The sequence below is a fragment of the Prionailurus viverrinus genome, chromosome A1, assembly GCF_022837055.1.
Source record: "Prionailurus viverrinus isolate Anna chromosome A1, UM_Priviv_1.0, whole genome shotgun sequence".
NCBI classification, from domain to species: Eukaryota; Metazoa; Chordata; class Mammalia; order Carnivora; family Felidae; genus Prionailurus; species Prionailurus viverrinus.
Window position 1 is genome coordinate 180,600,126 of NC_062561.1, and position 970,000 is coordinate 181,570,125.

General features: G+C 43.0%; 5 protein-coding genes, 3 long non-coding RNA genes, 1 other non-coding gene and 1 pseudogene across 14 annotated transcripts; 2 read left to right on the forward strand and 8 right to left on the reverse strand.

The window, feature by feature from the left end:
- Positions 1 to 73,127: 73,127 nt before the first annotated feature.
- LOC125173712 (uncharacterized) lies at positions 73,128 to 168,870 on the reverse strand. Its single transcript, XR_007155129.1, has 3 exons — positions 168,415 to 168,870; positions 124,330 to 124,430; positions 73,128 to 73,278 (listed from the first exon to the last, which is right to left on the reverse strand). It is a non-coding gene; the product is annotated as an uncharacterized LOC125173712 (long non-coding RNA).
- LOC125147080 (U6 spliceosomal RNA) lies at positions 95,320 to 95,426 on the reverse strand. Its single transcript, XR_007145002.1, has one exon. It is a non-coding gene; the product is annotated as a U6 spliceosomal RNA (small nuclear RNA).
- LOC125173691 (60S ribosomal protein L5-like) lies at positions 112,400 to 113,266 on the reverse strand (annotated as a pseudogene).
- On the forward strand, positions 167,738 to 762,376 carry SLIT3 (slit guidance ligand 3). The gene is made up of 36 exons (XM_047873095.1): positions 167,738 to 168,377; positions 213,704 to 213,775; positions 220,456 to 220,527; positions 269,486 to 269,557; positions 570,934 to 571,005; positions 608,237 to 608,308; positions 628,954 to 629,025; positions 634,789 to 634,952; positions 644,075 to 644,216; positions 654,298 to 654,369; positions 659,165 to 659,236; positions 662,840 to 662,911; positions 674,584 to 674,727; positions 675,881 to 676,044; positions 685,954 to 686,104; positions 687,068 to 687,142; positions 694,961 to 695,104; positions 695,878 to 696,021; positions 698,813 to 698,976; positions 700,077 to 700,209; positions 711,792 to 711,860; positions 713,564 to 713,635; positions 714,258 to 714,329; positions 723,062 to 723,133; positions 724,878 to 725,041; positions 727,266 to 727,390; positions 733,308 to 733,405; positions 737,381 to 737,520; positions 740,480 to 740,573; positions 745,891 to 746,028; positions 747,576 to 747,816; positions 749,734 to 749,864; positions 757,471 to 757,625; positions 758,769 to 759,054; positions 759,857 to 760,065; positions 761,803 to 762,376. Exons 1-36 carry the CDS (start codon positions 168,181 to 168,183, stop codon positions 762,036 to 762,038), a joined length of 4,572 nt encoding a protein of 1,523 aa, XP_047729051.1. The 5' UTR covers positions 167,738 to 168,180; the 3' UTR covers positions 762,039 to 762,376.
- Positions 347,643 to 354,640, reverse strand: LOC125173718 (uncharacterized). The gene is made up of 3 exons (XR_007155131.1): positions 354,577 to 354,640; positions 353,467 to 353,580; positions 347,643 to 347,910 (listed from the first exon to the last, which is right to left on the reverse strand). It is a non-coding gene; the product is annotated as an uncharacterized LOC125173718 (long non-coding RNA).
- Positions 423,715 to 446,534, reverse strand: LOC125173707 (uncharacterized). Of its 3 annotated transcripts, none has more exons than XR_007155128.1 (4): positions 446,372 to 446,534; positions 445,432 to 445,485; positions 434,490 to 434,640; positions 423,715 to 424,049 (listed from the first exon to the last, which is right to left on the reverse strand). It is a non-coding gene; the product is annotated as an uncharacterized LOC125173707 (long non-coding RNA). The 3 variants fall into 3 exon arrangements; XR_007155126.1 differs by having other exon boundaries at positions 434,490 to 434,652; XR_007155125.1 differs by lacking the exon at positions 445,432 to 445,485.
- Positions 762,377 to 804,672: 42,296 nt separating the features above from the next.
- On the reverse strand, positions 804,673 to 806,033 carry LOC125173699 (adaptin ear-binding coat-associated protein 2-like). The gene has a single exon (XM_047873154.1). It carries the CDS (start codon positions 806,000 to 806,002, stop codon positions 805,202 to 805,204), a length of 801 nt encoding a protein of 266 aa, XP_047729110.1. The 5' UTR covers positions 806,003 to 806,033; the 3' UTR covers positions 804,673 to 805,201.
- Positions 806,034 to 855,190: 49,157 nt separating this feature from the next.
- PANK3 (pantothenate kinase 3) lies at positions 855,191 to 877,498 on the forward strand. 4 transcript variants are annotated; one of them, XM_047873106.1, is made up of 7 exons: positions 855,191 to 855,326; positions 862,318 to 862,670; positions 864,917 to 865,170; positions 866,740 to 866,916; positions 867,562 to 867,685; positions 869,606 to 869,731; positions 870,937 to 877,498. In XM_047873106.1, exons 1-7 carry the CDS (start codon positions 855,299 to 855,301, stop codon positions 870,985 to 870,987), a joined length of 1,113 nt encoding a protein of 370 aa, XP_047729062.1. In that variant the 5' UTR covers positions 855,191 to 855,298; the 3' UTR covers positions 870,988 to 877,498. The 4 variants fall into 4 exon arrangements, with proteins under 4 accessions (XP_047729062.1, XP_047729078.1, XP_047729070.1 ...); XM_047873122.1 differs by lacking the exon at positions 855,191 to 855,326 and adding an exon at positions 855,822 to 856,335; XM_047873114.1 differs by lacking the exon at positions 855,191 to 855,326 and adding an exon at positions 860,095 to 860,173.
- A 21,515-nt stretch (positions 877,499 to 899,013) lies between these two features.
- FBLL1 (fibrillarin like 1) lies at positions 899,014 to 900,009 on the reverse strand. The gene has a single exon (XM_047871788.1). The coding sequence runs from the start codon at positions 900,007 to 900,009 to the stop codon at positions 899,014 to 899,016; it is 996 nt and encodes a 331-aa protein (XP_047727744.1).
- Positions 900,010 to 925,912: 25,903 nt separating this feature from the next.
- RARS1 (arginyl-tRNA synthetase 1) lies at positions 925,913 to 950,284 on the reverse strand. The gene is made up of 15 exons (XM_047871778.1): positions 950,213 to 950,284; positions 948,200 to 948,334; positions 946,589 to 946,777; positions 945,538 to 945,646; positions 944,884 to 944,984; positions 944,206 to 944,327; positions 942,799 to 942,919; positions 940,847 to 940,976; positions 939,939 to 940,043; positions 938,302 to 938,480; positions 937,669 to 937,778; positions 932,648 to 932,753; positions 927,401 to 927,573; positions 927,015 to 927,262; positions 925,913 to 926,133 (listed from the first exon to the last, which is right to left on the reverse strand). Exons 1-15 carry the CDS (start codon positions 950,255 to 950,257, stop codon positions 926,024 to 926,026), a joined length of 1,983 nt encoding a protein of 660 aa, XP_047727734.1. The 5' UTR covers positions 950,258 to 950,284; the 3' UTR covers positions 925,913 to 926,023.
- Positions 950,285 to 970,000: the final 19,716 nt, after the last annotated feature.

Here is a 970,000-nt window from a genome sequence, read left to right on the forward strand (position 1 = left end):
TCTGGATTTTATTCTCACCCTGAGAACTTTACAGATCCTACCCCATTCCATATTCTCTCAGGCTTTCCATCTTTTTCTTCCCCAGCTCAGAGATGGTACATCTTCCCACTAGCTTTGTTTGTCTTGAGTGGTGGCCAAAGGCAAGTTGCTGGTAACATCCAAACTGGCCTGGTGTCTGGTGTTCTCAGACTATCAGATGCTCAGCCAGGGACAGCTAGGGGTGAACAAAGCAATTTAGGGGAGGAAAACTTTTCCTTTCTTTCCTTCCTTGGCTGGCCTAATAATTAAATTGAGATAAGACAGATTAACAGAAGGAAAAATAATTTAATTTTGTCTATACAGGAGCTCATAAAAAATATCAGACTCAAAGAAGTGACCAAAGCAAGCAGCTTTCATACCTTTAGACAAATAAACAATGAAATTGTGAAGAATGGACAAGACCTAAGAAGTCTAGGCCTGAGATAGTTAGTGAAGAAGTAACAAGGTTTAAAACTTTCTTGGCTCTGAATTCCATCTCTGTGATAACGATGCCTCTTTAACTCCTGGTACAGGGAGGGTAACTTTCATATGGGAGATTCATTTCCTGTTTTCAGGGGGGACAAAGGAGGGCCAGAATGTCCTTTTTGCACTGGCTCTTTCTTAAGTAACTTTAATTTCTAAATTATCAATATGCCAAAATGACATCTTTTGGGGCAGCTTGCCCTGAACTCATCAACAAGGAAGGGTTTGGACAATAGCAACCCCATTACAGGCTGCAGAATAGAAATTTCTGCCCTGGGGGTGATGGTCAAAATATTTAATGACCTATAGGACAGAAATATTGGGCAATGCCACCCTGGTAATGGATCAGGTTTGGAGAGACCCCTGCAGTGTTAGGAGACACCCATTTGTTGCTGGGTAGTGTGGAAGTGTGGATCATAGGGGGTGGACCAAGCACCTGGTATGATAGTAGAACATTCAGGGGGTTGGAAGCAATTGACATTTACTAACCAGTTTGTAAGTCAGCATTTTTAGTGTGTAACTATTTTTCAGTACTGCCTTAGCTGAGACTACCAGATGAGTATCAGATTTGCTTTTTACCCAGACATAACAAACATGAACCTTATGTTTAGTATCTTCAAAGACTAGGACAATATGCTTGAAGCTGCTTCTTCCTCCTCCTTTACCTTCACCCCTCTCTCCTCCTTCATCATCTCCACCTCCCCTTCTACTTCTGCCTTTTTCCTCCTCCTCCTTGTTACTTTCAACACAGTATGAAAGAAAAACACAAACATATGAAAAAAAAAGGTGGATGCACTCCTATACATTTGGAGCCCTTGTCAGAGTTTGGCCCTGTCCCTTCTAAGTCATTCATTAAAACAATTTCATTCTCTCTTTAGTCTTAAAAAAAAATCCATTTTTAATTCAGCCATGGGGTTAAGTAAACACTTGATTCAAACAGGAACAAGATTCTTCCTTTTCTCCCCCAGCCTTCCACTTAAGGCAAGACTTGAAGGTTCTCTTTATAGACAGGGAACCACAAAGAATAATGGGAACACAAAACGATGATTAATTAGGCCAGGATGCAATAAGAACATATATGGAGAAAATGAAAATATATTAACATGAAAAGGTTGAATTTAAAACTGTCTTTGTAACACAAGAAGTGATGTTTGTTGTTGTTGTTGTTGTTGTTGTTCCCAAGATGAGAGGATTTGAGATCTAAAAGGTCACCTAAAGAAGTTCTGGGGAGTATGGCAGCTTTACTGGGACACTGTGTTTGAATTCATGCTCTACCACTTACTAGCTATATGAACTTGGGAAAATAACTTAATCTCTGTTCCTCAGTTTTCTCATCTGTAAAATGTGAAAAAAGGAATTGTTAGTAACTCAGAGTTGATGTGGGATTAAATGAGATCATTCACTAGCATTCTTAGAGCATTGACATGTAGCAATTGCCGAATAAATGTTTATATTAATTGAGCTTCTCCAGGGAACAGAACAAATAGGATATCTATCTCCATATATCAATATCTATCTCTCTACATATGTATACATATGTGTGTGTGTGTGTGTGTGTGTGTGTGTAGAGAGAGAGAGAGAGAGGAGGGAGAGAGGGAGAGAGGGAGGGAAAGACAGAGAAAGGCAAAGAGAGTGACAGAAAAATATTATGAAGAATTGTCTCACACAATTACAGAGGTTAAGAAGTCCCACAGTCTGCCTTCTGCAGGCTGGAGACCCAGAAAGTCAGTGGTGTAATTCCAGTCTGAGTCTGAAGCCATAAGAACCAGGGGAGCTAAAGGTGTAAATCCCATTCCAAGGACAGGGGCAAAATGATGTCCCAGCTCAATTAGTGAGGCAGGGAGAAAAAAATGGGCAAATTTCTCCTTCCTCCACTTTTTGTGCGATTCAGGCCCTCAAGAGATTAGATGATGCCTACCCACAATGGAGAAGCCAAAATACTTTACTGAATTCATGGATTCAAATGCTGATGTCATCCAGAAACACCCTTACAGATACACCCGGAAGCAATGTATCTAGGTACCCCATGGCACATCAAGTTAACTTAAAATTTACTATCACAATGTTCACTATGTGTTCCAAATCCTTACTATGGTAGAGACAATGCTATGTGTTCATCAAAACCATGTTTTCTTTTCCTCTTAGTCACATGGCTCGACTTTCCTTATAGTTTTGTTCAGACGTATAACTGAATTCTGCCAGAAGTGATAGTAGAAGTCATGTGACACCTCCAGGTCAAGATAGTTAAGAGATGGGTAGTTTGTCCATGCCCTTCTCAGCACTTGAGAACCTGAGGTAACAATGTGAAGGCATCGTGGCCTCTGAATGACTGTGAGGAGGAGATCACCTCTCTACCACCATTCTCTTTTGAACTGTGACACCAATAATAAATAAAGTTTTATTGTGTTTTCCGCTGAGATTTGTGCAGGAGGGGGATGTTTGGTATACCAGTTAGTATACCCTGACAATACAAAGTGAGTCACTTCACTTAAAAGTAATGTAGGGAATGATTAAGACTCTGTTTTTCCTTCTTGTTTCCTAAGGAATGGGCAAGGATTTAAGAAAATATCGTCCTCAATCTAATGGGCATTGGCTGTAGTTCAGCTCTGGCTCTTCCTGGATAGCATGACATCATGGAAAACACATAGGACTTGGAATCAGATATCTTGGGTTTAAATCTTGGCTCTGTCAGTCTCCAATTATGTGACCTAGGATAAACTTCTTAACCTCTCTCAATATGTTTCCTTATCTTAAAAATTAGGATAACACAAAATTTAAAATTCACTGCTCTTGACCCAGAAATCATACTTTTAGGAATCAGTGTCATGGAAGAATTCCTACATGTGTCCAACAATGTATGTATGAAGAGACCTGTTGTACTGATGTATGTAATAACTTTAGGTCCATCAATTAGGGAAAGCTACATAAGTCATGATGTATCTTTATCATACAGATACCTAAAACTTTTTAAAAAGCAATGAGATAGCATTGTATATGCTGGATATAGAAGAACTATCCACAACATATTATTAAATGCAAAAGCAAATGCATGATACAAAATTATCTGATCTCATTTATGTTCTTTAAATGGGTGTATACACACGCACACACACACACACACACACACGTATGTATGAATATACACACACATAGAAAAAGCTCTTGAAAGATGTAGAACATCAGTGGTACATCTATGAAGTATAGTATTCCAGTAGGTACTTCTGAGATATTATGTTAGGTACTTTTGAAATGGGATGAATAAATGAGTTAGATAAGGAAATAAAGGGGAACCTTCATTTTTACTCTAAGACTTCTAAATTTAAGAAAAATTCATGAAGAAACTGTAAGTCTTTTATAATAGTAAAAACTAAAAAAAGTAAAAGGTGATAGAAAGGTAAATAACCTCACAGAGTTTTTGCAAAGTTAAATTTACTTAATATAAATGGAAGTTTGGGGCACATAATGTCCTTAAGAAAAACAACTTATTTTTTAGTTTTTTTACTCTTCTTGGGGATCCAAACCTATAGTGGTTTGAATTTTAAACACTTTATTATATTACTTACGGATGTATCTCAAGTGGATGTGTTGTTCATTTTACTCTGTTCTCTTTAATTCCACTGTTGTGTGTCCTTTTTTTTAAAGGAGGCTTTTCTTATGCCATGTGACCCTGATTTCCTGCTGCCACTGTAGTCTTGACTGTCCCACTTTATGTTCCCTTAAGTACTTTCTTCCAAAGAGGCAACATCTCACTTACCAAGCATGACCTCAGAATCCTTGAAAAATCAACTGCAGTCTTCTTTCAACCAGGGCTAACTCCTCTGGTCATTTTATTAACAGATTGTTGAGGCCAAAATGACTATGATGGGAAACCAGCAGAAGGGTTTCAGAGCACTGGAGATCTTGGCCCTTGAGATTCTTGAGATTCAGAGTACTAACTCTCTACTTTCTTATAAATTCAGTGGGTTGGGAATTCAGATAGGGCAGAAAAGGGACAGTTTGCTCTGCACCAGGATGTATGGGGTCTCAACTAGAAGACTTGTAGGGTGGAGGCTGGAATCAATCATCTGAAGGTTTATTTACTCACATTTTTAGTGGTTGGTACTGGTTGTTGGCTTATGGCCTCAGTCACTCTCCTTGTGGGCCTCGTGAGACAGTCTCCTCACATGGGCTTGATTGGCTTCCTCATAGCATGGTGACTGGGTTCCAAGCTCAAACATCTTGAGAAAGATAGCCTTTTATAATTTAGCCTCAGAAGTCACACAGTATCATTTCTACTGCACTGTGTTCATCAAATTAGTTACAAAGTCTTCCCCAGTTTCAAGAGAAGGGAAAATAGATTCTATAAGCTTCTGGAAGAGCATGTGGAACCAGAAATATTGCTGTGGCCATTTTTGGAAATTATGACTTTTCATAGTTTATAAGCTCTAAAGTTCCTGAGATGGGAAAGATCATCATATACTTGCAGCTTTGGGGATTACAGCTAAATGAAGTTATTCTGGGGGCTCTTGGGTTGATGATTTGAGCTTATAAGTTATGCTGAAGGCTGAGTATGACCTTGTTCTTTTAGAGTTTCTCCAGTTATTTGTTTGTTTGTAGCTTTTCTGGTTAGAAAGTGAAGACCTACAGCAGCAAATACTTTTACATGTTTATTGCCTTGCTCCAGGCCACAAACCTTCCACAGTAAATGCTGCCCTTTAAATAAGTTAAAGGATTCAACTGACCATATCTTCTGCCTTTTTGTTGAAAGTGTATTTAATTGCTACCCCTCAAATCCCAACATTTGGATACCAAGGTCCTACAAAGTTGAGGATAGGGAAGGAGTCCAGACTAGGAATCTGAATTAGGGATCAAGTTAGAAAAGCAGTCATTTTTCTTGCAGGACAGCTGCATGTAAGGAGCATTCATCTCTGTCCATTTGCATGCTCGGTTCTTTACTCAGAAACATCCCACATAAATATTTTAATGTGGTGATGGTGATAACACATTCTGGTTTTTTTTCTGCCATTAGAGTAAAGTATTCTGTCACAGTGGCCAGTTAATGTAGGTTACTGTCTTTGGTCCTCAAACTACTAAGGATTGAGAAGTAAAATTAATTTATAATGGGTTTGAATTAAATACTTCTTATTCTTAAATCAACTTAAATCTTATTCTTAAATCAACTGCCTCTGGTCTCACTCCATCTGCAGAGAAGTCAGGAAATTTGAATGTAGTCACGATTGTGGTGGTGGTGGTGGCAGATCATGGGGGTGAGTTGGGGTGGGGATGATGCTCTCCCTTTCTTGAGGTTGTACATCTTGTCTAGAATACCATGGTTGTAGCTTCCCATCTTCAATTCATTGTTATTGCCATTGATATTCTTATCATTCAAGCTAAAGAATCAACAGCAACCCAAAGGAAGTTCTTCCTAAGACAAGGACAGGAATAGAAGATGGTGAGTGAAAACCCAAGAGGTCTTCTAAGGCCTTAGCTCAGAGTTTTGCAGTCAGTTCTGCTCCATTCTATTTTTCGAGCAACTTTCATTGCCAGGCCCATGTCAAGGGCAGTAAAGTACACTTCTTCCACAGTGAAGCCATGTTATGGGTATGGATGTAGAAAAGGGTAAATAATGGAGGCCAACATGTCAGTTGATCACAGTTTCCTTTCTTCATTTTTTCCTGCTTATAATTTATTTGTTGAAGAAACCAAATAATTTGTCCTGTGGAATTTCCCACATCCTGTATTTTTCTGATTGCATATCCATAGTATCATTTAACATGCTTCTCAGTTTTTTGCATTTCTGTAACTTGGTAGTTAGATATAGCAGCTTCATCTGACATGAATTTTTACAAGGATCTTTTATAGGTAGTGATGTGTCCTTTTATCAGGAAGAACACAGTGTCTCTTTTTGTGTTAGTTGCTATTATTGATCTTTACCTAAATCCATTAGTTAGTTGGGGGTTTGCAAAAGAATAATAGCATTTTTCCTTCATTTATTATTGGGAACCCTTCTATAAAGAAAAAACTTTTCTTCATCAACCCTTATCTGAGGTACAGGTCCTACAGGAAATCAGGCCAACTGCTTAATTCTTTCCTTTACCAGTTTCTGAATAATGTGGTCCTGCAGCAAGCTCCAGAGAAGACATTGAGTATTGTTTTTAGTATCTTATGAACTCATGGATTTTAATACATTTGAATTTTGGGGGGGCACCTGGGTGGCTCAGTCAGTTGAGCATCTGACTTCAGCTCAGGCCATGATCTTGCAGTTTGTGAGTTCAAGCCCCACATCAGGCTCACTGCTGTCGGCCTGTCAGTGCAGAGCCCGCTTCAGATCCTCTGTCCCCCTCTCTCTGTGCCCTTCCCCTGCTTATGCTCTTTCTCTCAAAAAAATAAATAAAACATTAAAAAATATATGTGTTTGAAGTTTTTTCCTTCCTTGGTATATTATTCATGTCAGTGCTTGACTTGCCTTGTTTTAGTCAATGGAAGCCATTTTGAGCTAATTCTTGACCTTCTGACTTGACTACCATTGTCTTTGATAGTGTCCCTGTTTTCAGGTGTGATAAGACATTCCAGGGTCATCTTGTACATTCTCTGCCTATGTTTTTGTTGTTGTTGTTCTCAATGTTCCAAGGTAACTCAGCTATATTTGGGTGCTAAATTGAAGAAAGATATCAGACTTTTTTGGAATAGTGCTTCAGCTAATATATTTAGAGGTAGGCAAGAAGATTCAATGAGGAAATGGGGATTGATAATGGATAGGACTGTATTTGTTGACTGAGCCACTGAGAGGAAAGTGGCAGATCCATACTAAGAGCAGTTTTGTGGTTTCAGGACTCCGAAATTCCTATTTACCTCTTTGTAGGTCTGATTACCCACAGATTCATGACCCACTGTTCTCTGGGAGCTTTTGATCAAGACAACAAATTTGTGTATCAGCAATTAATGAGCATAATGGCTTCATCTCAAGGCAATGCCATCTCTGGACAATAAAACATAGCCTTTAGGCCCTGAGGCACAGCCTCATTTTGAAGCTGTCTGCCTACTTGTTCAGATAACCATTTACAGACCAGCCCCTGAGTCTTGGGTTTTGAACAACTGGTAGTAATTTTCTTGCACTAAATGACTGCTAATTATCCTATGCACCACACTTAATTTATGTGTTGTTGGCTGAGTTGTGAGTTCACCTACTCATTATAATTACTTCTTGCCTTCATCCTTTTAAAAAAATTTTTTTTAACATTCATTTTTGAGAGACAGAGTGTGAATTGGGGAGAGGTGGGGAGAGAGGGAGACACAGAATTTGAAGCAGGCTCTAGACTCTGGGCTGTCAGCACAGAACCCAACGTGGGGCTCGAACTCATGGACCACAAGATCATGACCTGAGCTGAAGTCGGATGCTTAACTGACTTAGCCACCCAGGTGCCCCTACTGCCCCCTTCTCTCTTATTCCACCTTTCATTTCCAGCACCACAATGCAGGGAGTTAGATACAACTGAACAAAGGTTTCATAGCACTAGCCAGTCTTAGTGGATCAGCAGATGAACTCTGGTCTCTGCAACAGGCCACTTGATGATGAGAAAATGAAAGTTCCAAGGGGAAACTGTCATTTCAGCATCATGGTGACCTAGAAAGCATCATAACCAAGAAGCTGACAGCCTGAGATCTAGTGCCAGGTACTCTGTTGTTAGGCTGTGTTACTTTGATTGTGTCATTTAATATTTCACTCTGTTTTTTCACCTCTAGAATAAGGATGGTATCTCTTGCCCTGTCCATTTCACAGGCTAAAGTGGGATAACGTATATAATTTGGATTTATACATTATAAAGTCCTAGTAAGTATTAATGTTGACAATTCATGTTTTATGAAATATTACTATCTCTTCACAGCAAATAGTAAAGGGGAGAAAATCTTCCAGGCATGTGAATATTAATATATCATTTCAAAAGTCTTTTTCCATGAAGACATGTCTAAAGACATTGGCTTACTGAGTCCTCATAACAAGTGATGCAATGGATTAGAGAGGTGGAATTATCCCTGTTCCAAGCTGAATTGTGTCTCCCAAAAAGATATGTTTAAATCCTAGCCCCCAGGACCTCAGAATGCAAACTTATTTAGAAATAGTGTATTGCAGAGGTGCCTGGGTGGCTTAGTCGGTTGAGCGTCCAACTTTGGCTCAGGTCATGGTCTCACAGTTGGTGAGTTCAAGCCCCGCGTTGGGCTCTGTGCTAACAAACAGCTCAGAGCCTGGAGCCTGTTTCAGATTCAGTGTCTCCGTCTTTCTCTCTCTGCCCCTCCCCTGTTCATGTTCTGTCTCTCTAAAATAAATAAATGTTAAAAAAAAAAAGTTAAAGAAAAAAAGGAAATAGTGTATTGCAGGGGTGCCTTGGTGGCTCAGTCAGTTAAGTGTCCAACTCTTGATTTTGGCTCAGGTGAATCTTATGAATCTTATGGTTCATGAGTTTGAACCCCTCATCAGGCTCTGCGTTGAAATCATGGAGCCTGCTTGGGATTCTGTCTCCCTCTCTCCCTGCCTCTCCCCTGCTTACTCTCTATCTCTCAAGATAAATAAAAATAATCTTTAAAAAATTATTTAAAAAAAGAAAGAAATAGCGTGTTGCAGATGTAGTTAAGGAATAGGTGGACCCCTAACCCAGTAGGACTGGTGTACCAATAAGAAGAGGAGAAACAAACACACAGAGAGAACACCATGTGACAACAGAGGCAGAGGTTGCAGTGATGGAGCTCTAAGCCAAGGAGTGCCAAGGATTGACAGCCACCACCATAAAAGGAAGAGGTAAGGAAGGATTCTTCCCTACAGATTTCAGAGGATTGATACCCTGACATTGGATCTATACTCCACAAAGGTGACAAAATAAATTTCTGTTACTTTAAACCACCTAGTTTGTGGTACTTTGTTATGAAAGTCTTAGGAAACTAATACAATCCCCATTTTCTGACCAGTATTTTGAAGTTTAGAGAGTTCAATCAGGAAGTATTTGTCAAGAGTTTGCAGTGTGTCAGGTACTCTTCCAGTCCCTATGCATACAGCTCTAAATAAAACAAAATTAAAATCATGCTCTAGGGTATACAGCTTGTTAAAGACAAATAATATGATGACACCCAAGTGCCAGGACTTCCAGATCAGCATTTCTGTTTTGGTTTATTTTCATTATATCCTCCAAAGTAAGGGTTGACTTTAATATTGGCAATGCTGGGGCACCTGGGTGGCTCAGTCAGTTAGGCATCCGACTTCAGCCAAGGTCATGATTTCACACTTCATGAGTTTGAGCCCCATGTCAGGCTCTGTGCTGAGAGCTCAAGAGCCTGGAGCCTGCTCCAGATTCTGTGTCTCACTTTCTCCCCCATCCCTGCTCATGCTCTGTCTCTCTCTGTCTCTCAAAAATGAATAAACATTGAAAAAAAATTTTTTTTAATTGGCAATTCTTATACTGCTTGTGAATGTGCCTGGATTATTTTGCTATTCTCTAGGGAGCTCAATAACCTGTTTCCTTACTGGCGAAATTATATTCTCCTTTAGACACAATACATGCATTATCACAATCCTCTCTAGCCCTGGGGATGGGCACCCTTCTTTTTTTCCTTGACTCTGAATTCAGGATCAGATAATCTGATGCAAGAACAACTTTGTGATGGGGCATTTCTGAACAAAGAGAAAAAGGGGAATTCCAAATTGCCACATTTCTAGTTAGGTAAGTAGGTATTTAAAACACTATGAAGGTCTAAGAGTCACTGGTCAAGGGACTTGTTAAAAAAAAGTCCTTCTGGAGCACCTGAACTCATTCTTCCAGGTATGAGGAAGTATAGCAGATGGTAGAGTATGGCCTGACAATAGCCTCCTGATGGAGAGAATAAACGTTGGCTTTTGAGCTCCCTGGTGAAGGTGCTAACGGACTTGGTTATTTCATCACTTAAGAGTAAGAAAAGGTAAAATAAGTGTGTACAGGAACCTTACTTCGTAAATAAAACCAACCATGGCAATAGCCTTGAAAGACTTAATTCAAGACCTCCTTTCCTTCCCACCTTGACATTTTAATGGGGTCGGCAGCTTGAGCTTCATTGTAATGGAAACCAGAAGACAATCTCCAAAAGTGAAAGGCTACAACAGAGGCCCAGCAGCCTTTGTGTCTAAATGTATCAACTCTGTCCTCAGCAAATGGCAATGTTGCCTGACAGGCAATTACTGCTGTTCCTAATTGCTTCCATCAAACCCGGCTGTTTGAAATACCTAGAGCCCCATACCACCTCGTGTCTCAGCCAACAGTTTTCTTGGCTTTGGTTAATGCTTTATTTTTGGCATGCTGGTTTTTGTCTGGCCATCAAGTCCATTCTGACCCATTAAACTTTCCAAAGACCTTCTCTGATCAAAGCTAGAAGACAATCTAATTAGGTTGTTTTAAGTGGAAGACTGGCAAGGCAAAGTGTCTCCTGTTTGGCTTGTCGGTACATGGGGAGAAGATGAAAGCTCTACTTAGGACTCTGCCTGCAGATATAGAGTTCATGGTAGAGCTGCCTGATAGTGGCATTTTCTTGAATGCCTATAGAAATGCGTTTTGTGTGGGGAACTCTGAGCACGATGAGAAAAGGTGAATGGGTTTACATGTTAAAGTACATAAGTTTTGGGGCACCTGGGTGGCTTAGTCGGTTAAGCATCCGACTTCAGCTCAGGTCATGATCTCTCAGTTCATGGGTTCAAGCCCTGCATCAGGCTCTGTGCTGACAGCCCAGAGCCTGGAGCCTGCTTCAGATTCTGTGTCTCCCTCTCTCTCTGCCCCTCCATCTCTCATGCTCTCTTTCTCTCTCAAAAATAAACATTAAAAAAATAATAAAGTACCTAAGTTTCATTAGTGTGATATAGGAAGCATGATTTTTTTCTTAACCCAAAATGTTTCCAATGTGATTAAATTAGAACTTTTGATATTTTTCTCTACCAGTAGTACCCCCAACTCAGGAAAGGCCACAACCACACAGATAATTATGAGTCATCTTTGGTGTTTCCATGGCCCTCATCCCCTATTACTTTGAGTTCATTCTGTATCTCCACTCTTATATTATTTTTCAGTTCCCACCATCTTGCACCTGGACTAGGAAATAGCTTTTTAATGATTCTTGCTAATTCCTGTCTTGACTTTCTCTAATTCATTCTCCACAAGGCAGCAGGGATGCATTTTTTAAAAATGTACATCCAGGGGCACCTGTGTGGCTCAGTTGGTCAAGTGGCTGACCACTGATTTTGACTCAGGTCATGAACTCACTGTTCATGAGTTTGAGTCCCACATTGGGCTCTGTGCTGACAGCACAGGGCCTGCTTGGGATTCTCTGCCTCTCTCTCCTTCTCTCTCTCTCAAAAATAAATAAACATTTTTTTAAAAAATGTACATCCAACAAAAGGCTACTTACTGTATGATTTCCTGTATATGACATTATAGAAAAGGCAAAACTAGAAAGAGAGAAAGAAAGAAAGAAAGAAAGAAAGAAAGAAAGAAAGAAAAACAGTATTTTCCAATGTCTAGGGAGGGGATTAACTCTGCAAAGGGGAAAAGGGAAACTTTTTGGGGGGTGATAGAAATGTTCTATATCTTGATTGTGACATTGGTTATATGAGTATAGGCATTGCCAAAACTCATCAATCTATGTACTTAAAAAGGTCGATTTCATTGTATGTGAGTAAGTCACAATAAACCTGACCAAAAAAAATGTCAAAAAGTGTAAAAATCTCCAGTCTTAGGGCTTGTCTTTATTTGGCTTATGCAAAGATCTGCTGTCTTTGAACAACCCTATCCCTAGGAAATTTGTCAAAAACAGTGACAAGGTGCCTGGGTGGCTCAGTTGTTTAAGTGTCCAATTTCGGCTCAGGTTATGATCTCGTGGTTTGTGAGTCCCAGGCCCACATTGGGCTGTCTGCTGTAAGCACAGAGCCCATTTCAGATCCTGATCCTCTGTCTCCCTCTCTCTCTGCCCCTTCCCCACTCTCTGTCTCTCTGTCACTATTTCTCTCTCTCTCAGTCTCTCTCTCTCTCTCAATAATAAATAAACATTAAAAAAATCAGTGGCAATTGTTTAACATGAGAGTTGCCTGTGGTGGAAATATCTGTTGAGGCTAACAAGAAACTTTCAGACAAAAAACTTATCAATCCATAAGGAATAAAATGTAAAAATTATAAACATATACACCTAACATGGTTAGGAGCTGAAAATACATGAAGCGAAAAATTGGGGAATGAGATGTCCATGAAGGAATTTGAAAACCTGAGACATATTCCTGGGAATCTAGAAGGCCCTGAATATATGCAGGGCAGTGCACATACCCAGAAAAGACATTAGAAGACCTGAATCACACCTCTGAGGAGATGTTAATCATACCTCTGGCTGATCTTGAGGACATGTACAATCAGAAAGTGAAAATTAAGGCAGAATTGTCAGCTGCCTGTTGGAGTGTTGAAATCATGCCACCAATAAACACAGAAAACCTCTTGATAAAGGTTGAGAAATACATTGACTCAAGACATTTAAGTAAATATCTGTCAAATCATTAGTTGAACACTAAGTTAACCAAGCAGAGACTTCAGCAGCTCTACACAATAAAGAATAAAGACTTTATAGAACTAGTCCTGGAAAGCTACTAAACAAATAGCAATAATGAAAAACTCTGGAAGGGGGATGGATCTGATTTTTAGAGTTGTTAGATGTATTATTGAAATTGTTCCTTTTTCAACAAAAGAAATGATGAATGCAAAGAAATGGAAAGTACGGCCCAAAAACAAGGAAAAAAGAAGTTAATACAAACTTCCATGAGGAATCCCAGACATTGGGCTAACTGGTTAAATACTTTAAATCAGCTGCTATGAATAAGTTCAAAGAAATAAAGGAAACCATGTAAAAATAAAGTGTGAAAATGGTATTTTCTAAATGGAGAATATCAATAAGAGATATAAATTATTTTTAAAAATAAATATTCTGGAGTTGAAAGATACAATAACAAATGAAAAATCCACTAGAGGAGCTTAAGAGCACATTTGAGCTAGGAGAAGAAAGAATCATCAAAACTGAAGATCAATCATTTGTGACATTAACTAGTTTGAGGAACAGAAAGGAAAAAGAATGAAGAAAAAAGAACAGAGCCTCAGAAACCTATGGGAAATATCAAGCCTACAAACATACACAAAATGGAATCCTAGAAGGAGAGGACAAGGAGAAAGGGAAGAAATAGTATCTGAAGCAACAGTTGCCAAAAATTTTTCAAATTTGGTGAAAACCATGAATCTACATATTCAAGATGCTCAATGAATCCAAGTAGAAAAAACTCAGGGATATGTACCTAACTATATAATAACCAAACTATTGAAAGACAAAGAGAAAATCTTGAAAGAAGTAATAGAAAAAGAACTCACCATGTACAAATGATCTTCAATAATAATTAAAATTGATTTCTGTTCATAACCTCCTATGGAGGCCAGAAAGCAGTGGGATGACATATTCAAAGTGTCAAAAGAAAAGACTGTGAACTAGGAATTCTATAACCAGAAAATTATCCTTCAATAATGAAGAGAAGTTAGATAATTTTCAGATAATAAAAACAGAGAATTTGTTATTAGCAGATATGACCTACAAGAAATGCTAAAAGGTGTCCTTCAGGCTGAAATAAAAGGACACTAGAGAGTTACTTGAATTCACACAAAGATATAAAGTTTGTAATGTATATCAAAGCTAATACATGTATAAATGTGTAATTTTTATGACCATAAAAGCATGAATAAAGGGAAAGAAATGAAGCTTTATTGGAGGAATTTTTTTGTATGATATTGAAAATAAGTCAGTATTACTCTAATTTGTTTTAGGTTAAGATGCTACGACAACCACTAAGACTAACTTAAATAAATAAATAAATAAATAAATAAATAAATAAAATGATACTATATATTATATATAATAATAAATACATAACATCATGTTTATATATGACCATGAAATTAAAATGATATGTGAGTAAATATGTATTTAACACAAAAGAAGGCAATAAATAATGGAGGACTAGAGGAACAAAAAGAACATAAAACATATATTAAACAAAGAGCAAAATGGCAAATGTAAATCCTAGCTTATCAGTAATTATATTAACTGTAAATGGACTAAACACTAATTAAGAGGCAGAGATTGACAAAATGGATATTTTAAAAATACAACTGTATATATCTAAAAGAGACACATTTAAACATAAAATATATGCAAAATAATAAAAAAATGAAAAGAGATATCATGCAAACGATAACCAAAGAGAACTGAGGGAAAGGATTATATTAAAACAAGACAAAATAGACTTTAAAAGTATCACTAGAGACAAAGAGGATTTTGTAATGGTATAAGTGTCAATCCATAAGGGAGAAAATGTAAAAATTATAAACATATACACCTAACAATGGAGCTGAAAATACATGAAAACAGACAATTATAAAGAGAAAAAGATAATTCAACAATAAGAGTTGGAGATTTCAATATCTACATTAATAGATAGAACAACTATATAGAAAATCAAATAGATATACAAAATTGAACAACACTATAACCAACTAGATCTAACAGATATCTATAGAACACTACCCAACAAGAGTAGAATAGATCATCTTCTTAAGCACAGGGTAGAACATATTTTAGGCCATAAAAGAAGTAAAACATTTTTAAAAGGATTGAAAACATACAAATTATGTTCTCTGACCACAATGGAATGAAATTAGAAATCATTAACAAAAGTAGATTTGAGGATTTCACAAATATGTGGAAATTATACACTGTGCCCCTAAATAACCAGTGGATCAGAGAATAAGTCACAAGGAATATTAGAAAATTATTTGAGATGAATGAAATAAAAACACAGAATACCAAAACTATGGTATGTAGTAAAAAGCAGTACTTAGAGGAAAATTTTACCTTTAACTTTTTATATTAAAGAAGAGCTTAAATCAAGAGCCTAAACTGCCACTTTAAGAAACTAGAAGAAAGAAGAGCAAACTAAAACCAAAGCTATGAGAAGGAAAACTATAATTAAGATGAGAGTTGAAGTTAATAATTAGAAAAACAATAAAGAAAATTCATAAAGCCGAAAGTTGGTTCTTTCAAAAGATCAATAAAATTGACAGACTTTTAGCCAAACTGATCAAGGAAAAAAAAGGACTCAAATTATTTAATTCAGGAAAGAAAATAGGAAGCACCACTACTGAACTTACAGATATAAAAAAGTAGTATAAGAGAATAGTGTGAACAATTGTATGAAATGAAATTTAAAAAATCATAGAAAGACACAAACTACTAAAACTGACTTAAAAAAAATAGACAATTTGAATAGGCCTACAGTAAGTAAGTGGAATGGATTACTAATAAAATGTGTTTTTTTTTCCACAAAGAAAAGCTCGGGCATGGATGATTTTGCTATTGAATTCTACCATATGTCTAAAAAGAATACTAGAATTGCGTCAAGATGGCGGCTTAGGAGGACGCTGGGCTCACCGCACGTCCTGCTGATCACTTAGATTCCATCTACACCTGCCTAAATAACCCAGAAAACCGCCAGAGGATTAGCAGAACGGAGTCGCCGGAGCCAAACGCAGACGACAGGCCCACGGAAGAGGGTAGGAAGGGCGGCGAGGCGGTGCGCGCTCCACGGACTGGCGGGAGGGAGCCGGGGCGGAGGGGCGGCTCGCCGGCCAAGCAGAGCCCCCGAGTCTGGCTTGCAAAAGCGGTGGGGCCTGACGGACTGTGTTCCACAACAAGCGCGACTTAGCGTCTGGGAGGTCATAAGTTAACAGCTCTGCTCGGAAAGCGGGAAGGCTGGAGGACAAAGGGAGGGAGAGCTGCTGAGCCCCCTGACAACAGAGCTCAGTTTGGTGGGGAACAAAGGCGCTCGCCAGCGCCATCTCCCCCACCCATCCCCCAGCCGAAATCCCAAAGGGAACCGGTTCCTGCCAGGGAACTTGCTCGCTCCGGGCAAACACCCAACTCTGCGCTTCTGCGGAGCCAAACCTCCGACAGCGGATCTGACTCCCTCCCGCTGCCACAGGGCCCCTCCTGAAGTGGATCACCTAAGGAGAAGCGATCTAAGCCTGCCCCTCCTGCCCCCGTGCACCTTGCCTACCCACCCCAGCTAATACGCCAGATCCCCAGCATCACAAGCCTGGCAGGGTGCAAGTAGCCCAGACGAGCCACACCACCCCACAGTGAATCCCACCCCTAGGAGAGGGGAAGAGAAGGCACACACCAGTCTGACTGTGGCCCCAGCGGTGGGCTGGGGGAAGACATCAGGTCCGATTGCGGCCCCGCCCACCAACTCCAGTTATACACCACAGCACAGGGGAAGTGCCCTGCAGGTCCTCACCACGCCAGGGACTATCCAAAATGACCAAGCGGAAGAATTCCCCTCAGAAGAATCTCCAGGAAATAACAACAGCTAATGAGCTGATCAAAAAGGACTTAAATAACATAACAGAAAGTGAATTTAGAATAATAGTCATAAAATTAATCGCTGGGCTTGAAAACAGTATACAGGAGAGCAGAGAATCTCTTGCTACAGAGATCAAGGGACTAAGGAACAGTCACGAGGAGCTGAAAAACGCTTTAAACGAAATGCATAACAAAATGGAAACCACCACGGCTCAGATGGAAGAGGCAGAGGAGAGAATAGGTGAACTAGAAGATAAAGTTATGGAAAAAGAGGAAGCTGAGAAAAAGAGAGATAAAAAAATCCAGGAGTATGAGGGGAAAATTAGAGAACTAAGTGATACACTGAAAAGAAATAATATACGCATAATTGGTATCCCAGAGGAGGAAGAGAGAGGGAAAGGTGCTGAAGGGGTACTTGAAGAAATAATAGCTGAGAACTTCCCTGAACTGGGGAAGGAAAAAGGCATTGAAATCCAAGAGGCACAGAGAACTCCCTTCAGACGTAACTTGAATCGATCTTCTGCATGACATATCATAGTGAAACTGGCAAAATACAAGGATAAAGAAAATTCTGAAAGCAGCGAGGGGTAAACGTGCCCTCACATATAAAGGGAGACCTATAAGACTCGTGACTGATCTCTCTTTTGAAACTTGGCAGGCCAGAAAGAATTGGCACGAGATTTTCAGTGTGCTAGACAGAAAAAATATGCAGCCAAGAATCCTCTATCCAGCAAGTCTGTCATTTAGAATAGAAGTAGAGATAAAGGTCTTCCCAAACAAACAAAAACTGAAGGAATTTGTCACCACTAAACCAGCCCTACAAGAGATCCTAAGGGGGACCCTGTGAGACAAAGTCCCAGAGACATCACTACAAGCATAAAACATACAGACATCACAATGACTCTAAACCCGTATCTTTCTATAATAACACTGAATGTAAATGGATTAAATGCGCAAACCAAAAGACATAGGGTATCAGAATGGATAAAAAAACAAGACCCATCTTTTTGCTGTCTACAAGAGACTCATTTTAGACCTGAGGACACCTTTAGATTGAGAGTGAGGGGATGGAGAACTATTTATCATGCGACTGGAAGCCAAAAGAAAGCTGGAGTAGCCATACTTATATCAGACAAACTAGACTTTAAATTAAAGGCTGTAACAAGAGATGAAGAAGGACACTATATAATAGTTACAGGGTCTATCCATCAGGAAGAGCTAACAATTATAAATGTCTATGCACCGAATACCGGAGCCCCCAAATATATAAAACAATTACTCATAAACATAAGCAACCTTATTGATAAGAATGTGGTAATTGCAGGGGACTTTAATACACCACTTACAGAAATGGATAGATCATCTAGACACACGGTCAATAAAGAAACAAGGGCCCTGAATGAGACACTGGATCAGATGGACTTGACAGATATATTTAGAACTCTGCATCCCAAAGCAACAGAATATACTTTCTTCTCGAGTGCACATGGAACATTCTCCAAGATAGATCATATACTGGGTCACAAAACAGCCCTTCATAAGTTTACAAGAATTGAAATTATACCATGCTTACTTTCAGACCACAATGCTATGAAGCTTGAAATCAACCACAGAAAAAAGTCTGGAAAACCTCCAAAAGCATGGAGGTTAAAGAACACCCTACTAACGAATGAGTGGGTCAACCAGACAATTAGAGAAGAAATTAAAAAATATATGGAAACAAACGAAAATGAAAATACAACAATCCAAACGCTTTGGGACGCAGCAAAGGCAGTCCTGAGAGGAAAATACATTGCAATCCAGGCCTATCTCAAGAAACAACAAAAATCCCAAATACAAAATCTAACAGCACACCTAAAGGAACTAGAAGCAGAACAGCAAAGGCAGCCTAAGCCCAGCAGAAGAAGAGAAATAATAAAGATCAGAGCAGAAATAAACAATATAGAAACTAAAAAAACTGTAGAGCAGATCAACGAAACCAAGAGTTGGTTTTTTGAAAAAATAAACAAAATTGACAAACCTCTAGCCAGGCTTCTCAAAAAGAAAAGGGAGATGACCCAAATAGATAAAATCATGAATGAAAATGGAATGATTACAACCAATCCCTCAGAGATACAAACAATTATCAGGGAATACTATGAAAACTTATATGCCAACAAATTGGACAACCTGGAAGAAATGGACAAATTCCTGAACACCCACACTCTTCCAAAACTCAATCAGGAGGAAATAGAAAGCTTGAACAGACCCATAACCAGTGAAGAAATTGAATCGGTTATCAAAAATCTCCCAACAAATAAGAGTCCAGGACCAGATGGCTTCCCAGGGGAGTTCTACCAGACGTTTAAAGCAGAGATAATACCTATCCTTCTCAAGCTATTCCAAGAAATAGAAAGGGAAGGAAAACTGCCAGACTCATTCTATGAAGCCAGTATTACTTTGATTCCTAAACCAGACAGAGACCCAGTAAAAAAAGAGAACTACAGGCCAATATCCCTGATGAATATGGATGCAAAAATTCTCAACAAGATACTAGCAAATCGAATTCAACGGCATATAAAAAGAATTATTCACCATGATCAAGTGGGATTCATTCCTGGGATGCAGGGCTGGTTCAACATTCGCAAATCAATCAACGTGATACATCACATTAACAAAAAAAAAGAGAAGAACCATATGATCCTGTCAATCGATGCAGAAAAGGCCTTCGACAAAATCCAGCACCCTTTCTTAATAAAAGCCCTTGAGAAAGTCGGGATAGAAGGAACATACTTAAAGATCATAAAAGCCATTTATGAAAAGCCCACAGCTAACATCATCCTCAACGGGGAAAAACTGAGAGCTTTTTCCCTGAGATCAGGAACACGACAAGGATGCCCACTCTCACCGCTGCTGTTTAACATAGTGCTGGAAGTTCTAGCATCAGCAATCAGACAACAAAAGGAAATCAAAGGCATCAAAGTTGGCAAAGATGAAGTCAAGCTTTCGCTTTTTGCAGATGACATGATATTATACATGGAAAATCCGATAGACTCCACCAAAAGTCTGCTAGAACTGACACAGGAATTCAGCAAAGTTGCAGGATACAAAATCAATGTACAGAAATCAGTTGCATTCTTATACACTAACAATGAAGCAACAGAAAGACAAGTAAAGAAACTGATCCCATTCATAATTGCACCAAGAAGCATAAAATACCTAGGAATAAATCTAACCAAAGATGTAAAGGATCTGTATGCTGAAAACTATAGAAAGCTTAGGAAGGAAATTGAAGAAGATTTAAAGAAATGGAAAGACATTCCCTGCTCATGGATTGGAAAAATAAATATTGTCAAAATGTCAATACTACCCAAAGCTATCTACACATTCAATGCAATCCCAATCAAAATTGCACCAGCATTCTTCTCGAAACTAGAACAAGCAATCCTAAAATTCATATGGAACCACAAAAGGCCCCGAATAGCCAAAGGAATTTTGAAGAAGAAGACCAAAGCAGGAGGCATCACAATCCCAGACTTTAGCCTCTACTACAAAGCTGTCATCATCAAGACAGCATGGTATTGGCACCAAAACAGACACATAGACCAATGGAATAGAATAGAAACCCCAGAACTAGACCCACAAAAGTATGGCCAACTCATCTTTGACAAAGCAGGAAAGAACATCCAATGGAAAAAAGACAGCCTCTTTAACAAATGGTGCTGGGAGAACTGGACAGCAACATGCAGAAGGTTGAAACTAGACCACTTTCTCACACCATTCACAAAAATAAACTCAAAATGGATAAAGGACCTAAATGTGAGACAGGAAACCATCAAAACCTTAGAGGAGAAAGCAGGAAAAGACCTCTCTGACCTCAGCCGTAGCAATCTCTTACTCGACACATCCCCAAAGGCAAGGGAATTAAAAGCAAAAGTGAATTACTGGGACCTTACGAAGATAAAAAGCTTCTGCACAGCAAAGGAAACAACCAACAAAACTAAAAGGCAACCAACGGAATGGGAAAAGATATTCGCAAATGACATATCGGACAAAGGGCTAGTATCCAAAATCTATAAAGAGCTCACCAAACTCCACACCCAAAAAACAAATAACCCAGTGAAGAAATGGGCAGAAAACATGAATAGACACTTCTCTAAAGAAGACATCCGGATGGCCAACAGGCACATGAAAAGATGTTCAGCGTCGCTCCTTATCAGGGAAATAGAAATCAAAACCACACTCAGGTATCACCTCACGCCAGTCAGAGTGGCCAAAATGAACAAATCAGGAGACTATAGATGCTGGAGAGGATGTGGAGAAACGGGAACCCTCTTGCACTGTTGGTGGGAATGCAAATTGGTGCAGCCGCTCTGGAAAACAGTGTGGAGGTTCCTCAGAAAATTAAAAATAGACCTACCCTATGACCCAGCAATAGCACTGCTAGGAATTTATCCAAGGGATACAGGAGTACTGATGCATAGGGCCACTTGTACCCCAATGTTCATAGCAGCACTCTCAACAATAGCCAAATTATGGAAAGAGCCTAAATGTCCATCAACTGATGAATGGATAAAGAAATTGTGGTTTATATACACAATGGAATATTACGTGGCAATGAGAAAAAATGAAATATGGCCTTTTGTAGCAACGTGGATGGAACTGGAGAGTGTGATGCTAGGTGAAATAAGCCATACAGAGAAAGACAGATACCATATGGTTTCACTCTTATGTGGATCCTGAGAAACTTAACAGGAACCCATGGGGGAGGGGAAGAAAAAAAAAAAAAGAGGTTAGAATGGGAGAGAGCCAAAGCATAAGAGACTGTTAAAAACTGAGAACAAACTGAGGGTTGATGGGGGGTGGGAGGGAGGGGAGGGTGGGTGATGGGTATTGAGGAGGGCACCTTTTGGGATGAGCACTGGGTGTTGTATGGAAACCAATTTGTCAATAAATTTCATTAAAAATAAATAAATAAATAAATAAAAATAAAAAGAATACTAATCATTTGCAAAGTCTCCCAAAAAGGAGAAGAAGCAGGAACACTTTCTTATGTATTCTATGAAGCCAGTATTATTTTGATACCAAAACCAGACAAAGACATTACAAGAAAACCACAGAGTAATATCCCTTATGAATATGAATGCAAAAACTGCTCAACAACATACCAATCAAACTGAATCCAGCAACATATTTAAACTATTATACACTATGACCAAGTGTGATTTATCTTAAGAATGAAAATTTGGCTTAACATATAAAAAGAAATTAATGTAATATATCATATTAACAGAATAAATAACAGAAATGTAACAATACCTTTGACTCAAAAAAGGCATTGACAAAATAGTACACATGATAAAAATACCTAATAAAGTAGTAATTGAAGGCAACTTCCTCAGCCTGATAAAGGACTTCAATAAAATACACATTTCTAACATCATATTTAATGATGAAAGACTTAAAACCTTATCCCTAGGGTCAGGCATAACAGAAAGATGGTCTACTCTTTCCACTTACATTCAGCACTGTTTTAGAGATTCTAGTCTGGGCAATTAAGAAAAAAAAAAAAGACACACACACACACACACACACACATCCTTATGCTATCGGAATTAAGAAAAGAGTTCAGCAAGATTACAGGTATAAGATCAATGTATAAAAATCAGTTGTATTTCTGTAAACTACTAATGAACAATCTAAAATGAAATTTAGAAATCCCATTTGCAGTGCCTCAAACAGAATAAAGTACATTAAGCGTCATCTTAACAAAAGAAGTACAATATGTGCACACTGAAAAATACAAAACATTTTTGAAAGAAATTAAAGAAGACATAAATAAATGAAAAATCATGCTGTATTCATGGTTTATAAGACTTAAGATGGCAATACTTTCCAAATTGATCTACAGATTCAACACTATCTCTATCAAAATTCCAGTTGGCTTCTTTTCAAATATTGACATGCTAAATCTAAAATTCTTGTGCAAGTGCAAGAGAACAACAATATTCAAAAGAACCCTAAAAGAGAAGAACAAAATTAGAGGACTCACACTTCTCACTTTCAAAACTTACCACAAATCTACAGTAATCTAGACTGTGGAGTACTATCATAGGATAGACATATAGATAAGGGAAGGGAATTGCAAATCCATAAGTATACTCTCATGTTTATTATCAAATGATTTTTGACAAGGGTGCTAAGATCATTCAATTGGAAAAGAATAATATTTTTGACAAATGGTATTGGGGCATTCAAAAGATGAAGTGGGACTCCTTTCTCATACCACACACAAAAGTTAATTCAAATGGAACATAGGCCTAAATGTAAGAGCCAAATCTATCAAACTCTTAAAAACAGAAAATATAAGAGTAAATCTTTTTGACCTTGGGTTAGACAAAGCCTTATTAGCTATAGTAACAAAAGCACAAGGAACAAAATTAAAAAATAGGTAAATTGGACTTCATCAAAAATAAAGCCTTTGTGCTTCAAAAGACATCATCAAGAAAACTAAAAGACAACCCCCAGAATGGGAGAAAATATTTGCAAATAATATATCTGATAGAGGATTGTATCTAGAAAATATAAAGAATTCTTCAAAATGAAAAATAAAAAGTCACCCAATTAAAAATAGGCAAATTATTTGAAGATTTCTTCAAAGAGCATGTAAAAATGGCCAATAAACACATAGAAGATGCTCAACATCATTAGTCATTATGGACATGTAAATCAAAATCACAATGAGATACCACTCCATACCCACGAAGATGGCTAAAATTAAAAATTAAACAAGGCAGATAATAACAAGTGTTGGTGAGGATGTGGAGAAATTGGATCATCATATATTGCCAATGGGATTGTAAAATGGTATAGCCATTTTGGAAAATGGTTTGGCAATTCCTTGAAAAGTTAAACATAGAGTCGTTCATATTACTCAATAATTCAACTTTTAGTCATATGCCCAAGATAAATCTAAAAAAAATTCCACACAAACTTTTGTACAAATGTTTATAATAGCATATTTCTACAGCCAAAAAGTAGAAACAACCGGAATGTTCATCAACAGATGAATGGGTAAATAAAAAATTCTATCCATACAATGCAATATTATCCAACCATAGAAGGAATGTACTGATACATGCTGCAAAATGGATAAACTCTGAAAACTATGCTAAGTGAAAGAAACCAGACACAAAAGGCCACACATCAGATGATTCCATTTATAGGAAATATCCAAAATAGGCAAAACCACAGAGAAAGTGATCAGTAGTTGCCAGGGTCTGGGAGTAGGAGAGAATGGGGAGTGACTACTAATTCGTATGGAGTTTCTTTCTAAAATAATTAAAATGTTCTAAAATTAGGTAATGGCAATGGTTGTACAACTCTGTGAACATACTAAGACTACTAAATTGTACACTTTAAAAAGGTTGAATTTTGTGGTATATGTATTATAGTTTAATAAGGCTATTATTTTTTAAATATAAATTAATATTATTCTGAATACATCTTTTAAGCTGTTCAATAGCTCTCTTCATTCTTAGGATAAAGTCCAAAGTTTGGCCATGGTCTACACTGTCTTGCCCACACTTCTGAACTGTCTTGTTCCACGTGTTTCTTTCTGAGTATATGCTAGTCACCCTGATCTGTAATCTGTTCTTTGAATACATGTAGTTTCTACTGCAGTCCTGGTTTTTGCTCTTCCTTCTGCCTGGAATGTCCTTTCCTGCTTTGCCCCTGGCTTTCTCCATTTTGTTTTTTCTCTATATAAAGTAATTGCTTCTCCTTCCATACATTTTATCACATCATATTTAAAATTTTTCCTTATACACTTACAATCCCCAATCTTGTTTATATATGTATTTATTTGTGTATTTGCTTATTGACACTCTAGCCTCATCCCTCTACCACAGGATATAGCTTCCTTGGGGAGGACCATCTCTGTCTTGTTCTTCACTGTATATCTCATTTTGAGAAAAGTGTTTGTCCAATAGTTAATGCTCAATGTATGTTCCTTGAACAAATAAATAAATTCTCAAGTATAATGAGTGACAGATTTGACTCCAGACTTCTCAAAAACAGTACATTTTACACAAAAGCCTTCTCATAAACAAACTTTATAAATGGTTCCTGAGGAGCCAGATGAGTGGTCATGTTTTTCCTCTTAATGCCATCAGGAAACCTAGAAGTTCTTGCCTCTTGCCCTTATTTGACATTTCATTCACTGAGCCCCACATTCAGGTATTCTTTCAGGTGGTAGGAATGCAAAGATGTGGAGTCTGCTCTTGAGGAGCTCACATTCTAGGGAGGGAAACATACCTGAACAATTATGAAATAATGCAATAAATGCTAATAGAGAGCCACAGGACACTAGGGAAGTACAAAGTTGAAGCTGTGAATTCTTGGTTGTAGGAATATGGCTTTAGGGAAGACTTCACTGAAGAGGTTAAATTTGTAACCAGTGATTCTCAAATTGGGGGTGGGTGTGGTAGCAGAAGTGGTTTTGCCCTGCAGGGCACATTTGGCAATGTCTATGGACACTTTTTTTTTTTTTTTTTTTTTGCCACAGTTGAAGGCAGAAGAGGTGCTACTACTGGAATCTAGTAGGTAGAGACTGGGATGTTGCTAAACCTCCTACAATGCACAGAACAGCTCCCACAAAAAAGAATTATATATATGGTCCAAAATGCCAATAGTGCTGAGGCTGAGAAACTCTGATTAAGACATTAATTATTAATTGTTGCTTAAGCTGTTATGTGAGAGGCTGCTAGGTAATTTTAGACTGGATGGGTCAGGCTGATAACACTGATCAATCTTACCTGAAACAAAAAGAGATAACTAGTTGTTCTATGTCCCCTCATGTAGTAGGGTATGAAATATTCTCACCAAAGCATCAACTCTCAACCTGACCAAGCCTCTAGTACAGCACTGGCTATGTGAAATATGTGAGCCACATATGTAATTCCAAATTTTCTAATAGCCATGTTAAAAAAATTAAAAAAGTAGATAAAAATTAATTTTAATGATACAATTGACCCTTGAATAACACAAGTTTGAACTGTGTGGGCCACTTTACACAGATTTTTACAGTACAGTACTCTAAATATATCTTCTCTTCCTCATGATTTTCTTAATAACATTTTCTTTTCTCTAGCTTACTTTATAAAAATATGATACAGAATACATATAACTAGAAAATATGTGTTAGTCAATGGTTTGTGTTTTCGGTAAGGCTTCTGGTCAACATTAGGCTATTAATAGCCAAGTTTGGGGCAAGCCAAAAGTTATACATGAATTTTTGACCATTAGTGGGTCAGCTCACCTACCCCCTGTGTTATTCAAGAATCAACTGCATATTTTGTTAAACCCAGTGTAAACAAAGTGCTATTATTTAAACATTTAGTCATAAACATTATTAATGAGATATTTGACTTTACTGCACCAAGTCTGGTATGTATTTTTTATTAAGAGAACATCTCCATTCAGACTATCCACATTTCAAGTGCTTAAAAAGCAGCAGCTAGTGGCTGCTGTTTTGGATAGAACAGCTCTAGAATTAAACACCAATTTGTAGGACAATTAGAGAACAGAGGCATATGTTACACACACTCCAAAGATGTAATCAGAAAAGATCTGGAATGTGGGAAACATTTTAGGACAATGATCTGTTTTCTTTCAAAAATGAAAAAAAGGAGGGGGAGGGAGGTGTTATCAATTTTAAATGACTTACGAAATATACCTGTCAAATAGACTGTGTGGATTTTGTATGGATCCTAATTTGAACAAAATGACTGTAAAAAATTACATTTTGAACACTAGCTATTTTATTATTTTAAATAGTTATTAATTTTATTAGGTGTGAAACTGGTATCATGATTACAGTCAAAATCAAACTCCTCTTAAAGACACATACTGAAATATTTACAGATGAAATGAAGCAATGTCTGTGACTTGCCTCATGATAATCCACTGGGAAGGGAGAAATGGGTGTGAGTATAGAGGAAACAAGATTGGCCATGAGCTGGTAATGCTTGAAAATAGGTGATGGGTATGTGGGTATTATACTGTCCTCTTTATTTATGTAAATATTTTAAAAAATTAAGATTCAGGAAATATTTTAATAAAAATTTTTTTATGTACATCATTTTAACAAATATTGCCTATGGATATGGTTTGTTGCCCTGGTCCATGGTGTGCACATGCCTCTGACACTTGATGGTGGCTTTCCAGAAGGGATCTCTGTCTTCTCTTCTCCCTTATTCCCCTACAGAAGCCACTTATAGACAGTATTTTCAAAGATAATTGAAAAGAATCAATGGTTGTACTATTTATTTTCCCTTGGGAATCCTAAGCTTTAAAAAAAAAGGGCATTCTGGAGATTCTGCATATTCTATCATTGAGATCAGAGCAGCAATTGAAAGTTGGCATAAAAGTTTATGTCAGGAACAAAAATAAAAGAGAAACAGAAAGAGAATTGCTTATATTGCTAACCTTCTGAGACAGCATGCCCCTATTCAACTTAGGAAGTGGGTTTTTTCCCCTAAAAAAAATTTACCCATAAGGTATGATTTTAGGTGGTATAAAAACTGGAACTTTTAAACCTTAATATTATATTTAGTTTATGTGTAGGAAAACAAAAACTAGCTAGCATACTAAACTCACAATTATATGGATGATATCAATTAGAACAGGTAGAAAGAAGTATGAAATAATAGATAAGTTTAAGTGAAAACATGAAATAAAAATAGTAGCTGGGACACATATATGACATAAACTCTGAAAGTGATTCACAAATAGGTGAATTTTGGGAAATGCTCAATATAGAGATTTTCTTCTGCTAACCTGGATCATAGGGGATGAAATTTATTGAAAAGCCCATGGAGAAAAAAATAATACAAAACAACTCAGGCTGAGACATCATTTTAATCGAGTGATTTTCATTATGAGAGTGACATATTCCTGGATTAATCTCTTTGTGTTGTGCCAAGACATATTTTTCTATATCTTGTGCCTCCCAGAACGCAAATCTGGTGGGAAATATAATGAGAGAAAGGATGGTGGCTTTTGTTTTAGGGGCAACATGTGCTAGGTAAAAAAGTTCTGAGTAGGAGTGGAGACCTGTGCTTATGCATGCTGTATCAGATATTAAGTCAACTAGTTTCTTAATTGTTGCCTCCTTATTATCCCAGGGCCCTGTGTGACCTGGTCCCTGCTCTTCTCTAACTTCACCCTGTAAACTACAGTTTCATGGCCAGCTTTCTGTTCTCCAGCATGGGAGTCTTATCCTATCTCAAAGCCTTTGCACTTGCTCTTTCCTCTTTGCCTTCCCAAAGATCTTTGCTTGACTAGTTTTTTATTACTTCGTCTCAGGTCCAATACTGTTGCTTCCTCTCAGGGTCTTTCTATTGAAAGAACCACTTCTTTATCACATTATCTCGGGTTTGGTTGGTTTTTTTTTGTCTTCTTCATAGAAACTAACAGGCCCTGAAATTATGCTATTTGTTTACTTGCTCCATAAAAGAGGAGCCTTGTCTGCTTTGTTCCCAGTATGTCCCCATCATGTTGAATGGTGTCTGGCATGTAGAAGGAGCTTGGCAAATATTTGTTGAATGAATACATGTATTAGATAAGCTGGGGTTTGGACTAGATCATCTCTGAGGGTCTCCTTCCAGCTATGAAGTACTATGATTTTCAAAATCCATCACCAAAAGCATTCATCTTTCCAACAGAGAGGTTTTCTCCACAAATTGGCCAAGATAGGATTTCCCAAGGCTTAAGTGAAATGGTGGGTAAGCAAGCCGAGTGAAACAGATGCCTCCGGGTGCCGACATATCTTTCTCTGAGTTTAGCAACAGAGCAAAGAGCAATCATCATAATCAGTAAAGAGGTGGATGAGAGAGTAAGTAAGTCCTCTGCCAAATTGCCTTTGTGGATGTCAGAGCCAGCTTCTCTGAAAACAGCCCTTTATTTAAAACATTACTCCAAGTGGAGCTAGCCCCCAACCCCACCCCTTCCCTCTTACTTGGGCCCTCCAACTTGTCACATATGTGTTCAATTGGTTTCTTAACATCAGTTTGGGTAACCCTGATGTGAGGGAGATGTGAGAGTCAGCCATTAGGTCTGTGAAGCCCTGATGAAAGCAACTTTAACACATAACCATTTGCTTTGGCAGGAGCTCAGGCCAAGAGCAAAAGTCCTCTTGATGTGTCAAATTATAGATAAACACAAGTTTCAAAAACATTTGTGATATAACTGCAAATAAATGCTGGTAACTGGCAGGGTGCTCCGTTTACAAATAGTTTCTGTCAACCAAACAGTAAGAAGATAAACTTGAACACGACTGACTTCCCAAACATTTGAAAACACTTTAATAGCAAGACTCTGAGGCTGCAAGTATAAAACAGAATAATAATTAAGGCTTAAAATACCATCCAGCCAACAGAAAAACTGCACAGGGCTGTGCCTTGGGTTCTGGGGTTTATCATGATGACTTAGTGTCTGATTCCTTGAACCCCTCCCATTTTTGAAGACCCTCTGAGATGTCCACGTCCCTGCTTTTGGTTTGGGTTGTCCTACCTTCTTCACGTCCCCAGTCCGAGAAGCATAACCCCTGAGAACTGACTGGAAGAGTTCGTACTTAAGAATAGATGGTGCATTTCTTCCCTAGGTGGGGAGTTTTAGGCCTTAATAAAGTAGTTTCATTTTGAAGATTGTTTCTAAAGAGGAAAAGTCAGGAGGGACACTTGCCCTGTCTGTGAAGCTCTTTGGTGATGGTTTTAGTGGTAGGAGGAGAAATGGGGGTATACTTCCTTCTGCTCATTGGCCACCATGAGCTTTTATCCATGAGCTGAGAAATAGGTACTGAGTTCTTCTGATGTGTCAAACACTGTGCTAAACACCAGAATACACTGGCAAGAAAAACTTGGGTGCTGGAGTCTGATCTCTATGATACAGTAAAGCTCTGAAAAGGGAAGCCATAGGTTTAAGTTCAGGTCTGCATTAACACTAAATCTGCCGTCTTAGTGCTATATCAGGAGCTTCAGATTCAGTGCTTGATCAGGTAGCAAAAGAATGAAGCACTCAGGGTGGGCACCATGTCCATTCTGGAAATGTCATGCCCCACGCACAGTAGTTGGTGAGCCCCACCTCTGGTTAACTCTCTTTGTAATGGAAGACAGCACAGGTTCCCCTATTTTCAAGACAAGCAGGAAATCTTGACCTTTAAAATGCAAAATTTCCAGGGGCGCCTGCGTGGCTCAGTCGGTTAAGTGTCCAACTTCGGCTCAGATCATGATCTCATGGTTCGTGGGTTTGAGCCCCGCGTCCAGCTCTGTGCTAACAGCTCAGAGCCTGGAGCCTGCTTCGGATTCCGTGTCCACCTCTCTCTCTCTCTGCTCGTGTTCTGTCTCTTTCTCTCTCTCTCAAAAGTAAATATTGAAAAAAAATTTTTAAATGCAAAATTCCCTCATGTTAAATATTGATGATTTCGTTTTTAAAAACACTGATCAGGGCAAAACTAAGCAAAATCTAGGGTATGTGTCTTCTCAATTTGTTCATAAATAAGAGAAAAGTCCTATATCTATGGAGTCTGATGGTCTGTGTGGTGATTTACAACCTGCAGTTGGGGAAGAGAGAGGCTGGATCTGCAGGGCACTGCCCCCCACCTAATTTCAGTCAGTGAAGTGCTGTTTCCACCTGTGTTCCTGGTTGTTATTTGGGTCTTCTTTGCCACCTGAGATCCAAGTTGTATTGCCTAAAATCCATCAATTTCAAAGTTCAGTACCCTGCCCAAAATTCTGAGAAGTCCTGGAAGTGGGGTGTATATTTTCATGGCTTCCTCTATCTCCCAGGCTACCACACCACCCCTTGAAGTGGCACTGTGCCCAAACATGGCACTTGGCCATTTCTTTGCATTCCATAAGTAAGTATCTCAGGCACCCAAGTGTTTGTAGACTTTACAACAGACATTTTTGGTAGAGGTGGGAGCAAAGTTAGTGAAAGCAGAAGTTTTATTTTGCAGCAAGCCAAATTAACTTCATGTCAAATAGCAGACTTGAGTGTTTTTAAGATGCCATTTTGTCTGCTCCCTTCCTGCTTCATGTTTGCTACTTGTAGGATCTGGTTAAGTTGTTTAGCCTTTCTGTTCTTCAGAGTAACTTTTAAAACGAGAACTATAATAATATCTACTCACAATATTGGTATGGGGATGATGTGAGTTAATATAAGAAAAATGATTAGAACAAGGCCAGATGTGTGTGTGAGAGAGAGAGAGAGAGAGAGGGAGGGAGGTGGATGGATGGAAAGATGATAGATAGATAGATAGATAGATAGATAGATAGATAGATAATATCTCTATTATATTACATTCTATTCAATTCTATATATAAAATAAGGTTATTATTATTTTAATTTCTAGTTCCTTTCACTCCTCCATTCTTTTCTCTCCTCACTGACCTCTCCTTTTCCCATTCAGGAATAACAGCTAAAAATTTGGCTATGACCCTTCTCTATTTTCACCCAGAATAGTTTGTCTTCTTTCTCCTCTGAGGTCTTGGCTCTTGCTGATGTCATATCCCAAGTATGTTTATCAAGGTATTTTCCAAATAATGATAGTTTCCTCCCTAAGAAGGATTAAGATGTCAAATGTCAAGATAATAGTTTTTCAACTTGTTATATTTATTATATACACAAAGGGTTCCATATTTTAAAAATAAATATTACAAACACTGGCTAGGTCTTCAGGGTGTTTTCAGTTTCTAAAATTATGTGATTCCATAGAAATAAAGTTTTCTGGTGGAGTGGGATGCCTCAGTACATGGCTCCTCATGATGGATCAGGGAAGGCTGGAGCACCCAGCCTGGCAAGATCTCCTCCAGGCACATATCTAGGAGCTTGGAGATACCGTTGGCCCTTGCCTAGGAGTCGAGGATGCTGCAGTGCCAGAAGGTCGGAACCCCATCCGATATTCATATAATATGCTTTTCCTCTCACAAAAAAAAATTCATCCCATTACTTTTAGAGTATTTCTAACCTCTTTAATCTACCCAACCTTCAGATGATCAGTCACACAGATGATATAGATGGAGACAGTCTTCTCTCAGTGAAGGCAAAGAATTACAGATTTTATCAATCTCACTTGTATGTATTGATACTGGCTTGTAGCTAGAATTAGCAAACACAAAATCTCCAAAGATCCATTCATTTCTCATTCTCTAATAAAGCTAATAATCATATATGTATATAATTTTAATTTATAAATTACATATATATGTATGCTTTATAATTTATATGACGCATTTTTGCATTTATTACAATACCCATAGAAAATAACAACACCAAAAACAAAACCCTCCAAGATTGATCTCAGTTTCTAATCTGCATGTGAGTCCTTCTTTTCTTGCTACTATGGCTCAGATAAGAGGATGGCAGTCTGATTTTTAAGCCACTAGTTGCTATCCTTGGCATTTGTCAGGTTGAGAAGTTGATTTTGGAAGCACTATAACAGAGATGTTCTATTGTAGGTTCAGGAAAGAGATATTAACAAAGTTAAAGAAACAGGAAAGGTGTGTTCTGTAATCTCTTTCTCACGGGTGTGTCATGGCAATTGTAGAGCAGACTTGGCTTTGAGTTTTAGCTCTGACACTAATGTTGTGGTCTTGGGAAAATGTAAAATTAACCTGTCTCAGTTTATATTCTTCATCTCTAAAATAGGAATGATAATATCTGTCTCAGGAGTCTATGTGATAACACACATAGCAGCGGTTGCTTCTCCTTTGTGAAACACGTTCTCCTGGTGGCCTCCATCACCATCACTCTAGCATTTTATTCCTACGTTTCTGGCTCCTCCTTCTCAGTCTCCTTTTCTTTCCTCTAGGCTAGCTTGAGTTGAATGAAGCTCTTCAACATTTGTTTCTAAAAACAATTCTCACTTGATACTCTTATCCTGGATGATTTCACACATACTATATTTATTTTTATTCCACTAGAAAAGATAGCTAGATGGTTTCTCATTACTTCAGGGAGCAGAACAAGAAGACGGGGATATATAGTAACATATTGGAATTCCAGGTGGTTTTCAGGTTTGGATTTTTCCAGAAGATACCGCCCGAGGTACAGTAGAGCCTCCCAGGGGAACAGCTGGAGTGGGCTGGAATGGGGTCATGCTCAGCTGCCCAACAAAGCCAACACCCTATATTCATAACAGAAGTATCCTGAAAACATGGAATATTCATGAGACACTAGTAGTGGGTCCCAAAAATCATTTGGGGGAATTCTGAAGCCTTGCTGCCATGCAGGGGATGGTGGAGGGCACTGAGGTACAAATGTGGTTATACATGGCAACATGGCCATATTTGTATCCACAGGCTAGTAAGAACATCAAGAACACCTGTTGCAGATGTAGAATGCCTAACCTACAGTGGGTTCCTAATACATTTTAAATACATTTTAAATTATCTCTCTCCCATTTATTTGGATGCAAGAGGCCATAAGTCTTGTTTAGAACTAGTCATTTTTGCTCTAATAATTGGATTTTAGATTAAAGATTTCATGGAATTTTATAGTCAAAAGGGACCTTAAAAGGCCAGGTGATCCACTTCTTCCAGTGGGATTAAATAAGCTTGAAGATTCTTTCAGTATAAAATAAACCATTTAAGGAAAATGAAAACTGGGAATATCCGAAGGACTCAAAAGGAGTTGATGTCTTTAGGCACCTGATTTGGGCTAATTCTAACACTTGGGCTAATATATTTTTGGCACAAGCTTCCTGGCAGTGAAGGCAAAGTGGAAACATCTTGGGTTATTTAGTTTTGGTTTTCTGACGATGGAAAGCGTACACATTTTTCTTTAGAGACAAACTTTTTCCTGGAACCAAACTTAGGCATTTATCACATGAGTCACTGTGGGACAGAATGGACAATATCTCCCTCCATAGCTTCTTATATAATGTGCAGTTTTTCATCTGGATGGTCTCATCTTGACCATTTATGAAATCAAACATTCTAGTCACTGGGAATCCCCTTTCTAATACGCTGAGAGAGCCTGAAATAAACCAAAAAAGGAATCACTTATGCTGACCTCCTCACCACTATGGAGAAAACCTATGGAGAAAAACTTTGGAAGCAGTTCTGTTTACAAATAAACTAAAGGCAGTCATATTTTTCATCATCACCATAACTACCTTTTATCAAGCACAAGTGCATTTCATAAATATAAGCAAGTTAACTAAAGCTAATTAGGATTGAATAACTCTTCCAAACTCACATAGCTCATCCTGGTTTCTAACTACACTTGATTGGTGGTGTTTTCTTGAAGCATTGTGTTGAGGAGAATTCTGAGGTCACATTGTATAATAACGGGAAAGAGAGGGGCACCTGAGTGCCTCAGTTGGTTACTCATCCCATTCTTGATTTCAGCTCAGGTCATGATCTCATGGTTCTTGATATTGAGCCCTGCGTTGGGCTCTGCACTGACAGTGGAGAGCCTGCTTGGGATTCTCTCTCTCCCTCTCTCTCTTCTCCTCCCTCACTCACACACACTCTCTTTCAAAATTACTAAATAAACTAAAAAAAGAGGTTAGAGTGGGAGAGAGCCAAAGCATAAGAGACTGTTAAAAACTGAGAACAAACTGAGGGTTGATGGGGGGTGGGAGGGAGGGGAGGGTGGGTGATGGGTATTGAGGAGGGCACCTTTTGGGATGAGCACTGGGTGTTGTATGGAAACCAATTTGACAATAAATTTCATATATTGAAAGAAAGAAAGAAAGAAAGAAAGAAAGAAAGAAAGAAAGAAAGAAAGAAAGAAAAACAAAATTACTAAATAAACTAAAACAAATGAACAAACAAACAAAAAAACAATGGGAAAGAGAGCCTTGACCAATTCATGATGTTTGCGTGTGAGAAGGTAGTGAGACATTTTGGCTATGCATTTGCCATCATTGTGTGATTACATTTCCCACTAGCAAAGCAAATTTCACATGGTAGTAATTAGCAGATAAATGTGTTACCTATAATTCCTCTAAATTTGTCGGCAGAAATATCCCAAGATGTATGTTACTTCACTGCTTTTCATTACATACCACTGGGAACCTCAGTATGCCCAGAAGCTGATATAAACTCATAGGAACCAAACCAAATGAAAATTCCAACCTCATCACCTCCCACCAAAAAACACCCAAACCCACACTGCAAATAAGAATTATTTATGTGAATTAAACATATCTACATAATCCAGTTTACAAATGTATTAACTGTTTTTTTAATCTTATCCCATAGCTAGGGAATTGTATGCATGTATGTATGTATGTGTGTATCAGATTTTATTTATTTATTTATTTATTTATTTATTTATTTATTTATTTATTCAACTAACTGAAAGAACCCATTAAGAGTTGCAAACTTTACAGGTTCTCTGTGTGACACTTTGAATGATTCAGCAATTGCAGCCTACATGCAGCAGTTGAAATGTGTGTCTATATCCTGAAGGGTTGTGGTCCCTCAAAATGAAACACTTATTCCAAGTTTGCTTGAGGCAACTGATTGTTCTGAGTAGGCAGCTGCTGCTTTTGCCTGCCTAACCTCTCTACATTTGGTAACAGACCATCCATCTCTTCCTTCATCCTCAGAGCATGAAGTTCTGGTAGAACTGACTCTACTTCCTCACCCTGGCATCATGTTCCCCTGACCAATGAATGATGCAAGGAGGTACATGCTATGAAGTCAGACAAGGTAAGCCCTACCTGTGACTTTGGCTGGAGCTACAAGATAAATGCCCTCACTATCTTTGGGTTGCTAGGCTGGTAGAATACACACCCAATAGCTGCAGGTGGACATAGTCCCTGAAAATAAATCTAGCTCCAAAGCAAGTATCGGTGAATGGAGAAAGAGGGATTCAAGGCTTTGAGTATATACACAGAGTTGTGCATCCATAACCACGATCAATTTTAGAACATTTTTATACCTAGAAAAGAGCACACTCCTGTTAGCCATCATCTTCAAACCCTCCAAGTACTACCTCCAGTCTAGGCAACCACTAATGTACTTTTTCTCTCCAGATTTTCCTGTTCTAGACATTGCTTACAAATGGAATAATAAAATATGTGGTCCTTAGTTCCCTTTTTAAAAATTTTTCATAGTTCCTTTTACTTCTTCTTACAGTCCTTATTAAAACTAAAATTTTAAAACATGTTTTATCATTTGTTTAATGTTTGTCTCTTCCATTATACCATACATTTCCATCAGAGCACAGACTCCATGTGTTTAATTCATATTGTACTCCCAATACCAGTGCCTACCCCAATACCTGTGCACTTCAGAATAGACACTTAATAATATTTACTCAATAAATAGATGAATGGATAATAAATGGATGGCTGAATGAATAAATCAGATATCCGCCCTGCTGTCACCACCAAGATTGATCCAGAAATACCAGTCTACTTAGTACAGTGAAAGAGGTTGATCTGGTTAACTTCAAAACCAGTTCCTCATGTTGGGCAGAAAGAGAAATAAATATCTATTTAACAAGACAGAGTGTGGTTACATATACAGATGTGTAATATTTGTAAATGAGAAGTGAATTGTTTGTGTATAGGGGTAGAGAAGCGAGAGACTCAGTAAGCTGGAGCTGAGTTAAAGTAAATTATTTACTGCACTAAGCCACAATATGGCCACAGCCAACTGGTCACAACTGCTGTTCCTTTTTCTTAAAGGCCTCAGTCTCTTTAAATATACTCTGAGTAATAGGAAAGAAAGCATTCTGTTGCTCAGAATTTGCTCATGGCATCCTCAATTGTTTAAGGCCTTATTCCATGAGTATTTAAGTCTGGTTGTTTTCTTCCTGTGCCTGTAACCACACAGGGAGAGAATGGGATGGGAGAGAAGTCAGAGATGCCTGCTCTGTTCCTTGGACAAGCAGATCTTAGAGTGGGAAGCACACTCCCTTCTTAGATGGCTTCTACACTCTGAGGCTTGGCAAAGCAGTTGCTGAAAACATTGAACAAAATAAACTACAGAATAGAGAAGGAATGCAGAAAAAGTCATGAAAAACAAATTGGTGATTCATAGAGATTGCAGTCTAATGGCTACAAGATTTTCCCGTCTTTGATTTAGAATTTTTCAAGAAATCAGTTGTAGTAGAGTCTCCCTTGATGGTTGGATACGAGAGGGGATTTTCTAGAAATAATGAGTTTTTGTTTAGGGTATTTAGTTTATTTTTAATAAAGCAAATATTGTTTTTATTCCCTTCTCCACAAGAAATAAAATCTCTAAGTAATCCCAGATCCTGCATGCCAGCAGCATAAAGAATACACACACACAGATCATTTCAGAGATGGGATCATTTATTTGTGTGTGAGTTGTGAGCACTTCAACAATTATATAAAGAGTTATAAGTGGCAGATGTGGCAGGTGTGTGTGGGGGGGTGCACACACGCACATGTGCGCCCATGTGTTTTGCCCCTTCTCTTATGGTGGGCAAATCCTTGATTAGATATGTAGTGAGATTGATTTCTTGAATTATGATCTCTATTATGATGGTCCACAAGGTTATAATTGATATTTTAAAAAAGATTTAAGATTCAGATAAATAAGTAACCAGGATAAATTTTGATATTTAATAGTGGGATATTTAATAATATATTTTTTGGAGTATGTACTCCAAAGGTTAAATGCCCAGCCTAGCTTTGCCCAGTGAAGGGTTATTCACATGCTTACCTGGTGTAATAAATAGGAGGAGCCCTGTAGAGTTTTCTTCCTTGACCTTGCCCCCAACCAAATATCTCACACTTTTCTGTAGCTCTTGCTGTTAAATTCATCATTTGTTCCTCATTTCTTTCAGATAATTCAGAACCTTATAAATTCTTCTAATGGTAAAAATCACCTGGGATGCTTGTTAAAATCACAGATTCCAGGTCCCACCCATGGAAACAGACTTTTCAGACAAATCTCTCTTTTTAACAAGTATCCTAGGTGATTTTATAATCAGAGGAATTTAGGAATATAAGGTTAATAATAGTTTTCCAGTTTCATTTTAGGATAATAAAGTACTTTCATGAAACCCTTTCATGAGATTATCATCATGAATTTGTGACAAAAAATATTATTCCTGTTTTACGTAAAAGGAAACTAAACTTTTAAAAGGTAAAGTACCCTGATTAAGGTGATTCAGGGCTGGAACTTGGCTCCAGGCCGTGTGGCTTCTAGTCCAGGCTTTCCCCGCCAAGCCCCACTGCCTTTCAGGGGCTTATGATAATGATGGTGATGTTGGTATCCAGCAAGTCTTGTCTGAGCAAAGAAAGGAGAGGAGGGAATTATGATAGAGGCTCTGAGAGCACCTGAAGAGCCTTGAAGGAAGAGAAATCCTTTAATAGTTGAAGATGAGAGAAGAGAGTAGATGAACAGTCATGGAAATGTGAATGTCAATCTATTGTTGGTTAATGAGATGGTGTTGAAAATAGTGGGACCCTAAGAGTTTTGTAAAGTCTCCTCTACAGAACACTTCTTCCTCAAGATACTCCATGAAACGGGGGTTCTTGATTCAAATAAATTTGGAAAATGTAGTGAACTTTACTCTAGCAAATAGATTCCCAAAGTACATTAACATATTAAAGGTCTGAGAAGTCCAGCAGGAAAACAAAAATTAAAACTTTAAGCCTGCAATATCACAAACTTATTTGACATTGGAACCCTTTCCCCTTCTTTCTATAAAATATACATAAACATCTGACTGAGCCCACTTTGGGAAATGCTGGCCTAAGGCATAGATTTGGAGTTGGGAATATATAACTGGGGGTAATTGTAGTATTAACACCCCCAGAGATTGTTGTTGTTGTTTTTTCTAGTGTGTATTTTCTCATTCTGGAGAGAAACACTACCACACATAAAATAAGTAACAGAATATTTATTGCTATGAAGTTTGTTGATACTTTCTTATTGCTAACACAAAGCAAATGTATGGCAAGAGAATCAATCAGGAGCTGAGCTAAGCTTTGTGATGGAAAAACATGGTCTCTTTGGACCCCCTGACTCTCTCCAGGCATCTGGATTGGAAGCCCAGTTTATCTTCCTTTCTGCCCTCACCAATTTGCCTCTTTGGGAATGAGAGAGTCTAATGATATCTCCTCATGTACATGCTTCCTGCACTTTGTGTTTAACTTTATTGATTTAGAGGAATTCTGCATTCCAGAAGCCTCTTGGGCTCCAGAACTGCCTAAGCAAGATCCGGATGGCCTCTGGTCAGAGAGAATAGCAGCAGGAGCATAACTACTCAGGCTTGCCAGCTGCATCAGTCTTCCCAATATGAACACCACTCTGGCAAGAATGGAAATGCTATTGACTTGTGGTTGTAAGTTCCACATGTCAGAGCCCGATGGCACCCAGAGATGCCTTCTTAGCTTAAATGGGTAGTCAGGTAGAGATGGGCATGGTGTGCAACAGTTCAGATAATTGGGATGGGGCTCACAAGAAGAGTGGAGGGTTAGGGAAGAAAGATCTTCCTTCTTCATTTTTTTTAAAACTTAGCCTTTATACAGGGAGAGAACCTATTTCATTTGCTTGTGTTTATATGCTTTGGAGATGATTGATTTCTCAAAAGTGTGAACTCTACTGTTATTATTCAAGTGGGCCCTGACCTTGACCTGTCATAGGTCTGACACAGCAAAAATGGCAGTGGGAAGAGGGTAGAGTGAAGAAGTTTTGTTTAGAAGGATAGTGTTTATATGCATAGAATTTTATGCATTCTCAAGTGATGGTTGATTACCATCTCAATGTCCCAGTTGTTTGTTGATGAATGTTTAATGACCAGTTCTCCAAAAAATAATAAAATGTGTGTATATGGGTATATATGTATACACACACACATACATTACTGATAAAAAGGATGTGTAGCATAAAATTTGTAAATAATAATAAAATATACAATATTCTTTATTGTAAATTTCATAAAGCCAATTGATTCTCACAGGATTATTCTATGCCTTTCATCAAACTCTTTTATCCATAGCCAACTGCAACTGACAAGTACATTTCCAACGTGAATGTTTGTTGATATTTTTATCTATGTTAACACGTAAGATAAAATTGCAACAACGAAGATATATGTCTAAGATTTCCAGATTTGACAAATAAAAATACAGAAGGCTCAGTTAAATTTAAGTTTCAGATAAGCAAAAAATAAAATTTTAGTATAAGTATGTTCTGAACAATAGTTGAGACATACTTAGGCTACAAATATTTTTGTCAGTTTAAATTTAAATTTGACTAGGCTGCCTGGCTGGCTTAGATGGAAAAGCATGCAACTCTTGACCTCAGGGTTGTGAGTCTGAGCCCCATGTTGGGTATAGGGATTACTAAAATAAATAAATTAACTTAACTAGACATCCTGTATTTTACCTAGCATTAAAGAACTTCACTGGTTCTTCAATAACACAAGTGACTTCTTTACTGAATCACAAACTAGGTTCTGAATACTAGAAAACTATTGCCTCAATTTTTTATGCTACTCATCATGTAATGACTGAAAGGTAATACAGTTTTACTTTTATCATCATTAATGACATTTTTGTCATCACTCTCTTCAGTAGAAAATCAACAAAACAATAGGCCAAACACTGATTTGTAGCGTTAGCCAATTTCCTTAATGTCCAAACTCCCACCATAGCCAGTTTCAACCAACCAACTTGACATCACTGGGTGAGGACTGGAAAGAGATGCACAGGAACACACACTATGGCATTTCCATCATACTAGTACAATAGACACAACCTCAGAAACATAGGTAAGGCAACACATTAAAATAGTTAGGAAGGGATGAGTTTTTAGTATTCATTACCTTTGTTTTCTAATGTAATTTATGTAGTGGTAAGCTATTAAAGCTTTGTTTAAACTGGCCCACAGAAGTCTTCACAGTATAACAATTGGCTCTTAAACAAGCTGGTAAAACCACTGCAGTGTACTAAACCTGTCTAAATCACCCTATACCCAGCCTGTTTTATTAATTAACAAGACCTGCTTGGTTCCTAGAGATGTTTGAGTTTGTGACCTTTGTTAAGTTGTTGAGATTTTAAAGACAAAAAAAAAATATGATACATCCCTTCTCTAGGGAACTTTTAACTGTTCAAGGGAGGACTTAACATTTATTGAGCATCTTCTCTATTTGAGGCACTGCTCTCTACCACAAATTTAAGATTACAACCTTATAAGATACCATGCTATATAAAAGCTAGAAAGGTAGACGGGGCATGCACTCTAGACATAAAAATGTCACTAACATTGTAAGGTAGAAAGTTAAAAGATGAAGTCAATTTGCATTTTCACCAACAGTACATAAGTATTCCTTTTTCCCACATCCTTGCCGACACCTGTTGTTTCTTCTGTTGTTGATTTTAGCCATTCTGACAGGAATAAGGTGATATCTTATTGTAGTTTTGACTTGTGTTTCCCTGATGATAAGTGATGATGAGTATCTTTTCATGGACCTGTTGGCCATCTGGATGTCTTCTTTGGAGAAATGTCTGTTCATGTCTTCTGCCCATTTTTTAATTGGATTATTTGGTTTTTGGGTGTTGAGTTGTGTAAGTTCTTTATATATTTTGGATACTAACCCTTTATCAGATATATCATTTGCAAATATCTTCTCCCATTCTGTAGGTTGCCTTTTAGTTTTGTTGATTGTTTCCTTTGCTGTGAGAGGCTTTTTTATTTTGATGTAGTCCCAATAGTTTATTTTTGCTTTTGTTTCCCTTGCCTCAGAAGACATACGTAGAAAGAAGTTGCTATGGCTGATGTCAAAGAAGTTACTGCCTGTTTTCTCTTCCAGTCTTTTTATGGTTTCAGGTCTCACATTGAGAATTTTTAATTTATTTTTGTCTATGGTGTAAGAAAGTGGTCCAGTTTCTTTCTCTTGCATGTTGCTGTCCAGTTTTCCCAATGCCATTTGTTGAAGAGACATTCTTTTTCCCATTGGATATTCCTTACTGCTTTGTTGAAGATTAATTGACCATATAATTGTGGATTTATTTCTGGATTTTCTATTCTGCTCCATTGATCTATGTGTCTGTTTTTGTGCCAGTACCATACTGTTTTGATCACTACAACTTTGTAATATAATTTGAAATCCAGAATTGTGATGCCTCAAGCTTTGCTTTTCTTTTTCAAGATTGCTTTGGATATTCAGGGTCTTTATGGTTCTATACAAATTTTAACATTCCTTGTCCTAGTTCAGTAAAAACTATTGCTGGTATTTTGATAAGGATTGCATTAACTGTGTAGATTGTTTTGGGTAGTATAGACATTTTAATAATGTTTGTTCTTCTGATTTATGAGCATGGAATGTATTTCCATTTCTTTAAGTTTTTATTCAAATTCCAGTTAGTTAACATAAGGTGTAGTGTTAGTTTCAGGTATACAATATAGTGATTCAACACTTCCATACATCACCCTGGGCTCATCACAGATGTACTCTTTAATCCCCATCACCTGTTTAACCCATCCCCAACTCATCTCTCTTCTGGTAACTGTCAATTTGTTCTCTATAGTTAAGAGTCTCTTTCTTGGTTTGCCTCTCTCTCATTTTTTTCTTTGCTCATTTGTTTTGTTTCTTAAATTCCACACATGAGTGAAATTATATGGTATTTGTCTTTCTCTGACTGACTTACTTTGCTTGGCATAATACTCTCTAGCTTTATCCATGTTGTTGCAAATGGCAAGATTTCATTCCTTTTTATGGCTGAGTAATATTCCATACATACATACATGCATACATACATACATACATATATACACACACAATTGTATATTGTATATATACCTCCATGATGTTTTGTCTTTTGATTTCTTTGTGTCATCTTCAGTTTCTTTCATCAGTGTTTTAGTTTTCAGAGTATAAGTCTTTCACCTCTTTGGTTAGGTTTATTCTTAGGTATCTTATTATTTTGGATGCAATTATAAATGGGATTGTTTTCTTAATTTCTCTTTCTTCTGCTTCATTATTGGTGGGAATGCAAACTGGTACAGAGATGGTGAACAACAGTACAGAGGTTCTTCAAAAAGTTAAAAATAGAACCTACCCTGTGATCCAGTAGTCACACTACTAGGTATTTACCCAAAGAATTCAAGAACATTAATTCAAAGGGATACATGCACCCCTGTGTTTATAGAAACACCATTTACAATAACCACAATATGGAAACAGCCCAAGTGTCCATCAATTGATGAATAGATAAAGAAGTTGTGGTACATATATAATGGAATATCACTCAGCCATAAAGAATGAAATCTTGCCATTTGCAACAACATGGATGGAGCTAGAGAGTATTATGCTAAGAAAAATAAGTCAGTCAGATAAAGACAAATGCCATATAATTTCAGTCATGTGTGGAATTTAAGAAACAAAACAAACAAGCAAAGGAGAAAAAAAAATAAGAGAGAGCATAATCAAGAAACAGACCCTCAATTATAGAGAACTGATGGTTACCAGAGGGGAGGAGGGGGGTTGGGGGCTGGGTGAAATAGGTGATGGGAATTAAGGGAGCACATGTGATGAGCCCAGAGTGATGTATGAAAGTGTTAAATCACTACATTGTACTCCTGATACTAAGATAACGCTGTATGTTAAATAATTGGAACTAAAAACTTAAAAAAATAATAGAGGCATACTTTTAAAAAACTGATGAAATCAAAATTCCTAGCATAGTTATAATATCATTGATTATCTATACTCATAATTAAGGATTGGAAGGGATTTGTGTAATTGTTCCTTTAGGACAATGGTCTTAAGGAGTGATGCATTTTCTTGTATATTTTTCTTTGAAGTTTTGTGAAGAGTTTTTGGACAATAAGTACTAAAGTCTTCAATTCAGACAACAAAGACATTAAAGTAATTTAAGGGGCATTTCTCTGTGCTGGGACAGCTTTGAGGGAGCACATGGAGTATAAGTTAGGCCTTGGGGCGCCTGGGTGGCGCAGTCGGTTAAGTGTCCGACTTCAGCCAGGTCACGATCTCGCGGTCCGTGAGTTCGAGCCCCGCGTCAGGCTCTGGGCTGATGGCTCAGAGCCTGGAGCCTGTTTCCGATTCTGTGTCTCCCTCTCTCTCTGCCCCTCCCCCGTTCATGCTCTGTCTCTGTCCCAAAAATAAATAAACGTTGAAAAAAAAAAAAAGTTAGGCCTTAAAGAATGGGAAGGATTTAGAGAAGTACAGAACGCATTCCAAGCAGGACAAATGGCATAAGGGTTAGAGACAGGTATTTCAAAGGAACAATAAATAAAATAGTCTGTCTGGAAAAGGTTCAGATGTATTCATGTATGTGTCAGCTGTATAAAACCAGGCCCTAGAAAGTCTGCTTTTGGCATGAAATCAAATTCAAATAAGTAATAGTTGGAAAAATTGAAACTAATTTGAAGCTTTACTACAGCTGTTTAAGGAAACACTAAGGCTCTGCTCCTCCTCACCAATCTTTCTCTCCTCTTAGGTTCTCATTTCTTCTGGCAAATTATTCTCTCCCTGTTTCAGCCCTTCTCTACTTCATTAATTACCTCAGTCTTCCCATTAAGTTTCAGGACAGAGTCGAGTGGCAACCAGAATTTTCCTTAGTAGGCCCGGGAGAGAAATGGGCTGGATACTAATGCAGATATCTTTTGTTTGGTACACCTGGTAATAATAGTCACACCCACACATAACAGTTCTGTCAATAACCAGTTTCTCTACACTTCCTTTCCTTTCCAACTCTGTAATATTAAATTATGTTCATTTCTTCATTTTTTGGTGTGTTCACCCTTGCATTAGGTCTTGTACTTGCTACCAACCTGCATATAATATGCAATTCCTCTATCTTTTACCTACCCAATTAGTGGTAATCCTGAAGGATTAATTTTAGAAGTGACTTCACCCAGAAGTCTTCCCTGATCACATGAGCTGGATTAGTTGCCTCTCCCCTTTAAACCCATAGTACCAGATACTACCTCCTAGTACCTTACCTGGTACCTGGTACCTGGTACTCCTGGTACTTTAGCACTTATTACATTATCTTATCATTGCCTATTTTACCTGTTCTGTCTCTACTGGACTGTGGAAGATTTGAGGACAAGCCCTAAGTCTTATTTGGGGGATGTGTGTTTGTAATTATATATAGGCATATATAACAATATATTTATGTTTATGCATGTAGCATACATTTCTGATGCATTTATATACATATATATTTATTTTTTAGTGTTCCTTTTATATTTTTGGATAAACTAATGCATTTATAAGCAACTTCTATGTAGCAGGCACTATATTAAGCAATTTGCAAATATCTCTTTTCCTGCTCTGACCAACCGTATAAAGTAGAACTTACCCTTTATTATCAGAAGAGAAATCTGTGGTGCTGGGGTTAGTTAAGCCTCAGTTGGTTAAGCCTCTGACTCCGACTCTTCATTTTGGCTCAGGTCATGATCTTGAGGCTTGTGAGATCGAGCCCTGTGTCAGATTCTGCACTGACAGTGTGGAGCCTGCTTGGGATTCTCTTTCTCTCCCTCTTTTTCTGTCTCTCCCCAACTTGTGCTCACACTCTCTCTCTGAAAATAAATAAATAAACATTTTTAAGAACACAAAATACAAAAGAGAAATCTAGGGCTCAAAGAGATGTGGTGCTTGCCCAAGGTCACACAACCACGAAATGACAACAACAAAATTGAACCCCAGACTGTGATTGGTTCATGTGCATGCCTCAGCATAAGGCTTAAAAAGTCCATTATGAGACTGCCTTCAGTGGGGTGGAGGGAGAAGATGTGTTATCAGATCAGAAGGTAGGCTCTGATTGGGACTGTCAGCCAGGCCTTTGGTTGGCCGTAGGAAGAAGAGCTTGTGCCAGCTAGCTGTTGCTGATTCAATCAAATGCTGCAAAAAGATGGGTGGAGAATGGATGCAACCACACGTTCATCACCTGTGGTTAAGGGACTCTTGTTTATTGATTTTTTCACTTCCCTTATGATGAGACATTTAAATATAAACAGCACTTTTTTTCAATAATGATCTCCTGTCCTCCCTCAAAGGACTGTGAATGAGTCTGTATAGTGGGTCTCTGAAGTGACAAGCATATATTCTCTTTTAAAAGTTATAACGATTGTATAAAATAGTATGAGCTTCATACAGTGGCTGTTACTAAGAACCACATACTTAGTGGCTAAAACAACACAAATTAAGTTCTGTAGGTCAGAAGTGCAACATGTGTGTCGCTGGGCTAAAATCAAGGTGTCAACAGAGATGCATTCTTTTTTAGAAGTTCTAGGGGAGAATCTGTTCCCTTGTCTTTTCTAGTTTTTTTATATTTATTTATTTATTTATTTATTTATTTATTTATTTTAACGTTTATTTATTTTTGAGACAGAGAGAGACAGAGCATGAACAGGGGAGGGGCAGAGAGAGAAGGAGACACAGAATCTGAAACAGGCTCCAGGCTCTGAACTGTCAGCACAGAGCCCGACGCGGGGCTCGAACTCACGGACCGTGAGATCATGACCTGAGCCGAAGTCGGACGCTTAACTGACCAAGCCACCCAGGCGCCCCATCTTTTCTAGTTTTTAGAGATGATGTATGTTCCTTGGCGTGTGACCCATTCCTCCATCTTCAAAGCCAGCAACATTAGGCCAAATTCTTCTCATGCCGCTATCTCTCTGGCACACTTCCATTGCCACACTGCATCCAACAACAACCAGGAAAGATGCTCCACCTTTAAGGATTCATATGATTAGATTCCTACCCACCCCCACCCCCCTGGGATAAGGCAGGATAATCTCTGCATCTCAAGGTCCTTATTCTTAATGACATTTGCAAAGTTTCTTTTGCCACATAGGGTAACATATGCCACAGGTTCTGGGGATTAGAATATGGACATATTGCGGGGGGGGGGGTGCTATTTTTCTGTTTGCCACAATGTAACCCATTCTGCAAATGAGGAAACTAAGACTCAGAGAGGTGAAGTGACTTTTCCACAGTCCCAGATCTAGTTAAGTGACAGATTTGAGGTTCAGACTTGCGTCTTTGTGACTCAAAAGTGCTCACTCTTTCTGGAACAGCAAGCTGCCTCTTCTAACCTTTCTGTAGAGGTCATAGAACTGGGTGTCAGTCTTGAAGAGGTGGCAATTTATAGAATGTAATGAATGGATGTCTTTCTAATTGGGAGCAGGGAAGCATCCTTGAATAATGAGAAAACAGAGACCCCTTACTGATCAAAAGGATAATGTTGCATTTTATCTCAGGGGTCTTTTTACGGTTTCCTAGCACAAGTTACACTGGGGGTGAGCACTACCACATATTAGCTGTCAGACCATGGCACATTTATTAGTCAGCTTGGGCTGCCATAGCAAGATACCACAGACTGGGTGGCTTAAACAGAATTAGTTTTCTCAAAGTTCTGGAGGCTAGAATTCTAAGACCAAGGTATTGCCAGGGTTGATTTTTTGTGAGGCCTCTCTTCTTGGCTTATAGATGGCCAACTTCTTGCTCCATCCTCACAGGGCCTTCCTCAGTGTGTGCAGAGAGAGAGAGTGCTCTGGTGTCTCTTCCTCTTCTTACAAGGATACAAGTCCTGTAAGAATCGGTCTCTACCCATATGCCCCCATTTAACCTTATTACCTCCTTAATGCCCATATTTCCAAATACAGGGGGTTCAACTGATACAGATTTTGAGAGGACACAATTCAGTCATAATGCATTCAAGAGATAGTAAATATTGGCTGAATAAAAGACTGAATTAATTAATAAATTTATTGAGCAAATATTACATACCAGATATTTATGAGGACTCAACATTTGTTGTTCTTTCAATCCTTAGAAAAATGTATGGTATAAGGCTTATTATCCATACTTCTCTAGGCGTTGATACATTGAGCTGTAATCCAAAGTAGTCTCATAATTTCCTTTCATATTTAAGAATCTGTGGTCCTCTTAATTGCCTTCTGTGTCCTGTTCAGGGCCCTGTTTTCCAGACCAAAGATCATGATTTTTAAGAGCCTTGGCTTCTTTTAGACAAGATTTACAAGTTATTTTCCCTTGATCTTGTATGTAGATCAGCCTTCCACAGGAGGTATAATAATCCGAGTCAGCATTTTCATTGACCTGGAGGTCAATAGAGCACATTACCTGGAGTGCATTACCTAAAGAGGTTATGATGGAGGAGGCCTATGTAAGCAGAGAAGTGTGCCACATATACCCCTGCAGAGCACCAGCCTACTCAAGTGCTTGCTTTGCATTGACTCAGACCAACCTATTGAACATCTGTTATATCCCAGGTGCCAGGATTATAGAAATTACTCTACCCTAATGTGTTTCTAGTCTAGCCAGATAGACATACAGGTAAATTAGCGAGTGCAATCTAATATGCTATAGAGTGAAGAGCTAGGGCTATAAAAGTATAGAATAGGGGCATCTAAACAAGTCTGGAAGGGTTGGGAAAGGCTTCCTGGGAAAGGTGATGCTTGAACTGAGTATACAAGGATGACAAATATGTAGCCAAAGGAAGAAAGTGGAGGGAAGAAAGGGTGATTGAATTATAACTGTCATTCCTGTGTGTGCACAGCAAGAAAGAGGGCAGTATGTATCCAGGTACTTCAAAATGAATGTAACTCTTCATCTGTTAATTCCACTTCTATGAATTTACCCTGCAGAAGTTACTAGACATGCATGTAAAGATTTATGTGTATAGATGTTCTTTTCTATATGATTTATAATAACAAAAATAGAAATAGCCTAAATGTTTATAGTGAATTGGATAAATGAACCCATATGATAGAATATAATGTAGCTATTAAAAGCCATATTTAATAAGAGGAAAGTGCTCAAGCTGTAGTAAGTAGGGAAAAAGTAGTTTGAAATATGATCTCAATATTGTGTTAAAATTGGATGTAAAGTAGGACAAATGCATATTAGTTATATAAGTTCTGCATGAAAAAATATTGGAATGAAATACATCAAAATGGTCAGTGGATAGTAGAAATATTGATTAAATTTTTTCTCTTTTTGCTCTTTTAGATTTTCTACAGAATAATTCATTATAACTATAATTTTAATGTAAATTTAACCCCTCAAAACGGTAAAGTGTTGTTATTTGCCACTCACGCGTCCCTTCACATCCTGTCAGTGCTATATATCCCACTCATGCTGGGGCCCCAATCTCTATGTCACCATCTCTACTTGGTTTTGTGCACTTGTCTGCAAGAGAGACCAGAAACACAATTTAGAAATGGTACTTCTATTCCAGTGCCCACAGCTTTCTTTTTTCCATGTCCCTTTCCACCTCTTCTTGATCTCTTTTCCCCAGAAGTGTCCCATTATGCCCACGTGACTTTCTTGATCAACCCTACTTTTAGGGAATAAAATAGAGCTTTAAGGATAGCTAAATATCCCTAGATATTATTGTAACCTCCATTTTACTGATGGGTGCACCAAGGCCTGAGGGAAATTCAAGAACAGGCCCAAATTCACCTGATTACTAAGTGCTGGAACATGGATTTGAGTGCAGGAAGTCCCTGTGCACACTACAGACTCCTGAAGAGATGTTGATACGTAACCAAAAGCAGAACCTTTCCCAATAAGGTGTGTATTTTAGTAGAAGACAAAGTTTTCAACTGACTTAGACCAGTGCAAAGGGACTGAGACAGAGAAGTTAATATTAGGGAGTGCTGGGTCTCCCATTCCGATGAGATTCTCAGGGTCTGCTGTAGACCTGTTGACATGTGGATCTTTATGTTCCTATTTCTTTGAAGCTCACTTCTGGGCAAAACGCCCACAGAATAATAAGAATTAGGCTCCTGCATGTAGCTGAGAGGGTGTGCCTGTAGAAAGGGCACATAGAACTGCGTTCCGTGATTCTGCAATTTCTTGAGCCTCCCTGTTATTATTTTTCCTCATGTCATGGAGGGGAAAACCCAATCTGTAAATAATGATATGAAGAAAAAAAAAAGAAGAAAAAAAGCTAGCTTGCAAAAGAGCCTAGCCAGAGCTTTTAGCAGGTTGAGTACCTTGGATGGATCAGTTCCTGTGTGAGCAATCCTGAAGAGGTCCCTCAGTGGGACAAACCCTTTCTATTAAGGTCAGCATGGGCATCAGAGGCAGAGGCCTAGGCCTGAAGGCAAAGTTAGCACCCAGCTTTGTATAAGCTGAGGTTTCAGGGAGCTCCAGCTCATTGGCATTCACCAACTCTACCAAGTCCAAGGTGACCTTTTATATTTATGCCATGTGTTCTATGCGGTCAGAGTGCGTGGTGGTTTATGCAGCCCTCTAAGAGAACTTTTTGGACTGCCTGAAAAGGAAATCAATTGTTAGAGGGCCAGGCTTCTGGCCAGGAGATGTCTTTTCAGCTTTAATGTAGGTAGCCTGAAGCCGAGATAATGGCTGCAGTAATATTAATAATACCCAGTTCAGTTTCACATACATTGACTCAGGGGCAAAAGAAGCATTTTAAAGCCTACATTGAGGTGCTTGGCCTATTGTTTTTGTCACAGGAAGGCATTGCTTTATCAGTCATTTTGATTTCCTCTCCATGTTTGCGTTGTACCTTCAGTCAACAGGATAAGATGAGTATGACCCTAAAGGCCTGTCCCCACTCCACCCTGTTTCTGATACAAGGCATGAGTCACCCACTACAGAATCAAGATATAAAGGCCATAAGCCCATGCTATCAATTTCCAAAATATGGAACAGAAGGAGCATTCTAATGGATACCTGCCAAATAGTTGCCCCACCTTTTGACTGGAAAAAAGTCATTGGGTTGAGAAAAAAGGAAGGAGACTCAACAATGTAAGACTGATAAACACAGCAGACTCCATTTATCAGAAGGAGCCAGGTGGCAGCTAAAATAGCACCCATTTCTCTTTGTCACAATCAGTGAGGATGACCAACCATTGGCTGGATGGTCCCCAATAACCAGGAAATGATTTTCTGGGCTTAAGACCTCCATACAACCACCCCATGCAGACAGCCCTCATTTAATGGCCCAGGATTCTCAGCATCCTTGAATGGACTCTGCACTCCTAGAGGCCATGTCTTAGCATGAGAGGGAAGCTCCTGTCTCATGCTGGTGGGACTAGATAGAACTAGACCTGGAATTCTTATGATACCAGAGGCAGAGGTGGAAATCACAGACACAGTTTTATGTGCGTGCGTGTATGTGTGTGTGTGTGTGTGTGTGTGTGTGTGTGTGTGTCTGCGTGTGCGTGCCGTGCGCTCTGTTATCCTCCCTGTCTCAGCAGTGATGAATAGTTGGAAAGAGTCCCAAGCAGGGCATAGAATCTTCACTTTTGGTACTTACTCAAAAGGACTAGCCTATGCATTGGAGTAAGTCCTTCCAGTTTCCTCTCTGCATATTGGCTACCTTAAGCAAAAATATCATGGGGCGCCTGGGTGGCGCAGTCGGTTAAGCGTCCGACTTCAGCCAGGTCACGATCTCGCGGTCCGTGAGTTCGAGCCCCGCGTCGGGCTCTGGGCTGATGGCTCAGAGCCTGGAGCCTGTTTCGATTCTGTGTCTCCCTCTCTCTCTGCCCCTCCCCCGTTCATGCTCTGTCTCTGTCCCAAAAATAAATAAACGTTGAAAAAAAAAAATATCAGGCCAAGTGATTTCCATCAGCTCTGCAGTTAAATCATCTGCTCTCAGTTTTCCTAACATATGCCCTTGGGCAAACTGACCTTCACCTCTATGAACCTCAGTTCCTCATATATGCATTGGGGATTGAAATACTTATTCAGAAAACAGAATAAGACATACATAAGACAGTTGTTGTCAACTCTGGTGCATGTTGGAATCCTCTGTAGAGCTTTAAAAATACTGATACTTTGGTCCCACCTCCAAAAATATAATTTAGTTGGTGTGCAGTACAGCTTCCAGGTGATTCCAATGTGAAGCCAAAGCCAAGAACACCTAATATAAAAAGAATAACACATTTTCTGGCCCCCAAATACACATTTGATGCTGGAAATTCTTCGATAATGCCCCCCAGGAAAGTTCCTGATACTTCAGGCTTGGTGAAGAAATCTACGGCCATTAATGTGGCCACTAAAGTCATGGCAAATGCAGCCAAATGTGTCCACGGCAGAAGGGTTCAGATGCAATACTATGTGTTTAAATCCTGTTTTTAAAAAATAAGTAATACTTGTTCTCAATGTAGAAAACTTGGAAGCCACAGAAAATTATGAAGAATTCCATCACTGAGGGCCAACCACCATTAATAATTTGATGTATCTTCTAGGCTTTCCCCACCACAGCTAAACTGAACAATTAATTTAATCAATAGGTATTTACTAGTGCTTCTTATGTATCTACAATATACCAGCACTTTTTGGGCTGCTAAACTAATTTATCACAGTGAACAAGACAAACTAGAATATAATTTTGCATTCTACTTTTTTCACTTGACATTTTAGTTCAAGTGTGTTTTACCACCTTATTAAATATTCTTTATAAATCCATAGTTGTTAAGGACTAGATTATAATCCATTTCATGATCATACTACAATATAGCCACTGTTGGACATTTAAATTATTTCTTATAACTGCTCAGATCTTGGAAATAAATTTTAAAGCATTTCATTGGAGAAATTTTAAAATATTATTCCTACATCTTAGCTGACTATCTTTTACCTTTTGAACTAGGGATAGAACTCAGCCACTTTTCGTGAAGCTTGTTTCCCCTGATATCCACATGGCTCCCTCCCTTGTTGCCTTCAGATCTTCACTCGAGCTTCACCTGTGGAGTAAGGTCTCCCTCTGGGTCTCCCTCCCCACATCCTGCTTTATTTAACTCCGTAGAACTTGTGTCATACTGTCTATTTTGCTTTTTGAATTTTGTTTATTATTTGTGTGTGTCTGCCTGAACATAAACTCCACAAGAGTAGAGATGGTTCTTCAGTTCTGTTCACTACTATATCCCTGGTGCCTAAATAGGGGATTTGCTGTGTGAATCAGAACATTTGTCACAGACCATGCGCAGCAAGGATGGGAAGGATGGAACATATGCTGTTGGAGGTACTGAGAGAAGGCTTGTGTGGCAGAAACCCAGAGAACAATAGAGCCCAGTTTCAGAATAATGGTTGAGAGTAAACTCTCTTCTACATTTGACTGTTCTCTTACCAAACTTGTATTGGGACCTAGCATTAGAAATGCCTTGCTCTGGGAAGCTGAGAGTAAGTTTCCTGCATCAGCATTAGAGCCTTTCTTTCTTCAGAAAAGTTGACCCTGAGATTGTTTACAGTGATTGGTCCAGCTCAGTATCCATAGATAGAAGTAACTCCCAAGAATTAAATGGCCCTAAGGAGCCACAAAGGCCTGGGCTTAAGATGTCAACTGTTGGTAGGAAGTGTTCAATATCAGCCAAATCGAGACCTTTGTCTTTTTGGCACATGGGTCCCTGGCAAGGGTGCTAGATGCCTGTAGCCCAGGTGAAAAGATGGCTCCTGTTCCCTGTGCCTGAGTCCAGCCTCCTTGGGGAACCCTTTGTTATTTACTCGCAGAATGGCAGACAGATCAATGAACTCATTCTTAATCCCTAAACCTTGTTAAGCCATAACAATGACCCAGCCTAGGACTGAGGCATTTAGTGAAATGTTCTAAAGACAGCAAAAGGGCAGGGAAGGTGACCGGTAGTTATGTCATGTCTGCCAGAGCCAGGATCTGATTTATTTATTTGTTTATTATTTGCTTATATACTATAACTCAAGATAAAGCACACACAATTTTTTAAAAATCAAATAAGGTAAAGGATTAAGAGTTGAAATTTTCCTTTCCCCACAGCTCTCTGCTCTCCTAGCTTTCCCCACCCAAAGGAAACCACTATTACAATTTTTTATACAATCTTTTCAGAAATGTGTGCTTGTGTGTGCATGTTTATGCAAATGGAAGTATACTATATGTTTTATGCACCTTGCTTTTTTTCCTTAATGTAGTGTAACAAATGTACCATAGCAGATGAAATAGATCTTAATTTTTAAGTGTTTTATCATAATCTATTATCTAACTTAACTATAATTCATTTAACCAACTTCCTATTGATGGAGTTTAGATGTTTTCAATTTCTGCAGTTATAAAAATTGCTGTAATGAATAACCTTACATATGTTTTTAATAATATTTTTTCCTGATTATGAAAAAAATACTTATCTGTATAGATAAATAAATACAGATAAACAAAGAAAATAACATTTATCTAGAGATCACCATCATTAATACTTATTTCCTTTGCCTTTCTTCTTAGTACTTTGTTTTCATGTTAATTTGTATAGTATAATATTCTATTCTTCACTTAACTTTTACTTGTTGTGAGCATTTTCCCATGTCACTAAACACTCTTCAAAAACAACATTTTAGAACACTACAGACTTTTCCATAATATGGCTATATTTTGATTTATTTGACTATTGTGCTGCTATTGGACATTCTAGTTGTTTTTGTTTGTTTGTTTGTTTGTTTGTTTGTATATGTAGCACTTCAACACACACATTTATTCATAATCTTTGCCTGGGTTTCTACTTCTACTAAGGGAAGGTTACTTGAAGAGGAGAATGAACTTCCCTTTAGACCCTTAGCATACATTTTCAATTTGCTTTCTAGATAATCTGTGTCGATTTACACTGCTATCAAGGTGCCAGTGAATGTCCATCTCACCTACCTCTTGCTAATGTTGTATGATAGTCACTAGGCCTGCTCGCAAATATTTTCCTTCTCCTCCTTCCAGGCATGTCAAAGGGCACTTCCCTGCTGCCTTAAAGTTAGAAGTGACTGTAGCTTGGTTTGGTCACTGAAATGCAAGTGGAATTGACATGTGTCATTTCTAGGTGGAAGTTTATGAGGCGTTGTGAAAATCACTGTTTTTCCCCCTGTCACAGCAACCAGAGACATTCTGGATGGTGAAGGCATTATCTGCCTAAGTTTCTGAAGGAGGAAATGTGGTGCAAAATTCCCAGCCAACCGTCATTAGATACTTTGCATGAATGAGAAATAAACCTTTGTTTGTTTGGTTTTTTGTTAATATAATTTATTGACAAATTGGTTCCCACACAACACCCAGTGGTCATCCCAACAAGTGCCCTCCTCAATGCCCATCACCCACTTTCCCCTCTCCCTCACCCCCATCAACCCTCAGTTTGTTCTCAGTATCCAAGTGAGTATGGTTTGCCTCCCTCCCTCTCTGTAACTTTTTTTTCCTCCATTCCTCTCCCCTATGGTCTTCTGTTAAGTTTCTCAAGATCCACCTATGAGTGAAAACATATGGTATCTGTCTTTCTCTGACTGACATCACTTAGCATAATATGTTCCTAAACCTTTGTTTTTAAAAGGCACTAAAACTTAGGTTTTTTTTTTTTTTTAATGGGGTTTATCATGAGAATTAAGCCTTCATGCCCTAAGGATCTGTTGTATATGATGAATTATCTTATCTCCTATTTATCTAAATGGTACTAGTTATGCATTTTCCCCAAACCTTGTATATGCCTCTATAAATAGAACAATTAAATTCCTTCAGTTAATATCTTTAAATGTACATCTTTTTCCTGCCAGGACCTCAACAGTTCTAACAATTAACATTTACTGTGCTCTCACTATGTACCAGGTGTGGGTTGCTCAATGCAATGTTTCTATGATTTTATTCCTGTTTTAAATAGAGTGAGATTAAAATTTAGGAGCTTAACTAATCTGCTTTTAAAAAGTAACCTTATTTCACATTAGTGGTCAATGGTGAAGCTAGTTTGAAACCATATCTTTGGTTGGTTTAAATCCTATCTGACTCCAGGATTTATAGTTGATTAACTCTGCTTCTCCATTCCCAACCGTCTCCACTGGACATCAAGAGCAGGAATCATAAGTAGATCTTTTTCAGATAGGACCTAGCCATCAGATAAATTTAGTTTTATTTTTTCTGGGTGTTAAAAATTGGAAATTCTCATAGAAATCTCTGTTTCTGGCTTCTACTGATAAACCAGGTCTGAAAGCAATGAACCTGAATTGTGTGGAAACAATTGTCTGGATCCAAATAGCAGCTTCCTCCTTTAGACGGAGTATGAGATCTGCTGTCTCTAGAGTCCCCACCACTCTCTTTAATCTTATAACTAAATCACTGTGTTCATGGCTGCTACCCATTCAGCCTCTAGAGTCATTGGGTTTGTGAATCCTGACCTTGAATCTCATTATGATATTATGCAAAGAATGCCTCACTAGAAAGTAAGCTCCCGAAGGCAGGAATTGTCTGTTTTCCAACTGTATCTCCAGGACTTGGAATAGTGCCTAGAGGATTCTAGACTTGCAATAAATATTTGTGAATGAATGAATGGTGTCTTTGTGTGGACCAGGTGTTTTGAGGGTGGAGCTGCAATCCAGTAGGAGGCCGTCAGTAGCAGCAGTAGTCAAGAAAATTCCTCTGATTAAGAAATATGTGCAGAGCCATCTCATATTAAATCTCTTTCTTTGTCTGACTTCATACCATGGAGGTTCCAGCTCTTCTGCTGGCTGAACTTGAGTTTGGACACAGATGCGCTAAATGTTACAGACTCCACTTCCCTTACCTTCCCTTTTCTGCCCACTGGACTATTCTACTCTGTCATCCTGAGGCCCCTGCAAGTATAAAATTGTAACATGTCTGAATTACAGGCAATTTTCATTATCTTTCAAGAGCTCTTTTTCCCCATCCTCCTATGTGAGATTCTACCATCCAAGAAAACTGATTTGCGTTCAGAACTCAAGATGCATTGGGTGGGTTCTTGCAAAGAAAGGATATTTGAACCTAGATGAAAAGTGTTAAGAATAACTAGGCTTGAAATCACTGGGCTGCTGCATTAGTGGAGATAGGACTTTTTTGGATCCAGATGCAGGGACAGAGATCTTTGGAGACTTTCTCTTCCTCTACTTAGATCCATGCGGAGCCCAGAAGAAGTGAATTTCATCCTCCTGGCTCTATTGTGACTCCATCAGAGGGGATTCAGACACACTGGAACAGTGGATCCTCTATGTCACCTCTATAGTGTGACCCACACAAAGCATTTACCTTGACTTGAAGTGGCAGCACTCATTCCTCAGCATGCGCTTGTGGAAATAAGTTTTCTCTGCATGTGCTGGCAGAAGTAAGTTTTGCTGCAATATAGTAGCAACTTTCTGTCGATAATGCGGAGCCTTGCTTGAGAAGAAGTGAACCGCAGTCACTGGAGCTTCTCAGGGGAATAGCAACCCTCCATAAGCATGTGCTATATGCTTGACAGAGAGCTAGCTGCATATCTGTTATCTCTTTCAATCCTTATCCTATTTCATAAATAGAGAAGCAGAGGCTCAGAGAGTTTCAATGACTTGCCCAATGTCACATAAACAGTAAGTAGAAGAGTGTCAGAATTTAATCCCAGAACTCCAAAAATGCTTGTTCTTGGTGTCTGTATTTGCCATAGAGAAGAAAAAAGGGCCATCTCGGAAGAGATGCAATTTGCATGTGTAAGACAAATATATGAAAGGATGGGATATTGAAGCAAGTGGGAAGACTAGATTGCAAATTGCACCAAGGGTACCTGTCGTGGGGAGAGGGGCCAGATTTCTTTTTTAAACAACTTTTATAATACTTTTAGAAATATGAGAACCAAATACATAAGCTGTTCTTCTTGGGTATTGCACTAAAAGAAGCTGAAAGATTTTTAAGATCCAGACAGTGAATAAGGAGCCCATGTTCACTTAACATTTTCACCACTTAATCCTTAAATCTTCCCTCACCCGCCCACACTCTTGCAGCTAGGGCCAAAGAGGCCTTGGCTTCTCTTACCCAGAAACTGGAGCTGCTTCTGTGGTGAGCCACAGCTCCCTGGGGCCTGGCCTCTGATGAGGGTTAGTGACGTCATCTTCAGCAGGAGTTTCAGATGGAGAAGTCCCCAAGGACCTTACAATCAATATGTCTCCTGCCCCCGTCGCCTTCCCAGACAGAAAATATGTTCATTCCATAAGTTTTATATGTTGCTGTAATATCTCAGCTTGCCACCAAGCTTGACATCCCTTCTTACTCTCAGCTACACCCTAGCCCCACCCTATTTCATTACAGCCGAGCTCAAGTATGGTGAACTTCAGAGCATTTCAGCAATAAAAATGCCCGAAGTTGGAACATACTCCCTTTGTCCTGTGTGGCTTCTTCAGTGACCAGGGAGGGGAGATGGGGCTCCAGAGTAAATCCTCCCTCCTCACCTCTTTTTAAGGATGGCAGATGCTCTTTTATCTGTTTTAGATTTTGAGCTTCTGCATATAATTAGTTTTGAACTGAGACTGAAAGAATTCAAAACCTACCTCCTTACAGAACATCTCTGCAGAGGTGGTAGGGGTTCTTGGGAAGCTGTCTGATTCTACCATATTTCTCAATCTTCCTTTCCCTCCTGTTTTTCCTTTTCTGGACAAAGCTGTATGGGACCCATCTGGCAGGGCAAATGGGAGCCATAATGTGAGCTCATGGAAGGAGCATGAATAACTGTCACTTCCTGGCCCCACTTGCATTACTGAAAAGGTGGATGGAGGAGAATTATCATGCATCTCATTAAATCAATATTTTATTTCCTCCCTGCCCCCAGCTACTTTCCCAGCTTTGATCTTTTTGCGTCTAGAGCAAAGCTGGACAGGTGACTTTCACAATGCAAATTAGGATCACTGGGCTCTCTGCCCAGTCTTTGATCTCCTACCTAAGGAGAAGGCTGGTAGGGAATGTCATGTGCCCTGGTCCTTTCTCACCCACTATAACCTTGGGTTAAGGTGGAGCCTGTGGAAGGACTTTCCTTTCATCACGTAGAAGAGTAATGTGGCTCATAGCAGCAGTCATTAAACTATCTGAGTTATGATAATTTACACCATACGAGGCACTGGGGGGGCTAGAGAGGAAAGGGCATCTTGTTGAAAAGATTTTATCTATTTACTTATTTTTACTCAAATACAGGTTAAGAAGCTGAGTTTAGAGCAAGCCAAGGGCATTGGGAAATAATAGATTTCCCCACCTGTCTTATATTGAGGGTTGCTTTATTGAGTCTGATACAAGCTATATACCCTCCCCCATTTCCCAAATGTTTGTACTTCTGATGGTCCATTTTATACTATCTGCCTTGGTGCTTAGCCATGAGTCTGGGGTAGAAGAAGGGCGGGACATAGAGGGAGTGGGAGGTCTGGAACCACCTTTCCCTAAGGGAAGTGCATGTTGATCAAGAAAGGGAGATAAAAGCAACTCCTAACCTTTTCAGTTCTGGGGCTTGTGGGGAGAAGCAGAGAGATGGAGGAGAGTGAAGGAGAGAGGTACGAATGTTGCCAACTCTTGATAACTAGGAATTTGGTGATGAATGCTTGGGAGGTGGGGGATTTGATACCATCCTACTTCCCATTTCAGACTCTGAGTGCATCCACTTGCCTTCATTAATTTAGGTTCATGAACAAAAACTCCTACATTGTGTTTATATTTCTAATTACATTACAGAGTTGTGGAGACCCTATTATTTCAAGTATTTATCCATGGACTAGCTTCTGGAAATCCCTGTCCTCCACTGTTACCAGGTATTTACTTCAGTCTCTTTCTAGTTGTAGTTTGTTTGATTGATTGATTAGATTTTTAAAGAAAAGAGATCTTAAGCTTCTTCAAATAAGTGGTATCTTGAAGATAGATGTGGCTCTGCTAAGGGCTAGAAGTCTTGGACACCACAGAAGTCCTGGGAACTGACACTTCTCTTGGAAACTACTTCTCTGTGGCCATCTTCATCCTTTTCTGTGGAACTGCTCTGGTTATCTATTGCTGCCCAATCCACTCTGAAACTTAGTGACTTAAAATAACAATAATCATTATCTTTCCTGGTTCTGTGAGCTGACTACACTCTACAGTTCTGACCTGAGTTATTTTGTGGTTGCAGTCAGATGGCAGCTGGAAATAGAGTGATCTAAAGGCTCAACTGGGCTAGACTTCCAAAATGTCTCTCTCACATGGTCTGCACTTGATTCTGGCTGCTGCTGCTGGCAGTTCAGCTGAGGCTGTTGACTGGAAGAACTACATGTGGCCTCCCTATGTGGCTTGGATTTCTCTTTGCATGGCATCTGGGTTTTCTAAGAGAGACCATCCCAAGACCCAGCATTCCAAGAGATGTAGGTGGAAGCTACATCCCAAGACCCAGCATTCCAAGAGATGTAGGTGGAGGCTTCTTGTGGTCTATCCTTGGAAACCACATTCTATCACTTTCACCATATGTGACAGGTTGCAGGGTCATGCCAAATTCAAGGGGAAAAAGACTACAACAGAACATGAATATCAAGTTGGTATTGGGGTTGACTGGGAAGGCCATTTTTGAAGACCAGTTACCATAGGACCATTTATTTGCTTACCCATAGTTTCTGCTCCCTCATAACTTTGGTTTGCATGTAATTCCTCCCAACTGCTGCTCTGCTTTTCTAGACTTTTTTCAAGACATTCTTTCAAGTTCCTATCCCTGTTCTCACTGGTTTAATCACCTAGTTCACAAATTCCAAATTTTTTTTATAATGGTTTTGTATTATGCTTTATTGGTCCCAACACATTTTTGTATATATGTTTTTTATTATTAAAGTATAGTTGACATACAATGTTATGTAAGTTTCAGGTGTACAACATAGTGATTTGACAATTCCAAACATTACTCAGTGTTTACTGCAATAAGTGTAGTCACCATCTGTCACCATACAACATTATTATAATATTATTGATTATATTCCCTAGGCTGTACATTTCATTCCCATGACTTATTTATTTTGTAATTGGAAGTTTGTACCTCTTAATCCCTTTCACCTATTTCTCCCATCCCACTACATCCCATATCCCACACATACATTTATCACATCTTTTATATCCATTCATCTGTTAGTGGACACTTAGGTTCCTTCCATACCTTGGCTAATATAAATAACGCTGCAGTGGGGTGCCCAGGTTTTGCTCAGTTGGTTGAGCATCCAACTTTGGCTGAGGTCATGATCTCATGGTTCATGGGTTTGAGCCCCATGTTGGGCTCTGTGCTGACAGCTTGGAGCCTGGAGCTTGCTTCAGATTCTGTGTCTCCCTATGTTTCTGCCTCTCCTCCTCCTCCTCCTCCTCCTTCTTCTTCTTCTTCTTCTTCTTCTTCTCTCTCTCTCTCTCTCTCTCTCTCTCTCTCAAAAATAAACATTAAATAATGCTGCTGTAAACATAAGTTTGCGTATATATTTTTGAATTTTTTTCATTTTCTTTGTATAAATACGCAGTAGTGGAGTTACTGAATCATATGGTATTTCTATTTTTAGTTTTTTGAGGACCCTCCACACTGTTTCCCACAGTAATTTTACAAATTTACGTTCTCACCAACAGTGCATGAGGTTTTCCTTTTCTCCATATCCTCACCAACACTTGTTATTTCTTGTCTTTTTGATTCTAGCCACTGTGACTGGTGTGGGGTGTTATCTCATTGTTGTTTTTATTTTCATTTCCCTGATGATTTGTGATACTGACAAATTCCAAGTTCTTCATGGAGCACTCTGTCCGAAGTTTCTCTGGACAGCCAATGGATTTCTTGTTTAATTCCTGTCCTATCAGTTGTAGCCAGCTTTGTGTGGGGCCCAGTGGTGTTAACATAGCCACCCGGGTTTGCCTTCTCATTAGGGTTATGGGTAGGACAATCACTCTAGAAGACACATCTCATACAAATTGTTTTTGCTTTTCGCTTGCTCATAGGATTTGATAATTAGCTTTTAATAACTCTAAAGGGCCCAAGAGTCCAGAGAGTTCACTTCCAGAGCTTCTGTCTTATGTCTGACATACAGTTTGCAGCTCTTGAATTCTGCCACATAAATCTATTATGATGGCCTCTATAAATCATAGCATTTAACTTTGGCCTTTGTTGTGTGTTAGTTCTTGAATAGAAGATGTGGTCATGAATTCTAGACCCCTCCTTTTACAGATGAGGAAATAGTGACTTCAGAAGCATATTGATTACAAATTCCCTAAGTACATAAAGACAGAGACAGATCAAACTCATTTCCCAAGACTCCAAATCTAGCATTCCCAGTGTACCCTGATGCCTCCCTGGGAGGAACAAGCAACTAAGGGACCATCAAAAGTAAATACACAGAGCAAAAAGTGATAGCAGGTGGGCCTATGTTTATGCCACCTAACCCCATTCAGACAGAAAACACTACTCACTTTCCTCACAACCAGGTTTCTACTCTGTGGTTGGACCCTCACTCTTAAGTTGGTATGCAAGTTTTGCTTAGCTCAATTCTCTACCCATCCTGGTGACCAGCATTGGCTCTGAATCTCCCATATTTACCCATGCTTCTCAAAGAGAAAGAAGTCAGCATCTTGGCACATCTCTTTAAAGCCATTTTCACGTGCTGCTGTAGGCTCTCTGGGGATTTCAATAATATTCTGGGCTCAGTGACTTCAGCCTATATAAACTCATGGAGTATTTACTTATATGGGATTTTTCAACCCCACTTTCCACTCTGGGCTGAAGAATTAGGCAAAATGCCTTGAATTTATCCTGGGAATCATAAAATGGATTCTGCAAAGCGGTATTGGTTAAAAAATAGTTCTCCATATGGAACATAGAAGAGTGCTGGAGAACAACCTTCCTTGAAGATTTTAAGATAAAAACAACAATGTTTATGGTTTAGGAATGAATTGGGTGACAGGAGGAGCAAGATTTGTCAAGGTTCTTTCCAGGTACAGCTCTTAGGAAATAGTGTTTTTCTTAAATATAGTTAGAAGAAGATACTACAGTTCCCAATTTGATATATTTTTAAGTCCTTGAGGCAGAGCTGTGGCTTTAGAGTCAATCAGCTTTAAGGTCTACTTGGACAAAATTGTGAATTCAACTGATCTACTATTTTTACCGTTCCTTTAGGCACGTTTTCACTCCCATCATGGAAATCCTTTTCTCCCCCTTCCAGAGGAATTCCATTCCTTTAATCTATTATCAAAACCTGCTAAATTTCAAGCATAAGATCATCATCTAATATATTAATTAATTTAAGAGAGGGACTTCTCTGGTATTTCTAAAACTATGAAGGCAGAAAGACTCTTCCACTTTGTTGATGTGTTGACGCTGGACCTCTCTGCCTGGTATGGTATCATGGAAATAGCCAGACAGACCTTGAGTGAATTTGAACAGTTATCACTTCTTAAGCCTCACTTTTCTCCTTTGTAAACCAATAGCTGTTAGGGTGAACTCTGTGAAATTGTCAGTTTAGTGTCTCAACCTGATATTTCTCATGGTTGTCATGAGTTTTAAATGAGATAATGTATGCCAAGTGTGTAGCACATGGCTGGTCACATGTCAGATGCTCCTCTGGTGTTAGTTCATTCCCCTTGCTTATTCAGTCTGTTCCAAAGCCATGACAATGGTATTACTCTTTCTTTCTAAAAATGAAAAACAGGTCCCACCACTTCTCTATGTAAAGTCCTTTTATCTTTCACTTCTGTTTGTGGTTCACATGTTGAAACTTTGCTCATCTAAATAACAGAGAGCTACTGAAGTGGTAGGATTTCCTTATATCCAGAATTTTCTTATAAAAACTGATAATGGCCTCCCCTCCCTTTCCCTTGCTTCCCCCCCCCCCCTTGAAAATATGCTTTGACCCAGAAACTGGTTATTTACAATACGTATGCTCCAGAAATCCCTTGTAATGAACCATACAAATCTATTTGTCCTGCTGCTACTATAATTGCCTATATCTTATTATAACTTAATATGTAACAGATTTTTTTGGCGAGGCCAGAAGCAACTGAGCATTCACTGAAAATGCAGACGCTGAAGGTTGTTGAGGAGCCAGTGAACCCACTAATTGGATAAAGGGGGGATGGTGTGGAAATTTAATTAAACTGGCATTTGCTCTAGCTGCTGAAAATATTAATCAGAAAATGAATTTCACAAAAAAAGTAAAAGGTGGGGGTGGGGAGCAAAATGAAAAATGTCATAGGTGCCAGGCTTCCTAGCATTGATGAGAAAGTGATTCTTTTTTTCCACGAGGCGTGGGTCATCTGTCCAGTGAGCTCTGCCTACAGCTTATTTGGGCAGAGATCACAAAGAAAGGCGCTTGGAAAGCTGTGAGTTGGGAGGAGGAGTGTGAGATTCTTGATTTGGGGACCAGATGCATCTCTTGGCAATCCTTGATACAAACATAAAGATAAAATATGTGTCTGGAAAAAAAAGAAAAGAAAAAGAAAGAAGAAAAAAGACAATTTCCCCTTTTCTTCTAAAGAAACACTCCTCCCAACATGAGATGAGCTGAACATCTGCATCCATTCAAGCAATAATGCTTAAACAATTGTCAAATTTGAGAGGGGTGGATGAGGATTTTGAACAAGGCATTTAAATACATTCCATAACCCAGGAGCCATTGGGAAGACATTGCCCTCCCTAGGCTTGCAAACAAGAGTGGTGGAGGGCAAACACAGATGGGGACTCTTGTGTTTGGTTTAAGAGCTGCTCTCATAGGTTTGTTTAAGTGCTTTGAGTGGCCTGGACAGTTGTTCCCCTAGAGACACTTGCCCAATCTCCACTGGGACAGCTGGGCCCTACAGGAAATTCTGGGTTAGCTAGAGAAGCAGAGGAAGATAATTCTTCACTCAGAAGGCCAAAGACCCAGAGCTTTCTCCTCAGACTTGGCCATTTGGACTTCAGCTTCTAGAAGAGACTTTGTGGGCAATGGATGCTTCAGCTCAAGATTTAACCTTGCTCCAAGAAAACCTATTATATGAAAATGAGAATGTACAAAAGCACAGTGTTCTTGCTACTTTGTCATAGTTGCTTTAAACATTTTTTTTTTATCAATTGGGAAAACTATGATGACCAATGCTGATCTGGGACAGAATGTGTGGCCATACTTTTACATAAATTTTTGACTATTCTTGTGAGTGGCAAAGGCCCTGAGAACCACAGCCCTCAAATGAGCAACTGCTGAATGGAGCATATTTTTCTATAGCCTCTGATGTGCAGATCGTCTGTCACCTCCCCTGCCCTTTCTTTGGCCATGTAGCAAGACAGCAGAGCCAAAAACAAGGAGGAGAGGAGATATTTTTCCTTGGCTTCTTTCACTTTACCCACAATAGGCTCTGTATTAGTTTTCCTAGGGCTGCTGTAACAAAATACCACAAACTGGGTAGTTTAAAATAACAGAAATTTATTGTCTCACAGTTCTGGAGGCCAAAAGTCCAAAATTAAGGTGTTGACAGGGCCAACCTCCCTCTGAAGCTCCTGAGGGGAAATCCTTCCTTGCCTCTTCCTAGCCTCTGCTGGTTCCTGGCAATCCTTGGCATTTCTTGGTTTGCCTCCATCTTCACATGGCCATCTTCCTTCTGTGTGTGTCTCTGTATCTGTGATGTTCTCCTTCTTCTCATAAAGATACCAATCCCTGGACTAGGGCCCACTGTAAGCCATTATGACCTCATCATAACTTGATTGCATCTACAGAACTATTTCCAAAAAAAAAAATCATATTCTCAGGTTCTAGGAGTTGAGACTTCAGCATATTTCTTTGGGTGATACAATTCAATCTAACACAGTCTTTACTGAAAGAAATGGTATTAGTTATATTGTTTCCATTTGTGTGCACATGCTTAAGTCAACCTGGATTTTAAATAAAGTCCATGATAAATTTTTAAAAAAATGAATGTTTGAACTTTAATTTGTGTTCTCCTGGTGAATGTACATTTCTAACTTGACCAAACTTGTACCAAAAATAACATGCAAAATAACACCACAAATTTAGAACATATCCTGAAATTCTTCAATATTTAAAAGGTGTTTAAAGAATCATTGTATTGTACTATATACTCCAATCTAATATAACACTGTATGTTAATTATACTTGAATAAAAAAACAAAATAAAAAATAAATACATAAATAAAATTTGATGTAAAAAATCTATTTGAAAATCAGTACATCACTGCCAACTGTTGTTAATTCTTTGCTAGTTTATGGCCTTTTTGCATTTTGGTGTTCAAATGTCCCTCCTGTAATAAGTAATGGTGATTCTAAATGGTATTCATTTAAAATTTTTTATAATGTCATTACTTGGTAAACTAAAGTGTTGACAGTCTTGTCAATTCCTAAAATACTTTGGGCCATTTTGTCTTAAATTTATTTTTATTTACTTTTTAAATTTTGTAATTTTTTTTAATTCCAGTATAATTAATATACAGTATTATATTATTTTCAGGTGTACAATATCAACAATTCTGTACATTTCTCAGTGCTCATCATATTAAATGTACTCAATCTCCTTCATTTATTTTACCCATACTCCACCCACCTCTTTTCTAGGCAACCACCAGTTTGTTTTCTACATATAAGGGTCTGGGTTTTTTTTTTTCTTGTATCTTTTTTTCTTTGCTTGTTTTGTTCCTTAAATCCCACATATGAGTGAAATCATATGATATTTTTCTTTATCTGACTGACCTATTTCACTTAGCATTATACATTCTAGATCCATCCCTTTTGTTGCAAATGGCAAGATACAATTCTTTTTTATGGCTGAATAATATTCCATTACATATATACCACATCTTCCTTATCCATTCATATATTGATAGACCTTTGGGTTGCTTCCATATCTTAGCTATTGTAATGCTGTTCTAAATACAGGGATGAATATATATTTTCAAACTAATGCTTTTGTTTTCTTTGAGGGAAATACTTAGTAGTGGAGTAGTAGAGTCATATGGTAATTCTGTTTTTAACTTTGGTCCATTTTACAACCCAGTAAAATCCCAAAGTATGGGAATCGCTGTAATAGGAGATTTCTATTTTCATTTTTATGTTTAAATTGTTCTTTATTAAAGTAATCTCTTAAATAGAGGCCATCACTAGTTCCTTAAAGCTTGGATTTTTGTCGTTGTTGTTGTTGTCATCCAAAAATTGTCTAGGGATGGGATGGGGTGGGAATTTAGAGATAAACCCAAGACTGACATATTGAATCAGAAATTGAGGATGTTAAAATGTAATTGACAATACATATGGGAAGTTAATTCTGGTTTACAAAAATTCTGCATATTCCTGGCTTTTCAGAGACTCATCTTCTGTATCAAATGTAGTGTGTCATTTTAAAATTGTGATGCTGATGCCTAAATGTGTGGCAGTGATTCAGTATGTCTATAAAAACTAAAATGCCACAAGCCTCCATGTAAGTGGTCTGAACATCTCTTACAATTAGTCATGAGATTGGAAGGCCCAGCATGGTTATAGTCTTGAATGGTCCAACAAATAAGTAGGTCACAGGTAGTATAGCTGAACTAATCATATAAAATAGGTCTCTAGATTTTTTTTAATGTGAAAACTAATTCAGATGTACACACTTCAGCAGGAACAGCTTCTCATCATGAGAAGGAGGTTAGGCAAACATTAGACCTGATTATTAGACAAGATTGACTCTGGATATCATCACTTAACCTTATCAGAGATCTTTAGAGCTCTCAAGAGAGGTTGATTAATTATTGACAGGCAGGATATGAAGAAATCCTGCTGATTGTGGTTACCTAGTGACAGAAATAAAAGCTAAGGAATGACTTAACAAAGTCTGTCATATGACCTAAAGAAATAAAATGGATTCCAAGTGCAATGAGGGTGGGGGAGAGATAGGACAACTGGAAGAACTTCCTACCAGGACCTTGAGGAGTTTTCAAGTTTAATTGTGATGTTATTTTCCCAGCGATCTTTTAGGTTTAAATGAAGTGACACATCTGGGATGGGTAGACATTTTCTCCTATGTGGGTAGGGGAGTATCTCTGAGCTGTATACCACTGTAATGATAGGGCTGGGAATTCTTTTTTCTGTCTTTTTCCATGGTCCTGTGAATACAGGAAATGATGACTTGGCTGTCTCCATCAGGGCTCTCTCTCAAGCTATGTTCATTGACTGAGTAAGTGCATTTAATGTGTAGACACACCATCCCTCACCTATACACAACCCAGGGTCAGTTTTAACTTCAGTGAATGATCTTTTCAAGATTAGGTCATTCATAAATGGCATAGGTTTGTTTGGGACAGCCTAAATTGAGAAAAGTCCTTTGTATAGGGAAGTTGATTTTCTGTCCTTTCCCTCCACAATTCTACCTAAGTCTGGAAGGGAGAAAACTGCATCCTTCTTCCCATCTCCACTTATATATTCTATCCTTCCCAAAGAAGTGCTAGTAATTCGATTGATAGAATAAAGAACATTCACTGGGCCACCTGATGCTAGTGGGTGAGTTAGCAACATCAGGCCCCAGGTATAGTCTTCCTTCTCTTTCTGCCTCCTTATGCTACTCACAGAGGCCTTGCTCTTTTTGGACAGGCTGGTCATCCCTGGCCATACAGATTGTGGTGTTAATAAATTAGGGATCTTCTCTGCAGACCTAGCTATATCTATTAAAGGAGTAAGTAGACAAAGCCACATTTTCTAGCATCATCCACCAGCTATGTTCCAAATTGTGGGAAAGAAAAGGAATGGAAGGTAAGAAGGAAGTGACTTGGTGGGACTTTTCTACATTTCACCCACAGGTTTGCAGTTAGTTTCTTTGTAAATAAACCTTATTAAATGAGTGTGCCCCTGGGGTCCTAACTGATAGAATAACCCTTGTATAAATGTCAGTGTTAGAAGATTGATTTTTGTATATTATATCACTAATTACTTTTCAAAGGAGATCTATCTTCAAATTTGACTTTTCTTACATTAGTAGCTTCAGAATTCCTCACCTTTCTCTAACTATTACCTTTGGATTACTGAATGGTAGACATGCTATGTTGTTTTAGAGAAGTCAGTTTTCAGTGCCCCACCCCCTGACACACGACTTTGGAACCTCTTGGGGAAATAGATATAGAAGACAGAGAGGAATCAAGATTTTACTTTTATTGCCTATTGAGAATAGACTTCTCCCTGGGTGCAGTGGCACATGCCTGTAGTCCCAGCTACTTGGGAGGCTGCGGCAGAAGGATAGCTTGAGCCCAGGAGTTCTGTGCTGCAGTGCGCTATGCCAATCGGGTGTCCACAGTAAGCTTGGCATCAATATGATGACCTCCCCGGAGAATGGACTTCTCCCTTTCCACCTGAAATTAATTATATGCCCACCCACATGTATGGAGGAGAAGCCCTGCTCAGGTGAGTTTACATTCCATGGGACTGTAGGAAAGCAAGGAACACTCATGTTCTGTGGGCAGGTCCCAGGGAGCCAAACCAGAAGGGGATGAGCCTCTGCAAGTTTTGCTCTGTTTTCTATTTCATGAGTCAGACCATTCCTTCCTCATTGGCAAGGGGCAGAGAGGGACTTAAAAGGAGAAGAACCTGTTGTCTTTCAAGTATTTTGGAAAAATGAGGAGTTTCTATTTTATGGAACAAGGTAAGAATACTGGGAGCATTATACAAAAATAGTCATCTGTGGGTGGGAGGATGGGCTAAATGGGTGATGAGCATTAAGGAGGGTACTTGTTGGGATGAGCACTGGTTATTATATGTAAGTGATTCATCAGTACTCCTGAAATCAATGCTATACTATATGTTAACTAACTTGAATTAAAAAAAAGAAAGAAAGAAAGAAAGAAGAAGAAAGTCTTCTAAAATCAAAACCTCCATCTGGGTTGACCATAGGTGGCAATGGTGTGACTTTCCTGATGTTTTAAAATGAAAGTTTCCTCCCCAGTCTGGTCCCCATATGATGGGGGAGAGAAGGGGAATGTATCATGCCCTGGGTTGCTATCATACTTCTATTCCTCAGGCACTTTTTGAATAAATTTAGTATTATTTTTCAGTAAGAATGAATGAATGAGATGCTCTTTAATTCAACAAACTTCGTTGAGTGTCTGTCATATGCTAGGTTCTATACTAGATGGTGATACCCTATACTGAAGATGTTCACAGATCAATGGGAAAAATTGGTGTGTAAATATAAAGTGACCATAACAAATGATAAGAATAATGGTAGCTCATACTTATTGAGTGTTGAATGTGCCAGATATTGATGTAAGCACTTTACATGTACTATATAATTTAATCCTCATACAAGCCTACAAGGTGCATAGTTTTATCATCTCATCTATTTATTTAAGAATAAAATAAAGTCACCATCCTCACAGATGAGGAACCTGAAGCACAGACATATTAAGTAACTTGTCCATGGTAACAGTAAATGGCAGAGTTGGGATTTGAACTCAAGCAGTTTGACTAATGTCCTGAGCTGCTGATTCATATAAACCTGCTATGTTTGCTATGGGTAACTCTGGGTGTGCAGAGGAAGGGTCCCTAACCAGGACCACGGAGGTTCAAGAGATTCTATCAGGGGACCTCTGGGGTCACAACTTGTTTCTACAACCTTTGGGAGCAGCAGGAGCTTACCATGGAAAGGAGAGCTTCTGTTCATCCTAATGCAAGGTCCAGGGGAGTCAGAGACTCCTCTGAGATCCACTTGGCTTTGTCTTCACATCTTTCCCTTCTAGAGATGGACTCAGGAACTGAACCAGAAGAACCAAGCTCCCCTTTCTTCAAAACATCCCCAGGGGTTAAGTCAATGTGTCTCTATTAGGAATCCAGAAATGGATCCTCTCTTTTTGCCATCCTTTGTTACAAAGAACAGAGTTTCATGAGCAAATCTGGCTGCTTCCTGCCTAATGACAAACTTGTGAGCATCTCTCTGCTGTAGCCAAATGTGACCATTGTGTGATTAAATCAGCTTATGCCATTGTAAGATCTTGGACATGCAGAGCACTCTGGAGAGTGTCTTATTGTTCCAAGACTTATTGCTTTGGAGATGGGTTGGGAATCCTATGAGGAATTCCATTCAAATTCCCCCATGGACTGCAGAGTAAATGCTCTCTGTGCCGACACCCACAAAGTGACAGATGTGGTTAGCAACTGTGTAAAGTCTCTCTTTGCTCCCAACTCAGCTTCCTGGAATCCCTGCAGGCCAAGGCTGTTGATTATCTCCAGGACACACTTTCTGTTCTCACACTTTCCCTTAACACTGAGGTGAAGAGAGTAGGATTTGGAGTCTAGGAGCCAGGGCTTGAGCCCCTTTCCTCCACCTATATTGACTGTTGGACCTTGTAAAACAACCCCATATGATTGGTGGGAGTGTCAGTGAGCATGGCAGGCTGTGTTCAGTATGTTGTCAGCTTCCAGTAAGCGATGGCTAGTATTATTACTGTTACTGTTTTAGCTATTAAGTATTAAAAAATAAGTGTATATAAATATCCTAAACCGAAGACACACCTTATCCTCTAGAATTCTCGGAAGCCTACCTTTCCCAGTCTCATTTTTTCATGGCTGTCATCATGGGACAGGTCGTCAAGGACCAGGCTACCTGGGGCCCAGGTAGAAATTGATGTTCTTGATGCCAGCTGTATATCCCAAACATACTTCTTTTTATCTAGGAGCTTACCAAAATCATTCCTGGAGTTATTTTTAGTTGTATACAAAAGCTAAAGAAGATTCCTGTCTGATTTGTAAAGTAGCATTTCAGCTGCCACTGATCTGATCCTATGAGGTCTAGTTTTCTAGGACTGCATGAACCTATCTTTGCTTGCTCTATCCATGCCCAGTATGATTTTACACACCTGTATTTGGTTCTTTCCTCTAAGGAAGAATTTCTTCACAAGTACTGATGCCCATTTAAAGCATTCACGAGACGCCTGGGTGGCTCAGTTGATTAAGTGTCCAACATGAGCTCAGGTCATGATCTCACGGTTCTTGAGTTTGAGCCCTGTGTTGGGCTCTGTGCTGACAGCTCACAGCCTGGAGCCTGCTTTGGATTCTGTGTCTCCCTCTCTCTCTCTCTGCCCCTCCCCTGCTTGCGTTCTGTCTCTCAAAAATAAATCAACATTAAAAAATTTTAAAGAGCCATTCACACATCTCTCTCTTCTAATATCTTTGGTGTCCTATAAGAGGCAGCAAGATTCTACAATTTTGGATTATCTTTCTTATGAATTTTAACTCCATTCTTGACTGGGCTGCCTACATCCCAAAGGACAGGATAATTTAGTGGCCAAACATATACTTCACTATGTAGTTTCCTTCAAGTACCAGCAATATGAATTCTCTAATCACACATCCTTATATGTAAATAGGGATGATAATAATAATTTCTACTTTGTAAGGCTTTTATAGGATTTAAATGAAACAAAGACCTTGGTACAGCACCTCACTCACAGTAATCCTCAATAAATGGAATATTAGGATTAGCAATGCAAATTGGAATTGGGATTAGTATTAGGATTAATATTAGTACTCCATGTCTTCACATATTCTATGCCTCTGTCTGGTTGGCCCTTCCCCTGTGTTCTTTGTAGATACCAAATCATCCTTCAAAATCCAATTTATTTTTTTTCCTTTTCAGAATCTTTAATATTAATTAATATTAATTATTTTTAATGTGAAATTTATTGTCAAATTGGTTTCCATACAACACGCAGTGGTCATCCCAACAGGTGCCCTCCTCAATGCCCATCACCCACCCTGCCCTCCCTCCCACCCCCCATCAACCCTCAGTTTATTCTCAGTTTTTCAGAGTCTCTTATGGTTTGGCTCTCTCCCTCTCTAACTTTTTTTTTCCTTCCCCTCCCCCATGGTCTTCTGTTAAGTTTCTCAGGATCCACATAAGAGTGAAAACATATGGTATCTGTCTTTCTCTGTATGACTTATCTCACTTAGCATAACACTCTCCAGTTCCATCCCAAATCCAATTTAGATGCTGTCTCTTCTAGGAACTTCCTTACTCTCCCAGGTAGAATTTATCCATTCCCTAGTACCTTTTAATCTTCCTCCATTGTAATACTGATGTCTCAAGATGGCATTCATGTATTAATGTGGACTTTCTCCAGCTAGTCTGCTTCCTGAGAGAGGGCACCGAGTCTAGGTCATGTCAGCACGACCCGTCAGAAAATCTGTTAGAACTGTTCTTTCTTAAGTGCTCTATAATTTGAAAAGAACTGTAGAGGCTGCTCAGGAGATAAACAGACCCAGAAGTGCCCAGAGATCTAATGACTATAAGAAAATCAAGATGGAACCCTCCAACCCAGCTGCATTGTGCAACTTCCAGATAGTGTTTCTTTTCACAGGAGCTAGGCCAACTGTACCAGTGTTGGGACCCAACAAGGAAGTTTCCAAAAGTTACACCAAGTCTCTGCCTGCCCTGAGAGACAGGACCTAGTGAGTGACTGCCTTGTCATGCTGTTAGATGCAGTGAAGACACCAACCAGGGCACATGATGGAGTGTGGAATGGAGGCACATCACTCTTAAGTTGTTGGCATTGCTTTATTTATTTGCTTTGTAGGAAGGCGAGTTGTGTGCTTCATGGCAGTCTCACTCCTCTTTTATTCATGAAGGGCTTCTTTCTTCTTGGTATTTATTGCTGTAAGTCACTTCTCTGTGTGCCAGATGGAAGATGCAGAAGGCTCAGGCTCCTGTGAAGAAACATGAAGTTTGGTGGGGGGGGGAGGGGAGGCGGGGTTTCAGGCTGAGAGTGGGGGATGGAAAGAGAGCTGGGATGGGGACATGCAGATTTGTTTTTAGATGGAATCATATTCCCAGTCTCCTCCCTCTAATCCCACAGAATTTGATCAATTCTCTAGAGATGGTTATTTGCATGTGTTTTTTTCTTGCTCTTTGAGCCCATCTGCACATTGCAGAAAAATTTAATCCTTATGGGCTCATTCATTAAACTCATTAAGCTGTTGTTTAATGAGAACAATTTTGTGACTGTGAATCCTTCAAAGTTGACTTCTAGCAGCTATGATTTCCTGTCTGTGAAGAACTTGGGCACTCAGGTCTGAAATGGTTGTTCCTCAGGCATCTTGTTCCAGAAATTAGACCTCTCTATTCCAGAGAGGGCTGGAGAGGCTGTGTCTCCTGATTACCAGGTACAGCACTGGCACTATATCTGGCCTTCTAGGTCAGGATGACCACATATATCTAGCCCTGAAAGATTTTAGAATCTAAAAAGCCAGGGTCTTTTGGATTTATGACAAGTTACATAACTTCTGTGAAGCTTGCTGCACTAATTGGGCTGAACATGATTTCCTCCTTGGTTTGATTCTCTTTCTACCTTTATCTTCAATTTTAGTGTATGTGCTGCCAAAGCAAACACTCTACCTTTATCTTCAAATTTAGTAGAAATACAAAAGTATTTCCGAAGTGTACCAAATTATAATTCTATCAGTGTATGAGAATCCCATTACTTTCCATCCTTACCAACACTCGATATTATCCATCCTTTGAAGTTTCAGCCATTAGACTAGGTGCGTGATAATATTTTATTTTGGTTTTAATTTTCCTTTTCTTGATTATTGATAGATTTTGTACCTTTATTTATGCTTATGAATTATTGGATTTTCTCCCTTCTGAAGGACCTGTTAGAGTCTTTGCTCCATTTTCCTTTCATTAAAACTTTTCTTTCTTTGCCTGTTTTTCTGCTGGATTGTCCATAATAATTTTATCAACTTATAAGAATTCTTTATATCTTCTGAATATGAGCCCCTTTGGGGTTATATGTTTTGCTACTCTCTATTCACACTCTGTGGTATGCCTTTTTATTTGCTTACTAATACATTTTGAAGATATGAAGATCTTAATTTGAATGTGGTCAAATTGATCAATGTCATGCTTTTTACATCATAGTTAGGAACTTTTGTCTCAAACTAAAGTCATAAAGATAGTCTTCTCTATTATAATCTAAAATGTTATTGTTTCCTTCTCATATTTAAGTCTGTAATCCACCTAGAATTGTTTTCTTTTTTGTTGTTGTTGTTGTTTATGGTGTTAAGATAGTAGTCAAATTTATTTTTTTCCCATGTGCATACATAATTATCCCAGCACTGTTTATTAAAAAGACCATCCTTACCTTACTTCTCCACAGTGACATTTTAGGATAAATCAAGTGTCCCTTTATTGTGTAGATGTGCTTCTATTGTGCATTATTGATGTATTTGTCTAAACTAATACTAATAAAATATTGTTTTAATTATTATAACTTTATAATAAGTCTTGATATCTAGTACAGCAAGTCTCCCCACCTTGTTTTCTCTATTTAAATCGTCTTTGCTATTCTTATATGTTGACATTTCTATTTTGAAATCATATTGCAAAATTCCACAGAAAAAAATTTGGGATTGATTTGAAAGCAGAATCAATCTGGAGAGTATTGAATACTTTGCAATAATGAGTCTTCTACTTTACAATCAAGATATATCTGTCTGTTTAGGACTTTAAAAATTTTATCATTATATTCTATTATACTCTAGTAGGAAGTTTTTCACAGATTTTGTTAGATTAATTCCTAGGAATCTGATATTTTGAATCTATTATGAATGGTTTCTGTTCATAAAATTTATTTTCAAACTGCCACTTGAATTTAGAAATGCAGTTGATTTTTGTATCACCTTTGTTAATTTTACTTTGCTTAGTCATTTCATTCAGATTATTTCCCATATTGAGCATTTTAATTGCTCCTTGTTCCTTCCTGCACCTCACTTTCCTTCTGTCTTAAGAGCACCCTTTAGTATTTAGTATTTCCTATAGTGCAGATCCACTGGCAGCGAATTCTATCACTTTTTATGGTCTGAAAATGACTGTATTTAATCTTTTTTTTTCCAGTTTGTTTGAATTGGAATTCTAATAAAATCTATATACATGGTAACTTCTTAATAATATTTTAAATTATTTTCACCTATAGTTTCTCTTCATGTCTTCTTTTTTATTGCATTTTAATTTTTGAAGCTATCGTGATTTGTCCTGTAGAATTTCTCCATAAACTTAGTTTTGCTGATAGCATCCCTGGAGGGTTGCTTAACATGTCCCTCTCTGCCTCTATTTCTCACAACTTAGTAGTTAATGGATTTATTGCATGCATATTCATTTGGCAAGACTATTCAGATATGCTATTGAATCCTTTCATCAGGAGGCACATGATACTGATTGCTTTTTTTTTTTTTCCTGATGAGAGCGGTTATCCATCAAGTGTAATTATATTATGTCAATAACTCTCACATTATGTTAGAAAAGTCACTTTGGTTGTCTGAAGCCTTTCATCTAATACTTTCTTCCACACGTGCTAATGAGAATAATAGTCCTAATGTTCATGGTTTGTTTGGGCCTTTATTCTTAAAATACAGTGTGAATGACTAAATGATCAGCCCACATTTCCCTACATAGGAATTTTAAACATGTTACATCATTGTCCTCTGGCATAATGTATAGCTATTAAAAAATCAGATAACTATAGGATTTTTTTTCTTATAAGCGACTTGGTAATTTCGTCTGTATAGCCAAAAGATTTTTTTTCCATTTCTATAAAGTTCTACTGTTTTTTTTCTAGAATGTGTTTGGTGTTGGTTGTTCTGGTTTGATTTTCCCAGCCAAGAGATGAATCGTTTCAATATGTACTTTCATGTCATTTCTTTTCAAATTCCACAAATTTTTCTTTTATTGTAATTCAATATTTTCTCCATTGCTTTATTTTTTAGAGACTTCAACTATGCATTCAGAGATCTTTGCCTACCTTCTTTATCTTGTATTGTCTCTCAGTTAATTTCAGTCTCTTCATTTCAGTTTTTTATTCTTTCCATTTCACTTTCCAAGTCATAATTTATTTTGTTTATTCCTATGCTACTTCTAGTTTAATCTTCATTTCTGAAATACATTTGTTTTCCTTTTCTTTCTCTTTCTTTCCTGAATTCCATCACTTCATTTCTAAGTTTTTAAATTTCTGATGTATATTATCTTTTTATATCTTTGTCAATTTTCTTGATCTCTCTTAGCTTGGTTTGATATATAACTTTGCAATCTTTAGGTGTGGGTTAAAATCTTTATCTTTATTTCTGGTGTGGTTTTCATGTCTGTGGGATGTTATTATGCTCCTCATTTTCTTTTTTCTCATCATATCTTCCAATGGGTAATGCACAAAGGTCTTTTCAGTTTCTTTTTTTTTTTTTTACACATAAAGTTAGTGTTATTGGACTTCCAGAAATGAGGGTGAATAGTTTTTCTAGCTTTGCTACTCAAGAATTTGTCCTTCTATTATTTTTGTAAAGTGTTTAAAAATATGGCATCATATTTTATGAGACCTCCTGGCATTTTCCCCCTTCTCCACTTTTATCTGGCTCTTTTCTTTTCTTTGCCCCTATTGACCCTGCCTTACTCAATTTTTAACTCTTTTTCTAGCCCTTTTCCTACAGTGGAGGGTTTTATACTGAAAGGAAACTTGAGTGGTTAGTTTTGAGAATTGGTAAGGCCCTGGCTGCTTCAGCCATTCACACCTTCCTACAGATCTCTTGCCCTCAATTGTAAACTGCAATGTAAAAAAAAAGTTCCTCCCAGTTTTGTCTCCTCAGTCTCAGTTTGGACTCTTAATGCTTTTCAGAGAATAACTGTCAAGGATTTTATAGTTCTTATTTCAGGACAGTAAATGCCCTGTTGCTTCCCTCTGCTGCCATTCATATACATGCTGACAGTATTAATGTCCAGTAGCTGCTGTCCAATGATTCATCTAAATCATGTATGTTTGGATAGGTGGAGATACCTTAATCTCTATTTCTCTTATAGATATTATTCTTGGTCTCTTAGTTTTTCAATCTTCGTTGCTCTGAATATTTTTATGGGGTGATTCAGAGAGACTAAAAAACAACCATCTCTCATCTTTATTATTGAAGAATATTTTTTTGCTGTCAATTGTTTTCTTAAAGCAAATAAAATGCTGTCATTCCACTCTCTGCTGGCTTTCCCTGCTGATGTGGAAAGTCAGCTGTCACTCTCATTGTTACTCCTTTGAAGGTTATCTGCATTTTCTTTTAGCTACTTTAAAAAATATTTTCTTTAAAAAAATTCTATATGATATTTTTAGGTGTAGGTATATTTTTATGTTATGCTTGTTATTTGTTAGGTTACCTCAAATCAGTAGATCAGTACTTTCATCAATGTTGGGCCATTCCCAGTCATCATCCCTTCTTCCATCTTCTCTTTTCTCCTTCTGGTTCTCCAGTTACAGGTATGTTAGACCTCCTCATTGTATCCTTTGGGATCCTACTTACTCTACTCTGTTTTTATATACATTTTTCTCCCTGTGATACTTCCTGAATAATTTCTTCTGACCTCTCTTCTAGTCTTATTTTCTTTAGATCTATTTAATAAACTACTGAATCCAACCAATGTGTTCCTTTTTTAATTCTAGAATTTCTAGTTATTTTCTAAATCTGCAAAGCTAGATTTAATAATTTCTAGTTCTTTGCTGAATATACTAAGTTCAACTTTTATATAGGTGAGAATAGTAAGCTAATTCTTTTTATAACTTGTGCCTAGAATTTCCACTATTTGGAGCATTTATCTATTTAAGTTTTTTTACTAGTTTCCTTTTATGTTGTCTGGTCTCCTATTAGTCTGGTTATCATTGTATACTGGCTATTGTGTATGAAAATTAATTTTTGAAAATAATTTTATGGCTATTCTGTTCCTATCTTTGTCAAGACAGGGTTCTCATTTGCTTTTTGTAGATACCTGGGGTCACTAGCATCATAGGATCATCTGAATCCAATTTCAGGGCTTGAAATTTTTCTTGGCCATCCAGGTGAATTAAAATTATTTCATATGACTGTGATTTCTGCATTAGTTCTTCCAGGTTCTAGTCCTTAATGTAGCATGTTTTCTTAGGACCCCTAAGTTTGGCAAGCCTGGGATTTCAACTTTTATTTCCATGAACCTGTATGATGCTGTGAAAAGTATTGCTCAGCCTCTTATCTACTTCTACTGCATTAGTATATATAATATACTAATACTATATATATATATATATATAGTATATATATAGTATATACTAATACTATATATATATAGTATATATATAGTATATACTAATACTATATATATATAGTATATATATATAGTATTAGTATATTAGTATATATACTATTAGTAATTAGTATTAGTAATTAAGTAATTAGTATATATACTATTAGTAATTAGTATATATATGATATATATAAAATATATATTAGTAATATTAGTAAATGTTCTCTGGGATAAAGTGGAACCAAATGTAGTCTCCCTTTTCCTGATGTTTGTTTTACTCCATATCTTTGCTTAGTAATTCCACTCTCTAACTTGATTCCTCTTTAATGCTTTTAGAGGAAGATGGTTTACATATTTCTTCTAAAATTTTTAAAATTGCCTTCAGCAAGAATATCAGCTTGAGCTACCTAATCCACCAATACTCAAGACTTTATTTTTTCAAGTGTATAAAGAGTTCATAAATACTGATATTATGGTATGGCTGTGAGGCCCAAATGATACATTGATAAAATATTAAGCAAACTGTTTCACACATAATGAACTCTCTTTTTAAAATAGCTATTATTGTCCTTCTGTCATTGGCAAGGACAATGTCTTACTAATTGTTACACCTATGCAACAACTATTAACTCTCTCTGGCAGGAGGGAAAATAGTCATATAATTGGCAAATTATTGAGAATTTCAAAGTATGTGAATGGAAAGAATATTTTTCCAGTCCAAGATTAACCTTGTAGCTAAGATAATCAGAAATGGATGGGAAGAAATCATTAAAGAATAGTTACAATACATTCTTGCTTCTTAAACATTTCAACCAATTATGCATTGATTATGGAAGGGACATGGGTTAGTATTTTTTATCTTGTTTGCGTTTTATTCACTATCTTGCTGGAAAATAAACTCCTTTGGCCTTTCTAGTCTTCATCTACTTAACACTCTGTAAGATTACATGGTAGGTAGGAGAGACAAGAAAATGCATTAATTTCTTAAAATATGGAATGAACAAAAGGTCATGAAGCCTATAGAGTAATTTAGTTTCCTCCTGTGATGTATTTCTGCTGAAAATTCTTCATTGGCAGGAGTGACTGCTGAGTTTAGTGACACTTGAAATGAGATGATATCAGTTTGGAGATTCAGATGCGTCTCCTTCCTTATCCAAGGGTTCTAACGGCTTTTGGTTTCTCGGTCAGGAGAAATAAAAGGACACTGAACTCTCTTGCCCCATTTATCTGAGTCTAAGGCTTTCTTAAAGTAGCAATCCTGTGTTCCACTCAGACCCATTACTGAAAGCTATGAAATAATGACAGTAATACAGCTATTACTGAATCACTGAATTACTAAGCACTTTAAATGGTTTTCTGTTTGTATATTTTTAAAGTTTATTTATTTATTTATTTATTTATTTATTTATTTATTTTGAGGGAGAGAGAGAGCAGGGGAGGGGCAGAGAGAGAATCCCAAGCAGGCTCTGTGCTGTCAGTGCAGAGGGCTCAATCTAACACAGGTCTCAATCTCACAAACTGAGCGATCATGACCTGAGCCAAAAATCACAAGTCAGACACTTAACTGATTGAGCCACTCAGGCAACCCCCTTCCTTTTTTTTAAAGTTAGCACTTTACATGTTTTAGCTTGCTATACTCATCACAAGAACTCTAAGCATTGAATGTTATTATTATATCTATGAAGAAATGGAAGCAAATAAAGTGTGATCATCCAAAGTCACATATTGAATAACTTCTTGTTAACCTTTCTGACTTTATAGTTTACATCTCCAAAATGGTAAATAGTAATTAGTGTTGATAGGATGATTGGATAAGGTAATTATGTAATATACCTGGCTTGTGGTAGGTACTCAGTATTGTTAGTTGCCTACATAGACAGAGACATGTCATAGAATTATAGACTCCACTGAACTACTTTTCCCTTGGGTGGGTTATTTGTATCATTATAGTATCTCAGTGCCTAACACAGTGCCAGGTACATTATTTGTACCCAATAAGTATTTGTTAAAATGTAAGCACACAAATGTTAGAGTTAAAGGACGTTAGAAGACATCAAATCCAATCTGACTCATTAAAGGAATCCTTTTTTAGGGAACCTCCAAAGAGAAAAGGCAACTAATTCACCATTTTTATAAGCCAATCACTCGATTGTTGAAAAATTCTTATTCTTAGAAAATTCTCTCTGTCTCTCTTTTTTTTTTTTTTATGTTAAGGTGAATGATCTATAAACGTAGGGCATTAGCTCTGGTTCTCCCCTCCAGCAGTGCATGGAATAAATTTGCTTGTTTGTTTTAAATTTTATTTTATTTTGCCTGAGATACTGCACTACAGTTCATAGATCCACTCGGTATCTTCCATTCCAGGACAGATATGTCCAATAACTTCTATCACTCCTCATATAAACCAGATGTCAATTCAGGACAGTCTTTCCTTTGAGATTTAAATAAAATTGGCTAGAACCTTATATCCCACATCCTGTGGGAAATCCAGGGCCCAACCCAAGGTTTCTGTGAATTCCTGGGAATTTATATTCTTAAGGTAATCTCTGGCTTTGAGTTTCTAGTTCCATAGAACTGTCTTACTCATTTCTTTGTCTTGGATTTTCTCAACTCTCTACCCAATCATGATCTTGACATAAGCTCATCCTCTTGAAACCTTAAAACCACACAGGTGTCATACTTGGGTGCATGAGAGAATTTACTGATAGTGATGATAGAGGCAATTTCCACTGTTAAACACGATTTGATGATATAATTCTTTAAATCTCTTATTCATTATGCCAGTGGAAATTTATTATTTGCCCCCTTTTTCCTTGGATTATGTCTTTTAGCATATTGCCCTCATTCCCCTCTCTTCATTCTCTCCCCATTTCCTACTCTTTTTTTCCTAACAATATTCAAATTTCTGTTTATTACTTATGCAGTGCTCTCTCCTTTCAAGGTATGCCCATAGAGTCTTCCATACGAAAGCTATTTATCAAAATATTTTCCTAAACAACAAGAGTATCTTCCTAAAAGGGCTCCTGCTTAATAACCCTTCTTCTGTCTCCTAGATGTGCTCATTAAACAAGCTTTGCTTGTTAATATCTCTCCTGGAATAGAGCTCCCAGATGGGACACAAGAGGTCTGAGAAAATACCTTCAATAATGTAAAAACTGCACCTGATAGAGTTCCAGAATTGTGCCTAGATAGGGCCTACATGTAATATAAATGCCAGACATGAATAACATGGTGTCTGTTATTTCTTCTCCCTCAAGGTATTTCAGCCAGCTAGAGATTTAATTTACATATGCATGCACCAGTAGAATCCTTAGTTGTTACTCCAGCAAATATTCTGCACTACGAATGAGATGCAGACAGGACACCCTAGGCACATGACTCCCATTCTGAGTGATGGACATGTTTTCTTATCTCTATGTATCTGGGGAAAGTTATATTAATGTCACATGCATACTTTTAAATCTACATTTGATTGCTTCTGGATGTCAAGATGTGACTTGGACTTTTTAAAGCATAAGAAAGCAATCAGAGAGATCCAGAATGATAAATAACAACTTGGGAAAGCCCCAATTTTGGTCCACCAGTTATCATGTCTGTAGACAGTTTTGGAGTTCCCTGGAATGCTAAGTTGAAGTTGCATTCATAAGTGGTGGTTTGAAGGACAGAGGAACTTGGGATTCTTTCAGGTACAGTTGTGTGTATTTCCTAAGTACCTACTTTGGGCCAGGTGCTGTGCTAAATGCATTATATCTATTATCTCATTTCTTCCTCACTAAAACCCTAGACTATACGTAACTTTATTCTCCCCATTTTATAGATGAGGAGACTAAGATTTAGAGAGGTAAAATAGTGTATTCAAGGGGACACAGCTAAGGAGCAGGAGAGTGAGCTGTGGACTCAGCCTAGCTTGGCTCTCTGCACTGTTCTCCCACCCCTCCTACCCTGAGAGGTGGGAGAACAGAGATCAGGTAGAACATTTCTCTTTTTAGTTTTAATTTTTATGCAGGATGTCTCAACAGCCTCCTTTTGGGTCTTTTACATACCATTATTGGCACATCTATACCAGGTGGCTAGTCGATTTTTTAAAAGGAGCCTGGAAGAGGAATTGCTTTTTTGTCTTTCCCTTGTGGGAGACAGAGCTGCACAAGAAGTAATGGGAGAGTTCACTGAATTTTAAAGAGGAGAGAGGCATTGGCCCAGAGGGGCCATGAAGAGGTTACCAGGGAGATGCAGGGGTGACAGCTATCAGAGATGAACTGGCCCCATCTTGGTCTCTGTGGAAATGTCAGTCCCTTTCTGAGAGGATTATTTTGCATCTTTATTAAAGTGTCTCAGGAGATGAACCTTATTAAACAGAACCAATGGGTTGAAAGCATGTAATTAAGCTAAACCATTTTTGTTCTTAATGCCTTAAATACCTGTTTGTGTGGGGGACTGAACATCAAATAGCTTCCTCAGGCAAAAGACAGTGGAAACCATAGAGTTACAGTAATAAGAATTCTCTGGACAATTAAGAGTCTTCAAAAAAAAAAAAAAAGAGGCCTCATATTTCTTCAAGGGCTGAGCTCACTTTCTAAAACTTACACAGAAAACACATACACGCTCACAGTCTGAAATATCAGAATCAGAGACAGTTCTTGGAACATCACCTACCTCATTGATTTGCTTATTGAATCATACAGTATTTACTAAGGGCCTAATGTGTATCAGGCACGAGGAACCCAGGAGTGAATAAGGCATATTCCTGGTCTCAAGGAATGTATACTCTAGTAAACAACAAAGCAGCCTTCTTTTAGTATTCTTTAGGAATCCATTCTATGTTTGTTTCCTTTTCTTCTACTTTCACTTTATATTCTCACCTAGGTGATCTTAGCCATTCTCACAAAATCACACCACTTTTATGAAAATGATTCTCCAATATATATTACCTGTCCACTCTTCTCTTTGGAACTTCACATCTATATACTTAACCATCTATATGTTTTTTCAACTTAAATGACTCATATGAATCTTAAAGTTCACATGACCAAAACACAACTTTCAGTTGTTCTCCAAAATCCTTCTCCAACCGTCTTCCGTCTTGATAAATGGGCCCATAATCCACCTTGGGCTTCAAATCAGAAACCTGGGAGACACACTGAACTTTCTCTCCTCTCTTACCCTACAGTCCAATGGATACACAAGCCTTCTTCCTGCTCCTTTCAAAGCTTATCTCATTAGATTATGTCTCCTCATCCCTCTTACCACTTCATTACTCTAAACCTCTAGTATCTTTCACCAGAGCTACTACAATAGCCTCCTAACCAGTTTCCTTGTTTCTGTTCTTATCCATCTCCAACCTGATCTTCACACAGGAGCCAGAGTGGCCTTCTCAAAGTATAAATTGGACTATCCCTATTCTGCATAAATTAGCATAATGTTCACAATAATTACAATGTTCTACAAGGCCTCTCAGATATGGCTCTACCTACCCCAAAACCCTTCTTAGAAATCTCAGCCCTCACAGGCCTAGTTTGGCTTGATAGTGGGTTGCAGTGGGGGAGTATATGTGAGAGATTCTAAAGTCCTTATTATAATAGCTACCATATGCCCAACTTTGTACTAACTGGTTTACTTATAGAATTTGCAATCTCAAATCTCACTCCCCTGCAAGGAAGCATTAATATACCCATTCTACAGATGAATAAATATAGATGTGATATCATTCAGCTAGTGATTGAAAGAACTTGGACTTGACCCTAGGCCTCTCTCACTTCAAAGTGGACCCTACATCTAATTTATCTCTGCTGTGCTGCTTAATGCTGCCTCAAATTGTACAGTATCAGTAACTCTTTGAAATAAAATTAGAACCCAGAACTCCAAAGCCTGTGCTGTTTTGATGCTACTGGGATAACTCTTCCTCTTCTACTAAGAAACTTTCCATGGAGACCAGGAAGCCACTAGAATCGTGCTGGCTGTGCAGAAGAGATTTTAAATGTCCCTAGAAATTATAGTCAACCTTAGCATCATAAGCTCGTGGAGAACTTTCATAAAATAATGATATGCAGGCTGCCTCTTCAGAGAATCTGATTGAATTGGACTCTGATAGAATGTGGGCTCTGGGTATATTTATAAAATGTGTTCTAAGTGATTCTAACTTGTATTCAGGATTGAGAAGCTATTCTAACTTGGTTGGAAGGTGCCTGGTTCAAGTTGAGGTGATCGTCATAGGCTGTTTCTCCCATTTTAAGCCCACTGGATAGTTCAGGTGAGCAGGCAGCTTCAGCACCTGACTGACTAGAGTCTGATGGAGAGCCCACATCACTTCCTGGATAGTACTCTTGGACAGGGAACACTTTGAGAGGCAAATATGATAAAGGGGGTTTCTAGAGCCTATTTGGTTACGTGGGATCATTTGAACACTAGTTTCAGATCTCCTCCAAAAATTCATTTCATGCTGAGCAGCTTCTGAGGAAATGAAATCAATGTCTCTCTTCCTGCCATCCTCCTGCTATTTCTTTTCAAGTAGATGAATGATTCCTAAAGGTTGAGGCTCCATTCATCCCTCGGGGTAACTTTGAAAGCTTTGTTAAGATCTGCAGGGATGCATCCCAAAGCAACAGAATATACTTTCTTCTCGAGTGCACATGGAACATTCTCCAAGATAGATCATATACTGGGTCACAAAACAGCCCTTCATAAGTTTACAAGAATTGAAATTATACCATGCTTACTTTCAGACCACAATGCTATGAAGCTTGAAATCAACCACAGAAAAAAGTCTGGAAAACCTCCAAAAGCATGGAGGTTAAAGAACACCCTACTAACGAATGAGTGGGTCAACCAGACAATTAGAGAAGAAATTAAAAAATATATGGAAACAAACGAAAATGAAAATACAACAATCCAAACGCTTTGGGACGCAGCAAAGGCAGTCCTGAGAGGAAAATACATTGCAATCCAGGCCTATCTCAAGAAACAAGAAAAATCCCAAATACAAAATCTAACAGCACACCTAAAGGAACTAGAAGCAGAACAGCAAAGGCAGCCTAAGCCCAGCAGAAGAAGAGAAATCATAAAGATCAGAGCAGAAATAAACAATATAGAAACTAAAAAAACTGTAGAGCAGATCAACGAAACCAAGAGTTGGTTTTTTGAAAAAATAAACAAAATTGACAAACCTCTAGCCAGGCTTCTCAAAAAGAAAAGGGAGATGACCCAAATAGATAAAATCATGAATGAAAATGGAATGATTACAACCAATCCCTCAGAGATACAAACAATTATCAGGGAATACTATGAAAACTTATATGCCAACAAATTGGACAACCTGGAAGAAATGGACAAATTCCTGAACACCCACACTCTTCCAAAACTCAATCAGGAGGAAATAGAAAGCTTGAACAGACCCATAACCAGCGAAGAAATTGAATCGGTTATCAAAAATCTCCCAACAAATAAGAGTCCAGGACCAGATGGCTTCCCAGGGGAGTTCTACCAGACGTTTCAAGCAGAGATAATACCTATCCTTCTCAAGCTATTCCAAGAAATAGAAAGGGAAGGAAAACTGCCAGACTCATTCCATGAAGCCAGTATTACTTTGATTCCTAAACCAGACAGAGACCCAGTCAAAAAAGAGAACTACAGGCCAATATCCCTGATGAATATGGATGCAAAAATTCTCAACAAGATACTAGCAAATCGAATTCAACAGCATATAAAAAGAATTATTCACCATGATCAAGTGGGATTCATTCCTGGGATGCAGGGCTGGTTCAACATTCGCAAATCAATCAACGTGATACATCACATTAACAAAAAAAAAGAGAAGAACCATATGATCCTGTCAATCGATGCAGAAAAGGCCTTCGACAAAATCCAGCACACTTTCTTAATAAAAGCCCTTGAGAAAGTCGGGATAGAAGGAACATACTTAAAGATCATAAAAGCCATTTATGAAAAGCCCACAGCTAACATCATCCTCAACGGGGAAAAACTGAGAGCTTTTTCCCTGAGATCAGGAACACGACAAGGATGCCCACTCTCACCGCTGCTGTTTAACATAGTGCTGGAAGTTCTAGCATCAGCAATCAGACAACAAAAGGAAATCAAAGGCATCAAAGTTGGCAAAGATGAAGTCAAGCTTTCGCTTTTTGCAGATGACATGATATTATACATGGAAAATCCGATAGACTCCACCAAAAGTCTGCTAGAACTGATACATGAATTCAGCAAAGTTGCAGGATACAAAATCAATGTACAGAAATCAGTTGCATTCTTATACACTAACAATGAAGCAACAGAAAGACAAGTAAAGAAACTGATCCCATTCATAATTGCACCAAGAAGCATAAAATACCTAGGAATAAATCTAACCAAAGATGTAAAGGATCTGTATGCTGAAAACTATAGAAAGCTTAGGAAGGAAATTGAAGAAGATTTAAAGAAATGGAAAGACATTCCCTGCTCATGGATTGGAAAAATAAATATTGTCAAAATGTCAATACTACCCAAAGCTATCTACACATTCAATGCAATCCCAATCAAAATTGCACCAGCATTCTTCTCGAAACTAGAACAAGCAATCCTAAAATTCATATGGAACCACAAAAGGCCCCGAATAGCCAAAGGAATTTTGAAGAAGAAGACCAAAGCAGGAGGCATCACAATCCCAGACTTTAGCCTCTACTACAAAGCTGTCATCATCAAGACAGCATGGTATTGGCACAAAAACAGACACATAGACCAATGGAATAGAATAGAAACCCCAGAACTAGACCCACAAACGTATGGCCAACTCATCTTTGACAAAGCAGGAAAGAACATCCAATGGAAAAAAGACAGCCTCTTTAACAAATGGTGCTGGGAGAACTGGACAGCAACATGCAGAAGGTTGAAACTAGACCACTTTCTCACACCATTCACAAAAATAAACTCAAAATGGATAAAGGACCTAAATGTGAGACAGGAAACCATCAAAACCTTAGAGGAGAAATCAGGAAAAGACCTCTCTGACCTCAGCCGTAGCAATCTCTTACTCGACACATCCCCAAAAGCAAGGGAATTAAAAGCAAAAGTGAATTACTGGGACCTTATGAAGATAAAAAGCTTCTGCACAGCAAAGGAAACAACCAACAAAACTAAAAGGCAACCAACGGAATGGGAAAAGATATTCGCAAATGACATATCGGACAAAGGGCTAGTATCCAAAATCTATAAAGAGCTCACCAAACTCCACACCCGAAAAACAAATAACCCAGTGAAGAAATGGGCAGAAAACATGAATAGACACTTCTCTAAAGAAGACATCTGGGGGCGCCTGGGTGGCTCAGTCGGTTAAGCGTCCGACTTCAGCTCAGGTCACGATCTCGCGGTCCGTGGGTTCGAGCCCCGCGTCGGGCTCTGGGCTGATGGCTCACAGCCTGGAGCCTGCTTCCGATTCTGTGTCTCCCTCTCTCTCTGCCCCTCCCCCGTTCATGCTCTGTCTCTCTGTCTCAAAAATAAATAAACGTTAAAAAAAAAAATTAAAAAAAAAAAAAAAAGAAGACATCCGGATGGCCAACAGGCACATGAAAAGATGTTCAGCGTCGCTCCTTATCAGGGAAATACAAATCAAAACCACACTCAGGTATCACCTCACGCCAGTCAGAGTGGCCAAAATGAACAAATCAGGAGACTATAGATGCTGGAGAGGATGTGGAGAAACGGGAACCCTCTTGCACTGTTGGTGGGAATGCAAATTGGTGCAGCCACTCTGGAAAGCAGTGTGGAGGTTCCTCAGAAAATTAAAAATAGACCTACCCTATGACCCAGCAATAGCACTGCTAGGAATTTATCCAAGGGATACAGGAGCACTGATGCATAGGGCCACTTGTACCCCAATGTTCATAGCAGCACTCTCAACAATAGCCAAATTATGGAAAGAGCCTAAATGTCCATCAACTGATGAATGAATAAAGAAATTGTGGTTTATATACACAATGGAATATTACGTGGCAATGAGAAAAAATGAAATATGGCCCTCTGTAGCAACGTGGATGGAACTGGAGAGTGTGATGCTAAGTGAAATAAGCCATACAGAGAAAGACAGATACCATATGGTTTCACTCTTATGTGGATCCTGAGAAACTTAACAGGAACCCATGGGGGAGGGGAAGGAAAAAAAAAAGAGTTTAGAATGGGAGAGAGCCAAAGCATAAGAGACTGTTAAAAACTGAGAACAAACTGAGGGTTGATGGGGGGTGGGAGGGAGGAGAGGGTGGGTGATGGGTATTGAGGAGGGCACCTGTTGGGATGAGCACTGGGTGTTGTATGGTAACCAATTTGTCAATAAATTTCATAAAAAAAAAAAAGATCTGCAGGGAGTTTGGGAGAAGGATGAGGAATTAAGGACAAGGCTTAGGTAGAAGGAGACATTAGTAAGCTCTCTCACTTTCCTATTCCACTGAACTGTCCTCATGGAGATTTAAGATGATCCCTCAGCAGGTTAAACTGGGAGTTTAAATATACTACTTTTCACCCTAAGGAGGAAGATGCATCATATTGTTTCCAGTCTGCAAATCTTACCTTGTAGTGTGAAGATTACCTCGACAATGGGTATCTTCCTCTTTTTTATCATCATCATATCATTGCTGAGTACTATGAACAGAATCAAAATAATTGAAGTCTCACTTTACTCCCTTTATAATGGTAGAGCTGTATGACTAGAAGCCTGAAATCTGGAGCTTGATTCTTTAGCAGATTAGATTCTTTAGATTCGGAGAATGTACTCTTTATTAATGGATTACTTTAGGCAAATTACTTTGCCTAGTTCCTCTATCTATAAAATGGGCAGTCTAATTTATTTGGATTAAAATAATCAATATGTGTGGAGTACTTATAATTGTTCCAGACACTTAGTAAATACTACATAAATATTTATTTTAAAATATCATAAAATAAAGCTCACAACCACCCAGATTAACTGCTAGCTTGTTAAACTCTCATGAGAAATCTAGGAGAATGTTCAGTCTTTGAGTTTGGTGGTATTCCCTATCTTATATCTATTTTATTATGAGGTAGAGAGTAGAGAATACTTCTCTATGTTATTCTTGTCATCTTTCAGCTCATAAAAAAAGCCTGGGTTATTAGCTGTGGCCTTCTAAGATGCTCTATGCACCATTGCTAATGTCAGTAGAGACACCTACCATCCCTTCTTGGGTACTATTTCATCTGTCTGCTCCTTTCAATTCCTTTGTTTCCCCCAAACTCCACTCTTTAGATTCTGCCTAATCATCTGCTCAGGATGGAATAATATATCATTTGTATATGTCCCTTGCTTCCAACACTGCTTAAAAGTTGGAGGTTAGATCTTGAGAATAGAGGTAGGAAGACAAGAAGATGCCCTCACCGTGGTTTGGTCACAGAATGAGTCTCTCCATGACAATCAGACCTTTCATTCTATCAATATTACATGCTTGCTGGTGTATTTTTTTTTATTCAGCAACATGCTAAATTTTTTTTCTCTGCCATTTATTTTCTTGGATTGTTATGTGTCAGCTTCCATGGCAAATCTATCCATCTCACTGTGAAATAATAAATAATAGCTGCCATTTATTGAACACCTACATGTATCGCACACAAACTATATTGACACTGTGTATGCCAAGATGCCTCAAAAGTAGGCAAGTGTTATTATTCTAAGTTAGAGTCAAAAAAATCAAGGATATAGGGACTCCTTCATCTACATAATGCTGCTTTTCAAGAGCTTAAAAAGGTGAGTCACTTTAAACACCACAGGCACTAAAATATTTAAAGACTGCTTTAACCACATTTTAACGTTTATTCTTTGAAACATCACAAGGAAGCATTCATTATCTTTCCCATTTTTTAAATTAGAAAACCAAATTTGAGAGGATTTAAAGGGCATGCCCTAGGTGACACAGCTAGTACAAAATTGGGACCAAAAGCCAGTTCTCCTGACATGAAATCCGCATCCTGACCACTGCACCAGTTGTTGTCATTTCTTTGTGGCTTTTCTTAGTACAAGATTGGAGCCTGGCATGCTGTAGGTTATCATCATATATTTTTTGAATAGATGAATGAAAAAGTAAAGCCTGTCTTTAGTCCCTTCTTCACCTCTTTTCCATGTACCCCCTAGATGGCTAATCTTAGTTAATACTTAGGAATTTCCAACCCTGTGGCTCTCAGGTAGCTTCCTGTTCCCGATGCCCATTAAGAACTTAGCCATTTTTGGGATGCCTGGGTGGCTCAGTCGGTTAAGCATCTGACTTCAGCTCAGGTCATGAACTTGAAGTTCATGGTTTTAAGCCCCACATTGGGCTCTGTGCTGACAGCTCAAAGCCTGAAGCCTGCTTTGGATTCTGTGTCTCTCTATCTGTGCTTCCCCCACTCATATTCTCTCTAAATAAATAAATAAATAAATAAATAAATAAATAAATAAACATTTAAAAAGTTTAAATAAAGAACTTAGCCATTTTTAAATCTCATTCTTTCTAGTTTATAAGAACATAAACTATAAGACCAGTTAACATTGAGTGTGCACTATGCATTAGGTACTTACTTATATCATATCCTTAAAGCAAATTTAAAGGATTTTGGATTATTATTTCCATTTATAGATGAAAAGACTTAAAAATTACATGAGTTAGCTAAAAAGTGTGGAATCTCGTATTCTATCCCAGATTTATCTGACTCCTGAAGTTGAAGGCCATACTTACTGAACTCTCCTGCCTCCACACAAACCTGACAGTGACTGACAAGAGTTTATTTTTTTGCTCATCCTTCCCAGATGACACTTGCATTTTAATAAGGTCTTTCAACACTTTATCCCAAAAGTTCTCAAAGTGCACTCCATGGGCCTCTGGGGTCCTTAAGAACCTTTCAGAAGGTCTACAAAATCGCAACTATTTTCATAATAATACTAAGATGTTATCGGGCATTCTCACAGAGTTAACATTTGCACTGATGGTACAGAAGCAACTGTGGACATAACTGATGCCACTTTAGAGCAAATCAAGGCAGGATACTCTGCATTCTTCAACACCACACACTCATGGGAAAGACAAAAAGGCAGTTTTCTTAAGAATATTTGTGATGAAGCTGTATTAGTACTTTTATTAAAATCCCAACCCTTGAGTATACATATTTTTAATATTTCCTGTGACAAAATGGGAAGCATACGTAAAACAGTTTTGAGACATACCAAATTCTCAAGAAAAAGAACTTGTGAGATTTTTTGAGCTGTGAATTAAACCAGTCACTTTTTGCCATGGAACACCATCTTTTTTTTTTTGAAAAACTGACTGACAGACAAACTGGTTATTCAGACTTGAGTATCTGGCAGACGTTTTCTCAAAAATGAACAAAGTGAGTCTGTCACTTCAAGGAAAATAACTGACAATATCTGATTTCAATGATAAAATTTGAGCTTTCAAGTGAAAATTAGAATTAAAAAAATTTTTACCTGCTGCTATGAGCTTGACAAGTTTCCAATACTTAACGATTTTTTTCTGATAAGATCAGTGGTGTTATTAAGAGATGTGAGATTTTTTTATATTGTATAATGAAATGTACCAACATTTAGCAGATCTGCATACCTCAGTGAATCAATATTTCCCAAATGATTAATGAATAATATTACAAAACCATGCATTGGTAAAAGATCTATTCAAAGTGCAGGACAAATCAATAGATTTTAATGTAATAGAGTATGAAAAGTTCATTGACATGGGGTCAGATTCCATACTACAACTAACCTGTTTTGGTGTGATAAAAAAAAAAAATAATAAAATCACCACAGTTATCTAAAAAGGCTATTGCAATACTCCTCCCTTGCCTAATTACATACTGTGTGAAGTGGGATTCTCTTCATAACCTTCATCCCAAATAACATATCACAACAGATTGAAAGCAGAAGCAGATCTTAGAATCCAGCTGCCTTCTATTAAGCCAGACATTAAAGAGATTTTCAAAAATGTAAAACAGCGACAGTCTTCTCAACCAAATATTTTTGTTTTGTAAAATATATTTATTTTTCAGAAAAATATTGTGTTAACTTAGGATAGTGTATTGTTATTTTAAAAAGAATTCATGAAGTTTAAAATTTTTCTGTTTTAATTTCCAATGTGATAAATATTGAGAGGTCTAAATCACATAAACAAAAGCTCTTTGGGAGCCTATATTATTCTTTTTTAAACTTTTTAAAAAATTTATTTATTTATTTTGAGAGACAGAGATAGCAGGGGGAGGGCCAGAGAGAGGAAGAGAGAGAGAATCCCAAGCAGGATCTGCACTGGCAGCGCAAAGCCCCACTCAGGGCTCGAACTAACAAACTGTGAGATCATGACCTGAGCCTAAATCAAGACTTGGGACACTTAACCGACTGAGCCACCCATACGCCCGTATTATTTTTAAGAGTATAAATGAGATTTGAGATCAAAATGTTTGAGAACCATTGCTTTAACCCAAGGAAGTGATGATTAGGTATTTCTGACCAACCAGCGGGGTGGGCATTGAGCAGAAGGACTTGTTCTCTCTAAAAACCAAATGTACAATCTATGCATGTTCCTCTGAGAAAATTTGCTTCCAGGGAACCCCCAGTCAAGATTTGGGTTACATTACCATTTCACAGTGCCAGTTAAATCTGTGCTCAGGCAAAAGCTCAGCGTGGCATGCATTTAATCTTTTCATGGATCATGACCTTCAAACTATAGGAGTGAGTGAGGGAGGGAGTTTCTATGTAGTACCCCTGGGAGGGTATCTTTCACCCCCAGTGTGAATCTTAGTCTGAGAACATTTCGTGGCGGGTCCTGAGAGTCTGTGTCTAATTAATCACCTTTTCAGACACTCAAGTGGATAGCCTTTGGGGCAGGAAGGGAGAAGCCTGGGAGGCAGAGCAGAATAAACATCTTAATCCAAATCGAGACCGAGGCCAGCTGTCCAGGCTGTTCTTGTGGCCACAGCTTGCAGGGCTACTGCCCACGGCTGCCTCTACTTTATTCTGCTTCCCCTTGAAAGTGCCTCCTTCCTTCTCCTTCCCACGCAAGCAGCCAGTCCAGTGCATGAATTTGTGGGTTGGACTCTAATTGCTAGCTGTGCTGGGAAGCCCGCCTCCCTCTAATTCAGCCTTGACACAAATAGCTAGAAAGTTCACTTGCAAAGCCACAACTCCCACAGCAGTGCACTGAGGGGTTCCCTTCTAGAGAGAGGACTTCTATTCCATGCAAATCAACAGATACTTACCAAGCACCTATTTGGTACTTAGCACGTCCTGTGAAGAATGAATCCAAAAAACGTATTTGAGAAAATCATAGTAGCTTGGAGTTCCCAGTCTTCTCATCACAGTTCTACCCTCACACAGTGCCCACCAGCTTCCACTTGGACTACTTCAGTGATGAAGACCTGGCCACCTCTTGTAGCATTTTTAGAGAGCTATAGTTGGTAGATAATTCTTTCTGCTGCTCTGGGAGAGCCAGCATAGCACAGAGGTTAAGCCACATAGACCTGGGTCTTAATCCTATCTCAGTCATTTATGATCTTGAGCAAATTTGCTTTATCTATCTATGCCTCAGTGTCCTTATCTGTAAAAGGGAATAGCAATACCCATCACAAGCCATTGTGGTATTAAAATAAAGTATGCTTGTAAAATGTATTGCCCAGGTCCTGGTACAACTTAAGTGTTTATTAAGCCAGTTCCACCATTTAATTACCTTTGACCTTTAGCAAATTTGGTAATTCAGGTTTTTTTGTAACTGAAATTGTACCTACATCATAGGGTTGTGAGGATTCATCCCTGATTAAGAACTTAATAGTTTTAGGACCTTGGGCAAGTAATTTTAATTTTTTCATCTTGGATTTTTTTTAAATCTGTAAATAGAGGTAGCAGTGCTTGTTACTTAAAGGGGTTTGTGAGAAATAAAGTATATAAGGTACATATTAGCTTTGTGCTTGGTAAACAGTAGGTTTCATTGTCATTCACTTCCATCACTTTGCCCTGAGAGATGTCTCCCTTGCATGGTCTGTGGTCCACTATTTGGATCTACACAAACTAAGTCAAATCTTTCTTCTAGTTGGACCTTTCATTATGTTTCCCACATGTTTTCTTTCCTCTGGTATAGACTTCCCCAGTATCTCCAAAGCATTTCTTGCATAAGATTTTGAGCTTTTCACTATCCTGGGAATGTTTCCCAGATGGCCTTTGGTTTGTCAAGGTTCTTTTCAAAATATGTTTAGATTTTTTTTAACGTTTATTTTTTTCTGAGAGATAGAGAGGATAGAGCATGAGCGGGGGAGGGGCAGAGAGAGAGGGAGACACAGAATCTGAAGCAGGATCCAGCCTCTGAGCTGTCAGCACACAGCCTGATGCAGGGCTCGAACTCACGACCATGAGATCATGACCTGAGCTGAAGTTGGTTGCCCAACCAACTGAGCCACCCAGACACTCCTGATGTTTAGATTTAAATGTGAAATTCCAGGTGAAGATTGATCAGCCCAGAACACTTTGAGACCATCATCTTCATTGTGTATGATGCTGAATTTTTTTTTTAATGGAGCCAAGTTTAAGTGAAAGATATGCCAAATTATTGATTCATATTGAGCTTGTAATCAACTTAAATCATAGAATTGTTTTCATATTTTCTGCTGTTAAACCATGTATCCCCAATTCTCTACTCGTGACGTATAATAAGAAAAAATTGGAACACTTCACAAATTTATGTGTCATGATTGCACAGGGGCCATATTAACCTTCTCTGTATCATTCCAATATCAGCATATGTGCTGTTGAAGTGAGCATGTTTAATTTTTTAAATCATAAATATGGGATTATTTTTCTTGATCTCTGGTAAAATTGGTTTCAATATTTTGACTCACTATTCTTATCTATTTATTTTAAAATGAGTTTGGATTTTGATGTCCAGCATATTGCCCACTTGTTGCACTCTCTGTTTGCATATTTAATCAGAATTCCCTTTATTTAAGTTAATTAAACTGTTGAAGAAGATAGGCCACTCCGGAGCTCTATGGGGTGAAAGAGTGTACCCCATCCCCAACCAGGTGAATTTTGATCAACATTATGGAGGTCTGGTCAATTAAATTCTATAAACTCTCCATACTGTAATATCATTCAGTTCTTAGTTCTTTATAATTTCATGTAATCCGTGCTTAAGAAATGAAGAAATGAAGTTATCTCCCTCCTCCATGGCATAGGGGAAAGCATATAGCCAAGAACAGGATTCATATCTTTGTTCTTTAACATACTTGTTGGGTGTCATATGAAAAATCACTTAAATTTACCCTGGATGTTCTCATATGCAAAAAAAGATAACACTATTACATTTTTCACTGCTTACTGAGAAAATTAAGAATGGTAATAATTAGAATAAGTTCTGCATGAAATGAAGATATTGTTTATTTCAGTAACTGGATCGGGAAACAGATCATCTTTTATTATTGTATATGTTTTAAACATGCAGATGAAGAAAAAAGGCTCAGAGAAGAAAGGTGTCACCAATATTCAAACTCATATCTGTTTTGCTTAAAAATATATTATCTTTCCATAATGCTATGGTACTTCACTGAGAATTACCTGTTTAAAGTGCTTTGTATTATAAAGTCCCAGATTAATATGAATTGTTGTTATAATTTAGTTTACCAGTTAGAGAAGACAGTTAGGTTCATTTAGCATAATTTATCCTTTGTGAATGCAAGTAGCCTCTTGATGATTACAGATTCACCTTTTGTATACTCATAAATCACCTTTCAATAATTATTGTTGCTAGTTTTTTACTTTAGACACAATAGGTTTATAAATTCTAGAATCATCCCTTCTTTCTCAGAAAAAATCTGACTATTTATCCTTCTCCAGGTTTCTGGTACTTCTGACATTGAGAAATATGCTATGTTATTGTTTGTGCGTGCGTGCGTGTGTGCGTGTGTGTGTGTGTGTGTATGTGTGTGTGTTTTCTACAAACTGCTTACATGTAACTGTGGAGTTACACAAAACATAGTCAGGTATTAAAATGAATAACAGAAGGGCTCTGGGGTGGCTCAGTCAGTTAAGCATCAGACTCTTGATTTCAGCTCAGGTCCTGATCTCATGGTTCAGTTCATGAGATCGAGCCCTGTACAAGGCTCAGTTGTGGACAGTGTGGAGCCTGCTTCAGATTCTCTCTCTCTGCCCCTCCCCTACTTGCACATGTGCACTCTGTCTCCCAAACTAAAACTGAAACTAAAACTAAAACTAAAACTAAAACTAAACTAAACTGAATAACAGAAATAGAGAATTATCCTAGATGATCAAGAAAGTGAACAGTGTGAATTGCAGGTATCAGCAAAGACCTCATAGTAAGGACTGTAATTCTAGACTCCAAAAGATCAGTCCTTCATTTTGAATTTTCCCTGATCAAGCAAGGAAGCATTGATTGTGTTCCTTGGAGATTTCAAGAATCTGTTTATACTTTCCTGTGCTTTTTGGGCTCCTTCTGTCTGCATTGATACCCAGAAGCAGTGCTGACTGTCAGAGCTGTCTGGTTCACTCCTCTCAGCCTGTGGTCCATGAACTGAGATACACTGAGCTGAGGGAACCATCAGAAGAGTCTGGGGGAAAACTTGTGTTGACTGAAAAGCAGGGGGTAGTTATTGCCCACAATGTCTGAGAAGATGGAGCTGCAACAAGCCCAGGCACTTTTGCCCAAAATCTGTAGGTTTGTAATTTATTTATATTATAAACATGTATCTAACACTTACTCTATACTGGGCACTGGGCTAAATGTTGGAGATAAAAAAAATCAAGCCAAATGTGTCTTCTAGGAAGTTTCTCACAGACGATGAAAATTGAACTTCTTAGTTGAGTTTTGAAGAGACACTAGCTATTAGTTGGATGAAAATGTTAACAGAGGTAAGGTATACCAGAGAGTGAAAACAGGTCAGGGGAAGCAAGTAGAAAAGCATGAAATAACCTGTCAAATCTGGGAAACTGAAAATGCTTCTGGATGACTAGACAATGCATTGACTGTGAAGAAGTGATGGGGGCAAAGTTGGAGGAGTGGTCAGGAGCCAGATGATGAAGAATTTTTGTTGCTAAATCTTATCCTAAAAGCTGTGGTGGCCTACTGAAGGAATTTAATCAGCATAATGAAATGATTAAAGCTATGCTTTTGGAAGATGTCTTTTATGAGATGTGTACAGAGTAAATGGGAAAAGAACCATTTTGAAACCCAGAAAGTCTAGTTAGGAGACTATGGGAGTAATCAGATTAGAAACTATGGCTACTGACTAGAGCAGTGGCCATTAGTGGGAGTCAAGTAGAAGGAACAAATGCAAATGATATTAAAGGATGTATAATTTGCATCCTTGTGTTAAGAGGGATGACGTGGGAAGAAACGGATAATAATACAGTGAAGAGTCTGGGTTAATTCTCACATTTCCTATATGGCTCAATGCATTGATTATGATTCCTTTCATTGAGATAGGGTATGAAGCAGGAGGATCAAGTTTTGGGCGGTCAGATGATGAATTCAGTCTTTGACATGTTAAGATTTGGGTCTACAGGATTTCTAAGGAGATATTTCAGTTGGAAGTTTTATATAAGAATCTGAAGCTCATTTAAAAAAAAGGGAGGAGAAAGAAATTCATCAATATATAAAAATGGTGGTTTGAAGCCATGGATTGACATGGAAGGAGGAGATACCAATAACCATTATTTTGGAAGATATGTCCAAACATATACTTCTTGCCATTTGCAATGTTGTGGATGGAGCTAGAGTGAATTATGCTAAGCAAAATAAGTCAGTCAGAGAAAGACACATACCACATGATTTCACTCATATATGGAATTTAAGAAACAAAACATATGGAAAAGGAAGGGGAAGAGAAAGGGAAATAAGTGATGAGAGGCTCTTAAAGGTAGAGAACAAACTGAGGGTTGATGGAGGGAAGTGAGTGGGGGATGGGCCAGATATATGATGGATATTAAGGAGGGCACTTATTACAATGAGCACTGGGTGTTGTATGTAATTGATGAATCACTGAATTCTACTCCTGAAACCAATATTGCACTCTATATTAACTAGCTAGAACTTAAATACAATTTTGGAAGAAAAAAAAAACATACACTTCTTCTCTAAGAACTCTCCCTCACCTGATCCACAGGTGGACATATTTGAACTGTGTGACTTTGCCATACTGTCCTAATAATCATAACTAGTGGGTCCAAACTGGACTAATCAGAATATATCATCTAGGGGATCTGACATTGAAACATCCTTGCACAATATCTCTGCATGTTGTTTGGCTGGGGAAATGTAAATGCAGGAAGTATGGGGCAACCATATTTAAATGGCTATGAAAAAGCTAAACAAGTTGAGAGGAATGGAGGCAAGCCTGGGGAGGTAAGAGAGAGAAGTTCCCTATTGCCTAATGGTTTTTGAGACTCTGAAAACTCTTCAAGAAGCCTTGGTTCCTGGAAATACCCCAAAAATTCTTCCAATAAATTCCAGTCCACCCCCTCAAACACCCTTTAATCTTGTATGGAATGAACATGTTACTTACGAACAGAGGGAGAATTAGACTATAACTACTTTGAGCCTTAATGAAAGTATGAATCTAGGCAGTAAATAGTGATAGCTGCTAACAAAACAAAAACTAAACAATCAAATATTATGTGTCTCCTAGGTAAAATTGGACAGCATTACTTATGGTGAATCACTGCTAGAAAATCAACCTTGGGTCTGATCAAGTCTCTAAATCCAACTAACAGTTTACAGGAAATATAGGGTTAGAGGAGCATGTTAAACTCTACCATGGGGATAAAACTGGTAAAACCTAGACAGTGGCAAGCATTACTAAATTACCTTTTTTCATGCAAATAAAGAGGTGGGAAGAGGTGGAAAGGTGATCCAAAAAGTTAAATGAGAGTTAAGGGACACATGAATCAATTTTAATATATAGACCTGATTTTGATCTTGAGTCAGATTTTTTAACTAAAGAAATTTTTTCACTGGACATTTTATTATATTAACGAATTATTTTAATTATGATGATATTATGACTATTTTTAAATAGTCTTACACCCTTTGAGATACATACACAAATAGTAACAGATGAAAAATATATTTTTTTGGATTTCCCTCAAAATTATTAGAATGTGGCAGAGCTAAGCAAGGAGTATAGATGAATCAAATTGGTCCTGGAGTAGATAATAATTGACACTGAGGGTTCACTATATTATTCTCTCTACTTTTTATGTGTTTGAAATTTATAACAACATAACAAAAATTTGGTTGCTTTTTTAATAATAGCTTGACATACCCAGGAATTGACATCTGAATATCAATGTAATATACACTATCAATAAAGGATAAAACCCACATGATCCTTTCAATAGATGAGAAAAAGCATTTGACAAAATCAACACCCCTTCATAAACACACACACACACACACACACACACACACACACACACAAACTTACCAAACTAGAAATATAAAGGGACTTTCTCAACTTAATAAAGGTTGTCTACAAAAAAAACCCCAATAAATACGATACTTCATTGTGAAGGACTCAATGCTTTCACTCTAAGATCAAGAACAAGACCAGGATGCCTGCTTTTGCTGTTTATTTAACATTCTGCTAGAAGTTCTAACCAGCACAATTAGACAAGAAAATTAAATAGACATTTAATTTAAATTTTAAAATAAGAAATATTTAAGTTTAAAAAGACATTTAAGTTTTAAAGGAAGAAATAGAACAATCTCTATTTATAGATGATATGACCTTCTATGCAGGAAATCCTAAAGAATCCACTAAAAAACTATTAGAATAATAAATAAGTTCACTAAAGGTTCAAGACATAAGATCAATATACAAAAATCAATTGCATTTCTATACATTAGCAATGAACAATCTGAAAATGAAATTAAGAAAACAATTGTATTTATATTAGTATCAAAAAGAATAATAGAGGGGTGCCTGGGTGGCTCAGTCAGTTAAGTGTCTGACTTCAGCTCAGGTCATGATCTCACAGTTTGTGAGTTTGAGCCCCACATCAGGCTCTCAGATGTCAGCACAGAGCCACTTTGGATCCTCGGTCTTCTTCTCTGTGCCCCTCTCCTGTTTGCTCACGTTCTCTTTCTCTCAAAAATAAACACTTAAAAAAGAATAAATGGAATCCAAAAAATAACACACTTAACAACTGATTTAACAAAATACTACAAAACTTATAATCTAGGGGCCCCTGGGTGGCTTAGTCAGCTAAGTGTCCAACTTTGGCTCAGATCGTGATCTCAGGGTCCGTATGTTTGAGCTGCGCGTTGGGCTCTGTGCTGACAGCGCAGAGCCTGGAGCCTGTTTCCGATTCTGTGTCTCCCTCTGTTTCTGCCCCCCCCCCTCATGCTCTGTCTCTCTCTCTCTCTTAAAAAATAAATAAACATTAAAAATTTTTAAATAAAAATAAAAAACTTACAATCTGAAAACCATAAAACATTGATGAAAGAAACTAAAGAACTGAATAAATGGAAAGAAATGTCATGTTCATGAATCAGAGGCTTAATATTGTTACGATAACAGTATGTCCCCAAATGATTGACAGATTCAATGTAATTACTATTCAGATCCCAGTTTGCATCTTTTCAGAAATTAACAAGCTTCATATAGAAGTACAAGGGAATAAGCATGGCCAAAACAGTTTTGAAAAAGAACAATGTTGGAGGACTCATGCTTTCTGATTTTAAAATTTTGTACAATGCTAAGCAAAATAAGTCAGTCAGAAAAAGATAAATATCATATGATTTCATTCATGTGGAATTTAAGAAAGAAAACAGATGAATATAGGGGAAGGGAAAGAAAAGTAAGGTAAAAACAGAGAAGGAGGGAAACCATAAGAGATTCTTAAATACAGAGAACAAACTGAGAGTTGTTGGAGGGGTTTTGGGTGGGGGGGGATGGGCTAAATGGGTGATGGGCATTAAGGAGAGCACTTGTTGGGATGAGGAAGCACTGGGTGTTATATGTAAGTGATGGATCACCAAATTCTTCCTGAAATCATTATTACAGTATATGTTAACTAACTTGGAATTAAATACAATTTAAAAATTAAAAAAAACAGTACATATCTATGCTAATCAAAACAATGTCATACTGGCATAATGATAGACATATAACTCAATGGAATAGAATTGAAAGTCCTGAAATAAGACTCTCACTTTCAAGAATGGAAAGTTCTCTTTCTACTAAACAGTGATGAGTATTAAGAACAGAGTGGTTGCTTTTTACCAGGGGAGAGGGAAATGTAGGCCATTTGACCCTACTTAATTTTGATTGCTTTAATATATAGGTCATTAGAAAAAACTTAAAGTCTTGTGCATATGTAAAACAGTTCATAAAAATCAGAAGACACAGAAAAAAAGGAGAGAAGACACTAATTACAACTACAATGGTGATGCCAATTACAGCCAACATTTATATAACATTTACTAAATGCCACTCCTATTTCCAAATATTTTAAATTTATTAAGTCATTTAATACTCACAAAAATCATAACTACCATTATTATTCTCATTATGTAGATGAGAAAACTGAAGCACTAAGAGTTTGTATAACTTACCCACAATCAGAGAGTTGGAAGTGTTAAGACAGGGGTACTCAACACTGACTGCACATAAGAATCATGTCAGGAGCTTGTAAAACACTTAATGATCTACCCATACCTCAGACCAATTAATTCAGACCCTGGTGGGTTTTTAAATCTCCCAGATGATTTCAATGTGCAGCCAAGGCTAAGAACCACCGTATCAAGGCCCAGTTCTTACCCAATGACCAGAGTAAGAGGCCGACTCACCTAATATTACGGCATCCTCTGGGTTTAAAGACTGAGTTTTCAGAAGGTAGTTCCTAGAGCATTGCGTGAACATTGAAATGCAAGTGAATTGAAAATTGTCATGTCTCCAACAAGACCTTGGATCTGTGTTTTAACTGTCCTACAAGGTAATTCTGATGCTTATTCAAGTTTGGGAACCAGTAATATAAGGATTAGGACAAGTTTCTCCTCCTGTCTTATATCATGGCCTAGGAGACCAAAAATCTGAATTTAATGCAGAGTTTTGTCTGTAGATGTTTATCCACCAGCAAGTGTTTTGACCATGAAGTCCTCAGATTTCTTCAGTTGTGAAGAGAAAGACAAAATCTCTTTAAACAAAAACTTTTTAAAAGTTTTTTTAATGTTCTTATTTTATTTTCGAGAGAGACAGAGTGCTAGCAGGGGGAGAGAGGGAGACAGAATCTGAAGCAGGCTCCAGGCTCTGAGCTGTCTGCACAGAGCCTGACATGGGGCTTGAACTCACTGACTGTGAGATCATGACCTAAGCCAAAGTCGGACACTTAACTGACTGAGCCACCCAGGCTCCCCTGAAGGACAAAATTTCTAAGATATTCTCTGAGGTTAAAAGTCTGCATTCAGATAATTCTTCCATAGGTTTCAGAACTGATTCAAGTTCCCTGGTGGAAGGAGATTTTCCTAAACCATAAACAAATGCATAGCAAAGTGATTAAGAGCATGGCCTCCTGGCTCTATCTAGGTTTGAATACCATTTCTACTTCTTCCTATCTGATCTTAGAAAAGTTTTTAAATCTGTGAGCCTCAGTCTTTATTATAAAGTTGGATTCCTATTCATACTTAGGCTTGTATCAAGGGTTAAAAAAAGTGCTTATAGAACACTTAACATCAACTCAGGCACACAGTGAGCTCTCAATAAATGAAAGCTATATTTATATTTATAATTATTTTTTCATACTGGTTATTGCACAAAATTTGAATTTCAATATTGTCCCTATTTCCAGGCATACTTCAGAGGCAGGTATGAAATGAGAAAGCTTTGAAAATTAGAAGAGAAAGTGACTGTAGAGGACATGGGGCTATGAGCAGAGATTATATAACAAGAATGAGATCCTAAGATCATTTAGTCTTACAGCTGCCAGGGACCTTAACTGTCTTCTAGATCAACCTTCCAACCCTGTGGATCTGGGGAAAGAGGCCATGTTAGAGTAGAGTCTTGGCCTTGGAGGGGCATCAATTTATGAAGCCTTAATGGGTGGGGTCCTATTAATGGATGTGACTGGGATTGGGTTCCTCCAGAGGCTTTCAGCCTACAAATAGACTACTTTTAATTCAAAGTGAAAAGAAAAGCCAATGTAGGAGACAGAAGATTTTGTATTGAGGAAGACCCATATTGTCTTAACCATCAAACCAAAATTTAAGTGTCCTCTCAGCTCACCAGAATGGCTCCTGGAAGTAATGCACCTTGCATACTGACAGGTGTTTCACCTATCAGAAAATTCTATGTCAGACACCTACAAGATTTACCACTTGTGCTACAAAATTATCAGTATCTTTCCAGTGCTAAATACTAATTTTACACACACATGAGATGAAGGCCAATGAGAGGGGAGGATGCAGAATGGAATTAAGGTTGAAAGAGTAACACAGGGCTGAGGAGGGCACTGGAAGATATTCTTGGCTATGAGAAAGCAGAGTGGGGTGCTGATACCTGAGGCCAGAGGCATGAGAAGGAATTGTCGGGTGTAGAAAGCAGATGTGAGAGAGTGTTGAGGGCAAACTGTACTCTCTTAACACTCGTGTATTTTTAATCCCTGGTCTGTGATAGTCTGCTACTTTCTCAAAAGCAGAGGAGGGTGGAAAGTAAAAGACCCTGAATCACTGTAGCAATATAGGTCTTCTGGGAAACAGCCTCTAATAATTTTCTGGGGCTGCTTAAACAAAATTCAGAGGCTAGAAGTCCAAAACCAAGGTGTTAGCAGGGTTGGTACCTTCTAAGTTCTGTGAGGGAGAATTTGTTTCATGCCTCTCCTAGCTTCTGATGACCTCAGGCATTCCTTGGCTTACAGATGGTATTCTCCCTGGGACTTCACATTTGCTCCTTCTGTATATGTCTGTCTCTGTGTCCAAATTTCCCCTTTCATAAGGACACAGTCATATTGGATTATGGCCCACCCTAATGACCTTATATTAATTTGACCATCTGCAAAGACCCATGATTTCTAAATAAGGTCACATCCATAGTTACTAGGGGTTAGGACTTCAATACCGTTTGGACAGAAACACAGTTCAAACCATAACATAGCCCATGCTCTGCTCCCATCTTCTGGTTAACATGAGGCCTACAGAAACTTCCCTTGGTCACTAGATTTCTTGCGTCCAGTTTTCTATCTCTAATTCAGGGCTGCATGTCTTTCAGGCACATTCCCTATTGTCTTCCACGTGGAGAAGTGTAGGGGATCCTGTACCTCCCTGAAAGGTACTCTGTCTAGCAGAGAAAAGCCTCAAAGTCCTCTCCCTATAGCTGTTGACAGGCAGCTGTTGCACAAAGAAAATGTAGATCTGGGAGGAACCTCAGTACTCATGTGGTCCATACTATAGAAAAGTGGAGTGGGACCCAAAAAGTCATTTTTGTTCAGGTGCATGGCAGAACCAGTTACAAACTCAGTTTCCTCATTTGAAGGGCAACACTCTTCCCATTCCACTTTTGACCAACTCAGTATTGTGTTAGGCACTGTAAGAGAGTCAAAGTATAATATTCCATTAGTTAAAGATGTGCATTATTTCATGTTTTTAAAATCTTTGGAATAGAGATGCTATTTATAATCAATGGCAAGTGTAATTGGCAGCATTTTCTCTTTATTAGTGGAATACAACAGTAAACACACATCTTATTTAGATATCTTAAATCCAATAAAATATAGTTTAAGAAATAATCCCAGCCTTCATGGTGTCTCCCCTCTAGTTAGGAAGATAATATTTTGTCATTTGATATCATAATAAGCATTATTAAGACAGACTGTAACTTAGAAATTCATACTAACAGCTTTGGCTACAGAAAAAGAAAAAAATAATTGAAAATTCACAACTCATCATGTCCCTAACCACTCCCTTTTTAAAACCCTTCCAACAGCTTCCTCTTGCTCTTAGGATGAAGACTAAACTCCTTATGTGGACCATGAGATTTGGTATGTCCTGGAACTTGTTAAGTTTCTATCCTCATCTTGCACCACTCTTCTTCTTTCGCTCTCTCCACAGTGGTCCTCTGTTTTCCTTTCTTTTCTTTTCTTTTCTTTTCTTTTCTTTTCTATTTATGTTTGTTTGTTTGTTTTAGTCCATCTTATTTCTATGCCTCCCCCCACTCCCCCAGGAATTTTCCCTTGCTGTTTCCTCTTCTTGGAGTGTCTTCCTTACATTCTTCAACCAGATAACTCTTAATCCTTCTTCCGATTTCTTTAAAAGAGTCACTTCTTTGGAAAAACTTTCTCTAATTTTCTGATTAAGTCAAATTGGTTCCTTATATGCTCTCAAAGCAATGTGTATACTTTTCTTTGTAGCCCTTGCCATGAATACATATAGTTACATATTAATTTGATCATTTGAATAATACCAGTTTCTCCTATTAGACTTGAAGCTCCTTGGGGATGGATTCCTGTCTGTTTTTCTCATTATTGTGTCCCAGGACCTAGCATAAACCCTGGTACATGGATGATGCAAATACATATGTATTGATGAATAAATGATGAATCTGTACATGTTCACAGAAGATGTCATGGTAGCTTTGTGATTTGACCCTCATCTTGCAAATGGTGGGTAGTGAGCATAGAGAATATTACAGTCATTGGGTCACACTAACATGAAGTAAAATCTCAATTCTGCCTTCAGTGGAATTATTGAGATCATTAAATTATCATATACAAAACACTTGTGCAGTATCTGGACTGCAGATAACACTTAATAAATCACAGCCTTTATTGTTGTTACTACATGCTTATGTCTAAGAGGCTGTTTGGAGGTTGGGGTCATGCCCGATTTTTGTACATTTGTAGTACCTTCTGCCTGCCACGTGTCCATAAACATCCATAACTGAACACATGGCATTAAGGTTAAAGAAATGTTTCTGGGAGCAAGTATAGGAATGATTGAATTTGCTTTGTGTCTAGGTCCATGTCTAAATAATAACTGTAAAAGTTTCCTTTATGTTTTTCAAGAAATCATTTATGGATGGTAGGAAATCCTTCTGAATGGTAGGGAGCTATCTAATCTTTCTCAGTGCAAATGTTCCTCATGCAGCATCTGTGATTCAGCAGCATTTTCAGGTTTGGCACCAGTACATGGTTTTAAAGGGGAATAGAATCCCTAAATCAAATCATGGGGCAGGGGCTTATTAATGCCCCTGGCTTATGAATTCCCACTGTGGCACCCAGGGCTGTTCACAAGCTCCTGGCTCCTAGCTACTTCATCTGGCTGTCATTTTTGGCTGCAAGCCTCATAATATAGAAAGTATGTCACAATGTATTTAAGAATAAATTTATTTTCTCTCATTAGGCCTAGATTTTGAGGAGTCCTTTAAATCCATTAATATTGGCATTTTTCAGCAGAGAAACATTTCATCTGTTTTTACCTTTGATCATTGATTTTAGTTCCATTTTATAACACTATTTGTCTGTGTATTGGTTCTCTATTCTCTTATCTCTAATTCTCTCTAAATGTCTTTATAGTTTTGGGGTGGGTGTGTGCGTGTGTGTGTGTGTGTGTGAATTAACATTACTTTGAGATCATTGTAGATTCACATACAGGTGTAAGAAATAATATATAAAGATCCCATATACCCTTTGTTCAGTTTTCTTCCAGGGTAATATCTTTCAAAAATATAATAAAGCATCACAGACAGGATATTGACATTTCTACAACCTACCAATCTTATTCAGATTTCCCCAGTTTTACTTGTACTCATCCGTGTGTGTGTGTGTGTGTGTGTGTGTGTGTGTGTGCATACTTAGTTATGTGTAATGTTGTTACATGTGTTGGCCCATTTTCCACCTCCATAGTCAAGACACAGAATAGTTCCATCACCACAAATATCCCTGACATTGCCTTGTTATAATGACACTCAACTCCTTCTTGCCTGACTCCTCACTTTGTTCTTTTTTTCTACATGACTTTTATATTAGTCTACCATATTACTGATTGGATTTTCTGCAATATCAATCCTGCTCTTCACTGCTTCCAGTATAAATCGTAATTATACAGACATACTCTTTTTCCTCATAGTCCTTTTTAAAAAATCTTATTCATATCCCCTGCTTTGTTATTCCCTTTTCCCTTTGTAGCTGTTTTCACATGAGCATAAAATTGGGCAGGATCCTGGGGAGTCATCTAATCCAGGGAAGCAAATTCTTGGAAAATATGCTGACATATACTTCTGTACTTCATATACTGCAGGCTTATGGCTTGCAGTTCTCCAAGGCAAATACAACTAATCAATTGGATATGGCATACAAAAGCAAATCTGTTTGCCATTCATGGTCTTTTCCAATCTTTCATTTCACAAATGAAGAAACTAAGGACAAATATAAGAGAGTCTGTAACAAAGTATACAGATAAGATTGGGAAACAGATCCATATCTGAAAATGATGAAATGGAAAACCAATGCCATTTACATTCTTATAGTTCCAAGTCTTTGCTTGGCCTCAGGGATGTTTTGCATCTAGGCTGGATGTATGGTACTTCTGGATGACAAAGAACTCTCAGGAAGGATCTGCTGATAAAGCTATTTTTCAAAAGTGTTCTGTGCCTGGAGAATTTCCTGCCTAAATAAGGCAAAAGAACGAAGGACTGTGGATCCCACCTCTAGTTATATGTATGTTATTTGAGACTTTTCTCCCCACCTTTCTCTTCAGCCAGTTAAAGAGCTTTAAAAGCAAGTGGGATTCAACCTGGCTGTATGTAACTAACAATGTAAAATAGCACTGATAAGAATGGATAATGAAGGGTAATTTTCAATCTTGAACACAAAGGATGTGGTCATATAATATAGACCTCACTTCAGAAGAGAGGCAGTATTATTTAGTGGTTACGGCCACACACACTGGGTCCAGCTTCTGAGATTTGAAGCCAATCTCCAGTACCTATTAGCTGGTGACTTTGAGCAAGTTACTTAACTTTTTTTTGCTTCAGCTTCTTCATCAATAAAATGGGGATTATAATATCAGTACCTACTTTACGGCAATGTTGTGAAGATTAAATAAATCAACATATACAAAGCACTTGGAAGGGTTCCTGACATATAGTAAGTGATATATTCGTGTTTGCAATGGTTATTTTCACCACATCTAGACATAATGTATGTATCTTATGAAGTATATATTGCTTTTCCCATAAAGGAAATAAAACTGAGGAAGTTACATAATAAATAAGTACCAATTTTGAATAGAGAAAAGAAAACTAATATTTCTAATTTGGGGAAGTCATAGATACTTCTTAGAAGAATAGGCAGATGAGGGGCACGTGGGTGGTTCAGTCAGTTAAATGTCCATCACAGTTTGAGGTTTGAGCAGGTTTGAGTCCTGAGTCGGGCTTTGTGCTGACAGCTCAGAGCCTGGAGCCTGCTTCAGATTCTGTGTCTCCCTCTCTCTCTGCACTTCCCCCGCTCATGCTCTGTCTCAAAAATAAATAAACATTAAAAAAAAAAGAATAGCCAGATGACTACATATGGGAGGAAGGAGACTATTAAAACAGGAATAGATGGAGAAAAGAAGAAAACATGTCATATCCTGGTGTCAGGTCTCCTGGGGGAGGGTACCAGATGCATAAGACCTAGAGCAGCAATGTCATTTCATTCCTTACCTATTTATTTGGCAATAGTTAAATATATACCATGATGCAATTATTATGAGGAACAAAAGACAATAAAGAAACTAAACCCCAGCCTCAAATATAAGTAACGTGTTCTTCCAGGAGAGAAGATGTAGAGGGTAGAGATTGGTCATTTTCATGCCCTTTTATTATATTACTTTCTAATAAATTTTTCAGCACTGAGTAGGTGAAATTTTCCAGAGAGATAATACTTTGAGGTCCTTTCCTATTACTGAAAATATCATCAGAGTTTGTCCTCTTGATGATGGCTTCGGAATAGGGGTTGCAAACTCAAATCCTGCAGGGGCCATAAGGGACAATAAACCAATGAAACATTCTGAGTATAAGTGTAGGAGCACGAGAATGTAAAACTTGGGGTGTAGACCATGGAAACTTTGGGAGCACACAGACTATATAAAGGGCATCCATTTTGGAGTAGGTTATTGCCAGGTCTTTTACATTTTTGAGAGAATTCAGAAATACAGAATTTAACATGAAAGCTCTTTTTTTTATTTAAAATTTTTTTAATGTTCATTTGTTTTTGAGGAAGAGAGAGAAACAGAGTGTGAGTGGGGGAGGGACAGAGAGAGAGGGAGACACAGAATCCAAAACAGGCTTCAGGCTCTGAGCTGTCAGCGCTGAGCCCGACGTGGGGCTTGAACTCATGGACCTTGAAATCATGACCTGAACCAAAGTCGGACACTTAACTGACTGAGCCACCCAGGTGCCCCAAAAGCTCTTTATTTTTAAATACTGCATCAAATACTGTAAACAAAATAGGTGTGCCAAACAAAGTGTGTTTGGATATCATTTTTTAGCCTTTGGCAACCAGCTGGAATTTAAACAAGCAATGACATATAGTGGGTGCTGTTGTCTTTCCAGCTGTCTGAGAAAACCCAGCGTTCCTGCTCCAAAGCCCACCCACCCCCCCCAGATACCCTCTACTCTATCCTCTCACACCCACTGGCTCTCCAGACAATAAGCTGGACAACTGAAACCAAGAGTCTTACTGCCAAGGTATTGCTGCTGAGATTTTCAAGTTTCAAGTCCCTGGTTTAGAGTGAGTCATCTCAGATTCAATTAATGGAGAATTCCTCTGGGTTTGTCACCATTGGCAGAGGGGGAAATGACTCAGACAGAGGAGTATGCAGTGCCTAATGGGTCCAGCATGTGAGGGCTTTTGAGATTGCTGGGTATGGTGCTCATGGTGCCCAAAGGGAGCACAGAGGAGGGCTAGAGGTTACAACATGCTCTCAGCTAAATTCACTGCTGGCTCTTTTGGACTAAAAAGAATTTGAGATATTTGCATCTGACCTCAAACATAAAGTAGGTCCAGCATCTCAAGGAGATGTATTATTACAAGCTCTCTGTTTCCTTCCCCAGCCTTATTTCTTTCTGCCTGCCCAAACTGTGCACTTTGCATCCTGGTATCACCAAACTACTTACAGTTCTCCCAACCCCCTTTCTTGCTTTTATACCTTTGTAAATTCCATTTTGCCTTCCTGGAATACCTTTGGCCTTATATTTATATTTTGCCTTTATTTCACGGTGCCTTGTGCATGGACAAAAGTTTATAAAACTGTATTGAATTGAATACAGTCACTACACAGCCCTGAAGGGACCACAGTGTGACCTGTCTCAATCCTGTGGGTCAGACCTAAAGCATCATTGACTCAGGCTCTGCCATCTAAGCCCTTCTGAGTTATCTGCGGGCATAATTGGGGTGATTAGAGCACAGAAAGTAGGAATGCACAGATAACTGAGAAGCCAGTAGTTTCACCTTACTGCTATCATTCACTCACATTTAGGAAACATTCATTGAAAAAATACTTTGTCAGGCATTGCTCTAAGCACTGAGGATACAGCAGTCAGCAAGAGGAATCTGCTTTTCTAAAGTTTCTATTATATGTGGCAGGGGAGAAGTAAATCAGTAAATATAAACACTAGAATACCAGGTAACATTAAATTCAATGAAGAAAATCACACAGAATAATCTGATACAGCTAGAATAGTTGGGGTAGGATTTTCAGATAGAGTAGCAGTGTTGGTCTTTCTAGGAAAGCATTTTTTTGTGTGTGTGCTGAGACATACATGATTAGGACTCATGGTAAGACATAAGGGAAGAAAGTGCATTCCCATAGAAGAAAGAATGACTGGAAATGTTCAGAGCTTGGAATGAACTTGGTGTGTTCCAAAAAGAAAAGGGCAAGAATGGCTGGAACAGCATTAGAGAGGGCAAGAAATAAATTCTGAAAAGTAGTCAGGTGCCAGAGAATGAAGGGCCCTGTGAGACCACAATAAGGAATCTGAACTATTGTGAGTGTGATAGCAAACCAGTAGAGGGTTTTATGCAGCTTCCTGTATGTTATGACTTTCCTTCAGTTGGTATGGATTGCTGCATGACAAGAGGAGAAACAGTAAAATAACTGAGACTGAGATTGAGGACTGGATGCCCCTTTACTTACGGACCCAATTTCAGACCAAAAGGCCTTTATTAGTCGTATTGAGAAAAATGCCTTGGCAGTGATATTAGGAACTTGTAGACTCCATGAGGTGCAGTATTATTGAAATGATTGGACATGGACTGTGTCCTTTCTTATGCATACAAATATCTTTGTGGGCCTATATTCCTCCTTTGCATATATAATCTAGTAGTATACTGTTTCTTAAACCTTAACATATGTATGAAACACCCACAGATCATGTTAAATTGCAGGTTTTGATTTGATAGACTTGGGGTGCTGCATTCCCCCTTTTTTTTAGCTGCCTGGTGAATAAGTTTATTATTGTCTTTATCTGAAAAATCTTCATAGAAAATTGTGGTTTGGGGGCGCCTGGGTGGCGCAGTCGGTTAAGCGTCCGACTTCAGCCAGGTCACGATCTCGCGGTCCGTGAGTTCGAGCCCCGCGTCAGGCTCTGGGCTGATGGCTCGGAGCCTGGAGCCTGTTTCCGATTCTGTGTCTCCCTCTCTCTCTGCCCCTCCCCCGTTCATGCTCTGTCTCTCTCTGTCCCCCAAAAAATAAATAAACGTTGAAAAAAAAATTAAAAAAAAAAAAAAGAAAATTGTGGTTTGGTTTATTAGCTCTCAGCAGCCTGCTCCTAAGCTCTAAGGAATCTTGCCTTCTGAACTACCTAATCTTTCTTCTGGACAAGAGACATTTGGGGGGACGGTTTCACCTCTTCTTAACTTATTTCTTAGGCTTATTCTTATAAACTGGATTCTCTCATATAGCAGTGTGAGCTTTCTTAAACACCCCCATCATGTCTGGAGTTATGTTGTTCCTTATGTAATGAGAGAATTGTTTCTTGTAAGAATCTTCATCTTTTCCCACTAGGTAATGCATATAATCTGCAACTTTCTGACCCAGGATGTTCTTCCAGTATACTTCTACACTGAATTCCTTGCTTTCTGAACTATACCAGGGAATTGTTTGAACTGTGAAGGATAGACAAGCCTCCATCCACAGCTCCCTTGAGGGCCCCATAAACTTTATTTCTAGTAGTAGTTCTGGCAAGCCCTGTATCCAAATAGCAGCTGAAGGTACCAGGTTGACCATCAGTGCTTTCCACATTGTATTCATCTCTAGTCACCTCCATTTGGCCTTCATAGGTCTTGTCCATACCAAATGAGTTAAGAAGACTGCAGGCCGGCAGCAGGCTGGTACAATATGCTGCAACATAATTTGTCAGGCCAACCTTCACACTTTGGGAGCTCAAGAGCAAAGCTACACAAACTATCATATCTCCTTCTCTACAGGCATAAGCAATCTGACAAATGATATGCATGAACTATCATCCTCTATTTAGATGTGTTGTACTTATTTTTATCCTGAATTACCAAGTGTTTCCAAGCATAGTAATCATTTTACCCTCTCATCTCTTTCTAAATTTCATTTGGTATCTCTTGAAATAAGCCTTATTCTTGACACTTTTAACAAACCCCATCCTGTGGAACAAAGGCCAGTCAGTGTCTATGGCTCACCACAGACCAACTGGGGTGCTGCATTTCTAATAATCTCCCAGGTGGTGCTGAGGTATCATGTAGTCAGATTATGCAGTCTGAGGACTACATTTTGAGAAGCCCCTTTGACCAGGATGCAATCAGAGTCCTTCACCTGTTTTCAGTTTACCTGTTCAGATTCAATCTCCTTGGTTCCAGGGTTGGAGTGACCTTGTATAAAAGGAGATAGAAGATGAAAAGTGATGTTGAAATCATACCTAGGCCCATGGGATCCTGAATTAAGTAGCGAGGCCAGATGGACTATGTCAATTCAAAGTCCTATCCATTTTAAGTGGTCATTCCAGATGCCCTCCTAAGGCACCAGGGTCATTTGTTACAGAATCTCCTAGAAGACAGAAGGCAATTTGAAACAAACCTGAGCCTTGAGCCCTGAGCCCTGAGCACCCAGGACTGGCCAGAGGGCCAGCTGACCATAATCTAATGGCACCCCATTTCTGTTTCCTAGAAACACCAGGCTCCCCTAGCCTGTTCCTTCAAGGAAAGCTCTTTGTATTGCTTCAAAGTCTTGCACAGGATATTAGCCACTTCCTTCTCTATAATTCATCCTTCCACTTTGCCATCTGGAATATTTCTCTTTTACAAGTGCCTAAGTTGTTACAGTTTGAGGCAGTTGAATCTTAAATTTGGTAATTTATTGTTTTTAATGCTTTCTTCCCCAAATTCAGATTTTGTGGTTTGAAACAGACTCCAGCCAGGATTTCTGCTTCCTAGCTAGACATCTGGTGGTCTGCCCTTTCCAGGTCTTCTCTGGGTTTATTTTTCAGCTTCCCACTAGTGACTATCAAGGGTTTCTTCAGTTCACTCCTCCCATTGCATCCATTAGTTTCTTTCATCTCATCACTGCCCTGAATGCCTAGGACAGACCCCTTATGGTGGGAGCTAAGATAGAGTTACTGGGGACCAGTAGGCTATAATTTCAATTGCAACACAAAGCTCTTGCTGTGCCTGAAATATCTTCCTACTGATACTTGAAATCCTACCTTTAAAAACCATTGGGGTTATGGGTCATATAAATAATAGGTAGAAATAAGTACAAGGTAAACAGCGAGATTTGAGAGGAAAGGGACCTCACAATTGTTGAATATTTACTGTGTGTCAAACTCTGAACTGGGATAGAATAGGTAAAATCACCCTTACTCTGCAGATGAAGAAACCAAGTCTCCAAATAATTGTCCCAAGGAATTCTGATTACAGAGTGGTGGGGTCAAGACTTGAACAAGATCTAACTCAAAGCCCATGTGTTTGTCATCAGGTTAGTATTGAAGAATTACATGAGGGACAGGACACAAGGCAGAGGATGTAAACCAGATTCTGGGAGGTATTTAAGGGTGGGATAATTGAGTACAATCAAGCCAGGAGGCAGAATGGGCACAGAATTTCCAGAACAAGGTACCAGCTACTAGATATAAACTTCATATTGAACTAACCTTGGCATTACTTCAAGATTTTTTGAGCTTCCTATTTATGGCAAGAACTGTACTTCCAGTTTGGTTAGCTTGAAGCTTGTAAGTAAAAGTGAATGGCAGTAATCTGCTTTATGGAAATTCTGAGTAGGAGTAGGACAAGATTAGTTGATCCCTGGAACTTTTTCCATGATTCTCTTTGAAGAGGTGCTTTTAGGTAACAATACCCTGGTGGCTCTCATCCCATGGAAGTTTTAGCCCAATACTTGGGCCCCATCCAAGACCAACTGTTGGGTTTCTAGCTGTAGGACCCTGACATCTTTGCTCTCTGAAGATATCCAGGACTGATGAGAAGCCAGAGCTAAAACCACAGCCTCAGGATAAATGAGCTTACTATTTTTCCTTGCTCTGAAAAGAACAAATCTAAAACACAGGACAATTCTAGGAGGCAGAGGAAAATAGGGAAAGTTTTTTGGTGCTGAAAGCTAGAAAACTGAATTTTTGTCATTCGGAAGGAGAAAAAGACAAATTTTGACCATTTTACAATTTTGCCAAAAGACCAACCACCCAGAAATTCCCTTCATCTCATGTTTTGATGAGTCCAACTTCCAATGTTTAACCTTCGTGGAGTCAAGAGTCAGGAGTAGGTTCTATTCCGACACCCACCAGAAAAGCTCAATTTTAAAACTCCTTATACTACATATAGGGTCCCCTATTTGTCTAAAGTACTTGCAACTAGGAAAAGCCTGCTTCATTGATTTTAGATCCAGAAAATCTAAGAGACACAGTGGTTATTTGTCCTGACCAAGGTTGCTTACTAAGTCATCAGGGAGCCAGAGCTAGATCTGTGCCCTCCTAGAGCTGTCTTCTTTAAGTGCAGCCACATTTAAGACGTTACTGGAGGGGTTCCTGGGTGGCTCAGTTAAGTGTCCAACTCTTGATTTCAGATCAGGTCATGATCTCACGGTCATGAGATCTAGCCTTGTGTTGGACTCGGTGCTGGGCATGGAGCCTGCTTGAAGTTCTTTCTCTCCCTCTGCTCTCTCTCTCTCTCTCTCTCTCTCTCTCTCTCTCTCTCTCTCTCTCAAAAACAATACAAAAGTGCTCCTGGAATGTGATGAGGAATACAATCATCCCTACAAGATTAATAGGGGATGCTGAGAGAAATAGTCTGTGTGCCCAGCTTAATACAGCCTCGTAACAGTGCCCTAAGGATCCATGGGGCACCATGGTTACAGTTACAAGTTTTTAGCAAGTCTCTGTCTTTTTGGAATTGCTACAAGACCCCAAGATGAACTATGTCCCACGAAATCAGAAATGAGCTGTAGAAGATGATGGAAACTTCAGAGCAAGATGATCCCAGCTAGCGTTTATTCTTTCTTGATTTGTCCTCCGTCTATTTCTTGGGATTTATTACAATCCAGAAGAAAATAAATGAACTAGATTCACGATATGTAAATGAGATTTTTGCCTAAGAAAAGGTATGGCCAAGAGAGAAAACATAAAAATCCCAAAGAGTTGAAGTAGACTTTTATTTTTTTTTATTTTTTTTTAAACTTTATTCATTGTTGAGAGACAGAGAGAGAGCATGAGCGGGGAAAGGGCAGAGGGAGGAAGACACAGAATCTGAAGCAGGCTCCAGGCTCTGAGCTGTCAGCACAGAGCCCGACGTGGGGCTTGAACTCACAAACTGTGAGATCATGACCTGAGCCGAAGTCGGATGCTCAACTGACTGAGCCACCCAGGCGCCCCGAAGTAGACTTTTATAGATCATCTAGGTCAGTGTATCCGTCAGGATTGGGAGAGAAATGAAAATGTCTTCCCCATCTCACATGAGTTCATCTTATTGGTAGAGTGTAATCCAAATGCAAAACTCACGCTTCAGGAGGTCTGAGAAGTACAGTTTTTGTCCCTAACCACTCTAAATAGAAGGATGGTAAAAAGAAGGTTTAGAGAATCAATCCAACTATTGGGCAAAAACAGCAGTTCAACCAATAAACCATAGAATAGTGAGATGTAGCTACATGTTATTTTTTAAAAAAGAGATTTTGTTCTCAAATGCATTTGAGCCATGCTTGGCAAAACAAAGTTGAATATGGTTCTTTACTGAAATATGTCTCAGGATCTTCAATATCCACTTACACAGCCCCATTCTTCATATTTTGGAAAACGAATTAGGTAAACACTTATCTAAGCCCATTTTGCAGATGAGAAAACTGGAGTCCAGAGAGATTAAATAAGTGCCTGAAATTGAATAGCCAGTTGGTGGCAAAGCTTGGACCAGAATCTATGCCTCTTAACAAGCTAGGAGTGTTCTTTCTGCTAGGAGAGAATGAGGAGGAGGTAAGGGTGGCAGGCAGGCAAGAAAGAAGAAAGAGGAAACTGACAGGAAGGTGAGAAGAGCTAGAAATCTAGAGGAAGACTATGCATCTCTGTCTCCCCCAGTTACTGAGAGTAAAAAGTACAAACACTCTGCATGCGTCCTGACCCCAGATGCAGAATGAATTCATTAAAGAAGGTCAGAGCCCTGAACCCACATCTCATCCCTTCCCACATGTGCCTGGAATATGTTGATGCTTTGGCCTCGATTAGTAACAGGGAAAACTGGTTCTGTGGAACATGTCATCTTTATAAATAGAACCAGAGGCCAGTGGTTTCTAAACAGTCAGGAGACACTCTGTCTTCTGGTGTCAGCTATTTATTTGTATTTCCGTTTCATAAAATGCACCTTTTCTGGTTCTAGGCTTTGCCCCATTAGACGTCTGCTCTCCTGCCCCAGATGTGCTACACAGATTCCTGGCCTCTTGACTCAAACCCCCGGGAACGGGGCCAGTGGGCACTTTCTCCTCTGGTCCCTGCCAAGGTTGTCACTGTGGTGAGGATGTTTGCATTTGATAGTAATTCCTCCTTTAGATGGTGCACTTAGGGAAAAGAAGAAAAAGAAAAATATCTTTCTCAGCTGCTATGCCTCAGTGGCCACATCTCTTTCTTTCAACCAACGTGCACATTTGTTAATTCTTTTTAACAAAACTTTTGGTGTGTTAGTTCTTTCTGGTTTATCACTCACAAGAAGTAGATAGTAATTCTGAAATGATGAGCAATCTGGTGATGTTATAGTGCAGTCTCTTCCCCACTCATGTCTTTCTTCCTTCCCTCCTTCCTTCCTCCTTCCCTCCCTCGCTCCCTCCCTTCCTCTTTCCCTTCCTCTGTCCATTTCTTCCTTCCTTCCTTCCTTCCTTCCTTCCTTCCTTCCTTCCTTCCTTCCTTTTTCTTCACACTATCTTCCTCAGGTAAATGGACACAAACCTATCCTCAATCAACAAGGCTAAAAAAGGATTTAGGGTTCTCCAGTGATACAGCATTTCCTTTTCTGATAGACTTAATTTTATATGAATCATTCTGGAAATGGGCAACTCAGTCCTCTGTGAAGCAACTTATACTGTGGATAGCTATTTATCTCCCTTAGCCAACACACATTTTGCCACAAGTAATAGAAGAGCCAATTAAAACTGGCTTAAATCCCACCCCACACATAGTTGCCAGAAAAGGTAATTTAAAGATCACCCAAAGAACAGTTAAGGAATAGACCTACTTCTTGTATTTTTGGATCCAGGAGCTAAAACAATGTTACCAATTTCTCTCTTTCTTCCTCTTAGTCCTGCTTCCTGTATGGAAATTCACCCTTAGAAGACTTCTCTTAACCAAAACACCCCCAGATGCCCCAGACTGAGGAAGAGAGATTCTATCCTCCGACTGCTCAAACAGGTCCTGATATTTGTCTCACTGTACCAAGTTCAACCATGTCCAGTCTCCTGAACCAGTCACTGGCCAGGGCTGTTCATTATTTGATTGCCAAGGCTGGGGTCATGGGCCCACTTCTGGAGGCAGGGGTGAGGTGCTATTACCCAGAAGGAGGGCAATGCATGCTGATCAGGAGAAAATACTCTCAGTTACACTCAGTTTATTTATCATTTGTTCGTTCGTTCATTCATTCATTCATTCATTCATTTTGCAGAACTGAATTGAGGGCTTGTTTTGTGCTGGAAACTAGGGATAAAATCCTGGATAACTACTACTTATCTGTCATGATGCAGCTGAAGAATCATCAATTTTATGAGGAATTCCTTCACTGACACCCTGTCCTGATGCTCCTTCTTTTCTCAGTAAATGCCTCCACTATAGCACACACCATTCAGAACTATATTAATGTCTCCTCATCTTTCTCTCTAGTTTACATTAGCTTCGGAAGGATAAGCATTGTATCTTATTTATCTTGGACTCCCCAGGTACCAACAGTAGGCACAAAGCACTCAAAAAACCTTTGTTGAGTAAATATATGAGTGTTGAGTTATTGATTTAATTATGAATTAATATATATGGCCCCAGTCCTTGGAGATTTTGAAAACTCTCAGGGGGAAAGAAATCCATACATAACTAACTAGAATACAGTGTGATCAGTGAGACAATAGCTATATGAACAAAGGGCTGGGATGCACAATGGAAGATGACATATAACAGAATTATTGAAAAGTTTTAAGGTATCCTTTCGTATTACAAATTTATTTTTTTATTATGAAATTTATTATTGTCAAATTGGTTTCCATACAACACCCAGTGCTCATCCCAACAGGTGCCCTCAGTACCCATCACCTACCCACCCCTCCCTCCCACCCCCCATAAACCATCAGTTCTCAGTTTTTAGGAGTTTCTTGTGTTTTGGCTCCCTCCCTCTCTAACCATTTTTTTTCTTCCCCTCCCCTATGGTCTTCTGTTAAGTTTCTCAGGATCCACATAGGAGTTAAAACATATGGAGTCTGTCCTTCTCTGTATGACTTATTTCACTTAGCATAACACTCTCCAGTTCCATCCATGTCGCTACAAAAGGCCATATTTCATTCTTTCTCATTGCCACGTAGTATTCCATTGTGTATATAAACCACAATTTCTTTATTCATTCATCAGTTGATGGACATTTAGGCTCTTTCCATAATTTACTATTGTTGAGAGTGCTGCTATAAACATTGGGGTACAAGTGCCCCTATGCATCAGTACTCCTGTATCCCTTAGGTAAATTCCTAGCAGTGCTACTGCTGGGTCATAGGGTAGGTCTATTTTTAATTTTTTGAGGAATCTCCAAATTTTTTGACAAACTGTTTTCCAGAGCGGCTGCACCAGTTTGCATTCCCACCAACAGTGCAAGAGGGTTCCCGTTTCTCCACATCCTCTCTAGCATCTATAGTCTCCTGTTTTGTTCATTTTAGCCACTCTGACTGGCATGAGGTGATATCTGAGTGTGGTTTTGATTTGTATTTCCCTGATGAGGAGTGACGTTGAGCATCTTTTCATGTGCCTGTTGGCCATCTGGATGTCTTCTTTAGAGAAGTGTCTATTCATGTCTTCTGCCCATTTCTTCACTGGATTATTTGTTTTTTGGGTGTGGAGCTTGGTGAGTTCTTTATAGATTTTGGATACTAGCCCTTTGTCCAATATGTCATTTGCAAATATCTTTTCCCATTCCGTTGGTTGCCTTTTAGTTTTGTTCATTGTTTCCTTTGCTGTGCAGAAGCTTTTTATCTTCATGAGGTCCCAATAGTTCATTTTTGCTTTTAATTCCCTTGCCTTTGGGGATATGTCAAGTAAGAAATTGCTGTGGCTGAGGTCAGAGAGGTTTTTCCCTGATGTCTCCTCCAGGGTTTTGATGGTTTCCTGTCTCACATTTAGGTCCTTTATCCATTTTGAGTTTGTTTTTGTGAATGGTGTAAGTGGTCTAGTCTCATCCTTCTGCATGTTGCTTTCCAGTTCTCCCAGCACCATTTGTTAATGAGACTGTCTTTTTTCCATTGGATATTCTTTCCTGCTTTGTCAAAGGTTAGTTGGCCATACTTTTGTGGGTCTAGTTCTGGGGTTTCTATTCTATTCCGTTGGTCTAGGTATCTGTTTTTGTGCCAATACCTTGCTGTCTTGATGATGACAGCTTTGTAGTAGAGGCTAAAGTCTGGGATTGTGATGCCTCCTGCTTTGGTCTTCTTCTTCAAAATTCCTTTGGCTATTCGGGGCCTTTTGTGGTTCCATACAAATTTTAGGATTGCTTGTTCTAGCTTCAAGAAGAATGCTGGTGCAATTTTGATTGGGATTGCATTGAATGTGTAGATAGCTTTGGGTAGTATTGACATTTTAACAATATTTATTCTTCCAATCCATGAGCACAGAATGTTTTTCCATTTCTTTATATCTTCTTCAATTTCCTTCATAAGCTTTCTATAGTTTTCAGCATACAGATCTTTTACATCTTTGGTCAGGTTTATTTCTAGGTATTTTATGATTCTTGGTGCAATTCATATTACAAATTTAAATCTATCTCCCTATAATGTCTCCCTGCATTTTCTTAGTTCTTCATTCTTGAATAGTTCCAAATATGTCTACCTATTTTTCTAGCACCTGGGACAATTCCTGACAACACATAGACATTTAATCAATATTTCTAAAATAATTAATTGCATTTTTTCAGCTATGTAACAATATCAGTTGTGTAAAGGTAGATATCTTATCCTACTCTTGGATATTCTCTGATAATAGTTATATCATTGTAAGCAAAATTACTCTCTTGTTGATAATCCCCTGTGTTGGTATGTCTGCAACCAAAAGTCAACCTCAAAATTGGTTGTTTGAAACCTGAATTACATTTTCTTTTAGGTAAAATACGGTCAATGGTGCTTGCTTTCCAAGCTAGTACACACTAGCTAATTTGGTGGATATTGGTACTGGTCTAGATCTCAGACCTCTGAATAGTCAGAAACCTCTGAATAGTCCAAACCTTCATTTGAATGTGAGTTGAGTTTTGAGCAGAACTGGGCCAAATCAGTCTTGGCCTCCCTTACCTGGCGGTATCCCTCTTCCTTCCTCTATTGTCCTATTCATCCATCGCCTTCTGCTACACTAAGGCTTCCATAGCTATGGTGGCCTTAAAAATGCGCCACTTAGAATTCCTGCTGTGTCATGGGGACCATATTTAATAAATATCCCTAGATGCTATACTCCAAATCCATGCCATCTGCTCTGAGGCTTTGCTTCCCTTGGGATACTCTCAGCCAATGACTGAGCACAAGGGGGGTACTAAGGCAGGCCCATACCTGTGAGATGCTAGATAAATTGGTACTAGGGCTCTTCATCAACCTAGCCAAAAATTTCCTAGCACTGTGCTGCAGTCTGAGACTGCTAACCCAGCACTCTGTCCTTCTTTCCCTCTTGCCTTCACAGGGTCAGCCCTGTTCTATGGTCTGACAGCTCTCCTTGTCTTCTATGACTCCACCTCTGTTTCTCTCGCAGACATTTTCCAGTAGATTGCTTGCATGTCTAATTCCATCTTGGCTTCTGCTTCTTGCAGGATGAGGTGTAACAGATTTGTGACCTTGAGATTGCATACAGGAAGCATGAAGCAGGGAGACTTCTTCAACCCCAACAACTGATGAGCATTTCCTTGCTTGGGGTACAGAAGAGAGTGGTTGGACAGTGCATCAAGGAAGTATTAATTTGAACAAGAGGGGTTGGATCTACCTAATGGAGCTGGAAAAGATCTGAGACTCTTATACATACAGTTAGCACCCAATCTTCCTCAAAACCCTAAGGTCAAACACGTGATCTGTTCTTCCTCATTTCCTGACTTATATTTCAGACTGTGTCTTGTTTTTACATTATTAAAGTTACTTTGAAGATTCACTTTGATCTGATTTAAATTGAAATAAATAGGAGTAGAAAGAAACGGTTTCCAGTGCAATTTTCTGCCCCTTCACCTCCAAACACTATGTGTGCATCCAGTCCATACTGAGACGTTGAGCATGTCAGATGAGTAACTTTGGTCCTTTTTACATGATTTTGTCTATTCTTTACATTTCTATTCAATATTTAATAGGAATGGGAAAAAATAAAAGTAAATGCTTTTTACATTCAAAATAAAGGTATATTTTCCATGTACATATTACATGTGATTTTCTGAACTAGACAATTTATTGAGAGGCATAGTAAACTCTTTAAATTTAGACATTCTAATAAATCATCCCCAGGAAAGAGCACATACAGCATCATGAATTTTTCAGTTTCAGAATTTAAGCAGGCTGGACTGTTACAGGGAACTCCCAGAAGGCCAGTCTCAAAGTTAGTAGTGAGACCTTATACACACCATGTAAATTTCATGTATTTGCCATAAAAAATATCAGCAGAGAGAGGCTGGCAGCAATAGGGAGTGTTTAATTGCAGCCAAATCCATTTATGTCTCATGAGTTTTGTCAGCAGTCATGTATGGAGACCTGAATTGACTGGCTCCCTACTCTAGTTTTATGCCAGTAGCATTTTGGTGGCCCCTATTGACTGGTGCTCTGGACAGCTGCCTAATGGCTCACCCATGAATCTGGCCTGTATCATCCTAATCCTGGGGTATAGAATGGACTCAGCCTGAAACACTGTGTCATTTCTATGAAATGCCCCCTGGAGAGCCTGGGTGCCATCTGGCCAGAGGAAGACTGGGGAGAGGGGAGCCTGCTGGAGCTAGATGAAGGGATTTGGTTTTGGTCATGTAGCTGGAAGGGTGAAGTATAGTTGTGGTAGAAAGTCCACAGGTTTTTCTCACCATCTGAGAGGGAAAGTCTTCAGAGAAATAAGGGAGGTGGCAGTGCTTTTCAGTTTTGCCATTCTTACCACCTGCAAAACATTTGGCAAAGTATGGAGACTTTTTTTGTGGTTGTCACAAGTGGTGGATAAGTGCTACTGGCATCTAGTGGGTAGAGGCCAGAGATGCTGCTAAATATCCTATAATGTTTGGAACAGCCCCACAACAAAGAATTTTCTGGTCTAAAATGTAAGTAGTGCTGAGTTTGAGAAACCCTGCTAGACCCAGGATTAGCTCTAGTCCTGGGCTAGGATAGATTATGGGTGTTTTCTTTCCTTTCTAGGATAAAAGCTTTCCTACAAGGCCCACATCTCCGTTTGCTTCAACCTTGGCTTACCTTCTTCTCATCTGAGTCCTGCAGCATCTACAGTCCGTTCCACATCCTCACCCCATACTGGTGGAGAACATGCATGGCCAGAAGTTGGGAGGGAAGGGAAGGCAGAGAGCTTTGATCTAAGGTACTCCCCATCTTCACTGGCTTTCATTTGTACCCTGAGGCATTCACAGGAAGGAAAGGTTTTATAGACTAACAAGGAGACTGGGCTCAAGAATTAGTGGGGTCCGGATTTGTGCAGAGGAGGGAAAGATTCCAGGAAAGAGGCTCCTTATTAACAGTTATGTGGGAGAGGGAATGTGTGTGGTATGCTTATGTTCCATTTGTCTAAATGTTTCCATGAAGTCAGAAACATTACCCAATATTCTGACTATCCATAAATGCATAACAAATCACCCCTAAATTAGCAGCTTAAAGCAATTTGTTAGTATCTCTCACAGTTCTTGAGTTGGCCTGGCTCATCCAGGTGGTTCTTGCTTGAACATCTTACATGTGGTTATAATCAGATGGCGGTGGAAGGCTGTAGTCATCTGAAGGCTCGACTGCCCTGGATGTCCAAGACAGCTCACTTGTATGGGTTGCACTTACTGTTGGCTCTCGGCTTAGAAACTCAGCTGAAGTTGCACCTGGAACATCTCCATGTGGCTTCTCCATGTGGCGTGGGCTTCTTATAGCAGGGCATCTGGCTTCTAAGAGGGAACATATGGAAAAGCAAGCTGCAAATCTTTTTGTGACCTAGCCTCAGAAATCCCAGATTTCAGATGGTTAAAATAAAGTTACTGAGGCCAGCTCAGATTAATGAAGAGGGAAATTAGACAACTTCTCTTGATGTGAAGAGTATCATGTACACACGCAGGGAGGGAAGGGATTGATTGTTGCCATCTTTGACTGTTTACCACCTCCTACTCTTTGATGCCTCAGACTCTCCTTCCCAACTCCAACACCCCAAACAAGAAGGCCTAGCATTATGCTGTGCCAAGTAGGTGAGAGCCAGTATGGAGTAGTGGTTAAGACCATAGATGTTTAGAGGCAGGGAGACCTGGGTTTGAGTATGGGATTTTCTACTTAACAGCTGTGGATCTTGGACAATTTGTCTAACCTGTTTGAGTCTCAGTTGGCTCATTTGTAAAAGAGTATTAATATATATGTACCTCCCTTCTTTGTACCTAGTTGGGGGTGAGAAGGGTGTTGGCCTCAATGGATTCCTTTGGCTTTCTGGCTTATATTTAGGTTCAGGCATTGAAGGATCCAGCAGGAGACTGGAGAACACAAGGCAGGAGAGTTTGAAATATTTAATCCCACTGGAATGCTGCAGTTCTGTCATTATCTGTGACATTTCATGACCACAGCTTCTGCAGGGCAGCTCACTTTCCTGGCTCCAGCTCTCACTGTTCCTCCCCTTGCCTCTACAGGCCTAGAGGTAAAAACAGCTTCTCAGTGTTGCTTTTCTTGGGTGCCTCAACATCCCTCCTTAGTTCCTTTAACTCCCCCCATCCCCATGAAAAGAATTCCTTCTGTAAATTACCCCAGCATTTAACCTCAAGTGTGATTCAAGGAAACCAGCAGTTTCCTCCTGAGGCTGTAAGGGCTACATCCACCAATGACTTCCTATTGGTCTCAGGGTGGAGCTCAAGCTCCTCTTCACAAGACACCCACAGCCCTGCCAGATCTAGACCCTGCCTGCCTCTGCAGCCCCACTGTGCTGTTTGTCTCCTTCTTTGTATCTGGTACCTGACCCTAACTCAGTTCTTAAAATGCTCATTCCCTCCTCTCAGCTTTTGGATGTGCCTTTATGTCTTCCTGGAAATCCTATCCTCATTATCCTTCTTCCCTTGCAGAGTTAACTCCACTTGCCCTCAGCTCAAATGTTGCTTTCTTCCAAAAATCTCCATAAATCACTAGATTGCACATTATATTAGTTCTTTAGATTTCCTTCATACTTGTATCACAATTGTTGCATTTGTTTGATCAGTTTGTCTCTCCTACTAGTCTATAAGAAGGAAGGGATTGAACTCACAGAAGCAGAAAATAGAGAAGTAGTTACCAGGGGCTGGGAAGTGGAGGAAATAGGGAGAGCTGGTAAAAGGGTAAAAATTTGAGCTATAAGATGAATAAGGTCTGAAGATCTAATGTATAATATGGTTACTTTGGTTGATAACATTATATCATATAATCGAAATTTGCTAAGAAATATGTGAGGTGTTGGATGTGTTAATTAACTCACTGGGGGGGGGAATCCTTTCACAATGTGTATGTTTATCAAATCATCACATTGTACACTTTAAATATCGTACAATTTTATTTCTTAATTATACCTCAATAAAGCTGGGGGTGGGGCAGAGTTAAGGAGCGGGCACCGTGTCAATTTTGGCTTACTTTTATATCCTCAACATGTAACATGGTACCCTAGTACATTGCAGAAATTGTTAATCAATATGTATAATCCAAAATCCCAAATCTTATCACTGGAGGATAGAAAAAAGTGATTTGGTGCTTCCAAGGTCATTTTAAGAAATTAGACACTGTTAAGGACTTGAGTCACCAGATTGCATATAAGTTAAATTGCCCCTCTGCACCTCCAATTCCTTTTGGATATTTTTAGAAACCATGTGTCCAAACAAAGCTCTGCAAGGAAAATTTATACCCCTACCACCACCACGTGTGTGGTATGCAGCAGAGCAGAAAAACAATCAGAAATGCACTTGATGAAGAAGAAAACAGCAGAATGTGAGTCCCTGGGCAAAGCATCTTGGAGAAGCCAGCCCAACAGCTGCTTGCATTAAAAATGATTGCTTTATATTTATGGCGGACAGGCAACAATAAGCAGTTTATAGCCTATAATCTAACACAAATGACTTGGGAAAATAGTCTTAATAGATAGTTTAGCTGAGTGTCCCAGGGCGTTAGGAAGCCCAGCAGGGAACACTCAGAATTGGCCTTTATTGATCTGACAAATCCTCCCCGACTGGCTGCATGTTAAACCATTTCTCTGCACAATTTTGTATTCTCCCACTTAAGGAAACTGCAGAAGACCTATCAAACGCCACGGGCACAGACTCTCCTAGGTAGTCATCCCCAGACTATCTTCTGGCTTCTTAGAAACCAAACCCTCCTCCCTGGGCTGTATCAAACCAGGGAAAATGAAGCATGACCTTGTAAAATATCAGTCCCTGGCTGTTTTCCCCCCTAATTGTGGGGATGTTATCATGGCAAAAGAAAAATATCATTTTCCGCACTCCATTCTGGAAAACGATATCCATCTGTGGGAACGCTGAGCAGGCATGACTGCTGTGGCCAGGCGTGGTATCAGACTGACAGGTTGAGTGAGAGTTTGGTTTCCATAAGGGGTCAGCAGAAAGAAAGGAAGTAGATTCCAGGGGAATTCGAGTTCTCAGTGCCCTTTCTTCTGGCCATCTAACCATCTTCCCTTGGGCCTTCTTGCTGTTCGGTGATGCCCATTTGAGCTCAGAACACCATCTTATATCATTGGATCCTATGTTGTACACACGTATTCCTAACTGGACTGCATCCTTCTTTTTTAGGCATGCCTCAGTCCTCTTTGTCTCTCTTGGACCACATTAGGACAATCCTTTCTATTAGAAAGGACTAGAAAATAGTAGTTCCATCTACAAGAAAGAACGCAGCCTCCTACTTTTAACCACAGGTAATATTTTGTATTGCACCAATCCCCCTCCCCCCCCCACCGTGTTAAACTGGTCTGACCTAAACTCCTGTTTCTCTGTCCCTTTAATGATTAAGAATTTAATATCCAGTGCTAGGGAATTAGGCGCCAGCATTCCAGCTGTCTCATCCCAGTGGTGTGGTCTTTGGACAGTTATTTAACCTCTCAGAGCTTCAGTATTCTTATGTGTAAAATGTGGGTAAAAATGATACCTATGTCACGGCGATGTTATAAAGCCTGAGTGTGATGTGTGTTAATGTCGTTTGTACAGTGCATACAAATAGCACTCAATCAATGTTAGATTCTTGCTGTAGTTTGAATGTTTATGTATCTTCAAAATTCGGTTGTTGAAATCCTAGTGGCCAGTGTGATGGTATTAGGAAGTAGGAGCTTTGGGAGGTGATAGGGTCCTAAGGGTAAAGCCCTCAAGAATGGGGTTAATGCTGTTATAAAAGAGACTCCACAGAGCTCTCTCACCCCTTCCAATGTGTGAGAACACAGGGAGAATGTGATATCTATGAACCAGGAAGAAGAGAGACCTCACAAGAGTGTGACCATGCAAGTGATTTGATCTTGGACTTCCCAGCCTCCAAAACTGTGGGAAATAAATTTTCTTTTTATAATCTGCCCATTCTGTGTTATTTCATTATAGCAGCCAAATGGACTAAAACAATTCTTCTCTCCCTTTCCTTCTTTTTCTTCTTTTTTATGAGGGTAATCTCATCTTGGCCTAAAAATACTTACAGAATGTTTAAAAAAAAAAAAAGTAGATATTTCTGCTGGAGATGATTGTCCTAATGAAGTCCAAGAAAAAGAGTTCTGAGACATGGATCTTTCCTTGAGGAGCTTGTAGTCCAGTTAGTGATAAATGTGTGCAATACAGGAAACAACAATATAAGACAGTGAGCTCTGAGTTCACAGCAAAAGACCAAATGCTTTGAGCACAGAAAGAATGAGCTCTGTGAGCATGAGAAATCTTACCAGAGAAGCAGTGTCTTCAAGTTCTCAGAAAAATTAACAGGAGGATAAATACTCTGGATAGAAAAATGACATCAATAAAAATCTTTAGGTAAGAAATAGAGTAGTAAGTTCAAAGGACAACAAATAGACCATATGACTGAATGGTCCTACATATGTTTGGCCAGTAGTGAAATATATGGCTAAAGAAAGCCTTTGCTCCATTAACCATAGCTCCCATGGGTGTTTTTACACATGAACTTGGGCTGTTCAACATCATAGAATAAACATAGTATCTTTTTCTGCAGCTTCAACTTACTTAAAAATTAAATTTTAAATGCATCATGTTTTCATTAAAATAAATCCAGATATAATGTGGGGTAGACTAAAAAATTCACATAAAAATTTAGGATAAATAATGAGAATTCATAAGTACTTTGCATTTTATTTTATTTATTTTATTTTATTTTATTTTATTTTATTTTATTTTATATGTTTATTATTTTTGAGAGAGAGACAGAGAGACAGAGAGCAAGCAGGGGAGATGCATGAGCCACAGGGAGACACACAATCCGAAGCAGGCTCCAGGCTCTGAGCTGTCAGCACAGAGCCAGATGCGGGGCTCGAACTCACAAGCTGTGAGATCATGACCTGAGCCGAAGTCAGATGCTCAACAGACGGAGCCACCCATGTGCCCCTATAAATGCTTTGCAATTTATTGTAAGTATCTTAGAGCTATGTCGCAGATCTTATGGAGACTCTTCATGAGAGTACTTGGTAGTCAAAGTTTGAGATTCACAACTAAACCAGTGGTAGACATTGCATAGGACAAAAAGGGGTATATTTTGGGTCAGAGGAAAAAAAATGATGACATGTTAGATAACAATTCCTTTTTCCTAATTTTTATATAGAGAGAATGAGGTTTCAAGAGAAGGCAGTTTTTGCCTGGGGGTGCACAGGTAAGGCTCGCCAACCAAGAGATAGCTCATATGTGGGGTGACTGTAATATAATTTGTTTGCCTGCTTCTGAGATGCTCTCTCAAAATTAAACCTTACAAGTTGCAGTAGAAACCTTGTACAATGGTTTTGATAGCTGGTAAGTTTTCTATGTGAAATGTAAAGTTTCCCATTCAGGGATACTGACCTAGGTACCATTTACAGTCTGTGAAAGGCATGTAGGAAATCTATCCCTGGCAGCATGTCATTTGTCGCCGAAATTGTGACATTTTAGATCTCCATCTTTTTAGCTTTCATTCTGATGGTGTCAGGTGAAGTGGCTTCTGGAGGTCTAGGGTGACCAGTGAACGCTGAATCCTACTAACAGTCAAGAGTCCTAAAGACATAAGTCAGTAAGGAAAATCAACCCAGCTTCAAGAGCAGTGTCTACATGGGTCCCAGAGGAACATGGAAATGTCACCTACTCCTATGGTGTCCACACCACACTGTAGCAAGATGGAAAAGCAGAAATGATACATTTTAGCAAATAGAGACTACAGAAATCTCAACCAAGTAAGGTTTTCTTCAGACTCTAAGGAAGTTTTACAAGCCACAAACTAGAAGAAAATACTTACAATTCACTTATAATTATATCCAGAAATTACAAAGCTTCTTCATAAATCAATAAAGGAAAGATTAACTCAAAATATAAAAATGGATAATTCACAGAAGAAACCTGAAAAAACATTATCATGGGAAAAAAATCTCAACCTCATAGTAATCTTGTAACTACAAATTAAAACCATAATGAGAGAATATTTTATATCAGATGGAAAAAAAAGTAAAAGGTCTAACAAAACCAAGTTTTGACTTGGATATTGAACTCAAGATTGGAACACCTGGGTAGCTCAGTCAGTTGAGCATCCGACTTTGGCTCAGGTCATGATCTCGCAGTTTGTGGGTTAGCCCAGCATCAGGGTCTCTGCTGACAGCTCAGAGCCTGGAACCTACTTCAGATTCTGTGTCTCCCTCTTTCTCTGCCTCTCCCCCACCAGTGCTCTCTCTTTCTCTGTATCTCAAAAATGAATAAACATTTTGAAATGTTTTTCAAAAAAATAAAAGAAAGAGGGGTATCTGCGTGGCTCGGTCAGTTAAGCGTCTGACTTTGGCTCCTGCCATGATCTCATGGTTCATGGGTTCGAGCCCAGCGTTGGGCTCTGTGCTGACAGCTCAGGGCCTGGAGCCCGCTTCAGATTCTGTGTCTCACTTTCTCTCTGCCCCTCCCCCACTCGCACTCTGTCTCTTCTATATCTCAATAATAAACATTAAAATAAAAAGGAAAGTCAAGATCATATTCTCTATCAAAATGTTTATGGCTATAAATTAGCACAACCACTTAGGATAGTAATTTGTCAATACTTAATAAAGATTTCCAAATCCTATGATCCAATAATTGCAAAACAAGCATACAGCCCAAATAAACTTCCACAAATGTGTGCAAAGAATATTCATGCATCAGTAAGTTATAACAGTGAAGAACTAGAAACAACCTATACTTACAATAATAGAAAAATCATAAAATGTTGAGTTTTTGAGGGTTTTTTGGTAATGGAATACTACACAGCAATTAAAATGAATGAGCCTGATCTGTATTAATCAGCATATTTAAATCTTCAAAATATGTTTACTACAAGAAAACAAGTTGCAGTGAATAACCACAATATGATGCCATTGGTATAAACTTTAAACCGCAGATCAATAGTTTACAGTTGTTTTAAACAACTCAAGGTATAAATACATGAATGGGAAGGATATAAGCCATCTCCAAATATGAATCACCTCTGGGGAAGAGAGTTGGGAAGGGGTAAGAAAAGTTTTAACCGAATCCTCTATGACTCAGAGAGGTTAGAAATTTCCCATGAGAAATCATACCCTGGGCTTGGTGCTTGGACAAGTATGAGCCTAAATTTACACAACTTGGATGACATACAAATCTCCACCTGAGAAATTGTTTAGAAAAAAAAAAAAGCAATATTGGACTGATGAATCCCTGAAAACACATGATAGAAATACTTCCACAACTTGGGGTATCCAAGATTGACCTACCATACTTATGCACACATAAATCCCTACTGATAATCAGCTCACAAACAAAAATTAAAAAATACACAACCTAGAATGTAGTCCATCATGAGGGAGAGTCAGGAGACACCACTAACTGGAGAATGAGCCTTCCAAGAAGCTGATATTGTAGAACATTCCTAAAGAAACTAAATAATAATCAAGAAGTTCCAATCCCTATTGAAGTGGGCCTTCTCAATATCTGCCCAGTGCCATTTTAGAATGGCTATAGACCAAAGACTGCTCTGCATCTTCCTTTCTCCCATTTCTGAATGGATGTGTTCTTTGAAATTATCCTGCTGGTATTCTACCACAGTGTTGGGGAGAGGAGGAGATATTTGTCTTTTTGGTGTATCAACCTTAAGGCAAAGAGGAACCATGTCCAGATCTGAGGGAGTTTGGATGAAAGGACTGGATAGACCTTTGGGTAGCTTCCCTTGGGGGAGGGGAGGGCTTGAATGTGTTCTACAACTGGGAGGAGGAGGGAAAAAGAGTATTCAGTGATTTAAAAGTAGAAACACTTCCCCAGCAATTTTCTGGCCACTTATGGTTTGTCAGGACCATGCGACTATTTCTAAGCAATGGATTGTAAGTGGAAGTGACATGGGTTACTTCCGGATTGAATCATAGAAGAGAAGGCATAAGATCTCCTGCCCTTCCTTTTCATTCCTCAATGACAGTGGCAGCTCCACCTTGAGATAGTTTAGCCACTAGATGGAAACAGCTGGATTGCCAGATCACTGCTTAGAAGGAACTGCAGACTTTCCATGAGAGAAAAATAAACTTTCATGTGTCAAGCTAAAACTCATATTGCATGTGACTCTTTTTTTTTCTTTTTTTCTTTTCTTTTTTTTTTTTAATATATGAAATTTATTTACAAATTGGTTTCCATACAACACCCAGTGCTCATCCCAACAGGTGCCCTCCTCAATACCCATCGCCCACCCTCCCCTCCCTCCCACCCCCCATCAACCCTCAGTTTGTTCTCAGTTTTTTTTTTTTTAATTTTTTTTTTGTTGTTGTTCTCAGTTTTTAACAGTCTCTTATGCTTTGGCTCTCTCCCACTCTGACCTCTTTTTTTTTTTTTCCTTCCCCTCCCCCTGGGGTTCCTGTTAAGTTTCTCAGGATCCACATAAGAGTGAAACCATATGGTATCTGTCTTTCTCTGTATGGCTTATTTCACTTAGCATCACACTCTCCAGTTCCATCCACGTTGCTACAAAAGGCCATATTTCATTTTTTCTCATTGCCACGTAATATTCCATTGTGTATATAAACCACAATTTCTTTATCCATTCATCAGTTGATGGACATTTAGGCTCTTTCCATAATTTGGCTATTGTTGAGAGTGCTGCTATGAACATTGGGGTACAAGTGGCCCTATGCATCAGTGCTCCTGTATCCCTTGGATAAATTCCTAGCAGTGCTATTGCTGGGTCATAGGGTAGGTCTATTTTTAATTTTCTGAGGAACCTCCACACTGCTTTCCAGAGCGGCTGCACCAGTTTGCATTCCCACCAACAGTGCAAGAGGGTTCCCGTTTCTCCACATCCTCTCCAGCATCTATAGTCTCCTGATTTGTTCATTTTGGCCACTCTGACTGGCGTGAGGTGATACCTGAGTGTGGTTTTGATTTGTATTTCCCTGATAAGGAGCAACGCTGAACATCTTTACATGTGCCTGTTGGCCATCTGGATGTCTTCTTTAGAGAAGTGTCTATTCATGTTTTCTGCCCATTTCTTCACTGGGTTATTTGTTTTTCGGGTGTGGAGTTTGGTGAGCTCTTTATAGATTTTAGATACTAGCCCTTTGTCCAATATGTCATTTGCGAATATCTTTTCCCATTCCGTTGGTTGCCTTTTAGTTTTGTTGGTTGTTTCCTTTGCTGTGCAGAAGCTTTTTATCTTCATAAGGTCCCAGGAATTCACTTTTGCTTTTAATTCCCTTGCCTTTGGGGATGTGTCGAGTAGGAGATTGCTACGGCTGAGGTCAGAGAGGTCTTTTCCTGCTTTCTCCTCAAGGTTTTGATGGTTTCCTGTCTCACATTTAGGTCCTTTATCCATTTTGAGTTTATTTTTGTGAATGGTGTGAGAAAGTGGTCTAGTTTCAACCTTCTGCATGTTGCTGTCCAGTTCTCCCAGCACCATTTGTTAAAGAGGCTGTCTTTTTTCCATTGGATGTTCTTTCCTGCTTTGTCAAAGATGAGTTGGCCATACGTTTGTGGGTCTAGTTCTGGGGTTTCTATTCTATTCCATTGGTCTGTGTGTCTGTTTTGGTGCCAATACCATGCTGTCTTGATGATGACAGCTTTGTAGTAGAGGCTAAAGTCTGGGATTGTGATGCCTCCTGCTTTGGTCTTCTTCTTCAAAATTCCTTTGGCTATTCGGGGCCTTTTGTGGTTCCATATGAATTTTAGGATTGCTTGTTCTAGTTTCGAGAAGAATGCTGGTGCAATTTTGATTGGGATTGCATTGAATGTGTAGATAGCTTTGGGTAGTATTGACATTTTGACAATATTTATTTTTCCAATCCATGAGCAGGGAATGTCTTTCCATTTCTTTAAATCTTCTTCAATTTCCTTCCTAAGCTTTCTATAGTTTTCAGCATACAGATCCTTTACATCTTTGGTTAGATTTATTCCTAGGTATTTTATGCTTCTTGGTGCAATTGTGAATGGGATCAGTTTCTTTACTTGTCTTTCTGTTGCTTCATTGTTAGTGTATAAGAATGCAACTGATTTCTGTACATTGATTTTGTATCCTGCAACTTTGCTGAATTCATGTATCAGTTCTAGCAGACTTTTGGTGGAGTCTATCGGATTTTCCATGTATAATATCATGTCATCTGCAAAAAGCGAAAGCTTGACTTCATCTTTGCCAATTTTGATGCCTTTGATTTCCTTTTGTTGTCTGATTGCTGATGCTAGAACTTCCAGCACTATGTTAAACAACAGCGGTGAGAGTGGGCATCCCTATCGTGTTCCTGATCTCAGGGAAAAAGCTCTCAGTTTTTCCCCGTTGAGGATGATGTTAGCTGTGGGCTTTTCATAAATGGCTTTTATGATCTTTAAGTATGTTCCTTCTATCCTGACTTTCTCAAGGGTTTTTATTAAGAAAGGGTGCTGGATTTTGTCAAAGCCCTTTTCTGCATCGATTGACAGGATCATACGGTTCTTCTCTTTTTTTTTTGTTAATGTGATGTATCACGTTGATTGATTTGCAAATGTTGAACCAGCCCTGCATCCCAGGAATGAATCCCACTTGATCATGGTGAATAATTCTTTGTATATGCTGTTGAATTCGATTTGCTAGTATCTTATTGAGAATTTTTGCATCCATATTCATCAGGGATATTGGCCTGTAGTTCTCTTTTTTTACTGGGTCTCTGTCTGGTTTAGGAATCAAAGTAATACTGGCTTCATAGAATGAGTCTGGAAGTTTTCCTTCCCTTTCTATTTCTTGGAATAGCTTGAGAAGGATAGGTATTATCTCTGCTTTAAACGTCTGGTAGAACTCCCCTGGGAAGCCATTTGGTCCTGGACTCTTTTTGTTGGGAGATTTTTGATAACCGATTCAATTTCTTCGCTGGTTATGGGTCTGTTCAAGCTTTCTATTTCCTCCTGATTGAGTTTTGGAAGAGTGTGGGTGTTCAGGAATTTGTCCATTTCTTCCAGGTTGTCCAATTTGTTGGCATATAGTTTTTCATAGTATTCCCTGATAATTGTTTGTATCTCTGAGGGATTGGTTGTAATCATTCCATTTTCATTCATGATTTTATCTATTTGGGTCATCTCCCTTTTCTTTTTGAGAAGCCTGGCTAGAGGTTTGTCAATTTTGTTTATTTTTTCAAAAAACCAACTCTTGGTTTCGTTGATCTGCTCTACAGTTTTTTTAGATTCTATATTGTTTATTTCTGCTCTGATCTTTATGATTTCTCTTCTTCTGCTGGGTTTAGGCTGCCTTTGCTGTTCTGCTTCTAGTTCCTTTAGGTGTGCTGTTAGATTTTGTATTTGGGATTTTTCTTGTTTCTTGAGATAGGCCTGGATTGCAATGTATTTTCCTCTCAGGACTGCCTTTGCTGCGTCCCAAAGCGTTTGGATTGTTGTATTTTCATTTTCGTTTGTTTCCGTATATTTTTTAATTTCTTCTCTAATTGCCTGGTTGACCCACTCATTCGTTAGTAGGGTGTTCTTTAACCTCCATGCTTTTGGAGGTTTTCCAGACTTTTTCCTGTGGTTGATTTCAAGCTTCATAGCATTGTGGTCTGAAAGTCTGCATGGTATAATTTCAATTCTTGTAAACTTATGAAGGGCTGTTTTGTGACCCAGTATATGATCTATCTTGGAGAATGTTCCATGTGCACTCGAGAAGAAAGTATATTCTGTTGCTTTGGGATGCAGAGTTCTATATATATCTGTCAAGTCCATCTGATCCAATGTCTCATTCAGGGCCCTTGTTTCTTTATTGACCATGTGTCTAGATGATCTATCCATTTCTGTAAGTGGGGTGTTAAAGTCCCCTGCAATTACCACATTCTTATCAATAAGGTTGCTTATGTTTATGAGTAATTGTTTTATATATTTGGGGGCTCTGGTATTTGGCGCATAGACATTTATAATTGTTAGCTCTTCCTGATGGATAGACCCTGTAACTATAATATAATGTCCTTCTTCATCTCTTGTTACAGCCTTTAATTTAAAGTCTAGTTTGTCTGATATAAGTATGGCTACTCCAGCTTTCTTTTGGCTTCCAGTCGCATGATAAATAGTTCTCCATCCCCTCACTCTCAATCTAAAGGTGTCCTCAGGTCTAAAATGAGTCTCTTGTAGACAGCAAATAGATGGGTCTTGTTTTTTTATCCATTCTGATACCCTATGTCTTTTGGTTGGCGCATTTAATCCATTTACATTCAGTGTTATTATAGAAAGATACGGGTTTAGAGTCATTGTGATGTCTGTATGTTTTATGCTTGTAGTGATGTCTCTGGGACTTTGTCTCACAGGGTCCCCCTTAGGATCTCTTGTAGGGCTGGTTTAGTGGTGACAAATTCCTTCAGTTTTTGTTTGTTTGGGAAGACCTTTATCTCTCCTTCTATTCTAAATGACAGACTTGCTGGATAGAGGATTCTCGGCTGCATATTTTTTCTGTCTAGCACACTGAAAATCTCGTGCCAATTCTTTCTGGCCTGCCACGTTTCAAAAGAGAGATCAGTCACGAGTCTTATAGGTCTCCCTTTATATGTGAGGGCACGTTTACCCCTTGCTGCTTTCAGAATTTTCTCTTTATCCTTGTATTTTGCCAGTTTCACTATGATATGTCGTGCAGAAGATCGATTCAAGTTACGTCTGAAGGGAGTTCTCTGTGCCTCTTGGATTTCAATGCCTTTTTCCTTCCCCAGTTCAGGGAAGTTCTCAGCTATTATTTCTTCAAGTACCCCTTCAGCACCTTTCCCTCTCTCTTCCTCCTCTGGGATACCAATTATGCGTATATTATTTCTTTTCAGTGTATCACTTAGTTCTCTAATTTTCCCCTCATACTCCTGGATTTTTTTATCTCTCTTTTTCTCAGCTTCCTCTTTTTCCATAACTTTATCTTCTAGTTTACCTATTCTCTCCTCTGCCTCTTCCATCCGAGCCGTGGTGGTTTCCATTTTGTTATGCATTTCGTTTAAAGCGTTTTTCAGCTCCTCGTGACTGTTCCTTAGTCCCTTGATCTCTGTAGCAAGAGATTCTCTGCTGTCCTGTATACTGTTTTCAAGCCCAGCGATTAATTTTATGACTGTTATTCTAAATTCACTTTCTGTTATATTATTTAAATCCTTTTTGATCAGCTCATTAGCTGTTGTTATTTCCTGGAGATTCTTCTGAGGGGAATTCTTCCGCTTGGTCATTTTGGATAGTGCCTGGTGTGGTGAGGACCTGCAGGGCACTTCCCCTGTGCTGTGGTGTATAACTGGAGTTGGTGGGCGGGGCCGCAGTCCAACCTGATGTCTGCCCCCAGCCCACCGCTGGGGCCAAAGTCAGACTGGTGTGTGCCTTCTCTTCCCCTCTCCTAGGGGCAAGATTCACTGTGGGGTGGCGTGGCCCGTCTGGGCTACTTGCACACTGTCAGGCTTGTGATGCTGGGGATCTGGCGTATTAGCTGGGGTGGGTAGGCAAGGTGCACGGCGGCAGGGGGGACAGGCTTAGCTCACTTCTCCTTAGGTGATCCACTTCAGGAGGGGCCCTGTGGCAGCGGGAGGGAGTCAGATCCGCTGCTGGAGGTTTGGCTCCGCAGAAGCGCAGAGTTGGGTGTTTGCGCGGAGCGAGCAATTTCCCTGGCAGGAACCGGTTCCCTTTGGGATTTTGGCTGGGGGGTGGGCGGGGGAGATGGCGCTGGCGAGCGACTTTGTTCCCCACCAGACTGAGCTCTGTCGTCCGGGGGCTCAGCAGCTCTCCCTCCCTTTGTCCTCCATCCTTCCCGCTTTCTGAGCAGAGCTGTTAACTTATGACCTCCCAGACGCTAAGTCGTGCTTGCTGTCAGAACACAGTCCGTCAGGCCCCTCCACTTTTGCAAGCCAGACTTGGGGGCTCTGCTTGGCCGGCGAGCCGCCCCCCCGCCCCAGCTCCTTCCCGCCAGTCTGTGGAGCGCGCACCGCCTCGCTGCCCTTCCTACCCTCTTCCGTGGGCCTCTCGTCTGCTCTTGGCTCCGGCGACTCCATTCTGCTAATCCTCTGGTGGTTTTCTGGGTTATTTAGGCAGGTGTGGGTGGAATCTAAGTGATCAGCAGGACGCGCAGTGAGCCCAGCGTCCTCCTACGCCGCCATCTTCCAAGAGAGCCGCATGTGACTCTTATACACAACTGCACACACACACACACATACACACACACGCACACACACGGTGCTCATTGAAAAAAAGATCACATACAAAAAAGAAAACTACGCTGGGAGGCAATCCACTGTGAGGAGAACTGCAGATATAACAAAATGAGAATTAATGCCCTGAAAGTCTGAAATAATGGAACTATATGATAGAGACTATATTAAAAAGTACATTTTAAATATTTGAATTGCCATTTACAGAGATATAGGTACTATTGGAAAATTTTTTTAAACTATTTAAAGACAAAATCAACAGGCCTTAAAAAAATTTTTTAAAGTTTATTTTTGAGACAGAGAAAGACAGAGCATGAGTGAAGGAGGGTAGAGAGAGAGGGAGACCCAGAATCCAAAGCATCAACAGGCCTTTTAAAAAAGGAAAACCTGGGGCGCCTGGGTGGCGCAGTCGGTTAAGCGTCCGACTTCAGCCAGGTCACGATCTCGCAGTCCGTGAGTTCAAGCCCCGTGTCAGGCTCTGGGCTGATGGCTCAGAGCCTGGAGCCTGTTTCCAATTCTGTGTCTCCCTCTCTCTCTGCCCCTCCCCCGTTCATGCTCTGTTTCTCTCTGTCCCAAAAATAAATAAACGTTGAAAAAAAAATTTAAAAAAAAAAAGGAAAAGCATTACATTTGAAATTGAAAAGTCAGTAGAAGACACACACATATATGTTTACTCATTTTATGATAAAGATGAAACTGAAATGTAGTAGGAAGTGAGGTTTCTTTTAAATAATTTAATTTTTTATCAATTGGATACCTATATGAGGAAACATTTTGATTTATACCTTGCATTATAAAAAATTCCAGATGTGTTATACATCTAAATATAAAAATAAAGTTTCTACATGACAACAGGAAATATTTTTAGGCAAAGATTTCTTAAGTAGAATAACCATAAAATAGTAACAATAAAAGACAGTTGGACTGTGTTAGAAGTAAGAAATTGTTTGTCAAAACATACCACTATGAAAGTGAAAAGGCAAGACATAGGATGTGAGAAGATATTTATAGTACATACATCTGATACAGGATTGCTATCCATAATATCAAAGGAACTCCCACAGATTAATAACAAAGACATAAACCCAATAGAAAAATGGGTGAAGGACTCAAAGAGGCATTTCAGAAAGAAAGCTTTCCAAAAGCCAGTTAGCACTGAAAAAGATATTCAGTATCATTGGTAACTAGGGAAATACAAATTAAAACTTCAGTAAGTTACCAATCCAATATCATCGAAATGAATAAAATGAAAAAATAAGTATTGGCAAAGATATCAAACAACTGGAACTTTCCTCTACTGCTATAGAAGTGTAAATTGATAGAGCCACTTCAGAAAACTATTACATAGTAAACTGAAACTGAAAATATGCATATTCTCTGTAGTAGACAGAATAATGGATCCCTGAAGATGTCCATGTCCTAATCTCCAGAACCTATGTTAGATTACCTTGCAAAGAGGAATTAAGTTTGCAGATGGAATGAAGGTTGCAAATCACCTCATCTTAAAATAGAGAGATTAATGGGATGTTCCCAGTGTAATCACAAGAGTCCTTAAAGATTGAAGAAGGTATGAGAAGAGAGAATGGGTAAAACAAGAAGTATTCACATCAAAGTTACTGGGAGGAAGGCAGACACAAGCCAGGGAAAGCTGGTGGCCTCTAGAAGCTGGAAAAGGTAAGGAAACAGATTATCTCCTAGAACCTCCAGGAAGAAAGGCCGCCCTTCTAAAACCTTGACCTTAGCCCAGTGAGATTCATGTTGGACTTATGATCTACAGAACTGTACATTATTAAATTTTTGTTTTAGGCCACTATGTTTATGACAGTTTGTCACAACATCAAAAGAAAATTGATGTATCCTATAGCTCAGTAATTCTACTCCTAGATATATACCCAATGGGAATGCAGAGATACATATATTAAAAAAAAAAAACCATGTACAAGACTGTTCATACAGCCTTATTCATAGTTACCTCAAATGATAAACTACCCATATTTACATAAATGTACAATGGATCATGTGTAATATCTTAATACAATGGAATAGTAAACCACAATGAGAAAATTCGAATGCTACATACAATGGTATGATGGCTCTCACAAACATAAAGTTGAATAAAAGAAGTCAAGAGTTAAGGTTGAAAATTCCATTTATATTAAGCATAAGACTAGCAAAACTATTCTATTGTGTTATAATCAGAATTGTGGTTGCCTTGGCAGGGGTCTAGTGACTGAAAAAAGGGTGCAAAGGGGTTTTACTGGGCGCTGGCAACACTCAATTTCGTGATCTGGGTGGTGGTCTCACAGTGTGTTTGGTTTGTGGAAATTGGGCTGACATTTATGATTTATGCATATTTTGCATATTTTTTATGTATTCTTTATTTCAATAACTAGTTTAACTTTAAAAAGGCAAGGGATTGGTTAGAAAACATCAGACACAACCAAGGTGAAAATTGAAAATTGAGAAATATATCTGAAGAAATTCTCTGGAATGCAAGTAGATGATAAAAAGATGGAAAATGTAGAAAGGAATGTAGGAATGAGAAAGATCAAATTTATCTATAATAGATGCTACATAAGGAGAGAGTAGAGAGAATAGGAGAGGAAACATTCAAAGAGATAATGCTAAAAATTTTCCAGGCCTAATAAAAGATATAAGTCCTCAGATTTGAAAAGCAGGATAAATAAAAATGAAAATAAATACATACCTTGATATATTGTAGTTAAGCCAAGAAATACCGTTATCAACAACAATACAGGATAAAAGCAGTGCAATAATAATTTCAAAGTTCAGAGGCAGAAACAGAGCAGTCAGTCTAGAATTTTTTTAAACCTAGGTGTATTAAATATAGTTTCCATAAGGCAAAATTCTCTTTTTAGTGTATGGTTCTATGAGATTTGACAAATGCATACAGTTATGCAATCTCTAATGTTATCAAGATATAGAATGGTTCCATCACACACACAAAAATTCCCTCATGCCCCATGCTGATCAACCCCTTCTCCCATTCAGTCCATGGCAACCACTGATCTATTTTCTGTCCCTGTAATTTTCATTTTCCAGAATATCATATAAATTGAATCATACAGAAGTTAGTGAGAAAGACTGATTTCACTCAATATAATTCATTTGAGATTTATCTAAGGTGTTGTGTGTATTGATTCATTTTTTATTGCTGCGTAGTATTCCATTGAATACATGTACTATAGTTTATTTACCTATTCACCAAGTAGAAAGGCATTTGTGTTGTTTCCAGACAATAAAGTTTGTGAATAAAATTACTATATATATATGCATACAAAGTTTTGTGTAAATATGTTTCCGTTTTGGGGGTTAAGTACCTCCAAATGCATATTCAACTATATGAAGAAACTGATGGTTTTCTAATGTGTCTGTACTGTTTTGCATTCCTACTAGCAATATATGAGAATTTTGCTTTCTCTAGACCCTCACTAGAACTTTGTAGTATCCATTTTTTCTTCTAATATGTGTGTAGTGATATTTCATTGCCATTTTAATTTGTATCCTTTCATGTGCTCATTTATCATTTACCACTGGTATACACTTTGGTTAAGTGTTCAAATCTTTGCCCAATTTAGTTGGTTGTTGGTTTTCTCTTTTGGTTGTTTTAACTGTGTTTTGAAGAATAGAAGTTTTTAATTTAAATGAAGACTAATTTGTGATTTTTTAAATACATGATGCTCTTGATGTGATGTCATATCTAAGAAATATTTGCCTAATCTAAGATCACAAAGAATTTTTCCTTGGTTTTCTTTCTAAGAATTTTATACTTTACCTTTAGGTTTATATCCACTTTTAAAAAAATTTTTTTAAATGTTTATTTATCTTGAGACAGAGACAGAGCATGAACGCGGGAGGGTCAGAGAGAGAGGGAGACACAGAATCCGAAACAGGCTCCAGGCTCTGAGCTGTCAGCACAGAGCCCAATGTGGGGCTTGAACTCACAGACCACGAGGTAATGACCTGAGCCGAAGTCGGACGCTCAACCCACTGAGCCACCCAGGCGCCCCTAGATCCACTTTAAATTCATTGTTGTCAATGATACAAGGTATGGGTGGAGGGCTTTTGTTTTTTATTTTGTTTTCTTTCATGGGGATGTCCAATTATTCCATCAAAAATTGTTGAAAAGACCATCATTTTCTACTGAATTACCTTTGTGCCTTTGTTAAAATCTATTGTGTATATATGTATGGATCTTTTTCTGGACACTGTCTCTATACTATCAACCTATATGTCTACTTTTTCACCAATACCACGCTGTCTTAAATACTATAGCTTGACACTGAGTTCTGAAATCAGGTGGTCTAAGTCTCCAACTTTGTTCTTTTTCTAATTTTTTTGCCTATCCTAGTTTTTTTTTTTTTTTGCCTTTACAAATAAATTTTAGATGCAATTTGTCAATTTCTACCAGAATGTCGGTTAAGATTATCTTAAATCCGGGATAGAAGGAACATACTTAAAGATCATAAAAGCCATTTATGAAAAGCCCACAGCTAACATCATCCTCAACGGGGAAAAACTGAGAGCTTTTTCCCTGAGATCAGGAACACGATAGGGATGCCCACTCTCACCGCTGTTGTTTAACATAGTGCTGGAAGTTCTAGCATCAGCAATCAGACAACAAAAGGAAATCAAAGGCATCAAAATTGGCAAAGATGAAGTCAAGCTTTCGCTTTTTGCAGATGACATGATATTATACATGGAAAATCCGATAGACTCCACCAAAAGTCTGCTAGAACTGATACATGAATTCAGCAAAGTTGCAGGATACAAAATCAATGTACAGAAATCAGTTGCATTCTTATACACTAACAATGAAGCAACAGAAAGACAAGTAAAGAAACTGATCCCATTCATAATTGCACCAAGAAGCATAAAATACCTAGGAATAAATCTAACCAAAGATGTAAAGGATCTGTATGCTGAAAACTATAGAAAGCTTAGGAAGGAAATTGAAGAAGATTTAAAGAAATGGAAAGACATTCCCTGCTCATGGATTGGAAAAATAAATATTGTCAAAATGTCAATACTACCCAAAGCTATCTACACGTTCAATGCAATCCCAATCAAAATTGCACCAGCATTCTTCTCGAAACTAGAACAAGCAATCCTAAAATTCATATGGAACCACAAAAGGCCCCGAATAGCCAAAGGAATTTTGAAGAAGAAGACCAAAGCAGGAGGCATCACAATCCCAGACTTTAGCCTCTACTACAAAGCTGTCATCATCAAGACAGCATGGTATTGGCACCAAAACAGACACACAGACCAATGGAATAGAATAGAAACCCCAGAACTAGACCCACAAACGTATGGCCAACTCATCTTTGACAAAGCAGGAAAGAACATCCAATGGAAAAAAGACAGCCTCTTTAACAAATGGTGCTGGGAGAACTGGACAGCAACATGCAGAAGGTTGAAACTAGACCACTTTCTCACACCATTCACAAAAATAAACTCAAAATGGATAAAGGACCTAAATGTGAGACAGGAAACCATCAAAACCTTGAGGAGAAAGCAGGAAAAGACCTCTCTGACCTCAGCCGTAGCAATCTCCTACTCGACACATCCCCAAAGGCAAGGGAATTAAAAGCAAAAGTGAATTCCTGGGACCTTATGAAGATAAAAAGCTTCTGCACAGCAAAGGAAACAACCAACAAAACTAAAAGGCAACCAACGGAATGGGAAAAGATATTCGCAAATGACATATCGGACAAAGGGCTAGTATCCAAAATCTATAAAGAGCTCACCAAACTCCACACCCGAAAAACAAATAACCCAGTGAAGAAATGGGCAGAAAACATGAATAGACACTTCTCTAAAGAAGACATCCAGATGGCCAACAGGCACATGAAAAGATGTTCAGCGTCGCTCCTTATCAGGGAAATACAAATCAAAACCACACTCAGGTATCACCTCACGCCAGTCAGAGTGGCCAAAATGAACAAATCAGGAGACTATAGATGCTGGAGAGGATGTGGAGAAACGGGAACCCTCTTGCACTGTTGGTGGGAATGCAAACTGGTGCAGCCGCTCTGGAAAGCAGTGTGGAGGTTCCTCAGAAAATTAAAAATAGACCTACCCTATGACCCAGCAATAGCACTGCTAGGAATTTATCCAAGGGATACAGGAGTACTGATGCATAGGGCCACTTGTACCCCAATGTTCATAGCAGCACTCTCAACAATAGCCAAATTATGGAAAGAGCCTAAATGTCCATCAACTGATGAATGGATAAAGAAATTGTGGTTTATATACACAATGGAATATTACGTGGCAATGAGAAAAAATGAAATATGGCCTTTTGTAGCAACGTGGATGGAACTGGAGAGTGTGATGCTAAGTGAAATAAGCCATACAGAGAAAGACAGATACCATATGGTTTCACTCTTATGTGGATCCTGAGAAACTTAACAGGAACCCATGGGGGAAGGGAAGGAAAAAAAAAAGAGGTTAGAATGGGAGAGAGCCAAAGCATAAGAGACTGTTAAAAACTGAGAACAAACTGAGGGTTGATGGGGGGTGGGAGGGAGGGGAGGGTGGGTGATGGGTATTGAGGAGGGCACCTTTTGGGTGTTGTATGGGTGTTGTATGGAAACCAATTTGTCAATAAATTTCATTAAAAAAAATAAATGAAGGAAAAAAATAAAATAAAATAAAATAAAATTCTTTAAAAAAAGATTATCTTAAATCTATATACAGATTTACATCTGTAGAATATTGTGTTTATCCATCTAAAATTCTGATGTATTTAAGTCTTTAAAATTGTTTAAAATTGTTTCTTCAATATTTTGTAACTTTAGCATACAGTTCTTGTACAAATTTTATTAGATGTACATCTACTTACTTCATTATTTTTGGTAATATTATAAATTACCCTGCTGTTTGAAATTCTAATTTTTCATTGCTATTTTTCTAATAGAAAAAATTATTTTTGGATCCTCTATCCTATAACATGTTACTACTGGTAGATTTTTGGAGATTGAGATTTTCTATATGGCAATCATGTTATTGGTGAATGTAGACATTTTTGTTTCTAATTTTTTAATGTAGAAGCTTTTTTTCTTGTTTCTGGAACTGGCTAGTACCTCTAATATGATGTTGAATAGAATTCATGAGAATAGATATCTTCACTTTATTCTTGAGAAAGCATTCAGTCTTTTAGTAAAAATACATCTACAAAACTCTACAACTAACATCACACTATAACAAATGGCAAATACTAACAGTATAAACCAGCACCCCAACATCTATTGAGTGTACCATGTGTTATTGTACTAAGTTTTGCCTATATCATAGAATTCATCTTTTATAGCTGTCCAATGTAAGAGATAATGCCAGAATCCTTTTTCATAGATAAGGAAAACGAAACTCTTATTTATTAAGTCATTTTTCTTAGGTTACACAGCCAGAAAATGGAAAGGCTGGGTCTCTAATCCAAGTCTGATTGATTCAAAGTCTGCACTATAAGGTACTAGCATGCTTTCTTTATTGAGTTCAAGGCTTTTCTCACTAAAGTTTAGTGTCTCATGGGTCTAAGATTGGAAAGGCAATCTCTCATTCCAGTCACCATAAGATATTTTGTGGCTTATACCCCACCTCATGGACAACTATTCTCACATACCTGTAGTTCAGAGATAAATGGTCAGTATAGTATAATATGTTCCTTCCTACATATGTGATGTAGCTACAAGGATCTACCTTCAGAATCATGAAGCCTAAACCCAGAATTAAAGATGGTAGGAGACTTCCTCAAGGCACATTTGGGAGGAGAGCAGAGGTCTCAAATGATCTTTTGACTTTTTTTATTTATTTAAATTTTAGTTAACACACAGAAATACAACATGCTTTTTAAAATTTTACTTCAATAAATGGTTTTCCCCAAGCATATGAATAACTTATATTAGCTAGCATGGGTTGAATGGAAAAGCTTGGAGTCAGAGAGACCCACCTCTTTAACATACCATGTGAAATTAGGCAATTTGCTTATTAGTTTATTCATTCAGTGATACTGTTTTGAATATCTACTACATTCCAGGCTCTGTTCTTAATCCTGGGTTATATCACTAAACAAAGTAGAGGGTCCTTCCCTCAGGAAGCTCATATTCTATCACAGGAGGTAGTCAATAAATAATAAACATGAAAAACTGAGTGACTTATACTGAAAAAAAAAAAAAAGGTAAGTTCTTGGCAAAAAAAGGAAAAAAAAAAAAATAAGGCAGGGCAAGGAGGAGTCCCGAGAATAGGTAGGAGGGAATGGAAGTAGATGGCTATATAAAATAACATGGTCAGCATAGGACTCATTGAATAGTCATATATGAGCAAAGACATGAAAGGGGAAAGGGTGAGACAAGGGGATATATACAGGAAGTTTGCTCTAGGCTAAGGGAAAATGTGGAGCAAAGCAAGGTTTAACAGTGTCTGGCATATTCAACAAACAGGAAGGAAGTCAGTGGGGCTGGAGTGAAATGAACAAAGCAGGGAATAATAAGGAAGGAGGTCATGGATGTAATGGGGGTATGTGTCTGACTATGTAGAATTTAAGACGTTACAAGGACTTTGGCTTTGAGTGAATTGGGGTGTCCTTGAGGTATTGTGGACAGCAATGATAGAAACAGCCCAATTAAGGGACTATTGCAATACCCAAAGAAAAATGTGATCATGGCTTGGAGAAGGGTCATGGAAGTGGTGAGAATTAGCCAGAATCTGAATGTATTTTGAAAATTAAACTGACAGGATTTTCTTATATATTAAATATGGGGCGAGAAAAGGAAAGGAATCAGGGATGATTATAAAGTTTTTGGACTGAGAGCCTGGGAGGATGAAGTTGCCATCCACTGAGATGGGGAAGGCAATAAACAGAAAGTTTGAGAGGAAAGACCAAAAATTCAGTTTTGAATTTGCTAAGTTTGAGATTTCCATTAAGCATCCAAGTAGAAATGTTGAATAGACAGTTGGATATTCAAATATAGAATCTAGGATAAAGATACACATTTGAGAGCCATAAGTATAGAGATAGTGTTTAAAGTCTTGAAATCAGATAAGATCACTGAGGGAATTTGTAAAGAAAAAGAAGAGATGCAAGGACTGAGTTCTGAAGCCTGTGAACATGAATAGGTTGGGGAGAAGACAAAGCAGAGAACACTGAAGGAGATTATTCAGCAAGGAAGGAGGAAAAGCAGCTAAGTGTAATGAGAAAAAAATGTATTAAGAGAATGATTAACTCTGTGAAATAGATCAAAAGGATGACTGAAGACTTAGAATTGACCATGGATTCAGAAACACATGGAGCTCATTGTTGACCTTGGCAAGGGTTTTTTAGTGGAGTGATGGAGGAGGAACACTGGTGGCAACTGGTGGCAATAGAAAACTTCCTTTCAAATTGGAGCAAAGTTGGTGATGGATGTTGAAGTGGGGTCAAAGAGAATTTTCTTTTTTAATGGGAGGCAAAACATGTTTTGTGCTGAGGGAAAGGCCTGGTAGAAAAACTTAATTATATAGAAGGAAGAGGGGAGAATTGCTAGAATGATCATAGAAGAGAGGGGTTAGGATCTGGTGCACAGGTGGAGGGGTTAGCTTTAGATGGGAACGTGGATGCTTCACACACAGGTGAGAAGGCAAAGAGAAATCTTTGGATGGGAATTGTAGCAGGTGGCTAGATGTGGTGGTGGGATCTATAGAAGTAGAAATTCTCTTGTGGTTGCTTTAGTTTTCTCAATGATGTAGGAAGCTCTGTTCAGACACAGAGACTACGGAAGTGGAGAAGAAGGAAGTGAAAAGGGGAAAAACAAGACAGAGAAAAGGAGAGAGACTCTTGGTGGTTTGAGAACAGAGAGGATGTGAAAATCACATATATCTTTGAGCCTCAGTTATATTGGAGATAAGAATTCATGAATTGCACAATAGTATATCAAAAGCCAATGTTCAAAAACTTACAGTTATCATCATCAAATCTACTGTCTGTATCTGCTTCTTGCTCTCAGGCTCTCAGTTTGGAGAAGATGAATCATGTAGCACTTTTTTCTTTAGATGCTACCTAGAAAAGTATGAACTCCATTTGATATCTGAATTTTTTAAATCTAAGGAAATTGGAACAAAAAATTGCAGAGAGAGGAAAAAAGATACATCGCCCATAATTCTACCACTTCTCTAGTGTTATGCTTTTATTTATGTCAATGTGTATTCCAATCTACTCCTAATTAGATATCACATATACATTACATATTGTTTCTTTAATATTATATATTAAACATTTTCTATAATGTTAATCTTCAAAGCCATTGTCTCACTGGTTGCATATTTTTCATGTGTACATTCATGTGAATGACTATATTTTATACAACAGTTCATTATTGGACACTTAAATTGCTTCAAATATGTTATTAAAATTTATTATTATGAATGTATTTGAGCATATTTAAGAATAATTGGTGAGTTTATAATAAAGGTACCTACCATTTAATCACTAATTATCTAGTACCAATTATAGAGCAGTGTGCTAATGATTTTTCATACCTCTCATTTGATTATCTTAATGGCAGAAAAGTGATTTTATGTTGAAATACTTTAGCATATGTAAAAGTTGGAAATTAATATAAACAAACATTCTTTAACTGCCTCATCATCTTTACTAGATCTTAATATTTAGCTATATTTGGTTTATAATTTTCCAAAGAAATAAAATATCACAAGTAGAGTTGAAAATTCTTATTCCATTGCCCTCCCTTCTTCACCGTAAGTCACTACTATCCAGAATTTAGTGTTTACATTTCTACTGATTTTCTAATGACTTCATTCATATAAATGTGTCAATAAAGAAAATTTAGTATTAAATTTGCTTGTGTTAAGCTTTATACATATGGCATAATTCTTCACATGTCATTTTTGAACTTCATTTTTTACTGAATTGTGTTGTATATTTATGTTGATACACAATACTCTCATTGATTCAAACAGCTGCATATTTTTCACTGTATATATAATCACAATTTATTTAACCATTATTTTGGTAGACATTTTTTTTTAAATTTTTTTTTTCAACGTTTATTTATTTTTTTTGGGACAGAGAGAGACAGAGCATGAACGGGGGAGGGGCAGAGAGAGAGGGAGACACAGAATCGGAAACAGGCTCCAGGCTCTGAGCCATCAGCCCAGAGCCTGACGCGGGGCTCGAACTCACAGACCGCGATATCGTGATGGTAGACATTTAGGTTCTCCTAATAATTTACATTTGTGAGAAATGCTATATTAGCATCTTTTTACACTAAGTGTGGAATTGTCAAATTCTTTAGGATGTATATCTAGATGTGAAATTAGCTACAATGGTGTTTGGGAATACATATAGTTTAAAGTTTTTCCAGGATGTCTAGTGTGTGGCCTGGGTTGAGAACGGCTGCTCTAGATTTTATCCTTCTCAGGTACAGTTAAATTATTGCCTACCTTTTCGCGTTATAAGTGTACAACTAGATGCATAAAATTGTGGCCACTGAAGGTGCTGCCTCAGTGTTCTGGGGCTGACAAATCTTAAGAGCAGCTGTAGCTTTCTGTGTATATGGTCTCTCAGAAGAGAGATTCCAAAGCAGACTGGTCGGTCACTAGATGACACCTTTGCAATTCATCTGCCACCTCTGTTTGTGCTTTCACCTGTAGAAGGGAAGAATCAATACACAAGCCAAACAAGCTCAGCTAAGACAGGGATGGAAAATGATTCTTCTCTACCATTGAAAAGCAGTTGATGGAAGCTTCCTCAGCAGAATAACGGGAATGATTGGAAAGCCACTTAGGAACTCTGTGGAAGGTTGCTGTGATTGATTAGTGATGTCTGCCATGGGTTGAATATAAGGAAGTGGTCATATGGGTGCATAATTACCAACTCGCCCCCACGATTTGCCTACCAGCAATCAAGGAAAAGCAGCTCTCTGGAGATTGGCTCTGTTATAATAAAAGAGGAGATCTAAAGGTTGTCAATGGCTTAAAAGGAAAGTTTTGCCAAGTTTGTTTTTTTTTTTTTTTTGGAAGTCTCATTTCTTTCTCTCTTTTCAAAAGTTTGGCCTAAATTTACCCCTGGGCCAACATATTCTTGCTGATAGGCAGGGTGAACTCTTGATCCTTCTCACCCAGGGAAGAATATAGGTTTTGGACAACAAATATAGGTGCTGGAGCCCAGATCTGCAAGTCACAGGCTGTGTGGCCCAGGAAATGCCATTGGTTTGCTCTGTGCCTCAATTCCTGATTGTAAAATAGGGACATTACCTATGTCACATGTTGTTCTGAGGGGGAATTATAGGTGTTTAGTATTTTCCTGAGCCAAATTACCAATGAATGGTAATGATTGACATATTATTATAATTATTGTAATTGTTATATTTTTTATTAAAAAGCAAAATAATGATCATGGTGGTGCAGTTTGAAGATAGGTCTGGTATAGAAAATTTAGCTATGGGTAGGTTTAAGGAGTCTGTCTCCAGTTACAATGAATGACTAGAAATTGGGCCCATACAATGGGATACCCCAGGATGGTTGGGGGAGAAAATCTGTGAAGGCAGCAGACACAAAGGTCAAGCAACAAGAATTCCTGTTAGACTTGTAATAGGACATAAACACAGGCTGAGTTCTGAGGCCAAATGAAGGAATACCCCCACCTCCAGAGGAAATGGAGGAAAACACAAAATGGATTAAATTACTCTGAGCATAATTATGTCAGCTATGAAGATGCATTTACATGTTGTACTGCTGTATGTCAGAACTCTGATACCTCCTAGGCCATGAGAAATAAATACAAACATTTCTGAGAAATTCTTCCTTCAACCCAATCAACATTCCAATGCAAACTAAGAAAAGAGGTCAGGGTGTGAATTCTAAAAGCAAAATATTCCCACTATAGTTTGGAGTCTAGCGTATCTGCTTGGACCCTGAAAAGATTGACTTTCACTTCCTCTTTTATTAAATATCATACTCATTTAAGTATTGCACAATTTACTAGTACATATGAAGCATAATGAAAGATGCTTGTCATAAGTATATTTTAATTTTATTTCAATGACACAAAATGGCAAATAGTAATCAGAGCATTGACTTAGAAATCAGAACCAGAATGATATTTCCATGGAAAAGGATCATTAAAAAAAATCATAACAGTGGCTACAAATGTATAAATGAAGAAACTGAGGCTTACATGTAATTTTGGGGGATCAGGTTTATTGAGATATTTATAGACAATAAAATATTCCCTTTTTAAGAGTGTAGTGCAGTGAGTTTTGACAAATGTGCATAGTCCTGTAACGCAAACCATTACTATGTTAGACCCATTTCTATTACTGAGAAAAGTTTATTTGTGACTATTTGTAGTCAATTATCTCCCCTCACCTAGTAATCAGTGACCTGGTTTCTGATCTGTTTTTTGCCTTTTCAAAATATCATACAAATATAATCATAAAGTATGTAAGTTTTGTACCTTCTTTCTCTGGCATAGTGCTTTTTTGAGAGTCACCTATTTTTTTTCGCCTGTATTGATGCTTTATTTTTTATTCCTAAATTATATTCTATTACATTAACGTACCACAAATTAGTTATCCATTTAGCAGTAGATGAGCATTTGAGTTGCTTCTATTGTTTATTATACATAAAGTTTCCATAAACATTTACATACAGATCTTTTGTGGATATAGGTTTTCAATTTTCTTGGTTAAAATATGAGGGGTGGGAATTCTGGGTCACATAGTAAGTGATGAATGCATTACTTTACTAGAAAGTGCCAAAGACCTTACCTTTCGCATTCCCATGAATAATGTGTATAAGGCTTCCAGATGTCCTATTCTCAATAGCACTTTTCAGTTTTAGCTATTCTTATGGGTATGTGGTGGTATCTCAATATGATTTTAATTTCCATTTCCTCAGTAACTAATGATGTGTTTCTTTTCATGAGTTTGTCATCTATATGTCTTCTGTAGTAAAGCTTTTACCCAGTTTTTGCTTTCTTGTCTTACTGAATTTTGAGAGGTGCTTTATATATTCTGGACATGAACCCATTATGAGATATATGTTGCTTATCTTTTTTATTTATGTCACCATATCTTTCAAAGAAGAGATGTTTTTAATTTTGATTAAGTTCAACTTATCATTTTCTTTCTGTTGTGGTCTGTGCTCTAAGTATATTATCTAAGAACTTTTTGCCTAATTCAAGCTCAAAAGGATTTTATCCTATGTCATCTTCTAGAAGTTTTTATACATTTAACACTGGCATTTAGATATAGACCATTTCAAGTTAATTTTGTACATAGTGCAGGAAAAGATCAAGGTTATTTCCTTATTTAGCATATAGATAGCCAATTGTTCCAGTACCCATTGCTGAAAAGATGATCTTTTGTCTGTTGAATTATCTTGGCACTTTGGTTGAAGATCAGTGACCATATATATATATGTGGGTCTATTTCTGAACTCTTGATTCTATTCCCTTGATCTCTGTGTCTCTCTTTTATCTAATACCACACTGTCTTGATTATTATATCCTTATAGTAAATCTTCAGATCAGGTTATTTGAATCCTCCAACTTTATTCTTTGTATTCAAAATTACCTATTTAGCTATTTTAGTTCCTTTGTTTTTCTATATAAATTTTAGAATTAACCTATAAATTTCTACAGAAAAAATCATGCTGAGATTTTGATTGGGATTGCTTTGAGTGAATAGATCAATTTGAAGAGAATTGATATCCTAACAATGTTGAATTTTCCAATCCATGAGCACAGGTATAGCTATCCATAGATAACTTCCTCTTGATTTCACTAATCAACATTTTGTCATTTCCAGCATTTAAATCCTGTACATATTTAGTTAGTTTTGCCTCTAAGTATTTCATGTTTTTTAATGCTATTATAAATGGTACTGTTTTTGTAATTTTAGTTTCTGGTTATTCTTGCCAGTGTCTGATGAAACAATTGATTTTCATATATTGACCATATATCCTGCAACCTTACTAAACTCACTTATAAGCAGATTCTTTAGGATTTCTTATGTAGACAATCATGTTGTCATTTATATAAATGTAAGTTTATGCCTTCCTTTCACATCTACATGCCTTTTTACATTTTTTCATATTACTGCATTGGCTAGGATCCCCAACATAGTATTGAAAATGAGTGGTGAATCAGACATTCTTCCCTTGTTCCTAATTTTAGGAGGAACACATTCATTTTCATCTTAGCTAACTAGTTTATTTCTAGATGCCCCTTATCAGGCTAAGGAAGTTTCCTCTTTCCTAATTTCTGAGAATTTTGTCATGAATACATGTGAAATTTTGTCAAATGCTTTTTCTCCATCTATCTAGATGATCATATGCTTTTTCTTTTTTATACTCTGTTAATGTAATAAATGACACGGATTAATTTTCAAGCACTGAACCAACTTTTCATACTTGAGGTAAACTTCAGTTGGTCATAATGTATTATCTTATTAAATACCGAATTCCATTTTCTAGTATTTTGTTAAATTTTTAAATATTTATGATGGGTATTGGTATATAATTTTTATTTTTTATAATGTCTTTGTCTAGTTTTGGTATCATGGTAATTCTGACCTCATTAACAAGTTGGAAAGTGTTCTCTTCTATTTTCTTGATGACTTTGTGTAAAATTGGTCATTTTTGCCAGGGAGACTATAACCTGGTTTCTTTTTGTGGGAAGGTTTTCAAACTATGAATTCAAAGTTTAGTAGATATAGGGTTGGTTTGGTTATTTCTTCTTGAGCTTTTGTAGTTTGTGTCTTTCAAGAAATTTGTCCATTCCATCTAAATTATCAAATGTTTGGCATAAAGCTTTTCATAATATTCTATTATTCTTCCTTTAATGTTAGTTGTCTTTGTAGAAATGTCTCCTGTTTCATTCCTGATATTAATCATTTATGTCTTCTCTTTTTTATGATTAATCTTTCTAGAGATTTCCAATTTTATTTGTCTTTTCAAAGCACAAATTTTGATTTCATTGGTTTTCTCCATTGCATCTCTGTTTCACTTTTAGTGATTTCTGCTCTTCATTATTCTTTCCTCCTCTTTACTTTGTGTTTGACATGCTCTTCTTCATCTAGTTTCTTAAAGTAGAAAATTAGGTTATTGATTTTCGTCCTTCCTTTTTATCTAATACCAAAACATTCCCTTCAGACACTGCTTTAGCTTCATTCCACAAATGTTCACATGTTGTATTTTCATTTTCATTAAATTAAAAATATTTTCTAATTTCTCTTGTGATTTCTTCTTTGACCATGGTTTATTTACAAGAGTGATGTTTAATTTTCAACATTTTAAATGATTTTTGTGTGTCTTTGATTTCAATTTTAGTTCTAATGTAGTCAGATAATATTTTTTTTACAATTTTAATCCTTTAAAAATTATTGAACCTTATTTTATAGTCTAGACTATGGTTTATCATAGTGAATGTTCCAAGTGGATTTGAAAATAATGTGTATTCTGCTGTTTTTGGGTGGAGAGTTCTCTAAATGTCAATGAGTCTTATTTGGTTACTAGTGTTTTTTTTTTTTTTAATTTTTAAATGTCTTTAGTGATTTTTTGTCCACTTGTAGCAATTATTGAGATAAGAGTGTTGATAGCCATAGCATAATTATGGATTGGGCTACTCTTTTTTTTTTTTTTTTTTTTTTTAGGTCTACTAGGTTTTGTTTTTATGTGTTTTGAAGCTCTCTTGTTGGGTACATCCACATTTAGGATTGTTATGTTCTCTTGGTGAACTGACCCCTTTATCATTATAAAACATCTCCTCTTTATCTGGGGAAGCAATGTTTATTTAAATTCTACTTTGTCTAATAATAATATAGCTACTCTAGCTTTCTTTGACTAGTGTTTTCATGCTGCATTCTTTTCCATCCTGTTATTGTCACCATCTTTTAGTCTATTTATTTATTTATTTATTTATTTACATTTATTTATTTTTGAGAGACAGAGAGAGGGCACAAGTGGGGGAGGGGTAGAGATAGAAGGAGACACAGAATCCGAAGCAGGCTCCAGGCTCCAAGCTGTCAGCACAGCAGGGCTGTACCTGGCTTGAACACACGAACTGCGAGATCATGACCTGAGCCGAAGTCGGACACTCAACTGACTGAGCCACCCAGGTGCCCCGAGTCTTTATATTTAAAGAGGATTTATTATAGATATCATTCAGTTGGGTCTTGCTTTGTTTAAACAAATCCCATAAGTCGCTGGCTTTAAACTGAATTGTTTAGACCATTTATATCTGATGAAATTACTACCACATGGGTTTAAGTCTACCATCTTGCTATTTGTTTAATATTTGTCCCCTCTGTTCTTTAATTTTTTTAATGTTTATTTATTTTTAAGAGAGAGAGAGAGAGCGAGCAAGCGAGCATGAGCAGGGGAGGAGTAGTGAGAGAGGGAGACGCAGAATCTGAAGCAGGCTCCAGGCTCTGAGCTGTCAGCACAGAGCCCAGTGCGGGGGCGGGAACCCATAAACTGTGAAGTTGGAAGCTTAACCAACTGAGCCATCCAGTCACCCCCTATCTGTTCTTTCTTGCCTTTTTTCCTATTTTCTTACTTTAGATATAGTGAGAATTTTTTATCATTTTATTTCTTCTGCCCTTTTGCTATATGCTTTTGCTTTACTTTTTGATAGTTTCCCTAAAATATTGTTTACAACACATATTTCAAATTTTCATAGTTTGTCTTCTACTCTCTAATAATATTATACCATGTTCCCTATAGTGGAGTAATCTTACAAGAGTATACTTCGGCTACTTTCCTCCTGTCCTTTTTGCTATTATTTTCATATCCTTTATTTTTGCATATATTATAAACTCATTGATACATTGTTGTTATTTTACTTTAAACAATTGTCTTTTAGCAGATTTATTGACGTATAATTTAAATACAATAAATTTTTTAAGTTCAGTTGATTTTTTGAGTTTTAGTAAACTTATATAATTGAGTGACTATCACCAAAATCCAATCTTAGAACAATTCCATTGACCCCAAAAGTTCTCTTATACCTGTTAGCAGTTAATTTCCACTGCCCACCCTACCCCATCCCCAGTTCTAGGAAACCACTGATTTGCTTTCTATACCTATAGCTTTCCTTTTCTTCATATTTAATTAAATTGATTCACACAATATGTAGTCTTGTATTTGTATCTGCCTTATTACAATTAACATTATGCTTCTGAGCTGCGTGAGCTGTACCCACATCATTGCATGTATCAGGAGTTTGTTTCTTTTTTAAACATATATTTATTTATTTTGAAAGAGAGAGAGAGATACAGCACTCACATATGGGTGAGAGGGAGAGAAAGAGAAAGAGGGAGAGAGAGAGAATCCCAAGCAGGCCCCATGCCAGCACAGAGCCTGATAGGGCTCGATCCCACCACTGTTGAGATCATGACCTGAGCCAAAACCAAGGGTCAGATGCTTAACTGACTGAGATACCCAGCCACTTCACTCTTTTTAATTGGGGAGTAATATTCCATCAAATGGATGTATCATTTTTAGTTTTAGTTTTTATCCCATCATCAATGATAGACATATGGATGGTTTCCAGTTTTGAGCTATTATGAGTAATATTGCTATATAAGACTGTGTAGACATATATTTCCCTTTCTCTTTGGTAGGCATTTAGAAGCAAAATTACTAGGTCATATGATAAGTGTGTGTTTAACTTTTAAGAAACTGCCAAGCTACTATCCAAAGTTGTACCATTTTTATTCCTATTAGCACTGAATGGGAGCTCCAGTTTCTCTATGTCCTTTTCAAGGCTTAGTAATTCCAATCTTTTTAATGTTGGCCATTCTAGTGGCTATATAGTGGTATCTCTTTGAGATTTTAGTTTGCATTTCTCTTATGATTGATTTTGAGCATCTTTCCATGTGTCTACTTGTTTTTTATATCTCTTCATCTACCTTCTTTGATGAAGTGTCTCTTCAAGTCTTTGGTTTATTTTTAATTTGGCTATTTGTCTTTTAATTATGGAGTTGTAAGAGTTTTCTTTTTTTTTAAATAAATTTTGGGTACAAGACATTTTGGTGAATTTTACCTGCTGCCAATACCATCCAGTGCATTTACATGTTAAATATTCTATTTTGCATTTCTAGAAATTCCATTTGCTTCTTTTTGTATCTTCCATTTTTTCTAGTTCCTAAATATACAAATTATGTTTATAATAGCTGTTTTAATATCCTTGTCTATTAACTACATCATTACTACCATTTATGTGTCTGTACTGGTTTTCTTTTCTTCTTCTTTTTTCTTTTTTCATAAGGCATATTTTCAGGCTTCTTTGCATTGCTGGTGATTTTTGACTTGATGGCAGTCATATGAAATTTACATTGTTTGGTGCTCTTGTATATCTTTAAACAGTGTGGGACTATGTTCTTGTCACAGTTAAGTTACAAAAAATCAGTTGGAGTCTTTTGCAACTTGTTTTTAAGCTTTTCTTAAGGTAGGTCCAAGATATCTTTAGCTCCACTGCAAAAGCAATACTCTTCTGAGGTTTCTATTCAATGCCTTATGTTATTATGAGGGTCTTTCACTGTGGCTGGTGGAAACACTAACTATTCCCAGTATTGTGTGAACTGTGGGAATGATTCAGCCTATTCCTGTCAGGTGGTTCTTTCCTCAGCCTCCTGTATTTTTCTCTCACAAATACTCAGTGAAAGACTCAAAGGAACATCTCAATAGATTCTAGAATTCTCTTCTGTTCAGTACCCACCTCTTAGGTACACAGTGTTACAAGTCTAGACACAGTTGTCTTTCCAGTCTCTGTCTCCTCAACTTAGAATGCTGAGTTCGCATCCTTGGACTGCAGCCTAGAAATGATCTCTTGGAAGTAAGGTGGCATAATTGTACAACTTACCTCATTTGTTTCACATTTCAGGGAGCAGTCGTATACCTCCTATTTTCCAACGTTTGAAAATCATCTTTTTTATATATATTTGTGCCCACTTTTCTACATGCTTCAGGTAGAAAGGTGAACCTAGTTTTTGTTATTCCCTACAGCTAGAAGCAGAAGTCTCTATAGGAAGCTTTGGATCATAAGAATTACATGATCAGATGTATATTTCAATAATGTGGGGCTGCTGAGTTAAAGGTTGGCTATAGAAGGTGGGGGGTAGTAGAGGCAAGGAGTTAGGAGATGACTGCTAGGATCCAGATGAGAAGTGACAGTCATTTGTTGTAATGATAGACATGAAACAAAATGATTGAATTCTGGACTTGAAGAAAAAATATAGGAATTGCTGATTACTTGGATGTTGTGTATGAAAAGAACGGGGAAATTAAGGATGACTCTAAGACTTTTGGCTTAATTAATTAGAAAAATGGAGAGGTCTTTGAAAACAACAGTTTCACTGTTGGGGAGAAATTCTGAAAGGGGTGTACTGAAGAAAGAATAAGAGAGGAATCAGACACAGTGAGGACAGACAGCTCTCTCAAGAAGTTCAATCAATTACATTCCATCTGTCAAGAGACCTACAATCTAGTTGGGCAGGGAGTATTATTCGTAAATAGATAATTACATTAGTGTAAGGAGTATAGAATAGAGATTTCTACAGCCACAAATCGAATGAAAAAATCTCTAATATAAGGAGGGTATTAATGGAGGAAAGTATAAAATGCTTCACAGAGGTGGAGAGGCTTGAGCTGCATGGCAAAAGACCAGGACAGTTTCACCAGAGGAGGTGGGCCAGGGCATTGCATAAAGTGTGAAGAACATGAGGTAACTTGACAGATGGAAACACCTCAACACTTTCAGGAAATTATTTTTAATGTTTATTATTGAGAGACAGAGAGAGACAGAGCATGAGCATGGGAGGAGCTGAGAGATGGGGAGACACAGAATCTGAAGCAGGCTGCAGGCTCCAAGCTGTCAGCACAGAGCCCGACACGGGGCTCGAACTCACAAACCACAAGATCGTGACCTAAGCTGAAGTCGGACGTTTAACCAACTGAGCCATCCAGGTGCCTCAACGCACTCAGGAAATTTTAATTCTCTATGGCTCAGCTTAAGGTGGGAAGAAGGATTTGTGAAAAAAAAAGAAGCAAGAGACAAAGGCAGAGACAAGGTTGATTGACAAAGACCCTTCTTTACCATGTACATACTTTAGACTACTTTGTAAGTAATGGAAATGCCTCTAAGTATCTGGAATGTGACTGGAGGTGGTGAGCAGTGAAGTAAGTGGGTTGAAGGGCCTGGGTGAGAGGCCTTTATGGCCAGAACAAATCCAAGGAGATGGAACATTTGGAGTAGGATCTCACAGTGTTTGAAGTTGAGGAGTCAACAGGTCTTGGTCTTGGTGAACTGATGGATAGGGTGAATTAGAGGATTAAAAGGGGAAAGTTAAAGATGATGTTTAGGTTTTTGACTTGGCCATCTGGGTAGATTGTGATACCATTAGCTAAACTTGGGAAATAAAGTATTTTACAGAAATTCACACTCCTCACCCAAGACTGAGTAATCACTCATTAAGGTGGTAGTTCCAAGAGTGGGTTAGAAGGTCCTTAACCTCCTACTCTAGTGTTTTTCATCAACTCCACCCCTTATCCCCTAGCCATATTGAAAACTTAAAAGCTGTGGAAAAAAGAAAATATGATGCTGCCTATACAAAATAGCTTTGCTACAAATCCCCTAATTAACATGCCTTTTGTCAGTCCCTTTATCTACAAATATCCCTGGAATTGCAATTGACTCTGCATCAGGTCAGATTAGTCCAAAACATTAGACTTCTCTTCATACACACAAATGATAGTATTATACCAAATGATAGTGGTATTACCACTCATGGTAGTACTTCACATAGACTAGGCTTAGTACAGTGGGGAAGAAGAAATAATTCTGACCTTCTCAGAAGGGGTCTCCCTCACGTTCTAGGATCCATCTACAGAGCCCTTTCTTATGTTTCTCCAACTAGCCCACTCATACCAGGGCTTTTGCATGTGCCATTTTGTCTCTTGGAGTAGTGACCTATCCCACTCCATACCTTATTATTTAAAAAAAAATTTAATGTTTATTTATTATTGAGAGACAGAGCATGAGCATGGGAGGGGCAGAGAGGGAAGGAGACACAGAATCTGAAGCAGGCTCCAGGCTCCGAACTGTCAGCACAGAGCCCAACGCGGGGCTCGAACTCACAAACTGAGAGATCATGACCTGAGCCAAAGTCGGACGCTTAACTGACTGAACCACCCAGGCACCCTTCTCCATACCTTATTATATCATAGCCAGATTCTTCTTGTCTTTTGAATCTCCTTCTATGGCCATTTTTCTGAGACCTTTTCAGCCTCAATTAGTCTTTATCATATCACCCTGTTGATTCTCTTCCCAACACTTTATAATTTTTATTCATATATTTATTCTCTTGCTTAATTGATTGTTTTACGTCTATTGCTCAAACAAGACTCCATGAGTAGCAATCATGTTTTACTTTGCCTTCACTATAATGTGACCTTCACCCAAAAAGTATACAGTAAACACATGTGGAATCAATAAATAATAAATAAAAGGCAGATAATTAGGGCTACTATTTAAAAGCATTTCATTAATTGACCAATAGGAAAAGGTATTTATTTTGGGAAGGGGAGAATTTCCTGTTGTTTCTGAAATTATACCACATAGATAACAGCTTTCCCTAAGATTTGTCTTGTGTGATTTGGAGAAAATATAATTTCAAGATTGCATTGGTATATCATCCTGGGCAAGTAATGCCAATGACAATGATAAACAACCTCCAAATCTTAGTTGGGGGGCTTAGGTTATTCTATTAAAGACTGTATGGTCATTGCCTTCTATGTGTTGATTCAAAGATTCCAGTGTCTTCCTTTCTGTGGCTCCACCATCCTCTTAGGACACTGTGATTCTTCAGTGGATCCCCTCTATTTGTCTAGCCAACAGGCAAAGACAGAAGACCTGCCTGATTATAGGGGTTTCAAAGGCCATGTCCGGGAGTGATATGCATCACTTCTGCATAAGCTCCATTGGTCAAAATGAAGCATATGGCCCCAACTTAACTGTAAAGGAGGCTGGGAAATATAGTCTTCCCGTGTTCCAAGAAAGAACTGTATCTGTGAGCATCAAGCTAGCCTCTGCCAGAATAGGGGACTTCATTTGGTTGTTATCAAGATTAGAGAGTTAATATACATGAAACACTCAAAACAGTACCCAGCATATCAGGGGCATCAATGATGCCAGGTAAGTTGCAAGAGGAGTTTCTTTGAGTTGGCACTAATTACTGCTTGCTAAACAAGGGTGGTATTCTAAAGTTTCTTTCAGTCCCAACAGCTGGCTGGAGAGTTTTGTGAGCCCCAGTGCCCAAGGAAGCCAGCCAAGAATGCAGATGCCACCGTCAAGTCTGTGTGGCACATCTTCATGCTTTGTTTAATTTGGTTCCCTGGGTGGGATGAGTTTTATGAGCAGGTGTTCTGGTTAATTAGGTGATTAATACTCCTCAAATTGGAGAGCCATTTCCCCAGTGACAATTCTTGATCTGCTCAAATATGAGACAAATCTTCATTGCACAGTTTGGACAGACCCATGATTGCACTCACCTGTCTGCTAGGCTTCTCAGGTCAGCACTCTGGCACTGAGGAGTAGGAGCCTGACCTCACATCTGGCTGAGTCACTATCTTGATGCACCAGTTTGGAGAAATAAGAGCTCCCCAATTCATTTGCCGTTCTTTCAGACTAGGGCAAAGTCGATCTGGGGCACATTTATGGTTCCTTTCTGTGGATTCCAATCCATATAATCCCTAAAGATCAGAGTCATTGTCTCTGCACAGAGCCCTCTAGCTTCTAAAGCAAGGTGGCCAACCCACATCTAAGGGGAAATCAGGATCAAAGCTTTTACTCAAATTTTCTCTCAGACCAATAGAAATCTGCCCTAAATTCTCCTATATTCCACATTCCCAAATCCCTTTCCTCACACTCATATACCATTCTATTTCTGTCTCCTTGTCTTTGCTTTCCTTATGATGAAGACCCTTTTCCTCCCATTGAGATCATCAATTCTATATATCCTTCCAAAGCCAAATGGCATTCCTCAGCACTTCCAATCCAGCTTGAAGTGATTTCTCCCTTTTTAGAATTTTTGTAGCACTTACTATCTGACTCACATTAATTAGCATTTAATCATATACCATATCTTTTATCTTCTTTCATGTGTCTTAATCTTATCTTCCTAATTGGATTGTTGGCAGCTGTGGGCTGTGTCTTCTAGGCATATATAAAGTTCTCAGTAAATCGCTGTTAATTGCTAAATTAAGCTAGAATGCCTCTTATACTTCCAGAAAATGGGTCAAATACCAACTCGGCCACACAGCTGAAAATATGGCTACTAATTTTAGTTCCTCACATGCTCAAGCTTTACAACCACAGAGGGACTGAATCTCCAGTTCCAGTTGGAAAAAATTCAGGGAAGACCCAGATTGGCTTATCTCAGTCATGTGCTCACCCCTAGAAAATCACTGTCTTGACGAGGCGAGATCTGTAAGAACAAGAAAGTTCTAAATTATAATCACATAGTTGGAGTGGAAGATCTAGTAAGAGTTGTCCACTACAGAGGGATCTGAATTTTGGAAGGTTCTATTCTACCTTCTTCTCCATGCTAAGTTATTTATTTTAAAATTATGTATTCATTCATCAAACATTTACCTAATCAGAGTAGATCCTGCCCTTTGGAGAAGGTCAATAGTTTAACTGGCAGTAAACTTTTACTATTCTTTCTTTCTCAAGGGCGAGAAAAAGAATCATTTGCATAGAAAAAAAAAATAACCTTCCGGGTCCAGCTGATAGTACCTTTCCTTAATCCTGTGCTCCAGAAGTGACCTGAAATTCACATATGTGAGTTCTTCCCTCTCCCAGGAAGATTTAATAGGAATCACAGTCTTAATCTCAAATTAGAGTTTTCACCCTCTTTGCCTCCCCCTCCCCATTCACATACTCCTCAGAGAGCTGCCTTGATGGCTCAGTGAGGTAGTGTTTCAGTTTCAGGGCCTCAGATAGGAAACAGACAACACAACCTGAAAGAGTCATTTGAAGAAGGGTTAGTAAAGGGACTATTTAGAAAAGTGAGGCAGGGTTAAGGAATCAATAAGAGATGAGGAGTCCCTAAGGTTTAGGAATAGTGGGAAGCCATTCCTATTCCTACCCTCTAAAGAGAAAAGGGGATGGGAATGGCAGCTGGAGGCCAGGGCTGGAGAACATGAACTATGACCTTCAGTAAAGGAAGGCAGCCGCTGCCAAACTGCTGTCCTTATGGAGGAAGCCCTGGTTTTTCCTCCAGATCTCTGGGCTAGTTCCCTACATTGGCAGACCCAAGAGAATACGGGTGATACAGTCCATAGAGGTCAGCCTTCTGGTGAAGATAATAGGGTGTCAGTGGGCAGAGCGATCTGGAAAATTCACTGGAGAATGACTAGCACAAATGCTAAGTTTCAATGAGATAGGAGCAAACATATCAGAATGGAGGTGTGGGGCAGGGAATGTGTATAGTTAAAAAAAAAAACCCACTCAGAGATTCTAGAAGAATATAGTCTCATCATCCTCCCCCAAAAGGTCGAGTAACACTGATCAAAATAAGTAAAACTGCAGCGAAATAATGTCAAATAAGCTAGTTGATTGGGTGGATCATTCAAATATTTGTTAATTAGTCCTTCGTCAACCATCACAGAGGTATTTGTACCTCTAGGCATCAAGTATGCAAAAATGAATTAGATACTTCTGTATGTTTGAAATTTTTTATAATAAATGTTGCCTTAATGGATTACACAGGTTCACTGACTTTGAGAATCCAACAGATTGGACCAGCAAGGTTTCCTGGAGGAGTGGACAGCTCAGCTGACTCTGGGCTAGTCAGATAGGAAAGAGCCAGGAAGAATGCTCTGGAGGGATGCTGAGAGATGGCAGAGTGGGGGGAGATGAGGTATAGAGGTATAAATCAAAGTTCAGGATTGCATTGTCAGGTGTGCATTTTAGAAAAACCCCTTGATTATCACGGCTAAGGCTGAATTGGTGGAGGAAACCAGACAGAGACTTGGTGGGGTGGGGGGAGAGGTATGAGCATTGGCCATGCATGAAGCCAGGATCTGAACAATAGCAGGAGATCCAAAGATAAAGAGGGACAGATCAAGTGATAATCATGAGGAAGAATTAATGGGACTCAGGAACTGAAAGGCTGCGGTGTGAAGCAGAGGCAAGATGCTTCGGTGCTGTTTGGCTTCTCGTCATCCCCCTGTTTTTTCACCTAACAGCTTCCCAGTTTTTCTTCGAGAGCACAGCTGCTTACCTGCCCAACTGAGTATAGTTTCCATGGAACCGTTATCCACACATTCTTGTCTTCTTTGACTAAGAGGACGATTACATGACCTAAGCCAGGCCAGTCTTTCCCTCTTGGGAATTTGGATACCTTGGGCTTGGGCTTGATCCTAGATCCAGCCTTGATTTGTGTCTTTTTTAAAGCTTCCTGCTTCAGTTTCTTCCTCCTTAATTTTGTATGCTACCCAAAGACTTTCTTTAAAAGTATTACTTTTTTACTTCAATCAGTTAGTTTCTATTGTTGCAACCAGAAAACCTCAACTAATTATAGTGGCCATGTAAATGGTGGTGCCTTTTCCTGAGAGACAGAAAAGAGGTAGAGGAGAAATTTTGAGGTGGGTTTCTTGGTGGGCAGTTTGCTTTTGAGAAGCCTCTAGAAAACCAAAGGGAGGAATCCAAAAGTTTGCCCCAGAGGCTTATGTGGAATCTGAAAATCACACCACAGAGTGTAAAAGCCATCTCTGGCAGTTAAACATAAAAAGTCCTACCCAACAAACTGACCTCCGAAGGACTTACTCATCTTACTCATGCTCCTCTGGGAAGAGTAATGCTTCCATGTAGAGGCTGACATATTCTAAAGATGCCTCAGAATTAGTGGGGGAAAGTGGATAGAGCCTAATTCTAGGCACTGGGAGCCCTGGGTCTTGGCTCTGGTTCTTTCACTAATTAGCTTGATAAACTTGTACCAGTGCCCTTCCCTCTCTGAGACTCAGTTTGTGTGTTATTGAATACAGGGGCTGATTGATATTGGGTGGTCTCCAAAATATTCAAAAGAATTTTAAGTTTACATGTAAACTGGGAAACTGGGTTCAAAAAACCTTAAACCAGTTTCCTTACTACAAGACTTCTCAGGGTCATAAATATGCTCATCGGAGATGCAGATCTCCAAGAGAGGTGAAAGTGAGCATTTCTCACCCTGTTTTTGCCCAAGATCACCCCCCACCAACATTCTTGAAGAAACATGTAGAACTAGTAGTCGTCAGAACACACATGCAGAGATTTTGGATTAGGTGGTAGCTAAGATTGTTCCACTTACACTCCCTGATTCTGTATGGCTGGTGTCCTGTGTACCTCCTGTTTTCCCCACTTGTCCCTTCCTCCGGGATGATGGACTCCCAGGCTCTGTTCTAAAGTGTTCTCCCAAGGAAAAGCAAGCACGCTTGAATGCCTATGAAGTCACTTAAAGATCTAGTCAGACTCATGAAATCCCCCATCAGCTTAAATGGAAAACACAGTCCCTGCCCCCCCCCCCCTTCGCCTCCGCCCATTGTACTGTGCTCAGAGCTCAGACCCAGGCCCAGCCTAAAGGGATTGCAAAACATGCTCTAGCGTGGACTTGGGAAAACAAAGAAAACTCTACTCTTTTCTCCTCCAGACAGTCTGAGACGCTTTTGTGCCCTTGGGCTTTTGCCCAGTTCTCTCATCTGCCTCAGTCCTGGTACTAAATTGGTTCAAGGTTTGGAGGAAAGTTTCAGAGGAAAGGATGTTTAGAGTTCTTAGAAGCTGAAGTCACTCTATGGACCAGAGCATAGACCACCTATGGCCACCAGAGGGCGATGACAACAGCTTCGTGTAGAAAGCTGCTCCCAAGAATAACAGCAGTAAATTACACCTAATGTGTTTATGAATGATGGAGGGGCTGAAGTGTGTGCGACTATACATGTATGTGCAGTTGGATGCCTGCAGCTATGATTCTGAAAACATGCTAAATAGAATAAAATAAAAGCTGCACCTCTACTATATATTCACAGGATATGGCCAAGTCGTTGAAAATTTCCTTGAAGGAAAATGAGGTAGAAGGAATTAGAATAGCATTCATAATTGTAATTGTGGTATGCGTGATTGTGTGTGGTGTGAGAGTATGCATATACACGTGTGTATTTGAGTGTGAATGTGTAGATGGATGTGTGTGTGTGAGCCTGAGTGTAAGCATGCGTGTGCACATGTGCACACGCATGTTCAGGGCTCATTTAGACTTTGCCAGTATGAGCAGACTTCAAGTAAGTCTGGGCAATGTTTCCTACAGTTCCTGCCCTCTCCCTCCAAACAAACAAACAAAATCATTCCTACAAGTATTTATGGAGCCTCTAACACACGCGCCCCTCCCCACCAGCATCTGGAAAAGCTCAGACCTGGCCAATTTAGAGCGCTATGGAAGAATGAAGGCTCTGGGGGCTGAAGGGATGCCTCACATGCGAATGACTGTTTTGCAAAAAACACTTTCTCTTCTTTGATGCTCAAAACATCCCAGTGAGGTGTGCCCAGACAGAGCTGTGGCCCCTTGCTTTGAGGAAACCAAGGCTCAGAGGTGATGTGATTGTCCCAGAGTCATCCAGTCAGGAAGCAGAAGCTGACTATGAACAGGCATTGTCAATCCAGGGATCCAAGTCCCTGCCATCACTACTTTGAGCAGCACAGCTGGCACTGGGTCTAGGCAGAGCAGGACATGTCTCCGAGTAGGGGTTGACAGCAGCGACCTAAACAACACGGACAACCATTTTATGTGACACATGTGACTGTGAAGTGTGTTAGTATCAATACAATAGGTCCTTTAGGAAGAACTTGGGGATCTTTGCCAAGATGAGGTAGGATCTTTGCCAAGGTGAGGTAGGATCTTTGAGGATATTTGGAGATGAGGTAAGGACGAAGCTCCTATCGGCTGTGATGTAAAATATGAGTGAATGTGAGTGCTGCGGTTTGGAGTACCTAGCAGCTGTGTGGCCTTGGGCAAGTCACTTGACTTCTCTGAGCTTTATTTCATCTATAAAACACGGTACTCAGATGCCCCCCTGCGGGACGCTGTTGGAATGGAAAGAAGGACTAGGAGCAGAGTGCCTAGCTCAGTGCCAGAATAAAGAAAAAGTGCCACCAGCGAGAACAATCCTTAGCTCCTTAAAAGTTAATGGATCTCAATTCTGGGGCCCTCCTGGCGAAGCCCCTTTCCTTCCCTCATCTCCTGCCTCCTCCCCTCCACGCTCTCAGTTGCTCCAGCAAAGTTCCCAACTTAGTCGACATGACGCGCGGCTCAGCCAATGGGAGGCGGAGCTGGCGGTTTTGGGGGGGCGGGAGGGGTGGGCCCCGCGTCTCCGGTGTCTGCCCTGCTCAGTGAATGGAGAGAGCGAGCGGCGGCCAGCTCACCCGGCTGCCCCGTGCCCCAGCCGCCGCCGCCGCGCTCCCGAGCTCAGACTCAAGCCGGACCTCCCCAGGCGCCGTGCCCCAGTGCGCTCGTCCTCAGGTCCCCGACCCGGCCCACGCACTGGGCTGCGGGCCACCGGGGCCAGGAGGCGCTCGGCACCTGGGCACTCCGAGCGATGCGCAGCGGGGCAGCGCCGGCCCCGCGGATGGAGCTGCTGCTGCCGCCGCCGCCGCCGCCGCCGCCCGGCGCGCCCCGCTCCGCCCGCGCCCCGTGCGCCTGAGCGCCGAGCTCGCTCCTCCTCCGCGCCAACTCCGCCGCCGGCTCCCCAGGCCGCTCGGGCCCCGCGCGCGCTTCCCCAGGCTCCACGCGTCTTGCCCCGCCGAGGCAGCCTCCTCCAGGCGCGGGCCCCTGCACACCATGGCCACCGGGTGGACAGGAGCCGGCGCCGCCGTGCGCGCCCGCCTGGCGCTGGCCTTTGCGCTGGCGAGCGTCCTGAGCGGGCCCCCAGCCGCCGCCTGCCCCACCAAGTGTACCTGCTCCGCCGCCAGCGTGGACTGCCACGGGCTGGGCCTCCGGGCGGTTCCCCGGGGCATACCCCGCAACGCCGAGCGCCTGTGAGTACCTCCGCCCCGCCCAACCCGGGCCACCCACCTGGGTCCATAGTGGGGCTCCAGGCACCAGATCTTTCCTTTCCCTTTGGCCGCACTGGATGCAGTCTCTGCTGTCACCCTCTCCTGGGTCGGATCTTTCCTTCTCTGAGTTGGGGTCTCTGGCGTTGGGCGCGTCTAGAGAGAGGTCTTGAAGCCCATCGGGATGGGCAAAGAGCAGTGCTTCTCTAGGAGTGAAGGCTCCAGACGTAGGGCCCGGTGACAGCTTCCAGCAGAACGCTGGCAGGAAGCGAAGGAGAGTAGACAGCACTGCAGCCAGCGAGGTCTTAGGGTGAGAGCATGGGGTCTGCGCTCATGAAAGAAGGGAGGCGAAGGAGAAAGCTGAAGGGTGATGGGGCGTCAGGGCACGGAGAGGGGAGAGGGCCGAGACTGTGACCAGCTTGGAGATCAGAATGGGCCACTTTCCGGCTGCCCTTGCGAGCGAAGTTGGGTGTGTGTGTGAAGGTCTAACTTCTGAGGAACCAAACGAATTCAGAGTGGGTGCTTGCAAAACCCGCCCTGCCTGGAGTGCAGTCTCAGAGATGCCAAGTTGCAGCCCGGGTGAATTTTTTATGGCTCGGTTATAAATGCCTCCCCAAACGGGCCGGAGAATGGAAATGCTGACAGCCCTTTAAATGAGACCGAGCGCTATAATCTTACAAACCGCACTCAGCCTCGGATCCAGGGTTTGGCAGCGAGAGGAGAGGCGTTTGGAGAGTGGGGTGGATTGACCCTCGTTTTAACCCCAATTGTGCAACCAAATATTTACTTTTCATATGTCAACGTTTTGGAAACATTTATCATTTTGATCCTCGGACCAAACTCAAAACTTGGACTCCGAGGGTGGGCTCTTCCCAGCCCGCAGTTGGGGAGTACGGAAGGAGGGAGAAATGGTGGAGGGGGTTGGAACCGGCCTGGGAACACAGCCCAGAAGTGGGTGAGGGTTTGCTCCAGTGTAATAGACTTCTCCACGTCTTACTCTCCTTGTGTCTCCCTTCCCCACGTGTCTTAGGGGGTAGGTGCATGGGTATTCCGTTCTGCCTTCTTGACTTTAGGCTGGCAGAGAGAGAGTGGCATGAGACTAAGTGGATTGTCCTGGAGTGTGTTATTCCTGTTGATCACGTCCTGTCACCCCACTCTCTTCCTCAAACTCTATGTGTCCCTGGGCAGAATCTCAAAGGTACTACCTACCTTTTCCCTGGAGCTTTCCTGTGGCTCAAAACATCTTTTTTTCAAGTGCATTGATTATTCTGTGTGGTCATGAAATTCTAGAGGGTTGGAGCTGAACCTTCGTTAACACATGTAGAAAAGGTTCAGAAATGTGAAACAACTTGCCCAAGGTAATACAAGTTAATGGCAATAAAGGGGCCACAATCTAGGTTTCCACAGCTTAATTCAGACATTATAGTTTACCATACCAGTTACAATTTTGTTTTAGTGGTATTTTGGAGTAGCTAACACTGTGCTAGCCATCTTTGGAACAAGGGTCAGTGTGGGCCAAAGTCTGTAAACAGTCTTGGGAGGGTTCTGGCTGGGCTTGGGTCTTCGAATAGGGTGCTCTTGCTACTGTTTCAGGTATACCCTGCAAACATTCAGTTTGCTTTGCCATTAGCTCTCCTGTTGGGAGTTTTGAGACTCCCTCTCCTCCATTGTAAAAAAACATGGTGCATAATTGGGAAGCCAGGGGGAGTGAGCCCTTCTCCTGCTGTCATGGAGGAAGTCTTCAAAAGCTGCAAGCACAGCACAGCAGCCAATATGCCACCCACCTACCTTCCCCAAGAGACCCAGGCAGCTTGGGGCTGTCCATCTGCTCTACAACTGGAGAAACTGGGTGGAGACTGAGTCCTGGGCGTTCACATGGGGCCCTGCTGCAGTCACAGTCATTCGCAGACCTTGGCAGAGTGGGCTGTACTTTGGAATAGTCTCCGGTCACTGTTGCCTCTTCGGCTGGGGTGCATTGGGTGACGCGGCTACCCGGTCTAGCTCCTCATTCTGTTCTCCTTCCTCCCTGGGAGAGGGGGCAGCCTTTAGAAGAAAGCTGGGCAAGGAGTGCTGCGGGGCTAGGAGCAGCCGACCAACAGTCCTTCACCACCTCTCACCCTCTTCTGGTCAGCCCAGCTGTAACATTTGAATTCTGCAAACTCTCGGGTCCAGTGTGTGTGTGTGGGGGGGGGGGGGGGGGGGGGGTGGGGGGTGGGGGTGGGGTGATGTTTGGCATTTCAAAGCTATGGAAAGGATTTCTTTAGGGAGGAATTTCTCATTCATCCCTCTCTTCATTCATTCAACAAACATTACTTGAACCCCTACTGCATTCCAGTAACTGTATATAAAATCATTGCATATACAGAAGAAAACTGGCAATTCAGCTTAAGGAATGTAAGCAAAGGACCGAGCAAAGGGAACTTCCTTTAGTGAGTCTTCTAAACTTTCCAGGACTCATTTCTTCATGGGGCATATGTTTTGTCAGCATCAGCATCATATGCTCGGGACCTTCCTAAAATCCAGTTTTCTGATCTCAAATGTTTCTGTTCTGTTTTATAACAAAGAAGAAGCATTTCTGCCTTCTGCATTCCTGCTACTTTACCTCCCAGAGAGGCTTTCCTGAGGAGTGTGTGTGGTTGGTTTTCTGGGGGTTTTTGAGTTCTGAGGCCTCATTTGCTCATGCTACCCCTTAAGGAAAATCTGCCGGGGGATAATGTGGTCACCATTTGGACTTTGCTTCAGGCCTGAAATGGGGTCTGTTATATTGTTCATAATTAAGCTGGTATCAGAGTTGGGGGGGGGGTCTGTGGTCCAGCTTCTTCTCCATAATGTCAGCACATTGCACAGACAGAGAAACTCTATGTCGTTTATAAACTACCGACAATCTTTTTCCCTCAATAAGGAGGTGACACCCACAAGAAAGCTAAATAAACGCAGGGGAGAATTCAGTGTAATTTATTATCCGTGCAGCAAAGATAGAGGACAAGAGGAGAGGAAGTGAATGGTGGTGCCTGAAACAAAACATTTACCATGGAGCACAGAGTAAACAGATGTCGCATTTACCCCTCTGAGTACAAAAGGAGCCCACAGATGTAATTCTTCTCCAACCACAATCTCAGCCTGGAAGAAGAGGAGACAGATGAAAATGAACTCTCACGAGGGGCCCCTTCTCTCTGTGCTGCCTAAAGGCAGGCAGAGGCCTACTTCTCACCCACGGCGAGGTGGTGGCCCAAACAGCAGAGTGGGGCAAGAGTGGACATCTTTGGTTTTTCACTTGGCTCCGGAACATGCTGGAGACTGCTGTATTTAAATAAACATTTCCTGTTTGCGAAGGAAAACGGGCGAAAGGCTGAAACGTGAGAATGTGGTAACTTAATTTTCTCCATCACTCCAGATGATGGCAAGCTTCGCCGGTGGTTGCGTCCAATAAAAACCAACACCGTGTCACAGGCTTTCCCTCACTTGACCACAGAGGTCTCCAGGTCAAGTGGGAGGCTTTCCAAGATGCTCTGTGGCCAGGCCCTGCATCCTGGTATTCCTAACCTCAGGGCCAGCCCAGAGGACTAGGGGCAGTTTGGTGAATCCTGGGGCCTCTCTGAGCACAGTGGTCTCCTGGTGAACCTGTGGGTTGGACACGAGCAGTTAAGTGCACCTGCCTCCAGTGTACTGTGCAGCTGAACAGATTGCTTTACCTTTTGGGGCTTATTTTCCTGAAAGCAGAATTCTCGTGTAGTCCTAATCGTTTTCCTTGTATGGGCCTCTTCCCCTGTGCCTAGAACAGTGCCTGGCACATAGTAGTTTTTCAACCAGTATGTGTTGACTAAATGAATACATCTCAAAAATTTACAAGTTTTTCTTTGGTTCTTGCACGTGAAAGATGGGCAATTAGAGCTTTGCATTTTTTATGTATGGCCAAGGGCAACTTACTAGTAACCTATTACATGAGTTATTAAGGGTTCCTGAAATTTAGCTTTCATGAACTAAAATTATTGCCTTACTAGAGTTAGCAAGGACTCCTAATGAGTGACACAACTCTGGAGTCTGGTTGCCAGGCATTGCTTAGCAACCTTGCAAAACTCCTACTGTGCACATGCCCCTGAGAAGAGCTAGAAATCCCGAACACTTAAACTGTAGGCCTTTCTAATCAGGAACTCATCAGCATCATCCTGCGCTCTCTGTGGTTTTTGATTGCTGCTCTTCTTGTATTAATTGACGTATTTGTAGGATCATTATTAAGTTTTGCTTTTGCGGATCATCTGGGTCTTGTATATTTCTGCATTTTTTTGCATTTTAACAGTTATTTTGTTTCTCTCCGGTTCTGTTTGTTGTCACTGAGTTCGTCCTCCCCTGGAAAGTGAGAATGGTAGATCTGAGAGCCATGGAGTCTTTTCCACCGACTAAGTGGACTACATGGGCCGTGGCAAGGTTTCAGAACCCTGTGCCTATTAGTTCAGGGTGTCGGCTCTGGAGGCAGAAGGCTCTGGTTTGAATTCTGGCTCTGTTACATCTTTGCTGTTGCACCCTGGGTGGGTTACTCCACTTCTCTGGGCTGCAGTCTGTTTACTCCCTTTGTACTGTATTTCCACAGCTGTACTACAGGGATGACGATCACTCTGGCCCCCTCCCCTGTGTGCGTGTTGTGAATGTGGCCTGAGACGTCACATCATACACTCAGCACAGTGCTTGGCACTTCGATTCTCCAGCTACCTCTCCTTACTTGGAAAGTATGCATAGTAAATGTTCCTCTTGGGGAATCAAATGAAATAATGAACAGGAAGTGCTTAACACAGTACCTAGCACTTAGGCCTCCATCAGCCATTAATGGTAGTGACCATGGCCATTATTTCTATGGCTTCATCTCAGGCCCCATCCAGCTGGAAAGCTTGAGATGCCCACTCTAAATGTACCCCATGGAGGCAAGGTCTTCGCCAGCACGTAGGCTGTGCCCAGCACGCTCGTGCCTGGTCCCCCTCCCCCTTCCTCTCCAGTTAAGCCCAGGTTGGCCTCCGTTCTATAAAAAGGGGATTACAGTTGAAGTGGTTTATATCTTTTCCATGGGCGTGCTGCTTTGTGGTATATTTAAATAAGGAATGCATTTTATTTATTTATTTTGGGGGGTTAGATTTTCATGGGGAATTTTTGGCCCTGACTTTTTTTTTCAGTGCTCATTCCTTCTGTCTTTCCCTAAATACCTTTTACTGACTTCCCATGTCTGCCTCTGTTACTGCTTTTACTTGAAACAGCTGTATTTACTAGTATGCTCCACCCTCATTATGTAAGGTGGTGTTAACCCTTTTTAGAACTGTTGAAAAGGAAACAAAACTAAAGTCATGGGAGGCTTTTCCAGAAAGCTGTTGTGGACCATCACTAATTCCAGATAGGATAGATGCAAAGGGTGCCCTGCTATGGTGCATGGTGTTGAGTTTTCAAAGCTCTTCATTATTTGTCATTCTCCAGCCTTAAATTTAAATCAGTCTTGCCCAGGTAGGAAGAGCTCACAGTGGGAATCTTCTGCTTCTCTGTTCTGCAGACCTGGATTATGTTTTGTAAGTAGTGCTATTGCTGGTCTGCCAAAGGCTGTACTTTCTTCCCACTCACTGTGGTCTTCATAGTTCTGTTGCCAGCACTATATTTGATACGCCATTCTCTGGGAAAAATTCCTCAAGAGTGTGTGATTAAAAGTCCTCAATAGTGAGGGGAGAGGGAGGTGAGAAAAGTAAGGATCTTTAGGTAAAGGTATAGACTTTAGAGCCAGATAGGGTCCGCTCCTGGTTTCTCCATTTACCAGCTGGGTGACCTCAGTTTTCTCATTTGTAGAATGGGAATAATAAAAATACCGCCCCACCCCCCGCCTTCATAGGGTGCTATGAGTACTGAATTTACTCGCATGGACTGCCTAGATCATAGTGCAGCCTTCATAAGTGTGGCTGTTATTGTTATCATCATAATTCTTACCAACTATAGTCCTTCCAGAGCTCCAGATAAAGCCTGATTTGAAACAATACAGGGGCGCCTGGGTGGCGCAGTCGGTTAAGTGTCCGACTTCAGCCAGGTCACGATCTTGCGGTCCGTGAGTTCGAGCCCCACGTCGGGCTCTGGGCTGATGGCTCAGAGCCTGGAGCCTGTTTCCGATTCTGTGTCTTCCTCTCTCTCTGCCCCTCCCCCGTTCATGCTCTGTCTCTCTCTGTCCCAAAAATAAATAAACGTTGAAAAAAAAAAAAAAAGAAACAATACAGATTGTTAGGGTTGAAAGGGCTCCTCTAGTCCAAGTTCACAGGCAGCTTGATCTTCCACCAGCGTAATTTTGGAGAGAGCGGCCATTCTCCTTTGCTTGGTTACATCTAGTGGTGAAGAACTCAGTTCTTTCTAAAGCAATTAATTCCATTTTAGAAAACAGTTTTAACCTGAAAATTTTCTTTGCCTGGGGGTTGAGCTTATCTCCCACTGACTGTTGTTACACAGAGCAAGTATAATCCTTCTTCCAAATGGTAGGATTTCAAAAATTTTATTGCCGTTGTGTTTCTCACTACCCACTTATCTAAGTCTTCTCCTCTCTTCCATACATTTTTATAATTACCTCAGCGGCTCTGTATGTGTTAGACTTTGAGACAGGCCCCCTCCCCATTCCCAGTTGTCTTCTTCTAAATACGTTTCACTGTTCTTTGCTCGTATTAATTTGATTGAGTCCTTCCACTGCCTTGCTACCTTGACTTCTGTTGACATCCTAAAGGAACATTTTCAGTTTAGACAGGCACACCCCTAGGTTGGCTCATTTCTACCAGGCTATTCCCTGCCTCCCCCATGTCTTCCAGCCTTCCCTGCTGTTGATCCTATTTTCCCCATCCCAGATTTGTGCAGTTGGCTTTTTGGAGTCTAAGCGCAACACTTTGCATTACCCTAATTAAATTTTGGCAAATAGTTTAATTTCATCAGCTTTTCAGCAACATTTTCTATTTTGATTCTCCCATCTAGTGTGTTGTGACTCCTCCCCCCACTCCCTCTGCAGTGAGGAGCTTGCCCTGTGGATCTTTATCCAGGTTGTCAATATAATCAGCACAGTCTTCTCTGCTCTCTTGAAGTCTTTCTATGGCCGGGATGTGGATCATGTAAATATATTGTCCGGTTCTTTCTGACTGGGAAATTTTGAGGTCTTATTGGCCTGTAGCATCTTCTTTCCCTGGGGTTCTGTTCATATTTTCTCTGGAATGATTTCCTATTAATGCTTAATTCCTGTGTTTGTTGAGTATCTTCTAAACTATTGGTTTCTCATAGCACTTTCCATTGTGATTTTAGCTTCATCCTTGTTCTAGTAGTCTGATGCCAGAAGCCCTACCAGCATAGGATGTGGCGTGTGTATATGTGTGTGTGTGTGTGTGTGTGTGTGTGTGTGTGTTATTCTCTCCTGTAAAGCATTGTAGCCTGAGAAATGGGGCTCTTCTGTCAGTGGCAGAGCTGAGCTGAGAAGCCTCACTCTTGTAAAGTGATTTCCTTTAGCATCTTGGGTGCCCATTGGCACAGAGCACATTTGCTTGAGTAGTGCTGAGAATGAATGTGTTGGAGGATGAAGCATAGAGGTGCACATGCTTTCCCCAAATTGCTAAACAATAATAATGATAATGACAATGACAATCACTGCCACCGCACCAGCTGCTGTTTATTGAGCCCCTCTTTGTGCCTGGCACAGCTCTCCCACTTTACACACTTGCTCTCACTTAATCTAACAGTCATGCAAAGCAGAAGCTCATCCTGTCCTCATTTTACAAATAAGGAAACTAAGAGAGGCAAAGTGACTTCCCCGGGTTGGAGCAGTAGAGTCAGAGCTCATTCACGCAGGCTGGTCTCAGCTCCGTGCCCTACCCGCTGATCATGCCAGTCTTCAGCAAGCCTTTGAAGTCGGCCCCCTTTCTTGTCTTCCAAACCCAATTCTCAAGTAAGAAGAAGAAGGAAAGAAGGAAGAAAAAAGTGAGTCCCAGTTGAAACAGGGAGCACCTGTTCGAAGCAAGGCACCCCCCCCCCCCCCGAGAGGAATGGCAGTGCTGTGTTCTGGACCGCTGGTGGTATGGCCGTCATGTCCAGTTTGGGGAAGTAGGCGGCATTCGAATTGGAGCTTGAAGGATGAATAGTGTTCCCAGAGGTATTAATGGAAACATGGTAGAGATTTGCAGAAGTTCATCGTTACCTGGAACGAAAGAGAGCCTGCACCCATTTTAAGATGATAGGAGCAAAGGGGGGGTCTGGGTGTCTCAGTCAGTTAAGTGTCCGACTTCAGCTCAGGTCATGATCTTGCAGTCTGTGGGTTCAAGCCCTGTGTTGGGCTCTGTGCTGACAGTCCAGAGCCTGGAGCTTGCTTCGGATTCTGTGTCTCCCTCTCTCTCTTCCCCTCCCCTGCATGCGCTTGCTCTCTCTCTCTCTCTCTCTCTCTCTCTCTCTCATAAATAAGTAAGTAAATAAATGAAGTTAAAATGATAGGAGCTATACTTGAGGAAGTTTCATCTAACAAGGGTGTTTAGAGATGGTCAGGTCTTAGGAAAAGTATCACCATGGTTATGTGGCTAATTATTATTTTTATTTTGGATTTTAGGGGATAAACCCTCCAAGAAGGGTCCTGATGAGGCTTCTTGACCAGTATTCTTCCCCCACAAGGATCTGTTTAAATTTTTGTAGGGACTGCCTTTCTCTCCAGTTAGAGGTACCGCTTGCCTTCTCTCAGCCATGATCTCTGGGCTTCCCCACCCTGAGATCAGGTCCTGATGGAACAGGACAAGTATAAGATGCATCCTGGCTGGAGTGAAGATGACTTCACTCTTCACAACCTTATCACTGCTTGTGTGGCCTCAGACTCCTCTTGTCCGAAACACCAGTCTGGGTTCTCGACCCCTGATTCATTCTGCACTTTGGCAGTACTGTGAATTGTGGTTCCTGAAAGTCAGCCAGCACATTTAACCACCCACCTTGACTCCCTCTTGAGTTTTTCGGCCTCCCTAGTTCCTGTCTGCTACCTGGCATACCCACTCCTTGCTCCCCTGCACTCCAGAATTATTAGTGTATGCCTTGACTCTGGCTGTGGAGTTCATGGTCCTCTTCTGAACTGAGTTGTGTGTGGGCTTAACCATGGACCTGTGTATTTTCTGCATCTCTCCTTGAGCTTGAGCTGCTCCTGGCCCTTGCCTTGACCCTTCCAGCTTGGCTTCTTGCCTCCTCACCTTCCCCTGCCTTCCATGTAGCACTCCATAGCCTTGGCGCTGAATTCAGACATTCATTCTCTAAGCCTCAGGTCCTGAGATTGGATTGCAGGAGCATCTTTGTGGCCTGGACCTTCCTTGCACACTGGAGACTCGAGACTCCAACTTGTGCTTATGTCCTGGAAACAACCTCAGACTTCATCTTCATGGCCACCTGAAAAGTCTTTTATGATGTCTAGCGTGAAATGTAGAGATGAAATATAGAGATGTTCCAGGGCTGGACTCTGTGAATGATAAATTGCTTGCAACATGCTCCCAAGTTATCTGCAACCCAAACAGAGGGTAGAGCATGTTTTTCTGTATTGAAAAGCCCAGCAATGGTGATTTCATTGAAGAGATGTCCTGTTCATAAATGTGTTGCAGAAGTTTCTGGACTATCTAGTACTTTGCTGATATTCTTTCTTCTCCGCATCTCTGCCCAACCCTAAAATGTAGATAGAGAAGTGTTTTATATATGGGGTTTCTAACTGGTATTAATGTGAAACCAGTAGGGAGTCCAATTTGATATAACTTAAAATGAGTAAAAAGAGGGTGCCTGGGTAGCTCGGTCGGTTAAGCACCTGACCCTGGATTTCAGATATCAGTTTCATTGGTTCGAGCCCCGCGTTGGTCAGTGCAAAGCCTGCATGGGATTCTCTGTCTTTTTCTCTCTCTGCCCCTCCCCCCCCAATTGTGTGTACATGCGCTCTCCCCCACCCCCCCCAGTATATAAATATTTTAAAAAATGAGTAAAAAGACCCAGGCAGAATCCTGGTTTCCATCCCCCTCCCCTTTTTCTTTTAACTGTGGGACTTTGTAGGAGTATCTTTCTGAGTCTTAGGTGCCTCATCTGTAGCCTTTAGAATGGTAGGACTAACCCTTCTCTCCTGGGGCTGATGCAAGGTTTATATGAGATCAGATGTCTGCAGATACCTCCTAAATTTAGTGCTCTGCGAATACCTTAATGAGTCCACCCACGATATCTGATTTTAACCACTAAATCCTGTATTTGAAAGATGATCAGTGTGAATTTTCAGAAGAGGAAATGCAGTGAGTTCCAAGTCACCCATGCCTTCACGCTCTTGTTGGGGGTTCCTTTTCACTTACTAAGGTGCATTGTTTACAAAAGCAAAGAAAGCGCCCCACTAGCCAAGTCAGCAGCCCAACCAGGTGGAGCTTAGAGGACTTTTTGTCTAATAGAATAATGAATAAGTGGCAGTTTCCAAGAAAGTAGAACCCCATAAGGGGCTGTATGAAGGATGAAGTTGTTTAAAGGAACTATTTATTGAGTGCCTACTATGTACCAGGAATGGCGATGCATAAAGCAAGCAAAATGTCCTCATAACTAGCATAGCTCAAAATAATATGATGTAGTCTGGGCCGTTGCTTCCCACAAAATGACTGACAAGGCAAAGGCCACCATGCTAGGTTCAGAGAGGAGATTCATAGGATGGCAGGAGAAATGCTAGAACAATGAGGGAGGCGGGACACCAAGCCCTCAGGAACCACTGATGAAAGCGAGTCTCACTCATCCCTTTTAGTGGGTACAAATATGCAGAAAAACTCACACATCATAAAAAAAAATAGTACAAGTGGAATTAAAAAAACTCATGGGGAAAATATTAATCTGAGAACAATTGTATCCGAGAAAGCATTCAAGTATGCCTCTGCAGCTAGCTGGCAAACAGCACAAGTTCTGCATTTTATTAGAGCCCTAACTCTGTGTAGAACACTGACCTTATTTGAGAAGCATTTCATAAACACTGACACACAGCACAGCAGCATTTGAGGCTATGAGGAGATACAGGGCCTCCTCTGGGTGGCCAGCTTCCCTTCCCGGACGCTTGCAGCTGTAACCAGACCACTGGACGTTGTTCCCCTGTGGTGTTAATTCACTTATTCTTCTCTCTCAGGTTTAACAAGCAGGTAGGAATTTTCTCAGGGGAAAATGAAAGAGGGGGCTTTGGACTGAAATGTGCTCTTTGGGCAAGTTTTCCTGGGAGTGCAGTGGGCCATGAGCAAGACTAAGCTTTGGAGGGAAGGGTCTGAGAACTTAGATTTGGCCCAGTTTCTTGTTGGAGAGCTCATCCTGTGCCTGGAAACCAGTGATGTGTATGTGTATAGGAGGGTGGTTCTCAAGCAGCTTTTACCTGGTCCTGTGGAATAGAAGACCCGTGGCTTGCAATAGCCCTAAGAAATGTGTGCACCGCCTTTCCTCCTACTACAAGTTGGCAGTTTTCTTTCCATCTGCTGCCAGCTTGAAAGTCCTGAATTTCTGCCATGGAACTCAGTTCTGTCCCTCCCCCTCTCATTTCCTTCCTTAGCTAAGAGATTTTTAGGCTTTTGAGGCATGTTTGGAGATCATCTGGTCTGCCCCTTCCCCACTGATCTGACCCACCTGGACAGAGAAGTGTCTCAGAAAAATCGTGGGAGGGGATGTCATCTTTGTGGTGGGAGTCTCCCTTCTGAGAAGCTTGCCTCCTTTCATTTCAGCCTTGCTCACAGCATTAGTCCTGAATAAAGATCTCTCAGCCTTAGGAAGCCTCTGCCAATCTGAGAAGCTAGGGAGAGAGAAGAGGGACCAAATCTAGTACAAAAATAAATAAGTAAATGAAAGGGATAATGTGGAGCTAGAGGGGAGAGGCACAAAATGGGTGACTTGGGATTGCAGTCCCAAGACCCTAAGCACCAGGTGCAAGAAAGTACCTAAGCTTGTGTAGAGTCTAGAAAGGGAAGCCCTCAGATAGGAAAACTGCAAGGGAAGGGACGCGGGGAACCAAGACTGGAGTGGGAATCCAAAATGGGAAGGCCAACTACTTCATGGGAGTTTTTAATGAGTCTAGTGCCCCCCACCTTCTAATTACTTCTTACCACAAGATGGTAACCAGTCTGTTCTGTTTACTCTGTTTACTCATACATTTTAATACTTTCTGAAACATTTCCCATAAGCTTCCTCATGCCCTGTGTCCTCCTTGTATGTTCTAGAAATTTTGCAAAGACCTAAATCTCCTCTGCGTTCTTTCCCGACTGGAGCTGCATGCTGATTCAAGCCATATTCAGCCAGGAAGCTCTCTTGCCGTCTTTAAAACAAGAAACATCTTCTTCTGAGAAGACTGCACTACAGTTTTCTTTGTCTGTGTTGCTAACGAACAAAGAGGCCCCGTTGCAAAACAGCATTTCACGAGCAGAGCGGGGCTGATAGCACCTCTTGCCAAATGTGACTGTGTGTAGTTGTGTGTGGGGGGAAAACAGCTTTGTCAAGAGGAGAGCCGACGGAGGCAGCTCTGGGGAATTTTTAGCAACTGCAGCATGGTGTAGTGGAAAGAATGCTTGCATGGGAATTTGGAGACCTGGCTGTGCCTCTGACCCACCGTGTGACCTCGGACAAGTCACTTGACCTCTCTGGGCCTCAGTTTCCTGGTCTTTAAAGGGGATGAAGGGAGCAGGCTGGATGATCTCCAAGGATCCTTTCAGCCCCATGCATCCTCACTTCTGGGGGCTGGGATTTGAGGTTTAGACCTGAGCCAGCATCCATCCAACCCAAGGGACTTTCTAGAGGCAATAGAATGGCCAGGACAGCTGCTTCAGGGAGTGGCTGGTCCTTGATTAAGGCTCAAATAATTAGCTCAGCTCCACAGTTAGCCTTCTGAAATTAAGAAAGAAAAAGATGTTTAGGTTCAAAAATAGCAGTTGGGGTTCCTTAAAACCGATTGGCTTTGGACTTTGTACACTTTATGCACAGACATAATTTCCCTTCCTCTATAGATAGCTGTTTAAAGTATTGATACTGGAGTTAGTGTGACCCGGCTTAGATGCCATAGCTAGGTAGGTAATCTTGGGCATGTTCTTTGATAGTAACCTGCTTCATTGGGTTGCTGGAAGGTTCAAATGAGGTAATACATTTCAAGCTTAGAGGGCAGTGTTTAACCTTAAATAACCACTCAGAAAGTCATTTTTCTGATTACCTATTTCTGCTTAACAAATCATCCCAAAACTTAGGGTTGGAAAGCAACAACCATTTCATTGGTGGTTTCTCCATGCTTCTTTGAGTCAGGATTTGGGACATGGCTCAGAGGGATGGTTTGTCTCTACTTCCTGATGTCTGAGGCATCAGCTAAAGAATGTGAGAATGACTAGGGGAGATTTGAACCGCCGGGTGTTAGAATCATCTTCAGGCTGTTCTCTTACACATCTGGCAGACAGGCTGGGTTGACTTGAAGGAAGGTTGGCCTTAGGCTGGGATCGTTGACCCTCTATGTGACTTCTCTGTGTGGCTTGGGCTTGTTTGCCACATGGTGGCCATGAAGTGTTCTAACTTCTTACATGGAGACTCAGAGCTCCAAGAACAATGTGCCAGTAAACAATCCAGAGGTTGCATGACTTTTTAGGAACTAGCCTTAGAAGCAACAAAGTGCCCCTTCTGTTGTATTTTATTGTTCTAAGCAGCACAAGTTAGTTAGCTTGCATTCAAGTTAAGGACCACCTGTCAAAGAGAAGTCCCAAAGAATTTGTGACCATGTTTTAAGACCTCTGTAGCCACACAATTATCATTGTTACTTTCTGTACTGTGTATATAATCTCTTAACTAGATAAGAAGCTTCTTGAAGGCAGAAGCTATACATTTCTCTACAGAGGTTTAGTACAACACTTATGAACATAAAGCTAAGTGAACACATTTAAAAAAATCAAATTGACTTGGGTAGGCAGGAGGTTTAGTGGAAAGGCCCTGATCATTAAAGCCAAAGAGAGTTTGGTTAAAAAAATGAATTAAAAAAATGTGCCCTTTGGCAAATCACTTGTCTTTCTAGACTGAGTTTTCTCACTCCCCGCTCAAATGGAGACGTTATACCTATCTCAAGGATTGTTGTAAGAATTAGGGATAATATGTGCCAAATGGGCAACACATATTTGATGCTAATGAGCATTGTGAGGCGTTGTGGCACTGTGGCAAGCACATAGATGCTCAAGGTGACAGAGTGGTTTCAAATCCCATTGCTTTCTTTTCTTGGAGGACAAAATGGGTATAATAGTATATTATGTCTAGGTTTATTGTAAGGAAGATTAATACATCATGTAAAGCTTCCAGCTCAGTCCCTAACACACAGCAGGGACTTAATACCTGTAAGGCCTATAAGAGTACCTGTTGAGTAGCCACAGTTAAAATTGCTGTTCTTTTGTTTGTACACTGATTCCTTTATGAATTTATGCATTGAACAATTATTTATTTAGTGCTCATATCTCATAATAGCTTCATTTCTTAAGTCCTTGCTTGGTAGGGCCTGTTAATGCCTAGATCTGGGGAGATACATTCATGGATGGAGAATTGTCCCTTCAGCAAGGAGCTCACAGGTGCATGCCAGCTGCTTGGGACAGTATTCTATTTGAACACAGGTGCAATTGAGTTTTAATTGTCCCTGTTGACTTTTGACCCGAGAGTGCCTCCTGGCTTCCTCCAGTTATAACCCTTTTTGCTCAGATATCCACATGTGTCCTTTCCTCTTTGAGCCTGTCTTCTTATTTTTTTTTAAAGTTTATTTATTTTGAGAGAGAGAGAGAGAGAGAGAGAGAGCGAGCCAGAGCACATAAGTACATGCATGAGTTGGGGAGGGGCAGAGAGAGAGGGAGAGAGAGAATCCTAAGTAGGCTCCCCACAAGGGGCTCCATCACACGAACTGTGAGATTATGACCTGAGCCAAAATCAAGGGTCCGAGGTTTAACCGACTGAGCCACCCAGGCGCCCTCTTTGGGTCCGTGTTCTTTACTACTGTGTAACTACAGGCAACATGTGAGCTCTTTGTGTCTGTTTTTGTTGTTGTCTTTTTAAAAAGCATTGTTTTCCTAGCTCAGATGTGTCAAACTATACCAGTCTGGTCTGTGTGGTGCCAAGAAGGACACTCAGTCATTTCTCCAGGTGGTTCCTAGGACCTGAGGCTCCATTAGGAACCATTGACTAGGAGCTCCTCCCTTTCTTCCTGAAGATCCCTCCCCAAAGCCCTAGCCTTAGCCTTTTTTTAAAAACGAGTCTAGAGAATCTGATAAATTGTCTTTGTCTTTAGAAAAATACACAGACACAATACGAACACAATGTATTTTGCAGACGATTTTGAGGTTATTCATGGCCACCTCACCAGGTGGCATATTTCTTCGGAATGATTCTGTTTCAGTGATTTTGATTACACGATCTTCTGGCCTTTTGCTGAGTTCTACTTGAGGATCATAATGTACCTGTGAGACTTAGGTCTCACTTTTCCAAGTCCTGCATCCGTCCATTGCAGTAGACATGTGATGTGTTTGGCTGCCAAGAACTTGGCTTTCCTTCCTAGCCAAGTATCATCTTCTGCGCCCACAGGATGCAGTTGACTGGGTTTGTCACCAGGGGCCTTGCCCTCCCCTAGTCAAGGGATGAGATCATGCCCCAAGTCAAGTCCTTTGGGTGCTTCCTGCCTGGAAATGGAATCTTGACCCAAGGGATGAAGAGATTGGACATGATGGCTTGACATTTCATCTAAGCACTTCTGCAAAATGGCCAGACATGCCTGCTTTTCTTTTCCCCAGACCTGTTCTTCAGATTCCCATTGAATCCAGAAGTTCCTGATAGCCTTCTAGTGAATTGCCTTTTGCTCAGGCTTATAAACTTGCCACCAGATAACACTGAGAAAGCAACAGACAACAAACTTGTGGAGGAGAAAGTGGCATAATGAGAAAGATTATGACTGGCGTTTGGAGAAAGGCAGACCCAGGTCTGAATCACAGTTTTACCGTTCACCAGCTGGGTACCCTGAGGCAAGTTCATTCTTCTCTTAGGATGTCAATGTCATTGCAAAACAGGGATAATGAGTCCTGAAACCTTGATTCTCAAACTTGGCTGTGCATGGAAATCACCTGGGGAGATTTTAAAATTACTGGTGCCTGGGTCCCATCCCCAGAGATTCTCTTGAATGATTTTGGGGTGCTTTCCTGGGTGTTGTGATTTTATAATGCTCCCAGGTATTTCTGATGTGCAGCAGCATTGGAGAAAATTGACCTAAAGAAATTCTTCAAATTATAGAGGAGATTAAATGATAATAAGCACAGTGGAGGGATTGATAAAAGTCATTCTCCTTTCCTTTCCTTTCTTAAGGTGAGCCAGAATCGCTTGCCTTTGCTTCTAGTACGGTTTTCTTTGTTTGGAACAGTCATCGCCATGCATGACAAGTACGGTGCAATATAACCCTGCTTATTTATACCATTTGAGGTGAAGGCCAATCGTAGATGTAGCCAGAATTATAGAATATACAAAAATGTGACTACTGGCACATCTGGGGAATAACTAGGACGAGTTCAACAGTGTTTTGTGAGAGCGTTCTATGGAGTAACTGCTTTAATGAGAGATGAAATTGATTTATAATTACCATGGCAACAGCAAAATAGAGTGATGTCTCCCCAAGGGACCTGGACCAGGACCCATGAGGATTCTCTCCCACGTCTTCCCTGTAACTTGCTGAGTGGCCTTGGCTCAGACAGTTCATCACTCAAGTCCTCGGTTTCCTGAGAGCACATTTTCTGATGGGTGCAACTTCAACAGAATTTTTTAGGAAATCTGTTGATGTGACTGTTGTTAAGACACTGATGAAAAGATTCTATAGGAAACAGAGTGAAAGCAGGGCCTTGAGCCTCTCAGGAAAGATAATTATAGATATCGGTTCTCCTATCTCCCCTCTTCCCCTACCCCACAGCCTCTCCCACATCTTACCATGTAGGAACCTGTCCAAACCTCTATCTTTATGAAGGGCTTTCTATAGAGAGGGTACCAAGGGAAACTCCTATCTTAGCCTAGGGCTTCTCTACCTAGGAACTATTGACATTTGGGGATGGATTTTTTTTGGGGGGTTGTGGGGAGCTGTCCTGTTCATTTTAAGATATTTAGCAGCATCCCTGACCTCTACCCACAGATTCCAGTATAAGCAAGCCCCTCTCCTGTCTGACATCCAAAAGATGTCGTCAGACACTGCCAAGTCTTCACTTCCAGTCTCAGCAAAATGGGTTTAAGTAAACAGAGCAGCATAAATGTTGTGGGTGCACAGTGGTTAACCTCCCTAGTGCCCTCAAATCCTAGGGAGCCAGACAGCTATCAGGAATCCCTATATCCATTGTTACAGATGGGGGTTCTGAGTTCCAGAAAAGTTAATAGTAATCATAATAACCACCGGCTACCATTTATTGAGTGTTTATTATGTGTTATGTGCATGGCTAAGTGCTTTATATATTATATTGTCTCAATTAATAGTTACATTGACAGAGCTCGCAAACCAGTGGCCAGTAGGCCAAATTCAGCCTTCCAGTGTGTTGTACTTGGCTCACATGGTATTGGCTCATAGAGTTGTTATTTTTCTTTTGAATGTCGGTTTCTTGCCAACATTTTAAGATTGAGTGAATTCATATAAAAATCTAGCTCCAGCTTCTTTTTAAGAAGTTGGTAAATTTGGGGGTACCTGGGTGGTTCAGTCACTTAAGTGTCTAACTCTCGATTTTGGCTCTGGTCATGACCTCATGGTTCATGGGTTTGTGCCCCACGTTGGGCTCTGCACTGAAAGTACAGAGCCTACTTGGGATTCTCTCTCTCTCTTTCTCTCTCTGTGCCCCTCCCCCACACGCACGTATGCTCTCTCTCTCTCAATAAATAAGTTTTCAAGGTAAATTTGGCAGTAGGGTGTCAGATTGGCTCAGTGGTAGTAATTGTCTGGTTTTTAGATGAGGCACATCTCCTTTGCACTGCAGTCCCCACCACTCCTGGCTGGGACTCCAACTGTGTGTCAGATGCCATTTGGCATCATGTTATTTTTCTTTTGCTTCCCTCATTGATGTCACGTGCCTGGCTCCTCTAGGTTGTTGTATTTGTGGCTCCTTCCTTATACCTACCCTGTGTTGCATATATTACTGTTCCAATTTTAAAGTTTATTTATTTATTTTGAGAGAGGGAGAGAGAATCCCAAGCAGGCCCTGTGCTATCAGCACAGAACTGGATGTGGGGCACAAACCCATGAAATGTGAGCTCATGACCTGAGCCAAAATCGAGAGTTGGACCCTGAACCGACTGAGTCACCTGGGAGCCTCAGTTCCCATTTTAAAGATGGGAAAACAGAGCCTCAGCCAAAGGAAAGCTCTTGTCCAAATTCACACAACAAGTAAGCTGGGAGAGAAACCTGAGCCCCCGACCTTGCCAGCAAGTATACCCCTTCCCGACATCACAGAGTAGCTGCTGGGAGAGCCTCCCTGCATCCCAGGATGCCCCAGCCAGATCTTCGGCAGCTTAGGGTTTCCTTGGAGAACCAAATCTCATTGCCCTTTTGCTCACCAGGAAACCACATGTCACCAGCATAGGAAGAGTGTCTTCTGAGTGTAGCTCCCAAGCTGCGTTTCCCCTATGTCTGTGCCACTCTTTGGTCTGTGTCCAAGGGCTGCTCACACACTCCCACGTAGCCGAGGGGCCAGCTGGTGTGTGTGCTTCTGCCTAAGATGAGGCTGCTTGCCTGTGGGGAGGCTGTGATTGCTTTAGGAAATTAAGTGGGAGTGATTAATTAGGAAATGTACTGAGGACTCTGGAAAGAAATAGCTGAAAAAGAAAAAAAAATTGGAACTCTAAATATGGAATGCTTCTGGCCACATGGCTAAGGATGCTGTGTTCAGTGGAACTGAAGGCATTTGATTCTGTTATTTCTGCTGCTGCTGCTTTGATATACCCCCCTTGCATAAGGATGCTGGAAGGAACCACAGAATCAGCTGGCTCAACCTCTTCTTTCACCAAATGGCAGTGAGAGCTCAGAGAGGCCACCAGGGGAAGCTGGCAGCTTCGAAGGAACAGCAAGGCTTGAGACTCAGAAAGACCTGATGTATAATCTCGGGCAAATCTCTGAGTCTTGGGCTTCTTACTGTGAAACCAAGGTAGCACTGGCCATTGCCAAGAGTTGTTGCAAAGAATTAGTGAACAAAAGCATGAGCACTGACTGCTTCTAAGTAACATGTGCCAGGCACTGTTCCAGCATGTTGCTGTGTTTTCTTGCTCTACGACAGTCCTATGAGGGGGGTACTATTATTAGCTCAATTTATAGATGAAGAACAAAGGCACTGAGAGGATACGTTATTTACTCAGCGTCCACAGCTGGTCAGCAGCAGAGCCAGGTTTCCTATGCAGTCTAAGAATCCACCTTCTCAACCACTAAGCATTCAGCCTCCTTTACATATTGTATAATGTGTAGGTGACATTATATAAGCAATAAAACAGGGAATTTATGTATGATACAATTTATTGTGTATAAGATAATTAACATATAAGTAATTAATATATAATGTGTTATATTAGGTGGAAACCTATGAGATTGCCTCGTTTGTTAGCAGGAAATGTTGAATAGTAGTAATTTCATAGAGTTCATCCTAATATATGATACGTAAGTCACAGAAATTTTTCCTTCTCTCACCTTCAGTGAATTCCCAACTTTGAACCTTCGTTTCTTCCTCCATAAAGTAGGGCCAGCATCCGTAACACATGGTATTGCTATACCGTATCAGTCAGACCATGTGTGGAGAGTACCTAGCACAGTGCCCAGAAAATAGGATCCATTATTTTTTGTTTGTTTGTTTTGTTTGTTTCCAGTCACAGCCATGGCTCCCCACACACCTACAGAGTCCTGATATGTAATAGTCCTTTCGCCCCCAGTGGTTTGGCTTTTGGTTTGAGGGTCTCCATGTCCAAGAAAACTTGTAAGTTATAGGTAAAGTATTGGGCCCAGGGACTGTTTTTCATTCCATGGACTTTGATATTTTCAATATGCTTCAGTCTAATATAAAGCTTCCTGTCAGGCCAAACTGAATGTGTTGGCTTCCACTCACTTAAGAATTATGGTGCTGCCTGCATGAAATACCACCCTGCCTAGGCTCGTTCCTTCTCTGTTTCCCCTTGGGTCCTTGTGGTAAAGCCCCTTGCTATACGTACTGCATTTTTGTTAGTGAGCCTTGTCTTTGGAAACTCTACCCAACTGGAGTCCTCTCTGTGGGTTTTAATGAAAGTTCTCTCTGATCCTTTGGGGTATGGGCTTTGTATCCTTGCAGGAGAACCATATGGTGATGGCACCACTCTCTTTACCAAAATGAGAAATAAGACTAAGTCCTCGTCTCACATCCTGGCTGTGACTCTGGATGGCTATTCTGAGTCCTTCCAGTCAGCCTGGAAGATCATTAGGAGACTAAGTGATGAGTCTGCCCTCATCCCAGAGCTCTTCTGCTTTCCCAGGGGTCTTGGAGACTAGAGGAAGTAGCTGAAGCAGGGTGTGGAAGGAGAGTTGGGTCTGTGCAGTAACCCTAGAGTAACAATAAGAGCTTACTTTCATGGGGACATTACATTGTGTCAGGCACTGTACTAAATGTTTCTTATTGTTTCATTTAATCCTCACAAGACTAGGATTAGGGCCTGACTGAGGCACAGAAGGGATGAATAGTTTGTCCATGGTCATACATGTGACAAACAGTAGAGCTGAAATTCAGGCCCATCTGTTTGACCCGTAACTTTGGTTTCTTAGCCACCATGCTCTATAGCTTATAGTCTTCTTTACTTTTGAGGAACTACCAAGTGGGCTTCCTTGATTCCAAAGCAGTAAATTTTACTGATTCCTAAGTGTGAAAGCAAAAGCAGAAAGATGGTGCAGATGGTCTGTGAATTAAAGCCCTGAGCTACTTGTCATCTCAGTTGCTGCTTGGGTCTCTTTTGTGGGGCTGTGCTTCCTTGTGCAAGTTTCAAATCCTGTAAACAGGAGACTCAGGGAAGAGTTGTATAGGACATCAGGTACCAACATACTATCCATTCATTCATTTGGCAAAGCTGTACTCAGTGCACCCATATGCACCTGTGATGCTCTGATGACCAAGCCATTTCTTATCTCCTCAATTCGCTCTTCCGAAAAACAACCACACATCACACCTACCACAAAGGCTGTAGTCAAAACAACAAAACAAAGACCAAAAACCCAGCAAGTAACAAGTGTTGGTGAGAATGTGGAGAAATTAAAATACAATGTAAAATGGTTTCTGTGAAAAGCATAAAAATAAAACGGTTTCTGTGAAAAGCAGTATGGCGGTTCCTCAGAAAGTTAAACATAGAATTACCATATGATCCTACAGCTCCACTACCAAGGTTACACTCCAAAGAATCGAAAGCGAGGACTCTAACAGATACTTATGCCACTATTCACTGTGGCATTATTCACTAGCCAAAAGATAGGAACAATCCAGGTGTCCATCAACAGATGAATGAATAAGCAAAATGTGGTGTATGCACACAATAGAATATTATTCAGCCTTAACAAGGAATGGAGTTCTGACACACAACAAGGATGAGCCTTGAAAACATTATGTTAAGCAAAATAAGCTAGACAAAGAAGGACCAATGTTGCATGATGTCACTTAAATGACATATAGAATAGGCGAATTCATGGAGATAGAATGTAGAATACAGGTTATCGGGGTGGGGGTAGGGTGGGGAATAGGAAGTCAATGCTTAATAGGTATAGAGTTTCTGTTTGGGGTGATGAAAAGATTTGGAAATAGATAGTGACTGTGGTTGTGTAATATTGGGAATGTTCTTAATGCTACTGAGCTATGTACTTAAAAATAGTTACAGTTGTAAATTTTATGTTACATATATTTTACCAAAAGATGATAAAAAAATAATCTCATCACAAGAGAAGCAAAAAGTCTTCTCTGTAAAGGAGCAAAATCTTACAGACATCTCTTTCTTATTCATCTCAGCACCCAGGCCTTACACCTAGCACAGGGCCTGGTATATAGTGCATGCATATTCCTTTTTTTGCTGAACCAAACTGGGAACAGACTAATTCCATTTGTAGTTGAAAATGGCAGTGAGGCTGTTGAGTGTAAATTTTACTACCATGGCAACTGTGGAGCACAAAGACAATAAATATGAAAATGCAGTAATATTTTTGGCAGGTGGGGTCAGCCGGAGGTAACATGGCCCATTGCAGGTAAATATAAGATTTGAGGGAGAGCGAAGTGTTAGTGATTGTTACAAAAACTCAGAAAGCACCCAAGCAGTGTCCTCTTTGTTCTGGTTGGGAGCATTCAGACAGCTTTCTGGGCCAATGGAACCAAAATGGATAAAAGGTTGGAATCCATGTTGGTATTAGACTCCAGGAATCTTTGTTCGAAGCTCTCAAGGGCAGACGAGAGGCCAACCATACTTCTCTCCATTTATTCATGACATAGTTCGAATCCTCAGGAAGAGGCATTGTGGGTCTACACATCTCCTTGGCTGTTGGCAGAATGCTATCCGCTATCTAAGGGGAAGAAGACAGACCACAATTTGGCATTTAAGGAAATAGACTGGGAAGAGATGAGAGGGATTCATCTTGCTGCGTTGTCTCATGGGCCAAAAGCTTCGTTTCGAAGAAAATGGTTTCTAAAAGCTGGTGTGAGTTTTGTGTTACATTTAGTTGTGCTCCTTCTGTGAACAGAGGCTTAGATAACCATTTTGGGTGGGAAAGAAAGTCATTTCTTCTCCTCCCCTCCAACACCCTTTCCCTCTTGACTGATATACACATTTAATCATTATTAACAAGTGGGGGTCTTAGAATCCAAGAGCCTGATCTCCTGCAGTGTCCACCATCCTGCTGTCAGCCCACCTGTGACTTCCTTTCAGACTCGGAGTTGGGAGCTGTATTCCCTTCTTATGTTTTGTGTGACACAGCATCACCATGAAAGAGTCTGGCCCTCTGACACTACTGGGGGGGTAAACCCCATTTGGAAAGATTCTTAGGCAGCCTGTGGAGGAAGTCTGGAGCTGATTTCATGATAGTAGAAAGACCGTGGGGTTTGGAATTAGGGCTGCATTTGAATCCAGGTTTTGACACTCGATAGTTGTAAAACTGTGATGAGTCACTAAACTTCAGTTTCCTTATCTGTAAAATGGGCACAGTGGTAGTTAGGTCTCAGGGTTCACTGTACAGCCCCTATTCATGAGAAGTACCTGCATACAACCTGCAAGTAAGCATCTGTCCAGTACTTGGCAGCTACTGCTGGTGTGAAGAAACCCAACAGCTATTTTGTGTTGTTTGGATCTGGCACTCAAGCATAGTGATGCTGGTCTGCTGGAAAAATCCCAGCCAGTCGTAATTTAGTAGAGGTCAGGGTAGCATCCAGCTGCATGCCGTGATACAAAGAGCTAACATTTAGAGATTACTCGCTATATTTAAAGCACCAAGCTGATTGCTTTATGCAAGTTATCGTGTTCAATTCTCACAACTCTATATGTTGGTCCTATTATTATACCCATTTTTCAGAAGACAAAACTGAGGCTTAAGTGACTCATCTGAGACCACCCAACTAGTAAGCACTTGAGCCCAGATAGTTTGACTCCAGAGCCCCAGTGCATAAGCAACACATGGCTGCTATGGCAGGAAAACCTTCCTTGAGATTGCTTTGCAAGCTGAGCCAGGAAGATGCCAGTCTCAAGATCTGTCATGTGTTATGACCACTCAGTCTTAGAAGCCTTTGTCTCATCTTGAAAATCTCCCCATTTGCCCAAGAATGAAGTCCCCATTCTTTGTTGCCTTTCCAGGCTTGCCAAATCCAGTCCCCATCAATCATGCATTAATTAATTAGTTCATTCTTTCATTCACTCTGTCAACATTCATTTGCTCAACAGCTCCTTTGGACCATGACTATTAGTGCTGGAGATCACTTATGGAGTACTTACTGGACCCCAGGCACTGTTGTGGTGACTTTTACACATTACCCAGGTACTCATAATACAACTCTACATGGTAGACCTCATTACCACTTACTGCTTATTACTACTTTACAGTTGACAAAATAGAGGCCATAAGGAGGCTAAAGTAGTTGCTTAAGGTTCCAAGAAGTATGTCAGAGCCAGGAGTCAAATCCTTTCATCAACCCTTGATCCGAGGAACTGTCTTCCCTTTCTCAATGCCTGTAGCATTAACTAGTTCTCTAAACTATTGGTTCCTAAACTTGAGGAGGCATCAGAATCACCTGGGCTTGTTTAAAAGTAATTTTTTTTAACATATATTTATTTTTGAGAGAGAGAGAGAGAAAGAGAAAGAGAGAGAGAGAGAGAGAAACAGAGCATGAGTGAGGGAGGGGCAGAGAGAGGGAGAAACAGAACTTGAAGCAGGCTCCAGGCTCTGAGCTGTGAGCACAGAGCCCGATACGGGGCTCGAACTCATGAACCGCGACATCATGACCTGAGCCAAAGTCAGATGCTCAACCGACTGAGCCACTCAGGTATCCCCTGGGCTTGTTTAAACACAGACTGATGGGCCTCACCTCCAGAAGTTCTGATCTAGGAGGTTGGAATGAGGCTGAAGAATGTGCATTTCGAATAATAGGTTCCCAGGTGATGCTGATGCTCCTGGCTGGGTGACCCCACTTTGGGAACCACTGTTCTAATCCAAGCTCTTTGAGGACAAGGATCCTATCTTTGTTGTTCTCCTTGCATTACAGTACCTGGCACAAAGTAGATGCTTGATGTGTCTTTGTCATTTTGAATTGTTTGATCACATATTCATTTCTCCTTCATGTACCATGTTTTTATTTCTCCATGTGCAAATAGGCTTTGCCATGTAGGATTTAAACTCCTGGGGGTCAGAAACTTCACCTTCTTAAAAAAAAAAAAGGAATTTCACCTGATATTTCGTAGCATCTTTTACAGAGCCAGCCTCGCACACACTGGGTGTTAGGTAAATGTCAGCTGGTTGGTTGGTTGATTCAGAGACCAGCCTCACTAAGACCGAATTTACAAGCCACTTGAACTCTGCACATATAGCTCTGGAGACAATCTCTAGATACCTAGAAGAGGTCCCAGTATATAGTTGGTGCTCAGTAGTGCCTGTTGAATGAATATCCTCAATCTCTGTGGCTTTGTGGCCAAAAACCTCAGGTTTCCCTCATATCTTGAGCGCAGTTCCAGCTTGGGAGCTCAGCCTCAAAGTGTAGTTTGGAGGATGGAATTTTCCAGGGTTTTTGGTTTACCCAGGGCAATGATTCTTAACATTAGCTACACATTGGAATCACCTGGGGGGCTTTAAAATAATATTGATGACTGATACCTACCCCTGGAGATTCTGATTTCATCGTTCTCAGTGTGGCCTGGGCAGCAAGTTTTGTATAGATCCCTTGGTGATTCTACTGTGTATCCAAGAATGGGAACCCTGATCTAGAGCACTTGGTGGCATAAATTTCTCTTGAGCATTTGTAGAAGGTTGTGCATGTATGTGAATATGAGTGCACATGTGTGTAGAGAAGTGCAGGGCTATGCGCTCCTGGAGTGGCACAGAGTGATCCTCTCTGACGCTAGAATAAGGGTGCAGGAACTAGAAGTCAAGCCTTGGGTAAAACTCTGGCAAAGCCAGAGGGTACTTGAGAGTGCTGAGCAGGCCTGCCTCTGTCTCCCATGGCTGCCTTTAGCTGACTGTTGGTTGCCACATTCCGTGGCCAAGGAGGCTCTGTTTCAAGGCTGAATGCAGGTGGTGTGGCTTTTGCAAGGCCCTTTTGTTCACTCTCAAATCAGAAGGGGCCGTCCTCCCAGGGGCTGAGGTGTGGGGCTTAGTATTTGGCATCACGCACATCAGTGCTGAGCTTATTCTTGGGTTTCTCAGTGGAAATGCACACGGCTACTTGAGACCCAGGAGCTGGCTGAGAGCAATGGGAAAGGTCATGCCTGGGCCCCCACCCTAACAGGTTGCTTGACTCAGCATAATCCTGGTGTAATTAAGCATGACAAGAAGAAAAGGGGGAAAAGGCTAGCGGTTACCAGTGTGCACTCAGCCCAGGCCCCCAGGGACTAGGGTATTCAGAAGTGCCAGCTGTTCTCAATTTTATTGGAGCCAAGACTTGGCTCACCTACAGCCATCTGCACCAATTTGTCCCTGGGCATTTGGGGTGTGGTTCAGTGGACCTGTAGCATCAAGTATCCCAGAGAGATGGTTGGGTGAGTAATTCTTCCCTTCTCTTCTCTCTTGTCATATCCTCTCAGAAGCTGTGTGTGAGAGACACAATCACGTTAGTACATACAAATCACTCACTGTTGTCTGAGTGGTTGTATTAGGTAAGGCAGGCACTGTGCTGAGCCCTGGAGCAAGGACTGGTTCCTGAGACTTGGTTATACTAGTGGGAAAGCATTTAGTCAGGATAAAGTCTGGAATCAAATCCAATCACATACTTGAGCCAGATAGATAATATAAATGGGTGAATTGGGCTGCCTGTGAAGACATAGGGAATTATGGGGGCTCATAAGGGCATAAGTGAACGGGGGACCACATGCTCAGCAAAAACTCATTATTTAAAAACCCTTGTTTGCCAAGCAAACAAAACAGGGTCTGTACAGTGGGAATCAATGATGGGGAACCAATGTGACACCCACTTCTAGCCACTTAGGGTGGGGAGTACTCAGCCAAAAGATTGCAGGCTCCCTCATGTCTATGTGCAGGTCTAGAAACCTAAATTTCAGAATGGACTCATGATCCTGGAGGTGTTGTCTTTTGGGGCCAGCTGCACCCACAGTTGCTGCTTAGGGAGTCCACATTGAGCATCTGTGAAAGCTTCCAGAATGCAACTGGCCAAATCAGGAATTGACCAGGAATCGGGAATCAGGAATTGGTCTGGTGGAGGTATCTAATGAGACTGCAAACATGATAGGGAAGAAATTGCAATGGCTCTGCCCTTACTCTCCCTTTCTGTTCCCTTAGGAACATGAGAAGCAAAGGACAGAGGAAGGAACAGAGAGGGACCCTGAACACACTTATCCATGTTTCCTTCAACTTAGACTTGGGAGAGCTTGGTAGATTTCTGTCCTGCTCACACCCAGTTTCCTTCTGGTCTCCTTTTTCCTCACCTGCCTACCTTACCCAGCACTGTGTTCATTTATCCATCACTGGACTATGGACCCAGATCTCCCAGGGGGAAGCCCCAGAGGCTTTTCCTGTGGTCTCAGTCTCCTGAGCTCTACTCTGCAGTACTAGGGTCAATGGCAAGGTTTCTGTAGATCACGAGGCCTTCAAAGGTCAGAGCCTCAAAGGTCCTTCCAGCAAGAGGCTTGTGAAGAAACAAGTCACTTGTGCTTATGGAATTTGAATGGCAAGTCCCTTTCTCTGGGGTTTGAAGCACTACATAGCTTCTAGTGCTTGCTCGCTTCTGACATGGTGCTATTTTTAGCATTGTTCTCCAGATATATGGGACTCTCCCACTGTTGTTCTCTTTTTATTTGTTCATCCATGTGCTTGTATTTTCCACAGTGAGTGTGCTACAGTGAAATGGTTTCTGCAAAGCCCCTTGCCTCCTTCCTAAAACAGTTTACCCCTTTGCAGTGCCCCACACACCAACACCATGGCCCCAAGCCACGTCAGAGTGAACAAACCACAGACTGAAATTGCAACCATTCAGGAAAGAGGAGTCTTTAATTTGGGCTTAAAATAGCCCACAGCCTGAGAGTTTGGGGGACCAGGAGCAAGGTGTAATCGTAGGAGTGGGCATTGGAGACCCACCCCGGAATGACTGGGCAGAGACTGTGGGCAGAGCGAAAGACAGGCATAGAAGTTGAGGGTCTGGGCTGGAGTCCCCCACAGTTCATTTAATACTGTCTTCTTGAGTCTCTTTTCATAATGGAAAAGTGAATGACATGGCAATAAAAATACATGGCAACCACCCACTCCATTTGGAATGGTGTGTCTGCTCCCCTCTTTCCTCAAAACTCTGTGAAGGCATCATTGTAATATTAGCTGTAATCAGAGCCACCATATTGCTGAACTCCTGGGTAACTATGCACATTATGTTCTTCAGGGGTGCCATTCTCACTGTATTCTCTTGAACAGCATCTCCTGAAGTTGTGCAAGCAGCAGGAGTGGTGATAATAAGAGTAAAGGGATGTTGAGCATTTATGGGCTGGGCATTGTCCTGTCCTCTTGATATGCATACAGTAGATTAATTCTCAACCCATGAAGAGGACATTGCGATTGTCTCCATTTTACAGATAGAGAAATGGAGGCACATAGAATTTAAATAACTCCCTGCATCATGATGCTAAGTCAGCCACGGTGCAGAATAAGCTTCAGTCCAACCCTGGTGCCCATACTTAAGCATTATGCATCACCCTCCATGTTAATATTGTGGTTTTTATTCTTCTGGTTATTGTGAATGCTGCCTGTCTTAGCTCAGGATGCTATAACAAAATGCCATAGACAGGATGGCTTAAACAACAGACTTTTATTTCCCATAGTTGTGGAGGCTGAAAATCTGAAATCGGGGTACAAACACGATTGAGTTCTGGTGAAAGCTGTCTTCCTGGCTTGGGTATGGCTGCCTTCTCTCTTCCTCACATGTGGAAGAGAGTGGTCTGATGTCTCTTCCTCTTCTTATAAGGGCACTCATCTCCTCATGGGGCTCTACTCTCACGACCTCATCTAAACATAATTACCTTCCAAGGCACCCCCTCCGAACATCATCACACTGGGGATTAGGGCTTTAACAGAAGAATTTGGGGGAGACACATTCAGTTATAACACTGATATTTCCTTGTTTTCAAACCTACCAGACTTTGTAAGCTCCTAGATCAGGGGTCAGCAAAAATTCTCTGTAAAGTACATATTTAGGCCCTTGGTACCAGTCTCAATAGCAGCTACTCAACTCTGCCCGTGTAGCACGAAAGCAGCCACAGACAGTCTATAAACAGATGAGTGTGGCTGTGTTCCAGAAAAACTGTATTTATGGGTACTGAAATTTGAATTTCATATATTTTTATGTGTCGTGAAATATTATTCTTCTTTTGATTTTTCAACCATTTAAAAATATAGAAGCCATTCTTAGTTCATGAGCTATACAAAAACAGGCAGTGGGCTTGATTTGGCCTGTGGGCCATACCTTGCTGACCTCCATCCCAGAGTACAGGGATTTGGAAGGTTATGTATTTATTTTAATCCATGGCTTCCCAGGATCTCTCTTGATCCTGACCCTCAGTTTCCACCCATAAATGCTGATTGAACGGATTACTGCATAGTAGGCTCTCTGAGGTATACTAGATGATTCTGGGATACTGATTTTCAGAAAATGAGTAAAAAGTTCCCTTTACTCAAAGCAAGGGATGGAAATCCAGTCTTTGTCACAATTGCTAGAAGACGGCAGGAGCCTCCCTTCAGGGATTTTTGTAGAACAGCGAAAAGAGAATTTTTTTTTTTCTGCATGAAGTGTAGAGATTTATTCTTCGCAAATAGACCTACAGAATGTGATTTGTAATAGGAAACAGATTTTCCCCTGAAGATAAATGGAATGTCCCCCACCTCCCAAACTGAGAAGAGAATTGTTTCCTCTTTACAAAGGAAACAAATTGGATTCTCAAAGGAATCATCAGAGAAGTTTTAAAAATTGTCATAATAAGCAAGATATGGTTTCATGAATGATGAAAGGGATATTTGCCTCTTTGGGTCTGGACATGCAGGACTGGTTGGAGAATCAGATGAGCCCTTCTCTCTCCCAACCTAGCTCTTGTCCCTAGGCATTTTATTGGTGCCAGATGCAGGAAAGTGGCTCCCACCTGACTGGAGTTGGTGGGTCCATCGCTGCCCCGCTGGTGTACTCTAAAGGTATCCTCTTCCTTTTTAGCTCTTCTTCTTTAGCACGCTATTAAAGAAGGTCCTTATTCCTCAGCCAAGCTTCCTGTTAGCTACATTCATTTTGGTCCATGGGAGAAGGCATTACAAATGGGAGACTTGCCTGAGCAAAGGCATGGTACTTGAGATGAGCCTGGTGTGTATGTGGGGTATGTGGGGGGGGGGGGGCAGTGGGTGGTGTGGGGAACCTGCCTAGATAGATGAGCTCTTTGGGCTACATTTCAAGGCAGCCAGGGCACAAGGCTGAGGCCTCTTGTCTTGCTGAGAGCAGAGAAGCACAATGATGCTTTTGGTTATGGATGCCAAGAGTTGGTACACAAGTAAGAGTGGCTGGGTGAGGGAGGAGCTAGTCATTTGATCCAAAAGCCTTAATTTTCCCATTCTTTGCTGGATCCTGGAGATGTACAGGAGACTCCCACACAACCCTTGCCCTCTGGTTGTTCATGGTAAAGTAGACAGATATAATTCGTTTAATTCCTTCAATTCCTTGTGATGTAGGAGAGCAGAGAGCAGGGAGCCCTGACAATCTAGCCTTCCCTCCAAAATCATTACTTTGTGGATAATACTTAGATGTGCGAACTGGGGGATGTTGCATAACCTCTAGGGAGCTCAGTTTTCTGTAAAACGGGGCCAATAATAGTACCCACCTCTTAGAATTTCTGTGGGAACTCAAAGGAGATGAACAGTACCTGACACATAGTGATAAATCAACACATGCCAAACTATTATTATTATTACTGTTTATTATTATTATGCTTTCCAGCAGTTATAATTTCCAACATTTGTACAACTCTTTTAATATATCAGGCCCTTTATCTTGAATATTTTATCATCTTTAAAGCCTGCTAAGGTTCAGTAGGTGCTATTAACCCCATCCTCACATGAGCAGAACGGCTTGCCCCAACCACACAGTTATACTGTGTCGTGATCCCAGATGGTACAGCTTCAGCTCTGTGCCATTCTGCTTTCTTGCAGGGGTACGGGGCCATGTCAGCCTGATGGGTGATTCCAGATAGGTGAGAAGTATTCTCTGCTCTCAAGGAGCTTATAGTCTAGTTGAGATTTGAAGAGCCTTGTTCTAGGAAGTAGAGAGTCCACATACAAGTAGAAGCCACTTTTGCTGTCTCCAGCAAGAGAAAGCAGGCCAGAAATGGACTGGCTAAGAGTCCTCTAATGGAACCATCAGATGACACCCAGAATCTTCTTGTGCTGAACCTGCAAAGACCTGTCTCTGATTTCCTGCATGTCACTCGGCAAATTCCCTCCATGTGTGAAATGAGCAATGGAGCCAACTCTCTGGTAGATGGTGTTAGCTCCAAGTTGCATCACATTCCACCCCCTCCTCCTTCGCAACAGACCTTAACATTATTCTGTGATTACTTCGCATCATCCTTCCCAAATGTGCATCAAATTAAAGAGTTATTAGGGCATGGCAGGACATGTTTATGGGGAAGAATTTCCTTTAAAGTCACAGCTCAGCCTGAACTCACTTTATTAGTGTTTATACAAAGTATGTAGTCTGTTCCAATGCAATCCATGTTTATATTCCTGTAGCAATCATTGCATTCCTGGGGCTGCTCCTTCCTGTTTTCTTAAAGTGATTACTGCACCTATATTAAAAGTTAATAGTGTGTGTGCTCTATGGCTGTTGGGTTTGGAGATGTGCATCATTTGGAGAATGACACTTAACCATGACATGTCCTACAAATGGTATAAGCTTTGAAGTGTTTGCCGCCCAAGTGGACAAGAAGGGACATTCCTTAAGAACAAAGACATTGTGAACAGTCAGGCCCCTTGGAAGTACTTCCTTTGTCACTCACCTCTGTTGTGGGTTTTTGTGACTGTAGCTAGGATGACCACTTGTGCTGAATTGCTTAGAACAGTCCTAATTTCTTCCTCTTTGCCTGAAATAATCATTAATGGCATCTCCTTTGATTCACAAAAGCATTCAAGTTTGGATGAGAAATTATATGATCACTCTAGTTCTAACTGGTGATCAGATTTACTGGTACAAATGAAATACTGATACTGAATTTGGATCTCAAGTCATTGTCAATTAAAGACAAATGTAACTCAGTTAAAAATGTCGATAAAGAGCTAGGTTCAGATCACTCAGCCATTCAACAAATGTTTATTTGTGCTTTTTATATGTCAGACATTGTGCAGGACCCTGGGGATTCAAACATAAGTAAGATACAGCCCCAACTCCCAAAAAGTTGGAGTTTACTGGTTTAGCTAAAGTGGGTATGTTAAGGAAACTCTCTGATCAGACCATTTCATTTTGCCTTTCACCCCTCAGGACTCTATTTTTTGCAAGTTGATTGATTGCTAAGTTCTCAGGCACTGACCTCTAACTGTCTGAATATAAATGCCCTTGGTGTACTTACCAGCTTGTGATCATAGATAAGGGTCATAATCTCCCTGTGCCTCCATTTGTTCATTCATAAAATGGAACTAATAATAGCACCAGCCTTGCAGGCTGGTTGTAAGGATTACAAGAGGCACTGAATGTGAAGTACTTAGAATAGTGCTTAGCACATGGTCAACACCCAGCACACATTGGCTCTTGCATAATAATTACTCCACAAATATTTATTTAGACTCTAATGTGGGCTGGCTGCAGCTTTCCTACCTCTGTTGACTAGAACTTAGGTGGCCTTCTTAAAAACATAATTTAAGGTAATGTGTGTTAATGGAGTCCAAAGCCTGTGAGAATTTTCATGGGTGAGAATTCAGGGTCAGTGAGATTCTGACCCTGGGGATCAACCAGTTTATTTTCCTCCTTTCAAAGGTTGGGGGCAGGTAGCTTTTCCAAAATCATGCTATGGGTTAGAAACAGAGCACAGAGAAAAATCATGGATACTTAGCTTCTTAGGCCTTTCTTTCCCACTCTGCCAAACTCCCATGTGTATCAGTTAGTACGTACAAGACTATGCTGCAGAAACAAATCCAGATTAGCAGTGGCAAAATACAATAATAGTGTATTACTTTCTTATATCAGAGTCTAGTGTAGTTGGTCTTGGTAGTGGGCTGTGACCATCTTGTCACTCAGGAACCCAGGTTCCTTCCATCACAGGACACTATCATTTTTGAGACATGGCCTACACATGTCAAAGAAGACAAGAGAAGGGAAGAGAGTATAATGTGAAGGATGTTTTATAGCCTTGCCTGGAAATGGCTTGTATCACTTTCATCCACACTTCTTCAATCAGAAATCAGTCACGTGGTCCCACCTAGATATAAGGGGTGCCCAGAAATTTAATCTTGCTGTTTACCTAGGAGGAAAATAGAATCGTTTGGTGAACACATAGCATTGTTCCTGCCATATCATGTGCCTTACATTTCTTGCCACATTTTCAAAGGCTGATCCCAATCTCTTCTGAGATTTCTGTTTCATAATTTCCAGCGATTTGTGGAGCCTTTCATTTTTTTCAGATGCCCTCCTCTATAGGGTAGAGAGGGGTTTTAAGAATGGGCCTTCTGGGAAGAATTTGGAAGGTTTGAGATTTCTGGACATGTAGTCATTACCTGGAGGTTAGTGCTCAGAAAGAAAGAAATTGTCATATGTCATTGTAGGAAGAATTGGGGAAGGATTTATTCTTTTTTTGTTTGTTTGTTTCTGAGAGTCAGGACTGGGATGCCCTGGGGTGTGTCATTAAGGGAGAGATAATCCCTCTGGATGTTTTATTGAAGGGTGTGCTTGAGTGGACTAGGAAGATCTGGGAAGAGAGCTGTGGATTGGAGTATGTGCGCCTTTGAGTTTAGTTCAGCACTGAGGTCTCACCAACCTATTCTCCATCTTCCTGTGCTCATGTTTTGTATGAATAATAATCAACAAATTAATGACAATGTTTACATATTGGGTATTTACTAGATGACCGGTCCTGTGCTAAGTCACTTTCTCATCTAATCTAATTCTCACAACACCCTAGGAAATAGGTACTGTTATTATACCCATTTTACAGATGAGAAAACAGAAACTTAGGGATGAGTTTGCCTAAAATCATTACCACTGTCTGGCAAAATTTGAGCCCAGGCTGTCTGATTCTAGTGCCTGCTTCCTTAAGCATTATGTTCTGGAGCAGGGAGAAGGATCTCAAACTGCAGTGCCTGTAAGGGCCAAGCAGGTGGCATAAGTGAGGAAGCAGATGAATGAGAGTCCATACCTTATCCAAAATGGGCACTTGCCTCTTAGCTACAGTTTCCGGTGGCCATGAGAGCCCAGTGGGTCAGATCACCTGATTTTTTGGAGACAATCTAGAATTCCAGATTTATATGTGAAATGCTTCCAAATTGGCAATTAATTAATAAATGTTAAAAGTATATCAAGGGCCAGACTAAACATGTCTGCAGGCCAGAATTGGCCCATGGGCTACCAGTTTACAAGTTCTACTCCACTGCCTCCAGCAAAGAGCTAGATATGCCCCCTGTATGCCCTTTCCTGCTGGAGCATGAAGCTGAACAGAGCAAGACAGGGGCCAGCAGGGAGCCCTCCTGCTGCAGGGAGAGGAAGAGCAGAGACCCATGCTTGCCCGTCCTCCTTGTAGGGCCCTCACCACCCCCACATCCAACCATCCAGGTTGCCCCTCTGTCTGGCTCCTCTCCTCCCTGCAGGTAGCTGTCTGTATAGCACTGGCTGCAAACTTCTGCAGGTGTAAAATTATATATGCGAGAGTGTTGCCAAGTCAGAAATTCAGCCCAGGGAGGCTTAGTTCCCAAACAACTGAGGTAGTGTGAAGCCAGTTTTTTAAATCAAATTCAGTCATTTCTCTCCCGAATGCGTGTATGTGTTTTTAAACTTGTATGTAGTTATGTAACTGATGAGGATGAAGTGAAAAAGTCAGAAAATAATTCAGTAATGTCTCTGTTGTACAGGTTGGGGGGGGCGGGTAGCATGAAGGGGAAGCTCTGTGAGGGTGATCCACAGTGAAATGTGGCCACGTATGACCTAGTGGGGTGGTGATTTGATGGTTCTTGAACACATACTGTTTCCTCTCCTCTATCATGAAAGATGAATGGATGGCTGGGGATAGAAAGCAAAGAAAGAAAGACACCTATAAGCATAGGGCCATCTGACCAGATTCTAAGAACTGCCCTTGGGCTTATCAAAGTACATCTTCCTTTGGCCAGATTTCCAGGTCTTAGATGGCTTTAGCTCTGCTGGTCACTTTAGCCATGAGAAAAGTCCTATTTCAGCCAGGCCACTTTTTCCAACATTTTGCGGGGGAGAGAGGGAAGGGTGCGTGAGTAATACATATTTATTGAAGAAAACATTGGCAGTCCTAAGAAGCAAAATGTAAAATATTTAAGAAAAAAACCAACAAAACTCTTCACCCCAGCATCCAGAGAACACTAGTGTACATTTCTCTGAGTGTCTCCAAGGGACCTCACTTCATCCAAGGTGTCTGGGAGGAAGTGAGGGGAGTGTGATATGTGGTTTTGGCTCCCACAGAGCATCACAGTCCTTTGGGAGATGAGACAAACACACAGGAAACAGGCAGCACACACGGGGTGGAAGGAAATGTGATGAAAGGCCAAAATGGATTGTGCAGAGGCTAAATGATGCAGAAGTTCAGAAGTTCAGAGAAGGGAGAGATCAGTGTGGGATGGAGAGGCTGGGAAAGCTGCAGAGAAGAGGCTTGGGGGGGCCTTGCAAAGCCTGAAGAGAAGCCATATGTTTCCCGAGGTGGCCAAACCAAAGTACCACAAACTGAGTGGCTTAAATCAACAGAAACACATTCTGTCACACTTCTGGGGGCTAAGAGTCCAAAATCAAGGAATCGGTATGGCCATGCTCACTCTGAAGTGTATAGCGGGGGGATCCTTCCTTGCCTCTTCTAGCTTCTGGTCCTTGGTGGTCCTTGGCATCCACTGACCTGCGGCTGCCTCACTCCAGCTCCTGTCTCTGGTGTTTGTTCCTGTCCTCCCTGTGTTTGTCCTGTTGTCTTGTGAAGACTCTAGGCATATTGGATTGGGGCCACCCTAATGGCTTCATCTGAAACTAATTCCATCTGCAAAGACCCTATTTCCAGATAAGGTCACATTTACAGGTATTGGCAGTTAGGACTTCAACATATCTTTTGAGTAGACATAGTGGTAGGATTTGGAGGGAGAAAGGATGTTGAGGGCTTTCGAGGCCAGCAGATAGCGGGGACGTATGTGTTGATAGAGTGCCTCACAGAGTCCCAGATCTGTAAGATGCTCAGTAAAGGTTTGTGGACTGAAAGAAGAAAGAATTAAATGTGACAGGCTGAGGATAGCCATGATGCCCACCTGGCTGCAGTGCTGCTGCACTGTGAGAGATGTTGGCATCTTGGGGACACAAATCTGGTTGTGGGGGCAGGTTTAATGTCAGGGGAAAGAGCTGAGGGCTGTTAAACCAGTTGCTTCCCTGCTTGACCTCTTCTGTGGTTCTGAGTGCTGAAAGCATGCAGGCTGCCCCATGGATGCTCCACAGCCTGGGTGCCCCCTGCATCTGTGACCCCATTTGGTATCTGCTCCAGTCACTCCCATTCTGCTCCAGTCACCTGACCTTTCTGTTGCTTAGGCCTTCCAAATGCTTGCTCTACTCAGGGCTGTTGTGATTCTGTTCCTGTATTTGGAAATATCTCCCTTCAGCCTCTCCCTTCGCCTGGCTCCTCCTTTCCCTTCAGGTCTCAGACCAAATGTCTCTACCAAAGAGAGGCCCCTCCCACCACCCTTGCTAGAGCCTCCACTTCCTCTCATGCTTACTTTCATTCTCTTAGCCTCACCCTGAAATGATTTTTGGATATTTATTTTTTCTTTTTTTGTAATCTGTAGTTCTGTGGTTTATTCGTGGTTGCCTGTGGCCCCCTGTGTTAGTTTTCTGTTGCTGTGTAACAGTCTTACCACAAACTTGGTGGCTTGAAACAACTCCTGTTTATCACCTTACAGTTCACCAGAGGCTTCTGCTTCGAGATCTCACAAAGCTGTTAGTTGGGGAATGTGGTCTCATCTGAAGGCTGAACTGGGATGAAACCACTTCTAAGCTCTTTATGTTGTTAGCAGAATTACAGTCTGTTAGATTGAAGACTGGTTGTCCTCAGTTCCTCCTTGGTTCTTTTGTGGGGGGCTTCCCTTAGTTCCTTTTCATATGGGCCTCCCTAATATGGCCACTCGCTGATCGCAGGTAATAAGAGTAAAGGTCCCCTAGCAAGATGGGCATTATACTTGTATGTAATATAATCACAGAAGTGACATCCTGTCACTTTGCCGTGTTATATTGGTGAGAAGCAAATAAGTAGGTCCTGCTTTGCTCAAAGAGAAGGGATTACATAAGGGTGCTAGTACTAGGAGACAGGGATCATGTAAACCACCCTATAGTCTATCTGCCATGATTACTAAGAGAATAAAGTTCCCAGAAGGGAACTATTTTTGTTGTTGTTCAACACACTATCCCTAGTCATAAGTACCAGGTCCAAAGTAGGTGTGTAATAAAAGCCTATTGTAGGAATAAAAGGAGGATAAAGGGAAGGACAGAAAGAGGGATCGAGGGAGGGAGGAAGGAAGGAACAAATGGAGGGAAGAAAGAAGGAAAGATGGAGAGAAGGAATGTCCTGCTTTCTCCTGTAACATGCTTTAATAGCCCAACAAATCTGCTTGCAGTTATCCTCAGGTAATGCCTCTAGGCTTTTATACGTGCTCTTTCTTTTACCTAGAATCCTTTTCCTCCCTCTCACATAGTCCTATGCCAGCCAACCTGGCCATGGCCAACTCATCCTTGAAGTCTCGATTAAAACATTACCTTTTCCTGGAAGCTCTTCCTGACCCTTAAAACATGATTTTTCTATACTCTCCCATAAGCTTTTGTTTATACCTCTGGCACAGTATAGAACAGGAGTCTGTAAACTGTAGCTTCCAGACCAAACCTGGCCTTCAGCCTGTTTTGTAAATAAAGTTTTACTGGAGCACAGCCATACCCATTAGTTTGTGTATTGTCTATGGCTGCTTTCATGCTACACAACTGAGTTGAATAGTTGTGATAATAAACATGGCTGGAAAAACCTAAATTATTTACTATCTGGCCCTTAACAGACAGAGTTAATCAACACTTAGTGTAGACTATTTAGCACAGCCTGTGGTAATTGATCCTTTCTATTTTTCCTACTAAACTCTGAGTTGCTTAAGGTCAGAGACCATACCAGTCTGGTTTACACTTGCATCTCAACATTTAGTATAGTAGCTGAATCTTAAGGCTTAAGACAGTTTATTGAATGAATGAATGAATGAATGATGTATCATATCAGTCAGAAAAAGAAAACCGGTAGAAAAACTCAAATTAGAATTATTCCAGAAAGGTTGATTTATAAAGGGACTATTTCAGAAACTGGGTGTGGCTCAGGGAACCAGGACTAGAAGCAGTAGAGCTGTTACCGCCCCTGAGCCAGAAGAGATGAGAGGAGGCAAAATGTTCTGGAACCAGGAAGAGGTCAGTCATGAAGAGGAACCGTGACCTTTGGTGGAGACAGTAGCTAACCTGGATGACCTCTCAGGGAGGGAAGCAGGAGAATAAATACACTGTCCTCACTCTGTTCCCTTCCTCTATCTGCTGCTCAACTCAAAGCGAAATAAGACACAAGAGCCAGCCCTGTAATGTGGTCCAATCAGGTTAGTTTCCCAGGGTAGAGAGCGAATAATTGAAACTGAGGTCAGAGCCCCTCCACTAAGTTATTCTGGTTTGGTTGGAACCTGTTCTTTGCTAGTGGTAAACAAGGGGTCAGGCTGGACCACAAGACATCTTAATTCTGCCCCCTCTTACCACTTTCCTAATCCCCAGATTCGGCTTTGGGATCTGGAATGTGAATGCATCACACTGTCTGAAGGCTTGTTCAGTAGCTTGTTTTCCTTGTCCTCAGACCCTCCACTTCTCTGTGATTCCTATCATGGCCCTTGCTGTCACCACCCCATCACAATGCACTTGCTTCCCATCTGCTCCAGGTCTTCTGAGCTCCTGTTCTCACAGCAGTCTCAAATCTTTGATTGTTCACTCTCCATGGAATCTAAACCACATCTCTTAACATCTAAATTTTGCATACTCTTACATTGTTCTCTAAGTAGCTTGCAAGTCTCAGTTCATCTCCTCAACTAGACTCCAAGCTGAGGGCAAGGTCTAAGCCATATTTTTTAAGGCCACTTGGTTCTGGGCCCCCAAAACACAAGAGTTATAGATCTCAAAATTACTAAGACTTTATACGTTATGTTGTCCAGTTTCCTACCCATCACAAGTACATCATGTCTGGCATGAGTTAACTACTAATCTCTGCTTATATACTCCTGTAAGAGGGAATTAATTCATTGTGAGGTAACCCTTCCAAGTTCACCTTATACTGAGATTTTCTTTCCTGAAACCCAGAAAGCAGCACTCTGTAGATACTTGCTGTGCAGGGGCAGATGGTCTTATCTGAACTGATGGTATGTTCTCTAACTCTGTACATTGTACCATCACACAGAAACATCTTTTTTTGACACCAGTCCTAACTTCTACCTCTGCATCCTCTTTCAACAAGTTGTTGGCTGTGAGTGAAAAATTAACCACCCCAAATGCTGTTTAGAAAGTGTTTCCTCACACAGTTTATCTCTTGAGCCTTCTGATAGTCCTATAGAGCTGGTGTTCTTGGTCATATTTTATAAAAGTCTCAACAACAATACCAACAACTGGGGTTCAACAGATTTAAGTGATGTTCCCAAAGTCACACAGCTGAGAAGGAAGAGGGGACTCAAATCTACATCTTCTGGGTTTGGTGTTGAAGCCCTTTTCTCCACACTATGCTATTTTACTGGAGGTTGTTTTTACTGCTTCCTCTTCCCAGATGTGCCATGGCAAAAAGAATGTTTTGATGGAATGCCGCAGAATGAATCAAAAGAAGGATGTGAATATACATATGCCAAGTTAGGGACAGTAGTCTGCCCTAGAACATTTTTGTTTCATTTTTTCCAGTGTTGTTCTGAATTCCTTGCCCTCCCTACCCCACCCAAGGTGTCAAGCAGATGTGAAAATATCACAAAGCTGCGACTCATAGCATTGGTTTATGATTCACTGATTGGGATGGGGGAAGATAATGCTGGAGATTACCATGGTGATGCCTGTTTATGGAGGCAATATGGTAGATTATGAGCATCATGGCAGAAACCAGACATGGGCAAAAACAGCAAGATAGCACTCCCCCCTGGAGTTTGCAGAGGGGCTCAGCACTCCCACTGGCCCAGACCTCACTGGAAGACAGAAGAGGAAATGGGCCCTGTTGGCTGGAGAGGGAAGCAGCCAAACCACCAGGAATGCCCTTTGCTTTCTTCAAGATGGGATGGGAAATTCTACTCTGTACTGCTCTGTTCTATTTATTTATTCATTTATTCATTCATTCATTTTTCTTCCTGCCAGAAGTTCACCTGATGCAGTAGAAAATGCTTAGACTCTAGATGTAGATGGACAGCATGATGTGATTTAAAACAAAACAAAACATAACAAAACAAAACCACAAAAAACACTTGTCTTCTGCATTCAGAGAGCCCAAATTCACATCCTAGCCTTTGCCCCTTACTGGTTGTGTGACCTCATGGCAAGTTGCTTTGTTGGTAAAATCTAAGCTAGACTGGTGATGGAAGAGAGGATGCTTCAGCTTCCTCATGTGAAAAATGGGGTAATAATAGTATCTACCATATATGATTGCTGTCTGGGATAAGAGAGAATGAACATACAGTTTTTAGCACAGTGTCTGGTGCAGAGTTTGGGCCCCAAAACATCAGCTTTTGTTAATTCCTATCTTCAGTATTTTTATCTTGAAGGAAGATCATAACACTTATGTTTCAGAAACTGTTGCAAAGAAAAAGGAAAAAAAAAAGATGGAAAGTTCCTGACTCAAAGATACTGCATTTGTCCATGTAGACTGCTATAACAAATAGGCCCCAAATTTCAGAGGCTTAAGAATTATTTATTGAATGTGTATTATGAATGTGAATTATTATTTATTGAATGAGTTTTATGTGGGTAAATGGAGAGACAGGGGAGGGAGGGTCTCTATTCTGTGAAGTCATTCAGGGACTCAGGTTCTTTCTGTCTGCCAGTCTTGGAGTCCTCCACTGGATTTACTGAATTCAGCCCAAGATGAAGGAAGAGAAAGAGCATGGAGGACTGAGCAAGAAGTGTTATGGGTCAGGCCTGAAGGCAGCACATATTGCCTCTGCCCACGTAATAGTGATAACTCAGTCACATGGTTGCACCTACCTGCCAGAGAAGCTGACAAATGTACACTATCTGTGTGTACCAGACAGGGAAAATGGTTCGGTGGACAGCTTGCCAGGCTCTGTTCAATGAATGGTACCCACTATTGTGATTACTAATAATACACCAGGGTGATTCTCATGGTGTCCTAAGGCCCACTTGGTGGGATGGACAACCTTAATTACACAGTCTTTACTCCTGAGAACCAGAGAGGAGGGCCAATTCTCACTTCATTCCTAGGATGACAGTGTATCTTTGGCCCCTTGTGATCCATCCTTGACCATATGACAGGACTGAGGATCTCAAGAGTGGCAGTCAGGGGCAGAAAGGACATGCCTTTGAGAGATATCTGAAGGGCATTCCATTGTTAATGGTAAATTAAATATTCAGAAAATGTCTTTCTCTTCCTTTCTCTTCCATATCTGTATTGTGCCAAATGACTCATTTCAGAACTTAATGGCTTAAGACACAGGACTCACTTTAGTATTCTTCCTCATAGTGTCTATGGGCAGGAATTCAAGAGTACTTCAGCTAGGTGATCTGGCTCAGGATTTCTCATAAGTCCTACCCAGATGGCGGCTGGAGCTAAAATCTCAAAGGTGTTTGCACTTACGTGCCTGACCTCCAGGCTGGAAAGAATCAAACAGCCAGGGTGGAACCACCAGGGCTCCTTCAGCACCTCTCTGTCTCTCTCTGTATTCTCTTTCTGGTCTTCTTACATGGCCTTAACCAGTGGCGACTCTAGGTCTTCTGGTCTTCCAATGTGACAGCTGAGGACTCTCATGCAAGTGCTCTGAAAGAGAGCCAGGCAGTCACTTCTTACCTCTTTTAAGCCAGCCTCACAAATTCCACATCATTCCTACCCCAGGCTTGTCTAAGCAGTCATGAGGCCCACTCAGGTTCAAGGGAGAGGGACACAGACTGTACATGTCCATGGCAGGTTTGTCAAAGAAACAACTTGCAGACATGTTTTCCTGCCACCCCACGTCCCTACCCCTCATCTAGAACCATAGTGGCTTCCCATCTCATGAGCAGGCTTGCAGCTGGTTTGGAACTCGTGCTAGGTAGGCTAAGATATACTAATTCCCTCAAAGGCCAAAGCTGAAGGCTAAGAAATCTGGCTAAAGTTCCAGAGCAGCCTGGACTGGGATGGGGGGCTGGAGGAGCGATGGGCGCATGAGGTACTGCAGCCTCTTCTCAGTGTCCATTTAATGAATTCTTATGTTCAGCCAAGCATGCTGGCAGTCTAGTTTGTGTTTCTTGCCATTCGAAGGTTGCAAGTAGGAGGGGCTGACATAGAGCATGGAGGCTCAGCGAAGTTAAGTAAAATACTGAAACTCACCCAGCTGGGAGTGGGGGGATGGGGAAGAGATTTGAACCCTGACCTGTGCCACCTCAAAGCCCATGAACGTGTTCCCTGACCTCCTCCCTGGCAGTCAGGCAGTGCATCAGTTGGTGGGGCTGGGAAAGATATGGAAATAGGTGTCATAGAAATGTGAGAGAGAGGCAGCGTGAGGGGCCTGCTGGTAGTGCCATCCTACCACTTATTGGTTACAAAATGCACCCCTCTTTCATCTGTAGGAAGATAGTCTCTTGGGGATCCCAGGATTCATCTGTAGGCACAGAGTTTGAGGTGCTGCAGGCAGCAGCTCTTGGTGCACTGAAATTTCAGAGTGGCAGTGGGGGGGTGCAGGTAAGAGGGATGCAGTTCAACTAATTACAGTAGCAGTAGCTGCCACGATTGAGTCTTTAACAAGTGCCAGATAAGCACTGGGATAAGCAGTGTGTACGTATCATCTCATTTGACCTTCCTAAAAGCTCTGGAGGTTGAGGTGATTACCCTCATTCTGTGGATGGAATAGCTGAGCCTCAGAGATGAAGTGAACTACCGGTAGGTCACTCACTAGGTGGCAGGGCAGGGAGTCAAACTCAGGGCTGCTTGCTTCTGAAGCTCCGCTTCCCAAACATGGACTATGTGCCTGGGGCAACCCTATGACCCGTCCCCCCTGAAATCCTCAATGTTTCAGCAGAGCACACTATGTGCCCCATCACATAATAAATATTAATTGAAAATATTGGTGCGATAGCCACCAGCACAAGCTGCTAAGATATCATGCTGTGTCCTGGTAATTAAACCCTGAGATGCATTGTCATATCTGCAATTTTCAGTGTCCCCAAACATCAGTCCCAACTGAGACCGGAGGTGAGAAGAATACTCAGAGTGAGGATAAGCATGAGATTCCTGTCTATGTGCTCGTTTCTAACCCTCACACGAGCAACTTTCTTCATTTTCCTGTGTAATTCTTGCTCTTCCTTTTACCAGCACTCCACTACATCTGAAAAGACTATATACTGCCTCACTCCATCACAGGCTGGCTAAGAAACAACTTGGTTACTATTTTTGTTAGTGGAAAACTGGATGAGGAAGGGAGGTGGTTCCCAGGTGAGGTTACCCAAGGACTCACTTGATTTTTATTTTTGATATTATTTTCAATACCAGGAGAATAATCCCTCCTCATACCAAGTATGAGAATCTGAAGATTGTGTCTCCATTCCCTTTATGCAGCTGTAGAGCTCCCAAGTCCCTCTGAGGCATGACTGATGGATGGCAACTTTAGGACCTGGATAGGTAAACCAAAGAAATAGTGAGCGTGTGGGTGGGGATCTGTCATGGGGAAAATGGCCTCTTAGTTCCTGAATGTTCAGGAAGGAGCAAAGTCATTTTACAAATACCTTGTTGAGGGGTGCCTGGGTGGTTCCGTCAGTCAGGTGTCTGACTTTGGCTCAGTTCATGATCTCACGGTCATGAGTTTGAGCCCCACATTGGGCTCTGTGCTTACAGCTCAGAGCCTGGAGCCTGCTTTGGATTCTATGTCTCCCTCAGTCTCTGCCCCTCCCCCACTCACGCTCTGTCTCCATCTCTTTCTCTTTCAAAAGTAAATAAAATATTTTTTAAAAATCTTAAAAACAAAACAAAACAAAACAAATACCTTGTTGAAACTACAGTGTGGCCAAAACCTGAAAAGTTTCTCAAAAAGGCATAGTAGATAGGAATTAATCACTCAGTATCTATTATTAAGAATTGTAACATATTATTCCTGGTCTTACTCGTTTATTTATTTTTGCATCTAGTCTTCTTAGATAATTTTAGTAAACATAGAATATATATATATATATATATATATATATATATATATATATATATAACTTGTTCATAGGTTCATTTTTGACTTTGGTTTTCTCTAACCCTGGTGTCCTAATACCCATGGTACCCTTTTTCACCAACACAAATATCACCATGATGCTTTCAGTTCTTCCATGGCAAATTCTTCTCTTTGGGACCATTTTTGCAGGAGCAATCCATGTAGCTGTCTTTACCTAATGTATGAGATTAGTAAAATTACCTCCACTCTCTGCCAGGCACATACTTTCTATATTGGGGTATGGAGTTAAATGAGATATTATCTTTGTCCTCAGGGACTTTACAAACTAGCTGGAAAATAAATAAATACCTAGGTAGGTACCAAAGTCAGTCGAGATTCTTTTGTTTTCAAGTCGTAGAAAATTCAACTCAAACTGTTTAAAGATAATAGGGATATGGGATAGACCGGCTCGTGTGATTTTGAAATACAGAAGTATTTGGCTTCAGCATGGGTAGGTCCAGATACTCATAAGATAGCACCAGGAATCAGTCTCTCTTTATCTTTTGACTCTAGAAAACTCTCTCTTCATAGTGGCAAGTTGGCTTTTGGCAGTGCTGAACAGCTTGGAAACCTAGTGGGGAGAGAGCTGTTAGAAATTTGAGTCATGTACACATTCCTGAAACAATTCCTGTGGTCAGAGGGAGTGAAGATGCTTATAAGCCTAGCCTGGAGCTGGGAAGAGGGGCAAGCCTCACTTATGTGACATGATCTGAGAGTTGGGGAAGGAGACTTCTAAAGAAAAGTTCTTACCCAAAGAAGGGGCAACAGAAGCCAGGAAGCTAAATATAACAGGGCTCTACTACATATATAATGGATGGCTTATTCCATACAGTATCCTTAAGTTGGTTGGGCATGCTCAGGGGATGACATTAATCATTGGAATTACCTTTTCCTTGACAAGCAACATTCCTTCAAGACTGTCTGGGTTGAATAGACCATAAACGTAACCTGCAAAAATCTGACCTAGATCTGCTCTCCATTGCAGTGACCTGGACAGAAATAATATTACCAGGATTACCAAGATGGACTTCGCTGGACTCAAGAACCTCCGGGTCTTGTAAGTAATGCATGGCTCTCCAGTGCATTTCATTTTCAACTCTTAGGCCTTGTGAAAATGTTCTGTTGCCCTGACATCACACCCGTATGCAGTAGGTGACAGGACTTACCATTCTGCAGCAGAAAGCACTTCATTAGTGTACCCAGGTTTTCACAGGTATCTCATTCTGTGTCTCCATGCTGCTGGCTGGGCTAGACCGATGGAAGAAGTCAATTCCAGTGACAGGGAAAACAGAGGGCTATTCACAAATAAATCAAAAGGCCCAGCTTCTAGGATGACAGCAATGTCAGGTTGACTGACCATGCTACTCTTCCATAGAGATTATAATTTCTTCTCCAGCCTGTGCATTAAAAGAGCAATCAGAACAAAAGTTATTTATGTTGTTGCCTAATAGAGAGGAGGAGAGGAGGGAGGGGGAGAGTCAGACAGGGTCAGAGCCCTTGTTATACACCCACAGCTGTATAGACAGGTAGCAAAATTTGGGATGGGTATTGGTGCAAAAGGGGAGCAAGGAATATCAAGTTTCCTTGCTAAATATTGAACACTTTAACCCATCCCTAAATCTGTCAGTGGTAAGAATGTGCCTAAAGGCTTGTCTATTGGCAAGTCTCAGACATTTAGAGGTATAGGAGAGGAGCAATTGGAGCCTCTTTCCTACTTTATTCAGAGGTTGATTTTGACCCATGAGTATGGCTCCAGACCTGGAGCACCGTTTGGGCCATCTGGACACTGCCTTGGTGTTTGTTGTGTTATGGAATTGTGGATGGCAAATGTCTACTAGAAGCAGCGGCTAAAGTCTTGGTATCTGAAGCCACCTCCTTTTTACCAATAACCCTTTGTAATACAATGAATTTTGTGGTAGGGACAGGAAGCACCAGGTTCTGGTCCTGCATCAGAATTAACTGCCCATGGGATCTTAGGTGAATCACTGTAACCTCTGTGGGCTTCAGTTTTCTTGTGTGTAAGATGAGGAATGGCTAGTATACTAGTTTGCTAAGGCTGCTGTAACAAAGTACCACACACTGGGTGGCTTAAACAACAAAACTTATCATCTCACAGTTTCTGAGGCCTGAAATCCAAAACCAAGGTGTCAGCGGGTTTGGTTTCCTTTTGAGGGCTGAGAGAGGGTGGGGATCTGATCTAGGCCCCCCTTCTAGCTTCTGGTGGCCTTGGGAATCCCTGGTTTCTAGATAATTGTCTTCTTGCTGAGTCTCTCACATTTTCTTCCTTCTATGCAGGTCTCTGGTTTACATTTTCTGTTTTTATAAGGACACCAGTCAGATTAGAGCCCACTCTAATAACCACATTTCAACTGAATTACCTCAGTGAGGACCTTATCTCCAAATAAGGTCACATTATGATAGCCTGGAGGTTAGGACATCAACATATGAGTTTGGGGGGCATAAGTTCTTCTAACTCTTATAATTGTGCATTTAATGCTTTATGGTTTTAACATTTTCATGTAGTCTATTTATTCTCACTGCAACCTGTGGAATATTACTTGTGCTACGTTGTTTTCCTGATTGAGAAGTAGATAGTACTGGGGTGCCTGGGTGGCTCAGTCGGTTGAGCGTCCAACTTCCACTCAGGTCATGATCTCACGGTCGTTGAGTTTGAGCCCCATGTTGTGCTCTGAGCTGACAGCCCAGAGCCTGGAGCCTGTTTCGGATTCTGTCTCCCTCTCTCTGTGCCCCTGCCCCCATTCATGCTCTGTCTCTCTCTCTGTCTCAAAAATAAACATTAAAACAATTTTTTTAATTAAAAAAAATTTAGAAAAGAGAAGTAGATAGTAGTAATGATGGTGATGACAACCAATGTATATACGGTACCTTTCACAGACCAAGCTCTGTGTTATGTGGTTATTAACGCCTCTCTGCCCAGGAGAAATAAGGGGTGTAGTTGGTTTAGTTGTCCCAGCTTCACATGGCAGGTAACCATGTGGAAGAGAAATCAGAACCCTGAACATGTTCTTTCTGACCTCTGTGCAGAGCTGCTGTCCATTTACATTATAGAAATTTTAGAAAACCAAGAAGAAACAGCCTACCCATTTTGTAAATGCAGCCCTGATTTGCGAGTAAGTTGCTTATGTGAGTTTCCCTGAACACCAGTGTGTGGGGGCACTAGGATCTGAATGTCAGGCCTCCAGATAACAGATGTTTTCCCCTTGATGTGTTCTCCAGTCTGTGACATGTTCACGCTCCTCTCACCATCCTCTGGGTGGGAGTGGTGGGGGATGGGGAGAGAAGGTGGAGGGCAGAAGGGGGAGACTCCACCCTCTGCCCAGTCTTTCTTTTGTCCTGAGGAGTCACGTGTCTGTGAAATGACCAGCAGCTCTCACAAGATGTATGTGGGTCAGAACTGAGACTGGGACAGGTTGAGGGAATTCTATGGCTCAGTTTCAGGGTAATTTTATTGAAGAAATAGAGGCAGTAAACTCCTGATTCCAGGTCATTTGACAGCTTAAAGAACAAACATGTAACTTCTCTGTTTCCATTTCCGCCCCCTGTATCTGTAAGAGATTTCCTTTTACATAAGTCAGAAATTTTGCCTAATGTTTCATTTTCTAACCAAGTTAGCAAAGAAAACCCTTTGATTTTGTTACCATTACATCAGAAGACTAATAAAAATTCCGATTTCCATATCTGCTCTCTACAAATAAGAAAGTTTAAAATAATCACAGAAGATCGTATTAATATCCTCTGGATGGTCTACAGCATTTCTTTGACTCCAGTTTATCTTTTGTTTAATTGGCACATTCTTCTTATTTTGATAACCAATGCCAAAACACTGCCCCTCCCCTGCTTTATAGACACTGTTAATATACTGTGTTTCATTACCTTCCTTATCAACTCAAAGACAATTCCATTCAAGTGGCCCTTTATTACTGTGAAAGAATCTGCTAGGTGGGATAGCTGAAATGCTTTCTAACACCAGTAAAATACCCAGACATTTAAACCATATTTTCCCTCACTCTATTCTTTTCAGCTGAGTAACCTAGACAACTATCTTTTTTGAAAAGCTTTCATCACACCTTAGCACATTCCCTATATCTGTTTCTTATTTACAATTTATAGTGAAGCCAGAAAAGACTCAATAGTCCTGAATAATTTGAGTTTGCCACCTATTTCCATGCAGAACTGTTAATACAGTGCAGGTGAATGGGCAAAAGCAGATAAAATGGAGATTAGGGAACTTTGGTCTCATCGAAAGGCAATTTTCCCCAAATAAAGTACATTCAAGAAGATATAAGAATTGCCCATAACAATCCTTTGTCCCACAGAGTGGGAGTGAGGAAGGATCTCTTCTGGTGGTATCAATTATATTCCCTTTCTTAGTAGTCTGTTGCAAGAACTCTGCTATGCCCACAATGTGGGAACCAGCTTTATCCCAAATGGGGTTAATAAAAGAGTTAAAATCCACCCAGCCATCATCACAAGGGGCGATTTCCGATTCTGATCCAGTGTTAAAACTAAAAAAATAACAGTGCCAAAAGAGCTGAAAATGAACACAGTCTGTGTGTCTTTAACTCAGAACAGACTCAAACCATGGGCAGCCTTCTGGTCTTCCAGCCTTTCCTGGATCCCTGACCTCCTGCATCTGGTCAGTAAAATGAGAGTGATATCAGTGGCATTAGCACATTCTCCTGAACTGCATCCCAGCCTAGAATTCTGGATGGAAGGTTCACAATGTCTGCATTCACTGATTCATTGATTCATCAAATGTTGATTATTCATTGAGCCTCTAAAAGTCAGGTACTAGGCTGGACTCTGATATCTAGGAATTAGATCTAGAAAGGAACCCTAGCTACCTTACCAGTCAGGATGCCAGCAGGAAAAAGATGGCACTCAGAGCTAAATAAAGAATTATTTACCAAAGTGTGGGCAAAGTTAAGAGAAACCAAGGAGACATGGTGCAGTTTCCTGGGTATAGTGACAACAAAGAGCCCCAGCAGCCCTCTGGGCCTCAAGGAGCAGTGGGAGGAAGTAGTTATCTAAGCCTACAAAGGTAGGAGCTACCTGATAATTGGACCTATGGTCTTAGGTAGAGGGACACAATCAACCTGAAATGACTTGGCAGGGAAGGAGGTGGCAATAAATCCCTCAGTCTCACTTTTGTCCTGCCCTCTCATCTCTTGCTGGTGACTTCCATTGGCTAAACCCAACTGGAAGCCAAAGTCAGAGAAGCTTCTTGAAGTGATAAAAGTTAGCTTCCCAGAGCCTGAGCAAAGTGGAGAAGGGGAAGATATCTAACAAAGATATATTTGCATTTTTTTTACCCCCCTTTCTGAAAGAAGCAGAACTAAAAGATTCATCATAGGAAGTTGGAGTTAAACTCCTTCAGAAACCCAGTGAGAATATGACACTCAGTCCCCATCATGTTGCTCCTTGTTATTATTGGGAAGTAATCACAACAAGCTCTGTGATGGATTGATTGATAGTAAAAACCCAGCTAAACAAACCCCCAGCCACTAATATTGAGCTAGCTCCCTGGTTAGCAAGATGTACTAGTGTGAGTCTGTTAGCATTCCAAGGCACTCCCTGCCATATGGCAAAATGGAGAGGGAGAGAAGGGAAGAAAAAGAACATTTATTAAGCCTCTAATTGTACTCCAGATCCTGGGCTAGATAATTTATACACTCGGTTCCATTTTTATTCAGACAAGGACTTATGTGATGTTTTATTTATTTATTTATTTATTTATTTATTTATTTATTTATTTAAATTTTAATTTTACAAATGAAACAGAGTCCCTGAGAGGTTGACTAGATAGCCCAATGTCACACCATCAGCTGGTAAGAAAGCAGGAAAGGGATTTTACACCAGATTTGGCAAGCACACCAGACTGGGAGTTAGGGAGTCTACCCAATATACAAATAATTTTTCCTTGGGTGAGTCTCTTAGCCTCCCTGCTCCATGGTGTCCATATCTGTTAAGTAAGGAGGGCCAGCCTCCAGAGGCAGAGTAACATGAATGTACAGACTGGAGTAGGTGAGGACGGTGGAAGACTGAGGAGCCTGTGTGCCTTGCCTGACCCCATACTCAGTTCCCGCCAATTGTTGGTATTTGGAAATGCAGGAGCTGATTTTTCAAAAGGAGTTTCTTTTGTGATGTGATGTGATGTGATGTGATGTGATGTGATGTGATGTGATAGTGATTTTTAATTATTTGTAAAAAAAAAAAAAAAAACTCACAAAAATGTAGAATGTCATTGAACCCAAACAAAATACCCTTATCATTCTGATAGTCTCAGTCAGACACCTCATACATCCTAGACTAGACTTTTCCTTGATATAAAATCAATATGTTATGCAGCCCAAAGTCCTCTTTAGCTTTTCATTTGTCAAAAGCCTTTATTAGGTGGCTGCTGTGCTAGGCAACTGTATTAGGGCTAGGAATATGATGACAAGCAGAAGTTCTCACCTTCTTGGGCCGCCTGGGTGGCTCAGTTGGTTAAGCATGCGACTTCGGCTCAGGTCATGATCTCACAGTCTGTGGGTTCGAGCCCTGTGTTGGGCTCTGTGCTTACAGCCCAGAGCCTGGAGCCTGCTTCGGATTCTGTGTCTCCCTTTCTCTCTGCCCCTCCCCTGCTCACGCTCTGTCTCTCTCTCAAAAATATTAAAAAAAAAAAAAAAAAGTTCTCACATTCTTAGTCCTTACACATAGTGGGAAAGATGGACTTGAAAACAAATGCAAAGACCCAAGTGTTAAGCCCAAGAAGTATAGGGGTTATAAAATGCCTTGGAGGTGGTGGGCTAGCATAGATGCAGTTGTTTTGAAATGAAGGCCAACCTTCCCTAAAGTTTCCTTCTGTCCTTCTGATTTTCCTTCAGGTGCTTCAGGGCACCCCTCCTCCTGCCTAATCCAGAGGAACCCTAGACTCTACCTTCCAAACAAACATCCTCCAATCACAGATGCAGCCTCCTAAGTCTCATTCAGTGACCAGGGTTAGTCCTAGATGGAAACTGTGCAGCCTCCATATTTCCCTTCCCTACTGTTCAGCTAATCCATTTTAGGCTGCCATTTTTTTTTTAATTAGGAAAACAAATGTTTCATTGTATACTCAATTCTTATGATATGGCATATGCAGGAATCAACCTCACTTAATTAGTGGAGGACTTTGGAGGTCAGCAGAGTTTGTGGCTGGACTAGCTTTTATGACCATCACCCAGATGTTGGGAACAGCCAGGCCCTGAGCAAGCAGAGTTCCTGGCATGGGCAGTTGTCCAACAATAGGGTCACCCTTCCTGCTAGGTGACCCAGAGACAGTGCACAGAGAAGGCCCTTTTTAATGAAGTATTTTTGAATCCTTAGAGGAGGGAGCTCCAAGGGAAGAGATGCTGAATATATGTGTGGTTTTCATAAGAAGCTGCTTTTACCTCTTCCTTTTCTGTGCAACATCCTGCAGTGCTTGGGGGGACATTTGCTGAGAACATTCTTAAAATAGAGGCATGGAAACCAATCTGTCAGGTAGAAGTGTGCAGGCGGCGAAACCCTGGTTACCGTGACACCAAGCTGGCATGTGAATTATCTTGTCCCACCAGACTGATCCCAGTTGGGGGGCGGGGGGCAGGGCAGAGTGTTGTGGGAGGGGCTGAGTGACCATGCCCGCTGGGCCTGATGCCTAGCATGGAGACCCCTTAGACCGCTTGTCCTTGACCGCTGCTGTCTCTGTGGTTCTAGGCATCTGGAAGACAACCAGGTCAGCATCATCGAGAGAGGCGCCTTCCAGGATCTGAAGCAGCTGGAGCGATTGTAAGTATAATACAACCTCCTTTCTTGAAAAGTCTTTTTTTTTTTTTTGTAAATTGACTTCATTGCGACCTTGCCAAAAAAAAGTCTCCAATGTTTAATAAAATGTTTGCTGTTCTATTTAAAGCACATCAGATGCATGTTAAAGAGACATGGAGATCCTTTTAAACTCTTTTGCTTTATTTTATTTTTTTAAAGTCTTTCTCTTCAAAAGATGCTAGATTTGGCATCTGGGCTTTGTTTTCCTTCTTCCCAGGCTTGAGCCATTGCTATTGGTATCTGTACATGGGGGTCGTTCTGGCCCAAGCCTCAGCCTTCCCTTTTGCAGAGGAAGGAAGCCAGAAGCCGGTTATCCCTGCCATGGAGGCCAGTGTCAGATACGCTCTATTCCCCTGCATGGGTAGCAGGCTCCCTCGTCAGGCCCTCTCCTCCCCGAACCCCCTCTGCCCCTCACGGGAGAAGGATGGGAGAGTGGGCAGTCCCGCTGGTGTGCCTGTATCTCCTCTGAGCATCAGCCTGTGTCAGGGAGCCCACGTGTTTCCAGGAGAGAATGTGGTGCCAGGGTTTAAAAATAGGCTGCTGTTCTGACTATCAGAGGGAGAGATGAAGAGGGGTGGGGATGGAGATGGATGGAGCCTCCATTTGTTTTGGTGATTAATGCCTTTGCAGAAAACTCTTGGGTCACTTTGATGGGGTGCTGCTCAGATGGTTAAGTGGGCAGCTTCACCTTTCCTCAGTTAATCACATCTGGCAGCTCATAACATCTGGAGATTTGCTTCCTGCGCTCTAAGTGGGGATTGTCCCCAGGAGCACTTAGTCATGCTGGTGGGCGGTTCTCTTCCCCGTTTCCCTCCACATCCTGGTTGGCCTGACATTTCAGCCTCTTTCTCCTGTAGTTGGGAATAGGGCTGCAACAGCTCCCTGCTCCATCATCCTCCCTAGAAGGATCCTGTTCGATTTACCTGTTGCCAAATCTCGTCTACAGAGATGGGGTTGGGTGAGGTGGAGGGCCTGCCACCACCATGTTAGCTTTGTGGTCCGCCATCTTTTCCCTTGGAGTCATTGCATCTGGGGCAACACAGGTATTATCCAGCAAAACCCTTTACTGCTCCTCTTTTGTGTGAACCGTCCCATTTATTGCTCTCCTTGTAGGTCATAGGTCAGCATATGTTCTGTTGTTGGTTTAAAAATGTGAGGCACCTGGGTGGCTCAGTCGGTTAAGTGTCCAACTTTGGTTCAGGTCATGATCTTTTGGTTCATGAGTTTGAGCCCCCGTGTCAGACTCTGTGCTGACGGCTCAGAGCCCAGAGCCTGTTCGGATTCTGTGTCTCCCTCTCTCTCTGCCCTTCCCCTGCTCATGCTCTGTCTTTGTCTCTCTCAAAAACAAATAAACATTTAAAAAATGTGACATTTATTTCTTATAAAGGAAAAGAGTTCTAAAAATAATGAATGCTGCCTCTGTTTACATTTATATTTTTAAGTTTCTTAAACTTTAAATTCTTCTCCTTATTTAGACCAGTGGAAAAATAAAAGTATTTATTGAACCTGGTTCCTTTGTATGAGATATTAAACATTTCTATGGAAGAGTAAAATATATAATCCCTTGTGTTTTATGTTAATGTTTATTGATTTTGAGAGGGTGGGGGGAACATGAGTGGGGGAGGCACAGAGAGGAGGAGAGAGAGAATCCTAAGCAGGCTCCGCATTGCCAGCAAAGAGCCTGATGTGGGGCTCAAACTCATGAACTGTAAGATCATGACCTGAGCCAAAATCAAGAGTCGCACACTGAGCCGACTGAGCCATCCGGGCGCCCCTGTACAGTCCTTTGTGAAAAGGCCACCTCTTGCTTAGTCTTCTGATTAGAAGGGTAAGCAAACTCCTAATTTATTCATTTCATGATTGTTGGGAGGGAACTAATTGAGTGCCTTAGACATGCTGGGAACTATGCTGATGTTTTATGTGCTATCTGTTATTTTATCCCCATAAAATTCCTGTGAGGTGTTACTACCCTCATTTTGCAGATGAAGAAACAAAGGCTCAGGGAGGTGAAGCCAAAGAAATGTCAAGGGTGGGGGGCAGACAAAATTCAAAGCCACATCTGTCTGACATCAAAGTCCCACACCCTTTCATACTTCTGTGCTCGGACATTAGATGAAGTGTGATCTTTAGCAGTGGCCCTGCAAATGGCCTCTCACATACGCACTTAACTCCAGGGAATATCAGTGAAATATGCTGGCAAAAGGCACTTTTCTTTGGCATGGTGAACACAGCTGAAATACTGTGCATGTCTGGGGGACTGAGGGGATTACAATTGCAGGGTAAACCTGGCTGTTTCTCTACTTTGGTGTATTAAGAAGCTAATGCTAGCTGCTGTACTAGATAAACCCTCAAATCTCACAGCTTAACACAGTGGAAGTTTACCTCTTATTCATATCAAACCCAGTAAGGGTGTTCTTGGTTTCTGGGCCTCTCCCCTTCAAGGGGAGAGTTGGGGACACAGACTCCTTTTACTCTTCAGCTCCGCTATCATTAAACCTTGGCTTCCAAGGTACCAATGTGTGTCTGAATCAAGCCACTGGAAAACAGCATGAAGGGTTGCACGTGGAAGGTTTTCATGGGCAAGACCTAGAAAGAGTATATATCACTTTCACCATTATATACCTTGGATTAGAAATTGTTCACGTGGCCACAGTAATCTGCAGGAGAGGCTAGGAAAGGTAATCAAGCTATATGCCCAGGAAATAGAGGAAATGGGGTTAGTGAAAAGGTAACCAGTCTCTGACTTATAGTGCAAGTGATCTAAAGAAATGGTTGGGCAAGAAGGAAAATGGAAGTAGAGGTAGCTGGCTCAGTGTGCACAGTTAGATGGGCCCCTTTAGTTAGGGTTTCCCGGTGTCAGTGAGGGGGAGGGTGTATGTGACATTATCCTGATGTGTTATTCTGGTGTTGGTTTTCCAGTCTGCTCCCAGACAGATGCGAGCTATAGAATGGGAAAATGTAACATATTTGTTGTTAACAGCTAAAGAAGTAGATGGCTGATTGTGCCGTCTGTAGCTCTCACTCCTGGCTTCCCTTACCTGTGTCTCCATATTTTGTGGTAGATTCATCTTTGTCATACTTTGAAATACAGCCTAGAAATGTTATGGGTTTTGATAATTCATTTCTGAAGTACTGATTTTCATTATGAATGGTCTTTATTGGTTTGATCTCTTGAGCCTTAATGAGGAAGGAGAGAGAATTCTGTCCCTCACGTCTCAAATCTGAGTTCTTCATTCTTCCATGAAAGGCCTCTGCTGTAGACTGAGTAAGGTGCTTCTCTTCACATACAGCAATGATTGTCCTTATGACAGCACTGATCATACCATGTGTTAATTCTCTATTTGCCTGATTGTTCCTCCCCAAAACCATAAATGTGTTGAAGTCAGAAATCCTGTTTCATTAGGTCTTAATCTCAGAGCTTTGCACAAGGCATGATGGTTAGTGCTTGTGGAATACTTATCAAATACTTGGGTTTCTGTTTCTTACCAGTGGTTCTGAACTGGGACCAATCCCCCCCACCCCCCATCCCCACCCAGAGAATACTTGGCAATGTCTGGAGACATTTTTGGTGGTCACGACTGGAGGATGCTACTGGTGTAAAATGGGTGGAGGTCAGGAATGCTGCTAAACATCCTACAATGCACAAGACAGTTCCCACAACAGAAAATTATCTGATCTAAAATATTAACAGTGCTGAGGGTGACAAACTGTGCTCTTTATTTACTATGTGTCAGATAGCATCACAGACACTTGACGTATGCCATCTCATTTAATCTATACAATATTATGAGGTTAGAATGACTGTGTCCCTGACATGACAATATAAAATTCAGAGCATTGCCTTTAAAGTTGTATTGTTAAATATGTCTTACCTACATCTAATTTAGCTACATCTCACTTTTGGTTTCCCAAAAGAGGATAGGGTAGAGGACCGAGTTAAATGAAACCAAGAAACATAAACAAATCCCGTAGGTGGGACATTCTACAAGACAATGGTCTCTTCAAAAATCAATGTCATGAAAGACATGGGAGTTGGCATTTGCAGATTAAAAGAAGCTTAAGATATAAACAGTAGCAAAAAGTTGGAAGGGTCAATAGAGTATAAGTGTTCTAAGATCTTTGAATTAACCAGGAAGTGATAATAGAACTAATGTTTATTGCCTTATCAAATCAAGGATGCATGTTGCAATCTGTAGGATAGCCTCTAGAAAGAATGGTTTAAAAAATATAATAGCCTAGTAGAGGAAGAAAGGACATAGAATGACACAAAGAGAAATACGATTCATTCAAATCAGGGGTAAAAGGAAAGAGAAAGGAACATAGGACAGATAAGACAAAGAGAAAACAAATAGAGGATGATCTTAAACACAGAAATATCACAATTATTTTGTATGTAAACAGGTTACTCCTCCATTTGAAAGGCAGAGTAGATAAAATAACAAACAATAATTATATGCTTTATACAAAGACAAACATTAAGCATGAAGATAGAGACAAATTGAGAGTAAAAGGATGGAAAAGATACCATGAAAATATGAACCAAAAGAAGGTTGGTGTGATTCTGTTAATACTACATAAAATAGACTTTTAAAAAAGTAACACTGTTGGAGATGAAGAAGGCTATTTCATAATGATAAAGGAGTAAATACACCAGAAAAATAGAGAGAATCTGTATTTGTATGTGTCTAAAAACATAACCTAAAAATACACAAAGCAAATATTGACATAATTAAAAGGATAGATAAGTTTATATTCATAGTTAAGATACTGTTATTGTAATTAGTGGAATAAACAGATACAGTTATTAGTAACAACATGGATTATTATGATATTAGTAACAATATGAAGTATTATTCATAACAATGTGCAATAATATGACAAACTTTGCAGATCTGACCCAAATCATATGTAGAGAACACTGCAACCAAAAAATGTAGAATAAACATTTTTTTTCAGGTGCATATAAAACTTTTATCAAGCACTGGTCTACAGTCAGGTCTCAACAAATATCAAAGGGTTGAAATCATATGGAATATTTTCTCTGACTACAGCAGCAGAAATATTTAAGAAGTCAGTAAGAAAAAAATAACTGAAAAGTTCAATATATTTGGAAATTGAGTATTATACTTCTAAATAAAATCTTAAACTATCACATGGAAACTGGAAGATATATTTTCTGAATGTTAATAAACACACTGTATATCACACAATGGATTATAGCCAAAGCCATGCTCAGAAGATAGTGTATAGTCTTTAAGCTATATTATTCAAGTTATGATATATGCTATCATAGACTTAAAATGAAGTAAGGATAAAATCTTGATGAAAGAACCCATCTTAAGAAGCTAGAGAAAGAACAAAACAATAGAAGAAAGGAAGTCAGTAAAAGCAGAAGTATATGAAATACATATATATATATATTTTTTTTTTTTTAACTCTGAAAAGCCAAGCTTTCATTCTTACAACAATAAAATTATAAAAACTAACAAGACTGATCATAAAACAAAAAAGAGGGGCACCTGGGTGTCTCAGTTGGTTAAACATCCAACTCTTGAGTTTGGCTCAGGTCATTATCCCAGAGTCATGGGATCAAGCGCTGCATAGGGCTCCATGCTGAGCATGGAGTCTGCTTAAGATTCCCTCTCTCTCCTCTGCCCCTACCCCCAGCTCTCTCTCTTTCTTTCTCTCTCTCTCAAAACAAAAATAAAACAGAACAAAGGAATACAAAAAGAAAGAAGTAGTCTTTCCAATTGCCAGTATGAAAGATAAAAAGGAGGACATTTGTATGAATTTTACAGATTAAAATGATAAAAGAGTAGTTTTTTTAAAGTTAATTTATTTTGGGAGAGAGAGAGAGCACGTAAGCAGGGGAGGGGCAGAGAGAGAGGGAGAGAGAGAACCCCAAGCAGGCTCTATGCTCAGCAGGAGCCCAGCACAGGACTAGATCCCACAACCCTGGGATCATGACCTGAGCCAAGGTCAAAAGCTGGATGATCAGTCAACTGAGCCACCCAGATGCCCCAAGAAGAAATTTTGAACAACTTTAGTTCAATGATTTTAAAGATTAAGTGAAATTAAAAACTGAAGCAAGAAGGGATAGAAAGTCTATATAGTCCTATATTAAAGAAATTAAATCTTCAACTGAAACACCCCACCCAAATCCATCTACACTCAGATGGCTTAACTAGTGAATTCTACCAAAGTTTTAAGGAATAAATAATATCAACATAAACTTATTGTATAAAAAGAATGGACATTTGTCACTTGGACAGTATAATTTTTATGGCAAAATCCAGCAAAAACATTTCAGGAAAAAATATAAATCAACATATTTTATTAATATTTATATGAATTTCCTAACAACATATTAGCAAAGAGAATTTAGTGGTACATGAAAAAGATATATTAACAACCAAACTTGAATTATTCAGGGAATACAAGGTTGGTTTAATATTTAAAGATCCCTCTCCTATATAAAAAAATGCGAAACAACTAGGATAACAAAGCCAGAGACACACACAACATCTACAATAAAACTAGTTTACAAAGTATCTTAGTAAACTCTTCCACCCCTGATAAAAGTAGACAGGGAAAAACAATCGATGTTTACAAAACCATTGTGTTATCTCATCTGTGTGGGACAAAGCAGAGGCAAGCCAATTGAAATTCTTATGACTCTGGGAGCAGGAGATCACTTAAATGACTAATATGTAGTCATTGGAAAACACAGTGGCCAGCCTGAAAAAGGCTGCCAAAAATGGAGGGGAGCTGGATTAGATGCACTTCATGGTAAGTACAGAGGAACCATGATGTGATAATGACTTATATAGTAGTTGGAGTATTCTGGGCCCTATAAATTCTTTAACAAAAACAGGGCTCTTTTTCAAAGAAAGGCCTAGCATTAATAAGTAATTAATAAGTAACCTGAGAGTAGTTGATCAGAACAGGAACAATAGTAGAAATGAAAAGAGAACTTCTTCGTGAAAGTGTTAGAAATCACCAGAAGAGTTAGATCTCAGAAAATACAAGGCCGTGGTTTTCATTATTTTGTGCAAAAAAAAAAAAAAAAAAAAAAAAAAAAGAATAAAAAAAAAAAAGCAAAGCAAGAATGAACTCTAGACTCTTGAAGCTAAAAAAGCTATCAATTCCCACCCCTTCCTCATAAAACTACAGGAATTTCTTTCATTTAAGAAATAACCAAAAAGATTATGGTTGAAGCTCATACAAAGTGCTTTTTCATAAGAAAAATTAAAAAAGTAAGAAGTATAATAACCTTTCTAGAAACAATGAAAACATGCAAGAAAGTGGTACCCACAAAACAGATGAAAATTATAATAGAATAGTTCAAAACCAGCTACACAAATTTGAGGTCTTACAAACTATAAAACTACAACATAAATTTGAATTAAAAAAACTCAGAATTTAGATGATTAGAGAAAAATAGGATTTGAAAGGAAGGATAAAGAATGCAGGGAATGATTTTGAAATAAAAGAACTAATTTAAAAATAAATGCTGTCAACTCTGAAGAAGAAGAATGAACTTGGAGAATCACACTATCCATTTTCAAGACCTACTGTAAATCTACAGTAATCAAGCAGCATGGTATTGATGAAGTAATAGACATATGAATTAGCAGAACAGAATTAAAAAAAACAGAAATAGACTCATTCAAGTATAGTCAACTGGCTTTTAACAAAAGTGCAAAGACAATTCAATGGAGAAATAGTCTTTTCAACAAATGATACTGGGACAATTAGATGTTCATATGTAGATAATTGAACCTAGATATAAACCTTATGTCTTACACAGAATTCAATTCAAAGTGGATCATAGACCTGAATGTAAAATGTAAAACTACTAGACTTCTAGGAGAGACAAGAGAAAAAATGTACATGACGTTGGGTTTAGGGATATGTTTCTTGACATAACAACAACAGCATGATCTATAAAAAGAAGAAAAAAACTTGATCAATTGAACTTTATTAAAATTAAAAACTTATGTTCCACAAAGAACACTGTTAGGAGAATGAAAAGACCAGTCACAGACGGGGAAAAAATTTTTGCAAAATGCATATCTGACTTGCATACAATATATACAAAGAACTTTCAAAAATTTAACAATAAGAAAACACTTCTACCCCCCCAAAGGGAAAGAAATGGGCAAAAGATTTGAACAAGTACTGCATCATATATATGCAGATGGCAAGTAAGCATATGTAAAATTCTTGATACCACTTTTTTAGGGTAATGCAAATTAAACAACAATGAAATATCACTCCCCCCCCCCTTAATTATAATGGCTAAAATACTAAAAACTGGTAATACTAATTGGTGGTGAGAAGGTAGGGTACTAGGGACTCTCATTTATTGGTTGTGGGAACGCAAAATACTATAGCCACTATGGAAGACAATTTAGCAGTTTCTTACAAAGCTAAATATAGTCATATCTTACAGTTCAGTTCAGTGTTTAGTGGTGCAGAGAAGAGGGGATGGAGGGTAGAATAGGTGAAACCATGGGAAAGGAGGGGCTTAGGGTGGTGAAATTATGCAGTATGATACTAAAATAGTGAATATATGACATTTGCATTGATGAAAGCCCATAGAATTTTATAGCATAGAGAGTGAACCTTAATGTATGAACATTTCTAAAAATCATTTAGAAAATTGGAGGATCCCAACATGGAATACAGACTGTGATGATGAATGTATGAATCAACCTCTTAAAGGTAATGGGGAAAGTTGCTGACCTAAATGGATTTGAAAATGAGCAGAGGGAACCACACACATGAACTGTACTGTGGTTGATAAAATTTCCCACAGGAGTATGGGTTACTCTGAAATCACTGTACCTGTGTATTGGAATTGAACAATGGATGGTGGATGGTAGAGACAGGTTTCTCATTGCTGAAATGCATGGTTACAGACAAGCAATGAAGAAAACTATAATGATCTTTGTGGCAATGGATAAGAGTTGGAGACATCAGTATGAACAAATGTTTAGTCTGATAAATATATGTTCACATAATATAGATGGATATATATAGAAATATATAGATATAAAAAAAGAAATATATTGATATGTAAATATACATAGGCTTGTACACAAGCAGATGTGTCCTTGTTCTCTTAGCAGGAGAGCCTAGAGGCAGTGACACCACAGCAGCAGTGAGCATACCTACTGTCCTGATCTTGGTTTCTAATACCATTGTCCAATGAAAGGGAGCTAAGACTCTTGGAGAAATGGGTTGATTCTAGGACTTGGTATGAGATAGGTTGTACCAGAAAGGAAGTGCTCAAAACAAAACAAGACAAAACCCACAATTAGGGGATATATGAAAAGAACATAGAAGCAAACCAAAAGAGCTAATTGCCAAAGCTGAAACCATTTCAGCAACAAAGAAGCAAATCAGTATTGGGTTATAACCAAAGTATAAAATATTCATGAGTCCATACTGAAACATAAGTAAATGATTGAATAAATAAATGAATGGGGAGAGGAGAAATCTCCCATTCAGGAGAATTCTAAATGATTTATGTAGATTTTCTGTTCTTAAGGAGGAGGAGCATAACTCTCCACTCCTTAAATGGAGGCTTTGCACACTGACTTCCTTCAAAAGAGTACTGTATGAAAAAGGGCAGAGCATAGTAATTTAACAGTGGAGAAATGTGACACACACTACTATCTCAGCCAGATGATCAAGGCCAATGTCCAAAGTGGTAAGTCACATTGATAGTATGTACCTTTGATATGAGGTAATGAAAATAGCAGTTTACATCTGTGATCTCCAGCTCAAAAACCCCTACCTACATTCTAATGAGAAAAACATCAGAAAAATTCCAGTTGAGGGACATTCTTAAAAACATCTAAACAGTCCTCAAAACTGTCAAAGTCATCAAAAATAAGAAAAGTCAGTGAAGCTGTCAGAGCTAAAAGGAACATAAGGAGACATGATGACTAACTATAATGTGACATCCTTGATAGTATCCGAAAAAAGGGAAAAAAAAACCATACAGGTAAAAACTAAGGGAATCGAAATAAAGTATTGACTTTAGTTCATAATAATGTATCAATATTGGCTCATTAATTGTGGCAAAGGTACTAATGTAAGACATTAATGATAGAGGAAACTGGGCAGGGGATATATGAGATTTCTCTGTGCTGTCTTCCCAAATTTATGTACATATAAATCTATTCTATAAAAAGGTTATTTTTTAAAAAAGTTGACTGTGCCAATCCCTACTTGAACAACAGATTCATAAGCAAAATAAATGTGGTTATTGTTTTACACCAAAAATATATACATACATATTAATCTAGATACAATTCAAGGGCATATAAATGTAATGGATGATGTCTTAAGAGAAATGAAAAATGGAAAGGAGTAGTTTTTTCAATCAATAAGAAGTTAATACAGAGATTAAGAGGATTAAATACAAAGCGATAGATACAGAAGTCAAAGTCTTTCTATCACATTTATAATACAAATTTCTGAGGAAGAAAACTAAAGCAATTACTCTGAAAAACTCTTTGGCAGTATCAGCTAGAGCTGAACATACACATACCCCGTGACCCAGCAATTCCATTCTTGGCTATACATCCCATAAAAAGATATACACAAGAATGTTCATAGGAGCACTATCCATAATAGCCCCAAATTGGAAACAGGCCAAATGATCATCACCATGAGAAAAGATAGATTGTGGTATATTCATATAATGGAATAGACTGATGGAAAATGAAAAGTTACACCAACACAAAACGACTGCAATATGTAACAACACGACAAATCTCAGAAACAGAATGAGTGACAAAAACCAGACATAAAAGAATATATATTACCTGATTCCATTTATATAATCTTCAAAATAGGCAAAACTAATTTATGGTATTAAAAGTCAAGGTAGTGTTTATCATTGGAGGGCTATAAATGGAAGAGAGCATTCGAGGGTTTCTGGGGTGTGTCATCATCTGTTTCTAGATCTGAGTAGAGGTTTTGTGGATCTGTTCCACTAGGTGAAAGTACTTCTAGCCACAAAATTTACATTTGTTTATTTTTCTATGTATATGTTTTACTTCAAAACAATTATTTTAAAAGGAGACTTTATAAAGTTTGGTTATAACAACCAAATTCAGTGCCTTGCTCTTAATTGAAGCCTGGTTTGAAGAAACGAATATATAAAATAAAATTTTGAGACAAATGGAGAAATCTGAACATGGATTAGATATCACGAACACAATGTCAGGGAATCGTTTATTAATTTTGCTAAATGTGATAATGGTACTCTAGTTATCTGGGAAAGCCTCTTAAGGTTTTGAGATGCATGCAGAAATCAAACATCCTGATTTCCATAATTTACCTTACATGGTTCAGAGTAAAACAAATACAGCAAAAGGAAAATAATTGTGGAATCTAATTGGTGGGCGTATTTTTGCTTTACACTTGAACATTTTTAATTTTTTTGTAAATTTTTTAAAGTTTATTTATTTTGAGCGAGAGAGAGAGAGCACACACGCTGGGGAGGGGCAGAGAGGAGAGACAGAATCCCAAGTAGTCTCCACGCTGTCAGCGCAGAGCCTGATGTGGGGCTCAAACTCACAAACTGTGAGATCATGACTGGAGCCGAGATCAAGAGTCGGACACTTAACCGACTGCGCCACCCAGGCGCATTTTTTATTAAAATTTAAATCTTTTTTAATTATCATGTACTTTTCATGGAGAAAAAACCCTGAAGCTCTAAAATTAAGGTAACTTGCCACGCTGAGATTTAAATCCAGGACTATTCTGAATTTAGGTGCTAGGAAAAGAAAACATAACTGTCAGGAATTTGGAGGAGATTATGATGTTGTATTATCCAGTTTCCTCATTTTACAGACAAGGAAACAGGCTAGAGAGGAATTTGACTTCTATGAAATGTTAATGCAGCATGCAGTATTTGAGGGGTTGAGTTGCCTTGGTGTTAGCTCAGTTTTTCCAAAGAGCAGAACACAATGGTGTTCTTAGCCCTAAGCCAGAGTTCCCATTTACTCTTTAATTAGATGTGAAGTCAATAATTAGATTATATATTTAAATGCATATGTGTGGCAAATATATATTTTTAAATTATTGCAAGATTTATTTTGTTTCTGGTAGGATAGAAGTCTGCTTGTTCCACCAGAACTAAAATTGTGTTATGTTCCTTGAGCCAATCATTTAGAGGCCAGACATTCAAACAGCCCATGAATGTGGCTTTTTCTTCCTTTGGCCTCATTTGTATCAACATCAAACACTGACCATTGTTACTAACTCAGAATTATGGACAGGGTTTTCTTTGTGCAATTTTATCGCCTGCGGTGTCTACACTTAAATTACTCTACGTCCATGAAAAAAACCCAGTGCCTGTGTGGGTGTATAAGCTGCCAACACCAGAAACACCACTGTTGACAGATTTTTGATTGGTTTATGTTTTTATTCCCTTAAGAAAAAAAACTTCTATCTTGGAATATATTCTCCATTGGTTCCTTAAGAATTGCAAAACAGTGTGAAGGGTATGCCTTAAGACTAGGGAAATGTTAGGGGAAAAGTAAAAACTGAAGACTGTGTTCACCATCACGCCTGGAGGCCTGCGATCATAGACCAGCCTGCTTGATTCTCTCCCACCAAGCCCTTTCCTCTCTGGTTGCATTGAAGGACCAAGACAGATGAGGAGGAGGTTGTTGGAAGACTCAAACCTAAAATCTTCAACTATACCTTATAACCATAACCATAACCATAACCATAACTATAACTTCGTATAATGGGCGTTGGGGCCATCTCCCTAGAGAACAAGACTCAGGATTATAAGCTTAGTGATGGCAGGAAATTTAAGTGAATATGTAGGAAGTGTAGCAAAGTAGTAAGGAATGTGGGCTCTGACATCGTGGCCCACACTTACATGCTGTTTGACCTTGGACAAATTAATGAGCCTCTCCTAGCCTCAGTTGCCTTATCTATAAAACATCTGTATATCTACCTCATAGGGTTGCTGGTAAAACTAAATAGCATACATGAGAAGAATTTAGAACAGGGTCTGGTTCGTAGTAAATGCTTGTAAGCATTTCACTGCAGTCTCTGGGGGGAAAAAAAAGACTGATTATGTGTTCCTGGAGATTCCTTAAGACCGGCATTTTCAGACTTTTTTCCAGCGACTTCCTCTCCCACTCCACCCTACAGCAGCTCACCCATCTGCAGACAATTCCAGGTTAACAAACATCTGTTAAGCATCTGCTATGGCACCAGGTACTATGTCAGTTCAAGAGTTTTTGAGAAGAATACAGTAGAACCCATGCCATCAAGTTGCTTACAGTCTATTTAGGAAGCAAACGTGTAATCACAAACCTTTCAACACGGCAAATAGTGAACCCTCAAGAGTACAGAGGAATGGCCATCTCTACCAGTGAGGCCAGGGAAAACTTTACCCAGGAGGCATCGCTTGAACTGAGTCTTGACTATCAAGGAGTACAACTCGTGACCACCACATCAGCAAAGGATTATATGATCTGGGGTCATTTGGAATAGAAACAAGAATAGCAAGGGCCAGTCTCTAAAAGTTTCCACGGGCCCTTAGATCTGCCAATTTTGATACAGTGAGTGTGTGATAGATATTTAGTCTAGTGATTTAAAGATTAAGAATGTGGACTCAAAGTTAGGGTAGACCTGGATTTGAACTGGGGTAAGTCTTTCCGTTTCCCTTACTAGCCATGTGTCCTCAGGCAAGTTTCTCAATAGTTCCAAGCTCCATCTGTTAAATGGGGATAATCATTGTTGAGTAGCATTGCCTTTTAAATAGAAACCCATTTCTAAAGTTGGCATGAAAGATTAAAAATGGAAAATATTCAAAATTCTTGACAGTTCTGTCTCCCATGAACAAGACATGTAGGGACTGTTTTATACTGAAAAGCACTATTGACCACTGGAATCCCCATCAGCAAAATGTTCAGGGTGAGTGGCACAGGAAGACTGAGATTGAGGGAGGGGCAGATTCTTGTCTCTCATCCGAGTCATTTGGGGGCACAGGTTCATTGAGAAGAATGTTGGTAGGACCTGCTGTACCTTGTATCTTATTGTCTTTTAATCTTTGCTGAGTGCCTGTACTTGGGTTCACCCATAAATTACAGGCACATGTATTGTGATTCCACTAGACCACTTCATAAGGCGCTCACGAGATGACCCATATGAAGGGCTTCATTCACACAGTGATTGGCACAATTGTCACTCAGGGTATTGAGTCATCCTTGCAGATCCTCCTCTTCTTCTTCATCGTCCATCATGGGCTAAGAGTGATGGATAAATAAAAACAGCAGTTTATTTGACCAAATGAGCCAAATAACTATATTTTTATGCATTGCTTTGTTTCCAGCTCTTAGGCCAAAGACCCTGTGCTAAATACGTGCCAACTTGGCTTCCTGTTCTTATTTTCCCATTAAAAATCATAAAAGCATGTTTTCTCATATGGAAAATGAGCTTGATAGTATTTTCTGTCTGATAAGAGTAAGGCTGTTGTCAGAAAATATGTATCTGCTAAAATACTCTAAAAAGGCAGACAAAACAGCAAATTGTCATGATTATTTCTATCATCATGTGGGGGCACAGCAACATAGCCGGGTTAGATTGTACCCACTTCTTCCCCTGAGTGCCTTGAAGATCAAAAGAATTAATACTTTTTGGTTCATTTGTTTTATTCTCTTTCTTTATATTATACTATTTTGTGGGAAGTAGAGATCTATCTGAAAGATTGGTCTTCTCATTTCAAAGTATAACAAGTAGAGTGCTCTAAGTCTGGGAATATGTCAGCCAAAGTTTCAATCTCAAAATGCTTGTGTCTCTCTTGCTCTGTCTCTCTGGGGTGAGTGTGTGTGTGTGTGTGTGTGTGTGTATGTGTGTGTGTGTGTATGTGTGCGCGCGCACGTGTGTGTGTGTGTGTGTGTGTGTGTGTGTTTTGGGCTTCTCCAAGACGTGGAGGTTTGGAATGAAAATGGTAATTGACCTTTAACAAGAGAGCTGAGAGCACTGCTTCTGTGTGTTATATGACTGTGAGCTGGATTTTAAATGTTTGATTAAGTTATTAGAGTGTTTTGCTTTGGCATAAAGTACTGTAAATTTACGATTGCTGGCCAAAGCGGTTAGTCAGTGGAGAAGAATAAATTGTTTTGAGAGGTGCTTCAAAACCTGGATTTTATTCTCTTGGAAAGACAGGGTTTTAAATAAATCATGTAATACAAATGAGAATTTCCATAATTGAGGTTCAAACCAGGAAGATCCCTAGGAGCTTTGGAGTAGTAAAATGAAAAACAATATTCCAGGATGCTTTCTTTCTTTTTTCTTTTCTCTTTAAATTTGTGTTTTGAAGGGTGCCTGGGTGGCTCAGTCAGTTAAGGATTTGACTCTTGGTTTCAGCTCAGGTCATGATCTCATGGTTCGTGAGTTTGAGCCCTGTGTCTGCCTTTGTGCTGACAGTGTGGAGCCTGCTTGGATTCTCTCTCTCTCCTCTCTGTCTCTGCCCCTCCTGCTCATTCTCTCCCTCTCCCCCCTCCTCTCTCTCTCTCTCTCTCTCTCTCTCTTGCTCTCTCCCTCTCTTTAAAAAATAAAGAAACACACTTTAAAAATAAAATTTACATTTTGAGTGTGCTAACTTTGTTTTTAGGGATCCAGAGACCAAAAAACACAAAACAAACACACATTAAATATATGTTGTCACACAATTTTTGTCTGAGATGTGAATGCTGTAGAGAGACTTAAAAAAAAAAAAGTTTCCGGGACACCTTTGCTTATAGTGATTCACACAGTTAGAGGCCCCTGTCATCTGCACCCATGTCATTACCTGGAGAATTTCTGTCTGGCAGTCCTCACTCCCTGTCACCCAGTAATTTCATTCTCTGACAGCTTTCATGTTTTCAGAGCATGTTCTCTTCCGTCAGTTAGGAAATCTATCTTAAATGGCAACTCCCCTCTCTTGGGGGCCTTTTTTGGCTTGTGGCCTCAGACCTTCTCCCAGGATCCTTCCACCTGTTTCCTCAAAGTCCCCAGCCTTCCCTCAGCACAGCTAAGCTTCTCCCAGGAGCACCAAAGTAAATAAAACATGATTAAATGTATGTGATTGGTTTTTGTACTGCTTTATGTATTTGATATAGGTATACACTAGAGAACTTTGTACCATACAGTGTATAAATATACCATATATAATTGATTAAGTAGGGCAATTGAGGCCATTTCTAGAACAGTATGCCATCAACCCTCTGTTTGGAACCTGGGCATGTATTCTGATATTTGTTTTTATGGGGTCATGTGAAATAAAGTTAGGGCTGCAGCCCTTTGTACAAGATTGTAGAGCGCTACCCAAATTGTACTGCTAAAACACTGATTTTCATAGGAGATTAGCTCAGTGATTAAGAGCACAGGCTGTGTCCTCAGGCTACCTCCCTGGGAATCTCAGGTTCTCCACTGGCCAGCGGCACAGCCTTAGGCAAGTACCTTAATCTCTCATCTGTACAAAGGGGTAATAGAATTACCTACCCCAGAGTTGTTGAGAGAATTGAATGAAATAATGCATGTTTTGGGTCTAGCAAAGCACCTGACACAAAACAAAGTAAGTGGTGAATACATATTAACTATTAATTACAACATCATCATGATCAGATTTAAGTGGTGTTTAGCATATAAAAAAAAAAATCTCTCCTCAAAATGGAAAAAAAATATAAATGTGGGGATGGTCTGTTCAGCTGTTCCCTCACTCATGAACGCTCAAGTATATGCTAATGCCCACCCTGGGTTGGACACCCCAATCATCTGTACCCGGCAACACTCATCTCCTCAGTGGCCTCCATGCCTCCCATTCACCCATGATCTTGTAGACCTGCTATTGCCTGGGAGCCATCCTTTTCCCAGCTGGTCCCCACTTCCTGTATGGTGAGGGCTATTTTGACAGGACTGAAGGATGAGAGTCCACAGATGTGGAAAGTTCAGTAAAGTCACTGGCACTCCTCCAGCCTTAGCATCTATCTCACTGAAGCATCCCCTGGGCTCAGAATGTTAAAATAACTCTTCCAACATCCACATTGTAAGATATCAGAGAGATTCCAGGCCTGGATCTTAGCAAAATTGAAGATGATCTTGAGTCTTTGAGCATCCTGAGACCCACCATCACTACCTTTAGAGTTTGTGACAGAGTGAGAAAAGGGACTGAGGGTAACAGATGTGTTTGTGATTTTGGCCTTTACCTTGCCCTTAGAATAGTGAATAAGTACTGGCAATAATTAAGCACCTTCTTAGTCAGACACAGTGCATGGTTCTGTACAAATACTGCCTCACTGCATTCTCTGAGCTATCTTCCAAGGCAGAGGTTATTGTCAGCATTTTACAGATGAGGTCACTGAGTCTCCGGGAAGTTAAATCACTTGTTTTCAGCCCCACAAAGCAGAGACCGGAGGCTGCAACCTAAGTTTAGACCAAAGCCAAGTGCTTTGGTCTCTATGGGTCTTTGGTTTTGTGTTAGGCACCAAGTAGGTGGGAAGTGGTTATAAGGCCACTTTCTTTCCACCCCAGGAGTGGGGAAGGAGCAGGGAGAAGACAAGGGCTGAGGAGGAGTCCATCCTGTCTCCCAAATGCATGTCTAGAAAGAGGTTGTCCCCCACAGAGGCACAAACATTCAGCCCCACTCTCTAGTCCTCCTTCTACCCCCTAAGAGTTCTCAGATTTACCTAGCTCTATACCTCTGGAGCTCCCATTGCTCAATGATGAGTGGTTGGCAGACATGAGGGTGGGGATTTCACATCCACGTTGATATTCCTAGGGGGTGGCAGGGCCTGGAGGAGGATTGCAGAGTGACAGGGAGATGGTGGGGGCTGTCTCCAACAATGGCCTCTCGTTTCTCCTCTCATCTTCATCCCTACCACTGCTGAACTCACCCATGTCGTCATCAGCTCTTATTTGAAGGACCACAGTTCTCCTTTCTTACCTGTCTGCTTCCATTCTGGCTGCAGAGAAAGTGTTCTTCACTCTAGAGTAAGCCAGAGTGAGTTTCTCAAATACATGTAGTGCTTAAAATTTTTTGCAGTCTTCCTTTGGCTCTTAAAATCCACTTCAATCCCTTGTCCCATCTTCCTTCGCCCCCTCCTCAGCTAGGAACCGCCAGTCATCCTTTGGCTCTTAGCAACAGGGTCCCTTCCTCAGGTCCCTTCCCTTTCTGTGCCCCTCCAGCCTGCTCAGTTCTTCTCTCACACATTCTTACAGGACCCTGACCTTTTGTTCATCTCAGTCTGTATTTAAACATTCCTTAGTGATGCTCAATTGATGTTTGTCTCCCTCACGAGACTGTAAGCCCTCTGAGACAAATGTGTCAGTGCTCAGCACAGCAATGCTAGCACCTAACATTCAGGTGTGCCTAGCCACACCCTGAATTTGTTAACATTTGTCATGTGTGTGAGTAACATCACTGGTGAGTCCGTGCTTTGGAAGCCCAGGAAGAACGCGCATACAGATGTAGCCACACTATGGTTACCCCTCACCGCTTCCCTTCCATTTCCAGTTAGAGAGGCTCTGCTGGGCTCTCCTCCACCCCACCCATAATGAGAACTACCAGCAGAACTTCCTTTGGGGTACCTTCTTGTTATACTCATTATTTTGTGAAGCCCTACACTGATCCCAGGGAGGAACCCATTTGTGGAACACCTCTACCTTCACCTCTCCTGTGGTGGTGAGAGAAGACCTGGCACATAGTAGGTATTCTGGGAACATTTGGTAAATCTCAGCAGCATATTACTTTGACCATTCTGCATAGCAAATATTTTTTATTGAAATAGGTATGTATGTAAAAGAAAATGTATACATTTTGAATGTTATGTAATTACTTGTTGGAATCTACATTTTATTTAAAAACTGGGTGATCCATTTGGGGCCTGGTCAAGTAATTATAGTATGTCAGTAAGCTGAGCAATGTCGTATCATAGTAATTTTCTCTATACCATCTAATTTCTGTAGTGATCTCCTGTTATGGATCTGGCATTCATTCATTATTTAATCCTTACCGTAATGTTAGGGAGTACTTACTATTAGCCTCCCATTTACCAGTAAGGAAACAGAGAGGGTCCAGAGAGGTTAAATAATTTGGCCAAAGTCTCAATGCTGTGAGAAATGGGGGCAAGATTTGAAAGCAGCTCTCCCTGCCTCCAGAGCAGATGACATTGCCATTGTCCCATCCTGTGCATGTCCTTAAGATCTAAGTAGTAAGGACAAGATGTGGTTACAGATCAAAAGCCTGCTTGTTTTGTGTGCCTTGTAAATAGACTCTGAAGGGGCTTCCTCCACCAAAGGTGGAGGACTCCTCTCTCAGCCCTTCCCATTCCCTGCAGCCTCCTCCCTTCCCTCCGAGATATCTCTGCAGATGGTCTGGGAGACATGCGCAGGCCTTGCTACAGAATCAGATCTCTGAGTCAGCCCTTGAAAAAAAGAAATCTCTTTGCTGGTTTTATTTTTCTTGGTTGATTTATTTGACAAGGACCCATTTTGTACATCATTTTGGAATTTCAAAATCTTTTTTTATCTCCAAAGGTCTGTCTTAAAAAGCTGAAGAAATAAAAGAGAGGCTATGTATGCTATTCCCTGTGTGATGCTTTCTAAACCAAGGCTCTGCCTTTTTATTTTGTGACCCTGAGAGCACACAGGTTGCAGGATAGGGGCTGAGAAGAGCTAAATCCCAGCAGGTAGGAGTCCGATTTTCACTAATCCCTAAAGACACGTCTCTGTCACTGTTGTTTGACTTGTCAGGACACCTACGTTGCTAAACCCCACAGAGGAAGAGCAAGCACATGAATTATTCACTTTCTGACAGAGCTTCTCTGGTGAGATTAGGTGTTGCAACCAGCCAGCAAAAGGAAATGTTCCCAGCTCTGGCTGGCTGCAGATACAATCACTGTTGATCTTTACCTGGAGGTCCATGAAGCCCCACTCTGAGGCCTTCAGTAGAGATTCTAGCCTGGTGTTCCTGGGGTCACAGTTTCAGCAGCAAGTCATTTCCAGAGGAATCCTTTATCCTGGCACATGGCATGTCAGATGCAACCAAAAGAGGCACCAAGCTTCCCTGGAACTTTCTCCACTTTCACATGTGTTTCAGCTGAGGGAAAAGCACCAGGGGCGGGGGGCTAGGGGGAGGTTGGGAGAGCCTCTGACTGAATTTATAGTTGCATTTAATAACCCATGCAACTCAATTTATTAGGTCACAATGCCCCTTTGAACTGTGGCAGAAATTTTGCATGCATAGTCTGGTTTCTCCAGTGAGAAGCAGACCTTCCCCATTCAGTTTTGTGTCCTTGTTGAATGAAATGTCCATGCCTTGACCATTTTGGTTAAGAACAAGCTTTGATCAAGCGTGGGCTGGGGCATTTCACCATGGCCCTTGATGCTTATGTCTGCTGACAGTGGCTAAAGCACTGTACCCACCCATGTGGATTACCATCCATGTACCAACTCTGCATGAAAGGTCTGCATCTGCAGACATTCTTCCTCCTAAAGACGCTTAAAGCAGAGTTCTCTTTTGCAAGCTCTGCTTTCTGTTTTGCTAAGAATAAGTTATGGCATAACTTTGTCTGTTTCCTTAGACCCTTCTAATTGAACCAAGAAGTTCAGGGCGCTGATGTTTTTTGAGCAGTTTCCAAATCTCAAGGCGTGGAAATCAGGGAAATAATTCGCTTAGATCGTGGAATATCTTTTTTTTTTTTTTTACCACAATCCTGAGAAGTAGAGTTTGGTTAAATGGCACCTGAGATCAATTCAAATGAGCGAATTTATATTGAGCACTTACTGTGTGAAAAATCCCTTGCTAGTGATGATGGGAGATAGAGTTCAAGACAAAATGGAGTCTATTGACTTCTGAGTCATGATTTGCCTTGTAAGAGTGCCAAGGTGTAAGAGACATAACATTTTCATTTTTATGATTTTTTTGTGATGTGTATTAGATAAATAGCTCTTCAAATGCATGGCCCTGTGGGTGATTTCACTATGAATGAGAGTAAAGCAGGCATTTAAGGAAAATAAAAAAGGTGAGTTAACTTAGGAATACATTAAGTAATAATATAGATGATACCTAGAAGTGATAACAAGGTAGTTGGTGATTTATTAGAATATCAAAAGCCACTATCCTAGATGTACTGAAACACATCTCCAAGGAAGCAAGTCAGTTTATTATTCAGGAAGGTAAGCCAAGGGCCTTTGAGTATTTGACGATACCTGGTCATTAGCTTGCATGGCTCACTGCACAGCCAAGCCATGATGGATGTTAATGAAATTGCTCACACATGTCCTTGTGTACTTCCCATCATCCACACAGCAGTAACATTGAGATGTAGACCACTTCCTGCCATCTTGACTATCCTGATGTGGAGGAGACATGGTAGAGAGAAATGAGGTTCCCATTAAGCTTTGCACATCCCATTCCAAGCATTTGCATTGGAAGGGAGATGCTGGAGACATGATGAAAGGCGGATACAGCACCACAAGCTAGATGGCCCAAGGTCAGAGGAGAGACAGAGGTAAAAGGATGTCTTGAGGCATGGGGACTGCTGGTCTGATGTGCCACAGCTAGTGACATCCCATCCCCTGCAACAGAAGCAATGTATAAACCCCACCACACACCCCTCTGAGGAGCCTTAAACCCATTCAGATGTGTAATACTGTTGAGTGCAGTGAATAGACTAATATCGTCTTGGCATCTCTGCAGTGACTAATTTGTGGGCTCTCTGATTTTGTTCTGAGTTAAGTGGTCTTTATGTTCCAATTCTGGCAGCACTGAACAGTGATATATTGTGTCCACGATTCCGCCCGGTTTATTGGCGCTCACATAATGACAGCCTGTTGAATGGGAAGAAGTAGTGCGTAAACAAAACAGCCTGAGCTGGAGGGGCAGCACTAATTTTCTGAGCCATGTTTGTTCTGAGTTAGGTGTGAGATTTTCTTTTATCTGTGTAAGTTGGGATTTTGAAACTTGATATGTATATAACTTCACATTTACACTTGGAGTTCCAAAAGAGCTTAAGTTTGATTACATGGGGAAATCAAAAACTAGCATAAAGCCATCTTTGCCTGATAGAAAAAGTGAATTCTTGAGTCCTGACTCCTCACAGTGCCTGGGAGAATCCCTCTAGGTTTGGGATCTCAGGAGTGAACACAAGACACCCCACACTAAGGAAAACCCTGAGGGCCTATCATGGGCAGAGTCCTTTGTCCTAAGAAGACAGATCAGTTGATTAATACAAAGAGTGGGAGCTGGAAGTAGAGGTCATGTGCAGGGTCACACATGGGAAGGGTCTGGTACAAAAGAGGAGCCACTGTTGGTGTGAGGATTGAGGTGGATGCTGTATGTTTGTCTTGAAGTGTGTTTTTCATTGTTGACATGTGTCTAGTGTGCTTTGTCAGAAAGGAGTTGGTTTGAAGAACCAGTTTAGAGTGGACACATGAAATGATTGTATTTCTCACTAATTCCATATACTTTTTATTGTTATTATTGACTGGTTTTGAAATTGAAATTAGCAGATACTACGTATTCATGGTACAAACTATTAAGGACTAAAAGTGTATAAAAGAAAGTGTCCCTGCTTTACCTGATACCTGGTTCCCCTTCCCAAATGTAGCTGTTGTCTTGTTTTTTGTTTTTGTTTTGTAAATTTCCAGAAATTATTCTTATACAGGGTCATCTGGGTGGCTCAGCTGGGTAGGCTTCTGACTTTGACTCAGGTCATGATCTCACAGTTCATGAGTTCGAACCCTGTGTCAGGCTCTGTGCTGACAGCTCAGAGCCTGGAGCCTGCTTCAGATTCTGTGTGTGTGTGTCCTCTCTCTCTGCCCCTCCCTTGCCCACACTCTGTCTCATTCTCTCTCTCAAAAAAAAAAAAAAAAACATTTAAAAAATGAAAAAAATTATTCTTATAGATACTTAAGCGTGTGTGTGTACATATGTATTTATGTATATATGTGTGATTTTCTACACCAATCAGAACTCTATTCATAGATAGAGAAGATAATCATTTACTTGGTGTGGTTGAAGGAAGCCAGAAGGTCCCATAGCCAAAAAAACATATGCCCAGGGCCTACCATGGATCCAAGGTTGTTGTTGTTTTTTAATTTTTTTTAATGTTTATTTTTGAGAGACAGAGACAGAGCATGAGTGGCAGATGGGGAGCGGGAGAGGGGAAGACACAGAACTCATAGCAGACTCCAGGCTCTATGCTGATAGCCTGAGGCAGGACTCAAACCCATAAACTGTGAGATTATGACCCGAGCCGAAGTCTGATGCTTAACTGACTGAGCCACCCAGGCTCCCCTGTTTGTTTTTTTTTTCAACTATTTGAAAATTATTCTTTAGATTTTAAAAAATTATTAAGACTATTTTTTTAGAGCAGTTTTAGGTTCACAATAAAATTGAGGGGAAGGTACAGAGATTTGCCATATGCCTCCTTCCCCTGTACATGCATAGCCTCCCCCATTGTCAACGTCACCCACCAGAATGGGAGAGTTGAGACAATTGAACCTACCTTGACACATCAAAATCACTCAAGAAAACACAGTTTTTATTACTATTCATTCTGGGTTGTACGGTCTCTGGGCTTGGATTTAAATTTTTTTTTCTTTTAATTCCAAATTAAGACTTCTCTTGCAGTTGACTAGGATTCATCTGCCCATTTGTGAATGAAGAGGGCCTGTTTGCAAGTGGGTTGATTTTAGTATCTTTTCTCTGCCTGTGGGGCCACATGGGGGCACTTGGCCCACTGGGCACTGTGGTGTGCAGAGCAGCATGGGGTCCCAAGGATTGGCAGGGGCTGAATGGGAAAGCCATGAGTGCAGCAGGACCAGAGGCGGGGAGTGAGGCTGTGTCTCACTGTCACAGAGGAGGAGGGGAGCCAGGAGACACTACTGGAGAATTGGGGGCTGGGACAAGAGCCCCATACTCACTCGCATTGGCCACCTGGTGCGTGGTGTGTAGGCGGTGAAGAGACAGCACGGAGGAGAAATCACAGCCTCCATGCTTGCGTCTGCATCTGTCTCCGCACATACACAGAGACATTGAGTCTCTGCAACCAGAGACTTCTTGACAACTCGGGGTCTCAAAAGACTTCTGAGAGCAGCAGGGAAGGAGCCACTCAATGAATGCTCACCTATAATCATGTGCCTTTGTTGACAGATGCCTGTCTTTGTACTTAGTGTGATAAACTGCTTCTGTGATTTCATCTTTTGAATTTCCATGTTGCTATTCCTTGGGATAGGAATAGGCATCCCAGAAAGTGTCACCACTTGCTTGTAGCTGAGGCTGAGTAAGATGAGAAGCCCTCCCTCAGGCGGGGTGTGGAATCCATCCCTCCCAAGATGGGGCGAGCTCCTTGTTGCATGCCTCAGTCAGCCCACCCTTGCCTTTTGTGGGCAACACAGGATGTCCGGGCCACACAGGATGGACAGATGGCAGGAGAGCAATGGTCAGTTAAGGCACAGATGAGGTGCAAGGGGCATTGGGCACCCTGCCAAAATCCTAGTTCTGCCACTTACTAGTGGGGTGATGAATCATATAATAAGTAACTTAAGTTCTCCAAGCCTTGGTTTTATCATCTGTAGAATGATATAAGATAAATAACGGTCTGGACCTTATAGGGTTGTTGAGAGGATTCAATTAGTTAAAACCTAAAAAACCCTTAGAACACTGCCTGTGAGCACTCAAAAGAGGTTAGGTGTTGCTGCTATTATTCTGGAAGCTTGTTCTGCTTCCTTTGTCAGTTGATAGCACTGTCTGTAACAAAGGTGGGTCAGTCCAATCCTATGGCCTTTCTCTTCCTTTTGGCTATAAACCACTGCTGGGCTGGGCCTGAGGTTGACCCAATTCGTATTGCATCGGTCCTCTGTGAATGTGTCCTCTGGAGGCCCGGGTGTGTTAGCTGATCTAATCAGGGGAGGGATTCAGGGCCCATTCCAATGTTTAAGTTGGCACTCAGCCTAATCTTGTCTGTCTTGAACTGTAAGTCCAAGAAGATGGGCCAGATCTGGTTCAAGTACTCTGCAGGGTGGAGCCTTTCAAACATTTGGAGTGATAAATAAATGTATCTGGGGAGGGTGGCTGGGTTGGTGGTAGCTTAATCATAGTTTTACTGTTTCACTCCTTTGAGACCATCTTGTTACCTGAAGAGAGTGGTCAGTTGGACCATCATTCTGCCCCCTGTCTTGGACACTGGGTTTTTAATAACCATTGCTGGCATTAATTGGGCATTTACCAGTTATAAGCTTGTGTTAACCACTTCCATATGCATGGTTTGGGGCAAGCCTCAGAACTACCCGATGAGTCAGCTTGATTGTTTTTTCCTCTGCCTAGATGAAAAAAATGGAAGCTTGGGGATGTTAAATCACTTGCCTAGGTCACAGATGTTGTAAGTGCAGAACCAAAATTGATGCAGCCTGTCTATAGAGCTCTAAACTCTCAGACCTTAATGTTCACACAAGTCACCTGGAGATATGGCTAACAGGCAGAGTTGGTTTAGCAGATGCCAGGCATGACCTAAGAAACTGCATTTCTCACAGGCTGACCTGTTGGTCCCTAGACCATGCTTTGAGTGACATGGCACCAAACCAGGAAGTCACATAGCCTTGACCTGACATGTTATCTTTTTGGCTGGGTCTAAGGGTTGACCTCACACACAGTTCCCTGAAAGCTATCAGCTCACCTCCTCATGGTGAAGATGATGTCATACAGGGCTCTCCACAAGTGACGCAATAAACAATACACTCTTAGAGTCTTTGGCAAAGGTACTTGTTGAGACCATTGCTCTGCCCTTAAAAGGTCTAAGAATGCATCCTACTTGACTGACTGAGGGCCTTCTGTGCCCCTGAATGTTTCTTTTTTTCTAGTATCAGCTGGGTTTCTGGATTTGAGACCTAGGGGAGGCTACCATGATCTTAATCTTTTACCCAGACCTCTTTCTCTTGTGCTCCCCGCGTCTCTGATCATCGTCTCATTCACCCTTTCATTCCCCCCAGGCTCAAATATTTTCAGGAGTTTGAATCCTTCCTTAACCCCAGCTTCCTTCAGTTGTCATATCTCAAACTAATTCAGCCCGCAGAATATCTCTGACATCTCTGCCTTCCAAAACCTGGAGAAAGGGACAAGGCCCTGATCACCTCCTGATAAAAGAAGCGGGTATTTATTAGATAGCCAGTATGTGCATTATCTACTTCACTGAGCTCTATCACTATCCAGCAAAGGCATTATCAATTATTGCCATTGGTCTGATGATATACACAAGAGTTAAGATACCCAGTCACTCCAGGTCACCCAGAAAGTAAGTTTTGGCTCCAGGACTGAACCCTGAGCATCCAACCCAACCCTCTCACTCCTAACCCTATGCAATACTGCCTCTATCCTTTCTGTCCATCTCCACTACAGCTAGAGGCACCACGATCAAACACATTTGGTCACTTGTTCATTCACCAGCTACCTATTAGGCCTCCAGTATGTTCCAGCACTATGTGAGGTGCTGGTGATTACAATTGCTAGTGATACAGGTATACTCCCTACCTGTGTGGAGTTTCATGTCAGTAATCACATTATTGCTACTTGCTAGCCATGTGACTTTTATTGGGTAATTCAACTCATATGAATCTATATGGCCCATATGAACCTCCATTTTCTCATCTGTAAATGGGAATTGTTACAGTACCTACCCCACTGGGATGCTGCAGATACCAAACAAGGTCATGTATGTAGCAGTTAACACTGGCATATAGTAGATGGACAATATCTTACCTGAAATTGCATGTGAATGAAATCTATGTTCCTCGGCATGCCATTCCAAAACTTTCATTCCAAGCACCCATGTATCACCCAAGATAAAGCATTGTTCTTTCCCAGGTATGGCACACTTTTTCCTGATTCCATGATCCTACTCAAATGCTACTTTCCTTTGTTGTGATGGTATCTTACCTCTTCTCCACTCTCAAACTCCCACCTACTCTTCAAAGCCCAACACAAATGTCACCTCCTCCACTAAGCCTTCAATCTCACCTGTGTAAGAACAGCTCTCTGTCCTGTGATTCTCTTGTACTCTGTCTCCCATGTAGTATGAAATCATGCTTCCTTGTGTTCTAGTTTTTGAGTCTGCCTCCCTGGCTTTTCACTCATTAGCAAATATTTCACGCACATTCACTGCATGGTACGCACTATGCTACCTGTCGAGGTATATAATGGAGCTAATAACTGTCATGATACCTCTTTTCACAGAGTGTACAGTCTAGCACAGCACTGTCCAATAGAATGTTCTGCAGTCGTAGAAGTGTTCTGTCTCTGCATTGTCCAATATGATAGCCATTAGCCGCATGTGGCTATTGAGCACTTAAAATGTGACTAATGTAGCTGAGGGACTGAATTTATTTATTTTGAGAGAGCGAGAGAGAGCGAGTGAGCACAAGCAGGAGAGGGGCAGAGAGAGAGGAAGAGAGAATCCCAAGCAGGCTTCACTCAGCATAGAGCCCACTGCAGGGCTCAATCTCATGACGGTGAGCTCACAACCTGAGCCAATATCAAGAGTTGGTCTCAGTATTTAAGAATCTCTCATGGTTTGCCTCCCTCCCTCTTCCCCTCCCCCTGGGTGTTGTATGGAAACCAATTTGACAATAAATTATATTTAATATAAAAAAAAGAGTTGGTCTCTTAAGTGACATCCATCCAGGTGGCCTTTAATTAAATTTTTAAGTGTATTTATTTGGGGGGGGGGGGCAGAAAGAAAGGGAGGGAGAGAATCCCAAGCAGGCTCCGCACTGTCCACATGGAGCTGGTGTGGGGCCCGATTCCATGAATTGTGAGATCATGACCTGAGATGAAATCAAGAGTCAGATGCTTAACAGATTGAGGCACCCAGGTGCCCCAATTAATTTTAATTAAACTAGTCACATGGCTAGTGGACACTGTATTGGACAATGCAGGTAGTGGGAAAAAGCTGTTAAATAATCACACACACACACACACACACACACACACAAAACAATGGAAGATTACAGTTGTACTAAGTACTCTGCAGAAGGAATGCATGGTTGCACAAAGGCATACTAGGACATCTGACTTAGTATGGGCGGGGTGGTAGTCAGGGAAAGTAATGATTTCCTGAGGTAGTAATGATTGAGCAAAGATCTGAAGCTTCTCAAAAGAAGGTTAGGAAGCATGAAGGGCATGCATGCAGATAAGCAAGCAGCATGTACAAATGGTCTGTGGTGGAAAAGAACGTGTCCTATGAGATGATTTCTGAGAGTTCAAGAGCAAACACCATCTCCCTCCTTTCCTCTTATTTGAAATCTCCAAAGCACTTAGCACCATGCTTTGCACACAGTAGGCATGGAATTAAATTTCAAATTCGGATGTTTGAAGCCAGGGCCTCACTAACTATGCAACCTCACCCATTTCCTCCTCAGAAATGCCCCAGTTGGAGAGCCAGGAAACAGGAGCCTCCTAATCCATCTCTGCTGTGGTGGCTCCAATCACTAAGGAATCTTGGTTTTTGTCTCAGAGAACTTTCCTTACTATATATATGGCTGGCAGCCTGCAACCTCCCACCTCTTAGTATTGTGGGAAATTACTCCAGGTGTTGTTTGGAGGAGATGTGGCCATAGGCAGGGGCTGGAATCACAAGGGAACCTGTATTTGGTACCATTTGTTCATTATTGGACAAACATGTGTGAGTACTTACTACAAGCAGATGCTCTGCTAGGTGTTGAGGATGTGGTCAAGAGCAAAAGCAATAGTGTTCTTGACCTCACGGAGCTTGTATTGTGGCAAAGAACCTCAGGAATCCCAGCCTGTAGCAGCCAGGGCTACTAGCTCTTGGTGGAACCCACAGAGTGTTTGTGGTATTCTTTCATGTTCTCCTGGGTCAATGCACAACTCAAACATGCTCTCCAAACCCAGTCATCCTACACTGGGGTCCCAAAAGCCTTGGACACAGAGTTGAACCTTCAGATTGCCCAGTAATCGAGCTGTAGACTTCTGAGACCTGTGCATAATTTGCTATATATTCTCCCCAGGAACTCTGCCTTGCCTACAATTTGGGAGTGTGTGAACTCTACAAAGTCATCATCTTCTAATAAGAAGAAACAACTCCTTGTTTACACCCCAGCTTGCAGTCCCCACACCAACTTCTTATTCACACCCTTGGCTCACAAAAGAGCTTAAACAAAGTTTAGTTCCCCAAGGCTGGGGGAAGGGTGGAAAGTCTAATTTTTTTTTAACTTACTCAAGGTCTTGTCCAAACGAGTTGTCACCAAAAAATGAAAGCCAGATGTTATTTTAGTGAGAAATAAATATGTGGCCAAGCTGCAGATTGAACCTGAGGTCCCCCTGGATAGTTTCCACGTGTGTCGGTAGCTGGACTCCCAGGTATCGGCAGCCCACATTCTTTCTCTTGTCTTTTAGCTGAGGCGCAGCTTGCACAGATGGCTAATGAGCAATTAACATCTCAGCCTCACATCCTGCCATGGTGATACCCATCGGTTCATAAGTTAGATTCAAACCAGTGCCGTGAGTTGCCAGGGGCTGCTGAGTTCAGGGTGAGAGGCAGAGACCCATGTCTGGAAAAAGGGGGAGAGGACAAATTCAGGCTGAAAGTGCCGCCTCTAGCTTCTCAATGAGGGATCTGCTTTTGTTGGGAGCCCTTAAATCCTCGCAGGGAACATACTTCTGATAAACATCGAGGAATTACAGATGAAATCAGGGCCTCGGAGCAAAGAGCGGCCCTTTGGGGTTTAACATTACAGCGTGTTCTTCCTCAAGTCTGATTCAGTGGTGAGCTTTTCAGCCAAAGGAAGTGTTTTTAGTAATTGGCCGAATCTCCGTAGGAAGACCGCTGAGCTTGCTACTGCTTCTATCAGAGCAGTTTTCATCTCTTGGATTTTTCTCACACTTTTCAAGTTCTAGATGCAGTCGTTTGTGCCCTGGACTTTGAAATAGGTCATGCTGGTATTAGAACTTCCTTGGAGTACAGAATCGAGACGAGAGAGGGGAAAAGTGAGAGAATGGAGCTCAAAGGGTCAGTAGGGCCCAGAGTAGTGCCAAACCCCTGGGGAAAAGGCCAGCAGTATCAGACCCAGAGATTGTGGGTGAGGCATTTAGAGGGTTAGGCAGGCAGGCGATCCAAATTAGGAATGTGTGACCTCAGACTGGGTGCATGGCACATAGGCACAGCAGGCCAGGGGGAGGCAAGGCTTCAGGCCCACCACAAAGACCGTGGTGGAGGAAGCCCAGTGAAGGTCTGGATCACTGGCACTGAGCAAGGGTCTCTAGAGAAGGAGGGCTCTGCTGAAGGCAAGGCAGACCTCTAACTTTGAGGAACCTCTCTGAGGTTTCTTCCTGTGTAAACTGAAGACAAAATCGTCCATAGCTCATAGGGTTATTTTGAGGATGTAATAGATTCATCGTTGTCAAGTGTTTAAAAGGGTGACACTCAACAAATATTATTTCATGACAGAGTTTCAAACATGAGAGAATAAGAAGAGGGACAGTTCCTAAAATACAAGTTTAATTCTAGGAAAGATATTTTTCAAACTAGGTCAGCTTGGCCTTTAAAACAGCATTCATTGGGGCACCTGGGTGGCTCAGTGGGTTAAGTGTCTGACTCTTGGTTTTGGCTCAAGTCATGATCTCATGGTTCATGAGTCTGAGCCCATCATTGGGCTCCATGCTGACAGTGTGGAGCCTGCTTGGGCTCTGTCTGTCTGTCTCTCTCCCTGCCCCTCCCTTGCTCATGATCTCCCTCCCCCCCCCCCCCTCTCTCTCAAAATAATAAATAAAATTTAAATTAAAAAATTAATAAAATGTATCATTCATTTACTCATATATCCTTCATTCAATATTTCCTTCTTTATTCAAGAAATCTTTATGGAGCCCCTTGGGTGTATAAGGAATTCTTCTAGTCCTAGGGATACAGTGTTAGTCTAGAACAGAGTTTGGCAAAGTATAGCCTTCAGGCCAAATCCAGCCCACTGCCTGTTTTTGTAAATAAAGTTTTACTGGAACACAGCCATGCCCATTCATGGATGTGTTGTTGATGGCTGCTTTTATGCTACATTGGCAGAATTGAGTGGCTGTGACAGGTAGTGTAAAGCCTGGAAAGCCTAAGGTAATTGCTACCTGGCTCTTTACAGAAAACATTTACAGACCTTGGTGTCGAGAGATCTTTTAGTACAGCACTCACTCTCCAATGAAAGAAGCCAGTCAATGGGAAGCTTCAGTATAGTGAAATAATTTCAGAGGACTGTAGGAGTAGAGGAGGGTCAGATAGGCTTCCTAGAAGAGATACCTTCTCAGTTGAGATCCGGAGGCTGAATCAGAATTACTGAAGTAGAGGAGAAAGGAAAAGAATTCCAGATAGAGGGAATCTATCTGCAGAAGCCCAGAGATGAGGGAGAGCAGGGTATGTTCAGGAGCTAAATGAAATTCATCACAGCTGGAGTGAGAAGGGACAGATGACACCAAGCTTCCCAGGTAGGATGAAGATATTTTAATATTTTTGGAGAGCAATGAGGAGCTATTGAGGAATGTTCAGCACAGGAACAATATAATCAGTCTCATAAGGAGATAAATTCACCTGGAATATGTAGAATCACTTTAAGAGTTGGGTGGGAGGGGGGCGCCTGGGTGGCTCAGTCGGTTGAGTGTCCGACTTCAGCTCAGATCATGATCTCACGGTTTATGAGTTCGAGCCCTGCATTGGGCTCTGTGCTGACAGTTCGGAGCCTGGAGGCTGCTTGGATTCTGTGTCTACCTCTCTGTCTGCCCCTCCCCCATTCACATTCTGTTTCTCTCTCAAAAATAAACACTTAAAAAAATGTGAAAAAAAGAGAGTTGGGTGGGAGGGTGAGGAACAAGAATAGAGGCAAGAAGGCTGGCAGGGGGAGCCCCTGGTAGCCTGAAGTATGAAAGAGGCAGTGGAAGTACGAGAAAAGCATGGTTTGAAGACATGCTTAAGAGGCAAAGCTCACAGCACATAGTGATTTGTGGCACATGGGGAGTGTCAAGTGAAAAGGAGTGAAGTACGAGAAAGGATCACTCCCTCAGATGGGGATCATGTGGGCAAGAGCAAGTTTGGGGTCGAGGGAGATGACAGTATACACATTGGACATGCCTATGGGATGCCCATGAGAAGTCAAATTGGATTCTTTTCAGAGCAGGCCATGTCATTTATTGTACTGCTTGAGACTGGAGATGAAGATGTTAGCTCTTTGCATATCTGAAGGAAGTGTTTTCTAGGAAGAGGACAGCGAGGGGATGTCCCGAGGATGGGAAGACCCTGATGTGTCCCAGGAGAGGCAGGGAGGCTGTGTAGCTAGAGCAGCATGAGAATGTGGGAGAGTGGAAGGAACTGAAGTTTGAGAGGTAAAGGGGGAGGGAGGTAGACAGATCATGTGGACACATGTGACCCATTGCAAGACCATCGACTTTCACTGAGTTAGATGGGAGCCACTAGAGGATTCTGAACAAAGGAATGACTTGATTAATGTGTATTTTGAAAGGATCTTTCTAGCTGCTAGAGGTGAATAGGATGTAGGTGGGCAATGGTAGAAGCAGGGGGACCAGTCAGGAGACTACTGCAAATCTGAAGGCAACTCCTCCTCCTCCCCCTCCTCCTCCATATTAGTCAATTTCCCTTTTTATCCAAACAACCTCAGAATCTCAGTGTCTTATAAAAATAAATGTCTATTTTCCTTGCTTATGGGTCATAAGTTGGCTGAGTTTAGCTGATATCAGCTGACTTCAGCTAGGCTCAGCAGGGCTTGGGTTCAGGCTGTAGACTAGGTTTAGTATCCTTCATGTGATTTCTTATTCTCCTCTGGCTCATGACTACCAGAGGCCTACTTTTCTCAAGGCACGTGGAAGAAGAGATGAGATCCAGCCAAGTCACAGAAGCGCATTTAAAGCCTCTGCTCACATCACACCCGCCAACCTTCTATTCGCCAAATCAAGGTACATGTCCAAGTCTGGCACCAGCAGTGCAAGGAGATATACACTGCCCCCTTTCATGGGAAACACTGCAAGGACACATGGTCCAAGTCTTAGGTATATGATTCTATAGCAGAGAAGGAGGGAAGAATTAGAATAGTAAACCCATCTACCATGTTCTCTCTGTATTCCAATTATCCTCATCTTGTGTCATCACGTTTTGCCTTGTCATCTTCCTGTTTGTCAGCCAGTTTTCACTCTGGTCATGTTTGACTTACACAATGATCTTCTCCCCCATCAGCTCTTGCTTCTCCCCGATAAAACATCCTGCATGCCCTGCCTGAGTCTTCTTCCTACAGTGTTCCTTTCTTCACGTCAAGCCTGGCCAAGAAACTTGAGTGACCATTTAGCAACACAAATTTCCCCCAATGCGAGTCATTTCTGTATGCCCTTCATGGTTTTGGTCAACCTGTGTAACACCTGAACTGTTATTAGTTAATATTTTCTTTCACTTGACTTTAAGTCAACTTACTTTTTTCCCCCTTTGCTTCATCTTTTTAAAAAAAAAATTTAATTTTTATTTATTTTTGAGAGAAATACAGACAGAGCATGAGCGAGGGTGGGTAACAGAGAGGGAGAAACAGAACTTGAAGCAGGCTCCAGGCTCTGAGCTGTCAGCACAGGGCCTGACATGGGGCTCGAACTCAGAAACCACAAGATCATGACCAGAGCTAAAGTTGGACACTTAACGGACTGAGCCACCCAGGCACCCCTTCCTTAGCTTCATCTTAAGTAATAACTACCATAAGAGAGTTGCACATTATTCTAAAAACATAAAAATCTGTGCTGATTAAAATAAACATACTCATTTGCTGTCTGAAATCACTTAGAAGTCTGATGACTGCATCTTGGGGACCCACAGGCCTCCCACCAGCCCTAGGGCCTCATCCCCATCCATCTACTCTTCTGTCTCATCCCTTTGTATTTCTACTGCTGGGACCATGATGGTTGCCTGTCTCTGCACCTGTTGTGGAAAAGCATTTGCCCCTACCTTTGCTCATACTGCCCTCTGAGCTTGGAAGACCCTCCCTCCCCCTTTCTCTCTATCTGTCCTTGAAGACTTGCCCCATCCACAAGTCCCTAGTCCCTGGTTGGCTCTCTCTCCCCACTTCCCTTCCAGTCTGTGCCCATCACCCAGGGTTCCAGCTCAAGCTTCTCTCATTGCTTCATGTGTGTTTGTCTTACCAGCTCAGCTCACAAGTGCGCCTTGCCTCACATGACTATATCTGCCAAGTCTTAGTCCACCCACCCACAGGAGATCCTCATCCTTCACTCTTGCACGTTGAAACAGATGCTGGTTCTATAGTGTCCTATCACAGGTCTTTTGACCAGGTACTCTCTCTGGCCTTTTTCTGTTTTTCATTCCTTTCCTCCTTCTCTTTCCAGATGCTAATCAAATATTGCCTCCTCCAAGAAGCTGTAAAGACTTCTCCCACAGCTTCCTAGATTTCCTTCTCCATCAGCATACAGCACATTTGCCTGTGGTCATCGGTGAACTTATCTTCCTTCCCTACTAGACTGACTGTAAGCTCTTTAAGGAGAGGATCTCGCTGGATTTTGTGTGCCAGAGCATGACATAGAATAGGCACTAAGAAGATGTGATGATATAGGTATAGATATAGATATATAGAAATATAGTTACAGTTACATTTACATATACATATAGACACAATGGAATATTATTCAGCCGTAAAAGGAATGAAATCTTGCCATTTGCAAGATTTGGATGAATCTAAAGGGAACAATGCTAAGTGAAATAAATCAGAGAAAGACAAATTCTATATGATTCCACTCATGTGGGATTTAAGGAACCAAACAAAGGGAAAAAAAAGAGACAAAAAAAACCCAGCCTCTTAAATATAGAGAATAAACTGGCTGTTGCCAGAGGGGAGGTGGGGGAATGAGTGAAATAGGTAAAGGGGGATTGAGTACAATTATTTTTGGAACACTGAAAAATGAATAGAGTTGTTGAATCACTGTATTGTACACCTGTAGCTAACACTGTGTGTTAATTATACTTGAGTTGAAAAAAGGGAAGCATCCAAAAAATGAGTAAAAATAAAAAGGAATAGGCACCGAGTAAACATTAAATTTCTCAATTTATGAATTAAGTCACTTGAACTCGGCTGTTTCAGCAGGACTCTATGTTCATTAAGGCAGAGATCTTGCCTTCTCTCTTTTTTCCTTCCCTATATTGCTTGTCCCAGGTAGGCCCATGGTAGGTGCTTGTTAAATTTGCAATAAGGGGAGTTTCATAGGAAATGCAGGAAGTGGCTAAGATGGGCAATGAAAATTGATGCCAATTAAGATAGTTCAGCAATTCTAAGCACCTTCAGGACTAACCCGATTTTGAACATCAAATGTATTATGCTTTTGATTATCAAAGGCAAGCAGGATATGTTTGGAGCCCTTTGCCTTTGTCCATGATTGAAAAGATGTAATTCGTGTTAGGTAACTAGTCCTGTCCTTTCTACATCTGGAGATGGTGTCGAATTCTTTTTCAGGGTAGAACTGGGGTGTGTGTGTGTGTGTGTGTGTGTGTGTGTGTGTGTGTGCGCGCGCGAGCGCGCGTGCACACGCACGCATACACATGCGTGTGTGTGTGCGTGTATGTAAAACAGAGAAAAAGATAGCAATCCAGATGCCAACACACCTGGAATCTATTTGTGAGGATCACTGATTCAGTCCACAGCTTGGGCCATTCATTTATTTCTTGCTAAGTGAACATCTGGGATTCAGTTTGAGACGCCAACAAGTTTGGAAGGGATCTCAAAGCTGTGGTTGGGATGGGGAACTGCTCGCCTGAGGTGGGAGTGAGAGAGGTGAGCAGGGGCTCTTAAACTATTCTGCAGACTTTGGTTCAAATGCAACAGCCAGAGGGTTGAGAAACCATTCCCATGCTGGAAAAGCATTCACAGAAAGAAAAAACCAAAGAAGATTCAATCAGATTAAAGCAATAATGCAATCTGAAAAATGCCCCCTTTCCACTTTCCCCATTCCCTTTCCACCTCACAGTTATAAATGTGTCCAGGTATCTTCCTTTTCTAGGAAAAAAGAAAAAAAAAGAAGAAGAAAAAAACCTTGGACCTGGACCAGGAAGGAAATACTATGAGAAAGTAAAATTCTAATTAGTTATAGATGAGAATTGGTCACAGATAATTACTCTGCATTCCTTGGCTCATGCCTGAGAAAGCCTCAGAGATCTTTTTTGTTGCTTGATGTGTAGACATATATCTAGATACCTAGATAAACACCCAGGGAAGCGCACCGTCATTAACAAATCTTGCAGAGTGAGAGTGTTTATAACAGAAACGAAAGGGAAATTTGTCATTCACAAGCTAGGAATGTTTGAATGATTTTGCTGTCAGGACTCTTTTTTTCTTTCTCTCTCTCTTTTTTTACTTTGAGCTTTCTTAAACCAAAAGCAAAGGCCAATGGGTTCAAACAGGACCATTTTAAACAGTACACTTCCAGAGGATTTGTGCTGAGTAGTAGGCGCCCCCGTGACATCCACCAGCTAGAGTATTTCTCCTTCGATTTGCATCTGTCATTTTCCTACCTGTGGGTCAAAGGGGTTGGAGACCCAGATGATGGGCTGAGAATAAGCCAGAGAGAACATGTGAAGTCTGTGATGGGCTGTGCTCATGCCATCCTATTTAGAACCAGCTTTGCTGCATTGTTTGGGGGATTTTAAGTGGGGAGGGGGGAACTCCCATAGCTGCCTAAAGTATTTTTCTCTTAAATCCTAGTAGAAATAACTTAACATTAACTATAGGCTGCTTGAGGCATGCTTAATGTCTTGATGGAGTGTGCTTTTACAGAGTAATACTGACTTCTGGGGAATTCTCAATCCTTCTCCTCTGCCCCCCAACATGGCTCTCCTATATTCATTCCCTGACAGATAAGAGAGAGTTAGCCTTTGGGGGCCTTCTACCTTTTCTCTTTAGCACCCCTCATTCTGCTGATATAGAGGCCCCACTCTAATGCCCCATGTGGTATAAGGGACCTTCACCCTCCCTCTGGCTTTCCTCAATTCTGAAACTGTCCTTGCTTCCCCCTCAGCCCACTGTATAAATCAGATGGCATGTGCCCAGTGCTCCATACTCTTAGGACCCTCCTTCCGGGACTGTGACCCAGGGTTTTAGTCTATGCTATTATGATTGCAACTCTCCAGTAATCTGGTTGCAGTACTCCAGCAGGTCCCTAACAAGATACTCTGGTTTTAATAACCAGAGTGAAATGGCCAGCACAAGGGTGCTTGGGCATCATTGCATAGCAACGTACAGCACGGCAGACTTCTTACAAAGTTTACTATCTCTGTCTCATTTGTTCCCCAGTAATTTTGTGGAATAGGTGAAGTGGGTATTCACTCACTCACCCATTCATTCATTTAACCAACCAATGAACCAACCAACCAACCAACCAACCAATCAACCAACCAATCAACCAAATAGCCAAACAGCAAATATTTATTGAGCACTATTGCTTGCTAGACTAACTTCTGAGTTGCAATGAACAAAATTGACCCAAAAAATCCCTCTTTTCTCATGGCACCTCTTATTTTTGTGGATAATCTAATAGGTATCATTATTCCCATTTTTCATGTGAAGAAGCCAAGAGAAAGAGAAGTTAAACCCAAAGGATTCTAGAGGTGGATGTAGAATCCAGGTATCCTACCCATCTTTCAGAAGAAGGAGAGTTATATAGGGATCTTAGGAATCATCTCAGTAACCCACTGATTCTGTTGATGTAGAAAACCAGGGTACTGTGGTTTACACAGACCTGCAGCTCTTGGGGATAGAGCTAGGACCATCACCCAGCTTCCCAAAGCCCATACCCTATCCATGTGTTCTTGGCCCTTATAGGCTCTGTCATCTTGTTACTGTCCCTCACCCACCTAATGACTTCAGTCTTGTTCCATTTGGACTGCTACAACAAAAGACCATAGACTGGGTAGCATAAAGCAACAGACATATTTCTCACAGTCTGGAGGCTGCAAGTCCAAGATCAGGATGCCAGCATGGTTATGTACTGGGGAGGGCCCTCTGCTGGGCTGACTTCTTGCTGTGTCCTCACCTGATGGAGAGGGCAGTAGGTCTCTCTGGAACCTGTTTTACAAAGGTATTAATCCCATTCATTAAGGCTTTGCTCTCAGGTCCTCATCAGCCTCCCAAGGCCCCATAACCTAAATCATCCCATTGGGGGGTAGGATCCTAGAATATGAATGTGTTGTGGGTGGGGGAGACACAAACATTCGAACTGTAACAACCTCTCTCCCCTTACTCCTTCAACTTCCTTGTCCATCTTTTCCAACATTGTAGTTCCTGGAAAAACCCCAGCTTAGGCTGAATTCAATTTCAGTTGTTTGCATGCCCTCACCCAGGCAGATTGGATGTGTCTGGAGAACAGACACATGCTTATGTAGGCAGATGTCACAACTCAGGATCACTAACCTCACTGGCTGCTGTCCCACCAGCCTCAGCCTTTCCTGATCAATTCACTCTCTTGCTCTTTCCTGAACAATGGTTTCTTATCTCCTCTCCTCAGTCACTCAACACCTCCTTCCCCTCCTCAGTCTCTGCTGATGATCCACCTTCCTTTTTCAGTGAGAAAATAGGAGTAGTCAGAGGAGACCTTCCATAGACTCCCATAACTGTATCTGCCATACCTCTGTCCCCTAACCTCTGCCTCCCCTGCAGTTGCCACAGGTGACCTATCTTCCGCCCTGTCAAGGGCCATTGCCATCACTTGTGCATTGGAATTTTCCCTGTCACCTATTCAGGAGCCTTGGTCTAAAAATTTCCCCCTCAATCCCCTGCTTACTTTACCCTGTTTTCCAGATCATTCTCATATAAAAATGTTGCAATTCTCCCCCATCTTAAAAACTAAAAACAAAAAGCCTTTCTTGACCCCATGTTCCCTACCAGCTACCAGCCCATTTCTCTCCCCCTTTATAGCAAGCCCCCTCAAAATCAGTGTTTCCCCTTGATTTTCTCCTCCCACTTTTTCTTGAGCCACTCCAGATAATAGTTCATTCCTACCTCTAACAAGGCTGCTTTTTCCACATCACCATTGAGCTGCATGTTGCTAGAGCCAATGTCATCCTCATCTTTCTATACCTCTCAGCAGCAATCCCACCCCGCCTTGGAACTCTCTCCCCTCAGTTGGCTTCCACTATTCCACCCTCTCTTGATTCTTCTTCTACCACACTGGTGGCTATTTCCTGCTCCCTCTGCTCTCCAGTGGATGGCACAGCCCATGACTGTCCTTACTCCTCTTCCCCTTTCTTCATCTCCCATGGTGGGGCTGTGGTTAGTGCATTTATTTATTTATTTTTGAATATTTATTTTCGGAGAGAACGTGAGCATGGGAGGGGCAGAGAGAGGGAGAGAGAGAATCTCAAGCAGGCTCTGCACTGTGAGCACAGAGCCCAAAGTGGGGCTTGATCTCGCAAACCATGAGATCATGACCTGGGCTGTAACCAAGAGTCAGATGCTTAGCCATCTGAGCCACCCAGGTGCCTCAGTGGTTCATGCATTTAAGTATCATCTACATCTCTATCATGGTCTTATTCCTGAAGCCCAGGTTTGTGTATCCAACTGCTTACCAGGTATCTACACTTGGGTATTTATAGGCATATCAAATTTAATATATCTGAATCTGGTCCCCAGACTTCCTCTGTCCACCCTCCTCTCCCTTCTCTAGTAGCAATAGTTCCACAGTTTTCGATGCACAGGCCAAGCCTCAGTGTCAACTTTCATTGCCCTGTCTCTCCAGCTTCACTGCAATGCATTGACAAATCCTGTCTGCTCCACCTTCAAAACATTTCTATTAACATCTCCACGGCTGCCATCCTGGTCACAGGGTAAAAAGAATTCCCAGGGAAGGGAAGAATGTGTGCAAAAACCCTGAGGCAGGAGAGGATGCAAGGCTGGAGTATCTCAGAGGGGATGAGTCATGATTCTTGAGTCTGGGGAGCTGCCTGACCTTTCAGAATGAGGACATCACTGTGCAGATCCACGCTTTCGCCACTGTCAAGTAGTCTGGCTGGCTGAAATGGATCTGGTCAGCTCTGAGGGATATACATGGCCCTGTGGCATGCGCAGCATGTCTGCAGTGTATGTTGGATGCACATGTGTATGTGTGTGCATTGTGTGCATTGACATGCATGCACAAATGTGTGTTTTCTCCCACCCTAGACATGTTTTCCTGGAGTCTGAGCCTTGGTATACTAATGTGGTTCCATGTACAATCCACTCGGAAATTCCCAGAGACCCCTGCTGTGAATTTAGTCCTAGATAAAGCAGCATGTTGGTCACAGTCTCTGGGGTTCCCTGAATTGTTCTAGGCACGGTGACTTAGGTGTCATGGGTTAGCCACCCCAGAACAAGAGGGCTCTCAGTGCTTTTTGGCTCATTCTCTGTAGAGTCAGTGGTATTCTGCTATAGCTGCACACACAGGACTCTTGCCCTTCTTTCTCTCCACCCCCTCTCGCCTCCTGAAATCAAAGTTTTCTGGAGGGAGGGGTATTTGGGCATAGGGGTCAGAGACAAGGCAGGCTCAGGCCACTGATGTGCTCTGCTTTCTTTCTGACAACCGTGTAATTGGAGGAAAATTGGTCCAATGTGAGGTGCGGGGAAGTTCAAAACGGGTTGTTTGGGAGTCTTTGTGCTTGTTTTCTTTTCCTGCTAGCATCCTGAGTTGGATCCCAGCAAGGTGAGATGTTGGGCAAGCCCCAGAGCTCCCTAGAACAGTACATAAACCTCAGTACAAAGTCACCTACAAGGGCAGGCAGGGAAGTTCTGAATGGACAGATCCTTTACATCTGAAAGGGGAACGAGAATAAATGTCCTTTAGAAATGGCTCTGGATTTCCCTCCTGCCCTGGGGACAGTGATTCTGGGACCCTCAGAGCCTTCTGAAACCAGAGGGGAATGATCATTATATAAGCCTTGGGCAGTAAGACCAAGAGAGCACAGGCTCAGCTTCCTAGTCTGCTTTGACTCAGTTTGTCTCGCTATAAAACGGATAGATGCTCTCTGTTGCTGACCTCCGTCTTGGGATTGTTATGAGGCCTGCTGGTCAACCAGCACAAAAGTGTTACTCAGAAGCAGAATGGTGAATGGATTCAAAGACAGCCTTTGGTATCAGAGAGACCTCTTTCTAAACCTTACTTATCAGCTGTGTGACTTTGGACAAATTACATAATCTCTCTGTTGCCTCAGCTTCCTTATGTAAAATAATGACAGTAACAATGTTTACTTCAAGAGTCACTCTAAGAGTGAAGTGAGATAGTACATATAAAACATCTCACACTGTCCTTAGTACAGCATAAGTGCCCTGCATTAATAGAAAAAAAGGAAGGAACAGCAAAAACAAAGAGATCATCATTGTTGCTTTAATGTAAAGACAGCTGGCTATTACCATAGTTCTTACCAAATATCCAAGATCCCTGTAGATTTCCCACCTTCCTTTACAGTTCTGTTCATGCCGTGCCGTTAGTTCTGGCCAGTCGACTGAGTGCAGAAGTGATAGGAGTCCCACTAGGTGGAGAAAGCTAGGAGCTGCTGGCTCCTTGTTTCCTCTCTTCCCTAGCGCTGTGGCCTTGGAGGCCACATGTTCCCTCTGTCATCTGGCAAGTTGGAGCAAGTCCTTTATGAGAGTGTAGAGTCTGTGTTTAGTGTGTTAACCCAGTGGGATTTAGGAACTCATTTGTTATGCTAATAGCCTTGCTGACCAACACAGTCATCTATGGAGAAGTAAATCTATATATTTCTGGGTCCTGGGGCATCTAGGGATGGTGATGCTGGTAAGAACAGTTGCTGCAACTGCCATCATTTATTGACGCTTTGAGAAGCGCTATGGGGACCTTTGCAGTTGTTAAACCCTTCCTCCCTCTCAGGTACCTCGTGAGGTACGTGTTTTGCTATTACATAATAATTGTGTTCCTAAAATACACTTTAAGTTATTTTTAAAATGGGTTCTCTCAAGCAACTTCAGTGAGGAAAAAAAAAAACTGCTTAGGGGCAAGAATTTTAGATGATGAAAACAAAGTTATTTCTCCCACAGAAATGTCAAAAATAAAGATTTTTAATTGCTATTAAGGACGTTTTGAAGTTACAAACTAAAAATAACAGATTTTCAAAATTGGCATAAGCCAACCTAAATGTCAATGAGCAAATCCTGAATTCTGTGGAAGATGAGACTCAGGTCAACTTGCTTCATTCAGAACCATCAAAATAAATCGTGGTTTGGACTAGAAGTGATTTTAAAAAGGAAGCCCCGTTAGATCTCAAGAAAGCTGCTAGCAAAAGAAAAAAAAGAAAAAGAGAAAGAAAGATTAAAAATGGAAATCCCACTGGCAAAGAAGAGTCAGTCACCCAACGAAAAGAGGCCATGGGTGCTGAGGCAAATAGGCTTTCTTTCCACACATATGGGAACCATTTCTGACATGACAATGATGTAAACCAACAACATCACAAATCAGTTTTCTTACTGAACTGATCAGGTTACATCCAGTTTGCATTATGAAATTTGCATAACAGGAAAAAAGCTTGAATTTGATTTGTTTGACCAGTAAGGAAACCAAAAAAATAAGAGGCCATTGTTTTTATAGGGAGCAACTGTAGAAATAACCCCAAATCAGGGCTGTCTGCTTTTTTCCCTTGCCAAAGTTCAAGTTTTTTCTCTTATGTTTACAGAGTTCCCCTGATGTATAGTGACACCTCTATATCCTCATGGATGATGGTGCCACCTCTGAGTTTGGTGCTGCCCTTCTTCTGGGCTTGCCTGGAGCCCCAGCTCCATGGGCCTCTCCATCTATCCACTGGGGGAGGCTTGGAGCTTCTGCTCTGAATAACAAAGCCACTTTAGCCCTGTTGCTTAGACATGTTGATGCTTCTGAAAGTACCAGTAGACCTGGAGAGCATCCAGGCTGCCTAGGAAAGTGCCTGGGGCTGAGGAACCAATTGATTTCATTACTAAAGTAAGCAATCCCAGTGACCTTTGGGAGTTAGTACACTGACTTTTTCCCTCCTTCAGGCCGTAGCTGGGCAGCTGGACAGGCCACTGTTCCCTGAAGAAAGGAAAGGACTTGGCAAGCCTTGCCCTGGCTTGCTGACATAAATGCTTCTGGCCTGGAGGCCTCTCGCACTGTCCTTCCCCCAGGGGGTGGGGGGAAGTACTGAGTGAGCCCCATAGTTCTTACCTTGCCTGTCAGTGAGGCAGGTGAGTCTGCAAGAAGTTTCTGGAGAATGCAGACAGACAGGTGGGCCCTCTGGGAGTTTTATTCACCTCCAAATAGGATGACCTCTGTCACCTAGCCCAGGAAGGCCATTGATCTTTGAGGCTCCCCAAATTTGCCGTTCCTCCCTTATGATTTATTTATTCATGAAACTCAACAGACCCTTCCTGAAGCACCACCCTCTTGCATGCCTGGGGCTTTGTGGGCTAAAGTTGGGATCGCAGGGAGACATTAGATGCATATTCTACACTTGAGGACCTTTAGAGTTTCCTGGGAAGATGAGACTCATACATTAGGTGATAAGACAGTCTATAATGAAGAGCTAAACTAAATACTATCATTATCCGTGGCAGCCAGGAGCACAGACTTCACATCAGGTGCCTGGGCTCAAATCCTGTCACCATGATTTTGGTCAAGTTGGTCTTTGGACAAGTGCTTTAACCATTTTAGGCTTCTGTTTCCTTATTATGGGGCTACTGAGAGTACTAGCCTCAAAGCATTTCCATGGGTAATGGGAAGCCCAGTGCTTCATGGTGGGATAGTTCATGTAAAGTGCTTAGTACAGTGCCTGAGTCATGGCTTTACTGTTATTACTAGCTGCTGATACTAGTTGTCAGAACATATTTGAGAGATCCCAGTAGCATAGAAATCTTGAATCTGAACACAGCACGTTCTGCATGCTGTCTCCCTTCTCTGTTCCTTTTGGCAGTGATTGGTAATCTCAGCTGATCAGTTACCCACTTAGCAGGAGCCCTGGGGGCCTGTTTTAACACCTCCACCCCTGGAACTCCTTTGGACTGTCAATGATGCCTCACATGCATCTCCTACACTCTAATACCATTCTCATCCTTAACCAGGTCCTCACACAGTCATGTGGATTGCGCAAGAGCCCTCATAATTAGTCTCCTTGCTTCCTTTTTCACTCTGCCAAATGAGATTTACTGCTATTCAAGAGGACTTTCCAAAACCCAAACCAGATGATCATTCCCTTGCTCACCCCTCTCCTGTGGCTTCCCATTACTCCCAGGAAACAACCGAACCCAGATCCTTTATCATTACCCATGAGGGCCCTTGCTGTAAGACCTCTGCCTGGCTCTGCAGCTTCATTACTTCTCCTTCTCATGTCCTCTCTGGAATCCAGCGGTGCAGCCTACTTTCCAGGGGCCCCTTGGTGTCGTGGCCCTCCGTAGACATACAAAAGTGTAGAACTCTTCGTCCCTGTCCCTTAAAGAGTTGTACTCCTGCTTCAAAAGTAAATTCCAGCCACTTCCTTTTGGAAGCCCTCCTTTACCAGGTCTGGGTTAGCTGGCCCTCCTCTGTACTCCCATGATACCTTTGTTTTCCTGTCTTCTCCACTAGCACCTGATATTCGGAAGGGAATATTCTTACTCATCTTCATACATTCCTATTGAGAAAGGACTGACGAGATGAATGGATGGTGGTTGGATGGAAAGGTGGGTAGATGGATGATTGAAGGGATAGATGAATGGACAAATTCAACAAAAAAAGTGGCAAAATATCGAATCAGATCTTACACCCAGGTACCTCCAGAAAGGTGATCAGCAGTACTGCAGTGCTTCATGGTTCAGGCTGAAAAGCAGTATGACCTTGCAACTCACAGCCTGTGGGCTTTTGACATTGATGCTGCCCATTGTTCTAGCAGGTAAAGCTGAAAAAGAGTGCTGATCTCTGAGGGACGGGGGGATAGCCAGGAGGGCTTTATCTTATCACTGACCTGGCCTATGGTTGGTGTCAATCCCCTCAGGTCTGCCCTCATATGAGTCCCATTTGGTCCTTTTCATCCAGGCCTGATGGATCTGTTTTCAGCTTGAACCACAGCAGGAGAGTTTCACCTCTGGATACAGGGTGACAGAGCAGTGGATGACATGAGGGATGGAGGGCATCATGGCCACAGCCCCTGTCTGCAGCCCAGTGCTTCCCTGTTCCTCTACCAGGAGAACGACACATTGTTGTACTATTCATTTTCCTGCTCAGGAGCTGCTCTATAGCAGCCACGTGGGAAATGCACTTTATGCAGCTTGGAGCCTCCATCAGCCCTTCAAGGAAGACCTTTCAGCTGGCTCAGTTTGCTAAGTAAACGTGAATAAACCCTGGAATGAACTGGAAATGAAATGGAGCATCAGACTCCTTGTGATAGGGAGAACCAGCATGAGGCCCGCCCAAGCTGAAGCGGAAAAACCCAGAGGCTCTGGGAGAACAAGCCGGGTCCAGCTGCCCTGGAAGCCTCATCAGGGTTTATGAAGCAGCAGGCAGAGCACAATTGGCTCAGTTTGGTTGTGTTTTTATTTTTGTCCAGCCACAAATACTGAAAAATGATTCCTTCCCTTCCTGGAGCTTTGGAGCCAAGCTGGTTTTATTTTTAGCTTCAACTCTGGTTTAGGGCTTTTAGCACACTAAACACCCTACCCACTGCAGGCCTCGGTGGGCTGAATTTTAGGATTTTTGCCTAGACTGAAGTGTTGGTCGTCTGAATATAACTGTCACCCGGCTCTGTGCAGCTGTGACAATAGAGGGTGGTTCCAGACAGACACGTAGAGACCCAATTCTGGCCTTAGGGACCTCCAAGAGAGTTCTTTTCAGGAAGGGAAATGTATTCAGGATGTATGGTTGTCTGAGCTGGGGCTGAGAAGGTGGTAACCCTGAATGAAAGGAAGGAAAGGGGGGAGGAGAAAGAAGAAAGGAAAAGAGGAAGGGAACTGTCAGTTATTACAAGGCTTTAAGAGGTTAGTGGTTCAGAACTTGGGCGCTGGAGGCAGACTGCCTGGGTTCAGATGCTGACCCTACCACTTCCTAACACTGGCCTTGTGGAATATACTCATCCTCTCCAGGCATCGGCGTCCTCATCTATGAGATGTGGGTAGTAATGACGCCCGCTTCCAAGCTCTCCTGCCTGTGATTGTGCCCATCCAGCATGTAGCATAGCATCTGATGTGCAGTTAGGACTGCATCATTTTTATTATTATCTCCATGCTCTTATTGCAGTGGTAGACACTTGGGCACACACTGTGTCATTAAGAATTTCTGTAACCCAATGTATAGGGTTATTTTGAAGATGGAACACTGAGGTTCAGCAGGCCAGGTAACTACCCAAAAGTCCCACAGGGAGATCAAGATCTAGTTAGCCCTGAACCCAGCTTTAGCCAAAGTCATATCACCGCACCTTCTCTGGGATCAGTGCTCCCATATGACATCAAAGGACATATCACAGACTTATGGGAGGTGCTCTGAAGAGCAACTAGATTACCCATCACTCTTCTCTCCCCTGGGCTCCTCCTGTATTTCCATTTTAGTGACAGGAACATGAACAGTGGATACTGGGAGTGATCACTGGTCACAGGGCACCTGGGTGGCTCAGTTGGTTAAGCGTCTGACTTTGGCTCACGTCATGATCTCACAGTTTGTGAATTCAAGCCTTGCGTTAGGCCCGGTGCTGACAGCTCAGAGCCTGGAGCTTGCTTCAGATTCTGTGTCTCCCTCTCTCTGTCCCTCCCCTGCTTGTGCTCTGTCTCTCTCTACCAAAAATAAATAAACATTGGGGTGCCTGGGTGGCTTAGTTAAATGTCCATCTTTGGCTCAGGTCATGATCTCGTGATTCATGAGTTCAAGCCCCACGTTGGGCTCTGTACTGTCAGCTCAGAGCCTGGAGCCTACTTTGGATTGTGTGTCTCCTTCTCTCTCTGAACACCCCCCCCCCCCCACCTCTCGTGCTCTGTTTTTCTCTCTCTCTCTCTCTCTCTCTCAAAAATAAATAAACATTTAAAAATTTAAAAAAAAAAAAAAAAAGCAAACACTGGTCACACTCATGGAAACAGAAAGTAGAGTGCCAGCTATCAGGGACTGGGGTGGGGAGTTGTTCAATGGTGATAGTGTTTCAGTTCTGTGAGATGAAAAAGTTCTGGAGATCTGCACAACATTATGAATATACTTAACACCACTGAACTGTACACTTGAAAATGGTTAAGATGGAAAATTTCATGTTTTTGTTTTTTACCACAATTAATAAAACATTACAGAAGAGCACTAGTGTGGGAGTCATGCTGCTTTTGGGGTGTCGCTGGGAACTTGAGCTTATCCGTCCAACTTCTCAGCCTCTTGTCTGGTCTCCTTGCAGTCAGGGGGCCCACAAACAACATCACTGGACCACACCTGCCCACACATACTGTGAGCCCCTTCAGGGCTGAGCAGCACACTTCTGACAGGAGCCTTATTCTGGGGTCTTCAAAGCTCCTCTCTCACATGCTTTGCCCTTTCTGACCTCCTGCTTGTCCCCTGTCTCTTAGGAATTTTTGGCCATCAACCTGGGACAAAAGGGGGAAAGTAGCAAAATCCCCCCAGGGAAGCATGTCTGCTTGGCGTGGTGGAGAGAGTGTGGGCTTTGTGCAGAAGCAGGGAAGAAGCTCATCTTATCTTTTCTTCAGCTTGCTTAACTCTAAGATAGGATAGTATGGTTGTCCCAGGTAACGAAACGGGCAGCTCACTCCAAGCAAAAATTTCAACCAGGCTATAAACTGTTCTTTTGCTGCAGGAGATTCTGAGGATTCTGGGGACAGGTTTGGAGACACTGGTTTGGGCACTCACTGATGAGGTGTGTAAAGATGCTAGGACAGAGAGTCATGGGAGTGGGCAGGGATGAGGGTCTCCCTCTTGGCCTCCTACTCCCCAGAGAACAGCCTTCTTGGAGGCCACAGTAAGGGCTTGGTGTCCCTTGAAAACTCATGTGGCCTTCTTCACTGTTGGAATTAGCATTGACCATTCTCAGGAGAGCATGAGATTGGCTCTGTTGCTGCCATCCAATGTGGGCCATCCCTTCTGGGAGGACTTTACCTCCAGCCACATGGCTTGCCCAGACTGTGGTTTTTGACCCAAAGCTGACCGCTCCATTAGGCACAGCGGGGACAGTGCTCAGGGCCAACAATACTTTCAGAGGCCCATGAAAATGTTTTCATTTCTTTCAAAATTAGAAGGAAAAAAAAAGCCTTTCAGGTCAAAGTGAATGTTATAATATATAATATTAATATATTTTTATACCAACATAGTTATAAAATGTGATATTAATTTTTTATATAGAGTTAGGGGCATGCAAAAGCAAAAGTGCCAAGGGCCCATGAAAGTTATAATACAGACCCGCTCCAGGCTGGCAGGGATTCCATTTGGCCCCTTAACCCATGGCCTCTTCTGTTTCCATAGTAACTGCTATCTCCCTACTGCAACCACCACCACTATCTAGGATGAAATACTCTCTCTGGTATTTTATTTCTTTTTAGGGACCCATTTTGCATATCAGTTTCATCGCTTGGCAATTGCTACCTGGAGCACATGGCCAGAAAATTTCAAAAGCCTTGTCTGGAATCTGTGGGAAAGAATGGTGTGATCAATTAGTGATGTCTGTCCTAGGCTCTTGATGGGGAAGGGACAGCACACGTGCTGTGTTCTTGCCTTTGACTGACCTTTGCTTTGTATCTCCAACTTGACTGCAAGCCTTGCAAAACAGAATATGCCTTAACATGCTGTGCATCCCATGTTGAAATATCTAGAAAGTCTCTTAATACCTGTTGATTGATTGAAGTGAGTATCTGTGAATACTCTTAATCCATTTAATGTCTCCTGATACCCTTTCATTCTGTTCTTTATCTCTAGGCGCCTGAACAAGAATAAGCTCCAGGTCCTTCCGGAATTGCTTTTCCAGAATACACCAAAGCTCACCAGACTGTAAGTAGAGCCGAATTATGTTCTCTACCTGGTGTCCTGCCTGGCTTTGGTGATATGGATATTGTGGTTGCCTTTGTGAGTGGAGCCTGGTACCATGCAGAGCTTGGTAGTTAGGCCATATGTATGGAGACTAGGAGCTGGGCTTCAATATGGCGTGCCCCTACACTCCCCTCCACACCCGACTTTTGCTCCCATTCTTCAGATATCAGTGGCTTAAGTGGCCAATGAGGGCTGGTGGCTTGTGGTAGTAGATCTCTTCTTTGCAAAGAAGGACACACTGCCATTTAACATGGTCTGACCTCACCTCAGGGAAATGCCCTGGGGATGGGATTTGAGGTAGGTTTATTCAAAGGAGACACCAGTGGTCTCAGAGGGCATTGTATTGGACTGAACACTTTAACCTCACCATCCTGCATACCAGAACAACTCCAGCCCTTTGCCTGCTTCCTACCTCCGCCAGTCTGAGAACCCTGGGTCTGGAGATCTATGATTTTGTGGGAAAAGGAAGAAACATCTTAAATTTTGCTTTATCTTCTGGAATGGTCCAAGACATAATGCAGGGGGAATATTGGAGATGTTTCTGTGCATTTATTCAGTATGAGAGTTTGGAGGTTCAAGGAACTTGAGATGCACGTCAGAATGGAGATTGCGGTTGGCGTATTGTGGGTATTAGGCAAGTGTTAATTAATTGACAGTGAATGGCTCTATGATTCTGAGCCTATAAGTCATACTGGCAGTGACTCGTGTAGTTCATGGGGTGAACTGGGTTGGCCCAAGCCTTGATTTTCTGAATGGAGTGACAGTGTCTGGCTGCTTAGTAGCCAAGCAGTGAGATTTACAGCCTGGGTGGGAAGACTGTAACATTACTGGGGAGGCTCCAAACTTGTGGCCACCATTTACATTCCCAGTGGCTGTGTTTAATACCTATTTATGCAGTCAAACAATGCATGTAGGCTCCAGGATACATTGGGAAATACAAAACACATGTCAGTGTGTGTGCTTAAGAATGAGTTCTGAATTAGGAGTCTGTATCTATATCTATATCTGTGTGTGCATACACAGAAAGAGACTATATACATAAATGTATTTTAAAGGACACTTTGTTGGAACAGGAACCACAAGGGTTGGCTGGTGTTTAAGTGGTACAGCAGCGTTGTTCGCCTTCTCTAGGACACACCTGTACCTTGTCAAGGTCTTCTCATGCTGTGTACTGCATTTCTCTAGCTCGGTCCACCTGGCTGACTTTGCTATCTGTGGGGAAGAGTATGCCCCCCTTTTCACCTTTCCACACTGAATCCATCTTGATGGGCATGAGGATGACTAAAGTGATGTTCAGCAGCCTGAGCGTCTAGCTGAGCTGGATAAACAATACTAAATGGGCATATGGGGAAACAACCTGGTTTTTAATTTCCTCTTCCTATGTAGTTCTTTCCTTACATGCTCACCTAATAGCTGTCTTTCCACCCAGCACCACATTGTGCCTTTTCAACCTGCTCCTAAATAATGCTGACTCTAAGCTCTTCATCTGGAATCTCAGCATCACATTCTAAGCAAACAGAAGGTGTCTGTGGGGCTGGGGCTGCTGGAAAGCTTTGAGCAGGTGGGGTCTGAGTGTTCCACTTGTTGCAGGGTGTCAAGCGGGCTGGTTCTTGCTCATGGAACATGGCCTCATAGCTGCTCCCATCAGATGATGCCCATTTTGTGTGAGGCTGCTTTTGATGCAGGCAGAGGAGGAATTTCAGGCAGTGATAACAGGTCTCTGAGATGCTGGGGTCCAGGCCCAGGCAGGCAGCCTAGGGCATGGGAACCCCCAGGGTGGTATCCTGTCACTTTCTGAGAGAGGTTGGGGGAGTCATTTTCCCTTCTGTGCCTGAATATCCCCATCAGTATAAGGCTGACACTCCTCTTCCCTTTTATCTTCCTCGCCAAGGAGCTGTGAGTATCAGATGAGATCATAGTGTGTGTGCATTTGTTTTCTAGGGTTTACAGTGAGGGGTGAGTGTAATTACCAAGATAACTAGTGTTACTCCCGCACTTCCCATTTTCTCAGCTTTGCTCTCTGATCTCTTTCTTCCGGATGCACGAAGACACTGGCAGTTGCTATGGGCACTGAGGTGGATGACTCTGAGCTTTTGCTTCAAGCCAGAGAGCTGCAGCTGGGAGTGCAGCTGCAGCAGGCACGACATTTGACTCAGTCTGTTATCTGTCCTGCTCCAGGTCCTAGCTAGGCACAGAAGTGGGCACACATAAGCACTCAGTGAATGGGTAGATGAATAAGTGAAGGATATAGGCCTAAGTATTATAAACAGTGCCCTTAGGGAGCTTTGGTTCTTTTATCCTTCATTCATTCATTCCCTCATTCATTTATTCAGTAAGCTCTTCCTCTGTGCTTGTTCCAACCTGGCCTCTGCTGGGTTTTCAGGTACAGACATGAAGGATGCCCATTTCTCTGTATGCCTCATCATGACACATTCTGAATGGCTGCCAAAAAGCTTAGGCTAAATATAATTTTTTTTTTTATTTAAGCAACTATATTAACTCAGGTTTCGGCTATAATCTGCAATCTCTTTTTTCTCTCTGGGCTTGATCTTTGATTTTTCTTAATGGCCCTATTGTGTCTTTGTCTTATTTTGCAGGGTACAAATTAGAAATCAATAAATGTGCAATCATGGGTGTGTATACATATGTCACTAGCTCTGTAAAGGAGTGTTGCATCTCAATAGACACAGTGAACCATTTTCCAGGGAATGCTAAATGTGGGTACTGTGTGGCTGTCTACTCCGTAGCATGCCATGTTGGATAAGTAGCAATTCTGGACACGCCTTTTCCTTTCTTATTAGATCTGTAGACAAAAACTGCTTAATACTCACTATTTATCCAAAGAATACCTTTTGTTAAGGCTATGGATGTGTAATAAGATGTTTGGAGGAGTGATGGGAAAGGGAAATAATATTTGTTGGAAACCTGCTATTATAATAACACTACTAACCACTAAGTGACAGAAATGTGACTAAAATTAGTTTAATCCAAAGAGGAAAGATACTGGTTTATATGCCTGGAAAGTTCAGGGACAGTTATGGACAGCTTCAGGAACAACTGGATCCAGGGGCTTGGTGAAGTTATTGGGACTTCATGTCACTCCTTACATCTTTTGTAGCAGTGCACGTGATGGTGAACAAAAGCAGAAGACCCAGGGTACTAATCTGGCAATCCGTGTGGAGTCAACAGTCCTTCAGAAAAGAACCAGTGGTAGATTGCTTAGCTTGGTGACATGTCCATGTCTGAGCACATCGTTATTGCCAGTGAGGTGGTGTCCTCTGACCAGTCAAGTTTTGGAAATGGGTTCATCCCACTTGTTTGGGGATGAGAGTTTCCAGGGCTTGGGAATGGGTTTCCCAAAAGAAAGAAAAATTCTGTTATCCAAAGATGGGGGAAATGATGCCAAACTTGAAAACAACAGATGTTGGGGCGCCTGGGTGGTGCAGTCGGTTAAGCGTCCGACTTCAGCCAGGTCATGATCTCGCGGTCTGTGAGTTCGAGCCCCGCGTCAGGCTCTGGGCTGATGGCTCAGAGCCTGGAGCCTGTTTCCGATTCTGTGTCTCCCTCTCTCTCTGCCCCTCCCCCGTTCATGCTCTGCCTCTCTCTCTGCCCCCAAAATAAATAAACGTTGAAAAAAAAAAAAAGAAAACAACAGATGTCTACAAATTCATTGAGCAACGACTCTGGGCAGTCTGCTGTGCTTTAACTGAATGCGTTGGATCCTCAGAAACACTTCAAGGTAATAACAATTGCAAACCCATTGGCTGGCAGGTAGTGTTCTGAGCACTTGAGGTATAATTCATTTGATACTCCTTACAGCCCTGTGGGGTGATACTATGACTAACATTATTCTATAGATGTGAAACTGAGGCTTAAAGAAGTTAAGAACTTGCCTGATATCCTACAAGTACTTAGTGACAGAACCAGAGTTCACATTTGGGTAATCTGACTCTGGAGTCTGTGCCGTTTTTCTACTATAGACAGCAACCTGCCTCATTCCTCCCATTTTATAGTAGAGGCAACTAAAACTCAGAGTTTAAATTACTTACTCATATAGCCCACATTTCTAAGAAGTAACACTACCCTGGGGACTTTGCCTCAATGCTCAGACTTAACCTTTACACTAATCCTATAGAGAGAATCATTATCACATCTACTTCTGAGGCTGAGAGGGGTTATCTAACTTACCCCATTGCTGTATAACCAGGATACAATGGAACTGGGACTCAGATGTGTGTCTGTGTCACTGCAGAGTCCTTCGGTTTTCTACTATGCCAAGCTAGCTATTGTGGAGACCTAAAATGATGATAAAAAGGATTGATAATGGACCTGTCATATGTCCAAGTGCTTCTGTCAGGCCTTGCTGACCACTCTACCCCCATCCACCCTCAGATCCAGCACCAGTAATTCATTGATCCATATGTATATTAATGGTGTACCTGTCCTCTTCCTGTTTTCAAGCACACAGAGAACAGGACAGAGAATCCTAGAGCTTGGGAGTGCCCTGAAGATTAGGTAACATCACTGTGGTCTGTAAAGGGCCAGCAAGGTCTCTGCCATGCCTTGGGCACTCAATAAAATAAATATTAGTTTCCCCCCATCCTGACATAGATCAGAAGGTTCTCAAGTGTTGGGATTATGTTACTGCTCCTCCTAAGTTCCCTACCACTCCTGACTCAGAGCTGGGCATAGGAGGTGGCAGTAGAGTGGAGGGCTTAAGGGGCTGTGAGCTCGTGGACAAGTCACTTAATTTTCCTGGGTCTCAGGTTCATCATCAGTACAATAAACAAGAGAACCTACTTCTCTACATTGTTATGAGGATAGATGGAAGTGGCCCATGGGCAGCCTTCAGCATTGACTGTAGCACATAGCAAGTGCTCAATGAAAGATGTCTGTGGTCGACTTTGCTGGCCGACTGAGGTGAGCAGTGCATATGCTATGGCTCTGGCATCGGTGGTGTCAACACTTCAGCACCTGACAGGGTTCAGGCTCCAAGAGAGATGAAGAGAGATGAAGAGAGATGAAGAGAGATGAAGATGAGGCGGTGGTGCCCTTGAAGTGTGAAGATCCTGGTGTTCAGAATGGTCCTCCACCACCCACAAGCTCTGTGGCCTAAGACATGTTACTTTCCCTCTCTGGGCCTCAGTTGTCTCATCCAGACAGGATGGCACAGAGCATGGTCTGTTACATGGTCTATAGGTTATTAATTTCTCCTTCTTTGTGTCCCCTTCCAGCTTTCTCTTTCACCTACCCATGGGAGAGGGAGTGAGGGATTTCTGGTTTTTTGGAGGTTAAAGGGTTAATGTTGCCAGAAATCCTTAGAAGGGGCAGAAGACAAGGTGAAAACAGTGATTGAATGTCCTCTGCATTCTACTCATTAAAGAGCTTTAAGGAGATGAGGGGCACAGTGGTTCACAGCCGGTTTTTAAGAGTTGGACTTTGCCATATGAGGATGAGCGGGCCCCTCTGTTCTGGATTCATGTCCAAAGAGCTCATTCAGTGTTTGGTAGTGGTTTTCAACCTGTCGCTGAATAAGCAGCTTGATAGCAGCAGCACAGAGGCCTCCAATTATTCTCCACTCAGTTCTACGAGGTATTTGACAGCTTTAAAAACATGCCATTGGGGTTAAACCCCCTGGCCCTCACTCACATCTGCAGAGTTGCAAGAGACTTGGAAGGTTAATCCCTCAGGCCTCTGAAAACACTCTGAAGTGTGGCCAGCCAACTAGCCCCAAGTCACTGGGGCTGTTGTCATGGTGGAGCACCATCCCTCCCAGAAGTAAAGGCTGTAAAACCTCAGTTTCCAGGGAACTTCCTTCCAATGAGGGAGACCTCCTCTGAACTCTCCTCTCTGCTTGCTTGTACCTCTCCTTCCTTTTCTCCATCGCCCCGTCTTGTCACTGCCTTGCGTGTACGTGCCATGTACTCCCCCACACACAGAAAGTTGCATTCAGCAAGGTGGTCCAGTGCCACTTTGAGGCAGCCCAGTGTGAGAGTAAAGAATGTGGCCTTTGGAGCCGTACACACCTGGGTTGGGGTCCTACCCTCTGGTGACCCTGAGCAAGTGACTTCAACTTTCTCAGCCTCGGGTTGATTCACTGTGCAACAGAGGTCACAGCCACAGCTCCGGTATTTGTTTGCTTGGGCTGCCATAACAAAGTATCTCAGATGGGATGGCTTAAACAGCAGAAATTTGTTTTCTCATAGTTTGGATCCTGGAAGTTTGAGATCAGGGTGCTGGCAGGGTTGGTTTCCTGAGGCCTCTCTCCTTGTCTTAGAGCCAGTATCTTCCTGTGCCTCTACGTGCGGTTGTCCCTCTCTTCATGCTCAGCCATGGTGTTTCTTCCTCTTCTCATAAGGAAACCAGGCATACTGGCTCAGGGCTCCTCCCTAATGGGTGTGTTTTAACTTAATCACCTCTATAAAGACCTGATCTCTAAATACAGTCACATGCTGAAGGAATGGGTCCAAGGGCTTCAATTTTAGGGGGACACAGCAGCCCACAATAGTTCCCAAGTGCATATTACATCGGGTGCTTTGTGACCTGCTTCTATGTGAATCCTCCTTCTTCATCTCAGGTCTAGGAGGTGAGATACTATAATATTTCCTTTTTAGAGATGAAGAAACAGAGTCCTAAAGATTTGGACAGCTTGCCCAAGGTCACAGAGCCAGTAACTGGCAGAGCCAAAATTCAAACCCAAACTTGCCTGACTCCAGAGCCTACATTCCTTACTGTACTTATGGGAAGTTAATAACTAGTTAATATGCTGGGCACTTAGTAGAAGCTCAGTTAATGTTTGTTCCTTTATGTCTTTGAAGCCCTCAGTGGGCCGAGACGTGTTGAGTGACTGGGGCCCCATACCTCTAGGTAGTACCTTTTGCAGTTCGTAGATCCTTTTGTAGCCACCTTTAGTCTTCCAGTTCTACACTAAACTTGAAAACATAACTACATGCAATATGTGTCACCATAAAACTCTATATCAATGTGAAACAATACTATAAAAGTGAAACACCAGTGGAGAAAACAAAAACCATACTACCCAGTTTTCTAGCAGAGTTGTTATCTGATGTGGTGAAATGATAATAGGGCGATGGGGAAACCAATCCATCAGGATGGTGGGGGGTTCAGAACCGCCTGCCTGCTGGGAGCTGCATCCCAGAGACCCGCTCCCCCTGTGCTGGCCTAGCCCTCAGAGGCCAGGGACGGGCCAGCCTCACCGTTGCAGACGTGGGGTCATTTTTTCCAGGGGCACAGCCACTAAAAGCTCATGGAAAATCTCCCTGCAAACTGGAGCTCCGTTCCCTACTCCCTCTCCATTCCCCCACCCCCTGAACACTGCAGTGAGGCCTCAGCCTTCTGTTTGTGTTATGCCATGCTCTGTCCGCTGCGGTTTCATCATGTGCTTGAGGACAGGTTAGCTTTAATCTGCATGTGGACAGATAATGGATTACAATGGGTGCCGTGGCACTCTTGGGATTTCTGTTTTGCGTGATTTGCTCGTGCTTTAACCTAGAGCTAGGAAAGAAGGCATGGAAGGTTTCTTTTCTCCTCCACTGAGGCTTTATCCAGCTGAACACAAGTCTGTTGTCTATCCACAGAGTTGATTACAAGGCTAATACAATGAATTGTCTTGTAGACTCTTAAATGATAGAATTTTAGAGGTAGGAATTAAAGTTATCCAGGCCAGAATTTCTCAAACTTCTCTGAGCATCTGAACACCTGGGAATCTTATTAAAATGTGAATTCTGGTTCTGTAGTTCTGAGGTGGGACCTAGGAGTCTGTGTTTATAACAAACTTCCAGGTGATGCTCCTGGCCTAGGACCACATTTGGTGAGCAAGGATCTAAGTTCCATTGCTTCTCAAGCTTAGCACATGGAAAAAAAAAAAATCTCTTGAGGTGCTGGTTAAAATGCTGATTCCCAGTCTGTGTAACCAAGACATCTAGTTCATGAGATCTGGAATGGACCCAGGATTCTGACCTTATAAATAGGCAACCTACACCTTTGGTGTATGTCACCCATGGGTATACTTTGAGAAACGCTGATCTATTATAAACCCTATTATTTTATAGATTGGGGAACAGGCAAACAACCAAACATTTCTTGAGCACCTACTATGTACTAGGCACCTTATGCGTATGTAGTCTTCTTTAGTCTTCCTGAAGTGTAGATATTTTTATGCCTACTGTACAGATGATAAAACTGAGGCTTAAGAGTTTAACTAAGTCACCAGGAATAAACCCAGGCTTTTCTGACCTCCAATTCTGTGGGTTGTTTTCTACCTTATCATGTGCCCCTGTGCTGAAACACACCTTAAAGAAGAGAGAGGAAAAACAATCATGGATATCTGAAGGTTTCAAGGTTCTGTATTTTGTACTTTTATGCTTATATGAGCCTCTGTGAGCACGTGCTCATATCTGAGATCTAAAGTATTAAGACTTGAAATATTAAAACAGAAAATTTATAGACTCAAATGCATGTGTGCGAGTAGAACTTTCTAAATTCCCTACAATGTATCAAAGTTAGAGTTGGGTTTTATATTTTAAAACTCTTTGGCCCTTTGGGCCAACAGAAGAACTTTCTAAAGTGATCAGGTAATACTTATACTGAGAACATTCTACCAGCTTGAAAAGTTTTTTTTTTTTTTCCAGAAAGAAAGAAAACCAAGCTGTGACTTTACAATGCTTTGGAATTACAGAATATGCTTGTAATTTTTACAATTCTGCACAGACTTCTTTGCCACATCTGGTTGATATTACTGGCAGGGATATATGGGGGAATAAACCATAGGCTGGAATGTGAAACATCCCACAAAATGAGTTTCTTATAGGTTGCTGCATAAAACATTTTGATTCTCCTTTTCTTTGGAAGTATGGCTTAAGTGATTTCATGGATTTAGTATTTTCTTTGGTTTGAAGGTAGGAGGTTTTGCTGGTCTACCTGGTGGGGGTTCCAAGGTGGCTTTCTGAAGATGTGTGCAAAGGGTTACCTATTCTATAGTCATGCCATGGATCACGGTGAGGAAAGTAACCCTTGAAGGTCAGACCGACACTGGACACTGGTGATGATGGTGAAACCCTGGGGCCAGCTGAATTGCTACAGAAAAGGGGAGAATGTCGAAAAAAAAGGTTATATGTATAAGGGCTTCAGAAAACCTCTTGAATTTTAGTTCTGATGGTGCATTAAACAGCTCACAGCAAGAAGAGCTCAGCTCCTTGCACATACAGCCGGAAGCCTTCATATGTCGGTGTGTTCTCTGTGCTATATGTGAAAACAGTGAGTTGAGAAGGTGGAAAAATAAAACAAACACCCAGCTGATACCTGGCACATAGTCCATTCCCTGTTGGGGACATTCCTGCCCAATTCCTAGGAAGAGAACTGTGTGAGCAGGGACAACTAAAACATTCATTAAACACCTACTGTGTGTGTGTGTGTGTGTGTGTGTGTGTGTGTGTGTGTGTGTGTCTGCAATGTGCTGGTTGTTGGGATGCTGAGTATAGAATGCAGACATGTCTAATCTGAGCCCAGAGGGTGTGAGGATGGGCTTCTTGCCACCTGGCTTCTTCTCAGACTTCCTTGGCTGGGACCCACCTGCAGAGTTGGAACCTCTCTGTACAACACCATGTGCTGCTCTCAGCACCTTGTGGCATGTGGTAGAGTCAGCTAGCCTCAGCGGGTCTGTGTGGCCAGCACCAAGGGTACTCACATAAAGACTGTGCTCTCAGTGGCAACTTAGCCCATTATTGAGAATGAGAACCAGAGGCCAGCCTATGTGCATACCCGGGGATCCTTGTTCCCCTTATCTGGAGTTAAAAACTGTCAAGGGAATTGAAAATGTCTGGGAAATATCACATTATATATAGAAAAATATAAGTCTTTTGAAGTGGGCCGACCCCAAACACACGTTCTTCAATTGCCTGAATGATGCAAATGTACCCACATCTAATAATCGTGAATTATTTGTTCTTGAATCACGTTCAGCATCAACAGAAACATTTCTAAGAGCCTAATTATCCCTCATTTCCAACCAACATTTTGGAATCTTTCCAGGGGACAAATAGTGTTTTAATTTGATGCCCAAATTCTAGCATAATTTCAAATTATCAAAAAAAAAATAATAAAAGACGTCTGTAACTTTGACTTTCTTTTATCTTTTCTGCGGGCTCAGTATCCTATATGTTGAACATTAATCTTCACTTGTAAGGTTTTCAGTCCATTTACAAAGTCCTGGAGATTGAAGATTGTAATGAAAATGTTTATGCCCTATTAACAACAAAACTGTGCTAACACAGTACTGTCTAAGCCAAATAAAAAATGGAGAAGTTTGAGGGGACAGTTCAAGAAGGAAGCATAGGAAGATCCTGAACTCACCTCTTTCCATAGACATGCCAAATATATAGCTACATATAGAACAATCCTCTATGAAAAAGACCTGAAAACTAGCTGAACAGCTCCTCCACAACAAAGGATAAAAAGGCCACATAGAGATGATTAGGAAAGAGAGAGATATGGTCTTGCCAAAAGTCCCACCCCTAGTTAGGAGTAACCCACTACTGGGAGGGGTCCTATAAATATAGATTGTATCCATAAGGAGCAAGGGGTTCAAACGCCACATTAGGCACCCCAGTCATTAGGACCTGGGCTGGAGAAATGAGCCTCCAAAATATATGGCTTTAAAAACCAATGGGGCTTATGTCCAGGAGACCTAAAGGGCTGTAGGATACTGAGACTCCACTCTTAAAGGGCTCACACAGATTCACTCACCCCAGGACCCAGCTCAAAAGCAGCAAGCTGAAAAGCACCTAGACTATATGTGAAGGAAATTCATTGGCTAAGCTTAAAGGGTCTGCCAGAGGAGTAGAGGTCTGTTGGAACTCTCTCCAGGGACAGACACATGGGAAGGCACCATTTTTGCATTCTCCCTCCACCTTGCTACCTTGTCCCACACCCCGTGCTGTCCTGCAGCCCTGCCAAACCCAGTAAGTGGGCTCATCCCAGCCTAGCATGCCCCCACAGCCCTACTTTGCCAAACCTGGGGGGACCTCTTGCCCTAGGCCACTTCTCTGCCATGACCCCACCTTGCAAAACTCACTTGGCAGGCTCATTACAGTCTGGCACTCTCCTATAACCTCAAAGTTAGCAGGTGTGCACATTCCACACAGGGAATGCCCCTTGAATGCTTGGCTTTGAAGCCAGGTGTACTAGCATTTCTGGGCCCCACAGAACTGAGATAATAGAAGAGTTAGTTCTTATAAGGCTATGACACCCAGGGCATTGCACAGACATCAGACTGAAATTTACCTCCAGGCTTCCTGTGACCACTTCTTAAAATTAGGAGAGGTATCTGCTTTGTCTAATACACAGAAAAAAACACAGAGAGTCAAGCAAAACAAGGCAACAGAAGAATATGTTCCACATGAAAGAACAAGATAAAACTCCAGGAAACATTCTTAATGAAATGGAGATAAGTAATTTACTTGATGAAGAGTTCAAAATATGGTCATAAAGATGCTCACAAAAAGAAATAAAGGAAGAAAAGAAAAGAAAAGCAAAAGATGCTCACCAATCTCAGGACAAGAATGGATGAACACAGAGAGAATTGTAAGGAAGAGATAGAAAATATAAGAAAGTACCAAACAGAAGTCACAGAGTTGAAGACTATAGTAACTGAACTGAAAAATACACTGAGGGGTTCAACAGCAGACCAGATGAAGCAATAGAATAAATCAGTGACCTGAAGACAGAGCAGTGGAACTTACCCGGAGCAGCAAAAAGAAAAAGGAATTTTAAAAAGTGAAGATAGCTTAAGGCACCTATGGCACAAATCAAATAGATCAACATTCACATAATAGGGAGCTCCAGGAAGAGGAGAGAGATAAAGGGACCTAAAACTTATTTGAAGAAATAATGGCTGGAAACGTTACTAACCTGGGGAAAGAAACAGACATCCAGATGCAAGAATCCCAGAAACTCCCTAATAAGAGAAATCAAAGGGACCCACACCAAGGCACCTTATAATTCAGGTGTCAAAAGGTAAAGATAAAGAAAAAATATTAAAAACAGCAAGGAAAAAACAATGTTTTACATACAAGGGAACCCCCATAAGACTATCAATTGAGTTTGGGGCACCTGCATGGCTCTGTTGGCTAAGTGCCTGACTTCAGCTCAGGTCACGATCTCATGGTTCATGGGTTCGAGCCCTGCATCAGGCTCTGTGCTGACAGCTCAGAGCCTGGAGCCTGCTTCAGATTCTGTGTCTCCCTCTCTTTCTGCACCTCCACCTCTCTGTTCATTCTCTGTCTCTGTCTCATTCTCTCTCTCAAAAATAAATAAAAACATTTAAAAAAATTTTAAGACTATCAGTTGAGTTTTCAGCAGAAATTTTGCAGGCCATAAGGGAGGGGCATGATATATTCAAAGTACTGAAACTTCCAACAAGAATACTCAACCCAGCGAGGTTACCATATAAAAGGAGAGAAGAATTTTTCAAACAAGCAAAAACTAAAGGAATTCACCACTAATAAGCCAGACTCACAAGAAATGTTAAAGGGACTTCTTTTTAAGCCAAAAAGAAAGGACACTAATTATTAACAAGAAAAAATATGAAAGCAAAAATTCTCACTGGTAAAAGTAAATATATAGTAAATGTAGTGGACAAATCACTTATAAAGCTACCATGAAGAGTAAAAGACAAGGTAGTAAAACTAACTATTAAAAATTAGTTAAGAGATAACACAAAATAAAAATATGTAAAATATGACATCAAAACATAAAATGTAGGAGAGAAGAGTAAAAATGTAGTTCTAGAATGCATTTAGACTTAACTTTCTATCAACTTAGAATATCTACATCCGTATGTCTGTATATCTATATCTATATATACATACATACACACATACATACATACGTACGCACATACATACATATGTGTGTATGTGTGTATGTTTGTGTGTGTGTGTATACAGATACACAGAAGATAATGAGAATGGAGTTGGAAAATAACACTAAAAAATGGCATCAAGCCACAAGGGAAGAAAGCAATAGGGTAAAAGAACAGAGAGGAGCTACAAAACAGCCAGTAAACAGTGAACAAAATGGCAAGAAGTACATACCTATCTATAATTACCTTAAATATAAATGGACTAAATTCTCCAATCAAAAGACATAGAGTAGCTGAATGGATATACATACATACATACATACATACATACATACATACATAAGACCCAATATATGCTGCCTGGAAAAGACTCAACTCTGAAATAAGGACACCTACAGACTGAAAGTGAGGCATGGAAAAAAAAAAAGATGTTTGTGCAAGTGGAAACCAAAAGAAAACTGGGGTAACTATACTTATATCACAAAATAGGCTTTAAAACAAAGACTGTAATTGAAGAAAAAACGGGCATTACCTAATGATGAAGGAGTTAATCCAGCAAGAAGAAATAACATTTGTAAATATTTATGAACCAACCTAGGAGAACCTAATACATAGAAAGTAAGTATTAACAGACCTAAAAATAAATCAATAGTAATATAATAATAGTAGGGGATTTTAGTACCTACTTAAGTCAATGGATAGATCACATAGATGTAAAATCAATAAGGAAACATCAGCCTTAACACATTAAATCAGTTGGGCTTAATAGGTATATACAGAACATTTCACCCAAAAGGAGCAGAGTGCACATTCTTCTCCAGTGCACATAGAACTTCTCCAGGATAGATCATAGGTTAGGCCACAAAACAAGTCTCAATAAATTTAAGAAAATTGGAATCATATCAGGTATCCTTTCAGACCACAATAGTATGAAACTGGAAATGAATCACAAAAGAGAAAACCGAAAAAAATCACAATTATGTGGAGGTTAAACAATACTTTACTGAATAACCAATGGGTTAATGAAAAAAATTGAAGGACAAATTCAAAATACCTTGAGACAAATGAAAATGGGAATGCAACATACCAAAATCTAGATGCAGCAAAAGCAGTTCTAAGAGGGAGGTTCATAGCAGTATAGGCCTACTTCAAGAAAAAAGAAAAATCTCAAATTAACAATCTAGCTTTAAACCTTAAGAAACTAGAAAAAAGAGGAACAAATGAAGGCCAAAGTTAGTAGAAGGAGGGAAGTAATGAAGCTCAGAGCAGAAATTAATAAAATAGACACTAAAATGACAATAGAATCAATGAAACGAAGAGCTGATTGTTTGAAAAGGTAAATAAATTGATAAAGCTTTAGCTAGACTCACTAAGAAATAAAGTGATAGGGTTCAAATAAATGAAATCAGAAATGAAAGAAGATATATTACAACTGATACCACAGAAATATAAAGGGTCATAAAAGACTGCTATTAATAATTATTTGCCAACAAATTAAACAACCTAGAAGGAATAGATAAATTCCTAGAAACATACAATACTTCACAATCAATTCATGAAGAAAGAAGATCTGAGTAGACTGATTACTAGCAAGGATACTGAATCAGTAATCAAAAACCTCCCAACAAATAAAAGTTTATGCTTCACTGGTAAGTTCTACCATACAAAGATTTTATACCTATATATCTCAAAGTCTTCCAAAAACACTGAAGAGGAGGAAATGCTTTCAAACTCATTTTACACAGACAGCATTACCCTGATACCAAAACCAGACAAGAAAACCACAAAAAAAGGAAAATTACAGGAATATATCCCCAATGGATATAGATGCAAAAATCCTCAACAAAATATTACCAAGCCAAATTAGATAATTCATTGACAGGATCATACACCATAATCAAGTGGAGATTTATTCCAGTGGAGATTTAATCCAAGGATGCAGGGATGGCTAATATTCACAGGTCAATTAATGTGATATACCACATCAACAAAGTGAAGGATAAAAATCATATGATTATCTCAGTGGATGTAGAAAAAGCATTTGACAAAATTCACCATCGATTTATGGTAAAAACTCTCAACAAAGCAGGTATATAGGGAATGCACCTCAACATAACAAAGGCTGTTTTGACAAACCCACAGCTAACATCATACTCAATGGGCAAATCTGAAAGCTTTTCCTCTAAGATCAGGAACAAGACAGGATACCTGCTCTTGCCACTTTTATTCAACATAATATTGGAAGTCCTAGCCAGAGCAGTTAGGAAGTAAAAGAAATAAAAGTCATTGAAAACAGAAAGGAAGAAGTAAAACTCACACTATTTGTGGAGGCCATGACATCGTATATAGTAAACCCTAATATCACCACTAAAATTGTTAGAACTAATAAATTCAGTAAAGTTTCAGGGTACAAAGTCAATATACAAAATTTTTTTGCATTTTAATACACTAACAAAAACTACCTGAAAGAGACATTAAGAAAACTGTCCCATCTATAATTGAATTAAAAAAATAAAATGCCTAGGAATAAATTTAACCAAGGAGGTGAAAGACCTGTACACTGAAAAGTACAAGACATTAGTGAAAGAAATTAGAGAAGGCACAAATAAAATATTTCTTGGTTATGGCGTGGAAGAATTATATTGTTAAAATGTCCATATCACCCAAAGCAATTTACAGATTCAGTGCAACCCCTATCAAAATCCCAATGGCATTTTTTCACAGAAATAGAACAAACAGCCCTAAAATTTGTATGGAACCACAAAATATTCTGAATAACCAAAGCAATCTTGAGAAAGAACAAAGCTGGAGGCATTCCTGTGCTCCCTGATTTCAGTCTATATTACAAAGCTATAGTAATGAAAACTGTATGGTATTGGGAAAAAAAAAACCAGACACATAGATCAATGGAACAGAATAGAGAGCCCAGAAACCCATTCATATATGGTCAATTAATTTATGACAAAGGAGGCAGGAGTATACAATGGGGAAAGGACAGTGTCTTCAATAAATGTTATTGGGATAACTGAACAGCCATATGCAAAAGAATGAAACTGGACCATCATCTTATGCCATATACAAAAGTTAATTCACAGTGGATTAAAAACTTAAATATAAGATAAGATATCATAAAACTCCTAGAAGAAATCATAAGTGGTAAACTTCTTGACATCATTCTTGGAGACATGTTTTTGGATCTGACTCCAAAGGTAATGGCACTTAAAACAAAAATAAACAAATGGGACTACATCAAACTAAAACACACAGTGAAGGAAACCATCAACAAAATTAAAAATAAAACTAAATGGGAGAAAATATTTGTAAATCATAGATCTTATAAGGGGTTAATATCCAAAATATATTTTTAAAAAAGCACACAACTCAATAACAAAAAACAGTCTGAATAATAAATGGGCAGAGGATCTAAATAGACATTTTTTTAAAAGACATACAGATGGCCAACAGGCACATGGAAAGATGTTCAACATCACTAACCACCAGGGAAATATATATCAAAACCACAATGAGGTATCATCTCATAATGTGAGAATGGCCATTACAATAAAGACAAGAAATAACAAGTGTTGGTGAGGATGTGGAGAAAAGGGAACCCTCATGCATTGTTGGTGGGAATTTATTTTTATTTTTATTTTCTAATTTTTTTAATGTGAAATTTCTTGTCAAATTGGTTTCCAAACAATACCCAGTTCTCATCCCAACAGGTGCCCTCCTCAATGCCCATCACCCACCCCCCCCCTCCCTCCCACCCCCCATCAACCCTCAGTTTAGTCTCAGTTTTTAAGAGTTTCTTATGGTTTGGCTCCCTCCCTCTCTAACTTTTTTTTTCCTTTCCCTCCCCCATGGTCTTCTGTTAAGTTTCTCAGGATCCACGTAAGAGTGAAAACATATGGTATCTGCCTTTGTCTGTATGACTTATTTCACTTAGCATAACACTCTCCAGTTCCATCCACATTGCTACAAAAGACCACATTTCATTCTTTCTCATTGCCAAGTAGTATTCCATTGTGTACCTAAACCACAATTTCTTTATCCATTCATCAGTTGATGGACATTTAGACTCTTTTCATAATTTTGTGGGAATTTAAATTGATGCAGCCACTGTGGAAAACAGTATGGAGGTGCCTCAAAAATATAAAAATAGAACTACCATATGATCTAGCAACTCCACCTCTGGGTATTTATTTGGAAAAAAAACAAAAGCACTAATTTGAAAAGATATCTGCACCCCTATGTTCACGGCAGTGTTAGTCATAGTAGCTGAGATATGGAAACACCAAAGGGTCTACTGATGGATGAATGGATAAAGATGTGGTGTTTATATATATTAGAATACTACTCAGCCATTAAAAAAGAGAATGAAACCTTGCCATTTGGGACAACATGGATTGGCCTCGAGGGCATTATGTTTGGTGAAATAAGTCACAGAAAAATACTGTATGCTCTCACTTATATGTGGAATGTGAAAAGCAAAACAAATGAACAAACAAAACCAACCACATAGATGCAAAAAACAGAGTGGTGGTTGCCATAGGGGAGAGGAGATTAGGGGATGGGTGAAAAGGGAGAAGAGGGTCAAGAGGTACAGAATTCCAATCACGAAATAAATAACCCATGGAGATGTAATGTACAACATGGTGACTATAATCAACAATATGGTATTGCATATTATATAACTTTATGGTGGCAAGGAAGCTAGGCCCACTGTGGTGGTCATTTTGCATTGTATACAGATATCAAATGGTTATGTTGTACACCTGAAACTATTATAATGCTATATGTCAATTATACTTCCATAAAAAATAATAAATAAGTAAAATCTGTTTTAAGTTAAAAAGAAGAAGAAGAAGAAGAAGAAGAAGAAGAAGAAGAAGAAGAAGAAGAAGAAGCAGCAGCAGCAGCAGCAGCAGCAGAAGCAGCAGCAGCAGCAGCTGAAGGGGGAGGGGGAGGGGGAGGGGGGGGGAGGGGAGGGGGAGGGACAATGGAGAAGTTTAAGTAAATTTTGTGCTCCTTGCCTGAATGTGGTGTGCTGGACCTGAGTTTTGGTTCATGGTTTAGAAAAATATTTCGATCTTTTATTCATGATGTTTCTTTCTTCCCATCCTTCCTTCTTTAATTCTACTCACTCTGTTTATGGTGATGAAGCCTATTTGGAAGTCTGGCCTCATCTTGATTGGTGCTGCCTGTTGTATAGCCAAAAACTTCCCATGGTTGGCTGAATGGAGTAGTTAGCTATTAAACTGATGGTTTGGCCTCTCATTGGTCTGTCTAGGACTCTGGACAAGAATTTCTCATGAGTGAGTCAGCTTTTGATCAAAATATACATAGAATCATGCCAACATTTCTCCTAGTGAAGAAAACATCTCGACTTTTGGAGGTCAAAATGCTCTAAGGGAAAAAAAAAACTACATCTCTAAGAGAGTTAAAGGGTAACCGAGGACTAATCCCCTCCATCTCAATTTCATTTAATTTTAGATGTATGAGATTCTAAGATGTATGTGTGTCAAGACGCTCAGAGAGATCTAACTTCAATAATTTTTTAGAATGTTTTGCATGGGAATCAGTGATAGGTATAGAAAGAAATGCTAGATCATCAATTTTATTACTATCATGGCCTTAATCATCTCCTTCCTGTCTCCACATCTCCTACTCTGCCCTTTCTCTTTCCCAAAGTACTTGCACATATACATAACATACCACCCACACATACATATAAAACCTTCTCTCTATAGCAGAATCCTAGACAGATAAATGAAGCTCCCTTCCAGGCTGTTACATCTAAGCACAGATATAATTTCACTTTAGTACAAGATACTGACTTTTAAATTAGCTCAAATTGTTGAGCAACCCTGTGAAAAGATATCAGGGGTCAGAAAGGCAGCCCTGGTGGTAGAGGGGAAAGATGCTTTTTCTCCTTGGCTCATAATTGGTGTTTTAGGTGCATAAAGATGGTAGTGGCAGATCTGTGTCAGAGACAGTAAATTATTAGTGTAAATGTTTTCCAGTCTCCAGAGAGAGCTTCTGTCTTCCCTGGGAGAGACGTGCATGGTCAGGCTTCTCTACCCGAGACCTTCCAGGACTTTCATCCCATTTTACAACACAGAACAGAGGATTGTCAACCACCAGTTCCCAAGGGTTCAGTCATTGAGCAAAATTATCTTAGGGAATAATTGTTATGGCTTCTGTCACTAATGGTGTTTTCTGCAAATCCTGTTCTGCATAGCACTTCCTTTATTTAAATGAGAGTGAAAGATGGGAGATCATTAGGCCTAATGAGGCCAGGAAAGCAGTGGCAGGGGAAGACGGGTAGCCCAGAGACTACTCTACTCACAAGTCTCTCCCCAAGTGTAGAGTCATTGACAGGAGGATGAGGAGATTGGGTAAAATTTGTCAGCTCTATCTTTACCAGTTTGTCCACTACCTTCTGTCTCTGCTGCTGTCACCCTAATACAAGCCACCATCCTTTCTTGATTAGATGACCTCAGGGACCTCCTCACTACATCTCCCTGCTTTTACTTATGTTCCTTCATTACCCAAGGTCCATCCAACAGATGCCCAGATCGTTTTAAGACAAAAATCAGATCTCCTCATTCCACAATTAAGCCTTCCAATGACTTTCTGTTGTTCTAAGAAAAAACACAAGCTCCTATCTTACACAGTCTAACCTCTGCCACTCTTCCTGGTGCCATCCTAGGCCACTGTCCCCACTTCCACCATGGCAGCCTTACATGCCTTCTTCCTACTGCCCCAAATCTCCCATATCTTTCTCAACTCAGGGCCTTGGACTTGCTATTAATTCTGCCTGGGTCTTTCTGACTCCAGATGTTGGCCCGGGTAAGTCCTTCTTGAAATGCATATCCTGGCTCAAACATCACTTTCTCAGAGAGCCCTTTTCTGATTAGCATTGTGTCTTCCTTGCTGGTCATTGTACGTAACATGATCCTGTTTTCTTCATGGTACTTACCACTACCTGAAATTCTTTTGCTCATTTATTTGTTTTGTTGTTTATTTTCTGCTCTCCCATTCCCTATTAGAATGTAAGCTTCTTGAGAGTAGGGGTTTTGTCTTATTGACTCTATAATTGCCTAATACTGCATCTAGCACATACTGGGCACTCGATAAATGTTCTGTAAATGAGTGAATGAGAGAAGGAACTTGGTCTTTCCAAAATCTACTTTTTTCCCCTCAATGTATAGTCGAATGCACCTTCTCTTCCAAATCATTGCCCTGAAAAAGCCCCAAATCACCATTTAATAGCACATGTGCACATATAATGCATACATGCACACACGCACACTCAAAAGTGAGGATAAAACTAACACACCAGATTTTCTTCCTCAGTTTCTGATCTCTACTTTACTTTTGGCAAGAAAAATGACTTGGATTTAAAAAACAGAAGGTTCCTGCCCTGGTGTTTTCAGAGGGCCTTCGTAGAATGAGCCATCCACACACAGGTGGGGCCATGCTGCATGCAGGGGAGCTGACTTCAAGAGCCAGCAGGTGGATTTCATACTCCCACCAAAGAGAGAGAAACAGCCTATGCGAGATCCTCTGCTGGCAGATGTGAGCCAGTGCCTGAGACTGAGAGCTGGGGAGGGAATGCTATTTTTTGATGCTTATTTCAAAGGCCTGGGAATAATATTCTGTGATACAATGAAATGAAAAGATAAACTGTGTTTGCTTCATCTCCTGGCCTCATTGATTTTTTACTTCTAATGGGCATTGAAAGGGATTGTGTAGCTATTGGGAGCCTCAGCTCAGTGAAGGCTTTACAAAAAAGGAAAAAGAAAACTTGTGGGGGATCAAACAAAAACCAAGCCTTAGTCTGGAAGAAAAAAAAAGAATAGATTACACTAATTTACTGAACACTGACCTAAACCTCCAAATTATTCTTCTCTTGATCTGAGATCTAAACCAGAGATTGTTTGAAAGACATCTGGCGAATTAGTCCAAACCTGAAGTGAACCCTGTCTTCTAAAACAATTGAACCAGAGCCATACTGGAACATCAAATTATTAATGTTTTCCAAACTAACCCTCTCTGAGTGTTGTATAAAGCTGCAATACCAATTGCCCTTTGTTCATCTTTGCTCCCATCCTGCCTCCTGCTCCTATCCACCATTTCTCCCTTCTGTGCGGATACCAGCCTTCAGTAATGGGTCCACCCTCCATGCTGCACTGTGGAATGTGGACTGTCTGTCCTGCTTCTGTGATCGTGAGGGATGCTGCTGTTCTGAACAGCTTGGCCCAGTCACCAGCTTTGATTTCACGTCATGGGGAAAAGAGGAGTATCTTTTCAGTGAAGGCAGACTTACTAGATAAATTGGGGGGAAAGGGATTATAGAATGGAATAAAGGAAGAAAACCTGGAATAAGGAAGAGAGGGAGGAAGACCAGAAAGCAAACGTGGAGCAGAGGCAGTAAAGACGGAGACTCGGTGGAGGACAAAGGAAAGGAAAGAAAGAGAATAGGAATATTTGGGATGGCATGTATTTCAGGTTTGTTTTTGTCTTTTTTTCATTCCTTCCAAGGTAAATGGAATAATTTTTGGTCACACGTGTCCCTCTTCAATCTGTGCCAAGCTCATTGTGAGTTCTTGTCTGTACAGTAACCCCCCAGGAGGTAAGAACCATCATCTTCATAGATTACCAGAGTTGAATGGCACCTTCTGGAACTTCTAGACCAATGCCCCTATTTTATAGCTGGAGGACCTGAGGCACCAAGTAGTAGGGAATGCACAAACCCCAGACCTCAGATTTTTGGTCTGATGCTATGGACCCAGCTGGAAGATACATTCTTTACCTTGGCCATGATTTTTCATTAGGTGACAGAGAAGAGAAACCATGGAAGAAGAATCATTGGCTTATAAGGAATCAAGTATTGATGCCTGAGAGGTCAGGCTACGTAGCAGTTACCTTAACAGAAAAAAGGGTATTTCTTTGAAAGATGTAATACTGGTAATAGATCTGCTGGATAAGTAAGGACTAGTGATTCTTATCTATGATAGGATTGTTGGAGGTTCTATGGAAGCATTATGACTACTTTCTAGTAGTTATGTCATGACATATCTGAGGAAGGAAATTAAAAGGTCAAACCCCACATGAGAGCCATTCCAAGGAAAAAAACCACCAAAACAGGTAATCATAAGGCATGAATAGAGGCTAACTCCCTAGGATTTCCACCCTGGTGTTGGAAGAATGGATGAGAAGAGGAAGTCTTCTGGAAGCAGGGTGATGGAGACTGCTTCTCGGAGCCTGCAGGCTTCCCAGGGACAACAAGCCTGGTATATTTGAATTTCCACCCCGTAGGAATTTTAGAAATTCAGAAGCTGAAGTCAGCTTGGTATCAGCCTGAGCAGATTTTCTTTCCCTCTTCTTTCCCTCTTCCTTACTTCTGTAAGGACACATTCTTTATAAGGAGCCTGTGCATTTAAGAAAAAAGACCCCAGCCTGTTACTTATAACCCAGCAGACACTGAGGAACTCACCAGGTTTTCCTAGTGGGCAAGGGCACTGCACCCTGCTTACCTGTCATAAATAACCCATTTACCTGGAGCTAATTAGCTAGACTTCAGTGTGGAGTCCCAAATTGCTATGCTAATGATGGCAGCCCTCCCCTCCCAAGCAGTGCTGATTTCCCAGCTCAGCATGAGGGCCTTCAATAATATCTCTTTCCCATGATATAATTTGATTCCTCCATGGGAGACTGCTCTGGTCCTAGCTCAGTTAGCACTAAATCTCTTGCTAGATAGTCTCATTACTTAATCTTTTCAGGCCCCAGACCAGTCCCGGCCTCTTATTTATTTATCTGGGGCCCTGTTTACTTCCCTCTTGTAAATTATTTCTGGCTCCTGGCCGTCTGATCGCTGCAGTGATAGACTAATAGCTCGGAGCTACCGCATTTGCCTTGTGTGATGAGGCAAATAATATGCTTAACTTATGGGAGAGAAGTGCACCCTCCATTTATTTCAGTGGGGGAAAATATTACTCAGGGGAAAGGGCCAAATCATTTACCTAATGGCTGCTGGTGGAAGTCGGTGTAATTACTGACAGAATTATGTGAAACAAATTGCCACGTGCATAAATCTAAACTTCCAGTTTCTCAAAGGCAGAGAGAATTTCAGCAGTTGGCAAGGGTTCTGCATTTCTGATGGGTGGGTTTCTGAGGGGGTGTTGGCAGAAAGAGGATCTTGGCCCACTGGTTCGCTTGGCAAGGGGGACGCTCTTCCTCAGCTCCAAACTCTTTAAACATCTAAGGCCCGGGTGGGCAATCTACAAGCTTCTCGCCTGTCCAGCCCACTGCCACCTGCTGTAGTAAATAAAGTTTTATTGGAACACAGCCACACCCATTTATTTACATAGTGTCTGTGACCCTATCTGTGCTATAGTGGCAGAGTTGCATGGTTGTGGCGAGACTGTATGGCCCCCAAAGCCAAAATTATTTACAATATGGCTCTATAGAAAGTTTGCTGAGCCTTGCTCTACCAGAAGAACCTTCAAATATTTTATATGGAGATGGAGGGATTAAATTGGATGACTCCCCTTAACTTTACTTCAGACAGTTCAGTCTGAAGGAAATTTGAAGGGAACTAGAACGGTTATCTTGCTTTGTAGGACTTCTGAAACTATTCATTGACCCTTCTCAACAATTGTGTGGTTTGGTAGGGATTGTGAGCCCAGTTGACAGAAGAGAAAACAGAGACCCTGAAAAGTGAGGTGTTTTGCCCAAGTCCTTCAGTGAGGAAATTGCAGAACTGGGATTCATGCCTTCACTGTCTGGCTCCAAATTCTGTGCCCTTTCAGCTAAACCTCACTTCTTCCCAAGGTAAAGAAGGACAGAGGCCTTGGCAGTGGGAGAGGATGTATCTAGGCAGAAGGGCTACTGAAAGGGGTCACATGAGCCGCCAAGTCACAAGGAACACCAAAGCTAGAGGAGAAGTGAGGGGGCTCTTGCTTTCTTCAGTCCACCCTCGCAGTGGGGTAGATGGTGGAGCAGTTGTAAGAGTACCTTATCATGAAACACAACAGCCACTTGTCAGGCAGCAAGAGAAAACCCAAAAAGAAGAAAGCCTGGGTGATAAAAGTTTATTTCATGGCCTGTGTTGCCCATGCAATGCCGGTTGCTGAAGAAAGAGCCTGGTCCATATGGCCTCCTTCTGGGGGAGGTGAATGCCACCAGCTGTGCTGCAGCCAGGGCTGAAAGCTAGCCTTGGCTCTTGCACCCTTTGGAAGCAGTGCTCTAGGCTTTGGAGCAGCGTGGAGCCAGACTCTGATGCCCCGAACTTCTGCTGTGAGTGTGAGAAGGGTGGGGTGTCCACAGGCCTGCAGGCATCAGCAGCGTGCCTGCTGCAGGTATAGACATCTCTGGTTGAAAACGTGACCTAAAACTCCTGGCAAAGCAGTCTTTGGGCTCTGCACCTAGGAAGACAGGAGGGCACGGTGGAAATGATAGTAAATAACACAACCGTGGAGCAGCAGCTACGATTTGTTGGGTGCTTACAAAGCACCAGACATTGTTCTAAACCCTGTAATCTTCAAGAGCTCACTTAATCCTCATAATCATCCTGTGAGGTGGGTGTAACTGTTCCATTTTATCAGAGAGGAAATGAAACTCAGAGATTATAAAAAATCTGCTCAAGCTAATGTATAAATGGTGGAGCTGAGAACCGAATCTGCCTGACACCTTAACCGTTCCACACACCAGGGGTGGGAGGTGCGAAAGCCACACGCACAGAGCCAAATGCCATAGAGTAGCTCAGCCATGTGGATACATAATTTTGCTCCTTAGAACCTCAGTGTCCAATGTTTGAATGTATGTAACAGCCAGGGGCGTGGAGACAACCAAAAGTGATGGTATATTTTCAGCCTAAACCTGCTGTCTGACTCGTAAGAGCTAAGCGGGTTCCTCTCCACTTTCTTCCCTCTTCCTGTGCCTGATAAAACACAAATCCAAGCTTTTCCATCATTACCATCATTATCCATGATATTCTGCCAAGCTCCGCAGGGAGTGGGATACACAGACCCAGCCTCTCCCTTTAAGGCATTTTCTGCCGAGATGGACATATATTTACCCATGTATAAATGGATATGCATTTATGGACTGTGCCAGGGGTGTGGGGGAGAGAACATTCTACCACATGTGAATGAAGCAAAAGGTTTGTGTATTGCATGCATGTCAAGGGAAGTTGTGTTTTAGAGGAAGACGTTTTTACAGTTCATTCATCCTTGCTGAGCTGCTGCTCTGGGAGATAGAAAGCAAAGAGCGATTTGGAAATAGGCAGATGGGACAGATGAGGCCTTGCTGTTACTTGTCTTTTGATCAAGCCACAAAGGCTCTTGGTTCAGTCCTCTCTTCTGGAACTGGCATGGATTGTGAGTACTGATGGGTTGCCTTCAGTAGGGTATCTTGACACACAAGAGAATTAACATTGTTTTGTGTTGTACTACATGCTGGGCAAGTTCTTTCTCTGGAATTTTCATTTTTTCCTTCCATCCCTGTGAGGTGGAACATTTTATGTCCGTTTGATGTGGAGGGAAGAAGTTTAAAGCACTTATGGTCTTACAGTTAAGGAGAGATGGAAACAAGATCAGAACCCATATCTTTCCAACCCTGGAGCTCATTATACACTACACATCAGGTCATGTCTTCACTCTGAGAAGGAGAGGTACTGTCTTTGTGCCCTCTGCCATTTCTCATGATATCCCAACTGTCTCCAGAGAATTTCTAGAAATTATTACAGGGTCTGTGTATAGCTTCTTGGGGTGTGACCACTTCCAGCTTAGAGAAACTGGGATTTTTAGGACTGTCTCAAGATTACCACTGATAGAAACCTGAAGCAAAGTAGAATAAGGAAAAACTAACAAGCATCAACAATGACAACACAAAGCCATGAGATGGGACTGGTGTTAAAGATCCCAAGGTTCTAGGCCTAGAGCCCACTGGGTCTTTGTGACTCTCCAGATGTCATCTCTGCAGCTCTCTGCCTGGCAGCTCCATTCATTCGGGTGCTCCCCTGTGATAGAGCCCTAGCAGACTGGCACTATATCCTTACAGCTTTGGTCTCTGGACCAGTCACCCTGGCCAGAGCCTGAGCCTATAATCAGCCCAGTCTGGGTCACATGCCCACCTTCTGTTGCTGGAAGGAAGTTGGATTGATTCTAGGCAGACAGAGCTGAGAACAAACATGCCTCAACCAGGTGGGGTTCTGACTATGATTCCAAGGGTCATAGTCACCTTATATGCAGAACATTAGGCCTGTTCAAGTCAGCAGCCATGTCGAGAGAGCCTTGTTATTTCATTCCTCATCTTCCCTAAAATAGGGAAGGCACATCTGCAGCTCTTGCCAGGACTCACACAAAGGGAGCTAAAGAAGCACACTTAATAGGATTGGGAAGACATCAAGGCTGCTGGAGGAGCAGTGAACATTTGAATTCCTAAGGCTGGGGAAATCATGGGAAGAAGGGAGGCAACTTGGGAAGGCCATGCCCTTGTTTCCAGAGCTAAGAGACAGCATTCTTGGAGGTTGGCAGGACTTTAGGAGAACAGAGAAGACTTGATGCAAGTCTAGATCTCTCCTCTGCCTCCCTCTCCCCCTTTCATTCCTGCCATGCCCTCGCTCACTTCTTCTAATCCTGCCATTTCGAAACTGCCTTTTGCAGTTCAGAAGTTCACCAGGTTTTATTTTCTCTGCATCTCTGTGCCTTCTTATTCATATCTAGAAGGCTCTTCTCACATCGTATTGTCTAATTAAATGTCACTCTTTAAAACTCAGCTATCATCTCACCTCCTCCAGGAAGTCCTCCCTGATGTCACTGGTTTTATGTATTAGAAAGAGTTCCTCTGTGCCTAGCCTCCTGGACGAACTATTATCTGAGGATCAACCATACCTACTCTTGAGACTGATGCTTTGCCTGACCTTCTACCCAAATCTAAGCCACTTGTGAGTGGGGAATTGTTTTTGTTGTTGTTGTTATCAAGGTTTAGTACAGTGCTAAAATATTTTTATTGGAAAAACTGAGTAAATGATGTCTTAGCTCAGACTGTTACAACAAAATACCAAAGACTGAGTGACTTATAAATGATAGATATTTATTTCTCACAGTTCTGGAGACTGGAAGTTTGAGATCAAGGTGCCAGTATGGTTGACTTGGGGTGAGAGCTCTTTTCCTGGCTTGCAGATGGCCATCTTCTTGAAGTATCCTTACATGGAAGGAGAGAGACCAAGAGATGGGGTGGGGAGGGGAAGAGGGAGGGAAGGATGGAGGGAGGGCGGGGGTGGAGAGAGAGAGAGAGAGAGGGAGAGAGAGAGAATAAGAAAAGAGAACTCTCTGGTTTCTTATAAGGGCACTAATCCCAACATGAAGACCCTACCTTCATGACTTCATCTAATCTTAGTTACCTCCCAAAGGCCTCACCTCCAAATACCATCACATTAGAGGTGATGGTAGGACACAAACATTCAGTTCATAAAAAATGGGAAGTAGTGCCATAGAGCAGATGTTGATTTTGTAGAACTAATTACCTCAGAGGTATTTGAGGTGGAGGATTTGAACATCACTCTTAAATGTCTACATTTGCATTTTCCAGATGTGTTCTGTCTTAATAGATCTTCAGCAAAAGAAAAAGAAAAAAAAAGTGTCCTGTTCAAACCAGTTTGGGAAATGTTTTAAAGGAAATATGGAAGGCTTCATGATTGCATGACTTATTTAAAACTTTATTTTGTCAATACGCATTGTGAATTTCCAAGAGGTGAAAATAAGCACGCAACTAGTTCCCATTTTTTGACTGTGGAATCTGTTTTCATGGTGCATTTGGTGGGTCTTGAGGTTTATAGGACTGGTATTGAGATAATATGAGGTTAGTTAAAACTTTTTTATAAATTAGGTTAATCCATAGAGCCTGAAAAAAATACTGAGGGCAATTCAGTATTTCCTCTGGGAATGCCATGGTGATCAAAGCAGGTTGGTGATTCTAAGGCACCATTTAATTGCAACCTTACTGTGGCCCTCGAGAGCCTTCTCATTGTTGGTTCTGATATGGTGCTAAGGTCCCTCTTCAGGCACTTCCTTCCACTGAGGTCCAGAAGCATTTCAGAGGCTTTCTTAACATCCCACCTCTTTCTCAAAGCTTCCCCTGGTTTGCTAGAGGAAAGGTGTTCTTTTCCCTCTGTGCCACTTGTCTAAACTTCCTGGTCCTCTCTCTCTCTCTCCGGGGCCCACCACCCTCAACATTTCCCCTTTGACTCTATCTTTGCAGAATTCCTCTTGCCTCAAAGGAAGAGAATGTCTGTGGCCTGCTGAGGATTCTGAGTGGGTTGTGGGAACCCAGATCCCTGTCTGAATCCACTATCCTTACCCCAGCCCGCCCAATCTCCCTCCAGAGGTGGAGTGAATTCTTCCCAGCTGAATCCTATGAGATGGGATGCCTGCAAATATTCAGCACATTCCCCAAAGCTATTAATATTTATGCGTTTACAGGGTGGGCTACATTCTAGCCTAGGGTCCTTTCCTGCTGGGCCACCCTTTCCCTCAGGACTGTAGTCTGATCCATGTACCTTCCGTGGGGAGAATGGCAATTAAGTGGAGCCTCAGAATCACCAGCCTGGATTGATCACCATGGAGCTCCCAGAGGAAATACTGAATTGCTCTCAGATACTTTTTCTCTTTCCTGAGGCTTCAGATCAGGGGAGTGCTACACCGTCTCAGGGCTGCTGTCACCTCTGGAATCTTGGTGTCAGACTCTTGCACAAAGCACCTAAGCACAAAGGAAACCTTCAACACATGCCCGTACCTCCCCCTCCCCTTCTGCCCACGCACTTGTTTGACCCATTACTACTCCCCACGCTTTTGTTCATGCCCATTTCTCCTGCCTGGGATGCCCTACCTTCTCTTCCAAGACCTATCCAAGGCTAGAGATGGTGCCATGTGGTTCTTAAGAGTAAGCATTCTAAGTTGGAAGATTATTGCAAACATTAAATGAAGTATTCCTTATAAAGCGTTTAGTAGACTGCTTGGTGTTCAGTAAATGTCAGTTACTTTTATCTTGTCCACAAGCCTCAACACCCGCCCCCCATTCAATGAAGACCTTGTGGGAATCTCATCCCACATTGGTCCCCCAGATTCCTCACTGTGATCTCCAGAACCACTTTGATCACGCTTCTGATGATATCGTTTGCATTGTTTTAATGGACTGCTGTTCATCTTTGGTGTTATTAAACAGGGTCTTCCCTCCATTTCTGTCTTTTTCTCCCACCTGCAGGGTTGACAATCACGTTGTCTTCTGGAGTAGACTGCACACACAGGCTGGTTAATTTACTTGTCTGTTTAATTCAGACACCTGAGTGGCTAAAGTCAAAGATTTGGAAAAATCACCTTTGTTCTTCTGGCAGCCACCCTTTCATTTAAAGAGCTTGCAAAATGGCAGTCCCACAGATGGAATCCTGCCCACAGATCTACTGTGTTTGGCCTGCATAATTAAAAAAAAAATGGACTACATTTAAAAATTGAGAGTTCATATAAAAATCCAGATTGCTTGTTCCTCCCTGCAAATCAGGAGCTCTGGGAGCAATACAGGGCCCCGATTTCCATGTAACAGCAGTCCTCAGAGCCAAGTCTTGGGAGCCCCTTTTGAGGAGCATGCTTTCTCCAAATTGCTAAAATCCCATCACTGTCACTGCCCCACATAAGCCTTGCTCATTTATTTTCCTAACCCTTGTAGTCTTTAAAATCTGGGTACAAGACCACCTTTCTTCTCTAGCAGCATTGTACAGAAGAGGCACCTGAGGCCCACAAAGCGAGGGCCACTGATCGGGCAGTGATGGCAGAGATCTTTGAAGGGGGATGGCCATCAGGCCGCTTCTCCATTCCCCTAAATGAAGAGCAGGTCCCTAGCAGGATTTCACACTCCTTTGCTGGATTTGGAAATTGTGGAAGACCCTGCTGGGCATTTCTTTGATGGTTCCCACAGTCCTTTCACTCTTGAGCAGTGGGTAGGGCAGACCTCATGATCTCCATCCCATAGAATAGGGTGCCCAGCAAAGTTGACATCCTCAATGCTCTTTTGGGCCTCTGAAGTCCAGCATGAGAGCCTCTCAAATGTGGGAGTCTGAGGAATCTGCCACCTCCAGTCCGGCAAGACCAGATCTCCCACTCTGGGTGCAATCATGCAAGCACAGAGAGGATCCCCCCTCAGGGCATCCCCCTAGGAAGTCCTCCACCTGTACACACCATTCCCTGTCCCAGGAAAGGCACACCTGAGCTGCCTGCCCCATGTTACAGAGCTGTCCCCCGGGGGGAGGGCTGGACTCAGTCTGTGTGGCTGGTCCGTGCAGCCACTAGTGGCGTCACATGGTCAAGATCAGGCCTTGGAGGTCCTCTGCCTGGTAGGGCTTTGCAAATAGGGTGTTTAGAGAAATGGGAACGTCTGTTTTTAATTGAAACAATTGCTTCACTTCATCTCAGAGTCCCTGGGTCAGGGCCCTGTTTTTGCGGTAATGCTGCTTCTCTAAAGTTCAGGCCTCTCTGTCTCCAGGTCTTACTTATGTTGTTGCCGGCAAGTGATTTGGGGTGCGCTAATTACTACCTGAACCGAGCAGCAATTCTCTGTGGTAAGAGAGACTTCCCGTGCCAGGGATCCCCTCTCTAATTTTCTGCACCGTGAAAACTTCCATTCTCTCTCATTTGACATCTCTAAGTTCCTGGACTCAGGACGTTTTTACATGGAAAGGTTTGGGAGAAGCCAGCTAATTTATTTTCCCAAGTTATGTCATTGAAAGCTGATTCCATTATTTATTCCAGAAAAAATGTGTGTTTTCATACACTTCGTGTGTAGACATACCATAAAATGATATATTCATCTGGAAGGGTCCTTTGAGATCTTCTCGTTTAGGCATGGCAAATAGATTACATCTTGAATGCCAACTGTGATTAGATAAATGGCATGCAGGGTAATACGTTGAAAAGGATTCTGGGGCCCATCCAAACTCGGGCAGGCACCCTGATATCTATTACGCCTGGTTGCCCAGAAATCAGTACCCGGAGTGGCAGCACATTCTCTAGGTACAGTTACCCCCAATGAGGGTCAGACTCCCCATTTTACAGATGAAGAACTTATGCCTGAGAACTGAAGGCAGCTGGGGTTCTATTAGCCCTTAACAACACCCCAATGTGAGGGGCACCTGGGTGGCACAGTTGGTTAAGGCTCTGACTCTTGATCTCGACTCAGGTCATGATATTACAGTTGGTGAGTTCGAGCCCCACATCAGGCTCTGCACTGACCGCACAGAGCCTGCTTAGGATTCTGTTTCTCCTTCTCTCTGCCTCTCCCCCACTTGTGGGCGCTCACTCTCTCTCTCAAAAATAAATACATAAACTTAAAAAAAAAAGAAACACCCCAAAATGAGTTGGAAGAGGAAACCTCTCCTGGGCTGTCAGTGTTCCAGGATCACGGATTTGGAATGTATCTTAAATGAATGACTCCTAAGAAAAATTCCCACTACCATGGTGGAGGGAGAAGAGTCACAGAGCTATCTCGGCAGGGTCTCTGGCCAGTGGCCACATCCTGTCACCATTTCCTGTGGTCTCTACTGAAGGATACAGGCAGGTCAGACATCAGCCATCAGCCGTTAGGAGCATTCCTTATAGTTGAGAGCTCGAAGAAGATTCTGTACAACGAGTGGTTCAAGACTGTGAAATCCAGACAGACATAGGTTTGAATTCTGACTTTGACACTTTGGAGTCCTTGCCAAGTTACTTCATTTCCCAGAGATTCAATTTTGCTTTATTTTGTTTTGAAGTAATGATACTAACACCTACCTCATTGAGCTGTGTAAAATTTAAATGAGATGATGCATGTAAAGCTTCTAGCACAGTGCACAGCATTTAATTAACACTGTCCCAGTAAGTGTATGCTATTTTTATCATCTGACTCCATGGAGCACATGTTACCCTGTCAAAAGGCTCTAAGGCATAGAACTTACCAGATTATTGAGCAGTCCCAGGGCTCTGAGAATCTATAGTCCTGGAACAATAGAAAACAAGATGGCAGAATACTTATCATTTTCTAAAGTTATTTTTTACCTAATTAAAAATGATTTGAGCAAACAATTTTGGAAATAAGTGCTAAATCACAGTTTTGCAAGACATGTAGCATACTGTCTAGAAACTGTTTTCATTACCATGAGGTTGTAGAAAGGGGCTGACCCGTGCTCAGAATGAATGGCCCAGGAGGATGTGTGGGACTCGGGTTCTGTTGACCTAAGGTACAAGAGAAATGCTTGAAAAGGATGAAGAGGAGCTCCCACAGGAAATTCCCTCATTAATGCCCGTCTTCATTGCCAGGAACCTCAACGGAGCATTAAAATCCAAATCCTCACTTTGGAGATATTAGGAAGTTCTCCAGTAGTGTTCCAAAAGAGCTGTGTGCTCCCCTTCCCCCAGGTCAAAGCACTTTCCAGAGTTCACGCACTCCCTGTCCCTCCTCCCCTCCCACCTCCTCCTGCCTGTGAGGAGGCAGGTGGGGTAAGCAGAAGTGCCCAAATTCAGCCAATCTGGGCTTGAATCCTGTGGTCCTTATCTCAGGAAGATTATTTCATCTCTTGGGGTCTCAATGTTGTCATCTGTTAAATGGGTATGATAATAGTTCCTAGCTCACAGGATTGCTGTGGGGATGAAATGAGTTAATGTATGTAAGTGCCTAGAACAGGACCTGGAACTCAGTAAGCATTCAGTTCATGTTGGCCAACATCATTGTTACTAATGGAAGAGTAGGGGAAGGGAGGTGGGAATGTCACTTTGGAGAATGTCCCAGATTCTTATGGACTTTTGTAGACAGGAAGGATCATTTTCCTCATTTCTATCTTTCCTGAGTTTCTCCTACCTGTACTTTCAGTACTATTGCTGGAATAAACCATAAACTGGAAAAGATGAGACCTGTAGCATTAGGGAAGGTGATATTGGCGGGGAGGCACCCAGCCCTCTGTTAAGTGCTTGCTGGATTAGCCTAACCAAAATGCAAGGGAGTGTTTCTCTATCAGTGAAGAGATGGGTGCCAGGAGAGGTGAACTGACTTGACAAAGATCTCACAGCTCTGTTATAACAAGGTCTCACTAGGAATCAGACTGACGTGTGTGGCTCTGGGACCCAGGCTGTTTCTGCCACCTTTACTTCTGCCCTGTTGCTCAGGAAGATTCCCGTCACCCTGCCAACAATAACACCACTATCGTGTACCTTGATATGTCCGCTGCTAAATGAAGCATCTGAGCATGAACACACTGAGTGAATCATTTACCGGGCAGCAGTTTTCTCATTAAGAACACGTGTTAGCAAATGAGTCTGTATCTGGGGATGAATGAGTCCTTTGGAGGGGGAAGGGTGTCATTGGTCTCTATGCAAAAGAAGGCCAGAAACAAAAGCAGTGATCCCAGAAGAGGAGAAGGAGGAGGAAGAATAAAAAATAAGGAACAGACGCTGACCTTAGACAGAAAAGTGAAAGAATATAGTGTGTGGTTTCTGAATTTGAATCCTGGCTTTGATCTTTACTATGTGACCTTGGATGAGTTATTTAACCTTACCAAGCCTCAGTTTCTTTATCTGCAAGATAGACATAATGATGTTAATACTACTGACCCTGTAGGTTTCATTCAGTCAACAAATGTCTGTTGAGTACCCACTCTGAGCTAGACCATTCTGTTCCAGTTGCTGGGGACACAGCTGGGAATGAAATAGAGCAAAATGGAGGCATCTGGGTGGCTCAGTCAGTTAAGCGTCTGACTTTGTTTCAGGTCATGATCTCACAGTTCATGGGTTCAAGCCCTGCATTGGGCTCTGTGCTGACAGCTCAGAGCCTGGAGCCTGCTTCAGATTCTGTGTCTCCATCTTCCTCTGCTCCTTACCCCACTTGTGTGCTCTCTCTCTCTCTCTCTCTCTCTCTGTCAAAAATAAATAAACATTAAAAAAAAAAAAAGAAATAGAGCAAAATGCCTGTCCCCAGGGAGCTTATATTCTAGTAAGAAGTGCATATCATAAACAAGGTTAATAAGTAAAACAACTAGTGTGTTGGATAGTGGTACATGCTAAGAACAGTTACACAGAGATGATTGCAGGTGGCAAGGTGAATTTTAGGTGAGGTAGCCACAGAAGCCCACAGTACAAAGGTGACATTTGAGCAGTGACCTGAAGAAGGTGAGACAAAGAACAACGTGGGTATCTGGGGAAGAACACTATCGAATGAATGCATGCATACATGCACGTGTGCATGCATGGGGTTATGTGGATGAAATACGATTGCCATAAGTGTAAAGCACTTAAAACAGTGTCTGATGTATAGTATGTGCTCAATAAATGTTGGCTATTCTTTTTCAACGTTTATTTATTTTTGGGACAGAGAGAGACAGAGCATGAATGGGGGAGGGTCAGAAAGAGGGAGACACAGAATCCGAAACAGGCTGCAGGCTCTGAGCCATCAGCCCAGAGCCTGACGCGGGGCTTGAACTCACAGACCGCGAGATCATGACCTGGCTGAAGTCGGACGCTTAACCGACTGCGCCACCCAGGCGCCCCTAAATGTTGGCTATTCTTATAATTTATCAGATTAATCACTGAAGTTGCTGCTGTACCTTTTGTTTCTGGCTTTCTGAAAAGTCATTTTCAAAATAGGCAGAAAGGAAGGCTGCAGAAACCGCTTTCTGATTTGTTGGTAGCATACAACACGACCCCTCTTTCAGGTTGGCCTGGGCACAAGTTGAGACTCATCACACATTTCAGGGATTGTGCTCATGTTTCCTCACGCATGGAGCCCTTTGGAGATTCTTCATACTTTCGCATAGCCTGCATTACTTCCCATAGCCGCCTGGGGTAGGAAAGGCAGGTGCTTCCCCACAAAGGGGATCTAGTGTCTCCTGAGTAGCCTCTCTAGAGCCAGGTGCTCTGTAGTTCCTTCATGCTTATGTGTCTGCCACTTCTCTTAATCCTTCCCGAAGTCCAGTAGGACCTGAGTTATCACTGCTATCTGACAGGTGAGAAAACCAAGTGGGGCTAGGGCCATGGCTGCCTCAGAGAGGCATAGCAGTGAGTGGCCCGGGGGGAACCCCTGGCATCCTGTGGCAGCACATCTAGGGTAGCTCATGTAGTGTGCCTGCCCCCATCTTTCTCCCTGGTGCCACCTTGGGATGGCCAGCCATGCATGGGAATCCAGGGGACAGGGCCTGTGGTAGGCTTGCAGCTGAAGTGAAGTGGAAAGCAGCCCAGTGAGGCAGGCACACATCTGCTAATCCTGATCTTAAGAATGTCAGAATTCAAAGCAACCGTGGGCCCAGAGAACAATAGCTCCACATACCAGCAGAAAGGGGCATGGGTCACTGCCCCCCCACCCAAACAACTGTTCTTTATCTAGCAGAGCCAGGGCCTGGAGGGTTTGGCTGGGTCCAGCCCAGGAAAAGGCTGACTCATAAGAGATGAGAGAACTGTCCGGAGAGAATGGGAAAATGCAGAAGCCAAGTTTGCCCCTAGTGACATATACTTTGGGGCTGAGTAATGTGGTAGACAAATCACTCCCTTTACCATCCCACCCAGAATGGAAGCACACCCTGAAACCGCAAAGATAATTTTCACTACAACAGTAAAGTAAAAGGGAACCACAGACTCCACTGCTTCTTCAGGAGAAGATGCTATGGTCCTGAGCCCTCCCCCTACCCCTCCCGCCCTGCCACTGCTTTCTAGAGTGGGACCTTTGGAAGTAAACATTCCTCCAAGGGAATTGAATTAGCCAGAAATATTTCCGATCACATCTTCCCTCCCATTGACTTACAGTTACTGGTCTTGGTGGGGAGTCTGAGGGTGGTGTTTAGAGGGCCTTCAAGGGAAATTCTAAAACAATAGGCTAGACTTTCAAATATGTGGTCATGTTGAGATGTCTTGGGTTGTTTAACCCTGGCTTGGAAAAGGAGCAGCCAAAACATCTTGACTTGCTAAAATCTCTCCAGAACATAAGTCACTGGGTGCTCTTAGAGCTCATCGTGAGATGGGCCCAGTGCCCGTCTCTCATAATCTTCCAGTTGGACTTTGCCCTCCGCCTCAGAGCCGGTCTCCGCGGGGCCAGCAAGCACTATTTCTGCCCAGGCCCCAAAGGAACTAACAGGACAAAAGTCTGAGAAATGTGTCTTGGTAAGTTTTACAGGAAAACTAGCCTGAAAGTCATAAGATTGGAGGAGGACAAGAGTGATCGTGTCACATCCTTCCATTGTCCTGGGGATTGTTCCTGAACATCTTTAGTATTTCCTGATATGCCCTAGGCAAAAAGGTAAACCAAAGTTTCCAGGTCTTTTGCCCTTGCTCTGGGCTAATAGCTCATGCTGTTGAGGTTTTAGGACTCCAGAACAAGGAGGAAATACATGGGACAGAATCAAAACTTAAATTTTTTTCAAATATTTTTCCCAGCACATGAGTTATATTTTGGATATTCCTCCAAAGAATGTCCAGAGAAAGAGGAATAGCTATAGGAATATCCACATCCCTTTTCCTGAACACCTGGTGAATTAACAGAGAGTGGCTTAGAGAGCCTGTATCCAGCTGTGTCTAACACACTACGAGATCTTGATTCTGCATTCTCAAGGTGAAAGTCATGTAGATCAGACTGCTTTGGCCTGCTAACTGTTAGCCTGGCATGCTTTTTAATTTCCTTCTTTAATAATCAATGGTACCAGGGGTGCCTGGGTGGTTTAGCCGGTTAAGCATCCGACTTAGGCTCAAGTCATGCTCTCTCGTTCTATGAGTTTGAGCCCCACATTGGACTCTGTGATGATAGCTTTGGAGCCTGGAACCTACTTCAGATTCTGTGTCTCTCTCTCTCTCTCTGCCCCTTATCTGCTCATACTCTGTCTCTCTCTCTCTCTCTCAAAAATAAACATTTAAAACTTTTTTTAAAAATTAAAAAACACATTTAAATAATCAATGGTACCATTTTCTTCTTTCCCCTTATGTCCATTTGCTGAGATTTTCACCCTACGTTGAAATCAAGTTCAAGTTCCTTTCTCTGTAAACCTTCCTCTCTCAGCAGCCATCTCCTCACCCCATCTTACCTTTCTGTCATGATTTGGCAATGTAATCTGTATCATCTGGTGACAAATCTTAATGATGACCCCAGCCATTTAATAATCAAGCCCTATACCCTGTGCCAGCCACCATGAAAGGTGGTTGACCTAATTTCATTTCATCCTTAAAGCAGCCCCAGGAGTCAGGGAGAGAAGCCGGCCCCATGAGGTCACGTGACTTCATTAAAGTCCCAGCTTGTGAACATGGAGACCAGAGTTGGCACCAGCTCTGTTTGACCTCCCAACCTCTGAACACTGATGCTTTTGACTCCTAGTGTGGTCTGCGTAACTCTGTGCACATGCTTGTCTGGGCTTGATAATCAGGGAATACTCTCCACAGGCAGGAAGCTCACATTTCTTTGTGTCCCCATGGCATCTAGCACAGCACCTTGCACCCAGAAGACCTGTGTTTCTGTGTATTTTTGAAAGGTGTGTGTTCTGTTCACTTTGTACCAATTACCAGGAGACAGGAAGAAAGGAAGCTTCTTCTCTTGCTGTGAGGGGAAGGTGGTGATAGGGCATCTCAACCTTTCGGCATCACACCCTCCTGAAGAGCTGATTAAGATATCACTGAACCCACCCCAGAATTCCTGACTCAGTAAGTCTGGATGGGGCTGAGGAATTTGCATTTCTACCAAGTTCCTAGGTGGTCTGGGACCTCACTTTGAGAACCATTGTCACAGTGGGAAGTTTAACCCAAGTTCAAATCCCAGGTTTGCCACTTACTGTCTGACCACAGACAAGTTTCTATAACTCAGGGATGCAGTAGACTTTTCTCTAAAGAGTTTCTCTAATAACCTCATCAAGCCATTGTGAAAATGAACTGAATATCATATATATACACACACACATATATATATGTATGTACATATACATATATATATATGTATATGTACATACACACATATACATATATAAAGTATACATATATATAGTTGTTTTTTTTTTTTTTTTACCGAACATGGACATACCTCTTGCTATCCTTTATAAATATGAACTCATGTAATAGCTATAATGAGCTTAGGAGGTGATCCTCTTATTTTCTTCATTGTTCAGAGAGATGAATGAGGCCAAGAGAAGTTCTATGACTTGCCCAAACTCCCCTAGGTAAGTCTGTGGAGCTGGGTTACAACCCAGGCGGACTAGCTTGAGTCCATATGCTCAGTACTACACAATGCACCATACCTGGTCCATCGTTGGCACACATTCTTTCCCATTCCCAGGTAGGCTAAGAACAGGCTCTCCAAAAGGGCAGAGAGACTGGTTTTCTAGTTCATAGGCATATTAACCAGAAATGACAAAGAAAAGACAACTGTTTTATGACCACAGCTTGAAAATTACATGCTTGACCTCACTTCTGATACCAATATGTTTGGTAGGGAGTGGCTGTTTCTCTTTAAACTTCTCTGGCACCAAAGTTTATCATTGTTCAGAAGGAGGGTGCTTGAAAGAAGCCTTGTGGGCTGAAGGAGTGTAGGAGGTGGGTTGCGGGTCAGTAATAAAAGCAGAGAGAGGTTTGCAGCTCCCCTGCTGAGGGCCTCAGGATTCTGGTCAGCAGGCGGGTGCAGAGGCGCAGCCTAAGGAAGGGGCAGTGATGGACAGAGTGGGAGGGGAGCAAATAGTTTCAGCCTGGCCGGGTAGCTGACTCCAGAGAGCAGGCAGTGGGAGAATTCCAGCTATGTCATGGGAAATGGCTATGGCCAGGGCTCTGATTAGCAGCCGACCACAAATCCTCTGGGACCCAGCCAGGGGTCAGGAGACTGGGGCACACTGAGATGCCAAATGGTTGCTGTATTTTATTGTCAGAGAAGAAGGAGGCGATTTTGACTGTTATCCCTGAATGTGAATGCTGGCACTGCCAGGAGCCGAGAGCTGGGTGGGGACGTGGGAGTGAGAAGGAAGCTAGAAAAATCCACTTTTCATTCCAGGGAACATAGAGGAAAGACCGAGCCACGCTGCTGGGGCTTGGCATGATCTCAAAGCTTTTTGACCACCCTCTCTGAAGCATCTCTGCCCTTTCTTCTTCTGTCAGCAAGGTGAGACGTCAGAGTCTCCCATTGCCATGTTGGGGACATTAAAGGGGAAACTTGACCTAGATGCCTCAAAGTATAGGGGGGCTGGGACAGCAGGGCTTCTGGGAGAATGGATGGCACCAGTGAACCCCCATAGTCTGCTTGTTTGACATGTTAAGCTTGGAACTGAGCAATGAGATGTGGAAAAATCCACTTTCAGAGTAAACAAGCTCAGTGCCCAGGCTATAAATGGGGACACCTATGGGAACAGGATCAGGTCACCTAATTCATTCTTCTAGCTTATCTCAAGGCCCAGTACCATGAAGCCTTTATAAATGCTTGTTGAATGAATGAAGAGGCTGATTCATTAATTGATTTATTATGTCCAAAAGGATAATAGATTTAGCAAGAATATTAGCTAACTCTTTTTTTAATTTTATTTTTAATTTACATCCAAATTAGTTAGCATATAGTGAAACAATGATTTCAGGAGTAGATTCCTTAGTGCCCCCTACCCATTTAGCCCATCCCTCCTCCCACAACCCCTCCAGTAACCCTGAGTTTGTTCTCCATATTTATGAGTCTCTTCTGTTTTGTCCCCCTCCCTGTTTTTATATTATTTTTGTTTCCCTTCCCTTATGTTCATCTGTTTTGTCTCTTAAAGTCCTCATATGAGTGAAGTCATATGATTTTTGTCTTTCTCTGACTGACTAATTTCACTTAGCATAATACCCTCCAGTTCCATCCACGTAGTTGCAAATGGCAAGATTTCATTCTTTTTGATTCCCAAGTAATAGTCTATTGTATGTATGTGTGTGTGTGTGTATATGTATGTGTGTGTGTGTGTATATATATATATGTGTGTGTGTGTGTATATATATATATATGTATGTATATATATGTATATATATATGTGTATATATGTATATATATGTATATATTTATGTGTATACATATATATATATGTATTTATATACATACACACCACATCTTCTTTATCCATTCATCCATCGATGGACATTTGGGCTCTTTCCATATTTTGGCTATTGTCGATAGTGCTGCTATAAACCTGGGGTGCATGTGTCCCTTCGAAACAGCACACCTGTATCCCGTGGATAAATGTGAGTATTAGCCAACTCTTTAGAAATGTCTGACAAATAAAAGCTTTCTCTGGACTCACATGGTCCCGTGTGACTGTGAAAGAAGCCTTTCAGCCACAGGGAATGGTACAAGCCTCTTTTTAAAAGGGATTTTACAAAAAAATAAAAATAAAAAAAATAAAAGGGATTTTACTTGGTTTTACAGTACACTGTTTAGATTAACATCCCAGGCCCTGCAGTTAGACTTCTTATGTTTGTACTGGGCAGATGAAATGTGTGACCTTGGGCAAGTCACTTAACTTTTCTGAGCAGTAGTTTCCTAATCATTATCAAATGAGGAAAATAGTTCTTTCCTCTTCAGTTCATTAAAATAATCTCTTTGAAGGACTTGGTACAGTGATAGACCCATAGTAGCTCTCAGTAAGAATAACTCTTTGATATTCGTGAGCATTGGGTTTAACTGCAAGAAATAGAAAAATCCCATAGTAACAGGGTTTAAACAAGATATTTATTTTTCTCTGAATTAACAATCCTTGGATAAGTCCAGAGTTGGTGTAGCCGCTCTGCTGTAACAAGTACTCAAAGAGCCAGGTTACTCTAGCTTTTACTTCCATTTTTCCTATGTTGTGGCCTTACCCTGACAGTCTAAGTTGGAAAGACAGCCATCACCTATAACTTCTAAGAGACAGAATGGAGGAAAATTCAAGAAGAAGAAAGGACATGTGCCAGTTGCCTTTTTTTTTTTAATTTTTTAATGTTTTTTTTTTTTTTGAGAGACAGAGAGCAAGTGGGGGAGGGGCAGAGAGAGAAGGGACACAGAATCCAAAGTAGGCTCCAGACTCTGAGCTGTCAGCATGGACCTAATGCAGGGTTCAAACTCATGGACTACGAGATCGTGACCTGAGCCAAAATTGGACACTTAACCAACTGAGCCATGCAGGTACCCTGTGCCAGTTGCCTTTTAAGGGAACTAGCCAAATAACAATTTTGCTTACATTGTATTACCATATACTTGGGTCATGCATCTTTTATTTTAACCCATCAATCTCTGTCTTTAAATTGGTGTATTTGGGTCATTTACATTTAATGCAATTTATTGTAATTATTGGCTTGTTAAGTCTGCCATTTTATTTTCTGTTTTCTGTTTGTTCTTTTTTTTTTCTTTTGTTTTCTTTTTCCTGCCTTATGGTGGGTTACTTGAACAATTTTTTAGAATTCCATTTTGATTCATCTGTAGTGTTCTGAATGTCTCTTTTTTGTATAGCATTTTTAGTTGTTCATCTAGGTATTACATTATATATACTTAATTTATCACATTCTACTGGTGTTGACAATTTACCAGTTTGAGTGAAGTGTAGAAATCTTCCTAACCTCCATTTATATCCCTTTATCATCCCCAAGTTATAATAATTGTTTCAAATATTTCTTCCGAATACACTGAGAAGCACAACAGACAGTGTTATAGTTTTTGTTTCAACCACCAAACATAATTTAGAAAACTTAAAAGAAAAGGAAATAAAATTACCCATATTTTTTTTTACTCTTCCAATTGTTCTTTCTCTTTTTTTAATGTTCATTTTCTTTCTGTTTTGAGAATTTCCTTTAACCATTCTTTCTTTGTAGGCTATATCTGCTAGTGACAAATTCTTAGTTTTATTTACTAAACTTTATTTACTAAAATTTATTTACTAACCATTTACTAAATGGTTTCTGATGAGAAATTTAATGTTATTTACATTATTTTTTCTCTAATAGGTAAGGGGTTGTTTCTCTCTCACTGCTTTCAAGATTTTTTCTTTTGTCTTTAGTTTTCAGAAGTTTGACGTATGTGTCTTGGCATAGATTTTTGTTTTGTATACCCTGGTTGAGTCTGCTCACATTTTTGAATATGTGGATTTATGCCTTTTTCCAAATTTGGGAAGTTTTCAGCCATTATTTCCTGAAGAACTTTTTCAGCTCTGCCATCTTTCTTTCCTTCTGGGTCTCCAATAACATGTTAGGTCTTTAAGGCTATGTCCATTTCTTTTCAGTCTATTTTCTCTCTGTTGTTGAGATTGGGTCATTTCTATTGTTTCATCCTCGAGCTTATCAGTTCTTTCCTCTGTTCCCTCCATTTTGCAGTGGAGCCCATCCATTGAATTTATCATTTTGATCAGTTTATTTTTCAGTCCTAAAATTTCCATTTGGCTCTTCTTCTTTTATCTTCACTTCCTTGCTGAGAACTTCCAGTTTTTCATTTGTACCAGATATCTTCTTTGTTGCTCATGGAAGCATTTCTACTGTGGCTGCTTTAAAATCCATGCTAGTATTGGCATTTGTTATTGTCTTTTCTCATTTAAGTTGTGATTTTTCTTGTTCTTGGTGTGACAGGTGATTTTCAATTAAAATTAAATACTTTGGGTATGTAATGGGACTCTGGATCTTATTTAAATCTTTTGCTTTAGCTGACATTTGCTTGGCTCCTGACATTGCTCTGGTGGGGGAGGGGTTGGCATGGCCTTATTACTGCCAGCTGGGGGTAGGAATGCTGATTCACCACTTGGACTCCAGTGATACCTGGAAGAAAGGGCTCTGTGTTACAGCTGGGTGGGACTGGGAATCTTAGCTCCCCACTAAACTTCTGTTGATGCTATCTAGCTGGGAAGGCAAGAATACCCTATTACTGCTTCCCACATGGCCTTACCAACACCACAAGGGTAGAGGGTGTAGAAGTGGCCTCATTACCACTGGGTATTGGTAAAAGTACTGACTTTCCTTGAGACTCCTCTGATACCACTTCAATGGTTATTTCATTGGGGAAAGCCACCATGTTACCTACCACCAGGTAAATCTAGAAGACCAAACTCCCCCCATGGTCTCCACTAATATTATGGAGAAGAATTTCTTTACTACTCAGCAAGGATAACATGCCCTGATCTGAACAAGGACTTGGGGCAGTAATGAGGCTGATGAGGGTAGAGGTCTAGCTTCCCCACTCAGCCAGTGCTGGAGGAGGTGATGGCTACAGATTTTTCAGTGTGTTTGGTTGGAGTAAAGTCATTATCATCTGAAAGTTTCCTGTTTGGTAGGCTGCCTCTTTTCTACTCCTTAGACTAGGAAAGCAGGCTTTATTTGTTTGTGCCCATTGGCATGCTGGGGCTGCTGGCTTCACTAGCACTAGGTATGGGATACATGAAGCAGAAAGATAACCCAGAGAACTCACCACAATCCTATTTCTTGAGTTCCAAGTGCCTGGCCAGACTACCTTCTTCTATCCATCTCTTAGAGTCTTCTGATACTTGTTTTATGTCATGTCCAGGGTGTTAAATTAAACTCAGTGGAAAGAATAAGGAAAAGTGTCTGTATCTATTCCATGTTCCCAGAAGAGGATGTCCTGTAAATGGACTTTTCAACCATTTTATCAGGTATCTCAGTGGTTCTGACAGAGTAGACCTTTGATGATTTGGGCCATGGTTTGTTCATATATAAATCTACCTTTAAATCCCCTGTGATTTTCTTTTAAAGATTCTGCTTGGTGCCCATAAGAAGTGAGATAGAAGATTCTCTCTATTGAACTCTTGATAAAAAGCTGCCCTCAGTGGGAGAAAACAGGCCAAGACAGGGCAAAGGAGGGGCAGAGATGGGCCTTCAAACCTCCACAGCCTGGGAATGCTTCTCCTCCTGCTGATCCCAGGACCAGGCTGCTGGAGCAAGAAAACTTGACTGGCTGAACAGAACATTTGTTATAGTAGCCACTGGGGGTGGGAATCAATCAGGACATCCTCAGTTTCGGTCATAAGGGTCATTAAATGGGATGTTGCTTGGCCTTGTGTGTGTGTGCACTCACACACACATGCATATGTGTTACAGCTTTCTGCAAGACATCCATCTTGGAGGAAACCATTTTTTCAAGGCTTTCCCTTTACCATTATGTTGATTTCCTACTCCCATCGGGGTGGAATGATCCAGGATGAGAATTGTTGGTTTTTAGTTAGCAATCAGATGAATGAACTAGGTAGCTTATAATAAGCTTGACATTTCTTGAAGCTTCTATGGGCTAATAAATTACAAGGTCTCTCAGTTATAGCCCTGTATCCACATTAGAAATGAAAATTCTCATTTAGGGGCCATTTTGCTTCAATGATTTGATTTTAACCTAAGACAAAAGGTTTCTACCTTAGCAGCTTCTGGGGCATTGAGGTTTTCAATAAGTTAATTTCAGATCCAAATTGTTCATGATGTTGCGTTATGTAAACGTGACTTGGGCCAGGAGAAAGGCTCTGATTGCTATCAGTTGCAGACACCGAGGTGTTGACAGCGGTTGGAACAGTCTTGCTTTGTCTGAGTAGGAATGCAGCCTCCGAGAGCTGACCGCACCGATAGGGAGAACCTGAGTGAATTGTCCTTTTGTTGAGGCAAAACTGTGGATGTGCTTTGTAAATTAGTTCTTATCTGACTCACAGACACAGGGTTCAAAGACTCAAACACCAGCCATGGACACTGGGTTACCAAAAACTGCCACCACATGTGTAAATTGTAGTTCCTTTAACCAGGTCCTAGTTGAGGCCTAGTAGGCCAAAATGTCTTTCTCATCCTATCTTATCCTTAGAGCTGAGTTTTAGACGACTTCCTCTGATAATGTTCCTAAGTAAAGCATTCTTTTTGCCATGAGATAGACCCCCCAAAGGACTTGGTCTGAGGTTGCTTTTAAGGTGAATTTGGAAAAGCCTTGGTGCACTTATACATTCCAAAGAAATGTTCTAACCAGTCAGGTTCATTTTCTCTGATTCTCATTCTCAGTTTGCTTCAGACTTCATAATAAATTTTAGAATTCCCAAGTGTTGACACCACATAATTAGTATAATAGCTAGTATTTAATGTGTACTTAAAAGTTACCAAGTATCATACTATTCTTTCTATTCATTATCAGATTTAATTCCCACAACAACTCCATGAGGCTATGTTGACTTTACAATGAGGAAAGTGAGGCACAGAGTGATTGAGGAATGTGTCCATGATTGTACAGCCAATGAAGCTCTGGAGCTGGGATTTGAAGTCAATAATCTAACCCCAGAGACTATGCATCCTCTTTCAGAACAGGCTTGGGCATGATCCAGTTCCTGGCATTGAGATGAGACAGGCAGGCAGAGGCTGGACCTGGAACCTGAGGAAGAAGCAGAAGGGGCATAGTGTAGGTGATGACAACAGGAAGAACCCAGGAAGTGGAAGGTATGGCTCAGGTAATGCCAAGGAGCTGTCAGCATGGGGAGGTGCAATTAGGAGTAATTCAAGCAGAACAAAGGATGAAGTCAGGAGTCTGTGTTACCCAGAGATCTGGAAGGACTGGCAGCATCAGGTCTCAGCTGGGTGGGTAGGGTTCAGAGGCAGGACCCACACGTGAAGAGACTCCTGTGCCACCTAGTTAATTTCAGTGGAGATCAGGCCAGAAGAAAATGTCTGGAACCAATAACCAGAACCAGAGTCCAAAGTGGAGACTGAAGGCAAGATCTGATCTGAAAGGTCACGGTTAGAACCAGAGTCAAAGCCATATTGATGATGGAGAATCCCAGTATGTGAGGCAGAGATCCCAAAGTCCTCTCAGCCCAAATGATAATTAACTCCTAGTATTGATTCAGGACATACCCCCCCGCAGAATGCAAGTGAGCTCTGCCTGACACACAGCCTGTCCTGGAGCCAAAGAGAAAACCCAGGCCTGGGCGTTTCCAAAAAAATGCCAAGTATCTGAATGTTGTCTGACAGTCTGTTAGTGGAGATAGGAAAACGGCAGACTTGGGTGTTACAATACCACCTAGCCGCTCACTCAAATAAAACACTGTCTGCTGCCACAGTAGACAGCATGTAATATTTGTTGAGAGAATGGGAATTCTACAAAGGGACCCGTAAACTGCCCAATATAATTTCCATTGCTTTGTAAAGTCTGGAAGTTGGAAATGAAGTTTATGGACTTCAGGGGTTGTTCAGGGAGATAAAAATATTGTCCATTTGCCCGATACTGGAAATTCGCCCTGGTCCTCCTGCGCTCCTCCTGGGCCTAAATGGAGTGAGGGGTAGGCCATGTAACTTGGTTTGAGGCAGCTTGTCAGTACTCAGCTGTGAATTCTGAAACCTGGCCCACATCAGCGAAAGTGATGTCTTATCCAGACACACGCCATAGGAGATATGAACTGGATTGAAATCAGAGCAGGGAAGGCTGTGGGGACCTCAGCGCCTTCTGAAGGTATTTTTAGAATGCTTTTAACCTGAAAAAGGGAAAGTGCTACCCTTCTGGAGACCATGAAGCTGAGAATGGCTCATAGATAAATCAGGCTAATACTTAATTTGGGGGGAGCCCCTGGGCTGCTCGCCTGGGATTGGGGTAGGCGTGTCTATTGTAATGCTCTGGGAATGTGACATGCAGAGGTTGGTTGGCTGTCATCAGAGCCACCCCTCCCCCTCTCTTTAGCCTGAGACTGGGACACCAACAGTGTCAGGGAAGGAAATAATTATTCCCTATATTTGTAAATGTGGTTTATAGAACACATGGGCAGATTTTATACCAGTGACAGCACTGGATACACAGGCTACTGCCCCCACTTTTCTCATGAGGGTCTCGAGGATCACACCACATGTCCACACAGCTCTACAGGAGACCCTGCCTGGAGACTCTCAGCCCCTACATTCAGCACATAAAGCAAAAGATTATATATTGTCAAAGTTACTCTGAAAAATCACACAAATCGCCCTCCGAAAACGGTGCCTGGCCAAGTTAGCCATAGTTGGATGAGATCAATCTCTTCCATGGACTACTGGCGCTATAGTTGCCTTGCATTTAGAAGTCATGTTTTATGGGGGGAAAAAAGAAAAGAATTTCTTTGTGCTCAGCCTGCTGAGATACACACACAGGAGAAGCATGTAGAAGCTGAGACTGAGTGAGGGGCAGCTTTGAGTCCTTTGTGCACACTCAGTGGGGGCATTTGCCTTCTGAGCAGTGCGGTGACCAACAGTTCAGTAAGTGGCTTTCTCTCTCTTCTCCTCCATGACAAATGCATGAAGTTGAATTTTCCCAATTTAAATGTGTGTGTGCTGGGATTGTACTGTAAGTCACAGAGCAGGTGTTCCAGCCAAAGGTCCCCACCTCAGACCTGGTACTCTTTGTGCCATTTTCCCTGACCTCCCATGGTCCAGTGTCACCTAGCTATGGGAACTGTTGTCTGCTAACCTTTTAATGATAATAATAATAATAATAATAATAATAATAATAATAATAGCAAGTATTGAGATCTCATCTTGCAGTAAGTGTGGTACATGCTTTATCTTCTTTGCTCTCCAAACAATACCTTGGGATAGGTGCTATGATTATCTCCATTTTATAGATAGAGAAACTAAGGCACAGAGCGAATGAACCAAGTCACTCATAAGAGCCTGGAGCAGGATTTGAACCCAGACTTAGGCATCACCAAAATCCATGCTATTATATCACTTGGCTCTTCTGCCTCTGTCTTACCCTTTTCCTGACCACTGAGCCCTGAACCCACATACCCTGTTAGGAAGGCAAACCCTCTAGAGGCCAGAAGGAGCAGGCCTGAGCACCTTACCCTGGGCTCTCTGGTTTGCTCTTGATCATGGTCCTGGAAGTTAGTAGCAAATGACCCTGTCATCTGACTAAAGTTCCCAGGAAGTGTGACACAGATGGCAAGTGGAATCCCAGCCAGCCCTTCTTCTGCCCATACTGACAAAGTTCCTCAGACACTACACTGTAATCTCCAGAGGGGGCTCATCTGGGTCCCCAACAGGGGGTTACCCAGCATTGGTTTTTCAACTGCCAGAGCTGTTATTCCAGACTAACTTTTAAAGTTATTTCACTCTTTGGAGTGCCACACCTTCCATTAGAACCCCTTACATCTGATGGCACTGGCTGGAGCTCAGGGAAGTCTCAGAAGTGAGGTCAGGAGTTTTGATCACAATAAAGAGGGAAACAGGGTCATGTAGGGCAGACGGAAGTACACTCTCAGTCTGCTGATGGTGCACTTAATAAATGGCCACCGCTGTGCTGAGAGAGGGGGCTCCAGCCAGGCCAGGGGCCCAGGCTCAGTTGAAACAGGGGTGATAGCTGCTTTCATTCAAAACATTGATCTCAAGTGTCCCTTTCACTGACCTCTTTCTCCCAGCCCCCGTTCCTGGCCTGCCACCCAGCTTCCAAGTCCCAAGTTAATGTTGCTAGTGTTTCTTCTCTCACCCAGAAGTCCAGGTGCAAAATGTTTAAGGGCTCTCTTTTCTAGGGAAAGGGAAGTTTAAGTTTTCCTTTCCCCAAGTTTCTGGGGACTTGTTTTCAGTAGATATTTCCAGCACCTCTGTCATGAGTTCAAATTGCCTCTTCCCAACGCCACATTCTTCTGATTCCCAGACCAGCCTTCTTACCCCCTACATTCTAGTGTCTCCATAAGGCAAAGAAGTACCAGAGTGGCTACTCCACCTGAAATTCTTACATTCCTATGTGAGATAGGTGTGTGTGTGTGTGTGTGTGTGTGTGTGTGTGTGTGATTGAGAGAAGTACACGTATGTGATATGTGTGTATGCTCACACCTGTGTGTATGACAGAGGTGGTATATGTTTGTGCATGATCACACATGTGTGTATGAGAGAGATGTGGTGTGTGTGTGTGTGTGTGTGTGTGTGTGTGCATGCGCGCGTGCGCACAAAGTAGGATGGGAAATTATTCCTTGATCCCACACTGGGACAGAGACCATTTTCCCTTCCTTATTTAGACCTCTGTTTAACCCAAGTGTCATTTGCTTGTCCCTGAGAACCTGCATAGCCTCATGGCTTTATCTTTATCTTACTTTATATTTAACCTCATTAGCTATTGGTGGGCCTCGCCTGGGCCAGATCATAATGGCAGACACACAGGATAAGGGGCCCTGATGTTTATCTCTGCTATGGAGTGTCTGGTATAGTAATTAACTTTGAAGTCTTGAATACAACAGGATATGGAAGGAAACATCAGAAAAGCCCTTGCTAATTTGCAGAAGGCTTTATAAAACAGAAATCAATTATTTATTTGTTGCCTGTATAAGGAATATTTACAGTATCCAATTGCACATCAAAATATAATGGAGAAGAACCTGGTTTTGGCCTGTAGCTGCCAGGGTTGGAATCCTACCCACTGGCTGCATGATCCTGGGTGAGATACTTTATCTCTCAGAGCCTCAGTCTCCTCAGGTGTGAAACAGCAATGATAAAATGTGGATTAAATGGAATATACAGTTAAAGCACTTGGCATTGTCCCTGGCATCCCGCAAGGTCAACAAAAGTAGGAGCTCCTATCCAGCCTGCTGTAGCCATCCAGTGACCAGTTGTACCCATCATGCCTGCAGCTCAGATTCCTGTTGATGTGGGGCCACCTAACAGTGATCATTCCAACATCACATTCAAAAGTGAGTTTAATTTAATTATTAAGGGAGTACCCCTAGACCTTCCTACTTTGGGATACCATTGCAAAAAGAGATTTTAAAAATCTCAGATTTAAAAAATTATTCTATATTATTCATGTGCTTGATCCCTCAGGTTGTACAGTATCTGGTAACTTGCCCCTCTTTGCTTTCACAGGAGCGCACACACACGCACACACACACACACACACACACGCGCACACACACAAATGTTGAATGTCTCCTTGATTTGTGGAAGCTCCCAGTGTCTTGATTCTGTGGATTTGTCCTGATAGCCACTAGAGGGTGCCCCAGGGGTCTCTGGGGTCTGGGTCTCCTACTGATAGGCTGAAGAGTCAAGTCAGTAATAGCAGAACCCTCCTAGGGAAGAGCCAGACTGCAGTTCAGATGATGGGAACAGGATTTTGGAGCTGGAATTAATAAAGGATTCTTGCTACATGATGAAAAAAAGCCCGTGTTGTATTCCTTTGTGAAGTTGTAGGCCATATCTTTTTCCAACAAGACCATTTACAATGATTTTACCCCTAAACAATCATTGAGTACAAAACGCCTATCTATAAGCAATCAAATAAAATCTGTGAGTATCATTTCCTTTTAATTAGTCATGCAATTAGTGTGTGATTAGAATTTCCCAGGTTGTCTTTCTTTTGTTTTAGGAGGCTAGGTGGCTGGTGGTCATAGATTTCAGAGTTAGAGAGATCTAGCTTCAAATCCCAGCTTCTTCCATTACAAGCTGGGTAGCTTTTGAGGTCATGTAAACTTTCTGAGCCGCAGTTTTCTGCTCTTTAAAATGGGACTGATGAGGGACATCTGGCTGGCTCAGTCGATAGACCGTATGGCTTTTGATCTAGGTGTTGTGAGTTCGAGCCCCACGTCGAGTGTAGAGATTACTTAAAAAAGTAAAATAAAATGGGACTAATTATATTCCTTTAAAGGACTTCTTTGCCTGCGTGGTTCAGTTGGTTAGGCATCTGACAGCAGCTCAGGTCATGATCTCACGATTTGTAAGTTCGAGCCTCACATTGGGCTCTGTGATGACAGCTTGGAGCCTGGAGCCTGCTTTGGATTCTGTGCCTCCCTTGCTCTCTGCCGCTCCCCCGCTTGTACTCTCTTTCAAAAGTAAGCATTAAAAAAATTAAAAAAGAAGGACTTCTGTGTATAGTAGATGTATAGCGAGTCCCATATTGGTCTGGGATGTGGTAGCTTTGTAATAAATGGCAGATATTATGCTCATTTTGATTCTTTTAAATGACACTATTAGTCACAAACATCACTGGTCTGCCTTGGAGAGCAACTTCATGATATAATGACACGTGTCAGCTCTTCGGCCATCACGGTTTAAATTTGATCCATCCTATTTCCTTGTTATGTGTTTATTCAACTATTTAAGAAATAAGCATTTTAACACAGCACCAATGCCAAATCACAATTAGTGACAACTTTTATACAACACATAACAGAGGCCGGGAACTGTTTATGCAAGACGACAACAGCCACTGAGCAATGTGCAAAGAAAATATTGTGCCTTCCTGGCCATTCCTAACATTTCAAGTCAAGGTGTTGCATTTAATGAATCTCCAGAAGGTTTAATCTTAGACTTATTAAGAGCATTATTTTGTGCAGGCAAACAAACAGCCCTGCTGGCGGCACCAAACATGTTTATTCTGAATAGTTAATTACATTGTGTCAGTTCCTGCCCTGGAGCCTTCAGGCTATTCTGTTTTTCTACCCATGTGGACATTCCATCATCATTCATTTTTATTTCCTCTCTGGCCTTTTAAAAAGCCAAGCGGAGAGGAAGCGCATGCATGGGTGTAGCTGGAGCATCTTGCAAAGTGAAATAGGCCAAATACAGTCCCAGTGGCTGTTGGGAGCTGTCTTCAGTGTTCAAAACTCATTGGGGTTTTCCAGCAACGTCAAAAGATTCCTGAATGATTCTGACCTTGAAGCCTTAGCCACAGTGACCAAGGCTTGGGCGTCTTTGGAAGTCCCTGGAGCTTGAAGCTGTGTGGAAAGAGGAGCATAGATTGGAATCTGGGAGCAAGAAGATATGGCGGTTGGCTTACAAAACTACTAACCCACATCTCTTTCTTTCTCTCTGACTTGCAAAAACAGGATATATCAGCTTAGGATCTTTCTCTAAGAAGTATGGGGGCCTCCTTGGGACGCCTGGGTGGCTCAGTTGGTTACGTCTCCGACTTCAGCTCAGGTCATGCTCTCGCAATTTGTGAGTTCAAGCCCTGTGTCTGTCTCTGTGCTGACAGGTCAGAGCCTGGAGTCTGCTTGGGATTCTGTGTCTCCCTCTCTGCACCTCCCCCACTCGTGCTCTGTCTCTCTGTCTCTCTGTCTCTCTGTCTCTCTACCTCTCAAAAATGAAATAAAAGCGTTTTTAAAAAAATTTTAAAAAACAAGTAGAGGGGCTTCCTTTGGCTTCAGGAAAGCAGAGTGCCAGCCCTCTGCAGGGCCAGGGGGACATGGAAGCAGAGGGAAAGGCACATAGTTCTGTTTGCCTGGCCTGGAGTATATGGTGAGTCAGCAACAAGGAGACTCCAGTTCTTAGACATCCAAGGCCCAGGGACACTGGATCTGGGGCAGGCTGGACCAGACACCCATCACTGAGAAGCAGGAGGCTCCAGGTCTCTCCACACTCCCAGTCTGGCACCTCCAAAGCAGTTAGAAAGGAAGGTGTAGAGAGCTAAGCACTCCCAAAATAGTCCACAAGTAGATACATACTCACCAGTCATACTTGTACATGAGCATCAGACATGGTTCCATCCTCAAGGAGCTATAATTCTCTGTGATGGGGAGTAACAATGGACATTTATGGGGCACTTAACTGTGAGCCAGACACTAGGCTAAGTAGTTTCCCTGCATTAACTTCAAACACCTCTATGAGGCAGGCACACTCGTTATCTCCATTCAGCAATCTGGGAAACTAAGGCACAAAGAAGTGAAGCACCTTGCCAAAGGTCACACAGCTAGTAAGCGGCAGCTCAGGGATTTTGTTGCATGAAAGGATAATAAATGGTGGCATGAATTAAAACACATGCATATACCGGCTTGGCAAACTTATGTGCCGAGTAAGGCCTGAAAAACTCCGGGTCAAGAGGTTTCAAGGAAGAAGGGGTCTCAGTGAGCTGGGTTTGGCAGAGGTGTTGTAAGACATGGCAGGGTGCACCAGTTGGGTTTGGAAGGACCTACAAATGTAGAGAGAAGCAGGAAGAACATCCTGGCTGGAGAAAGTTTTGCAGGTAGCCGAGGAGGCAGGAGGAGCTGGGATGATCTGAGCAGGTGGCAGAGGAGGATGTGTGAAGGGCAGGAGGATGGCTGGAGACAGCTGGCTCATAGAGGGCCTTGAACTTGAAGCCATCGTCATCAAACCAGAACCAGAGAAAATGAAGTGATTAAATCCCTGCAGCTGGCAGAGTCCTGGTGTGGGCGGAGGATGGCACTGGGCTCCACAAGGGCAGTCAGTCCCCTTGCCAGAAAGATGGAAACTGCCCTCAGTTAGCAGGGTCATGGACCAGCCACCGCATCACTGCTATTTTACAGCACCAGCCTCTGCTTGAGAGGGAATACGCTTTGCGGTTAGGAGCAAGTGCCCAGGTTTGTGTTCTGGTCCTGCCATGGAGCTCTGTGTCAGTGAAAGAGTGACTCCGTTTCTCTGTGCCGCCTCAGTTTTCTCTGCACTATAAAATGGAGTGATGCATTCCTGGTGGGATTGTTGTAATTGAACTAAAGTGCTTGACACGTAGTAGGTCCTCAGTATGTGTTAGCTACTACTGTTTCTGTTGGTGGTGGTGCTGGTGGTGTTGTCATTGTCATCTCCAGCTTTGAGACATGAGCATCATCCCAGAGCCTAGAAAATGGCAGGGACAGACTATGACTATGCAGGTTCACTTATCTCGCTGTTTCTCAACCATGTGAGGTCGTTAGCGCTGCTAAAGGGTGACAGGGAGCCCAACCAATGTGGCCTGGCCACTTGGGTGTGACCAACTTCTTTTTGGCTGCCCTACCACAAGGCTAATAGCATAGGTATGCTCCTTTTGACACACAGAGCCTCAGCCGGTGGAGGTCCACGCACGGGGGCTCTGCCTGCGGCTTTGGGCTTCTCTAACATCTGCACATTCACGTTTGTACCTTATGAGCAGCGTTGATGGGGGAGATGCTGACATGCAGTGCAGTGGCTTTTCTAGGAAGGCCTCTTGTCCTCAGTGGACCCAGTGTGCATTGAGCAATAATAAATTGTATTTCCTCTCCAGTCCAGGAGGCAGGAAGCTCCAAATGGGACTCTAATTAACTCTGAAGGAACAACAGATTTCTCCAGAGCCTGGCAGTTCCGACGGGGTCTGAGAAGGTGTCACACAGCCTTAGGAAATATTTACAACCATAATGACGATGCCTCAAAAGTCGGGCTCCTGACGATACACCTCAAACAAATGTGTGTTTCTCCCTCCTCACAAGGTTCGCTGCCCTTAATTGCTACCCTGCTTCATTAAGGGGCAATTAATTTTGTGACTGGGTTTTAAAAGGCCGTAATTATAAGGCGAGGACAAAAAGCCCATGGTTAAACATAATCAGCTGGATGTAAAAGGTGTTCCCTGGCAGATTACAGAAGGAAAGAGAGAAGGATCTTATGTCCCAGGCAGCTGCCACTTCTTTACGGTTTTTCTTTTCTCCTTTCACAACTGCCTCTGCTGTTACAGGGTCGGGTGTAGAACAAGCCCATCTTTTTGAGGGTATGAGACTTAACTATCTTATAGATCTTTGATTTTGAGATATTGGCCCAGTGGGCCTTCTCCTGCCATAAAAGTCGACTAGAAGGCCTGGGCCAAGGTCAGTGACCTGAGGTCTTGAGTGGTGGGCCTGGCTTCCCAAAGAGACCAAACCCCTTTTTAGGATTTTTACATGTTAGGAGTACTTTTTATTTCAGGGTCATTCTGGACACACATCCATTTCTTCATTCATCACTCATCAAATGTTTGCTGAGAGCATCGTAGACACCATGCTAGACTCTTGGGATGAAATGGTGAGTGCAACAAGCATGTTCCATGCCTTCAAGAGTTTATAGTCACGGAGGCCAGCTGAATGTTAATGAGATGATAACCCATATACATCATTAGAAGGAGGATTTTTTTTAATTTATTTAAATTCCGGTTACTGAACATACAGTGTAGTATTGGTTTCAGGACTAGAACCCAGTGATTCATCACTTCCATATAACACCCAGTGCTCATCCCAACAAGCACCTTCCTTAATGCCTGTCACCTATTTAGCCCATCCCCCACCCACCTCCCTTCCAGCAGCCCTCAGTTTGTTCTCCTGCCATGAGAGAAAGGGGGGCTATGGGAGCAGAAACTGGAGACATCAGAGTGGTCACAGAAGATGACCCCAAGAAAATACTTCTGCACTGAGGGAGTGGAACTCAGCCAGGTCATGTGGGAGGGAGGGAGTATTCCAGGCCCAGGGAAGAGCGGGTATAAGGGCTCCCAAGATAAGAGTGAGTGTGACACTTCCAAAGAAGAGAAAATACAAGTCAGTGGAGTGCGGCACAGAGGTAAAGGGGGATGGGTGTCACAAGATAAAGGGAAGAAGCTGGGTAGCTTAATGGGCCTCACTTTTCCCATTGAAATAAAAATGGTATTGCCTTCTCTTGTCTACACCAGAGAGGATAAAGTGAGAGAATAGCTATATGATTGTGTTATCTGTGCAACAGTATTTATTAAGCTCCTGCCATGTACCAGCCTATTCCTTTGAAGTGGATAGAGAGTTAAGGCCTCAGCTTAATGTCACTATGTAATGTGAGCCAGGTGACATAATAGGACCTTCTCCTTTGGTATTTCTGTATTGTTGCCCCATTTTCACCATGGACCCATGTGATCCTGCCTGTCATGAGCCTTCCCCCTCTACCCGTCTCTCTTTCTGTCTCTCTCTCTCCCTCTCTTTCTCTGTCTCTGTCTCTGTCTCTCTCTCTCTCTCACACACACGCACACACACATACACACACATTTTTTATGCAAATAAAATTGCAATCACACTGCAGCAAGATAGTATGGGGGTTAGGATGGGGACATGGGTTTCAGTGCCATTGAGTTTATATCCTGTCTATACTAATCAGTAGCCATAGAACCTTGGAAAAGGTACTTAACTTTAAGCCTCAATTTCTACATCCGCTAAATGAAGGGGAGAACATCTTCACTGGTGGTGTTTGGATTAGATGCAACGGTCCTGGAAAGCCTTTGACAAACTTCAGGCCCTCAATAAAAGTAACAATAGTCTTAACATTATTAGCACCCAATGGCTTATTGCGATGTTTGCTACCTAGTGGGTGCTCAATAAATGATACAGTTATTGAAAGTAGGGTTAATGAGGACTCTTTGGGATAACGAGCAGGGACTTAACTTACACAAAAATGAGGACCCCCTGGTCATTAGGACTCATCCTCTTTTCCTCTCTGCTTCTTTCTGCATCTCAGTTTCATTCTGCCTTGGGCAAGTAGGCTTTCTTTTTGTTTAAAGACTTTATTTTTTTTAGAGCAGTTTTAGTTTTAGAGCAAAATTGAGAGGCAGGTACAGAAACTTCCCACAAGCCCCTGCCCCTACACATGCACAGCCTCCCCCACGATCAACATCCATCACCGGAGTGGACATTTGTTACAACCGATGTGCCGATACTGATACATCACAATCACCCAAATCCCATAGTTTATGTTAGAGTTCAGTCTTGATGGTGTACATTCTGTGGGTCTGGACAAATGTACACTGATGTGCATCCCTTCCCTTCCCTCCTTCCTGGTTTTTGTGGAAGGTGGGGGTGGACCTTTGTGGAGGTGGACCTCTGTGTGAAAGTTTGCTCTTGGAAGGGAGGAAGGAAGGAAGGAAGGAAGGAAGGAAGGAAGGAAGGATGGAAGGAAGGGGAGGGAGGGAGGGAGGGAGGGAGGAAGAAGGAAGGAAGGAAGGACAGATGGACTGCAGGGTATCATAGAGCATTTCACTGTGAATTGGCTTTCTTAGTGTAGCAAGAAATGTGGTCTCTGGTAGCTCCAAAGACGTGTTCTTCCATCGAGTAAGCAACCTGGAAAGGGATGCGGCTATAGTATGAACAAGCCCGAACGTGGGCTCTCACTGGCTCTCCTTGGATATGTACCTCACACTCGGAGCAATCACTGTGGCCCCTGGATCCAAGGTGGGTGACTGGCAGCCCCCAACTATATGGTTGGGTTGAGGTGTGGGTATTGGGGGATGGGAACAAAGTGTCCCAGAGAGGGTGGGGCAGTTTAGCAGAGACAGCCCTTGATGAGGGCCCATGTCCAGAGTGTAGCACGGTCGCAACCTACTGACACTCCTGCCCTGACCAGTCTGGTTATGTGGGCTGAGAGGATGAGGGTGTTGGGACCTAGACATTTCATGAGTCCCAGTTTATACTCTGTCTCAGAGCTAATGAACTGCTTTGCCATTTCTCTCTGTCTCTGGGCTGAATCCAGTGGGCAGTGACCCAACGCCCAAGTGATTTGTGGGCCTGAAGGAGGAGGGGAGAAGCTGATTATGGAGTCAGCAATTACTCTGCCCAAGCCCATGCCTGGCAGGGCCTTATCTTTATTTATAGCTGGCTGAGCCTCCCAGAGCCCAGTTTTTGCCCTTGAGTGACTAGTGCATTGCAGTTTTAGTTCATAAAACACTGTTTGTTTATAATCCTTAACGGATTCTGTTTTATTAAAAGAGAAGGCTCCATCCAGAGTATAAATAAAGTTAACTGGTTAAGTTTTAGTTTATATCCACAGTGAATATGCAATGGATGGGCATTCACCGCAGAATTATGCACACTCATGACCTAACTTTATTAATTTTTTTAAAGGTCTCTGTGGCCTGGACAAAACCTTTTCCAAAGCAGGGTGGGTTAGAGTGGAGGAATTTAAGAACCTAAAATCAGCTCTGTGGCAGTGGGTTTTTTTTTTCTTTTTAGTTACTTGTGTTTTTTGTTTGTGTATCGCAGGCAATATGTCTTCACGTCCAATTCTGTGATTTGGGGGATGAAATTGGGGTAGACTCAGATATGTTTCTATTTTACTGTGTGTATGAGTATAAAAGAATGTGTGTGTGTGTAAGAGTGGCGGGGGGGGGGGAAGGGAGGAAGAGAGAGATTGAGCGAGAGAGCACAACCCAGGGAATAGTGAAGGCTTCTTGGAGCAGGTGGCATGGAGCTGAATCTTGAAGGATAGATCAGATTCTGACCAAAAAGCAAAAAGGAAGGAAAAAAACATGAGTCAAATTCATGCTCAAGGGGGCAGTTGAGGTTGTTTATGGTATTGCATGAGGATTAATCTGTCAGGAGCATGAAGATGACACAGGGGAGACCGGATTCAAGGATAGGGTCTCCCGCTGTCAGATCAAAGGTTTTTATACTTGACTTAGAAGTCAGTGGGAACCGCTGATTTTCTGAGGTGGGGGAGGGGCGTGTTGGCCTTACCCTTTGGCTTGTGTGACTCTTCCAACTGGCACCATCCCTCTTCCGTCTTTTAACCAGTATCTTTCCTGAACCCTGGAAGAACAGCCCCACATCACTCTCCTGATTGCCCCTCACCCTAGCCTTCCTTCTCTTCCTCCTGGTCTTTGTGGTTGCTGCAGCCCCAGGTGCAGGTGGGCCTCTGTGTGAAGGTTTGCTCTTGGAAGGAAAGATGGGCAACTTCAAGGTCTCTTCGAAGTGAATGGCTCTGAATTTCTTACCCAAGACCTCCCAGGGCTCCAGGAGTTTCTGAGTCAATTTGGCCGCTGGCAGGCAGAACAGTGTTTCAGGTCTTTCTGCAGCAGCCTTGACGAGGGCAAATAAGCCCAGGTGCGAAGATGGGATTTTTCAAGGCAGTGAAGCTCCAGGGGATGAGGGGAGTGTCCTGCCTGCATCCTCCCTCCCTTCTGGGTTTTCTTCCAATAAATATATATTTATTAAGCGCCTGTTATATACTTGCCATTCTGCATCGCATGTTCCACTTTCTCTCCTTGGAGGGACCTGGAAGGGTTTCTTGAGAAAGAGAGAAAACAACCGCAAGTATCATCATTACCTTTATACACTTAGGAAGGCATGGCAAGTAATTGGCCTATTTGTTGAGACTCTCCCCCTGTGCCCATGGTAGACATCACAAATAGATCACAAGACACCATCTCGTAGAGCCTGGAAGATGCCTCAGAACCACTCTTGACACAATGCTCCAGGCAGCAATTTGCAGTTAGTACGACTGGGCTTCTAGGATTGCCCCCTGCATATCTGACATCCTCACTCTATACCAGCTGGGCATAGCTGACTTCCTTCACACAGGGCTTCCTGGCATGCCTAGAGGTCCATGTCTGCCCCACTCCTCTTGCCCTGCGTCCTATACCGTTTCTGTAGACACAGCAGCCTCCCCTAGAAACTGGCAGTTGATATTTGAGCTTGGGGAGGCAAGTGTTGTATGCAGGGTTTACTGCTGCAAAAAACAGAAATCTGGGCCCTCTTCTGGGCGTGGCTTTACTGCTTAGGACCTTGGGCAAATCAGCTCACCTGCCTGGGTCTTGGTTTCGTCATCATTAAAAGGAGAGAGTGGATGAAATGGTATCTTGTGTCCCGTCCAGCTCTGGCATTTTCTGATCTGATCAATGAAGATACTTCCCTTTCAAATCTAAGAAACTAAGTTCCAGTCTTTTCTTTAGTGACAGAAAAAATAACAAGGGGAAAAAAGGCAAAATGGGTTTCTGGTTTTTATTACTATCTATGAGCCATATACATAAATATAACTAAGATCTCCATCACCCATAATTGAGCAGAACTCAGTGCTGGGTCTCCACTTTGACTGTTGGCATCATTATCACATCTCTTGAGTTCCTTGTTCCCTGGGTCCCTGTTCCCGGCCTAATTTACATATCCCTGAAGCCTGCAGAAGAAAATGATGGGAGTCCCTGGAGCTCTTTATGCACAGACATGGCTCCATCCCCAGCCTGCCCGTCATGAGGGTGGCAGGTCTTAACATCCCCTGGACTCTTGTTCCTGAGCCAGCCCTGGTTCAAGAGCCTTGCAGACCCCTCCACCAGGAAGTAGATCCTGTTTCTGGCTCTGATGAGGGCCATGGGGGAAGTGGCAGGGGGCCAGGCTCCCCCTCCCTGCTGAGGCATGCTCGCTGCATTCGCAGTGTTTGAGCTGTGGTTAATATATCAATATTTGCTCGGGAGGGTATTTGGCACAGAGTGGGTCCCTGGGAAGCCAGCAGATAGATTGCCTTCTCTTGTAGCATTCTTTGTTTTCTGGCAGGGGTGGAGGGGTCCCTAGCTGCTGACAAGAGGCATGGAAAAGGAGCCCCTACTTTTCTCATGAACACTTCCATCTCACAACTTGGCACTGTATGATGTTGTCAGTGCCTCATGTTGTCCCCATCATTTACTATTTCCCCATGCACCTCACTCCCCCCGCCTCTGCTAGAATTCTGTTCCTTAAACTCACAGTTATTTCAGCCACTCCACTGAAAGCCCCTGGGGGTCAGGCTAGTGCTAGGAGGGGTGGAGCTTAGTAGAGGCGAATGTGGGCCAGAAGCAGTCTGCCTGGGATGACTCCTGCTCCCTTTGTCTAGACACACACACTGGGCAAGCTCCTTGCTCTCCCACAGTCTCCTATATCCCTCTGGAAAGTGACAGGGAGGATGATAGAAGAGCTATGAGGATTAACTAATAACACCTATGCAAAGCAGTTAGCAAAACACCCCATGCATAGTAAGTGCTCAGTAAAGGTTGGATCTTGGTAATCATTGTTTTTCTTTTTCAGGAAATGTCTGATGATTCTTGTGTCATTTTGCCTGCCCTAAGTTTCTGGAGGACAAGGACTGAAACCTTGATTTCTTCTCTAGTTTTTCTGTCTCTCCTAGAGCAGGATTGGCTCCTTACAACTTTGGGGTTTTAATCTAAATGTTCCTTATCAAAGGCTGGTGCCCTCACAGCCCTGGGAAGTGGCATCCACAGAGAAACCACCAGCACCAAGGAGAAAACTTGTCCCTGAACCTGGGACAGGGCTTGCCAGTGGAGGATGAGAGGAGGAACCTTCTGTCTATGATCTCTTTAGGAAGCACATTGAAAGAGGACCCAGGCCTCCTGGAAGGCCTGGGATAGTGGGGCCTAGATGTAGGCAGCCATTCTCAACTGTGATCAATGTAAGAAATCTGCTATTTCTCCTACTCCTGGGGCTTGCAGGTGGTTACTTCAAAACTCAGAACAATATCCTCTGTAACAATGTTATAGGGACATTTCCATTCTAGAATAGAAGTTGTGAGTCAGGGATTGCACAACAGCTTGGGGTACCCAGCATTTGGTACACCTAGGATATGCCCGTGCACCTGTGTCATGCATGGAGGTGTTAGCAACTGAGGTGCCACAGGGAGGCAGGGGGAGATAAGACTTGTGGTACCATGGGACAAGACTAACTCATACAGGTCAGCACAGAACAGCTAGAGTACGGGAACTTACTATGTGGAGGCTCTGACAGGATAAGCACTTTATCACAGTCTCTCCTTTAGTCTTTCCAGCAGTTCTATGAAGCAGGTGTCTCAGCTCATGCTCTCTAGGAGCAGAGCCTGAGCCAGGGATTCTTGGACAAGTGATTTGTTGAGAAAGTGAGGGAAGCGGGATAGGATGGGGGAGGAAGCCAAGCAAAGATGTGGCTGCAGGAAAAATCCAGTCTCTGCCTGACCCCACAGGGAGCGCTGGCATGTGAATGGCACCACAGATCTGTTCTCACTTGAGGCAGGGCAGCTGGGCTTCTGTTCTCTGGTGTCAATCAGTCACTGGCTATAGGTCACACTTCCCAGGAGGGTGTGTGGCATCACTTCCTATGCATTTCGGGAGTGACTCCTGTATTCCAAGGGCAGCTTTATGCTATTAGCAGCCAAACCCCAGCTGGGGGACCAGTGTACCCACCAGGAAAAAGGGAACTGGGTGGGACACCCAACAGCTTGCCGACCATCTACTGGTCAGTACAATTAATAGCCCCATTTTCCATATCAGTAAACTGAGGTCTGGAGTGTTCATGTAATTGGTCTATAGCTGTGTAGAGCCAGAAATCAAACCTAGGCATCTGTCTCCAAGCCTTTGGTCTGGCATGACTTGTATTCCCTCTCCTGTTAACTCCAGTGTCCCTGCTGAGGGCCAAGTAGGAATTGGTAAACCAGAGATAGATAAAACATGTGCTCAGGAGGCCTGGAGAAAGGTCATCAGAGGAGCCCAAGGGGCAAGACCAGACTTTAGGGGTCTAGAGTATGACCAAATCATCCTTCTTTGCCCAGGACTTTCCCAGTTTGGTGCTGGAAACTCTGCATCCTGGGAACCCTGTCACTCCTGGGCAAATCAGGTGGGTGGGTCAGCCTGGCTTTCTGGATGGGAGAAAGGTAAGAATGTGAGGGACCTTATAGTGCTTGGTGGTGTCAGGTGAGGCAGGGTTAATTGTAATTAGAGCTACCATTTCCTGGGCTACTAAAGTCACAACCACCTTACCTAGAGGCTGTTTGGGGAACATAGGTATGGGGGACTAAGCCAGGAAAAGCCCCTGGCAGGGGGGTATCCTGTCCAGGAGCTGAGCAGAGAGGGTGGTCTGAGATCCAGGGTGGGCTAATGAGAGGAGAGACGTGGATGGCTCAAAGAAGGGGAGGGGAGTGAGTTACCAGTCCCCTGAGGCCTCCTCGGGGAGCTTGCCAGAAATAGATACCCTTCTCCTGCCTCAAAGCAGGCTGTGTGTTTGCTGTGTGTGTGTGTGTGTGTGTGTGTGTGTGTGTGTGTGTGTGAGAGAGAGAGAGAGAGAGAGAGAGAGACTGAGAGAGAGAAGGGGGTGATGTACGTTTGAATTTATTTGTGCATTTATTTGTCCCATTAAGTTCCTACCCCATCCATAGGGTAAAATAGGCTCCTGTGCTTTTGAAAAACCCCATCACCTGAATATGAATAATATTCTGCAGACCTAATAAGAAAAGCTATCAAGAAGCCAGGAGCCAGGAAACTCATGAATAATCATGTCCTTTGGTGAAGCTTCCTGGGGAAGAGTCAATGAAGGTGATTAAGACCTGAGGTCCAGAAGTCTAATGCAAAAAAGTGGGTTCTGGATCCCCAGGGTTGAGCCCTGGGCTATAATGGGTCAGCAGTTACACATAATACACATTATACACACACACATACACTCACACATATGTATTCATGTATGTGTATACACACCACACCTATACATGTGCGTGCGCGCACACACACACACACACACACACACACACACACACACAATCTCCCTGTAGCCAGAAAAACATGCTGGCCTATTCTCCATATGGGAAAGCTGAGCCCAGGCCCCTACCTATGGGTTAGGCTTGTTTTTCGGAGTTGAAAGGAAGGTCCAGGGGTCACCAGGTTTAACCTCCCAGGTGGTCAGATTGCATTGTTGACACATGGTCCAGTCTGACCACATGATTGGACTGCTGTCTCCTGCCACCTTAGGAATGAAAGTGCTCACTTGATTTTCCAGCAGCCTAGGAGTGAGAAGCAGCCCTGCCTCTGTGGCAAAATGCCCCACCTCAGTGTCAGGAAGCCCTGCCTTGGTGGCAGGTGGTGGAAGGAAGTGTAAGGCGTGCCCAGGACATGGCAGCAAGGGTTTGGAGGGATGTTGGGAAAGTAGCAAGCCAGTACAAGAGGCAGTGCCCACTGGCTCCCTTTTATTTGGAGTCTTTGGGTTCACCGTGGATATTTCCATTTCATGCTGCTTTTCTAACAGTCCCTAATCAGCATTTCCTCCTGAGTGGTCTGCCACTTTGGAGGAAGACTCTGGGGAAGGGGCCCCCCTCCTCCCAGCCCTGGCCTCTGACTATGGTGTCCAGCCTGGCTCCTCTCCATACAGTAGTGAAATGGAGAGAGATTATTCCTAGTTCTCTCTATCTGGCATTCTGACCCCTCTGTTAAATAAAGGTGATAAAGGCAGGACTGACTGAGACCTGCCTTCCTGGGGACCAAGTCTAAAGTCTCTTCTTGGTCTCCGGGGTCAAAGAATGCTGTCCCATTTAGACAGATCTTTCCAGCTTGCCCTAGGGGTGAAGGGGGAGTGGGGAGAAAGATCCTGGAAGGCCAAGGCTGGGAGCCAGGTTCAAGGTCTTGGAGCTTCTGTAGCCCAGGCCTTTCCCAGCGTCCCATGTTTGTAAAACTTGTTGATGTTTTTTGTCTGTGGCCCACAGGAATACACACATATCCTTGACATCACAACCAAGTGAACAAATGCATGCAAATATATAGGTGCCGAAAAAAGAGTATCATGAGATGGTACTTACCCTTCTGGTTTCACTGGTGGTGAGAGTAAGCATTGTTTCCATGTTTCTGGTCATTTCTATGTGATTTCATGTTTCTGTGAGTGTTAGTCTTTGACAACCACTGAATTTGTCTCATGAATCCAGAAGTAGACAACCACCCACAGGTGGAGAGAGCAACGATCCAGTCTACACTCTCACTTTGTAGAAGAGAAAACAGGTGCACAGTGAGGGAAATGACACCCAAGGCTGGATATAATCACCTAGGTTTATTGAGCAGTTACTACATGCCAGGAACTGCCTAAGGTGGATACATAGTAGTGAGCAAAACACATGTGATCTGTATCCCCCAGATGCTTAGAGTCTCGTGGGGGTGGTACACATTGAACAGTTAAAAGAACAAATTGGCATATAAAATTATAGCATGAAATGTGATCAACTATGGGAAAGGAAGCCGGGAGCTTTAGAGGAGACCAGCTGGGGTCAGGGAGGGGTAAGGACTCCTTTTTGTAGGGTGGTCGGAAAGCTCTCCCTGTGGCTACGAAAGCTAGGTCCAGTCCTGTGGAAGAGACAGTTACGGAGGGGTGGGGGATGGAGGAGGACAGGAGCCAGAGGAGTGGCAGAGGAGTGTGCTGAGCAAGGGAAGTGGCCAATGTTAAGACCTCGGGTAGAAGAGGAATTGAACCTGAACTGAAGGAAAGACAGTGTGGCTGGAGCTCAGTGTCCCTAGGCGGTCAGGAGGAGGCATAGGAGCACTTTTGGCCTTTGGATCTTATTCTGAGGTCACTGGGAGCGTTGAAAGATCTTAAATCACGTATGTGACATGATCTGACTTATGGCTTTAAAATATTCCCTTGGCTGCCATGTGGAGAAGAGATTGGATGGGGCAAGTGTGGAAAGAAGGAGAGATCTGTCGATTTTTGTCTGCAAAGTCTCAAGAAGGAGGCCAGTGGGTCTGCCTTTGTAGTGGCCCAGATCTATGCACACTTAAAAAGACTGCACTATTAATGAAACGTTGGCATCTTAGGAAATGATAAAACAGGCTGCTACATGTAAAAATTAAGTAACTCAATTTGTTTTAACAGCTTGTGCTCTAGTACAGCAATTTGTTTGGCATATACACAGGCTCCATCTGAACAGTAATTATGCCATGCTAATTATTTTACTGCATTGTGTACATCTGACATTTAGTTACGGGCAAATGTGTGAGAGTAGATTTTCTTCCTCCCTCCACCTGCCTGACAGGTAGTTTTGTTTCCCGTACCTCTTTTCCACCTACATTGTCTTTATGCCAACTTGTCATCTGCAACGAAATCGTGTTTCCATGACAGCTTTGCTCAGCCATGTTGCCTGCAACTAGCAGACAATCACCAAAATAAACAGTTGACACAGATGTCATTCTCATCTTCCCATTCTGCCTCTCCCTCCCCCTTGATCTAGCTCCTACTATAAAGATTTTAATTTTTTTTTCTTCCACGTTGAGAAAGGAAAGTGATCCCTGTCAACCTGCAGCATATCCTCTGCTACGTCGGCATGTCTCTCAGTGGCTTCTCTTGTGACCTCTGCCCTTCTCCATGGAGACTGCTGGCAAGCTGACTCCTGTGGCCCTGTGCATGGATGACGCAGTTCAGCAGCTGTGGGTGGTAGACAGACAGGCTCCAGTCTTTGCATCCATGGGGTGGGGATGGGGGGGGGGTGACAAAAGTGGGCTCATGGCTCAAGAAGCTGGACCAAGGCTGCAGCGTGCCCTTCAGATGGTGCCATTTACGAACACCATAAAGCCATGTCAAGCTTGGTACTGGCCCTGCCTGCAGAGATGGGCTGAGGGCTGGTGGGGAGGGCTGGAGAATGACATGAGAAAGGACAGGAAGCTCCTGCCTATGGACAGAAATGCAACATCTCTGCTGGGATAAGGGCAGGAAAAGGAGGGAGACACAGATCAGCACCTCCTGTTGGTCTGTCCTCTAGGCTGGTGTCTCTGTAATGGCTTTTCCACAAAGAGGAAACACTGTGCCTCTCTTTTGGAGGGAGGTAGTTGAAGGGGGGGGGAGGGGAGTTGTGAGAGCAGAACAAGAAAGAAGAAATGTCTTGCAAGAGAAAGCTACCAGAACCCCATAAGGCATTTTATAAAAAAATGAGCCTTGCTATAGGACTCTAAATCTCAACGTATAGCACATGCACATTAAAATGAACACGCAGTCTTGTTAAGGGTAAAAATAAGTGTCCTAGGGGTTTAGAGATCACAGAGCCTTCCCAAGGCATTCTTTGTGTTCATTATATTTCCTTGTGTACTCGGGGTTAGCTAAGATATGTGGTGTACCTTAGGGAAATACAGACAATAGACATGAAGACCTTCCACTTGGTACAGAAATGTGCTCTCTGAGAAGTACTGGTTCCTGCTAAGTTCAAGCAAGCTTAGTTTTGGATCTTTCCAGCTTACATTTTGCTATTTCAGACCTAAAGCTGCAAACCCTCTGGCCATGAATTTGCATAATCCAGCGCTCCCTGTGAGTGCCAGGCAACCTTCTGTTGGTTCACAAGATGATTTTTGGTGGCACATGAGCCAATATATATATGTGTGTGTGTGTGTGTGTGTGTGTGTGTGTGTGTGTGTGTGTAAATTTTAATAGTTATGTATTCATTTTAGTGTGCATTAAAATATGTATAACCAGCACATCAAACCCATGTTTTAATGGATATAATAAAGTTTCTTGTATAAATACAGGTTTGGCATGCCTTCTTTTTCCTTTCTGCGAAGCTTGTTCTCACTTTACATACTTGCTCAAAACTTACTCCTTTTAGGCATCCTGTCCTCAGTAATTCCACCTGCTCACTGTAGCCCTCAGTTCTCTCTCTACTTCTTGTCCCAGAATGACATCAAAGTCTTCCTGATCCTCCACCCTTCCCGTGTGACCCTCATGTTTGCAAGAAGGCTGCTACACAGGACTGATGCCTATGTAAGACCTCCTTCCCTCCAGACTGTGTTTTACGTTTAGAAAGCTCAACCCTTTCGCTCACATATCCTAGGGGGATCTATTTCATACGGGTGTACCTACCGCAAGGGAAGTGGAGAGTGCGTTTCAGCTTTACAGTCTCAGTAGTAAAGGAAGGCAAGGGAGAGCGAGGTAATGGATGGATTAGAGGTAGCTAAGCCACAGTCAGCCAATGGAGAAGATAGTAAGAAGTACAGATAATGGTCTCTGGCCTTATATTCTCCAAGGTGAAAAAGTCTGATGAAAAGTCAAACTTAAAATCATTTATAAATTTCATATTAAAAAAAAAACCAAAGAGAAAAAAACAATAAATAACCTTTCTTTAAAAAAAATCGTTTAAGTCAGTTTATGGTCATAAACTTGGAGAATTGAAAAGGAATTGGGAGATCATTTGGACCTGATCAGTATTTTAAGAAATGAAGAGGGGCGCCTGGGTGGCGCAGTCGGTTAAGCGTCCGACTTCAGCCAGGTCACGATCTCGCGGTCCATGAGTTCGAGCCCCGCGTCAGGCTCTGGGCTGATGGCTTGGAGCCTGGAGCCTGTTTCCGATTCTGTGTGTCTCCCTCTCTCTCTGCCCCTCCCCCGTTCATGCTCTGTCTCTCTCTGTCCCCAAAATAAATAAAAATGTTAAAAAAAATTTTTTTTAAAAAAAAAGAAATGAAGAAATAACTCAGAGATAAAAGGGCTTAGTTTTGGCTAAGCAGGTCAGGATCCCTTCTCGGCCCACTCTGCTAATCCAGTGGTTCTCATCTGGAGCAAGCTTCAGAATCACCAATGGCTTATTAAAACACCCGTTGCTCAGCCCTACCCCTAAAGTTCAGAAGGTCTGGGGTGGAACTTGTGAATTGCATTTTAAAAAAAAACATTTTAAGTTTATTTATTTTTGAAAAAGAGAGCACGAGTGGGGAAGGGGCAGAGAGAGAGGGAGACACAGAATCTGAAGCAGGCTCCAGGCTCAGAGCTGTCAGCACAGGGCTCGAACCCACGAACCGTGAGATCATGACCAGAGTCAAAGTCAGACGCTCAACAACTGACTGAGCCACCCAGACACCCCAAATTTGCATGTTTTAAAGTTTATTTACCTTAGGATAGAGAGAAAGAGAGAATGAAAGAGCACATGAGCAAACGGGGGAAGGACAGAGAGAGAGGGAGAGAGAGAATCCCAAGCAGGCTCTGTGCTGTTGGCACAGAGCCCAACCTAGGGCTTGATCTCAGGAACTCAGCCTGAATGGAGATCAAGAGTCAGACACTTAACTGACTCAGCCACCCAAGTGCCCCAACTTTGCCCTTTTATAAAGTTCCCAAGTGATGTTGGTGCTGCTGGTCAAGGAACCCCACCTCGAGAACCATTGTGCCAACCAATTGCAAGCATGCAATTAAACCAGTACTCCCACAGCAGGTTTTCCTAAATTATGCTGTTTTAATTTGTGTTTCTTTGTGTGCTCTTTAGCAACTAAGTAATATAGTAGCAGATAATCAATGTGGTTAACAGGCCTGCTAACTTCATTCTTGAAATTGTCAGTGGTCTCACTGTTTGGAAGCCAGAGTCTCTCTGCTTGTATGACCCGGCCATACCTCAAAACGGCTGAAAAGTGGTCCATCTCAGTCACTCTGCTCTTGCCCTGCGGTGACCACTACCACACATCTAAGGGACCTTTCTGGTCCACGTTTCTTGATACTTTTCACCATGCAAATAAGTACCTAGAATCTGTATATGGCAACCTTTTATGTACTCTCAGGCATTTTGCATAAATGGTATCACATGTACTGTTGTGTAACTACTTAACATATTTTATTCAATGTTATGTCAAGCTCTGGTTGTAGTGAAACATCTCAACCTACTTTATTTTAACTGCTTTGTGGTGTTCCATTTGCATATACTCAAGTGCGTTTACCTCCCCTTATGTTTCAAATTATTTTCAATAGGGTTGGTAAGGTTTTAATATTGCTATTAATAGAACAATAAATTGAAGTAAGATTACCATTTTAAACTTTGTTCATATATTCACTCACATAACGATCATTTGTCAGGTAGCTAATTTGTGCCAGGCACTGTTGTAGGCATGGGAACTACAGCAGGTAATGAACTAAATCCCTCCCTCCTGATGAGTACTTCATAGGATACTTGAAGCAAGCCTGCCCCACACATGTTACTACTCATATTTCACAGATGAGAAAACTAAAGTTCTCTGATGTTAAGTGACTCACTCAAGTTCTCATTGAAAAGAGCAGGGAGTTTTGAATCAGATCTTTTTTCTGTAATTCCAGCCGTCTTTCTAGCATTTCACCCAGATTTCTGGTGAACCTACAATTACCATTCCTCATCTTCATTCTCTTTGGAGGCCCTGGTTCCTTTTTTTAGCAAACTGTTAATTTGGAAGTAATTTTAGATTTACAGAAAAGTCTCAAAGACAGTACAGAGAATGCCTACATACCCCTCATCCAGTTTCCCTCATTATTAACATATTACTGTGATATGTTTGCCAAAACTATGAAACTGACATTTCTGTATTACCATTAATTAAACTCTGGACTTCGTTTGGTTGTCACCAATTTTTCCATTAATGCCCTCCCTATTCCAGAATTGTGTCCAGGTCACCCCATTGCATTTAGTTCTCATTGTCTGCCTGGCACCCTTTGGTCTCTGACAGCTTCTCAGTCTTTCTTTGTTTTTCATGACCTTCACAATCAGTGTACTGAGGCGTTTAGTTGAGTTCATTACAAGGTCCAATTAAGGCAGTATCAAGAATTTAGGGGGCTGTAACCAACTCACCTGAGAATTAGTTTGGTGGGCCCTGGCAGTAAAGGGAAGTTGCCACTTCAGCACATCAGAAAGGGGCATCTTGTCAACGCTGCTGCCTGATGCTCTCCTGGTGCAAAGATGCAGGGAGACAATGGAGTGACCCAGTGTCTTGAGTGAGGGTAGAGGGGCTGGATGCTGGCCATCTATGGCTGATGATAGGTTTCAGTGGCTTACCAGGGGATTTTAACCTCCTGCCCCTCAAGGTCCTGTTCCATTTCTAAGTATCATGGAACCTCAATGTGACGTGATTGCATCTCCCCCAGCTCTGCCTTTTTTTTGTGAAATCTGTGTCTCTCATAAGTATGTGCTTACTTCTGATGACTCCCAATAAAAGACCTTCTTCAGTCACAAAGGGATGAGAAGGAGCTTCCACTGTCTGGGTTCTGTGATACTGTCACCAGAAGGAATTTGATTATTACATTTTCCAAGCCCACTGTCCATGTTGGCAGCAACATGGAGGGATCAGAACTCTTTGAAACAATGTACAAATTATTGATTAAAATTATTATTAGGTTCAGGATGGGAGAGCCCAGAAAGGGTCAATTTTTAAAGCCCACTAAATAGCCACCTGCTTTCTTAGAAGGGCAGTGTTTGGGACAGTTTCCATTTTACATTTATATATGTAAGTATGTATATTTTAAGTTTATTTTATCTTGGATTTATATTTATATATGTATATATATATGTGTATATACATAAGTATATATATAGATGTGCATATATATGTGTGTATATACATATATAATATATATGTGTGTGTATATACGTATATATATGTATATCTATAACTTGTATGTATATAACTTGTTTACTTCCACCACATTATAAAGTGAATGTTCAATGCAAAATTTTTAGAAAATTTTTGGAAAATAAAATCTAAAAATGACTATCTGTGATCCACTTCCTGGAAGACAATTACTGTTGATATTTGGCTTGTTTCCTTCCATAGGTTTTGTTCTCAGGACATATTATGTAACATACTTTAAAAATACTTTTCTTACGATATGATCATAAGCAATTTACTTGTTTCAAGTAACTATAAATAAATACATAATAGTTTTATATTTAAATAACCTTTAATTCACTTGATCATTCTATGGTACATTTGGCTAATTTTTGATACTGAGAGAAATGTTTTTGAAAGTAGAGCATGTCCTTTCCTTATATATTCAATTAACTCCATAAAATAGAGTCCCAGAAGTGGGACTACTGGGTCAAAGGTTATAAACATTTTTAGGGCTTCTGATACATTTTGAAGTACAGGGGCAATTCAGCTTATTAGAGCTCTATGGGAGCCAAGTAATGGTGCTACCTTTCCTAACTTTGTCCTATGTCACGGCTTGCTCTCTAGACTTCAGCAAACTTTGACTTGTTCATAATAACTAAAGTTCTGATTCTTTCATTCCTTCATCAGTCAGTGTCTGTGTCAGGCTATCAGATGCTAAGGATGAGCCTAGCAAAACCAGAGCCCCCCTGCTCTTGTGTCAGAAGCAGCATCTGGCTCTGGAAGACCCTGATTTGGTTGAGAAGAGACTCAGATAAACCCTTTTGAAAGCATCTCTCTTTACCAGAGGCTTGATGCCTACTATCTACTTCCTGAACCTGAACTGTTCTGATTTTAGAGAAAGATGGCCATCCCATGTTCAATTTGGCATTTGATCTGAGCCCAGGAGACCAAACTAAAGTATTTTGTTTATGGTGGATAAACCATTTTAATTGAAAGGCTGATGCTGGGGCCTTGCTGTTGCTGCCTCCTTTTGACAATTGAAATACACTTGGATTTCTCATAACAATGGAAAGTGCAGTCTGGAGGGTTTCTTCACTGGTTTTGCAGGCGGTACCTACTTTACTGTTCTCTGAGTAAAGGCCCTGGTTTTATGGCTCTACCCTTTAGATCTTCCTCATTGGTCATCTTAACCTCACACAAAGGGTCTTCATTTGACTTTTTTCCTTTTTGTGATTTTGACTGGGTGGGAGAGTGCCATCTTGAAGTGGCTTCCCAAAAGGATTGGAGAAACAAATGTCTGCGTCTTGGCAGCCAGTAACTGAAGTCTACAGGAGTAACTCTCAGACCAGCTCTCTGATGATGAAGCCGTGGTCAGTTGTCTGGGGAACATTTTGTCTAAGTCACTTGAATCATTGAAATCAGTGTAGACTTTTCATTGTAATTATGTGGATCATGAAGTCCTGATGACTCCCAGTGGATGTCAGTAAAGAGTGACTAATGGATCATGGGGTCATTTGGTTAAGTTGGCGGGGGGAGAATCTGGGCAACCAAGGACAGTGCTTGAGGCGGTCCTTATCTGTGGCCAACCTCTGGCAAGTGCTCTCTCCTTCTGTCACTTAGGAACTCTGACTCATCAGGGCCTGCCTCCCCAGCTTCATTACAGGAAAGCCGGAGACACATGGGCAGGTTTGTGCCTTTCCAGCTTTGCCCCATGCCCCCTGGTGCCTCGGTAGTTGATATCACTGTGTCAAGAGAGCAGAGCCTGTGTCTGTGAGCAAAGCTGCCATGGAGTGCTTGTGAAAGGCAGTGCCCAGTGTCAACCATGATGTCATTTGAGAGTCAGCCCAGCCCAGGCCGTGCTCTTTATGATGTCACCACTAAAGTCTCTTGGCTCTGAATTATAGTTGTTTCTCTTATGCTAGCTTTTTGTGTTGTTAGAGAGGAAATTGTCTCTGCAGATATTTTGCCTTTACCTCTAAATACTTTAAATATTTTATCTCTCACAACATCCTGATGTTCCCTGGGTGAGGTCTCACATCCCTTTCTCTCTTTCCCATTTCTCTTTCTCTCTCCCATTCTCTCCATCTCTCTCTTCTTTTTTATATACATTTGATTTTTAATTGGTCAGGGTACCTGTCACTTCAGAACATAAATAGAATATCCAAAGTGGATGAGTGTTAAAAGAAAAGGTTTTAAATAAAAATCTATCACAGATCTTGCATGGGAGGATATTCCTACAGGGTCTTTTGAGGTCAAATTTTGCCATAGGAGAGCTGGAATCAGGCTGTATCAGTCTTCCTATGGTTTATGGGGCCATGGGGCCCCTTCTCTCTGTGGGCTCCAATGCAAATGTGTTGTCATGAGATGAACTAAAGAGCAAGTTAACCAAAATGAAGTCCCTAAGGAGTGTCAACTCTGGGACACCAGTCAATGCTTTTCCAACATTCAGGCTAGAAGCGCATTTCATCTCTTGGCAAGCTGGTTTCATCTCTACCTGAGGAAAGATAAAGAATTTTGCTCAGCAAATGTAAGCCCCTGTTCCCAAGCCTTGTTCCTCTCAAGCTGATGGACAGGTATGGAAGGAATGCGTTTGTTGGCAGGTATTAGTTCGTACTCAGACACAAATGGAAGCCATGTTCTCATCCATCCTCTCTGGGCTTTGGGGAAAAAAGTCATGGTGGGGGAGATATTGTGCAGGGAGAGGGTGCAGAACAAGCTGTCTTAGTTTCAGCCAGCTGTCACTTGTCAGTGGATTCCAACAATGGCGTCTGGCTCAGCAAACATGGAAGCCAGGAATGTGCCTAGTGATGGAAGCCGAGTGACCAGTGGGAGGCAAGATAAACCTCCACTGCAAGTCAGGAGCAGACTACGAGGACTTTGCTTGCCCTGGATATATTCTCCCAAAGAAGGGTTTTTCCCCACCCTGTGCTGTTAATCAGTCATGGCTCCATCCCAACTGGGAGGCTTGGTATTCCCTTTGCTTCTGTTTCCAGACAGATGGCTTTTCATGGCAAGCAGGTGGCTAAGACAGGAATTTAGAGACCTAGTTAACCTGAAGTTCCAACCACAGGCTTGGCCAAATGCATTACAGTTCAAGAGGATGCTGCATGGCTGTTGCAAGCGATGCTGGAGATCTTAGCTCCTGTGTAAGGATGTGCAGGATGTAATAGGCAAAAAGCAAAGGCCATAAAACAATAGGTACAGAACATTACCATATTAGTAATCTCTATTCTCTCTTTTTTCAATATGTCTTTGAAAAAGAAGAATGGAAAGCAAACATGCCAAAGATTTAAATAGTCATAATTTCTCAAGGTGGTATTTTTTCTGGTGGTTATTTTTTCTTTGAGGTTTTTCTGTTTTCCAAAATTTTTTTTATTTCCCTTGATGGCATATGATCACTATGTCTAACAACCTCTACCTATATCCATAGTCCATATCCATCTATATTTTTCTCCAGGTTTGCTGTACAGTGGGGTAGGTTGAGCACTGCACCAGCACTGGCTTAGAAGGGGTTAGTGGGGTCTCAAATCTGTCGCTTGATTTAATTGTCAAACTATCCCTGGACTATGTCTTCCCAGAGAAAAGGAAGCCTTTTTCTAATTTATCTGTGCAGAAGGGATGCCTTTTTCTAATTCATAGAGTGACACTGGATTTCTTGGAGCAGCCCTGCGTGTGTGTGTGTGTGTGTGTGTGTGTGTGTGTGTGTGTGTTCATGTTAATAATTTTGGCCATTCCATTTAACCACCATATTGTTTTATAAAGGGGTAATTATTCCTCACTCTAAATGTGTCAGGAATCTTAATACACAGATTGAGAGTTTGGAAATGGCTTCCTGGAGGGGTAAATAAAGTTCAAGAGTTCTTCAGAAGGACCAGTTTTCTTTGGGCCTTATGACTATGCTTTTATGTGCTTAAATCCATATTTCTTAGGGGTCAGAATGGGTTGGCGGAGGAGCACAAATATGTCACTTTAAATTTGTCAGTAACAGACATTAACCAATAAAAGCTCAGGTAAACCCCCAGTGTCGTAGGGATGTAGTCAGCGTTCACTGTTCCAGGAGATAGTGATGGTGTCACCAGTAGTGTAAAATAAAGGGACCATGACCATGTGGCTCTGCTGGGGAGTGGGAGATGCAAATTCTTTCATCATCTTTCTAATCTATTTGTTTGTGTAGCCTCGCCTTTGTTATGTTGAGGAAACTGAGCTAGCTTAACATAGAGAGCATATAGTTAGCATGAAATATCCAGCAAGCATGAAATAATGGAACCAAATGGCTCCTAGGGTTCTTTCCTCAAGTCAGAGAAAAATGTGACGAGCCAAGAGGATGCTGGGCTTTGATACACATGCACAAGGAAAGCTCATTCCAGAAATAGTATCCCTGACCCCAGAGATGGGGGTGGCCTTGTTTTAATTTCAGGGTTGGAATAATGACAGTTTTATGAACAACCAAATAGTTATTCCGTGTTCTTCCCTTGAGAGTGTGGTCTGAGACCTTGGCTTATGTAGTCTAAGTGTGTAATAACATCTGATTGTGCTCCCAATGATCCTGTGACAGCCTTCACTTTGAGTTCTATTTCGGAATGCCCTCCTATCGGGGAGCACCTAAACATAGGCCCTAGTGGGGCAGAATTTAGAAGCAGCATTATCTCAGGGCAGTCTGGGGCCAAGCTGGTCAACTCCCCACTCTCAGCTCGGTGAAAAGAAAAAAAAGTCACCCCAACATTTTGGGGATGGTAAAAAGAGCTACCATTTGGTAAGCAGAGGGATTGCTTGTAGGGTGGCTTACAAACAGCTCTAGAATTCTCTGAGGAATAGCTAGAATTAGCATGTCAGGTAAGGTAGGGTAGAGGGAAATGCACAGAATTGGAATTACAACAGCTCCTGGGTGACTCAGAATCGTCATTGTCCTTGATGTTATCTCCAGTTTGTAACTAGAGGAAAAGCTTTCAAACCAGAAAGGAATGTTGGTTTTCCCTCTCTTTGCAGAATAAATGCTTCCAATTTTTACTGACAGTGGGGTCTTCAAAAATGTTAATGATGAGATTGTGTTCACTTCATAGAATGGCTTCCAAAAGTAAATACAGAGCAGCAAGGAATATCAAGATGAGTGATCCCTTGATTAGTGGTTGACTATGAAAACCAAGCCCCTTCAGTTCTGAACACTAAACATCAACAGGATAGGACAGCCTTGGTGTCAGTCAGTGGTTGAGGTAGACAGGCCATCAGGGGTCATGGGAGAGTCTCTCTATGGAAAAATCAGGTGTTTGAGGCCCAGACACAATAGACACAAGCCCATGGGGGGGGCATCTTTTGCATCACTGTGGTTGATAAATCTAAAACTATATAAAATATGATACTCTAGAACTTAGATTTAGTCTTGCTCTCTCTTGAATGCAGTTAGGTAGAGATTAAGTCAGTTTCAGCACTCACCAGAAAGGTGTAGGTATTGAAACTCCTAAAGTTAATTCTGAGCCATTGGAGTTCAGAGATAAGGTCCTGGGCCACAGCTCCTGGAGTTTCCCATAGGGGTGGTTCAAGAATGGCCATGCTGAAGAGTCCTTGAGAACACAGATGTGATGTTTGGCATCTGGACTGCAATCCTGGCCTTGCCAGTTAGTAGCTATGTTAATAGTTCTCTAACTTCAGCCTCCTTGTTGCTAAATGGAGGGAAATACAGTATTTCTATATATAGTAAATACTTATGAGACGTTAGAGATCTCATGGAAAATTCCCAAGGAATCGAAGCTAGGATTACAAGAGAGGATCCTATATGAATCTTGAGACAAAAAACACTACGTTTATTGTTTACTTATTTTATAACTGGAGGGTTGTACCTCGTCATTCCTCTTATCTATTTCTAAAACAAGTAGGTCTTGAGGTTGTAATGTACGACTTAGGGAATATAGTCAATAATATTGTAATAACTTTGGTAACTAGACTCATTGTGGAGATCAGTTTGTGATGTATAAAAATATCAAATTACTATGATGTATGCCTAAAACGAATAGGATATTGAATGCCAATTATACTTCAATTAAAACACACACACACACACACACACACACACACACACACACACACACACTATGAGCAGACCAGGCAGCACAAAAACAGGGAAAAAGGGGCTATCCAGCTTCTGGGATGTGGGTGTTGGGTCAGAAGCAGGTAAACCAAGACTGTGGTAAATAAAAAACCAGTGAGAAGGCAAGGGCAGATAGATGCAACAGTGAGGGTGGATGGACACAGAGCAGGTACGTGTGCAAGGTAGCAGAAGTCTTAGATCACATGCTGTGTTAGTTTCTTACTACAGCTGTAACAAATTACTACAAATTCAGTGGCATACAGCAACACAAATTTATTATCTTACAGTTCTGGAGGTCAGAAGTCTGAAATGTATTTCACAGGGCTGAAATCAAGATGTTGGCAGGGCCACACTCCTTCTGGAGGCTCTAGGGGAGAATCTACTTCCTTGCCTTTTGCAGATTCTAGAGGCCACCTGCATTCCTTGGCTCATGGTACCCCCTCAATTTTCAAAACATCAGCATAGCATTTAAATCTCACTCTCTGGTATGGAAACCAATTTGTCAATAAATTTCAGAAAAAAAAAAAAAAAAAAAAAAAAAAAAAAAAATTTTTTTTCAAAGAAAAAAAAAAAAAAAAAAAAAATAAATCTCACTCTCTGGTTCTGTTATCACATCACCTTCTTTCTTCCTCCTGGGCTAGGAGTGAATTCTGATGGATGGCACTAGATAGAAATCACTTCTCTTAGAAAGGATTTCTCCAAAGCATGTGTTCCCAGAGCAACTCTCTGAGGAAGATGGGCAAGGCTAGAAAATCAGGTCTCTGTTGCTTCTCTTATTTATGTCTTATACCATCACCCCCAAGCCAAGAACTCTGACATTGTATCTGTGATCAACTGACTGTGTTTCTTGAAAGATCAAGTTAAGTCCAATTTTAAATGGGAAGAAAGGTAGGACTCTTTACATTCCTACTTAAGGAGATATTCTTCTTGGTTCTGTTCTGCCCATGGAGTAATTTTAATAGCCAGAATCAAGGCTGGTTTTGGAAGCTGATGAGCGATGAAGAGCTTTATAATAAAAGGGCTTTTATTGGCCTCCCATCAGTTAGCTGATTTTTTTTTTCTTTAAATGATATGACAAATTAGTGTTCTGATAAGGTTGCCTTTGGTGTGGTTTCATGAGTTGACATAATTAAGAGCCATTCCACTTGGCAGTGTTGCAAGAAAACCATCCAAGTCAGATGAACAAGGAAATTACTTAATTAGCAACTCAGGTGAAGACTGGCTCTTGAGAAAGTGGATGTTAAGATTGGAGGGAAGACAGGAGAGGCACACAGAGGCAGTGTACCATGGTTGGGTGGCCTGCTGAAGACAAACTCCCCCATCCCTTTCCTGCTGCCCCTGCATGAGTACTTGCTGACCATGTACCTGAAATGGGACATGGATGCATTCTGGCTGTACTGCTGCTCACCTGTCAACACCAAAGAATGATTGCGATTTAGGTTCCCTCCACTTCTCATGAAATAAACATCACCTGGCAATTCCTTTGAGATTGATTAGTCACTATTTCTTTCCCATGGGTCCTTCTTTCTGAGTTAATCATTGTTCTAAACAACGGCAGCATTAATCAGGATGATAACAGTTTTTAGTCATTAACAGCATAACCAGCTTTTGTGCCTATTGGAGTTGCCTTTATCAAACCATCATGAAGATCGGAAACTCATTCTACAGTGGGCGCTATTTCCCGGGAGAGCCACATGTGCCCATATCAGGAATGTGCCTGTGGGAGACTTAGTTTTGGATAGTTTCCAGGGGTCAACTGCAAGGCAAGCTGGAGAAGTCTGTTCTGGTGGAACTCCAAGACCTTTGCTGTGGGTGAGCCAGGGTCTTTGACTTCCATATGTATCAACTTTGATGCTTTTAGTAGCTGCATAGGCAGTCCAAATGTCGTAGTTCAGTAGATGGGTTTGGGATCTAGACAGATTTAAGTTCAAATATAAGCATCAGCACTAACAGGTCATTGGACCTTGGGAATATTTTAACACAAGAGTAAATACAATCATCTGTGTGGAGTACTTTTACATGGTGCCTGATACATGGTAAGTGCCCGTAAATGGTAATTTAAAAACTGAGACCACTGAAATTGTTTTAAAAAATTCATGAAACTCCAGTCTGTTTTCTGGGACTTTAGAACCATAGAGTATATATCCTGAGGGGGCAGAAACATACCATAGAATGTCATAAATGCCATTCAGGTGAAAAGATGGCTAGAGTGTTCCCTACTCTCAAAGTGAGTAACCATCAGAGTGGCAGATGAGTGTATAAACAGGTTCCTGCAGGTGCCAAATGACATAATTACCCCTTTTAACAAATGTTCAGTTTCATCTCCTATTGATGGCCAAGGTCCTAAATCCCTCAGAACTATATACCATCCAAATTCCTGGGTCATCGTTTCTCTGGAGATCCAGAGCTGACCACTTGGGTGACTACTCTTGCACCTTAAGCTTAAAGTGCAGACTGAGGTCTGCTCCTTGACCCTGTTCTCCTGGGTTAAAAGCTTGGCCTTGGGTGCCTGGGTGGCTCAGTTGGTTAAGGATCCAACTCTTGATTTTGGCGCAGGTCATGATCTCACAGTTAGTGAGATTGAGCCTCACGTTAGTCTCTGCTCTGACAGTACAGAGCCTGCCTGCTTGGGATTCTCTCTCTCTCTCTCTCTCTCTCTCTCTCTCTCTCTCTCTCTCTCTCAAAATAAATAAATACACTTTAAAAGAAAAAGAAAGCCTTGACTTGGTCTGGCTCTGCCTAGGGTTTCAAGAAGAACAGTTAGTGAAACCACTAACTCCAAATCTTCTTTCCATTTCGTGCTCACATCTGCCCTATCAAAGGTGGGGCACTGAAAGACTGGATGAAACCTCCAGGCCAGAAACAGCTCCAGGCCCTGTCACTAGGGAGGCAAACTCAGAGCAGGCTAGTGCGTGGTCTTAACACCATCTGCCAAAGACTTTTCCACCAATACATGCAAGTCTTCCATTTAAGACCTCACATGACACACAACCTATCTAACATGAATTCCTGGGAAAATAAAGACACCGTCATATGTACACATCAGAAAGGTACATGTTTCACAAATATTCACAAATTCACAAAAAAATCAGTTTCAGTGGTCTTAGTTTCTAAATTACCATTTATGAGCACTTACCATGTATCAGGCACCATGTAAAAGTATTCCACATAGATGATTATATTTATTCTTGTGTTAAAATTTTCCCAAGGTCCAAGTGGAAAGCATGTATCATAGAATCAAAGAGCTACGACCACTGTTCTGGGCCCATGTCAGAGTGTCATTTCCTTGTTATGTCAACTCATGCTTAAGAAACACTCTGGAGGGTTCTCAGGTGCTATTTAAATGGCTGAAAGAGAAAACTCTAAGTTTTCAAATCTATTACATCTATTTCTGATTTCACTGACAATGTTCAGAGCTCACCTTGCATAGGCAGACAAGAGAGTTCTTCTGTTGAGAATGGAGACCTCTGGGTGCCATGGAATAGTATTTGTCAGATATTTCCAGGGAATGGGAACCCTTGACTGTGGGTTGCATAAGATGTTTTAAATAAACAGAAATTGGCTAATACCGCCCACGAGTGCTTAGAAATCCTGCCTTCATCTTCCCTACAGCAAACTTGAGGTGACGTTCTGGTTGGCAGCAGCTTGGCTCTGCCATCATGTTCAAATTCCACTATTGCTGGCCTGAATTTGCTTTTTCTGGCAGACTTGAGCCCAGTCCCAATGAAACATATCCACGGCTTGCAAAATTACTGGCAAAATTGGGCTGGCAAGAGGTGAGGGGGGAGAGGAGGGGGGGGAGGGGAGAGCGTCCAGGGTAATTGCCATGAATGGCCTAGTGATGAGTATCTACATCTAGGAAGTAATTTCGTGAGATCTCTGCTCACTCACTTCTGGTTTGGCTCTCCCAGCTCACTCATGCCGGTCACAGAGAAGTACTTTTTACAGACTGTAAGTCCATTGTGAGCTTACGTATCCTAGCAGTTTGTAAAGTGGTATTTTCTTCATTTTTAATGGTGGAATAGTACAGGCACACATATTTATTGGTGCCTTCCCATTCCACACTGTCCCCAAATAACCGAGAAGGACTGTCCCCCTCAAGCCATTCCTAGCAAGCCATGTTTCTTCTGGGCCCAGGGCAGCTTCTGATTTGCTGTATGTCCCTGGTTGAGGGTCCCCCAGCCCATCCCAATGTCGTGGGAATGAAGGAAGCATAAGGTTGCAGCCCTTCCTGAAGGGTTATATAAATCTGAAAGATTTACTTTGATCCCGGCCAAGGGAAACTTCAGCTAATCAGCAATCCCTTGCTTTTTATTAGACTCCCCATAAACAACGAGGCCACAATTGTGAAGGAATCAGAGGACGGTAGGTGTTTGATGCCTGAAGCCTCTCCTCTAGTGCTAGTGCCAAGCAGTTGGAGCTTCTTCTTGTAATGCAGGCTTGATTGCCTGGTTCTCCCTCCGACCTCAACCTTTTGTGGAAGTGTTTGTGGCCAAAGGAAATATAATTAGCAGAAAGATCCTGTACGCAAACTGTCGTCTTATCAGTGATGATAATAACAGGCCTGGTTTCCTATATTTTTCCGGTTAGCCACCGTGTTCTGCCAGTATGGCATTCATAACTCCCCCCTTCATTCCATTATCGATGTCTTCGGACCCCTAGTCTTTCCCTCTAGAAATCCATCCCAAATACCATAACCAGGCCATTCATCCTGGAGAGGTATCTTGGCACGTTGCCCCCAAACATTCAATAGTTCCCTATTTCACAAAGGTAAAATCCGAACTTGGTATGTGACATCCAAATCCCTGCACGGTGTGGTGTCAGCCCGTATTTATGGCATCATGCCCTGTGCTGCCTCTGTGTGTACCAGACCAGAGAGCTCGTGGTCCCTCAGACACCTGCCTTACCACATCTCTGCTCAGAATGGCCTCCTTTGTCTGGACTTCCTGCAGTAATGCTCCATTTAGATCCTCATTCCTCACAAGCATCTGCGACAGCTCTATCCCCAGGATCTCTCTCCTCTCTCTCTCCCTCCCTTTCTCCCTCACTGCAAGCTCCTTTAACACTTGTAAACTGGGAACGCATTTTTCACCACTTTGTAGAATACCTGCCCCAAGTGCAGGGACCACCCTCCACCTCTCTGCAGAGCCCATTGAGCCTGCTCTGCTAGATGGGCCTTGTCCAAAGCAGAGGTGGACTGACACGGAGGTCTGGAGCACCAGCCTGAGTCAGGAGCACTAAGCCTTGAATCCCACCATAGTGCACGGCCCTGGCCCAGTCCCTTAATCTCTCTGGTCCAGAGTCTCCAGGTTTGCAAAGTAAGGAGTGATGACTCATTTGACGGAAATAGTTGTAAGGGTTAAATTAGCTATTCTGGGTTAGGCACTTAGCATGGTGCTCAAGGCACTATTGGTATCATTCTCATTATCGTTAAGTAGATGTGTATATATGAATAGACTTCTGGTCCTAGGACCCCAGGCCTTTCTGAGGAGTTGGACACATGGCTTGGTCTGCATGTGGAACCCCTGGTCTACTTCTGTAAGTTTGACTAAATCTCAGTTTCCTTGTGTGCAAATCGGGAAGAAGAGGAGTCCCCATGTCCCAGGTTGTTGTGAGAACTGAATGTGATGATGAGTATAAGATGTCTGTGCTTAGGAAAGGCTTGGTTAGTGAATAAGCTATGGAATCCTGAGAATGGCTGGGGTTAGCAGTCAGGAATCATGACCTGTGTCGTCTCTCGGGCTTTCCTTGCAAGGGGTCAGGGCGGGGTGGAGGGGGGGGCTTAGTTTCCCTAGTCCCTACATTGAGTCACGTTGGGGTGGGTGAGGGAAGCCTCATCAGACTCTGAATTGACGTAATTCTCTTCTTCTGCCACCCTTTGCCCACCCTATCTGACCAGAGCTGGCAGAATTTGGGGATCTTAGAAAGATGGGGACCTTCAAGTGGCCATGGCAGACAGGTCACCTGTGTGCCCCCCAGGCAGCTCATCAGACCCCACAGATGCTTCTCAGTGAACACTGAGCACCCCTGGGACTTTGTGCTCTGGGCGGCTGTGAGGACTAGTGCAGACATATTAGCACCCCTCCTCTTCGTCCCTGCCCCCTCCTTTTCATCAGCTTTATCCTGAGGTGGATGATGTTTCTCTAACTGCCTAATTGGGAGAACTTAGCTGGAAAATTGCCATCCTGCTCTCTTTAAAAGGGTGCCAGCAGCCGGAGGCTGCCAGCTGTAATGTCAGTAGGTAATCCTGGCTTTGCTGCCATGGAGCTAGGAGTACCCCCTCTCTCTTCAGTCTACTTTCCTCATGGTTGGAGCATGCCACAGGCTCTAAGAGAAAAAAACGAACATGGAAGAGCAGGACAGAGGTAGCCCAGGAAGCTGCTGCAAGCACTGATCAGCATTCCTCCTGCCCCCCATGGCCTTCTGCTGCCTGTACCAGTGGGGGCTGAAATGCCATCAGTTGGACAGCCAGGGCACCTTGGCACCACACCTTGGTGCGCTGGTTAGCTCCACGGACTCCCACGGCAGCAACCCTGAGTTTAGACTGTGTCTGAGGGCCGTCCCGGAAAAGGAAAATCTAATCGTGAAAACTCGTTCCTGAGTTTGAGAGAGTGTGTACAGCAGTGTTTAGGAGTGTGGAGCCTGGAGCCAGACCGCTTGCTTTATTTCAAATCTAGGCTCTGCCACCTGCTCGACAAGTTACCAAATCACCTGATTTTATCATCTGTGAAATGTGGGTGATAATTCTAGCACCTACCTCTGCTCCACACATCAAGGGACCCTGGCTGATGGCAGCACTGCCACCCTTAACACATGGCATCCAGGGTCGTCCTGCAAGGTGGATGTCTAGCCCACACAGAGAGAAGACACAAAGGATTGGATGTCAGAGGTTTCGATGGGCCAGGCTTAGAAGGGGGGCGCCTCACTCCAGTCACATTCCACTCTCAAGAAAGAATGTGGTCATATGGTCCCAGCCTAACTCAGCTAGAGAAGATAGTTTGCTGGTGCTGAAAATGAACAGGCACGGCAGTCTAGTCTCTGCCCCACAGAGAAACCTTCCCGGTAACAAACAGCAGGCATTAATTGAGCACTCGCGTTAAGTGCTTTACACGTATTAACTAAATTACTCAACATGACATGATGAAACTACACACACATACTATATATCAGTGAGGGTCTTGCTAGAAACCCAGTGGAACCCTCAGAGGACCAATTAGAGAGGGTTTAAGGATATCTGTACGACATGTTCATAACAGTATTATTCTCATTAGCCAAAAGGCAGAAGCAACCTAAGTGTTCACCGACAGATGAATGGATAAGCAGAATGCAGCATGAACGTACATAGAATATTACTCAGCCTTTTTAAGGAAGGAAATTCTAGTACGTACCGTATAATACAACATGGATGAGACAGAAAGTAGAATGGTTGTTACCAGGGGCTGGAGGGGGGGGGGAAGGAGGACTTACTGTGGATACTGAGTTTCTGTTTTGTAGGAGGAAAAGAGCTCTGGAGAAGGGTAGTGGTGATGGTAGCCGAACAAGGCGAATGTATCTCATGCTTCTAATCTGTAGGGTTAAAAACTGTTCAAATGGTAAGTTTTATGCTACATGTATTTTACCACAATGAAGAATCATTTTAAAAGAGGGCTTAGGGGCACCTAGGTGGTGCAGTCAGTTAAGCCTCCGACTTCGGCCCAGGTCGTGAGCTGGTGGTCTGTGAGTTCGAGCCCCGTATTGGGGTCTGTGCTGACAGCTCAGAGCCTGGAGTCTGATTCAGATTCTGTGTCTCCCTCTCTCTCTGCCCCTCCCCCGCTTGCATGTGGGCTCTCTCTCTCTCAAAAATAAAGATTAAAAAATTTATTTTTTTCAACATTTTTTTTAATTTATTTTTGGGACAAAGAGAGACAGAGCATGAACGGGGGAGGGGCAGAGAGAGAGGGAGACACAGAATCGGAAACAGGCTCCAGGCTCTGAGCCATCAGCCCAGAGCCTGACGCGGGGCTCGAACTCACGGACCGCGAGATCGTGACCTGGCTGAAGTCGGATGCTTAACCGACTGCGCCACCCAGGCGCCCCAAGATTAAAAAATTTAAAAGAGGGCTTAAGGAAGGGGCTATTTGCAAAATGTAAATGAGTCCTAGGTGCCAATGAGTGATGGTTAAGCACAGAGGGAAGAGCAACCATGGGAAGCTACATCCACCCAGAAACCTGAGGGGTAAAGGAGGGATCAGTTACCAGAATGAGGTGGGAACAGTAGCCATGGGAGAAGGGCCACCGAACAGAAGGTGAAGCTTTAGGTAGAGGAACTCAGCACTTGCAAACCACAGCCCAGCAGAGTGGAACCAGTGGATAAATACCCAGATCCCTGTCCTCCTGCCCATGACCCCTCTGGCCGTACCCAGCTGGAATCAGAGGGCACACCCGGGAAGCTGGTGATGTCTTCCAGTGACTCAGCCTCCCCAGGGCTCAGAGATGGGCTGAGGGTGGAAGAGAGCCCTTGGGGGTAACCAAAAAAGATTGGGTTCAGCCACCATATTCCCATTCTATAGATGGGGATACTGAAGTAAAGTAACTCACCCGAGGTCACACACTTAGTGAATGCAGAGCAGGCTTTCAGCCCTGCTGGCCTCAGAGCCTCCTGCAGGAAAGGGCAGAAAGTAAAATGTCAGGAAGGTCTGCGAAATACCCAGCACTGTGCTTTCTCCTCAAATGAGTGAGAAAAGAGAGACTCAGCTTAATTTAGTAATTTTCCCAGGTCAGGCAGCTAATAAGCAGCAGATCCAGGATTTCTGACTCCAGAGCTAAGCACTTCCCACCCACTACAGGAACCTTCAGGCAGGCAGTCACTCACTGTCACCACCATTATCACCAGCATCAGGACGCGGTCCGTGAGCAAGGCTTTCAGTGTGCCTTGTGTCTGGACAAAGGAAGCCACTATGTACAGACCCTATGCCTCTCCCACCCCCACTAAGCCTTCAGGCCAGGGCATCTACTTTGTAAAAAGCCACACTAAACACGAACCCAAAACACAGTCCCTCCCCTGTCAGCAGACACCAGAATGTTGAGCTAAAAGATATGTTTGAAGCCATCTATCAAACCCCCTCATTTTGCCTGGGCTGAAATGACCTGTTTGTCCAGTGTAAGTTCAGGTCACAAGTTCAACGTTTCCTGAGCACCTGGCTAGTGCCCAGCATGAGTTAGATGTGAGAGTGACCCAAGATGCAGACCTGGGTATCTCACATACCATCTGCTTTTTTTAATCCACACCACCATCGCCTGGACCCAGAGTCCAAAAGCTATGGCCCGTGGACCAGCCCCACCTGTTGGCTGTTTTGGGGCATCAAGGGTCATTGGCACACAGTAACACTCTTTGTTTACCTATTGTCTATGGCTGCTTTCACATTATGACAGCTTAGTTGAGTAATGATGACAGGGATATTATGGTCCCTCAAGCCAAAAATATTTATATCAGGCCCTTTAAAGAAGTTTGCTGACTCCTGACCTAAGCCAAGTGCGTTAGTTTGCCGTGGCTGCCCTAACAAAATTCCGCGTGTTGGGTGACTTAAAATAACAGGCCTTTATTGTTTCACAGATGGAGGCTAGATGTCCAGGATCACTGTTTCAGCAGGGTTAGTTTCTTCTGGGGAGAAGGAGAGTCTGTACATGCCTCTTCTAGCTTCTGATAGCCTCAAGCATCCTTGGCTTGGAGATGGCATTCTTCTGTGTCTTCACATCACCTTCCCTGTATGCATGTCTATCTCTATGTCCAAGTCCTCTCTTTTGGATAGGCATGTTGGATTTGGACCCATCCTAATGACCTCATCCTTATCTGATGGGTCCAGGAAGGCCATTTCCCAATAAGGCTATTTCCAAGTAAGGCTACTTTCACAGGCGCTGGGGGCTAGAATATCAACTTTTCGGGGGACACAATTCAACCCATAGCCCCAAGCTACATTATCTCTTCCTGAACTATGGCAATAGCTTCCTAACTTGTTTCCCCCAGCCATTTTTGCACTGCACCTCATCCCATCCTCAAACCCTTATTCCACACCCCACTGTCCATGTCTCAGATTAATCATTTCTCAGCGTCATTAGAATATGTCATTCTCATGTTCGAAGCCCTCCAATGCACACCCTGTGGGTAAAGGCTGAACTTTACTATCATCTGTGATGTGCTGCTGCTCCTTGGGGGACCTTGCCACTTGCTCATACCCCACGTGCCTGTACTCTCGCTGTTGCTGCCTCGCTGGCTTTCCTTCTGGTATTCAAACTTGCCATGCATCCTTCCTAGACAGGGCCTGTGTTTAAACCATCCCTCTTCCTGAGCCTTTGTTCATCTCGCCTCTGTGGGTTCAACTCTTACTCATCCTTCATAGATCATCATAACTATCCTTTTCTCGCTTGCTAGGTCACATCACCCATTAGTGGCTTAGAGCATTTCTCTGACATTTATCCACAGTCATAATGCTCCGAGAGATGAGTCCTTTGTCATTAGGTCCATGAGATAAGAACAGGATCTTTATGCTGCTGCTGTTGTTTGCCTTTGTATCCTAGCAACTAGCATACTGCCCAGCCCACTGTGAGCACTCCAAAACCATCTGTCAAAGGTAAGAAGAATGGAGGAAAGAAAATGGAAAGACAGTCAGGACCCTTGCCCCTGAGGAGCTCAGGGCCTAGTGAGTGCAATCAATGTGCAAACAGAAAATGACAATATAGTGTCAAAAGTTATTATAGAGCAAACATAGGTAGCATTGGGGGAGGCACAGATGAGGGACTTCTAGAATGGGAACAGAGTAAGAATAGGGAAGGTTTCCTAGAAGGGATGATGTTGAAACTTAGTCTCATGAGTGCCCTTAGTCCCACCTTTGCAGATGGAGGAAGGCCATGATTAAGGCCTGGAGGCTTTGTTGCTTTTCCATTGTTGTGTAACAACTTACTACAAACTTAGAGATTTATAAACAGCATACATTTACTGTCTCACGTTCATGTGGTCAGGAGTCTGGACACAGTTTGGCTAGAGCCTCCGTGCAGGGTCTCACAGTACTATAGTCAAGCTTCTGGCTGGACTTCATTTCATCTAGAGGTCTGACTAGGGAAGAATCCTTTCCAAGATCCTTCAGGTTGTTGGAAGAATTCATTCCTTTGCGACTGTATGAATGCCTGCTTTTTGCTGGCCATTGGCTAGAGGCTGCCCTCATGTTCTAGAGGCCTCCCACACTTCTCTGCCATGGGGGCCTCCCCAACATGCCTTGTTTCATCACACCAGCAAGGAGAACCTCTCTCCAGTCCACTAAAAACAGAGTCTGGTGTAACTGCAGGGAGTCACAGGAGTGACAGCCCATCACTCTTTCCATATACATAAAGCAATCATGGGAGACTCATCTTACCTCCTTTGCTATGTGACTTAACTGAGTTGAGGAGTTACATTCCATTACGTTTCCCATATTCTGTTGGTTAGAAGCAAGTCACAGGTCCTTCCCTCACTCAAGGGGAGAGATCACACAAAGGCATGAACACCAGTTGGTAGAGAATCATCAGGGGTCACTCTAGGGCCTGTCCACCACAGAGGCCTGAGAGGAAATTGTGTGAGGACACCAACTCTTCCCTCTTTTACTCACGTAGGCTTGATGGAGGACCCACTGTGTAGCAGGCACCATCCTTGGTGCTGAGAACACAGTGGAGAACAAGACAGACCAACCATCTACCTTCCTGGAGCTTCTCCATTCAGAGTAGCTGAAGTATGCAGGGGAGGGAGAGATTACTTTCACTGGCATGTTCTTGGGGAATCTTCCATTCAACAGCCTGATGAGTAGAGGACCTTCCTTATGGAGAGCTGCTGCATCCTCTAAAAGCATTAGGCGGGGTCTTTGGCCCAGCCATTTGTTTAGCCATCCCAGAGACCTCACGGGTTATTATGCCCCCAATCATTACTAGCAGGTGAAGCTGTCATTGCTCACTCTTACAGTATTTGAGCCAACCCTCCATGGCCTTATGCCCTTTTTCTGCCCCTACCATTTTTCCAGCCCTGCTTCTTCCCAGCCTTGAAGAGATATCTCTGAAAATTCCCTCTGGATTTCAGACCAGTGGTAGGATGCTTCCCCTGGGTCTGTTTTTCTGCTGGTCCTTAGAGTGTGCTGTGTCAGCTGCCTCTGAGTCTGCCAAAAACCTGCTCTTAAATGTGGAAATACAAGCATCCAAGTGTCCAGGCCGGGACTTGAACCCAGGTCACCTGGACTTGAAGACCCTTCTCTTCCACTGCAACTTGCTGTCTGAGACTGAGAGCACCTGATCCTTGCCCTCCATCTGGGGAATTTTTGATCTCTTGCTTATCCCAGGGGTGTTCATTGAGTGCCTAATCAGTGTCCTAGGCTGAAAACAGGCAGAGTGCTCACCCTTAGCAAGCTTACAGCCTAATGGGGGAGACAGGTATAGATTGAAGTATCACACACATAAATGGAAAAGGCATCTGATTCCACCTGTAATAAATGTTAAGAGTGACCAGAACGTGGTGATAAGAGAGCCCATGGGACAGCATTAGAGCTGGTCAGCAAGGACAGGAAAGGCACCCCTGCCTCAGAGGTTCTTGACCCGAAATTAGGAAGAAGAAAAGTCAACTAAGCCAAGGACACAAGGAGAGGCAGTTAGAACAGTAATCCAGGCAGAGGATATAATGTGGGCAAAGGCTGTAGACTGGGAGAAAGTTTAGTTGGGCTGGAGGGAAGAGGGCCAGGTGGTTGTTCTTGCTCAATCTGAAGTCAGACAGCCAGACCCAAACAGAGAGAGTGCAAAGGCCCTAAGCCTGTCTCATTCCCAGGCTCCCTGTGATCCTGACATGCCAGGGCCTCCCATTTATCATTCTGAAGAGCCCTGCCATGCTTCCTCCCTGGGGCTGTCACCCCTTGGGAGAGGTTATCACCACATAGAAATCCAACCAATCCCTTTACCATATTTAAGGCACACAGCTTAGAATAATAACCTTTTTTTTTCAAGCCTTCAGAAATATCAAACTCACATATATTTGGAATGAAAGACGAATATTACAACTCTTAGCACCAGGGAAGTATGCAGGCCTCAGCTCTTAGGAAACTGAAAAAAAACCAATAAGCACATGCGCATCTGTAAAAGGGGAGAGAGAAGCTTGATTTTCTACACCTTTGGGTTTGGGAGTGCAAGTTTGCGCTGGGAGGAGAGCAAGCTGCAAAGACTCATCTGTGAAAAAGGGAAAGGGAGACAGACAAACCCACTCGCCTTGTCCATGAGCAGCAAGGAGCAGGGTCCAGCCATATGGGCAGTCATGAGGAGGCAGGACTGTGTGCCCTGCTCAGCACTAATTAGAAGCAAACTAAGACCTGGCTGGAGTGGCTGCAAGGACACCCAGCAGGGACCATTTCCTGCACAGGGCGGGCTGCCCTGGACGAGGGGGCCGACAGGTGCTGCCTCCTCTGACACTTTGGCAGCATCTCCCCTGCTCTCCTCCTGCAGCTCATCCCAACAAGCGCGTGACCTTGGAATGCCCAGGGAAGCTGGGTTTGGCTAAAGGTTCTGAAGGCTGCTTTCTGCAGGCGATTACTGTCTCTCCAGCTCTCTCTTTGGAGGGCTTATCTATAAACACTGAAGGACCTTCGCGTCTTCTGAAGTTCAGCACAGGGGTGGGTGGTAGTTAGACCTGGCCGTCTTGACACAGGGTCATTTTGACATGACCTAGAAATCAAGCCAGTAAATTGTCAGTGTGTATTACGATGCCTTGGTGTGCCACAGGGAGACAGGGAGGGGGTGACGGGACATGTGCAACAGCCTCAGAGATGGGGAAGCTCAGGACTGAGGCAGAGAATGAGGAGAGGGTCAGAAATAGTAAAAGGTCTGGGATACAACAGCCGCACTCAATACCGGTAATTTTTAAAACCGTATTTTGCATGTTGAAGCAACAGTTGTAACATTGGAACGATTGTGTCAAAAAGCTCAGATCAACGTGACCCTCTTTGCATTGGTCGTACAGAGGAAGTGTCTATTTGACAGACTCTCCAGGAGTTCTTCCCTCTCTCCTTTCCTTTCACACCCTTGGCCTAGACTTTCGTCATCACTCGCTCATACTATTGCAGCAGCCCCAACACCGATCACTCTGTGACCTACCCTCCATGCAGCAGCCAGAGAGATTTTTTCTAAAATGCATCTGATTGAAAAGGATGCTTGGCCTCTGAATCCTGATACCAACTCAAGGCTGCTGACCTGGTCCCTGAATCCTGCTCCTTCTACTTCCCTCTGCTCTGGAACCTATTGATTTATCCAAAGATGACCTTGAAGGGCATTAACTGGTAGACAAGTCTGACCTTCATAGGCCTGATGCCTCCTGAGGCTGCCCTCTACCCAGAAGGTGTCCTCAAAGCTTGGTAACACTCAGCACGCCTTCGGAGGGCCAGGGGACAGTGTTGTGGAGTATGGCCCTCGTCTGCTCCTTGGCCTGTGAGCTGCTTCTCCATGAGGATGAAGATGGGACAAGAAGTTGTACCTTGGGTAGTTCCCTGATTTAAAAGGAAAAAGAAAAGCCTTCTCAGTCTGTGAGCACATGCATATACGTGCATTAGAATTGTTAATGTTTCTTTGAAGAGAGGTAAAATTTATGTGTGGTTTAACCAAACGATGTGTCTCCAGTGGGGGAGAAAACCGCCCCTGACCCCATTAAACACTATTTGTGATGCATGGGGGCCGGGGGGCGGGGGGCAACCTTGAACTCTATGAGCGTGAGAAAACAAAGGGGAAATCGAAATTGTGGATCTGCCAGAAACCTGCCATTCATAGAGCCCACAAATCACAGGGAAACAAAGAGAAATGGAAAGATTTGGTATTAAAAACCCATTCTTCCCTGAACCTGTGCCAGCATCTATAAAACAATTACATGTGATCATACTTGAGGCTTTTCTGAGACACTAATTCTTCTCTTGACATTAAAATGTTGTACATGCTGCTTTCAAAATGTCGCACCCAGTCAAGAAGGGCACACATCAGAAGGGCAGACACAGCATGCAGGCCAGGTTAGCCCCGCTCCTGAAAACTGGGAATCCTCTGTGGTTTTCTTCCTTTTCTCCCCTGGGAAGTTTCCTTGGAGCTGCTAATTTGTGACCCCCAGGGTGTGATATCCTTGCCTAGCTCCCAAACGGCTCCCTTGTTGCCAAGAGACCAGACAAGGGGGTGGTTGGTTCCCTAAGTTCCCCCCACGCTCCCTCGTCCAAAATTTGAGAAAACTCACCAAAGCTCATGACCAGGAGAAGGTGAGGAGGCTTCAAGCGTGGCCCAAGGTGGAATGAATGCACATGCTCAGTTACTGTGAGAAAGCTGACCCCCAGATCCATTTGTGGATGCTGAGTTCCTCATCGTGTTCAATGGGTCTTTGATTTAAGATTAAATAGGGCCCCTGTGTGAAATCGGCTGTTAGTTTTAAAAGCCTTTTCATTTTGACAGGTGAAAACTTCATTAGAATTACCCTATGCAAAGATGTCAGGAAAAATATACAAAGGGAAATTGGAAAATGTGATTGAGTCGAGCGTGCGCTTCCTCTGTCCTGGTGTTTCTGCACGGGCATATTTATTTCTCATGCACTTGCTATTTGGCATGTCCCCTAATTGAGGCTTAGATATAAAAATGCACAAAAGGCAGGTGATTCCACGGCTTTTGGCTCCTTGCTGGCATGGCTTCACTGGCTCATTTTTTGGCAGGGGACCCATCTTTGGATCAAATGTGGGGGTATTTCCAAATTGAGCTTTGAGAGGAAGAGCCCGGAGAAGGAGAGGCAAGAAGAAAAATAGGTGAATTAAGTGAAAAGCATGTTGTGGGCCAATTTAATTAGGGCTAATATATCAGGCCCCATATTGTTTTTGGAACTGGATTCGGGAGTAACAGGATCCCTGACAAGTTGTAGCCAGCCCTGCTAACGAGTGACTCTGGAGTTCACAGACCGGTCTTGAGGAAACCCCAACACAGAGCAGAAAGTGGCAAGTCCTCTCTGGTGGCAGGGGTGGGACACGGGGCCAACCATGGCTCTTTCTTCCCTTGGTCTCACTGCCCTTCCTGCTGAGGAGAGACAAGGGCTGGGAGCAAGGGCTTCTGGCAGCGTGGCTGGCCCTGGGCCATGCAGGCCTGCCCTGGCCAGAGGTATGGGCCTGCTTTCAGAAAGCTCCTGTATGGAGAGCTGCACATATTCCATCTGGGCCTAGAAAACGGGCAGACCCTTCCATCTCCCAGTCACAGCATGGGGACCATGGGGAAGGGGCTCTGAGGTATGTAATTTAATCCCCACATTTTGTGAATAGAAAAGGACTGGCCCAGAGTAGGAAAGGGTCTCACTCCCCACGTACACTGCTGGCTTCGGCCCAAGGGAAGACTTAGGAGACTGGCAGCCAGGCAGAATTGACCTTTCTTTTGCTAGGGACCACAAGCTCCCATATCCTCTGCTTGGTTTCCCTCACAGACTTTGAGGATCACTTGAGCCATGGCTTCTCAAACCCTTCCTCAGAGGCTACAATCCAGGGACACTGCTAGGAGGAAGGGGCCACACCTCCACTTCCAAGAAAATAGGCTTGATTTGTCTGTTTTATGTAACGTGCTGGGGAGAAACCCTACTCCTTGTGGTCAAACACAGTCCTCACTATTTGTAAGCTGTGTGACTGAATATGTTATCTTACCTCTTCTTTGTCCCCAATTTCCACCTCTGAGAAATGGGAGTAGAATAATAGTATGTATTTAACAGGATTTCTATGGAGATTCAATGAGCCAGTGTATGTGACACAGCAAGAATGGGACCTGGATGTAATAATCACTCAAAAATGTTACTACTACTACTACTGTTTATTTGTATTACCGTGGTTATTATCATATTAGAGTTGTAGGAAAGATTCAGTTTGAAGAAAAAGGGGGTTTCCTGAAGGATAAAACAAGTTTGAAATCTACTGATTTGGAACAGAAGTAACCTGTGATAGTAAGTTCAATATGTCAACTTGACAGGGCCATGGGATGCCCAGATATTTGGTCAAACATTAACCTGGGTGTTTCTGTAAGGGTGTTTCTGGATGAGATTAACATTTGAATCGCTAGACCAAATAAAGCACTCTGTGGTGTGGGTGGGCCTCATCCAATCAGTTGAAGGCCTGAATAGAACAATAAGGCTGACCTCTCCCGACTAAGAAACCATTCTCCTGCCTGACAGCCTTTGAACTAGGACATCAACTCCTCCTGGTTCTATAGCAGCCTACTGGCCTTTGAACTCAGACTGATTTGTCTGTTTTATGTAAGGGACATCAGCTGTATAGATTTGGACTTGTCAGTCTCCATATAATAAATCTTTCTTTATATGTGTATATGTATGCATATAACCACACCCTTATTATATATGGAGTATATAATATATTCTATATGTAACATGTATATATAACAGGATATAGATACATATATGTGTATGTATACACACATACACACACATAATATGTATCTCCTATTGGTTCTGCTTCTCTGAGAACCCTAATACATGACCTAAGGACTACACTTGGCCCTCAGTAATGTGTATGTGTATGTGTGTGTGTGTGTACGTGTGTGTGTGTGCACATGTATGCATGATTGTCTACATGTTTTCATGTTAAAAATAATCCACATATCCAGTTTCTTTGAAAAATCATAAGGTATAGTAGCAGTAGTCTCAAATTGGCTGGAAGTGATTTCAGCTTATTCCCATTAGGACACGTGATCCCCAGTTCTCACCCAGACCTAGACATATATACTCCTTTTTATAGCCAGCTCTACATAGGGAATAGAGAAAAATTTTGAGGGATACTGGGAAAGTTGATTGCCCTCTAGAATACAAGATTCTTTCATATAGTCAATAGCACTGGTAGGTGGCATGGTGAATTAGACATAACTTAAGGAGCTCATTGTCTTAGAGAACAGACATTTGAGTGGAAAACTGAAGTGCTGAATGGTAAGGGGTAGATCAGATGAAAGGCCAGGTTCTCTGGGGTTATACAGTCTGGGATATAGGAGATGTTGAGGAAGGCCACTGGAAAGTGAGGAATCCTTGAATTGAGTCATAAAGGTTGCATAGACATTTAGATAACTGAGGAAGAAGATAAAAAATAGCTCTAAGAAGAGGGAATGGCATGTGCAAAGACCCTGTGGTAAGAGAAGCAAAATAGATTTAAAGAACATTTTGCCATAGCTGGAGCATATGGTGGCACTTAGATGTTGAGGCCAGAGAGATAGGGAAAAGCAGAATCATCAGGATCATTTTTCTTGAAAATGATTCAAGACCATTAAGGATTTTTAGTAGAGAAATAACAGATATATTTCCATTCTAGGAAGATCTCTCTAGCTACATTATGGAGAACGAGTTGGGAGGAAAAGCTGTAGATAAGATGACCAAGGAGTTGCCATGGAAGATGTCTGAAAGTCTAAGATTTCCATTCTAGTAGTTAAAGCTTGTATCCCTGTCATATTATATATGGGATAAGAACTTAATCTCTATCACTCTTCATTGTGAATAAGTTCAGGGACCTTCTCCAGGAGGGGGTTTCCGTAGTAGGAGGTGCAGAAGGTAGTATGGCATTAAAAACAAATGTCACTTATTCATGATTTTGCCCAGGTCGTATCCTATGAAGAGGGACCATTCAAGAGCTCAGTAATGACCTTTAGTGGGATGTTTATAGGCTGTTCTTCGGGACAAAGAGACAAAGGTCTCTGCCCCCTGATATTCACATTAATGGCTTTCTTCTTGGAGAATGATGACCAGTTTTCCTTTGTTCCCTAAGACTATCAAAATGAAAACACTATTTTCAGACATCCATGGGACTCAGGGTGAGACTGAATGCTCGACATTAACTTTTCCTTTATAAAAACAAACAGAACTCAAAACCAGTTAGCCAGGATGAGTCCCTTGGGATTAGGACTCTGATTGTCAACTTTTACTTAGGCTCCCACAGTGGGCTGTTTGTTTAAACATCAGGAGGACATTTGGAGAGGCAGCAAACTAGCATTTTCTTGCCAGCAGATATTGTTGATAAATGGTGTTTCCCTGTGTCAGCTTATCATCAGTAACCATGGAGAGAATCCTAATGAGTCAGCCTGATCCTAAACCTTGAAGCACCCCTAGCCCTTTGGTAAAGATGGAAGCACCTAGAATTAGCCACAAGTTCACTAGAAGATGGAATGAGTCAGTATCTGCTCTGGCCTCTCCCCCCATCTCAGGCTTATGATGGAAGTTCTGGTACAGGTCATCATGAGGAAGGTTGTAGATCATGTTCTTGGTGTCTTTGTATCCCTGTTTTCCCTCGGTGTCTAAAGAAATGATCCAACATTGAAAGGGATCTCACACATCATGTGTTGAGTGACCAATTTCTGCCCTCTGCCTAGGTGAGAGCATGGACCCTCTTGCATTTTAGAACATCTTGCCTGCTTTCATTTCCAAAGCACTTTCTTGGCACTCTTCCCTTTGTGGCTGAAATAACCCTATGAAGGTGCAGTTCATAATCCCTATTTAACTAATAGGTAGACTGAAGTTTGTCTGCTTTGAAGATCTTGACCCAAGTTCACAAAGCTTCCATTATTGCTCCAGGACTGAACCCAGCTGTTAAATCCAGAGCATTTTGCTGTCCCATCTTCCGCATCCAGCTGGTGGCTGTAACATTGTCTCCTCGGGCCCAGGGGAATCCTGCAGTGCCACTCTTCCTTGGCTTTCCTTGTTTTGAACTGGATCCCACACTCTGCCCAGCTCTGCTGCAGGCCTGCACCTCCCTGCTTCTACTCTGTTATCACTGAATCCTGAGCACTCAAGGAACCAGAGGAGGGCTTGACAGGGTGATTAGATACATTGGAGGTGAGGCAGAGCAAGGCCCTCCGAGCGCAAGGCCAGTTGCTTCTCTGACATCTCCCTGGGGAAGAAGCTGCTCTCTGGCTCAAGGTCAGTTGGCCTTTGTTTAAGTAAACCCAGTAAGTGGGACTGGACCTCTCTCTACCAGCTGGCAAAAGTCCCACTTGCCTTCAGCACTCGCCTTAGGTGAGTATTACCTGGACACCTTGTTCACTGTACCATGAGCCACTGAGGCTGAGACCAAGGTTATGTGGCAGGCCACTGTTACAGTTAGGTCAGTAGCTGTATGACCCACTTAGAGGATGTTTTCATATTTGTGAAATAGAGCCAATAATCATACCTGATAAAAAAGTTATTATGAGGATAAAATGGCATGATGTCTAGAAAGTATTCAGCACTATGAAGGGCACACAGTAGGTGGCCATCATGTCAGTTGTTGTTGTTGTTATTATTTTCTTATTATATTGTATTGCTAGTGTCTAGAAGGTACATATGAATGGGAGAGAGGAGGAGGAGGCAACCTGGAAGGAAGAATTGATTGGATTAAGAAATGATGAATGATTGAATAGCTGATGAACAAGTCATATATGTGTATTAGGCCTTTCCAGAGAACAGCCAAAAGGAGATGATAGGCAGGTGGATGGAGATTTAGTGTAAGGAATTCGCTTTTGCAACTACAGAGGCTGAGAAGCCCTACAGTCTGCCATTTGTAAACTGGAGACCCAAGGAAGCCAATGGTAACTCACTCTGATGCCAAAGGTCTCAGAACTAAGGAGTCGATGGTATAAATTCCAGTCCAAGAGCAGGGGGAGATGAGCTGAGATGTTCCATCTCAATCAATGAGGCAGGATAAAAGGGGTAAATTCCTTCTTCCTCTGCCTTTTGTTCTATCCAAGCCCTTAACAGATTGGATGAAGCCCACCCACACTAGCTAGGGAGGGCCATCTACTTCCCTGAGTCCATAGATCTAAATGTTAATCTTACCTGGAACACCCTGATAGACACCCCTAGATGTAGTGTTTAATTTGGTCACCCATGGCACAAAATTAACTGTCACATACAAGCATGAGGATAAAAACAAGGCCCAACAGTACCCTGAATCCTTCCCACCAGCCTGATATGTCAAGGGCACTGTCTTTGGGGGCTGCTGTGCCTATGAATCACCTGTTTTGTGAAAACACAAATCATAACCTGAGAGGCATATTCCACACTGATCAGAGATCCCAAAAACTAGGAAGGGAAGTCCAAAGAGATGGCAGAAGTCTAAGAAGGCATGGACCAGGGAAGATGCTTGCTTAGTGTTCAGACCATCTCTGGAAAAGGTCAAACAGAGGGAGTGGGTTTTTGAAACCTTCACCAGGCCATAGGGAACAGGCCTGAGCTCCTGAGCTTTTGTGGTGGTGGGGGATGGGGTGGGCAGACACCCGAGATCTGACCTCTGAGCTCAGTGCTCTGGCCTCCTCTTGCCTGTCCAGGTGTGTGACCCTCCTACCCCCCTGGAATGCGGCCATGCTGGAGATGTAATCAGCAGAATTCCTCTGACTTCTCAAGAAATGCCCCTTTGGGAGGGAAAAGTATAAACAGGCTGGGAAAATGCGAATCCTGTTTCTGTGGCTGAACAATTGCTCCATTGTAATGACCGTGTGCCGCAAGGTAGAAGTCTAAGATTTCAAATGACATCTTTGTCAGAAGCCATCCACATGTAACTTACATCGTTTGATGCATTTGTAGGAGGGCACATCAGCTTCATCCACCCTTGCTGTTGTGTTTATTTGCTGAGCTATTTTATGTCTACCAAATTATATGCAACATCTCTCTTTCTGGAATTATTGGAGCTGGAAATATCCAGAACTAGACTCATGTGATGTGTGGAATGGTAGATGGTGAATCTATCAATAGATGGGATCCTCTGTGCCTACCAGCATTTGTTCAGATTCTGGCTTAATGTCATCTAAATAGCCTCCCCTGAATCTCTGGGCTCAGTAAAGAAAACCTCTGCATCTGCTAGGAATGGATTCACACTCAGGCCAAAAATGTGCCTAAGTTTGTGCTTAATTATTAGTTGCATGTGGAGAGGTGTATGTGCATGGGCCTGGTGTGGGCAGGGGATGCCCACATTGAAAAAGATGAGGTTCTTTTTGTAGAAGGAAAGACACTTGGTCACTCTGTTCCTTGGAAAGGAGAGTTCTTCCTTGAGTAATTTGTGACCAAATACTGGTCTCCAAGCCATGAAACCCCACGTGTGAGAAGATGTCAGCTCTCCAAAAGAAATAAAACCAAGCTGGGCCCAGTGATAACCATCAAGAAGGCATGGGCAGCCTGCCCAGAGTCAGAGTTTTCCTTTGCTCTGGGCATCCCTTCTGACGGGTTTTCCCCAAACTGGGAATAAGCACTTGTCAAGTATATTAAAACATTAAAAAGGAGGAGAACATTTATAATGGTCCCTGATTCAGGCCCCTTGGGAGTTCCCCACTTATATTTTTAAAACTCGGGCCTTGGCAGGTCTTGGCTGTCCAGTTGTCATGAGATGGAGTGGAAAATACACTTGATCCTCCAAGTTGTGCCTGGGAGCTGAGTTTGAACCTAACAAAGGGCAGATGAGGGGCAGCACTTGGGAAGCTCTGGGGCTCCAGAGCAAGCTGCAGAACACCAGTGTCAAGTTGGCAGCACTCCTGGTACTGCCACTTCACCTGGCTATTCCCCCTAAACCACCTGTGGCTGAAACTGCCCATGGCTGTTAAGCTCACATTATCCATAACTGCTCTTCTTGCAGAATAAACGTCTCCCTGGTAGTCTGCCCTTGATAGTCCCCAAACTGTCCCTAAGAGGTCACAGCACATGGCTAAACACAATTGTAAAAGCACATATACCTTTAACAGTAGTATTCTTGTATTCCCTTCTCTTGACCTCGCTTCCTCCTTCCGTCCCTCCCTCTCTCTCCTCCCCATCCCCCCTTTTCTTCCCTCCCATCCCTCTGTTCCCCCTTTCATTCACCTAGTCATCCATCCATTCCCTTGTCATCCTTTTGTGGGAAGCTAGTTTTAATGTCCCTTCTCAAACTTCCTGGACCAAGGCAGGAAGAAAAGCGAGGCTCTGAGGATCTCTATCCAAAGAGGGGAGTTAAGAGCTACAGTGTCTCAGTGCTATAGGCAGGGTAAGGTGAACACTGCTGGTAGAGCAGGCAGGTTGTAGTGTTTCAGCATTGGGTAGATGCCCAGCCACATTGAGTGCTACTATAGTGAATCTTAACCTAAGGCTCATGGGTGGCACTTGAGGGCTCTCTGAATGACCTGAAATTATAGGCAAAATGTGTGTGGATATTCCTGGGAAGACAGTCCAGTAGAACCATCAGATTCGCAGTTGTAAGAACCATCTGGGACTTAAATTACTGACTAGCTAAGTTTTAACCCATCTTCATTCTACTTTTTCTCCCCTTAATAGTAGGAAGACATTGTGGTATAGTAATTAAAAAAAAAAAAAAAGACTGGAGACATGCTACCTGGATAATGCCAGCTCTACCAATTACCAGCTAGCTATGTGACCTTGAAGAATTACTTAATTTACTGAGCTTCAGTTCTGCTACTTCATAGGAATATTCAATGGATTAAATGAGATAATGTGGGCAAAGTATGTAGTAGTGGGCATACTGCATCTAAGGGGCTCAGGAATTTAGTAATCATCGGTGCTATGGTATCGTAACCTAGAAATACCCATAAGATGCCAGTGTTCTAGTTTGAAGGTATGCTCTAAACCAAGGGATAGCAAACTGTGACCTGTGGGCCAAATCCTGCCCAATGGCTGTTTTTATAAATACAGTTTTATTAGAACACAGCCACACCCAGTCATGTACATATAGCCTATGGCTGCTTTTAAACCACAAGCACAGACTTGAGCAGTTACGATAAGAACTGTATGGCCTGCAGAGCCTAAAATATTTACTACCTGAGGCTTTACAGAAAAACATTTGCCAACCCCTGCTATATAAACAGTCAGAAAACAATAATCTACCCTGGAGATTACCCTGTACTCACAAGTACACAAGGAGGCACAGACAAGGATGTTTGTAACATCATTATTTTACTCTCAAATAGCTGAGACCAATCTAAATGTCAACCAGAGGAGGAGTGCTGTGCTCATACTGTGGCAGATAAAAAGAATGAATTTTATCTATATTGAGTAATGTGGAAAAGTCTCCAGTAGGGATTGTTGAGCAAAAAAAGCAAGGATGTTTTCATTTGTGTAAAACATGCCAAACATATTGTATATTTTCTACTAGTTCATATGTAAATATGCAGATGCTTAGAAAGGACACTGGAAAAATATGCAACAAATAGATAATAACGCTCGCCTTTGAGGAAGAACGGAGCTTGGGGTTTTTGCCAGTAGAGACTTTAACCCTCTCCATAATGCTTTCATATTATGACCAGGAGAATGCATTCATGTATTTCTTGTTTAATTAAAATGTATTGAAAGAACAGTGTATGTAAAATGAAAGACACTTGGGCAGAACATTGAGGGATGGGTGTGATTCTGATAGGTGGAATGATGAGGGAAGAACATGAGGCCAAGCAGAAGGAGAAGGACTACAAGAGCAAAACAGTGGCAGGGAGGCAGGGAGGCACTGATGTCACTGGGCAATGAGGACAGTGACCAGTGTGGCAGGTCACTGAATGGCAGAAGGTGAGGCTCAGGGAAGGGAGGCAGACAATTAGCATGAAAGGAAGTCATTTATCACAGTAAAGGTCAGAAAGGAGAATTAAGGCATTACACCTAATGCCACCGTGGACCACTCCAGAGAGGCAGCAGGCTGGAAGGTCACAGATACAGTGAGGCTGGACAGAGCCCTGGGGTCCACCTGGCCCTCCAGACTTGGGGATGGGGGGCTTACTCTTCTCAATTCTTCCCTTTTATTTTTTTTTTAATTCCCTCAGACTATGTTCTAGGGGAAGGAAAACATAATTCACTCTGCTTCTCAGGGCTTCGTAAAACAACAGGATAGTTGGATAGTTAGGTTTGGTTTTTAGCATTAGGAGAAAACAAAAATGCCTGTTTCTAAAACAGTTGCTGTAACACGTAAAAGTTCCAGTCAGATGTGGTTTGGGGCAAGATGACTCTGCATTGATATTTTTAACATAAGGAAATCACCCAGTTGAAGGACACCTTAATGTGCTTCCTGGGATGAGGAGCAATTATACAATAAACAAGAAGAAACTGTGTAAGGGGCCAGATTTGGGGCTCTCGTTTGAAATGAGGGTAGGCCCTGGCTATGAGCATTTGGTAGAAATAGGAAGTAGGGCAAGGAAATAAAGTTTCAAGGCTACAGAGATGATTGTCAAACTTTGTCTCTGCCGTTAGATACTAGGGAAGCAGTCATTTTTTGCTGCCCCTCGTCAATCCACAGTGGTCCCTGTGGTATAAGGTGCAACTAGTGAGACATGAGCCATCCCGGGTCATCTCCAGGCAGGAACTGGTTGGCAAGCTGTTTCTGTAAAGAGTCAAATCATAAATATTTTAGGATTTGCAGAACAGGGGGTCTCTGTCACAGCTGCTCAGCTCTGCTGTTGTGACATAAAAGTAGCTGTAGATAGTATATAGATGAATAGAGATGGCTGTGTTCACATAAAACTTATAGATTTGGCCCACGAACCATAGTTTGCCAGTCTCTGTTCTAAAGCGGTGATTTTACACCTTAGGGTTATCAACACTATGTTTTCTCCCTTGGGGATTTGCCGTATGCTGGGAGGTGGTTAAGAGCAGAGGCTTTGAATTCTGGCCCAAAGCCCTTATTACATCTATGATCTTGGACAAACAGTGTAACATCATAAGCCTTAGTATCCTCATCTTTAAAACAGAAATAATGCCTACGTCATTGGGCTCTTTTTTTTTTTTTAATTTTTTAAACTTTATTTATTTTGAGAGAGACAGAGCAGGAGCAGGGGAGGGGCATAGAGAGGAAGAGAGAGAATCCCAAGCAGGCTATGTGCCATCAGCACAGAGTCTGACACAGGGCTTGAACCCATGATACTGTGAGACCATGACCTGAGCTAAAATCAAGAGTTGGGCACTCATCCAAGTAACCCAGGCACACCTGGGCTCTTTTGAACAATAAGTTAAATTATTGAATGGAGACAGGATAACATAGTGGTTAAGAATATAGAATGCAGACTTACTGGGCTCACACTCTGGTGCCAGCATTCATTAGCTCCATGATTTGGGGCCAGGTTCTTTTCATTTCCATTCCTCAGTTTCATCATTTGAAAAATGGGATTAGTAATGATGTCTCCTTTGTCATATATTAAGACTGTGATTTGAGTTCATAGATAGGAAGAGCTTAGAACAGTGCTGGAAACATAGTGCACTCTTAATAAACATCAGATATGGTAGTAAGTGGTAGTAATTACTCTTACTATAAATATTTTGTTTTACATAGTAATAGAGTTTTACCTACTTACAAGTTAATTAAAGCTGATTTAAGGCTATCCTTATGATAAGGTCAATGTAATTTTTTTTTGAGAGGGTAAGAAACAAATGGACCATCGTTTTATAATCAATAGTCTGTCTTATATCGGACACAACCAGTGGAAAAAGCAACTAAATTCTACTAATCATACATCAAGTATTGTAGAATGATTTTAAAAAATTAAAAACATGAGTTACTCTATTGTAGAACCTTCTTCCCATAAATTGGGGAAATAGGAAGGGTAGCAGGGTCAGGGTGTTCAGCAAAATGTCAGAACATTTAACTGAATGACTGACTTAACCCACAGTATAATCCAGGTCTGGGTTAGTCAGCTTCTGGCCCTCACCCCACTCAACCCTGACCATAGGTTAGAGTGGACAGGTGACCTGAATGTGCCCAATTGTACTCCCAGGATTTTGCTGGACTTTGAGGAAAAAGAAGCCTTTTTCTTTCTCCTACTGTAGTTGGTTAGCTATGGGCTACAAACCTGGAGGAGCCAGAGACCATTAAGTGAACAGAACCTGCTTAAGAGTGAAGCCAGGAAAGAGGAAAGCAAGAGAGTTAAATTCTTGACATTACTTACCTCACCAGATCTAGCTGTACCTGGATCCTGTTAACCCCCATACTGTACAGTTATAAATAAATTCCCATTGTTCTTAAATCAGTTTCTGTCACTTGTACCTCATAGAGGCCTGACAAATATATCCAACCTATTATGCTCTGACAGAACAAAAAAAAATTGAAAATCATTTTCCAGAGCTCTCCTCCAGATAAAACACGGCAAACTTCCTCCAACTCCTTAGAAATAAACCAGTCAACACTCTGGATTGGTCAAGCTTAATAGTCCTAAGGAATAGAAATCCACACTGGCTGAGGTAAACAGCAACTTCATTTATAGGAAACAAATCAGGTCTCAAAATTGCTAGAGATCTGCAGAGCTGTGCTCAGGATAAGGGTGTGAACAAGGGTGCACCAGCACCACGAAGGACAGGACAGAGACGCCACAGCTACTGCCAGCACTGGACACTAATCCCAGATAGAGATGGTCCTATTTGGCACCCCAGAAGTGGGCTGTGCTGCCCCGCCCCCCTGCAAGAATTCTGCATGCCAACTGACACCATCCCAGGCAGGTGCATCTGAGCATCTGAGCCGGGGTCACATGCTTGCACCCTTGCCACAAAGGAAGCTGGGAAAGTGATCTGGCTATTCTGACTTCTAGAGAGGAAGGCAGACTACACCCTGCACTGAGATTTTGTGTAGAAAAAAAAAAAGTGGAGTGGAGTAGAGTAGAATAGGAGTAAATAAAATAAAATGGCATATGTCCACCATGGCTCATCTTCCCTTTCCTAGAAATGCTGCCACCCTGCGTGGGTCCCTGCTCACCATCCTCAGTCTCTAGCAGCTGCCACAGCTCATCTCCTACCTGCTGTGGGTCAACCGGAACCCATAACGTGATCAGCACTGCCCACCTCTGAGACATTTTTCTGGGCCACTCGGTGATTTCACTGGGACATGTTACCTCCCTGGGCTGTCAGCCTGGATGGTGTGATTTCCAGAAGGCCCTCAGCCCAGCTCACACCATCTGTGAGCAGACTCTAAATCCGCCCACAGCACTGAGTAATAACTAATTATCAGGCCAGTCCAGCCCTGCCATGAGGCTCTGCACACTTCTGCTCGGCATTGTGGCAGAAGGAGAGCTAGGCAAGGAACAGCACTGAGGGAGTCACAGGTCCCGGCAAGCCTGCCCTCCTTGTCATTTCCCTATTGTCTCCCTGGAAACTAATCCTGTCCCTCTTGACAACTGCATGGTGAGGCTGCTTGCTTCAGTGATCGTCAAGGTAGCTTATCCCCTTGTTAATTAACTACTCAGGAAAATGCTGTACGACACTGTGCTCTTGGGCTTCTAGGTTGTTAACACGGGGGACTCCGGAGAAACTTTGACCTGGCCTGTGGCTGTGAGTTGGATGACTCAAGAGAAAGGCTGGATGGAGGGGTGCTTGCTTCCTGCATGGCTCACCATCACTTTCAGGCACTATGGTTTGGACATAGGTAGGATGACTGGGACCACAGCTGCCACTGGGAGATTTTGTTTTCTGCCACTAAAGCAGACTGTCCCTTGCAAGGCCTTGGGCCATGGAGGCTGAATGACAGAATAGAAAGGACTGCAATGTAGAATGTAACTAGAGGGCTAGAAATTAACCTCTTCATTTGGGCAATACTGTCCAAAGGAAGAAGTCAAAGATCAGGTGTGGCTTAAAACCCAAATTCAATTTACTAACATTTTTTGGTCATCCATTACATGCCAGTCACTATGGTGAGCACGGGGGAAAGAACTACCCAAGACATAGTCCCTCAGGGAGGTCAGTCTGTGAGGACAGATCAGACAATGGAATAGGCTACGTGGATGCAGAGGGGCGGTGGACCACGAAGGTGAGCAGGGATGCTGATGGGAGCATAATAGAGGGGCATGGTGTTAGCTTCCTGAAGCTGCCATAACAAATTGCCATGAATTTGTAGCTTAACACAACAGAAACATATTCTCTCACAGTCCTGGAGACCAGAAGTCTGAGATCAACAGGGCTTCCCTCCCTCTCCAGAGGGAGAAGAGAATTGGTTCCCAGCCTCTTCCAGCTCCTGGTGGCTCTCAGCCATCCTTGGCTTGTGGCTGCATCACTCTGGTCTTGTCTTCACATTGCCTTTCCTCTGTGTGTCTGTCTCCCTCTGCCTCTCTCTTGTAAGGATACATGTAATGGCTCTTAGGGCCTGTTGAGAAAATCCAAGACAAGCTCCTTCTCTCAAGATCCTTAACATCTTTGGGGGTATAAAGTAAGACTGTCCCATAAGGTAATATTCAAAGGAAGTGAGTGTATCTTCAGGGGACCATTTTTCATCTTGGGCTTGGGGCAAGAAAAGCTTCCTAGAGGAATTAAGGACTGCTGGTCTGCTTAGGCTTGTTTGCCTTCAGACCCATTCCCCACCCTTCCCTGCTCTGTTCTATGCCTCTGGGGCCCATCTCCTGCAGGCTGTGGTTCCTGTGCTCCTGTGTCAGCTGGCTCCTGAGTCCTACCAAACTGAGCCATTCACAAGAGACATGAGGAGAGGGGGCTGGGAGAGAGAAGCCAAGGTACTCTTTTCCTTCTTCTTTCCCTAACTACTCCTCTGATAGTGACTGTATCACTGTGTCTCCTTCATGGTTGCCTCTCTTGCCATTCGGGTCCCTGGACTCTGGTCACATTGCCTGCTCAGCTGTGTTTCTCCAACATAAGAGTGGGAATACCTTCTTATTGCTTCTCTGTGGGATAGCTCAGCGTCCTCTGTTAGGCTCTCGGCTCTGCTCTCACCTGCATAGCCAGTTCACCTGCATTAAATTCCTTCTGTAGGACATACTTACAGTGGCTTCAGTTCTCCTGGTAGGCCCTTGACCAACACCAAGTCCATTTGGAGGATAAATCATTTAGGAGAGGGTGGAGGAGGACTGGTGTGCCAAGGGCTAATGGTGAGCAGGGCAGGCAGACCTTGCCTCTTTGGAACCCTCAGTCAGATGGAAGAGGCAGACATCAATCAATTCACCACCCAAATACCTGTATGATGACAAACAAGGGTCAGTGTATGAAGGGAAAGTAGGATGGCTTTAGAAAATGCAGTGAGGGGACATCAGTCCAACATAAAGTGTTATTAGGGCTCCCCGAGGAGTGATGTTTGAGCTGAGCATTGAGACCTGAGCTAGGAGGTAACTCAGTGGAAGCACTCCAAAGACAGGATGAGTCATATGCAAAAGTCCTGATGTAGGAGGGAGCTCTCAGGGGTCTGAAAGAAGGTCAATGTGACTAGTACCAACAGCTAGTACCAGCAGCTAGCTAGTACAGGGCTTCCACCCTAGTACAGGAGGGACAGAAAGGATAGGCAGAAGGCAGGTTGGACAGGCAGGCTCTTGTGGGATTGGAGTTTGGGGAAAGCAGTCAAGTGCTAGGTTTTTTTGGGAGCAGAAAATATAGTCTAGGCTAGAAGCCACCTAAGGAAGGTCTTAGCTGGGCCATAGGCGATCAGGAACAGATGGAACCCCACTCCCAACCCTGCCATGGGTTGCCATGAGCAGCCATTGTACTTCTCAAGAAGTGAGGTAGCACATGCTCAGAGGCCATGAGAGAGAACTGCAGGATCCAGACACCAGGAAGAAGTTTCTCGAAATTTACAGCCACAGAGGGGCCTGCCATCCTCAAAGAAGCCCTTGAACTCAATGATGGATAGCCAGAATGAAGGATGAAGAAGACTCCAGCTGTGACTGGACAGGGGTCCTTAAGTTTCCTTAGCACTTACATGCCGGCCACAAGTCCAGAGCTGGTCGCATCAGAATCCTAGGCACATTTGCTCAAAACACAGGTTCTCTGGCCCCACCTCTAGAGACTCAGATGCAGTATTTCTGAAGAAGGGCCTGAATCTGTATTTGTCAAAGCCCCCTAGACTTTTTTATGCACAGACATGTTTAGCAACCAGTGCTCAGTCTGATTCTTCAGTGGACACCTTCCCCATGTCTTATTTGGGGTGTAATCCTTGCTCCCTCCACACTACATCCCTCTCTCTGCTCGTGTTCACTCCTGGGGCCCGTTATAAATTCCCGGTTCAGAAATGCTGGTTTTATGCTGTGATTCTTTCTGGGATGGCTGTGCCAGTGCCCATTGCTTCTGTTGTTGTTAATGTTGCTGTTGTGCTGGTGGCAACAGCTTCTTGTAAGAAAAAACTGGGGCAGTTTTTTGACAGGGAGTATGGGGCCTGCGGATCTCAGCATGTTGCAAACGCCCTTCTGGACCCTCTGTAACCCATGTTGTGGCTTCTGAAACTTCTGAAGCACCAGATACCACCTGGCTAAGATGAGAACAGCTTAGGAAGGCAGATAGGTTGTTCTCACTCACCAATGGCAGACAGTCAGACAGCTCTACCCAGCCCACCCCCAACTGTAGGAGGGAGAGTTGCTTAGTTCCCACCTTACCTAAAGCCATTGTCCTTTGTTTCCTACTTTAGAGAACCTGGGGAAGAGTCATGTAGAGGCGCATCAGTGTTGGCATCTGGGGGCACCCCTGCCCCCCTGCCTCCATTGCCCCACCTTCTTAGAAGCCAGGGAAGTCCCCACTTGTAGGTGGTCTGGGAAGAATAGGTGGTGGGAGAATAAAAGAGGACACGCCCAGAGACTGGGGCAACTTTTAGAACTCAAAATCATGACTTTGGACTCCTGGGTCCTGATCTGAGCTGTTTGTTCTCCTGCAAGTCATTTATGTTTTGTTCATGTGTAAAATGGGGTGGTTGGCCTGTGTAACCTCTAAGCTTTTTTTTTTAAGTGTTTGTGCTTCTTGGCCTTGACCATTCTCACAGGAAAATAAAAATCGATTATACAGAATGCTAGAGCTTCTGAAGGACACCCCGTGGCTGGGAGTGGAAACGTCACTGGCTTTAGAGGTGGGCTGACATGTTTTGCTCAGGAAGCTGACTGCGTGAATCAAGGTCTCTGAGAAATTTCGGGAGTACCCGTGTGGAATAAAGGTTGGTGCTGACTCCCTGGGCTTCAGGCTAGTGTGTGGTGGCCAAGTCTGCTGTAGATCAAAGATGCCAACGTTGGACCAGCTAGCTTTTCAAGAGGGCTAAATGGTGCTGCCTGGCAACACCCGTGTCGTTTCTGTGCATGGCTTGGCCATACTGTCTATCCAGCCATGAAAATCACAGAAGGAATTTTCATCAGCTCTTTCATTAGTCCAGAAACTAGGGAGAGGATGGATCGGTATTAGGACTGGGGTGAGCATCGCATACCACTTGCTTGTCCCTTTAAGACCGATCTGCCTTGCTGCGCTGGGGCTGGCTGTGTTTGGTTTGGGTATTGACACCAGGCCATTCTGATTCACAGCAGTCACCTCCTTCTTGTTTCCGTTTCATTAATTTTCATTAAGGCTTAAACAGCCATGCATGTGGCCTGGATTTGGGGAATCGGGTGGATCTGGACAATTAACAGCTCTTTAAGTTTTGCAGGTTATCTCTGAGTAGAGAGAGGCCAGAGAGAAAAACTCTTCCCCCCACCCCCTCTTTTACTGCTGTGTTAGTTGAAGCAATTTCAGTGGGATTAATTGACTGCCGGAATGATTTGCATTTTACTGCCCAGGTCTGCTCATTGGGTTAGAAGATGTCTTAAAAGCAGAAGGCCAAGGCTGCTGACAGCCTCAGAGACAGCAGGCTGCTCCACAAGGAAAGCGGACCAGCCATTCTCATTCTTTATAACTCGGTGGTGTAATAAGCCCCATGTGTTTCCAGCCGACCTGCTGTGGCTCTGAGAGTCAGGTTTTCTGTTTTTCCAGGGCCCAGGGAAGCAAGTAAGCCTGAGCAGAGGGGGTTGGGGGTGCTAAGTTTAAGAAAGCAAGAAAACTGGGGTCTAGAAAAGACTGGACTTGGATAGCAACCCAGTAAGAATTTTCTCTGAAGGCTGGGTAAAAATCTAATCTATGTGTTGGTGCTGTTGAACTTGTAAAAAGTTTATAGCTGTAAGGTCTTGTTGTCTGTAGCAGGGATTAGACCCTCCTACTGGGAAAAGCAGGTAACATGCATGGGTAAAGTCGGTCAGGTGGCCAGTGGAAGGAACTGAGCTCCTCTGGCCCATAGTGAGGCTTTGTGTGAATTAGGAAAAGGGGCCCCTTTCTCCCCATGGAAGCCAACTAGGCCAGCTTTGATTTCATCCCGTCTGGGCCCCCTCAGCAGACACAACCAAATGCAGTGTCTCCCCAACCTAAGAGGGGTGCTCCACTCAGCTCCAAACAATGTTTATCAGGCAGGCATGTGGACCCAGCTTGCCAACTGCTTCTGATTCGTTTTTGTTTGTTTGTTTTGCTTGTTTGTTTCAGAATAAACTGGAAATCTAATCTGTGTGTGTGAAATGTCACAGGTTTAAAATGTATGCCACAACTTCAATTTTCTGTTTCGCCTGAGGAGTGTTAGAGGGTACCACGAAGGCATGTGTGAGGGGTGGACTGGGCTGCAGCTTGCAGGCTCTGGTGCTATACCATAAAGGAGTTACTAATGCTCTTGACTCCTACACACACACACACACACACACACACACACACACACACATACACACACCTGAAATGAAAAAGAGTTGAGGATTCTGGGATTCTTTTCTTTGATTCTAGTACGCAAATGAGCACACTTTTGGAAAACAAACGCCAAGCATGAGCATGTTCAGACAAGTAAGGTGGAGAGTGTCCTTGAAGAGAGTAAAATCCCAAGGGAGTGAGATGCAGGGAATGTAAGAAAAGGGGTATGTTAAGTGAGGCAAGCAGAGTTAACCAGGAGGGACAGTTCTCCTCCAAGGTGGGTATTTTTGATAGCCCATAATGAGCTTTACCTCATTAATTGCCAGGCAGGCTAGAAAAATTCCAGGTGTTCCCCTGGGCATTAAAACTTGGGAAGGGGAAGGAAGAATTCCTGGAGGGCAGCTGGCATGCCTGCTTCCTGGTGGACAGAGCTCTGGGCAATACTGTGTGCTTCCCAGAGGCCTGTGATGGCCAATTCCAGCCCTGACAGTGTTTGGTCTTCCCTGCTGAGCCCAGATTGAGTGCATAGAGATGGCTAATTAAACTCTGAACTGACAAACACTGGAGAGGCTCCCCTTTGAAGAGCAAGAGATCCCAAGGACAATTTCCTGTTTGCCAATTTGCAACCCCCGGTCTCATCAGTATGGGATTGTGTTAAATTTAACTAAGGCATATGATGGCACTCAACACCATTTCCCATTTGCTGAAAGTTCTCATCATAGATTGGTGGTGATCTCTTTTCTTCTCCCATTTCATTTTCAGGTATGTGTGCTTTGGAGGGGATGGGGAGGTAGGTCAGTCAAGCTTTAATGGCCCAGTTAACCCCGAGTCTTTTCATAGGAATCTGTTCTGTTAAAGGAACAGATATAGGTCCTTCTGTCCATATATGTATATTCACACATGTATCCAGATTGCCATAGGCATTTGATAGGTAAATGCATATGCACATAATAAATACAGAAGTAGAGGTAACAATGAGGTTAGTTTGGTTTGGAGCCTTTGCGTGTCCTCTTCCCCCTCTGGGGTGGCCAGTTGGTTCCCAGATAGTACTCACAGAGTGCATCTCACTGGCAACCAAGAGAACCACATTCTTATCTTGGCCAACTTATGTCACATGTGGTAGTCATTCAATAAACATTAGGTAATTTGATTCTGAGATCACTGCATTTGCTTTCAAGCTGTAAGAAAAAATGGATAAGTTCAAATTGAGAATTTACCCTGTATTGGACTGCAGGAACACCCCTACCAATGACTCAGTGACCGGGTAAGTAGTGTTATTGAGGCAAGGAGGAAGCAGGGATAAACTTAGCTGAATGGAGCATGAAGTTGAATATGGTTGCTGATGAAGATACCAGGCAGAGGCAAAGGATAGTGGGTCTCATGGAAAAAGAGTGTTAAATAACATCACTTTTAGATCTGTCATCTCTCCACTTTTCTCCGGGAACCTCTGGACTGATTCAGTGGCAAACTGTGGTAACTCTTAGCTCTGGTGCAGTCTTCTCCCATTCTGCCACGTGATTTTACACACACAGTACACACGCACACAGATACTTCCCAAATTCCTGGGCACTGGGGTGGGAAGAGCAGAATATAGAGAGCCAGTAGACAAACATCCAGCTTCGAGGAGTTTCCAGTGTGGTGGACGAAGGAGGCTTATGTGTTACTTTTTTAAATAAACTGCCTCATTACTCTTTTGGAAATAGGCAAGGCAGACAGTATTAAAAAAGTGGTAATTACTCCAACATTATCTTGACTAAACCTTTGTCAAAAACTCAAACCAGGGGCGCCTGGGTGGCGCAGTCGGTTAAGCGTCCGACTTCAGCCAGGTCACGATCTCGCGGTCCGTGAGTTCGAGCCCCGCGTCAGGCTCTGGGCTGATGGCTCAGAGCCTGGAGCCTGTTTCCGATTCTGTGTCTCCCTCTCTCTCTGCCCCTCCCCTGTTCATGCTCTGTCTCTCTCGGTCCCAAAAATAAATAAACGTTGAAAAAAAAAAAAAATTTAAAAAAAAAAAAAAAACTCAAACCAGAAGCTCTGTAGATTAAAAAGAAATCAGAGGATAAAATATGAGCCCTATATCTTTGATATCTATCCGTGAGCTTCCTTAGGAATATAGGGGGGGAAGAGGGAAGAAGCTAGAAAAGATTGAACGTTTTCAACCACCCACAGAAAGCTGTGGCTTGTTTAGCATGTTTTCCACTCATGGACCAGTTTGCTGGAATGGCCAGAGGTTGTCGCATTCTATCTAAGGACATTTTACTGTGTTACTCTGTGCAAATCCCTATGCCTCTCTGAGTTCTATCTTTGTCATTTGCAAAATGTGTTAATAACAGGAATCCTATAGAGAGTTGTTCGTGTTAAAAGGGAAAACAAATACACCTTACCTTGTACAGTACTCCCTGAACTTTACAGTGTGGGGTCTGGAGACTCACTGACCTAGGTTCAGGTGCTGGCTCTCCAGTTCTCTAGCTGTCCATTTTCTCAACTGAAAAGCTGTGCTGATAATGCATGTCATTGTGAGGAGTGAGACAGTGTATGCAAAAGAGCATAGTGCAGGGTCCAACTTAGAATGAATTTTTTAGAAGTCTGGGATGTCATTAGCTGCCTTAAATATAACTCATTCTAGCCAGCCTCTTACTACCACCACTGCTGCCCACTACTCAGACCTCCCACTAGCTGACAGACGCTTCCAGAAACTTTCTGGGACCTTCCCAGAGCAGACCCCTAAGTTCAGTATCCCCTCTCCTTGGAGACCCTGATGCGAGAAGGTTCTGAAGCATCCAGTCACTCCAAAACATGCCATAACCCCTCCCCGCCAGAGGAAAGAGCCCCTTAGCACTTGCACAATTGGAGACCCGTGTCAGGAGAATGGCCAGGAGCTTCCTGCTGAAACCCGAGGGCATGGCAGGTTTACAGAGGCCCTTCATTAAGATGAGTTATGAACCTGTGGGTCTCTCTGGCTCTATTTGGCCCAGGCTAGAGTCTGAGGCCCAGCTGGCCCCCTGCCGGCACTGCCTGAAAACCCTCTTCCTCTCCTCCCCCTCCTGGGCTCCTTCCTACCCTGCTGTGTACCCCTTACCCTTGTTTAGTGAAAAAAGAAAAAAAAAGCCATCAACCCCTCCTGGAGGTCCCCAGAGCAAGAGGTAGAGTTCAACCTGAGAAAATTCTTTCTTGTAAGTGGCAGGCACCTGGCTGAGGAGGCCCGGCCCAGACCCTTTGTGATGTGTGCTGAGACCTCTCCTGTCTTCCCTCTCTTCCCCCAGGCCATTCACAAGTCCTCACAGCCAGGGGGGGAGGGGAGCCAGGGGGATGGGAGGAAGCAGGCACAGCCTTCGAACTGTCTGTGTATTTCCCATCCTAAGCCACAGGTCAGAGGCTATCCTGTCAGCTCCTCCAGTGTGCCTGGCTTTTTATGGTTTTGCTTTTTTTTTTTTCCTTTAAAACCGTGAAATATGATAAATGGTTGTTCAGAGAAGCCAAGCACAAATGCTCTCTGGAGCAGTGGTTCTTAAATGTTAATGTGCTTACAAATCACCAGGGAATCTGGGCTTCACAGGGAAAGCCTCCAGCACGAAGGTGACATTCGGTGGCAGCCAGCTGAGGCCTCCGAGGGCTCATCTGCAGCATGAGGGATGGGAGTTAGACACTAACAAGGTCTCCCCACCTGGCCACAGAGTTCGCTGTATGGCAGAATGGAGAGTTGCGGACGGATCAGAGAGCTGGGAGGTTTGTGAAAATAACTTCCCCAGGAGAGTTTTAAAAATAGAAGAGGAAACTAATATTTACTGAGGGCGAACCGTGTATGCGCTTTATAGCTTTTGCCAGGGAGGCAGAATGACACAGTGATGCCTGTGTGGTTTTGGAGCTGGACTGCCCGGGATCAAGTCTAGCTCTATCACCTTCTAACGGGATCTTAGGCAAGTTATGTCATGTCTTCCAGCCTGAGACTCTGTCTTTATAAGGATCATAGTGATAGGTATGCATATGTCACAGCATTATTTTATTGGGGGTTAAATGAGATAGTATGTAAAAGCACTTAGCAGGGTGTTTGGCACATAAACACTCCATAAACATTCTGTGCCATCAACATCATCATCATCATCATCATCATCATCATTAACATAATCGCCTAGGACCTCAAAGTTTGCGATCCTGTCTCTGACTCTACTCTCTCTGGTCAGTGAGAGCTTTTTTTCCAGCTGAAAGAATTGAAATTCTGTCAGGGACTAAGGATAAGAAGCAAAGCTTCTTTGTTTAGCTGGAGGCTGTGAGAGCTGAAAACAGAGACGCTGAAAGGAGTCAGGTGCCAAGAGGCCTCACCCTTTACTTCTCTGGTTTACACATCCACCTGGGTGAACCCTAGCCTGACAGTCTTGGGTGCTGTGAGGTATGTGCTCTCCCTCATGGAAAAGGAGGGAATGCATCAGCGAGTCATTGCCTGTTATCAGCAGCATGAGGGACAAGGACCTGCTGTTCTCTCCCTATCACCCCACCACCACCACCACCACTCTCTCTCCTTCCCTTTTCTTTCCTTTTTAGAGTGTCAAAAATAAAGGCTGATTCTGGAAGCTGTGCTTTTTCTGACATTCCCAGAATTCCATGCAATTAAGCTTGAAATCTGGAGCCGAGGGGCTCTCCTGGGTGGCTCAGTCAGTTAAGCATCCAACTCTTGGGTTTCGGCTCAGGTCATGATCTCATGGTTCAGGAGTTATATAGTTGGTGAGTTCAAGTCCCCCATCAAGCTCTACACTCTCAGTACAGAGCCTGCTTGGGATTCTCTCTCTTTCCTTCTCTCTGTGTCCCTCCACTGCTTGTGCTCACTCTCTCTCTTTCTCTCTCTCTCTCAAAATAAATAAATGAACTCAAAAAAAAATTTTTTTTTTAAAAAGAGAGAAATCTGGGGGCACCTGGGTGGCTTGGTCGGTTAAGCGTCTGACTTCGGCTCAGGTCATGATCTCACGGTCCGTGAGTTCGAGCCCCCGCGTCAGGCTCTGGGCTGATGGCTCAGAGCCTGGAGCCTGTTTCCGATTCTGTGTCTCCCTCTCTCTCTGCCCCTCCCCTGTTCATGCTCTGTCTCTCTCTGTCTCAAAAATAAATAAACGTTAAAAATAAAAAAAAATTTTTTTTTGAAATAAAAAAAATAAAAAGAGAGAAATCTGGAGACAAGAAGGATTTTGGGTTTGAACTCTGACATTGAGGCTAATTAATTCTTCCAAGCCTCAGTATCTTTATCTTTTGAACAGAAATGGTAATGGGAGAATCCACTAGACCATAAGCAACTTGAGGGCAAGGAATGGATCTTTCTTTTTGTTTTACTTATTTCACTCAGAAAGTCTAGTGCAGTATGTGCCATGCCACACCATTAGTGGTCAATGCCTATCTGAGAGAATGCAGGCTGCCGCCTTGCTGAGTTGCAGCTACCTGTGGAGATGCTGTGTGTGAAAGCCCTTTGCCTGCTTCTTTTTGCTGCTGTTAGGGAAAGAGGAAGGGTAAAGAAAGGAAAGTGATAGGAAGGGGACCTCAGAGAATAAGGAAGGAAGGAAAAGGACAGCAGGCTGAAGCAGGGAGGGCTCCAGTTTTGGAGGAGGCCTGCCTTTTATCGCACACTAGGTCTGTGGTTTCCGAAAGCTTGGCCATTTGACTGATCTGAGTCTCAGGCTTCTCATCTGAAAGATGGGAGTAAAAACATTCATTTTACTAGTAGTGTGTATCTTAGGAGAAATACATTTGTGGAGGCAGCCCCCAGAGGTCCTTGGGTGCAGTAGGTACAAAATGCTATGAAATCTGAGGGTGGAGAGGAAAAGAGAAGCAAAGAAAATAGGAAGAAGGGAAATATGAAACGGGAAGCGAAAGGAGAGAAGAGGAGAGGTTTGGATCTTTTGCTTCAAAATACAGCCAGTTCCTGCTGCTTCTGGCCAGTATGGGTTGGCCTTGGACCTGAGAAGTCCTTGCACTTGGACACCACCTATTGTTGAACCCTGTATTTTTAAACCTGAGGTGATTCGAACGAAGCCGTGGACAGTTGTGGTCAGGAGTGGGTTATGTATGCACAGGTTGCAGTTCCTATGGAGGAAGCAAAATGAAGGGAGGACCCCAGACTATGCTCCTAGAAAGTTCAGTGAGGTTTCCTGGCATTCTGCACCTTGCACATAGATCCTGCCTGAGCTGGAGGCCGTGATTATCAGTTGTCCCAGCAAGTCAAGCAACAAACTGGCTGTGTGGACAAAGAGACATGGCCCGAGAAAAATATACCTGGGAAGTACTGTTATTTGTTTTAAATAACGTTTAATATTTTTATGACAATTTCATTATTAATAATTAATAATTAAGGAAGGCACTCAACCTGAAAATTTTGGAAAATGTAGAAAAGAATACCTAAACTCATCACTAGCTAATCCACCATGGACTTTTTGCTGTACATTTCTTCATATGTGTACATGTGCACCTTGCTTTTGGGTGAGAGCATATTTTTTATTATCCTCTAAGGACTTAGATAGGTTTCCCAAGACCCATCCATTCAATATTATTTCTTTGAGTATATATGAAGTCCTGAACTAGATTCTGATTAACTTTTCTACCGTCTGAAGTCAAAAAGAATAGTCTTGGGAAATGTTGTTAATTGCAACATTCTCTAATTTATTCTAGAATTTCCAAAGACTAGAATTTCTTCCAGGCATTGAGTTATAATATGTTCCCTATTTCTGTTAACCTCTCAAGACAAATTTCTTCTGCCCTCTCTCTTCGCTTAGAGTAAGTAAGAGAGCAGGAAAAACCCGATTTTGACTATTTTATTTTTCTGGGTGTGTTCTGTAAAAGAGAGTTTTAGTAAGCTAGAGAGAGGGGTAGGGGAATAAAAAGGAGAATGTAGGAAAGGAAGGAGGAAGGAGAGAGAGAACGCAAAGCTGGTAGAAGAAGGCAGGAAGCGAGGTGAAGGGGAATCTGTGGTGATACCTTCTTCTGCTGTGGGACTTGCATAGTCCTTTGTCCAGCTGATAACTTACGGCATGTCCGTCATTTGCCAGCCCTATGTAATAATCACAGCCTCCTGAACAAACCCTAGCCCTAATATATGCTCTCTTTGATCTCTCTAAAGTCTGAAAAAGACTCCCAATCCCCTTGACCTTTGAATAACACTCTTCATAAACTATTGGGGAAATTCAATTTATCTTCTTTCCTGTAATCCCCTTGCAACTCCCTGTGGCCAAGGTCAAACCAACCCAGCACCAGGACCAGTGCCATGTCTGTTCTCTTCTGAATGAAAACTTCCCTGAGGGTCCTGACCTTGTTGGTGGGCCTTCTGCAGGGAACTCTTAGCCAGAGCACAAGGGGACTCCACTTTGTTCAGCAACCTTCCTGGGATATCTCTCACCACACTGCAGATTCTCAAAGAGCAGGGTAGAGTCACCTTCCTACCTGAAGATGCCTGTGCCTTTCCCTTTGCCACTCTGATGGGGATTTGTTGTAGGAAAGCCCACAGAGACTAAATGGATAGAGCAATAGATCCATCCAGAGAGAGGGAGGGAAGATTGCATCTTATGGTAGGTAATTGACTAGTTGACTCTTTCACTCAAGAAATTTCTATTGAAAGAAAAAAGATACATATGTGAGGGTATGGGGGTGTTGATTAACTGGGTGGAGGAGTCCTTTCTCAAGTGTGTTTATCAAATCATCACACTGTACACCTTAAACATCTGACAATTTTATTCATCCATTATATCTTAACAAAGTTGAAAAAAGTCCTCATGCTTGGGCTGCTGACTGGCTCCTCTGGGTTTGGAACCAAGGTGAGCCTTCTTTAAAGGTGAACATTTACACTATCAAGTGTTCTCTGCAGTGAGGCTGAAACTTCTTCCAGAGGGACTAGACTGTGGCCTTTTCCCTTGATATACACTGTGAGAGTGAGGACCCAACATAGGTCCCCAGAGCTCTCTGGGTCCAGAGACACCATGGGGATAAGCTAGCTGCTGGGAAGACAGAGGGTATTCTCTGGAAATGTCACTGTTGACCTCTTAATCACCATCCCATGATTGGATTAATTAGGCTGAGAGCTTGGCAGATTGAGCTGTTCTCATACAGGGAGTGGTTTCATAATGCATGAAACCCATCGCAGGCCAATGGTCAAGAAGGAGAGTTGGGGGGTGCCTGGTGACTCAGTCAGTTAAGCTTCCAACTCCATTTGGATTCAGGTCATGATCTCATGGTTTGTGAGTTCAAGCCCCGCGTTGGGCTCTGCACTGACAGCTGGGAACCTGCTTGGGATTCTCGCTCTCCCCTCTCTCTTTTTGCTCCTCCCACCATGCACACTCACTTGAGCTGTGCACTCTCTCTCTCAAAAATAAATAAGCAAACTTAAAAAAAAAAAGGAAGAGAGTCAGATATAAGCATAACACGTCACTAAGAGGCTCTACTTATGGTCAGGTCATGATTCATCACCTGGAAATGATTGGTTGTCTTCTCTTTGTTCTGATTTTGGACCGGACACTTTGAGATGTTGGTTGGTTTAACATTTTAATCATCTTTTCTCATTCCACGAGGAAATCTGAAGTAACTGTGATTTGGCTAGGAGAGGGAGGGAGGAAGGGATCGGCTGATGCCAGGATTTTTATGTTATTTTTCTTGAACGAACTACAATAATCACATACTTGAGGAATAAGGTCTCTGCATCAGGGGTGAGTGAGGACCTGGAATTTTCCCTGTTGGTGTGTTTTTGGTGCTGCTTATGTATGTATGTTTAAATCCTGGGAAATAATACAAGCTGTGTCCTAAAATTTTGTGAGGCTGAACACATTTTGTTAAGAAATTCTCCCTCCCCAAACTCCAAAGCAAGGAAAGTTGTTTGCTTAAATTTTAGCTGTGTAGAGTGGGCTATATGAATGCTTTCTTTGCAGAACCCCCTCAGTTCTGTGAAGGGTTGCCTGAGCTTGGTGCTTGCCCAGAATAGTCCAGGCAGAAGCACAGGGCAGACTCAGCTTCTTATATACAGACAGAACAATGGAGGAAAAAATTATCAATGACAGTACTCTCTTCAGAGTTCCCATTGCCCTTCATACAAAGCCCTACATGATCTGGCTCTTTCCTGCCTCTTGGATCTCATCTAGCACTTTCTTTAGCCATGCTAATCTGCTTTGGACCGAAGCAGATTGGTCTGCTTGGACCAGCCAAGCTGGTCCTCATCTGCCTTCCCATTGACTCTTCCCTGCCTTGGCCATTCTCATTCCACATGCAGGTCTAAAGCAACCCCACCCCCACCCCCCAAAAGTGAGGCAGGCTCTGCCTTCATTGGCATTTAGAGCCTTGCTACTAAGTGTGGTGCAGGGACCAGCAGCATCAGTATCACTTGGGAGGTTGTCAGAAACACAAAGTCTTAGGCCCCACTCAGACGTTCTGAATCAGAATCTGCATTTGTAACAAGATCCCCAGAGGATTCCATTCACGTGCAAGTGTGAGAAGCCCTGAGTTAGAACTCCAGCTTGAATGTCACACCTCCCTGTCCCCTTGGAGACCTTCTCTGAGCATCCAGTTCCCCAACCAGAACCCCCCCCCACACACACACACTGCTAACCATCACTTCTCTCCTGCCTTGTCCTAGCTTGCTTTCTGCAGAGTACTTATTAGAATGTGACATTTCTATTTTACTTTCAGTGTGTCTGTGTGTCTGGAGCCTCTGAAGTCTCGGTAGGACCATGGAAATTATCTTGTTAGCTTACCTGAGTCCTCCCAGGGCCTAGACCAATATCTGATGCGTAACCAGAGTAGAACTCTGGGGACCCATCCCACATTGGGCCCTCACTCTCGTGGTTTGTAACAAGGCTAAGGGAAAGGCTGCAGTCTGGTGCCTCTGGAAGAATTTTCAGCCTCACCACAGAGAACACTCGACAGTGTTAATGTTCCCCCTTAAAGAAGGCTCACCTCAGTTCCAAACCAAGAAGAGCCAGAGTCAGCAGCCCCAAGCATAATGACTTTAATTCAGAATTCCACACTTCAGCCAAACTCCTTAGGAGGTGGTAGAGGACAGGGTGACCCTGAAGACCTCAGCAAAGTTACTTATCTCTCCGACATTCTACTTCCTCAACTGTAAAATTGGATTACTGATCATATGTACTTTTGAGGGTATGTTTTAGAAGTAAATGAGTTATTATATAAAGAAAAAAACCTTTAAGACAATGTCTGGAATGTGGAAATACTCAATAGATGCTAGCTATTAGTAGTAGTATTACTGTTACTGTTATTATTTGTGTCATTTGGTGTATTACTCAGAATTCCTAGTCTCAAGCTATAAAATCAGACTTAGCTGATTTGACTAGAAAAGGAGCTCATTAAAAATGATATTGGGTGGCCTACAGAATTTCCCAGAGAGATGGGAAATGAGACCTGGAAACCACCCAGACAGGAACAACACCCCAGATCACCCTTGAGTGTGACACTGCTGCCCAACTGCTGCCCACCCCGGGCTGTGGATGTGCATGGTACGTACCACTGCCCACTCCAGCCACTGCTACCCCAGAACTCCATCTTGCCCAACCTCTGAAAATGAATCTTCCAAATCCCCGTTTCTTCAAGGAACACACTCCTCATTCACTTGTGGATGACCTCTGTCTGATCAGCAGAGCCTCGATGTCCCTATAATTACTGCAAGGGAGTCCAGGAAGCAAATATCTGCCCATTGTCTGGTTCTCTTGTAGAAGGGGGCTTTGCCTCCCAGCAAGACTCAAAATAAGGAGAATTCCTCAAGTGTTGGAAGAAGGATGGGCTTGGGCATGGTTGTGACCATCATGTATACAGGCCTCAGCCCCCCACCCCTTTTGATGTGCTGGTGCTTCTGGAAGTACAGGAGAACTAGGAGATACAGCTCCCAAGGAGAAGGCAAGGGACCTGAGAGGCTGGGGGAGGGGAGGCTGCAGTGTAAGAAAAGGAGCTTTAGAATAAAAGCTTAATAGGATGTGAAGGATCAGGTCTGAGGATAAATTTCCATTGTTTACATGCCCCCTGCACTGCATGAACATTTACCAATAAATAGTAAATGAATGTGCTGTAATTACTGGATGAGCCCTCTGGCCACCTGGAGCCACCACTGTGTTGGAGGTACGCTGGGGTCTGCCTTGGGGGTTGGCAGTGTTTTAGCAAGAGGCGGGTCCCTTTGCTAGAGCAGTTTGGGCTGCTTGCAGTGAGCCCTGCGGAGAAGCAAGAGGGAAGATGTTGGAGGCTGAGAATGGCCAGAGGCAACAGGAAGAGCATCCAGACACTCACACTGGGGTAGGGCACAGTGTTGCTTAAGACATTATTCTGGCCAGTGACCCAGCCTCATAGGTGATCTGGCGTGAGTTTTATCTTCCCTGGCTGGACTCCCACTGCTCTGTGCTGACCCCTGCCCAGCTGGAGTCTAGAAACATCCCTAACCCTCTCCCTGGAGGGCTATGTCAGGATGAAACCTCTACAGACAGGCTAGACCTAGCGTGATTTCTCTGCTTGATCCACCTGAGAGTCTTGAGCTCTGAATAATAAGTCACCTCTTCATTTGTACTCACCTTTCATCACAGTCCCCTTAGAGCTGGAGAGACCTGATGTGAATAATGGAAGAGTTGATTTTATACAGAGCCATACATGCCTTAAGTCATTTGCTCCTTTCAACCCCTTGAGGAAGGGCTAGCAGATATTTATATACCTCATGTGATAGATGAGGGACACACCTGGGGTTCAGGAGGCTTATTGGAGTTAAAGTCACACAGCAGTAAGTAGAGACTCAGGTCTCTTATCTCCTAGTCCAGTGCCAACACACCTTGTGTGGAGACACATCAGTGCAGGAGATAGGAGAACATTGTCCTTGAGAGCCTTGGGACCAGACTCAGACAGCCGAGGTTGCTGTAAAGGTTAAAGAACAGTTAGCATGGAGCAGCCAAATGACAGCACTCAATAATGCTCTTATTCTGCATTTTTTTAATTAAAAAAATTTTTTTAACGTTTATTTATTTTTGAGAGAGAGAGAGACAGAGCATGAGCAGGGGAGGGGCAGAAAGAGAGGGAAACACAGAATCCGAAGCAGGCTCCAGGCTCTGAGCCATCAGCACAGAGCCCGACATGGGGCTCGAACTCACAGACCATGAGATCATGACCTGAGCCGAAGTTGGACGCTTAACCGACTGAGCCACCCAGGTGCCCCTCTTATTCTTCATGTTTATTGTTATTATCTGCTGTTTTCTGGCACACGCCCAGTTGTCTGCACCCCTGCCACCACCACACCTCCATACTGCAGAAAGTCCCCTCTGTCTTGATCCAGTACTTCCACGTGGGGGCCATCTTCCTCTCCCTCTCACCAGTTTCTGGAATCTGGAGGTAGTAATTCTCATACCTGTTAATAAATGACTCTTTTTTTGCTCTTTGGGGATCAAAAGTGAGCTATTGTTCTAGTCCCAACTCAAGCCAACTTAGATACAAGAAACATCAAAGGGAGCTTTTGTTACCTTCTAGCATTTCCCTATGACATTCTGAGAGCCCTACACCTGTCATTTCCCCCTTTTTCCTCTAAACACAGTGACCCAACACCCCTCCTCTACCTGCCCCATCCACCATTCCACTAGCTCACACCAGGAATGGAGAAGGCAAGAATAGCTATTTCCTGAGCAGGAGGCCAAGTCAGTCATAGTGGTAACTCAAGAACACATAGCCCGTGCAGTGGAAAGAGACAAGGCAGGCAATTTCCATTCCAGTGGCAACCCTGGAGTCTAGCTCACCCCCAGCTGTGATTCCCAGTCACAGGGATACTGTAGAAACCCCTTCTAACCTGGAGGCTCATGTTAGGGGAAAATGGAGAGCACCGAGTATTCTAAAGGCATGGGGATTTATCAGAGGACTGAAGCCTACAGAATATGTCTAGAATGAGAAAAATCCCTCCTCTGATGCCTTTTTCTAGGATAGCCATTTGTCACTCTGCATGCCCTCTACCCAGTAATCAGTGTCTTATGGACTACCTTTCTAGCAAAGGCTCCTTCTCCTTCCTTATGTTACACAAAAGAAGAGTTTGATTAAACTCTGGGTTTCTCCTGCTGCTACTTCACAGAGCAGTGAAATATAGCTGGAGGTATTAGATTGTGCAAGAATGATTATATCTGTTGTCTCTGCTTATAAGGAAGAAGAAAATGAGCATAATCCCTGGTTTTGTGTCAGCTACATGGGCTCCCCATCGGTGCTGAAATGAACATACACCTTCTGCGAGATTAAGTGTACTAAAGACTTTTTGACCATGATGGCCATGTATATCAAGAACTACCCATGTGACATCACTGATAATAAGCACCATCTCAAGACCCATTTCATATCAGCCTCACAATTACCTTACCTGTAACACTTACCTAAGTGCTCTTAGAAGTAGCACTTTACAGATGGGGAACTGAGGCTTATGGAGGTTAAATAGCTTGCTCAAGGACACACAACTAGCCAGGATTCAAACCCCTGTGTGCTGGCTACAAAGCCCAAGTGTCTCATTGCTAAACATTTTTCCTCTTATGGAAGCAGGTTGATGATGGGTGGCTCAGCAGCATGGTAGCCTAAAAAATATGTAAGGGCAGTTTGAAAGTGGGGACATCAGGCTTTTTTTTTCTTTTTCTTTGGAGGAAAAGATATGGAGAAAGTCCAGGCACATGTTGGTGGACATAACACAATGGCATTCAGGCGATGGCATTGGGAACTCAGGTGATGAATCTGGCGTTTGCATCTTTAAATACCTCAGAAGGTCAGATTAGCACAGAAACCCTGATGCTGAACCAAATACTTGGTCTTCCCAGTTGGCAAACATTAGCTGGTTGAAATACTTCCTGATGGAAATACCGATAACACGCTGACAAAAGTTCAGACTTGTTTCTAAAGGTCATCTCAACCAACGGAGCAATTAGTTCAAGTTTGCCTTTTGCTTTTCCCTGGCGAGAGTTTTAGCCGAAACCTCAAATTTTAGTCCTCCTTGCAACATATGGTCAGTGGCGGGAGACAGCCTGAAAATGTACCTCATACAGAACGTACAGTGATCAAAGTTTCTCTTCTTCTGGGCCAGAAGCAGAGTTACACATTCCGACAGGGTCGCAGAAACAGACAGCAGCCTCTCCAAGGGAAATCTCTTTCCTGGGATGTTCCCTGAAACCCAGAGACATCCAGTGCCCTCTTGCACATAGCGTCTGAATACTGCAAGCCCACAGTACCACTGTGTGGAAACCCCCTAGAGCCTCCTGTCCCCTCTGCATTACCTACTAACTTCAGCGTGGAATCTGCTTCAACTTTCATCTTACCTGCATCTCTTTTCCCTTCCTTTTCTTTTCCCACTGCCCTTTTTCACATCCCGTAACCTTCTGCCTAGCCTGTTACAGCTACCCTGTCTTCATCCCACCTTTCTGTGTCTCCTCCATATGCAGGTGGAGGGACCTTTCTAAGACCCCCATCTAACCTTGACTTAATCCTGCTTGAAATCTTTCAGAATTCCCCACTGCTCTCAGAATAAAGCCCAAATTTTTCTCTGGACTGGACATGTCCCTATTTGCTTCTCTGATCTCCTGTGTTGCACACTCTTCACATACTTTTTTCCCTTTCACTCTGTCTGCCTCCCTTGACTCTTGCCAAACCCCAGATAGCCCATGCTCTCTTACACATTTGTATGCTATATTGCCTCCACCTGTAATCATCTTAACTACTCACCGAGTATGCGAAGTGGAAGTTGGACATCTTCTCCCAGGCAACCAAGCCTTCTGGGACCACTCCTACAAGTCAGAGTTCCTCAGGGACCCAGGGCAGGGGCCCTCTCTCTGCAGTGAATTGCATAGCACCTGGTACACAGTCAGTGCTGCAAGCCACCAGTAGAACAGATGAGGACTGAATACACCTTCGACATTGCTGCTCAGTCTGCTGACTCTGGTCCTAAAGTGACTCTAATGGCAAATCTGCCTAGAGCTGTCTGGGACCCTCCATGGTATTTCCTCTTCATGTGCCTCACCTGCCAGCCGTATGTGACTCTTCTGCTCCTTGTTATATGAGAGCATCAAGAAGTCTGTCCCCGGCTGTGATAGGTGGCCTCTGGAATTGGGCTTGCATTCATCTCCAGTGTCTGACACTGAGGATTTCCATGCCTCCTGATACACACCTCCTCTGTCAATCAGGGGCGGTGGTTATAACTCTTTCTAAGGGTTGTTGTGAGGATTCCTTGATGTAATTTGCATAAAGCATATTTGGGTCTGGCTAGTCAGTCGAAAGGTCGCTGCTCTTCTTGCTGTTTCCTATCTGTGCCTTCTACTCCATTGTAGCAGAATTTATGCTGTCCGCTTATTTCTCCTATATGTTGTAGACGCTAAAAACAAACCCAGCAAACTTATTAATTGAGACTGAATTGGCCCTGAGCTACTGAAGGTAACCTTTCTCTATGGGATCATAAAGAAAGGATTGTGCACTCTTTTTTTGAAACTTTTAAAATTTGCATGTTTCATAGGACTTTCCCCCTAGTAACAGGGTAGAAGCACTATGGTAACTCTTCTCCAGCTGGGTGGGCTGTGAGTGTGCTGTATGGACATGCGTGTGCTAGTTGTGCTCTGACACAGTCCCCTCACTTGCCTGTCTCATCAGACACCTAGCTGCCTGGACCTTATTGCTTTAGACCTTTAGAGACTTGCGTTTGCTGCACAAGGGGCATCCTAAGAAGCAGTCTTGAAACTTGCCAGGACAATAGCCTTTCAAAGGGTATTGTTGGGACATTGTTATTTTGAAACTACCAGAAGAAATTCCTTCCAGCTTTTGGTTGTCAGAAAGGACTTTATTTCTGTAGAGGAGATTGCTATGTTTTGAACGTTTGTATCTCCCTTTACTTTGGCCACTGGGAAGCTCAGAGTATAACTGACAGTCAGCTTTATATAGGTCCGTCTGGTGCTCAACAATGTCTTCTGACTTTACCTGAGGCTGCATCTTGGTGCCTTACCTTAGTTTCCTTTTACTTTAGTCTCTTTACCTCAGCACCTAACTCAGTTCTGGGCCCATCGTAATTAATTATTAACCATATTCTGTTTTCCAAAGTCTACTACCAATAGACTACTCTTTGTACTTTTTTCTATGAAAATATACATATGGGACTTCATTGGAAAATGGCAAGATATAAATGAAGAAACCTTGTTATTGACATTTTTTCCTCTCTCCCTTGCTTTTTTCCTCCCTCATTGTCTCTCTTCTTAAAACATAGTGAGAGTTCCCTTAAAGTAGGATTTATTGTACTTTTACAGCCGAACAGGGAATATTCCTTACCAGCTTGACTGGTGGAAAATTTCCAAGCTGCACAGTTCACTAGTTTATATTACCTAATAGAGAGATAAATAAGCCATGATTCTTCTTAAGGACTGGCTTTTAATTAGATTTTTAATGGATCCTCTTTGACTTTCCCAAGCATAAGTACTGTTGTATTAGTTCATTATTGTGATTAAAAGCGGCTAATAATGATCATAACTAAATAATTTTCCTCAAGTGTTCCAGCCCGGTTTACTGCCCCGGGTGTTCACATGAGCTGGCCTAAGCCTATCTCTTTTTCTATGCAGTGCACAACAGAGCCACTGTTTTGTGTTGGAGGCAGGAAGCCTGCAGACACAGGAATGTGCAGGGGACAGAGAGCGCGGTCTCTCAGAGCCATGTCTTTGTGTTTTATGGAGTGCTGCTCAAAACGCCCTCCACCACATTCCTCTGACATCAGAGGCCCCTAACAAACTTAACCCAACTGGAATATTTCCCCAGGACTCTAGTTAGGATGTAAGTTGGGAGGCCCAACCAGATAGAGGTGTGTGTGAGTTTGCAAATGGCTACTGTGAGGCTCAGCCGCCATATTGGCCATGGGGCTGAGAATTAAAACTCAAGGCCTCCTCCCGCTGCCTGCCAGCTCTTCTACCTGAGAAGTGTAGACATGAATGAATTGTCCCTGTATGTGGGGTAGGGAGCCCCCTGGCCTATGTGGGGTAATTAGTTTTCATTCTTCATATGTATTAAACAAAGACATAGTCATTGTGGAAAATTTTGAAAACTCCTAGAAGGGACAGAATAATGATCACTAGTTCTTGTACTATTAATATTGCATGTTTGTTCTTGCCTTTTACAAAGCGTATATTTATCTCTACGTTTTTTTTTTCAGAAATGGCATCATGTTGTTGCCTTAGCAATATATCATGGCCATTTTCCCATGTCATTAAATCATCTTCTATAAAAATTATTGTTTAAGATCTGTAAAGTATGTCATTACATAGATATATCATAATTTAGTAATCTGTGACTATTGTTGGACATTTGAACTATTTTTAAGACTTATATTATTATAAGCAGCTATTAATATCCTTTTAGAAATATATTTGAACACTACCATGATTTCTTCCTTGGGTAAAAATTTTAGATGCCAGTCAAAGGGAGTGGAGAATTTTTTATGGTTTTGCTAATGTTCTCCAACATGGAGAATTATTTTTATGATTAATATTCTTTTCTAAGTTCCAAGGCACAGAGAATGGTGGTTGATTTAATTTAAGCTTTGGTCCTTCCATACAAGTCAGATTGAACTTTTTTTCACGCATGTGTTGGCTATTTGAATTTATTTTGTGGATTGCTTCTTCTTATCCTTTACCTATTCTGTGTTATGATGTTAATTTTGGTATAATTACCATTTAAGGGATTCAGAGTGTCCTAATTTACCAAAAAGTAAAGTAACTCACTGGCTATATCACTTCATGCTTAAGGCCGGGATAGGATCAACTCTGGGTTTGGGATTGGGAAAATATGATACCACTGCAGTCACGTCCAGGAAAGTATATGCACCAAATTACAAACCACCCAAAGATATTTGTAAATGCTATTTCCAGGTGATATTTGTATTATTATAGTTATACCACGTCTTAGTCCAGCCTGCCTCTGCCATTTACTTGCTTTGTGAACTTGGCCCAAGGTCACTTCACCTCTCTGAGCCTGTTTCCTTGTTTGTCAAATGGGATGATGGCATTTATCTCACAGTTTTCTTTGGAAGCAAATGTGCTAAACCTTATAAAACACAGTGCCTAGCACAAAGATGGCAGTCATGAAAAACACTATTATTATCATTTAAATGACTGTGCAGAATGATGTCCGATTTTCTGTTGAAACATGTCACATTTTAAAAAAATTTTTTTAATGTTTATTTATTTTTGAGAGAGACAGAGACAGAATGCAAGTGGATTAGGGGCAGAGAGAGAAACACACACAGAACCCGAAGCAGTCTCCAGGCTCTGAGCTGTCAGCACAGAGCCTAATGCAGGGCTTGAACTCACGAGCTATGAGATCATGACCTGAGCCAAAGTTGGATGCTTAACCAACTGCGCCACCCAGGTGCCCCGAAACATGTCACTTTTGACTAGTTTTTTTTTTTTAATGGGTAGCTTTGATGTAACTGTTGGGGCTGCCCTCACCCTCCTTCCCTCTTTGCTGATAGCACAAGCAGGGAGAGGTACATGCTGTGTTAGAAAGAAGTTTTCCAGATCCCATGGACTGGCCCCTCTTGGGGGATTTGCAGATATCCCACCTTCATCCTGACCCACAATACCATGGAAATAGAAGTATTCCCAGGACCCAAGGACATCTTGGAGGTTAGGGGGCTACTTGGCCTCCAAATGCCCCAGCGATGAGTGGGATGCCTGATGTGGCCAGGTCAAAGTCCAAGCTAAAAAGAGAATTGCTTTGGTGGTCAGTGCCTCCAATTCGTTCCCAAGGGACACAGTCTTAGAACTTCTGAGGATACCAGGACATTGGCCCAACTTGACAAACACTTCAGAGGAACCACCCAAGTGGAAGGTAATGGATTTATGAGGACTCTGTCATGAACCTTGAGCCCTGCTCTGTGTGATGGTTTTCACATTATTCATTTGGGCTGAAGTAGAGAGAATTTTTTTTTGCCACTTTTTTTATTCTAGCACCCTTTATGTTACACTATAAATAGTATCAGTTGTGTAAATGATGCTGAATGTTTACCTAGTAGTCAAAGAGGAGATTTGACTGTGTTTGAAGCTGATTTGAGAGAGACATTAATTTTACTTCTTATGAACATGTAAAACTGTCTAAGGGATCCTCTTTGAGAATTTTAGGTAATATTGATAATTCCAGCTTTGAACCTCTCCACCGGTACCATATACAACTTGTAACCATGTGAACTTTGCTCCTCCGGGCTTCCATTTCTTCAAGGACAATAGTAATAATTTCCACACCTTCTTCAAAGAAGATGTTTTGAGAATAAAATTAAATAGTGGGAGCAAAACGTCAAAACTCATAGTGTCAAGATGAGCAATTAGTCTGGGCTTGAGTTTCAAAACTACCAGGAAGAGCCTCTGAGGCTTTTATGTCACCATCTTTAAAATGAAGAGTTTGAACTGGGTCCCCTATAGCTATAACATTCTGTGAGTCTATATGAAAATGTCCAAAAGGATTCAATCTATAGCAAACCCCTAGAATATAGACAGTACTCCTAGAACTGAGTTAGTATTGAAGGAAATCCAGCTTCACAAGACAGATTATATTCACAGAGGGAAGAGACTGCCCACCCTTATACCTGCATTCAGGTAGCAGTAATGCTCAGAATACAGGTAGCATTGCATAAAAAGTACATTAGATTTGGTGGCAGAGGATCTAGGTTCAAATCTTGACTATCACTTTCTAGCTCTGTAACTAGAAATAAGTCATTTTACTTCTCTGGCCTCAGTTTCTGTCTCTGTAAAAAAAAAAAAAAGAGAAAAGAAGAAAAGAAAAAAAGAGTAAATTTGCTGGGTTTTTGTAAGTGGAAAATAAGGTCATGTGTCTAAAAATACTTGCATATTATAGGGCCTCACACATAGTGGGCATTCACTAATGTGATCACCATTGCTATTATTGGACTAAAACAAAGAAGACAAGTTTTCTATTTCAACCACCCAAAGAATCCAGAGGCAGTGGCCCAGAGCCAAGAAATATTCTAGCGGGCAATGATTGTGTTCTGTCCCCCTGCCTTCCCTTCCCACTTCAGTTAGGGTCCTACCAGGAAGTCACAGGTGAGTTATAAGAGTTAAGTTTGACCTTTAATAATCCAAGAAAGTGCATCTGCTTATCTTTTTAAAGGAGAATAACAGAATCCTTTTTTTTTTTCTTGACACCATCCAGAATGGAAAGGTGTTCCTTTGTAATGGGCTGGTTTTATGCCTTAAACCCTTTCCTTATGAAAATAATTTACCCTGCTAATTACATCACATTAACCAACTACTCCCGGTATAGATTAAGGGGCTGATTTTTAAATCATTCCATAAATTAAAAGCAGTCCTCCCAGATACATGATTTCATGGATAAATGCTGCATTTGTGTTGTCAGAATTTATGTTGAGAGGAAATGGAGGAAATGTATCCTTAAAGAAATATTTTGCAGTAGTTGTTAACACCTTCCACTCCTGCTCACTGCTTCTGGTACCGTAATATAAATGTGCAAGCTGTTAGCGTGAGATGAACATTCCGGAGCTTCAGGGGCCACCTGCCTGCGTGGCTGGCTTGTTATTTAAATTCCCTTTGCATTTCACAGATTTAAATACTGCCAGCGTCCTGATTTATGGTGTCCACATCACACACATAAAACTTTCACTTGGATCTCCCTCTTTCTCACACATGAGAGGAAGTCAGTTGTGGCCACAGGTGGAATGGATTGTGGAACTAGTTGTCACCAGCAGGGTGTAAAGACCAGGCGAGACCATCCAGAAGCCAGCTGGAATGTGGCACCATTTGGGAGCCTAGTTCTGACGAGTCTGTCTCTACTCCTTCCATCAGCCACAAGAGAATTGAAGGAACATGGAAGGACTGAAGGGGCAGAGACATACGCTAGAAAAAATTCTAAGGGGTATCATCTGCCCCTGGTACAAAAGAAATCCACAGCCCCTCCTTCCAGAGATGGAGCTCATGGGATGCTGGAGAGCAGTCCTCTAAAAGGAGATTAAACTAAGTGACCTTGGAGAATACACAATTGACAGTTAAGGCCCCACATCTGGCACTATGCCAAGTTGTGGCCCTCCATGCTCAGCTGGCTCTGGGGCTTTATCGGCACTGAGGATTCCAACCCCCCCTCCTCTGGGTATCTGCAGCAGCCAGTGTGCTAACCTGTCCAAGCATCAAGCTTGGGAGATAATCCAACACATGCTTTTTAAAAGCAAACAACAGTTTGTACAAGTAATATTTCCATTCTGAAATGTAAAGGAACATCTTAGCAAAGGCATGATTTTAAAGAGGTTTATACACATGCACGCACACAGACTCTTTATGAAGGTCTTGTTAATCTTCCTGGTCCTTCACATTCATAGCTGAAAGTCTTTCTCCCTCTGGCTATGTTGAGAACTTCTCTATAAGGGTAAGGCAGGAAGGGCACATTAATGGTAAAATGAGTGCAACAATAACACCTTATGGGGCCTGACTCTGTCAAGGGGACTCATAGGTGGCAAAAATTCACAGACAGGGCCTCTGCTCTCATGGAATTTACAATATCTCCGGAAGAGACAGACTGTAAGAACCAAACACATGAGTAAATGAAATAATTTCAAAAAGTAAAAAATAATTAGAAAACACAGTCGGATGACAGAATTATGACTGGGGGCAAGGGCAAGAAGAAGGGGCTGGACTTGACAAGGGGTAGAAAGGAGATAAGTGTGGTGAGGACACAGTGAGTAGGAGAGGGGGAGTGAAGGCAGATAAAATCAGAGAGAGAGGAGAGGCCAAATGGTATAGGATCAAGGTGGGGACTGGAAGATGTGAGTGCTTGTCTATACCATGAAGGTAAGGAAAAGGATGAGGCAGTTACCAAAGTGTTTCCCTAGATATCTGTATAGACTCAGTGAGTAGTAATATGGTTCCTAAAGCTTTAGCGAGTGCTGAATGAATTGGCTGGGTTTATATTCCAGCAATAAGAATTCAGCCAAAAAGGATGACTGGCAAATGTCTGTCAAATGAACTGTCTGGAGTTTTTTTCTGGGGTGATCTAGATTCTAACTATCCCCAAAGTAGAAGGATAGACTCAGCCTCCCTGGGCACCTTCCTGACCCCAGAGGGTGAAGGGTGGAGGTGGAGAAGGATTCTATCACCATGACACTAGTCTGCAGCTGGAGAGAAGGGAGGGTGTTTCTTGGGGCATAAGTCATGATCCATAGACGAATGATGTTCCAGCATCTTCCCAGGAAGGTCTGGTAGCATCTCATTGATTCTTGCTTTCAAGTCTTCCTAGTCCACACACTCAGGGTTTCTTGTTCCATTGTCAGTGACTGATGGAACAGAAATGAAGCCAGGCTTGGCCTTCCCAGCCTCTATCTGGGACTCCATTAGAGCTCTGTAGTAAGGTCAGGTGGAGACGGGACAGGGAACCAAATGCTACGTAGGAGTGTCTCTCCATCTGACCTCACATGTGTGCTTAACAGGATATTCTCTATAGCCAGGACTATAGGGTGGACAGTAGGGAGCCAAATGGTAGGTAAGTGGGCCTCTAAGTTATGGGTGAGGGGAGAATTACACAGAATGGTTGGAGACCTGAGGGCAAGCAGACCGGGGTTCAGTTCAACACATGTCGCCAGTCACCATCCAATTACATGTACAGCATATGGGCAGCATCAATTCAGAGCCTTTCTCTCCTTGGCCTCATGGACCAAACTGCTGACAGAGTCCTGCAAAGACACCACTGAAGCCACACACAGCATCCACCCCATCGGAGCATTCTCCTCCCTGGGTTGAACTGAAAATCCCTCTAAGTCATCCAGGAAGGAAACAACGGGAAAATAAGAGTTTTTTCTGCTTATTGAATATTTATTCTAGACACCATGCTCAGGAATTCTCTCATTGAATATTCACAGCATCCGAGCGAGGTAGATTCTGCTACTATCCCATTTGCAGATGAAGAAACTGGGGTGTAGAGAGGTTACAAATTTGTTCAAGGACATAGGTTAGGAAGTGACTGTGCAAGACTTGAGCTCAGGTGTCTGTGACCCCACAGTCCATTTGGGCACCACTGCAATTCCCATCTAAGGGAGACAAGCAGTTCATCATAAGTAGGCAGGTGGAGGGTCCCAGTGGCACTTGGACAGCTGTCCGGATTTTTAGCCCAGGCCCCGTGGGTCAGACCCAGCCAGGATCAGTGCCTCACACAGCCTGGTGAGCACTGCTTTCATTGTGTCTTTGGAGGCTCTTCTCTGCACGCAGTGGGGCTTCTGGTCAACCACAGACTGGAACCACACCAAGGAGCAGGGGACAGAGCTGCATCATGTGGTACAGAAGAGAGCAGGAGACACACAGAGTCCTGATCCAGGATGCTCAGGCTGCAGTTATACTCAAGGTGGTTGTGACATAAGGCCATACGCAAAACTAGAGAAACTCACACACCTGCGGGCTGGGCAGGTCACCTAAGGGACAGAAGCCAGCCAAATGCTGCCAGCTCTCACCTCTCGGGCCCTGTGGTAATGCATGACTGGTATAGTCAGGTCTCTGAATTGTGTTTTAAGTCAAGCTAGAAATTTGGATTTTTAAAGGTGAAATCTCCCATCTTTAAAATACTGGCAACTTATTTAAAAATTGTTTTTAATGTGCTGTGCATACTAAGCATGTCTGTGGGCTGAAAGAGGCCCAGGGACTGCCCATTTGAGACATCCACAGTGTAGTAGGGGATCAGAGTGAACAGCTTTGGGACGGACTGCACTGGGTTCAAATCCCTACCCTTCTACTTCCTGGCAGTGCCACTTAAATAATATGACCTGGCATCTCCATCAAATGCCACCCTGCAAGCTTGCTGTAAGATTAAATGGATAATGAAATGCCTGGCTTTTGAAATGCCAGGTCCAGTGACTGTCAGGTAGTAAGTGCTTAACAAATGTTGCTATTGTTATCCCTGTTGTCAAGTAGGTATGAAGGGGGAGCTACCTGACTCTGCTCCTAGGAAGCAGGAGAGGGGCTTTTATTATATCGTGTCCTTCAAAGAATCTCTGTGGTCCTCTAGAACTGGAGAAATGGCAGCTCTCTGTTTGCCAGGAGGATTCTGACAGTGAGTTCCCTACCAAGAAGGTAAAGGATGCCGTGAGCTTGTGATCAGTAAGACAAAAGCAAGTGCTCTCGGGGCTTGTGCTTTAAAATGAACCCTCTTATTCAAGATTTCTCTTGTGGAAAACTCTCCAGCATCTGTGTTCCTCACTCTGCATTGCAGCATCCTCACAGTGTTTGGTCTGTGCCAAAAGGGACCTGAGATGGCGGCTCCTGGCATGGAATATTCTGGAAGCTCTTCCTTCCCCGACCTTCTGGAGCAGCAGAGAGTCCTTTTCCCTGGGGAGATGCACTTTCCGAACCTGAGGTCATCCTACTCTCTCCTCTGGGTTCAGCCTACTGTGTGAGTCTCATAAAAGGTGTGAGAGATAGAGGAGGGCTCCCTCACCGAGGTCAAGAGGTGTGGTGTGTCACCAGAGTAGGGAACAGACTCATACATTGTTGCAATCCAGAGAAAGCCAAGTTGCTCCATAGCCTGTCCCAGCATAGTGAAACCTTCAGACAGAATCACAGACCAGCATCCCAAAAGAATGCCAAGATCTCAATCTTAAAACACTTTCTCCAAAGTTACAGCACAGAATTGCATTCATGTCACACAACAGAATTTCTGTGAATTCTCTCCATATCACACATGTCAGGCAGCTGCCGCCTACTCCCCAGTTCCCCCCAAACATTCTTCCAAATGTAGCCTGAGCTGTTCTGGCCTCCTTGACCTGCTTTTCTTACCTTTCAGATCTAATTTCTTCCTAACTCTGCCTTCCCATGTGACTCAGGCTCACCTGCCTGGCTTCTCCAGGTCTGTGCCCCTGGCCAGAACTCCAATAAAAGCAAGCAGGCAACAAAAAGGTCTGCACGTGAATGCTGCTGGGAAGGAAGGCTGTGAGTACATATGCACTCACATTTGGCCCCATCACATTAATAGAGTGGATGTCACAGGCTCGGGAAGAAGCCATTTGAGAGACAGCTCTTTTGACAGGCAGAATGCTTGAGAAGCAGTGTGAGGAATAGACTTTTCATGTACGAACAGGGAAGTCCCTACATCTGCAATAATACTCATCTCATTTGACACTGAAGGAAATTCCACTCTTTATACCTCATGGAATGGAGCTGATCTTTTGATTTGCTACACAGAGAGGCAAGCAACCAGGTAACTTATGTTCTGTAGCCAATCTGATTGTGATCTCAAGCTCTCATCCTGCTGAAAGGGGAGGGAGAAATCCCCAACCATTCCAATGAAAAGAGAAGCCATATCTTTTTGCTTAAATAGTTTCTGGTGGGCTTAAAGAGAAACTTAAGTTCTTCTAATGGCAGGGGTGGACACAAGATCCTTGGTTCCATGCACTGGCTCCATCCTAATCATCCAACATCCATTGCTGGAGTCCACGGTGATGAAACTTGTGGTCTCTTCTCTTCACACAGTGGGGAGTCTTGATGACCTGTCCCACCCACCGCGGAAGCTGGGACCCACCTACCTTCTGCATCTTCTCTGTGGTTCAGACATGTTTTCCTTCCAGCCCCCTGGTGTATTCCTCCCTCTGCTTCTGCTAAGCAATCCTTTTACCCTTCACATGATAACCTCATAATAGGCCCACCAGTTCCCTCAGCCACCTTCCACCCCCCATCCCCCACAAGGAGCTCATGGGCACTCTTCACTTTTCCACTCTCAAAACTCTTATTTCTGCCTAAGCCCAGCATATCATTTCCAGGCTTCACTAGCTGCCCATGCTGGTGCCAGGGCACTTGGCAAGGCAATCTCCTCCTGGAAAAGGGACGACAGGGTAGGGCCCCACTGAACTTAGCCTCTCCCCAGTCTAGCTCAGGTAACTGTTGTTGACCTGTCCTCTGGGCATCAGCTCGGTGAACTTTGCTGAGTACCCTCAAGACTTGGCCCCTTTGAAGTTCTCCCATCTTGTCCAAAAGAACGTTCTTTTCTTTTCCTGATTGAAGGAAGCTCACTACTATACCATATCCTCCTTCTCACCTTCCCTGGATTATAGGTGATAGCTGTTGTTTTCTTCCCTGGAATATGAAACCTCAATGTGGCTTCTTGTTTACTAGAAAATGGGAAATAGATCAGAAAGTATTTTTAAAATATCAACACCATTTCACTTATAACATGCTTGCTTTTGTCGTAATGAAGACAGGTATGGTAGATAACATTTTCCTATTTTCCACTTGAGAAAACTGAGGCTCCGAGAAGTAGAGACCTGCCAGGGTCACACAGCTTGTTGTTGGCACAGCTGGGAAGAGCACGTGGATGTTTTGACTCTGGGTTGACCGCCCCTTCTGTGACACTGCACCACTTCCTCTGGTAGGGCACCCTTCTCCTCCGTGAGGCTGTGAAGTCAGCCACGGGGCACTATTAGCTCCACCAGTCTGCTCCCCTGTCCCTTAAAGTGATTATAAAGTGGAAACCATTGAATCAGCAACCACAAGAACAGCAGGAATTCTGCCTCAAATAGGCACAAATCCTGGAAGCCAGCAGTTAATGCTGAAGTCACTGTGAGCTTCATTTAATCTTTTTTTTTTTTAAGAGATTGCCAGCTATCAATGTCTGGGAGGTGGCCAACGATCTGTTGTAAGCACTTAATAATTTGTAAGACAAACCCCTGTATTGATGGCAATGTGATGTCGAAATCACTCAACTTAACACACATTAAGAAGACAAATCAGTTATCCCTGGGTCTCTCGAAAGGTGGTTTGGGATGGCAGCACATGGATATGTAAGTATGTATAAGCATATATATCTAATGGATTTCAGAAGGAATAAAAACTGGCATAATAATTGAGGAATCTTTTGGATTCCGTTTCTTCTGGCTGGGAAACCAAGGATCCACAAGGCCCCTGAGTCAAGTCAGAGCTGTCTCCTTATCCCCTGGGTTTAGGAGGAAGTGAGGCTCCCTCTGCACACAACAAAGGTGCTGGAGCCTGCTCAGGCCCCGTTCTGCGCAGTACTCTTACACAAGAAGAAAAGATGGGACATCTTTGTCTCCTCCAAGGTCCCTACAGCTCCACTGTCTCCTCCAAGCCCTCTACATCTCCTACCTAGAATTCTATGAAAGCTGCCTAACGAGCCTCCTTGACTCTACTCTGCCCTGTGCAATCCATTATCTGTGGAGAAGCCAGAACAGTCTTTTGAGAACCAAGGTCTGATCATGTCCTGCTCAAGCACACTTCCACTGGTAGCCCATTGTATCCAGAATAAAATCCCAGTTTTGTACCATGGCCAATAAAGTTCTACATGTTTTGACCACTGCCTACTTCTCTGACTTCTTCTCATACTTATGCCCAGCACCCTCCCTAAGCTGAAGCTTCTTCTGGTCTTCTGGTTCTGACTTGAACAAGCCAGGATGTCCTTTGGGCCTTTGGTCAACCTCTGTTCAAATGACCAGCTTTTGATTTGGCACATTATTCGAGTCTGATTTCCAGTATTATTTCCCCTTCAAGGCAAAACAAGTTACGCTGTTTTATTTCTTTTAGCACATATTTTTATCTGGAAATGTATTGGAGTCAGTTATTCATCTGCCTACGGTGGAAGGTTCCAGAAAGCAGAGTTTTTCTGTCCAGTACCTAGAGTGCTATTTGGCTTATGGTTGGCATCCTTGGGAATCTTGATTGACTGGACTGATTCCTTTCTCCCCCTACCTTTACCAATTGAGAAACTACCATATTGAAGTTTACCAGAACTCCAGTCATTCATTTTTTGAAATTTATTTGCTCAACAAACATTCACCAATTCCCTACTATTTTCCAATCTGTATGCCAGCCACTGGGGCCAAGGAGTAGTCTGTGACCTCAAAGAAATCAAGATCTGGAAAACTCCATGATATTTGTTCAGTATGATGACATATATAACAAAGATGTGCATCATGTTCTCAGAAAATGGACTCCTAGATGAGAGCTTTCAAAGAAGAGATTTCAGAAGGAGATAAACCTTGAGTTATACCTTGGAGGATGTGTGGGAGTTAGGCAAACAAGGGGTGGAAGCATTCTAAACAGAGAATAAGCAAATATAAGATGTCCCTCCATATGGCTAAAGTAAATGATGCTCATGAAGGAGAAGCAGGAACTAGGGAGGCAGATAGGGGCCAGATTAAGAAGGACCTTTATAACATTAAAGAGTTTGGACTTGATCTTGAAACTAGAAACTTTTAAGAAAATCACTTTAGCCCCAGCGGAGAGGATAGGATGTGTCTTTCAGAGGAAGAAAATATTAAATCTTGAGAGACCCTGTGGGCCTGGATTCAGGGAGTGTAACAGTTTCCTGAGGCTGCTGTAACAAATGACCACAAACTGGGAAGCTTAAAACAGAAATATATTCTCTCACATTTTTGGAGGACAAAGGTCCAAAGTCAAGGTGTTGGTGGTTCATGTCCCCTCTGAAGTCTCTAGGAGAGGGTCCTTCCCTAGCTCTCCCAACTTCTGATGGCCCTCGGTGTGCTTTGGCTTATGGCAGCATCACCCCAATCTGTGTCTCTGTCCTTACATGGCTATCTTCCTTTGTGTGTCCTTATCTCTGTATGGCATTTCCCTCCTCTTACACAAGAACACCAATCATGTTGGACTGAGGTCCACACTAATAACCTCATCTTGATTCTCTCTCAAAGACCCCATTTCAAAGCAAGAACACATTCTATAGAACTGGGGTGTCTTAATCCTTTCAGGCTGCTTTACCAAAATCCCACAAACTGGGAGGCTTATAAACAACAGAAATTTTTGTTTCCCTTCCCTTACTTACATTCATCTGTTTTGTCTCTTAAAGTCCTCATATAAAAAATAAAAAATAAAAAATAAAAATAAATTAAAAAAAGAAAATATAAACTCATCAAATTATCCTAAATAAAATATGTTTAAGAGAATAAATCTAAAAACAAAAACAAAAAAACAACAGAAATTTATTTCTGACAGTTCCAAATGCTCAGAAATCCAAGATCAAAGCACTGGCATATTCAGTGTCTGGTGAGAACCCTCCTCCAGATTTCAGACTGCTGACTTTTCGTTGTATCCTCCATGGTGGAAAAAGGGCAAGGGAGTTCTGAGGGGCCTCTTTTATAAGAGCGCTAATCCCATTCATGTGGGTTCCACCCTCATGGCCTAAGCGCCTCCCAAAGGCATCACTTCCTGATACCATCACATTGGGCATTAGGTTTCAACATATGATTTTTATGGAAGAGCACAAACAGTTGATACATGGCACAGGAGTTTGGATTTCAGTATATCTTTTGGGGGGACATAATTTAACCCAAAACAGGGAGTAAATGGAAGAAGGGGAAAATTCCAGAGTGGAATAGAAATGGATTCAATTAAGTCTTGGAAGCTAAATGAATATGAAAGTTAGAAGGAGAGGTGGCTACCTAGAAAGATTCCCACGTTTTTGGTTTACGTGATCAGGTGGAGTGTGGAGCCATTCATTATAATATAGACTGTATCAGACAGGGTTTAGAACACATGATCCCTGTTTTTCTTCTTCAGATATTTAGCCCATTATCCAATGTAATCTTAGTAGCCTAAAGGACATCCCTAGAGAGGAAGAAGTGGAAAAAATAAAAAAGAAGGTAACTGCATGAGTAAAGCAAGAGGGAATGTTACCTTTCTCAAAATTCAGACCAGAAGCTAAAATGGAAATCAAATTACTGAATTCAGTTGGTTTCTTAAAAACTAGAGCCACATACACAACCTGAGTATTCCTTCTGGAGGAAAAGGCAGAAGCCTGTTTTCCCAGTCTAATCTATTGACCCTTCATTCATTCAGGAGCCAAGCCGAAATCAATAGTGTCTTGTTTGGTTGGGAAACTTTAGAGAAGAGAAGCCAACTTTTAGCCCAGAGCTTACTTGAGAAGAGCATTAACATGCACAGGAAACAGCAGACTCTACAGGTGTAGCACCTTTTGCTTCGGCCCCAGTCATTCAGGATCTTGTTCTGACATGGTTCATCCGGCGCCTATTGCCAAGCCTCTTTGATGTCCAAACCAAACACAACCCACGTTCCCATGGGCATCGGTGCCTTTTAGCATGTATACCTGGAGGTGGTGGTTCTGTGCAACAGCCATCTATGCTTTGAAACAGAGTGGGGCAGAGGTAGGTAGGTGATCCCCGTGAAAAGGCTGATTGAATCTGTAGACACCAGACGGAGATGATGATGCAGTATTTCAGCAATGGTCTGAGAGGAAGCTTGGATGGTGAAATCTACCTTCCTTCTACTTAGAACCCGGTTCAATCTTGGAAGACCTCAACAGTGTGATGGCTTATTGGGACTGAGACATTACCGGGTCAAGGCCAAAGAGGCTGTGACCTACCACATTACACAGATTGTTGACAGAAGGGCTTACTGGCCTTCACACTCTGCATTCTTCTGGGCATTTTCCCTCCCTCTTATTCTTCTGACACTTGGAAAGTCTTGTATGGCTTAGCTGTCCTTGACAAACTTTCTGTTGCCTAAGGCCGGGAAACCACCTCTGCTCTTAATCTGACCCAGCTAATTGGCCCTGAAGAAGTAAATTATGTAGAAAGAAGAGCTGTCTGCGACACTGGCCACATATATCACCTAAGTATAAGATACACAAAGAGTGACCACAGCCTTCTTATAAATCTATTATGGCCTCTTGACCTCTGAGCAATAATAAATAGTATTCTTGCAGGCTGTCCTGAAGATATGAAGACGTTTTGTTGAGAACATCTGGCATTCATTGACTCAGGAAAAGGAAGAAAAAAATCACAAGCCCTGGGACAGAATTTCATTTTCTTTTCATGTTGCCATGTGGGTGAAGGAGCCCTCTCTGTCTTTAAGCAAATGTGTGTGGGGGGATAAGGGGGGGAAGGTTGGTGGTGGTATGTGAGCTCCCTTTCAAGTTTTAAAGGGGGCATAAAAATGCACATGCATTTCTGTGAAGAAGTTCTCTGGCAGGGGGAGCATCTTTTTGAAGGGGGCTGGGGATGTCCGGTTATTGTAACTTGCTGTCAATATGTCTTCTTTCCTTCTGCTCCTGTGAAGTTTTCTCTGTGCTGCTCTCCAGGGAGACTTGGGTCACAGAGTATGGATTCTTTAGGTTTGTCAGGGGACACCAGAGTGTGCAAGCTTGAAGTGGACAAGAACCCATAAGGCTAGTATGCATGCTCCCTCTCTTTGTCTCTACCTCCTTCCCTCTGTCTCTCTCTGTGTGTCTCTCCAGTTCTGTAGAATAACCTGGCTCTTCAGCTCAAAACCAACAAATTTAGATTCCCCTTGGAATGCAGTGGAAGTTCACTTCTGAAGCCTGGATTTGCCTCTTTTCCCACCGGATAAGCATATGCTCTCCTTCCCCCACACAAAAGTTGGCCTCTCTTTGATCAGTGAGTTTAAATCAGAATAGCTCTTAGGTAGCCAAAGTGGCTTAAAATGTTAGCAAACAGTGGGATCCCTTTTAATTTTTAAAGGGAACTCTAATTCTACCCTTTATGACTTGCTTAATTATCCTGGGCCCCTGAACAGCTGTCTATTGATTCCAATTAACATGATTGACATCTCCTCTGGAAGGTAAAAGCTAATCAACTACAGGGTCCCCCACTGAGAATTCATTTCCTTCTTGGAGTCACTCCTGGGCAAGAGGAAACTTAAATAGAGAATTGAGATTCGGCACCCACAGCTCTGATTTACTCTTTTATATACAGTCCCACAGTGTCTTGTGCAGGAAAAAAAAAAAAAAAGTCTAGAAATAAAAAACAAAAAATGGCAATTTATTTTTGAATCAAACTAGTGTTAATTCTGTTGGCTTTCCTTTTCCTTCTTTTCTATTTTTTATGAATCTAAATTGATCCCTTGGATTTTGATTTCCTTTTCCTTTTGAGTTCTTAAGGACCCACAAAATCTACTCTTGATTACTTCTGACAAGTTCATAAGTTGATACGAATTTTCTGGTACAGTCAGGTCTCTGTTTTCCATCTTTTAGATGGAGCTCTTGATGGTTTTCTAATGATATTCTCAGATTAAAAACAAAAAGCAAATAAGAGAGAGGTTATGTTAGATAACGAATCAGGCTCTATAAAGATAGCAGAGGGCTGGAATGATGTTGAACCCAAATATGAAACATAAAATAAGTAAAGCCAACAAATTCATTCAACACGTATTTCTGCCTATTATGTGCCAGGTACATGGAAGCTCCTAGAAGGGGTGGGTGTGATCTGGCCATGATACCTGTGGCATCCGCTTCCCTCCATGTGTATTCCTTCTTGTCAGAAAGGAAATCTGAGTGTTAACAGTTGGCAGCAAGCTCAATATGAACAGTATTATATGGTTGCAAAAAAAAAAAAAAAGGTGCCATTATGGGCCTCAGAGTATCCAGTTCAAAGGGGGGCAGTGGTTAGGCAAATCCTCACATTGATTGGCATTTTATTTGACTATAAATTTCATTAGAGCAGACACAGTGTTGGTCTGGCTGATCACTGCATTCCAATAGCCTAGCACAGTGCTTGGCATCTCACAGATACTGAATGTAGATTTGTTGAATGAATGAATTCTCTGGGCACAGACCCAATAATCTCAAAGAAATGTGGGCCAACTTTGTGCTCAGAAAGCTGGGTAGAGAGAATGATTATTGGATGGAGAGATGGACAGGTGGATGGATAGATTAGATAAGGTGAGATTAGAGAAAAACGAGATGAGATTTTGTTTTGGACAAAGAATGTAGGATAAATGACAATGCTCAGTGTTGACTCTGAAGAAAGAAGTGGTGGACTGAGGATTTGTACATAAGAAGACCTAGCCTTGCATCCCTAACTGTTGAGTGCCCCTCGTTCAGTTGGGTTGGGCAATCAGCGAGAAGAATGGCACAAGAACCCTTGACAGCAAGCAGCATGGTCCAGCAAACCCAGGTCAGCCACTATGTTAATTTCACTCTACTGACTGGAGAAAATACTCTCCTGACACACCCCTTCTTTTTTTCTGTCATTCTGGAGCCATGTCATTTACTCGAAGGAGAAATGGGGAGGAAGGGAGACAGCCAAGAAAGAATAAATGGCTCGACTATGCTGGGAAACCAGTGTCCAAGTCTGACTTTGAAGGCTGCTACCTCCCTGGTGCAGATGAAACAATTGTGGCAGTATTTCTTGACCAAAATGGAACCAACAACAACAAATAAAAACAATACCGCAAACCCACCCTGGGAGCTGCAGAACACTTTGATTTTGTTTCTTGTTCACCCGTTTCCGAATGTAGGTTGTGTCTAACAGATTAAAGTGTGTTGGCTATCATTTGTCAACCCCAAATGCCAGTTTCTGGGTCTTAATGTCACTTCCTTTTACCACTACAATAAATCTTCAGACAGTGAGAAATTTCCTAGCTTCCTGCAAGGAGTCCAGAGCCCTAGACCAGACGTCCTAGAGGGAAGCAAGTACTTCTGATGCTTCCATTTAAAGCACTTTGTATAATTTTGCTTCTTATATTTGATTTCATACTTTTTTGTATATTGGGGCCAATATATTTTTTCCAAACATTTGCCAAACACTTGCCTATACCTTGAGAAAGCTTCTGTGATGAAGATGTTGACAAACACGTAAAATGACTTCACCTGCCATAGTGTCCCCACTGGCTCCTGACAGGCAGTTGGCTTCATAAGACACCTGCCTGACTGTCATCTCTGTTGAAGCTGGGCTTTCAGTCATCCACTGAAAGTCTAGCTCTATGCTGGTCACAATGTCCTTTGACTCCCAAGGGCCCCAAGCTCTGGCCTGTTCTTTTCTCAGTCTAATCTGGAACTCCACATTTTAAGAACAGTATCTTAATTAAGTGGAGGATTTTTTTCTCAGCAGCTGAACCAATGGGGCAAGGGAGCTGGGTTTCCCTTTCCAGATTGTTATTCCTTCCAGAGGAATCCCATGCCACCTGCAGAGATGAGGTAGAGGCAGTCACTATAACAACTGAAAATGGCTATTATCGTCTGAAGCAAAAATGTTATGGCATTTAACATGCAGTACTGTTATTCGGATCTGGAACTCAGAACTTGGATCTGACTTTGCTTTTTATACTCAAATACTCAAAAGTACAAACAATTTTGAGTCCTTGGCAGCAACACTGGAGGAAGTCTGTAGGCAAGCTAAATAACTCTTGCTTCAAACAACCATATCTGTGGTGATGTTTGAATTCTGGTAAGTTTGGGTAAGAAAATCTCTCTCCTTTTCATTGTCTCACCTCATCTGTCATCCTAGCTGGACTACCAGCTTCACCAGGGCAGAGAATTTTACAGCTTGAAGAGATGTAGTCAGTAAAAGATCACTAAGGACAGTAATACAGACTAAGAATAAAAATTGTCATTCATTGAATGCTTACCAAATGCCTGGTTCTGTTATGGAAACGTTTTGTACCTTATCATGTTGGTCAAAGGTTAAGGCAATCCATAAACCAGCTGATGATTCTGTTTAAGAATAAGGAAACTGAGGCTTTGAGAGGTTAAGGGAGCTGTCTGAGAGACCACCATGGACAGTGTGAATATTCAAACCTTGTCTGCTGCAAAAAGTCTGTGCTTTGAGTCCTCTCAGCTTCTCCTTTCTGGCTTGAGTTTCATTCAAGGGTCATTGAAAAAACAAAAATGAATTTTGGAGGCAATATGCAGATGTTAAGAGCAGTGAATTTGACTTTTGTTCCATTTTGTTTCCTTCTTTCCTTTCTTCCTTACAAAACCACTTACTAGACATTGTGCTAAGCTGACTATAACTTGGCCCTGCTCTCAAGTCACTGGTCACTTAGAGCATGTGACAACATGTGACAACATGTGACAACACAATGTGTGCTTGTGGCAGAATGGGCTGAGGACCTTCACGGAACCACCCCACATTTGCTATAGCACAGGGGAAATAGCAACCATGGAACGGGGGCAGATAGTAAGTATCCCCACACAGAAGGAGACAGCATTGTATGGGAAGGCCTAGAAGCAGGAAAACTCACAACATATTCAGAGAGAGACAACAAATCCGGGGGAACGTGGTCAGACCGAATGGATTGAAGGAGTTATCATGGAAGATGATGGTCATAAGACTAAATGGAAAGGCAATTCAGAGCCATACTGTGGAGACCTTTGGAGGATGCTAGAGGCAAGAGACCCCAATAAAGATGGTTGCCAGTGGTGTTAGGACAGAAGATATCCAAGATGAGGTAAGGGGTTGTATTCAAAGGATATTTTGGTTGTAAAACCCATAGGGCTTCGAGACATATTTGAAAAGGGGGAGAGGGGTATAGGGGAAAATGAATCTGAGGGTTTCAGCTAAAGCAATAGGGTGGTTGGGGGGCATTGTCAACCAGTATGAGGATGAAGAAGTGGCTTGAGGTGGTGGCCAGGGAGTCATCATGAGTGCAGTTTTGGACATGTTGAGTCTGAGATGCCTGCAGGACATCCAGGTAGAGAAGGTTTTTTTGTTTTTGCTTTTGCTTTTGTTTTGCAGTCTACAAATAGAACTAGAATCCTCCTTAAAGAAGTGAAGTTGCCAGTAAAAATAATGTCAGCATGAATGTGTCTTGACTGTGGCTGGGGTAGACCCCCTGTGGCAAAGCCCGGAATATAGAAAGCAAATGGTGTTTTTGGCAGTCAGGGACAGGCACCCAGCTGCTAAGTAGGGGTTTAGGCCTGGAGAGGGGGCCAGAGGGTTGAGGAAGGATGGAGAAGAGGAGGGGGGCCGGCGAATTATCTCTAAGAAGAAATCACTTTTGTTTTTAATTTTGCACACATGGGGCTCATAATACTTGCAAGAACAGGGCTTAGTGATGGAGAGAGATGGAAAGATAAGAATGAGCCTCCCTTCCCGAGAGGCTGGGGGGCACTGTTGTTTTCTGCTGGACAGATTCCGGTGCTCACAAGAATGGATTTTTGGTAAAGAGGGAGAAAAAGGTGATTCCCAGCCCTCTCATGGCTTTCTTCATGCTTTCTTAAATGTGCAGTCCACCTCTCACTCCTGCTCTGCCCAAAGTATACCCAGGAGATTGTGGGTCTGGAGAAGTTTCAAATATACAAAAGAGTATTTCTCTCTGGTGTGCCTTATTTTTACTTACTTACCTAGTTACTTTAAAGCAGTGTCAAAGGGAACCAGTATCTTCTGCAGTGTATCGGATTCTGGGAGCCTCACCTCCCTTCTTGTATTAATTTAGGAATGTTTCATTTCTGCAAAAATGGTGCTGTGATCTTTGCTTTTCTATGCATGCCTTTCATCTGGCGCTCACAATGTGCTGTACAGATGTTCCACTGCCAGACCCTGGTGCCCCCTAATTTGCTTTGAGATCCCTGGCTAGTTACAGTCCCTCTAGGCAATACCTTTACCTGTAGCTAAGCGCACAAACAGGACACCTTAGTGGGGGAAGGGATCTCCCTCCACGTACTACTTTCTACTGCTTTCCTTTGCCCATCAAACTCTTCCCATACTCTGCCTTCTCTGTTCAGGCTATACAGCTCCCTCTCAAGTTATGTTCATTCGTTAATTCAGTATGTCTGTATTGAGTGACGTACTAAGTACTGTACTTGTGTCCCTTGGGATACAGCCATGAACAAACACAGTCAATCCCTGCATCTAGGAGCTCATAGTATAGTGGGGGAGATGATAGAAAAGTGAGCATAAACTTACGATCTGGTTTATAGATGCTAAGGTGGGGGCAATTGCAGGGTGCTATGGGATCACAGAATATGGGCCCCTCACCCTGGTGAAGCAGAAAATGCTTCCTATAGGAAGTTAAGACCTGGCTTGCTATTGTCTGGATCCTGAATACTGTATCTACTATTTACAAGTTGTGTTACTTTAGGCAAATCACTTAATACCTCTGTGCCTTTACAATATGATAATGAATTTAAAACAGTAAATACCTAGCACATAGTAAATGTTTAATGAATACACTTCATTCACTCCATTCATTCATTCACTCCTTCAATCAGTAAGTACTCCTTTATTCAGTAAGTACTCCTTCATTCAGTGGATATAGGCCACTGAGTACCTACTGTGTGCTAGGCAGTGTTCTTGAAGGTGTGGAGAGGTGTGCCCAGGTCTTGGAAAATCAGTTCTTCTAGGAAGTAGATACTTCCTCTCAGCCCATTTTATTCTACATAGACCATATTTGGAGAAAGTCTTAGAAGGTATATTAATGGATGTTCTCTTTTGCTGCCTGTCAGGTGGCAATCAAGAGGCCTTCCCTAGGGGTGAGGGAAAGCCCAGGCAGTGGGGAAGTATCAAGTGTTGCTGTGCCCAGCTTCCACATTTCAGGTCCTCAGCAATTCTACAGCTCCACTGGCTCCAGCCTACAGGAGTCCCCTTCTCCGGAGACTACCTGGCTCCCAACCCCCATCTCAAATTTAAGTCTACTTAGCATGACAAGGCACATAGGAATACATTCTCATCTTTTGCTGCTGTCAGAAATGGTCTGAAACCCAAATCTGTTGCCTTAAAGTTACCAACACCCACTGCGGCCAAATACTTGAAATTCTTGGAAATAAAATGCACTGCCCTCAGGGGCTCTTCCTCAGGGAGAACCTGACCATCGCATTCAGCTGCAGCTGCTTCAAACCCCTCACATGGAGGACACTGTAAACCAGTGCTGCCCTGAGACCTTAGCGTGACCCAGCATCTCTGCGGCTGCCTTGCCCGAGAGCAGCTCTGAACCGTGGAGGGGTCCTCCCCATGCTGCGATGGACAGGGACTGACTCTCCAGAGAAGATAAACATGGTATAGAGCTAAGGAAGCCTATACTTAGTGCCATTGTGATGTTCCAAAAATGCAGCAGTAACTAGTCTCCTTTTCTGGAAAGTCCAGAACACAGAGCTGGTTCTTCAGCCCCACTGAATTGAAAGACGGTAAAGCACCACTGTTGGGGGCCCTTCTTTTTCCAGAAAACCTTTGCCCTGTTTTTCCCCTTGAGATATAATTCAAAGAACATAATATTCACCATCTTAAAATATATAATTCAATTTTTAGTATATTTGCACTATTGTATAACTGTGACCACTATCTAATCCCATAGCATTTCCATCACCCCTAAAAACAACCTGCTATACATTAGCAGTCTCTTTCCCTCCCTCGCAGCAGCCCTGGCAACCACTAATCTACTTTTTGTCCCTATGGATTTGCCTTTTCTGGACATTCCAAATAAATGGAATCACTCACTGTGTACCCTTTTATGTCTAACTTCTTTTGCCTAGCGTAATGTTGCCAAGATTCATTCATCTGTAAACATGTAACAGTACTGCGTTCCTTGTTTATGGCTGGGTAATATTCCATTATTTGGGTAGATTGTGTTTTGTTTATCCAGCAATCAGCTGATGGGCATTTGCATGGTTTCTACCTTTTGGCTATATGATAATGCTGCCAATGAACATTCATGTGTAAGTTTTTGTGTGGGTGTATGTTTTTAACTGTCATGGGTATGTACTCAGGAATTACTAGGCCATATATGTTAATTCTGTGTTTAACTTTTTGAGGAACTTCAAAACTGTCTTCTACAGTGGCTTGTCATTCATATTCATACCAACAATGTATGAGAGTTCCACTGTCTCCACGTCTTTTTCAACGTTTATTATTGTCCTTTTTTTCTTTAAGTGTAGCCATTCTACTGCCTACTGGATATGAAGTGGTGTCTTTTCTTATGCATGCTAATTTGGTCATTCTAAGCTTTTTCTACTTCTCTCTACCCATAGCTATCCTATCAAAGATCCAGAATTTTTCCTAGAACAAAAAGAAAGATGATGGACAACTTACAGTGTGTTGTATCTCTCATAGTTACATCATTCTTAATGTTAACCTGGCCAGAATCCGCATAATCCCAATCTTGAGCCCCCAGTACACATGCCTTCCAAAGACCAAGCTCTCTTTTATTCCTGTCCTTTGCTAATTTTAAGACCTGAATTTGATAAACCAGAGATAGCTACTCCTCATTAAATCAGCCACCTTTTCCTCTCTGGGCACGTAGAGGGAGGAAAGAAGGAACACATTGTTTTCACATGCTTCTCTTTGTTTCTAAACCAAAGGGTTAATGAAATACACAGCTTTGGTTTGGAAGAAATTAAAAGCTAAGCATAATCATATCAAGGCTTACTATTCAAGACTTTGTGTTTGAACATAACACCAGCTCAAACGTAGCCAGTGTAAAGTGTCTTCAAAAGAGAATTTAATATGCATATTATCAAGTTACACTAAACCAACTTCAGGGAACAGAGTATTTTCATGGAATTTAGTTGTGTGTTCCTGTTACCTCTCTGTGTTGGGGTTATGACTTATAAATTGTTCTTGTCATTAAAGTAAGTCCTGAAGGATCTCCAGCAACCAGGAAAATCACCAACTCATTGTGTATACTCATAGGTAATCTGTGCATATTTTATAACTCAAACTTTTCTAGTAAACTTAAGTAGTCATGTGTGTCAACCAGCCCATGTTAATGGGGTTTTGGTTCAGTCTGATTCCTATCAGGATAGTGAAAAGCAAAGCAAAACAGACTTTAGTTTCAATCCCGGGTCTGCTCTGGCTGTATGACCTTGGGCAAGTCACTTTTCTCTAGTATAAAAGGAGATTCCGATATATAGGTTACAGGGCTGTTTTGAGAAGTAAATGAGATTACTTATGTAAAGTGTCAGCCCAGAGACAGTCACATAAGTATCAAGACACTGAGTAGAAGGAAGCCTTTAGTAGCAGTACATTTAAATAGTAGGTGTATTCCAGAAATGGTACAAGTAAACACCTTTTTATTTTTGTTTTGTGGACAATGAAACATATTAACTAGATTAAGAAACTGATTTTTAAGGCACACCATGGTGAGTCCTCCTTTGTACATGGATGAATCACTTTGGGTTTTATCAGGTTTATATACATTTTATTTTTTTAATACCAGGATTTGGTATTAAATCTCCTGCCTCTGATTGAAAAAATATCACCGTATGATTCTCATGTTGTCAAGTGCTGGTGTGGCAAACAAACATCCCACCCCACCCTCGATGTAAGCAGATTGTGTGTGAGAGCCCAGGGTCTATGGACTGAAGGAGGTACTGGCTCCTGGGAGAAAAAGACCAGTTTCACTAATCTCATTCTCCATTGGGCTTTTAAGGGAGATCTTACAAAGATGTTTTGGTTAAAATGAAAGCAAAGTGCTCAAACCATAATAAGGATCTCAATTACAACCCTGGGAGAGCAGATGGGCACCCGATTGATAGAGAGGACCCTTTTAGCACATCTGTCTTTGATAACTTCTAACACAGAGAGTGGCGCCTTTGAAATTAATCGGTAACTCCAAAGCAGTGTTTTTATTAATGTGACTGAGAACCTTTTGTTATGTGGAACAGTCCTTACTGGTGCTGACTTTGAGGACTGAATTAATTTTTCATGAGTTCATAGTGCTTTGGGCTACCATTCCAGCCTCTCCTAGTTTCTGAGGATTTTTTTAGTATATAGTGTGATTTGTTTTAAGCATCTCCATATGAAGGTATTTGAGGGGCTCTATTTTGTCCTTGGTCACTGTCTGGTAGAATGATTCTGGAGTTTGAAAATTCTCCAGTAGGCCCTGTAAACTGGTCTATCTCACTTTGCTATCAAATATTCTTCCTCCATCTTCTGTTTTTCTTGTATATGCCATGTACCAGCAATGTACACACAGCCATTGAATCAAAAAGGCAAGTGGGAGAGGCAAGCTTCCCTCTTGGAGAAAAGTGCCTTCTTTGGCACTTTGGAACTGAAAGATTTGAATAAGGGATGAGATTCATTGCTTACTTTTTCCTTTTCATCCCAGAAGGATTCTTAAGACTCTTTAGCAGCCCCTTGGGTTCCTAAGAGGTTATGTCCTCATAAGTCTGGTTGCTGGAAATGAGGGTCTCATCTAATAGATGTAGAAAGCACTTACTTTATTGTTAGCCTATTTTAGAAAGCAAGCTCCGCCTCCTCATTTTCAAAGTATCTTCCAAATACTCTACTCCACACAGATTGCCCCCATTCTCTGAAGTCCTACAGCAGCCATACTGTCTGCAACATTAGGTATAGCATTTAATCATCCATAGCCATTCATCAAGTAATATATATTCATGGCATGAAAAAAATAGAAACTATCTTTTTGCCTGCCTTTCTTTCCCAACATTTTATAAATATGTCATATTTCACCAACTTGTAAGCGCAAGAATTGAAGCATGCCTAAGAAGGAAGGAAAGTAGGAAGGGAGGGAGGGTAGGCCCATAGGAGTTCTGTAGTTTAGAAGACTTGATCTAAGTGCTGAGGCCACTGCAAGTGTAATGAATAAGAAAAAAAAAAAAAGCCTTCCCTGTGTATCTTCCTGAGTCTGAGGTAGACATCACTCCTATGTATCTCCACAGTATCTGGTACTTGGTTCCTTCTAGCATTGCTCACACTCAGTTGTTATTACCCGTGTGCATGTCTGTCACCCCCAATATTCCGTGTTCCCTAAGAACAAGGAACTTATTCTATGTCTGTCTTGTTTGAAGATCATGCCTAGTGCTGGGCACACAGCCTACACCCAGCTCAGTAAATGTTGAATGAATGAATAAATGAGTAAATGAATGGAAGTGCCATGTAAATTAGTTGGGGCTTCTTCTCAAAAGAAATGATACTGAAAAATAATATGTACATAGCCAAGATATTTAGAATTGATTCTAAGAATGATGCAGTACTTCTGTAACTTAGTTTGGGCATAATGGTACCAGGAATCATGGGAAGAGTGACAAATATTGGAATATTGGTCCAGTAAAGAAACTGTAGGCAGCCGAAGGTTTTGTACCCTTTTTCATGTTGTATTGACAGTACATCTGTTAATCACCATTTCCATCAGTTTAGGAGCCTCACACTAATGCACCATCCTTTGCAGAGGTGGGGAGTAGGAGAAAGGAGCCAGCTGTAAGAAAGATTTCCATCCTCTGAGGATAGTAACTAAGCAGCAAAGGTAGGATGCCTATTGGTGGGATTCTTCAGGTCATAATGTATGCACAAGACCTCTTTTTCCCCCCTTTATTAAGGGATAATTGATTGAGGTCAGAAGTTTTTGAGAGTCCTGGGAGATTTTTAATCCAGTGCCATCATGCAAAGCTTACTACATCAATAAGACGGTTCCGTAGGGGATAGAGGAGTAATTGAGATGCCACACCAGCTGGAATCCAGATGAAGATACATTTGGAAGCTTAATCACAATCATGTTCTACACTAAATATTCATCCGTCTGTCTCCCAAAGAGGACAGGAAATTAAGTTGTCAAGGGCAGGGGGGATGAGGGTTTAGCTGAAAGAAGAAACCCACACCTCAGCCTTAATCTCTAAATATGCAAGACTGTCTTCAGTGGTTGAAGCAAAATCCTCTTCTTTCCAGTTTTATTTTCTGAGAAATATTTGAGCTGTTTATACACAATTTATCAGCTTTACAGTTACCAAAATGGACTGTTAAGATAGCTCAGGCTTCTCGCTGTGGGATAAATACAGATGAACAGTGCCATCTCAATAGAAAAATGCTTTTACTGAGCCAATATAGGAAAGTATTAAAGTTGTGTAAACACGCAAGGAGGAGCAGGGGAATTCCTAAACAGAGCTGATGGGCTGTGATTGCACATGCCATGAGGTTCTGTGTCCCGAAAGTTGGACCAAACCCTGCATGTAGTCAGTAGGAATTACGTCACATACTGTGAGTTTTCTTTCATTTCTTTTTTCTTTTTTTTTTTTTATTTCCAAGTTAAACTCTTATGGTCCCTTCAAGGCATCTAAATTTCATTTCAAAGGGTGATTTGAAAAATGTGTGTTGCCACCGTAAACTAGATGATAGTTTCCTTCACATTTTGGTCTGAGATTATGAATCAAACATTGGCTTGAATTAAAAGGGGCAGTGAAGCCCAGTGAGTGATATTATCATGTGAGGAGGTTGTATCAGGCAGGGTGTCTTTGGGTGCAAGTAACAGAGCAGTCCCCACTCAAATTAGTTTTAGTAAGGGAACGTGCACAAGTTTCCCTTTTCTCTGGAAGTTCGCCTTATGCCATATCACTTTTACGGAAGACCTACGTTCATACCTGCTTTTGCTAAAGAAACAAAATCCAAAGAGGATTTTCACTTTTACAAAATGGTGTCTTCCTCTTTGCTTTATTCCACTTCAGCTTACAAAAGTGAGCTTTTGGTTCGCAGGGGACATCTGTATTTCACATGGCGGAAGTCTTTAGGTGGGAGTTACCCCAGGTGCAGGATGTTAGGGCTCCTGCTCTGCTTCTCTGTGGCTCTCTTGGTGCTCTGCCTTCCTCAGTGTGTTGACACCATCCTCTAATTAGGTCTTAGATGGCTATAGGACATCCCAGCCATCATGTCCTGATGCTTCAGTCCAGCAAGAAAAGGGGCCATCCCTTCTCTATGCCTTTCTCTTAGGGAACAAACTTCCTAGAAGCTCATTACTAGGCTTGCTTTCCCTGGAAACCTACCTCGGCCAGCCCACTGGTGATTTTTTTACAGCCATCTTTTCTTGGAAGTGGTGGTAAGAACACACCCATCCTCTTAGTGCTCTCTGTGATGTGACTAAGACATAGCTACCCATGACATCACCAAATTCATGTGGTGCAGCAGAAGGAACATGGGCTGTGTGGAGTCCGAGCTACATTTGAATCCCATTTTCACCCCTAAATAGATGTGTGACCTTGGTGAATGACTTACCTTCAGTGAGCATCACTGCCCCTTGGGTAAAATATGAGGATGACCCACCGAGAACTTGGGAGAATTCAAGCATGGCACACAGTTCTGGGTAGACATAGCTCAGTCATTATTCCCTTTCCCTGCATGCCTTTTTATCGAGTGGTTCTTGGCGCTAACTTGCTAGCTAGTTTGCACCATTCCTCCTAGGTATAGGTATCCGTTTTGCAACCCTATCTTCTAATTACATGTATGGTATAAAACATAATTTAATTGAATGTATGAGCCTACAGCTATGTTTGATGTGAATGCATCATATATAGACATAATGTGTGTGTGTGTGTGTGTGTATATATATATATATATATATGTTATATGTACAGCACATATATCTTCAATCAACAGGTACATATTGAGGAGATATCTTAGGTTCCATGTTGTTCCAGGCACCCCAGTGTTCTGCCATGGTGCTACTCAAAGCGTAGCGTGCAGATTGGTGCCAGTTGACGAACTGTATGTTACTGGTCTGGGACAGAGAAGTACAGAAATTGAGAGTAAACATTTAGACACATCATACTTTGACACTGCTAAGACATCTGTACCCGTGTTCGTCCTTGTGATCCTTCATTTTGATCGTATTCTCCAAAAGTACTGGTGCATGCCAGATTGAAAACTAAAACAAAAACAAAACCAGCCAGCCCTTCGTGGAGTCACCAGAGGAGTTTGCTAGAACAGACACGTGCTCAAGCTGCTCCCCGCCTGCCAGGTGCTGCAGTTTATTTGTGGAGTGAGAAGAGACCATCACACAAAGTCGTCAAACAACAATACAAAGACAACAGTGAAAAATAATGTCATGAGGCAGTCATAAATGATCCAGTGCCACACCAGTGGTCGCGATGACACTTGCCACAGATGTCCGTAGGGGGACGAGGTGTCGAAAAAGTCTTCCCTGAGCAGGTGGATTTGTTTTGATTTCCCCTGCATTGCGGGCCTCCTGTCAGGGTCTGCTCCGTCCCTTCTCACTCGACAGCCTGACGGGTTAATCTCCTGGTGAGCGAGGGCCTGTGAATGAAGCTGGATGGAGTTATATGTCAGCCTACAACGGGCACACTCTAAGTATCCCGCTTCATTTTCCTTGACGGCGCTTTGATGTTAGCCTAAGACACGTCAGATTACAAGGGACGTCATGTCATGTGTCAAATCAGTGTTGGGGCTCCATCCTGACACTTTAATTAGTACGGGTGGAAGGAAAGGATGTATTGTTTTTCTGTTCCAAGGCAAAGACCCTAACACCCACTGAGAACTGTTAGGTTCTGCCCAAGCCCCTTTTAAAAACACAGCCTGTACCCCCTAGGATAATGGCCACAGTGTCAAGCTAATGAAAAGAGCCCCCAGCCAGGAGATATAAACCTCCCTTGACTCCAGTCCACCAGCAATGCCTTGTGTGAGCTATGTCCCCCAAGTGTCCTGTTCAGTAACACAAATGCTTCTTAATTATTGACCTTGCAGGCTTCCCAGCCTTAAAAAGTAGCTACTAATGCTTTCATATACTTCACAGGAGTATTAGCTGTTGAAATCATGCCTCTGACAGTGTGTCAGATGCCACAAATGATGCCAAATGGGGGGAGGGTAGGCTACTGTGTGTGTGTGGCGGGGGGGGGGGGGGGGACGCCATTGGAGACCTTTGCTTTTAAGAACCATTGTCAATTACCAGCAGTTTACTCCACAGCTGGAAACACCTGCAAACACCTTGCTTTGCTTGTGCCACTGCAAGCAAGTGGGGGTGTCAGAGTTCAGGGACGTATTCTATCCAGAAAAGTGCCCAGGCATGAACGTAGCCCTTTGCCATTTGCGAACGTGGCCCTGAGTAATGAGAAACCTGCGCTTTGCTGTCTGCTCCCGGAAGAAGGTCGTCCAACTTAATACTGAGTGAAATCTCTGAACGTCAATAAGCTGCATTCACTCTGACATCTAGACTCCTGTGTAATTAAGACCTCAGGTCTGGCGCTTGGTTTATCAGTGTGTCACTTCTCATTTACATAAGACTTTGGTTTTTCCCACATCTCTGCACAGACGCCGCCAAAAAAAATACTATTAACAATGAAAGGGCTGAGGATAGAGTTACACAGCCCATCGTGTCTTTAATCCCTGCTTAACATTTCCCTTAAAAAGAACATTGCCCTATTCGGAAATTAAACGCAATGTGTTAGATGTTCTTTATGGAGGGAGAAGGGAGGTGGATTTTCCACTGCTTTATTTTGAGCTTGAAAACATCCGATTTCATGCCCTTTATTCAACTGTGAGGCAGAATCTGCTGCATAATTGGAGGGTGGTTTCTTCATCTCTCTTTTAGAAAACAACAGACTCTTCTCACCTCCCTGTAGCTGGATGCTAAAAACTCAGACTGGACTCAAAGATCCCCTAGGTGTGTTAATCTAGTTTTGTTTATTCAGACTGAAGTCTGTTGGGGGAAACTGGATCCTACAAAGGAGAAAAGTGACTTCTGGGCTGCTGGAAACCATCCTTCCCTCCCCATGCAGCTTTCTCCAGGGCAAGGAGCAGTGGGGACCCAACACTTTGGATGCCTCCTCTTCCGACGTTAATGGCTGTGAGGCAGAGTTCATTGTTGCAACTCAAATGAGAAAAAGCGCATCCAAGAGAAGTTAGGGGACTCTCCCAAGACCACATGTGGAGTTGGTTATAGGACCTGGGAAATACTGCAGCCTCTACAGGCCTTTATTTGCATGCCAATATAATGTACTCATCTGCCAAATTAGGGATAGGGAAAGGAGTCTAATAAAAAGGTACAGAGGGGCACCTAGGTGGCTCAGTCAGTTAAGCGTTGGACTTCAGCTCAGGCCATGATCACACGGTTCATGAGTTGGAGCCCCACATCAGGCTCTCTGCTGTCAGCACAGAGTCTGCTTCAGGTCCTCTGTCCCCCTCTCCCTGTGCCCTTCTTCCGCTTGCATTCTCTGTCTCTCTCAAAATAAACAAACAAACAAGTAACTTTTTAAAGAAGGCACAGAGATAAGAGATTCTGGTTCATAGAACAGGATTCCAGGCCCTAAGATGTCTGTTTTAAGTAGCAAGCCATGAATAAAGGATGGAGACTTGGGCTTGCTTTCAAGGGTCCTCCATTCCAGCTCTGTCACTTCTACTGTGTGACCTTGGCCAAGTCCCTACACCACTCTGGGCTTCAGATGCCTCATCTCAGAAGCAGATTATTATGGTGCCCCCTTTGCAACATTCCTATGAATACTAATGAAGTAATTCTCATAAACTACTTGGAGGAGTAACTGATGTAAACTTAGCTTTCAGTGAATATTGCCTATTAGTAGTAGCACTGCTACTGTTTTTATCCAGATGGTTAGTCCCTTCTGAATGAGACAAAAACAGTGATTGACTCCACTGCTGCCAGATTTTCCCCATGTCTGTCCTCAATATCTGGACAGTCCTAGGAGGCCCAGGCAGCCCTGGAAGGCACCCAAGAATCTAGGTCAGTTCTCAACCTGGGCCCTAATGAGAATTATCCCAGGGAACTTGGTAGTATACTGAGGGTCCCATGCCTGAAGATTTTTGTTTACTTGATCTGGGATCCAGCTGGGCATCAAGAGTTTTAAAAACTCTCCAGGTGATTCTAACGTTAAGAACCCCTCAGCTAGCAAAAGGCCCTATTAATTTTGATACTGAAAAAATTCCCTGAAATATGAATGGTACAAGCCATTATTTCCCAAGTATAGTGTTTACTGCTGATGTTATGTGAGATCCTGATAGTTCAGATTATTTGTATGTTGATAGCCTTCCAACTATTTTAATGTGAATTAGGAATAGATATTTCACAAGTGATATTCTTGAGATTTAAATTCATTAAAGCTAAAAGTGGAAGGGAATATATATAAATTCAATTTAAATAAAATACCAAGTATCTTTATGCATTTATGGTTTAAAAGTATGACTTTAAAACATAAATGACTAAGGTTTGGGAGATATAGTATGAAACAAGTATGGCTATAGTCATAATTTTGAGAAAATATGATAATTCTAAAGAATAAAATTGAGTAATTGTACAACTTTATCATTTGAAAAATTAAAGGTAGATTTATGGTGGAATATAATGAAACTCTGAACCCATCTAAGAACACAAATTTCTTGGTGGCTAGTAACTTACTTTGGGGATGCAACTGGAGATAAAAATGTTATTCCATATTTACTCAGAACTATAATTATAATTACTGTGTATATACTGACATGGTTAATGATAATGGCATCCTGTATTTTAAGAATGCCTTACCATTTACAAAGTACTTGCACTTACATTATGTAATCGGATTGCCTGATAACTTGCTGTGGTTGGGCTATTGGACCCTCATCACAGCTGGGGAAAATGAGGCCTAAGGGCTTGGTTAAATGGCCTGTCTCACGTTACAAATAAGATGTAATAGTGCAGGGCTGGGACCTTGTCATCCAAATCTAAGGTAGAACTTCTCATTTTTACCACTCTTGTTCTTTTTTTTTTTTAATTTATTTTTGAGACAGAGAGAGACGGAGCGTGAATAGGGGAGGGGCAGAGATAGAGGGAGACACAGAATCTGAAACAGGCTCCTGGCTCTGAGCAGCCAGCACAGAGCCCGACGTGGGGCTCGAACTCACGGACCGTGAGATCATGACCTGAGCCGAAGTCGGACACTCAACCGACTGAGCCACCCAGCCGCCCCACCACTCTTGTTCTTCTAAAGTCTTGTCCATGTTGCCTGCTCTCTCCCTTCCACGTTAAATTATAAAATCTCCCAAGGGCATCTCTGTGACCATGGATTTCCTTTCTGATAACTGGCTCCACTCTCAAGAGCATCCAGTGTTACTTCCAGTATTAGAAATTAATTGGGCCAGTTAAGTCACATATATACAAAACCACCCTAATGAGGCTCCTAAAAGTCTCTTCGCTTTATACCCTTGACCAACCCCATTTTTTTTCCAGACAGTAGCCAAAATCGGACAAATGGACAGTAGCTGTCCATTTTGCTTTGCATAAATTCTAAGCCCTGCACCGCCTGACCTGTCTCCCATCTCCTGGCACTCTGGGCCAGCTCATGTCCTTGATACCCTCAAACAGGCCACACTCTCGTTGCTTCATATCTAGACAATATGTTGTTTTGTGCAGCAGGAATGGTCTCCCTCTCCCTCTCTACCCTGCCGAGAAAGCCTCGCTTCAGTATTGTCTCCACAAAGTGGAATTCTCTGACCTCCTAAGTGGATGAGACCCCCTCCCCCACCCTTACTCTTTCGTACAGCAGGCAGATCTTTCCTTCCTAGTCCTTATTATGATTTGGAATTATTTATTGGTGTGAAGCTGCATGAGGGCAGGGAATCAGTCATCTTCATACTGGTTTTCTATTATTCTAGTTCCAAACTCTAGCACGGAACTTAGTACATGGTAGTTGCCTAACAAATTTTGTTGAATTGATGAACAGAATATGAAAAGGCTGTGGGGTAGCTTACCCTCTCTGAGGACAGGGCACAGTTTTCACCTCCCACACTGACAGCAAGTTGGGAGGTCAGAAGTGTTTATAAGATCCTCAGGGCTGATCAGGGCTGCCTGCAACTGTACTATCCTGAAGCCACTGTCTATACCTGACAAGTACTACAAGCTGGGTACTTCATATAGGAAATGACAACCTGCCAGCAGCTTCCAAGCTGCTTTTTAAGGGAGAGAACATTCTAGTTAAACCAGGGTAGGTTTAAACCAGAGCGCTGCCAGCCCCACCCTTCCATGGCTCCCCTAGGAGTTCCCAAGGTGGCATATAAGAACCCTGCAGTTTTCAGAACACAATTTTAAAACCATGCATCTAGTAGATAAATACAGCACCAGATGTTAAAAGTCTGTATTTTGTTCCCAATGATACCACTTTCTATTGCTGAGCCAGGAAGTTGCTTTTATTGGCCAACTTTTAGTTTCCTTACCATTATAATAGATATAATACTGCTTATCCTACTTGTTGGATTGTTTTGTAGACAAAATAAGAGAAAATGAAAATATTTTGAATAGGTAGAAGCACTTTATATTATTATTTGAGCCTGAGTTACACAGATATGATGTCTTCTCTATAAAGGCTTTTAAATGAAGACACACTTATTTTCACAGATACAAAGGCGTCCCAAAGACATAAACACAGTGAAAGCACAAATGCATTATTCATTAGTGTTATGGATTTAGGTGGGTAGTCAGAAAGAAACAGTGTTCTATAGCAGGAAGGTCTTTGCCTGCGAATCAGGAGACCTGATTTTGAACCTACCTTGTCATCCAGTTGCTATCTGTGGGAATTTGATAGGTTATGTAACCCATGGAAGCTTCTATGACCCCCATCTATAAATTGCAGGGGGCCAAAGTGGGTGGGAAAGCGGAGAGGGGTAATGATATTACAGTAGTTTGGAGGATCCCGTGAAGCAAGTAAGAAAGGCCTCTGGAAACAGCAGAGCGTCTTAGCAATGCAAGGCATTAGTATTATCCAAGCTCTTGCATTGCTTAGGCAAGGGGAAGTCAAGGAGTTGTCAGGGAAGGCTGCCCAGAATAGCAAGGGAGTACCAAGAGCGACTTGCGTAATGACAGGGAGAGGCCAGGTCTAGCCAGAGAACGTGTGCTTCGGGCGAGGGAGCAGCCTGGGAGAGGGCTTATTTCCAAGGAGCTGGCAGGACCCAGCCAAGACGGTGAGTCGTCTCCCCTTCCCAGGAGCTGAAGTGGCTCCTAAAAGCTCTGGATTACAAGGCAGAGGACAGCATCCAGGTGGGCAGAATGTGTTAAAAGGATCCCAAGCACACTCAAGGATGTTTGTTTTTGATTGGAAGATAAGGATTAACTGGATTAATGGAGCCTCATGGATAGAGAATGTGCAGACGCTAATTACCCCTAAATTACAGTGGATTCCATTGGAATTGTGTATTCTCCTCTACAAGCCTAACTGCTGCCCCTCCTTCCCTCTCTCCCTTCCTCCCCACACAATGCTAAATGAACATGTCATGGTAACTGAGATGAAAGGCCTTGAAATTTATTTTCCACTTCCCTCCAAGATCTCTTGTTTGCAAAATACAAGAGGAACTAGGTTACTAATCTAGTTTCAGTTTATTCCATACCAAAAAAAAAAAAAAAAAAAAGTGTATTCCAGGGTCTCAAATTTCTGGAAGATTTTTTAAAGCCCTCTTTCCTTGTTATGTTTCTCTGCCACACTGATGGCCTAAATAAGTGGTTCTCAGAGTTGAGTGTGCTTCAGAGTCACCTGGAGACCCTTTTGAAGCACATTCCTGGGACCTACCCCCAGACTTTCTGCTTCAGTTGTTCTTAGGAGGTCCCCCAAACTTGCATTTCCCACAAGTTTCCTGGGAATACTGATGGTGGTGGTCTAAAGACACACTTAAGAACCACTGAACTAGGGAAAACGAAAGCATTTTGAAGAACCTGGTCAAAGGAAGAACAATGCAAACCTCAAAATCCTGGGGCTGCATTTCCTGGGAAATGGAGGTACAATCATTCAGAACTCAAAAACTATTTATTTCCTAAGTCAAATATGCATATTATCTTGGATGTTGTAAAGCCTGTAGGATAAATGTGCTTTTTTATGCATGGGGAATGCATAAAAGTCTGTAACTGGAGAAAGTTCTGGCTGGTGGCCTCCACCTGCTCCCCCATTCACTCTGGTTTGCCCACTGCCTCTCCTGTGGATTACTGTTGTCAAGAGTTTTTTGGCATCTCCACAGCCATCACACCTCCAGAACCCTGAACATCCCCTCTGCCTTAACCTTGCCAATATGTGTTCAGTCCTGTTCCACATTTATTCATAGATCACTTCTTCTGTGCACCACTGGGTAAGGCTTGGGCTCCCTTTGCTAATGCCTTTAGAACTTTGCAAAGCACTGGACAGTGAATCAACAGATTTGGGGGTTCTGGTTCTGGCTTTGCATCTGTCTGGAAAGAACACTCTAAACCTCTGGGCATGATTTACTCATCAATTAAAGGAGAAAGTCTAGCTAGATTAGTGGTCCTTCCCCTTTAGGAGAAAATGAAAATTAAGTGTATAGACCTATTCCGGGAAAATGCACATATGCATGACATGCAAAGTGTTGCTTACAATTTTTAAGCTGCATAAATAATAGTATAGTAATAGCAAGCAATAATAATAGCTGGCATTTATCAAGTGTCAACTTTATGCCAGACACCGTGCAAAGCACTTTACATGTATTACCATATTTAATCCTTGCAACAACCCTGTGAGGGCATCAGGCCCAGTTTCTAGATGAGAAAATCATGGCAGCAACAGGAAGGAATGCATCTCAGGTCACCTAGTAGTACGCAGCAGAAGGGAGATTTAAGGCAATTTACATTGTCCTGAAACTGATAAATGGTCCTCCAGGTTAAGAAGGGACCCTGTACTAGGTGGTATTTCAAGTTCCTGAAGCTCTGAAGTCCAAGTATTTGTATCTTGCCCCCAATTTTCCTAGTCCTGAGAACCAAACATCGGGGAATGACCCATGGTGTTCTCAAGGCTTTTATGCATCAGAAGTGATCACGAAAGTTAGAATATAAAGGAGATTTGGGGTTCACGCTCGCAAAGCAAGTCACTTCTGTCCTTTGTGTCTGTCTTAAAAATGAATGCTTTCTTATCATGACTTCTAACCAGAGGCAGCCTCCTCTCAAGGCAAGGGGAAATACCCATCTTGGCTTGGGCAGGTCAGTGATGTGACAAGATAAAGGGCAGATCCTTAATGAAAACCACTCTGCCTCCTGCCAGCAAAGGAGTTTTCTTAGTGCATTTCAAGTCCACTAACACCTCTTCCCAGATCAATGGCTTTTCATAAATGCACCAGGAGATCTTTGAACCACTAATGCTTCAGGGGCTGTTTAGGTTTGGAGTCAAACTGTTTAATATAACTCTCCTCCAAGTCTGGCTCTATTGAAAGGTCTCAGGAAACAAGGCGGGGGGATGTATAAAAAGCAGAACTGCCATAGCCAAGTGACGTCCCCCCACCTAGGCCTCCTGTTTATACAAGCAAATTGGACCAGGCTGATTACTTGCAGGAGGGGAAAGGAGGAATGAAATGACACATGGGTCATGGTAGAGAGTTGAGTGAAAAGGAATCAGATTAAAGGTGCCTTTCGATTGGAGGGGAGCAATTCATTTGCTTGGGGATGGAGGGAGCCATTGATTGGCTTCATCAACAGATTAAGTCACCAACAGATTAAGCACTATAATGAATATTGCACTGTGCCAGGGAGGCGTGGGCCAGGCTTCCCTGTTCCTGGGAAAATGAGTGCCATTTTGTTTAAAACTTCTTCAAGCACTTAAGCTAAAGGAAGGATCTTTCCCAGAAGGTAGAGGACTGTCAGCATCAGGAGATATTATACCAAAGGGCTGTCTTCCTTGTGTCTGTGCTATGCCCACACCTGCTTTCACAGAGCCCTTGGTGAGAGCGGTAATGAATAGTAATGGTGATAGTTGGTATTTCCTGAATGTCCCTGTCGGCACTGTGTTCTGTCTTTACCTCATCTAAACAGCACAGCAGTCTTCTGAGGCGGATCTTCTGCTGTTACCCCACTTTTAGATGAGAAAACTAGGTCTCCATGTAGATAAACAACTTGATCAATGTCACATCCATCTGGGATGGGAATCTAGATGATCTTGTCCACTTAACCACCTGTGTCTATCTACCTGTGAGAACATGATCCACCATCATTGAATGTTTTGTTCATTTACTCCTGAAGATCTGGGACCTAGTGATTATTTCATGTATCACCTTGTTTAGACTTCAAGCCCTGTGAGGGCAGCGACCATGTGGTTTCTTTAATTTATTTCCCATCAGAGTTCCTGGTAGAGTAGAGACCTGATCCCTATCATTTATCCTTGAAAAGTCACTTTTTTTTTAATGTTTATTTATTTTTGAGACAGACAGAGATAGAGTGTGAGCTGGGGAGGGGCAGAGAGAGGAGACACCGAATCTGAAGCAGGCTTCAGGATCTGAGCTGTCAGCACAGAGCCTGATGCAGGGCTTGAACTCACAAACTGCGAGATCATGACCTGAGCCAAAGTCGGGTGTTTAACAGACTGAGCCACCCAGGCACCCCAAAAAGTCACTCTTAACGCTACTTTAGAGTTTTATGGATTTTTTGATATAATATTAATATAAAATCACCACATAAAATATTGCTTTAGGCACCAAAATTTTGGAAAGATAAAAAGGAGAAACCACAAGAAGTAACAGTGATTAACATTTTGCTATACAGACTTCTCCTCTTTTATGTGTATAGGCACATAAAAACATACCTTAAATAGGATTACACTAGGGGTGCCTGGGTGGCTCAGTTGGTTAGGCGACTGACTTTGGCTCACGTCATAATCTCACAGTTTGTGAGTTCGAGCCCCACGTCGGGCTCTGTGCTGACAGCTCAGAGCCTGGAGCCTGCTTCAGATTCTGTGTCTCCCCCTCTCTGTACCCCTCCCCTGCTCACACTCTGTGTCCCTCTGTCTCTCAATAATAAATAAACGTTTAAAAAAATTTTTTTAAATAGGATTACACTATATACATTGTTTTGTAGCATGATTTTTTGCTAACAACATATTGTGGACATCTCTCCACATCAATAAGCCTAGATCTTCAGTTGTTTGTATGTCATAATCTTGCAGTGTTCCAATGTGTGGCCAGGTCAGAATGCAGTAATCTGCAGTCAATCGACTGGGTGCTCCCTAGTATTTGCTTGTCCCTACAAGATGCAGCAAGCCTCCCTACACCTACAGCTTGCTGCTTCTGTATTTCCATCACTGCTCTTGGCCCCACTTCTTGAAAACGTCACTCCCTCAGCAGTTGCTTGGATCACAGTTCTCGAAATGGCAAAATATATATGCTGTCTGTTTCAGGATGCCTTGGAGACTTATACGATCCAGTTTTTAATATAAAAATTTGGCTGTGGCATAGCCCTTAGAACAGAAGGAAGTCACAAGTGCCATTTCTGACTCAGTCCCTCCGGACATACTAGCCTTCTCTCCTGTGAATGCTCCATCCCTGGAGTAGACACAACCTGGGGCTTGTAGCCACTTCCAGAAATACCCTGTCTGTGAAATTGCAATGGACAGCCAATAAACCCCGGGTCAGGGGTTAATGAATGCCAGGAAGAGCATGGGAAGAGGAGGCAGGCTGGAGGTTTGGGAGTCTGGGGAATGAACCACCCGTCTTTTAAGTTCCTGGGCTCAAGAGCATCATGGGGAATCACAGGTGGCTGTAACTGTATGAAGACCTGGCCAGGTATGAGGGTGGAGCTGGGGGAGAATTCAGGGTGGCAATGAGAGTTAATATAAGGTACAAGCCTGGGAGCCCTATTTATTATTTTTCATCAGCCAAAGAAGGCAGTTTTTAGATTTAGGGTTTTTTTCTTTGATGAGCTGTCACCATGGTGATAGAATTGGAAATTCTTTTTCTGACAGCATTGCTGTTAAGCCATTTGTTGAATTATTTGCATACCGTGACTCTAGAAGGCCCCCAGAGCTGTGTGCTTCCCTCTGTCAAGAAGAAAGTTGGTGTCAGCATCTCTTGGGTTCTTTGCCACAGAAATGTCCAGGTTTCCTGCATGCCTGGTCTCTAGCAGGTATTCCTGGATTCCCCATAGTGCATCCTGCAGAAGGAACTCATGAGAAAACAAAATCAAAGAGAAGAAAAAAGTGAAGAACTTACCATCTGTTCCAGGGAAATTTGAGTCTCTCTACTTTTCTCTGGACCCATGTGGTTTGGTCTCTGGTACATCACGTCTACAGAATCCACCACAGGGCAGAAGTGCTTGGAGGAGACATGCAGTAAGTATGACCTTCCAGAATGATCCAGGCACTTAGGAGCCCAAGTTGCTGCTTCCATTACTGGGCTGGAGCTATCTGAATTCACTTCTGTTCTTCTGTGAGTGATAGTTTCTTTAAGATTCCAGATGGATCCAAGATAATTTTTGAAATTCTCTTAACTTTCTGACTGATTTCAAAACTGTATCTGGAAAAGTGCCTTCTTCACATCCTTCTCTGACTTGGGCCCAGTAAAAGGATGGATTGCATTCTGAAACTTGCAGCACTTTTTGCCCTGACTCACACTTCCATTCAGACCTCTTCTCTGAAAAAGCACCAGCCACAGTAATGAAGAGCCATATCCTAATGAGAAGAAATTGAGTTTACTGATTATCTTCTAATTCAGTGAGACTTGGATGTGTCTGGAGACTTCAGGAGTCGCAGTTGGCCTCTGATCCCATGGCCCTGTGAGAACTCTATATGCCTAGGTAGGACTTTTTTGAAGCTGCCCCTATGTCTTGGGTTTGTGTCTTCTCATTTTGTCTCTTCTCTGCCCCCATTCCTCTGCTACTCTTCTTTAAACACAAGTAGGGGGTGGTGTATTCTGGGTTGCTATCGGTTTGCTTCTGGAGGATGGGGTGCGTGTGACAGCTTGGGCAAGGCACGGAGCCCAGGCTGTTTGTGTCACACTCCGTTCCCAGTGACAAACACTGCTGCTCGCCTCCCTGTCCAAATCTAATAGCACGTATGTTCTCCCAGTTCCGTGCTGTTGCTCAGGAAACGGAAGCAGCAGCATGATCTAGAGTAGGATTATGGCTTAGTCAACCTTAAAGCCTCGAAGCCCTTCTGGCAACTTCTGGCAGGAAAAGCCTATCTGCTCCCACTGCCCAGGGAGAGGTTTGTGATAGACAGGTTCCTCTCCATACTGGGAAGGTTTGCCTCCTGAAGTTAGAGAATATGTGTCTGCCCACAGCTCACACTGGGGCAATGTAGTTCTCAAACTCTAGGATCTCAGCCAAATCCCAGCCTTGCTGCTCACGAGATAAGGCACATGAGATAAGTGCTTATTAAGCACAAGCTGTTATCATAGCCCCTTCAATGGCTCTCCTCTTCCTCCCTGGGTGGACTGGCCGTCCTGGAGTTTCCCAGTTGCTAGACCTTAGTGCTGCTCTCCGGATTAAGTTCCTGGCTCAGAGGCTTACCAGCTGGATGATTGGTCATGTTCTTCACCTTTCTGATCCTCCCGTTGGTTATTCATAAAAGAAGAATAATTATGCCTATGTCCCAGCCGGTTTTGAGGATGAATAAAATAGCACTCATGAGGCCCATAGCTCAGGACACACCCAATGTGACCTTCTGGCAGAATCTAATTCTCCAAATTCAGGATATAAATGTTTCCACTGGGGAGAAAAAACAGTTCTTTCCCTTTCCCTGGATTCAGTCCTTGGTCCCTTTCTGAAAATGCACCTGCCCCTTATATACCTGCTCCCCTCTGTCTGAGGAGATGGGTGAAGCACAGGTGAAAACCCAACCTCTGGCTCCCTTACACACACACTGACACACTCACCAAACTTTTCTATCTCTGCTAGCACATTGCAGAGAAGGCCTTTAATATGGTGGGGGAGCCCAAGAGTTTGGGGCACAGGAGGCAGGGTGAAGATTCTAGGAGACATCCGTGGGAGAAGGTAGCTAGGAGTAGGATGGAAAGAGAACAGAAGGTAGGAATGAGGAGGAGGAGACAGAGAGAGAGAAGAGATTTCCCAGTGAGCTTAGAAGCCCCCTAGTTTCCTAGAAGGCTTTGGGGAATTTACCATAGCTTCTTGTCACTGCCAACGGCCTCCTACCCAGAGGTCTAGAGCTGTCCCTAAAGAATACTAAGGACCTGTGAAAACCTTTAGTCTTATAGTCATTCTTCTTTTAAAAAAGTGTTTTTAATGTTTTATTTTTGAGAGAGAGAGAGAGAGAGAGAGAGAGAGAGAGAATGAATGTGGGAGGGGTAAAGAGAGAGGGAAACACAGAATCCAAAATAGGCTCCAGGTACTGAGCTGTCAGAGCCTGACACAGGGCTCAAACTCACAGACTGCAAGATCATGACCTGAGCTGAAGTGGGACACTGAACCGACTGAGCCACCCAGGTGCCCCATAATCATTCTTCTTTAAATGAAAATTCCACTGCCTCCAGTTTTTAATAGAACCCTAATATAACACAACCTTTTTTTTTTTTTTACAAAGAACAACCATTTTCTTATAATAATGGAGGAAATGAAACCCCAAGTCCATCTCTGCCAAGAGACTCACTGCTGTAGATACCAACATGTGGACCTCATGGAAGAACTCACACTAAAGCCTTCTTTGGTTCTCAGGACCTTCTTTGGTGTGCTTGCATTATATGCCTGTGTGTATCTGGACACTCATGCAACTCCTCACCATAAGATGGCCATCCAGAGTGATAAAAATGTGGCTGGTGTGACAATAAATAAATTGATTAGGAAGTTTTCAGGAACTCACAGAGAGTATGCTCAGATAATGGAAGTCAGAGCTTTCATTTTCGTAGGACCCTTCATATAGCCAGAGAATATCATTTAAAAAATTTTTTTTAATTTTTTTTATTACTGAGACACACACACACACACACACACACACACACACACACACACAGAGTGTGAGTGGGGGAGAGGCACAGAGAGCGAGAGGGAGACACAGAATCTGAAGCAGACTCCAGGCTCCAAGCTGTCAGCACAGAGCCCGACACAGGGCTCAAACTCAAGAACCGTGAGATCATGACCTGAGCCAAAGTCGGACGCCAACTGACTGCGCCACTCAGGCCCCCAGGGAACATCATTTTAGACTGGGCGTCTCTAGAAGTACAAACGCTACAGTGCTTTCACTAAGAAGCACATTTTTGCTTACTACCTGTTCATCATTTGCTCATTTTCTTGTGGAGCAATGCAGAGCTTTAAGCTTGGATGGGGTGTGTTTCCTCTTGGTGAGTTTCTGTGTTTAAGCACAGAGCGCATACTCTATTGTTTGTCATGGCTCTTGTTCCCTTCGGGAGGGGAGTTAGGGCATGTGCCAGAGAATTTTGTCTCCTTTACACACCCTATGTTTCATCTAAAACAGTGACAGGTCTGAAACCACTTCCTGCATCTTCCTGTTACCCCAGACACATTTTGTCCAATAGGATACCCTTAGCTGCAAGAAACATTAATCTCTGACTCGTAGAACTGATCAACCTTTCATTATTTTCAGTGGCAGGATTGTGTTTGTACAAGGAAAATATAAGAAATACATAGTGTATGTAAACACAGTCTGCAAACATCAGTTTATATAACAATTTCTCGCTCATTCCCACTTTCCACAAAAGCTAAACCTCACACACTGCTGGGGCTGTGTCCATGCTCCTGGGTGTTTAAATGGTGCCCACATAAAGAAGGAGGTGATGGGCATCTAGTTCAGAGCATTTAAGTCTGTCTACCTGGGAACCCAATAAGACAACCCCCTCTTTACATCCACCTTCCTTCTTCCCTGCAATTCTGCCCAGCACAGGAAATTATTCTTCTACTTCCTTGCCCCTCAGAAGCTCGGGGAAACTCTCAAAGACTGTCTCCCCTTCAAGACTGCTAATTGCCACCATGAATCCATTCTTCTCTAATGCCCCCGCACCAGGACAGAGCGAAGGTAATTCTGAGAGGCTTTGTCCCCTCACTTGGCTCCACCTGGCACAGTTGGTCTCCTCAGACCTCAGCTTCTATCATTCTTCATCCCATCCACGTCCAGTCCTGCTGCTTGGCAGAGAAAGGTTAAGAAAGGGGTCTCTACCATGTGCCCATCTGTGTCTCAAGTCCCTTCACAATCCTTTTCAATATTTTTCCCAACTGGAGAAATCTTTGGATCAGAGAATTTACTAATTCTGACTAATCCAGTATACCCCAAGTACTTAGTGCTTAGATCAGCACTGTCCAACTGAATTCTCTATTATGATAGAAATGTTCATTATGGTAGCCACAGCTACATGTGACTGGTATAACCAATGAACTGAACGTTTAATTTTAATTGACGTAAATTCACATAACCACATGTGGCTAGTGGCTGTCCTGTTGCACAGCACAGGTCTAGATTTTTCAAACTTAAAAGCCAAGAGTTAATTTCTTTGTTCTCTATGTTGTATAGGACAATCCATCCCTAAGGCAAAGGTAGAATATATCCTGTGTGCTTGGGTACAAGAAAGTGTATGGGTATTGGTGGGTGTGGTGTGGAACATATCAGTTATTGCTTCAAAATACTATCCCCCCATAAATAAATAAAAAGCCATGCCATACTGGTTCAGTCAGTGGGAAGCCCAGAATCTGCCCATTGCCCATCCCTTAAACCTTATAGAAGATACTGAGGGACCTCTGAAGGATCACAGGAATTCTTGGAACTTGCTTTGGAAACCACTGAGCTAGCTTATATTTGAAATCCAGTATGGTTCTGACATTTTAAAGATGTAGACTTGTTTTGATGAGGAAGTCATGCCTTCAAAGGGGTGGTGACTTACCTTAAGGTACACAGCTAATTCTTTCAGGAAAGATCTGAAAGCCAAGTCTGCCACACCTTATCAGAACTCTTTCCCCTGCACTTTGTGGCTTTCTACAAGATATTAACCTGGATGCTACACTTTTCCATCTCCCCTGAAGGTACTTATTTCTTGGAGAAAGGGACCAGTCTCTTCCTCTAGCACTGTGAATGACAGGGCTTCTACCTGTCATCAATGGGGAGAACAAACTCATTATGCTGGCATTACAGGATGTGAGGCTAGCCCTCAGGCCAAACAGTTCCCACAACCACTGCCCTGTCTTCTCTAACCTTCTCTTTCCCTATAAACAAGTAGCAACCCATTATTTCCCATCCTGCATTTGAAAATGCAAAGGACCTCCCTCCTTAATTCTTTTACCTATGGAGAGAACTCTGTGTTTAAATTGAATTAATTGGGCTGCCCTAGCAAGTGAATTCAATATAATGTATAATGACCCAAATTGATTGAGATTTATTTCTCTTACATAAAGCCCAAAATGCATTTTCCATGCATGAGTGGCTTGGTCCCAAGTAATGACTAAGAGAGACCCAAACTCCTTCATGAATCTCTGGAACCTCCAATAGGATGACACCTAGGTTCAAGGCTAGGCTTGTCTGCAGCTAGGAGGATCGTCAGGGAGATTTAACAGTCCAGGCCAGTCTCAATTTCTTTTCTCATTTCCTTGGCCAGAGCTCAGTTACATGATCAGGCCTAACTGCAAAGGAGGCTAGGAAATGTAGTCTAGATACGTGCCAGGAAGACAAAGAAATGGATTTGTCCAACAGCTAACCATTCTCTTCCACCCTTCTAAGCCATAGAATCCTTTATATGCAAAAAGCCAAATAGGAAATATTTTCAGCTTTACAGGCCATACTGTCCACTTCTGCATTGCAATATAAAAGTAGCCATAGACAATATGTGAACAAAATGGCATGACTGTGTTCCAATAAAACTTTATTACACAAATATGCAGTGACTGGCCAGATTTGGCCTAAGGACTGTAGCCTGCCAGTCTCTTTTCTGGACCAGGGAACATGCGTATTCCTAAACAAAACACAGAACAGGAACATTTTGGACTATTTACAAAGAACTGAAAAAAAGTATGTGTATTTTCTGTGGATGCTGGAGGCAGCAAAAGCAAATGGATTATGAGGCTATAGGAGGTGTCGGGGGACTTATTTAATTAGTCCTTTATAAAAGTGGAATATTTTCAGCTATGCTTCGAAGGAAAGGCATGATAGCTATGAAAAGAACATTTATTAAAAATGTAGATTTCAGGATTCCACCCTCAGTATTTTGGGACAGGGCCCAGGAATCTGCATTTTTGGCATGCTCTCCAGCTTGTTTTAAGCAAATGGTAGAGGTGGTAGGTGATCACAATTTGCTGAAAACTGCTAAGCCATTAGTTTTTCTGATTCTCATGGATGTAGCAGTTACGACATAACTATGGGCCTTCTGAGTACATAGGAAATAAGATGCAAGGCATAGACAGATTCACTAATCTAGATAAACCTAATCCCCTTTTCCTTCAAGGAAGCTATGGAATGTATGGGAGTGGGAGTGATCCTACAGGTCTTTCTAGTTTAATTTTTTTAACTGAATTAGCTTGGGACAGTAATTAGCGACAAATTGCATATGGCACAACCCACAATTGGTTGTGAAGCAAGGAATAGAATCAAGACTTCCAATGAGACTGTGACTGGCAGGCAATGTTGTTTCATTTAGGCAGTCCACCACTTGCATCCCCTCCTCTGAAAAATGGCAGCTCCCAGATCTGAGAATGACCAGTGTTTGCACTGGTGAGAGAGTCACAGTCGTAGGGAATGAGTTGACACAGTTGGGTGATTCTGATTCTTAACACAGTATCCCTTCCCTTTCCCTCCCCATGATGCAGCTCAAAGTTCTGTGAAACAACCCTGGCCAGCACTTCCCCTCCTATCACCCAGCAGCCCAGAGTAGGAGGAGGCAAATCGGCCTGGGAGAATCAGCAGAGGCTAGGTGTCAAGGCTGGGTGCCAGTGGACACCCAGCAGAGAGAGGCAAAAATTTGCTCTCTGCAACCTTGAGGAAGTCACCGCAAGAGTGCCCAGGAAGAGGAGTCCCTTATGCCAGCCTGTGTGTTCATGTTGCAAAGATGTAGTTGCAATAGAAGGACAAAGAAAACTGCCTTCTATAATACTGTATGTTAATTATACTTAGAAAAAAAAAGACAAGTTAAAAACAAAACAAAAACACTGTGTAGGCCAACAAAAACAAAACAAACAAACACATAAAAAAAAGAAACATAAGTGCCATCGAGCCCTCCCCTTTCCCCTGGATCAGCAGTCACACACCTCAGAATGGGTGGAGATGTTTTCAGTCCCTTGGCAAGAAGACTGCCCTGCGCCCAGGAGTGAAGAGCAAATCAATATGTGTGTTTGCACAGTTCAGCGCCCAACTCAGAGATAAGAAGAGGGAGAAAGATAAATCACTGTAAGGTTTCTTTCTCTGGTAGAGGATGGGAGTGCTGCATTCAGATCTGATTTCTAGGCACAGGAATTTGCCCTTAAGTGACGTTTCCCACCCCATCCCTCCAGGGCGAGGCCTGGCAGCCCCCTGTCAGCTGTCTGTCTGTAATCAAGGGTTACCAACTGAACCTGTATCTTCAGCTCATCAGCTTGGCTGTGCCCTGGGGTCAGGGTGGTACTCTAGCACTGAGCAACCCCATCTCCCTGGGAAAGGCAGCTTTCATTTTTATTTTAGTGCCCTTTGTAGCAGCCCTCTGATGACTTTGATAAAATGCATACATTCAGAAAATTCAAGGTGGAAGGCACCTTGCCTTGGTTCACTTCCTGATTTCCATGTAAATAGGAATCACCTTGGGAGCTTGTCAAATTGTGGTTTATGGTGCACCCATCTCCCAGAGATTCTGACTCAATAGTGACTGAGGTGAGGCCTGAGAACTTGTATTTATATAAGCTTTCCAGGTAATTCTAATACAGATGGTATAAATGATGCTGGTAATTCTGGGACAAATGGTGTAAGTGGGAGACATAAAGGACTGGGGAGGAGAGGGAGGGTTTGGGGGAGTTTTGGTTTGTTTGTTTGCTTTTGAATTGCTTTTTGGAGATTTAGAACCATAACCTCACTCAAAAGTGAAACCTAGCAATCTTATCAGCCTTGCATTCAAAAAGAACTTTGTTTTGTCCGACTGGAATTTTTCTCCAGCTTAAGCCCTTTTTTCTTTCTTTGATCCTCATTGGCTCCAGATTGCTTCTCTGACTTCTCCCCATATAAGCAAATAAATGAAATAAAACTTGGGAGCTGCTTGAAGACACTAAGGCATTCCTTAGGCTTTTCTTTCTCTTACTTTCTTCTTTTCCTTATAGACAAAATTCTTCTAGGACTGCCTCCTAGGACCAATTATCTATGCCACTTCTTCCATGCTTCCTAGTTACTGCTGTAGTACATGGCTTTGAGGTCAACCAGGAAATTTGGCCCCATTGCCATGTAGAGGCTTATGGGAAGCATTCAATGGACTCTGAGGGGCTGGCTGCAGATGGTATGTAGTTTGGCCCGCCCTTTCCACCATGCTGCAAGCGAGGGCTGGCATAAGTGTTATGAACGCCCCCCAAGGTAACTGCTTTCCTATCCTTAAAAGCTTTTTGTGAGAGCCTCCAGCATTGCTGGGTCTATGCCTTTCCAGCCCCATTTCATGCCATAGCTCTTCTTGGCTCACTCCTTGACTTTTCTGTGTTGGGGACCCCCAGTGCCTGGGGTGAGCTGGGTTATTAGGGAAGAACAAAAGAAGAGTTCCAGAAGAGTCTGGAATGGGGGGGAGGGGTGGGCAAAGAGGAATCACAGATGATCATGAAGCACCTGATCTACTGACCTCAAGGTAAAGACTACAGGTACCCCTAACTCTAATTAAGGCTCTACTGTATATGCCATATATTTGCATGACTTTTCCAAGGCAAGATTAATTGACCTGCAGATCCACAATGACTTTTAAAGGTAGATTGCAGGTCTAGTCCCAGAAGGTGCAGAGTTTACTGGAAAATTTAAAGAAGTTGCCATCAAGCAGTGATAGTTTACATCACAAGGGATGACAGAGTGTGGTGACATGTGAGCCATGTGACCTCAGAGAGCTCTCTAGACATTACTTACGCTCTCTAGACATTAGTAGGTATATATGGAAAAATGATTCCATCAACAATAAGTAATGTTTACGGAGCATTTACTACATTCTTAACATTGTATTATGTGCTTTATATAATATTTAATTGAAAAATCATACTAACCCTATGTGGTATATTCTTTGTCCCATTTCACAGATGAAAAAATGGAGGTATAGAGAAAGCCAGAATCTGTGTGACTAGCAACATGCTCTTAACACTGTGCTGACATCAATCTCCTGTTTTATTGTGGACTGAATGAGGTGTGTATGAGGAGTTTAGTGCAGTTCGTAGCAGATAGCACTCAACAAATGATAACTACACATACTATGTATGTTTAATGGATGGGTCCATCCCAAATGATGTGATTTCTCAATTTATAGGAGTAGATGCACTTAATGAAGAATGAGGATATTATGTTTTGCTAACCTTGCACATTATCATGCCCTCTCCTAGGAAGGCTTTCTGGATCCCCAAAAGTCACTTCTCCCACAGTCAGCATGATGCCTTAGTTGCTAGATTTCCCCCATGAGCCTGTCTTGATTTCTGCAGCAGAAATGTTGCCATTTGGGCGCACCTGTTTCTGTATTAGACTAAGCTTCTTGGTGCAGTGACTGTATTTATTGTTCCATACCACCAGGACTCAGTCAGGAGACTCTCTTTTGCTGACTGGCTAGTATGTCTTATTTAATGCTTAACAAGAGACTTGGGGATTTGTCTTAGAGCCTAGGAGCTGGATAGTTGAACCATAACCATGGGACATCAGCTACTCCAAACCTTGTGAAAACAGTTGCTGATTTGCTGGCTTTCCTGGTTGGCTGCTGGGGGTCACTGGCCCCTGTGAGGCAAATGAAGGGCACTTGGCCAAGAGGAAGAAAAGAAGAAAGGCAGAAGATGAAACAGGAAGAGCAGGGGAGAGAAAAACAAAAGAGCATAGAAAGTAATGTTTGCATAGAAGTGTAAAATTTTTAAACTGAAAAATCCTTAGAGGGTGCCTATTCCAATTTCTTAATTTTATCAAAAAGGTTTGAAGGCTGTAGACAGGTTATTACATAAAGTTACACAGCTATGGATTATGTATCACTTTTGGACAATCCTAGCAGAAACCATTCTTGCCTGTGTGTGTGTGTGTGTGTGTGTGTGTGTGTGTGTGTGTGAACATGCATATTGCCAGACTCTGGCTTCTGGGACCCCATTGCTCACTGGCTCCTGAAACTCAGAATTCCAGCGTTCTTTTGCAGATGTACCCACAGCCTTTAAATGCACACCTGCAGGAGTTCTCCCACTGGATTCTGGGTCACCAGGAAACATGCCCTGAACCTGCCCTTATAGCAGGAGCATTCCATCTTGCTCATAAGAACAGCTGCTAAGAAGGGGCAGGTAGTGGTAGTTGCCATGACAAGGAGGGTGGCCAGAGCTGCTCCTGTTTTATTCTTTCATAATATATAGAAAATCTGCACTGGGCCAAATCTATCTGTCAAGGGTTTTGCTTTGTTCTCATTTGGTTAGGTGGTGTGCAGTTTAGTTTTGCATGGATATGCGGCCCCCCTCAATAACTAGGTTTTACTTTTTGCCCTTTTGGCAGTTTTGTTCTGTAGCCTACAAAGTCATTGCAGCCTTGTGAGGTTGCTTCTTAATCCTCCTATGAACAAGACTTCCCCTTCTCTGCCCTGTTCCCCATCCTTCACTGCAGCCCCATGTACAGAGAAAGCTGTTGCCAGCTCAGAGAAGCAAAGGGAAGCATTTGTGGCTACGTGAGGGAAGCTAGCTTGACATGAGTCTCGACCTGCCCCTTTTTGTTGACCTGTTTTAGACTTCGCAAAGCCGCAACTGTTCCTGTTCTTTCTCTTCCAGACCCCATCTCCCCAGCCTCCCGCCCCCACCAATACTTCAGATTTCTTGGCTCTCACCAAATTTATACTGACTTACCATTCCATGTCTTTAGATATCCAGGCCCTCAGCAATTTGGGCTCAGCAAATTCACTAGATACAGCAAGAGAGAGTATGGGAGACAGACTATGTGTAATATATAATGACCGGCCATACTTCCAGAGAAAACGACCTTGAGTTTCTCAGGCCTTGTGTACGATGTCAGAGACTGTAGTCAGTTCGTGTGTGTGTGGTAAATCTTTAGAACATCAAAAGTAAAAGAACATTACTGTCCTTCCTTCCTTTCTAAAAAGAACATTCTCTGTACTCTAAGCCCCAATGGCAAGCAGGAGTCTAGATTTTTGTGTGGCATCTTATAAGTCTTTTGTTCTTTTCCCTTACCTCCTCAGTGCAAAAACTAGCACATGCTGGGCCCGTAGCATGAACAAGACAGGTAGAACTTCTCTTCCCAGGGATCTGACAGTCTAGGAGCAGCAGGCAAGCGCAGGTAAGCAAATACATATGTGAGATGCTTTGGAATAAGTGGCATGAAGTCATAGAAAAGGAAAACATGCAGAGGAGACAGGATGCATGCGACTTTATATTTCGAGGTCTGGTGAGGACTCTCTGAGGGGTGGACACTTGGGCAGAGACCTGAATGAGTAGAAGGAGTCAGTCTTGCTCAAAAAATGTCCATCAACCCAGGAACTGCTTCAGGCCCTGACTGCCCTGAACTGCCTGTATAGCCCGGGTTCAATTCTAGGTGGGTCTTTGCCTCAGTATAGGCTTAGGGAGGGGTCAAGCAGCCGCTGAACACAGAGTAACCCAATCTTGGCGACATGTTGGCCCTTTGAAAAATGAAACCTGTGTTCAGGTCCCCCAGAGCACAGGGATTTCAGTTTTAAAGAGATGCCCCTGCCTGTATCCCATTTTGCAAAATTTCAGCTTCTCCTGGAAGAGGGCTTCCTGCCTTGGATCCTGGAGGCCCTGGTATGCTTACCTCCTGAGGATACCGGCTCTCTGAGTATCGTTGGACACGGAATCTGGGCAGTAAGCTCACAGGATAGTAGGGTGGAAATAGAGGCCCCAGATGTTGTGTGCAAGTGGGTGATGAAAAGTGTGTGGGAGGTGGGGACCAGTTACAGGGCTGGTTAGTGTTCAGATTTGTGGGCTGCTGCTCGAATTATGACATCACAGAAGGATGGGACAAGTTGTGAATCCAGCAGCATGAACATGGCTTTTCCTCTCCTTAGTTCCCCATGTAGCTGGCAAAAATTCTCTTAAACACAAGATGAAGCAATGCAGCCTTGCAGGGGGGTGTGGGGGAGGACGGGACCCCTGTTGATAGCTCACATTTTTGGCACCTGCTGTGCACTCAACACTGGGGTAGGCAGTGGACATGCATTACTTTCCTTAACCCTCTCAATATTTGACACAGTAGGTCATAGTACTCGTCTCATTTTATAGATGCAGAAAGTGAGACTCACAGAGGTTAAGTAACTTGCCCAAAGTCATCCCAGTCGGATTCAATGGCCAGGATTTAACTCAGGCCTGATTTAAGAGTTTGTATCTCTCTATCCTTCACCATAGTGTTTCACTGCCTATTGGCTTAGGCGCCAGACCTGCCAGAGTAAGACAAATGGAAAGAGGTGACCTACCTTCCTAAAGGCGTTTTCTGAAGTGCTTTCTAAAGCTATGTGATACGGGTAACTTTCCCGAATTCACTCAGTAGTTAGTTTCTTAATGGATGAATAAGTAGGATCAGGGGTGGGGGTGGGAAGCAGGGAGAAGGAGAGACATGGGTGGAGAATGATTTCCAAGGCTGGATCTTTTCTTTATTTGACTCTAGTAAATTTTAACAAGGCCCTTAATAAAATCCCAGTGCTTAGCAGAGCCTCCACGTTTACAAGTCACTGGCCTGGGGCGGAGGAAGGGAACTTGGAATCCTTGGAATCCTGGCGCAGAGCTTAGTCCTGCTGACCTTTTGTCGGATCAGGTGAACCGGACTGGTCAGAACAGGCACCATACTCTGAGTGCATCACTCCTGCCAGATACATGGACCAGGAGTCCTGACGCTGGCACGAGAATGTCTCCAGCTCCTTGGAGCTGGCTCCTTAGAGGACTTGCTCCAAGCCAGTGGATGAGATGTTTGGAAGAAATTCTCAGATACAGTCATCACAGGTCTGCAGAGCTTCGTGTCATTGTGCTTTGGAAATGTTACAAAATAGTCGTTGGTAATGAATACTGTGGTGATCGTCAGAACCCATGTCTCATTCCCCAATCTGTAAGATGCCCTTTCTCACACCCCAGAAGTGACTTCCACCAACAAGGAGGAGTTATCATTGTTGGTATTAACTATTTAGTGGGCAATAAATAATATGTATAACATATCAAAGTATAAATAATAAAAAATGGCAATAAAACGGGTTCCTGTCTTCTAGCACTTAAAGAAAAAAAAAGCAAAGCAAAGAAAAACATTTTCCTGCCATTGAAATCCTCTGTATAGAGTGAAAAATGAAATTTTAATCAAAGTGGGCAGTGGTATACATGGGGCTTCCCCAGGATCATATTCTTTATTTCCTACAACATACTTAAAAAAAAAAAAAAAAAAAAGCACCAGCTTTTGTAATGGCAAAAACAGCTGCGGCCCATTTGCCGACAGCAGAACCAGGTAACTTTTCAAGTCTGGTTGAGTTTTTTTCCCTTCCCTTTGACCTGACATCCATAAGTAAAGATTTTAGGATGTGTAAAACCCTGCGCTCTGACAGAGTGGCCCCTCCCCCCAGGCAGCAGCTGTCTTGAGCTGCTGGACAGAGCATTCCTCTGGCTGCTCTCAGGCTCTGCAAAGCATCCCGAAGTCAGGCCTCCCGCTCTGCTCAACTTTCTTCCCCAGAAATCCCCATCCACACCATCCTTGCTGAGTCCCAGGGGAATCAAGTCATCTTATTTGTAGGCAGTTGTCACCTGACCTGGAATATGATGAGCCCAAAGGATTAGTAGCTAGACCTGTTACAAGTCTTGTCATCCTGGAACCCACAGATGACAGAGACTCCACTATGGACACCTCACCAAGTAAAACCATTTTCTAGCTCTGGCCCTTCTGCAAACCAGAGAGAGATCATCTGGAATCGGACACCTCTGAAACTTCATGCTTCATGCCCGTGAGAGGCATTTTGGAACTGAATGGAGTGCTGTCATGTCTGGAATGCTGGAGCCTGGGCCAGGCTGGGACTCGGGGGGCAGTGCAGGGTCCCAGAGCAGAGCATCATGGGAGCTGAAAGCTAGTTTGCGTTATAGCCTTGGCCCATGTGGACTTAGCAAGTCTTCGGCAGACTTAGCTTCCCTGATCCCTGTTATCTTTCTCTGGGAAAATCAGACCCACATTTCTCATCTCCCCAGGTTATTGGGAAGGTCAAATGATACAGTATATGTGAAAGAACCTTATAAACTATAACGTGCTCTAAAAATAAAAGGTGTTATATGTGAATGAGTATAAATCACAGTGCACCATTTCAGTTCTGCAAACTCAGATAAGAATTTTTGTCCACATCATTTTTGTCATCTTAGTTTCTACTTCAAGCCCAATGTAGGGTTGCCAGACTTAGTGAATAAAAACACAGGACACCCAGGGCAGGGCATCCTAGATTGTTTCTGGCAACTTCACCCCATCCGTCCAGGCCACCAGGAAATTGTGGTAGAATTGCTTGGGTTCCACCCTGTCTGGGCCATTGTTCTAGGGATTTGTACAGTGTCAAAGTAAGGCAGAAACCAAACAAGTTACCTCCGTGTTTCCCCTTACCTCCTCCATATGGCAACACTGGAACTGGCTGCTCTCTGTGGGCACACTGGAGACCTGAGAATTATTTTTGCAGAAAAACAATTTGCCTGTATTTGCCTAGCCATACAACATAGCCACTGCCTTGTGGAAGTCTTATTGAGACAAGAATCATGAGGTTGAGTCCTCTTTGCCTAAGCACCCAGCAGTCTAAGCCTCGGTCTCTCTGTCTCTCTGTCTGTGTCTCTCTTGGTGTCTCATGCTCTCATTCTGCCCCTAGCCCCGGGGTATTTTTTTCTGTTCTGGGAGAAATCTCTACTTTGACTTTCTCCAGTTCACTTTGCCTCTTCCTCCATCCAGTTCTTCTTTTGCCCCTTTGTTCTCCACAAACCATATTGGTTCAACTCTGGGCATCAGCTTTTGGAATACCAAAGCCAGGGAGCCTTGCCAGTAACTTCTTCTTTCTCTCTGCAATGGACCATCTCTGAGGCAATGAAGGCAAGGCTGATTGGCTACTTGCTTGAGGAGAGAAGACAGGAAAGGAAAAAAATAGATGAAAAATAGATACAAATTAATGGTTCAAAATGTGTTCCAGCCATAATTTAAATGGTGCTCACTCATTTAGCATGTATTTAATTACCCTTATGTTGTAGCATTTCTCTAGTAGTCTTTTCCTGCAGTACATTTATAATTTGGGGGAGGGACAGGCACTGTACTTTATCATGTATGCTATCTGATCCAAAGTGAGTGCTCAATGTAGGTTGAACTTGTTTACTGGCTTAGAGCTACTTTGTGGGATGTTGGGATGCACACTATCAGATGCTAAGCAACTTTCGGGAAAGCTGGCTGCTTTTGATGACAACAGCAGACCCAGTATTACCTCTGTGGGTTACTGTTGGTTTGTTCTTCATCAGCATAGACAGCTGGAGGAGGAGCATAAGCCCCAACAGGCTGGAGGAGCCTGGCACAGAAAGGTGATGTGGAAAGGAGCTGGTAGCTACAGGAACGCTTGCTCTTTGGCAAGAAAGGAGAAGAGTGTTTGCAAATGGACTCCCCAGGTGACACTTTGCATCATTTCGAATTAATGATACCTTTCCAAGAGTCTTGCAGACCTTGTCAGCTGACTCCATCAAGTTATGATCGCCCAGAGACACAGCTACATGGGATCTGGAAAGTGAATTAGCAGGCTGTGGGTTTCCAAAGTTGGAGGGGAGTACATGCTGTAGAATGGAAGTTTCAAGAGGAGGAAGACGATTTTCTGCTTTGATACCTTCTGAGGTCCTTTTGCTTTGTGTTCCAAGGCAACCCCTCTCTCCTGATTTACATTTCCTGGATTCTTCTAAAATGAGCAGTAATTTTTGCTCATGCTGAAATGTGACTTTGGGTGCAGAAAAATCAAGCTGCCTTCGCTCAAATCCCAGCTCACCCACTTACCAGCAGTGTGACCTCAAACAAGTTAGCTCATCTCTGAACCTCAGTTTCCACATTGGCAAAATGCAAATAATAGCACATACGGACCTTCACCATGAGGTGGTACGAGGGTCATGTGCAAAAACGTGTGAAAGTGCTTGCTGTAGTATTTGACAGATAATTAGGGCATGGTGAATGTTTGCTATTAGTGCTTTTGGAATAATTTATCTTTGAGGCAAAATAAGACCTGGAAGATTTCCCTTTTGAAAAAAGGGATGGCAAGTTCAAGTGGTTTGTTCAGACTGCAAGGGAAGTCAGCAGTTGGGTTGGGAGTCCCTCTTCCTCGGTAAAAGGTGGACCTGGCCAGGACCACAAACTCTATGGGTTCCTGTGGCTCCTGCCAAATGCCACCTCTAGCTGTGACTGTGGTCTTTCCTTCAAGGCTCTGTACTCCTCTGCATGGCTGAGGAAAGCAGGTGCCATGCTCTGCATGCTCCCCCTCACAACCTCACAGCTCTGTTGCCACAGATGATGTCTGACCCCAAGATGAGCCACCACAGAAATCATTTGCCTTGTTTCATAAGAGTCTAGAGAACTTCTTCTCCATGAGACCCAGAGTTTTTCTACCTCACATCCTGCCAGAGATGATTTCTTTCCATCACAAACAATTAATCTTTTTTGCTTCTTAATCTCTATCTTTTCTTGTGCAGACTTCACCCTGGAGAAAGATAAAGTTATCATCACTTTGGGGCACCTCCATGGCACAATCGGTTAAGCGTCAGACTCTGTATCTCAGCTCAGGTCATGATCTCATGGTTCGTGGGTTCGAGCCCTGCATCAGCTCTGTGCTGATGGTGCAAAGCCTGATTGGGATTCTGTCTCTCCTTCTCTCTGCCCCTCCCCCACATGTCTCTCTCTAAACACTAACTAACTAACTAACTAACTAACTTAAAAAAGAAGAGTTATCATCACTTCGCCAGGAAACAGAGCTGGGGGCATATGCCCAACATGGCAGCAGAATGACCTCTTTCACCTGGGAATACTGAAAGCAAGTGGCAGTTCTCTGCAGACTGGGCTCCATGAAGCCCCAGAATCTCCTGGCAGACTGGCTGCTTTGAAGAGGTCACTGTTCGGTACCCCATTAAGGCAACAGAGAAGAAGGGAGTTTAGTGGGGAAGATTAGCATCCAGATTAACACCCAGAGATGATATCATTGTCTCTGAGTGTTCTAGCTAGAGAATTCATGGAAAACCCAAGATCTCTAAAGGCAAAGTGGGGGCATTTACTGGTATATGTACAGTATAACTGCATTGGGAAGAGACCATCTTAAGCTCTGATAAATCTTAGGAAGAAAAGCTATTGAGAAGTTCTTTCTACTTTAAGAAAGCTGGGAGAGTTAAAATTGTAGCAAAGCCAGTGGATAGGTATTCGGTCAAGCCGGCAGACTGCAGTGTATGTAGGCAAACACACATAGACTGTGCACCCCAAAATATACACTTTTAAGTACACACACACATGCACAGGTGTAATGTAAACACATTTACACCCCTATGTAGAGACTCCCAGGCCCTCTCTACCTTAATCTCATGTTAAAGTCTATTATTTCTGAGTCAAAGAGTACATATAATACTTTGGCTGGGCAAAAATACTTTGCCTTGATGGTCAGGGCAGGTCCCCTGAATTTGCCAGAGAGCCAGGATGATAGAATAGTGGAACATCCACATTCTGAGGCCTGCAGGTGTGCAGGTGACTGCTGGGGAATAAATGAGCAGAGCTGTGTGACAGGAGTTCTGTGACTCCCCCAGTACCCAGGCCACTGCCTGGGCAACCATGCTGCCTCCTCATCCTTTGCCAGGGTGTGACAGCTGAGAAGGCCAAGAGGGTTGGCTTTGTTCTCTAGTTGGCTTGGGTGGGTGGCACTCATGGTTGCTGGTAGAGCAATCTCTTATCCATGAAACTTTGCGCAGGAAAGAAAACAAGTAGAGGTGTAGGGCTAGGTTTCTCTCATTGGGTTTTCAGATCCTGTTTCTAATAGTAAACACCAGGCTGTCATTGGCTTTTTGTGCTCAGAGAAGTGGGAGTGTATGTGTGTGTGTGTGTGTGTGTGTGTGTGTGTGTGTGTGAGAGAGAGAGAGAGAGAGAGAGAGAGAGAGAAAGTGTGCGAGCAGGGGGGAGAGGGGTGGGAGAGAGAGTCTTTAAATTTTAATTGGTCTGCAATGAAAGATTTAACTGTTTAAAAAACAAGACCCTCTTAGTCCCAGACCACAACTTATGTGCTAATGTGGGAGGTTAGGAGCTAGTGAAGAGAGGAGGAGGGGAGGGGCAGATTCCTAATGGATCCTGTGGGGAATCATGCTGTTAAGGGACAGGGGAACCAACCATATGGATAGTAGAATACAATCCCCATCTACTACTAGCTGTCTAGCTGTTGTCTCATCTCTTAGGTAGGGAAGGTAATCTTTGCTTTTCTTCTTTTTAAGAGTATTGTGTAAGTGAAATAAATGATTAGGGCATGCAAGGTTGGTTTAAGGTTTAGCTTATACCCTGCTTCAAAAGATGGTGGATAGTTTGGTATAAATCACTGAAATACAGTGATGTAGCAGATGCTTTGGGGATCAGGCATTGCCATTTGCTAAAATGATTGTTTTCTTATCTATCTTCTCTTCCCCTTCACTTAGATTATACACCCTAATCCCATGGCATACCTGGGCCCAGCACAGTGCCTGGTACTGAGGAGATGTGTCAGCAAATACCTATTTGATTTTCTGTGGGCATTTGGAGAAAATATAGCCCCTAAGTTCCTGTGGCCCTGATGATTTCTGTACCCTGCCATTTGTTTGCAGCATGAGCCTTAAGTAATAATTTCAGATGGCCTTTAAGGCATCTTGCACTGTCTGCTAAGATTGTGTTTCAGCCCCACCTTACCCCTCCCCCACCCCCACAGCAGAGATGATTGTGCTCTCCAGAAGGACAAGGATCGTGTCTTCCCTGCTTATAGCTATATCTGCCAATCTAGAAAAGTGTCTAGAACATAGTGGGTCAATAAATATTTATTAAATGAATGACTGATTGGATAAATGAATGAATGAATGAATGTTATAGCTGCATTTGTTTTGTTTCCTGTTTCTTGTTTGTCCAGCTGAAAAATGACAGTAGGGATGTAAGTACTGGTACTATCACAAGTGCCATTTGCAAATCCATTCTAAATGGCCTTGAGTTGAGTTGAACTTAATGCCTCTGTTCTTGCTCAACAGGTCATCAGGGAAGATTGTGATGGTGTTGGTGATGATGATGATACCTACCATTAATTGAGAGCCTGCCATGTGCCAGGAACCCTCTGACACATTTCACATGTATCATCTCACTGACTTTTCATAGCTATTCTATAGTGCAGTTACTCAGTTTCTATTTCACAGTAACCGGAGCTCAGAGTAGGTTAACCCCCATATCCAAAACCACAGAGTTAGGAAGGTGTAGAGGCAGTATTTTAACTCAGGGCAGTTGACCAACCCCAGAGCCCCTTCTCTTGCCTCCCTGTCTTGCTGAGCGATGTCAGACTCAGCATTGGAGGAAGGCCCAGAAGGGTTAGTAAAAGCAGCAGAAGAAAAACAAATTGTAGGGAGTCTATTATGGTTGATCTTAAAAGTCTTGTAATGATCTTATTTTCTCTGGAGGACATTGTGAAAGCTAGTGATTTACCATACTCCCTGGCTAGGGGAAGATGTCCAGGCAGCCGTCTCTCCCTACCTGTGCCTCAGGGCTCCAAACCTAACCCAACAGGGATTCCAAAGGAACTATTCCCATCCACTTTTATTTCCCTTTGACGCGCAGAGTATCAGCCCCTCCAATTTTGTGGGTTTTTTTTTTTCCCCAGGCGGATAATGGGCTTCTAGCCAAAAATCCTTTCAATTAATGGACTAGGAATAGCACCCATGAAGAAAATTAGAAACAGATAAGAAGAGAAGGGCCCCTCTGCTCAGAGCAGAGGAAGGGAATAATTCTTGGATTATGCTGATGATTTACCAATGTTTTCCTAATGTGAGAATCGGTCAGTAGGGGCCTGGGTTTTTTATGAGGGAGGAACCTCTTCCAGACAGCTCACTCCCCAACAGCCCCGATAAATCCCCACACCCCCACTTCCAGTGAGAACGTTGCCCTCTCCAGAGTCACGGTGTCAAAGCCTGTTTAGCTGTTCTTTACGTATCAGCCACAACCCCAACATTAGTTCATGCTTGGAATATGAAGCCATTTCATATTTATTCTTGTTTTATCTGGCAGGGAGCCTTAAAAAAAAAAAAAGTCCCCTGCTGGTGCTGTTCAGCTCTTATATCTTTATAGTCTCTTGAATTGATTTGACAGAGCAATCATAGGCCATGGGTGAGACCAAACGCCTCTCTCAGCAACAGGCTGGAAGAATGGACAAGACTGCACAGCTCACTTCCCTGGGGCCAGTCAGGCCACATCCATGTTCTGCCCTGAAGGGGCTATGTGCATGCCCTCACCCACTCTGGCCTATGCCAACCAATACCATAGAAAGAGTTTCCTGTGACAGTTGTTCAGTGGGAGTTTCTGAAAAGAGCAAGGGTGTTTGGGGAGCCATTAGGAATGGGTTTCACCTCAGAACATTCTAGAAGCTGAGAGGAGTCTGACTTCCTCAGAGGAGTTGCAGCCTCTTGAAAAGGCTTCCCCAAAGCCACAGTGAGCTTTGGGAAGATTTATCAAGTGACCTGGCCTGCTGAGAAGGTAAGGTTCACATTTTGCAAGCTCCAGATAAGTCACAGGGTTTTAACACAAGGGACATACAGAATCGTATGTACACATAGACATACACTCAGTTTTCTGGGAAAAGAATCTAGATTTTAGTGGGTAAGAAGAGCAGTCTGTGACCCCAGCAAGCTTAAGAACCTATGAACTAAGGCAACTTTCACTGATAGTCTGAGATGATGTTAAGTACCTGTCAGAAAAATTTATTTTACTATCTGTGTACTTGTTTTCATGTGGGTTAAAAAAACTAGTATGTCACATTTATGATTTCACAGATATAACAGATTATGTTAAGTAAGCCCAATAGTCAAGTTATTCACGGATAAGGATAAAATAAGTAAATAGCGGTACAAGTTCTGTACCTCCATAGTAAAATTCACTTTTGGTGAATTGGGAAATACTTTGATCCAAGAAGAAAAACATGGAAGATTCTAGCCCTAACAACCTCTTGTCCCAGTTGTGGAGATGTTTCTCAATTAGACCCCGATTTTAGTTTCTCCTACCAGCTGCCTGCACGCCACCCTGCATTCTAATATACATTCATAACAGAAGGCTGTGCTCTTCCAGAACACACGATGGCTCCCTGTGGCCACTACATTATGTCCCATATCCTCTAACTGGGTTCGCAAATCCAGCCTTCTATCTGATGTTAGCCCCACTATTTCCTGCTCTGGAAACTCTTCTTCAGCCAGACCATTCTTTTCACTGTCCTCCCCAACTCCTGAAAGTCCATCTTTATTTCTGCCCTGTTGCTTTTGCCATGTAATTACCTCCATAACCTGTGCCTCTTGTTTTTCTCTTGAGCCACCCCACCCCCTAGAAATCTGTGGTTCCCACCAGTGTTTTCCTTCTCTGGAATATCGCTGCCTGGCGATTTTGCATGTCAGAAAAAAAAAGGGGGGGAGACTTTTGGTTAATTCCTCTGTTTGGCACCAGTAAGCCTAGACATGGAGAGGAGCCACAGCCAGGAGTCTAAACCTTCCCTTTTGGCTTGTTGAGCTTGTTGACGAAACAGGATAAGTTTGGGATTAATCATTGAAAAACAAGTGAGATAAACTCCTGGGTTCCAGAGATATTAACTCCTTGGTCCTCGTCCCAGCTTAGGTTATCAAAACCAAGATTTGTTCATTTTTCACAGTTTATGAGGTTTATCTTTGGCCTGTCATGAGACGCTGACAGAAAGATGAAATTGGTCTGTTTCCAGTCTATTTCACTCAGTCATTCCTGCTTATAACAAGTTGAAATGCTCCATTGTAAACACTTGAGGAGGAAAAACATAGAGACATGAGCAGTGAATGGTCATGTACCTCTTGCAGTCATCTTGCATTTTTATCTACATGTTTTTTATCGTTAAAGCCAAACTCAAAAGGTAGAGGCCCTCCCCCTTCATTCCAAGCAGAAGGTTAATTTGAAGTGATTTAGTAGGGGGAGTGGCTGCAAATGATACATGGGGGTACTTTGAGAACTTTTTGTTTTCTCAGGATTAGACAGAGAAGATACAGGTTCAAAACACTAACGATGAAGGAGGTGCTAGATATGAGAACCTTCTAAAAAGTGTTGACTGACAAAGCATTTGGATAAACGTGAAAGTGATTTGAAGTGTGAAAAGTACTGTGTATGTGCAGAAAAACACTTTTTCAATTGAATCGGATTTTTAATGTTCCTCTGACGTATCACAAGTTTACTGATAAATTAGATGACAGTAGACTCGGGCACCCTGCTCTGTGTAAAGTCCACTAAAAAAGGTTTCAGAAACAAAAGACGGATTAGCAGGAAAAGTTACTCAAGAGAGGTGTGGAACTAAAGCCTCCAATAATGAGCATCTAGGATAAAATAAAGACTGACTTAAAAAATTGTTTCTCATGACTGTTATTATTGAACAGTAGATTAATATTAATCAGATGTTTACTGAATTCTTAGAGGGTTTTTATAACTGGCAAGTGTGTGTCTTTCTTTTGGTGACTATGTATAAAGGTAATTTCTGACCATTCTTTAGTGAGGTTGAACCAGGCCAATAATGTTCAACTCTGTATTATATAATTCATCTCATGCTTTGACTTCTAATACCATAAAGTCTCTGTTATTCATTCTTACCTAAACGTTTTTTATTGTCACTGGTGTTTTTAGATTGTTGAGCATTTTCTGTGATTTCTTTATTGTGTTTCTCTTTGTGTAATTCTGAATTGTAGATTTCAGGATTAATGTAGCTGAAAGAACTTTCCAGTTCTGGAAAGGGTCACAATGCTGTGTGTTCTTAACTAATTTTTTTTTTTAATTTTTTTTTCAACGTTTATTTATTTTTGGGACAGAGAGAGACAGAGCATGAACGGGGGAGGGGTAGAGAGAGAGGGAGACACAGAATCGGAAACAGGCTCCAGGCTCCGAGCCATCAGCCCAGAGCCTGACGCGGGGCTCGAACTCACGGACCGTGAGATCGTGACCTGGCTGAAGTCGGACGCTTAACCGACTGCGCCACCCAGGCGCCCCTTAACTAATTTTTTTTAAGGAAAGGCACGCATGTTTCAGAATTCCCAGTGTCACTCCAGCCAGCACAGCACAGTGGCTAGGGACACAGGCCCTGTAGGATGACCACCTAGTCTTGAACTTGGACCCCTACTCACTGACTATGTAACACCTTGGCTACTGGCTGAGCATCTTGTGGCTCAATTTCCTCATGTGTAGAACTGAAGTGAATAATATTACACCTACCCCACAGAGGCTAAGAATTAATGACGTAATACATTGATTAATACACACCTGGCCCATATTCAATTCTTCACGTGTTTACTGTTGCTATACCTGCCTGACAGGAAGCATTCAGTGTTACCTTTTTTCTCCACATAGCAATCTGGAAATACTGTATAACTTCTTAGTAACAGTCACGGCATTTATTGAGCACTGATTTTTGTAAATCATGGGAAATGCTTTACCTCCACTTCTCCTATTTCCGTAGAGGGGCAGTAGCATCCAGGCCCCAAGAGGAAAAACTATGAAGGTCCTTCAGGCTGTCTTCTCCTCTCCTTCACTCACTTATCCCTAATACAAGCCCTAAGCTACAAAATCTTTGAGGTTAAGAGCACCATTTGAGCCAGGAGGCTCCTTTTTGTATAGATCTGCCAGCACGCAGATGGGCACCAGCTCTGCACCTGTCACTGTAGGGCCCGGCCTGCCCTTAGTGTGGGCCAGGACTGCCTTTGTGAGGCCTGTGGATGTATCTATCCTCTTGAGGTTTGTCAGTGGGAGCCTGTGATTCATGTTAAACATGGCACCTCTGCATATTCCACCCTCCAACCCCGCTGCCAGACACGTTGTCCAAAGTTCTAGGAGGCAACTAAGAAGTCTAGTGGTCAGTGGTGGCCACACACCCGAGTCACATCTTTTATCTGAAGACCTTTAGGAACAGTAAAGCCAATGTTCTCTATCTGGTTGATTCACATTAGTCTCAAATTTGGAAGGTTTGGGGGTTGTGATTAGTTTTCACAGAGTACTCCCAAATACCCACACTCACTTGATCTGACAACCCTATGAGATAGGAATTATTAGTATGTTGACCAGATCAGAGAACCAGGCTGAGAGCGGTGTAACCAGCAGCACAGCCTGGTGCCTGGTGAACAGCCTGGTGCCTGAAGGTCTGGATTCAAACCAGGTCTGTCTGACTCCAGAGCTCAGTGTCTTGAACCCCCTCACCAGAGGTTCTTATACTCGGAAGTTTACCCAGCATCCCCCAAAGGACTCATTAAAGCAAGGTTGCTGGCCCCCACCTCGCAGAGTTTCTGATTCCGTAGGTCTAGGGTGAAGCCCAAGAATCTGCATTTCTAACAGGTTTCCAGCTGGTGCTGAGGATGCTGGTCCAGCGACCCCACTGTAGGAACCATGCTGTATACCCAACCTCGTACTGTCCAGTGGCTGTTTCTTAGCTTCAAGCTTCAGAGTCCACTAGTACATGAGGTGGTATCAAATTTTGGTGTAAAACATTAGAACCAGGAAAGTAAGCTTATTTGAATGATTAACTAAGATGTCTACGATCTTGCATAGAAGACAGATCCGTTTGAAGGCATTTTAGAATTTGTTGTACTTTCTAAAGCTAAAATGCATCAAGGAAGGGATGAAGGGATGTGTCACTTTAAGCCATGACAGAGTATTTTATTCTTAAGATACATTTTCCAGTGACATTTTATTCTAGAGACAATCTGGATGACTTTCCTTCTTGTAACTGTGAAACCAGGAACCATCCCTATGTCCCAGGTGATTCCTAGAATTTATTACTGAGAGCTTCCACCTGGTTTTGAATGTGACCAGTAATGAGGGAGAGAGAGATTGGAAATTGGTCCCAAATTCAAGGAAAAGTGATTATGTGAAGAACAGAGCCCCTGGTCATTCAATAGACACCAAAGACAAGGCCAAACAAGGGTTATAAGTGGGTGTGAAGTGCCCAGGAAAAACTCGGATGTGCAAGAAATACCATTCCCACAAACGTGATTTTGACCATTGAGACCTTTAAGTTGGAAATTCCATGTCAGTCACTATCTGGATCTCCCCCGTTCTGTCTTCCAGCATCCCACCCAGTACAGTTAGGAGTTTGCATGTGCTGGGACACCACAGATGGCTAGCACTGCTCCCCCACTGTTGCGCTGGACCACTGAGGGCCCTTGGAGCATAGCAGCTCTAATTTTTCTGAGTTTTGCTGGGAAAGGGAATTTTTGGCAATTTTGGCTTCCAGATGGGCCAAGAGGAGGTCTTTCCCCCTCCCTGGGGCACAACAAGGAGTGAAGGCTCTCCCAAATCTTTGGGCCCGGTGCATCTTTCCTTCTCTAATTCCTTTCTAGTTTTCGGGAAAGAAGCCACTTCCCATCTTTTTTTGATGCCACTCTCCCTTCAGTCCCATCCTTCCCCAGTGGGACTCGATGCCAACTGTTTCCAGGAGGTGCAGAAAAATCACTTCATTCTATCCTTCTAAAAGGAGAGAAGGGGTAAGAAAACCAGCAGAACTCAGATTTGATCCTAAAACAATGTCACTCACAGATTCAACCATGGTTCTCGGCGGAAAGGTGTCCCTCTCCAAGCCTCCCCACTCGTGAGGAGTAGCACACCAGGGGCACCGAGCACAGCTTTTACCAGATGGCGATGTGAACTCTCAGGGGACTAGCTTTCAGGCCCTATGTCCTGGGGCATGCAGATGTCACTCTTTGGGATGGGGCTGGCATTGTCCAATCCCCTCATGTATGGGGCAGAAAGCTAAGTCTCACTAGGATAGAAATAGAGGACAGCAAAGACACTGAGGAATCTTTGCCAATGAGGCAATCAGTCCCTCCTTCCCGCCATGATTTCCTGGGAGGGGCTTGCTGTTACCTTGCCTCACAGCTGTAAGGATGACCTATTGACACAGCAGTCACCTGATAGTCCTACAGTAGCTTAAAGGTTCTGAAACCTGGTCAGACCATGAGCCAGATTCTACTCTTCATCAGCTCTCCCCAGCTCAGGGTGCCCTTCACGAGGCAGGCCTTAGTCTCATACTGCGTCCTGGTGGAGGCCATAAAAGCATAGGTGGCTGGGACCCCTTACTGTCAGGAGTCCTACTTCCTACCACCCTGCCTGGGTACTGGATGGACTAGCCTGAAGCCAAATCACTGACCAGCCCAGAGTGACTTCACCATTTAAGAACCTGCTGTAATAACTTTCATCAGGTCAATTCCCACAAGCCAAACATTGTTTAGGGTCAGAGTGGACAGAGTTTCTTACGGGGTTTTGAATTCACTGTCTTTAAGAAACCAAACAGTGGGGACACCTGGGTGGCCCAGTGGGTGGAATGTCCGACTCTGGATCTTGGCTCAGGTCATAATTTCACAGTTTCATGGGCTCGAGTCCCATGTCGGGCTCTGCATTGATAGTGTAGAGCCTGCTTGGGATTCTCTCTCTCCCTGTCTCTATCCCTCCCTGACTCCCTCCCTCCCTCCCTCCCTCCCTCTCTCTCTCTCTGTCTCTGTCTCTCAAGGTAAAATAAACACTGAAAAAACAATTTTAATTAAAAATAAAAGAGAGAGAAACCAAACAGTAGCATCATGAAGGGGTTTGACATTGTAGCTGAAGCCCCAGGTATAACTAAGCAAGCCTAGAAGTCACAGATTATTTCTCTTGCATAAATTTGGGGGTATAAGTACCTATGAGAGAATACTTTATTGTGTCTGTTAAAAATGAAACTTTAGCTCCAGGCCTCCCTCTTCCCATCTTTCATCCACTTAAAATGGCATTTTGTGTCCCTGTGGTGTGAAATGGGAAAGGATATTTGCAGCTCAGATGTCCCCATGTTGACTTCAGCCTAGGGAGGAGGACAGTTCTGGAAGGGCTCTGCTTGCAGACCCGGGACCTCTGTATTTGCTCCTCCATCTGAAAGGGCAATGGCCTCTCTTGCAGGGAAGAGCTTCCCCAGAACAGAAATCTAGTGACACCCACTCTCCCAGCTGCCCCCAGCCATGCTGAGCTTTGGTGAGCTTTGTGCCATGCCTGCTCTGTGCCTGGCACTGTGCTGAGTACTTTTGTGTCTGCTAATGATCTTGGCAGTCACCAGTTGAACGTTTGAGAGTGTGAGGGTTGGGGAGCGGGGAGGGGTGCAGTGCTCGTGGTTGGTCAGCAGTAGCCAGAAAGGACAATGCTGAGGGAATTGGATTCAATCTCAGTCTTTCTCTGGGAAATCAAGCATAGTTCTCAAGCTGTGTACAAGAATGCAGGATCAGATGTCCAGTGTGTTTTGGCTTTGCTATCTGGGAGTTGGGCTGTGTGCAGAGTTGACAGGTGCCAGCTTGATGCTGGTTTGCCATGCAAGCAATTATGCCACAAAAGGGGGCAGGAAGTAGGGGTAGCAAAGGAAGCCTCCATTGGAGACCACAAGTTCCCAATCCATTGGAACCATTTCCATCTGACTAATGAGAATAATCTATTTTGCAAATGTGTCAAGTGGGCGCTCTCGGGGGAAGAGACTTCTTGACACTGATGATTGTCAATTTTCTGACAGTAGATTAGCCAAGGTTTTTTTTTCTTCTTCTTCTCCTTTATCCCCTAACACAATTCCAATAATTTTCTTTCATCACTTTGTCATTGAGTACCCAAGGAAGACAAACTAAGTTTAGTATTAGCTTTAGTATTTAGTGTTAGCTGTGCAAACAATGAGTAAGGTATCACAGTTAAGAATGGGGGGAGTATATTTTTAAATTGTATAATTAATTTGATAGCAGAATCAGTAACTTTGAGTGTCCATCCTGTTGGATGATCAAAGTAGCTACTTTTTTCCTTGCTCTGTCTACCTGCCCCCATTTGTAGCCCAGCCCTGAACAGCTCATTCGTGAACCTTTTTCTGCTGTGTGTGAAAGAAAGCCCTATGTGCTCTCACACGGTGTCAGTTTGCTTGGTTGCATCGTGAATATCCTGAGGCATAGCATCCACGCTGCAGTTGAGGGGGATACACAGGAGATGGGCTCTTAAGTGAGATTGGATTGAATCTTGCCTCTAACCCCTACCAACTGTGTAATTTGAGGCAGGATACCAGATTGTTCTGGCCTCTGTTCCCCTCTGTATAAATGGGGGTAATGATAGCTCCTAACTTTGTAGACTTCTTATAAGCATTAAATAAGACAATTTGTGCAAAGTAGGAAGCCTGATGCATGGTGGATCTTAATAGCACTTACTATTATTATTCTCTTCATCCCCATTTTGACCACAGGACAGAAGGACTGTTGATCTTGGAGGCCAAGGTGGGATTTATGTGGACATATAGATAAATAATTTTGTTGGGCATGGGAGGACACCAAGATGGACAGATAACTGAATTCTGGGATGTGCCTGTCACCATTGTTGGAGTGTGAACAAATCTCAGGTGAGAACGTGTGGAAAATAAAGGTCAAGGACTGTGTAAAAGTTGGGGCTGTTTTTCTGTACAAACCCAGAAGATGACTTTTGATTGTCTGTGTGTGCCAGAAAGCCCTGAGAGAGAGTCTTAACCAGCCACAGCAGCTGACCATCACACCCTGCCCAGCACCAAAGGACCCACTTGCCCTGCTTGTTCTTTATTCCATGGGGCTCTGGAGCCTTCCAAGGATCCCACACAGCCTCCCACTCCAGTGCCTGTCGGACAAGGGTGTCTTCCTGGTAAAGTCATTTTCTTCTCCTTCATCTTCTCTCAAGGCTACACAATGAGCCTTTTAGGGGCAAAGTCAAAACAAGAACCCCAGTCTCTGATTGCTCGTCCACATCCCCAGATGCCGTACAATCCTAGCTGATTCTAGAAGCCCTCAGTCAGCTGCCGCTAGAACCCTACATTTTGCAAGTGTTATGTTTTGCTTTTGTTTTATTTATAATATGGCATCAAGAGGACTCCAAGGGCTCTCCTAGAATGGGGAAAAGGCAGGATGCAGCAGAGAAGGTGGGCACTGCCCAGGAGCGAGGTGATGGCTTCCCATGCCAGTGGTCACTTTCTTATTCTCATTTTCTGCCTTTCATCACTGATTCAGGATATTTTTTCCTGATTACTTAAAAAGCATATGAGCAAACAAAACCCTTTCCATGAATCTTGGAGAAGCATGTAGTCACTTAAAATAGAGAACAGTTGGAGGACTAAAACAGAGCAGGGCCTGAGGGCAAGATGAGCTAATAGAGGGAGAGTGCCCACCTGGGGGATTCTTTGACCTTCCGCTCACACTGCCTCAGCCTTGATATCTGTATAATGGGCTACCATCTGTCCTGCCTGCTTTAGAAGGATTACAGGAAAGGTCCCTGAGAAAGCAAGGGCAGCATCTCGCAGGTAGAACACCATGCACAGGGCATATATAAGTGAAGGCTAACATATCACAGCTTTTTCACCAACCCCAGGAGCCTGGGCCAGAGCACAGAGCCCTGAGTCCTGCTCTGTCACAGCAGCTTGTCAGAAACTTCCTAAGGACCCGGCCATTCTTGCACTTGACTGACATCTCAAGTTTCCTCAGTCCCTTTGGAGATGGAGGGGAAATGTGTATTTTCAGTTTGAGAAGCAAGATAAATCTCAAAATGTCAGACCTGAGGCTTAGAGTGAGTACATAAGGGCCGTTTTCATTTGGGGCCTGACAGAACTGCGTGGGTTTCCTGGCCTCCAAACACCCACCTACTGAAGTCCCAGAGGCTGACCCTCCTTGAGAGGCTCGAGGGTAAATCCTGCACCCTGTCACCCTTTCCAACAAAGGGAACTCTTTGAAGCTCACGCCAAGCTCTGGTGGTCATTATTCCACATGTAAAGGGCCTTTGCTAATACCCACTGGCACTTTCGAGTACAAGGAGGGCACTGTATCAACCCCCACGAAACGGAAATGCTATTGACACTGGCATAGGAGACCGCAGTTCCCTATGTTCAGCAATCCTGGGAGGCACCTACTAGAAAATATGTTCTGAGGAGTATTCACGCATAGAGAGCAGTGTTCCTCAAACTGTATCCTTCAGAACCTTGAGGTTCCATGGACTGTGTCTCAGACTGAGGCAGAAAGTCTGGAGGAAAGGGGAGGGAACTTGGGAAGCCCAGCGGGCAAGGCTCCAGGCCTTCCTCCTCCAGAACTTCTGCTTTCATCTGTCTTTTATGTCATGGTTCTGGATGCTGCTTCACTGACAGAAGGTTCCTCTGCTTTTAAAAACAGCTTGAAGACCACTGGCTGATTTCGAGGTTCTCTTCACAGGATTCAAGCTATAATTATATCCATAGAAAATAAATAAATAAAAACCATTGACAAATCTAGGCGAATTAGCCCTGGCATAAAGTGAAAGTAAACTTCAGTAGAGTTCTACAGGATTCTGAAGCGTCATAATCTTCTGGGTGTAGTTGAAGGTCCTTATATGTGTCATCAAGCCCCCCTGCTCCTAACTCATGGGGTTGCCTTGCACTGTCTGTGAGAAACTTCCACGGACTCTAGCCAGAGAGTGAGCGAACGTGAAAAATCTTCAGTAGTCTCCACAAAGTGAAGAAAATGCAGAGGGTCACTGTCTTTTCTGTAAGGGGCAACTTTTCAACCACTGAATGGTGGCCCAGGAGAGGGGAAGGGGGTGGGGGGGGGGGTTGGTGAGTCCAGAGGCAAATGCAATGGCTTTGGGCCAAAACGTAAAATGCACGTTTTCAGGAAAATTAGAAAAATTTGCCTGAGGCAGGTCCTACTTGCACACTGAGTTCTTATATGGGCCCTTTTATATTGCTGTTTGCTTTGCTTTTAAATAAAAAATGAGGGCCTGCCAACCAGGGGGCCCCTCAGTGCCTGAAAGCCTCTGCACAGAGCTGTCCCCACCCCCACTCCCAGGCTCCTGGGTCAGAGGCAGATAGGAATTGCAAACCAGTGTCTACAGGGGGTGTGGGGGGAAGAGGCAGGCAGGAGTCTGGGCTGGCTTTGTCCCATAAAGGAAAAGCAGGGATGGCCACTCTGAGAAAGGGGCTTTCTCCTCTCAGGTTTCAGGGGCGGGCCCTTGAAAACAATTTGCCTGCTAGAAAGACTAAAAAGGATCTTCACAGGGTCCCAGGCAAAACCAGGAGAGAATGGCAGGCCTCTTCCAGGCTCTCAGGACAGACCACCATAGCACTGGGTTTTCCCAGGCCAGCATTCCCTCAGTCCTGCTGGAGGAAAAAAAGCCAAGATGGACAGCATGATTTATGGTGCCTGTGATCCTCCTCCACACCCAGGGCACAGTGTCCTTCCTGAGAGGGGAGCTGCAGGCCCACAGGCTGCCAGGCAGGTGGCAGGGTGAGGCCATGCACTTGCTGGTGAGACCAGGAACCTGGGAGTACTTCAGATCCCAACTGACCACTTCCTCCTGTTGAGCCCTCCCAGCCTCAGGTTCCTCACCTCTTGTGTGGACACAAGAACAGAACTGCTTTCTAAGGCTTTTTGGAAGGCTGAAAGGAGAGAGTCTATGTGGAATGCACAGCTCAGCCCTTGACACATAGTAGCCACTTGTGTGAGTGTTAGATATCACTAATTTAGCCATGCTTGTTGGGAAGCCAGCACCCTAATGTAGTATCTAATAAGGGCATCCCTTTTGTGATAAAAAAAAAAGATCTCAGCAATGTCATTGCTTCCTGTGTGATTTTGGATCAATTCCTTGACCTCTCTAGCTTCACTTTCCCCTTTGGAAGATGAGATGGTAATGTCTATCTCACAAGGCAGCCAGGACGAATGAAAGGATGTAATGAAGATAAGTGCTTAGCACAGGGCCTGGCACTTACCACACAATGAATAATGATAGGTATCATTATTAATGCTAGCTCTCAGGTATGGTATTCACCAAGGAGAACTTAAGTGCTTGCTTTTTTCCCCTAAAACCTCTGTTCCCCAAACTGAACCGGTAGTCAGGAGAGGGACATAAGCACTGATCCACCCGAGAGCATCAATCTCCCCATGAGCCCCGCACCCTGGTCCCCTTGTGTCTCCTTAGAGAGCTGTGCTGTTGACAGCTCTTGGCTGGGACAGGGATGAAATTGTTTTCAGTGTTTTGATTCTCATCAAATTTAATAAAAATCACACTCTTTAAGGCTGTGAGGTGATGGTGAAAGGTATATAGTGAAAGATAAAGTCCTAGCTATGAAAGTGAAGCAGGGGCACCTGTGTGACTCAGTTAAACAACCAACTCTGGATTTCAGCTCAGGTCACGATCTCAGTTTGTGAGTTCGAGTCCTGAGTTGGGCTCTGTGCTGATGGTGCGCAACCTGCTTGGGATTCTATCCCCACCCCTTCCCCTCCCCCACTCACTCTTTCTTTCGAAATAAATAAATAAACTTTAAAAAATTTAAGAGGGGTGCCTGAGTGGCTCAGTCAGTTAAGCATCTGACTTCAGCTCAGGTCATGATCTCACAGTTCGTGAATTGGAGCCCCGCATCCGGCTCTGTGCTGACAGCTCAGAGCCTGAAGCCTGCTTTGGATTCTGTGTCTCCCTCCCCAACTCATGCTCTGTCTCTCTCTCTCTCAAAAAATAAATAAATAAATAAATAAATAAACATTTAAAAAAAATAGTAAATTTAAAACAATTTAAGAAAAAAAGGAAGCGAAGTAGAATTAACAGGACTTCACAGGATTTGAATCACTTAAAACAAAACAAAAAACATGTAGCATGAAAACAAAGGTTTTCCCTGAGCATTTGGAAGCTGGGGTAGGACTTTCTCAACCTGTCCTATCCCCAGCTCACCACCCTAATTCCCCACCCACCTGCCAGTACAGTTACCAAGGGCAGAAGACGGACATCCCCCTGCCACACACACATCCCGAGATCTCCTGCCTCCATTGGGCTGTCCTCAGAGCTCACCCCCTTCCCATCTTTTGGGGAAAGTTGCTTTAGGATCTGCCAACTTGGTCTGAGCACAAGGAACTCAAGACCCTGTTCTGAACCCAAATAAATAGCAGGAGAGGCTGCTGTGGAATTTTTATGGAATGGGTCTGGACTTTCTTGTCTCCTCAGCTTAACCTCTAAACCGTTTTGTGCCAGCTACATACCTATTCGCAGAATTGTTAGAAATAAAAGGGACCTCCGAGGACACTCAGCCTGACCCCATCGCTTTAAAGGAGAAAGAAATCGAACCTCAGGTGAATAACGTGTTCAGGATCCCACCACCAGTTTCTGGCCGCCCAGGGAGTAAAACCCAGATCTCTCGAAGCTGATGACCTGTTTCTCAACTCACTCTCTCCTGCCCTCCCATTTCTGTAGAGCTGTGGGGGCAGTGACTCTGCTTCCTTTTCCAGGGCTTTTGCCCACACTGTTTCACATTAGTGTGTGTCTGCCTTTTCCATTCTTGTGGGTGTTGGTTACAATTCAGATTTGCCTAAATCTTTTAGGGTTCAGCTGTTCTCCCACAGAGAACTTTTGGAATTATATTAGGTGCAGAGTGGTTAGCTGTGACTTGTCCCGGGCCTTCCCCCAGTCGGGCTCTCCTTGCAAACCCTGAGGAGCAAGACAAGAGTGGCAAATCCCACAGGAGATTTGCTAGTCTTTACTGTGTTCTTCGTAGATTCCTTTCAAGTAGCCGAACCCGGGTTTGAGTCCTATTTTGTGGAAGAATCACTTGGTTCGTTCCTTCTGCATGTAGATACTCCTATTTCCTGCAGAGTTTGTTTTGAGAAACCAATTTCTCAATGTTTTGTTACTAGTAAGAATTCTGTTTTGTGAGAATTTTTAACAAACAAAAAAAGTCCCTTCTTGAAGATGTATGCTTACCGTATTCAGTTATTAATGGATTCACCTGGTTTTCATGACTTTGGAAGAGAAGCATTCTTTCCCTCCTGTTTTGCAAAGATTCCCTGCATTCAGTTTAGCTTTCTAATAAAAAACTTGAATTCAGGGGTGTGTCTCTGAGCAAATCCATTTGGTAGTGCCAGGGCTGGGACTGTGGAGAAAATAAATGTCTGATAACATTGAGGGCAGAGGTTGGCTACAGCCAGATTGGTTAATGAAAATATATCCAGAAAATTTTGCTTTCTGAAGTGAACAAGGAGGGCAGACGGCTGGCACAGCTGAGATGGGGAAGTACCAAAGAGATAATAGGAGAAAGCTAGTACATTCTTTGCTCTGGAAGCAAAATGGCAGGAAGGCTTGCACGGCTCAGTTCGTGCCCTGCTGGCCTTTGGGGGAATCTCCTAGTTAATCCTCCTCCAACCTACCCCACCATACCAAAGTGAGGTCTGGGTAGGTGTGCCATCCAGTAAATTTAAATCCCAGCCCTTATTACCCTTGTATGATGTGTGCCAGTTGAGGGATGCATTAATAACATCCCTGAGCATGTGGTGTGAAGTTTGCTGTAAGTTAGATCTTTCAGTCTCCCTGGGTGTATCCTGCTCTGGGTTGCTGTTTTCCAGAAGTTATTCTGAGAGAGTGGTCAGGAAGCCAGACACCCCTCCTTCTGTATCCTGTGGCTCCAAGTGGACGGGAAGCCCATGGAAAGAGCTGTGTTTCCCATGCTGGGAAAACTGGATGTTGTCTATGATCCCTTCCAAATATACAATTATAGAATTCTAGGGCTTTGGCAAATTGTATGCCCATGTCACTGTGAAGGAAAAGAAAACCACGTGGTCAAGTGAGAAGAGCAATGTGGCAGAGAAATGTCCTAGAATCGCCAACCACCCCGGTCTGCCAGGGACTGAGGGAATTCCCAGGACCCAGGACTTTCAGCTTTAAAACCAGGAAAGTTCTTAGGGCACCTGGGTGGCTCGGTCGGTTAAGCATCCAACTTCAGCTCAGGTCATGATCTCATGGTTCATGAGTTCGAGCCCTGCATCAGAATCTCTGCTGTCAGCACAGAGCCTGCTTCGGACCCTCTGTACCTCTCTCTCTCTGCCCCTCCCCACTTGCACTATCTCTGTCTCTCAAAAATAAATAAACATAAAAAAAATTTTAAGTCAGGAAAGTCCTGGACAAAAATCAGTCACCTCAGGTTCACTTAGGTGCCTCACATCAGCCTCCCTGACGTGTTATGGTAGATATGGGTTGGGGAAGCCCAGCCTAGAGGGGATTTATAAACCCAACAGGCTTTCTGGTGGAGCATGGCTAATGGAGGAAGGGGGGTGGGTGCTAACCCAAAAGGATGCCAAAAGAGAGTGCCTTGAAGTGCTGGTGACTTGTGTAATCTGCTTTAGCTGTGCCTATTTGGGCTGTTGTGTACCGAAAAAAACTCACAGACAATGGAAACAAGAGCTTATGAGGACTCTGAGTTCACCCCTGCCCCCACTCCAACACCATTAAAGGAAAAAGAAAAGTCATCTCTATATTCCATAAATCATTTCATCTTCTTCCTGTTCTGGGAATGGAAGCTTTCTCTACAATGGATAGGCTGCCACCTTGTGGCCATAGGGGAATGTGGGACAATGCAGCTAACCACAGAGAAGGCAGTGCCCCTGGGTTAGAATCAATTCAGCTCCCAACTCCTAAGAGGCAGCAAGCTAAGTTCTGTGCAACTAAGGCTGTAATGAGATTAACAAGGGTAGAGCATATTATGTGCATACGAGAAACAACTATGCCTAGCATGTTCCATGCAGTTTCTCTGAGAGCGCTCCCATCATCCTGAGAGGTAGGTGTTATTATCACCATTTTACAGATGAGGAAACAAAGACAGGGATTGTCACTTTTTTAAGGTGACAAAACAAAGAGCTAGTGCTTGAAAGCAGGAGAGCCTGACCCTAAAACTCATGGCCTCAACCACTTGTCTGGACAGAGGGTGAGATTAGCATGAACAGAAACAACACAACACAGAGTCTGGGTGGAAGAGATGGGCCATCCTGAATATATGGGAGAGACTCACCTGGGGGACCCGAAGGTTGGATGCAAGGCAGGGGTAAGGCAGGGGGTGGTTCTGATGTCAAATGCAGTGGGATCCAGAGCACAGGGAGAGAACTAGAGTTGTCGGGATTACAGGTTAGGCAGAAGGCAAGATGGAGCAGCCATTGGAAGAAGGGTAGGAGTCAGGTGAGCACCGTTACCTTCTGCTTAGTGACCATTAAATGATGTGCTGACAGACCCCCGGCGCCATAAATGTTAGCTTCTATCACCGATATTTGCTAGCGTGAGACCCATGCTAAGCGTTTTGAACATATTTTATTAATTTGCAAGAGCTCTGTGAGATCTGATTTATTATGAACCCCGTTTCGTAGGTGAGGAAACTGAGCCTCGGAGAGGTTGTCACTTACCCATAGTCATATGGAGGATAAATGAGAGTCACGGCTTGCACCCAGGTCCTTCTGACTCAGAGCCTGCACTAAAACCTCCACGTGTTTACTGGTGGAGGAGAACAAAACCAGTGCAGACATGGAGGGCAGTGCTCACAGCATGTGCGGAAGAGTTGAAGCCAGGCAGCAGCAGAGAAGGGTTCACGCAGGGCAGATGGGCGAGGGTCTAGGAACCGAAACAGGGGCCCGGCTGCCTGTGTTCTGGCTGGTGAATGTGCTGGGAGCCCTCTCCCTCCAGCTACTGGTGTGGGTGGAGAGCTGCCTTTGTACCACCTAGGGGAGAGGAGGACCTCACAGTAGCAGGGTTGACTTGTCCTTATTCACACCACTGGGAAGTGCATGGTGTGACACCTGCACTTATCAGTCGACCCCAAGCAATTCACCTCTCTGAGCCTCAGTTTTCCCACCTATAATATGGGGATCACTGTGTTTACCCTACATCATGGTATTTACCTACCTAGCAGCTAGCCCCATGGGAGGGCAAATTATGAGAATTAACTGTAAGAAAAGATGTGAAAAGGACCACAGGAGAGTATGAGTCACAGGATGAAACTGAATGTATGTGCCTATGGGAAGACTCGGTGTCAGCATGGTGTATGAAGAATCCGAATGTAGTATGTTCTTTGTGAGGCTGGACAGCTCATTAAAAAAAAAAAAAAACAAACTTTTCTAATGTTTGCTTATTTTTGGTAGAGACAGAGCATGAGAGGGGGAGGGGCAGAGAGAGAGGGAGACACAGAATCCAAAGCAGGCTCAGAGCTGTCAGCACAGAGCCCAACGCGGGGCTTAAATTCATGAACCGTGAGATCATGACCTGAGCCAAAGTCGGTCGCTTAGCCAACTGAGCCACCCAAGCACCCCTGGATAGTTCATTTAAAAAGCCCTACTACATTGGTTAGGTATCTTTCAGTTACAAAGTTTTAGGAAAAGCCAACCCAAATTTACCTTATTAAAAAAGAGTGACTGTATTCATGGATCTGAAAAGCACCCCTAGGATGTTTTAATCAAGGATCTGAATACAACCACCATACCCCCAATTCCTCTCTCTCTCTCTCTCTCTCTCTCTCTCTCTCTCTCCCTCCCCCTCCCCCCCCCCACTAGTTTTCTCTGCATTGCCTCCATTTGCAGACAGGTGCTCCCCTCACTGTGGTAAGGGGACCACCACAGCTCCAGACCTCACATCTTCTAGGCTCAGATTGAGTGGAGAATTATACCTGCCTTTGTCTCTGTTCCAGCATTTCTGCAAACACACCCCCCTCCCGTTGGGTGCAGCTGGGGACAGAGGAATGAGAAGCTGTGGCTCAGCCCCGGGCCACATGCTCTGCCCACCCAAGCACAGGAACCGACACATAGAGAAGGCTGGCTGCACAAAGGAAGATGGGGGCTGTTGCAATAAAAACCAGGGAGAGAAATGCTGGGGAGATAAGGCATCGGTCAACACATGTTCCCCCTCTTTGCCTTGCCCTTTAGTTTGGGATACTCCTTCTGCTGAACCAAAGGCGCTACTTTGTTCTTCTGATGACTCGCTGATGAACCGCAAAGCAGAGATTGCTGAAACGTAATCTCTTTCTGCTCCCTAAGACCTTGCAGAATCAAAAAAAAAAAAAAAAATGGTCAGAGTGACCTTGGACCAGGATGGCATATACCTGGCTCAGCTCCTATGACAGCCATAGATGGAACTGGGCCCTGACTTCTATTGAAAGAATTCAAGTGTACTCAGGCTGCAGTTTGGTCCCCCTTCTGAATTGAAGTGTTGCCCAGGTGGCTGGCTATAGGTGCAGCACCAAAAATCCCTGGCCTTAAGAAATTTCATCTGGTAGCCTGAGTGGCTCAGTCGGTTGAACATCTGACTCTTGATTTCAGCTCAAGTCGTGACCCCAGGTCATGAGATCAAGCCCTGCATCAGGCTCTGTGCTACGTGTGGAGTCTGCTTAAGATTCTCTTTCCCTCTGCCCCTTTCCACCACTCACTCTCTCTCACACTTGATCTTAGCCAAAAGGCTGAGAAGCGATCACTCTCTCTCAAATTAAAAATAATAACATTTCAAGTATTATTTTTAAAAAAAGAAATCTTGTCTGGTAGGGAAGGCACTTAAGGGGCAAGCCAATATAATTCTATGAAATGACTTGAAAATTTTAGCTAACTCCTTTGCAGCTTCTTATAACATTCCTTCTGTTGTTTCTCTCATATGTGATGTTTCTAGGTCATGTCTCAAAGTGTATCATTAGAATAATCTGGGTACTTGAAAGTACAGAATTGATCCTATAAGAGACATCATGATTCAGAATGGGGGTCGGTGGGAGAACAGGAATCTGCCTATTTAATAAGCACCCTGGGTTGCTAAGTCCGCTGAGGTTTGAGATATTCTTCTATTATGTGTAAATTTCCCCTGTAACTCACATTTCATCTATGCTTAACTGAAAATCAGCCTCATATTCCAGTTACTTCCCTCTAAATTCTGGAACAGTCCATTAAGGAGTAGAGAACATTGTAAATGGGGCCCTTCCTCTTGGAACAGTGGGGCAAGCAAGGGGTTTGAGAGTTACCCTGACATTTTCCCAACGAGAGGTCACTAGACCCCATATAGTCTAACCTTGGTATTCCACAGGGACTAGAAAAAGAGCGTTCTTCTGTTGTTGGCCTTATATAGACAGCGTGGCTGCCCTAGCTTGATGATCAGAAGCCAGAACAGTTAAAAGACGAAGCCAGCTGAGAGAGAGAGAGTATTGACAGGAAGCATGCCAGGTGACTTAATTGAATTTGGGCAATTCAGATGGGGTAGCTGGTTCTCATTTAGGAAATTCAGATTGAATAACCAGTTCCCCTGTTAAATAGGGGGATGCAATTTGAGGAGTTCTGCATGAGACACAGACAACCCCAGCCGGTCCCTACACTGAGTTCTTGCTCCTGCTCATGTTCACTGGCTTTTTAAATTCACTTGGTTTTTGTTTTCCTCCTTCCCTGGGAGTTTTCTAAGTTCTATCATTATGGTTCTTAATTTTATGGTAGTCAGTTTCACAGTCTGGTTTGTCACAAGTGTATTTTACAATGTCTGCCCTCCTGTCATCCATTCTTTTTCCTATCAGACTCTCCATTTCTCTTTCCCTCTTTTCCTTCTCCTTTCTTCCTTGGCCTCCTTTGAACATGGTAATGATATCCTCATGGAGTTTCCATCCAAGACTCGAATTTGAGGGGTCTGGTTCTTTTGACAAAGGAAAAATTTTCTGTGATTTGTCTGTCTATATCACGTACCTCAAAAAACCTTTTAGAAATAGCTCATACCCTCTTAAATAAGTAAATAATAATGCCAGCTAATATTTACTATGTGCCAGGCACTGTTGTAAGTACTTCATAATTTAATTTTCACAGTAAGTCTAGGAGTCAGTTCCCCCCATTTTGCAGATGAGGAAGCTTGAGGCACAGAGAGGTGAGGTGATTTCCCTCAGGGCCCACAGCCGAAAGGTGGTAGAACAGGGAACAGACCTCAGACCTTGCTCCTTCTCCACCACCCTGTGCCACCTCCCAAAAAGAATTTTAGCTTCAGAGAAAGGAAGCAACATCAAAGCCCCACTTCGGATTTATAATATTCTGATGAAGAAGATATTTGCTTCCATCCTGGGGAAGGGATTGCAGGGCTTAGGTGGAGAAAATCACAGTACTAACCTACTATTGATTTATGTGAAAAGATAAATTGGCACCAGACAGGGAAATCCCTGGCTTTAGATAGTCTTGGAGAGTTTCCCTGGGGGATGAGACTTGTAAGATCCCTACATAGTGAGGAGCACTTTATTGTACAGAGAGTGATGTTTTGATCACGGAGTTTTCTGGAGCCAGTAGCTATCAGGAAGTCTGACTTAGCCTTTTGACGTACAAATCCATCTCGAGTACAAGTGGAAATGTCACTTGAGACAGGGGCCTCAGTTCACCCAGGCCTTCAGGACAGCAGTGTGACTGCTTCTCACCTTCCAGTTTCGATCGTTCAATAGCTTACGTGGCATGGCTGAAAATGCATGATTATTCTTTCACAAAGGAAACAAAGCTAGTAGGTTAAAGCTGTGGGCAGTATCTTAACCTCCCCCATTTTCTATATACATTTTCTTGTAGCCGAGGTTGTTTTAAAGAAAACTTCAATGTTGCTGAGCACAGCTGCATAGACCAGAAAGTTTGAGTGAAATTTCAAGAAAGCAGGGTGCAGTGAGGATAATGACGATGTATGAAATAAGGAGATTAACAGTGGGAGTCCCTCGTAACAAAATAAGGATGTTATGCTCCAGAATTGTCTTATTCCATTAGCCTGCTCATCAGCTTAGTCCAAAAAGTCTTAGAAGTCCCTGATGATCCTTCCATCCACCACCCAGCTGGGGATCTACTCAAAGATAAAGCTGTACCCCAAATGCCGGCTCTGTTCAATTCTTAATTATCTCCATTAAAAAAATCTGAGAAGACAAAGCTCATACCTACTTGGTTACTTCTGAAACTATCTATGGAGGTGGATTTTTTCCTTTAATAAAAAAAATCACTCTCGGGGCACCCGGATGGCTCAGTCGGTTAAGCGTCCAACTTCGGCTTAGGTCATGATCTCACAGTTTGTGGGTTCAAGCCCTGCATCAGGCTCTGTGCTGACAGCTCAGACCCTGGAACCTGCTTTAGATTCTGTGTCTCCCTCTCTCTCTGCCCCTTCCCTGCTCATGCTCTGTCTCTCTCCCCCCCCCCCTCAAAAATAAACATTAAACATTTTTTTTAAATATTCTCCAAACCACAGACTAATGTATTTGTAAAATATAATTAAAATGACCTACTAGAAAAATGACATTAAAAAGACATACAAAATGGGGGCACCTGGGTGGCTCAGTTGGTTGAGTTTCCAACTTCAGCTCAGATAGGGATCTTATGGTTTGTGGGTTTAAGCTCCATGTCAGGCTCGCTGCTATCAGCACAGAGCCCACTTCAGATCCTCCGCCCTCCTCTCCCTCTGCCCCTCCCCCTGCCTCAAAAAATAAAATAAAAAGACATACAAAATAGAGGCCCAAATATTTGATTTTTAGATAAAACAGGCATAGAATGACACTTCAAAAAATATAATCAGAAAAACAGGAAACAATTACAACACTGCACATTGGTCATGGAAAAGGTGTGTGGAGGTGATGATTAAGATCACTAGGATGTGGCAATATCAAATGGTTATAAAATTTTCTAAATTACTTTCAGCTTCTGTATTTATGTCTTCACGGGCCAGTAGTCAACAATTTGTGGACTGGCAGCGATCCCTTGAGAGTTAGTAGGACCCCACTCTCAGCTCTAACCTTCTGTGCCCCTAAATAACCAGGGTCCCAGAAGCTTCTTGGGAAACCAGATTCTTTTGATAGAGTAATCCAGGGCTCTAGGAATAATGCTTCTGACATTGATTCAAACCATTTATCAGAGGAATATGAGAGCAGATGATGTATCTTTAGAATTCAGGCATAGAGCTCTTGATCAGAGAAGAAATGAAAACTTATGGCTATTCTCGTAATGGGTGGGTGGGGTAGGGGCAGCAGTGCCCTAGGGCATTAGGTAACCTTTCAATTCCATCAGCAATAATTAAAATCAGCGAGTGTTGGCTGGGCACATTGCCAGCTGATTAGGCCTGCTCTTGGCTCTGCTGGCCCTATCACCTAAGGCTTTATTTGTTTTATTTTTATGGGCATGGGGAGGGTCTACGTATGGAACACCCACCACATGCATTGGCACAACTGTTTATGAGGAGGGAATAATCCCCGTACCTCTTTCCCTGACGCTTCCCAGCCTTACCAGGTTTTTGTCTTCTCCTCTGTCTATTCAGATCTGACTCCAACCTCCCTCATATCTCCCCATTACCAAAATGTGACTTGTACTGTCAAATCCCTGTTAGCCTGCACCCCACAGGGTGCCAAGTACACACCGACAAATAAACCAATGTGTGATTCAAAGTACATGTATGTTGATAAACAAAAGCAACTTGCTAATGTGTGGTATCATCATCACACACATAATGACAAAACCATATTATTGAGACAGCTTCTAAAACTAATGCCTACACCTGAGTGTTGAAATTGTTTTTAATCCTTTTTTTTCTTATTAAGAAAAATAATATGTTTTGAGGGAAAAAAATACTGGTTAGCAAAAAGAAGAAATCCTTCTAAGGATTTCAGTACTTGTACAGAACTCATTCAGAGAGAGAGAGAGAGAGAGAGAGAGAGAGAGAACAACTCATTATTTTCCATGGAGTCATGATACCCTATTGCAAGGCTATACCAGAATGGATGTATCCTTTAGTTTGTGGATGGACATTTGGTTACACATTCATTTTTTTTTCACTTGGCATCACGTTGTAAAAACTCTCATGTCATTAGAAGACTATCTATCTTAGTCATTTAAGGACTACATAGTATTCTATGGATATAATATTTTATTTAGCCAATGCCATATTTTTCTCCCAAATTTCTGCTATCAGTGGTGAACATACATCTTTGTCTGCCTTCACAATTATTTCCATAGATGAAGTCTAGCTTTGTAGGCAGTGGATCAAAGGGCATGGGACCTTCCCGAAGTCCTGCCATATTACTCACATCAATATGGAAAGACAAGACCTTAGACCGTGGAGAGGGCTTTGGTCCTAATTCTCACTCTGCCACTTACCAAGCTGGGTGACCTTTGCTAAGGACTAACATTGTCTGAACTTCAGTATAACGTAGGGATGGAAGTATAAACATTGACTTCACAGGACTGTTTTGAGGTTCAGACAAACTCATGCATTTTAAGCCCTGAGCACAGTTCCCCACCTAGAAAGCGGCCTTCCCCTTGGTCAGATGGTGTACGAGTGAGGACTCTGTCTGCCATCTCCATCAGTTTTTACACAAGGCTCAAACTCAGGCATCGCTCCTTAGTGCATTCTAGGTGGAGAGAAGGCTGTGTGGGTTGGAATTTGGAAGGCATGCAGAGCTGGTCTAGCCCTTCTAGAATGTGAATAAAACCTCATGTGAACAAACTTTTACTAGATAAAAAGTGTTTGGGGTTTGAGTCTTCTGAGGATGGCGCCCCATTCTCTACAAGCATGGGGCCTCCAAGTTGTGTGGTTTTGCTCACTTGATGAGCAAGGCGGTGATGTCAGGTTCTGAAATCCCAGGAGCTGAGAGGAGGCCGTTTTTGCCCAGGTCCTGCTCACCCAGGGTTCTTTGTGCAGCTTGCTGAGGGCTCAGGAGAGAGAGAGAGAGAAATGACACCCACTGATGCCCAGCAGAAATACATGCACTTCACTTTGATGTGCTTTGGTTGAAACCGACAAAGGGTAAAATGGAGAAAGCCCCCCGGGAAGGTGAGTGGTATGCAGTTTGCTTTGTTTGGGACTTGAGTCCCCACAAATCTGCCCTTGCTTTTACAGCAGGCACATTTGTATGTTTGGATTTTCAAGAAGGGATAAATCACACAAACAGAGCACCTTGAGAATCCTTCAGGGAGTCCAAGTCTGCTCCAGCCCCTCCTGTTAAAAACACATGCCCCATTCTCCAGGCTGTGGAGAGTGTTGCACACACCGCCCTTGTCTGAAGAGCTTTTTTCTGGAAAACTCATTCTTGGAGAGAACTTTCTTTGTGCAGCAGTTCAGCATTTTAGACTAAACAGATGATGAGAAAATAGCGAAGCGGGGGGGGGGGGGCGGGGAAAGAGTTCCTTGTGGTAAATAGAAAAAGGAAGGAGTTACCTTCAGTCTGATGTTCCCTACTTCTCTGATTCATGTACTCCACGTTGACAAGTGGCACCCAAGCCAAGAAAGATATTGAGAAACAGACCCTCTATTTCACTGTGTCCTTCTTTCTCTTTGTTTTCTCATTGCTTGGATGGTGCTGTGAGCCCGTCTGGCCTCCAAGTGCACATCTTGTCCTCTCTGGGCCCCAAAACAGGCCTGTGGTATTTGGCCTGCAATGCAGCATTCATTTAAAATCAAAGCTTTGAAGGTCGGTCTGGTTTGAGAACAATCTGGGAGCATGGGATTCCTTGGCATGTGGGCCTCTTGGGGCTAAGTGGAAAAAGCAGAGTCTCCTCAGGAGGAGCCCCAAGTGATGTTCAAGAAGTCTCAAGGATGATGGGTCTGGCTCTGAAACCAAAGCCGGGACAGTTTCCCCTGTCCTACATCCCTGTCCTCCCTCCATTTGGGCTGGTCTGTGGCACTCACATCCTGTTTTTATTATGAGGTGTATTTTGCTTCCCGCCCCCTCCACTCCAGCCCCCACAGCCCCCACCCTCTGAGATGAACACTGGTTCCATTAGCGTGCTGACGGAGTCGGGGCACATGACAGCACGCCCAAGGTTGACCTTCCAACTAAGGAGGGAGGGAACTTTGGACCGGCAATTTCGGGAGACAGTTAAAAGATTAGATAGTAAATTTACTTAACAGAGACTAATCGCCTGGGACTGGGTTTCATATCCTGTTTTGAAATAATGTATTTTCTTTTGTGCTCTGGTCTGAATCTGTCATCCCTCCTCTAATAATGAGAGGCAGTGGATTTTTAATCTTTGACCCTCTTCCACATAATCTAATCACAGTGGTTTTCAGCTCCTCTTCTCCTTATTTGGTGAAGTACAGGAAAGAGAAAGAACTCATTTCTCTGGCATCATTGGCCATTCTCTACTTCTTGTAAGGAACTGGGATGACTGGGAGGATCAGACTCTACCTGTGAGATGTTCAGCTCTGTGTCCTTCAAATGGGGGAAGGTGGGGAGAAGAGAAGAAGAAAGGAAAGGAAAGCCGAAGGCTCTTCTGTCTCAATCAATGAGCGATGGGGGCAAATAGAAAGAAGGTCCAGTAAAACAGTCCTGACATCTGTTTCATACCAAGACTGCCTCTTGAGCTGTGAGTCACAAGATGGGAGTGGCCTTAGGTGAGGCAGGCATCCTCCCACAAAGTCTCGTGAGTTTTAGTAGAATTAAAAATGAGACCCAGGTAATCCTCCAATTGTCTACACATGGAAATTTAACACATGTAGCATGCTCTTTGTCCCTTTCAAGCTGGGAGGTCTTTGGGTGCCTCTCCTTTTCTCCTGGGGTTTTGCTCATAGGTGGAGGCTTGACCCCCAGCAACCCATGCTGAGGTCTTCCCTTCAGGTGGGGTTGCCAGATGGGGTGTTTCTCCAGGCTCTCTGACTTGGGAGTCGCTCCAACAGGAATCCTGGAGGCTGGGAGGTTGGGTTTAGTTGGGACAAGAATTGGAAGAAAAAGAACAGAGGGATTCTTTCACTTTCCTTCCTGCCCTGCTCTCCCCATCTGTGTGGCGGTTGCTTGACTGGGGTTAGAGACGTGGACAAGATCTCTGTCACTTCCCTCTCCACCTTTCCCATCTCTCTGGGCTCAGTGACTTCCAGATAAAGTCAAGTCCCTTAACAGCTCAGGCGGAGTTCTCTGGTTGAAAGTAACAAAACACAACCAAATCCAAATGAAAAAGTATTTTTGAAACCATATGGGGGTGGGGCATCTCAAATCAAAGAGAAGGTTTTAAACAGAGCTTGCGAAGACAGGCACTGATCATCGTCAGAGGATCTTAAGAGCAGTGATCACTTGATAGTTATACCCAGGCATCACTGTTAATGAATACATGCCAACTACATTTCAGATTTTTTGGTTCCTTTGCCTGTAATTCAAATGCCATTTGGTAGAGAGAGAATCTCATGGGCCCAGCTTGGGTCATGGGTTTGGCCAGGGAAAGGTAGGGCATCTTGAGTAACAGCCCTACCAGATTGTATGTAGGAAAAGACAGTGCTTCAACAGGTAATTGGACAGTGTGCCTCTTCTTTATCCAAAGAAGATGAAGGTGATGACGGGCAGCCAAAACCAACTAATTTCAGCCATACTTCTGCCATTCCATGCCTCACTAGGATATGACCTCACTCAGTAGGTCTTGCCATGGAGCACACAGAGTAGAGCAGTGTAAACGCCTCACAAGAAACACTGGTGATGCTCTCTTCTCTTGCCCCATTCCCTTCACTGTACTGCCATCATACACCCACACCCATCCTCCTGCTGGCATCACAAAGGGTAGAGAGAGACGCCCAGAACTTGACCTTCTGAGTTGAGGTTATTTTATTTCTTTTGCATCTCCAGGGTGCTAGTCTTCACTTGTCTTCATTAACTTTCCTCTTGGGCTCCTTTGTTCCCCATTCAGATCCCTGCCACCACTCAAGATCCCCGTCCCAACCCCCTCCCTCAAATTCAGAGCTGAGATAAATAATTCATAGGCAAAATAAATATCCAGCCCCCCCCCCCCCCGCCAAGCTTGGTGTAATTACCTCCCTGGTGTGCCTTGGCTTTGCCTTATGGGAAATGTGAGAAGGGAAACGAGTCCTTTTAGCCCGTGAATGGTGCTTTATTATTTTGATGCATGAATGCGGAAGGAATAAGAGACAAAATAAAGTTAATAATACATTGCAGTGTAGATAATTCATCACTTAAATCAATAGGAACTGCAGGGCACTGAACTGGAACTGGTGTTACTGTGATCCAAACATGGAATTAATAATTGAAACTACACTGATCTGTCTTTCTGGAATGGGAAGACAGACAACCCCAGGGATAGATACGTACAGCACAGGAGGAGCAAGGCGATCGAGACAGACAGATGATTCATTTAATTCCTACAGCTGTCACATACAGTAAATATGAAAATCTGCTTTCTATCTGGAATCAGTCTCATTTGGGAGCGAGGTTAGCTGAATTATATCCTTAGCCGTGTGTTTATTTTTTCATTTATTGCAGGAATTTAAAATGATTGGTTAGCATGGAATGCCACATTCTCTGAGGTTGGACAAGCTCTCTAGCAATAACTAGGCAGTGGTGTGCACAGCATATGTGGCCCCAGTACCTCTTCTTCACTTACCTGGAAATTCCGGGACCTCAATTTCCCAGGATGCTCATTTCTGAAGCCATGTTGAGGACAGTGGAATCAGTTAGCAAAAGAGCATAACAGAAGAGTCAAAAAGATGAGTTCTGAGTGGAAGACCTCAGTCCTGCCATCTTGGGCAGGTTATGTAATCTCCCTGAGTTTCAGCTCCCCTTCCTGCAAAAGGAGGTAAGGCGCACCTACCTCATAAGGCACGTGAGGAGTAAATGTGTGTGAAGGAAGAGTACTTAGAGTCACAGCTGGAATGTGGTACCCACAATGTTTGACATCGTTCTTGGTCGTTGGCTGTTAAGTCTCTAGGCCAGGGTAGGGTGAAGTTTGTGGTTTATGGAGAAATATTTATTGTTGCTGGAAATTAAAAATCAACCCTAGCTGCTGTGGCTCTTAAAGAAGTAGTAGCACCAGTTGTAGAAGTTAATCTGTGCCCTGTTGCCTTCTGCCTGAGAGAGTGAGGATGAGTGAGACCCCGAGCAGGGGTGCACAGCTAGGTCTGGACACATTCCAAAAGTAGGACTTCTATCTGGAGTGGGGAATTTGGCAGAATTGAACTGTCCTGCCTGATAAAGTGGGAGAAAGTGGGGCAAAGGTCAGGTATCCAGAGGACGCTTTTGAGAGAGGAAAGCAAAGGAGAGAATCCAGGGAAGAATTCAGGAAGTAGAGCCTTGCAGAGAAAGATAGCTAAAAGTTTTAAGAACAGAGATGCTTAAAATTAAACCTCCCTGCATCCCCTCAGTCTTCCCTTAGTGGGCATCCTATACCAGTGTTCTGTGTGTTTGTGTATGTTGGGTTGGGGGTGGGGAATGATGATAACAGATAGAGGAAAAGGGATTGGTTTTCCTGGCTGAAGTGACACGGTGCATGTCAGAACGACACATCTGAGATCAGCCAGATGATTCATAAACTGATGTAGTTTAGAAGTAGGACTTCAGAACGATAGCTGCCTAGGAAGAGCCCAGTTTTAGCTTCTATTCCAGGCCCTGGAGAAACCAGATGAGCACAGGGCTTCCTCAGCAAGTGAGATGAGTCTTGCACCCATTTCACTGGCTCCTGTGTAGGCTGACAAGGGTCTGGCAAGCGTCATCTGTCAGGTATGCAGAAGTCCTTTTTCCAGGAAGTCCCTTGCTATGTTTACCTGCATTTCTGGTGAAAGTAGGGTCTGCTTCTTCCTTGTGGTGACTTTTCTACCTAAATGGAGCACATATCTGAGAAGGTCCGGGGATGTGTGGCCAGCTGTGGGAAAGAGAATGGCAGGAGGCCAGCCCCCTGAGGCCACGGAGGAAGAAGTCCCAGCAAATGAGCAGGATTTCTAGAAGGGAACTCCCAGTCCTTTCCCCATCCTCAGAGGAGAGGCCAGAGTCGTGTTTACAGGTAGAAGACCAGGCCAAGTCTTAGTCTCTCAGGCCCAGAGCTCAGGGCAGAGAGTAGGTGGGTAAGGGGCCCCAAGTTTGCCCAAGGCTACCCCACTAACTGATACCAGAGTTGGAATTAAACCCCATCCAACTGGCCTTAGAGATGCATCTTCTTGCACTACACTGCCTCGCTGTCAGGCTCTCCACCCCTGGGCCATGTCTGATACAAGAAGGCAGAGCATCACCTGGGTTGACCTCAGCTGGGAACCTGTACATGAGGCAGCTCAAATTTTTTAACTCTCTGTGCATGTCCACAAATGACTGCAAAAGCACTATGAGTATTGATTTGGGGGTTATAAATAAATTTTAGCAAGTAAGCGAATTTGCAAGGATGAAATCTGTGAATAATGAGGATCTGCTATTTATGTAATGCCAGCCATTTGCATTCTAGTCAAAGCTAGAGAAGTTGTTCATTCTACTATTCTGCTGTTCGTGTGCCCGATACAATTTATGTATCTGTTTACCTTGGTAAACTATTGGTCAAATTAGCTAGGGTAGGACTCCTTGAACAAGTCAAAATCTTCTTACTCCTACTAATGAAAAACTAAAGTGAAAAATGTATGCATTATAAAAATAAAGTGCAATTTATGTAATAGTTCCCTCCTTCTCATTCCTACCCCTATTCTTCTCTGCCCCGCCATTCCCTGCTGCCTCCCCAACTCCCCCCTCCGAGAGAGGGTCCTGTCCTTACCAGTCTAGTTCCTGAATGTCTTGTGATGTAAAGTCTGGAAAATGGACAAGACTTGGTAAAATGGCAGGGTTGATTGAGCGATAGGGGTGTGTTAGCAAGTAGGAGTGTGCACAGCGTCCATGAGGTATGAGTATGACACATGGAGATCAGGAAGGTGTCTGAAAAGTCCTCTTCCAGATAAGTGTAATTCAAGAGGTTCAAATAAATACTAAAATCCCTTTTTAACCATCTGTGTTGCCTAACTTCTTTACATATAACTCTATGTAGAAACTGGACCATCAGGGTTATGGGACAAACCTAAAATCTGTGTCTATTAATGGGTATGTTTATATAGTCTTTGCAGCATTATTTTTCTTTTTTTCTTTTAGAGAAAGTATGCCTGCAAGCAGGGAAAAGGTAGAGAGAGAATCCTAAGCAGGCTCCATACTCAGCACGGAACCAGATTCAGGGCTCATTCTCATGACCCTGAGATCATGATCTGAGCCAAAATCAAGAGTCGGATGCTTAACCGACTGAGCCACCCAGACGGCCTTGTGGTATTATTTTTCTGTATTGAAGTCATTAGAGGACAAGGAGGTGGTTTTGGATGAAAAACTATGAAGGTGAATTTTACTTCTTTTCTGAAGAATGAACATAAAATTGGAAGGGGGTGACTAGTATCATCAGAAATATGAACCTTTGGAAGAAAAAGTGTTCAGGCTCAATATAACTATATCTTTCATGTTTGGTTCTCTTAGGAAAATCAATCATGGAAAGTATCTAGGAGTTTCTCTTTCCTTTTATGTTATTCAGTTTCTGTAAGCCTCAGATTCCACATCTGTAAACTAGGGGTAATAATAGTACGTATCTCAGGCCAGTTGTATGTGGATTCAATGAGATAAAATCAACACACTTCCTGACACCAACTAACAACACAGTATGTTATTTGCTATAATAATGGTCATTATCATCCTACTGGTGGGAAAACTTATTTTTAAAAAAGTTTTAAAAAGCTATTTCTAAAGAGAAATGAAGACATGTCCAGACATGTTGTACACAAATGTTCATAGCAGCATTCATAATACCCCAAAAGTGGAAACAGTCCAAGTGTCAGGAATGGACACATGGATAAACAAAAATAAGGTGTATTCATGCAACAGACTATTATTCAGCCATAATATATAAAGTAATGAAGTATGGGTATATGCTACCACATGTGCATCTTGAAACATGCTAAGTGAAGAAGCCAGTGAGAAAATACCACATAGTATATGATTCTATTCATATGGTAATGCAGAATGGGGATATCTGTAGAGACAAAAAGTAGACTAGTAGTTGCTTAGGGCTGCGGGTAGGGCAGAGATGGGAGATGGGGTGATAGTTAAAAGATACAGAATTTCTTTTGGAGCAGATGAAAAGTATACACATTGGCCACACTGATGGTTGCACAATCACTTGCTTTAAATGGATAAATTAAAAGTATATGCATTATGTCCTGATAAAGCTATTTAGACATTTTTTTTATGAAGAACAGGGGGCGGGGAAAGGTACTTCCAGATGATTTCATTTCTGACCAGGAAGGAGTCAGAAGCCAACAGTAAGAAAATTGTCATCCTATTCATGGCAGACATGGAAACACGACCGAAGGAACCTGTCTGCGTCCCCTTATCCCTTTGGGATCTGCAAAGACAATACTCTGAATCAGTGTTAAGCTCAAGCTTAGCATCCTTAAGTTGGAAAGAATTTCAAAGGTCATCTGAGGGGAGCATGCCCCAGTCACTGCCAGCATTTTGGCTCAGCCAAACACTTCTTATCTCTGCTTGCACCAGGAAATTACACCTACAGAGGGGAAGGGAATGTAAAAGTCCATGTGGGGGATATTTGTGGCACAGCCTGGGGGGAAGAAAGGACTTGGGAAAGAATGCATTTGATCCCGCAAATGGAAGGAGAGAGCAGAGTGACAACAGCTGCCCTGAAGTGTGGGAGAGATGTTGCACACTGCTCACACCGAGTGCGGGGCACTAGCAAACACTGAGTGAAAACAGGCAGAGACAGGTATATGAGTGTACAGAAGACAGCAAAGGGAAGAGAAAGAAAGGGAGCCAACAGTCACGGAACCCTCATGATTAGTTGCCACACCAGGTGCCACACAAAGGTCCTCTCGCTTACTGCCTGCAACATCCCTAAAAGTAGGTGTTAGTACACCACTTTTAGAGGCGTAGAGGGGGGTTCAGAGACTACCTTATCAGAAGGTAGTCAGTTAACACGTGGGGAAACTGAGATTCAAGCGTAAGATCTAGAGCGTCTTTACCAATATTGCCCTCGGAAATGGGTCCACCATAATCCACTCAGGTACTCCAGACAGAAACCTAGGAGTCATTCTTTACACTCAGATTTCTTTTCCCACTTTGATTCCCAGCCAGTCCATCAGCAAGCCAGGTTGGGTCAAACTTCCCCCTGCCCTCTGGTCTCTCTAGGTCCTGCACAGCCCGGCTCCACCTTCCCTGTCCAATCTCATCCTGTACCATTCTCTTCCTCTTGCTCACTCTTCCCCCCAGTCCATGGCGAGGCAGCCATGCTTCCTCTCTGCCTGGAATGTCCTTCCAGGTCTTCTTCACCACGTGGTCCTTTTCATTCTCCAGATCTTAGCTCAGAAGTTGCCACCTCTTCAGAGAGACCTGTTGGCATCCCATCTAATGCAGCCTCCTCCAAATATTTGCTGTCCCATGGCTACGATGATTTCCTATGCAACATTTACTAAACCTGCCGTTATTTTTGCAGTTTATTTACAAGTAGTCTTATTTGTTCCCTATGTCCCCAACTACAACGTTAAGTCCGGAAGGGGAGATTCAATTCTCTCTTTCCCCAAGATAGTCCTGGCACCTACAACAGTGCCTTGTACTTTGCAGGTGCTTGAGAGAGATAAAGGGTGAATGGAAATGAAGGGGTGCTCTTTGGAGGCACCCCAAAGAGAATGGAACCCCAAAGCAGACATTTCTATACAGCAGAGGGCTCTGGGATGCCCTGGTCTTCTGCTTATCTGCTGTGAACATGTGAACACCTATCTCTCCTGTGCATTTGTTTCTACAGATATTTATTGAACACTTCTAATAAAAAAATAAAATCCAGTACTTGGTAATTGAAAGCAGATATCCTGGAAGGCAGGAAATATGGTTGCTAACGTTTAAATTTGACCATGAGGTACAGTTATGAAGTCTGTGTTCCCTGGTTAGGTGTGGGAAGGGTCAGGACTGTCTAGGAAAAGCAAAGTTCCCATCTGTTTTAGCACACATTAGGTACAACCTCATTGAAAAGGGAGAACTGAAAAAATGTCTCTCTGGTCCCTGCAATACAGCAGAACTTCCACTGCCCTGGTCAGCTCAAACCCCTCTCACACTAGATGCACCTACCTTCGCAGATGTCTGTTGCAGGCATGGAGCAGGAGAGCCCTGTGACCAGACCACCCTAGAGACAACTGATCTGTCACCTCAGGTGATTCACATGTGATGATAATGAAGATGATGATGATAGCCATGGCCACCATATAGAGCAAGCCTTTGCTTTATGTCATATAGGTCCCATGTGATTTCAATACAAACTTAGACTCCATCAGAGCAGGAACATTGCATTTCTTAACCATTGATCACCAGCACCTAGAGCTGTGTCTGGCCTATAGAAAATATTTGGTAATTATTGGTTGGATGAACAAATAAAGGATGTGGGTCCTATAATTACCTGCCAGCAGCCAAGCCCTTTTAATACAAGGGGCTTTTTCGGCTATGGTTCTTCTCCACAGATGTGATGCCTGGCACAAAATAAGCACTTAATTGTTGCTAAATAAGCAACTCCCCATTTCACAGATAAGGAGACTGAGGCCTGGAGAGATTATATAACCTGCCTATGGGCACATAGTGAGGAAGTGGTGAAGTGGTGACAATCCAGGCTCTTAAGTGTTACAAATGAAGGGTACTTCTGCTTTAGGGGTGGGAGTAGGAAACTAGAAAAGAATAAGTGAGGGGGGGAGGGAGTTTGAGATAGCACCTCCCCCCCCCCCGACACACACACAAATGCAATAACTTGCCACAACAGCTTTATGTGATGTAATTTGTGGGCAGACAGCAGCTCAAGTGCTGGACTCCTGCAGAGAGTCCATTTCTGGGTTTTCTTACCCAGTTTACTGTAGAGACTGTGTATTTGGTTTTGTTTGGTCTTCTTGATTTTAAAGGAAAGGGTGGCAAGGAAGAATTAGGATGGGAACTAACCCCACGTCACCAGAAGAAATGTTGTCTCAAGGACCCTAAAGAGAACCCCAGGTGCGCATTCTCTTGCCTAGGAACCAGGGCAACCGCAGGGAAGGAAGGCAAGTTCACGGAACTGCACCTGTCACTGACAAATTTAGGGCGTCTCATTCCCATTTATCTAGCTGTCAACTCCTCACCTGTCAGAAAATCATCTAGATGTGTTTGAGTTTATCAGGCAGATTGAGCAGAGCAGCCCCATCCGGTGGCTTTTCTTGCTGATAGCTTGATGGCTGTTTTCACAACGACCTGAGAGAGGGAGGGAGCCTCTTCCTGCTGCTTTTTCCCTGAACAGGAGAAATCAAAAACAAACAATCAGAGCACCACAATTTGGGGTAATGTCGAAACCAACAGTGGACTGCCTGTGGCCAGGGATTGCACAGGTTAGAGATGTCCGTGTCTGGTGGCACGCTGGTGCCTGGGCAGTAAGCAGCTCAAGGCACAACATGTCACCTGAGGATTAAAAGCAAAGCCAAAAACCTCTGTGTGATTTATTCCTCACTACCTAAAATTGACTCCCTGTTTGTCTGCATTCAGGTTGAGCCCATTTAACTGCTTCCACTGTGTCTGTTTAAAGACAAAACAGAAGAATCGGCTCAGGGGGTAAGATAAACCAAAACACCAACTACAACAAAGGTTCTTTCCTTTTGCTTCTCAAATGACTTTGTTCCTCTCTGCCGGTTAAGATGAAAATGACTCTGCATCAAAAATGATTAATTATTATGATTATTGTAAGTTTGGTGTCTCATAAAAAATGCACTGGATATTTTTTTTTTTGAGCCAAAGTTCTGTAGACAGGGAATGCAATGCTTCAGTCAGACTCCCAACTGGGTTTTCTTCTGCTTCTGAAAACATCAGTGCATAGTAGACATTATTGCCGCCATTTTACAGATGAAGATCAGAGATATAAAGTGATTTGCCCAAGGTCACACAGGTAGAAAGAGTCAGAATTATGACAGACCTAAGTCAGTCTGAGTCAGAGTCTTGAAATTTCCCTGAGTTTCATGTAGGAGACTGTGGTCAGTAGGGCAAAGACCTACAGTGGAATGTAGCCAAGAAACTATCAAGTAGGAGATAGATTTGGTAAACATGAGAACTGACTCTAACTTCAGAAGAGTAGTTGTGGTTGACAGGTGAGGTAAGAAGCAGATTTCTGTGGATGAGCAAGTTAAGGGTTATATCCTATCTCCCACTGAGATTTTTTGGTACTTTTTTTCTTATGTATTTACTTAGAGACAGCTAGCAGGAGAGGAGCAGAGAGAGGGAGAGAGAGAATCCCAAGCAGGGTCCACACTGTCAGCACAGAGCCCGATGGGGAGCTTGAACTCATGAACCGTGAGATCATGACCTGAGTCAAAATCCAGAGTCAGACGCTGAACTGACTGAGCCACCCAGCCCCCCGAGATTTTTTTGCTCCTTAAAGACAAGTACTGCAAAAGTGTATACAGTTAGATCTGCAGAAGGATTCCCTTTGTAATGCACTCACAGAGCCCACTACAAAGACAGCTTTCAAAGGTTACAGTGATGCTGTTGACAATGATGGCAGTGGAGATGGCATCTGCCAGGTCGATGGCATCCCAGAGATGGGATTCTGCCGTTGTGCACATGTGGAGACAGGAGCTTCCATCTCAGCCATATTTGGGGAGAGAAGAGTTTGAAATTCCAGGAGAACAGGGAGAGGTAAATGAGAAGATTTACCTGTTGCCCTTGGAGACACAGGAAGAATAACAGTTGAGCAGGGCACAGATTGGGGGAAGCCGAGAACGAGTAGGCTTGCTGATAACGATGGCGATGAGCAATACCCCCAGTCCCGCTGACCTGGGCAAGCAGAGGAGGAGATCAGCTCTGAGACAAGAATGCCATGTTTAACAGGAGGGCAGAAATAAATAATTCTTTATGTTCAGGGAGGAGTGTGGTGAGGAATCTTAAAAACCCACTCTCTTTTCCAAGGCCCAGGGAGTGCAGTGAGGAAGGAATTTGAACACCTGCCAGAGCAGGTGAGCAGGGCTTGGGAAGAGAATCCAGAGCAAGCACGCGATGTCGGCAGGAGGGAGACTGTCTGAGAGCTCAGACCTCATCTTTTCTGCCAGCTTTGCCATGGCAGGAAGAAAAGTGGGAAACCACGTGCTATCCTTTCTGCAGAGGCAGGCTGACCACATCAGATATCGTGGTTGTAGAGCCGTGAGAAGGACAGGTGCAACTGAGGTAATGAAAACCCCTCAAAGACTTGAGACAGGGGTTCCAGAGGAATGCGACAGTTTTTAAGAGTTGTTACACAAGTATTATATCACATGATATCTGCATCACATGATGCAGAGAAGCCAAAAAATAAAAATTATTTACTCATAATACCTCACCTAGAAAAAAAAATCACTATTCATATTTCGATCCAATTTCCCCCCATATCTTCTTTCCCCATACATGTATACACACACATACACACACACGTACACACACACTCCTACATGTGCACACATGTGCACATTTCTATTTATAGCATTGGGTTACACCAAGCAGATCTTTGGAAACCTCCCTTTTCACTTAAACTGTATTGAGAGAGCACTTGTCTATCAACAATCTTCTTCCTTTTAAATGGCTATTGGTTTTCCACTATAATGATAGGTCATACTATTCAGCTCCTATGGTTGGGAAGTTTAGGTGGTTTTCAGTTTTTTCCATCTTCAAAAGTGCTCCAGTGACCAGTCTTGTCTATATAATTTTGTGTGCTTTTGTCGTACTATTTCCTTATAAGTAAAGTTGCTAAACAACAGGTTATTCACATAGTAAGAGTACTGAGATATATTACCAAGTTGCCCAATCAAAAGGTATTACCAGGTTTTATTCCTTCTGGAAGTGAGAGCATCTGTCTCTCCCTATCCTCATTTTCATAAGGTATCGTTTTTTAAAAATGTGTTAATGCTGTTAAGTTTGTGAGGCTGTAGGGAACATCCTGACCTAACTCCTCCTTGAACCCCCACAGCACTCTTTAGGCTGAAAAGCTTCAGGCGTTGAGGACATTTAGAGCCCTCAGAGATGGATTTGGGGGAAACAAGCCACATATAGAGGAAGACATTTAACATATGCACAATGGTGGTGACTAGGGGGTTCTCTCTGTCAGTTTAATATGTAGACGCAAGAGACAGCTTCTGCCATCAGACTTGACAGTTTAAAGAGGTGACACTGGTAACAGGGAAAACATGGTGGCACACAGAATGGCCTTCTCTTACTCCTCTTCCTGGTGATGCCAATGAAGGGCCCAACAATTTGACTCTCTGTTATAAAAACCACTCCAACTTTAAAATTAAAAAAAAAAATCCAGTGCTCTCCTCAGGCTCCTCTAAGCAAAAGATTGGACTTCATCTGCGTCCCATTTGAGAAGAGTAGGCATATAAAAGTCTGACATAAATGGTGCAGATAAGATCGAGAGCTCACCTGGGGAGACTTACAAGTGTTTCACATTCAAAGCACATGTCTCTAATGCTAATCAGATAACCGTAGCGTTTAGTTCTTACATCTGGCACAAAACTCTTGCTTTTATGTTTCCTATTTTTTCCCAGAAGGTAATAAAATTCACAATTGTATCTCACAATCAATATAGCATCTCTTCAGGCACTTCTGCACATTATGAGCACTGAAACCCTGGCCCGCCTCAGTTAGGAGAACCATATGCTATTGCTTATTTTTCTTTGTTGAGATGCTCAGTTCTAAGATGTTGTCACTGGAGGACTTCGAAGGCAGATATTGTTTCCTCAACAGGGTAAGGTGAGAGAGTGGACGAGTTCATGGTTGGGAAGGTAGACACATCACTGCACATTTCAGTTGGGGTTATTGAGCTATTCACCTAGAAACTATAAGCACCAACTCAGAAACAAACAGAAGGTTTGCCTTCAGAAAGACAGTGAACTTTTTAGGTGTAAGTGCTGACAAGTGATAAGGGAAGAATTCGGTCTGTACTCAGAGTTGCCGTATAATATCAGCTTGTAACACTGGTGTGTCAAAGTGCTCTTAGCATGAAGTTCCTTTTGGATGACCAACAGGAGATATGTCATAAGGGCTCCAAGCTTGAATAGGCAGAACTTATTTCCCTGAACTAATTTAATATTGGTCAAAATGCAGTGAGAGTCACAATTATATACATATTGGGACTGATGAGAATGGACGAAGTGTCTTAGTATCTTATAGCTGTCTCAAGTTCATATTAGAACTTCCTCACAAGAGGAAAAGCCCTATTAAAGTTTGTTTCTGGGGTATACTGCTCAGAAACTTCATCTTCCTGTTCCAGCTTTACTTGAAGTTTTACTATCTTTCCTTATTGAAGTAAACAAATTCTCACACCTAATTAATGTGTTACTTATCTCCTCAATGTTTGAGAATACAACTAATGCCCTCATTTTGTTCTTCCCATTTTGTCTTCAATAGATACTTTATCATCTTAAAATGTTTCTCTTTCACAAAATTCTAAATGGAGGAAACCACCATTTCTTCTCTTGGAGAGTCAGCCATTCGGGCTCCATTGTTCTGAGAACAAAAAGTCCTTGTCAGAGCCTAGACTAGGAGAAGACAAGCACAGTGCCCAGGGTGAACCGTTTGAGGAGGCAGTCACTCTGAGACATGTGTACATGCAGGGTTGCACCTGCAACTGAGCACCTCCTTAAATGGTGTCCTGTGTGCCTTCACTAGCCTCACCCCAGTCCTGGCTGTGGGCCTGGTTATGATCTCCAGATGCTTTGGGGACACATCAGTGATGTCTAGCATTTAGGCCTTCTTCAACAGAAATGTATTAAGGGCCCTACTAGATGTCAGAAATTGTGCTTTGTGGTGTGTGCAAATAATAAAGAGCAGACATGCCTTATGGTAAAGGGGTCCCTCTTGGCTGATCTGCAGGTGGCTCAGCTGCTAACGTAGGTTGACTGCTCTTTCTTCAATGCCCAGCCTAGTTTATGTTACATCTTTGCCTCCATTACCACATTTGGGCCAAAATATTTGAAATAAATACCACTAGGTGACCAGAAGTCTCAAGGGTTGAGCATACTCAACTGGACTATATTTTTTTTCAGTTTTTTCTTTGTTTATAAATAGTGAAGTTCACTCAGTTCACCTGACTTCTTACCTTTTGTTCAGCTTAAAATATGAAATGAGGTTTTTGGGGGGTTTTTTTGGCAGTATGTATTCCACAGCCTCCTAACCTCCCTTCATACGTCTTACTGGCCGATAATATGTGAAACTGTGCTCCAGGCTTTCTGTAAATGCATGTCAATATCTGCCTCTCTCTTATCTCCCAGGGTAGTAATTTATCCAGGAAACTTATTTATAACAGGTTAGGTACTGAAGTCTCCCTTACATAAACCCACATTGATGTCTCTGATCAAATTATAACTTTCAAAGTATTCCATCACTGAGTCCAGTTAAATTGTTCCTAGTGTTTTCCCAAGACTAGGCAATTTTAAAAATCTTGACTGTGCTACAAAAGTGTTTTCCCAAATGCTTTATTAAATTAAGATTTGCACAAATGCTCACCTTTTATCAGCAGAAAGTCTTGGCCCACTTGGAGAAAAATCAAGCTAATAATTTTTTTTTTTTTCTTTTACCAACCCTTTTGCATTTCTCTCCATTCAGGCCGCCTTCTTTGAGCTTGCTATTGTAACTAGGGACAACCCTCTGTGGCCTCATAAATCAGAATTGTTAATATTTATGGCTTTGTTGGTCTTTTAAAATCCAGTTTGAGGATTAGGGTTCCCCCTGCCTCTTGAAACTTTACTTTTTGTTCTTTTTTAAAGGCACTAATTTGTGGAACTAAAGTATCTTCTCCTGGTTTTTAACCCCAAACTAAGTATAAGGGGAGCCCTAAACAAAGCAACCACCAACAACAAAGCCTGAAGCTTGAAAATGAACATTAGCCCTTGGCCATTGACTCAGCAATCCCAACTTAGCATTTTTGAGGGTGTGTCTTTTGACAAATGCTTATCAAGTGCCTATTAGGAGCCAGACTCTGAGCTAGAAACCAGTAATAACCGGATAAACAAGACATGCCTAGTTCCTGCCCTCATGGAGTTTACTGTCTAATACAGGGGTCACTAAACTTGTTATGTAATGGACCAGGGAGTAACTGTCTGAGGCTTGGAAGGCCCTATGGTCTCTGTCACAACAACTCAACTGCCGTGTATTGCAAAGCAGCCTCAGACAGTCTGTGAAGAAATTAGCATAAATGATTGTGTCCCAACAGCAACTTCATTTACAAAAACAGGCAATGGATCAGATTTGACTCGTGGACCATAGTTGGCCAACCCCTAGCCAAATGAAGGAAAGAAGTGAAAATTAGTAAGGAAGTGAATATGGTTGCAATGTGCAAATATTTCTATAAAAGATAGAAGCTGGGCACTGAGCTATGCAGTGACAGGGAGACTGGCTTTGGGTGGGGTAGTCTGGGAAGGAAAGGTGGCTCCACAAAGGTGCCCTTCAAGCCGAGTCCTCAAGGAGGTGTGTGATCTGCATGGTGAAGTAGGGGTTTCAGGAGTGAGAACTGCATGTTCAGAGGCTCCTAGGAGTGGGGCCACCTTTCATCCCTCCCCACCTTCACTGTGCTTCAAGTGGGGCACTCCTGTGAAACATGGGGAGTCTGTTTGTGTGCCCCAGAATCTGACCACGAAAGGGGTGGCCCAAGCTGTCCTGGGGGAGTCCTCGGCACTTCCAGTGTGTGGATAATGACCTCTCCTCTAGCCACCCAGGGAAGATGGGGGTTGGGTTCACTTTTGCTTTTGCTTTTTTCCCTTCTACTTCTTAAGGGAGGACCTTTCACCAGCACATGGAATACAGAAAGCTTGCTTGGAATGTGTCAGGCTAAGCAAAAACACATGGTCTGGATATATTCTCCTAAAATAGAGCAAGAGAGAGGCGGGAAATAGAACAGCCTCCCATAAATCATCATTTGTCCAGGGAAAAGGTTTCTGACAGATATGCAGGGTATCAATGTGTGTGTGTGTGTGTGTGTGTGTGTGTGTGAGAGAGAGAGAGAGAGAGAGAGAGAGAGAGAGAGAGAGAGAGAGAGAGAGAGGATGTTGTTGTTTGATTGCCAAGGCAGAATTTCATTGTCTGGTCCTGTGTGGAGAGCAGAATGCTGGTGCTTTCTACAACTGGAAACTGTATCTCAGTGTGGCCAGCCACTAGAGAGAGATGTCCTGAACACTTTGGAATATTGAAACTCTTTATGGGTGCTCCAACTGTCCAGAGATCCCTGGTGGGGCAGGAATAAAGCAGGTGGGCAGCCAGGGATTCTAGAACATCAGAATCCATAGTTCTGCCCAGTAGAAAATGCGGAAATGCCACAGTCCTGTGCAGTGGAGGTATCCAGGGGAATCACAGGGCTCTGTGGCCTTGTCACACCTTCCTGGCCTTCCCCATCCACGCTCCATACAATACCCAGACTGATCTTTTCAAAGCACAGCTTTGACCAACTCTTTCTCTCCTTCTGTCTTGTCTCTCTCTGTGTGCCTCAGTCTCTTTCTGTCTCTCTCATACATGTATATGCAGGCACACACACATATGTACGCATACCTTAAATCGGTGTCCTATTGCTCTTAAGATAAAGACAAAAGTTCCTAACATGACACAAAATATCCCAGTGGTTAGGACCTCGGGTTCTTTCTTCTCTGGATTCATCTTGTGCTGTTTTCCAACCACATCAAACTTTTTTTTAATTCTACCAATCCATCCTACTTCTTTCTGCCACAGAGCCTTTGCACATGCATGGGAAGTTCTAGTCCATGTTACCTCTTCATTTTGTTCTCAAGTCCAGCATCTGGCCTCCTACTTAGGTCTATTTTCTCTTCTCTAAACTCCTAAAGCACCCTGTACTTCTCTTTCAAAGCACTTATTGCTACTATAGATTTACATGTACTTGTATTATTTGACTAATATTGATTAGTCTTTGATTAATCTTGGTTCTTACCTCCCACCCCCACCCTCCTCATCAGTCCTGGGACAAGAGACAGGGCAGGGTCTGTGTATAGGTTTTGGTTGTGTTGATTCCATTTTTTTGTTTTGTTCCGTTTGTATTCCTCATTGCACTGTATCTGGTATGAAAACAGTGTCTGGCACATGGCTGAAACCAAAGACATTTTTTTTAATGAATAAGTGAATGTCCTGGCTATTCCTTTCTATAGTGGGCACCTGAGTATCTTTGGGGTTCCTCTCTCCCTGGGCTGTCATCTAATCAAAGATGCATTGGTCCCTGACTGGGTATTTCAGCACTGAATGGGGAAGGGGTGGAGGGAAAGAATGACAACCCTTTCTGGAAATAAAGATTTTTTGAGTGAAAGGTGATTGTAGAGATTATCCACTGACTCCTCATTATACAGGTGAGGAGATAAAGTGTTTCAAGGTCAAGGGCTCATTACATTACCAGCCATATTTACAGCCCAAATTGTCAGTACTTGAGACACCAATTCTTACATAAAGTCTTGCTGCCTGCCCTCAGTCATAGAGCATGATCCTTCCTGAGTGCATTGCCCTTTTTCCCTAAAGCTAGGTTAACCTTCAGCAAATTAATAAAGCTCCAGCATCTCTTCTCCGTTCCTTTTGGATTCCCTCTCTTCAGTCTCAATGTCCTCCTCCAACTAGGTCCAGTGACCCTTTCCACTCTAAGGGTGCCCCCTATGCCCACCTTTCCTGACCGAATTTCATCCTTAAAACTTACCTGTTCTATATGCATTATACATTGGTTTGTAACTTTGTTGATTCAACTGTCGAACACACCACCTTGTTGTGTCCCTGGATTCATATGCAGCACAGCTCAGTTAACACCCACATTCAAACTGGGACCTCCTGGAGCTATTTAGCAACAAGAATTTGGGACACTGTTATTAACCAATATGTGAGTTTATATCCCACTTGCATTAGGTCAGCCCTGTCTCAGCAGAAAAAGCCGTAGATTTTACCTCTCAAACAGGGATTCCCCCAGCCAGGCATATGTTAAAGACTGCTTGGACTCATCAAAACTGAATTGACTTGGTTCTTCCATCACTTGCCATCTGTACATGGACTGAAGGTTAAACCTTGAGTGATTTGTGCCCTCTAAGTGTACCATAAGTCATTCAGGTCCATGTGGATAGTGTAAGACACCCTGGGTGCTATCATTGGCTCAGCCATGGTTGTTGGAACTAACTGTTCCTGCCCTAACTTGCAAGTGTGGAATATGTCCCAGGTCTTAACTCCCCCATCTGTAAAATGATTCTGACTCACAGCTGCCTTTTGTATGTTTCTATATGTATACATGTTATTTTACTTAATTGGGGAAAGGGAGACATGACTTGCGTTTATTGTTTAATACCTGGGCGGTATGGCTAATATAAGCCTGGTGTCAGACAATAGGGAGTGGTGGAGAGCATGGTGCACTGGGCATGTGTCCACCAAGAGGGCAGGATGGCAGGATCTGGTGGATAATGAGACTGTCTCTTCAACCTCAATCCTCCCCCTCCCCAGTTGGGTAGCAGCAATGTGCTTAGGATGGAACCCCTCCAAGCCAGTTGTTATGCTCCCCACTAGTATAAACTAATCAGAAGAATTCTGTACACCCATGCTATCATTATTGTTTCAGGTAATCCATGTTTAAACCAAACCACAGAACAATATATAAAGCCGTAAGTATTAGTTCAAGATGACTTGATTAACCCAAAGCTCTGATCTTTGCTGGATATTCTGAGGCACATAAAGTCTGATTGCTTCTCAGTGATACGGAATGAAATTGTAATGTCTAGGACCACAATGGCCATTTTGCCCCCATGAGGGGAGCCAGCCTTTTGATGAAGTCAGCATCTTAGAAGGAAGAATGGAGGAAGTAGAAAGAAATTGGGTCCTCTATGACCTTATTGAGCTCTCTCTCTAACCAGCCTTGCCTTCTGATCTATTTCTGGACTTTTCAGGCATTTAGCTTGGGTTTTTTTGTTTGTTTGGTTTTTTAGTTTTGTTTTTGTACTACTTAGAAGCTTACTCAAGTTAGCTCCATCCAATATTTACTAGATGAGAATACAGGACCACAGTTTTCATATCTTCCTTTTTTCCCCCAATAAAATCTGGAAATTTGGAGTTTTAGCTTAAGTTACATTATTAAAGTACCATATAGGCCAAGTAAACATCTCTCTGAACTCCCATTCCACACATCCTACTGCTCTAGCGATCTGACTTTAATATTCTCTGGGTCTGTGACTACAAATCCTTGCTGGACCCCAGTATTTTCTCTCCAGTAGTCTTAACCTGGCTTTGTGTGGCCAGCTCTGTGTCAGAATCTTAACATTCTCTGGAACACTGAAGGAGTAACCCTTCAGTTCCCACTGAGCTAATGAACGTTTGGATAACTTAAGGACTTTGTGGTTTCATAAGATTCAGGCAGAATGGGGAAAATTAGAAAAAAAAACACCTAGGGGTATTATATCTACCTTCTCACTACTGTCCTCTTCACTACCACCTCCAGTTGGCCAAAGAGAAAGCACCTTCTCCCAGCTCTAGCAAGACTAACTGCTATGTCTCCTGACCCTGCTCTGGGCTCTGTCTCTTCCATTGAGTCACAGACCATCAGAATAGGGAAGACCATCTGCTTGAGCCTCATCATTTTTCAGATGGTGGAAAGAGTTCCCAGACATGAGATAACCTTACCTATGACTACATAACTAAATTAGTAAAGCTATGCCAAGCTTTAAATCCACAAATCTTGACCTTTACTTAATTTTATGTTATCTACATTTTACTATGTTGTGCCTCTTTCTTTTATCCCAGACCAAACCATCTAGGCCAAGAATCTATTTTTGGTAGAACACATTGTCAGGGAATGTTCATGATACTTTAGAGCCAGTTGGCCATGAGTTTGAATCCCAGCTCTACCATTTAAATGTACATGATCTTGGACAAGATATGCGAGGATCCCAGAGCCTCAGTTTCCCCCATATGTAAAGAAAGTATGAAATTGTACTTCTTTTGGTTTTTATGATGATTAAAGAAACCAATCATGTAAAACATTAAGCACAGGATCTGGCATATAGTGGGAATTGAACAAATATGCTTGACTTCTTTCTTTTCAGAAAGCTTATACTTCTAGGGAGGAGGCATTACTGCTTAACTCTTGTCTTCTGGATTTTACACACTCATCTGATTATGCAAGCATTGATCAGAGATTAATGCACACCTACAATGTGCATGCATTTGCTAGACAACATAGGTATAGTAGTGAATAAGTAAGGCATGGCCCCTGCCCTCCTAGCATTTGTAATCCAGCAGGGAAGATAGTCACTTAAACAAGTGTGTAGAAAATACGCAACAGAGTCCCTGATTCTCCCTAGAGCCAGAAGCCATGTTAGGAAATGGATATATGTGGCCAAAATGTAGGTCTCTCAGTCTCATTGTGCAGGATTGAGTCCTGGGTTGGCCTTCTACTAGTGTGTCACCTTGGGCAAGTTGATTAACCTCTCCATGCCTTAGTTCCCTTACCTCTGACATAAGGATAATAGTTCCTGCCTCATAGGAACATTGCAAGGGTGCAAGCATATATAACAGTGCCTAGCACAATGAGAGTACTCAATAACATCCCTTGTTGTTATTATCTGGGGTGGCATTGTTCTCACTAATGCCAGACATCTTGATATTCACTGGAAGCCACAACTGCGGTCCTGCATATCTGAACTTAACAGAGAAGAAACATCTCCAAGCTGACTGCCAAGCACAGAGAAGTCAGAGCTAGGGGCCTGGGGGCGCAGAACTAAGCAGCCATGTCCTCAAGGCTCCAAAGCCCTCTGCCCACATCACTAGAACAGATTCTTGGCCCCCACTTTGGGTTCCATTCCAGAGAGATCACCTGCTCCAGACAGCCTGGGAGGTGAGGCCTCTGCCAGGTTGTCACTCATAATTTGAACAAACGATATCGTGTTTGCTTTTTCTTCTACTTACAGACACTTTATCCCACAAAGTCAAAGACAGTGTGGAATAGTGGCCTCTACCGGGTGGTTCTCACATGTGCAGGGGGGGATTTTCTTATACATGTTTGATTGTGCAGTCATATTAACACAGACAGAAGCTTTCTTTCCCCTGATGAGCTCCACCTGGCTTTGAATACCTGCCAGGACATTGGATGTTATTTTTGGGAGAGGCTTTAGATTCCCTAGGGCCTAGGCCAACTCCTTCTTTTATGGATGGGTAAACTAAGGCCTAGGGTGAAACATAACTTGTATGAGGTCACAAGCAAGGTAGTATAGGAGCCAGGATTAGAACTCAGGCTTCCAGATCTATTTCTATCTCTAGTGTTATTCCTATTTTGCCACAGTGCCAGTAAGGCTTAATGCTGAAAGGCAGCCACTTTCTTTTCAAATCTCAACCTGAATCAATTGGCTATGCCTGCCTGGAGTCGTCTGCAAGGCAGAGTGGTGAAGCCACATCAGCCTCATGAAAAGAGTTGGATGGATTAGCAATGTCTGCCACGGACAGGAGCGTGAGGCCATGTTCTGCACACATTATTATTCTTGACTTCTTGTAAGCCAAGAGAGGCACCACTCAAGGTACAATTTCAGTCAGAAAACCACAGGCAGGAAGGAGAGTCTGAAGTGTTAAGTTAACTTGGAGTGGAGTGGGGAATGTGGAGGAGAGAATGCCGGTTCACCACTTCACCCTCTCTCATCAACACATGTGATCCAGTTGCCCCCTGCAGGCAACCGTTTAATCTCTCTGCACTCCAACTCCCTCCCCTTCTCTTTCCTGAGGAAAAAATCCTCCCTAAGTCAAGGAATTGTCATGGGTTGTAGATGAAAAGTGGGTGTGTACACGGTGGTTACAGGCACAGACGGTGCAGGCAGAGAGTTCTGGCATTGAATCCCAGCTTCCCACTTGCTAGTTAGTTTACAATGAGCACCTTATTTAATTTTAGGGGGCTTCAGTTTCTTTCTCTGTAAAATGGGGATGATAATGCCTGTCTATCCCATGGGGGTTTATGAGGAATAAAAGAATGCATGTAAAATCCTAAGGACCATTCCTGGCATGTTATTAATTCTCATGTAATAAAATGGTGGCAGAACATGAATATATCTTGAAACTGTAAAGTGCTGTGGCCATAGCAACTTCTTTCTAGATATGTGTCCTGAGGCAAGGGAAACAAAAGCAAAAACAAACTATTGGGACTACATCAAAATAAAAAGCCTCTGCATAGCAAAGGAAACAATCAGCAAAACTGAAAGACAACCTACGAAATGGAGGAGGATATTTGCCAATGACATGGCCGGTAAAGGCTTAGTATCCAAAATATATAAGGAACTCATAAAACTCAACACCCAAAACACAAAGAATCCAATTAAAAAATGGGCGGAAGACATGAATAGACATTTCTCCAAAGAAGACATACAGATGGCCAACAGACACATGAAAAAATTCTCATCATCTATTATCAGGGAAATGCAAATTGAAAGTACAATGAAGTATCACCGCACACTTGTCAGAATGGCTAAAATCAACAACACGGGAAACAACAGGTGTTGGTGAGGGTGGGGAGAAAAAGGAACCTTCATGCACTGTTGGTGGGGATACCAACCGATATAGCCACTGTGGGAAACAGTATCTGGATGCCTCAAAAAGTTAAAAATAGAACTACCCTATGATCCAGCAATCACACTACTGGGTGTTTACCCAAAGAATACAGGGGCACCTGGGTGGCTCAGTCGGTTAAGCGGCCAACTTCGGCTCAGGTCATGATCTCGCAGTCCATGAGTTCGAGCCCCGCATCGGGCTGTGTGCTGACAGCTCAGAGCCTGGAGCCTGTTTCAGATTCTGTGTCTCCCTCTCTCTGACCCTCCCCCATTCATGGTCTGTCTCTCTCTGTCTCAAAAATAAATAAACGTTAAAAAAAATTTTTTTTAATAAATAAAAAATAAAAATAAGTTTAAAAAAACAAAGAATACAAAAACACTGATACAAAGGGATACACGTACCCCTATGTTTATGGCAGCATTATTTACAATAGCCAAGATACAGGAGTAGCCCAAGGGTCCATAATTGATGAATAAAGAAGGTGTGTGTGTGTGTATGTGTGTGTGTGTGTGTGTGTGTGTGCGCGTGTGCGCATGGTGCATCCCCAGTGGAATATTATTCAGCCATAAAAAATAATGAAACCTTGCCATTTGCAAAGACATGGATGGAGCTAGAGTATAATGCTAAAAGGAAGACAAATACACAAATTTCACTCACATGTGGAACTTAAGCAATAAAACAAAAGGAAAAATAAGAGAAAGACAAATCAAACAGATTTTTAACTACAAAGAACAAATGGATAGCTATCAGAAGGGAAGTGGAGGTGGGTAGTGAAATAGGTAATGGGGATTAAGGAGTCCATTTGTGATGAGTACAGGGTGATGTATAGAATTGTTGAATCACTATATTGTACACCTGAAACTAATATAACACTGTATGTTAACTGTATTGGAATTAACATAAAAACCAGGGCACCTGGGTGGCTCAGTCAGTTAAGCATCTGACTCTTGGTTTTGGCTCGGGTCATAACCTTACGGTTCATGAGATCGAGCCCAGTGTCAGGCTCTGTGCTGACAACTCGGAGCCTGCTTGGGTTTCTCTGTCTCACTCTCTCTTTCCCATTCTCTCTCTGCCCCACCTCCACCTCTCTCTCAAAATAAATAAACAAAAAAAAATAAAAAGGGGTGCCTAGGTGACTCAGTCGGTTAAGGGTCAGACTCATTTTTTTTTAATGTTTATTCATTTTTGAGAGAGAAAGAGGGGGGAGGGGCAGGCAGAGAGGGAGACACAGAATCTGAAGCAGGCTCCAGGCTCCAAGCTGCCAGCCCAGAGCCCGACACAGGACTGGAACTCACAAACCGTGAGATCATGACCTGAGCCGAAGTTGGACACTTACCCTGAGACTGAGCCACCCAGGCGCCCCAGGGTCAGATTCTTGATTTCAGCTCAGGTCATGATCTCACCATTTGTGAATTCCAGCCCCGCATCAGACTCTGTGCTAATAGTGGGGAGCCTGCCTGGGATTCTCTCTCTCTCTCTCTCTCTCTCTCTCTCTCTCTCTCCTTTTATCCCTCTTGTTCTCTCTCTCTCCCAAAATAAATTAATAAATAGACTTAAAAATTTTTTTTTAATGTTTATTTATTTTTGAGAGAGACAGAGACAGAGTGTGAGCAGGGGAGGAGCAGAAAGAGAGGGAGACCCAATCCGAAGCAGGCTCCAGGCTCCATGCTGGAGCCCGATGCGGGGCTCGAACCCACAAAGTGTGAGATCATGACTTGAGGCAAGTCAGACGCTAAACCTACTGAGCCACCCAGGTGCCCCAAATAAATAAACTTTAAAAAATAATAAAAATATAAAGGAATTAACAGTGTTTAGGTAACCAAACTGCTATTTATATCAAACCCCCACTACAGTGCTTGAGACTCAGCGTGGTTTAGGGACTGATACAAGGTTACACAACGAATAACCAGGACTAGAATCCATGGCACCTTGATCCCTCTCCACTTCCACATATACACAGCATAGGGTGCAACAGAATCATCTGGGAAGCTTGTTAAAACATACACACCGGGGCGCCTGGGTGGCGCAGTCGGTTGGGCGTCCGACTTCAGCCAGGTCACGATCTTGCGGTCCGTGAGTTCGAGCCCCGCGTCGGGCTCTGGGCTGATGGCTCAGAGCCTGGAGCCTGTTTCCTATTCTGTGTCTCCCTCTCTCTCTGCCCCTCCCCCGTTCATGCTCTGTCTCTCTCTCTGTCCCAAAAATAAATAAACGTTGAAAAAAAAATTTAAAAAAAAAAAAAAAAAAAAAACATACACACCTAAAAAATATATATATACATATATGTATATATATATACGTGTGTATATATATGTATGTATGTGTATATATATGTGTGTATGTATATGTATATATACACACAGATATATACATATATATATATGTGTGTGTGTGTATGTGTATATATATATATATATCAGAGCCTCTGGAGTGGGGCCCAGAAACAGGTACCATTAAATCAGCTGTGATTCTGGGGCACAGTTAGGTTGGGCAACCATTGCTAGGCCTTGGCTACTCAAAGTGGGCCCAGGGAACCAACAGAATTGGTATCACCTGGGAGCTTTTTAAACCTGAAAAGCAGCCCAGGCTCTGGTCCAGACTTCCTGAATCAGAATCTGCATGCTAACAAGATTCCCCTGGGTGGCGTATTTGTACTGATGTTGGAGACGCCAGGTCTGTAAGACGCACAGCCACAACGTCCTCGTGGCCAGTCCCAACGGCAATGTGCTTTAACAGGTGCCAGAATTAACAAAAATATCTGCCTTACACTGAAGAGAGTATACAGACCTGGGATGAAGTAAAATTAAGCCTTCGACCTTGTAGGTATCAGCAATATTTTCAAAACCCAGCTACCTCAAAGACGGGCTTCCTCTGTTTCTTCATGGATCAGTTGATTGAAATTTCTCACAGCAGGTCAAAGGTAATTTGATGGGGTTTTTTTTGTTTTTTTTAGTGAACCTTAATATTTCTTCAAATGTCTTGGCATCCGTCTTACTATTGTCTACATAAACGTACACCAGTTTCTCCAAGTTGTTCTTATCTATCATACAGAGAACATCTTCAGCTGATTTTCTTATACTCTGACTTCTCAGAGACCCTAATGGCTTTTTAGGTCTTTTGGCTTATGGTGGATTGTTTCTGAAGAAGAGTTTTGTTCTGATGTTACTTCAAATAGTGGGTATTCGTGGAGTGCATGATAAACAGCCTTTATGTTTGAAATAGGCAGGAAGGAATTTCTCTCTAGGAAGAGATTGTTTGATTTCTAGTTGGACAAGCACCATTTGTGTGTGTGTTTCCCCCCTTTAAATCCCAAAATGAGTTTCCCTTGTGCATGGTGTGGTTGCATCCAGGATCTGTGTTGCACTAGACCAGCAGATCACTGCCCCCTCTGTTTTGCTGGCATGGACAGAACCCAAATGTTTTGTTGGCTGGTCTTTCCTCCTATTTCTTGAGCAAAGTAAGACCAAACTCAGAGGGATTCACCTCTCCAAACCTGAAATCTTAGCCACTAATGGACATCTTCCTGCAGAATTAATTGGGGGGGGCGGGTTGGAGGGTGGCTATCAGGGGCAGGAGGGAAGGCTCCGTCGCATGTCACAAAACAGAACTTACACAGACTCATCTTTCGAGCTCTCTTCCCTGCTGGTACTCATTTAGGTTTCCTCTCCCTCCCTCAATGCAATACACAGTCCTTAAAATCCCCTCTCTTACCCTAAATGTTTCAGCAGTGGCCCAAAGCCCAAAGGTCTGGAAGTGGGTCCAACGGTCACCTGTCTCCCAAGCCTGCCCCTTACAGGCAGCAGCTTGAGCACCTGGCCATATGGCCGATACTGAAGCGTGTCTTCCAGGGTGTAATCAGAGCCAAGGATTTTGAGCTCCAGCCTTCCCATCTCTTGGTCTTCAGACCGTCCTGACCCAGGGCAGGAGCTCACTAAATCAGCAACCTGAACTAACGAACAGGCTGGAATCTGTTGGCTGGAAGGGGGAGATACGGGCGGGAGAGCAGAAAGCAGTTTAGTCCTGACCATTAGTATTCTCAACTCTGAGAAAGCAGCCATACAGAGTCCCTCTTGGGGGAGCCTCCAGGGAGTACTGCTGTCTAACCTGCAAAAATAGAAAAATAATTTTCTTTTCAAAATGCCACACTACCCAAGTGATTTGCTAATGGGTTCTGGCAGGCTTTGTATTAGCCTGAGAAGCCATTCAGACCACCACTGACAATGTCAAACTTATAAATTGCTCTTGTTAAAACCTGCACATCAAAATTAAATAGGAAACACCTGGTAAACTGCCCTCCCCACCCCCCCACCACAGGGAAGGCCAGGAGGGCCACTAGGTGGTCAGAGAAATGTGGCCAACCAACAGGCCTTCCTGTAGAATGCCCAGAGACATTCTGAAGTCATTGGAGGCAACAGCGGGAGATGGGGTTAGGACTTTGGGCTTTGGGTCACATCCAACAGAGGTGCAGGTAGGGTTTTTCTTCTTTTTGTGACCATTAAAAATACAGTTTTTGTTTTGCTTGAAAATGGGAAGACCTGGCCACCCTCGCCCACATTCTCTCATGGCAATAGTCAACTGGAACAACTGTGCTCTTTAGGTAATCTCTTTACTTTGCATTTTACCAAACAATTGCTTTCCTTCTGGCCTCTTCGCTCTCCTGCCTTACCTGCCATATCCTACCTGCAGACCTTGGTTTTCTCATCTGTAAAGTGGAGGTGATAATGCCCACCTGGTAGTAATAGCTCAATTAGCCAATAGAATAATTATTTCTGGTACCCTACTTCTTGAAGCATCAACCAGCTGAAAACTGTAAGACAGGGATCCTTGAAGCCATGAGAGATGCCTTTACTCTCTCGGAGCCTCTTTTACTCTAAAGGAGGACTTTTTCCTCCCCGGCCCCCAACCAAAACAGCCAGTATTTCTAATGAACAATTGTAATATTTACAGAGAGAACCTTGTATGTGCCAGACACAGTTCTCTCACTTTGTGTCCATTATCTGTGTTTCTCCACACCCAGCAAAGCTGGAACAATTATTCCTGGTTTATTGATGAGTAGGGAGGGCCCAAGAGGCTGACTAACCTTCCCAAAGCCACCTCCTTCAGAGAAGCTGTCACCAAAAACATCCTACCTCCTCCTTCCTGTGTTTGATCACCTAGAATAAGACAATTTCCAGTGAATTGCTGGGCTCTGGAGTGACACCTGTTTCCCCAGAGCAGAAATGACACCTTTGAAGTAAAATTTTCTTAGCTCCCAGCTCTACAGGAAAAACCTATTTGGGGGCCCATTATGGCTGCATTCTGGAAGCCGTCAACTCGGATGCTTAAATATAGCAGCTTTTCAGTTCTCGGGCGCTGGCGGCAGGAAAAACATTTTGAAGGGCAAATAAATATTTATGTATGAGGGCTCTTTGTGCACAGTAAATGTTTGATTCTGTTGCCCCAATTCCCTGGGCTGAGAGTCAATTATGGAGCCCAGAAGAGAGCTTGCAAGTAAATATGCATTCACCACCTAGATTCCTGCAACGAGGTTAGAGTGAACATCTATATGTGGGCTCTGCGCCCTGTGTCAGTGGAAACAAGCTATGAAGTGCTTGCATGTGCCTGGAGACCTGCCTAGTGCTTCGCACTAATTATCTCATTTAATTGTCACAACCCTTCATTTTGTAGATGAGAAGCAGCTGAGGTTGTTTCTGACCTGTTGTGTGTAGACATGGGCCCAGGAAAAAAAGCTAATCTCACTTTTCTCACTTTTCTCCCTTTCACACTAACCTGCAGACTCCTTGGAGAGTAGCTGGGGTGATAACAGTTGCAAAGATACTCCTGGGCCCTTTCCAGAGGGCAGCCCCTCTAAGTACTTGCTGTTGCTGCAAATCCTCAGAACTGCATGCTAAATGAACGGGTGAAGGTATACTCATCTACTCACAGTCATGGTAGTGGGAGGAGAAACCTCCATGTGGATTATTCCTAAATCTGTGGAGAAGATATCAGAGGAAAGAATCCTCCAACTGGATCTGATTGTTATGGGAAGGAATCGTGTTCTCCAGTGGATTTGACCTTCTCTCGTTTTCCCTTTCTTACTTTCCCTTATCTATTCTTCCTTCTTCGTAATCTTTTCGTTTTCCTTTTGGTCTCATTTTTGTTCTACTCTTCCATTCTCTCCTGTTTTGGGGAGTTCCTCTTCCTCCTCCCCCCTCCTTCCTCCCCTCTCTTCTCTTCCTTCTTCCCCACCCTCTTCTTCCCCACCCTCTTCTTCCCATCCTTCTTTCTACTCTCCTTTCTCTCCTTCTTCTTCCTTTTCTTGGCCTTTCTCCTGCTCACCACATAGTTCACCCTCAGACCCCCGAGACTACAGGGGAAATGTTTGCAAGGACTTCTGGGCTGAGGGAGCCAGGGGGGCATGCAGCCACTTGGGGGAAGTAATGCCAGATGTGTTGTCGGTGCTAACAATCAGCCTGAAATGTAAACGTGGGCCGAGCTCCAGTAATAAAGCCCTTACAGCTGGAGGGTTGGCAATGCCAGAAGGAAGGAGAAGTGAGGCCTTGCTTCTTAACCAGAGATGGATCAAAATCTGGTCTTTGCATATATTTATGCCTCCACCATCCCTTTTTGCTTTTGCAGAAAGGTGATCCATCTTCTCCCAAGTTTATTAGAGGCGGTTTTCCAACACCGCTTATAAAATATTACAGGCAGCCCCATGATTCATGGCCTCATTTATAACCCAGAGCACTTGGGAAATTTGGGGGAATATTTCTCATTAAATCTATTTCCCAACTCTTTGGCACTGCCTCCACCTCCCCGAGAAACACCAGGAAATTCAAGACCAGTTTGAGCAGAGTGGCAAGGTGGATCTCCTGGTGCTGAACCAGGTGAAGGCTGAGTTGCAGGTGATACACTGCGATCTTCCAACTGGGCTTCTCAGGGCTGTGTGGTGTATTTCACACATCCATAGAAGCCTTGTGCACCTAAGCACTTCTTCGTGGGCCTGTTTACTCGTGCCTCTGCATCTTTCTTTAGCAGAGGTGTCTCTCCATGAGATGGTTTTGTAAGAGTAGAGAGAAGGAGTGACCTGTCAGGCCAGGGATCACGCTATTGGTCAGTAGGAACCCTTATTATAAAGAGGGTTCCCTTCTATAAGGATTAAACTGTACCTCATGTCTTGGGCTTTGCTATCAAATGGTGCAGCTCCTTACAATCGCTTTTTTTGATTTTTTTTTTCTTAATAGTAAGCGTTGTTTTACTTAGTAGTGATACTTTTCTTAATAGTAAGCGTTGTTTATAGCTGGTAATCAATTTCTTTAACCAGTGTCAGCTTAAGTCACTCTACCTTAAACACTAGACCAGGTATCTGTAAGGCTTTCATGAGAACTTTTACACATTGACCATTTTTTTTAATTTTTAATAATTTTTGTTTTAAAATGATATTATCTTGCTGAAACTTGGCAGTGAGGAAACCCAGAGCTCTTCTCTCTCACACCAGTAGCTGTCCCTATCTAATCTTCTGTCCTGGGGCCGATTTTTTTCTTGGTGATGGCCGTCTCTTACGATAAGGGATAGAACCAAACTTTTACAATATTTTCCCTTCCTGCCACCCATGGTTTAGATATGCCAGTCTAAACCTATAGGATACAGCATAACTCCATGAAATTAGGAAAAAGATAAGCAAGCTTGGTGGTTTTTATATTTATATATTGGGTTGCAAAGGGCAATAGTCACCTTATGGAAATCAAAGGGCAATAGTCACCTTATGGAAATTGAACAGCCAGAGGCAGATAAATCATCCAAATATTGGGCAATTTCACCTGCCATTCTGGTCAATGTATGCCCAGGGAGACCGTGAGATAGAAAACATGGATCTGTTTCTTACTGTCATCCCCCACATCCTTGTGTAGTAGTGTTTTCAGACCTGATTTTTGTAAAACAGGTCCTTTATCATATTCTGTAACTAAAAGTGACAAAGTATGGCCTGGGAAATTGGCTAGAGGGCCAAGTTTGACCCACTGCCTGTTTTTGTAAATAAAGTTTTATTGGAACACAGCCATGCTCATTTATTTATCTTTGGCTGCTTTTTTGCTACAAAAGCAGAACTATTGCATAGTTGTGACAGACACTATGTGACCAACAAAGCCTAAGATATTACCCTTCTGGCTCTTCAAGGAGTTCTGAACAATTACATATTACTGTACTGAGCTAGATACTCAGAGTCATCCAATGTTGTGTTTCATGGGTGATTTAAGGGCTTTTTAAGGGCAATTTTAACTAGCTGTGACTTTGTCTTACACTGACTTCTGTTTGCCATTCCAGCAAAGATCCCCCTCTACTATGGGCATTCTGCTGTTGTTGTTGTTTTTTTTTTTAAACCCAATTCAGCTAGCCATTTTTGGCTTCATGTGTGTATAGCCATGGCACTTACTTTTGGAGGGTTCTGAAAAGAAACCTTCTCTGGAGGATGGGCTGGCTGTAACAAGAACATCCCTGTGATGTGTTTTAGGGACTGGGGTTTCACAGTCCCCCATGTGTGGGGGACATTCTACAGATATGAGCCTCCAATGATGACCTGATGCTTTCCCTCTGTGGCATTTCTCTTAAAGTGTTTGCATATGCCGAATGATCGCCATTAACTGCCTGGATTTTCTGTGGCCTATGCTCTGGGGACACATTGGGAGGGAAGCTTAGCTTACCCAAACCCAGTCAGGTTTATTGAGAGTTAGAAGCAAGGCTGCAGAGTCTTGGAACTCCTGCCAGTGAAGAGAATATCACAGGTCAGCTTCCTGTCCAGGGGCTTCCAGTCCCAGGCATCAGAATCTCCAAAAATGCTTTTGAAAAATACAGATGCTTCGGTGTTACCCCAGGAAGTGCTGATCTTGGAGATGTGGGGTGGGGATAGTTATTTGTGTTTACAAATTCTACCAAGGAGTCTGAAGAACAGCCAGGTGTGGGAGCTGCTAATCTGGTCCACATGCCTCCTTTGAGAGCTCAGGAAGTGGGCCCAAATATGTCCCAGCAGGTGACCAGCCAAGACCAAATCCTGGGGGTCTTGAGTCCCTACCAGTGGTTTCCCAACCAATGTCAGCAGAGCTTGGGGTTTTCACAAAACACCTTTGAGGCTACCGTGGGGTAAGAATGACAACCAGCGGGGAGTCCAAAGAACAGGGCTCTAATTTGTCCATGTTCAACCAGACTCCCTTCACTCACATGTTTTATATATTAGGCTCACATTAGATTTTGTTTCTAGAGCAAGAACAGGCAGGAAAAAAGTATCTGCTAATGGGGCCCCAAAAAAGGAAAGTGGCAGCCCTGCATCTTGTAGCAAATCAATCTACCTTTAATACTAGAGTCTCCTTTTTTGAAAAATCTCAAGGGACACTTTACTACCTAAACCTGAAAAGTGTCACCAATTCTCAAGGTCATTTCTCTCAGAAGTGCAGAGAAAACTGCTTTCTGTTCTCCACAGATCCCAGATCTGAACTTGATTTGTACCTAAATCCCACCTACTCCAAACTGAGCCCCTTCCTACTCTCTCTCTCCTCTAGACCCAGAAGACAGCTCACCTCAGCATCATGACTGCAAGTCAGATAGTGTTTGAGCACCTTCTACATGCCAGACAGTGTGTAAGGCTCTGGCCCAGGCAGGCTTCCTGCTCGGGTGCACCATCTAGGCTAGGGAGAGGACGAAAGGAGGAATGTGTCCCTCCACACCCTTCCCCGGGCAGCAGTTTCCTCTCCTCTCCTACTTTTCCTTCCAGATGAAGCAAACTACCTTTCAGGCCCCTTCCCTATTGCTCAGGCCTTGGGTCCTCACCCTGCCTCAGGCCCTGGCTACGGGGCACGTGCTTCAAGAAGGATTTCACGAAACTCAACAAACTGTGCAGAGAAACTGGCCCCCGATGGCTATGCTGGCAGCCCTGGAGTTGTACTGCCTGGACAGGCAGTGTCCCTGCTCCTTCCCTGGGCAGGGATGCAGGGTGTAGATGATCAGGGCATCCCAGTCTGGTTTTCCTTTTATACCACCTCTTTGGGCTTCAGTCTTATACAGCATCTCTACCCTGCCACCTCCTGGCCAAAATAAGGAGCGAGCAGGGGCCCGAGGGAGCAAAGTCCTGCTGCCCAGGTTGCAAGCAGCAGCTGCTCCCGCAGCTCCTGAGGGATCCAGGGAACATCCAGGAGCACAGTCTGCGGAGATGACACCTACAGGCCATGGACAGGTGATGGGATGACACCAGCCCAAACGCTCCCCCAGAAAATGGTCCCGGCAGAGGCAGGGGTCTGTTTTCTCTCTCATTGCCTTTCTTTCAGCCTTTCAGCTTGTCTTCCCCCTGGTGTCTGTTTAGATGTTTAAATGCTTGCATATTTCTGTGTATGTATGCGTGTGTATTCAGGTCTAATTCTCTGTGTGGTATATGTTCCTTGCTTCCATAGACAACCTTTATACTCTTTATAGTACAGCTCAAAACAAGGGGAACAGCCTGATGAATATGAATAAGACAGTAGTGAGGGACATAATAGTAATAATAGGACACCCAGCCCACTTGCCATTTGCTTGTGAAACTTTTCTCTTTGAGGGAAGGACTGAGCTCATGTTTAGTTCTAGAAACAGCTGCTGTATCATCAGGTGGTGCTGACAAGATTTCACGAATAGAGATGTGTTTAGGGAATGGGGAAACCTGCTTTCTATTCAGTTAGGTCAGATGAGAGCCACCTTCCCTAAATGCTGGTCACTGAGCCAAAGGCTGGAGGAGTGTGGGGGTGAGGACCAGGCCAGGGGGAAGCCATGCAGTCTGTGTAGAAGGAGGACCCCCAGCAAGCTGCAAGGGGGTAGGGTTGCTGAATGACAAGCCCCAGATGCCCAGCCCCTGATGATTCAGGGTCTTGTGTGTCTGCAAGTCAGCCTGAAACCTGCAGAGATGCTGGAGCCTGGCAGTCCCTGCCATCACCCAGCCTCTCCCCTGGATGTCACTGTTGTGCTATGTAAGCAATGCTGGGGAGCACTTTATGGGACCATGGAAAACCCTCCAGGGCAGTGCTGACCCTTAGGGCTGGAGAAGACCCAGTAGGAAAGGGCAGGGCCAGGCCTATTTGCAGGCTTTTGGGAGAGTGGGGTTCAGTGTCCCCCAACTGGATGGTGCTGCCCGTGATAGCAGCTGTGGGCGACACCAATCGCGGGTCCTGAGGCAGGACAGAATGTTCAGTACAGAGAGGCTTTGATGGCTAAGAGAACTGGGCAGCTGAGCCCCACCCCCACCAAGGCTCTCGGGCCTGTCCGTGGTCACCGAGTCAGAAGCAGCGAGAGAGGTTTCCAAGCCAGCGTGGTTGGTTAAGAACACGGACATGAGTCCAAATCCCAGCGTCACTGTTAACAGGCCAGTGACTTTGGGGAAATTGTCTCACATTTCAGAGCCTCTGTTTCCTCACCTGCATTAAATGGAACTCCCTCATAGCATCATTGTAAAAAGTAAATGGGCATAACGCACGCAAAACTTCTACATAGAGGACAGCTGTTATAGCACGGGATTTAGAAAGAGTACACCAAGACCTTCCAACCCTTAGCCTGGGAGGACAGTTTTGTGTCTGATCCAATCATGAAAATCAGCACTAGCTCAGAGATTAGAACAAATCAGGAGATTTGGCCCAGGCCTAATAGACTGAGTACCCTCTTTTTTCTTGGTTCTGAGTTTCCCTAAAAACCTAGCTGCCTCTTCACAGAGCCACATATGCACGTGTTTTGATCTATGTGTTGAGAGAAAGCACAGGAGTTTACCCCTAAAGCAGTCAAAGGACTTTTTTCCTGTATCGCTGCTGACATGTTTGGAATAACTGAAAGCAGACTCAGGACATACTAAAAGCAAAGCATGTGCAGAGAGTTCCAGGCAGGGTCTCCCATGGTGATGAGCAAGAAGAGCATAGACCCTCTGAGGTGCAGCCAGGCCAGAATGTGTCAGCCTCTCCCCAGTCCTAATAGTGCAATCCAATCAAGAAACCCATGATGATCTGCCGATTTTCTTCCCTGGAATGAGATTTCATGCTGTAAAGTACTGAAACAACTCTCTGATGAGAATCAGTGTGGTGTGGCTTTGGGTGGCATAGGCTGGTTTTACTACCAAGGTCTCGCTGTGTTTATGGAAGTTGCCAGTTTCACCAGGGTCCCATTCACTTTGAACAAGTTAAGCAGCATTCCTAGGATCAGAGCTGGAGAGAGGTTCACCCGTGGAGGGCCATTTCTTTCCTCCTTCACCCTCCTTTCCTCCAGTAGCATAGAGTTGTCCCAGTTGGGGTTCTGACACTCCTGCTTCACCAGCATCTTCCTCTAAGTGTTGAAATGGGTCAGTTAAGTGAGACCACCACTCTCAGTTCAAGGTAACTGAAGGATACAAGTGAGAGACCCATGTGATATTGAAGAACCATCATTTTCCCATACAAAATAGCTTGGGGAATGGCCAGTCCAGATTTGCTAACGACTTCTACCCATAGACAAAGAAAAACTAGGAGATGGAAGGTGCCCTTTTGTTTTATTGTGCATTTGAATTCTCTGTGTTTAGGGAGCCCTTTTGACGTCCTCGGTTCACAATCACTGACTCAACCCGAACTTCCTCTTTCAGAGTATTTTGAGCCTAGTGCCCCCAAAGAAGCTTTGCATCTTGGTGTCTGAAGGGTAACGGAGAGAGCAGAGGCAAGCATGGCATGCTTTGGTGGGGGGGAAGGTAAATTGGAAAAAGAGGAGGGAAACCATGCCTGAGCAGCTACAAAATTGTTCAAAACCATTTGCTCAACTTGGTTAATTGTTCTTCCCCATGGTGCAGAGACACCTACGCCTTGCGAAGTCTGTGTTTCTGTATTACAAGAAGCAGCCTATTAAAGAGAGACAGATAGTCTACCAGGAGCAGCTGACTCTCCACCCCTGCCCCTCTCGGCTTTCCGTCTCTCCCACTTCTCTCTTGCTAACACCCTTGCCTCCCAACACAGAGCTCATGCAACTCTCTCCCCCTTGGCATCCGCTTTATCACTGGGAAGAGTTGTCAGTGATGGGGGGGGGGGGACTCAAACCAGCTCTGCTTGCAGAGTAGGAATAATTACAAAATCTCAGGCCGTTATCCAATTACTTTGACATGTGGCCATTCTAGGGAGTTCTAACTGGATTAAGTTCATTATAAAAAGATTAGTCCTAGGATGGGGACTGTGCATAACAAAGTGAACCTTCAGAATGTGTGCTGCTGAGCCACCAAGGACTTTGGGGGTAAAACCAAGTGAATGGCTTTGTTTATTGAATTACTGTTTAGGGATTTGCCAAGGAGTTTTGTTCAGATAGAGTTTGTGGCTTAAAGCAACGGTCAGCAGTTTTCTGTTTGTTTTCCTTTTTTCAACAGCATTCTTCAATACCATTAGAGTTATTGTCAAAGCACTAATCCAAGATGTTTGTCCCCAATGTTTTATATGAGCATGGAGGTGAGATTATTGAGCTAAATGGGTCTGAGCCACACAGAGCTTATATATTATTCATAAACTATGTGTATATGGGCACATGGAGAGAATGTGCCTATATGATACCTTACATTTGCATAATGCTTCAAAGTGGTGCAGAGCACTTGCACGTATCTCATTTGACCCACACAGCAGTACTTTTGGATACATAGGCATTATTATAATGATTTTATGTATAATGAAACTGAGACTCTGAGAGGTTAATCTTTGGTCATCCAGCTTGATAGTCCAAGGACTGAGATTACAACTCAGATCTGCTGTTCCTAGCCTAGCATTGCACAAACACATGGGAACTCAGTTTATATATTTTTTTTCTAATGTTTCTTTTATTTTTGAGAGAGAGAGAGAATGCGAGCAAGGGAGGAGCAGAGAGAGAGGGAGACACAGAATCTGAAGCAGGCTCCAGGCTCCTAGCTGTCAGCACAGAGCCCGATGCGGGGCTCAAACTCATGAACCATGAGATCATGGCCTGAGCCAAAGTCAGGCGCTTAATCAACTAAGCCACCCAGATGCCCCTTTATATCTATTTTAAACACATAGTATGTGTTCAGCTAATGGCAATGGAATATTTGGATTAGCCAAGTTGATTGAGACCAGTTTTCTTCCTCTATTTCCCATGAGAATTACAGCAGCTATCAGTTTCGAACAGCTCAATGTAATTGCTTAAAAACTTTCTTCTCTTTCTTCTGAGCTCAAGAAAATTTTGTATGCAGAAAACATCGTGGAACTATTCTTTGGGGTTACCCCAAACCCTTCTTCTGATACATTCCCTAAAGTCTGTCTTCCTTTAGGGCAATTAATCATCACTTCATCTTCCTAGAATAAATGCCGAAGCCCTTACTGAAGATCCTGAGTTTTGACACATAGATGTTAAGGTCAGTGGAAAGATACAAATTACCAATCTCTTATAATTTCACTTAGCATGACTTAGTTGTTGAGGGTTCCATACCCTTCTGGATGAACTGGTGAGATTTAAAACTCCAGGTAGGTCAATAGGAGACCCCCAACAAATGTGGATCAGCAGTGCTCTGCTTCCTCCTCCTAGGCCCACTGTGGATGCTTCCAATGGATTATCACACACTTCTCTACTTAGCCTGGACTTGCGCTTACAACACATCTCAGAAGTCACGAGTTGGCTAGCAAGATGGCATCTATTTACCACCTCAATCCTAGACTTTGGTTACCCCAGAGAACTCCAGAGGCCTTGAGAGGCTCCATCAGACCAGCCCATCAGCCTCTTTATGTCTGATATCATCTTTATGGCCTCATTTCATGATAAGCAATTGGAGATACCCAGGGAAGGTTAAAGAGAATGTAAATGATCAAAAGCCTTTAGATTTAGGTAGTAAATATATTCAGAGTACAATTACAGTAAAAATTAGTGCAGAAGTTAGTGTGCCAGAAAAGAAAGTTTGTGCATAAAGCAGAAATCTAGATTGCTGCAGACCAGTAATTCTATATATCCCCTCTCCCCAAAAGGAAATACACATGAAAACAATATGTTGTACAAATGTTTACTCCCTAAGCACATCTAGCTTATAGATCAAGGTTAAATAACAAGCAAATAAGCAAAACCAATATAGACTGTTGAAGTACATAGTCAGGATTCTCATTTGCAAATAATACAACCCAAGTTCAAAATGATGCAAAAAAAAAAAAAAAAAAAGGAAAGTTATTGGCTCATAAAACTCAAGATTTAAGGGCTTCAGACACGGCTGGACCTAGTGGTTCAATAACATCATTGGGACTTTTTCTGTGGTAGCTCCCAGCATTTCCACACTTACCCCTTCAGCATGGAGTTTGGCAGAAAAAGAAGCGTTTTGGTTTTTTGCTTTGTCCTGCCCACCCCCCCCCCCCATAGTTCCTGTAAAAGTTCTGGAACTTATTCTGATTGGATCTGGTTTGGTCATGTGACCACCTCTGAGCCAATCACTGCTGCCAGGGGATGTACTATTTGCATTGGCCCGGCCTGAGTCATGTGGTGCCTCTGGAGACTAGCCCTACTCACTCCTCCACCCCTAGCACATGCACACCAACTACTTACACTGAAAATGTTAGAGATGCGGTGACTAGAGGGAAAGCTCAGTTCATTGCTTGCTGTGTACCAGGTCCAGTGCTAGATGCCAAAAGAAAACTTTACCAATAGGCCCGAAGCTTAGCAGCTTGCAGGCTCTTTTCCTACAGATAATCTTATCTGACCCTGACAAACACAAGATATTTTTATTCTTACCTTTGTACACATGAGGAAAGTTATGTTCAGGGGGGTTCGGTAACCCACTCTAGTAGACCCGGCACTTGACCTTCCAATTTATCCAATTCCAAATTCTGTTGCATTTCTATAATCCCTGTTTCTGGATAGGTGACAGTAGGAACGTGAACATTTGAAATTTCTCACTCATTTACCTGAAAGAGGCAAATCAGAGACAGGATTTCAGTTTCTCCATTTAGGAACAAGCCTTGAACCCCAAATCAACAGGAGAACTGCATTCTCCACTGTTAGTCAGCACTTAGGTGCAATGTTGAAACAATATCAGCTGTTGTTTATTGAGCACTTACTATGTGCCAGGTACTATGTAAGCACTCAACAAAGAATATCCAATTTAATGGTAAAAAACAGCCCAGTGGACTAGCACTTCTTATTCCTATGAGCTGAGAAAAGCAAGTCTCAGAAGGATGAAATGACCTAACCTAGGTAGTGTGTGGAGCCAGAGTTTGAATTCTCCTCCCTGTTCTTCCTACCAAGAAATGAATGAGCCCATGTCTTTGCTTTCAGTCACTAACTGGTTAGAATTCGTTAGAAAATTGGGTAGAGATGGGAGATGAGAAAGGCATCAATCCTAAACTTGGGGGGGAGAGGGGGGAGTGGGTAGGAAAAAAAATGGAAGAAAATCAGATTGTAGATGAATTCCTGGTGATTCAAAAGGCCTCAAACCAAAATAATGAGAAATAAGCAGACAAACTACAGGCCAAAACAAGAAGATCATTTTTCAAGGATTTCTAAAAGTTGAAACTGACTAGGTTTTAATTGTTCAAGCCCTGTGGGCCTGTTTGCTTTCCGTAGGAAAGTCTTGTGTTTCGCTTGCTCCTGTAACTCACTCAGGAACGACAATAGTCCCTGGGGGATCCTGAGTGGTTCCATCTGGAGATCAGGGCAAACCAGCCAGAGCTTCACCAAAGCAGGGTATACGCTCCTCTTCACAAGCCCATCCTTTGCCATGTCTGTTTGCTGCAAAACCCTTATTTCCACATCATTTATACTTTTCAGGGTGCATGTCTCATGACAACACTGGCAGCTTTCAATTTATTAGGCTTATTAGCAAATAAAACTGTCCTGAAAAGCCCAGATTTGATATCTGGAAGATTCATTTCAGGATTGATTTAATGCAACCTGCCTCGTAGTTTATTTCACATCTCCAGGTTGGAACTAAATCACCCTCGTCTTGTTGATACCCTTAATATGATGGTGTTTGCAAAATAGACCAGGCTGTAAAAGAATCCGAAGACTCCACTTCTCTTCTTTTTTTTTTTTTAAACAGAGATGATAAAAATACTTTATAACTTTATATGTCTAAGAGATTCTGAGGTTTTTCTTTTTTTTTTCTCCTTCTTTGCTATCAGTGATGGTGTTTGAATATAAAGAGTGGTAAATATATTCAAGGATGTGGTCCTCCTTAACTGTTGATTTACAACAGTGGGAAATCACCTACTTTCTCTGGAATCACCACTCTGCATGAAGGACCAGTGACACTGGCATTCAATATGAGTGAACCTATAGAAGCACCATCCAGAAACATTCCATCATTTAAGTCTCCTTGTTCTTAAGCCCTGGGCAACAGCATACTTCTTCAAGATGAAGACTTGAACAGAACAAACCTGTTATTACCAACCCAGCCAATGGCACTTACCAAGGGCTATTACCCTCTGTTAGCGTTTATCACCCGCATCTCATTTGACACTTATCATTTATTGCCTGACAGTTTTATTTAGCTTTTATCCTCCCCCACTGTATTCCCATCTGCTGAGGACGTAGGCCCCAGAGTTAGTCCAATCCAGTATATATTCCATCTCTGCTACTTCATACCTGGGTAACCATGGCTGTTTTAGCCCTGAATCTCAGTTTGCTCATTTGTAAAAATAGGATAATGGGATTAAATTAAGTAATGTATGAAACATCTCTAAAAGAGTGCCAAGCACATGGAAAGTGCTTAATAAATGGTAGCTGTTATTATGATGATTAATATAGGAGCAATAATACTAATAGCATTAAAACATGGTCTTAAATGTTACTTTCCGTTTCGTATACCAGAGTGCCTTACATAAAAGTAGATAATGTGCTTCTGTAAAACGTCCTGATTATAGAACACTTATGGAAAAAAGATCCATTTCACTAAATTTTATTTATATAGATGTAGATACAGATATACAGATATATAAAATCTCCTTAAGTGAAAGAGAGTGGAGATGCTGGCAGTTTACTTTACAAGAGAACACTTGAAACTGTCCAGTGTGCTTTGAATGTTGGGGTTTTTTTTGTCCACATAAGTCTCCCTCTATCTTGTCTGCTTTTGTAAATTGTTTAGCCAAGGCTTCCTTCATAGAACATACATGAATCACCTCAAGCCTTTCTTAATTAGCACAAATTCCAAATTTCTGAAGTATGAGAATCCACGAGTTTTAGTGTATTCCTAGGATATACTATACTCAGTAGACCACAGCTCTAACTGATATTCCTGAGCCAGGTACACATTTGTGCTCTTGTCTGTTACCTATTTTAACATAGTAAGTCACAGGCCATGTGACAGTGGTCTCCCATGTGCCCAAGCACAGCAGTAACACCTGAAGACCCCCACTCATCAATCCCAGTCTTCACCGGCAACAGCTCTGGACTCTTTTAGGCCCAGGTGCCTCCATCTGGCTTGCTGCTGCTTTGCCTGCCTTGGGTTCTCCTTTATCCTGTATTTCTGGTTCTTTGCATGCCTGCCCCTCAGCGTTCATTCCTGTGTCATCTACAGGGTTTCATTTACCCAGCGAGGACCTTTTTCATGTCCTTGTCCTGCAGTTGATCTAGAAGTGTGTCTTGTCTTCCAGTTTAGTTTGTTTTCTTTTAAATGTTTATTTATTTATTGAAAGAGAGTGCGCGTGCCCACACACAAGTGGGGAAGGAGCAGAGAGAGAGGGAGAGAGAGAGAGAATCCCAAGGAGGCACACAGGGCTCAATCTCAGGAACTGTGAGATCATGACCTGAGCCTAAATCAAGAGTCAGATGCTTAACCAACTGAGCCACCAAGGTGCCCCTCACGTCTTCCATTTTGAACAAGTATCTCTGTTTTATCAATGGGGATAGATTGGCCTCTGCTACAATTATTATGTAGAAAAGTGGGTAAAATAGAATAGAGGGGATTAAAAATTAAATTTATTAAATTATTGAACTTAAAGCCCTGGCATTTAAATTTAAGATATTTAATAAGTGCTCTGAAAGGGTTCTTATAAATTATGTTCAGATATCAAGGTTTATTCTAGAACACACAATATCTTCATTAGCAACATCACAATCGTGCCACCATGTATTTGTCACTAGGTACAAGACAATGTGCTAAGCACTTATGAGCATTTCTCACCCATTTCCTGTTAAATGCCCCTTTCTCTCACACTATAAGGTCTTGTACTGGAACAAAACATTCTCTATAAGAGTTAGGTGGGGGGGCGCCTGGGTGGCTCAGTCGGTTAAGCATCCGACTTCAGCTCAGGTCACGATCTCACGGTCCGTGTGATCGAGCCCCACGTCAGGCTCTGGGCTGATGGCTCAGAGCCTGGAGCCTGCTTCCGATTCTGTGTCTCCCTCTCTCTCTGCCCCTCCCCAGTTCATGCTCTGTCTCTCTCTGTCCCAAAAAAATAAATAAACGTTAAAAAAAAGAAGAGTTAGGTGGTAGATTCCATCTGTTATAGCAGTAAAAGCCAATAGGAGTTTTTAGATGCTTTTTTTGTCTAGTGTTTAGCCAGCACACACTTCATGTTCTCTCACATGGACAGAATTGCAGCAAATTGTATGAATTAGAAGTTCACCCTTCCTCCAAGCAGTTGACTCCTACATTTCAGAAAATTGTTATGATGTACTGGTTTATTAGGACAAGGATTTTATGGCCATATTCTGGGGAGGAAAATGTATTAACTCTACAGATGTACAGTGTCTACCTTGTGTATGGACCCCCTAGGATAATGACCATATTGTATACTTGCATTCTGGAAGTCAGAAGTTCCAGCCAAGATATTTCAGGAGTTTTAGTGTGGATCTGATGGCTTGTGCTGGGAAAAATTACTAATGATGATTATCACTACTGTAATTTATTAGTCTTATGTACTGGGCACTGTGTTAGACACAAAACTTTATTTTACTTCTTAAAAAATACAAGATAGCCATTGACATCTATGAATCAGAAAAGGGAACTAAGGTGCAGGAAGGGCCATGTGACTCACCCAAGGTCCTACAGCTAGGGAGCAGCCAATCCAGGGTCCTCACCTATGTCTGTGATCTTCCTCCTCAACTCCAGTAGCTTCCAGTGTCCCAGGCTCAGAGAACACCAGAACCTCCCATCAGCTGTTCAGGCTGGTGCCATGTTGGAAACCACCCCCTCCTTTCCCCACCCCCACCTCATCAGTCTAGTTGATTATACTTCCGAAACATGTCATCGACCCACTTCATCTTTTCCCACTGCTTCCACCCGAGGCCAGACTGCCACCACTTTTTGCATGGACTGCTACCTCCTAAATGGTCTCTCCTCATGCATGTTTCTCCCTGTTCAATTCCTTCTCCGTAAAATCAGTGTCTCTTCCAAAATACACATCTGATCCCCTCACTGGCCTGCTTAAAACACTTTCACGATTTTCCCTATTCTCTTAGGGTAGAAATGAAAATCCTCCCACATGACCTATAGGGACCCTGCCTGGCTTCAGGTGATGACCCAGTGTCATCACCACACTCTGCCTCAGCCCCTGTCCTCCAGACACACTGGCCTTCTCCATGTCCCTCCATTGTGTTGGATTCCTTCCTACCCCAAGGCCTCATTTGAAGTTTCCTCAGTCCCCTGACTCTACCTGGTTTAGTCCTACTCATTCTTTAAACCACTGATCCTCCAGGAAGACTTCTCTGACTGCACGCTTAACCCCATATATACCTCTGTGTATGATCAACTCTCTTCCATAACACCAAGCCCAGTTATAATTAAAGAGCCTAAAGAGCCACTTGTGCAGTTGTTTAACCTCTAGGTACCACCTCCAAATGGGAAGCTCCAGGAGAATAGGGATTACCTTTTCATCTTTATCACTGTGGCCCCAGTTCCTAGCACAGGACAAGACCTAGTAGGTGCTCAATAATTATAGGATGATTAAATGACCTACTGATTCCAAAGCCCCCTCCTTTTGCTGACCACCCACCTTGCATCCATTAAGGATCAGCATCAGCATATCACCTGGGCTATGAACAGGGCATTACAAGAAGTCAAATGACATGGAAAGGTGTGTGCTTGTTATCCTGGCATGATCTAGGCTGTTCATGGAGTTAATTTCCTCCCTTCTGTGGACATTTACTCTTTCAGGGTAGAGACCTGTGGTTTGGGAGGTCTCTAACCACTTGCTTTGAGTGGAAAAGCTGTGGTCCAGGAGGGGCATGGGAATGAGCTGGCCCCATCTTTGGTCTTGGCCTAATGATTGTTGATTTCTCATCCACAAGTAATGGGATCCAAATACCTTAGTGCCAAGGGGCAAATTTCTTGAGAATCTCTTTGTTCCGTTTCACTAACTTCGTATCCATGTGGTCCTCCCTAGGCTAAGCATCCCTAATTGCGTGGGGAAAACTAATTATAACTATGAGATTCCAGAGCCTTTATTTGCTAGGCCAGGTTCAGTTCATTGTTTGAAATTTGCTTTCAGTCTGATACGTTTTTTTAGTTGCCAAATATAAACAGATTTGCTTCTTTAATGTTTGCCATCTTGGAAATAATCTTTAAACAAAAATCAGACACAAATATAAAGGATGATTCTCAAAGAAACCACACCACAGGGTCTGTGAGGGCTGTGATGGGATTTCTCTGAATTTCTCCAGGGCCCTGGGAGCTCAGAACAGAATGTGCTGAAGCTCTCTTTCCTTGCTTTTCATCGTAACTCTATACATCTCTATTTAGAAAACACCATGAAAGCTGAAATGCTCTCAAACTTCCCTTTTGGCCGGGAGTTAGAGATATGTGTAGACCCAACAGGCTTTTCCATTTAAAAAGATCGTTTCATCAGTATGGCACTGGAACAAAAGAATGGTCAATCAACAGATAATTCTTAAGGTGCTATGGGAGAATTAGAACAAAGGAATGAACAAACCTGCCACAACAACAGAGTAGAGGCTGCACCCCCGACCTTGAGGAAGGTCCTGTCTGGTTGTGGAGATAAGAGGGAATCTAGTGCTAACCAGAGAAGGAACAATCATCCTTGTAGACTGATGAAGTCAGGAAAGGCTTCATGGAGGAGGTGTGTCCAGAGAGGCCCTCCATGCACAGGGAGGTGGCTCTGGTTTCAGGAAGAAGACCTGCAACTGAATCCTGACTCTATTACATTTAACAGGTAAACTGGGACCAATTATCTACCCTCTCTGAGGTAATTTTTCATCTGCAAAATGACAGCAAGACTTACCTTGTAAGGTTATTCTTGTTGTTTTGTATTTGCAGATCTGTGAGAAAATGTGCATAAGGCATTAGCCTAGGGCCTGGCCCACAATAAGTGCTCAAAAGTAGTTAGACGTTTATTGTTGTTTTCATTCCCAAAACAGGCTCTCTTGCCTCTCCCTTTGCACAAGCTCTCTGCCCTCCTAAACCACTCTTGCCCTGTCTCAGAGGCTTGCTTCACTCTCCTTTCGGGACTGAACTTGAATGTCATTCCCTGCAGGAAGCCTCCCCCGTCATCCTCTGTGGCTCTGGTAGCCTCATGTCTTTGCGGTTATCACAACGTGGTATCAGCCTGACCTCTGCCGAAGGCAGATGCTGTCACACTGACCTCTGTTTCTTCAATAATTACGAGTGGAATGAATATATGAGAGAATGGGCTACTTCTCTCCTGTAATTTTGCTGTATGCAAAAATAAAAAAAAAAAAGAGTGAATCCGGAAGTGGATCATCTAAAGACTGGCTATTTAAGGTAGAATCCCAACAAGCGGGAAGGGAAACCAGGCTTGGGTGCCTCAAAATCAGTAGTCTGTCAGCTCTCTAGCTTCATTCCTTAATCAGGAGCTTCCTGTAGGTTAATTGCCCCTTTGGGAGCCCCTAGCGAGTGATTATTGCTGTGCCATCTGCCAGCAGGGCTTGGCCACTTTGGCAAGCGGATCTCTTTAGAAGAGGACCAAACCAAAGTTCTGGTAGGCTTCTGGGAGGCAAATCAAGCCCATCATGCCCTCGGAGTACTCCAAGTCACATATTTATCGGACTCCAGAGCCACTGCTGCCTGGTACAGTGGAACATGAGCTCCCAGCCAGAAAGGGAGAAGATGGACAAGAGGCACCTTCTCCACACCACACCCCATAAACACGGGCCGGATAACAATGACTTCCTCCTTGTCCCTCACCGCTCCGTGTGTCATTCGACTTGTCCCAGCCAGGTTCATCCTCTTAAAACATCCCTGTTCTCATGTCCCCCTTCTGCCGCAAGACCTTCCTTCCCTCCCCATTGCTTCTCCCATGAAATCCAAACTCTCCTGTTGGGCCTTTGATGACCTGGGTCTGGTCCCAGATGATCCCAGTCCTTTTTCTCTCTCTTTACCCACACCCATGCTTTGGAGTCAGAGGCCCTGGCCCAAGTCCGGACTCATTCACTTACTAATGGTGCTCTCTAGGGGAAGGCACCCTGCCCTTTAGAGCCTCAATGTGCTCATTCCTAAAAAAGGAACCACGATCTTTGCTTCCTCTACCAATTACAAGAATTAGCAGAGACGCTGGTCAGAAACACTTGGCCAACTGCAAAGTCCTTTCTAACGTGCCAGTGATTATTCTATACCCTCCACTTCAGCCCAGCTGTTCTGTTTCACAACCCCTTGGCTATCTCAGAGTCTTTGCTTATGCTGTTTTCCCCCTCCTATCCTGCAGGATTCTCTGTATCCATTGACGGTGAGTGTTGTCATCTTTCTAAGCTGGCAGTCTTCCCACTTTGCCTGGTAGGCTTGGTGGTGGTATTCATGTGGAAGGCTCCCTTATGGTGTCAGCTGCCAAAGGCTAGGATCTTGTAACAACAGCTCCCACAGCTCTTGCTATGCGAGGCTTCCACCTATGGTTATGCATGTTGCACAGAGTTCAACTCTAGTGAGTGCTACCCAAATCATGGTCTGAGCTGCCAAAGTCTTTATATGTGTGGGGCTGGTTCAGAAGCGTATGGCTTTACTACAAGCAGACCTGGGAGGGTCCCCAGGCTCCCCCATTTTACAGGTATGGAGACAGGGTACAAACTGGCCCCAGTCACACAGCTGGGATGTGAAGGAGCTGGGATCTGACCCCAGTGCTTTTCCCTCCAGGTTTATTGGTGACTGACTATGATGTCCCCCAGGGTGTCCCTCAGCCACATGTTGATTGATTGAGATGAATACACTAGGGCTTTGTCTGCAAACAGGAGGAGGAATTTTGCCACCCAAAAGGGGGGTGGGGGGTGGCCAGGAACTGCTGTTCTGTCTCCTTATAAAAGGAGGGGCCCAGGAAGAGAGAGGAGTTATAGAAAAGAAACTCATATGTGTATGTTTTTTTCTACTCATTCCCTTCCTGCTCTTCTTATCTAGTTTGGAAGAATAGCTTGAAAAGTTATGGTGCCTTCTACGAAAAAGAAAAGTGTCAGGAATGGAGTACGGAGTTGTGATTTGGAGCTGAATTGGGAGAAACGGTCCCAACAGGTCCTGCCACCTGCCAAGGAGCTCCAGGCATATGGCAGCCAGGCTCCCCTGCAGCAGGCAGCTTCCCCTTCGTCGTCGTCTGTGGTTCTCAGCGGTAAAATGTAGTCCCAATTCTACCATATTTGAAATCATCACCATATCACTGGGAACACTGTGATGGCTACAGGCCAAGCAAACAGGTGGATCTCCTAAAAAGGCAGGATTGTGCCCCTCCCTACACCCTCCCCGCCCTGCCCAGGTCTGTGCCTCAGAGTAGAACTGTCAAAAACATTTTAAAGTCTGGCCCAGTGCTTGGGTACGTGGTGAAAACATGTCCCGGAAGCTATTGAGCCAGACTTTGAAAGGGGAGCCCTCAGGAGTCATCTCAGGCCAGCATGTCCTGGGCCGTTCTCCTTGTACAGAAGCATGTGCTGACATACACTGATGCCACGAACCTTCTGGCCATACATCGCTGCTTTGTTTGCTGACCCTCAGCAGAACATAGAGGTAGGGCTACTGAAGCCCCGATCACCCAGTACCACCTGGCCCCACCCAGCCCAGGTCTCACCCTGCATTACATGCTCTCAGACACACTATGCCTTTCCTTCCCAGAGAACTTTTATCAAAACTCTCAACTTATGACTTGAATTTTTGTGGAGGGGCAGATGGGATCAAGGTCTCTCTCTTTCATTTCAGCCTTAAGCTCAGTGATGCCGGGGACTGTTTATTTTGCTTATCCCTGTATCCTCAGGTCCTCACATGTTTGGCACATAAAAGATGCACAGTAATATTTGTGGGGTGGATGAACGAGTCAGTCAATCAGTCATTTGTTTGTCAACTCCATCTGATTTTTTTTTTTCCTGAAAGACCATTGCCAGGTAAGGGGCAGTCTAAACTCCATGTGTAGCATATGAGAAGGTGAAATGGAATGCAGTCTTTCTCTTTTTTTAAAAAAAATTAAGTTTCTTTATTTCTGAGAGAAGGAGAGAGAGAGTGCGAGCATGAGTGGGGGAGGAGCAGAGAGAGGGAGACACAGAACCCAAAACAGGCTCCAGGCTCTGAGCTGTCAGTACAGAGCCCGATGTGGGGCTTGAACTCGCGAACTGCGAGATCATGACCTGAGCTGAAGTTGGATGCTTAACTGACTGAGCCACTCAGGCACCCCAAGGAATGCAGTCTTTCTTTTTGGGAGGTGGGGGGTGGACACATTTTTGGTGTCTGCTGCTCTGACTTGCCTAGGGAATTTGATCTGTGCCCATGTTTCCTCCCCACCAGATCATGGACAATACTAGTAAGACTATTTGTGAGGGACTCCCGGACTTTCTGTGACAGGGGCATGGAGGGCAGTGGGCCTGGGCTGGCTATCACCAGTCAGAGCAGGAGGCTGTATTTGCAGGAGGCAGCAGCTCTGAAGCATTTATCCCCAGAAATAGGCTGTTCCATTTTCCCCAGGCACAAAGCACATGGGTTATTGACCAGGAGGCACATCACTCACGGCACTCGGCACCTTGAAACAGGACAAGAGACTCCGTGCCAGGTGGATCAGGCCTCTGGGGGCTCCTGGTGTGAGAATTTCCAGAACTGGAGTTCCACTACCTCTGTGAACTAAGCTGTAGGTGTCAGCTGCGAACTCTTTCCTAGGGTTCTGTTTGCAGACATGAGCTGAGAGGAGAGTCCCCCGGAGTCCCTTACTAATCCCATTAGTAGGGGTAACAGTGCTGAGGCCTTGTACTTGCTGAGTACTGACTATGTGCCAGATGCCAAGCTCCGCTCTGTCCGTGCTGTCTCCTTACAGCACTGGCACCTGGAGCCCCATGGGAACGGTTGTCTCCCCTGTGGAGACAGGAAGCTGCGGCTGTGGGAGGTGTGAGTAACTGGCCCAGAGTCACCAGGCTATAAGTGGCAGGGTGCATATTGGAAACCAGATTCCCTGACCTCAGAGCCCCAAGTGTGTCTGCCTGTTTTATTGTTTGCTTACTTATAGGCCTATATCCCTGGCAGGCCTGTGTGGGGAAAGCTGAAAAGGGTGTGATCCCCTCTATACCGATGGCCCTGCCTACAGCAGATGGTCCTCCCCACTTCAGAGCCATCTTTTCTTTAGGCAAAGATGCAGCCATGGGCTCTCAAAGCTGAGCGTGGACTCTGAAATACCCAGTCCTCACCCCCATAAGTGCTGTTTCATCTGGGGGCGTACCCAGGAATCTGTGCTCTCACCTCTGCCCAGAGATGTGGGTGGTAGCTTCCCCCCTGCATCACGCTGCCTGAGCCCTTGTTTCTGTCCCCTGAGGGTGACTTGTCCTGCAGGTCCCTGGACTTGCCATGTGTCCTTCTTGCCTGGCTGAGTTACGTTTAGGTACCAGGCCCAAAGGTGACTGTGGTCCTCAGGGAGGGCACCCTGAGGAATAAACCAGACCAGAGCCTAACTGTAAGGAGGCATCTGCCTCTCCTGCCAGCCTCAGCCACTTCCCAGCAGTTGGTATTCTACCCAGGCACCCGTGTGAGCCATCGGACAGTCTTCCCAGGCACTTCCCTCCCTCATGGGAGCCAGACCTTGTCTGCCCATGCATGAACAGACTCCTCGGGGAGGCTTCAGATAAATAAGCTGCCAGTCAGGAGACACAGCTGTCCCTCCCGAGTAACTGAGGGAGATTTAATCCCAGGAGGTCTTCCAGTTGGACAGAATTTTCCCACTCTGCTCTTCCCTCACCCTACCAATCCTGGTTTCAGAGCATGCCTATCTGTGGTCCTGCCTTTCCCACTATCTGCTTGCCCACACAGCTTGGAATGGGCTGGTTAAGCACTCTGTGCCTCAGTTTCCTCATTTGTAAAATGAAGGTTCTGATAACACCTACTCATAGGATTGTTGTGATTATTTAATGACTTAAATCTTATAAAATGTTTAACACAGTATTTCGCATGTAGTAAGCCCTCAATAAAGGTTGGCTATTATCATCATAACAGCAACAATAGTAATAATGCTTAATATTATTATAGGACATTGGATGGGGCTGGGAATCACTTGCTGGTACCATCTGGAACAGATAACCTATCCTCTATTAGCCTTGGTTTCCATATCTATGAAATGGACACAATAATAGTACCTAAGATAGGATTGTTGTGAGAATTGACTAAGTTCTTAGAACAATGTCTGGCAATATAAGCACTTGCCAAATATTAGCTATTATATTATCATTGTTATTACTCAGTATTTTTAATGAATAATTTATTTTTTGTCATTGGCCCAGGCCAATAACATATAACCTGATGGAGAGAGTCATGTTAAGGGTCACAGGCATGTATCACCAGTCCAGGGACTTTTGGGCAGAGGTACTTTGATGACCTTAGCCAGGGTTATTACTCTCTCCATCTATAAAATAGTGCCCATTTCCCAACTTCCTTCCAGAGATATTATGAAGAGAAAACGGGAGAATGGGTGTGAAAGTGTTTTGGTTCTAAAAGTTCTATTTTAAGTAAAGTAGTACCTAAAATATTAATTAGATTCACTCCTGGCTGTTTAAATGTTAAAAAAATAAATAAGATATCCTCTAAAGGAGAACGTCATGGCAAAAGCTAGAGATTTTTAAATTATGTTTGGCATTTCCTCCTTGTAAAAGTTGTGAGCACCCATCAAGGAGCAAGAAGTAGCCCATAGGCCAGGTTTCTAAGCAGAGGGAGGACCAGTGGGCAGATGTGATTTACACAGCAGCTGCTGCCGCCATCTTCCCTAGGCGTAGTCCAAAAATCCAGTCCTTGCCAGAGATCTGGAGGGACACCAGAGTGGCATAGAAGCCAGAGGGGCTAATTCTTTACACCTGTGTTTCTCAAAGAGTGATAGTTAACACAATGTAAAGATACATGGGAAAACTTTCAAAAATTTATTGTTAATTTAATGGATAATAGAGAAAAATATAACTCACACATTAAACTCTTGATTTTACTGATATTACTGTTTTTCCTCTTTAAATAATTTTTTAAATGTGAGCCAACTTAAAAGGAAGTGTAAGTAAATATGACCAAAATCTTGCAAGTGGGGAAAAAAAGGAGAAAAGTTTGGAATATGCTACATTAAACAAACCTTTATTGAGTACCTATTACACGCCAAGCACTCTACTGGGTCCTGGAAGTGTCACACTTAATAATGTATCATCCCTGGCTTGAAGCTTTCCATCCAGTGTGAGAAACAGCCACATCCACGCTAACTATAACACGATGTGATAGGTGATGTGCCAGCAGTTGAAGAAAGTGCCAAGCAAACCAGATACAGGAGGGATCCATTCCACTAGGTAAATGAGAAGGGCTGCAGAGAGGAATGACATTTGACTGGGTGCTGAACGTGCCAAGTATTCCAGTTAATGGTTGGTGAACAGTACTGTGGTTAACGGTGTCCCTATTGTCACAAAGCTTACATTCTTGCAGGCAAGATAGACTAAGTCCTAGCAGTCAAGGAAATTCATGATGCAAATGCAAGTTTCAATAAGTGCCACAAAGGAAATGAGCTACAGAATAAGGAGGGGCCCTTCTATGGGGCATTGGTCAGAGAAGGTTTCTCTCAAAGGTAAAGCTGAAACATAAATGATAAGAAGCCACTAGCCATTGGAAAACGTAAAAGGTTTTAAGAGTTTTAAATTGTGGTATAACATACATAACATCACATCTTAACCATTTTTAAGTATGCAGTTCAGTATTATTGAGGACATTTACATTGTTCTGCCAGCAATCTCCAGAACTCTTTTCATCTTACAAAACTGAATCTCTATACCCACTAGATAACAACTCCCTATGTCCCCACCACCCTCAGACCCTGGTAACCACCACTCTGATTTCTGCCTCTGTGAACTTGACTACTCTAGGTACTTCATATAAGTGGGATTATACAGTGTTGGGGGCTTTTTTGTGACTGGCTTATTTCACTTAGCATAATATCGTCTCAAGGTTCATCAGTGTTGTAGCATGTGTCCAAAGTTTTTCCTTTTAAGCAAAGGGCCTTTTAAGGGCCCAATAACAGTCTATACATACCAGGATTTTGTTTATCCATTCATCCTGCAATGGACCCTTGTGTTCTTTCCATCCTCTGACCTGTAAAACATGTTCCTGTGAACATGAGTGTACAACATTTCTTCATGACCCTGATTTCAGTTCTTTGGGGTATATACCCAGAAGTAAAATTGCTTGATCATATGTTAATTCCATTTTTAACTTTTTGGGGAATTGCCATACCATTTTCCACAGCAGCTACACCAGTTTACATTCCCACCAACAGTGCACAGGGGTTCCAGTTTCTCCATATCCCCTCTAAAACTTATTAGGAATTCTTTTTAAAATTGTAGTCATCCTAAAATAGAGATAGTGTGGTATCTCATCGTGGTTTTGCTTTTCATTTCCCTAATGATTAGCGATGCTGAGCATCTTTCCATGTGCTATTAGTATATCTTCTTTAGAGAAAAATCTGTTCAAGTCCTTTGTTTTTTAATTGGGTATTTTTGTTGTTGAGTGGACTTTATGACATAGCAATGAAAAGCTGAAAGGCTCTTGAGCAGGGCATTAACATAGATCAGATTGTAGAAATATACGTCTGGCAGTAGGAAAGACAAATTGAAGGGTAGAAGCACAAAATGGGGCTCCCAGGGTTGGTGCTGTGATGGCCCAGTGGGGAACTGTTCAGAAGTAGCACCAAGGCAATGGTAATGACCAAGTGAATAACTGTTTGTGTCTGCTTATGCCTGAAAACCTCATCTCCCAAATCGGAGATCTATATTCTCTCAGAGAGATGAGCTTCTTCTCAGGACCTCATAGGCTGAGTTGGGTGGGTGGATGGACTCAGTCTTCTTGTGTTTTGGGGAGCTATGGGTTTCCGTTTTATGACGATCCTGATTTCTGAGTCACTGCTCCCAAACAAAAGCACCGTTGTCATTGATCGACCTGGTGGATGGAATGTAGTCTGTGCAAATCACTTCCTGAATAGTGAGTTCCTGGAAAAGCCAATGAAGATCCCACCTGGGTTTACAGCCAACCCTGTCAGCTGGCTTCTAATCCGTTTTCCAGCAGCTAGCTGAGCTCTGAAATGTGTCGTTTGGAGCAGTAAGAGGACCTAGACTTCACTTGATTACTGTTTTTAAATATAACAAATGACATTCTCTTTGTATTAGAACAAGCAAAGAAGCTTAGAATTGACAAACCTGGACTTGACTTTGAAACCAAGCACATCACCTTCAGAACCTTGGTTTCTGCTTCTATAAAATCAGGGAAATAGCAACCCACCCCCCTTTATGCATTCTACATATTGCCTCGTTCCACGTTCATTCCAACTTCTTCCTTGTGTACTTTTCTATAATGTAGAGACGGGAAAGCTAAAGATGGAAGCTCCCAGACCCTACTGCAGCTCTGGGGTGATTTAATATCTGCCACCTGATAAGCTTGTGCAAGACTAGAATCCAGAACTAAGTTTACTGGGAAGAGAGGAGTCCAGCCAGGGATCCCTCTTGCTGGTGTGGGTACAGAGCCAACTGTTCTGGATATAGCTTTTAAAATCCCCCTCTGGTAGCTAGATGGTCTGACTCTGGAACCGGCTCTTGGGGCAGTTGCCTCCTGCTTCCCCAGCTTGTGCACTGTAATAGCTCTCTTGGCTGGCCAGTTCTGCAGTATTACTCCCTGGAGCCATCCGACAAGTTAGTAAGCATTTAATCCCATTTGCTACAATATCGATAGATGCTTATAAAATTGTTGGTCGTCTTGTTCAAACTCTCTAGAGTAGCTCCTATTAACCTGTAACGAATCCCAGGCTCATTTACATGGTTTAGGAGCACAGCACAAAATAACAAGCAAACATTCCTCACACTGTTCTTGACTCCTAGAAGATGTTCAATCAATACTGATTGTCTCTGGCTCTGAAATTGGGGGTGATCTCCTCGGTGGAAGATACCACTGCTTTCCTCTACGATGGAACCTCAGGGATATGAGGAAGGGCTTTCTCTACCTTTTCCCTCCACTCTGCCAAATCCTCCCACCTGCTCACAGATCTTCAGAAGGTTTTTTTAAAAAGGAAAAGACTTTCTCATTTAGACTAAAGACTCAAAACTCAAATGTTCCTGTATTCATTACACTGGCTTGAGTTGAAAAGAGGTGCAGTGGTTGATTTGGGCTCCTATGCTAAAAGGGGGATTTGAGGATGAAGGAGGGAGAGGTGTGGAGGGTACTAGACCCTGGTCTACAGGCGAGAAGCAGGACACAGGAAGGGAAGCCAGACAAAGACGGGAGCTAGGGATGCCCTTCATCCTAAAGGCCTAGAGTTAGGATACTCATGCCAATATATGGCCACTTAATCCCTTTCTGTGGCCCCTGTGAACAGCTGGAAGTTGGCCAGAATGGCTGAAGTGCCAAGAACAAGGGGATCAGTGACACGAAGGGAGACTGGAGAATTAGGCAGAGGTCCAATCAGGCAGGGTCTTGTGGACCAGTTTAAGGACTCTTATCCATGGTTGCCCAGTGTTTTCTGTAAAGAGCCAATCTCTATCATAACTATTCAACTGTGCTATTGTGGCACAGAAGCAGCCACAGACAATACATAAACAAGAGGCTGAGTTCCAGAAAACCTTGTTTCAGGTAGCAGGCTGGATTTGGCCCATGGGCCATAGTTTGCTGACACCTGGCCTAGTCTAAGGACACTAAGAAGCCTTTAAAAGCTATAAGGAAGTTACCTAATGATGTTTATGTTTGTGAAAGAGCTCTCTGGCTCCAGGGAGGAGAGCTGATTGCAGGGAACAGAGGCTTTGGAGTAGCCCCAGAAGAGATGGTGATGGCTCAGGTGAGAATATGGCCAGTGGATAGACAAGTTGATTGCACAGACACTTGGAAGTGTAAATGATAGAGCCTGGTGATTGGATGGGTACAAGAATCAAGGAGAGGGAAGCATCAAGACTGATGCCCAGGCCTCTGGCCAGTAGAATGTTCTGAGTATCAGTTTGTTTTACCCTTCCTTGTTTCTTCCATCTAATGATCTGTTAAACCCTTTCCCCAAAACATTCTCAATCCCCTCCTTCTGTTTCTGCTTATGGGCTCTCTAGCATTGTCCCAGTCATCAAGACTCCAGGCTGGAATCATCCTTGACTCCTTCTCTCCTATGAGTCCTGCTCTTTCCTAATTAAGTACATGAGCTGTCAACTCAGCTCCACCATCTGCAATTGCAACCACCCCCTCTCTGTGACCTTGGTCTCTCACTCTTCCCCTTCCAAACCTCTTGGTCTTGGTCCGAGCACATTCCCATGGTGCACATTCCCACCTCTGCAGATTTTAATTCATATTGGTTCACACACTCCACTTATTGTGCCTACGTAGGATTGATCTTCTTTGCAAAGACCAAGACCTCCCTTTGAAACCTTGCTCCTTGACACAGTAACACTACAGAATGGGGCCGGTTGCTTAACTTCCGAAATCCTTAGTTTGCTCATCTGTAAAATGGAGTTAACTTTATTAATATGAGTATTAGCATATTGCTATGAATACTAACAAAGAAAACTCACAGAATCCATTTAGAAGATGACAGATGTTCAGTAAATATTACTTTCCTTTTCCCACACTCCCAAAGGGGGTTAAATAATTTGGAGGGGGGTTAAATAATTAAGCAAAGGGCACCTGGGTGGCTCAGTCAGTTGAGTGTCCAACTTCAGCTCAAGCCATAATCTCGTGGTTTATGAGTTAGAGCCCCGAATGAGACTCACTGCTGTCAGCACAGAGCCTGCTTTGGATCCTCTAGCCCCTTGTCTCTCTGTCCTCCTCCCCTGCTCACACTCTGTCTCAACATAAATAAAACATTTTAAAAAAGTAAATGAACAAGCTTTTATGGATAAAGTACTTAGAATAGTGTCTGACACATAGTATGTGCTCAGTAAAGATTGACCAACTTTTTTCCTATTTAATATAAACATCAGGCAGAGTTATAAACTGTTGTCCCTCTGCTTGTCATTCCATCATTATGATAATCAGTTTGGGGAACTTGCAGATCAAGAGTGGGGGTGGGGAAGCAGCTTGGAGCAGGGACGGAAGAAGATGCAGCTGGAGACGAGAGTAGGGCACTAATGGTGTGCAGTTCCCAAAATCAACTTCACCTAATTTTTAATTTTGCTAATGGCTAGTCTTTATTTGAGATGTCATGCTGAAATAACTCTTTTAATAAAGGAAAACTAATGCACTCATTTCCACCCCCCCTTCCTCTACATCAGCAAGGACTTGGTGCAATGATATATATCACCCTTTTATTTTAATTAAGCATATAGCTGTGAGAGGCTTGTAAAAATGTTGCCAACAGAGAAATGCTTTAACGGACGTGAACTTGAGGTTGGCTTGTCCCATATATCTTTACTACATAAAATTGCCCTCTTCATCTTGCACGTGAGGTGAATAGATGAGCCCCAGTGAGCACCTCTGGGGTGGAGGAAATAGGGTGTTTGGGAACATGAAGAGTGTGCTGTTGCTAGCATTTTCAGGAAGACTGAGAAGAGAAGAAGAAAAAGGAAAGCTGTTTTCTGTGCATGATCACATGCAGGGAAATATCCCCTTTGAGGTTTTCTATCATTTGCCCTCCACGTGTCATGTGACAGATGGTATCTAAATGCACAGATTTTGAGGGGGGCGGAAATCGAGTTTTAAATCTGAGACCTGGGATCAAATTCCAGCAGTCCAGTTCCAGAGCCTCTGCGTTCAGTCATTGTGCTAAGCTACTCCCCCACTGACGGGGCATAGCCAGGTGTCCTGGTGAGAAGATTGCAGGTATTCCGTGAACTGTAGATGAGTGAGTGATGCAATGTGCAATGCTTTGTAACTAGTAGATCAGTGAGTGCAGCACAGAAGGCTGAGTGTGGGGTGTCTGTGATTCCTATTTAAAAAAATATATAGGGAGAGAAACTCTGTTTAAGCCAGGAAAAGAGAGAGAGACCGAGAAACTGACTTACACAAAAGAGGTTTTAAGGGAAGAGACCACACACACACACACACACACACACCCCTCGTAGAGAAGTAAGCTTGTGCTAGAGGAGGGAGAAAGAAGGCAGCGGTTTGGGAAGCAACGTGGAAACCCCCTGAATGCCCACACTCTCCACTCACGAGGGCTGGAAAGCGCATTAAAACTGAATAAGGGAGTTGGTGAGATGTAGCCCCACAGGGGGCATCTGTATTCCCTCTGTGCAGCCACAATTGTCTCACTGGTGAATAATTCATTCTGAGATTATCCTCCCAGGCTCTAGTTAAGTTGTTGTGCTTGCTCTCTGCAAAATCGGCTGGGTGTACGAAGCTGTTGTGCAGCGTCGTGAAGGGAAGTTCATAGAAGCAGGGTCTCCACAGCTGTGGGGGCTCCAGGTTGCTGAAACCTTTCACTCCCAAAAAGAAGCCAAATGCATCCAGTCAGCATGTTTATCTTCCCTGAAGGCAGGTTTGACTTCCTTACTTTGTAGCCTTTTATTTTCCTCTTCTAGAATTCTGTCCAAATGGAACTAGGCATCCCAAAGCTGTTTATCTTCTAGAATCAAGGTCATTGTTACAGAGAGTTTGCTGTTCCAGAAACTGGGTTCTATAGATTCATGCTGGAAAGAAATGACAGTCACTTCCATGTAGTAACAGCCAAAACCCCCATTTGGTTTTATCCGTTCTAAATCATTTAGTGTGTACTGCTGATTATGAACATTGACTTTTCTCAAAGTGAAGTCCTTGAATAGAAGAAAGCATATTAAGTAATATCATATTGAGAGTAGATCACCAAAACATGTCATGGGAAAAAGTTCTTGGCTTTTATGTTCCCACTTTTTATCAATGAGGAAGTGACTTTAAACAATAATATATAGAATTCAAAATATAATTTATTGTTGAAAAATTAAGGCACTTGGTGGTATTTAACCCGGAAAAGAAAAGCCTAGCATGTTGTTCAACTTATCTTTATTAAATAAGGCACTTTCAGAAAACAAAGAACAATATTATTTTTATAAAAATCAGGTATTACCTAATCTTACGATATAAAAGTTCCTCTTTACAGAGATAGCCATTATTAAAAGCTTGAGTATCTTTCCAGAAAGTTTCTATGCCTGTTCAAATGGAATCAGATTATATATTGTTTGCAAGTTTGCTATTTCACTTAACAACATATCATGGCAACATTTCCATGTCTGAACAGAATTCTCTTTGAAAAAACTGCTTGGTATTCTCCTGTCAAGATGCACTAGAATTTAGTTTAACATTAACCAGGCAATCACTGATAGAGATTTAAGTTGTTTCTAGCATCGCTGAGACAGTATTGTAGTAAACATCCTTATGCATCTATCTTTGTACATTACTCTGAGTATATTTATAGGATAAATCTCTAGAAGTGGAATGGCTGGGGCAGAACATTTTTAAGAAAAAAATGAAATGGGCACAAATTAAAGCCAGGGTTCTTTGAGCTAGACAAAAGTAGTTTTGCCGTCCCTATATAACCTTGGATGCATCACTGAGGCTGTGACGTCTTCTTTTCCAAAGAGCTTTAGGAAGAACCACCCCCTGTCCAGGCCCAATGCAGCATTGCCGCATCAATGCTTGGGGAAGCTGTAGCCACGCCACACGTCTGTCCATGGATCCACACCGCTGAGAGCTCAGTTCTTCCACCTGACTATAATTAATGGCAAGTGCAAGGAAGTTGTTGGAAACGCAAATCGGGTTCACAAACCTCTTATAAAATATCTTCTAAAAGCCCTCACCTCACTGCAGCCGTTGACAACATGGCTGGGGCCTCAGTGACAACTGATATACGAACTTCCTTTACCAAAGTATTACTAGCCCCAGGGACCCTTTAAATCTCATTTTCTTTTGCTTTTACCCAAGTCGGAACACTAGGCAGAAATGCATATATATGTAAGATGAATACAGTGCACAGTTGAGATTTCTCCTGCTATGAGTCTCTCCACACCTTGAATTTTGGACTCTCAAGCCGTTTTTAAGTGCAGCTTCATTTTTCTTCCCTGTCATTACCTGATTTCATCTGAAAATCTCAGCATGTGGTTCTCTTTTCCTTTAATTCAGTAGATTTGGCATTGCTGTTTATTATATCAACGTGACATCTATCTAATATAACATCTTTGAAGCACCAGGATGTTTAAAAAAGCGGCGGGGGGGGGGGGGGGGGGAGCTTAGCTCTTCGAGGCTAACTGGAGACTTTAAATTTATAGAGGTGACTTTAGCCCTTTGTAGATCTTCCTCTAGATAGAAATATATTTGTAATCAAAATGATAATCCATATTCCCTCATTCCTCAGCTGAGATGAATGGAAAGAGACTTGGGGGAAGGCTGAGCTATTTATTCACAGATTGTTTAAAGTCAGAGTTAGTCTGTCTTGGGAGAAAAGATTGTATTAGCTTGATAAAGCTAACCCTTTCAGCCTGGGGGAGAAAAATTACACAATAACATCACAAAGGTTTCCTTGGCTTCTCTCAAGAGGAATTAGATTTTCACACACCAAAACCTTCCATATTGGAGGGTATGCTTCTAGAGATAATATGGACATAAAAGCAATACCAGATTTTTCTTCTTTTGATGGGAAGCAGGAGACATTACAACAGACCCCAGGATTTAGAGAGAAGGCTGGCAGGGAGCCACAGGGGCATGGTGGAAGGGCTATGGCCGTCTTTCTTCAATACAGACAGTATCTTGCAAAAACCTGTCATTAGTGTCTGTGGCCAGAGGTTCCTTGTTTGGAGTTCTGGTTGGGATTCTTCAGCATGGAATATCAATAAGAAACAAATAGGGGGCTTTGACTATGATTTATGTCAGGAACCAGTCCTTTCGTTTCCTGCCGTGCCACACACAGATTGGGAAGTAGGCAAGGAAGCAAGCTGATGTATACAGCCAAGGCACGAGGCACAAGACAGAGCTGAGCAGGAGGGGTTGGAGCTGTTAAAATCTGGCTTGTAAATCTCAAGGTGTGAGAACACTACGACTTAGCTATAAATTGCTGTTGACTCTGACCCTGGAACCTAAGCTCACTCTACATTTGACCTTAGATAGGGTGTTGATTTCAGATTGTTTTTTAGTCTTTCAGGCCCTCAACCTAATGATGATTAAGCAATAATGCTGGGGGCCGTCTGTTCCTAGTTACTCATCATTCCAGTGGAGGGATAGAAAAACTCCTATTTAGCACTCCCTTCATTTATTTCTGTCTCCTTTGTACCTCTGAAGCTGAACATATTAGTCATGTTGTATGACAAGGATCGCAGGGATATTCCCAGCTGTTTGGAAGGAGACAGGGAGAAATGACAGGCAGAGAGGCCACTATCAATAATACAAAGCACCACAGGTGAGGTGTGTGGCATTTTGGTGTTGTCAGCAAACTAGCCAGATCCCAGTCAATCTCTTGTAGGAGGTGTGCCCAGTGGACTTGAGAAAAAAGTTGCCTGGAGAAAGAGTTGGGTAGAGGGGCAGGTGAAAAACTCCACATAAGACTGAAAAATACATTATTTCTAAAATTGACAGTCCTTTTTGATGAGTTAAGTGGAAGCGAGTTATGATCTAAATCAATAGAATTGATAATTTTTTCATCTTGAAAGGTTAACCGTATTTTTGACACTCCCCTATCTCCCAAGCAACTTGGCTTTTAAGAAAAAAGAAAAAAAATCCTCTGGGCAAGGAGCCTCAGATACACTTAATTTAGGGCTGATGTTTATGACTGGTCATTGACCTTGAAATTCCATTAGTGCTAATGAAGGACAGTGCTGGATGCATCCTGCCCGGAGACGGGAGTCGGGTAAGTGACAGGCTTGGCGCCTGGAGGCCCCCCCCCCCCTCCTCCAACTCCACGCTCAGCTAGATCTGACTTCCCCGGGTCCTTCTGCCTCAGCCAAGGCTCTGTCCTGCAGGCCTTCCAGACAGCCTCCCCCTGGCTGCGGGTCCTCCTGGACCTTCCTCCCAGAAGAGAGGAGAAAAGTCCTATTAGAGTGAGTTTATTGTTTGCTGTATCTGCTTCTCCTTTCCCAGAGCCCTGGAATTCAAATGCAGATATGCAGCTGGCATCCTAAAATTTTCCATCTGAAAGAGACAAAGATAACCGTTGTGAATATTTTGCTACTGGTGGGGTTGCTACTGTTGTTTTGCCAAAGTATTTTAAAGTAAATTATGGACATTGTGACACTTTTTATTCCCAAATATTTTAGTATGCCTCATTAAAAAGTAAAAATATGCTCTTCCACAACTATAACACCATTATCATGCTTTTAAAAAATGAATAATTCCTTAGTATCATCCAGTATCCAGGCGATATTACAAGTCCCCCATTATTCTAAAAATATTTTTTTAGCAACGGGTTTGTTCAGATTACAAACCAAACGGTATGCCTGTTGCATTTAGCTGTTATTCCTTTTTAGGTCTAGAACTATGCTGTTCCCTACAATAGCCTCTGACCACAAGTAGCCTCTGGCTTACAAACACTTAAAATGTAGCTAGTCCAAATTAAGACATGCTAGAAGTGTACAAAACATACCAGATTTCGAGGACAGTACCAAAAGCAAATGTCAAATGGCTCATTAACAATTTTATATTGATTCTGTGTTGAGATTATAATATTTTGGATGTCGTGGATATAATAAAATATATTAAATGTATTTCAGGTGTTTCTTTTTACTTTTCTAACGTGGCTACTAGAAAATCTAAGATTCTGTAGGGGCTGGCATTTGTGGCCCATATTATGTCTCTATTGGATAGCACTGGTCTAAAAGATCACCCTCTGCTTTTAATCTGGAAGAGTTTCTTCCTCTGTTTTTCTCTTGCCCTTGACTTACTGAAGAAACCAGGTCCTGAGGTATGCCCCATCTTTGGGATACTTTTTTTGATGGCTCCTGTATGCTACAGTTTAACTTCTTCCTCTAGCCCTAGATTTCTAACAGCTGGTTAATTAGGCTTGCTTAGATTCAGGTTTCAATTTTTCCCCAAGAAGCCTCCACGAGTGACACTGAACTTCAGAGTACCACCTAGGGATGCCCCTAATCTTTGTCTCCTTGCTAAGATTAATCAAGGAGTTAGGTGGTTACTATCTGATCCCTTTCTTGAAAAGATGCTTTTCCACCCTCATTACCAGCAATAAGCTGTGACCAAGTATTGGGCACCCTGAATCTGTCTTTAACTTAATGATTTAACATTCATTGGTGACTGTTGCCTGAATTAATTATTTAATTGGAGGTTAGGTTGCAAAATGACTTTTTCTACCATCTGTTTAGGTCTGTTAGTTATAATTTACATGTAAAGAAAAACTCAAAACCTAGACCATTTGGTTGCTGTGAAACACAGTTCCTACAGGAGAGACCAGATAAGGTGCTTGATGCCTTCTCTTTACCAGTTTTCAGAATAAAGAGTTGTAGAGTGGTGACAAGTGAATTTTTTTTCTCTTCTTGAGTAGTACTGTGTATGTAGGGATTTTTGTATATTAAATATCAAGTAGGATTTTACACTTTTAAATTTGTTCCCAGCACCTAAAAATCCAGAAAAAGAAATCTAGAAATTTTGCTTTAAAATCTGTAGTTCTGGGGCTCCTGGGTGGCTCAGTTGGTTAAGTGACTGATTTCGGCTCAGGTCATGATCTCACAGTCTGTGGGTTCGAGCCCCACGTTGGGCTCTGTGCTGACAGTTCAGAGCCTGGAGCCTGCTTCATATTCTGTATCTCCCTCTCTCTCTCTGCCCCTCCCCAACTCACGTTCTGTCTCTGTCAAAAATGAATAAACATTAAAAAAAATTTTTTTTAAGTCTGTAGTTCTGAATTCCCATGGGAAACTGGGAGCTCAAGCAACAGAGGGCTCACATGTTCACCACACCCCAACCCCCACCCTCCACCCTGGCCCCCCGGAGCCATCTGGAGGGGAAACTCGGTCCTCACACAGGCCATCTGCACCCTGCCCCCAAGTTAGGTTCTCTGCCTCATCCCTGTAATTCGTTGTGTGACCCTGAGTCCACCTGATGTCATGAATAAAGAAATAAAAGTACAGAGAGAAAAGCCTGGCTGAGGGTTAAACAGCACAGTGAGGGGCGGAGGAACTAGAAGCCAGGTTTCCTCCCTCCCAGGAGGGACCACTGGGTTCATACTCTGTAACCAGGAGGCTGTTCCCAGAAAGCCTAAGTAACAGTACAGCAGCTAGAGGAAGGCGCCCATTCGGTGTGTGCTCTGTGTTGTCTGCATGCAGATGACAGCTTAATACTGCTGCTACTGTGGTTCTCTCTGACTGTGATTAAATTTTCCCAAATCCTGGGCAGACTCTGATGCTGCCCACAGCATTAGCCCTCCTTGGGGACCATGACCTGTGGAGTCTATGTGAACTACTCAAAATAAATAGGATTAGTACAACCTCTTTGGAGACCCCTTGGGCAATATTTATCAAAATTTTAAGTGCATATACCCTTTAAGACCCAGCAATTGCACTGCTAGGAATTTTTCTAACAGATATATTCACAAAATATTCCAAGATGTGTGCGCCTTGAAGTTCACTGTCCTCACAGAGAACTGGAAGCTGCCTTCACTAGGGGACCAGTTAATAGTTTATGGCACATCCATATATAAAGGAATAGCACGTGGTCATTTAAAAGAGTTAGCTAGACCTGCATGTGCAGATATGGGTGAGGTACAGTGAAGTTTAAAAGGTACCATTAAGTTAAAAAAGGAAAATGTAGAATAGTGTGTATATTATTTTCTTATTTGTGCTTATTTTAAATAATATGTATAAATGCCAGTATATGTAGAAAGACATTTTCAAGAAAGATACACAAGAAAATATTAAAATCTTCATAGGTAGAGACTAGAGGTCAGAGTGAAGGCAAAAAATAATTGGTTTTACTCTCCATTTTGTATCCTTATGGATTTTTTATGGACATGTATTAATTTTTTAAATATTAAATTTATAGGGGCGCCTGGGTGGCTCAGGCAGTTATGCATCCGACTTTGGCTCTGGTCATGATCTCACAGTTCGTGGGTTTTAGCCCCGTGTGGGGCTCTGTGCTGACAGCTTAGAGCCTGGAACCTGCTTCGGATTCTGTGTCTCCCTCTCTCTCTGCCCCTCCCCTGCTTGCACATGCACGCTCTCTCTTTTAAAAATAAAAACATTTTAAAAAATATTAAGTTTATAAACAAGTTTGAGTATTCAACTCAAGCAGCTGGGTTAGGGGAAAACCAGTGGGTGCCGTTCTTTAAATCTGGTCTTCTGGTCAGAAGGGTAGTCGTGTTTCTCAAACCAGCAGCAACCATAGATATACACTGAGCAAGATGCAGCAGGGGAGGTATTGGCAAGTGGTAAAGAGCTTGCTGTCAAATTAGGGAGAAAAGACTGATGGACCTAAAGTGATTCAAACAAGGGCATCCAGTCTGGAATGAAACGCTCATCTTGGCTTCTAGGCTGTTGGTGCTTGAGAATACAGAAGAGAATCTGTTATCAGGAGATAGGGCAGGTCTGGGTGGAATCCCAAAGCCAAATGTTCAGTAATAGGTGCATCCAGGCTGGATAGGCACAGAGAAGTGGGAGGAAAGTCTGGGGACAGGGTGGGTAGGACAAGAGCAGTGGAGCTGAGGATGATGGAGTGTGAGGGGGGGCCATTCAGAAGGTTCAAGGGCTTTGGTTTGGTGGGACACGAGTTTACAGCCCAACTTGGTCACTTGTTGAGGAGCTATAAGCAAATATTGTAAAGTATATAAACAGTTGTAAAGTATATACAGTTCCTTCAGTTGTAAAGTGTGGAAACTCTATCCTAGAGTCATTAGAGGAATGGAAGGGTCTGATGTACATTCAGTGGTCAGTCCATGTGGGACACACACCCCAACTTCTGGTGGGGCACGTGGACATGGAGGAAAAGAGGGGGGCTCAAAAAAGGGGGAAGTGAGAGGAAGCATGCGGTAAAGATGGCTCAAAGCCTGAGGGTCTGGCTCCAATTCCTCACTCTACTGCCTTCCTGGTTGTACTGTGGGAGGCTTCCCTGACGTCTCAGCTCTCTGGTTTTCTTGTCTGTTAAATGGGGAGAAAGTGAAAAACCTGGGACATCTTAAGTACTTGATAAAGGGGAGTGGTGGTTGTGCAAATGAAGATCAGTTGGAAAAGTTGAGGGTAGTCTGGCACAGACAGCCTTGATTTTTACACAGGCTAGGTTTGGAGTCAGTTTCAAAACACTGTTATAGAAAATCCTCTCTAAGACTGTATAGGGGCACCAGGATGGCTCAGTCAGTTAAGCAAGCATTCAACTTTGGCTCAGGTCAGCGTCCAATATGGGCTGAAGTCATGATCTCATGGTTTGTGGGTTCGAGCCCCACATCAGTGTCTGTGCTGTCAGCATTGAGCCTGCTTCAGATCCTTGGCCTCCCTCTCTCTTGGCCCCTCCCCTGCTCATGTGCCCTCTCCCTCAAAAATAAAAAGACTGTTTAAGACAGGGCACCTGGGTGGCATGGACGGTTAAGCATCCGACTTCGGCTCAGGCATGATCTCAAGGTTCGTGAGTTTGAGCCCCACATGGGGCTCTGTGCTGACAGCTCGGAGCCTGGAGCCTGCTTCAGATTCTGTGTCTCCCTCTCTCTGCCCCTCCACCACTCATGCTCTGTCTCTCTTTCTCTCCCAAAAATAAATAAACATTAAAAAAATTTAAAAATAAAAAGACTGTCTAAGATAAGTGTGGCAAGAGGGCTAAGACACAATGAAGAAAAAGGTTTCTCCAAAAAGTGATTCAGACGTGAATCTGAATCGGCTAAAGCTATGAACTGCCGCTTTGATCACTCTGATCCTGATGACAAATGTGCCATCTAACATAAATCTCCCTTGTTCTGAAATCAGGCTGGAATTATTTAGAAAGGCAATCAGAGGATGGCTAAATGATGGCCACTTCTTATTGCTAGAGTACATGGATATGTTTTCATTATGCTAACAAGACTTGGTGTGGTGAGAGTGTTTCAAGGAAGAATTTCCTAAGCCCTGCATTTAATTTACATTTTGCAAAACCCCATTTTTAATCAGACTCTTTATTAAAAGCATACTCATTGGGAGCTAATGGTAAGTTAGAGAAAATAAGTTTAAATCCACAGTGCAGCTGTTCTCCCACGTGCACTAGTTACATTACACCAGCATTTGGAGATTGTACAGAAACGGGAGAACCTAACAGGACAGCTACTTCAGCTCAGATACCCCATAAATTATTCAAAACGTACGCACTGTGGTCTAACATACATATATCTGCTACGTACGTAATAATTATTCCCTCACAAGTGTTTTTAATCATTTGGTATTTAATTACTGCGCGCTATTTGTCTTGGGAAGGCAGTCTGAGATGGGAGTTAGGGCAGAGAGGAGGCTGGCTTTCATCAAACCAATGGAGAAACCGCTTGATTTTAAACACAGCTTTTTTTGCTTTTGTACCTGGTGCAAAACATTAGGCTGTACTCTCTGTTTCCCAGAGTCTAGGATTTTCATTGGTGTTTTCTTTACAAAGGAGGGATGGGGGCTGTGACTTCCCTCCACAGTCTCCCAGGCGGGGCTCCAGATGCCCTTCTTAAGGAGACAAAGCATAAACTGCATTTTATAAGAGGTTCTATTTGCAGAGGTCATTTTGATCAAGTGTACAGACCCACTTGTTATTACCATTTAACTTTGCAACTGTCATGGGATGGTTTAATCCATCATCAATGCATGGCCAAATATGTATGTGTGTAAGCATACGGATATGCATAGGTGGTTATATAAATGTGTGCGTTTGTGTGTCTTTGTGGATAAAAAATTTTCTTTAAACAACCGGAGCAAGCTAATGTAATGGAAATTCTGCTCATTTAGATGTTTTAGTCTTGAAGTTGATTTTCCTATGACAGGAGAGTAAGTTACATTGAACCTTTCGTCTCATTACCGTGTAAGTAAACAGACCTCATCTATATAGCTAGACCAAATCAGCCAAAGAGCCAAATACTCTGTGATCCACCATCAAGGGGAGAAAACAATTATTTTAAGAAGCTTGTTTTCAACCCAGATGGTTTGGTTCTGCACAAAATCACTTGATTATGTGCTTCTCTCAACTTTGAAACTATGGACCTATCTGTCCATGTTTAACAAGAAAGTAAATGCCACACATTTGTAACAAATTAAGTTAATGGGTTTAAAGCACGTAGCACAAAGGGGGAAGTGGGACTTCTTTTGGGGTACAACTGGAGAGTATGGCCAAGTCTAGGTAGGCAGGTCTGAAGTCTTGGCTCAGTGGACTATGAGCTGCAGTCCCTTGGAATGCACTCAAACCCAGACCAGAAACTTGTTTGTTTGTTTGTTTTTATTTGATATTTATTTATTTTTAAGAGAGAAAGAGCAGGGGAGGGACAAAGAGAAAGGGAGTGAGAGAGAATCCCAAGCAGGCTGCATGCCCAGCACAGAGCCTACTGTGGGGCTTGAACCCACAAATCATGAGAACATGACCTGCGCCAAAATCAAGAGTTGGATACTCAATCGACTGAGCTACCCAGGTGCCCCAGAAACCCAGTTCTGATGCAAGAAAGAGTGAGTTAGGGGAACCGCCATGATGCAAAGGAAAGCTAAAGGCGTTGTTTTGGGTTTTTTGTGTCTCTTACTTTTTATAATGCCTAAATAAATCTTCAGGCCATATTCTCAGAACTCTAGGCCAGGGATTACAACTCAAATGCCTTCAAGTAAAGTAATTGAGTGAAGCAGGCAGACATAATAAAATTATTTTTCTATGATGAGAAAAACAACAATGTAAGTCCAATGACAAATGACAGTGGACACAGGGACCTTAATGTTAGGAGGCAACAGGGACTTCTGTGGACAAAGCCAAACTCAAAATAAAAACTGCCTGCACCTTCCAGAGAGGGCTGCTGCCACTAGCTTTATGCCATGGAAGAGAGGGCCTAAGTTGATGGATATTTGGAGTTTTCAAGAGTAGCCACAAATTCAGATGTTCATATAAATGTTCCAATTTTAAAATGTTGGCTCAGTTTTATTTTTAAGAACATGCAGTTCAAACCAAACACCAGTTTGCATCATCTGTAGGCAAAGGAGGAATCCACAAGAAGTAAAATGATGCCCTAAATATTGGTCCTCTGTGGGAGAACAAGTCAGGGATTATCCCTTGCTATCTAAGGTGCTATTTATTCACACATACACACGGACATGATGGATGTATGGCTGGAGGACAGACGTCTGTGGGTATATACAGGTGTGCATAGAAAAGCCCTTCGACATATTGGGAGAAAATGCAAGAACTGGGTATGTACCCTGATGTGGTTCCCATGACACTTCCAATCTGTAAGAGAAGTTGCAAGTCAAGGTAGGGGTTATGTGGGTGTTGTGAGCATGACTGAGGAGTCTCATACACAGGGTTCATGAAATGTGTGCCTCTATATAAGAAATAACTGCAGTTCCTCCACGGGTCTTACATGGGAAGCAATTTTGGTTGAAACAGAGGTTGAATGAACACCTTTATCATTCTTTATGAAATAGGGTAATCAGGTTTGGAAGAATCGCAGTGAACTTTATTACCTGGTTTGCTGCTTTATATTATTTCAGGCCAAGAAAGATCTGTAATAAGCCATGTTTGCTGGTCTTCTCAATGACTTTTTTTTTTTTTCCCTATTTTTGGGACAGAGAGAGACAGAGCATGAACGGGGGAGGGGCAGAGAGAGAGGGAGACACAGAATCGGAAACAGGCTCCAGGCTCTGAGCCATCAGCCCAGAGCCCGACGCGGGGCTCGAACTCACGGACCGCGAGATCGTGACCTGGCTGAAGTCGGACGCTTAACCGACTGCGCCACCCAGGCGCCCCTCTCAATGACTTTTTTATCCTGTTTCTTTGCACGGCTTGTGACTCTGATTGTGGGTGTTCCACAATCCCTTGTCATAAGAGGAAGAACTCTCTGGAGCCACCTTAGGAGCAATCCATCAATAGCACTGTGTCCCTTCTTGGTTTGGCAGTGTGGTCCATGAAAGGTCTGGGATTTGGAGATGCTGTTAATTCAGCCTCTTCTTAGTCTCCTGCCCTCTCCACCACTCATGCTTCTTGACAGCAGGATTCATTCCCATAGAGTGACATCAGCTTTGCTGGAAAACTGCCCTCAGCCCTCTGCAGACCAAGTTGTGGGCTGCATGCAACATAGGCAGATTAGGAAGAGAGTTTGGGCAGGAGTGAGAAGGCCAGAAGGAAAAGGTGACTTGACCATCACTGATGTGACTGACATGGTCACCATTCCTTCCAGCACATTCACAAGGAATTTAACACAGCCACTCAAAAAATGACTATGCAAATGTGATAATACAGAAGTGCTTACTACAATAAGAAATATATACATTTTAAGTTTATTTATTTATTTTTGCGAGCGAGCAGGGGAGGGGGCAGAGAAAGGAGAGAGAGAATCCCAAGCAGGCTCTGTGCTGACAGCACAGAGCCCGATGCAGGGCTTAAACTCACGAACTGTGAAATCATGATCTGAGCTGAAATCAAGAGTCAGACACTTAACTGACTGAGCCACACAGGTGCCCCAAGAAATTATATGCTAATCTACTTTCAAAATAGGCAGTGCATGAAAATGGTTCAAAATTCAAAAGATTCCAGAGGTATACAATGAAAAGTTTTCTTCTCACTTCTATATATGGCCACTCAGGTTGTGATGTGATGTTAAGTGAAAAAAGAACAGCGTAAAGCCAAACCTTTCTCCTTCTCTTCCCCCCTCCCTCCCTCTCCCCACCCCCTCTCAACATGTATATTTATTTATAAATTTATTTGCAAGCATACATACACACACACACACACACACACACACACACACACACAGAGATGTATCCATAGAAGACTGAAAGAAATAAGCAAAATGGTTTCAGTGGTTGAGAAGGAGGATTATAGATAATTGCTTCTACCTTCCTATATTTTCAAAAGTGTCTTTCTTGTGTGTGTATTACTCTAAGGAAATAATAAGTTTTTTTGTTTCACATATAATACCATCACTGAAGTCTGTAAAGCAAAATTGGACATGACCGATAATCAGTAAAGAAAGAAAGAAAGGTCACTCATTTCGTTGTAACCCAGAACTCTCCATCGATGGTAACTAATGTTTTTGCACACTGCTTTCCTGGCCTTTGCATTTACATGATCGTACTTGAACACTGCTGGATAACTGGCCTTCTGATTAGCAAAATATTCAGGATATCTTTTCTGTTACTTACACAAGAGAAAAATTACCCGAAGGAAGAATGTTGCATGTACACTCAGACAGGTGGAAAAGCTGTGGGTAAATTTGCACCCTGATAAACCAGCAACAGAGATGAGGAAAAGGACAGTGGTCAGTTGTGTTCCAGTGATTCCCCCATTGGGTATGAGGTCCTAGCACCAGACTGCCCTCCTCACAGCCGTGGTGTTCTGCAAGGACATGGGGCTCGGCGGAACAGAGAGCCTGGCATCAGCTGCTTGGAGCACAGAGACTTAAAATAGTTGCTGAGAAAGTATAAAAAAAATCCCTCTCTTGATCCCAGGGACAGTAAAAGGGGGCTCTGAATGTATAATCACTCACTTTAATGTTAACTTTCAAGTACGCATAAATAATCTATGAATACTTTACTATAAACATTACAATACAGAAATACCAAAATTATAAAGTATATGGTTTGGGCCATGTATTTTTTTCTTTTCCTGTATTTTATTATTGAAAAAAAATGTAGATTATTCCCCTTAATTCTTATCTCCCAATCCCACTCCTCACTGGAGAGAGAACCATTTGGGATCTAGGCAGAACTTTTCTGAATGTTGGATTTGCATCCAAACCTATAATCACACACAGATACATAATGAATGGATGCTTTTTTTTTTAATTAAACTTAAACTCTGTTTTTTTATCCTCATGGGCTCTAAATCTCACTTATTCTAAAGCTCTTTTCCAAAGCAATAATGTTTCCCACATATGAATCACCAAATGCTAAATGTGCTCTTCTCAGCAAATGCAATTCATTTGAGAATAACTCCCAATAAATTGCCTGTGATGTTTCTTTATTGCTGGAGACAATGGACAATGCCACGGCAACGAGGGGTGCACACCAAACCAGTCATTAGTTTTAATGTGGTCTGGCAGTTTTAATCCTTTCTGTATTTTTAAGTGTAATAGCATGGTGTGCTGTGTTAAGATATTTTTTTTTCATTCTTTTCTTTCTTGAACAGTAAAATACAGAGGGAAGGTGGGGAGGAGAATGTGATATTTTCCTTACAAGAAAACACACTGCCTACCCCATTTCTGCAGACTCTGAGCGATGTGGGGCAGAAATTAGGACTTGCTGGTAGTTAGGGTTCCGGGCTTGCTGTTTCCAGCATGCCCACTCAGTCCTCTCTCACAGGACCTTATATTTCTTTAGCTCCAATCCCCTCTGAATGCTTTGCTGCCTAACACTCAAAGCCTCAGCCCAGAACTTAACCAAGAAACTAACTTCCATACGCAAGTTTATGCTACGTGATGTGGGATGTCAGTTAAAATCTTTTCAAAAGATGGGGTGCCTGGGTGGCTCAGTTGGTTAAGCGTCTAACTTTGGTCTAGGTCATGATATCGCGATTTGTGAATTAGAGTCCCGTGTTGGGCTCTGTGCTGACAGCTCGGAGCTTAGAGCCTGCTTCAGATTCTGTCTCCCTCTCTCTCTGCCCCGCTCTGCTCATGTTCTGTCTCTCAAAAATAAATAAATGTTAAAAAAACGTTTTTTAATCTTTTCAAAAGAGAGTGCCTCTTCAAATTCTGTTCTATCCCCATCACCTCATCACAAATGCTAAGCTTCAGTGTGACCCCAATAAATGAAAGATGTTGAAATAAAATAGTATTTAACTCCAGAATATTTGGCAATATTAAACCAGGAAAATGCCATCTTCTTTCCGAGTCAAAAGGTCTAGACCTCATCTCCATGTTCATGGGTACCAAAGTCTGTCCTCCTTTCTAACTGTGATACAAGAAGAAGTGGGGGCACGAGACGGATGGGATTAGCCAGGCCCCTCCAAGTAACTGTTGGAGTTTCACAAAGGCAGGACAAGGCTCTGGAGTCAGACATGTTCAATCCCAACCTCTCCTTGCCTTGTGCCCCTGGGCAAGTTGCCCAGTACTTGTCCTTCGGTCTCCTTAACATGTACGATTAGAACAGTGGTATTTGTCTCAGCATTTTGGAAGTGGAAGTAGACACATAGTAGGTCCTTATCAAGTAAATGTTCATCTCTCTGCACTAAGTGCAGACATAAGCTAGGACTCCAAGTATCTCCTGGTGCTCTGTGGCTACATCCCTGTTGGGGAGCAGAGTTTGGAAATCTCTTCTTTTTAAAGAAGGTTGTGAGATTAGAACACTGAGGGACCCCAGGATTATCTAGAACTTCTGTGCCAGCCCAGGGAACCCTTGTGCTACCAAAACTATGGCACCAAGGAACTGCCCTCTCCCAGAGATCAGAGATGTGACCCCTTTCGCTATGGGGTCTTCTAATTATGCACATGTGTCTATCTGAATGTATTATCTCCATAGCAATTCACCCTCCTGCCATTATGCCTGCCCCCAGAGCTGGAATTAGCATTTTGCAGAGATGTCTGGGAGTTTTTCCTGCATTCTCCTGATAGGAAAGAGAAATTGAAGCCTATGCCAAAATGCTTGAAAGAATACTAGCAACGGATAAGGGCTAGTTAAGCATGTGCAAGGTGTTTTTATCACGATTACTATTTCTAAAGTAAAGTTTGCTGGATTAGCCCCCCAGGGGAAGTAAGGGTCAGAATGTTTAAAGTTTCATAGCTTTCCTCTCTGAGGGGAGCTCTGATTCACTGCTGTGAATATACACAGACTGATTAGCAGAAATGGAGCATCAGGCAATTTGGGTTTTTTTTCCCTTCCCTATTCAGCTTCTCACTAATCTCCCCCTCCAAGCAAGCCTAGCAGGACAGGCCTGGAGGGAAGTGAAATGCATTTTTTTTTTTCTTACCTAGAACATGTAGCCCCCAAGTCAGTCAACTGTAAGCAAGTGTAGATGAGGTCAGACTTTGAGTCTTCATGGAGTACAGTCTTCCCGCTCTGAACGTTTGTACGCTTCTGGAAATGGAGCGCGAGGGACAGAGTTCTGGAAGCAGGCGTGATGGGGCCTTGGTGGTAGCCCTCTCTCCTGAGTTCTCCGACAAGGCTTTGTTCCTCGTGCCTCAGCTTGGAAGCAGTTGGTAATACTCAAAACCTGTCAAAGAACCCTGGGTTATTGGGGGTGCAACAAAGCCTGGCTCCCCATCACCTCACCACCTCAGTCAGAGAAGATCCAGTGTGAGCTATTTTGTACTTCAGGGCACTACGGAAATCATTCATTGGACAAAACAATTCTGCATGTAAATAGCAGTTTAAAACCCACTGAACTGCTTAAGGCATGCTGGAAGGCACCACCGTGACTCTGATAATTCACGGAGAGTAGGGCGGGTTAGATAGTAGAGGTGGGGTCAAGGTCAATGACAAGAGGTGAAGAGGGGAGAGAGGTAGGTGGGGACCTTGAGGACCAGCAAGAGAGTGACATGCCCCAGGCATGCCCACACAGCAGGGATGACCCAAATGCCCTTTGACCCCCAAGTCATTTATTCTATGCCCCCCACAAGTGCCACCTTTTTGCCTGGGAAGCTAGAATAAAGCAAGGGATTTGAGGATCCTGCCCTAGCTTTCTGTGACATTGGGGTTATGGGGCAAAGCCTCAGCCCTCTGGTCTGGAGGACAGGACCCAGCATCCCCCTCTAATGAAGTGCTGAGGTGAGATAGATTTATAACCCATCAGAAAATGCCAAAGCATGCTGGGGTTCCTGGGGCACCAGGTTCACACCCCGCCCCCCCCTCCCCCCCCCCCCCCCCCAGGGAGCCCAGCTGCTTTTGAGTTCTTTATCCTTGCATCTGCCACCCCTCCCTTCCATGTGTGTAGACTTGGGGCATGTTCCTCCCTGCAGAGCTGAGTGAGGAAGAGGCTCAGGGTGACAGAGTGTCTGTGGCTTCTTAAGTGAAAATCCACATGTAAATGTGAATTCGTTAAAGTATCAGTTATTTTTTAATGCAAGAGCATAAAGAAGACCTATTCCTGTTGGTCTGCTGGTTTAGTTTTGAAAGTCTCACCAGCATTCGTGAAGAACTGTCCCCTCCCTGCTTAGTACTCTCAGTGGCTCTTGTCCTGAGACCCCTGTCCAAACCTGATCCCATCTGCCAGCACCTCCTCTCCTCCCCACCAGTTTCCACTCTGCCACACCCTGCCCTCACCCCATTCTGGCCACTGTCCTTGGTCAGCTTCTCAAGCCACTCCATTCCCCTCCCAGCATGCTCTACACCAGTGGTTCTCAACCACGGGCATGGGCCAGCATCATCTGAAGGCTTGTTTAAAACTCAGGTGGCTGAGATGTACTCCTGGGACTTTGTTTAGATCTCAACTATGGACTGTTAATTTTGTTATGTGTAATAATGCCTGATGGTTAAACTTAAAGTCCTTATTGATTAGAATTGCATACTGGAACACACACACACACACACACACACACACACACGTGTATGTGTAAAATGAGTTGATGTCTGAGATTGGCTTTGAAACTACTCCAGAAAGAAAAAACAGTGTGTACATGGAAGGAGGGGGTGGGGAAAGAAGAAATAAAATTTGCAAAATATTGATAATTGTTCAAGTTAATGTTTATTATACTGTTCTCTCTACTTTTGTGTCTGTTTTTAAATTTCTCCTAAAGCACCCAAGTGGCTTTTCCATACCCCCAGAGTTTCTATTTTAGTATGTCTAGGATTGCATTCGAGAATTTGCATTTGTAATAGTTTCCAGATGATACTAATGCTGCCGGTTCGGAGACTGCACTTTGAGAACCACTGCACTGTTTCCTTTGCGTGATTCCTGCTCATCCATTTGAATTTCACTTCCCCTGGCTGCCTAGTATGGATTGAGCACTCTTATTATACATGTTCTATCACGTAAGCATCTTCTACTTCTTCATAGCATCTAGCTGAATTATAAATGTCCATCTGTACAATTGTTTGCTTGTGTTTGTCTTCCCTATAATTCTATGAACTCTGTGAGCAAAGATCCTGTTCATAACCTATCCCCTGTGCCTAGTATGTAATAGCTGCTCAATAAATGTTTGGCAGGTGGATGAATCTAGAAAGAGGCAGGCAGAGCATTAGGAACGCTGTTCAGATGTTGCAGAGAGATAACAGAGGGGAGAGGGCACCTGCCCAGTTAGCCAGATCAGCCAGGTGCTCCCTGGCAACCAGGGAAATGACAGCTACTGCATCCAGACCTCCCTGACATCCTGCCCTTTTTATATTAAACAGAAACAACACATGTGGAAGGCAGGAGCCTTCTCCACAGAATCTGGGTCCTGCGTTCTTGCCCCAGGCTCTGTGACATTGGGCAGACCCTTTCTCTCTTGGGGCTCCAGTTTGCCATCTGTAAATCAAGAAGCTTCAATCTTATAGCTCTAAAATTTGTTGAGAATCAACATTGCTCATTCTGAGCAAAGAGGCTTTATTCTGAATAATAATATCCAATAATGGTTGGGGTGTTTGGTTCTTTTCCCTAAGTTGGCCAGCTCATGTCAGCAAAGGGAATCAAATGAGGAGGACCGGCTGGCTCTTGCTGCCCTCCCTGGGAACTGGCAGGGCATTGGCTGTGAAAGGGTGAGAGGCCACAGATACAGCCCTCCTACACCAGAGCCTCAGAGGAATCAGGGAGCACGAACGTTTGAGGGGTACCCTCTTCCTCCTTCTTGTCATTCTGCTTTATTGAGGGCAGCGTTCCAACCGATGGCCTGGCTTAGGTTTCAGGACTTGTGTATTTCGAATCAATGCTCCAGAATAATTTATATTTTTTCTTTTCTTTTTCTTTTTTTTTTTTTTTTTTTGCAATCACAGTTTTCGATAGTAACTCTGAACCTCCATTGTAAAACATACAGCTTTGCTTGTTCTGCCTGGGACTTATCTGGAGGAATCCACTACAGCAGTACAAATGCCCCCTATCATTCAAGTGTCTCGCCTTCACTGTGTGTGTGTGTGTGTGTGTGTGTGTGTGTGTGTGCGTGCACGTGCGCGCTTGTCTAGAAGGCCTCTTTGTTTTCTATCTTTGGGGACATAGACTACAGTTATATACGGAAATAAATTGATTAGGAAAGCTGAAGTCAAACAAGCATAAGAAGAGAGAAGCAAGAATCTTGGCTTGCTTTTGCCACATTATTTAGTTAGAGAAAATAGGCTTTTAGCCTAGCTTTTACATAGGAGATTAAGAATACTTTTACCCAGATGTTTTGATGTTCTGGTAATAGCCTTCTCAGTAATCATGCCTTTTAACCCCATGCCCTGTTTGGGGTTTTGTTTGTCAAGGAAGAGGGTATGCTTTCCTCTCTGCGGGTGTACCAAGGAGGTCCAGCTGCAGACGACTGAAAAAGCAAGCTGCAGAGGACCAGAAGAAAGTGAGGGTGTTCGCAGGTTCAATGGTGTGAAGCTTAGAAAAGTTGATAAGAAGGATTAGAATTGAAAAATGAAAAAGACTCTTAAAAAACCAATTCATTATAGGGTCCATTGCTTTATATCGTCCAAAATCACATGAATAAAGGGGAAAGAAAAGACGGGAGAAAAAAACTGGCTTCAGTTCAGAACGTCAATTTTGTCTTTTTTTAATCCTCTTTTTACAATTTATTTGACATTTTGAACAGTGGCCAGAAAAGCTATTATAACTATAAAACATATTCATTGGTATAAATCTCATTAGGTTGGGTGATTTAATTAAAGTATTGACATGCTTAATTGATACGTGTAAGCCAAGACCATTTTCATATCTCATTTCCATATGCTTTCTGCTTTAAGAGAATCAAGGAGCTGGAACTTTAAAAAAAAAAAAAACTCCCTCCATAAAAAATGCTATAGATTCATCAGTGCCTGACATCCCAGGGGACCACTTCCTGCCACTCTTCTTGATTCTGAGCCAACTACTCCTCTAAGTGGCGCTGCTCAGAGGGAAGGTGATGTATACCCAGCTTGAGTGCCTGTCAGGCCCTCTTATGATCAATAGGAGAATATTTATATTAATAAAGCACCAAGTTAATTAAATAAAATGGTCCTCTGGGTAAACTTAAGATACTAGAGGATGGGCAGGGATCGATATATTCTGCCATTTGAACATTAAGTATGTGCCTTGAAATTTTATGGAGCTTTTAAAAACTCGCTTTGTAATGTAAAAAGTTTGAAACCTTCACAAGTTTCCTCTGCCAGAACCTCTAGTGCCTGCCTTCTGGAGCTGAGGGAGGCAGGGACTGGGGCAGTTTGTTAGAGATGGGAGCTCTAGGAGACCTTGCCCTGGGTAGCTCCCCTCCTTGTGCGGGGCTGGTCTCCCAGACAAGGTTTGGGAGGGGGTGGAGGCCTGAGCTCAGTGCAGGGTCCAGACAGTGAGGATGGCACTTCCTGGTCTCCAGAGCAGTCTCCTAAGTCAGATGTGAGAGAGGCCTTGGATCCCCTCCCCTTCTTGGTGCCCTCATCCTGAGAAAGCCCAAACACGATGGATCCTTTGCAGAGGAATCTCTGTGGGCCAGCCTCACAACCCCCTGGCCAGGTTCCACCTGATCTTTGCCTCTTGCTTTCCTCTGCCCCTTGTCCTTTCAACCCGGTTCTTTCTGTGTGTCTCTTTTGTGTGTATGAACCTGTCTCCACCCTGTTTCCCTTGTCTCACATTTGTGCTTCTTTCTCTGTGTGTCTCTGCCTTTCATGGTCACTTCTGGGAAATAACTCTGTGCATGTGTGTTTCTCTTTGACTTTCACTTTTCTTTGTTTTCTCTAGTTTTATTCTCTGTTTCACTGTGTCAGTCCCTCTTCCTCTTTGTTTTTGTGTCTCTGCCCATTTTTCCCTCTCTCTTTCTCCATTGCTCATGCTCTCTCTCTCCGTCCCTCTGTCTGTCTCTCTCTCTCTCTGCCCCTCTGTCTGTCTCCATCTCTCTCTCTCTCTCTCTCTCTCTCTCTCTCTCTCTCTCTCTCTCTCTCTCATCTATCTCTGTCCCTCTCTGCTTGGGTTCTTCCACCCATCCACAGCTGACTTTACAGATCACAGACTCAGCCCCTCCACACCAGCACTCAGAGAGTGACTTTCTGCTTACTTCCTCTCACTCCTTGAGCAGCCTCCAGGATGGGTTTGGGAATAGGAAAGAGAACAGAGGCCCGATGTGTCGTGCCTCATACAGCCAGGTCTGTTTGCCGAATGACTTTCATTCCCTAAGAGGTGACGTCATACTTGCTGTCCCCCTTTGTCCTCTTCCCCAGACTGTGTCTTTTCATTTTCTTAGCTCTGACCCATAGCACCTAACTCCATGGGTGCACTGTAGTCACCTTATTAATGAGGACCTTTCTTTGAAACGTAAGCCCTAGGACAGTTTTCACAGAGTAGGAAAGACAGCCAGGGAATTTGCTTTAGTAGCAAATTCAACTCACCTTCCATCTTGAGTGATCTCAGCCTCTCCTCTTCTGGCTGTTTCCTGCATGGCTCTGCACCCAAGGTAAGCTCGCTGTTCCCCAGCTTCCTTTGGAAGGTGGAAGGCTGCCTTGACTTGTCCTGAGTGTGTACAGAGATCAGTGGTCACCATCCTGCTCTCAGCCCCAGAGCCTATGTTGGGTTGAGGCCACTCCCCTGTCTAAACCCTGCTGTCATACCAATAGTCCCACCAGCTGCCTCCAGGCCTCCTTCTTGTCCTTCTTCTTTGTGGCGCCTCCTGCTGGCTTCCCTGCACAGCAGTTGCTGTTCAGTCTGAAGTTCCAGCCAGCTTCCTAGGGCATATGCAGAGAGCTGTGGAGCTTTTAACTCTATGCCCATCTTGACCATCCATCCAAGGACAGCCTGGTCGATTCCATGAGGTCGGGCCTCCCTGCAGGGCCCAGAGAACCTTTGAGGCACAGCAGGCTGAGTAGAACCCAAGTATTGCTTTCTTTGGTATTAAATTTGACTGGGAGTTGCTGCTTTACAGTTTGAGTTCCTCTGTAATATTCTCTGGGACAAGGAATTTGTGGGGATTTTCTCTTCTAGCCATAGTATATGAATGCACACTTGAACAGTTACAAGCACTCATAATAATTGGTTTTTATTTAAAGTGCTTATTATCAGCCAGGTAACATACAGACAGCTCTAAAGTCATTAGCCATTCTATAATAATTCCCTGACCTAAGTATTTTCATTGTCCCCGTCTTGCAGATGAGAAAACTGAGGCCCAGACAGGGCAATAAACTACTCATACAAAGTCACATAGCTGGCAGGAGGCCAAGTCTGAACTCACACCAAGATCTTCCAGGCCCCCAAGCCATGCTTCCAGCACTGTGCTTCACTGTGTCAGGAGTCTTGAGCATATGCAGGACCTCTGGGGTCAGGTGTGAAAGAAGGGGACTTGAGTTACCAGGCAGAGTGTGGCTCAGGCTATAGTTAATGAATAGTCTCAGAGAGGCAAGGGAGCTGTTTCAGAAGGAGTGGCCCTTCTGTCCCTCTGTGCCCCCACCTCCTGCTGTGGAGGTCCTTCCCTCTTTGGGACAAGCGAGTTTGTTGTACCGGGCATAAGACTAGTAGCAGCAAGCACACATTCAACGCCGATTACTCTCATCTGTGCAGTTCACTGGGTTCTCCCGGCACGCACCCCTTATCCACTGCCTTTCAAGCTAAATGGCCAGAAGCAGGTCTGGGATTAAGCATTAGTGTTAACTTCAAGCTTGGTGTAAACCTATTGAACTGCATCCATTTTTACATAAATAAGCAAGAAAACAGCATCTATCCTGCTTTAGTCGATACCAGGACACCCACAGGTGTGAGTTATTAGCAATAACTGTAATTGTTTTGAATGGAACAATAAATAGTGCAGGGGGTCACGAGGAGAAATGTCGTTCTATAGTATTAACATAGCTTAATAGCTTTTGCCGCTATATGCTTCATCCAACACTGGACTTTGAGAGGCTGGCCTTGCAACTCAGGATATGAAGCTCTTGCTGAATTGCTTTCCTGCTTGGGGAGAAGATAATTTTGAGCCTTTCTGAAGCCGTATTGATTTTATCAGCAGATGGCCTCAGGATAGCATCTCACCTTCATCCCTGAGGTTTCACTTATTTAATGGGGTTCTGAAAAGTTACAAGAAAGAACAGGCATATACAAGCCCCATTTTCTTGAGCCTCAGCTCTGCATTCCAGACCCCAGCCACAAGGCAGCTACAGCCCAAGGCATATGTTATCCCTCCCCTACCCTTCTCCTGGGAGCTCATGTTTCTTCAGTGAAATAGAATGGACGGCAGAAGAGGGACCTCAATGGCATATTCCCCAGTGGAGGAAGGAGGGGTTGCTCAGTCCACAAACATTAGTCTTGGGGTCAGACACACGCAGGGTACCCAGAGGACTGTTCTTCATGGCCAACCTGAGCATTTAAGGTTACAGGGGATAGAAATCAGGAAATGGCTTCACCTGCTCCCAGACTACAGGGCCTTAGCCCTTTGGGCTACCTCTCTGCTTCCCACCTTCCCCAACTGGACTTTTTCATCCACAGCTTTTAGACCCTTTGGCAGAAAGGAGAGTGATCACAGAGCAAATTATCACACAGATAATCTAAACTTTCCATGCCTTTCTAACATCTCCTTAGCTTGATGCTAAAAGTGTCTCCTGGGGGGAAAAAAAAGTGTCTCCTTTTGCACCCAGAGTTTCATTATCTGTATTCTCCTAGTCTCTGAGTTCCAGAATTTAGAAATGGCAGGGAGGAAGAGGAGAAGATGTTCTTGGAGACATGTTCTTGTCGGCACACAGCCCTTTTCTAGATGGAATCCATTTTCCAAATCTGTTGTACCCTCTGAGACCAGGTTTAAACTCTGTTCCGAAAAACCAAATTATTTGTCTGCTTAGCCTCCCTCCCCAAGTAACTGCTCATTCCCATACTTCAGTTTAGCTCACTAAACCCTTTTTAGTTAAAGGCTTTATCTGTGGCTCTTTAGCATGCAAGCCTTTTCTAGTGACATTACTCCTCAAGCACAGTTCTCCACCGAGAGGCAGAGATAGAAGGGTAGGGGTAACAGGGGGAGAGCTCTTCATAATCTAAAGGGACAAACTAGACTTGGGTGGGGGGAAATCCCTATATCTTGAGATTTATTCTCGATCATCCATGAGCCATATGCAATAGCATGAAATCATTTTCACTTACTTTTAATCCATTCAACAAAAATGTTTTTCAGCTGTATGTCAGGGCTTTTGCTCAGCAAAAGTTTCTGACCACACGAAACTGATAATTTACGAAGAAGCCAGCAGAAACGACCATGTTTCCATATAAACTGGACCTTCAGTCAGCACATAGATTAGCAAACGAGCAATCTGTTTAGGTCAAAACTCACTTTTACCTGTGCCTAAATCCCTAATCTGCCTTTAGCTTTTTGGTAAGGTCAGATTTAGCAGTGCCCTGGAATAGTCACTGAGTTAAAGGACCACCAATGTGGATGATCCAGCATTTTGTTAGAGCTTTCTTTTTCAAAGGCAGTAAGAGGTACTTGGAAAAGAGATTGAGTCAGTCACAGATACTCCCTCCTTCCTGATGCTAACAGGAATGGGCCCAAGTGGTAACAAAATATAAATTTGGAATCCACCGAAAGAACATGTCAGAAAGTATACTTTCTACCCCCTGTAATTTTTGCTAATTGTACAAGCAGATCTTCACCTATGGGATATTATGCCTCAGAACCTAGGCTACCAGACCACCATCTGGGAGGCAAATGAAGGTGCCCAGGTCAGCAATTAATCATGAAGCAGCCCAAATGCACATACTTCATTTCAGAACAATTCCACAAACACTCCCCCAACCCCTCTGCCTCCCCCTCGCTCACAAGGTTTCATCTCCTAATTGCAAAAGCTTTTTGGCATGGGAATGTCTTTGTGAAGAGGAGAGGACTCAATTTGGGCCATCTCTCTGAAGAAGACACGGGAACAAGGACGCTTCTCCAATTAATCAGCAAATGCTTGGCTCCAGCTTTCGGCCAGAAGATCGATTTACATAAAGCTATTCTCAAGATGAATTTGCCTCCCCCTCTGCTCCCCGTGCACTCCCCTTGTCCAGCCAGCATTAGACGTGCTACTGAGTTTCAGATTGACAGTGTCAGCTACAACAATCAAATTAGGGATGAAAGCCTCAGAGGGATGCCAAGGGAGAGGGACGGAGGGAAAGGAGGGGGTGGGAACAGTATGTCAGCCAGGAGGAGGATGGAATGCAAAGAAATGGGCTCCCTTTCCCCAACTCTATTGGGCAGACACATAGCTTCAGACAAGGGAAAAACAAAACCCTGGTCCCATGCTTTTGAACCAGGTGGATACCCTACACCGCATACTCACACCAGGATTGGTAAATTAAATCAAAACATTTCATTGGGCCTCAAAATTGGCAGAGGACTATCTCAGGTATATAATTAGATCCTTAGACTCTAGTGATTTTCAACATCAGATTTCTGCCTACGATGTAAAAACACCAAAATCTCAGTTATACCTCCTGAATGGTACATGGCAATGGACACACAAGCTGGAGTCAGATGATGATAGTGAGAATCCTAATGATGTTTCCTGAACCAGTTAGTTAAGCAGGGATGTCTGGACCAGAACAGAAGGCACAATTGGACTGTTGAGAGCTCCTCATACCTGTCTAATGTAACTACCTTGTTGCTAAATTGTGATAATTCTAGGAATTAGTGAGCTGTTGAGCAGCTCAGCCTCTGTACCATTTGCTGGAGATCATCAGTCAGTTATAATGCTGTCTCATGAACACAAAGAGCCTTAGTTGGCATTACATATGATAATTAAATTAAGAAAGCTTCTGTTTGGACTGGAAGCATTGGTTAACCCTGCCAGCCCTGGAGGGGTGTTGGTTCAGAAAGATGTAAATTAAATCCTAATGGCTGGAAGGAGGTTCTCTGCTCATAGGAGGGATGGCTGAATGACTGGGAGATTTCAAGCCATGGTTTGCTCCCTTAAATCTAAAGCTTTCTATCTTGAATGGTTCCCTTTCACATTTCCTATTGTATACCCACCCCCCATCCCCAAGGAGGCCCACATTGGGCTCCTTTAGATTGGTTCCAACATTTAATACTCTTTTCCTCTCTTGGCAGAGAGTGGGTGCAGAAGTACAACATCCAGCTTCTAGCCTTATTCTAGAGCTTTACTGTCCAATGTAATAGGTGCTAGCCATGTGTAGTTATTGAGCACTTGAAATGTGGCTGGTCTGACTTGACATGTATATAAAATATACACCAGATTCTGAAGATGCGGTATAAAAAATAATGTAAAGTATCTATTTAATATATTTTTATATTTATTACATGTTGTAATAATATTTTTAGATATATTTGGTTAAGTAGAATACTTTACTGAATTCATTTCACCTGTTTCTTTTCACTGTTTTTAATGCAGCTAATGGAACAAATTAAATTGCTTGGGTGTCTCATGTTATATTTCTGTGGAGGAATGCTGTCCTAGAATTAGCAGATCCTTTCTGGGGGGGTGCTGGCCTCTGTACCCTTCAGGCCCTGGGATGAAGTGTCCTGTTGACTAGCACAGAGGGTTGTTTTTAATTGGGAGAAATTCATTGGGGTGGGCCCTGCATCCCCCATTTCACCCCTCACTTCGTGTCCACAGTCAGCCTGCTTTGCTCATTTCCTTTAACCTGCATGATCCTAATGCATTTAAATTTGTGATTTTTAGAATATCTGTCCATAAAGAGACAGGAAGGATGTACATTAGTGACTAATCGTAGAGCAAACCAATAACCCTAATCTTACATTCAGCCCTCAGTCCCTGTCTAAGTGATACTTAGCTCCATGGTGCTCAAACACCAGGCCTTCAACTGCTTTGGAATGGTCACAGCTTGAGATCTGCCTCAGGGCCTGGCTGCTCATTACCTACCTGCCCTCCAGTGCTCTCTCCCCTCTACTACAACCCTCCTAGAAACCTGGGAAAACATTTGTCTGTGAGGCCCCACCAGAATGTGCTAATCCCAATCGACAGAGTCTTCCCTGCACGTTTAGGAGAGGCCCGGGACAAAATGCTTGGTTTCCTCTTCCTGAATTGCTGGGGTCCTGGGGGAAGTTTTAAGCATCCATGGACTCTTGCTAGGGTCCTGGGGGAAGTTTTAAGCATCCATGGACTCTTCCCCCTGCTAGTTCAGCTTCCAACTGGGCCCCTGGGTGGCTTTGTCAAGTGTGGATTAGATATTGTCACCCTGTTCCCCTTCAGCCTTCTCCTGTGACACTAGTGTCCTGTAAGCATTTTGCCCAAATCCAGCAGGCTCACACCTGAGACACAGGAGACCTTTGCATCTTGGATCCAAAATTTCCCCTAGACGCTTAAGATAGTAGGATGCTATATTTGTTAGCTTTCTGCTAAAAAAAAAATGAAGATACTGATTTGCGTTTATATACTGCATTCGAGTATAGAAGAAGCACTTGATTTTTCATTACTCTTGATGCTTATCTGGATTTCACAGAAGCACAAGTTGAGGCTCAGAATTGATTGATGCTCTTAAAGACACAGCCCATTAAGTAGCACAGCTGGGGTGTGAACTTGCCACCTAATCCCATGCACAAATCATCCTACCCACATTCTCAAACTTGTTCAAAGTTTACACTCTAAAGCCTATCCCTAGGGTTTCTGATTCAGTAGATCTCGGATGGGTCCCAGAAATCTGCATTAATTTTTTTTATTATGGAAAATTTCACACATACATAAAAGTCAAGCACAAATTATAAATGAACTTCCTTTGCACCTAGCACTCAGCTCTTCAATAAGTATCCATTCATGGCCAATCTTAGTCCATCTATACCTCCACCTACTTCCCCCTCTTCTACATTATTTCAAAGCAAAATCCAGAGATCATCACTTAATCCTTAATTATTTCAGTATGTATCTCTCAAAGACAAAGATCTAAATGAAGGGAAACATAACCCACAATACCATTATCCTATCTAAATTATTTTAAGACCAGGGATCTGTATTTTTTTTTGAAGCATCATCACTAAATTCTGATTAGGTAGACCATGAGCCCCACTGCAAGAACAGCTGCCCCGTGCCATGCCAACTCTTAATAACATCTTCAAACTGTCATGATTTTTATCAGACTGTCCACTTTGAAAGACAGAATCAAAGTACTTGATGAAACAAGACTGGATCCCTGAAAGTCCCAGTGATTCGATTGGCATCTTTCCCTTCCCTTTCCCCTGCACTGCCACCCCAAAACTAAAAAGATTTTGAGCCTTGAATAGGTAAAACAAAGCTGTGAATTATTTTCTTTGCTGGTTAGCAATAATCCTCAGTGTAACTTTAGACATAGGGTGTCTTCTTGTTGAAAAGGAAAAAACAGTGAAACTGCAGCTCTTACTTTTGGGGATGTCTAGGTATTTATTTTCCAGTCATTTGTATGAAAAGGTCTGTTTATTTGTATCGGGGGCCGAAGAGAATACAAGCTCCAGGAGAACAGAAACTTGGTTCCGTTTACATCTGTGCCTCAACATGTGACATAGAATAGCATACAGTAGGTGCTAAATTTATTTTCTTGTTGCGTGAAGAGTCTGAGCTGACATTTAATCTGCCAATCTTAAACATCTGAATGGTATGATTAGGACTTTTCTTTTTTTTTTTTTTAATTTTTTTTAATGTTTTTATTTATTTTTGAGACAGAGAGAGACAGAGCATGAGCAGGGGAGGGGAAGAGAGAGAGGGAGGCACAGAATCTGAAGCAGGCTCCAGGCTCTGAGCTGTCAGCACAGAGCCCGACGTGGGGCTCGAACTCACAGACCGCGAGATCATGACCCGAGCTGAAGTCGAACACTCAGCCAACTGAGCCACCCAGGTGCCCCTGATTAGGACTTTTCTAATGAGATTGTCGGAGAAGGCAGAATGAAAGGAGCTCTTACTGATCTCTTTCATTCAGTGACTTTTTAACATCAAGGAAACAAGCACATAAACTGGTGTGATGAAATATTTAGAAACTAATTGGAGCAGTGGAAAATAATTTTTTGGTCATGTTTTGGTTTTCTGTCCCCCATTGATACTTTGATCCTCTAGATCCCTGAGGCAGGTGGCAGTTCTTTCAGGAAATGGTTCAGTTTTTCCATCATAATCTCTGTTGGACAAAGGATACCATTGACTAGACACCCAGCCAGAGGTACCAGGACTTGTCAGCTGAGACATATGCTTGGGGCTCACCTGGTTTTGACAGTGACCCAACTGAAGACTTACAATCTTGCTTATTAAGATAAATTGCCTGCATAAGAGATTTACCTTTAAGATAAATCCTCCCCAAAGTTCACACTGTAGAATCCCCAGGGAATAATTTTTCCTGCATGTTTGTCCCTCCCTCCCACTGTATAAAATAAGGTAAGCAAAACAACATCTTTCTCTTCTGTTCTGAGAGCAGAGTGATAATGTCACAGTTACTATAGGAGTTGGGGCTAGGGGGAGCAGGCCTTGTATAAGAAGGCAGCAATTGCGAGTACAAGAACTTTTAGACTCACGGATTATCCATCAGAAATGTTTTAAATCCCTAAATGAGTTTTGATTGATACCTACTGCATCAGTAGGCAGGTTTCCTCCTATTAGGCAGTGAGTGGGAAAGTAATTTTAATACATACTCAGGCCAAAGAGAATCAGAATAGTAATCCACTTCCCTGATCTCAAATCCAATAATGGTTCCAAATAGAAATGCTTTTAGATCATCCCCTCATTTACTTTGGCTAATCAAGGGTTGGTAGTTTTTTTGTTTTTGTTTTTGTTTTTTTTCTTTTTTAAGTTACTAAAAAAGTGCCTGTTGGTCTCAGTGCAAGGTCTGGGAAAGTAGACAAAGAAGGCATCAGATTGCATTGTTCTAATTTCCTTTGGTCACTAAGCTTCTCCCTGTGGCCTCCTGATCTTCGGTCCTGGATATGTCATCTTTCATGAGTGATCTTTTTTTTTTTTTTTTTAAATCTTCTGAGAACTTCCTGAATCAGGAGAACTGTCCTTGAAGCCTTCTTATGAATGCTTTGAGATGGATCCCTTGGGTCCCTTTACTGACTCTGGCTCCTATCTCCTGCTTCTTTAGACTTTGCTGGTAAAGGTCATGACTGGGAACCTCCTCAGCAATCTGTCGTTGAGTCTTGGAGTCACCATGTTTAGCCTTATGGAGAGCAGGCAAAGCCCAGCAATTTGTATTTCTCTTGGGTGATCGCTAACCAAGGACTGTCTGATGCAGGGCTACAATGACCCAGATCCCTTGGTTAGAGACAAGGCCAGGACTTTACCTAACTGACCTATAATTATTTCCCTTGTTCATCCTGCTTCCTGCATCCTTTACTAGTCTCTCCCAGGATGCAAGTGTGAATCTATCACTTGGCTAAATGTCAACTTCTTTGAGAGCCCAACCTGAGACAGACCTTCTCTCCTGAATCAAGCTCTCCTCTTTCATTCAAAAGACTCTAGAATCAAATAGGGATACTCCTGTCTAGATGATAGATGAGGGAAACTTCGATTCCTCGCTCAGATTTTATAGAAAGAATATTAGTTAACATTTATGTGTTTTATTCTTTGCATAGTTGTAGGCATATATCCTGAAGAGGATGATAAAGGACGTTTTCGGCAATGTAAAATTCAGGGCTAACTGGGCAGAAAATCCAAGAAATAAATGCCGCCATTCGTTGAATGCCTATAGGATTCCAGGTGATTTGCAAGGTGCATATATATCAATTCCTTTCATCCCCATGATTAACCTAGGAAGTCAGTAAAGCCCCTGCCCTAAAGATGGGGAAACGGAGGCATAGAGCATTTCAGTACCTAGCATGATCATACCGCTAATAAGTGGCCCTCCCCACTTCAGAAACAAGAATTCACCAAGGTTGGGGGAGCTTCTGAACCCCTTCTGGTACATTCAGAATAATTCAAGATTGATATCTAGGAACAAATTTCACCTCCCACAAACTGCCATTTAACACAGACAAGACTTCCGGATAGCGTGAATGTGACTGAGACCAATGCATTGTCCCCACTGAGCAGAGGAAACTGTTTTCCTGCTTCTCGCCTTGCCATCTTCCCTGGTAAACATGGGGTGGGCAGGGGTGGGGGTGAAGGTGGGGACTGTCACTCACTGTTGCTCTGAGAACAAAGCCTGCCTGACATTGCAGAGAGAGCACTGGGAAGCATTTCAAAGCTCCACTGGAACTAGACAACCTTTCAATCCATTTATCAAAGTGTCTGCAGTTCCCGTTTCAAGGTAGATGAAGCCATAATAAATTTGCGAAGAAAGTTAATCTGTGTCCAAAGCATTTTAGTAAATTAAAAAGGGGGGGGTGCTGGCTGGAAGGGGGATATATTGGTGCTTGCCAACTCCTATTTGACTTACTGTCTCCTTAATAAGTCCTCTTTGGTCTTGTGTTTTTGGATGGAATAATCCGTCGGTTAATCATTTTCCGGAAGCAGGAAAATGCACTTTAGCTAATGCAGTCCTCCTTTCTTTCAGAGTCCTAATTATTTAAAAAGGCATCCCAATCCATAGCCCTACTGCCAACCAAGAAAACCTTTCCCACCAGCCATCTTCCTTTATTTCCCCCAGAAAATTTCAGCACACACCCCTTACCCTCTCACTGTGCTCCAGCCTCATACCTTATATCTAATGTTTTTTTTTTTAAAAAGTTCCCTTTCCCTGGTTATTTCTGAACATTTTCCCTCAGGAAGGGCAAGGCACTAAACCCCCAGCAAGCAATTGGCCGGAACTAGGCTCTTGGGCACTACGGATAGATTTTGTTATTTTTACTTAAGTGTCAGCTGAAAATGGTGGCTCTTGTGGCTCTCATGGGTGGTGCTTAGCAATAGCTCCATGCTCTGGCATCACGCTGAGATAAACACACTATTAGGAGCCCTCACAAAGGCCCCAAGATAATTGTGAAGGGACAGTTACCGAAAATGAAGCACCCAGCCCTGAACCCTCCTCCACGCCCCATCAGTAACACCATTAAAGCTGTCAGTTTGTCAGCCCACTGGAGGTATTTATGAAATCAATATACAATCCTGCAGATGGATGGCAGTGGTATTGTTAGCTGGAGAACAGAGGCTCAATGGAAAATAAAATTAATAAAATTTGCAAGCAGATTGTCATGGGAAACAGATAAATTCCCTACAATCCACTGTTTTCCTCGGTTACAGCAGGAGGAAAGCCATGGCAAGGAGGTGGAAAGAAAGCTGTGCTTTTAAATGGGGTCCCTTAAACTGGGAGCAAGACTGGGTGTATTTCCAGCAAGAAAGTAGTGACCAGAAACCTGAGAGGCTGCCCCGTGCAGTTGCAGGGTTTTGCCTGTGTGATGGCTTTTGTGGAGCGTCTCTCAGGAGGTGGGCCAGATTTTTCAGCTAAAATGCTGCTCTCCTCTTTTCAGCCCACCATATGGCAAGTTGGAACCTTTATACAATTGTTATTTCTTCAGGATGTTTGAGGCTACATGTCAACTCATTAAACTCAAAGGCTACATTAAAGTCAAAGGGTTAATGCATTACGGGAGTAGGTGCCCCTTCACCTGGCTTCCAGACATGGTTAGAGCTGACAGTCCAGACCTCTCTCCTGTTTGTTTCCCCTGCCCCTGATTTTGATCATTCCCCCTTGGCCGGCACAGCGGCCCAAGCTGTTTCCCAGAGTGGCCAAAGATAGCGGCCAAGCCTGGGAGGATAGTGGGCAGGGGCTCACTGTCCTGGAGACCAGCCTTCACCTGGCAGAAAAGACTAGACCCATTGTGGTTGCTGGAGCCTTGAGTACAGCCCAGATGCCTGGTGGAAATTGCATTAGTCAGATGACAGGACCTGCACCCCCTTCCCCTGGAGTCTGATGGAGAGCAGAGGAGTGACCTTGGTGAACCTGCCTGACCTCTGCTGTCACCATAGGCTTTGTTCGGTGCCCCGACTCCAGGCTGGAGCCCTGCTCATTGAATCAGGCCTGGCCGGGGGAGCCTGCAGTGGGGCTCCTTGTGCATCTAAATTTATTTACACCGTTGCAGACAGAGGAAACTGGATTTGAGGTGGGGAATACCCTGTTATTCAGCCCCAGAAGCCACTGGTAGTTATATCTGCACCCTACCCCAACTCTGAGCCTTGCGTTGGGGCTTAACAGTGGCCCCAGACAATCCCCAAGTGTCTGAAACTCCAGTCACCCACTCAGAGTGTGGTAGCTCCTCTCAGCAGGTGAGAGCAGGAAAGTGATGCCTCTCTTCTGCTTTCTGTTTTTCCTCCTGCCCCTTCACAAAATGTTAATTTAGATGGCCTAAGTTTCAGTGAAGGATGGTTGTCTGACCTCTCTTTATTTGGAATCCTCTTTAGCTTTAGATTAGGTTCCCATGGAAACCTAAGTGTAGGAGTGTCCATTGGTACAATCTCCCTCTAGGACGACTCAGCAGTTAAAGACGTTTACCCTGTGACCCAGCACATGCTCCTTATGGGACTTTATACCAAGGAAGTGGCCGAACAATTGTCCCAAAAATGTCTGGGGAGGAAAACCCATCCTCATGTTTCCTTAAATGGCAAATACCCAACAATGTGGGATCGCATAGCCCTCTATACAATTGGATGATATACAGTGATTAAAAATGTTGGCATACATGTACTGTTAATGACATGAACAGATGTTCTCAATATAATAAGTGAAAAAAGAGTTTATGACTGACTATATACTATGAGATCATATTGTGAAATTTATACATATTGCTCCTAATTGGTAACAGTGGTTATGGTCTGGGTAGATGGTTTTGTACCTTAATATCTAAAAGTTTTTGTGTTATTGTCAAAATAATTGAGATATATATCCATATCTATAGATACATGTCCATATGATTGATATGTATGTATATGTTTGTGTGTATGTGTGTAGAGACATGCAGTTATGACTGATTACTCACTGAAATTCCAACCAAGCTTGAGGTATGAATGAAAACAAGTGTATGTGTTTGTTTAGGGGGAAAAGGGGGAAACAAAAAGGAAAAAAAGCTGCATAGGTCTTAGGAAAAAAAACTGAGGCTTTGGGGATTCTTAAAGAGGACCCTGGTATGAGACCCGGGTTTGAGCCAGCTTCAAGGCCTGACACTTTGTCCCTTACCTTTCCTCCTCAAAGCAACACATTAGCACCCTTAATGCTAGATGTGGTGCCCATGGGACCCCCATTTTGGACAGGTTTGTGCAAATGCAATTTGAATTCACCATGGCTGTCACTTAGCTGATCTAGGAGGCCCCCAGGGTGTCTGGGTCTCTAGAATAAACAGAGATGGTCATCCCCCATCAGAAAATCAGGGTTGCCAGGTTCCCTTCCAATCCCAAATGACAAAGGCAGAGAGTCCCTGAGAGATGGGAGACTGAGTGCTGTTGACCCTGAAGTGGGGGAGGGACGGCCTGGGGAAGGGGGGCCAGGGGTCTCTCTGGGAGGTGGCAAAACAGAATTGGGTGCGGTCTGTGTGCAACAAATAACCCAGCGTCTTGGCTCGTGGCCTGGAGGTGCGAGACCACCCACAGAGCCCGCCCTGGAGGCGAGCTGCTCCCGCCTGGTAACCATTTCAGCAAAGGCCATCACTAGAGGAACAATGTGAAGGCTCATAGCAGCCTGGGGCCTGAGACTAAACAGTGCCTCCAACACTCCTGACCGCAGAGGCAGCCTGTGAGAGGTTTTGTTGTCATAATGAGATGCAGATAAAGCCCGGCCTTGGTCGTTAATGCATGTGCCTCTTCTCTTCTTGTTTAGAGATCTGAGCGAAAACCAGATCCTAGGGATCCCGAGGAAGGCATTCCGTGGCATCACCAACGTGAAGAACTTGTAAGTGATGTTTTTTTGGTTTGTTTTTTTTTGGTTTGTTTTTTTTTTTTTGCTTCTCTACGGATGTGGCTTTCTGGCCAGAACAGGGGTGAGGGACGGGACAGGAAGGTGGTGTCACTGTGCTATGTGCTGCCTTGGTGCAGACGCCTTTGAGACAGATTGAGGGATGTGCCTGAGTGGTTTCCAGGGAACATGCATCAAGTGCCACAACAGCTCCACAGTCCTGTTCCTCTCTGGTTTTTCAGCCCCAAGTGTGAGCACTAGAGTCCCGGACCTGGGTCAGAGCTTGGCCTACAGTAACTCTATGGCCTGGGGCTCTACTCAGCTCTTCCCAGGGTCATGATCTTCTGCAAAATGGGGATGATATTCTGGTGGGGGTGTTGATGCCAATGAGAAAGTGTGCTTAGTACATAGTAAGTGTTCCATAAGTGGGAGCCTTGATGATCATGACCATGATCCTGATGGTAAAGGGGTGGCTGTTACTAATAAGATATTGGAGAGGGCATTGGCACTTGTGTCCCAGGCTGGTGGGGAGACATAGCCAGATCCACTCACCGCACTAGGTGCTTGGTTTTGGGGGGTATTTTTAGTTTTATTTTGAAGTAATTATTGATTCACAGGAAGTTTCAAAAATACTAGATAGGTCCATGTGCCCTTTTACCCCAGTTTCCTCCCAATGGTAACATCTTACATAACAGTATGATCTCAAAACCAGGAAACTGACGTCGGTACAATCCACAGAGCTTACTCTTCAGATTTCAGAGTATAACACACACTCATTTGTGTGTGTACATGCACATGCAGTTCTGTGTAATTTTATCACATGCAGATTCTTGTGCCCATTGATAGAGTCAGTGCAGAACTATTCCATCACTACATTTTTTTAACCTGCCAAATAACCCTTGCCATTTTTTGTGTGGTCTCCACTGTTTGCTGTTTAACAGTGAATCCTGGACCATTACTTTCACAAGGAGTGTGCCTTTCAAGTTTTCCACCCATACCACTGTGTCCATGTGTTTAGAGCATGTGTTGGGAGATGGTTTGTCTGGGCAGGCATTTCAGTCCACTGGCCTCCTATGCAGGCTCACATTCAACTTGAGAAGTCTTGGAGGAGGTTTCTTTAAAACTAACTACTTTAGCTATCAGCTTTCCTTATAAGGACTGTAGGGATATTAGTGTCCTGGGATGCTGATGATGGCTTCCAGATACAGGCTACCTGCTTCCCCTGTCCCTGAGAACTTACCGGAAAGCCTTTGGTGTTTAACATGCAAAGTACACAAGAGGGCAGAGGCATCTCAAGGTGAAGGAAGCCTAGGGCAGAGAGGACTTTGCAAGGATCCCACATAGGAAACTTCCCACTGCTTCATCTGGGGGCATTTGCCCAGAAGCAGGAGAAAGCAGGGTGGAGCAGACGAAGCCATGGAGAATATGACTCAACATTGTGCATATAAACCAAAATTAAGAGGTTGTGCTAATTAGCATCCCAGAAAGGCAAGGCAAGAGAGGAACTTAGAGATCCTCTAAAACCCCACAAGTCAACAGTGAGAAAATTGAGGACCAGGAAAGGGCAGTGACTAACTCAAGGTCAATAAGGTTCATGATGGTTGAACCCCAGATTAACATTTTACATATGTAAAGTGGTATATCTGTTCTATCTAATGGCTCTGATTTTAAATGGGCCAGTTAACAACAACAACAACAAAAACATTGCAGTGATGTGTAAGCAGGGCTGTGTAATTACCAACTTCATTTTTGGTTCTCAAGAAAGTGATTAAATCTCATAGTGGTCCACGATAGTTGTTGAATCTGGGGGTTGTTGTTGTTTTCCTGTAATATGTCTAACTTCACAAAGGCCTCAGGAGCTCAAAGATTCAAGATTCTGCAGACACAGATTCCTGAATCACTCAGGAACTACTGTCAGACCCTCCTTCTCCAGGCCATGCATATATTTGTTACTCGAAGGCCTGAACTCAGCTCTGATCTTCTCTTTTATTTCTACCCAGTGTCAGCATGTGGTCCTGGGGTGAGAGGAGGGGCAAATAAACCCACTGCTCAAAGGATGAATTAGCCAACAGAACTAAGTGTGTGTGTGGGGGGGGGGGGTCGATTACTTTATACTTCTAATCAATTTCATCAGGATACATTTATTGGGCAGAACCTATAAGACCCAAAAGTATAATTCATATTCCCAGGTGGCTTATGGTAAAACTAGGGACAAGAAACACATGTGTACAAGAGAGTTTTTAGTGATTTAACATTCCACATGAAAATTGGCAAATGGGGGGAGAGGCACCTGGGTGGCTCCGTCAGTTAAGCATCCAACTCTTGATTTCAGCTCAGGCCATGATCTCAGAGTCGTGGAATTGAGCCCTGCGTCGGGCTCTGCACTGACTTGGAGCCTTCTTGAGATTCTCTTTCTTTCCTGTGCCACTCTCCCCTACTCATGCATGCTTGCTCTCTCTCTAAAATAAAAATTAAAAGGGTACCTGGGTAGCTTATTTGGTTAAACGTCTGACTTTGGCACAGGTCATGATCTCACAGTTGGTGGGTTCAAGCCCTGTATTGGGCTCTGTGCTGACAGCTCAAAGCCTGGAACCTGCTTTGGATTCTGTGTCTCCCTCTCTCTGCACCCTCCACCCCCACCGCTTGTGCTCTGTCTCTCTCTGTCTCTCAAAAAATGAATAAATGTTAAAAAATATTTTAATAAAAAAAATTAAAATTTAAAAAAGAAAATTGGCAAATGAGTGGCCATGATGCATAGTAAAGGCTTGAGAGCTCAGAGAAGAAAAATGGCTTTAGGGAGTCTAGCCTAAAGGTTAGAAATATAGCTTTGGCAACCTGATAGATCTAGGTCTGATTTTCAGCTATTGTGCATACTGAGTCTATGAACTCAGGCATGTTACTTGATGCTTCTGAGCCTAGATTTCCTCACTGTAGGATGAGGATAAGAATTGTACTTAACCTCCTAGGGTTTTTGTGAAAGTTAATAAAATAGTGAGTATGAATAACTTAGTACTATGCTTGGCACATGGGACATAAAGTTCTAGCTACTGTTACTGCTACATTTCTTTGTTGCTGTTATAATTGTAAAGACTTTACCTGGGCCTAAATGATGATTGGAATTCACAAAGTCAACAAGGCAAATAGTATGTGCAAATACAGAGGTAAACCTGTATAAGGTGTATTTCAAGGACACAGGCAGAGCCATCTTGTGGAGGTGCGGGATTGTGAGGCAGAACAACAGGTGATAAGATCAGGAAGAGTTGGCAAGCCTTGCCTGAAAGGTATATGGATTTTAGATGTAGGTACTGAGAATGTAGATGGCTTCCAACACAGGAAAAGTCATGATGAAAATATTTATTGTGGAAGAGGAGCCTAGGATGGGAAGAGGTGGAAAAAGGAAAGGCTGGGGGCAGGAGATGAGGCTGAGTCCAATGTAAGGGGTCAGGGCTCATGCTTGTAAAAGAGAGCAGTCAGAAGTGAAGGAGGAACCAAAGATGCCAATAGGGGCCAAGTCAACAGAAATGGGCAATCAGTGAGGTATTAGTGGCTGGGGGAAAAAAACTAGAAAATGATGAGTTTCAAGCTCAGATGATACAAGGAATGATAGCAAAGCTCCATAGTCATTCATCATTGCAGCCATCAAAATGTTTTTTGAACCTACTAAATGCCAACTCTGGGGGAAGCCATAGGAAGTAAGATACAGAGATCTGTGAGATTCTTAGAGTTTCCAGTCCACGAAGACTGAAAGGCCAGGAGGAAGAGCCAGACATGAAGATTATAAGTTGGCTGTGAAGTGATGTCAAGTCCTTCCACGGGCAGTGTGGATGGAGCATCTTCTGTGTGCTTGGAAATTGGTGAGCCTGACATCCCATCCTCTTGACCCTGCTGGTGAAATGACTTTGGTCTTTGGGCCACAACCATGTCTACAGTCCCCATCTTCCATGTTTTAATAAGAGGGATATAGGTGAAATAATCTTACAGCCTTAAGAGAAAATATCATGTGGGTAATTGGAGATATAGGAGCTGAGCTGAAGAGCAAGTTCAAGGAGGGGAAGCATCTGCCTAGAGGTGATAATTGAAGTTATACATTTAAATATGCATTGGTACATGTAAAATAGAAGATGCTTTGCAGAAATTAAGTTTGTATCAAACCTATTAAGGAAACATTCCTCCTCCTACCAGACCTCAATTACCCACATGTAGATAGTCTCTCTTGTGACAAATTTTAAATCTCAGGAATGTACATCCCTGTCATCAGTCTGAGAACCACCTCCCATACCCCCGTCCCCAGCCTTCTCTTCTGCCTTGTGTGAGCTCAGGGAATATAACACTGTTCTATTCCTTAAGTAACATAGGAATAGAAGATAAATTACTGGAATATCAGGCTACAAAGTGACAATAATTGGGCCTAACCATGATACCATATGTTAATAATAGAAAGGGGGTGCCTAGGAGGTTCAGTCAGTTAAGCATCCAACTTCGGTTCAGGTCATGATCTCACGGTTTGTGAGTTTGAGCCCCGTGTCGGGCTCTGGGCCGACAGCTCAGCGCCTCGAGCCCACTTTGGATTCTGTGCCTCCCTTTCTCTCTGCTCCTCCCCTGTCTCACACTCTGTTTCTCTCTCCTTCAAAAATAAATAAGCATTTAAAAAAAAGAGAGAGAAGGGGCGCCTGGGTGGCGCAGTCGGTTAAGCGTCTGACTTCAGCCAGGTCACGATCTCACGGTCCGTGAGTTCGAGCCCCGCGTCAGGCTCTGGGCTGATGGCTCAGAGCCTGGAGCCTATTTCCGATTCTGTGTCTCCCTCTCTCTCTGCCCCTCCCCCATTCATGCTCTGTCTCTCTCTCTGTCCCAAAAAGAAATAAACGTTGAAAAAAAAATTTAAAAATAAAAATAAAAAAAAGAGAAGAGAAAGTCAAGGATTATCTACTTTTTTTTTTTTATAATCTTGTAGTTTTGACATGGATTTTCTTTGCTTGTCCCGACATTACCCTTCAAGAAGGAAGAAACTGTGATACACCCATTTTCCAGATGATAAGATTAAGTTTTGATCAGTGTGTCATTTGACAAAAGTCAGCAGACAACAGTTGGGCCTAGGCCTCCCCACCTACCCTATCCTTAGTAACAGACCCAACCAGGTTTTAGACACTGTCCATAGACCTTTCTGTCTACTCAGATTCCTCTCCCCTCAGCCATGCTAGCAACAGGAAGAAAGGAAAAGTAACCAAAGAGGCTGCTAGAAAATGAAGGCAAAGAGGCAGGTGTGCAGCTTTTATCAGAGCCAGAGGGCAGGACACAGGTGGTGTTTGAACCCAGTGGGAATGGGTGCTAAAGGGACTTGGCAGCCTGCCCCTGACCCAGCCAGGCAATGGAAGGAAGTCTCTAATTGCTTCCTGCTCCTCAAGAGAAGGGCGAGAAGGTAATTAGCTGGGAATACCACTCTATGCAATTACTAAAAGCTGGTTTTATGGGATGGTTCCACTCTGTTGCCTGTCTGGAAGAGGGAGAGGCGGTATATTTAAAGAGAAGCAGTCAGCTGGACAAACCGATCTGGAGAAAGAACTCTCAGAGAGACCGACCTGTAGATAGAGCAGCATTTAACACAGCGGTAGCAACTGCCTCCCGTATGCACGTGCCATAACAGGTTACGGGACAAAGGCATAGTGAGGGAGAGAGAGAGATAATCAGGAAAACACAGAGATAGGGAAAAAGGAATGAATTGGGAAAAAACAGAGATGACAAGCCACAATCCAACAAAGCATAAGAAAAAGACAAAATCCAGTATAGATTGTTTTTTAAAAAAAAAATGTCCCCTTGCCCTATCTTTCTCAGCCGTTGTGTTTTCCTCTGTTTTTCAGTTTCTATTTGCGAGGACTCTGTAGGACATGCATTCCAGAAGGGAAAATCAATAAGCCCTGTCTCTGCCAGCTAGTGGAATTTGGAATTGACGGTTTCAAAACAAAGCTGGGCAGGCGGCCTTTGTGTTCTCTAGTTAGTCTGGGTTGCCGCACTGCCCGAGTCTGCCCTCCCGCTTCCCGAGATTAATGAGGGCTGTCTCCGCCCGCCCGGTGAGCAGCCAGTAATCTTGTGTGAGGGTGAGGGAGGTGTGTGGAGGGACATGAAGCACCCATCCGCTGGTAGCATCCCTGTCTGCGAATCTCGGTGACCATTCATTCTGTCATTGTGCCTGGAACAGAGTTCACGCTCCTGGTCATGCCCTGCAAGACTCTACATGGCTGGGCCCTCCCTCACCCACATCATGCTTCCTGTGCTCCGTTTCATCCCTTGAACAACCCAAGCTCCTTCCCTGCATGGGACACCAAGCCCTTGGACCTCTATAGGGTCAGTTCCTTCAGATCCTATAGGTCTCAGCTTGAACGTCACCTCCTCAAAGTAGCCTTCACTGACCCACCCAAAGCAGCTCCCCCAGCCCCCACTGTCCCTCCTCTCTATCCCATTACCCAGTTATATTTCTCCAGGGTACTTATTGCCCTCTGAAATTATCTTGTTCATTTATTTGTCAACCTGTCTCTGTATGTCACACAGAATGAACATGTATAGGCAGGGACCCTGCTGCCTCTATCACCGTGGAATCCCCAGTGCCCCAGTGGTTTGTGGCAGAGAGTAAGGTCGACTAAAATGCATCAAATCAATGTTTGTTCATTCATTTCTCTAGTATTTGCAGTTGACCTATTACATATAGGAAATCATGCATGATCATTATAACATTTAATATGAAAATAATATTACAAAATAACAAGATACCATTCTTGTACTCCAAAAACTCAGTCAGATGAGGGGACAGACTAGTAAATGAGCAGTTGCAGAACATGGGCCAAGACTCCATTGGACATAAGGATGAAGAGGTGGGAAAGCACCCAGACAGGCCTGATTCTGGCTTCACTCAGGAAGTGACATGAGTTGGGTCTTGAAGGATGAGTAGGAGTTCATGCAAGGGAAGGACTTTGCAGACAGAAGGGGAACCGCATGTAAAAAAAAATTACCCACCTGTGCAAAGGCACAAAGGTGTGTGAAAGAGTTGAGGCTTGTCAGAGAGATTGACGGCTAGAAAATGAGCAACAGAGGCAGTGGAGAGAGATGAGGTTAGTGAGGCAGGGAGTTGGGGCCGGAGGTAGGGAGGACTTTGAATGTCATGATCCATAGCACGAGATCCATGGAAGGGCTTATAATAAGGGAATGGCAAGATCAGATTTTAATTTAAGAAAGACCATGCCGGTGACAGTGGGGAGGACAGACTGCCAAGGGGAGACTCAAGTCCAGTTGCCTGTGGGGATACTTGTGCAGTTATTAAGAGATGACAGGGCCCTGAAGCTGGGCTCAGTGGACCCAAAGAGGCAGCAGCAAACTTCAGAGACCTGCAGGGACTGACTGGGTGGGTGAATTGAGTGTGTCACCAGGGCCTAGCAGGCCAGAGGCAGAGGCAGCTTTCAACACAAGGCATCTCTGCCAACTTGTACCTAGGAGTAGTGCCTGCCTCTTGTGAGGAAAGCCATGCTGCCTTTGGAAGGTGGGTTTGGAAATCTGCTCACAAGGGGGCACACCGATACTGCTCTATCACCTCCCCAAGGTACAGCCAGTTTTCTAGCCTTTCCTCCTTTGCATTCGTGGCTCTGAGTATGTCAGGTTCAGAAGTGCTGATGGAGGAAGTTGGACTGGACCCCAGTCTGCTAAGTGCTACCCAAATAAGCTGTCTTTAAAAAGGGATCAGGGGTTCCTGGGTGGCTCAGTTGGTTGAGTGTCCAACTCTTGATCTCAGCTCGGGTCTTGATCTCAGGGTCATGAGTTCAAGCCTTGTGTTGGGCTCTGCGCTGGGCATGGAACCTACTCAAAAAAGGGGTGGGGGGGTCATGGTCAGCCCACCTCCCTTTCTTCCTTCCCTTCATTTCTTCCCTCCTGCCTTCTGTCTGCTCTTCCATCTTTCCATTCTTCCTTCCACAAGTTCATTGAGCCCATACCCTTACCAGACCTGAAGCAGCTCCTAGAAACAAAAAGATGAGTAAGACATTGTCCCTGTTCTTGACAGATTTCATCTTCAGAGGGAGGGAAACATATATAAATTCTTCCCCAGAGCACTCTTTCTTATCTGTTCCATGGCCAGCAATGCAAGTGCTCAATAAATACCAGTTGATTTATTAAAGTAAATCCACTGAAATGAGAAAAATAGTAGAAAACACTGGTGAATTAGATCCCATTAGTCTGGAAAAGATATGTTACTGGGTTGTTCAAAGGCAAGGAGGTGGTGGTGGTAAGTGCCCCGTCCTGGAAGTATACCTGGAATTGGCAATTGTGTAAGTGACAAGTAGAATCCCTTGCTGGCAAGATCACACAGTTTTATAGTCTTTGTTAGCCATCCTCTATTGGGCTTTGCATATTTCTTATGCTCACTCTAAGTTATAACTGTCGGCTCAGTTGTCTTTCTCCTCCAATGGCCTGAAGCTATGTAGACAGAGAGGTCAAGTCTGTCTTGTTCACCGTCTGTTTGTTTGCAAGAGTCAGTCCTGTGCCCGGCACCTATGATAGGTGTTCAAACAATGGAAATGAATAAGTGGATGACTTTCAGAACAAAAAGACTCCAGCACTTCAAGAATTACTAAAACCCTGAATGAAAGAGCATGATTACATTTGGGAACAAAGAAAAATTAAAGCAAAGCACCAAGAACCAACCCAGAGAAACCCTCATGTTTTTTTTCCCCCTCAGGATAATGGAGCCTGCTATTCTGACTCCAGCACTGAAATTTACTATCTGGAGTATTTTCATTTGTGGATAATATTCTTTTTTAACTCACCACAGATATGTAACCCTCCCCGCCCCGAGCATTAAATCCACGGGAAATAAGGGGTTTAAACAGGCATGTAAAATAGAATCTCATCTTTCCTACACACTGGCAAAAGGCATAGTGATTCTGGGCTCCTCAGAGTAGGGCTTAGTGGTCTTATGAGAAATTCACCATCGGGCTGAGCTTTTGCCTGGAGATTTTTAGCTCTAAAAAGAAATGAAAGGGTGTGATCAGAAGAGTCAAGACGAGTATTTACAGTAAAGATTACACTTTGAGACTCTAGTAACTATTGATGTTCTGATTCTTTGTCTCATTGGAGTCAATGTAGTGTTTTGAAAAATATGAATATAAGGTATAAATGGAAAGTATGAGTTTTGGAATCAGGCTTGATTAATTTATTGTTTATTATTATTATTATTATTATTACTACAGCTTTGCTGCTTATGACCTGTGTGGCTTTGGGCAAGTTACTTAACCTTTCTGAGCTTCAGTCTCCTCACCTATAAAATGGGGAAAATACTGGTAAGGAGTTAAACAGGGCAAGTATGTCCCTTACCTGTATGAGTAATAATGCTTTATCATTTGCCCAAAGTCTTCATAGGTATTATCTTATTTAATTACCACAACAGTCCTGCCAGATCATTAGGGAAAAGTTTATTAGCCTCTAGGTATAGATGAGAAAGTTGAGGCTCAAAGAAATGCAGGAATTCTCCCAAAGCAGCAGTGGCAAGGCTGGGACAGGATCTCAGGATGCATCATTGCTGTTCTGAGAGGTTAAGTCAGGAAGAGCTCTGAGATTTGGTGAGCATGGAGTGATGTCTTGTAGGAAAACAGCAGGTACAGATCAGTGGGGAATGTTGTGAAAGCATTTCTGGCTTCCAGCACCAGCCAAGACCCTGGGTAAGAATAAGCTGTGATGGTCACCACTGGGAAAGAATTTCTGAGAAAACCAGCAAGGATGTCTGAAAGTGTGAGTTCATTTTTTAATTAATAGACTTAATTCTTTTAAGAGCAATTTTAGGTTTACAGAAGAATTAGGCAGAAAGTGCATAGTCTCTATACCTCCTACCCCCATACATAGTTTCTTCCGTTAACATCTTGCACTACTGTAGTGCATTTGTTACGATTGCTAAGCCAATATTGATACACTTGACTAAGACTGTAGTTTATAGTAGGGTTCACTCCTGGTGTGGGACGTGGGTTTTGGCAAATGTATAATGATACATATCCACCTTTGTAGTAAGGTGAAGAATAGTTTCACTGCCCTACAAATTCTCTGTGCTCCCCCATTTATCCCTCCCTCCATTCTCTCAAGCCCCAGAGTGTGAGCTTTTAAATATACAAGGAAATCCCTTCATTTTTCACAGCCTTTCCCAATGGCTATTCCCCACAGCTATTGCCAATATTTATTCAGACCCAAACAGCACAAGTCTTTTTTTTTTCCTTCTTTGAGAGAGGGTAAGTGACACCCTGCAAGTGTAAGTGCCATAGAGAAAATCAGCAAGAAAGCCAGGACCAGTCCCAACTTCCCCACCCATAGCCTGAGGTATGAGCATTAGAATTGCCTCCGGACAGCTCTCCTTCACAGAAGACCTGTAATTCAAAAGACCTGCCCAGGCCTCATGTTCTGTATAGACACCGCATGAACTCTGAGGGTGTTTCAATAATGGTTGAATTCTTAGGTTTCCAAGTGAGACTTCCTGGAGTCAAATGAGCCCCGGCTCTTACCACCTATGTGATCTTAAGCAAAATATGTAACTTTCTTAGTCTTGGTTTCCCATTATGTTAAGTGGAAATATTACCCTCATCATAGTGTTGTTATGAAGGTTAATAATAATTATTGCTCCTTTATCTCATCTCTGAGATTCTATTTGAATCAGACCAACACCTCTGATGAACTATCTTCTCCTCCTAGACAAAATACTTGCCTGAAGAAAAAGCGTAGACTTCCAGTGTTCTGCTTCAGACTCTTAAAAATAGTTAACTTCATCACGCCTTCTCTTCTTCCTTCCAGTGGGGCTGTCCTGTTCTGGTCTGTGGCTTGTAATAGGCAAGTTACAAAATGGGTCAGAGAAAAAGAGGTGTACCTTCCCCACCCTGATCCCTCTTCCTGTACCCATCAAGACACAGAAAGTACCAAAAGAGCCCAGGGGTTCTGGTCTCAGTCACAGCTTTCCTGTTAACTGCTGCCTACTTGTGATGGGCTAGTAATGGCTCCCCAGAGGTGGCCACACCCTAATCCTGGAATATGTTACTATGTACCCTCCATGGCAAAAGGGACTTTGCAGATGTGATTAAATGAAGGATCTTGAGATGGATAGACTATCCTGAATTATTCAAGTGGGCCTAATATCATCAGAAGGGTCTTTATGAGAAAGAAGACACATACTGAAAGCAGAGGGAGAAAGACCATGTGATGCAGCAAATGAGGACAGAACCACTCCTGGAAAAGACAAGGAAGCAGATTCTCCCCTAGAACCCCCGGAAGGAACACAGCCCTACTTACATTTTGATGTTAGCCCGGTGAAACTGACCTAGAACTTCTGACCTTCAGAATGCTAAGAAATTGTATGCATATTTTAAGCCTCTAAATCTGTGATAATTTGTTATGGCAGCAATAGGAAACCAATACTGATACTACCCTTAGGCTGCTACTTAACCTCTTGGTCTTGGCTTCTTCATCTGTTAGAATAAGTAATTGGTGTGTTGTGATCAGTGGATTTCAGTGTGTAGTCTGAGACAAGACCCTACAAATAAAAAGTTACTCTTAAAATATGTTCTTTAAGGGGCACCGCCTGGGTGGCTCAGTTGCTTAAGCGTCCGACTTCAGTTCAGGTCATGATCCCATGATTTGTGGGTTTGAACCCTGCATCGGGCTCTGTGCCGACAGCTCAGAGCTTGGAGCCTGCTTCGGATTCTGTGTCTCTATCTTGCTCTGCCTGTCCCCCACTCATATTGTCTCTCTCTCTCTCTCTCTCTCTCTCTCTCTCTCTCTCTCAAGAATAAACATTAAAAAAAATTTTTTTTAATACTTTTTTAAGTTTATTTCTTTATTTTGAGAGAGAGCGAGAGCATGCATACACTTGAAATGGGAAGGGGAAAAGAGAGAGGGAAAAAGAATCCCAAGCAGGATCCCTGCTGTCAGCGTAGAGCCCAGTGTAGGGCTCAGTCTCACGAACTGTGAGGTCATGACCTCAGCCGAAATCAAGGGTTGGATGTTCAACCGACTGAGCCACCAAGGCACCCCTAAAAAGTTATTTTTTAATAATGATAAAGTTTTAAATTCTGCCTTTTAGACTTTGGTGTTCCACATGAGATTTTGTATAGCCAAGAGACCTACTTTAAAAAAACTTGAAAAATCACTGGACTGGATAGATGATCTTTCAGGTAGGTTCAGATTGTAAAGTGTAATGATTCTTTCAGACCATCATCCATCAGAGAGGAGCTAGGTTGTGTCATTTGAGACAAAACTCAGCAGCAGAGTCAAGAAGCCAGGGTCTGGTGGAGACCAGCAGAAAAGAAGATCAGAATAATACCATATGTCAGTGTCTGGAAACTGGTTACCCAGGTTGAGGGTCTGGGATAGGCTCACCTTCAGAGAAAAAGAAAAGGTAATGTTGGATGTTGACTGGGAGAGATTTTCTGGAACGGGGCTGAAGGTCTCTGAAATCTTTGGGGCATCCTTGTGACTGGTTACAGATTTCTGCAGCAGGTCTGAGTTCAACCAGCTCTCCTGCACAGCCTCTCTTCCTACTTGCTGCACCAGTTAGACTGGTTTGCATGTCAGGGAAATGGCTGCTTCAGGAAAAAGGATTCTTTAAGGACTTGGAGGACAGAAGACTTGGTCAGCCACAGCGCTCAGGAAACATTTGCTGGATAAATAAAGAAGTCCTTTGTGCAGCGGGTGAGAATGGTGGTTTTCAGAGCCTGAGAAGTCAGCCTCAACACTGCTCATGATGATTACGGGTGTGTTATTGGAGCTGGTGTTTTGGAGTGCCTTGTAGTATCAGAACTGACAAATCCACATGCACAGCGCTTACCACATGAGAGCAGAGCAGTTCTGTGTCCGCCACCAGTGTTCAGCTCTGTAAGGGGACAGTGTGTTACAATGTGTCCATTTAGAATGACAGCCATTATTTGCCATTGTTAACAATCTTCTTTAAAGCTGTCTCTATAACCAGCCCGCAGGCGCCAAGTGCCCAAAGCTAAATGACTTCTAAATGCCAGTGATCAGCTCTCAGGTACTGTGTCTGCCAGGAAAACTACCTAGCCAGACAAATAAGTATCTACTAGATAAGATTTGGTTTATACAGCACACGGCCCAGCAGCAGTTCTGAGATTTTATAGCTAATTAGCATTTTATTATGGAAGTTTGCACTTCTTTTTCTGCTTTCTGAAAGAATACCATTTCTTGGGCTCAGCAATGAGGTATATGTGCTGACATCCCTCTAAAGCCTGTGACTTTAGAGGCTGGTTCAAGAAAGGGATAGTAGCTTCAAACAGACACTCATTGTTCTTAGTAACTAATAAGTTCTTAAAGAACCCTTAATCTGATTAATTTCTACCTATTATCTCACTTAATGCCCATGAAAACCTTATGATTATTATCCCCAGTTTATGGATGGTAAAACTGAGGCACAGAGAAAGTGATAAATCACAGGGTCATATGCTAATAAGTGGCAGAACTGGGACGTGAACCCAGAGAGTGTAAATCTAGCACCTGTAACCGCTATGCAGGGCTGCCAACACTTAGAAAGAATTTAATGAAAATCAAAACCAATTAAACACATCCCACTTCCAGACAGGTTTTGTTTCTTCTTTGTGGAGTTTCAAAGATCCATACATTTTGCTGGAGAAATCTGGATTTCCAGCTTCTTTAGAAAAATGAGATGTGTTAATATTGGACACTGAGTCCTGCATGGCAAACAGTAGACTGAAGCTTCCCTCTTCGAAACAGTGTGCTCTCCTGTCCCCTGCAGGCCTGCTTCCCCGGTCTTGCAGGCTTCTGATGAATCTCATGGTTGTTTATGGCCATCTCTAAGGAAGAGTCACCGATCCACCTCTTCCCTTAGCAGGATCCCCAGTGTCCAGGGGTTGGCAGTTTGTGCTTTGCTCCTTACGTATGCTACTTCTGCTCCCTGAGCCTTCATTTCCTTTTCAGTAAAAATGAAGATAATAAACCCTTAACCAAGCCATACATTTTCTCGTAAAAGTTAAATGAGAAGACAAGTGGAAAGGCCCAAAGGTAGAGCTTGGCACAGAGTAGATCCTCAGTAAATATTAGTACTCCGCACCCCATTTCCCCACGTTCTTCTTCTTCACCTTCACTGATGCCAGGAGAGAGAATCCCACAGCTGGCCTATTGGCATGAAGGGTTGGAGGAGATGGAGGGGTTTGGGGACTTGGTTGGTTGTCTTGGGCATTCTCTCTGTTCCTGAATCTTGAAGACAAGCCCTTCAGTAGGGGATTGTAAGCTCACATACCAGGAGTATGTTGATGGACACAGCCTGAGCACTATTGAAGAAGTAACCGGAAGTCGTAGGCACTATGGCTAACTGGAGAGTGAGTGCTCCAGCACACCCATATAGGCCCACCTTTAACAATTTTTTTTTCCATTTTCCTAAAAGAAGCAAGAAATTTGGACTTCTGTGTAAAATCATCTGATTTCGAGATGCTGGCATCTAATGCAAAATCCTTTTAAATACTGAATGTCCACACTGTGCAGGCTAAATAACACCACCTGTGGGTCAGATTCAATCTCAGATATCTGGTGCCTCCCACTCCCTGAGGAGAGAGCCTGCTACAGGAGTGGAGTGAATGGAAGGTTCTGGTGGTTTGTCCCAAAGCCCCATGTGTCAATAATTTGATCCTTGCTAATGTGTTGGCAGGCCACAGTGCCATAATTCCTTAAGCCAGTTAAAGTCCACCAGTTTCCAAAGGCCCTGAGAGAGTGACTCTGATAGTAGCAGTCAGCATGGCTAGAGAGGGATAAATTTGAGAACAGTAGTCCTGTAACCACATCACACAGATCACTGCTAATCATTCTGAGCAGAGCACTGTCCCTGGACTTGAACTTTCCTTCTGACCACAACCCATAGTGTTTTCAGGCTGAATGCCCTGCCAGGAATTGGGTTTTGCTGCATCAGAGTATGGCACTGGCCCATTCCTGAAGTGAGTGACTTTGCCATGCTTCTTTCAAAGTCACACCCCAGTGGTCATCTTCACTGAAGCATCCCAAAGCTTCCAAACCTCGAGGGACTGACACATTCTTTAGCTTGACTCTGGGTTATTTATTTGGATAGACTGTTTACTCAATACATGCAGACCCATCTGTGTGCCTCCACCGGCACCAGCATCATCTCAATGCTGTCATTGATCGCCTGTCCTCTCAGGACTCATGAGTCCTGTAGCCCCGCCTCCTTCCCCTCTCCCTAGCCAACCCCCATAATTTCTCTCTGTTTGTTTTTTAAAATCATAATTGTAAAGTAATCATTGCCTTGCTTCATTATGGCCATGTGTAATATCTCCCAAATGTGACATGATGACCCCCTGCTTCCAGATCTGGACCTCATTAAGAATGCAGATTCCTGAGCCCTGTTAATGACTAAATGCATCTTTATTTCTGGTCAAGTCCCTAGAATCTGCATTTTAGCCCACTCAGGGCTGATTCTATAAGGTTTAAGAACCATGGCATGCTGGATAAGGACTTGGCAGTGACATGAGAGAAATCTGGGTCTGAGTCCCAGCCTTCCCCACTGATCTTAAGCAAGTTGCTAATTTCTCCGAGCCTTTTTTTTTTTCCCATGGAGACTAAAGGCAGTGCCTGTAGAACCCACACATAGTGAGCACTTCAAATGTGAGTTATTATCTCATGGAATTGTTGTAACAGCCCAGCGAGGTAGGTGGGATTATTCCTCTTTTCAAGATGAAGTTTACACTCAGCAAGGTTCAGCAGTATGCAGAAATCACACAGCAGAGCTGAAATTTGAACCTAAATCAATCTGACTCAAACAACTAACTGTTCTTAAAACAATAGTATGAAATCAGCCCAGAATTAAAATAAGAACTAGGGGCCTGGAGCATAAAGGGTGGGGGACCCAGCCTTGCTTGGGAGATGTCTGTGAGAGGCACTGGTTGTGGCTCCCATTGACTCCTTTGTGTCTAATGCCCTGGCCTTTGTTGCTCTTAATTTGTCAACCCCTTGGAATGTTGTCAGTGGAGGAGGTGCCCTGTCTCGACAATGTATTGGAGAACTGGGAGGGCCTCATCAGGATCGAACCCAGAGAACAAAGCCTCCTTTCAGTTACTTTGAGGCCTTTGTCTCCCCAAAACAGTGTAGAGTGGCGGACCTCTGGTTTTCTTTGGAGCCTTTCTGGGCTTCTCCCTGTGAGTGCCATACAAGCTGTGGGATGAGTCTGGCCAGTTTTCAGTTTATGCTGACTACACTGCACCAGTAAACTGTGACCCCGGCGGCTGGGCCGTGAGAGGTTTGCCATCTGCCTGAGGCCGATATAATGCACACATCTTGTAGGGAGAAGGAAAAGGGCATCTAAAAAAAAAAACGATGTCAAAATTCATCATGCTTCCTCAAACTTGGTTACTCCATGAAGATGATTTTTTACCTATGGTGGGTGGTGGGCAGGTGAAACCCACTACTATTGCTGTTAGGAAAGAAAAAACAGCTTGAGATAAGGAATTAAGCTAGTAAAGAATCTAGTTAATATATCATTAAGACTTCTTGTAAAATTAGGTTACCAAACAATATGTTCTTTTTTTTTAAGAAGTGTAATGAAAGGTACATTTAGAAGTATGAATACAGTTTTATGTATGTGCATGTTCACATGAGAAGTAAAGTCTGAATGATATAAACCAAGATGCCAACAATGGTTATCTGTAAACGGTAGGCATTTAGGTGATTTTAAATTTTTAGTCAATTTTATTGAGGTATAATTTACTACATTAAAATGCATTCATTTTAGCTATACAGTTCAATGCATTTTGACAAGGATATAGTCCTGTAACCATCCCCCAAAATGTGCTTTGTATCTGTATACAGGCAGCCCCCACTCCCCCTTACCCACACGTCGACCCTGGCAGACACCAACCTGCTTTCAGCTACTAACATTGAGGAGCTGAACGTTCACATAACTGGTCTCATACAGTGTGTTGCCTTGTGTAACTAGCTTCTCCCACTTAGTATAATATTTTGAAATTCATCTTACGTTGTATTGTCTATTGGCAATCTGTTCTTTTTTTAAAATGTTTTTTTTTTAACGTTTATTTTTGAGACAGAGAGAGACAGAGCATGAACAGGGGAGGGTCAGAGAGAGAGGGAGACACAGAATCTGAAACAGGCTCCAGGCTCTGAGCAGTCAGCACAGAGCCCAACATGGGGCTCGAACTCACGGACCGCGAGATTGTGACCTGAGCCGAAGTCGGACGCTTAACCGACTGAGCCACCCAGGCGCCCCGAATCTGTTCTTTTTGATTGCTGAATAGTACTCCGTGGTGCAGATAGACTACAATATGTTTATCCATTCTCCTCTTGATGGGCATTTAGGTTGTTTCCAAGTTTGGATTATTATGGATAAAGTTGCTATGACCTTACACTTACATTTTCATTTCTCTTGGGTAAATACCTAAGAGGGAGTTTGTTTTATTTATTTATTTTTTTACCTTATCTATTTACCAATATTTCTACAGTGAACATACATTACTTAACAGCAATCAGAAGAAATACCAGAGTAGTATATACACCATATCCTGTTGTTTTAGAAAGGTGACATAAATTGGGAAAGCAAACCTTAGTATATTTAGGCCATGGCTGTCTTGATTCCAGGGTGGTACATCCAACTGCTCCCTATGAGATTTAGATGTGATTAGAGAGATTCTTGAGTGCTTGCTAAGAATTCATGGGGCACTGAACTGGCAAGGATGTTGAGCAATATTTTACACTGACAGAGGGAGTGTCACCAGTATAACCCCCTTAACGAGCAATCTGGCAGCCGCTATCAAACGTGAAAATATGCATACCTCTCAATCTATCCTTTTAACTCTGATGAATTTGCTTTAAAGATAAACTTACACAAGTCCCCAAATGATGTATAGGTAGGCGTCATTTGCAACGAAGATGTCTTGGAAGCCACCTAAAAGCCCATCAGTAGGCCACTAGTTAAATGAATCATGGTATGTCATTCACTGGACTATTACAGAGTAGTTACAAGCAATGAGATTGATCTTTGTATATGATACAGAACAGCATCCAAAGCTGATAAATGAGAAAACAAGATGCAGGAAGGTCAGTACGGTTTTTGTCATTTGTGCTTTTAAAACCGTATGCTTGTATTTGTTCTCATATGCTCTTCTATATGTGAGGTATTTGTGGACACATTTATGGGAAACTCTGATAGTTGCTGCCGGGGAAGCTAAGTTCCAGAACAGGAGGGTTAGGGCAGGAAGGGCATTACATTTCACTCTAGACTTTTTGATGCCCTTTGACCTTTTCTTCATAATGTGAATATATTTACATATTTAAAAAATTGTGGGTTAAATCCATCTGATCTCAGCCCAAAGAATGGGAGCTCTCCCATTTCACTTGATTCTGTGGTATGACATAGATAATAGAGAGTGCTTTTCTGAGCAAGAACTCACAAGACTATGAGCCAGCCATGCCCCATGCCACCTGTCTCTGTCAGTTGACCCCCCGTAACTGGAAACTATGATCATTACCATTTGCATAAGTACAACCACATTGACCCACAGTTCTGGCTGCCAGTTTTGAATGAGGGGAATTATTTGTATTCCATAGGCATCTCTGATTGTGGCCTTGACCAGCCCTGAGATATCTTTCAACAACGAATCACCAGCAGCCAACCCCATGACCTTTGGAAAATGAATTTGCCCGCCGTTGGGCCGGCCCCAGTTCTCTTGCCCAAGTAAAATGTCAATTAGATCACTGGCTGAATATCGCTTTTGTCTAGTTAAGCATATTCAGCTCACAAACCTGCAAATGTTTGCTTGATTCCTTCTAAAAAAAGATTCCACACCCAAGTTCGAAGTGTGCTTCTGGCTCTGTTGTGGTCACTGAAAGGAACCAATGTATTGATTCATTGGGAAGATACAAATATTGAGTCATTATTCAATTGTCAGGCAAACCAAATGGTATGGTGTTGTGAACAGCCTGCATTTAATTTGGGTTTGTGAACACTCTGGTCTCATGGCATGGGGGTCTTGTGTACAGCGTTTTTCTCCTCCTTCACTCCCAGCCTGCACTGCTATCTAAACCACATGAATGAAGAAGATAAAACCCAACTTAGATGATCTTTAGGAGTTATAGACAAGAGAGAAATGAATGGGGAAGAGGAGAGGGCTGAGCAAGGGAGATTCACCCCAGAACCATAGAGTAAGAAGACACTGCCAGGCAGTAAAACCTTAATTAACTGTGACCAGTTTCTGGAGTCTTCTGCCCTAGACTCCAGCACATTTCACTGGGGTTGAAACACAAGGGGTTTTCCTGAAATTTCCTTAAGCAGAATATCCCTGCCCACATTCCCTTTTATCTGCCTTTTACTGCCCATGCCTTATTTCAAATAGCCCAGGGGATTCCTTTGGTCCCGAGTCAGCCTTAGGCCTGTTTTTCAGCTACAGGGAAAATATACAGACCACAAAGCCAAGATTCTGAACTCGAACTCTACTTTAGAAATGGTCCCATTGTGTCCTCCAGAGAGAAGGCCAGTCTCCACTAGTTACATCTCTCATCCATAGCCCATTAAGTGATGTTCTCACTGTCAATAACCAGCTGCTACTGTTTAAAAGGGCTCATCTCTGCCCTGTACACAAAAATCCCAAGGGCGCCAAGCTAAGGACTTCTGCTTTGAATTTTGAGGGGCTTCCTTACTGTGTGTCTCAGAGGTTAAATGGTTGAGTCAAGCCTTTCCGGGTCCTCTTCACGTGTCTTGGGCCATTTTAGAATGAGCACTGGCACTCAACTTTCTTTTGGCTCCGCTCTGAAATTCCTTCATAGCATTTGCACCTTCCTAGCAATTAAGATGGCCCATGTGCAGTTGGGGGAACCTGCTGTCAACCAGTATAATTGAGTTGTGAATGTGCAAATTTTCTCTGCTGGATTGTTCATCACAGAAGACGAGCCTTCTCAGTAGACTATTAATCCAAATGCCTTTTCTGGAATCAGCTCCTTAATGCAATTAGATTTCCTAAAATGAATTCCTTTCTTTGCCCATTTTACCACTGAGACAAGTATGAACTGTGCTTTTATAAAAAGTGGTTTGGCTAGCATGCAATTCCTCTACTGCAGCCAGCCTCTCTGCCTGTTGAATTGAGGACCTGAAATTCAAGTGGCTCTACTTAGACTCCTAGACTTAGCCAAGCTAGAAACGACTTGAAAATGCAGTCTGCATGTCTCCTTTTTTAGGAGGTGACGATTTAACTTGTCCAGAACCATTCAGACAATGAGCAGGAATTGTGACCAAAACCTGGGTCCCTTTGACCTCTGCCTGGGTCTTGGTTTGTAAAGGTGGGTGAGTGATAACACAGGGAGGTTCAATGCCACTGGGAAAATAGTTCATTGTTACTCAGAGCCATCCTACAAATGAGAGGCTCACCATGCAGGGAGAGCCACATAGGGAAGCACCAGAATCAGGAGGCAGAAGCAGGAGCAGAGGGGAAGCAGAGGCCTGAGCCTCGATTGAGGTTTGCTTGGGAAAGGCAAGTCAAGACAGGGTAAACACCTTAGTATGCCTAGTTCGAATCATTCCAGTGTGCCTTGGGATATGGGGGCTGTCCCTAGTGGTCTGCTGCCTGGCCCTGGGTGATTAAGACAAGGGGATATTGGCCTGGTATGTGAGAGAGAGAAAAAGACAGAGACAGAGAAAGGCAGCTGTTTCAGGGATGGACTCAGGATCAGGTGGTTTGTGTATGAAAAACAGGCTCCCCGACAAGTTGTTTACTACCTTCAGGAATTAAGTAGCTCTGGGAGAGGCCGTCTCTCCTCAGTCAGCAAGATTCCCCACCCCCCCACCCAGATGTCAAACAATCATAAAATGCAAAAAAAAAACTATGATGGATATACCCCTAAGTCCCTGGGACTCCAATCCTTTTTAGCCCCCCACCTCCTCATCATACTTGAAGCCCTGGACTTGAAAGGGCCTTGGATTGAAAGGATCAAGCATCCCTGGATTCTAGGGGCCTTCAGACTTGACAATACAATTTGATCATCATTCACTGTCTTATTTTTTTCATTCGTGTATCTTATATCACTCTTCTCGTCCCAAGTAGTGTGGCCTAAGGAGTTTGTGATCAAGCCCTGGCTATTCTGAAAGTTATCTTAGGATTTAAAACAATTATTTCTCTCTGATCCTGTCTGTCCTTTTCTTTAAAAATGATGGACTTGAGGGGCGCCTGGGTGGCGCAGTCGGTTGAGCGTCTGACTTCAGCCAGGTCACGATCTCACGGTCCGTGAGTTCGAGCCCCGCGTCAGGCTCTGGGCTGATGGCTCGGAGCCTGGAGCCTGCTTCCGATTCTGTGTCTCCCTCTCTCTCCCCTCCCCCGTTCATGCTCTGTCTCTCTCTGTCCCCAAAAAAATAAATAAAAACGTTGAAAAAAATTTTTAAAAAAATAAAAATGATGGACTTGGACTGGATGGTATCTAAGATTGCTTCCAATACGAAATTCTACGATTCTATGGTTGTCCTCACCCAGAGAGCTGGAATCTCCTTCGGCAGGGTGGAGGGCTGGTCATAGTAGGTGATATTGTTAATGACCTAGAAGCAAACAGTGATGCTCTGAAGTTAGGGGGATGGAACAGTAGGCAGGTAGATGTTGCCCGAGAAATAATGTTACGGTTTGCTATCAAGGTGCAGAAAATAACTCGAAGGAAGAGAGCTCATTAGGACTGAAAGTCTTGGCGATCCCATTCCCTTTCTCCCCCACCTCCTCCTGCCCCCACTCCCGAATAAAACAAAAAGGTCATCTTCTCCTACACACACACACAGATTCTTTTCTGAAATATGTGGGATGCATAAAATAGCAAATGCCGTCAGATCTCAAGTTGGGCAAATACAGAGACAGCATTTTCAGTCTCATTGAAAAGTAGTTGTCAGAAATATGCCATTCATTCAGAGTCTCTAAGTGCTCTGTCAAGCTTTAACTTGATTAAAATTGAAAACCACATTGCTCGAAAACCAAACGCAAAATCGAAATCTCTTTACTCGGTGCCCTTAGATTCTGAAGCCTGGGCTTATGGATTATCCTCAGTTAATTTATGCCATCTTTGTGCCATACATTAATTTTGAATATATTTGTTGAAAATTTCCTGTAGCTTGCATTTATGGTTGTCAAAGGGGCTTTTATCTTGAAAAAAATGGTGCTGGTTTTAATTACAATTCTAAATAGCTTCATAACCATCGTGAACCCTGGATTTACATCATCTTTATGACAGCCACGCAATTCCCGCTTTATTGATTTTGTCATTTGCTTCATTACAGTTAATGCAAACCTTTTGTACAGACACAATTCTGGTGCTGCGCTCTTCTTGGAGGGGTTCGCATAGAACATCATGACCGAAGGAGACCCCATCCCTCCACCCCTGCTTCCACTGCAGTGCTGACCAAAGGAAAAATCAGGACGGGAAATAGTTCCAAAGTGGCTATCCATCACAGACAAAGGAAACGTTAGCTCTGATTATCCAACCCTTTCCTCTGATCCGATGGGTTCTGACTTTTCTGTTTTGAAGTCCTGTGAGATGACATCGCTCACTGTGGAAGGACTGTTGGGTTCACCCCACCCCAAGCCACACGTGCCCTCTGTTCAGAGAAGACCTGTAGCAGCGGTGACCGCCTTCCACATTTCGCACGCGACCCTGCTGCACCCAGTCCAGCCAGGGGCAAAGGGGCCGAAGCGTATTGGGATGTAAACGTGTTGTGTCCTATGCTGAGCTTAGTCCCAGGGTGTGAGTACCCAAAGAGTGAGTGTGGAACCTAGGTTGGAAAATTGAAACCTTGGCTGGTGAATTTGAAAAGGAATTTTTTAAGGGGGAAAAAAAAATAGAATGAGAGAGCTCAGGGAAATGTAAAAAGACACAAGCTTATCCATTTGTATCCATCAGGCACAAGCTTCAGAAAGCCAACAGCAGCTGAGGGAACAAAGAAAGGTCCTGGGCACCCCATAAGTAAGGGAGTTTCTTTGTGGCAATTTGTGGACAAAGGCCAGGACACTATCTAGGTGGAGTTGGGACAGTTGAGAAAACAGCACTTTTGACCTAGGAATGAGCATTTTCCCTTTCAGGTCCAGCTTCAAAGGACCCTGCTTTTCCCAAAGCAAGGGTTGTAAGAGAACTGGCCTTTAGGCAGGATATAAAATAGGGTGAAGTTACCAGAAAGAGCAATGTGAGTCCAAAGATCATTTCAGGAGGGGAGAGGGGTCCCATTTCTAATGTGCTTTAGGGGCAAATCCAGGAAGGTCCTAGACGGCTTGTCTGCCCTGGGACCTCCCAGGGACTTATCAGTGAATCACTCAACTGGAGGGTGTCACCAGGATGGCCTTGTCCTCTTCTGCCTTCACACGCTGTGTTCCCACTTCTACACTTTCACTTTGCCAGTCCCCAATTTCATGGGGGGACTCTAGCCTTAGCTTTCTGAGGCCACTCAGAAAAATTAGTGAAAGCTTTTCAAAAGTTGCCTCTGGGACTAACAGGATGGGGAAAGATGCCGTTTCTGACCAGGAAGAGGAGACATTTCACGGAGATGAAGTAGAAGGAGCCACAGCAGCCTGATCCCTTATTTCTAACCCCATAAACATGCAAAAGCTTGAGAGAGCAGGTCTTTTTCTAACTAAGAAATGCTACGTGAATCTCAACCCATTAGTTAGGCACTGTTGTGGCCTTCTGAGCTCAGTGGGTTTCCCGGGGAGCATTTTGGCAGACGTTAATACCACTTTTTGTTCATTCTTGTATTTTTTTTTCTAACCTGTTCAGACCTCCAGGGCCCCCGTCCTAACTGCTCCAGGCAGAGGAAACTCATATTTGCATTCTCAACATGCTGCATTAAAAATAAAATCAACTCCTCAGATAGTACCTGTAACAACAAAATGAGAAAATTCTCATGTGAGGACTTCAGGGGCTGGATTAAAATTCTGCAGCCCTGAATATCAGCTCTGGAGGGGTGCACAGAAATCATCTATTTCACAGCTTTGTTTTACTGATAGGGAAATTTTAGCCCAGAGAAGTTAGGCCACGACCCAGCAAGGTCAAAGATCTTTGTCATTTGATTCCCAAGCAACCTTTATTTTTTCCCACTCAACCATGCCATCTTAGATAAAACTGTACTGCTGGCAAATGAGTAAAAGAAAATCATTCTTTTTCCCTTTTCCCCTAGCACGGTACTTCTTATCCTCAGTCCTGAAGTGTAAGCCATGCTCTCATTTCCCTTTCCTGGAATCAGGGGAGGAATTAGAAGCTGATTTCAGGTTTGACATGACAAGTGGCAGTAACCACAGTGGAAAACCAGAAACCTTCAATCCTGACGTGGAAGCTTGTTGATAGAACTGGGCCTCACCATGCACCCGGGTGGGAACTGTTTCAGTGGGGTCCCTCTGGCTTCTAGCCCTTTCTGTCCTCTGTTTTTCTGGCCTCTTCCTTCCATTCCAGCTTGTTTGGTTTCATTCAGCTCCCCGAGACCATGTGGCTGCTCCAGAGTCCAAGTTAGAGAGGGAAGAGTAGGGAAAATGAAGAAGACTCCCCATTTCTACCCAGCCTTCATCCTCCTCTCTTTCCCCAGGAGCCTTGCCCATGGGGCTCCCAGAGGCTCCAGCAGAGAAGAACTTCTGGTCAGAGACACTACTCTTTCTGCGCCAAGGAGAAGATCATGGCCTCCTTGCTAGCCTTCCTAGGGGCACTAAAGAACCAATCTGAGGAATGGGAAGAAGGAAACTCAATGCAGCCTACTGAGTTATCTGTGCTGGGTACCAGTGGAGAAGAGGGTGCAGTGGTGTGGACAATACAAACTAGTGGCTAATCCCACAACATTTTACATTTGACTTGGGAATTGAGCAAATGATCTCTCCCCCTTGCATCGAGTTTACCATCCTCATTCTCTTTGCTTAAACTGTTGTCTTGTTGTTGTTTTTATTTTTTTTGTTTTGCTTTGCTGAGTGCAAAGTGACAGGTAGTGTCCCCAAAGCCAGCTAAGAGAGTTTTTAAATTTGCTATAAATAACCCCCAAAAGTAGGTGGATTAAGTCTCCCCATGTTTCTTTCCTTCCTTCTCTTTGTTCTTCAGATGCCAAGATCCTTCTTTCCACGTGAGGTGGAATTGCGTTTGCCTCCTGATGGTACCTAGTATAAGCTCTGGCCCTGGGCTTCCTTGCCTCTGTGATGATGTCACAGGAAAATTATCCCCACAGTGTGATGCTCTCTTAAAGCTCCTCCCTGCCACAGGAAGAGCAAGCCCCTCTTTGGTGGTGGGTGCAATTCACATAACAGAATTCAACATTTTAAAGTATACACAATTCAGTGGCATTTAGTCCATTCACAATGTTGTGCAGCCATCATTTTTATCTAAACCATTTTCATCCTCCCAAAAGGAAAACCCATACCCATTAAGCAGTTATTCCCCACACCCCTCTTATCCCCAGTTCCTGCCACATACCAATCTGTTTTTCTGTTTCTGTAGATTACCTGTTCTGATTATTTCAACATAGAGTCACATAATATGTGTGCATTTATGTCTGGCCCTTTTGCTTAGTATAATGTTTTCATACTTCCTCCATGTGTATTGCAGCATGCATCAGGGTCCCATTCTTTTTTTTATGACTGAATAATATTCCATTGTATGGATATGTCACAATTTGCTTACCTGTTCATCTTCTGATGAACATTTGGGTTGTTTCTGCCTTTTGGCTATTGCAAACTGCACTTCTATGAACATTTTTATACAAGTTTTTGCTTGAACAAGTTTTTAGTTCTTTGGGGCACACACCTAGGAGTAGAATTGCTGGGCCATCAGATAACTCTATGATTATTAACTTTTGAGGAACTACCAAACTGTTCCAGGCTGCACCATTTTACATTCCCACTATCACCGTGAAACCCTCCCTGTTTCAACACATCACTTTCTAGCTTTTTGATTCTAGCCATCCTAGTGGGTATAAAGTGGTAGCTTGTTGTAACACCCCCAGGGCTGTGTACCACGTACTTCCTGTGTCCCAGGCACTATGGGGCAGGTGCAGCTGTGAGCAAGACAGACCTTGCCCTGCTCTCCCATTGCCAGTGAGTCCAGGCACTCATTATGCATTAAAAGTAATGGTAATGAAAAAAGAAGCCAGCCTTTTCCTAGAGTATTTCAGTTTGGTGCATTAGCTGGATTGAATGTGGTTATCAGCACTGCCCATGTTGCTGAGTTTTGATGCCCCCTTTTTCAGCAGTTAATTACAGGGACCTTGATGTCCCATTACAGTGAGCTTACAAGACATATTTTAATTGGCTTCTGCTGCCACAAAGACACCTTTGAATGACACCTCACTAATGGCCACTGACCCTGCACATCCCAGTACATGACCTGGTTAGTACTGCTCGGTTGTTTCAGGTTGTACAACTTTAGAAGACAAGCCTGTGTCACCACTGGGGAAGGCCATGTCCAGGAAAGATTGATTAAAATCTGTGCAATTTGCCAGTTGCCTGGAGCAAAGAGAGCCATTTCCTTGAATGTGCCTCAACCTTGCTCAAGAAAGCACTAAGCTGTCCCATCATGGTCAGAGGCCACCTCCCAGGTCCCAATAGGCAGCTTGAAATTATAGCATCTCCTTAAGCTGTAGGTGCCTGCCCATTATCCTCAGCAACTGGAACCCAAATCAGTCTGCTTCCCCCAGTTAAATGGCGTGGGACTTCCAGGGAATCTAATTGAGAGACATACAGGGGACAGTGAGGGGAAACCATTGAATTACTGCCCTTACATGCCATCTTCTGGGTAAGAATGCTTGCAGGCCAATGAAAGTAACTGGATTCCAGTGACATATGCCAAGACCAAACCTTCACTCTTCTCACTAGCCTCTTCCCAACTGAATATAAGTGAGTTAAGTCCACATGGTCCTAATACATGCCCCCTATCTTTGCACTTTGGAAGGCAAAGAGAAGGATGGCAGTGGAGGCTAAGCCCTGAATCCCCTGGATCAGGAAGACAGGTTTGACTCTGACTCTCTGATGTATTAGCTGAGTTACCCTGAAGATGCTATATAACCTCTCTGAACTTTGGTTTCCTCGTGTGTTTACAATTAGCCCTACTACTGTGAAATAAGTGCTTTGATGGAAGGATGACCAAAGTGTCAGGAGGTTTGGAGAGAGTTCACTTCACTGAGTTTGCACAGGAAGGTTTCCCAGAGGATGTAGCCTCTGAGGAGGGCCTTGATGGATGAGAAGGGATTCCCCAAACAGAAGAGGCAGGAAGGACCAGCACGATGAGGCATGGAACCATGCAAGCACTTGGTACACACACATATTGCCTGCAGAGTGGGTGGAGTGGTGCCATGCTGAGGAGTCTGAGCTGTGTACAGAGAAACAGCACCACCTGTATCATTATCATTATGAGCATGGGCAGACCTGGGTTCAAGGCCAAGCTAAGACTGAACTCTCAATGTCTCACTTGCTTTTTCTGTAAAACATGGATCATGATGTTTTGAGACCCAGCAGAGATAAGACATTGAAGATGCCCAGCTCAATAAATGGTGACTAGGTGCTATGTGCAGTTATGATTGTGCTTGTGTTATTGTTATAACTTGTAGGCCATGAGGAGCCATTAAAGGCTCATGTCCAGATGAAAGAGTGTCAAGATTAAGAAATTATACATCACTGGGTGCCTGGCTGGCTCAGTCAGTGGAGCATTGACTCTTGATCTCAAGGTTATGAGTTTGAGCCCCGTGTTGTGTAGAGAATGCTTAAAAATAAAATCTTAAAAAAATTATAGACAGTAGTGTGGCTTTTGGCTATTTTTGGTGCTCAGCAGGTAACTTGACTGAATATTAATTTAAAATGGCCACCAAGGAATGGGGCTCAATTTTGTAATCACTCTCCCTAAAGGTTCTCACCTATGGGAATTGTAAGTATGGGCCCATGTTGATGACATTCTCCCAGTAAGAGAAAAATTTGTATTTTCTTTCATGTAGGCTTTTGATGGCTTCTCATATTTCAATCTCCTATCAGCTAGAGAAGTACAAAAAAGCATATGAGTCTGAACTGCTGCCCTCAGTCCAGAAAAAAATATATTGAATATCTCAAATAATAGATTCTTTGGTCTGGGACAGAAGAAGAGGGGATAAAGGGATAGGCTCAAAGCACAGAAGGATCTGAATAAGATGAACAGGAACTTTTTCTTAAGAATCTCATAAGAAATTGACCTCAGGCCACGTAACTTCAGATCTGAAGGAGACTTTAGAGATTATATAAGATGAATTCCGGTATTTACTATTATTTATTTCAAAGGAAAGAAAACTAATGCCACAAAGACATTTTCAGAGCGCATACATTTCATTACTTTCATACTCAAAACTTCCTTTTGGGCTAAATGTTATTCCCTCCATTTTACAAATGAAGAAACAGACATGGGAACATGAGTGCTGTTCATAAACTGGGTGGTTTATAAACAGTCCAAGATCAGGGTTGCCAGCAGATTCTGTGTCTGCTGAGGGCCTGCTTCCCAGAGGGCCGGCGGTCTTTTTGCTGTGACATCATGTGGCAGAGGGGGCAAGGAATCTTTTCAGGGCCCTTTTGTAAGGATACTAGTCTCATTCATGAGGGCTCTCCCCCACTTCCTAATAACCACTTTAGAGGAGAGTTTTCAACATACAAATCTTGGGAGGGGGGAAGACACATTCAATCTATAGCATTCTACCCCTGGCCCCCCAAAATGCATATCTTCTCACAAGGAAAATATGTTTCATTCCATCCTAATAGACTCAAACTCATTCCAGCATCCACTTAAAAATCTGAAATCCGAAGTCTCATCTAAATCGAGGCTCAAGGTATAACTCACTTGGAGCAAATTCCTCCCTAGTTAGGAACCTGGGAAATCAAACGTGTTTCCAGAATGCAATGGTGGGACAGGCCTAGGACCAACATTCCCATTCCAAAAGGGAATAATAGTAAAGAAGAGAGGAATGACAAGTAGGTACAGAGCAAGCCCAAAACCTTAAAACTCAATAATAATCTTAGGCTCTGTGCTCTGCCCTCCAGGTCCACTGAGACAGGTGTGAGTCACTTCATTCATCAGCTAGAAATTTATGGGCACCCCAGTCTTCTATTTTATTAAAAAAAAGGGTAGCAAATGTTGGGACCCTCCAAAAAGTTACTTCACATGGGTTGGAAATATGAGTAAATTCAGAACGTTTTAAAGTTCTACATGAGAGGGGCGCCTGGGTGGCGCAGTCGGTTAAGCGTCCGACTTCAGCCAGGTCACGATCTTGTGGTCCGTGAGTTCGAGCCCTGCGTCAGGCTCTGGGCTGATGGCTCAGAGCCTGGAGCCTGTTTCCGATTCTGTGTCTCCCTTTCTCTCTGTCCCTCCCCTGTTCATGCTCTGTCTCTCTGTCCCAAAAAGAAATAAACGTTGAAAAAAAAATTTTTTTTTTAAATAATAAAATTAAAAAAAAATAAAGTTCTACATGAGAGATTCAGGTGATTCTCCTAAAGGGAGACAAAGCTCTTTGGAGGTCTGAGAAGGCCATTTCTGTGTTTCCTTGATATGGCCTTGACGGACTGTCAGGGAGAAATCCTGGACCAACCCAGAGTAGAGCTGCTTACATCCTGTATTTGAATGGAACCCAGCATCCCGCCTGGGCTCTTATGCCTGAAGCTGTTTCGGTCCAGGAAGAAGTACTCGGCTCTGGCTGCCATGTGTTGCTCATATTCACATGGCTGGAATAGTTTCTCTAGAGTCCAATGGGAAAATTTCTGAAACCCCTGTGGGGGTGAAAAAATTTAAAAACTCCCGACAGTTTATGCTGATTGACTTGAAAACAGAAATAAAAAACCAGAGATGTGGACGGTAACTTTCAAGCCTGTTAACAAAAGTACTTTTCATCTTTCCAGTTTCTCACTCCCTTTCTCTTCCACCAGGGAGGAACCCCAGATGGTTATCACTCCAGAGTGTAACTAGGGAAACCACAAACCTGCCCCAATTGCTATGGAGACAGCCTTTTTTATTTGTTTGGCCTCTGAGTATTCATGACATCAGCAAGGAGGCCAAGAAAAACACGGGTGCTTCTTACAAAGGCATTTTAATTCCCAGTGAGGAAAATTAAGAATGCACACTAGGACCTCTCAGCAACTATCAGGGCTCCCACCAGCCCCGCTGTGGGTATAGGTGTGTTTGTAAAGGGACAGCCCATTTTACAGGAGATGCAGTGAGGAGCCTTGAGTTGATGTCATTGATGTGCAGAGAATAAATCTGTTTCCAGTGGAGTCAGCCCCAGGGATACAACCGGGGAATGACCACCACAGTTCGCTGGGATGGATGAGTTCCCCAGGATGGGTGTCAGAAGTTTCAGTGCTAAAATGAGAAAGTTCCAGACACACCTTGGCAAGCTGGACATCCTAGGTATAAAAGCACTTTGTTCCTAGTATCACAAGAAAGGGACACACAAAAAAGGACGGATTTGAGATCAACCTCAAAACAGGAGAGCACATTTTGCAACAAACACCAAACTTCCTTGATCCCGTGGTCTACGAGTGGCCACTGAGTGAATGAAACTCTCCTCCACATGAATATAGGGTGTTTTTGTTTGATCTGCTTTTGTTTGGTCGGTTGGTTGTTTTTGTTGTTGTTTTATTTATCTAGAAATGCTAGAAATTGGTTTCAAATGGATACTCGTTCAAATTAAATGAGAGCTCAGCTTCTTCCTAGCAACTATCCTTCATGCTAAATTGGTTTGCAGGGATTTTCCCCCTGCATTTTTCAGCACAAATTCATTTGCCAAATCCCCAACAAACCGGAAACTATGTAAACACAGAAGTGGAGTTATTGATATTTCCCAGTGATGTGTAAAACACCCCTTTATTCTCCAAGGTCTGGCGTGCCTCTTTGGTGCTAATCCATCATCTGTGTTTGCATTATTGCAGAGCTTGGTTTCAGGAGCATGTACTGGAGTGGATGCAGTTATTCTCCTGCTGAGAAGTTGCATGTGTTGAACAGCAATGTGATACATACTTAATAAAAGGTATTATGCTAGGCATGTGGCGAAGTGTGCATAAGGATGCTTGTTGAAATAGATTCTGCTTCAATTTTTAAGTTAAGTTCTAAGCAGGATGTTCTGATCAGAGAGCTTAATTAACCTAGAATCCTGTCCTTTACAGAGTAAGTGTGGTTGGTTAAAATCTTCGGAATACTAACAATCACTTAATTATCTAAATATATCTGTAAATATGACTGGAGATGGGCACATTAAATTTCAGAGGTCAGCAGTCACTTTACCCATTTTATAATAAGCATTTGCATTTATATGCATACAATAAGGAGATATTACATGTAATAATTATGTAAGAAAAATAGACATAAAGTTGTCATCTGTAGACAGGAATCTTTGTGGATACATAAATAATGCATGGATCGGTAAACATATCAATATGCATGTGTTCTTGGGTCTGGTGGACAAGTGTACCAAATGTGCAAAATAATAGATTCACCTCTTTTTGTTCATTTGAGATGTCATTTTAATGTGGAATTACAGTAGCTCCTTAATGATGAGAAGTAGTGACAATTCATTAGCAGACTGTGGCTTAGATCAAGTGTTTGATTTGCCTACAAAGTGTGGTCAGTACTCAATTATATGGAGTGTATGCTTTCCTTTTGAACATATTTTTTCCCCTTTGCCAGTTAAAATAACCTTGAGCTTTTTTTTTCTTTTCAAGACCCCAGCCAGCAGCAGACAAATTGTTCTTCAGATTTTTTTTAGAATCTTAAACTGTCATTAAAAAAAAAAAAAATACCCTTCTGAAGCGCTACTAGATTTCTTGTTTTCTGCTTAAAGGACAATCGGATAATGAGAAGAAAAGAAACAGCATGTCAGGGCTACTTCATGTTTTGTCTTCCGGCTTGTTTTAAGAAAGCAGGGATTCCCTGGGGGTTTTTTGTTTGTTTCTCTCTTTCTTTTTAATAGTTGCAACATTTTGAGTACACTCCCAGTACGTATGCGTAGGAACATATATTTTTCATCAAAAATAAATCTGAATTGGTTTTTAGAATCCTCTTATATTTTTTAAGATAGTCAAGATGTGAAAACCGCATGTGTCGCTTCTCCCAAATATTTTCAAAGGATGTCGTACACTTTATTTTGTATCCTAGGCACCTAATACAGTATGAACATCTACGAACACTCAGTTGCTCTTATGGGCTAATTAATTGTTGGATTCTGAGACCATAGGCTTGCTTTGAATTTCTCTTGTGAATTTCATGCAGAAGTCCTTCTACTTACTGTGCGCATTTTATGGAGATAGTTTTGCTCGGAAATTAGCAAACCGTTTAATTCCAAAGAGCGCTGAACCTTAGCTACTTCTCCCATTTAACGTGAGGGCTGCAGTGACGGCAGCTGCAGTCCTGGAGCAAACACTGCGGCTGGATTGGGGGCCGGAGCAACAGTGCCCTTAGGCTAAGTTTAACCATCCAAGGGCGGAGATGCTGGGGTCGCCCAGAACATCTGGATGAAAAGGAAACATCTGGATGGATGTGCCTTGGTATGTAGACCTTGTGTCTAGATGACTAGTTGAGAATTCTACTTTTCTTCCAGATATCCAAAGCCTGTTTCTGGAGATTTCTGTCTTCGAGGTATTTCTTCCTCATGGGGACTCAAATGCATCAGGGAAATCATGAGATTTTCTTTCTGCCTTTGTTCTTGTTGTAGGATGGTGGTGGTGGTTAGGAGATAGGTACATTGCTCTTAATATTGTAATCAGTTTTTTTAAACCCTTTTTAAAGGATTTAGATCTGCTTCTTTAAGTTTTTGAAGTGCAAAAATATTTCTGTCCTGCCTCAATTGTGAAATTTGAAACTGTGATTGAAAGAGATGAATCGTGATAATGTTATGCTTATGAATGGGAATTCTTACAAAAGCACTATCTCCCTGTCTGCTGTGGGTGAAGATTATTTTGGGTCCTCACTCACGCTGGCTTTCCCTTCTGACTTGTTTATATTCTCAGAGTATAAAAATACAGTAGTCAGAAAGCTCCTCTCAGGGAGTCTGCATTTAGTTCTTGTCAGAGGAGTCCTTTCTAAATGGACTCTGGTATCATTTTAGCACACATTGTTTGCTGAAATCTGAGCTGCCCAGGGAAATTAGAGCAGTTAATTTAATATTGTGAACGTTTTGGGGCTTCCAGGCTTAGTCACAGGCAGAAAAGTGTAAATCAAATTGAGTTTTCTGTATAAAGTAGATGACAATGAAAGTTGCTTCCAAAAACCAGCCCAGCTTTCCCCCATCTGCTGCCTTTCCGCTCCTCATCTTCACGCTGGGCCCACAGAAATTCACGTTATTCCAACCTTCTCCCCAGATGCTCCCTCAGGGGAGGTCTGTGTGGCAGAAAGCTCCCAGTGTGGTCGTAGAGGGAATGCTACCACCATTACCCCCTGTTAATAGGGCCATAGGGCCGCAGCCAGGACTGTGGAGCTCATGACTTAGCGTCTCCCACCATGCAGTCTGAGCCCAGCCCTGCTGTACTTCAGGACAAGGACTTACCCCTGCAACCACGCGTGACCAGCTTGGAAGTCCCTGGCACTGTGCTAGGCATCAGGGCAGGCTGTTTTGTATGGTAAAATTGGATTTGGTAACAGTGCAATATACACCTCTTACTGCCATGGGAAAAATAGAGCGCCATCAGGCATCCTAAGACTGACGAGTTCTCTGTGCTCCCCTTTCTAAAGTTCCTTTTGCACATACAAGCCTCCTGAGTAATGGAGTAGGGAGTGAGCAATGGGCTTTTTGCTTTGTTATTGAGAGGATCTTTGAAGGAGTCCCTTCAAAGCCATGAATTGGACCTTTGACCTGAGAGCTTAGAACACAGTTCAGCAGCCTCCATCAACCCCCAGAAACAAACTGCTAGCTAAGTCAAAGGCTTTGGCCTTAGCTCTGGCAGATTCTCTGTGTGTTTAGTCGTGCTCCACTCCTAACACCTGCAAAGAAATGCTGGGCTTGCATTTATTTTGTACTCCCTACTCCATGCTTCAGGACTAACTTTTGCATGTCTGAGATGTAATTTTGAAAGAAAAAGAACCCTTATCTGAACCAAGCGTGTATTTACTTTGCTTTAGGGGCTAGTTTATTTGCATGAAATACCAGGATTGATTACAGACAATTAATGACCTTTTTATGAACACTCTGATACTCGGTGCCATAAAGATATTATAGCTGGACAGTGAAGTAATTCTCAGGTTTTCGTTTGCTTGACGTGACCCTCCTAGGCCTTGTACCCCTGTAGACTTCCCTGATGAACAATGCAGATGGGGAACGACTGACAACTGAGGCTGGGAGACTGTTTATCTGTGAGTAGAGTGAAAGGACACAATCTTGGTTATAATAAATGTTTTCCAGAAGAGCACACTTCTGCATAAATATTTGAAATTTTGATGTATTTCATACATTCTAAACCAGTCTATAAAAATACACGTACAGAGATGCTTCTGATATTAAAGCTCGGTTTTCCCCATTACTAATAAACGAGTAGGTGCCAACTCGTGCCACCCACTGAACCTGTTTAAACATCACGGCACACTGATCATGTGTGACACCTCTCTGCTTTCAGCCTCACAGCGACCAAGCCCCACCTAAGACTCTGTCCCCACTGTGCCAGTACCCTTGGTGGCCAGGCTCCAATGGGACGCTGACTAGTGGGTTTTGATTTTCATCTTTCGCACGTGTCCTTTCCCTCACCCTTTTTAATCTCTTTCCACCATTTAATTATTTCCCTTCTTTCTTTCTTTTTTTTTTTTTTTGAAGTGTTTTACTTATTTGAGAGAGAGAGAGAGAGCAGGGAGGGGCAGAGAGAGAGGGAGATAGAGAGAATCCCAAGCAGGCTCCCCACCAGCAGCTCTGAGCCTGACTCAGGGCTCAAACTCAGAACCATGAGATCATGACCTGAGACGAAACCAAGAGCTGGGCACTTAACTGACTGAGCAGCCCAGGCACCCCTCCTTTTTTTTTTTTTCTAGGAGTTTCTCTTCTCCCCTGCAGATTGCATTCTTTCCATGTAACATTCTGTATATTTAGAGCATCCTGTTTGGTTTCTGGTGCTCAAAAAGAAAAGGAATAGAACACACCTGACAGATCCAGCAAATAAATAACATTCTAAAAACAAGGACCTCTCTCTGAAATGTCTGCCCCAAAGCAGATAGATGCACGACAAACTGCCATCTCTACGACACTCTCCTAGACTTCTCAATGTGATGATTTAGAAACTTTTCTATTTAGGAGGATGCGGCCATTTTTGCCGAATTCAGCATATTTATTGAACAATTTCTTGGACCCAAAAGCCAACTCCACTGTATTTCTGCTTGGTAAGGTTTGGTGGCCTTGGTATGGGGCGGGGGTTGTTGATTCATCGGCCCTTAAACTGATGATAAATCTAGAAACTGGGCAGCAGTACTAGGCTGCCTTAATAGAACCTTTTCAGGGAATCAGCAGCCTCAGTACTTACGGGAAATCTTTGGAAAGGATATCCAGCAAACTCATGTGAAGAAAAACTCCGGAAGAATTCCGGGTAGCAAGAACACTGAGATTTCACATGAGTGGGCATCAGCGAGAACTCTGAACACTCGATGTAGAAGTTGCCGACCTAAAGAGTGCTTCTGCTTCATGAGATACCCATTTCCTGTTTATTTTTAAGGCCTAAATGTCTAAGTCTCATATCGTGAGCATTTATTGGGATGATTCCATTCCCTGTAATATCGTGACAGAGCCCATCTGTTGTGACACACGACATCAGTCTAATTGTATGTGTTTCATCCACGTGCACGTACAGAATCCTGTATCTATCTGGTTTCTCGATGAGAAAAGTATTTTAAATCCTCCTTCCTGCTGCAGAATATAAAACCCTCTGTGAGGGTTACCGAGTGTCATCATTGATACATGTTTTGCACGGAGTTGTTGGGATAAATGAGTACAAGTCATAAGTGAAAATGCCAACATCAGGCAATCCCTCCACCTGAGAGGGGCTGATTTTTTCTAAGACAAAAGAAAAAAAAAGTCTATAAGGGAGTTTTCTCAGTACAGCCATACTTCTTTAGGCCATTCCCCCCAAAGACCGTGATATGTTCTGTACACAAAATGCAATAGACAATCTGGTGCTAATACACATTTTCTATATCCTGTCTTTTAGCAAACAAATTACTGATATATAACATGATATTTGAGTTGGAATGTGGTCTTGACTTACACATCAGATCTATTTTGATTTAGAGATAATGGTGTATATTTGTTATCCTTCAACTAAAATACCTCAATTGCCAACTAGAATGTATGTTAGTCAAGACATCCTTTTAAAAGACATTATTTTCATGCTCATAAGATGGAAAGGAAAATTTAAAAAAAGGAATCCTGAAATAGGTGCATTTAATTCTCCCCAATTTAAATTTAAGTGGTACATCTTTAAGGCAATAACAATATTCCTTTTTTTCCCCCCATCAGGAATGCTTCCATCAATGGATTTCTTTAATGTTGATGGTGGTTGGTGCAGTTTGAGGGAATCTGTATTTAGTCAGAAAATGCTTCAATAGAATGACCTACCAGATGGGCCCCATAACAAAGCACGGAGGCATCAAACCACCACAGACATTTGGTGCTTAGAATAATAAAAAGACTATAAAATTAGATTAGTTGAGTCTAATTTGGAATTGGTATATTCCCCATGCACCCTCGCTGCTCTTGGGCAGATAAAGCCTTGAGATTTAGCACTGTGTCAGAGCAGAAGACTGCAACTTCCAGTAAAGGGAGACGAGGGAGAGGGAGAGAGGGAAAAAAGCATTCTGGGAGGTCGCGGAGGGCAGAGCAGTGACCTCCAATGATTTACAGGCCTTTAGCTTAATGAAATTGTTTCAGTGACATGACGGTAAGAGCTCGTAATGGATTGGATGCCCTAATGTAATGAAATTACTCCCTTCTGCCTAAAAAAAAAAAAAAAAAAAAAAAAAAAAAAAAGCGCAATTAATATTTACTGAGACCTGACAGCCTTTGGTGCGCTCGTCTGTGTAGTTCTCTCAGACAGTCAGAGAGCAGAGACGGAGCAGCGTGGCAGACAAGCTGGCTCTGCGCGAGCTCCTGGCGGGGACGAGCAGAGCCTGCCAGGGGTGGAGGGACAGGCGCTAGGGTGGCCGGGGACGCCCGGCCCGGGCCGCCCGGCTCCTCGGCGCTGCCCCCACTCAGCCTTCATGCCCTCCCCTTGCTTTTCCACAGGCAACTGGACAACAACCACATCAGCTGCATTGAAGATGGAGCCTTCCGAGCGCTGCGCGATTTGGAGATCCTGTGAGTTGATTTTGCGACCGCTGTCTTGTGTGCGTGTGCGTGTGTGTGTTGTCCGTGTGAGGAGGAAAGAGGGGGAGTGTGTGTGCAGGGGGGTCCGTGTGGATGCCTTTCTGTGTCTTCTGCTGCAGTGCTATTAAAATTGGGAACCGGGAGATCCCTCTGGCTCACCTTGGCCAAAGTGTTCGCAGGCAGCAAAGTGTGATTTCTCACCTCCCACAAACTGGGGTTCCTGCTAATTAAGTCTCAATTGAGTCCTTTCTCCCCCGGTGCTCCCGCGGTATTTGTTGCTGGGTGGAACAGATGGGCTGGAATAGCCCCCCAGCGCCTGCCAGAGCATTCAGGGAGAGTGTGTTTGAGTGTGGGCATGGGAAGAGACAGGTTACAGGTCTGGGAGATGAGAGAGGGGTAAGACCAAGGGGTCAGTAGGAATCACCCAGAATCGCAAAGGGACCTTGGCACAGGGCTGGGGGCAGGGGGCCCGGGGGAATGCCAAACAGCCTGGTGAAATCTGGTCATTGCCATTGCTCCTGGGATCTCATCTCGGGTTTAAATCCAAACTTTAAGCAGTAACCTTAAAGTGGCAGGGTGGGAGCAAGATGAGAAGAGGTGGAATCCCACCCTATATAGCTTATCTAGAAAAAAAAAAAATTTGTAGGTGCCTTTGTGTGCCCAGATTTTCAAATGGGTCCAACCTGATTTCCGGGGAGTTAGTGGGGATGGGGGGGAGGGTGGAACTCAGCTAGGAATCATCTTGGAGTCATTCAAACTAAAGTTGAATGTGTAAGAAAACATTTTGATTGTTGTCCCCAGAGCAACACTTCTAGCTGTCCCTGATTTGGAAAAGCCCGGAAAGGAAGGCAGTAAAGCCTAGTAGAACTTGTGTCAAGAGATGTGTGGTTCAGTCCCGACTCAGCCCCTAATTAGCTGTGTGACCTTGGGCAAGTCCCTTCTGCACTTGGGATCTCAGTTTTCCCGTTTGGAAAATAGAGGGTTTGTTGCTATATCTTGCAGGCGACTTCCCTTTTCCAAGCTCTGTCACTGCTTGGTTCTAAAAATAATTCTGATGGTACAGTTCTGTCCAGTGAATGATAGGGTAGGATTTGTTGAGCATTCCCCTGAAAATCAAAAATTACATAGTCGCCAGGTTACAGATCTCTGACTTCCAGAAGAATGAATAAATGTCAAACAAATGAATGAGTGAATATGTAAAAACATCCCTTTATATGTGAAGGAAGGTCCTCCTCCTACCTTCCTTTCCACCTGGCCCCTGCAGACAGTAGGCACGGGTTGGAGAAAGCCTCTCCACGTTGTGTGAGAGGAAGGTGATTCCAAGAGGAATCACGGGAAATCAAAGGGGATGCTGATGCTGCAAGGTGCCGGAAATCTGACGAAAGCCGCGAATTCCTGGGACAGAAACGGCAGGACCCACAGCCAGGGAGGTCAGGTTGTCAGTCCTAAGACGGATGATGGCTTCTCACCCAAACTCTGACCCCGGAACCGGCAACAAATGCAGGTCTGCTAGGGAGAGGGTGCCAGCCCAATTTAGTGACTTAGGACTTCTCTTATCAAGAGGCTGAGGCTGAGAAGGGTAGGCGCAGTTTTCCCAGCCTGCAAAAAAAGCATTTCGGGAAAGGGCTGCTAGGAGAATTTCACCCTTTTCTTGGGAAGGATGAGAAAATTCCTTGGGAAGAGACCAGGAAATGGAAATCACCAGCTGCCATGAAACAGCTGTGATGACCTGACAGCCTGCATGTAGTTCTCTGCACTGGGAGTGGTGATGCCTCGTCTCAATGGGAGACCTGTCTGGGGCAGAGGATAGGGCTGGACAGTCAGATACCGTGGGTTTGGGGTCCTGGGTGCAGTGGGACTCAGGCCAAATGGCTCAACTTCTCTGAGTCTGTTTCCTCAACTTTAAAAAGAGTCAGCTTTTGTACACATAGAAGTGGCTTTCTGAATGCCATCCCATCCACTCCCCTAACTCTCCATCATGCCCGCACCCCCATCAAACCCCGTCTGGGACAGAACTGAACTGCTCCTCTCTATGCCAGTGCTTTGCTATTTTTAAAACATTGGTATGTTATAGCATGTTGGTGCACCAGGTTTCTCAAACTTGAAGCTTAAAAGCCTCTGGGGGGGGGGGGGAGGGTGGGGAGTAGTTCTCCTTCTCTATTATTGCAAAGAGCCCACAGGACCTGATTAGTTTATCTCAATTCCAAACAAAGCCAGATCAATAGCTTTGTTTTAAAGACGCTCTGATTTGGCTTCACATGGCTAAGTACTTAAAATTAATCATAATCATTTATTCCATGGGTTTTTAATTTCCAGCAGAGGCACACGGCTTTGGAACCATCTATCTTAATGGTGAGCCATTCTGAAATTGGCTGGAGCCGACATCTCCATTTAAAGAATCTCCTCTCCCCACCCCCAGACCTTCCAAATCTCATTTGCACATTGACATTTTATAATACTTCTCCATAATCACAACTTAGCCATCATAAAGAACCTTGACAATGAAATAATAAATAGGAACTAAGTGAAGGCATCATATATTAACTTAATAAGTTTTTGAGAGAGAGAGGTTCAAAACACCTTATCCCCAGAAAACTCATCTTTAAGTATCAAAAGCTTTAAAAGTCTGCAGATTAAGAAGACAAAATAGAGTAACTTCAGGTGTATTTTCTCTCTGACATTAGGCAAAAACAAGCAAAGCCTATGATTATTCCATGGAAAGCTCTGTCAAAATTAACTTAAGGAAACTTTGTGGATGTCAACTAGTGGAAATATTTCACAAGGGATCCCCCTGTTATTTCATCCTTTCTGCGGATGAAAATGCTGTAAAACTTCTTCCCATCCAGGCTGGGGTTGGTCTCACAGGATACACTGAACGGGAACTTAGGAGGTGAGCCTGGGAGAAACACTGGCAGTAAGAAGAGAGGAATGGGCACAAGGCTGGAAAAGACTGTGACACCTGCTCTCTTGATCCTCATTTTTGGCTCATACCCCTGAGGAAGGTCTAGCAGAGAATATGGTGAACAAAGGAAAAGAGCCACCACCCTTCTCCCCTTTACAGGTAACCAGAAAAGGGGCTAAGGAAAAACAAACAAACAAAAAAACACAGCGTGAGTGAAATTTCTCAAGGCTCCAGTGCCACCAAAGAAGAATCATGGTGCACATGATACTGCCTTTGTAGCATTTGTTGTGCAGTTATCCGTGCCCAACCGTACTTTTACATACCTTGCCTCTCTGCATCCTCACAACCCTCCATGAAGCTGCCATTGTCATCTCCCTCCTTCTGCAAAGGACCCATCTCATAGAAGTCAAGTAACTGCTTAACTAGTAAGCAGCAGAGCCTGTGTGATTAACCATTCTACCAAGCTGCTTTACTGATCTGTGTGGCCAAGGCCCTTGTAGTGTTGGCTCCCTGAAGCATGGCCAACATGTGACACACAGTGATGTGAACCGGACCCCAGAGCCAGGCTAGGCGAGCTATCAGAGAGTTTGGAGCCTCCCACATGCTTGTGAAATTGTCATTTTTTTTTTTTTTTACCCAGTGAATGGGTCCCCACAAAGTTGAAGGTAAATCAGACTTGCCAGGGAAAGAAAATAATCCCACTTTCTCACCGACTCACATTCTGGTCCCAGGTGTGATTTATTCTCACTTCTGGACATCACCATTTGACTTTGACACTCAGTGGTTTGTTGGCTCCATTCTTCAGACCTTCCCACGATATAGCCCCAGCTTTCTGTATGGCCTTAAGGTCCTTAACTGAGAGTTTCTACGACTCAGACACCTTCTGTTACCCAAATCACTGGCCTTTCACTTCCACCTGTTCTATACATTTGGCGATTCACTTAGTCCGTTTCCTTCTGGTGTGTTTACACTGCCATCGAATATGCCAAGACTGCATTTCTGACTCTGTGTGGTCAGGAATCATTTGTTGTGGTACCCTGAGCCGTGGGTTTCCCTGACTTTCAGATTGAGGACAGCCAGGCATTTCGCCAGTAATACCAGTCACCTCCCTGCCCAACATGCCATCCTGGGTCAGAAATCTGTTTAATGAAAAAAAAAAAATTAAGCATATGGAAAAATGAAACAAAATGAAAAAACCTACTTAATAAAGTAATTAACTTTTTTCAATAGTACTATGGGAGAGGAAAAAAGATTTTCAGACATTGTCTCCCGACTTTATGCAGCAAATCGGAAGTTTAGTAGATGTGCTGCCAAAAAATGCCAAACCAAAGATGTCAGGAGCACAGCCCAAAAATGCTCATACATACCAGTGAGTAGCCTGCCCTTGATAAACCCCTGGTACCAGCTAAATTGTATGCAGGTCCAGCACATCTGCAGATAACTAATGTGTGCTGTTTGGAAGGGCTCGCTCCACTTATGTCACTTGCCAGTTTTTGAAATTCAGTGAAATTATTGTAGGCGGGGCTGGGAAGGATCTTAGTTGTCTCCAGAATGACCTTTTATTTTGAGATAAGGCACAGAAAGATTGAGAGCAGGTGAGAGCGAGGACCAGGCCACATAACGTTTGGCCCGGGAACCCCGCTTCCCTTACCCTTGTCCAAGCTCTGGCTAGGACATTTGCCAAGGGAAAACAGCAAGTTAGTGGCAGCAAAGGGTTGACAATCTGGGTCTGCAGACCCCTGATCCTATGTTCTTTTTCCACATTGGACACCTCCATGCAACTAGGCTATTAGGAAAAAAAAAAAAAAAAAACCCTCAGTAAGATCAGGGATCCTAAGCACAGCTGTCCTTTCAAAACCATTATTAAGTGTTTGCTGTTATTTAGGAGATTGTGGCTAGGGGGCAAACTTTAGTACATGACAGAATCAAGGAATGATTCTGCTTTCAGCTCTCTTAAAACCAGAGGTTGCAAACTAGATAGATCACAGACTATATTGCAGCCACAGATGAGTTTTTAAAATCCCGTTGAGTAGTTTTTCATTGAAATCAGCATTTTGTATTTTAAAATTACAAAATTCTTCATAAAAGTATAGATTCCCAGCTTAGGATTTCTGGCAAGCCAAAAGCATTGGCAACCCTGGGCTGCCAATGTGACAAAACAATCAGTTGTGGCTACAGAGCACGTTCCCTCCCTAGATGGGATGTATAGACTCCACCTTCCCATCGACCTCCATTCATTTCAGTTCCCCACCAGCCCAGGTGGCCCGTGCTTTAATCCATCCAAGATGCAAGGACACCCTATGTGCCAGCATGGCACCAAATGCCAGAGACAATAAAGCTTTAGAAGAAGAGTCTCTGGCGGACCAAACACTGTGGGCCAGAGCTTACCAGAATTGTTGAGTGGACATGTACAAGCAGAGCTAAGTGATGTGGAGCCCAGAAATCCCAAACCGAGCAGGGACACTACAGAAGCAAGCAGGAATCTCTCATTTCTCATCTTCTGAGAAGGTCTTCTCAAAAGTTGAACTAGGTTCCAAATTCTCTTTGACTTTAAAGCAGTGGTCATTGGATTTATGCAATTGATGAGAAATAAGAGATAAACACCCCCCACCCAATTTCATGCTCCCTAGACCCCTTTGTCATCCCATGTACTGAGCTCTTGCTTAGCCCACATTTAGAGAAGAGAGATTCAAGACTTAAAGCAGTGGTGTGTGGAAATTGGCCAGACTTTCAGGGTTGTTTTAGTTCTGCCACATCTGGGCAGGTACGACATGGCTTGTGACCCCAAGTCCCACTTGTAGACACAGAAGAATAGAGAAGAAAGTCCTTTGCTGGTATAAGAAGAAGGCAGTGACAAGAAACTGGCAATCCTGATACCCATGTCAGGGTGTGCTCACTTCTCTAGCATGGGGTTGTTGTCCTGGCTGAAGGGTGCAGGGCATTGGGTGTAAGGACTTTCATAGACACTGTTGGCCCGGTAAAGAAAACCCAGAGCTGTATACAAGTGGAGGTCTATCCTCCACTTCAGCTGAGCTTCCTCTGAATGTAGAACTAGATGCTCTGATTAACAAATAATAATTAACAATATATAATACAATGATGTTATAACAATTATTAGTATAGTCACTATAGATATTAAAATTACTGTTACGGCCTCTAGTTCTTAGTGTCCGCTATCTTCCAAGTGCTATGATATTAGGATGCAGCATTTTATGTAAATCCTCACCACAACCTTACAAGGTAGAACCTCTTGATCTTGTTTTTCTCATGAGGAAACTGAGGCTTAGAGAAGCTGCACGGCTTGTCCAGAGTGACACTGGCAAGTACACGGGACTGCTCTTCAAGTAGCAAATCCAGCCCCTGCACTTCCCTGCTCTGCTACAAAAAATTAAAATTAAAAAGTGCATTCTGCAGCACCCATACCAGAGAAACAATTATATGCATTAGTAAGATTACAGGCTACTGTAAATGCCCACAGTGATTCAGGAATGATAGTTTTTCCTTTTGAAAAGTTGACCCATAGGGCACTCAGATCTAAACCTATGACCTCAGCTTAATCAGACTTACATCCAGTTCTACAAAACCGCCCCAGACTTGGAGGCATGAGGCCACATTTGACCTTGGGGGTGTTAGAGTCCTCCCATAGGACTGGCCTCCAGGCCGGCTTCACCAAACTGGGTGGTTTGGGGTTCCTTTACTCACTGAAAAAATAGTAGCAGTAATACCAACCCCTTAGGCTATTATGTGGATTAAAGGAGATACCCTAGGTGTGTGTCTAGCAAATAGCACACACCCAACCAGACACTCGTCACAGTCAAGGTTGAAGGATACACCTATACTGTTTCACTGCCTTATCTCCAGAACTTCACACGAACCTGGAACATAGGTAGTCATTTAAAGACAGAGAACCCAAATCAAGTGGAAACTAACTGAATTGAAGCCTACTCCACCCTATTATGTCTATGTTATGTCTCGGTCCTACTCAGAGCTAAGGTTGTGGTTGTCCCAGAATTATTTTAAATATTGAACAAAACAGTGTCTTTGGTTTTTCATTCCTCCAGCAATGGCAATTTTTTTTTTTATTACCAATGAAAAAATTAGAGCCGTAGTGAAAATTGGTGTTTCTAACAGACAAGACTTGTTTTTGTTTATTTACAAAGTGTTTCACCTGGGTTTCTCTGGGAGCTGGAAACATTTGTTTCAACTGAATTTTGAATCAGGGTATTTAGTCATGACATACCTTTGAATAGAACTGTCATTACCTAATGAAAGTCTTAAAATACCTACAGAATATGATTTTTTTTTTTTTGGTACTGTGCTAGAAATTGTGATTTGTTCAGGAAATCAGAATTAAAATTGTACTTTGTGGAGGGCACCAGTAACTTCCGTTCACCTCCCAGAATACTAGGAAAAGAACTGGGTTTTCTGTAAATGCTCACGTGGGCCACACAACACACCCCCCTCCTTTGTAGTCACCCAAACTCAAGGCTCAATCATAGTCATGTTCTTAAAATGACTAGCTTGGTTTTGAGAACATCAACTTAAGGAAAAAGTGAAATTTTCTCTGAAATACAGGATAATTTTTTCCATTTAAATAAGCAGCCCTTGAACAATTCAAGTAGCTAGAATTCAGGTGGGGGAAGATATTCTAGTGGTTTCCATTTGATTTCATGTTTCTGTTAACTAAAGGCTAGTTTAGTCTCTGAAAAGAAAATGTGTTCGTGTACATTCCTGGGTTAAGAGGATGTGGTGAAGGTCACTGAACTATTTGTTCTTGATCACAGAGGATCTGTAAATTGGTAGGAGTACCATTTTCAGCTTCTATGAGCACCACTTGGGTGGAATCGGGTGTTGGAAGTCTTGCTGCTCGAGGGAGCCACAGACTCCAGCCACCAGGACCCTGGGCTGAAATTCTGTCTTGACAAACTAGATTTGAGAGCAGCCTTTTGGTTTTCTTTATCCCACCTAAAACAAACTAGAAAAATAGCCCTGCATCTTTGAAAACAGAAAGATAACAGAGAGGTTTTTTCTCTGGGACAAGATGCAGAGGCCAGTGGGGTCAGTTCACTTCTAAAATGCAGCTTCTACACTGATTTGCAAATGTGCTCCTATGCCATTGGTCAGCCTCTGCCTTATCTCTATCCCCCAGCAGCCAGAAATGACTTTGGTGACCAGTGTGTGAGCACTTTCAGTGAGTATCTTGCCCTTTGTTCAGTTCTTATCTCGTGGCTCTCAAGGGCCCCCTGGCCAAGAACCATGATGCCTTGAAAAGCCTAACCTGCCTCTTGGCTGGAGCTGCCACTTCCATCCAGGATGCAGAATATCGGATGGTTTGGCTCACCTATGGCCAAGAGCCCATTACTCTGCAAGAACTGTGTCCTGAAAGCCAAGTCCTAGGAACTCAAGCAGGATATTGACCCCTTCCTGTTAGCTGGCTTTATGGAGGAGAGGATGGCATGTTGAAGACATGGAGATGCAGTACTGGGGAGAATCAGAACATCCTCCCTTTCTCTGAGCTTCCATTTCCTGTATGCAAAACCACTCAGGAGCAAGGGATGAGGAGGAGGGAGGGTGGAAGGAATCTGATTCTGTTTCTCCAGTGTCATGTTTGTAATCTTTGGACTCACAGAAGCTCTAGCGTGCCCATTCCATCTTGATTTATAACTAAATCAGAGCACCCCAACTATTGATTAATAGTTGATTGAAAACTTCAGCTGTGGAATTTGATTTTTTTTAAAACTGTTTTAGTCTTTATGGTGTTTTAAAAAATTAGAATTAGTTGCCAGTGTGTAAAACTCAGGTAATTATTTATTATAAATAAGACACTTATTTGTAAGTGTCTAAATTCAACTTTCCCAGAATATCTGGAAGCTGTGGCAACCCTGGGCATGCTTTTGTCTCTGATTATCTAGAGCAGCACTGTCCAGTAGGACTTTGTGTGATGCAAGAAATACTTATGCGTGTTATCCAATGTGACAGCCACTAACCACAGTGTGACTCTTGAGCACTTGAAATGTGGCTAGTACAACTGAGGAACTGAACTTTTATTGAATTCTAATTGATTTAAATTGAAATCACTACCTTTAGCTCATGGCTACCTTATTGGACAGCACAGGTTTAAAGCTGAGTGCCGAGTACCCCATTTGGACAGGGATTGCCCTCTACACATCTCCATCGCTCCGACGGGGCCTGCTTTCCTATTTGCTTTGTTCCAAACCACTGGAGCCATTTCACATTCATTATGAAGCACATTTAAACAGTGTATTTTCTGAAACTAAATACTTTAAGATATCTGCCACTCCCCTCACCCTCCACTCTGTCCTTTCTCTATCTGAATTTAACCATTTGGATCTTGTGCCTGCAAAAGACCCATTTTCATTGAAACCCAGGAGTATGATTATTAAAAACGTCTCCCCCCAAAGTGAAATCTCTCTCTGTGAAAATTAGTTTCCTGATCCCAATTATACACTTCTTTCAGCCTTGCAAATCACTTCCACGAAGTCAACTGGGTAGGAAAATCACTCCCATGTCTGGACCCGTCCCTTCTCCATACATAAGCTAGATATGTGGCAGCTAGTTGGAGAAGCCAGCCCATTAACCCAACAGAAGCCGAAGCTTTATTTCCATAAAGAGAAAAAGAAAAAGAGCTGACCCTGCATAACTTTTCAAATGCAGTGGGGGTTAGTTGTGACTTTCAGAGTCGGGCCAGACGTCCTATCTTTATACAGATCTGGACATCCACAACCTCTTCCACAGCTGTCTGGAAAACAGTTCCCATTCCAAAATTGCCATTTTAGAGCCAGCACCAGCCCAGTGGGAATCGGAGAGTGTAACTGTAGTTGGAAAGACCCTGGAGATCAACCAGTCCTACAATTTGTCTTAAAAGAAAGAAACTCCCCAGAAGGTTGAGTGAGTTACACATAGCCATGGAAAAACTTCATAGAAGAACAAGCCAGGAAACAAGTCTGTTGGCTCTTTGTCTAGTGCTCTGTATTACTGCCTACCTTTCCCCCATATTAGCAGAAGGGAAACAAAGACTAGTGAAGCCAGCCTCTATGCTCTGTCCAGCCCATCATCTCTTAATCTCTAGCATTTTTCCAGAGAGAACAGTGTATGTTCAGTATGGGGACCAACACCCTCCCTTTCTAGGGCCTTCTAGTCTTGCAGGCACTGCTGGGGTGTTGACCACCCCAGTGTCCACCAGGTTGCTATCTGTTAGGAAGGCAATCTGGGAAGAGATTGAATACTACATCGTTGATCCTGGCTACCAGTGGTGACCAGAGGCCTGATGAGTGAGCACAGGGGTCCCTGCCCCTGTTTGAGCCCAAATAGCCCAAGTAAACTGTGCCTAGCTCCCCAAGAGAGCCCTTTCCTTGCAAACACCACAGGGTGAACCCAGACCTTGCCAGCATCTCCACTGAGAAACAGAGCCTCGTGCACACTGTAGCTTAGTTCCAAACTGTTCACAAGAAACAACTTACAGGTTTAGCCACAGGACAGATGCATGGTGTGTGGGAAGCTGGCAAGGGCACACTTGCCTGGTGGGACACAGTCTTACCCTTAGAAACAGAAACTTCCTCAGGGCTCTTTGTCTCCAGATAATGATAGTGGGATGGGAGATGGGGGGAAGGAACCTTGAATAATTTTCTATCATTTAAGATAGTTCATTTAAATAGTAGGTTCCCAGGGGCTGTCCTCCCAGAGATGCAGTACAGAAGGAAGGCGTTAACTATGTCTCACTATTAAAATACTTCTTTATTTTTTTTAAGTTTTTAATTTTTATTTATCTTAAGAAAGAGAGAGAAGCCTGAGTGTGAGCAGGGGAAGGGGCAGAGAGGGAGGGAGGGAGAGAATCCCAAGCAAGCTCCACACTGTCATCGCAGAGCCCAGCATGTGGCTCGATGACCCCATGAACCGTGAGATCATGACCTGAGCCAAAGTCAAGAGTTAGACACTTACCCAACTGAGCTACCCAGGTGCCCCCAAATACTTTGGATTTTATATATATACATATATATATATATATATATCAAAGTATGTTATACATATGATATGTATATTTGATATATGTGATATGTATGTGTTAAATATGTGTGTGTATGTATATATATATGTGTGTGTGTATATATGTATATATATGTGTGTGTGTACATATATATATATATATATATTTGATTCAGATTGTTAAATTGATCTTTTTGGTTCAGAGACTAAAAGCTGGCATCTGTAATCCAAATCCAAGGTATGTCTCATTTGTGACTTTTGTTACCTAAGATGATCTATTCACCAATATTAAAAAACCAGGAGACTTCATATAAGAATTCTAGATGTCTGGCTTTCTCTTGAAAAAAAAAAAAAAGGAATAAGTGGCAGCACTTGCACCCACATTCCAGCATAGCGACAAGCCTTTGAAACAAGAAGTAACCATCCCATGTGGCAGAGGTGGGTTTGTTGCAGACTCCATACAACCCACTTACTCAGATGTAAAAGCCTGGCTCCTGCAGGCAACTGAGTTTGTACTCCTGGATCAGCCCAGGCGGCTGTTCAGAGCAGAAATTTATTTTTATGAAAAGATGCCAAAAGCATGACCCTTCACATTCTAAAACTCATCCATCCATGCAGTAAATATTTCTTGAGTTGTCCTGTGTGCCAGACTCTGGGCTGGGCCCTGCCTATACAACAGGGTGCAACACTGGCGTGTTCTCTGCCCTCTCACTGCGCACACATCAGTGGGCATTCCAAGACTTCCTGTTCTTCCCCTCTTACAGGCTGAAATGCAGCTGAGGGGGAAATTGTCCATTTCTCCCCCTCTCGCCTGCAAACTCACCTGTTCGGTTATGTAAGTTGGAGGCCGTTCTTCCATTCTCAGTCCATTGCAGACATCTTGGCACACTGGCAACTTCCTGATTTCTAAATAATGTAGTAGACAAGATTGATCATCCAGATTCCCAGCTTATGGATGATGAAACAGGATCGGCAGAGGCCACCTCATTCATGTTGTCGTTTAAGTACATTTTACAATTAAATCGGTCATTGGGAGACAGTTGAATGCTTCTGAATCACCACTAGGCAGTGTCTGTGATGATCTCAAAAAAACTGGGTAAGGAGATCTTCAGAATTAAGGGATGTAAAACACTGGAGCATCAGGAATGCCTACACTACCAGCCATCTGACTGATGATTGGCACAATTTGAAGATTCATGTTTCCCTTTTGATCTTCCACTTTTTACATTTATTTTGGAGGCATCTTTTCTTTCCTCCTTTTAACACTGAAGCTCTGCTGGGTAGAAGGAGATGAGTTTCTTCCTGTCACAATATGAATATATAATGAAGGAAGAACCAAAGACAAGCCCTTTTGTTAAGGAATCCGTACCATCAAAGGCTCAAATTGGCAGCTGATTGTTTTTATTTATTTCTGTAGGTTTTACATGACACCTGGAGACCATTTAAAATGTTACTTGGCGGTGAGAGCTCTGTGTTTAAAAATAACGCTCACCCGGTGCCAAATCACTTTAGAGTCGGGTACAAATATTGAGACAAAAACCCCAGCTGTTATTGCTTTGGCTGCTAATTTGAGGTGTCAAATGAGAGCTCGCCTGCTATACGTCAGTGAATAAGGCCCCTTGTGAGATCATTATGTTTTCTAACAGTTGAGAGTAATGGACTAATCAGTGCAGCATCAGTTGTTTTCATTATATGCCCACACAATGGTTATGAGCTTTAATTTAAACGGTCCGCAGGGAGATCAAGGAAATCAGTAATTGGCGGCACCCAGGATAGTCCGGAGAGCAGGTGGTGTGAGAGGTGGCTTCCCACCATCCTTTCTCCTCTCTCCCTTCATCCCTCCTGCCCCATCTGCCCTCAGAGACTCACTACCTGCTGCAAATAGCCAAAAGATGAGCTTTGCTTAAGAAGCAGACCTGTACACTTAGTTCTGCGGGGGTATGCTTAAAAATTCCAGTCCACCGATCCAACAGTAAAGGTGGCTTCTGGCAGCGATTAGACTTGTTAGCCAAACCTTGACCTCAGAGGCTTTAAGACCCAATTTCTCTCTCTTCTGTGTAGGCTCTACCACTGCCCTCACTCTCCATGCTGGGCTCTCTGTTCTGAGGACGAGAGGAGGGTCAGGTAATGCTGTTGTCTTTGAGCAGCCTTGGCAGTGAGGCAAACTCCACAGTCACTGCCACATGGAAGTCTGTGAGGGCTGAGACCAGCACTAGCCTATAGGACTCATCTCTGCCTTAGCAAAGACATGGACATTGGACAGCCAGCATCTGTCAGATGATCCTGTAAGAGGCAGTTTTGTGTAACAGTTAAAAATATAGGACCCTGGTGTCCCTTTTGCCTGTATTTGAACATTGGCTCCACAACTTACTAGCTGTGATCAGGGCAGAGTTCGATCTCTAAGTTCAACTCTTTGAAGAGTTCATCTCTAAGTAAGTTCATCTCTAAGTGAGTTCATTTCTTAGGATCCAAAATGGAAATGACTACCTGAGGATTGGTGCCAGCACATAGCAAATACTTAATAGTATTGTTATTGCTATTACTGACATCTTTACTGGAAGCTCTTGGCAAGCTCACACCAAAGCAGCATTCTTTACTAGTCTCACTCATTAGAAGGCAGAGTTCGTGGAAGAACCTATAATATTCAGTTTAGGTTTTCTCAAAGGGCGTGTCATTATACATTCTTCCTGATTTCTGGAGTTTCCTAGAGCCTCCAGCCAAATTAGAACAGTGTACAGCTGGGTGAGAAAGGCAAGTTCAACCTGGATGGGAGGGGGACGTGCAGAGAAGCTTCAACCAGAAATGACTGAGTCAATCAGTTGGGAAGCAATTCTGGGCTGGGGGAAAGGCTTGGGGATGCCTCTCTCAAACTTAGTGGGCATTTGGCATGTGTTCTCCTGCAGCCAAGTTCACAAAGAGACACCACCTACACACACACGTCCTAGTGGGCTGAGCCAGCCAGCAGCATTCACATTCCCAGGACTGAGGAGGATGTGGAAGGGCCTGGTCATCAGCAATAGGCCTTGATTCCTGGTGCCATGATGGCTGTCCACTAAGCAAGACCAGGACAGGCTAGTCCTGCTTTGACATGTAAACCAGAGAAGAAAGCAGGCACCTAAAGCATCCTCAATTTCATTCCTCCCCTCCCTGTCTGAGCCAGCAAAAGGGAGAGGGAGAAGTGAGCCCTCAGTCCCTCCCTTTGAGGTCCACCACAGAGGTGCTGCCAGAATCCCTCTGTGCTTCTCATTCCCCATGCCAGCAGTTTAGATATTTCCTACAGGGTCTAGCCACACTATTTGCACTCAGCTGCTCTTCAGAAAATGATGCTGCCTACTTTGGTTTGTGTTTGCCCCTGTAAATTCAATATAGGCACTGTTGGAGAAGTGGTATCTTCAGGGCCTAGAGTGCTGGCCATTGGGACCCTGGTGTCTGTAAGTACAAGTCAGGGCATCTCCAAGCTCACTTTAAAAAGATATTCTGCTGCCATGGCTGCCAATGACTCACCAAGAGTCTCCTTCCTGGGGATTATTAAGGAGGGAACCTAGACTTAAGGAACAATTAACCTGCCTTGAGACAAGGGAAACAGGCCAACCTTCCAAGAGGATTTATCTAGCCCAAGGAGTTTGGATTCCCAAAGGGGAATAGGAGGGGCTCAAAGAGTATCCCAGGAAGGTTGGCATACTGGGAAACTGCAGTGGCACTTATTGTGGATGCCTGGTTTTGCAATTATGTGATACATGCTCACAGATAATATTGCTGCATTAGAGCCAATTACATAGTGTTATGGACACACAACACGCAGATTACACCCAGAGCCAAGGAAGCACAGAGTGATAAAGCGATGGCCTAATCGGAGGAGACAGAGGGAAATGTCAGCCTTATTAAGGTTGCCAGGGTGGTGTGGCTACATCTGGACTTAGCTCCTCCAGATCAAAGATGGCTATCTTGAGGGATGTGAAGGAGAGCCACACTCCAGCACTCAGCAGAGAACAGTAGGGAGCCAGGGGCAGATGCCAAGTTGGAGCTTTCCCAGGGTGATTACAGCTACCTCCATGGAGGACTGTGTACTGTTTCAGAGCCTGGGCCTCTTTCTAAGCAGGAAAGCACCATGCCCTCCACAAAAGAGGCTTTCAAGTCCCAGAGTCAGCAAGAAGATAGCCTATATTCTGTCCTCTACACTTAGGTAAAGGCTCTATTCTTAGCTATGCCTCTAGATCAATGGTTTTCAAACTTGAGCTTACATGAGAATCCTCTGGAGGGTTTGTTAAAACGCACATGGCTGGGACCCCCTTCTCCCCCAGAGCTTCTGATTCAGTGGGCCTAGGTAGGGCCTGAAGATATGCATCTCTAGCAAGTTCTCAGGTGATGCTGCAGGTCTGAGGACCACACTTGGAGAACCACTACCCAAGTTTTCATCCCACACCCAACCCAATCTGGGTACACCTGCCCTGTCCCTTGAACAGGGCCTTCTCCTTGGTTCCGATTTCATCACAGCATTGTAGGTTCTGGACGCAGTGGGAGCCATCTTCCAGGTGGGACTGTGGTGCAGGCCAGATATGTGTGGATTCTAGAGTTAGACCACCGGCTTTAGATTCCCAGCCCTCCCGGTTGCTACTTGGGCTTTCCTACCAGTGTTTTGACAGTCTCTGACCTAATCCCCTCTTCTTACAGAGCAGTTATGCCACTTGCCAGCAGATCACAGTTAATTACTGACAAAGGCAGGACTGGAATTTCCCAGTTCTAGAGCAGCCAAGGGTCGGCAAACATTTTCTTTTTTTTTTTTTTAATTTTTTTTTTTCAACGTTTATTTTTGGGACGGAGAGAGACAGAGCATGAACGGGGGAGGGGCAGAGAGAGAGGGAGACACAGAATCGGAAACAGGCTCCAGGCTCTGAGCCATCAGCCCAGAGCCCGACACGGGGCTTGAACTCACGGAGCGCGAGATCGTGACCTGGCTGAAGTCGGACGCTTAACCGACTGCACCACCCAGGCGCCCCGGCAAACATTTTCTATAAAAAGGCAGATATTAATTATTTTAGGCTTTGTGCCCTGTGGTCTCTGTTGTGTCTCCTCGGCTGTTGTGACACGGAAGCAGCCATAGACAATACATAAACAGGTAGGTAAAACTTTATTTACAAAAAACATTCTGTATTGGATGGTGTTTGACCTGTGGGCAGTAGTTCATCAATCCCAGTACGTGCACAGCTTCTCACGCATTCTTCATTACTGGGAGCCCTTGTCTTGCCACAGTGCCCTGGTATTTAGCTGAGGAACACAAGCACATTTTTTCAGGGTAGCAAGGTTCTAGTTGGGCTCAACAGGAGCAACAATAAGTTCACTAATCCTTTAGTGCCCTGGGGGAGAAATGTTTAAAGCCCTCCTCCTGGTGCTCACAACTGAGAGAGAATGGGATCCATTGTTAAAACTAGCATTGTCCACATGGATCATTTTAATAGGGAGAATGATCCTTTTTCATTAAACATTTATGTTCTGATTATGACAGAACAGAAGAGCGACTACTCAGTATACTGGCCACACTTAGTCTCAATATAAACATAGTATAATGGGGTAATGGGTTTTATAAAAGAGAAATGGGAGGCAGACAGACTGTCTTTAGATCTCATGGGCATTGGGGAGGGAATGGCTTTATTTCTAGTTTAGACTCAAATGCCCATTCAGGAGCTCTGACAGTGCAAAAGGGGGAGACCAGAACTGAAGTCTTACAGAATTGATCTGAGCCTGGCTTGATCTTGACACTGATGGAAAATGCTGAATTGAGAGCATTTATTTGGGAGTACCCTCCAACCTGGGTGACTGGGGATAAAGTGTATTTTCTCAGATGTCCAAAGGAGCAGAGCAGTGAGGTTGAGACTAGACTATGGAAATGGTGGAACCCCTCCTAGAGATGGAAGTAAGAAAGATGAGGGATGAGGTCACCATAGCCTAGTCTGGGCCAGCCATGCAGTAGGCATCGGGGGCATTGTCAGACCCAAACATTTATTTTCCTGTTGGTTAATTTTCAAGGAAGTTTACAGAACAGGGGATACTTGTGCAGTTCTTTCTAACTTTGGGTGCCAGGGTAGACATGACAGAGAATGTCTATGGTGGGGTAGTAAGCTTGCCCTGAAAACAGGAGGCAGTGGGCAAGCTGAGAGAAACTGTGGTGTAAAAGAGAACAGTAATTCCTGAACCCTCCAGGAGCTGATGTGCTACCCTGGGTGTCCCTCTCATAGCTTAAAATTGCTCATCTATACAGTAAGGGTAAGAATCCCAACCTCAGGGTTCTACAAGCATCAAATGACAGGAATGTGAAAGCATACTGTAAACTATAAAATACTAACAAACCCAAGCTAAAATAGCAGCTGATCATTACTGGGCATTGCATGTGAGCCAGGCTGTGTGTAACAGCTGCACTTCCCATGCCTTGTTTCAGGGTGTGGTAGTCAGCTGGATAATGCCCCTCTCTCCAAAAAATGTCCTTGTCCTCATCCCAGGAATTTAGGAATGTTACCTTATATGGCAAAAGAGATTTGGGAGATGTGACTAAGATAAGGATCCTGTGATGGGCAGGTTATCCTGGATTATCACTTGGGCTCTGAATGTCCTCCCAAGGGTCCTCATAACAGGAACGGATCACAGTGAACAGTGGGAGATGTGGCCACAGAAGCAGGAGCTCAGAGTACTGCAAGGAAGGGAAGCACAGGCCAAAGAATGTGGGTGGTCTCTACAAGTAGCAAAGGACATTGAAACATTCTCCTCCTGATGCCTCCAGAAGAAACGTGGTCCCACGAACCCATGTTAGACTTCTGACCTCCAGACTGTGAGAGAATAAATTTGTGTTTACGCCACTAAACTTTAGTAATCTGTTATCCTAGCGGTAAGCAACAAATCCAGGCATCATTCCTGGAGTCAGGCTAGTTTGGATTCATATCCTGGTCCTACCACTTGCTTCATCCATGAAACAGAGGTGATAACAAAAATGCCTTCCTCATAGGCTGTTTGGAGCAATTAACTGAGATGGTACATGCAGAACCCTCAGTTCAGTTCCTACCTGGCATACATTAGCTCTCAGTCCAAGTTGGCAATTATTAGTATCATCTTATTTAATCGCCACTAAAGCTCTCTGAGATTGGTGCTATTATTATCTCTGTGTTACAAAGGAGGAAACCTAATGAGATTAAGAAAACTTCCTCGTGGTTGCACAGGCTATAAGTGGCAGAGCCAGAATCTGAACCAGGTCTCTGCCTTCCACGCGCATGCTCCCCCAACCCTGCCCATCATGTTGGGGTTATGACCACACCACTTCCATTGAAGGCCAGCTACTTAGGGATGTGAGAACCAGATAGAGCACTGTGCTCCATACATGGGCAAAGGCCACCAAGACTGGAGATCAAATAAATCTGTGTTTATTAGGGAAACAAAAACTGTAACTGCAGTGGAGATCAGCATCCAAGAGGTGACCAGCCCTCTGACATTCCTGGGCTGGCCAGCCGCACGCAGCAAATCATGAAAGTCTGAATACTGTGTTTAGTCATTTTGGTTCTGGAATAATTGCTATTATCGTAAATGTTTTATAGCCCTCATTACAGCTCACATTTAAATATCAGTGTAGTAATACATTAATAAGTCATTGCTGCCGGACTACTGCCGGATGCAGTTAGAGTCGAGCCCTGCATATAACTGCACTGTGTATTCAGCTAAATTAGGGCTGGCTGTGAACTCAACCTGATGTGAATGGCTGGGCATGGTTGGAAGGAAGCCTCTTTTCTGCAAAGGCTCCTTGCTTTTTACCTTTGAGAGAAAAAGTCTGGTAGTGAGTCAATGATCCTAATAACTGGGTATTGCCCCAAGAGTGGAGCCTAGAACTGTGGGACAGATAGAAAGGGAAACAAAGGCCATGATTTCTGCCCCAGAGGCATTCCTAATCCTACGGAGGACTGGAGTGAGGCATAGTCCCTACTTCCAGGAAGCTTCCTACCAAGGAAGTGGAGTGATGGATTCTTCAGCCTTGTCAGATAAGATATTCAGAAGGTTCCTGGGTGTGTGGAGACAGGATGGGTTAGCACACTTCACAGAAAAGTTAGGCCACATGAAACAAAACAACTACTTAGGTTCAACTTCATAAAATGCCAAGTGTCTGCACTGGAGCATTGGTAAAGTATGGAGGAGGCAGAAGCAGGCAACACAAATGTGGTCTACTCCTTGCTCTTTACCATGTGCCTAAAATAGTGCTGGACACATGGGAAATATGGGAAGGGGGGGAGGGAAAAGTACTAGGTTCTGTGTCTTGAGGTAAATAGATTTCCTTCTGGCCCAAGAGCCAAACAAATGCTAATAAGGCCCTAGGGAATTGAGGGATAGCCTGGGGCAAGGGGGTGTGATCACTGGAATCCTCCTGTGGCCTGGGGTGGGGGAAGAAGGAATCTACACAGGCCCCTACGGTGCAGTGGGTTTGGGGGCCACTGTGCTGAATGCAGCTGTATTTTTGCTTCCTTGGAGGTCCAGGTAGGGGGAAACAGGAATGACCAGGACAGGACTACATTGTCTCCACCAACATCAGTAAACTGGTAGCCTCCATTTACTGAGTATATACTCCACACTAAGCCTTTTACCAACCTGTGAGGTACCATTACCTGCCTCCTGCCAATGAATAACCTGTGGATAAGAGATGCTGATAATTTGCCTAAGATCACTCAACTAGGATATATACGACTCAATTTGAAACACGTATGGACCAAGTCATGGGGCTATAGTAAGGCACAGGACAGAAAACGTTGGAGGTCATTTTAAGAGAAAGGCAATGTGTTTACCAAGAACCAAGGACAAAAGGAGTCTGCTTAGTTTCCAAAGAAAGGCTTCTTTCTGGGCTAGTGTGGGCCTATGGCAGAGTAAGACAAGGTGAGCTACTGAGAAAACACTAACAATGAACTGTCCACATAGACCCTGTATTAGGCAGCATGTACAATGGACAGAGCAGGGAAATTGGAGCAAGATAGTGCTAGATTCACATCCCGTCTCTCACGCTTAGCAGCTAGGGGTCCTTGGGAAAATCCCTCCGTTGCTCAGCTTCCCCATCTATAGCACAAAGATAACACCCACCTGGTAGGTACGTGTGTTACTAAAAAGATGATATGTATATGTTTTCTTCTTTCTAAAATGAGGACACTCGTATGTAACTGGCACTGTGGTCGTGTGAATTAGTGATGCCATAATGAGGCACTCAACACATAGTAGAATTTCAGGAAGTGATACTATGGCTCCAGATGGGTAGGTCCATAAGTATGGCAAGGACAACAGAGGGGAGGAAAGAGCCACCTGAAAAAAGGAATGGGGGGAGGGAGCCTGATTAAGCATCTGACTTTGGCTCAGGTCATGATCTTACAGTTCGTGAGTTTGAGCCCTGCGTCTGGCTCTGTGCTGACAGCTCAGAGCCTGGAGCTTGCTTTGGAGCTGTGTCTCCCTCTCTCTCTGCCCCTCCCCTGCTCATGTTCTGTCTCTCTCTCTCTCAAAAATAAATAAAAATTAAAAATTTAAAAAAAAAAAGGAATCAGGGATCCTCTTATCATCTGGAGATCAGACCTCTTATCTCCAGCTGCTCCATAGCTGTTGACTTATGATTCTTCTGGCAGTCACACCTGTTCCTCCCGCCACCTTCTAGAAGCATCTTGGTGCTGCCTTCCCCCCATGTTACTTCCTTGTTAACCATTTCCCTTTTCCTCTACCTTCACAGCACACTCAACAACAACAACATCAGCCGCATCCTGGTCACTAGCTTCAACCACATGCCGAAGATTCGAACGCTGTAAGTAAAGATAGCTGCTTCTGCCCCCATGTACTACCGGCCTCACTCAGCCCTACATGCTGCACCCTGAGCTGCTAGTAAAACCTATTGTGCTTGCTCTGCAGATAGGTCCTGGAGGAAACAGTGCCTTTCTCTACTGTTAACTAAGAGGTGTTGGGGAGCAACAGAAGAGGGGGAAGTGTGACAGTGCCATCCACGGCTCTGAACCCCCATTCCACAGTGGACAGATTCATTTCTCTTTGCCTTAGGACGTGGGGATTCGTCCTTGTGTTCTTCACCCTGATGGAAAGTCTATTAGTGTCACAAAACATATAGAACTGGGACATAATGACTTACTATTTTCTTAGCTAATGTCGTGTACCATTGGCAGTTCCATCATAGTGCTGTGGTTATGTTTTCCCGCTATGTCCAGTGGAGGAGGAGGAGTCCTAGTCCCTGCTTCTCCCCATCCTCCCAGCCCACACCCAACGCGCTCTCCCCTGCTCCCTCGATGGTATTCTGATATTAGAATGCAGGAACTTGATTCCTTACCTTTAATTTGGGGGTAGGCTGAAGCCTTCCTTTTCTGTGTAGTCAGAAAGCAGATCTCCCCATAACACCCCATACCAAGAGCAGTTGCTTATTACCTGGGAAGTTCTTTTCTCCTCTCAGCCAGAAACCCTTTTGTGAGTTTCTCTGCAAATGGACTCCATTCGCCTTTCCACCAGAGGTTCATATTGATGGTTGTCTTGGTGGAACCTCATTGGTGTTTGTATTACAGTAATAGAAGAGAGCCAGCCCCCAAGAGTTTTCAGCTAAATACATTTAAGGCCAAGGCAAAGGGCGGCAATTCCTGCTGCACCCTTTGTGAGCTCTGGGACCTCTGTTCTCTCCTCTATAAATGGGGGCGGTGGTGAGGATCAGATGAGATGATGAGGTATGTGCAGTGCCTGAGGAGTAGACAATAAATGGTACTGACTGTTACTGTTATAACTGCTCTATCCAGAAATCTGGACTAGAAGTACCAAGCAGCCAGCTAATCGATGGCTCCTGAACAACATGGTATCCACAGAGATTTAAAAATCCTTAGAACAGTTGTTCCCAAAATTAGGTCCCTGGACCAGCAGCACCAGCATCACCTGGAACTGTAGACCCATGGAATCAGAATCTCTGGGAGTGGGTCCAGCCTTTGGGTTTTCACAAGCCCTCCAGGAGCTTTTGATGCTCGTAAAATTTGAGAACCCCTGCATTAGTGAGAAAGTGACCTTATCTCGGGGGTGGAGAATGAAGCAGAAGCCAGTGAAGGCACTGTGTAAGGAGACAGTACAGAGAACCTGAAGCAGACCCGAGTTTAAAGGTGAGCTCTGCCACTTTGGGCAAGTTTCTTTGTCTCTCTGCCCTGCAGGGACAGTGAATTAAATGCTTGTCTCACAGTTGTTGTGAGAATGAAGTGCACTAGCATGTAAAGGGCCCAGTCATGGTGTGCACTCAACAAATGCTAGTTATTATGAAGAAGAATCTGAGCCCGGTGTTCATCATTGCTCCCCATCTCTCCCTCTGATCCCTCGTGTGATAGCATAATTCAACCAAGAAAATCTACCCTTATGCTTCCACTTTAAAATGGGATGGTGCAGTCATGGAGTTTTAAGGAGAAACCATGGGGTCTTCAAAGACCTCTTCAAAGTCCACAGCATGCCACAAATGAGCCTCAGGAGAGCGAGCCGAGGGCCCCTGGCCAAGAAGCTGAAAGCGAGTGTCCAGGTACAGGGCCTGCATTTCCCCAGACAGGTTGGTTGAATAGAAGAAAAATGGCCCTCGCCTACAGAGAAAGCCAGAGTCCAGCTCCCGTGGCTACTCTTCTGTGACTTCAGCCGCCCCTCTTGTTGTCAGTCTAAGAGTAGCAATAACAGAAGCTGGGCCAGGTCCACGGGATAGGGGCCGGGGGTAGCTAGGTCTGGATCTCAGGTGCTTTGTTTGGCTGCGTCGGGTGGGAAAGGAGGGCAGAAGAGTTTCCTCTCGTTTCTGTTGTCATCCTTGCCTGTGGTCCTGAACACTCATCTGATGAGTTCAGATCAATCAATCAATCTCATCTGTTCTCTATGCTCCGTGCCTGCTGCCACTTTCTCTTTAGTTTAATTTCAGAGACGGCTCTGTACAGAACTCCCCAGAGACTTGCGCTGACTAATCCCCCTTTGCTGTAATTAAGGTGGGGGTGGGGGGAGACTAGTGAGGGGAGATGGGGGAAGAGGAGAGAGGAAGGAAGTCATAAATGGGATTTCTAAAGGAAAGCTTTTATATTTAATTCAGAAAGCCACATTTTATAGAAAATGAACAGTGACCCTCTCTAAAAGGATTTGCTGGAAATTTAATTTAGCGCCTGTGGCTAAAAGGCACCTTTTACAAATTGGCATTAGGATTCATTCACCTTATCTTTTGTGAAGGTGGTTTGGCCAACATGGAATATGGTGTTTCCAGCGGCAAAAGACTGCAGAACATGCGGGAACCACCTAGGCGCCTTGATGCCTTGGTGTCTAAGTTAGAAATGGTAGCCTTGTACAGGGGAGGGCCATGGGTTGAGAGGAGACAGAAGTGTGGACCTAGCATCCTCATGACAGTAATGACCACGGACGTCACTGTGGTGGCTCATGGTTTGCAGGGCCTTATGCCAAGCTTGTCTCATGAATTCTTTCAGTCCTTACAACAGCCCTGGAAAGGGGGCACCAATAATATCCCCATTTTACAGATCAGAGCACTGAGGCCCAGAGTTAAATCCCTGCCCAAAGTCAGAGTAGGAAAGCAGAGAGGCAATGTCAGATTTGGGCAATTTGGCATCAGAGCCAGAGCTCATTCCGTTCACCAGAAACTAAGGCAGATGGGTGTGTTCCAGGTGAGCCGAGGAAGGAGAGAAAGGCCACTGGAGGCCACCTTCCCCCAGGTCATTGCTATCCCAACTCACCAGAATTATGGGAAGTAATTAAAATAATTTTCCGTCTCAATCAAGGGGATTAGGAATACTCCTGGCAGTGTCCAGGCTCATGTTTCATGGTCAATGTGATTACTTTTCTTTCAATGTTACTATTTGGGATCATACTGCTCAATTCAATCTCCCAAACATGATAGGAAAGGCTGCACTTTGGAAGAATCTGCCCAGTTCAACTCTGCCAGCGCTTCTGGTGGGTAAAATTCCAAGAGTGGGGATCTGAGCCCTTCCATTGTCCTGGGCTTTTGACAAGAGCCTTCAGGTACCTTCCGAGTCAGTTCTGGTCACCTCTTTTCCATGGTCCCACGTGGAAGGGGAAAAATTCCTACAAAGGTGGACAAAGGGTTAGGAACCATCTGTAGCAAGGTTAGGAAGAGAGGTAGCTTGGGGCCAGCCAGCAGGGATTGAAAAAGAACCATCCTAATGTAATTTTCCAAAAGGAAATCTTCGACATTTTCATTATCCCAGAAATTAATCAGCTAAGGATCTGACTTACTTAACCCTCATTTTTGTCATTCCATTGATGTCTTACCCCCGATGGGAACTGATGGGGAATTGGTTGACATTGATCTGCCTTGTGGGCCCATGCTCAGTGCTTCATGGGAATCCCGTTTCCTCAGCTTCCATACCTCACTGCCAAAGAAGGCAACTGTCTTTCCTCATAGAAGCCAGACTCTCATCAGAAGGCTCTGATTCTCCTGGCACGTGAAAGAGCCCCAACGCCTCAGGCTGTGCTACCATTGGAGCCTATCTCTCTCCACCTTGTCCCTAAGAACCAACCCACCGTTGCCGTTCTCCTAGGCAGCCTTTATACCCAGTGGTCTATTCCTAGCCATAGAACCAACACTCCATGCCTCCTTCTCTTTCCGCCCCCCTGCCTCTCTTTCTCTCCCTCCCTCCTGTCTGTCTGTCTGTCTCTCTCTCTCTCTCTGTGTGTGTGTGTGTGTGTGTGTGTGTGTCTGAGTGTCTGTCTGTCTCTACAACTCACTGATAGATCAGGAAACAAATCATTTTCACTCATGCTGAAATTTCCCAAGAAGGCCCAGTATATAAGAGAAATTCCCTCCTCTCCCTCATGTTCTTCCCCTAGTTTAGGATTTTGCCTCCCCTCCCCCTTCCCGCCTACAGCACTTCTTTCTGAAGTGCCACACGAAGAGAAGGCAGCATAGGAGTCTGGGCTTTGAAACTCAAAGGGGAGAATTTCTTGGAGCCCATTACAGACATAGCATCTTAGGCCTAGAAACCTATGAAAATGTGTTCAACCTTAAAGTATTGGCTCTGAAATCCAAAAGAACATTACAACATCAAAATTCATCATTTTGAAACAAAATCATAAACACTATTTCAAATTGTTTTTCAGCAGAAAAAATAATTGCATTCTACATGGGATATAGGTCCATTTAGTTGGCAGATATGATGGGATCTTGGGACCCCCTGAGGCTGTCAAGGCCCCTAGTGGCCCTGGCCTGCCCAAGGTTTGCACCTGTGCAATGGCAGGAATGCTCGGCCGGCACGCCCCTCAAGTTAGCTGCACTTGGCCGGTGTTCAGCAATGCTGACTTTATACTCAGTCGAGTGTGGTCAAGAGCCCTTCAGCGCTCTCCATCTCGGGCATGGAGATAGCCCAAGCCACTGCTTTAGGCTGCCACTCAATATTAACCAACTTGACACAGAGCACTTGAAAGTCCCAAGATATCGCTGGCTGATTAGCATGTCCAGGATTGGGCATTTGAAGTCTGCATCAGAAACCCAAGTGTGTGATAAGCTGATGTAACTAAAACTTCCCTACCACCACTTCTAATGACCTAGGGTTGGGGGTAATGTGCTAATAGGAAGACCCTGATAGAGAAGCCTTGGGGAAAAACCTGTACAAGCCCCTACATATCCTTAGTTTGCCCCTCAGTTCGTGGAAAGTAAATTCAAGTCATTTAACCATATGGGATTCCTTTCAGAAGTAGAACATACAGATCCCTCTAGGGAATCTTAATCACTCAGAGGTGAGAAATTGATCTGGAATCACAGCTACTGCAGAAGGAAAAGCCAAAGAGTCCTGGAACTGGTTAGGGGGTCTTAACAGGGGCACCTAAGCCAGAATAGCAAATACACCTGGTAGAATTTAACTTGGGAAGGAGAGGAGGGCAAGGTGGAGACATTGCTGTGGGCTGCAAGGGTCTGGAATGGACAGCCCTTTATTCGAATGGGGGTGGGTGGAAAGAAGGTATAGGACCCTTGCCTTCATGCTTTGGTTACTGGGCTACTACACACAAGCCCTCCAGCTTTCCATGTAGGGGTTCATTCACTTTAGGGAGGAGATGAAGGAGAAAGTGAAGGCAACGGCAGGTTTTGGCCACAGTGCCACCATAGACTGAAGCATTGAGATTGAGAAGCTGTTTGAAGCTATCTGGAACCCAGGCTAACTACAGTACTAAAATTTGCAAGTCAGTCACCCCTTTGAAAATTTGACTCGAATCTGAAGCATTGCTTTAATAATGTCACTCTCCTCCTCCTACATGTTGAGGCTTTCTTGAGTGGGAAAGAAAAGGGTGGAATTACTATTAAGAAATGGGGAATTGTTCAGAACCCTGGAGGTATCAGTTGGATGTGGCCTGCATGTGAAGATAACAAGTCATTTGTGGTTTGGCAATAAAAGGGCTGAGGCTCCCATGGTAACTCACTCGTACAGCAGGAAATGCTTCCCTGGGCTCCGGAGGGTTATCACACTGGGCAAAGGAGCACAGAAGGTTTGGCCTACTCTGTTCACTTCACTCTGTGACAGCATCTTACCTCAGTCCCTCCCTCTCCTAGGCGCCTCCACTCCAACCACCTGTACTGTGACTGCCACCTGGCCTGGCTCTCAGATTGGCTGCGACAGCGACGGACAATTGGCCAGTTCACACTCTGTATGGCTCCTGTGCACCTGAGGGGCTTCAATGTGGCAGATGTGCAGAAAAAGGAGTATATATGCCCAGGTGAGGCTGTCCCACCCTCTTCCCCTCTGTACTGTGACTCACCCACCCCTGAGCTCTCCCAGACATCACCCTGGGCATGAACCCACACTTAGCCCAGAGCTTGGTGTGCACTCTCCTGGGTTCCTCAGCACTCTATAGTCACTTGGGCTCTGGGGTGCCTCAGAGGCTTCTGAAAAAGCAGCTCTTGTCATCTGGTAAAGGAAAATGCTCAAGGAAGTAATGAATCACTTTCTGTTAAGCTTCATCATCCATTGATGCTAAGAAACTTACCAAGTGTTAAGTACATTGTTTAGCATTTCCTAAACATGTGCCTGTCATCTGATTGCCATAGAAATTGAAAAACAAGTTAATGGAGGCAGTAGGGTCAGCCTGCTTGGCTGGAAACCCTAGATCTGCCCCTTAGTAGTGTGTGACTTTGGCAAGTTCCCATATGTTTGCAAAATGGGAAAATCATAGTACATAACTCAAGGGATGGGTGGGAGGATTAAATGAAATAATGCATATGAAGCACTTAGCATAATACATAGCACTTGGTAAGAGCTAATAAGTGGAGCTTAATTATTATAGTTTAGTGGGTCCACAAAATGTGCTGAGCAAACATAAGAGTTTGATCTGTGGGTAATTGAAGTGTAATAGAAACACAGATCGCCTGCGTAGTATAGAAAACAGAACTGTGCACAGACATAACTGAACACAGCGCAGATCTCCAGGGATGGGAGATGCCTGACTGACCTGAGAAAAATCTTCTCAGTTGATGTAGTGGCTTTTAACTGAGTCCTCATTTTCACGCTTGCTTTTTTGTTTTTACTTTTCATTGACACCCTCCATTCCCACCGACTCCCTCTTTCTGGGAAATCCCTGAATTTCCTCAAAAACAGGAAGTATTCAGTTCAGGAGTTTCCCACAGAAGCATTCCTGATTTCCAGGAACCCAGTCCTGGAACTGGGGCTCAGTGGCCTCTGAAAGCTGATGTTGGGAATCAGCCTACAGGAAAAAGGAAGGACAGATTGCTCAATACTGGTTGGGGCTACAGTCCTCACATTTCTTGACTGTTGTGTTTTCAGTATTGAAGATCACCTGAGCTCCATGTGTGCTGCAGGGAGGGCCCAAACCAGTCAGCAGTGTAGACTGGCCCCCTTCTGCTCTTAGGCTGCATTTGCAATATGGAAGACTTTTTTTTTTTTTTTAATTCAACTTCATCTCGCTCCCTGCCACTCTCTCTTGTCATGTTACTACTTCATCAAGTTATTTATTATCCAAAAACATTTTAACATGTCTCAGAGCAGTACCTTAATAATTTCCTATAGACGCCCACTTAGAAATCACTTCCCGTCAAACACATATAATAAAACCGTTTATCACACAGGCACCAACCTCACATATAGTGACTATAATTACAGTAATTATTAGGCAAAGAGTACAATATCGGCATAAGTGCCAGTGAAAGAAATAATTATAGAGTGCAGGAGTCATCCAAGAGCTAGTGAGAAAAACTAATTAGACAGAATGTTAAAACACATCATTATAGGTGGGTGCCGGGCTTAATGCTCTGCACGAACACAAATACGACTTCGTCAGAAAAGCACCTTCCCGTCAAAGGAGTGGCGAGACATTGCTTCCCCAACAGCAGTTAGGATCCAAACCCCAGGGAGGAAGGCTGAAGCTCCTAGGTCCCGGAAGTGCTCGTGCCCCAAATCTCCTGCCTGGAAAAGGCTGGATCTAGCGGGCAGGTTAATACTTAACATAGAAGCATCCCTATCACCTCCTCTGTTTATGTCAATTAAGCCTGTGGCTTGTGATAATCCCTCACACTTTTCAGTACTAAGCCAGGTGTCTTCTGAGGACACAGGAATCAGGTCCACAGACTCCAGACATGACTGTGCTATTAATCTATACCCTGCCTCACCAGTAGTAGAAATTCAAGAGAGCGACAGTGGAACCCCTTTGTGGGAGGGATTCTTCGATGCTTTCCAGGCTCTCTTGGGTTAGGGACAGAATGCTGTGCAGCGTTGCTTTCCGTAAAGATCTAAGTCAGATATAATGCTTGGCCAAACTGAATATCCCTGACGAATGGGGCCCTATCATCATTAGTGGAGTGCAGGAGTAGCACCCCCTCCAGAAGGTACTACTCCTTTAATAACTGTTAAAGGTGGTTTGTGAGGCCATGTTAAAGGGATGCCAGAGGAAGCCATGTGGAGTGAGACTCCACACTTGGGAGGTGGAAGAGGACAGCTGTTTTCACGCACTGACTATCCTTCCCACACACCCCACCATGTGCAGGCTCTACCCATGGCAGAGTCCACAGGGCATCCTCGTGAGGCAGTTTTGTATGGATCACATTGGTCGTACGCTGCAAAATTGTCAGTGTTCCTTGTTCCAGCTCTCCCCCCAGTGACTCACAGGAGGAGGGCTTTAGTCAAGAAAGGCAGGAGTAAAAACATCTCTGTAAAACGAGAGGTCATCTGCGCAGGAGAAAAAAAGGCATGGGGTACCAATTAAGCCATCCCTGCATGTAGTTTCATCACCAGTGGCCCCTGTCAGGGAAGCATCAGAAAACCTCCTGGGACCCTTAAACCATATCACAAAATTCACCAAACACATGACTCCAGAGACTGGAAAGAGTTTTATCTCTCTCAGCCTGTGAGGGCCCTGGTTGCCCAAGTCCCTGCTATCTCCCTGTGAATTAAATCCAGCCGGCTGGAGCCCATCCTCTTCTCCCCAAAAGCCTTGGCTGCAGGCTCCTTATCACTCCAGCTAACCCAGAAATTTGCTAGCAGCACACTTTGACAGAATTCATCTCCTCTGTCACCCGTACCCCGCCAATCAAAGGTATTTATTTTCTTCCTCTAGAGAGGCACCTGAGAATTTTTCAAAGGGTGGGAGACTATATCTTTATTTTATTTTTTATTACTGTTTTTGTACAGTATGCAGCTAGACTTCTTTGTTTCCTTCAGCCACTGCTGCAAAAATTTCTGTTAACTTTTCTTGTTTTAGAGAGGAAGGTTAGGGCCCTATGACTAGAAGGGTCTGTGGTCCCCACTTGTTGCCTGTACCAGACGGGGACTTTATCGAGTTCATGATACTAGACCACAGAAGAGGTTCTACTATGGCCACTACTTGACTCATGTGAGTTGCAAGTTTTGGGTTTTTGCCCATCCTTACCTAAAGGGTTTATGCTGGGGTTTAAACTCCAGGATTTATTTTCCGTGTGTCAATTTTCTGGTTACCTTAATCTGAAAAAGTTTCTTCCAGTCACAATTCGTAATTCAAGGGTATTAGTTAAATATTTGACCTCCTGAGTCACTTATCTCTTTCCTTTAAACATCTTTGTATCCACTGGCTTGTCCACCTATTTTAAACTTATCTGCCCATAGCCTTTGAGTGTGAGATACCCTTTCATGAAGATCGATCTTGTCTTCTAGTACTAAGGGGTCACGTTTTTAAGGTTGCCCCAATGCCTGGAACAATGCTTGCTCCTAAAAGCCTCTCAAGAAACACTTCCTCATTTATTACTAAAAATTAAATCGGCATATAACCCTGGAAACAAGAAATTTTCACCACACCCCCCTTTTTTTTTTTTAATTTGGGACTAGTTACTAAGTATAAAGATAATTAAGGTAAGCCATGACTAGCCGCCCATCTCCTTAGGAGGTTTTAATTAAAACACCATAATTGGACATTGCAAGAATGAGATTATTAGGTTTATTTAGCCATTCCTAAAATTATCATGCCTCTGGTATTTAAATCACGTTCATTTATATTCTCATCATAATTGCTCAAACCCCATTGTCATTGCAGTCTGTTGTTGGCTTTTGAAAGGCCAGAGGCCAACAGGGATGCTTAATTTGAATGCTGGAATTAATTTATTTCCACATGCTCACAAGGCCATTGGATTTTTCAGTTCTGTGCACTCTGCTGGGTGGGATTCCCTTTAAAGACGGAAAGAAATAAACACAGCTCTAACAAGAGTGTCCTGCTATCTCCACTGTAGCTTACACAGTCTGTGTCTTGGCCCCTGAGGCTCTTCTTCCTACCTCCTGAGATTCCCAGGCTCTGATGGCTTTCAAAGTCATGGCAATAAAGAGAGGCATTTGGGGTATCTTCTTGGCAAAGGAGATGATACAAAAAACACTGAACCAGAACTTAGAATGTTGTGGTTCACTAGTTCCATGATCTTGACCAGTTTGCTTGACTCCCTGTTCTTCCCTTTCCTCATCAGTATAATGGAAATAGTAATAATAAAAGAACGTACGTCATGGGTTTTATGAGAACCAAATGAGCTCACACATGCAAAGCCCTTGGTGCAGCATCTAGCACTTAGGAAACATTCCATAAGCGTTAGCTGCTGTTACGACAATGACATCATTCTTAGTTGGGCCACCATTGTGTCCCTGGGCAAGTTCTCTCCCTCCAAGATGTCTGTTTCCTCATCAGCTCCACAGTCCTTTCTAGGTCTGAAGTTCAGTGAGCTTTTCCCCATTCAATTGGACACACCAGTTAGGACTTTCCACTTCCAGCGTGATGCCAAATAGAAGAACAGAGTTGAGGAAGCAGCCTGGCAGGAGCCAGTGTCCCTGATCATTGCTCCTCCTCCTTGTCTCTCAGACTGGAGGGGGTATCATGCAGTCACCAGAGACACGATGACGTGATCGCTGTTCGTGCCAGCCATCACAGGCACTTTGCCATGACAGGTCTGGTCGGGGACACATTCCTGCCCTGCCCTTGTGCTCATTGAGCACCCCCCCCCCATCTGAGGGGACAGCAGCCTGATAATCAGGGAGGGGAGGATCAGCACCTCAGTTGCCCTGTGCTCTGCCCTGCCCTCTCTCAAGACATCAGGCCACAGTCCTGGGAGTGGGAGTCAGGGGACATCAGAAGGCTGGACATCTCAGTGTCCTCTTTGGGTGACACGGAGGTGGCTCTGGCTCCAAAGTGAAATTCCTAAGCTGAAGTGGTGATTCCAGAAAGGGGAGACAGGCCCCGAGAGGGGAGACAGGTACTTGGCCCATATCCTCGTCTCCCTGTTCTGTGTGAGAACTAGCTTCCACCTCAGTGCAGCAACATTTTGTCCCACAGGAAGAGTTCCAAGGGCAGATAGCTTGGGCACCCATTTAAAAACAAAGAGCAAGTCCACATCCACTTCAAGTTCCTCAAAAAACATCTCAGAACATGGATTACAGGGGTTCTGTGTGCGAGTGCATCACTACACTCTGATTTAAGCTGCTTTCTGTGCCAGGAGAAGGAGGAGATGGTACCAGCAGGCAAGCTTGCTTGGGGATAATGAGTATTCACGAGCCCCATGAGCACGTGTTATACAACAGGAACACACATGTTCACATAGGCACAAGCCCACATAGTCCTCTCCCCTCAAACATGTGTGGAGACTTTCCACCTCGATCAAAACACTCTGTTCCCATTCATCTGCTTCTCAGCTTGTACAGTGCTCAGAGAATTTCCTGGGTAGAACCATGGGTTTTTCCTCACTTTACCCCCCTTGGAAATTCTCTGTCACCTGCACCACCCCCTTCACTCTCAATATGTGTGGACAGGAAAGGCTGAGAGGAAGGGGTTTGCAGACAGAGCTAAGACGAGTGCCTAGGACACCCTGAGCTGTGCAGGTGAGCAGGGCTCAGCAGGAGCCTCAGCAGAGTAGCAGATGGCCTTTGCCAGCACTGAGCTGTGGTAGAAAGACATGAGTTTCAGGCATGAAGGTCCCATCCACCCATAACCGCTTCGTTCCCCACCCACCCACCCCCACACACACTATGGCTGGTCCTAGCAACCAGAGCCCAGGGCACTCAGAGCTCAGGGGTCTCCCCTTAAGGTCCTTCTAGAAGGATTACTCACCCCCATAGCTTGGTGACATTCAGCCCCCACTCTGCCAGGCTTCTAGACCAATTCCATTCATCTATTCATCCTTCCGCTGACCCAAGGTATGTTTACAGGGTTTTGTGCTTTGGCCCTGCTTTAGGCATTGGGAACATAACAGGGAATAAGACAGAAAGGACCACTGCCCTTGTCGAATTTACATGCTAGTCTCAGTCTATCCAAAAACAAAAAGCAAAGGGGAGGGACTTCTGCCACCATAGCACTCAGAGGTTCAAAGGGAAATGCACTCGGTCCATTGGGCATGGAGCAGAGGGGAATGTTTCCAGGGAAAATGAACCTATCTTTCAACCCCATCTTAAACCTGAAGTGTTTTGTTTCAACAAGAGGATAACACCCTTACCACGTGTGAATGCCTGGCTGGGGAGCCACCAGCCCGGGATGCTGACAGAGCCTATAATTACCTTTGTTTCTCTCTGCGTAATTAAAGGTGTTGTTAGTGACCTGGTTATGGAATCTTTTTCAAAGGCTTTTTTTTACCTTGACAACATCCCTTGAAATGTAGCACATACTCCCTACAGAATCAGAGCCACCCTGTGAAAGACCCAGCTCATTCCCAGAGGGATTCAAGGCTACAACCTAGGGCTGGTTTAAACAGAATTAATTCTAGCACAGAAGTCAAAGGGGCATTTTTGAAAAAAACTCCCATTTCAGAACTTCCTGTTGCCCGTAGAAGCCCTGACTGTAATGTCTTTCTCCCCCTCTCCCTTCCTGACACACCCCAACCAAGTAACAATTTGACAAATCAGAAGAAGTACAGCCATCCGATTACTGTCTGCCTCAATGGATGGAAATACAGGAGGAGCACAGACTTCATCCTTCCACGGAATCCCCGACATTTCCCAAACAGGAAGGTGCCCGTGGTGTGGCGATTCTCCCTGGCTTTGTTAGGCACCCTAGCCCCTCGATGTGGAGGGCCAAGCCTGGCAGTTTTCTTTGGGGAGCGTCATAGGCACTTCAAAAGCCCTGACATCTGAAGCCATACCACTCCCAGCCTCTTTCACATGTGAGGAGAGGGTGGGAGCTCTTCACACTGCATATCCTCTTGGCCCCCTGCAAAGAAGCAGAGCCAGGATGGACAGGTGCTGTTGGGTGTTTTACTCCTTCTCTGCTTCGATTCTTCTGAAGACCAGGAGTAATTGATCTTTTCAGTCCAAAAAGGACTTCAGAAGTCATGCAGTCCAAATTTCTTATTCACTGAGATGGTAACAAAAGAGCTCAGAGGGATATTATGATTTGCAGGCAATTCGTGGCAGAGGTAGACTCATTAACAGTAATAATAGCAGCAACTAAGCTCTGACTCTGTGCCATGCATTCTTCTAAATACTTTATATGCATTAACTTTCTTTGCCTTCACAACAAAACCATGCTGTGAAATAAGTATTGTTATTTCTTCCCATTTTACAGATGGGGAAAACTGAGGCACGGGGATATAGGGATGAAATGACAGAGCCAAGATTCAAATTGAGGCAGTAGGACTCCAGACCCCACTCCCTGAGCCACAACACTCTCATTCCTGATCTGAGGCTCTTATAAGCTGATTCTCTGGGGTTGCCATTTCCTTAGAAATGGAAAACTTCCCCAGTTTGGAACAAAGCTTGTATCACCTCTCCCAGAGAATGTTCCGGTTGGGGTTTTTAGTGAAAGTCATCATCATTCTGGCATTTTTCATGGTCTCCATGAGATCTGCTAATGTGAGTAACACTGAAGAGTTTGAAGTCCCTATGCCCTAGACATGAATATTTTCTCAAATGTCCCAGAAAGGAGGATATTTTTTAATTTGGGGTATGTGTGTATGTGTGTATGTGTGTCTGTAGGTGTGTGTGTGTATGACAGAGACAGAGACAGAAAGGGAGAAAAAGAGAGAGAAGGAGATGGTGAGGCCAAGAGAAGTAATCTTTGATTACTGAGTCTGCACTTTCTGGCAAGGTAAATGTTCCAAAACGAGCCTTTGGCATCCATTTGAGCCCTTGCAGAAGGACCATCCCCAGGCACAGGGACTGTTGAGCGTGAAGAGGGGGATCCTCCACTTTGAGTCTCAGTGTCCAAACAAGCATTTGTCCAGGCCCCCTTGGTTCTCTGATGAATCCACTTTGGCCAAACCAAAGTCAGTGTTTCCCTGCAGACATTTTCAGGTTTCATATTGAATCTCTGTCCAAGGGCTCCCAGTCAGAATCCCATGTCCAGGCAGTGAGAGATCGGCAGAGTTGGTCTGAGCCTGTGGTCCTCCGCTCTGGGGGTGGGCATCTGGAAAGACATCAGGTAATCCCTGCTGGCTAGATCTCGCAGGCGGTGGAGAGGTCCTGAGGAGGCTCTGGGGTCGGGTTTACCTTTGGGACCACAAAATATCCACATTTGGAAAACAAACCACAGGTCTGAGACTCTTACCTTACTTTGAAGAAGTAGTGATAGCATGAAAACTTTTATGTGTTTAAAACATTTGAATGTACTTCTTGTGACTCTTTGAATCCTGGGTTAGTTTGCTAATATATATCTTTATCTTTGTGTGGTTTTCTAAAGATGTTCTTTAGATGCCATTTACTTGGGTTTTTACCACTTTGCTTTAAGTTCACGCAGGTTCTCACCTCAAACAAAATTAAAAGCTGACTCCAAAATACGTAATAACTTATTTGCCTTTTTTCTAATAAGATAGGTTTTATTTGCATGTTCTCTGGACATAAAAATTGCTTGAAAATGCTTTGGATGATGTCACTGCTGATGACTATAGACACTTTGAGAACATCAATGCCCCAAATAATGAAATTCTGACAGCTTCCCCTACCCCAACTTGGTTTTAGAGTGTGTTCAAAACTCTAGAGAAAAGAATGAAAGCGTGCCTATACCTAGCATCCAATCCCCAAATGAAAGCCAAAAATTGTAGGTGTTCAAACATTGGGCACCCTGAGCAAATAGTCCCAGTGTGCCTTTTTTTGCATTCTGGTGGCATATTTTCATGTGGGACTGACTCTGAGAGCAACCCTTTCTCTGAAAGACGAGGATGATGTGATGACAGAGCCAGTAGAACAATCCAGAAACAGGTCAAGGTCAGAATCTCTCCTCTTGGCTAAATATTTAGCCAGTTGCAGCCATGTCTCCCAGATGAGAGGAGATGTCAGCTGGTGAAAATTTCTCAGGTATTTTATCTGGTGCTACTTCCTTGGAAGCTGGTTAAGGGGCGCAAAAGCTCCAGTGGCTCCTGACGCTGTCATGATTGACCATGTGTTCTGGACCTCCAGGACCCCACTCAGAACCTCCGTCCTGCAATGCCAACTCCATCTCCTGTCCCTCGGCCTGCACATGCAGCAATAACGTCGTGGACTGTCGAGGGAAGGGCTTGACGGAGATCCCTGCCAACTTGCCAGAGGGCATCGTCGAAATGTAAGTGCCCCATCTGCTACCCTCTGTCCCTGGTGAGTTTATCTCTCTGCCTCAGCCAATCCCTCAGTAGTCTGGTGGCGCGTGGGCCTGTTACCGCTAACTATTAAAAAACACTCAGAGATCCCTTTGCTAACTGTCCAGGCTTTCCCAGGTGTGATACCTCAGTTGTCAAGAGCATAGATTCCAGAGCTCAGTCAGCAAACTTCTCAGTCGTCCAAATATGTCCACCATTTATTTCTATAAGTAAAGTTTTATTGGAACACATCCAGAGCTATTTGCATACGGATTGTCCATGGCTGTCCTCGTAAGGCAGTATTGAGTAGTTGTGACTTAGCCCACCAAGCCTGATATATGTGCTATCTGGCCCTTTACAATAAAAGCTTGCCAGTCCCTTCCCTGGAGTCACCCTGTGATTATATCCTAGCTCTACCATTTACTAGTTGTGTGACTTTGGGCAAAATAATCGCTATTTTTCATCTCTACTTCTCTCATCTATAACAATGTGATAATTACAGTATTGTCAATGGGTCATCGTGGAAACAGAATGAAATACTGCATGGAAGCCCTTAATAGGGTCCTTGGCACATGGGCAAATGCTCTATGCACTGGTGGTAGTATTGGCAGAAAGTACATGAATGATGAACTCATTTCATAGCTACTGTTATCTGAGCAAGAGTGAACTGTTAATCATTTCAAATCAGATCGTTGTCCTCTAGATTAGAACTGTAGGTACAAAGATTGTGTATGTCTGTGTGTGTGCACAGATGTTCATAATACCACTAAAAATTTCATGACCGTATAGTTCAATCTTGTCCACTCTTGCCTTATACATTAGAAAATGGCCAGTTTCTCATTCTGGGTCAAGTAGAGGGGTCAGTCAACACCAACCTCAAGATCACTCTTTACATGACCACAAATGTTTTCATTTTTTACCTTCACCTTTAGGTGGCTTTATTAAAAACATGCTTAGATAGAATCTTCCTAGTCAAAATATCATTAGATAAAATCCCTTCAAATAAGACACGCGTTTCCCTAGCCCCTCTGCTCATCTGCTCCTCCTCTCCCTCTTCCTCCTCCTCTCCCTCTTCCTCCTCCTTTGCATCCCTTCTGTTCCTGATGCGTTCCAATAGATAGCCCATTAACTCTTTCAGCCATTCACACATTCATTCAACAAATGTCTGTTGTTAGCCCCCTATGTTCTAGTCATAGTTCTGTGCTCCAGGAGCATCAGTGAATAAAAGATAAAGTTTCTGCCTTTATGGTGCTTGCATTCTGGTGGGGTGCGGGGAGGTAAGAAACAGTAAACAAAGCAATGTAAATTATATGATATGATAGAAGGGGGTAGCTTCTGTGGAGAAAAATAAAGCAAGGAAAAGACTTGAAGTCAGTTAAGGGGAAAAAAAGCAAGCGGATACGTGGAGGAAGAGTGTTGCAGGTAGAGGGCACAGCATGTGCAAAGGCCCAGAGGGAGGAGAGTGCCTGCTATACCAGAAGGCCAGTGTGGCTAGAGTGAAGCAAACATAAGGGGCAGAATTAAGGGATAAAAGTAGAGGGACAACGAAGGGCCAAATCATGGGGGCATTTTAAGGACTCTGGTTTCACCCTGATTGAGATGACAAGAAACATAGGATTTACAACAGTGGAGGCTTCATTTCTTCTTTCATTGGTTTTGTCAACTTTTCCCTGATTCCCTTTAAAACTGTCTTCCCAGCCCCAGTAGACACAATTCATGCCTCTACCTCTTCCTGTAGGCGGGAGCTCGTCATCAGAGCCTCCTTTTGGCCTGACAGCCACACCTTCTGTAGCCTCCATCCCTCTTTGCCCACCCTTCAGTCTTCCTTTCGTCAAGAACCAGCAGTTAATTTGTTCACGTTTTGCTGTTTTCTCTTTGCTCCTCACAGTGTGTTGCTCTAGACTTGAAGATCCCTTCCTTCATGAACTCGCTTCAACCTCATGCCTCTCCTGCTCACCCCCTTGCTTCTCTTCTTCTCCCATTTCCTTTTGTTCCTGGCCTTACTCTCTCCCCTTTCCGTACCATTTCCCCCCTGTGTTTATCCTCCTCCCCTCATTCATTTTCTCCCTTCTCTCCCCACCCATGGTCTTCCCATGTCACTTCCCAGTGCCATCTTTCTTCACCCAGTCAGCTCTTCCTTCCTTGTTGTAAGAGCCCCTCCACCTTCCCTCTCCATGCATGACAGGGTAGGACACTGACTGTCTCAAACAGATGTGCAAGACGGAATTCCTGCCCACATTCATCTCCTTTCAGATTCCCACTTTTTCTGCCCCACTTCATTCCTTTCTCCCTCCATCTGCCGGGTTTCATCTTCTGTCTTTGGCAGCCATAGATCTTTCCTTGACCAGGTCTCAAACCACAGCATGATGAAAGAGGCCAGTCTAGTAGATAAGCTATAACCATTGACCTGCACCAACTCCCGACTCACCCTCCTCTCCTCCACATCATTATACCTCCAACTTGGGCCTCACAGGCACACAGCTCAGGTATCTAGGAGAGAGGAATTGCAGATGGAAATTGTACATTGGAGGTGGGACCCATGCAGACCAAGCCATACCTGGACTGTTGGGCTCATACCTGGACATCAAATTTTTAAAGGGACATTAACAAAATAGAATAGTTTGATTCAGTGATTTCTGAAAGGCTGTCTGATTACTGGAATGTTTTTCCCAATGTGAGGTAAAGTGAGAAAAACAAGAACAATGTGATTTTTTTCTGATGAGCAAAAATATTCCATTTAAAGGAGACTTTATTTTAAATTCTTGAACTTCCTTATTCTATTGTTGTTATTAAAAATACCCTTCATCGCTTGTTGGCATGAGCACTGGGTGTTGTATGGAAACCAACTTGACAATAAATTATATTTTTTAAAATGCCCTTCATCTTATAAAATCATGGCCACTAGAGGCAGAATATATATGTTTGGGTGTGCATGCACATGTATGTGCTAAATATGTGCTTAATTAACACGTGTATAAATGTATGTCTCTATATAATATACATTATATATAACACACAGAGCACTTTCACTGGCAAAATAAAAGGTCTATAACCACCTAGCCTGTGAAATCTAAAAGTCTGGGAATGACCAACCTAGCTACAGTGCTTCTAAAAACAGCCACAAACAGCAGCCATCAAGGGTAGACTATGGATTCAGGGAGACCCACATACTAGCTCTGGCCATGCCTTTTGACTCTGGACAAATAACTTTTCTGTGTCTTGTTTTCCTCAACTGAAACATTCACAGGCCAACTGTACCTTCTGAACAGCTCTTGCGAAAGTTAAATGAAATGTATGCTGTCAAATGCTTGGCGTTGTGTCTGACACATAGGATATACTCTGCTGGCCGTGATTGTTATTATTTTACTACTGCTAGTACTTGTGTTGCTATTGTTGCTGCTGCTACTACCATTTTATTAGGCTCCGTGAGAAAGGTTGGAAACCATATCATAGGAGCTGAAGCTACCTGCATTTGGAGATCCTTCCATAGAACTAAGTCAGGACTTTAAGGGTGATGGTTGACAGAAGAGGTTCAAGAACCGGGCTAGCCACTTGCATTATGAATTGAGCCTGGCGGTAGCTCATCATCATGCAAATGTATGCAGACATGGAAATAAGGCCGCCCCTGCTTGTGGAGCTCCCACGGCCCACCAGACAGATTGCCCAGGATTTCTCTTGCTGTGCTCACCTCCTTCTCCTCTGTGATGAAATGAAGCTGAGACATTAAAGCAGACGAAGCAAGACTCTGTGGTTAGGAGGCTACAGGCAGAAGTGACATGTAAGAGAGACCTTTGAGGAAGAAACCTGCTTGTTCCTCAAGGCAACAAAACCTGTGCCTGGGGACTTGTGTGTTGGTCTGAAAGTCTTGAAAGCAGCTGAAACGCAGCCTCTTAGGGAGAGAAGACCAGCAGGTGGGGGAGGTTGAAAGATGAGACAGAGAGTGGAAACTGCAGTACACCCCCCCCGGATGAATAGAAGTGTCTGATTTATCATCCCAAAGACATCTGAATGTGACTTTTCCTTTTTCCCATCAAGAATTTTGACTCGTGTGCATGGCCACCCATACAATCCAGACTTCCCCTTTCTCCTTAGGGATGCTTGGCACCATATCAGGTTCTTCAGATCCCATGGGCCATCCTTAGCCAGTGGTGATGGGTTAACACCTTAGGAGGGGTTCTGCACTCCCCAACATTTGGGGGGAGGAAGGACTATCTCTCATGCAAAGCAATCTGGCAAACTCTTTTAGAATGTTTTTCAAAGCCAAGGCAGCTCAGAGGAGTGTCTGCTGGTCTCCCCGCATAGCAGAGCCAATTCCTCTAAAAATAGCTTTCTTCCAGAGAACCCACAGTGAGACAGTTCCCTGCAGATTTTCCTCGAAACTGAGCTCCCACCATCACCATTCTTGCTGCTCCCTGTTGATTCTCTGAACCAGCTCCAGCCTCCAGCAGGGATAGATTCTGGGAAGAGCCAGAGGCTCACACCTTCCTCTCTTCTGTGGTCTTCTGTCTTCACCCCTGAGTCCTCAAGCCTCCAGAGCGACCATCTGTGCCTAGAGCCCCATCTTAATCACTGCCCATCTTCTTCCAGTTTGCTCTACTCCCCCACATAGTGCCATCCAGTGTGTTTCATGCCCTCTGCGGTAGCACATAGATTCAGGTGATGGAGAAGGGCTGTGTGGATGCACTGAATGTCAAGTCATAAGTGAAAGCATCTGGGGGAGAGGAACGGTAGCCCCACTCTCCACCTAGTCTCACCTCACCCCTGTTGTTTATCTGGGGTGGAGAGACAAACAGTGGTTTATCTGTTTAACAAAAGCAAGTATTTTCCCATTACACAGGTCACCAGGGCATGTTAAAAGGAGAGAACTAAAAAACAAACCAAAAAAAAAAAAAAAAACAGTCAAAAGAACAAAAGGACTGGAGGGTTCTGGAAGCCGTCAACAATCAGGATTCTTAAATGTTCTGAGAGCACCAGGTTTCTGAGGGATTGCCACGTGGAAGGAGGGAGATGGGGTGGATTGGGGCAGTAGTCTAAAGGGGAAGCCGCTGAAGCACAGAGAATAATGAAGAACAGAGCCTTAGGATAAATAGTTCAGGGTTTGAGTCTCAGTTTCGCCTCTTACTTTGCGCATCTTTCTTAACATCTCCTGCTTCACTTGGTCCGCCACTGCCCACCGACCCCCCCACCCCGACCCTTGCAAAATGGGGCTCATCAGACCTACTAGAGATTTTCCATGAAGATTAAATAACACAATTGCACAGAAAATTAGCACGATGTTTGGAAGGCACTGAATGAAATCTGAAAAGAAAAGCCTATGCATGTGTCGCATGGACAACATGATAGAATGATTTGGTCTCAAGTTCCCATATTATTTTTCATTCATTGTTTTCTAAGATGATAAAAAACCAAATTCTGTGGTGGAGGCATGTGGGCATATGCAAATAGTAAGAAGAGCAAATCTGGCTCTCTCTCTGCTTTCTGCAGGCAGTGCCAGGTATTCTGCAGAGTAGGTTAGGAGCGGCTCGTGTCACATATGCCTGCATCCCTCAACTTCGTTGTTACTATATTATTAATAACACTTGCTTTGTAGTTTTGCTGAAGGAATAAAATGAGCCAGTATGCAAAGAGCACAGTGTCTGACATAGAAAAAGCCCTCGATAAATGGTAGATGTTCATCGTTATTGCCACCTCAGCCACACCACTACCAATATTCCAACCCAGCTCCAGGACGTCTTTATCAGGTGACTTGTAGCCATGCCCTCACACTAGCCATGCCCCTGCCAGTCTCTCTGGCATCATGTTGACTTATGCATTGCAAGAAATATATTGCGTTCAGTCGCATGTTTGCAAATGACAGATCATTAAGGAAGCACTGAGAAACTAGGGCAAATCAATACAGAGCGCAAACGGCTGAAATCCCCATCAGATGTTCCCATTGTTTTTACTGGTGCCGGAAGATGTTCAGATGTTTGATTTGTATGTTTGTTTTTATGCTAGTTCTATTAAATCAGTTTGCAGCCTGAAGAATGTTTGCCAGACAAAGAAAGACACATGTGCCATTTAAGAGAGACCTAAAACAGCTGTTGGCTTCAGACACCTCTCTAAATGTGACAGTTTTTTGCTGATGCTAATGCTTCTTTTTGTTCTTCACACTGAATTCTTGTCACTGGGAGTATGGATCTTTGCATGCTTGTTCCAGGCTATATAAAACCTACCAGGGGCTGTTTGCTACATAGAAAGTTTGTGTGTGCACAGCACTGTAGTCTTACTCCCTTGACAAAGGGGCCATTTCTCTGAGGATGAGCTGCCAGCAACTAAAAATGGAGATGCCTCAGCTACAAATGGGATTCAACAAAGCTTAGTGACTGCGGGCTCAGGTTTTTGAATTGAATAAACTTGCCTGCATTTCCTTCCAGCTGTAGCTCTTCCTGACTCTGTGAATTTGGACAAGAGACTTAACATCTCCGAGCCTCCATTTTCTCACGTTTAAAGCGGGGATGGTAACGATGAATAGGACCTGCCTCACCATGGTGTAAATATTAAGATAAACAAGCCATGTAAAACTCTTAGCCTAATGCCTGACTTACAAGCACCTGACACCTCATAGCTCTTACTATTGTTATTACCCCTTCCCTTGCCTTTACCTCACATTCAAAGGACACTGACTATTCACAACTGTACCACCCCAGACAAACTCTGATCCCCCCTGGAGCGAAGTTAACCCACATCATGGCATGGCCTTGGCACTCCATAAGGGATCGGGTGTCTAGCCAGGACCCACAGCAGCATAAGAAGCAGAGAGACTGCAGACACAAATACCATCCCCAGAGTGTACTAGTCTGATGGGTACAGGACGCACAGAGCCGTCCCTGCTAAGATTGAAGTTCTTTGCTCAAAACCACACCTTTGTACTCTGTTTGCATATTTGTATGTATTCGCATCTGTATTGCATCTCCCTCAGCTCCTACAGCCTTTTTACAAAATGCCTATGTCTTTTTTTTATTTCCTTATGAAATTTTATTTTAAGTTTATTTATTTTTTAAAATTTACATCCAAGTAAGTTAGCATATAGTGCAATAATGATTTCAGGAGCAGAAGCCAATGACTTCATCCCCTATGTAATAACACCCAGTGCTCATCCCAACAAGTGTCCTCCTTAATGCCCCTTGCCCATTTAGCCCATCCCCCACCCACAACCCCCACCCCCAGCAACCCTCATTTTGTTCTCTATATTTTAAGAGTCTCTTATGGTTTGTCCCCCTCCCTGTTTTTATATTATCTTTGCTTCCCTTCCCTTATGTTCATCTGTTTTGTATCTTAAATTCCACATATGAGTAAGGTTATACGATACTTGTCTTTCTCTGACTGACTAACTTCACTTAGCATAATCCACTCTAGTTCTATCCACGGCGTGGCAAATGGCAAGACAAAATACCCACTTACACAGAGGCTGCATGATGTCTCAGAATCAGCATTGGGGTCATAACCTCCTAAACTCTTCTGTGACTTTGGGGAGGCCACTTTAGCCTCTAGGCCTCAATTTCTCTGTTTTCAGAAAGAAAGGCAGTATGTCCGATGTGTAGAAACAGGTGTCAGTTCTGCCTCTTGCTAGCTCTGTCACTCTGGATGGGCTATTTGATCCCTGTAGGTTTTATTTTCCTCATCCACCAAATGAGGCCAACATAGCTTGCCTCATACATGTAAGGATTAAAAGAGATACTAGACATAAATCAACTTGGCCTCATAAATGATCGCTCTTCCTGTTTGTTATGATAGCAATAGAATTTGGTTCTGTGGTGGACCATCTTGGGCTGTCTCTATCCCCAGATGATTAAATTCCTCAGGGACAGGTACCACATATTGCTCATGGATTCATCCCTCCCTTGAATCTTACACCCCTCACTAAAGTGCAGGTTAATTTGTTATGAATTGCACTGACAGCCGGCCGACCACGCACCCCCGGCTGGCCTGACTTGCCTAGGTTCTTGGCCTGCAGCTGGAAGCAGTGGGTCCTCTTGTGAAAATGGAGGGGGTTACCATCGTTACAGACAGTGGCTGTCCCCAGAGGCATCATCCAGCCGCAATCCCTTGCCAAAGTGGCAGGTGAATCACAGGATTCCTGGAGAGCATTTTCCACCTGACTGGCAGCCCCAGAGACCCATGGAGCTGTTGCCTGGGCTGAGAGATCCCTGCTGAACTCTGCTCGGCTGGAGAACAAGAATGTCCTTGGAGCTTCCCTGCTGCCTCTGCGGCTGGCTGTATCGGGTAGCCCACAGTCTCTGAGACCTTGTGGCATGCTCTTGTGCCTTACCAAGAACCAGCCAGGCCCCTGTCTGGCCAGCCTGTGCCCATGTGCCCAGCAGAACACGCTCCCCACCCCCTCCAGCAGGCCACAAAGGCTTTCTTAATAGACCGTGGCAGTCTCATTTGTAGACTCTATTCATCTAGCAGCCAAGAATGATCTGTCCTGATGCTCCCTCTCTCCTCCCACCCGCCTTTCCTCTTTCTCTCTCCCCCACCCACCCTTCCTTTGGCCTAGAGAGTGATTTGTCTGTGTTATGGGTAGGCCTGACAAACCATTCCACATTAGCAGCTGAGATGTTGTTTGAAATGGGAAAATTGCTGGCAAACTGCTCCATTAGCGGTTCCAGTAACAAATACTCTCTTCCCCCAATGAAGATGAGATCGCAGAGGCACAAATTAATACGACTGTCTCCCCGACTCTGCAGCGGGGATTACTCTTCAAGATGAATGGGTTCATCCCAGCCAGAAATGTGCAGCCACTGGATGTAGCCTCTGAGGGAGCCACTTCCGCCCGTCTGTTCCTTCTGCTCCCCCCACCCTCCGCCCCTGCGCACACCTTTTTTTGTGTCTTCCCAGCTGAGAGGTTAGGGAACATCCGTGCCAAATGAGAAGGTGATGACAAGACCCGTGCCTTGGAGACAAGGGAGATAGACGAGAAGGAGATGCTGAGTCCTCAGCCGAGGCCTGAGGGCGTCACTCATCACCTCTAATAGAGGACCCTGCCTCCTACTCAGGCCTGTTTCCCACCACACCTGTTCTTGGTAACAGGAAGTCACCTGAGAGGCGAGAGAATAGAGATGCTTACTCACTTCTCTTCAAGAAAGTTCTCGGCCCTGGGCCTGGGGCCTATGACATCTCTTGTCATTCCAGAGTTACAAGAGAGGAAGGTCTTCAGGAAAGTCTGTAACATAGTAAAGCCACAGATTCTAGCAGCATCCCAGGGGAGTGGTCTGGTCGGGGCCCCTAGGGTCCTCAGGGTGTCGGAGTCAGTTTGATGAATGGCAGGCTGGGAGCCTAAAGACTTGAAGGCCATTTCTCCAGCATATTAGAACAGCCCATTGAAAAACCCAGAAACAAATAATCAAATGTTATTTATTGTATGTTGTATTCCTGAAACTAATATTATATGTCAGTTATACCTTAATTTTTAAGAAAGCCTGGAATGAAGTCAGCCATTGTCATTTCTGCCTGTACAATACCCCAGTGGCAGTGTGGTTGAGTTTTTTTTTAATTTTTTTTTTTTAACGTTTATTTATTTTTGAGACAGAGACAGAGCGTGAATGGGGGAGGGCCAGAAGAGAGGGAGACAGAATCTGAAACAGGCTCCAGGCTCTGAGCTGTCAGCACAGAGCCCGACGTGGGGCTCCAACTCACGGACCGTGAGATCATGACCTGAGCCGAAGTCAGACGCTTAGCCGACTGAGCCACCCAGGCTCCCCAGTGGTTGAATTTTTGACAGAATGGTGACATGCTTCCAAGGCAGATGGGCATTGCTGGCCCATAGGCCACCTCTTTTTCTTCTCTTTATCCCTTTGACTTTTTCAGCATGCCAGTTACTTCCCACAGCTTTTGTGAAGAAGACATCTGCCTTCAAAGACCACTTAGAATAAGCAAGAACCAAAATCCTGCAGAAGTTTGCCCAGTGTCCCGCAACCAGTATCTGGTGCCACTTGATGGGAGGGGCCGTCCTGTCCCTCAAGACCCTCAGCAACCGCCTGTTGACAGGTGGATGGTTAACTGACTCTTCTCTGCTCTGTTTCCCAGACGCCTGGAACAGAACTCCATCAAATCCATCCCTGCTGGAGCCTTCACCCAGTACAAGAAACTGAAGCGAATGTGAGTTTCCCCTGGGGAGGAATGAACCAGATGTTTTCAGTCTGGGGGGTAATATGCCCTATGTAGTAGGCGACCTGCCCAGATGACAGCCCACATCACATTCCTCATGGAGAGCCCAGTGTCAGGCCTGGAATGCTTTCCTGAGATTGCGAGGTAAGGTTCAGGAGTGTTGCTTTCATATGGTGAGGTGTAGCGATGTAGACACCTCAGAGCTGAGGGCCTCTCCAACTAGAGCGAAGTAAAATTATCTAGGTGAGAGGTGCAGCTGCATTGGCCTAAAAAAGCCCATACTACCATGTTTATTGTCCTCTGGCTTTCATGATGTGGACCTGAAGTAGGAACTTCAGTAAAAATGAGATGGCAATGGCCTTGTATCAATCTCCAGCACCTTAACATGTTGGCTGTGGTACATGCCTACAACTGTGCACACATTCACCTAACAAAGAGTAACTGTCCACCACCTGCAAGGAATTGCAGGGTCTGTGGAGAGAGCATGCTCTCATGGAGCTCACACATTTGAGTGGGCAAACACAGAAAAGAAACAAGTATCAGAAATTGCTAAGTACTAGAAAGTGAAACAAAGGGCGGGCCCACGAAAGCCTCTCTGTACAGGTGATCCAAATGAAGGGTGGGAATGAGGAGCTCTTGAGAGAGAGCAGCTGAAAGGCCCTGGGGAGCGTGCATGGATGGATGGATTGCAGAGCAGGGAGGGGGACAGAGGCAGGGCTTGTGTTGGAGAGGTGGGAAGGTAGAGGCCAGATCCTGTGACCCTTTAGACCATGACAAGGACTTTCTGTTCTAAGTGAGATAAGAAGCCTTGGGCCCTTCCTTATTCTCCAACCACATATGACTTGCCTGTGATTATCCCCACCACCCCCATTACCGCTGCATCCGGTATCACTGCTACCATTACATCCTATCAGTCCCTGGTTACGCCAGTGCTGCCATTCCTTCCCTCTCACGGCTCCACTGACAGCATCCTGTACCATGGTACTCATCCCCGCCATTGTGGTGATGTCATCATCACTGCCTTCCCCAGCCCCATGACTGCCCTGAGCATGACTCTGTGAGTCACGCAGAGCAGGGCACTCTGAGGGGACGCCAGTAGGATTCGGAAATGGCCCAGCCATTGCCAGCTTGGATATTTAGAATCTGGGAGGGAGATTCCTTTCCCTTTTCTGAGCTGAGAAATCATTTCTTACAGTCCAGTAACCAAAATGCTGCTCTTATCTCAGTTACTTACTGTCTCTGGCCTCCCACAGAGGAAAAAGAGAGCAGGTAGAAATATGCACAGGCTCGATCTTGTTCCCTTCCAGTGAAGGCTGATTCATCGGTTTCCCTTGAGTAGGAGAGCCTACATTGAAGAGGTTAAGTGTCTGCTGACTCCTTTTTATGTTAAAAATAAACATCCCCAAGAAACAGTGGCATTGGTTGGCTTTACCCTCAGATCTTGGGAAGGCAACTTCCCATCTCCCTGGAAATCCAAACCAAACAAGATTTTCTCCTGGTACAATTCCAGAAGTAGAAACCAACCTAATGAGCCAGCCCTGAGCACATACTTTTCCCCTCCCCTTGGCAGCATTCTTGCTGGAGGAGCTGTATAAATATAGGCCTTAATATTTAAAACCTTAGGCCATTAATCTCCTGGTCTCCCTGCTTCCCCAGCTCACTCCATACCCCCCCCCAATTCATTTTTAAAGCCTAACTTGATTATGCAGCCAGATAGTAATTTCAGTGAAAAATGACAAGTTCAGTCACTGCCCCAACCTATATCTCTTGCATGATTTAAGTTACTGCTCTAATTTTTTGTGAGGTCCAGGTAATTTAGAGCTTGGCTATGTTTTACTGTCCTTTCTTCATCCCATTGGAGTTGCCATGATCTGTGCATTCAAAATTCATAAGACCTTCTCAGTCACGACCTGGGAAGTGAATTTAATTTTTGATCACTTCTGATGTTACTGATATTTATTATGATGCCCCCTTACCCGCCCCCCCCCCCCCACCAAAGGGATGGCAGTAGGGAAAGGAGACCACTTACAGATTTTTCCAGCTAACAGAACCTCACAAATCAAGATGGAAGTATGACAGCTTGGGAGAAATAGGGCCCCTGGTCAGAATGGGTTTTAAAACCCTAAGTGTGAATTCCTCATAGGTGTACATGAACCAGTCTCTCTCTCTCTGAGAGAAGTTTCCCCTCAACTATGAATGAACCACACCCTCCTCCTCTCTCTAATAACAACAACAACAACAACAACAAAAAGCCCCTGGAATGAATGACTTTGTCCCTATTTCTCGTGTCCAGCTTAGTAGAAAAAAATACTTCCAGGTAAAAACTAGTATCAAGGTAGAGCCATTTGAGAGGAGAACAGAGGGCACTAGAGAGAAGCCCTCAGTTGACAGGGTTGGTTAACTGATGGCGCTGACACATGGGGACCAGAGCTGTGTGGTGTGGCTGGAAGGGCGTGTTCTTTTGTCTCCATGCTCTGAGGTAGAGTAGAATCCACAGGTGCCAGCACCTCCCCACTTGAGCCTTGCCCGCATGGAATTTGCCACCTTGACTCTGAAGAGTCTAGAAAGTCCGCTGCCTCTTGTCCATCAAGTTTGTAAGCCCCAGGGGACTGGGGTGGGTCAGAGACCAACCAAGCCATAAAATGCTGTGGCCTAAAGTATGACCCAGGGATCACGTGAATGGGAATCACATAGAGATGTGTTACCTATGCAGACTTTTTAGCTCCCTTCCCCAGGCTAGCCAAAGCAGACTCCCTGTGGGTGCACTTTGAAAACCACTGATCTCTAGTGACCCAGATGCCTGGAGTCAGCTCAGGGCCACCTACTATGGACTGGGAGGGGTCAAGCATGGAGACTGGTAGGCAGCAGAAGCCTTTCCCAGCCTGCCTTCTGTCCAGTGCCACTACCTTTTGCATCCATCTTTGTGAAGTGAGGGGAGACTTGAGATGCCAGCCCTCTACCTGAATAGCCATGTCAAGTCCCCTCTGGCTCTGGGTCCTTGCCCTCAGAGGGTTGCTGTTTCCTTCCTGCAGTATTAAGAACTAAGATGAAGTGACCCTCCAGGAGCAGTTCCCAGCTAAACTATCACTTGTCCAGTTCTACTCCCCATCATCTCCAAAACCACAAGACATCCCTCCTGTGCTGCAGAGAGGAGTGCCTCCAAAAGGCTAGCTGTGGACTGAATACCACTTTGCCCTGACAAGGCTAAAGCAGAGGGCTTTCCCTCCACCCCACGTCCCAGAACTTCCTCTTGCATACTGGGGGGTCTCAGTAGCTTGAAGAGACGTCCCGTGATCAGGAAAACAAAATAAAAAACCCAGTCTTGCTCACTAGTCTGATCTGAGCACAGACCCTGCATGCCTGCCTGGAATGCCTTGCTAGGCAGGCAGGCCAAGGGCGAGCAAGATTAGGATAATCCAGGGCATTTGCTTGTTAAGACCCTTCTACAAAAGTGGAGCGCCGAAGAAAAGCCTGGTGTAAACTGACGAGTTTGTGAGCACAATCTGTGGATTTGTAAGAGGCGATCTTGCCAGCTAAAGGGATAAGCTCGACAGCTGTGCCTAAGAAGCCTTAACCTGTGAAATATCTTTCAACTTACCGGCTTCAGAAGCAGGGAGGGAAGAGAGCAGAGGCCTAGGAAAAGTGGTTGTGCAACGCTTTAGAAGGAGGGGAGAGACAGACCGGGGAGGGTGCTTAAGAGGCTGGGGGCTGGGGTGTCTGGCCTCGCTGGAGGCAGTTGCTTAAGGATCTGCTTAGATGTGCTTTCTTCTCCGTATCCCCTTGTCTCCTCCTCATTGACCCTCCAAGACCTCAGCTCTCTCTCTTCTGAACAAAAGCAAAGATCCATTGATTTATTTTGTTAAAGGAAAAGAACTGGAGAGGTACGTTGCCTCTGGAAATTGGAGCATCTCACCTTCCAGTGACAGGAGCCCAGAGGCCGCCCCTGAGCTAATGGCTCAGAACGTCTCCCCCTCAGAACTGAGGGCCGGGTGCTCACAAGTCACTGGGATGCAGGAAAGGGGACAGCCTCTGGGCTTTGGGGAGGAGCCGGGTCAGGGAGATTCCTCTGCGCCAGCCCGGCCAACCAGGGGAGCTGCCTTCTGTTACACAGCGTCCCTCTCATCCACGTTACCCCAAAGCCCTAGGCATCACTCCCCAGGCTTGTGCCTTTCTGAGGAGCACTCCAGTGACAAATCCACATCTCAGAGGCATCCCGTGAGAATCGCGTGATGTGCTTACGTCACACGACCTGAAGGATGCCCTGAACCAGACAGAGACTTAAGTCCCTGCTCAAAACCTCTTTTCAGGTCAGGAAGGAAAGGTCACTGAGGAGGTGAAATGACTCAGGACTATTTGGGGGAAAAAATAAGCATTGGCTGAGGCATGAGACAAGAAGATGATGCTTGCAAGAACCCTGGCCTGTGTTTGGGTGAGGCAGGCTTCTGCTTCATTTATGCTATAATTGCTTGGTAATGCGACAAGGCCCTAATGTGACTGAGTGCAGTCTTCCCTACAAAGTGAGGGCTCACATGTGCAAAGCCATATGTCGAAGTCAGGGTGCCGTGGGTGGGCATTCTTTGAAAGCCAAGAAGAGTGAAAACATGTGGTATATTTTATGAAGAGACAGTTGAACTGAATGGTCCTTAAGCCCCTTCTCTTGTGCGATGAATACATAAATTGATTAATTCTCACCATTTTCAATATCTGAAATGCTTGACTCACACTTAAGAATGGTCGTATCACACCTTTGAGCTATGTTCTCAGACTCTCCCATTAATGTTTTTAGAGACATCAGCAAGAATCAGATATCGGACATTGCTCCAGATGCCTTCCAGGGTCTGAAATCACTCACGTCGCTGTAAGTGGGGAGCAGAGTCATGGGGGAGTGGCGGTGGGGGGAGGGGGGGGAAATGTGTCCATATTTTTCAGGAGGTGTTTATCAAGGTTTTATGTTCCCTTACACACTTGTGGCAACCTGGTAAAAGAAACAAATATTTCTTCAGGGGAAATTGATCTTAGGGAATATTTCTACAACCCAAATGCATTATTTTTATTGATTAAGTGCCCAGCAGCCTTCCTAGCTATTGGCTTCTAATTCAAATGCATCTTCAGCTCTACCCACACGTCCCCCTCCTGCCCTGCGTGCCTCAGCAGCGCTCTCTAGGGAGATGGAAGGACAGAATGGTAATGTATGTTTATTACCAACGTGCCCATTTCTCCCAACTATGTGACCTCGTCAAGGGAGGAGCTAATTTTCTTCCCCTGATTTTCAGGCTTTTTCTCCAAACCAACCTCATGGCCTTTGTTCTGAGAAAGCACACTTGCCATCCTGTAAAGGCTTCTTTTCTTGGGTTTTGCAACCCTAGGGCAGCCTACTGGATGGAACCACGGCCTCATCCACCAGTGAGTCAGAGACCCACAGGGGCAAGAAGGCATGGGGCTTTGTCCTGTGGCTCACCGTGTGGCATGGGTAATGTGACTTGAGCCTACTGTGTATTTTCCTCACAGACAAAACGAGGATAGTGATACCTTTTCTGCCTACCACATATTCAATGGTGACCACGATTACAATAATTGGCAGCACTTATTAAGCACTTACTGTGTGCCAGATACTGTACTAGGAGTCTTGCAATTTTAATCCTGATAACAACCTAATACACAGACTCTATCCACTTCCTTCTTTTACAGTAGAAGGAATCGGGTGATCTAAGCCCCACACAGACAGGGACTTTTCTCTGTTTGGATCCTGGCTGAATCTCTGGCACCTCAAACAGTACCTGGCACATGATAATTGCACAAAGCTAAAGCATGTTGAATGAATGCAATTATCTGAAATCCACAACTGGGAGATGCAGGATTGGATCCCAAGCAGTATGACTCCAGGACCCATGCTCTCAATCCCCAATGCTATGCTGCCTCTCGAGATAATATGAAAGAAACAGTATACAGTAAGATACAAGAAAAGCATCCTCAGTTGATATTATTTATATCATTTGGTGACCTGCCCACTGAGTAAGAGTGAGGACGCTCAGAAGCAAGCTGTCAATGCTTCCTTCTCTCTGTAACCTGTTTGCTTAATTTATGAGTGGGCAGGTAACAAGATCCACATTTTTCCCCACCTGGCCCCATCCCACTGGGAAGGGGCTGAGGACAGGGAAGTGTCTTGATTCAGCTGTTGCCGGCTGCTTGCAGAGTAAATTAGTTTCATTTATCGAACAGAACATCTGGCTGGGATATCAAAGACAGGATTGTATATGAGATTAGTGTCTGCGTATTATGCCGAAGATCACAGAGGAGCAGGGAGAGTGGCTGTGTGCTGCCAGGATCCTGTCCCTGCCCCCACCCTCCTATTGCCCTTATCTAGTTTCCCTCTGCTGGGACTTGGGAACAATCCGAGGACAGTGAGATGCTTCTGGTCCTACAGGAAACAAAATTCAGAATCTGTTTGTCATATGTGAAATGGCATCCCACTAGCCAGTTCCAAAGTACACACTGGGGCATTAAGTGAAGTGCCCCCTGACCTCTAATATATGCATTCATCCTTCCAAGTATGCCTGCTAGGTACTGCATCGTCTTACAGGCATGGAGAATGTGGCAGTGAACTGGACGGACAAGACCCTCGGTCTCATGGAGCTTGGAACACAAACATACCCAATCCAAACTCACCAGGGGCCAAGCTAAAGGGCAGGAAAGCCTTGCCCGTACTCATTCATTTATTCTTTCAACAAATACTGTGCTGAACCCTGTTCAGCTCTCAGCTCTAGGGACCCTGCCATGAGCAAGCCACATAATATCGCCACATGCATGGAGCCTACGTTCAAGTGAGCTGAGAGGTAGGGGCACAGAAAATGTTTAAAATAAAGAAATATATGAGTAGTAGAACATGACATAATGAAAAGTAATGAGGAAATAAAAATAAAGTGACAGGTGGTGAAAAACATTAAAATATTCTGGAGAAACTTCCCAAGGATGAGATGTTTGCACTCAGATATGAAAGGTGTGAAGAAGGCAGTCAAGGAAAGATTTTGGGGGAAAGCCAGGTGGGTCTACACCCAGATTGCTCCACAGTAGACCCACAGCCCTCTTCAGTCTGCTGGGGGGTGGTTTGGACCCACGAGGTTAGAGCTGTCCCATAGGGAGGTCTGATGGGTCATGTGAGGATCCCCTGCCCCAGTCCCGGGCCCCTCCACCCCACCAGCTACTGCTGCACCACAATTTCTGACATCAGCCAAGACAAGCAGACAGGGACACTACTACATTTGGCACAGTGAGCAGGGGGACATTCATATGAATTACAAATTGAGCCTGAGCCATCATGCTGACTTTTATTTACTCATTAATTTGTTGAAACATTAATGAAACCCACCCACAGGCTGAGTGAGACACTCACGCTTTTTCCTGGTGGTGTCTGGAAAATAGGGGGTTTGGTTTAGCATTCCCATTTCCTGTTTCCCCACCCTAATATTTTGTCTCCTCAAAGACATATAACAGCCTGAATTTGTGGTCTGAGTGGGAATTGGATATTGCATTCATTCAGGATACTTCAGGGCCCAAGAGGGAATTGAAGGGGGGGGGGGGAAACCAACCCTCCCAAATCAGTTCTCTCCATCTCAAAGGAGGCTGGGCCCAGGAGAAGCAGTCTGTGCCATGGATGAGAGCAGAGAGCGGCCAGCAGGACCCCCTGGGTGCTGGGCTGGAGAAGCAGACAGTAGAATTCTTCCCCAAGCGCTCCCAAGTCACCAAAGCCCAGCCCACCAATAGGAGGCCCAGTATGAGGGACCTGTACACCTACTAGAGAGGAGAGTAAAATAATTCAGAGTTTCTTGGTTCCTAGAGCTCAAAGACTAGGCAAAGGGGCTGGAGTGTGGGGGCCATTGCTCTGAGGTAACAATTCCTTGCTCTCCAGTTTTTCCTGTGAGCCAGTCTTTGACTCTGCGGTCCCTGTGCCATCTGGATAGGACCCCCAAAACTCAAAGCCCTGCCTAGAGGGATGATTAAAGAACTCAGCTCAGGAATTCCTAGGATACAACGGGATATTAAAAGGAAACGTTCTGTAGGCTGGGCTCAGCCTGATCAATATCCATTGAAGACAAGAAGACACAGGGCCGGCCAGCTTCCTACACATCTTATTTATTGCCGAGGTGTGAGTCATATTAGCAGCTCAGGGAGACACTACAAGGGGACCGCTGCGCCCTATTGTGGATTATTTATTAAGCTGGGCTGCCCAGTAATGAAACAGGATGGAGCTGATTTCTCCTTGCCTCCCAGACAGCCTGTCTCTGCAGCCCCTGTGGCACTTGCCTGCTGTCTCACTGGTAAGGAGGAAGGGTAAGGCCGGCCAGGGAAGGAGATGCTCTGAGAAGCCCCACCCACCTACAGGAGTTGGCAGAGGCGATGGCCTCTCACTTGAGTGGGCTTCAGTGGCCTCACATCACAGAGACTGCTGTCTTCTCTTTTCTAGGGTGCTGTATGGAAACAAGATCACCGAGATTGCCAAGGGACTGTTTGATGGGCTGGTATCCCTACAGCTGCTGTGAGTAGGCATATTGTCACTATGTATGTCTCTAGGAATGTCTACTGGCTCTTCACCTGCAGACTTTGAGCCATGCTCAGTACAGTTCTTTTGACTTTACACACACCAAAAGGGGGGAGGAGATTCTGAGCTGTCCACCCCACACTTCCACCACCTCTTTTTGATGGAAGGACAGCCAGGGAGTTGGCAGAGGGAGACCAAGGTCAATGTGAACAAACCTACATGATACATTACAGCTCAGGAACCTGGACGGGGCATGAGTCACTAACCATAGGTCTGGAGGCTAGAAATTAAGGCTGAATGGAATCCTACAAGGGGAAGCATCTTGCAGGAGCATGCTAGGAATTTAGGGAACTAAAACATTCACACCTTATTCCGATAAAGCTGAAACAGCTGCTGATACACATGTGACCTTGAAGAAGGGTTGGGGGTGGGATGGTGAAATAATTATAGAAGAACATAATCAGTCACCAATATGACTCTATCTGGGTAAGATATAGCTGAGGGGGTAAGAGTTTATTTAACTATTTATTAAAATTTTTGTTAATGTTTATTCAATTTTTGAAAGACAGGTAGAGACAGAGCACAAGCAGGGGTGGGGCAGAGAGAGAGGGGGACACAGAATCCGAAGCAGGCTCCAGGCCCTAAGCTGTCAGCACAGAGCCTGACACAGGGCTCAAACTCACGAACCGCGAGATCATGACCTGAGCCGAAGTTGGATGCTCAACCGACTGAGCCACCCAGGCACCCCAGAGTTTATTTAATTTAAAGGAAGACTTGTTGCCTCAAATTTTAAGCTCTAGGATTATTTATTTGCATTTATTTCATTCTGGTCATTTGAGCTTTAAATGTTTGAAGAATATAATTGAACTCTGATGTGGAAAGGCAAGGAAAGGAATTTAGCTTGTCATATATTTTAAGATTCTATGATGGGGGAGAGTTATCTGTAGTTTGTGATTAGGTAGCCAAGGGGTCTATGCGCATGTGCCATGGGCATGGGAGTACATGTGCGCACATACACATCCTGCTCGGTGACCATCACAATTCCTAGGAGTATGAGGAATTGATCTTGAGTATCCTGGGAACACTGGAGAATGCCAGGTCTCAGAGAGGTAAACGCCTTGCCCTCAATCACACAGCAAAATAGGTGTGGAAACTGGAGAAGAGTTTACATGGCCCTGTGTCTCAGAAGGCTCTCAGCCTTCGAATAGAGGTGTGTGTCTGAGTAAAGATGAGTGAGTGAGCGTGTGTGTCTTTGTAAAACTATCTCCCAAGTCACAGGCAGTGAGGAAGGAGCCCAGGGCCTCCCGACTTCCTGTGTGCAGTTAAACAAAGCTGCGGCAGGAATTTGCAGACCAGGTAGGCAAGCTGGGTCTCCGGGTGGGTGGGAGGCCAGGCACAAAAATAGAGAGAGGAAGGCCCGGTGACTCCCAGAGACTCTTCAAGAAAGAGGAAATGAGATTTGTCCTCAGCCTTTACCTTCTCACATCTTTACTCACTCCCCTTCCCATGTCCTGTAAGACTCAGACCTGGACGGTTCTCCTAAGACAATGCAGTCATGTAAATCATGCCCAGCTAGTTTCCAGGCAGCATGTCCATCTACAAGCAGCAGTCAGGTTTGTTTCAATGAAGCTGAGAGCAAGAGAAAGAAGATTCTTTTGTGTCTTTTCTTCTCTGTATCTCCTCTCACCTCCATCTCCACGTCTGTCTCACTCTGTGAATCTCTGTGTGGGCATCTTTGAGTTCAGAGGTCCCAGCCCTTGGGTGAGCCTTTAAAGCTATTTGTTACAGTGACCCACCAGGGCTCTGCAGGGAGCTGGGTGTTTCACAGATGGTATTCTTTGTTTGTAGCAAAGAAACTGTAAATCGTAACCACCTCCATAAGGCTAGTTAACTGTAGCTATTAATCCCTTGAAAGAAGAGTAACAGTAGCATTGGCGTTGAGGTAGATTTGGGGGTGGTTGTGTTGTACTGGGCTGGGGTGAGTATCCTTTTACAATCTGCGTGTCTAGTGTAGACAGAAAAATGTCATTGCATGCATTAAGGAGAAATCTAGCATGCATCAAAGTGCCTAGCAGAGCGCATGGCATGTTGCAAAGATTCAATAAATGCATGGGTTTGGGGGGAGTTTATTTCTGGGGGGGTTGCATATTTTTTAAAAAAGGAAATGTCTCCCAGCTTGGAGCAGATAGCAGTGACGATATTAATAGAACTCACAGGATTTGCATGGGCCAGGAACTCTAGTTTAATCTCACCAAAATTTTGAGCAGATGGAATGGAATAGCTGGGAGTAAACTAGGAGTAAAGACAAAGCATCCCTGCCTTGCGCGTGACCAGGAGTTGACACAACTCAGGCAAGCTTGCTCTCCAGAAAGAAGCAGCAACTGCAGCCGTCATTGGGCTTTGACCTGCCGCTGAGCTGTTGGAAAGCAGGTCCTGATTAGATCTAATTTAGCGTCCAGCCCGTTGTAGATTGGATTTCTCCTTGTTAGACTGGAGACACTCTGATAAGAAGGCTCTGATTAGAATACCCTGGTAGTCTGGGTAATTTCCTCTCCTTTGACTCCAAGGCTTTTTGTAAGAGATTCGTGTTTATTTCTCTCTCCCTGTTTCTCAAATTATTGGTGCATCACAAAGCCAAGCTGTCTCTGCCACGTGAAGCGATCTCGGATATTTCCTCTCTGGCACAACTCACGGTGTTGTCGGTAGTAAAGGGGGTACATTGTAGTTGTCCTGCCTGCGCCCCCTTATCCCATTGTTCCACATTTTCCAGCCATCCTGCCAGATTTTCCCAGGCCCTGCATGTACTCAGTCCTCCTGGGTCCCGTTCTTGAGATGCTTATTGCAGCAGATGGTCAACACTGAGAATAGAATATCTCAGGCTTCAGAGTTTCTTGGAGGCCACCAAAAATGGGCTACATGGAAACACTTAAAAGTCCTGGGAATGATCCCCTAAACCCAATGCCCTGTCCTCTGGGTGTCAGCCTCCAAAGAGTCACCTCCTTTTGTTTAAGTTCCAGAATTTCAGAGGTCAAAGGAACGTCAGGGCTCCAAGCACAGTCTCCTACCCAGCTAGTGCAGAACCCCCTCCCACGCCCTCTGTGACAAATTTTTCTATCTGTTCTTGCTGATGGTGTCTGTGATAAGTCATCATTGTGTACTTAGAAAGTTAGGCAGTTCTTTCTTATACTAAAGCTCAGTAATGGCTTCTGGGGAAACTCAGAAAAGGCTATTCTCAAAATCTTCAAAGGTTTCAAAATAACTAGTATGTCTCCCTGTAATTAATCCTAAACAGGTTCCGTTCCTGCAGACATTCATGGTATAAACACACATTCATTGGTCATTAGTAACAGTCCTTATTTATCTTTGGGGGTGTGCGTGGTGGTCTGTATGCCCATCCCTCCTTAAAACAGAGTGCTGGGAAGTGAGTCCCACACCCATTTGGACAAGAAGTATGTTAGACACTCCCTGCTAATGTGCTGAGAACTGAAATATCCCATGTGAAGATGTCTCAGAATGTAAGGTTAGGACAAGATATGTCACATGCTCCCAGGTCCAGGGATGGGAGCAGCTGGATTACCAGAGAACTGACCCTTCTCCTGGCTGTGCCCATCCCTTTCCTCATCAGAAACTTTAGCTCAGAGGTCGACCTCTCCCAAAACAAGAAAAGCTGTCAGTGCGTCTCTAGAGCCATCACTTTCCCCTCTGACGGGCAGCTGCAAGGTGTGCTGTCCCAGCTCCCCCAGGAAATAAAGAGCATTCATTTAGTGCTCATTGATTGCATGGCAGATGCGTAGGAAAGTGGCTCGAGTAGGGCAGGCGGTCCTTTGAGGTAGAAGCTTTCACATAAATGCTGGGCACAGTCAATGTTAAGCCTGCTCCAGGAGGTCTGAACCCAAACCAGACTGCCTTTGGGCTGGAATAAGTTAAGACAACCCAGGCACCTGTTGTTTGATTTTCTTGGAAGGCAGACAAGACCCTTTGAGAATCTTGGAGTCTGCCAAGCAACATGCCAGTTACAGGGCAGTGAGCAAAACTCCACCCCCCTAGCTCACTTTTCTTCACCAGCTGTTTCGCGAGTATTACTACTGCTGCTAATTACTTAATATGCTCCAGAACCCGTGCCAAAGCAATGTTATGTGCTTGTATGCTTCTCTGGTCTACGCAACAGTGCTAAGAGGAAGGTATTGTGAAAAGGCCCATTTTACAGATGGGGAAACTGAGGCATCGAAAGGTTAAGTAACATGGCCATTGTCTTTCAGCGTGTAAGTGATGGAGCGTTGGCATCCAGGCAGGCTAATTCTAGAGTCCATGCAAGAGACTTCTGCTTCAGGCCCTGTCACAGGCAGATCTGCAGAACTAGTTCTGTGATCCACAGAGCAAGAGTTCCTCACAGGCTCGTGCCAAGGAGGAGGTACTGCTGAACTGACTGTTTCTGGTTCCTTTCGTTATGCCTCAGTATCCGTCACAGGCTGCTGTCTCCCTGGGACTTCCTCTGGCCCCTTGTCATCCCACTAACCCCTGTGAGAGGGCATGAAGAAGCTGCCCGTCTGTAAAGACTGGGTTAAGGGCAGATGGTGAGAACTCCCCAGCAGTGGAAGCAGACTTACTTTGTGATGCACTTTTGAGGGAGGGCTTCTTCCCTTCCTTGTGCGCCCGGGGCTTCCCAAGGGAGGCCTTCAGGGAGATGTAAAATCTGGAGTCATCCCATGCTTGGCCATTGAGTGAATGATTCACCCCTCTTAAAGGACCAGTTGGTAACCAGAAGGCAAGTGACCACCCTGGTAGCTGTTGAGGGAGGGAAGGAGCAAGCCAGATCACACTAGGGGAGGTCTTTGATCCCCCAATAGCAGGTGATGGCTGCCGTGTCCAGTCTCTCAGAATCTCCGCTTCCCTCTGCTTGCACCCTGTTCCTACAGTTCTCCTCTGTCTGTGGACTCCAGGGAGGTCCTGTTTTTCAGACAGGCTATCCAATGGCATTGCTACATTTGCAGTTTCCTGTGCATTAGGAATCACCATGACAACCCACAGCCTGTGACCAGCAGTGCAGCCATTATTGGGAGGGAATGGAAGAGTCTTCTTTGTCCCTAGTTGGGCCTGGGATGGTTCCTCCTGTTTCCTCTCCTGAGTGTTGAGCCTGACGTGGCCCAGAGCAAGACTGGGCAGCGTTAGGGTTTCTTGACCTCGTGGCACCAGATATCACCAGGCTTCTCCCCATGTCTGGCCTCAGTAGGTTCCTGAATGTCAAAGTAAATCCCCCATATCATATGGTAATGATGAGAACATAGTATCTGTGCTAAGGCAAGAGAGTAGGTCTTATTAAAATTAATGTGTAAAAAAAAAGTCAGGAGCACCTGGGTGGCTCAGTCAGTTAAGTGTCTGACTTCAGTTCAGGTCATGATCTCACGGCTTGTGGGTTCGAGCCCCACGTTGGGCTCTGTGCTGACAGCTCAGAGCCTGGAGCCTGCTTGGGATTCTGTGTCTCCCTCTCTCTCTGCTCCTCCACCTCTCTCTCTCTCTTTCTCTCTCTCTCAAAAATAAATACATTAAAAAATCTTTTGTAAAAGTTCAGGATGACAGAGCGTTAATTCTGGAGAAATTTTAAAAAAAGAAAAAAGAGGAAGACATTAATGAGAGAGGTTTGGCTCTGTGTCCTGCAGCTTAATCAGGGGTCCAAGATACCTCCCCAGATTGGTGTCCTCACGAATAGTTTATGCCAATGCATAATGGTGGTAAATACTCACAGGGAGAGACCTTTTTCTGAGGAGGAGCAATAGAAAAAATGCCAGGCAGTTATTGGTACCGTCTTTCTCCTCCTCCGTATCTACATCTGAGTATTTATAAAACAAACTGACTCCCCAGCCTTGTGTTAGGAAAAGGAAGCTCCCCAAAGCACCTGCCCCCTTGGCAGGAGCCTGGGCCAGCTTTCCATCTCATGGTCTTTCCTGCAAGGACTTGACTAATTTCCAGGAAGAGGGTCACTATGCCCTCTCTTGGCACCAGTTTTCTGAGCAAACCTTGTACTCTGGAGTTTAGAATATGCTTTTGACATTTCCAGACAAATACCACTCAAGTAGGAGCGGCAACATAACTGCTGTCTTCCACAGACCCACGGGCAGGTGTGGAGAGTATAAATACCACCCAGAACGTTAGCTCTGGGCCACTGAATCAACACGTGAATTGCTAGAGTTGCCAAGGTGATTTTAATGCAATTTATCATTAAAGCTGACTCCCGATGTTTGTGTTTTCCGAACTGTGCAGCGAAGGCCTGTGAGCTCTGTGGGACTCTTCACTGAGGAGGAGATGTGGGCAAGGACAGTAGCTAAAAATGGGGTCTCAGTGGTCTTCTGCCCTGTTGGCCTCTTTAGAGAAAGTGGGTGTGGTAGGGCCTTTTCACTGATGAGGGTGGACCTCATCTCCCTCCTGTGGTTCTTCTCTCTGTATCTCCTGGGCCTTGAAGGAAGGAAGCTGCCAGCTGCTCCTGTATTGAGAGCATCTGGGACCTTTCTGGCCAGGGCAGGCCGGGTCCCCGAGCAGGAGGACTTGAGTCACAAGAGCCCTCCTTAGCCCAGACCCAGGGTATTTCACTGCCCCCTCTACAAGCTCCAGCTCTGTGGTTCTCTGTGGCTTATTTCCTGCCTGGCCTTTTCTGAAGGCAATGGTTCTGGAAAGGATTATCTCTTAGCAGCATCGTTATGTTGGTTAGTCAGTGGACTGAGTGCTAATACCTCTTGACGTGGAACATATGTGGAAGCTGCACGTGCTCATGGAAGAGGGGTTGGGAGAGGGCCTCGTAGGGCTGACACTTGGAAGTAAATATAGAAGGTGATGTCTGTGCACTCCTGCTGGATGTGCCATTCGCCTTAATCCCCTCTGAAGGGAGCATGGCTTTTTGTTTTGTTATGTTGTAGAATCGTCACTAGCTTAATGGGAGTGGCCACAGAGAACATATTGCCATCTCCTCCCATCAGCATTGGGTGATTCCCAAGGTCCATTAATGGGCATCAGGGTGGCATAATGAGTGGGAGCAAAGCCCTTGTGCTAAGATAACATGGATCCCCTTCTCAAACTGCCACTTACTACTGTGCAACTTTGGTCGCCAGTACTTAAGTTTTCTGTGTCCCAACAGTTTTCTGTGTCATCTGTCTGATGGAGATAACTCTTACTCTCTAGTGGGGACATTCAGTGGGTTAGTGTTTGTAAGGTGGTTGGTGGGTGTTTGATCATACATTATGCTTGTTACATGTTACATCATGTGGTCCTGCTGTTCATCTGGCCTGTCCATCTCAGCCCTTCTCTCTCCTTTTGCTTATAAGACCTTCAAAAGAGGCTCTTTGGGAGGTGGGTCTGGGAGCAGGTGGCCCCAAAATATGGCTGGATTTGCTTCTGGGGGAAATATTTATGAGCACAAGATGCCCTCAACCCCCAACTCACTGGATCCAACAAGAGATCAAGCTGAAGGTCTAGTTGGGGATGTCAAAGTTTTGGCTTTGAATACCAGGCAGCCTTTCAAATGAGGCAACCTGGAGCATCTCATCTTGCATGAGGGATGCTGCTGTTTCTGCTTCATCACTGTCCCCTGATCTGCCCAAGGTAGAGTGAGAATTCAGAGGAGCCACGCATACTGCTCCCAAGTCAGCATGTGGTTAATGATCGCTGAAGGTTGAAATGCTGCTTCGTGTGTGTGTGTGTGAGCCCCTCAGTGAAGAACCTTCCACTTTGTGCCAATGGCAGTTTGGTGAGCATCCCAAAAAGCATCCCATCTCCAACTACTTGGTGCCAAGTCCTTCCTAAGAGTTGGCAGGATTCCTGATCGCTCCAGACAACCAAACGGCGAGCAGTCTTCCTGACCCAACCAGACCTCTGCCCACCTGGTGCATTCCATGCCCAGGTGCATTCCAAAGCTAGCAAAAATAACCACTCCCAGAGACCAGGAACATGCTTCACTGGGCATGGAAGAAAGAGTATGGATTCTCTGTGGTGGATAAAAGCTGAGGTCTGGAGTCAGGCTGGTATGTTTCACTTACTGCTTGGTCAAATCTGCCACCACTCGGACCCTCAGTTTCCACACCAGCAAAATGAGGACAATCTTCGTGCTGCTGTGAGGCTGAAATAAAATACTGTGTGGAAAGTGCTTTGGAAAACGCTTGGCACGGGGCTGCACAGAGCTGTGGTCCCTAGAGATGTCACTGCGTTATTAGTATCATTTCAGCAGCTGCACTGCTGTTGTTCCTCAAAGGGAGATGAAATAGGACAGACCCAGCAGCCTTGAGGGGAAAAAGAGGGAAAATCGATCTCTCCAGGGAAAGAGACAGAAGGCCTGTCTTCAGGAGTTCTTATGGAAATGCTGAACCCCATTACAAATAGTTGTTTACTCTCTGTTTGCTCCACAGCATGTTTTTTCAATTCCCCTCCAACTCTTGTCCATGTACCAGGTAGCTCAGGGATCCTTTCGTGGAAGACAGATGGAGTTGAGTAGCTGCCAGCCTTCCTCCCAAAGGAGAGAGGACAGAAGGATGGGCTGTTAGATCTTGCTGGTGCTAGGGATCAGTGAGGCTGTCCTCAGCATCTAAATCGGGATAAGCAGCTTAATTTTATCTCTTCCTGCACCTACGTGTCTTGCCTTAGGGAGCCAAGCATCCTGGGAGGGAGGGAGTGACCAAGAGACTGTGCCCTTTTGTATTTCCGCTTGCTCCCTGCTTCATGCACTCTGCGCCTCATGCTGTCTTTGCCTAGTAATTCCGCCAGCCTGGGGTGTTTTGATGCCTTCCATCTTTGAGATAACACCCCATGCTAAGACATCTAGAAGTAGTAGGGAACAAGGAAAAGCATTTGGATCAGAAAAAGAAGCCTCAGTAGTTCTGATGAGTGAGGAGGGTTGCCCCCAGGAGCATGCAGATTGGCTACCCTTTCAAGGCAGGTCAGAGTCACCACTGCTCTCTCCCTGGGGGCTCCCTCTTTGTCCAGGGTCTAGTGTTCCCCAGAACTGCAGCTGGGCTCTTTAATCTGCACTAGGGTCTCAGGTATGAGTGCCCACTCAGGCAAGACAGGCGAAGAAGCTGGTGAAAGACATCGCTAGGGAAGAGAGAGGACTGTGGCAAACAGGGAGCATGGGTCCTATCGAAAGGGGACAGCCACCCCATAGCTGCCTCCAGTGGACTCCATGTTGCTAGAATTTCTGAAATTTTTTTTCAAGAGGAAATAGAAATCTGGGGTGTGTGTGTGTGTGTGTATGTGTGAGAGAGAGAGAGATAGAGAGGGAGAGAGAGGGAGGGAGGCAGGGAGAGGGAGAGAAATTTCCCAATTTTAAAACACTGGGAGGGTGAATGAACAGATTTGCATGTGGGATGTCACAATATATTGCAGGGAAGATTCTTTCTTCAGGGCATCAGATTGGTACCTCTGACTTGGTCTCTTTACTGAATTGTTCAGTATTTCCTAGCAAAGGGATCCCCTCTTAAGGCCCTGAATATCAAGGTTTGGAATAAATCATTTACCAGGCACTTTATTTTCCTTTGTAAACAAGCACACCAAACACCCGTGTGTGAAGGGTCCATTCCTGCCCCATGGGTGCTTAGCCCTGCTGGGTCCCTCTGGCTTTTCTCCCTATTTCTTTGCTCCTTGGTGTCCTCCTTGGAATGTCCCCAGAATGGATTGACCTTGACTAAAATGCAATCTATAAAGCACAGGACATCCTTGCGGGGGAATGCCACCGGGGGATAGACAGATGGGTGGGGTATATAAGGTGTTCGTAAAGAAAAAAGTGCACCCTCCAGAGACATCAGTTCTCGTAACTACCTCCAGCATGTTCCCTGGAAACGCATGCAACCTTGACCAAGCCACCACATTCTCAGCCTCAGTTCTGTCACCTAAACTTGGGAGGCTGGCTGTACCCATCTGCCTAGGTTACCGTGAGAACAATTGGATGTCAGGAAAGCACTTTGGAAAACAACAAGAGTATTCTAGCTTTTCTCTACTGCAAGGCAGGAGGACATCTGTGTGAACCCTTGGGACCCTGCCCATTATTAGCCAGATTAAACACGCAGCTCTTGTACTTGTCACTGCCACAGCTGCCTGCCTGCACGCAGGCTGCAGGGGCCCCACTGGGAGGATGGGCCTCCAGCAAGGGAGAGGTGCTATAGAAGGCTGAGCTCCCAGGGGCAACCCCCCCATCACCAACTCAAGTCCCCTAGACCCTGGCATCAGAGCCTGTGGAGGCCAGCCCGTTACGAGTCTCCTGGGCCACTCTCCACGAGAGGAGCTCTGAGCCAGCCTTGAAAGAGAAATGTTAAAAATTTAACATTTTTATTGGTTCGTCTAGTTCTCCTCTCCCCTACGTTTATTGACGAGGGAATGAGAAATGATTTTATACTAGTTAAGAGGGTACAAACAGTTGGTCTAGGATCATAAAGGAAATTCTCAGGACTCAGATTTGCTTGACTTGCCAGCCCCATGCTGGAGAACTCTTCTATAACCCTCATGGCATCACCTACGCTGGACCAGAGTTTCACCTGAAAGGCAGCTTCTTTTGATGCTTTTTTTTTTTTTTTTTTCTTTTGGTGGAGGGAGGGGTATGCAGATCTAAAACCAGGGAAGACAGGTGCCACCTTAGAGTGTGGTCCCCTGGAGTTGTGTACGGGGTTGGGTATATTTCATAATAAATGCTTGTTGCTGAGCACCAAGAATAAAGGGAATGAAAGTGATGTCATCTGTGACATCAGGGCTTACAGTCATCATAGGTGGGAGGCCAGTGGTAAACAAGGACAAACACCCTGTGATCACAAATGGAGAGAAGTACTACGAAGAAAATAAACTGGAGCTAGGAGAGACAGTCATGGGGGGCTGGGGGTCTTGCTGTAGGTGAGGGGATCAGGGCAGGCCTTTCTAGGGAGGTGACATTTAAGCTGATATGTGGGGGAGGAGAAGGAACCACCTTATGAAAGGTGGTAAAGAACGTGTTCAAAGGACCTGGGCCAAAATGCTTATGGGGGCGTTTGAGGAACGAAGTGTAGTGAGCAGGGATGCATGGAGGAGGGGAAAGGGGTAGAGCTTGGATCACACTGGGCTCCATCCATGTTGCGTGTGTGGGAGCACGTGCATGTGTGTCAGAGACAGAGAATGTGTATGTGCACACACCCATGCTTGCCCGTGGATGTATCTTTTCCCGGGAGGATTGGATAACCTATAACTTCCATCACATTTCCAATGGGATCAGTGATTTCACAGAACTCTAAGAAGACTTCTGAATCAAAATTGCCCTTCGTCAGTCAACTAAAGCTTTGAAACAGTTGTGCCAAATGAATTTTTTTCCCCCATTCCTGGAAGCTCTGTGTTCTAAAGCAGAAAGTCAAGCATGTGTGCTGCCATTTCCAGGCTTCCTCTGAGGGCCTGGGTACCAGGGAAGGCTGCGGGGGATTTCAGTATGTGGCCCAGTATCCTCAGTAGCTGGTGTACAAGTGCCTGGACATGTTTGGAGTTTCGGTGGCCGCGGGAATGCAAGAACCCCCCCGCCCCCACACACACATACTCTAGCGGCAGGGGCCCATGGCTCTCAGGAGAGCATTAGGCTGTCTCTGGAGGAGAGCTCTGACGCCTGTCTCCTGCATGCGCAGCCCTTGCTCCGTGGGTGACTCCCAGGAGCAGTGAGTCACTGGCCTCTCTTGTGCTTGCAGCCTCCTCAATGCCAACAAGATCAACTGCCTGCGAGTGAACACGTTTCAGGACCTACAGAACCTCAATCTGCTCTCCCTGTATGACAACAAGCTGCAGACCATCAGCAAGGGACTCTTTGCCCCTCTGCAGGCCATCCAGACCCTGTGAGTATGCCCCCTCAAATGCCAGCACACGCACAGGCAGCCAGTGACCCCAAACACCCAGGCACAGACAGCCCCCAAAATGAAGGCTAGGTGAGCGTGTCCCAGAGCATGTCTGGAGGCTGCGGTGAGAATGGCCGTAAGCTCACCTGTACTGAGCACCCACCCGGTGCTCAACACTTCGCTGAGCACTTTCCCCGTGTTCAAACCTTTAGATCTCACAGCAACCCTGTGAGGTAGGTGTTGTGAGGATCCCTCATTTCTAGGTGAGCAAACCAATGGGCAGAGAGGTTAAGTAACTTACTCAAAGTTGCACAGCTAGTAAGAAACAGGATTCGAACAGGCTCCCCTGCTCGCTTAACCACTGTACTCTGAGCAGGCCCCATCTCTGCTAATAGCCCAATCCTCCCCACCAACACCCCGCACCACCCTGCAAAATCAACCCTCTGCTACAGGCACTCGGAATTTTTCACCTTCCCTTCAGGAAGCACTTCCTCACTGCAGAGGATCATAAATAACTCCGTTAGATAAATAACACCTGAGGACAGATCTCAGCCCATCCCAGGCCTGACCATGAACCTGGGGCTTCTGGATGCCTTCTAAGTCACCTGGCACTTACTGCCCCTAGCCAGAGACAGGCGCCGATAAAGAGCTGAGAACAGCTGCTGCATGTTGAACACCGACCACGCGCTGAGCGCTGCGCTGGCCCTGTGGAGTTTTCTTATAAGCCGGGCAGAGCCGGACTCACGGTGCTGCCCTGGTGATGATGAGGGTAACAGCAATACCCACTGCTGTATGTGGAACACCCACCATGAGCCAGTCACCCTGCCAGCTGCTTTATGTGCCTGGCGTTGCTGAGCTTAGAGAAATAAAATCCAGGCTGCTGTAAGCACATACCCTGAGCCTGTGACTTTGCCCATCACCGCTGGTGTGGGTCAGAATCGAGGTGAGCGGTGGGTCCTGCCCCAGGTCAGGAGAGCAAGGAGATGGCACCAGCTGATGCCAGCCGCACCTGTGACCCTCTCTGGCACATAGCAGGCCTCAGGCCCCACCCTCTCTGCGTTCTGCCCGATGAGGAGGGGCCCAGCACCAGGCACGGTGGCGGTGGAGAGTGGCACCCCGGGTCACTCCTGATCAATTCTCATCCCTCTCGCAGCCACTTAGCCCAAAACCCATTTGTGTGCGACTGCCACTTGAAGTGGCTGGCCGATTACCTGCAGGACAACCCCATCGAGACGAGCGGGGCCCGCTGCAGCAGCCCGCGCCGGCTGGCCAACAAACGCATCAGCCAGATCAAGAGCAAGAAGTTCCGCTGCTCAGGTAATCAGGTTACGGGGCTGGGCCCCACCTTCCGACTCAGTACTGCAGCCCCAGAGAGGCCAGTAATCCAATCTGGAGGACAGCGAGCGCTGTAATGGCTCCTAGGGAGCATCTTTGCAAATTAAATTGGGAAAATTCAGTTAGTCCTGCAGAAAACCAATTACCTTATGGATTTAAAATAAAACACACGCACACACAATAAAAGCATGGGGTGGGGCGGGGGGTGGTGCACAATTTCAGGAGAGACAGAACCCAGGTGGCAGCCTATCTCCAGGGTCAGGTGGAAGCTAGGGGAGGGGCAGCCTTTACACACGTGCCTTTTAGAGGCTGCAGTTTATTTTCTTTGAGTCTCCAAAGCGTGCTCCCCAAGTGGCAGATAGGGAAAGAAATGGGTCCCAGGCCAGGCTGCAAGCAGCATGTAATGTTGGGAGGCTCCCATCCCCTCTAAGACCGCCTTTGGTACAGCCCTCAGACCACAGTTTGTTACAGATTTCACAGACATTAGCTAGCTGTCTCCTCCACCCTAGACTGGTATAGTCTGTTCATGGAGAAAACAGCAAAGAGTTGTGCTCTCTAGGAAAGCAAAGCCTCACTTTCCAGTTTCCAAGCTCGTTCTGGAATCCTTCCTCCCTACTGCACCCAGGAAAGACACTGGGGGTGAATGCCAGAGGGGTTCTCAGGTCATCTTGAAAAGAGAAGTAGCTGTCCTTGACCTGATAGCTAGATAAACAGGCAGTTAAAAATGGCGAGCATTTGTGCCATTTGCTACTGGAAAAAAATCACCACACTGCCTTGTGCTCCCAATGGTGAGAGATTGATAGTATAATGTGCTGAGATGGGTTGGTGCCAACAGTCACAATCTGTGTGTCAGCAAGAGCCCTTCTTCTCCCCTGCCCAAGAGCATCTTATGTAAGCGACTTCTCCCAGGGAGAATGACAGCATGGTCACCGGTCGCTGGGAGAAGACCAGCAGACAGACTTCTGCTCCTTTCATGTTGTTCTTGGCCTCTGAGTCAAATCCTTTAGTCCACGTCTCCAGAGTGATAAACTTTAGCTATTTTATCTTCTTCAATAGAACCTAACACCTCAAGAGGGCTTGGAGATACCACAGGGACTTTGTGGCAAAATGAGGCGTTGGTCCCAATTTGTCTGCCTCAGAATAACAATGTCAGTTTCTTACTTGTGATGAACTCTGTGCTGAGTGCATCTAGTTTGATTTGGTTCTTCCACTAGTCCTGTGAGATCACCCGGAGGAGTCCTCATTCTGCAGCTGAGGGAGCCAGGGACTCAGAGGTAAAGGGCACCCCATGGTCACAGCAAGCAAACAGTGGAGGCAACCCCCAGGTCTGGCTCACTCCTCGACACCACGCAGCATGTAGGAGAGAAGGAGCATTGGGAAAACAGTCCAACTGCTTGGATGACTCTCTTCCTAGTTTATGGTCCTACCCCCACTCCCCAAAACTCTTTCCTTAAGTTCATTCTTGGGCCAGCAGCATCTCTGGGAGGGAAACCCTCTCCCAGCCCTGGAGTGTCACCTGAGGCACAACCATCCTTCCTCAGGGCCTTTCTCATAATGCACACCTCTTCTTCCCTCTGTCCCCTCTGTTCCTATCCAAGTCTGGGAGTGGGGGGAGCTGACTTAATTAGCTGTAACAAGCAGTTGTGCCCCAGAAGAGGGGGTGAGAAGAAGCAGGGGAAGGTTGAGTGCCATCTCCCAGCCCCAACCCCTCAGGCTCACAGGGGACCTGTCAGGAGCTCAAGGATTTGTGTTGATGCCAAGACCATGGGGCCACACAAAACGGGAGGGGGATCGGCCCAGGGTCTGAGGATGGCATCTCCCAGAGACAAAATCTTGGCAGGTGCCTAGGAATGACTGTGGGCTGGGACTAGGGGTGGCAGGATGAGGGTACAGATGGAATGAAGTAGGAGAAAGAAAATAGCAGGCTGACCTAGGGGACAGTAACACATAGTTCTCTTGCTGTGCCACTACCTGCCTGCCTTTGCATGGGAGAGATCCTGGCTGCTTTTCCTATGGAGGGCAGGAGTGCTTGGAAATTTTAAAAAGAAACAGAAGCACAGGGTTCTTGGATTGACCCTGTCTAAAAGATTTTTTTTTTAAATCAATACTAAGCAGATTATTCCTGTAAAGGTAGGGAACGTCAGAGCTGATGCCTGACAGATAGCATTCTATGTGCTATTATTTCATGTAGCTGCAGAGAAGAGAGGTAGAGAGACCTACTGGTGAGTATCAAAGACCTTGGATTTGACAGACACTGGGGTCCAGGCCCGCCTTGGCTTTAGGGGATACAGAAGCCATAGGTCTAAAGCTTTGTGTTTCCAGGAAGCTCCAGAAGGAGGGTCAGGTGATGCATACTGGAGTTGACAGATAATAACTCTGCATTTTACTTTCCCCTAAAAGCACCCCCATTGCAAAGACAGCTGATGTAATTAGAAGCCAATTTCAGGGCTGCTCCTGCAATGCATAAAGCCCCTCCTTAGGCAGGGCGTCTGGTTCCCAGCTGCCCTGTGTCTGCCTCTATCAGCTGCATCCGCCGCCCTGGGCAGCAGTATCTGGTTAGAGGTGAATGCTGCCAGCTGGGGTAATCTGACCATCAGATTAAGTCCCCCTGAAAAGCCGCAGTCTGGCTGCCTGGGACCCCAAGCCCATCCTCAGGGGAGCACTTGGCAGTTGGAAGATATCTTCCATCACACCTCCTTCCTTCGTGTGTAGCGATCTGTTGGCAAGAAGAAATTCACAGTGAAAAGTACAGAGGGTGATGACACAATATGAGAAAAGATGGCCAATAGCAAGATACTTCTCAGGTCATCACAGAGTTTTAGAGAACTCAGAATTCACACAGTCCCTGCTAGAAATGAAGAAATTGAGGCCTACACAGCAGGAAAGTATTGTCTGAGGTTATAGAGTAGGATTTTCAAGATGAGATCTGAAACCCAGGACATTCAATGTGCTGCGAAGATTTTCTCTCTTGTCCCTCCTTTTTTGTTGTTGTTGTTGTTGAGGGAAATCAAAGAGAAGGGTTAAAGGCTTGGGGGCAGGGGCACGAAAGGGATGGATTTTTCCTGCTCTGGTACCAAGGCCCTGATCCAACTTGAATGTGAAATCCCAACAACCAGGGTGTTACAGAGCCCTGCATGTCCAGACATCAGAGCAGAGTTGAGACTAGAGTACAACGGCCACTCTAGCTGGTCAGATGGGAGGGCTTTGAAAGAGGTCAGACCTGGGGCTGTGGAGTGACCTTGACTCACTGGTCAACCATTGCAGATAACCTATGCACTGTCAAGATGCTGTGACCATCTCGCCCCAAAAACACATTGTAGGGGAACAGTGACTCCGTTCCTCCTGTCAGAGGCCAAGAGCAGGGAGGATCCCAGTCACCTGGCCCTGACTTCTGGTCTGTTCGAGAAGTACATATCTCCTCCCAGTGGCTTGGGAGGAAGTTCATAAAAACTGTCGCTGATCTGTTGCAGATAGGGACATGGAGACTGGACGCCCTCACCTGGGCCCATGGCACCCAGAAAGTTTGGTTGTTGGTCCCTCCACCCACTGCCATGATTCACAACCATGGAGGAAATCTGCAATCAGGAAGGACCCTAGAATCTGGTGTCTTCCCCCTTTCCTTCCTTCTCTTAGTCTGAAAGAGACTACTTACCGTGATGGGAACTGGTCACTGTTCTCAGACAGTTGTAACTGTAGGTTTCCCAGTCCCAAACGCAGGGCCCCATTGGCTTTCCCATCTTTCTCCTTGGCTAGGGACGTGTATTTTCTTTTGATACCGTACCCCGCCCCCGCCTTCTCCATTACATGTTGAGTCATCTGGAATGAATGTCTGTCAGCCAGAGGGTTTCTGGGGGTCCTTGAAGGATACTGAGGAAATTTCTGAGGTATGGAATATGAAAGGGGCTTTTCCTAAAGAAGAGCATTGCAGCTTCGTTAGGCCACTGGGAGTTGTGGCTTGTCTCTTCATGCAAGGGGCTGGGGGAACAAACTGTTATGGATCCACTGTGTTGTGGGGATGGGCCCCAGGATGCAGAGTGTGCAGAAGCTGCTTCTGCTAAGTGTGATGTCTTGGCAGATCAGTGGTACGATGGAGCGGGATTTAGAGGTTCTGTTCAGGCCCGTGATATGACTGGAGACATCTGCCGTCATAACCCATTGTGCCCTGATTCTCCTGAGCAGGGGTGTCCAGTAGTCTCCCGCCCGATCTCCTCCCTTTCCCCTGTGACTGCCCCAGGGCGGGGTCCAAGGGCGGTGGGGCTCCTGTCTTCAGAAGTGTTCCTGTGGAACCCTGCTCCTGGTACTAATCACGCTCCGTGGGGGCCTGCTCCGGCTTCCGCTTCTCCACGCTGCTTCCTCTGAGCGCTCCTGTCCTCTCTCTGACGCTGCTTCCTGACCTTGATTCTGACCAGTCGCCGCGGGGCTTTCCTTTGTGCTTGATCTAACCATGTGGTGGAACGATGGAAACGGAACATGGTTCTGTCAAGCACCGCGGAAAGCTCCGCGCTCTCCTGCAGCATGGCCCACCGCCACCACCGCTGGACATCTTCTCTGCTCTGGAGCACCGCAGCCCGCCATCTGCCAGACCCACTTCTCCTGGTCTAGCCTCACGGAGGGCGGGGGGCGGGAGCCTGGGAGGATCCGCAGAGACCTCCACCTCCAGGTAGCGGATACGGGCTGAAATGGGTTTGGAGGAGCACACTGGGGACAAGCTAAGATCTAGAACCACATCTCCTACCCCAGATGGAGGCATCACCCCCTCCCCCAGGCTACTCTGGATGCCGGCCAAAGGGTAAAGTAGCTAGGCTGAAGCTCAGAAACCACTGTTTTTCTTCTGTTCAAAGAGAACAGGTACACCCAAGGCCTGTGCCCCATCATTTCATGGAAAAGTCCCAGTGCAAGGTCATCTTCCCAAGTGGTAGCTAACCCAAAGGTCATACTGCTTTGTGACCTACTCCCTCTCCTCTATCTTTACCAGAAGCATCGGGGATAAATGTGAGCATGAGAATTAGTGAGAGTGGCATGAGTCTGAGACTTTGGATTTAACTCGCACCTCCTCCTGGACCCAACCCCCACTCCTCATGAGTACATTGGCCCTGGTCCCCATGTAGCCTAAAGTCCAGGCTGTTATCTTGACCTTCCGGGAACAGTTAACATGTGGCCCAAGAGCTGGGCTCCTCACATGGAGCTAGTCCAGTGCCACACGAGGGCTGTGCAGAGATCTGCTATCTCTGATAATCAAGAGAGGGATCTTGGCAACCCCCATTCTGTTTGTTTATTAGTAAATCCTAGGCTCAGTGTAACTAGAAGATTGTGGTTTTGGTTCATGCCATGAAGTCTGTGTCCCACCCCAAATGAGAGAAAGCCATGCTGGGAACCAAATCCTGGCATAGGCCTGGAAGCCAGCTCTGGCCTCTCATGGTAACATGTGACTTGACTGTCTCCTCTCCCTCAGGTCACCCCTCAGAGCCAGGGCCCAGCCGTTGCTGAGTAACAGAGTCCTGTTGGCCTGTCTGGATGCTTTTACCATTTACTGAGTGCTTACTCTAGGTCAGGTGCTGAACTATTTCGATCATTACCTTGTTTTAATTTTTACAACAACCTTATAAGTCCCATTTCACAGATGAGGATATCAAGTCAGAGAGGTTAACTAACTTACCCAGGCTCAGATGGCTGCTCTTTCCAGCTATAATACTCACCCTTCCTAGCTACGGACAGTCTCATCGCCTTGAATTAGAAAATGAAAAAGAATGATAAGATTGACTTGAATGGATAGGGAGTTGAAAAACATTTTAACACTCCCCCTCAAGCTTGCTTCTGTTAATGGAAAAAAAGTTGAGTAAGCACGTGAGCAAGCAGTGCTGTTTGAATGGCTCCTCCCTCCAGCATGGATATACCAAGATCCATTTGGTACACAACAAATCCCTGATCCTGGAGCAGTCCCCTATCCTGAACAGAGGGGGCATTCTGAGTGCCTTGGCACTGCCCCCACCATGACAGGGGCCAGGCCTCTGGTCCACAATGGCACCTTCACAGGCACCTCCCTGGTTCTGCAGCAGCAGGCTTGTGACCAGGCAGTGCCCAGCTGCAGGCCATGGGCATTTCCCTCTGGTTTCAGGCAGATGGCTGCATTCATAATAGACTGTGATGGGGATAGCTTACGAGGACAGCTGTCTGCCCAACTGATCACCAAACTCCTGGTAAAACAGTTGATATTTTCTAGTCACTGGTATCTAGTCCCCCAGCCTTTGCCCATGAGTGGATAACTGTGTGCCTGGCAATGTTCTCTTGATTCCATTCCTTACTTACAACCCTTTGCTTGTCCATGTGGCTCTCTCTTCAAGCTGACAATCTCCCCCCCAATTCCTCTTTCTGCTCCTTTCCTCCTTTCATCCCACCCACGTTAGGGATATTGGAGGTAGAAGAGGAGAGCTCTGGACACACGTGCATTGGCAGGGCCATGGTCATCAGATAACAGTGAATCTGTGACTTTCATTCAACAAACTGGTTGCCCAAAGAATGACACAAATCCAGACCACTAAGGACAGCAGCCATCCTGGGCCCAGCACTGGCCTCTGCAGCCAAGCCCATCCACAGAGTGGGAGCTGTGGCTCCCTACCTGCCCCAATCCCATGACCATCCAGATGTTAAGTACATGCTCTCCTGGGAAGTGGCCACAGGGCAGGGATTCGTAATAAAATCGCATTGCTATGGATTTCCACCCCCTGGTCTATTAAAGCTCTCTGTGATCATGTACCAAGTGTCGTTGTTCTGAGCTGCCCGCATAGAGGGAGGAGGGCTACAGGGGCAGGAACAGGCGAAATGCCAGATGACATCAGCTCTCCCATGACCCATTTCAGCCGGGGTTTTGTTTTATGGTCCTTCTTCAAGTCCTCCAAGATCTCTGCTGTCTGAACTCTCCCCAAAGAGAAGAAGCAGCGGCCTCTTCAGTTACTCCCCTCCTCCTAAGTATTTCTGGCAGTGACAAATATGCATTGAGATTGAAATTGACTTTTAAAGCTCTGGAAAAGTTAAAAATACTTTTGGGTAGTTATGAGCATTAGGCATAACAAATGGCTCCGAGAAACCCAGGGTAGTTTCGGTAATGAAATATGAAGTGATGGGGGTGGCATTTCAGGCTGCCTCTGACTGGGGAAGGAACTCTTTGGGTTACGTGCAAACGCCGTTATTAACATTTCTGGCTGCCACTCAAATAAAATATCACACTCCGACCCCCTCATTACTACAAACCAGGGCAATAACAAAAACAGCAGGGGGGGATGCTGGAAAGAACATATTAGTCCATTGAATCTAATTGCAAAATCATTTCATTAAAATGGGTCAGCGGTTCCATCGCAGAGGTCCACCAGTTATAATCTAACTATACTACAGAGAGCGATTCCTGCTAACTACAGACGCTCTCACCTTGATTAAAACGAAAACGCATTTAATCAGTGGCAGTCCCTGGCCACAGCCCAGCCAGGGTACATCTTCAAGCTCATCGTGTTGAAGAGCAGCACAATGTGCTCCCTCCTGTCTTTCAGAGGCATTTGATCAGTGCCCAAGGTTCCTCCACTTTGCAGGGATTCCATTGTAGACACCTTCTGAAAGAAAAATACATGCATATGTCCAAAATGCCCCTTCACGCCGTCACCGTGTAGAACCACTGGCAAGGAGCAAGAGAAGATTGTCATTTAGCAGGGTTTGCAAGATGAAATTCATCCAGGACACAGCATGCTGATGTGTCTGGAGGAAGATGGCCCAGGTCAGAGTTATTCAGTGGGAGGGATGCTGGCAAGCCAAGGGCAAGAGATTTGCATAATGCATTGGATTAGGAAGCAGCCCAAATAACTGTGGGGATACGTGCTCAGATTGTGCTCACACAAGCCTGGGAGTGGAAGGGTGGGATGAAGGAGGGGGACAAGGAGGGAGCAGAGGGAAAGGTCCAGGCCTCTGATCCTCTGTCTTAAGTAGAAGACACTTCAGAATCAGAGACTTCATTCCCAGTCAGGAATTGGCATAGGTTGATAAGGTGAGGGGGAAGAAACCAAGAGCATGGAAGATGTCTGCTTCCTGCCTCCCATAGCCCTCTGCAGGAAAATGCCAATCAATCTACCTCTGCCAAGTTGGACTCTATGATCAGTTCTAGAAGGACTGGAATAAAGGTTTTGTCAAAATGCACATCTGCAGGAAAGCATAGTATTAATCACACAAGCCTTGGCTTCAGCCTGACTGGGTTCATCCCTCTGTCATATATCAATTGACCTGAGAGCCTCAGTTTTCTCTTCTATAAAATGGAGTCACAATGATCTCGAGAGTGTTACAGGGATCAAATGGACTCACCCATTTGAAGTTTGATGAATAATGCCTCGTTCATGGTCTGTGATCCATAAATGTCAGCTATTATCACTAGCTACACTGATATTTTAATGGCCTCTGATACGCCAAATATTCCACTAAGTTCTTGAAAACAATAGTAGTAGAATCATAAATATTTATACAATTCTTTACCCTTCCCCAGAGACTCTTCACTGCCTCGCTCTTCCTTGCATTTTCACGACCACCCCTGTGAGATAGGGGCAAGTACTAGATTCCCATTTTACATGTGGACAGACTGAGGCTAGTGAGTGCCAGAGCCTGGACAAACCCACTACTGCTAAAACTTCTGAGCTGCTGGTGCCCCACGTCACCCCTAATGCAGATAAGATCACCAAGGTCTGTCTCAACCAGTTAAGCGCTCCAGTGATGTCCATGTTCTCTGAAACACTTTCAGAAATACTTATAGGACAACTGATGTGCTATTACACCTCGGGCAAACATGGACCAAGCCCATGTTTTGTACCTAGCATGGTGCTAATGAAGCGGTGGCCCCTGCCAACTAGCTGGTGGCTGGTAGGAGAGCCAGGGTTTCCCCAGTCACCTCCGCTGTGATTGCTGGTCTCACGAGGTTTGCCCAGGTACCAAGCAAGGGATTATTTCCAATCAATAAAGCAGTACCCCTGGACGTCTTGTGAGACATCACTTATTGATACTGTTGCCATTACTGTGTGACCTCAGGAGAAAGTCAATGTCAAAAAAATAAATCTTAGTTCCAGCTAAGAACTGGCCTTTCACTGTGGTTGAACAGAGCTTATTCTCAAAAGATCGGGCAAATCATTCGGACCCTCACAAGAGCTGTGCTTGTCTTGACAGTTTTTAAATGTTAATTTATTACTACTGTGTTTTTAAAGAGGATCATCAGGCAACTCTGAGCCAAATTCCCGAGCGTTAGGGCAGTGGGCTTCAAATCCCCAGGTCCCCAACCCTCGTTATTGTCTTCAATGCTGAAATCTAGTGTCAACAGTCATTGACCACCATATGCTGGGCCTCCTTTATTGTTTCCTTACTTGCTTGAAGATAACTGAGTGTGAACCCCCCCCTCCCTTACCTCATCCTCGCCCTGACAGCCCTCATCAAAACCCCACCAGAATCTCTTCATTTGGACTTTCATGGACATTTAGACAGTCCACAGATGATGGGTATCATGGACTCAGTACTCTCCACCCCAAATTATAGGACAAATTCTGCACACATGCACCTAAGAGCATTTCTCTGAGGAGAGCATAAGTTTGCATCAGCTTCTCAAAAAGGTCCGTGACCCACCAAAGCTTAAGAGCCCACAGAGCTTGAGCCTGGTTTCCCAGAGGACTGAAATCATGAATGACAAAGACCAAATGGAAAGTGGGGATCTGGGGTAGAGAGGGCACCAGCAAGGTGGCCACGCATGAAGGCGATGCTGTCACTGGGCCCTCCCCACCACCACCCCACCATGTGCCTCCCCATCCCCCTGCCAACAACCTCAGCTGGGCCGGGAGCCCCGGTGGTTCTGACACCCCCCTCTTTGGCCCCGCCTAGGCTCAGAGGATTACCGCAGCAGGTTCAGCAGCGAGTGCTTCATGGACCTTGTGTGCCCCGAGAAGTGCCGCTGTGAGGGCACCATTGTGGACTGCTCCAACCAGAAGCTGGCCCGCATCCCAAGCCACCTCCCTGAATACGTCACTGATCTGTAAGTACTACCTGGGCTGGAACTCCCTACATGTCCCCACACCCAATCACCCTGAACCAGCCTGAGCAGGGTCCTCTGGAGGCAGCCCCCTCCCGGCTCAGTCACATGGGCACTCCGTGGCTGTCCTCTGCATACTTGGCACAGGATAGACACCTAGGCATCCCCTCCCCGCTCCCCAGGAATAGCTTCCTCAAACATAAAGACAGTCCATTCGTTATACAAATATTTTCTGAACACCCTCCGTGAGCCAGGCACTGTGCTAGGCCCATCAGCCTCCACAATGAACAAAGCAGATGGTCCCCCCAGTTCCTTACTAAGCTTACAATATAATAGAAAGATGGCTATAATTGTCAAAAGCGAGAAAACACTAAAATGATTAGATCTATCTGAGCCTCCAATTATCCATGCTAATAAAAGGATGTGTTGGTTGGTCCACAAATGGAAGAGCTAAAAAGCTACAGCATGGTCGGGGTGAGGGCACAGCATGTGCGGAACCAACACACGTGGGTCTGAGTCCAGTCTTCTCCAAGTTTCCTCACATCAAGCATGTTGCTTCTCAGGTCTGAGTGTCTGATTCTTAGCTATAAAATGGAAGTGATGGTGCCTACCTCCTAGGGGGGTTAAGAGGATCAAGTAAGAGAATGCAAAGCACAGAATTCATATTGAACCATGCATGGCATGGGCAAACCCGGCATAAATGATGGTGGTCTTCATTATTAGTGTTGTTAGTGTGAGGGTTCTCTTTGACTTTACACATCCCAGGGGCACACAGTGAGGCAGCACCTTTCGGCCCCTCCTTCTCTCTGACTTTTCCCCAGCTCCGCCGACCTCAGCTAGTGTGAGGTCCTGGTGTCAATTCAGCTCAAGCCATGGGGGAGCTGTGGGAGGGTCCCATGGAGGGCAGCAAAAGAGGTGCCCCATCATCAGCTATCCCACTACCTTGTCTGCTTATTTCCCATGTAGGCGACTGAACGACAATGACATATCTGTCCTAGAGGCCACTGGGATCTTCAAGAAGTTGCCCAACCTGCGGAAAATGTAAGTCAGCCTCAGGAACTTAGCAGCAGCCTCCAGGCCCTGGCCAGGGTCTGTCCTGCAGACTACAGCCATGTGCCAAGGCATTGGTGGCCCCCCCAACTCTGCTCCAGCCCTTCTCAGCCTCCTCCTGACCCCACATTGGGCATGTATTTAGAAGTAGGACAGGAAGGGGGCGCCTGGGTGGCGCAGTCGGTTAAGCGTCCGACTTCAGCCAGGTCACGATCTCGCGTTCCGTGAGTTCGAGCCCCGCGTCGGGCTGTGGGCTGATGGCTCAGAGCCTGGAGCCTGTTTCCGATTCTGTGTCTCCCTCTCTCTCTGCCCCTCCCCCGTTCATGCTCTGTCTCTCTCTGTCCCAAAAATAAATAAACGTTGAAAAAAAAAATTTAAAAAAAGAAGTAGGACAGGAAGGCACAGCCATACAGAGACAGACCAAAATGAAACTTCACTGTTTTTACATTGTCAGTTATTCTGCAGATCATGCATTCTACAGCATCCCTAAGTCTCCAGGTCCCCTCTCTTCATCCTGATCCCCCACACCCAACACCTACCCCAAGGAGGGTTAAGAGGGACTCAGGTAAGGTCCAGCAATGGAACTCAGAGGTCTAGGGTGCGCATCACTTCGTACTTTTTACAAGGTGACAGGTGAAAGGTCTGTTTCTAGATGGCCTCTAGAGGCTTCTGCATTAGACCTTGGAGCAGAAACGCCAGATGTCTTGTATGCCGAGCTGCAGTCTCGGTGTCCCCGGGCCTGAGTGGAGCCTGACATCAGGCAAAGGGTCCACGTGGTTATGCTGGCTTCTCCAATGCCGTGGCTGCCTGTCCTCATAACCCTCTCCCTGCCTAGGAGTGTGGGCCAGACAAGAATAATGTGGCTGAGCTAAGGGAGTATTTGTCCCAGGCCAGGGGCCACATTCCCTGCCTCATGCACATCATCTCATGAAGTCCTTATATACCTGCCTGCTGCTGCTTCACACTCCTTTGTGTGGCTGAGGAGGCTGGCAGGGCTCAAAGAGGTTTTATGACTTGTCTGAGACCACACAGCCAATAAATGTCAGAGTTGGCACTCATACGTGGGTTCATCTGTCATCGCACTAGTGTGCAGGTGGGCTCGCTTCCCTTCATCCTCCCTTCCCACGTGCCCTAGCAGAGGAACCAGCACACATGGGAACTCTCTACCATCTAACTCCCTTCTCCTTGGCCCCTCTCCCTACTCTCACCCCAGAGTCCACATCTCCTGGCCCCAGAGTTGGGTTTGCCTGTGGAACAAAGGAAATACAATTAAGCCTCATTACTCACAAATCCCATATTTGCTAATTGGCTTACTCACTGAAACTTATTTGTAATCTCAAAATCAATACAGTGCTTTCATACTCATTTGTAGACATGGACGGAACAGCAAAAAACTTTGAGGCCCCTACACGCATGTTCTCAGCTGAAATCAAAAATGGCCACGCATGCTCTGATTTCTTGTTGCGGCTCTCGGACTGTAAATAGGTGTCCTTTTCACAGTATATTTGGTGCCACATCCTTTCACATGTTTATGCTTTTTGTCAGTGATTTTGCTATTTAAAGGGCCCTAGTTTTAGATCTTTGCATAGTGCTGAAGGGCTATCTAGCCTTCCTAAGCACAAGAAGGCTGTGATGTACCTTATGGAGAAAATGCGTGTTACATAGCTTTGTTCAGACATGAGTTATAGGGCTGTAGGCTGTGAGTACAATGTAAATAAATCAACGGTGTATATTAAAATAAGGTGTCTTTAAACAGAAACACATATCAAACAATGTTATGTATTGATCAGCTGATGAAAATGTTGTGACCAGAGACTCACAGTAACCTAACCCTGTATGTCCCCTAGGAGCAATGGTTCAGCATTCCCTAATTCATTTTTCCCCAGTGACTTTATAGAATATAGCCACCATGAATAATGGGAACTGACTGTAACCCTTAATTTTTGTCTTGTTCTTCAGTCTTCCCCCCGCATCAGTCCCCTGCAGGCAAAGAGGAGAAAGACCTTCCCCTGCCCCGTGCAGTACCCTCCTCCTTCCCTCCCTGCCCACGGCCACCACCTTGCCCATGGCCTGGAAACTGCTCTGTAACTGGGAGCAGTAGCACTCTGAAGGGACAGATGAGAGAGGGACACATGTGGGTCCTGGTGAGGATTGTGGCTGCCTGTGTGTCAAGCTTCAGAGGCCAAGCATAGACATCACCCATCACCTGCAAGGAAATGCCCTTTTGAATTCAAACTTGAGAAAGGTGTGCTTTTTTAACCTCAAAACAGAAACTTCCATGTATATGGAGATAAGGCAGGTATTAAAATGAGTAAGGCTAGCCAAGTACATATCTGCACAGTAAACAGGATCAAGTAGTATTTGCTTCCATAAAGAAATATTACGCCCACACACACCATGTTCAGTGGAGCTCATGCACTTTGAGTCGATCTTTCATCTTCCCATTTGTAACAGGGATGGGAGAACAGAGAACCATTTCTGTGCACCAAGAAAACAATAGCACAAACACAATGATAAGTGGCAACCAACTCCCAGCATCCACATCCAAGCAACAAGAGAGTAGTGGGGACTGTGACAAAACACAGACCCAGTTCTCGCCCAAGGAGGCACCGGTTGCTTGGCTTGTCCCAGTATTTGCCTTGCTCAAATGAAGGTCAGGGTTGCCAGAAAATCCCTTCAGCAGCCAGAAATCCATGTGTGGGGAAAGAACAGACCTGTGTTTCTTCCGAGTTCAGCTCTTTCCCTCTCCTGCTGTGTGACCCTAGGAGTGTCCTTAGCCTTGCTGAGCCTTAGTTATATTATTTACATAATAGACATAAATCCTCCTTCCTTGTAAGTTATGATGAGGATCAGAAATAAGTATGGGAGTGCCTGGGTGGCTCAGTCGGCTAAGGGGCCATCTTTTGATTTCAGCTCAAGTCATGATCCCAGGGTTCATGAGATTGAACCCCATGCTCAGCGAGAGCTGAGAATACCTGCTTGGTATTCTCTCCCCCTTTGCCCCTTCCCCACTCATATTCACTCTCTCTAAAAATAGATAAATAAACATTTTTTTAAAAATAAATAGGGGTGCCTGGGTGGCTCAGTCAGTTAAGCATCTGACTCTTGTTTTTGGCTCGGGTCATGATCTCAGGGGTTTGTGGGTTTGGGCCCTGCTGTCAGCACAGAGCCTATTTAGGATTCTGTCTCTCCCTCTCTCTGCCTCTCCCCCGCTCACACTATCTTTGTCTCTCTCAAATAAAATAAAATAAAATAAAATAAAATAAAATAAAATAAAATAAAATAACTTAAATAAAACAGGAGTTGCAAATTCAAATACTTTCAGGACCCAGGAAGTAGCACAAATGTGGAAAGGAGCTGGGTACAGGGCAGTGTTAATAATAACAATAATAATAGCTAGCCATTAATGGTTACTAAACACTGTACTCTGCCCCAGACTGTACTGATACTAATCCATTTAACTCCCACAAAGAGAACCAAAAAAGCTTTGAGATTGTTTCCTTTTACAAATAAGGAAGCTGAAACATAGAAAGCACCTTACCCAAGGTTAAAACTCAAGCACCAAGAGCATCTGGGTGGCTCAGTCAGTTGAGCATCCATCCAACACTTGATTTCAGCTCGGGTCATGATCTCATGGTTCATGAGATCAAGCCCGTGAGATTGAGCCCTGTGTCTGGTTCTGTGCTGACAGTGCAGATCCAGCCTGGGATTCTATCTCCCTCTCTCTCTGCCCCTCCCCCCACCCGTGCTAGTGCTCTCTTTCAAATAAACATTTAAAAACAAAAACAAAAACTGAAGCTGTAACACCAGCAGTGGTAACAGTGGGGAATGCATGCATCTCTGAAGGCCGTAAATGCATGTGTGCACATGTATGTGTGCATAAATGCATATGCATAGTGCTAGCCAACCAAGCAAATGACCCGTGGAGCAGATCTGGTCCCAAAGACCACTGGCTACAACGAGTTATTTAAAATAATGTGACGGCAACTCTTTTTGTTAAGGCCCTTAAACTGGGACCCATCACCGTCCCTATATCCCCGTAGAGGTTGTGGCTCTCAACTGGATCAGAGTAAGGTTAAAGCCAGCAGTGCCTGTGCCCAAGTCGGCTAAGCTCCCCTAAGGACTGTGGGGTTACACTCTCGACCTGACCCTGACAGGGCACAGGGGCCAAGGAGAAGGAACATAAAATCAGGTGTTTAAGCTCCATGGTGCATGCCTTTCCAAACCCTGTCTGAAGCTCTGTGCCTTCACTTGTCCTGTTAGAATCATGAGATCTCCTTGAGTATCACATGTACTAAGTATACCAAAAAGAAAAAAAAAATGTATAAGCCATTACCCAAAAGGTTTATTAGTACTGTGATAATTCAAGGTGACTCTTCAAATGAAGGAAGTCACATGGACTACAGTCCTCAGGCAGACTTCTATGTCAGTCCTTATTGTGAAGGAGAATCTCAGCCACAGGCTAATGCCCAGCAGCCCTCTAGCCTAAATCAGGTATACACAGGTGGATTTCTTGGCACTAGTTGTGTTTTTAATAAGAATTAGTTGCCCACTTTTAAAAATCAGGATTGTTCAGGGGCGCCTGGGTGGCGCAGTCGGTTAAGCGTCCGACTTCAGCCAGGTCACGATCTCGCGCTCCGTGAGTTCGAGCCCCGCGTCGGGCTCTGGGCTGATGGCTCAGAGCCTGGAGCCTGTTTCTGATTCTGTGTCTCCCTCTCTCTCTGCCCCTCCCCCGTTCATGCTCTGTCTCTCTCTGTCCCAAAAAATAAATAAACGTTGAAAAAAAAATTTAAAAAAAATAAAAATCAGGATTGTTCACACAAACAAAAATCCAAATTTTTGGCATCTTTTGGAAAGTCAGAAGATCTGGCAAAACATGGCCTGCATTCCCAAATGGCTGTTGAAGTGGAGTTGAAGTGAGGGGCAGCCTCCCCCTTAAATAGGGCCTGTGCTTTCCTGGTCGCTGGGCTCGTGGCCTGTGCTGTCCCCACTGGACTTGCTTTCTACTTTAAGTCACCATCCTGGGCCCTGGGGACATTTGAGCTTGTGACCCCAGCTTGAAATAGAATCTCTACCTCAGGGGGAGGGAGAGGTTCATAAAAAGGTGGATAGGACCTCCCTGACCTGACAGTGTGCCAGAGTGCTCTTTCATTATGACCCAGTATCCTCAGTTTCTAGAAAAATCCACATAGCTCTCTCTCCACTACATTTTCGTCTGGGACTGGGCTTTAAACAGGATTACAGATGCTTGCCTGTTGCCGGAGTTTATGCACTGTCTTACGAACCATGGGCTAGAAGAGGCCTGGGCTTGCCTTCTCAGACTCAGGCTTCCCAGGGGTAGCTAGACGAACCCCAGCCTACAGGGGCCTCAGTGTTTCTTGGGAAGATGAGAAGAAGGTCTGAAAGGTACAGGCTCACTGGGGCTGTCCTGCCTCTGCCCTTTTGAACTGACCCCAAGTCTGCATAGTGTCCAAGGCTGGACCCTTTCAAGTGTAATATCCCATCCACATCAGAGTCAAAGCCATGATGTAGCCATATTCCTTCAGGTCCATTGGTGGAGACAAAAATGGAGAGAGGCCTCCTGAGTGGTCCTGGTTTTACATCCTGGGGTTCCTGGGATCTGGGGTGTCTTCAGGAAGATCCTGCTCTGAGAGTAAGACAGAGTTCCTACAAAACCCTGATGTCCTTGTTTTGTGTATGGAGTGCTTGCCTCAAGCTGCCTATAGGTTTGAGCAGTGCTTTGATGAATGGAGAGACAACAGCAGCCTGGTCTTCTGGAAAATTCTGTCCCCTCCTTTTGTGCTCTCCTTATGTTTTCCCTTCTCCCAGCCTGAGGAAATCCAATTCACAAACCTTACAGTAATGTGATGTTAATTTTGTTCATTTAAAGAAACAGATGTCAGGAAATGGGAGCCCTCCCCCTTCATGGCTGCTTTAACTCATCTTCATTGCCCGTCCTGTGTACTTTAATTCCCCAAGGAGCCTAACTCTCTGGAGCAAACTCCCGCTCCTCTGGCATTCAGATGAGTTATAGCTGCTGGGAGAGCCTTTATCTCTCCTCCCATGTCTAATTTGGGGGTAATTTGCAGTCTCCCCAGTGCATTACCTCCATTCCTGGGTTATCCTGGACCAGGACTACCAGGATTTATAAGAAAACAGGCTGAATTTAAGGAGAGCCAGTCAAGGGTACAGAGCAGAAATCCAGTTAGAGTCTCCCAGCTCTCTCAGACCTTGGGGGAAGGATGCTGAGGAGTACTGCTCCTGGTTCCCAGGCAGGGCAGAAAGTGGGAGGAGAGCAGGGCTATGACAGGAGCACCAAGGGAGCAGTCAGAGCACCAGCTGTTTCTTCCGCACCTGTGCACAGGTGTGAGCACTGCCATGCCTTGCGGGACCAGTCCCTGCCTGAAAAGAAGGCAAGGGGCTGGCGTCAAGCCCACGGGTGCCCAGTTCCATCACTTGCTTGGAGCCAGCTGATGAGGGAGGCTTCATCCCCTGGGGTTGCCATGGGTGAGCCCAGAGCTGCGTGAGACCGGTGCAGGAGAGAAACACAAGTACCAGGAGCTCAGGGTGCTACTCCGGGACCTGGAGCCACATCCCTACCTGTCTGGGCCTCAGTATTCCCAGCCGTAAAATGCACCAGCTTGTTCATTTCCGGTGAGCCCTCGGTCCCAACCACATCAGTGTGTTTAGTGGGTTAGTAGGCTTCTTCTGCACCTGCAGATGTCACTGTTCACAAAACACTATTCCCTGTGCCAGGCATTTGCTCCAGAGACTGGATTCTTCCCCCAGTTTGTGTAAACACCATCACTTTCCACTCCATCCATCCTGCCCGGAATGCATTTCAGGCCTGACCATTTTGGGTGGTCCGTGGAGACCCCCTGCCAGGAAGAGCCCGGAGGGACTCCCAGCATCAGCGGCCCTGCAGGATCTCTCGTGAGGCCTGGCATGTGGTGATCAGACATCTGAGGGAAAGACCATTTTTCAGAGCTCAGGGGCAGACTCAGAAGGGGCAGTCCCAAGACTTGATAGGACCAAGGTTGCTAGGACTGTAAGAAAATCCAGTACCCCAAGCTCTGAATTCTGCAAAGCAGTAAGGATGGGTGTGAGTATCCATATCACCAAAGGAACATTCACTCGAGAAAGAGGCAGCTCCCTGGAGGACTTTTTATGCACCAGAAAGCGGGGACCCAATCTCTTTTCTATCAGCGCGTGACTTTGGGCAAGTTACTTAATAAACTCTCTGAACTTCAGTTCCTCATTCATAAACTGAGACAATGATAATATACATTAATATTCCTCTGAGAGGCATTATTTTAAGGATTCGATGTGAATCCGTGGTCCTAACCCCTCACACGGAACCTAATACGTAATCAATGCTGAAAAAGTAGTAACCAGAAGGTATCCATTTACATCGAGGATTTCAACTGTAGAGCTGGAAGTTCTGCAGATGTCCCACCCCCACTGAGGGCACATTTTGTGTTTTTGTCCTGCCCCCCACTTGAGAAGCACCGCTTGGCTAGAGCTTCTGTTGAAGGGAGAAAATCAGTTTTAGAAGCACCATTCTAAATCTGCTCATCCCCAGGGAAGAGGAACACCCTGAAAAGACTTTAAGCTCCGCACGGCCCATTTCACACAGCAACCCCACCTGTGTGGATTGGGGTCCCTGCTCCACGGCTGCAGGTGCTGAAGACCAAACCTCAGGAAGCCCCACCATCCAGTCCTTGTCCAGAGGTGCCTGAGAGTCCCCACTGGCCGCAGGGCTGACGATTCCCTTCCTGCACCCTGCCCCACTCTGTCCCCTCCTTCTAGAAACCTGAGCAACAATAAGATCAAGGAGGTGAGAGAGGGTGCCTTTGATGGAGCGGCAAACGTGCAGGAGCTGATGCTGACCGGGAACCAGCTGGAAACGGTGCATGGGCGCATGTTCCGCGGCCTCAGCAGCCTCAAGACCTTGTGAGTGCCCAGGGCCTGGGCCAAGTCCCAGAAGGGGATGGGAGGGCAAGGGCATCAGAGGGGGATTACAAAGGCTGCCGGGCAGCTCCTGGGCCTGGGTCTGTCCTGACCTGTTGCATGCCTTTCTTCCTGGAGCCAGAGAGGCGCTATACATTTCCCAATCCTTGATGGGAAAGAACTTAGCACCCTCAACACACACACACTGAAAGATACTTGCCCTAAGCTGTACACATATATAGATTCGTACTGGAAACATGCTGATAGAGGCACATGCGCATTTACCCACATAAACACATAGACACATATGCATAACAATGATACACAGTATGCACATAAGCACATACACAAATAAGCATGTACATACAGGCGCACACACACACACACACACACACACACACTCAAGCTGATGTCCACAGCCACATCTTGATTCTCCTTTCTCCTCCCAGAAATATACATGCATACACTAACCACCATACAACATACATGTGTACATACATACACTCCTGACACCCAGTTTCACTGTACACAAAGCAAGCACAGGCAAGAATGTACGTACACATTTACATACATGCAGCCCCAGTGCAGACCCAGACCCTACTATCACAGAACAAACCTCAGCAACATGACTAGTCTGGGCTTGGAGTTGGCATCCCACCTACACACACACACACACACACACACACACACACACACACACACACACATTGTGGCTCTGTGGTGGGGAGGAGAAGATAATGCCTGTGCTCCCCTCATCTCCACCCCTCTTCTTGCAGGATGCTGAGGAGTAACCTGATCAACTGTGTCAGCAATGACACCTTTGCTGGCCTGAGTTCAGTGAGGCTGCTGTCCCTCTATGACAATCGGATCACCACCATCACCCCTGGAGCCTTCACCACACTTGTCTCCCTATCCACCATGTAAGTCCCCCTGTGCCCACTGCACACTGACTCTGGGCCCCTCTCCTGCAGACCTCTTCCCTGGCAGCTCCCTACTATATTTGGCCAAGGTTATTTACCCATCTTTCAACTTAATAACCATTTGCTAGGCGCCCTCCATGTGCCAGGCACCATCTAGGTGCTAAGGATTCACGGACATGGTCCCTCCTTCCTGGAGCTCACAGAATAGTAAATTGACACAGAAGGGAGGTCCACAGTGATATGAAAACCCAACACAGGCTTTGTCAAGGAACACTGGAGCTGTGTTCTGGAAGGTGGGTAGGAGTTAACTTGTTCAAGAAAGTGGGAAGTGCTTCCATGGAAAGTGCTTTCCTTCCATGGAAAGAACGTGTGCAAAGGCCCTGTGGTAGGTTGTTGCAGAGCAAATGTACAAGACTGAGCAAAGTCCAACATGGTCCAGAGCACAGAGTAAGAGAGGGTGAGATATGGGGCGGCTGGGTGGCTCAGTTGGTTAAGCATACAACTCTTGGTTTCAGCTCAGATCATGATCTCATGTCTCGTGAGTTTGAGCCTCGTGTCAGGCTCTGTGCTAGCAGCGTGGAGCCTGCCTGGGATTCTCTCTCTCTGCCCCTGCCCTGCTCTCTCTGGGAGACCAGACTACAGGCCTGCCATGGACTACTTTTATCTTCATCCAATGCATGTCAGGAAGCCACGGAAGGTTTTAAGCAGGCCAGTGACATGACCTTACAGGGATTTTTAAATGATGCCTCTGGCTGCTTAAATGTATACCAGAACCAGAATTAGACTCTAGCTCTCAGGACACCTAATGAGTGCTCCTGCCCAGGAGCACTTTTACTATGTTGGTAAAAGGGGCTGTTTAGAATAGTGATAAAGTGATGGGCTCTAGAGCCAAAGCTCCTGGGTTCAAATCCTGGCTTTACCTCCTATTAGCTACGTGACCTTAGAAAAGTTACTTCACCTCTCAGTGTTTCAGTTGTTCCTTCGGTAAAATCTGTCTGGTAGGATTGTTATGAGGATCGAATCTGCTAATATTTGTAAAACACACAGCAGGGGCCTGAACACGTTAGCCTTTATGGTTGTTCCTAGTACTTCTATGTGGCTCCTTTAACCTCAGGTGCTGGTCCATTCACTCTTTCCTTCCCCAGTGACTCTGGAAGTCAGAAGAGAAAGGCTTTTGCTGCATTTGTATTGCTGCCCATTGTTATATTCCCATACACCTGCCTCACTGGGAATAAAAGCCAAATTGTAGGAGTCCTAAAAAGCCCACACCATCCAGTCCCTCCAAAGCTCCCTCCAGGCCAGCCCCACCAGCCTCCCTACTGCCCCCCCCCATCCACCGCACCCTGGACCCACTCCCGCTACCTGAAACGGCCTTCCCCTGGCCTCCCTCCCCACCATCCATTCTTTGCTTAAGTGTCCATCGCCTCGCCCCACTCTCCTCCTGTGCCATCACCCCCAGTTCCTCAGCCCTGCTCTCCTTAACCTTTTCTGTAGCACTGACCATTCTCAATATACTATTACAACTGACCTTTGTGTTGTTGATTGTGCACTGTCTGCCTCCCATCAGCTGGAATGTAGGTTCCAGGACAGGGATGTGCAGCTCTTCTGTGCACTGCTATATCCTCAGTGTCTCTATCTGTGCCTGGCACTAAGTAAATGCCCATTATATAACTGGCGAATAAACCGATGCATTGAATGAATGAGTGACAGCCAGACCGGGGACTGTGGGTTAGGAACTAGCACCAGCAGGTTGGTTTATTTTAGCCTTCTTTTTACTCCTCCTGTTTGCCTCCAAACTGGGAATCCAAAGACACAAAAGATGTCAAGAGAGGTAGAGTCACAAAGCATTAAGGAAACCAGCTTCGACATGAGAGGAAACTTGCCTGACTTCACGCAGCTGCTGAACATCAGCACCAGGATTCAAACCCGGGATGTCTGACTCCCAAGCTCTTAATTGTCCTGTCAGACCACAGCCACTCAGGGCTGTCTGGCCTCTTGTGTCACCTCCCTAAGCTTTATTTTCCTCATGTGTGAAATGAGAATAATGTTACCTCCTCCCCTGGGCTGCTGTGACAAATCTGCATGGGAGAACAGCTTTATGAATTGCTTAGCCCGGTTGCAGTCCTCTGGGCGACACTCACAGCCTGACAGCTGCCCTCCCCGATTCCTCCACCAATCCACTCACTGCATTCCATAGGTACCAGTAAAGAGGCCGTGCTGGTGCCATGCGGGATCCTGGAGACATCGGGCAGACAGACAGGGCTGACCCCCACCTGGGAGAGCTGAGAGTCTAAGGAGGGAGGCAAACATTGCCTGTGGGTTCTGTGCAGGCAGCAGACAACTGGGGGAGAAGACTGGGACAGGCAGGACTCCTCATTTCCTTTTAGGGGAGGGGCCATCTGAGCCAGGAATGAAGCCAGGCCAACACAGAGAGATTTATGCCAGGAGAGGGGGCAGCGGTGTGGAGGTGCTAAGTGTAAGAGAATCCTGCCGAGGGATTGAAGACAGCCAGCAGCCCGAGCCCAGGGAGGAAGGGAGGGCATGTCAGGAGACCGAGGTCGAGTCTGTGTGTGGAGGTCCGGAACAAGGCCCTTGCAAAGACTGCATCTGGAACTTAGAAGAGAGTCTGCACTTCCTTCCCCAGATCTCCTTCCTCCTTTTTCAGAACCCAGAGCTGGCCTGCCTGGAGAGCTGGGCCCCAGGCTTGCAGACCTGGATCCCAAGTCCCACTCCCACGGGGGTGGGGGGTGGGGGTGCTGACCACTCAGAGAGAGCCCTTCTTTCCTCTCAGAAACCTCCTGTCCAACCCCTTCAACTGCAACTGCCACCTGGCCTGGCTGGGCAAGTGGCTGAGGAAGAGGCGGATCGTAAGCGGGAACCCCCGGTGCCAAAAGCCTTTCTTCCTCAAGGAGATACCCATCCAGGATGTGGCCATCCAGGACTTCACCTGTGAAGGTGAGAAGGCTGGGGGCGGGATGGAGGAGGGGCAGGGACAGGGAAGGCAAGAAAGACACCAGAGAGGGGAGGTGCAGCAGGGGACTGAAGGTCAGGACCCCCTGAGATCTCACTTGCCCTCAGGCATGCATCTGTGGCTCTGAAGGCCTCTGCAGGTCTGCTGCTAGCCATATGGCTCCTTCTTACAAATTAGGAAAAGGAGCCTCTTTCTAAAGATATTTTACTTCTGTCAATCAGAAATGTGTTGTAATACACTGATTTTGTTAAAACAAGATGACTTATGACTATGAGAACGCTGTTGTACTCAATATCCTAATCTATCATGTCAGTGAGATTAGTGCCCCTTCAATGATGAGGCACCCTTGTGCAGTATGTAACCTACACAGCTGTGCCTGGGAGCCCAGGCCCTCAGTTTTCCTGTCTGCATCGTGATGAGGCTCCGAGTATCAGACTTCAACATGGGCTCCTGGAAATTTTCTGTCACTGGCTAGGGAGTTATGAATACCTGGAGATCCAAGGTTTTGAGTGTCAGGATTCCAAAGGGCATATTTGCATAAATTCAAGCCAGTACTTGGGTCAACTATAGGTTATCTGGAGACAAATTAACAGGTTTGTAGATGAACTGAGGTTAAGGTATAATGGGGGCTGGGGACACATTTACCACTCCAGAGGGATTATGGCAGTGGAAGGAGTGAGAAAGGGAGGAGAAAGAGGAAGGAAGGAGACCAGGCTCTCCCCCTCCCCCAGACCTCTCCTTCAGTAAGGTTGAATTATTCCTGATTCAGTTAACCATGACCTCTTTCCTGCCTAATACTCTGGTTGGTCAAGTTTTGGTTTGGTTTGTTTGTTGGGGGGTTTTTTTGAGCCTTAATTTTATGTTGAATGTGGTAGAAGACAGGTGACCCTATTCCCCAACCCAAGCACACATTCTTTTCCCTTTAACCGTGGGTGAGACCAGCAGGCTCCTTGTTCCTGGTTCTGGCTCAAAATGGAGGGCTTCCCTTCTTTGAAGGTGGCGCAGTGCCTGGTGCCTGGCCTTGCTCACCTGCCTCTGCAGAGAGGTTTGTCTCCCGCCCTGCTCACTCTGGGGCTCTCCGCAGGCAATGACGAGAGTAGCTGCCAGCTGGGCCCACTCTGCCCGGAGCAGTGCACCTGCGTGGAGACAGTGGTGCGGTGCAGCGACAGGGGGCTACACACCCTACCCAGAGGCATCCCCAAGGATGTGACTGAACTGTGAGTACTGCCACCCCCCGCTGAGCACCCTTAGATCCCCCCACCAGCAGCTCTGTCCCCAGTGTCTCAAGCAAGACTGCCTGGGATGCCCCTCTTTGAGGGGGTCCCAGCAAGATGGCAGCAGGGCCTCGGCCAAGGGTGGGTCGGGCAGCAGCGTGGACTTGGGAACAGGAGTAACTCCTCCCCAGTGCCTCTGCCTGGCAGGTGACCAGAACCTAGCCCTCCAGAATGCAAGCAGGAGGGTTCCTGTCTCATCTTCTAGATCACCCCAGGCCCCCTGCTCTGACTCCACCTTCTAGATTCCCCAGCAGTCTCTCAGTCTGACACCAGAAATGGCACAGGATCATCGTAAAAACACTGCCCAGGTGGCACTGTGGCTTACTGAGCTCTTCCACCAATATGATCCTTTTCCACCTTAAAGCTACCCATGTTGCAGACATCATCTTAGTTCTGTATCCTGTTCGTGCTCCAGCCAGGAGCCATCTGACTCCAGAGCCCAAGCTCCTGAGACTAATTCCTCAGGGTTGTTCCTGCCCCAGAAGCTCCCACTTAAATAAAAAAGACAGATCATTCCCTTCCTGAAGGGCTCTTCCTATGGTGCAGAAAACTGCATTTCTGCCCCCCGGAAAGCTCAGCCAGTCCCTGGGCAGGGAGGCCTCTCTCGAACGTGCAGAAGCAGCCCGGCCACAGCAGGTGAGCACAGCCAGCACAAGCCACACTCACTCTTGCGTGCATTCATTCATTCACTCATCGTGTGTTTATTGAGTGCCTGGTGTGTCAGGCGCTCTGCTCACACCCGGGAGCCAATGGTGAGCAAAACAGGTGTGACCCCCACCCATGTGGGGCCCATGGTTCACTGGGGAAGGTGGACATTTGTTCCATCATCTCAGCAGCACATGTGGGATGACAACCTTGAAAAGTGCTCCAAGAGAGGAACAAGGTAGTGATGCCCGAAACTAGAGAGGCGTCACTTGGGTGTGGAGATCAGAGAAAGCTTCTCTGGGGAGATTAAGCTGGAGCTGAAACCTACAGGGTGAGAAGGTAATGAGCAGGGGAGGGGGGTGCCCCACACGCCCCACGGCAGTTGCTGCAGGTTGGGGCAAGCAGAGCTGGGTGACATGTGACGGGACCCAGGCTGCCTGAGTGAGAAGACACACTCACACGCCATCACCCACTCACATCTCAGGCTCGTACTCTCTCCCTGGATCCCAGACACCAGCAGGGAGTGTGTGTCTGGCACTGCCCGTGCTTGCTGGGGAGGAAGCTGAGTAGGGCGCCGTCTGAGAAGAGCGGGTCAGTTCCTGGGTGTGAGTTGTGGCTCCCCCATCTCCTGACACCCAGGGAGGTTGCAACCAGGACTGCTGATCCCAGGGAAGGAAGGAAGTCTTGGCGGTCACTAAGAAGTCCACAACAGCCCCGCGTTTGGGCCCTGGCCGTGCTGCTGAAGGTCTGCATGAGCAACGCCGCTCAGTGCAGTGAGCTCCGAGCCCTTTCCTCAGCCAGCAGTGCCGATGGGTGGGGGCTGCCAAAAATAACCCAGGTCCTCGCCTCCTTCTTGGGTCAGTTGAATGCCAAGTGACACGTGCTAAAGAGAAGGAAATGCCATGAAAACAGGCCCACAGAGGCTTTTCCCCAAAGTTCATGACACAGAGATTGAAATAACAAAGATAATTGGCTGTAATTATAAGTAAACTTCAGAGCTTGGGGAAACCTGATTTCCTGCTTTGGAAATGATGGTGCTTCCCTTGGCCACACTGGTTTCCAAAGCGCACCAAGGACGGCAGCCCTCACCTCTGAGCCCAGACCACCTCCCGGAGGGAGGGGAGGAGGAGTGTCCAGGGAGGGGAAGGCAGGAAAATTGATGCCAGAGAAAGTGAAAGCTGCCAGGCCCAGAAAACAGTGGCTTGGAGGCCTCTGCTTTCAAGGACTAGATGCAGTGTTTGGATCCAGTGCTGGCTTTCCAGCTCCCTCAGGCATCATCCGTGGTCTCAGGCAGAGCTGCCAACTTACAAAACAAAATTAAGGTTAATTCATTGAGAAGAAAAAAACAAAAACAAAGCTTCGTAGCATTTCTCCAAAGGGCAGGGTGTGGGAGTTCAGTGTAGGCACTGGTGAGCAAGGCAATGAGAACCAGAGGGAAGTCAGTTCTTCTGCCAGCCGTCTGCAACCCCCTGGCCCTTCTCTCTCCTTGGGAGGAGGGCCGCCCGAGACCCTTTGCTCATTCAAGCTGCCACCGAGCTAGGCCCTCACTCAGTACCCCTGACTCACCTCAGTGGTGAGAACTAAGTCACCCCCCAAGCCTCACCTCTGGTAAGCAGCCGAGTCACGATCAGAAGGCACTTTGGTCTGACCCCAACCCCCCTGCTGTAGCCCCCTACCCCAGAAGCTCTTCATCTTTGGGGTCTCAGGACCCCTTTATGTTTTTCAAAAGCAGTGAGGACTCTCATTGAACTTTTGTTCACATGCTTAAATCTGTTGATAGCACATTGGAAACTACTACTGAGAAATATTTTTAAACATGTGTTTATTAATCCATTTAGAAATAAAAATTTACACATTATATGTTTGTATTAAAAAAAAGCCTACTTCTATGAAAACCAAACCAAAAGACATTTAACTGAGAAGAGTGACATTTTTTTTTCAACGTTTTTTATTTATTTTTGGGACAGAGAGAGACAGAGCATGAACGGGGGAGGGGCAGAGAGAGAGACACAGAATCGGAAACAGGCTCCAGGCTCTGAGCCATCAGCCCAGAGCCTGACGCGGGGCTCGAACTCACAGACCGCGAGATCGTGACCTGGCTGAAGTCGGACGCTTAACCGACTGCGCCACCCAGGCGCCCCAAGAGTGACATTTTTAGAAATGTAGTTGAAGGCAACTGGGTGTTCATTTCCTACTTCAGCACTCACTCTGTTGTGACAGGGTTTGGGGTCAAGTACGAGAAGAAAATCCAGCTTCACATAGACACATAGTTGAAAAAGGGAGAATTTTAATAGCCATTCCAAATAATTGTGGAGATTCTTCTTTGATAATATGCCAAAACTGCATGGTGTTACAGGCTAGTTGCTGTGTGGAACCTAAAAGTTTATCAATGAACTTTTTATACTCTGTTACAACCCACGGGTCTATCTTGTGCTTTGAATGGAGCTTTCCCTGCCCCCGTGCATGATCTTGTAACACTGTGCCCTGGTCCTTTAGTAAATACTGGTTCACAAAGTTACACAGATCTTCGGATGCTGACACATTGCATTATACCGTATCAAAAATGTCGGATCCAAAATGTCATAGCCATTAACATGCATCACCAGAAATCTCAGCAGAAAAGTCTTTCAGTAAAGGGATGCTGCTCAATGTAGCCATTATGGGTTTTCTAAAATTTTAATTTTCACTTGGAAGCAAGCTTGAATTTTTATCATTGCCAGTAAGTACTAGTTCGTTGTTTTCCTTGAAGTGACAGACTCACTCTGTTCACTTTTGAGAAATTACTTACTAAATACCTATCCCTGAAAAATCTGTTTGCTAGTCATTCTTTTAAGTAACAATGGTGTTTTATGGGGGGGGGGGGGGGAAGGCTAATTCAGCTTGTAAGTCAGTGACACCAGATCTTTTTCTTAAGACAACCAAAGCAGAAAAGCTTTGTGCACGCCTCCCATTTTGCCACACAGAATATTTAAAAAAAGATGTATGCTCAAGTGTTGATATTTAATGCAATTAATAGTTTTTTTTACTGCTTCATGGAGGGCACTCTTCCGTGAAACTGGCTTTTTTTTCCCCTTACCATCATGTGCTTGAGGGGGAAGAACATAATGACCACTGATATCATATGGTGCCATGGTCTTGATTCCTACTGAGGTGCCAGCAATTTCACTCACACAGTGAAAATGGAAAAAAATGTTTTAATCTTATCACAAAAGTAGTTCCAGCCTCAGAGAGCCCTGAAAAAGTCTAAAGGACCCCCAGTGGCCAGTAGACGACACTTTAAGAACCACTCGGGTAATTTACACACTAGCAGGCAAACAATACAGAGACATCTGCTAAGTTCCTGATTCAAAACCAAGCCTACAAGGGCACCTGGGTGGCTTAGTCGGTTGAGCATCCAACTCTTGATTTCAACTCAGGTCATGATCCCAGGGTCCTGGGATCGAGCCCCATGTCAGGCTCCATTTTGAGAATGGAGGAAATTTTGAAACTGATTTTGGTCTGAGGGCCGTGAGCATGGATTTGTTGTCCCACCACTGACATCCCAAGGACAGGAGAGGGAAGGATGACATGTGTCCCCCAGGCACCGCTGTTGGAAGAAGGGATTTCTGCTGGGATGCGGAGTCTGAGGACATCAGGCTGGCAGTGTGTGCATGCACATGCACACACACACACACACAGCACTGATAGGAGACTTGAAAGGGTTTGGGGCTTGACCAGCAGAGCACAGGCTGAGACACAGCTCTGTGAGATTGAGTGTGGCAGGAGGTGATGATAAGAATGCATTGCTTGATGGAGACGGTGGGACCTGACCCTGCACTGGTTAGCTCCAGATCATCAGGATGGGGCTTTGGGGTACAGCAGGTAACTCAGATGAAGCTTTCTCCTCATCTCAAGTCTAGGGCGATGGAGGTGCATGCCAGAGAAGGGGCAGAGCAATGCAGGAGGTGACAAGCACAAAGGAGTGGCATGGAGAGTATGTGCTCTGGGATAGGGAAGAATCCAGGAAGTTCTGCCCACGCTGGCCTTTAGGAAAGCAAGGGAAGATGTCCTGTGTGAGTGCAGTCCACCACAGCCAGCACTCCTAGAGCATTTACTGGGTGCCAGGTGCTATGCTAGATTTTTCTCCTATGTGATCTCATTTAATCCTTCCAGCAATCCTGTAAAGTAGGCATTGATAATCCCATTTTGCACATGAAGTAACCGAGGCTTGGGAAGGTTGAATGATTTCTTAAGATCACACTGCCAAGGAGCAGCAGAGCATTAGGCTCGAGCCCAGGGCTGTCTGACCCCAAGGCCCGTCCTTTAGCAACTCAACTACTTTCTTCCTTTGGCAGAGCCTGGGTCCCTGTGTGCTCTGGCCAGTGGCCTGGCTCGTCGGTGATTTGCAGTAGACAGTCATGGTCTCTTTGGAACCTGCCATCTGCCCATAAGCGGGAGAAGGCAAAAACGGCACCCCTGCCATGATGCCGTAGGTACCTGTCAATGGTTCTGGCTGGGTGGGTCCTGACAGCTGGACCTTCTCTAGCAATGCCAGCTGCTGCTTTCTTTGCACACTTGCCACCCCCCACCCCCCACCCCCACCCCCACTCACCAGGCAGGCTCCCAAGAGCACTTTCTAGAGAAACTGCCCGGCACTGACTGTATTCTTGCCTTTCTTTGGCCTGGGGAGAGAGACAGAAATTGCCTGCAGCCAGCTGGAGGGCAGCTGGCTCTGGGCACATCAGCACTTAGGAGTCCTGGCACAAGCCTTGGCCCAGAGAAGACCTCGGCAGATGGCTTCAGTACAGGACACTTCTAGGCTATCAGGCAGTCATGGCCATCTGTGGGAGGGATGAGGGGAGGCTGGAGCACAGGCCACAAGCTGAGGGAGCCCTCTTCATTCAGTCAGGTGTTCGCTGAGTTTATTGTGCCAGATAATGTCATAGGAGCTGGGAGCACAGCAGCTAATGTGACAGATAAGCCCCCCTGATGTCAGAAACTTAGAATGGGGGAGAAAGACAATAAGAAAGCTAATCAGTAAATTAGGCATTTCAGATAGAATAGTGTTTCCCAGGGGAAATGGGTGGGTGTGGGACATGGAAAGCAGTAAAAAGAAAGAAAATGTTCTGTGAAGACCCAAAGGTAGAAAGATCATAAAGTCGGGAAACCACGCAGACTGTGAGATGGAGCAAACAGAATGGAAAAGAGACTGGTGTTCACTGAAAACTCAAGGAGGGGTGTGCAGTTTTTGTCGGGCCATGGTGAGGGCTGACTCCTCATCCCCGGAGAAATACGGACGCCGAGGAAGAATTGTAAGCAGGAAAGTGATGTGGTCCAATTCACATTTTAGAAATATTACTCTGGGAGAATAGAGAATAGACAGCAAGGGAATCATCTGTTTTCTAATATTCATATGTATTATTGGATGGAGGGATGTGTGTGTGTGTGTATTCAAAGCACGTTAAACACCACTGTGCCAAGCAGTGCTTCAAGGGCTTTCCACTGAGATTCATTGAATCCTCAAAATCACTTCAAGGTGGTGATGATGATGAGCCTCCTTTTGCAGGTGAAATGCAAGCTCAGAGAGGTTAAGTGACTTTCCCAAGGTCACACAGCTGTTAGTTAGTGGAGCTAGGATACAAGCCTGGGCGGCTGCCTGACTCCAGAGCTGCAACCATCATCCCAGGCCCCTGGTGGAAACCCTAGCCATGGTGGGGGCTCCTGGAAGGTGGCTGCCAGTCTCCTTCACCATTCAGCAGGTTTGAAAGTCCCTGGGGCACTTAACAGCACCACAAAGCTGCTAACAGAGATGGGGAGCTCTGTGTGGATTTTTGTGTGAGGCAGACACTTCCTCATGTGCTCATGCTGGGTCTAAAACAGAGCATTTAAATGCAGATCAACGCAAAGGTTGACCTGCTAGAGATGCTCTGATAGTTCTGAGGCTGGAGGGCAAGAGTGCAGTTTTCTGAAAGGGTCCCTCTGGGGCCTGGGCTGCAGGCTACAGGCAGCTTTGGAGTTCAGAGTCTTCATGAAGGGCTTTGCACAAAGAGAGTTTTCCCACACAGCCACATCTGTATTTGTGAAGTGAAGCCTTTTCATTCCACGTCTTCTGGGCTGCAACACCAGGTTGCCAGGGACATTGTGCACTTAAAGTGGCTGCCACATGGGTCCCATTCAGCCCTGCAGTGGCACACACAGCTCCACCTGGGGACTTCTGGGGTTTGCAGCATACAGATGGTGTTTCCTGAACATCTACTGCTATCAGCCTGTGCATTGGGCTGCTGTAGTGAGCAAAACAGACACAGTCCTGCCCCACTAATCACAGAACCACACTTGGATGTCACATGGGGGTGGAATGCTGTGAAGAAAACGCACTGAAAGCTTGGATTGAGCAGCCTGTCACGTCCCCAGGGGGTGTGGGAGATGGTGTCGGAGGCGGAGGCGGTGCTTGAGCTGAGTTCTGAGCCACTGTAGGAGTGAACTAGGCAAGGAGGAAGGGGAGGGACATACATGTGCCGAGACTGGCTGCCCAAAAGGAGCATGAGGCATTCAGGGAGGGCTGAGGCCAAGCAAGAGAGAGTTTGCTGTGCGGGTGAACAGGAGAGGGAGGCAGGGACTGGGATGGTTAATTTCATGGGTCAACCCAGCTGGGCTGTGGTCCCAGGTTTTTGGGCAAACACTAGCTACATGTTGCCCTGAAGGTATTTTATAGATGCAGTTAAGTAAAGGAGATTACCCAGGATAATGTGGAGGTAGGCCTCATATAATCAATCGAAGGCCTTAAGAACGAAAAACTGGAGTTTTCTGTAGAAGGGGGAATTCTGCCTCAAGATTGTAGCACAGAAATTCTACTTGAGTTTCCAGCCTGCTGGCTCTTCCTTAAAATAAATTCTCTCTCCCTCTGTATATATATTTATATGTGGGTCGTGTGTGTGTGTGTGTGTGTGTGTGTGTGTCCAATTGGTCTGTTTCTCTAGAGAACACTGACTGATCCAGGGCAGACCACAGACAGCTTGGCAGGATTTGGGCAGGATTTGGGTAGTCCTTCGCTGGCAAGCAGTAGAAGCCAGGAAGGATTTTAAGCAGGGAGCAAGGCTGATCCAGTCAGCATTTGCAGAACATCAGTCAAGCCAGGTTGGAATCTGGGGAACTGGCACAGCAGTCCCAGAGGCTCCAAAAGCATCTGTGACATACCGCCCATCCTCCAAGGCCCCCTGAATCTCCCCATCTCAGATGAGGACACTTCAAATCCCTGAATTCCAGTGGTCTTTCTATGCCTTCATTCAATTGTTGAGCAAATACACGCATCTATAGAGCATGGCCTGCTTTACGGGTGGACGTGGGCCAGACCCAGGGCATTCTTTGAAACCACTGCAGGTTTTTGTTTAATCCAGGGTCCTATGAACAGCCCTTCTCTGCATTCATTCATTAATTCATTCATTCAAACATTTGAGGTCCCGGGGCACCTGGGTGACTCAGTTAAGCACCAGACTTTGGCTCAGGTCATGATCTCACAGTTTGTGGTTTGAGCCCCATGTCAGGTGGTGTGCTGACAACTCACAGCCTAGAGCCTGCTTCCATTTCTGTGTCTCCCTGTCTCTGCCCCTCCTCCACTTGCGCACACGCTCTCTCTCTCTCTCAAAAATAAAACATTAAAAAAAATTTTAATATCTGAGGTCCTACTATTCGCTAAGCCCTACAGTATGGTCTGGTGATGCAACAGGAAACAAACCTAGCCCGAATCCCTGCTCACCACGTGGTAGAACATATCCTGTCAGGACAGAGATGGCCAAACGTCAAAATAAAGAGCTCCAGGTGGAGAGAGGAAATAGCATGTGTTTGACTTCTTGGGCTGCGCAGCCCTGCCTCCTGGACTCACTACTCCCCTCTCTGAGCCTCAGTGTTCTTGTCGACAAAAATCACAAAACACCCAGCAAAATATGGCCCCCTGTTTAGAGAATTAGATGAGGTAACAGACCAGAGTCTCTCTATCTCATCGCACTGAAGTATGCACCTGTTGTTTCTGTGTCATTATTTTCCTTGTCACCATGTTGTCTGTGAGGTTAGGTAACATGCTTCAGATATGCTTGTCACAGGACCTTCTGTAAATATCCCAGCAGGGAGACTTGGGGTTTTGGTGTCTTGTTCTGGGTTTCATCTTAGATGCCTCAAGTTTGCTAAGTAGTCGTAGCAAACAAACAAGAATGAAAGAATAAGCAGCATGGGAGAGGGTGAGCCATCACTGCCAGCCTGAGGCCAGACCCCTTCAAGTGGCTCCCTCGTGGTTAATTAGCCTCCCTCCAGCAGAGATGCTCCCTGGACCAGTGCCTCCCCACTGGGCCTGTTCACTCATCCAGCTCCTGCTCCCTCCCTCCCTCCCTCCCTCCATGCCACACTATCCACAAAACACTTCTGCAGGCAGTGGCCCAGCATGGCTTGCCCCTCCCCCCGCCCCACTCCATCAGCCCGCACACATGCCAGAATCCTGCCATCTCCACAGAACCTCGCTGCCCAGCAGAGAAAGCTGGAAGGTCTCCTTCACAGGCCTGCCCCTGGCCACCACTGTTGAGGCACAGGGCCAGTGTCCAAACGGAATGTGAATGTCCTACATCCTGTCCCTCAGGGCACGCAGAAGGGTGAGTGCAGGGTAAGCTCTCTGCAATACCAGCACCCTGCACCTGTCTGAAGTCACTCGTTGCACTTGGAATGAGCCCACCTCCAAGGCTTCAGTGTGATCCACCCATCTCCCTTTGCCCCCCAGACTGACCTCCCTGGCCTTCTTTCCCTGCCTCAACAGCCCCAGAGCTCAGGGCCCTCCACAGGCCTCACTCTTGCCAGACGGCACCCCCCTTCCCCTGCTCCTGTCATCCTGAACATCCCTCTCAGCTACATCTTTCTGCACTAAGTCCCTGGGCATTCCGTATCCTAGCACCTTGCTCCTTTCCTTCAAAGTGCACATCACAGTTCGTCATTTATGTGACTTTCTGTGTGTGTCCTCTCCTTCTGACCCCCCGCCTCTTCCCCTCTCCCTCCCCCTCCACATTAGATTTTTAAATGCCCGAAAGTAGGCATCACTCCTGTCTTCTTCACCAGTATATACACTACCTGGCACACTGCAGTTGCCCAATAAATATTTCTGCCTGAATAACTGAATGCATCAGTGAATACGTTTCAGCTCCTCTGCCCGAGGGCATGATCTAAGTGTATGTGGCTGAATTTTAGGCCAGATGATCAAACTCCCCGAAGGCAAAAATGCAGTCTGGTTCATCTTTGTATCTACCCTCCCCCCCCCCCCCCCCATCTAGCATAGTTCTTGGCACATAATGAGTATACAGCAAGGGATTAAGGACCAAAAGGACATTAATCCAACATGCCACGGCAACCTAAGACCATATGCAGGCCTGCCCGGTATTCTGAGCCCTGAGGATTCCCAGGGACCAGCCCTGGAAATAAAGTTGCTTGGCCTTAATTTACAGTAATAACCATTCCAACTTACCCTCAAAGCTAAGCCTGGTTTGGTCATTGACAAACTGACTCATATCCTGTTTTAACCCATTTCATCCCATTCAGTCATTTGGCGGTGGGTCTACTGGATGCCAGGCAATGTGCTAGCACCTCATTATTCAAAATGCAGCCTGCAGACTGGCAGTTCCCACCATCACCCAAGAGCCTGTTAGAAATACAGACTCTCCGAACTGACACAGACCTACCAGATTAGGATCTGCTTTTTAGCCAGATCCCAGGTGATGTGTACATATGTTAACGTTTAAGAAGCACTGGGCTAGAGATAGAGACTGAGAGTCTGCTGTCTTGGAGTTTAAGGCAAACCCAGCACCGGTGGACATCACCGCTGGGAGTTGACCACTCCAAGAGGAAGCTATGGGAGGCTTATGTCAAAAAAGTTTCACCCAGGAGACCAGAGGCAGTGTTGTAAGCCATCTTAAAGGTTTTGTAATGTTGACCCAAAAGCAATAAGAAGCCCAGGTGAAGGGGTTTCCAGCAAGGATGGGAATAAATAAATTGGCCCATGTCACCCCCTAAAGATAGTGATAACTTTTGTAATTCATGATTAAAACGAGACTTCCTTCTCTTGTTCTCAAGCTCACTCAAGTGTCCAAAGAGGTGGCCTTTTCCTAGGTGAGCAGGTCAGTGCAGGACCCTGAAGTCCAGACAGGTCTAGGTTCAGCCTTTGCCTGTCCAGGAGGAGTCTCCATCTGTTGGTACGTCCCCAGTCTGAACCCCTGTACCCTCTCACAGGCAGTCATCCCACTGGGAACCTTAGCACAGTGCTCCAGGAACATACCCCCTTTCCTCAGCTTTCAGAGGCACACTAGAGAACAAAACAATGAATTAGAGTTCTTAGCATGAATCGTGGCTCAGGAATCCCATGCCTTCCAGTAGCTAAGTAGAGGCCATATGGAACTGTGCTAAGATTATAGTCAGAGGGACCTGGGTTTGAGTCCTAGCTCAGCCACTCACTCACTGTGTGACCTTGGGTAAGTGTTTTAACATCTCTGAAATTCTGTTTCCTCAATTGTGAATCCAAGAGAATTGTGAGGGCTGGGTACAGAGTGAGTGCTTTATTTATTTAACAAATATTTATTTGACATCTACTGTGTGCCAGCTCTGTACGTACTCTTGGGGGATCCAGCACTGGGCAATTTTAGACAACAGCCCTGCCATCAATGGAGTTTAGCAGTCCAGTGGGAGAAAAATGTCATTAGTTGAATAATCATGCATATAAATATAAATGACAAACGTAGTATGTGTTTTGATGTAGGGGAGAAAAGAAGCTGAGAGGGTAAAACAGAGGCCCAACCTAGCCCGGGGGAGGTGACTCTGAGAAATGACAAATTGTGCAGTGTCTCTTGGCCAAGCGTCACTCTGCCCCTCTCTTTCAGGTACCTGGAAGGAAACCACTTAACAGCCGTGCCCAGGGAGCTGTCCGCCCTCCCACACCTGACACTTATGTAAGGAGCCCAGCATCGGGTGGGACATGTAATTTTCTTGCCTGGGGGAACTCAGGAAACTGACGTGGAGGGTCAGGGAGGATGATCTGCAGGCTTCGCCTGGTTCCTGCACTTTCTCCCTGGGTGGAGCAGAGAGAGGCAGCTGGGAGGAGTGAGCCGGCCTGATGGGCCAGGTCCTACCAGTGAGAGCTCACACAGAAATACCCAGAGCCTGGCATCACTGACTGTCCATCCACATCAACTTCCTCCTTGGCATAGAGAGAGGTGGGACAGCCTCTGACTTTCTGGTGCCCCAGTTAAATCCCAAGCCTCCTCAGTCTCCAATTTCTTGCAAGCTGTGGCTGCACTGAGGTTTGCCAAAAGCTTAAAGGGGCGTTTTTTTCTTCCTCCTCTAGTTGCCCAGAAAATGTTCCAGGTAAATGGTTGAAATTGAGGTTCCTTTGGGTGGTAACTGCCACTGGCTGCAAGTCTGCCAAGATCCAGGAAAACTCCCAAATGAGGAAATGTGGGGCATGGATGAGGCCCAGGAAACCGGGTGGTCTGTAAGCTTTGTCCCTTGACCATCTCGCTGCCTTGCCAAAGTGGGACCCGTGAGAGTACAAAGTAATTCCTTGGGCGAGTGGCCATTGGAAGATCACCCTGGGTGATTAGGGGGCGGGGAGCTGGTCCACAGGGGGGAACTGAGAGTTCTTTCACAACGAAACACTGTTGCCCTTGGAAAAATGGGGCTGCTGAAGAAAGGTAGAAGAAAGCCACCTGTCACCTCATTCAGCCTTGCTTCCTAAATATCCCCCAAACCAGCCTCTGGATGAGATCTCTCAGCTTCAGCCCTGTGGGCATTTAGAGCCACATCATTCTTGGTTGTGGGGCTGTGGTGGGCATTGTGGGATATTTTGCAGCAACCCGGGGCCCCTACTCACTAGATACCAGCAGCACCCCTCCGCCAGTAGGAACAACCAAAAATGTCTCCAGACATTGCCACATGTCACTGGGGAAGCAAAAGTGCCCCGAGCTGGGAACCCCTTCTCTAGAGCAATGGCTCTGAACCTCAGCTGATTAGTTTGGGTTTTTTTTTTTGTTTTTTTTTTTAACACTGATGCTCAAAACCACCCTCAAGCAATTAAATCAGAATACCTGATTTACAAGCCAGAATGGAACCCAGGCCTCAGAGGCTGTAAACATTCTGCAGGTGATTCTGATGTGCAGCTACTATTGAAAACCACTGCTTAGGATATTTATCTCTGAAGAGAAGCTGGAGGTTGTAATTGGCAGAAGACTATACCCCTACCAATCTCATTCCCCCTAAGAGAGAATCTGATAAGATGGAATGAATGAATGCCAGAAGAGAGGGAGGAACAGTGAAAGGAAGGATTGACCTGGGAGGAAATGGCACTGGCATAAGGAGAGATCTTATGTGTTATGTTTTGCTGGAAGAATGAAATGGACAGATAAACTTGTAATTGAATGGTTGAATAGGTGGATGGATGGATGGATGGATGGATGACCAACAAATGCTTGAATGAGTGATTGAAGAAATCTTGAATGAAAAAATGAACATTTGGATGAATGGGTGGGTAGGTGAGTAGATTGGTGAGTGGATGGATGGATGGATGGATGGGTAGATAGATAGATAGATAGATAGCATGCACAAATGTATGAAAGTTGCCACTAACAGTAAAGTGTTACTCTTCTATTTGTCCTAGTGACCTGAGCAACAACAGCATTGGTGTGCTGACCAATTACACCTTCAGTAACATGTCTCACCTGTCCACCCTGTGAGTACAATGGGGCACTGTGTTCAATATGGGCCTGGCAGTCAGTGGCCTGGGGCCATCCTTTCTCCCTGTCCCCTCATGCGTATGCTCTCTGCTCTAGTGATCCTCTGGGCTATGGCTGCCCCCATGTAGAGCAGACCTTAACCAGCAGAAGAAAAGTAAAGTAGGTCAGAACTCTACTGTCTGGGCAGTTAGAGAGGAACTAACACCTAATTACTTCTGAAGAAGGCCCTCTTTAGCTTACCTTCTGTGATTTGTGAATTTTCTTTCCCAGTGGAGGGTTTCCCCACACAATTATATTTTGCTCAGATCCATTTATTTCCTATTAGCTCTGCACATTGTGAGCACTGACCATTTGACAACAGAGGGAGGTGATGGCAAAGCTGGTTAGGAAGCCAGCCTGCTGTGGAAGATGAGAGGAAGCTGGGAAAACGAAGCCCGAAGCCAGTGAATGTCCTAGAGTGGGGGAGGGTGTTCCCCTTCCCTTTATTGTTGGGAGGCTTTTTGTCAAAATATTAAAATTGGGAAGATAAAGAAATCATTTGCTTTGAGCGGGCCACAGTGTGGACCATACACCCATATGTATGTGAGAATAGGAATGGCCGTGTGTCTTTGTCCACAGGATCCTGAGCTACAACCGGCTGCGGTGCATCCCCATCCACGCCTTCAACGGGCTGCGGTCTCTCCGAGTGCTGTGAGTACCCAGAGCCCTGAGTTCAGCTTCTGCTTCACCATGTAACAGCAGGCGATCCTCAGCACAGTTCCCACACACACACTTCCCCAACCCGGCACTCCTACTGGCTCAGTGGGGTGGGGCGGAGGAGGGAGGGCAGAGAGCCAGCTGCTACCATTTGTGGACCTGGATCAAATCACAGACCAGTCTGAGTTTCTACTTCTTTCTGTGCCCAGTGAGATCACTAGTACCTCCCTCGTGAGGATTAGCATATGCAACTGTATTCTGCACCCTAGTAGAGCACAGTGTGTGGCTTATGGCCACTATCTTGATGATCATTCCACTGTTGGTCCCTCTGACTTTAGAGCGGCAGGGTAAACACTGTGAAACTCTGCAAGGAAACCAAACGCATCTATCAGAGGTCACAAACTAGAAGCCCAGAGACCTGGCTCAGCTCACAGACAGCTATTAGTTAGCAATTGTAGAGTTAGTTGGCTCATAGAGTATCTTTTCAATCAAGCAGTTTGGGGGCACCTGGTGGCTCTGTGAGTTGAGCATCCGTCTCTTGATTTCAGGTCAGGTTGTGATCCCGGGGTTGTGGATCAAGCTCTGCATAGAGCCCCGCACTGGGTTCTGTGCTAAGCTTGAGGCCTGCTTGAGATTCTCTCTCTATATCCCTGTGCCTCTCTCTGCCACTCCTGCTGTCTCTCTAAAATTAAAAAAAAAAAAAAAGTTTTAATAAGTTGCCAACAGTTAAATATCAGGAGGCTTCTCATACAAAATCCTAATTTCTATTCTCTCTTAGAAAATGGAGAGACCTGGTCATTCCAGGGCTCCCATCTATATTCTTGCATGGCTGAGCAGCCCTGCCCCTTTAGACCAGACTGTATAGTCTGCAGCCTCCACAACTGCCTCCCCATCACCTTATGACACCTGCCTCACCCTGTCCTACACAAGGTAGAGGACAGCCCACTGAGGCAGATGAGCCCCAGCAAAGGCACGATGACCATGAAGTCTACCTGCTTTTCAATCATGGCTCTGCCCCTCCCTAGCTGTGTGTCTTCAATAAAATCCAGATGGTAATTACCTCACAGGGTCTTATAATGATTAAATGAGATGCTGTATATAAAGCATTTAGCATAGCTCTGGCCCACAGTAAGCACGTTATAAATATTTGTTATTACTGTTATTTGTTATTACCTTGCAAGAGCAGGAATGGCACCTCACTGCCACCCCCAACCCTTGGTCCTGTTGTCGCCTGATTTTTGTGCCTTCTCATCTTGCACATTTTGTCAGGAAAGGAGGATTCTCTGAATGATATTCCCATGAGAACAGAAATGCCACTTTTTGTGGCCGTTGCCTCATATAACGCTTTGCAACAGTGCTGTAAGACTGAGGGGATTAGGCCCATTTTAAAGATGGGAAAACTGAGGCCCAGGTTGTAACTGGCCCAAAATCCAGCAGTCAGGAGCTTGCAGAATCCAGCCTCCTGACTCAGAGCCCTGGACCCTTCTCAGGACCCAGTAGCAACCAGAAAACAGCACCCAATGAGCCTGTCCATTTCAGAGCCTCCAGGCTGATGTGATTTATCGAAGCCCACAAAACACTGGTGTCAGCGACAACTCCCGCCACATGTCATCTGCACTGTTATTAAAAATCAATTCTCTGGAGGCAAAGAAGTGCCCGCGCTGACAGTGTGCAATCTGTTATTGTCACTTATTTATTATCCACCTTCTCTGGGGAGTTTGAGAATGGAAACATCAGCAGAACCATTTCCCTGTTTCCAGTTGAACACAACGGGAGATGGGCTTGTTTCATTGGCCGGGGCTGAGGCTGGACCTGCTCCCCCCTCCCACTTCCCACCATCCTCCCTTAGTCCCACCTTGTCTGCCATCCTGGTCTTCTGGTTCTATGCATGGGTTTGCTCCCAGGGGCTGGGCCTGACAATTTTCGTGGGACCCGTGTGTATATGTTTGTAGTTAGAGAGGTTCTGGCGGGGCAGCTCAGCACGGGAAAGGGAGGACAGTGGAGAATGCTCGCCTGTCCATTTGTCTGGTCTCCCATGGTGTTGGCATGAACACCACCAGGTTTTCTGCTTCCTAGGCACCTTGTCCGCCGTGTTCCAGATCACTGTCATTAGTCCACCAGGAGCACACCTCAACATACCATGTGCTTGTGCTTGCTTCTTGAATTAAGAATTAGTAGGCTTTTAGCATCATCATTTTAGAATCATGGGCTCTTGGAGATAAAAAAGGGTCTTAGAGGCCCTCATTCCAACCACCTACCTCAGTGGGGAGCAACTATTTTCTGCATAAAGGCCAATTCAGGAAAAATAAAAATGTTTATGGAGTACGTTTCTTTTATGATATTTGTATCCTTTCTCCCAGTAATTGCACATCTAGGAATTTATGCCTAAGAATAATCCGATATGAGGGAAAGATTCTCTGTGCTAAAATATTGGTTGCTCTGTTATTTTTAACCTCCATTTTAAATATTACCTACAAGTGCCACAGTGGGGAAATGCTTAAGGAAAGCATAATGCAGCCAGTCAGTGAAAGGCAATTATTAAAAGAGGTAAAGACGAAAACTAGGTAGCAGTGTGGGGAAGTGTTGACCACATGGCCTTATGTGGAAAAGTAAACCTAATTTTTTACGTTATAATTATAACTTGCATACATTTATAATTATGAAGTTCTAAAGGAACATAGGAAACTTTTTAAAAAATCATTGATAGCTAACTGCTAACGTGAAGTTATTTATGTAATAAAAGAAGGCAAAGTTAAAGATGACTGAATATAGTAGGATAGTCACAATTTAGAGGGTTAGGGGGGAAAGGTAGGTTTTTTTGAATCAGTATCTACAACTGCGTTTGAGCATTCGTGTATTCTTTTCTCAACTCTAAAGGGTTTCATTATTTTAGTGAAAATTTCAGAAATGACCAGAGGTCAGGGATGCAGGCAGTTTGGGATGGGGGAAGAGAATGAGTATCAGGTTTAGCCATAGACAAAGGCCAAAAAGTATTCTAGAAAGACCTGACATTTAATAGTGAGTGTGTGTGTGTGTGTGTGTGTGTGTGTGTGTGTGTGTTGGTGAGTAGATATGTATGAATACATTTCTGAGACAGGAGGATTATCAGGGACCCCTGAGTACAAAACATTGGGTGAAAGTATGTGAGATTTACCAGTTTGCTCTTAATCGAAAAAGAGCTAGAAGGGAACGTTCTCATGGACATTCTAGTTCTTCTTTTCAGGGATCTGTGTGTTCCCTGATCGTTGCCCCACACGGAGCCACATGCCTTGTGCGTGTGTGGTCCCAATTGTCACTCCCCAGCCCCAGCCACAGGAGGGCCACCTGGAATCAGTTAGCTGTGGGAGGGCTATTTCAGTGTGTGCTCAAGAGATGTGGGGTGGGATTATCGTTCATCATCCTCAGTATTTTTAACCCCTCATCCCTGAAGTAAGATTCTGCTTACTATTTATGTATATGGGGCTGTTCATCTCTCCCTGCTCTACCGATTGCATGGATCCTCCCTACAGCATCCCTACAAAGGGCTCCATTGCCCTTTGCTTGAGTATGTTTAGATACCATGAGCCTGCTCCCTTCCCAGATAATCCCACTCCATTTTTGACCAGCTGTTGAACATTAGACAATTCTGGTGAGCCAAAAGGTGATTCCTTAGGGACTTAAACCCTGGTCCCGGTTTGGCCCTTTGGTGCTACCAAAAAATAGAATTAATTGTGAATTTTAGAAATGGGAAGTGAGTGTTAGAAATTATCCTATCCAAACCTTACATTTATAAGGTAAGGAGACACACTCAAAAAGGTTTAGTGACTTGCCCACAATCATTCACTTATTTTCTAAATGCCAATTGTGGGTTCAATGCTAAACACTAGACAGGAAAATAATGAAACAAGTTCTTGTCCTCAGAGAGCTCACAGTCTAGAAGAGGAAACAGACAAGTATATAAGCTACTGCCACACATGGCCATACCTGTGGGAGAGCCATGGGACCCAGTGTGGGCCCTCAAAAAGGCTTTCTGAGACAAAGATGGTAATCACCACTGACATATATTAAACCTTGACCATGTACGACATACTGGGCTACATACTTTAGTTACATTATCATATCATATCCACTTTTCATATCAACCCTAGGAAGAACGTACCACTATTAGCCCTATTCCCCAGACGTGGAAACAGAGGCTCAGCAAGGTTGAGTCACTTTGCCAAAGGGATGTAACCACTACAGAGTAAAGTTGGGATTTGAACCCAAGACTGTTGGCTCTTAGAATCACTGCCCTGAGCTTGTACTCCCAAGGCTGAGTCTGCGCAGCCAGGGGGAGTTACCTGTGTGATGGGAGTGGAGAATATTCTAGGCAGGGAGAATATAAATTCCCTAGACAGAGTCCCTGAAGTCAGGAAGGGCATGTGCACAGGGACCACAAGGAGCTACAGGTGTGGATGGATGTGGCTTCTGGGAATGGGAGCAGGAAGCTGTGCTGCAGACATGCCACAAGGTGGGAGCAGATGCAGGGCTGGACCCTGGTTTCCAGCTCCTAGCCCAGTGCTCTTTCCACCACATTCCATCCTTCCCACCAGAGATTATCTCTTTTTGTTGCCACCCATTTCAGACTTTTCTTGAGGATTAGAAGGATGTGGCCCAGAGATGTCTCTGATGAGAATTAAGGAATGTGGTGGAAAGACACCTGAACAGGAAGGTGACAGGCACGGGGTCACTCTGCCGAAACCCAGTGTTCCTTTTCTCCAGTCCTGGAGTCTGCACAGGACATACACGCTGCATAGCTTCCAGCTTCTCCTCTGTGTGTGGGGAAGGCTTTGAGAGGACTAGCCCCAAAACACAACCCAGAACCTAGAGGGGAAGGAGTCATGGTGACCTTAGCCATGGCCGCAGCTCACGTGAAGGAGTGTGCATCAAGTACAGGCCCTGAATGTAGCCCTGCGCCATCTGAACCACTTGCATTGTGTCTTTTAAGCTTCACAACTAGCTTATGAAGCGGTACGTTAGATCCCTTCCTGGCTGAAGGATAGGAAAATCAGCTCAAACCACATTAGGCATGAAGAGAATTTATCAAAGCATATTACTGAAAACTTCAGTAGTAGATATTACATTCTAGGGCTGGGTGCAGGGACTTCCAGTGGTGTCAGAAATGTGCCTCTTTCTGCTTCTCAAAACTGCCTCTGTACTAATAGTTCCAGAGAAAGTCCCAGAAATATCTCACTGGCCCACTTAGGTCACCTGCTCAGCCTCAAACCAATCTCAGTGACTGATTGGGCTGACCTGGGCCATGGTTCTGCCCCTGAGACCAAACCAGTTGGACTGAGGGGAGGGAGGGGTGAGTCCCCCTTGAAAAAGGGAGGAACTGTTACAGAAGAGAGATTGGTGCCAATTAATCCACATTCCTAAAAAGATATCTACTGCAAGTGGATCCTGAGAACTCCCATTTTAGAGATGAGAAAACTAAGGTACAGAAAGATTGAGTCTGTTGAATCAGATAATCACACAGCCGGCAATGACTCACACCCAGGAGGTCTGATCCAGGGTCATTTAACCCTTAGGAGTGACCTAGCCTGCTGAAAAGAGACTTCACCCACCCCAGCCCACATCTGGGATGATGATCTTCCCTGCCATCTATCATACACACTGGAACACCTGTGCAATATACACACTCTGTGAGCACCTGGGGATCCAGAGACCCAAGGTTCAGGCAACCCAGAATTAACATGAGATGGTTCTGCCTTCATGTTGCTCTAAATGATGCCCTCATCCGCATCCCAACATTCCCAAGTTTGCTTTAACACCTATTAAGAGTCAGCAGGGAGTTGGTGGGAATGCAAATTGGTGCAGCCGCTCTGGAAAGCAGTGTGGAGGTTCCTCAGAAAATTAAAAATAGACCTACCCTATGACCCAGCAATAGCACTGCTAGGAATTTATCCAAGGGATACAGGAGTACTGATGCATAGGGGCACTTGTACCCCAATGTTCATAGCAGCACTCTCAACAATAGCCAAATTATGGAAAGAGCCTAAATGTCCATCAACTGATGAATGGATAAAGAAATTGTGGTTTATATACACAATGGAATACTACGTGGCAATGAGAAAAAATGAAATATGGCCTTTTGTAGCAACATGGATGGAACTGGAGAGTGTGATGCTAAGTGAAATAAGCCATACAGAGAAAGACAGATACCATATGGTTTCACTCTTATGTGGATCCTGAGAAACTTAACAGGAACCCATGGGGGAGGGGAAGGAAAAAAAAAAAAAAAGAGGTTAGAGTGGGAGAGAGCCAAAGCATAAGAGACTGTTAAAAACTGAGAACAAACTGAGGGTTGATGGGGGGTGGGAGGGAGGGGAGGGTGGGCGATGGGTATTGAGGAGGGCACCTTTGGGATGAGCACTGGGTGTTGTATGGAAACCAATTTGTCAATAAATTTCATATATAAAAAAAATAAAAATAAATTAAAAAAAAAAGAGTCAGCAGGGAAAAGGAGTCCCAGGCGCTTGAAGATGGGTCATTCTGAGTTGGAAATTGCTTGCCGTCACCAGCCCCATGAGGTGTAAGGGGAAAGGGGAGGAAAAGCAGCAGTGGGGGAGGGAGGAGGGAGTGCTTCCTGGGAGGGAACCTTTGTCCCATTTCCCTGGCATCCTTTAGGATGGTGGTTGGACACGCAAGAGTCTTTCTTTGGGGGCAAACCAGGAGAGAGAACCTGCAGTGTAGGCAGATTTCTTTTCGCGTTGTCCCAGTAAATTACAGCCCCAGTTACTCTGCAGTTTATGGAGATCTCAGCGGCTCAGCTCGTAATAAATGGGAGCGTGACTTACAGGAGTCACAGCGCCAAAGCTGCCTTTGGGTCATTTGGTGTTTTTAAATTAGGGCTTCGTGCCTCTCCAGGGGCCCAGGCCTCATTCAGAAATGATTAACAACAGGGCCGGGTGCATTTGCCAAACAGCGAGCAGCCATGAAGTCATCCAAGCTAATAGCAGGCAGGAGCCGGTGTGATTCATAAATAACCACATGCATTCGAGACTAAATGATACTGATAAGTGTTAGGAAGTACTTCTAGCTCCTTCTTACGCAGGCCGGTGAGAAGCTACCTCCAACACTCTCTAGAGGACTGGTTACCTTCTTCCTGCTGTCCTGGGGAGCAAGAAGGGCAAGGAGCTTGAGGTGATGAGGATGACAGCCTGGGACAGCTAAATGTGGTCCGGAGGACCAAGAGCATCAGCATCACCTGGGAGCTGGTCAGAAATGCAGCGTCTCAGGCCCCACCCCAGACCCACTGAACCAGGGCCCCTGAGAATGGGTGTCAGAAATCCACCCATGTGTTGGCTCCAGCACTCAGTCTGTATTACATGTAATTAAGCTCCTGTCTGTATTTCAGCTCAAAACCCAGGCAGGCTAACATCAGCCAAAAGGAAAACAAAAGGACAGATTCATTAGTTATTATCCTGTTTACACTTCCCCAGTCAACTCTAATCACCCCTTTGTTTTACTAGGGTTCCTTCACAGCACAGGGGACAGTGAGCAGTAGTCACTAAAGAAGGCTTTGAGTGTCTATGAATTTCACCTACCTTGCATTTCACAGCTCAGACCCAAAGTGAGTCATCGGTGTGGGGATATTTTTGTATGCAGTTGAGGCTTAATCCTTCAAAGGAGGGTATAATCCATGAATTGAGGATTTACTAGCATTGTTACTTGAGCACCGGAGCAATGTTCATTTGGTATTTTTCTCATGGACCTATTCTCCAGGCATTTATTGGAAGGACAGTATATGCCACCACTTTGCAAGTGAGAATAGCTCCCGGCCCCTATACCACGGGGTGGAGAGAGGTATAATTAATACCAAGTAGGTTGCCTGGCCCCTTGGACACGCAGTCAGAAAATGCACTCAGATGCACACAGTGCCAGATACATACGTGTGTGGCCCAAACCCTTCCCCATAAAGATGAGGGTCCAGCCCCAGGCAGTCTCCCCAGGACCTGAGTGCTCTCCCCATCTGTCACCTAAGCTGGGATTGATAACATTTCTCAATCTTCCCAGAATCTCTCTAGGTGAATATGAAGGGAACTAATTTATTGATCTGGCTGGGCCAGACATTCTTTGAGACCCTTTCACAAATATTGATAATGGTTGGTCATTCAGCGCATCGAAAATGCCAGACTTTATATGGATTAATTCACCCACAACCACCTTCCATGACAAATCTTTTTACTTTTATTCCCATTTTACAATAGGAAACTGAGGCACAGACAGGTAAATAACTTTAGCCACAGTCACACAGCTTGTAAGTGGCAGAGTCAGGATTTGAACGCAAGCAGTCTGGTTCTAAAACATACAGTCTCAGCCAGTTCTTCCCATTCTCTCTCGGATGCCTCTGTTGGGTATCTCTCTCCATGCTTCAGGTGCAGAAACGGAGGCTGGGAAGAGTAAAGTTAACTTACCTAATGTTCCACAGTTAACAGGGGCCAGTTTCTGATTCCATCCCAGGCCTGTCAGATTCAAAAACCCATCCTCTTCTTTCCCACACCCTCTACCTCCAACATCCCCACTGCTGAGCTGGGCATGGAAACATTCACACACCTGCCGAGAAGGAGGACACACCCCCCACTGTGAGCTTTGGGGCTCTGAGCACAGCTGAAAGGCATCTGGGCCAGCCTGGGACCCCGAGAATATACTGAATTCAGAACTGTTACTGGGGGGTTAACCCCTGACCTGTGTTTCTGCTTCAGAACCCTCCATGGCAACGACATTTCCAGCGTTCCCGAAGGCTCCTTCAGTGACCTGACATCTCTTTCCCATCTGTAAGTAGCCATATTTCTGCCTGGTGTGGATCCATTCAAAATGCAATATCATTAGAGTGCCAGAGATGATTCTGTGACTGTTAACATTTCAGTATTCATTCTTTCCGTATGCATAGGGTATGTTCCATGAAAATGTGCCCACGTTGTGCACATTGTGTGTTCTCTACTTCAGATGCCTTCAAAGGCATCATCAATTATGTAAACAATGTAAATGTTTAATAAGAAGAACTAACATAAAACTCTTACTGTGTGATAAACACTTTGGATAAATTATCTCTTTTACTTCTTATAGCAATAAAGCATTTTTATCCCCTTCTTACACAGTGAAGCTTAAATGGAGAAGAACCAAAGAATTGGTCCAAGGGTCACACAGCTAGTAAGCAGCAGAGCCCTGGTTCCAACCCAGGTCTGCCTTGGCTCCAAAGCACATATTCTCTGCCACTCTGCATCAGGGATTCTGTCCCCATTGCACACAGGGGAAACCAAGGTCTGTAAAAATTAGGTGTTAGAAACCTTTGCCAGGAACATTTCTGAGTCTATATGTATACAACTCTATGTATATTTGATTGTTTTCAGATTGCATGCATATATTGTGATACTGATACATTATGCATACACCTTATAAAACATCCAAAAAATAGAAATTCTAAATGATACGATTTTTAAAATAAGCAAAAATCCTTGTATTTTCTCTGTGGACACCACTGTTGAGAGGTCTGCATCAGCCCATGCTGTCCCCCAGGTGTGCTTTTTTAAAGCTAAGTGGTGTAGCTGGAGGAAAAACTTGCTTCTACCCCCTTAGTTTCTGTGGCTGGTCTAAGAATTAGACTGACATAAGACAGAGCAACTGGAGAAAAGGATATAAATATATTTGATGTTTTTATGTGTATGTGGGAGTGTTCAAATGGAAAATGAAGACCCAAAGAAGCCATTGGACCCAAAAACTTATATACTTTTTTATACAAGGAATGATAAATTGTAGGGATGTGACAAGACAAAGGGCCTTGGGCTAGGGCAGCAATTGTGCGGCAGTGACTAGGAAATATATGGAGAGGGACCACTGGAAGGTCAAGGTTATTTGAGCAGGTAGGTTTGGCCTGGTCCATTTTAGTATTCATTCCCAGTCTCTAGTGATAAGAATATTTTTCCCTTCTTGGTGCAGGGAGGGCATCTTTCTCACAGGAAACTTTCTGACTTGCTTTTAGGTAGAGACCGGGAGGTCAGAGAGCCCCTTCTGCACCTGCCATTTTTCATGTACCTTTAGCTTGAAATAATCAATATGCCAAAGCAGCATATTTAGGGGTGGAGTGCTCTGAACCCTTTCTGTGGCCTGAAGCTTCTCCCTAGGTTGCTGTGTATCAAAGCCTTCTCTGAAGAGTGCATCCTTCAGTGGACCCTTCAGTAGGGCAAGGGAGCCAGGTAATCAGATGGCCAAAGGTCCAGAAGCATCTGAGAGGGGCTAGGATTGGATTGAGTTGAGGATTGAATTTTACCGGAGTAGATGAGAGCAAAACCTCAGAAGTGGGAGGGGGTTAAGCAGGGTGGAAACATCTGGAGGGACTGGAAATACAGTCTGGAGTCACTGACTTTGCCCCAATGGAAACTCCTTCTCTGCTGGTCCTCATGTCAGATACCCCCAATCTAGTCAGAGTCTGAAAATTCTGTTTCTCCAGAGGGCCAAGGGTATGGAGCCTATGGGCCAAGCTGGGCAAGGGGGACCCTGACTTCCTGCTCTGCCTCCTAGGGCGCTGGGAACCAATCCACTCCACTGTGACTGCAGTCTGCGCTGGCTGTCAGAGTGGGTGAAGGCGGGGTACAAGGAGCCTGGCATCGCCCGTTGCAGTAGCCCTGAGTCCATGGCTGACAGACTCCTGCTCACCACCCCCACCCACCGATTCCAGTGCAAAGGTACATGCTGACTCTCCCCCACTTCTCGAGGGGTCTGCTCTGTCTCCAACAGCCCACCAGAGCTGGGTGTCTCAACAGACGTGACTTCTAAACCACTGCCCTGTCTCTTCCATGAGCTGTACAGAGAGACTCAGATGCTGTTATCTCCTCCAAGTTTCTCTGCTGGCATCCCTACATGCTCCTCTCTGACTCCATTCTCTATATCATTTTGCACAGAGAAAAATCTTTAACTTGCATTTTTTTTCACCCAACATTCTTAAAGCCTACGCCTTTTCCCGTTTTTACTACAGCAAGCTTTAGGTACATGAGATTTTAACTGACGACAACAAACTGCTGCTGGGTTTTTATGTGCCGGACATCATGTTAAGCACTTTTTTGTGTGTTATTTCATTTAAGTCTCACTTTCCAAGTATTTATTCAGTTCCCCAACCCTCTCTGGGTTAGACTTCAGTATCACCCTTATTCTTAAGAATGAGAAAGCTCAGGCTTACTGAGGTTAAGGGACTTCTCAAGTCCACAGTTAGGATGATTCCAGGTCTTTCTGATTCCCCTGTACCTACTTGTGGCCACCAGGCTTTAATAATTCCACTGTAACGTCTTTAGCCAGTTCCTGGCCCTGAACCTTTAGTCTTCACTGGGTATTAACAGTTGTTTTCTTACCACTGATGCATAAAGGTCTTTCTCTATTGAAAATTATTCCTTAGATAAGATTCAGAGAACAGAAACTACTGAGCCAAAGTATGTGATCATTTTTAAGGTCTTTACACATATTGCCCTGCCATTTGGTGTCTAAAAGAGGGTTATAAACCACTTTATGCTCCCAGGAAGCACCATTTGAGTGCATTTTTCACCAGACTCTTACATTATTTTATCTCATTTCATCTCATTGCTAATTAGATAGGTTTAAAAAAGTATGTCTCCTATTTTGTGTCTTTGCTTATTGGGGAAACTGCATTTTTTTCAAAAATTTACTTTCCATTTATGTCATACATTTGTCTGGTAGTGTCCTTTGCCCATCTCTTAGAGCCTTGAGTTTATTTTGATTTATATATATACTTTGATTACCCTATAAACTTCCTGTGTCTCACATTTCTGCTTAAAGCAGGAAAACATTCTTTTGGCTTTAAGATAATTTTTCATTTTCTCCTCCTGCTTCCAAGTCATCTCACTTGATTGATGCTAAAGAGGCCCAGATCAGTCTAAAACAATGTTTCTCAATCCTGGCTGCACATTTTGGAATCACCTGCAGAGCTTTTTACTGGTTCCCTGGCCCAACACTCCAAGTTTTGATTAAATCGGTATGGGGTACAGCCTGGCCGTGTTGAAGATATTTAAAAGCACCTTCTCTGTTTCCTCTGTAAGGTGACAAATTCATCCCGGTTTGGCTGGGGCCTTCCTGGTTTTAGCACTGAAAGTCCTGTGTCCTGGGAATCCCTTCAGCCCCTGGCAAACAGGACAGATAGTGTCCCTGTTCTAATGGAAGCCAGGGTTAAGCCAGCTTGTACAGATTCTTAGGCCATCCTTTCTGTTCACCCCACCCACAAATGGTCAGACTTGCCGTGGGGTCATTCTCAACCCAATCTCCAAAGCTCTGTTCAAGGACCATGACCTCCATCCCTCCAGCCTTTGTAGCTGAAGAGAACAGGACACTGTCAAAACTGTCATAGATGCACAGTGTGCCTGAGCACAGTTTACCATGTGTCAACAATATCATTGCTGTGTCTTTTGGGGCCACTTCTTACTTCCTCCTGCCAATCAAGGGTTCCACAAGAGGGACTTCCTATGTGTGTCTTTGGCCCAGGCACCCTGCCTTCCTTAGCCTAGCATAGACTATTCCATGGGGAGGGGTGTTTAGGGGCAGAGGAGTGGGAGGTCCAAATGGAGCCTGGGACCAGAGCTCCCTGAACATGAAAAGATACACAAGGGGTTTCTAATTATGGTGTATTGTTTATAGATTAGCTCCAAAATCGGATCAGGCTAATTACAGTAATTTATTTGACTGCAGAAGTGCTTCTGAATGATGTCCCACTGTGATTTTTTCCTCACTGGACAATGGCTGCATTAATGGGACTCAGCTAGACTGGATGGTGCCGGATGGGGAGCCACCCTCTGTGGGTAGAGATGGAGAGGGGCCGGCAGCTGGCTGAGGAAGGGGCTAGAGAGGAGGGAAAGGGAGGGAGGGGTGACAGTGACCTGCTACCAACATCCTGGTTTTGCTGTCCAGGGCCAGTGGACATCAACATTGTGGCCAAGTGCAATGCCTGCCTCTCAGACCCGTGCAAGAACAATGGGACGTGCAGCCAGGATCCTGTGGAGCTCTACCACTGCACCTGCCCCTATGGCTACAAGGTAAGATAGGAAGCCCCGCCCCCAGCATTCACGGCCCAAGGAAGGCACTGTGCCCTGCTGACCCTCCCTTCTCCAAGGGCAGCCTGGAGAACTGCATTTCACAGGTCACTCCAGAGTGGCACTTGGCACTTGCCAGTAACACTGCTATTCTACTGGTGGGGGCTTCCCAGTTGTGTCACACTCATGCAAAACACAGAGAATGCCATCTTGGCAGTGACACTCTAAGGAGGAAATGTAATATTTATATTTTCCTTGTTAAACATGAGGAAATAAGTCTCAGAGAGTGAAAATGCTTCCAAGTAGAGGCATCCCTTGAACTTACTATCCTGGCTTCCTTTCAAGGGGATTTCCAGACTCTCCCCATCCCCTCCCTAACTGTGCCTCAGGAGGGCCAGTGCTGAAAGTGGGCTCCAGTTTGAGAAGGTACAGGGATGAGGGATTGAAAGGCCTGGGAGCTGCCAAGCTAATGCACTGTTGACAGGCTCAGGTCAGCCAGGAAGGGGATGGAGCCAGGAAGTTGATGTCGTTCTCCTGGGTGTCCTCCCCAGAAATCCAGGCTAATTCCAAAGCAACTTTTCTTCCTTTCTTCTCACCCAACACTATCTATCCTAAGTCCCTACTAACATCTATAGAGTATGGACTACATGGCCAACATTCTGCTTGACATCCTATTCACCTTTTCTTTTTAAACACCCCTTATGAGGAAAGCTCATTACTTCCCATTTATAGATGTGGAAACTGGGCCTCAGATTGTTGAAAAGGCTTGACTCAGTGTCTCAAAGCTCATAAGCAGTAGGGTTGGGATAGGACCAAGAGCTATATGATTCCAAAGTCCCCACCTTTACTTCTGGATAGCCAAGCCCTCCGCCGTGGCTCACTGGGGTCAACAAAACAGTGGTTCACTCCTCTTCCCCAGGACCTTCCCAGCTTCCAGCCTCACCAAGGCACCCATCCACATACAGTGGGCAAGCCAAGCATTCCAACACCACCCCAAAACCCATCTACTGCACATGCCTAGTACAGGCAGAGCGGAAGGGAGCTGGCATCACTGGTCTCCTGTCCCCAGGGGGACTTGTATGTGTAGTGACAAGCTTGAGGGGCAGAATCACTCTGGGGAACAGGGCTCCCTGGTGGTTTTTCAGCTGTAGCTGTGCCTCCAGCAGATAGTGTCAGAGTGCCACCTATGGGCCTGCCATAGGAGAACCCAAGGATTCCCTTTGCAGCCAGCCAGCCAGACGGCCTTGCCCCAGGCAGCCACCCCAGATCCATGCATCCTACATGTGCACACGCACAGACATTGCAGGGGAAGTGTAGAAGTGAAGATACCATACTCAGGAGGCCTAGCTCCTCAAACCCACTTGTATTAATTCAGTGGAGAAAACTCAGGCTGTGGAATTATACAGAGGGCACATGTGAACTCCAGCTTTGCTGTTTACTAGCTATGTGGTGATGGCCAGTGGCTGTGCCTCAGCCTTCCCGTGGACAAACCAGGGCCTATTTCACAGGGGTGCTGTGAGAATCAAATGTGCAATAACATATGCAAGGCACCTAGGACAGCTGTTCAGTATGCACTCTGTACACTGGCACATTGCTACATCTCTCTTTACCCTTGCATGCTGGTCCTGATACCAGGATATGGATGGGCCGCCATTAACAGGCAGTATGCTGCTGGTCTCACTAGGGATTCTCAGTCCATGACACTGTGAATTGCCAGAGATCATCAGTTGCTCTCCTGGAATGGTGACATGTGCATTTATAACATCCCTAATACCATACCTATGCGTCGACTGTGGATCAGGCACTCAGCTGGACATTGGCATTTATTCCCTTCTCTGAGTTGTATAATCAACCTTTGAGGTGGGCGGGATCATCCCTATTTGAAAGATAAGGCCACTTGTTCAGACTTTGCTCGTAAGATTCTGAAGGTCTAGCAGAAGAATCTGAACTGAGATTTTGACCTTTACGAAGCTATCGGGCTCATGCAGGCCTGGAGTACCTTAAGGAGGAGGATGATAATGGTGGTGATGGTATGTGATGGTGATGATGGTGATGATGGTGAAGGAATATGAGCAGCCAGCATTTACTGAGTGCCTATTACATACTGACAGTATACTAAACAAGGTACAAGCATTATCCTGCATTCTCCTCATCAAAGCCTAAGGAGACAGGTCCTAAAATGACCTTCATTTTCCAGTTTAGGAAACTGAGATAGTAGGTGAGGGAGTTGGGATTCAGAGCTCAGAACCAATGGATTCCAGAACCCATGTTTTTGACCACTGTATTCACAGTCCATTGAGAAGCACCATGAATGCAGGGTCCCTAGCCATTTGGGACCTAAGTCTCCAGAATAGGGAAAGTAGTTTATGCTGGTGGAAAGAACACCAAGCAGAATGGAAAGAACACTGTGGAACTTGTCCCTACCTGACTGTGTGGCCTGGGACAGCTCCTCCTCTCCTCCCCGTATCAGGTTCAATCTCAAAATGCAGCAGGTAGAAACGAAGAGGTCCTTTAACCTTTAACCCTGGGTTGCATCATACCCCCTGCTCTGCATTTATTCCCTGGCTTTCCCTTCTTCCTGGATTGGAGCCCACCCAGGCAGAGTGACTGAGGTAGTAAGTTCTGGATGAGTTGCTAAGTTGACAATAATCACCAGACACCCACAAAACCAAGTTCAAAGTTCTGGCATTTCTCCATTTATTTCCAGATACTGCAGCGTTTCCATTGACTAGCTGAGTGACCTTGGGAAGCCACAATATTATCCAAAACAGCATGGCCCCCACTGTTCAGTGTTTGGTGGCAGCTACTGGTCATCTATAATGGCAGGCTTTTGTGAAGGAATTTGAGCACATTACCTCATTTAGCACCCCCAGTCACCTTCTGAAATAAGGTCTGTTAACCTCTTTTGGCAGATAAGGAAACTGAGGTTCAAAAAGATCAGATAACTTACCCGAGCTTCCACACCTAGGGAAGCACACAAACTAAACCCAGAGCCCTCCTCTCTCACAGGAAAGTCCCCACACTCAGTGCTCCACTAGGGACCAGGTCCCTCAGAGCCTCACTCCCCACCTGGAGATGTGAAGCATCACACTCACTTGCAGAGCTCCTAGAAGGATTCCGAGTGTCATGTTTGTGCTTCGCCCGCCTTGGTGCCAGGATTCAGCAGACACTTCACAAAGAGACCTGTTTTACAGCTGTTTCGCGTTGGGGGAAATAAGATGTATGTTTGGGCTCGTTCTTTTTCAGCCATTTAGCTTCACGTGTGCATGTTCAGTGTCTACACGCAGTGCTTCTCACGCTGTACTGGCGCGAGAACTACCTGGAGGTCTTAGTAAATGCAGCTTCTGATCCATTAGATCTGAGGTCAGGCCCAAGTTTGTACCTTTCTAACAAGCTCTCAGGGAACGCCGGAGCTACTAGCCTGAGGACCACATTCTGAGTAGCAAGGTCCTGGAGCAGCCCTCCTGGCTGTCTCAGAAAGAGGTTTCCAACAGGGACAGCTACTCCCCGGCTCCTTTAAAAGAAGCCAGAAGCCCCAGCCATGTCCCTGTCTCCCACCTTCCCTCCCTCTCTATTTCTCTCTCTTTCTCTATTTCTCTCTCTCCCATACACACACACAGCAGTGGGGACCAAGGAACATCATAAATCTAGTAGATTTTAGCAAAATGAGGCTGAAGAGAGTTGAATTGAGCTAATTAGCCAGGTATTGAGAATGGTGATTATTTCTCAAGGACACGTAAGTGACAGAAATCCTTACCTCCAGGCCCATTTAGCACATCACCAAGAGCTACGGTCTGCCTCCTGGTTTCTGAGCTCAGTATAAGTGACCCGAGTAGACGTCACCAACCCCACCCCCAGGGGAAGATCCCAGCTGGAGTTCCTGATACTCAAGAGTTCCCCCAGAGCAAAGAAGCTGGCCCAGGCAGGGGCCAGGGAGGCCCTGCCTTGACTTGATCAAGTTCTCTTGTCCTGCTCTTCGTGGCTCATCCATCTAACACACACAAAAACTCCTGAATAATTCGGTACCAACCAAATGCCTGAAAAAAGTCTTTTGAGCTCCCACATTCAGCCCTGCCTCAGACCCCTGTAGTAATCCGCCTCCTCCTCATCCGAATAGCTCTTATTTAGGTTGCTACCATACAAGCCTTGTGCTTTATATATGTGTGATTTATAATATTCATTCCATAGGGTAGGTATTATTCCCATTTTACAGATGATAAAAACAAGGCTCAGAGAGAACTGGTAGTTTCCCCAAGGCACACAGCAGCCAGACTGGAGTGTGTGCTCCAATGTGCTACCCCTGGAGCCCATGTTTTGAGAGGGCAGCATCAGTGACCCAGCAGAGGGGTTCCCAGTGCTGGCTCTGGACTGGATGCCTGGGTTCAGCTGCTGCCTATTCCACTTAACTGCTGTGCAATCTTGGACATATTAGCTCACTTTCCAAGTCTGCCTTCCCAATCTGAAAAGGGCAGTAATAACAATCCTACCGATCGCACAGGGTTGCTGTGAACATTATATGTGATTGTGAATATAAAACACTTAGCGTGAGGCCTGGAATGGAAAATGTTCTCAATAAATTGAGAATGAGTATTGCAGTTTCCGCTGCACGCAATGACTTTGTGTAAGGGATCCCGTGTTGTTCTGGTTTAGGATAAGCCCAGATCCCACATCAAACTGCATTCTCCTTCTCCCCCTCAAGAAAACTCTGACTGGCCGTTAGCTGTGAGGGGGCATGAAGGGAGCCAAGACAGACGTGGCCATGCCTCCTGGCTGCTGGATACTGCAAGGGCTTCAGGGTTGGAGACAGTAGGGAGAGTCGTAGGCCCAGTTGGCAGCGACCTTCGAGCCAGGGAGCCCAGCCCCACTCCGTCACAGGCACTGGCAGCAGCAGAGGCGGGAAGAGGATTTTCTCAAGCAGATGGAGAGCAGGTGGTATGGCAGTGGGAGGGCTCCCGTGATCACCCCCGCCTGGCATGGTGCCCACACCAAGTCCACAGCCCAGAAACAAATACAACGGATGCCTCCCCAGACCCCGCAGGTCCTCTAAGGGACTGCTTGCCAAGACTTGGGTGTAGCACTGGTGTGTCGGTCCCAGGGGAGGGGGTAGTTAGAGCCAGAGGGCCAGCAGGCTGCTCCCCGGTCTTAATGTCCATAGCCTCTGCCTTGGCCTCCCTCCTCAGTGCCTTCATCTTCACTGTCCTTCTGCCTGGCATGCTCCTCCTCACCTACTGCAGTTGACTCCTCAGCTGAAACGTCCCCTCCAGAGGGGCCTACTCCAGAGGAATGCCACCCCACACAAAATTGTCTGTCCCAGAGGTCCTCAATCTGGCCTAACATTAGAATTGCCTGCAGAACTCTAAATACCAACACCTGGGCCCACTTCCAGACCAATTAAAGGTAGATCTCTGTGGAATTGTCACCCTATAGGGGCAAGGTCCTCTGGCCACACTTCAGCCCCAGCCCTCCCTACTCAAATTGTGGATTATATTGAGGCCTCACTGCAGCTAAGAGTACCGTGTCCTCTGCTAGGTAGCTCTGTGAGGTAGGCTGAGAGTTAAAAGGCTTAGATGAGGTCATGGCCAGCCAACCAGGAAGAGATGAAGCTGGAATATGAAACCAGGTTTCCCTGTACCCAAAGCCCATGCTCTTGCCCTGCAGTTCAGGATAAAGAAAAGGATGTGAATTCCAGGAAGTAGGGAATCTGGGGCCTGAACTCCTCAGTTCTCAACCTTCTCTCAGTGTGGAACGGCCAAAAGCAAGGGCCCCCTTTGGCGTCCTCCAAGCCACACAGCAGAGGCCACAGAGAGGCCTTCTGCCTGGCCTCATCCCAGAGGACGCTGGGAACTCCAGGGGGCCTCCTGGTCAAGGCAGCCACTGAAAGCCTCCCTAACCAGGTGCTTCTCCCTTTCCTGCTCCTCAGGGCAAAGACTGCGCTATGCCCATCAACACCTGCATCCAGAACCCCTGTCAGCACGGAGGCACCTGCCACCTGAGCGAAAGCCACAAGGATGGGTTCAGGTAACAGCTCACCCTTGGGCCTTCCCTCCCTCAGGGGGCTTTATAGGCAGACCACTGGGGCAGGCTGATGCACAGCTGTTCACTGAGGGCCTACTGTGTGCCCACACTGTGCCAGGTCTGTTATGCAGATCATCTCAAGGCTCTTCCCACCCTGTAAGGGAGCTACTGTGATCCCTACTATACAAATGAGAAGATTGAGGCACCAACAGGAGCTATTCTTTGCCCACAGTGACACAGTGAGCGTTCCTATGGGGAATTCAGAGAGTCTGTCTCCAGAGCCAGGAGGATACCAAGGGAGGCTAAAGCTGCTGGCACAAATCAGAGAAAGATGGCATGATGGCCCAATCCCCCCCCCCCCCCCCGCAGCATGGCAATTCCACCTCTGTTTCCTGTGTGCTAAAAACAATGATCATAGGTGATATTGACTACATGTTCATCATGTGCCAGGCATGAACTAGCCGTGCAGCCTCTAATTTAAATGCTCACAATGAGCCTACCCACTGCAAGCTGGTACTATCCCCACTTAACAGATGATGAAACTGAGGCACAGAGATTTACTTGCTCTAGGTCACATATCCTGACACATTCCTGGATCTTCCAACCCCACTGCTTTCCTCCGAGGAATTCAGAGCTCAAGAAGAAAAAGGGATAGAAGCCACTTAAGTTTTCCCCATCCCTGTCAATTAGGTGGACTTTCGAGGCCTCTGCCAAACCTCAGGCTCCCTTCCTGCTCCCCCCCAACCCCTTCCCAGCTGCTTTCACGTGTCCAGCTTGCCGGCCCGTGGCCCTGGCAAAAACAGACCTGTGGAAACTGGTTCCTTTAGCACCCCAGTGAGCGAGTGGGTCAGGCAGTAAAGCAGGGGCACCCAGTGCAGAGCTGTGTGTGGATGTCTTAGAGCACAGGTTGCAAACAAGTAGCAAAGGCACTCTGGGTGGGGGAAGGAGGGGCTGCTGTGCCGTCTGTGAAAGAAATCAGGTTCTGGGCCCTAGTTCTTCCGACAGAGCCCAGCCTGCCCCGTGTCCACCTGCCAAGCCAGCCCCATCAAACTCTGGCTCTTAAAAAGTGAAATAAATTCAAGGCCAGGTTTGCTTTCCTGCCTGGAGTCGGCCAAACCACCCACTCCCACCTTCTCACTGGGAGCAGGGGTAAGGAGAAACCACACAGAAATTTCACAGAGGTGGCCACATGGCCCCAGCCAAGAAACACACCTCCAGGGTAAAAGCCTGGCTCTGCCCACCCTGCCCAGAAATGGAGGTCTGCAAGAGTGAGGAGTGCCCCCTGCAGGCGACTGTCTCTCCCCTCCCTGTCCCCCCTCTGCATGTGCCCCCCTCTCTGTCTCTTTGTGGGGTATCTCTCTTCGTCTCTGGAACTGCAGGTGAGCAGAAGGAACCTTCCTGGTTTCCACCTTCCGTTGTTGAGATTTGAATGAACTGGAAATACTTTTAGAATTTAATTTTCAAGGAAAAGGGCCCAAATCTACAGGATTAGGGAAATGGGGTAGAGGATTAAAGCAATGAGGCCCACATGCTGGGGAAAGCATAGTTTGTGTGGGCCTGCCAAGGGGCAGGAGCACTCCCCCTCACTAGGTTAGCACCTGATAGGTTGGCAAAGGGAGGGACACCTATCAGGGAAGCTTTGCTCCCTTTTTCCCTCCTGTGTCCGTTTGCTGGGGCTGCCATAACCAAGCAGTGCACCAGGACGGCTTGGACCAACAGAAATGTATTCCCTCACATTTCTAGAAGCCAGAAGTCCAAACTCAAGGTGTCAGCAGAGCCACACTGGCTTTCAAACCTGTAGCGGAAGATCCTTCCTTGCCCCTTCCTAGCTTCTGGTGGTGGCTAGTGATCTCGGGCCTTCCTCACTGCAGCCTTCATCCTTATGTGGCATTCACCCTGTGTCTCTGTCTCCACATGGCCATCTTATAAGGATGGCAGTAGATCTGGGGCCCACCCTACTCCAGTATAACCTCATCAGAAATGACATCTGCAAGGACCTTATTTCCAAATAAGGTCACATTCTGAGGTGCTGGGGGTTAAGACTTCCAGATACCTTTTTGAGGGGACACAATTCAACCCATAACATGTCTTGTGAGTGATAATTTTGGAAGTTTCACCTACCTCTTCATCAGATGCTTTGCTCATCTTGATGCATTATCTGATCAGAAAAAGAGCAAAGACTGGCAGAGCTGGCCGGGCAGGAGACTAAGACGGCCCCACAGCTCACTGGGTGCCCCTGGAGTTTCCTTGACACCCCCCAGCCAAGGTTTCCAGGGAGGGCAGAGGAGACTTTAGTCTCCTTCCCTCCCTCTGTCTACTCCATGAGCATCCCAACCCCTAAGAGCCATCTACATCCCACTTTCATGCAACCCTAAGACTTTGGGGACAGCCAGAGTAACTCCTTTCAGGAAAATAGGCAACACTATGGTTTCAGACCCTTAAAAACCTACTGTCCGTCCAGCTCTGAAGAAATCACTTTTCCTGAACTTCCAGGGTCCCTCCTAGAAAAAAGAAATACATCATTTTGCTCCACCCCAAGAGCTCAGACCGAAGAACCTTTTGTAGAAAACATGACATGGTGGGCACCTGGGTGGCTCAGTCAGTTAAGTGCCCAACTTTGGCTCAGCTCGTGACCTCATGATTCCTTAGTTCGAACCCTGAATTGGGCTCTCTGCTGTCAGCACAGAGCCTGCTTTGATCCTCTGTCCCCCACTCTTTCTGCCCCTCCCCTGCTTGTTCTTTCTCTCAAAATAAATTTAAAAACTTAAAAAAGAAAAGAAAATATGACATGGTTTTCAGGTTGTAGAGGAAAGGAGGTTAAGTAAGATTCCAGAAATCCACTTCCTATTAGTTTAGTTTTATAGCTAAATCCCAAATCGGAGGAATCTGTGAAACAGAGAGAGGCCTGGAATTCTGGGCCCGAAGCTGGAATGGGGTGTAAATCCCTGACCAGGGGGCTGGGCCACAGAGGGAGTAAGTAAGTGCCTGCAGCTCATTTAGTCAGCATTTGTCTCCCGCATGCCCCTTCCTAAACTCCCCTGGCCCCTTCTCATCTGCTCAGCTATATCTATCCTGACTTAGTTTGCAGGCCTAATCCTGGGGTGTGGTCAGGGTTGGGCAGAGGATGCAGGAAGTTTGAGGTTTGTATCTAAGAGCTGTAGCTCTCCAGATCCTCCCACCCCATCCCCTTATCTGGAAAAAGCTGGAGGGAACAGTGGCATCTCTGAGAAAGGTTAAGGAGGCTGAGTGTGGAAGTCATCTAGAACTGAAGCTAATACATTCTGAGTCTTTTCTATGTACTAGGTCTCCTCCTAAGCCTTTTACTTATATAATCTTCTTTTATTCCCCACAACCAACCTGGAGGTAAATGATATTACCCTAGTCCATAGATGTGGAAACTGAGACACAGAATTTAACTAATTTTCCTAAGATCGAATACCTAGGAAGTGGCAGACTCAGACTTCATTCCCAAGAAACTGGGCTGCAGATCCTGATCTTGGCCACTTTGTCCTATTCCTGTTCAAGGTAGAGAGGCTTTCCTGGAGTAGGAAGTCGCTCAAAGGGGGGTGTTTGTTATGCCCTTTATCCCTTTGTCTACAAACCACTCCCCGGAGAAGAGGGGAAGGAAGACAGCTGGAGGAATTTAAAGTCTATCCCGGGGAAAGCACTTCCAGCTGGGGGGATGGTGAGGGGGCATTGCTGGTGAGAACTCCCCAGAGCTAACGCAGCCATCCACGGCCAGGGGAGATGGAATTCTGCCCAGAGATAGGGTCTAGATGAAATGACCTCTCGGGCTCCTGAGGGTCTTCCTGCTCAGGACCCCAAGGCTTCAAGTATCCAGAGTGCTGCCTCGGACCTCCATCCAGAGAGAAACCTGACTAATTATATCCCCCCAACATTCTTTTCTGCCACTCCAACCCCACCCAACACTCCTTATTCCCTGGCTCCCCTTCTTCCCCACCCCACACACCCCCAAAGCTGCTCCTGCCCTCTGGGCTTTGAGGGGCAGCGGTGTGAGATCAATCCAGATGATTGCGAGGACAACGACTGTGAGAACAATGCCACCTGTGTGGATGGGGTCAACAACTACGTGTGCGTCTGCCCTCCTAACTACACAGGTAAGGTCCCCTGGTGCCTGTGCATGGTGGCAGGCCAGGTGTCATGCACTAAGGAATGCTGTTATCTTAGTTTTCAGGGCCTGCACCCACTCCCCTGTGGACAGAGATGTGAATCCCCAAAACCTGGTGCTGTGCCATGACGGGCTTCCCAGAGGCCCTCTCTGTTTGCTTGTCCACCCTTACCACCTGCCCCAACCCTGCACGTCTCTAGCTCCTCCCTACTTTGAGACAGGTTCCCAGGGCAAGTTTGCTATCCATTCCATTAGCCTTCCCCTCCTCTGGGAACTGGAGACCCAGTGGCGATTGAAGCTAGTGAGAGGGGCTTGCATTACATTTAATCTTCATTCAGTTCTAGTCTGCTTTCTCTAGAAATTTACTTTCCAGACACTTTCCAGCTAGGAACTGGAGACACAAAAATGACCAAGACAAAGTCCCCTCTGATCAGAAGGCTCATTGTCAAGTAGAGGGAGACATGTATTCAGTAGAACGAGACTATAACACCTGGAAGCCTGGGGGTCGTGGGGTCACAGAGGATGAACCTAACCCAGCTGGGGAATAAAAGAAGGCTCCCCACAGGTTGTTCCTCAGGATAATCATCCTACCCACCCATCCCCAAAACACAACACCTTTATTTCCTATATTAACAGCTCCTAATGAGGACAGTTAAATATACCACTAGATTATGAAGCAAAATGCACCTCAGTGGTGCAAGCACAACCTCCTTTGTTATAGGATCCACCTAAAGTGGCATATCCCAAAATGGAATTCCATGAGTTCTTTGAGGAAAAGGCTCCATAAACAAAAAGTTGGGGAAACGCTGTATGTAATACTAGCTCTCTTCCACGTGATACAAATGAGCCTATTAAAGGTTTTCACAATTCCTGTTTGAAACAATGCTATTTAACTTCTTTTAACCCAGTAAGTTTCAAATTTATTTTAAGTCAGAACTTCCCTCCTACCCTACCCCCAAACTCCTTCCCAACCCCGGACATCCTGTGTTGCAAGAAACATATTTTAGGAAACACCAACCTAAGGTGAGGATGAAAATAAGGACCATGCAACCCAGGGACTGCCACACCCTACCCTGCTGGCACCTGGCATGATGTCAAGAGTGAGGTAGGGGATGGGATATACAGATGCTGATTAGAAGCCTACAGAGAAGGAAGCCAGCTAGCCCCCATTGCTCCTCAGGGTCCTGTGGCTGACACAGACCTCAAGCCCATTGGCCATGTATTCCCCAAGCACATTCTTGGGACTGTGGTGGAGCGTGCCAAGACCAACTGAGAAAACCACCTGCTCTGCTTACTCCTCACCTCTTGGGGTCCCAGAGAAGGCTTTACGCTTGGGGAAAGTGCAGGGAAATCTGCTGAAGGTCTACTTCCCTTACCCCTTATACCTTCCATCTTTGCAGAGAGGAGTTGTAGCCAAGAGTTAAAGTAGCAAGAGGCAACACTTATTATGCTCCTACTGTATACAGAGCACTGAATTAACTAACAGGGATACCAAGAAGTCTAAAGTATACCCTCCGGCCACAAGGGGCATCTGGTCTACCTAAGATGAGAGGAGGGGTTATGTAGGGCCAAATCATTGGTCCGGAAGGATCTGCTCACTGCCAGAAGAGAGACAGTAAAAATCTCAGCAGTTAAAAAAAGAAGGCAAAGGGACTCAGAATAGGCTTTGGGGCAATGGGCAGTGGAAGGGGGACTGAGGACACACTTGTTGAGGTGGTTTCCTGCCCCAGTGGAATAGCCTAGCCTGTGTCTGCAGGTGACTGAAGTGCACCTCTGCCCGAGAATGGGTTGTCATGGTTTTCTCTGTCCCAGAAAATGTTGCCAGTCCCACACAAACACCTGTGTGCCTCTCTGGGTGTCTCCAGGAAGTGAGGAAGAGGAAAAGGCTTATAAAGAACACAGTGCCCTCTGTGGTCTTGAGAGGCTGGCAAAATGAGGACAGGGTCGGGGTGGGCTTGTCCCCACCACAGCAGAGAACAGACTCTGGGGCTGTGGATGTCATTCATCTCCTCCCCAGCCGCCCTCAGGACCTTCCTCTGCCCTGTCCCTGCAGCTTTCTCTGCCCCTATTCCCACCCCAACCTCTGAGAGAAATTCCGTGGGTGAAGCTTTCCTCTATCACTGTCCACCTGGCCATGTGGAATTTAAGGGAACCCAAAGCTCAGGGGTGCATCTGCCACTGCCCTCACCCCTGCCATCCTGTCTCACTTCCCTCCACATTCCCAAAACACATCTCCAATGGCGTGAGCTTTGGGGAGCTTGGACATGCAAGGACCTCCCTGGGTATTTACGACCTGTTCTTCATTTCTTGGCACGATGAATTTCAAAGGGAGTGTATTCAGAGACCTAAACATTAAATTCCTTTCATATTTTCTTCTTTGATAAAATCCAGGGTGCTTACTTATCTACAGCAGGTGCACTGTGCTGCTAAGCCATGTCCACTCCTCCAGGAAGCCTCTGGGCTTCCACAGAGTTTATCCCTGTGGTCACACATCTCTATGTTACAGTCACCTACTGATTTATAGATCTCCCCCACTAGACTAGGGGGAAGACAAGACCTGGTCACTGTTGTGTCCCTAGTACCCATCACAGTGTCTACCACACAAGAGGTGCTTAGTAAATTGATGGGGAATGAAAAAAACAACTAAACACAGCCCAAAGTCAGGGGCTGATGTCCTACAGTTTCAGCTGCAGCAGCCCCTTAATGGTCAGGTGAAATAGCCCAATGATGGTGCTATGACAGTGCCCAGGGAAAATCCCAGAACCTTCCCATTGTTACCACTAGGGAGACTGAAAAAGAGGTACAGCAGAAAGGATACATTGAGAGAGCAAATGCAGAGTGCCTGAGATCCATGACCTCCCAACAGGGGGCTGGTTGGACCTGACCTTCTAGTCAGGGTATCCCCCAGGTCCTCCCAGGTGCCTGAGCTTTCTACCCACCCCCACCAGGTGAGCTGTGCGACGAAGTGATTGACCACTGTGTGCCCGGGATGAACCTCTGTCAGCATGAGGCCAAGTGCATCTCCCTGGACAAAGGATTCAGGTGAGGCTTGGCTTTGTGTCCCCAGCAGCACAGGCTCCTGAGGACTCTGCCTCAAATTGGTCCCTTTCCATTTTCCTTCTCCTTCCCTCTCCCGATCTCTCTCTCTGCCTATTACTTGTACATTACCATGTGTTTCTCTGTGTCTCTGACTAGTCATAGTCTAATTCTCTGTCTCACTGTCTCTATGCACGTGCCTCTGTCTCTTTGTGATTATTTCTCTTTGGAAGTCTCTATCTCTCTGTGTGTGTTGATAGATATATAGAAATAAAGATATCCCTCTTTCCTTTATACCTCTCCTTCCTACTCTCCCCATTTCTGCCCCTACCCCCCGCACACCAGCATAGCTTTCCTTTCCAGAGCTAATATGGTAGAACAATCCCACTGATGAAGCTGAGTCCAAAGGTTAGTTGGTCACCTTCCTTGTGTGCATCCTTCCCAGTGTTGTGCCCTCTGTGGCTCCAGCAAGTTTACCAGTTTATGCATCTGTGTATGTTAGGGGGTCGGGGAGAGTGAGCACTGACTCAGTTCAGCAGCCACAGCCATTTGTGGAGCTGTCTCCGTGGTAAGCAGCAGAGCCTATAGCAGCTAGGGGATTCCAGGAACAATTCTAAGGGTGGAAAAAGAATTTGCCTCAGGAGAAGGCACCAGTTCCAGAGCCTGAGACTCAAACAACACCCCTGGGAAATCACTTCTGGGCTCTGTCCCTACTTCTTCCCTCCATTCTCCTTCATGAAAGCATGTGCCATTGCCTCTTCTAGAGAAAACCCTGAGACCCTTGAGTCCTGGGATTACAGTAGGGACATCCCAGGGAGCCAAAATAGTCTCCCCTAAACACTCTCCCAAAGCTGCTTTGCACACACAGTTGCTTCCCCTCATCTCCAACAGGCTCAGTCCAACACTGAAGGGTGGGTGGAAGCTTCTAGCACCAGAGAGTTTGGGGGAGCAGACAAAGACCAGAGCATCTGGGGAAACCCCAGATGAGCCTTCAGCAAAGATACCTGAAGTGACTCTACAGAGTCACCCTAAAGATGAGGGATGTGGGTCTGAAGCTCGATGCCTATGCTGAGAAGTCTTTAATGAGAATCCTGACCAGCATTTCGTCTAGTAGCCTCTTCAGCCTCTGAGGGATGAAGCTCATGGTCTGGGTCTAAAATGTCTCCAGGATCTGTCATCAGTTTGAGTCTGTCTAGCTTCAGTCATAAGGCAGAGAGTTCCCAGATTCCAGGGTTTTTGAGACTATGATGCTATACTGCAAAACTTAGCACTTTATGGAAAACAAGGATTTTAGAAAGCCTGAGACTAATGACATCATAAAGTCACAGAATCTTAGGACTCTTAGATTCATAAATCTCTAAGACTTGAACTTGAGAACTCTTAGGATCCTAGAATCTAAGAATGATGGGTCCTAGTTGTTGTCCCCTGGTGAGCCAATCCTTCAGTCCTCAAATTCTCATTGTGGTGAGTGTAGTGGGTACTATAAGAGGTTTTTGATTCCCTCCCTTTCAAGGCCCTTGACATGGACTTGGGGGTGGCGGGGGGGGGGGTGGGATTTGACACAAAACAAATGTTTAGAAATTTCTGGAGCCCTCAACTCTGGCTCTGAGTGCTGCCGGGGTGTTGAGGAGGGGAGGGAAGAACCTGCTGAAGCAAAGAGAAGCCCTCCACATACTTTAGGAGGTGAGCTGTGACATTAACATCAAAGGATGGGTGAGATTTGAATGAGCTGAGAAAGGGAGGGAGGGCCCCACCAGTGGGAGAAGAATCTAGAGTAGGTGCAGGTGAGAGGGGGACATGAGCATGTCTTGTCTGGTGTTTTCCTTCCCTATTTTGACATCTCAAGTCTGGAGTTCATCACCAGGGAAAATGCAAGAGGCATGTTAGGGGCTCTGGTTTTGCTGAGAACAAAGGAAACTTCAGTGTTTCCATGCATGAACCGTCATTCAAATCTCTCTTATCTGCCCTGGTCCCCTCTGAGAGGGGTTAGGTGGGCTCTTAGGCAGTTGAGCTACTAGAGTATAAGTAAGGGTGAGGGATGCCTCCCAACCCCATTTTCCCACTCCCAGATTTGACTTCAACTCAGGGCTGCTCTTTAACTGAAGGAAGAGGCGCAGGTGGGGAGAAGAGATGCATGGAACACAAACTTGAACCCAAAGCACAGCAGGCTGCACTGACCAGCAGCATGCTTTGGGCATGCCTACAAGGGGCAACAATAGTGACCAGGCATCTGAGCTGTGAAGAAGTGGTAGAGTATCCATAGCTGGAAAGGAGATCAGTGGCATTGTTCAAGCTCAGCGGATGCTGGCCTGACAGAGCACAGTGAGCATGAAAACTGGTCAGAAGTGGTCCAGGGTATTGGTCTGGGGTCGGGGTGCGAGGAGCTTGGGACCAGAGACATAAGCAGGGCCAGAGATCATGATCCTCTGGTACTTCTCCCTAGAAACCTCATTCTACTTGAGTTCTAGGGGAATACAGAATAGGATACAGAATAGAAAGAATATAGAATGTAGAAGGAAACCAGTCTTGCTTTCATATTCTTGAGATAATGTATTTATGCACAGTGTCTCCTAGAATCCTGAAGAGGTCTACAGGCCACCTCAATAATGTGAATTTTGTTTTATTAAAATACATTTAGGTAAAAAAATCCCTTCTCCCAATGAAACATTTCCTAATTTTATCCCCCTCGTCTCCCCTCCCCTCTCATCACCTACATCCCAAGGCAGGCTGCAGGGACAGTAACAAGAGACAGTCAGTTGGTGCAACCTTTGCCCAAGTTTGAAGATGTTTATCCTTGAAGATTTCCTTATGTATGTTTTAATGAGGCTGCAACGCAACATAACAGATAAAACTGTATAACTATCCGTGATATAAACACTGAAATCATAATATACCAAAACCCTGACAATAATGAAGAACACTCCCATGAACACTGAAAGTGACAATGACAAAAACACAGATCACGATGATTAACATGCACTGAAGACTTACTCTGTGTCAGGCACACTGGCCTATCTCCTGTAACGCTCCACAATCTTAGGCTGTAGAAACAGCGGTCTGCTTTCTGGGTAGGGGCTGAGGCACGGCGAGGTGAAGTAAGCTCCCTGTGCACGCACACACAGAAACAGCTGGGGCTGCAAGTCAATCCTGACCTGACTCTGGAGACTCCCAAAGTCCTGGAACCAAGTACATCACTTGGTTACACCCCCTTGTCCAGAATCAATAGGTCATATACATAACAAAATCGTATAAGCCTTACACTTTTGAGGAAAGGTAAGGGGAGAACATTTGAGAACACCAGGGAAGGCAGGTTGTACCAGCAGACGCTTCTCTTTAGCAGATGAAGAAATGTAGGGTAGATCCTTGCTTTGGGAGGGAGGTGCAGGAACCAGCAGCATCACAGGGCAGCTTGTTGGGAGTGCTAATTCCCAGACCCCACCCAAACTCCCAGATCAGAAGCTGTACGTTCACAGAATGCCCAGGGGCTTTGTTTGAAAAGCAAGGGTGTGAAGAGGGCTATAGCATTGACAGTCTCCACACCTCCATTGCTCCTTCTGCACATCTGTGTCTGCGAGGAACCAGGTCTTCCCTGATTCCTCATGAAGACCTCCTCAGCCACCTTGACTCCATGCCTAACACGCTAGATTTTACCCTGCAAGCACTGAGCGGCAGTTGTTGCCTTGGAGAGGCTCATAAGGCTTGAGTTGCTCTGCAGGTACTTAGAATTCAGGAGACACAAAGACAAATGCCTACAGGGGCCAGGCTTACCACTAGCAGAGTGTATTGACCACATGCCCTGACAAAGCCTTGCCCAATCTGTTTCTTTAATTTTTTTTAATGTTTATTTATTGTTGAAAATCAGAGAGAGTCAGAGTGTGAGCAGGGGAGCAGCGAGAGAGGGAGAAGGAGACACAGAATCTGAAGCAGGCTCCAGGCTCTGAGCTATCAGCACAGAGCCCGATGCGGGGCTCCAACTCACAAACTGCGAGATCATGACCTAAGCCGAAGTTGGACGCTTAACCGACTGAGCCATCCAGGTGCCCCCAATCTGTTTCTTTAAAAGACTAGGGTGGAGTGTGGGCTCTGACATGGAAGTTCACACCTTCTGGTGCAGCAGTAGGTCAAGTATTTCAAATTTACCCTTCAAATAAGTAAAGGTGAGGGGCGCCTGGGTGGCTCAGTCAGTTAAGCATCCGACCTCAACTCAGGTCACAATCTCGCGGTTCATGAGTTCAATCCCCATGTCAGGCTCTGTGCTGACAGCTCAGACAGAGCCTGGAGCATGCTGCGGATTCTGTGTCTCCCTCTCTCTCTGCCCCTCCCCCCGCTTGTACTGTCTTTCTCTCTCTCTCTCTCTTCCAAAAAAAAAAAAAAGTAAACATTAAAAAAAATAAGTAAAGGTGAACAGGTCAGATCTTAGCAGGTATCAGTTCTGAATGCAGGCTCAGTAAGTCCTCTGATTCTAGAACTTGTCCTTCTCCAGGGATACCCCACCCCCCAAGTGTCTACCTAGCCATGAATCCACAGCACAAACTATGCTCTGCCAACCAACCCCAGCAATGCCAGGATCCACTTATGATTCCACTGTATCCACAACTGCAGGGAGAGGAGCAAGGCGGGGGAGGAGCAAGGAGAGGGGGGAGGGAGGACCATCCCTTTGTCCCGATGCTTCCCCTGTCAGTCTCCTCTGTCCCATGTGTATTCAGAGGTCTTGCTTCCCTCTCCATCTTGGCCACCTGTCCCACCTTCCTCCTTTTCCTCTGCTATAGTTATTATTTCTATTCTGGCCAGTAGAATTCAGTGGGTGGGCCCAGAGAGGTGCGCAGGCTCCAGCCTGCAGGAGGCAGAAGAGCCAGGAAGTGTTTGTGTCCACCTGTGCCCGTAGGTAACACGGTGCCTTCAGGTCTGTTTCTTGCTGGAACTTTGGCACAGTGTCACCCAGGTGGAGGAGCCCAGGGATGCATGTTCCGGGCGCATGCTCAGGGAGGCCCCACGTGAGGTGCACCTCTCGGGTGTGCACCTGGGCCAGCAGGGCCGGTGGGGGCAGAGAGAGGGTGCTGCAGCTCCCATCCTCTTCCCTGAGGAGCAGCACATCAGCAGCCCCACCACCCACTCCTGAAAACAGGAGTCACCACATGAAGCAAGCAAACGTCAGCTTGCAGGGACCCAGAGCCCATGGATGGCCAGTGAAACCAACTGTGGGCCAGGCTTTGGGGAGTCCTCAAGAGTTGAGAGGGACTTAGGAACATCGGTAGACAGAGACGACACAGGGCCACCTAGAAGCAGCCTGGCACATGGACAGCCTTGCTCTGCTGTGTTCCAGGTGTGAATGTCCCCCTGGCTACAGCGGGAAGCTCTGCGAGGTGGACAATGATGACTGCGTGAACCACAGGTGCCGCCACGGGGCCCAGTGCGTGGATGCAGTCAACAGCTACACATGCATCTGCCCCCAGGGCTTCAGGTATGGTGGAGGGGCCCCTCGGGAAGGGGCCTGCAGGCTGGGGACTGGTGAGCTAAGGCAGGCTCACCCATGCCCAGGTAGCCCTAGCCCTGGGCCTCCTGAGTCTCCTTGGAAGGTCAGTCCTTCCTTGTCAAAGACCGGATGTTGTCAACCCCGTGTTATAGACAGAAGAGCCATCCAGGGCACCCATGTGGGAGTTGGACTTAGGGTCCAGCTCACTTAATGTCAAGCTTGGGCATGATTCCTTCTAATGGAAGATGCTACCATCTTGGAGCTCAGCTTACAGGGTAGGGGTAGCCACATGGCCACACTGGCAGGAATCTTATTTTAGGCTGGAGAACAAAAACCTTGTGCCCTAATGGTAAAAAATGGAGGCAAATAGGAGAGCTTGGGGTTAGTCTCTGGAATCACTGAAGCCAGAAGAGAAGGAGGGGATGGGAAGCACTGGCCAGGGGGTCAGGAGAGGTCCATGGGGTATATACAAGGAGAAACTGGGTTCCAGCCCTCACACCTACACTGCCTGGAAGGGAAGGGTGTAGGGGGCACTGGAGGGGAGGCAAGGGCCAGACCTGAAGTGGCGGGGGAGGGGGCGGCCTGGGGACAATTCCATGTACATCAGTACTTGCTGCATGACATAAATCCAACTACGCAAATGAGCCTTGGTCATAGACTCTGAGAAGGAACCACTCTGAAAAGGCCAGTTTTTCCAAAGCCTGATTGAGACCATGTTGAGGCTTGGGAACATATAAATTCCTGAGGCCCACCCCAGAGCTACTAAATTAGAATGGGGGCAGAAAGAAGGGGCTAGAAATCTGCACTTTTTTTTTTAATGTTTTTAAATTGTGGTAAGATATACATAACATAAGATTTACCATCTTAACCATTTTTCCATGTACGGTTCAGAGGCATTAAGTGCACTTCCATTATTGTGCAGCCAATACCACCATCCATCTCCAGAACTTTTTTAATCTTGCAAAACTGAAACTCTGTCTCCATTAAACACTAACTCCCCATTCCCCCTCCCTATGGCCCCTGGCAGCCACCATTCTACCTTCTGACCCTATAAATTTGACCGTTCTAAGTGCCTCATAAAAGTGGAGCCACACAGTATTTGTGTTTTTGTGACTGCTTTATTTCACTCGGCATAATGTCCTCAGGGTTCATCCATGTTGTAACAGGTGTCAGAATGTCCTCCCTTTTTAAGGCTGAATAATATCCCATCGTATGCATGTGCCACATTTTGTGTATCTACTCGTCTATGGATGGATGAGAATCTGGGCTTTTAACAAATTCATCCAGATGTTTCTGATGACACTGAAACTTGGGGGCCAGCACTCTCATGCAGCCCTATTATTTTTAAAATGGGGAAACTGGGGCTTAGGGAAGGAAAAGCTTTTCCCCAGTTGGTGGTAGGACTGGAACAAGTCCCAGTTACCATCTTTCTTCCCTCTCTCTGCTGGTGGCTCTTTGGCCCAAATAACTATGATTGTCTCCCCACACTGTTCTTTCCTCATCCCTCCTCCATCCCTCCTCTCCCCTCCCCACAGCGGGCTCCTCTGTGAGCAACCCCCACCCATGGTCCTGCTTCAGACCAGTCCCTGTGACCAGTATGAGTGCCAGAACGGGGCCCAGTGCATCGTGGTACAGCAGGAGCCGACCTGTCGCTGCCCCCCAGGCTTCGCCGGCCCGAGGTGCGAGAAACTCATCACTGTCAACTTTGTGGGCAAAGACTCCTACGTGGAACTAGCCTCCGCCAAGGTCCGGCCCCAGGCCAACATCTCCCTGCAGGTGCGCCCCGCCCCTATGTGCCCCCCAAGCTCCAGTTGTTCTGAGAACAGCTGTTGTTCTACAGACAACTCTTGACTGGCTTTCACTGCTAATAGCAGTCCCCACGTGCAGCCTTTTCCATTCATTTATCTAGAAAATATTCACTCAAATATTATATGTCAGACACTGTGCTAACAATGGGGATTCAGTGATGGACAAGACAGAGCCCCTTGCCCAGGGGAAGTTGACAAGCAGAGGGGCCAGTGGCAACTCTGGGTGTTGTGGGAGCACATAGGTGGGACGGAGCTCCCTCGCCCGCTGACAAGAATGGGATAGGCTCCCCAGAGGCAGTGGCAACTAAACTGAGATCTCAAGGATGAGTAGGAGTTTGCCTGGAGAAGGATAGAAGAATGAGGGGCTGGCAGAGCAGGATGAAGAGGGGATGCCATCTAGCCTGAGACATCGGCATGTACAAAGGCCCAGAGGCACAAACAAGCAGGGCCTTTTTCAGGGAATGAAAAACCACTTAGTAGGAACCAAATTCTTTTCCAGCTAACTTCTTTCAGGTTCCTTACCTGTGGACCTGAGCAAAGTTATTCCAAAATGCATTTCTGGGTGACCCAAATGCAACTGGGAAGGGTGGAGCAAGGATGGTATATGGCTGAGAAAGAGCAGACCCTGGCCCCTAGGCTTTCTGGGGAGGAAGACCCCAGAGACACAGCTGGAGGATGCAGCCCAGTGAGTGGCCCCTGCCACATGGCACTAACTACGGCCCTGCTCTCCTTCTGCTCATGGACACTCTAGCTTTAAGCTTATGGTGAAAATACTTGTTCAACACAGATCTGTTGCATGCCTCTGCATGCCAGGCACCATTGCAGGTACTGGGGCTGCAGAAATGCACAGAAAGCTCAAACTGCCTCACCTTATGGAGCCTCCAGTCCAGTGGGCAGGCGTCTGAGATGAGCATTGACCCTGAACACACACACACACACACACACACACACACACACACACATACACACACACAAGAAGGAAGCTCTGGGTGTGTCAGCCCCTCCTGGGTCCTCCTCATTGCCCTCCTTCCTTCCTCCCTGCATCCCACCCACCCAGGGACCTGAATGTTGGGTCCCAGCTAACCAGAGCAGCACCTGTGCCCCAGACATCCAGAGGGTCCATCAGACCACCTGCTCCACATCCATTCCTTTAAGCTGCACTTGTGCTGGGCAATGGGAGTGGACAGGCTAGTCAGAGAACCCCAGCCCTGCAGCGGGGTATGCCCTCTGGGCAGCAACTTCTGAAACCAGTGTCTCTCAGCCTTGGCAACACATTAGAATCACCTGGAGAATGCCTAAAATTGTCTTTGCCTGCCCCCTCCCCCACCTTGAGAGTCATATGTAGTTGGTTTGGGGTGAAGCCTAGACAATGATTTTTTTTTTTAATTCCCCAGATGACTCTTAACACAGTGCCTAGTTCATAGTAAACACCGAATGAAATGGTAATTGTTAGCATTTTGTTTATGATTGAGATTATACAGAGAGGCGGAGGCCTTGAGAGGGGCAAGGATTTGGGTGGGATTACATTGTATGCTGGTGAGAGAGGCCAGAGTAGAGCTTGGGGTTCCTGACACACACATACACACACACACACATGCACACTAAAATAGCGTGTGTGTTATATTTATCTTATAAGTGTATATATAAACAAAGTGGCTCACAGTGGGTGCTCATTAAATAGTTATTGAATTGAATTGCACCATCAGCATTTGCTGGAGTAGAAGTATATGCCCTCCTAGCAATTTCCAGACCAGACAAAGGAAAAAATAGGGACATGAACTCAGATCTGGGGTCCATTCAGAAGATGCCTCCCGGAAGAGGTCTCTGTGAGGGGGGGTTGGGGAGGCTAGTCCTCAGGGGAGCCCTAACCCACATGCCTCTCCAGGTGGCCACTGACAAGGACAACGGCATCCTTCTGTACAAGGGAGACAATGACCCCCTCGCGCTGGAGCTGTACCAGGGCCACGTGAGGCTCGTCTATGACAGTCTGAGCTCCCCACCAACCACAGTGTACAGGTAAGGACCACAGCCCCTCCCGCCAATGCACACGGGTCCTGCGTCTTCCCTCCTGCTTCCTGCCCTGAGAGAAGATGCCAGGGCCACTCTGATGCCTCTTCTCCCTGCTGCCCTCCACGCACACACACTCAGAGCGGCTGGTGGGAGGGAGAGGGGCGGTGCTGGAGGAAGAGGCAGAAGATGAAGGCTGACCCCACAGGGAGATGACACCTCATTACCATAAGATAAATGGCCAGCTGGCTACCGTGCAGAGCTGTGTGTGCCAATGGGGATGAGGCTGCTTAATGAGGTGCCCTTTTCAAAATGTCATCCTCATCTTTTATTAGTTTAAGAAAGAAAACAGGGGGAGATTAGCATGCAACTCAAGGGGAAGAAATTCCAGAGCACCGAGGGAGCAGGACTATTCCTTAAGTGACTTTCAAACTGTTCTGAAGGGTGGTTTTTCCTAAACTTCAGTCTTTCCAACAATCGCCCTGATTTTTACAAAAAGCTTGTAAAAATATGGTATGTCAGCTATACTGTTACTTAGCAGGTTACCTTACATAGGCTTTAAATGTGCTCACTCTCTACCCTGAGCTTCATCTCAAGGAATATCGTCTGTGAAATCACAGATATGCTAGCTCAACGTTAGATTTGTTTCTACTTCTCAGCGGAGTAAGTACTAAACACAAAAAATCATTTTAGTCATAAATATTTTGTAATAATTATAAAAATAACCATTGAGATGAGAAATGTTTGTGTTACACCTAAAAATCACATAAAACTGCCCAAGGCAGGAGAGCCATTCCTTGGGGGGAGAGCACCGTGCATGAGAAGGGCCCGCATCCCGAGGCCAGCCTTTCCCCTCTGCAAGCAGGAGCACATTGGTTAGGATTGGGGAAGAGCAGCAGTTTTCAGACTAAATCATTTATTCAATCAAAACTTTTCTATTGAACTCAAGAATATTAAATACACAGAAGCAAAACTGTCCTGCAGGGGCTGGAGAGAGCCAAGCTTCTTGCTTCACACTTCCTCTCATGAAAACCCCCAAAACAGCACCTACAAACCCAGTCGAGAACCATTGGTTTAAACCAGTGGTTCTCAAAGTGTGGTGCCAGGGCAGCAGCAGCAACGCACCCAGGAACTTGTGAGATGGGCACATTTTCAGACCCCACCCCACACCTACTGACAGAAGCACTGGGGTAGGGCCCAGCCATCTGTTTCAGGGAGCTTCCAGGTGATTCTTTGCACAAGCCTGATTCTTTCCAGCTCACACAGGAAGCCTTCCTGGAGAAGAAACCATTTATGCTGGGTCTTGATGAGAGGGAGAATTTATATGAGCAGGAGAACAGGTGGGCAAACAGGCTGAGGGTACATCACCGGCAAGCCTAGGGGAAAACACAGGGGGTTCGACCAGAGCAGAGGTTCACAGCAGGGGTGGGTGGAGGGATCACTGACCATGCTAGGACAGTTGGGTACAATAGATGCCAGGAGAAGGAGCTGTCACCAGTGGCTTCACGAGTTCCCTGGAGTCAGGGCCTCCCAACATCTGTGTTTCTGGAGCCGCTGGTCATGGGCCAAGTGGACAGAGAGCCTGGGTGCAGGGCCTGGGGCAGCCTGTCACACAGCCTGTGGTATCAGACACATCCAGGTTTGAACAAGGTATTCGACCTCTTGCCTCAGTCTCCTTCCCTGTGTACTGTGGATAATAGGACATACTTCTGCAAGAGGAGGGCAGGATGGGGGGGGGGGCGGTTTGGATATTGAGGGTTGGCAGATGAGAAAGTGCTTGGCAAATTGAGCCTTTACATGAGCATGTCAAGGACAGAAGGTGGCAGCCAGGCTTGGGGATGGGGCTGGGCTCTGTCCAGAGCCCATCCCAGCAGAGCCTAGGTCTTCCCTCACACTGATGTTAGCTGCTGGGGGGGGTGGTTTGGTAAAAGGGTGACGTTGTTGGTAAGAATGTTGGAATGCTTTTCTGCTGTCTGAACCAGGTTGTGAAATAGGAACCCAGAGAACTACTTTCCCCTATAGAACTACTCTCTCCCCTTGTCAGGGGGTCAGTCGGCTGAGGGTTAATAGGGGGCCCTGGGGAGACCCCAGCTCTTCCTTTTATCCACAGGAGGAACCCAGTGAAGTATGCCCATGCCCACAGGCAAAGCCTAGTGACAGACTCTTAGTGCCCTTCAGCTCACAATCCTGAAGGGCCCAAGTCTCCAGAAATCCCATTATTTAAAATGGGTTTGCTTCCAGTCTTCTGCGTGGCAGCACTGGCTTTGCCCCAGTTGTGCACTCCTTCACTCAGCAAACCTCTCCCAGGCACCTTGCATGGACCAGGTCCTGGACTAAGTGTGGGGGACCCAGAGTTAAGCAAAACACAGTCCAGGGAAGAAGGCAGGTGTGTAAACAAGCAATAGTCACATGGGCAGAATAAAATAGGTCTTGCAGAAGACACGGGTGCATGCTATGGGAGCAGACATTTCTGCTTGGAGGACTAGGGAAGTCTCCCTGGAGGAAGTGGTAATGTTGAGCTGAGGCTTCAGCTGTGGCTGACAAGCATTTCCACAGGTTGCCTTTCCAGAAGGCACTGGGCTGGGGGAGGCCCATCAGTATGCACAGAAGCCACACTGTGTGGGACTGGGGTTAATAGAGGGCACAGGATCACTGTGGTGACCCCTGGCCACCTAGGAAGGCCTCCTTAGCCTCAGGGCCAGGGTGCCAAACCAAAGGTAATAATCAGGGGAGTTGGCAGCTTGCAAAATTCTGCCCACTGAGGCCCCATGGACAGCCCCAGAGTGATAATGAACCACCAGTGCCCCCAGCAGGGAACCACAGGTCTGGAGCAGCAGGATTCTGAGCCTCCTCTATGTGGGAGCCTGGTTTGATTCATCTGCCTAACTATAGCCACAGGGGAGTGCTGGTGCTTCAAGGTCTGACCCCAGGCTCCAGGGCAAATACACAGAAAAGCCTGTCTTTGCCCCTGCCTGCCTGCCCCAGAATGGGAACAGGCTGCACTGTTCTGTAGTTCTGAGACTTGTCAGAGGAACTTCAGGCACTATTTCCTACCAGCGAGGCCAAGGGGCCAAGTAAGGGAACCAACCTGGGGAAAGCAGACTGAGGTCTCCGTGGGAGTGTGAGGAGTGTGGTAGCCTGGGGAGCACAGGCCTTGTCCAAAGGGACAGCTGACCTCTGCCCCAGCAGATGCTGCCCCGTGGGAATGCAGATCATCAAGGAGCACTAGAAACTCAGGGTTTCCATGTGAAATAGCTCAGTGTTCAAAGGTTGGCCAAACACCACAAGAGAGCTCTCTTTGGACCATCACACATGCTCCCTGAGTCTTATTTACCATAGTCCCATCCATTGCCAAGGTCTTTGTCTCACTTGCTCCTCACCGCAAGCCCTAGGGTAAGCGTCATCACTCCTGTTCTAGGGATGAGAAACATGATGCTCAGGTGAAGTTTTTGGCCCTAAAGCACACAAACCAGTAAATGGTGGAGCTGAGATTCAAACCCAGGTCAGGCTCCCACCAGAACCCATGTTCCCACTGTGCTGGGGCATGAAGGCCAGAGCAAGAGAGAGTTGGGGCCATGGTGCTTCAGGAGTTGGGGAGCTGCTGCCCTGCAGTCTTTGAAGTCTCTGACTTTGAAGTCTCTGACTTTGGCTTAACTGAAATCCCAGGGACTATTTGATTCTGCGAGGCTCTATTGCCACCTAGTGGCCACAACTCAGCACCCAGGTGAGCAGGCCCAACAGCACCTGGAGGAATGGCCCACCAACCGTTCACTCCCCAGGGAAGTACGGTCCCTGGTTTAGGAGCTTGGGTTTCAGTCTGCCTCCACCACTTCCACTTTAAGTCTTTGAGCTGGACACCTTAAGTCTCCAAGCCTTAGGCCTCTTATCTCTAAAATGGCAAAAAAATTGTATGTCTTGTTTAGGGGCTTGTTAGAGTTAAATGAGAGAATGCAGGTCAAGCGCTTAACACAGAGTAGCACAGTGCATAGTCCTGTAGCACCCAACACACTCCCACTGTTGATATTAAAAGCAGAATAGAACTCCACATGTCCTCATGCCGGTCCCACACAGAAGCCACCCAGCTAGCTCTGACACCTCCAGTGCTCTCTACCTCCCACTGGATGCTGGTTCATGTGGCCCAGTACATACTGGGAAAGACTCTCAGAGCCCCACTGAGTCTTCCCTGTAATCCCCAAATCTCTCTCCAGGAGATGATTTAGGAGGCTTGGAACCACAGTGGGATCATTTCTTTTAGAGTTAACAGCAGGTGGTTTGAGTTGGAGTTTTTTGTTTTGTTTTGGTTTTTTACCCCAATCTTTTTTCTTATAGCAGCAGAGTCATTTTTCTCATTATACACTTCAAAGGCCAAGATTTAAAAGGTGGGGGGAGGCAGGGAAGTAGGTAGAAATGGAGCCATCCTGATTTGTTAGATGGCAGTGAGAAATCACAGCCTGCAGTCCCCTCCAGGGACCTACAGTGTGAAAACCATTGGCTTTAGCATCATTTCCAGGAGATCCCAGTAAAGATGTGCCAGGAAGGCAACCTGTCAACCCATGAGCACCTACTGGCGTGGGTTATGGGAGGTTTAGATTTGGAATCCATACTGACTTTGAACCTCAGTTCCACCACTTCTAGCAATGTGGCCTTGGTCAAGTTACTTAGGTTCCCTTTCTGTAAAATGTGGCTCTCATGAGTGCCTTCCTCAGATATGGTTATGAGCCAGTGGAAGCAGACAGAAACTCAAAGCCCTGGGCAGCTGGAAGGTTGAGAATCAGTGGAAGAGTTCCTTCAGGTCCAGTAACCTGCTCCCCAACTTCGTCTCTCCTGCCACACCCAGCTCCTCCAAGCCCAGGATCAGGGTGGAAGAAATCATCATTCCACCTTTGAGTGCTTGCCAGGTGTCAGGGGCCCTGTGTTGTCAATCAGAACTCAGTGAGGTCAACATCATCACCAATCCCATAGCATGTAAGTGGGCTTGCCAAGAGTCCCTCAGCTGGAGGACCCAGTGTGATATCAGATCTCTCCAACTCCTGAGCATGAACTAGCTGAAGGGTATAGCTGGAGGAAGGGGCCTGCCTTATGGGAATCAAGAGAGGCTCTCCACACAGCCAAGTGGCTAAGGCACTGAGGAGCCTAGCACTTAACTGGGGGCAGGAAGGGTGGTCTCACAGTCCTCTCGGCTCCTGCGGCTCCTGCCAAACCACTGTCTCCAGGCTGGGACCCTCCATGGAAGAGCACCAGGGCCTGGACCAGCGCATGGAGTGCAGGAAGGAAAAAAGGAACGGACTTGGAGCAAGTGGCCAGGAAGGGGTTAGTGGTATGTGTTTGCTCACTGTGTCTGTGGGTGTTTATAATGGGATAGTGGCTGCCTCAGACTCCCTGAATTTTAATATTGGAAGGGAATGCCAAGACCACCCACCCAGAGCTGCAGCCTCTCTACAACTCCTCTCTAACAGGTGGCTGCCCAGCATTAGTTACACACTTCAGGGGAGGGGGAGCTCTTTCAGGACAGCATCAATTTACCAAATGGTTTAGGGATACAGCTGCATGTTCTTGCATGTATGTTTAAAAAACTGTGTTAGGGCTCAAGGTCAGAGTTTGTGGTCTCTGCACACCAGCCCTCATTCCCCCACTGACACCATCATCAACTCATCTGCAGGAACACAGATCTCTGCCTTATCCTTAGCTCACTACTTAGAGTAGCTGGAAGCTACTGAAATAGAACAGCTCCATCTTCTATGGCTTCTTGGCTCCCCATCACAAATGAGATCCTCCAATGGACTCTTAGCTATCACTCCACACCCCACTGCCCTATTTCTTGACCTGACCTGACACTACTATGTTGGTGGTTTGATTTAAAGGAGAGGCTAAGGAAATGTGGGCTCATGATGGTACATGTCTGTACTGTTTGCCACTGGTCTCGGTGGGCGAGTAGGTGGATGGATGAGAGACAAGTCGTTGGAAGGATAGATGATGGTTGGATGATAGGTAGATGGAAGAGTAAGAAAGTTCATGATGGGTTTGGGAAGGTCTTGGGCTCCTGCGTGCCCCCCTCTACCAGCACTTTCTCCCAGAGATCAGCACAAGAGCAGGAGTCAGGAGGTTTGCAGGCAATGGTCGGTTCTTATCGTCATTAATACTCTGACACTAGTGATAATGGGTCACATTTTCTCAATAATTTACAGTGTAAATTACAAAGTCTTGAAAGGACTTTCAAGTACCTCCTCTGATTCGATCATTGCAGTAATTCTGTCAGGTTGTTCTCCCCCTTTTATAGATGAGAAGACCGGAAACCCAGAGGGGTTCTGTTTCTGAGTGACCACACTCGCTGAGTGGCCACACCCACTGAAAAAGGGGCTAGGACAGACTCCATGCTTTCTCCACCCCACCCCAATTTATCCTCTCTTCTCCCAAGCATTTCTCTCACCTCTTTGCTGAGACTTCTAACTCCAGGTCAGTCATTGAAGCTGTCCCTGCCTCCCAGGTAATCGGTGCCACCTCTGGCATAGGATCCTCTTGTTGGATCCAACTTACTGGGGATTTGCCAGGGAGAACTCAAGGGGAGAGGGAGCCTCCATATTCACCACCCACATTTGAATGGTTAAGACAGAGTTCAGCGTCCTCCTCAGAGAGCCATTTTCAGGGAAGGAGTACCATATCCTCCAATACCTATCACCTGCGCTCACTTCTCTCTCCCAGGCCCAGCCGAGGATCAAGTAGTGGAAAGAGCAGAACTTTATGGAGTCAAATGTTTTGCCTATGAATTCTGTCTCTGGAACATACTAGCTGGATGACCTCAGACAAACCCTTAACCTCTCTGGGCCTCAGTCATCTTAGCTGTGAAATGGGATATCTGACACCACTTCATAGAATGATGGTGAGGTTCAAATAATAGCAGAGAACCATTTAGCCCTGTGCCTAGCTCTTGTGTCTCATAAGCCCTTGGTGACTGCCTGCTGGTACTGAGGGAGGCAATGGGAAATGGGCATGCATGTGGGCTTTGAGGCTAGATGCACCTCAGTGTACATCCCTAGCCTATGGCTTATTAGTTGTGGGGACTTAGGAACATTATTTAACCTCCCTGAATTTCTGTTTCCTCGTTTCTATAATTCTGTAAACACGTGAAGCAGTGTTGTGTGGTAATATTAATCCAAATATGGCGTGCATACTTCTGATGGTGCATGAGACGAATTTAGGTGGGACAAAGACACTGGTGACATTTTAACTGAGAGATCACTTTTTTCATATGTACTAGGAAAAATATATACATCATACTGAAATAGTCTTTTCGTGGACAGTATTCCTTCCAAGAACGTTGGCCTTATTATATCCTTACTGGTGTTTAAGGGGGAAATGGAGCAACTGAAGAAAAATTTAAGGAAATAATGGTTCCAGTGGCATGCAGGAGAGCAAAAATTGAGAAGGTGGTCGGAGGATGGAGTTTGCTTACCTCTGTAAAATACTAGAAAGGAATGCAAACCAATAATGATAACCATGAACCACTTGTGCTTCATGGTTGGCCAAGTTCAAATGCTGGCCACGTTCACAACCCAGGGCCTGGCTACAGAAAGCATAAAGCAATCCCTCTGATTCTCACCCCTTTTCTCTTGCCCAGTGTGGAGACAGTGAATGACGGACAGTTTCACAGTGTGGAGCTGGTGATGCTAAATCAGACCCTGAACTTGGTGGTGGATAAAGGAGCCCCGAAGAGCCTGGGAAAGCTCCAGAAGCAGCCGGCAGTAGGCATCAACAGCCCCCTCTACCTCGGAGGTAAGGCTTTTCTCCCCTCCCATCCCCACCACCTACACCCCCGACCTGTGCTCAGGTACCCACACCCAGGCCCACTGGCTGGGGTTCCCCTACTCTCAGCATCCACTGCCAAAACAAATGACGGAAGGCTTCCTGGAGGAAGTGACAAGTAAGCCAGATCATGGGGAGGAGGAGAGGAGAGAAGACAGGGCTCCTTCTGGGAAGCACAAGTGGTTCAGGAATGATGGTGGGAAGAGGCAAAGGTGGAATGGGGAGGGAGGAAATAGAGACAGAGTCCAAGCCCCATGATCTGCAGGGGTCATGTTCCCTCTGCTCTGCCACCATGTCAGATACTGGGAGGCTCATGTGATGCATGTAGGACATGTTTGAGATTAAAGTCATACAAAGGCCAAAAAGAAGTAGCCACCTCTCTGGCAGTGCCTAGACCTGAAGTGCAGTCCAGGACCTGTAGATGTCAAAGGGTTATGTGCAAAAAAAAAAGTCACCAGAGCAGCTTGTTCAGCACAGAGATTCCCAAGACATCCCTGCCAAGGAGCCCAGGAATCTGTATTAACAGCCAGTCCAGGTGCCAGGGGTCCAGGGAAAGTCTTCAGGCAAGGGCAGTCCCAGAAGGGACACAGTTTGTCCCCCTGTGAAGATCCCCAAGTTTCCACAGATCAAGGCTGCTCGCCCAAACCCCTTCTCTCCCAAACTCTAGCTCTCCAGCCTAGTGCTGTGCAGGGTAGAACAAGGGATGGGGACAGGAGGACCTGGTGGGAACAGTAGAAGAATGGGAGGCACCATCCCTTCCCTGCCTAGAGGGGTGGGCCTCCTCCATCCAGCTAGTTGTGGCCCTGTGACTAGCCAGCTCGTCCTTTTTTCTAGACGAACCCAAAATAGAGATTTTAGAAATTTTCTATATTTAAAATAGGTTGGTAACAAATTCACATTTTTAAGAGTCAAAGTGTAGGAAAAAGGACACAAGTCCTTCTGTGGACAAGGTCCCAGGTTTTGGGTCCATTCCCTCCATCTGAACAGCAGAGGCCCAGAGCTGTGAGCACTTAACTGTGAGCACGTAGAGACCTCCTCCTTGCTCTGAGGGGAAGTCTGGGCTGGTGGGCAGGGAAGGGTCTTCAGGCAGTTGTGCTGGCGCCCCTCCCCCAGGCATCCCCACCTCTACGGGCCTCTCAGCCCTGCGCCAGGGCACGGACCGGCCGCTGGGCGGCTTCCATGGCTGCATCCACGAGGTGCGCATCAACAACGAGTTGCAAGACTTCAAGGCCCTCCCACCGCAGTCCCTGGGGGTCTCACCAGGCTGCAAGTCCTGCACCGTGTGCAAGCACGGCCTGTGTCGCTCCGTGGAGAAGGACAGCGTGGTGTGCGAGTGCCACTCGGGCTGGACCGGCCCGCTGTGCGACCAGGAGGCCCGCGACCCCTGCCTGGGCCACAGGTCAGTGTCCCGAGAGCCTAGACTCCCTGCCTGGATTCAGTCCCTCCCGCCACCCCTTCCCCACCCAAGAAGCGGCACTGATAAAAGCTGGAGGAAGTGTGGTCAGACTGTCCACAGGTCCTGCTTAAGAGGTCAGGAGCTTACACAGCCAAACAGCAGGTCCCACTTAGAGACCTCAGTGTGTGAGGACCTTGCTGAGAACACCGGTCTCTGCCACGTGACCCTTTAGAACCTGTCCAGAGCCACAGCACATACCTACATGACCCTGGGCAGATGCAGCCCCATGAGCATTTGGCTTGGCAAGTGGACTGAGGGTGAATTTCAGCCTCAACTTCTCCATCTAGGAGATGTGGATAAGACTGTCTTCTACATAGAAGCAGCAGAGGAGAGGTGATTGTAGAAAATAAGAATGATGCCAGGTATACAGCACTTAGTCCCATGCCTGGCACCATTGATGGTGTTGATAATAGTTCCATTGCTATCAGTTAAGATAGGGCAATTAAAATGTTCTGAGCTGTGACCTTCCGCTTGGATATGTGAGTTCTAATGCCTAGAGAACAGCAAGCCAGCCTCATGGTCACGGCAGTGGAGTTTGGGTGATGTGAGCCTCCAGCTGTGGCAGAGTAAGACAAGACTGCTGCTCAGCCGCTGGGCTAGCAGAGGACAGACCATGGGATGGAGAAGACCTAAGGTTCCACAGCTCTGGGCCTGCTGGTCAGAGCCTGGTCCCTGGCTGGGCTGGATGGAGAAAGCCTCCAGCAGCTCCGTCTCTGCCCCTTCTCATTCTCTCCTCTGCCAACAGTTGCAGCCATGGGAAATGTGTAGCAACCGGGACCTCGTATGTGTGCAAGTGTGCAGAGGGCTACGGGGGGCCCACGTGTGACCACAAGAACGACTCCACCAACGCCTGCTTGGCCTTCAAGTGTCACCAGGGGCAGTGCCACATCTCAGATCGAGGGGAACCCTACTGTCTGTGCCAGCCTGGCTTTAGTGGGGAGCACTGCGAGCAAGGTGGGTCTACTGTGGGCCCAGGAGGGGGAACCTGAGAAGGGTGCAGGGGTCAGAACTGGACCCCAGAGCCAGACTGAAGTTTGAATTCCGGCTGTGCCACCTGGAGGCTGCATGACCTTTGTCAGCCGCTTTCTAGAAAAGCCTCTTTCATTTTGAAAATGGGGGCAATACCCTACATTGCTGCAGCAGTTGTCTATTGCTCTGTAACAAATTAGCCCCCCAACACAGCAGTTCAAACCCTCTTTACTCTCTTCCCCTCCCCCAGCCCCTGTAATGCATTTTAAAAAAATTTTTAAGAGGGAGAGAGAAACAGAATGCAAGTGGGGGAGGGGCAGAGAGAGAGGGACACACAGAATCCGAAGCAGGCCCCAAGCCCTGAGCTTTCAGCACAGAGCCTGAGGTAGGGCTCAAACCCACAAATTGTGAGATGATGACCTGAGCCAAAGTTGGATGGTTAAACTGAGCCACCCAGGCACCCCTGTAGTGTGCTAATATTGAAGGAAACTCAAACAGGAAAATTAAGACTAGATTGTATTAGAATTCAAATTCACCTCCCCACAGGGGGTTATTTTCCTGCGTGGAAACTGAAGTCTTCCTCCCTACCACTGGATTCCTAGGCAGACCACCTTGTCTCTAAGGGACACTCACATTTATATCTAGTTGAAATACTATTCAACCAAAACTGATGTTTTTATAATTTTTATTAAATATTTTGAAACATGATTTACAGAAAAATTGCCAGAATATGAAGAGCTCCCACCTTCCCTTCACCAGATTGCCCAATTAACATGTTGCCACATCTGGTCTCTCGCCAACCACATTCCTACACTCATACACTCATTACCTTGTAACAATCTCATAATTTAGAAGAATTATATCAAGCTTAACAAAATTCATTAAAATGCATAAAGCCCTTTCTCACTCACAGTCTCCTCTGAGGCTCATAAGCTGTGAGGCATAGGAAGGACAGGGAAATGTATCACCATTTCCAGACAAGGAGACAGGCTCAGGGATAGTGAGGGTCTGGCTGATGGCCAAAGCCAAACTCTAAGCTCAGTACGGTCTTCCTCAGTGCCTTGCTGCAGCCCTCCTCCCAATGTCATAGGGACAGTACAGTCAGAAGATGAAACTCCAAGCAGGTCTCACCTCCAGCAGCACTTTCCAGAGCCACACCCCTGGGCTGCAGCAGGCTGTTTGCCACGTTCTGTTCCTATGGAGCATCCACCTCTGTTTATCATTACTAATTCTGTCATCGCTGAAGTGAACAGACCTAGATGCTGCACCAGTGGTGACTGGGGCAAACCAGACACTTCCTGGTTTTCTGTGAAACCAGAAATCCCAATATTTAAGCTCCTGGGGTTTTTAATGGTGACATTTAGCTCAGTTTCTAAGTCTAGGTGACACATCAAAACTGGGGCACAGGAGTTAGTCCCCCGTCTACTACTTTGCCACATCGAGTTTGGTCTTGGAGTTCCTTGAAGGAAAGGATGGGGCTTGTTTTTGTCACCATTAGATCCTCAGGGCTTAGTCATAAATCCCGTAGAGAGCCTGGCCCAGGAAAGGCCTTCATAGTTGTGGAATCACTGGGAAGGTAACAGGTGGGAGACAGAGGGATGACTGAAGACATTCAAATGGTCTTTACACCTCAAGTGTTTCCCAACAGCCTACCCAGGAAATGGCCCTGGCCTGTCGTCGATGCTGCCGATGCCCTGACCTTACCTTTTCTACCCTCTGCAGAGAGCCTGTGCCTGGGGGAGGTAGTCCGAGAGGTGATCCGCCGCCAGAAAGGCTATGCGTCTTGCGCCACAGCCTCCAAAGTGCCCGTGATGGAGTGTCGTGGGGGCTGTGGGCTGCAGTGCTGCCGGCCCACCCGCAGCAAGCGGCGGAAATACGTCTTCCAGTGCACAGACGGCTCCTCGTTTGTGGAAGAGGTGGAGAGACACTTGGAGTGTGGCTGCCGCGCGTGTTCCTAAGGCCCTCTGCCCCCCACCTCTCAGACTCCAGCTTCGTGGGGCTGCGACAGCCACGTGGGACCCCCTCGAGACTCGAGGTGAAGAAGCGGGCGCTGGAGAGGAAGCAGAAGAGAATATTAAGTATATTGTAAAATAAACAAAAAATAGAACTTATTTTTATTATGGAAAGTGACTATTTTCATCTTTTATTATATAAATATATCACACCGTCTGAGTATATGTACCATATAGTGAGTTATTTTTACCAAGTCTTGTGTTGTGTATTTGTCGTGTTTTTATAAACCGCTGTTAAAAATTTTAAGAAAAAAAAAGACTAATAAAAATGTTTTAAAACAAAAGGATAAGAATAAAGAAGTGATAGCCTGTCCGAGGAAGAAGGAAGTTTTTAATGTGATGGAACAGTATCATGTCAGCAGAGATACCAAGACCTGCTTACTGAGCTCAGGAAAAGGAATGATAAGAGGAAGAGAAGGAAAAGATTTTTCTTTGTTTCTTCTTATCTTTAATGACTGTTTTCTCTTCCCTAAAAGCACCCAGCTTTTAAGTCCTGGTTGCCGAGGCCCATCCTTCCAGGACAAGCTTTTGCACCCCGGCCACCTCAGACTCACAGTTGCCGCCCCCATCTGCCCCAGGCCACCAGCGGGGTCTGGGCCCTCTTCTCCCTCCAGGCTGGCCCTGGCTTCCACCACAGGGCTATCCGAAACTCTGCCACAGCCTTCATCTGAGCCTGTTTTGCCAAATTTTAAAACACCACCTCTTTTCCTGACCCTCTCCAGGTGAGTCAAGGGAAGAAGGGATTATGCAGTCTCCTCAGGCCCCAACCACCGGTCCTTCCTTTGGAAAGTTGTGCACCGTCCTCTTCCCTCCAATGTCCCACGAATTTCACATTAGAATGCAGTAATGGGAGAGCAGGTAGCCAGGAGCCCAGCCTGCCCACGGCCTGGGTACAAGTATGACTCTGGAAAATTCTTGGGGGATCTTCCTATGGGAAGCACAAGCCTCTGCCACCAGATCCTCCAGACCACCGTCATATTGATGACAAGTGCTTGCCCATCTGCAACACTTCCCAACGCATATCCATACCACACCTTATTTTATCCATGCAACCCCTGCCCCCATGAGAAGGGTAAAGCCGTTTAGCCCCATTTCACGGACAAGGAAACCAAAGCCTCTCTCAAACTCTGTGTCTTGTCTTAAGCCACATATCTGATAAGTAGAAGAGCCAGACTCAAAAGTTCTAGATTCCTTCTCCAGAATGGTGTAAACAGGAGAAATTCAGGTAGTTTAAGTTCATCAGACAAGCCCTACCAGGAGAAGAAAGTAGATGTTCTTTACTGCTATTTTTCCTGCTCATGTCCATTCCTTGTTCTGTTCCCCCAGTATCCAAAGCTTCTAAACAGAGTTCTAGGAGAGCAAAGGCATACCTCCTGATGGAGACTTGCCCTGGCCTCTCTCCCTACTCAGTCTAGTGCAGAGGGCTCCAGGGCTCAGCTGCCCATCTCTCACTCATCCCTCCTTTCCCCTGGGAGCTTCCCTTGCAGAAGTGTCAGGGAGGAGAGTGTGGGGCTCAAAGGACCTTCCAGCATCGAGTGTCCCCAGAGGAAGCCTAGTGGTTCTGTGAGCACCAACAGTGGGCCAAAGGCTCCAAGAATCAGGAGAGAAAAAGAAAAGATGGAAGAGCACAAGGCAAGTGGCAAATAAGGAGGGAAGGAGGAAGAGAAAGAAGGGGTGGGGAGGGAGGGAAAGAAGGGAGGGAGAAATTAAATGGAAGAACTTACTTAAAAATATGCATACTTAGATTATATTCCAGGTACTTAGTGTACCTCATGATGGATTTGTTTCAAATAGTAAAAGATTCATTTAGTACTTACTACATTACACATCAGATACCATTCTATATTATATACACACACATATAGGTATATGTGTGTATATGTATATAATATTCATTTAATTTTCAAAACAACCCTGCAGCAAAGACATTACTAACCCATTTTCCAGTTGAATAAGTTGAGGCACAGAGAAGTTCAGGAACTTGCACAAGAGCAGGCACCTAATAAACTGTAGAGCCAGGATTTAGGCCCAGGTAGCCTAACTCCAGAACTTACTCCTCACGGGAAAGAAACATCTGCCTTTAAGAATCCTACAGTCCAGGGCAAAAACAATCATGGGACAACTGCTTTATTATAGGAGTTCCCTGATGGCAATATGAACAAGGGAAGTGGCTGTCCAGAGTTAGAAATCTCCAATTCTGGATCTTTAAGGATGAACAGGAGTTTGCCAGGGGGTTGAGAAAGGGAGTTAATCGCCCAGGGCATAGCCTGTTAAAAAGGAGTGAAACAGGAAAAGACCCAGTATGTCGGGAACAGTCAGAGGTCCGGGGAGGGGGCAGGAGGGTGGGATGCTCACTGGGGAATAGGAGTCAGTGGGGAAGATGTAAAGGCAGAGGTTCAGCCACTAAGAGCCACATGTGGCGAGCTAGAATGCAGGGACCCAGCGGGGTTTTTGAGCAGGGGGAAGGAAAGACATGCTGTGTTTTAGGAAGAGAACTGGGGGCAAAGTCAAGACAGGCTTGGGAGAGACAGGGTCCCACCACCCAGAACGGCTTGGGGGCTCCCAGTTGTTCAGTTTCTTGTGGCTAAACAATGCTGATTTCCAGGTGGGTCCCCAGAGTCTTTGTGGTAGCTCAAAAGTTCTGTCCTGAGATCTGCCCAACACCCCTCCCTATCCCTCATGCTCTGCCAGCCCACCCCACCCAGGCAGGTAAACTCTAGGCTTATTCTACCACCAATACTCCTAGCTGGCCTCTCTCCACATGACATAAAGCCCACTCAGCCTGCCATCTTGAGAGCCCACCTCAGGGTCACTGACTTTTCTGGGAGGACTCACCAGGCTGCAAGCTTTCCCTCTGGCTCCCCCAATGAACCCAAGTCCTGCCTCTGTCAATCATGCCCTGGGCCCAATCCTGAATTCAGCAGCAGTCAGCCACAAAGGACCAGGTTCTTAGTGTAGCTTGAGGGGGATTTTGAGTCTTCCCCTTAGTTTTGGAAACCCTGACTTTATGAAATGCCTAAACAATATCATTAAGAAAATTGTCCCCAAAAGGAAGTTTCTCTAACAAATAGAGATTAAAACTCTTATTTCAATGGCCAAATTTTAGAAACAAAGTCCCAGAGGGCAAGAAACATTCAGTGAGGTAATTTGCATGCTTAAAAGTATGGTTCAGTGTTTGTGTGTGGATATGTACACATGTGAAAAGGGGGATTAGGCTCTGTTTCGCCCTGAGCAGGAATCAGGCAAAGGAGAAGGGAGAATCCCTTTGACTCAACCAAGAGATCCTAAAATGGCTGATGAAATGATGTATTTAAAAGTTATTTGTAAAGTGTAAACTAAAAACCTTTAACGTAAGATGTTATTACCATTGTTGTTGCTGCTATTGACATGCCAACAGGCTCCATGTAGAAGATGGCTTTGCCTTTTCAATTTCAGAAAGGAACCAGAGTCTGACACTTCAGAAAAAGGACAAGGAAGAGGGGGCAAGGAAAGGGAAAGAGATTACCCAAGGCCAGAGAATGAGAGGTAATCCCCCAGAATGACCCTTAGGAACCCAGGAGTGGCCAGGATGGGGCTGGAGCCAACCTTGCCTTCCACCATATACAAAGCTACTTTGAACCCTAAGGCCAAGAAGCCACCCATTGACTTTGCTGTAAGAAGCCCCTAGCATAAATGGGCTTGCCCCTCAAAATTCACAGGGTCTCAGTATTAAAGCTGAAGGAACCTGAGGGAATCCCTGATGAGTGATAAACCTGAGAATCAGAGAAATGGAAGGTCTAAACCAGAGACCAAGGTCATCGAACAAATTAACACCAGAAACAAGAAGAGACCCTGGTGTCTACCCAGGCCATCATTCTTCTTGCTACTCCACCATGGGCATCCAGGAAGACTGAAATTTGAGAAAGACCCTGTAATACCTTCTAGGTGGCCAGGAAAGTACCCCCCCCCCACCCTTCCTGGACAGTGCACTCAGATGTCTGGGAAGCTGGGGCATGGCATGGTTTGGTGACACTTACCCATATATTCTAGTCTGGATTAGTGCCAAAGGAAATGCTTGGGGAAAGTTGGTGAAAGATGCCAGCTAGCCAGAGAAGCAAAGACAGAATTGGGCATTTGGCAAAGCTTATTTCTCTAACCCAACAATAGATTCTAAGAGGAAAAATTTTTAAGATGTTTTTAAAAACAATGCTATAGTGCCACTTCACCGCTATGGGATAAATAATGTACATTTTTTATGCAACAGACTGTCATATTCTGATGTCATTAAAATAAATGGATGAGTCACAGGAGAGCCTTTAGATGCTCTTGTGAATACCAGAAGTTCAGCCCTACTCCCTGGTGTGTGTTTTATTTTTACTGCTGACCTTCACTCCCTGGGGCAAAGATTACTGTAATTCATGGGGTTTGGGCAAGTCTGGTGTGGAGTTAGTGAAAACAGTTGGTTTCTTGAAGCATGAAGTGGGGAAAAAGAGATCCAGAGTTCCCAAGAGACATGGGAGAGAAGGCCCAACACATGGCTTAAAGTCTGCAGGGCATGTGATTTGTATGGTCACAGACTGTCAAGGGTCATGGGGAAAGATGCCACTCCAGTGTGGAGAACACTTATTAAGATGTGGAGGAAGATTTGTCCTGGGCACTCCAATGCCTAATTAAATCCCCTCCTTTGTTCATTCTTTCTTAAGCATTTTCTGAACATCTATGTGCCCAGTACTGGTCTAGGCACTGAAGACTACACAAAAGATGATCAAGACAAAGACCTTGTTCTCCTGGAGCTTAACTGAGTGTCAATCAACAAATAAGTAAAGATAATATCAGATAATATTAAAAAGTAGAGATGTACTGGTGGGTACTTTCCACAGTGAAGTCAAGGAAAGCCTCTGTGACAAATTGAGACGGGGGTGGATGAAGTACCAAGAAATGGAAGGAGGAAGACTGACCCCGTAGTGCTCACTAGATAATCTGCCCGCACACAGGTGTATCCAAGGGAGGTAGAGAGCTTGAGCATCTTAGTAGGCCAGCGGTGATGACATGAGTGAGACAGCACTATGAGAGGGCTTTCAGGGGTGAGGGTGGAGACAGAACTCACCCTTCAGCTTCCCAGCCCTGGGACAACCTTGGGAGCCAATGGTCTTTCTAAATAAAGAATGTCATGGATCTAGAGGCCACTACCAACTGACTGAGGACCATTTCTGCTTCCCTAGAAGATAGACCTATATCTCCATGAAAAACACCATTAGGAAGCAAGACGCTGGTGGGCAACAGATGCACCAAATATAGGAAAGGGCCCAGGCCTGTTGTTCCTGGGCCATAGCAAGCAGGGCCATACAGTCTGGAGGCCCTGAGTGTCTACCAAGATGCCCTTGATATTAGCTTCAAAGCTTTCAGCTTGAAAGAATCTGAAATGAAAGCGGGGAGATTTTGTGCTGACACATATTATGTCAGGCTGCCTGGGCATCTCTGCCAGAAGAAGCTGCTGGCCAGGAACCTACAGCTTCCACTCTCCAAGCTTAGACAAAACAGCCCCTCCTCCCAGGTTGGGGGCCTATAGTTCTACTGATCTGTCAAATTTCCCTTTTATGTCAATTGCAGAGCTTCTCAACTGAGAGAGATATTGCCCCCAAGGAGACATTTGGTAATGTCTAGAGACATTTTATATTGTAGGACTAGAACAGGGGAACTACTAGCATCTAGTGGGAGGCCACAGGTGCCACTAAACACCCTATGATGCCCAGAATGGCCTCCATAACAAAGAATTATCCTGCCAACATATCAACAGTCTTAAGACTGAGAAACTCTGGCTTGGACTAATCACCTCCTTCCTGTAACACCTGAACGGAATTATTTACAAAGGAAGAAGGGGGTAAAAAAAAAGGGGGGGGGGAAGAAAGGGGCAAAAATGCTAAATAGGTAACAAATAGGCCTCCTCAGGGGAACATGATCTCTTGGTGAGAATACATAGCAAGCTAGTGATGTATACTTGTATTTAAAACACAGTTATTGATGTGGGACCAAAACATTCCTGGCAACGAGGTACCACCATCATCCTTCCTTTGCCACTCTGTCCTTACCATTCAGTCACTGCAAATGGGTGAACAGTGGATTATGGATTTATTATGCTTAGGTGACACATAAAATATGGCAGAGCAGGGGACATTCACCTTTGGACCTGCTACAGGCAGAAAAATGAATAGGATTAATAAAAATGTTTTTTCTATTTCTTGGAACTCTATCCCTCAGCTGAGTCCCAGCAGGAAGAACAGCAAAGGTTATCAAATAAAGACATGAGGACCATGGATGTGTCTGTGGAATGTCAAAGGTAAGCAAAGAAAGTGTGGGTCAAAAGGCTTAAGCAGCCCAACTTCAAGATGGGGCAGGGGATGTTGGGCCAACTCCCAGTAAGGATGATAGGATTAACTGGTTGTCAGAGTAACCTTGCTCACTCAGAGTAATCTTATAAATTGCTACAGGGATAGGACAGGCTCTCTGCCCAACCAGAGCTCTGTAAATGGACCCTGTAAATATCCACATTTGCAGAAAGAGAGGAGGAGAGGCAATCCTTGAGAGCAGGGATTGGAGTAAGGTCTAGGTGATAAGAGCAGGCCTCTGTCCAACTCCAGCTCATTGGCCCTAGAAAGCTCCACATCTTCTCCCCTATCTTGCTGTTGATTTTAGCAATATCACTGTGAGATTCAGTTTCTCCTTCTAAAAAAACAAAGATGGCAATACTTGACATAATCAAGGCTCTGTAGATTACAAGTGGCAAAAAGCAATTCAAATTAACTTAAGCCACAAAAGGAGTATGTAGGCTCAAGTCATTGGAAAATCTAAGATCATTCTCACTGAATCAGACAGAGATGTATGTATCCTGGAGCTCAATACAATGTCATAAGGGCTCTGGTCTCTCATGCATGCTTGGCTTTCTTCTGTATTGGCTTCATTCCCATGAAGGTCTCCCTAGAGAGTTGGCAAAGTGACTCTCAGCCACCACACAATGAAAGCAGTACAAACTACTAATTTCAAGTTGAGAAGAAAAGGGCTTCTCTTTTCCAATAACCCCAAGAGACATCTCAGCAAAGTCACTGCCACTGACTGGCCTGGATTCAGGTAAATGTCCATCACTGAACCAGACATTATGGGCAAAACAATAAGACTTCTTGATTGGCCAAGCCTGTATCACATGATCATCCCTGGAGCCAAAAACAGGTAGTTGAAGGTGAGGACAGGTGTTTCCCCCAAAGAAAAGAAGTAATAGATGCTAGGTGGGCAAAAATTGCAGATAATAATTACTCACAAGGAATTAGAAACTATGACAAGTTTCCAGTTCAAGATAGCAACACAGAAGGATCCTGAACTCATCTCTTCCCACAGACATAATAAATCTACAACTACATATGGAAAAATTTCCACTGAGAGAAACCCAAAAATTACTTGACCCACTCCTTCACATCAGGTGAACATGAAAAAAACCCATATCCAAACAAGTAGGAGAGGCTGAGACACAATCTTACCATAAATTCTACCCCTTGGCACAGAGACCCACAATCAGGAGGAAAGTAACAACCTTGAGCTTCTCACTGAGGCGTGAAGGGTTTGAAATCCACATCTGGCACCCCAATTTTTAAGACCTGCACTTGAGGGGTGAGTCCCCAAAACATCTAGCTTTGAAAAGCATCAGGGCTCACATCTACAAGACCCACGAAGCTATAGCAAACTGAGAAATAGTTCTTAAAGGGCTCGTGCCTGTAGACCCACCCACCCCAGAGCCTAGCACAGAGACAGAAAAGTGACAAGTTTTTCTGTGTAAGAGACTTATGTTAAAGCATCAGCCTGAAGGGCAGGCATCTGATTTAACATATGTAAGGGACCTACTGATATATTCTCCAAAGACAGAGGCCAGTAGGTACCATCTTTGCACTCTCCCTCTGCTTGCCTCCAAGTCACCGGTATCTACTAGAAAGGAGTTTATGCACCCATCTGGTACCCCAGTTCTGTGTCTATTGCCCAGGGAACAACTTGATCACCTGACTCTGCTGGTCAGTGGGGCTTTCACTCATGGGTCCCACAGGACTGTAACAAATGGAGAAAGAGTTCTTAACTGGCTACACACTAGGGCACAGTGGGAGGCAATAGATTGAGGCTCCCAATCTTTCTATGAAAGAGACCAATTAGCTTATCTTCATAGCTTTAGTCTCAAGGGCAAGCTTCTAATTAAACACACATCTAAGGGCTGACTATAGTCCTTCTACAGAGACATTGGAGGGCAGGTGCTCCGGACCACCATTGTCTCCCAGAAAGGAGCTGGTGCACATGTCTGGTGCCCTGTTTGTTTTTTTTTTTTTTTTTGTGGCTACCACCCAGGGGATGATCCTCGATCACCTGACTCTGGTGGACAGCAGGGCTTACATTTGCAGTTCTATCAGTGCTGAAAGTAACAATCTGCCAACCGAGAATATTCTACCTGGCAAAGTTGTTCTTCAGAATTGGAGAAATAAAGTTTTCCAGACAAGCAAAAGCTAAAAGGAATTCATTATCACTAGACTGAGTTTACAAAAAATGTTAAAGAGATTCTCCAAGTGGGAATGAAAGGGTACTAATTAGCAACAAGAAAACATATGAAAGTATAAATTTCATGGGAAGGATAAATATATAGAATTCCAAATAATGTGATGTTGTAAAGACGGTGGGTCAATCACTTATAAACCCAGCATGAAGGTTAAAAGACAAAAGTAATAGAAAACCTATAACTACAATAATTAATGGATACCCAAGATAAAAAATGTAAATTGTGATATCACAATTGTGATAAAGATGGGAGCGGGGGGAGTAAAAACGTACAACTTTAGAATACATTCAAAATTTTTCAGTTTAGATTATAAATCACTTTATATAAATCTCATGGTAACCACAAAGCAAAACCTATAGTAGACAGACAAAATAAAGGAATCTAAGTATAACACTACAGAAAATCATCAAATCACAAAGGAAGAGAGCAAGAGAAGAAAGGAATTACACAACAGCCAGAAAAAAAAAATGCCAATAGGCATCAATAATTACTTTACATATAAATGGACTAAATTATCCGATCAAAAGAATTTTTTTATTCATTAAACCACTCTATCTATACAGAGCACACAGACAGTGCAGGGAATAGAAAAAGATATTCCATACAAATGAAAACCAAGGGTTAGAGTAGCTACACTTTTATCAGATAAATTAGACTTTAATGCAAAGATTGTAATAAGACACAAAGAAGGTCATTACATATAATGAAAAGGGTAAATCAGACAAGGTAGAACATTTATAAATATTCTGCACAAAACACAGGAGATTTAAACATAGAAGGTGAACATTAACAGACTTAGTGGGATTAAAAAGTCAGCAATACAATAATGGTTGGGGGATTTAATACTTCACCTTCATCAATGGATGGATCATCCAGAGAGAAAAATCAGTAACATTGGCCTTAAATCACACATTAGACCAGATGGATCTGACAGACATATACAGAATATTCCATCCAAAAGCAACAGACTATACATTCTACTAAAGGAGTTATGAAACATTCTTCAGGACAGGTCACAGTTTAGGCCACAAATCAAGTCTTATTAAGTTTAAAATACTGAAATCATATCAACCATCTTTTCTAACCACAACGGTACAAAACTAGAAATCAATTACAAGAAGTTAGAAAATTCACAAATGTGGACATTAAGCAACATGCCACTGAACAACCCACAGGCCACATTATACAATCAATGGAGAAAATAGAAGACCTTAAAACAAATGAAATTGGAAATACGACATGCCAAGACTTAGGGATACATGAAAAGCAGTTCTAAGAGGGAAGCACATGACAATAAATGCCTACATTAAGAAACAAGAGGGGGGGGGCCATGATGGTGGAGCAAGATGGAAGTCTTCTTTGCATCTCTCATCTCTGAGATGCAGCCAGATCAACACTAAACCATCTTGCACACCTGGAAAACTGATTTGAGGATTAACACAACAATCTGCACAACCTGAACCACAGAACTCGGCAGGAACGCAACACCGTGAACTGGGAGAGAGAGAAGCCACAGAGCGCAGGGAGTGGATTTTGCTTGCGGAGAGAGGAGGGAGATGGGGGAAAGTACAGGAAAAGCAGCACCTCCCCCCAAAACCAGCTAGAGAGAAAAAGTAAGAGTGGAAACAGCCGCAGGGCAGGGACTGAACAAAAAAGGGAGAAAGGAGGAGAAAGGAGGAGAAAGGAGGAGAAAGGAGGAGAAAGGAGGAGAAAGGAGAGGGTTTAAATTCCATTAAGACTCTATAAACAGGGGAAGTGCAGAACCTGGAACTCCACAGCTCAATACCTGGCAGCGCTCTGGTAGGAAGAACAAATCCCTGAAAGCAAAGTGCGAGATCCGAGAGGTCCTTGAGCCACATAGGGAGAGGCGGTTCCCCTGCTGGGAAGACATTTGGTAGAGGCAGTGTAGCCTCCCCACAGGCAAAAGTCCCAGTGGACCCCAGAGAATGGCCACATTCGCTGGTGTTGGAGTGAGGACATTAAGGGTGAAGCCTGGCACCAGATGAGTGTTGTGATTTGCCGTAGTCCCTGAAACACTGCTGCTACACAATCACATGAACATTTTCTGGGGCAGGATGGTGCCTGGCCACAGTCTCTGGGCATCAGCAGCAGCACAGTCTCCCAAATGTTCCTGGGGGCGGGCCCGCACCTGGCCATTTCTCAGTAAGACCCTCCCCCAGAGGGTCAGAACAGGTCACAGTCCCTCAGAAGTGAGGTGTTGGGAAACGCAGCCCCATCTGAGATAAAAGTCAGGACGGAGGTGCCCCCTGGCAGCCTGATGGCTTGGTTACAGACAGTGTAGAAGAGGGGAGTGGATGGAAGCTGGAGACAAAGGAGGGGTGATTAATTGCCTGTCGGGAAGAGCACAGAGTCGATACTAGAGACTGGGTAGCTGGTTGACAATTTTCAAACCTCCGGCACATAAGCATACATGCCTACAGGCACCACAACAATCCACCCCAGTTAGTTAAGCAGCGCCACCTACTGGAGAACGGAGCTGTTACACTAAGTCCCACCCAACTGGGTCAACCACGATCTTGAAGAACACAAGTCTCTCTGCCTGCTTAGTTTATGGACTATAAAGTGCTTCATAGTTTGACTATGAAGGGGAAACCAGATGTAATTTCAATCATATTTGATTCTGTTTGCTGGTCCATCTGTTTTTTTCTTTTCTTATACTTGAATACAGAAAGAGAAAAAAATTTCATTTTCCATTTTTATTAAAAATTTTTATCTACTATATTTTTTATTGTTTGTAAATTTTTTATATTCTATTTTATTTCCATTTCATTTTATTCTATTTTATTCTACTCATTTTTTCAAATTTTCAAACGTTTTCCTTTTTTCCTTTTCTTATCTTGCCCTTTTTTCTCTATCAAGTTTCTTTCAACAACCAGACCAAAACACACCTAGGATCTAGCATCCTTTATTTGATTTTTTGTGTTGTTTTTGTTTAACTTTTTTTTTTAACTTTATTAATTCCTTTTCTTCCTTCAAAATGACAAAAATGAAGGGATTCACCCCAAAAGAAAGAACAGGAATAAATGACAGCCAGGGACTTAACACAGATACAAGCAAGAAGTTTTAACCAGAATTTATAATCAAGATAATAAGAATACTAGCTGGGATTAAAAATAGATTACAATCCCTTTCTGAGGAGATAAAAGAAGTAAAAGCTAATCAGGGTGAAATAAGAAATGCTATAGTTGAGCTACAGTCTTGATTGGATGCCACAGCAGCAAAGATGGATAAGGCAGAGCAGCAAATCAGCATTATAGAGTAAAAACTTATGGAGAACAATGAAACAGGAAAAAAAACAAAGAGGGAGACTAAGGCAAAAAGAGAATGATATAAGAATTAGAGAATTCAGTGACTCATTAAAAAGGAATGACATCAGAATCACAGGGATCCCACAAGATGAAAAGAGAAAAAAAAAGGGGTAGAAGGTTTATGTGTGCAAATCATGGTGGGAAACTTTCCTAACCTGGGGAAAGACACAGACATCAAAATCCAGGAAGCACAAAGAACTCCCATTAGATTCAACAAAAAACAACCATCAACAAGGTGTATCATAGTCAAATTCATGAAACACTCAGGCAAGGAAAGAATCATAAAAGCCACAAAGGAAAAAAGTCCTTAGCCTACAAGGGAAGACAAATCACGTTTGCAGCATACCTATCCACAAAAACTTGGCAGGCCAGAAAGGAGTGGCAAAATATATTCAATGTTCTGAATTGGGAAAACATACAGCCGAGAATTCTTTATCCAGCAAGGCTGTCATTCAAAATAGAAAGAGATATAAAGTTTCTGAGATAGACAAAAATTAAATTAAAGGAGTTTGTGACTACCAAACCAGCCCTACAAGAAATTTTAAGGAGGACTCTCTGAGAGGAGGGGAAAAAAAAAAAAAAAAAAAAAAAAAAAAAAAAAAAAAAAAAACCAGAAATAAAAACAAAAAGACCAAAAGCAACAAAGACTAGAAAGGACCAGAGACCACCACCAGAAACTCCAACTCTACAGGCAACATAATGGCAATAAATTCATAGCTTTCAGTACTCACTCTAAATGTCAATGGACTAAACACTCCAATCAAAAGAGTAACAGAATGGATAAAAAAACAAGATCCATCTATATGCTGTTTACAAGAGACCCATTTTAGACCTAAAGACACCTTCAGATTGAAAAGGGGATGGAGAACCATCTATCAGGCATAATGATTACCAAAAGAAAGCCATAGCAGCTATACTTATATCAGACAATCCAGATTTTAAAATAAAGACTGTAACAAGAGATTAATAAGGGCATTATGTCATAATTAAGGGGTCTATCCACCAAGAAGATTTAACAATTGTAAACATTTATGCTCCAAATGTGATACACCCAAATTTATATATCAGTTAATCACAAATATAAACTCATTGATAATACTACTATAATAGTAGGGGAATTGAACACCCCACTTACAGCAATGGACAGATCTTCTAAACAGAAAATCAACAAGGAAACAATGGCTTTGAATGACACATTGGACTGGATGAACTTAACAGATATACACAGAACATTTCATCCTAAAGCAGTGGAATACACATTCTTCTTCAATGCACATGGAACCTTCTCCAGATTAGATCACATACTGGGACACAAATCAGCCCTCAACAAGTACAAAAAGATAGAGATCATACCATGCATGTTTTCAGACCACAGTGCTATGAACCACAAGAAAAAATTTGCAAAGATAATACTTAGAAACTAAAGAACATCCTACTAAAGAATGAATGAGCTAACCAAGAAGTTAAAGAAGAAATTAAGAAGTACATGGAAGCCAATGAAAATGATAACACCACAGCCCAAAACCTCTGGGACACAGCAAAGACACTCATAAGAGGGAAGTATATAGAAATCCAGGCTTTCCTGAAGAAGGAAGAAAGATTTCAGATACACAACCTAACCTTATGCCTTAAGGAGATGGCAAAAGAACAGCAGATAAAACCTAAAACGAGAAGAAGGCAGAAATAATAAAGATTAGAACATAAATCGATGCTATCAAAACCAAAAAAAAAAAAAAAACCCACCCCAAAAACAAAAAAAAACCAGTAGAACATATCAATGAAACCAGAAGCTGGTTCTCTGAAAGAATTAACAAAACTGATAAACCACTAGCCAGTCTGATCAAAAAGAAAAAGGAAATGACCCAAATAAATAAAATCAAGAATGAAAGAGCAGAGATCACAACCAACACAGCAGAAATACAAACAATAAGAGAATATTATGAGCAACTCTACACCAATAAAATGGGCAAATTCCTAGAAACAAAGTACCCAAACTAAAACAGGAAGAAATAGAAAATTTGAACAGACCCATAACCAGTAAAGAAATTGAATTAGTAATCAAAACTCTCCCAAAAATACAGGAGTCCAGGGCCAGATGGCTTTCCAGGAGAATTCTATCAAACATTTAAGGAAGAGTTAACACCTATTCTCTTGAAGCTGTTCCAAAAAATATAAATGGAAGGAAAACTCCCAAACTCATTCTATGAAGCCAGCATTACCTTGATTCCAAAACCAGACAAAGACCCCAATAAAAAGGAGAACTACAGACCAATTTCCCTGATGAACATGGATACAAAAATCTTCAACAAGATACTAGCTAACTGGATCCAACAATACATTAAAAGAATTATTCACCACGACCAGTGGGATTTAGACCTGGGATACAGGGCTGGTTCAATGTCTGAAAAACAATCAATGTGATACATCACACCAATAAAAGAAAGGATTAAGAACCACATGAGCCTCTCAATAGATGCAGAGAAAGCATTTGACAAAACACAGCACCCTTTCTCGATAAAAACCCTCAAGAAAGTAGGGGGATAGAAGGATCATACCTCAAGGTCATAAAAGCCACATATGAAAGACCCACCACTAATATCATCCTCAATGGGGAAAAAGTGAGAGCTTTCCCCTAAGGTCAGGAACACAAGAGGGATGTCCACTCTCACCATTGTTATTTAACATAGTATTGGAAGTCCAAGCCTCAGCAATCAGACAACACAAAAGGAATAAAATGCATCCAAATTGGCCAGGAGTAGGTCAAACTTTCACTCTTCACAGATGACATGATACTCTATGTAGAAAACCCAAAAGATTCCACCAAGAAAACTGCTAGAACTCATCCATGAATACAGCAAAGTCACAAGATATAAAAATCAATGCACAAATATCGGTTGCATTCCTATACACCAATAACGAAACAGAAGAGAAATTAAGGAATCGATCCCATTTACAATTGCACCAAAAACCATAAAATACCTAGGAATAAATCTAACCAAAGAGATGAAAAATCTACACACTGAAAACTATAAAAAGCTTGTGAAAGAAATTGATGATGACACACACAAAAAATGGAAAGATATTCCATGCTCCTGGATGGGAGGAATATTGTTAAAAATATCAATACTACCCAAAGCTATCTACACATTCAGCATAATGCCTAATAAAATAACACCAGAATTCTTCACAGAGCTAGAACAAACAATCTTAAAATTTGTATGGAACCAGAAAAGACCTTGAATAGCCAAAGCAATCTTGAAAGAGAAAACCAAAGCTGGAAGCATTACAATCCCACACTTTAAGATGTATTACAAAAATTTAATCAAGACAGTATGGTACTGGCACAAAAACAGACACTCAGATCAATGGAACAGAATAGAGAACCCAGAAATGGACCCACAAACATATGGCCAACTAATCTTTGGCAAAGCAGGAAAAAATATCCAATGGAATGAAGACAGTCTCTTCAGTGAATGGTGTTGAGAAAACTGGACAGCAACATGCAGAAGAATGAACCTGGACCACTTTCTTACCCCATACACAAAAATAAACTCAAAATGGACAAAAGACCTGAACATAAGACAGGAAACCATCAAAATCCTAGAGGAGAACCTCTCTGACCTCAGCCGTAGCAATCTCTTACTCGACACATCCCCAAAGGCAAGGGAATTAAAAGCAAAAGTGAATTACTGGGACCTTATGAAGATAAAAAGCTTCTGCACAGCAAAGGAAACAACCAACTAAACTAAAAGGCAACCAACGGAATGGGAAAAGATATTCGTAAATGACATATCGGACAAAGGGCTAGTATCCAAAATCTATAAAGAGCTCACCAAACTCCACACCCGAAAAACAAATAACCCAGTGAAGAAATGGGCAGAAAACATGAATAGACACTTCTCTAAAGAAGACATCCGGATGGCCAACAGGCACATGAAAAGATGTTCAGCGTCGCTCCTTATCAGGGAAATACAAATCAAAACCACACTCAGGTATCACCTCACGCCAGTCAGAGTGGCCAAAATGAACAAATCAGGAGACTATAGATGCTGGAGAGGAGGTGGAGAAACGGGAACCCTCTTGCACTGTTGGTGGGAATGCAAATTGGTGCAGCCGCTCTGGAAAGCAGTGTGGAGGTTCCTCAGAAAATTAAAAATAGACCTACCCTATGACCCAGCAATAGCACTGCTAGGAATTTATCCAAGGGATACAGGAGTACTGATGCATAGGGCCACTTGTACCCCAATGTTCATAGCAGCACTCTCAACAATAGCCAAATTATGGAAAGAGCCTAAATGTCCATCAACTGATGAATGGATAAAGAAATTGTGGTTTATATACACAATGGAATATTACGTGGCAATGAGAAAAAATGAAATATGGCCTTTTGTAGCAACGTGGATGGAACTGGAGAGTGTGATGCTAAGTGAAATAAGCAATACAGAGAAAGACAGATACCATATGGTTTCACTCTTATGTGGATCCTGAGAAACTTAACAGGAACCCATGGGGGAGGGGAAGGAAAAAAAAAAAAAAGAGGTTAGAATGGGAGAGAGCCAAACATAAGAGACTGTTAAAAACTGAGAACAAACTGAGGGTTGATGGGGGGGTGGGAGGGAGGAGAGGGTGGGTGATGGGTATTGAGGAGGGCACCTTTTGGGATGAGCACTGGGTGTTGTATGGAAACCAATTTGTCAATAAATTTCATAAAAAAAATAAATAAAAAAGAAGAAAAAAAAATCCTAGAGGAGAAAGAAGGCAAAAACCTCTTACTCAGGCAGAAACTTCTTAACACATCTCCAGAGGCAAGGGAAACAAAAGCAAAATCGAACTATTGGGACCTCATCAAAATAAAACTTCTGCACAGCAAAGGAAACAATCAGCAAAACTAAAGGGCAGCCAACGGAATGGGAGAAGATATTTGCAAATGACATATCAGATAAAGGACTAATATCCAAAATCTATAAATAACTTATCAAAATAAACACCTAAAAAACAAATAATCCAGTGAAGAAATGGGCAAAAGACATGAATAGACACTTTTCCAAGGAAGACATCCAGATAGCCAACCGACACATGGAAAATGCTCAACATCACTCATCATCAGGTACATACAAAATCAAAACCACAATGAGATACCACCTCACACCTGTCAGAATGGCTCACATTAACAACTCAGGCAACAACAGATGCTGGCGAGGATGCGGAGAAAGAGAATCTCTGTTGCATTGTTGGTGGGAATGCAAGCTGGTGCAGCCACTCTGGAAAACAGTATGGAGATTCCTCAAAAAATAAAAATAGAACTACCCTATGACCCAGCAATTGCACTACTAGGTATTTGTCTAAAGGGCACAGGAGTGCTGTTTCAAAGGGACAAATGCACCCCAATGTGTATAGCGCGCTATCAACAAGAACCAAAGTATGGAAAGAGCCCAAATGTCCATCGATGGATGAATGGATAAAGAAGATGTGGTGTGTGTGTGTGTGTGTGTGTGTGTGTGTGTGTATATAAAAATATATAATATATATGTAATATATATGTATTATATACATAGTGTACGTGTGTGTACGTGTGTACATGTGTACGTACGTGTGTACATGTGTATATGCACATGTGCGTGGTGCACATCATGTGCGTGTCTATATGTGTGCCTGCGTGCGTGTGCGTGCCTGCATGCAGGTGCGCGTGTATGTGCGTGTGTGTGTATATATGTGTATATATGTGTATACATGCGCATGTGTGTGGGGCGCATCGCACGTGTTTGTGTGTATATATACATATGTATACAAAACACACACACACACACACACACACTGGAGTATTACTCAGCAATCAAAAAGAATGAAATCTTGCCATTTGCAACTATGTGGATGGAACTAGAGGGTATTATGCTAAGTAAAATTAGAAAAGAAAAATATCATATGACTTCACTCATATGAGGACTTTAAGAGACAAACAGATGAACATAAGGGAAGGGAAACAAAAATATAAAAACAGGGAGGGGACAAAACATAAAAGACTCATAAATATAGAGAACAAATAGAGGGTTGCTGGAGGGGTTGTGGGAGGGGGGATGGGCTAAATGGTAAGGGGCATTAAGGAATCTACTCCTAAAATCATTGTCGTACTATATGCTAACTTGTATGCAAATTTAAAAATTAAAAATTAAAAAACTAGATCTCAAACAATCTAACTTTACACCACAGAGAACTAGAAAAAAAAAGAATAAATCAAACCTGATGTTAATAGAAAACAGAAAATAAGTCCAGAGAAAAAATAAATTATATAAAAACTAAAACAGAATATATTAAACTAAGAGCTGGTTTGTTGTTTTTTTTTTTTTTTTTTTTTTTTTTAAAGATCAACAAAATAGGCTACCTTTAGCTAGATTTACCAAGAGAAAAAGAGTGGACTCAAAATGAGAAATGAAAGTGGGCACCTTACAACTGACACCACGGAAATACAAAGGATCATAAGAGGCTAGCTACTATGAACAATCATAAGTCAACAAATTGAGCAACCTAAAAAAGAAATGGTTAAATTCCTGGAAACATACAGCCTACAAAAGAGTGCATCAAGAAGAATATAAAATTTGAACAGACCAAGAATTACTAATAAAGAGATTGAATCAGTAATCAAAAACCTCCCAAAAGACAAAAGTCCAGGACAAAATAATTTCAGTGGCAAATTCTACCAAACATTTAAAAAACAGTAGCAATCTTCCTCAAATTCTTCCTAAAAAACTAGAAGAGAATGGAACACTTCCAAACTCATTTTACAAAGCCAGCATTACCCCGATACTGAAAACAGACAAGAACACTATAAGAAAATTATAGGCCATTATTTTAGATGAACATACAAAAATCCTTAATAAAATAGTAGCAAACCAAATTCACATATACATTAAAAGGATCATACAAGAATGTCATCAATGTAGAGACATAGGTCATTCCTGACTTCACTCCTCATCACAAGAAAATCAACCAACTATTCATGAACAAGATACTACTGAGACACCATGTAAAACATGGGGGTGAAGCTAATGCATCTTCCTCCACCACAGAAACCAAGACAGCATTAGAAGGGTAGGAAAAGTGGTTACATGCTGACTGCATTGCCACTTCCCCAGGCCACTGCAACATCCATCAAGAGGTCTCCCCAGAGCCTACAATTCCTCCAGTAGGGAAAGGGAACACAGCACAAAGATCTAGCTCCCTTAACATTGTAGTCTGCTTCTTGGAAACTCCCATTTTAGTCTCACACCATGGGGATTTCAGGGGAATTTGCAAGCACTAACCACTGGTAATCTGATTGTGAAGAAGAAAGTGGAAGGGGCTTGCAACAACAGCACTCAAATGTTTGCAGACCAATTTCCCACCTGCAGTGCACAGATGTCCCAACCAGCACCTTTGCTGATCTGAAGAGCCAGGACAGTAGCAAAGTCTGATCAGGGACCTCAGCAGAGCACAGGTCCTCCTGACTTGGCACCTTAAATGAAGAGCCATGGAGCCTCATATACTGGCCCCACCAATCCCCACCCCTGCATGCCCCTGCAGGCAGAGGAGTAAAGTCCTATCCCCACCTGCTACTAAGTGTAGCTCCTGGCCATTCTCAAGCAGAAAGGGCTTTGCTGGACTTGAAGCCACCTATCCTACTCAGACAAGATAGGTGAGCTAATTCAAAACCTTGCCCACTGTTTGAGTATAGCTCCTAATCCCTCCCAACCACAAAGCTCGACATACGGATCTCCTTGAAAACTTCTTGGATCTGGCCCTCCCAACCTGCCAAAGCAGGGTAGCTAAGTCATAGCCCTGTCCACAGCTGAGTGAAGCTTCCAGACCCACCCAAACAGAAAGCCTGGCCAGAACACCTGGAAAGCCATGTAGCCCAGCAATGCTGAAGCAAAGAGTCTACCAGGCAGGACTAATGGTCTCCAGAGCAAAGCCAGTGGCCTAGTTAGGCCAGGGAAATTAGGGTGCAGCTTGCCTAGAGTCAAGACCATAAAGAGTCTTTCCAAGCTTGAAACTAGTTTTCTTGCTGTGTGTGGGCAGGGAAACTAATCTGTAGCCCCATTATTTGCTGAATACAGACTTCAGCCAACCTGAACAGAGAACCTAACCCACATACACAGGAAACTACATAGCCCACCCAACAGCACTGTTTACAGAGGCTTTGAACACAGAACATAGCCCATGGCTTTCACTGTCTGCTGAGCAAACCAGGGGCTCTGTCTGATCAAGCAATTCAGTGCACAGTCTTGTCTGATTTGGGTCCCCCCCAAAATAAGCCATGCAGGACCTCAGACCCATCCTACTGCCCCAGCAGGGCAGAGAAGCAAATTCATAGCCCCAACCACTACTGAGTATATTACCCCATCCCAACCATCTATTAAGCTTGAGTAGAGAACCCAGTCAACAGCAGATTAACATCCTACAGTCTCACTTAGGCAGGGAAACAAGACAGCAATGCTAGCCAACTGTTCTCAGCCAACAACACACCCACCCCCTGACCTTTGAGCTTGGGCAGTGGCCTTGCCCAAAAACAGACCCTGACTGAAAGCCTCACATATCCAAAGACATTACCGGCAGACATGTCCAGAAACCCAAACAGATCTGACTGGTGAAAAAGGGTCTCTGCCAAAACAAACCTGTAAAATCTGGAAATGGAGACTACTTACTCAGATGTGCACATACCAGGGTTCATGGCTGGCTCGGTTGGTGGAATGTGTGATTATTGATTTTAGGACTGTGAGTTCAAGCCCCACAACGGGTATAGAAATTACTTTAAAATAAAGTCTTTGGGGCGCCTGGGTGGTGCAGTCGGTTAAGCGTCCGACTTCAGCCAGGTCACGATCTCGCGGGGAGTTCGAGCCCCGCGTCGGGCTCTGGGCTGATTGACGGCTCAGAGCCTGGAGCCTGTTTCCGATTCTGTGTCTCCCTCTCTCTCTGCCCCTCCCCCGTTCATGCTCTGTCTCTCTCTGTCCCAAAAATAAATAAACGTTGAAAAAAAAAAAATAAAAAATAAAAAAATAAAATAAAGTCTTTAAAAAGAAGTGTACATGAAAAGATACTCAACATCACTCATCAGGGAAATACAAATTAAAATCACAATGACACACCACCTCATACCTGGCTAAAATTAACAACTCAGGAAACAACCAATGTTGACAAAGATGTGAAGAGGAACCCTTTTGCACTGTTGGTGGGAATTCAAACTTGTGTGGCCACTCTGGAAAATAGTATGGAGCTTCCTCAAAAAATTAAAAGATAGAACTACCCTATGACCCAGCAATTGCACTACCAGATATTTATCTAAGGGATACAGGTGTTTCAAAGAAGCACATGCACCCCAATGTTTATAGCAGCACTATCAACAATAGCCAAATTATGTAAAGAGTCCAAATGTCCATTGACTAATGCATAAAGAAGATGTGGTGTGTACATATATATACATACACACAATAGGATACTACTCAGTGATGAAAAAGAATGAAATCTTGCCATTTGCAACAACGTGGATGGAACTAGATAATATTATGCTAAGCAAAATCAGTCAGAGAAAGACTGATATCCCATGATTTCATTCATATGTGGAATTTGAGAAACTCAACAGATGAACATAGGAGAAGGGAAGGAAAAATAAGATAAAAATAGAGGGAGGCAAACCATAAGAGACTTAAATACAGAGAACAAACAGAGTTCCTAGAGGTGCGGGAGATGGGTTAAATGTGTGATGGGTATTAAGGAGGGCACTTTTCAGGATAAGCACTGGGTGTTGTATATAAGAGATGAATCACTGGGTTCTACTCCTGAAGCCAAGACTACACTATAAGTTATCTATCTTGAATTTAAATTTTAAAAAAGTATACATATGCCAATAGAAGAAATCAAAGAGCCTAGAAAACTCTAACAAACATGAAGCCATCAAAGGAAACTAGTAAAGCTCTAATAACTAACCCTAAAGAAACAGAAATGTATGAACTATCAGATAATTCAGAATGGTTCGCTTAAAGAAGTCTACCAAAAAAAAAAAAAAAAAAAAAAAAAAAAAGTCTAGTGAACTACAAGAACACACAACCAAATGAAATTAGGAAAACTGTGTGTGAATAAAAACGAGTAGTTCAAGAAATATAAAACAAAATAAAAGTACGAAAGATAAATTCTTAAGCTGAAAAAACAATGACTGAAATGTAGAATTCAATAGAGAGCTTCAAAAGCAGAATTGAACACAGAAGAATCCATGATCTAGAAGAAAAAATATTTGACACTATCCAGTCAGTAGGTAAGAATGAAAGAGTGATGAAAGGGTAAGAAAGAAAAAAAAAAAGAAAGAAAAAGAGTGATGAAAGCCTATGGGATTTATGGGACATAATCAAAATAAATAAAATCCACAGTATGGGAATTCCAGGAGAAAAGAAAGGGACAAAAGGTATATTTAAAAGTAATAATTGGGGCACCTGGGTGGCTCCGTTGGTTAAACTTCCCACTTTGGTTCAGGTCATGATCTCACAGTTCATGAGTTGAGCCCCACATTGGGCTTTGTGCTGACAGCTCGGAGCCTGGAGCCTGCTTCTGACTCTGTGGTGTATTCCTCTCTCTCGGCCCCTCCCCTGCTTGCATTTTGTCTCTCCCTCTCAAAAATAAACATTTAAAAAAATTAAAAATAAAAAAAATAAAGAAAATAAAAGCAATAGTGACTGAAAATTGCTTAAACCTGAGGGAGAGATGAACATCCAGATCCATGAGGCCCAAAAAAATCTCAAGTAGGTTGAATCCAAATAGGGCTAAACCAAGATTCATTATAATTAATCAAAATCAGTCAAAAGTCAAAAAAAAAGAATTTTAAAAGCAGCAAAAGAGAAATTAGATCAAAGGAACTTCATAACACTATAAGCAGATTCCTAACAAAAATGTTGCAATCCAAAAAAGAATAGGATGATATATTGAAAATATTGAAAAAAAGTTGTGAACCAAGAATTCTATACCCACCAAAGCTATCCTTCAGAAATAAATGAGATAAAGACTATCCCAAACAAACAGAAGCTGAGGGAATTTATGACAAGATCTGCCCAAAAGAAGTGCTAAAAGTAGTTCTCTGACCAGAAATGAAAGGTAAAACCCTAAGAAAGGAGTGTAAAGTTTATTGGTAATGGTAAATATATACTCAAAGTTAGATTCTGTAATACAGTAATGATGGGGCATAATTTACAAGTCTAACTTAGAAGTTTAACAGATATAGTAAAAATATCCATAACTACATTAAACTCTATTAGTTACACAATATGAGAAATATGTAAATTCTAATATCAAGTCTAAAATGTGAGGGAGAAGTAAAAAGCATAAAGTTTAGGAATTCTATTGAAGTTATAAGTTTAAAATTGGAGTTATAATTTTAAGATTTTATGTAAGCCTCATGGTAACCACAAGAGAAGAAAACCTGTGGTAATTACACAAACGAAAATGAAGTCAAAGCACATGGATACCAAAAGATATCACAACAGAAACAATACAGGCAGATAAAAAAAACAAGGCACAATGTATCTACAAGGAAGTAGTGGCTTTCAATGACGCATTGGACCAGCTGGATTTCATAGTTATGTTCAGAACATTCCATACTAAAATGGCAGAATACACATTATTTGCAAGTGCACATGTACATTCTCCAGAATAAATCACATAACAGGCTACAAAACAAGTCTCAAAAAATTCAAAAAATCAAAGTCATACCATGCATATTTTCTGACCACAATGCAGTAAGACTTGAAATCAACCATCAGAAAAAAATCTGGAAAGAGCACAAATACACGAAGTTTAAGTAACATGCTACTGAACAATGAATGGATCAACCAAGAAACCAAAGACATCAAAAAATATATGGAGACCAATGAAAATAAAAAATATAATGGTCCAAAATCTTTGGAATGCAGCAAAAGCAGTTCTAGGGGGGAAATTTATAGCAATATAGGCCTAACTTCAGAAGAAAAATGTCAAAAAATCTAACTATATCTCAAGGAGCTTGAAAAAAAAAAAAAAAAAGAATAAAACCCAAAACCAGCAAAAAGGAAAGAAATAAGAAACATTAGAGCAGAAATAAAGGATACAGAAACTGAAAAATAAAATAGATCAATGAAACCAGGAGCTGGTTCTTTGAAAAGATCAACAAAATTGATAAACCGCTAGCCAGAAACATTAAAAAAAAAAAAACCCAAATAAACAAAATCAGAAATGGATAAATAGCCACCAATAGCACAAAAATACAAAAGATAATAAGAGAATACTATATAAAGTTATATGCCAACAAATTGAACAACCTACAAGAAATGGATAAATTCTTAGAAACAAAAACCTACCAAAACTGAATCAGGGAGAGAGAGAGAAAATTTGAACAGACTTTTAATCAACATCATACTGGAAGTCCTAGTTACAGTAATCAAACAGTAAAAGGCTTCCAAATTGGTAAACAAGTAAAACTTTCATTATTTGCAGAGGACATGACATCCTATATAGAAAGCCCTAAAGCAAAAAACTAGCAGCAAAAAACTGGCAGAACTGATGAATGAATTAAGTAAATTCTCAGGATACAAAATCAATGTACAGAAATCTGTGGCATTTCTGTACACTAATAAGAAGCAGAAAGAGAAATTAAGAAAAAAATCCCACTTACAATTGCACCAAAAATAATAAAATACGTAGGAATAAACTTAGCCAAGGAAGTCAAAGACCTATACTCTGAAAACTATAAAACATTGATGGAATATCAATTGATATTCATTGATGAACATGACACAAAGAAATGGAAAGACATTCCATGCTCATGGATTGGAAGAATACTGTTTTTCAAATTAGGAAAAAAAAATTTTTTTAACATTTATTTATTTTTGAGAAACAGAGTGCAAGCAGGGGAGCGGTAGAGAGAGAGGGAGACACAGAATCTGAAGCAGGCTCTGAGCTCTGAGCTGTCAGCACAGAGCCAGACATGGGGCTCAAACTCACAAACTGCCATGACTTGAGGCAAAGTCAGATGCTTAACTGACTGAGCCACCCAGGCACCCTGGAAGAATAATGTTAAAATGTCTATACTACCCAAAGCGATCTACACATTTAATGTAATCCCTGTGAAAATACCAACAGCATTTTTCACAGAACTAAAACAAACAATCCTAAAATTTGTATAGAACCACAAAAGACCCCAAGTAGCCAAAGCAATCTTGGAAAAGAAAAACAAAGCTGGAGGTATCAGAACTCCATTTTTCAAGTTATATTACATATTTCAAGTTATATTACATAGCTGTACTAATCAAAACGGTATGGTACTGGCACAAAAATAAACACATAGATCAGTGGAATAGGATAGAAAGCTTAGAAATAAATCCACAATTATATGGTCAATCTTTGACAAAGCAGAAAAGAACACACAATGGGAAAAAGTTTCTCCATAACAAATGGTGTTGGAGAAACTGGACAGCTACATTGAAAAGAATTAAAGTGAACCACTTTCTTACATGATATACAAAAATAAAATTCAAAATGGTTGAAGGAGCTAAATGTGATACCTGAAACCATAGAAATCCTAGAAGACAGCATAGGCAGTAATTTCTCTGACCCTGGACATAACAACACCTCTCTAGATAGGTCTCCTGAGGCAAAGAAACAAAAACAAAAATGAACTATTGGGACTACATCAGAATAAAAAGCTTCTGAACAGCAAAGGAATCAATAAAACTAAAAGATAACATACTGAATGGGAGAGGATATTTGCTAATGACATATCTGATAAAGGGTTGGTATCTAAAATATATACAGAACTTATACAACTCAAAAGCAAAAAACAAATGATCCAATTTAAAAGAGGGCAGGGGGATCCTGGGTGGCTCAGTTGATTGATTGTCCAATTTGATTTCAGCTCAGGTCATGACCCCAAGTAAAAGAATCAAACCCCACAGCAGGCTCTGCACTGAGTGTTGAGCCGGCTTAAGATTCCCTCTCTCCCGGGCCCCTCTCTCCCACTCACACACTCCCCCGTCTCTCAAATTAAAAAAAAAAAAAAAAAAAAAAAAAAAAGAATCATTTTTTAAAAATGGGCAGAAGACATGAACAGACATTTCTCCAAAGAAGACACATATGGCCAACAGACATATGAAAAGATGGTCAACATGATTTATCATCAGGAAAATGCAAATCAAAACCACAATGAGATATCACCTCACATCTGTCAGAATGGCTAAAACCAAAAACACAAGAAACAATTGTTGGTGAGAATGTGGAGAAAAAGGAACCCTTGTACACTGTTGGTGGGAATGCAAACTGGCACAGCCACTGTGGAAGATAGTACGGAGGTTCTTCAAAAAATTAAAAATAGAATTATAATATGATCCAGTCATTGCACTAATGGGTATTTACCCAAAGAATACCAACAAAAAACACTATTTTGAAGGGATATATGCATCCTTATATTTATGGCAGCATCATTTACAATAGCTAAATTATCAAAGCAGTCCAAGTATCCATAGACAAATGAATGGATAAGATTTGGTACGTACATACAACAGAATATCATTCAACCATAAAGAATGAAATTCTGCCATTTGCAACAAATGAATAGATCTAGAGTATTATGCTAAGTGAAATAAGCCAGAGAAAGACAAATACCATATGACTTCACTCATATGTAGAATAAGAAACAAAATAAAGAAGAAAAAAAAGAGAAAGAGAGACTTTTAACTACAGAGAACAAACAGATGATCATCAGAAGGGAGGTGTGGAGGACAGGCGGTGGGATGTGTAATGGATGAAACAGGTGAGGGAAATTAAGAGTACACTTATCACAATAAGCACTGAGTAATACATGGAATTGCTGAATCATTATTGTACACCTGAAGCTAATAGAACACTTTATGTTAACCAAATTAGGATTAAATTTTTTAGTTTTTTTTTTTTTTTAACTATTGATCTGGTTTTAGTAAGACATTATAAATATTTATCTTTAACATTATCTGCCCAGAAGACAAGGATTCTGTATTTTCCCAAAATAAGTACCTGTGTTTATCAGGTCTTTGATTTACTTTACAAAAAAAAAAAAAAAAAAAAGTCTTAATATTCTAAAAAAGCTAAATTTTGCTCATAGAAATATGGTCTGATGCATTTGTCTTTGATATCTTTTATTGTTATTTTGATTAAGTGGATAATTGAATATTGTTTCATACTAAACACAAATCAAATTTACAAAAAAAAAAGATCATATTTGTGTTTACCAGAATTAGCAGGTGGGTTGATGGGGGATTGGATAAAGGCTGTCAAAAGGTACAAACTCCATTCTAAGATAAGCATTAGGAAGGTAATGTACAACCTGATGACTATAGTTAACATAGCTCTATGGTATTTATGAAAGTATAAATCCTAAGGATTTTCATCACAAGGAAAAATAATGTTCATGATTGTAAGTCTTTACAAGATAATGGATTTTAACTAAGCTTTCAGTGATGATCATTTTACAATATATGTAAGTCAAATCATTGTTCTGTACACCTTAAAGTTATATAGTGCTATTATCAATTATATCTCAATTTTTAACGTTTATTTATTTTTGAGACAGAGAGAGACAGAGCATGAACAGGGAAGGGTCAGAGAGAGGGAGACACAGAATCTGAAACAGGCTCCAGGCTCTGAGCTGTCAGCACAGAGCCTGACACAGGGCTCGAACTCAGGGACCGCGAGATCATGACCTGAGCCTCGGCCATTTAACCGACTGAGCCACCCAGGCGCCCCAGTTATATCTCAATTTTGAGGGACGGGAGGGACGGGAGGGACGGGAGGGACGGGAGGGACGGGAGGGACGGGAGGGACGGGAGGGACGGGAGGGACGGGAGGGACGGGAGGGACGGGAGGATCATTATAATCAAGTGGGATTTATGCCAGAGATAAAAGCTTGGCTCAATCGCTTATCAATTGATGTGATTATCCACATTAACAAAATGAAGGATGAAAATCATATGATCATCTCAATAGATGCAGAAAAAGCATTTGACAATATTTAATGTCCATTTATGATAAAACTCCCAACAAAGTGGGTATAAAGGTAACATCTCAACATAATAAAGGTCACATACATATCTATAATTAACATCATACTCAAAGCTGAAAAGCTGAGAGGTTTTCTTCCAAGATCAGGAACAAAACAAAGATGTTCACTCTCCCCTTTATTTCAGCACAGTACTAGAAATCTTAGCTAGAGTAATTAGGCAAGAAAAAAAAAAAAGCCCTCTAAATTGGAAAGGAAGAAATAAAACTGTCACTTTGCAAATGACATCATATGTAGGAAACCCTGAAGACTCCACCAAAAAGAAAGATCCAATCAATAAATTCAGTAAAGTTGCAAGATACAAAATGAACATACAAAAATCAGTTGTGTTTGTATACACTAAAAATGAACTATCAGAAAGAGAAATAATCTTGTTTACAACTATATCAAAAATAATATGTAGGAATAAATTTAACCAAGGAAGTGAAAGTCTTGTACACTCAAAACTATAAGACACTGATTAAAGAAACTGAAGACCCAAAGGAGTGGAAAGATATTCCATACTTTTAGATTGGAAGAATATTCTTAAAATGTCCATAGTACCCAAAGCAATCCACACATTCAATATAAGCTCTATCCAAATTCCAATGGCATTTTTCACAGAAATAGAAGAGTCCTAAAATTGGCATAAACCACAAAAGACCCCAAATAGCCAAAGCAATCTTAAGCACAGAGCTGGAGGCATCACACTTCCTGATTTCAAACTATTATAAAGTTATAGTAATCAAAACTATGAGATTAGCATTAAAAACAAAGGTCAATGGAACAGAATTGAGAGCCCAGAAAGAAATGCATGCATATATGGTCAATTTTAGCAAAGGAGCTAAAAGTATACAATGGGGAAAGGACAATCTCTTTAATAAATGGTGTTGGGAAAACTGGACAGACATGCAAAAGAACGAAACTAGATTACTATTCTATACCACACACAAAAATTAGCTCAAAATGGATTAAAGACTTGAATGTAAAACAGGATAACATAAAACTAGAAGAAAACACAGATCATAAATGCCTTGATGTTGATCTTAATCATTTTTTGGATTTGACACCTGAATCAAAGGCAGCAGCAACAACAAACAAAAAAACAAGGGAGACTACATCAAAACACTTCTGCACAGCAAGGGAAATCATCAATAAAGTGAAAAGGCAACCTGCTGAATGAGGGAAAATATTTGTAAGTCACATATATATGGGGTTAATATCCAAAATATATAAAGAACTCATACAACAACTCAATAGTAATAAAACAATCTGATTAAAAAATGGTCAGAGGATCTGAATAACATTTTTCCAAACAACATACAGATGGCCAACAGGCTCATAAAAAGATGCACAACATCACTAATCATCCGGGAACTGCAAATTAAAACCACAAGGTATCCCCTCATACCAGTCAGAATGGCTATTATCAAAAAGACAAGAAATAACAAGTGTTAGGATGTGGAAAAAAAGGGACCCTTGTGTGTCATTGGTAAGAATATAAATTGGTGCCACCACTATGGAAAACAAAATGGGGTGCCTCAAAAAATTAGAAAGAGACACCTGGGTGGCTTGGTCAGTTAAGCCTCAGACTCTTAGTTTCAGCTCAGGTCATGAACTCATGGTTCATAGGTTGGAGCCCTGCATCAGGCTCTGCACTGGCAATGCAGAGCTGCTTGGAATTCTCTCTCTCCCTCTCTCTCTGCCTCTCCCCTGTTCTCACTCTCTCTCAAATAAACTTTTTTAAATTTTTAATAAAAAAAAAAATTAAAAGTAGAACTCCCCTAAGATCCAGCAATTCTGCTTCTGGGGATTTATCAAAACAAAATAAAAACACTATATTAAAGAGATATATGCACTATCCCATGTTCACTGCAGCATGACTTGTAATAGTCAAGACACAGAAAAAACATAAACGTCAATCAATGGATGAATGGATAAAGAACACATGAAAAAGAGTATCATTAATATATAATTACTAATATAATGACTAGTAATTAGTCATTACTATTATAAATATATAATATTCCTTTGTGTGTATATGTATATATATGTATACACACACACAATGGAATATTATATGGCCATTAAAAAGAAGGCAATCTCACCATTGCAACAACACATATAGACCTTGTGGGCATTATGCTAACTGAAAGAAGTCAGACAGAAAAGACAAATAACATATGATCATACATGTAGAATCTAAGGAAAAAAAACGAACTAGAGAACAGACTGGTGGTTCAGAGCAGGGATTAGCAGCTATCCTGTCACCACCATCCCCCCTCCAAGGTAGGAGAAGATACATTTTTAGGCTACTGAGGTGGGCGTGGGTGAAAAGGGAGAAGGTGGTCAAAAGGAACAAATTTTCAGTTATAAAATAAATAAATCTAGGAATGCATTGCACAGCATGGCGACTATAGGACTGCACTGTATATTTGAAGTTGAAAATAATACTGAAAGTTGCTAATTCTTAAATAACTCTTATTACAAGACAAAGTGTGTTAACCATGTATGGTGATAGCTGTTAACTAGACTTGTTGGGGTGATCATTTTGCAGTATATGCAAATATCAAATCATTATGTTGTACATCTAAAACTTATGTAATGCTATATGTCAATTACCTCAATAACAAATATGATAAAATATTGATGTGATAAGCTAAGGTTAGGAATCCACTTTGTGAATTCCAGCTCACCAGGTAAATATATGGCAGAAGCCAACATTTAGAAGCTAAAAAATAACATGAAGTTTCTTACTAAGATTTTTGAATGTCTCTAAGTTTCATCATTGGACTCAGGGTGCTATTTTCACATAGTCTTAAAAATTAAATTTAAAAATGCAGCCTAAAAATCCATCTTTCCTTACACTGGAGTGGGGGTGGTGGTGACAGAACAGCCACTGACCCCTGCTCCGAGTCCTAGAATAAAATATAATTAGCTGAAGAGGGAGGCTCAGGCTGACCACTTCTCCGGTGACCTTGTTTTGAAAATGACCTCATCTTTCGTCTCCTTGTGATGGCAGCTAATAGGCTGTAGGAACAGTGTTTGAAGATTGCCTAGTCACAGGTGAGAAGGTAGATTCACAGAATGAGGTGACAAAACTGACATTCAGGCAGCACATGCCCTTTATCACACATTTATACACATCCTTTTGTGTAAGCCCCAAGCAATGCTGCCTGCAGGTTCTGTTCTCCCCACTTCACCAATGAATGAGCAAGACTTGAATCCCACACGTAGGAAGTGGGAGAGGGGTGATTTGAATCAGGTTTGACTAAGAACAATGCCCATGTCCTTTCCACTATTACACCATGATTTGCACATGCCCTTGGTAAATGTCTCTTGTTGGATGCCTTCCCACATACAGGGGGTCTTGTGCAAGATGCTGGAGCTCATGGGATTAAGGAAAGCTGCAGAGCTAATTAATCCAAGACTGAAACCAGACCTTGTGTAAGCGTTGGAGTAAAGCCAATGCAACTATTAGGAGGAAATAATGGGAACAGTTTTTATAGAGCGGCGGCTGTGGGCCAGAGGTTTTACACATTTATCCCCAATTCTCACAAAAACTCTACATGGTAGGGATTGTTATCTCCATGTCGTAGCTGAAGAACCTGAATCTTGGAGAAGTGAGGTCATTACCCAGGGGTTCCACAGCTAATAAACTGCAGAGCTGGGATTCAAACCTGGGCCTGCTATGCTTTTTCACTCCACCATGCTATCCCACCTTTGGCCTAAAGAACAGAGATCTCTATTTACCAGGGGTGGGGGAAGGGACTGAAGGAAGTGTTTCTGAAGATAGGAGGAGGCCATGAGTCCAAGGAAGCTGTGAGTCCCTGGAAGCTGAGTCCTGAGTCTAACTGGCAGGCCTCAGCCATAGTAACCCAGGTGTAGCTGGTAAGGCTGGTCCTTCCCCCAAAGAGCCTTCAGCTTAGGCCTATGAGAGGCATTTCCACATTCATTCTCGTGGACTCAGAACTTTTCAGCTGAGGGGGACTACTGCACTAGAAAAAAAGCACACAAACTGGAGCCCGAGGGCCACCACTGACTTGCTAGGTCACTTCAGTAAATAGGTCATCTTTCTGAGCACCTGCAAACAGGGGAACGGGTTGGTAAAAGCTACCCGAAGCCCAGAAAAGTTACCTGGTTAATAGGTTCTTCATTAATCCAATTTCCAATGTGGGAAGAGGGCGATTTGCCCACACACCAGCAAAAAGTCTTGGACATCAGCTGTGTGTCCAAGTCAGTTGTGACTCTACCCTGCAATAGCATCAGATTCCACAAGAGTTCAGTCCTCCAAGACTGCCCCACCACCACTGTTTTCTAAAGCAACTTTTAAGTCCAGGTTGTTACCAACAGGCTATCGACTGGAAGTTCTAACGACCCCCTCCTCAAGCTCAATAAGTTTGCTATAGTGGCTCACAGAACTCAGAAATACGTTTTACTTACTAGATTAGCAGTTTACTATGAAAGGGTGTAGCTCAGGAACAACCAGATGGAAGAGATGCTGAGGGCAAGGTATGGGAAAGGACATGGAATTACCATGCTTCCTCCAAATCTCCCACTCTCTCCAAATCTCCATGCGTTCAACCAACCCAGATGCTCTCCAAACCCAGGCCTTCTGAGTTTTTATGGTGGCCTCATCACGTAGGTGTGACTGATAACATCATTGGCCTTTGGTAATTGAACTCAATCTCCAGCCCCTCTCCCCTCTGTGGAGGGTCAGGTGGTGGAACAGAAAGTTCCAACCCTCTAATCACTTGATTGGCTCCACAGGCAACCAGACCTCATCCTTCCAAGCTCTCTGAAAGTCGCCTCATTAGCATAACAAAAACCACCTTTATGGCTTTCACCACAGGGAATTTCAAAGGTTTTAGGAGCTTTGTGCCAGGAATAAGAAAACCAAATGTGTAATTCTTACCGTAAATCACAGTATCACACCCGGCAAAACATTTACCATGAGAAAAAAATTATGTGCCTACACTTTGTAAAAACTACAAACACCATGAAGATATGGATTAATCCTAGAAACAGTACCCAATCTGTATCAATTTTCTAGGGCTACCATAACAAAGTACCACATACTCACTTAAAACAACAGAAATCTATTCTCTCCACACTTCAAGAGGCCAGAAGTGCAAAATAAAGGTGTCAGAAAAACGGATTCCTACGGAGGCTGAGAGAAATTCCCTGCCTCTCACCTAACTTCTGGTGCTTGCTGGCAATCCTTGATATGCCTTGGCCTGCAGACTTATCCCTCCAATCTCTGCCTACCTCACCTTCACAAGGCCTTTCCTGTGTGGCTGTATGCTCTTTTCTGTATCTTAGTGAAAGAGGACTTCAACTACCTTCATTTTGACCTCAAACTTTCTAATTAAGTTATTTGCAGCTCATGTCTTAACTCAGGCAAAAGAGCCCTGTGGGCAAAGCATGTCCTGAGGGAACAGATACTACCCCATCATGCAGTAGGGACCGTCCTGAGCCAGCAAGACCCAGCCAGTGATGACCCCAAGACAACAATGGACCTGACCTGTACTGCCCACCTGCATGTACCCACGGACCTTTGTCCCACATTTTCCTTATATAAGCCTAGAAACATTTTCAGCACTTTGGAGACTGTCTTCCTGGTGTCGACTTCACTGAAATAAATCTTTGTTTCCCCACCATTCGCCTCTCTCTTTTGGATTTTGTCAGCGGCAACTGGCCGAACCTGGTCTGTTTGAGACCCCCACAGCCAGGTGCACCCCAACTACATAATAAGGAGACTCTCCTTTGGATTTAGGACCCATCCTATCCAGTAGGATCTCATGTCAATCCTTACCTTTGTTACATCTGCAATGACTCCAATTCCAAATACAGTCACATTCTAAAGTTCTGGGTGGATATGATGAATTTGATGGGAGACACTATTCAACCCACTACACAATCTAATACTTTGATATACAGCTGAGAAACCTGAAGTTTTTTAAAGGGAAATGACTAACCCATGGCCATACAGCTTCACATGTGTAACAAATGTTGGAGGGAGGAGAGGCATGGGCACTATGATTTTCCTAAGTGGACAGCCCTTCATAGGTCAAGATAAATAAGCCCATCCTACATGAAGACAACCAGAGGGAGCCTACTCAAAACATGGTCTATAATTTCAACCCGTATCTTCCCCTCCTAGGAAACAGAAGTAGGCATCTCACTCCACAGAAAAACCATTGAAGCCAGAGAGAGAAACCACAGAACCAGCCACCAGCCAGCTCTCTTACCAGACACAAAGAGAGAAACCACCACCTCCCATTTCCTCCTCTACAATTTCCTCCACTTAAAGTTTCAAAACTCCGCCATAATATTAATCAGAGAAGTGACGGACCTGGCCCACAAGTTTATGATGTGCGTCTCCACGGCATCCCTGGTTCTTATGGCCAGGTGCAGCCACGTGGAATGTTAAGGAGCAACTTGAACCGTAGCTATTTCCCCATGTTTTTCTGTCTGATTATAAATACAGCTTGGTGAAAATCCAGCCACACCACAGTTTCAATAGGGCTGCATTTTTTTCCAAAACCCAACTTGCCTTCAAGGGCACAGAGCATCTGTTTCAAGTCAGAAGCCAGGGCAAGCCTGTCTCACACGTGGCATGGCTTAGAAGCCCCAGCCATGGTACTTAAACCCTAAGTGCCCCGAGATAATTGGCCTCCAAAACAAATTCAGCGGCTGGGACCTGATCAGAAATTGCTGGTGGCTTTTTTCCTAACCTAATTTCATTCCCACCGCCCACCCCTGCCCTCTGACCTTCTTTCCTTTCTCTGGCCTAAGTCCTGGAAAATAGAGTTTGGAAATGCCTGGGGGATTTCTTGGGTGGGCCCCAAATCTTCAGGGAGAAGAGATAGGACTGAAAGTTACCAGAGGGATAAGGAAAGAAGCCAGACACGAAAGGTCACATATTGCGTGATTTCATTTGTAAGAAATGTGCAGAATAGGTAAATTCAAAGAGACCAGAAGCAGATTGGTGGTTGCCAGGGTCTTTTGGGAGGAGGCATGGGGAGAGACTTCTTGAGTTGGGGAGTCCCTTTTGAGGATGATGAAAATGTTTTGGAACTAGATAGAGGTGACGGTTGCACAACAGTGTGAATGTACTAAAGGACACTGAGTTGTTTACTTGTAAATGGTTACATTTCTGTTTTGTGAATTTCACCTCAATTTTAAAAAACATTAAAAGAGGAAGGGTAGAAGGGTGGGAGGAGGAGGAGGAAGGAAGCCCTGCAGCTGAGAAGAGCTAGCCTCAAGAACAGCCAGGGGCCAAGTCTAAGTTAACCCCTCCCTTTCCAGGACAAAGCTGCTAGCTGAGTGCCTGCTGGAGTTTCCCCAGAAGCTTCAGCTGAGAAACTGCCCTGAGCCAGCTGGTCAGCCCCTTAAAGCTAAAAGGTTCTGCCTCTTCAATGCTTCGGCTCAATCACAGGCTCTTTTCTCTAATAGATAATGTTTTGAAAGAGAGAGAGGAGGGACCCTACCTATTTCAGGAGCTTAAAATGAAATTAAGCAGAATGACACGCAGTGGGGAGGGGGAGAATTTTTTTTTTTTTTTTAAGTTTAGGATTCTCTGCTTCCCTATTCAGAAGTGCCTAAAATGCACACTGCCTTCTCTAAATTGAACGGAATTGCTGTTTTGAGCCCCCATCCTGTAGCACTGCAAAAACTTTATCTCACTTGCAAAAACTTAATCTCGGTTTAGCATCTGGCCGTTGCTGTCTTCATGTATTCCTGTGAGGTGCCAAAATGTGCCCATACTCTGGACCTCTGGACAACTGTCCTGACTACTTTTGTTCAATCTGTCTGGCAGGTCTCCTTCAAGTTTGCAGGTTCTCTATGCCACTTCTCTATGCCACCTGTCTGTTCCCCACGAATGTCTGGGAATTTGCCATTATAAGAAGTTAGGTGGAGCTAAGACTGTTCACCTACTTGCTTTCTACTCTTAGCCACACAGAAGAGTCGTTTTATTGCTCCCCCACTGCACAGAGGTTTGGGAACTCTTCAAGGCTGACTCAGTCATGGTGACCAGCAGCTATTTCTACTCTACTTCTTTTGCAGCATGTTATGGCATATGCAACATCCCTAGGGATGTGCCCCTTTCCCGGGCTCTGCCTCCTAAATGGACACAGGTCTTCTCTACTTGGGATTCCCCAAACCTATATGCAGTCTCTGAGGTGGAATTCAAATCCAATTTGACTTTAAAACACACCTACTTCCTCCTACACAACACTACCTTGTTGCATTTAACCAGGTGCCTTGGAAAGACATCAATCTTTTGACTGTACTCAAGGTGAAAGGACTTTCAGGAAGAAAAACTGAATTAGGTACTCCTACAGAAGAGCCTCAAAGCACTGTCAATGGGGTGTAGAAACAGAAACTTGGCAATGGGTCAATGTGCCCCACTGTGGTAGGGTCCCCTCCCTAAAGAAAGAAAAACAAAAAACAAAACCAAAAAAAAAAAAACAAAACAAACCCTCAAGGTAACCTGGCTATAGGCTTATGTGACAACATCCGTCATGACCTTATAACATGAGACCACTTAATCAGACAGCCTATTTGTGTGTTACCATATATGGGAGACAAAGAAGTAGAAAATAAATTTAAAAACCTAGGCCACATGACTTCGGGGTCAGTTTTTTAGGTACAAACCCAACTGAACAGTGCCGGCACAAATAAAGTTGCTTCCTGGAAAGAAAAGCCTCTGTGTCATGACTCTGTCGAGAACCTGCTACACTTCAAGGTTCCCTGTTCCCTACAGGAAACCCTCATGGAGTTAACTTGAAAAAGTCAAGAGACAAAGGAGTTTATTCAAAAATGAGTGTCTAAAAAATTCCAGGCAATGGGCGAAACTTGAAGACATTATGCCAAGTGAAAGAAGCCAAACACAAGGAGTCACATATTGTATGATTCCATTTACATGAAATGTCCAGAGAGATGAATTCATAGAAACAGAAAGTAGACTGGTGGTTGGCAGGGGCTGAGAGGAAGAGGGAATACAGACTATTTAACAGGAATGGGTTTTCCTTCTGGGGTGATGAAAATGTTCTGGAATTAGACACTGATGAAGGTTGTATAACATCATAAATGTATGGGAAATCATTGACTTATACACTTTAAAATGGTTTAATTGGGAATTTTCTGTTAATTTTACATCAATAAAAAAATCTTCCCAGACATACTTGGATTTGGTCATTAAGACTACTTTGTGCTTGGAGGGCCTGGGTGGCTCAGTCAGTTAAGCATCTGACTTCGGCTCAGGTCATGATCTCATTGTTTGTGAGTTCAAGCCCCGCATTGGGCTCTGTGCTGACAGCTCAGAGCCTGAAGCCTGCTTCACATTCTGTGTGTCTCTCTCTCTGCCTTCCTCTGCTTGTGCTCTATCTCTCTCTCTCTTTTAAAAATGTATAATAGACATTTTAAAAATTAAGAAAAAAAAAAGACTACTTTATGCTGGTTGGAGTGCTCAGGAAAGAGACCTATATTGCAATAGGGTTTGGGGGAAGGCATCATCTCCTAGCCTCTGCCCTTGATATGCATTTCCACCAGCTTCTTGTTTAACTCCATCATCTCTTTAAATTTCCCTTTAAAATTCTTGATAGATTTATTTCAGACACCACCCCCCCCCCCCCCCCCCCCGGCCCCGGTCTTGATAAGCTTTACCTGGAATGCAAAAGTGTTCTAATGTTTGGGACTTTGCTTATTTCCAAACAACTGTGAATGTCTACAGTTGGAGGCATAGACTTCTAGTCTGAAAAGCCCCAATAGAAGTCATCCACATACTGTCTGGAAGAGAGATTCCTCTAGCTTTGTCCCCTCTCTTTCAAGCCCTCTGTGAAAGAACACATTGTTCTCTTAACAGTAGTGACCACCTTTGGTTATGATTATATGCCAGATATGGTGCCCTCACTCCCTCAAAAACTATGAAAACAACACTATCATTCTGATTTTGCAGGTAAGAATATAGGGACCCAATCAGTGGAGCATTTTGTGTAATCTCATACAGATGATAAGTGGCAGGGTTGAGATTAAACCCAAGATTGTCTCCACAGTCTGTGCTCTTAACCATTATATCATACAGCCTGTTTCCTATTAGCCCTGTTGAGTGTACCTCAGGGCTTTGTGTCATTGCTTCCCTGACTTCTTAGTTCTTCCATATTCACTCATGTTGAGATTAGCAGAAAGAAAAGTGAGGAAAAGATTCTGGTTCTGGTAGGAGCGGAATAGCCTGTCTAAAACTAACCCTCCCACATAACAGTTATATACTCCGGATAAAATTTTTTAAAAAACAATTGCCTTAAGGCACTAGACAGCAGCCAAAGCAGGCAGAACCTAAAGGGATCCAATCCTTGAAATAAAGGAAACACATTGAGTAAGATCTTCCCCTAAAGGCACATCCCTTTTTTACAATGTGCAGAGGGCTTGAGTGACTGGAAATTGAGGCGTGAAATCCAGCAAATGATGGAAGCACAGAAGAGTTTCCCTAAAATCTGTGTGCTGATTCTCCTCCAATACTTGTCTGACTGCTTACAGTTCATACACAGGGTGAGACTGTAAATTACCCATAGGTTAAGAGTAAGGACCACATCCTAGGACTAGGGTCTACACCCTAGGAATAGGATAGAACTGGAAGGGACAACCCTAATAAAGGCTGAAACTACACTTCCACAGGATTAAGGTGACCTGTTAACAACTGAATCATTCACTAGGACAAAACTTAATACTTTTCAGAGAAAGACCACAGAATCGAAAGACAGTCTTCTATTCTTAGAATCATTTCATTCACTCAGCATAGTGTTACCATGCTTAGCACGAAGCCTGCTTAGGATTCTCCCTCTCTCTCTCTCTCTCTCTCTCTCTCTCTATCTCTTTCTCTCTCTGCTCCCTCCCCTGCTCACACGCTCTCTCAAAATAAACATTTTAAACGTATATTTTATAGGAAAAGATGAATGTAACAGCTAAAGAGCTGGTGAATTTCAGGATAGATTAAGAAAATTCTAAAAAGACAAATGAAACCTCACAAACTAAAAAAATACAATATTTGAAATTAAAAAAAAAACACCACTAGATAACAGCATACTAAATACCGAACACTTTAAAAGTAGGGGTAAAAGTAAAGACACATCAGCAGAAATTATCCAAACAACTACAAAATAAAGAAATATTTTTCAAACATGAACAGAGTCTCAATAAGAAACATTAAATAATCTGACATCTGTGTCATTGGAATCCCAGAACAAAAAGAGACAGAAAACTAGGAAGAAAACAAATATAGCAAGCAATAATGGCTGAAAATTTTGCAAATTCAATAGAAGAAACTGCAATCTACAGATTTAAGAAATTCAGAAAACCATGCCCATGATAAATAGACACCCACATCCACACAAAACCATGAGTAGGCACATCATAATCACATTACTAATGACTAAAGATAAGGAGAAAGTCTTTAATATATCCAGAAGGAAAAAAATACATATAGACAAATGAAATAAACAGAAGAACAAATAGAAATACAGCTTACTAATCAGAAATGATGGAGGCCAGAAGACAATGGGATATCTTTAAAATGCTTAGAGAAAAGTGGGTCACCTCTGCAACACCTGTGAAAAACCTACTTACACGTGAAAATTATTTTCTGTAAGCATCTGCTCTCAATAGAGTTAAAGTTGAATGTTTTATCATTGATACAAAGGCAGCCCTGAATTTTTACTCTAAGGCCCAGTCCTGGAAGTATACTAGGTAAGTGCTATCTAACATTTTTGACCCAGAGTTCTCATATGTAAATGGCAATGATAATAGTACCTTCAGCTCATAGAGCTGCTGTGAAAATTAAATAAAATTGTAAATGTAAAGCACTTAGTACAACGCCCAGTATATAATGGGCTATAGACCACAGGGCGACTGGGGATGGAGAAAACATAGACATCCCCAGGGGTCCAAGACTCCCAAAGTCCTTTCCAACCAGCTAGGCAACTGAACTCTATGGCCAAGGATATTGGATATGATGAGGGCCCAGACTGTGGTCACAAGCACCTCAATGAATGGGACCACAAGTGAGCTACCAGGACTGAGAGCAGGAATGGTAATTCCCTGGATTAATACTAGGGGCTGTCACTAAAAGAATGGATGATGGAGGTGGAAGGTAAAGAACAAATGTTTACCCTAGAGGCTAAAGGTGGGTCACAGTTTTCCCTCGAGGAGCTCTCGTATAAGGAAATAATTCAGTAGGAGACAGAATACAAGGCACTAAGCATTGTGACAGAGGGATGCACGGGTTCTAAAGGGGCAAAAAGGGAGAGGAGAAAGGGGTGATCAGGGAAGTCTTCTTAAAAAGCTATTCATTTGAAATGAATATTCAGGGAAAAGTAGGAGTCCACAACCAAAACAGAGGAAGAAGATTTTTAAGGCAAGCCAAGACCTTGAAGAGACGGTGGGAGTTGAGGCAGTAGAGACAGAAGCAGGTTGGGTCCTGCTTTGTGAGCCATGCTAAGGAATTTGACTTTCTCCTCTAATGAGTGGCTTTCATTGTGTGTATTGTGTATGTGTGTGTATGTTATACCAAGATCCACAATAATAAAATCATTTTACATGGCCACCTGAACCATAGCAATAGATATTGTATGTGTATGTGAACATATGCACGTATAAATCTCAAATGTAACTATTCTAAAAAAATGGAAGTTTTAGGGGCTCCTGGGTGGCTCAGTAGGCTGAGCATCCAACTTCGGCTCAGGTCATGATCTCACGGTTTGTGAGTTCGAGCCCCGCATCGGCCTTTGTGCTGGGAGTACAGAGCCTGGAGCCTGCTTCGGGTTCTGGGTCTCCCTCTCTCTCTCTCTGCCCCTCCCCAATCACGATCTGTCTCTCTCCCTCTCAAAAAAAAACAAAAAAAACACTTAAAAAAAACGCCTGGAAGTTTTAATAGTTATCATACATCTACCCTGAGGCTCACAAATTTTACTCCGATTAGCATGGCTAAAAGAAATGAGTAGAAATGAAAAGACAGGTATAAGATTATTCCCAGGAGCTTTGTTCATAATAGCCAAAAAGTGGAAACAACCCAAATGTCCAACAGGAGAAATGGATAATGAAATTGTGGTGCATTCACACAACAGAATAATGAAAGCAGACAAACTACTGCTACACACAACATCACGAATGTATCTCAGACATACTGAGCTAAAAGAAGCCAACCCCCAAAACCCCATTCAGTTCAAGAACCAGCAAAACTAATTGATGATTATATCAGTCAGAACAGTGATGAGCTCTCAGGGAGTGAGGGGGGGTTAGTTTGGATTGGGAAGGGGCATGAGAGAGCCTTCTGAGATACCAGATATGTTTTATGCCTTGGTCTAGGTGGTGGCTAAATGAGAGTATGCACATATAAAAATCCATCAAGCTGCACACTCAATACTTGTGCACTTTACTGAATATGTTATAGCTGTTGGGGAATGTCATCAAAAAGATATGACTGCCAGTTGGCTCATGAGCTGGACCTGGGCACTTGGAGGCTCCTCACCTGCTCCCCTGCCCTGGGAATGTGGGTTCCACTTGCTTTTTCCCTCCTGGAGGCTGCTCCTAGGACATAGCCTTAAGATGGTGAGACAGTTGAGAACACCTGTACCATACATGTGACTGAGCCCAGTTAAGTCCTCTCTATAGGCTTTTAAGATTTAAGGGGTGGATATGGGAGTCCATTCATCTTGCAGGTGCCCAAGAGAAGCCTCATTATATAAGATGCCCTTGCTTATTAAAAGTGCCACATACCCACCTGGAAAAGCCTGCATTTCTTTGCTCCTCCCTGTCCTTCAAGCATGGAGGCTGAGAGGTTCAGATTATACTCAGGTAGCTCCCAAGAGGAGCTACCATTTAAATGTAAATGCTTACATTTAAAATAATCTGAAATAAATGTTTCACAAAACAATACTTATATATGACTGAGGCTGACATTTAATCCATTCACTTTTTTTTAATTTTTTTTTTTTTTTTGACAGACGCAAAAATATTTATTTCTTTATCTTAGGGAATCTGGTCCCACAAAAAGGCCAACACCTTTTTCATCTCATCGTCTTGACCCTCCAAAAAACAGATCTTTCGATTAAGAGGTAAAGTATGTCGATAAAAGCAAATTTAGAGGTGTGCTCAGATAAAATCATTTCTTACAGACCAGTACTACAGGCAACCCTAGACTTCCAGTTCACGCAGAACTCCCTTCTATCTGTCATGTACAGTCTCTGAAGGAGAAAAGAAAGTTAAGAGGTTGTCTGCAGACAAGGCACTTCAGAAACCACCTGGCGGCGGACAGGAAGGCCGAACCCCCACCTCCGTGAGAACAGCTCCAACGTTCCTGCTCAAACACTCTTCCGCCTGGCTTCCAGCGAAGCCTGCCTCAGCCCCGCATTGCCTACCGGGCCCGGAGGACCCGGCAACCAGGCCACTTGGCCAGGACGAACACCGTTTTCTGAAGCTCAGCGCAGTTCCTGCGGCCGACGCCGTGGAATGCTTTCAGAGGCCCCTGCCGGGGCCTTTTGCAGGAGGAGTCCCTTTTGCAAGGGCGCGTTAGTGCAGATCAGCACGTTAGCAAAGCAAATCTTAAAAAAGGTTTTAAAAGCTGGTTAATACTCCTGATTCCCCTCCTGATTATCTGTTCAAGCTGCAGCCTATAAACCTGCCAGTAATCAGGAAGGAATCCCCCCTCTGAAGGCACCTGGAATGAAGTGGCTCCAGCCAATGGGAGTGCACAAAGCCCTCCTTCTGGACGCTGGTCATGTGACACTTGTAACCACTGAGAAGGGCCGATCTGAGTCCAGGCAGCACACTCAACCCCTTCTTTTGCTTTGGGGGCTTGTGTTTAATACGGGTCACTGTGATGGAAGCAGCAGTCTCGGAGTCTCTCATGTCAAGAGAACAGAGAAGGGGATGCCGGAGTTTTTCTCCCCCTGAGTTCTGGTGGCACACCTGAGTCCCAGGGAAGTGTGACATGTGCCAATTCACTGCGAACATGCCAGTCTGTTAGAACGTCAAGACGAGGAGGAGAGGGTCATGCTCCAGACAGAGGCTGGCCGCGGAGAGCTCCGTCCTCCTTCCTTTGGCCCAGGTGAGGCGGCTCCTTTCCAGAAGTTGTACGAGGAAGAAGAGGGGTGCGCTCAGATCAGAACTGGACCCAGCCTGTGCCTGGTTGAGTCTGGCTGGGAGTCGACCCTGTGGATTTGGTAAAGTCTCCCCAGATGTCGGCAGTGGCGGCGGTGGCAGGCTTGGGTTGTGGCCAGGACATGGTGGCACCTCCTGAACTGGGAGTAACTGCTGTCTGGCCGAGGGACCCCCCCGCAGACAGCTGCTCCCCAGGAGGGGGGATCAGGGTGGAGGTTTTCCCCCCTGGAGGCGGGGGAAGCAGGCTCAAGCCCCCTGTGCTGGCGGGCCGGGCTCGGGGAGTCCCAGCTGCTCCTTCCTTCTTCTTCATGTTCGCGATGTTGAGCTTGATGGTCTGGCCCTCTTTGAAGCCTAGGTCCAACTTGGGGCCCAGGTCGGGGTTCTGGGCTTGTTTTGCAAATTCACACTGCTGTTTCACCCACTTGAAATGGTCCTGCAACGCGACATTGAAGTCAAAGGCGTCACCGCGGTCCCCGAAGCCAATTCCAATAAACGCCCGGCTCCCGTTTCCGTCTTCGATGCGGATAACGAAGTACCTGCTGGAATCCGTCACGCTCTCCACAGCCGTGTCAGGAAACTGATCCACCGGGGCCTGAGCAAAGAGCTCCCCTGAGGTCCTGTCCTCCAGCTTGATGTAGGCCACCTGCCCTTTTGCAGTGATCCGCAGCCGGCCACTCCATGATGGCTGGTCCAGCTGCCACTCCGCGGCCCTGTAACCACGGTTGGTGGCTCGCGGCGGGATGCGGTAGACGTGGACCTCCGGCTTGACACAGAGCACCGACTCGTACTCGCCCTCCTCCATCGCGACGCCCGGAACCCGCCCTTAATTTTTTTTTTTTTAACATTTATTTATTTTTGAGACAGAGAGAGACAGAGCATGAACAGGGGAGGGGCAGAGAGAGAGGGAGACACAGAATCCGAAATAGGCTTCAAGCTGTCAGCACAGAGCCCGACGCGGGGCTCGAACTCACGAACTGTGAGATCATGACCTGAGCTGAAGTCGGACGCTTAACCGACCAAGCCACCCAGGCGCCCCATCCATTCAATTTTTTTAATGCTGATTGCAATTCACTAAATTGAATTCAGAACTCACTAAAGGTCCTTTTTTCATTATTTGAAAAGCACAGATTTAACCACGAGGGAGCCACTGAGGATTTTAAGAGGAGGGATGCAAATGGGCTAGCGTTTCAGGAAGTGCCCTCTGGTGTAACGTGGAAGGTGGGCTCAAGGTGTGAGACTGGAGCTGCAGGGCCAGGTGAAGGCCCATTAGGTTTGAGGATGGGCACTTGAAAAGAGCATTGTTGAGCTGGGTCTTTCTTTCAGGTTGTGGGGTTTTGTCTGCACTCTGCACAGACCTCTCACCCTGCATCACCTGGCCCCAGTGTTCACAGAGTTGACCTCCTTCCCACCCTGTCCTGCAGGTGGCATCCCCCCAGGGAGTGGGTGGCTAAGAGGAACAGGCCCAGTCTCCCCACCATTACAGCCAGCATACAAGGGTGTGGACAGAACCTGCCCTCCCTCTTCCCAGCAAGCAATGCTCGCCCTATGTGCACTATTAGTGTAGTAGGGTTCTCGTGCATAGTCGTGACACCGAGGCTTTTCTTTCCAGGAAGCAACTTTATTCCTGCCGGCACCACTCTGTTGGGTTTGTGCCAAAGAACTGAGCTCCAAATGCCACATGGCGTAGTTTTTTATATATTTTCTATTTCTTTGTCTTCCATGTATGTTAACACACAAACATGCAGTCTGATTAAATGGTTTCATGTTATAAGGTCATGAGGGATGTTGTCACGTACGCACATAGCCAGGTTACCCTGAATGGTTTTTTGTTGGGTTTTTTTTTTCCTTTCCTTAGAGAGGGGACCCTACCCCATTGATGCTCGGACCCCTCTATTTTGGATCAAAGAGCATCATCTTGGTTTAGAGGTTTATATTTCTGTAACATTATTACATGAATGGCCATCCTTTTTTTTTAAACCATGGCCTCAATGAGACTGGAGACAGACCAAGGGAGCTAAGCAAGGGAGGATTAAGCAACCTCCCAGAATTAGGAGGATATTTTTACGAGAGTTTGAATCCCCCAAAAGTTGAAAACCATCCTCCAAATAATTCCCCAGGTTTCAACTGTCCCAGGTCTGGATGGGGACATGAACAATCCTTTTTATTTGATTTGTGATCTCTTTTATGACTCCCCCCCCCCATTATTTATCTGAAAACAGCAGTTGCTTAAGTTAAACTTTTTATAAATTTTTTTTGTTTTTTTTTTTTTTTCCGAGAAGCAAGCAGATAATCTAAGGCTAAGCGATTTTCATAGATAGTATTGCACATTTTGGTTTGCTGCTTGGCTAGTAAGTTAAGAGCTCTGGCAGTTTTATTGGCAGTTATAATTTTTATAACTGCTTGTAGTCTGATTATGTGTTTTAGCATGTAAATGGGAGTGTGGTAGCCCCAGGACCCATCCTCTGCCCAGGTGGCAGGGCCATAATATTGGATTATACGCTTGGGAGGCCATTTATCATCTTTTTAATTGCCAATTTGTAAGGCACACTGTTTCCTTTAAGTCTCCCTGTTCCCATACATTTGGACTCCGAAATGTTTCCCTCTGGCAAGTGGGAGCAGGAAGACAGATGGACGAACGGTTTCCAGCACATATGACCCTGACCAGACTGAGGGAAGTACCATATAGGCTGTCCTTCCACATATCTAGTATAGTCCACCTGGGGCCCACCATTTTATGGCTGTGTTGACATTGTCCCAGGCCCCTCAGAGATGAGAGAAGTTAGAAAAGGGGTGGGGACCTGGCTCAAGGTAATTTGGGGTCCCCCACCATTGGGTTTTCTGAGCAGTTCAGTTATAAAATATTTGGCCTAGGCATGTTAAGTTTTTAACAGAGATGATGATGAAATTTACCCCACCAGGCAAGACAGTTTTTCCCAATAATTGAGCTTTTGAGAACCCAAACCCCAGTAGTAGGACTGGGGTATTTTGTTTTACTAGAAAATTTGTGGGGATCTAATTTTCTAATCTCTTATGGCCATTGTTTCCCCATGTTGGTACCAACGAAGTATCCTATCCACAAAAGGAAGGTGAGTGCTAACAGAAACCTCTCACCACTTTTCTAGCAGGCCTGGGCAGCCTCAGCCAATCCTATGGCAAAGAGCAGAGCAAGAATCATAATAGCGAGAAACAAGGTGTGACAGTGCATCACAGTAAGGAAACAGATATAGAAAACAAGGACCGTCTTTTGTTTTGCCGGACTGTCGATTCTTCAAGCTTCTGCCACACGTAGAGTAGTCAGCTTCCGGAGTGACTAAGGCAGGGCTGCAGTCTCCCAGAGCCTCTGGAGTTGCAGATTGCTTCTTCGGTATGATCAGCTTGCATGGTGTTGATGGATCAGGAATGCATTCCCAGTTTCGAGATGCTAGCTTCACTCTGATGTAATGAATCCAGGGACCCACTTCGGCTAAACTGCAGTAGGGGTGGCCAAAATGACAGTGAACAGGCCCCTCCAATGGGGTTTCAGGGGTTGGACATTTCATTCCTTTATTTATATTGCATCCCCTGGTTTAAAGGGGTGAGTGTCTGTGGTCAGACTCACAGGTAATCACTCCCTGACCCAGGGGCATAAGGTGGTTAGGGTAAAGCCAAGGGCCCACATCTGTTGTCTTATTGCCTATCTCATTCAGATACCCCCTTAGGCCCTTAATGGGAGGAGGGTGCCCATAAAGGATTTTATAAAGAGAGAACCTCATCTGTTCTTTAGCCTCCCACTTGCAGCTGCCTCCCTGAAGGTTCTTATCTCTCCCTGCCTAATGTTAACCCTTTCCCTATTCATTTCTCCCCCTGGAATAGGGCCCCTAACTCCCATTAGGGAACAGGGATGACGACTGTTCTGGCTTCTTCAAGCTGATAAGGGACAATATAGAGGTACAGCAGTTTGAGTCTACCCAAGGGTCAGTCGAGTGGCCCACAGTATGGTTCTACAGGAAAGCCGGCAGGCATGAGGCGGCATAAACATTAGCAGACACAAGGAGAAAGACACAAAGTAAAGATTATATTGACCAACAAGATGGCATCTTAAGGTAATGTCCCCAGTTTCCAAACCTGTCAAACAATCTAGGAGAGACCCTGACTTTGTAAACAACATGTGTCAGGGAGCCTCTCATAACCCAGGTGATGGAGGAGGAGGAACAGTAAGTAATCAATGGTGGCTCTATTGCCAAGAGTTTGGCCCTAACTTAATTAAAAAAAAAAAATTTAAAGCATCTAATACCTGTGAGGTGTTATTTAGAGTTTTGCTGAGTATAAGCAGGCAGTTTGCTTTATTTTGAGGTGTAAAACTTTTTCAAGAGCCAGGAGTTCTACTAGAGAAAGAGTTGAGGCAGCCATTTACCATTATTAATTTGCAAATCTTTAGGTAAGCCAAACCTGGGTATTATTTTATAGAGCAGAACTGTTATTACTTTTTGTGCCGTTTCTGTCTTGTAGGGGAAGGCCTTTACTCGATTAGTAGAAGTATCAATCCATACCAACAGATGTTGGAATTCCTTTGACCTTGGCATCTGAGGGAAACCTAATTGTCAGTCTTTCCTGGATGGCCTCCAGTTTCTTGACTGCCTGGGAGAGCAAGTTTGTGGTTGAGAGGATTGTTTCTAAGACATACTTCACAGGCTGATACTACTTGCAGAACTGTCCTTGACAAATTTTTTCCAGTAAATATCCTTTGGGCCATTTGATAAGTTTTGTCCCCCCCTAAATGAAAGGCCTGATGCTGTGTTTTAATGATCTTTTAGCTTTGTGAGCTTGGTAATAGTAATTGCCCTGCTCTGTTTGTAAGCATTCCAAGGGCTGGAGACAGTGTCTAGGAGTCAGACCCTAGTTTATTTATATGGGGGGGGGGGGGGGGGGACGGGGATAGGTGGGATTGAGTCTCCTTTAATAATTGATATAACAGGCAAAATATTTTCCTGAACCCTGGTATTTACAGCCTACAAAATCCAGTAATTCCCAAAAACTTACACAATTGTTTATTTGTTCTGGAGTTAGTAGTATTATAGTCTCTAATTTAGTTATAATGTCCCTTCCTAGCAAGGGAGTAAGGCTCTCTGGTATTATCAAGAAAGAATGAGAAAAAAATTAGTTTTTCCCATATGTATCCCAGGAACTGAGAGAAAAATTTAGTTATAAATTTTCTGGAGATGCCTCTAATCGTCATGCTGAGTTTGGATAGTTGGCCTGGAGTGTAAAGGAGGACAGAAAATGTAGCTCTGGTGTCAAGAAGGAAATCAACTGGGGTGCCTGGGTGGCTCAACAGGTTGAGTGTCCGACTTCAGCTCAGGTCATGATCTTGCGGTTTCTGAGTTCAAGACCCTCGTTGGGCTCTGTGTTGACAGCTCAGAGCCTGGAGCCTGCTTCAGATTCTGTGTCTCCATCTCTCTCTCTGCCCCGCCCCCCACTCATGTTCTGTCTGTCTCTCTCTCTCTCAAAAATAAACATTAAAAAATTAAAAAAAAAAAAAAAGAGAAGGAAATCAACCAGTTTTCCTTCTATATTTAGAATTGCTTGAGGCTCTGGGTTTCTGCTAGATAGTTGGTTTGGGGAGCCACCATGAAGAGCCCCAGGCCCCATCAGTCCCTTCCAGGGACACTGGTAATCTGAGCCCTCACAGATAGAGGTCCCCAAGGGCATTCAGATCCCCAGTGATTGTCTCCACGTAAGGGGCATGGCTTAAGGGGTTTTCATTTTGGTTGTCCTCTCTGAGGACCTTCTTACTTTTAGTGCTCTGAACGGCCATACAGATGGCACTTGGTGCCAGGAACCTCGGGAAGTCCGGTCTGACATATTATGTAAGGCTACAACTAAGGCCTCAGATTTTTTTTTTTAAGCCTCTTTTTCTGTTTTGTTTTTTGTTTTTTGCTTTTTTTTTTTTTTTTTAAATTCTCTTCTTGATCTTGGTTGTAATTACCCAATTGGCAGCTTGTAAGAGCTCCTCCAGGGTCCCTTCTGGACCAACAGCCAGTTTTTGCAGTTTTCTCTAAATATCCGGGGCCGACTGAATGACAAATTTGTCTTTTGGAATCATCTCAGCCTCAAGGGTGTTAGGGGAGATAGCCATATGTTTAATGAGAGCCTCCCTTAACCTTTCCAGGAAGGCCACCGGGGTTTTATTTTGTATCTGTAAGATAGTGGCTAATTTAGCATAACCTTAGATCTCCTGACCATATATAAAAATTTTTTTAAGATTTTTCTTTACAAACCTTTTACAACTTTGCTTTTAGATTTTGACCTAAGCCTTTATATATATATATATATATATATATATATATATATATATATATATATAAACAACCAGTCTCATTTAGGACAAAATTACTTTTTTAACTTTAACAAAAAATGCATTATCATTTCTTATATATATGTATGTATCTACTCTTTTACATGCAGAGTTGCTTTTCTTATTTTCATTAGTCTTAACTATATTTGGCAGATTTTTAACTCTTACAAACCTTAGTCTCCAGTGAAAACTAAGTAGTAACCAATTGTGAACTGTTACATCAGAATTTTTTAGACAGCAAACTTATGAATCAATTAAGCACAAAGCATGTTTTCCAACAGGTCCAAATATCTTTAGTTTCTCTGCAACAAGTCAAAAACACACACCTACATCTAGTAATTAGTGCTTTAGCCTCTTATCTTGTTAGATCTCCAATGAATTTAATCCCAATTTAAACTTTAACATTTTAGTTTACCAAAGACTTTGCAAGCTATCTTAACAATTACCCATGAAAACTATGAGACAGACGAAGTTAACCATTACTTTAGGTCATCCTTGCTAACAAATTTGAACAGAGATAACATAGGCATATTTGACCTTCAGCAAATCTAGGTAGAATAAAAGTTTTTGTTGTTGTTGTTGAATAAAAGTTTTTGTTGTTGTTGATAAACATTGTCTGTTTCAAACCAACAAACTTAAATTAGCTTAAACACTGAATACATTTTACTTGGATCCATTTAAGACAATTTGCTCTCCATGGTTAATTTTTACCTAGAGCACTGGTGGGGAAATCTGAAATGGGTGGTCTTCGCTCCAAGGCCTCTAGGGTGGGAGGAGGAGCTGATGGTGTCTGAGGCATTAAAGAGCAGTTATGCAGGCTGCCCCCCAGGTGGTGCAGAAACAAGAGGGGGGTGGGGGGGGGCGGGGAGGAGGGAAAGCAGAAGAGGCCAGGTGCCAGCAAAAGGCAGAGAAAGAATTCCCAGTTTTAAATCTTGTCAGATCAGACAGAGGAGCAGACTCCAGGTTTCTTTTGTTTTGTTTTGTTTTCCATTAGTGGAATTAGGCAGTCAATGTCAGTTGAGAGAAGACAGGGAATTTCCCCAAAATGAAGAGAGTTTCAGCAGCTATTTGGGAATATTCCTTAAAGTCCCCGTTCTTAGGTAGACTATCCAAAGACAGTTGGCTCTAATTATCATAGTCATTGACACAGGAAATGAATGAGAGACAAGTCCCCACACACAGTCACACAGCAACTCCAACCCATTGATCTCCCTACATTCAGTGCCTTAGAGTTGTGGCTTTGTTCCTCATCCCTTGTGGAACTACTAGGGCAATTCTGGGAGGCGATCAGGCTCCCCTTCTGCCTCTTAGGGGCAGGCCTGCCAAAATGAACCCTGGTTCTTACCAGTCTGATGGGCAGCGCTCCCTGAGCTGGTTCCTGGGCCTTATGGGTTCCACTGGCACACACAGGATCCTCACCCTGGTACTGGGAGGGCTAGTCTCCTGTGGATCAAGCCATCTGCTGGCTCCAGGTAAGGCTGCCTCTCCCCGCCCTCCGGGATTCATATCTCCTGCAGCAAAGGAGGTGGAAATGCACCATCTCCAAATCCTGGACGAGCCCCCAAGTAATGTAGCAGGATTCTCGCACAGAGAGTCATGACACCAAGGCTTTTCTTTCTAGGAAGCAACTTTATTCCTGCCGGCACCACTCAGTTGGCTTCATACCCGAAGAACTAAGCCCTGAATGCCACATGGCATGGTTTTTTATATATTTTCTTCTTTGTCTCCCATATATGGTAACACATACAAACTTGCAGTCTGATTAAGTGGTCTCACGTTGTTACAAGGTCATGAGGGATGTTGTCACATATGCACATAGATTACCTTGAGGTTTTTTGTTTTTTCTTTCCTTAGGGAAGGGACCCTACCACATTAGGGACCAGGCTTCAGGTAACGCTGATGGGGAAAGAAAGCAATTTGTATGTCCTACTCTTTCCCAGACATTATGCAAGTCACTTTGTGTGTTATCTCATTTTATTCCTCCAGCAACCGTTTAGAATAGATCTGATCAAGGATGAAGAAAGCGAGGCTCAGAGAGGGGAAGTGACACACACACGTAAGCAGAGTCGCACAACTGTTAAGTGATAAAGCCAGGCTTAGAATCCTGTAGGCTGATGAAATGTGCAACCCTTTCTGAACAAAAGGCCTAATAATGTGAGTGTGTCCCACTCGATCTGAGATGCAGGCTACAGAAGGGGAGCCCAAGTCATAGCATGTGCCAGCACTCCTGGGCTCTTTGAGAGCTTCCAAAGAGGGCTGAGAAATCTCGAGGAAGCAGCCCTCTCTGTGTAGTACTGGGACTTCACACTCTCTGTCCAAAGTGTGGTACATGGTGACCCTTCCCACTCTTTGGTCCTTGTTTCAGCTGGGCCAGCACTTCTGCTGGCAGCCCCGACCTCACAGCTCCTGCGCTCAGCACTGGGCAGCACTGGTGGCAGCTGTGTTACCTCATTTCTCTGGCCTGGGATAGCAGGTTAGAAAACTGGTGAGCAAGAGTAGGACGTCTGGAGGTTCGAGGAGAGTGGAGGTCAGGAAGGGCCATATCCCTGGCTACCAGGCCCAGACAGGCCCAACAACCCTGCCTCTATTTCTATATGAGGATTGCAAGACAAGGAGAAGCTGCTGAAATGCGTAGGCTCTGAGGCACCAGGTTTCCTTCTAGTCTAGTCACCTCCAGAGAATTCTGGAGGCAGAAGACGATTCTAGTGGGAAGCGTTGAGGCCATTGCAAGATGCACCTCTCTGAATGAGAAACTGAGCATAATGAGTATCTCCCAACAGTGCCTAGGGAGAATAAATTTCCAGTTCACACACAAGCATGCATGTGTACATGCACACACACACACACTCACACACACACACACACCAGCCAACCTAATCACTGCTGTCTCTGTCTTGTGCCCTGAGACCCAATCCCAAGGACAGTATCCTTTGGGTTTCCTTTTCAGGGTCCTTGCTGGAAGCCCACCACACACCCATGGTAGCTCTGATTCCTCAGGCAGGCTCTAGCCAACCTCTTTTTTCTTTAAGTTTATTTATTTTGAGAGAGAGAGAGAGAGAGAGCAGGGAAGGGGCAGAGAGAGACGGAGAGACAGAATCCCAAGCAGGCTCCATGCTATCAGCACACAGCCCAGTACGGGGCTTGAACTCACAAACCACAAGATTATGACCTGAGCCAAAATCAAGAGTCAGATGCTTAATCAACTGAGCCACCCAGGCGCCCCTAGACGACCTCTTGCTTTCAGTTTTAGGAAGGAATAGGCATCTGTTCCAGATTGCCCTCTGAACTCAAGGTGATACCACATTCTCTCAGTGGTTCTCAGGGAGCCTCCTGCCCTTCCTTTGAGGTATGTGTGGGCAGGGATTCCTGCTCTTGGTCACTCTCTCTCCATCATTTACATGCCTCTTTATACTCCCAAAGCAGCAATGGAACCAGATTTTTTGATCCCCATTTGGCATGTTCTGCATAACTGGTCTAGCTCCTCCCTTTAGAAATCGAGGGCTCTTAATGCCTTTTGTTCTCAGCTTTATGGGTATTTTCAATCAGAATATTAGAAGATCAAGAAAGCTGTACACCCTCCACCTACCATTCTTTCTTTTTGGCACTTCTGCATATAGCGGATAGATCCCACCCCCTAAATACATGTGCACATCTGCACAGATGCATACACACACACATATCCATCTCCCATACACACACAAATACAACAAGTAGCTGAAAACAGAATCTAAGAGACCCAAGTGGTAGAGATGTTATCTCCACAAATAGCATCTGGGCCCAAAATACCTGACACGTGTCAACCTATGAAGACATCTGGTGGGCATGAAAGGTTTTGAGGCTGGGATCTACGCAGCCCCCTCCAGCTGCACTTCAATGTGTGTTCATTTCAGTATTGGACTGTAGGAGGAAGTCTGATTCCCTCATTTCTAAGTAATCAGGGGGAACCTCATAGTAGTCTGCTGATACTTAAAATAAAATCACTCCAAAAAGGATGGGTCACACCATGTACCCTGTGCCTGCGTCCCCCCAGGGGTCATCACTGTGTAATGGAGTCCTGGCATCATCTGAGCCAATAACCAGGCAAAATTAGATATTTTCAGTGAATGCCTTTCCTCTGCCAGCAATGCACAGCTCACAGCTCACAAGGGCCTTCCACACACATCACTTTATCCCAGTCTTGTGCAGAGCTCTGTGAGAAGAGAATATTACCCGTCTCTGGGAAAGATGAAGATGCCCATTTCAAGACTCCTGAGGTTCTTAACAAACCAAACTAAATACATTGGCAGAAACCCTGATTACTTTCCTCCCCTACCCCATTTCTCCCCATCGCAAACCTACCTACACTGATACGGCTCCTCCCCACCTGCAACAACGGGCAAGGATCCAAGGCACACCTGGGCTTGGGACCCCATTGCTCTGCTCCTCAGGGCAAGTGCTGTTCCCTGTTCACCCTGCCCTCCTCAAGTTGGCTGCACTCTCTCTCCCAGAGCTTCCTAGTCACCTGCTTCATTTGCAGAATGATCCAAAGTTAAGCTTAGAGAAGAGAACTAGAAGGAAGGAAGAGGAAAGGGGTGAAGGAGAAGGGAAGAAGGAAGGGGAAAGAGATGGGAGAGATGGAGTTGGCTCTCTACCTACAAGAAACAAACCCACTTGTGTTTCTTCTGACTGGACACTTCTCCCAGACATCACCTTAATCTCTTTCCTTCTTTTCACAGCTAAATATTTGGGAAGAAAGGTCTATACATGTCTCTACTTCTTTACTTTCTCTTTCTTTCCCAACTGGCTATAATCTGGCTTCTGTCCCCTCCTCTCCACTAAAACTGATCTAAATTCACCAAGGAGTATCTGACTGCTAAAAAAAAAATTAAAAACAAAAATTTGTTTTCTCCAGGCCTCTGGTTCTGCAGATGACCCCCTTCCTTTTCTTGAGACTTTCCTTTCCCCTGGCTCTGTGGCCCTATCTCTTCCTGAGATACACCCTCCCTCTCCCTCTCCTTTTCTTTCTTTGTCCACTAACCCTTAAATGCCAGGACCCCTCCCTACACCATCTTAATTCCTCATTCTTCATTACCACAGGGATGTGACATTCAAATCCACAATTCTAACCACCAGCCTCAGCTCCCCACTGATGATGGCCTACACCCTGCCATAATAACAATAGCTCATATGATTAACTGATACTATGTGCCAGTGCTGTGCCAACCCACAATAATCCTCTGAAGCAACCCATTATCAGCCATATTTCACAGATGTCCAAACTTAAATAACTAGCCTGAGGTCACATGGTTATCAAGAGGGTGGGTTTTTTTTTTATTTTATTTTTTAAATTTACATTCAAATTAGTTAGCATATAGTGCAACAATGACTTCAGGAGTAGATATCTTAATGCCCGTTCCCCATTTAGCCCACCCCCTCCCACAACCCCTCCAGTAACCCTCTGTTTGTTCTCCATATTTAAGAGTCTTCAAGAGGCTGCTTTTAAAGTCCATTCTCACTGCTGTTTCTGGTTTCCAGCAACACGATAAACTAACAAAGGGCTGCTGGCTCCCTCACCACAGTCTGACCCTGGAGGAAAAATGAAAGTGATAAGGAGCTGGATGAGTCTGATCCCTCTGGAAAGCCAGAAGATGGTTGGGTCCCAATGGAGGTGGAAAACAGTGGCGTAGGGAATAGGAGGACAGCCACGTGCCAACCAGGTAACAGATTCTGAAGAGGGCCTTAGAGCTGCTCTTTCCTGCATTTCCATGGGGGCTGAGGGTGGGACTGCCTGCCAGCCAGTGCCTGGAGACAGAGGAGCAGCAGGGCACTGGCTGGGCTGGGAACCGAGAACAGCAGGTGCACACAAATGGCCTGGCTCAGGACACTCCTCCCTGCCCCACAGCCTGAGGACAAGGGGATGTCAGCCAAAGAAGACAGCTCTTGGAAAGAGCAGTGCCCAAGGGTAAGTACAGCCAGGCTCCTCAGGGACAGGGAAAGAAGCAGTGGTTAGTTCCAGGCTGGAAGGCCAGGGCACTCATCTTGAGGTGTACACCCGAGCACACATACTCACATTCTTAAAACTTTGCAGAACACAACAGGGGCCAATCCTTTCAGCCCTCCACCTGGACACACATTCCCAACCAAGGCGATGAGCCCCCAAGGGGAAAGCTGGTGTGTGTGATCACAAATTAGAATAACCGAGGCGAGCAACACCACAAAAGAAAGTCAAAAGGGTAGCCAATGAATATCAGATAGAGCCCAGCTGAAGGGCCAGAACAGACAATTCAAATAAGCACAATAAATATCTTCAAAAATATAGAAGAGTTTGTAAAATGACTCAAGAACAAATACTCATGTTGAAAAATAATAAAAAAAAATTAGCAAAGCTGGTTTGCAAAATATTAACTGTTTTAATGTCAATTAAATATTAAAATATTAAATATTAAATTAAAAACCAATGCTGTTTTTTTTAAAAAGGAACTTTATAGATTGGTTGAATAACAGAATGCAGAAACTTATTTTATTTATTTTTACTTCTTTTTTTTTTTTAAGAAACTGTTTATTTCCTGTCAACCTTATTTCCATTTTGTTTGCCTTTATGGGAAAATAGCTCAAGACCACTCAACGGTTGTTCCTACCCATTCAGTGGCCTGAATAAACTTGAAGAATGAATTAGTGAGACTGGAAATTCCAGCCAAGACAATCATCCAGAGGAATAACTGGGAAGAGATGAAAAAATAATAAACTATAGAAGAGAAACTACGAGACATATATGGAAGAGAGAAGCAGACCTGTCAGTATTTAGATAATAAAAATCCCAGAAGGGGTAAAAAATAAGCATAGGTAAGAAAATATTTGAAGAAACAATAACTAAAATTTTTTCCCAAGATTAGAAAGAAAGAATAGACTTTAGATTAAAAGATCTCACAGTGGGGTGGCTGGGTGGCTCAGTCAGCTAAGTGTCCAACTTTGGCTCAGGTCATGATCTTGTGGTTCGTGAGTTTGGGCCCCATGTTGGGCTCTGTGCTGACAGCTCAGAGCCTGGAGCCTTCTTTGGATTCTGTGTCTCCCTCTCTCTCTGCCCCTCCCCGGCTCACACTCTGTCTCTCTCTCAAAAATAAATAAACATTAAAAAATTTACAAAAAACATCTCGTAGAGTGACAAACAGATATGTATGAATAAACCCACTCTTAGTCACGTTAAAATGATAGCTTAGGATATCAAAAACAAAGAGAAAATGCTTCCAAAGAGGAAGAACAGATCATCTCTTAAAAGCAGACAATGGAATTCTGAAAAACATTTATTCCAATATAAGTATGTATATATACATATACATATATAAAATTTATATATCACATAATGTATAATTATATATGTAAATAATTATATATTTGTATCTCACCATTTATAAAGCACAGCTTGATTTTCACAATGTGAATACATCTGTGTAACTAACCCTCATATTAAAAGGCCCTTTTAATTGGCCCTTACCAGTCACCATTTGTACCCCACAGACAACTCCATCCTAACTGCTAACACCATGAATTAGTTTTTTTCTATTTTTGAATTTTACATAAATATATGCACACTGTATATACTAATTTGTATCTGGCGTCTTTAGCTCAACATATGTTTATGGGAGTTATGTGTTTGTATCCATGTAGCAATTGTTCATCTATTCTCACTGATAATAGAGCAGAGTTTTTCAACCTCAGCAGTGCTTATATTTTGGGCCAGATAATTCTTTTATGGGAAGACTGTCCTATGCAATGCAAGATATTTAGCAGCGTCCTCAGTCTCTACCCAGTAGATGCCAATAGCAATCCTCTTCCCTCTCCCAACAAGTTATGAGAACCAAAAAAATATCTCCAGACATTGCCAAATGTCTCCTGGGAGGCAACATCGTTTCCAGTTAGAAACATTGCTGTATTGTAGAAATATAGGAAAAGTTTATTTATCTGTACTACTGTTGACAGACATTTAGGTTGTTTTCTAATTTGGGACTATTATGAATAATACTATTATAAAGAAAAGCAGTATTTTCAAAAGTTTTAAAGGAAAAGAGCATCAAAACTGGATTTTTTAAGTTTATGTCTGTCTGTCCATCCGTCCATCCGTCCATCCATCCACCTATTTATTTTAGTAATCTCCACACCCAGCATGAGGCTCAAACTCACAACCCTATGATCAAGAATCACATGTTCTTCCAACTGAGCCAGCCAGGCACCCCTCAGAATTTTAATCTGTATAAAAAGTGCCAGTTTTATCACTCAAAACAATATTCTCTTTGGAAATATTCTTTGAAAATTCTTTTGTAGTTAGTATTCCAGCAAGAAGAGAAACAAGGGGCACCTGGGTGACTCAGTCAGTGAAGCATCCGACTCTTAATGTCAGCTCAGGTCATGATCTCATAGTTTGCAATATCAAACCCCACATTTGGCTCTGTGCTGACAACATGGAGTCTGCTTTGGATTCTCTCTCTGCTCCTTCCCTACTCATATGCTCTCTTGCTCTTGCTCTTGCTCTCTCTCTCTCTCAAAAAAGGAGGAGGAGGAATAAGAGGAAGAGGAGGAAAAGGAGGAGGAGGAGAATAAAGAGAGGAGAAACAAATCTATACGAATGCTACAAGCCATATGTAAAATAAAGGTGAGTAAACAGCATGGCAAAGTATGCTGTTATCTAAAATAGGAAAAACAACTTCCACTTCTGGGTAGAATGTAGGAGGTTGAAACAGGCCAACCCTGACACTAACAACTATTAAAACCTAGACAGATTACCCCCCCCCCCAAAAAAAAAAAATCACATTTTCCAGATGTCAAGGACTTTGGAATAAGGACTGAAAGGACTAAACACCCCACAGAGGAGAGAACAGTTCACTGGAGAGCTATCAGATCAGCAGCTGATACACTCCCCTGGTGGCATTTGCCACATCGGGACATGGGTGGAGGACTGGGACTTGGCCCAGGCAGACAGCCACTACTGGGGGAAAGGGAAACCATCAAAGCTTTCTTCTATTGCTGGTGGCTAGAGTGGAAAAAACAGAAATGAGGAGCCTTCGGACACACTTGATTTTCCTGACCACAGGTTTGCGGACTCCAAAGCAGGAGGGCAGGAGGCTAAATGAGCTGGGCTAAAAGCTTCTGAAAGTCAAATAAAATCTGATGCATATGCTAATCCATAAAACAAGTCTTAATAAATGTAACAGGACTGAAATTATACAAAGTGTGTTCTCCAACCACAATGGAATTAAGTTAGAAATTATTAGCAGAAAGAAATCTCAGAATTGCTCAAATATCTGGAAATTAAACAACATATCTCTAAATAATCCGTGGGTCAAAGAAGAATTCCCAAGAGAAATTAAAAACCATCTTGAACGTAATGAAAACACAACCATAATGTCAAAATGTATGGGATGTGGTAGGGGTGCCTGGGTGGCTCAGTTGGTTAAGCATCCAACTTTCGCTCAGATCATGATCTCATAGTTCATGGGTTCAAGTCCTGTGTTGGGCTCTGTGCTGACAGCTCAGAGCCTGGAGCTTGAGCCTGCTTCAGATTCTGTGTCTCCTTCTCTCTCTGCCCCTCCCCTGCTTGCGTTCTGTCTCTGTCTCTGTCTCTCTCTCTCAAAAATTAATGTGTTAAAAATATTTTTTAAAAATTATGGGAGGTAGCTAAAGCAATGCTTAGAGGGAAATGCATACCTTCAAATACCTATATCAGAAAAGAGGAAAGATTTCAATCAATAACTTAATCTTCCACCCTAATAAACTAGAACAAGGCCAACAACACCTTAGGAAAAGGTACAAAAGATCTCTTTGCAAAAGAAGATAACCAAATGTCTGATAAAAGGTACTCAGCTCTGCTAGTCATTAGGAAAATGCAAAAAACCACAAGGTAATACAAACCAACCAGAACCAGGACAACTAAAAGAAACAGAAAAATATCATGTGCGGGTGACATTGGTGATGGGGGTCTAAACTGACACACCTACTTTGGAGATTTGGTTAGCAGTATTGACCAAAGCTGAACTATACATACCTGACGAACCAGCAGTTCCACCCCCAGTGATATACTCAACAGGAATGCCTACCTCTGCTCACCAAAAGCCATGCACTAGAATGTTTATAATAACTCTATTCATAATAGGAAAAACAAACAAACAAACAAACAGAAAACTGGAAAATACCAAATGCTCATAAAAAGTAAAATCAATCAATAAATTGTAGTATGTCATATCATGAAACACTATGCAAGATACTACACAACAATGATCAGATTACAATTACATACAGCCACCGAAATTAATCATACCAAAAAAAGGGGTTAAGCATAATTAGATACAAAAACATACATGCTGTATGATTCCTTGTATATAAAATGCAAAAATTGATAGGACAAAAAAGAGTAAATAAAAAAATATTTACTCTTTTAGAAGTAAGAAATTGTGATTTACCTTAGTAAGGGTATGAGGAGTGATTGGTGATAGGCATAAGGAAAATTTGAGTGTTAGTAATGTTTTGGTTTTTTATTTCGCTAGTTACACCAGTGTGTTCATTTTCTGAAAATTCATTGAGCTGTGCCTTAATTATATGTTTGCCTTTGTATACGCATATAATATTTCAATTAAAAATTTCAAAAAATCATGCAGTAAGTGATTCAGACAGGATTCAAACCCAGCCAGTCAGATTTAAGAGAATGAATCCTAAATCTCAATTCTAGATTCAAGGTTACACCATTCTCGAGAATGGTTGAAGAAAAAAATCTAAGTATATCCCTACGTTAGTCAGGGTTCTCTGAGGAACAACAATAGGATGTGTTTGGAGAGACAGAAAGAGGGAGAGAGCAATTTTTTGTTTAAGAAATTGGCTCTTGCAGTTGTCGGGGGCTGCCAAGTCCAAACTCTGCAGGGAAGGCCAGCAGGCTGGAGACTGAGGGAAGAGATAATGTTTGGGCTCAAGTCTGAAGGTAGTCTAGAGGCAGAATTCCCTCTCCTTCAGAGGACCTCTGACATTTTTCTCCTAAGGCATTCAGCTGATTGGATGAGACCCACCCACACTATATAGTCTAATCTGCTTTACACAAAGCCTATTGATTTAAATGCTAACCTGTAAAAAATGCCTTCACAGAAACATTTAGACTGGCTTTTGACCAAATATCTGGGTACTGAAGTCTGGCTAAGTTGACACATGAAATTAACCATAGCAATCTCTAACAATTCAAAATGAAAATTCTAGACAAAGTCTAGAGACAAAAGAGTGGAGACAAAAGAGAAAAGAGTTGTCGAGTGGAGACAAAAGAGAAAAAATAAGGGATGTGAAAACATGCTAATATTTTTGTCTTGTTCAGGAGGAAAATAGTGACAGTATTATGTTTAAGACATTATTAGGGAGGATAACTACAAATATTTGTCTTAATTCGTTAAAAATAGAATGCATGGGGCACCTGTGTGGCTCAGTCGGTTAAGCGTCCGACATCGGCTCAGGTCATGATCTCGCGGTCCATGAGTTCAAGCCCTGCGTCGGGCTCTGTGCTGACAGCTCAGAGCCTGGAGCCTGTTTCAGATTCTGTGTCTCCCTCTCTCTCTGACCCTCCCCCATTCATGCTCTGTCTCTCTCTGTCTCAATTTTTAAAAAAATAAATAAATAAATAAAATAAAAATAGAATGCATGTATTTCAAGCCAACAGAACAAAATTCAATTTAATGAAAGGAAGGAAACGAAAAAAAAGAATAAAATATAAAATGTAGCAAACAAAATAATTCATATATAATATGAATCTTAGTTTCAACAAAAGTAAACTCACTGCTCAAGAGACTATTAGATTCTATTTTTGAAATATCTATATCAAATATATTTCTTGTAAGTTACTAGTAGAATTTAAGTCTACAAACAGCTAAGCAAATTTTGAAAAAGAAGAACCAAGAAAGACTATCCATATTACTAGTTGTTAAGGCACATTTTAAACCACAGTAAGTCATCAATGCATTGATATAAAGGATCAAATAAACCAACGGACAGAATTAAGAGCTCAGAAATAGACCCAGGTATACATAGCAATTTGTTAGATAATAATAAATGGACATGGATGGATTTTCTTGGAGATGATGTTGGAAAAACCAGTTTACCATATGTGAAAAATAAAGTTGGATCTCTACTTCAGACCATACACAATGGTGAATTACAAAAAAGTAAAGGCATAAATATAAAAAGTAAAATTATAAAGTTAATAGAAACTCCTATCTGTGTGACCTGTGAGAAAGAACCTGTTGACACTCTAAAAGCAGACATTACACAGAGGAAAATATTACATTTGACTACACCAAAATTAGAGATTTCAGGGGCACCTGGGTGGCACCTGAGCATCTAACCTCAGCTCAGGTTATGATCTCACGGTTCTTGGGTTTGAGGCCATGTTGGGCTCTGTGCTGACAGTTCAGAGCCTGGAGCCTGCTTCAGATTCTGTGTCTCCCTCTCTCTCTGCCCCTCCCCCATTCATGCTCTGTCTCTCTCTTTCTCTCTCTACCTCTCTCTCTCAAAAATAAATAAATATTAAAAAAAACTTTTTTTAATTAGAGATTTCATAAACAAAATACAGATGAAAAATTGGGAAAAGATACGTGCAATATTTAAAGTTGGTAAGAGATTAATATCTACAACACTCAAAAATTCCTTCAAAATCAACAAGAAAAGAACTGGAAACCCAGTAGAAGAATGAGCAAATGATATACACTTAAATTTACCGAGGAGGAAACGTGAGTGGCTAATAAGCAAAAAAAGAAAAGGATAAAGGCCTAGGAGCTCCTGGGTGGCTCAGTGGGTTAAGCGTTTCAAAATTCTTGGTTTCTGCTCAGGTCATGATCTCATGGTCTGTGAGATGGTATCCCACTTCATGTGCTGTCAGCACAGAGCCTACTTGGGATTCTCTCTCTCCCTCTCTATCTCTCTGCCTCTTCCCTGCCCGCCCCCCCCACAAGAGCCCTCTCCCTCTCAAAATAAATAAATGTGAAAAAAAAGTTTTAAAAAAAGAAAAAGTTAAGAAAAAGCCTAATTTACTAGTAAAAAGCGAATTACAAACTGTCATTAGATATCCCATCAAATTAGTAAAAATTAAAAAGTCAGGAAATACCAAGTGTTGGCAAGGATATGGGAAAACACCAACCAATCCTCTTGCACTGCTGATGGGAGAGAATAACAGAACAGCTAAACTGGAAAGCAATCTGCCAGAGTTTTCATACTTGACCAATTCTAAGATACATGTTTTTTGTGTGCTATGAACTGAGGGGGAGGTGATTGCACATAGCCATATGTCTGTCTATCTGATTCCCACTGAGGCTTAAATTCATCATGATCTAATGTAACTCATCATCTTGCTCTACCCTCTCACTCCACTCCTCCTCTGTTTCTTGCATTAAAGTCCCTGCCAGGTTAATATTATCACCATCTACTTAGTCACCTAAAGAAGGTAACTTGAGTCAACTTGTACTGTTCCCACTCCCTGTGACTTTGGTCAGTTCTCCCATTTGATGATTTCACCTCTAAAGTGGTCTTGAATCCCTCCATTTGTGTCCATCCTCACTGCCACAAATGTAATACAAAATCTGGTTACTCCCCTTTTAAGTAACTAAAGTAGCCTCAGTCCTGCATCTTCCCCTTTCCTCTTCTATTCACAGTGCATACCAGCAGCTAGAGTGACCGTTCTAAAATATAAATGGGTTCACAGAACTCTCTCCTTAACAGTCCTTCACCATTTCCCAAAGTTCAAGTCCTTTAAGCTGTAAAGCACATCTTCACCATCTGCCTTCTGCCTCTCTCCAGCCTCAATGCTTTCCGCTCTTCCACATTCAACCCATGACCCTGAAACACCAACCTGGTGACACCATACTCTGTTCTTGCCTGGGAAGCTCCAGGGTTGGCCAATTACAAGGAAATTTGATTATAGAAATAATTATAATAGATTATCAAAATAAATGTCTATTTTTTACTGTATATATTTCTGTAACTTTGTATTTTTATATCATTACAATCTTAGAGAAAATTTGCATGAACAAAACAAAGAACTGCATACCCTTTACCCAGATTTATCAGTTATTTATATTTAGCCCCATTTGCTTTGTCTTCATAATTCTCTCTGTATTTTTTTCATGTCATTTTTTCTGAACTATTTGAAAGTACGTATGTTGGAGACATCATGGCCCTTTATCCCTACATATCTCAGAGTATATTTTCTAATAAGGACATCGTCTTACACAATCATGTACAGTTATCAAAATCAGGAAATTTAACATTGATACGATACTATTATCTAATCTACAGATCTATAGTCCATTTTCAAATTTTATCAATTGTCCTAAAAACATCTTTTTTTAAAAAAATGTGTATTTATTTTTGAGAGAGAGTGAGAGCCAGGGAGGGGAGAGAGGGGCAGGGGATAGAGGATCCAAAGCAGGCTCTGTGCCGACAGCAGAGAGCTGGATGTGGGGCTCAAACTCACAAACCATGAGATCATGACCTGAGCTGAAGTCGATGCCTAAGGACTGAGCCACCCAGGTGCCCTGTCCTAAAAACATCTTAACGTTTTGCCTGTTTGGAACCCAATCCAGAGCCACACATCTAGTTCTTATGTCTCTTTGATCACCTTTACTCAGCCATTTATGGTCTTTCTTGACTTTGACGTATTTGAATTGTTCAGGCCAGTTATTTTGTAGAACATCCCCCAACTTGTGTTTATCCTGTGTTTCCTTATGAAGAGATTGGCATTTTACATTTTTGGCAAAATACCACTGCAGGGACATGGTATCCCTTCTCAGTGCATCCTATCAGGAGGTACAGCTTGATCCAGTATTGGTGATGTCAACTTTATCATTTGATTAAGTGACAACTGTCAGGTCTCTACACTTTAAAGTAAGTTTTTAGCCATTTTATTTTTGCTTTAAACATAAATATGCACTCATTCACCGATCTTTTCATTCAGGCCAAGGATTTTTCTTTGAGTATCGGTCTGCTAACTGGATCTTTAAGCCATTTCCAATGCATTTCCTAGAATGCATTGTCTAAAACTTCCGATTTCAATTTCTTTAAAGAAGAGCAATAACTGGGGTGTCTGGGTGGCTCAGTCAGTTAAGTGTCTGACTTGATTTAGGCTCAGGTCATGATCTCATGGTTCATGAGTTTGAGCCCCGAGGTGGGCTCTGCACTGACAGCATGGAGCCTTCTTTGATTCTCTCTCTCCCCCTCTCTCTCTGCCCCTCCTCTACAATTTCTCAATCTCTCTCTCTCAAAATAAATAAACTTAAAAAAGGGGCGCCTGGGTGGCGCAGTCGGTTAAGCGTCCGACTTCAGCCAGGTCACGATCTCGCGGTCCGTGAGTTCGAGCCCCGCGTCGGGCTCTGGGCTGATGGCTCAGAGCCTGGAGCCTGTTTCCGAGTCTGTGTCTCCCTCTCTCTCTGCCCCTCCCCCGTTCATGCTCTGTCCCTCTCTGTCCCAAAAATAAATAAACATTGAAAAAAAATTTAAAAAAAAAAAAAAAAAAAAAAAAAAAAAAAAAAAAAAAGAAAAAAAAATAAACTTAAAAAAAAAAAAAGAACAAGAACTTAAAGCCACTGTCAAAGCAATCTGAGTGCTGAATTATTCTAGAGTTTGCATTTTCCCAGTCTTTTACTTTTTTTTTTAATGTTTTATTTATTTTTGAGACAAGGACAGACAGAGCATGAACAGGGGAGGGTCAGAGAGAGGGCAACACAGAATCTGAAACAGGCTCCAGGCTGTGTGCTGACAGCTCAGCTGTGCTGGGTGGCTCAGTCGGTCAAGCGGTCGACGCGGGGCTCGAACCCACGGACCGCGAGATCATGACCTGAGCTGAAGTCGGCCGCTTAACGGACTGAGCCAGCCAGGCGCCCCTTCCCAGTCTTTTACTTAAGCAAATTGACTTCATCCATTTTTTCCCAAAGTTTTCAACCTGGTTTTCCTGGTAACAACTCTCTTTTCATACTTAAGTTCATTGGTAGGTACAACTTTTAACTAATTTATATAATTCTAATAGCAAGTGCAACTGGCATAAGCAGGTTTGGGAACAAATGCAACTGACTGATAGTGGTAATTAGCACACAAGTCAACTGATGGAAATAAAAACTATGGGTTTTATTTACTCCTATGTATGAGCATTTAGAATGCTGTGAGCATTTGTCAATATATTTTTCAGGCAGAATGGATAGTGTGGGTTAATCTAGCAATGCAATTAAGTAGAAGTCAGTTAACAGAGCTTTTGCTAGAAATTAAACCTCCCAAATGGACAGACATGAGTTTTCAGATTGAAAAATCCCACCAAGCACCCAGAAAAATAAATTTAATCCATCATTGAGAAATGTCACTGTGCTGAAATAAGGAGAAAACCCTAGAAGAATCCAGAGAGGAAAAAAACAATATTCACCTACAAAGCAAAGAAAGTTGTAATTGCACCAGATTTTTCAATAAGCTTCAAAATTCTGATGGAAAATCATTTTCAGTCGACATTTATGTACAAAGATAAACGATGAACCAAGTATGAGGGAAGCCCAGCTACATAATCAGTTATGCAAGATCTCCCAAGCAATCTTTCTTATGGAGGTAGTGGAGAATATATAAGGAACACAGTAACACAAGGGAAGATGCCGAATCCAGGAAACAGAGGGCCCAACCCACAAGTGTGGGCAAGTATCAGCTGTCCAGATGAGAGAAGAAAGATGTAAGGAAGCAGAAGAGATGTCTCTGGTAGGGGGAGAGAGGAGAGAAGAAACAAAGTATTGAAAGGAGTACCCGATGTCTCTGAACATTTAGAAATATTATTGATAGGCATTTGACAGATTTTAGCAGCAATGGGAATAAAGAGCAATAAGTACTTTGAAAACTAAGCAAGTGACAAATACTGAAGGACCGCATCAACTAGAAAAAAAACAGCAGTTGTATAAAAAACAAGAAACAAAAAAGTATCAGAGCATAACTTTTGGCTGAACAAAGAACAGTATTTATACAGAATAATACAAACTCTGCCTATTGACTTAAAAACTGATGTAGAAGTAGAATGTAAGCTTTATGAGAACTGAAACCCGGGTGCCTGGCTGGCTCAGTCAGTGGAGCATGCGACTCTTGATCTTGGGGCTTTTCGAGCCCCATGTTGTGTGTAGAGATTACTTAAAAATAAAATCTTAGAAGAAAAAAAGAACTGAAACCTCATCCTAGTCACTATTATATCCTAGTATTTAGGACAGTGTTTGGTACATTGGAAATGTTTAAATGATGTATCTTGTTTTTTAATGATAGTATTTAGAGCTCAAAATTTTAAGTGAAGGCTAACAGAGTTTTGTTTTTTGTTTCGCTTTGTTTTGTTTTAAAGATCTCTAATGCGAGACTTCCTGGGGCCATACAGAAAACTAGCTGGTGGTGTGAAGTCTGCCATTCTCCCAGGCACCTCATCCATGTAAAAACGTGTTCTCACAGACCGTCCCCACTCATCAGTGTCCCATCTTCGTGTCCCAGCCCTGGATATTCACAGCTGGTGGTCACACTGCGCTCATGCTGCACCCATTAGACTGATACATTGGATCTGAAGCTATGTCAGTCACTCTTGGTGGGGCAAATTTGTTGTTCCAAATGAATTTAGCCTATGTTAACAGACAAGAAAAGTTTCTGATGGATTCTGCCCCTTCCCCCCCAATCTGCATAGTTTGGTTCTACAAGTGTTTATTTTCTACACAATTGTAGATCTCTGATCACTAACAACATACAACATAATTTTTCCCAGTGTTTATCCTTGTTCCCCCTCTGATTATCAACATAATGAATAAAGATTGCAGAAACCTTAGAAGAAGAAAAAGAAGTAAAATTAAAGCAAAAATAATGTAAAGAAGTAATCCTTCCATACACTATATGTTAACTAAATGGAATTTAAATAAAAACTTGAGGTAGGGGGAAGAGGTAATCCTTCCAAATAACCAGAGATAACACTATTAAACATTTTTTTTCTGAGCCCCTTTTTTTTCTTCTCGACATTCAGATTTTACTATTGTAAATATTATTTCATGCTTAGTTTATTAACCATCGGAAATAAGCATTTCTCCAATCATTAAAAACAAACCTTATAAGCAATATGAAAGATTGTTTCAAACTTATTGCCCTTAAAAGAGCATTTTAGCTGCTAGGAAAACCCCTTTTTATAAAAATGGTAAGGGAACAGAATATTTCCTCAAAGTGCTGGTCCGTGGGAGGAAGTCCATGTGATACACTGGGGTGAGGCTTTACCACCTGGGGCTCCACACTCAGGCTTTGATTCTAATACTAGTGTGCCTCTTACTAGCCAATGACCTTGGAAGTTTCCTTATCTGTAAAATGGGGATAATGATATCTCCCTCACAGAGTTATTAGAAAGATTAAAAGAAATATGGCGTGTCAAGTGCTTAGCACCACACCTAGAAAAGAGTAAGGACCCAATGAATACCAACTGCCATCAGTCTCCTCCCTTCCATCGTCATCCTAATTAAGGGTTAAGACAAGCAGACACTCCTAAAGCTTGGTTCCATCTCCTGCGGTTAAAATAGCATCTCAGAGCTTGTTGTCTTTGCTTATTTGATCCTGAATATTTCTGTTCCAATTAATACTTAGTTTCCTTTTGGAATGCTGTAGCATTTTGCCTTCCAAAGCCAGCGTTTAATTAATGCTTTCACCCATTCTGTGCCTTACCCTCTTATCCTTGAGAAATGTTAAAAATCTAACTGCCAGCTTTGGCCGCAAGCCACATGTGAGAAAATAAACGCATGGGCTAAACATTCTTTGTTGTAAAATGAAAAGAAGAAAGAGAACTGAGTAAGTTCTGAGTGAACCATAACCTGGGCTGTATGCTTTTTCCACCAAAATTCTGCAGTGCAGGTATTTTACTCCTTCTTGGCAGATCAGAGAGGGAAAGCAAATTGCCCACAGTCACAGAGCTAGGAAGTGGCAGATTTAGAAATGGGAGCAAATTCTCTCAGATTTCAAAGATCTGGCATCTTCCACACTATCATGCCACCTCTAGAATGTACACTGCCCAAAAAAGTTCAGAAAATACTCCACCATCAATAATAGTTGATATTTACTAGGCAGTCACTAGATGCCCAGTGCTCAATCTATTTCATGCAGGATCTCATTTAAGCCTTATGTCGGCATCATGAAGTAAAAACAGGTATCATCCTTGAAGGGGAAAAGTGAGGCTCAGAGAACTGAAGCCACATGCTTGAGGCCATGCTGCTATGAAGAGTCATTGCTGGGACTCTAACCCAGGTCCATGTGACTCCTGGGAGCAGGCTATGAACCACCACACCCTCCTCCTTCCCTGTCATCCTTCCCTCTCTTGCCCACTCATAACATCTGGTTGAAAAAAGGGAAATCAATTCTTATACCCCAAGTTCTTCATATTGATTCTCTAACTCAGTTCGTAATTAGCGAACATGGTGTGAACATCCCAGGAACCAAGGGGAGACAAAGACAAAGTCCTTTGTAACAGGATTCCTGTTGTGTCCATAATTATCCAACTATGAGATCCCAGAAAGCAAACCTGGCTCCACAGTCACACTTTGCTAGGTCTCTTCATTGTCCCTGTGCCAAAAGCCATCTCAGTAGAGACAATATCAATCATTACAATGAGTTAAAATATCTCCAAGTCTGAAACTGTTTTCCAAAGAAATTGGGCCAAAGGCCAAACTTCGATCTTCTCTCTCCTGAGGCTGAGGATCTGATTCCCCTGAGACAGTTTTCTGAAAAGAACAACAGACTGTGCTCCTTGATCAAAGAAGAGGCCAAGGACTGACAGGGGAGGATGTAACAGGCAGGTTGCCAGGATGGGGTCAACTCTATGATCCTGTGAGGGCTCCAGAATGCCCTGGGGACATCAGGCTACAATAGGACTCCTATTGAGACCATATTCTTACTTAGCTTTTTGTCACCTTGTCTTGCTTCCTCATTCCCCTTTTCCTTTTTTGCTCCCTCAAAAAATTATTTTTTTTTTAATTATTATTATTTTTTTTAATGTTTATTTATTTTTGAGAGAGGGAGAGACGACAGAGTGTGAGCTGGGGAGGGGCAGAGACAGGAAGACACAGAATCCGAAGCAGGCTCCAGGCTCTGAGCTATCAGCACAGAGCCCGATGCGGGGCTCGAACCCATGAACTGTGAGATCATGACCTGAGCTGAAGTCGGACGCTTAACCGACTGAGCCACCCAGGCACCCCCCCTTTTTTTTTTTAATTTTTTTTTAATGTTTATTTATTTTTGAGATCAAAAAATTGTTTAAACAATAAACCCCATCTCAGGTTCTGCTTGTAAGGAAACCAGTCCAAAACAGTGGGTACCAGAAAGAGTCCTAAGAAACAAATGCATGCCACAGCAATGCCATTGCTAAGACTTCCACCTACAAAGAAGAGGCAGTGGTGAAGTTGAAGGGAACACCAGATAGTACAATCCCTCTGGCATCTGAAAGGTCTGGGGCAAATGCTAACCAAACAGACCATGGGATTGGGTGGTTCTTGCTAAGTTCTTCAATGTGTTGAAGAAAGAAGATGACAGATTCATTGATAAACAATTCCAGAGGGCCTATTTGGCAATAATTTAAAGAGATACTTACCTCCCACAGCTTGCGGGCTACCAGAGCTGAAGAGCAGGCACAGGACTGCAATCTAAGAAGGGCAGAACTTCAAAGAATGCCAAGTGCATCCCTTTACACCAAAGACAAGGCCCTGACAGGGAAAGAGGGGACACTGATCCTTGGGAGAGGCTATCTGTAGAGATAAACCAAGAGAGTCCTGAATCCTGTGGACCTGCTGAAGTGTCCCTGTTCCCTTACTGGAAGATAAACACTCTACCTTGCTTAAAAATGAGTCAGGTGCTTTATAAAACAATATCTTCCCTCCTATAGATTTGTCCCACCTCCACTCCTGGCCACCAGACTGATCATGGGGGTAAAACCTTAGCATGCACCAACTCAGAAAATGCTAGGCCTACTGAGGAAAGAAAGGGATTATATATCAGATCTGGCCCATGTGCATAAACCAAACTGAGGGAGAATGTCTGTGGAGGATTCCAAGGGTGATAGATCAAAGCAGGTAAGATATAAGCTCGATAAGGTAGTTTGTTGATGTGAAGGGGTCCTCTCTCCAGTGCCACAGGATGGCCCGAGGGGTTGGTTCTAATATGCTGGTGGGAGGCTCTTGAAAGACTAGGAAAAGCAATGAGCCAAACTGAACAATGCAGAGATGCCACAGCTGCCATTGCAAACTGGAGGGGAGGTCTGATGAGCTCAGAGAAGTAGGCATGCTAGAATGGGCCTACCATATAAGACAGGAAAACCCACCAGCCAACCATGCTCCTTGGGAAAGCCTGGAGGACTCCCCCTTTACCAATGAGATCAGAAAGTATTAGTGAGGTTGGCAACAGTACCCCAAGAAGCTCCATCATGGCTGTCCTTTATAGGAGATGCTGTAACAGAACTGTGTTCCCCAGGAAAAATAAAAAAGTGAAATTCCAGAATAGCAAAGACAAATGGAAGCACTCAACCATATGAAACAAGATGGGTACAATTACCATAAAAGGCAACAAGGGTGGAATAGTGGCCAGGGCTCCTGGACCTGCAGGCATCTAGATAGCTGGTTCATCGAATATAGTAATGTTGGGAGCAAATTAAGATAGTTACCTAGGGTATACACAATCAGAAGAGATCAAGAATGGAAGAAGCACAGAATGAGATCAGAGATACTCACAAGTATAAGATCAAGGCAATCACACAGGGTCCAATGCTCAGAAGGGCCTCTTGCTTGGAGTTTAATGCTCTGCACTTGCCATCTTGAACTTCTTAATAATTTTATCTTTGAATCTGCTTTGTAGGGGAAGTCCTATTAAATTAAGACAGTAAAGATGAACAGAGACTTGAGAGTCTTGGTTCACAGGTAGTGCCACTTCCCAGCACCTCTCTGCCTCCTCTACTTCCTAACACCCTTCATTCTCCCCCACCTCTCCCTCCCTGCTCTGTCCAGTGATGGTAAAAGCCCTCTGCCCTTGGCAGGGGCCTGAGTGCACACATTAGGAAAGGTGGGGTTGGGCAAAATGGTAGCTGTCCCTTCTTCTGGCTGGCAATGCCATGGCACATTTGGCAAGCATTGTGGCAAGAACAAGCCTCTCACCTATCCCCCATGCAGGTAACTGTATGTCCCAGAATGGAGGTTGAAATAAGCTTAGGGTCTCCTTCCACTGTGGGTTGGAGTGGGTAGCCTGTGGGAAGGGGAGGTTCCTGGCTCAAATTTCTCAGCCAAGATGCATCATGGCAGGTGCTGGTGTATCTTTCTGCCTTGCACACCCTCCCTTCCAATCTTCCTGGGTCTGGCTTGTGTTTGTGTCTTCTGACGAGGCACCTTCTGGGGATGAACCACAGAAATACAAATTAACGTAATTTTGGTGATATTTGCCTTTCAAATTGGCATTGCACAAAATGAAGATAAATGGTAAAATTCATGCTAATAGTTAAAATTTTTCATTTTCCTTTACTTAGAACCACATTAAATAGCAAATAAAAATGCCATGGCAAGTTGAATAAAAATGGTAGAAAGAAGAAAAAGGTTTTATATGTTATTATCTCTCTTTTTTTTTTTTTTTAATTTGGGAGAGTGTGCACAAGCAGTGGAGGGGGGCAGAGGGAGAGAAACACAGAATCTTAAGCAGGATACGTGCTCAGCATGGAGCTTGACGTGGGGCTTAATCCCATGACCCTGGGAACATGACTTGAGTCAAAATCAAGAGTAGGATGCTCAACCGACTGAGCCACCTAGGCTCATACTAAATATATGTTAGTATCTGGACCTAAAAAATTATGTAACCAGTCCTGCTCACTCCCCATCTCCTGAGAGCACTGCCCCCCATAAATCACTTGAACAGGGTCCCTATCCTTCTCCCACCCAGCTATTAGAAAATCTAACATAAGATACATGGCAATTTATCCAGAAAAGAAGAAAATAGAATTCTGCCAAAAAACATGGGAGCAGTAAGAAATAGGCATTGTGTCCTGTAGCAAGAGCAGAACTGAGTTCTCCTCAACTGTCACACTTTCTCTTCCTCCCAAACTCACCCTGAGTTCCTCTCTAAAACCAGTAGACAGGGTTATCTCTGGGGTTCCCCCAGCACCTTTGTTCATTTACTCCACAGGCAGGGGTTGAGCACCTAATAATAACACCTATCAGACAAGTGCTTACCATGCCTTGTGGCCAATCCACAGGTCAACTCTAGGCAGCAGGTAATACGATCCCCATGTTAGAGACAGGATACAACCTCACTGGCATGGGGTCACTTGCCCAAGATCACTCATCAAACAAGTGACAGACTCAGGATTAGACTGCAGGCATCTGCTTTTCATCACCAGATTACTTATCCTCTGTCTGCCCTATGCTAGTACTGGAGCTAGAGAGGTGAGCAAGACACAGTCCTTACAAAAGCACATCTTGTTAGTGAAATATTGGCTTATTTATACATATTGCAGGCTTAATGATATTTACAAACAATTTGCATCTAATCAGAAAGTCCCAAAATAGAAAGGGGGCTCAAAGTAAGTCTAAATATGTCTCCCCTTCACTAGCCAGCTAGCCTTCCCAGGAGGGGCAGTATGGCCTCCTGGAATCAGACAGCTCTAGTGATGGGATGCTCACTCCCACACTGGAAATTTCCACCTATTTTCTCCAGTAATCACCATTGGAAAGAACATACTTACCATCTATTCCTTTGTAACTACTTCTCTTTGGTCTAGCTCTACTCCTGAGAGCACAAACTAGAAAAGACAAGCAACAGCCCCAACCAGCAACAGCCCCTCACACAGGGGTGAACACTGCTGGTCTCCCTATGACTTCTATAGGATATGGTTTCCCAACCCCCCTCACATCTTGGCTGCCTTGTCCACTCACTCCAGTTCCATAAAGGCAGACTCTCTTGATTCCAAGTGTCAAAAAGCAAAATCAACCTGATTAAAAAAACAGAGAAACTGGAAGAACTGCATTTATTGGCTCAAGTAACTGAAAATGGAAGCCTGACAAGATGGAGGAACTGGAATGATATATGAGCATGGAGTCTCTTGCCTTGTGTACTCCACTCTGCAGTAAGCTCTCTCTAGAGGGTTGAAGCAGAAGAAGCAGGCTTACATCCCCAGAGCTTAGCATCCCTGAGGGGGAAAGAAGGCCAATAAAAGCACTAAGGTTGAGCCTCATTGGTCCAGCTTTGGATTGTATTGCCAACCTTGAACCAATCACTGTGGCCAGAGGAATGGAACATGCTAATTGCTAGGCTTACCTAGAGGCTTACCTGGACCTGGAACAGGGATAAGAGTGGGAGAAGGTTAGTTTCCCAAAGGAAAAAAAAAAAAGTCAAGTTACTTTTATAAGACATGAGAATGAATATTCAGCAGGCACAACCCACAGATGCCTTCCAAACACCCACAGCCAAAAGCATGACACCATGTGGTCTGACAAGCCCCGTGATGGCAAGATTCTAATTCTTTCTGTCCTGCCCAAGGGAGAAAGATGGTTTCTGGGGCTCCAATGGGAACTGTGACTTGGACTCATGTTCGATTTTTTTCCTTTTTCCTCTCTTTTCATTTCTTCTTTATCCAACCCACTAACACAGACCCAGACTCCTTCCTGTTGAATCCAGAGGCAGAGAGAAAGACACATGGTATACTAAGGGACCTGGATTCCTTTGGCCTCCCAGAACCTGAGAAGACTACCAATCCCAAAGACACTCCTTCCAGGGGAAAGACAACCAGGACTAGTGGGATTATCTTGAGGCACTCAGGGGAACTGATGGAGAAATAGCTCCTTCCAAGTGATCAGGTTACACAAGTCACTCTTCCAGGTAGGCCTCACTTTACATAACATACATGATTCTGTACAGGTTGGTAATTTTTTAAATATCAAATTATAGTTTAAATGTACCGTGAGGGGCGCCTGGGTGGCTCAGTCGGTTAAGCATCCGACTTCCGCTCAGGTCATGATCTCATGGTTTGAGTTCCAGCACCATGTTGGGTTCTGTGCTGACAGCTCAGAGCCTGGAGCCTGCTTAGGATCTGCGTCTCCCCCTCTCTCGCGCACTGTCTCTCTCTGTCTCTTAAAAAATGAATAAACGTTTAAAAAATAAAATAAAATAAATACACTGTGAAAATAATATAATAAAAGCTACCTACCATTAATTAAGTATCCTCTATTTGCGGGGATATTTTAAAATTTTATGAACTGGGTATTATCATCACCATTTTGCAGCTGAGAAAACTGAGTCTCAGAAACTGCCCAAGATCCCAAGGGCAGTAAATGACAAAGCAAGGATTTGAATCTAGGCCTGTTTGCCTCCAAAGCCCCCATTATGTTTTCTATCACACACACTAAAGCAAAGGAACCCTACAGCAGTGATTTTTATAATATTCTTGATAATGCCGCAGAATGTCAATTTTGTGCATGTAGATTTTTATATTCAAACTTGTTTACAGTACAGTGTACCTATGAGTTATTCTGATGGTTCATGAGAAAAATCAGTATCGAATGCTTTCTGACAATGAGGTTGCAGACATACAAGCATATTTATTCATCCACTCAAATGTGCTCTGTCCTGTACTGTGCCTTCCATATGCAGTTTAGCATGGTGGTCAAGACAAGATCTATGGCATCAGACTGTAAAGACTTTGCTCCAACTAGGTGAATGGCCCTGAAACACCACCTTATTGGTCCCCATCATAAAATTAATGCAACAATAGGACCTATGCCATATGAGTTTTACAAAGATCAAATGAAATAAGTTAAATTCTCAGCACCATACCCTAACCCTAACCCTAACCCCTAACCCCTAACCCTAACGTCGTAAGTATTCAATGAATGCTCCTACAAGACTATAAGCAATATGAGGGCAGGGAGTGTGTGAACTTTTCTTCACCACTCAACCTTAGAACCTCGTCCAGTGCTTTGCATGCTGTAGGCACTCAATAAACATTTGTTAAATGAATACTTTATTTAAGCTAGATCATTTAATCCTTAACTAATCCAAAAAGGAGGGACAGAAAATAAACAAACACAACTTGTTTAACATATAATAATTTTAGGCAGTGTTAAGGGCAGGAAGAAAAACAAAACAGAGAAGAATAATGAGTGACAGAAAAAAAAGGGTGGGGTGGGGGGAACATGTGTTGTAGACAGCCAAGAACTAAACCAATTTAGACCTAACAGGGAGTGTTATGGACTGAACATTTGTTTTCCCCTGCCCCCCGTCCTGCCAAATTCAATGTTAAAGCCCTACCCCTCAGTGTGGCTGTATTTGGAGATGGGGCTGCTAAGGTTAAATGAAGTCATAAGGATGGGGCTCTGATCCAACAGAGGAGACATCAGAGAGCCTACTCTTCCCATCAGTCTCTGCACGTGCATCTAGGAAAGACCATGTGAGCACACAGGGAGATGAAGGCCATGTATAAGCCAAGAGAGGAGGCCTCAGGAATGAACTTACCTTGTCAGCACCTTCACTTTGGACTTCCTAGCCTCCAGAACCATGAGAAATAAGTTTGTGTTGTTTAAGCCACCCAGTCTGTTATGGCATTTTGCTACGGCAGACCGAGCCAAAAAAGACAGGGCATGTTCTAGGAAAAGGGAACATCAAGTGCAAAGGCCCTAAAGGAGCCTGGTATTCAGGAACAGCAGAAGGCCAGTAAATGAACAAGACAAAAAGTGGCAAGACAGAGGGTCAGAGAGCCACACCAGTCCTACCCATAGGCTCTAACAGTACCGTACCAAAAGCAATCCCTCACTCCAAACAAAATCATTATTATCAGCACCATAATATTTAAAATGAACAACTGACTTTTTTCCAAACTTAGGTAAAGGATAAATAAGGGCCTTTTAGAAAACTAAGATACTATAGTTCTATAACAGTCTATAGATAAAAAATATTCTTGCCATGCAAATTTAGCTTCTATGCAAATCAGACATGGCCCCCTACTGTGAAATTCTGTGTTAACCCCTGGAAACAGAACCCTTTCCCTCTCCCTCAGGCAGTGACAAGTGTGTTCCAGCTCTAAGGCACCAAAGCTATGACCCTCAACCCCTAGATGGGGCCCGTGTGAACAGTGCTAGGGAAAGGCTCCAATTTCTCTATGCTATCAGATCTGGCCAAGCCTGTTATTTTTCCTGCCAAGGTAGATCAACAGACATGGTTAATGCTGAAATCCCTGGAGGTAATTAAACAGCAAAACTGGGCTTGGCCTCAGAGAAGAAAGGAGGGAGGGGGCTATGTAGATTTTCCTTTCTTCAATGCCAGCCAGCACTACAAAATTGGCATTGTTATCTACTCTCCTCCTGGTGACATTTACTTTTGAAGCAAAAACAAAAACAAAACAGGGAAGAGGAGTCAGGTGGATTGGGAAATCAAATTCAGAGGTGGACATAGCTTTAGGCATAAATGTCTGCCTTTTATCTGAAGAAATGGTATGCAACTGGCAGCAAACTTGCCCACCTAATCTGTATCCCCCTGGCCCTTCTCGCAATATGTGGAAACATTTTTGGTTATCACACTTGGGGTCAGAGGGAGTGCTACCATCATCTTGTGGGTAGAGGCCAGGGATATTGCTAAACATCCTACCGTGCACAGGGAAGCCTTCCACAACAAAATCTCATCCAGCCCAAAATGTCAACTCTGATTTAAGAAAACAGGACAAGGAAAAATAAACTCAAATATTTAAGGGCCTTCCATGTACCAAATGATATACACATATACCTGCACATACACATATGCCATTTAGTTTCTACACCAAGTCCACAAAGTGATGCCCATTTCCCAGATGAAAAAAATAGAATGCGGACTTCACCCAGTTAGTAACTGGCACAGTTAGCAACTTCACAGGAGGAATTTGAACCTGACTCTGGGTGGTTCTCACTAAACTGTGAGCTCCATGAGGACAGGGACCTTGGCAACCTTGTTTACTTCCTCATACCTAGTGCCTAGCAGAATTTATACTTAATGGAAATATAATAAAGACTTCTTTGAATTAATAACTATCTGAGTCAGTGGACCTAAAGTACATGATTGTTTCTTCCCACCACTCCTTAGAATAATGAAGATCCTCACGATATCCCTCTAGGGTTCCTGTCAAGTCAATATGTTGCATGTCAGAGTCAGAAATCTCCCTAGGCCAGCACAGTATGGAAAAATGCAAAGGTATTATGGAAACAAAGCATCGCCAGGACTAAAGGCTTGGAAAGCCACCAGGAATCAGAGTGCCTCATGTTCTCTATAATGTCTACATCTTGGTTTTCTTTTCCAACAGAAGACTTGCACTGTGTAGCCATCTTGCAGATCGTCCTATGTACCAGCCTCAGCAACATTTTGACTCTGAAAGTCCCCATGGCCTTTCAGCTTGGCTCTCCTTAGTTAAGTAGCTTAGTCTATCCATATCCCAGTTATTATACATTCCCTGAGGAGGGATGAGATTGGCACAGACTGGGCTAACCTTCAAGATGCCCCTGGCCCCAGCCAGACAATTGCAACTTCATGACACTCTGAGCAAGAATGGCTAAATTAGCACCTTCAAGCCTGAGGACCATGAGCTGTAAAAATGATTGTTGTTTTCAGCAACTATGTTTTGGGATGTTTATTATCCAGCAGGTACCAGAAACAGATTTTGGTATAGAAAGTGGGTTGCTGCTACAACAAAAACTTAAAAGTGTCTCAAATTATAATTCTGCTCCCAGTTCCAAAGTCTGAAGACCAAATATATATTTCTTACTAAACATCACAATATCATAATTACCCTTGTGTTTGACCAGTGGGCAGAACTAGAAGGGCCTTGGAGAGCATGTTAGTGAAAGTCTAAAGGGTCTTGATGATGACTTAAAGGAAAGTGAGGAAAATGCTACTGAAAGCTGGAGGAAAGGGGACACTTGTAGCTGGTGGAAGGTTCGGTGACACTGTCATCTGCTGTAATGTGGAAAAGAAGGAATTGTTCCATAATGAATATGATCATCTGGCCAACCCGATTATAGTACAACGCAAAGGAGAGAGAGCATCCAAAAGAAGAAACTTTTTTAGTTTGAGCAAAATTTAGATGGTACGTAAAAAGTGCCAGGGTTTTCTGAGTTTGAAAATAAAACAACTTCTCATGCCCAACCTCTCCAGAGGGCAAACTTCTCAAATTGAAATGACTTTCAGCAAAGGGTGGGTACAGCATCTTTTGTTAGGCACTCAGAAAGGTTTCAGAAGGTACTTCATAGACCAATTCAAACAGACAAAATCCTTCTAAAAAACTTTAGACTGTGCCTGGCTGTCTTAATTAAACAACAGGATTTCCTAAAAAGGCCCCCAAAATAGAAAGGACTTATGTAAGCCAAAAGGATTTGTGGTCATGGCTTTTTCCCCAATGAAAGGAACTCCAGGAAGAATCATTTAAAAACTCAACATTTTTTTAGAATGAGTTTGAACTAAAAAGGAGGAGATAGTGTAAGGTGGAAAAAAAGGACTTTGGATTCCAGAACTTCTACGGGCAGAAAGCAGGTTCAGAAACTACTCCAGGCAAACACAGTTTATGTTCCATGGAAAAGGAAGGTTAAATTCAGAAGGTAGAATCAAGAGCATGGGAGGAAGAGTTGCAGAGATCACTACAGAGAATTGGTCCTAACCAAGGAAACTATAATGCTTGCTACAGTTTTCCGATGCCGATTCCAATATTGTACATTGGGTGTGGAAGATGAATAACCTGTCTTTTTTAGTTCACGGATACTCAAATCATTCTTGAAAAGCTGTAACTAAGGATCAACACTCAAGGTACCTCATCTACACCTGGAAGTAATAGAGAAGATGAGATTCTGGACTTCATGTCTGTCCATGATGCCATTAACTGTTTGGGAGAGTCTTGGGATGGGCCAACTGCCTTTTGAGTGAAGGAGGAACATAATTTGTGATCAGAGGCAGACTGTGATAGTTTGAAAATCTGACCTTGCAACTTTTTGACATTCCTACTATGGAAGAATGGTCTCTTTCTCTCAATGACTGCTTGATCAACAGAAAACAGGAGAAGTGGTACTGTGCCAGTTTCTCGCCCAGTCCTTAAGAAATGAGCAGCTTCTATTTCCTCTTTCTTGAAATTCTTGCTTTTGGATCCCACCCATCATGCTGTAAGGAGTCCAGGCCACAGGGAGAGGTCACGGGATTGTGTTCCAGCAGACAGCCCCACTAAGGTCCCAGTCTATAGCCACACGGAAGTAAGAAAGCCTTAAGAAGATTCCAGCCCCAGCCAATAACCAACTGTAACCACATAGAAGACAGTGAGTGAGATAGTATTAGCTAAACCCAGGCAGAACCATGAGAGATAATTAAATTATTGCTGTTTCTTTAAAGTCACTAAGCTTTGGAGTGATTTTTTACACAGCAATAGATAACCAGGACAAATATTTGCTGTAGTTACTTTATGTAATCTTAAATTGCTTGAATTAAAACAATAACCTTAATATATATATAAAACCTTAATAATAATAAAGAATCACTAACATATAAAATGAATTAAAAGTTACTATTAAAATATTACTATTAAAATGACACAAGGCTTTGGGATCAAAGACAACTAGGTACAAATCCTGGTCAGCATCCTACTAGTTGTATGACATTTGGTAAGTTACTTTAGCCTCTCTAATTGCCAGTTTCTTTCTCTTTAAAATGGAGTAAAATGGAGGGTACCTGGATGGCTCAGTCGGTTAAGCATCCAACTCTTGATTTTGGATCAGGTCATGATGAACTGTGCCACAGGCTCATGCACTATGAGACTGAGCCCCAGGTCAGGCTCTGTGCTGACAGAAGGAGCCTGCTTGGGATTCTCTCCCTCTCCCCTTATCTCTGCCCCTCCCCCACTTTATGTGGGTGTGTTCTTTCTCTCAAAATATATAAATAAACATTAAAAAAAATTTTTTTAATGGAGTTAAGGGACACCTGGCTGGCTTAGTTGATGGAACATGCAACTCTTGATGTCGAGGTTTAAGTTCGAGCCCCATGTTAGGTATAGAGATTATTTAAAAATAAAATCTTTTAGGGACACCTGGGTGGCTCAATTAGTTAAGCATCTAACTCTTGGTTTTGGCTCGGGTCATGATCTCATGGTTTGTGAGTTAAAGCCCCATGTCACACTGTGGGTTGACAGTAAGGAGCCTGCTTGGGATTCTTTCTCTCACTTTCTCTCTCTCTGCCCCTCCCCCACTCACACTCTTTCTCTCTCAAATGAAAAAACATAAAATCTTTTTAAAAAAAACCCACACATTTAATGTGTCAATACAACCTTCCTGAAAAAGGAAGAAAGGTCTCAGATACACAACCTTACCTTACACCTTAAAGAGCTGGCAAAAGAACAGCAAATAAAACCCCAAACCAGCAGAAGACAGGAAATAATAAAGATTGGAGTGGAAATCAATGCTATCAAAGTAAAAAAAACCAAAAAAAAACAAACCAAAAAAAACAAATCAATGAAACTAGGAGCTGGTTCTTTGAAAGAATTAACAAAATTGATAAACCCCTAGCTGGTTTGATCAAAAAGAAAAAGGAAAAGACCCACATAAATAAAATAATAAATGAACGAGGAGAGGTCACAAACAACACTGCAGAAATAAAAACACTAAGAGAATATTATGAGCAATTATATGCTAATAAATTGGGAAATTTGGAAAAAATGGACAAATTCATAGAAACATATAAACTACCAAAACTGAAACAGGAAGATATAGAAAATTTGAACAGACCCATAACCAGTAAAGACATTGAATTAGTAATCAAAAACCTCCCAAAAAACAAGAATTCAGGGTCAGATGACTTTCCAGGGGAATTCTACCAAACATTCAAAGAAGAGTTAACTCCAATTCTGTTAAAGCTGTTTCAAAAAATAGAAATAGAAGAAAATTTCCAAACCCATTCTATGAGAATTACCTTGATCCCAAAACCACACAAAGACCCCACTAAAAAAAATAGAACTATAGACCAATTTCCCTCATGAAGATGGATACAAGAATTGTCAACAAGATACTAGCCAACGGGATCCAACGATGCATTAAAAGAAATAACAGGGGCACTGGGGTAGCTCAGTTGGTTAAGTGTCTGACTTTGGCTTACGTCACGATTTTGCAGTTTGTGAGTTTGAGCCCTGCACTGGGCTCTGTGCTGACAGCCCAGAGCCTGGAGCCTGCTTCAGATTGTGTCTCCTTCTCTTCTGTCTCTCCCCCACTCACTCATTTTCTCTGTCTCTCAAAAATAAATAAACATTAAAAAAAATTGAAAAGAATTATTCACCATGATCAAGTGGAATTTATACCTGGGATGCAAGGCTGGTGCAATATCCACAAATCAATCAATGCAATATATTACATTAATAAAAGAAAGGACAAGAACCACATGTCTTCTCAATAGATGCAGAGAAAGCACTTGACAAAATACAGCATCCTTTCTTGATAAAAATCCTCAAGAAAGTAGGGATAGAAGGATCATACCTCAAGATCATAAAAGCCATATACGAAAGACCCACCACTAATATCATTCTCAATGGGGAAAGCTCTCAGTTTCAGGAACATATGTAAGGAACACGACAGGGATGTTCACTCTCGCCACTATTCAACAGCGGCTTGGTAGTCCTGGCCTCAGCAATCAGACAACACAAAGGGATAAAAGTCATCCAAACTGGCAAGGAGGAGGTCAAACTTTCACTCGTCACAGATGACATGATACTGTACATGGAAAACCCAAAAGATTCCACCAAAAAACCTCTTACAACTTATTCATGAATTCAGCAAAGTCGCAGAATACAAAATCAATTCACAGATATTGGTTGCATCTCTATACACCAAAAATGAAGCAGCAGAAAGGGAAATCAAGGAATTGATCCCATTTATAATTGCACCAAAACCCATAAAATACCTCGGAATAAACCTAATCAAAGAGGTGAAAAACCTATACACTGAAAACTATAGAAAGCTTATGAAAGAAACTGAAGAAGACACACAAAAAAACGGAAAAATATTCCATGCTCATGGATTGGAAGAATAAATACTGTTAAAGTGTCAATACTACCCAAAGCAATCTACATATTCAATGCAATCCCTATCAAAATTACACCAGCATTCTTCACAGAGCTAGAACAAACAATCTTAAAATTTGTATGGAACCAGTAAAGACCCTGAATAGCCAAAGCAATCCAGAAAAAGAAAACCAAAGCAGGAGGCATCACAATCCTGGACTTCAAGCTATATCACAAAGCTATAATCATCAAGACAGTATGGTACTGGCATAAAAACAGACACTTAGATCAATGGAGCAGAATAGAGAACCCAGAAATGGACTCGCAAACGTATGGCCTACTAATCTTTGACAAAGAAGGAAAGAATATCCAATGGAATAAAGACAATCTCTTCAGTGAATGGTGTTGGGAAAACTGTACAGCAACATGCAGAAGAATGAACCTGGACCACTTTCTTACACCATACACAAAAATAAACTCAAAATGGATGAAAGACCTAAACATAAGACAGGAAACCATCAAAACCCTAGGGGAGTAAGCAGGCAAAAACCTCTTACTCAGGCAGAAACTTCTTACTCAACACGTCTCCAGAGGCAAGGGAAACAAAAGCAAAAATGAACTACTGAGACCTCATCAAGATAAAAATCTTCTGCATGGTGAAGGAAACAATCAGCAAAACTAAAAGGCAACCAATGGAATGGGAGACAATATTTGCAAATGACATATCAGATAAAGGGCTAGTATCCAAAATCTACAAAGAACTTATCAAACTTAACACCCAAAAAACAAACAATCCAGTGAAGAAATGGGCAAAAGACATGAAAAGACATTTTCCAAAGAACACATCCTGATGGCTAACAGACACATGAAAAAATGCTCAACATGACCCATCATCAGGTACATACAAATCAAAGCCACAATGAGATACCACCTCACACCTGTCAGAATAGCTCAAATTAACAGCTCAGACAATGACAGATGCTGGTGAGGATGCAGAGAAAGAGGATCTCTTTTGCATTGTTGGTGGAATGCAAACCGGTGCAACCACTCTGGAAAACAGTATGGAGGTTCCTCAAAAAATTAAAAATAGAACTACCATATGACCCAGCAATTGCACTGCTATGTATTTATCCAAAAGATATAGGTGTGCTATTTTAAAGGGACACATGCACCCCAATGCTAAAGCAGTGCTATCAACAATACCCAAAGTATGGAAAGAGCCCAAATGTCCATTGACGGATGAATGGATAAAGATGTGGTGTATACACGCACGCACGCACACACACACACACACACACACACACACACAGACAGACAACAGAATACTACTTGGTGATGAAAAAGAATGAAATCTTGCCATTTGTAACAACGTGGATGGAACCTGAGTGTATTATGTTAAGCAAAATTAGTCAGAGAAAGACAAATACCATATGACTTCACTCACATGTGGAATTTAAGATACAAAACAGACGAACAGATGGGAAGAGAAGCAAAAATAATATAAAAACAGGGAGGGGGACAAACCATAAAAGAATCTTAAATATAGAGAACTGAGGGTTACTGGAGGAGGTGTGGGTGGAGGGATGAGCTAAATTGGCAAGGGCATTAGGGGGACACTTGTTGGGATGAGCACTGGATGTTATATGTATGGGAGAAATCACTGGATTCTACTCCTGAAATCATTATTGCACTATATGCTAACTAACTTGGATATAAATTTTAAAAAATGAAAGTAAACATAAATAAATAAATAAATAAATAAACCCCACACATTTAAAAATTAATTAACTAATTAATCAAATGGAGTTAATTGAGAACATCTGTTGTATAAGATTGTTGTGAGGTTTAAAATCAGAGGATAAATGTAAATCCTTAGCCCAGTACCTGGTACATAGTAGCCCTTCCATAAACATTTCTCATCATTGTTACTTGATATTGGTTGAGCCAGTGTTGGTTAGCAAAGCCTCTGGTAATGAATAGGTCTTTTCTCACGTGGGAGCATTGACAATTCTATTAAGCAGGCTGGGCAAGTACCTACCAGCTTGCCTTGTGCCATGGGCTCTGTGGCTGGATGACTGTGGAAGCAGACATTCCAAACAGGGCTTAAGCATTTATGTGGTTCCAGATGAAAATGGCTCCAGTTCAGTTGCTACTGAAAACCAACTCACCTTCTAGCCTTAAGCATCAATGTAAACAGATGAGAAGTGAACAAGATAAAAGGACAGACATCCACAGCATGGACAAGATCAGCCTTGTGCTTAAGGACTCAGCTTCTGTAGAGTAAGTGGAGAAGTTAAGCTGCTTTTCTGTTAGCTAGTCAATTAAACTAATTGGATATTAATTAAAAATTGACTTTGACAAAGATCTGTTTATGCTATAAAACATCCAAAGCAAGAGTTGGTAAGGCTCATGACATAAGGAAACTTGTGGTCTAATTAATGATGTTAATTCAATCTATCTTAACACTTATTTATTCATTCCCACTGCTGGAATCTTTGCCTGAGCCCCACCTAAGCCACCACCTTATCTTTACCAGGCCTGAGTAAACTTTCTAAAACCTAGTTCTAATCCTGACACTCCCCTGCTTTTAAATCTTTGATGGGTCTCTGTTGTGCTTTGGATTAAGTCCAAACTCTTTAACATGGTTTCCAAGAAACTTTATAATCCGGTTTAAAACCCTCCAATGGTTTTGCATTGCTTTAAGACTGGAATCCAAACCCTTCTCTGTGTTCTACTAGACCTGCATGAACTGGATTCTCTCTCACCTCACCTCCTCTACTCGACTCCCAGACACTAGTCATCTTGTTTCACCAATGTGCCTCAGAGCCTTTGCACATGCTCTTCTCTCTGCCTGGAACACTCATCCTTGAGTTCTTTGCTTGACTGGCTCCTTCTCAAACTTAAATGGAAGTCAACCATTCCCTAATCAACCAATCTTTTACACATTAAAGAGTTAGTTGACTTTCTCATAGCATGTATTGTAAACTGGAATTATCTCACTTCTTTATCTGCAGGCCCCTTGAAAGCAGGAATCCTATCAGCCAAGCTCACTGCAATAGCCTCAGCTTGTAGAATAGTTCCTAGAATCTAGTATGTGCTTAAAATGTTGTTGGTCAAGAATAAATCTCCATTTTCCATATTTGGAATCCAAAGCTCAGATAACTTAGAGGACTGCTTAAGTAGTACAGCCAAGTCTGACCGACTTCAAAGTCCATGCTCTAGGCCTGTGAACTACTTGTTACTGGTCCAAGCCTAAGATAGTGGCAAACTGGGCCAACATGTAAAACAGTGAAATGCCACCTTCATGGAGTATATCTTGCTAGGAAAAGAGTATCAACTGAACTAAAAACAGTGTGTCAGTCAGTGAGGCAATTGATGTACATTTTGCTGCAAGCTCCCTACCCCACTGGGAGCTAATCCCAGGCAGGGGTCAGCACTGCCCTGCGGGCCACAGTTTGAATGGCATCTAGTCTGGCCACCACATTACACTCTTCACTCTTCCTTATCCCTCATGCAGTGACTTCGTGTGAAGCACACAGTTTGTTCCTGACTCCTTTATCCTCCTATCTGTGGGCTTGTGCACAGGAAGGGTCTGATAATTTGTCTTGTAGATACAGAGAATAGTGAAAAGGTGGGCGGGGTTTTCTCAATCCTGCTTTTCAAAGTAAGTAAAAAAATAATTTTTTGTGGATTATTCCCAGTTTTGGAATGTTCATAAGGTTCTAAGTTCCTACAAGCTAGCTATTCTTGACGGGTAGTTGGTTAAACTCTGTCAGAGCCCTGATTTGCAAAGTACAACTATGCAAACTATTCTTATCATACACACTGGCCTCATAGCCTAAGGCAGTGACAGCCTTAAAAATCCTATGATGAAGGGCCTGTCCTTATGTGCTCTTAGTGTCTTGTTTCATTGGTACAGAGCTTGCTAACCAGAGTCTGCCCCCATTCTCCATCAGTATGGGCTTTCTACCATGCTAATCCCACCAAATAACACTCCCTACACACACACACACACACACACACACACACACACACACACACACAAAAATACCCCATGCCAACATAGCATGCCAGTAGGGAAGGCTTTTACATTCATTCAAATAGTCAGTGAGAGCTTTCTATGGGCCAGTAACTGTGTTAAGAGTTGAGGATTAAAGACCAGAGTCCTTGCCTTCTAGGAGCTTTCTAAGCTGAATGAGGACATCAGACTAAATGTAACATAAATAGTCTCATGATGAATGCTATGAACAAAGTACTCACATTTTACAAGGTCAACAGACACCCTTAATGTAGTCAGCTTGAGTGCGCTAGTAAGAGAAGGGACATTTACACTGAGGCTCAAATATCAGCATGAATGCTTTGTTTCTCTAATAGTTCCCAGTAAGGCCACACTTTTGCTCCCATATGATAGGTACTATGTTAAGCACTTCAGATGCAGGAAGTCATTTCATCTTTACAAAGGCATGGGAGCCTTTTTAATCCTCATTTTATAGATGAGGAGACCAAGACATAAAGAAGTAAAATTACCACTCCAAAGTTGCACAACCAACCAAAGATCAAAACCTAATTCTGCCTAATTGTGATGCCTAGCTTTTACCATTAAACTCTACTCTAACCTGGTCAAAGCCTTGATAAATACAGTCTTACAGCTGTCCTAGGCCCAGGAAGAGGCCCAGCTGTAATTAGAGGTGCCCTTGATTAAACACAATGTTAGGAAGTACAGGATGGCTCCCAGGTCATACTCTCTTCAGTATTAACCCCATAAAGGACAATGATTCACTCCTGCTAAACTGCCTTCGTTGCCAATACTTACTGGTTCTTAGAAGTTTCTAGAAGGCTGAGAGTTTCCAGGTTGCATTTGAAGGTCTTGGACCCAAACTCATCCAATTTATTTATTTGTGAGCCACTATTCTGGGTTAGCCCCCATGCTAAGCTTGGGGATACCAAAAAGAATAAGTCACGGTCCTAGCCTTGAAAGAGTTCATTTGGTAAGTAAAGGCATCATTATATTACTATGCAAAGAATGGCAAGGAGAAGCTTGTGCTGGGACCAGAAGTAGCATGAAGGAAAAGAAGTCTTTCCAGAGGAGGTGAGGATTTCTGGGCTGGGTTTTAAAGTATGAATAGGTGCTCAATGGGAACTCAAGAAGAGAGTCTTCCACATGCAAAAGGGGTGACAGCATCAGGCAGTACAATGTACTCCGTTTGCTAGAAGCAGCTTTTATCTTATCAAAGCATATATAATGAGGGTGCACAAATACAAGGGAAGCAGCTAAAGAAGTTTACACCAGCCAATCATAATGTGTCTTATATCTCAGGCTAAGGGGCTGGATTTCATCCTGAAGACAACACTGGGGGAGAGCCATGGTTCTAAGCCCTGGAAATGATACGGTCCAGTTCGCTTTTGAGAAAACTCACTCTGGCATCAGTAAGGAAGGTAGATGGAAAAAAGCCAGTCAAGAGGCAGGAAGAGCCTTTAAGAGTAGACATGGGAGATGTGGAGGCTGGTGCTCAGATGAGAGTGGTGAGGTTGGATAGAAGTAACAGACATGAAGACAGCAGCGAGAGCACTTAGTGACTGGTCAGATGTGGGCTGGGAAGGGGCGAGAAGAGTCCAGGATGACTCCCAGATTTCTGTGTTGGCAAATGGGTGGATGCTGGCACCACCAGCTGAGACAGGGCCTTTAGGAAAGTGAGAAGGCAGGAAAAGAGGGGGAGTAGGATGATGAGATCATATCTGGACTTGTTAGGTTAAAGTGCCAGGAAGCAGGGCTCAATGGTCCAAGTGGAGCTCCAGAGGATCTTCCCTGTCCCCACAAGGAATGTCCAAGGGAACTCATCCCCGGGCAGGGCAGAGGTATGTAACACCCCAGCTGAGAGCCTCTATGATACAAACCACCAAGTGTTCAAACATGCTGACCACTATGACAAAACATGGACTGCATCCCCAATTTCAGGAAAGGAAGGTCCTGGAGGACCAACAAGGCCAAGGCAGAACCCTTGACTTCCCACTTACTTATTCCCCATGCTCCTTGGCAAGTGATACTACCACACCCTAAAACCTGTCCTCTTACCTCCCTTTCCTTCCCCTAATCCACTTCGCTAGCTCTCTATCTCAAACAGCCCTATCACTCCTGATCTCTGTCCCGCTTTATCTTCATAGCATTTATACTTTCTAAAATATTATGGTTAACCAATGAGACAAGAGTCTACTTGTTTACTATCTAGGTCCCCTTTGAAATGTAGACTTTGTCCTGTTCTTAACCATACCCCCAAAACCTAGAATGTTAACTGGCACACTGTAGGAGCTCAGTAAGCAGTTGTTAAATGAAGTTCTCATCCCAGAACTTCTCTCCCTCTCTGCTGCCACCACACTGATTCAAGTTCTCACACACTTCCCAGAGTGTTCCCGGAGCCCCTTAGACATGTTGACTGCTTGCATGTGGTCCAGGAGGGCAAGGGAGGAGCCTTTCCATTTCCAAGTCACGGAACCTCTCCAATCCATCCATTCTCCACATTGTAGCCAGAGTGGCTTTCTAAAATCACAGATCATGTCAATCTCCCACTTGAAAATTTCCAGGGGTCCTCAAGGTCCAGCATGCTCACCTCTCCAACTGTACCTCCAATCACTTTACTCCACTTTACTCTTTACTGCCCACACTCTGCTCTGTTCCTCAAGCCAAACCTACCTCCAGTGCCAGTCACACCTCTGTCTTCCCCAGAAATCTGCAAGGATTCCAGTTCATACACTACCTCCTTGGAGAAGCCTTCCCTGACCATCCAAACTAAAACAGAGCCCTCCTTCTCTGCCCTCACACATCCACCTGATTATTTCCTTCACATCACTCACCACAGCCTATTCTTGTTCACTGATTTGTTAACTTGATTATTATTTCTCTCTTTTTCACTTCTCTCTTCTCCTAGCATGTATTCCAGTGCCTAGAACATAGTTAAATCTCAGTTAACATTTGCTGGATAAAATTGTGTTTCCACTATCATGATGGTGATGCTAGTGATGCTTATAGTAATGACGCCCTCCCACAGTGAGATGCTGGTTTGAATTTGTGGAGCCAAGGTCTGACTGGAGCATGTTCTTGACCATCTAATTAGAGATAGAATCCACTATTACAAGCTTGGTCTGGGCTTTGAGGCCAAGGTGTATGTGTGTGTGTTTACTTTATGCCAGGAGACCTCATCAGCATCATTAGGTACGATCTACCACCTATCTCCATTGACACACACTCAGCAAAAGCAAAATGAGGATGTGTCCATTCTCCTCTATTCCTCCGCAAGATAGGGTGAATTTATTGTGTGTGATCAGCTATAAATATTGAAACAGGAACACAGTCTCTTGGCCCCTTTAGATACTCTCCCCAACTCTCACACTCACCCTGCTGGGAGGGGCTTTTAGGACATGATAGAGAAGAGAGAAAATGCAGTTAAGCAAACAGTACTGGAGGGAGGGATGGGGCTGATAGTCAATAGGGGATGCAGAAGAAAGTTTCTGGCCAAAAACCGAAGCAGGATAACCTGTCAGTTTCAATACCATTGGAAAAAAAACTTAAAGGAAAATGCAGTTGAACACATCTCATAATGTTCCTGAAAAAGAGACATATTTTAGTGAACCTCAAAAATCAGAGACAGAAGAAACCTCAATTGTTTCATTTTAAAGATGGGTAATTGAAACCTAGAGAGGAAACAGCACTTTCCCAGGACCACACTGAAATTCAGTGGCTGATCGGGGTGCTTGGGTGGTTCAGTTGGTTGAGCGTCCGACTTCGGCTCAGGTCATGATCTCACAGTCCGTGAGTTCGAGCCACACGTTGGGCTTTGTGCTGTTAGTTCAGAGCCTGGAGCTTGCATCAGATTCTATGTCTCCCTCTCTCTCTGCCCCTCCCCCACTCATGCTTTGTCTCTTTCTCTCTCAAAAAATGAATAATCGTTAAAAAATCAGATTCTATGTCTCCCTCTCTCTCTGCCCCTCCCCCACTAATGCTGTGTCTCTTTCTCTCTCAAAAAATGAATAAATGTTAAAAAAACTTTTTTTAAAAAAGAAGAAGAAATTCCATGGCTGAGCTGAGACTAGAATTCTCACTGTTCAAAGTTCAGTAGTTTTCTGGGACACAGCATCACCAGTGTAAGCCTAACTTAGCTAAATTGAACTAAGTCATCCACATGTACACGCGTCTCTGTGGCCACGGAAACTAGCAAAAGCTTGTGTCCAAAACTCACCAAAATTCTTATGGCTTCTCATTTTAGCTCTCCTTCCTCTTGGTCCTTGGCCAGCCTATCACAAGACACACATATCACTTCCCTTCTGACTCCCAAGCTGATGCTGTCAAAAAAAAAAAGCAGGAAATAACTGAAAGATATATGCTGGTAGAGAACAGGGTATGTACATTTTTACAAAACCAGCGGGTGAATCATATTAGATACTGAACACTCTTTGAAGCCATGTCTGATCAGAAATCATAATTCTCACCCAATAAAATTGTGGGCAAACAGGACCATTTAAGAATATCTACAGCTCCATATGGGATGGAATGACAAGAGGGAAAAAAAGAGGAAAAGAAGGTTAAGTCTACCACTCATGGTTCAGAGATCAGGTCAGATATCGGGGAGCTCAGAAAAATGTTTCTATAAAAAATATAAATAAAATTATATTTCTAAACGACAAATGTGAAAACTGGGGTCAAAATAACAAAAAATAAGGAACCACAAAGTACCAATTAAACTTGAGGTCCAATCCCAAATAATTACTTTAGGCAAACAGTGTAGGTAATCTTTCTTCATCTTTACAATAAGGATAAAACAGCAATCATAGATGTAGTCATCACTTACAGATCACTACCCATATGACAGGCAGTGAGTTAACTACTTTATATCCCTTCTTTCATCTAACCCTCATCTAATCCAACCCCAAGGAACATAGACATCATTATTTCCAATGAGACTCAGACAGATGAAGTAATTTGCCCAAATTTATTGCCAAGGTATAGGACCAAGATGTACATTCAAGTCTGCAGTTCTTAATCATTATATTTCAAAGGGTGGTTGTGAGGATTACATTTAAATTAAATTAAATTAATTAATTTATTCTTATTTGAGAGAGAGAAAAGGCACGAATGGGGGGGGGGGCGGGGAGAGACAGAGAGAGAGAGAGAGAGAGAGAGAGAGAGAGAGAGAGAGAGAGAATCATAGAATCATAAGCAGGCTCCATAGCAAAGCGACACGAGGGCCTGATTCCAGGACCCAGGGAACATGACCTGAGCCGAAATCAAGAGTGGGATGCTCAACCAACTGAGCCACCCAGGCACCCCTAAATTAAAATTTTAAAAGTAAGCTCTCAGTACTTGCTCCCTGGCAGTTTGTGTCCCTTCCTGTCCATATTTACAATCCTTGTCTCAGGGGCAATAAAGCTCAATCATCCATTGCCAACTCTCAGACCATCTGTTGTCAAAGTCACTGAATTCCTGGTCAGCTTACTGGCGGACAGAGGTGGAGGGGAGGCCAGGAAAAGATGCTCAATGCCATCCCTTCCTGTTCCAGCTAGAAGACTCAGAAAATAGGGGGCATTGAGAAAGGGGTCTCTGGCTTTGCTGTGAGAACTGGAAAATCTAATTTTCTTCTCTGGAAATTTCCCCCTTTGGAAAGAGGAAGCTGGACTGCAGGGCCCCTGAAGGGACCACGGAACTGTGGCAAAGAGCACGTGATTCCCAATTTATTTAACTCCTCAGGTCCCACCCCATCTTCAAAATGGTAGATAATAAAATAATTGTAGGCAGTTTACAAGGTTGCTCAATCGAACTAAATAATTCCACAAAAAGTGCTTAGCAGAGTGCCTAGGACATGGTACGCATTCCATAAATATTAATTATTATTTTTATTGCTATTATTAGTATCCCAACCCCGTAACATTTGAGGTGTCTCTTAAGCCAGAGGGTCCCGTTGTGAATGACTTTAATTTACAAATGCATTCAACGGTCTGCCTAAAGAGCGGCTCTACAGCCCTGTGTTTAGTGCTTTCCACCGCCCAATGACCACGTTTTCTACCTCCAGGGGAAGGCTGCGACTTACAGAACAGCCATGACAGTACCTGCACAGACATAGTACCCTTCCCCTTCTTTTCCAGCCGCGGGGTGAAGCCTGAGCCCCAGACTTCCGCAGCCCGCCCAACTCAGCCACCATTGGTCGCCTCCTCGCTGGCGTGATTAAGGCCCCGCCCCTTCTCTCTGGGACCACGCTGAGGCGACCTCCGGAAGCGGAGGGGCCTCAGAGGAGGGACTGCGATGCAGCCTGGGCTTCGTAGTCCGACTGGAAAGCTGCAGCCAGAGACCGGGGCATCGCGACCCGAAGAACTACCATCCCCAGCAGCCGGCGGAGAGAGGAGGGGCTGGCGTCACGTGGGCGCTCGGCCTGGGCGGGCTATTTCTCAGTGCGGCGGCGGCGGCTCGGGGGACCGGGGCCTTTTGTTTGGAGCGGCTGCGGGGGGGCCCCGGAGCGGCGAGGCCGGAGGCCTTCCCCAGCTCGCTCGGTCCCGGCACACCCTCGAGGGGGTGGGGAGGCCGCCCCCTGGGCCGGGCCTCGCCTTAGGCGCCGCCGCCCCGCCCCAGGCCCGCCCCGCCCGGCCTGAGGGGAGGAACCGGCCGGGCCTTCCCGCGCGGCCGAGGCACCTCCGGAGTCGACTCCACTACCCCCAGTGCTCCGGACCCGAGGCTGCCTTTGGTTCCTTAGGCAGACGCCATGAAGATCAAGGATGCCAAGAAACCCTGTAAGATGGGGGCTTGGGCCCCCCGGGTTGGGAGAGCACTTTGGGCCCCGTGTAGAAGCGCCTTAGCGGAGCGGCGTTGTTCCCGGCCCGTCGGCCCTCGCAGGCGCCCGGCACGGGATGGGGGGGGGGCGGAAGGACCATTTCAGCATCGGGGTCGAGGCTCCCTCTTCATTCCCCAGTGAGCGCGTGACGAACGCCTGCCGCCTCCTGGCCCTTTCCTCCCACTTCCTTCTCGAGATCTGGAAGGCACTTGGGGGAATTTTTGATTCGGGTTTTGCCAGACCAGACGGGAGCTATCAGTCCGCTGCCCCAGCTGGCTCTGAAGTCAGGTTGAAAATGGGTGTCATTTGCGCAGGGGCATTTACCGCCCCCCCCCTTTTTTTTTTTTTTTTTTACTGATTTCTGAGCTTCCAGCATGTGTCCTTGAAATCCTGGTGTGTTCCTGGGAGTTGTCACCGCTGTTACAATTAAAGCCTTTTTAATACACGCCTGTAACCTACCAGCGGGTAATTGCTTTGGCTTGTTTTTGTTTAGAATAACAGCTAGATCGTGTTTGCTTGGAAAAAGAGACATAAAAGGATGAAAATCATAGGTATTCCCGCCGCTCAGGGCTAACCACTATTAATATTTTGGTGAATACTCAGATTTTTCTACGCCAGTATATATGTACGAACTTTTTAATGAAACATTCTTTCCCATGTTTTAAACGAGCGTATCAACTTTCATTTGCTTCCTTTTATTTTTAGCCTTTTAAAAACCTTTACTCCTGTAAATAGCTTATTTAATCATTCATTGTGATTTCATACTAAGTACATTCTCCCAGAGCAACTAGGAATGTGGGGATGCATGCTTATTTCTTAGAGTTGTGTTGATAGGTCACAGTTTTTAGTGTCTCAAGTGATAAAACGGAGCACTGACACCTTCCCTTCTGGCCCATCAGGGTTCTTGTTACCTCAAGGGAGAGGCAACTTACTGCAGCACTCTGAAAACTATGGATTGTTATTTAAACGTGAGATAATTCATTCTTAATGTTACTGGTGAGGAAATTGAATTTATTTAGCCCCAGAGTAACTTTTCCAACTCTGCTAATGAGGCTCAGGGCCCTAAGTGAACTCCTCGTCCAGTGTTCTTTTTTCTGCACCCATAGAGCATAGTTTAGTCTAAATACTTAAACACAAACCTTTCTGACGTGGTGATTCTATCTGCCTGCTGAAGAAAATGTGTATTTTATCGATGCTTTCTTGTGATCTTTAAAGAGTACTTACTCAAGGGGTCTATAGAATAGTGATGGGAAGGTTTAAATGACAGTTAATAGAGAACCAGTTTTAATTTTCTTTACATTTGCTGAATTAAACTAACCTTGAACACATGCAGTAACGTCGAACACTTGGACATGTTCCTTTAACACATACATTTTCCCTGCTTGTCTTAGAAGTTCCATTTGGTAAAATGAGTTGAACTTTGACAAGCTCATATTCTAACTCTTAGGGTATTTTCTTTTTGCCATGATGCTGATGTGATTTGTTAGATTTGGGCACACTTGTAATCAGGTATGAATGCTGCCTCTGTCAAAGGTGCTTCAGCAAAGATAATACATAAAGGTTTATGAAATAAACTAAGTTGAGAAAGGAGCACCTGTTTTCTAGAAGTTGCTTATTACTGCTTAGGGGACAGTGCTGAAAGAGTCATGCTGAAACACTAGTCAGTTAATCGGATTTAGAAGTCTAAAGTGACATTTCCCGTTTCTTATATGTAAAAGGTGACTTTGCTGCTTCCTCAGTTCTTCACTGGGAAAGTAAAGAACATCTTGTTTTCGTGTGGGGGAAGTATTTCAATTATGAGCTATAAATATATAGAACTAGAAGGTCATTTCTGACGTTTCAAACCACTCCAATTAGGGAAAGATGTATTTGTGTTGTTTTTGAGTACTTGTATAGGGTTTTTTTTTATAATTATAAACTAAGTGAGCACTTCCTATGTGTAAGGCACTCTTTACATGCATTGCAGCATTAAACAAGTGGCTTTAGCTTCACACTCTTACATTCACCTAAGGGTTAGAAAACATTGCTTTTAGGTACAACACTAATATATTACAGGGTTAGAAACCAAATGCATGTATTTAACCAGAAAGTGAGAAAAAGAATCCGTTTCGTCCTCTAGTTGTATAAGGTTAGTGTTAATTCAGCTCCAAGGGAAGGATGAAGTCAAACATGAACCTCATGACAAATTTTTCTAGTGAAAATTTTTCTAGTTTTCTATGAAAACCTGAAAAATGGCAATGTTTGCTTGCTTTGCCTTATGTTTTTCACACTGCTTAAGTATTAGATGTTAAAAAGCCAATCACGGGTTCCTCTCTACCTGGACTGACCTGGACTGATCTCTTAAGATATATTCAGTCTTTTTTTTGCTTACCTTTGTGACATGAAGCCTGATTAACAAGGGGACAGTAAAAGATAATTTTTTTTTAATTTGCTGAGAAAAGTTTTTGAATCTCTGCTTTGCTAACCCAACCTGAAGCTTTTGTCAAGATCAGAGAGAAGTATGTGGCATATATGTGTAGTTTGGCCTGTTTGTAAATTGAATCATTGTTTAACAGTTATCACTTCCAGTAGATAATAAGGTACAATTTAATATGATAGTTTCTAACATTCCCTTAGATGTACCTAATTTACCAAAGGAAAAAAAAATCTTACGTGATGCTTTTTCTAAGGAATTGTGACACTGAAGGTGTGAAGGTGATTATTTTCTTAGTCTATTTTGAAACACCAGCATTTTTATTTGGAGTGATTATTGGGAAGAGCAAAATGTCTTTTTTATCCAAGAAGTTGAAGCATACTTGGAGTTTACCAGTGCACATTCCCATTTTAGAATTTTGTTTCTTAAAATAATCTAATGTCCTGAACATTTTCATCATTTGGTTTCTCTTTCTGCTAAAGAATAATTAAATCCTAATTTGGCATAGGATCCCTTTGGGCTGAAATCTGCATGCTGCCAATAGCAATTAAATGGTTTGATAATGCTTCTCCCCCACCCCTTTTACAATGCCTAGCAAGACACCAAACTCACATAACACAACTTACTAGAAATTAACAGTTTGCCCTGTGGCTAGATGTCTCCTGCTGTTTAATCATTACAAAAGGTGACTGGACATGCAGGTTTCTTCATTCATGATCCACCCTGGTAAGGAAGATAATTCTTGGTAGCACTTTATGCTTATGGTAGTCCTGGATATTTTTGTTACTTACAGGGAACTAATGGCAGCTCTTTTAGGCTTGGCTGAGAAATAGACTAGGAACTATTATTTTTTTGAAGTCCAAGTAAATCACAGGCGATTCTAGGAAAGTCTGGGGAAGGCAATGCATATTTGCCATCATCAAAGTACGTATTTGTATTTATGGAGTGTGTGCTTTGTTTTTTAAATGTGTGTTTTGGTTCATTTTCTTTTTTTACCTTGGCAGTGGAGAGTTTAATTCTCAAAGAATAAAAAAATATTTAGCTTATATGCAGTAGGTAGGCTGCTCATGCACTGGTGACCTACTTTTAACCTATCCCTTGGCTAAAAGCAACAAAGATACTTGCCTGACTTTTTAGAAAACTGATATTTTTATTACCTCATAAGCTATTAGTGGACCTGTGGTTGTACTTAATAACCTTATATTTGCTTCATGCTTTCATTGCAAATAAAGTTTGAGCTCCATGATCCTTTCCCCTCCTATTTTGGTCAGTGAGAAAATGTTTTGTTTTGTTTTGTTTTTTTATGTACTGAACAATGTAAAGATCGGTTATTTGACCACTTACTAAATGATAGGAGTGGGTCATAATTAAGGATTTGTGTTTTCTGTGGTGCACGCCTGGCTGGATCAGTTGTTAGAGCATGCAGTTCTTGATCTCTGGGTTGTGAGTTCCAACCCCATGTTAGGTGTAGAGATTACTTAAAAAATAAAATCTTTAAAAAAAAAAGAAGAAGAAGAACTTGTGTTTTCTGTGTTCTTATTGCCTTCTCCATACTTTTTGAATGTGATCCTCCCCACCTGCCCACATAAGGAAATGAATTCCAGAATTCTGCTGAGTTGAAAGGCTCACTAATACCAAAGGTGGCTGTTACCAGTTTTTTTTTGTTGTTGTTATTGGCAAGACTGAGTTCTCTTTCAGTATCTACCTTCCTGATTTTAAGAAGAGAATTACCATAAGTGAGATTTACTAAGGAATAGAGGGAACATGTTGTGTTCTAGATTGCACATGATGATGAGTGAGAAACTCATCATTTACAATCTAGTTACCCTTCCTTTAAGAACAGACATCTCCTAGGCTAGATGTGAGATGAATCTTGGGCTTTTTGCATTCATAATTTTAAAAGCCTACCTCTAGGCAATAACCCTTAAAGAAATTACATAGTTCTTCCAACTTAATCTGAGGTATTTGGAGGAATCTTCTGTTTCTTTAGTGTACAAAAGTGGCTACACAGAGATTTAAAATTGAATGGTAGGTGTGCCTGGAAAGCTCAGTTAGCTAAGCTTCTGACTTTTGACCTCAGCTCAGGTCTTGATCTCCCTGGGCTCCGTGCTGGGCTTGAAGCCTACTTAAAAAGATAAAATTGAACGGTAGTACTCTGTTTCATAAATTTGTCATTGTTGATGGTTGTTAGGTCATACATATTTTGTATTCTTCAGCAATTAATGTAATTTAAAAGAAATAAGGGATTTGGTATACTGTAATAATAAAACAGCTTTGTTTACAAATGTTTTTTACTTTCTGTGTGGAGTTTTCCTTTTCAGATAGGACAAGTTTGGTTGTTTCATGCAAATAGATCAAGAAAAGCCTTTTAAAAGAAGAAGAAGAAGTGAAAGGTTTTTGTTTTTCGTTATCATTTTAATGATAATTACACCTAAACAGTCATTTTCTGTCTCTGAGAAAGAACTGGTTAACACTTTCTTGCACCCAATCCTGTTTCATTCACAAACAGGATTTCATTCTGTGAGCCTTCCTGTTGCCTACTCCACAGTTCCGTGTTTTGGAATTGGCCATTGCCCTTTGGGGTCAAAAACCTTAGTGCTAACCACACAGGTTTAGAAAAGTAGAAAGTTTCTTCCTCCCCAGTATTTTTATCTGTAAACTTCAAATATCTTCCTAGGCAGTAAGTAAGGTTCTTTTAAAAATTATGGTTTCATGTAAGAATTAAAAGTTCTTCACATAAGTGTTAATTGGTTTTTTTTTTTTTTTCTTTCAAGAATGGCAGTGTTCATGCCTGGGAGTAGGCAGGGACTTCTGACTAAAAATAAAAATAAAATGAACTTTGAACTTGGTAATGTTTCAGCGTTATAGTTTGCGTGGAAGTAACATTTTTATTTGTATATTTTGACACCTGACAAAGGCATAGAAAGAAAAACTATAAACTTAAACAATTTTTAAAGTATTTTGAACTTTGGAAAATAAAAGTTTTTAGCTCAATAAAACTCACCTTGTAGAAACTTTTCTGTCCCAAAATATACTTTACATAGCAGCAATGATTTGCACACCCACCCCCATGAAATCTAGAATCAGGCATCAATCAAATCAATCATTTTGGTTATATAATCTCAGAAGCATTCCTATGTTTTATCTAATATCCATTGAAAAGTGTCCTAACTGCATATCTGTTCAACAGTTTGGGAAAATTCTGAAGGCATCTCTGATTTATTGGATCAGTAAAGCTACTCTGTATTGTTTTCTTTTAAGACAAACAGTTGCTGTGAATATCCCCTTTGTAACTGTTAGTATTGCTACTTCCTAGTAGGGATTGAAAAATTGAGAAACTTTAGCCTGTTTCTTTTACTACATCTTAGTTATTTATAAAAACATAGGCATAAAAGCATAATGCCTCTTTGGGGTCTTACTGCCACCCAGATTATGGTCTTATATCATTTTACAATTTTTTTAAAGAAGTTTCTATTTTAAGATTGTCTTTAATGTAGACCTATATCTGCAACCTAGGTTTCCAATACAAAAACAGGCTGGAAAGAAAGAAAAGTGAGCTCTTTCTCCAGAAAAAGATAATTACACTTCCTCATATTTAATATTAATTTCAGTAAATGTAAAATTCTGTAATGGAGAAATATATAGAATCCTATCTTGCTGAATTGTATGTTCCTGGTTTCTAATAGTCACACATAACAAAAACACTAATATTTAAGAAACAGAATTTTAGAGGGAACTAGTCGTCTTTGACAACTTATACATAAAAACCTGTTATATATTTTATTCTGAGGCATTTTGTAATGTATGTATTTATTAAATTATTTTGAGTATCATCTTGTTTAAGAGATGAATAGAGATGAATACAGAGAATAGAAACAGACCTTAAAGAAACTTGGATTCAGAGAAGTTAATGGCTTTTCTAAAGTCATAAAGTCCAGTTAGTGAAAGAGCACCAAGTCCCAACTTACCTGCCCAAATGATAGAACTGGCTGCCCACATATGCCCCAGGTAGACTTATCTTCAATATTATTTTAACAGCTAATTTTATTAACCAGATGTACCAAAGAAACCTAATGCTTAATGAGAAAGAATAAGATTTCTTTTTAAGGAGGTACTTTTACCTTGGGTTACTTGAAGTAATTATAGGCCAATTTTACTATGTTAAAATGTTACTAGAAACATTATCAAGTCCTAGGTGGTGACCTATTTATTAAAACAGAATTGTTCCAAATTTTTCCTGATCCCCTGCGGCATATGGTAAGTATTTAATAAATGAAAAGGAATGCCTACCTGACCAGGAATTAAAAGGCCCTGGACCAGCTCTAAGCATCCTATGTTACAGAGTTTTAGAAAATATACAAAGTAATGCTTCAAATGGAAAAAGTTGAGTTGCACATAGAAGATGCATCTTACCCCAAAATATTACTGACTGCATGATTCAGAGTAAGCGAAATTTGTGGCTAATTAACTAGTTTCTAACTAATTTGTGTTTCTAAAACCAATGTAGGTAAAGTTATTACTTTTTTTTAATCCACAGCTTTCCCATGGTTTGGCATGGACATTGGGGGGACTCTAGTAAAGCTCTCCTATTTTGAACCTATTGATATCACAGCAGAGGAAGAACAAGAAGAGGTTGAGAGCTTAAAAAGTATCCGGAAATATTTGACTTCTAATGTAGCATATGGATCCACTGGTATTCGGGATGTACACCTTGAACTGAAGGATTTAACACTTTTTGGCCGAAGAGGGAACTTGCACTTTATCAGATTTCCAACCCATGACCTGCCTACTTTTATCCAAATGGGAAGAGATAAAAACTTCTCAACATTACACACGGTGCTATGTGCTACAGGAGGTGGTGCTTACAAGTTTGAAGAAGATTTCCGCACAGTAGGTATCTGTTACTCAAAGCCAAACATTGATACCCATTCTCTTTAATTTTTAAAACATGAGTCTAGGTTTCCTTCCATCTTACATGTTTCTTAGATTAGTTGCCCCTGCTTGGATACAGAGGAAGTTTATATTCATGACAAGTTTTTCATCTGGGACACGTTTTTGGCGGTGGGGGGTGGGGTGGGAGGGGGCAGAGGGAGGCAGTCTCAAGCAGGCTCCACTCTCAACGTAGAGCCCAACATGGGGCTCCATCTCATAGCCTTGAGACCATGACCTGAGCCAAAATCAAGAGTAAGACATTTAACCAACTGAGCAACCTAGGCACCCTTCTTTTGGGGCACTTAAACACCTTTATAGACTGAGTGAAAAATCACCCAGATTTGGCCTTATTGTATATAATGTTTGGTAAAACCTGCTAGGTTTAGGGACTGTTAACAAAGCTACAATAAGAAGAAATTTCAGTGAATTTGGTAGTGTACGAAGCCAGATACAAGTGGGGTTTGAATTATTTTCACTATTACTGTCCTGTGTTTGCATTGCTCTTTGTTATTACTCATATAGCCCTCTCTCCTAGGGCCATCCCCCTCCCCCAAAGAAAAACAGCTGAAGCCAGTGTCTTTTGACTAGTAGACATCTGAATGAAAGTCCCTATTACCTCCTTTTCCTGATTTTATCTGTCAACATTACCATGGTCTTGTCTCAAAGAGTGCCATTTGGAAATGGCAAATGTAAGCATTGATTTCTGTGCTAGTGGGGGTTTGCCAAGCTTCTAGTTCTTTCCATTAGAGTAAAGATTAGAAAGTTGGCATTTGGGGCTACTGAAATTTGTTTTCTGTGAAAATATGCAAGTGGACCGTTTAATTTCTTAAATTTATATAAGAAAAATCTTAATAGAACATAAGTGATCACTTACATGGCCCATATAACATAAGCCCCTTAAACTTTGGGATAGTTTAAAAGTCTAAATTTTATTAATTCTTTTATTTTGATGGATAATACTGATTTGTTTTCAATTTATTGAATAATTTGAACATAAATTTCATTAATTTGAGACCAGTTTGCTTGGACATGAGATATTTGGTGTTTAATATTCTTACCAAAAGCAGTGTCCTTGATGCCAGCTTTCATTTCATCTGGCCACTATCAATATTTTCTAGTGATGAAGTTCTGTAATAACTTTCCTGTTGATGCTCCATCATTTATTAAGCTAATAATTGAGCATGTAGTATATGTCAGGTATTATGCTAGACACAGCTCAGCTGGAAATAAGACACAGTCCTAGCCCCGGAAGAATGTAGTAGTCTAGACCACACAAATGATTTAAAAGTAAAAGTACCGTGTCTGATAATTAATGCTATTGCTGTGAAAAACAGTGCCACGGGAACACCAGAGTAGTGTGGTACCTAACAAGTTCTGGATAACGAAAGCTTCCCAGAGGAAGTGATCTCTAAGCTGAGATTTTATTTCAAATACTTTATAACATTCTTTACTAACCTGAAGTGAGTTTAATAATTTCAAACTAGTACTCAAAGTATAATATAGAGACAGGAAATGAAGTTATTTATATATTGGTAGATTTCTCTAGTAGGATCACATAAAAGGGGCATAATGAAATAGTTAGATACTGGCACTTAGATATACATTCACCGTAAATTCTAAAGCCACAAATGCTAACAGATTGATATGGAAGTCCAGTATTTCCTCAGTTTATATAATGGTTGCATTCCTAGCAAATTTAGTGTATATATATTAAAGCCATATAAAGAATACTTTATGTTTACATAGGCATGGATAATTATAAACAAATTTTCCTACTGCTACCTACAAAAATGTCTGTCAGAACAGTGAAAGATAGAGCAGGAATGGGATATTTCTTTGTTTTGCACAACTGCCCCACTCACTGGAGTTGTGCCCCACTCATTTGCACAACTGCCCCACTCATCTGACATCACAAGTCCCTGCCCATTAAATGTTAGTTTGGTTCTTTTCTCTTCTCTATCTTTGTGAAAACTGAAAATCCCCACAAATACCTCCAGAGGTAATACCACTATCACCGAGAATCATAGGGCTAAGAGATGTTGACACAAAACAAGTGGAAATGTATAGATGATTTTGAAGTTTTATAAAGTATGTGAAAATTATACAGTGCATTTGAGTCAAATATTTTTAATACTGTCCCTTGTTCACTTTGTACAACTTTTTTGGTGTTTTTGTGTGTTTTTGTTTTTGTTTTTGTTTTACAGATTGGAAACCTCCACCTGCACAAACTGGATGAACTTGACTGCCTTGTAAAGGGCTTGCTGTATATAGATTCTGTCAGTTTCAATGGACAAGCAGAGTGCTATTATTTTGCTAATGCCTCAGAACCTGAGCGATGCCAAAAGATGCCTTTTAACTTGGATGATCCCTATCCACTGCTGATAGTGAACATTGGTTCAGGAGTCAGTATTTTAGCAGTCCATTCCAAAGACAACTATAAACGAGTAACCGGGACAAGGTAGTAACCTTTTTGTTCTTATTGCAGCATTCATGTTGTTTTATACACAGAAGTTGTGAACTCATATTAATGCCAGCCTTTAACATGTATTTATGCAATAGAAAAAAAAGGTAGATGTGTAAGTAGAAGTTAAAGTGTTACAGATAATTTTGTTTCATAAGGTATGTGTGTAAAGACTCAAACTGAAATCATTATTTATATTTGCTTAGCAACAGTTGGCACTAAACTTTCCACAATTGTAAGAGGGAATTTTTATCTGGAATGATTCCAGGGACTTTTTTATTTTCCAAAGCATTCTTCTCTCCTTTCACTATTTTATAGATATATTTAAGCCTAATGCTTGACACTGGTTAGCTTGCATGCTGATTGGATTAGATTCATATTTAAGTGTTGTGTTAGACAACATTATGATAATTCTTATAGGATGAATTGAACATAAGCTCTTTATGGAATAACATTAATGTTCCAAATATCCCAGTGTTTTCTGTAATGCCTGAAGTATTGTGAAATGAAATTTTTAAATTGTCCTTATGATTCTGATATATACTTTATCAGCTTTTAAGGAGGGTAGAGACTCCTTTTTATTTGAGGAAGAAAGATTTTGGGGTTTATGAAAAATACTCATTTCCATTTTAAAGTAGTGCTCTTATTAAAGTGATACTTAATATTTTTGTTCATTTTAATTAAACTGCCCCCCTCATGGAGCTCAGACTCACAACTCTGAGGGTCACATGTTCTACTGACTGAGCCAGCCAGGCGCCCCTAAGTGATCCTTAAATTAGGATTTTATATCTATGGTGGCTAAAAATCTACCTCTATTGTGATGCTCTATGCCAGAGAATTACAGGGAAGTATTACCTACTGCAGTCAATTCTAAAAGAAATTAAGTCTGGTTAACTAAATTCCAGCAGTGACCAGGAATAGAGTCTGTTAGAAATTGAGGTGAAACTGAGGAACAAAGGTTTTGATTTTAGGGGTTAGAGAGACATTTCATTTTATCAACATATCCAAAAGAATAACAGAACCAAGTAAATTTCTGGCATTAACATATTGACCAGACTGACAAAAATGTTCTCACCATATTCATTTCTGGGTCACATTAAATGCTTATGTATCACAGTGAATTGATTTCAGCCTTGTCAGACCAAGTAAATAAATAGACCTTTCACTAAATCATTTCCTGGAAACCATTTAGAGTTACAAATTTTCTCCTTTTAATTCATATAGTAATTTTTTAACATTTAAACTGTTTTTTCACACACATAAAAGCATTTATTTTTTGGCAATTACAAAGTGTAAGGAATTGGTAAAGATAATAGAAGATATAAAATATCTCTTCCATCCTCATGATGCTTCCACCAAGTGATTATCTTTCCCTTTGGTTTATTTCATCTGACAAATTTGGTTTTGCTAGGCATTTTTCTTACCTTCATTATGTTGATATTTCAGCACTTGGCATTAGCAATATGTTCTTTCTTTGTGTTTGTTGAATATATGAATACTCTTATTTTTACTCTGGAAGAAGAATACAGTGTATAAATGTAACTTACCCAGTTTTATTTTCTTTAGCCTTGGAGGAGGTACCTTTCTGGGTTTATGCTGTCTGTTGACTGGCTGTGAAAGTTTTGAAGAGGCTCTTGAAATGGCATCCAAAGGTGACAGCACCCAAGCCGACAAGCTGGTCCGTGATATTTATGGAGGAGATTATGAAAGATTTCGTCTGCCAGGTTGGGCTGTAGCATCTAGGTAACTTTAATATTTATGTTGTAATGAAAGTTGCCTATTTAGTTTTTAGAAAGCAATATATTAGGAAGTTGTAAGGAGGCTTACTTACTCTTAACCCGGTTTAGGTACCAAGTTTTGAACATTCATGTAGTTTAAAAATTAGATACACATTAAGAAGTCTCCCAGGTATATACCCTATAGGAAACCATTTTTATTCTTGTGCATCCTTTCAGTTTTTCTTGATGCAAATGTAAATACATATCCTTATCCTCCCCTTACTTAGAAGGTAACTTTCAGAAGGTAATATTTGTATACTACCATACAGCAAATTGTATATACTCTTCAGTAGGCAAGATATCCTAGTCTATCTGCTGGCCTCCCACCCTACCTTCATTTCTCTCTCTCACCTTCTTTTCTCCCCCTTCCCTTTTCCTCTCCCTCTCCCCCCCCCCTTATTAACAGCTTCTTGGTATTTTATTGTGTGGGTTTATCAAAGTTTGTTGGATGTTTTGATGGTTTCCAGTATTTTGCTGTGTATAGTTCAATGGGTCAGTCAGTAACCTTGTTAACATGCATTATTTTGTACATACCACATTTATCTGTAAGATAAATTCCCAAAAATGTTGATTATCAGAAGAATTGATTTTGTCTTTCATTTCTTTGCAGTTTTGGGAATATGATTTATAAGGATAAGCGAGAATCTGTTAGTAAAGAAGATCTAGCAAGAGCAACTTTAGTTACTATCACCAATAACATTGGGTCTGTGGCACGAATGTGTGCTGTTAATGAGGTAAAAAAATTAACTATATGGAAAATGTGGATTGAAATTTTATTTATGTACAGCAGGGCTTCTTTATGTTCCTTAAGGAGGTCTCTAGGATTGAGGTTACTCATCTCTGTTAAATCCCAAGGCTCATTAGCTAAATGTCATGTGTACCCACTTAATGTTATTTGTAAAGAAAATAGCAGATAATTCAAATTGGAAGGAGGACAAATAGATATTTATATTTCAAATTTATCTAGAAGCTTTTCCAGAAATATACCACCTAAATCTCTTGAAGATAGAAAATTCTTTTTTCAAACATAGGACATTTTTGAGGTAACTACTGAAAGAGGGTTTGGTTTTGTTTTTTGGATTTTTTTGGTTGGTTTTTTTTTTTTTTTTTTTTTTTTTTGCTGTTAATGTTGCATTTGATTAGCAAAGTGCTTGGAAGTTTTCTTATTGCCTTTGGCTTCTTTACAGTGCTGCCTTGTTGCATATGGATCAAGCAGCATTGTACAGGGCTATGAAGGCATTGAGACTTGTTCTTCACATGCAATTTGAATGATACATACTTATGAAAAGCATAGATTTACCTCACTGTTGGGTTATTTTTATATGAAGGAGAGTAAATACACAGTTCTGCCTTCATGTAATAGATGTATTTTTGTAAATATCAAATACTTTAAATGAATTGGAAATTTTGCTTTTTGAGGGAATCCTTCATTTGTTCATTCATTTATTCATTGTGGAGTACCTTGTACCAGGTATTTTTCTAGGCACTAGGGATATATTAGTGAAAAAAACAAAGACCCCTGACTTTGTGGAGCTTCCATCTATTCTAGTGATAGAGTAAATTTTTTAGTATATGTTAGGTAATAAATGCTACTTTTTACAAAAAGAAAACCAAACAAGATAAAGAGAATGGCAGAAGACAGATTGCTGAGTAGTTTGCTTGTTAAAGGAAGGCTTTATTGAAAATGTGACCCTTGGATAAATATTTAGAGGAGGTAAGATAATCATGCATATTATTCTGTGTTAAAATCCAGAGTTCTAAGTATCTCAATAACAGTTTAGTAAGTTGGTGGAAAGAGCCACTAACAGGTGTTTTAACCCAGGTTTGGGGAATATTTCATTTTTGGGGGCAGACAATATTCTGGGACCTTTTTTCTTAGCCCTGTAGATCTATCTAGATTTTCACTGGCCACTTAATAGTAATTAAGGCCATAGCTTACACTATCCAAACTCAGTGTGCAAAAATGTATACTCAGAAGTCAATATATTGTGAGAATAGAAAACATTTTGGAGATTGAAACACTGGTTCCTCCATCTTCAAGGTATCTAGGGAACTAAATTAGTGAGTTGCATCTTAGCAGAGAGTAACTTGATGGGTTAGGCAGGGCTGGAGATGCTGGAAGCCTCAAGTTTACAGTGTTTTAATTCTAAACACATTTAAAATACTCTTCCTTGGTTTCTCTCCTTTAATCTCAATAATATTTCTCCAAATTACTTTCTTAATAGGTTATTTATTGGCCATTTTCAAAAACAAGTCTCATCTAAAATCATTTACTAGGGTCTTTCGAGAACTTTTCTTTTTTAAAATAGACTATATTTTTTAGACAAGTTTTAACTTCACAACAAAATTGAGTGGAAAATACAGAGTTCCCACATACACTCTTGAACCCCACTATCATCCAAAGCCCATAGTTTACATTTTGGCTTACTCTTGGTATATATTCTATGGATTGTGACAAATGTGTAGTGATATATCCTGAACTAAATTTTAAATATTCAGGATTATGGAGGTATATGTACCAGGAATGTAATAGACACTAAAAAAAGGTAGTGGCTAATTATATTTTTAAGTGGAGATTTTCTAAATCCTACTGTATTATAAAATGTACTTGATAGCTCTTATTTCAGGTCATTTTATTTGTTCTTTTCTTTTAGAAAATAAACAGAGTTGTCTTTGTCGGAAACTTTTTACGTGTCAATACTCTCTCAATGAAACTTTTGGCATATGCACTGGATTATTGGTCAAAAGGTCAACTGAAAGCATTGTTTCTAGAACATGAGGTATGATAGGAAAATGATGTTTTGTGAATTTTAATAGTATGCTTTTTTTATATGCAAGTTTTATATATTGCTTCTTGCTGTGTACTTAGAAGTATAAAACTGCGATTTACTAAATAGTATATTGAGTCCCACACTTCAGTTTGAATTGGGGAGATAGGGGTTACTATAACCCCCATAAAGGTTACATGGCCCATTAATGCAGGCACCCCATTAAGATGGAGTTTCCCACTTCTTCTGACCAAGAGAGAGCAGTATTAGATCTTACAAACTCCTTAAATATCGGGATTGCTTGTGTACTTAGTGGATTTGTTTTGTTAAATTGTTTTCCTTTGTTTTTTTTTCCTCCCTTGAAATAACAAATATTAAATGTGAACAACACAAAAATATATAATTTAGCAGTGAAAATTTTTAAAATTCTTAATCCTCCCATCACAACCTCACCCCCACCTCCGGAGGTGACCACTGTTAAAATTTTGGAGTTTATTCAAGATTTTTTTCCTATTCTTTCACTACATCCATTTATTCTGATCTGAAAATATCAGTTCATGTAATATTTTGGGTTAAGTAAATTTACCTTGAATTATTTTGTTTCTGGTCAAGTGGACATATTAATAATTTTAATAACACATATTCAGAGTTTTCCCTTATAAGTGTCTGTTTCATTGTCCCTGCTCTCACCCTGTAGTTGAGAATGGTGCCCTGCTGTGCAGGCTCCGCATGGCATGATGTACGCTGTGAGGATGACACATGAACAAAAGGAATTGCGTTTGAGGAAAAGGGGCAAGAGGGGTACAGACTTGCAGCAATAACCTTAGAAGCTTTTTAATGTCTAAGAGCAATACTTTAAAAATAGGTATTTCAGGGGTACCTGGGTGGCTCAGTTGGTTAAGCATCTGCCTCTTGATTATGGCTCAGATCATGATCTCACCATCATGAGATCAAGCCCCAGTCGGGGGCGTGGAGCCTGCTTAAAATTCTCTGTCTCTGTTCTTTCCCTGTGTGCGCTCGCTCTCTCTCTCTCTCTCTCTCTCTCACTCTCAAAAGCACGTATTTCATATTTTCAGATATTAACTGATAACACAAATTGGTAGATTTCCAAATAGATGTTCTTAAATAGATTATAATAAATATCTGTTCCTAATAACGAATATTGTATGCTAATTTAAAAGCTAGACTGCATTAATAATTGTTTTTAAATTATACAGGGATACTTTGGAGCAGTTGGTGCACTTCTTGGGCTGCCAAATTTCAGCTAAAAAGCATCCGGTTTCTCTCTGCTAATAAATGTCATCCAAGAGGAACTGAAAACCAGAGGCATCATTACTGGGAACCAAAGGATAACAGAGTAGCACTACTGCTGTTGATTTTTAAATGTCAGAATGGTAAGCTGCTGAAAGTTGCCATATTAAAAGAGAGCTTGGTAACATGTGAAGTATTTCTAATTGAAATGCTTTCCCTTCTGTATATAACCAGTGTTAAATCCTTAAATGCAATACAGCCTCTGATTCTTGAGCTTCCTCTGAGAAGATTTTCTATTTATTTTATGTAGCCAACATTGCAGTACTGTATGCTCAAACACAAATCTTAAAGTCTCAGAAATGTTTAGCTCCTGAAAATAATTGAATCTGAATAAGTGTGTTCTATGTGTTTTGGTTACTGGTAAGTGGACAGTAACATACTCTGTATCAAACTTATTGAAATGGCTATCAAAGATGATCATTTTTATGTGATTTTAGAAATGTTAAGGCAATATTAATTTTTCATTATTGTAGTTTTGTCAGCATTTCCCCCGGCCAAAAAAGCACGTTTATGTGATCTTTTCCCAGACATACAAGCTTTTTCAAATGGTATAATTTAATTAGAATACTATTGTTAAATATTAGCCTGAATTTTAAAATGAATCCTAGAAAATGCACAGAATTGGTGATATTGCACTTCCTGTATTTTTTAAGTTAATCATTATATTTAAAAATGTTTCATATTTTTTAATTGGAGGCTCAATTACTTATTTGAAAGTCCATTTAATGAAGTCCCAGGACTCTTCTAGTAGAATATGTTTTGTGTGCATTGATAGAAGTCTGTGATCTTTCTGTACCACATTTATCTTGGGCCCAAACTGAGTCATTTCTGTTTAATTAGGTCTGACCATCAAAACTACAGACTTGAATCTATTATGAACAGCAACCAAATCATATTCTAAACAGATGTGATGGAAATCTGAAATATGAATGGTTTTGAAACTGTAGGAGTCTGAGGCAGTATTACAGAATTCTAAAAAGATCAGTGTTTTACCATTTTGGTAATAGAGGCATTATAGTTTCAAAATTTGTAAGTCCTTTTGCCTTGGAATTTGTTCTCTATTTTAAAGTCATTTTTTATAGTTTTATACTTTTCAGATTTTTACTTTGGCAGCAACATTTTGGAGGTCCTATAGCTCAGCAAATACTCAAGACCGTTACTTAATGGTTTACAAAGTAGACTTGGAGAAAATATTCACCTCCTTAAATCACCAGTAAATCTGGATGTACTTGGAAGAGTTTAAAAATTGTGTATATTACAGGAAGAAAGAAGTATTAGTATGCTTTTATAGAACATAATTTTGCTCCATAAAGAACAATTTGCAGTAGAGGTGCTGGACATTTCTCCTTATAGTTTTCAAATTTTGTGCTCAAATATTTAAAATTCAGTTTTACTTATCTAAAGACATGAACATATGAACAATAGGAGTGAATACTTATAGGAAAAAGCATGCAAGGTAATGTTGTGGAATTTAGAATATTTGGAACTTGGCCTTCCTGTTCAGTCAGTAAGCCACTCTGAAACCCGACAGTGACTAAACATCTGTGACTTTACTGTTTCCGTTGTTGTGGTTAGATCTTTCTGTCACTACAAAAAGCTACATGTTCAGTTTATTTTAAAATTTTGTGATTTGGACATTTGTACAAAATTTTTTATTTTTAAATGATAATTTCACATTGTATCTTGTGGCAAACTACGTTACCAGCTGTAGATTTAGGACTGTGTTTAAGAAAGAAATGGAGGGGTGCCTTGCTGGCTTAGTCAGTTGAGTGTCTGACTCTTGGTTTCAGCTCAGGTCATGTTCTCACAGTTTGTGATTTTGAACCCTGTGTCAGGTTATGCACTGCTAGCATAGAGCCTGCTTGGGATTTTCTCTCTGCCTCTCCACCACTCACATTCTCTCTCTCTCGAAATAAATAAAAACTTAAAAAACAAAGAAAAGAAAATGGAATGGTCAGGGTCCATGTAAGTTAATTTGATCAATGCTCTGGTTAATCTGAGAATGTGGTTCATACTTTGTGTCCTTTGAAACTGATTTCCTATTAAAATGCATATAAAGTGAACAACCCTTTCAGCACTGTTACTCTTGGCCATTCTCATGTATAGTCAAGAATTACTTGAGTAATAAGAATGAACACAGAGTTGTGATCCAGACTGCCAAGATTATGTTTTTTTAAACATAATCTCATGAAATTCTTTGTAAGCATACAGTGGTAAATAGGTTTGGTTCTAAGCCCAAACAGCATAATGCCTCAGAGCTCTATTTCTATTAGGCTATACTGTTTAAGAACATAAAGTGTGAGCAGTATGTAATGTTATGTTTTCTAGCAGGCATATTTAAAAAGTAAAAAGAAACAGGTGAAAATCATTTTGATTATATATTTCTTCTTGACCCAGTATATCTGGTATGTTACTATTTCAACGTATAATCAATATAAAATGTTATTTAGGAGATACTGTACCTTTTCTTTTCTTTTTTTATTACTTTGCCTTCAAAACCAGTGTGTATTTACACTTAATAGCACATGTCAGTTTAGGCTAACCACATTCCAGGTTCTCAGTAGCCACATTTGAGTAGTAGCTACTGTACTAGACAGTTCAGTTCCAGAACCAGCTCTTAAAAATGACCACTATCAAGTATCCATGAAAATTTTATGGATAAGGGCTTTTAAAAGAATACTTGAGAAGGGGATATGGGAAATGTTATTTTTTATGGGAAAAATATGGAACTTTTTAAAAAAATACAGATTAAGAAGTACCTTGTTTGGGCTAGTTTATTTTACAAAGACAAGCTGTATTTCTGACTGTTCCAAAAATAGCTTACATTGGATCCTGCCATTTCATTATACTGTGTATCATTTTTCCAGTGATACACTGGATAAAGTTGCTCACGACCCATCCTGACTGGCCTCAACAGTCTCCAAAATGTCTTTTTCCTTCACTGAAGCAAATTTGAGGATTCCATTGACTTAAATCACCTTCCCACCCCCAACCTCATCTACTTGAATTTAGAGAAGACAATTTTAAAGGACAAAAAAGAGACCCTTTTAATTCTTCATTGAGTTGTATATACATGAGAGAATTTTCTTTATAACTTTTGGATTTAATTTTCATTCTTAAAAACTGATAATATTTTCAGATGCAAAGAGCACTATCAGTTTGGGGGCTTGGTAAAGAACACAAGGTCTAGAACTTTCCACCACCAACCCCCTTGTCCCCCCAAAAAAGATTGCCTTTTAACTAGAGACTCTTAAAACTAATGGCCTTCAGTTCTATAACCAGTTTCTCCATAGACCTAGTATTAGACTTGCTTGACTGTCAACAGGGGTATTTATTCCTTGTTTGGCTGCTCTAATTTAAATAGGTGGGCTCTTAGTTTAAATAAATGGCCATTGCCAATAACATATATACGACAATTGATGGTCTTTCAAAAGGTTCAGATTCCTTTGCCAAATTAGACTCTGTAAAATTCCTGAGTTTTTACTTTTACATGCAAATGTGATTACTGTATTCTAAGTACCAGTTCCTGAAAGTCGTTTCTATAAGAAAAATGATGCAGCTGAAGGGAAAGGTTTTCCTCTATGTCCTGTGGGACTCTTACCTTTGAGAGCAGTCTTGCCTTGATTTCTAAGGTTGCATTCTTGGGTGGAAAGCTTATTAGCAAGTTAATAGTTCCCAGATATCCTTTATAACCACTTTGCTTGTTATATGCAAAAATTTTATATTTTGTTTGGTGTATCTTTTTTTTTCTGTTGAGCACTTTATGCTTTTTAGTCTATTGCATTTGAGAATGTAGTTTAGAAATCCTTTCTTATTTAAAGCCATGTAAAAACTGTTAAAGGATAATCACCAGAAAAAATGAGTGTGCATTATTTTGCATTTAACTTACTGGTTTGTGGTATGTATAAACAAAATATTAGAAATATATTGCCTTTTTGTAATCCTCCTTGACCTTATTTAAGATGATTTGCCAAGAAATATCATTGATGTCCTGTTTTCCTAGTAAGTTTATTTTAGTGTGTTTTATTCTAATACTGAAGGAATTCAGCCAACTTTGTTTATATTGTCAGATAACCTCAGAAAATAATGTGCTTTATCTGTATTACTGCCTATTTTCAATATCTGAGACAGTAGTTGTCTTATATTTTCTACTGAGCCTAGTAATAATCAGCAAAGACCAAAAGAAGTAATTTCTTTCTTCCTTTAAGGTATTTTTAATAGCCTGATAAAAATAATGGTGGCTTGAAAAGTAAATTACCCCAGCTTTTTGACCATATCTAAATTCTGAGTAATTTCCACTTCTAAAAAGTTCAGATGTCTTCTAAAAGCAGTCTCTATTGCTTGTGTTATCTCTTGTGTATTCAGTGGATGTGGGTATCATGATTTGGTATTACATTGGAAATAGTGCCAGCCACTCTTCTAAATTCTTTGAATATTATTTTCTTTCATTGTAAAATGAGGAAATTGATTTGTTACAATGGGAAAGGACACTGTTATCATCAAGATCCTGAAAGACAGTTGGTTGCTCCATTCATGGCAGCATTTGGAGACTAAACTCATTTGTTCAGATATTTGGTGTCAGTGTTTTGGAGTTAATTTGATTTGTATATGTTGATAGGTACTAGATTCTGGATTCTCACCAAACCAATAGAATGATATTAGGTTTCTCTCATAATGTTATGTTATTGCCTGTAATGGCCAAGTAGATCTATCTTAAAGTAATATAAGAGGTTTTATATATATATATATATATATTAAAACTGTATGTGTGTGCTTTAATCTGTGGAAGTATCAGAAATTTTTATTGAGTTAACTCTAAAATTATGTGGACATTATTAGAACTTTTCCGTTGTACAAAAAGAAACATCCCACTAAATTCATGAATGTATGAATATTAGATATATTTGAGATTCTTTAGTGGCCATTGTCTTCAAGTTTTTTCTTTCTGGTCATTGTGAGTAGGAACAGATGTGAGATTAACCCCTCCAAGAATTACTTACTGCTTTTGTCAAACACAGTTTGTAGCAAAATGTATAAAACAGTTTTAATTACCTCCAGGTGAGTTAAAATGTCATGTATTCTAGTCATCTACATCCAATATGATGAAGGCCTAAAACACTTTTATCCTTAGAATTATCTGAGGATAATCAAATTGTACATGTGTGTGACAAAATAATGTAGCAGTGAGTTGATCTGGGACTTCAAGTACATGAGTTCGTGCTGAATGATGTGTTTGAGGGGAATTTTTCCCCCCTTAAAAAAAATCTAGAAATCTTTACATTCTGGCTTTTTGTATAGTGAAGAGATTATTTTTCTTTTGTATTGTTAGTCATTTTGCTGCAGCAGCCACTAATTCTGTGTTTAAAAGAACTAAGGTGGAATGTATTTTTCAAAGGAGTGAATGAAGTTAAAATTCAAGGTTTTGAATTATATAAAATATGCAACTAAATTTCAATTCTGAGATATTGCTGGTTTTGTTTTTTGGGTTTTGTTTTGTTTTGTTTTTTTGCTATTTCTTAACATCTTTCATTCGTTGCAGTAACAGTTTCAATAGCTTTCAAAGAACATTTCAACTTTTACATAATTTGTAAAGCATATGTAAGTAATGCAAATAGTTTGAGATAATTTTGGCTTTACATTGTATCTCTGAATCATGGACATCATATCTGTCACAGTCAGTAGTGATTACAGATAACCAAGCCATTTTGAAATTTACCACTTTTTTCCTGAGGGGCCCTTTTTAGTTTACAACATTTAGAAGCAAAGGGTAACTTTATACATCTAACATCAATATCTTAGTCTCTTGATCCCAAATATAATTAATGGAATTAGGATATAAGTCATATTAAGACAGTTTTATCATGTCTTTATTTGAGCTTTTTATTTGAACTACATTGAGAGTTCAGCTTTTTAAATAAGTTGAATGGCACTTGTCTTACTTCTGCCCAGTGATTGACCAAATTCTATCTAGATGTTTGTATGTTTGAATTTTACTTACACAAGCCATTTCAGTTTAAGTTGCCTTATTCTGTCACATCGTTCTTGTCAAGTCTGAGCTTTGTCATGTTGGAATTCTTCTAACAATGAATCTGTGATGTAAAAATGTATGATGTGCTACAAATTTTATTCATAATAAACTAAGTTATAGCCTATTGTAACCTATAAAACATTGCTTGTAAATCGTCTAATTTATTTTTTCATTTATGTACATTTTCTTATGTAAATTTTTAAATATTTGTTGTGGCCTGTTCTATAAACATTCTTGTACTTTTCTCCTTAATCCTTATTTGCATGAAGGAAGCTTAGGTTTTGCTTGTTTATATTGGCTGGCAATTAGGCCAACTTCAGTACTTTCTGCCTTCTTTTCTGTAGTTTAACTTTTTCTAGTTTTCTTCATATTCTAAATAAATGTTAAAATCATACTTTTTATTTCCTACTTTCCAAATAAATTCTCTAAGTTGTTTCCTATGTGTATGTTTTTATTATTTCATTTTATGTATTGTACTCCCACATTTTCACTGATTAAAGTTGTAGCTGAAATTACCTATAGTAGAATGTAAACTCTGAGAACAAAGACTTGGCAAAGTCTTACCTTTATCCTGAGTAGTTGGCACAGAGAAGGCGTTCAATAAACAATTGTACAGAAAGTGTCTTATCTGTCATGTAAGAAGTAATTGTTAGTTTTTCCCCACCTTCTTCCCATCATTAGAAAGTACAGTTAGTTATTCACAGATGAGAGTCTTAATGACACTGGGTAAAAAATTAAAGATTTCATCTGAGTAAACTTCAAATTAGAGGTGCCCTGGTATCTCTCACAGACCAGTAGCCAGTGACCAGCCAAGTTTGGGCACTCAAAGACTGCCGAATCAAACCTAGGATTTTACAGGGAATTACAAAGCTCAGAGAAGTCAACTGTACTGTGCCAGGTCACACAGCTGATTATTAGCAGAACCGAAACTAAACTAGTTTTTCTAGGCCATTCCACTGTTGTCGTTTTAACCCTCTTCCTGTTGGGCAGGTAGCATATAGGAACAGAATGTTATTCAAATAAATTTAAAAATAATTAGGTTATAACATCCAAGTAAGATAGAACAATCAAAATAGAAAAATTAGAACAACTATAAGTACACAAGAAAAACCAGAAAAGGTAAATATCTTCATAAACAATAAAGTATACTAAAATTTGCCAATTGAAGAAGTAATCTGGGTTTAAAGGGAGAAACATCCATAAGCTTTTTATAAAATAGAATGTTGACTAAAGTGTGAGAGAGGTCAAGACACCATTTTACAAAAAAACCCATTCCCAATGCAGCAACACAATAGGGAAGGATCTCACCACAGATACTTCTGGACGAGAAGGATTTGTGCCCCCTATCAGGTACTCCAGCCCCTGGGATCTGTACCAGAGAGACAAACTCCCATAACATCTGGCTTGAAAAAGCAAAAGAGCTGATGTCTAGGGATCCCAAAGTACTATAGGAAATAGATTCCTCTCTTGGGGGGGGGGGGGCGGTTCATACACAGTCTCACTAAACACAAGACGGCCAAAAGTTGGGGAAGTGCCTGGCAGCAACCCATAAATGAATACCATAGGTTCAGGGGTCCTTCCTCAGGAGTGAGGGGTTCAAGCCCCAAATTGGGGATACCCTGCTCTGGAGATCTGCACTGGGAAGACCTGATTTTGAAAATTGGCAGGGCTTAGCTCCAGGGGCTTTGAAAATCAGTTGGGTTTAACTACAGGAGAGCCCAGGCCTATATAAGGTTACCAAAATCCTGCTCTTAAAGGTCCCGTCACAATCTCACTCTGAGGCATGGAACAGAGACAGCAGTTTGAAAAGCACCTGGGCCATGAGTGTGGGAGAGCTATTGACTAATTTTAAGGTATATGCCAGAGGGGCAGGGATTTGTAAGAACTCTGGGAACAGAAGTGCTGTTGGGCACCATTTTTCTTGACCTTTTTCAGTCCAGCTGGATCTATGCTGGTGGGCAACAGTTCCGACACTCTCCAGCTAGCTACATTGCTAGTACCACTCAGCCTGGTGTCCCTTGTGGACCTACCACACCCAATGAACCAACCCAGACAGGTGTCCTTCCAAAGCAGTTCCTGCCATACTACACCTAATAGGCAGACTTCTTTGGAATCAGCAGCCCTCCAAAGCAACTCCTGCCCTCAGGAGGAAGGGAGACAACCAACCTGCCCACCAACATGCACATGACAGTCATTGCCAGTCCCCTCAGCCAGCACCCCCACAGCAGTCACCTCCCAATCATAGAGGGTACACAAAGCCCACACAGGGGACACCGCAGGAGCACCTTGTTCTGGTAACCATGGGAAATTGTGCTTCTGGGAACCAAAGGCCCACACATAAGACCACTACCTTCAGGAGATGAAGTTGACCTACTAATACATAGAAACACAGAATCAGACAAAATGAGGAGACAGAGGAGTATGTCCTAAATGAAATAACAAGACAAAATCTTTGAAAAAGAAACAATGGAAATAATCTACCCATCTGAGAGTTCAAAGTGGTGGTCATAAAGATGGTCAGTGAATTTGAAGAATAAAACTCAGTGAGAACTTCAACAAAGAGATAGAAAATATAGGGGCGCCTGGGTGGCGCAGTCGGTTAAGCGTCCGACTTCAGCCAGGTCACGATCTCGCGGTCCGGGAGTTCGAGCCCCGCGTCAGGCTCTGGGCTGATGGCTCAGAGCCTGGAGCCTGTTTCCGATTCTGTGTCTCCCTCTCTCTCTGCCCCTCCCCCATTCATGCTCTGTCTCTCTCTGTCCCAAAAATAAATAAACGTTGAAAAAAAAATTAAAAAAAAAAAAGAAAATATAAAAACCAAGCTGAAGAATATAATAATGGAAATGAAAAATACCCTAGAGAGAATAAACAGATTAGAGAATGAGAAGAATGGATCAGTGGTCTGGAAGATTGGGTAGTAGAAATCATCCAAGCTGAACAGCAAAAGGAAATTTAAAAATTTTTTAAATGATTATTTATTTTTGAGACAGGGAGAGATAGCATGAGCGGGAGAGAGGCAGAAAGGGAGACAAAGAATCCAAAGCAGGCTCCAGGCTCCGAGCTGTCAGCATAGAGCCTGACACAAGGTTTAAACTCAATGAACTGTGAGATCATGACCTGAGCCGAAGTCGGACGCTTAACCAACTGAGCTACATAGGCTCCCCTAGAATTTTTTTAAAATGATGATAGGCTAAGGGCCCTTTAGCAAAACATCAGATGTACTAACATTCACATTATAGATGCCCTGGAAGAGAAAGAGAGAAAGGGGCAGGAAGTTTATTTAAAGAAATAATAGCTAAAAACTTCTCTAACCTGGGGAAGGAAACAGACATCCAGATCCAGAAAGCACAGAGAGCCCAACAAGATAAACCCAAAGAGGGTTACTAAGACACAGTAATTAAAATGTCAAAAAGTAAACATAGAGAATCTTAAAAGCAACAAGAGAAAAGAAATGTAACATACATGGGAATACCCAGAGGACCATCAACTGAGTTTTCAGCAGAAATTTTTCAGGCCAAAAGGGAATGGCATATTATGTATATATAAATAAAGTGCTGAAATAAAAAAAACCTACAATGAAGAATATTTTACATAGTAAGGTGATCATTCAGAATTGAAGGAGAGATGAAGAATTTCAGAGACAAAGAAAAAATAATTTAGAATGTGTTCAAAGTTAAATGACCATCAACTTAAAATAGACTGCTATACACATGGGGTGTTATGTATGAACCTCAAAGTAACCAAACCAAAAACTTCAGGTAGATGCACAAAAAAACAAAAAGAAAGAAATCCAAGCATAACACTAGAGAAAGTCAACAGATCACAAGGGAAGAGAGCAAGAGAAGAAAGGATCAGAGAAGAATTACAGAAAGAACCAGAAACCAAAATGGCAATAAGTAAATATCTACCAATACTTACTTTTTTTTTTTAATTTTTTTTCAACGTTTTTAATTTATTTTTGGGACAGAGAGAGACAGAGCATGAATGGGGGAGGGACAGAGAGAGAGGGAGACACAGAATCGGAAACAGGCTCCAGGCTCCGAGCCATCAGCCCAGAGCCTGACGCGGGGCTCGAACTCACAGACCGCGAGATCTTGACCTGGCGGAAGTCGGACACTTAACTGACTGCGCCACCCAGGCGCCCCAATACTTACTTTAAATGTAAATGGAATAAAAAGGTCCAGTCAAAAGACAGGGTAAGTAGGGGCAGCTGGGTGACTCAGTCGGATTAAGTATCCGACTTCATCTCAGGTCATGATCTAGCAGTTTGTGAGTTCAAGCCCTGCATCGGGCTCTGTGCTGACAGCTCAGAGCCTAGAGACTTCTTCTGATTCTGTGTCTACCTCTCTCTTTCTGCCCCTCCCCTACTCACACTCTGTCTCTCTCCCTTTCAAAAATAAATAATAAACATTAAAAATTTTTTTAAAAAAGACATAGGGTAACTGAATGGACAAAAAGATCCATCTATATACTGCCTACAAGAGACTCATGTCAGACCTAATGTCACATACATACTGAAACTGAATGGATGGTAAAAGATATCCCATGAAAATAGAAATGAAAACAAAACAAAACAAAACAAGAACACTTTGGTACCATTAGTTATATCAGACAAAATAGACTTTAAAACAAAGACTATAACAAGAAACAAAGGGCATTACCTAATAATAAAGGGATAAGTCCAACAGGAGAACATGAACACTGTAAATATCTGTGCACCCAACATTGGAGCACCTAAATACATAAAATCTCACACTAAGAAACATATGGGAGAAATAGTACGATAGTAATAATAGGGGACTCCACTCCATGTACATCTAAGGATAGATTATCCAGACAGAAAATCAATAAGGAAAGTATCTTTGAAGGACATATTAGACCAGATGGACCCAACAGATTACATGTATATTACAGCACACACACACACACACACACACACACACACACACACGTATATAAACAAAAACATTCCATCCCCAAACAGAATACACATTTTTCTCAAGTGTACATGGAATCTAATCTAGAGCAGATAACATGTTAGGCCACAAAATAACTCTCAATAAATTTAAGAAGATTAAAACATATATCAAGGATCTTTTCTGACCACAATAGTATTAAGCCAGAAATTAATTGCAAGAAAAAAACTGGAAACATAAGCACATGGAGGCTAAACAACATGCTATTAAACAACCAAAGTCAATGAAGAAATCAAAGAGAAAATTTAAGAAAATACCCTGAGACAAATGAAAATGGAAAAATGATGTCCCAAGATCTTTGGGACACAGCAAAAGGAGTTCTAAGGAGGAAATCTATACAGGTCTACTTCAAGAAACAAGAAAAATCCCAAATAAACCATCTCACACCTAAAGAACTAGAAAAAGAAGAACAAAACCCAAATTTAATAGAAAAAGAAATACAGATCAGCATGGAAATAAATGAAATAGAGACATCAAAAACAACAGAAAAATCAATGAAACTCAGAGCTGGTTCTTTGAAAATATAAACAAAATTGGAAAACTTTTAGCCAGATTTATCTTTTAAAAAATAGAGAGGACTCAGAATCACAAATGAAAGAGAAATTACAACTGACACCACAGAAATACAAAAGATTACGAGAGAGTACTAAGAAAAATTATGTGCCAACAAACTGGACAACCTGGAAGAAATGGATAAATTCCTAGAAACACAATCTTCAAGAAGAAATAGAAAATCTGAAAAAACAGATTATTAGTAATGAAACTGAATCACTAATTTTAAAACTACCAACAAAGTCTAGGACCAAACAGTTTCAAAGGTGAATCCTATCAAACGTTTAAAGAAAAGTTAACACCTATCCTTCTCAAACTTCCAATAAATTGAAGAGGAAAGGAACAAGTCCAAATTTATTCCACAACATCAGCATTAGCCTGATACCAAAACCAGACAAAGACATTACAAAAAAAGAAAATTACAGACCAATGTCCCTGAGGAGCACATATGTAGAAGTCATCAACAAAATATTAGCAGATCAAATTCAATAATACATTAAAAGGATTATCACCGTAATAAAGTGGGATTTATTCTAAAGATGCAAAAATGGTTCAATATCCACAAGTCAATCGTGATACACCACATTAAAAAAATTAAAGATGAAAATCACATGGTCATCTCAATAGATACAAAATGCATTTGACAAAATTAAACTTCCATTCATTATAAAAACTCTCAGTAAAGTGGGTATAGAAGGAACATATCTCAACATAATAAGGCTAACTATGACAAATCCACAGCTAATTCCATATTCAATAATGAAAAACTGAAATCTCTTCTTCAAAGATCAGGAACAAGAAAAGGATGCACATTCATAGCACTTTTATTTAATATAGTACTTGAAGTCATAGCCACAACAGTCAGAAAACAAAAAGAAATAAAAAGGCATCCAAAGTGGTAAAGAAGTAAAACTTTCACTCTTTGCAGATGATATGATACTCTATATAGAAAACCCCAAAGACTTCACCAAAAAAAAAAAAAAAAATCTGCTAGAACTTATAAACAAACTCAGTTGTCACATGATACAAAATCAATTTACAGAAATCTGCTGCATTTTTATACACCAATAATGAAGCAGCTGAAAGATAAATTAAGAAACAATCCTATTTACAATTGCAACCAAAATAATAAGATACCTAGGAATAAACCTAACCAAGGAGGTGAAAGACTTGTACCTGGAAACTATAAAACACTGATGAAAGAAATTAAAGATAACACAAAGAAATGGAAAGACATTCTATACTCATGGATTAGAAGAACAAATAATGTTAAAATGTCTATTACCCAAAGCAATCTACACACTTAATGCAATCCCTATCAAAATACCAACATACTTTTCACAGAACTAGAACGAACAGTCCTAAAGTTTGTATGGAGCCACAAAAGACCCTGAATAACCAATCAGCAATCTTGAAAAAGAAAAGCAAAGCTGGAAGCATCACAATTACAGACTTCAAGTTACATTACAAAGGTGTAGTAACCAAAACAGTATGGTACTGGCACAAAAATAGACACATAGATCAATGGAACAGAATAGAAAGCCCAAAAATAAACCCACTATTACATGCTCAATTAATCTTTGATAAAGCAGGAAAGAATACCCAATGGGAAAAAGAATGTCTCTTCAACAAATGGTGTTGGAAAATCCGGACAGCAGCATGCAAATGAATGAAACTGGACCACTTTGCTAGAGCTCAGGGAAGATGGTGGAGTAGTAGGGCAACCCTAAGCTTGCTTCCTCCCTCAAACACAGCTAGATAAATATCAAATCATTCTGAAGATGCAAGAAATCGATCAGAAGTCTTAGAGAACAAAGCTGCTCATCTACAAACAACAACAACAAAATATGACCTATGGAAGGGAGGAACTGTGGAAAGTTGATTTGTGGGAGAAAAGAGCTCAGGCACTGCCCAGGGGAGGGAGCCCTGATTGTGGAGGATTAGCAAGAGAGGAGGAAAAAGAGAAGGAAAGAGTGGGGGGAGGAAAGTGAAAACACACAAAAGGGACTGCACCAAAAACACTATTCTCCAAAACCACTGACTAGGAAAAAAAGAGGGTTACAATACCACCAGTTTTTTAACAGCTGAGAGCAGAGTCTGAAGTTTGGGGGGTCAGCCCTGGTCATGCCCTGAGGAGGCAGGGCAGAGCCCAGGGAGCAGGCAGAGCCTGGTCTGGGTATCTCCTGGGCTTCACTGGGAGAAGTGGTTCCCCAGCTTGGCATGCATTTTGTAAAGGTGATACAGCCTCTCCATGAGCAAAAGACCCAGCAGACACCATAGAGCTGCCTCGCTTTACCAATATAGGAACAAAGACCGCTGAGGGCAGCAATCCCTGGTGGTGGCTGTGTGTTGCAACTTACCATACATAAATTCAAAGGGGCTGCCACTGTGCAGTCACGCAACCATTTTCTGGGCCAAGCCAGTACCAGTCATGGCATGGCAAGACCCATGCCCAGAGGATCAGCACAGGTCCAAGCTGCAGGGGTCTCTGAAGTGTGGGGTTTTAAAACACAGTTGTGCCCCCTAAAACCTAGAAGGGCAGTGCTGCCTGGAAGGCAGACAGCTGAGACACAAACAGGGGTAAAGTGGGGATCTGACAAAAGCAGGGGACACAGAAGGGGTAATTGCACGTATGTAAGGGCATCCTGAAGAAGGGTGGGCGTGTATCTCCCAGCTCTCTCCAGAGTGGTAAACCATATTTACCCCATGCCCACCAACCTGATCCACCTCAGCAAGCTAAACAGTGCCACCAAATGGAGAACAGAGCCACTAACCCAAGCCCCGCCCCCCGTGCCCTGCAAAGGCATCTCCACTAGGGCAAATCCACCTGAGCATCACAGCAGCAGAACCCTCCCCCAGAAAGAGCAGCACAAACCCCCCCTCACCCACACCAAGTCTACTGATCACAGAGTGCTATAAAGCTTCAGCTCTATGGGAAATAGGATCTAACTTCCTTTGGGTTTTGTTTTTTTTGCTTTGTTTATTTTTGCCTTTGTTTTTGTTTCTGGATACAGAAAGAGCAACTTTTTAATTAATTTATTTTTTAATTTCATTTCATTTTTTATTATTTTTAAATTTTTTATGTTTCTTTCTACCTTTTTCTGTCAAGCTTCTCTTAACAAGAATACCAAAACATATGTAGAATCTATCTTCATTTAATTAAAATTTTTTTCTTTTTCTTTTTTCTTTTTTTTAACCTCCAAAATGACAAAACAGAGGAATTCACCCCAAAAGGAAAAAAAAGAAGAAATGAGGGCCAGAGATTTAATCAATACAGATATAAGTAAAATGTCTGAACTAGAATTTAAAACAATTATAAGAATACTAGCTGAACTTGTAAAAGGGATAGAAGACACTATAGACTCCCTTACTGCAGAGATGAAAGAACTAAAATCTAGTCAAGGTGAAATTTAAAATGCTATTAACAAGATGTAAACCCAAATGGCTGCCATAACAGTGAGGATGGACAGAGCAGAGGAATGAATCAGTGATACAGAAAATAAAATTATGGAAAATAATGAAGCTGAAAAGAAGAGGGAAACAAAGGTAATGGATCATGAAGGTAGACTTAGGAAACTCAGCAACTTATTAAAATGGAATAACATTTGTATGATAGGAACCCCCAGAAGATGAAGAGAAAAAAAAGGGCAGAAGGTTTATTTGAGTTAATTATAGCTGAAAACTTCTCTAGTTCAGGGGAACTTCTCTAGTTCCCCTCTGGGAAAGGACCCAGATATCAAAATCCAAGCACAGAGAACTCCCATTAAATTCAGCAAAGGCTGGCCATCGCCAAGGCATATCATAGTCAAATTCACAAAATACACAGACAAGGAAAGAATCCTGAAAGCAGCAAGGTGGAAAAAAGTCCTTAATTTACAAGGGAGGGCAGATCAAGTTCAATGCAGATCTGTCCACAGAAACTTAGAAAGCCAGAAAGGAATGTCAGGACGTATTCAATGTGCGGGATGGGAAAAATATGCAACCGAGAATTCTTTATCCAGCATGGTGGTCATTCAGAATAGAAGGAGAGAGAGTTTCCCAGACAAACAAAAACGTGACCACTAACCAGCCTTGCAAGAAATATTAAGGGGATCCTTTGAGGGGGGAGAAAAGGACTCAAAGCAATAAAGACTAGAAAGGAACAAAGAACATCACCAGAAACTTTACAGGTAACACAACTGCACTAAATTAATATCTTTCAGTAATCATTCTGAATGTAGATGGACTAAATGCTCCAATCAAAAGACACAGGGTATCAGAATGAATTTAAAAAGACTCATCTACATACTACCTACAGGAGACTCATTTTATACCTAAAGACATCTGCAGATTGAAAGTGAGGGGATGAAACTGGACTACTTTCTTATACCACAAAAAAAATTAATTCAAAACTGATTAAAGACCTAAATGTGAGACCTGAACCTATAAAAATCCTAGAAGAGAACACAGGCAGTAACTTCTTTGACATTGGCCATAGCAACCTCCTTCTAGATAGGACTCTTGAGGCAAGGGAAACAAAAGCAAAAATGAACTATTGAGACTACATCAAAATGGAAAGCTTCTGTACAATGAAGGAAACAATCAACTAAAAGGCAACTTACTGAATGGGAGAAGATATTTGAAAATGCTCTATCTGAAAAGGGGTTAATATCCAACATACATAAAGAGCTTATACAACTCACACCAAAAAACGAAATAATCCAGTTTAAAAATGGGCAGAAGACATAAACAGACATTTCTCCAAAGAAACAGATGGCCAACAGATACCAGATGGCAACATGAAAAGATGCTCATCATCACTTATCAGAAGGGAAATGCAAATCAGAAATTACAATGAGATATTACCTCAAACCTGTCAGAATGGCTAAAATGAACAACACAAGAAACAACAGGTGTTGGGGCACCAAGGTGGCTCAGTCAGTTAAGCATCAAACTGTTGATTTCAGTTGAGGTCATGATTGCACAGTTTGTGGGATTGAGTCTGGTGTTGGGTTCTGCACTGACAGGACAGAGTTTGCTTGGGATTCTCCCTCTCTCTATGCCTCTCCCCTACTCATGCTCTCTTTTTAAATAAATAAACTTTAAAAAAAAAAGAAACAACAGGTGTTGGCAAAGATGTGGAGAAAAAGGAACCCTCTTGCACAGTTGGTGGGAATGCAAACTGGTACAGCCACTGTAGTAAACAGTATGGAGGTTCTTTAAAAAGTTAAAAATATAACTACCTTATGATCCAGAAATCAGACTACTGGGTATTTATTCAAGGAATACAAGAACACTAATTCAAAGGGATACATGAACCCCTGTTTATAGCAGCATTATTTACAATACCAAAGAAATGAAAGCAGCCCAAGTGTCCATCAATTGATAAACAGATAAAGATATATATATATATATATATATATATATATATATCACACATGTGATATGTATATATATATATATGTATATGCATATACATACAATGGAATATTCAGCCACAAAAAAGAATGAAATCTTGCCATTTACAATGATATGGATGGACCCAGAGGGCATTATGTTAAGTGAGAAAACTCATACAAATAAAGACAAATACTGTATGATTTCACTTATATGTGGAATATAAAAAGCAAAACAAATGAATGGACAAAACAGAAACAGGCTCATAAATTTAAAGAAGAAACTGCAGTTGTTAGAGGGGAGGTGAATGGGGAAATAGGCAAAATAAGTGAAGGGAATTTAGAAGTACAAAATTCCTGTTATAAAATAAGTCATACGGCACAAGAACAGACACTCAGATCAATGGAACAGAATAGAGAACCCAGAAATGGACCCACAAACGTATGGCCAACTAATCTTTGACAGAGCAGGAAAGAATGTCCAATGGAATAAAGACAGTCTCTTCAGCAAGTGGTGCTGGAAACTGGACAGCGACATGCAGAAGAATGAACCTGGACCACTTTCTTACACCATACACAAAAATAAACTCAAAATGGATGAAAGACCTCAATGTAAAACAGGAAGCCATCAAAATCCTCGAGGAGAAAACAGGCAAAAACCTCTTTGCTCTTGCCTGCAGCAACTTCTTACTCAACATATCTCCGGAGGCAAGGGAAACAAAAGCAAAAAATGAACTACTGGGACCTCATCAAAATAAAAAGATTCTGCACAGCAAAGGAAACAATCAGCAAAACTAAAAGGCAAGCAACGGAATGGGAGAAGATATTTGCAAATGACATATCAGATAAAGGGTTAGTATCCAAAATCTATAAAGAACTTCTCAAACTCAACACCCAAAAAACAAATAATCCAGTGAAGAAATCGGCAAAAGACATGAATAGACACTTCTCCAAGGAAGACATCCAGATGGCCAACTGACACATGAAAAAATGCTCAACATCACTCATCATCAGGTACATACGAATCAAAACCACAATGAGATACAACCTCACACCTGTCAGAATGGCTAACATTAACCACTCAGGCAACAACAGATGCTGGCGAGGATGCGGAGAAAGAGGATCTCTTTTGCATTGTTGGTGGGAATGCAAGCTGGTGCAGCCACTCTGGAAAACAGTATGGAGGTTCTGCAAAAACTAAAAATAGAACTACCCTATGACCCAGCAATTGCACTGCTAGGCATTTATCCATGGGATACAGGTGTGGTGTTTTGAAGAGACATATGCACCCCAATGTTTATAGCAGCACTATCAACAATAGCCAAAGTATGGAAAGAGCCCAAATGTCCCTTGATGGATGAATGGATAAAGAAGATGTAGTGTATATGTACACACAATGGAGTATTACTTGGCAGTCAAAAAGAATGAAATCTTGCCATTTGCAACTACGTGGATGGAACTGGAGGGTATTAAGCTAAGTGAAATTAGTCAGAGAAAGACAAAAATCATATGACTTCACTCATATGAGGACTTTAAGAGACAAAACAGATGAACATAGGGGAAGGGAAACAAAAAGAATATAAAAACAGGGAGGGGGACAAAACAGAAGAGACTCATAAATATGGAGAACAAACTGAGGGTTACGGGAGGGGTTGTGGGAGGGGGGATGGGCTAAATGGGTAAGGGGCATTAAGGAACAATGAAATCATTGTTTCACTATATGCTAACTAATTTGGATGTAAATTTTAAAAAATAAAAAATTAAATTAAAAAAATAAGTCATAGTAATATAAAGCATGGCATAGGGAATATAGTCAATATTTTAATAAATTTGTATGGTGACAGATAGCAACTGCACTTATGATGGTGAGCATTTTGTAATGTGTGTGTGTATGTACGCATGTAGAGAGAAAGAGAGTCATTATGCTGTACACCTGAAACTAATATGATATTGTATGTCAACTATACTTCAATTTTGAAATAAATACAATAAAAACATATCAGGTAATCATTAATAGATCAGGCAAACATTTACAAAAAGCTTATGTAGTGATATTAAGGCAAGAAAATAAACGTGAAGACAAAGGCCATCATTAGGAATAGGGCCATTACATAATCATTAATAATCAGAAGACATAACTATTAAATATATATATGCAACCAATAAAATACCCACAAAATAAAGCTAAAATTGATGAAATGTTAAGGCATAAGACCGCCATCACAGTTGGACATTTCAACACCTCTTTCAATCATTGACAGCTCAGGTAAACAAAAAATCAGTAAGGCCACACACTGAATTATGCATCCAGCAGTAAAAGAATACACATTCTTTTCAAGCATACATAGAACATTTGTAAACATTGATCATATACAAGACCATAGAGTAAGTCTCAATAAATTTCAAAAAATAAGACCACATTCTCTGAGCACATCACAATTAAATTATGTGATGTTATTACATGATGATAACAAGAAGATAAAAGCTAGGTATTTGCTGATGACTTGAGAGGCAGTGTAGAGTAGTGGTTATAAGCTAGTATTTTGGACCATGGGTTTAATCCTGCTCTGACTTACTAGACACATGATGTCAGGCAGATTTCTCAACTCTGTGTACTTCACCACATGCAAGATGAGGCTAATAATTGTACCTTCTTGTGGCTCTCATTAATGTTGTTCAGCAGAAATTTTTACTATTCCATCTTTCAGACACATAGTGGGATTGTACTTCCCGGCTCCTTTTTGATTGGGTACATTCATATGACTAGTCCTGGCCAACTTGTTGAGTGAATTGTGATTGGAAATGATGTGCACTACTTCTCAGCTAGATCACTTAATCACCTGTGTGAGAGCTTTCAGAATCATCTTTTCCCTTTAGTTTGACAACCAGCAGCATTCAAGATAGTGGCTGCTCTGACAGCTTGATCTCTAAGTGATGAAAATTAACAGAGGTCCTGTCTCCTCATTCACCCACCAAATAATGAAGGTGCTGTGGTGTAAGGGAGAAAATAAACTGTTCATTTAGGCATAGACTTGGGGATTGGTTACCATAGCGTGATCCATTCGATATATCTATCCCAACTGATACAGAAATTGGATCAAATAGGAATGCCACTGAATGCCAAAAACCTAAAATATGTGGCACTGGATTAGGGGTCAGTGGCAGGTGGTGAAGAAACCACTATGAAAGGACAAAAGGATGGTGATTCATGTTATGAAGAAGTGAAGCTTTGGTCACCTGATAACTTGGAAGGTAGGAAATGTGCCAGTGAACTTGGGACCTTAAGGGAAGTCGAAAAAGAGTGTTAGTAGCATATATTGGCAGCTTTGTTTCCATATGATCATGTACTCCAAGAAACAGATGGGTTCAGGAAAGAATTGGACAAGGAATTCAGCAAGGAATTAACTAAAGTGGACCATGAGATCTTAGCCAGGTAAGGAAGCAGGGAGTTGAAGGAGTGGTAAAAGATGGTGGATCAGAGTGTTGGGGGCCTTCATGGGGTTGGATGATTGCTGGATCTACCTTTTTTTTGAGAGAGAGAAAGAAAGGTTGCACAAGCAGGGGAGGGGCAGAGGAGGAGAGAAAGAGAGGGAGGGGGAGAAAGAGAGAATCTCAAGCAGTCTCCAAGCTCAGCACGGAGAAGAGAAAGATACTGTTTTCCATAAAAACAACTTCTGGTTTCCCCCTCAGCTTTTTTTGTCCAGTGTTTCTGAAAGCCTTCTTGTTTGGCAGAGATAGAGCACTCGGCCACACACAATGGCTGCTGCATGTAGCCAGAATTTTTTTTTTTTACCATAAACAACAACTTAACAAGATGTAGTAAGTTCTCTGACCAAAAGAAATGCAGAACAACAGGGTTATTCTAGCCTTTTTTTTTTTAAAGTTATTTATTTGAGAGAGAGAAAGACACAGGAAGGGCAGAAAGAGAGGGAGAGAGAGAGAATCCCAAGCAGGTCTGCGCTGTCAGCACAGAGCCCGATGAAGGGCTCAAACTCAAGACCCATGAGATCATGGCCTGAGCCGAAATCAAGAGTCAATCATTTAACCAATGGAGCCACCTGGGAGCCCCTATTCTAGCCTAAGCAGAGGAGAGGACAGATAGAAGAAACAGGAGACATGGGAAGAGGGGACAGGGAAGACTACCTACAGGACATGTCTGAGCCAAGTCTTGAAAGCATGAGGAAGGAGTAAGTCAAATAGGGGATGTGGAGAAGAAACTACTCTACAGGAAGAAATGATCATGAGCAAGGCCCACAAGTATGAAACACAAGGCCATACAGGCAATTTAGAGGTTCTGAAACAAAGTTCAAAGCAGTATGAAACAAGATTGAAGTTGTCAGAAGTTGGCCCCTGATGGGCTTTGAATGCCAGATGCCGTTTTAGTCATTCAGAGTACTGTAACAAAACGCCACAGACAAGGTAGTTTATAGACAACAGGAACCTACTCCTCACAGTGCTGGAGTCTGAGGTCAGGGAGCCAGCATGGTTGGATTCTGGTAAAGGTGCTCTTCCAGCTTGTAGAGCACCAGCTTCTTGCTGTGCCCTCATGTGGCAGAAGGGGAAGAGACATGTTGGGGCCTCTTTTTTAAAAAATTTTTTAAACATTTATTTATTATGTTATTGAGAGAGAGAGAGAGAGAGAGAGAGAGAGAGAGAGACAGAGAGACAGAGCATGAGTTCAGGAGGGGCAGAGAGAGAGGGAGACACGGAATCCGAAGCAGGCTCCAGGCTCTGAGATGTCAACATAGAGCCAAACGCGGGGCTCGAACTCACAAACCGGGAGATCATAACCTGAGAAGAGTCAGATGCTCAACCGACTGAGCCACCCAGGTGCCTCTGGGGGCCTCTTTTGTAAGGCACGGATCCCATTGGAGAGGACTCTGCCTTCATGACCTAATCACTTTTCAAACTCCCCACCTCCTAAGTCGGTTCTGTGCCCCAATTCCAAAATGTGGAGACAATTTTCCCCCCATACCACCACCAATTCTCCAACACCATCTAGCTGTCCTACAATTCAACTGAACTCTGACATTCCCTACCTGGAGATAGCCTCAGATCCCACAGGCTGAGGGCTCAGTCCCCCAAGATTCCACACTCCCAACGTCAGATGCCAACAGTAAGCCCTGGTTATTACCTGTGCTTCTGACTGACCAGCTATAAATCAGAGGCTCCCCAGAATTCTTGTGTGATGTTTTCAGGCAACCAGGTCCTCCAGGCAGAGGTTTGGCTGGAGGCAGTAGGTGAAAAGTGTTTAATGGACAGTGGACATAGAGCCATATCTGATTGGAGACTTGGTGGCCACCAGGGAGTGGGAATGGCAAGCATGAGAAATAGAAGGAAAATGCAAAGGCAACATTTTGGAAAGAAATCTATAAATGTTTTTGCTCAAGAGCCAGAAAAGCCCATACAAGACAACTTAAGTATTGAGTACTACTTAGAGTCTAGATAAGGAAATAAACATCACAGAATCTGGCCCCTGATTAAATATAGATGTGTAATCTCTCATGTCTGATCAGAGGTGATCACAAAGGCTTTACTCGGCAGATAGGGTGCTGGGGGGTGCACAGGGGGAAGCCGCCTCTTCATGCCAGATTTGGTGCACAGCCTGCACACTGAGGTCTCTGAAGGACTCTGGGCCCGCGGCAGGTAAATTTACACTTCTACCCCATCCCCTCCATATATAGGTCTCTATCTGAAGCCTTAGAGATCTCCTTCAGGCACCTCTGCCACCTTCTGGAGGCAGCAGGAGAAATTGAAGACACTTTTCCCCTCTCTGACTTAGTACTCAGAACTTCTCCAGTTCTAGCCTTTCCCATCATCCCCGCACAACCTACCTTAGGGTCCGTAAAATTGCTGAAGCCTTTTGTTCCAGATGCTGGGAAGGGTGAGATGGAGCTCTTATCTCCCTGACCCTCAAGCAGGGCCGATGGGATAGGGGAGTCAGCACTTTCTCTAGTTTTAGCTTCTTGCTCATTCCATGGCACTAATTAAAACTTAATTCTGACACCTGACAGCTCAGTGCTCTCCCAGCTCAGCTGAACTTTTGATGAACATGATCTGCATGCAGCCCTCAGGGGGCGAAATGGACAGCAACATCGGTAACTTTGTTTTCAAGCATAGACTTTAATCCTCCTCGTTTTTGGGATCTTAGGGAATATCCTGGCCTGTCATAGAGGCCCCAAGTACCAGCAGGTACTGGAGAAAAGTTCAGTTTGTCTTTCAGTTATTCAAAATACTATCCTAAATTTGCCTTTCCCAATCAAAGACAAGAATGGTATGGGATTTTAAATAGTGGGTATCAGCCTTGGGTGCACATTAGAATCACCTGGGGGACTGATTAAAAAAAATAAAACACTGAAGCCAAGTCTTTCCCTAGAGTATTTGATGTTAATTTCACTAACTGAAAGAAACAACATAATCCTGTTCTAGAACATCCCAGATCTCCCACTTTCTAACCAAACCACATTGGGTGATTCATATCACTTTCCTGAGCCTCAGTTTCCTCATCTGTCATATGGGGGCAATAACACTTGCCTCCAAGGGGGTGGTTAAGTTAAAAAAGTTGTCTGGAAGCACCTGACACATAGTATGTGCATACTTAGATATTGTCTCAATCAGAACATGAATCAAGAGCTTTCAGAAGAGGGATTTCCTCTGGGCCCAAAGGCCTGGAAGACTATTTGAAAGAGTTAGATTTGCCTCCTTAAGAAGGAATGTTGACATTTGTGTGGGTAGAGAGACAAAGGGGCCACTCTAAGATATAAGCAATGAGAACACCTGCTCTGGGCCCCATACTTTACAGGACTTTGCTCTGGCCTTCCTCTGTCAGCACCTTGTCCCACAGGGCAAGGAGGCTATAGGAAACAAGTGCCATGCACCCCAGGAGCCCACGTCCCCATCTTCTAGATCGTGGATCAGACACCAGAACCCAGCCTGGTCAGCCTGGACCTGCTTCTATTGTATTCCCCAAGGCAGTCCTCCTGGGAGATAACACTCCCAGTTTGCAACTCTAGTCCCACAGAGTGCCTTAAAGAAGGCTATTTAAAGGGCATGGGGACAGACCTTGGATTTGAAGGCTGGGATACTACAGACGTGTGCATGAGGCCTTTCCGGGTATGCAGGAGATGAGGGGTGGAAAGAGGAAGGGCAGGCCATGGGCCAGGCAGGGGCTTTCATATATTCTCTTTCTCCAGACCACACAAATATTAGAAGTAGCTCCAACAGCACTGTTCATTTTACAGCAATTCATTAAGCTGAACATTTACATTTCAGTATTTTTCTGGTACATTTGTTCTCATTATGAGATGTAAAATAATATTTTTAAAATCAAATAATGCTTAGCTCCATGCCTGAGACCTCATAAGTGCTTGAAAAATACGAGTGAAGCAGAATCCAAACATACTCACTGCAGCTCAGATGTGCATCTTGCTTTGTAGTAGGATTGCAGCTCGGGAGGAAACTGCCAATTTAAAGGAAGTTGGTTTCTTCCAGTTTAAAACAGTCTCTTTTGGATAAAGGTCCGTTCTCACAGGTCTTCACCCTCTCTATTCTTCCTCCCTTTATCCCAGAAGGCATCTGGGCAGAGGGAGGCTGACAGACATCATGGTGATGGTGAGGGTAGGTGAGATTGGATCTGTGTGTTCTCCGCTCCCCCGCACCAGCTTGTGCTGACTTACTTTGGCGCAGAGATCATCACTCCTGATACTCAAGTATCAGCCTTTTACCTTCATGCACCTGCTGCAGAGGTGACTGCGGGAGGCCATGCACTAAATGCTTGGGCCAGGCTCTGCTGTGGCTCTTGCTAGGCAGTTGATTCTCTGAAACTCAGCAACAACTTCTATCCAGCTTTCAGCTTGAATATTGGGCCCAACTGAAACCCTACTAAGTTTGCCACCCCCGATTCCAGTGCAACCTTTGGCTTTTATGCTAATTCCTAATTCTCAGCTAACTTGTCATCTTATATTGCCAATAAGAGGAAACCTGGGAGGGAGGAACAACATGCAGAGCTCTGTGCAGGTATTTCGCATTGCACGTGGGTTTCCTCAGTCAATCTTCACAAGCCAGTAAGAGAGGCATTTTAGCTGAAGGTTCCTGTCCCTCCCTAGTGTTATAGGCTGAGCTGTGTTCCTCTAAATTCAAGTGTTGAAGCCTTAACCCTCAATGTGACTGTATTTGGAGATGGGGCCTTTAAGAGGTAATTAAAGTTAAATGAGGTCATTAAGGTGGGGCCCTAATTTGATAGGACTGGTGTCCTTATAAGAAAAGGAAGAAGGGCACCTGGGTGGCTCAGTCGGTTAAGAGTCCGACTTTGGCTCAGGTCATGATCTCATGGTTTGTGGGTTCAAGCCCCGTGTCAGGCTGTATGCTGACAGCTCAGAACCTGCTTCAGATTCTTTCTCTCTCTCTCTCTCTCTCTCTCTCTCTCTCTGCCCCTCCCCTACTTGCATTCTGTCTCTGTCTCTCTCAAAAATAAATAAAACATTAAAAATTGAAAAAAAAGAGGAAGAGACACCAAAGATAGCTTTCCCTATCCCCTTCTCCTCTCCCCTTCTGTCCCCCAACATGCACACAGAGAAAGGCCATGTAAGGACACAGGGAGATGGCAGCCATCAACAAGTGAAGGGGAGAGGGTCACTGGAAACCAACTCTGCTGGCACCCTGCCCTTGGACTTCCAGCCACCAGACACATGAGAAAATTAGGCATCCAGACTGTGGTATTTTGCAATGATGGCCCAAGCAGTCTAAGACACCTAGAAATCACAGTTTAATACCTTCTGGGAACTCAAACATTCTTGGCCCTGAGCATCTCAGGTGACCCTGAGCATTCACTGCTGCCTATTTCCTGAGCCTCACTGCCCCCTGGAATTACAGTCCCATACTTTTCCCTGCCTTTATGCTCCAAATCAGGTTCCAGCTTCCTTCCTATTTTCCCTTAGTTCTAATTCCCATATTTCTCTTGGTACTTACCATGTTGTTCCATTGGCCCAGGAACGCATCTGCAACTCAGAGACAATCTTTAGGAGGCTGTTTTCATGCCATTTCTCCATTGATAGTCTCATCTCAAGCAGGTTCAGACATGGACTATAAATTGTCCCTGTGTATGCATGTGAGGGTTCTCCTGCCAAGGAAAGAGGCTGAGTTTTCCTTGTTCTGTCTCCCACCCTGGGGAACAGACACCCTGTAAAGAAGAACCAAGTGTATCTTCTTGAGGCTGAGCTCACTTTGACAGAGGCTGGATCCTGTAATGCTCTGGAAGTTTCTTGCAAGTCTATCCCCAGTCTCAGGGGTTCATCCCAGCATCAAATTGATAAGCCTAGGACTGAAAAGAGGGCTTTTCAAAGCAAAAGAGCCAGCATAGATTTCCATGGAAGGGCTACAGATTTCTGAGTCAGATTCCTGTGTATTTGATTTATGGCTGAAAGCCCTATGGGAAGAACTTAAGCAAGTCATGTCATCTCTCTGAACTGTAGTTTTCTCACTAAATGGGAAAAACAATCCTTGCCTTTCAGGATTGTAATGAAGATTTCACACTCTTTTTTGGAAATGACTAGTTGGGTTTTTGTAGACATTTATTCCATTCACCCTATTTCACCTGAGTCACTCTGGCCAACAAATCTGAACTGTAGCTCTTGGCCTGCAGTATAGCTTTGGTGTGCATGTGGTGGGGGAATGAAGGGAGGCGAGGAGGGATGGATGGATGCCTTTTTAAAAATCTAATTTATCTCATTTTGTTCAGGAAATATCCTCTCAGAAAATGCAGACTAACTTCAGTCTCTGCCCCAGAACATCTTTAGGAAGGCAGAACCATTCTCCTAATAATGCATTCCTGAGTAATAATTCCCAGACTCAATATCAATGACCTTGGCAATTGGCAATGGGGATTTTCTTTAATGTATGAGTAAATGAATAAATAAAATGTCTTTTAAAGGCCTGGTTTTGGAACATTCCCAGCCCTCCTGGGATTGCTTATTCTCCCACTCCCTTTGGGTTAGTTTAGAGAGCCAGAATTGAATGTAATGAGTCCAGCAACTCAAGATCTGTAGGAAATGGCTTTCAGAGACAGGTACTTTCTGAAGTCCTTTATATGGTTGTTTCTCAGACACTTGGTGATACCACTTTGGGCATATTATGCCTTGCAGTAGGAACACTCTGTGAAGTAGATCCATCTCCTACCTCCCTGCCCTGTTTTGCTCTTTTGAAATCTAAAGGTAACACAGGGAAGTGGAAGAAAGAACACAATGAAACCACAGGACTCCGTTCTGTGTGTGTCCACATGTTGGGACTTGCGATCTGTCCAGTGTGGGCCATGCAGAGGAGAGTTAAGATCCCACTGGCATAGAGGAAATAGCAGTGAATTTAGAGCCCAAAAATTGGGATTTAGATTCTATCTCCTAACTAGTTATACAAACTTGGGCAACTAATGTACCTTCAGAAGCCCTGTTGTTTTCCATGCAAAAGGAAAATGTTTAACAAAGCCATCTCAGAGCTGGTATGATGAGTTAATGAACTAGGGAATGCAAATGGTCTTAGTTGAGGAGTAAAGTACTAAATATATATTGTACTGGAACTCTGGCTTCGAGTCAGACAAATTAGGTGTGTTACACTATACTATTTTCCACCAATATCCAGTGCCACTCCCTGGAGTAAGGCTTGATTGTGTAATTTTGCCAATGTAAACCGAAGTGCCCCTTCAATTCCAATGAGGACTTTACAGGCTTAATAGCAATTCCCCAGCTCTCTACTCCCTGCCCCTGTGATGAGAAAGCATGTGTGAAGAGAAGCTGAGGGGCCTGCAGGGCCCTAGGTGATTAGAGTAAGCACAGCTCCCATGCTCTCCCTTGATGGGTTCCTATCAAGAGCTACTTTAGCTTTTTTGGGATTTGGGGATTGATTGTTACTGCAGCAAAACCGTCTGGCCTCCTGATAAACCTGGGTACTGTTTCTTTAGACCATTTAATAGAAGAAAGAAAAACAACACACAAAGAAAACACATATATGGTTATACTGAACACGGCACAGTCTTGGGGAGATCTCAAGGACAGCCCTTGCTGAGTGCTACTTGCTGCTGCCCTTGGGAAGGGGCCGGTAGACCCCGACGACTACAGCGTGGTCCCTCTCATAGGGCTCTAGGGTCAGTTGCTCTTGAGGCTTTAAGTTCTCCTGCTGCAACTTCCTCACCTCTGAAGCAAACACCGCCTCAGCAGATGCAGTGGAGTCGATGCAATTGGCCTTAATGGAAATAAGGAAGTGGCCCCCGTTGCGCAGGAAGGTGTGGGCATTCAGAGCCACTATGCGGGACTGGTCAGGCTGGGCCACATCGGCAAAGATCACATCCACCATTCCTATGAGCATGCGGTACTTGAGTGGGTGCCGGGCATCTTCGAGAACTGGGATGATGTTGGTTCGCTGCTTGGCCACATTAACCAGATCGCGGCCAGCGCGGTGGGAGAACTCAACCGCATACACGAGGCCATCGGGGCCGATGATGTCAGAGACGTGAGACACCGTGGTCCCCGAGGCAGCACCCAGGTACAGCACTTTGGACTTGGGCTTGATGTGGATCTGGTCGACCCCGCCCAGGATTGCGGCTGCCAGCTTGGAGCGGAAGGGGTTCCATGTGCGGTATTCCTGCTTCACGCCGCCCTCAGTCACTGTGATGCGCCGTTCGCCGTACACCGAGTGGCCCGGCACCATATTCAGCGTTACCAGCGCGTCCTCCGCTCCGCGGTAGATGAAGACACCCTCATGCCTGTGTGGCTCCACCGTCACGGCATTGGCGCCCTTCCGCCGGCGGTTTTTGCTCCTGGCCACGCCGCCACGCCGCTGCCCGCTGCCACCACGGTCCCTGCTGTCCCCGCCTCCGCGCCCCCGCCCCCGGCCTCCGCCCCCGAAGCCACGCGACCGCGCCCCGAAGCCGCCTTTGCCTCCGGGGCCGCCATCCCCTCCTCCTCCTTTGCCTCCTCCGCCTCGACCCCCGCCCCAGCCACCACCCCAGCCGCCACCACCACGCCCACCGGACCCACCGCCGCGGGAACTTGAGGCAGACTTCATGGTGCGCCCCGGGCCCCCGGGTGGCTAGCAGGGATTGTAAGGTGTCGCAGATAACTGGCGGTGGTTGTTAGGGGTTACCAGTGGCTTGAAGCCGTTGTCAGGGGTCACCGGTGGTTCTGGATGGTGGTCCGGCGTGGGACAAAGATTGCTAGCAGCGGTTGCTGGCTAGGTAGGCTAGCCACAGTGGGAGGCCGGGGCAAGGTGTGCGGCAGTCGGGAACAGCTCTACCGCAGTCCCCCCATCCTTGGAGCCGCCCTTTGACGCAGGGGCTGGCGTGATTGCATCACACCCGCTTTGGCGACCCTGCAGTCCCGGAAGCCCCCCTTCCTAACCCTCTTGCAGCTGCAGCCTGCTGCCTTATAAATCTTCCCCTTCCTCCTTGCTCGTCTCCTGCTCTTTCAGACACCCTTTGCACTTCTCCTGGGGTGCAGGGAAGGAAGCGTCTCCGCTGAGAGAGATGAAGAAGACAGCATCGGCTTTAGTTCTTGCTGTGCCACTTGCTGTGTGGTCTCAAGAAGCTTCCCTGACCCTCTCTGAGATTCTTGTTTCAACTTGACAAGTTTCTGGAACTGAGTCTCAACATCCCACCTGTAAAACAGAACCTATCTCAAAAGTTTGATTGATTTTTAAGTAGGCTTCTCGCCCAACTTGGAGCCCAACGCTGGGCTTAATAAAACCCCGACTTGGGTGGTGAATTCATGATCTCTCAAGTTCGGGACTTGAGATCAAGACCTGAGCTGAGATCAAAAGTTGGCCGCTTAACTGACTGAGCCACGCAGGCGCCCTCAAAAGTTTTTTTTTAAAGTGCTACATACACTTATCCCAGACATGGCACATGATAAGTACTCTGTTAGCCTTTCTTTCTTTTCTCTTTTCTTTTCTTTTTTCTTTCTTTCTAGTATTTCTTTTAGTCTTTTTATTGAGATATAGTTTACATACAATAAATGCACTAATTTTTTAAGTAAATGCCTCTTAGAGTTTTTGCCACCCTTGTAAAAATGGCTCTTGCACACTTATACAACATTTATGAGAATGCAAATCGGTACACTTAAACAATATATCTATACTTTGACTTATTCTACTTTAAAAATTTTATCCTAAAGGGATGATCCCAGCAATTACCAATGATACTAATTAGAACTGCTAGAGTAAGGGTGGTAATGGCGGTTGTGATGATGATCATTGTTGTCAAAGAAGTTGCAGAGGTCAGATGAAGTAAACTAATCCAAGAGAAATATTTAGAAGACAGAAGTCATAGGACTTTCTGGTGGAATGTATGTAGGTCAGAAGGAGGAAAATTCCAAGCCAGAGATTGTCTCCTCTTTAATGGTTAATAATCTACAAGCTGCAGCCCTGGTTTCTCTCTCTTTAACTCTGCTCTTTTCCATCAACTGCACTAAATCCCAGAACTCATTCTGGGATTATGGGGCAGCAAGAAATTGTTGTTTCTTCAGTGTGAATGGGGACACAAAAACCCAAGCCCTAAATCCTGTAACACACCTCAAGCAGGAAAAATCTCATGTTTACTCCTGAATTATAGTTTATTCTTCAAAAATCCACTCGTTCAGTCTGCATCATCATTTTGAGCATTAAAAACAAAACCAAAACACGGTGGGCATCACAAAGAGTAGAAAACAGGTGTAACGTGGAGGCCTGAACTTTCAGTCAGCACCACGGACAGCGACACCAACCGAGGACTGGCTTGGGACTTGTCCAAGAGCAGGATAAGGGTGGTGTGGGTAGGTGAAATAAGCAACCCGTGGACCTCCCTGTTAGTGGAATTAAGTGCCTGCTCCAGAGAAAGACAAAATGTACCTGAAGATAGGGGCAAATGTCAGGCAGGGTGTACTGAATGTGCACATGCCAAATAAAGCTTTTATTTCATCCTGGACTCTTTCTCTTTCAAATTCATGGACAGCGACATCAGGTCTGGTTTTCTCAGAGGGCTAGAGTGCCTCCTTAATAGGGGCCATAAGTTTATGTGTTGGAATGTGGACAAGCAGTCAAAGAGTGCGATGTACAATTCCTGAGGTGGATGACTGTTACAAAACATTCTCCTTAGAGGCTTCGCTATCATTATAAATTGAGGAGTGTTCTCCAAAATGATGAGCTATGCTTGCTGCCTTGGTAGGATTTCCCCCAAATCAGACCTTATAATGGTTTATTTTATGGATAAATTTGACTGGACCATGGAATGCCCAGATGTTTGGTCAAACTTATTCTGGTGTTTCTGTGAGGGTGTTTGGGGATGAAATTAACATTTAAACCAGTAGCCTAACTACATAGAACAGTGTGCCCTTCATAATGTGAATGGGACTCATTCAGTCCATTAGAGGCCCAAATAGAACAAAAGGCTCACCCTTCCCAGAGTAAGAGAGAATTCTCTTGCCTGACAGCCTTTGAACTGGCACATTGACTCTTCCTGGTTTTATAGCAGCCTGCCTGCCTTCAGATTTGAACTCCCACATTAGCTCTGCAGATTTTGAACATGTCAGTCTCTCTAATTGTGTGAACCATTTCTTTGTAATATCTATATATAGATGTAGATGTGGATATAGATCTAGGTACAGATATAGATCAATCTATCTATACTGTTGGTTCTATTTCTCTGGAGGACAGACCCTGAGGCAAGAACATGGATCCAGGTTTGTTTTTTTTTTTCAGGTGGTTTTTTAAGAGGTAATCCCAGGAATCACATATAGGGGATGGGAAAATGAGACAGGAAGATAGAAAGACAGGAAGATAGGGCACATTAATTAGCAGATTACTGCAGTGGGAGATGGGGGCTCAGTTGTGTTGAGCACTCTCTGAGAAATTGTGCGGAGGGCATCTCATAATTGTTCTACTGCAGGCTGGGAATCTAGGGCATTAATTCACCATTCTCCCTTTCGCTATTGTTGGGAGTTGTTTCTGGGGAATTAACTCTCCTGCCTTTTGAGTTGCTCCTGTGTGTGGTTCAGCAAACTCCTATGATGCTGCAGAGAGCCATCAGACAGAGAGGCAGGCGCTTGGGTGGGGAGCTGCTATCATGGTAGAAACTGTTTACCACAGCTGCAGATGAACTCAGAGCTGGGCCTAGGGGATATTGGGTAAGGCGCCAACAGTGCCCGCTTCACTTGGCTACTACATCTCCTGTACAACCAGAACTTTGTAACTTAGAAAATGTGCATGAGCTCATAAAGCTTATTACATCAGGAAAGAAAGTCCTACTATAATTGCACTAGCACTCTCTGTAATAAAGTTACTCAACTTAGCAGTACAAAACTCTCATCAATATTTTTTACTCTAGTACACAGTATCATGCAACTATGCAATTGTATTTGAGAAGTTTATTCCTTCTTTGCTTTTATTCAGGGTACTAAAGCACAATTCTTCACAATGAACCCTCTCCATTATACCTCCAGACCACTGTAGAGGATCCATATCCAACACCAACAATCTGTCCAACTTTTACCTAAGACAGTTTAGATAATTCTGTACAATATTCCAGGTATAAGCTTTTGAGGGCATATCAACTGACTCATTCTGAACTTTGTCTTATCACTTTCTGTTATGCTGTTATTAATGCTCCTTTACCACAATACAAACAAGTATCTCCCAGGTCTCTATTCCTAGCCTCTGTTAGGACTGAGGTAGGGGCGCCTGGGTGGCGCAGTCGGTTAAGCATCCGACTTCAGCCAGGTCACGATCTCGCGGTCCAGGCGTTTGAGCCCCGCGTCAGGCTCTGGGCTGATGGCTCAGAGCCTGAAGCCTGTTTCCGATTCTGTGTCTCCCTCTCTCTCTGCCCCTCCCCCGTTCATGCTCTGTCTCTCTCTGTCCCAAAAATAAATAAACGTTGAAAAAAAATTTTAAATGGACTGAGGTAGACTTTCTAGTGTACTTGCTGTTCATTTCAGAACTGACATTCTCAAGAATGTCATGCATTCCCATGTGATCCATTAAATGGAATCCACTGAGAGGGGTGGATAGTGATTTAAAATTCTAAATCTAATGAACAACATCTTCATGAATTCAGAGTTTTGGGAGTAACTACTGTAAACTGGCAATAGCAGTGGGCTACCTCACTGGTGGTAAGGCCCACCCTACTCACTAGATTTCATGCCAGGGCTTGAAGCAGCCTCTACCACACTCTACAAGTGACAATTTCTCCAGGTATCTTTTCCCCACCCTCATCCTCCATCAGTCTCATCACATTACTGCTGTCATTTTCAACAAGACTGTGGCTTAGAGTTCCAGAACCACCCTCCCTTATGGTATGCAAACCTCAGCAGCTTTCTCAGGCCTCTTCCCACTGCCTCATTGCTGGTGGCAGCTTTGGAACTGATAAAAACCAAGTTTTCAAATCTTGCTTTTAACCAGAAGCATCCTTACCCAGAGCAGTGTTTGATGACTCCCAGAGAACTTTTCTGTCTCCTGGCTTTGGTTCCTACCTGGCATATCCATTTCTTACAGCCTGTCTGTTGAGATGCTACAGCCTGGGGCACCCATCAGCCAGCAAGACTTTCAGTCCAGTTGGACATGTTCCACCTATCCTGTGCATGACTCCAGAATGCTACCAAGGCAAGGATTTATACCAGGTATTGGCATCCTAAAGTGTCAAAATGCTCTTCCATTAAAATTTTCATCTGGGGCCACTGATAACATTGAAATCTGTCTCATTCCCAAAGGTTTATTCACGGTGGGTCCTATCTACTCAAGATATTTCTTCAAGTGCTAATTTGGCATTATGACCCAGACAATTTTCTCTGACAGAGAATAAGAACAAATATAGCCAGTTAAAATTTATTTACAATTGACTTGTTATTCCATAAAATATGGCCTATAGTGATGTTCATAATTACATCTGTGACTGGGTCTTAATAGTTAACATGGAGTACACCAGTCCTACTCACAGACTTAAAAAGATATATGAGAAACTTTGCTATATTTCTCTCATACACCATGCTAGAAAATTGCCTGAGGATGACCAGCAGTGATTTAGGTAAAACCAGCTGGAAGCTGTGTAACCTCATCCCCGGTATCATTAGTATTTAAACAGTCATGCATGAAATGGCTTCTCCAACTTGGTTTCTAAAAACCTTGGTTCACTTCCAAAGGTGACTCCAGGGATTTGTATCTCCATCCCCAGTGAGTCACAGCTGTATCTAATCAAGATGGGGTGAGCTATGATGCAGCAATGTAACCTTCAAATCTCAATGGATTAATATAACTATATATATTTCTTGCCTACTTTTCATGTCCATTGAAGGTCCATTGGAGTTATGCTCCACATAGTTACTGAAGGGCTCACGTATCAACATCTTGTGGCTGTAATATGAGAAACAAGAGAGCTTCCATTATTACCACTAGGGAAAAGAGTGCATAGAGAGCTCACATTCCTTTTTCTGCGTGTTGGCCTAGGGTTTGATATAGTCATTTCTACTTATAACTCATTGACTGGAACTAGTTACACGCCTTGTCTAATTGGAAGGCAGCCTGGAAACAGGAGTGAGATAATCAGTGAACAGCAAATTTTTTTTTGCCATAAGTATCTATTACATAATGCCAGGCTAGCACACCTGGATCAGTGTATCCAACACAAACATCACAAATGAAATTTACTGTTCAATGTGCATATATTTAAATTTACTCATTGAAGGAAAATATATTACCTTTTTACTAACACATGACTAAAACCTAGAATCATAATCAAATTTGTGGCACATATCTAATATAGCTTGTTAACTAAAGCAGAAAAAGAGAACTGTCTCTCCTTTCCTAGTCTCTGGGCCTTAGAGAACAGCTCACGTTCCTTAAATGGGATTCCATTAACATTTGGCCATTCCATCACTAGTTGTGGCACTTTATGTCTAGGGTGGATCACACTCTCTATTTCCCTCTGTAAAATTAGTGACTGGGACTCAGTTAATGCGTAGAAAGCTTTGGTGGGTATATTAGTCAGGGTTCTCCAAAGAAACAAAAATTTATTTTTTCACAGCTCTGGAGACTGGAAGTCCAAGCTCAGAATGCCAACATGTTGGGTTTCTGGTGAAAGGTTTCTCTGGCCTGTAGATGGCTTCTCTCTGTGTCCTCACCTGATGGAGAGAAAGAGAAAGAGTGAGCTCTCTGGTGTCTCTTCTTATGAAGACATTAATCCTATTAGTGTCATACCCTAGGACCTTAATTAACCTTATTTACTTCCTTATTCTCAATATAGACATTGAGAGCTTCAACATCTGAATTTTGGAGAGACACAATTCAGTCTATAAGGAACTACTTTTCCAAAGGTTTTCTTTCTAGAAGAAATCTTAGAAATCATAAGTAATTCCTCTTTTTTCAGAATAGGAAATTGAGATTCAGAGGTTAGCTGGCTTGTCCATATTACAAATCCTACAATCTAAAAATTTCTACAAACAAATTACCTAATATCCCCACTAAAATACAGTGGGTCTAACTGAGCTTTCATCAATCCATTACATTTTACCTCTTACAAGCATTTTATAAATTTATTTCATGAAACTCTTGGCCAATTGGAAACTCAAAGCACCAAACAACAAAACAAAGCAAAAATGTTTTACCTCAGCTGGCCAACCACATGTACTTTCATTAACCTCAATAAAATTTCTATGATCCAACCAAACATTATTTAACCAATTTTCTAGGACAGTTAATGCTGGTCACCTGAGCCAGTACTGGCCATGAAGGAAAATCAAAGAATGACAGGGAAAATTAACAAAAAATTGCATTAAATCACATCGTGCCCTCGTTTAAATTCTCCATAAGAATTAATTGTTCAATGGAGAAAAAAAATTAAGGCTGCAGATGACTCATCATTTACCTCAATATATTAAGAATAATTTCTCTGAGACCCCATTTGGACCATTAGTTTGCTCTGCTTTCTAAGAATTTGATAGCTAGTAGGGAAACCACAAATATAGCCATAAAAATTAAAACACTTTTGAACTTCAGTTGCTCTCATGGCTCCTCTTTGACACCAGTCAACTCTAAATAACCTGTGTGTGGTTTCATTCTTGCCTGTATGGATTCCCTCATTTCTCTAGGAATTCTTTGTCAGTGGGGCCAAATCAGAGCCTGACAGAAAACATAAGCAACCCTACAATCCCTTGTTAACCCTAAGTAACTCTGACTACAGTTTAGTTTCGTTGTCAATGATTTTTAACTTCATTTTGGCTTCTCTGCTCTTTAAGAATTTCTAGGAAGATGGAGAAATTCAAGACTTCCAGAAAGAAATAATTAGACTAAAGTTGACACCTCCTGTACTACTGATTCCTTGATGATTCCAGTTTGCCTTTGGAAGTTCTCCCTGATGTCAGATGATAAAAAGTGAGTTTAATGAGTTTTAATGATTTTTCCCCAGCTTTGCTGAGATATAACTGACATAAAACATTGTGGAAGTTTAAGGTATACAACATGATTTGATATATGTATGTATTATGAAATGATTACCACAATAAGGTTATTTAATACATCTATCACCTTACATCATTCCTTTTGTTGTTGTTGTTGTTTATTTATTTTAAGAGAGACAGAGCATGAGTAGAGGAGGGGCAAGAGAGAGGGAGAGAGAATCCCAAGCAGGCTCTGTGCTCCTGCCCAGCTCAGTGTTCAAACTCATGAAATTGTGATATCATGAATGACCTGAACCAAAGCCAAGAGTCACATGCTTAACAGACTGAGCCACCCAGGTGCCCCCTAGTTACAATTTTTTTTGTATGTGATAAGAACTTTTAATATCTATTTCCTTATCAATTTTCTTTTATTTATTTTTTAAAATTTACATCCAAGTTAGTTAGCATATAGTGCAACAATGATTTCAGGAGTAGATTCCTTAGTGCCCCTTACCCATTTAGCCCACCACCCCCCCAAAAAAAACCCTCCAGTAAGCCTCTGTTTGTTCTCCATATTTAAGAGTCTCTTATGTTTTTGTCCCCCTCCCTGTTTTTATCTTATTTTTGCTTCCTTTCCCTATGTTCATCTTTTTTTGTATCTTAAAGTATTCATGTGAGTGAAGTCATATGATTTTTGTCTTTCTCTAATTTCACTTAGCTCTACATCTACTTAGCTCTAGTTCCGTCTACATAGTTGCAAATGGCAAGATTTCACTCCTTTTGATTGCTGAGTAATACTCCATTGTGTGCTGAGTATAACTCCATATATATACCACATCTTCTTTATCCATTCATCCGTTGATGGACATTTGGGCTCTTTCCATACTTTGGCTATTGTTGATAGTGCTGCTATAAACATTGGGATGCATGCATCCCTTCAAAATAGCACACCCATATCCCTTGGATAAATACCTAGTAGTGCAATTGCTGGGTTGTAGGGTAGTTCTATTTTTAGTTTTTTGAGGAACCTCCATACTGTTTTCCAGAGTGGCTGCACCAGTTTGCATTCCCACCAGCAGCGCAAAAGAGATCCTCTTTCTCCGCATCCCTGCCAACATCTGTTGTTGCCTGAGTTGTTAATGTTAGCCGTTCTGACAGGTGTGAGGTGGTATCTCATTGTGGTTTTGATTTGTATTTACAGAATTATGAGTGATGTTGAGCATTTTTTCATGTGTCAGTTGGTCATCTGGATGTCTTCCTTGGAGAAGTGTCTATTCATGTCTTTTGCCCATTTCTTCACTGGATTGTTTGTTTCTTGGGTGTTGAGTTTGAGAAGTTCTTTATAGATTTTGGATACTAACCATTTATCTGATATGTCATTTGCAAATATCTTCTCCCATTCCATTGGTTGCCTTTTAGTTTTGCTGATTGTTTCCTTCGCTGTGCAGATGAGGTCCCAGTAGTCCATTTTTGCTTTTGTTTCCCTTGCCTCCGGAGATATGTTGAGTAAGAAGTTGCTGCAGGCAAGAGCAAAGAGGTTTTTGCCTGCTTTCTCCTCAAGGATTTTGATGGCTTCCTGTTTTACATTGAGGTCTTTCATCCATTTTGAGTTTATTTTTGTGTACGGTGTAAGTAAGTGGTCCAGGTTCATTCTTCTGCATGTCGCTGTCCAGTTTCCAGCACCACTTGCTGAAGAGACTGTCTTTATTCCATTGGACATTCTTTCCTGCTCTGTCAAAGATTAGTTGGCCATACGTTTGTGGGTCCATTTCTGGGTTCTCTATTCTGTTCCATTGATCTGAGTGTTTGTTCTTGTGCCAGTACCATACTGTCTTGATGATTATAGCTTTGCGATACATCTTAAAGTCTGGGATTGTAATGCTTCCTGCTTTGGTTTTCTTTTTCAAGATTGCTTTGGCTATTCAGGTTCTTTTCTGGTTCCACAGCAACTTTCAAGTATACGGTATTATTTACTGTAATCACCATGGTATATATTACATCCCCAGTACTTACTCATCTTATAATTGGAAGTTGGCACCCTCTGACCACCTTCACCCATTTCCTCTCCTTGGCTACCACTAATCTATTCTGTTTCTAGGAGTTTTGTTTTTTTTAGATTCCACATAGTGAATCCACATAGATTTCACCTAAGTGAGGTCATGTAGCATTTGTCTTTCTTTGTCTGAATTGTTTCGCTTAGCATAGGATCTCTAGTTTCACCATATTATCATAAATGGCAGAATTTCCTTCTTTTTTATGACTGAATAACTTTTCATTGTAAGTATATACCACAATTTCTTTATCTACTTACCCAGCAGTGGACATTTACATTGTTTCCATATCTTGGCTATTGCAAACAATGCTGCAATAAATATGGAGGTGCAGATCTCTTTGAGAGAGTGATTTCATTCCTTCAGGTATATATACAGGAGTAGAATTGTTGGTTTATACAGTATATATAGAGTATATATATTAGCCCTATTTTTAATTTTTTGAGGAATCTCCATGCTTTTGTCCATAGTGGCTACACCAATTTACATTCCCACAACAGTGAACAAGTTTTTCCTTTTCTCCGCATCCCCACCAACACTAGGTGTGAGGTGATTACTCATTTTGGTTTTGTTTTGCATTTTCCTGATAATTAGTGATGCTGTGATGGCCATCTGTATGACTTCTTTGGAAAAATGCCTGTTCAGATCTTTTGTCCATTTTTAAATTGGGTTATTATTTGCTCAGATTTTTTGTTTTTATTTTCTTTTTCTTCTTGAGTTATATGAGTTACTTACACACTTTAGACATTAACCCCTTATCAGGTATATGGCTTGCAAATATTTTCTCCCATTGTGTAGGCTGTCTTTTCATTTTGTTGATTGTTTCTTTGCTGTACACAAGTTTTTTAGTTTGATGTGGTCTTGTTTATTTTTGCCTTTGTTGCCTGTGCTTTTGGTGTCATATCTAAAAAGTCATTGTCAAGACCAATGACAAGGAACTTTCCCCCTATGTTTTCTTTTAGGAATTTTATGGTTTCAGGTCTTACGTTTAAGTCTCTAATCCATTTCAAGTTAATTTTTGTGAGTGGTGTAATACAGGGGTCCAGTTTCATTCTTTTTCATGTGAATATCCAGTTTTCTCAATATCATTTATTGAAGAGATTATCTTTTCCCCATTAAGTATTCTTGGCTCGTTTGTCAAAGATAAAATTTTAATGTTTAGAACACAGGTATGTTGAAATGCAGTGATACTGCCCCCACATAGTACCTTAACTGAACCCATTTATTCAGTTCCCTTGGTCACAATATGAAATTGTTATTGTTAAAAATATTCAAGTTCTCCAAACATGCTATTTTTTTAATGTTTCTTTTTTTAAATTTATTTTTGAAAGAGACAGAGTACAAGCAGGGGAGGGTCAAACAGAGGGAGACACAGAATCCAAAGCAGGCTCCAGGCTCCAAGCTGTCCACAACAGAGCCTGATGTGGGGTCTGAAGTCACAAACCATGAGATCATGACCTGAGCCAAAGTCAGACACTTTACTGACTGAGCCACCCAAGCACCGAAAAACATGCTATTTTTATTTTTTTATTAAAAAATTTTAAAAAATGTTTATTTATTTTTGAGAGAGAGAGTGTGAGCAGGGGAGGGGCAGAAAGCGAGGGGGACACAGAATCTGAATCAGGCTCCAGGCTCTGGTCTGTCAGCACAGAGCCCGACATGGGACTTGAACTCGTGAACACGAGATCATGACCTGAGCTGAAGCCACCGAGCCCAACCGAGCCACCCAGGCATCCCAAAACATGCTATTTTTAAAACCAGCACTTCCAATAAATTCTTTATTCATCCTGGAAAGGCTGAATAATTTCACTGAAATGCCTGCATTGTCTTCAGTAACTCAGATTTCTCAGAGGTCCTCAGCTCCCAGGCCCCTGTGCATCTTAGTGTCCTACTCAGGGCTCTGTGCCTTACAAAGAAAGGGTAGCTGGCATTCCTCTCAGTCCACCAGATACAGGGTCATGGGAACAGATGACCTTGAAGGTACAGGGATAGGTGATACTCCTGGTATGTGGGCACAGGTAGGCCTGAAATCTGGATAGACTAGAAGGAAAAGGAATGAATCTGAAAAGTAGTAGAGGAAAAAGAGGAGAGAAAGAGAAAGTGGAGGAGGAAAAACATACCCTTTAAGGCTAAGAGACATGGGTCCCAATCCTGGCTCTTTGCGTTGTCAACTGTGTCTTCAATGGAATAATCAGGTTATAAAGAGTATAGAGTCTAACAATAGGTGCTTGAATGAGTAGTTCTTACCAAAGCTATTAAGCCAGAGCAGGTACAGAGGGGCTTATGATGTTGGCAGAATTTCTTTACTGCTAGGTATGGACACATTTTTATTTAACTATGCTTGACATCCCTTAAGAAGCAAATAGGTATTTACTAAGCAAAATCATAGGAAGAAAGAATTTCTTTCCTATCCAATCCTTATTCTTATTTCAGTTTCCTCCTAGATTGGTGCTTCAGCCTTCTTATGATTTTTGCATTCAGTCATGCAAACCCAGTGACAGGCAACTGAACATCAGCCCAAAGGAATTAAAAGGATTATTTTTCCAAGGGAAAGGGGAAAGACTCTTGACAAGAATAAAGACTTAATATGACCAAGTCTCACTGATTCAACCCTGACTTTATAGTTCTTCACAAAACAAGCCCTTTGGGTTGTTAATTTGTCAGGCATTAAACATTACTTTTCTAAATACCTTTTTAAAGTTTATTTATTTTTAGTAATCTCTACTCCCAACATGGGGCTCAAACGCACAACCCCCAAATCAAGAGTTGCACACTCTTCCAACTGAGCCAGCGAGGCATCCCTATACATTCTTTAAGCCCAACGTGGGGCTTAAACCCATGAACCATGAGATCATGACCTAAGCTGAAATCAAGAACTGGATGCTTAACCAAATGAGACACCCAGGTGCCCCCTTACACATTATTTTTCTGACATCACTTTCTAAAGGAAGAAAAATTCCTCCTACGTTCCTAGTACTGAGCTAAATGTTTCATCTCCTATAATCCTCACAGGAACCTTGGAGAGAAGGTATTATTGCTTCCATTAACAGACGGGGAAGCTAATGACTGAGAGAGGAAGTGACTTTCCCAAGCCAAGGTACATAGCTTGTAAGTAGTAACTAACATTTGTTGAGTGTCTACCAAGAGCTATCTCAGTTATTATTACTGGTGGTGGTGGTGGTGGTGGTGGTAGTAGAAGCAATGGTAGTTGACTACCATTTTGTAACACTATATATATATATATATATATATATATATATATATATATAATATGTATATTTTGAGAGAGAAAGAGTGCACAGGTGTGTGAGCAGGGAAGAGGCAGAGAGAGGGAAAGACAGAATCCCAAGCAGGCTTTGTGCTGTCAGTGCAGAGCCCGATGCAGGGCTTGATCAGACAAACCGTGAAATCATGACCTGAGCTGAAATCAGGAGTTGGATGCTTAACAGACTGAGCCATCAAAATTTTGCAAATATACATACATACATACACACACACATACTCTCTCTCTCTCTCTCTCTCTCTCTCTTTCTCTCACACACACACACACACACACACACACACACACACACACACATATATGCTAGTGTTTGGGGTTGATACAAAAATATATATTTTTAACACTGTGCTTATAATATATAGATGATATATATGTATATATGACTATCAAAAATGATAGACACTACCATATAATTGTTAGCTATTATGTATAATATATAGTTCTATAATTCTGTCTAGTTGGAAAGAGTAAATAAGAATATACACACACACACTCACATACATATATACTCATTTGTCCTCCTCAACTAGATACACAAATTATTTAACATGTCCAGAGTCAAACAGCTAATAACTAGTGGAACCAGGGTTTAAAACCATATCCAGTGGTGCCTGGGTGGCTCGGTTGGGCGTCCAACTTTGGCTCAGGTCATGATCTCACCGCTCATGAGTTCAAGCCCTGTGTTGGGCTCTGTGCTGACAGCTCAGAGCCTGGAACCTGTTTTGGATCTGTGTCTCCCTCTCTGTCTCTGCTCCTCCCCTGCTTGCACTCTGTCTATCTCTCTCTGTCAAAAATAAATAAACATTAAAAAAATTTTAAATAATATCCAACCTTATACATTCTGCCCTTAATTGCAGTCCTACGTGGCCACATCCCCATTGTATTAGTCTGCTAGGGCAGCCACAACAAAACACCACAGACTGTGGGTGGCTTAAAAACCAGAGATTTATTTTCTCACCATTCTTGGGACTCAAAAGCCCAAGATCAAGATACCAGAAGAGTTGGTTCCTGATGAGAATTCTCTCCTCAGCTTATGGGTAGCTGCCTTCTTAATGTATCTTTACATGGCCTTTCCTCTATGCATGTGTGATGTGGGAGGAAGAGAAATATCTCTGGTGTCTCTTCCTCTTCTTATAAGGACACCAGTCCTATCAAATTAGGACCCCATTCTTATGACTTCATTTAACCCTAATCACCTTCTTAAATGCCCCATCTCCAAATACAGTCACATTGAGGGTTAGGCTTCAACATATCAATTTGGGAGGGAGGAGGGGACACAGTTCAGTCCATAAACTCACCATCTTCATAGTTGGTAGGCAAGGTTAAGGCAAGGAGAAATTAAGTAACTCTTCCAGAGCCAAACAGCAGGGCAGTAAGTGTTTGAACTGTGTAAAAACCCAGCCCATATCCTGTGAACTTCTTCAGAGAAAGAATATGTACTTCTCTTGTACTTTAACAAAGAGTTAGGGCATGATTTTAAGCTGATTAATTTTTCTACTAACCTTGCATTACCAAATCTGTCAAATTCAATGGCCAGTACTGACAAGGTACAGAGACATGTAATTTTCATGCATTGTTGCTGACACTGTGACGTGGTACCCTCACTCTGGGAGCCATTTGGTAATATGTGCTGAATCCTATAATATGAGTGCACCCTCTGAGTCAACAATTCCATTTCTTTGCTATGTGTTAGAAGATCATCATGGATGTGTGCAAAAATTTAGCTCCAAGAATCTTCACTGCATTCTTATCTGAAAAAGCAGAAGTTAGGAAATAAGCTCTGTGCTCAACAAGAAAGGATTAACATAAATTGTAGTATATCCATAAAATGAAATAAAAATTCAGCTAAAACTGATGTTTTGGAAGAACATGCAAAGCCATGGAACAATGCCCATGATATATTAACTGAAAACAAAATGGTTAAAATATGACTCTTTTCAATTATAAATGTAAACATATGGATATGTTTGCACACAGAACAAACAACATACAACGTTTATAAATGTAATAGAATTATTGGTAACTTTTGTTCTCTTTTTCTTGTTCATCTATAGTCTCTAAAATTAGTTTTGTGGCAAGGGGAAAAACATTGTTGTTTAAAAGAATAACTATAATATTACATCTGAACTGAATTTTGATTAAAACAATTTGAGTATGGGGCATCTGAGTGGCTCAGTCAGGTAAGCCTCTTGACTCTTGATTTTGGCTGAGTCATGATCTCATGGTTTGTGAGATTGAGTCCCACTACTCGTGCAGAGCCCACTTGGGATTCTCTGTCTTCCTCTCTGTCTGTCTTTCTCCAGCACTCTCTCGCTCTCTCTCTCTCAAAATAAATAAATAAACATAAAAAAAAAAGACTCTGGGGCACCTGCATGGCCCAGTTGGTTGAGCATATGACTCTTGGTTTCAGGTCAGGTCATGATCTCACAGTTCCTGAGTTCAAGCCCCACATTGGGCTCCATGCTGACGTGCAGAGCCTGCTTGGAATTCTCTCTTACCCTCTCTCTGTGCCTCTTCTCTATGTAAATAAATAAATAAATAAATAAACCTAAAAAAATAAAAAAGCCTCTCTTTATAAAAGTATTCGAGTATCTTTAGAAACAAAGAAAATGTAAAAAGGACAATAATAAAAACTTAATATTCTGGCTTCAGAAAAGGTTGCATTTTTTTTTTTCTGTAATACACTAAGGGAGTGGTCTAGAGAGGAAATACGTAAGGTTCAACTAGGATACAATGCTCAGATCCTGCTTTTCTAATCATGAGCTAATACTTATTTTGAAAAAAGAACCCACTTTTTAAAATTAGGAGTTTATTGAATAGTTGACTTCAACTCTCTACTGAATTTGCCCTTGATATTTGGCAAATTCTTTATATAAAACAAAGCAAGGGAAGTATGCTGGTCTAGAAGCTCAAGAAGGTCAAGGTTAGCAGAGAGCCCTTACACAATCTCGCCACCTTTTAATTTAAATAGACTATTTTTAGAGTAGATTTAGGTTCACAGCATATTTGAGTACAAAGTACAGAATTCCCACATAACCCCGACCTCACACATGCACAGGCTCCCCCACAACATCCTGTGCCAGAGAGTACATTGCTCCCATCAGTGAACTTACACTGATACAACATTATCAACCAAAGTCTATAGTTTACATTTGGGCTTACTCTTAGTGTTATATATTCCATGGATCTTAACAAACATAGTTTCTTTTCCTTAAAGAACTAATTCTATTAAAGTTAGTTTTATAATTACAGCTAGTGCTTACTGGGGAAGGTAGGAACAATGTTGAAAGAGCCAATTGGGAGTGAAGGGAAAAACTACATTATTGTCACCATTCCTTCCTACCTAAGGAATGTGGCAAAGGGTGGTGATCCTAACAAAGCAGAGGTCTCCCAGAGAGTGGTCTGCAACAGGCTCTACTCCCTCTGGACCCAGTCTACAAAACACACTTACATGGGATTTTTGGACTCCTGTCTCAGGCACCAACAGTAGACTCAGCCTGGCATTCTTTGTGGCACGGTGGCCTCTCAGTGCACTGAGGCCCCTATTGCACATCTAAGCTCTATGTTCAGTTAAGAATTACCTGATGATGGGACTTGCCCTTCCCTTTCCCTTAAAGAATACAGGGAGCAATCCTAGATGGCCTTCCTTATGCACTAAACCTCCTTTCCTTGCCAAACTAGAAACAACTCAATTTTTATGAAAATTATGGAAATGTTTGTCTCTGGTTGCTTTTTGTTCTCTGTCAGGTTAACTGTATAGACTTTGTCCTATATATCACTCTTCAAGCCTGCAATCTCCAAGGAAGCAGCCTCTTCCTGCTCTGTCCCACTTTATACCACCATGCTGGAGGCTTTTTATTCCTTTCTAAAGTGAAGAATTCTTCTTGCTCTGATCTATTCCAAAGAAAGTGGGTTGGCAGAGAGAATCCTTCAGCCACACCCTAGACCTCACCATTGGAGCCTTAGACCTTTTCAAATAATTCAGCTCACTATTTTAACCTATTTGTATCCATGCTGGTTTTCAGAAGCACTTACAGAAGTTTGAAAACATTCCTTATAAAGGTAACAAGTGGATCTGAATATTTGAGATATAATTGAGGCTTCCCACGCTAGGGCTCTCTGGTACCCTTTACTCATGGCGTGCTGCCCCATGTCAGCTGAGAGCTCCTTAATGTCTGAGATAGAGTTTTCCTGGGGCCCAGTCGGGAGCTGGTATGGCTAGTGTGTGTGCTCTGTTTATGTTTGTTTGCCATGCCTAAGTAGGTTCATCCAAAACAGTTAAATGAGGCAACATCCATCCTGTAGACTGCCTTTTACTAAAGAGGGGGTTGCAATTAAGTCTATCTGCAGCAGCTCTGGGATCTCCCGGTGAAGGAGAGCAGATACCGCTACACCCATTTTAGAAATAAGAAAACCAAAGCTTTGTGAGTTTGGAAACTTTGCCAAAGTTTACACAGTAGAGCTGGAAATGGACCAGTTTCTTGGCTCCTGGCCCCTGCTCTAACCCCTGAAGTGTGTGGTTACACTGCCTCAGAAATGGATGCAGCCTCTCAGGCTCAGCTGGATTGTGAACTGTCAGGGAGAAAACTTGAAAATTCGATGGCCTTCTTGGCCACAGAGCACATAGATAGACAGGATTAGGTGTGGTAGGCTGAAAAATGTTCCTAAAAGACACCTCATTCCTGGAAACTGCAAATATTAAATGGAAAAAGGGTCTTTGCAGATATAAGTAAGGATCTTGAGATGGAGAGATTGTCCTGAATTATCTGGGTAGGCTCTAAAGGCACATATAACTTTATCAGAGAAAGGCAATGGGAGCTTTCACCCACAAAAGGAAAGGTGATTTGACAGAGACAGAGATTGTACAGATGTGGCCACAAGTCAAAGAATGCTGGCAGCGGCCAGAAGCTGGAAGAGGCAAGGAACAAAATTTCTCCCAGAGCTTCTGGAGAAAGTGTAGCCCTGATGTCTTGATTCTGTCCCAATGATACTGATTTTGGACTTCTGGCCTCCATAATTGTGAAGGGATAAATTCCTATTATCTTAAGCCATCCAGTTAGTAGTAATTTATTACAACAGTGATAGGAAATTAATACATTTAGAATATGGGGGCCTAACCACCATAAAAGGAGTGTTTGATTCATAGGACAGAAACTCTGAGCTGCTGACCCATCAGCATTTTCAATTCGCTTTTTATAAGCAGTGAGTGCCTGTGTGTGTGTGTATAGGAATTTTAGAACTACACAGGTTCACCGGAGATAATATAGTCCAAAGGGACATAACAAAAGGATAGAAAATCAAGTCACCAGCAAGATACAGTCCTCCTTATCATGGATTCCATATTTGTGAATCTGCCATCACAATAACATATATTTGTAATCCCAAAACTGATACCTGAAGAGTGAAGAGCTTTTTCAGTCATTCATGGATGTGCTCAGAGTAGTGAGAGATTTGGGTCATCCAAAGAACACGTTCCCAGCTGAATTACAAGGCAATGTTCTGCCATCTTGTTTTAGGTCTCAAACAATTGTCCTTTTCATGGCCTATTTAGTGTCACATTTTCACATTATTGTGCTTTTTGATGGTAATTTCACTGTTTAAAATGGTCCCCAACCATAGTGTTTAGGTGTTCCTAAGTGCAAGAAGGTTGTGATGTGCCTTACAGAGAAAAGGTGTGTTACATAAGTTTTGTTCAAGTGTGAGTTATATAGGGCTGTTGCCTGTGAGTTCAATGTTAATGAATCAACTTAAATTATGTCTTTAAACAGAAACACACATAAAGTTATGTACTGATCAGTTAATGAAAATGTGGCCAGAGGCTCTAGGAATCTAATCCTGTTATTTTTCCAAGGAGTAATGGCTAACTATTCACTAGTTCAGTGTTTACAACAACTTTATAGAACATAACTACCACAAATAATAAGAATTGACTTCAAAGTTGTTCTAAGTTGTTATAGATCAAATAATATAATGTTAACATATACAAGGCAGAATTTGAACAAACTAAAAGGAGAAATAGACAAATCTTTTTAAAAACGGTGGGAAAGTTTAACAAACTTCTTTCACCAACTGATTGAATATCAGATGAAAAAACCATCAAAATGTAAAAGATTTTTAAACTGAAGCAAAATCACATAACACAGGATTCCTCAATTTAACCATTTAAAAGTACAAAATCTATTGGTGTTTAGTACATTCACAGTATTATGCAACCATCACCACTACATAGTTTCAAAACATTTTTATTGTCCTATAAATTATAAACTCTATGTCCATTAAGCAGTCACTTCCTATTCCCCTTTAATTCCAACCCCTGGAAACCACTAATACACTTTTGGATTTGCCTATTCTGGATATTTCATATACCTGGAATCATGCAATTTATGTCTGGTTTCTTTCACTTAGTATGTTTTCAAAGTTTACCTATGTTGCAGTGTGTATCAGTACTTCATTCCTTTTGATGGGCAAATAATATTTCATTGTATGGATTACCAACTTTTGCTTATTCCTTCATCAGTTGATGGAAATTTGGGTCATAATGCTATTAACACTGTATACAAGTTCTCAAGTGATTCTCTTGGGTATATCTAGGACTGTTATTGAAGGGTCAAGTGGTAGCTCTCTGTCTGACCACTCAAGGAACTCTTTTCCAGACTGTTTAACCAGACTGTTTTCCACAGCAGCTGCACCATTTGACATTCCCACCAGCTGTGTATAAGGGTTCTAATTTCTCCACAACCTCATTAGTATTTCTGGCATTTTTATTGACATACCAGTGGTTGTAAAGGGGTAACACGTTGTGGTTTTCATTTGTATTTGCCTAATGGCTAATGATGTTGAATATCTGTTCATGTATTTATTGGTCATTATATACCTTCTTTGGAAAAATGTCTCTGCAGAGTTTTTTACCCATTTTAAAATTGGGTTGTTTGTATTTTTGTTGAGTTCTTTATATATCCTATAAGAGAACATACAGTGTAAGAGATATTTATATATTCTGGACAATTCACTAATCAGATTTATGATTTGCAAATATTTTCTCCCATTATGTGGCTTGTCTTTTGACCAGCTTGATAGTGTTCCTTTGATGTATAATAGTTCTTAATTTTGATGATGAAGTGAGATTTATTTTTGTTTGTTTGTGCTTTTGGCTGTCAAATTTAATAAACAATTGCCTAATCCTAGGTCATGAAGATTGACACTTATATTTCCTTCCAAATTTTATAGTTTTATCTCTTACATTTGGGTCTTGGATCCATTTTGTCAATTTTGGCATATAGTATGTAGTAGGGGTCCAAATTCACTCCTTTGCGTGTGGCTATCTAGTCATTCCAGCACCATTTGTTGAAAAGACTACTCTTTACTTTGTTGAGTAATGTTGGTGCCCTTATTGAAAATCAGCTATGGGTTTATTTCTGGACTCTCAATTCTATTCCATTACTCTGTCTATCCTTTTTAATTTATTTTTATTTTAGAGAGAGAGTGAGTGAGTGAGCAGGGGAGAGGGACGGGGGAGAGAGAGAATCTCAAGTAGTCTCCATGCTCAGCGTGGAGCCCAATGCAGGGCTCAATCCCAAAACACTGGGATCATGACCTGAGCAGAAATCAAGAGTCAGACATTTAATTGATTGAGCCACCCAGGCATCCCAATCTCTATCCTTAATAATACCAGTTCCAGAACCCTTGCTTGGGATTCTCTCTCTCTCCCTCTCTCTTCCCCTCCCCCATTTGTGCTCTCTCAAAATAAGTAAACTTAAAAAAAAATGCCAGTTCCATACTGTTTTGATTGCTATCACTTTCTATTGTTTTGAAACTGGGAATTTTGAATCTTCCCACTTTGTTCTTTTTTAGATATTCTCTAATTGGGGTCTCTTGCAATTCCATATGAATTTTAGAATCAGTTTGTTCTGCAAAGTCAGGTAGGATTCTACTGAAAAGTATAGTTTGTAGATTAATTTGGGGAGTATTGCCATCTTAACAATGTTAAGTCCTCCAATCCATGAACACAGAATGTCATTATTGAGGTTTTCTTTTCTTTCAAGACTGTTTTGTAGTTTTTAGTGCACAAGTCTTATACTTGTTGGCTACGTGTATTCCTAAGTATTTTACTCTTTTTGATGCTATTATACATGGAATTATTTTCTCAATTTCATTTTGTATTGTTTATTGCAAATATATAGAAATGCAAAAAACCTGAAATTGTGGCAGCCATCTTGCTATCAGCTTGAGACTGATGTCAATGTTAAGAGCAGAAAAAACATGGAAACAACCATATCCAAATGATACCATAATGAATCAACTCAATCTGCAATCTCTACAACTGGACTGTTTCCTTAGTGCTTATGCCAGTTTGTTTCTTTGAGAAAAAATTTGATGTGAAAAACTCTGTTGACTGCCCAATGTTTTCCCCTCTTTCTTTATTACTATGAGAACCTCATTCCTCCCCTCTGCCCAGGGAGGGAAGGGAAATATGCCCAGCTAAATGTTGCTTTCTCTTCAGATTTCAGCTAGAAATCGCCATATGACCTATCTAATTCCAGCTACTGAGATAGAGAAACATTTCAGAGTAGGGACACATGAAAAATCTTTTTGATGGGAATAGGCTTCTCCCCCACCCCCACCTTCTAAACTGTCACACTTAGAGTTATAGATAATATTTGCTGAATTGTGGAGTATTCCATCTAGGTATAGATTGTATATTATCTAGCAGATAACCTTCAGAATTTGGAGTGTGGCTTTGTTGCCATGGTTTAGTTTATAAACAGTTTACATCCAATTTGGGGTTTTCTTGAGTTTTGTTTTTGATCACAAATTACTAGATAATAGTAAGTTATTTGCTGGTGTTGTTCAATAATGCACCATATTTATTTTTTCTATTTACCTCTTGACTCCCTTCACTCATTTCTCCCATCCTCCACTCATCTCTGGCAACCACCAATCTGTTCTCTGTATGAGGCTTTTTGTTTGCTTTTGTTTTGATCCCACACGTATGGGAGACCACATGGTATTTGTCTTTCTCTGACTTATTTCACTTAGCATCATGCCCTTGAGGTTCATCCCTGCTGCTGCAAATGGCAAGATTTCATTCTTTATGATTTAATTAATATAACAATTTACTATCAATAGTGTACAAAATCTTTGCTATGTCTGCCTCCAACTTTTTGTCATAAACCTTTATACATTATGTGCCCATAAACAGATTTATTCAGTTGTCTTCTAAATAAGAAAAAATGTTATAGACAAAAAAAATACATAAGTATTGTCGTTTATACTTATCTATATAGCTACCTTTACTGGCATTCTTTACTTGTGTGGATTTGCATTACTATCTACTATTATATTGTAGGGAATGTCTGTCTACTAGTGACAAACTCAGTTTTTGATAATGCCATTTTCATCTTCATTTGGGACGGACTGTTTATAAAATTTTTATTTTAAATTCCAGTGTAGTTAACATAGTGTATTCGTTTCAGGTGTACAATATAGTGATCCAATACTTACTTACATCACCCAGTGCTCATCAAGACATGTGCCTTCTTTAGTCTCCATTACCTATTTAACCCATTCCCCTACCTACCTCCCCTCTGGTAACCATCAGTTTGTTCTCTACAGCTGGGTCTGTTTCTTGGTTTGTCTCTTTTACTTTTCTTGTTTCTTAAATTCCGCGAGTGAAATCACGTGGTATTTGTGTATTCGTGACTTATTTCACTTAGCATTATACTCTCTAGTTCCAACCATGTCATTGCAAATGGCAAGATTTCATTTTTTGTGGCTAAATAATGTTCCATTGTATAACTTCATTTTTGTAGTTTTTCCAGACATTGAAGTCTTGGTTAATAGGGTTTTTTTCTTTCACCTCTTCAAATATGTCATTCCATTGTCTTCTGGTCCTCATGGTATTTGATATCCTATTGAAGATCCCCTGCACATGAGTAGATCCTCTTGTTCTCAAGATTCTCTATTTGTCTGTGTCTTTAAACTGTTTGATCATGTGTCTAAGAATAGGTCTGAGTTTATCCTAGAGTTCACTGAACTGGTATGTGTAGATTTGTGTTTTTCATCAAATTTAGATAGTTTTTAGCTATGATTTCCTCAAATACCTTCTGCCTTTCTCTCATCTGGAACTCTCATTATACATATGTTGGTCTTCTTGATGGTGTTCCATATGCCTCTTAGGCTCTGTTCATTCTTTTTCAGTTGGTTTATCTTCAAGTTCACTGGTTCTTCCTTCTGTCTGCTCAACTCTGTTGAGCTCCTCTACTGAATCTTTCATTCCAGTTATGCTTTTCAGCTCCACAATTCTACTTGGCTTCTTTTTATAATTTCTATCCCTTTATTCCTATTCTCTATTTGGGGAGATATTCTTATGGTTTCCTTTAGCTCCTTAAATATATTTCACAGTTGATTGAATCATCCTTATGTCTAATGTCAGGGTTTCCTGTGGGACTATTTCTATTATTTCCTTAGGTATGGGCCATATTTTCTTATTTCTTTATATGCCCTGTAACATTTTTGTTGTTGAATACTGGACATTTTGGATATTTTAATGTGGCAACCCTGTAATCAGGTACTCCCCTTCCCACCCCAGGGTTTGTTAGTGATGCTTGTTAACTTTTCTTATTTTGTAAAGTGTGTTTTCTTTGTTGTGTGTAGCCACTGAAATCTCTGTTCTATTAGCTTAAGGTTAGCTAGTGATTGGACAGAGGTTTCCTTAAAAGCTTGTAATCTAAAATGTCTTCCAGTCTTGCAGATGGGCTCTGTGCATACTGGTACAACCTTCAACACTCAACCAGGAAGTTCACAACTCTGCCTTCGTAGTTAATCCCGCTTGCACAAAGCCTTAAAATAAGCTAGGGGTGGACTTTTTAAAATTTTTGCTGAGCATGTGCACAGCCCTGGGCAGGTGCATGGCTTTCTAGACACCCAGGAATATGTCAGAGCCTTTCAAACTTCTTACTCACCAAAGCATCTCGTTCCTCAGCCTCTTAGCAAGCTCTTTGGTTAATCTATTGTTTTCCCAACTGCTAACTATTCCCTGAGCCAGCAACAACTAATATATTCACCTGTAAATGTTCTTGAAAAATGCGCTTAGGTAACTATCTCCATACCAGAGAGTTCTGAGTTAGGTAAGACAAAGGCAAATCCTTTAAAATGGTACTCCAAGCCAGACAGTTCAAAACAAAGAAACAAATCATGTTTGCTTTTTTTGGGTGCAAATTAGTTCCATTATACTCACTGTGGTACTGATGTACTTACAGGGAATGTGACTTTTCTCTTCAAGGCCACTGCTAAGCTAGGAAGAGGGGGAGGAGACCAGGGTAAGTTAAAATGCCACAAAGCTGTCCTTATCAAGATTCAGCTTTCTCTTCTCGATTGTGTTGCCCTGGCTACTGTAAGCCTCTAGATAGTTCCTGGCGTTCTGAAAAAGTTTTTTTTTTTTTCTGCCAGCTTTACATTCCTTTTAGTGAAGGCATACTTTTCAAGTTCCTTACTCCACCAATTTTACAGAAGTCTGGATATGAAAGATTTAAAGAACTATATAGGATAGTATATCCAACAAACTGCAGACGTCACGTTCTTTTCAATGCTCTGACACAGGGATACCTCATACTTTCCCTCATCCAGAGGTCTGGTCTGCCAGTAGTTCATTCTCTCCCTCCGCAAACCCATCTCCCCACTGGGAATTTTAGCTTTGTTTCCTGACAGTCCCATTTTCTCCCAAAGACCGGCATATTAAAAACAAGCTAATCAGAGCTCTATTATTTTCTAAATAAGTTTCTTACTGTTTTAAAAAAAATTTTTAATGTTTATTTTTGAGAGAGGGTGAGCAAGAGCCAGGAAGGGGCAGAGAGAGGGGGTGACAGAGGGTCTGAAGCAGGGCTCTATGCTCACTCAAGAGCCGTGAGATCATGCATGACCTGACTCACCTAGGTGCCCCAGGAGAAGTTTCTGATATTACCTATCACCTAATGATATTTATAATTTCTGGTAAGACAATGTTTTCAAGATGAAATAACCACATAGTTACTATCTCAGGAAGCAGAAAACTGACTTGCCAGCATATGAACTAATCATGACCTCTGGTTAATTTAACACACTCCCCAGTCTTTCATTAGTTCCTCCTATCTCACTGAATCCTGTTTTGCACCCATAAAACTCCCGGATCTTCTAACCAATGGACTCAATACTACAGTAGTTTTTCTCTTTGCAGATACCAGGCTAAGAGGAAACTGTTTAGCTTCCATGTTTGCTAGAGGAAATAGTAGTGATCTAATGTGAACACCTCAAACTTTTACATACCCATTTGTTTGTAAATTGTAGTTATTGTTACAACTCATTAAAATCATCTCGGGTTCCTTTGGAGACCTTTGGAAACAGCATGGTACAGTTCATGTTCATTAAGCATTTGTTTTCCCAAATATTACGTTAAGTTCTTTACATGAATTTTAATCTAATCTTTGTGCTGGCAAATTAAATTAACTGCTGACCCAATAATCACTATTACTACCCCCCTCCCCCACGCACCTTCCCTGACTACCCTTAGTGCCGGGAGAAATCTCCACCTTATCTTTTCACAACTCCAATTTCTTGGAGTGAAACAATACAACATGTCTGGGAGATGAATCTTGACTCATTTAAGGAAATCATGGCAAGTGTTCTCCTTTGCTTAGATATTCAAGTTTTCCAGCTTCCTTTGTGACTATAATTGGCACATAACTAACAAGATGTGAAGAGTAAGCTTCTGAAAAAATACCAGGCTGTTAAGTTTCCTGACCTTCCCCTGAATCCAGGTTTGTTATAGTGCCAATGTCATCTTTTACTAAAACAGAAAAGAAGTTAAATTTAGGAGTCAGACATACATAGATATGAATCTTGGTTTTCTTCCTGAGCAATACAGGGGAAGATACTTATTTCTGTGAAGCCTCAGTTTTGTCACTTGCTAAACAGGGAAAATGTTACGACAGAACAACAGAATAAATAATAAATGGGGCAATAAAGGTGTGTAAATTTAGTTCCTGGGGTCTATAGTAGAGCTCAATAAATGGGACTGCTTATCAAATTAAAATGAATGAAAACACATCCCAGCCAAACCAATAAACACTCCCTAAGCCACACAATAAACCCTCTTCTCCATGGCCCCACTAAGTAATTTTGGTTTAATGGTCAGCAGAAATAAACGTATTTATGAAAGTTATGTTTTTCTTTTCAAAGGCCCAGTTGTTAGAAAAAAAGCACAAGTTATGTAGACAGCTGACAAATTTCCTTTACTTATTTTTGTATCCACATGATTGTAAAAAAGCAGTGTTAAATGGCTATTTCTGGTAAAAACACACAGTGTTCAAACCTAAGAAGGATTACATTCTTTGGACAGGTTTTATTCCCAGGATATCGAACGCCTTGGCCATAACAGCAGCTACTGCTTCACACAGCAGCATACGCCACATGTTTACTTTCAACACTTGACCTGAGAAAATAGAAAAAAAAAAAGATTAATTTGTCTTCTTGAAAACCATTACTAAAGAATCTGTATTACTTCTGTATTTTACTGAAAGGTGAATAGCCTAACCCATGTTTTGGGACTTTAACTAGAATTACCTTCACATTAAAATACAGACAATCCAAGGTTAAAATACAGACAATTCAAGAAAGATGTTTCTGTTCAAGAAATCTGTTTCTGATAAGGGGATACAAGTTCTACAATGATTAGAATGATAAATTTTATCTTTCTTCTAAAATTCTTTCAGAGTTTTATCTTAGGCCTCATAGTTTGAAATAACTATAAACTTTAATTTCAGGATAATGGTGAGATTGTTTTTCCTAATGAAATTTCAATTCTCAGGCATGACTCTCAAAAACACCTACTTGCCCTGTAACAAATCACTTCAGTCTACTTCAGTAACTGTAACAGAAGCTAGCAGAAAGCCTAAGGTAAGAAAAGATACCACTTTTCTCCCAAAGGCAGTTTCCATTGTCAAAAACTCCCAAAGACTCATTCTGGGACCCTCAGTAACATTGCTTTCATTGGAAATGTCCTATTCCTAGTGGTCTTCCAATTGTTTTCTTTGGAGTTCTATGGTTGGTTCCATGCATGTGCCTGAGGGTGGGGAAAACTACTTTGTGTGGAATGAGAATTCCATTTATGCTTTTATTAGATCTAGTTGAATTTTGTCTGTTATATATGATAACGACCAGTGTATAGTTGGGAAGAAAATCTAGGAGAGGTGGGGAGCGGGGGGAGGGTGTTCCATAAATAAAACAAGTTGAAAACCATCCATCCACACCCAATTCAAATAAATGCCTTGCTAGTGCCCCGTCCTCAATATGACCACCGAATACGACACTTACCAGTTTGTCGATCCTTTTCCACACAATAGCAGCTATCATAGAATTCTGTGAAAGTAGTTGCCAGCTCATAGATATAATCACAAAGAGTGTGAAGAAGTAAGTCATCTAAAATCTTCTGGAGAATCTCAGGGAATCGTAAAATGCACCGGCCTAGTTTCCATTCCTTTTCGTGGTCCAAAATGATCTTGGTCTCTTGAGCTGCTTTCTGGAGCATCTCTTCATCAATATTGGCCAGACGTGCAATAGACCTGAAAAATCAGGAAACAGCCATCATTTTCTTTTGTTAGGCACATCCTTCTCCACTCAGAAATATGTAATAAGAAATGACTGATGTAAATTAAAAATCCTATCAACTGATTCAAAATAGAACAATGTTGTACAAATACCGGATTCTAGTGAAGGCATACAACAAGTAAGCAGCTGTGTTTCCTCTGTCATCCAACATTTTGTCAAAGGAGAATATGTAGTCATTCAACCGGTTATGAGAAAGATCTGCATATTTGATACAACCATAAGCAACGGATGTCTGAGCAGCCTTTAATTCCTCTGCAGTTAAGACCTTTTGGAAAACAAACAAACAAAAACTTCATAGCTTACTGAACGCTGCCTTTGTCCTGGTGCTAAGGCAGAAAAAGTAAACTTTAATAAATATCGACACTGAGGAAACATGGGCCAATCTATAAAAGGAATAATGAAAATATAACTCATCAGCTCTGCATAACAAAATGTTTTTCTATGAGATTTATAAAATATGAAGTGTCTGCTTGAATACTTTCCCCCCAATGTATTCAGTAGATACGAAATAGAAAGCACCAATAATTAGTTTATATCCACTTCATTCCATAAAGATTCTGAAGTAGCTTATAGAAAATAAAGTAACATAGCAAACTAGAAAAAAACTTAGGGTCGGGAAATTAATTGAAATTAAAACAGGGTGTCACAATAGAATGGATAAATAAGATATGGTATATATAGATAATGGAATTACTCAGCCATTGAAAAGAATGAAATAACATGGATGGATCTAGAGGGAATAATGCTAAGTGAAACAAGTCAGAGAAAGACAAATAGTATGTAATTTCACTCATAGGATTTGAGAAACAAATGATCAGAGAAAAAGAAGACAAAAAAACTGACCCTTAAATATACAGAACAAACTGGTGATTACCAGAGGGGAGGTGGGTAGGGAGATGGGTGAAACAGGTGAAGGGGATTAAGAGTACGCTTATCCTGATGAGCACTGAGTAATGTATAGAACTGCTGAGTCACTATGCTATATGCCAGAAACTAATGTAACACTGTATGTTAATTACACTGGAATTAAAAAGACAGGGTGTCAGGAGTGGGAGGAAGAACTCCTGCATTATTGTATTGTTAATATTTAGCCATGCATTCTAAAGCACTATTAGGCCACAAGTGATTAAGGTTCTTTTCTAGACACAATGGAGTTGTCTATAGTAGACTAACCCTTATACCAAAAGCAACTATTTAAAAGTTGGATAAATCATAGGAAGCAACTATATGAAGTCACTAGAGAACATCAATATAAGCAAAGTTTGAGGGGCTATATATAATCTTTGGGAGAAGGAAAACACAAGAAGTTAAGTCTCACATTTACCTGACCTTTTCCCCTAGGGCACTGTCTAAATCACCATGTGGTAGTGACAGAAGGGAACAAAAGCCAAGCAGAAAGAAGTGGTCTTACTGGGGTAAGAAGAGGGAATTCAGAGTTTGGGGCTTCCAAAAGAGTGAGGAGAAAATCACCAAGATAACAAAGAGGAGTGAAAAACTGAACACCTTCTTTCAAACCATCCAATGGCTGGCATTAACAAGGCAGGACTCCCAAAAAACCCAGCAGGAAAGAGAAAACTGGTAGTTGAAGAACTGAGCAGAGATTTCAGCAGCTGTGTGAGGCTGGGGAGTCCCAGAAGGAGCAAGGGAGAAGGGCACTAGTGAATTACCTGGTGAAACTAGAAGGGCCATATTTTACCAAAAAGAACCGTACCCTAATAGTAAAGATAAAACTGAAATGCTTCATTCAACCCTAACAAAGCTCCAGACCAAGACCGACAGAATTAAGATCACCAGCTGGTATGCCATCTGTCAGAAAAAAACTTAATTGGTTGTTGGAGGAAGATGACATTATCCAAAACCGTTATAATTTTGCATTCACAACATCCAGCATCCAGTTTGCGGGGGGGGGGGGGGGGGGGGGGGAAGGCAGCTTAATAAAAAAGCCAGTTGCTATGACTGAAAACCAATGGGTGGGAAGAGGACCAACAAGACAACAGAAACAAAAAAGACAAAAGCAACTTTAAAATCTGGAACTGCTTAAAATAAAAAGATATTTAAAAATACTAATTACAGGAGCACCTGGGTGGCTTGGTTAAGCATCTGACTCTTGAGTTGGGCTCAGGTCATGATCTCAGGGTCATGGGATCCAGCCCCATGTCAGGCTCCATGCTGGGTGTGGAGCCTGCTTGGGATTCTCTTTCTCTCCTTCTGCCCCTCTCCCCTGCTCACACCCTCTCTCTCTAAAATAAATTTGAAAAAAAGTAATAAATAAAAATGAAGACATTAAAAAGACATGACAACCAACTATAATAGCTGATCCCGAACTGGACCCCAGACTGGAAAAACAACATGCATGAGACAAATGGTAAACTTAAATAAGGTCTGTAGACTATTAACTAGTGTTATATCACTAGTTAGTATCCTGATTCCATAATTATACTATGGATACATAAAGTATTGTTATTTGGGGAAGCTAACATAGCAATTCTTTGCACTATTTTGTAATTTTTATATGCCTAATATTATTTCAAAAATGAAAAGCTAAAATGGGAATGCAAGCTGGTGCAGCCACTCTGGAAAACAGTATGGAGGTTCCTCAAAAAACTAAAAATAGAACTACCCTACGACCTAGCAACTGCACTACTAGGTATTTATCCAAGGGATACAGGTATGCTGTGTTGAAGGGACACATGCCCTCCAATGTTTACAGAAGCACTATCAACAATAGCCAAAGTACGGAAGGAGCCCAAATGTCCATCAATGGATGAATGGATAAAGAAGATGTGGTATGTATATACACATATACATACACACACACACACACACACACACACACACACACACACACACACACACTGGAGTATTACTCAGCAATCAAAAAGAATGAAATCTTGCCATTTGCAACTACGTGGATGGAACTGGAGGGTATTATGCTAAGTGAAATTAGTCAGAGAAAGACAAAAATCATACGACTTCACTCATACGAGGACTTTTTTTTAATTTTTTTTTTCAACGTTTTTTATTTATTTTTGGGACAGAGAGAGACAGAGCATGAACGGGGGAGGGGCAGAGAGAGAGGGAGATACAGAATCGGAAACAGGCTCCAGGCTCCGAGCCATCAGCCCAGAGCCCGACGTGGGGCTCGAACTCACGGACCGCGAGATCGTGACTTGGCTGAAGTCGGACGCTTAACCGACTGCGCCACCCAGGCGCCCCATCATATGAGGACTTTAAGAGACAAAACAGATGAACATAAGGGAAGGGAAATAAAAATAATATAAAAACAGGGAGGGGAACAAAACAAAAGAGACTCATAAATACGGAGAACAAACTGAGGGTTACTGGAGGGGTTGTGGGAGGGGGGATGGGCTAAATGGGTAAGGGGCATTAAGGAATCTATTCCTGAAATCATTGTTTCACTATATGCTAACTAATTTGGATGTAAATTTTAAAAAATAAAAAATAAAAAAATGGAAATAGTCTAAAATAAGTAGAGGTAGATTGTATGTTGGTAATATTTTAGATATGTTGGGTTAAATAAAATACATTATTAAAATTAAAAAAAAATGAAAACCTTAAAGAAAACTACAATCGAAATACTCAAAAAATTAGAGGAAAGGGGCAAAACAATGTAGAAAAGATTCAAAATGAAGCAGAGGGAGAAAAAGCATGGGGAAGAAAAAGCAGAGGGGCACCTGGCTGGCTCAGTCAGTAAAGCATATGACTCTTGATCTTGGGGTTTGAAGTCTGATCTCCACACTGGGGGTGATTACTTAGTTTTTAAAAAGCAGGTGTGAGAGACATATAGGACACACAGTGAAAAATTATAACACATTATATAAGTACTTAGGATTCTGGGGAGTACAGAATGGAGCAAAGATGAAGTAATTTAAGAGATAGGGCTGAAAATTCTAAACTGATGAAAGAACACAACCTACAGATTTAGGAAGCTCAGCACCTCCCAAGCAGGATAAGTACACTCCACACGCCTCACCGGCAAAAACCCTCAAACCATACTTAGGCATTCATTTAGTCTAAGTACCAAAACAAAGCCTAAGAAAAACAGTAAAAGTAGTCTGAAAAAAAGATACACTACCTTCAAAGGAGCAATGAGATAAGTGATATTGAAAAGAAACTAAAGAAGCTAAAAGACAATGGAATGCCACCTTTAAAATGCTGAAAGAGCTATGGGACTACAATTCTACACTCAATCAAAATACTGTTCAGGGGTGCCTGGGTGGCTCAGTGGTTAAGCGGCCGACTTCGGCTCAGGTCACAATCTCAGTCTGTGAGTTCAAGTCCCTCATCGGGCTCTCTGTTGGCAGTGCAGAGTCAGCTTCAGATCCTCTGTCTCCCCCTCTCTCTGCCCCTCCCCAACTCACACTCTCTCTTCCAAAAATGAACATTTAAAAAAACAGATCGTTCAAAACTACAGGCAATATAAAGATGTTCTCAGACAAATGCCAACAGAATTCATCACCAGCAAACTTGCACTACAAAAAAAGTATTAAAAGGAGATCCTCAAGGAAGAAGTGCACAGGAAAGAGTAAATATGTGAATAGATATAAATACAACAAACAATGGGTAAAGGACTTGAAAAGACCCCTCATGAAAGATATATAAATAGTCAATAAGCATTAAAAAAGGCAATCAACATTACTACTCATCAGAGAAATGCAAATATTAACCACAGTGAGATGCCACTGAATTCAACAGAAAGGATAAAAGACTGACAAATCAAGTGTTGGTAAAGATATGGGGCAAATGGAACAATCAAATATTAGTGGTGGGAGTATATAATGGTTACAATACTCTCTTTGGCAATTTTTAATAAAGTTAGGCAAAGCCAACCCTAACCTTACAATGCAGTAATGGTACATCTACATCCTGCCTAGGCCAGGACTAACATCCTATTCTACTTCTTCTGTAATTGTACTCTTCTGTTTATAGTAGTTCCATCCATTCCCTTATATCACTTGACTTACTGAAGAGTAAAAGACACAAAACCCTTTGAATCTCAATCCTTGACCTCCCTAATGTAGGCTGCAGAATCTAACCCTTTAGTTTGCAATATTTTCCAATCATTCATTCAAAGTTGTGACAGGAGAAATGCCAAGAAGCAGAGATACTACGCCACAGTAACAGCAGGAAAAGGTCATAGCCTTTTGTAGTAGCCAAGAACTGTATTTTCAAACTCAATAATGAAGCAAACTTACTGTGCAATAAAATCTGAGTACTATAAGCTTACGTGGATTTTCTAATCCTCCCCAGTTCTCTCTCAAAAAAAAAATCACAACACAGCACATGGTACACAATATGCCAACAAGGCTTTAGATTACCTTGTCTCTTTCTTTTTCCTTCAATTTGTCCATGGATCGTTTTAGTCCTTCTTCTAGAAGGTCTATGAGACGCACTGTTTCACCTGAACGTGTTTTAAACTTCTTCCTAAAAAAAATGTAAGAGTCCCAGTTAAGTAGATTTTGAAACAGAATTTACAACTTAGAAATCTTTGAAAATGACGTTTTGACAATGTCTCATTCCACCTGGCAACCGGGGAGAATGCTGAAAGAAAGAGTGGTACTTTCAATTATCTTTCATCTTATAGTCCTCAAATCAAAGCATTCTATGCTTTAGGCTCCCCATAGCATTCTCTACATGTTGACCTATAATACATTCCCTAAAAGGGAAATAGAGAAGACATTTGTTCATTTTCCTCAACATCAAGTTTGGCTTATTTTGCCTTCTCAGAAAAATTAATAAGATACATGTTTGATTCTAGAACTGTCTGGGAACTAAGCAAATTCTTTTATTTTTTTAACTTTTATTTATTTTTAAAATTTATATCAAAGTTAGTTAGCATATAATGCAACAATGATTCCAGGAGATTCCTTAATGCCCCTTACCCATTTAGCTCACCCTCCCACAACCCCTCCAGTAACCCTGTTTGTTCTCCGTATTTAAGAGTCTCTTATGTTTTTGTCCCCCTCCCTGTTTTTGTATTATTTTTGCTTCCCTTCCCTTATGTTCATCTGTTTTGTCTCTTAAAGTCCTCATGAGTGAAGTCATATATTTTTCTTCTCTAATTTCACTTAGCATAATACCCTCTAGTTCCATCCACATAGTTGCAAATGGCAAGATCTCATTCCTTTTGATTGCTGAGTAATATTCCATTGTGTGTGTGTGTGTGTGTGTGTGTGTGTGTGTGTGTATGTATGTATGTATATATACACACACCACATCTTTATCCATTCATCCATCAACAGACATTTGGACTCTTTCCATACTTTGGCTATTGTCGATAGTGCTGCTATAAACATTGGGGTGCATGTGTCCCTTTGAAACAGCACTCCTATGCCTTTAAATAAATACCTAGTAGTGCAATTGCTGGGTCATAGGGTAGCTCTATTTTTATTTTTTGAGGAACCTCCATACTGTTTTCCAGAGTGGCTGCACCAGCTTGCATTCCCACCAACAATGCAAAAGAGATCCTCTTTCTCCGCATCCTGGCCAACATCTGTTGTTGCCTGAGTTGTTAATGTTAGCCATTCTAACAGGTGTGAGGTGGTATCTTATTGTGGTTTTGGTTTGTATTTCCCAGATGATGAGTGATATTGAGCATTTTTTTCGTGTATCAGTTGGCCATCTGGATGTCTTCTTTGGAGAAATGTCTTATTGATGTCTTTTGCCCATTTCTTCACTGGATTATTTGTTTTTTAGGTGTTGAGTTTGATAAGTTCTTTATAGATTTTGGATACTAACCCTTTATCTGATATGTCATTTGCAAATATCTTCTCCCATTCCGTTGCTTGCCTTTTAGTTTTGCTGACTGTTTCCTTTGCTGTGCAGAAGATTTTTATTTTGATGAGGTCCCAGTAGTTCATTTCTAAGCAAATTCTTAATTGGAATCTCATTTTTATTTCTCTAGATAATAACCCCACCTGTTGAGTAGCAACCAGCTCTGTACAAATCAGCTGAAGAGCTTAAACACAGGATGTCAGGGCTCCATTCATACCACTGAAATCAGAATCTCTGAGAATGTGACAACAGCTTTGACAGACACTGTCCTGGGCAATGGTACACTTAAAAGCATTTTACAAAAACTGGATTTTACTGGGACAATTGGCTGGCTCAGTTGGTAGAGCATGGGACTTGATCTCAGGTCATGAGTTCAAGCCCCACGTTGGGCTTACTTCAACAAAAATTGGATTATACCTATTAAACAGAAGTTTGTACAACACTGAGTATATAATTTTCTTTTTTATTAAGTTATCTCCATACCTAATGTGGGGCTCAAACTCATGACTCTGAGATCAAGAGTTGTATGTTCCACCAACTGAGCCAGCCAGGCACCTCTAATTTTCTCTTTTTAAAAAATTCTTTGGGGAGGGTGCCTGGCTGGCTCAGCTGACTGAGCATCTGACTTTGGCTCAGATCATGATCTCACGGTTCATGCGCTCAAGGCCTATGTTGGACTCCATGCTGACAGTGGGGAGCCTGCTTGGGATTCTCTCTCTTCCTCTCTCTCTGCTCCTCCCCTGCTTGTGCTGTCTCTCTCAAAAATAAATAAACATTAAATAAAAATAAATAAAAATTCTTTGTGATCACCTTGGCTGGCTCATTCAGTTGAACATGCGACTCTTGATCTTGGGGTTGTCTGAACTCCACATTATCAAAAATAAAATCATAAAAAAAAATTCTTCAAATGCAGAAATGGTACTACAAATGAAGCATGTTTTTCTAGTCAACACAAAGCCTACCAAAATAATCATGATATTTCCCATTAAAGTTGTATTTTCAGCATTACCTTAGAAAGGATCTTCTTCTTGATTATAGTATTAAAACTTACTATCCTACAAATACATTAAATACTTCTGTGGCTTTCCTTACGCCATCCCCTACTGTTTGACTATTCAGCAACTTCCAAATCTTCTGTCTGATGAAATGATAGCCATCAAAAGAGATGCCAAAATGCTAAGGGAGACCTTCCTATAACATCTCTACAATAAATGGTCTTTTCCTTTACTGCCTATACACACCTGCCTTGAATTTTTCTGCATTTTTTTGGTGCTGGTTTACTGCTCAGACTAGTGGTTCTAATAGAAGGAATCCATACCTGAACATCAAGAGTTTTTTAAAAAATGCCTAATACCTACTTTAGTACGTAGTAAGTCAATAACTTCCCCAGGGAACTGCTCTGCTTCACAAGACAGGCTCCTTAGTGTAAAGTCCACATTCTATTATCTTTGTGTACACACTGGAGCATCCAGACAATGCCATTCATATGTACTCAATAAACAGGTGTCCAAAAAATAAGAGGAAGATGTTTAAATAAAAGGACAAACTATTGCAAAAAGCTTTAAAACAGAAAATTCCACTAAAAAGCAGATGGCAGAATCTGTGAGCATTTCAATGTAAATATTTAAAATATGGTACGCTGCCACTAGTTAACTATCATTAAAATTATTTTTCTCTTTAATGGTGCAGGATGCCATAATTACGTAACGGTGAGAGTGCAGAAATATGAAACAACAAAAAAATCATGGAAAAAACCTCTTAGCCGTTATGTGATCAAGTTAATTGCCAAAATATGAGTACTTGTGAGAAATATAGGTATAAAAGTAAATTTGATAATTTCACCCAACTGTGAGAAAAATCATCTAAATATCAGTCCAGGGGCGCCTGGGTGGCTCAGCCGGTTAAGCATCCGACTTCAGCTCGGGTCATGATCTCATAGTCTGAGTTTGAGCCCCGCGTCGGGCTCTGTGCTGACAGCTCAGAGCCTGGAGCCTGCTTCAGATTCTGTGTCTCCCTCTTTCTCTGCCCCTCCCCTGCTCATGCTCTGTCTCTCTCTGTGTCAAAAATAAATAAAAACATTTAAAAAATAAAAGTAAAAAATAAATAAATACAAGTCCAAAAAACCAACAGTTAATAAACTAAGATACTATAACCAATACTCAACACATCGTCTGATTTTCAAGCACTTTTTTAGGACCACGACACCAAAATGAGGACCTAGTGTCTTTTGATTCCAAAAAAGTGCAGCTCTACACAAGAGTGTAACTTAAATTATAATTTAAAAATGTTTGATGCTGGGGCACCTGGCTGGCTCAATCAATGAACATATGACTTCAGTTTGGGTCATCTCATGGTTCATGAGTTTGAGCCCCACATCTGTCTCTGTGCTGACAGCTCAGAATCTGCATCAGATTCTAAGTCTCCTTCTCTCTCTCTGCCCCTCTCTGCTCATGCTCCCTCTCAAAAATAAATAAAACATTAAAAAAATTTAAAAAGTGATGTTGATTTCCACGTACTCTAGCTAAAATACCTCACACATCTAGTCTAATTGTTGTAAACTTCATTAAGGCTTTTGTACATTGGCTAGCCAAGCATCTTGAGCTACTTCATGTGGTTTTTAAAAGCATTACCACTTCGGTGTAATGACATTTGGGCTGGATCACTAAATCTAAAGTGCCACAGATTTTTAAAAAAATTTTTTATTTTTTAATGTTTGTTTATTTTTGAGAGAGAGAGACAGAGTGTGAGCGGGTAAGGGGCAGAGAGAGGGAGACATGGAATCTGAGGCAGGCTCCAGGCTCTGAGCTGTCAGCACAGAGCCTGATGCGGGGCTCAAACCCACGAACCGCAAGATCATGACCTGAGGTGAAGTTGGGACGTTTAACTGACTGAGCCACCCAGGTGGCTAAAATGCCACAGATTTTAAAAGACATGATGTTAAATAGCTTAGTGACCCTAGGATATTACTGAATACAAGATGCTAAAAAATTTTATGCCTTTGAGTTGGTGATTATCTATATTTGCTTGTATTTATCTTTTATTTCATAAACATTGTACAGAATGCGGGGAAAAGATTGGAAAACAAAAACTGGATGTATGAATATTAACATGCAGGTCTCAAACTTATTATTTTTGAGATAAACATAAAAATGAAAGCTCAATTTTAAAACTCAATTGGAATCTCAATAAACGTATACCTATTTAGGTGTTTAACTGTGAAAGAAAAAGACAATTACAAAATGCTTGAAATATACTGTTGAGTATTTTCTTGAAATCTGAGGAGGTAGTGTGATCAACTTTACAATTTAGATCTGTGCAAATGGAAACCCTCTTAAAATCTGTTAAATCTAGTGTGGTTTTCATTCAACTCTTTACAAATCTCCCTAAAAGGCTACATTCTCTAATAGCAATAAGACATAAGTACAAAAAAGCTCAGCTGGCAGCATCTGCAGACTGAGAAAAATTATGAACTTTAATTCTAATTTAATATCTAATGAAACATAGCCTTTTGCAAGTAAATCTGGGGGTTGTGTATGTTATTAATACTCAGACTTTCCAGACTTACTTGTCTTCACCCAGCACCACACCAAATCCAGCATGAAACACTCGAGTTACTTTAGGGTCATACCAACCAATCATTTGAGCAGCACCAAATATTGTCTGGAAGTGCACAGACTACAAAGAAACAAATAGAAAGTTATCTGCTAAACTTTCTAATAACAAAAAAGTGACTTAAAGCTCTGTATGTAGCGATAAAGATTTGTAAAGTTTAAATCTCACAAATTTTAGAAGGCAAGCATAATTATAATTATAAATAAGATCATCTTTATTCCCAATATATGAGAAACAGGTAAAGCAGGACTGTTACTTTCTATGTTCAAAGGTTTTTAAAGTGGCTGAATTAATAGTAGGTTCATTGTGCAAAAATTTCAGTTATATTTTAGGTCTCACAACCCCCTTTCAGATAGGAATGGTCACTGATGTTCAGGAAAGTAATCACCAGTTGATGGAGAAAAGCGGAAAAGCTGGGAAATATATTCCGATGTGGTCAAATCCAAACCCGGTTTTTTCTCTGTTACAGCAAAGTTCTGATCTTTAGTCTTTGGAAGACTTCTATGTGCTAAATGCCACAAACCTCGCCATACTGTCTCAGTTCCAATCAGACCATGTAAGAACATAAACAAATCTGCAAACTCACTTGTCCACTGTCCACTACATAGATAATCATATCTGCTTTTTCCTCAAATAGTCTTTGTTTAATAGCAGCCAGGTCAGATGTATCATAAGTGTAACCTCCATCTGATTTTACTATGGTTAATGGTACAGAACATCCTGGGACAAACACAATCTTTCTGCCATCATCCACTTGCACAAATCCTAGGAAAGAAATCTTCATTAATAATGTTAAAAGAACCCTGAAGGAATATAAAGTATGAGCCATTATAAGATATTTACCAGAGAGCTCAAGAAATCACATTTTATTTTCTATGACCTACTAGGAGTCTGGGAAAATAGCTATTGTCTGGGCAGCACATGATTTCCTCAGGGCAGAGGTGAGATACCTGGCAGTTTTCTGGATTCTCACTACATTTGGCTCCTAAAAACGTCCCTAAAATTTTATTACCTTAAAAGTATAATCCCTAGGCCACAGATTGTGATTAATAAATACCATTTCCCACTCAAGGAGCCAGGCTTTCTTGGAGATACGAGATTGGCTGATTCTAGATCTAAGGCAGGAAATGTACAATAATCCTAAAATGTTGTGTACCTGAAAGCAAGTAAACTAGCAAAGACTAGAGAGACTGTAGGGCTCAAGAAAAAGACAAAAAATAGGAAAGCCAATTTGAGGAAGCTACCATTAGCCAAAAAATGAGACAGTGATTATTAAAAAGTATAATAAAGGCAAATGATTTCAAAATGTAGAATGGAATAAACCCCATTTATAATAATGCTAAAAACAACTCAGTTGTATCTGGATCATGCTAAGAAACTAATTTATTATTCTGAAATTGATAATTGAAAAGAATCAAGCATTTACACTACTTATCTTGAACTGTACTTCAGGATAACCAAAATAATTATGAGGCATCATTCTACAAAGGAGAATTCAAGGTAACAGAGAAAGAACAACAGAATACTACCATTTTTCAACCTGTAATGAAGTAATGCATCAAAATCACGATAGCTGCTAAAAACAACAGGGAAGAGGCTAACAGGGAAATCTGTGGCTAGATCAGGCTGACAACACCTGAGCCCACTAATCCATCTTAACCTAAAGAGAGCCAACCTGACATTATTGGAATGCTTGCAAATAAACAAAACAAAACAAAAAAAAAACCAAAAAACAAAAAAAGAAAACCTAAACCAGAATTTAATCAAGCCATGGGGCGCCTTGATTGGCTCAGTTGGCTAAGCGTCGACTCTTGGTTTTGGACATGTTCTTGTGTTTTGGGAGTTTGGGCCCCATATCTGCACTGACAGTGCAGAGCCTGCTTGGGATACCCTCTCTCTCTCTCTCTCACAAAATAAATAAATAAACTTAAAAGAAAGAAACAAACAAACAATTTAATCAAGCCTCTTTAGAAGACACAGATGGAGGAACTGTTAAATATTATATGGGAAATACTCTTAGACAAATGGCCCAGTTTCTTCAATAACAAAAGAGAAAAATGGGGGGTGGGAGGCCCTTTGGCTATACAGAATGTAAAATATATATTAAACAAACATAATGTGCAGACTGAAAAAAAAGCTATTGATTGAAAAAGAGAATGTTGTGTCCACTTTGACCTATTTGAAAATTTCCATAATGAAGTTAAAAAAAAGTAAAGTGCCTACCTCTATCTTCGAATTCCTTTACAATATCATTCATCCTATCTTGATAGAAGGACTCCCCCCTCTCTATTAAAGAGATGTCCAATGCATCATAGATTTTATTAAACTCTAGGAAAAAAATTTCACCAAATAAAATGTCTAAGAATTTAAACAAACAGGAGACATGCATTTAACATTAAAATATATTATTTAACTACAACATCTGGAAGGTTAAATTTAATCACATTAAAAATGTATGGTATAGAACATTATATATATACACTGCCATTTTGAAAACGTGGAAAGAATATGGAAAGACACTCATCAAAATAATAGTCAGTGGAACTGTAATTTTTATTTTCTTTTTCCTTGCCCACATTTTGTTCTACAAGAAACATGTACTTCTGGTATAACTTTTAAAACTCTACCTTTATAAAATGTAAATGCAAAGAAAAAGAACTTTCCTCTTTGGAGATCTAATATTTACTGAATTTTCTTATAGTTTTTCTAAATTGTTCCATCTACCTGTCTAGCCATGCATCAGTGATGCAAATACTACCTATGGCAGCATTATAAAACATTTTACAAACTAGTGCTGCAAAATAGCTATCACTACCATTCTTTTTTTGGCTATTCTTATCCATATATTCTTCAAAGTGACCTTAAAATTACTTTGTCAAGCTTGAAAACCTGAAATTGTTTGTGAAGTTTTCCCAATTAATTTTTTCTCCTAAGGAAGTTAAAATCTGCAGTTGCCTATCTTAATATACTTTCTTAATAGCTGTTTCAGTGTCAGAAAATATTTGAAGAAAAAAATCCATTTGGCAGTCTTTGAAAGTTTAACACGTCATTAAAGGTCAATTGAGTAAAAGACTCAAGAAAACTACATACAATATATCTTTTGGATGAAATGAACAAAGCCAAGAACTCACCTTGGCGGGAGACATCACAGATAAGCTTCCAAGCTTTTATAATATCTGGATTTTTACTCTGGAGCAGAACTACACATTGGTATGCTCGCTTCTTAAATTCCTCCTCGGTATCAAATCTTTTCTTGGATTCCTGTGTTTTAAAAAAAAAAAAAAAAAAAGTAATGTTAAAAGAGCCAGCTTTGTATTTCTAGATACAGAGTGTTTCTAAAACAAAAACACCAAAAGTGAGGAAGTGGAAATTTACAACACCTGGACAGAAACAGAACAGATGCTCTCAACAGCCAACAGTACAGTTACAAATCAATGTGCCAAAGAGCCCTATTATTTCTTTGAAATAATTTTTCTTGAAAATACAAAATTCTCACCACAGTGCTACCTCCACTTTTCCAAGTCATAAAATCATTCTTCACAGCAATGGTTTAAGAGTAATAAAGAATAGCTAACAGATGGGCTGAATTTTCCGTGCTCCATTTTCCATCCTGGATGTGGTTCTGAATGAGTAATTACTTTTTTTGTAATTAAAAATAAAACTGCTGTCATAGTTTTATTTCTATTTTGAAAGAAACACATTTACTATTAAAAAAAAAAAATTGTCTATCCCACCCCAACCTAAACAGGGATAATGCTTTGGTGCATAACTCTAGACATTTCTTTGCAAATACATGCCTATGTGTTTTAAAAAGCCTGACTATATATGGCTTTTCTTTTACTGTGCCTTTTGAATTTAGCCTCATTATATCCAGAACACAAAATTCCAATAGATTATAACATTAGTTATGTAATTTACCAGTCTCACATCGGTAAATATTTTGTTTTCAATTTTTTCATTAGAAAATACTGAGACACATCCTATAAAACAAAGCAAAAACACATGAATATTTTTGTTTTACTTTTAATGTTTACTTTTTGTCATAGTAATCCTGTTCTTGGGAAGTTGTCTATCGTAAGAAAATAATTTTAAAAAGAGAAAAAACTTCTATGTTCAAAAGTTGTTTACTGAATGGATAAAAGTACTCCAAAAACACCCCAACAATGGGGATTAACATAAATTTTAGCACATCAATCCAACAAAAAAATATAGTAACACAAAAGAGCTGATAATGAAATGCAAAACATTAATACAAAAATTGTATTACATTCACAAATGGTGTAATAAATGTCTGTATATGGACATCACAAAGTCAAAGAAAGTTGACTACAGTAATTTAAAATTACGGTTTATAAAAACCTAATTGTCTTCTAAAAACTATTTTTACCTACACTTTAACATTTTCAACATACCAAATTGAGAAAAGCATCAAGAAAACTTCAAATACTGGGGTGCTTGGGGGGCTCAGTTGGTTAAGTGTCTGACTCTTGATCTCAGCTCAGGTCATGACCTCACAGTTTGAGTTTAAGTCCCACATCGGGCTCTGCACTGACAGCACAGAGCTTGCTTGGGCCTCTGTCTCCCTCACTCTCTGTCTTTCCTCTGCCTGTGCGCATGCACGCACACTCTCTCAAAAATAAACATTAAGAAAAAGGCAGGGTAATGTGAGTAATGTGGTTGAATTCAACTTTAAAAAAAAAAATTTTTTTTTAATGTTTATTTATTTTTGAGACAGAGTGAGACAGACCATGGGTGGGGGAGGGCCAGAGACAGGGGGACACAGAATCCGAAGCAGGCTCCAGGCTCTGAGCTGTCAGCACAGAGCCTGACGCAGGGCTCAAACCACGAACTGTGAGAACGTGACCTGAGCCGAAGTCGGACGCCCAACCGACTGAGCCACCCAGGTGCTCCAAGAATTCAATTTTTAACATACACTGATTCAAAAAGCAAAGATGGTGTGTTAAGGGGCAGGGAGTTTACTTTTAACTCCACGGTAGCTTCAAATACTATTCAGAACTCCCTAAAGAAAAGTAGTAATATTAATGTAAACATGAAAATATTTTAACAATAAATGATATCTAACCTTATAAAAGGCTTGTAGATCCCCAATTGGAGGTGAAATTGTTAGGTAATCTGGAAATTTATCTTGAAGGTGAGCGATGAGCATGCCAAACTGGGTCCCCCAGTCTCCCACATGGTTTAACCTAGTATCAGTCAGAATACAAAATCATTTGAAAATGAAAACCATGCTTAAATTAGACAAACTATATTCCATTAGGAACCACTAACATTGAAGTGCCAGTACATCACATTTAGCAACATCTTGTTTACTCAGTTGTCTCAACTGGTCTGCAAGCTCCAGGGGAGGCTGCACATAGCAGGCCTCTAGGATTTGGTAAATGAAGTTCCTACTGATGGATTATGATCCGTTGTGTAATTAACTGAGACAGAGACAGGTGAGCCAGCTGCTGATCATTACAATTTTATGAAAATTTAATTTCTCAACCAATTATCTTAGTGTAATTTAGATCAGTGGTTCTCAAATGTCAGTGGACAAAATTCTTCAAAATGTGTCAATCCAACCATTTTACATCCCTCACTGTTTTTCACTAATCTCAAATCACCAGATAATCTCATAAATGGATTATAAAAATAGTCTTCTGGGGCGCCTGGGTGGCTCAGTTGGTTAAGCGTCTGACTTTGGTTCAGGTCATGATCTCGCGGTTTGTGAGTTCAAGCCCTGTGCCAGGCTCTGTGGTGACAGCTCAGAGCCTGGAGCATGTTCCCAATTCTGTCTCCCTTTCTCTCTGCCCCTCCCCCACTCACACTCTGTCTCTCTCAAAAACAAATAACCATTATTAAAAACAATTTTTTTAAAATAGTTTTCTAACCTACATTTCTGCCTTCTTTGCCTAGCTTCTTCACAGAAGTCAGACTAATCTTTATTTGGATTACACTGCTCTCCTAATTATGACTCTCAAGAGCTTCCCATTATACTTAATAAAATCCTAATTTCTTACCATGGCCCACAGGCCCAGGATCTCTTTCTTGCCCACCTCTCCCCCTACTAGACTATAACCCCTTGGATACAGGAGGTACTCAAGAAGATCTGTGGAATGAATGGGGAGCTTTTTCCTTGGTTCCACTCCCAGAGTCTAAAAGTTATCAGTTCAGAGGGTCCCAAGACACAATTTAAAAAGCCCACTGGGTGATTAGAAGCAGAACTGGGGCGCCTGGGTGGTTCAGTTGGTTAAGCGTCCAACTCTTGATACTGGCTCAGGTTACGATCTCACAGTTGGTGGGAATAAGCCCTGTATTGGGCTCTATGCTAAAAACATGGAGTCTGCTTGGGATTCTCTCTCTGCCCCTCCCCTCCTGGTTCTCTTTGTCTCAAAATAAATTTAAAAAAAAAAGAAAAGAAAAAAAAAGAATCATACTTATAAATCACTCATTTAGTCAAAGATTCTTTCTCAAGCAACATTTTTCATACCTTAGCACATCATATCCTGCAAATTCAAAGAGGCGGGACATACTCTCTCCTATGATAGTTGACCTGAGATGGCCTACATGCATCTCTTTAGCTATGTTGGGAGAGGAGAAATCAACTATAACCTGAAACAGACAATAAAATAGATTTTAGACAATAATATTGTACTATTATTATGTAATGTGATAAATACAGATACAAAGGCAATTATGTTAAAATACATACGTGTATCAAAGTAATACCTCATACATCTTAAATTTTCACATCATGACAAATACTTCAATTAAAAATTTTAAAGGGGTACAAGACATTTTATTCTAACATTTATTAATAACATTTAATTGTAAACTCAGACATAAATAGTAGCTTGGGTTGTAATTCAAGGGTGTTAGGTTCTGGTGAATCTACTTGTCCATTTTTAATTGAAAAGGAATAAAATTTATTTATATAAATAATCCATCCCTTATTTCAGCCAAACCTCAGCTGGCTACCCCAAATGCCTTGTGGAATAATGTGAAAAGAAAAACCATATAATAAACAAGACCCAGGAGAAAGGCTATTTCCATTATGTTCATAATCTCAAATATTAATGATTAAATCTCAATAGAAAAAGTGGAAGCTGGTCACAGCACTTCGCATTCACTTTAAGGTATTAACATATCAACTGAAAACTATATATACCTTTTTATTCTCTCCAAGGGGAGGTAGTTGAACCCCATTCACCAGGAGATTGGTTAACTGTTGTGATACATAGTCCTTCCTTAAGTGGACATTAATAAAACCTAATGAATGGTAAGAGGAGAGAAAAAAAAAATCAGATCGTTTTCCTGTCTTGAATGATTGTTCACTCCCAAAGACTTTGTCAATTTCATTTATGCTGGCTCCAAAGTGCTGATCTGGCTCTGGCAAAACTCTTTTAAGAATTCCAACACCACCTGAGGCCCTCTTGGAAGCTCCCTGTTTCAGTATCTATTTCAAACATTACCACTCTCCTGAAAGCTTCCTACTTACTCCTGGGCCCCTTTATTCTCAGTACATGATTTGTTCATCTATTAACAGAAAATTGAGGGCCCTTTCGTCCCAGACTTATCTGCCATTATCCATCTCCTTTTTGCTAATGAAACACTAAGTCACAGGGAGGTAAAATAACTCATCCAAGATCCAGCAGCTAAGTCGAGACTAAAACATCAAGTTTCCTAACTCTCAGTCCAAGGTGTTCTTACCACTTTGTTAGGTATACAGGTTTTAACCCTATACTTATATTTAAAATGGTTCTTTATTTCAAAGAAGACCCAACATCAGTACAACCACTTAAGAAGGGTAACACTGTCATACCAGGACCAGCAATTTCAACTTTTTCAACACATTCATTGTCTGGGAGGTGTTTGGTAATGTTTTCGGCAATTTCTCTTGGATTAACTTTCTGTTCCTTGGTTTTGAGCATCTATAACACAATATAAAATGATTCATTACACAAGTTCCAGAAATTTACTCAGAAATACACAACTGATAAAGCATGAGATGCATGACATTAAGACCCATCAAAAGGCAGAAGCAAAGAAGTCCAATGACTTGTATATAATCTTGAACACAGACAGATTAAAGCATCAAGCCATCAACAGTGCCAAGAGGAATACAAAAGTGCCCAAACCACATGATCTCCATTTCAAAATGAGCTGCCACAGACATCTAGAACTCTTTTATGAAGACATAACAAAGTCTTTAGTTATGATGCCTGTTTCCAGGATATTTACATTTTGAATTTTCAAATCAGGAAAGTGTGCAATAATCAAACCTGGAAAATAAAATAGTACCCTTATAAACTTAACCCCAATGTAGACATATAAAAATTACTTAGAAAAAAAAATCTGGATTTTAAAAACCCTTCCTACTTAACAAAGAAAGGAAAACAAAAAGTCTCAAGCCAGGGGCAATTAACCACAAATACATCAGACAATGCAGCTATTAAAAATAGGGAATTCCTCTAACTGAAAATGAAATATGTAAGCCCATCTCAAAGACACCAGAGCTGCATCAAATTATTTGATGGGAACACTGGTTGGTGAATGTAACTTTTAATCCTTCACCTTTCAACACTCATTAGTAACACACAGCAATCCTGGACACAACAGGAAGGAAGTACCAATGCAAGAGTATCAACTACTAGCCTTAAATATTGAAAATACACATAAAATTTAACTGAATATTCAAATTTGTGGTTTTAAAATTAAAAACATACTTCCCCTATTCTCAAGTTTTTCTGAACTGTGGAAAATGTTCTTTTCACTGAGAATATAATTTGCTATTATTTATGTAAATAATAATGATGCCAATTAATGCTTAAGAAAATAAAATCACCAAGAATGCTTTGTAATAACACAATCACCTGTGAGATACCCATGGCACTATTACACTGATAGTCCCCAAACTTGGGCTGTTGACTTGGTGTCACTATCAGAGGAGGATTTTCCAGATCTGGATATGCAGCCTTAATGGCGCAACCAAAGACCTCTTGCAGTCGGCTATTGATGTTAATCATATTTTTAGTTGGTCTGGTTCTTTCTGCTTGAAGACTCTGTAACAAAAGAATGAAAATATCAAACCATCATACAAAATGTTCCCAAATATTTTGAGAAACCTTCAGATGTCCTGAGAAGGTAACAGACACTTTGCAATGTTCTCATATCTGGGACATGCTGAAAAACGTTAATAGGACAACCATGCAGTGTTTCTAAGTCAGAGCATGTGACCAAAGTGACCCAGGGAAAGAAGGTAAGGTGCATGGGTGTCCACACAGTACTTTATTCATCTATGGCTTGTTCTTTTCTTTTCTTTGTGTACCTTGTGTTCAGTTGCCATTACTTAGTAGGGTAAAGTATTTGTGAAAGAACTAATGTGCCCTTCCTCCCATTACACTGACAGCATTCTATTATTTACACATTAGAGTTAATGTGCATGATGGAAATGTGTATTAGAATACACTGTACTTGGGGCGCCTGGCTTGCTCAGTTGGTGGCATGTGACTCTTGATCTCCAGGTTGTAAGTTTGAGCTCCATGTTGGGTGTAGAGATTAAAAACAAACAAACAAACAAAAAAAAAGGAATAGACTGTACTTCTTTTGTATGTTTTTCCTCATATCTTCTGCCACGTATTAGACATTTAATACTTTTGAATTGAAATGAATACAGAAATGAGTACACATCAGAATGAATGAGGTAATTAGAAAGGTGAAGTATCTGGGGGAAAGACTCCGTGGAAAAGAAACATGATCTTAGAAGACTCCAAACAGAGTGATTTCAAGCAGAACAGATCACAAGCCGGTGATAAAAACACTTCATAGGAGTCAGGTGGGCAGAGTCTAAGATAAATGAAAAGAATCTAATGCCAGTGTAGTCTGGCTGGAATAGTATACACACACAGGAGAACAATTATAGTGGTGAGATCATCCTCCAGGATGTGTCATCAGCAGACCTGAGAGTCAGGCCAAGAAATTTAAACCTCAACTAAAGCAAGCTCAGTTTTTTGATAAAACTGATAAACACTACTAGATCAGTGGAAAGAAACCAAATATGGCACTGTAAAATATAAAAATAAAATTGTAAAACAACCAACTTAGGGCAGAGAAGGACTATGGATATATTCTATATTTTCTTTTGATAGAGAATTATTTAAAAAGATGATTTTTTAAAAAAGGCAACAGCATAAATTGTTTAAAAAATGTCTCAACTCTACTCAAAGCCTATGTCAAGCTGGCCAAATATTTAGGATGAAACATTTCAGAGGGCCCTGGAAGGACAAGGCTACACCAACTTCTCCATTACTTGCACCAACAACTTAGTCCTAACTGGTCTAATGCAGGGAAAAAGACAGGATTTCTTTCCTCACATCTCCAAATTCCTCATGGCATACTTTCTGAATCTTTGATAATAGTTTTCTTTTTTTTTAAAAGGTATAATAACTCAAACTGTAGAATGAAAAACAACCCAGAATACTTACCCTTCGAAGGATATTTAGTCGATACTTTAATTTTAAATTTTCTTCTCGCAACTGTTCCAAATTTGGAGAAACTTCTAAACCGCCGCAGTTTTTTAACCGATCAATTTCAGCAGTCAGAGACTTAATCTCTTTTTCCTATGAAGGAAAAGGCAGTTCATTCAGTCCAGTATGATTGATGACATCCATAATGTGATGGACTGTCCCTAAACTTATTTCTTTTCCTCTCTTCAGCAGGGCATGGTAGAGGTGATGGGAATGAAGGGCCTTCCCTTTGATAAGTTGTGATTTTTCCTCCTTGATGCTTTTGATTACATTAGCACATTATCCTGTATATGAAAGAATCAAGTGTGTATGTTGGAGAAGAGGAACAGGAGTGTTAAGCATATAATGGGATAAGTCTTACATCCCGTCTGTGTCTTTGGTCTCAAAACACTCTGATTTAGTGACAGTACCATTTAAGTTCAAGGGTGGCCAAATTGACTTTATTCCCAAATCTTAGGACTTTAGGGCTCCTTTAAAAAGAAACTTTTTGTCACATTTAAAATAGCTCCAGTGTCTGCCTTTTGTCCTTTCTTAGACAAAGTAACTTCCTAATTTTTCCCTTAATTTCCCTTGTCTTATGTCCTAGACCAGGCTTTTTACTCTGATACCTAAACCTAAAAATATGCAAATTCAGAAGGAAATAAATAAAGCTTCCAACCTAACAGAACTACTAAGGAGGAGATTCCTTACCTGAAATTTGATAATGTTTACCAGAAGATAACTACAGCAAAACAAGTTGCCATAATGAGCATATACTATGTTTCATGCACTGAGCTAAACATTTTTCAGAAACTATCTCTGGGGCACCTGGGTGGCTCAGTTGGTTAAGCATCTGACTCTTGACTCTGGCTGAGGTCCTCATCCCAGGTTTGTGGGATGGAGCTCTGCGCAGGGCGCTGCACTGGGCCTGCTGAAGATTCTCTCCAGGTGCCTGGGTAGCTCAGTTGGTTGAGTGTGGGACTCTGGCTCAGGTTATGATCTCACGGTTCATGAGTTCAAGCCCCACATTGGGCTCTTCGCTGATGTGGTAGCTCAGAGCCTGCTTCAGATTCTGTCTCCCTCTCTTTGCCCTTCCCCCACTTTCTCCCACTCTCTCAAAAATAAACATCAAAAAAAATTCTCTCTGCCCCACTCGCACTCTCTAAAACAAACAAATCATCTGTATAATTCTTCATAACAACCCAAAGGTAAGGTACTTATACCCCCACATTGACAAAGAATACATGGCTCAGAACCAGAAAGAACCTGACATTTTGCTCCACGAACTTGTATTCTGTGATCGCTGGTTTAGCATAAAACAGTTCCTGAGATTTGATGAAAGTACTGAAACCACTTTCTTACTACCCTTCCCTACCTGAGCATAAAAGGTTATGGAAATGTCTCACTTTCACTTTTATAAGCTGTGACTGTTCTTCCCCCAGGAATACTGAAGGCTGAGACCAAATTAACCACTCTTTGGGCATTTTAGGAATCCTCTCGCTCAGTATCATAGAGAGAACGGCGGCTGAGTTGCGAACCAAGATCAAGGGCTGCTGCTTTTATTCCACTTACCCCCTCTGCCTGACCCTCCCCCCCACCCTGCATCCCGAGAGAGCACGTGTGTGTGCGGGAAAGGAGGGGCACAGTGGGAAAGTAGGAGCACTTGTACTGAACACGCTAAGCTCCAGCGCACCAAAGACGCTGGTTTGGGGGGCTCTAGGAGAGGGCAAGGACCTCTACACCGGGGGTGCTGGTTCGGGAGGCCACTGTCATAAGGGCCTTGGAAGGATGGGTTCTTCCTCTCCCACGCCCGAGAAACATCTCTGGGAAGGTGTTTGCTTCGGATCTAGCACAGGCCCGGATGTCCGGACACCCTTGCCCACGTCTGAGGGGACCAGAGTGGTTCCGCATCACCGAAGCTGTCCCGACGCTGTTCGGGCAGGAGCTAGTCCTTCCCCTCCAGGCCTTTCTACTAGTCCTATGTGGTCCTACCTGCTGCAGCAGTCTCGCGGAGCACTGAGCCACCAAACCTTCCATCCTCCCGTCAGCTACAATCACTCCAAGTGGCCGGAAGCGGAAACGAACAGTTCCTCCCGGAAGCGGAAACCCTCCTTCCCGCGCCACGCTTTGCTGTTGACTGTGTGCCGCCACCTCTGCTGCCACCTGGTGGGATGCAGGCGACACTCCGGGAACAACAAGTGGAGAAATGCTGGCTGTTGCCTTTGGATTCCTATGTTGGTGCAGGGGCAGAGAAATTGAGAGGAACTGGGCAAGAGCTGCTCTGTGCTTCGATTAATTTAGACAAAGACACGTTCCTCTCTGAAGGGCATCAGTTTTCCCTTCTGTGAAATGGGAACATAATGAACACAATCCATTCATTTATTCAACAAGTATTTATTTTGCACTTTAACATGGGGGACACTATTCCAGGCACTAGAACACAAGCTGGAAATAAGACAAGGTCCTCAAGAGATATGCTAGACAAAAAAGTAAACTCCCGCAGATAGTTTTAATTGGCAGGAAAGTGTTAAAAGACAAAATTCAAGAAAGTCTGAAGATCTAATTGACTTTATTAAGTGATGCATGAATGAGACAGGTCCTATCTAAAATGAAGGAGAGATCCAAAGGGCTACAGAAAAAGAAAAGTTTTTAAAGATAGGACAAAGAAATCATAAACAGGAAAAATGATTATTTGGGGTGAGGTCACCTTCCTTTGGAGATGAAAGGGTCTTAGTAGGTGGGTTACATCATCTGCCTTTGGGAGATGGAGAGGACCCATGTGACAGATTGATTATCTTATTGGTTCTGACCAGAACATTTCTAAGCAGTTAAGAATATATTTCTGCTAGAAGTTGAATGTGCAATTAGGTTAGGTATTTAGCTCCGGTTTGGCGATTTGTCCTAAGTGACACCATTTGCGGCCTGTGGCTTTTTTTCTTTCTTTTTTTTTTTTTTTAACGAAGATAATGTGATAGAGTTACTCAGGGCAGGAAAGACCTCTCATTTGAGTTAAAATTTTAAACAGCTAACCTGGAACTTAAATGCTGAGAGGACAGGGACATGAATGGGAATGTTCATTCTTCCCTATGGCCCCAGTACTTAGAGCAGCGGTCTCTAAACTTTTTGCTTCTGTGTCTCATAAAAGGTGTTTAAAAATTCATTCTCCAATAAAGGTTAAAAAAATTTTTTTTATGTTTATTTATTTTTGAGAGAGAGACATAGTGTGAGCAGGAGAGGGGCAGAGAGAGAAGGAGACACAGAATCCAAAGCAGGCTTCAGGCACTGAGCTGTCAGCACAGAGCCTGACACGGGGCTCAAACTCACAAACTGTGAGATCATGACCTGAGCCAAAGTTGGATGCTCAACTGACTGAGCCACCCAGGTTCCCCTCCAATAAAGATTTTTAAAAGTTGACATCTGAAAACGCTTGTCACAACTTTATTTTCTTTTTAAGATTTTATTTTTAAGGTAATCTCTGCACCCAACATAGGGTTCGAACTCACAACCCCAAGATCAAGAGTCACATGCCTTACCAACTGAACCATCCAGGTGCTCCTGTCACAACTTTCAATAGTGGTAATGGCGTATTTTCTGGCATGATGTTTCCTGTATAAGTGTTCTCAATGTATTGTCATCAAACCTGTAGAGCTGCATATTTAGCCTGTCCAGAATGTTACCATATTAATTGGCAAAGCCAGTCCTCTGTCAAATCAAATAATTCAAATCATATCAGGTGAAGTTCTGGGGCGATGGGGGGTTTGTGGGGTCTGGAGCCAATGGCCAAGAAAGAATTCTTGAAGACGTCTTTGGTGCATAAAGGATTTTATTAAACCACAGGGACAGAATCCGCGGGCAGAAAGAACTGCACTGGGGTTGTGGGGGTTGAGCATTTTATGGAGTCAGGGGAGACAAAGTCGAGAGGGGAGATAAAGTCAAGAGGGAGTTTCCAAAGAGATTTTCACATGCCCAAGACTTACTGGAAGCCTAGGCTATTGTCAAGCTATGGTTGTTTTTTTCCCTCTAGCAAGGCATTAACACGAGACAGTAGGGAATTCCTGGACTGGAGGCTGTTGATGGGATTGCCTTTTTCTGGTAAACTGGTGGAGACTTATCAGTTTAACCATTTGTTTTTTGTCCTTTCTTGTTTTGGGGTAGCCAAAGTGTTCAGGGAATATCACACATGTCCCACCTGGGAGAGGGGGGGTGTGCTAGCTTGTGTTTTGCCCTCAGCCTGCCTCACAATCCCTCATCAATATTTACTTAATGTTTTTAACTTATAAGTTTACCTTTACTTTTATTTTTTAAAAGAATTTTTAAATGTTTATTTATTTTTGAGAGAGAGAGAGAGAGAGAGAGAGAGAGAAAGAGCATGGAGGCAGAGAGAGAGGGAGACAGGATCTGAAGCAGGCTTTGTGCTGTCAGTGCAGAACCCAGTGTGGGACTCGAATCCACAGAATGTAGATCATGACCTGAGCTGAAGTTGGATGCTCAACTGACTGAGCCACCCAGCCACCCCTATTTTCTTTTAAACAAAATAAAAGTGAATACGTGTTCTCATGACATCTTGTTTCTAAATTCTAAGAGGGAAAGATGAACTCATGGAGGAATGAGTTGGTGGATTGACAAATGGATGAACAGATCTCCACCTTCAATATAAAGCAGAAAGTAAGGGCTATCTTTTAATGGAGCATCTTTTGCTTGGGGCTTAAGGCTTTGCCTTCAGGAGAAATACATTCTGGAAGTGTGCCCTGTTCAGCTCCTGTTATTTTCCCCCAAGAGCAAAGGGAGAGGTGTTATGCCTTTTCTTGTGGACAGGAGAGTATACAAAAAAAAGTTGGGTAACTGAATTTGTAGGCAAATCAGTTTTAGGAAAGACAATATGAAAACTCAAGATCTTTAGATGGATTTCCTTGATGTATACAGGTCCACAGTCCCCTTGGAATGTCTTCCTTGGAATGCACCTCAAGGTGCATATTGCCCATTTTGAAAGACCCTTCTTCTGGAGTGGTGCTTGTCACAGGGCATTGCCCAAAAACTGTTTCCTAATTGAATGAATAGGAAGGTTCAAAGCAGAGAGGTGTCCAATGCAAATGACCTGAGGTAGGAGCTAAATGTATCTGAAAACAGAAAAGAGAGGGATCGGGTGTGAGCCAAGTGGAGAAATTGGCAAAAGTGAAGCATATAGGAATTTCTAAATCAGAGCCAGCATTTTTAATTTTATTCTAAGCACAATGGAAGCCATTAGAGGGTTTGGATAAGTACTGGAAGAGTATAAGTTTTTGTCTTCAAAAGGGGGTGTTATGGGCTGAATTGCATTCCCCCCAGTTCATGTCAAAATCTTAACCCCTAATGCCTCAGAATGTGACTGTGTTACTACGGCATCTCTCCGATGGGACAGGGCCCCTGAATGCGGGTGGGGACAGGTGATGCAGGAGGTGAGAGTTCACCAGAGGCAGAACAAAGGTGATAGAAGTTTATCGAATATAACACAAGGGAGTGGTGGGCAGGACAGCAGAGGAGAGACGGTCTGCAATGAGGCAGTGGGTCAGTGGGGGGGGGGCTGTATTTAAAGGGAGAAGGTGAGAAAGTATGAGAATGTATGGGATTTTACCTTTTGTGGTAACTGTACCTGGTTGTAAGTAACCCATTGGTCAGTTAAGGCCTATGGATATTTTGAGTTGGGTCCCCTAAAGGGCCTGTGTGTATTCAGTCTGGTGGTTGCTGTGGGCCTTTTTGCCTTGATCAAGTTTCCATTGCTGAAGCCTGTTGTCTAAAAGCAGCCTCTCCAGTTACCTATCCATTGACCATAGCCACTAACTCAGGAAACAAAAGGGGGAACCCTTGGCCAACTACTCCGTCCTGGAGAATCCCACGGGGGCTGGACAAAAAAAAAAAAAAAAAAGCACAGTTCAGCTCCTGGCTGGGTTTTCCAACACTGTTGCCTAACACAACTCAGAAAAACTCATTGCAAGAGAAGCCTGTAGCTCTGAAGATGAGGGTTTGGAAAAGAGAAAAGAAGAATTTGGGACACCTGGCTGGCTCAGTCGGTAAAGCATGCAACTCTTGATCTCAGGGTTGTGAGTTCAAGCCCCACATTGGGTGTAGAGATTACTTTAAAAAAAAAAAAAGGAGAAATTTATTTTGGGTATTAGCAGCAGAGGGAGGTGGAAGGCTCAAGCCTTAACAACCAACCTCTTCACCTATAAGATGGACACCTAAAGTTTGATAGGAAGAGGTTTCAGGGATACATGCAAGACAGCAGGTAGGGAGCACATGATCATGAGTGAGGGGCAGTATGTGTTCAGTGCCTGATTATGGGCAGGGAAGGGGATGGAATGTGATCCTCTAAGCATTCCATTACTATCAGGGCTTTTATGGCCTGGAATAATCTGGTCATTGGGAATTATGGCTGGAATAATCTGGTCATTGTAAAACATCTTTGTCAATGCCTCAAGAAAGTGCTATAAGGGGATGCCTGCATGGCTCAGTCTGTTGTGTCCGACTCTTGATTTCGGCTCAGATATGATCTCTCGGTCATGAGATCCAGCCCCTCCTTGGGCGTGGGGGCTCCAAGCTGGGTGTGGAGCCTGCTTAAGATTCTCTCTCCCTCTCTTTCTCTCTCTTTCTCTTTCTCTCTCTCTCACCCTCTGCCCCTCCCCTGTTGACACATAGCTTGCACACACTCTCAAAAAAAATTGTAAGAAATAAGCCCAATAGGTTTTAGTTAGAGCATGAGTTAAGAGGTCTTGTCCATTTATGGTTTTAACTGTTGGGGTCTATAATTGAGCAAGAGGAATCACTGATAACTGTGTTTGGAGAGAGGGTCGGTAAAGAGGTAATAAAGTTAAAATGAGGTCATGAGAGTGGGGCCTAATCCAATCTGATACATGTCCTTATAGAAGGAAATTAGGACACACACACACACACACACACACACACACACACCATCACCACCAGGTGAAGACAAGGGAGAAGAATGCCATTTACAAACCAAGGAGAAAGGCCTCAGAAAACACTGGCCTTGCCTGCCGACACATCGATGTCAGTCTTCCAGTCTCTAGAAGTATAAGAAAATAAATTTCTGGTATGTAAGCTCCCCAGTCTGTGCTACTTTCTATGGTTGTCCTAGCAAATGGATACAGGAGACTTTGGAAGTCCAATCCTTTCTTGGGCACCTGGGTGGCTCAGTCAGTCAGTGAAGTGTCTGACTCTTGATTTTGGCTCAGGTCATGATCTCACAGTTGTGAGATCAAGCCTTCAGTAGGGCTTACACTGAGTGTGGAGCCTGTTTGGGATTTTCCCTCCCTCTCTCCCTTACCCTCCCCCATTTGATCTCTCTCTGTCTCTCTCTCAAAATAAATACATATTTTTAAAAATGTAAAGGAAGTCCAATGCCAGGTCCTATGGGAATTAGTGGCAGTACCTACAGAACCATCTTGGTGGCCAGGATGCAGTAACATCTCTAGGTTACTGCTGGTAAGTTAAGGTGCACAGGTTTTTCTGCCTTGTTTTGTGTAACAAAGGCAATAGCTAAGTGGTGTCTCAGAAGCCAAAAAAGAACCCCAGGCCTTAGGTTTCATCTCCAGATTCCCATGTTCCAAGTCAGAAATTGCTGGTGACACTTGCAAGTTCTCCATTTGTTTGGAATCGGTCCTCAGCCCTCGTTCCTGGGGCTTGCGGGTTCAGTTCTTTCCACACTTCTCAGATTATTAGTGTGGCTCAGAGAAAACAAAAGCCCTAGCCAAAAGAAGTGGGATTCTTTAAATCCAGAGAGGTGAGCCTGCCACCTTCGGGCACACTTGCCCATTTTCTAAGAACTATAGACTCAGGAGTTGCAAATATCTAGTAAAATGGCAATGTCTTACTAAATCAACCTACAATTATAATGACCATGATGGGGACCAGTCCAATTAGATAAGATCATTTGTGTACTTGAAAGCAAGCGTTCCCAAGTTAAACACAATGGGAACTAATTGCATGCAGAAGCCTCCAGAAGGTTTCAAATATCCAAAATAGCTTCACTGAGAGATTCCTTGCAAAAGGATAATGACAAATTAAGGAGAGGAAAGGTACCAAGAAGTGGGGCCTATGAGACTGACATATAAGACTGATATAATTCCTCCCTGCTCCCTTCTATCCTTTATTGGAGTGCTCATTCTAGTAATCCTCTGAATTGCCTTTCTACTTGAAGACACTTATTAAAACCATTACCTTTTAAAATAAGGCCACCTGAGGCTACAGGCAATCCTTTTCAGGTATCTTTCTTTCACTCCTTGGTCACAGGCCAAAAGAATTTCTTAAATCCAGGGAAGATCCTCGCAAGTAAATAGATTACCTTCTGAACCCGGTAGAGAGAGAGGAAAAGAAAATTTCACATCATCTTATCCTTTTCAAATCCAACCTAATTGGTTATTGATCCTTTCTCCTCACTGATAGCAATTGCCTTCTTGTTTGTCTCACTTTACATCCTAAGGACTTGACTTGTCTTTCTGTCTGCCTGGGACATGCAGGTTGTTGGTCCTTTCTCTGGCTCTATTTGGGAGTGACTCCAGATCTTGGGACAAGAGTATCTTTTGCACCCTCTTTGAGGACAACTCTTGGGGCCCTGAAGTTATTTAATACTACAAGAAATATTTACGGTTTTTCCTGGCTGAATCCTGACAGGAATTTCTTTAGGCCTTCAACCCTAAGCTAAATGTACCCAGAGGGAAATGAAAGTATGGTACCAGAGGTGAGAGTGTGTGTGTGTGTGAGTCCTTGATGTCATTTAGGTGGCAACCCAATTCTTTGCAGAATCACCAACAGCTGTCCTTACTTTACACATCTAGTCTTTGTAGGACCAGAGGTGTGTTTCCAAAGACAACTGAAAGTTCACCAATCTTTTTTACTAATCCCCAAATTTCCCCTATTTATTTCAAAAGGATTGTAAGTATTATAAAAACTCTGGCTTTAAGGGGAAAATGTCTTAGGAAGAGTTTGCTTACCACCACCATCCCGCCTAGTGCCTTTGAGATATAAATGTTGTACCCAGGGGCACCTGGGGGGATCAGTTGGTTGAGCATCCGACTTTGGCTCAGGTCATGATCTTGAGGTTTGTGAGCTCGAGCCCCACATCGGGCTTGCTGTTGTCAGCCTGACAGTGCAGAGCCGGCTTCAGATCCTCTGTCCCCCTCTCACTGCCCCCAACCCCTGCTTGCGCTCTCCACAAAATAAATAAATAAATGTTGTACCCAGAGTCTTCCAGAACTCTTATCTAAACCATCTCTTTGATATGCAAACTTCAAGGGGGGGGTAATTCTTTTTTTTTTTTTTAATTTTAATGTTTTTTAAAAAACGTTTTTTAATTTAGTTTTGAGTGAGAGAGAAAGAGAGGGTGTCAGCAGGGGAGGGGCAGAGAGGGAAACACAGAATCTGAAGTAGGCTCCAGGCTTTGAGCTGTCAGCACAGAGCCTGATGCAGGGCTCAAACCCACAAACCTGTGAGATCATGACCTGAGCTGAAGTTGGATGCTTAACTGACTGAGACACCAGGCACCCCTGGAGGTGGGTAATTCTTATCAAAAGAAAAAAGGGTGCAGCAGGGAGGTGGGGTTATTTGGAACTTGACTTGTCAAGGACAAGTACAAACCTTTAAGTGTCTTTTCCACAAATATTTTATAAAGTTTGACCCATCTGGACAGTCAACTTAATCTATTCCATCTGCCAGAAAACAAACTTAAATCTAACTTATAACTCTTTTGTATTATTGTATCTATTTTATGGCAGTCATTTAGCCATCCTGATGTCCCTGTAGCATGGTGACAGTCTGCTCCTGAATCAGAGAGCTTGTGGTAGGTAAACAGGGGCTGTAAATTAAACAGTTGGGGGTAATGGAGAGCCCAAGATGGTTCTTCCCAGCTACCTGACAAACCCCATTTTTCAGTTTTTGCATTCCTTCACCCACCACAGTATATTTAAGATGACTCAAATTATGAATAGACATTGGTGGGGAGACTTCTATTCTTCATTGCAAGAGCCTGCAATGTCTGATCAGTCAGACCCATAATCCTGGAAAAGCTATTTTTATTTCCAGTAGCCTCTGACCTCCTCCCTCTGGAATCTTTGAACATCTGCAGCTGGCCTTCATTCAGCTGCTACTTAGTATGGGCTATCAATATGCTCTTGTTGTATGTGTGTCTTCTGGATGGGTTGGGGTATTCATAATGGCAAAGATAATGTTAGGGAATCTATTTCTCACTTAGGGTATATCCTCCATAATCTCCAGTGATTGAGGCATCCACTTCACTGAACAAATCATATGAGCTCTTTTTTTTTAATGTTTATTTGATTTTTAGAGAAAGACAGCAAGGGAGCACGCATAAGAGGTAGGGGCAGAGAAAGGGAGACCAAGGATCTGAAGCAGGCTCCACCCGGACAGTAGAGAGTCTGGTGTGGGGCTCGAACCCACCAACTACAAGATTGTGACCTGAGCCGAAGTCGTACTTTTAACAGACTGAGCCACCCAGGTGCCCCAACTAATCATATGACCTTTAATGAAAGTCTCACAAACTTTTGGAATTAACACTGTTTTATCATCCTCAGTCATTAGACATGGTTGAGAGAACTAATTGGTGTTACCAAGCTATTGGAGCTGCTAACTCAGAAAATGAATGTGGAAACCCCTGGCACTGTTACACCTGGTCCATCCTGGGGAGTCCCAAAGTGGCTGGACAAATCATAAGCACACCTCCGGGCTGGGTTTGTCAACACTGTTGCCAAACAAAACTCAGATAAACTAACTCATTGCAAGAAAAGCCAATAACTCAAAAGACTGGAGTTTGGAAAAGAGAAAGGGAGAAATTTATTTTGGGTGCCGGCAGCTGGGGGAGGTAGCAAGTTCAAGCATTAACAACCAACCTCTCTCTTGACAAGATGGACACCTAAAGTTTTATAGGAAGAGGTTCAGGGGATACATGCAAGAGAGAAAGTAGGGAGCACATGATCATGGGTAGAGCTCAGTATGTATTCAGCCTGTGATCATGGGCAGGGATGTGGTCTTCTAGGCATTCCATTGTTATCAGGGCTTTTCTGGTCTGGTGATTGGAATGTTCCAGTCATTGCAAAGCCTCAAGAGTGCTAGATAAGGAATAACTATTGGGGTCTATAGTTGAGTAAGAGAGCTCGCTGACAGTGGGATCCTCAAACTTAAAATTTCTAAACTTGCCAAAACTAGTGGACATTCCTGGCCCAAGGTATTGCCTTTGGTCTTGATGACTGTTTGAAGTTCCCCATTCTGGAAACATAAACTCACTCCACATGACAGTCACTAGCAGACCAATGTCTACTGACTGGCATAACAACTTTCTGCTGATCCCTTGTTTCATGCTAGTATGACCAGCTACTGGAAGTCTCTAATGTCTTATGCTCAAGCCTATCATCAACAGGTTAGAAGAAACCTTCCTAGATCCCAATTCAAAGCATCCTGTTGGTCATGAAAAAGGACTGTAACTACCTTCATTTTGACCTCAAACTTTCTAATTGATTAAGTTCTTTCTAGCTTATTTGTTAACTTGGGCAAAAGACCCTGCAGGTGAAGCATCCCATGAAAGGACTGAAAATACCCCCTCAAGCAATAAAGACTGCTCTGAGCCAGCAGGACCCTGCCAGTGATCAACTTGACCTTCACTGCCCACCTGCACACACCACCAACCTTTGTTCTACATTTTCTTTATATAAGCCTGGAAGTATTTTCAGCACTTTGGAGACAGTCTTTGAGACATTAGCCCTCTGTCTTCCCGGTGTTGGTCTCCCTGAAATAAATTCCTTACTTGTTTTTACTGTGTCTCATCTCTCTGCCTTCAGATTTTGTTAGCAGAGAGCAGCCGGACCTGGTCTGTTTGGGACCCCTGTAGCCAGGTGCTCTGGCAGCCCTGCACCCCTGCTACAAGTCACAGTCTTAAGCTTGGTGACTGCATATTCTAGAAACATATCAGAGGAAGATGGCTCTCGGGCCGTGAGAAGGTACCTTACCAAGTGCTCCTGACTACTGACCTTGCTGGAGACCTCCACATCAACCTGACGAAAAAGGAAGTAGCTGACATTGAGGATGAGAAAGGAAGTAGCTTACATCGAGGTAGGCTATTTCCATCCAAGACTCTGGATCAAGATTTCATACTTTAAGTGAACATGAAACCTTTCTTCTTTCCCTTCCCTTCCCTTCCCTCCCCTCTCCCTCCCTCCCCTCCCCTCCCCTCCCCTCTCCTCTCCTCTGACATTCTCTTAGGAAAATAACACCCTCATCTGTATTTTCCACACCATCGCTAAGGGGGGCAGGTAACCTGGAATTTGGAATGACCTTTTATTTCTGGATAGAAGAAAATCTAGCTGCCCCTAATTTTTCACAAGCAAAATAAGAGATCTCATCAGTCGACTCTCCTGAATTTACAATGTTGAGTTAGAAAGGACCCAGCAGGAGGCTTTCAGGATTCAGGATTCACTCCTTTTGGCAGGTCCCCATTTCCCTGGTTAGGCATAAATGAAAATGAGGCTTTCATCAGGAACTTCTTAATTCTTAAAATCATTGCAGAATCTGCTACTAAAGCTATAGCTGCCCAACAAAGATTCTTAGGCTCTCTGGCCAGTGGTTTTTTGTTTTTGTTTTTGATTTTTTTTTTTGACAGGAGAATAGCTCTTGATTATCTTTTAGCTGAGAAAGGAGGTGTCTGTGCTGTGGCTAACACCACCTGCTGTATCTGGGTTAACACTTCTGGGGGAGCTGAAACTCAGTTGCTTGAGATCACTGAGCAAGCCACTTGGTTTAAAAGGCTGACTCCTGCAATGAGGTCTTTCTGTGATTGGTTTGGGTCTTGGGGACTATGACTCCAAATATTAGGAACTATCCTTATAATCTTCCTGGTGCATTATATTCTCTCAAAAGTTTTAAATGCATGTTTGTAGCCACTAACTATCAAACAGATGATCTCCCTGAGACTGGGACACTGGAAAAGCAATGAGAATGACTGGTTTAGGATTATAAGCCTGGAGTTGTGATCTAAGAGTATCACAGGGTTAAGCAAAAAACATCATGACCTATGGATACCACACAAAGGGAACAAGAGAAACTTATGTAAGAGCTTCAGAGTAGCAGCTGACAGTGGCCCAAATACCTTCAATTTTAATCACGGCTCTCAGGCTGAGCGTATGATCAAAAGGGGGAAATTGTTAAAAAGAAAACCACAAACCCTAAATGGCATCACTTAAGCCAAGTTACCAAGTCTAGACTTAATACCTAACCTAATTGCAGTTTCAGACTCCTCCAGAAATGTAGTCTTAACAGGTCTGTCAGGAATTTTCTGGCCAGCATCAGTGAGGTAATCAGCCACATGAACCTCCCTATCCTCCAAAGAAAAGGAGATAATTTGCACCTAAGGCTCCATGCCTTCCCCAAAGGTAAGGTGATCTTGCCTGAAACACTCCTTTTCTTTTTCTTCATCTTTTTTTGTAAGTTTATTTATTTATTTTGAGAGAGAGAGAGAGAGACAAGAGAGAGAGAAAGAATCCCAAGCAGGCTCCACGCTGCCAGCACAGAGCTGGACGTGGGGCTCAAACTCATGAACTGAGAGATCATGACCCAAGCTGACACCAAGAGTCAGATACTTAACAGACTGAGCCACCCAGGTGCCCGGAAACAATCCTTTTCTTTTGGTAATAACTTCTTGCCCTGCCCTTCTTCCCATAAAAACCTTTCAATTTATAGAACTCCCCAGAGCTCTCTGGTACTTGTTGGATGGGATGCCATGGATTCATGAATCACTTAATAAAGCCAATTAGACCCTCAAATTCATGCAGTTGAATTTTGTTTAACAAGTTCAATTATTTAAAGTGGAAGCCACTAGTTTAACTATTAATCATGGATTCCAGGAGATGAGGGTAACTTTTATCTTATGTCCTTCTGTAGCACTTGAGTTTTTTTTTTTTTTACCATGTATGCTGCTTATTTACATAATAATAGTAAACAATTTTTAATGTTCATTTATTTTTGAAAGAGAGAGAGAGGCAAAGAGAGAGGGGGACAGAGAATCCCAAGCAGGCTCCACACTGTCAGCACAGAGTCCAAGGAGGGGCTCGATCTCGGGAATTGTGAGATCATGACCTGAGCTGAAATCAAGAGTTGGACACTCAACTGAGCCACTGAAGTAACCTTATTTTTTTTTTAAATTTTTAAACATTTATTTATTATTGAAAGAGAGAGTCAGAGTGTGAGCAGGGGAGGGGCAGAGGAAGAGGGAGACACAGAATCTGAAGCAGGCTCCAGGCTCTAAGCTGTCAGCACAGAGCCCGACATGGGGCTCGAACTCACAAACCGCGAGATCATGACCTGAGCTGAAGTTGGATGCTTAACTGACTGAGCCACCCAGGCGTCCCTGAAGTACCCTTATTTTTTATTTTTAAAAAATTTCTTTAAGAGCACAGGTGAGCAGGGGAGCGGGGCAGAGGGAGAGAGAGAGACAGAGAGAGAGAGAGAGAGAGAAGAATTAAGAAAGCTCTATGCTCAGGGAAGAGCCTAATGCTGGGCTCGATCCTCTGATTCTGGGATCACGAACTGAGCTGAAATCAAGAGTGGGGTGCTCAACCGACTGAGCCACCCAGGCAGCCCTAGAAAACAAATTCCAAACTTAAAAAAAAAAAAAAAAGGCACCAAGCTCCCATGCTGAGGCTCTAGGTGAGGGCAAGCCCTCTTTGTTACCCTAGTGGTAATGAAAACTCTCCCTGCAGAATGACTTCTACAGAGAGGGAATGGGACTGAGACAAGGCCCTGACCTAGGAGGAGGTAAGTCTTCCCCATCCCATCAGAAAGCGTCTTTGTCCCCTCCCTGCTATTGGAGAGATAGTCAGTCCCTGCTTCTCCTTCCCGCTGATCTGTCATTTGTCTGGGCCCAGTGTCACACCAGCCTTTGCACTCAGGTAGGAGGAAGCCAGAGAAAGTTTGGGAGGCTTGGACAGTGGCAGTTTTCCCATAACCTCCCCCCAGCTTGTTAAGGCACCCTTGGGACCCTGAGGGTTAAAGGGCAGTGGTGGGCACAGCTCAGACCCAGACAGCCCCCTTCCCCTGCCATGTTGCTTCCTTCCTTCACTCCCTTACTTGTTCAACAGTCACTGTTAACTAGGATGCAACGGGAAGTTTCTCAAACAAGAGGGCTGAGAAGGATCAGCAGAAGGGAGGGAAGGAAGGTACAAAGCAGGGAAGAAATGTGTTTTGTTTTGCAGAACCAACAGTTCCAGCCAAGGAGACACCCAACTATTGTTTCACCTGATAGCCCCTTGCTAGGTCCCTCTCATCTGATAGGCCCTACAGGAACCAGTTTGAGCTGGATTGGAGCCAAGGACATGCACAAAAGCCCCCCTGAGTGGACCTCAAGTTACATTTAGCTCATTATAATACTAAGATTTCTTTCTGTGGGCAGTTTTCTGCCTTTTTGAACACACAACGTGTGTTCTAGCATGTTGACGTGCTAGGCGTGTGCCATTGAACTAAAGTGCTTATGCAAGCTCCCTGCTCCTACCCACCCCCACAATACATGGAATAAAAGCTTCCTGTACTAAGCCCATGGGGGAGACAGTCCGTGCTTTGAGAGCTACCTCCCTGTCTCCTTGCTTGTAACAAGTGATCAAAGTTGTTTGCTTGGGTTGTGTTCAATTTGATGCACCCCAAGCAGCAAACCCCTTGAGTTTGGTGACATCACCAGCACCCATAGCTCAGAACTGGGCATCCAGGGACACAGATGAATTAGACATAATCTGTGCTCACAAGCAGCTGACCATCATTGGGAGAGAACTCACATTAAAAAATATTAAGAAAAGGAAGACGTGTGTGGGTTGTTGATGGAGGTGGCAGTGAGGCCTGGGTGGTAGGTGATGAGGAAGTGTTTCTAAAGGTGATGTTTGGGCTGGGTATGGGATGAGGAGGGACATTCCAGGTGGAAAGAAGCCAAGTTGAAGGATAGGGCTCTGGGGTCAACATTCCCTTTAGACTTCTGGGTCTGCACTTGGAGGGTAAGAGGAATGGGTTCTGGGGGATGGGGATGGCAAGGTTACTGTCACTATTTCTAGAGCCCTGCTACAGAATCAGAATGCAGTGATCTGTGTTGTCTTCCTCCCAATGGGATATGGCTCAGATGTGGGGGCTGGCACCAACACTGAGGTCGGGCCTTGGCCTAGGAGGAGGGGATATTGCTGCTGTGGCTGCTTTCTGCTGCCTCTTGCATTTTCTACTAGATCAGTAAATCTTGAGTATGGATGAGGGAAGGGAGGGGTTTATTAGAATTTCCAGATGAAGCAAATGTATTAGAAAAAAGCAGATTCCAGGGGCACCTGGGTGGTTCAGTCAGTTAAGCATCCGACTTCAGCTCAAGCCATGATCTCACAGTTTGTGAGTTTGAGCCCCACGTAGGGCTCTGTGCTGACAGCTCAGAGCCTGGAGCCTGCTTTAGATTCTGTGTCTCTCTGTCTCTCTGCCCCTTCCCTGCTCATGCTCTGTCTCTCTCTCTCAAAAATAAATAAAACATTAAATAAAATAAAAAAGCAGATTGAAAATAGTGATTTTATATTGCGGGAGGTACCATTGTTTTAGTAATAAACATTAGAGTAGATATAAGCTTTTCAAAAGGGCAGAGGATTACACAGAAGATACAATGGTAATTAGCAAAGGGCATTAGGACTTAGGGGAACATCGGGATGAGGTAGATGTGGAAGGAATAAGAAATGCTGCTCCAGCAGCACCCAGGTGGACCTCGTGTATCAGCCTGACCAGGCAGCTCTTACTGAGGCCACCAGATGGAAGCAGGGATAGAGACAATTCAAAATGGTCCCTGAACATCACTGTCCCTTTCTCTTAGCTACCAAGAGCTCAGTTTATTGCTGGCAAGCCATAGCTCCTGGGCCTGCTTTCTTTACCTGTAAAATGGGAGACTGTGCAAGGTGACCCTTTAGAACTATTCTAGATACATTAACTCAGTCTTTCCCAATTGTGTTTCCGTCATCAGTATTTTTGACATTTCTTTGTTCCACTGTATTAATGATGTTATCTTTTTCTTTAAATTGATTTACTTTAACTTACTTATCCCCATCTGAAGAAGCAGTAATAGCTTTGAATTCATGGGTTTGATGTGCATGTTGAAGTGAAATTATAAAAAAAAATTCAGCTAGATACCACCACCTAACATTTTATCTGATGCCTCCCTTTGGGAAACACTGCATCAAGTCACTGTTATCAAGGCAGCCTGCTGAGAGGACTGGAAACCAATGGAAAGTGTCTGCCCAGGTTTGTGTGTCACTTTCTAGGACTAGAAACAGAACTTTGGTCTTAGTGTAAGTCATTCAACTGTTTGAGGGTCTGCCATCGGTCAGGGACTGCTCTGGCCCTGGGGATTAAAATAGTGAACAAGACATGCATGATGCCTGCCCTGAGAGCTCCAATATTCTCATGAACAGATGGCCAAAAACAAAAAATCAAACAGATAAATGCAAGTGGTAAAAAGTACTGTAATGTCAAGCTTATGCTCCCTTGTCACTTCTGATTGGCTTCAAGTATATTTTGCTTGTAAACTTGACTTACCATTATGTCCTACGTAAATTTATTTAGTCCAAAGTGCTCTGAGAGAAGTCTTACTAATGGTGTAGGACAAGCTTTTAAATTTAGTTATCCCCAGAAACATCTAGAATATAGGAACTAGAATATATTCCTGTGCTAGAACATAACAGCTTCCCTACCATTCACTAACAAATTCATCTATCTGTTCAGTACTTGAAGTGTATTATCTCCACGAATCTTCATGTCCCTTAGTGAAGATAGCAAACGCACTATGAAGAAATGTCTGAGAGGCAATTTGCAGTTTCGCGTAGAGCTCTGATGGTGCATTTAAAAAGTGGAGTCAGGGGCTCCTGGGTGGCTGAGTCGGTTGAGTGTCCAACTTCGGCTCAGGTCATGATCTCGTGATTCTTGAGTTCGAGCCCCACATCGGGCTCGCTGCTGCCAGCTTGTCAGTGCACAGCCTGCTTTGGATCCTCTGTCCCCCTCTCTCTGCCCCTCGCCTGCTTGCACTTTCCTAAAAATAAATATTTTACTTTATATTTTTTAATGTTTATTTTTGACAGAGAGAGAGAGAGAGAGAGAGAGAGAGAGAGAGAGAGAGAGAGAGAAAGTGTGCACACATGGACAAGCAGGGGAGGGGCAGAGAGAGAGGGAGACACAGAATCCAAAGCAGGCTCCAGGGTCTAAGCTGTCAGCACAGAGCCTGACATGGGGCTTGAACTCATGGACCATGAGATCATGACCTGAGCTGAAGTTGGACACTTAACCATCTGAGCCACCCAGGCACCCCTCTCCCAAAAATATTATCCAAAAATAAAAGTGGAGGCAGTACTTACTTTACAGATATTTTCATACACGTGTGGAAAGATGGATGAAGATCAGTTAGACATCGTAAAAGCAAGAGATTGGCTATAACATAAATGACCATTGATTAACTTATGGTACACCATTTAGTGGAATACTACATCATTGTTAAAAAGAATGAAGCTGCTTACGGATACCTTATTGAGAAAAAGCAAGATACAGGACAGTACATTTAGTATGCATTTTGAGGTGGAAAAAAGAATATACATATAAGTTTATACATCCATTCACTGCATATTTACAATACACTGCCTATCCCTGGTAGGACCATGGAAGAAACTGGCAAGCTGGACTGTCTTTAGGGAGGGAACTGGCAGGTGGGGGCAGACGTGTGGAGAGTTCTGGTTACTGTAGTGAGGTGTCTTGAGAGCACACACTGGGTTTAATCGTAGGTCTACCACTTATCAGCTGTGTGATGTCTGAGCCAGTTTCCTCCATGGTAAAATGGGAATGATCATAACAGTACCTACCTCATGGGGTTGCTATGGGGATAAATGAGTTAAAAATAGGTGAATGTTTATTAGAAGAGTGCCTAGGCCTACAGTGAGTGGAAGGATGTGCTACTGACGCTCTTCTGTACCCTTTGGATTTCGTGTAGTGTGTAATAATTAGCTATTAATGCAATGCAACTGTTACAGGCAAGAAATGATTTCGGGGTAAATAACCTGACTTTCCCCCCAAAGAACGTAAATACTGTGTGTGTGTGTGTGTGTGTGTGTGTGTGTGTGTGTGTGTGTTAGCAATCCCAATCACTTCTGCTTCTTCATGCTGAAGGGTGGAGTGTGTGTATTTGTCAGGGAGTGCACTGGGCTGGATCAAAGAGGTGTCTGCAACCTGGCACTGCAAAGAACAGCCTTCAGTACTCCTGTCCCACCCAGAATCTTCTTTTGTCCTGGTCAGGAGTGACAAAGAAGGGAGTGAGCACACTTCTGGGGCAGACATCTGATCTCATTCATTCATTCCACAAATATTTATCGAAGACCCACTCTGTGTCACACCCAACAACAAAATGCGCAGCAAACAGGGTCCCTGCTTTAAGATCTTACGTTTTAGAGGGAAGAGACAGATGAGGAGATGTGACAAGATTACTGCAGAGTGCTCTGAACAAACTAATTGGGTCATTGTGTCAGAAAGTGACATGTGTGTGTGGGGGGGTAAGTTGCATAGGGTGGCCCAGGATCAGGGGGAGAGGTCTTTCTGAGGGGTGAGGCTTGAACTGGGAGCAGGATAGTGATAAAGAGAGAGCCATATGAAGACAGGATGATGATGTGGAGGAACAGTGGACTGGGCAGAAGGAACTAGAACTGTAAATACAGAATACAGAAAAGAAGTGTGAGAATACAGAGAAGAGTGGTCAAAGAATGGTAAGAGAATGGTTAAGGTGGCTGGAGTCTGATTAGCAGGTGGACAGTTAACTGGACAAACCTTATTAGCCTTCGTGGATGCAGGAAGCACAAACATAGCCACTGTGTACATTGAAAAAGGTTTACAGTCAAAGGCAACCATTGGTTTTACGAAATGGTTGGAGCCAGTCTTTTCTCAGGCTAGTGTCCTAATCGTGCCACCTTTCTCCACACCCCCTTTCAGAGAAACCACAGGATTTCCTGGCTTCACTCTTCAAAACCGAATGTTCAAATTCCCTTCAAGTGGGGCCACGTGTGACCACAGTGCCATGAAACAGAAACCAGAGCTGAAACACAAAAGACATTTCGGAGCCGGCTGACAGCGTTTGCATCCCTGCTCTGGTCATTTGTTATCTGAGAGACCCAAAGAAGATCTTTCCACATTGCTGAAATCATGTTTCCTGAAGGTTTTGGAGAACACACATGCATAATTCTGAGGGAAATGTCTTAATCTATTCTGCAGTTCTTTGCCAGGCAAACGATGGGATGTATTGGTGGGGTGCCGGTGAACGGTTTAGAGAATTCAGTGCCATGGCTGACAGAAGGCCTCCTGCAAATGCTCCATCAGCTGGACCAGCAACACTGAGGCGTACTGCTCAGGTAGGAGGATTTGCTCCACACAGTCTTCCCCACACACAAGGAGGGCGCCAGGAGCTCGGCTTTAGGGAAGATGATGCCACGGGTGTGTGCAGGGCTGACTGAGCTTTGAAGGTGTGACTGAGTGAAAAAATCCCACTGCAGGACCTTCGTGTTTTTCTTAGCACTCTTGACTTGGTTCACCAGACAGACTACAACTACCATGAGGACAGAGGATTCAAACCCCATCGCTTCTTGGCCTTTTGGCTGAGATCAAGCGAGGATTCAAACCCCAGGTCTACCCCGTTTCCCCACTTTTTCTATCTGCTTCTCTCTGCAGGGGTGGTCCCAGAAATGTGAACCATGGCTACAGAAAGCTTTGGCAAGAGAAAATCTAGTTTCTGACCTTCAAGTGGAAAGTGTAGAAGAAGGGCTCTGATTTGCCCAGCTGGGGTGCCATGCCTATCTTTGCTCTAAGAGTGATAGCCAATGGGATGGATCACTCTTGACTGTCCAGCTTGGGTCATCTGCTCCACTGCTGCAGCCAGTGCCCTTAACAGAAGACCAGGGCCAACAAGGACAGCATTTTGAAGCTCTGAGCTGTGCAGGGAGGAGGGGCCACAGGAGCAGTGAGACACAATTCTTATGCTGGACCTGTTGTGATTGGTCAGGGACAGCACTGATACTCCTTTGAAGACACTGCAAAACCAACCTTCAACGCGTGGAGTGGAGTTTCACAGCAGAAGAGAGAATGCACAGATGGCCGGTGTGTTTAGAGAGTGCAGTCCTGGGGGTGGGGGGAGGCCCTGGGTTGATGGTGAGACACTGGAGTGGATAGTTGGAAAGGAGGGCCTGGACACATGTGGGGAATAATGGTGAATTCTACACCATTATAGGTTCCTCCAATGTAAGAAATATTCAGCTAACAAATATTAGCTGAAATATTAGGGGAAAAGCCTCCACAGCCAAGTGAAGGGGACTTGACTCCCTCTGTCACCCTCTCCCCAGTGGCCTAGAGAAGGTCATGCATATTAGTGTCACCTAAGTGACTTTCTCATGGGATTCAGGGCCACACCATTTTGCCTCTGTCTCTGCCTGAGCTCCATTCACATTTACGGGTAGGTCCCTCAAACTTTAGTGTGCATATGAGCATGGATAAAAGAAGGTCTCTGGGCCCATCCCAGTTGAGAAAGGGTGGTGGGCCAGTGGGTCTGGGATGGGGTTCAGGCATCTGTATTTTTAACAAGCTGCCCAAAGTGATTCTGATGTGGTTGGTGGTGCCATGTACCTGGAGGAAGGTTGCACAGGATAATGTCAGAAAAAGGAAGAGGGGATTGGCTACTTGTCTGTTAAAGGCTGATGTCCCATT

Bases quoted from the DNA above. Each gene is read 5' to 3' on its own strand.
- SLIT3 (XM_047873095.1), top strand. From the start codon at position 168,181: ATGGCCACCGGGTGGACAGGAGCCGGCGCCGCCGTGCGCGCCCGCCTG. The intron at 696,022-698,812 runs GTAAGTCCCCCT...CTTTCCTCTCAG, and splicing joins CTTGTCTCCCTATCCACCAT to AAACCTCCTGTCCAACCCCT. The intron at 733,406-737,380 runs GTAACAGCTCAC...ACACCCCCAAAG, and splicing joins AGCCACAAGGATGGGTTCAG to CTGCTCCTGCCCTCTGGGCT.
- LOC125173699 (XM_047873154.1), bottom strand. From the start codon at position 806,002: ATGGAGGAGGGCGAGTACGAGTCGGTGCTCTGTGTCAAGCCGGAGGTC.
- PANK3 (XM_047873106.1), top strand. From the start codon at position 855,299: ATGAAGATCAAGGATGCCAAGAAACCCT. The intron at 865,171-866,739 runs GTAGTAACCTTT...TATTTTCTTTAG, and splicing joins AAACGAGTAACCGGGACAAG to CCTTGGAGGAGGTACCTTTC. The intron at 866,917-867,561 runs GTAACTTTAATA...ATTTCTTTGCAG, and splicing joins GGTTGGGCTGTAGCATCTAG to TTTTGGGAATATGATTTATA.
- FBLL1 (XM_047871788.1), bottom strand. From the start codon at position 900,009: ATGAAGTCTGCCTCAAGTTCCCGCGGCGGTGGGTCCGGTGGGCGTGGT.
- RARS1 (XM_047871778.1), bottom strand. From the start codon at position 950,257: ATGGAAGGTTTGGTGGCTCAGTGCTCCGCGAGACTGCTGCAGCAG. The intron at 940,044-940,846 runs GTGAGTTCTTGG...TTTTTTTCCTAG, and splicing joins CTGTGATGTCTCCCGCCAAG to AGTTTAATAAAATCTATGAT. The intron at 927,574-932,647 runs GTAATCTAAAGC...GTTTTCCAAAAG, and splicing joins AGGAAAAAGAAAGAGACAAG to GTCTTAACTGCAGAGGAATT.